Raw genomic sequence first — 970391 nt, 5'->3', positions numbered from 1 at the left:
TCTCGGGCAAGATTGTTTGACTCTTGCGATTTATTCAGGTTATCTCATGCGACCCTGACCACCGCAATACGATCACGTGATGATGATGGCATGTGGCAGCCGGCCAGCCCTTGTTCAATTACTTATTGAAAATTAACTATTTTAAGGTGCTCTAAATTGTCAGATTGAGAGCAATCTAGACAATATTCATTGAGATGATAAAATGCAGTCGTGAAACTCATTGTAACAAGTATTAACTAAAACCTGTATTTACAAGAGCTTAGAAAATTTTGACACTGACTTTGTTGGAAAAAATGTTTAAGCACAAAATGAAAAAAAAACTTGCTCGATCGTGGAGCGCTGTAATTTTGATGGAAGTAAAGTCGAAATTTTCATGAAAGAGGAGTATTGAAAGATAGAGCGTATTTATATGTAGTCCCGGAGAAAGATTTTAGAAATATCCGTTTTAAGTTCGATTCTTTTCAAAAAATCCAAAGAATTGGCACGATTCAATTCGCGATTTTAGAAAAACGACAGGAGTTATAGGAAAAATAAGGCCTAAAATAAATTTAAGAGGGCGAAATCAACAAGAAAATGTCTAACTAAGTTTCACAATACTCAAAAAACGGTCGAAATTTTCATAAGAGGAAGGTATTGAAAAATTGAGTTTTTGAAAAAGTCTCCCAACAATTCCAGAAAATTCTGGGAAGTACGAGTAGATCTCGACATGCTGATTCGAAAAATACAGCGTGTTTATAGTCCCGGAGCAAAATTTTTGAAATATCTGGTTTGAAATTCAATATTTTCAAAAAACCTAAAAATTGGCGCATTTCTGGAAAAATTGTAGAAGATATCAAAGAAATGAGGCCGAAAGTAACTTCAGAACGTCGAAATCTACAAGAAAATGTCTAACATTTCCGAATTTAAAAAAAAAATGAAAAATTTAGTTTTTGAAGAAGTCTGAAAATTTCCAAAAAATTGTCCAATTTAGATCTCGACAGTAACTTATGGAGATCTAACTCCATAAAAAACATATACGCAACTTTTGAAAGTGATCGAAAAAAGATTGAGCTTTTGAAAAAGAATTTGAGACACTATTAGGTACTGATGATTATTATTAATATTATAACAAATTGTCCAGCGAGGGGGTATACCCCTGAAAAATTAAACTAAACTCTCCAACCGCCGCCAAAATTCTCCATCTCATTTACAGAAATCGATACCCAAACCCGTGTAGGTGTCTCTCGTTTCTCCGAATTTTTCGAACATCGGTTGCTCAGCTGCCCCCGCTGCCGCCTCCGCCACGGGCCCATTTCCATAAATCGTGCAAGGCGAATACAGTTCTCGCCGCTTATTGAAAGTTTAATACCATGTGGGATCCGCGCTATGTTCTCGTCGAGAAGACAGTGTGCATTAAGGATTACTCCGATCGCTGTTTACCACTCGCCCCAGGCGTCCCCATAAATTCCGGCCAAGCAGCGACTTAAAATTTTACGGCCCATTCGTCGGAAATGAGCCCCTCGCCCCAGCGCCGCCTCCTGGTCCTTCGAGCCGGATGCGCCCACTAATGAAACCGCGCAGATTAGCCCCAGTGCAGGTTTCCGCGGCTCCCAAACGCGCTAATATGCACAATTAGCGTCGTGTGGCGGCGTGATTTCGTGCCACAGACACGACTAATAATAAGTGGACTATATCTCTATCATTTTTGAACGGTCAGTGGTGGCACGGTGTCGCTAAAGGTTTCATTTTGACTCCGCTTTGTTTTTAACTTATAAAAATGAGCGTCACATTTTTTTTTTAATTGAATTTCTTAGTTTTTTATTAATTGTAACGCGTGCAGAAAGTGTGACATTACTTACTTTGTTATTATTACCGCCCGCGAAACCTTCTTGCTTAAAATCAATATGGCTGCGAATGGACGTGCGCTATCATCGTCCACATATTTTAACAGTAAACATCGATGGATTCGGGGTGGAGCGATAGCGTGATTTTGTAATTGGGCGCGATTGGAAGAATTTCGAGCGACACTTGGGCTAACGGCTTGTTTACGGGGCGAACGTGACGGGAAAACGGATGGGAGGGGCGGAATGCGGCGCTATTTGCCGGGAGGGCTACAGGTGCGAAAGCGGATTCTTGGGAGGGTGTCGCGGCGGAGGAATTTTCCATTTTTGGGGAACCGGGGCGATTTTTCGTGATGGATGGGGGGACTTTAGGGCGCTAAAGCCGCGTTCAACGCGCCGATTAATCGGAGGTGCTGGATGGAGTCCAGCGGCCTGATTTATTGCCGGAAATTTAAGGAAACAACGTTATTGAGGCTATTCCAACAATGCGGCGGGGGCAGATTGTTGGGGAGTAATTATAACAGGGCGGCTAGGGAGGGAGAGTTATGACTTCTTCGGCGCGGGGGCGGGACGCGAAGGAGGGGTGATGAAGTGCGGGGTAGTCTATTTGGGGAATATTTCTGAGATGATAAGAGGCCGTATAAGAGGATCAGGTATTTGGGGATTCAACACTTGACACGCGAACGCGGAGAGGGGTTAATTCTGGCGGCGAAGGAGGATGAATAATTTATTTTTGTAAACATGCATAAGTTCGGCAACTGGGGGAATATACGCTCTTTATCTACCCTCCTTGTGAAGAAATTTGAATTTCAACTACACTGTTATTTGAATATGAGATTGTACATTGTGTTATTGCACTTTAAAAGTTTAAATTTTTATTTTTATATTTCTCCTTCAATTATGCATTCATATCTGTAAATACAGATTTTTGGTTTAACAGGCAATTTTCGGAATAAAGACGGTTGAACGCGGATGTGCCAGTTTAATATTCAATATAACTTTGCCAACTAAGTAGATCGTCCCAATTCAGCGACTGTCACTTTCGAATTCGAAATATCGAAACATATTCCTACAAATCTTGCTTTCCTTATTAGTTCCAAACTTCGTCCGCATGCAACACATGGCCGGATATTCGCATCTAAATAACCCCCTCTTATTGCTTCCTATAAAACAACAAATCCCATCCGGTCCAATAAACCATCACTACCTCAGTTTCCTTTCCTTCCACGTTATCCTTTCCATAACGATTGCTCTAAAAAGATTTGATCTAAAGCCTCGCCAATTCGAGCCAGTTTTATTTTTAAAAAAAGCTTGTGACCTTTATTTAGTTAATTTTGTAAAGTATGTTATTAATTTAGTAAGTCTGTATCAGGATGTTGTCGTAAATTAGATATAAAATTTTTTTATTGAATTTTAATTTACACGTTTTTTTTCTGGTGGAAAAAGGACAGGGTTCACTGCTGAAGATTAAATCAGGTCAGATCAAGTCAGGTTAGGTCAGATCAAATGAGGCTACAGGTTAGGTCAGGTTGGATTGGGTCAAATCAGATCAGGCTAGATCAGGGAAAATCAAGTCAACTCAGACCGGGCAATGTCAAATCAAGTCAGGTCCCGTTAGGCCAAGTCGAGTTGGATCACTGCGGAAAATCAGATCAAGGCGAATTAAGGCAGCTGAGATCAAATCAGTTCAAATCAAGTCAAACCAGGCAGGGTATGCTAGAAAAGACCAGGGCAGGTTAGATCAGGTCAGATCCGGCTAGACCAAGGAAAAACATCGTGACATGTCAAGTCAAATCAGGTGTGATTAAATCAGAATTTTTAAATGTGCATTTGTTTACGATTAAAACTCTTGCATTAGTCTTCAGATCAGCTTTTCGAAAATTTTGGACATCGTAAGCTTCATTTCTAAACGTCTAAACATTGTGTTTGATAACACGTTCACATGATGTTAAGTTCGTCGAGTATATTACACTTTTGTTTCTATTATAACCGCTTCAAACTTGTGGATCGAAGAAGATCTCTTTACATTACTGAAAATGATAGATATGTGATGAAAATTAAGGTACGTTTTGACAAAAAAAAATTTTTAAAGAAATGTTGGTAGGCTTAAACTTGACGGAAACCGTATTAGGAACTGTGTCTAAGAGAGAAGAGACTAGGTTTTAATTTAGGTTTAAAGTTTCTAGAAAAATATCTATTAGGTTATTTAGTAAATCGTTGGAAATCGTACATGGACGATTTTCCATTCCGTCTCTTGAAGTATAGCAAGTATTGGTCTTTTCTTGCTCACGTATTAGTTGCCAATTCAGAAAATACCCCGAATCCAGTGGCTTTCAGTTTAGGAAAGTCGCTACAGAAGCTATTAGAGGGATTAGATAATTCATGAGGTGTGTGTGACGTAAAATAAACGATGAAATCATTGTAGGATACTTCTTCAAAATTACTGACTTACTGCAGTTGTCAAGAGGTCTCTGACCTTTCTTCCATTACGAATAATGAAATTTATCAGCCTTTACACGACACGTTAAGTGGCTCCAAAGCTCGATAAATCTTCAAAAACAACGTGGAAGAAATAATTTTCTGCCTAACCGACTTAATTCAGACCAAAAATTTTTCGAAAATAGTTTTAATCGAAGCATCTTCTCAAGATTATTCGCAATTAGCTTTCGTGGTATCTAAACTTCTTTTATTCACTTTTTACATACAAAGGTCAGTAAACGCCACTTTAATTCAAAGTACCCTGAAAAAATCCACTTTGTTTGACAACGATAAATACTAGGGGAATAGTATTTAATTGACTGGTTCTATTTACGTAAGTTTTCGTCTGTAATTTCTCTTTGGTTAAAAATGAGTCTCAGGTCTGAGTAACCGTAATCGAAATCCAAACATTATTACGCCGTCACGGAATCACCCCTTCTCCTTTTAAGTTTCCAGAATACTGCAAAATATGCCGAGGAATCGCTACAATCAGTATGTTGGAAATAAAGTAAAGTTACGACAGTAGTAAAAGAAAATTGACGATAATAAAATTTTACGGCGGACCCAAAGTAAACATACAACGTCTAGATGATGTAAGCTCCTTGCCTTTAATTTTTCGCACCTCGAACTTACGCCAACAAATAAAACGTCCCGCCGACAATCACTACTCATTATGCCCTCGTCACGTCAAGACGTGCCGGGAATACTCCTTCCGAGCGCAAAAACAACGCCGCCAAAAAAGACAATATACGACTGCTCTCCGCCACACGGAATATCCGAATCAATGAACCCCTTTTTCCCTTCTTTCGGCAAAAACCTGAACAGCGGGTCATCGACTCGCACCCGAGCGATGAACAGCCACCTTTAAAATTCCCCCGAAGCCGAGTGGAATATGGGCGCGCAAAAAGGCTTAGCCGCTGAGTTTACGGCGTCTAGACGTCTGAGCAGAAGATGCAAACCGATAAAACATTTGATTACGCCCCTCTCGAGCTTAATTAATGACGCGAGACAAGACAAATTAATGGGAGCATGTTTGGAGCTTCCTTTTCGCGCCATGATAAATCAAGCACGAAATTTCTTAGTGTTCGGGGGGGGGGGAAAAAATAAATAACGAACCCTCGTTACGTGAAAATGACAGGAGAAGAGTATTGCTGTCAGTTCTGGCGAAATCTTGGATAGTGAAGTGAAGCAGCAAACTGATAACGACAGAAAGCTTCCGGCGATGTCGTGCTGTTGTTGGATCAAAGGGATCGGAAAGCAAACACTCGGCGAATTCAGACATTTATTAGAATGAAAAATTTTTGGTTAAGATTAATGCCACACTATCACAGAGTAAGTGTCTAAGTAGAAGTACTTGTGGTAACTAATGACGGGCGATGGCACGGTGCTTCTGCTTAGAAAACTGTGATGTTTACAACACACGGTAACAAAACGATCACAACTTAGCTTGAACTAAATTACCTACCCCGAACACATTGTTCGGGTCTAACTCCTTCTTAGTTGCTAGGAAAAGATCAACCCCCACTCGCGACACCGTATCCGGATACCACTTTTTCCGGATTTTACCCACCCCGTGATGGTGCGAAATGCTGCCCCCGCAAGCTACTATCTCGTCCCGGGCCTTGGACTCGATGAGGTGGTGAACCTCGACGGGATCCTCCACGTCGCGGTAATTAAAAGCCAAGTAGAAATATATGACGCAACCGGCGTCGTAAGTCTGCGTCACTCTACAATTGATCATGAAGTAGTCGATTCCCAAGGACTTGCATTCGTGAGCCACGCATTGTTTCACGTTGTTACAAAGGACGAGGGCGCGGTCCCAAGGCACCGAAGTTTCGAAAGACTCCGCCACTATTTCGTACTCCAGGGCGAGGTCCTGCAACAATCACCACCATCTTGCAAGCCCAAACAATGCCAGGCCGGACACCCGACCCAGAATTGCTTGAGATTAACACAAAAAGTGCCGGTAAACTGGAAGATAATCTTAGGATTCCGGAGAACAAGGACGAACATTTGGGAACAAGACACAAAGGAACACATCCGGGTGCTGCGCAAGTCCGCAAAGTTTCTTAGGATTCCGGAGAACAAGGAGGAACATTTTGGAAACAAAATACACTTCTTACCCTAATATACGCGATGACGAAGGTCAACATGTACCCCCTTTCCCCGTTGGTCTGGCCGGCCGGCATCCCCCCGAACGTGGCCCCGATCGCATAAATCTTCTTTTCTTGGACCTTAATGTCCGCCTCGTCCCCTTCAAACAACAACGTCATCACGCACATCTTCTTCACATCGAATCCTCTGATCTTCGTCACGTAGAACTTTTTCAATCCGTCGAGAATCAACCCGAAGTAACTCGAACCCGGTTTGAGGAGCATCCCCAGAGCAAACTGTCCGTTGTCCATCAAGCGGATCGAAGAAGGTTGGCACCTCTGCTTTGCCACTTCCCTCATACACCGCAACCCCGACTCGAAATCAGGGAAAACTATAGAACCGAACTTTTGGCACGCGGGCAATGGTCGGATCTTGATCACGACCTCGGTGATGACGCCCAAGGATCCCTCGGAGCCCATAACGACGTGGTTGAAATCCGGCCCGGAGCTGAGACGCGGAACTTGACAATTTTTTTCAAGAACACCCTTCGGGGTTACCATTTTGACGTGAACGAGGAGGTCCTCGATGTTCCCGTAGGTGTTTTTCTTCATTCCTGGCAAATACTGTGATTATGATTTTTTAATTCTCGGTGTAGAAGCCTCTACCTGACGCTCTAGTGGCCACCCAGCCCCCCAAGCTCGAAAACTCGTAGCTGTCGGGCTCGTGACCCGACGTGAACCCCAGCTTTCTCAGTTCCCGTTCCAGATCCTGTCCGATGATCCCGCTCTCGCAACACGCCACCAGATTCTCCCTGTCAACCCACAAAATCCTGTTCATCTGGGACGTATCCAGGGAAATGATCGTTCGGTGCTCCATAATGGGGCAGTCGACGGCCGACGACACGGCTGTGCCGCCGCCAAACGGTATAATAACCATGTTGTTGTCGTCGGCGAGTCGAACCAACTTTATGACGTCATCGTGGCAAGTGGGCCATAAAACAACGTCGGGGATGCGTTCGAACGACGAGTACCTAAGGGTGTAAATGCTGTGGAGGGTCTGGCCGTGTGCCCTCACCTAATACGAGACGATTTCACTCTTTAACCCCCAGCTTTTGCCTTTTCCGTACTTACCAACCTTTCGACGCCCTTCGTCGAATAACTAATGCCCAGATTTGCGATTTTTGTGAGGTTCTCGTCGGATATCCGGGGCTTAGGGAATGTGTCTTCAGGAGGGATTTGCTGGGACGGCTTCGAGACGGAGAAGTCGGCGTCGAAGTTCTCTGTCACCCAGCCGACGAGGAGCGGGAGCTGGACCTCGCCTATGGGGTATCTAAGACAGAGTTCAGTGAAATGATAAGACTCGTGACCGTACAACCTGCGTCCGGTAAAGCGTACTTCTTTCTTTTCCGCGTCGTAGATAAATTTGGAGTCTTTGTAGCCCCAGCCGTTCCATTTTAACACCTCCAATCTAAAAAAACGGTACCTAAGTATAGTCCCCTACTTTTTATATATTTACATAGGTTCATAACTTTTTTATTATTAATGTTACGCCGAAAACTGACGCACTCACCGTTACGCAAATAAATAAAAAAAATCCTGATGCCCGACTTTTCAAAGCGACCGAATGACAACTGTACTGTGATAATTATTTCACATCGAATAGAACGCGCTGCTGGTTGCTTACGTTACCCTCCGCTTCGCTAATTGCGCGTCTGTCGCTTCGACAACCCCCCATAAAAGTGTCATCCCAGCTATATTGTTTTACGGCCCGAGTTGTACGTTTTACGAGCGTCGAAAGATTTTATATGGCGTCAAAATCCGTACGGAAAAAGTCCCCCGTCGGCAATTATCGTCCGAAAAAAGCCTATTAAATTTTTTCCCGACTCAATTTAATACGCCCAACTTTTGATTTGACATTACACAATCAAACGAGAGTGATTATCTCGACGAAAAAATAAATTGGGAGTTTTCTGAAAAATTCATTTCGAGCAAACGACTGCGTCGGAACGAATGAAGATGGATTGTTTGATCTTAAGCGAGTTTGTATTAATGGCTATATTAAAGAAACACGAGATTTTTTGTTTTCGTACAATGGTGTAGTGATTAAACGTCGCGCATGATAAATCATGCAAAAAGCAATCTCGATTTGGTCCTAAAGGTGAATGGTAAATGCGGAATTGGACTCGGTAACGACGGTTAGTTCTAGGGAAATCGTGAAACGAACTTTGTCGATGCTAATGTTGCTGAATACAACAATGGACGACAGTCAAGGCTGAATACCAAAAAGCACTCCGATAAGAAAAATTAATAAAATCGTTATCCATTGGACATGAGCGCAGCAAGTAATAAAAATTGTAAATAGTACCTTGCTTAATAAATAATAATGCATGCTAAATAAGAGTCGCCCAAGTACACAGTAATTTTATGTTTTCGCATTAAACAATAGGTAGTAGGTCTGTAATAAGACGGTAATTTGGATATCGCATCAAGCGGAACATTGAGGTAAACAAAAGTATGATAGTGGAAAATTGAGGATATGTTAATTGAACTGACAATGTATCTGACCACGTGTGGAAACACTACTTTGGCGTTAATAAATTTGGGAAAAAAATTGGAATAACATTTAAACTACGGAAATCACATTTAAAAATGTTTTTTCTTGTGAGCTTTTAAATTTATAGTAAAAAAATAATATTGAGGTCACTGAATGTCCAACTACGCAAGCTATCATTAGCTAACCACTGTGCTGAAGGATTTGGCAATTTAGCGACAATTCTAAATTTTTATAATGTGGGTCAAGACTGCTTGTAGGGGGAATTTATAGTGTTATTGTGTGATTATCGGTAATTAACACCTCAAATGTTCACAGTCATAATTACTTTGGACTCGCAACTTGATGAAAGCTTTAAATAAAAGATCAGTCGAAATTATAAAATTGTAACATAATGTTAAAAATCTGGATGTTGAGGGCAAAAACTCAATACGAATTTCATAGGTCACAAGTACAGAAGATTCTATTTTATAAAATTTAAATAACATTTATTTTGCTATTGTAAGTTTTTCAGATTACGTCATGAAACGTCGAGCAAACACGAAAGTAGCCATTCTTGGATGGACCCTATTACAGTGATTCATTAGCTTACGCTTGGGGAGTAGAAATGCACTTTTTTGTCTAGTTTTAAGTTAAAGCACCAAAAATAAATGGCCAATAATATTTATGTAACAAATAATTAACGTCTACAACGTCGCTCAAGTTATGAGTACATTTGAAATATTGGCCACGTTATATTTTAGATTTTCTGTTATTTCAAGCTGTTTCTGTGTATTCTGCACTCCTACACTGAGCCTATCGATTTAACCTTCCAACTTAATGTCAAATGTAACAATTTTTTATTAAAGTGGCAACCTTTACAAACTTAAAAAAACGCTTTTAATTAACGTCGTTTCTCAAAACTTTTTTACTAGTCGTGACTAAATTTTTAGTGACAACAAAACTTTACAATTTATGCACTTATCCCCTCCATACAGAGTTGATGGCGTCATCTCAGAACAACTTTAAATGTAAAAATGCATCCCTTGTTTGTAATTCAATAAACTTTAAAACTGTTCGCAATAAGTATTACGAAAATATGAAGGCCGATTTATGATATCGATTTTCCCTGGAACCGTTAGACAAGGTTTGAAGTTCTAATAAAACAATCACGTTGTGATAAGCGTTAACAGGGCCTAAATTAATGTGCACTTCTACACATTTTGCGCAGTTCAAAAATGCATTTGTGTAGCTGGAAATTGCAATTTGTGCAGCAATTTTTTCACATTATTAATATTTTTACTTTGTACTTCCCGAGCGTAAGCTACCACTACTGACGCCGGTTCATCCCTTCACCGAAAAGAATCGAGGAATTTTTATGATTTTGTTTGTCAAGTTGGGACCTCAAGAAACCCCAGATGTGCTATTTTCGCTCTGTCACGTACCTACTTAACAATAACACTTGTCTCAGTGATTTCGAAAAAGTGCACAACAAAAATTTATCAGTCGTAATTGCGGAGTCGTACTGCCGTCACAGCTGTTATCACTTTGAATTTTTTCTTGCATTGGTAATGCGCTGTGACTAATTTTCTTTTGTGCTATGACAAGTATTATTTACGTTATTGGCGTCATCACAATTTTTTTTATTGATCCAATTAAGAACGTGTCACCACATTTTCTCAAAAATATGAGAATACGCAAGTAATTATGAAAAATGTAAAGTAATAATGACAAAATAAGAATTATAATAATAAAATTCAGAACATTTTGTTCGATTGTGGCTTAATTAATTATTTTAGTCTTCTGTTTTGGGAAGACAACACACAAACTTTTGTGATGTACCTTTAAATAGTGATATATGTATGTATTAATAGTGTCGGTATAATGCCTGTTTTAGATTTTTGTTTTTACAATATATTTGCGTTTTGCTATTATTTATTTATTATTAATGGTGTAGGTATTCTCACAAAATCGACAAAATCATTTAATGTGGGAGGAGGGGGGGTAGGTAGAAGTAGTATTGAGGACACAAGGGGGATTATTGCGATTGTGCAGTTGGAAATTTTCCTTAATTTAGGCAGTGAGCGTTAAGCTCTATATCTTGAAATTAATACAGCTATATTCACTGAAAAGTCGATAACGCTAGTCCTCTTAAGTTCTTAAACCAATCTTGTCGTAAACATGTACTCTTATTTTACTATTACCTATTATTCGATTTCATTCAAATTTTAACAAAAATGAAATTGTCTTCTAAAGGGAGAGAAATTACGTAAAGAAACGAAACAAAATAGATCATGGAAACAGAATGTGTTCTCAATTATAGGGGTAATAATACTTGATAAAAACTTGTTTGTACAATCAATATGACAATGTGAATAAAAGGGGTGTGGGATGTGTGACACAAATAACTCCAGACATTTTTACATGCGACTACCCCCTTTATAAATTTATTTTTTGACAATTACATAATTTTTACCGAACCGTTAAGACGAAACAACCTGTATGCAAATAATATTGAAATCATCACTCATTTGGAGATTCCATGTAAATAACATCTGACTCAGGCAACAATTATGTGAATACACCTTAACCAAACAAAAGCTCCTGTTTACGAGTATCCAAAAATGAAAAAAAAAAGCAATTTTATACGTTATTCTCTATAAGTACCCCGGCAAACTATAAATAAATAAAAAAAAAAGAGAAATGGTCACTGAAGTCATAACGTTGAGAAGACCATGTCCACTCCGTTTCAATTAAGACTTCCTTACCGACGGATTATATTCAAACACTTACCGATTTTTCGGCACCGTGCTATTCACATAAATAGCAGTCTCTTTTTGCTTTCCTTGGTCATGAACTAGTTTCTTATACCCCGCCATGTTTTTCAAAACAAAATAATCGACTTGTCTGTTCCTTCTGTGCAACTTAATATCAACATAAATGTGTTTAAAACGAAACGAGGTAAAAAATCGTGATGCACCGCCCACCAGCCGACAGCCCCCACAAAAGGCGTTCCGACGCGCAAGGTTACCACCCACTGACACAAAAATCACTAGCTGGTGACGTAACTGTCAAGGCAATGTCACTGACTTTCGATCAATCCGTTCCCTTTTATCAAACTACTAACACACTTGGGGCTATTTTGTAAGTACAACGCTTCTAAACGCACTCAATAAACCGCTTCTTCACCCAAAATATTTTTCTGTGTAAATACGCGCAAGTAGTTAATGGGACGCCATCTTGCGGTTACACTCGAACTAACATTAATTTTGAACCTGGTTTGTTAAACTATAAATCTTTTATTGATAGTGAATCAATCTACAACACATCCACATTAAAGAACATCATAGAAAAAAAGAACCAATTTACACATACATAAGTGCATTTGAAACTTAATTAGAATCTGCGCCTCTTCGGCATAAAGTCGTCACGACGATCAGTGATCCATCTGTCCCTTCTGAACGAGTTACTCGGTTGCCCCATGTTGCCGTCCTCATCCTTCGTATCCCCGTACCCGTCCCGACCGTCCATCCCCGACTCGAATCTCTCTGGCTTCTGGAACGCTTGTTCCTGTTCATCCAAGATGTTATGCAGTTGGTGCGCCTGCATAAACAAATTGTTCTCTTGTTGTCTCCGTCTCATTTCTTCGTCATGGTGAATCATACGCGCTTGCAGAGACTCCTCCTGTCTCCGAATTTGTTCCTCGTTGCGGCGTCTCTGCTCCTCCACTTGTCTCTCTTTCATCTCCCATTCTTGCTTCTGGCGCTCTCTGTCCAACTCGCGGGCCCGCAATTCCTCCCGGAGCATCTCCGTTTCGTGCTCGTAGCGAGCATACTCCATTTGAGCTTCAAGTTTCTCCATTTCCATCTGGAGCTCTTTTTTCAAACCTTCTTCTTTCTGTGCAAACAGATCCAGGAGTTGCTTCCAGCGTAAACCGTATTCATGCTCGAAGGAGCTCATTTCGGCCAAACGGGGCCCCTTGCTGCGGGCTTTCAAATACTCGGGGTTCCGCTTGGGGAGGTATTTTTCAGGAAAACCGTCAGTGTCATTCGTGTATTCGTAGGGTTCCACGACGACCGGACGCAGAGATTCAGTTAAAAAGAAGCAACGTTCTGTACATTTGCGAATGGCGTGGAGGGCATAGCCTTTTCGGGCGAACTCGACTATGCCTTCGCCTGTGGGTTTGCCCCTTTCGTCTACGCAAACAATGGCTCTCTCCACCTGGAATAGACGAAGTAGTATTACTGCAGTCAAAATATTAGATCATAGTATAAAGACGAAAATGCAAGAGTTTTACACACCTCCCCGAATACCCCGAAAGCGTAATTCAGCAGTTCATTCGAGACAAAATTCGCCAAATTCTTCACTTTAATCGACGCATTATTTGGCGCAAACCGAATCTTCAAATTCTTCCCCTTCAGAACCTGTCCGTCGAGCTCCCGCTTCGCCCTTTCACAGCTAGCGTAATAATCGAACTTCACAAAAGCGAAATTCTTCTCTTTGTTTACGAACAATTCGGCGAACTCGCCGCATTTGCCCAACAAGTCTTGCAAGTCAGCTTCAGTTATATCAGGGCTTAAATTCCCAATGTACAGCCGATTCCTGCCAGAGAACTTCTTCTCGATTATATCTAAGGGGGGTAAATCCACCGCAGGCCCCGAAATCTGCGACAGTTTGTCCATGAGTTTGTCTTGAAACCTGGACTCTTTGTGGATTTCAGGCTCCTGCTCGGGTCCTCCGGAATCGTCTAAACGGCGTGGGGGCCCCCCGGGGCCGGACCTACCAAAGCCGCGGCGGCCCCGCGGGTTGTTGAAGCGCTGGAACGGGGGCCCACCGCCGCGTCGTCTACCCCGGCCGCCGCCGCGTCTGTTTTGCTCGAAGTTTGAATGCTCCTGAATATCCTCGCCCCTGTCCTCGGTCTTGACGTTGTCGGGGGGGTTGTTGGGCGAATTGCGGGCGGGAGACGCCATTCTGCACTAGTTTGATCACAATTTACGGATGTTTGATTTGGAAGCTTACAATGACGCCATTATAGTTTTGATTGGGGTTGCGTTGCCGGTGCCAACTGAAGGGGGGTAAAGTACTGGAGTGTTACTAGATTGGAAATTTTTTCCTTTGAAAATTAAAAAAAAAGGGGGAAATGAATGGATTTTGAGTTGTTTGAGATAGTGGGGCTTCCGTGTCGTTAAATAAGTGTGATCATGGTTTTTTTGGAACGATTTTTATAAGTTCGTTGATACGTCATCACCAACGTTGAGAAATTGAAAACCCTACGTTGTTTAAAATGTTTATTGTTTTTTTACCGTCAAAGAAATTTTATAATTTTGTTTTTTCGTTGTAGAAGTGATGTAGAGTAGATGTGTATCTTTTGGTTAGCAGCGGCTTTTTGTTCCCCCTTCATCGATCTTTGGTGCCGCCCCCGCGCAGGTGGCGCAACAGCTCCGCTGACATTACTGACATTTATTAGGTTATGTAGTCAAAATCAGTATTTATTTTCTCACAATCGGCCCGTTCGCACAATCTCTCCCAAAATCGCCGTAGTCGCTTTTCTAATCTCCGCAATTCGCGAAATGCGTCGCTTTATCGCCGCGTCACCACGCTGCGGGCTCCACGAAACAAGCAATGAGGGAAGTGCCAATACAAACAAACACTGAAAGCAATGACGATGGAACAGAGTTCCGCCAAATTCAAGCAAAAGAAGTCCCTGTCCAAGTACCTCCTCCCCAGCAAAATTCCAAACAAAGTCGGTGTTGCAGTGATTCGGAGTCAGAGCGCTCGAGAAAACAGAGCCGAGCACGGCGATGAGAGCCACTGTAAGCGTGCGATGACGATCTCGAAACGACCTCTGAGTCTCAATGTGTCCAATATGAGTCCCAAGAAAGAGAGCTCGAATTTTTTAGTAAGCCGGAGTTTTTGAGTGGGATCGTAGCAAAGTTTGCTTTTTTAGAGTGTGAGTTCGCCGCTGGATCGGTGTGCGAGCGTCTCCGAGAACAACGTGGCGGAGGCCAGTCTGAGTCCCGACGAGAATGTGCTGATGGAGAAGAGTATCTCGCACGAAAGCGTCATGAAGGAAGGTTTGTAAATAGGACATTTTATTTTTTTTATTTGTATATAACATAACATTATTTCCAAATTCAGTGTACAAATTTGCTACTTTTGCTTTTTCGTTTTTGCAGCTCAGGTGTTATATCTCATTCCGACCATGCAAGCGCGGCAGAGGAATTTTCTGCAGGGAAAAATTGGGGCCAATTCGTTGCTGGGTCCTAAGGAATTGGACAGGGTTTTTCCAAATAGAGAAGTCACTATTTTCGTTGGGACGTGGAATATGAATGGACACATGCCCCCTAAGTACTCACTGTCCCCATTTTTAACAATTTCTGACTGTGTATTTTTTTAGAGAGTTAAATGACTTTGTTCTTCCTATAGGCATTGAACACGTACCTGATATTTTAGTTTTTGGTACTCAGGAATCTTGTTCTGAACGGTTTGAATGGGAAGTGTGTTTGCAAGAGACTCTGGGGCCCTCCCACATTTTGTATCATTCCATATCTTTAGGTGTGTCTTTGAATTTGGATTTTAGTAAATTAATATTTTGTGTGTAGGTACTTTACACTTGGCAGTTTTCGTAAGAAGAGACTTAATTTGGTATATTTCGATACCAGAAGACGCGAGTTTGTCAGTAAGGCCAGGGACCGCTTTTCGTACAAAAGGGGCTGTCGCATGTTCTTTTTTACTTTTCGGGACCTCGTTTCTATTCGTCACGGCTCACTTGACAGCGCATCAGGAGAAGGTCAAGGAAAGAGTCTCAGATGTGAAGAAAATCGTTAATTCTTTAGATTTGCCAAAAGTGCTACCTTGCAAAAACAAAAGCAAAGGTAACTAATATTAATCTAGTTCCTAAATTAAAAGTCAACTTTGTCACGACTTATTCCAATAGATGTCACTCAAAACTTCGACTACGTCTTCTGGTCGGGCGACCTCAACTTCAGACTCGCCACGCCCAGAAGCAAAGTCCTCGAATGGCTGTCGAAAACCAGCTTCCCCCTCCCCGAGCACCTCCCACACGGTTACTTGCACCACGACCAACTTTGTTCGGTCCTCGCAGACGGCGCCGCATTCAAAGGGTTCACAGAGGCCAAAATCACGTTTCCGCCAACTTACAAAGTAAGTGTTTGATTCTCAAATTCAGCAATAACGCGTGGTTGCAGTACGACCCCGGCACCCAAAACTTCGATTCCTCCTCTAAGCAAAGAACGCCCGCCTACACCGACAGGATTTTGTACAAGCAGCGCGCTGGGCGGAGATTCAGCGGACAAGCCGAGACTCCTCCCCTTCAGTGTCTCGTCTACGATTCGGTCTCGTCCATCACGACGTCGGACCACAAGCCGGTCTGGGGCGTGTTCAAGGCCCACGTCAGGCCGGGATTGGACACGTGAGTGTGAGAGGCGTGGCCGGTTTGGTACTAAATTGAGGTTTCAGGATTCCGCTGCAAGCCGGGTTGTTCCACCGCGACGTGTACTTGGAGGGGCTGAAGCGGCGAGCGACTCTCAATGACTCGAAAACCGGAACCGCAGTCTGTTCTATACAGTAAAAACGACCAAAGTCTTAATATAAGTGTCACAATGCCTTCTGCTAAGTGTACCTCTGATTCTAGTCAGCAATAATAGCACAATTTTAGTTGTTGTTAAGAGACGTCTCTAGTCATTTTAGTGATCTATTTATTTATTTATTGTTGAGTTTTTAATGTTTATTATAGAGTAGGAGTTTTATGTACCCTCAAGCTAACATGTGACTTACAGGGTGACCAAATTAGGAATTCTGCGCCTTCTGAAAGTGATACTCATATCATGAACTAAATTTCAAAGTATTTTTTCATTCCGTCTCGAAGACACAGCTCGGTGTCACGTGATAGTGATTCTTGTTAGAGCTGTTTAATGTTGGTACTGAATAAATCCGCTCATCAGCAGGGGTTTTCTCATTTAACCATAACCCTATTGAACACCGTGTAGATGTGGTTTCGAACCACCGTGTATATAGCCTGGAAATCCCGGAAACAAATGAGCATCAGTGACAGGTGATAACGATTTACGTGCGATAAAAAACCGCCACCAGCACGGACTTGTTTTCCGGTATTATTTATAATCTGTGGTTGTGCAATTGTTGCAAGATTTTGTGCTTTGTCCAATTTATTTAAACAATTCGGTTAATTGCGCAATCTGCGCATGCGCACACCTGTCACTTGCCAAAAACGTTGACGAATGACGATTCAAAATGGCGGCTTTGTTGTCCCTTCCTCGGCAGTATTTACTTTTAGTTTAAAATATGTTCGGTGCGTTATTAGTTAAAGTGGTTATGTTAGTCCGGCTCTGATAGTGACCTTTTTGCAATGGGAACAATTGCACACACGCAGGAAGCCTTCAGTATATCAGGTCCGTATTAGGAATGGTCATGTAATTAGAAAATCCCGCAATAAACCCTGATTCACTGGCTATAATTACCGCAATTATAATTCAAACGGCGCTTTTTCGCTTCTGCGAAGCTCTTTGTTTTGGAAAGATTCTATTTTGGATCGCTTGTTGCAGACTTGTCTCCAGAGCAGCAAAAAATCCTCATTGACATACGAAGACGAAAGACTGAACTTCTTTTACAGATACAAGTGAGTACGATTGACCCAGTGGTGATAATCACCCATTGTGCCTCTAATAATCGCCTACTAATTCCATTCGGTGTTGACCCATAAACACGATCTTCCGGGAAATCGATTAAACGTTTATTTTCAGGTTTATTTTCGCGTTTGTTGTTGCAATCGCTTGCTTCATGTTTATTGCTATTTGTAAACAGCAGTGCGGAAATGTACAGTGTGGTGTTTAATGGCATTCGAGTAATTTAAACCAATCAGAACGGATTAAAGCAGAATCGCGCGAGCTGACCCAATTAAAGTGATCATGTTGAGGTTTTGAACGTCTTCTCATGCAGGAAATTAAGCCCGGAATAACTTGTCAATACATAATGTAATTACCCCCATAACCCCTATTATTAGATTATTGAGCTCATTGAAAATAAGTACGTGGGTTGAAAATTACAAGGTACAATGGCTTCATATAGGGTATTCAACCACGTCCGAGTGCCCCCTAAATTAACAAAATCGTGAATAGAAGCTGAATCACAACTACACAATCAACGTCAAGTACTTTGTTGATCGTACGAATTCCGAGAATTACAATAATGACAGCAATTCGCGTTATCTCGAGGAATTCCAAACTCGCGATTTTCGTTTCAATTACAAACGCTTTAACTATGACGTGTTGTCGGCTAATTTCCGGCATTACGTACATTTTTGACGAACGAGGGCACCTGTCAGGGTTCCCCGATAAAGCGCTCTTCTGTTTTAGACGCTCCTTTTTAATTAAATTCGGGTTTGATTTATGCTGCACTCATGCGAGGATTTATGGTAGTTTTAGACTAGTTTCGGGCCGGAAATGTGACGAGTTTTCGAAATTGCGTGATGTAAATAACAAGTTGCATTTGTAATGGCGCCACCTGTAACACAAGTGCCGAAAAAGTGGTGACGAAAGTCCGGGAGATTTGTGGTTTGTGTAAAAGTTTATGTGCGGAAGTAATTGATGGATTGGGAAAGTGGGAATCGGGTGCTTGATGAGAGGATGTTGTAATGGCCTTTTGATTAAATTGTCGAGAGAGGAGAACGTCGCGGTTTTTTTGTGTGTATTTTTGGCTTGTTTGCCACGGATTTTTGTTTGTGCTAACGAAATTGGTGTGGTTTGGAATTTGTACAAGATTTGTTTGTTTGCGATGAGAGTAAATATTTTGAGAGTTTGTTGGTATAGCATTATAAATAAAATAGATATGGATTTTCGGAATGATAAATGATTGGGTGTAAACAGTAGACAGTAGAGGCGCTGCGACAGAGGGTTCTAAAGTAGTAGGACTTCTTGCCGGTAGACGGCGCTTTATGTCATAAGCGTAATACATACATACTTTCGTTGGTGTAATCTCGTCTAAATCGTTTTTTTTAAGATATTTTAGCTGAAAAAAAAATTCAATCAAGTAGAATTGTGATAAGTTTTTATCACTTTCTGCGGTTAATAAATATTTCATCAGAAGTTAATACAAGGTGATTGTATAAGATCGTAGATCCAGTTGGTTTTGAATTTTACCACCTATATTTTAATTGACTTCTATTCGTCGCCTGTCACAAATCAAAACTTTCTTGAGTCTTTGCAGTATGCATAAATAGACAATCAATAATTCAGTTGAGATATAGATCTATGATCTATCTAAAAGGAACTGCAAATTCTTTCAACCGACTTGATATAGCATCTTTTCGAAAAATTACAAAATTGCAAAACTGAAAAATCGAAAGATTATAAAATTAATAATTGAAAAATTAAAAATGGAGAAATAGAAAAATTGAGACATCGAGAAATGCAAAAATTAAACAATTTATTTCTATTTTAATTTTTCAAATCATATTAAACTTGTAGTTGCTCGATTTTCATTTTATAAATTTTAAATATAATGTTTTAATTTTTGATTTTTTCAATTTTTCGATTTTTAAATTTTCGTTTGATCAAAAACCGAAGAATGTTAAAATTTTAAAAACTCGTACCAAGGAAAAATGCTCAGACCACACTATACAAATAACACGATGAAAGCAAAAATATTTGAATTTAACCGCGTTATTTGTTATTAGTGGTCGGTAGACGTACACAAATTAATGTATGCTCAGTCACACCTCACTTATTGCAATCCTGGATTATCTTTGACAGGCTGTTCACCACAATTAATGGTCAAAATGTCAATGTTTGACGTTTCTTCAGGCTCAGCTACACCTCGGATCAATGGAAAGATAGAGATCGAAACTTGATAAAATCCTGGAGCACTTCAGACAACACTTGCATATATTTAATGTATAAATGTTATCCACTTTTCAATAATGATCTAATAAAAATTTTGTTGCTATTAAAAAGATATGGGTTATCTGATAACTTTGACAGCAAGAAGAACAAAAAAATCCTCCCATTTTATTTTATTAAATTGATAAAATCAAAAACATTGTCTTCAGTAAATCACACACCATTTACTAACTTAACCAGGGATCTAATGGAGATGAATTGATTAAATATTGCTTATGTTGTGCTCACTTACTAGAATGAATATGAATGAACATGGTATCTCTCAATCCATGCGGGATTGATTAATCAAGTAATGTATGTTTGGTTGCCTAGATTACACATACTTCTGTCGCATCGATACTCAAAGCAACACAAAAACCATTCACGATTCCTTTTATATCTTTTCCAAACCCAAACTTCAATAATGAAATTACCCAACACCAAAAGGCAAATTGTGCTTGAATAAATAACCCATCGACATTCCTTCCACCCTAATAAAACACCAAATCCGACACTCCGCCTTGAGCATAACCAAAACATTAACAAACCCACTCAGAATACATTATGAGGGTTGAGAAACCTCGAACACATCAACACCTCGCTTTTTAACATTTCCAAAGGTTGAAAACACTCGCAACCATCTAAAAAAACACCCTATTTATCCAACCAGCAGACCACGAACGCCGCCCCCATAAATTTCCCTAAAGGTCACCACTTACATCTTCGCCATTTCAAACTGATTTTAATCACTCATTGGACGTACGCGAAGCGCACAAATCATCAATTGTACTTTTCCGAATTCCGTTATCACTATCAAACACCACCGGACGCTCCACAATCAAAGAGAAAAATTGTGTTATCACCCGAAACCGGAAGCGGAATATTCGTTGATTCACAAACAGGAAAGTGTGATGCGAAACATTTGACGTTAAGCCAAGAATCTCGTCCGCCAGGAATGTAGCGATTTTTGAGACAAAGATAGACGGTTTTTTGAAGGGGGAGGTCACGAACCAGCGCCGTGGGAACAAAAAATCGAACTTTCCAAAAATAGACCGTCGATGACCACTTGGCGTTCGAAATCTCGAAGGAAATCGTCAATCATGAGGCAAGGGCGGGTCATGGTTGGTGGAGCTTTTTCGAGAGAGGGCCATCTGGTCCCGAAATGCCTCAAGTATCGGATTTCTTGGCGGCTCGAGATCACGTCAAGTGGATCGGAGGCAGCCCGTAGAAAATTTATTTTTACGAGACGAATAAGAATAGCAATATTAATTGTAATAATAAAGGCGTCCAAGGTTCATAAATGTGGGCGAAATTTCAAACTCTGAATCAGCCGCATCAAACGACAACAATAATAGTAATACTGGTGGTAATAAGCCGGCCTGAATGCCGCCAAACAGGACGATTTTCACATATTCGCATCCCCTCATTCCAAGTTGGCGCAATCCCGTCGCCAGAAAAACAAAATCACGAACCTCACCCAAAAAATAATAATATTAATAATGGTGATACCGTGGTTAAAATACAACGGAACTGCGGTGTTAGTGCCTCTGGCGGGGACCTGTTTCACCCCTCTCCACCCGTAAGGGTGGGAGCCAGGGCCACCACCACCTTGAAACACAGGGAACATCATTCATTCACTATTCATCATTCACTCTTCAAGCACTCTTCAAGCGGTTAACATAGTCTTTATATTCAATATCTGGACCTAACGGTCATAATATCATACTCGCTCTAGAACACACTTGTTATTTATTTAATAAAACTATAAAACGACTGTCCGCTGCTCTTATTCATAATCCATCAAACTTAACATGGTCCTTCGAGCCGGATCAGCGACAGTAAATCAGTAACAGTGATAAGTGATAAGTGTAGTTCGATAAATCATCATCGCTTGGAATTCAACATTCCACCTAAATCATCAAGTATTCAAAAATCGGTAACGGCCGCGAGTGCAGTGCAAATCATCGAGGGTCATTCATCAAGAAACTCAGGTAGGCTTTAGTTTTGTCCATTTTGCGTAGTTCATTATTCTCGTACTGACGATGTCGAATAACAAATCTCTCTGGAAATTTATCGTTCTTGTTAATGATATACATTCACATGCGGAGTTCATCTCGGAAGTTACAAACCACCAAAAAATAGGCGAGTTAAGATGCAGGTTGGAAGATTTGAAACGGGTACAATCGAACGTACAAAATCTTATAGTTGAACATAAATCGGAAATCGTGGTATTTTTAGATGACACGAGTAGCGAAGAATCTAACAAACCCGCAGTTTATAATCTCGGACCCGTGCAAAGCTATATCCATGAACTATCGGAATTATATACTGCTCTAATCAAAAAAGCCGATTTGTTGTATCATCTTCCTTTCCCGAATTCGTTTAATGTAAATACTAACAATGCTCATCTCGAAAAACGTTGTGAAAATCTAAAACCCATAAAAGTGGACAACATGCTAAATGGAGAACCCATTAAACTTCATAAGACTACCGATGCTCCGGTTAAGGTGCGGTTTACCCCTGCACTATTCATTAATTATAAAACTATCGATAACAAAAAAGTCATTATTTCAGAAACGCATAAGTTAATACCGAATTCTCACAAATTATTATCAAATTCAATATCAAGCAAACCGAAAAATCATCCGGATAATAATTCTTGCAACTCTGTGGGCATGTCCCAAACTAAGATAGATAGCACATCCAATCCAAAATCAGACACCGCGTTAGTTCCAATAAAAAATCATACAGATAATTTGAAAGATTGTAGCTCATTATTGGATACCGGTAAACAATGTGAATCCAAAACCAAATATTTGGGTAAATCATTAAAATCAAACACAAAGAAGGTACAAGTAAGCAATAATCAATCAATCCCGTGTTTTATATGTTCCCAAATGCACAACATATTCAATTGTACAACTTTTTTAAGTTTAACGCCCAACGATAGAGTGGAACAAATAAAGAAAATGAATCGTTGCTTCAATTGTTTAAGAAGTAATCATGTCGCGAAAAATTGTTACATATCAAGGCATTGTAAACAATGTCATAAGAAGCACCACACGCTTTTGCACGCAGAAACAAACAATAACCTTCCCAAAAATGAAATAAAAAATAAACCAGATGAGGATTCCGATAATCCTGAAGACACCTCGAAATGTAATTTAACTATTCCGTCTAGTGTACTTTTATCCACCGGTTTGATTCGCGTAATGGGCCAATCAGGTAAAGTAAAAGAATGTCGCGTTTTCTTGGACATCGGGAGTCAATCTCAATTCATCACCGAAAATTTGGGCAAGGCTTTGGAATTACATATTCATAGCATCGATACGTCAATCGTAGCAATTCTTGATAAGAAAAAACATTCAGAAAATGCCGAACTTAAAATACAAAATCATATTATGAAAAATCCACCGGCGCTTCAAAATACCGCGCTGGAGTTGATTCTTAATGGCAGTTTTGGGCATTTAAGAAATTCACATCATCACAAGATTAGTTTGAGCAAAATCATTTCTCATTCCTTGGAAGTTGAAACCGTCAAAACCGGAAGCAGGTTATTAAGCAAAGGTTTTAAAACCTCTCTTTGTGCAACCCCTCTTCAAAATACCACCGGCCATACACCCGATGGTCGTTTCGTAATTAAACTCCTCTTTTCGGAAAAGTTGGGTCGTTCCACAGTCCCTTATTTCGAAAATCCACTTCAATTAAGAAATTCCGGAGAAGGGATTCTCCAACCGTTATTGTTCGCAGAGGGTCGTAATCATAAACTTACCGAGGGTTTTATTGTCTTTCTAAGGAAGTACCTAGACCTTGTACACCTGAAGGTACTTAACGAAAATTCGTTAAATAATACTATTTACCTGCCACACAATTGTGTTTCAAATCTCCATGTTTCTTCCAATAAACTCTGCGAGGTTGTTGACCGTTCAAATCTTAGCTCAAACAATTTAAGCCTAAATGACAACTTATTAACCGGCCCCGTTTTTCAACCCGAACTTTTAACTACGTTAATTCATGTCCTCACATGCGACGTATCGAAAATGTACCGGTGCGTTTGGCTTCACTCTCACGACGTCACAAATTTCGTAGGTACTAGGCGCAAGCTAAACGAATTGCTATTAGGGAAAGAATTTCAGAATAAGCTAAAACCAGAAAATACCAAATGGAGTTTAATCCCCCCGCGTGGGCCCAATGTTGGTGGTTTGTGGGTAGCGTGGATTAAATTCGTAAAAACTCACATCCAGCGCGTTATCGGATACAACCATCTAACGTACGAGATGATGTATGCGCTTTTGGTCAGGATTAAAGCTGTCATGAATTCGCACCCTGTGACGCCGCTTTCCAGCGACGTTACTAATTTAGCCGCACTGACTCCGGGACATTGTCTTGTCGGCCCTCCATTGACAACTCCAGTAGAAAAGAATCACGGCACTTTTCCTGTCAACATCCTTTCCCGTTGGCAATTGAGTGAATCCTGTCGCCAACATTTTTGGAAGCGCTGGTCCGCGGAATATCATACGACGCTGCAGGGGAGATCCAGGTGGCAAACCCTCTCAAGAAACGTTCCCGGCACTGGAGCTCTGGTACTACCGATCAAAGAGGACAACCGGCTCCCGTTGCAGTGGCGATTACAACGAATAGTGCAAGTGCATCGCGGCAAAGAAGATCTTGTTCACATAGTGTTTGTGCAGTGTCGAAATTGCATCATAAAGTGCGCCAATTCGGAAACGGCATCTCCATTTACTAATTCGGGTTCTGGTTATCTGTTAACTCATTACATACACACTATTGTAAATAAAGTTTGTCCACTCGTATTGTACCTGATAAAGAGTTGTAAATCTCTCTTTCAGGTGTATTCCAAGTACCTATAAATTACATTCATTCTTATTGTATGTGGGCAACTTGTTGTAAATCGCTATTCTTAGTTTACTGCCCATATTGTATAATCACTGTTAATCCATTCTATACAATGTTAATTGTAGTAAATCTTACTCATGTATTCTCAATTGATCATTATGATATCATGTTATCACTCTAACATTCTATTATTTGGTATTAAAACAATGTAATTGTTTCAAGGCGGGGGGTATGTTAGTGCCTCTGGCGGGGACCTGTTTCACCCCTCTCCACCCGTAAGGGTGGGAGCCAGGGCCACCACCACCTTGAAACACAGGGAACATCATTCATTCACTATTCATCATTCACTCTTCAAGCACTCTTCAAGCGGTTAACATAGTCTTTATATTCAATATCTGGACCTAACGGTCATAATATCATACTCGCTCTAGAACACACTTGTTATTTATTTAATAAAACTATAAAACGACTGTCCGCTGCTCTTATTCATAATCCATCAAACTTAACATGCGGATTTTCGCATATTATGACTAACAAAGACCCAACAGAAATATCACTGTCGAAAAAACAACGAAAACCGCAACTCGACCAAAGTAATAATAATAATAGTGACGGTGATAACACGGCGAAAACACGACGGAGAGAGCTCGTTCGCACGTGTAATACTTCGAGGGGTCATAGAAACACACAGTCGTCGAAAAAATAATAATAGTGTTGACGGTAATGAATCGGCTTGTTTGCGCTGGTAGGACTAGATTTACGTCTTTTCCTTCCGGATGCGCTAGCAAAAAATCAGCGGACGCTCGAAGAGCGGTCATCCTTGGCGAAGGCCTCCTGCGTGCTCCGCGATTTTCGACCGATCACGTGTCGGCGAGGAGTGTCGAGTCGACCCAACTCCGGAACGAAACGACGCTCAGTTTTGCTCGAATAGGCGATAAGGTGGGACGTTGTTGTGGAAGTGCGGCGTGCGTTCAGTGTACGTAGTGTGCCTTAATACATGTGATACGGTTCGATAACAAAGAGACGAAAAGGTAATTGGTGATTGTCGAATTGACGGGTGTTATCTGCTCACATGATTTATTGGCGGCTATTAAGACGGGATTATGTCATATCGAATAATTTGAATGAGTAATGGACTAATTTTGTCTCGGTGCTTTAATCCTTATGCAAATTGTTTGCGCAAAGGTAGAGTAGGAAAATAAGATGCTGCTAATCCGGGTGTAGAAGAGGTCGCAACGCGACCTTTGGAGTCATCTCGAGAATTTCCGTCGATTAGGAGGTGACACTTCTTCGTTATTCATTAATTTGTTAAGTAATTATGAGTCAGTGCGGTTTCGGGAAGCGAACTGAGCGGTTTTCGAAGTCTTGATTTGATTAGTATGCGATGAAAGAGCATGAATCAACTCGTAAACTATCGCTAGGGAAAGGTGCCCGTACGCAAATTTGGCGCAAAAAATTTCGAAAATTCACCTTGACCACACACAAATAATAATAATGCTAATGGTAATAAGGACCTTAAACAATGACGAAACTTGATGAAATTTTGCATGAGCATGAGTGGTTGTGTACACACTTTGAATCCACAATTATGATTCGGTTGGCAAAAGTGCTAAAATGTCATTTTTACTATAACAATAATAATAATAGTAGTACTGATTGTTCTAACAGCGTCAAAAATCAAACTTGGACGCACAGTGTGTTCACCTACACGTTCGTGCAGCGAAAAGTGCAAAAATCCACTTTTTACCAAAACAATAATAATAGTGTTGATGGTGATGGCACCCTCAAACCGGCACGAAAGTGACCGCGTTCTCGCCTCTCACCTTGTTTACACCAATCCAAACAACCATAATAACACAATTCCTGCGAATCTGAACACAAATAACACATCCTCGCCTAATTAAAGTATGATAAAACCGTCAAGGAATTTACACCTGACGTAACGACAAAGATCCGCATCGTTGTCGGTTTTCCGCGGCTCGAAAAAAAAACAAAGAAAAACGAGGCTAATTTAGCGATCCAGTTCGCGACACTGTGAGAAAAACGCGCGATTCTCACCATTCTAAATAATTATCTTTTGTTCTTGTGTTTCCGAAAGCGGCTGAAATTTCACCTCTCGCATGTGTGTATACGCAAACGGAAATTTCGCCCCCTCGGACACTACCCTATCGATCTGGTAAACATCGCACCCTCATAATTTAATAACCCTAATTGATGATAAAGGGACGCAACAGGCCGCCCTCCGATGAAAGGAACGCGATACATTGTGGAACGAAATAAAATGTGATCGGCGGTAATAAGACAACCAACCAGTCTGCCTTGCCCGCAGCCATCGAGATTACTTACCGCGTACGTGTCTTTGGAAATGGTTTTTTTAGTGGTTATTACGTTTGAAAGGTGGTAGAAATGGAACGGAATGGAATTCGGGGAGCGGAGACCTGGCGGCGCGTTTGGAAAGGCGAAAATGTCGGCCAAATTTTAAACTATTGGCGGGCGACGTGTGCAAAATGAAACAGTGAAATTTGGAAAATAAAAAAAAATCAAAAATAATAGTAATTGTGATAAAATTCAAAATAAATTTTCACCTGTAGGTCAGTGGCTACCAGAAAACAAACACAAACACGTACCGACCAAATTGACGATGCACCATTTAGATGAAGCTACTAATTGGTCATTGAGTGCACCGATTTGAACTAAAATTCAAACTTTTAGTCCAAATGTAGTCCAAAGCTGGTGGTTATATGAAAAATGCAAAAAAGATACTTTCGCTCGAATAATAATAGTGTTGATTGTGGTAAAGGTGCTAAATGAACGCGAAAGTCGTCGAATTTTCGCATGGACGTTTCCCACAATGCTCACTCTTGGGAGTATTTTTTTCTCGACGTTTCCACGTTCGTGGTCTGCGGAATTGGAATTCGGGGAGCGGAAGCGCTGGATATTTCGATAGTAATTTGCTGGCTCGTTATCCGAGGTAGAAGTTGTCATTAGGCGTTATTAAGTCTAGACGTCCTGCTGGAGACCGCTTTCGTCGAAAATCGACGATCCCCGTTCGCATTACTGGGGTGACTGATGAATTTTTAATTCAAAATGGGTAAACGTAAGCATGCAGCTGTATACTACTGTCATAATTTTGGCTCCACTTCTCGATGACCCGTTTGGACGGACTTCAAGCCCCACAAAAATATTCTCTGTCGTATTATCGACGTGTTTCTTCTTCCTGTTGTCGGTTTCGGCCCATTGCCAAAATCGCAAGCAGTGACATAAGCGCTCTCGAAAACGGACCGTCTAAAAATACGGCATGCATTTACCAATACAATGTGAAGTTCGATCAAAAATAACTGGCGAAACGGGCGCATAAACGTGCAGATATAGACGGAGTAGGACGGCGATAAATGCCGCCTAAAAATAATAAAACGGGAATAGAAACACGAAAAGACGAAAAGAGAAAGGAAGATTTTTTTTAAAGGCAAAATCGATCGCGAAGTGGTCAGCAGACGGTCGACGTCGCAGAACTTTGCTTTGCGTATGTTTACGACCCGAACGAATCGGAATGCGGAATAATAAATAAAGAACGACCCAAGAGGAAAAAATGGAACGCCACTGGACGGACAAATGGGGGTTGCGAATGACGACGGGCGGGCGGCGAGGGCGTCGACGGGACGAGGGGAATCGGCGTCTAGTTAATGACGTATCGGGTAGTTAAAAGTTCGGATCAAAAGGAATCGCGGAAACGAGTGGGGCTTTGAAGCGGGTCTAAAAATCGCGAGTTAATTGGGAAGCGCCGAACGAATGCGACTCAAATTATAAACTATTGCTAATGAAGACTGAACAGACACAGATCTGACGCCAAAAATTTCGAAATCTTGAGGTTGGCCACACACTAATAATAATAGTGTTGATTGTGATTAAAGGCCAGGAGTCGGAGCGAAGCTCGATGAATTTTCGCGAAGCGATTGCACCACAAGAAATGCGTTTTTTGGGATACGATTTAGGAACGTGAAAAATTTCAAATTCCATATTTTGACTGCTTCACAATTGTGATTCCATCGTCTAAAGTGAAAAATTATATATTTTCGCAAAAATAATAATAGTAGTGTTGATTGTAATAATTGCATTAAACGTATGCGAACATCACCGAATTTGCTTTGTTTACACACGGTGGATTTATTTGCAGAATCAATGTTAAAATTCTTACAAATTTCTAATAAATATCGAACGCAAACGTCCATAAATGAGAGGAAATGCAGAGGCGCCATTGAGCGAATAAATAAGGCTTTCTAGCGCGCTAAGAAGCTTTAAAGAGGGTGAGGAGCGATGGCGTCGAATTAATGACTTATTCGATAGTTAAAAGCTCATTGCGACCGAGAGAAAATGCAGAAATAAGAAGTTTTTGTCGGAATTGAGACGCCGCTAGATTAGTTTGCATGTCAGAAGTAAAAGCGGCATTTTTACGCCGTGTTCACTTTCAAGATGATTGGATGGTTCGGATTTTTGAAAAAGGAACAAGTTTTTGAGTGTTCGCTTTCTAATACATATATCCTTCGTTTCAAGTCTTGGTTTTTGCTACGAAGGGAAGCGACTCTCGATCTACATTACTTATCTTCGAAAAACAAAGACGGTTACACACAATTTAAATGTCAAGAAGTTCACATCTGTGTTTCCGTAGGGATGAGTCACTCAACTAACACAAATATTTCGGTTGATTTCGATCTGAGCTTGATATCTACGTGGAAATGACGAAGTTTCATATTTTAATTAATCCCTAGAGCTTTCACTTAATTGATCCTTTTGCTGCCACAGTTTCGTTTTAGTCCAATTAAAGCCGAAACAATCCTAACTTGCCTTCTTTGTTTTGGAATAAGCAGACAATGAATCTTTGTACCGATTTGGGCGAGAACCATACAAAGACCATTTATTGTGTGCAGCTCCCGTAACCATTTTTTCGTTCGTCGTGAATCGATAATGCAACTGGATTCGCATTATGAATGCAGGCTTTGTTGGCAAGGTTCTCGCTTGTTTACTTCTTCATCAACGCTAACCCCTAATTTCGTTCCGAAAAGCGAACATTTAGTGTGTAGTTGGAGGATTGCCAGAGGAGCAATTTAGATTTAATAAATCGAAGTGTCAAGGATTGAAGACGTCCCTGAGGCGTGCACTGAAAATCTATCGATGATTTTTTTTTGATAGCAAGATTTCAAGGTTGCTCTGCAGGTAGAAACCGCAGAAGTCGATGGGATAGAAAAAGTCTTCCGTTATGCTTTCGTCGCGGAAATCGTTCTTTCAATGAGTCGTGAAGAGTTTAATTAGTTCCGTCCTTGACTCACTCTATTAAGCACTGCACTACTTTTACGGATTCAAACGTTATAAAAAGGTTTACGTAAGCGTCATTTTGTTTAAATTGCATGGAGTTGCATTGTGTGTGTTTAGACGGTTTGAGCTTACCGGTTAGATAATGATCAATGTTATATAATTAAGTAATATTGGATGCGGGTTTCGAGGAAGTTGGAAGAATTTGAGAGGTGTTCCATTTATTACGGGCGGCATGAGCGTTACGTTCTCGGTTTTTGATCGATGTGATGGTTCGTGCGAGTTGAAGCCAAGGTGGAAAGTCCCTTAATCGTTCTCCGGAATATTGTGAAATTTTGTGGGGTTTCACAGACGTCAAGGCTGCGTACTTCAGTCGTTCGTAATACGAAATGACGTGCCACGATTTTTTCGAGCAGGTTTTGAAATTGCAGTGAAAAATGCAGATATTTTATTTTATCAGTATAAGTATCACAAATAATACTGTCTTCGAAACTTTCCAAAAAAGCACAAACCAACTTCGTCAACCAGGTTTCATGACAACCATCAAGTATCCACAATATATAACTTAAAATGGTTGTCTTAAAAAAAAATAAAATTTGCAAAATAACTTTGAAACTGCAAAGCCAAGTGCTCTCTGAAATCCAGCAAACATTTTATGGTTATCGTACTCATGGTCAATTGTTATTCAAAATTTATTCGTTTATCTCCTCCTAAAAAATTGATGGCACCATGCCAAACTTTTTCCTAATAAATCCTCTCTCAAATATGCAAAATATGAATCTATCCTTACGGTTCCTCAATGCGCTCATAGTTTTTAGAATTACATAACAAAAAGAACTCAAAGAAAATTGTGAATGAGGCAATTTATTTTAATAATTAATCAAGAGTTGACAATGATCTCCAGTAGGCACTTTTTTAGTGCTACAATATCTCTTGAAAAAGTAAGAGTCGACAACCCATTACCTTTTACGTTTAAGATCCAAACATATCTCTAATGAATTACTCGAGTACAAAAACCCTCAGTCTTTCCGTAACTAAAGAAAACCATAAGAACTCACGCAAGTTTTGTTAACCTTGATATATGCCTCATCCGGTTTTGTCATTTTGAAGGAAACGTTATCAAACAAGTTCGTCTTATTCGTGTCGAATATTTTATACAACGCTGAATCGTTGACAATTCACTTTCTATATTTGTGTACAAAACTAATCACGTCAAAAACGACCATATAAACATTAAAATAACATTTACAATTTCTTCATACTTAAGTAATTACTAACAAGACCTTTTAACGACTCAGTTAAATCATCAAGCAAACTTTGATCTACACAATAACATTCTCTTCTGTCTTTTCCTCTTTGTCAAAATTCACGAAGACTTTCAAAACAAACATCAAAATACACACTTTCAGTCAAATGGTTTCCTAACTTTGCTGAACGTAAACTGTCGGCCATTGTTTTAAAAATAAACAAGTGAGAATTCCGGCGACTTAACTACGACAAAACTGTTCTGAATTGGTGCTCAAAATCCAACTGATTTTTGTTTTTTTAAACATTCGTCGAATTGCGAAAGTGCGAAATTTTGAAAAGCGATATCTACAATTTTAACGCTATATTAATCAGCACTTAAAGCGCCGTCTAATCGGAAATACTTCATTAACTGAGTGTGAGACGTTAGATCTGACCTGACCTGACCTGATAAGTTCTTGAATTTTTTCGCAGTATCACTATGTAATTATATAATTTTTAATTAGTTATACAGTTTATAGGACTTGGGTCCTCTCTGTATCTTTATTACTTAATAATAATGTTTGGATTTGAGAACTAAAAAAGTTATTATCATAGAGAGTTACAAATCTGTATGTCAGATTATGTTGAATCTTATCTCATTGTTTGTGGTATTTTAATCTTCATTACTGCATAGTGATACATGCAACACTTTTTGGAAATCAGAAAATTGATCAAGCTGGCGTGGGTTTAAAATTTAAACCGCGCTACAAAAAAATGTAACGAATTCAACATTTTTCCACGTCAAGATAACGCTGCCGTGAAAAAAACCAACGGAAAAATTCACAAAACATGGCAAAAACAATAAACAAGTCTTCTTTATTTTTCCTCGTGCTTATCGTTTCTCTAAGAAATGATAACTAACACACTTTTTTTTAGTCTCGAGACAAGTTCAACACAAAACATAACAGAGCCTCGTAACTAAATTGAAGTACGAAACCAACAGGTTTCCAGCAGATGTCTGGCCATCACGCAAGCTCCCCCATCTACACGCGAAAGTTGTCTTATTTTAGCATCTTTTCCGACTCGCCGATAAAAATAAACACATCCGTTCATCGCGATTTCGCACATTTAAACCGATCGAAATTCCATCCCGAAACTCACTAACCTGACCCAACGAAAATAGCCTCCGCGCAACAAGTCCAAACAGCCGAAATTGCCTCTAAATTTAGCCGCGCCAACAATGCGCACAAGTGGTTTAAGTCCATTACCCATCATTGGCAGAACGTGTCTCGTTATATCGCTGTTTATTTTCCTATTATCGTTATTTATTTTTTCAAATAAATTAAGCGTATGTGAGCAGATCGAGCACAGTCGCAGTTTCGTGATCGACGGGTTTCCAATTTGTGACGTTTCAGGCGTGCCGTCAAAAAAATTTCCAAGTGTCAAGATGAAATCGACTAAGTAGCGTTTCGCCGAAGAAGTGTGAATATTTTGAAACGAGTGACAGTGCCATGATAAAATGCAGTACACTACTTTAGGCCGTGAACGAAAGGGTTCGGTCACCAGTACCACTCACAATGTGGCCAGCTGGTTTTCCTCGTTGAAGCGTACGAAAAAGGGCAGGAATCACAAGACTGAAGCGACTTCGAAGAGTGCCTGGGATTTGACGACGCTCTCTGCCGTCAGGGCTTTGGTACGACCATGTTTTTCACTCCTAGGGGTGGTGAGACTTAATACATGCAGGAGTCACTTGAATTATTCATTCTGTTTAATATTCGAAACGGCAGCATTTCTGCATGCATTAAGTGTTTACAGGAATTGAATGAAAGGAATTTCGAGTCATTCTCTCTGCATGTTTGTGTTGTGGCGAGTACCTTCACAAGCGCCACACGAAAGTTTAACAGAGGACGTTTTGGGAACTAATTTGTACATACGTCGACACGATGTAAGATTGGTTCAATTTCTTGTGGTCCGAACACTCGGGGTTCGTGCCCACGCAAAAATGAAAATCGTACTTCGTTTTCAATTTTGCGTCGCGGTCTGTGCAAATGAATCCATTTGCTTTAAAATAACACATTTAAGACCCTTGAGTAAAAAATTAATTAATTTCTCCTCATCACCTGTCCCGCATCCTCCGCTAATCCTCATTTTCCTATTAATCGTCTCGTTTCCGTTTCTCCATGCGCAATTTATGCGCAAATTACGCTAGTTCGAACTGCGAAATCTACTTAGCGTCTGCATTGTTAACGCTAGGTGTAGTTCAGGGTATAATTTACGGAAGTCGGCTTGCTTTATTTATTTTCGCTGTGAACGACCTGGGAATCGCTGCTGTTAATGTGCTTTATCCAGAATATGTCACTAATGAAGTTAGCACCGTTGCTGCGATTTGTTTTGTTTTGGGGAAAATGTGTGTGAGTGATGCGTTGCAGATGTACGGAGTGAGTAATTTACAGAGTGGCGTAATGTTTGCAAAGTTGTGTTTTCTGTGGTGGCGCTTCTGAGAAAATTAGTAAAAATATTTGATTAAAACAGATTAGTTTTATCTAATGGCGTCAGAAGTTTTGACTGTAGTGGGCAGACGTAATAAGATTAAGAGGAATGTTTTGATGTACTTGTATGAAACGTTTTGTTTGGACGTGATTACTAGGAACGAAAGTGGTTGGAATTTGGCGATGATTGTTTAATTGAATGAGTTGTGTGTTAAAAGTACTGTGTTTAGGAAGTGGAATTTTTTTTAATTAAGTTTGACAGTCGGAGCTTTATTTTTCACAAAGATTGAGACGTAACTAACAAGATAAGACATCAATTCCTTTATGGTGTCGTAACGTCACAGCTCTGTTGACAAATATAGAAGATCCAGTGAACTTTTTGATTGCAAATCGACTTGCACATGTTTACACTTTAATTGAAAAAAAAGTGTTATCTGAAATGTTTACAGTAGATTCATTTGAAGATATTTTTTTAAGCGTATCTAATTGGAAAAAATTAAGACCACGAAATTTATAGTTCAAGTTTATTTGTACATTTTTTTTTGTTTTCTCTGACGCTGATCTCACTACATACTTGCATAACAATTAATTACAAAGTCCAATGTGTTTATCATTTAACAAACACCGTAGAAATTCTGAATTTTCATTTCTTTCTTGTGATACTTTTTTATGCGCCTTGTTTTATTGCTTTTCTTTGCGTTTTTTTTTTTTTTTTAATTCCCACCTCTCGTTTTTTAGTAGTGTTTTTCCTCATAATTTTTTGTTGCATTTTTATGGTCTTTATTATCCTTCTTCAAATCGCTTTTTTTCGTTTTTTTTTTCTCGTTTTTTTATCACCTTTTTGTCCCAATTTTTTTCGTTGGTTTCATCGCATTTTTATCGTTTTTCATTTTTTGTCGTGTTTTCCTCCTCGTTTTTACCGCATTTTTTGTGGTCTTTTTTTGTCGTTTTTATAATCCTTTTGTTTCGTTTCGATTGTGTGTAGTCTCTTTTTTTCTACGTTTTTCGCTTTTTTTTCTTACTGATTTTTTGTTGGCTTTTTTGTTGCGTTTTCACTCCCCTTTTTTTAGAATCTTTTTTGTTTTTCTTTTTTTTTGACATTTATTTCAGTCCTTTTGTTGTCACGTTTTTCTTTTCGTTGTTTTTATCGGTTTTTTATCGTTCCTTTTTGTAGTCTCGGCTGTTTTTTTTTCCATTTTTTGTTCCGTTTTTTACTTTTATTTGTTACCGATTTTTAATTGCATTTTTCGTGGTCCTTCTTTTTTGGTTGCTTTTTTCTTGACATTTTTTTGCTCTACAGATTTTGTCCCATATTCGATGGATTCTTTTTTGATTTTTTAGGTTAGGTTTTTTCGTGTTTTTTTTTTCTCAGCACCTGCCAAATTTTATTATTTACGTATACATATGTACATACCTATTTTATTTATTTATTCGTGGGACCGATTTCGATATTTCAACCTTTTAACCCTTTTCTTCAGCCACTTCTTACAATAATTTAGGTTACAAAACATTCAACCACTAAATTTTTCTGATTGATTGATAACGTAATTAAAAAAATATGAAAAACTTAGTAGTTTAAAATCCACACATATCTATATTTTAACTTATATCATAAAGAAATTAAATTCCTACTTGAGAAGCGAGTGGTATGTCTAAATTTAAACAAAAAAAAATACAATGTTTTGACAAATTTACACTTGATCGCTAATTTTAAAAACATGATATGTAAATTGAGACATCATAGAACGATATTAGTAATCAGTTTCTACATCGTCAAAATAATATCCCTATTGTCTAAATCTGCTCATGTTCATATTTCCAGGATAAATTTTATGAAATTTGATTTGACACTGCTTTTAATTATGATCCCGAGCTGTAAACAATTTGCAACCAATTTATAGTAGAACATTACGAAAATGAATGTAAAAATGACGCTGCTATAAAGTGTGAATGCCAAACACAACCTGACATTTGACCGTTTGACGTCATGTCGTACCTTTAACAAACCTCCAAAAATCGTCACACCTGGTGAGAAACGTTCGACCTCCACCCCCGGTCGTTCGCCCGATATTGGCCCTCGATGACGTCTCGGCCACCGTGACGTCCGCACCCGCAGCCGCCTGCGATCCTTCCCGTTTCGACCCATCGCATCGTCCGAATTATGCACGTGCACACCTGCCATTATTAAAACCGTATAACGTTACCCCGACCACCTGTCGTCGTTTTCCCGTTTTTTCGTCAAAAATGTCACAAGAATGCCGACTTCACGCCGCACGCACATCCTAATTGGGCGCGTCGAACAGCTGCTCATCAACCAATCAAAACTGCCATTACTATCGAAAAGCGGCACTAAATTAAAACATAAACAAGTTTTTTTCCTTCCGAGATCCTATTAGCGCTTGATCGATGGGTGTCGCTTTTTTCGTGGTTTGCACGGTCTTGATTTTGGATTATGAAATTTTTTTTGTGTTAATGTGACGTAACGCGATCCACATAATAGCTCTCCCATTTTAATCAATCGCCAGCAACGCACCCGTGAAGAGCATTCTCTCGTTTCAACCAATTGTTATGTGGTATTTTTTTACAGTTTTTCTCTTTTGCTGTAGTTCCTCCGTCCTCTCATGTGTTCGTGTGTGCGTGTTTGTGCCTCGTACATTGTTTACGGTTTGTTCCCTTGTTGTTGTTCGTGCTCTTCTGGGGTAAGGACGAGTGAATTAAGGAGATTTTGTTTGCTTCGATTTTTTTTTCTTTTATTTATTTATCTAATTGCGTAGCACTAACTTTGTGGTTTATTGAACTTTGTACGCTTGCTGCCAATTTGAGTACCAGTGGCGGATTTTTCGGATACTTCACCAAAAGCGCGCTTCGGAGAACGCTATTTTTACTCTATTGACGTATTAAAAGCACATTATGTTGCCATTACAAACTATTAACTACCAGTCTGTTGATTTGTCTTGGTGCCAGAAAGAATTCGGCCCTCGAGCTCGATTTATTTGTCCCGTTTTTGGGTTTTTTCGAATTTCGGTATTCGTCGATGAATCAAATATGCAAGGTCGCGTCAAGGTTCATTTAGAACAATTAGAGATGTTTGTGCAATTCACGATTCGTGTCGTCGAGAGGTATTATCAAGATTCTTATGTGTGTCGTGTAAATTTTTAGCGTGTCTTGATAATTAGAATTTATTCGACCTTCGCAAGGTTTTTTCGGGGTTACAGTTCGGGCAAAAACACGGGTCTTGCAATTGGCGTAAACAAAATTGTTTATTGGAAAAAGCCTATCGCTGACCTGCTGTAACCTGAGAAAGAGCTTGGCCGTGTTTATGGAAGAATGGATTTTTTTTTTTCGATTTTGACGAGTTCGTGTCAAAGTAATTAGAGCGGTTTGGATCGCACTAGATCGCTATTGTGACGGATGTACTTACCAGAAACGGTGATAAACTGGTTTAGGTTGGTAATTGTTGGAATATTACAAATGTAAATTTACAGACTTGACAACCAAGATTTATTACTTTGATTTGCATTAGACAATAATGGAGATTTATGTTTTTTCAATTTTTTATATTGGTAAATTCTTAAGTAATGTGGTTGCGATTATGTAAATTTACAAATTTTAACACCCGGTTTAAAATTCTATTTGTTAATTTCACCCGTAAGCCCAAAGTTAGTAATTTAAATACAATCTTCTACCATCACGGACTCGCGAGATTCATTCAAATTATGTACTTCAAAAACAAAATAAGAGATCCCCAAAATTCTTTAAAATTACTTGAAATACCAGATACAAGGAGTCCCCGAGATTATTTCAAATTACGTACTTCAAAAACAATACACAGAAAAATCCCTGAGATTCGTTCAACTATTTCAAAGATTGTCTATCATATTGCATAAAACTATATTCCAGTTTTATTGTGTGGACTATTCTAAATGTAAATTTGGAATATTTAAACTCAAATAATTTTAACAGTTACCATGGCCGTCTTAAATTGCTCGAATTGATTAGATCTAATTGACAAGTCTTATTGACAACTAGACAGACCCTGAATGTAACGACGTCCCTGTAACCCTAATTTAGCACCTGCCACTTCCCCCTCCCTTCCCGCATTCCCAACTCATCCGTCAGCCGTCTCCCAATCCCGATCCCGAAATTATAAAATCCGCATACTTCACGGACAATTTCGTCTTTTATTATCCACGGCCGACACACGTCCAACGGTCGTAAAACTCGCTCGCAAAATTGATTCTCACTCCGTGTACTTTATTATGACGCGTCGGTCGAGACGTTCACATTCTAACCACTCACGTTCTCTAAAAGCCTCATATTTGCATGCTCTCCTCGATAACTCGCTCGTATACATTTAAATGTTTTATTACGTGTGTAACTGTTCCTTGCGGTATTTACGTGTGGTCGATCTAAAAAAACGAAAAGCAAATAGTTTCAAGGGAATTGCATGTCTAGGTGGATACCCTCGTCGACCGCAATGTAATCACAATGCGACACTAAATGTTTGTAAATTGTGGGTTGCGCATTCCCAATCCGCCACTGAGTAAGCAGGTTTCGAAGAATTTTCGAGATTTTGGTTTTTGTAATACGCTAATGCGCTTTTAACACTGTTTAGCAGCGAGCGAGCTTGACGTGGAGGCGCTCTTGTGCATTTTAACGTCGTTGCAGAGATCTAAGAATAACGAGTGGCCACCACCTTGTCTCACTCCGAAAAATACACAAGAGCGGCTACAGCAAGTAAGGTTGTATTAACGTGGCGTTTTTTTGCAGCACCTCAAAGATGAGCTCGTGGAGGTCGTCTCCGAGATGGAGTCGCTCGACTCCGGCGAGGACGGCAAGAACAGCAACAAGACCAAAATGATGTCGATAGGCCGCAAGAAGTTCAATATGGACCCGAAGAAGGGCATCGAGTACCTGATCGAAAAGGGGCTTTTGCAGAACACGCCGGAGAGCGTCGCACAGTTCCTTCACAAAGGCGAAGGTTTGAATAAGACGGCCATCGGCGACTACCTCGGCGAGAAGAACGACTTCAACGAAAAAGTCCTCCAGGCATTCGTCGATCTCCACGATTTCACTGATCTCATACTAGTCCAAGCCTTGAGGCAGTTCTTGTGGAGTTTTCGGCTGCCAGGGGAAGCACAGAAGATCGATAGGATGATGGAATGTTTCGCGAAACGATACTGCGACTGCCAGGGGGAAAATAACATTTTCGAGAATTCCGATACTTGTTACGTGCTTTCGTTCGCGATTATTATGCTTAATACGAGTTTACATAATCCCAGCGTCAAAGATAAACCCACGATCGAACAGTTTATTAATATGAACAGAGGGATTAACCAGGGACAGGATCTGCCGAGGGAATTACTAGTGGTAAGGGCTAGTATTAATTAATTCGAGGAGTGGACGTTACATTTGTGGTTTTCTCTTGTAGGGTTTGTACGACAGCATCAAGGCCGAGCCTTTTAAGATCCCGGAGGACGACGGCAACGACCTGATGCACACGTTCTTTAACCCGGACAAGGAAGGGTGGCTGTGGAAGCAAGGGGGTCGTTACAAGAGTTGGAAGCGGCGCTGGTTCATCCTGAACGACAATTGCCTGTATTATTTCGAATATACGACAGATAAGGAGCCTCGGGGTATAATCCCCTTGGAAAACATATCAGTGAGAGAGTGCACGGACCGTCAAAAACAGCATTGTTTCGAGTTGTACGCGAGTGGCGGGGCGGACTTTATCAAAGCATGTAAGACGGACTCTGAAGGGAAAGTGGTCGAGGGTAAACATACAGTGTATAGGATGTCGGCGAGTAGCGAAGAAGAAAAGAACGAGTGGATGCAACGATTGAAACAGAGTATTAGCCATAATCCGTTCTACGACATGCTGGCTAACAGAAAGCGAAAAGCGCAGCATCATAATTAATGTTCTCTGGGAAAATATAAATAAAGTTTTTGATAAGAGTGTTTTTGAGTTGGGGATTCAGTCAATTATAGCAAAAACTTAGACTTGAAAGGGTGAGGTTTAATTTCTGTGAAATTAAATGGGGTTTTTGTGATATTTTTTTCAAGCGACTGAATGGAAAGATTACAATCTCGTTAATTTTAATTCCTAGTCCTGTTCTTATTTATTTCTTGTTTTACACGTGCGGGGCTTCTCCCATTGTTTGTGTATCTATTTATTTAGGATGGTTGCAGTTTTGTACATATGTATATTTCGTTGCAACAGCTGTAAATAAGGTGTATTTGTTTTGTATTATAGATTTGTGTAAATAAATTTACAAATTTCTAACGCGTTTGTATTTTTTGAGGTTAGGGCTTTCCCGCCCGAACACCCGATTCAAGTTTATTGTGTCGTAACTACGCCACTGGAACTGGCAACTTCTTCTTCGACATGTTAGTACCTGGGTGACTTGACTTACTATTTTATTCATTTTAATTTTTTTAACCAAGTGAAATAAATGTTGAAAACTTCAAGCGATTTTAATGTAAAAGATTACCTTCACGAGTCGCCCATGTCATTGTTTGTTTTTTAGTTTAGGGATTTTTGATTTCTAACCGAAATGTTGTTATAATCATTTTTTGGCAATTATTATTCAAGACACAAGTTTGTGACGATCCTAAAGGATTCTTTAACATTTCTGCGCAAATGGGGATCGTCTACTTTAATTTTTAACAACAAATTCAACGAAATTGCTTACCGGACACAATTCCACTACGGTAGTGGTGCCCCTGACTGTCGATAGAAAAGCGCTCAATTTTCATATTTCCAAACACTTCCTTTAGGAGTGTTTTTCACAACAATTAAACCCTTCCAAAGAAAAGAAACGCTATGCCACGGTAGGCCAAGCACAAATTCGGCACTTTTCAATTCTGGTAATACTTTTTTGAATACACAATTATAACCTCACTCATGGACTTCCTAGAATCGTTATGAAATCTTGCGATAACAATGGATGAATCTGATCTCGAAAAATGGTGCGCAATGCTGGAGTCCAACAAAGTGAGAACTCGAAAAGAAGCATGCACCGAATTCGCCGAACACCTCCAACAAAAATCAACAATTGACTTCTTAAACAATAGTGTTACAGACTGGTGGAAAGCAATACTAGGTTCTATTTTCAGATGTATGGATGAGGTGAAACACTGGTCAGTCGGGATTGCGGTTGGTAAAGTTGTTGTTTTTTAGGACCACCAAAAGCAACTCGATGACCTTAAAAAGAAAAGTAAAGAATGCTCTCATAGTCCCCCCAGTGCTGACTTGTTCACGCTTTTTGTGCGAATAGCGGTGAAAGAGGAGAGTCCTTTGGACTATTTGAGCCTGTTGCAACATATTGTCGAGTGGTTGGGCAGTCACTCCAAAAAACAATTCCATCACCAGTTTTTGAAGATTTTGTCAGAGAGTCTTCTCATTAATTCAAAAATAAGGCATTCTTTGGAAGAGCGTGATTGGGTTTCTTTGTATTTTGTGTTGCAGAAGTTGTGTGGGGAGGCGTCTGTGTTGGATAATGAGCAAATTATATGTCTAGCACTGGTTGTCAAATTGGGGCCTTTACATAAATTTCCTGTGATGATTTTTAGACAGCAGTTTGAATATGTGGTCAAACTGTGTAAAATGGTAACTTCTAAGTCACCCAGGCCCCAACAAGACGCAGTTTTAGATATTGTGTACAACTTTTGTATATATGTAAGTTGTTTTTTATGTGTTTCACTTTCTTATTGTTTTGGTATTTTAGACAGCTAAGGATAATAGAATGGCTTGTTGTAAACTAGGAGAGGAAATTTTTGATAATTTGGTTGATTTATATCAAAGAAATGAAAATGAAGATAGGATGAAAACCAGTTTAATTAATTTTTTCCTTCTACAAGTAGCCCTTCACAACCCTAAAGGTGTACAAGAGAATCATCCAGCAGCATATGCTGTTTCTTGGGAATTTTGGAAGAACTGTCTTTGCAGCATTTATGATTTACTTAGTAACGAAATAGACGCGAATTTGTCTCTTACAGTGAAAAATCGGGCACTCTTCATCACTCATGACGATATAAATGAGTTGTTTGATGGTTTTGTTAAACTTTTTGTTGAAGTTTGTAGACAGGTATAGCCGAATTATTCTTCTATTTTTTCTGATGGTTAAGTTAAATTTTTAGTTGTTTATTGCCGACGTTGTCTCTTTGGACGAACCTCCAAGGAAACGTCCACGAACTGAACTTACAATAACTAGCTTGATTAATAAGATTATGGAAACGAAGTCGTGGCCTTGGTGAGTGTCTTATGTATAGATGGCGCCACTAAATAACTGTCGCCATTTTAGGATTAATCTCACTTATCCGCTAATTGAAACATATCCGGACATGATCAGTGGTGACAATTACGTCGTGATTCTTAAAAACTTGTCGATTTTACAGTCAGAATGTAAAGACATGGATATGTTACACCACATTCATAAAGCTTTTATTGTTCTTTTAAAAACTGACAGTTTGGTGAATGTTGAGAAATCACGTACTGATGCTTTATGGAGAAGTGTCGCAGATGTCGCTCTACGGTAATTCATTAAAATACCACAGCAATAATGCATTGAGTTAATTTTTAGTTTGATCAATCAAAAAGATGAAAACATTCAAACGCTTATACAACTTTTAATTATAAATAAGCATCTAACGTCTCACGTCCAGTTAATGCAGAATTTCCGACCAGGTGGCGCTTTAAGTGTTGATGAACATAACCTCAAGACTGTAGATGTCGCTTTTCAAAATTTCGCAATTTTGCAAGTTGATAGATGTTTGAAAAAACAAACCATAAACTGGATTTTGGACACAAATTCAGAACAATTTTGTCGTAGTGAAGTCGCCGAAATTCTCACTTGTCTACTTTTAAAACAATGGCCGAACCGTGAGTTTACGTTCACAAAGATTAAAAAACCATTTGAAGATATTGAAAATGTGTATTTTGATGTTTGTTTTGAAAGTCTTCTTGTGAATTTTGACGAGAAGGAAAAGAAGGAAGATAATGTTTATTGTGTGGATCAAAGTTTGCTTTATGATTTAAGTGAGTCGTTAAAAAGTCTTCTCAGTAATTTAGATACAAGAAAAAAATCGCAAGATTATTTTAATGTTTGTATACTTGTATTCAACGTCATAAGCTTTGTACACAAATACAAATTGATTGAAAGTGACGTTGTCACCGATTCTGCGTTGTATAAAATATTCGAGACGAGTATGAAGAACTTGTTTGATAATGTTTCCTTTAATATGGCGAAACCGGATGAGAGACATATATCAAGGTTAACAAAACTCGCACGAGTTCTCATGGTTTTCTTTAGTTCGAAAAATAGTGACTTTGTTACGAAAAAACTGAGGGTTTTTGTACCTGCGGACCTCATTAGAGATATGTTTGCAATCTTAAAGATAAAAGGTAATGGGTTGTTGAATCTTATTTGTTTTTATATGTTGGTACTTATTTTAGATGCCCCAGGTGATATTGTAGCACTAAAAAAGTGCATAGTGGAAATCATCGTCAATTACTCATGTTTGCCTAATCTAGATTCTGATATTCAAAATAGAGCACTAAAGGCCCTCGTCGGTTTTAATTATGACTGCCACTGTGACAATGATTATGAATTAGTTATAACCCTTATGCATGCACTCAAGTCGTGTAAGCCGAAAAATCTACCTGTAAAAGGTTTGTTGTCGCTTTTTGATATTCTACAAAAATTCTGTGAAGTCCGTCATTACTGTACCGTTAGTGTGGTTGAATTTTTAGATTTCTTTTATGGTAAGATTTTTATTTTTGCATTTTTTGTGTTAGCTTTCTTTTCGCAGATGTTTATCCGTTAGTGGTTGAGTCAAATTCTCAAGATTGTCAAAGTAACTACGTTCAAATTCTTCATCCATTTTATGTTGAAAAATTGTCTTATGAACCTTCCGTTTCTATAAAGTTGTTGAAGTGTATGGGATTGCTCTTTGAGGTAACTTATGATAGTTTGCGAAACATGCGTATAGATGGGTCTTTTGTAGTTGGAACCATCGGCTATATACACCAAGTGGGACAACGAAGAAATAGTTCTAAAAATACCAGAATTTTTAAATAGCGATTACCAAGAAGTGCGTTTCTTTGCAATTAAAACTCTTGCTTTAGTCTTCAGAGTTTCTTCAAAATTGCGACTATTAACACTTTTCCACAGACAAGAGATTATCTTTTCGAAAATTTCAGACATGGTAATCTTTATTTCTAAATCATTATGTTTGATACCATGTTCATGTTTTTAGAGTCTGAAAGTTCTAGAAATTGAAGGTAACGTCGACGAGAACAGACTTCTAGACGAAGTAGTTGCGAGATCGTCAAGTATTTTACACACTTTTGCTTCTATTATGATCGCTTCAAACTTATGGATCGAAGAATCTCTCTTTACTTTATTGAAAATTATATGTGATAAAAATTTAGGTACGTTTTTACAACAACAAAAAAATCGCTTTAACATTTTTTTATAGGTTTAAGTTTGACTGAAACTGTTATAGAAATTGTGGCTAAGACACTGGGTTTTAATTCAGGTTTAAAGTTTCTGGAGAAATATTTAGTAGGTTTAGTAAATCGTTGGAAATCGCACATCGACGATTTTCCATTCCGCCTCTTCAAATGTGCTTCGAAAATCGACTTATATAGCAAGTATTGGTCTGTGCTTGCTCACATCTTTGTTGCTAATTCAGAAAACAGCCTGAATCAAGTAGCTTCCAGTTTGGGAAAGTCGCTACAGAAACTAATAGAGGTGTATTTATAAATTCATGAGGTGTGTGTGACATAAAATAAACAATGAAATCATTGTAGGATACTTCTCCAAAATTACTGAGTTACTGCATTTGTCAAGAGGTCTCCGACCTTTCTTCCGTTACGCAAAACAAACTTTATCAACTTTTACACGACACATTAGGTGGCTCCAAAGCTCGACAGATCTTCAAAAACAACATTGAAGAAATAATTCTCTGCCTGACTGGCTTCATTTCGGACGAAAAAGATTTCGAAAGTAGTTTTGGCTGCAATATCATCTTCCCGAAGGTTACAGAAGTTCGTCTAACAGTGTCAGAGTTCCAAGACTGTTTACAATTTATCGAGGTACTTATATAACTTTCGTCGTATCTAAACTTCTTTCATTCACTTTCAGGCCACTCTTTATGATGAAGAGTCAGTAATAACCACCTTAATTCAAAAGAACACTGAAAAAATCCACTTTATTTTACTCCAACTCAATCTAAGAGTGTATGGAGTCCTTGCTCTAGAAGACAAACTTCGTTCCTTCCACCTCTTCTCTCTAGTAGCCTCTCTGTGTATCAAAAACGTGCTCTCCGAACCCTCCTTGCAACCTTACTTAATCCGCGACTTAACTCACACCCTTCTTCACCACATCAAGAACCACAAGAGCCAACCAGAGCTCAGCGAAATGAGTTGCAAATTTTTCAAAACGTTTCTCCGCACGATACTCCCAACTTTATCAACCGTGCTAAGTCACTTCTTCTTGATAATAATAAGCCGACTTAAGTACGTAGCGTTAGAAAATTGTACAGTGAGCGCCCTCTGCGTGGACATGATCGAACTCTTAATCGTCGAACACAAAAACTTATTTGTAGCCGAAATTTCGAAGCTCGATTCAATCCCAGACCTCCCCCAATTCGAGAAAATTTTTTCGGTCCATCGTTCCCTCAAGTACGACGACAGAAAAGTCACCCTCGAAGACGAAATCGTCCAGTTTCTCGACTTCAGCCGAAATATCGAAAGCCTGGACGAGTGCGAGCACAGCATAACCCACTTGAAACGAGTGATAATCACGAAGAAAGACGAACTGAAAGAAATGTACTCACAACTACGACAAACCAGAGGGTTTTCCGAAGATTGCAAAAACTCCAACTTGCACAAACTCATCTGTTTGTTGATAACTCTAAGTTGCTCGAATAACAAAAACGTCAGTACTGAAGCCGCAAAGTGCCTAGGCGAAATCGGTCCAGCGGACTTGGCGACCTTAATCCTGCAACCAGAAAAAGATATCGCGGACCCAAAATGGACGCCCTTCGAGCTATTGCTCGGTTGCGCCATCTCTCTTCTTCTGAAATATTTAGTCGATGCGGATGTCACGGTGATTAAGACAGCATCCGTGGCTCTTTTCCAAATTCTGTCGACAAAAGAAAGTCGCAAGGTCATCCGGTCGAACGACGATTTTGGTTTCGGCGCCATTAATTCGACTTACTTGACGCCATTTTGTGCCATAGAGTTACGAAGCGGGAATTTTAAAGTTGCCATCAACGGCGACTACTTTACGAAAACCCTACGGGATGACGCGTTGTGGATACCTGATGATGATTGTCATGAAACGTGGGTGACGAAGTTGGTCTGCGCTTTTTTGGAAAGTTTCGAAGACAGGATGTTTTTTGATAATTTCGTCGAAGTGTGTAAGCGAAAGGTGAGTCTGACTTAAGTCATGGTAGCCATTTAAGTAACCATTGTAGGTTGAATTTTGCGAGCAAATTTTTCCCGTCATTGTTTATACGGTTCTGTTTTTAAATAATTTTTCCTTCACTACTATCATTGCAAGTCAAATCGAGATCTTTTTTAATAAACACTGGGAAATCACCGTGAAGAACCAAAATAGTGTTAACATTACGACAAACAAATCGTCAGTGCAGACGATGTTGAATGTGGTTCATTTCGTTCGCTTACAAAGAAGCGTGAGGAAGAGGTAAGAAAATCGAAACGTGACTAGAAAAAATTCAAGTTGCTGCGTTTTAGAGAAATTAAGGATATGAAATTGGACTACTTGAGGGTTGCTAAAGCGGCCCACTTTTGCACCGCTCATTTCACGGCACTCTTATACGCAGAAATTTGGTGTCAGGAACAAATTAACCAATCACCGAACGACTACGCCCTCTCTACGTGCAGTTACACTAAGCTCGACCTTATTTACGAAAAGGTCGATGAAGTTACCGGAAACGCCTTACAACATATTCTGAGGCAGGCATACAAGTGTGTGGGCGAAAGCGACGCCCTCTTGGGCTGTGGCACCTCCCATCTGCTAAGCCCCGCCTCCCGAGTCGACCACTACAAAGAACTTGGCCGCTGGGATCAAGTAATCCAGTACTACGAACGCCAAGTGTCTTTAGAACGCAACGTAGCCCTACGCCCTCTCGTGGATAGTTTGAAAAGCGCAAACTTATACCAACTCTCGTTGTACTGTTCCTCGGACGAACCCAACTACGAGAGTTTGTGGCGTTTGGGCCAGTGGAGCTACACAACGAGTGACTCAAGTCACAACACGTACGACAAGTGTAAATTCCACGTACTTAAAGCACTTTACGAGTGTGAAGAGTTCACTTTCAAGAAAGCCATGGACGATGGCAGGGTTTGCGTGGTGGACGATTTCATGGGTGCCAACATGGAAAGCATTAAAAATTTCTATAACACGTTCGCGAAGCTGCAGTGTTTGAAAGAAATCGAAGAGTATGCGGACGCGACCAAATCCGATCTGTTTGTAGATTTGTTGTTAAAGTGGAAAGTACAGGACGAGATTATCTGCAACGACTACCAGTACGTAGAGCCCGTACAAGCTCAAAGAATCCTCTTGTTTACTGAATTGTTGAAAAAACAACCCAACACTAGTTTGAGGGACGCCATCGTTGACACTATCATTGGTTACGCACGTAAGTATAGACACTTCTCAGTCGTCTCGTGCTTAAGTAAAGTTGACAGAGTGCGCACGCGTCGAAGGCAACTCCCATGTGGCTTTCCGAATCTTGGAAAAATTGCGTCTCCTTCCCTTCACCAACGACATCGACGCAAAAGTTAAACTCGAAGAGGCTCAGTTGTGTTGGAGCATACAAGACGTGGTGACCGCCAAATGCATCCTCAGGCAGCTGTGCGGCAGCGAGAACGTCAACCCGAGGTGAGTGTGGCGGCCGTTTACCCACAAATCTTGAATGTGAGATGCAGGGTGCACGCGATGGCTTTGAAACTAACCGGCTCGTGGATGGTAGCGAGTTCGTCCGAAAATCGACAAACCATCATCGACAACTACTTCCAAAAATCGCTGAATTTGATCAAGAGCGACAGCGATAAGACGGAAGAAGACGAGAAGTCGATCGTGGACACGTTCGACCAGTTGGCGAAGTTTGCCGATCAGGGGTACCAAGAGGTGATGTCGCATATTAAATCGGACGTTTTCCAAAAAAAGAAGGAGAGTATAGTGAAGTCGAGAAATCTGGTGAAGGGTATTAATCTGAAGGACACTACGAAGGACTTGAAGAAGGCCATCATGATTAAGACGAAGTTCAGTTGCATTGACGAAATGGAGATTCACAACATCGAGACGGATAAAAATAATCTGTTGTTGCTTGCGCTCAAGTATGTGGTGTTTTTTTCGTATGTGTGTGTCTATGTGATACTTTCCAGGTACTACCTGCGCATTTTGGTCCGGAGCGACAACCACAACATGACCATCTTCCGCCTCTTCTCCCTCCTTCTCGAGAATCGTGACAACAACATCGTCAAATTCGTCCTCGAGAAGGACCTTCTCAAAATACCTACCTACAAGTTCATCAATATTTTGCCTCAAATAATCCCCCACATCTCCAACGCGTCGAACGACGTTTTCAGCCAGACCGTGAACAGCTTGATCGAGAAATGTGCCGAAGACCACCCCTACCACACCCTTCCTTTAATCTTAGCTCTCGCTCTATCAAACAAAGACCGCGAATACTCGTCAGAATCGAAGGCCGCCGTCAACGATACTCGCACCCAAACCGCCACAGCCATCCTCACAAAGCTGAAAGAACACCGAAAACTCTCAAAATTAATCGAAAAAATGGAGTTCGTGTCGGAGGCGGTGATCGCACTAGCGTACTATCAAGGTAGCGGCGACCGATCAAGCTACAAAATCCCCGCGAACTCAAAAATCCGCAAAATCCAAAACTGGGGGGAAATCCTCCTCCCTACGGTCATCCTCCCGGTGGACAAATCCTGTACCTACGAACGCATAACCGGGATTCATAAATTCAACGACGTGTACCACAACGTGGGTGGAATCAACGCCCCCAAACGCATCACGTGCGTCGGCACCGACGGCATCACCAGGAGTCAGTTGATTAAAGGCCAAGACGACCTGCGCCAAGACGCCGTTATGCAGCAGGTCTTCACAATCATGAACAGCCTCCTCACCGTCAACAAACAAACGAAAAATCTGCGAATCCGCACTTACAAGATCGTCCCGTTGTCGATGAGGAGTGGCATTTTGGAGTGGGTGGAGAACACGATGCCGATTGGCGAATACCTGATAGGGGAGGGGAGCGACGGTGGGGCGCACTCCAAGTTCCGCCCGATGGACAAGAGGCCGATTTCGTGCCGCAACGAGTTCAAGGTAAGCCACGCCCTTTTTAAACCACGCCTCATTGGTTTTTGTAGAACGCTTCTAATAAATCGAACGAAGGAAGATTGCGTGCTTTTAATAAAATATGCGAGTCCATAAAACCGATCTTTCACAAGTTTTTCGAAACGAGTTTTCCTCAGCCGACTGTGTGGTACGAGCGCAGGCGTACGTACACTCACAGTGTTGCCACGTCGAGCATGTGCGGGTACATTCTAGGGATAGGAGATCGGCACTTAAACAACATTCTCATTGATAAAAATACTGCCGAAGTTGTACACATCGATTTTGGTAAGTTTAAAGGTTGTAGGGGTTTTATTGCTTACGGTGTTCGTAGGAATTGCTTTTGAGCAAGGGAGGGTGCTGCCAACCCCGGAAACCGTTCCTTTCAGGTTAACTAGAGATATAGTGGACGGAATGGGCGTGTCCGGAGTGGAAGGAGTGTTTCGCAGGTGCGGTAGCCGTTTACCCGTTTATGCTTTAAACTGAGTTTGTGGTGTAGGTCGTGTGAAAAAACGGTGGAGGTGTTAAGGCTTCACTATCAAACGATAATTACTATTCTGGAGGTGCTCTTGTACGATCCGTTGTACGACTGGACGGTGAGTACCGCCGAGGCTAACAAGAGGCAGAAGGACGAACAGGACGAAGCCGAGTTCAGTGGGTCGCAGAACGGTAGTGATGAGAAGGCCTCAAGGAGTGAGTTGACGAGTCACGAAATTCGTGTTTGATTTTGTTTTGTAGATGTTAATGAGACTGCTGAACGTGCTTTACTACGATTGAAGGCAAAGCTTCAGGGTACCGAAAGCGGCAAGTCCACGACTGTTGAGCATCAAGTTGGTACCTTGGTCCAGCAAGCCGTGGATCCTTCCAATTTGTCAAAGTTGTTCTATGGTTGGCAACCTTATTTATAAGTTTATGTTGCATTTTCTATATTTTAATGTGTTCTACAATTATTATACATTCATATTTTAATAAATAATAATTTGAAAAATTGTGAGAATATAGGTAATATCAAAGGCGGGCGGACTCCAAATCAGGCGATTTGATTTCAGTATCTCTGGAAATACGGTAATTTCCCCATAACAAAATCTCCAAAATCCAGCTGACAACGTGACGATATCCAGATAAAATAGAAAAAATTGGAAACATTTTGTAATAAATTATAGGTGGCTCACGCCACACCTGACGTGTCATGACCGTCAACCTCGGTTTGCTCGTCGTGCTGTTGTCCTCAATCGTGACTTTGTCACAGTCGTCCAAAACCCATGGTATTCCCCAAATTTCGCTCACTCAGCACAGACAAATTTCTCCGTAGGGAAGCGTTTTATCGACGAACAAAAATACAATTCGGACCAGAACGTCAAAACACTCGTGAATAACAACAACGGAGTTCGAGTACCGCCAGGGTACCATTCCTATTCCGTAATCTTCATGAAAAAACCCAACTTTGATAAGGTTCACGACCAACCACTTACCAATGACCCCAAAGGTACACCCATTTTTGCTTCTTCCTTGTAACTGTCACCAGATTTCAGCTTAAATAGTTCCTTTTTTGCCTCTGGTACCATTTTAAACACGCGCTGGGTCCTAACGAGGGCTAAACCCACCGCGTACTACTCCAAAGACAGTTACTGGATAATCTCCCAGCAGGCTATTTCAACTCCAGTCGACGAAGACTTTCTCAAGAAACATGAAGCAGACTTCGTTTTGATCCATCCAGGTAAAATCAAACACTTGGTACGTTTTTGAGTGTCTGTGTAGAGCATCAACCGGGAGACCCAGAAACCGACGTGGCTTTGGTGCGAATGTCCAAACCCTTTGAGTTTAATCTGGAAACGCGGAGTGCCGACTTAGGTTTCGACGAACCTCCGCCTTTGGAAAATTGTAAGGCGGTGGTGTGGTCGTGGTTCTTCGAAAAAGACGACAAGAAAGTCGCCAGTATGGAGAGAGGGGAAGTCAGCTTAAATGTTAAAAATCAAGATTGTCCGGACCTGGGTAACAACTCCATTTGTTTATCGTCTGGAAGCAAGCAACAACCGTGTGGTATCAATTCGGGTGCTCCTGTAGTGTGTGGAGCTATTCTAGTAGGGATCTACACCGGTACAAAAAATGGTACCATTTGCGAACTTACTCCTTCACCAGGGTTGACTGCTTTGAGAGTAGACCAAGGCCAGACACGTGATTGGTTGAACGACGTTTTTGCCTCTCCTGACTCGTTCCTACGTCCAGAGGATGACGACGGAGTTGTAGTAAAAACCTGTAGTGCGAACTACACTACAGGACACTTTATCTTGTTAATACTTTTATTGAAATACATTATTTAGCAAGGAATTTTTTTTAAAACGCAAATTCCATCAAGTGCAGGGGCTACCACTTCGTACTCTCCGTTCGCCAGTTCTGCTCTTTCGTTGGCACAGAGAAGAACAGGCGTGGTGTGAGTGTGGATCCCTGCGATGGTCTTGGGGTCTCCGGCCTTTCCCACCGTGTCTACGGCTTGACCAACACGGACTGTCACCGAGGTAGAATTCAGGTTTTCGTCTAGGGTAAGCAACCATCGTGGTTGCATAGCCGCTGCTAGACTGTAAAGGAGGTAGTGGCTCCGACCCAAGATGAGCGAATGCGGCTTAAGTAAAGCCACCAAAGGTATCAAAATACCTAGAAAAGTTGGCCTACAGGAAGATTATTGGGACACTCATCTCACCTGCCATTGCCACAGGGTCCACAAGCTGCCGATCCGTGTGTAAAGGGTTCAGAGTCATGGTACCTTTACCCATGTGAACCAAGCCCTGGGAGATGCGTACCATGAAGAGCTGAAAAGGGTTCTTGGCATGGTAGAGCGCAAGCTGGCGCAAAGTCACCGCCAGTCGAGCGTTATTAGTACCAGCTCCTATATAACCTAGACCGAAGATGGCATTGCAGGCCACATCGTCATCCACGTCGTGCGAGTACTTGGTCAAGACGTTAATCACGTTGGGTTGAGGATCGCTGATTGAGGTTAGAGCGATCGCTAGAGGTACCGCTTTGCGTACCGAGGGCTCCCCGTAGCGGGAAATCTGGCCGAAGATCCTCTGGATCATCTCAGTGCCTGCCGAAAATACTTATACTAATACATTACTAATGCCGCCAATCCACCCACCTATGTCCTCCCCTTTCGAAATTGCCGCCACCGCCAACACCGCAATCGCTTTCCCCATGTAGTAGTCCCACTCGTACTTCTTCTTCTCCTTCCCTTTCGCCGCCTCCTCCTTTTCCGTCCTTTCCTCCGGAGGCTCCACCTTCTCCTCCACCAGCCTTAACAGCTCCTGGATGATCAGCACGTCGCCGCTCCCCGCGTACGCGCACATCTGCAACATCGTCTGGAACATGGTCTTGAACGGCTCCTCGAACACCTCCGCCACCGTCGTCGGAACCTCAATATCATCCTTACACCCGAAGTACGCTAGCGCCACTCCGAACCCCGCCAGCATCATGAACGGGCTCTTCAGCACCTCCAACCCGTTACTCTCGATCATCTTCGACAGCACCACGTCCGACACCTCGCTGTTGTTCCTCCCCAGCGCCACCAACCCGCACGCCAGACTGGCCACGCCCAGCGTCTTCACCAGCTTCGACTCCTGAATCACCGGGAGGAGGAGCGAGAGCACGTCGCTCCGCCCACTGCCTGCGTACGCTAGCCCTATGCCGAACACGGCGCCCAGTTGCAGCTCCTCGCTGGAGCTCTCCACGTAGTCACCCAGGAGGGCCAGCGCGGGGTCGCAGTCGTTGCGGATGCGACAGTTGACAATTCCGAGAGCCAGGAGGGCGCCGGCTTTGATGTTCTCGTCGGTGGTGTAGAGGTACTTGTCGATGGGGGTGAGTCCGCCGTCCACGTCCCACAGGTAGAGGAGGCCGAGGGCAGCGGTGGCGCTCAGCATGCCTATGTCTTTGTTGCGGTAGATCCACTTATTGCCGTCTTCGGTGGTGAGGAGCTTGTCGGTGCCGAAGCCGGCGTTCACGAAGCCGTTGACGAAGGAGGAGGCGAGATTCTGACGGGCACTGTCTAGCTTCTCCCCGAGGACGCTCTGACGGAGGTTGGTGGGCTCGAGCCAAGTCTTGTAGACTTCGTCCGGGGCTTTCGGCTCCATTATGTCGAGCTGGGGGAAAATTGGACGCAAAAAGGCGAAAATGGAACTAAATCATGTTATGTTGGCAGTAGTGTGGAACACGCGAAACCCAAATTACAAAGAAAAATTCTCACCTCTCTGGCAAACGTCAAAAAATGGTGACTCAAATGACTGTTCTCCAAGATGCTCTTAATATCATCGTCCTCAACACTGAGCTCAAACGGGTAAAGATGTCTCGCACAAATAAACGCCATTTGATACAAAATAACCCTAAAACCACCAAATAAATCCCTAAAAACGCGACTCACACAGCCAAATTACTTATCCTTGCACGTATTAAACAACTTGTCGACCAATTTTGCGTCATTGATCTGAATGGCCACAATTATCGAGCGACAATACTCTCCAAACATCATATAAAACTGAGAAATCAACTTAAGAATTTTCTTGCTCTCTAGTTCATCTACGTACTTGGCGCAAGCAGCCAAATATAAGCAAATGGGCTTATAATTGTCCTTCGTCACGTAATCAAAAAGCATATACATTTGATTAATCTCCATGAGGAGATCGCATCCTTGGATTTCATCATGATGCGAACAATTAAAAGTCATTATTTCTTTAACCAGAGGGTGCAGGGTTTTAAAATTGTTGTCACACATTACCCACTGTTTCACGATTTCAGTCTCCAGCTGTCGGATATATTCGTGCCCCCAATCCCCTATATTCTGCATGGTCCCTTGCAAACAATACTTCAAACAATCATATCCTTTTTTTACTTCAGTCTCGATAGCCCCCATTGAAAGCACCGAGACCACATCCGACAGGTTTTTCTTAATAGTGCCTTCGCCCATAGCGTCGCATTTCTCACGCAAGTGACCATAAAAAGGCCCCAGATATTTCAGAGGTTTGGGAACTGAAGTCATGGAAGTGGTGGCTGTACGAATGAGATATTTCAACATCTCGATCGACGAAGGGATGAGTTTGGGGTCCTCTCCCTAGAAATTTTAGTTAGTTGGAGAAGGTTACGGGGGCTGCTTACAGTTATGCGCTCCACAAGCACTTTGAGTTCCACTTGAAGCTCTTTGTCGTCTTCTGACTGAAATTTCGACACAAAATGTTATATTGTAGTTGTAAATATGCGGAACTTACTTCATCTTTGCGAAATGTGGGTTTTCGAATCACTTTTGCAGTCATTTTTGCGTTTTATGAAGAGACGCTCCTAGATATGACATGCAAAATTTGAATGTTCGAATTTAGGGTTTCCGGTTCCGGTGACGTTTGACATAAAATATGAGAATAATTTCTTGTTTTTGAGATAAGTGGATAGTGGAATAATCAATCAATATATTTATTACTTTTAAAGGTAGAAGTAGAAATGTTTTTATTTATTTATTTATTTTTGAATTGTAAAAGCGCCCCCATACCACCCAAACAAAAACAAACACGTCACGTGATCCATTATCTGTCATTTCATTATCAATCTAAAGATAATTGAAATTTGTTTACAAACAAACCATGGACATCATAGAACATGTAAGTTTCACATCCGAAAATAGCCCTCTTCATGTGACTCCTTTTAGTTGGAAACCCCGTCACTCTTCCAAAGAATAACCCGAGCCATAAATGCAGAAGACTTTGAACAAGTAAAAACACTCCTCAGACCCGACGTTCCAGTGCAGGAACTCAAAGACGCCTCCAACGACACCCTCATACACATCGCAGTGCGAATACAAAAGTAAAGTCACAACACAGCGCAGCACTAAATTTTTTTAGTCTTGAAATTTTAGAATACATTTTGGATTTGAAAATCATTGACATTAACTCATACGACTATATGGACCAGACCCCTTTAGTGACGGCCGTGTTGCAAAATTGTGTCAAAGTCACGAAAATGTTAATCGTGAAGGGGGCGGATGTAAATCTGGGTGACCCAAAAGAGAACAGTCCTCTGCATTATGCTGTATATCATGCACTTGAAGATGAGTGCTTGTTGTTATTGAAGAATGGGGCGAACGTCAACGCGCAGAATTATTATGGGTGTACACCTCTTCATGCAATTTGCGGGGTTCATTCTGAGATAGAGATAGCTGCTATGTTGATGTATTATGGAGCAGATGTTACTGTACGATCATGGAATGACAAATCTAGGCGTCACACCCCGTTTGATTTATGTTTAGTATACGGCAGATCTATTTTGCAGAGGTTTTTATCAGATTATGTGTTTGACGGTGTTGCCGAAGTTTCTGTTAGTTTGGGGGGCATAATGGGGGCTATGCAACATAACCCAGGCATGTTCTTTGATATTATTGACAAAATATCAGACGTCGTGGTTGACGTGCAAGACTTGATGGATTTTATGAACAAAATCCTGTTGTTTGATCCTAAATGTTTGCGTGTTTTTATTAATAGGTTTAAGAATGTTCTAGAATCAATTACTTTGCTGGATGATGAGCGCCTGTTTACCAGTATATGTGCGATAAACGGACAAGTAAATGCTCGGAGGGCGATTGATAACTTTTACACCATTTTAGAAGAACCAGCACTTCCATATTTTGTTGAACATTTAACTAGTGACTTTTTATTGTGCTTAATTCATATGAAAGTTCCACAAAAAGAAGTAGAAGGACTGTTTTTCCATCTCTTGAGTTGTGGATGCCCCCTTACGAATACTGTACTCGATACAGTTTATCACTATTATGGTGATGGTGAATTCTTTCGGACTTTATTGTTTATGGATATTGAAAAAAGTACTGACTGTCACCAGCGGCTACCTCCGTTTCCTGCAATTATCTACGATGTAGATATTCCAAATATTAATAATTTTATCTACTTGCTGCGTTTCAAGAATTGTAAAAATGCTCAAAAAGTGGAGCACTTTTTTGCTGGGGTTCATATTAAAAACGCGTATTTTACTTCAGGTGAACAGCAGTTGATAGAGATAGCTCAGAGGATCCCAAATGTGCCTTCATTATTGGAATTGGCGAGAAACGACACACGAAATCACATCATAAGGCATTACGGAATTACCAACTCAAGACAGTTTTATGACGTAATCAGATTACTACCGATATTGGAGGAATACAAGGGCATCATTACTTTTAAAAAGAGACTTTATTATTATTAGGATACAAAAATCGTGAAGTGAGTCGTTTAATAGCCTCCTTGGTATTGTTTGTAGTATTTATATATTTTACAAGACTGATTTTTTTTGTGCTGCTTAATAAACTAATGTATTAAAAGAGGTGGTTTTTAATTTTTGTTCGATGAAGCTGTCAACTTCAAATCTAACCGAATTAGCGGAAACGATCACGTGACGTACACATAACCTCAAAAAATACGATTTATTCAAAAACATGTTGCATGTGTTAAACGAGAAAATGTAAATGTCTTTAGAGTAACGGTGAAAAGTATGTGAGTATTCAATCATAGTTTACGGTAAGTTAGTCCAACTGCAACTGCGAATCCATGAGAGATAAATAAAAATGCTGATTTTCTTCAGTTTGATTGTGCCACGATTTGTCATTTATTGTTTTTTAAATTTAATTTCACAGGGCGCCATCTGGTGGCTACTGGGGTACTAGTTTGGTAGGGGTAGCGTAACGTTGCAATGGACGGCGGCTGTAAAAGATACTGTTCGGTGCCAATGTGCCAAACGTACAAAACTAAAGCCGTGACGCTTCATAGATTTCCTCTTGATCCAATTTTGCGAGAAAAGTGGAGGAATGTGTTAATGATACGGAAGCCTATTTCGAAATTTATGTGCGTTTGCAGTAAACACTTCAAAGCTGAAGATTATTCAAGAGGTAAGGGACTTTTAAAATTAGACTGTCACTATGATTTCGCATTATTTCCAGCTACTACAAACCCCAAAATGAAGCGCTTGTTGCAGGGGGTGACACCATCTTTAAATTTACCGGACCACGATGTGTGGGAGCTTAGAACCAGGAAAGTGGAAACTTTTACGTAAGTGGTAGTAGAAAAAATCTCATTTTATTTTTTATTTGTGACCATGAAGTTCGTTTATCGAACAGATAGAGTGGTCACGCTCGCTACACATACCTATTTAAAGTGAACCACAGACCACACACTTGTGTGGTCTGTGAAGTGAACATCCTAGCTTACACAAAGTAACATCAAAATTACATCTTGTTACCTTGTTTGAAAATAATATAAACATTGAATGTTCCAATTCCTAAAGACTAATAAGTATCTAATAATATGTTATAAAAATATTTTATTAGTTTGGTTGACTTTAAGATTATGAATTAAAAATGTTTATAACAGTTTTTTTTCTTCAACAAAAAATTGCCTTTTAGGAGGTGATAACTTAAAATAATATGTGGCATTATTAATACAAAATTAGATAAAATAACTTCCAGGTATATCTGTTGACTTGTGTGAAAATGGCTATCCGAGTTCACCGTCCACCAATAATATTTGGGTTTTAAAAGGTCACGTGAGGATCATGCACTTTTACAACATCTAACACCATATGTTCGGTAAACGAACTTTATTAACCACACCTACATAACCTAACTTTCCACAATTTATAAAGTCCGTTTACCGAACACATGGAGTTGTAAGTACGTGATCTTCACCGTTAGTGGTGTCCTCGAGTGTTTTGTGCGGTAATTTGTTTTATCATAACCAGTTATTTTCAATTATTAACACTAGAAGTTATTTTAAGGTGATTATAACAATATTCGCCAATGGATCCAAAACTGTCACCTCCTACAAAGCGTGTAAGAAGGCATTTTTCAGTTGAGGAAAAAAATACCATCATTAACATTTTTAAATCCTTTGCGAATGATCATCCTGAAAGCACGAAGGTGGAAAACGTGAGATTCACAGCAAAAGCAAGCGGTGACTTAACCAAACTGATGAAACGACTTAATTGTTACTCAATATTTAGGAATCGCAAGATCCAGCGTTTATAATATTTTGAAAGAATATGCTGCCAATAACCACACCGTACAACCACCCAGGAAATATCACCGGACTCGAGCTGTCTTGGATAATGTTACCGAAGAGGAAAAAAATTTAATTCGAAGAATAGTACACTCTTTCTTTTTGATAAATGAAACTCCTACATTAAGTAAAGTATTACACGCGGTTAATGAATGTGATGACCTTCCTAATTTTAAAAAAGCAACTTTTAGAAAATTGTTACTTCAAATCGACGCTTGGTAAGTTGGGACATGGTCAGCGTGATCACTCCATCCGTTCGGTAAACGACTTTGCAAAATTTTATGTTTCAGCAACAGTTCATCTATAGACTCTCCGACACCATCAACTTCAACGTCTTCACCTCCTCCAATCAAAAAACCTAAAATTCTTCAAGTTGTTGAAACAAGCAGCAAAGAAGTGACCGACGAAAGCAATTTTTCAGCGACATCTAATTCCAGTACTATCACTCAGAACAGTGACTATTCTTCACAGAATGATGAAACTCCAATTTTTGACACAATTATGATAAAAAGCGAAGTTGAAGAAACCGCTGATGACGTCAAAATAAAAGTAGAGATGGAAAATGACGACAGCGTAACTTCTTTCTCTCTAGAAAACATAACCAAAACTGAAATAAAACACGAAGATGAAGACCACGAAGACACCAGTGATTGTTTCACTGACGAATCGCAAGATTTTGAGCTTAAAACAGAAGAACTGATAATCAAAGACGAAAGTGAAGCAGCCTCGACTTCAAGTGCAACTCAAACCGACTCCAGCCACGACGATAAACACGCTGCGGTCAGCGACGAAGTCGAGCGACTTTTAGCACAACTCCGCCCGAAAAAGAAAACCATCAAAGGTATGACTCGATTACAAGTTAAATTATCTTCATCACTTAATTATGTTAGGTCCGCAAGCTCAGTTCACCGACAACGACGTCTTCCAATTCACCATCACCCTCCTGAGGGGCAAACGTGCCCCAAGAATATGGCGCTGCTTCCAAGTCCCTGTTACTTACACTTTCCGGGAATTCCACATCGCGATCCAGAAAGCGATGGGTTGGAAGTCGGTCGATTACGACTACCATTTACATGCGTTCCATCTGATCAACCCATCTACCGGGTTCCAGGACAACATCGTTATGACTGAAGACGTCGGGTTTTATAGTGGGGCTAAAGATGAGAATGTAACGAAAATCAAAGATTATTTCACCGTTGGTAAACATAAGGGTAGATATGAGTACGATTTTGGGATTGGATGGGAACATGAGTATGTGTTTGAGGGGGCTTTTCCACGGGTGGAGGGGAGAACGTATCCTGTGTGTCTCAGAGGGGCCAAAGCGTGTCCCCCAGAGGACGGCGTTGTGCACTCTGACGAGGAATATGATTCTGATGCGTTTGATGCGGAAGCTTGTTTTTGAATATTTTTGGTTTTGTATTATTTGAGTTTAGTTGAATAAAGCTTATTTTTTGTACATGTTTTTCACAACAAAATGTCAAGATTTTATTAAGTTACCGTCAGCTGCTTTTTGGACACTTCCACATTCAAACATGTTTGACAATAAAGTAGTACCAATCCCCCAAAAGTGAGGTTATCTAAAAATCGGCTATTCCCAAGGGTTTTTGCTTATGGTTTTTGTTACTCCCAATTAATATCTAACTTGTGGTCATTCCAAGGATACGACATTTGTACGTATTTCCAACAAAGTATTTTTAAAAACTTAAATAAACCAAGTTTAGGTAGCACAGCATCTCAGCATGGAAGTGGCCATAGTTACCCCCAGCTCTTCCCTGGATAAGCTGAAATGTTCCTCTTGCTCCAGTTACTTGTCTTATTTTCCAATAAGAGTGTGCGCCAACAACCAAAACATTTGTGGCCGCTGCGTTTCTCCCGCTGAAGAAGATTCAGTTTTCCAGAACATCGCTTTTGAAACTTTGTCGCAATTTTTGAAATTCCCCTGTCGCTACGCAAATGAAGGCTGTGCGGAGCAACTGCAACCTAATAAAGTTCCAGAGCATGAAGAAACTTGTCCATTTAAAATCATATCGTGTCCAGTGAAGAAGCTCAACAAGTGCAAATGGACAGGTCCTCGACCCACTTCACTCCATCATTGCGAAACTGAACACCGTAAAATGTTTCTAACAGAAGGGTCAATAGCCATGGACTTTTCTTCAGATAAGCAGAGCCACCACCTGATAAAATTCGAAAACTCTCTACTAATTTTCGCCAAGACCTTCAACCCCTTGAATAAAATAATACAATTTGAAATGTATACAACTGAGTTGGAAGCCGCCCCTATACAATTTTCAGCTCAAGTAAGCGTCCAGTGTGACGAGACGAGTCTTTCTCATGATTTTGTCACCACAAATTTTGATGAAATTTCTTTGAATGAATTAAAACTCGATTCTGTGGTCACTGCAAAAACAGGAACTCTCAAAGTAACCATCCTGGAGGCCGTTGTAGATCCTAGTCGTGTCATCAATTTGGAAATGCTTGCAGTCTTGAAATGTTTCAGGTGTTCAGGGTACGCCGTGCCCCCAATTTATTACTGCATCACAAACTCCCAAACGCTTTGTTCCGACTGCAAACCAATCCATCAACGTGCATGCAACACCTGCTCGCGCAACAACTCCAACCGTAACTTCAACCTAGACCGAATGGCCGAGAAACTAAACTACCCATGCAAATACCAAGCCAATGGGTGCGCGTTCATTTCCAGCCCCAGCGAAATCAAAAAACATCAATCGGTGTGCGAACTCGGCGACTTCGAGTGCCCGATGAACGAATTCGACGGGTGTGCTTGGAAAGGATTGCTCCAAGACTTGGAGGAGCACGTTGGGAAGTGCCACGAACAAGTGGTTACTAGTTCCTCCAATCTCACGAAACAGCTCCTCCCGGGTCAAATGAACTGCGATATATTCAAGTTCTCGAGTCAGTTGTTCCGAATGGTTTGCTTAAAAACATCTGAAGGAAAGCACATGTGGAGTATGCAGGTGATTGGGCCCTTTAAGGAGGAGTATAGGTATGAAATCGAGATCGTGGATCCCAAGGAGAGGGGGCGCAGGTTGTTGATTCGTCAGCAGTGCGGGCTGTTGACGAAAAAAGAGGACTTGTTCAAGAATGGGAATGGTTTTTGTTATTTTTTGAATGATCAGATTGGGGAGTTTGCATCCGGGCATGATATTGGGTTTAAGGTTCATATTTTTGTGTAGTCATTTAAGTATATATATTTTCTTTTGTTGATATCTTGTTTTTCTGTAGGTAATTTAAATACATTCTTTGCTTTTGTACGAGTTTTTTTTTTTTTGTGTGCCTGAGATTGCGAACGTACTCCAAAGATTGAGGTTACGTGAGAAGAAAAGATCAGAAAAGATAATTAAAAAATTCTATGGATGTATGTATTAAACGTATTTGACGATTGTATAGGGAAAAATCGATGCTTCAGAAGTTTGATGAATGTATAATAGCAACTCTTGTTATTTACATGGAAAAGTAAATCAAACGGCCAATTTCATGTTTTCTTGACGTTTTGTAGCTTCTAGAATAAACAAATTGGTCCTCCGTTTCCGTTTCAGAAAAATTTTATAGATACAATTTCGCGCCGGTTTCCGAACGTACTCGAAAGATTAAGGTTAGCCAGATTTTCGCGGCTTATTATTAGCAATTTAGCAAGCAAGAAGTAGAAGGTCGTCGCTGATATATTTACACACCCACTGAAGAAGAACGCCCAGCTTATTAAAACCCCGATTAATTTTTCTATCTCAAGGTATGTTATTATTGTAATAATTCAAGCAACGCAAATTAGTTGATTTTCGCATTTCTTGTGTTTTGTTAATTTAAGAGAGGTTATCCTTATCAGTGACAAGAAATTTTTTATGGTTGTATTTACTTAAGAAATTATCAGCGCGATTTCATGATCCCGACTAGTAATTTTTTTATTTGAGGGTTATTTTAGTTTATTCCCTTTGAAAAAGCGATGACGTCACTCAAACTGTTGAAATGTGAAACACGATTTTCCAAGTAGGTATAGTTAAAAAAAATATCTCCATTTTTGAAATTTTACGCAATGTTCCAACGTTGGAATTATTTATTTATCGCTGCCAAATTTTGTTTAAACATTGATAAAATCTAAGAAATTTGATACTGCGATCGACATATTAAAAACCGTTTTTTATTAAATGGGTTCGTTCGTACAGTACGAAAACATAGGTCTCCCGTTTCCGTTTATCTGTCGTCTGTCTGGGTTTTAAATTGTATAAAATAACATACTCCTACACCTGTAATTTATTAATCCGTGTTGAGTTTTTAACTCCAGTTTTGTGGGAAACAAATCAGAATTATAAAACAATATTTTGCAATGTGATTTTGAATCTACAAAACCGAATGTTCTGAAATCTTGCGGATATTTTAATATGCAAAATAAATAAAAAAAAAACTGTTTTCAAACAATTTAAACAAATTGTTTCTTACTTAAGAGTGTCCTTAAAATCATACGGTTGTGAGGTAAGTGGTGGCAAAATTCAACATTTTTGGTGTTAAGTTTCCAAATTATACGTACTCTAAATTAAAATAAATTTTGATGTTTCCTTAATTCAGTTTTAAACAATAATTTATATATCGTGTAAAAGTTCAGTGAGTGAGTCTCTAATAAGAAAACTAATTAACCAAGTGCGTGCGAGTTGCGGCCTAAATTATGTTAATTAGAATTATAATTATAATTAATTAATCTTTATAAATAAAAAACGCTGTTAATAATTCGGCACTAATAAAAGCTAAAAATTAACTAATAAATAATAGTACCCTCGTCTAACATTTTAATTACATAAAATAACTATAAATTGGAATTAAATTAGATTTAATTAGACCACGTGATGAAATTCAACCAATCAAAATTTCCGTTCGCCCAATTAATCACAAAGTGAAATCGTATTACATTGAGGAAAAGTGTTTGAAGCGAAGGTTTCTCCTAATTCTGCACCATTGTTCCAGGTAGAAGCGAACCTTGACCCTCCACACAACCCTTTGAAACCAAAAATGGATTTATACACTTTAATTTCCACAGGTCTAGACGACAAACTCAAGTGCTCTCTATGCAAAAACTACCTATCCCACTTCCCCATATCCATCTATTCAAACAACCAAAACATCTGCGGCCGTTGCCCTATCCCCGAAGGCACAGTCTACCACGAAGAAGCCCTAGAAACCCTTTGCCATCTCCTCAGATTTCCGTGCCGCTACCAATCAGAAGGTTGCTCTCAACAACTCTACCCGAAAGAAGTACCACAACATGAAGAAAACTGCCCCTTCCGCATAGTTAAGTGCGTCATGACCAAACCAACCCCTTGCAGCTGGTCGGGGAACCTTCCCACCCTCCCGTCACACTTACAAGCCGACCACGCTGCATCATTTCTGAAAAATGGCGAGTTTAAAGTTGACGTTTCTCGTTCAGAAGAGTGCGATTTTTTGATGCAATGTGAGAAGAAAGTGGTGGTGTGTACGAAGAAATTTGAGACTGGTAGTAACACGTTGGATTTGGTTCTCGATGCTCCTTATCATGGGTTAGATGAGGATGGTAGTTGGCAAGTTAGCGTGAAAAGGGGGAAAGTGGTACTTTTCCACGATTTGGAGCTGAATGACGTGGAGAAGAAGTTGTGTGCGAAGTTGTTGGTTCATTCTGTCGTGGAAGAACGCAGCGAGGAGCCACTTTTGTGCCAGATTCGCAACATAAGTAACACGATGAAGGGTGAAATAAGCGACCTCAATGTAGCAAGCGATGTTTTTCGATGTGGGGTGTGTCACAATGTGGCAACACCGCCCATCTTCCGATGTCCGTATGACATGAGCATTAAGTGCGCTAGTTGCGACGAGCTGTGTCATCCTTCACTTTCTTGTCCAACGTCTAAGAAAGACGACAAGTTGAGCAGATTAATCAAGTTGGTTAACTTCCAGTGCAAGTACCAGAAGTACGGGTGTACTTTCGGGGCACTTCTTAAGGAGGTCAAAAGACATGAGTCGCTTTGCTGCTACAGAAGCGAGAAGTGTCCTTTAAGCAAGCATCAGAATTGTCGTTGGCAAGGTTTAGTGGGGGATGCCAAGGATCACATTGTATCCCAACACCCAGATTCTTTTTGTACAGCGAACTCGGAATTCAAGGTCTCTTTAGAAGACACGGCTGTCATACCCAAGTTTATACATGTGTGTGATTGTCTGTTCAAATTTTATTGTTTCACGAGGGATAATTGTTACGTGTGGTCTGTCCAAACCGTGTTTGAGGAAAAAGAAGCTTTTATGTATGAAGTGGATGTCGTTGATGGCGCCAAAAACGGACAGAGGTTCACAATCAGGAAACCCTGCGTCAAAAATATAGAAGATGTCTTCCAGGACATGTCCGCATGTTGCTTTGTTCTTCAAAATCAAGTTTCTTCAATGACTGAGCAGAGCGAAGAGGAGACATTTCTGACCTACAAAATCGGGATTTTTAAGTAGTGTGATCGTTTTGTTGTTGTTGCTGTAAATAAATAATTTAGAATTATCATTTTGTCAAATATTATTTTAGGCGTGCAATGTTTTTTTTATTGTCGCCGTAATCGCGAGTCTGATAAAAATTTTGTAATAAACATTTTTGTACCTAATTTAATTATCTACAACTTTTATATATATAAATTTTAATTAACAATTTACCACGATTACGAAAACCTTAAAACATTTGCAAAACTTCAGAACATTCGGTTTTGTAGTTTCAAAATTAAATACCTGCAATTTTTATATATGTATTCCTAATACACATATAAAATTTGGCTACGATCGGGAGACCTATCTTTTCGTACTGTAGGGGTCATGAAACGTCGAGAAAACATAAAAGGCAGCTTACGCTCAGGAAGTAAAAAATTGTGAGTGGGAAAATAGCAAAATTAAGCAACGAAAAATTCTGGTGACGGTATCATCTGAACCCGCCTTCGAGTTGATCTTCATTTCTTTTACTACCTACTACTCGTTTCAGATTATGGATTTCGACCGATTGATTGCATCCGGAGAGGACAGCAAACTCAGGTGTTCCTTCTGCCAGAAGTACCTGTCGCACTTCCCCGTCGCACTATGCAGCAACAACCAAAATATCTGCAAGCGCTGCAAACTTCCCAAAGGACTATTGTCTTACCAAAATGAAGCCTACCAGACCGTGTGTCAGTACCTGAAATTTCCGTGCACCTACAAACCGCAAGGATGCATCCAACTACTACTACCAGCAGACGTTCCTACCCACGAGGGCACCTGCCCTTTTCGTGTAATCAAATGCTTCCTGAAAGATTGCAACTGGAAAGGATGTGTTCCATCCCTAATACCCCACTATGAAAACATCCACTTCGAGAAATTTCTCGTGAAGAACGAATTCACGATAAACATGAAAAGCACGATGTCAGACTACCGCAGCTTTTTGATGAAGTACCACGGCAAGATACTAGTTTTCATGTGGCGATTTGACACAGGCACAAAAAAGTTGGAGTTTTCTATCCACTACAACCAGTACCACCATTCTACCGATACCCACGTCTGTCAGTTGAGGATCGGAACCGAGCATACCACCATGGTGCACGAATTCCGTAGTACCAGTTTCCAAAGAATGCACCTCATAGAGTTGGATCTTAGCTCCTTTGAAAGTGCATGCATTGATGGCAATGTGGTTTGTAGATTTATCATCAAGGACGATTACGACGACCGATTCCTCTCTGACGGAAAGCAAGATACCTTTTTGGAGTTCTTGAAGTGCAGCAATTGTCTTAAATACGTCCAGCCTCCAGTGATTCGGAGCGGAAAAACACTAAAGGTCCATTGCCCCACCTGTAGATCATCAATACCCCAAAAAGAGGCTGGCGAATCCCCCAAAGTCTTCAGGGACTTCTGCTTGGATACAATCGCTTTCATAGTCTCCTATCCCTGCCAGTACACCTCCAACCACTGTTCCTTCAAAGGCCCGATCGTTGAATTAAAAATCCACGAAAAAGCTTGCCCCTATCAGACCACCAAATGCCCCATTTTGGCTCACCACGTGTCCTGCGTCTGGAAGGGCGCCAAAAAAGACCTCTACAATCACATCATGGCGGATCACCACCAACTGATCCATGACATGGACGACGTGCTGAAACTATCGCCGAAAAACAGTGAAGGGGAGTTCAAAATCATCAAATTCTGCGAGCGTTTGTTCAGACTGGCGTACTGTGTAGGCACTGATAAGATTTATAAATGGTCGGTTCAGACGGTTCTGAACGATGGGCAGGTCTTTAAGTTCGAGATTGATGTGATTGATACCACGAATAAGGGGCAGATTTTGGCCATGAGCAGGGTCTGTTCGCCCGCGGTGCCAGAAGAGGAGATCTTCACGAATCCAAAAACTTATTGCTTTGCCTACGCGGATCAGGTTGAGTCGCTTGCAGAACTCGAAGAGAAGGATCCGCTTGTGAGTTTCAAGGTTAAAATGTTTTTGTAAAGTGAGTTTATTTTTTTTGTCAGTTGCGTATATAAAGTTGCATAAATGGGAGTTGGTGTGGTGTGATTCGGGGTTTTTATGGAGTTTAGGTTATGTATGTTGTTTAATTTGTTTAGTTTAAAAGAGGCTGTTAATTGGATTGTCTGCGTATTTTTATTACAATGTATTGTTTACAAATGGATTCTTTTGTTTATTTTTTGAGTCCAGGTGAGAATTTTTCGTGTTAATATGTTGCATTTGTCATATTAATAAAGTTTAAATATGTATATAAGTATTTTTACTTTTCTATAGCTATAAAATGGTAGAACAGAACATCTGAAATGGAATTGAGTAACAACTTCAAGAAATAAACCTTAATTTTATTAAACAAAAATAAAATTTTCTTGAGCAAAAATGGATAATAATTCGAAAAATATATCTCCGTGACCAGAAACACGCTATATTTTTGGAAACAGCACATCGAGACGTGTATCCTTGATTTTTTTGCGAATTTTGCACAATCACGATTTTAGACAAATTTGAATATGCCGCCATTTTCCCGCTACATGGGGTTAAGATGTGGTGGGAGCGTTGGCTATATTGTTTTTTTTAGTTCGCAGATCGCGTGGTGGCAAATTGTAAGTGTCGTAAAGTGTTTTTTGTCAATACATCATCTTACATCTTAATAAGTGAAGAGGTACGTTATTCAAGTTAGTAAAGATGAAACGAAAATATTTAGCTCATCACGTTCACAATTTTTTTATTCCACCAAACACTTTTTTGTGCTTTGTATGGGTACACAATGTGCTAAAAGAAAAAAGTTTGTCACTCCACGTGACAGAATTTCGAAAAAAAAATGCATGGAATTGAAACTGTATTATCTTATCTTTTTTTTTGCAATTTAAGATGACTGTATTACACATGGATTTCGGACCAAATGGTTCTTCCAATTTTCGTTAAATTCTTGAAACGCAGACTGATGTTGTCGGCGATCGAAATTGATGAAGTTATTCCCACTAAAAAAACGGATGACGTCATCACAAAATTTTATTAACTTTCTCTCTTAAAACTGAAAACCACATTCCTTTGTTGTTTATTAATCCAGCCAAATTTTATAATTTTACCAAAAGTTTATTGAAAAATATAATGATTGTTGAGAACACATTAGAACGAAAACTTTTATAGAAAATCTGTTCATAGATTGTTTCTATGTGTAGTTCAATTGCGTGTATGTTTGGTTGCATACACACAACCACAATAATGATTGCTTCTTTACAGGTTCGCACCCCCGGTTCATGTTAAAATGGACATGCAGTACCTGGTACCGTCAGATTTAACCGCGAAACTCAAGTGCTGTGTCTGCAATAACTACTTGTCGTACTTCCCCATATCCTTGTGCTCCAACGGGCAGAATCTCTGTGGCCGCTGCAATCCCCCCAAAAACACCACTTGCCAGCAGAACCAAAGCTTTGAAATTCTGTGTCAATCGGTGAAATTTCCATGCCGGTACCACTCGGAGGGATGCCTCGAAGAACTAGTACCCAACGAAGTACCCCAGCACGAGCGCACTTGCGTCTTCCGCGAATTCAAATGCGTCGTGACCAAACCCCCCTCTTGCAACTGGTCAGGGTCTCTTCCTGCTCTGCTGAAGCACTCCCAAGACAAACATTCCAACATATTTTTGAAAAATGGCGAGTTTGAGTTAGATTTAACGCGTTCCGAAAACCAGGACTACTTTTTGGAACACGACGATACTCTGGTAATTTTCACGGGAAAATTCAACAGCGACAGCAAGACGTTGAACTGTGCTTTGTACAGCAACCAGTACCAGTCCGTCGAGGGGGTTTCTTGCCAGTTGAGTATGAGATCTGGAAAAACGACGTTATCGCAAGAAATGTACTTGACTTCTTTTGAGGCTCAGACATTTAGTGAGCTGTTCCTGCAGTCTCTCTGTGGTGGCAAGAAAGAGGGGATCCTTTTGGGGAAAATTTGTATAGGAAACGAAACTGTGAAGGACGGGAATGATGCGGAACTTACGGATATCACAAAAGATCCAGGGATGCTTGAGATTCTGAAGTGTTTTAAGTGCCATAATTTGGTCCAATCGCCAGTTTTTCGCCACTTTTATAGCGGCCAGCTGTATATGGTATGCTCAAAGTGTAAACGTACAGATTACAGTGCTTGCTGTAAAAACAGTGCGCTAAAAAGTGATCTGGAGGATTTTCCGCTTCGGAAAATTCTAACTTACACTCAGTTCCCCTGTCCCAACCAACAAAGTGGTTGTCTGTACACTGATAAGTACCAAAAGATGTATGCGCATGCGCAACTTTGCCAATATTTCACCGGAAAGTGTATTCTGGACCCATCCTGCACCTGGCTCGGTCTTGTGAAAGATTCAGTCGACCACATAGTAGCTAATCACCAGCAGTCTTTCATCTCACTTGGAGTTGAAGTGGAGATGACGAGCCAAGACCCTGACAAGTGCAAATTCATCAAAATTCGTGAATATTTCTTTAAACTGTCTTATAAAGTAGACAAGAAGGAAAAACGTTTCGTGTGGTCAGTTCAAACGATGGGAGACTACAAAGAAAAATTCAAATATCAAATAGATATCAGTGATAAGAAGCGAGGCGGAAGACTGTCCTTGTGGCAGTTTTGCACGCCGCTGACTAAACAAAGCTCCGTTTTCCTAAATCCGAAACAGTATTGTTACCTCGAAATGCAACAACTTTGCGTGCTAGAGCCCGAAAAAATGGAGTCTTGGAGTAAAAAGGAAGTTGTCGTAGATACGCATTCCTACCATCCCATAAGTTCGTATTATAAACAGAAGTCTGAGAACGAAATTGCTTTGAGTGTTACATTTAAAGTAAATATTTTTGTGTAATATGTATTTACATTTGGTCATGTTTGTCACATTCAAAATGTTAGATGTATTTTTTTTTTAATAAAGGTAGTGTGATGTTGGTAAATCTTTATTATTTTTTTAATTATATACAGGATTTAATTTTTTCCCAGTTCAGGTAATAACTAGTTTGATTAGTTTGTTGGTCGGTGTACGTTTTTGAACGTACTCTGCAGAACTGGTATGGTACTATCACGGTACTATGGAGACTAATGAATCATAACCATTATCGCTTGTGTGCGTGTTAGTGTGGTACCAGTATTCGTGAAATATTGTTTAAAACTGTATTTTTTTTGGGTAAGTTAATTTATCAGTGAGGAATTTTTAGTGCTACGACTGGGATTTTATTACCGCGTCTTTCTTTCGTTAAATCAAGGTTAACATCGTCGGTGGGAAATTTAATTAAATAAATACGTGTATACAACCAAACATACACCCGATTGTAACACTACAACAATCTAATATTGTTTTAAAAAGCAAAATAAGTATCCCGTCGTGTTAATAAGTAGAATACAAAACAAACCAGAAATACTTCTTGTTCTAGTTTAACCAGTCTTTACAGATCTCAACTTAAAAAATGGACCTGCGCTTCCTCGTGTCCTCCAATTCAGAAGACAACCTCAAGTGCTTCATCTGCAAGAACTACTTATCGTACTTCCCCATATCCTTGTGCTCTAACAACCAAAGCATCTGCGGCCGCTGCACTCCTCCCGAAGACACAACCCACTACCAAGACAGAGCCTTTGAGACTCTATGTCAGTCAGTGAAGTTTCCCTGTCGGTACCACCTAGACGGTTGCATCGAAGAATTAGTACCAGAAGACGTACCCCAGCACGAGCAGACCTGTCGCTTCCGAAAAACCGGATGCGTTTTGACAAAGCCACAACAGTGTGCTTGGTTTGGGCCGCTACCCACACTGTTGCGACACTACCAAGAAGACCATCCAGACGTGTTTTTGAAACAAGGCGAATTCGAAATGGACGTTGCGCGTTCTGAAGAAAAGGATTATTTTTTGGAATATAATAACAGTCTCGTGATTTTTACGATAAAGTTTGACTGTGAAGATAAGAAGTTACTGTTTTGTCTGTACAGTAACGAAAATCAGGATTTTGATGATACTTCCAGTTATTTGAGCCTCAAATCTGGCAACGTGACTGTATCATATGACTTTAATTTAACTTCTTGCCATACCAAGTCGTTTACGGAGTTATCCCTTCACTGTTTCTGTTGTAGTAAGAACGAAGAAGAGTCGGTTTTGGGGAAAATCAGTATAGGAAAGAGACAAGCCGTGAAGGATGAGTGTACACCGCATCTTGAAGAAACCAATTCTGAGATAGTTCCCAGCTTTTCATCTTTTAATGTAATCGGTTCTAATATACTTGACCTTTTGATGTGCCAGAAATGTAAAAAATTCGCCACGCCGCCATTTTACCGTGGGCTTTATAATCTAGACATTGTATGTTCAAAGTGTAGGTCCAGTAGTTATCGTGAGTGTTGTAGAAACAGTAGTTTTAGAAGTGACTTCAGAGACTATAAGTTAGACGACGTCGTAACTTTAGTAGACTACCAGTGTCCAAATAACAAAAATGGCTGCACCTACACTGCAAAATATGAACAAATGCCGGCCCATTATCAATTTTGTCAATACGTGGCTGAAATTTGTTTCCTAGACACTGGTTGTCTATGGAACGGCCCTGTGAAAAACGCAGCCAAACATATATTTGATGCTCACGAGAATTTATTTATTCCATTGGGAGCTGAGGTTCAAATGACATTTTTGGACTTCGACACGAATTATAAGTTTATTAAAATTCACGATTTTCTGTTCAAACTGTCTTACGCAGCACAAAACCATAAGCGTCTAGTTTGGTCAGTTCAGAAAATGGGACGCTACCAAGAGAAATTTAAATATCAAATCGATATTAGCGATAAAGATGGTGGCAGACTTTCTTTGTGGCACTACTGTGCTGAAGTGACAAAAAAAGACTCCGTTTTTGTTAACTCCAATCACTACTGTTACCTTGAGAAGGAACAACTTTCCATGCTGCCTGCAACTGAAAAAAATGTTAATGTTACATTTACGGTGAAGATTTTTAAGTAGTGTTTGTACATTATCATTATCACACGCTTTGTGTAATTCGTAAAAATAAAACAATGAATAATTCAGATTGTAGTAAATGAGTCATATAAATATAATTTAAATTCAAAAATTCACCCACAAACCCCGCCCCCCTAGCCACAAATAAAAACCTCGTTTTGAAACCACAATGGCCGCCTCGTCCCTCTACTTTTTTTAACTCAATGGTTCTTGGGGCATGGAAGTGGAAACAAGTTGGCGAACACGTTTCAGACCTAGTTTCCGACGGACTCCTCAAATAATCAAGTACCAACGAGGATGAATAACTAAAACCAGCAGAAAAATCCCGTCCCTTTTGCTCCCGAATCCTGGAAGAACTCGCACGACCTTATACGACGCACATTCCAGGTACGTACACAACCGAAGTAACTAAAAAAGAAAACTAAGCGGTTTAATTTTGCAACAATGTCAGAGTGTCGTGGGCGACATGGTCGAAAATGGCGATGGCGATGGGGAAGGTGGTCTATGCGAAGGCGGGGGCGGCGTGGTTGACTCCACCGTCGACGTAGCATTAGTGGATTGTGGTACCTCTTATTACGACGGCAGCGGGAAGACGCCTGCCACCAAGCAGAGGATGAGGCGGAATAAGAGGAATTTTTGGCTTTTGATGGGACTCTTGTTGTTGGTAATTGTTGTTATTGTGCTGGTTGAGGAGGTTGCAAGAAGGAATATTTAAAGGTGTAGGTAGAAATCATCTGATCTGTCATTGTTTCAAATGTAAGGTTGGTATTGCATGCAGGAGCTAGAAATGAAAGTAAATAATTTGGGCTTCGAGTAGGCGGTGCGCCGAAATTTCATTGACAGATCTGTGTGATTTGTACTTTAAGTTTGTAGTTTTACTTTACATTGCATTATATAAATATATATATCGATATGTCAGAGAGCCTGATTTTTTATATGCACTATATTTATATTTTTTAGAATACCTATGTGATTTTTTACATTTTTATATGCACTCTATTTATTACACTTTTTAAACAAATTTTTGTTTTTTTTTGCGTCCCTGACTCTAAGTTTTATATGTTGATGATTCGGTGAACGATCCCACATGAAAACACCAGCGCCGAGGTCATCGCAAGAGAACGAAAAGAACGTCATCAGAATTCGTACGTGTCAAATTAATTGATTAGTTCAAGTCATATAATCGCTGGAAATGGTGAATTATCAAAATGTTTATTTCATGTGATAACAAGACAACGAACATTTCTTTAGTGGGTGCTAAACTCAATTACCAACACCTGCTAACTATTGAAGTAAATAAAATCGATCGACGCTAACTGGAGCAATGAGTGACGATTGCTGCTGCGACAGTGGTGGAGGCGGCGATAGCGGTGGGGCTTGCGATAGCGGTGGAAATTGTGACAGTGGGGAACCGTATGATAGTGGCGGACATTGCGGCAGTGGGGGGAATAACGACACCGTTTTTAACCCCGCTGATGTTCCCAGTTATACTGCATTTGACGTTTCAAATTCAACGACAAATGGTTACTTCTACAACCATGACAATGATAATAGTCAAAACAACACAAATTCCTTCGGAACGGGGCAAGAAACAGACATGTGCAATAAGTGCCGCGCTGCTGTAAGTTTTTTTTTATTTCTTGGTTTTCTTATCTTTATTTACTTCGTTTTTTCGCCACATTAATGTTTCGATGTACTTATGTAAGATTTATAAATGTGTTTTGCCTTAAATACTGGGTTTTAGGTTAAAAAAAAATTGTATGTTTTTTATTTGAAATAAAATGTTTTGAAATAACTTGAAAATTTTCAAAATCAGGAGAGCATAGACTTACAATTAAAATAACCTCCTTTCCGTATACACGTATCATGGTAGAAGGAGACATGGTATAGGCATACGCATCGGGTGTGACGTCAAGTGGGGTGAAATTAGCGCGAAATTTAAAATACAAACTTTCGTTATCCGACAACTAATTGACGTATTGGACAGAGCAATGACAACTCAAGCTGAAATTCCCTAGACTTCCCTAGCGAAGCTCACAAGAGTCACAAGGTCGTTGATGCCACCTAACGTCACAAATGGATGCGCAGACCATTTTTAAATTGGTACATCGGATGCCTATACCATGTCTCCCTCTACCATGTACACGTATATAGTGTCATCGCTGATGCTATGTTGCCACGTACAGTTTTGATTGAAATTTTATTTCGAGTAAATTAAAAAAGAAAAAATCTACTTTTCTTTAATTTCGAATCGACATACCGCCCACAGCACACTCATAAATAAAGACTTCGCAGCCTCCGAATCGGAAATTTCCAGCCCACACGTCGCAAAATCCCTCCACATTTTATACTTCTATAGTCCAAACAACCTCGAAGGTGTTGCCAAACAGAACCTTGGCGAATCGTCGCCTGTTGCTTCCACTCCCGATTTCCCAAGTAAGTGTAGAAATCCACAACCACCTCGATGAAAACCAAGAACTAAGCACAACCACCACTTGTGAACGTCCTCAAACCGTCCAGAAAAGTGCTCAACAACCAAAAAAAATCTTATCGCACCACCATCTTGCAACTCAGCCTCCAGGTACATTTCAACCATCAAAGTAAGTAAAGTAGATTGTCTCACCGAATTTTTTCCAGGAGCCAAATGACTGATAATGCAGGTGGCAGAGGTGGGGGCGGCGGTGATGGTGGGAGGTGTGACGCGAATGTCGCCCGCAGTCCTACCAGTCCCCATGTAGCCGGCGCCTCGGAAGTCGCCACCACCATGAATTCAGTACTTATCGATGACCACCGCCAGTTTCTCGAAGATGAGGTTGTCACCAAACCCCGAACTCCGAAGTGCAACAAGACCACGGTTATTATTGTTGCGGGGATTTTTCTCGTTCTGTGTGGAGTGGGTGTAGTTGTGTTACTCGAGTCCTTTTACGAGGATTGACATGTGTATTTTAACTAGTGTTTACGAATTGTGTTGTTATCGGTGTGCCTTAATTGATATCAGGAATCTGTATACACTATAATCTCAATCTGATGTTTTGTTTTATTTTGCCCTGGGTGGCATTTATCAATGTTTACAAGTCAATATCCTAGTGGAAACAAATACAGGGAATATTACTCATCTGGACTTTCGGCGGTACGGAAATGTTATCTCTAAGCACAGGATGTGGGCATAAAAATAGCAAAACTAACACTTTAACGTTGGCAAATGCGGCGAACATATATCAAGTAAATACACGGTTTGTAAATTATCCAGCAGTTTATTGTTATCGGTGTTATTAGTAGTTTTTAGGTGTTAAAATGGGCGACGATTCTAATTCAGGCTGTGATGTTTCAACAAGTTTTGATACTTATCACGACACTTCTCATCACTGTCATCAGCAGGAAACGGCTACCGACCATCACCACCACCATCATCATGACGACTCGTCCATTTTTGTTAGTGATTATGGTTTTAACACATATTCGTATAATCCTCCAACAGGGCAAACTAAGTACTTATCTCTCAAATTTATAAATCGAGTAATATGCGGAATCTGTGTCGTTTTTGCAGTTGTAATATTTATAGTTTTAGCTATTGTATTATCATAACAGTAAACTGACATTATTTTATATAATTTTTATTCTTTTTTGTCTTATATATTTCGTCTTTTTAGATACAGCGTTTTTACTATCAATTGAAAAGTGATTTTTATTCAACTTGAAACTATACATCACTTCTTTAATATTCTCTGGTAGGCATTTCTTCAGAACTGTCTTTGTTTTTCTGGTTTCTGCAGTGTTGATATTTGTATTTGTTTTATATACTGTGATGTAAACAAGGTCATAAATAATTCACTTGTTAATTATTATTCCAGTTCTATTGTATTCTATCACGTCATTCAAAACAAAAAACCTATTAAACTGAATAAAATAGAAAGTTGCAAAAAAGGATCATTGACGACTTCCTTGTACGAAAATTCACTCAAAATGTGTTTCTTTCTCTATGGACAATTTTCCCACACGTGACGAATAGGAAATCTTCGTTTGTTTATTGATTGTCGCTATCTCGTTTACCGTTTACACAATATTAGATATATTGTGATAACTTCGACTAACCCTCCAGTCGTAAAAATTCTTGATTCAATAATAGTAGCACCCACGTGGAGAAAACATGTTCCTAATAACATTATTACTACTTGTACTGATTTTCGTCACTGCCGGGTACAGTATTGCGCCACCTGGACCACCTATAAACACGACCACCGCAGTACCGACAACAACACCATCACCGGTACCACCACCACGCGAAAAAGTGATCTGCCGCAATTTCAGAAACTTTGAAGACAAGTTTGTACATCATGGCGATATCTCATGCAGGGTCGACGACAACATTTACGCCTCGGTGAATGAGGAATACGCCGACGAAGACCAACTCTTGGTACGAGCAACTCTTCTGAGTTTGGACCTCTTTAGGAAGTCGTACTATAAGAAACTGTCCAATGTGGTCGTCACTAAAGTCAACGTGCTAAATTTTGGAGAAGATCAGGCGTTCGTTGACAGAGTGATCATCGAAAATGGAGATAACGACGCATCGGTTTGGGCCCATATAGAGGTACCACCCTTGCAGGAAGTGAAGTTGTTTGTCGAGATATACGGTCACAGAAGATCTGGTTAGGTGGTACTTTTTGTGTTGTGTCGTTATATATTATAATAGCAGGGTATTGTCATCGTCACCAAATTATCACGATGAGGGGGTTGAGGGATTCGCAAAAATGGTGACAAAGAGGTCGTAGGAGATGTTTCAATAAGATTAATTTAAGTTTTTAAGTTTAATTTTTATTATCATATCTAAATACATACAAACAAAGATATTTGAGTTGTTTATTTACTGACTAGCTACTCTTGGAATTCAGTTCTTCTATTTTAAGACAACTATTATTATAAGATATTTTAAAAAGTAAGTTTCAACTTTCCTTTATTGTACTTTTTCCGACACTTTTGATTCTTTTTTTTAACCTTTATGTTTTTAATTTTACTCCCTTAAAACATATATTTAAAAAAGTAGGTGGGTTATTAAGAAAAAATGAATTGCAAGGCTGTTCAAATATTTTCATATTTACTTTATTGATAAAACGGGCAAATTCACGATAAGCTATCTATCAGAATAAATAAAAATCTATAGTTAGTAGCTTTATTGCTGGTTATGTCGACTGTTGCCTTATGAATAGCAATAAGATTTTCCAATAAGTGATTAAATTAATGTCAATAAATATTTTTTTGCTGATCGCCTGCAGTACCAATATTTATACATTTTTATGTGATATTTCCTTACTTGTGCAGTAGAGTACTACACTTATGTAAAAAACAATGTACTACCTACTTTTCGTACCAGATTTTCTTTCTCAAAAAACATGCATAATCTAACAAATACAAGAACATGGGATGCGCAGCAACAGTAATACCATTTAGGAAAGGACTATTAAAGATTATCTAGTAGCACTTTTCCTCGAATTTTCGCACTGTTTGTCTTCCGTGTTGATAAAAAGGTGTGCAAAATATCTTCTGTAAACAAAAATAGGGAGCGCACACTTGTATTTTATCTATATTCATATAAACAAAGCAACAGTACTTCATCTACAGTACCTCCAAGATGTTCTTCCGAAGCTTAATCTTGTCTTCTCTTTTTATGTTTGGTTACGCTGCCATATTTTCGCTTCAAAACTCTACGTCTTGGAGAGCATGGTATTCAAGGACATCAACACTGCCTCCATTTACATCAGGGTCCCCTGGGACCACAAGGACCGCAACAGGATCATCAAGGCCACCTTGGACGTCATCAAGTAGCCACCCATGGACGTCGTCCAGCTGGCACCCGTGGACGTCGTCAACTTGGCGCCCTTGGACGTCGTCAACTTGGCGCCCTTGGACGACAAGTGGGCGTCCCTGGCCAACAGGGGCTTCACCAGTTGTCTACTGTAACAATTATCGAGACATCGGGATCAGAGAATTTCCAAAAGTTGGTGACCTGGCATGTAAAGCACAACAATACTACACGTACGGTTACGGACAAGGTTACTACGGTGGCGAGCTCTTGCTGAGAGAAACTCTTCTGCAGACTCCGTTGACGCATTCTTCTGCAATAAACTACCGCAAAATCATCAGAGGAGTTGTGTCATCTGTCAGCATTCTGAATTTTGGCGAAGCACATGGTTTTGTAAAGCAGATAGTTATTCAAGGTCTGGGATACGGAGAGTCGTCGGTGAGAGCGACTATTGAGATTCCAGAAGGACGCGAAGTGAAGCTGTTTGTGGAAATTTATGGAAAACAGTAAATTTGTAACTATTACAGCTATAACGATTTACATAAGCTCGAATTAATAGTATCATGTAGTGTTTTTTTACCAAAAAAAGTAAATGTTTTTTATTGTATTTGAATAAACGTGAATAAAGATATTATCTAAACTGCCTGAGCTCCACCCTCAATCCTTCTTCTCACTCAATGTGCGCCTCTAGACTCTACAGTTTTATACGTTGATGAAACGTCTGTTGACATATACATAACCTCAAACACAAATTTCAAAGTTAAAAAACTGATTTAACACCGAAAAAATCAAAATGAGTTGACGAAAAATACAACGAAGCAACAGTTACATTCACTGAACGGAATTTTAGCAAAAACCACCCACATTTTAACGAATATGCAAAAACTAACAGAGGAATAACATAACCTCTGCACCATCACCCAAACTCAAATTTTTACCACCCAGATGCTCAAAAATCGTAAGTGAGTGTGTAAATCCTCACAAAATGTACACCTTTAACGATTCCAGCGACCTCCACAATGAATGAAGAAACCGTCATAAAACCAGAGTCCCACGACACCCTCGACCCTTTCCCTCCGATCCACCACTTCCTCCACATAAAAATCGAGGAAAAACCGCTACCTCTGCTACCGGAAACCGACCCCCTACCTCTCTCATTCCGAGACCACGAAGAAACCAAAAAATGTAAATGTGAGTATTGTCCCTATCGTGCCAAGTACATAAGCGATGTTAAACAACACGTAATTAACAAACACACAGCGTCCGAAGACATACCCTGGTTCAGATGCGAGCACTGTCCCTACAAGGCCAAGCGACGAGGAGAGCTGAAAACCCACATGTTGTACAAACACATTCCTTTCGGGGAGACGCAGGTCTACGAATGCACACATTGCATGTACAAAAGTAAGGTTAAGTCTGAAGTCCGCAGACACATTGCCCGCAAGCACACTCCGTTAGAAGAGCTGAAAAGTCTCAAGTGGCATCAATGTGAGCACTGTGCTTTTAAAGCCAAAACTAAAACCACGCTGAATCAGCACGTTTTGTATAAGCACACGAATACTGAAGATGTGCAGTGGCTGTGCTGTAGCGAGTGCGAGTATAAGTCGAAGACGAAGTGTTTGATGCAGAAGCATGTTCTGTGCAAGCATACGCCGGCGGAGGAGATTAACTGGTTCCAATGTGCGCATTGCGATTACAAGGCGAAGAAAAAATCGACGTTGAAGGATCATATTTTGAATAAGCACACTGATGAGGATAAGGTGGTTTGGTTTGATTGTGAGGAGTGCAGTTATAAGGCCAAGAGTAAGAGTGTTTTGACTAAACATGTGAAGTATAAGCACACCGAGGTGGTGCAGAAAATCGAGTGGCTGGATTGTGACCAGTGCTCATATAAGACCAAGTGGAATAGTAACTTGATCAAGCATGTGAGGAATAAACATGATGCTATGTATAAGGTCAAGTATAGTTAGTTTGGTGTATAAAGAAAATAAAGTATATAATAAAAATGGGTTTATATTTTGTGTATCCCACTTGCTGCGCCATATATATAAAATAATTACATAAATTACAAATTTTGAATGAGTCCCCTAAACGATTTTCATCTTGTTTTATCTAATTAATAATTAATAAATAAATTAATTAAATTAAATTAGTTAACGAAGCTCAGCTACGTCACCTTGACCCACAAAACCCCAATTACTCCGACTTTCTGCTTTTGCTTTCCACATTTTCGACTTTACTCTCGACACATATGCTATTAGAATATTCGCTACGCTAAATACCGATTTAATTAGTTCAAACAGAGCCGTTCCGATTTTAATAAGAGCGTGTCTGTGACATAATCGTTTTAATTATCCTCATCACTTTTTCATTACGTTCCAATCTCGGTACTACCCAACTTATAATGAGCGCAACCATTGGAAAACGAAGAACCAATTACACACGAATTTCAAACCTGCGACTTAGAAAAAGTACCACCAGAATTTCCATAGCACAAAAACGGCAATAACGGTACGACTAATCGTAGTACCATGATGGTACCCCGACTCTTATCACACGTACATTTTTTTCAGGATTGCGGTTTTAATCCCACTTGTGGTTGTTTAATTGTAGTACAAGTATGTTGTCTGGCTAAGAGTTCACCAGTCTGATCTAACAGTGGATGGGTGTTTAAGGTAACTTGTCCAGGCGACCACATAGGTGATGGTACGATGGAAAACAATCACTAATCAATTAATGGCGAGCGACGGTGCGGCACTCTCCAGGTGAGTGTTAATTACCTGAATTAATTAATCGGTACTGCTTTTGAACGTACGCGATAGTACTTACCTACTAATTATAAAAATCAATTAATCTGATCGCTGTTTCGGCGCATTTCGCTGGTAGAACCGGGGCCTAAATCTGATAAACCATAAAACTCACCCACGAAACAATAACCAACACCTTGTACTCAATACCAGGCATAAATTACATTTCCTCATTAACAACGTTGCGAAATGGTCTTTGCTGATATCATCAAAACGAATTTAATCGTCGACAAATGCACTACAAGTGAATGTGGTTTGCCCATCGCCCATCGGAATCAGTCCATCGCCCATCGCCGCCGCGATCGCCGGCCCGGGATTTTCTCTTACATAACGTTGCAGGCTGCAGGTGTAGCATTTGAAGCTAGTTTGTGAATGGACGTGGAGGTCTTCCGTGACCCGAGCGCGAATTAACCGTGTTAAGAGTGTAAAAAAAAAGATGAGAAAAATGTGACGAGTGATTAGTGTTTTTTCTGGTTCGTGATGTGGAATTGCGGTGAGTTTGACAAAAAAAAAAATCATGTTTATTATTTTGAAAATAGTTGCGAGCTATTTCAGGTTCCAGAGCTGATAGAACATTTATTTTTCTTGTTTAGTCTATAGAGCATGTTCGCGTGAGACACCCTGTACATGACCTTCCTGGTGCACCGCGACATCTCTTGCAGCAAATTCCCGCGATTTCTTGGCTTCTGTAATTTGATATTGTCCACGGACTCGCTTTCTACACCACTTGAAAAGATTTTGCAAGCGGAATATTAATACTAATTATTATAATATGGGCGCTTTTGCATGGAGTGTCCATCAATTTTCTGTTATGGTCTAAGGTCGTGGCTTTCACGAAATTGAAAAAATGGAGTGGTGAGACGGTGAGAGTGGCGAGATTTTGGCTGATTAGCATGACAAAAAAATCGTGTTAATGTGGAGTTGACATCTGTTGATACGAATGGATTTAGCTTTGTTTATTTGTGTTTGAGTTAAGTGAAATTAATTTCATGCTCAATAAAAAGTTTTAATGGTTTGTGAAATTGGATAAGCAGCTTCTGGAATTTTAGGTTCATAGTTGTGAGTTAATTTTTTTCAGAATCCTAAAAATTGCCAATTTCATTTTGTCATATGGGTGATTATGAAAAAATGGTAGGAATTTTCGAAAGTAACTTTAAGAGGTCAAATTCTACAAGAAAATGGCTTCAACTAAATTTCCAAAATCCACTCCAAAAATAACTGAACAGTGAAAAATTTGGCTTTTGACTAAGAATTTCCAAAAAATTAGGCATATAGTTTAAGTTTAATTAGTGTCACTCCGGAAAACAAACTAGCTGACCAAAAATAATGAAAAAAATCATATTTTCACAGAAATGATACGTTTACCACAAACAATAATCTCAAGCCGATACAAGTACTGGTTTTCAAAATCAAATTTTTAAAACATCTCAAAATTTCCGGACAAACTCTAGGAATTTTCTAGTAAACGTCAAACAAAACAACAAAGCAACCTCAACCATACAAAGACCTCCTGGCCTAGGAAGCTTGCTTTAACACCTTGCTTCATTTATCCCCAACAAAGCCCAATTTATGAAAAAAAGCCAGTCGTCACCGAAGCAGTTACCGCACGTTCAATAGCTGGAAACACGGTTTAAAAAGCAGAAAATTGTCTCATTACCGCTCCGAAAGTCCGCATCTACATTACACTCAACTTCTCGCAAAAAAGCCGCAAAACAAACACGATTTCCTAAGCTAACACACAGCATAATTTACGACTCCACACCATCTATAATTAAAAACGTGCGAACAAGGTTTTCGGATTTCGGCCCGGCTCTCATGCAAATCACGCAATTAGCGGCTCAGCCCCAAAACGAGGCCGCAACCCAAAAAAATCGGCGATTCCTGATCGATTAGTTCTTCGCCTTCCTTTTTGGTTTTTCTTCGCACCTTCACTTTCTCCGCTTTTCGTTCACGCGGATTATTATTGGCGGCGATCGAATTTCTAATGAAAGTAAGAGCGTTTATGGCGATTTTTACACTATTGAATTCCTTTTCAGAGTGATTACGGTCATTAGCGAAGATGTGAAACTATGGGAAACAGTGGCAGCAATTACAGGACGAGTCGGGCTGAAAACGGCCGGGAAATCGGGAGCAGGCTGCTGCAGTTTCTTCAGAGGACGTGGGAAGTGATAGTGGTTGATAAGTGGAGGACGCGAGTGACCAAGGGGAGCGATGGGGGTAGTGATTATGCGTCGCAGTACTCGCAGTATTCGTTTTGCAGCTGTTCGCAGTGCCAGAGGGACGATGGGTTCAGCAGTGGTTGCGCTAGGTGAGTGGGAAGTGATAAGTTGATAATGACTGTAAATATTTGGGGGGGGGGGGGGAGATATGTGTAAATGCAAACCGGAGAGGAAAACACTACAATAAAACTCTAATTTTTTTTTATTTTTTAGAGATGTAGATGGGGTTGTTCACTTTTTGCTTCAGAGCGTAAGCTAGTTCGTAAAATGTGGAAAAGTAAGGCTTCTATTTCCTGTCTGTCGTCTGTTTAAAGTCAGTTGCCGATTTTATTAGACGAAGACAATATTCAAAGAATTTCCCAAGGGAATTTTCATTATGTGTTCTTTTTGACTTCTCAAATCTGATGTTTTTATTTATCATTTTCAAAAATTTGGTGACATCATCTTAAAATTTGTCAGGTTGGGTCAGGTTAGGTTATTTATAAAGGTGTCTAAAAAAACTATTAAGTATACTGTACACATTTGAAATATACGCATAGCTGTAGTTTAACAATCCATATCGATTTACGTTTTAACTTATAGGGGTTACCACCAAAAAAATTAGAATCCTTTTTTTTAAGATTGATAAAATCTCGGGAACTTCTGGTCGTTTACTTTTTAAGAGTTTTCAAGAGTTTTGGAAACCTCTAGTGTCTTTTTTTTAAATATGTGAATGAATATCAGAGATCCTTCTAATTTTGTTTTTGAAAGAGTTTGAAAGAATCTTGGAGCATCCAGTGTCTTTTATTAAAGAATTTGAAAATACCTCGCTAATCTATGCCGTTTTATTTTTGAAAGAATCTTAAGGACCCTGGTGCATTTTTTTTTTTAATAAATGAACGAATCTTAGGGGCCTCTACTGTTTTATCTTTGAAACACTTTGAGGACTCCCAGTGCTTATTTTTTTGGAAAAATTTGAAAGAGTAAGGGAGCATCTATTTTTTTTTAAGAACATAAAAGAAATTTCGGGGCTTTGTATTTTATTTTTTAAAGAATTTGAAAAGATCTTGAAAATTCCTAATGTCTTGTTTTGAAAGAATTTTAAAGAATTTTGGAGGCTGTTATTTTTTTTATTATGGTGTTTTATTTTTGAAAGAGTTTAAAAGAATCTTGGGAGCAATTAGTGTTTTTTTTTAAGAATATTTGGGGCCTTTCTGTTTTATTTTTGAAAGAGTTGTAAAGAATTTTGAGAACTTTTGATCTCTTTATTATGGTGTTTTATATCTGAAAGGATTTCGGGGATCATTAATGTTCTTTTTTAATATGTGAAAGAATCTTAGGGGTCCCTCGTGTTTTACTTTTGAAAAAATTAAAAAACCTCAGGAACCTGTGGTGTCTTATTTTTACAAGACTTTGAAAGAATCTTCGGACCTTTTGTGATTTTTTTTTAAATATCTGAAAGAATCTTAGGAGGTCCTTGTGTTTTAACTTTGAAATATTCGGAAAAATCCTCGGAGACCCCTAGAGTTTTCTTTTTGGAAAAGTTTGGAAGGGTCATCGGTGTCGTTTATGTTTTAGAATTTTGAAGGAGAGTTATTGGAAAACACTTTTAGTCGTTTCCAAGCGCTAGTATTTACACAAATTTTTCTGATGCCGCAAACTTCAAAAACTATTAAATACAGTGTGGTTTCTTAATTTCATAGAATAAGCGGAAAGTACATTTTCTTATTTCAGTGATGTTGAAGAAAAAATAGGATGTACACCTCAGAAAACATGCATTTCTCTCCGTCAGTAAACAGAACTTCAAAGTCTTGTGCGAAGTTTTTTCTCATTTCGCCACTTACCATGATGCAGTTTTGTCACAATTTTCTCTTCGACGTCAATTTTCTTCTTTCTGGGTTCTTTATTTTCAAATTTTCAGAACGGGAAAAATATAAAAACCATAAAAAAAAAACAAAACTCAATTGTCCATAACAAAACTTTGTCTCCGTGGGGCAAATTAATGAAATTAGTGATCCAAGAATAAAACTGTGATCAAGTAGGTGCCTTTCTTCGACGGTTTGAAGTACTTTTTGTCCTTTCTCTTCGAGCTGTAAATCAGGTTATTTTTTCATTCCGTTAAGGTAAAAATAATCCTAATTAGTACCGAATACAAGAACGAAAGGAAGTGAATGAATATGGTAAAACTGCTTTTTGTGCACACTAGCCAGGCAATTTTTGTTATAATTACTTCTTCCCGTACGCTAAACCCGTCATTCATAATCAACAAACTTACGTAACCATATAACGTTAAAACTGGGAAACTATTTCATTGGACAGAATTAAAATTTTAAAAGTACGCCCCTGGCACGTAATCCTACCTGCTACCGGTACAACGTCATTTGGACCGTGTTTGCATACACCGATGAAATTTTAGTGCCGTCCTGAGAACACTTGAAATAATTTGTTACCAATTTTTATCCGAAACGCTCATAAGTTTAACTGTAACAGCAACCCATAAAGAGTCCGTACAAGACTTTCTGTTTTCTAAATAGTGGTCATAACATAAACATGCCCTCCATCGTTCGGTAAAGCATCACCTACATATCCACATGTAGGAGTAAAACGCTACGGTATCTCACAATACTATACTGATTACATTTAATTGCACCACAAATGCATCGTAATTAGCTGCATTGAATGCAACTGCACTTGTGCCATGCGACTAATCTTTGCAAGCCCACACAAAGCGCTCTTTCATCACTTCGCATACCCCAAGATCGTAAACACCGTTTAACACTAAAAAAAAAATCGCGACCTTCAGTTGTCACAATCAATCAATCAAACTTTCGCCGGCGATTAACGCGTCAACCATCTGCCTCATTATCGATAATTGACAGCTCAAAATCGCCCAGAATCTGAAAAATCGCAGAAAACTGCTCCACCTAACTCCTAACTGTAAAAACAGTCGTGATTGGGCCAATCGTGGTCCTAATTATAATTAAACCTCTGATACCAATTCGGGTACTGTTATTTCGTTATTTTGACAAAACCGTGATTAATTATGTAATTTTCGAACAAAAGCTGAAGCGCTGGTTCTCACTGAAATTAAGAATTAGCTCGAATGGGATGAGAGAAGTTTTATCTGGGTATCGCGTTCGGGTTGTATTCAATTTGTTAATTATGACAAGTCGCGTCAAATTTCGGGCCGTTTTTAACGAGGATGTTCGCTGGTGTTTTAATTACGAACATCTACAAGGTTAGTAGACTGGGTATTATTAGAACATAAACACATGAATATTTATAAGTTACAGATTATGTATGAGTGCGGTTATTAATTTGCGTTAACGGTTGTGTTCTTCCGTTTATTTATTGCGGAATTGTAAATATTTGGAAACTAATTGGCAGTTCGGTGGCAGATTTTAGAACCGTTGCATCTGCAAATGGTTTTGTTTGGAGAGTTAAAACTGATAGTGTTTTTGACATAACAGTGGTTTTGACCTCGGCTGCCGTCTCGTAAAAATGTCTTAGCGATTGTTTTCAAATTAAAAACGGTGGAGGAAATGAATGGCAGTTATTTTGTAAAGCAAATTTCGTTGTGAACTTTTTGTCGCTAACTTCTTATCTTTATAAAAAAAAAGAAATGATAAAACTGCACGTTTTTACGAACATTTTAACATGTCCGGGAAGTTACGAGGCCAAGGATATCATTAGACTATATAATACAGGCTGTCTCAATTCATTTCGTACCCCGTGTTGCAAATGTTTTGGTTTTGGTAGAGTCTGACACAACTTATTTTTTCATTTTTTGTAATGTCAGATCAATTAACTGTATATTTTTTTCTAACTAAAATGATTATGCTGTGTCAAATTTAAGAAAAATATTAGTAATAATCGTTATTATAATCGCAGAGAAAAGGTACGTTTTATTCACGATTCGAAAGTTTGGTACACGACTTTCCCACAAGGGAATAATTTTTTATTTTTATATGTCATACGAATTTGTTTTAAATAACTATTATTAAACTTGGTTTCAATTTGGGTCATTATATTTGTTCATTGCAGGTGTTAAGAAGGTCTATTGTTATATAATGTCCATTAAACTAAAATCCTTTCCTTTTTAACATAAAATTGAGTTTTAATCCGCTTGACGGCATTCTCAGACACACATATTTGCGAATTGTTGTTTAAATACAATTATTAGTATTAATGTATTTAAATTCTCATATATACTATACTGTTTTAAATTAAATTTAAAATAATATTTAAAAGTTGGATCGTTGGATTCAATAAATAGATAACATAGCTGTATGATTGGTTGCATAACTGTTAAAATATAATAAAGAATGTCATCAAAATTGATTGAGAGAGTTGGTAAATCTGAACTGGAATTATTTGATTTATATTTTTAAAAATTTATTTGGAATTATCAAAGTTGCTACTAAAAATTGCCAAATAAAAGTACTCTTTTCTCTAAAAGTGTGTTTGAGTTTTAATTCGACCAGTGCTAGATTGTAAGCGACTATGACACTTATTAGGTAGTATGTAGAAACTATAGTTGCATTTTAACAAACGAATGGCAATCCGGTATTGTTGGTTGCCTATATACTATGACTTTTTTCACTGAGAGTGAATGCCACCTTCACATAATGGAAAACGCGCTGTAAATACTATGGTTAGTAAAAGTAGATTAAAATAAACAGTGATATATGTAACATTATTTTAATTAATGAAAAATATGTAAATAGAAAAACATATTCATATGTTTTGTTCAAATCCTGTTGGACAACTAATTGAGTAAAGTTGGTTGCATAATCATTCTTGCTTATTTAAAATTCCTACCTTGTTAGTACGTACAATTATTTTAAAGATAGAACGATATAACAAATGTCCTACACTGATGAATGTTCGTCAGTACGACTGAAAGACTATAGGCAATATTAAAAACACTTCGAATAGTTGGTTGCATATCCATCACCAATAATACTTTCATTTATCGTGCAAATCAATTTTTACAAGTTCAATATTACGTTGAATCTAAATCTGGCTGTCAAATTTCACCTGTAGTATAACTAATTATAATTTATTAATGAATCGTAAATGTTTGCATTTCTGTGGTAGGCAACTCTAAATACATGCACAGTATGTAGTTAGTTGCAAACAAGGTTTCACAGGATAGGCAACCACTTAATCTATTTGTCTTACAAGTGGTATACTCTTCTTTACTAAAATGTTCAAGTATGTATTTAGCGTTGCATAAATAACAGCGATGATTTATAACGAAACTGTTAATATAAAATTAAAAAGTAGGAGGTTGGCAACAAATATAAAATTTTATGATGGCATACCTGATATTTAAATTGAAATTTAGAGCGCTAAGCCAGTAGCTGGAACGTTCTAATCACTTTTGTTAAGTACGCCTATTTTAAAATTGACAATTGTGTAGCAACATGCTAAACATTGCTGTTAATAATTTAAAATTACCAACGCAAACATTTGCTTTGATCATGAATAGTCATTCATCAGTTGTAGAATGCTCGTATTATGTGTTGCATTCATACGTTGAAAAATTTAATTTTAATTGTTAATTAACAATAAAAGAGAAATTTTTAATTTACTTGGTTTTATTTTATTAAACATTCGATATTCTTAAATTATTTTTGATTATATACTCATTAGGTTTTGAATGAATGGTTGTGTATGTTTTTAAAGGATATGGATTATCCTGGAAAAATATACATTGAGAAAATTAAGTAATGAGGGAACGTAAACATTAATAATAAATAAAACACGAAAGTAATATTTTTCTTTAATAAATGTCAAGCAGAAAAGCAAAAAATTGTGGACGAGGAGTAATTAGGTCGAGACCACTCACCCACATCCCAATTTTTGTTTATCGATTAGATAACAAACAAATTAATTAATCAAAAATCAATCTCTTTGAATTAACCATCGCTCCATCCACAATCACATTCCTCAGCATCTCCGTCCATCATTCCTAATCACCTCAAACACTTTAACGAATTAAGTAACGGTTACATAACCACAGCAATAATGACAAAACCGTCATTTTTTGTGTCCATTGACAAACATTCCGTCATTAGCAAATTTCCCAACGTAATTGGTTCCGAGTCAAGTTTCACCAACACCAAAAAAAAAAAAAAGAAAATCCGATCGGCGTTTTCATGCATATTAGATCAGACGCAAATTAAAACAATCTTGATCGATCGATTCTCGGTGGAAAGCAACCGGAACAGGAAACACGCGAATATCCCTAGGACTATAAAACTTTTTGCCGTTCACGGCACACACAATTTTTTTTCGCTGTTTGTCCATGCTTAACCTTTGCTTGAGGCCGTTGCGTAACAAAGTAAACGAACGTCAAGATACTTAATTAACATTTAACAGCAATCGAATCGATAATTGTCCCACGCCATACTTCGGGAAGAAACGAAGATCGCGTGTCCAGGAAACGCGTCTTCGTTTTTTGCGACAATGGGAAAATCGTTCGAAATAGAGAAAGTCGGCAAAAATCGAAGCGTTTAATTGATTCGTTCACAACAGATTTTGAATGAGTCGGTTCAAAACAAACCGAGAAACGTCGGGATTTATTTAATCAGTTCACATGGATCCATTAGAGCTATTACCATGCAAGTGTTGTATAATTCTGGGACTAAAGCTTCGAACTGGCTTACACCGAGATCGTTATCTCGCCGGAGCGGATTACTAGAGGAATTTGTCTTTTTTTCGCATTATCTCCGCATCGGAATGTTAAAAACCGATTTTATTAATTAGGGTCGCTAATTAGCTTTTTGCCACTGTTATTAAAACATTTTCAGCGATTTTCCTTTGTGAGAAATCCACGACCGTTATTCGAATTTGTTAGTTCGCTCGAAATTATGCAGAATTTGTAGTTTTGACAGTTCCAAATAGGTTCGACTTTGTTAACAGTTATTTACAACTTATAAAAGTCCGTTAGTGGTAATTAAATTGGTTTAATTCGTGTCGATGGTGGTTTGGCTAAGACACATTTTGGGAAAAAACCTGCGATCGGGGATTCCGTTACATCTAACCGAATTTGCATTTAAAAAGTACTTTCGCGCTTGTAGTGGAACAAATTGAGGCAAAAGTTTTGTTTGTTTTTGGTTGCGTAATTTTGAGCTGAACTTGCCCGATAATGAATTCTTGACGCTTTTTTTGGCGACTTTCTTTGGACTTGGGTTCGGTGGATGACGTAAGTGAAGGTGGCGTTCAAGACGTTGTTGTTTTTTGCTAAATAAATCCGACGGTTTTATTAAAGTTTTGGTTTGAGTTCTTTATATAAGGTGACATGTTTATGTGGACGGTAAGTCGTTTTGGAAACTGAGAATCCGCTTCCGAAATATTTATTTCTTTTTTTTTTATGGACAGAGTTTAAATTATTTACGGGTCGAGGTAATAAATTTTGCGAATATTTGCATTAATGTTGGCGAGATTTATTTTCGAAGTTTCCATGTTTATTAATGTTGCATGTTTATTACTTTAAGAGAAATTACTTTCGCTGGAATAATTAGATTAGCAAATATATCAATTTTTGGCAGCAAAGCTCTGTACAGTTTTAGGGTTTTAGCAGTTGGTCAAAATTTAATGGTTACAGTTTCAAAAACTGGGTAACTGTCACATATACTTTCCTTATTGAAAACTTTAATTCAATGTTTAAAATTTGACGAAAACTGTATCAGTGGCATATCTTGATTTATATTTGCCTAACTGATGAATATTTACGTTATGATTAATAAAACCATTACACATGCAAATAAGGTGAAAAATAATGATGATTTTTCAGTTTTACAAGACTCAATTTTGTCCTAAAGGTTATAATTTTTTTCCCTAGCGGAGAACAACTGGTGGTTGTCGTTTTCAGTCTATCATTATTTATTAGGTATATTATGCAATTTATTGTAGTTTCAAGGATTCGTTAGTAAAAGACGCTGAATATCGACACTATAAAGATTGTCTAATCGATGACAAAAAATTTAAAAATTCTATCAAGTTTACCACCTCAAAACGAGGAACCATTAATTTCCAGACGACACACTTATGTTGTGCAAGACTCCAGTGTTTTATAATGTTAAACTCAAGAACAGAAATTAACTTTTCTAAATTTTTCTATTTTTCGATTTCTCAATTTCTCGACTATTTATAGATTTTTTGGTTTTTCGACTTTTTGATTTCTCGAATTCTTCTCGATTTCTCGATTTTTCAATTTTCTAGCTTCAATTTAATTTTTCGATTTTTCAATTTTTTGATTTTTCGACTATTCGATTTTTCTATTTCACAGTTTTTCGAAGTATTTAGTTTTGGAATTTTTCAATTTTTCGATCTTCAATTTTACTTCGATGTTTCAATTTTTTATTATTTTAATTTTGGGATTTTTCAGTATTTCGGTTCTTCAATTTTTCGATTTTTTGACTTTTCGATTTTTCGATTTGTCCATTTTTTACTTTTTCTTTGTAAATTTTTGATTTTTCAATTTTTCAATTTTTCGATTATTCTATTTTTTTTTCGATATTTCAATCTTCAAAATTTTTGGATTTTAAAAATTTTACATTTTTAATTTCCCAATTTTTCGAATTTTTTAATTTTAGATTTTAGAGTTTTTTGATGTTCGATTTTCGATCTATTGATTTTTCGATTTCTTGGTTTTAGATTTTTCGGTTTTTCAATTTCTCGACTTTTCGATTTTTCAATTTTTCAATATTTTAGTTTTGTGGTTTTGCAGTATTTCGATTATTAAATTTTTCGATTTTTCGCTATTACATTTGTAAATTTTAGATTTTTCAATTTTTCAATTTTTCGATTATTTTTATTCGAATTTTATTCGGTTTTTCAATCTTCCAATATTTCAGTTTTGGGATTTTTCAATATTTCTACTTTTCGATTTTTCAATTTTCCGGTTTTTTAATTTTATATTTTTCAATTTTCTCATTTTTTGAGATTCCGATTTCTCGATTTTCCAATTTTCAGATTGATCAATTTTTAGATATTTTAATTTTTGAATTTTTAAAATTTCAGATTTTTTCGATTTTTCAGTTCTTCGTTATTTTTGTTTCTCAATTTTTCGAAATTTTTAAACTTTAGGTTTTTCAGTTTTTTGATGTTCGATTTCTCGATCTATCGATTTTGCGATTTCTCGGTTTTAGATTTTTCTGTTTTTTAATTTCTCGGTTTTTCAATTTTCTGTTTTTTCGATTTATCAGTTTTTCAAATTTAAAATTTTTCAATTTATAAATCTTCGATTTTTCGGTTTTTTGGATTTTTCGACTTTTCAATTTTTTGATTTTCCAATTTTTCGTCATTTCAGTTTTGGAATTTTTCAAGTTCTCGTTTTTTTGTGTTTTTTTTTTGAAAATTGGATTGAAGTTTTTCGATTCAATTTTCTGATTTTTCAATTTTTCGATTTTTTAAATTTTGGATTTTTCTATTTCTCGATTTTAGGTTTTCAATTTTTTGATTTCTCGATTTTTCAATTTTTTCGGTATTTTAATTTTTCAATTTTTGATTTTTCAATGTATTGATTTTTCAGTTTTTCGATTTTTCAAATTATCGGTTTTTTAAATTTTCAATTTTTCAATTTATAAATTTTCGATTTTTCGATTTTCGGCTGTTTCGATTTCTAAAGTTTTCTATTTTTCAATATCTTTTCGATCATTTGATTTCTCGATCTGTCTCGATGGTTCATTTCGCAATGTTTAAGCTTTTCAATTTTTCGATGTTTTGATTTCTTGGTTTTTTGATTTTTCGGTTTTTCGATTTTTCGATTTTCCAATTTTCATCTCAGTTTTGGAATTTCTCAATTTCTTAATTTTTCAGTTTTTCATTTAAATTTTCTGATTTTTCAATTGTTCAATCTTTTAAATTTTCGATTTTTTGATTTGTCGATTTTTGATTTTTCAATGTTTTGATTTTTAAGTTTTAGGTTTTTCAATTTTTCGATTTCTTAGTGTTTCGATTTCTCAATTTTTCGATATTTTAATTTTTCAATTAAATTTTTTTTTCTATTTTTGATTTTTCAGTTCTTCGATATTTCTATTGTTGAATTTTTGATTTTTCAATTTTATTGTTTTATCAATTTTTCGATTTCCCAATTTGTACATGGTTCAGTTTTGGAATTTTTTAACTTTTCGATTCGTGAATTCCATTTTTCAATGTTTTGATTTTTGAGGTTTTTGATTTTTCAATTTTTTGTTTTTTTAATTTTTCCATTTTTCAACTATTCGAATTCTCTATTTTTCAGTTTTTCAATATTTTAGTTTTGTGGTTTTTCAGTATTTCAATTATTAAATTTTTCGATTTTTCGCTTTTACATTTGTAAATTTTAGATTTTTCAATTTTTCAATTTTTCGATTATTTTTATTCGATTTTTCAATCTTCCTATATTTCAGTTTTGGGATTTTTCAATATTTATACTTTTCGATTTTTCAATTTTCCGATTTTTTAATTTTATATTTTTCAATTTTTTGATTTTTTGAGTTTTCGATTTCTCGATTTTCCAATTTTAGGATTGATCAATTTTTAGATATTTTAATTTTTGAATTTTTATAATTTTAGATGTCTCGATTTTTCGATTTTTCAGTTCTTCGTTATTTCTGTTTCTCAATTTTTCGAATTTTTAAATTTTAGATTTTTTAGTTTTTTGATGTTCGATTCCTCGATCTTTCAATTTTGCGACTTCTCGGTTTTAGATTTTTCGGTTTTTTAATTTCTCGGTTTTTCAATTTTCTGTTTTTTCGATTTATCGGTTTTTCAAGTTTAAAATTTTTCAATTTATAAATCTTCGATTTTTCAGTTTTTTGGATTTTTCGACTTTTCAATTTTTGATTTTCCAATTTTTCGTCATTTCAGTTTTGGAATTTTTCAAGTTCTCGTTTTTTTTGGTTTTTTTTTTTGAAAATTGGATTGAAGTTTTTCGATTCGATTTTTCGATTTTTTAAATTTTGGATTTTTCTATTTCTCGATTTTCGGTTTTTCTATGTTTTGATTTTTAAATTTTAGGTTTTCAATTTTTTGATTTCTCGGTTTTTCAATTTTTTCGATATTTTAATTTTTCAATTTTTGATTTTTCAGTTTATTGATTTTTCAGTTTTTCGATTTCTTGAATTTTTCTTTGATTTTTCAGTTTGGGATGTTTCAATGTTTCGATTTTTCGACTTCTCAGTTTCAGATTTTGGTTTCTAAATTTTTCGATGTTTTTCAACCAAAAGCAAAATCCAAGCAGCAAAATCCCCACCCGGCAATTTTTCAAAAACGCGTGAAAGTTGTCCGATTTTTCGCCCCACAAGTCTCCTTAATGCTCTCCACTTCTTTTTGTCACCGTACATTAAGGCCGTTTTATTTACTTTCCACGCATCGTAACTCGTAATTTCAGTCTTTCTCTCGCGAAAACCGGCATCCAGGCCGCCCTTTTCCCGCCAACCAAACAATCGCGCTCGAGTTAAAAGTCCTCGCCTCCTTTGATGATGACAAAGTAGCAGGTCGGCGTAACCTCCTGCAAGAAGCTGACACTCAGTCGTTCTTCGGCTGTTCGCGCAGGTGCTCCTCAGTCAAGCGCGATCAAAACAGTTAACGAATAAATCGAGCTCTCTTCGACAGTGCAGTGACTTATGACATGGAGTACCTTCGACGTTGCAGCAGGACGCTACCTTAAGGTAAATCTCTTCATTTAACCTCCGTCTAATTGAGCTAATTAAAGCGCTAAGAGCCCGCATTGTCTACAAATTGCTTCTCATAATATTTCGCCTTTTTGTGTAACACGGGGCGCTAATTACTGATAACGCGAAGATTGAAGCTTGAATGTACATTTGCATATAAAATAAAGTGTCTGTTCTTCGCCGCTGATGGACACGATTCGAAGATTCTCGGCTTCTATAGGAAGTTAAGGTCATAGCACTTTTATTGTGTGCATTTCTCTGCACAGGGACGGACTCGACTTGGGCCTACCTGTACCGTTAGGGAGGCAACAATGCCAAGAAAAGTCTTTGAAAAAGCGAAAATTGCCTGAGATCTAACTGTACCAAGCGGGATTTAAACGGGTTTTTATGATTGATGGCTTTGTCGGTCGGGAGGTGAAGAAAGTGATTCAGTTTGTGATTTGTTGATCGTTTGTAATTTGGATGTGTATGAGGAAAAAAATCATTAACATTTGGAAAGGTGCAAAGAAAAAAAAAAAGATAGAAAGCTATAAAGTTGGAAATTTTATTGCGGGGTTCCGTTCGGCGAAGAAGTCGATCGATGGAAATTAAGCCGTAAAAGTAATTGGATAAAGGTGGTGTTTGGATGTCACAAACGCCCATGCTGCGCTAAAAACATCATTTGAATATTCATTTCTCTCGTAAATTTTGATATAAAAAGACGAAGAACGCACACCCACAACATGGAAGATTCTAGTTTGATAAACAAGCCGAATCAAGACAAATGCAGTCTGGACAGGAATTTCTAGATGCTGAAGATAAAACTAAGAAATAGGAGATGACTAGTGTGTGACGAATGGCTTGCTGAAAATAAATTTTAATATACTTGGAATTTTCAGCTGAGGATTAATTTACCGAATGGAGTGTCATCTTTAAGTATGCAGTTGTTGGAATTACAAAAATGCTGTATTCTAAGCTGTTTACAATTTTACGAAAACTAAAGAGACACCCGATGACAGAGATAAATTGGAGATACATCCAAACCCGGAATTAATATAAAGTCATATAATAAATAAAAATGCAGAACTGCCTGGAATATGTTTTAATATATTTGGAATTACACTTGTATTTCCAATGTCAAAATTACTTATTTAAAAACAAAATTACTTTGATTTATTATAAGAAAATATAAAGGTAAAGAAATCAGAAAATACGGAAATACGTTAACATCAATAGTTTTATTAGATATTGTAATTATTTGTAGTAATTGTTTATTGTCACTGTACAGTTGTTAAATACAAGGGAATGGTCGGTAGTATTAGTTTTGTGGCTACTTGTACTCTGACTACAGGATGCAGTCACATTATGTTCTGAAATAGTGACATGGTTTCATTGTAGTTGACAACTCTTCAAAATATGCCAACATTACGTTTTTTGACAACGAATTTACTTAAATAAAAATTGACCTAAACGTCTCCTTTTCCTATTCTGAGACGATTCTGCATGCTTTAAGTGTGTTTAGTGGCTCAGAACCATCAAAAAACGTTGAAATATAGTTCAAATTCAATAAAAATCGACAAAAATACAGTTTCTAGCTAAAATTTGATGGTTTCGTTGCTCTTTCCGAGCCCGTAGGGTATCTGAGTGGCTTAAAAGTAAAAGAAAACACTTCAAAAGTGACGTTTCTGAAGAATTTTAACAATTTTCTTGTATCTACGAACGCCAGAATGCATAAAATTGACCTAATATCTTCATATCTTTCACGCGACTTTGTGGGCAATAGATTGTCAATAGCCGTTTTGGCCTTTTCAATTATCTCCGGCGGCGTGCACATTAATTCATCATCATCACTATCGCTAGACATTTTAGACTACAATTAAATAGAATCCGTAAAAAGAGAGAAATGTTGATATTTTTTGCAGTAAATGTTACCTTGTTCGTTTTCTTCTTTTAAAATTCTTTGATTATGCCTCTTTTATTAACAGTAACGCTGACAGTGCTTCACAATTTTGTATTTGCCTGTCCGTATTGTCATTTTCACTACCAACCTAAACTGAATAAATCGAAAAATCCCTAACTGTGCGATTTGCTTTTCTTACGCACGCTGTGCGTAAGGACACGCATACATGATTAGCGAGTTGTGTGATCTTAACGATTTACAGTGGTGATCGTAGAAAAAGATAGTTTTCGACGTTTAAATCCACTAGATTTATTACTACTCGAATCAAAAACAGATTAGGTATTATAACTACAAGAGCTTTCATTTCGCTCTTTTTTCTTAATATTGGTAGACTCCTTTTCGCAACAAGAAACTTAAAACATGTATAAAATAGTAAATTTGTATAGGAAAATATCGATTGTGCAATTATGCTCCGCCCCTCGCTCTGAGAACGAATGAAAAATTCATCACAATTAAGATCGAGGCGGATGGGTGGGGCTTCTCTTTGGTTTTCTTTTTTAATTAATACATTTAATTTTTTTGTATAACATGATTACTTAAGGACATATGTATTTCGCATGGTAATTTCTCGTAGAAAAATAAGAATTTTACAATTAAGCTCCGCCCTTCGGCTTACGACGAATACAAAAAAATCATCAGAATTGAAATCGGGCGGGTGGGCGGGGCTTATATTTTGCCTTTTTTTTACTTCACGTAGCCATCTTTTCTCAACAAGAAACTTAGCACATGGTTAAAAATGGTACGGAACCTAATTGCGAAATCGATATTTCCTGATACAAATTTACCATTTTCAACATGTTTTAAGTTTCATGTTGTGAAAAGAAGTCTATACATACTAAAACAAAAAGGTAAATTGTAAGCCCGCCCACCCGCCCTATCTCAACTGTGATGATATTTTTTATTCTCCGTGAACCAAGGGGGCAGAGCTTAACTGCAAATTACTTATTTCTTTACAAGAAATTAAAAACATGTTTATGAGTATCGTGTTGTTCAAAGAATACCATGAACATTAAGAAAAAAAGGCAAAATATAAACCCCGCCCGCCCACCCTATCTCAATTGTGATGATGTTTTTTATTCACTGTGAACCAAGAGGGCGGAGCTTAACTGCAAAATACTTATTTCTTTACAAGAAATTAAAAACATCTTTTTGAGTAACTTGTTGTTCAAAGGATACTATGCATATTAAGAAAATAAAGCAATATGTAAATAACGCCCACCCTCCCCATCTCAATTATTTTATAATAATTTTTTTCTTAGAAACTCAAAACACTTTGAAAATGGTAAATTTTTGTAAGGAAATATGGATTTTGCAATTAGGATCCGCCCTTTGGTCTGTCAACGAATCACTACTTCTTACTTCATTACTATTTAGAACATAGCAGGTATGGGTGGGGCTCAATCTTTGGCTTAAATTTTTTCTTAGTATACATTGTATTCTTTGAATAACACGATACTCAAAAACATATCTTACATGGTAATTTCTTGTAGAGAAATAATAAGGATAAATATAATAATAAATCATCACAATTGAGATAGAGCGGGTGGGCGGGGCTTATATTTTGCCTTTTTTCTTAATCGTAGTCGTCTTTTTAGAACAAGAAACTTAAAACATGTTTAAAGTGGTAAATTCTTGTAGACAAATATGGATCTTGCAATGGGCGGGTACGGGTGGGGCCTAATTTTTGCCTTTATTCAGTTCTTAATATACATACGTAGTATTCTTTGAACAACACGATACTCAAAACATGCTTTTAATTTCTCGTAGAGAAATACTGATTTTGCAGTTAAACTCCGCCTTCTTGGCTCACGACGAATAAAAAAAATCATAACAATTGAAATAGGGTGGGTGGGCGGGGTTTATATTTTGCCTTTTTTTCTTAATATGTGTAGACTTATTTCCACAACAAGAAACTTAAAACATGTCTAAAATGCTAAATTTTGTAGTAATCAACTTAAATCCTCCACTTTTCTTCTACAATCCCATAGAAATACGGCAAAAGTTGAACATCAAAGTTCTATCAACGCCAACGTGGCAACGGAGTTTATAAATGACTATTCTCAGCTCTAAAAGCAACGTCAGCGAGGCATTATTGTGTATCGCTTTGTTTAATTAATTTAAAAATCATCATATTTATGGTTAAATTGCGTTCAATCAAAATTGTGGAAATACTTATTACGAATCAAAAATTTGTTCTTTTTTGGAATTACAAAATTCCATATTTTATAGCGTATGTTTCAATATATGTATTTGGAATTACTTATGTACTTCTATGATTGATTGCTGAAAAAGAATTATTGGAGAGTTTATAGTAAAGAGGTAATGAAACCACAAGTTTTTATAAAATCAAAAATCTGTGATGTGAGAAACTTGCTTTCATTTTTCGCGACTACATTAACATTTCTTTGGAACTACAACAAAATTTGGTATCTTATAACCCCTTGCGAAAAAACTATTTTGGCTTAAATTACGCCCATCTGAAGCAACCAGGCGGAAGAAAGTCATAATTCCCATCAGTCCTACGCAGTGCCGTAACTAGCCCATAAATCACTTATTAATTATAGCGTAAATGTAAATTCTCCATTTACAATTCCACGCCAATACAAAAACCAGAAACGACACGTTTGTTTTCACTCACACAAGAAACAAACCACACTTTCTACAAAAAAACTAACGACGATGATTCAAAAAAAGGGAAGAAATGGAACGCACCACAACAACAAAAACGCAAATCTATATTCGCAATTACGGAGAAACTAGGAAAAGTAGAAGTTAACTATGTCAAAAAGAAGCACAGAGAAGAAAAAACAAACCACATTTCACTATCCGTCCCTTAGAAACCTCCACGCTCTGGTTGGTCTTGGTATCACCTGACCACCACGCTGATTTTTCGCATCTTCGCATAATCGGAAGATACAGATACATTTGCTGTAACTGTTATTGTACTGTATTCAAACCTACTTTACTTTTTATAATTATGGTGATGCGTTTCGATGACATCTGCTACGCCTTGACCATATCCGAGGAAGAAATCATGTCAAAACCGAGATTGTGGCGGAAAATGAAGAAACGTTACTCAATTCGGACGTTCTTCAATGTCGAGATGCTATCTTAAAAAGTGTCGCAACCACATTAGACAGCAAGCGACAAATTGTGTTTTAATGACAGCCGTAACGACTGAAGAAAGTCCACCTGTTTTCACCGCTTAATCAAAATCCGCGTTGCAATATGTTGCATTTCCTCGCGAAGAAACCAGAAAAATCCCATTTCTGGGTCAATGGTACAAGAAGGAAGCATTTTCACCTTGATCGATTCCATCAAACTTAATTTACGATTTGACGAACGAAGAAAGTCCGAAAGTGCTTACGTAATCCTTTGTTTCGGTTTTTCTCGTCAGCTGGAATTTTAAAAACCGGCCTATTAATTTTCGGCAAATTTAAATTACGTGGTACTCGAAGCGGTTCGTTAGCCCGCCACATGTTGCGCCTTAATTAGGCGGTCTTTATGCCTTTTTAGTTTTTAATTAAGATGATGAAGTGCCTTGGTTGGGTTTTTTGCCTCAACATAGCCCGCCGAGTGAATGGACGACCACGAGTTTTCAATGGGACTCTGATCGGGCTCTTCAGGTCGCGCTCTTCCCGTGCAAAAGCGGAATTCCAGGAAACCGAAATGTCAACCGCGGTTAACGACAGTCCGAGTTGCTATCTTATCCCCTTTGAAGAAAAACGATTTTCACCTTAAGCGACTTTCGTTGTTGAATTAAACATTCGGTTAATTACCGATGGCACTCTTTAATGGCGGTCCTGTTATTCCGCCATTGTGTGCAAATTAATAACGCGTCTATTCTTAACGACAGCTAGTAAAGCTAGTGGTTCTAAAAACCACTACGATTTATGGCGAATAAAAACCTTAATTAATTGCCGGTTATAAAGTTTTTCGATGACGGAGCGCTTCAGGTATGCTCGGTCGCGTTGGCTGCGGATACATCAAGGTCACGGCGGGCTGACAGCTGTCAGTCACGGTTTGAGGTTAGGTCAGTCCTCGCCGACGCTTTTACTTTGCGCTTTTCACGCACAACCGCTACAATTAAATAGAAATCGGTAGGAAGCGGTCGATAATATACAGAAAGTAAAATGCACATGTGGGTTATTACAAGTCGAGCAAAAAAAATCGGTTTTCCTTTAATAATTCAAAGTTTCACTTAATGCATGCATCGAAAGTGTCGATTTCGTTAATCCGCATGTTTTTGCAAGTTCCGATCCGATTCTAGTAGAATCTAGACCTAATCATGTATAAAGAGCAGTTTCCATGCTTATCCAGGATGCGAACCCACTCATTTAGTGCTTTTTACTCTAATTGTGTGGTATTAATGGCGTATCGGAAACCAATAAAAACAACCATGAGAGCGCACTTACTCTAATAACCTCATTCGTCCATTTTTCTCATCTAACTCGTTGCATAACTCCATGATTTATCAACTATTTCGTTTCGGTCGTTTGGTAATTTTCTTGTCGTTGCGTTGGGAGCATTAGGTGAGTTATTTGCGCCGGTTGCCGGACTTGTCTATAATTATTTCTGACCACGAGATGTATTGTGAGACTTGTTTCGAGTAATGAAAGGAAGATTTGCACAAATTATGTTGTGGTGCTGTTCCGGCAAGTAAATTACAGGTCTGGCGAGGTAGGAACTTGTCGGAGTTCATTTTTCTAGTTGAAAAAGTGCTGATGTGAAGGTGGGTTGGTGCGACTGGAGTTCTTGCCCCGGTGTGTGGTTGGCACGCCTGCGTCAGGCGATATTTATTGAATATTGATTAGGTACGATCGGTTTTGGTCACGGGGGTCGGGAAGCTTGGGTACTACTTTTAAATTTAACACACGTGTGGTGGCAACTCTGCAGATTTTTAAATTTTCTTACGGTAAAGGTTGGTATTTGCTAAAAATAGCCTGTTTTTGATGTTGTGGGTACCACTGTCGGTACTATGTCTTCACAGTTAATTATCCACGAATTCGTTTTCGGAAATATTGTGGATGTTGGTAGTACTGTACTGTATATAAAGTATAAAATAGGAACGACAGTAGTACTTACCAAATTATCTAAACGAAAGTTGTATAATGACAAAAATATGTCTTATAATTAGAAGATACTGTGTTGGTACTAGTTGAGATCAAAGAAGAAGGAACTGTTGGTGGTATAAGTACTGGGAATGATTTCTTTGTTAGGTTAACTTTTGTACTTAAAACTGTAACTTGGTGATGCGGCGTTACTGCTAGTTCTTTTTTTAAGAAGTCTGGGTTAATAGTTTTGGAAATAATTTCAAGAAATTGAAAATCACGGGTGATAATTTTCCTAATAACTTACCTGCAGGTGGTACTGCATATTTAAAGATTGCAATCACAGTTAATTTGCATATACCTACACCTACCTTCCAATTTTTTAAAGTAAAGTTTGTAATTTATATGCAACTGTGCTTTCTAAATTTTACTTTATAATCTAAAAAAAATGTATAAATATTAAAATATTGTAGGACAAATTAGTTTGTGTATTATTTATAATGAAACTAAGAAAAAAATCAGGTATCACGTTCTTGTTTAGTAAAGACAGAAGTTATATTTTAGGTTCCACTATATGACCTGACTGAAAGTTTTCTAGTTCATAGTTGGTAGTTCTGGATGTATAATTTGTCTATGGTGGTAGTACTGGAGGAGGCAATTTTAAGTGTTTTTTTGGGGTCGAGCTTTATTTACATAATTACATATTGTTTTAAACAGTATAACTTTTTTGACAAGCGGTACTAATGTGGTTTTTCTAGATATGGAAGCAAAACTTATTCGTAGTACCACCTTTATTTTAAAGACCGAACCCATAACATCCGTAATTGTTTCGAATGCAACTCATTTTAGTGTCCATTGTTTTTGTTGACACGTCTGGATGCAGGTACTACTCTTACTTTTAACAACGCCATTGACCACATAGAAACATTAAATATTTCGAACATATTTCGCCACCACGAACCTACTCATTAATCTCGGCCACATTTTCCTGTCAGTCGTACCAACTTAAGCGCCTCCAAGTCGCACACGAATAGTAAAAGTCCCGCTACTACCTCTCCTCTATCTCCAGAAGCAGAGCTGCCAGCGTGTGCCAAGAAGTCGATGCCCAACACCATGGTGGGAGAGAAACACGCTAGCCAGATGACGGACGATTCAATATACCGTTCTTTAACAAACGTCAAGCGAAAAAACAAAACAATCGAATTAAACAGCCGACCTCGATCCACCAAAAGTGACACTCGCGTGCGAACCGGCCTTAACACTAGAACCGCCGAAAATTCAACATACCTGGAACCGCCGCCCCGGTCAAATTGACCGGTGATTAAAACTCGGTTTTTTCGATTGTTTTTATGAATTACCATATCTATTTACATAAAAATAAACGCAAAATACGTAAATAATTGTTACCTTAACGTAGTTATCTTAAATGTTTTTACAATTTTTGTAGTAGGTTGTTTCAAATTCTTATAAACCACATAGGTTCTTTTTTTTAGTTCTCACACATAAGTTTTATTTTCACATTTATTTTCTAGATATGTACGTCTCTTACGAGATTGATGACATATCTTTGATCCACCCTCACAATTATTGGAATATTATAGATCTTTTTTGTTATGGGTTATTCTGCGAGTGTTCTGTTGCACTCGACCAAGTAATATTCACCACCATCGTGTATCACAAACTGTGTCACGGTCAGATTCTCCACCACATTGTTCTTTACTCCGAACAAGGTGAGAAAGTATTTCAATTTCCCTATCAATATTAGATAATTTAGAATCATACTCCGAATTTTTTGGTGGAAGATATTCCGGTTAGTCTAAATATGCTAATGCCTGTGAAGCTATGAGGCCTTTCCTGGACCACATACAATTCAATTTGTATATAGGTAAGTATAGAATACTAAAACTAAACAGAAAGCGTGCCCTTTCGAAGTACAACAGAGCAATTTTTATGTTCACAAATTTACACGCTGTAATTTGCAAAAATTTTGTACGCATGCGCAAAATCAGTTCTGCGCATGTGTGGCACAAGTAGAAACAGGTTCTTAGCCGACTGTAAGAATGAACACCTTGAAATAAGTACGAACAAAAACTAACAAAGAGGAAAAGCCCTGATTGTTTGATGCAGATATATGCCTTTTTTTATTTTAGAAATGTTGAAAATATAAATTTATTTACATTTGGTGCAAGTCAAACTGTATAATTCATTCAACTGTTCCCAGAAAATAAACTAAATGACATATACATTTAATCAAAATATAATATTAACGTTCCGGTCAATCTGACCGGGCCGGCGGTTTCAGGAAAAAGTTTCCAAAAGAGCGCTCAGAATATTTCAAAATGTTCAAAATTTTGTGACAGCATTGCCAAAGATAATTTAGGAAAACTCAGAAGATTGCAAGATCATAGAAAAATTATTTCCGTTTAAAAAAAAACTTTAAAATCGGAAAACGGTCAAATTGACCGGTGCGGCGGTTCTAGTGTTAATGAGAACCGGCGTCCAAAGACAAAAAGCGAACAATGTCCAAGTCAGAGTAGGGTGCGAATCGAGCCGGTACCACCCAGCAGAGACAAAAAAGTGAAAAGTACCGACCGAATAGGAAAAAACTAGAGAAAAAAGGTAATTGTGAGACAATGGTTGGATTAGAATTAGAAGTGGGTACCGCCGGTGGTACCAGCGTCTCTTTTTTAATGACATTTCTGCCCGGCAACTCAATCACGCCTACTTCCTGCTGAGGATTAATGTTAATTTTCAGGTGCTCCATTAGATATGATCGAAATTTTTTGCTTGTCTTGTTTTGTTAGAAACGTGGTCGAGATGAGCCGATAAAGCCGGATTCACACGCTCTAACAGGACGTTATTAATAACGCGCTGTCGCTCCGATTTGTTCGTTTAATCCGCGATTGATGCGTCGGTAAATCTTTTTCTTCGTTTCTTCGTAGTGGAATGGAAGGGTGAAATTTCACACAGTTGCGCTAAGTAACTTATTATGGTTATTAGCTGTCAGGTCGGCGTTTATGGAGGGGCTTGACAACTGCTGGTGGTTATTAGGTATTTAAGCTGGCTTTTTTGTCGTCGTGGGGCTTTTATGACATGTTCCGAGATGGATTAATGGGTGGAATTAAAACGGGAAAATGTGTGTTGGTAATGGATAATGCACCATAGCCACAGTACCGAGACCTGTGACCACGAACTGTCGACTAAAATTTTTTGTCTAGCTTGAGAGTTTCAAGTTTCCTTGAGCAAATACAGCTGTGCAGTTTAAATACTTCGTTTCGATTCTGTCCATCCGTTACCATAACACGCCCAAGGCGACCCATCACCCATCACCGCGCCGAATTTGCATGATTAGCAAAGTACCCAAAAAACCAGATTAATTTTTCCGTTCGGTCCGATTATCTCCGCTGTAATTAGGCAGGAACACCTCAAGGATCCGCTGGGACCACCGATATTTCACAACCTTCGCAATGAAACCCAACCTGCTACACAGTCGGCTCCTAATTGCTTTTTAACTGCCCCATAAATAACAGAATCTTCATCGCTCGCTGCGATTAAACCCTCATTCGCTCCGCCGATAATTAAATAAAGCTGAAGATTTGTTCCGACGATGCTACAATCCTCTTGCGTAATTGCTACAAATTTAAGCGAACGAAACAGTTATAGCAGGATTCTAACTGGTTCATAAGCAGGTTAAGTGATTAGAATATCGTAAGGTCGCGTTATTGAGTTATCGGTCGTGGTGTATGTGGGGCGTGAAAAGTACGGAAAAGAAGAAAAGAAGGAGAAGAAAGTGGAAGAATTCCATCTAAATGCATTATTAATAATAATGGTCATAATTTGCTGCGGCAAGTAGAGCGACGCGACTATTCATGGACGGAAAAAAAGTCGATCGGCGGGAGCTCGCATACTTTGTAACAATAATAATAATAATAATGAGGAAGTTCTTGTTGAGCCTTTTTGGTCATTAAACCACGTGGAAAATTAATCGCTCGAGCCCGACGACTTTACGAGTCATAAAATTGGAATTTTATGATCATTTCTTGATTATGACTAGATATGGGTATGTTTGCGGTTGGCAGTATTGATTTGACATTTATGAAGCGGGGACGATGCTAATGAAGGAGACCATTCTTCAGATATTTTTGCCATTTAGTGCTTCAGGTATGCAAAAGATTTGCTCTTGGAACGTACATGGCTGGAATGGTCGATGCGTTTATGGTAAAACACGCAAACGGGTCGCTGGGAAATATTAATTTCATACATGGGACGATCACAAGGATTTATTAATGAGAATCGCATAACATGGTTTATGTAGATTTTTGATTTTTTTTAACATTCTCTTCGTATAATTGTTGTCATTAAAGTCAGGCTTGTTTTACGGTATGAAGAGTATTTTGTTTTTAATGGACGACTTGTAGGTTGCAAGTGTACGTTGTTTTTCTAGTTTTTGTCTTCAATCAGATATTATTTTTCAGATTTGTTGTCAGATTTTATTGGAAGAATATACAATTATATATAAGTTGGGTTTTATTTACGCAATATTTTTTTGTGCAGTTCAGATTTTATTAAAAAAAAACGAGTCTGTTTTTCTAGTTCGTGCTCATAACACTGTTATTTGATCTTTGCTGTCTTCGATCAGATTAATTAATGAAGTTTGTTTTTTTTTATTTGATGCACTTAGATCGTCCGATCAGATTTTATTTTCGGATTTCGTCCACACATTAACTCCAAACTTGTATCAGTATTGCAAAAATAATTTGGGAGGAACGGATTTATTTGCAAAATTTAAAACGAAATAATAATGTACAATTATTTTTATTTACCATAACACTTTAGTTTGTGTCAACAACGTAAATAAAAATGACTCATAGCGAAACCATAAAAGATAGTACACCTTTGGTACCACACTTGGTATCACCACATTGATAAGACAAACATACACGCAAAAAGGTAATTAACCCATTTACTGTACCACCAGTACCATTGGTTTACGCTTCGAAACTAGATAAGGGTAGACAAAGTAACACCACAGCAATACCGTGGTAAAATGCTAGCGTACAAAAAAACTCGAAAATGGTAAGTAGTGCCCGGAGACTAATCACCGCGCTTCCGTCACACCATAACCTATATTTCAACCTGTAGCTATCTGGAACCAATTCATCAACCTCCACACAAAAAAACCCATTAATGCACATTTCCCGCTCTTTTTACCGTTTAGTGGTACCACCCAAGCACCACAGCGTGATTTGCAACAATTAAGATCCAGATAAACTCTAACTAGTTCTTCTTAATGAAACAACAGAATTTCTTCGAAATCTATTAATTCCAGCAAACTTTTTGATTATCCGTGAAATTAAAGCCAGTTCGACGACCGCTCCATTACATAAGTTCCTTTTAATAAAAATCGAAACTGCTAAGAAATTTATGATGTGTCTTAGTACTTGGAGACTCATTTACATAATCCGCTAGGCTCTAGTAAACTGCGACGATTTAGATGTCTCTAAATCAATGATTTTTTTCTTCTTGCAGCGAACTGTTCGGTTCCGGAAGCAGCATGGCTCCGAATTCGGAAGAGTCGAGGTTCGGACAGTTCCCTTTTTCCGAAGATGGAGCCAATAAGGTAAGACTGGTCGGGCGGGATTTTCGACAAGCAATTAATTCGGGTAATGTTGTAATCAAAACAGGATTTATGGACGGGAAAATTAATTCGGAGTTGTGTTCTCGGTGTAATTAGATGGATTTTGGCGCGTTAAGAAAATGAATAGTCGTCTAATCAGTATTTTATTGATGTTAGGGGGCTTTAAAGGAAATTTTGAAAGCAGACGAACAAACCCATGACTAGGTTTTATTTTAAGCACTCGTTTCCACAACACTTGAGACACCCCGCACTCCTTAACCATATAATTATGTAAATTTGCTTAGTATAAACATACAATAAACCTCAACAAAGCAATGCTTCATGGTTTAAACAATACAAACATAACGCTTTTTTCTCGACGCTTTAATGACGTTATGAATTATTTATTATGTTGGTATCATTGTTGCTAATGTATTCTATAACTTTGTATGAGTACCATCAATTAAGAATTGGACATTGTTTCATTAATGGAGACACGTGGAAAGTAGATGAGACTTGATTCGTTTGAAGTTGCCCCAAGTTTATGTACTTCCTGTTTTCAGGAAAAACAGCGCCCCCCGATTTACAACCCCGAGGATTACGTGATATCTTTGAAGAAATGGGGCCGAAAACCCGCCAGTGGGAGCTCGGTTTCCCTCTACCCAACTCCCATGAGCTCAGACTCCGAGTGTAGCAGATCCCAGAGTACCACTTTCCGGGACTACAGGAACCCGATGTTGATTTCTTCGGGCTCGGAAATGACCCTGAGACAGTTCGGAACCGTGAGCGAGCTCTTGGGGAAACTAAAATCCGACCTCAGGCTCGCCTACCCTAGGTAAGAAAAACTCAAAACTCTCCTTCCAAGAACTGATTACATTGTCCGTGAGAATCGTACTTCATGAATACCCGCCCGGCTCATATTTGCTTTTTGCCCCATTGAGCCGTAACAAGTGTGAAATGAAAATTACGCAACACAATCGAAACCCGTAGAGATCTTAATCACTTGTATTTTTTTCCTCCTGGCCATCGTAATGTCATTGCCTCCCAGAGGAAACCGCCAATTACCTTTCCAAGTTCAAATACCTCCAAACAAAATGCAAATGCGACATAACTCAAGATGACATATCTCACTTTCAGCTTTGTCCAAGAATTCGTAGCGGAACCGCTGGATGGGATCACTTTACTCCTCGACTTGCTGCGGGCGATCCAACTGAGCCAATCGCAAGGTGGTCATAACACCACGGGCAAAATCCCGCCAAGTCTTCAAAGAAGAGCTCTCTTGGATGAACTGTCGTGTTTGCAGTGTCTGCTTCTATGTTGCCAGCGCTACACCGAGTCCATCAGGAAGCTGACGGCGTCTTCGGCTGGGTTGTTCACTCTGGCTATTTGTATAATGAGTAATGTGACGAAGTCGAGGATTCTGGCGCTTCAGCTACTAACGAAGGCTTGCCAGCCTTCACACAGCGCGGTTTCAGAAGCTTTGTCCACACTTAGATTGAGGTTCGGGGAGCCCGTGAGGTTTAGATTCCTCGTGGGGATGTTAATGTCGGCTGGAGGCCAAGGCGAGCTCTTGGTCGCAGGAATGAAGTTCTTGAACACGTTTCTAGACAGTTCGGGGACCATGCAGAAGAGGTTGTACATTCAAGCGGAGCTGGAGCAAGCCGGCTTTGACGTAGCGACCGTGAAAAAAGTACTTTTATTGCTAGATTGCGATTGGGGTTAACTTTCCGGTTTCAGAACATCAGTATTAATTCTTCATCCACGGAGCACCTCTTCGAGGAATTAGACCACTGGGAGAAGAAGCATTTGGACGTTGAAAGTTTAATGATCCGCTTGGAGAGTTCCGAACGCGAGAATGACACCCTCAGAGACAAAGTGTTGCTCCTAGAACGAAGAGTCCAAATCCTCCTAGAGGAAAAAGGTATCTTAATTTCGTTGGAACAGTGTTTGAAGGAGCGCTGCAGCGAACTCCAAGAAGAAGTGCATTCGTTGAAGTCGGTCAAAAGTTCGTCTTGCGGTAGTTCTAAAAAGAAAGGTAAGTCAGAAAGGGGTGTAAACATCGGGTAATAAGTCGTTCCAGATGAATCTCCGCACGAAGACGAAGGAATATCGTCGTCCGAACGTAGCCTCACCCCTGAAGAACCTCTCCAGCGCGACGCCTCCGTCTACGAGCTCTACACCATCCAAAACGAGAAGAAACCACCGAAGATTGATGAAGAAGACGAAACGACGATCGACGAAGTGATCGAAGAGTTGCGCAACATCATCAACGACGCAGAGAGTGAGGCTTACAAAGCCGACGAGAAGAAGAAGGCGTTGGAACGGAAGAAAATCGAAGATGCGCAAGTTGCAAGCAAAATCCAGATGACCGTAGCTATAGAGGACTACGGTTTGAACAACGAAGCGCAAATCGTGCCGTCGAATCTTCATCCACAACCTCCAAGAAAAACCAGAAGCTTAGTCCACCTGTTTATCCCCGCTGAAGACTATGACTACGGCAACAAGGAGTTATTTTTCGAGAACGAAACCCCGTTCAGCAGCGAAGAAGGTTCTGATTCTTTATTAAGTACCTCGAAGTACCAGTTACCGAGAGTCGACAAGAACGACAAGAGTCACAAGGTGAAGAGATCCGAGTCTTTCAAACAAGTGGCGAAGGCTGCCAATACGTTATCCAAGCAGAATAGTTTGGATGGTGGGTACTACAGTAACGGGGTCGTAGTAACCCACACCCACGAAGACTCCAAGAAGGTGAAAGCGAAGAGTTTGGACCGAATCGACGACGGTTTGGACACTTTGGTGGACATTGTCGTGACGGATCACAAAATCGACAAGTCTCCACAAACTCGAACCAGAAGCGACGTGGTCAACAATCAAAGGAAGTTGAATGGGTACGACGACAAAATGAAGATGTTTCTGCCGAAACGTGACCGCAACGACATTCTTTATTATTTTCCGAGGGTGCAGGAGCGGAAGAGTAACAGTTTTTTGGTGAATAGGGGGCACGCGAATGCTGGGTTGTATTCGGGACAGGTGGTTAGGGAGAACTCGAACGTTGCAAAAAAGAAGGAGTTTGTTTCTGGGAATAATCGGCACGTGGGGAAAGTTACTGATTTGCCATCGGGACTGTACTAGTTCTTTTCGATTTAGTTTTGGTTTCGTTACAACGACTCTGTACATAGTTTTTATTTATGTTTCTGTATTTAATTTTTGTGCAATATTAGATTACTTTCTGGTAGCTGTGTTCGTAGCTACGAGTAGAGAGTGAGGTTATGGTTTTTTCGGGTGCACACTTTTCCGTTCTCGGAGAGAATGTTGCTCAAAGTGTTTTCAAAAATTTGAGAAAATGTACAAACGATGGTTTAAGGTTAGATGTATGATCTCTTGTATAAAGTATGTTTTAATAAAAAATAATACACTGGTGGTTTGGTGTTTTACTTATACCTCTGGTGTTTTTTATTACTGTGATGGGAAAAAAATAATGCGGCAGTAATTTTGGTTTCGCAATAGGCCACCAATGTTTCTTTTCACATCACCTAGACACCCACATCGATTAATTAATTATTAAAATTACCTATTACATTTTTGATCAAGTACAGTTCTTGTCTAACTCACAATGTTTTTACAATTTTTCATGCTTTCATTGGTACTGAAACTTCATATAAGTCTAGCTTGCTATTATTGGGGAATGCTCCAATTTGATTATCAAGTAACAGGTAACACAGAACAACGAATGGTTACTGGTGCAGAGATTATTATTAATAATTCCGAGGATAAGGTGGAGGTCACCGTTTCAAACCAATATCTTCCTCAATTATGTTGTAAAATGGTGGACAGCGACAGTAACCTTGTTATGCTTTCATTTGATAATTGTCATATTGTAGAACTGGAAGAATGTTTGTCTGCTTCCATAGCAAACGTTTCTAAGTCGTTCGAAATCGTCAATAATAGACTTACTTCGGTTAAAAAACGCACCTTTGCCAACTTAAAAGTGGAACAAATTTCCCTGAACAATAACTTGATCGAAACATTAGAAAACGACGCTTTTTATAATTTGACAAATCTGATCGTTTTAACTATGTCTAGGAATCTCTTAGAAGTGTTAAATCCTGAAGCGTTTTCATTGTTACCAAATTTGTCAGGGCTAAATTTGAGGTTTAATCGTCTTCATACCTTACAAACTGGAGTCTTTAAGTTTCTTGTAAGGAGATTTGAGCTTTTACTAAATTGTAATCGCATTTCGCGGGTTGAAAAGGCCTTCGAGGGAATATCTCCCCGAACAGAATTGACGGTGGACTTGAATGGAAACAGAATCCGAACACTACCTGACGATGTGTTCAGTAATCACACGTTCGGACAGTTAGATTTGGGTAATAATCCTGTGAAAAAGATTGCCGCTAGCTTTTGTGAAGGTTGTAGTATGGAAAAAATATATCTTTCTTGCGATTATTTGACTTTGGAGGATGTTGAGATGATCAGAAATTGGGCAGAAGCTGGCGGAGTTCGATTATACACAAGTGGGTGTTCCTACTACAACATGACATCAGGGATTCCTCCATCAAAGTGCAACCAAGCAAAAAACAGCGTGCCTTGGAACTTTGCACTTTATTTGGGACTTTTATTTATTGTTAATTGCATTTGAGAGATAAATTTAAATTATTTTGCATAATCTGGACAATCCGTTTGACTGCACCACTTTTTGTATTTGTATAGCAAATATTTGTAGAGGTGCGCTTTTCTCAAATTATTATTTTTGTCTGTAAAATCACAAAATAAATAAGGTGTAATGATGTAATTTTTATGGTTCTCGATACACTGGGAAATATATGGGGCGGTGGTGTTGCCAATAACATTATTTTAAAAATTAATTTCATACCAAAACATTTTTGTCGATCGTATCCATTAAGTTACGCATATGTTGAAATTCTACTACTGTCTTTGTGACAGAGCTTTTGTGTCTTAATGACTCTAAAAACCTTTGGCATTTGAAAAAATGTTATGAATATCGTTCTTTCAATAAAAAACTTTTATCATTGGTACGTCTTCAGTCAAGTACTTCAGTTCGAATTTTATTGTTGACGAGTGTTTTTATGTCTGTTACAAACATCCTACGGTAAAAAAATTGAATACTTTTGGTTTCGTAATAGGCTACAAATATTTTTTCGACATCACCCAGACATTACAAGAAAGTTTGAAATGATATTATTACAGAGAAAATTAATACACTTTCAGTCAAGTACAGTTCTGGACTAACTTACAATGCTTCTACAATTTTTCACGTTTTCGTTGCTACTGAAAGTCCATATAAGTCTAGCTTGCTATTATTGGGGAATGCTCCAATTTGATTATGAAATAACAAGTTACACAGAACGACGAACGGTTACTAGCGCAGAAATTATTATTAATAATTCCGAGGAGAAGGTGGAGGTCACCGTTTCAAAGCAATATCTTCCTCAATTATGTTGTAAAATGGTGGACAGCAACAGTAACTTTGTTATGGTTTCATTTGATAATTGCGATATTGTAGACGTGGAAGGATGTTTGTCTGCCTCCATAGCAAACGTTGCTCGATCATTCAAAATCACCAACAACAGACTTAGATCGGTTAAGAAAGGCACCTTTGCCAACTTAAAAGTAAACACAATTTCCCTGAGCAATAACTTGATCGAAACATTAGAAAACGACGCTTTTTATAATTTGACAAATCTGATCACTTTATCACTGTCTAGGAATCTCCTGGAAGTATTAAATCCTGAAGCGTTTTTTTTGTTATCAAATTTGGCAGCGCTAGATTTGATGTTTAATCGTATTCATACCTTACAAACCGGATTCTTTAAGTTTTTAACAAATAACGTTCAGGTTCTTCTAAATTGTAATCGAATTTCTCGAGTTGAAAAGGCGTTCGCAGGGGTATCTCCCAGAACAAGATTGACGATTGACTTGAATGGAAATAGAATCCAAACATTGTCTGAAGATGTGTTTAGTAATCACACGTTCGGACAGTTAGATTTGGGCAATAATCCAGTGAAAAAGATTGCTAAGACTTTTTGTGAAGGCTGTACTATGGAAACACTATATCTTTCTTGCGATTATTTGACTTTGGAGGATGTTGAAATGATTAGAAATTGGGCGGAAGTTGCCCTAGTTCGGTTATTCACAAGTGGGTGTTCTTACCACAACATGACGATTGGAGGGGTTTCTCCATCACAGTGCAACCAAGCAAAAAATAACGTCACTTGCAACTTTTTCCTTTATTTGGGACTTTTATTTATGGTTAATTGCATTTGAGAGATAAATTTAATTTATTTTGCATGATCTGAACAATCCGTTTGACTGCACCACTTTTTGTATTTGTCTAGCACATATTTGTAGAGTTGCGTTTTTCTAAGATTAATATCGTTGTCTGTAAAATCGCAGAATAAATAAAGTGTTAATGATATAGTTTTTATATTTTTTGATACACTAGGGAATATGTGGGTCGTTGGTGTTACTAACATCATTATTTTAAAAATAAATTTCATAGCAGAGGAATTTTTTCGTCTATATCTATTAAGTTACGCATATGTTGAAATTCTACTACTATCTTTGCATTGTGACAGAAATTTGTGTCGTAATATATACAATTGTTCGTTTCACATAGACTCTAAAAACAACTGTTATTTGAAAAATATGTTGTGAATATCGTTCTTCCAAGAAAAAAACTTTTATTATTAGTACGTCTTCAGTCAGGTACTTCGAATTTTATTGTTGACCTTGCAATTCTTGGGTGTTTTCATCATCATTCTTATTATTGTTTCCATCGTCAGAACCATTCCTATTTCCTCTTATAACTGACCTGACCTGACCTCTCTTATCTCAAATAAACACATTTTAAACATTTCTGTGATTAAATAAAAACCAAAAGTACATCCTCAAAATTGTTGTATTTTGTGAAAAAAAATTGGTACCTGGTTGTTTTGTCCGGAGTTCTTTTGTCACTGAGCTACTTTACCGGGAGGCTGTTTCGTCGGGGCTGTTTTGTTTTACATATTATTATTTTTATCCTACATTAAAATATTTAGGAATTAATCCGAAATCATGGAAAACGAGTGTTTTTTATTATCGTAGCAAGCATACTACGGTGAAAAAAAAGAAGGTATAGTTTTGGTTTCGTAATAGGCCACAACTGTTTCTTTCGACATCACTCACACATCCACATCGATTACAAGAAAGTATGAAATGATATTATTTCATAGAAAATTATTACATTTTTGATCAAGTACAGTTCAGGATTCACGACTTACAATGCTTCTACAATTTTTCACGCTTTCGGTGCTGCTGAAAGTCCACGTAAGTCTAGCGTGCTATTATTGGGGAATGCTCCAATTTGATTATGAAATAATAGGAGAAACAGAACGTCGAACGGTTACTGGCGCAGAGATTATTATTAATAATTCCAAGGATAACGTGGAGGTCTCCGTTTCAAAACAATATCTTCCTCAATTATGTTGTAAAATGGTGGACAGCAACAGTAACTTTGCTAGGGTTTCATTTGATAATTGCCATATTATAGAAATGGAAGCATGTTTGTCTGCCTCCATAGCAAACGTTTCTGGGTCGTTTGAAATCACCAATAACAGACTTACTTCGGTTAAGAAACACACCTTTGCCCACTTAAAAGTAAAACATATTTCTCTGAACCATAACTTGATCGTAACGTTAGAAGACGACGCTTTTTATAATTTGACAAATCTGATTACTTTATCCCTGGCTATGAATCTTCTGGAGGTATTAAACCCTAAAGCGTTTTCGTTGTTACCAAATTTGGCATCGCTTAGTTTGACATCTAATTGTATTCATACTTTACAAACGGGCGTCTTTAAGTTTTTAACAAGGGACGTTCAGATTTTCCTAAATTGTAATCAAATTTCTCGGGTTGAAAAGGCGTTCGAGGGGATATCTCCCCGAACAAGATTGACGATTGACTTAAATGGAAACAGAATCCAAAGTTTGTCTGACGATGTGTTTAGTAATCACACGTTCGGACAGTTAGATTTGGGGAATAATCCAGTGAAAAAGATTGCTGCGACATTTTGTGAAGGTTGTACTATGGAATCCATATCTCTTTCTTGCGACTATTTGACTTTGGAGGATGTTGAGATGATCAGAAGTTGGGCGGAAGTTGGCCTCGTTCGCTTATACACAAGTGGGTGTTCTTACCACAACATGACGATTGGACCAGGGGTTGCTCCATCTCTGTGCAACCAAGCAAAAAACAGCGTCACTTGTAATTTTGTACTTTATTTGGGACTTTTATTTATGGTTAATTGCATTTGAGAGATAAATTCAATTTATTTTGTATAATCTGGACAATCCGTTTGACTGCACCACTTTTTGTATTTGAATAGCACATATTTGTAGATGGGCGGTTTTCTCAAATTATTGTAGTCGTCAAATTGTAAAATCACCAGAATAAATAAAGTATCATGATGTAGTTTTGCCAACAGATTTTTTTTATAAATTTCATACCAGAGGAGTTTTTTCGATCGAATCCATTAAGCTACGTATGTGTTGAAATTCTCCCACTGTCTGCATTTACGCAACGACAGTTTCGTAATATAACAACTGTTCGTTTCACATTGATTCTAACAACCACCGTCATTTGAAAAAAATGTTCTGAATATTGCTTTTCCAATAAAAAACTTTCATCATTACGTCTTGAACCAGGTATGGACAAAAATCAAGAAATACTCACTCCAGTTCGAATTTTGTTGTTGAAAATAACCTTTTGTTAGGTATTATGTCAGAGAAATTACTCTTACTTTCCTTCTCAGCGTTTATTGTTTCTGTTAGACTTACACAGTTTAGCTGCGATGACATTCAAGTCAGTTCTTACGTTTTAAAAACATATGGACTTAAGACGACTATCAAAACATTTTCTTCAACTTTTAACACACCTTTCGAAAAGTCCACTATTCACGTTTTTAACGCAACCATACCAATTCTGTGCTGCAGAGTATTTAATTTCTCCCACGAGTTAGAAGTGCTTGAATTTGATAACTGCAATATAAAGCATATCGAAAGCTGTTTCTCGGAGAAGGTGCAACATGTCACAGGCACCATCAAGATAACCAACAATCGAATCACCGTCATCGAGAAAGACACATTTCGAAACTTGAATCTGCTCCAGATTATCTTACTTAAAAACTCGATTGCGATAATAGAAGACGGAGCTTTCGCCAACTTACCAAATCTCGTGTCTATAACTCTCTCCCAAAATCACTTGTCAACGATCAATTCCAACGGGTTTGCATACTTGCCAGTTTTGAACATCATAGATTTAAGTTTGAATCGTATAACGCATTTAGATAGAGGCGATTTTGGGTTTTGTCAAGCTACATTGGTAACGATTTTTCTTGAGTGTAACGAAATTTCCAACATCGATGGCGCTTTTGACGGCATGTTAAGTACAAGTTTAAGTTTATATTTGGCTGGGAACCGAATTGAACATTTGTCGGGTACTATTTTTAACGGTCACAAGTTTTCCCAAGTCGATTTAAGATTTAATCATTTAGATGAGGTATCAGTGGAGTTTTGCAGCAGGAATTGTACTATAGGGAGCTTTTATTTTGAATGTAGCTTAACAAGCATGGAAGCTGCCCAAAATCTTGTGAAATGGGCGGAAGAAAATGAAGTTCAGCTTGTGTCAGGACCGTGTAGTTACTTGAATGTGACTTTTGTTTCCATGCCTTGGGATGGTTGCAAAGCAGGAGGAAGCTTGTCCGGGTACGAAAGCTTAGTTGGGGTTTTATTGATAGTGTGTAGTCTGCACAATTTATTTGAGTACGGGTTAGTGTTGTTTTGTTTCCATTAAAATTAATTGTTTTCGAATTGTGAGAACATGTAGATAGAAATGATAATTTAAGGTTAGACTTGTGGTCTTTTGTGTAAAATATTTGTTAAGAAAAGTGGTAATTTTGATGTTTTATTTAACGCTACCCTGTATTAAAATATCTAGGAGTTGATTAGAAACAATGTAAGACACCTCGAGTGTTTTTTTTCTGTGGCAAAAAAAAGGTGAAAAAACATACTTAGATAATTGTAGAAACTCTCCTAAAACCGTTTTTGCATTGTGACGAAACCTTCGCTTCGTAATAGATGCACATTACCTAACTATCCACATCGATTTTAGAAAAACAAGAAACGTGTTATTATTTAGAATCCTTGAAACATTGTCTGTGCAATTCAGTAACACTGTAGACATCTTGACGATAGTTACAGCACTTGCAATGTCTCTAAAATTTTTCACAATTTTATTGTTTCTGAAAATTCACGCAAATATCGCTTGCCATTACATGGGAACAACTTATATTTATTATAAAAAAATGGGTACTCATGATAGAGGCGGTACTGTAAAAGGAGACGTTATTAAAGTTTCTGAGGGTGACGATCACATTTTTATTGTTAAGCAATTCATTCCCCAACTATGCTGCGACATGCTGAACAGCGCCAGCGAGTTCTCGACGATCACATTTGACACATGTTGGATCAGAGAAATAGAAGAAGAATGTTTCTCCGCAGCCGTTCAACACGTTTCCAAAACGATCAAAATCATCAATAACAGATTAACCTCTGTTAAGAAGCGCACCTTTCGGAATTTACAATTAAAAGAAATTCTGCTGAAGGGTAACTTGATCCAAACATTAGAAGATGAAGCTTTCTTCAATTTAACAAATCTAGGCACTATAGGCTTAGGCTATAATCGACTGAAAGTGCTCAATCCCGAAGCATTTTCTTTGTTACCAAATCTGGAAAACTTAATGTTACAACACAATCGCATTCAAGCGTTACAAGCTCGAGTTTTTAGTTTCTTTTCAAGACGGGCCTACATATTGCTAACTTGTAATCAAATTAAGAGAATAGAAGGTGGACTCAACGGGATGTTTTCTCAAATAACACTGATGCTTGAAATGAGTGGGAATAACGTCGAGGAATTATCGAACGGTGTGTTTAGTAATCACACGTTCGGAATTTTAGATCTGGCAAATAATCCATTGAAGAAAATTTCGCCAAGTTTTTGTGAAAATTGCAATGTGGAAAGTTTTTATTTTTCTTGCCGTTATTTGACTTTGGAGGATGTTCAGATGATTGCAAATTGGGGGGAAGATTATCGAGTTCATTTATATGGAAATGGATGTCCTCAGTATAACATGACCTTTGCATATGAATTTCCTCAAGCAACGTGCAACCAAGAAAAGAGTAGTGGCGTTTGCTTTTGTTTATTTTATTTGGGTGTTTTAATTAATGTCATCCGGATGTTCTGAAGATCCATCTGACTGCGCCACTTTTTGTATTTGTAATTGTAAATGTTTGTAAATTTAATAACTAACGTTTCTTAAAAATACGTTGACCAAAATTTTAAGTTTTCTGGAAGACCAAATCGTTGATTTTGTGTTTTAAAATGTTTGTTCTTTAATGATCGACTTCACAGTGTGTAACAGGAAATAATAACCTTAATAGTTATTCTTGTTATTGTTGTTGTATAATTGTAAAATCATTGAAATAAATAAAGTGTTAGTGAATGTGTATTTAATATGCTTAAACTAATGCAACGATTTGATTGTTAAGAAATACTTAATGAAGTGAACAAGCCGCGGAGAGTTTATGTAATGTGGTTACAGAATACTTTTATTTCTTCTAATAGTCACCATTATGACTTAATACATGAAAACTTCGAACACATTTCTTAAAAAAAGTTTTATCATTAATATATTTAGACTTAACTATGGAAAAAGTTAATCAAACTTGAACCTACGGAATACTCTTTCTAGTTCGAATTCTGTTGCTTGAACACAGCGATCAACCCAATATGCTGAAGATATTCTTTTTATTGCACTTTTCCACGTCTACTGTTTCCATTAAAGTTACACCGATTAGCTGTGACGACATTAAAATTATTCCTTACAGTGTAGAAACATACGAAAATGAGACTACCAAAATGTCTCCTTCAACAATCAACGTACGTTCAGAAAATATCACCTTTCGCGTTAAAAACCAAAACATTCCACTTCTATGTTGCAAACTATTTAATTTCTTTCATTATTTAGAAAGGGTTGATTTTGACAACTGCAATATAGAGAAAATTGAAAACTGCTTTTCTGACAAAGCACAAAATGTCACAGATGTCATCAAGATAACCAATAATTACATAACAGTTATTGAGAAGGACACATTTCGAAACTTGGAAGTTCGCCAGATTATCTTACTTCGTAACTCCATAAAGATTATAGAAGACGGAGCTTTCGCCAACTTGATAAACCTCGACACTATAGACCTCTACCAAAACCATCTATCAACCATCAATTCCAACAGCTTCATAAACCTCCCAAGTTTGACCTTCATCGATTTAAGTTTTAATCGAATCAAATACTTGCAAAGAGGCGTTTTTGGGTTTTGTAAAGCTCCAAGTGTACACATATATCTTGCGTGTAACGAAATTTCAGACATCGATGATGCTTTTGAGGGCACGTTGAACACACGTTTTGATTTAGATTTGGGGGGAAACCGAATCGAGCGTCTACCAGTGGCAATTTTTGACGGCCACAGTTTTTTTCAGGTGGATGTTAGATTTAATCCTCTCGAGAAAGTGTCAAAGGACTTTTGCAACAATAATTGTGTTATTGACGCATTTTATTTCGAATGCAGCGTAACGAGTGTCGAGGCTGGTGAATCTATTATGAAATGGGCAGAAGGAAAACAAGTTCGAGTTTTATCAAGACCGTGTTCTTACTTGAAAATGAATTTTGTTTTTGTTCCTTGGCGTGGTTGCAATGAAGGACCAAGTGTACGTGGGTATAAAGGTTTGGTTGGGGTTCTTTTAGTAGTATTTTTTTGCACCTGAATAGACGGAAACTGAAGAGTTTTACTACGTTTCACTGTACCTCATGTTTTCAAAACTTTGTATCCGAATTAGTGACACATGATTTTTTGTTTCTATTATTGATTGTATTGGGCAATCGACTATTTTGTTTAAACTTTATGAAGTATGATGATTTAAAAAAGTTTAATAGTTTTGTGGCAAAAACTTTAATTCATTTTCGATAGAAGAGCGCTTTTGTGCAGAAAGAGTTTTACTGCGTTTCAGTGCACATCACGCCATAGAAAACTTTTACATACTGTAGTAGTGCTTTTTTCTTGGACCAAGATTCGACTTGTCCTTACTGGATAGTACCCTCTTTAAAGTACATGTTAAATTAAAGGCTCTTTTTTTCAACAATTAACATACGTTACGTTAGGTTAAAATTTGCAAAATTGATTACGTTAGCAAATGTTAATCCATTAGCAGTGTTGAGCAAATTTCCCAAGACTTCGTTCTTTCCATTAAAAATTACGACTTGAGTTTCACGTAAAAGTTGACTACTTTTTCAGAAAACACTTTTAAAAACTAATTTATTATCGATGGAATAGTGCATTTGTTGAGAAACAGTTTTACTGCGCTTTAGTGCACGTCATGTTGTGGAAAACGTCTACGTTTTTGTTGCTTTTGACTTTCTTGGATGAAAATTTGGCTTGTCCATACAGGGAAGTGCCAGTTTTAGAATATCAGTTATTTAATTATTCTCGAGAGGGACTATTACAGAAAACCGTCGTCACAAACATAATTAAAGTCTTGGATAATTACGAAGAATCGATCTATGTTGTTAACCAATTTCTTCCTGAATTATGTTGTGAAATGTTGAATCTCACTCGAGAAATTCAAGAAATTGTTTTTCACTCTAGTTCTGTTCAATACATAGAAGAAGCATGCTTTTCTGCGTCAATACAATACGTTACTAAAAATATCGAGTTCAAAAGTAACCCACTTACTATAATTAAAAGAGGCACTTTTACAAATTTGAAGATAGAACAATTGGTGTTAACTAACAACCTCATCGAAACCCTCGAAGATGGAGCTTTCTTAAATATGACAAAACTGCGAGTTATAGCTTTAAACAGAAACCGCTTGCAAGTTTTAAATTCTCGAGCTTTTTCTGCGTTACCCAAGCTAGAAGATCTAGAATTACACCAGAACCGCATTAAACATTTACAACATGGAGCTCTTAGTTTTCTTTCAAAAAGTGCGTCTGTTTCGTTGACTTGCAACAATATATTTCAAATCGGGAACTTTCTCGAAGGAACACCGTTGAATATTAAGTTAAATTTGGACTTAGATGGAAACGAAATCACCACCTTTTCTGGAAATATTGTCGAGAATCGCACCTTTGGGACTTTAAATTTGGCTTATAATCCATTGATAAACATTTCAGCTGTTTTGGGTAGCACGAAAATCGAAAGGTTGGAATTCTCCTGTGAATATTTGCGTTTGAAGGAAGCTCAGGGTGTCGTAAACTGGGCAAAAGGACATAACACTTTGTTGTATTTGAACGGGTGTTCTCAATACAACATCAGTTTTGATGGAGGTCATCAGCCCATTTCTTGCACAGCAGCACGAGATGCTTTGATTTACAGTTATTTGTTTTATTTGAACATTTTTGGAATTGTCAACCAAATATATCACTGAATCAGTAACGGTACTTTCTCCTCATTGCCAGGTGGCGGAAATTGAAGCTTGTATTTATTAACGTCTTCTGAGCAGTTCTAGGAAAAAAGTACCATTGTGTTAAGTAATCGCTTTAATTTAAAACGATATGTATTGTATTGGTTTGACACTCGTAGAACATATTTGTGTTTGTAATATTCTTCAATATATTTTTTTTATTTAATCAATTATGTTATCAAATGTTAATTATTACCGGTGTTGAGTAAGTTCGTTAAAACTTCCTTCTTTCCACTTAATAGTGCAACTAATGTTACACTTCCAGTCGACTGTTCTGTTTAAAAATTAATCGACTTGAATTTCATGGAAAGTCGACAACCTTTAGGTAACTTTTGTAGCAAAAACTTTAATTGATTTTCGATTGAACAGCGTTTTTGTACAGAAAGACTTTCACCACGTTTCAGTGCACATCATGTCATGGAAAACTTATACGTTGTTAGTGATTTTGATTTTCTTCAATCAGTATCGGGCTTGTCCTTACCCGCTAGCACCATCTTTAAAGTACACATTGCTTAATGTGTCTATGCGTCAAACCGTTGTCGCAGACGTTATTAAAGTCTTGGATAATTTCGATGGAATGACCATCACTGTCGATAAGCAATTTCTTCCTCAATTGTGTTGCGACATGATGAATCTTGGCCACAGAATTAAAGAAATTATTTTTAGAGCTGGTTCTATTGGATACATAGAAGCAACATGTTTTTCTCGGTCTGTGCAAAATGTTATGGAAAGGATCGATTTCTCGTTTAATGCACTTACTTCAATAAAAAGCAGTACTTTTAAACATTTGGAAATCGCAGAATTGTGGTTGAGTGATAATTTCATCGCAACTCTAGGAGATGGAGCTTTCTTCAATTTGACAAAGTTGCGTATGTTATCTTTAGAGAAAAATAACTTGCAAGTGTTAAATTCCGAAGCGTTTTCTTCGCTATCTAGTCTACAAAGTCTGTATTTAGGGCACAACTGCATTCGAAATTTACAACGTGGGGCCCTTAATTTTCTCGCAAGAGATGCGGTTGTTTCATTGAATTGCAACCAGATAATTCAAATCGGAAACTTTCTCGAAGGGATATCGTTGAAAATTAAACTAAATTTGGAATTAAACGGAAACAAAATCGAGAGTTTTTCTGGAAATATTGTAGAGAACCGCACCTTTCAAATTTTGAATTTGGCAAATAATCCACTGAAAAACATTTCCGCGGTTTTAAGTAGCGCGAAAATTGATAGGTTGGAGTTCTTTTGTGGATATTTGAGCTTGAAGGATGTGCAGAGTGTCGTAAACTGGGCAAAAGCACGTGGAATTTTGTTGCTTACGAACAGGTGTTCTCAATACAACATCAGTTTTGGGCTAGCCAGCTCTACCATCTCTTGTTCTTCAACACGAATGGCACTAAATAGCAATAATTATTATTTGCTTTATTTGAGCATTTTTCTGGTTGTTAATGAAATATAGTCGATATGTTAGTAGTCTTTACCTTATCCTAATTGGCAAGGAACAGAAAATGAAGTGTATATTTTTAGTTTTGATTTCTGAAAAAAAAGTTTCTTTTTTCATAATGTGTTTGTTGCATATTTGTATATCATATTTGTGGTTGTAATATTCTTCAATATATTTTTTTTATTTAATTGATTATGTTATCAAATGTTAATCATTACCGGTGTTGAGCAAGTTCGTTAAAACTTCCTGCTTTCCACTTAATAGTGCAATTAATGTTACACTTTTTAGTCGACTGTTCTGTTTAAAAATTAATCAACTTGAATTTCATGAAAAGTCGATCACTTTTAAAAAACTTTAATTGATTTTAGATGGAACAGCGCTTTTGTGCAGAAAGAGTTTCACTGCGTTTCAGTGCACATCATGTCATGGAAAACTTGTACGTTGTTAGTGATTTTGACATTCTTCGATCAATATCGGGCTTGTCCTTACCGGGTAGCACCATCTTTAAAGTACACGTTACTTAATGCCTCTATAACAAGTCAAACCGTCGTCGCAAACGTTATTAAAGTCTTGGACAACTTCGATGGAGTGACCATCACTGTTGATAAACAGTTTCTTCCTAAATTGTGTTGCGACATGATGAATCTTGATCACAGAATTCAAGAAATTGTTTTTGGTGCTGGTTCTATTCGATACATTGAAGCAACATGTTTTTCTCGGTCTGTGCAAAATGTTACGAAGAGGATCGATTTCTCGTTTAATGCACTTACTTCAATAAAAAGCGGCACTTTTAAAGATTTGGATATTGTCAATTTGTTCTTAAGACATAATTTCATTGAAACTTTAGAAGATGGAACTTTCTTCAATTTGACAAAATTGCGTGAAATATCATTAGAGACAAATAATTTGCAAGTGTTAAATTCTCGAGCCTTTTCTTCTCTACCCAGTCTACATATTCTCGATTTACGACGAAACCACATCCGAAGCTTACAAGATGGAGCTCTTAGTTTTCTTGAGAAAGATGCGTTGATTTGGTTAAGTTGCAACAAGATATTTCAAATCGGAAACTTTCTCGAAGGGATATCGTTGAAATTTAAACTAGAACTGGACTTAGACGGAAACAAAATCAAGAGTTTTTCTGGAAATATTATAAAGAACCGTACCTTCGAAATTTTGAATTTGGCAAATAATCCATTGGAAAACATTTCCGCGGTTTTAAGCAGCAGGGAAATTGTTAGGTTGGAGTTCTCTTGTGGATATTTGACCTTGAAGGATGTTCAGAGTGTCGTAAACTGGGCAAAAGCACGTGGAATTTTGTTGAACAGGTGTTCTCAATACAACATGAGTTTTGGACTAGGTAGCTCTTCCGTCCCTTGTTCTTCGACACGAATAGTACTAAAGAATATTAATTATTATTTGCTTTATTTGACCATTTTTCTGACTGTCAATGAAATATAGTCAAATAACCGCAAGTGAAGTTTATCTTTTTAATCTTGATTTCTGAAACAATTTTTTTTCTGTTGTTTTAGGAATGCTGCGTTTTCAATACACGTGCACGTATTTGTACTTTGGTGTTTGTAATATTATATCAATAAAGTTCTACTATTTAAGTATATATGTATTTCTCGTAAGTTTTAATTCAAAATAAGTTCTCACAAAGCCCATTTTTCAAAAGGTTTTTTCTACAACAGTGCTGAAAGGAATAGGTACAACCTTTCAAGAACTTAAATGTTGATGGAGTGGCAAAAACGACGGAATTCATAAATATTATCGCTAAACATGTTAATATGAAAGTTTTTTCTTCAACAAGTAACATACGTTAGGTTAGAATTTCTGAAATTGATTATTTCAGTAAACTTTAAAAACAATTTCTCAAGACTTCTTTCTTTCCACTAATGAGTTTTACGCCAACAAAAACTTGAATTGATTTTCGATAGAATAGTGTATTGCATGTATTGGAAAACTTCTACGCTTTTGGTGCTTTTGACTTTCTTCGATTAAAATTCGGCTTGTCCCTACTGGGGAGCACCAGTCTTCGAGTACTGGTTGTTTAAGCATTCCAAAGAGGCAAAAATATCTTTCAAATTTTTAATTCTCTTCTTTTCTCCATACAAAACTTTCCTAAATTAAGGTAATAAATTAATAAATCTTCAAAAATAATGCAATAAAATCCAAGTGGGCGTCCGTTCCCTTCCTGCCATTCGTAAAATTCTGACATCCGTTGTACCAAAATTTCACTTTCGGCACTTCCAAAATGGACTGCAAAACCTGCGGCGCCAACGCCGTGGGGTCGCCCCGCAAGAGCCGCTCCAACGTGACGTGTCCCCCGAACTGCTGCAAGCCGTGCTGCATCCCGGTGCTCGCCGACGGTATGCCGAAGATACTCGTGAACCCGTGCCCGCCGCCGCCGGCGCAGCCCCCTTGCGACTGCTGCCAGGTGTGCGTGCCCGTGGTCACGCCCGCCGCCTGCGAGCCCTGCCGCCCCCGCAAGAAATGCAAGTACATCCAGCCGCCGCGGCCCAAATCGTACGCGCCCGAGCGCAAGTACCTGCCGCCCGCCGCCAAGATGGACGAGTCCACCATTTACAGGAAGTCGTACCTGCCGACCGAGGCGGAGCGCGCCGCCCCCGTGTACCCCGAGAACAACCTGTGCGTGGGAGAGGGCAAGATGTCCGACAACACCGTCCACAATATGTCGTACCTTCCGCATAAGGTGCTCCCGCCGTGCCCGATCTACCCGTGCGAGCACCGGCTCTTGGGGGAGGGGCCCATGCAGGATATCACCACGCAGAAGCACGACTACGTCCCGAAGCCGTTCTCGCGCCCTGATGCAATCCGTCCACAAGTGAATCTCTTCTCCAGCGATTGTCCTCTGAGCGACAAGACGGTGAATCGGTTGTCGTATATGCCGGTGGCGCCGGTGCGCGTGGACCCGGTGTACCCGGTGAACGCGATCGAGAAGCCGACGGGGAAGATCAGCGACAAGACGATTCACAATATGTCGTACCAGCCGTGGGAGCCGACGGAGCCTATGGAGACGCCGTGGGCGGATAAGCCCAAGTACCAGCCGCCTAAGTTGAGGATGGAGGACAACACGGTGCACAAGATGAGCTACATGCCTCCAGGACAGTACGTGGAGTGCGATGACGACGATCCGGACTGCGTGGAGTGTCCGGAGCCTCCTTGCGATCCGCATTGTAACCCCAATTACCAGTGTTGTATGCCATGTTGTTGTCCGAAGGCGGCGTGCTAGTCCCCGTTTGAGGTGAAAGTGAAATTTTTGTGCTTGTGACCGATAGTTTTTATTTACAACCTATTGTTATTTTTTTTTGCTTATTTTTATACAATGAGTACGTATACTGTATCGTTAGGTGGTGTTTTAGAGCAGTACTTTTGAAAATTAAAGTGCGCATCGTCTGGATTCTTGCGCTTTTACGAGTTTTAATAATATATAATAACAGATTAATGTCCCATAGGCTCGACACTAAAAGTCTAACCAAACTAAAAAATTGGTCGAAGATTATTTCGACAGACCTTCCCTCGCCCCTGAAGTACAGCCCATCAAATCCTGTTTCTTTAAAAATTACAAGATTTGGGATGTTCTCGTTTTGCTTTCGCAGATCGTCTGGTTGATCACACGATGATACAAATTTTGCTATATAAGCGATTTTGATCCAAACTGAACTGCTCACAAGGTTTTATTTTTAATTAAATTCTACAGCGTGATCAACAAGTACTGGCATTTGTCAACCAACGTCATTTTTAAAAGCTTATGAAAGCTTGGTTATGACATTTTAATAAAAATAATCCATAACAAATTATGACATAAATGTCACTCTCATTTTATACTTTATTCTTGTAACTTTCCTATTGGAAAAGGTAAAGAATAAACACTTTAAGAAAATTACAACAGTGCTTGTTTATTATGTGCCACATATTACTTAAATAAGCGTCTAAATGGCGATGTCACCACTCCTGCAACGACATTTGTAGCACCCTGTACAATCTCAGCAATTCCCTTCAGTATCGGGTCTCCTTCATTTCTTTGTAAATCATCGATCTGATTTTGCAAGTCTTTCACATTATTTTGAAGTTCACTTTGTGCTTTCTGCGCCTCCGAAATAACAGATTGCTGCAAAAACATTAATTGTTGCTATTAAAAAAACAAATAACGACAACACCTGTTGCTCCACAATATTATCATATTTTTCCCTTTGTTGCTCAAACTTATTGTGAAACTCATTCTCAGTTTTCTTCAATTTTTCCCCAAATTCTCTCCTTTGTCGTTCTTTCTCTAGTTTCATAGAGTTCACTTTTCTATACTCAACAAAACTGTTCTCTATGCTCTGGAAACACATCAACAGTGAAACGAATTTAAAACACGCAAGTTTTACTTGACTGAGTTTCGCCTCGCACGTTTTCTTCATTTCGTCATCACCCATCATGTTCTTGCTTTGGAAAAACTTAACAGCTTCTGCTTTCAGAAGTTTGTGCTGAGCTTCTAGATGGATTTCTTCCAAGGCTTCTGCTTGCTCCACTAAAGAATTCATTGACGCCTTATACTGACTTTCTGCTTCTGCCAAAACGGCGCTGTGGTGAGCAGCAGACGTCGCCTAATAAACCCACAAACAAAATTTTTGACAAAAATGTTCACATAGAACTCACCAGGAACATCGATTCCAGTTTCGGCAGATCTCCAGTCATGAAATGTTCACAGTAACTTTGCACAAAGTGAACCAAATCGCCGACTTTTATCCTCTGACCGTTGACAGTTTTCGGTACTAGATTCTCAGGAGATAGAAGAAAGGGGGCTAGTTCTTCGACCGACTCTACAAACTCGCTGCTGACGTCTGCAACGAAACATTATTATTATTCAAAATCATTCTAAGTATTTTTAAAACAAACCTTGAAGTTCACCTCGGAAAGATATTTCCGTGGCCACCTTCTTTCCAGGGTGCGGCAAAAGAAAGCAGTTTATTTTTTTGAACAAACTTCGAATGTTGGCGTTTTGTTTTCTTAGCTCGTGGGGTTGTCCAGGTGCGTCTAGAAACTCTTCTAGGTAGTTCCGGCCTCCTCTTACCCCGTAGGGGTTTTCGTAAGGGCACTGCCAGTCTCTTATCAGAAAACACACATTCTGGAACGGCGCTTCTGAAGAGTTCTGGCCCGCAATCAGCTGACCGTAGCCTGAAAAGCACTGAAATTTTGAATAGAATCGAGTCCAAGCCAAAGAAGTACCTCCATGTGTTCCAGATCCGACTGACTGATTTGGTTTTTGAGGTTGTAGATTTGTACCGAGCTGATGAGGGTACTGATGGCGAAAACGGCAGCGCAGTGTTGCTTGGTGGTTTTGTTGTCGAAAGTACCTTGAGTGTCTAGCAAGATGATGGCAATCTAAATACAAGAGTATTAGACGAAATTTGAAACCGGTAGGAAGTGGTACCTCTTCTCCTGAAGGTAGTTCCGCTAGGAAGATTTCGGACCAAATTAGAATCCCCACTGTGTGTCTTTCCTTGCCACTTCTCCACTCAAAACCTGTGAGTTTGCTGTCACCCACGCTCAGCCAGTTTTTGTCCACTGAGATTTTTTTCTTATACTGCAAGAAAAATGGTAATGGTGGATTTTCCAACCGTTTGGTCTTACCTTCAGATCTAAGTACCGCAGGAGGAAGTTCAACAAAAATGATTTGCCTTGACGAAAAGTCCCAGTTATTGACACCACGCAAACTTGCTTATCTTTGATTTGTGGTTGCAGGAAGAGTTCTTGCAGTACTTGGAGATCTGTGGTTATTTTTCGGGTACCGTCCAAATTGACGAGTCTCAAGGCACAAGGGTTACTCGACTGCATCGTCTGCAATTTTATGTATGTTTATTTGTGTCTTAGAAAGTTTGTTTCATTTAGAACGAACACACTTTGGTTGTTTTAAAAAATTTATTCAAGACTATGAAACTCTACAAATTTACATGACACTGCAGATAAGTGGTACTTGTTCTTTAGGTCTGTTGTTAACTTGATTAACCAGATTTCCTACTTGCTGCTGGAGTTCTTGTTGAGTTTTACAATATTGTTCGATGGTGCTTGCCTACAAAAAAAAAAGATCAAACTTGAAACTTGATAAGGCAGAACTAATTTAACCTGTTGTTTGATAATCCCTTGATAGTTTTCCAATTTGTTGTCAAACTGTTGTTTCGTGGACTGAAGATCATTATTAAACTTGTCAAGATCCTTTTTTCTTTGTATTTTAATTTGGTTGAGTTTTTTATAAGATAGGAACATTTCATCCAAATCCTGAAACAAAATTTAACTAAACATTTTTAACGGTCAAAATGACTTACGTGACTCAGTTTTGCAAGAGACGCCCTCTTTATTTCTTCGTCTCCCATAATATTTTTGCTTTTGACGTAGTCGATAGCTTCTGATTTTTTTAATGTGTGGTGTGCTTGCAAGTTGACATCAGCCAAAATGTCTGAAGTCTCATTGACTAAAAGGTTCATGGTATTTTGGTATAGTTGTTGGGCTTCTGTTAGTACCACTTTGTAGTGTGCAGTGGAAGTGGCCTGTTCCAGAACGCAAAAACTTCAGTATCAAAAAATATTGATATGAATCACTCACCATGTACATAGATTCCAATTTGGGTATATCGTCATTCATAAAATTTTGACAATAACTTTGAATAAAATGTGCCAAATCTCCAAGTTTGATTGTCTCCCCGTTCACCGTTTTTGGAACCAGCTTCTCTGGCGCTAAAATGGAAGGAACAAAAGCTTCGACGGTTTGAAGAAACTCTTCACTGATTTCTAGAACACGAGTTGTCGATAAATTCCTTTTGAAACCAACTAACCTTCTAGTTGTCCTTGAAACGAGGGATTTGTGGCAACTTTCCCCCCCGGATGCGGCAACAAACAACAATTGATATTTTTGAAAAGTCTTTTAATGTTCTCGTTCTGCTTCCTCAGTTCTTCTGGTTGCTCTGCAGCGTTCAAAAACTGACCCAAATAGTGTTGGCCCCCTTCAGTACCATAGCTGGCCTCAAACGGGTACTGCCAATCCCTTATCAAAAAACAAAGATTCTGGAAAGGCGCTTCGCGCGAACTTTGATCCATCGCGAGTTGACCATACCCTGAAAAGCACTAATTTGCCGTTGATGCTTGCCCTACAAATTCCAAAAACGTACTTCCAAGTGTTCGAGATCCGCCTGATTGATTTGGTTCCTGAGGTTGTAGATTTGTACCGAACTGATTAGAGTACTAATAGCGAAAATAGCTGCACAATGGTGCCTGGTGGTTTTATTATCAAACGTTCCTTGCGTATCCATGAGTACTATAGCAACCTGTGACTAAAAAATCAGTTCTGGTGTAAAAGTACGTCTTTTGGCTACCTCTTTGTTCGACGGTAGTTTTGCCAGAAAAATTTCCGACCACATCAAAATCCCAGTTGTGTGTCTCTCGCTTCCGCACCGCCACGCAAACCCGGAAAGGTCACCGCCGTCAGCCGATAACCACTTTTCGGACGATAGTGATTTGCTCTTGTACTGAAAGTTGGTACGACTTTGGAGGTGTCCAGTTCTTCGTTTCGGTACTTACCTTCAGGTTTAAGTATCGCAATAGGAAATTGAGGAGGAACGACTTTCCTTGGCGGAAAGTACCGGTGATTGAAACCACACACACTTGTTTGTCTTTGAGGTCCGGGTGATTGAAGATTTCCGAAAGAACGTCAACGTTGGTGGTGATTTTGGTGTCGCCGCTAAGGTCGACGATTTTTCGCGCGATTGCGGTCATTTTAAATTGGATGAGTGAAGCTCACTAAAAGTCACGTGCTTAATTAAGGATAAGACACCGAGACATTGAAAAAAAAAGGAGAAAAAAAAAAGGGGGGGGAAAGGAAAAATAACCGTTTTCTAAACGAGAAAGCGCTAATGTAAAAAACTGAATTGCAGAATTCATACCTTAAACTATCAAATAAGATCACTTTTAACGAAACTTTCACTTACGTTAGCGAAATGGAAAACCCTTTTGTTTTGAAGTACTACACTCAGACAGCGTTATATATATCCACACTGACACCTAATAAACGATGATGTGTGTCAAAACGCTTTAATCCTTTTATAAGTCATGTTGTGACGAACATGGATTTTTTTATCTCCTTAGTACTACTCTGTGGTACCTAATTATCATTTTATTAAGTTTATCAGTCAAAGTGGCAGCACTTTATCTCTTTTATAAAACTAATAATGTCGCCGCACTAGAATTTTTCCTGGAAGGGAATTCCAATCTATTATTGATCTTCTAGTTACGTCTGTGTACTAGAGATTATTTGAAGATTTTAAGTATCTGTTTGGGTTTTTCCGGTTTCAAATGTTTCTATGTATTTTTATCAAAGCGAATGAAATTAATAATAATCAAAAATTTTTAACTATTGACACTTAATGCAGGTGAAAACCCTAGTGGGGTACCACCTAGAAGTCGCTATTAATTTTTCTAAACTTCTGTCTCCTCCATCTAGTACATATAATTTTGATGTTTACATCAACAGGAAATAGTTATTTCCGGATTAATACGAGCATCTTTTCTATTTGTCTTGCAGAAATTTTCCAATCGTGTCCAAGGTGCGAAGATTTGGAACTTCCATAAAAATTGAAATAACTACATCAGTTAAATATCGTGGGAAAAACCATTTCGGTACAAAGAAATAAATTATCAAACTTGACCTTTTAAACTGACTAACATGTTTTTTTATCAAAATATGAATACAATTTTGTTATTTACAAACTTATATAAGTGTACCCATAATTCTTATCTTATCAACTGGATAAACGTCATATGCTATTATGTACAAATCGCCACCGATATTCTGAAACATATTTTACAACAAAGTTATGTCAAGACAAAGTTTAGTGTGGTTTGAAAGAAGGGATAAAGCAGTGCGACATTTCACACTTGAGTTTGGTAGAAATTTTCGATAAGAAGTTAATGAGTACTTTCGTAGTGAAAAAGATCTCTAAAAGTTGAAGTCGGTCTTGTGAAAATTTGGTATTGTTGTAGGCTTATCTACAATATCTGTACCAAAATAACACTGATGGGGCAAATTCAAGGAGTGGAAAAATACGAGAACTAACAATATGACGTTATATACAAGTCTGCTACTCCAACAGTTTCACCACTCGGAAATTAAAGCAGATTTAACTAATTTTCCACCATTTAGAAAATTTAGAATATTAACTTTAAAATTGATTTGCTGATACGTCATCATAACTAGATATAATACCATTAATAGTCACTCAAGTGAACAATTTAGAAAACAAATTGAAAACTTTTTTCTCCACCTATTGGAGAATTTGCCCGAGAAAGGAAAACAAGTTTATTATAGCGTCGTTGTCATAAATTTTTTTGAAGGGGCTGTTTTTTTTTTTAAATTGTGCTTCGCACTAGTAATAAGAAGTTCCGGAAGCCAAAGCTTTCATTTTTTTGGTGCAGGTTTTGCTACTGTACCACAGATGGCGGCACCGCACAGATTGTACGTTTGCTACTGTGGCTTGTTTTGGAGTATTCTATCGAGTGATGAATGAGGGGTCGTGTAAATAATGAAAAAGTCGATAAAATCCTGTATTATTTATTTATCGAAATTTCTACAATTCTCATATCATGTTCAGGAAGAATCCAACAACTTATCATATAATTACGTGGTGAGAAGGTGAAATAATTAGTGTTGTTATTACAATGCTTAATGTGTATGTATAACAAAGTCGCATCATTTCGTAACATGGAAATATCTTTTAAAATTTATTATTACTATAATACAAGTTTTATTATTATTATTTCAATCATCATTATCATCGTCGCCGATAAAATAAATTTTCTACGTCCTATTAGTCAGAAGAGCAATCGGCCACGGTAGAAAATCTATTTTAAAAAAGCCCACAATAACAGCAATCATAACAATAATATGATCGAGAACAGTATAATTAAGTATACTATCTGTTTTATTATTATAATAGATAAACGCTTTATAGTTTCTTTGTCATACAGCATTTTACTTTAGTCGCTGGTAAACCGGGTCTATCAGCGATAATTTTAAAATGTCCCTAATCTACGTTTCATTACAATAAGAGCAAAGGCCAAAAATCGTAATTTACAGTAATACAGCGATTACAATATCTTTACAAAAAAATTAATACTCTAGCAACTGTGTATCACAATGATTATAGTTTCCTTCAATTGTATATTACATTCTTGGTCCGAACCGTTAGAAAAAATCGAGAACCGAACGAAAACACAGATATGTGACACAATGACTCCCGTCTTAAAAACTCGCCAATAAACTTTGTAAATTCAACATGGACCCATATTTGTACAACAACTCTCAACAATAATCTTTTATACATTTAGAATGGGAAAATCTGAGAAGTAAAGCCGAAAGATCGTAGTTTGACAACATCTAACACGTCGATTTGTGCATACTGATTGGTCCCTAACCCCTATTGCAATATGCACTACACCCTGTAGAGGCCTGAGCACGGCAGCGCCCTCTATACTCAAACCCCGTCGCGATCAGCCGGGTCGCCAACCAAAAATTGCAACGTGAGATATGCTATTGTTACTACGCTGAGCAAGTGGGACCGGATATGTCGTTACTACTACCAGTGGCGTTGCAATTTCTGCCGCTTGGAAGTCTCCGTCTGACGGGATGCTCGCTTAATACTATTGTTAACATTATTATTATTATTATTATTATTATTATTATTACTTAATCACGATATGCTACGTGTACTATACAACATACAAAACTCGAGCACTTTCCAGTTCTTGGTGAAGAGTTTTTGGCAGCTTTAGTTCGGTGATTTCAGGGTGGTGTACGTCTGGCCGGAGCCTTGGGCAAGGTTCACCTGCGAAGGAGAGAATTCCAGCTTGGGCTTGCAGATCATTACGGCAGGGTTCGACTCCAGGCCGTTGGGGTTGAGTGATGACGTCACCACGCTCATTACGGTACCTGCGGACACCTAGCTTAGGGCGGGCTTCGAAGGGGCGCAAGCGACATGAGTGAAAGCGATCAGATGTGAGAGAAATGGAAAAATGGTGCCGAAGGAGGGCCAAAGTGGAACCTCAACAATCGACAATTTTTGATAAACTTTCCCGAATTGTCGAAATTCCACCCAAAGTATGCATATGAGTCCAAAAAACCAACACACTAGACTGATAAAAGTACAGAATTCTGAAATATAAATACGAAATCACGACAACTAGCACCGAACAAACAGTCAAACACCCTAGTCATCTACTTACAACAAACAAAAAATCGCCTTCTCATTCCCACAACGAAAATACACCAACAACAATAAAACTAATAACAACGTCGTTCCATTAACCTCATCATCATTAGTCATTACCATGCAGAATCTCGTTTAGTAAACGCTAAAGTATACCACACACGATACACGCTTGTACCAGGGAAATTACAGGGTAATTAAGGTTATGGTAAAGAACACGTAACGTCAAAAATATAACATGCCAAACTAAGATTAGTCATTCCACAACGAAAACATCACTTTAATAATACCCCATCGTGTTTTTATTCCCTATTCATTTCTGTGTTTGTTTTCGTACCGTTCAAACGCAAATTCGAATGACGACGTTCATCATCTGAAAAAACAGGCCTGTGGTCAGAAAAACACAACAGAGGGGCGTCGAAAAAAATTTCAAAAATGAAGAAGAAAAACACAGACGCGCTCGTTACGTTTGAGTAGTGTGTGAACGTCGCTTTACTTTCGTCTCAAGCATTGATCGGTTAATTGCGAAATGCCAAACATTGCATGCAATTTATATTCAGAACTGTGAAACCACCTTTAATTGCTGAACATACCTTAGTGTACGTGACTAGGAATTTGAGGTTAGTTAAAGGAGTCCATACCTGAAAAAGTTTGTCGGATGTAGACAGGGCGTTGATTAGATCGGCGGATGAAGTTGGCACTTTATTGGCGGATTTATTTTTCATAGGCGATGGAAGTGTCGTATTGATTGCTTTAATGTTTTACGTTAAATGTGACAACACTGCTGCATCTAATTTATTACGGTTTTTCGAACAGTGGCGTCTCACAATTTTTTTTTTTTAATTATTTTTATCGTTATATTTGCAGCTGAAAACGCCACTCGTTTCGCTATCTCTCGAAACAACTCGATTTTCACTAATCCGCGCTAGTTCTCCGTCATAAACTTGGCAACAGTTCCATAAAACCCCCCTACTCTCCAGTGCAAAAACACCCTTAAACCGCCACTCCCAGCGCCGTTTTTCCGACTAAACATTGTGTACAATCTGTCAGGAAATATCTTCATCCGCTAAAACTATCCAGCAAACTGCCAAGTAAAGAACGAGAAGTCGTTCAAAATTACGACTTGAAACGATAATACACGAACAATAAAAATCGTATAGTCGTCTGCGAGATAAGAGCCATTCCAAGTCGACTTTTTCATTTTTCTCCGCACACGATGAAACATTAAATCAAGCAGGTCTTCGCGCCACGTGACAACTTCATCGGCCGGGTTCGTGCAAGCTCGGATTGAGGTTAGGTTTCTCAACAAAACGCCGTTCGCCCACTACTGAAACGCCGCCACTGCGTGAGCAAGTGTAGGGCCCCGTCGAGTTGGCCTTGGAACGCACCCACCAACTGGTGTCCGTTTGTCGTGCCAAGGCCAACGCGATGCCGACCACAAGTGTCAAAATAGTGTAGTGCGATCACGTGACATACGCCACCTAACGGACACACTCGAACCTCCTCAAAGCATCTGGTCGTCGTAATGGCGACTGTCGTTTCTATCGATGACCACGTGGTCGAATCGACGGTCATTATCTAATCGAGAAAACAAATGACAGGGGAAATGAATGATCGGATGAGCGTGTTGGGGCGAGGGGGCGCAGCTTACCCATCTTGGGACCGGGCCCGCCCATCATGTCCTTGGGATGGTTTGACTTGACGGCGTTCATTCGGCGGTTCTGAGCGGCGGCGGAGCTCACGGGGACCCCTGGAGGACCCGTGGGGCCCTGCCCGGGCAGTCGGGGGCCCCGCGTGGGCTCCACGGGGAGGACTCGGCGGCGTTTCTTCGGAAGTTTCGCTCTTGCCTACAAGATTGAGTTTATTATCTAGACTTTCCGCGACGCCTAGAAACTATAGAGACTCCTCGAGTGGGGTTGAGGGGGTGGGTGCTTACCTGCGTATGGCTGTAATACATGGCAAAATTGGAAACGATCACAGGCACGGGCAAGGCGATAGTAAGCACACCGGCGAGAGCGCACAAAGCCCCCACGAACATCCCGATGTACGTCTTTGGCACCATGTCTCCGTACCCCACCGTGGTCATAGTGACCAGCGCCCACCACAGCCCCAACGGGATACTCTTGAAGTCATTGTCAGGGTTTGTCTGTATCCTTTCCGCGTAATACACCAAACTGGCGAAAATCACTATACCCAGCACTAGAAAAAACACCAGGAGGGTGAGCTCCTTCGCGGAGGCGCGGAACGTCTGTATCAGGATCTTGAGGCCGGAGGAGTGCCGGGTCAGCTTGAACAGGCGCATGATGCGGATTATGGAGAAGAACTCCATGATGTCGGCGTTCTCGAGGTGGGCGGCGTACCGGCGGAGGATCAGGTCGATGTAGAAGCTGGCGGTGGCGATGTAGTCGATTATGTTCACGGAGGAGTTGATGAACTCGCACTTGTTGGGCGAGGCGATGAAGCGGACGAGGATCTCGAAGGTGAACCTACGAATACGAATAACAATACGAATAAGGTCCCAAGTACCTTTTCGATGTCCAGCGACAACGTGGTCGGTCCTAGATCTAGTACAACTAAATCTAGAAGGGACCAACAGAATCTGGCGCTGCGAGAGCGCTCTCAGAAAACAAACACCGCTTAATTTCGACGGAACAATGCAACTGCGGCCGATTTCAGACTTAGGGTTTAATTAACTGCAAGCCCATTGTTCCACACACAAAACTGTACAAACCATGCGTTGCAGATGCACTCGATGTAGAAAAAAGCGACGTGGGCGTCCGTGTCGAACTTGTCGATGATGAAGTCTGTCCCATTGGTAGCAGTCCGGACGGGGACGGTTTTGATGACGGGCACTTTCATGTCGGGGTGGGTTTTCAGGCAGAACGACAGAATCGACACGCAGATGAAAAATACTGATAGTACGCCTATTACCTGCAAGAGATTCGCAAAACGCCAAAAATGCGGTCAGTAATGAGGAGTGTCTAAGGGACTGAGGTCTAGGGGACAGAAGGTGACTTTGCCTATATTTTAGCCAAACTAATGATTTAGTGCCTCTCTGGCGCCCCCGAATTTCCCGCGATTTGCCGAATATCGCCCGAGATGTTTATCGCCTCTCTATTCTTTTGTAATCTAAGTTCGCGTGTCTGCGAATGCATAAAGCTCCCCGTTGGCATGTTCCCTTTGGCACGAACACGAATTTCGGACATAATGTCGCATAAATCATCGAGTTCCGGTTCCTACCTTGGCCGCCGTCGAAGAGTACGGTTCGTCGAAAAGCGACCATATTTTGGGTTTGATCATTTGCCACCAGCTCAGCGTTCCCTTGAAGTAGTCTTCTTCGAAACCGAACTTCCGAGCGATCTCTTCGTCGCTCGGCTTCTCGGTGTCGAGGTCCAGGCGGTCGAGGACTGCGAGGGTTTCCTGGGTGTCCCTGTGCTGAAAACGACCACAACGATTTTAACAAATTTATCTATATTTGAGGACTTTATTATTAATGCATTGGAAGGTGACGCATGTTATCACAACCTTTGACGGTGTGGACCATAAAATATTGGTGGCAAAGCTGAAAAACATGAATTCGGATCCTATATGTATTAAATGGGTAGAAAGTTTTATTAGTAAGGGTTGTCAGTTTGTAAAACCGGGTAACTTGATTTCACTGTGGTTTCCAGTGCTCCTCAAGGGGTATACTGTGGTTCCGTACAATTTATTTTGTATATAAATGACGTCTCGATTACAATATTTCCTTAGCTTATGCTAGGAAAGTAAAAATTCTAGAAAATCTGTAAAAAATTGTTCACGGAATTCATTCCAAGTCTCCTGAACAGAAAACTGTCAAAAACCTTGCATTTATTTAAATTAATACTAAAATAGTCCGATTAATAAAGAGTACAACGCTTAATTTTGTTCTATCATGTAAAACGGAGGCATAAAATTAAATTGAATTAAGCAGCTCGCAAATCTTTTCCATCGTGCTGTTCATAATTGACTTCATATGCTCCAGTTTAATTTTACACAGATTACATCCAATCCATCTTCCGTCTTTTAAAATGCAGCTCTAATTAATCAACATCACACTTAGTGACTCCATCGCAAATTTAAAATTAAAATTTAATCTAATTTTTGACGCTACATTAAGTACCGCGCATATTAATAAACAGACAAAGCTTGCGAGATTTTTAACGGAACGAGGATAAGTTTTCCAAAGTGAATACGACAACAAAAGAAAATTCAAGGTGAACTCAATTAACATACGTCCGTACAAATAATTAAACCATCCCTAATTATTAAAAACTAATTATGCAATTAATTTCCTTATTAGCAATTCTAATTCAGAACCTCCCCCGTAATTTTCCCTAATCACCTTGTGCGAATAGCGCCGTTTAGTTCAAGGCCGCCGCAGGGCCGGACTGGCCTCAAGCACTTTTAAAATTGAAGCCAACTGTGAGTCGCTAATTTTTCAAAATCGCACTCCGACATTGTGGCGTCCCTTCGACTGCAAACACGGCGGCATTATTTTGAGTAATAGTTGGACAAACATTATCGGACCGGCCCTAAATCATCCCCAATCGAACTATCCAAAACAAACAGCTCGGTTTTCATAGCTTTTGTTGATTTCGGCAGTCATGTTTACCGATACGGCGACCATAAATCTGGAGCGATCGCCTAAAAATAGAAGAAGTGGCGATTAAAGAAGAGGGTTGTTTTTGCGGACTTGACAGATGGAGGTTGTCAGAAAGTTTTTGTCGTTGTGTATTGTTGGGTGGAAAAAATATCGATCCTGGCCTGGAATTCGAGCGTGTTTGCGTAAGGCGCGATCCCCGAATGCCTCCAGGCTGAATCTAACTTTAACATTATCCTAGCATTATCCTGAGACCGACAATTTCCATGTTAATTAAATTCTACACAGTGTGAAATTAATAACATCCTGTTACTTACCTGGGTGTATGTCATCCAGCAACAGGGTTCGACTTGATTGGCGTCTAGACCCCAGAATTCGAGCTCCTCTTCGAACAGGGGGCCGCACACGTCGGAGGGGTAGTGCAGCTTCCCGGTCCTGGGGACGCAAAATCGGGAAGTAAAACGGATTGCAAATTTGAGCGAACAGATGCAGACAGACAGACAGACGGAAACGGGCACCTATTTTTTCGTAGTCTAGGGGTCATGGAACGTCGAGAAAACATAAAGGTAGCCAGTCGTCCAATGGACTCAATTAAATAAAATTTGTGTTTCTCTGGGGACAAATGATGATGAGCGGCCGTAATTAAACAGACCGGATATTGGAAATAACTGGGTCAAAGAATTAATGACAGTAGATGATTGCATATTTCAGCAGGGAAAGCAAAAGGGAAACGAGAGTTTTCGTCGATAATTTTTAGAATATATTTGTCGGCGGCAAAGGTGCCCAGAAATCGTGGTTTAAATTCACGTATTGGATTCGCTTCTACCTACTTACAACAACGTAAAACCGTAAATTAGTCGGAATAAGATGTCGCTAGTTTACGACCGCTCTCCCGCCAAATTCGCTTCAAATTAACTGCCAACATTATAATTTGAACATTATCTCATACGAGCGCTCATAAACTCGAATCCCATCTTAACGTCCTAAATGGATTCTGTTTTACATAAACATAAAAATTAATTCCCGCCATTGTGCCTAATCTCATTTTCCTTATTCCGCACATTCATCCGCTTCTTTGTTTTTGTGCCATTAAGCACATCCCTAGTTCGTCTGGATCTCGTCGCCAGTTTTTCCTCGGTTCGTGTTAGTTTGTTCTACAAGTTTAAAAACGCGTGCGAACTTTTTCGCAATAGTAAACATTTACCGAGTTTTCCGTTCGCTTGTCACGAATGATATGTTGCCTCGGGAAAATTTCCAGATAGATTTGATGGATCGAGGAAAAGTGAGAAGACGAATTGAATCGTTGATCAGACAGGTTTTCTCACGCCGTCTACAGAACCGAGTTTATTCGACATTAAAAGCTTAAATGGGTTTCCTGATATCTCCCATAGAATTTACTTGAGATATTTAAGTATTAAAAGCGCCATTTCCACTACGTAAAGAATTTATTGCGCTGGAGGAGCTTCGTTAGCACGCCACGGCAGGGGCGGGCGAAGGGGAGAAAAAAGGGCACCCCTAAGGACCCGAAGTGACAGCGTATTTTACATCATACATCATCGCCTGCTGAAATCTCTCGAGCGCATTTACGATATTTCAGAGCAGAGGCACCGAAGGAGCGGCTGGCTTGCACAGACATCAAACTTTATTGCTGATAAGGGAAGCAATTTAACAGGTTGGGTCAAATCAGTACTCAGCTTAAACAATGCTGCAGCACCGAATAATAGAGGCGAAAATCTCTCGAAGCGCTTTTCCAGCGCCGAAATAATGAATATGATTTTGTGAAGTTGGCTCGTCGGGTCGGAGTACCTTAATGACGGCCCACCTCCCCCGTAATCACCCCTCCTCATGCAAATCCGAAGTCTTTTTTCGCCCGACCGACTTCGTAAAACTCCCCCGCCGTTTAATTCGCGGCGACTTTTAATAACAGCCCTCTGACCTGTAATAATTGAGGACCTGCGCGAAGACTCCCGGGTGCCTGTCGAAAAAGTACTCGTTGAGTATGGGATCGTAGTTGGCCAAGGCCTCGGTCAGACGTGACAATCTAGTGGCCGGGATCTTCTTGAGCGTGGCCTTGTACGTCTCGTGACGTATGCCCCCCACGTTCAGGACCACCCTGTTTTCGGCGTCCATGTTGATGAGATTCATGGCGGCTGGAAAAAAAATGAAGACGACTGTAGGGGGCGGATTTGCATTGGTGATTTCGGGATACAATGGCTGTTTTCGGGGAGATTGGCTGCGAAATTTGCACCTGTTCGGCGCGCTTGATGGAAACTCACCGGGTTATTTGTTACGGACGATGCGCTGAAAAATCCATCTTGTCAGCCGAAGTCGTTACGGACCTGGAACAAATGAAGGCCGATTTAGGGATTTTTGTCGTGGCGGTTTAGGCGAGATGCGCCGCTGGAAATGGGCGACGGGGTTTGGGAAAATTAATTTAACTGAGACGAGGCGCGGGAAATCGGGTTACTTTTTTATGAGCTGGTTGCGGGATTTGGTACAAATGTGTCGCAGGGGGAGGGGTGACGACACACTACCTAACATAAAACTAGGCCCGTTGCCATTACGGCCCTTATTTCTTGTGCAGCCAAAAAAAAACTCTTTCAGCTATTCGGGGGTTTCACGAAAGAGCAAGTGGCAAAAAATTTAAGCTGTAGAGTCCATTTAGTTTAATGTATATTAACTTTAAATAAAAGAATATGTTTAAATTATTATTAGACAATACAATTACGATAAAAGTAGTTATGGATTCGTCATCTTGAGACAATTTTCACCAGAAATACAATTTTTTATATCGGTTTAATCAATTTTAAATTTTTAAAACAAAATGTTGGAGGCGCCGGGATGATAATTTTTAAAAATATTTATTTCTAGGAATTATAATGAAACATTTGTTTAAATTTCTTGAAATCTGTAAGCTAATAAAATGTGGATAAGAATACATTGTTCGGATCAACTTGATCAAGTTTAAATTTTTGAGGAAAAGTAGCTGAGGCACTCTAATAAAAAATAACTTTAATAATAATTATTTCGGGATTTTGTAAGAAACTTGTGCCGGAAATGTTTAAATGCTAAATATTTCCGGGGAAATCGTTCAAAGTTGAATGTTTTGACACCTGAACAAAATAACAGGGTTTCGTTTGTCGCGATTTCTTCATGAATTAATCATCAAAGCGCGCCATCCTTGTCTCAAATTAGAACAACCCCAACGATGATCTCGTTGAGGGCCCATTGTGAGGGTTGTTGAAACGGGCCGAGTGCACCGCTAAAAGAATAATAGATCGTTAACCTGGAAGCGACGTTCGTCAGAAGAAGCAAAAGGTCTTCCCGAAATTGTCGTATTCGGCGATTTTGCGGTGGTGACACCCGTTCGAGGCGCGCAAAGGGGATGAAAAGTTGGTCCCGAGCACCTGTCAGGAGTTATCTTTAGAGCGCTTTGTGTTGCAAATGTGGCGGAATTCAACCGACTTTGTGCCTGCGATGCCCAGGTGAAACAGTTTCTCCAAATTAATTCCTTTTGTAGGGTCATTCTCTCGAAATGATTCGCTTAATCACGCTAAACCAACATCGCAAAAATCGCGCCCCCGCCGTCCCCGGAAAGAGCGACAGATTCTCCCGAAAGGCTCTCGATAAAGGGAATCCAGAACTAGGCACTTCCCGACTTTCGACATCAAACAATCAATCCATCTCCTGCGAAATTTTGTTTGGACTCGAGTAACCGCCATCTCTATTCACAAAGACAAACTCGGCCGACCTTCGGCCTTATTGATGGAGGCGGCGCTCGGCTTCGATTAATCGTCCATTTTGTACAATTTGCCGCCATATCCATAAATCGCGCGAACATCTGCATTGCCGTGTAATTCTCTCGTCCGGCCTATTAAAATTCCCGAGGATTTCCGAACGGCGCCCAAGAGACTGTTAAACAATCAAACGCGGCTACAACTTTTGCTGCTTCGATCGGGGCGGCGAAGACGGGGAACCACAAGCCGTCTCACAATAATCACTACGACTTCACACCACTCGAACCCTTAATAAAGAAAGCAAATTTCAAGTTTCTAATAACTACCACAAAGACAATTATTATGTACAGTATACCTACTCTCGGTCCATAGGCGTCTCATACCCTCGCGCCGCCCCTGGTCGCGCCACCGCAGACGCATAAATTTTTATTGCACTGATAAGGCATAAAGTCAATGCGGTGACGTAATGGCGAAAAGTCACGCGAGGAAATCCCCCGCCAATTAGCAGGGCCTGCTCGGATGAATCGACGTCGTTAAGGCTTTGATCTACGTCGGTTCGACGAAGCGCCGCCAGGGCGCGATTTGCATTGCAAAATGTAATTGACGCCGCGGACCGGTCGAGCCCGGTTTAGGTTATAATTGGTTCGGGGGCGGGGAGGGGGAGGTTATTGGCGGCGTGTATATGGAAATGTCAAAAGTTTCGCCAAGACTTGCAGCTGATAGGTTCGTAACGGGGTGACGTGAAGGCGCTCGGAGCCGGGGGCGGCGTAACTTCGTTGCCGTGATTTTGGCTGGAAAACTGTCGTAGGTGAAGTGTACAGCTAGACTTCTTTGAGAGTTGAGAAATAGTTAGGGAATTGAGTGGGTGACGCAGATGCTGGTTTTTGGTGAGAGTGCGAGAATAATTAGGGGTAGAGTGTTTAACGCAGACGCTGGTACGAACGTTTCGGTGTTGTGAGTGGGTGCAGCGTGTGTGTGTCGATCATGATAGTCAATAATTGCCATTAAATTTACATACAAATTTCGGGTCGAATTTTATTTTTAGTAATTGAATAAAATAATAGAGCAGGCACAGATTTCAACACAAAAAGATCAATTTATTTCATATCAGTGTTACCAACAAAGCACAAAACGTTGATTTTAAATTAATAAAAAATAAAATAATAGTTTTTAAAAATATCTATTTCTCGGGTTTTAGCAAAATTCTTACAGGAAATCATCCATTTTAGAAGAACTGGTGCATTTTTTCCTTAAATGTCTTCGAGTCTAACTATTTAAAAAATTGCAAGTTCGAGATTTAACCTAACTTTGGTGATTATATAAAAATAAATTTAGTTTCTTTATTTGAACCTACACCTACGTAGATCTAGATTGGTAATTTCGAGAAAATGTTTAATAAAAATGCTCAATTTCATAGTAATTTGATTAATTTTAACAATTTTGGAAATTGTGGTGGAGACGCCGGAATGATAATTTTTAAAAATATTTATTTTTGTTGAATCGTAAGAGCCTTGGATCGAGGAAGTGGAAAAAGGGGCATTTGTCGAATCGAAAGACCTTTGGATCCAGGAAAAGGAGAAAGGGAATTTTGTCGAATCGAAAGATCTTTGGATCGAGGAAGTGGAGAAAGGGACTTTATCAAATCGAAAGATTGTTGGATTGAGAAAGTGGAAAAAAGGAAGAACGGGGACATTGATGAATCGAATGATCTTTGAATCCAGGAAGTGGAGAAAGGGGACTTTGACGAATCGAAAGATCTTTGAATCGAAGAAATTGAGAAAAGAGCACCTTCTCGAATCCTAAGAGCATTGGATCGAAGAAGTGGAGAAAAAACGTTCGCAGAAAACGCTATGTGTAAGAATAAACGACGCGTTTCTTAAAATTTATTGATGTTTCAGTAAGCCGACACAGCCAACACAGATTTTACCCCAGGTAAATTTTCTTTTACGAAATATTTATAAATTTCAACTTTGCTCATAAAATGAGATAATTTTTTATATAAACTTGAAAGAAATTCCTAGCGAAACAGACGCTTTGCGTCAAGAAACACAGCAACAAGTCTTGCTTTTTTCAGGCCTCGACGAAAATTCAAACGTATCTTTTATTTAAAATTAACATTGAGTCAAACGGACAAACGGTGACATGTCCCGTTTGAATATTTAAATTTTTTACTAGCAGCCGTCAGTCACTTCGTGAAAACCTCGAATAAAAAAATACAAAATAATTCATAAAGGAATTCGGCAAAACAGACAAAAATAATTAAGTTGCAAATATTCCACGTTGCTCAAGCAATTGAATGTGTTAAAATTAACTGCAAAACGCCGGGTTGTAGTTCATTTATTATTTTCTGCCACATTTATTGCAACCAGTTCCCGGATCAATTTAACTTTAATTGAAACTTTTAACTCCAACGCCGTTTTTAGCACAATTTTCAATCGGTGATTTCAAGATTTTAAGCCGTTTGTTGTGATTTTGTCGTCGGTGTTTCGTTGAATTCGTTATAAGTCGGCTTCGGAATAAACTATTCGTGCTTTTTCCGGCTTTCTGCCCGATCTCCTAATCTCCTGACCTTGCGAGATTTCCTGCCAAGGCCACATATCCGTGAGCATAACGATCCCGGCGAACAAAATGTCACCCAACTTTTCCTCCTTTTATTTCCCCCGAAAAAGTCTGAAATAAAAAACCCCCATTTTACAAACAGATTGTAGAACGTCCGTCCATAAAAAACACGTTTAAGAACCCCGTTCCCTTGAAAAATTCAATACCTCCAGCTACGATGAATGGCTCAATTCTATGGAAATAAGTTTTATAAATTTATCTTATTGTCGAAACGGGATTTCTTAAAACAAGTATCTCCTTAAAAGATTTACACCGATCAGGCGAATTTAAAATTTAAAACGGCCCGCTCCCATTTATTATGATCTACGTCTTAAAAAAGGAGATAAAGCCCTCACGACACAACAAGAAAACGCTAAATCTCGTCGTTCCTTTCCAGATAATTAAATTTCCCTGTCGGGTAGCAGAAGAGTTTATCTGCAAAAGATTTAAATAAAGGAAAAAGTTAATACGAGGAGCAGCGCCACAACTAATTAACTTATTTGCGGGGGGCTCACGTCAACAGTGATGACGTCTAATTTATTCTCCGCGAAACGTTTTCATTAAAATTCGGTCATTTATTTCGCGAAATTAATTACTTTCGGCTTTTTTTACTAACTGGAACTGAAGTGCGTGCGGCTAATAATAATGAAAAATTACTGAACGCTCTTTTAATATCGCTACTTCAAGATGGTCGAGCCGGCTTTATAAATGACGAGCTGCGGCCTTTGCGCTAAGGCTTACATTTGTTAAGATCATCCTGTCGCTATAAATCTATAAAATTGCGGGCTTTTTGCGAAACCGCGACAGACGCATGAACAAGAGACGGGAAAATGCTCATTCTGACGTTTAAAAAGCTAATTTATCGGGGCGGAGATTTACCGTTTAATAAAAGACGGTTATGTAAATTTAATGGCAATTGTTGACTATTACGATAAATTGGTATCGTTTATAGCGAGCGCTTTGGTATTACGACGGTCATCGCGGCGTGCTCGCAATTAACAAGTCGCAGCCGCGACACCGGAAAATAACTCAAGTCGAGCATCTGCGTTTCGCACTCTATCCCCCTAATTATTTGAAACATTGAAAAATTTAGCGGGCGATCGAGCATATTCCCGCCCCAATTAATAACCCCTCGTGTAATTTTTCAGAATTTTCCGTAATCGCGTTATGCGTCAATGCACTATTTCATTCTGTGCGACCGCACAGCGAGCTCCCACCCATGAAATCCGGTTTTAATTGTGGAAATGCGTTTCCATTTCCACATTTTGATAATTCGGGTCGCACACATCAAAGGGAAGCTCCGACACGTAATTTTTTTATTTCACGCCATATTACGCCGTTTTTCTAATTTATTAGATTCGTTATTCGAGCCGGTGGCGCCGCAACCTACATAATCGTAACAGAACTATAAAAGAAACAAAACGCTAATTTAATTTAATGCCACTCTTAGTGCGTAAATAAAAATGTGGATGACGTAATTTCATTTCTTAATAATGAAAATAGTAATTAGGCGGACAATGGATTAGCGTGAATAATGGAAGGGATTTTTTTTGTGTTAAATGTGTCGGAAGGAAAAACAACAAAGCGAAATGTTGCGCCGTAAAAAATTAACGGCAGGAGCAAATGAACAGCGGCGACGGTGCTAAGTGATAATAATTGTTAATTAGATTTGGGGATGGGACGTCTGGGCCGAAATCCCGGTATTGGAATTAATTGAGAAAGAAAATTGAGAACAGAAATAGGGCTCGAACAATGCCGGCTACAACAATAAAGATACACGGAATGAATTTTTTTATTGGGTGACGTTTCGAGATGAAAATAAAACATCGACTAGAGCGCGTTGGGCGAACCACAGTAATCACCGGAGTTGTTGAAGGGTTCTCCAGATTGTCAGAGAGGAGTAATTATTTGCGCAAATGCACATAGGGGCTACAATTACTTCGAGCAAATGCTATCTCGGCGAATGCAACGTCGTGCATTAGCCTGGATGTGAGGTAATTTGTTGGATGCACAAGGACCACCTATTCGCTATTCAGTTCAGGGATTTGGGGGCTGCAACTTCCTCCAAGGAGAACGTATTTCGCTTCCGTTGTGTAATTTAGTATTAATAGGTTTTCTCGGCATTTTTGTATTTGTTGACTAAAAAAAATTTTTTTTTCGATCGTTTTTGTTTTTAATTTTTTGTATTAATGGTTCAAAAATTTTCAATCTTTTTCTAGAAAAGCGTTGACGTCCTGACCTGACCTGACCTGACCTGGCCTGTTCTGACTTCAGTTTAGCTCGAGAAAAATTTAATATTTTCCATAAAAACAAAAATCAGATTTTTTGAACGATTGAATAGATCATACTCAGTGATTTGTTTGTGGTTTTTGAGTAACCGGTTCAGCAGTTTTTTTCAATCATAAGCTTGAGTCATCTTCTGGACATTTGGTCCTCACAGGCCCTTAAAAAATCCCCCCTAACTAGCCCCCCCTCCGTGTCGCCCTCCCAAAACGACACACAACCCTTTGTGTAAGTACCGGATGCGCCATACCTTAAATTTTAATTAATATTTGTAACTAATTACGTAGCTCCGCTGGAGGGAAGGCTTTAATAACTCATCTCACCTAATTACCCTCCCCATCATCCCGCACTATTTTATTCCAAAAACATAAACTTGTTCTCTTATCGATCCTCACGCCGCCCTTTTTGTCCAAATACCGCCACAATTAAGCCTTTTGACCCTCCGCTAAAACAAGTCGATTCGTATACTCCAAATTACATTATAAATGGCTGTCGGCCGCCGGAGAATTATTTCTGCCCTTTTGCGCCGGCCCCCGGCCATAATTCGGCTTTCTGCCTGTAATATTTACTCCGACATTGTCATCTCCGTATCAGATTAAGTCGAAAGGGCCCACAAAGGACGCGCTGCAATCGTGTGCGATGTGCAAGCTGCAAAGCTCTTTGTTCGCTATCTGCAAGTTTTAAATTGTAAATGAAACCGGGAGGATGACGGGAGCGTAAAGTTAACTTTACGATTCGGATAGAGGCATTGTAAAGTGTGTTTGTTGAGCGAATCGTAAATAGGGAGACTCAGAGGGGCGGAATCGATACGGAGAGGGATGCTAAAATATATACTCGGGGAGTATTTAAAAGTGTTTTAATTAAGAAGTTCGAGGTGACGAGTTTTACGCTTAAAATTGAGGTTTTAAATCAAAGAGGAGTTGCGGGAAAGAGGTTTGCGGAAGTGGGATGGGTGGCGGCGGAAGGGTGGGATAATAACAAAGATAGTTTCGAAACTACTTGCTTGGGATTCTTTGAAGTTTGCAAAGTTTTATTTCGGGTTTATTTTAATCATATTAATTAGAAGAATTCGTGATTGTGCCTCCAGTGTTTCACCCTTAAAACACTCAAAGTGAACGTATATAAATTAATATTCGCTGATTGACGAATTTTTCAGGAAGAGGCAAACTGGCGTCATCCAATAACGTACAAATATGTGGTTTCAAAAAGGTAAATAATCAGTTTGATGCAAAACCCGAATACGACACGTAAACAGAGAGTTGATTAAAATTGGTTTGATTTTTAATTTGAAGATAATTAACAAACACATTTTTGCAAAAAAGATTTTTTTTCGTTATGCTTCGAAATATGGGGAAAATCAGTACATTTCTATAAAAGCACCCCTTTTTCGGATTAATTGACAAAGTTTTAAATTTTTTGCATTAAAATGTAGGAGGCATCAGGATGATAATTAAAGTTGTGCTTTCATCGGATATTTGAGAAAATTATTAAGTTAGTTTCAATTCCTTGAAACGCGTTTGCATATTTGTAAAATTAACGCAGGTCGATTTGAGCAATTTTAATTTTTGGTATAAAAATTGTGGAGGAGCTGGAATAATAATAATTTTTTTTTTAAAGAATTCATTAGAAGCTTGGATATTAGAGTATTTATTTTGAGAGAAAATTATCTAATCCATTAAATATCTCTACTATTTTTTTACATATTAATTTGGGCAACTTATAATAATGAATTTAAACTTCACAAAATTTTCAAAATTTCGCAAGAAACTTGATTATTACATACTATATTTTAGAACAAATTACGGATTTATTTGAATATTTCGGACATTTCAACAAATTAATAGAACGAGGGGGCCAAAATGAATGACTCCGTTTGTGATCACTACCATGTTTTCATGAAATGTAAGAAATCTCTTGTCGCATCTTCCATGTCAGAACAAAGGATCAAAATATTGGGAAAATTTCCAACGACTCATATTCTACCGGATTTACTAAGCTTAACTTTTTTTTAGATAAAAATGGTGGAGGCGCCGGGATAATCTCTAATTTTATATTTATGTATTCATTTCAATCATTGTGTAAAACTTTCCTTTAGTCTTAAAATAAATTGTGCATTTCTTTAAAAATATCGTTATCTTCGTCACAAAAAAATTCACGTCACATATCACGAACCCAAAGTTCACCTTCCGGAAAAACTTCCGACTTCTCCGGACTCATCCGACCATGGTGATTTTTCAGCGCTTGGCACAGGTGCAAGAATCAATCCCTAATGCAATTATGTCGACCCTGTCGAATCGTGCACTTTTTTTCAAGTTAATTTCGTTCCGGTAAACACTGAAAAAGATGAAAAGGCTTTGTCGAGTCGAAAGTTGCGACGAACATCAATATTAACGACGGATTGCGATTGTTCCGGAGTGTTAATATTTAACCTGTTCTGTGTTTACGGAACGAGGACAATGGAAGGCTCCGACGGGGTGGGGACAGTTGACATAAGTGGGGGCGGGAGTCAAGTGGCCCGATCGGAAGGACGAGGCTAAGCTGAAGTGAGACAATGAGGATAATTGCGAGTTTTATTATTTGTTTTTCAATTTTGTTCAAAAAATTGAGTATAGCGGATTTTAAAATATACAAGGCGTTTTAAATCCGGCCGTCGCCAACAATGCATTCAGATTTCTTTCAGCCCTTTGGAAACTTTGCAATCACGGTTCAGAGATTGTTGCCCATATATGAATCCGAAATTCAGGCTCTCGTCCGTAAAAAGCTCCTTTTTATTCCAGCGAGAGAGGGTGCACACCCCTTTTCGAATCAATTATGTATTCCAATCAACAAGTATGTTCAGTTCACAAACACACACAAGTTTTGGCACATTTCCAGGGACAGGCGGCGGCGGCGGCGGCGGCGACGGGCGCGGGGGCGGTAATTGATTTACGAATTTGCAGGTATTTAGAATCGAGGCGTCGCTGAATAATTAAAACAGAAAAGCAAAACTACATTTTGGAAAAGAGGGTCAAGGTTGTTGCAAATTCAAGCACCGCTCGATCGGATTTTTGCCGCGTTTCCCCAACAATCTCGCGTTCAGCGGGAATTTATAAAAACTTCCGAACTTTCCAAGATAAACTCCTCATTAAGACCAAAATTAACTTTTCGCATGAGATAACCTTTCGCGGGAAAGTTAAATAAACCTTTTGTTTGGGTGCGTGCCGGAGAAATCGATACCTCGTGGAAAGTCTTCGAGTGTCCACTTTGTCGGCGCGATTAATTTTAATAAAATGTGCCGAGATTAAAATTTTCCTGTTTCGTTTCAGCCTGCAGCCGATTTGCATATATTCATATGAAACTCTAGTCCGCGATGAATACTTTATTATCATTAATAATTCCATTTGCGTTGTGCTGAAAATTCTTTCGAAGGGGAATTTACGTCGATGCGGCGAAAATGTCGCTCCACAGGTTTCCTGCTGACCTTTCAGGTAGTCGGCAGCTTTAGGCAGGAACACAAACAATGAAACGTTGAAAGTCACGACATTTCACAACTTCGATTCGCATTCGAATTGTGGTAATTGTTATTTATCCCTGGTGCGTGGAGTTGCCAGTGGCGGGACAATGGGGATGGAGTAATTAATGATGGCGCGAGGTCGAGGGGGACGCTGGAAACAAGAGAGGCGGAACGAGGTTCAGATGCTAAGTCTGAAACGGCTCGTACGTTAAGGATTGTCACGTTTTCTTGTCTTTTTGGCTTTTAAAGGGTTTAGAAAAATTTTATTTTAAAACATGCGGCGTTTCTTGTGTTCTATTTTTTAAATAATCTGAATTCCCCAAGACCCCTAGTGCTTTGTTTCTGAAAGAGCTTGATGTTTTGTTTTGAAATAATTTAAAAAATCTCAGCGGTTTCCAGCTACTTTTCAGCTATGTAAAAAATCTTACTGGAGCTTTTGTGCTTTATTTTTGAAATAATTTTAAAAATCTCGGGGAAAAACCTTGGGAGCGCCTTTTGTTTTAGGAATAAAAACTAATCGTCGGGAGTCCTTTTGTGTTTTATTTTTTATTAATTCTTCGTGTTTAAGATATCTGGTATTTTGTATTGGAAAGAGTTTAAGTCTTAAGGTCGATTTATAAACTTGCCCTTGACGAATGTATGCGTCGTTTATATCATCCGTTGACGTTGGCGTTACGTTGGATTTTCAACCAATCAAGTTGCGGTAGTTGGCAGTGTTACCAACTTAAGGAAAATCCCCTAAAATAGGGGGGCCATGCTAGTTGACAGCACTAATTCCACGAAACTCAAATTTTGATAGAGATAATGAGGTCCGCTAATATTAAAAATATTAAAGCATTTAATCACCTGTTTACTGAAATCTTCATATTTTAAATGACTGCAATCATTTTCTACACTGTAGTTTTCTGTCAATACTTATGCACTTTTTTCTTAATGTGTGTACGAAAGTATCGATTTTGCAATTAGGGTCCGCCCCTCGCTCTGACAACGAATGAAAAATTCATCACAATTGAGCTTGCTATGGATATGGGTGGGGCTTAATTTTTGGCTTGTTTTTTTCTTAATATAGGTACATAATATTTTTTAAACAACACGATACTCAAAAACATGTTTTTTATTTCTTGTAGAGAAATAAGGAGTTTGCAATTAAGCTCCGCTCCGGGGCTTACGACAAATAAAAAAATCATCAGATTTGAGATAGGGCGGGTGGGCGGGGCTTATGTTTTCCTTCTTTTTCTTAATATATATATAGCCATCTTTTCACAACAAGAAACTTAAAATATTGTTAAAATGATACATTTTTGTAAGGAAATATCGATTTCATCTTTATGGGGCGGAGCCTAATTGCAAAATCGATATTTCCATATACAAATTTTCCATGTTTTAAGTATCATGTTGTAAAAATAAGTGAACACATCTTAAAACGAAAAGGCAAAATGTAGGCCCGCCCACCCTCCCTATCTCAATTGTGATGATTTTTTTTATTCGCCGTGAATCAAGGGGGTGGAGTTTGACTGCAAAATAGTTATTTCTTTACAAGACATTGAAACATGTTTTTGAGTATCGTGTTCAAAGAATACTATGTATATTAAGAAAAAAAGCAAAATGACCTCGACACCGACACCGACACCCACACCAAGTTTGTAGCTGGAATTCGACTTCCTATTCCGGCGCGTATACCTGTTCTATATTACAACACGAAAGGAGTTAAAACTCCAAAATAAGAGGGGATATAGAAAAATTGAGGAATTTTGGAAGAATCGTCAAAAATTTAATAAGGGGGGAGTTAATAAAAAATTTGAGCTTTTGTCAATTTATGTAAAAATTTACAAAAAATTCTGAGCTACACATGGATCTTGACTAGTTGATATATATATAGCTTATTGAAGGTATCTCTTTTTTAAAGAACGTCACAGAATCTTGGGGATTCCTGGCGATATGTTTTTAAGTTTAAAGAATCTCAGGGGCTCCAGAGTTTCCGTTTTAAATTGTGTGAAAGAATCTTGGGGGATTCTAGTGTTCTGTTTTTGAAAGAACTTGGGGACTCCTCGTGTTCTTTTTTTAAAGACTGTTAAAAAATCTTGAGGACTGCAGATAGTTTGGCTTTGAAAAAATTTGAAAGAAACTTAGGGAATCATAGTGTTTTTATTTGGATATTTGAAAAAGAGTTAAGTGTCTGCGGCTTATTTTTCAAGGAATCTCTAACATTATTCTTTAAAGAAACTGCATTTTTAGAATGTTCTTTAAAGAGGGTAGAAGTTCTATTTAAATAATTCTAGACAAATTTTGAAAGATCTCTTAAATCAATCTTAGAAAAAATGTTATTTTCAAGTACTTTGTGACCTGAGGCTGTTAATATCTTTGAGAAATCTCTCCTCAGGACGCGGTCCACGATTAGGCTGCGTTTAAAAACCAAATGCGACTTAAATGATTGTTTTTTCAGCAGGTGAGGACATTTCATGTCGTTTTAGTGATTTGCCACCCCAAAGTCGTGTGGACGACACTTCAACCATTTCGTTTGTTTAGTCAGTCGTTTTGAGGGAGAGCATACGGCGTTTCCACTCGGGCTCATTTTTTATCCCTTCCTCTACAGTTACTTCTGTCCGTGTTCCTTCTTACTAAGCTTCCTCCGGCATTAAATGGCCGTCCCTGCCCAAATCCCTAATTTAGGTCATGATTAATTACACTTAATCATAGCCCGAATAATTATATCTCGGAACAATGTCGGAAAAACCCTAAGAAAGCGTTTCCATCATCATTATTTATGGCAGTAGTGGGGATTTTTTATCTTGACAAGCAAAAGCTGTTCACATAATCGATATATACTTTATGTTGGGGAATTTATGTTTGGTTTTTCGCTGATTTATGGCGTGTACGCAAGGAGCTGATGTACAAACGGCTGTTTTATTAACAGTTCGATTTTTTCGTAAAACACGCGACGCATTCAAAGCACTAATGAAATTTTTAAATTTTTATACGGACTTTATTACGTTTTTACGGGGACGTTCGCGTGGTTTTTATAACCTTTCACGTTATAGTTTTATGGCATGATTTTTCCACACTGAACCTACGAGGGCCGTCTACTAAATTCTAGCAAGTTTTTCTATTTTAATTTCCAGTTTTTCGCTGGAAACTCCACAATTCGTGCAGTTGCGGAAAGTTTGGCAGAATTTGCACCAGGAGGGGCTTATTAGTCCCCGAAGGGTGGATGCTGAAAGCCGCTAAGCCGCTAAATTGCAAGTTGCGGACCTCCGACGAAGTAATCGAAGGCGAGTTATGAGTTTTGGGGGTGTTTTATGTAAAAAGAACGGACATCAATGGGGTCTTAATAGGGGGCGGCGTCACCGGGCTCTGGGGATTCGGGGACGGAAGTTCAGGAGCTAAAGTGAATAGTTGCTTTCTGATACATTATTAATGCGGGGGGCAGTTGTGACTGGGGTTCCAAACGATTAGTTTTTACTGAGCGTAAACTAAAGAAAAAAAATAAAAAAATTCCAAAGAGCTTCGACCAGTTTTCTTAAAGTTGTTCGAGGACGTTGCTTTAATTTATACACGTTTAGGGATACCGCGTTTGCCCCACTTCGTGCCTAATTTTTCCCATAAATCATATCCGCCATCATTATTTCACAATTTCCCCGATAGACAGCCCCGAATGAATATAAATGAACCCTAGAGTGTTGCTGAGTTTCCGTATTAAAATGAAGGAGCATGTGGTGCAGATGCGGCCAAAAAATTTGCGCTTCCATATCGATGTTTTTCGGAGGCAAAAAGCAGCCCGCGAAAAAATTCATAAACGTTGCGTCACACTTCCGAGAGATATCGGGTGCAAAATTCTATTCGCTAACCTTGTAAAGTGATCCAATTGTATATGAAATCGTGTATTTAGATAAACGCATTGTATTCAAGAGTGAAGTGTTTATCTTGGAGATTGCCTGCTCACCGATTCTGTTTATGTAACTCGGTAAGATATCCGTTTGGAAATCTATAGATTTCCTTACGTAAACACCCAGGCTGGCCCTCAGGCGGCGAACAGCCCCACATTATTCATCCTTTATATCAACACTTTGAATAAAATTCGAATCACTCAGAGCGTGCTGAGCCGGCGAATTTTGACGACACACACACTCTTAAAAATCCGAGTGGAGTGCGCTGAGTCGGCTGAATCGCCCTTGACTCCCCTAAACCTCCAAATTAGCGAGCATTCGGCGAAATTTCTGGCCTTGAGCTGGCGCCACCTAAGCCCTTAAGTACCCCTGAAAGCCCTTTTAACCTGCCACCGTGTAAATTTCGTTGTCCTCTTCCCTATTAATCATCTCGAATAACCTCCCGATCGGCATTCCCGACACAAAGCCCGGATCCTGCTTACTCGCAACTGTCTCCATTCAAGCCCTTCATCCTGCAGGACTTCAAAGGAACGCTGGAAACAATCGGAAGAATACGACGCCTCGTATCGATTTTAAAGGGAAAAGTCCGCTCGCATAACAACGATAACTATCGGCTTCCGGAAAAATTCCGCCGACCTTGGGACGGACAGAGATCCGTTTCGCGCAATTATGAAAAATTCTGGCTTTCCAATTAGAGCTCGCGGAGAGATCCGGATCGATGCATCGTCTGGAAATTAAAAGGGGAGGAATGATGAAATCGAAACGTAAATAATTTTGCAAACACCCTTCTTTGAGATGCAGTCGCATGAAAATTCGATTACATTTTTTAGCGGATTTCGGCTGGGGTTTTATTAATTTAGGGAAACAGGGGCGAGTTGAGGGGATTTTTTACTCACCCTGAACGGGAAATGAGCATCGTTGCTAAAGTCGATGTGTGCAAGCGTGAGGGCAGTTTCTGGAACAAAAAAAATTGACACTCTCGGCTGACGCTCGAAGTTTATAAAAAAGAGGTTTATAACTAGTTTATTAAAGCTAAAGCGTGCAAAATAAACAGCGAAACCGCTTATTTAGCGTCGATGTAGATTTTATATATTCTAAATCGGTATTTCATAAATGAGGTTTTAAAATCTGGCTGCAGCTGACGCTCCCTCCGTTCGTAACTTCTAAAAACGTTTCATACGAAAAGAGCATCGTTTCCGTCTGTCTGTCTGTCATCTATCGAATGATGGTGATTTTATTATTCACATTATGTCCGGAACTAAGTACTGGATGGTTTTCAAAAATTCGCATTTCATGCTGATTCTTTCGAAAATGTTGCTCCGTGACCACCAACACTATATATTTTTGGAATCAGCATGTCGAGATCTACGTCCCTGAATTTTTTGATAATTTTTTTGAAAGTGAACATTTTTCAATGGTCCCCCCTTCTTCAAATTTCGGCGAAATTTTGACATTTTCGAAACTAAATTAAAAGCAGTTTCTTGTAGTTTTCGAACTCCAGAACTCACTTTCGGCCTCGTTTCTTGAATGCCTCCAACCGTTTTTCCGGAATCGGCCGTTGAAATATCGAAATTTTTACAAATTCTCAAAAATTCGCATTTCATGCCGATTCTTTCGAAAATGTTGCTCCGTGACCACCAGCACTATATATTTTTGGAACCAGCATGTCGAGATCTACCTCCCTGAATTTTTTCACAATTTTTAGACAAATTTTTTAAAAGTGAAAATTTTCCAATGGTCCCCCCTTCTTCAAATTTCGACGAAATTTTGACATTTTCGATACTAAACTAAAAGCAGTTTCTTGTAGTTTTCGAGCTGTAGAATTCACTTTCGGCCTCGTTTCTTTGATACCTCCAAATGTTTTTCCGGAATCGGCCGTTGAAATATCGAAATTTTTAGAAATATTCAAAAATTCGCAATTCATGCCGATTCTTTCGAAAATGTAGATCCGTGACCACCAACACTATATATTTTTGGAATCAGCATGTCGAGATCTATGTCCCTGAATTTTTTCACAATTTTTAGACAACTTTTTTAAAAGTGAAAATTTTCCAATGGTCCCCCCTTCTTCAATTTTCGGCCAAATTTTGACATTTTCGAGACTTAACTAAATGCATTTTCTTGTAGATTTCGAGCTCTAGAACTCACTTCCGGCTTCGTTTCTTTAATACCTCCAACCGTTTTTCCGGAATCGACCGTTGAAATATCGAAATTTTTACAAATTCTCAAAAATTCGCATTTCATGCCGATTCTTTCGAAAATGTTGCTCCGTGACCACCAGCACTATATATTTTTGGAATCAGCATGTCGAGATCTACCTCCCTGAATTTTTTCACACTTTTTAGACAACTTTTTTAAAATTGAAAATTTGCCAATGTCCCCCCTTCTTCAAATTTCGGCGAAATTTTGACATTTTCGATACTAAACTAAAAGCAGTTTATTGTAGTTTTCGAGCTCTAGAACTCACTTTCGGCGTCGTTTCTTTAATATCTCCAACCGTTTTTCCGGAATCGGCCGTTGAAATATTGAAATTTTTACAAATTCTTAAAAATTCGCATTTCATGCCGATTCTTTCGAAAATGTTGATCCGTGACCACCAGCACTATATATTTTTGGAATCAGCATGTCGAGATCTACCTCACTGAATTTTTTCACAATTTTTAGACAACTTTTTTAAAATTGAAAATTTGCCAATGGTCCCCCCTTCTTCAAATTTCGACGAAATTTTGACATTTTCGATACTAAACTAAAAGCAGTTTCTTGTAGTTTTCGAGCTGTAGAATTCACTTTCGGCCTCGTTTCTTTAATACCTCCAACCGTTTTTCCGGAATCGGCCGTTGAAATATCGAAATTTTTAGAAATATTCAAAAATTCGCATTTCATGCCGATTCTTTCGAAAATGTTGATCCGTGACCACCAACACTATATATTTTTGGAATCAGCATGTCGAGATCTATGTCCCTGAATTTTTTCACAATTTTTAGACAAATTTTTTAAAAGTGAAAATTTTCCAATGGTCCCCACTTCTTCAATTTTCGGCCAAATTTTTACATTTTCGAGACTTAACTAAATGCATTTTCTTGTAGATTTCGAGCTCTAGAACTCACTTCCGGCTTCGTTTCTTTAATACCTCCAACCGTTTTTCCGGAATCGGCCGTTGAAATATCGAAATTTTTACAAATTTTCAAAAATTCGCATTTCATGGATTCTTTCGAAAATGTTGCTCCGTGACCACCAGCACTATATATTTTTGGAATCAGCATGTCGAGATCTACCTCCCTGAATTTTTTCACAATTTTTAGACAACTTTTTTAAAATTGAAAATTTTCCAATGGTCTTCAAATTTCGACGAAATTTTGACATTTTCGATACTAAACTAAAAGCAGTTTCGATCTGTGGAATTCACTTTCGGCATCGTTTCTTTAACATCTCCAGCGGTTTTTCCGGAATCGGCCGTTGAAATATCGAAATTTTTAGAAATTTTCAAAAATTCGCATTTCATGCCGATGCTTTCGAAAATGTTGCTCCGTGACCACCAACACTATATATTTTTGGAATCAGCATGTCGAGATCTACGTCCCTGAATTTTTTCATAATTTTTAGACAACTTTTTTAAAAGTGAAAATTTTCCTTCTTCAAATTTTAGCCGAAATTTTGACATTTTCGAAGCTAAACTAAACTCACTTTCGGTCTCGTTTCTTTAAGAACTCCAACCGTTTTTTCGGAATCGGCCGTTGAAATATCGAAATTTTTAGAAATTTTAAAAAATTCTCATTTCATACCGATTCTTTTGAAAATGTTGTTCCATGACCTCCAACACTATATAATTTTGGAATCAGCATGTCGAGATATACCTACATCTCTGAATTTTTTGATAATTTTTGGACAATTTTTTTATGAATTAAGTTTTTCCAGTTGTCCCCTGTCTATGTTTCTTTTATTATATATATTTTATTTTTGAATGACTTTGAAAGAATGTTAAAGAATAATAGGACCTGATGTGTCTTTTTTAAATGAAGCTTAAATAATCTGTTTTGTTCTTTAAGTATTTGAAAGAATCATTCTTTCGAGCTTTTTTTTTATGAAAAAATCGTGAATGTTCCTGGTGTTTTATTTGCGTAGCCATCTAATGGGTTTTTCCAGTGGTATTTCCATTAAAACTATTTGTTTATTAGTATTTTTAGAATACATTTTTGAAATTGAACCAAATAATGCAAAAACCACAAAAAAATCTTTTTATAATTATAATCTTGTTATTAGATATTGCTCGTAATATTACCGGTTTTTTATGTAGTGGGGACGAGAAAGACAAAACGCTGTTTTTTAAAGCCGCTGATGTCGGTGGAACGTGTTTATTTCCAATAAAATCGAACCCGAAACAATATTCGAAAAAAATTTTTAATAACCAGTCGTAGATTAATCCTGGCCGACCGTTTGCAACTTATTTCTCTGGAGGTTCCTGTCGGCATTAATAATTCAATTTTTCGTATTTCGCAGCAACAAATGCGGGCGTCGGCCCAATTCCACGTTTTATTACGCGATCAGGCGAAATTTTTTCGGCCTGACCTCTACATCACCGCTTTAGTGCATTCCGAATTTATTCATCTTTCACCACCAATTCAACCCCTAAGCACTTTATGCGAGATTTATAACCCGTACTGACGAATCGCGCCGTAAAATAAAAATTTCACCCCTGTCTCTACTAACCCCACTTCCCATACACAAAATTGATTTTTCCCGCAAAATCCACAGACCTCATGAATCCTCGAAACGCATTATAGTGTAGTTCGTTGAACCGGTGATTCATTCAAACAAAACTCAGCACTTTTTTAATTAAAATTATCTTTAGGATAAATTAAACACATAAATCGCCGCCCGCGCTCCTATAAAGACTTTTATTCAAATACGCCGCGATCGCGGCCAAAAGCGGAACTCGTTTGTTAAGATCTGGAGCGGCAGTAAAACTTGTCCAAAATAGTAACCAGAGGTAGTTTAGTGGTTGTTTATGAATTTTTAACCCACAAAGCGGCATTAATCCTCAAGGCAATTTAGTAGAGCCAGGTTTTGCCGCTCGCCTGTTTTATTGATGCTGTTGCAAACAAGGACGAAAGCAATCCTTGTACAGTTTAAGTGTAACCTTCGCGGTGTACGCGCACGATGAATTTTTGATGGGCTCGATTCGGCCACGTCACGACGCCTCCGGATCGCGGAACGAGCGATCGGAGCGCAAAAACTCGCCAACTGCATCCATCAACGTCTTCGGACTACAAACCCACTTCGGAAAAACGCGACGAGATTACGCCGACCATTTTTCAGCGGTCGCACCGCTGCCACTTCACGTAGGTGGAGCGCTTTTTGTGTTCCGAGGAGTAAGTTTAATTTTCCTCCAGATCGAGTTAATTAAATTTGAAGAATCTTAATAAACTTGGAGCCGAAAGCTCGAATACAATTTCTTTTCGAGAATTTGGTAAATAATAAACTTTGTTCGCTCGTCTTACAGGCGAACAGGAGTTGGAGGTTTCGGGATTTATTAATGGACAAAATTTACTTCTTAATAACGCGGATAATAATAATAAGAATGATTAGCTTGTGAGGGTCGGTGTTCTCTTGGCACCCATTCTAATAAAAGAGCACATTTATTTTTCAACAAGATGGTGCCACAGCGAATGCAGCTATAGCCACAATTGCTTTGTTACACCTAAATTTATTTCATCAACCAGTGTATAACCCGCAGAAAAAACAATCAAGAGACAATCTCTGAACTGCGATTAAACGACAAAATTATCAAATCGTCATCCGAAAACCGCCGATGCAAGTTTCGGCTGTTACAAAAACGTTCTTGAAGTCGTTAACCACCCGCCTCTCCTTCCCCGGCCAATTATTTCCGCCGCCCCTCACGCACGCCGCCAGATAAACTCAACTCAGCTCCACAAAACCAGTAAAACCAAGCAATCTACGTGAGATAACAGAACACAACAAACACTACACTCTTCCCAAGTTTAATTATCCCGAGTACACACATAAATAAGCCCATAAAAACCACAGTCAATCATTTTATAGCCCACCACACTCCCCTTTGTAGTCCACAAGTAACTTTTTGCTTCTCCGACAAAGTTATAGCTTTTACAGCCCGTTAAAAATACACACGCCTCGACGAGGGAATAAAATCAGGATCGGAGAGTCTAGTTTACATTCGCGGCCCCGGCGGGGGCGGCCGCCCCCGGTTTTTTGCCGGCGATACAGGATCGCAGGGATAATACCTCATCCGTTGGTGGAATATCGCCGCCGCCATAAAAGTAATAGATGTCGTTAGAGGTCCACTGTTGAATGCCGCCACTATTATCCGACCACTTTGAATGGCAGAATGTAGATTTGACGGGGCTCGACAATGGAAGACCTAAAGGCCATCGCGCATTGTCGGCGAGGCTAAAAGTGCGATAGAGCAACAGTTTGAGCGTGGAGTTTTGGTGGATGCGCCGGGCGAGTTTTTACTAATTTTTCCTAGCCAATTAAACACACTTGTCGGCGAAACAAGCCGGCAACATTGTTCCTATTTAACATCCCAACTTTTTAATCCCCGAAAATCCTATTAATGTCGGCTATAACCGAAGTTAAAGTCTCCGTCCGTAATAAACAAACAGATTTGAATTTAGAGTCGAGTAAATCTGCGTAATTACCGCCGAGATAACCGTCGGACCGTTAAATTTTTATGGTGGATCATCCGGTTGAATCGTCAGTGCGCAAGAAAACGGATCCGTTTCAATAGAAAGCTTTCATGAACTCGATCCTGTCTATTAAGATTTAACAAGGCCGTTACTTTCGCATTTAACACTTGCAGCTTCAAACCGCCAACTTCGGTCATAAAAGCCTAATTAGCATTAATTGTGAATTGTGACATTTCCAGCTCGGGAATATTCATGCGGCGGGAAATAAATTGCTTTCGCGGGCCCACCTGCTGGAAAAACCGCAAAGACGCCAGGATTGAATTAGGGTTTGTGGCGCGAAATCGCGCTAATAGCGCGCAATACAGGAAAAAATTGATTGATAATAATAAAAACGTCTGGACTATTATTAGCCCGCTCTACAACAAGTAATCAATTAAGCGTCGTACCAGCCAGTCCCGGTGCCGTTTATCCGAAAACCGCAGGATTTCCAGCTGTAAAGTCAACACAGATCTCACGTAACAACAACCGTATTTCACTAGCTCCAACAACTCCAATAAATTAGAAAAATGGAACGATAAATATGCAGCCAACAATCGAACGCCATTACCTGAAATCCATCCAAACAAGTTTTATTTGATTAACCCCGGCCACGAAAATAAAGCTATTTGTCATCTCTCGCCCGGAAACGGCAACTCGAATCCGGGTTTCCCTAATTACAATCCCTCCCCGAAAAAATTTTTCTACAAAAAATTTGTCGCTCGAATATTAGCCGCAAAGCTCGGTCTTGGCTAAAAGCCCCGACTTAATAAAACTCATGTTTTCGTAATTGTTGGCGTATTAAGTCTTCGCCCGGAATCCGGCGATTGATTTTATGACAACCCGGACTCGGTTCCGGAATAATCCGGGCTTTGTAATATAGAATATTTTGTCACGTTGTCACAGGAGATTTATTCTAATTAGTTTGGGGCGAGATTGGCTGGGGTTAAGTGACAACACTTATTATTCCCTCAGTGTGAATATGTCTTTTTGTTGCGGAACTACGATTCGGATGCAGACTGAACTGGGGTTGTTACGTTTTAAACTGCCGTCGTGAGTTAGCGCCGATGCAAATTCCGAATTTCCGAAATTAATTTCGTAGCTGTATGAACTCGGTCGACTGTTAATGTATGTACAAGTTATATGGATGAGACGTAACCCTCGCTAATTTTATTACAGCCAGACGATGGCGATGGATGTTTATTTTGCATTAAAATTTTATTGGATTCGAAATTGTCCTCGGGTGGGGAGGTTTGGACGGGACGAAATTATTTCTAGGAAAGCGCAGGGTAGTTGCAAAGAGTTCAAAGTGGCTAGGAACGGTCCGGATTTTCGCTTCTATTTTTACTTATTTTCATTTAGAGTTTTATTACTCGAGTTTTACTTGTTCGCGGGTATAACGCAACGTTTATATGAAAAATTTTCGCCTTTCGGGATACACCGATTTAGCGCTTTACCTGATTTCGTTCTCTTAAGGAAACGCCATTTCGCGTTGGATAAAGATATAAAGATTTGAGAGAGAAAGAGGGTGCAATTTCAACCGAAATAATTTATATTTAGTTCTCTTTCATGGATGTTTGCTTACAATTTCATTACTAGGAAAAACTGGCAGAAAGAGTATTCCACTAATGTAAAAATCACAAAAAATACATTGCCGGTGCGGCCGTTTGTATTAATTTTTTATGAAAGATTTTTGTGAACGATTTTCACAGTGAGTAACAACGAAGAATAATCATAAAAATATTACCCAAAATCGGAAGCTTTATTTCGGTATAGCTCTCTCAATTTCCAACTCAAAAATCAAGAAAAAAATCAGTATTTTGCAGTTTTTCTTTTGAAACAAAAATAGTAAAGCGACTGTTTTATTATTTTCCCATAAATTTGAAGGAATTTGGTGTTTCGTTGCTGGATGAACTTGAAAAAAACTTTTGAGCTTCTAGTGTTTTATTTTTTACGAATTTGAAAGTCTTGAGTGCCGCCGTGTTTTTTTTTTAATTCGGGAGCCTCTTGGATACCCATGGTGTATTAATTTGGGAAACCATGCAGTTTTTTTTTGTAAATTGTTTAAAATATTGTTGAGGGACTTTGGTGTTCTATTTTTGAAAAATTCAGACCTGACCTGTTTTTGAGTTAATTTTGGGAACCCATTTTTTTTTTGAAAAATTTACAACAATCGTGAGATTCCAAGTATTTCTGTTTGGAAAGAATATAGAAGTGCTTTAGACCCGCTAGTTTCTTTTCTTATAATAATTTAATTAAATTTCTTAGATGATACGTCATTTGCGGAAATCAGTCTTACCTTAGCAGATAGTAGCCCCGCCCACCCACCCTCTTTTTTCTTAGAGTGTATGTGATTTGCCAAAATCGATCGTATTTTAGCCGGTACTAGCCCCGCCCACCCGCCCTCTATTATCTTAGCGGATATGTCATTTGCCAAAATCGATCTTATTTTGGCAAGTACAAATTCCGCCCACCCGCCCTTTATTTTCTTAGAAGGATCTCACTGGCCAGAACCAGTCTTATCTTAGTAAGGTACTAGCCCCCTAAGAAAATAAAGGGATGATGAGCGGGGCTAGTAGCTGCTAAGATAAGACTGATTTTGGCAAATGACATACCCTCTAAGAAACGAGAGGGAGGGTGGGCGGGGCTAGTACCTGCTAAAATAAGCTGACTTTGGCAAATGAGATACCCTCTAAGAAATGGGTATGTGGGGAAACATTTTACAGCCAGAATTCTTATTATGAATAATTAGTATAAGAACCAATTTTTAGAGAGATGATTCCATAAAAGCAAGATAGTTTGACATTTTCGAAATATTGGAAATTTGTATTTCCATTCGATTAAAGAGACATGACGACAAAACCGTTTCAGTCTCAGACTTGCGGTTTACACCGTTCCATTTGTTGGGGTTTTCTAATTTTACCGGTAAATATTTAGACCGGATGATCGATCTGTTTAGTTTCAGGAGAGGGATATAAAAAGCAATGCCATTTTTCGACATTTTAGGTCACTCAAAATAAAAAAAATTAGGAGACTGTGGAGACGTTTTTTGAGCCTGAATTCTTGTGATGGAGATCCTAATTAGTAAAAGAACTAATTTTTAGAAAGATGGGGGGGATTCCACTAAACTAAGATAGTTTAACTTGTTACAACGAGCGAGTTCCTAATTTGATTTCATTTTCAAAGAAAAAATTCATCATAGCATTTACGTTGTTGTCTGCATTTTCGTACTTTGTGGGAATTTCATTACGATTTATTCGAATAAATTGTAGCAAATTTTGTACAAACGAAACAGCGATGTCAGTTTGTGTAATAATGACATTTTTAAACGAAAATCTAATCTTTTACTTTAAATGCCTTCACGCTATTTAGAGAAATCCATTTCCTGAATTACTCTTGCCGGTATAAAGCGCAGTTTCGGTCTAATAAAAGCCACATTTAAAGTGGTATAAAATAAATCGCTGATTGTTCACGGTTTTATTTATTCTCGCAGTAGTATCCAGTTTGTACTTTTTTGAACTTATTGTTTCCCCTGCAGGTCATTTAATTAAGAAATACGAACCCAAAAGGAAGTTGGCGCTCCAGTATATATAATTTGTGGCGCCATCTGGTAACTAAACATCCCTATATTCTAGAACCTCAGAAAACGAAAATTAACCATGGAGTTAATATCAAATGGATGTGTTCTTGGACCTCGAGTTAAACACTCCATCGGTAATAATGACATACTCAGCTGTTGCCGCATAAGTTGCCGAAGTCCGTCAAGTGTTTAAGTGAACGATGTTATTACCCCGCAAATAATTCGCTAATGTCTTTTTCAACACATGTTTGGCGCGCCGTTCTCGCTATAATAACACAAACTCTTCCAGCTTTTTGTGTCTGTCCGCATTCTCACTACAACTATCTTCGCAGCGAATTATTTCCCGGCGCATCCGCCATTTCTTCTAACTCCTGAAGTTAATGGAAAACGAAATTAGAACATTTCTCTGCAGCTGCACGCAGAAGAACGCCTACACAAATGTTCGTACCGTCTTCCTCATTTACCCGCCGACAGCAGCAAGCTCTCATTATTCCAAAAAAATGTTCTTTCGTTCGACGCAGAAAATAAAACATGCAAGTTATAGCAACATTTACCATACGAATAGTTCTTTTACAAGAAAGGTTCGTGTTTTTGACGCGAGAGAAAAAACTTCCATGCACCGCAGCATTAAATTTCTAGGCTGGAGAAAAAATCGATGCTGTTGATGGAATAGCGAGATAGCCCGACCATGAACTACTTTGTGTGATTATTATAATATTTAAATATTGTTTTATGTACGAAATGTTATTGAGAATATCGATTTAGTAATTATGCTTGCGACGGTGTAGATGAGGCAAATCAGTACCGGATTGTAGAAACAAAAATGCGAAAAGTCCTTGTGCTAAAAGTGTTTAATTGACATTTACGCCACTAGACGTGGACGAAAGCAAGGGTGGAAATTTGGTTGGGTCGCGTTTCGTGCGATATTTCATTAAAGCCGCCGCCGCAATTATTTATCGAAAGCATCTTCGTCCGTCCCATTTTTCCAATTAATCCCCTAATCAAAATTCCTCTCAACCCAGGTCTCCGGAACGAAATCCACAAGTGTCGGCTCGGCCCTCCTCCCGATAAAATATTAAAGTCCGAATTGTCCAATTACGCTGGATATTTTAAGAAGGTTTCGTGTCGGAAACGAAGCTCGCAAGACCGGAAAGTAAAGGATTAACCGGATTGTGTTCCGCAGCTCGTGCGCCTCCAGAATTGCTAATTGTGTCGTAAGCCGCCCACATGTATCTGTTCATCGAATTGTTAATTTCCTCCAAATGAAGCCCCAATAAAGTCGCCGGAGGCGCAAACACCTCGCGATTAAAATTTGAAATGAGTTTTTCCAGGACCGGCCGAATTTAACCTCGCCTGCATTTACATGTTGCGTTAATCGCGAGTTTATCAAAAGTTCAACTAGTTTCGGAATTTAATTAAGGGACTTCAAAGGGAGACTTTTAAGGGCGGCACGGGACAAAAACCTACGCGCAACGAGCCCTCGCGGGATTAGCATTGCTCGCAATCGGATTTTGCGAAGGAGTTCAACAGGTTTAGTGTCTGAGTTATTGCTAGTTTTACGGGGCTGCGATCGACAATTAAAAGGGACCGCCCTGAAAAACACGCTCTGACCTCTCGGCCACTCTACGTAAAACGAAACCGGAACTGAAAAATTGGAAAGTGTCGTATTCCACGACGACTGTATTCAATGAAATAAACAAGTCTTCCGACAAGCTATATTTAACTTTCAGTTCCGGAAGCTTTTCCTCAATTTTCGCTGACATCCGGACGTTTAAATTAACCGATCCGTTAAGTTGAAATTTCTATTTTAATCACTCGCATGGCAATAACATTGCCGGTTAAAATTACTAAATGCACAGCGGAGGTTTTGATTTTCCGGGCGCTGTCGACTTGAATGCACCCGGAGCTGATTTATGGAATGCAGCTGCGATTGACGTTACAGTTTCAGGGGCGTGGAGGAATGACGGCGAATGATTTTTAGGGGAGTTCACCTTTGACCTACACGACCTGGTGACAAGTATATTCAACCCCGGGTGTTGTACGCTGGATGCTAAAAAAGCCATTTATCACCCACTTGAGAACCTATTGCTTCGGGAGCAGAATCGAGCAGTGAATGCATTAAGTACATGAACATAATGCAGGAAGTGTCCATTAAGTTTTATTCCGTGTTAATATTGCGATTTTATGCCTTTTGGAGAGAGCTTGACGTTAGTTTGGAGAAGTTTTAGAATTTCATTAACGCGAGTAAGGTGGGAATAATGGCAGGTAGCTGAAATTGGGCTTTCAGCTTGTTAATCAAAGTACTGCTCGTACTACAGTTTAATATATGCAGACATCTATAATTTTTTACGAAAAAATGGGTCCCCCATTTCCATCCGTCTGTCTGTCTGTCTGTCTATCTGTCTGCCGTCTGTCTTTTTAGACAAATAATTTTCGAAACTACTTGACGAATTATTGCCAAATTTGTATGTGTATTAGGAGTATCATGTAGCAACAATTTCATGACGTCCGCTCATTACATTTCATAATTAACGTTACTGATTTTATATGACATAATGTACTCCTGCACTTGTGGTTTACGAATATGTCTTGATTCTCTTTATTATGACTATATACTTTTTTATAGTTTAAATGGCCTTAATTAACAACGAGTCACCCCATTTTCTCGAAAATATGAAAATACGAACGTCTTTATTTAATAAGGATTAAATAATAATAATAATAATAATATTCACAACATGTTGTTCGATTGTAGCTTACTTACTAATTGTTTTGCGCAAAATAAAATTACCTATTTTACGTTACACGACGACTCCCCGAGAGAGTGAAATAATAAAAATAGTTAAACTACCCTAAAACGGGTGGAAGTAAAGTGGACAAATCGGCTACGCCCAAACCCCTGTTCAGGTAAGCTGAACACCAATTTTAATGCTCTGGTTTGAGACGACAAACTCATTCAAATAAAACTAATTTCTACGTGACATTCTTCCGATGTATAGCATAAACACTTTCAACTTGTTTTGCTTATCGACCGTAAACTAAGGAAGTATAGTAACGGGGTTTGGTAGTTTCGTATTTTCTCACCTTTAGACAGGGCCGTAGCTCTAGAGAAATTTTTGTCTCCCCTAGACCTAGGCAAGTTATAATTAACCAAATGTGAATTACAACATGGAAAGTCAAAATAAAATGCAATGTTTTATTTAATAAGCGGACGTCGAAGCAATAAAAATGTCTGGACCGTCGGCATTTTTACCCGGTTATTGCAATTGAAATATATGCAAAACATTATGATTCTGTACTTGTGATGTATCAAGGTACCCATAGTTTTTACAATTACATAATAAAAAGAACCCCAAAAAAATTATGAACGAGGCAATTTATTTTAATAATTAAATCAGGAACGACTTAGTCCTTTTTATTATTAGAGTTACACTGCATTTATCCAAATTGATATATGCGTCCTTGCAAAAATGTTGATGACGTCATCACAAAATAGAGAGTATATCATTTACCAAAATTAGTCTTATCTTAGCTAATATTAGTATCGCCCACCCGCCCTCTTTTTTTGTTGGACGGTAGGTTATTTGCCACAATCAATCTTATATTAGCTAGTACTAGCCCCGCCCACCCACCGTTTATTTTTTTAGAGGGTATGTTATGTACCAAAAACGGTCTTACCTTGCCAGGTACTAGCCCCACCCACCCTCCCTGTCCTCATTCTAACGAATTTATTTCTGTTCAGTATAAAATTCACTTTTCATTTTGACTAGATAATATGAATCACTGAAATGGACACGGGGGTGGGTGGGCGGGGTTAATTATATGTTCTTTTGTAAAGTGGAAATGGGAACTAATAAAATGTTCTAACGATCTTATTTCTGTTCAGTATAAAATCCACCTTTCATTTTGACTAGATAAAATGAATCACTGAAATGGGCACGGGGTGGGTGGGCGGGGTTAATTATATGTTCTTTTGTGGAGTGGAAATGGGAACTAATAGAACGTAGTCTGTTAAGAAAAAGGGTGGGTAGGTGGGTCAAAGTTTAATTTTTTCCTACAGTCTTTTATAAGCAAGCAATAGCTCCACCCATTCATTCCTTCCTCATTCCACTCAAAGAATTGTGTGGATGTGAATTAATTAAAGTGTCGATGATGTCATCATAAAAAGTTATAATGGAAAAAACCACTTGAAACATCTATGTCGCATGCTCCTTTACCTATTTTAACAGTCCGCAGTTATCTTTATTTTAACTTATAGGGGTTATCTTATCAAAAAAATAACAAATTCGCCAAATTACATCCCCTCTCGGCTCCTTCTGCGACTTATTTTCGGTCCGCGAATTTCAAGAATCGAGTCGTCCGACCATTGTATTCAAGAATTTCGCCCCCCCCCCCCTATTTTTTCCAAGATATGTATATCGATTTTTATATAAACACATAAGGTTAAAAAGTAACAGCAAAAATCAATGTTTTTTTTAATTTCCTCGCTTCGAAATACACAGAATTTTGTTTTTTACTCTTTTCAAATTCCCAGGGATTGTTTTTTTTTTAAGAATTTAAAGGAGTGTTGGGGCATTTGCCGTTTTTTGAAAGATATTAAAATACCTTGAGGGACACCACTGTTTTTTTTTAAGAATAACAAACTGTGCAACAAAACTTTACACAGATTCTTTAACCACAGCCAAAAGATAATTATCTATCCATTCATATCAAATGCTTGATGACGTTATTGAAAGGTACGTACAACGAAATGGACAGTTCTTCGCAAAGTCTAAGAAGTCGGAAAAACTTATTTTGTAAATCCTAGCAACTGTAACAATAAAACTTTTGTCAAGACTAAAGGTTGCTATAGAAACGAAAGATCTTTTTATCAGAGGCGTACAACGAATTTGGACATAAATTTTAATAATTTTTATCTCTAAAAGAAGAACACTTTTACCTGAACTTTTTTTAACTTTTAGCACCTATACTTCGAAACCAATTGGCAATTTTATTTTGTACGTACCTTTCAATAACAGGCTGTATAATAAAAATGTGCTAAATGAGTCCCATTTAAAATATTAATGATGGTAAGCGAAGAAAAATGTTGCTGCCTCGGTGGGAATCGAACCACACGTCACCCGCTTGCTGGGCAGGTATCCTTACCACTAGACTACGAGGCTGCTTATCTGTCTCCGCTTCCCAACGTGTTATTGTGCCGCCACATTAACTTCACCTGCGAGGGAAGTTCTATGTGAATAACTTCAGACTAATTTTTCTTAACTGTCAAAGTCTTAAGCGAGACAGCTAACTTATCAAACTCTAAGGCGAGCTTGAAAGTTTGAAGAAATCGGGGTAGTAGTGGAAGATGCAAACATTGAAAACAACTCTTGAAAAACTTGAAAAAAAATAACCAAAAACTCCATACCTCATCCGAAAAAGTGACTTCTTAGTTGAAGATCGAGAAATATAACCTTGAAAACAAACAATAGATTTTGATGTACATACCAGATCAAAACACCGATTTTCTGGGAGTGCGAAATATTGCTCACGAAAATCTTAACTTAAACAAAGCACAAAATTGCTCATCCGTCAACCCGAATTAAAATAAATTAAAAACGACCCCTCGAGCCACAAAATCGCTTGAAATCCGTGTACGGAACCTCGTCCTGTCACCGCACTATCCCAGCAATCTCTCCTCCAGTTTACAAGTGCGTTTCCCTCGCCTTTTCCGTATCGCTTCTTCTCCTGACACGTACAAGACGTCCTTCTAACCCACTATATCGCTATCGACAGCTCCTCTGACACAGTGTCTCGCTCTTAAAGACCACCTCCTCGCCAAAGGAAATAAGATTAGCCCGAAAGCCGTCACTTATTCCGTGAAAGCCACAAGGATAGCGCGTCTGAGGTTGATCCTGATGACGGATGCTCGTAAACGTCGCCCGAACGCCGAACTTTATTATTTCTTATTGCCGCAATAACAGCCGCCATTCCATTACCGACAAACTTCCGATAATTCCTTTCTAATACGACGACGACGAAGAGTCACGCGTCCTCTCTCAAAAATTCATTTCGCTAAGTGCCACCCCGGCGGCGGTCGCGGTAATTTATTAAGGAGCGACGTCGGAACAACTCGCTATTGTATCGGGCGTATGGATACCATTAAAGTAACGTATAGTTTAAGTTGAATACAGTCAATGGCGCTTGAAACGCACCGAGCTACCCTGCTTGATTAGAGATAGTCTTGAGGAGGCATTGCATCATCGTGCCTGCCAACGTCAGAAATTAATGGCGCTTCGGCGGCGCAATCAAGCAACAAGGCGGGAAGCGGACAATGCTCCGTAATAGCCGCCGCCGCCGCCGCCGCTTGTTACAGGGGTAATATTAATCAAGGGGGCGGGAAATTATTCACCTACGTGAAGATGATCGTTGCTGCGCTTTATCACTCCTATGGGTCGCCGCACGACTTTTTTGCACCAACATGGACTTATAGAGTCTAGGTATATTACAGACTTGAGCCGCCGCCCCCGGTCAATAATAGACGCAGCGTTAATTTGGCCACCTCGTTACTATGCACGCCGCATCGCCCCGTCTAATATTGCATCGCCTTTAAAGTTTAACACCGGCCGCCTCTTAATCCGGATTTGAATTCTCATTACGTACGGCAGCACGGTTGGGGCGGGCCGCCTCCCACCTCATTTCCGGTCAGAGACACCTTGCGAATGACCGATTTCCGCTCGATTAAAGGTAATGATCGGCCGAAGTTGCTTGTCTGTTTCGAATTGCCTTCTCGGGGGTGGGACCGCCGCCCCACTTTAAAGCGACTTTTGAGCGCCGATGATTTATGGGGAAGTACTGGAAATGCAATTATACTTGTCGCATATACAGTCCATCAATCTTTCAATTTCCAATATTTATCCAATAACGGGGGAGTAATGGATGCAAACAAAACGTGTTTACATGGGCGGCTTTCGGGCTTTTAATGCATTAATAGCGGAGTCGGCTGGCCGGGATGTCGAGTGCCGGAAATGGTTTCTTGTGGTTATAAACTGAAACCAAATCCGAAATGTTATTTAGTCAAATAACAATTATCGTCATATTTTATCGTACGAAGGTGGTGAATGGGTGCACTTTTGCTACTAATCCCCGGTCTCATCACATCCCGTGAAGCCTGAGGTGGATATTAAATTTTCAGTTTGACATTTTTGGCTTTGATTTCTCGAGTAGCGCCTTCGAGGAGCTTCCGCGTTTCCAACATAATCCAATAACGTCTACACATACCACTCGATTATTTCTCCCAAGTGCACTCGACTAGTCCTAGGCAAGAAACAGCGTCCGATTGGCTTAAACATCCGGATTAAATCCGAATTTATGGCCCCCACTCGAAATAATTCAATTTCAAAGTCCGAATATTTCCAATTATTTGATAAGAACTTCTCAAAGCGGTTCGTGTTTATGGACGCGACTCGATTTTCATAATTATGTTCTTTTGTTGGCTAAACAATAAAACGAAACGAATCCAGCGAAAAAGTTCGACATGTACTTCGTGGGAGTTATTGCTGCGAAAAATGTCGGAGTTTTATTTTATTCGAGAGTAAGCCGCTCTCAAAAAGCACAAAAGTCGCATATGAGAGCCGCGATATATCCTCTATTCTGGAAGGAATTATCCAGATTTGTAATGGCGAGCGCTGGCTTTGGGGTTTACTTTAAAAATTACATTTTCCGGGTTCAATGGCGGATTTCGGGGGCGGACACGGGTCAGAGGGAAACGCAAAAAAAATTACGCGGTCTGCAGTTTCAGCTATCAAAAATTGGACAAATTTGTAAAATATTTACTCCCGAATGTTCGGTTGGAATTTTTCCTTTGTGCCTGCTCGAGTTATCGAAGGCACTTTGTTCCGTTGTACCGCAACAGCTTTAGCAAAAATCTTCAGCGCTGTTTTCCCCTATTTATAAAGTTAAAACTTCGCCGGCGGCGTTCTCTAGATAGGTGGAAGCAATTCGACTCCTAACTGAGTTAGCCAACTTTCGAGCATTGTGGTATCCCGTACCATGCATTGAACCCAATTAGTAGTTGAGAGTGTTATGTGACTATCATTCCATTCTCTCCTATTGTTAGAACAACCGACAAATCTAATTTTAGGAATTCCGAGCATTCTCCGAAAATATCGAGTTTCCTCCCAGCGTGTAAAATTTTTCACGCAAAACTTTTCCCTTTTTCTCCGCTAATAGCCGGTGTCGAGCCGCTCCGTTCACGGCGAACAAATAAAAGGTTTAATTCCCCCTAATTAAGAGTTTTCTTTCAACTCATCCTTTAATTAGTAATTAGCGATAATTGAAGCTCTCGAAGCGCTCCCGACCCGTGGAATTTTCTGCGCTTTATTGACGGTATTATACACATGCTTAACCGGCGAGTCAATATTTTCGTAATCTGCTCTATCAGAGTGAATTATTCAAAATTCCACTCGAAAATAAATGTTTAATGCATTGTAAACACCCGTCTCGGCGGAATTCGGAAGGGTTTATTTGTGCGGGAAGTTGTGATGATGAATTTTGCTTTCAATTATGCAAATTCGGACGCGATGGCCGAACGACTCATTGAAAATTCGCTGGAAATCAAAATACCGGGGGCTGGGGAGGACAGGGGAGCGCAAACAATGCCCGGCCGCAGGATTTCCACCTCCTATGAAATCATTTTATCCGACACGGATCTAATTCAAAAATTAAGCAAATCAACGCAAAACCGTTGTTTAAATTTTTTTGATATTCTACTGAGACAAAAAAATGTCTTAAAAAACCTTACAAATCGAAATTCACCAAACATTATTTCCAATCTCCCCTCTTGATCAACCTTCGCTTGTTTACTTTATATTAAGTTTATTTTCCAGGATTTTTTCTCCAATAAAAATAACAAAACGCCGCGTAGGCGTCTCGTTTCTATTATTCCAACACAAAGCAGTGAATAAATATCTGAAGCCTCACACCGAGTTCCATTTTCTTAAAAGTAAGTGCCCCTTTTGCAACTAACCAAATGAAGCCATGTTCAAGTGCGTCTATGTAAATCCCTTAAGACCCAGCTTATGCTTTATGCCCTAAAACGTACGTGAAATTGCGTTTATGATATACTTCGGGTCCGTACGATATAAAGTTTTTTACTTCAGAGACAGTTTTATTAGCTCGAGGGTCTGTCAGCGTTACAAGCAACATCATCTGATAAGAGGAAACACAAATCGCCCAGTCGATATTTTCTCCTACGAAAGAAGCTCTCGTTAAGTCTTAATTACGACTCGGATTACGCATGCGCCGGTTGTAGATCGTCCGCATAAGTTAAGAATCAAGGTGGTCCGACGGCGCTCCTTGCCTCACGCCGCTAATCCGTATTATCCAACGGTATATTTATCAGTGCGTGAAAATTTTCGGTCATTGGGCGCGCAACAAATGGTTCGTAAATACTTGTAGGAATCCAGGACACAAAGCAAAAAGTTGGAAACAAGCCTTTAACGTCGATTCACTAAAACGGGAATGCTTTATTAATGCGAGAAAGCCCCTTTTATATAGCACAGAAACATCATTGTCCCTTTTTGTTGCTTTTGTATTAAAAGTTTTGACACCGATGGCATTCTGTTGGCCCCGTTTTATTAAACTCTCGTCGTAATTCTGAACCATTTTTAATAGCGCGACCCCGCTTGACACTGGAAAAAAAGGGAAAACGTCTATCGTCGTGTCTTCTCGCTCGAGCGCTTCGAGCGGCATTAATTAAAATCACCTTCAGAGACACCTTGTTGAGTAAATATTTACACACTAAATAAAAGCTGGAAAAGCGCAAATTGACGCTAAATTAATTTCTTAGACGGGGAAGTTTACGGGGATTTGGAGCGAGGGGTAGCCGGGGGGGCAAGGGTTGAGGTGCTGTTGCCGCTCGGTTATTACATATTTTGCACAATGGCCACAAAACTCCAGCTATAAGAGAATTAAAACCCTACTCAGGTTTATTAACTGAGCGCCGTTATTAGCTAATTAACGGTTAAATTTTAGTTAATGAAACAAAAATCGACTAAGCTAAGGTTGTCTTGACGTTTCGTGAACTCTAGAGCACGAAACAAGTGGTCTTCCATTTCCGTCTATTTGAAACTACTGGACCGATGAGTGGGGTTGATAATTTCGTTAACTATTTAACTCTTTAGCTGTTCGTCGTTATAGTTAGGCCCGAAGCAACAACTGTCCCCGTAATCCGCGCTTCCTGCGCCTCCCCGCTTCGCACAAAAACCGTCTCATAATAAAAAATTTCCTTCGATTTTCGCCCCGGCTCAGAGGTCAATTCTCTTCGCAATTTTCCCAACTCTCTAATATAGTCGTGACAATCGGCACCGCCCCTTTTGCGACGTACCACACTGAAGCCATATTGATTTTGTTGCGCCTTCTTGCAGGCGATGACGAACACGAGGTAGTAACCAGACTCGGCTTTATTATTTTCATTAAAGAAAAACATGTTTCGCGAGAGAGATTTCTTTGTTCTTTTCGCTGGGAATAACAAGAGGGACGCAGGTGGACGACAGGCAGGACTAAAAAGATTGTGGCGGAATTGCCGGAGAATATATTTGTGTCGACACGTAATGGGTGCGACTGACATCTCGTGAGCTGGGACGTTTTTCATGCAAAGAAATGGAGGAGATGGTAGGGCATAAATTCGGAGGATATGTAAAGGAATGCGCAACAGAAAAATAAGAGGGCTTGGATGGGCGATTTGGCGGGTGAGGAATGCGGCTGAATTTTTCAAAAGTTGGGATAGAGATAACGTAATCGGAAATATAAACCGTTCAGGATGTTTTTAGACAAAAATGAGGCATGAATTTTTTTTTCACGTTGGATAAACTGATTCATCGACAAAGCGGTTTGTTTGTCGGTGCGTGAAACTAGTGTTTGGAAACCATATTATCAAGTTGCAACATTTCTGACTTTTGTAATTAAAATTTAAAATACCGAAAATTATTTTGGTACAACAAAAAATTTCAATAAAAAGGTGCTATCTACAAATGAAAAAAGGCATTGCCCAAATCCAGCGTGAATATATTTTCTGTGATTTTTAAGGTTTTTATTTATTTGTTTAATTTATTTGTGGATGTATAGCAAAAACAAGCACAGATTCGTGAGCCTGAGAAAATTTCTGAAAAGATAAGCGTTCCTCCGTGGAGATTTCAAAAATTTTAAATTTTCGTCAAAAATGGTGAAGGCGCCGAGATGTATCTGCGATTTTCTAATTTATTTGTGGATGTATAGCAAAAACAATCACAGATTCGTGATCCTGAAAAAATTTCTCATAATATAAGCGTTCCTTCGTGACGATTTGAGTAGTTTTAATTTTTCGTGAAAAATGGTGGAGGCGCCGGGATATATGTGCGATTTTCTAAGTTATTTGTGGAGATACAGCCAAAACAAGTACATATTCGTGATCCTCAGAAAATTTTCGATAAGATAAGCGTTTCCTTGTGACGATTTGAGTAGTTTTAAATTTTCGTCAAAAATGGTGGAGGCGCCGGGATATATCTGCGATTTTTTAATTTATTTGTAGATGTACAACAAAAACAAGCACAGATTCGTGATCCTGAAAAAATTTCTCATAATATAAGCGTTCCTTCGTGACGATTTGAGTAGTTTTAAATTTTCGTCAAAAATGGTGGAGGCGCCGGAGTATATTTGCTATTTTCTAAGTTACTTGTGGAGGTACAGAAAAAATAAGGACAGATCTCAGATCCTCAGAAAATTTCCGATAAGATAAGCGTTTCCTCGTGACGATTTTCGTCAAAAATGGTGAGGTCAGGTCAGACATTTCCAAAAATGGAACACCAAAGTTCCCTAAAATTGTTTTAAATAATTTATCAAAAAAATCTCCATGGGCTGCCAAAATAATATGCCTATGTTCAAACTCGGTTCAGACCGGTTTGGGTGACCTCGACACCGACACCGACACCAACACCAAACTCGTAGCTGCAACTCAACATTCCTATTCCGGGGCGTATACGTGTTCTATATTACGACAAGAAAGGAGTTAAAACTCCAATACTGCAGCACTAAAGACTTTTTCAAATTCGTAAAAAATAAAACACTAAAAGCTCAAAAGATTTTTTCAAGTTCATCCAGTAACAAAATACCAGATTCCTGTAATTTTATCCGAAAATAAAACACCAGGGGACCTAAAATTAACTGCGAACATTATAAACTAAGTACTTATTACTACTAGTTACTGTGATAATGAATGTCTTGTTTAGTTGTTCAGACTCACCAGTTGGTTGTTAAGAGCGGAGCGGAGAGTTAATCCGCCATTTTCCAGACACCCAGTATAACACATGTAATCAAAAATGGAATTTTTGTATATACGACAATGGTTGTCAACCAAATGACTAGATTTACATGTCCTACCTTTGTCTAAAATCATCCTGAACGGATTAGACACACGAATTTTTTGCCCCATTTATAAACAATAGATGGGCGATATTTTTCTAGTCTCGACGTGTAAAAAGCAATTAAGCCTAGCTAATTAATGAAATTATGGAGCACCGTGAAAGCATTCCAGTTTTCGTGTTCCTTTTTGTTCCGTTCACTTTGTCCTCGGCGAAACATTTGCTTATTAATAAGTAGGAATTTACATTTCCATCCATTTCTGTTAACGCTCACATAATTCTCTCAATTGGGAAACCTTCCAGAATTCCGGCGGCAATTCCTGTATCATATTTACTCCTTACTTATTCCGAACGCTTCCATTATTCAAACCGAAAAGAAACAAACAATGCAAGTTTAATTATTCCGAGTAATGAATAAATTCGGGAGTGTGTCGATAAAATCCGGCGCAAACTTTCCAAATTTCATTTTGACGGGAGCGACGTTAGGAAATTTACTTGTCTCGGAATTATTCACGAGAGCCTAATCAAAGCGCAGTCGGGGCGGCGGGGACACGTGGAGCACATATTTCTAGGCAAAGTTTGTCTTTCTAAACGGGAACAATCCGAACGTGATCTGGGTGATGATAAACCAACGAGACTCCGTATCGATACGCCCGGAATAAAGTGCGGTCTATTGAAGTAATACAATATAATAAATTTTTGCAGGAGAAGGACCCCCATCAAATCATATTTGGCCTGGCGCGCTTGATAAATGGCGGGCTTTGTGCAAGGACAAAAATACGAACGGCAATAATGGATGGATCCACCGGAGGAATGAAAATGTCGATGCGTAGCGTCACATATTTCAAATGAGAAGCTCCTATTAACTACCCCGCACAAAGCCCCACTTAAATTTCCTTCCGGATGTGTGATCGGAATGCGGTTGTTAAGGGACGGCAGCAAGATACCAAGATTTCGAAACAACCATATATAAAAAACCGGTTGTGAAGGAGCATAATATCGTAACATTTCCAATGTTCTTTCGTGTCTGCCCGGAATTATTGTTAACGCACAACCATAAACGTTAAAAAAACTTATTTCATAGCAAATGACACCCCATATTATAATCCCCAACGTGCAGTTACACGCTTTACAATCCAGTCCGCGTTGTGTGTTTTCCACAACGTTATCTCCACGTCTCCATCCGAGCGAAATAAACAAATAAAAACCAATCGACTTATCTCCGCCGGAAAGCACGATTCACGGCAGGGAAGCAAATTAATTTTTTTTGCTTAGGGAAACTCATTCGCTAGTAGATTTGTTTAATGAATGTTTACATTTTTTTTGCGAAAATTAACAGTCGAGTTTTTGCTTTGATGTGGAGGAAAAATGGTCGGGTTTATCTCACCGACTGCGCCATTTTGGGGGCCCCGAAGATCATAACGAGGGAGTGAGACGCGCTTAAATATTTTTGCTTTGTTGGGGAGAAGAACGCATTTATTGGGTACATCTTACCGACTGCGCCATTGAGTTATAAGTTTTACAGTGGAGTGGAGTACGAATAAAAATTAGTTTCGCTTTGACCTAGGGGAACGTAGATTTATTGCTCATGTACCGACTGAGCCATTTGTTAGTCTTAAATATTATAATTTCTGCAATCGAAAAGATAAATTACGGCCGCTATGCAAATTAACAGCGGAATGAAACGCAATTTATAAATATTTTTACTTCATACGGAAGAGTCTAATTTTAGTTTTTCAAGCCATAGAATGATCTTTAGTAGCAAATAAATCAAAAAATAAGTTCAGGGTAAGTCAGGTGCAAATAAAAAAATTCTGTGACCTAGTCAACCTCTGGATTTATTGCGCCATTCGTTAGTCGTTATAATTTCTACAATTAAAAAGATAAATTACCACTGTAATAAAACACAATTTATAAATATAACAATATTTTTACCACGTAATGACGAAAATTCGAATTTTGGTTATCGCACCCACTGCGTCATTTCATCATGCGTAAAGATTTGAATTTTAAAATTAAAGAACGATAAGTGAAATGTGTTTGAAGTACAGAATGATATAATGGCACAGCCGGCATGACGTGTTTGTACAACTGAAAGCAAAAAAACTTTATGCTGGCAACAAACATCATATTTATAGTAATATCACGAGGGATGAAAGTGCTTTGCCGGGAATTAGCAATACCAACTCTGTGTATTCACATAAATTTTATAAACGCCTCTTGTTAGTTTTCTATGGTTGTAGCAACGACGAAATCGTTGCCACTGTTTATATTTGTGAAAATTTAGAATTTAAAGCGTTTTTTACATTACTTTGTTGCATCGTACCGACTGCGCCATTAACGCAACCACGCCTGGCGTGTCCAGCTTCAGCCGACCAATCTTGCCGTGTCAAACCGGCCGTAACACGAGTCGCGAAATAAAATAAAGCACATGTCGGAATCAGCCTTAAGGTCCATAAAGCAAGCAGAAGAACGTCATACTTTATTCATGCGGTAAAATAAAAATTTTACAGCTAGCTGTACAAAACCGAAATGGAATTCTTTAGAGGAGTAATCAGGACAGTGGGCGAGAAGAAAAGAAGGCAACAGGCGGCAATTATCGTATCTCTGATGTAGAAGGGCACTATACAGATAACTGCCAGTCAGTTTAAACACTACTAATGCCTAATTGCCGGCCAAAACCGAACCCACTCTCCGCCATAATTGAATTTTTTATGGCGTTGGGACCCGCGAGCAATCAATTTTAAATTTCTCGATCGGAGCCTCAAGGAACGAACTTAAGGGTTTGCTTAGGTTGTTTCCGCTTAATCCAGGGATTTTTCGCTCAAAGGGTTATTAATTTACGCTAGCGTGGACGGATTTATGGACCGTTTGTGAGATTCTTCATCGACTTTGTAGATTTATGATCGGTTATTGGTTTTGAATCGCGTTGTATGATTTAGTCGGTGGGATCAATTACGTCGTTGTCGACAGGACTTGAAGAGCAGCAAAAACTCTTTCCGTTTTAAAATTCCGCAACAGGTCCCGGTCACGTGCCGATTTTTCCGATGGAAAATCCGCGAATCGGATGAACCCCATTGAGCCGATCCTGTTTTGTCCGCACCTCATTGTTCATCTCAATACGCACGAATGCAAAAGCCTCATCCGACACAAGCAATTGAATTAGCCGTGAAAAGTCCTTTACAAGTCTTTAATTCCGCCTCAACTCGAAACTAATTCCACGTTCCAAACCGACTACTATGCATTTTCATAAACAAACAATCCCCCATGAATATGCATGGAAAGAACGCGCCCCGACCCACTCCACTCCTCCATTATGGAAAGGCGAAACTTTCAACAGGCTGTTTTTCCGACAAAGTAAATGTAGCGTCACTTATGTATCATTCGCGAAATAAAAAAAGTTTTTATTGGGGCGAACGCAGTTTTTGCCGACGCCGAACTTAAAAATTAATCTTGTTTTTGGGAGGTAAACAACGAGCCGAGGGGATTTCGGCGAGTTTGCCTTGCAGCTGCAGACGCGGCTGGTTGCGAGTGGGAGGAATTAAAAGTGTGCTGGACCGGCACTTATTTATAGAAATACATGTAACGTGAAAGCCCTCGGGAGTGATTTATTTTCAGATTGAAAAAAGGAAGGCTATATGTCACAGCTGGAGATCCGTTCCTGTCACTTATGTGTCTGTTGAAATCTTCGCTCCATGCGAGGGAAAATATACAATCGATTGGAAATTTATCAAGCAATACATAAAACGTCAGAAAAATTTTTGTTAATGGTGGATAGCTACCGCAACGCGTGAATTATAGATGTTCAATTACAAACGTGACTTGCTGTTTTTAAATCGGATTTTTAGGCTGCTGCGGCTCTCGGCCGATTTTATTTATTGATTGTGACGAGATAAAAATAAAAAAATCATCAATGTTTTAACGGCAGGGTTACGTTCATCCCACCGACTGCGCCAATTTTTACTTCCCATTCCTATTGGCTACCCTCAGGTTTTCTTGACGTTTCATGAACCATATAGTACGACAAAATAGGACTCCCATTTTCCGTCTGTCTGCAGTCTGTCTGCATTATTTTAGACAGATAATCTCCGAAACTACCAGACCAATTGTTGTAAAATTTTATAAAATAACATACTCCTCCATTTGTCGTTTAAGAATCCGTGTTGAATTTTTACGTTATGTATGCAAATTTTTGGAAAAAAAAAAACAAATTCGAATAACATCTTACAAATTAATTCTGAAATTGCAAAAACGAATATAAAATTTTGCAAAAGTTTTTGGTTATCCGAAGAATGATAATTGGTGAATCAAAATGTCTCCTCCCAAGGAATTGACAATGTCATCTTACAATTTTATCGAATAAAATTTATCTTAGACATCCAAAATTTTTGTTTTGGGATTTTTCAATTTTTCGATTCTTCAATTTTTTTCATTTTTCAGTTTCTCAATTTTTTTCATTTTTCGATGTTTAGTTTTGCGATTTTTCAAGTTTTCGATATTAAATTTTTCGATTTTTCAAATTTTCAATTAATGATTTTTAGATTTCTCAATTTCTCAATTAATTGGTTTTTTGGTTTTTCATTTTTTCATTTTTCAGGTTTCTGATTTTTCAATTTTTCGATTTTTTTAAGTTTTCAGTTTTTCGACTTCGATTTTTCGTTTGGGCTTTTCATTTTTTCGATGGTTTAGGCTTTTCATTTTTTCGATGGTTTAGTGTTAGAATTTTTCAATATTTCCATTTTTCAGTTGTCCGATTTTGCGACTTTCCGATTTTTCGATCTTTCGATGCTTCGATTACTTGATTCTTCAATTTTTCGATCAATTTTTCATCGATTTTTCAATTTTTCGATATTTTAGTTTTGAAATTTCTGCATATTTCCAGTCGTCAATTTTTCGATTTTAGGTTTCTCTCGATTTTTCAATTTCTGTGTCGATGTTTGAATTTTTTGAATTTTAAAATTTTTGATTTTGCAAATGTTTCGATTTCTCCGTCTTTTGATTTTCGATTTCTTGGTTCAAAATTTTTCATTTTTCAGGTTTCTGATTTTTCAAGTTTTCGATTTTTTAAATTTTCAGTTTTTCGACTTCGATTTTTCGTTAGGGCTATTTAGTTTTTGATTTTTTCGATGTTTTAGTTTTGGAATTTTTCAATTTTTCGATATTTCACTTTTGAATTTCTGAATATTTTGATTCGTCAATTTTCCAATTTTAGATTTCTCTCGATTTTTCAGATTCAGTTTAGGGATTTTTCAATACTATTATTTTTCAGTTTTATTATTTTACTATTTCTCTATATTTTGATTTTCGATTTTTCAATTTTTGGAATTTTCAAATTTTTGATTTTTCGATTTCCCAATCTTTTGATTTTTCCATTTCTCGGTTTTAAATTTTTCGATTTATCACTACTTCTATTCTTCAAATTTTCAATTTATCGATTTTTAAAATTTTTATTTAAAATTTTTTGATTTTTCAATAATGTATTAACTTTTGGTTTTTTCGATTTTGGTTTATTTCGATTTCATAGTTTATCGATTTTTCGATATTTTGATGTTTCGTTTCTCGATGTTCCAGTTTTCCAATTTTCAATTTTTTGTTGTTTCGAATTTTCGTTTTCTCGACTTCTAGATTTTTCAATTTTTCGATTTTTCAGGTTTCTGATTCTTCAATTTTTCGACTTCAATTTTTCGAATGTAGAATTTCTCAATTTTTCGTTATTTTAGTTTTGGGATTTTTCAATATTTCCATTCTTCAATTGTCCAACTTTTCGATTTCTAAATTTTAGATTTTTCGATTTTTGGATGCACTTCATTTTCTCGATTCTTCAATTTTTGGATTCAATTTCTCTTCAATTTTGTAATTTTTTTATATTTCAGTTTTAGGATTTCTGAATATTTCGATTCGTCAATATTTCGATTTTAGATTTCTCTAGATTTTTGGATTTTTCAATTTTTCTTCCGATTTTTCAGTACTACTATTCTTCAGTTTTTTGATTTTACTATTTCTCATTTTTTTCCGATTTTTCAGTTTTTCGAATTTTTAAATTTTAGATTTTTGAGTTTTTTCCCCAATTCTCTCGATTTTTCAACTTCTCGGTTTAAAATTTTTCGTCTTCATTTTTCGGCTTTTAAATTTTTCCATTTATCAGTTTCCCGATTTTTCAAACTTTCGATTTATCGATTTTTTAAATTTTTATTTAATTTTTTTTAATTTTTCAATTCGCTTTTCGATTGTTTGATTTTGGGTTATTTTGATTTCACAGTTTTTTGACTTTTCAGCTTTTCGATCTTTCAAATTTTGAATTTTCCAATTTTTCGATCTTCCGATGTTTCAATTTATCGATCTCTCAATTTCTTGTCTTTTCTGTTGTGGAGTTTTTCATTTTCTCGATTTTTCGGTTTTGGGATTTGTGAATATTTCGATACGACAATTTTTCGATTATTTTCTCGATTTAAAATTTTTCGGTTTTCAATTTTTCCGTTTTTAAATTTTTCCATTTTTCAGTTTCCCGATTTTCAAACTGTCAAATTACCGATTTTTAGATTTTTGTTAATTTTTTTTTTAATTTTTCAATTAACTTTTCGATTTTTCGATTTTGGATGATTTAAATTTCTTAATTGTTCGATTTTACGACTTTTCGATCTTCTGACCATTTCTCGATATTCCGTTTTTTTTCGATTTTTCTACTTTTCCAATTTTTCGATGGCCCAATTTTATAATTTTTAGGTTTCTCGAAATTTCGTCATTTACAGTTCTGTATTTTTTCAATTTCTCTATTTTTCAGTTTTTCGATTCTTCAATTTTCTGGTTTTTGAATTTTCCAATTTTTTAAATTTTGGATTTTTTAATCTCAGTTTTTCATTTTTCACTTTTTAGATTTATCGAGATTCCGATTGTTCAATTTTTCGGTTTTTCGATTTGTAGATTTTTTTAATTTAAAGTTGTAAAATTTTTCAATTTTTAACTTTTCGATTTTTCGATTTCTCAGCTTTTCGATTTTTCAAAATTTGAATTTTCCAATTTTTCGATGTTCTAATGTTTCAGTTGTGGATTTTTTCATTTTTTCGATTTTTCATTTTTGGGATTTGTGAATATTTCGATTCGTCAATTTTTCAATTTTAGATTTCTTTTGATTTTTCAATTTTTCTTCCGATTTTTCAATGGCAGTTTTGGGATTTTTCTTGTTCTTCAGTTTTTTTGATTTTTAGATTTCTCTATTTTTTACTTTTTTCGAATTTTAAAATTTTAGATTTTTCAGTTTTTGGTTTCACAATCTTTTGATTTCTCAAATTTTCGATTTTTCGACTTTTCAATCTTTTGATGCTTCGTTTCTCGATGTTCCAGTTTTTCAATTTTTCGTTGTTCCGATTTTTCGATTTTTCAAAATTTCGTTGACCCAATTTTTTAATTTTTAAATTTACCAAATTTTCATCATTTACAATTTTGGAATTTTTCAATTTCTCGATTTTTTAGTTTTTCTATTCTTCAATTTTCTTTTGGATTTTTTAAATTTTGGAATTTTCGATCTCTCGATTTTTCGGCTTGTCGATTTTTCAATTTTTCGATTTCTCAATTTATCGAGATATCGATGTCTCAATTTTTCGATTATTCAATTTTTCGGTTTTTCGATTTGTGGATCGTTCAATTTTTATCTTTTAGATTTTTTGATTTTTGAATTTTCCAATTTTTCGATGTTTAAATTTTTTAATTTATTGATTTCCCAATTTTTTGTATTTTCAGTTGTCGATTTTTTGCGTTTTCTTGATTTTTCAGTTTTTTAATTCCTCAATAAAAAATTAAAATTTCTCGATTTTTCGAATTTTCACAATTGCATTTTGGGAATTTTTCAATTCTTGGATTTTCCAATTTTTCGATGTTCTTGATGTTTCGATTGTTGCATCTTTGATTTTTTCACTATTCGTATTTCGATTTTTCTGCTTTAAAATTTATAGATTTTTAAAATTTTCGATTTTTTGATTATACTCATCTTTGCGATTTTTCAGTTTTTCCATTTTTAAATCTTCGATTAAAATTTTTTTTTGAGATCTCAATTTCTCCATTGTTCGATTTCTCGATATTTGAACTTGTCAATCTTTTAGTAACTTCAGTCTTGCCAATATTTAGGTCGCCCAAAAGTGCATCGTCATCGCTCATCCGCCTAGACTCTGAATGCACAAACCTGCTCCAATCCCCCCGAGCTTCTCCCCTTCCACCCCGATGCACCGCTCGCGCCCCGTTCTAAAACCCACAAAACCCTGAATGCGGCGAAAATTGCGGGCCCTCCCCTCGCTGTAAACAGGGCGAAGCAAGCAGATAAAAAGTCCACAACTCCATCGCCAAATAATCAAATTTATCGACGAGTAATCAGCATCTTTCTTACAAACTTTAATGCTTCTTCGAGAAGTTTGAGTCGGAGTTTATCGCAAGGGTGGATCGCCAAATGGCTTACTCGATACATCTTGTGTGTGAGGGTGAAGCACCCTGCTTCCTGTAAAGAGATGCCGCTTAAACAAACCGCCGAGATGAACGGAAAAGGCCGCAGACTAACACCCTTGCGCTCGACGAGACGCGGGGTGCCAACCAGAAACGACTCGACGTACGAAAACATCATCGAATTGGAATAATAAAATTTTCGTCGTGAAAGAAAAACAAGTTTAAATTTATTTAGCCCGAGGTCGCGTCTGGCGCTTATTGGGTGATAAAAGAGTAGATAAAATTATGTCTTAATAACGTGTGTCGTGAATCCTAGTGACTGCGCCATGTTGCAGACTTCCAGCGCGAGATTTATATGTTCGGCTATTTTATACTCGCTGCGAAATTAAACACGGCAGTTCTTTAAGCGAACCTTCGCTTAATTACCAAACTTTCTCTTTATTTAAGTTCGCTTTACCTCGAAGATCGATGAAATCCCGATCTAGTGCAGGCACCTTTCCTTCCCAATTAAGGAATCATCACACCGTCGAGTGATTGAGGCCCGTTTAAGCCGGCCGTAATTGCTCTTCTTAATTACTCAAAGTACGCCATTGAAGTTTTTTTGTTGGCGGTGAAATTTTAAAGGAGCTTCGCGTCTAATGAATCGATGCTTGTCTTGTCACTTAATCTTGTCTATAAGGATATCAGATGGGAGAGATCGGGTCAGAGCGAGATAATGAGGAGTGACATAATGCAATTTGAGATGGCCGAGACACAAAGGCAACAAACCTGATTAGTGTTTGGTGGTAGTTCAGTCAATTGAGTTGTTTGGAGTTTTTGGGGGAGCTCCGGTTACTAATTGTTTGCGGGAAAACTCGCACCTAGAACTTAAAAAGTGCCCCCGTGGGATTCATCGCACTGACCCTCTTCACCTATCCATCCCGAGCCCCGAAATAAAAACATCCCGCTATGAGTCGAAGCTCTAAGTAGAAATCGATGCATGCAGCTCTTGTAAGAAAATCACTTATCAGGAACGAAAAAGCATTTAGCGCTTCAGATCAAGTGAAATGCTTCCGAAATTACCAAAGGTCATCGAAGTTCACCCCCGATCGATCCCTTTTAAAAGCGTTTTTGTCGTACTTTTCTGTCGTTTATTACGTTTCTGCGCCATCTGTGCATTTGCGGCGTATCTCGCCCTAGTTAAAGTTTATTATCCTGTGCCAGGATCTCGTGCAGACGTTCGTAACGCGCAAAAAAACCACATTACGTTCCTGCACATGTACATCATAATTTCGCGAAGCAGCATCGATCCTTTCTTTTCTCGCTCCGTTATTAAATTTCGCCGGCGAAATCGAAAATAACGTTGCGAAACTGTCAAAAAATGCGCGTACGGAGTCGTAGAAACAATTTCGCCTGTAACGCGATTAAAACCGAAGGAAACGCGTCCCGCGTTAATTGGCGAGTTCGGCGCGTCCGGACCGGAAGCGACCAGATATTAAATAATTTGATTTAATGAGTTCGTTTGGGGGCGGTTTCTGCTACTTGGCGCTCTTATCGTTAATCTTGGATGAGGGATGCTTAGGGAGATTTTCGCCGGATTTGTTCGTGCGCGTTTTCAAATATTCGTTAATGTTTTATGCGGCATGAGGAAGTTTTAGAATGCCATTAAGAGGGAGGGGTTAATAATTGTGGCTTTTTGTATCCATTTGTACTTTATTTCCGGGGAAAAATTGAGGGAGAGGCGGCGGAAATTAGCAACGGAAAAGTCGGGGACACCACAATAGCAGCCGGCGCGGGGGCGGCGATTTCGCAAATTCTGAGTTCGTGCTCAAGGTCGAAGTTTTTTGTAAAATTCATATGAAACGTTGAATTGCGAAAAGCGCCTAAACCGAATTTTTCATTTCTCGGTTTAATTGGCATGACTTTCTGGGCATCAATCATCTGTTACAAATTAATTTCTCATAATTTATAACTGAATCATTAAATTCGCGAAGTAAGGCTGAAGTAGTTCCTGACTTTACGAAAGCACTCCTTGTGATTAATTAACTCGTTTCAGTTCAAATCACGTGCAGTCCCACAAGGCTGGAACTTCGTGCTTTGATATTTACGATTTTTATAAATGAGTTCTTTCTGTAGCAAACAATTGCAAAGTTTTACATTCTTCTTCGCAATTTATGATCCTGCTTGTATAATACAGCCCGCTTAAGGCTGATATATGCCATCAAACTCGTGCTCTCGCTGAACGAGCACCTAAATTTAACATCATAGTAGTAGTAGTCATACATTTACTTAAGTAATCGATCGATACAACAAATAGTGGCCGCATTCGCCCGAGTTATCAAATACCCGCCCCCGTGCACTTCCAGTGCATTCTCTAGCGAATAAAAAAATATTACATTCCCTCAGTACCGAGTCGAGTGGAAGCGAAATAAGACAAGTCAACATCCTGATCCTGGAAAAACCTAACCGATGGATATTTGCCCGGAAAAATACGGAAACATTTACATTTCTCTCCATATCAATTTCCCTCCGAGTTATGCGACTCGTAATAACATTAAAGCGAATTCCGTTGTTCGACGTTCTCATGTCGAACGCGGTAACCCGCGGTCACGTGAGCCCTGAAATTCGGTCCCCATTAGCCCCGCGGCGCTCCGTCTAATTGCCGAAAAATCCAAATCGATAAGTACCAAATGAACGAGCTCAAATTTCGACGAGATATTGACAGTTGCGCTTATGCAACCAATTATACGTCCCGCTAATCGCCGAACCGCCGGCTAATTTACGGCATCCGCAGTGGAACACCGTCGCGGCGAAGAACGTTCGTTCGGCGGCACTAAATATCCCCCAAACCCCAAATCCGGCGACTAGAACAAAAGCTTAGGACGCCAGGAAATGTTACACCTTCCAAACAATGGATCGAGGTTGGCCGCGACAAGTAAAGTTGGAGAAAACGGCTTAATGTTTTATCATTATGTGTGTGTTTTGAGCGGAATCTTGAAACTAAAACGAGATAAAAAATAACGGCGGAGGATATGAATTTTCTTCCGTGTTTACTCGCTGGAAAATGTGTTTTAGAAGTGATGCTTGAGATGTAAATAATAGTGAGCGGGTGCGCAGAAAATAGGTTTCATGAATATGAGCTTTTCTTTTGTGGAAGGGTTGCTCGTAGTGCGCTAGATTACTTTTTGTGTTAAAAGGAACAAAATATTTAAGAGGCGTGGCGGCTGATGGGACGGGTTTATGGGATTTTTCGTTTCGTAGGGGTTATTAACGGGAAGCCGGAGCAGCCAGTGTTAACGACGCGAGAAACGGATATTTTATTAGAGCACGAGAGGAAAATATCGGACTAAGTTTCCAGTGCTTCTAACAAACATCACCGACTGGAGGCCCCGACTATAGTTTGAGCGAAATTTTATGCAGTTTGGATTTCGACAAAATAGCGTCCCGCCGCTGTTATAGTGGGACGATCGAGTTTAATTTATAAGAAATGATGACAACTATTTCAACAAAAAAAAAGACTCGAGACGATACATAGAAAGTTTTGGCACTTTCAGTTGAAGTCTTAATTCAAATTTTTACTTTTGGAAAATAGTTATGGCTGTCGTTTATATCTCTAGTATTTCGAATAAGAAAACCAAGAGATTTGTATGTAGATGAAGTAATTTAATTTCTAAAAAGAAAAAAAATAATCGTCTACATACATTAAACACTTAAATGTCATTTTCTTTGTGACATCGTTTATATACAGGTTGATTATTTTATCTGTTCACGCCTGAATATTTTCGTGTAGGCAACACATTATACTTACATATCATAAGCAACTTTGATTAATCTATCAATCTTTTTAAATAGACAATCACAGCTAGGATAAATGCAACAACACAAAAATCACACTATGTCATAATGACAACGAAGACGTCAATAATGGCAAAATTTAAAGAAAGTAGAAGGTACTTTATTCGATACTTAAGCGGATATAAACAAAATAAAATAAACAAAATTTAGCTTTATTTGCTGACGTTCGTACTGTAGGACAATTCACTTTAGTTTTCTTAAACTAATCAACTTCTCTTATTTTTTTTCGAGTCTTCTGAATGCTTGGTTAGAAGGAATTGTATCGTCTGATTTCCATCACACTTTCCTAAAGTTAAAAGCATATTGGTTTTAATCCGAATTCGAAAGCACTGTTGCCAAAAGTTAAAAATAATTTGACTGTTAGAATTAATTTGTCATAATTCTGGAGCAATCATTGCCATCTATTGTTTATAAAAAATTTAAAACGACGTCGTTTAAGGAAACTGTGTTACCTATTCGGACTTATCCAGGCGTGAACAGATAAAATAATCACCGTGTATATATTAACGAGGAACGGTTCGAGCACCGAACCTTGTGGTACTCCACACCGTTGACTGTAAGATTTAGACGGTATCCCAAACAGGAAACATACTGAGAACGATTTTGTAAATAATATTCCAATAAAGCTGAGAGAGTTAGAGAGAGTTTTTTTTTTAACAGTTTAACCCCGCCCATCCAACCCGCCACCCTTTCAGTGATTCATTTTATCTAAGCGAATGAAAGGTGGATCTTATAGTAAACAGAAATAAAGTCTAGTAAGATTGATTTTGCTAAATCACATACCCTTCAAGAAAATAAAGGCTGGGTGGGCGGGGCTATTTCTTGTTTACAAAAGACTCCGTACCCAAAAGTTAAACTTAGCTCCGCCCACCCACCCGTTCTCTCATTTTTTTCTTCTGAAATAAGAAATAAATCTTATAGCAAAGAGCACAATAAAAACATTATCATTAGCGCGTTTTTTTTCTTTTTTTAAAATCTTACGTTCTGTTATTTCCCATTCCAGCTCTATAAAGGAACATATAATTAACCCCGCCAGCCCACCCCGCCTCTATTTCAGTGATTTATTTTATCTAGTCAGAATTAAAGGTGGATCTTATACTGTACAGAAATAAAATCGTTTGAATGAGAACAGCATGGGTGGGCGGAGCTAGTACCTGCTAAGATAAGACTAATTTTGATAAATGATATATCCTCTAAGAAAAGAAAGGGTGGGTGGGTGGGGCTTTCTCGTAAGACTCGAAAAAAGCTAAACTTATCCCCGCCCACCTCCTTTCACCATTTCACTGACTTATTTTTTTAGTGTATAAAAAGGAATTGAATTCTAATTTGATAAGTGGAAGAATCTAAGATTTAAATAAAGTCGTTAGTGACTTGGAGAAAACGACGGCACAGTCTTTAATAACAAAAGATGTAATTAAATCCGGCTCAGCTGTTAACTTTGATTTAAGCTTACGTATTACTTAGATTACAACTTCTTCATGTATTTTATTTAATGTCAAACAAATTTGTTTCTCTATAGATCAAGTTTGCGTTTAATTCTCGAATTTGAGTACTAGGATGATTTATCAGTTCAGCTTTCAAGGTATCTACTTCATTATTAAACTGTAAAACTTGACTCTCCGAGTATTCCGGAATTTTATTATTTACTGTACTAAAATCATTCGACATGACCAGAATCATAAGCTATTTGTTTCATTTCCTCGGTGATTATATTTTCCATATCGATCATATTGATTTATAACAAAGGGAGGATTTACAAGAATTTTTCAAGCTGTGTTTAAAACATTTTGCCTTCGGAAGTTCTTTTATCCTCTAGGTGCTTCGTGCCACATCTTTTTAGCTCCAATTATTATTTGTTTCATTTTAGACATAGACTTTATATTTCGCTATACACATTCGGCAAATTTTTATTTCTCCAAAATTATCATTTATATTTTGGGCAGAATATTAGTTTCGTTTTTTATAGGTTGGTGTACTAATATCTTCGAAAGCCTTTGGCGTCAGTTTTAAAATGCAGTCTTGAGTGAGTTCGTCAAGTTCTGGTACTACCTGATCTTTAGTCTCAGCAGATGATTATTTTCTATGTCAAACATTTTTTAGAGTGCTTCATCTTCAACCATTTCTTATTGTTCCTCAATGGAACTCACAAATTTTGAACAGTTCTGTACCGAAGTTACAACAAATCAGGTGCATCTTATGTATCAGCCAGAACCTTGCAATTCAGTACTTTCTATTGGAAAAAGAACTCTTTAAAGAGAAATCGTTATTTTTTCTTCAGTTTTATATTAGCTTGTACCAAAAGACCCAGACTGGTCTCCACAGATGACAAAAGTGTGTCTAAAAGGCGAGACACTACTTACTTAACCTCTGGAAGCTCGTTACGTGTTTTATAATTTGTTTTACGTACATTTGCGTTAAAGTAAATATTTTCAAGTAATGTGCTGCCACTTGGAACAAAGTTCCAACAGAAATAATTAATGTTGTCTTAGTTGTACTCAAAACGAAGAAGTATTTTACAGCACGTTTGTTACTTAAACATTTTTTCCCAAGAGTCTGGAACGCTTTAATCAATGTTAATATGTGCTTGGTAATTTTTTTCTCTGCGGTTGGTTGTGGTTGCTAATGGACTTTGTGCTGTTTATGTGAAGGTGTAGAAAACAATGATGTGTTCGTGGATATTAAATTACTTCTTGCCAGGAGAAAATGTTCAAAAATGAAATATTTATTTGCCTCGTGAGGTTGGCTGCTGTTCAGGATTTATGAATTCTTGACAAGCTGTGTTTCGGTACTGAAAGCTAATACTGAAAAAAATGACTAAAAAAGTGCTGTAATCCTTGGTTTTATGTTATTTTTACTTTCGATGGCGCAGCTTGAGGACACCTAATTGTGTCAAGGGTAAAAACAAAATTAAATTTTCGGTAAGGTTATCGTCGAGCTTCTCGTGTCCAGAAGTAGCTCAATTTAACTTAGGTATTCGAAGCTTGATTAAAAATTAAGCGAGGGATGTCCGAATATTGAAAACAGTCGTAAATTATAATCAGGTCTTCTTTCCTGAAGAAAACTTGTGACTTAATTTCGACAGTATTAGGTTTTGATCCCCCGGCTATAACAAAAAGCCCATATTGATCCAAATACATAAAGAAAAGACAATATGGTTGTTTTCCCCGCCAAAGAAGTCGTAAATTGACCAACCTGCATATAAAACTTAGATACTCTTCAGTCGTGTTAGTGGCCATAAAGTCAGAAAGGCGAATTCGAGATCGATATCTTTATAAATAAGAGAAGTTGTTCGAAAACAGAACCATCCCGAAATTTCGGCCACTCCACGATTCGTCGAGTGATTGACGCCGACTTCACAACATCGCACGAACTGACCACGACAAAAGGTCCCCCGATGGAAGCCGCATCCCGCCGCCGCCGCCGCCGCCCCCGACCAAAACAAAAAAGGGGGCGTAAATCGCCATTTTGGACTTTTCTCACCTGTCAGTCCCAAAAATGGCGTCCATCCATCACTTTTCAATTTTCGTGGGGGCGTTCCGAAAATCCGTCGTCCGATCCCGGCGCGTTTTTGCCGAAATTTCGGCTTCGATTTTTCGCTTACCTTGCGCTTCTTCGTGTTGTGCTTCTCCGACCTGTCAGTGGCGTCGCATCTTTTCACCGTTGACATTCCAGCGACATTTCAGGCATTAATGAAAGTTTCGGCGTGAAAAACTCACTCGTCACAGTTGCATTACGCTTTGTTCCAGTCGCTACAAACTCGATAACCCGATCGATCGCCGACTTGGGGCCCGCGTCGCGATCGCCGCCGCACCGCCAGCCGCCCCCGTGGTCGCCGCCGCCTCCGGCCGGTTTTTCAGTTTTCGGCGCGCCGAAAATCGCTGCTTTTTTTCAGGAGCGGAGGGCGCATGAGGGCTCGCCGCCGGCCTGGAACACACTGAGCGGCGGCGGCGGCGCTGGGAGCGGGGCGCGTGGGGGCAATTTTGACGCATGCAGACGCCACCCCTTTCAGGTTGCGTGAAACGAATGCCGCTGACTCACATTTACTTTGATGTCCGATATAACTGGTGTACAAATATTGAGGTAATCAATAGGGGCGGGCGGCGGATTCGGGGGTGGCGGGATTTCAGCTAAACTAGTTTGAATGCGTTTAAGAAGTTCGGAATTTAATGTCGGGGTAAATATGGTTAGAGGGCGAAGTTTTGCTCTGTCGGCGATTCGGCGGAAGACAAAAATTGGATAAGGCGATGCCCAGATGGGGGAAGGGGACTTCTTTTGTTTGTTGAGAAACTATCCAAACACATATTTTAGGGAAGTTTTCAGGGAAGACAACGGGTTGAGGTTTGAGTGGAATCGATCGTGGCTCGCTCGACTGAATTATTTATTTATTTTTACTCAAAGTGTCTACACTCCAACGTCCAGATTTTGTTACACTACTTACTTGATACATTTCTCTTTCTCTCTACTTTCTACTTGCCACGGCCGACTTAGAAGAAAAAAATTAAACAAAATACCAAAAATTAACCTATACGACATTTTCAACCTCACGTTCCCTTTCCAAATGACGAGGACCAGCTTCTGCGTTACGCACTCTATCTACAATCTCGAATTAAATCCAATTAAATGGCGGTATTGAAAACACAATTAAAATAAAACCAATCAAACTGCAAAAATTACCATATAAACCCAATTTAAAAAGTTTTGTCTAAATATCTTTGAATATTCGTTTTTAAAAATGAACTGTGTACCAGAAAATCCTCTCTACATGTTAATCGATAACATGCCCCCGTCTGAAAAACTAACAAGAACAAGAGAAAGATCGACGACGGCGAAAATTATTTAAAAACAAATTCCCTCCTGTCAGTCTTGTTCAGATCTCAAAACCTCGGGAGGCAAAAGCGTTAAATAAAAAATCACTTGCAAAAACAAAATTAACTCTGTTTCCATAAAAATAAAAGTTTTAAAGCAAACTTCAGGAAGAGCCAAAAGTGCCTCATTCGCTCATTGCGAATTTATTAACTTTTCTCTATACATAAACCAAGGTCTATCAATATCAAATTAATCTCAATCACGCCCTTGCTCACACCTTATAAAACTCCAACTACCAGCTACTCTACTCATTACCCAGCAAACAAATATTTACCCAAGCATATCGATTTCCATTACGCTGCTGTTCAATTGCTTGTGTTATTGGATGCTTAATTATGCTCATTTCAATTCCCCCATCTCCATCAAAATAATCATCATCATTACGCCCAAATTGGGCCGGATTGCGATATTTCAGAAAAGACCACAATTTACGGCACCTCGGGCGTTTCCCGCCAGACCGGAAACCCACTTTCTCAGCAAAAAATATTCTTGACCTAGATGTACCAAATATATTGGAAAAACTAGAACTAAAAATTAATCACAAAAACGAGTAGCATTGAGTGGAGGGGGTAGAGCCAGCTTCTGCACTAAACACTCTATCTTTCTCCTGAAACATTTCCAAAATTTTAAAGACTCGTGCAAATCGTGCAAAAAAGTGTCGGGGGATTTGATTAGAAATCGACTTCAGCAAAAACCGTTTCCTGTGTATTCCAAAAAATATAGAGAAAAATTCTGCAGATGGGTTGGGAAATAAAATCGGCTCAATTTTTGATTAAGCGCCTTTGAATGAAATCGCGCCGATTCGCCGTCCCTGAAAAATAAAAAATTCTCACCCTTCTTATGCACCTGCCATTAATTCCGGCGAGTCGCATGCGCCCTGCGTCCCGGAAAATTGACCCGGATTTCGTAATATTCAACTTTCATAACACTTTCGCGTTCTGTATTTATTGCGGGGTTGCGCGACTCAAAAATGGATTTTAATCTAATTTGTATCATCTGGGACGAGAAAGTTTCCTCGGTTCGGGAAAGTCGGGAAAGTCCTTATTTATTTATGGTAAGTAGGTGAGGGGAGCAAGACGTGTGGTAAAAATAAAATAATGTAAAATTAAATGAGGAGGTCGATGGGGCGAGTGCGTGATCGGTGTTATGATGCTTATAATTTATTTAAAATTTTAATGTGGGATTGAGAATTGATTAGAGAAAATATTTCGGTTAATTAAATGTGATTATTTATTAAGTCGGGCGACCTTTGGCAGGAATCGATTTACATGGATTTTCTATATATAGGTGACTTGGAAGAATGAGTGCAGAATGTGCAAGGTTTTGCCGAAGCGATCTCGGGAATTATTTATTTATTTAGGTTTGGAATACTACTGTTGTATAAATAGAGGGCTGGGAATGGACGACGGGTTATTTATTTTTATTGATTTGAGACTTTTTTCCTCAAACCCGCTTTGTTTTATTTTACGGCGGGATTAAACTCCGTGTTGACCCTGAGTACGCAACGTTTTCGAGTTTGTTTGTAACAAAATGACTCATAAATTTACGAAACAAAATTTGACATTAAAGCAAGTGCACCTCAAAATGTTATTTCCGTTATTTGTATTAGCTGCAGTTGTAGTGGAACGCAATCCAATAGCTCTGAATCATTTTATTGCGCCAAATTCGGGTTATTAATTTATACATAATCCCACAAATCAATTTTGTCCTAAATACCATCGGTTATTAAAATTTACTCAATTTTGTGCAAGTCGAATTGATTTGTTAGTCTCAAAGTGGCAATGTATCGAATAGTTAAATATAAAAACTTATTTATTATCATGCACACTACAAACTCTAATTAATTTTATCTGGAGTGGTTGTTCCAGAATTTCATGTTCTTTTATTTGGTTAAGTATCTCTTTTAAACTATTGTCTGCATTGTGCGAGATAAGATAAGAAAAATAAAAGTCTTGCAGGTGTCGTCGAAGTCTAATGTTCAAAGTGTTTTATTCCACTTACCTTGTATTTTTAACCCCAATTTCTTTCTCTAAAATAATAATATAACGGAAAAAAATCACATCTTGCTTCCGCTACCCCAACCTGGCTTCCCTCTGTTGTCTTGCCTCGCTTCGCTAATCCCCATTTAGCGGCTACACAATGCCATAATTACACATTACCTAAACTCATTAGCTCTCCCATCAATCAAAGTCTCCAATCGGCTTTTTTGGAGGAATTTAATAACACGATTGACATGAGGAAATTGATTGAATCCCCGTCCAAAGTTTGATAATAAGGGAATAATGAAGTCGGTTCAATTTATTTTTTCCTTTGATCGTGTTTCTTTAAAATCAAATGGGATCAAAGAATCCCTGGATTTTAATCACGGAGGTTCGTTACATTTAATTAAACAGGGCACTTGAAATTTTTTAAAGTTTGCATAATGAGCCTAAGCCTGAATCGTCCACCCTCTGAATCGATCAAACGCCATCTGTTAAATCGAATATCACACTTATTGTGGACGCAACCACCGGATTAATTAAAGCGCAGCCTTAACATGTACTTTTATTGTAACACAAATAATTATAAATAACACCGCTATTGATAGAGCAGCGTCGGAAAGGTGCCATTTCATATCAAGGATCAGTTTTCTTTTATCCTTCATCCTTCCACATGTCAGAACGCCGAGAAAATTCAATTTTCTCCGTTTACCGAACGACGTTAGCGTTCCTGAAACCCATCTTCCGTTGACCCTTGACATGCGGTATGGTCATGAATAATGGCACAACACATTCCAAACCCATCCTCAGGTCCATTTATTACACAAAAATTAGACGCGCACAACAATTACTTTTAGTTTTCATCACTTATTTCGGTTTTTCTTGTGGCAGATGGTACGAGATTAAATAGCCCACGACGATGAGGACGATGATCGCGATCACTATAATGAGGATACCCCAAAGGAGCTCGCGGACGGTCCAGAAGTCGTCGTTCTGCAGGGACTCCTTGGTGGAGAGGGGTTTGTGTCCTCCGGGATTGTGGTCTCCTACCATGGAGACGTACGGTGGGGGCGCGATGGGTGCTGGGTTCCCGTCACCGGAATCTTGAGTATGGTGGTGATCGGAGTCACCGTGGTCGGTCATTTTGCTCTTACAAAAAATCAATCACAAATGCGCCTCTCATCACAAATTCTCAGTCAATAATACAGGTTTTTATCTTATCTTTGATTGGCTGATAAAGTTCGGTCCTAATTGTCGCGTTTGGAGGGCATTCAGAAATAATTGAGTGGACTGATAAAGCATTTTATTAATTATAATATCAACAATGAAAAAGGTTATTATAAAAATATACTACTAATCGTTACAATGAGCATCATATTGTTATAAATTACTACCCAATGGATCCAGTAAAATGTCAGCCGTCAAATCCGATTTACCGAACCCATCATTCCACGTAATCTCTCTCATCTATAGAACGATGTCAACAAAAACACATTGATAAACATTTAACAGAGACTTGGGCCCAAAATAGCCAAATTTGACTTGATAGGGGACGATCAATCTATCCCGTCCAATCGAGTGCCGATAGATTCCGGGAAAAAACAAATGAAATCGCGGGGTTGTGCTCGAGAGGTCGAAATGGACTCAAGATAGACCGAGAGGGGGCGCAGGAACGGCCACCACAAAACCCCAAAACCCAATCCCACCGACTGCGCCACTTTCGCGCCACACTCAAAACCCGTTCCTGCGCCCCAGAACACCTCCAAACAACTACACATCTCCACACAGAGAAAAAATTATTTCCGGTCCTTCTCGCTAGCCTCCATCGCCTCCAGACACTGCCCCTCCACCAGCGGCGACTGCACCGACGAACACGTCATCTCCGTGCTGGGCGACTTGACCACGTCGCAGTCCGGCGACTTCTGGTTGTTGTTGAAGAGGAAGGAGTTGCGCCGCAGCCCCGCCTGGTTCTCCACGATGCTCACCAGCACCTCCGTCGAGCTCCCGATGGCCATGGCCGGCACGCTCGCCAGCCCGATCTCAGTCTCGGTGGTTTTGAGTGGACTCGAGTCGGGCTTGGCGGGCAGGTCGCGCGGCTCGGAGCGCGACTCGCGGTCGAAGGTGGGCAGGAAGCGGGGCTGGAGGGGCAGCATGTCCATGCTGCCCGTGGTGGCGGGGCGGGGCTGCAGGGGCAGGATGCTGCCGAGGGAGGCGTCGGCTTCGCTGTCGCCTGAAACGACGCACGGTTAGGCAACACAGAATACGTTGAAGCGCGTTTAATCTCTGCGCCATCTGTTTGAAGCGTATTACATCGAGTGTGATTATGCAACCAGTAATACACGAGTGTTAGGTACCTACCTGCCAGACTGTAGGGTCCGTTATGGTGCAGCACTGCAATGCTTGGGACAGACGGCCCTTGCAGGGCTAGACCTATTACATTCACACCATTAACATTTCCTATAAGGGGAGAAAGTGTCACGGTTAGTACACACAACGATCAATAAGGTGGAGGCAGTGGGCTACGGGATGAGAGAGGGCGCCACTGAACGACACTACTGAGCAACAGAGGGCGCTGCTTGCCAGACAGTTACCTATTTTAGCGCCACCGAAAGCGTCTTTGAATACGGCCGGATGGTGATGCTTGATGGCGTTCATTCTTCGATTTGTGGCGTTCTCTACTTTTTTGCGACGGGGTTGCTCGACTGGAAGGACTCTTCGACGCTTCTTCGGGAGTTTGGAGCGGGCCTGGCAGAAAAAACGACACTTAAAAAATGGAAAAAAGTTTTCGAGCGACATCTGGGGTTTCAACGTGACAGTGGGATGGTGGATGCGACGGCAGCGCCTTTTGAAGTAGCGCAGCGGCGATAATCGATTTAACTACTCGTGCAACAAGCCAACGCATTTTACGCTGCGTTGGTAGACATAATCAAATAAATTACGCCCTGATGGACTAAAACTAAGCTCATTGTAGTCTGTACTGTTGAACACGGGCGCTTTATTGTCGAAAGTCTGCGATGAATTGAAGGCTAATAATTTATTTAACGGTTTTATCATCGCAAAGGGCAGAGTTATTAATTTTATCTGTCATTTCAATGCCTCTCATCTATTATTTCTGCGATAAAAACCTGGTCTTTGTGTCGTTTGCAAATTGCAAACCGGGAAATGTGAAACTAGTTGATGTGCGATTGGCAATTTCGCGCCCCATATAGTTCGTAAATATTGATAAAAACGCGTCGTTTTAACTAATGAGAGAGCGCGTCAAATTTCCCCGAGAGCAGTTTATAACCGAACGCGCCCCAGAATTCCGAAAAATTCTAGACAGCTCGACCCTTCTCAGTTCGCGTTCGCGTTTGGCAAAACGTAAAAATACACAAATTGAAACCCAGCTCATCTCCGCGCGCTACCAACCAATGAATATTAATAGCCCCACTTGACGAAAAAATACGCTAGATTGACGCGAGTCACGTCCGAGGCGCCATCTTTCAGACGTCACTTAATTGTCGTCTCATTGGCATTCGATTAACTCGCCAAGCTCCGCTTTTCCGGATGGAGAAATTTTCAAAGGATCCACTCACCTGGGTGTGGGAATAGAACATGGAAAAATTGGAAACGATCACCGGAACCGGAAGTGCAATCGTCAACACTCCCGCGAGGGCGCACAAAGCCCCCACGAACATTCCAGCGTAAGTCTTCGGCGCCATATCCCCATAACCCACGGTAGTCATGGTGACGATGGCCCACCACAGGCCTTCCGGAATACTCTTGAAATTGTTTTTCGGATTGTACTGGAAAAAGAGTGACCTGTGAAAAACACATCCTACCGACTGCGCCAAAAGCGCTACTGAAAATAAGCCTTTTCTGATATTGAAATTTAGCTGGATTTGAAGGTGAATTATGTAGATCGGGTACTTTGTTCGCTCAAAAATCGTAGCCGTAATCGCGGCAAACGTCTCGACGTGTACTCGCGCCGATAAAGCCAGGCATTAGACACACAAGGAAAAGAGGAGCAGCAGAGGATTACGGCTAGAGCGCTCGGAGTTAATCCCGCTTATAATAAGTCGGAATTTGGTTAACAAGACGAACTTAGTCGTTATTAATAGGACATGGAAAGGCAGAATAGTGCTATTCAGTGTACACTTTGGCTAAATGGGAAAATCCGATGCGATGGATGTGGGTAAATATGTATTCTGGATTTCCTCGAGCGGAAAGTCGGCAAATGTTTGAATTCTCGCTGCACTCTTGAGCCATTTAAAAGCAAATTTGGCGGCGCGTTTGCCGGATACTCTCGTAATTAGGACCCGCGTCGGTTTTTCCCGATACACATAAATAGATACGGCTTTACCGCAGTGTAATCAATACGGATGCAATCCGCGTCTCTAACTTTCTTAATATATAGCGGCGCGGTAAAAAATGTATACTTTGCTTACAAGTTTTTGCCCCTGGGAGAGGCTACGTTAGCAAGAAAGCGGACACCGGCTTGTTAATTATTACTTTAAAATTATTACGCGTCGTAATTCTAGGCGAATTGCAAATTCACAGGATGTACGCCTTCAGACAACTTTCCGGATACGAGCAAATCTACGACCACTCTAATAATACATATCCGTTAATTTATTGGCTGCGCTAATTCTTATGAGCGTGCAGACGAGGAAGTAATTGTGGAAATCCATCAAACGGGGGATTGGAAGCGGTGAAAATTGATACAAGCGCGTTTAAAATTAGACGCGGCTCGCGTCGCTCGCCTGATAAATCGTCCCAGGAAATTCAAACCGCACCGCCTGAAATGAAATCACCTCACGACTTCTAATTTTAGCGAATCGCACTCACCTCCAGTTTCTCAGCGTAAAATATAAGACTCGCAAACACAACAATCCCCAGAACGAGAAAAAACACCAGCAGACCCAGCTCCTTGGCCGACGCCTTGAACGTGTGGATCAAAATCTTGAGCCCCGGCGAGTGTCTGGTCAGCTTGAACAGCCTCAAAATCCTAATAATACTGAAGAAATCCAGCAACTGAGACTTCTTCTCGAAGATCAAGATCATGTCGATGTAGAAGCTCAAAGTTGCAGTGAAGTCTATAATATTCACAGGCGATTTGATGAATTCGATCACATTTGGCGCAACCTAAACAAACAAACGTAGTGACGTAAAAACCGAGTTTGATAGCAAGTTTGCAATATCAACTGTAAATGTCACGTTTTATATAATTTTCAAAAGCCGGCTTTGCAAGCTAAAACTGAGTAATTTCAAAAAGCGCCGCCCTCCTCCGAGCTAATGGAAATTTGTTCCTGCTTATTTGCTTTGCAAATATTTATAAATGTGAAACATTTTCATAATGGAGAGTGAATTATTAAAGAGTGTTTTGTTTTTTCGAGAGGGATTCACGAAATGGATGCTCTGATGGGAATTTGATTAGATTGCAGGAGTATTTTAAGACCGAGGACGTGCGATGGGATTTTCCATCCCCTAATGGAAGCGAGCGGTAAACAACCAACTAGAATTACACTGTTGATTTTTCCCAACAAACACCAATTAGCGCAGAATAGGTAATTCAGTTTCGCCGGCGCGCAATTATTTGCAAATACAATCGCAAACTACTGATTCGAATTCGACGATCAAACAGAAATCTCGGAATCGTTCCGAACGCGCAGATATTCCGCAGACAAAAAATCCATTTATCATTTCTCGCAGCTCCGCCGATTCCTTTCTGGATTAAGCGCCGGATTAACTGCAGGATTATTGATGCGTCGCTTTACACCTGTAATAAATTCGGAGTTCTTTGTTCTAAATATTTTACTTAACTCTCAGCTGGAAAGACTTTATCGCGTAAATATACACAACATTAAACTTCTTTTCACTAGTTCACAATTTATTCGCGGAGTTGCTCAACACTGATTTTATTTATGGGACGTTCGCTTCAATTTATAGGTATAAACACGAGTAAAATTGCCACGGTGAAGCTTCGAGGGTGGTGTAGGCGGGCCGTCTTATTGATATGCAACCAGCAATACTGGTTATGAAGAGTTATAAATTCAAATGACGAGACAAAGAAGCGTCGAGTTACCGAGGAAATTGAGAAGTTTTTGTAATGAAGTGGCAACTTTTTAAAGCGACAAGCAGAAATCAGCGACGCTTGCAGGGGTGGGTAATAATTTTAGAATTTGACATTGCTGTAGCCATAATAATGGCTGCACAATTAAAAACATACTTGTAGCATGTCAAGTCAGGTCAGATCAGGTCAATTAAAAATACATTTGTAGCAGGTCATGGAATTATTATTTTATTAAGTAGGCAACCCCCATGCGCCTGATTTTGAAATAGTTCTAAAAAATCCTGGAGATATCTTGTCTTTTTTAGAAGTAATTTGAAACAATCTCAGAGATCCATTGTGTTTTGTCTTTGAAGAAGTTTGAAAGAATCTCGGAGACCACTGTATTTTGTTTTTGAAGTAGGTTGAAAGAGTCTCGGGTACCCCTTGTAAGTCTTCTTTTTGAAGTCATTTGAAATATGTGTTTGATTTTCGAAGTAGTTTGAAAGAATTTGGTAGACCACTTTTGTTTGGTTTTTGAAGTAATTAGAACGAATCTTAGGATCCCTTGTCTTGTTTTTGAAGTCATTTGAGAGGACCTCAGGGACGGTTTGTGTTTTGTCTTCAAACTGGTTTCAAATAATCTAACGGACTCCTGTTTTATTTCCGAAATGGTTTGACGAAACTCGGAGATCGCTCGCGCTTTATTTTTGAAGTAGTTTGAAAGAATCTCGGGGACCTCTATTGTGTTGTTTTTGAAGTAGTTTGAAAGAATCTCGGGAATTCTTTGTCTTGTCTCTGAGGAATTTTTTTTTTTGTAGTTTTAGATAGACTCAGGGACCTTTTATTGTACTTTGTTTTTGAAATAGTTTGAAAGAATCTCGGGGACCCCTTGTATCTGATTTTCGAAGTAATTTGAAACAATCTTTGGACTCCTTTGTTTTGTTTTTGAAGCAATTTGAAAGAATCTCGCGGACTCCCTGTGGGTCTTCTTTTTGAAGTCATTTGAAAGAATCTGAGGGACCACTTGTGTCTGATTTTCGAAATATGTCATTTGAAAGAATTTCGAAGTAATCTGAACGAATCTTAGGATCACTTGTCTTATTTTTGAAGTCATTTGAGAGGATCTCAGGGACTCTGTGTTTTGTTTTTGAAGTGGTTTGAAGAAACTCTGGGACCCCTTATTGTATTTTGTTTTTGAAATACATAATTTGAATCTCGAGGATCACTTGTGTGGAGTTTTTGAAGTAGTTTGAAAGAATCTCGGGGACTCTCTTGTTTTGTTTTTGGAGTAGTTTGAAAGAATCTTGAGGATACTTTGTCTTGTTTTTGAAGTAATTTGACATAAGCTCGGGTACCCCTTGTGTTTTGTTGTTGAAGTAGTCTAAAAGCATCTCGGGTATTTCTTGGGGATCTTTTTTTTGAAGTCATTTTAAAGAATCTCGGGGGCTTCTTGTGTCTGATTTTCGAAGTAATTTGAAAGACTCTTATAATCTTTTTTTTGAAATCATTTGAGAGGATCCCAGGGACTCTTTGTGTTTGGTTTTTGAAGTAGTTTGAAATAAACTCAGGGACCACTTTTGTTTTGTTTTGAAGTAGTTTTAGATAGACTCTGGGACCCCTTATTGTATTTTGTTTTTGAAATACATAATTTGAAAGAATCTCGAGGATCACTTGTGTGGAGTTTGTGAAGTAGTTTGAAAGAATCTTGGGGACTCTATTGTTTTGTTTTTGGAGTAGTTTGAAAGAATCTTGAGGATACTTTGTCTTGTTTTTGAAGTAATTTGACATAATCCCGGGTACCCCTTGTGTTTTGTTGTTGAAGTAGTCTAAAAGAATCTCGGGTATTTCTTGGGGATCTTCTTTTTGAAGTCATTTTAAAGAATCTCGGGGGCTTCTTGTGTCTGATTTTCGAAGTAATTTGAAAGAATCTTATGATCTTTTTTTTGAAATCATTTGAGAGGATCTCAGGGACTCTTTGTGTTTTGTTTTTGAAGTAGTTTAAAATATACCCGGAGACCCCTTTTATTTTGTTTTGTTTTTGAAGTAATTTTAGATAAACTTAAAGACCCCTTTTTGTTTTTTTGTTTTTGAAATAGTTTGAAATAAAGTCCCTAGATTACTAAAGTAACGCGATTCATTAGGCCCGTGTGTTAGACAAAGACAGACACAAATTGAGCCAAAATGGCCGTTTGACAATTGATTCTGACGTTTGTGAACAAGTGTGTCAAAGTATTTGCTCTACACTTTTGCACAAATTTATAAAAAATATCAATTGTGAGTGTTTCACACAACTGATAACTAATAGAGACTCGGAATCAATTGAAAAATTATGTGCTTTTACAAAATTGAAGGAATTCAAAGAAAACATTTTACTTTTTCCTTCGCTTGAATTTTATAAATACATTTATAGCTGCGAGTTGATCTTTAGAGAGAATGAGGCGTACTTAATTTATAATAAGTTGGATTTAGAACATCTAGGTAGCATCTGTTTGAAAAATCTCAAAATACGCATCCCTACATGTCACAATATTATACACAAGATGACAACGTTTTTTTTTTGAAGTGTAGGCTTCATTTTTCTTTAAAAAATAAGTCTCTGGAGACAAAAAATAAAAGCAATAAAAGTAGTCGTAGTCTTGCAATGCGAAACCTTGTTGATATGGTCAATTAATTTTTAATTTTGTTTTTTGTTAGTGTATAAATAGAATGATTAAAATTTGAAATCTTGACTTTATTTTAAGATAAAAGTTTAGGCACCCAAAACACGTAGAATACATTCATATTGTTAGACACTCGTAATTTTTCGTAGTCATAACTGATTATACCAGCAATTATTGTCCTCATTTTCAAAGTTGGCGGTTGTTTATTTGAGCCAAAATGGCGCCTATTCGCGTTACTTTAGTAATCTAGGGACTTTAGTTTGAAAAAATCTCGGGGACCCCTTGCGTCTGATTTTTGAAGTAATTCGAAAGACTCTAGGAACCTCTACTGTGCTGTTTCTGAAGTAGTTTGAAAGAATCTTGGGGATCCTTGTCTTGTTTTTGAAGGAATCTGAAAGAATCTCGAGGACCCTTTGTGTCTGATTTTTGAAGTAGTTGGTTATTTGTCGGTTGGTACCTGTGATACGATTCTAAGAAAAAATCTTCATTTGTTTCATTATCGTCTCACATGAATTTCGTCTACTGAATTACGAATACTGTTAATGGTTTCCAAATACTCTGGACCCCATTTTTAAGAGCAAACAATGATTTTAGAAACTTTTATCAAGAAGCACCAATAATAATCACAATATATTCTTATAATTATCGACGAAATTCTCGTTTCCCCTTTGCTTTTCCCCGTAAAAATATGCAATTATCAACTGTCATTAATTCTTTGACCCAGTTATTTTCAATATTGGGATTCCCTAATTGTGTTCGCTCAGACAACGAACATCATTAATGCCAAGAGAAGTAGTGAAGTTTCGCCATAATCGCAAATACGTGTCAGCTGGACGATTCCATAAACCCTGAACGTAATGGTCAAAGTGAACGACATAATTGAATAATCCCGAAATCCAATAATCGGACACTTGATTTCCCCTGTACGTCGCAAAATTGCCCCGAACTGGCGAAATAAAAATAGAGTGATTACCGCAGATATTGGTCTTCCCCCACTCCTCCGTCTCCGCCTGTACGAACCTCAGAAAAGCCGTGCAGGTTATGAACAGCCGCCTAATCGATGCTTTAATTTTCGCTCTCCCGCTGCTGCACCCTCGTTGGCGAAAAGCGTTGGTGTGTGTCGCTACCGCCGTTATTTTCCCGAAAGAAGCACGCCTCATTTAAATCCATTCAACCTGCGTTCCCGAATCCGACTCTCCCGTTCCTACACATCGCAAACATTTATGTTAATTAATTTAAATTCCATCTCCATTTACTCAAAGGCGACCAAACACCGCTTGAGTAATTAATCAAACCAGTCAAGTTCCGAATTCTAGCGACAAATGCAAGTTTAATTACGCAAAATACCTCCGGACGTGACGCACGTTTGTCACTTCCAAACATACCTTATTTGCAAGTTTAGATAAGGCAAAACGCACAAAAACGGACAGCATTTTCTGTTAAAATTCGCACGACGCCAATGTTGTTGCCAAGAAAATTACGTCGAGGGGAAGATAATTTCGGGAGAAACGACCGAAACGAAATAACAGCGAAAAGGTACAAGTATCGGGGAGTTTTCAGACGGTTTAATTTCTGAAGGGTTTATTGATGTGGCGCGAATCAAAAGTGGAGGTGCACAGGTGTTTAATTAAATTAGGGCGCGGAGGGGGTGATTTATGTGTCTATAACGGGAAAGGGGGAAACGGAACGTGGGAAATGCGCCGGAGAGTTAACGATTTAAGAATTTGTCAAACTAAAAAATAAAACGAGCGTCTGGAATTTTTTGAGAACGACGTGTTGAGTAAATGAGGGTTGATTACGAAGAGAAACGTCTAGACCAAACTTTTTTCAAAAGTTTTATGGTGATATTCTGGTTGTTAACACTAATCCTACCGACTGCGCCACTTTCGAGAAAAATTCCGCCAACGTACGCTGCATCTTTTGCATGCATCTCGCTGAACAAGCGTCTGCTTTGGAAGTGCGGTAAGACTAACCTTCTCATGCAGAAGTTTATTGTGCAGCTCGACCGAACGTGTTTATGACAGTTCAAGTTTGTCACAAGTAGATGTTACAATAAACAGTTTATTGACTTTGTCGGTATTACGCTGATAGAATTTTAGGAATTTGGGGGGTTTTATTGATTCAGTTGTAATCCCTCGAGGTGTGTTTTGCCGTTGTAATCTAATATGTAACTGGGTAATAATATAATCGAAGCGTCTTGGAACTTTATTACAGTGTATTTTACCTCTGGCATCCTAAATATTTCCGGGTGATTACGTTGAAATGTCACACCGTTTCAGGAGTGTTTTTATTGGCGGAGAGAGGCGGCTGCGGGTTTTATTGTTTTTGCTGTAAAGATTCTTGCAGATCTATTTTTAAAGTGGTTTTTTTCAGACGGGGTAATGCGAGTTCAAAGGAAAAAATGATAATGGAACGGCGACTTACGTGTCCTATTTTTAAAACGACAGAGATATATAAGAAGAATCTTATTTTTTATGATTTACGGGTGCTTTGTTGAAATTAATTTATTTTGTTAGCGGTAATGTCAACAAATAAAAATTCTCAACAAATTTCAGCTTTGCTTTCGTACAGGATACATTCACTGAAATTAAACACCTGCAAAAGTGGTCGTTCTTTAAAAAATGCATTTAAAAGTTATTTAAAGTAGGAATGATTTTTTTCAGACCACAGAGTATGAAAAAATAGGTCCCCCATTTCTGTCTGTCTGTCGTCTCTGGAAAATTTTATCGGACAGATAATCTTCGAAACTACTGGAGTGATTGTTATGAAATTTTAGATGTGTTTTAGGAATATCGTGTAAATGGTAAAACGCTAACCAACATTTATTTTTAGTGTTTCGTTTTTGAAAAAATTTAAAAGCATCCTGGGGCCACCTAGTATTTTTCTAAGAATGTGAACAAAACTTTAGAGCTCTTGGTGTTTTGTTTTAGAACAAAATTAAAGAATCTCGAGTGCTCCTAGTGGTCTGTTTTTGAGAAAGTTTGAAAGAATCCTAGACCCTCTTGGTGTTTTTTTTTTTTAAACGTGAAAGAACGTTTACGGTTCCTGGTGTTTTTTTAGAACAAAATTTAAAGAACTTCGAAAGCCCCTAGTGTTTAGTTTTTGAAAAAGTTTTAAAGGATTCTGAGCCCCCTTGGCATTTTTTTAGAGTGTGAAAAAATCTTTAGAGCTCTTAGTGTTTTGTTTTAGAACAAAATTTGAAAGAATCTTGGGGCCCTTTGCGTCTTTTTTTTAACGTGAACGAATTTGCAAAGATCTTAGTGTTTTGTTTTAGAACAAAATTTAAAAACATTAGAAGACTTCGAGATCTTCTCTGTATTATTGACAACTTGACAAAAATAGTTTACACACATGATAAATCAATGCTAATTTTTTCGTAAAAGAACTCTTTAAAAAAAAAACCTAAAATAAACCTTAGCGCTTATCAAGGTGGTCAAAAGTAGAAAAAACAAAACACTCAACTCAAAGTACTCTATCACTTTTCGTTAAAAAACCTCTACTTACGATCAACCTCACAGCAAACTCGAAGGTAAACCAAGCATTGCAGATATGTTCAACAGTCAAAAAATACGGGTGCGGATCCGTGCAGTTCACATCCTCCGTCATGTTCTTCCTCACGGCGTCGCAGTCCACCCTCAGCCCGTGGTGCGTCTTCAAACAAAACGACAAAACCGACGCACAAATGAAGAACACCGAAGCTCCTGCCACGATCTGCAAACCAAACCGTCTGAAATTTGGCGCACCCAATCCGAGCCGGCAGATTAGTAACGTTATTTCAACCTCCAAGCTCCATACAAAAATACAAAAAATAAAAGGCTTTCATGCAGACTTTTATTCATGTTTACCCATTGAAAATTTCAGAATATTAAAAGAAAACAAGAGTTAATGAAGCCGCTTTTTCTGCACAACAGGTCACCGCGCCGGCATCATTTATATTCATCCGAACCGATTTGTTTGGACTGACGAAGCGTGATGAAGCTATTTTTTTCAATTTCGGCCTTAATTGGAACGATCTGAAATTCATAAAGGCTGTTATTCGGGTTGTTTATGGGAGTTTCGCAGACCGACCTGCTCGTGCCAGGAATTTGTCGGCGGGAAGTTTTTGCGGCTTTTCGAGGAGTTGGCCAGTGTGTGTCGTGTGGGACATGACAGATTTTGGAAGGTGAGATTAATTACAGTTTACATACACGTGCCACGGCCACCACAGGACCTCATTATTCAGACCCACATAACCTACAACGACGTCCAAGACATTAAACAATTATATCAACTTTTTTTTAACCTGCTGTTAGTGATGTCGTATGTATAAACTGGAATTAGTCTTACTATGACTATAGAAAATGCAAAAATCCGTTCCAAATCTACTTTCAAAAATCTAAAACAACAAAAAACCGCCTCATGTCAACAAACCAACTTCTACAGGCAATCACGGCTCCGCCCGAGTCGCACTATCGAACCACAAAAAGCGCGCCAGCAAAAACTTCTACACTACCAAAGTACGAAAATAGTAAAAAGGGAAATCTTCCCGGAGGGTTCGCAGGCACGGTTTTCCATGGATGGGAGCTTTATTATTACAAGTGACTTTATTTTCCTGCAATTAGTCCGGAGGATATGCATTAGATTTCTAATTAAAATGGCAAATTGGGGTGAAATCAAATTGACTGTGACACTTTGATGTGACTTTATGTCTTCTGCTTTGCACTTCTTCGGGTTCTTGAATTAAATATATGGGGTGTAATTAGAGCCGCTTCCAATGTTGTGGAGTGGTTTTGTTATTAAAACAAGGGCTTGTATAGTTTCTTGGGTGGCTGGAGGCGAATGGGGGAGGGAGGGGCGCACAATTGATCGGGGGGAGAGTGGGGGTTCGATAAAGGGGCGTGCGTTAGACAAGTCGGTTGCTGATTTAGCAAAAACTTTGTACTGTTCATTTTGTTTTTGTTGAACTGAGATTACGACTGAATTAAAACGCAGACAAAACTCAATGACAAAGAAACGAAAATGAAAAATTAAACTAAGAATCCGCTGAGATTGTATTTTGGGTTGCATATTTCGATGTTTCTCATTTTTCCGCAACTCCCGAATCCCGGCCATGTTCCCCATGTATTTAAGATAGGCCGAAACCAGATCATTTGCCTACCAAATTTGTTGTTGATAAATTTCGCTCCCATGGAAAGCGGCGCCGCCCCCCCTGCGTGCACCCTCTAACTACCTCAGATATAAACGTAAGTATTGTTAATAAAAACCCAATCACATTTCGGTGTTGTACGTTGGTCGGCGGTACCTTTGCCGCGGAGGAGGAATACGGTTCGTCGAACAGGGCCCAGATCTTCGGCTTGAGCTTCTGCCACGTGGTTAGCGTCCCCGAGAAGTAGGCCTCCTCGTAGCCGAACATGCGGGCCACCTCCTCATCGCTGGGCCTCTCCGTGTCTATATCGAGCTTGTCTAGAATGGCGAGGGTTGCCTGAAACGAGCAACAAAGGAAAAATATTAACATGAAAATTAGTTTCGGATAACGGGCGTGGGAGGAGCTCTGGGGCCTGTTTTGATAAACATAATTGAAATGTACGCTCGGATAGGTCGGAGGATAATTAGACGTGCGCAATTAAAAGTTGAAAGGGCGGGGGGCACGATTTAGGATTTGGTTGAAGAGTTACCGATTCTCAAACCAGAAACCGGGCGGTGGTCGTACCGAACGACGAGGCGGAAAATCGTGCCAGAGAGGTCGCATTTATAGAAATAAGGCAGAGACGTCGAGATTTAATAGAATTGTACTTCTTATTATGGAGGCGACCCTCCCAGCTCACATCTCCCCGAATAACTACTACTTATACGGAAAGAGAGGTTCCGTAAGCAGCGAGAGCCCGCTGGAAGCGCACTCAAAACGCTTTTTGTTCAGTTTAACGCAAATAAACTTTATTTACAAAAAGAATATTTTATGAGTCCACGGATTACAAAATTCACAGACCTGAGCAGACGTTTCGGTTATTTTATTTCACTTTTATTTTCATTCCTCTTTAAATAAATGATCAATTTTTTGTTGTTTCTTTTAACGCACGCGTTTCTTTCGACGCTAAGCTCCCAGCGACGTTGAATATCAAAGTCGGAGAGGTCTAGCTACGGGAGCTTAGCTCTCCTTGCATTACCAAATTTATACAACCGGTATCATTTTTCGAGCCATTAAAATTGAAAGGTCCCTTGCGGTTGTGGCGTACGGTTTTATAATCCTCCACGTAATGATATCAGGCGGTGTGCGTTACAAAATAGGGACGAAAATTGGCGTGGCGAGGCTGTTACCAAGAGCTGGCCTCTTTAAAAATAATTTCGGGAGTGGCTGTACACCTTGTGAGGAAAATTTAGATTGTTTTTATGTTAATTATAATACTTTATGCCCAACAGGTATTTGTAGGGAGAAAAATGTACAGTGGGGTGAAAGGGTGTAATAATTACGAAAACACACGAGGTGAAACTTTGGGAAAAAACGCAACTCCTGCTGGCCCTTGGTACTTAGATTATAATATTTAGACCAAAAAATTGTTGTTGTATATATTTTAGTAAATGATCTTAGTTGGATGACTCGAATAAAGTCACCACATAAAAATTCCGGTCGAAAAAAGTTAACAGAGCCAATGTTGGCGCAGCCGGTAGGATTGCGATATTTTTCCTTTGCGTTTAATTGAGTCTTGTCATTATCTCGCGTCCGTTTCCAGCGAGCAAGAAGTGAGTTCACCCACGAGAATACATCAGCCTCCAATGCAAATCCAGAACCGATCCGAGCGATTATTTATATCTCACCTGGGTGTCCCTGTGGACGCTGTACGTGCTCCAGCAGCAGGGCTCCACCTGGTTGGAATCCAACCCCCAAAACTCCAACTCCTCCTCGAACAAAGGCCCGCACACATTTGTCGGATAATGCAGCTTGCCAGTCCTGCGGATTAAAAACGAAACATAAATTTATGTTATGACGCCGCAAAGGCGAGGAATAAAAGAAAATTTAAATTAGAAACGTGCGACGACAAAAAGTCGACCAAACCACCGGAATCCCAACCTTGCCTTTGTAATTGTTGGTGTCTTGTGGATGTAAGTTATTTGTTGAACGTTTACGAAATGGATAGATGATCGCGAATGCGAGTCGAGGGGCTGCAGTTTACATTTCCAAAGTTACTTTGGTGTAATTAAAGTTGCCTATTTGTACAGCGTTATCAACTAAGAGAGCAGGCGTGTATGGAGGGTTGCCTGCTTTGTGTTAACCGGGTTTGTCAGCGGTACTTTTTGCCCGAGGGTCTCAAAGTTTTAGGTAATACAAGGCGGTTCGGAAGCCACGAGTATATTTCTCACAGCGTGGCCATTTACCCCCGTCATCCATCACCCCGATAAAATAATTCCGAGGGAAATTACATAATAATTAAGCAACCTCCGCTTTCCTGTCCGTGGCGCAATAACGCAATTAATAACGTCCAACCGAGCCAAATCCGACACAAATCGGTCAATCGATTCACAACTCACCGGTAGTAGTTGAGAATTTGGGCGAAAACGCCCGGGTGTCTGTCGAAAAAGTACTCGTTGAGGATGGGATCGTAGTTAGCCAGTGCCTCCGTGAGTCGACTTAGTCTGGTGGCGGGAATCTTCTTCAGAGTAGCTTTGTAGGTCTCATAGCGAATGCCGCCAACGTTCAGAATGATACGGTTTTCGCCATCCATAACACCATCGCATCCTTATGGGTTAGCACTTCATTTTGTCCTGCGAATGAAAAAAAGTTTTAATTGGACGGTTTGTCGGAAGTGCAGTGTGACGAGAGTTGGATCTGTTTCAAGTTGAACTAATGAAATATTCAGGGGTTAATTTCGAGCTGCAAGTTTACACAGGGCGGCGGAGCCAGAGATACGGACGGTTTTGTTTTAATTTCGTGTTGTCTTAAAATGGCGCAGTCGGTGGGATTTTTCGCAAACCGCAAACCGCTGCTATTAAAGACGCTACAAAATATTACACTCAACTTAATTCTCTCGTCCCTCACGCGTTCGACGTGATTTCGAATCAATTTTTCATAGTATCGTATTTGTTCCATTTTTAACATTACCAATCTCGGATGGTAAATGTGTTTCGATTTCTAAGCGGAAATTTGAATACCAAATTTCGTTGTTGTTTGTTTCCAGTTGTAAATCGGAGATACCGTAAAAACAAACAAGTAAACTGAATCAAATTAAAAAGTGTTAAACTTGGAAGACAAGCCAGTGCATGCGATGCGCTTAACAAAAAGCGTAATAATCTCGGCGACACTTCCGGGTTTTGTCAAGGCGCAGTCGGTGGGAATTTTTCGAATCCGACTTCACAAATTCGAGATTTATGCTTTTTCCAGTTGGCGCGCAAGCCGCCTTCTCAATCTAAAAACCATTATAAAATTAGGAAGTTTTGAGGAAACCTTGCACGCTTTTTTCTCTCCTCTGTCGTGGCCACCACACAATATAAACTTCAAAGCGATTGATTAATCCTCCACACTATAAAGCCTCGGTGAATTATTAAGTCAAGTTTGATTAAAAAAGAAAAACGTGACGGAGATAGATGGTAGCAGATCGTTACCCTTTCAGAACCCAGAAGCGTACGTCGTCGCTTAGTTTTTCCAAGTTGGCAATCTTGGGCCATTGTTAATCAAGCGACTTTTCTTTTAATTAACTCACACACTTCCGTTATAATCCGGCTTCTCTGGACTTGAAGATTTCAATTTATCGGAGATGTTTTAAAAAAGGGCCGGATTTAAACGGATCAAGAGCATTCATTACGATTAATTTAATTTGGCGAAAGCCATTTAGATTCTTTTTTGTGCGTCGGATCCAGGTTTTTCATAAATCTGGGTGTCAGAAGCGCGGAAATCGAGGGGATTTTTAAAAGCTGCGCAAGACGGGATGTGGAAAAAATGGATACGTTACAAATGAGGATAGTCCGGCTCGGAAAACTAATACGAAAAGTTTGAGGGTTGTTGATTTAATTACCGATAAAGTCTGAGAAACATAATCTTTAGGAAAATCTCCACGGAATGCGAAAAGTTTGAAATAAATTAGAATGTATTGGAGTGAACGAAAGTTATTGTCTGCGTTACTATCGATAAAGGATCTGTTCTTTTTAAATAAGTCCACATTTCGTCTTTGTCGGACAAAGGGTTTCCAATAAGAGCGTTTACTCGTGTGGAGCGATAGCAACAAATTAGAATACGTTAAAGCATCGGCGCAGTCGGTAGGATTCAGACGATGAGTTTTTCTCACATTAATTGGATACATGTGGCTCGTTTCGTAAACATCTAAAAACGTCACACCCCCCACGTCTGAATCATCAAACTGACATAATTTTAATTTTATTATGTCGAGGAATATGCTACAACGATCAAAGCCGAAATCTAATTGCCTCTATTTCGCCTCGACTACCTACATGCCGGAGAAGAATATAAATTTCCCAATTAGTTGCTTGTGGAAATAATTGGAGAGAAACACAAAGCACGGTCGTGCCGAATAAATTGTTATTTCAACGTTAAGTAAATATTTTCGGATAACTTTGTTTTTCAGGTGTATGATTCAGAGGAAATTCCATTTGTTTTGTAAAATGAGCAAGCAAGGCGAGCAAAAAAGTAAATCGAGTTTTTGTCAAAGAACAACTAAGTCGGGTTGAAACACACGTTTCGAGAAAACTTTGTGAAAAAAAAAATACCTACGGGAAAAAAATGATTTATAGCACTGTTAATTAAGGTTCGAGCGATGATGCATAAACCGGCGCCAGACTCGTTGGACTGTTTTAATATATCACACTGGTGTAATTATACAAGTAATCATATTTGTGGAAGTCATAAAGTCACAATAAATGCAGTAATTTAAATTCAAATTACTTAAATAACGAGATTTTAACAGGAAGCTGTAAAATAAATGGTCGTAACAATAACGATCAAATCATGGATATTTTTCACGTTTTAACAGCCGCCGCAATAGACACGTTAGACAAATAAATAAAATTTAGGTATACGTATTATCACACTTCGTCATTTCCATTCTCGGATGAAAGTGACACCATTGTTCACGAGAGATACATCATCACTTAGTTCAGTCAAATTGTGTGTAAAATTATTCTTCTCTCTTGAAAATTTCGACATTCCGCAGGAACTTTTGATTTCGGAAGTAAGCAAGTAAAAGATATTTTATCGAATTTGTACACTTCAATTTTTGTAGAAACATTCCAACAAGACCTCCAGAATTAAGAGTAAGAGATACCATTTGAGACTGCTTCGCTGATACGTAACCCTTGACCTGTCTGAGTACCTTTTCCTTTAGAAAGACACAAGGGAACCTCGAGATTCTTTAGAATAAAAAAAGACACCTTAGGGCCCGGAAATTTTTTCACATTATTAAAAAAAGGTATTAGGGATGCCTGAGAATCTTTCAGACTTAAAAAAAAGACACATAGAAATCCCCAAAATCTTCAGTAGGTAATTAAAAAAAAATAGGGATTCCCGAATTTTTTTATATCCTTAAAACAAGGCACATGAGGCTTCCGAGGTCCTTTTAAATTCTCAAAAAAAAATACAACAGGGACCCAGAAAATTCTTCTGCATTCCTTAGAAAGACACCAGGAACGTACCAAGATTCTTGTTTAATTTCTTAAAAAAAAATACTTAGGATTTTGGAGATACTTATAATTTTTTTCAAATAGAAAAAGGACCCAAGGGCACCCGGATGTTCTTTTGTATTATTAAAAATAACACAAGGGGACTTGCGAGATTTTTTTATATACTTTAAAAAAAAATTGGGATCCCCGAGATTCGTTTATATTTTTTCAAAAGAAACACTTTCGAGCCAAGGATTCTTCCGCATTTTTTAAAAAAGAAGAACCGTGATTCTTACACGCTTTTTAAAAAAAGACACTTGAATATACCCAAATTTTTCCGCATTTAAAAAAAAAGTCACTAAACATCCCCAAGATTTTTTATATTCTTTAAAAAAAGGTACTCGGGGCTCCCAAGAACTTTTTAAATTCTCCAAAAAAGACACCTGGAACCCAAAAGATCCTTCTGCATTCTTTAGAAAGACACAAAGGGACTTCGAGATTCTTAAAAAAAAACACCAGGGACTTCCTAAAATTATTCTAAATTCTACAAAAAAGAAAAGCACTAGTGTTCCTAGAGATTCTTCAAAATTTTTCTAAAAAGAAAAAAGACACTTTATATTCTTCCAAAAGAAACACTCGGGACGCCGGGATTCTGTCACATTTTTCAAACCTTCAAACTGACCCCGCCCGCCCACCCGGTTTTCTTTTTGATCACTCATTTTATTGGACGAAAATTGAATTTTACGTTGATAACATAAATCTTATTTGGGCAAATGACATATCCTGTGAAAAAATAGGGGGCGGGTGGGCGGGGCAAGTACTTGGTAAGATAAGACTGATTTTGGCAAATGACACCCTCTAAGAACGTAAAGAGTGGGTGGGCGGGGCTAGTACTTGGTAAGATAAGACTGATTTTAGCAAATGCCATATCTTCTAAGAAAGTAAGGGGTGGGTGGGCGGGGCTAGTACTTGGTAAGATAAGACTGGTTTTGGCAAATGACATCATCTGGGAAAATAAGGGGCGGGTGGGCGGTCCTAGTATATAAAACTGATTTTGCCCCTATTAATCTTGTAAAAACTTGTGAAATTTAAAGGTGTCCAATTGCAAATTTCCATAGTAGCGAGTTAAATTCCAAAGTCTACCTGAAATGTGTAAAATACGATGAGTTTTTATTTGTGATTTATCACTGCATTAATATTTTTTAAGATTTGCTTATACAATTTTTTAAAACTGCAAATGTTTCTCAGGGGCCCCAAATACTTTTTGTAGAACGTGAAACCTTCTCCGGGGGTCCCAACTGTCTTTTTTAAAAATGTGAAACCTTCTCGTTGGTCCCAATTGTCATTTTTAAAAATGCAAAATTTTCTCGGGGGCTCCAAATGTTCTTCTTAGAATGTGATACCTTCTCGGGGGCCTCAATTGTATTTTTAAAAGTATAAAACCTTTTCGGAGGCTCCAAATGCTTTTTTAGAATGTGATACCTTCTCGGGGGTCCCAACTGTCTATTTTATAAATGTAAACGTTCTCGGGAACCCCAAATGTTTTTTTTAGAATGTAAAACCTTCTCAGGGTTCCCAATTGCCTGTTTTAAAAATGTAAAACCTTCTCGGGGACCCAATTGTCTTTTTTTAAAATGTTAAACCTTCTCGGGGCTCACAAACCTCATTTTTAAAAATGTAAAACCTTATCTGGGGGTCCCAACTGTTTTTTTTTTAATGTAAAACCTTCTCGGAAGCCTCAAATGTGTTTTTTTTTTAGACTGTGAAACCTTCTTAGGGGTCCCAACTGTCTTTTTAAAAAATGTAAAACCTTCTCGGGGGCGCCAAATGTCTTTTGTTTAATGTGAAACCTTCTCGGGAGTCCCAATTGTCTTTTTGTTTATGTAAAACCTTCTCGGGAGTCCCAACTGTCTTTTTTTAAAATGTAAAATCTTCTCGGGAACCCCAAATGTTTTTTTTAGAATGTAAAACCTTCTCAGGGGTTCCAATTGTTTTTTTAAAAATGTAAAACCTTCTCGGGGGCTCAACTGTCTTTTTTAAACATGTAAAACCTTCTCGGGGGTCCCAACTGTCTTTTTTAAAAATGTAAAACCTTCTCGGGGGCGCCAAATGTCTTTTGTTTAATGTGAAACCTTCTCGGGAGTCCCAATTGTCTTTTTTTTAACGTAAAACCTTCTCGGGGTCGCAACTGTCTTTTTTTAAGATTGTGAAAAATTCGATTTTGAATTTCATTGGATTATTTTATTCACTGTGAAATAAAGATTGAATTCTATTTTGTGAACTGGTTAATTTAAATAAAAAAAACACTTCAAAGTGGCCCCGCCCACCCACCCCGTTTTCTTTTTGTTTCACCAGTTTATTGGATGAAACGTGTATTTTATGTTGATCAACAGTCGAACATAGACCAAAAATGTAATACTAATCCCCCCCCCCCACCTCCGCTTCTGAATTTCATTGTGAAATAAAAATTGAATTCTGTTTTGTAAAGTAAAACTGACACAAAAGCAGTCGCAAGGATTGAGGTCGCGAGACAAAGGAGGCCAAAACTGGCCCATAATGAGCAGGGGCCCCATCATGTTGACTATCTAGTGATTCATCTTCTAAAAGAAAGCAATTTTTTAGCAAAACGTCCAAACTACAAACTACAATTATCGACAATTAAAATTAATTTTGTTAAAATCTAAGTAATAGAAAGAAAAATGGGCTCTGTTTTTAGAAGCGCATTTTTCTAGTGTAAATTTCATTTTACAGTTTTATGCCACCTCTTTCGTTAAAAGCCATCAATCTCGACCTAGATCACCCATAAATAAATAAACCGCAGCCCGATTCCCTGTCCACATCAACTTTTAAAACAAAAGCAAATGAGGTGCATCCGCCCTCAGCACGGGCGTATATTCACCTGCAGCGTCTACCTCTCGGGAAATCTTTTTTGGTCTATAAGCTAGCAGAGCTTGCTATATTGGGACGACGAGGACGGTCAACCTGGGGGTTGCAATAATCTCGCTGTCGTGACACAGACTAATAATCATCGGGACGCGGCAGGGAGGCGTCCTGGGACCGGTGCAGTTATTACGCGTAAGCTGAGTAAATACAGGGTGTCCCAGAATTCGCGCCATTCCCGTGAATGACATGTTCCCTGTCCCGAACTCTGCCGTAATTCGCAAAAAGAATTGTCCAGGCTTTAACCGTGTGAGAACTGGAAGGCGCTTAAATTGACCAATAGAGAGGCTGCTTTTATATCCGAACGTTTCTATGTTCAAAGTTACCTATGCCAAGAACAAAAAATCGGGTAATACTAAAGTTGAATGAATTTTTTCCGAATCCCCCTCCGTCAACAAAAGGAAACAGAAGTGTGGTTATAAATTTAATCATTTTGACAATTGTTTGTCATAAACTGTCACGAAGTTCATCACTGACCTGAAGAGACGCTTCTACGCCAAAGATGACTGATTAATGTACACAGAGACGTCAAGGTTTAGTTTGAGGCAAGTAGCATGGGACAGAAGTTATTTCTGCTGCCATTCTAGTTAAATTGTGTTTAACTGGGCTGTACATGTCATAAGAGAAGCTGTTTCATTTCATCGTAGACAAATAATACATTTATTACTGTTCTACATAGTGTAGATACCGAAGAGCAGGTATTAGAAGTCATTTTCTTAGAGCCCCGTGAATAATGCGTTGTTATTTTTAACGAAAATTAGTACATTTTCAGAATTTACTCTGCATCATATCCCTGATATTAAGTTTATCGTTATTTCTAAAAAAGAGTACCACATGTCCATTCAAAGAACGTTATTTAGTGTACTAAAACATAAATATCGCTTTTGATTAATCGGTGCTTATGATTTTCAATAAATAGTATCAATTTTTACTGAACAGCTTTGTTGCTGATACCTAGTCTAAGCAACGAAAAAAGAGACGAGACTCCAGTTCTCTGGTGTATTAAGATCATAGGTATCTGCTGTGGTGTCAATCATGTGGGGGAGATACTGAAAACTGAGACTTATTCAAGAATAATATTGATGTTGCACATGATGATTTAAGACAGTTTCTTTAAAGTTGCGAGTACTTTCTAGAGAGTGAAAAGATACGAATAAAAATTATAACAAAAATCGTGTAGTTGCATTTTTTTTTAAGAACAATACAAACTATAAACAAATCAGTACCAATACCACTAAGTCACTGATGTCTTATTCATACTAGTATAAAGAATATTTGGAAATGATGTTAATTTATGGAGAATGTAAACGCTATGCAGCCACTGCTGTGTGCGAATATACAGGTCTTTTCCCCAATCATCGGCTCCTTGACCAGCATGTGAATATTTAATGCGCACAATTGGCACTTCTGGGCAAACGAAAATCCACATTTAGCTAACGTGAGAGCATATCAAGAGCAATACTATTAATCCGTGGGCCGGAATCGTTGTACTGTAACGTTATTAAACAATGTGCTCAAAATGATCACCATTAACTTCAATGCCAGTTCTAACTCGTCGCATTATGTTGTGTTGTATATTATTTAACATAGATATATAGACTCTTTTCAATGTTCGCCGTGCAAGTATCGAATTATGTGGAGGAGCGCCGTTGTGCTGAAACCACATATTCCGCCGTACATTCAAAGGAACGTCTTCCAACAATGCCGGAAGCTCTAGTCGTAGAAAATTAGCATATGCCTCCCCATTAAGGTGATCAGGTAACACAAACGGCCCCACCTAAAAAACAGGAACGGAGTTTAGTGATTTTATCAGATGCATTAAAATTTTTACCACAGTAGTACCAATGATTCCAGCCCATAGATTAATAGTAAATCGCTCCTGATACGCTCTCACCCTAGTGAGATGTGGATTTTCGTGTGCCCAGAAGTGCCAATTGTGTGCACTAAACATTCCTTCTCGGGAAAATGAACATTCGTCGGTGAAAAGAATGCGCCGTGAAAAATCAGGATTTAGTTCATTTTGTCGCAAAAACCATTGAGCAAAATGTACTCGTCGCGGGTAGTCGGTTGGTCGCAGATGCTGCACTCTCGTGTAATGGTAAGGATGCAGTATTCTCTCTTGAAGGATCCGATGAGTGGTCGATCTTGAGCATCCACTCATTTGCGCTACATAGAGGACACTTCTCCTAGGATCCGCTTCCATGTTTTCTAACACTTGCTCTTCAGCACCCACACGTACATTCCGTGGAGCCCCAGCACGGCCTTTCCGACTAGGTTGAAAAGATCCATCTTCTCTTGCTCGATGTAACAATCGGTGAAACGCTTGTTGGTCTGGGTACCGACGATTATTCACGGGGCTCTAAGAAAATGACTTCTAATACCTGCTCTTCGGTAGCTACTCTATGTAGAATAGTAATAAATGTATTAGTTGCCTACGATGAAATGAAACAGCTTCTCTTATGACATGTACAGCCCAGTTAAACACAATTTAACTAGAATGGCAGCAGAAATAACTTCTGTCCCATGCTACTTGCCTTAAAGTAAACGTCTCTGTCTCTGTGTACATTAATCAGTCATCTTTGGCGCAGAAGCGTCTCTTCAGGTCAGTGATGAACTTCGTGACAGTTTATGACAAACAATTGTCAAAATGATTAAATTTGTAACCACACTTCTGTTTCCTTTTGTTGACGGAGGGGGATTCGAAAAAAAATCATTCAACTTTAGTATTACCCGATTTTTTGTTCTTGGCATAGGTAACTTTGAACATAGAAACGTTCGGATATAAAAGCAGCCTCTCTATTGGTCAACTTAATCGCCTTCCAGTTCTCACACGGTTAAAGCCTGGACAATTCTTTTTGCGAATTACGGCAGAGTTCGGGACAGGGAACATGTCATTCACGGGAATGGCGCGAATTCTGGGACACCCTGTATATAAAAAAGCGCGATCCACGGAACCGTGCAAGGAGAGCATTTGTCAGAAGGTTGAAAGGGTGGAGATTCCTCGCTGACGTAGATGGGATTAAGTTATGAAGCGTTAAGACAAGAAGGGTTATGAATATGTATAGTAAAGCAGAGCTAATCGGTTAGAGGCGTGCTTAATTCGATTTGTATGGTAATAATATATTTTAAGGACATTGTTCGTTCGGTTGGAAAATGTTTGCTTGACGTTTTAAATATTTTAGTAGTGCGGAGAGCGGTGTTAATATTAACTCTCCTATATTTAGACAGTCTTCCGAGCAGTTTCCTTTTATTCGCGAACGAGTTACCTCCAATTAGAAATATTCGGACTGATGAGAGTCACACACTCGTAATAAACCTCTTTCGCCTTTGTCTGCAGGATTAGTCGGTCCTCGAGTCGGCAATTTCAGCGGCTTTCCCACTTGCACACTATCATATCAACCGTAAAACGCCCTCATATGGTTAGTAGGACTTTTATTGCAGGCTATTTTCCAAACGACGCGTAATCATCAATCTAGAGTAACAATAGATGTGGATCAATGCGGAGGTCTCTCAGGTCGCCCGAAATTAGTTTCAATTTTTCGTCTTTGCGAAAACTACCTTCCCTTTTTCCCTCCATCAATTAACTCGACACGATAAATCGCCAACGGTGTGTGCATTCTTGTAAATTTCAAGCGGGAGAGGCGATTTCGACTGTGTTATCGACGCCGCTTTGATAAATCGTCTCACGTCACTGTAATGGAAAACTTGTACGAGTGGTGCATTTTATGGTATGCGGATTTATGTCGAAGGGGCTCCTCGGGGATTTTTTTACATGTTGGAAAGTGTTTTGTGGACGTTGGATTTGTCAAGGAAAGACTGTGTTTTATTTTACGATGGACGATTTGTCATGTTGGCGTTCGAGGAAATGATTAATAGGGGGGGATTTGGGTGGTTTAGAAAAGGACGGCGTGATTTTACTGCACGTTGCATTATTTTTATGAGACAACCTGGATTCGATTTATGATTACAAAATATAGAAATGGATCCAGCCACCACAAGCGCTAAACTTCAAAATAGTCAAAATGTCGTATTGTCAAAAATGTCAGAAGGAGAACTGCCGAAGTTATCAGCGAAAGCGGGTTGTCTAGCTAGAGTTAAACGCACACTAGAACTATCAATATTAATATCTGAGAAAAATCCTTACAGTTTACAGTTTTACGAAAACCTGACCACCATTAGAAAATTGCGAATGCGTCAAATAGCAACTGGCAGCACCATTATCCACTGCTTCAGTGACTTCAGGTAGGTCTAATTCAATCTTAGCTCTTATTAACTGTAATCTTCCAGGATATATTACGAAATGTGGATGGCAGTTATTTTCTCGATTTGTTTGATACATTTTCCACTACAAGCATCTTTCGGCGGTAGGGAAGTCTCTATGCTCCGCATTTTTAAACTCTGTGTAGACTGTGCATGTGTTGCCGATATAGCTTTAAGGTTTCGAACAGCGTACGTCGAGGAAAAAGAAAAAAGAGTAATAACAGATCCCCAACAAATAGCAATGTAAGTATATAATTGGAACGGTCGAAATTCACGAGTTAATCGAGTACCGCTTTCAGGAAGTACCTCAGGACGTTTTTTGTACCAGACCTTATTTCCACGATACCCGATCCTTACACTTTTGGCCCTGGGGGTTCAACCATTTTTCTAGATATACTTTCACTGCTGTGTCTTTTTAAATTAAGTAGGGCAGCAACAACGTACGAGTACCTCCTGAGAAGTGCACAGGTACGATTTTTACACTCTGTTAAACAAAAGTAACTTCTCCTCAGTATCTTCGCATAGATAAGCCAATCTGTAGGACACTGTTGACCGCTTTCTTCTTTATTTTATTTTGTCATTGGACGGCTTGTGCCGTCTACCTGTTGCCTCATTTCCGACGCGCATTGACCGGACAAATCGACAAAGATTCATGGACCCTGCGGGAACGCATCTTCGACGAATCTCTAGAACAACGGTACTTCCACACCCTATACAAAGCTTCTGCCTACATACTTGGTAAATACTTCCAAATTTTTCTCCAGTATTAACACAATGCCGAAGATTGCAGCTATCAAGCAACAAACAGTCACGGAACAAGCGTTCGAGGAAAAAATTTTTGCCTGCGTGCTCTACATCGTCGGGAAGTTAGTCGTTTTCTATATCACCGGTACAAACCACTCTAAAACAAACACGTAAATACAAATTTTTGCTTTTAAGTGATGGCGGTGGGAAAGTTCTTGAACATTTGGTCACTCGAGTCGAAATATTACGAAGTTGTCGAAGAACTGGAAGGTTTCATGAGACGGAAACAGTTATCTACGGCGACCAGAAATAGGCTCCTCCAGTACTACAATTATAAGTTTCGCAGAACGTACTTCGAAGAGCACACCATCAAGAGCATCCTCTCAGGTAGAATTCGGTTCCGTTGTTTGAGAAATCAACCCCACCGGGATTTGTTTTCTTTCTATCAGAGCGTCTTCGCCAACAGATCAACCAGAACATCATGCAAAAGTTCATCGGTAACGTGGAAATTTTCAACTGCATTCCGCAAGAGACGATGAACCGCATCATCAACCACCTCCACCTGGAGGTGTTCCTGCCGCACGATCTCATCATCAAAGCCGGCACGGTAGGGGAGGCTATGTACTTCCTCGGATCGGGAACCGTAGCTGTCTACACCCCTTCAGGCAAAGAAGTACTGACGCTCCAAAGTGCTTAAGTAATCTCTAATAGAAAGCTTGTACGACAGGTCTGCCACTTACAAGACGGGGCACATTTCGGTGAAATTGCCCTACTCAAAAAAGAGCAAAAAAGGACTGCGCACGTGTTCGCTGTAGAAATTTGTGAAGTGTATAAACTCGATAAGAGATCTTTTAATAGTTACTTGCGGCCAGTTAAGGAGTTGATGGATCAGATGCTACAAGAGGCGAATCTGAGGATCGAGATGACGAAAGACTTCGAAGACATCCACATCAGGGACTATAAGTTTTAGGTTAAGTCGTAGATTAAGAATACTATACTGAAGTAAAACTACTGGAAGATTCATTTTGAAGCTAATTTGACTTTCGCGCCATTACGTGCCACTATCGACGCAAGGCGGCGTGCCATATTTCACTTAGTAACACTTAGTGTGACGCTCGCTTGCACCCGAAATTAGTTAGCCGGTGCATCGTTTCAGCGCAATGCATTATCTCGGAACATCTGGGCTCTAATTTATAGCCGGATCGATACAGGTCCACTCAAATATTTACGTTTCTATTTTGTTTATGATGATGAAATTTCTTTATTGATTTATATTCGCGGCGAACGCGGGTTAAAGGATCCGAATTCGACTTGAGGTTGATGGTTTCACGCAAATCTCGTTACAGTGATGAGAGTTCGGCCGACTTTTCGAGATACGTCAACAAAAATCAAGCATCTTTTATAAGAGGCCGGGTTCCGAGGCTGAATTAAAGGTAAATAAGGCCGGGATGCGAAACCTGGAATGGGTAAAAGGACCTATGATGCTCCTTACGGCACGAGGTCGACAAAGGGAATTCGGATCTAATCGCTGCAACAGCGGAAAAAACTGCGTGTCAGCACCACGCTTCCATAAACATATCAATTCTTAATCGCCTCCGAATCGAAAAATACGAAAACAATTTCCGCGTCGTTAACACATGACGACTCGAATAAAACAAAGTGTATTTCCTTGTTGATTCGGCTTGATATTTATCCTCGGTATCCGCGCAAACATGGCCTTTGTTCCGACTTCCTCCAACTCGGCTCGGCCGTTATTGACACTAGAGATGCGCGGGAATTTGAATTAATTGAAAGCAAATGGCGAATGAATAAGTCCTACGCTTTTTAGTTTTATGTCATTGGCTTGTTTACCGCATTTCGAAAGGCCAAAGGGAACTTTACGGAACAAAGCACGATACTGTAATTATACCGCTGGAGCCTGCGGCCTCCAACCGACTTTATTAACTTAAAACATACTGAAGAATATACACAATTCGCAGAGGAAATAAAGAACAACAGGTAGGTTATTGTTATTTTAATAACAAAGGAGGCATCTCCAGGACTGACTAAAAAGCGAAACGTTGATGCGTTGTTAATCGCGTTTTACGTTTCAAAAAAGCAACCAACACGATGCTTCAACATTCAGCTTAGTTTTTAATTATCACAAATTTTAAAAAAATTGGACGCTTGTGGAATTAAAGATCCTGTGTTAAGTTGGGTTCGAGATTGCAACCCACTTGATGTCAAGCTGGAAAAATCGATTCTGTACGGTCCCTTTTTTGTGAATGTTTTATATGATTCAGAGCAACGAAATAAACACGTAATATTTGAGAAAATTTATTTTATTAACGTGCTGCAATAAATGTGGAAAATGTAGACCATTTTGTTCCGAGCACATATGACATCGTCGCCTAACTGCTTGCAGCGTAAGGATTCGCGATGATTTTTTTGTAGCAATCCTTCGCCTTAATTAGTTGACAATGCGGGTAAATTGAGTTCTTCTCAGATATGGCCTTAGAACGTTGGAATCTTTTTTTTAGACTTAGACTCTATAGAATTTTTAGAGTCACTAGAATCTTTAGATTCTCTACAATTTTTCGAAGCCCTAGACTTTTGAAATGTTTATAATTTTTAGAATCTTTAAAATTCCAGAATTTTTAGCACTTCCAAAACCTCTACATTATCTCTAGAATTGCTGGAGCCGCTAGACCCTAAAACTCAATTTCTTTGAATCTTTCGAGTCTTTAAAATCTCCAGCTATTTAACATCTCTACAATGTCTAAAACCTCTAGAATCTCTACAATTGCACGAACCGCTAGATTCTAAAATTTCGAATTACTTTGACTCTTTAGAATATTTAAAATCTTCAGAATCTTTAAAAATATTTCAAATGTTTCAAATATTCCTGAAGTTGGTTTAAAGATTCCAAATCTTCCAGAGATTTCAAAGATTCTAGTAATTCTAGAGATTGTAGAGAATCTAGAGACTCTCAATATGGTACAAGTTTGAGAGTCTAGCGGTTTCTATCATTCTAGAGATTCTACAGATTTTGAACATACTAGTGATCTTAGAGTATTTGGAGATACTAAAAACTTTAGATACTCTAAAGATTGTAGAGATTTTGGAGATTCTAGATATTCTAGAAATTCCAGAAATTTCAACGATTCTACTATACCTAGAGAGTGTCGAGTTTCTGATGCTTCTGGAGTAAGTAAAGACTCTAAAAATTTAAAAAAATCCGAAGATTGCAGAGGTTCTGGAAGTTCTAGAGATTGTAGATGTTTTTAAGGTTCGAGAAATTCAAGTAATTCTAAATATTCTGGAAATGTTAAAGATTTTAAAGATTCTAGACGTCAGAAATTCTCTACAGGTTCTGAATATTCTGGAGGTGCTAAATATTCTAGAGATTCTAAAGACTCCAAGAAATCCAAAGTTTTAGAGTCTTGTGGTTTCAGGAAATCTAGAGGTTCTAGAGGTTTTAGACATTCTAGAGGTTCTGGAGATTTTGGTGTTGCTAAAAATTCTGGAAATTCTAAAGAATAGAGAAATTCTAAATGTTCTCAAAATCCTAGTAGTTTCCAGAAACATTAGAATCCCCAGAATCTCTAGCATCTCTCATCAACTTTTAGAATTTCCAGAATCTTATGAATATCTACAATTGTTGGAACCGCTCGACTCTAAAACCTTTAGAATTTTTGGAATGTTTAGAATCCCTAGAATCCCTACAATCTCCTCATTCTCAAGAAGAAAGAATTTTAGAAGTTTTAAAATCTCCAGAATCCTTAGAATATTTAGAACCTCTAGAATCTTTAGAATAGTTCTTTGGATTCTTTGGATATTTTTTGGATCTTTTCTAATATTGATGGTTTGCATGTTGGTACTATAGAAGATCCTATTTTTAAAGATACTGTTCATCATATTCCATATTGCTGGTCTCTTGATTATTTGTGTCAGGTTAAAACAATTACAACTGCTTAATAATTTGTATGCTTCTATAAATTGGGAGAATCTTTCTTAGTTAGATGAGAAAATCTCGAATTTTTATTTTTTTCCGTTTAATTAAATCGAGCTAACTATTCGAGAAAACCCACAAATACAACCCTAAATCACCCAATACCGCACTAATTTCTCCCATTTTTTTCCGTTTAATTAAAAACCACCTGCCTACGATCCGTTACCTTTCCCGTTTTCGTTAACCAAAGACCAATTCACCTTTAGTCTTCCACTTGATCGTATTTCTTGTTCGATCGCCCCCGTCGTTTTTCCGCTGCACAAATCTCGTGAAAACAATTCCCCGACTTCGAACCGGATGCACAGATTGGATTTTGAATGAAGCTCTCGACGACCGGCTAATAATTGATTTATGTGTGTTCGAACGGAGTAAGATGGAACGGAAACGGAAGAGGGTATTAATATAAGCTGTCCTTCTACACTGTTGCCACTTATAGATAAGGAACAATCGAATTTGCACACAGGACATCTACAGGATTATAAGGGATCAGGGATTGACGGGATGGTTTAATCTGTCTGGGTCTGACAAAGACAAGAAGCGTGTTTGACTAAGTATATGTAAGTTTGAAAAGTTGTACTTTGAAGCGAACTGTTTTTGTAATAAGAACAATCAAGTGCTCATCTTCTAACTTTCCTCCCTGGAGTAATTCGCTTCCATTTGTACAAAAACTATCCGGAATGGAAAAATATTCGAGCCGATAAACCGCAGCCCCCAAAGACGCACATTTTTAATCATCTCAACAAAAATAAAGCTATTTCCATTTTATGGCGGTCAGCCATAGGTATAATGGAGGCGGCCATAAATTGAAATTATTACCGGTGTATAAAAAAACCACCCGTAGACCTTTATATAGTAGAAGAGAAAGGCGAAAGCAATCACCACGATAAATAGACATGGACGAAACGCAATTTTCATAAAAACTTTTCTGCGTTTTAGCCGCAGCGTCCGGCGTTGCCACATCGAGCTTTTTAATTAAAAGAACGGACGTGTGGCCAGTATTAAATTTTCACGATGACGTCACAGCTCACCTACAAACGAAAAACGAGCCAGAAAATGTTTCACCTTTGCCTTGTTCCACTTTTCGCGTTTAATCCGCCATTACTCTGACAATATCCTCTTTATTTTTTACATTTATTAGCGCGAGGATTACGGAGAGGTCCTGAAGTCGCGTCTTCGTACGACAAGTCTGATCCTGTTGACGTGAGTAGCACCTATTTTTAGTATGAAGAAAGCGCCATCTAGTAATTGCCTCGTGTAGAGGCGAAGAATTAATAATAACCCCATTAATAAATAATAAAATAAGCGGTTCACTTCCAGTCCGGATTAAAAATCCATAAATCCAGGCATCTTTCACCCGTCATAAACCATAAATGTGTCGGCAAGTTAGCAAACAGGCCAATAAAAAAATTGTAAATATTTTACGAGAGAGGATATTTGAGGTTATAAATTCAGATAGCGCACCGTGTGTGATAAAATTCACAAAACCTCTTACACAATCGGACACGTTCCAGATGGCGCGACTGCTGCGTCATCTTTTTTGTCGCACTTTATACAAATGCCATCGATTGCGAACCGAAGTGTACAATAGTCGATTTAGTTTTACGAGAGGCGGAATTGATACAAACAGGCGATTAAAAATCTTAATTGTGCTTTCGCTTTACGGGGTTTTTACGGCGTGGGTGGTTTAGCGGCGATAAAGGGAACGAGGGATAAATAAATCAGGAAGGGCAAGGGCAGCCAAGACGAAGGGCGTGATTTCGAATTAGTTCGTCATCTTCGGCATCCAGCAGTGACCGCGGTCTTAAGCAAAAACCAACACGGAATCTATTTCGGCAAGTTTATTGCCAAATTTACATTTTCCGCCGATTTTAGCGCGGATTCGCATTTCCACTTCTGATCTCTGAAAAAATGAAGAAATAAATTCGGTGCAATAACAGCTCTTAATGAAAGTCGGGATAACAGATGGCTCTTATTTGCGAGGTGTCGGATTGACAACTGACCTTGTTATTGGTTTGCGTTCGGATTGATCTGAAAGTGAACAATTTCGGGATTTTCAAAGCGGGCGGTCGCTTCCAGACGACTATTAATAATAATCAAACTTCTTATTAATTACCTAAGCGAAAGAGCTTTTCATCTGCGAGTAAACAACTCGGCCTTTTCGGGCCCGAAGGCTTGTGGTTTATTTATTCGGCAATTCGGAGGCGAATGCAGACCAGGACATGATCCGCAGGAATAATGCAAAGGACGACCGTTCGACTCGATTGCATCCTCCAACTGACGCCACTCAAAGATTCTTAGGAGAAATTTATTTTTAAAACGACCAAATTTTATCGATGCAGAGTATGTAACTCAATTCGATCACTCAATTACAAAGTTACTAAAAAAATACTAGTGAATTATTTATTAAACATATCCACAGGGAACTCAAACAAAAGAAAAAAAGAATTATGTTAGATGCACTGGAATCGGAAATGCGTCTAATAGGAAGACTATTCATTCCAAATCTTTTTAAGAGGAGTTCCTGTGGGAGCCTTGATATGGTTAGATACCATCTGATACGAAAGCCTTCTTCGAATTTTCTCCAGCCTGTTAATGTGTATGTTGTAAATTGGGTTCCAAATGCTCGAGGCATACATAACGAGTGAAATCGTACGTATTGTTGGTTGCATAACTTGCTATAAAATTTATTTTTTTAATATTAATAAAAAATGTTCAGTGTTTTGGTGGAAGCAACGTCTTTATTTGTGCATTCAGATATCATACAGAGAGACGATAGCGACCCGCAAACTGCCTCGTTTCTGGTGTGGTGGGCGCAGACAGCGGCGTTTTAGCTTCGCGTTCGCACCTCCTGGAATAAAACCTCGATTTATGAAAATATTTCCCGGGGACGGCAATTATTGCGGCGAAACAATGCATTTAAAGAGCCTCTTATCCGCGATTTATTGCGATTTAAAGAACAAACCTCTCGCCTCTTCCCGTTTCATCATTCCCCAAATACTTGTATTTTCGTAGGGCCCAAGTTGTGAAATTTTAATTTATCGTCTCCCGAAACCAATTTTCTCAAGTCGGAACCTCGAATTTACAGTCCTGAACATTTCGGAATGTGCACAATTTTGGTAGTGGTGAAACTTTGAAAATGTATTTATTATGCAAGACCGTGAAAGGATGTAACGTTTTTTCGCGTGCCCAGAAACAGCCGGCGGCGATAATTATACATTCGTTTAATTAAAATTTATCCGTTCGGTATAGATGAAGTGGAGCGAATTTTAAAATCTAATGTGTATTTAATTCGATAATGGAATAGGGCCGGAAGCTGTTTTATTAAAAATGAAAAATGTTGTCGGCAATTTTCAGGATCTTTAATTAAGCTCGTTCTGTTTCGTATTAATTTCGGCCGCTTCATTAGAGATTTACCATTAAGCGAAGATTCGTTCCCCAGGAATGATTTTTTCATCTGTTTTGTCTTCGCTTAATGACGAAATTAAGCGCAGTCTTTCCGTTATTACTCAACAATTATCGACCGACTGCGTTGTCTTTTCGTGCAGATTCCGATCTAATTGCACTTCTTTGACGACTCGAGCACCCCAGACTTTATAATTTCATTTTGAAAGCCCCTCTAAATTGGAATTAGCAACTTGAAATTCAATTAGAACAGGTCGTTACACTTTAAATTCCTCCAATTACGGGTTGAGATTCAAACGGTCCTGGAAAAAACAAGCGCGCGACCGATTTTAGACACCGCTTTCACCCGACACTCGCTCGTCTCTTAATGCACCCCTTGTCTCTCAAATTAACCGCACTTCCAATCCACTTAGGACGATACGAATGATATTCCGTTTCGTCTAAGCCCGATCGATCGGAGCCCTGTTGACGTACGCCCATGAATAATTTCGGTTATGTAATTTCCCTCAAGTCTGCCAAGCGACGTGTTTGCAAATCGAACCCCAACCCCCGATACCAGCCGATGAACTTGTTGCTCAGTGTCACCGAACGGTTTCGAACTTCTTTTTCTTCCAAAGTTAGTAGTGTCTTTGAACAAACAAACGCGTGCGAGGTAGGTTTTTCGATGTAGCGCGGGCTAAGCGAGCAACGCAGCCTGATTATGTTATAGCTTCGATTGGAAAGTTGGCTTGCGATCAAAATTCCTCTACATTTTGTATTTAGTTTATGCGAAGGAGTGAAATAAATAATAAATTAAAATAAATAGAGTGGTTTATTTATTTGAACGCGCCACCCGCTGAAACACAACTCTGGTTGAAAACGCATGTTTATCGTACCGGTTTCAATTTACTCTGAACTTTGGCGAGCTTTGTAAATTCGAAACCGGCTTACACAACTCCGTAAAAAGCACAAAAGAGTGTCAAAAGTTTGCCGCGAAAATTTACACCTCGTTGACCGGTCTCGCCGCAATTCCAGCCGGTTAAAGAAAAAGTGAGTTCGAAGCACCTACTCCCATTTCAATACTTCATTCCTGCAAACTGAGCCCATAATTCTCGCAGTTTTGCTCCGACTGCGCCAACTTTGGCTCTTGCATAGATAATTAAACGGCGTTTATTCGGAAATGTTTCGCACTTGGGAGTTTTTATTCGGCGCATTCGAGCTATCCGGCGAATTTTTATCGTAATTTTATTCTCGTAGCACCGTTGAGCGTTTTTCGATGCAGTCCGCCGCAAAAAAGCCGCTGTAAAGTATAACAACCCTGTATAATGCGTCGTTTTAGAATTATGGTTCATAAAACAAAGCCGACGAAGCGTGCACTTTCCGTCCGCGACGACTCGACGAAATCTAGCGCGATCGAGACGTTCAAGGAAAAAATCCTATTATTAAAATTCGGGCCATAATTTAAGTGCCTGTAAATATTTAGACTATTACGCGCTCAATTTATCTCCGCGTTCCGAAATTAATACGCGAACTTTCACCCACTTTGACCCCATCGCAAACTTTTTCCGACTTCCCCGAACTATTTGCGGTCGAGATCCACCTGTCAGCGCCTCACCTATGTCTATATTTTTTGGCGGCCGCTCCCGAAATATTCCCAATCCGCAAAAATAGCATTCCGTTGCGTAAAAGCCGTTTTTCCGAAATCGAATCATCGTAACGAGCGCCCGCTGAAAACCCGCCCCGAAAGTGCTCCCTAAGTGTGCGGAATTGCTTTAGAAGGCTGCAAATTAGATATCCGTTTGTGAAAGTCAAATTTGCCGAATCCTGGTAATCGAATTGTTTGTGTTTTAGATGTATCGGGTCGTTTCGAGCCGGGAGAAATTCGGCCGGGACGGGGCAAGGAGCGGACTTTCTTCTTATGAAATGTGAAAAATTATTTATTTAGAGCGAGGGGAGCGGCTCCGGCGCACTATACGCTGATGATTTCTAACTGAAATTGATGGCCTTGGGACGAGGGCGCTTTGTGCTGAAATCAAGGACGGGGAAAAACGCCTGTTACTGACAAGTAGGTTTAAGTGGCGGAGAAAACATTCAAGGAATGACACTTTCGGCGTTAAAAAATCTCCAGAGGTAGGCGCACAAGCAAGGGCTTGGTCGGACGGTGAAAAGACATCACCTCGAAAAACGGTGTAGTTCGTACTCGAAACGAGGGCCTTGGAAAAAATGTTGCTCACAAGTCCGTTTAACTTAACGACAGAGTAATTTATTCTAATGTTAGTAGGAAGGACGTTCCATGGAATGGAACTGTCCTCGACTCTGTCGTCTCGATCGAGGATAAAAAGTAATAATCCTGCTTAGAACCGCACTCCTACTGAAAATCTAAAATTAGTCACTGGTTTTCAAAAAAAAAAAATTCACAATAGAAAAAAATTGGTCGAAAGTTGTTTCGACAGAACTTTCCTCACACCTAAAGTACAATGAAACATATCCAGCTTTTTCGAGTTGAGTTTTTACTTTACACAATTTTGTGATAACCTCATCAACATTTTTGCAAAGACACGTATATGAAAATTGGACATATTTTGCGTGGATTTGGCCTGTTCATAGGACGATTTTGGAAAAACCATTGGAGTTATCGAAGAAATGAAAGCGGAAATGGCTTCTGCGGCTTGAAATCTACAAGAAAATGTATACTTTGAAATTTCGAAAATTTCGTTGAAAATTGGTAGAAAATTGGTCGTATATTGCATAGATTTGTACTGTTCAAAGGACGATTTTGGAAAAACCATTGGAGTTACTGAAGAAACGAAAGCGGAAATGACTTCTGCGGCCTGAAATTTACAAGAAAATGTATACTTTGAAATTTCGAAAATTTCGTTGAAAATTGGTGAAAAATTGGTCGTACTTTGCATATATTTGTACTGTTCAACGGACGATTCTGGATAAACCATTGAAGTTATCGAAGAAACGAAAGCGGAAATGACTTCTGCGACCTGTAATCTACAAGAAAATGTATACTTTGAAATTTCGAAAATTTCGTTGAAAATTGGTGGAAAATTGGTCGTATTTTGCATAGATCCGTACTGTTCAAAGGACGATTTTGGAAAAACCATTCGAGTTATCGAAGGAACGAAAGCAGAAATGACTTCTGCGGCTTGAAATCTACAACAAAATGTATACTTTGAAATTTCGAAAATTTCGTTGAAAATTGGTGGAAAATTGGTCATATTTTGCATAGATTTGTCCTGTTCAAAGGACGATTTTGGAAAAACCATTGGAGTTATCGAAGGAACGAAAGCGGATCTGACTTCTGCGGCTTAAAATCTATAAGAACATGTATACTTTGAAATTTCGAAAATTTCGTTGACAATTGGTGGAAAATTGGTCGTATTTTGCATAGATTTGTACTGTTCAAAGGACGACTTTGGAAAAACCATTGGAGTTATCGAAGAAACGAAACCGGAAATGAATTCTGCGACTTGAAATCTACAAGAAAATGTATACTTTGAAATTTCGAAAATTTCGTTGAAAATTGGTGGAAAATTGGTCGTATTTTGCATAGATTTGTACTGTTCAAAGGACGATTTTGGAAAAACCATTGGAGTTATCGAAGAAACGAAAGCGGAAATGACTTCTGCGGCTTGAAATCTACAAGAAAATGTATGTTTCGAAATTTCGAAAATTTCGTTGAAATTGGTCGTATTTTGCATATATTTGTACTGTTCAAAGGACGATTTTGGAAAAACCATTGGAGTTGTCGAAGAAACGAAACCGGAAATGAATTCTGCGGCTTGAAATCTACAAGAAAATGTATACTTTGAAATTTCGAAAATTTCGTTGAAAATTGGTGGAAAATTGGTCGTATTTTGCATAGACTTCTACTGTTCACAGGACGATTTTGGAAAAACCATTGGAGTTATCGAAGAAACGAAAGCGGAAATGACTTCTGCGGCTTGAAATCTACAAGAAAATGTATACTTTGAAATTTCGAAAATTTTGTTGAAAATTGGTGGAAAATTGGTCGTATTTTGCATAGATTTGTACTGTTCAAAGGACGATTTTGGAAAAACCATTGGAGTTATCGAAGAAACGAAACCGGAAATGAATTCGGCGGCTTGAAATCTACAAGAAAATGTATACTTTGAAATTTCGAAAATTTCGCTGAAAATTGGTGGAAAATTGGTCGTATTTTGCATAGATTTGTACTGTTCAAAGGAGGATTTTGGAAAAACCATTGGTGTTATCGAAGGAACGGAAGCAGAAATGACTTCTGCGGCTTGAAATCTACCAGAAAATGTATATTTTGAAATTTTGAAAATTTCGTTGAAAATTGGTGGAAAATTGGTCGTATTTTGCATATATTTGTACTGTTCAAAGGACGATTTTGGAAAAACCATTGGAGTTGTCGAAGAAACGTACACGGAAATGACTTCTGCGGCTTGAAATATACAAGAAAATGTATACTTTGAAATTTCGAAAATTTCGTTGAAAATTGGTGGAAAATTGGTCGTATTTTACATAGATTTGTACTGTTCAAAAGACGATTTTGGAAAAACCATTGGAGTTATCGAAGGAACGAAAGCGGATATGACTTCTGCGACTTGAAATCTATAAGAAAATGTATATTTTGAAATTTCGAAAATTTCGTTGAAAATTGGTGGAAAATTGGTCACATTTTGCATAGATTTGTACTATTCAAAGGGCAATTTTGGAAAAACCATTGCAGTTGTCGAAGAAACGAAAGCGGAAATGACTTCTGCGGCTTGAAATTTACAAGAAAATGTATACTTTGAAATTTCGAAAATTTCGTTGAAAATTGGTGGAAAATTCTGCTATTTTGCATAGATTCGTACTAATCAAAGGACGATTTTGGAAAAACCATTGCAGTTATCGAAGAAACGGAAACGGAAATGACTTCTGCTGCTTGAAATCTACAAGAAAATGTATACTTTGAAATTTCGAAAATTTCGTTGAAAATTGGTGGAAAATTCTTCTATTTTGCATAGATTCGTACTAATCAAAGGACGATTTTGGAAAAACCATTGCAGTTATCGAAGAAACGAAAACGGAAATGACTTCTGCGACTTGAAATCTACAAGAAAATGTATACTTTGAAATTTCGAAAATTTCGTTGAAAATTGGTGGAAAATTGGTCGCATTTTGCATAGATTCGTACTGTTCAAAGGACGATTCTGGAAAAACCATTGGAGTTATCGAAGAAATGAAAGCGGAAATGACTTCTGTGGCCTGAAATTTACAAGAAAATGTATACTTTGAAATTTCAAAAATTTTGTTGAAAATTGGTGGAAAATTGGTCGTATTTTGCATAGATTTGTACTGTTCAAAGGACGATTTTGGAAAAAACATTGGAGTTATCGAAGAAACGAAAACGGAAATGACTTCTGCGGCCTGAAATTTACAAGAAAATGTATACTTTGAAATTTCGAAAATTTCGTTGAAAATTGGTGGAAAATTGTTCGTATTTTGCATAGATCCTTACTGTCCAAAGGACGATTTTGGAAAAACCATTGGAGTTATCGAAGGAACGAAAGCGGATATGACTTCTGCGGCTTAAAATCTATAAGAACATATATACTTTGAAATTTCGAAAATTTCGTTGAAAATTGGTGGAAAATTGGTCGTATTTTGCATAGATTTGTACTGTTCAAAGGAGGATTTTGGAAAAACGATTGGAGTTATCGAAGGAACGAAAGCAGAAATGACTTCTGCGGCTTGAAATCTACAAGAAAATGTATACTTTGAAATTTCAAAAATTTCGTTGAAAATTGGTGGAAAATTGGTCGTATTTTGCATAGATTTGTACTGTTCAAAGGACGATTTTGGAAAAAACATTGGAGTTATCGAAGGAACGAAAGCGGATATGACTTCTGCGGCTTAAAATCTATAAGAACATATATACTTTGAAATTTCGAAAATTTCGTTGAAAATTGGTGGAAAATTGGTCGTATTTTGCATAGATTTGTACTGTTCAAAGGACGATTTTGGAAAAGCCATTGGAGTTATCGAAGAAACGAATGCAGAAATAAGTAGCATAACAAGAAAAATTACGATGAACGCTTTTTTTTGACAGCCTACGCTCTATTAGTTCCCATTCTCAATCTACAAAAGAACATATAATTCACCGCGCCCGCCCACCCTGCTTCCATTTCAGTAATTCATTGTCTAGTCCGAATGAAAGGTAGATCTCAATTGAAGAGCGATAAAATCGTTATGGCAAACGACGTACCCTCTAAGAAAATAGAGGGCGGGTGGGCGGGGCTAGTGGTCGTTAAGGGAAGATTGACTTTGGTGAATTTTATTTTATACAATTTAAAACCCATTTACTATGTACAATTTTGAAGGGACGTCATCACATTATTTTGGTTAGCGTTTTACCATCTACATGATATTCCTAATAAAAATACAAAATTTGACAACAATCGGCCCAGTACTTACGGAGAATATCTGTCTAATAAGAACGGGACGGTAGACAGACGGACAGAGGAACAAACGGACGGACGGACAGACAGACAGACAGACGGAAACGGAAGACCTATTTCTTCGTACTGTATGTGTTATGAAAAATCGACAAAACGTAAAAGTTAAAAAAAATATCTTTTTTTGCGACTTTTGTAAAAATCAGTGGACTCGATTGCTATAGTTAGTAAAGTATTTACAACTATAAAAAATAGCGTTCAGTATGCTTTTAGACAAAGGCAGGCCATGTAAATCTAGTAATTTGGTTGGCAACCAATTTCAAATATGCAAAAATCCCTAATAAAAAATAAAAATTAATCATTTTGGGTTCAGTTGTTTTTAATGAAAAGTTAGAAAATTTGTATTTTCCATTCCAATAAGTACGATTTAAACCACTGCGACAAGACCGTTTTGTCAATGAGTCAGTTTATCCAACGTGAAGATTCCATGGCTCTTTGTCTAAAAAAAGAGTTAAGAGTCAGAAAGCAGTTTAAAATTTTTATTTTAACGAAGGTGGTAAAATAACAAATAAGTTAACGCACTGGCACTACTTGTTGTGCACTTTTATTTTAACATCTGTCTTCACTGGCAGTGTGGCATAAGACTTAATAACTTGTCTTTCCGCCTGGAGTGTTTGTTCATTTCTCCGTTTCGCTTCCAGCTGCATCTCGTACAAGATTTCCGCATGACCCTCGAAGCACTTCTTAAAATATCTCTTCTCTAACTTATAAAGTTCACAACTTTCCACCGCAGTAACGTTAGCTGTTCTTTTGGCATGAGAAACCAAGAGACAGATTTCGCCAAAAAAGTCACCATCTTCCAAATGACAAATCTACAAATGGAGATGATTAAGATGAAAGTGACAGAGTCGCGTTTCACTTCTTTTCCTGATGGAGTCACCACCGATACAGTTCCAGTTGACATAAAATACATACACTCTCCAATCGTGCCAGCATTTATTATGGTATCGCCCGGCATGAAAAGTTCCCTTTTTAAGTACGGCAATATGTTTTCCATAATTTCTTGTGGGAGCTTTTGGAAAATTGCAACGCTGCGAATCAGCTTGCGACATTCGTGATATTTGATTTCTTTTTTTAGTTTTTCTAGGTATAACAGGTGAGCAAGAGAAATGCAAAGTAATTAAAGTACCGGAAATGAACTTCTCGACTCGTTGCTCGTTCAGGTACTTGCCTTGGTACTTGTGATCGTAGAAATGTCTTACTTTGCTTTGGATAGCGACTGGGAAGTGCTTCGATGACATGTAACTGTTAACTTGACTAAGTACTTCTTGGTACCTCACTTCAAGGTAGTTGGTGATTTTGAAGACGTCCATTAACATAACTGGAAACGTTTTCCAAGAAATTAGTGGAAAAGATAGTGTGTACCAACCTATGAAAAACGAGACTATAATTCTGCCAAAAAGGTAAGTGAAGATTCCGGACAGATAAAAAACTGCCGGATACGAATAGCGGAATACAAAGTCCACGTCTGAAATGAAACAAGTTATTGAAGTTAAAATGACATGGCGCGGAGCACCTAAGATAAAAGAACTTCCGTAAGCCATATGTTTTAAATACAACTTGAAAAATTCTTCTATATCGCTCCTTTCTGATAAATTGATGTGCTGGTTTTCGACCATAGAACCACCGAAGAAATCATATACCAGTATCGAATAGTAGATCCAACAAGCGGAATAGTGGCAAATAAAGAAAAGTAACAATGCAAGTTTTGCGATAAAAAATTTAAGTCCTTTTATTTGAAAATACTAAAACCGACATTAATGTCTTTTGTACTCCAAAGCAATACTTACATTGAATGTTCTCTCCAAATACTGAAAAAACGTCACAATTCTGGCAAGCTTTAAAAGTGAAAGAAACGAGAGCATATCTTCCAGTTTATGCAAATCTTCCGCCAAGATATCGTGCGGTATCGAAGAAAGTATATCGCAAATAAAATATGGTCCAGTTACATACGCCCTAAAAGAAACTGCTTCATAACCACAATTCTAACTTCAAAAACGCACTCAGCTATCTTTTTTGGCTCCATCAGAATTTCTTCTTGAGAAATGCATCGTCCAGATACAAAGTTCATGACTATGTCGACCATACAAAGTACGGTCAACATGTTGTAAAAAAACAAAAACACTTCACCTAGCAGAAAATGGTAAGACGCGTGTAAAGGCATATATATCAAACAAAATAGAAAAACTACAGCCATGTACATCTCATAGTAGAGTCTGCAAAACATTCTTAGTGAAACAACACAGATTACAACGGTAGTACCTGAAGATGCTAAAAGGATGTATGATCCAAGAATTTGACTCGATCTGGCTTTTCCTCTCGTCGACGATTCTCGCCGCCCTCCTGTAAAAAGAAGCACTAGCCGGGTTCACTTCAGTCACCAGAATCAATTTCTTCAAAAATCGTTTCAGCTTGAGCCAAGGAGACGCAAAAACGGAAAGAGTTGGCAAGTAACTCTCCGAATAATCGTCAGAAATGCTGCAAATGTGGTACGTCTGCGTTTTAAACATGACGAAAATTGTGACAAGAAACAAGCACAAATTTACGTTTGTTGCTAAGCACAAGAATCTAGATCAACAAAAGATAAGGATACGTCAGAGGAACAAGACGACGCCAACTACTTAGAAAAATATCAACAACCACAGTAATCGAAACTTTTCCTTTCAAATATCTTTATTAAAAAACTAGAAACCATTTGTATTAAATACTGAATCTTGAACACTCATGACTTGCTTCCAATGAGCATAGACTTTATGTTTATGTTATGTGTCTCCCTCAACCGTCTCTTGACTTGCTCTTTAATCTGTGCGTACAAAGACTCATGATTTTCCAAGCTGCCATCCACATCTCGTAGTACAACCTGAAAACACTTTTTGCACACAACTCTTCGAAATTCCCGTTCACCTGAAAACGCTGCACGGATGCACGATCCAAGACTCCGAGTCCACTTGCTGCTTCTTTTCCTCGAGAACTTTCGCCGAAGTAAGAAAATGTTTCAAACATTCGGGGTTGTACTCCGACACCAGGATCTGTTTCTTCAGAAATCTCTTCAGTCTGGTGGATAAGGAGCGAGCGGGTGTACAGCCGGCAGCAGATTCTCGGACGCGTCGGAATCTTTAATCGCACAAGTATGAGTGTTATTTGCGTCCCTCATTTCGACTTTTTGGCAGTTTTTTCGTCGAAATGATCGCGATGTTTATTACTTGGTTGCTAGGTACCGCTTCAGTTAACCGGTAACCTTTCTACCCAAAGCAACCGCAGCTAAGAACAATCAAAATCAGCACTCGCGTCCATTTGATGTCTTTTTGATCCCGCCCCCGAAACCCAATCACCCCGATCGTAACCAGCAACTCCTCGGATGGCCGCAGGCAAGATCGAATTAGCTCACTTGTTGCGTCCCGAAAACAAGAGCCGCCTAATATAATAAATGCTCGTACAGAAAATACCCCCACAATAAAACGTACATCGCTTGTATAAATTTAATCACTCGATCCTTCCATTACCGCATTACCGGCAAATCTTATCAGAGCGCCATCTGGGCGAAGCGTGACGACGTCAGCGGATTCTCCCATGTCCTGGTTCGGTTTGATCAGGACTCATTCGACATAATCGTTTGTGATATTTCGTTGCGGAGGGGCGGTTTATGGGCAAGTTTAACCGGATAAGATGTGACAAGGGGAGGAAAAATAAACTGAGGGAATTACGCGCCGGGCGACAATGAAGGAATTGAAAGAGGAGGTGATGAAAGACGGGTTAAGGAAATTTATTGTTTTTAATGTAGTTGGAGATGGATGGAAATTTTACGGGGTCTCAAGGACGAGGGTTTTTTCTTTGAAAAATTTATGCATGTGTTTTCGCCGGTCAAAAATAATCCTTCGAGCGATGAGTAAATAATTTAGTACATGTGATAGGAAAACGTCGATGTTTTGTCGAGGCTCCATTTCGCAGTATTATTAGCAGGAAAGAAGCGGCGCTCAAAGTCACCCAGAGGATTCTCCAAATTACAATAAGTGGTGTATAGATCCTGGGTTTCGCCAACAAAGTTTCATCTTCGATTTTGTCGATTTTTCGAGACACTTAATTTTTAATCACCACAGCCAATTGTAAGTACGCATAGCACACTTCATTTTACACTCGTTTGCTACCATTACAATTCTATTTTACGCTTCACTTTGTGTTTACTTGCAAATCACAATCATATTATAAACGCAAAATAAAGTTTAATCAACAATGGGCAACAAAAATGTACCTCCTTCGATCACCTAGACACAATCTAAAGTTATTACTTTATGGTCTACGTGGTTCAGTTTTTTATCTTTTAGCTGCAGCAACAGTTGGTTTAACTGTGAGAATTTTCCACAGGCGCCGATTCCCCATTCCAGATTTGATATACTTTTAAATGGAATGAAATTTAGGTCCTTGGCGTACCAGTCTACAATTTTTTCAGAAAAAATTATTTCAAAACAAAAGGAAAAAGGGTCCCCGAGATTCTTTCAAGCTACTCCACAGACAAAACAGAAAGTACCCCAAAGATTGTTTCAAACTAATCCAAAAACCTGACACAAGAGACCCCGAGATTCTTTCAAACCACTTCAAAACCCAAAAAAGGGTCCCCGAGATTCTTCCAAACTACTTCAAGAACTGGACGCAAGGAATCCCCGAGATTGTTTCAAACTAATTCAAAATCTAGACACAAGGGACACCGAGATACTTTCAAACTACTTCACAAACAAAACAAAAGTAGTCCCCCCAGAAACTTTCAAACTACTTCAAAAGCAAATAACAAGGGATCTCGCGAGATTCTTTCATAACTACTTCAAAAACCTGGCACAAGAGGTCCCCGAGATTCTTTCAAACTACTTCAAAAACAAAACAAGAAGGATCCCCGAGATTTTTTTGAATTAATTCAAAGATACAACAAAAGAGATCTTCCAGAATCTTTCAAACTACTCAAAAAATCAAAACACAAGGAGTCCTCGGGATTCTTTCAAACAACTTCAAAAACAAAAATAAACAGGGGTGGTTCCAGATATTCTTTTATTCTAGTGGTTTGACAATGAACATTATCTAATTTTTACATTATAAATTAAACATTACATTATTCTAACAACAATTTACCTTTACCTTGCCATGACGTAATCAATAATGCCAACTTTAAACAAGTTAATCCTGTGAATAATTTAGGGATAATTATGAAATCCAAACTTACTTTTCGTAAATAGTGGATCATATTTTGATTAAAAGTTTGACTTTGTGTGGTTTTGCTAATGGAGAGATTTTTTACACTGAAGCCATTCACACTAATGAAAATATTTGCAGCAGATACTCACCACCGAACGAATTTTTAATCACTGAATCCACTTATAAATGCACGTGTTTAATTTACTTTCGTTTTGCATTCGATTGAAAGTTCTACAAGTACAATAGTTCTATTTCACGCTTCACTTTTCCGATTTCTTGCAAATCACAATCCTATATACTCTTAATTATTGTAAAATTAATTTCACTCAGGTAGGTTAGTAAATCTAGAAATTTTGTACCGAGAGAGCATAAAAACACGATCAAAAATAGCTACCAGTTTGATGACTGTCGTCCTCACGATTTTTCGACGTTTCATTGACCGTAGAATACGAAAAGGTCGATCTCCCGTTTCTGTCTGTCCTCGGCTTGTTAACACGTTTTTACCATATCGATTAAAATTTATTTATTCGCTCTCAAAAGTACCATTTAATTTTCCTGAAATTCGTGGAACGTTGAGTAACGTCATGATTATGTTTACACCACATATCATAAAATCGAAATATTTATCTCTACGAAAAATTAATGAATGGATCTTTTTTGTGGAACTTGATTTTACACCTTTTTTTTCATTTTTCGATCTTGATTTTCCGAACAACAGTTAACTTAGAAGTATGTGGGAACCCATATTTTTCTTGTGATTTTTATCACAAGACGTAGAAAAATTGAAACGTGCCAAGAATGCAAAAAATAAGTAAATTTTACAGTAGTAAAAAAAAATTGACGGATACACAAACAACTACGTCATTCGTGACGTAGTGTTTATAATAAATTTTCGATTTGTATAAAATGTGCGGAATTTACGACCAAGAGTGAAGAAACCCACAAAACAGAAAATCGCATTGTAATCAATACGACACATAGATGGATGCTAATGATCTATAATGGAATTAATTAAAAAGGAGAGAATAATCAAGTGGGCGAACAAAACCATCTATGGTATTTGACAAAAGGTCAGGAGAAAATGTTTGTGAAATCGATACAAAGTTATGCCAAGTTTTTATATAATTTTCAATAATTTTGAAACTTTTGATAATTCTAATTCCAAAAATATAAGAAAATGGAAAATGGAGATCTCGCTTGAGATTTCGCTGTTTTAAAAACGTCTTAATCAAAATTTTTTCTTTCTGACATTAACATTTTCCAAACAAACGTCTATATTTAACAAATTTATTTTAAGTTTTTCTGTGTTTAATCTCCAATTAATCTCGCTAAACACACATGTCCAAAACCCTGAAACCTTTCGTCCGATTTTTAAAATCGAACCCAATGCACAAAATAAACCACTGCATGCGTCAGCCGTCTCCCTTTATGGCCCGTAACTATAAAACGATGCATTATCCCACCCGTTATATTTTACAGCACACTGCATCCGAACGCACACGCCACCCCCATCAACCATCCAACCTCCGACCCGTCCTGCTCCACCTTTTCCGAATTTCCAGCGCGTTTTTCGCCCTCGTCCGAATTCCTCCGGCTCCCAACTGACGCAAAACCTCGCCACTCGTTTACGGAGCAAATTAGAGCCCATTAAGTTTATTTTTGAATTTCCATAAAACTGCAATAATCCGCACAACAAAACCTCCAAGGTAAATAGCGCGCGAAGACCCAATGACCCCGCAAAAACGCGCTCAACAAGTCTCGGCGTCCGTGCAAGCAACTTCAGGAAAACACAGCCTACCTTGTGTCGCTCGCCGGCTGGTGTCCTCTTCGGGAAACTTTCGGTGCTTGTTGCAGCAGGAAGACGCGGACGCGAACGGTGGGAAAGCGCGTCGCGACGCCCAGTCCAAGCGCCTCTCGAACGACGACTGAATCACGCCTACTGGATGCTGATGCTGGATGCTGCGGGACTTACGCCGTTTTGCCCACGCGGTCGTTACGCCGTTTTTTCGCTAATCACCTCTTAGTTTTGACACTGCGGGCAGGGATTGCGGCGGCCGTAAACACGCGATTTTCGGTTTTTGTGCTTTGGAAATTTTGGGAAATTCGGGGGTGTTTGAGGGCTCGGCCGACGCCTCGCATTCTACACGAATTATCACAGTTTTTGTGTTATTACATGCTAAAATTTGATAATATCGAATTATTTGGATTAATTGCCATTTACGGAAACACCACCACGCGGCCACTATCCAGAAAATTAATTTCGACTTTACCTGTTTCGGTTTCTCGAAATCTTCAAGATTTTCGGTTTGAATTTGAAAGTATTGTACGCTTATGATGTGTTTGACAAATATGTGGCTGTTGCTTTTATTGCACAATTAACTTCCGCAACTTCGCCGCAATTATGTATATTACAACACAGTCCGGTATTAATAATTCTCATTCTAGACTTTTCGGCTTTAGTGAGGTTATCGCGGCCCTTCCAGCTGGACAGATTATCTCAATCCCTGTCTGTTCCCGGTGTGTATCCATGTGTGTGAATGAGCCTTAAATTCCTGACAGAACTAGACGAGAGAAAACATGACCGGGGGTCGGATTAGGTGTAGCTTTGAGTTGTGGGTTCTGTTAAATTTCTAATACGAATTTACCAGTGTTGCAGCACCAAATAGAGCTTTTATTAGAGGGCGACGCCGTAAACAAACACAGGAAACCAAAATGAAGATTAATTTTAGATCTCGCTTAATGTGGATTTCAGAACTAATTTATTTCACACCTGGAATCATTCGGGTAATGAATTTTGCGCCAGTTTTAACGGACAGATGAATTTTACACTCCCGGGATGAGAGATACGAAAACGTGCTCTTCATTGTCTGGAACTTAAACGTTTCTTAAGGCATGAATTTCGCTTTACGGCCGCGTTAAAATAAACTCGCGGAGTGGATTGTTTTTTTATTTAAGATCTGGCATTCTTTCTCAACACTAAGTATCTCGTTGTGGTTGATAGCGATACATCAATCATTGCTAATTACTGATACAATTGGTAGAAATTTAATGATGATGACGTCACGCGCTTCCCGCCAATTTTTAAATTTTACTCTTAGACAAAACTAAAACCGAGCGCAATTTGGAATGTAACGAAATCATTTATTCAATTGGATTAAAATGCTTTGTACATTAAGCTTCGAGTTTCCATTATTCACTGTCTGTTTTATTTTCTACCTGAGCCCGCAGGTCCATAGGGGCACATATAATTTAGCTCTGTCTCTACTATTTGTAACGACTATAAACAACATAAATTTTATGTCGTTATATATAAAAATTTATGTTGCATAAACTTTACTCAAGCGTCTTAACTCCCACAAAATTAATAAAGAGTTATGTCCTCATATAAAAAACTCGTTTGAAATCTCGACTTCGTTGAAGTTTTATAAGAATTTTTTAAAATTCCGACTACACTACAAAGTTGTGCGCTGAATTTGGGGCACTCCCCGGCGTTCAACCAATATCGGTTTTAATTTAAAGTGTAATTGTTCCCTCTACTTAGTTTCGTTAAAACACTTTAGTTCAGCATTATTCAATTTAAAGTTAATTTTCTATTTGCATGCAAAATGTAGTTGCACTGAAACATTTTATAATTACAAAAACGCTCGAACTCGTCGGTTCGGTTGGTACACAAGTAGCTTGAATTTTTTGTTCAGCGTCACCTGTTTCAGTTTTAGTTCATTAAAATTTTTCTCCTTCTTATTTTTCAATTTCATTAGAGTCTATTTGTATCCACTACGTTGTCAATCCTCGGCAATCAAGTCTGTTCACGATTTCCACACTATTCTGATTTAGCAGCTAGAAACTTCCGATGCAACGAAATCAAAAAAGCCACTTCAAAGCCTCCGCTCCCCTATTGGAATTTCAGATTACCTGACATCTGCTAGCCATGTAATTCCCACTTTCGCGAATAAAACCTAATTATGGGAAACCGGAACACAAGCCCGAACTTTCAGCGTTTTCATTTCTCAATCCCGGTGACGCGTCTAATCAAAGGAAGAGGTCCGGATTCATGCAAACTTGCAAGTAAATATCGAATCAATTAATGGAATTGTCGAACGTCGGCGGCCCAGTTTCCCTCGGCTCTAGATTTAATTGGCGGCTGAAAATGCCGGATTCAGTCGGTCGTGACGAATCCGGACAAAGCCTGAAAAAGCGTCCTGCACGTATGAAACATGTGGGCCGCGTGATAATTTTAATAAAAGGAGAAAAGTCGCCGAAAGGGAAACGGAAAAATGACAAAATCTGATTCGGGAGGCTTCTATTTATCAAGTGAGTGTTCAAACAAGCAAAAAGAGCAAACAGGATTGTAAGAATATTTAAGAGTAAACAAACTCGTGAAAATTCAATTGGAGAGTTGGCGAATTGGGTTTGTGTAAGGTGGAGGGCTGGGGATTTGGGGCTGTTCAAAGGGAATTTTAGAACGAGAGCTTAGGTAATAATAATAATGCTTTTTTTCATTTGCGTAAAGAAGGATAAATAGCGGCATGGTTTTTGCGTAAATAAAAAATGGTAGGAGGTTATTTCCACAGAACTTACCTCGTCCCTGAAGTGCACATCAACAAATCGCGCTTGTTTGAAAAATTATAAAAATTGTTTGCGATTTTTACTTCACGAGCGTAAGCCCTCTAGAGTACGAAAAAAGTGGTCTCTCGTTTCCGTCTGTCTGTCTGTCTGTTTGTCTGGTGTTTGTATCCATTGTTATTAGACATCTAATCTCCGAAACTACTGGACCGATTGTTGTCAAATTTTGTATGTATTAGGAATATCCTGTAGATGGTTAAACTCTAACCAAATTTTTGCTAATCATCCCCACCACCAATGTGTTGACGTCATCTCCAAAATTTATAATTAAAAGTATTTTTAAATTTACATTACATACGTGTCTTTGGACGTCATCACAAAATCGTATAAAGTAAAAACTCAACTCGAAAATGCTGGATATCTTTCTTTCGTTTTTCGATTTTTCGTTTATTAAATTTTTCAAATTTCCTGGTTTTTAATTTTTTTAAAATTTTTCAATTTTGGAATTTTTGGCTTTGTCGATTATCCGATTTCATGGTTTCTTTAATTTTCAATATTACGATTTTTAAGTTTCTCTCCCAATTTTTAATCTTTCGATTTCAGAATTTGTTGTTTCTTCAATGTTCGCAAGTTCTTGATTTTCAATTTGTAAATTTTTCAAAGTTTGCAATTTATACTGAAGAAACGAAAAAGTGAAAAATTGAAAAATTGAAAAATTTTAGTCAAAAAAGTTGCCACTGGTTTTTATTTTGTCGAGGATATAATGAAATAAAAATTGCAATTTTTTTTTTATTTTTCAAAGAAGCAGGATTAGTTGGGCTGTATGTCAGTGGCGGGGGAAGTTCTGTCGAAATAACCTTCGACCAATTTTTGTTTTCTGATAACCTTTATAAAATAAAAACCAGAATTTTTCAATTTTTCAATTTTTCAATGTTTCCATTTTTTATTTTTGTAGACAAAAACGGAAGACCACTTTTTTCATGCTCTTGAGGTCGCGAAACGTCAAAAAACATGAAAGTGGCAGTCGTCCGAGGACTCGATTTCTTCCTTAGTTCCCACTCAGGAAGTAGAAATTGCACGAAACCACTATTTTTCGGATTCCCGATCCCTCTCTATTAATTACTCCAAATCCGCTGCAGATATTTTTCGGCTTTAATTCGGGCCATAAATTAATTTTAAAGCTGGTTCCGACCTTGCCCGCGTACCTATTTCCAGAAGGTTCCCGGTGGCTGCACGAAATACAATTTCCAGAGATTAGTAAGATCCGAAACGTAACAAGAAATCGCGATTGCCCATTCACAAATATTTATGCGCTTTCAGGCAGATTTACATTATCCCAACCGTCACGTTTCGGCGTAAACTTGGCCGAGTCCGAATCGGTGTAAAAATAATCCGTTTACTTTATTAAGAGTAACTAAGACGATGCAGTTAAGTTACCGCCAGACTTCACCTACCCGACCGAGTTTATTTGATCGCGGGTTTTATTTCGAACTGTGCTCGTTGCGGCGACGTTCAGATTCTAAATATATTTTTTCGTTCTAAATATATTTGGCGAAATTAAGAGAAATGTCGAAGTGATTGTTTATTCTGGTCGTTACTACCGCGTGGGCGGCGCAAATTTTGATATTTCAACGCGCCGGAAGAAAATGGAAACAAGAAAAAACATTTTTCTGATGTACGGATGTTAAATACACAAACAGGGAATTTCTGGAATACGTATCGCTTTAACGTGAGGGCGGTGTTATGTGGTTTGTTTGAGGAGGGGTTCATTACGGGTTTGTTTTATATTTGCGAGTAAAAAGGCAGTTTGTGTTTATAACTGCGGATAAAAGGCGGCAGAGTTATTTGAAGCAAGTACAGGTGGTACGGAGGAAATGGACGAATTAAGAACAAGTCAGTTTAAAATTTGTATTTCAACAAAGTGGCAAAATAACAAATACGTTAACGCACTAGTACTACTTGGTGTGCATTTTTATTTTGACATCTGTCTTCACTGGCAGTGTGGCAAAAGACTTAATAACTTGTCTTTCCGCCTGGAGTGTTTGTTCATTTCTTCGTTGCGCTTCTATCTGTATCTCGTGCAATATTTCCGCATGGCCTTCGAAGCACTTCTTAAAATATCTCTTCTCTAACTTATAAAGTTCACAACTTTCCACCGCAGTAACGTTAGCTGTTCTTTTGGCATGAGAAACCAAGAGACAGATTTCGCCAAAAAAGTCACCATCTTCCAAATGACAAATCTACAAATGGAGATGATTAAAATGAAAGTGACGGAGTCGCGTTTCACTTCTTTTCCGGACGGAGACACCACCGATACAGTTCCAGTTGACATAAAATACATACACTCTCCTATCGTCCCGGCACTGATTACCGTATCGCCCGGCATGTAAAGCTCCTTTTTTAAGTACGGCAGTATGTTTTCCATAATTTCTTGTGGGAGCTTTTGAAAGATTGCAACGCTGCGAATCAGTTTGCGACATTCGTGATATTTGATTTCTTTTTTTAGTTTCTCTAGATACAACAGGTGAACAGGAGAAATACAAAACAATTAAAGTACCGGAAATGAACTTCTCGACTCGTTGCTCGTTCAAGTACTTGCCTTGGTACCTATGATCGTAGAAATGTCTTACTTTGCTTTGGATACTGACTGGAAAGTGCTTCGCTGACATGTAACTGTTGACTTGACTGATTACCTCTTGGTACTTCACTTCGAGATAGTTGGTGATTTTGAACATATCCATTAACACAACTGGAAACGTTTTAACCAGTCTTAGTGGAAAATTTAATGTGTACCAACCTATGAAAAACGAAACTACAATTCTGCCCAAAATATAAGTGAAGATTCCGGACGCATAAAAAATTGCCGGATACGTATAGCGAAATATAAAGTCTATGCCTGAAATGAAACAAATTATTGAAGTTAAAATGACTTGGCTCGAAGCACCTAGGATAAAAGAAGCTCCGTAATTCATATTTTTTAAATACAACTGGAAAAATTCTTTTAAATCGTCCCTATGTCTTAAATCAACATGAACGTTGTCGGCGATATAACCACCGAGGAAATCATATACCAGTATCGAATAGTAAATCCAACAAGCGGTATAGTGGCAAATAAAGAATAACAACAGTGCAAGTTTTACAATATAATACGTAAGTCCTTTTACTTGAAAGAACTGAAACCGATATTAATAGCTTTTGTACTCCGAAGCAACACTTACATTAAACGTTCTCTCCAAAAACTGAAAAAACGTCACCATTCGGGCAAGCTTTAAAATTGAAAGAAACGTGAAGACATCGTTCACGTCACTGTCCCCGAAGAGATGGTCTGGCACCGAAGAAAGCACATCGCAGATAAAATACGGTCCAGATATATACGCTCTAAAAGAAACTGCTTCACAACCCTAATTCAAACCTAAAAACCTCACTTAGCTATCTTTTTCGGCTCCATCAGAATCTCCTCTTGAGAAACGCATCGTCCAGATACAAAGTTCATGACTATGTCGACTATACAAAGTACGGTCAATATGTTGTAAAAAACCGAAAACACTTCACCTAGCAGAAAATGGTAAGACGCGTGTAAAGGCATATATATCAAACAAAATAGAAAAACTACAGCCATGTACATCTCATAGTAGAGTCTGCAAAACACTCTTAGTGAAACAACACAGACTGCAACGGTACTACCTGAAGGTGCTAAAAGGATGTATGATCCAAGAATTTGACTCGATCTGGGTTTTCCTCTCGTCGACGATTCTCGCCGCCCTCCTGTAAAAAGAAGCACTAGCTGGGTTCACTTCAGTCACCAGAATCAATTTCTTCAAAAATCGCTTCAGCTTGAGCCAAGGAGACGCGAACACGGAAAGAGCTGGCAAGTAACTCTCCGAATAATCGTCAGAAATGCTGCAAATGTGGTACGTCTGCGTTTTAAACATGACGAAAATTGTGACAACAAGCACAAAATTTACGTTTGTTGCTAAGCACAAAAATCTAGATTAACAAAAGATAAGGACTTCAGCTTTCTGAAAATTTGGCTTAATCCAAAGTGGTCGAGGTACTGTTAGCGTAGTGGAACCAAAATGGGTGAATTTTTAATCCAGCGGGAATTTCTTTTAAACAGTGGCGCGAACTAGTGGTTGAACTACTTTTCTTGGTAGTGCTGACAGAGTGGACTAGGAACTTATAACTTTTTGTTTCAAATATCTTTATTAAACAAATAAAAACCATTTACATTATATGTTCAATCTACAGATTCGGGCTGCCGGGAGTGACCAAAATTTGAATCCTATCTATCTGATGGCTCTCGTTTAACCTTCTCTTGGCCACCTCTTGAATCTTGTTGTACAGATTCTCCTGTTTCTCCAAACATTTTCTGAACGGCTTTCTGTCCAATCTGTAAACTTCGCATATTTCTAGAGCTATTATACTCGCCGTGGTTTTTCTGTTTGGTAAAATTAAAGTGATTTCTCCGAAATAGTCACCGTCGGTTAAGTGGCAAATCTAAAAAAGAAAAATTAGCTAGTCTTAATCAAAGTCAACCTATCTGACTTCTTTTCCCGAAGGTGAAAATACGGCGACGGTTCCAGAATAGATGAAAAACATACAATCTCCGGCGACGCCAGCTGATATGATTACGTCTTGTGGCAAATATATTTCTTTTTTCAAATGGACGAATAAATTTTCAAGAAATTCTTGGGGTATAGCTTCGAAGATGGTAACATTTTTGACTAAGGTGCGCAACTGGTGATATCTAATTTCTCTTCGTAGCTTTTCTGAAAAGAAAGCGATTACACTGTGACTACTGCCGTGAATCAAGTACCGGAAATGTTTCGGTCAACACGACTTTCGTTGAAATACTTTTTCTTATATTTATATTTGTAGTACTGATGGACTTTCGCTTGTAATTTCCTAGGGAATTTATGAATCTCCATGAATGCATTGACTTGACTCATCATCGAGTAAAACTTAGTTTCCACACCTTTGTAAAGTCGATAACGCTCGAGAAGCATAACTGCAAGCAAATTGCCAAAGCGTCATGCGTATAATGAGATAATACCCACCGGTTACACCAGCCATAAAAACTTTTCCAAAGATGTAGAAAAGAATTATGCTAAGGTACGTCACAGGGGGCCAACTAAATCCATACTTAAGTTCGACACCTATAAGTGAAATACGTAAAAACTTTGAAGGAAGACAAGTAAAAATGTCGAACTCAAGAGAAAGCTCGTGGAGTGATACCAGTTCACAACGTACCATCTGTAACCAAGTGTCGTATTTGGTACCAGAGAGCCCACCCGCCTCAGTATGAAATCATCTCTTCCTTCACTTGTGTGAGTGAATCTCATCACAAACAGAGGAAGATAAAAAAATAAGCAATTCATGTAGTGAACTATCAGTAGTATCGCCGTCACTAACAAAATATAAAAGCTCTTGATTTTATAAAACTGAAAATTCTTGATTTGGCAATATCGTGTTCTAAAATCTGTACTTACATGAAAACTTCTCCCCATGTACTTCAGTAAAGTACCGAGTCTCACAATTTTCAATAAGGACACATTATCGTCAACCGCTTTATAGTCTGTAAAAATATCTATCGGCAAGGACGACAACAAATCGCATATAAAGTATACTCCAAAAACATAATGTCTAAAAATCGAATTTAAAATCAGAAAAATCGAACGAGTACTAACTTGGCAATTTTTCTTGGATTCATTTCAACTTCGTGACTCGGAAGGCAGTAACCGGTGAGAAAATTCATAAAAATATCAAATAAACAAAATGAGCCCAACACGAAATCAATTATTTGGTTAGACTCCAACAGGAAGCCGTAAGCCGCGTCTATCGGGATAAAAATCAAATTAGCAAGGAACACGAATGTCATCCACATCTCATAGTAAATCCTAAAAAGAAACTTTGTTTTCAAATCCTCGAAACTATCTCTCACCTGAAAACGCTGAACGGATGCACGATCCAAGATCCCGATTCGATTTGCCGCTTCTTTTCTTCGACGATTATCGCCGAAGTTAAGAAAAAAATTGAAGTTTGGGGATTGTACTCCGACACCAGGATCTGTTTCTTCACAAATCTCTTCAGTCTTCTGGATAACGGGGCCAGAGGATGGTCCGCCGGCAACATACTCTCGGACGCGTCGGAGTCTGTAATCGCACAAACGTGGGTTTTTTTTTCATGCAACATTATGAGGTTTCGACAGTTAGTTCATCGAATTGATTTCGATGTTTACTACTTCGTTGCTAAGTGCAGCGTCGACGGGGCACTATAACCATGGCCAACTAAGATCTACGGCCGTAACAACCGGGCTATTGGCTGATTCTGCTAACCTCAAACATTTCTTGGGTAATTACTAATTAGTGCTATTTACCGTCATCTACTTTAACGAAACAGAGAAAAAGTTCATCTTTTTATCAAAAGGGTCGTGGTTTTGGTTGATTAAAGGTGACAATTTTGTCAATTTTGAAAATTCACAAAAAAATTTTACATTTGATGTTCAACATTTGTCGTATTTAAAGGAGTTGTACACCTGATCTAACGATATTTTAAATTTCTTGTTGTGAAAAGATGGCTATGTATATTAAGAAAAAAAGGCAAAATATAAGCCCCGCCCACCCGCCCTATCTCAATTCTGAAGATATTTTTTATTCATTGTGAGCCGAGGGGCGACGCTTAAATATAAAATCCTTATTTTTCTACGAGAAATTACCATGTGAAATAAGTTGTTAAGTAATCGTGTTAGACAAAGAAAACTATGTAAAAAATAAAAAGACAAGTCCCACCCATCTGTCTCGATGTCAATCGTGATGAATTTTCCATTCGTTGTCAGATCGAGGGATCTAATTGCAAAATCGATAGTTTCCTACAAAAATTTACCATTTTAAGCAAGTTTTACCTTTCTTGTTGTGAAAAGAAGACTACACATATTAAGAAAAAAGGGCAAAATGTAAGCCCTTGTAGTTATAGTACCTAATCTGTTTTTCAGACGAGTAGCAATAAATCTTGTACGTTTCGAGTAAAATATGGAAAACCGCACCTGCAACACAGTACCATCGTTGGCCGAACTTTTCCTTTGAAATTCCTTTATTAAAAAACTAAACACCATTTACATAAATTGTTCATTCTATAAGATTTGCGGATTCGTGGATGTGGTCAAAATTTGCCTTCTGTGTATCTGATCCGTCTCTTTTAACCTCCTCTTGGCTTCCTCTTGAATCTTCTTGTATAGATCCTGTTGTTTCTCCAAACATTTTTTAAACGGTTTTCTGTCCAGTCTATACACTTCGCAAATTTCTAAAGCTATTACACTCGCCGTGGTTTTTTTGTTCGGAAAAACTAAAGCAATTTCTCCAAAATTGTCACCGTCGGATAAGTGACAAATCTAGAAAAACGAAATGAGGGAGATACGAGTTGTCAAAGTGAACTCATCCGACTTCTTTTCCTGTTGGTGAGAATACGGCTACAGTTCCAGAACTGATAAAGAACATCGAATCTCCGCTGACGCCAGCTGTGATGATTACGTCTTGTGGCAAGTATATTTCTTTTTTCAACTGGATGAATACTTTTTCAAGAATTTCTGACGGTATAGAGTCGAAGATAGTTACATTTTTCACGAAAGTGCGCAACTTGTGATATCTGATTTCTGTTCGTAAATTTTCTAAAAAGGAACCAGTTAACCTATGCATACTGCTTCGAACTTAGTACCGGAAAGGTTATCGTCAACACGATTTTCGTTGAAAAACTTCATCCTATATTTGTACTTGTAGTATTGGTGCACTTTTTTTTGTAACTTAATGGGAAATTTATGAATCTCCATGAATGCATCGACTTGACTTATCAGTGCATAGAACTTAGTTTCCACAGTTTTGTAAAGTCGATAACGCTCGAGAAGGATAGCTGCAAGCAAATTCCCATAGAATCATGCGTATAATGAGATAATACCCACCTGTTACAAAAGCGAAAAACACTTTTCCAAAGATGCAAAAAACAATTGCCTCAATGTACGCCACTGCGGGCCAATCGAACTTAAATTCTTTTTCGATATCTGTAAGTAAAGTAGTTAAAAACTTTGAATGAAGAAAGCTAAAAATGTCGAACTCAAGAGATAAGACGTGGTGTCATACCAAAACGAAGTGTACCAATTCAAAAAAACGCTCAAATCATGTTCAAGAGTACCAATCTCTTTCAATATGAATGCATCCCTTGCTACGCTACCATGAGTTACTGACATCCCTAACAGAGGAAGGTAAAAAGCTAAGCAAGTCAAGTAGTGAGTTATCAGTAGTATCACCGTCGCTAATTCGATGTAAAAGCTCCTGATTTTAAAAAACTGCAAAAGCCGGGATTTGGTAACATGATGTTCTAAAATCTGTACGTACCTACGTGAAAACTTCTCCCCATGTACTTCAGTAAAGTACCGAGTCTAACAATTTTCAATAAGGGAAAATTATCGTTAACCACGCTGTTGTTTGTAACAATATCGAACGGCAAGGACGACAACAAATCGCATATAAAATATATTCCAAAAACGTAGTGCCTAAAACTCGACCTTTAAAATCAGAAAAATCAAAACGACTACTAACTTGGCAATTTTTCTCGGATTCATTTCAACCTCGAGACTTGGAAGGCGGTATCCAGTACAAAAATTCATGAAAATATCGAATAAACAGCATGCGTTCAATAGTAAATGAACCGTTTCGTCTTCGTTCAACAGGAAGCCGAAAGCCGCACTCAAAGGAATATAAACTAAATTCAAAAAGAACACGAGTGCCATCCACATCTCATAGTAAATCCTAAAAAGACACTTCGTACTCAAATCCTCGAAATTATCTCTCACCTGAAAACGCTGAACGGATGCACGATCCAAGATCCCGATTCTACTTGCCGCTTCTTTTCTTCGACAATTGTCGCAGAAGTTAAAAAAAAAATTGAAGTTTGGGGATTGTGCTCCGACACCAGGATCTGTTTCTTCAGAAATTTCTTCAGTCTCATGGATAACGGGGCCAGAGGATGTACCGCCGGTAACATACTCTCGGACGCGTCCGAGTCTGTAATCGCACAAATGTGGGTTTGTTTTTGATCCAACATTATGAGGTTAAGACAGTTTGTTCATTAGATGTTTATTACTCGGTTGCTAAGTGGCGCTTAAATAGGACACCTAGTGCACTCTGAATGTCGCTACGACAACAAATGGTGTTTTTCCTGTTAGAATCTAGATCTTTTCGTGCGTTTCGAGAGAAATATGGGATAAGGATAAAACGGGTTGTCTGTCAGTGCGTGAAACGCGGTTTTTGTCAGATTTTCTAACTTCACATTGAAAGAAACTTAACTAGATTGACATGTCCTACCTCTGTCTGAATGGCATATATACTACAACACCACCACTACAAACTTTTCCTTTCAAATCTCTTTATTAAAAAACTAAAAACCACTTAAATCAAATGTTCAATTTACAACACCTGCGGGTGCGTAGAAGTGACCAAAATTTGCTTCCTATGTATCTGATGAGTCTCCTTTAATCGTCTCTGGGCTTCCAGTTGAATCCTTTTGTACAGGTCCGCTTGGCTCTCCAAACATTTTTTGAACGACTTTCTGTCCAATTTATACACTTCGCAAATTTCTAAAGCTATTATATTCGCCGAGGTTTTTCTATTTGGAAAGACTAAAGCGATTTCTCCGAAATAATCACCGTCGGATAAGTGACAAACCTGTAAAAAAACGAGCTACAAGCCTGTTGTCAAAGTGAACCTATATGACTTCTTTTCCTGTTGGTGAGAATACGGCCACGGTTCCACTATCAATGAAGAACATGGAATCTCCGGTGACGTCAGCCCTAATGATTACGTCTTGTGGCAAGTATATTTCTTTTTTCAAATGGACGAATACTTTTTCAAGAACTTCTGGGGGTATGGCGGCGAAGATGGTTACATTTTTGATTAAAGAGCGCAACTGGTGAGATCTAATTTCACTTTGTAAACTTTCTAAAGGGAAACATGTTAAATGGTGAATACTATCACGAACCAAGTACCGGGGATGTTATCGTCAAAACGACTTTCGTCGAAGTACTTCATCCTGTATTTGTATTTGTAGTATTGATGAACTCTCTTTTGTAACTTAAAGGGGAAATTATGAATCTCCATGAATGCATCGACTTGACTTATCAGTTCGTAGAACTTAGTTTCCACGTTTTTGTAAAGTCGATAACGGTCGAGAAGTATAACTGTAAGTAGGGTCTCACGAAGTTATCCATATAACGAGATAATACCCACCAGTTACGACAGCCATAAGGATTTTTCCAAAGATGCAGAAAATAATTACGTCTATGTACGCCATAAAGGGCCAACTAAATGTAAAATTTGTTTCGATAGCTGTAAGTGACTTACGTAAAAACTTTGAATAAATGGAGCCAAAAATGTCGAACTCAAGAGAAAGGCGGTGGACGCATAGCAGTTCGTAATGTACGCCTTAGTAAAGGTGGTTATATTTGGTTTCCTGGTACCCAGCTCCCGTATTAGGAATTTATCCCTTTTTGCTACTCCTTCGGTTAATCTCATCATAAGCAAAGGGAGGTAAAAACCGAAGCATGCTACGTAGTGAATTATGAGTACCATCAGCGTCACTAACCGGATGTAAAAGCTCCTGATATTAAAAAACTGTAAAAATCGATGTTTGGTATCACCAAGTTCTGAAATCACTACATACAGAAAAACTTCTTTCCATGTAACTCAGTAAAGTCACGAGTCTCACAATTTTCAAAAAAGAAAAACAATTACTATACACTCTATCCTCTGCGAAAGCGTGGTACGGCAAGGATGACAAAAAATCACACACAAAATATATTCCAAAAACGTAGTGTCTAAAAACCAAATTTAAAATAAAAAAAATCGAGCGACTACTAACTTGGCAATTTTTTTCTGAGTCATTTCAACTTCATTACTCGGAAGGCGGTATCCGGTGCGAAAATTCATGAAAACGTCGAATAAACAAAATGCGTTCAAAATAAAACCCACTACGAGATTTGTGCGCAGCAGGAAACCGAAAGCTGCATCCAGAGGATTAAAAATCAGATTCACAAAGAACACGGCTCCCATCCACATCTCGTAGTACAACCTGAAAAGACACTTTGGACGCAATTCCTCAAAACTGGCTTTCACCTGAAAACGCTGAACGGATGCACGATCCAAGATCCGGATTCCACTTGCTGCTTCTTTTCTTTGAGAACTCTCGCCGAGGTTAAGAAAAAAGCTAAAGTTTTGGGATGGTACTCCGACACCAGAAGCTGTTTCTTCAGAAATCTCTTCAGTCTGATGGATAATGGAGCGAGCGGGTGTACTGCTGGTAGCAAACTCTCGGACGCGTCGGAGTCCGTGATCGCACAGATATGGGTTTTCTTTAGACGCGACATTTTGAGACTTCGACAGTTTGTTGGTTGAAATGATTTCGATGTTTATTTGGTTGCTAGGGACCGCTTAAATAGTACTTTACGAGCGACTATTGCTACGAGTTAAAACACAAAGAAAAATTGTAACGCAGTACCACCACTGCCAACCGTTTCCTTTCAAATCTCTTTATTAAAAAACTAAAAATCATTTACATCAAATATTCGATCTACGACACTTTGGGATTCTTGGACGTGACCAAAATTTGCCTTCTGTGTATCTGATGGGTCTCCTTTAGCCTCCTCTTGGCTTCTTTTTGAATCTTTTTGTACACATCCTCTTGTTTCTCCATACATTGTTTGAACGGCTTCCTATCGAGTCTATACACTTCGCAAATTTCTAAAGCTATTATGGTCGCGGTGGTTTTTTCATTCGGAAAAACTATAGCGATTTCACCAAAATAGTCACCGTCGGATAAATGGCAAACCTAGAAAAAATAAAAGAGGTATATACTCGTTATGAAAGCGAACTCATCCGACTTCTTTTCCTGTTGGCGAGAATACGGCTACAGTTCCAGAACTAATGAAGAACATAGAATCTCCTTTGGCACCAGCTCTGATGATCACGTCTTGTGGCAAATATATTTCTTTTTTTAAATGTATGAACACTCTTTCAAGAACTTCCAGGGGTACACCGTCGAAGAAGGTTATATTTTTGACTAAGGTGCGCAGCTGATGATACCTAATTTCTGTTTGTAAACTTTCTAAAAAAGAACCAGTTAAATTGTGAATACTATCACGAACTTAGTACCGGAAATGTTATCGTCAAAACGACTTTCGTCAAAGTATCTCAACCTATATTTGTATTTATAGTACTGATGCACTTTCTTTTGCAATTTAATGGGGAAATGATGAATCTCCATGAATGCATCAACTTGACTGATCATCGAATAGAACTTAGTTTCCACACTTTTGTAAAGGTGATAACGGTCCAGAAGTACAACTGCAGGCATATTGCTACAGGATTATGCAGATAATGAGACAGTACCCACCTGTTATGGCAGCCCAAATGATTTTTCCAAAGACGCAGAAAACAATTACGTCTACGTACGCCATAAATGAACAATCAAATGCAAACTTTAATTCGATACCTGTAAGTGAAATACGTAAAAACTTTGATTGAAGACAGGTAAAAATGCGAACTCAAGAGAAAAGACGTGGCATAATACAAGTGCGAAATGTACTCCTTAACAACGACCGATAAACCTGGAGTCATACTACCAATCACTTTTGCTATAAATGAATTCCTTTCTTCCATTCCGTTAGTTAATCTCATCACTAACAGAGGGAGGTAAAATGTTAAGCAACCCCAGTAGTGAATTATGAGTAGTATCAATGTCGCTAACCGGATGTAAAAGCTTCTAATTTTAAAAAACTGCAAAAATCGGGACTTGGTATCAACATGTTCCAAAATCTGTACTTACAGAAAAACTTCTCTCCATGTAGATCAGTAAACTACCGAGCCTCACAATTTTCAAAACAGAAAAAACATTGTTAGTCAGTTTTACGTCTGTGACGGCGTGGTACGGGAAGGACGACAAAAAATCACATATAAAATATATTCCAAAAACGTAGTGTCTAAAAATCAAACTGAAAATCAAAAAAGTCGAACGAGTAGGTACTAACTTGGCAATTTCTTCATTACTTGGAAGGCGGTATCCGGTGCAAAAATTCATAAAAATATCTAAAAAACAAAATGCGTTCAACATAAAACTCAACACGTAATCTAGGTTCATCAGGATGCCGAAAGAAGCGTCCAAGGGAATATAGGCCAAATTCACAAGGAACACGAGTGACATCCACATCTCATAGTAAATCCTAAAAAGACACTTTGTACTCAAATTCTCGAAACATACTCTCGGACGCGTCGGAGTCTGTAATCGCACAAACGTGAGTTTTATTTTCCCCCAACATGATGAGATTATGACAGTTTCTTAGTCGAAATGATATTTATTATTTGGTTACTAGATGCAGCACTTTCTGGATATTGGAAATTACCGCAAGCCCAATGGCAATGATTTACAAGGCCTTCGAGAACTTTCCAGTGGTACCTTTATTGGCACTGTAGTACTAGTTCTTGTCGAACGTATATAAAATAGTGGCTTTTGCCCTAACCTAACCTGATCCGACAGAGTACAGACGCTTCCAGATCTTATCCTCGACCTTTTTTCCTAATAAAGGCGGCAGTACCAGGTGCCATAGAACAAGCACACAATTTTTCCTAGTTCGAATTGTTGTCATTCGAAAATAGTAATAATTCTTTAAGGTAAATAAAATATTCTCTATAATCCTAATGTTTTTTATTTATTTTGTAACACGTTATGGTAATAAAATACAAAGAAAAACATTCACAATTCCTGATAAAACACGACCGTTTCGAGAGAAATAATGAAAACCTCACCTGTATCACAGTAGCACTTTTATTACCTTTATTAAAAATCTAAACACCATTTACATCAAATGTTCAATCTACAACACTCGCGGTTTCGTGGGAGTGACCAAAATTTGCCTTGTGTGTATCTGATGAGTCTCCTTTAATCTTCTCTTGGCTTCCTCTTGAATCTTTTTATAAAGATCCGCTTGGTTCTCCAAACATTTTTTGAACGACTTTCTGTCCAATTTATATACTTCGCAAATTTCTAAAGCTATTATATTCGCCGTGGTTTTTTTATGCGGAAAAAGTAAAACGATTTCGCCGAAATAATCACCGTCGGATAAGTGACAAACCTATTGAAGAAAAATATTAGTTTCTCGTTATCAAAGTGAACTCATCCAACTTCTTTTCCTGTCGGTGAAAATACGGCTACAGTTCCGGAACTGATGAAGAACATCGAATCTCTGCTGACCCCAGCTGTGATGATTACGTCTTGTGGCAAGTATATTTCTTTTTTCAAATGCATGAACAATTTTTCAAGAACTTCTGAGGGTATAGAATGAAAGATGGTTACATTTTTTATTAAAGTGCTCAACTGGTGGTATCTAATTTCTATTTGTAAATTTTCTAAAAAGAGTCAGTTAAATTTTGAATACTGCCTCACACTAACTACCGGAAATGTTATCATTAAAACGATTTTCGTCAAAAAACTTCATCCTATATTTGTGTTTGTAGTATTGATGCACTCTCTTTTGTAACTGAAAGGGGAATTTATGAACTTCCATGAATGCATCGATTTGACTCATCATCTCATAGAACTTCGTTTCCACACTTTTGTGAACTTGATAACGATTGACAAGTATAACTGCAGCCAAATTCTCACAGAGTTACGCTTACACAGAGATCGTACCCACCTGTTACTACAGCCATGATGATTTTTCCAAATATACAAAAAACAATTACGTTGATGTACGCCATAACCGGCCAATTAAAATTAAAATTTAGGTCGATAGCTGTAAATGAAATAGGTAAAAATTTGAATGGACACTGGTAAAATGCCAAACACAAGAGATAGGACGTGGAGTAATGGCAACTGATTGAATACCAACGAAGAAACGTTTTTAAATCTGGTTCTATTTTTCCCAGTCTTTTCAAGAGGAATGTATCCCTGGCTACTTGTCCATGAGTAAGTCTCATTATAAGCAACGGTGCGTAAAAATCGACGCAAGCAATATAGTGAACTATCAAAAATAGCACCATTATTAACCGGATGTAAAAGCTCCCGATTTTAAAAAACTGCAAAAATCTGCATTAGATTTCAACATGATCTAAGATCTGTACGTACATGGAAACTTCTCTCCGTGTACTTCAATAATGTGCCAATTCTTACAATTTTCAAAAGAGAAAATATATTGTCCAAATATTTGTGCGTTTCAAAAGCAATGAAGGGCATAGACGACAAAACATCGCATGTAAAGTATATTCCAAAAACGTAGTGTCTAAAAATCAAAGTCAAAATCAAAAAAATCGAACGACTACTAACTTGGCAATTTTTCTCGGTCTCATTTCAACTTCATTACTTGGAAGCCGGTATCCGGTGAAAAAATTCATACAAACATCGAATAAACAAAATGTGTTCAAAACAAGATCCGTCATGCCATCAAAGATGAAGAGGAAGCCGAAGGCCGCACCCATGGGGATATAAATGAGATTAGCAAGGAACACGAATGTCATCCACATCTCATAGTAAATCCTAAAAAGACACTTTGTACTCAAATCCTCAAAACTATCTCCCACCTGAAAACGCTGAACGGATGCACGATCCAAGATCCAGATTCTACTTGTCGCTTCTTTTCTTCGACAATTATCGCCGAAGATAAGAAAAAAATTGAAGTTTGGGGATTGCGCTCCGACACCAGGATCTGTTTCTTCAGGAATCTCTTCAGTCTTCTGGACAACGGGGCCAGAGGATGTTCCGCCGGCAACATACTCTCGGACGTGTCGGAGTTTGTAATCGCACAAACGTGGGTTTTATTTTTATCCAACATTATGAGGTTACGACAGTTTGTTCATCGAACAATTTCGATGTTTATTACTTGTTGCTAGGTGCCTATTAAATAGAGCACTTGCTGGATACTGAAAGTTACTCTAATAATAATAAGACATTCTACTAAGCAGAAACTTAATATACTTTCATGCAAATCGCTTTTGTAATAAAACACTCAATTACGACGATGTGCAGTGCCGGTGGTTTCTCCATCCTGCAAGAAAGTCCGCTTTAGCTTCATCAAAATTCTCCCCACTGTCTACTGAAATTATTTTCCATTTTCTTAATAAAAATTACACGAAACAAAAAATCTTATTGCAATAACCTTTTCCCCGAAGCACGGTGCTTGGATTTTTTTTTAAATAAACAAAACAATTTTCGAACGCGACTATCTCAACCAGAATACTGACTGAAATAAATTTTCTTCTCACTCCTAACGGACTCCATTCATTCTTCTTCGGTCGTTATTATGTCACTAAAAACCACCGTAAAATCTGGAGCAATTTCTGCCATAATAGCCCGATGAAAGGTCTGACCTCCATTTTTGTAATCGATCATGAAACTATCTAAAGTACATTAAAGTTCAACAACCCGCCCAATTCAATCCCGTACATAACCCCGAATCAACGTCTTCACTCACTACAAAAACAAAAATAACCACCGCACTTTATAATTTTTTTACGTCAAGCTCCGCTGCCATCATCGCTCCACAAAAAACAAATCGACCATCGGTAAATAAACAAAAGTAGCTCAAGGTGTCCGATCAAACCCAGCAGTCGCGAAATAAAAGAAACGTTAAAAAAGTGGGAACAATGGAGGACTTACCAGACTACTACGAGAAATAAATATTAATTAACAAAAGTGACTTTAAGAACTTGTATCTACAGGCTGTTTTTGAAATAAATGTGCAAAAAATGGTACCGGATTTGGATGAGTGCTCCCAACAAAAAGGTATAACAAAGTCTTCGAAGGTACAAATCAGCAAAAATCGAGTAAGCAGTTAAAAATGTTTGACGTATCAAAAATTGTCAAAGTTGTCAAAACTCTTCGTTTAAAAAGTTCGCAGTTAATTTTAGGTCCCTGGTGTTTCGTTTTCGGATAAATTTAAAGGAAACTAGTGTTTTTGCTGGATGAACTTGAAAAAATCTTTTGAGCTTTTAGTGTTTTATTTTTTACGAAATTGAAAAACTCTTGAGAAGGTGTTTTTTTTTAATTAACTCTCACTCAGGTGTCCAAAGATTCTTATGCAATTAAGCAAAAGACACTCGGACCTCCTGAGATTCTAATGCAACTAAGCAAAAGACACTCAGGACTCCCAAGAATCGTATGCAACTAAGCAAAAAACACACTCAGGTCTCTCAAGATTCTTGTCCAACTAAGCAAAAGACTCTCAGGTTTCCCGAGATTCTTAATCAACTATGCAAAAGACACTCAGAGTTCCCGAAATTCTTGTGCAACTAAGCAAAATACGCTCAGGCCTCCCGAGATTTTTGTACAACTAAGCAAAAGACGCTCAGAGCTCCCAAGATTCTTATGCAACTAAGCAAAAGACACTCAGGTCTCCGGAGATTCTAATGCAACTAAGCAGAAGACACTCAGGACTCCCGAGAATCTTACGCATCTAAGCAAAAAACACTCAGGGCTCCCAAGATTCTTGTGCAACTAAGCAAACGACTCTCAGGTTTCCCGAGATTCTAATGCAACTAACCAAAAGACACTCGGGACTCCGGAGATTCTTATGCAGCTAAGCAAAAAATACACGCAGCTCCAGAGATTTTTAGGCAACTAAGCAAAAGCCACTCAGAGCCCCTGAAATTCTTGTGCAAATAAGCAAAAAATTTTTGAGGTTGATAAACAGATACATTTTGATTAAAAATTTACCATGCTTACAATAACTTCAAAACGTCTACAAGATTTAAAAATATTCATTTTGTAATTCTTGGTTGAATCAATAAAATAAATTGATTCAGTCATTAATTTTTTTGAGGCACCCCATATAAACAAATCCAAAAAATATTAATGCAGTGATAAATCACAATATTGACTCATCATACTTTGCACATTTAAGATAGGATTTGGACTGCACTAATTTTAATATTAGAAGAAACTTCTCAGTCCTCTTAGGTTCACTAGACAGCTCTTTTTTTTTTCTTTTTGTACATGAAACAACTAACAATGATCAAAATTCTCTTGTCCTCAATACTGCAACTAGTGTAACAAGAAACCAAAAAACCCCAAGTTTCGCTGCTCAACTTTCTAATCAACGCACTACTTCTCTCGCAATAAAAACCACCACTCACATAAAAGAAAATTTATTACAAACTAAATAACAACGTACAAAACCTATCAAACTACCCTCAATATTCAACAATCGGTTTCAATTCGTAAGCAATCCCGCTCTTCTGATCCACAATCAGCCCCAACTTCTGGTCGTACACCAAATCCTCCCCATTCAGCTTGCCGTGCTCCCTCTTCCCTCTCTCGTAGTCCCTCTCGCTCTTGTAATTCCCGCCGTGCTTCCCCGTCAAACCACTCAACACCAAAGACTTGGCTTTACCATTGATGAACTCCACGTCTCCGGCCAAACTGGGCTGGCGCTTCCCCCTGGGCAAATAGTTCGGCTTCTGCTGGCTTTCTTCATAAGCTACGTATTCTTCCTTCTGCTGGCTTTCTTCGCCGCCACCGTCGCCACCATGACCGGCATGGTTGTAGTCCCAGTAGTGCTCGCCGTACCCTCCGTGCTTATCGCCCCACCTCACCTGCAAGAACACGCATTTGAAGAAAGTACAAACGAAGAACGCGAAGAAAGCGAAGATTTACTTTGGTCTTGAACTCTCCGGCGTGGGGGTGGGCCTTCTCGTGGCGCTCGATAAAGTGATGCTCGTTGCCTCGCTTGTGGCCGTGTTCGTAGTGGTCTTTAGCGGGGACGTGGGCGTATCTGTTAGTGGAAGAAGAAGAAGAAAGTTAAAAGAGAGGAAGATTAATAGAAGCAACATTATTAATGAAGGGCGGCGTCTGTATTTACAAAGTGGCTGGTCAAAGTTGGGTTACCATGCCTAGATGGAATGAAGATCTTGCGTGGAAGGTGAAGAAATTAGAACAGAGCACAGCAAGAAATGAAGAAAAGTAATTTAGAGAAAAATTGGGCTACAATAGATGCTTTTCTGGCAAATTATAACTCACATTGAAGTTAAGTGTCGGTGGTCACCAAATTTAAGGTAAGTTGCTCCTTCGAGCCGGATGAAGAGAATAAGATACTTATTAGAAGGAGGGCTTATCTTGAGATTAAAAGGATTGTTACGAAATTAAGTGAACGTTTCTTTTTTTGGCTAAAAAATTACAACAGAGCACAGCAAGAACTGAAAGAAAGTAAGTTTAGTAAACACTGCGAAATTGTTAAAAAGAGAAAGTCGCCTAAGAAACAAAGCAAGTGGGGTTTCGTCAATCCCGTGAAGGATAAGCGATAAACGCGCATTCGAACCGATCGTCCACGCATAAAAGAAAAAGCCGGGGAACCCCAGTAAGAGAATAGAGCCACAAAATATAGAAAATATATTTTTAACACCTTTCCTTGATGCGAACGGTCGTGAAAATTGATTTTTTCGAATCTCTGTTCCCAATCCTCCGGTGTTTCACACACATGGCCAAACTCAATCTCGTCAGGGGAGTGCTGTGCCATGTACATATCCCTGACAGACAAAAATCGACTGTATTTCTCACCGATTCCTCGACCCTCCACAGCCCCCTTCAACAACCCCGCACAACTTACTGGAAATATTTGCTCCCTGAATGGACCGCCGCCGGCCCCCCGAATCCTGTCTCCGCCGCCTGGTGATCGTCCTTCTGCAACGCGATGCTTCCAACTTGCCGTTTGTCCTTTACATCCGCCCCACAGACGTAGGAGGCGGCGCAGAGCAAAGCCAACGCTGAAAACTGAACACCGCAATGAGAAAAGCCGGGAAGCGGCACTCCGGGCCAGCGAGCGACTTCATCCCACTCGCTTGACCCGGCCGCGCCTCATTCCACCCTTCTTATCTTGTGCGCGGCACGAAAACCGCCACTTTGCGTACCTGACACCACATTGTGCAACGTTCGAAGCTGTGCTGCGACTGCCTCGTTGTGCAAACCCGCGCCTTTATATAGCTAAACCGACCGAAACGAAATTTTATTTTCGATATAGTTCCAGCGAGTTCTCTGGCACCGAGATCGCGGTTTTCGTTTCTTGCGCCGCATTCCGATTGCTCAAAAAAGCGGACCTCCGTTAGGCGGCGGTGGCGGGCGCGGGTGCCGCCGGGACCGGTGCGGGGGCGGCACAACAACACGGGTTTGACCGCGCCGGGGGCGGCGCGGCGGCGGCGGGCGCGGCGCGGAAAGCGCGCCTTGCGAAACACTTGGGCAATTATTGAAAGTTTACTTTCACGCAAAAAATCGTTTTGTTTCAAAAATCCATTTGCGGCTAGACCGGATGTTGTCATGCTTTTTCGGACGGTTTCCTGGGGTTCTTGCCTGATATGCAAGAATTAGCTAAACCGACGAATGTTAAGTGTGTTTGTTTTTCTTTTAGTGGTCGTGCGTTTATCCTTCACTGAGCAACGGTGCTCCAAAAGTGGCGCATCGTACGTGGACGTTGGAAACGTTGTTAAAGATAAAACGGATTTAAGTGTGATGATGATGAAAGAAACCTTGTATGGTCGAAGTAGATAGAGTTTGATCAGGAAACTAGAAACAATGAAAATGTAGAAACGCGTGTAATTTGAATTTCCCGCTGCTCGTAGGCTTGACGACGGACACGCCCGCAAAAACAATGGCGGAAAAAATGGAGGCGGATAATCAATGGAACGTAGATAATTAGTTTCCGGGCTTGAAACATTTTTTCTTTGGCTGACTAATGATATCTATTGATAAAAAAGTTCAAGATTAAAAAAAAGTGATGTAATTATGATGACAATAATAAGAAAGAAACAAAAATGACTAAAGTGAAAGCCGAAGAAAAAGATTTGTGGATAATGTTAATCACATAGTGAATAACCAAGATCAAATTATATCCAGCAGTAACCAAACATGGAAACAAAGAACGAAAGTTCCCGTATTTGTGACATTAAAAAAGACTAGTTTTTTTTAAGATTTCTTTAATGTGCCATACTCTAATCACCCATACACCGCCACTCTGTTAACTTGTTTCTATTCGCTGTGAAGAAAAAAAGATTATCTTCAGTTCCATCTTCAGATCAGTCAACACCTAGATACAGAAGAATTTGATAAGAAAACGAACAAATAAATGATTGGGAAGTTAACCACAATATTAGTGTAATCAGTGGGATGCTGTTACAAAAAACAAAGATGCCGCCTTGATAAGACATATTTTCTACGAAATATTGAAGACTCATGGACTGAAATCACTGTTAAAGAAGACACAAATGAATTGCAAGTCTATGTAATAAAACCAATTTCCTCATACGTATCTTGTATTTTCTCGACGACGTTTGTGTCTCGTTCAATTACTTTCTTAAAGGTTCGTTTGTTTGCCTGCCACCCACTTTGTGAACAGTTTCTCATTTGCCATTTTAATTTAATTCTTCCATCTTTTTCATGCAGCTTTTCCTTTAAAGTTTTGCTCCTACTTATTTATTTTGGAAAAGATAAACCCGCTGAAATGGCTTTTGCCGTTAAAAATACATTCAACTTATCTCCATCTGCGCTTAGCGCCTCAGTTATTTATCCAATTCGATTACTTTTTCGCTCAAGTTTCCAATGTTTTCGAAACATCCTGTACAACTCCTGAGTGCTGCGCCTCCGGCGACAATTATTCTGCATCTGAGCACTTTCATGTTCCATTTAAATTTCCCTTCAGGAAATGTGCTTTGATGTTCATCTTCGGCCTGAACTTGAATCCTAACTCTATCCATTTTATTCGAAAAACTAACAAAACCGTAAAACGCACTCCCACTTCTCTCCATTTTAATAAAGAAAAGTCGAGTAAACAAAAACTTAATAATTTAGCCCCCGCAAACCCTCGTTTCAATATCCATACGTCGCCCCCGCCTCCCTAATTCCTCTCGCATTTTTAACAACAAAGTCGCATTTTATCGACAACCGTCCAACTTCATACTTTTCTTATTATCTCCGAATATGTTCCCTCACGATATCCAACTTTATGTAAGACGAACCCGGCCGACGCTATCGATTTTTCAAACATCAAACAAAAAGCTCTTACGTAAAAATGTAGTCGCTCGTCGAAAAACAAACGTGTCGTTAAGCCACTCCCCCGGCGCCCAAGCTCCGCCCACCCGCGTAATTAGTCACGTGCGGCCAGCGCCATCTGTGTCGTTACGTCCGTGCGACATGTGGCGTGTTTGCCGGAACAAGAAAACCGACAAGGATTTATTTGCAGGATACGCTTGTCCACAGGACGCCGTTGCCGTGGCAACCAGGTGGATTTCGCCGATTTGTTGATGACGCATTTGGAGTTATGGATTGGTTATGATTAGGCCTTTATAGCCCCATTGTGGCGATAATGCAAAATGAAGGGCCACTTGGATGGAATTACGGGGGTCAATCAATTGACGGGCGGGCGGTAGGGGTCGTGGGCTGAAGCGGCGGTCGGTGAGGTGCAACGCTGGAAACGAACACGAAAGGGAGTTGTGTGTGCTGCAGACGGGGATGAAACGGCTGCGAGTACAAAGGAGTTTGAAATGGGAAACAGAAAAACAGAAGGTGGAAGTTTCGTGGCAAAACGACTGGGATGACACGCTCTCAAAAAGCTCGGAGTCAAAACTGTGTACTTTATTTCAAGAAAATTCGATTCATGATTGTGAAAATTCTCTCTATGAAAACTATAACGTCTTAACTGTGCCGGAAGATTCTGAAAAATTGACATTTTATATTGTTGAATATAAAAAAAATGTAGGGATTTCCAAAAAAATAAAGACGAAAAAACTGTATGTGATCAAAATCCACAAAAACGTTTAAGTAAATTTTAAAATTAGTCAAAAAAAGTTGAAAATTTCATAATTATTGAAAAATTTGAATTTTTAAAAAATGACTAAAAATTCACCAAAAATTGTAATATGTATAGATGTCGACGTGTTGATTCGAAAAATATAGATGCTAATGGTCCCGGGGCAAGGTTTTAGAAAAATCCGGTTTGAAATTCAATGGTCTTAGAAATCCTAAAAATTGACAAATTTTCAGTTAGCCATTCTGGAAAAACGAGATTAGTTATCTAAGAAATGGAACCGAAATGAATTTCTAGAGGTCGAAATCTACAAAAAAATGTCTTACTAAATTTCGAAAATGCTCGAATAACAAACGAAAATTTAAAAAAGAAAAATTTAGGGATTTTTAAAGTAATGAAGCTGAAAATACACTATACCCTCGGTAATTCGAATCAATTGGGGACAAGTTGTGTTCGGATTAGCGATTTGTTCAAATCAGCGAATTACCGGAAAATATAAAAGGAAATTGAATAACAAGTTCATACATTGCTAACAACAAACTTCTAGAAATAAACCTTTCCACCTACGAAAATTTCGACACCTTTTCGACAATTTTCTAAATTTAACCGAATACATTTTCTTGTCACTTCTTCGACGACAACAACAGTTCTTCCAGAATTGACCATTGAAATATCGCAATTTTTAAAAAATTTAAAAAATTCGAACTAAACACCCTATACTTTTGGTATCGGCACGTCAAGATCTCTAACCCTAAATTTTTGGAGAATTTTTCAAAAATGATTTCTTTTCCATCATCTTCGAAAGTTAACTAAATAGATTTTCTTGTAGATTTTAAGCTCTAAAACTCACTTCTGACCCCGTTTCTTTAAATTAACACTAACCGTTTTTCCAGAATCGGCCATTGAAATATCGAAATTTTTGGAATTTTAAAAAAATTGATTTTAAACCTGTTGAGTACTGAGAATCGGGATTGTTTCCTCTCCTACCTCAGGTAGCAAATTCTTATCACCAACCGCCCTGAAACAGTCAGTAACGGTTCTGTGGTCAGTAACGTGTAAACTTTCATCCAATAAACATCAAAACCAAAATACAGTTACTCAAAAACGTCATCAATTCATCCTGAGCTATAACACTCAACAGATGGCCCTTCGATCCAGATCAGCGCCTTCATCAAACATCATATTACGAGGCATTTTAATCTGCAAGTGTAGTGAGTGCAATCATCGTCCATCATTAGCCGTCCTACAACATTTCAAAGGACGGGAAACGTCGAGGGCACAACGTGGACAAATACGGTTAGTCTTTAGTCTTTCTGGTACGCGTACATTTCCTCAATCGTTGTCAATATGCCTGATAAAGCGGCTTCTCGGTGATCTAGAGGAGCTTGAGAAATTTATAAACGAGGTCCCGAACCATTCAAAAGTAAGCATTTTAAAGCGTCGCCTCCAAATGTGCGAGGAACTAAAAGTAAATAATAATAATAATAATGATAAACTTTATTACGGGAAATCCCATTATATCTAAATTACAAATATAATTAAATACACTAAAAATTAAATTACTTAAATTAAATATCCTACCTAATGTACAAAATAAAGAAAGAACAAATAACAAAAATAATAATAATAATAAAGAAATATAATAAGTAGATAAAAAATTCAAAGATTTCGTCATCATCCATCAATAGCCGTCCTACAACATTTCGAAGGACGGGAAATACCATATGTTGAGTGTTATAGCTCTGGATGAATTGATTATGTTTTTGAGTAACTGTATTTTGTTTTTGATGTTTATTGAAATGTTTACACGTTACTGACTGTTTCAGGGCGGTTGGTGATAAGAATTTGCTACCTGAGGAAGGAGGAGAAACAACCCCGATTCTTAGTACTCAACAAAACCCGAACATTTTGAAAATGTTGCGCGATGACTGACCATCAGCTCGTCGAGATCTACATCCCTAATTTTTTTTAGAATTGTTAGACAACTTTTTAAAAATGAAATTTTTGCATGCTTCAAATTTCGACCCATTCTTCAGCATTTACGAAACTAAACTAAATACGTTTTCTTGTAGATTTCGGACCAGGTCGGATCGGTGTCATTTCTTCGATGACTGCAACCGTTTTTCCAGAATCGAAAAATTTAGTTTTTAAAAAGTTGCCTAAAAACTCACTAGGCCGAAAAAACTGAATAGCCAAAAAGAATGAAAAGAAAATCCAGTTTTGAAATCACTCCTGGAGGTGTATTATAATGGCTAAACATAGATGCGCCCCCTGGTACTATCTGCATACATTCAATTAGACCCGAAACGCTGCAGTGAGTGGCCCCCTACACCACTCTCCCATAGCGATCTTCTTTCCGACTCAAGCTCGTCGCTAGATGTCGCGTCGTCATCCATAATCTCGATGCGTCACAGCCCCAGCCCGCTAGATGTCCCCACGTCCTTTCCGTCATGCATCTGGCAGCCTCACGTGTTTACCAACACCGTGTTCTCGCCGTACCGATCGAGCTGTTATGAAATCATTCACCAGAACAACACAACACGTTCCGGTGAGCACGCTCCGCATCGCCCCAACAGCCCCCACGTCGTGCGTGCCCAGTGCGTGAACGCGATCGCAGAGTGCCGTGGACCGCAATGTCCGCCTTCCCGCAGACGTCCGAGAGCGACGCGTGGACCCTCCTGTCCTTGAAGTCGGCGCCCGCGAGCCCCTCCAAGGTGCAGTGGAGCCCCGAGGACAAGGGCGACGCCATCGCCCGCATCGAGGGCCGCGACATCGAGTACCTGGTGCGCCAGAACCGCATCGTCATCGGCCGCAACAGCTCACGTGGCGACGTCGACGTGAACATGGGCCACTCGAGCTTCATCTCGCGCAGGCACCTGGAGGTCTTCTTCGACCACCCGTTCTTCTACATGCTGTGCAACGGCAAGAACGGCGTCTTCGTCGACGGCGTGTTCCAGCGCAAGGGCGCCCCGGCCATCCACCTGCCCAAGACGTAAGACAAACAATCGAAAATCGATAATAACCCCAAATAAACACGGCATACCAACCATGTGAAGTATTTATCGAGCCGGTGACGTCACGGCGGGGCCAAGGCGGGCCGAAAGCGCCGCTACGGACGGCGGCGCAGAGGCGAGAGTCGCGTGCGGCGGTGGTAAATAGAAAATAAACCAGTATTGATGTGTTGGAGCAAAACACACTGTGCAACATTCTTTTTCGTGGCTGCGAGCACGTGCTTTTCGCTCGGAGACCATGTTTACATACAACAGACAAATAGAGCTATTTCCGCTCGGCTACTTATCGGAGCGTAAGGACGGCGAAATTTTTTTTTCTATCTTTTTTTTTTATTTCAATGGCGACGCCTCGATAAGTCTTCGATGTTTACGATTTTTTAGGTCGCTGGGAGTATTTTCGATTGTTTTTGTTTCGGACGGACGAGGACAAAGAAGACACGTGTTTTTTCGACAGTACGATAGTAAATAAAGTAATTATCGCGGCGTACGAACAGGAAAGGATTTTGCGAAATGCGTTAAATGCTGAATTGACGACTGTTGAAATCGGAGATGTGTGTACTCTGCAGAATGAGGTTATGTAGTGGTGTTACGCGACCACGTGAGCAGGCGATTTAAGTAATCAAGACGGCCAAGATCTAGGGAATCGCGATGTACAGTGTGATTTAAAGCTTTCAACGATCCAGTATCAGTTTTTCTTTTTTTATCGAAAAATGTCATTGCCGAACTAAATTTGAGTCGAAATTTTCTCAAAAAGTGTCACAGTTAACCATATTTAAAAAAGGATGGAAAAACAACAATTGTAAAGCCAAAAAAAAACAAGACAAATGACTTAAAAATTTCAACGTGGAGCTGCCAAAGGTCAAGACGTTATACTGAGTGTTGTTCATTATTTTTATTTAATCTGTACACTTGTTTCTATTATTTATTTACACTTTTCTAAGGATAGACTCCACTTTAAGCTTTCTTTCAAAATAGATGAAAGCAAGCTTAGCACTGAAGCAATACCGCTGACGTCATATCTTTGACAGTCCGACATGATAGTTTTTCGGTGGATACTTCTTTAAAATTATATCCAAATTTATATAAAAAAATTAAACAAACAGTGTAGTACTGATAATATCACTACTGCATTCCCAAATTTTCGGGAAACATGGAGTGAGTCGTTCGTGATTTAATTAATTTTTTGAGTCATCCTGGAAAAGTAATTCTAAAAAAAAGTGCAAAACTATCTTATTTTATAAAATTAAAAAAAAAGTGTTATCATTATCGATTACTATACTACCTCAACTTGCGCTCAGGAAGTCCAAATAGTACAAATATTATATGTACTTACAATTTTAAGAAATGACGTAATCGACTATCTACAGGGGATGAATAAGTAAACTTTAAATATTAACTATTGATGTTTTACCAATATAGCATTTCCGAGCAACCCGTTGTCTGATATCGCAAAGTAAATATTGAATATTGATGACATTTTTTGACAATTTACATAGATAAAATTAGAACTAGGAGTGGGTTATTGCTAAACCACAAAAAATAATATTTTGGCCTGATATCATCAATTTCAGTTGTTTCCAAAAATTTCTGTCCAACAAAGTCACTAATAGACAAACCCACGAAGCAGGAAACATGCACTTCCGTATTTTACGACCTCTAAAACACCAAAAGCTTGTGTTACACTCGACTAAAGGTGTCCCATGTCTTGTGGCCATTCAGAAATTAGCCACTTTTTTGAACACCCAACCTTGAAGTTTCAGTATGAATATATAAAGACTAATTACAGTGTTGGTTTTTGTTTTGTAAACTACACATAATTACAATTTTTTCTTTCACAGTATGCGTAATTAAAATCAATCAACAATTAACCTATAATTATGTGACGTTTATGAAAATTGTCACTAATTAATTAATGAGAGTGTCATAAATTAATTACTGTAATTAAGTAGTCACACGTGCCGCAACACCCTGTATACCATCCGCCAGTTCCGTACAATTAAAAGCCTCATTTCAAACACAACAAAACACTTCCGCGCTGAACGCGACCTTGCTCCCGCCGCGTCTTAAATTCATAAATTCAATCCCCCTGATTAATTATTTCCCCAATTGACATAAATTTTAATTCATCTCCAGCCTCCGTCCGCACTCGGCTTTACGCACACTTGTGCGCCAGCCTTTACGCCTTTACACTTGACATTTCGTTTGTTTGTTGGTTTTAAATTTTATGTAAATCCGAGGCTCGTTTTCATAAGAATGCGAAAATTGTTGTGTAAAGTCATGAGGTGCCAGTGGCGGCGAATTCGACAGGCCGAAGTCACGGTTTTTCTGGATTGATAAAACGCGGTGTCGATTTCTTTTTGTCGAGATTTTATGCCTCTGTTTTTGTTTATTGGGTTTAATTGAGGCGGGATCGAGACGGAGTACCAACATAACAAATGTCAATTAATTGAATGGCTTGATGGATTGTTTGTCGAATCAATAGGAACTATTTTGAGAGATATTAATCGTGACGGGTGATAAGGGAGCAGTTAAGGAAAAAAAACGCGAGCTGAATTCGGAATGAGGAGGAGTTGATTTGTTTTGTTGTCTAGGGAAGTGGTGGAAAATTACGGGTGACAGGTTGGGGAGATCATGGATTTTTCAGTTACGTTGGTACTGCACTGGCAATGTCTAAAGTTTCTAGCTAATTTTTGATGTTTTGTTCTTTGGACTATGTATTTTCTTTAAAAATAACTTGGTGTCCTTTATAATCTTATTCTAATTTTTCGTTTCATTTTTCGCCGAGTTACGACTTTACTTTCTCGTAAAAACCAACCAAGACATCAGCCTGATTATGGTTAGTTTCGTAACATATTACATGTATATTTGACAAATTGATCTGCGTTAACTCAGATCTATTATGATAATTTTTACGTAACGTTTGCAGCCTTAGCACAAAAAAGCTATGCGTAACTCTTGTAAAACTCGCTTAAACATCGATTTTTCTATCCCAAAAGTCCAAATTACGAGAAACCCACTTGTCATTTTGGTCTAATAACCGAAAAATTGGCTCGTGCAGTCGTTAATCATCAGAAAGCACTTCAGCCGTTAATTTTTGTCGATGCTAATTAGAGTTTTTCCACGGTCGAGCATAAACCCACCCAAGCGTCAATTATAGCCCCATCTCGTCGAAAATACCCCATTTCCAAGTCGCTTCGTAAACCCGCCGTTAACAAAATAGTTGGAAAAGCAGGTGCCTCGCACATAATCGATTGTCAACCTCATGTATGAAACGCTTCAATGGCCCCCGACATCAAAGAGAAGCAAACTTAGCACCGGAATAAATATAGTCACTCGGCGACAATGATCCTCGAATCCTCTTCGCCTCCTATTGATCGTTTTTCCATCGGCAAAATCTAATTTTACCCGGAACGAGCGGCGCCCCCCCGACGCACGCCACTGGCCCGACCCGCCACCACCGCCGCCGCCGCGGCACGATCCGGTCCAGGAACCGTCCCCCCGAATGCAAGCAAGTCGCCAGATAAGAGTGCGGCAATTACGCAAATCCGCTCAGGTGGCGCGCGTCACGTGACCCGAATCCGCCAATGACGTCACGCCTTTTCCCTCGGCGTTTGTTTACGTTCGATCATCCAGCGACGTCGCGGATCGACCTTTATCACAGCGGCCTTGGACCCATGCTTCCTAATAAAACAAAACGCCGTCGATTAATAATGAACATCTAGAGCGCGGTCGATGGCGATTGTTATGGGTGACAGTTGCCATGGCCGTCTTCGAAAATCGAGGCACGGCGTTGCATCACGCCTTTGACGTGCGGTAAACAAGGTGTTTATAACGCGAGCTTGGGTAAATATAGCGTTATCTGCAGATCGTCCCAATTATTGTTGTGGCCGGTGGCGGTTCTGCGATGGCTGCGGATTTGTCCGCGGTTATTCCGGGGATGACGTAATCGGACACTAACCGTCGCAGTCTGCTTGATGTAGGGGTTTTTGGATGACGGGAGGGGGGTCGGTCGGTGAAGGTTGCTTTTCGACGACAAAAAATTCCATTATTTCACCGGAGTGATGTAATGGGTGGGTTTGTTTATTCTTGGACGGTCGTGTACTTTTCATTGTTGATATTAAAATTAGGCAGACATATGAAAAACACGTGGCGGGTTTGTGAAGAAAGTTCAATATTGATTCTGGAACGCGGATGGTTTGTTCGCCGCTGGATTTTTGGCGGATCGGGCTTTATTAGGATAGGATAAAGGGCTACTCGAAAATTTACTTCCTTTGTATTTGCTTTTGCCGCCTTTCGTGGGGATCACTCCACTTTTGATTTCACCGAACTCGGTGGTCTCTTGGTTTTTATGAACCTCTTCCGCGTTTCCCTATCCGTTTCTGTAATTCTCAATTTCTCCAGTCTGCGATTTCTGCGTAGGTCTGTTTTTCGTTTTTGTTTTTGCATATAAATTATCTTCCCTCTTCCACACAGCAAATAATGAATTAACTTCGTTAATATTTTCGCCTTTCTGTTTTTTATAAAGTGATCTATGATCTAGCGTTAAGTTTGGTTTTAAATTTTTTGTTAACCTCTTGTTTTTTAAAAGTCCGTTTCCGCTTTTTTTTAATATTTGTATAATTAATAAGACAATGAACTTTCAAATTGAAGGATTTTTAAATCCGCCGCCAGTTTAAAGTGAAAGAAGCCACCGTTATCATAAACTAGTAGACAATACGCTCCAAATACGTTTACCTGTTTGAAGGTCGCATTATCAACACGACCTAAGGTTGGCAGCAATCAGTATTGGCTGCAGCTTCTGCAAGTTTCTATCTGATTTTGTTAATATTGCTGTTGGTCTATTATTTGCCACTTTTCTTGCTGTTATTATTTCGTCCTCTCCTTCCTCTCTCCCGTTCTTTCCTCGCCTTCCTTCCTCTACTTCCCTATTTGTTTCCTTCCTTTGCCTTTTCTCTCTCTCGTACTCCCTTTCTCTCTCCTGTCACCCCCTGCTTCTTTCTCTTAACACCGTTTCTTTTACTGTCTGCTCTTTCCTCTTACGTTCTACACCTTTCTCTTACGCTCACCTTCTTCATTTTACGCGCTGGCTCTGCCTCTTCTTCTTCTTTTCCCTCTTCCTTTTTTTCTTACCTTCTACGTCTTTCTCTTACGCTCTGCCTCTTCTTCCACCTTCCCACTTCCTCTCCCCCTCCTTCTCTTCCCTTCCCTTCTTCTCTCACTTTCTCCCTTTCAATCTCTCTCTTCCTCTTTTTCCCTCTTCTAGCCCTCTGCCTATTCTTTCCCTTCCCTTTCTTCCCACCACCCGTGTCACTTCCCTCTCTTCTCTCTTATACTTTTTACCTTTACATCTCTCCCATTACCCGTCTCCTTTTCAATCTCTCTCTTCCCGTCCTCTCTTATTTTTCCCCTTTTTACTTCCCGAGTAAAAGCTAAGGAAGTACATATAATAATTGAGTCCGACGGGCGAATGGCCAATTTTAGATTTTCTCGACGTTTCATAACCCCTAGACTACGAAAAAAGTAGTCTCCCGTTTCTGTCTGTCTGTCCGGTGTCTGCATCCATTTTTATAAGGCACGTAATCTCCGAAACTGCTGGACCGATTATTATTGTCAAATTTTGTATATATATTAGAAATATCAAGTAAATGGTTAAATGCTAACCAAAATTTTGCTAATCATCCCCACCAAGAATTTGAAGACATCATTTCAAAGCATTCTATGTTTGAATTGTTCCCTAACCGTCCAAATTTTTGCAAAAATATAATGCACGGTATAATAATAGTTTACCATTATGTATTATCTATGTTTATGTCGTCATAACAATTTTTTTATTGATGAAATTACCCCACTGTCTCGAAAAGGTGACAATCTTTATTTAAAAACGTAAAACCTTCTCGGAGGGACCAAATGTATTTTTTTAATGTGAAACTTTCCCGGAATTGTCTATTTTGAAAATGAAAAACCTTCTCGGGGGCGCCAAATATCTTTTCTTAAGAATGTGAAACCTTCTCGGGGGTCCCGATTGTTTTGTTTTTTTTTAATGTAAAATCTTCTCGGGGGCGCCAAATGTTTTTTCTAACCCTCTGCCTCATTCTATTAACTCTATTCCTTTATAACTTGCCTTTTCCTCTTTTGTTCTACCTCTTCCTTATGTACGCTGCCTCTTCCTTTTACGCCATGTCACTTCCCTTTACGCTCTGCTTCCAGCTCTTACTCTTACGCTATGCCTCTACCTCATCCACCTTGCCTCCACCTTTTCCTTCCTCTCTTTTCATCATGCTTCAGTCTAATGCCGTCCCTTCCTCCCCCTCTCTTTCTTTGGCATCTGCTCCCTCTCTTCTCCTTCCTTCCCTTCCGCTTTCTATCTTTCCCTCTTCCTCTTGGCTTCAGTCTTACCCACCATAGTAAGAATTATAATTGATTCAAATGCTTGGCACTGTCACTTTTAAACGCTCAAGAAAGTTAGGTTATGATATTTTGAGTTGAATAAATGTCATTGTCAACCATGTCAATTTCGACAACGAAAAATAAAGCTAGACAGTTCTACCAATTTCAAGCAAAATCTGTGGATACCAACTGAAACAGTAATTACTGATCACATTGTATATTTGGAAAATATAAACATAAAATTAAATTATGGAGTGCATATTTTAGATTGTCACTTCTCGAAAACTAGTCACTAAAATCTAAATCAATTTGGATGGTTATCCCCGCTTACGCTCGCGTTGTTGCAAACATTTTTGTTGCACTTGTCGACTCATTATTACGAGGCACAATTTTATGAAATCTGAATTACCCGAAATATCTGATTCAACCCGAAACGCTGCACAAACAGCACGATAAAGCAAATTCGGCGGAAGATGCTTGAACTATTGTAACGTTTAAAAATATCCTGCGAAATTTTAGTGGCGTAAAAACGGCGGAAGGTGCGTGCATGCGCACCCGACAAACCTAAATAAATAAATCTTAATTACGAAAATATTTATGAACATTTTGCGCGAACTAAAACATTCCGCTCGAATCCTTCCCTAATTGAAGACTTTAAATTTATTAATTACAATTATAATGCTGTTTTATTATTAGAATTTTAATTCCTTGTGCATGCTCTCTAATTAAACTGCTTAATTTACGGAATAAATGTCGACATAATGTCGCATTTTAATTAATACTTGTAATAGACTGCACCGTTCAAGATAATAACCAAAGAATTATTGTGGCGTACGCTGGTTGTAAAGTTGATTGCGTGTTACGACAAAATAATCATCGGAAAACGTAATAAATTGTTTATTATTTGAGCGTTTTTGTTATCGGGAATTCAGGCAGCAATTACAGATTTCGGCTTTTGCGAGCCGATAAATTTTGAATACGTTGATTGAAGCCCGGGGGATATAAAAAATAAACGTCGTATTGTGAAGTACAATGCAAAATTCAGAGTTTGAGTGGATTTGTTAGCTCTTTGTCCAGGTCGTGATAAATAAACAATATTGTTGTTGTATCGATTGCAACGAATTCACTTGTTTATCTGCTGGAGATAACGTTGATAATTTTAAGTCGGTTAAGTGTTCTTTGTCTATTTGAAGTAAATAGAAGGGAACTCCTGAAGACTGTTTGGGAAGTCGTAAATAATAATCAAAATATGTCACTCTTTCACGAATAAAATTTCTTCGTATTGAAATCCTTCCAAGACCCATCTATCAAAAGTGCAAGCTAAGTACCGAGAGCGAAGATAACGCTTTATCAGCTTCATTATTTAAAATTAACATTTTACGTTGTATTTACACGAGAAGCAACTTTTATCTTTTTTTCGCGATGACATTGCCAAAACCGTTTATTCCAAACTTCGTCTCCAATCGCCGAGGTCATAATAATAATCTCGTAATTTTTTCTGATTTTGGCAGCAATTAAAACCGACTTCGTTATCTCGTACTCGATTATTTACAAGCCATCGCGTAAATAAATAGAAGTTATATTTAGTCATATTTTCTGATAATTACTCTATCACCGGCTTATTTTTACACGTATCTATTCACCACTTTCCCAAACCCCGCCGATAAAACCGTTATCACCATCTCGCACTTCACCTTGACTGTTTTTTATTCATTCTGTTTCTAAGCGAAAAAATCGGTTCTTCAACCTCTCATACATAATGCACGTTCACATTATTAACGCCAGTGCATCTAGAATGTGATGCTCCACAGGTCAAACCCGCCGCATAAATCGATTAAGTGTGACTTTTTCCACCGCTGGCGCTGCCGTCGCCCCCGCCATCCCACTCCCCGACCGCCCGCTAGAGGGCGCAACACTCGCAACACCAACCTAACAACAATTTGCTTTTGCAGGTGCCAACTGCGATTCCCCAGTACAAACATCCGCCTGTCGTTCCAGTCCTTGGTGGACGAGAACAGCGAGCCGCCCCCCAAGGTGCGCGAGGTCTCGCCCGTGCGGATGCGTGACCGGTCCGGGGGCGGCGCCGCCCCCGGCGGCATGGGCCCCCTTCGAATAAATATCCCGGACGCCAGCGACGTATACGTGAGTCCGTTCCCCTCGCCGACAGGTACTATAAGCGCAGCCAATAGTTGCCCGGCTAGTCCTAGAGGTAGCCCCCGCCGCCAGTCGCGTTGCGTGGATTCACTCCCCCTTTTTGTAGGAGGGCACGGTAGGAGAAACGTGTCCGCTGATTTGCAGATGGTGGCGGCTTACGCCGCCCAAGTCGCGAGGAGGGACGACGGAGGGGGTAGTCACCATGTTCAGAATCATAGTCCGGACCATTATAGGCATCCTACCTCAAATGGAAATTCGGTGGGTTGAACGAGCGAGGGTTGAGGATGGGAGTACATGTGTTTGTTTCAGGTACCTCCCGTCGTTATCAATGATGGGTATGGGGCAAGTAGTAGCAATAAAGACGATTCGAAACCGCCATATTCTTATGCGCAGCTTATTGTTCAAGCGATAGCCAGCGCACCAGACAAACAGCTCACTTTATCTGGGATATATAGTTACATCACTAAGCATTACCCGTATTATAGGACGGCGGACAAGGGCTGGCAAAACTCAATCAGGCATAATCTCAGTCTGAATAGATATTTTATTAAGGTAATTTTACTTTGTAGAACTAAACTGGGCTACCAGTCACATTTCGTACTCTGTGGTACTTCTTCCTTTCATTGTGACGTATAGTACCTTGTTCTGGAAACACTACGTCACATTTTCAATTCTTAATTCAAATAATAATCACTTTCAAACACAAAATTTTAAAACTACGTAATTTTCATGTTTGCTCAAAAATGGTACCATCGCACAACACCCGGAAGAACGTAACCCAAGTTGCTTAATTCGTCTTGATGTTGGTACCTTTGAACAAAGAGAATTAAAAAATACAAAGAACTTGACGTACTTCAAGTATTTTCTTACCGGCTACTATGAGGTAGTACCTTCAGGCCACTTTGAACGTTTTAATTTGTATTTCTTTTTTAAATTGTGAATCAGATATAAGTCCTGTGATCAAAGGTACCAGAATTGTATTAATTCAAAAGTCAAACAAAGAAATTGAAATTTCGCGTTTTTGTGATCATGATACCTCAACAAAGATGTAATATATTTCTTTCGTTCTTTTTGCTTTTGATGCTAAGCCAATACTTGTGGTTTATGAATACGCCCATATTTTGTATTTTGACGTCCAAATTTGGATAAAACAAACTTGTAAAACCACAATACAAAGGTTCTGCAATCATGCAAACTTTAAGATTGTCATCGGCGATAAATATTTCGATCATTAATCAAAATTTATCTGATTATCTCCTCCAAAAAGTGATGTCATCTCAAAATTTTGCTGGATAAATCCTAACTAAAATGAGTCCACACTTATTTTTTATCAAGAAGTCATATTTTTAAACCTGCTTATTCACTTATGGTTTGTCAATTCGTAATGAAACGACTATTAGAAATTGAAAAAAAATTGGTGTTATCTTTATGACTGTAAAATCAAAAGCCTAATCTATGTACTCTATCTAGGATCTGTTTTTCTGTTATTATTATTATTTTAAAACAAATTTGAAATTTCAAAAGATTTTAAATACCGCATTTTTCTCTCTCAGTCATTATTCAACAATAGTACCTTAATTATAGTATTACCTAAACGGCCAGATATAGTACCTCTTTTCTGAAACAAACCACTTAGCTTGTTATGGTAAGTGATATTTTTATTATTAATGAAACCAATTGATTGTTTTCAACAAAGAATTTAATTATAATTCAGAAATGGTACTGCAATCACAGTACTTCCAAGAAGATTACCTATGTCTTGAATTCTTCTGAAATCTAGAATTTCATGACATAAGCAACCTTGAGGAGACAAAACTGTCTCTTTCTCTTAGTACCTCGAAAATCAAAACAGAAAATTTTGAAAAGCTTTACAATCGTGAACATTTTTATCATTTTAATAGCAGAAATTTTTCTTTTTTTAAAAACATGAAAATTTTTTAAATCTGGAAAAGTTGAGGGCAATGTCCAAGTGTCGAAAATTATTTTAAAGCGTTACAGTAAGTTTAAAGACAGAACTTTTAAAACTGTTGGAAATCAAAAATCCACGGTACTAAGACTTGAGAAGCCTTAAATTTTTAGCTTGTAATATTATTTAAATGTTAAATTCTTTGTATTTCTATACCTCAAACAATATATAAATAAATCAAATCCTAGAAATTTAAAAACACTGGCAGTAAATGTTACAATGCTAAAAGTGTTTGGGTACATTACAGTTAAAAAACTAAGACAATATTTTGAATGGTTTTTGACATATGAACATAGAATATAGTAGGCAACCTTAAGAACCTACTAACTACTTCCTCTCTTTGCAGGTCCCCCGCAGCCAAGAGGAGCCCGGCAAGGGCAGCTTCTGGCGCATCGACCCCCAGTCCGAGTCCAAGCTGATCGAGCAAGCGTTCCGTCGACGACGGCAGCGCGGCGTGCCATGTTTCCGGGCCCCCTTCGGCCTGAGTTCGCGAAGCGCCCCCGCCTCGCCGAGCCACATCAGCATGTCGGGACTGATGACTCCCGAGTGTCTGTCGCGGGAGGGCTCGCCCACCCCCGAGCACATGCTGGAAGTGAGCCAATCTGCCCCCGGCAGCCCCGGCAATCAGACGGTGGCGTACGCCGGCTCCGGCACCATGATCGGCCACCAGCAGATGACGGCGCTGGTGGGGGCCACGAAGGCGCGGTTGCTGCTGCCGCACAGGAACGACTTAGGGGACCAGGTGGCTAGTGCCAACGGGCAGGAGCATAGAGAAGGTAGTTACTTTTTTCTGATAGTTGAAATGTCAAGACCCACTTCACCGGGTCTTTAATCGTGTGTAAGTTGGTAATGGAAGGTTTTAAAGTAGTTTTGGTTTGGTTGTAGAAAAGTACCACATTATGGCATCTAATGTCGTGGAAGAACGGTCTCTGTCGCCTGCTACGTTTTCGCCGCAGCCTGTTATTGTTCAGACTGCTAATTATTCACCATACAGGTAAATATGGCGGAGGGGAGAAGTACATAGGCGGGGCTGAGATGAAAGGGAAGTTGTGTAGATAATTAGTCACGTGGTGTGTACTTTTCGGCTTTAGTTATGACGTATAATTTGACAGAAAGCTTGTAGTGGCATGTAATTTAACATTTTGAGTAGTAACCATTCGTTTGGTATTTTTTTGTTTCAAGTTTGTGTTTAATATGCGAATTAGGCATAGGAGAAGTTTCAAATTGTATTAGTTTGAAATATATTCTCACTTTTCGGGAAACTGTTGGATTTAAGTGCAATAATTTGGAATACTTTCTGTTTGTTCAAACATTAATACCAAATGTATAAACAAAATTTATTTCTTTTAAATGCTATTAAAATATATCCTTCTTGATAATCCCGCAGGTACCACACTATAATTAATCCTAAATTCCTTATCTCGACATTTCAAAACGTACACACAACAAAAAATATTTCTGTCGTAAATCTCATAAAAGATACAAATTACACAAATCATGAGCTTTATTCTATAGACAGAACGGTTCGTAAACACTATTTATAGGATTATCAAAATGTTGCAAACAATAAACAAAGTAAAACGTTGATAACAGTGTCATAATCTCACACGTAAAATTCACCATCAACAAAAGTCAACCTCTTAACACTCAAAACATATATATTGACGCCTAATCAAAGTATATCTATCTCAATTGGTATCTTTATTGTTATCTTGGCAGAAAACGAGTACCGAGTTGTCAATTAAGGTAATTGGCGCTGTTAAGTAGTTTTAGCGTTGCGCCATCTGTGGGCTAGTTTCGAAGCCGAGAGTAATTTGTCGTTCTTGCAGCGGTGGGAACAACTACGGCGCTGTAGGCTTAGATCTAAAGAGACACGTGGAAGAGCAGAGCATGGGGAGTCCATCGAGTCCCGGGGACAACCAAGACAGCCTGCAAGAACCGGAGGTGAAGAGATCACGCCACGAACAAGCGCAATACGACACAGAATAGAGCTAAATTAAGATAGGGTCAACCAATAATTTTTTTTATCAAGTCACATGGAAAATTGTTAATTGTTGTAAATAATAAGGACACGAAATTATTTCAGTATTTAAGGAAAAGTGAAGTAACGGTGACAAGTGACGTCGTTTGTGAATTTTTGCAAAGAAAGCAGTTGATATTTCTTGCTAGTTTGTACCGGTGATGAGTAAGCGCGACCACTTGTTATTGTTACAGTTGTTAAAAATCTGATCTTTTGTTGGTTATGAAATTGTTACGGTCCGAAAGACGATTCAGTTTGACGAGGGACTTAAAAAGGGAAAACGATGCTGCCGTATTTTCATTATTTTTTTTTTAAACGAACCAAGTGAAGAAGCTTATAGCATTTTTTTCGGTTTTATAAACAATTATGGCATAGCTGGTATATGTGGATAATTGTTTATAATTTTATATTTTGCGTATAAACAGTCTACATTTATTGTTAGTTCTACATGTATACAAAATTATATTAAGAATATTTAATAAAGTACTATTATTGCTGTGATGACTTTTTTATGCACTTGTAACAATATCCTTGCACAAACGACCGAGTTCCTATTTTTATTTTATCCTCTGAGAAAAAAATTCATCACAACAATTTTCACACTTGACGGCGTTTTCTGTAATTTTCCTACTTTGCAGGAATTTCGTTACGATTTATTTGGATAAATTGTAGCAAATTTTGTACAAACGAAGCAATGATACCAGTTTGTGTAATAATTATATTTTTAAACGAAAATCTAATCTTTTACACTAAATGTCTTCACGTTGTCTAGAGAAATTCTTTTCTCGAATTAATATTGTTGGTACAAAGTGTAGTTTCTTTCTAATTAAAGCAACATTCAAAGTGGTAGTTTTATTTATGCGCGAAATTTATTATTTACGATTATCATTAATTACTAATTGTTTGCCATCTTATTAATTCGCCCGTGTTATCGATTTGTTAGTTTTACAATTTCTTATGTATTTTTGTTTTCTAATTTTAATAAAAATTATTGTTTCCCTCGCAAGCCACATTTATTAAACACCCTAGAACTTTATTTGTAAGAAAAAGGAATGTATTTAATTCATGTAGTGTCCTACAGATGGCGCCGTAATAGATTCGTGTTTCTGGTTGGTGGTGCCACCTGGTAACCATCATCAGTTATCAGATCAACTACTTACCTTTTCTCTGAATTAGGGAAACCCAGAGAAGACGTTTTTGGCCACAATCCCGTTTGTCCCTGTAGTAAGAAAAGGTCTATAAAAAATTCAAAACACTTGGTATTAAAGCTGCTTATCTTTTTATAGGACAGTATTAATCAAAGGTAAAACATAAATAAAAATTGTAACAGATTATGTTATCATAAATAGCAGAATTGAATCATCTTAAATACAATAGCTTTTTAACTTGAATAACAAGCTTTATAACAATGTTAACGCAACAACAAATCACTAAAAAAAAGTAAACTTATGTTACTCTACATTGTCAAAATGACATATTTGTCACCAATAAAGAAAGCTGTTGTCATCTGAGTCATCAGTTAAATTTGTACTTTAACAATTAGCTTTCTAATAAAAAAAAGTTCATGATTCATAGAAATATTGAAAGTAGATTTTTAAACTCGGAAAAAAACAATGTTTTCAAAAATAAGTCCAATTTATTTTTTATGCGATCTACATTCTACATCATTTTAAATTTTTAAAAAGTTAACCGTACGAAATTTCAAATTTTGAGTCGAACAAGTTCTTAAAAATATAAAAACATACAAAAAAAAAAACAGTCCATAATATTTACATTCTATTACCACAAGTGTAAATGTTATACTCTGAAATTTATAAAAAAATAAATTTTTCCTTGATCCTAACTGCGGAGAAATCATTTCACAAAAAATATTGACATATTTTATCGCTTTCAGCAACCAACACACCTCACATTGTATCACTCTATCAATAAGTACACATGTACAAATTTCCAAAATAAGCACAAGAAGTGTTTCCAAACATTCCAATCAATCAGCCTTTGCCAAGAACTGATAGCGATTAGATCGTTAAGAAAATAAACCCAAGTATTGCAATTCTTGGAATTTTTTTGCTTACCTATCAGTATAATCAGTTTACTTAATTCTGAAGACCACTGATATATAAATACTGCTGTCACTGATCAACCAAACAGACACAAACCAGCAGTTATCAGTTACACACCCACCACGAAAATGCATCCCACAGGTAAGACCAGTTAACACTTTTTTTTTAAATTCATTTGACGATTTAATTGATCAATAGGACACCACCCTTGTGGATGTGGCCCTTGCCACGTACCGCATAAACCCCATTGCCCTCACCACAAACCACCACCACCACCCCCGCATCATGGAGGTCCCTGTGGCGGCCACTGTGGCGGCAACTGCGGCGGCCACTGTCAGCCGCCCCATCATGGAGGCCACCATGGCCCCCATCATGGAGGACACCATGGAGGACACCATGGACACTGTTGAAGGACATGGATGTTCAATATTAATTTTTGTATATTTTGCATATCGTTATTAAATAAATATACGAGTTTAACTAATACTATGTTTTTCGTTCACATTTGTAAGTCAAAATTGCGAAAAAAGTGTCGTCAACCCGATAACAGATAATTTAAATTTTTATGGGTACACTTTCGATATGCTTTTATTAGTCGCCACCTGCTATTGTATATTAAAACCGATAAAAAAAACTTTGGAAAATGTGCTCTATATATTACTGCATAAGAGCTCTTTGTTATCTGACAAATGGATTAACTTTACTTTAATAAATACCCATCACCTATTTCAACAGTCAGTTAGAAAATGAACCACCATCATCACTGTCCTCCGCCCCACCATGGGCATCACCCTCCCAGTAAGTCCATCTATTTCACATTTTCTTTGTTATAGCTTATCTAATTTGTCAGATTGTCACCCTTGTGGGTGTGGACCTTTACAGGTGCCACATTTACCACACTGCCACCATCATAGGCCACCACCGCCACCTCACCATGGGCATCACGGGCCTCATCCCGGCCACCACCACGGCGGTCATCACGGGCCCCACCACGGACCCCACCATGGACCCCACCATGGTGGACATCACGGAGGACATCATGGACATTGTTAAAATTTGTAATTTTAATTTATACCAACAACAAATGAAAATAAAAACTTTGTAAATCCAACATGAATACAATTAAATGCGCAAATTTGTATATGTGGACCAAAATAAATGTTTTTTTTTTATATAAGTTGTAAGTAGATTGCTTAGGGAAATGTACATTTATTAATTATTATTAACGAATTACTACAAGATCGACGATTCTCAGAACATCTAATTCACCGAAAATTTAAGCCGCTAAATTTTGTTTTAGAGTTCGTTCTAATCGCATAACCAGAACTGCCAATTCTTTACTTAGTGTTAAATAACTGATAACACTGATAAGCTGTCGCAAAACACTCTAGCTGTCAATCACCTTGACTCTCCTCAATACCCCACCCCCTCTGCCCCTTATATAAGCAAAATACATAATCTCTCTTCAATTTAGAAGTACCTATCTTGTCTGAGCATCATCATTCACAAAAATGAGTCATCATCACCATCACCATGATCATGGCCACCACCACCACCATGACCAGCACCACAACCAAAGCGTCATCGGTAACATCGTGGAACATGTAGTAGACGCGGTCACCCACCACCAACATTGTCCTCCTCCTGGTAAAATTAATTTTGATTTTTTGATCCATTTTATTAATTGTTTTTAAAGGCCATCACCCTTGTGGTTGTGGATTGTTGCATTTGCCACACTTAGCCCACTGCCAACATTACCGCCCCCCACCACCCCCACCATGCGGACCTCATCATGGTCATGGTCCCCCCCATGGACATCATCATGGAGGCCATCATGGACACCACGGACACTGTTAATTCCAGTGCAATATGTACGTCGGGAAATACAAGCCAAAGAATAGTTTTGAAATTGGTAGTTTTAATGTATATTTTTGTACTATGAAGTAAAAATACAAATTTTATAAATGAAAGATTTGTTTTATTGGTAGTTTTTGAATTGGGAAATGTTTAATTTATTGGTAGTTACTGCATCTGGTAAATCATAATATGAAGGATCAAATCGTTATCATATTGTCTACATTTAGATGAATTAGTTTATATAAATCGTTATAATATTTTACATAACCATATAGAACGATAGATAAATGAAAAATGACGCATTCCTAATTTAAAATATTGTAATTATTGTAGATCTGGCCCAAACATTCGAACTATTTTTGACATGATTCATAAGGTTCTATAAATCGAGATAGGACTTACGTTTGAAAAACATGTACGTCAAAACAATTCCTACCAGACGCAAGTACTTACTGACGTCTATCCACAAAATAGAAACTTGATATTTGAACCAAATGAAACACATAAACACAAAAAAATTACAAACATAAAAATAAAACCAAAAAATATAAAATATCTAGTCATAGTAGCAAACAAAAATTCCTTGTAAGTATGCGCAATTAGCCTTCCACGTAACCAAAAAAGATAGCTTATCTAAAAAACAAGCATCATCATATCGATCGTTGATGATTCATATCCTTTTGTATTTGATGTAACAAAAGCCCCTCCACTTTCACGTTTCAATATATAGGTACTGATGCGACATCATTGATTATTATTTCGTCGAAGGTCTTCTTCCTGAATAGAATAGAATAATAGCAATGGGTCACCGTCGTCACCACCACCACCACCATCATCACCCCCATCACCACCCCCATCATCACCACCATCATAGTCTTGTTGGTCATATTGTAGAGAGGGTTTTGCATCGAGACCATGAAAGTCACATGCACAGTCACTGCCCACCCAGTGCTCCCCCAATCGGTATGTTAAGAGAATAGAATCATCATTATTATTATTTATTTTTTATTTATTAATTTTTTTTATATAAAGGACTTGTCTACGCCAACGGAGTTCCACAACAAACTGTCGTCTACACAAATGGGCCTCCACCGGGTCCTCCACCCCCATATTACGGTCCGCCACCCCCATATTACGGTCCTGGAAGAGGGTACTGCAGCCGCCACCATGGATACCATTGTAATTGTTCCTGCTAATTAGGTTTTCTTAATTAAAAGGAACCACCAGATGTAGCTTTATTTTGTTTTGTGTACCTTATTTATTGTTTGTTGTTCCTGTTTTTACTAAATAGAAAAAATAAAATTCTTGTTGATAAATCAGGTGATCTTTTATAATATTCACCAGGATTTGACGTTTGACGTCTCCCCTATTGTGTTGCTTCTTGGGTTAAATAAAAATCACGCACTCTCACTTTATCTTATCTGTTGATTGGCCATATTTACGAGCACATCCATGTGTAGTTAATTTTATACTTTTTTCATAATTTAAAAAAAAAATCAAAATATTACACACATTTTTATTTTTATATGACATACGAAATTACACCCATTGCATAATTATATTATTAAACAATTACATGGGAGATAATTCATATTTAATAGCAACTTCTTCAGTTGTCAATGCATGCAGATGGGTTCTCCCCTTGGTGGCGACATTGGTGTCCACGGTGCCCATGGCGCCCATGTTCGAAGGACCCATGGTGTCCAAAATGATGGCGGTGCCCAAAATACTGATGCTGTGCGAACGGCCCGCAGTGACCGCGGTGGCCAAAACGCTCATGGTGCCAACCATGATCATCAAATCCATCAAACCTGCACGGTCCTTGGCGGCCATGGTTTGGTCCATGCTGACCTTGACGGTTACACATTGGTGGCGGATTGCCACTGGACGGACATTCATAACCTAATGTAAGCAATTAAAGCTAAATAAAAATTAGAAATAATGGAAAAATTTACCGGAACATGAAGGTTTGCAGTCGTCTTGGTCAGTGCAGCGTTCGCAGGACTTATTTCTCATCATCCGGAAAAATCTGGGGTGGTAGTGGTGGTCGCAATGGTCGTGATGATGGGTTTCTTCAGCCATTGTTGTTAGTTGTAGTGGTAGTTGTTACAAAGTGGCAACTTTTGATGCAGGGTAGTGCTATTGATTGGTTTATATAGAGATTTATTGGTTACCTAGTGGTGGGGGCGATGAGTCATTGCGATTAAGCTATTTTTGCTTAAATCTTTGGAAATAAGCTATCATGTTTGTTTTCGATTGGTGATTGCGATCACATGATGGTGGTGTGATTTTCATTGTTTCTTAGTATTGACGTCAATTATAGCTTATTTGTTGCTTTTTATCACAATGTGTTTGAAGTGGAATGAGTAACCTGAATTCCTGCTATGATTAAAAATACTAGGAACTTTCATCATATGTAGCAATCAAACTTTTGACAAAAAAGCTAAACAAGCTATAGAAATCCATTGACGTCAGTGCTAAAAAATAATAATCATAACACCTTCACGTGGTCGCAATCAAAAGCAACATAATAGCTTAATTCCAATGATTCAAGCAAAATAGCTTAATCACAATGATACGCAAAAAAATCAGCGACTCATCACGCGCTAATCCAATCTCACCGCTACGTACTTCCATGAATCCCCCACCACCAGGTGATCATTAAATCTCTATAAAAACAAACCGATAAAAACACATTGCATCAAAAGTGGGTGCTTTTGTACGAACTACCACTACAATCAAATCAAAATGGCAGAAGAAACCCACAACGACCACTGCGACCACCGCCACCGACACCACCAACCCCCCAGATTTTTCCAGATGATGATGAACAGGTCCCGTGAACGCTACACAGACCAAGACGATTGCAGACCATCATGTTTCGGTAAATTTTTCCCTCTTATTATCTATTCTTATTTTTATTTATTTCTGCTTGTTTTAATTAGGAGCTGAATGCCCATCCGGCGTCAATTTGCCACCAATTTTTAACCATCATGAAGGTCCGCACGGGCCACACCATAGGCGCCACGGACCGTGCAGGTTCAGTAGATTTGATGAACACCATGGTCACGGTTGGCACCACTGGCACCACGGACGTTTTGGCCACCACGACCATTCTGGCCCGTTTGAAAACCATCAGCACTTTGGCTTTGGACACCACCATCATTGGCACCATGGTCCATTTGAACATGGGCATGGGCGTCACGGGCACCAGTGTCGCCACCAAAGGGAGAACCCAACACCTTGTCATTGATACGTGATAACTGAAGAAGTTGTTTTATTAAATGAGAATTAATTAGCACGTAATATGTTTTCAGTTGTGTTAATATGGTGTAATTATTGTAATGGTGTAATTTTGTATGTTAAATAAAAATAGAATGTTTGCAATACGTAACGTTTTTTTTTTAATTATCTAATTTAAGTAGTACTAAATGGAAGGTGTTAAGTAAATAATTTTGCTGTAGATAACGTTGTGGATTTAAAATGTCAAACACAATACTGATTTCCTTTCTACTTTTTTATTACAACGATGAAGTAAAACGACAATATTTTGGTTAGAATGTTGAAAAAGTGTTTCGAACGATAAATATGTAGAGGAAAAACAAAGGGAGAACTCAGGTGTTTAAAAACAGCCATGTTAAAACAGTGACTTTTTATCGTGATAAACCATAGACGTACACACAACAGTAAAGGGGTGAATTTTTTTATTATTTAATTTTACATTAAAATCAAGGTGAAATCAACCTAGGATAATAACAATTCCTGGATTTTCAGTAATTCCCTGGTATCTGATTTTAATATCCCCCACAATTTACACAATAATATGAAATGTTGCAAGTGACAGTTTGAGACAACAATTTTGTGCATCAAAAAAAGCTTTCAAAAAAATATTGGGCGTTGTAATAAGGACTCATAAAACACAAAACAGAAGAAAAATGTAATAGAGAGACCCATTAGAACGGAAAGAATTCAATTAGGGATATAAAATCGGCGTCGGCTTGAAACATGCTTCCTTATGTAGAAATATTTCTGTGAATTTAAATAAGTATCCATTGTTAATGTATACAGTTGTGCAGACAGGGTTTGTATTCGCAGCGGCGTATTTTCTCCATGCAACAAATATTTAGTTAGATAAGAATGCTACCACAGCGTCATCGAAAGACTTTCCTGTTAAGAAAGTAACCAATAATAAGACACGATAATAAAAGACAGATATACAGGGTGTCTCAGAAATAAGTTCATTAACTTTGCCCAATAACGGAACTCGTGAAACGTAGAAAGTTCAGTTATTGAAACCAACAGCTTTAGTGAGTCGGTCACTAGAAAAATAATGGTATAATAACACTAGTTTACAAATTTAAACTTTTTTTCATATCCAAGAATAAAAAAAATATTTTCTACTTCTAAATTACTTACTGATAACAAATCCAAAAACGGATAATTCCTATCACGTCAGGTTTTTTCATAAATCCAAAATAATGAACTTTGCTTTTACCTTCACGTTAGTGTTAAACTGATTCATGTTAATCCACCATTGTCGCATAAAAAATGTCTTCGAGATCGTGCAAAGTAAGTGCAAATCAGTTTTGTTACGTTTGTGGTAAAATTATAGTACCTAAAGCGGGAAAACCTGTTCAAATATGCTTAAAAAGAAGGTATCAAGGTTTTTGGGACGAAAATGTGTTACTGTTGGTCTATTATAAGGGAAACTGATAGTACTGCCAATAGAAGAAATGCTAGTGTTAATCATTTTTAATTTTCAGTCATAATGTTTATAATATATACTAGGTGTTGCTTTTATTTGATACAACCCCTGTAACTTCCTTATTCTTAAAGATAAACCTGTATTTCTTTGAGCATATTAGTGTCATTTTAAAAGATCTTTGTGAGGCCAACCTCACATTTTTATTATCACTTCCCGTAGAAAAATCAAAAGCAACCAATTATTCTAAAATCAATACTTGAAAAATTTTAAATAAAACATTGATGACAATCTAGTAGCTTGAAAAATTGACTCATGTTATTTATTTGCGTAAATGATCTTTTAAAATGATACAAATTTGCTCAAAGAACTATATGTTCATATATATTTAAAAATAAAAAAATTACAAGAGTTGTATAAAAGAAAAGAAATACGGGGTATGTTTATACAAATATCTCAAAAACCTGACGTGATGGATTTTTTCTGCTTTCAGATTTGAATTTCCCGAACCCAAATCCTTTAGATTCAACTATTTTCGTCTTTGGATATAAAACCTTGTAAACTAGTGTAATTAGTATAACAATTATTAGTGTCCATGGGCGGGCAACCTTAACTGGGATAAAACTTTAACAATTTTTAACTTGATAATTAATAAGTTCCTGACAAAACCCTATTAAAAAAAGTTGTTGAATTTGATGAGCTCTATAACTGACTAAAATTAAAGCACTTATTTCTGGGGACATCCTGTATATCTACTTCAATTGATATCTCTCCCTGTGTGTCTATTGTTAGTATTGATATAATAAAGACGCCCCTATCCTCTCATCTTGTGTATATATACATTTTCCTGCACTTTTCATGCTTATTTCAACGAAGCTTCTCGTCCCATCTTAACACAAAAAAAACAAATATGGACAACTATCGTTCTACTGTTGCTAAACCCAACGGTAATACTACAAGTAACACGCGTCCTTCAGAGTTTCTCTTCTCTTCACCAGAATCTAAAACTATCGGTAAGTTACCAAAATACAATCACCATAATTATTATTTCCTTTTTTTTTAGTCTACGTGCAAAGAGCCAATATAAATATACATTTTCCTCCTAATAATGTTCCCAACGGTTCCAAACGGTCTTAAGTGCCGTAGTGGCCACCAATGTAGTTGTTATTAATAATAATTAATAATAAACAGAATCAACATGAATAGTATTATTTCATTTTAGTGTGCCTTGTTTATTTTTGCTTTCTTTCTCTAGTGCCCAAAATATTTCCTGTTTACACATGCTACTGAGTAACGTTGGAAGAATTTTCCTTTGAAAACTTATCTGTAAGAAGACACACATTTAACATCTACATCACCTGTATTATTTATAAGTCATCACGAGTGTATAAACATGTAAGTATTTTTTTTTATTTTGCTTTCAAAATAGGCTCACTGTGAAACCGAAAACAGTTTATTTTGTCTTAATGTTGGTTCCATGTCAGCCATGAACACACTTTCCTCATTTGGAACTACTTTTAGACTCTTAAAAGACTGAAAATTTCCTATTCTTAAATGCTCTAACAAATTCTAAAGAAACAATTTTATATGTTATACCGGTGTCTGGAAAATGGCGGATTAACTCTCCGCTACGCTCTTAACAATCAACTGGTGAGTCTGGGAAAAATAGTAAAAAAAATCCTTCTCACATTTTGGTGGAGTTATAATGATTTTAAAATTGGTTCTTTTGTTACATTTAACAACTAAACAACTCATTCATTATCATAATAACTAGTAATAAAACTTTTAGTTAATATTTTTCTCCCCCATGACTATGTTTAATTACCATTTCAGGTAGAATACACAAAGATATGGCTGTGTTGTTTTTGTAATAATTTGGTAAAATTCCATTTGACAACAATGTTTGCCTGATATAAAGCGAAGGTGGATTTAAGTCACCATCGTTACTAAGAACCAGAAAGTAAGCCGGAGGTATTGACGCATTAGGTGTGTGCTGTGTTGCCAATTTTACGTTTATAAAATTACGTTTTATTCGCAATCTACATCATAACGAATTTTTTCAGTATTTTTTGGGACTCCCGAAACTCCCGTATATAACGTATTGAAGAGTTAAACCGCCATTTTCCAGACAGGCGGTATATAAGAAAAAAAATGTCAAAAATAAATTAGTCACCCGAAATGATAAAATTATAAAATTACACAACAGAAACAAGCTACACGATGAGATTCATGTGGTCTGTTAGGACGATGTGGCCCATGATGACCATGAGGTCCATGACCACCATGTGGACCATGTGGTGGCGGTCCATGAGGCTTATGTTCCAAATTGTGTGCATCAAATTCGGAAGCCCTCAACTAAACAAACAACAAAAAATAATACAGATTAAGAGCAACAAATATTTAATTAGATAACAATGTTATCACAGCGTCATCAAAAAACTTTTCCTGTTAAGAAAGTAGCCAATAACGGAACTCATGAAACGGAACAACTTTTTTATATAATAATTTTTTCGAAAACTCAAGTATACCCAGAGAACAACTGTACTCCTTTCACTACCAGAAAGTTCAGTTAACACGTAGGCAAAGCTTTAGTGACTGGGTCAATAGAAAAATAAACGAACAAACAAATTTTGTATCTCTTATACCCCAACGGATGAAGCCGGATTCACGAGGGAAGGTAAAATCCGTCCGCCTTTAGGGAGCAACACTACTTGCAATTTCTCTCTAAATTTTTGTTATGTTAACATGATAAGAAACATACGTATCCTAGTAACTGTTTTTGACCATAAATTATTAATTATAATAATTATTAGTGTCCATGGGGAACTGAGGATTCATGGCCGGGTAACCTTAACTGGGATAAAACTTTAACAATTTTTACCTTGATAATTAAAAATTTCCTGACAAAACCTTATTAAAAAAAGTTGTTGAATTTGATGAGCTCTATAACTGATTAAAATTGTAGCACTTATTTCTAGGACAGCCTGGATATCTACTTCATTTGATATCTCTCTCTGTATTTATTGTTAGTCTTGATATAACAAAGACCCCTCTCTCATCTCACCTTGTGTATATATATTGCCCTGCATTTTTCATGCTTATTTCAACGAAGCTCCTCATCCTATCTTCACAAAAAAAAAAAAACAAATATGGACAACTATCCTTTTGCCGTTGCTAAACCCAACAGTAATTCCACAACTATCTATCCTTTAGAACATCTACTGCCTTCAGGTTCTAATACAACTACCGGACCACAATATAACTGTAAGTTACCTAAATAGAATCACCATAATTATTATTTCCTTTTTTTCAGTCTACGTGCAAAGGCTTATTGTAAATACAACAATAAGAGATGTACATATTTCTCCTTATAATGTTCCCAACGGTTACAACCAGTCTTACAAGCCGCATTGGGCATCAATGTAGTTGTTATTATTAATAATAATTAATAATAAACAAAATCAACATGTACAGTATTATTTCATTTTGGTGTGCCTTCTTTATTTTTTGTTTCTTTCTCCAGTGGCCAAAATAAGTATTTCCTAATTATTAGCTACGTGCTACTGAGTAAGGTTAAAAGAATTTTGCTTTGTAAACTTATCTGTAAAAAGACACACATTTAACACCTACATCACCTGTATTATTTATAAGTCATCACGAGTGCATACACAGTGTGCATCGACTTTGCTTTTAAAATAGCCTCGCTGTGAAACCGAAAACAGTTTATTTTGTCCAAATGTTGGTTCCATGTCAGCCATAAACACACTTTCCTCATTTGGAACTACTTTTAGACTCTTTAAAAGACTCAAAATTTCCTATTCTAAAATGCTCTACCAAATTTTAAATAATTTTCGTCGGTTCAATGGTAATTTTCAAAATATCCACCGAATTCTTGAACAGAAACTTTATTTTTTTGCAAATGTTTATCAAACCGTTATTGAAAAGATTATTATTATCTACAGGAAAGTTGATGAAAGGGTCCTTCCTTCATAGCATTGAAAATCCGCATGTTAAATTGATTTTTTTTATACTAATATTTGGCACTTGAAAATGTTCTTTAACGATTTGTTGTTGTTTATTCGTAACTTTATTTATCTGCGACACAGCAAAATTGATTTTTTAAAACAGGTGCCTGCCAAGTTCACGCTTTACGATAATTGTAACTAGTAAATCGTACTTCAGATTAACGTGACTTCCCGTTAATAACTAACATGCAGTTTAATGTGTTGCTGGTTAAAATTATTCATTAACAGAACAACAAATTAAAATTATATAGATAAATTAGGTCACGAAACTTCCACCTACATGAAACAATATTACGCAATATTTCACAAGAAAAAAAAACAAAAATACCGACAATTTTTCGTGCATCAGGTTACCGACTTCACTCTCCCATTATAATCTCATCAAATCGTCACACAAATTAAACACAATTTGCCATTTTTAGTCAAAATAAATAATCGCACCAACCAGAAACTGCCGAATCATTCCATGAATCATCCTCCCACCATGTAATGACGTCAGCAACCTTCAAGTACACTCCGCGCTATTTACATCCAAATATAAACGTACAGCAAATATCTGCACACACACAACTGACTAACCAGACTGTACAAACCCCCCACCACTCATAAACAGTCCCCGCCGTCCCTCGCCGCCTCCTATTTAACCCGCGATTGTGCAATCAGGTCACTTTTGTTGTGCTTTTACGTCTACAAGTTTTGTTTCTTTCGTGATCCAAAATGAGGGTGAGACACCACTGCTGCTGCCAGCGACCATCCCCTTGTTGTCAGCGTCAACAAGATACTCCTCCACCTCGACAAGAATCTCCACAACAACCGGCACAACAACCGGAAACGCCTCCTTCCGGTAAATTTATTTAGAATAATTTTTCTACTCTTTATTAATAGTTGCGTTTTTGCTAGCTGTCTGCAGAGCAGGAGATGCTGCTGCCCCTTCTGGAACTGCGAATACAACCCCAGAAGCTCCTCCAGCACCCCGAGAACTGCCCCCCGTGCCTCCGCATCACGGTTGCCATTGTCAGAAGCAAGGTAAGGATAGGCACCATGGTATGAAGAAACATTGGGGTAAACGCAGCCACCACCATGGGCATATGGGTGGTCATGGATGTAAGGGGCATGGAGGACACAAACGTGGCCACAAGGGGCATGGTGGTTGTGGAAGGCGCGAGGAATATGGGCACGGATGTCATGGATATGGGCATGGATGTGGACGTGAACATGGACATGGACATGGACATGGACAATATGGGTGGCGCTTTCCATGCTATTGAATTGTAAATCCTATGGGTTTTTTTTATTATTGGGTACCTTAGATTGTTAATAAGGTGAAATGGGGGACAAGGGTTCGTGATTAGGTATATTAGGTATATTCGTATAAAATAAGATAACACACATTTATATTACATAGTATACTATATCTATAATAAATATTTTTTATATGTCTCATGTGTAGTTTTAATTTAAATGTCATGATCTGTTTCAATAAATTTGAAAAAAAAATCCTGGGTGAAGTTAATTTATTTACTCCAATTTACCATAAGCTCAAAACCAAGGCTGTCGCTGTCACTTAATCTACGCCACTGTGCATAATTCAGGGTCACGCCTATCTAATCAAGAAATTGTACACCGCTGTCACATTACAATATAAATAAAACAACGTTCCTCATTATTTCGCAAATGACGTCAACAATGTCCAGGTACAGTCCGCGACTTTTCGATAGCTGTAAACGTACAGTAAATGTCCGGTAGTGAACACATAACTACCGCAGACTGTACACAACTCCCACCACCTACAAATCCCCTTGCCCCTCGCCGGCGCCTATTAATACCGATTGTGCAATCGCAATCAGTTTTGTTGAGCTGTCAATGAGATACGTTTTTCAATTCTCTTTTCTTAGTAATAAAAAATTGACAATTAAAAAAATGAAAGTGAGACACCACTGTTGCTGCCAGGATCCGTGCCGTTTCTGCCCCCGTCGAGCAGAAGTCACTACTGTGGAAGGCGCCCCACATGAGTCCGGACCGCCCCCTTGCAGTAGGAGTATTTAGAATATTTTTTCTAATATTTTAATTGTCTTTTAATAGCTCTTTGTAGAGACGGAGACGCGGGTCCCTCTTCTGGAGACCTGAGTGCTCCCCCACCAGGCCCTCCAGGTCGCCGAGCTGCTTCCCCTGCTTCTTCAACTACTTCCTCTTCATCGTCTTCGTCATCGTCTTCATCTTCTTCGTCGTCTTCGTCTTCTTCGGGCTCTTCACACCACAAACGCTATCGTAAGAAGAAGCATGGTAAAGATAAGCACCATAAGGTGAAGAAGCACTGGGGTAAACGATGCGACCATCGTAGGCCCATGAGCGAATGTGGGTTCAAACATAAGGGACACAAACGTGGACACAAGCACCATGGTAAACATGGTAAAAAAAATAAACACTGAAAGCACAACTGTGACAATGTTTTAAATTAAAAATCCTGCATTGGGTTTGGGGTTTTTGTTTATTATGCATATTTTGTACATCTATGACATGTAATATTATAGAGTGTTTTAATACAATGGTGAAAACATGCTTTTTATTATTTATAAATCCCGCCAAAATATAAACCTGGGTACTACGCATGCGCCACATCATTGAGACACGCAGCCATTTTCTCACTAAACCACAATCACACTGAGAAAATTTAAATTTGGGAAATATTAAAGTCGTATTAATGTTCAACCAAAGTAAGACATATACGTTTTATAAATATTTTTCTAAGCCTAGATAAGTATATTAGACATACTTACAGTAAGAACTATTGACTTATCTCTTACTCATTGTTTTTTTGTTTATACTACGAAAAGATAAGACGTCTGGAAAACACTAATTGTTATACACAAGAAAAAAATGTCAAAAATAAATTAGTGACCCAAATTGATAAAATTATAAAATTACACAACAGAAACAAGCTACACCATGAGATTCATGTGGTCTGTGAGGACGATGTGGCCCATGATGACCATGAGGTCCATGACCACCATGTGGACCATGTGGTGGCGGTCCATGAGGCTTATGTTCCAAATTGTGTGCACCAGATTCGGAAGCCCTCATACTAAACAAACAAAAAAAAATAATACAGATTAATAATCTATAAATTAAATACTTACTTAAAATTGCAGTTTCGTGTGTTCGTCAACAAGGTTGTGTACTACACGTTTGCCAATTTTATTGCTTCCATTGGTGGATTCTTATCTTATCGTACAAGAGTACCTTAATTCATTCCACAAACAGGTAGATAAAACTATTAATAAAAAAATAAACGGACGAAAAATAAAATATAAATAGATCAGGACACTAGTGATTTTCCATTGACTCAATTAGCAAATTGGTGACAAATAATCGACCTTGAACAGCTACTAACTGTTGAAACACAATCTACACTAAATAAAAAAAACTATAAACCAATAAAACGTTTATTAACATAAATATAAAATTAAAAAACCCACACAATACAAAAAATATCACAGTATGGTACATGCACAGTACTTGGCTTCTTCCCATTTCCTCTCATCCTCGTCGTGGTACATCCCCACGTCATTCGGCGGCACGTAATGCCCCTCGTAGTGGTGGTCCAAATCGAATCTGGAGCCGTAGACGCTCCCATCGTCCACCTTCACGTCCCGGGAAGAACCCACACTGAACTGTGACCCAAAATGGCTGTCACTACTGTGATGGAACTCGTTGTGGTACCTGTTGCTCATTTTGACTTTCTCCAAACAAATAACAAGACGAAATGTGCGAAAAACCTTATCGTTCCTTATCGATACACACCACAAAAATACTAAACAATCACACAACAACAACTTTTGTCACGTGGTTTAGGCGGGGGCGGCGGACGCAAAGGGGGATTGGGGCGCACGTGGCGCGGGGGGCGGTAAGGAGCGTGCAGGGACAGGGGGTCATTAGAGGTGCACATTACGGAGAGACGGACAAGAGGTTGATGTTACATAATGAATATTTACGAGATTTTGTGAGATTTTATTGACGAGATGTTATCTTATCGGGGGGATTAAATGCGATAATTGATTCTAATAAGCACCTGTTGTTTAAACACATGTTATGGGTGTTGGAGTAATTAGTAGCGAGGAAGATGGTGATTGGTGGTGGGCGGTGACGTAAGGAGGCGCGAGGTTCAAATGATTGGTTGGGTAAAAGGAGAGTGATGACGTCACTGCTGCAAGTCTTCTACTGAGAGAAAAATGCATCGTTTGTGCAAATGAATCAAGTGTGCACCTTACAGTTGATAGAATTGAATAACAACAATTATATCAAAACTGTCAACTAAAATGATAATTTCAAAGTCAACCTTTTTCACACAGAATGTTTCAACATTTGGTGATTTGTCAACAAAACTTCTATTTTCAGAAGTCGATTCTGACAGATGTGGAAGACCTAAATTTTGTGTTAGTAGATAGAAACAAAATTCTATCAGAGAAAAAAAATCAAACAAACAATTAACCAAAAATTGCACGCATTGTTTTCCTGTAGCGTTGTGGAAATTTCCTCAAGTGTTGCTCAAACTATCTCTTATCATATAAATTATCGTCCTATTTTTCACTAAGATTAGATAAAAGAAAACAACACCTTTGTATAGTCAACAAAATGAGCAACAGAAAGAAGCAATTTGACAATACTCTCTTAGCTGTAGGAATTGGGACCCTCCTCACAGGGGCAACTTATGGTTTGTACAGTTACTTGAGGTCAAAATGTCAAGAAAAAGCATACCCATCAACATTCCCAAGGTGAGTACAAAATCCATCAATATCGTGATACTTATCGTGAAAAAATGCAGCCATGAGAGGAAAGAAAACATTCTTGAAGTAGACATTTGTCCCATTTGTTTGGAACAAATGACCTCCAACGGCACCACTTTTTCCTGTCAACACACTTTCCACAAGAAGTGTATCTCCCAATGGACCGAAGTCAGTAAAACTTGTCCAGTGTGTCGCATGCTGTTAAAACAAATGTGAAACTTACTTTACCCAAACCATGAAGGCTGTGGATTGCAAAAACAAGAATCTGGATGGCCGTGATTCCAAGAAAACTACTTATCTCTACTCACATTTATTTAATTTATCTTTATACTTGTACTAAATACACGTAATCTCGACAAATCTTCTTGTATTCAGTTCCCAACTCCCCCACCATGGCCCCGTCCACCTCATCCAAAGCTTTTCATTTCTCGCCCTTTGAAAAACTCCAACACGCCGCTGGACGCCGCCATAGCAACGAATCAACATTTCCTCTTGTCACCGTTGGATCAATATTTAAAATTTCGGGAAAATGTTTGAGGAATTCGAAGAGTTGCCGGAACTTCCTCCCCTGCCGGAAATCGGATCCGACGATGAAGAAAATCCGAGTCACTTCATCCGCCGGATCAAAGAGGATTTTTTGTATCCTCCACTCATCGCACCGCAGTCGTGGACCAAAACCGTCCCGGAGAAATTCTCACAACAGTACTACAAACCTAGTGAGACGATCGGTGAGTAGCAACTTTCCAAAAACAAAGTTACTAAGAAGGGAGTAGGGGCGGCGTTCACACCGTCGGCGCAGAAGTTGAGGATTCAAGCCTTGAGGGTGAAGCCGAAGAACAAGAGAGATCCAGAGAGGAATCCAATCGGGGAAGATGGAAAGTTGTGTTATCCTCCGACAAAGTACAGGTACATGCAAGAAGAGGAAGACAGGATTAGGGAAATGGAGGAAGAAAGGAATAGGGAGAGGCACGTGGTCCCGGGAATAGTGAATCTGGAGGACTTGCTAACGGGTGAGTATATGAGAAAGAAAAGGAGACAGATGGACATCAAGAAGAAGGAGAAGAATATGAAGAGGAAATTGTCGCGGGAGGAAATCGATTACATACCGGACGACACCAAGTGAGTACCTTTGTTAACAAACAGTATACTAACCCACCGATTGAAGAAAATTGAAGAGACTGCAAGCGGTTCTTCCTAAAGACCCCGACAAACAAAAACGCATCCTCTTCGAACAAACTGAGAGATACATGAAGATATTAATCTCCGAAGAAGACGAAACACGCTACAACTACTACTTCAACGAAGGTATCCAAGAATCAGACTTGTCTCCTTACGACAGAACCTACATAGTCAAAGCCATCACGAAAATACCAGCAAGATACAAACTCTTGAAAGACTACAAACCCATGATCACCACCCACGAGAACGAAATCATGGAATTTTATAGTTACCACACCCGAAAAAACCTTCTCCACTACATCCTCAAAGACCCAAAAGAATTGAAACGGTTACGCATCCAACAAATCCCTTGTGATTACCCTGTTTTGGTGGTACGAGCACCAGTACCATGGCACAATACTTTCTGTGTATCGCAACAACTAATGGAGAAGCACTTTTACAACGGGAACATAGTTGTTCTTCAAATAAGAGACCTGTGGGAGAACAAATACGTGGACATGATGATCATACCAGACAACCGTTTGGAAGATACAGGAAAATTCCCCTTAGAAATGGAAGATCTGGAAAGACAGATCGACGCGATTTGTGACGAATCGAGACGCATCCTCGTCAAGGAATGGTTACCGTCGTGCGCAGACGTCTTCCTCAAAAACAAATCAGCGTGGAAGAAGTACATCCCGATGAGACCATCGGATTCCCCGGTTTTGGTGGAACGGTTCTTTGATTGTGTGAACGGGTTGCTTTCCATGCAACTCAGAAGTCTTGTGATGAGGTCTTTGGAACATTTTCTGCGCTTCTTGGTCAAATTCAAGGTAACTACGAGTACTTTGTTGTTGCGATTTTTGTTAATTTTCTTCCAGGACGGTAACGATTTCGGAAGCGAGTACCAAGACATGGCTCTGATCAACTTGCCAGTGATCAAAGTTACTCCCAGAGTGGACAAAGAGACCCAAAAAATTGTCCTCCACCCTCCTCTGACCGACATCAGCGAGTTCATTAATCGCTGCTTCAACAAAATTCTAGAAGTCAATAGGAAAATTCCGAAGATCGAGAACATCATGTTTCCAGGTTTGTGTTGCTGTTGCGTCGACTTTGTTGACGTTTTCGTTGCAGAATTTGCATCAAAGGAAACTTTCTTGTTCCCTGTATTGCGTGAGGAGTTGCCTGTCGAAGACATCTTCCAGGAAGGTTTGAAATATTTCGACACTAATTTGATCGGTCCTTTGAATTATTTGAAGATGTATGATAAGTACCTCTACATTCTCGAGGGAGAAGCCGAGAACGAGATGTTGAAGTTCTTTGAAGTTGTTCCATTCCCGTTTTTGAAAGATTTTGCCAAAAAGATCTACTACTATGCAGACTTAAGAGACGAGATGATCTTCCTGAGACGCTCTATTCCACTTAACTTTATCAGTTTGGAGTGTGGGGAGCTCAACGACACTTTATACAACATCGTAGATAATATTCGAAGCCACATCGTCAACTACTTCATAACCGAGAATCATGACCACAACCGAAAGTAAGTGTCTTTTTTAGCTTCACCCGGTGACTTTCTCCTTCTAGAATTTGCGACGTCTTCGACGAAATGTCGCAGAAGGTGAGCGTTGGTACCGACACTGTCGCAGAACTCGTCGCCCTCTTTAATTACGTGATGGAGTGCAGAGACGTCACCATGTACAACTTACGAGAACAGATTAGGAAGACTGCCGAAAACGTGAGTTTCCTGATGGACCATGCCCACTTGTCTCGTAAGTACCTCAACATTCTTTTCCCCTTTAACAAGCCCGTGTTTAGCCGAAGACATCACTCTAAATTCTCGAGTGTTCCTCTGGCCCAAAGAAATGGAAAACATCATCGAACTAGCCATACAAAGACTCAACATGAAAAGGGAACAAGCGGAAGTCAACCTGAAAAGCAAACGAACTATTTTCGAAGCCAAACTCAAACGTCACGAGAAACTGTTGGTCGCTTTCAAAAAAAGAGATCCACCTTTGTTGACTATGGAAGAAATGGAGGACTGCGTGACCGCAGTTGAGGATCTCGTCCAAAAACTCAACGAAGACAAACAAGAAGCCGATATAATCAACGAAGAAGAACAATTACTAGATTTTGATCCTTCTTCTTTCCTTAATTTACAAAAAATGCTCACTGTTGTCGATCCGTACGACAAACTGTGGCACACGGTACTCAATTTCCACGTTCAGTACGACTTGTGGTACTACGGGCCGTTCGCCGATTTAGATGCTGAAGAAATCTCCGAGTCCGTTGAAAACACATGGAAAATCCTCTACAAACTTGCTAAAACTCTTCACGATAATCCAGCAGCGAGAAGAATCGCGGAAATGGTCAGAGCTAAAGTTGAGAAGTTCAGACAGTTCTTGCCGGTTTTGCAAACTGTGTGTAACAAAGGGCTGCAGAAGCGACATTGGGATGGCATTGGTGAACTGATCGGTCAAGAGATCGTGGTCACACCCGAGCTGACTCTAAACGACATGATCGAACTGGGATTGCCTAAATTTACGACACAGCTGGAAGAAATCAGTGTATCTGCATCGAAAGAGTACGAACTGGAGAAGAACTTGATGAAGATGAAAGAGGAATGGGCTGACATTGCCTTCGACTTGGTACCGTACAGAGAGACCGGTGTTCACATTTTGACGTCTGTGGACGACATCCAGCTGTTGATGGACGACCATTTGTTGAAAGCACAGACCATGAGGGGTTCCCCGTACGTGAAACCCTTCGAAGAGGAAATGCAAGCTTGGGAGCACAAGTTGATTTCGATGCAAGATATTCTAGAAGCTTGGTTAACTGTAAGTACCCGATGTTTGACAAGACTGGTTCAATTTTTTCTTTAGTGCCAGGTTACATGGATGTACCTGGAACCGATCTTCAGCTCCGAAGACATAATGAGACAAATGCCGGCGGAAGCTCGCAATTTCAAACAAGTGGATAAAATCTGGAGAGCCATTCAATCACACACCGTCAAACATCCGAAGGTCTTGGTGGCAACCGATTTTAAGAGCATGCTTAATTCTTTGCGGGAGTGTAATCGTCTGTTGGACGACATCCAGAAAGGACTGAACGACTATCTAGAGAAGAAGCGATTATTCTTCCCACGGTTAGTACGGCCGTTCGAGTACCACCCATCCAACTCAAACATTCCAGGTTCTTCTTCTTATCCAACGACGAGCTTCTGGAAATCTTGTCAGAAACTAAGGACCCGTACAGGGTGCAACCTCATCTCAAGAAATGCTTCGAAGGCATCAACTTGTTGGACTTCAACGAAGAGGAAGAAATCATGGGAATGATGAGCGTCGAAAGAGAATTAGTACCGTTCAGTGGGAAAATCGTCCCGGCTGAAGCTAAAGTACGACCACCACTTGCAAAACTCTGTCTCATTATTGTCTTTGCAGGGAATGGTGGAGAAGTGGTTGGTCCAAGTCGAAAGCATGATGTTGCAATCACTCAAAGACATCACAGCGGAGTCGCTCAAAGCCGCTGCCACCGCTAAACGGATCGACTGGATTCACGAATGGCCTGGACAGATCGTCCAGTGTTGCAACTGCATTCAATGGACGAACGACGTGACTCAAGCCATTCTTGAAGGAACGCTGAAACAGCAAACCGAACTGTGTACCAAACAGATAGAAACCAGCGTCAAAATGATCCAAGGTCGACTGTCTATAGGTACTCAAATCACAGTCGAAGCTCTTATAGTAATAGACGTCCATGGACGGGACATCGTCAAGAAACTCCACGAGCTAAAGGTAAAAGGGATCAGTGACTTCAACTGGATTTCACAATTAAGGTACTACTGGGCGGAGAACCTTGTCCGAGTGTGCATGATCACGACGGAAGTTATGTACGGTTTCGAGTACCTAGGTAACACTGGGAGGTTAGTAGCGACGCCGTTAACCGATCGCTGCTACCGCACACTCATGGGGGCTCTGAAACTCCATCTAGGAGGAGCTCCCGAAGGACCCGCCGGTACCGGAAAAACCGAAACTTGCAAAGATTTAGCAAAGGCGGTCGCGAAGAAGTGCGTGGTGTTTAACTGTTCCGACGGATTAGATTACAAAGCTTTAGGGAAGTTCTTCAAAGGGTTGGCACAATCAGGAGCTTGGTCGTGCTTCGACGAGTTCAACAGAATCGAACTCGAAGTGCTTTCGGTTGTAGCGCAACAAATTCTAAGCATACAGATGGCCGTTGCAGCAAACCTAAAAAAGTTTGTTTTCGAAGGTACGGAAATCACTCTAGATCCGACCTGTATGGTTTTCATTACCATGAATCCTGGATATGCCGGTCGCCAGGAGTTACCCGATAACTTGAAAGTGCTTTTCCGGACGGTGGCCATGATGGTACCGGACTACGCCATGATCGGCGAAATCTCGCTGTATTCGTACGGTTTCGTCGAAGCGGGACCGTTATCACAGAAGATCGTCCACACGTATAAACTCTGCTCGGAGCAACTGTCGTCCCAAAATCACTACGACTACGGGATGAGAGCCGTCAAGTCCGTTCTACTGGCTGCTGGGGCTCTCAAAAGACAATACCCGAGGACTTCGGAGGCCCAACTCGTCCTGAGGGCCATCATCGATGTGAATCTACCCAAATTCTTAGCTCAAGACGTTCCTCTATTCGAAGGTATCTTCTCCGACTTGTTCCCCGGCGTCGAAATCCCCAAGTTCGAAAGAGACGAGCTCATCCAATACCTCATCCAAGAAATTAAGAAGAAAAACTTACAACCCACGGAATGGTTCGTCGGGAAGTGTATGCAAATCTACGAGATGATCCTCGTCCGACACGGGCTGATGATCGTCGGACGTCCGATGGGTGGTAAAACTTGTGCTTACCAGGTAACAACGTCTTTCGGTCAATTCAATCCCCACAAAGTTTCTTTCAGTCGCTAGCTGAAGGTCTTGGAACTTTATCCAAAGACCCCAAAGCTAATCTTCGCGAAAACCGAGTGGTTTACCGGATCATCAACCCTAAAGCCATCACCATGGGACAATTGTACGGCCAGTTCGACCCGGCGTCCCACGAATGGTCTGACGGTGTTTTAGCCAACACGTTCCGCGAATTTGCAGTCAGTCCCACCAAAGACCGGAAGTGGATTCTGTTCGACGGTCCAGTGGACGCTGTTTGGATCGAAAATATGAACACGGTGTTGGACGACAACAAGAAACTGTGTCTGATGTCCGGAGAAATCATCCAAATGTCGCCTCAGATGAACCTGATTTTTGAACCGGCGGATTTAGAGCAGGCCTCTCCGGCTACCGTCTCCCGTTGCGGGATGATCTACATGGAACCGAACCTACTGGGTTGGAGGCCTCTCTTGAACTCGTATCTAACAACCTTGTCGAAGTCTTTGATCCCGGAACAGATGGAAGTGTTTTGCGACGTCATCGACTGGTTGGTGCCGGCTTGTTTCAAACAAATTAAAAAATTGAAAGTGTTTGTGGAGAGTTCCGAAACCCATTTGTTCCATGTAAGAAAAAAAAAACGGACAATGTTGAGTTTCTGACTTTTTTTTCAGACTTTCACCAGACTCTTCACGTGCATGTTGGCCAACGAACAACAAGTCAGCACACTGTGGTTACAATGCACCTTGATCTTCTGTCTGGCGTGGGGTTTGGCCTCGATTTTAACCCTCGAAGGCCAACAAAGCTTCGACGTGTTCTACCGTAAAGTTCTGAACGGAGAGTCCAAAAAGTACCCCAAACCGAAATCGTACAAACTCAGCAAAGCGCAAATCTTTCCAGAACGGGCTTCCATTTTTGATTGGATCTTCGACAAACGCAACAACGGAAGCTGGATTAATTGGTTGGACACGGCGGATAAAGTTCAACAGATACCTTTCAACGCGAAACCCAGCGAACTCATCATCCAGACGAACCAGTCGTGCTGCCAAAGGTTCTTCTTGAAGCTGTACCAAGACAACAAGCTACCTTTGTTGTTTGTGGGACCTACGGGAACCGGGAAGACTGCAGTGGTTTTGGACCACTTGATGAATCTACCGAAGGAGAAGTTCTTGCCTAACGTGGTTAACTTCAGTGCGAGGACCACCTCCGTGATGGTAAGTACGAAGAAAGGGAGTTGTTGGTGATGATGTTTCGTCAGACCCAGGAAATGGTCATGTCGAAGTTGGACAAGCGACGACGGGGGGTGTATGGACCTTCCATGGGCAAGACTTGCGTTCTTTTCGTGGATGATTTGGGTATACCGCAGAAGGAGACGTGGGGGGCTCAACCACCAGTGGAGCTGCTGAGGCAATGGATAGACCATGGTCATTGGTTTGATAAAGACACGACGGTGCTCCAGTTGGTGGATGTGGTAAGTATTGTGATATCACGGTGTGTTTTAACGAAACGAAGAATTTTATCGGTGCGATGGGCCCACCCGGTGGGGGTCGCAACGAAGTCACCGACCGCTTCCTCCGCCACATGCAAATCGTCGGAATCGACTCCTTCGACGACAACACCCTCACTAAAATCTTTTGTACGATTTTGGACTGGCACTTCTCCAGAGGGTACGACGAACCAGTGGCACGTCTCTACAAATGGTGCGTTGGGGCAACCATGGATGTGTACAAGCAAGCGATCCTCCAGTTCCTGCCAACCCCCGCGAAGTCGCACTACACTTTCTCTTTGCGCGACTTCTCCAGAGTGATCAACGGGGTCATGCTAACCCCACCGGCCCGCATGACCGACCCAGACAAATTCATCCGTTTGTGGATCCACGAAAGTTATCGAGTCTTCCACGACCGACTCATCGACGACGAGGACCGCAAACTCCTCTTTAACATCGTTCGGGAATCCACCTACCAGAACTACCGCCAACCCATGGACAAAGTCTGTGCGATTTTAGTCCCTGATGGAGAGACCCTCGGTCCCACTCACATCCGGAACTTATTCTACGGAAACTACATCGAGCCCGACGCCGAACCCAAAATCTACGACGAGATCACCGACCTAGACTTACTGACCGAAAAAATGAACTACTACCTAGGGGAGTACAACTTGATATCGAAGTCACCGATGAACCTAGTTATGTTCAAGTTCGCAATCGAGCACGTGTCCCGGGTGTCACGGGTCCTGATGCAACCCAACGGAAACGTACTCCTGGTGGGGATGGGTGGACTGGGGCGGCACAGTGCCGCCCGTCTCGCCGCCTCCATCGCCGAACAGAACACGTACGAAATCGAGATCACCAGAACGTACGGGATTTATGACTGGCGCGAAGATCTGAAGAAGCTACTATTGAAGGCTGGGGGCGAAGGAAAACCGATCGTGTTCATCTTCGCCGACACGCAAATCGCCGACGAGATGTTCATCGAGGACATCAACACGGTGTTGAATACCGCCGACGTCCCGAATCTGTATGCTCCGGACGAGAAGGCGGAGATTTTAGAGAGGATGCAAGCCGCTGCGAGGGATAGCGGGAAGAAGATCGAGTTGACGCCGCTGGCGCTGTACAACTTCTTCATCGAGAGGGTGAAGAGGAATCTTCACGTGGCGTTGTGTTTGAGTCCGATCGGGGATTCGTTTAGGGTGAGGTGTCGGATGTTTCCGTCGTTGATCAACTGTTGTACCATCGACTGGTGAGTCGTTATTTGTAATTGTAGTTTTGTTAAGAGAGACAGAGTTTCGTTTCAGGTTTCAGAAGTGGCCCGACGATGCTCTGGAAAGGGTAGCCTACATGTTTCTCATAGAAACGAACTTCGATGAGCCTACGACAGACATGTGTGTCAGAATTTGCCAGTACTTTCACCTGACGGTGTCTCAAGCTTCGGAAATGTTCTACAAGGAGCAACGACGGAGGACTTATGTCACTCCGACGTCGTACCTAGAACTTATCCAAACGTTCAAATCTTTCTACTTCCTTAAAGTGGAACAAATCACCAACCAGAAGAATCGCTACGAAACCGGTTTACAAAAACTAGACTTTGCTGCTGGTCAGGTCGGTTTGATGCAAGACGAATTACGCGAACTACAACCGAAACTAGTGGTAGCGTCGGCGGTCACCGAGAAACTCATGATCAAAATCGAACAAGACACCGTCATCGTGGAAAAAAAGAAAGAGATAGTGGGGGCCGACGAAGCCTTAGCTAACGAGGCGGCAGCAGCCGCTCAAGCTATCAAAGACGACTGCGAATCGGACTTATCCGAAGCAATGCCAGCCCTCGAGGCCGCTCTCAAAGCCTTAAACACCCTCACCCCCAACGACATCACCATGGTCAAATCCATGAAAAACCCTCCTTCTGGAGTGAAACTCGTGATGGAAGCTGTAAGTTACCATAGAAAGAACGACAACAATAAGTATCCACCATTTCCTTGTAGGTCTGCGTGATGAAGCAAATCAAACCCGATAGGAAGCCCGACTTGACCACCGGTCGCATGGTCGAAGACTTCTGGGGCCCCTCCATCAAGCTCCTCGGAGACATGAAGTTCCTCGAAAACCTAAAAAGCTACGACAAGGACAACATCCCGACCGCCGTCATGAAGCGCATCCGTGAAAGGTAACCCCCAAGCAGTCACCTCCTCAACTTTGAATCTCTTCGCAGATACATGCCCGATCGGGAGTTCAACCCGGAACGCATCAAGACCGTCTCCACCGCCTGCGAAGGTCTCTGCAAGTGGGTCCGAGCGATGGAGGTATACGACCGAGTGATCAAAATCGTGGCTCCGAAGAAAGCCGCTCTGGCGGAAGCCGAAGCCGAATTGGCAGCCCAGATGGACACTCTTAACGAGAAACGGGCGCAGCTGCAGGAAGTCACCGATAAACTTCAGGCGCTGAACGACGAATTCGCCGCCGAAACCAAGAAGAAGAAAGAGCTGGAAGACCAGATCGAGATCTGCTCCCAGAAACTAGATCGGGCGGAAAAGCTGATCGGCGGGTTGGGTGGCGAGAAGTCGCGATGGTCGCAAGCCGCCAAGGACTTGATGGCGTTGTTGGAGAACGTCATCGGGGACGTGATCTTGTCGTCGGGGGCGGTGGCGTACTTGGGGGCCTTCACGGTGGATTACAGAACGGGGCTGTTGAAGGACTGGAATCAGTTTTGTCTAAAGTTGGGGATTCCGTGTTCGCAGAATTTCTCGCTGGTTGCCACCATGGGAGATCCGCTTGATATACGAACGTGGAATATAGCGGGGCTTCCGGTCGACAATTACAGCATCGAGAACGGGATTATCGCGACGAAAGCGAGACGGTGGCCGTTGATGATTGATCCACAGGGACAAGCGAATAAGTGGGTGAAGAATTTCGAGAAGCAGAATAAACTACAAGTAATCAAGCTAACAGATGCCAACTACGTGAGGGTTTTAGAAAACGCGATCCAGTTCGGCACACCTGTAATACTCGAGAACATCATGCAAGAGATCGATGCAGCGTTGGACCCGGTTTTGATCAAGAACATTTTCAAACAACAAGGAATTTGGTATTTGAAACTAGGGGACAACTTGTTGGAGTATTCGTTAAATTTTCGCTTCTACATAACGACGAGACTGAGAAACCCCCACTATTTGCCCGAAACGGCAGTCAAAGTCACTTTGTTGAACTTCATGCTGACATCGCAAGGCCTCCAGGACCAACTTCTGGGGATCGTAGTGGCACGAGAGCGACCCGAACTCGAAGAGAAGAAAAACTCGATGATCGTCGAAAGCGCCAACAACAAGAAGATGCTGAAGGAAATCGAAGACAAGATTTTAGAGGTGCTGTCGACATCGGAAGGCAACATCCTGGAGGACGAGACCGCCATCAAGATCCTCTCGTCGAGTAAAGTCCTGTCCGAAGAAATCCAAGAAAAACAGAAATTGGCTGCCGTCACGGAGAAAGAAATCGACAGTGCGAGGAATTTGTATATACCGGTCTCGAAACACTCCTCAGTTCTATTCTTCTGCATATCGGATCTGGCGAACATCGACCCCATGTACCAATACTCGATGACCTGGTTCATCAATCTTTACAACCAGTCGATCACGAATAGCGAAAAATCGCCAGTTCTGGAGCTACGCCTGGGCTACTTGAACGACCACTTCACCAACAGCATCTACAGGAACGTCTGTCGTTCGCTCTTCGAGAAAGACAAGTTGATCTTCTCCCTCGTTCTAACAGTTGGGATCTTGCGATCCCAGAAACTCATCGACGAAGACGTCTGGACGTTCCTTCTCACCGGAGGCGTGTCTCTAGACAATCCCTTTCCAAATCCGGCCCCCGAATGGCTCTCCGAAAAATGCTGGTCCGAGATCGTCAGAGCCAGCCATCTGTCCGGTCTCGACGGCTTCAAAAACCACTTCGAGAAAAATGTTCAGGTATGGAAAAAGTTCTACGATATCTCCAACCCGAACGAAGTCCCGTGTCCCGAGCCCTTCCACGAACTGAAAGGTTTAACCAGATTGGTAGCGTTGCGCTGCATCCGCCCGGACAAAATAGTACCAGCTGTGCAGTCGTACATCGTCGAAGAAATGGGTCCGAGGTACCTCGAGCCGCCACAGTTCAACCTAGAGGAGTCCTACAACGACAGCCACTGCTGTTCTCCTCTGATTTTCATTCTGAGTCCAGGGTCTGACCCCATGGCCGGGTTGGTGCGTTTCGCGGCTGACAAAGGCATACAGAAGACGGACTTGATGACGATATCGCTGGGGCAAGGACAAGGACCCATCGCGTCACAGATGATCAACAAGGGACTCGAAACCGGCCAGTGGGTGGTTCTGCAGAACTGTCACTTGGCGGCTAGTTGGATGCGGGAGTTGGACCGGATTTGCGACGAAGTGGTCATTCCGGAGTTTGCCAACGAGAATTTCAGGTTGTGGCTGACGAGCTACCCGAGTAACGCCTTCCCGGTGGCCATCCTCCAGAACGGTAGTTAAACGAGGAGGGCTAATAGTATCTAACTTGGTTTCTTGTAGGTGTGAAAATGACGAATGAGGCTCCGAAAGGGTTACGCCAGAACCTTCTGCGTTCCTACATGTCGGATCCTATTTCTGACCCCACGTTCTACAATTCGGTGGAGAACTGGAGATCTTTCCAGGTCATTTTATTTTCGCTGTGTTTCTTTCACGGGATCGTGCAAGAAAGAAGGAAATTTGGGCCACTGGGATGGAATATTCCTTACGAGTTTAACGAGTCGGATTTGACGATTTGTGTTTTGCAGCTGCAGGTACGTGGGGGTTTGCTTTGGTAGGTACTAGTTAGTTGTTTTAGATGTTTCTGCAAGATTATAAAGACGTACCGTTTGACGCCTTGACGTACTTAGCTGGAGAGTGCAACTACGGCGGTCGAGTCACCGATGATAAGGATCGCAGGCTTTTGAACTCCCTTTTGTCGATTTTTTACACACCGGAAGTCATCACGAAACCACTGTAAGACAAGGAGGAAATTTGTGTTTCGTATAATTGAGGGAACATTCCAGGTACGCGTTCTCACCAAGCGGACTTTATTACGTACCTGTGGACACTACTTACGAGGGTTGTCTTGGTTACATACGCAACCTTCCGATAATACCCCAGCCGGAAGTCTACGGTTTACACGAGAACGCCGACATCACCAAAGACAATCAAGAGACGCAAATAGTACTACCAGAAGTGTATCTCGGTTCGGACTAATCGTGATTTTGTAGCTACTCAACGGAGTTTTGCTCACCCAAACCCACATCACAGCCGGTGGTGGTGGCGACGACACCCAAGACGTCCTTATAGACCTAGCGAATGACATTCTCACCAAAATACCCGCACAATTTGACGTGGAGGACGTCAGCGAGAAGTACCCGGTGATGTACAGCAACTCCATGAACACCGTTTTGAGACAGGTACGCAACTCAACTAATCAGAAACAATCTGATTGACATCTTTAGGAACTCATTCGGTTCAATCGACTGACGGAAGTGGTCAAACGTACGCTCTCCTTCATGATTAAAGCCGTCAAAGGTCTGGTGGTGATGTCCGGAGAGCTCGAAGAAGTGTGCAAGTCGCTGATGGTAGGAAAAGTACCAACAGCGTGGGCTAACAAGAGCTACCCCAGTTTGAAACCGTTAGGGTCTTATATACTCGACTTGATTCAAAGGTGGGTACCACTATTTGCGTACCGCAATTACTAAAAGGTGTCTAGGTTGAAATTTTTCCAAGATTGGATAGAACAAGGACCGCCTACAGTCTTCTGGTTGTCGGGTTTCTACTTCACCCAGTCTTTCCTCACCGGAGTTTTACAAAACTTCTCCAGAAAACGCAAACTACCGATAGATTGGATTCACTTCGAGTTTGTCACCACCAAATTCGAGAAAGAAACTCCGAACCCGCCGGAAATAGGAGTGTATTGCAAGGTGAGTGTGACTCGGTTTCTGTTGTTTGGTCAACGTTGCCACCGTTCATTTACACGCAGCGAGTAGTAGAAATAGAGGAGTTCAGTATTTTGGTGGACGTAAGTAGAGTTCCGGACGCTTGAGTAGTAAAAAGCACGTTGTTAAAATTTTGAGTGTTATAGGGTCTCTTCTTGGAAGGAGCCCGCTGGGACCGCAAACTCCTGAAACTGAACGAATCCCTCCCCAAAATCCTCTTCGACACGCTTCCAATCATATGGCTCAGACCTAACGAAACCTCTGAATACAAACCCGTTCCTTGTTACAACTGTCCAGTGTATAAAACCAGCGCGAGAAGAGGTGTTTTGTCGACGACAGGACACTCGACGAACTTCGTCATGTACATGACCTTCGATTCGGACAAACCGGAAAGACACTGGATCAACAGGGGAGTCGCTGCTTTGTGTCAACTCGACGATTAACCTTTCCAATAAAATACTAAACTAGGAAAAGACTATGTTGTGTTTATTTCCAAGTCGGAGTCCGACTTTATATCGGACGATTGCGAGCCCAGCGAAGTCGCGCTTTCTTGATAGCAGGTTATGCGAAGAGCGGGACTTTCTGTCTTCACTTCTTCTTCCGTGTCTGAGAGGATGACGCTGCAGTCTTCGGAGGTGTTGATGGGCGGCGGCGTTGGCGGGAGCGGCGGTGGTTTCGGGGTTTCCACCATCTCCACGATCCTCGTGTTGCTCTCCATATTCTTCTGCAGGAAGCAGATCTTCGACAGTTCTTCCAGCCGCTGCTTGACGATGTCCAAGTTCTTGCACTTCTGCTTCGGTGGATCGCTTTTGTTCTTCTTGGTTGCCTTATCTATGTCGTTGTGGAGATTGTTCAAGAACTGCTGTATCTGCTCCTTGATTATGTCGGCTACTTGATTGGCGTACTTTTCCTCGTTTGCGTCCTGAACATTCTTCTCACAGTCCCCCACTGCAAAACGGCGCATGAAATGCGGGTTAAAGTATAACAAACACACACTTTTACCAGGAAGGGGATCAATGGGAGCATTCCCTGGCACCTTCTTGACCGCGAAACTGCTCTTGCTTTTTCTCTCTTCGTTCTTGGGGCTTTTTTTCTCGGGGACTTTTTCCACGGCTGCCTTCTCCTTGGGCTTCGCAGCCTTTTTCCCGATCAAGTACGAGAAGATCGGGACGAAGTTGGTGACCATGGGGAGATGGAACACGGCGGTTTTGTTGTCGGCGTTCTTCTCGATGAGGGTGTTGATGAACTTGTGACAGGAATTTATGTAGTTGATGGCCTTTACGTAGTCTCTTCGCATCCCGCCGTCGTTTTGGCCGAACCTCGCGCAAGGATAAAACGTTAGATTTTCTTCTTTGATCAGAACGACGCGTTCGGTTTGACAACTGGAGGATTTTCGTTGGGCCAGAACACGAGGGAGGGGTTTGGGGGCGCTTTTGGCCGGCTTGGTCGGAACGGGAATGAAGTTACTTCTTTGATTCCTCATTCTGCGAATTTTGATTCACATAGCGGAGAGAAAATTGTCATTGCGACAAGGCGGAATTTTGACAGATCGAATGGCAATTGTTTTGGGGAAAGAGTAGCCTCCGAGACCCACATGGTAGAGTCAAATAATTCAAGAGGTTATTAAGAGGATTTATAATTCTCGATAAATGAGTCACCGAGTGACCCACACAAGATAATTAACGTTACTCATAATAACTCGCGCGTCAAACGTAACCTCTGATAAGATTACAACAGCCAATATTGTTTATAAACCGGTGAAAGGAATCCGGTTTCAGTTACAAGTTTGTTGTCGTTGAAAAACAATACCTTCGTAGAACTTTTTGTACTTAAATCAGCTGCAAAAATGACTCACGGCGGCCATTTTGGTGGACATCACGGCGGCCATCACGGCGGGCATCACGGCGGACATCACGGCGGGCATCACGGTGGGCATCATATTGGTCCTCATGGGCCACACGGTCATCATGGACCGCATCACCACCATCACCACCATCATGGACCGCCGCCACCCCCAATTTTCCCCCACCCTCGACGACGAACAAGATATGTGGACTGTTGCTTTTGCACGATTTTGTAAATTTTCTTTGAAGTATTAATGTTGAAGCTCAAAACGTATTACATACTCTTCTAGTCATTGAATGCCCTTTTTTGTATAAAATAATAAAACGCAACTAAACTTAGAAATATCTTTTATTTCAAAATAATAATTTACATTCTTGCACAAAGATGAATCTATTTTAGTCCAGAGATAAATCCCAAAATAACTACCTCTGATAAACACGTGCAAATAATCCTTTTTTAATACAAAGGAAGCGTTGATTATGCCGCCTTGTTGAAACGAGACGATACTTATTAAAGTGTCAAACTAACCAATAAGGTCGTTTCGCTGTAGTAAATATCACTACTCTATTATATTTCTATACTTTTAAATGCCGAATCCTGACTAGTCCAGAATGAATACTTTGATATAGAAATGAGGATAATATACGAAATTTTGCGTCATCTCCTCAATTTATATAAAAAATAGCTACTTCCTGTTAATGTAGGATGAACCACGGATGGAATTTGACGATAAAAAAAAATCATTTATCAAGTATTCGTTTATTAAACATAAATACATCACTTTCATCGTACAAAACTTCACTTTAGTATATATATACATATCAAGAACAGCTTCAAAATATTTGTATTGGCAATTTCCACAAACATAAAGAGAATATGTGTTGAACTTATGATAAGATAAAATAATTCTGCATACACATTATACACAAATCATTGCCAATTATCAATTTAAACATCAGTAATAAATAAAAGTGACCAAACAACACCTCTTGCATAATTACATACGTCACTTTACACTCAACACTATTAATAAAATACATTTGTTAGTAACAAGTTAGTTTTTGATAAAATACTGTAAATATCACATTAGAAAAAATTGCAATAAATAATTTGGCAAAAATAGGAACTACGAATATTTTTTAAACCTAGCATGAAAGTCATCTTCATCGACAGAACTCGAAACTGAAAACACCCAATTAATTAAAATTTACCCAAGAACGTCAACTCACCGTCTTCAGTAAACTCATGAGGTAGGATTCTAGAAGGATCGACAAATCGATTATCACGCAAGTGGGGGTTGATCTCTCCTTTCGTCACATCGTTGTACATCTGCACCAAAAACTTCTTATCTTTCGCCAACCAAACCAGAGTTTCCTTCAACATTTTCACTTTATCCCGATTCGCAAGCGCATGTTCTCTCAAATAATACACCAAAATCCTAGAAAACTCGTCTCAAACTCAAACAAAAATATAAATCCAAGTTACCCCAAAGCTATCATAATGAAAGCCAGCCCTCCGGGTTTCGTCACGTTCATGATAACCCTCCAAGCCAAATCCTGTTCTAAATCCTCGATATGAGTGGTTACAATTTCGTACGTGTAGTTGTAATGTTTGAAAGGACCACAAGTTTGTGACGTTCGAACACTACAAAGTTGCCTTTATTATTCAATAGAGTATTCAATTTTCAAACTAACCTCTTCAAAGCGTACCCATGTGTCGCAATAATCAATAAAATACTAACAAAAATCATCATCATAAACCACGTTTGCGTCTGCGCAGCCCGCCATGTTCGTTTCGGAGGTCGACACAGTTTGCGAACGCACCCTTGATTGACGTACCATATAATAAACATTTTGAGGGTCACTACTGCGGGCAAAATCGGGGAATATAAAAATCCCACCCACAACAAACCCTGATTGTAGATTATTTGCAAAGTGTGTTTAGCGATGTTAAATTCGGTCTTTGGTTCGCGGTTGAGGAAGCTACGTTACACAAAAAAAAAATAAAAAGTAAGGTTATGTTTGTTACAAATTCAACTTACTAGCGCCCTATGAAGTACCCAACGTCTACTATCACTGATAAAACGACCGAAAAAAGAAAATCGAATATTATTAAGCGGTAAACTTCCGCAGCGAGAAGGGTTTCCCAGCAGTTCTAAAACAAAGCATCACTATTGACGTACGTAAAGTAGATCGTCACGTACTTTTCCTTCTGCGTGAATTAACCAGAACGCTAGAATTGTTCCTAGTATCACAGCCCCGAGTAGATAGGTGCGTCCCAAAGTTATATAAAGCGTTATTCTAGGGTTTTTGTAATCTTCGTGTCTAAAATTTCAACTAGTAATGAACAATTATTTAGTCGCACGACATACTTTGATATGTAGTAGAAAAGGGACGGAAACACCATTATAATAATGTTTATTACTAAAGCAGTGATGTACACAGCGATTTCTCCCTCATTGGATTTTTTCATCAGAACCCACGTCATCCAACCCACGGCAGCCAAAATCACCAACACCAAAATATTAACAACCACTTGTATAGTGTACGTCCAGAACTTAACCAAACACGACCAGTCTTCGACGTCTTTGAGTTCTTCGCTTAACAGTTCTTTCAGCTCGTAATAAATCGACGACGATTTTAATTGCGCCGCTTCTTTTGTCGCTATACCGTAGTCCCACCCACAAAAAATCCTATTGGCGTACACGTTCTGTAATCCCCCTTCTGTCTCGATAAACGTACGCCGATAAGATTCAGCCACACTACAACAACAAAAGTCACTAAAATTCACTACCGCTTACGCGGAACTAACCTCACAGCTAAAACAACAAACGAAAGAACATACAGTATAACAGTAACTGAAAAATAAGAAGCGGGCATATCGAAACTAAGGTGCGGGATTACCTCAATAAACTGGTTTGTGTAGTGACCGTAGTAGAACACGGTTTCTATGAAAAAACCCTACAAGCTTGCCAATGCACGAAAAATAAAAAAACCAAAACAAACTTACGTCGCCAATAAAAATGTTCCGAAAGTTGAAGCTCTGAGTATTGGTGGTTTTATTGGAAGCACTAGTGTCTAAAATAATTTGTGGTACTACTAGCAAACCCAAAGACAGCAAAGCAACACCGAAATTCATAACAAACAGCCATCGCAAAAACTTGAAGTAGGAAGCATAACCTGAGCCGAAACGGCCTTCTATATCTTTCAGACTTCCGTGCCACAGTTCGAAATAATTGAAATTTTTTAAACTGGCCACAAACTAAAAAAAAATCATTTGTTGTCGATCGTACACATTTTGAGTACTGCAGATGGATTGACTGGCGGCAAGTTTAAATCAACCAATTGCTATGACGCTCTTTACTTTAAACACCAGCGACTCTCAAAATGTATCACAACCGACAATGCCACTTTTCGCACACGAACCTTTGAAAAACTGATGTTAATGCTGTATTTGAGTCTTTTCCAAAACCCGATGGGTTTCCTTTTGGATTTTTGGCTCACAGACTTCGTCAACTTGCTCTTAACGCACCTCTTCATGGTCAGACCTTGTGGTAAATTTTTCAGCGCTTCTCTAAAAATTTAAAAATCACACTTAAAACTTGCTTTCTCGATAATAAAAACACACTTTCTGAGTTGTTCAGACACCGGTGTATCTTCCATCAAAGACTTGTCTTCCTCCAATTTTTCGACGATTTTGTTAGCGTGAAGGTCTAGGTTGCCCCTCGGTCCGGTGAAGTAGGCTTTAGTGAACTTCTTCATCCCGGAAACGACCAAATTGGGTCTTTCGCTCCCGTAATCCCGGCTTCGTGCTTCATGTCCCAAACTTCTCGACCGTTGGGCCAAACTTGACACTGTTGGTACTGATGCGAAGTAATCAAAAGACTGCGCAGACCTCTCTGACATGGGTATGGTGTTTTCGTAGGCAGCCATTCTGTTTTGTGGTTGGTAAGCTGGTGTTCGATGGGTTGGTCTAAAATTGTGGGTCCTTAACCTACGAAATCATATATTGTGAATTTTACCTGTACATTTTGAGGAAAAATGAGGCTAACTGAGCTAGATTTGGGTGATAATGGGTATTATAGTCTTATCAGTAAATTAAACAGGCCAAAGCCATCCAAATTGTTTACTAATACTTCCTATGATAAGCTTACTATTATGATTAATGAGTAACAAATAAAGAATTTAGATATAATGAGGTGATAAACGAATTCACTTACCTTGTGTGGCATCATCGCTCGTCTTTGTTGTCGTGCAAAAAATTGTTTTTGTGTAGATTTTATCAAAGTGAGGTTAGAAAGGTGTCACAAATGTCAAAGTTGCCAAACGATCTGAGTTTGGGTACGTTCATAACCACAGTTTTTAACAATTATAAAAACCGTGCACAAAATATTGTCACTACTGTTGTAATTATAATTGTTGTAGAATAAATACATGTGGTATAAAAATTATAATTTAACTTTAAAATTTTGAGTTAAGTAACGCATGCTCAGTAGATCCATTTTGGCACATGACGCATATAAAGTTATAAACAAACTAGCCATATTTCTCTTGTATTTACCGTCGTTATAAATAGTTACGTTTTTATTACAAGTGTAATATTTAAGAAATAAAGAGGAAAGAGTAAATTACAGAGAATCCCCCAAAGTATAAAATCCAAGAAACGACGCTTATGTAACTCATCCAGAATTTCGCATGACGAAAATTTCCTAAACCTCTTCAACTTATCTCAGCTTCAAACATTACGAGCTACATAAAACCCATGAATGATAATTCATGCGTAAATGTTTATTCTTATTCGTAATCAATATTTGTATGAAATCATAGCCTTATCACTGCGTATAAATACCAAAACTCTCCTTTTAACCTCCACCGTACAAATATCTCTTACAAACGATCAAGAGATCATTCATCGAATAATTTCGACAACAAACGCAGCTCATTTCTTATCGCAAAATGTTGAAATTCTTAACAATTGCGTCTATTTTTCTCACGCCAATCGCTGCCAACGAACTAGGAAAATTCGTTGAAACAAACAAAGATTTCGCAGCTGCCGTATACACAGTAAGTACTTTATTAAACTCTTTAAAACAGTTTTTCACGAGCTTCATTTTTATAGAAAGCAACCAAACACAAAGGCGAAAACTTTTTAATTTGTCCCCTCTCTGCTGAAATCGTGCTAACTCTCGCCCAAAACGGCGCCAAAGGCAAAACCCGCAGCGAAATCCGAAAAGCCCTTTATCTTCCAGACTCCACTGAAGAAATCAACTCAATTTTCAAGAAAGTCGTCACTGATTTGAAGAACCATGAAGGTTTTACGCTTCGCTCGGCTAATAGAATCTACGTCAAAGAGAAATACCCAATCAAAGAACGTTTCGTGAAGGTAGCGACCGAAATTTATGACTCTTCTTCCGAGAATGTGGACTTCGGGAAACCTAAGGAGGCCGCGAAAGTCATCAATGATTGGGTGGCGCAAGAAACCGACGATAAAATCCACGAATTAATAAATGAAAAAAGTCTTCGTGAAGACACAGTCGCGGTTTTAGTGAACGCGCTGTATCTTCAAGCCAGTTGGAGGAAACACTTCAAGAAGACGCTAACCCGAAGCAGAGATTTCTACAAGAGCGAAGAAAACGTGGTCCAAGTGGACACGATGATGAAGAGCGACTACTTCGGGTACTTCGAGAATAAAAAGCTTGATGCGAAGTACTTGCAGATGCAGTTTAAGGGTGGGCGCAATGGGAGCATGGTTGTGGTGTTACCTAACGAGAAAGAAGGGTTGAAGAAGCTGGAGGGGAAAATTGGTGAAGTTTATCGATCGGATTTCTTGTGGGAGTACGTCGATGTGACTTTGCCTAAATTCAGAATCGAGACGAGTATTGACTTTAAGAAGATTTTGAAAAAAGTGAGTTGAGGTTGAAAATGGAAAGACTGAGTTAACGATTGGTTTTAGTTAGGTGTGAAGAGAGCTTTTACCAGGGCTGACTTTAGTGAAATGGCTGGTAAAAAGGGAGAGGTTGCCATAACCGACGTGGTGCAAAAGACGTATATCGATGTTAACGAAAATGGAGTGGAGGCGGCTGCCGCCACAGCAAGTAATAGCTATAACACAAAAATTATACTTCTGTTCTAACTATTTTTATTTTAGTAATGTATCACCCCAAAAGCTTGATGGATTTCTTTGGAGAGAAGAAAAGCTTCATCGCTGATCACCCTTTCTTATTTTACATAATTATAGATGACATTGTTGTTTTTACAGGAAGAGTGGTGTCCCCCTCAGGCTAAAGTACAACCTGAGAATGCGTCGTCATCGAATATTTTTTAAAGATAGTCTAGTCAAACCTTGCGTAAAATTTATTTATCGTGTGGTTGTTATTGACCTCATGAACTAGTTCTTCGTATTTTGATAAAAGATAGTGTGTGGTGACAAAGTGCATCGAAAATAAATAAGTTTGAGAAAAACAATTGTAAGATTTTATTTTCCAGTCACACTATAAAGTTATTAATTTATTAAAGCACCAAAAGAGGTGTTTTTAAAATTTTAATGTTAGTGTCCCGTTCCCTCTTAAGTCACCGATGACGGCGTCTTAACCAACGCATGCTCCTGATCTGTCACTTGTCAAAAAGTGGGGTCAGGAAAATTAGGTTATGTTGTTGTTATAAATGTGTTTGTGGTATTTTGCAATAAGAAATTTTGCAACATAATAAATTACTACATATCATAACATGAAACAATTCAGACTCCGGACGAAGTGTGGTGAAATCAATGCATTTGTTTAAAAGGTGAGTTCGCACCAGTGGCGGCCCGCCAACGGGGTCAGATCGAGAAATTTATTACTTTTTCAAATTTTATAATTCATTAAATTAAGTACTATTTTGCTTATTGTTAAAATAATTTGTTACATTGGTGCACAAAAAGTAAGCTTTAATTCTTAAAAAACTTGTCACGTGACCAGCTGCACCAAGTCATGTGACACAAACACAATCGATTTTTTTCAAAAATCGTTACCATTTCAGGTACGTTCAAAAACGGAATGGCTTTTATTAACTGGAATTTGGTAACCACGGCCGTGCCTACGTACTACACGTACATTCTTCAACCGTCAATTATCGCCCCTGTTGCCATTGGCGTACCAAATCCACAGTTGCCAATATTGCAACTAAACGAAGGAGTGAAAGTGGTACCAGACAACGTTAATCCGGTTGCAAACAGTGCGGTTGTTCCAGAACTACCAACATTGCAACCAAAAACAAAGAAAACAAAACTAGAAGCTAAAAGAAAGTTGCCAAAAATTGCCCCCAAAGTCACTCAAGACTGGTCGCTACCAATTTCGCACACACCCGCACCCATAAAAGAAGAACCTCAAGACGAAGAAAACGAAGACAACAAAAACTGGACAACTACATTTAAAGAAGAAATAAACACTTATGAAGATAAAACGCAGCCGCAAGAGTGGCCACAGATCTCCATAAAAGAAGAAAAAATCGAAGACGACTTCGACTCAATCCACGTGAAAGAAGAAAACGAAGAAAGCGACGACTCTGAAGCTAGCTCAAGCGACCCCCTCCCTCCGCAAAAGTCGTCCAGACGCGACAAAATCTTCACTTGTGACCACTGCGCGTACACGACCACTTGGCGGGGGAATTTGACCAAACACATCGTCAGTCGACATACATCGTCTGACGATATCCAGTGGCTGCAATGTGCGCACTGTCCCTACAAAGGCAAAACGAAAGACTACTTAAAGTGCCACCTCTTGCACGTCCACAACATCTCGGTCAAGTGGTTCAACTGTCCCCACTGCTCCTTCAAGGCCAAACTCAAAGGCCACCTTGATCGCCATATTATCGTCAACCACACCGAGTCCGAAAAAATCCAGTGGTTCTCGTGCGACCACTGCGACTACAAGGCCAAGTTCAAAATCAACTTGAAGCAGCACGTTTTGAGCAAACACACAGCTTCCAAGGACATCAAGTGGTACGAGTGTGATTTCTGCGAGTTCAAGGCCAAGCGGAAGCGGAACTTGAAGTTCCACAAGTTGAATAAGCACACGGATCTTGATAAGATCCAGTTGTTCGAGTGCGAGTTTTGCCCGTACTTGTCGAAGAGGAGGCAGGCGTTGACGGGGCACATCAACGCCGTCCACGGGGGGAAGAACGGGAGAGGAAAATTGAAGACTAAGGAGATTCCGGTGTTTATTGAGAACAGGTTGTGCTGGAAGAGGGTGGTGGTTGATAATGCGGAAGAAGATTGCTCGTTTAGGTGCTCCCAGTGTATGTTCGTCACTGTGGATAAGGAAGCGTTCCGGAAGCATGTCCTGAGGGAGCACATCATCACGGAATTGACCGAAGAGGATAATAATATTGTGAAGACTAAGTACACCACCAAAGATGTTTTAGTTTTTGTTGATAATGTTCCTTGTGTGAAGAAGATTATAGAGCGGGTGCTCTAACAGAGTTAGGGAATTTCGGCGCGTAAGGTTGCCATTTTTTCTTTTGTATTTATTTATTTTTTTGTATTTGTGTAAAGAAGATGTGTAATAAATGTAAATATAAGAGAAAATATTTTTTTATTGTACAGAAAATTCTTGGTAGTTTGACTTTCGCGCTAATTTTGTGTTTGTGAACGTACCCAAGGTCATCACACTTTCTCCTTGTAGACGCCATTGCCATGGCCTGCTGGGTTGTAAATTTGTTTTTGTAAGCAAGTTTTGTAACGAACAAAACATTTTGTGATGAGGTAGTGTGCTATCAAGTAGGCTGTGATATAATGTCAATTTTATCGTTTGGATCTCTAAAAAATCAGGAATTTAAATATACACGGTAGGTTTAAAAAACGCCATTTTCTGGTATGAAGTTTTGGCCTTTGTTGTGTAAAAAGTGAAAAAACGATTGCGTTAAAAATGAAAGTCTTTCATTGTAGAGCTAACTTCACTGTATTGTGTCTTTTTTTTCTTATTCTAGATACATGACAAAATAAGAAGTGAGGTTAGATTAGTAAACAGCTGTTTTATTGCGTATCAGAACAAACACACGATAAGAAAAAAGTATGACAGATTTAAGGATAGCAAATAACAAGAAATGTATTAAAAATATGATTCGTTAATTTTAGCTTGGCTGGATATATTTTGACATAAGATCGAATTACACTGATAAAAAATGTACAGTCGTGAAATTAAAAATGTCATTAAGTAATTTGCAGCCATTAATTCAAATGGTTACAGGTTTTTTTAAATAAAATTTAACTAAACGGATTAAATTTAACCACGGTTGTTGAAACATCTTTAAATACGAGGTTTAAAGATCAGCCGTTTTCACACCACACCAAAACTCAAAACGACACTATGACGTCATCTCTTTTCAAGGGAATTAAAATTTTAAATAGCGTTGATTCGTTTTGTTCCAGAAATGGCGCATCTACCTCAATCTGAAAGCGCCTATCACGTGTTCGCTCAAAAATACATTGAAAGATGCAAACAAGTGCAAAAGCTGGCAAACATGCATCCCACATACCAACAGCAAACGTTTCCTGCTTACAAAAAACCACCTTCAGTTATAGTACTAGATGACGACACTCCACAAGAGGACGACACCAATAATACTGAAACTTCCAGTCGTCTTCTGGAATTATTAGTGAACGATTCTACAAGTGACGATCCAAATACAAATCTACAAAAAGGTTGTTCATATCGGGAAGAGTCGACGGATCTTCATATTACAGGCGTAAGCGTTTTGAGAGAGTGGATTGACATCAGTGAATTAGATCTTCAGAGACATGTGAATTTGGACGTTGTGGAAGCACAGAGACGTTGCAGTACTGAAACCATTCCTAGTAAAAATAGCCCTAGAACTAGAATCCCTCAACCAAACGAATTATACAATAAAAGAAGAGAAGAGAGGAATCATAACGTTGTGTCAACTACGACGGAAAAAGAAGATTCGTCGAAAAGAAAAAAAGTCGCTTCTGAGAATGAAGAAAGCTGTAGTAAAGCTGTCACAGTTGAAACACCTCATTTAGTTACTAATCAAAGAAAAGAAGATGATGTGAGAGTGTTGAGAAGTCGTGATAGACATAGCTTGACCAGAAAAGAAGATTCACCGAAAAAACGAAGAACTAGAAAAGAGATGAGATTCACTTTTGAAGACGGCGAAGATAGCTGTCACGAACCTGATGAAGACTGGGTGGAAATGGGTGAGGATGAAGATAGCGACGAAGTTGAAACTGATTTAACAAACGTGAAAGAAAAATCAATAAAACGAAGAAAGAAGGTGAAAGTGAGGCGAAACCAAAGACGGAAAAGTGGAATACAGGAAACCAGAAACAGTATTTTAAGTGAAGGAACGAAAATCCATGATGACGTATCAAAGGACCAAATAGACGTATCTGAAGATGCATTTAATTGTGACGAAAACAGTCAAACAACTATAGAAGAAACAACACAAGACAATCAAGAACCTACCATTATTGAAACAAAAATAGATGTGTCTGAAAGTATCCTCCAAGACGAACACGGCGAACACTCCATAGATACAGAAGAATCCAAACAAAGTTCTTCAAACGAAAACGAACCCGTTGAAGAAAAACAACCAATTCTAGAAACGAAGATGGATGTTTGTGACAAGATCATGGACCAAGACAAAAAAGAAAAAGAAAAAATTCCGGTGATGGAGTTGCAGCCACCGATAGAAGAAAACGCGAAGCCTGAAGATCCAGAAGTCGAAATATTGGGCGATAACTGGGCCGACGTTGACGTAGTAGAAGTGATAAGTTCCGAAGAAGAAGAAACCACTCAGAAAGAAAACGAAGGAAGATACAAATGCGAACAATGCTCCTACAAGACCAACTGGAAAAGCAACTTAAGCAAACACATAGTCAGCAGACATCAAACTTCTTCCGAAATCAAATGGTTTGAATGTGCACATTGTCCCTATCGCGGAAAAACAAGAGAGTACCTCCGTTCCCATCTGCGACAATCCCATGAGCAGTTCATCACGTGGTACAACTGCAACAAGTGCCATCTCAAATTCAAGGCCAAACAATTCCTCGAGTATCACGTTTTGGCGGTTCACACCGCTCCCGAAGATATCCAGTGGTTCAGATGTGACGAATGCGATTTCAAATGTAGAGTGAAAATTCGGCTGAAAGAGCACAAATTGAATAAGCACACGAGTCTGGATGAAATCAAGTGGCACAGGTGTAAGGTGTGTAATTATAAAGGGAAGACGCAGAAGTCGTTGAGTAGGCACGAGAAGAATAAACACGTGAGTTATGACCAGATGCAGTGGTTTAAATGCGAAAAGTGCGATTATGAAGGGTCGGATCGGTTGTATTTGAGGAGACATATAAAGGCGAATCATCCGGAGGTGATACAGAAGGAGCTCGATGATATTTCAGAGAAACAGCTCGAGTGTAAGATATGTGGGGTTAAAATGTTTAGCAAGTCGAAGTTTCTGGAACACTTCAGGTGGAGCAAAGACTGTTATTTTTGATGGATTTTTAACGTGCCTTTTGGTATTGTTTTTTTAAATATTTATTGATACGTTTATATTTGGATGTACAAATTCGTTTTTAAGTGCACTTACGGACATTTTTTATTGAATAAACATTTTTTACGTCAGAAGTTCTATTTTTTTACCTGATTGTTGGTTGTCTTATAGGGTCTGTCAATGTGTCTTCACAAACTTCGAGCCGGTTACTTTAAGTTTTGTATGTTTACGTGCTTTAAGATTATTATGTAAATGGACGAAAAGAAAATATTGACCGTATATTTTATACCGAGAAACTATAAAAAACACAGTCAAAGTAATCTATGGATTTTTGAAGATTTGTGTTTGATAGAACTTTGGTTTTGTCATAGACATAAATACGTTCATTGCGTATTATCACTTTTCGTGTATTGTTGGTTGCATATTCAAAAAATTTCGTTTCCCATAATGCACTACCACAGTATAGATATCAATTGATGTCTATACTGTGGCGCTATGGGGAGATTAGACAGCTGTCAATCACTAAGCAGGTAGGCTAACCGATTGTTTAGGACCTTCATAAAATTTTATTTAGGAGAAAAGATTAAGTACAGTTATTAAAATCTGCCGAAATACGGCAAAACGCCACTTCCAATATCATCCTTACTATAGCACTTGAAGACTTGTGCGACATATCTACTTGTTCGTAATACGAAAATCTTCATGGAAATAGTTTTTATATTGCATTAAAGGCTTTCGTTTTTTTAATAAAAAATAAAAACAGAAAAACGTATTTTTCTTTTTGAGCCAAAGCTATAACGTATTTTGGCTTAAAAAAATCTGACAGTGTAGATAATATTATTGCTCACCTGGGAGTAAACATTATTTTTTCGTTAAACTATCCATTTTTTAGTTATTGTTGATTAAAGCAAGACCTAAAAAGGGCATTTTTTGTAAATGTAGGCAACCAAACATCTTCTTTCGTCAAGAACGAGCCAAGAAAGTGTATGATTTACGATAGGGGTTGGTCATTATTGCGAGATTAGACGGATTTAAAACCCTTATTGAGAAAGTATGCAAATGAGGTGACCGTAGTGTGTTCTACCTGAAGGTTGTAGCATCGTGCAATTATGTAGGAGTATTATATTAATCGAATTTCAGAATAACAAATAAATAACCGAGTTTGGATTTTTTACAAAACTGCCTAACTTGTTTCAACAGATATAATTGCTACTGATCCCAAGTTAGACAAATTTCAAAATCATCATGAATCAAAGAATATTGTTGAAATCGTAATAACCCAATGGATTTTTTCTCGGGAAAATGTTTTGGAAAGACTGTATTCTATTATCAATGAATTTTTAAATGTTTTTAGTAACAATTTTTGTGGTTGTTTTCGATACACTGTATGATATTAACAGTGAGAAAAAAAAATGAAAAATTAAAATAATCGAGAAATCTAATAATCGAAAAATCGGAACCTTAAAAAATAAAACCGAAACATTGAAAATCGAAATATCGAAGAACTGAAAATCGAAAAATGAAACATCAGAAAATCGAAAAAATGTAAAATTCAAAAATCTAAAATTTAAAAATCGAAACTCACAAATTTAAAAAATCGGATAACTGAAATATCGAAACATCGAAAAACTGGAAAATTGAAAAATCAAAAGATCACGAAATCGTGGAGTCGAAAAGTCAAACAATTGATAAACCGAAATAGGCCAAAATCGAAAAATCGAAAAGTTAAAAATTGAACAATTTATAATCCAAAATCGAAAAATCCAAATCTCGATAAATCGAGAAATCAAAAAACTTAGAAATTCGAAAAATTGAAAAATTGAGAGATTGAAAGATCAAAAGAACGAGAAATCGAAAAGTGATGAAGTCGAAACAGAGAAATCGACAAACAAAAAGTTAAAAGTTGAAAAATTGAAAAAGCGGAAAAATTAAAAAACGAAAAAATGGAAAACTGAAAAAACTGAGAAACCGAAATAGGCCAAAATAAAAAATTGAAAAACTGATAAATCGAAAATTTGAACAATCAAATATCTATAAATCGGGAATGAAAAATTAACAAATCGAAAAATTGAAAAACGGAACATCTAAAATCGGGAAGTCGAAAAATCGAAAGATTAAGAAATCGAAACATTTGAAAAATTCGAAAACTTGAAAAATTCAAATATCGAAGAACTGAAATGAAAAATCGAAAAATCTAAAATTTAAAAAATGAAAAAATCTGAAATTGAAAAATCGAAAAAGTAAAATAATCGACTCATCGAAAAATCCAGGAGTCAAAACTGAGATATCTGAAAACTGAAAAATGGAAAACCTGAAAACTGAAATATCCAAAAACTGAGAACCTAAAAAGTCGAAAAATTGAGCAATCGAAAAATCCAAAAAGTGAAGTAGAAAAATCGAAAGCTTGAAAAAGCTAAAAAATGAAAAATCGAAAAATTAAAGAATTGAAGAACAGGAATATCGAAACCCTCAAAAGTCAAGAACTGGGAAAATCAAAACATCGATTAATTGAACAATCGAAAAATTGACAGTTTATAAATCTAATACCGGGAAGTCGAAAAATCGAAAGATTAAGAAATCGAAACATTTGAAAAATTGAAATATGGAAGAGCTGAAATGAAAAATCGAGAAATCGAACAATCTAAAATTTTAAATACTGAGAAATGGAAATACTAAAACATGAGAAATCTAAAATTTAAAAATCGAAAAAGTAAAAAGTCGACACAAATATTGAAAAATTCCAAAACTGAAATATCGAAAAACTGAGGAATCGAAAAACTGAAAAATCCCAAAACTGAAAATCCAAAGAATCGAAAAATCAAAAAAGTGAAGTCGAAATACCGAAACCTTAAAAAAAAATCGAAAAATTGAATAAGTAAACTGAAAAATCCCAAAATTGAAATGTCCAAAAACTGAGAAATTAAAAAATTGAAAAATTGAGAAATCGAAAAATAAAAAAAGTGAAGTTGAAAAATCGAAACCTGAAAAAATAGAAAAATTGAAAAACCAAAAAACCTGAAAAATCGGTCAATTGAAAAATCGACAAATAAAGAGTTAATATAAAAATCAAAAATTGAAAAATCGAAATATTTAAAAATCGTAAAATTGAAGAGAAAAACTGAAAACAGAGAAATTGAAAAATTGAGAAATTGTAAAATCCAAAAATTGAATAATAAATAGGAGTAAACTCAAAAGTCCGCAAACTAAAATTTCGAAAAACTGAGAATTCGAAAGTTGAAACAGCAAGAAATTATGGTCGAAACCGGTTAGGATGTGTATCAGCAGATCATGGTTCATGGCTTATAAATCAAATCGTTTCCGAACGCTTAAAGTCGACATTGGTCTGAGTGCGCTCTGGTCTGCAGATCAAACAAGTTCTCAGACGACGAACTGTAATTTGTGTGGCCTGAATTGAAGTGAAGGAAGCAGTAAGCAGCTTGTAATATTCTGGTAAATCTAGTGTCAATTTGTCGAAAGTAAAACGCGTCGTTAAAAATATTATGACATTTTTTCTATTGTACTTAATTATATTCCTAGCTAGGAACAAACACTGTTCCCAACATAAGTCGAGGAGTCCTCAACCTTCATTTAATTTAAACTATGAAGCTTCTCTATGTTCTCTGGTAAAACGCTAACAAAAATTTGTCTAATCATCCCCACCAATAATGTGATGACGTCACTTCAAAACAGTACATAGTAAATGCGTTTTCAATTGTATGAAATAACATATAGTTTATGATTCCGTATTTACTTTTTACCCGAAATGTCTAGATTTTTGAAAAAAAAATCAAAATTATAAAACAAAATTTTGCAATATAATTTTGAATATGCAAAACCGAATGCTTTGAAATCTGACAGATGTTTTAGAGTAATGATAAGCATGATAAATTTATTTCATTTAGGCAACTTGTTAAAAACTTTTCAACGCATCGGCCAAAGTTTCGAAATGATTTATGATGCCTAAGCAGGTGGCCTAGTGCTTAGTGCTACCCTCATTAATAAAGAATTTAGGGTTTATTATTGCCTGTATTTGCTTGCTAATGGCTTGAAGGAACACAACAAAATGTATTTATTAGTATTACTTTGGACTTTTTGGTATTTTGTAAGGAAGTTGTTTTTGCAAAATTGTTTACTAGTTACCAGTCTATTTGGGATGTCGTAAAAGTATTTGTGTTTCCACCAAATTGGGCTTAATTAACTTTAATATGAAGATTTTTATTGGCTATATGTGCTTTTTGCCAAAATTAACAAATTTAAACCATGAAACTATAAAACTGGCGCCAATATTTAACTGCGAAATGTATTTGCTCACCCTCCCCTAAAAATTGATGACATCACCTCAAAATTTTGCTTAGATATGCGAAGTGTCGATATATTTTATTGATTAAATCAAGAATTGCAAAACGAATACTTTGAAATATTGCAGACGTTTAGAAGTTAGTGTAATCATGGTATTTTTTTAATCAAAATGTATTTGTTTATCAACCCCAAAAAATTGATGACGTCGTCTCACAATTTTACCTAATAAATCCTATCTAAAATGTGCAAAATATGATCAGTCTATACATGTTATTGATCATTGCATTCATATTTTTTAGATTTGCTTAAACAGGTGGCTCAAAAAAATTCACGAATGAGTCGATTTAATTGATTAAATCAGGGACGGCTCACTTCACTTTCCCAGAAAATTTTGGGAAAACAATATTCTTATTTTTAGTATCAAATTGTGTACAGAAAAAACTCAACTCGAAAATGCTGAATATTCAACCTTTGATGAAATCTATTTTTAAAATTCGTACGTCAAAGCACCTCAACACCAAAATTTATCAGCAAAGATCGACGGCACCGACACAAGCGTGACTCACTATTCAAATTTCGTTAATTATCCTACCCAAGGATTCGTTTAAAGGTTTTAAAGCCTTCAACTAATCCTTAGAGACGATAATGAAAATTTTCTAGAAGTACTTAAGTAGTCGTAAACCAAATATACCGTCGAATGAATTTTTGTTTTGAAACTGTCAATATTACTACCGTCCTAAAATTGTTGTGTGATTCACAACAAAAAAAAAATAGTTGGTTATTTATCAAAAAATTCATACCGAGATACATTTATAGACAATATTGTAAAAATATATATTTGCAAATTTATATGTATTTAATGTGATTAAATTATACCGTTATTAGGTTTTTAACCAATAATAAAAGAAAATAGAAAACTAGGACAAAATATAAATTAAAGAAAAAAACGGTTTTGCTTAGAAAAAAACACAACTCTTATACAATTTGTACGTACATATACAGGATGTGGCACTTCGGCGCGTATTACTTGCTTTAAAATATTTTATGGTGTGGTACTGCAACACGTGTTGCGATACACAGTACCTTTTTCAGGTAGAAACCGAAAACCTGTTTTTGTTTTTCTGTTAAAGTTACAAGCAACGTGTATTTACATTTATCAGTCTTGTAAATGTTCACATAAAAAAAAGCACCGATTTTTTTTCAGTTTTCAACCTATTGTACGATTAATTTCATCAAATAAAAATTAACCATGTATTTTGCAAATCTTAAGTTTTTCGTTTGTTTACTAAAGGAATTCAGGTTTAAAATTCAAATTTTGCGCTGGTAAAGTTCATCGACCTGTGGCGGTTAGACCGCGCAAACTGAAAAATTTACCTGACGTCTAGGAACGCATTTATTCTGTTCATGGGATTAAGTGTAATTTGAATAAATATTCACTGCATTTGAATTTGGGAGGATAATTTTATTGCATCTTGGAATTTTTGGTTTACCTCTGCCGATATCCCTTTGTGGTTTCAGTCAAAAATCATCCATGTGGAATAAAAGTAAAAAGCTGGATTTTTTTTTATCGTTTGGATGTTATTAAAAATAATGTACATATGCAACAAATATCTAATGTCTCCCCAAAAAATGTTTCAAAGTGAAAAAAAGTAATGAGTGATTGCAATGAATTGTTCCCTTAATACCTTCACTAATTAGTTTCTTGGAAAGGATTTTCGTTTCGAGTTGATTGGTGAAATTTTGGGACGGGTCCAACCCCCTACCCTGATGGTATAAAAACCCCCACTAGTAGCTAAAATTTTACACTTTACAGATTTAGTGAAATTTCTTCAGGTATGTAGTTTTTTATTTTCCAATACAGTGCTGTTTTGATATTAGCGTGTTACCAATAATGATAAAAAACGACTTAAAATATTTTCGCTACAGTCCTTAATGTCAAAACGAGCACTTAATAAAACCCCTATAGTTTGTTCACATTTTAAAAATTCACCGATAATCTCGAGGTAAACCGCGGTCGAATTTTTAAAACGTGTGACTGATTATTATTTTTTCCTGCAAATTTTAGGAAATATGGCCGTTTTTCGCGACAACAACAATAATGAAATTTTTAATGACGACGATGACGGTCCGGTGAGAGAAATGGGTGAACCACTAGTATATAGACGACCAATAGGCAGTCGAGAGTCTTCCGAAAGGCATTTCAAAGGACTGTATGAAACGCCGTTTTTCGCTTTACACACAATGTACAATGCGTTCTCAAAGATCGTGGATAATGAATATGACCCGGAGGGTGCGGGAAATCCAGAAGGTGTGTTTATACCTTTTCTAGGACTATATGTGGACGAGAGCGCGGCGAGTGTGATCACAGAAAACCCAGAGCTTGCACAAGACCTCTTGGATTCTATTAGACACGAAGATTATCTTCGGAAACAACGATCTGCGATACCATTACCTCCACCACCAGTTCGCGAACCACCGCGAAGGGTTTTTCGTGACGAGGACGGATATGAATTCGATCAAGATATCGAATCCGAATTGGTGAAGCTTCTGGACGAGGATAAGGAAGTAAACCCCTGGTTGAATATGAATAGCAAGGGTGAAGTTCCACTGCAGAGACCTCCGGACGAGGATGAGGAGGTATATGAAGAACCGTGCTTATGCACAATTTGTATTGGCGAACTTCTGGGGCAGTTCCCTCCGGACGAGGATGAGGAGGTAGACGAAGAAGTCTGGTTTTATACAAGTAGCATTGGTCAACCTCTACTACAGGGTAGTCCGGACGCCAACGAGGAGGTATTATATGAAGAACCGTGCTCATGCACAATTTGCATGAGAGAACTTCTACTGCAGTTCCATCCGGACGAGAATGAGGAGGTAAATGAAGGACCATGCTTATGTGAAATTTGTACGGATCAACGTCTACGGCAGGACTCCCAAGATGAGGATGAGATGGTAGAAGAGGAGGTAGATGATTTCTACGAAGACTTAGACTTTTCAGATGTGGATTAAGGATTTCTGAACTCATAATTTCAACGGCAGAGGTTTATGAGAAGTAGATGATTTCACGGGCATTTCCAGTACATTAATATGATATACAGAAATTTATTGTTAAACTCATGATAATAAAACTGTTTAAATTTTTTCTACATTTTTTTTGTTTTTTTTTTGACTGAAAATTGTGTGTTGTAAATCTGACTGTACACAAAGTGAGAGCATCTGTCTGAACTTTGTTGACGTCCGTGTGGCTGTCACCTGTCAGACGCGCTTCCTCAACTAACAACCGTTGGTGTTTTGTAAGTAAGAAATTTAATTTTCGTCACATAAAAATGGCTTTTTTTTATTCGTGTGTTTGCGGATATTAATTTTCGATCTAAGAAGTTCTTGAGAAGGTTACCTAATTGACATGTGGTGGTGTGTTTGGGCTGCGTTACACAATTAAAACTAGTTCATAGGTTATAGTCACTTTGGCAATGTTTAACTGGACAAGTTATGCAACTAAATATACAGCTGTGTTAGCTTTGTCAAGCACAGATTAAGTAGAGATTAGATTTGAAGTAACAGTAATATTTAAGCGAAAATCACTGTTAATAAAACAAATTAGGAAAAAAAAAACACAATTTTGACAATTGGTCTTTGTTTTCATTTTCAGACGTTCGTCGTAGAAATCAACGACAAACCAATCGTGCACTAATGATATCCACAGTAGATCTAACACATAATGAAAGCAAATCAAATATGACACAAACACAAGATAATCCTAACAGTAACAACTGTAATAAAGACCTAAACAATGTTGGACTTTTGCAAGTCGTGTCACCAGAAAATGAAAAAAATATTATCAATATTGAAGATAGCGAAGATGAAGTTGAAGAAGATAGCGATGTGAATAAAGAGAAACTACGTGATAGGCAAACTATAAGAACTGAAAAAGCTACAATTTCAGTAACACCAAGTCAAGGAACAGTGTTTTGGGTGATGTTACAACCTCAAGAGATGCGTGCAAATGTTGTCAACAATGGAAAGAAACAACAAGAAAAGCAAACGAATGATAAAAGCGCAACACTAGGTAAAACAAGTATATTGCGAACAGTTTTAATGGATTCTGTGACGATACAAGAGAATGAAAAAAGAAGCCAAAGAGAAAAACATCCTGTAAAAGCTTTGAAGCCAAAGAAAGCGCATGACACAACTAGTGAAAGAAAGAACAACAAAAAAGAAACAACAATAGTGATTGAAGATAGCGATAAGGATGACGATGATGAATCTAATGTACCGCACAAAGTAGTTGGACGCCGGACAAAATGCGCCAACATCGTAAAATGCAAAAAATTTACCTCTCAGTACTACAAGTGTATGCAATGCAATTATGCAACAGGATTGTTGAGTTATTTTCGCGAACATTTACAAAGTGATAGACACAAATGGTTGCTTAGAGAGAAAAAGTGTGTCAGTAAATGTATAGATAAAGAAAAAACAACTAAAAACGAAAAGCCAAGGATAAAATTCAATCCGCAGATAAAGTTAGTGAGTGAAATTATCAAAGAATACGTAAAAGAACAGCAAAACAAAAAAGAAAAAGCGCCAATAGTTATTGAAGATAGTGACAAAGAAGAGGACGTCGTTCAAGACGAAATAGAAGTGGAAGAAAATAGGTTGCAATCTAGTGTACAAGAAAAGGTAGTAGAAACCCAGGCCACCAATCCCAGCGTTCCACAGCAAACTCCTTTGGTGTATAACTGCGAACCGTGCCGTTATACCACAGAACACAAGTTTTATTTTGAGATTCATTTACAGAGCGAAAAACATGCAAGTGCAATTGGAAATGGTCCAAACTCCAGCACAAAAAGAAAACGAAACGACGATACACCCACTGAAAACAACAACCAAACGACAATAATTATTGAAGATAATGATAAACAAGATGAAGCACAAACAAGAAGCCAGAAAAAACTGCTCTTCTCTCGTTATCAGATTGTTCAAGGACTCGCAAAGAATCATGCCTTGTTTCTAAAGCAACCGACTTCTGGATGGTATGTGTGTGACCCGTGCGGTTATGCAACCGACACAAAACGATTTTTTGTAAAACACGTAAAAACCGAAAAACACAAGCGTGTCGTCAAATCGTTGAAAGATGTAACCAGCTCTTCAATCGGTGAACTAAAAACGGAGAAGTGGTACAAATGTGAGCTTTGCAATTATATAACTAAACAGAGGAAATGTATATATTTACACTTCAAAAGCTGCGAGCATATCGATACTGTGGTTGCTGCGGCAACTGGTGATCACAGAGAAGATGATTGTGTACGAAATTGTAATTTTTGTAATTATGTAACGGTAAGCAAGGTAAATTTAAGAGTACATATTTTGGAAAGGCATAGACAACCCAGAGGGGTTTATCAGTTCTGGTGCAAAATCTGCAACTATAGAACCCATGATAGAGAGTTTTTCAGGTTTCATTTTCGCCACACAAAACATAAAGTTGCAATGATTCAAATGACAGAAAAGTTGAAAAAGGTTGATAGCGAGATGATCGTGGATGAAGTAGTGGAGGATTTGGAGGAGAATGAACGTGAAAACGTTGCCGAAAGCGCAGAACTCTCAAACGATACAGACTGGACGGAAATTGAAGTCATCGTTGAAAAAGAAGAAGAAGAAGACAATGAATTGGCGATAGAAACACATAATTCTGATGAAAATAGTGTTGACCAATTTCTATTTGATTCGTGTAGTTTGAACGCTGCAGAATGTGATTCTTTGCAGCTGGACGGTTTGAACCAGGATGCATACAGTGAAGAAATCAATGCACAAGATACTGAAGACTGGGCTGACGTTGACGTGGAAGAAGACACAAGCTACATTGAAAATGAAGAAATTGACACAAATTTAAACAATCACCTCAGATAATATATTTTGTACAAGCGCCATATTAACTATGATGTGAGTTCTGTGAATTGAAGCAATTTACATCACTTTTTTGTTAATTCAGTCGAGGTACAATTTGAGTTCTTGTCAAAATACGATAAAATTTTGACACATACTTTAGATTTAAGTGAGTAAATTTATACTTACAAGATTATTTAAGTTATTTATAATAAAACCGATATTAAACGTTTTGTGCTTTTTTTTAATGAAGAGTTCATAATTGGAGTAAAATTGTGTGCTGTAAACCCGACTTTCTTCTTTCGAGCCACATTGCTCCAGTATTAACAAAACGTCAATGACGTCAGTTGACATTAAGCGTCGAGTGAATAACCTCAAGATTTGTTTACGTTGAACTAATTTCGACCGTAAGTACTCGCATAAATTTTCTTAACACTAGAAATAGTACAAATAATGATATCTTGTCCGTGTTCGTGGTTAAATTTGATAAATTTCAACGTCAACAGATCGCCACAAAAATGGTGGGCGTTCATTGGATGTTGACGCGCGCAACATTGCGAATGGTTCATTGGATGATGTCACTTATTATGCAACATGAACAGCATTTTTTCATTTTCAGCAACATTCACAACAAAATGGCGGCTCCACTTGGAACTATACCCTCGTCAACACGATTTCTGTATGCATTGGTGCCAACCCGAATTCAATTCGTCCCTAAATCCAAGCAGGCAGCTACTTCAGGTCAGGTCAGGTCAAACAGTACGCAAATAGCAAAAATCAGACAATACAAACGCACCGAAATGCGTGAAAAGAAAAAAGTTGTAACATTCAACAAAAATGTCCCTGTGGAGGAAGAAATTGAAATAAAACGAAACTTTAGATCTCGGATGAAGTACGAAATACACACAACTACGGACAAAATGCAAACCCATGACGCAATTTTTTTGGGAGAGACGGGACGGGAAGCGGGAAATATAATAATGGTACAGTATAGTATACAAGAAGAACACAGTTACTCCTGTTGCAATTATGACCCAAAAAGTGAAACAGATCGGGAAACACAAATCGCCGAAGAGAAGACAAAGACGTGTGAACCCAAAGGTCATGTAGATCTGGAGATACAACAACCTGGAAAGAAAACCAGAAGCCAGAAACACACGTGGTATACCTGCCACACCTGCGATTTTAAAACGAAAATGGAAGATTCGTTTCGCTTCCACGTCCAGAGCGGAAATCACAAAGTCATCGTATACGCCGCAAAGAAAAAAGAAAAGTCAGCTACAAACACAATCAACAGAAGAAAACAAGTTGATGTAGTAGACAATGAGGCGCCTCCAGAAATCAAAATGGAAATAGTAGAAAACGATCTACCAAGAAACGAAACCCACGAAACCACAAAAATGCAAGATTCCCTTCAATTCTCCTCATACGCCACAGAAACCGAAATCAAACAAGAACCATGTGAAGATTGGGCCGAAGTTAACGTCCACGAAGACACCAAAGAGTGTATACCACTCGACACAACTCCCCCCGACGACGTCCCCGACGCCAAATTCAAATGCCTCCACTGCAAATACCAAACCGACTGGAAAAACAACATGACCAAACACGTCGCCGCCCGCCACACCCCCTCCGACAAAATCCAGTGGTTCCATTGTGCCCACTGCTCCTACAAAGCCAAAGTCCGCGAAAATCTCCTCAAACACTGGCAATACGTACACAACAAAAGCCAGACGTTGAAGTGGCTATACTGCGACAAGTGTTCCTACAAAGCTAAGGGGGCTATCCTTCTCAAAAACCACGTTATAACTTATCATACTAGACCCGACGAAATCAAATGGTGGGCTTGCGATGAATGTCCGTTTCGGGGTAAACTCAAGACTCAGTTGACTTGGCACATGAAGACCAAACATCGACCTGTGTGGCTTTGTTGCGACAAGTGTCATTACAAAACTATGGAAAAGAACTCGTTGTTGTCGCATATAAGGATGCACGATAAGATTTTAAAGTGGTTCCGGTGTAAGCAGTGTCCGTACCAATCGTTTCGGATTCGGGAAATGGAAGAACACATTCGTGCGTTACATGGGGTGGAAAAGTTTGATTTTGAGCTCGCGGAACTGAGTTTTAGTCCGAAAGTTCCGACGAAGGTGGAAAGGGATGCGTGTTTTGAAGGGGGTGATAATGGGGGGGTGAAGTGTAAATTCTGTGATTTTGTTACAGATGCGGCGAGTGAGGTGGAGAGACATATTGGGGAAAGGCATAATTTGATTACACTAGTGTAGGTTTCGCTGTAAATATTTGGAACTCAAAGCATCATAGTGATAATCACAATTTGATTAAAATTGTGTTGACAAATCTGCCAGTTAGGTATTAAGATGTCTTTATTATATTTTATTTTATATGAATAAATTTGTTGCAATCGTGTGTAGTACCGTATACTTCGTTGTGGTGGCGCTAATAGACGACAACCGAATGTCACCGAGCTCATTGTTCGCAACCACAACATTTTTTTTGGATTAATGCCAGTGGCGTACCACAAAATTGTTACGCATTCCTGTGAATTTAAATCCGGTTTTTTATTAGTTTTATTTGTGATGTTCGAGTTTTCGTTATTGACTTATGAATATTTGTCATTGGTAATTGTTTGTTTTGGTTTTTTAATGAAATAAAATATTTTTTCTTTTAATTGATTGCCTTTTTACTGTCCGCCACTGTGGCTAACAAAATTGTGATAGTGAATTCCTGAACCCTTATTCTAAGACTAGATGCGTTTGTTATATCTTTCCATTACCAGAAAACATACACGGTGTTGGAACTAATTACTAACTCAATCAGTAGTCATTAATTTGTTACCCCGAAACCTAACCTCACTTTTCGGATGGCCAAATGTCGCAACTGAATGAAAATTCCTCGTCGGCGCACAAAAGTGTCCTGCAGTCGGAATACACGGATTTCCAAGATGCTTTCTTTAAACAGTTCGTTCGACCGTTTCAAAGAATATGTGGTCAAACCCCAACAAACGAAGTTGTGACAAAGAAACCCCAGGAAGCTACAGCCCCCATACCACCACTCTTAAAAGAAGAAAAAATTGAAAAAGTTGATTTAACTTCAGAGGAAATAAACACAGACCTTTTTCTCGATTGGAGAGATAACTGGCAGTACGTAGACCCTACACAAAACAACTTGGTGCGTCCGGAAATAAAACTGGAAAGTGTGGATTTAAAGGAAAATAAACATTGGGCCGACATTGACATATCAGAAGATGAAGTGGTGACGCGACCTGAACCCAGCATCGAGGATGAAATATGCAACTATGTGTTGTATAAACACACTTTGGAACCTGATCCCGAAGCGAATAAGGCAAGTGAAGCTTCAGCTTCACGCTCATTTGAAAATATAGTAAAAATTGAAAGTCCGAAGAATGGGAATTTCAAACGTGCAATAAATTCGCAAAAACTGGCAAAACCTGCAGTGCCAACAAAAAAAAGATCCAAAGTCCTTCAGAAGAAAGTGAAAATTGGTGGCGCAGAAAATCAACAAGCTCAAAATTATGGGTATGCATTCGTCAATTCAAGTGTACCAATTTACGACTACGGCACAACTTATCGCCAAACCTTTGAAGCAGTGACAGTTCCAAATTTGAGCAAAAATGGATTAAAACAGAACGTTAGTCGAAAAAGGGCGCAAATTAATCAAGAACCACAAGTTTACGGGATGTTACATCCAAATGGACAAATTTATGGTTATGACACAGCTTCCTTAACACCTAGTGCTCCGATGAACAGTGAAGACGCTTTGGTTATTCAAATCCCACAGTGTATAGAATCGAGTGGTTACGTTCCAGTTGCAGTTCACGCTGTAGGTGATTATATAATAACAACATTAAAAAATGAATCCATACTTTAGTACGTTCATTCTTTGATTTATTTATTCTCCTTTTATACAATGTATAGCGTTAATCAAAAAATACAATTATTTTCCCGTTAAATCGTAGTGCTTTTGCTTCATGTGCTCCTTCACCCTCTCCTTCCTCTTCGTCTTATACCCGCACACCTCACACCCGAACCACTCTATATCCTCCACCGCCGTATGCCTAAACAACACGTGTTTTTTCAACCCCACCTTCGTCTTGGCTCGAAAATCGCACTGCTCACACTCATGCCACCGAATGTCCTCTGCCGCCGTATGCCTAAACAACACGTGCCTCCTCATATTATCGTTCGTCTTCGCCTTATAATCACAATCCTTGCACTTCAACCACCGACTTTCATCGAAAACGTCGTGTTTCCCTACTACGTGTTTATTGAGTTCGCTTTTGACTTTCGCCCTATAGGGACAATGACCACATTGAAACCACTCCACTTCATCCGGAGCCAAGTGTCTATACGTCACGTGCCGCCTCAGGTGGTCCCTTCGCTTCGCCCTATACTCGCACTGCCCACACTCGAACCACGTGACTTCCCCCTCCATCGCATGCTTACTTAAAACGTGCGGCTTAAGCTGCTTCTTCCAGCGGGTTTTGAAAGGGCACTGTTGGCATTCGTACCACTTACAACTAGACGAGTCGTGGGTGAATTTGTGACTCTTAAGGTTAGCTGAAGACTTGGCTTTGTACGGACACTGGTCACAGTAGAACCACTGGATCTCGTCTAGGCTCGTGTGTTTTCGCAAAATGTGCTGCTTTAGGTCGATTTGGCGCTTGACTTTGTAGGGGCAATGGGGGCAAGTGTACCACTGGAGGTCTTCGCTGTCCGTGTGTCGGAACAAAATGTGTTGCTTCAGACGCGATTTTCGTTTGGTTTTGTAGTCGCACTGTGTGCATTGAAACAAAGCGGGGTCCTCTTCATGCCTACAGATCACGTGTTTCTGCAAGTCGCACTGCATTTTGGCACGGTAGGGACACTGGGGGCACTGGTACCACTGGATACTCTCCATCGGAGTGTGTTTATACAAAATGTGGTTACGCAAACTGCCCTTGCTCTTAGTACGAAACGGACACTGCTCGCAGTACACCCAACTAACATCCTCCGGAGACGTATGCTTCGACAGAATGTGGCGCTTGATGTCTAATCTATATTTCGTAGTAAACTCGCAGTGGTCACACTTAAACCACTGAATCTCCTCCGGAGGCGTATGATGGTACATTACGTGTTGTTTCAACGCGCAGCTGTACTTCGTGATATACTCGCACTGCTCGCACTTCAACAACTTCACCAAGTTGCAGTTGCGTTTGTGTATTCTCAAGTCCAGTTTCGACATAGCTTGGAAGCTGCATTTTTTGCAAATGATGGGCTCCTGAGGGGGCTGCAGGAGTCTCGAAGTGAAGCAGGTCCGCATGTGGCGGTCCGACGATACTTTAAAAGTGGTGCGGAAGTTGCAATTGTCACAATCATAGCTTGGGGGGTTTTTCCAACAAGTGAAAAGTCGGCGGTTTCGGGGGCGCATGAAGTGGTTGTTTCTGAGGTGGTGCAAGAAGGCGAAGTCCCAAAGGGTCGTGTAGGGGCACTGGGGGCAAGGGAGGGGCTCCTTTTTCACCATATTGGGGCGAAATTGGAGTCGGACAGTGCTAACCTACAAATGTTAACACGGTGAAGGGTAGGGGCGGGGTGGTGAATCGCGTTTCTACTGACCTTTTTCCTCGAGGGAAGTGTGGTGGTTGTAAAAAAGTGCAAAAGTTTGGGTTTCTCACATTTGAGGTTATGTTGACAACTAGTGAACTAGAAAATGGAGATGGAATGTGGGTCTGCATCTATGGAGTTGATACAAATAGAACGGCTGTGACATGAACATTGATTAGGGATGAGAGAGTTTTGAGAAAATTTGCATATCTTTTATTTGTTCACACATGTTCTTTTTTCTTTGCCGTTGCCCCCGTTCAAATAAAATTGTATCTCCTCCAAACTCTTCCCCTTCGTTTCGGGTACAAATTTCACGATCAGTACCAATCCAACAATACAGCAGGCCCCGAAAGCCCAAAATGGCACAAACATCCCAAACTCGTCATTCGTAATCTGGAAAAATTTCGACGCTATAGCCCCCATACTAACAGAAAAACTGTCAGCAATACCTGCCGCCACAGTTTTGACATTTGTGGGAAATAACTCACTGATTACAGTCACAGTGGCAAATCCGAGCCCTACACTAAACAAAATATTATATGCAACCAGAGACGTAATAGGCACCCACCCCCAACTCTCAGTAAAGTGTGGAATTTCGAAATTCTTCAAATAAAAATAAGTGCCTAGAATCAACACGGAAAGCGAACAACCAAGTGTCGATAAAATGAACAAAGGACGCTTGCCGCACCTGTCCACCACAAAAGTAGCGACAAGTGTGACTACTAACTCCACAGCGCAGTAGATAATTACTGACATTTCTGAGCTAAAATTGCTTCCAGCTTCTTCAAAAATCATAGTTGTGTAGAATAGACATGGGTTTTTCCCGCTGAACTTATTAGTAACGCATACTATAACAAAAATGAAGCAGGCTCTTCTATTTCCACGCACTGTAAATAAGTCCGTAATCTTCCCCTTATTTTCCTCTTGTCGTTCCACCGCGGTACACAACTCTTCCATTTCTTCATCCACATCCCCCCTCCCTGTCAGAATCTTCAAACTCTCCCGCGCGTTTTCAAATTTCTTCTTCTTGATGTAGTAATACGGGGACTCCGGCATCCACACAAACGTCAAAAAGTGGATAACGGGAACAAAAGCACAAATCAACGACGACGTGAAGATTGAGTACGTTTGGCCTATTATGTTGATGAAAAGAGTCCCCGCGATTCCGGCTATCGCCACCATCGAAGTCAAAAAGCCTCTGATTTGAGGATCCGAAATTTCTCCTATATACATTGGGAGGACTGTGTATAAAGCTCCTTCTGTGGCGCCAATTATGAAACGTAAGACTGAAAGAAGGAGGATGGAAGGGGCAAAAGCCATTCCTATGAAAGATAAGAGAATGATGGGGGCCATAAGTAAACTTGTATTCTTGCGGCCGACGACGTCACCCAAAATGGCGGCGATGAAAGCACCCACTGGAGCGCCCACTAGTGGCATGATGGCGCACCACGAGCCGGCGTCGCTAGTGGTGGGGATGGGGGACGTGGGGGCTAAGAGTTGTGGGAGATAGGGGGACGTCCATCCTAAATTAATACCAGAGGTGATGACAGAAAATGTCCCTAGAATATAATAAAATTAAAAAGTACGAAAGAGTAAAAGTTTGTGGTTTTACCGGAGAAAGTGGCCAAGTATTGGAATAGTCTCCCTTGATTTTTAATGAATGGGATATACATTTTGAGCGATGGACTACCAAAACATGACTATCGTCTGTGAATTTGACATGTGTACGTTATATAACGAAATTATCTCGAGACGATAACAATTTAAATATTTACTTTTTGGCTTTGTTGTTTTAGAAATCACACAATATAGATTTAGTCACGTTCAGTTTAATGCCGAATGTATTTTTGCACCTTTTTCAAATATTGAAAACAATGCTGATAACAAATGAGCGCACGATAAATCTCTTGTGACGTAAAATATAATGAATGTATAAACATAAACACACGTAAGTACGATGGAATTTGATATGAAAATAATGGCAATAGTAAAAGCAAATTATTATTATTATTTAGTTTGTCTGTATTTGTTTAGCTTGTCTTAAAAAAACGTCAAATCTAGTTTTATTGCATTGGTCATGTTCTTAGGTTGGCACTCAAAAACCCACCAATCTACATAACCTCGTAATTTGAATTCGAATTTCAACGGCCTTTTTGACAAAAGTCATTTAAGTTTCTCATTCATCGATTTCAACAACACAATGTCTGAATCCGACCTAACCACCGAAAACCTGGTGTTAAAACTCAACCTCAAAGGCCACAAGAAACCCATCACAGGAATTTCCTTCGACCCAGATGGGAGACAGTTCGCCAGCAGCAGCGAAGACAAATCCATAATGATATGGAACATGCGAGAAAACGTGCGCAGCTACAGCTTCGTGGGACACTCAGATATTGTTACAGCGATCGAATACTCACCCAACGGAAAACTCCTGGCCACTTCTTCGCAAGACCAGACTGTACGGATATGGGTGCCCACTTTAGTGGGCACGAGTACGGAATTTAGGGCCCACGCTGCCGCGATTCGTACCGTAACGTTTTCACCAGGCAGCGACAAAGTAAACGAATTTGGCCAAAAATTGTCACTATAATAAACTTTGTGGTTGCAGATATTGACAGGGTCGAACGATAAATCGATCAAATTGTGGAACGTGGGGCACAAACAATTTTTAACGTCGTTCGTGGGCCACAACAATTGGGTGCGGAGGGTCCAGTTTTCGACCAACGGGGAAACGGTGGTGTCGTGCTCGGACGATCAAACTGTGAGGGTTTGGGATGTTAGGAGTGGACAATGTGTGCACGTTTTCAGGGTTTCAAAAGGTGCTTGAATTTTTTTTTTTAGTTTTTGTCAAGATTTTTATTTTGTTTTGGTTTTCAGGGAGTCCCACTGGTTTGTCTTTGCATAAAAGTGGGTCTGTGGTGGCTGTTTCCATGGACTCGGGGTCTGTTAGACTTTATGATATTAAGGCTAAAAAGTTGCAACAACACTACGTTTTGCATGATAGTACGACTAGTGTTTGTTGGCACCCAACTGCCAATTATTTACTGACTGCTGGTAAAGATGGTAAAGTGATTGTGGTGGATGTGATGGAAGGGCGGCCGTTGTATACATTACAGGGGCATAATGGGGCGGTTACGTACGTACAATTTAATACAGACGGTGAATATTTTGCCTCAGGTGGCATAGACCAACACATAATGGTGTGGAAAGCCAATTTAGTAAAATAGGTATATAAGTATTTATTAAAACACGTTTTGTACTCTATTAATTATTTATAAATAAAGCATCTGTACATTAACAATATATACAAAATATATACATTTATTGGTTATTAAAAAATCCACAAAATATTGAAAAAGCAATTAAAAAAATTGTACCTATATGAAGATAAATGTTTTAATTACAACTGCAGCATATACTAGCAAACAATAAAGTGACTTTTACAACTTAATTTAATTAATGTATGACATTAATATACAGTCTCCGAGTGTCACTAACGGCACATCCAGAATTCATAGGACTCCATCATGGGTTGACTTTTGAGGCGTAGTTGGTGTTGTTTAAACCTATATTGTTACAAACATATTTCCAATAAGTATTTTTTCATGTTCATTTTTTTATGTATCATTTTTTTCTTGTCTTTTCTTTTTTTTCATTTTTTTTTTCACAAAATGATACAAATTAATTACAAAATTTCCTCACTTTACAAAAATGACACATCGCAAACGAAATTAAAATGTGTAATTTTTGTATTATAAAAAATTTTACAATGCTGGAGTTGCGGGACTCATCTATTGGGATATGACTTAGGATTAGGACTAGGGAGTTACAACATCTACATGGTTGGTATGCACTTTTTAAACCTTACAAATACAAATTAAAAATTGCATACTATACATAAATAACTAAATTAGATACAAGTCTTATAAAATATCACAGATTCGTTATAATACAATTTTAAGAAAAAGCCGTTTTTCTCGATATAATATCCTGTAACACAGCCAGATTAAATGGAACAAGGAGAAAAATGAAATACAGAAAAAAATTTACAACACATGCAACCTAGTAATCATAATCGACAGGAAATCCCGATCGAATCTATTCTCGAACGATGGTAAAGCAAAAGCGAAAAATGTTAGTGCACCGTGAGAGATTCGTAATTGCCGGATAACAGAGAGTAGAATAAAAATCAACTATTTGAACTATCGAATCGAACAATAATTTTAACAAACTAAAAATAATAATGATAAGAAATGACGCAACAAAACACAATACCTGCTCCTGACTTCCTTTGTTCTTGTGCTTCCTCGACTTCTTCCCGAAAACCTCCGGATTGTTCGCCGCCCCCAGTCTCAAGTGAATCGGTAACTTTCCCTCTAAACACGAAACGAACAATCAAAGAAAAAATCTCGAACGAAACAACGCGCCAAATACCTGCATTTTCATCTTTATTTTTCGATTTTTTCGCTTTGCGGAAACCCACCCCTTGGAGGGCGTTCTGGAGGAGCCTCGACGGAACCACGTCCGGTAGGGGATGCTTTTGGCGCTCGGCGCGTTTTCGACTAAGTTGCGCCCTCAAATCACCTTGAAGAGAAAAAAAAATCAGCCACGCCCACTCCTTTAAAACACTCCTCCTTACCTTCCGATATATTCGAATTTGCCACCTCTTCCGCACCCTCAGGCGCCGTCTCGGGCTCGACTTCCTCTCCCTCCTTCTTCGCCACTTCAACTTTCCTTCCGCTCTTCTCCTCCCCACTCTTCACCGGCTCCGCCCTTTCGTACTTCGCCGGATTCCGGATCTTGATCTCGATCTTCCTATCACTGGCGAATCCGATTGGTTGCTTCACCTTTTCGGTTTTTTTCGGCGCCTTGCTCACCGCTGCTTTCTTCACGGGACTCTTCACCGGAGTTCTGCTCCTGAAATTCTTCCTCCTTTCGTTCCTCCTCCCGATCTTCTTCTCCTCCACCCTCAAATCGTTCTTCACTTCGGTCTTCACCCCGTTTATCAGTTTCGTAAACGACAACACCGGAACCTTCTGGTTACTCTCTTGTTTCGTTTTGAATCTTCCTTCGTTGTCGCTGTCTGATTCTTCGTCCGAAAACAACGCGTTGTGATCTAGGAGGATCGCATCGTCGCCGTCGTCCCCTTCCAGTAGCGCCTCTTCGTCGATGTCTTCGTCGTCTTCTTCTTCGATCTGTTCTTCGATTGGTGCTTCTTCCTTCTGCGGTTCAGCCTCTTCTGAATCTTCTTGTTTCTTTAACCGGATCACACCTTCAGTCATCACGATTTCGTTGCGTTCGAATTTCTTCCGGCGAGCTTCTAGAATCGGGTCCAACACTTCTTTCTTTTCTTCGTTTTTCTTAGTTTTATCGTCTTCGGGCTCAGTCTTAGTGGGGGGTTTGACGCCGAGGCGGTCGTGGATTGGTGGCTTTTTGGGGGAGTTCGTGCGAGGTGGGAGGACCTTACGTATGGGGGAGGTGCTTAACGAACGCCGCTTGGGAGACTTGGATAACCGTTGAGGAGACAACGACGACCTGTAATATTCATTAAAATGACTCTAAGTAAAATGAACCCGATCGCAAAAATACCTTTTTGGAGTCTTCGACCGTCGAAACCTTGCTGGTGACGGACTCCTCGAATACGACCTCCGCTTCCTCTTCTCCACGATAGCTCTGTTCTCCATCACGAAAGCGGCACTCCTCGGAGACAGCGGCGCCAACGTGATGTTACTAATAGAGAGCGGCGACAGCGGCCTTTCGTAAACAGGCGGAGCCACATGCATGGGGGGTAACTGCGGGGGCGGCGCCTCGAAAAGCACCGGCGGGGGAGCATACACCCCGTTATCGAATCCAATTGGGTTAAAAGGCCCGAACGTCTGCACCGGAGGCGGGGCGAACGCCACGACCGGCGGTTGCATCATCTCGGGGGGAGGAACCTGATGGTGGACGACCGGAGGCCCGAAACTTTGCACGTTGTGACGACGAGGAGGCTTCTGCCACTTGCGCTGGCGGAAATTGTGAGGCGCCTTTTTGGGGAGTTCCGGGTCTGGTTTGAGATTTTCTTTCAGAACCGGGAGAGGTTTAAGTTCTGGGGGTTTTTCAGGGCTGGCGGGGGCAGTGTTGGTTTCGCTGACTTTTCGCTTTTTCTTGGGTACGTGCTTGGGCTTGTCTTCTGGTTTTGTGCTGACTCCTTGGATTTCGTTCTCGAGCTCGGCCATGAGGGCTTCGAGGCTGCTGGACCGCTTCAAGTCGGTTTTTTCTTCGGGTTCTGATTTAGAGAGTTCGTCTTCGGAGTCTGACCCGGAATCGTCAGAGTTGTCGTACCTATCGAATTTGCTCGTTAGTGTGTCGGGTTTTTCGGGGCTTTTCTCGACCTTGCAGTATCGGTCTTGGGGGAGGACGAGTTTCGGGACGTCGTCCGATTTGTGTTCGAGGGGGCTGTTGGTCTCTGTGATCATGGGGACCGCGATTAAGTTAGAGTTGCGATTCCAGCCATTGAATTGACCCTGAAATCGAGAGTGAGGTTAACAATTCGGGATTTTTATAAAATAAGTTACGTTTCTGGGTATGCGTCCTTGTGGCGATCTGGGAAACTTCCCGCGTTTCAGCTTTCCTCTCGGTGACCCATTAAAGTAATACATTTTTTCTTTGGCACCAAAATGAACTACTGCTTGTGCCTCATTGGTTGCTTTTCTTTTTAGCGACTGTAAAGCTGCTAAGCGTAAAGCTTCTAAATCTTCATCTTCTTCTGGGCAAGACAACTGGAACAAAAGAGCGTTGTGACAATGCTACCAAAGTAAATAAAAACAAAACAGGGAGGAACAGTAACGAAAAGAAAACGTAAACAACGATTTTACCTTAGTGTTGTCTTCCATTTTATGATTTTTTTCGCGATTTATTGATTGGAATCAAAACATAAATACTTTAACAATATGGCGCTGTCAATTTCACTGCCACAGGGGGAGTGCGACTTCGTAGGGTTGGTAGCGTAAATGTCACCGAGATGTTTCACATTTTTTATAAACAACAAAACAAATTTAAACATTTGCAGAGAACACCACCACTTACTATCGCACACGATGCTAATTAATGACTGAAACGGGACGAGCGTCCGACAAAAATCACGAATTAAGTAATTAGGTGCCAACTTGACACAACCAAAATCCCTAGGTATCGATTGTGGTAGACGAGCAATGTGTTGTCAAATAGGAATTAGTAATAACAAATAGCAATTTTCTAATTATGTATTATATTTAAAACGATTTGCTTTATTATTATTGCTAGGTTTAACGACCAGTGCCGTTTTCACCAAATTTGCCGGACCGTGTATGTTACTATCAGCGGAAAATGGCCTGATGTTACCTCACTTTTAGCGAAATTTATTTATTTATACAATTATCCTTATTTTAGTCGAATGGAAACGCACCTCCAAACATGAAATACCGGTAAGTCCACCCTCGTTGTTGTACCGCTTCTCTGATAAAAACTTCTTCCAGTTGTTAATTTTGTGAATGAAAATGGAGGCTGAACCTCTCATACTCCCAGACAATACAATAATAGATCCAACCCAACCACCTCCAAGCTTCAATTTCCCCAAACCCGACTTCACCGAGATCGTCCAAGACCACTCTGACCCCCCAAGTGACAAAACTGAACCGGCACTCCTCAAACCGACATTCAAGAGTGCCCTTCAAGCCAAAAAACGCCTCCAGGCCTTCTCATCCGCCCGGCCGGGATCTCTACCCTCGTCGCCCAAAAAACTCAAACCAAGCATCAGCAGTGAGGAGAAAAGCGACGATGGGACGCCGCCCACCGCGAAAAAACCATTCAAAAAGGGTAAGTCACCAATTTATCCTACCGCCATTACTAGACCCCCTCCCGCATTAAAGGCTCAACCCATGACGACAAAGCCAAGGCCGTAATCGAAGAAATTGAAGAAATGAAACGCGAAGAGATGGCCTTTCTGGAGCTCCAGAGGCAGGTCTTGAAAAGATCGCGTTCCAGATCCAGATCTAGATCTCCAGGTGAGGTTAAGCTCCCGCGCGCCCTCTTGCGGAGATTTCACGAGTCGCTTGCAGATAGAGGTCGGTTCAAAAAAGTGGAGAAGAAGTCGCGCAATTATCGGCGGCGCTCGCCGAGCCCCAAAAAGCGAGACAGCCCCAGAAAACAGCGGGAGAGCCCGAAAAAGCCGCGCGAGAGCCCCAAAGTCGCGAAAAAAGTGAAAAAGTACCCGAAAAACTGGCGCGAGTTTGTCGAATTCAACGCGACGTTTGACATAAACAGCGAACTTGACATGCCGCCGCCCACTGGGAATAACGAGTAAATATTGGTAAAATGGCGCTTTTTCCGATTTTCATTTTTTTGTTTAGGTTGTTCAAGCAAATGCTTTTTGAATCTCCCTCGCTCCCTATAGTCCCGTTCAAAATGAAGACCGTGAACAGGGAGGACAAGGTCGTCCCGTTTGAATACATAAGGTAGTGTTATATACGGGGTGTCTTCGAAAAGGACATCATGTGACGTGGAATGGCTTCTAACCTTGTTTTTTTTTTAAGATATACTCGAGCAAAACCTGTAATACCCCATAGCGTGAATTTTGGTGCAATAAAAGAGAGCTGCATGACGAAGAGGACGCTTTTAGATGCCCTGCCCAAGGACAGTGTCACCAACATTGAAAATTTATACTCAAAATCGATGAGGTAAGATTTATTTATTCTAAAAATACTGAAAACCGTGTATCTCATTTTTCGATGTTGGCAATAAATAGTTTAGATTTGACGTAGCCATGTCAAATATGACATTGGATGAATTTGGCCTTGAAATATTTTCTCACTAAGCCACAATCACACTGTCGAAATTTGATCTTTGTCGCATTATTAAGAATTATCACTACCAGAATCTTTTTGTTTTGCAAAATTTGTTAATTTTTCTTGTTAGGTTCGTAAGTGAGGAAGACGACCCTAAAGTAAGAAAAACCAAAATTTGGTACCCAAAAGCATGGAAAGAGGGAGACGATGAATGTAAGATTTTTGAAAAGTCCGTAGGTTTATCGTTTCTTCAAAGTTATACGGGTGAAGAAGAAGAGAACGATTTTAATGAAGAAGAAGTTGTTCCAAGCGCGAAACCAGAACCGGAAGAAAAAGTAGAAATGACTATTCAAGACGAGGAGAAACGTGACAAAGAGAAAATAATCGAAAAGGAAAAAGAACAAACCACCGAAAAGGAAGAACACGATGTTAAGAAGAAGAAAAAAAAAGGGAAGAAAACTGAGGACGAATCTGAAGAAAAGCCAGACAATGCAGACAAAAAGAAAAAGAAGAAACACAAAGACAAGAAGAAAAACACGGACGAAAACTCAGCTGAAAATGTTACGAAAAAGAAAAAACGAAAAAAAGATAAATTGAAAAAGAAAGAGAAACCGGTGAAGGATAAGAAACTCAAGCGGAGGAAGTCGAAAGAGAAGAAGAAAAAAGATAAAGATAAAGAAAAAGCTCCAGGTGAGAAATCTATAGAGAAGCTAAGTAAAGAGCAGGTGATTGAAGAATTGAAAGAAATTGAAGAAAAATTAGCCCAGAAACGGCAAGACAAAGCCAAGAAAACCGAAAAAGAAGAAAAAGGTCGGAAGCGCAAACACTCGGATCGAGAGGAAGATGCGAAGCGGACAAAGCACGAAAAACCGCGAAGAACGAGCGATGAAAACGACGAAGCAAAAGTGGAACACGCGTTAAAAAGAAAACTAGAAAAGGCGAAGAAGACGGAAACGACTGATGATGCAAAAAAGTCAGAAAAGGTAGAGAAGGAAAAATCCGACAAGCACGAAGAACACGTGAAAAAAAACGAAAGAAAATCTCGTCATTCGGACGAAGTTAAACTGGTTCGTAAGAGAAAATCGCGGTGGTCGGAACCCGACGATGAGCTCCCGTATTTTATGGATTTGAAAATAATCGAAGAAATATCGAAGGACGAGCCGCCGATAATTTACGACAAACCGAAGAAACCCGAAAGTGATACTGAAAATGTCAAAGAAGTTAAGGAAACGACGCCGGATACCGACGAGTACCACTCACATTGGGAAAGCGAAGAAGATATTTCTTCTACAGTGCCGCGGCACGCTTTGAAGATGAACAGGTCGTGGGAGAGCGATGAAGAATTGTTTGAAAGAAGCCACAACCGGAGCAAAAAACCTGCAGAGTCTTACGACCTCGAGATTCCTCTGAACATTACAAACTTTTCGCGGAGATCTTCAAATTGGGAGGAGAAGCCGCTGTCGGTGGTACAAGAACTGAAACTGTTGGAGGAAGAACGAAAATCGTTGAGTGAAGAAAGAAGAAAGCTCGAACTTGAAAAGCAGAAAATTATGAAACTGCAAGAGGAAGCCAAGCTTGATCTTCTTACAGACAAGAAACCGGTTGTCGAAGAGATTAAAGAAACGGTTCGGTTACGATCGTCGACTCCGGAAGAAATCGTCAAAGTGAAGAAAGAGAAGTGTGAAGTGAACGATTTTAGTATCGACAGTCTCAACAACAGTCTGCTGAGTAACGTCAGCTCGACTGAGTCGAACTTTCCGATCGCCGCTCTGGAAAATGAGTACGAAGAGTTTATTAAAGCCGTGAGTTCGGAGTCTTCGGTTTCCGTTTCTTCGAAGAAGAAACCCGAACGGAGGAATTCTAGTTCGAGCTCGTGGAGTTCGGACAGCGACCACAAAAAAAGAAAACGTAAGTCTAAACTGAAAAAGAAGAAGAAAAAGAGGAAAGCTCGCGAGTGTGAGGGGCTCTTGGTAGGAAAAGGCAACAACATTTTTAACGAGTTTGATATTCCAGTTCCTAGTGACCTGCCCATCGAAGTGGTTCCCACGCCTGTGCCAGTACCATCGCCCATTGTCCCCATCGAACAAATCCTCCCCCTCACCGCCCCCAATCTTCTCCTAAACACCATCGTCGACTTAAGCGAAAAGCCGATAATGGAAGAACCAAAACCCGAAAATGGATTAGACCTTAAGAAACCGTTTGTGTTCTCCTCAATAGTCCTGCCCATTAAAAAGACACCCTTGGTCGACAATTCAAACCTCAAACTCGCCGACGACGATTCCGACAGCGTCGACTTCACCGACAAATTCGTCAAAAAACCCGAACCTAAAGAAACCCCTCTCGAAGAAGCAAAAGAAAACGAAGAACCTAAAGAAGTCGAGAAAGAAGAACCCGAAGACGCGAAAAAAGAAGAAATCGAAACCCAGCCCCCACATGACGCCAAACCTCTCCTCGCCGAAATACCCATCCCGGAAGAAGCAAAACCCAAACCAGTAGCAGTCGCCCCGCCCCCGCAACCCGTCCCCCAACCCATCGAAGACATCCAAAACGTGCCCCTCCCTCCCGAAAAACCCACACCCAAAGCCCCGCCTCTTTCCGAAATCAGACCCCCCAGCGACACGAAAATCCGAAGGTCGCGTTCGCGCTCGTTCTCCCCACCACGCAAACTAAAAGAGAAGAGGCGGAGTCGCTCGCGCAGCCCGAAACGTCGCAGTCCCATCCGCCGGCGCGATTCGCCTCCACGCCGTCGCCATTCGTCGCCGCGTCGCAGATCTCCGCCCAGGAGGCGTGGCTCTCCGTGGAGGCGTTCCCCGTCGCCGAAGCGGCGTTCCCCGTCTCCCAAAAGACGGTCTCCTTCTCCCAAACGACGCTCTTTGTCGCCCAAGCGCCGTTCTCTGTCGCCCAAACGGCGCTCGCCGTCACCGAGGAGACGGTCGCCGCCGCGACGTCGCAGGCGGAGCCCGTCTCTCTCACCGCTGCGTTCCAGGCGAAAGAGAACGCCCTCTCCGCGACGGAGGGCGTCACCGTTGAATTCGCCGCTCGACGGGTTTAAGAGGAGCGTCGCTGATTCGACGATCAGCGACGACATGCTGCCGCAGCACACGCCCGAGGACTACAACGATTCGCCGAATGCGTACGGGGGCGGGGCTAAGTATTATGATAGGAAGGGGCTGTGCAAGAAGATGTCGCTGTCGCCGCAGATGTCGCCGAAGAGGATTCCGTTGGACGATAGGATCAATCAGGTGTTGGGGTTGGAGAAGAACGAGCCGCCACCGCTGCCGCCCCCGAAACCTCAGGAGACGTACGCGAATTATGGGTATGGTGGTGGTTATGGAGGGCAGTATCAGTATGCTCAGTACGGGCCGCAGAAGAGTGATTACGGGCCGCCGCCGTTCGGGACGATGATGTACACTCAGCCGCCCCCACCCATCGTCAAACCGGTACCCACACCCACGAAGGTGGTTCAAGTGGGGAATATTTTGCAAGTGGTTCCGACTGAGGAAATTCCGCCGCCCCCGGTGGTGGAAAAGGTGAGTTAATTTTTTTTTTTTTTTTGATTCGTTGATGACGTGAGGATTTTCAGACAACTGAGAGGAGCCAGAAGATAGTACAAGTGGGAAATATGCTCCAAATCGTACCTGCCGTCATCGCGTCGCCGATTAAAGTGCCGCCCCCGGAACAGCCACCTGTCGCTAAACCGGTGCCGCCCCCAGAGAAACAATCAGCTGAGGCCATAATGAAACAGAAGATAGCCGAGAGGAAAGCGGAGAGGGAGAAACGCCGCCAGGAGCGCGAGAGGCGGCGCAAAGAAAAAGAAAAGAAGCGTAAAGAGCGAGAAAAAAGAAAACAAATGAAGCTTAAAATAAAAACGGAAAATATGATCAAGGTAAGACGAAATCATGCCACGCCCATTTTTTTGTAAACGCCTTTTCAGAGAGCCATTCAGATCGAAACGGAGGCGTTGGCTAACGACGAAGTCGAGGAGGAGGGAGAAAGCGCCGAGCTACCCGTCCAATGGCCGCCCGTTCCGGTCATCGTCTCAGCCACGCCCAATTGCAGGAGCATCCTCTCGCAAGGCGGCAGGTCAGTATTACCCCTCCAGTCGCCCCACCATACTGACTCTTTTTCTTAGTAAACAAAGGAAAAGCGTCCAATTCGCGGATGGGGTGCGGCCAGGCGAAGGCACCTCCCCTTCGGGAGGGGAGGAACTATCGTCTCCGCCCCCTCGCAAACTCCCCAAAGAGAAGCGGTACAAAAAGATCAAAATACCTAAGAAGAGCAAGAAGAAGAAGGTGAGAGTGAAGGTGGTGAAGAAAGCGCCGGTGGAGGAAGAGGAGGACGACGACGAGGAGGATAATTTACCGCCGCCGTCGCCGCCTCCGGGTTCGCCGCCGCCTCACATCTTCCCGTCGAGGGTCAAAACGCACACAATCAATAACGTGCACCAGTATGTGGGGAATATTATACAAAGTACGGCGCCGGGGTTCCCGTTCAGGTCCCCGATGCCGCCGATGGTGATGAACAGGCATCAGCCGCCTCCTGGGTACATGCCGGGGGCGTTTCCGACAGGTAACTTCGACGACTTTCATAGGTTTAATGTTGAACCGAGTGTTTTAGATGTCGGTGGACTTTCACATTCACATCCCACGTATCAGGGGGTTTCGTCTCATCATTAAAACGAATTGTTGAAGGGTGTTCTTTGTAAAGTGGTTCACATTGTTTTTTTTTTTAATTATTTTATTTTACATTGTGTATATAAGCAGTGATTTTTTTTTTATATTTATAGTTTCTCGATAGACGTAGATTTCGATGTATCGGTAGACTGTTTATAATTTAAGTGAATACATTTATTTGAAGACAGAATGTTGGAAATAAAATATTTTTCAATATTTTATTGACATTTGTGTTTATGTTGGTTGCTATGCGTAACGAAGTTGACGCTGTGGTTGCTAAGCGACCTGTACAATACAAACAAGTGTGAGAAATTGAACTCGTCAGTTTTATTTTTGCTTTTATGAGTTTTTTTGGGGATGGCGGAGCCGACTCAGCTTGATTTATTTGAAGGTAGTGTTTTTTGAGTTTTATTTTCGTCGTTAATACTTTGGGTTTCATTAGCGGTGAAAGAGTCTTTGCATAAAGATGGTCGACTGGACAAGTTTAAAGCAGAACTACGATCTGCAGTTATGTCAATTTTGAACAAAAACGCGTCGGCCGAAGAGCCCCCAAAAGTTCCTGAAGAAACGAAATTTATTAACGAGCTGATTAGGGAATATTTGAACTGGAATGGGTACATGTACACCGAGCAAATATTAGCTGCTGGTCGAAAAATTATATTCTTGTGGTTATGATATTTTAACAGTCGTTTTCAGAGTGTGGACAAAACATGGAACGTTTAAACCGCGACGTCTTAACCACAAAATTAGGAGTTATGGATGATTCACGAACTGCTAAAATACCTCTGTTATACTACATAGTAACAGCTTTCCAAAATCAAGACAATGAAGAATCTTAAATATGTTTATTACAAATAATACAAAAATATAAATTTAATTAATCATTTTCACTATCAACTGACCCTTGAGAACTATTCTGATTGGCTTGACTCAGGTAGTTATTGATTTTATTTTGTGTTTCCTTATCAGGCACTAACTCCCTCACACTAATGTTCTTATTGCTACAACCTATATAAGGACACTTTGCTTTATTCTTCATTGACTTTATATACTGCAGAATAAATTTGTATTCATACACATGTCCACACTTCCTGTTCTTATAAGGATCTCTAATCACTTTTTTACTTATAGGGTCCACGGGTGGGGTAAACACATTTGAATAAAATATCGAGTCATTCATTTCTTCATATTCCACCGGTTCTTCACTTTGGCTTGCTTGAACTTCCTCCACATCATGATCAGTGATCCCTTGAAACACTTCCTTCCAAATTTTGTGCTGCGAATAGTTACCACAAAAACTCTCCTGCTTCTGTGCTAACTTATCCTTGTACAAATCATCCACATCGACGTTCGGGTCGGCAGACTCTTCCGCAAAATAATCAACAACTTCCTGACAAGCTTCGGAGGTCTTCGAGGCAGTGAAATCGATGAGACAGTACTCTTTGACAATTTCTTCCAATTCGTTAACTTCAGCAGACTTCTCCTCGCCCTCTAAATGTGTGTCTATTAGTTCTTTCCACGTTTTTAGAGAATTTATGCAGTCGGAAAGCAAATTTGCTTGATGTTCTAGTTGGGACGTCATTTTCAAAACACGCAGAGATAACAACACAAGTGTCAACTGTCATCTGTCAAGGGTTGCCAACCGAAACGCGCGATTTCAAGTCTAAATCCATTTTAAATCTAATAACATTAAGAAAAATCGATGATTAAACACGCATATTCAGACACACTGTCTGTTCTATAATTCAAGTATCGTATAAAAAATGTAAAATTGTTGGAAAATCGAAAAACATATTATTCAGTGCCAACCCAAGAATATCAAAACCACCAATCCGATCAACGTGTTGCACTAACCTCACTTTCAAGCAAAACATAAACACGATGGATTCAAACGAAGAAAACCCCGCAAGCCAAGAAATCAGTGAAGGTTTGGCCAAAATTAAAACCTCCGGAAGCGTTTTCTACAATCCCGTTCAAGAATTCAACCGTGATTTGAGGTTAGGTTGTGGCCCCACATTTTCCAATTCTCACGATTTTACAGTATTATAGTTTTGAACACCTTTGCGAAACAACTATCGCAGTCTGAGACACCGCTGAACCCCGGAGTCAAACACGAAAACGGCATTTCAATCCTGGAAGCCCTGTCAGCTACCGGTTTGCGCAGCATTCGATACGCTAAAGAAGTCAAAGGCGTGAAAGAAATCATCGCTAATGATATTTCAAGTAAAGCCGTGGAAGATATTAGACGCAATGTTTGTGACAACGGGGTCAACGATTTGGTTGTACCCAGCCATGATGACGCAACGTATTTGTTTGATTTCTAAAAAAAAATTTTCTAAGGATAATTTTTAGGATGTTGATGTATAAATGTCGCAAGGAGCGTCGCTTTGACGTTATCGATTTAGACCCGTACGGGTGTCCGTCTATTTTTCTAGATGCTGCAGTGCAGACAATTAAAGAAGGGGGGTTATTGTTGGTTACGGCCACTGATATGGCCGTTCTGGCAGGTAATTCACCTGAGACGTGTTATAGTAAATATGGTGCTATTTCCTTACGGATGAAAGCGTGTCATGAAATGGTTGTTGCTTGTAAATGATGATTCTTGTTAATGGTGTGTGGTTTTTTAGGCTTTGAGAATTTTATTGCAATGCATTGAGTCCCACGCTAATCGATATGGCCGCTATATCGTACCTTTATTGTCACTGTCGGCTGATTTTTATATCAGAGTATTTGTACGAGTGTTCACGAGCGCTAAAACGTGTAAACAGACCTTGAGGTGTGTCGTGTGACATTTAAAAAGAAAATGTTTCAATTTTTGTTTTAGTAAATTGTCGATGGTTTATCATTGTACAGGGTGTGGCAGTTTTCAGTTGCAACCTCTAGGAACTATGAGAATAAACGAGAAAAATCGACAGATGAAATACGGGTTGCCTACCAACCCCCCAGGTGGTAGTTGTGAACATTGTAACCATCCGTATCATCTTGGGGGCCCCATTTGGAACGCCCCAATCCACTCGTCTGACTTTTTAAACAACTTACAAACCGAAGTGTCTGAAAATTTCGCCACTTTTAAACGTATACAGGGTGTTTTAAGTGTTATTAGTGAAGAGTTGATAGATGTACCTCTGTATTATACTTTGGAACAGCTTAGTGGGACTTTACATGTGGAGACTCCATCTATGGTCGCCGTTAGGTATTTTGTTCCTTGAAATTATTCCTGTTGGTAATTTGAGTTTTCCAGATCGGCGATTTTAAATTCTGGTTATAGAGTTTCATACACGCATATGAATAAAACCTCTATTAAAACAGACGCTCCTGGGAGACTACTTTGGGATATTATGAGGACGTGGGAATCCCAGCATCCAGTAAATCAAAAACGATTGGTGGAAAACAGTCCCGGAACGAATATCCTGGCGAAAAAAATCGAATTTGGAGTTTCTTTTGAATACCATAGTGAAGCGAGTCCAGAATCCAAAAAGCTAGGTTTTTTGAGGTTTCAGCAGAATCCAATGCCCAATTGGGGGCCTGGGACTAGAGCCACAGCAATGTATTCACTATTTTATTTATTTTTTTTAATATAAAAAATACATTGACGTTTTCAGGGTAGGTGACAACAAATTGGAAAAACGGAAAAAGAATCAAGGGAAACGGAAGAGGGAACAAAGCGATGATAATGAAAACTCCGAAGACAACAAAAATTGCTAAAAAATTGTAATTCTAAAGTCTTTGGAATGACTCCTGTGACAATTAATTAAATATTATAGCCATTTAAATAGCTGCATAAAAATAAAACTCGTTTTAGGACTGCTGTTTAAAGTTTAAAATTTCTATTGGTTTATGTCCCACCTCACTCACTTTTTTCATTACTTTTTCCAGCAAAAGCTGATGAACATCATCTACACCACCATCAGCTTCCACCACATCCCAGTCCTCTTGTTCCTCGCTCATTTTCATAAACATGTTTGCCACCTTTTCTTGAGTTTCTTTATTCTCGTAACGTTCGTCGCCGTAATTCGGCCTCTTTGATATTTCCTTTTCACTTAAAATCAGCAGGAGGACCAAATCTGGTTTCAACAGTCCTTTTTCCGGTTCCTGACACCAATGGACGTTCATATCTGAAATTTTGCATTGTTACAACCACCCACACATTTTAAACGCTCACTTTTTTTAACTGAAGAATACACAACTCCAGAAAATGAGTATCTGTCAACAATCAAAGTGACTCCTTGTTTGAGTAACCGTTCCATTTCTTCCTTTTTCTCCCACCGATTGGCACAAAACATGAGATGAATCGCTTCATCGCACAAGTTGCTCTTCTGCTTCAAATAGCTGTCGATAATTGTCCCAATGCCTGTTGTTCTGTCCGGAAAGGTTATTAAATTGGCGTTCACATTTCGGGTTTTTAAAGATTCTACGAGTTTCTTACATTGGGTGGACTTTCCAGATCTGTCTACACCTTCGACTACTATTAAAGCCCCGCGTTTTAAACCGTTCATAATTGCAGAATTTTGGGAATTTTGTAAAAAAGCAGCAACTGCCAGTGATTATCATTCAAAAGTGACATTTACGTTAGTCACGTGGTTAAAGTCCCTAATTTGGGGAATTTAATTTTGTTGTTAGAACAATTAATTTTTTTAATGTGGACTGAACATTTTAATTAATCAATAATAATGTAGACGTTATTAACGGTAATGGGTATTTATGGTAAATAAATGAACAATTGTACGTCTCATTTTGGATATTTTCCAAAATTTAGTGATTTCGGTCGCAAGGTTGGTGCACCTGATGAATCTTTGTTTGCGCTTTGTTTTCCTTGTTCGGTTATCTCGTAACCGCACGTTTTCGTTAATAAATCTTCCGCAAGGCCTAGTCGACTATATTAGGTAAAAATAATCGAATTTTGTAAAAAAATGAGGTTATGTACGCGTCATGTCTTTATTGCAGCGTGCGGAATCCTTTGTTTACCCCATTTCACGCGTTTTCGGCCACGATCGCGTCTAAAGAGGTCACCCGTCATGCGCACCGCCGCCCCCGGAACGGGAAGTGGGAAAGGGAAATTGACACTGACATTGGCCTAGTTGCTTTAATTTTTTTAAGTTGCCTGCATTTAAGTGCAGCCTGCAACCAGGAAAACCTCAGTCGAGCCCGAGACGTCGAGCTGGTTGCATACCGCGCCGAGGTACGCACTAATCAATGAAATTTCTTCCCTCACATTTTCTGCTTCCAGATGACTTCGACCAAAGGTTTTAAAGTAACCGACGCCGATCGAAAATCGCGCGTGGGAATCGCAGCCAAGACCCTCGACGACCTAAAACGAAAAACGATCGAAAAATTCAAGCTCAAGCAATCCCCCGACGAGATTTTTTTCCAGACGCAAGACGGCACTCTGGTGGAGAACGACGAGTATTTCCAGACCTTGCACGCACAGACGCTCCTCGTGTGGGTGAAGAAAGGCGAGACCGCCTTGACCGACGCGGAGATGCTGTACAAGACGATTCGAGAAGTCAACGACGAGTACCTGACGGCCGGCGAAAAAGTGCAAGAGTTCTTCACCGAGAAGATGAAGAGCAAGGTGTTCAAGCTCGCGGAGGTGTTGCGTGGGATCGACGGCGACAAGGCCAAACACAGTCTCAAGTGTGATCACCCGGAGTGGTTTGAAGGTGAGTCCATTCCAAATACGTCACATCATGACTTTCATGTGAACCAATCAAGAACGCGCGTGGCGCGTTTTTGGTTGCCGTCATGTAACCCAACCGGGAGCTCGGCCCGCCTCCGGGGCGTGGCCAGCGCCTGGTCCTCCCCGCCGCACACATTACAATGTTACGCTCATCCAGGCCTTGACACCAATGCAAAAACCAAAGAGGACTATATGTTTAGGAGGGCGCAGGACCGGATTCGAACCTATTACTACAAAAGCCGAGAAGAACTGTTGAAGGACGCCTCGATTCCGAAGCAGCGCCTAAACGACCTCGTCTTGGAACTCCACAACAGGCTAAAATTGTCCAAATTCAACGGGTGTTATTTCGATCGGAGCGATAAGAAGAGTTTGTGCGATAAAGGGGGGGAGTTTACGTGTCAGGGGCGGTGGGACAAAGAGGTGTGTTTGTACAGTCCTAAGCACAAGATTAATCCGTACGCGAGCAGGGAGGGGCGGATCGTGTTTCAGACGTGGAATTTAGACCATGTGGTGGAGCGGTCTAGGTCGGTGCTGCCCGAAGTGGGTAGGGCGCTCAAAGAGGCGGAGCGCACCATCACGAAGGGCGGGGGCGAGGCGGCGCTGGACGTCAAAGCTATATATAGTGATCTTTTTACCGTGGGTAACTTAAAGTTCGTGCACATTGTGTGCCACGACAAGGGCGCCCATAGTAAGAAAAAGGCAGGTCCGTATTTGCTCTATTGAGAGGAGGAGGAGTAAGCACTGCAGACGCTTACTCATCGACGCAAACATTGATTCCTACACGTTTGACCTCAAATCGAATCCCGTATTAGCAAAGTTATTTTTTTAAATAGAGGGAAATACGGATCACTACTTAGAAAATATACATATATATACATACCACGATAAGTACTGTAGTTATTAAGTATTGTATATTTACGGACCCATTGGCAGAAAATGTGTAGATTTAGGACCGTTAGCTGACCTAACGCTTCGTATTATCAAAGAGTTAGTTACCTAGATTGTATATTTGGTCGTTTTAGTTGCTACTATTTTAGTCTTTCCGTATTGATTGTCGAAGACTGATGTTTTAAAAAATTGAAGAGCTTATACACTCACTGAACTGAACTCGGGCGTGTCGTAAAGTCTTTATTTTTCTAAATATATCACAGAGGAGAGTAGGGTAACGCGGTAGCGTAGTTTTCCGTTGGTTAATTCCAAAATGCTTCATCAAGTTACAATGTGATTACGCTATACAATAAAAAAATAACAATATATGAAGTAGTGGCTTTAGCAGTAGAGGGTAGAAGTTGTGCTTCAGATGCAATAATAAGTAGACGGGGATTGTTGGTTGGTTGCTATTAATAAAGTCAAACAAGGCTGTGCCGGGATCGCTCAAATCCCCTTGTAGTAGTACTATTATTATTATAGGAGTAGGTAGTCGTATACTAGTATACTACCATATCAACTATTATGAAAATAATAATCACGACTGACTGTTGACTGCCATATTGTCTCCCTTCACGTCGTAACCTATGTATAAGTTGCGAAATAAATGTTTACGACACACACCCCATGTATTATTCATCCCCTCGCTCGACCCTCGTCACTAAAACGCCCCAATTTATCGAAAACACTTTATTGCTATTTCATCAGAGTACAATACAGAGTCTACACACAACCTAACAATACAACCTACGCGAATCACACTTAGAAGAACCAACGCTACAGCAATGGATGATATAAATTAACTCAATGAATGATCAGCAAATGTCACCGGCAACTCCTTAAATAAATCTTTGGTTGTTACGTCAATCATAAAATTGGCAGAATCTCTCCATTCGAGTCAGACCTGCAACAAGATCGCTACCTGTTGTGAATCGATCGACCGGGAATCGGGTCAAGGATGTGCCGTCACTCGGTTTCCTCCGCACTTTTGACCGACTTGCGCCAGGTAGAATTGGGTCGAACCCCGGCCGACCTCGTTTCCGAAACGGATCAGCTGACGGGACGCTCCGCGCCCTGACCCATTTCGGAAGAGGAGCGACCTTAGCCCACGGTGACCCGATTCGGCACGTCCGTGACACGCTCTCTAGGGCAAAGGGTCAGCGGAATCGGGACGGGAAACGGGACCCTTCGACATCGATTTTCGCCCTCTTACCTTCCCTCCTCTTCAATTCAGCTTGGAAATGAACTGCGACAAGTCGTATTCGTCGTCGTATTGTTTCTGGTCCCACAGTTCCGGCAGTGTTTCCAAAATAGTCTTCACGCTTCCGCCTGCTCCGTCCGAACTGTTGCCGCTCCCGGCGGACGGCTTGTGCGAAAACAAATCCAACAATTGGTCGGTGCCCATCGTCTCCAGTTTGCTGTTGTTCCCGCTGATTATGGTATTCACGGTCTGAACTTTGAATTTCTGCAAACTAAAAGCGACAGTCAAATTTGTTACGAGAAAGTGGTATGAACCCACCCCATGATTTTTTCTTCCAGGGTAGCCCTGGTGATCAGTCTGTACACGTTGACGACTTTCCTCTGCCCTATGCGGTGCGCCCGATCCATGGCCTGTAAGTCTTTCATCGGGTTCCAGTCGTGCTCGACGAAAATCACCGTGTCGGCTCCGGTCAAGTTCAACCCCAAACCGCCGACTTGCGTCGTCAACAACAAGACGTCGATTGATGGATCGTTGTTGAAGCGCGTCACGACGGAATGTCGCTGACTAGGGGGCACAGACCCGTCGAGTCTGAGGTAGGTGACGCCTGGCATGTGCTTCTTAAACAAGTCCTTCTCGATGATGTCCAGCATGGCTTTAAGCTGACAGAAAACGAGGGCTCGGTGCTGGTTGATGACCAGCTCGGTGGATTGGGGCTCGGTCACCCCGATGCCGCAGTCCTGCAGCAATTGCCTGCGCAAAACAAATAAACCAATGAATATTTTTATTTCTCACCAACGCGTGAGTTTGACATTTATAGCCAAACAACTGTCAATTAATTTCACGGCCTACTACAACTTTTTGTAGATATGAAACTATTTTTTAAATAATGACGTTGGCATTCCTGCTATTTGACAGTTATTTGCTCGCAAAGACATACTTCAAAGCCGGCAGCTTCGCCGAGTGGCTGATGTCGTCCAACTTGGAGTCCTGCTGCTGCAAATCCCCCAGGATGCTGGCGTACTGTGGATGCGACGCGTTCAGTACCAACTTCGGGTGGTTGCACACGTTCTGCAAGTACCGCAAGGCTTGGAATATGTGGGTGTTGCCTTGCATCGAGCTCGCCGTGGCTCCCGACGAGATCGACTCCTGCAGGGTTTGGTGGGCTTGCGATTTGGAGAAGTCTTCGTACAGGCGCTCCTGCAGAGGACTCAACTCGCAGTAGTAATCTTGCGTGATCTTCGGGGGAAGATCGTCTAATACGTCCTCTTTGACCCGTCGCAGCAAGAAGGGAAGAACTTGTCTGTGCAGAGCTTCCATGGCCAGTGCTCCGGCTTCCTGTTCCTTGGGTAAGGATTTAGGGTCGCGACTTGCCAAAATCGGGCGGGAGTAGCGCGCCGTGAATTGTTTTTCCGTCCCGAGGAAACCCGGCATGAGGAAATCGAACAAACTCCACAACTCGAGGACGTTGTTCTGGATCGGGGTACCGCTTAAAATCAGTCTGTAATTCGCGACGAGGTTTTTAATGGCCATACTAGTGCGAGTTTTCCCGTTTTTGATAACGTGTCCCTCGTCCAGAATTATGTAGTTCCACTTGATGTTAGAGAATACGCCGATGTCTTTACGGACTATGTCGTACGAAGCCACGATTAAGTTATGACGTTTGAATTTGTGTCGCAATTTCTCGCGTTCGGTAGGAGAGCCGTTGTATTGTAGAGGTTTCAAGTATTTATTGGAAAGGAATTTTTCTACTTCGTAAACCCAATGACCTGTCAGAGTCGGCGGACAAATGACGAGCGACGGTAAAGGCGCACAATCTGCAGATTTGGTCTCTTTGTACTTCTGTTCACGGTAATAGTGATCGCCCGCTAACATACAAATGCTCTGAATGGTCTTCCCTAAACCCATGTCGTCACACAGTATCCCGTGAAGTTTATACTTGTTCAGAAACGCCAACCAGTTGATACCCGCCTGTTGGTAACTTCGTAGTTCTGCGGCAATCGGAACTGGTACGTCGTAGTCCGGGATGGAGTTCGGGGACAGTAATTGTTGCAAGAACTCTCTTTCGCGCTCCCGCTTTTCACTAAGAGTGCTCCCTTGAAGAGCCGGCGGTTCGGGAACCCCCCCATCCAAAGGCATCAGTTGCACCAAAGTGGCGAAACTGTGCGTCCCCATCAACCTCACACACATATTTTGGTCAGACATCCGTCCCAACAATGGCACAACTAGCAAAACCACGTACGGTATAATATCGAACTGTAGCGTCTCGATAATACAAGCGATGGCTTCCACCGCCCCCTGCCGGTCAATATCGCAATCAATAGCCCCCAGTTTCGGCAACACCAAATGAACAATCATCTCCATGACGGTGACCGAGTCGAGCTTAGCGAACACCGCGAGACACCGAGAAGCCAAATGACGCACAGCGCGGTACGGATGAGACAACAAAACGCACAGACGCTTCAAAGACTTCTCCATAAGAGTCGGCCTGAGGTTGGGGTGGAGACTCGACGAAGTCACCTCCAGGACTTGCAAAGCCCACACTAACTTCTCCGAGTCATCGTCTTTCTCGTACCACTTAGCCGCATCGAAAGTCTCGGGCTCAATCGTCTCGACGAGCTGCCCCACCATCAACTCCCACAACTTCGGGATTTTCTCCGGAAGCTCCTCCCCGAAGAAACTCGTGATTTCGATCAAACCTAACGTGGAGCCTCGCCGTTGCACTCGATTGATCTTCTGCGCTTCGTCTTCTTCCTTGAATAGTTCGTCGAGCGGGATATCGGTAGCTGGTGGCCTCCCCGGTCCTCTACCTGTGGAGTTCGAGCGCCTGAACGCCGCCTTCTCCGCGTTTCTCTGTTGGTTGTTGAGTGTGACTATCCCGTTATAGTTTCCGGGTCGGCCCCAAACCAGTTCCGCTTTGCTGCTATTCTCCCCTTGTTGTTTGTGTATGACGGGGGTGAATTCGGGGTCGCCGCGCAAGAACGTGCACAAATTTATCAAAATTTTGTCGTTGGGGCACGGGGTTCGGCCTCTGCACTGGTCCAACAACTTGGCCAAGTGCTTCGCCGTGGTTCTTTGTAGATTCTCGTCGTTCTCTCTCCGCACCGATTCCATTAGGGGTTTGGCTAGAGGTGTTAGCTTCTCGGGGAGGGCTCGAAACATGACCGCCGCTCCCGCCAAAGCGGCTAACGTGCTGACGCTCAACACCAGCTGGTCGTTGCTGGTTTGGATCACCGAGTTCTGGATGCTGCGTCTCCGTTCTTCCAGACTTTCTTGGACTTTGGATTTAAGTTTGATTTTGACTAGAATTTCCTGAGTTTGTTGGCCGGTCAGTTCTTGGATACGTTCCAACGTGAAAACGCTGTCGTTTTCGCAGTTTATAGGAACCTGGGGGAAAGTCCGTCTAGTAGAGGTACTAATTTTTTAAGCAAAGGTGAGTTTTCGGGATTGGGGGTGTCGCTATTCGAAAATAGGGTTTCAAATATGTTTTTGATCCCCTCGGTAACCGTGAGTCTGACAACAAAACTGTAACAAGCGTTTTTGCAGTGGCGGCTCGCGAAGTTTAAACCGACTGAAGCCAAGAATCGTGGCTATACCGGGTGTCCGGATAATGGCGTTATGTACGAAGGTCGCGGGAGTCCCAAAAATATAATAAAAAATTATTTATAATGTAGATTACGAAAAAAACGTAATTTTATAAAAGTAAAATTGGCAACAGTGCACGCATCTAATGCGGCTTGCGTTCTTATTTCTTAGTAACAATGGTGACTGAAATCCAGCGTTTATTTTTTTCAGGATAATAACCATCCATAATAATGACCAGTAGTCATTAATCGTTGCGCATTATTATTAAATAAATTTAGCTTCTCTTTTTCATTAATAAAAAAATTGGTCTAAAGAGTTTAGACAGTACTTCCCTCGCTGTCGGAAACGTGACGACTGCATGCCTATTATGTTTTTTTTTCGCAGTGGATTTCAAAGAATTGGGTTTTGTAGTTCCTGAGTAAATCAATAAAATAAATTTACGCCTTCATTAATTTTTTTGAGTCACCCTGTATATGCAAATCCAAAAAAAAATCAATGGAGTGATAAATCACAAGTACAGACTCATCATACTTTGTACATTTTAGATATGATTTATTCGGCAAATTTTCGAGCTGACGTCATCAAGTTTTTGGAGGGGATGAGCAAATGTATTTTGACTAAACATTTATTATGCTCTTTATGACCTTAAAACATCTGCAAGATTTCAGAGCATTCGGTTTTGTAGTTCCTGATTAAATCAATAAAATATATTTACGCATTCATTAATTTTTTTGAGTCACCCTGTATACGCAAATCCAAAAAATATGAATGGAGTGATAAATTACAAGTACAGACTCATCATATTTTGTACAGTTTAGATAGGATTTATTCGGCAAACTTTTGAGCTGACGTCATCAATTTTTTTGGAGGGGATAAGCAAATGTATTTTGACTAAACATTTATTATGCTCTTTATAACCTTAAAACATCTTCAAGATTTCAAAGCATTCGGTTTTGTAGTTCCTGAGTAAATCAGTAAAATAAATTTACGCTTTCATTATTTTTTTTGAATCACCCTGTATATGCAAATCCAAAAAATTTGAATGGAGTGATAGATCACAAGTACAGACTGATCATATTTTGTACATTTTATATATGATTTATTCGGCAAACTTTCGAGCTGACGTCATCAAGTTTTTGGAGGGGATAAGCAAATATATTTTGACTAAACATTTATTATGCTCTTTATGACCTTAAAACATCTGCAAGATTTCAGAACATTCGGTTTTGTAGTTCCTGAGTAAATTAGTAAAATAAATTTACGCTTTCATTTATTTTCTTGAATCACCCTGTATATGCAAATCCAAAAAATATGAATGGAGTGATAGATCACAAGTACAGACTGATCATATTTTGTACATTTTAGATATGATTTATTCCACAAACTTTTGAGCTGACGTCATCAAGTTTTTGGAGGGGATAAGCAAATATTTTTTGACTAAAGATTTATGATGCTCTTTATAGCCTTAAAACATCTGCAACATTTCAAAGCATTCTGGTTAGCAGATTAAAAATTAAATTTCAAAATGTTGTTTTATAATTTTGATTTTTTTTCCAAAAATCTGGACGTTTCGGGTGAAAAGTCGATTCAGAGTTGTAAACTACATGTGTAGGACTATGTTATTTTATACAATTGAAAACCCATTTACTATGTACAATTTTGAAGTGACGTCATCGCATTAGTGGTGGGGATGATTAGACAAATTTTGGTTAGCGTTTTACCATCTACATGATATTCTTAATATAAGTACAAAATTTCACAACAATCGGTCGAGTACTTTCGGAGATTATCTGTCTAATAAAAATCCGGGACAGACAGACGGACAGACGGACGGACAGACGGACGGACAGACGGACGGACAGACAGACGGAAATGGGAGACCTATTTCTTCGTCTCCTAGGGGTCATGAAAGATCGAGAAAACGTAAAAGTAGAGAGTCGGCCGACGGACTCGATTACAATACTTCCTTTGCTTACGCTCGGGAAGTAAAAAGCAAACAAAAAATCATTTAATAAGACATTAATAAATTATAAATAAAAACAAAACCAACAAAAAAATCCATTCAAGCATTAAGAACGAAATACTAGAGAAGATGTTCAAAATTCCTGCCAAATTTTGATCATTTTTTGTAAAAGTTAGTCATCAGCACTTGCGAAGATAAAATTGTTTTGGAAAATGACAGTTTCTCTAAGAAAAGAGAGGGTGGGTGGGTGGATGGGGCTAGTACTTGCTAAGATAAGACTGTTTTTTGCAAATCAGATACCATCTAAGAAAAGAGAGGGTGGGTGGGCGGGGCTAGTGGCTGCAAAGATAAAACTGATTTTGGCTAATGAGATACCCTGTAAGAAAAGAAAGGGTGGGTGGGTGGGCGGGGCTAGTACCTACCAAGATAAGGCTGATTTTGGCAAATAACATATCCTCTAAGAAATTTAATGAAATTTTTTGCAAACAGAACCTCAAGATTGTTTTAAATGTTTAAAAAAAGGGTCCCAAAATTAACTCAAAAACAGGTCAGGTGAGAATTTTCCAAAAACAGAACACCGCAGTTCCCCAAGATTGTTTCAAATAATTAAAAAAAAAAAAAAATTGGTCTAAAGAGTTTAGACAGTACTTCCCTCGCTGTCGGAAACTTGACGACTGCATGCCTATTGTGTTTTTTTTTCTCATTACATTTTTGTAGTGGGAATTTAAAAAAAAATTGCGATTACGTCATCAACATTTTTGCAAGGACACGTATATCAGTTGGGATAGATGTAGTGTAATACTAAGAATAAAATTATTATATTCTCAAATTTTCGGGAAAATGAATTGGGTCGTTTTGAATATTGATTTGTAATAATCAATAAAATAACGAAACAATTTACTCACGTATACGTATCAAAGGCAACTGAAAATCGTGTATGTATAAACATTCTTAATTTAAGATGACAGGCGTAACAGCATACGTGAGAGTCAAACAGAGAAACTGTAAACAAAACGACCATCGGTTTTATTGCTTCGACTTCCGCTTATTATATAAAACATTGGGTTTTATTTTAATTCTTGACGGTGAAATTCACAATTGGTTGATTATAAACATGTCTATTTCACATTCGCGGAACCAAGCGAGCGCATAAAACAAATGCAGGTCTGTAATGTTAAAGTCAATGTAAATAAGCGTGCTACCCTTATGTTTCAACCGAGTTTTTCCTTTAACAAATTTTGTGTCTACCAAATTGGGTTGGTTGGGGTGTAATACTAATAATAAGTGTTGCCTTTAATTTAATCAATAAAATAAATTGACTTCATTAATTTTTTTGAACCACCTCTTAAGAAAATCTAAAAAATATGAATGGAATGATAAATCACAAGTACAAACTCATCATATTTTTTGCATTTTAGATAGGATTTATTCAGCAAAATTTAAGGGTGACGTCATCAATTTTTTTAGGAGGGATGAACAAATACATTTTGAACAAAAGTTTACCATGCTTATAATAACTTTAAAATATTCCCAAGATTTCAAAGCATTCGGTTTTGTAATTCCTGATTAAATCGATAAAATAAATTCACGCCTTCATTAATTTTTTTGAGTCACCCTGCATATGCAAATCCAAAAATATGAATGGAATGATAAATCACAAGTACAGACTCATCATATTTTGTACATTTTAGATACGATTTATTCGGCAAACTTTTGAGCTGACGTCATCAGTTTTTTGTAGAAGATAACCAAATATATTTTAACTAAAAATTTATTATGCTCTTTATAACCTTAAAACATCTGCAAGATTTCAAAGCATTCGGTTTTGTAGTTCCTGATTAAATCAATAAAATAAATTTTCATTAATTTTTTTGAGTCACCCTGTATATGCAAATCGAAAAAATTTGAATGGAATGATAAATCACAAGAAGAGACTCACCATATTTTGTACATTTTAGATAGGATTTATTCAGCAAAATTTTGTGGTGACGTCATAAATTTTTTAGGGGGGACGACCAAATACGTTTTGATCAAAAATTTACCATGCTTATGACAATTTTAAAATATCTTCAAGATTTCGAAGCATTCGGTTTTGTAGTTCCTGAGTAAATCAGTAAAATAAATTTACGCTTTCATTTATTTTCTTGAATCACCCTGTATATGCAAATCCAAAAAATATGAATGGAGTGATAGATCACAAGTACAGACTGATCATACTTTGTACATTTTAGATATGATTTATTCAGCAAATTTTCGAGCTGACGTCACCAAGTTTTTGGAGGGGATAAGCAAATATATTTTGACTAAACATTTATTATGCTCTTTATAACCTTAAAACATGTGCAAGATGTCAGAGCATTCCGTTTTGTAGTTCCTGATTAAATCAATAAAATATATTTACGCATTCATTAATTTTTTTAAGTCACTCTGTATATGCTAATCCAAAAAATATGAATGGAGTGATAAATAACAAGTACAGGCTCATCATATTTTGTACATTTTAGATATGATTTATTCGGCAAACTTTCGAGCTGACGTCATCAAGTTTTTGGAGGGGATAAGCAAATATATTTTGACTAAACATTTATTATGCTCTTTATGACCTTAAAACATTTGCAAGATTTCAGAGCATTCGGTTTTGTAGTTCCTGATTAAATCAATAAAATATATTTACGCATTCATTAATTTTTTTGAGTCACCCTGTATATTCAAATCCAAAAAATATGAATGGAGTGATAGATCACAAGTATAGACTCATCATATTTTGTACATTTTAGATATGATTTATTCCACAAACTTTTGAGCTGACGTCATCAAGTTTTTGGAGGGGATAAGCAAATATTTTTTGACTAAAGATTTATGATGCTCTTTATAGTCTTAAAACATCTGCAACATTTCAAAGCATTCTGGTTAGCAGATTAAAAATTAAATTTCAAAATGTTGTTTTATAATTTTGATTTTTTTTTCCAAAAATCTGGACGTTTCGGGTGAAAAGTCGATTCAGAGTTGTAAACTACATGTGTAGGACTATGTTATTTTATACAATTGAAAACCCATTTACTATGTACAATTTTGAAGTGACGTCATCGCATTAGTGGTGGGGATGATTAGACAAATTTTGGTTAGCGTTTTACCATCTACATGATATTCTTAATATAAGTACAAAATTTCACAACAATCGGTCGAGTACTTTCGGAGATTATCTGTCTAATAAAAATCCGGGACGGCAGACGGACAGACGGACGGACAGACGGACAGACAGACGGACAGACAGACGGAAATGGGAGACCTATTTCTTCGTCTTCTAGGGGTCATGAAAGATCGAGAAAACGTAAAAGTAGAGAGTCGGCCGACGGACTCGATTACAATACTTCCTTTGCTTACGCTCGGGAAGTAAAAACATGGGCTCTCAAAATAATACACCATGGGTTCCCAAGTCTCTCGAATTAAAAAAAAGAAAAACACACTGCGGCAAAAGAACCAATTTTAAAATCATTGTAACTCCACCAAAATGTGAGAAGGATTTTTTTTTACAAATTTTCCCAGACTCACCAGTTGATTGTTACGAGCGTAACAGAGAGTTAATCCGCCACCCAAGAGGTAATCTACCATTTTGTATAAAAAGTTTTTTTTTTACGTAATGCAATGAATTTGCTGAGTAGTCACTGATGCCCGGCTTCAGTTGCCTCCTCTGACGAGCCGCCACTGCGTTTTTATAGGTAGTATAATTATCTAACCTTTTGTTAATAGCGTTTCGGTGTACCATTAATAATCAAATTTAAATAAAAAAAATTTAAGGCGAGATAACTCTGGTGGTGTCATAAATAACCGCCTCCAGTCTCGAGAACGCTGCCACCACAGATCGATACCTACCTTGTAGTGTTTAAGTGTCGCCATAAAATCCCTCGTCTCCTGCGTCAGCCGGGTAAAACTCACTGCGATCTCGTCAAAATAAACTCGTTCGTTCAAACAGGCGTGGATGCGCTGTTTGAGACCGTCGGGACAGACCTCGGTCTCTCGGTCCCTTTCGGCCCATTCGGCAATGACCAACCCGGCCATCATCCTCTGCAACGCCGACTTGGAGTTCAAGTGGACGAGAAGAACCTTCTCGTAACACTCCACCGGCTTCTCTATGTTCCCGCTATAGTCGATCCCGGGGGCGGGCTTGATGATGTAACACGACAGCAAGCCCAGCATGCGCGCGCACATGCATCTAACTTGAACCGAGTTGCTTTCGCGCGTCGCCACCGGAGTGGTCTCCGACCCCCCTAAGTAACACTTCGGCATGGCCACCGCGTTGTCAAAACTATTCAACCCGTCGTTGGCGTTCTTCTTGCGCTGCGTCTTCGCGTGGATGAGGAAGTTCGGGTCGAAGGGCACCCGCGTCGGCTGCATGCTCAAGAACAACCACACGGTGATGAAGGGGCAGGCGGCATGCAACAATTCCACTAGTCCCGAGTTCTGGACTAGTTGCTCCCAGACTTTCTCCGCCACCGCTCGAACCTCCGCTTGCGGCTCTACCAACACCCTTTGGTAAACGTGCCTCATGGCGTCCTGGAGTAGTTGCGCCTCCCACTTGATAGCCCCTCCGTCGCTCTCCCTCTCCGTCAGAGTCCCCAAAGTCTGTAAAGTGGCTTTACGCACAGACGACGCGCTGTGGCTCAAAAACGGCCACAATCTCGGCACCACGTCGTTCAGCGGCTGCGGAGGCAACAACGTCTGCGCCGCCGGTAGGTTCAAAATCGCCGCCAACAACCCCATGAAGCTATTACAAGCGGCGGCGAGCTCGTCCTGTTCCGCTAACAAGTCCCACAGTTTTGTTACGACTACGGGGACGTCGTACGGGACGAGTTGCACTAGTTTCGCCGTCACCGGGATCAGAGCGGAGGCGGCTACCGCCGCCACGTCGTCCACGTTATCCGACAAGCCTAGTAAGATGTAGGGGAATGCTTCGGGCAGGAGGGCGTTCACCATGTCTTCTCGTACCGCCAGAAGATATTTCAACCCTAATAGACCACCATGACGCGCTTCCCATTCCTGGTGGTTGAGCAATTGTAAAAGGATGCCGAGGGCGCCTCTACACCCGTCTTCCTTCATGAGTTTGAGGACTGCGCAGAGGGACTGTGCGCAGGTTTCGCGCACGGGCGCCACCACCGCGTCCGAAACAAAGTCGCCGAAGCGGTCCAGCGCTAACACGCAGAGGAGTCTTATGGCGATGTCCTCCAGCCAGATTTGGTGGTTTTCGTCGATTTGTGTGGCGGTGGAGTGGGCGGTTTTGCCGGCCCCTCGACCGTGGACGGTGATGATTTCGCGGAGGGCGGTGGCGGCACCGTGGCGCGTCTCCCAGCTCGAGCTAAACAAGTCTTGACTTAGCTGGTCGCAGAACCACTCCAGCGGCCAATCGGTGGCGTCGGAGATGTCGACGTCAGGGGCATCTGAAAACCCGTCAAGTTACATTTAATTCCCACCCTCTTGGACTAAACATACCCATACTCGTATTACTTTCTTCTTTGACTTCCACCTTTAACTTCTTTCTTTCGGGCTCCTCCCCGTTACTGGTGGTTTCCTCCGGTTCGCGCGACCTCTGTTTGTAAACAGCCTGGCGCGCTTTCCTCTTCGCTCGGTTCATCTCTCTGGAACTCAGACCTTCGCTCACGCTGGAAATGAGGTCGCGCAGCGGTTTCTGAAAATCGAGCGTTTCAATTTTTAAGTGGTGGTTTCGTGCGAGCTCTTACTCTTGCGGCTTCGTTGTTTCGGTCGGAATTTTCTTGTTTTACACGCGGCACCATCAAGTCTTCGTTGGTGAACAAGTTGGAGGTGTCGATGCCGATCTGGGCGGCCACGTCTAGACCCAACCTGGCGTTGAGGATCTGACGCTGTTTCGCCATCTTTTCGCGGATGTCGGCCGACGATGCGTCTTCTTCTAAATCGAACTCTTTGCCTTCGGAGGCCATCAGGTGGGTGCTGTTCTTGAGGACTTTGGCAATGTCGAACTGGCTGAAACGGAGGCGCCCGACGGAGGAAAGAGAGGGGCTTTGGGCGTCATCGCCTGCAAACGAAGACGAAAAACTGTCAAATCGAACAAGGCGCCAACACAATTTTTTTAGTAAAAAATCAAAACTAACAATGAATAACATAATTAACATACATTGTTATCGCGCAGATTGAGTCATATGTTCTTTTTGTCAGTGATAAATTGCACACAACTAGAAAATATAAAAAATAATTAGGTCCAAATAGATATTTAAATTAGATGAATAATTTCCAGACAACATCGTCATTCCAATTCTTTTGTCAACAAAGTGTGCTACTTTATTACCGACGGAAAAAATGAAGTGGGTGTGCCTACTAGTCGTCCACCCGGCATCACCCCCAATTAAAACTGTCACTCCTTCCTTCGTGCTACAGTTCCGACCGTTTATTTGCGCTTTGCATGACCCACTTTGCAAAGCTTCGACTCTTTGTAGTGCGTTATTTCATTGTTTGTATAAAAACCGAGCCCATTTTTCCACATACCAGCCTCCCAAGTCACGGCAGAAAACTCGCCGTTCTTATCACGACACGCAAAAGTCTACGTATTCCAACGATCCCTTGACCTCTTTTAAAAAAATCGCCAACGATTTTCACTAATCTTATCGCATTTTCCCATTTAATCTACGCAAGCAATATCAAGCAACCTTGAACATTATGTACCTTTGCAACAATTTAAAGCACTATAATAGACAGCATTTAAATGTTAAGCACTTAAATACCTCGCTGTATCGCATTTGTAAATTAGCAGGTTGAAGAATAGTTTTGTTTGTTTTTTATTAATGCATTTATAGTCGTGTTATCGTAATACGCCCACGTTTGCGAGTATTGCGTTTCAGTCGTTTCCCACCCCTTGCGTTATAATGTCGTCATTAAACCATCTGTTTACGTATCTTCGGGAATTTTGCCATTTTTATTACTTGTTAGTAGATTACCATCGAAAATACTTAATTATCATACTTGACCGGTTTAATTCGCGGTATTAATTTTTTACTTGCATCATAGATCGAATCAAGAGTGCTGGGTATTTGCATAAGTCCTTGTTACACTGACAAAATTAATTTCATCTGGGTGAAGTTATCCTCACGTATAAAAATTACAACAATTATAAATGGAATCGTTTTTTTTCGAGAGCGAATCGAACGTGATGGAATTTCACAGAGCTCACATAAATCAAACCAAATAATAAGGAAAAGTGATAAATTGATAAAAATAAAATATTAATTAATCCCACAATAGCGTGTCATCTTGATTTATTGTTGGTAAATAAAAATACCACAATTAAGAGATTAATTGTTAATATCGTCCCCGTACAACAACAACAACGGACCACTCAAGTACTATGATTATATTTTTGGCGGTCGCAATTTCAGAGTGCATTATTTATTAATTAAAAAATAATCTATTTATAGACGCAAATAATATTTTCGTGTCTAGGAAATACCATGACCTTGGTGATTACGCTGTGGACAAAACCAGATCCCAAAAAAAGAAAACAAGCCAGATTTGATTCTGGAGCAGGAAACTCGCTATCTTAACAAACATCAAATTTCCTATATATTTAGTAAACAGGATGTCCAACAGAGAAAGTTAAAATTTTCTCACGAACTCTTTCGACTCTGATAGCGAGAATCTCGCCTACAAAAAGCCACAAGGAAAACGTATTAAACTGATAAACCGCGAGGCATACAAAAATCGATTACTTTAATGTGAGAAACTTTCAATCAACGTTACAATGACACGAATAAACGCTTCGAGTGTGATAAATGGTGCAGTTTTGCGTCAATGGAAAGCGCAGTTTTTGATTTAGGTATTCGATGTATGTTAGGTTGTGGTGCGGGTATTTACGATACAACTCAAAAATTATTATTAAGTGTGCATCCAATTAGGAGTTGAGTAACGATTTTATATCACACTTATCAATTGTAATAAAACTGTAGTCGGGCTTTTGTCAAGTGAGTGCAAAACAAGTCACCCGTTTTATTTTTAATTGCAAAATTATTCCTGAACTAATAAAGTTTAATTTATTTTATTCGACAACTTTGTTTTTGTTAAGCGTGTGACACATAAAATTTTAACATATAATCTTTGTTCTATTTTTCATTTAAGTGTCCGTAAATCAACCGAAAATTTTATTACTACTATTTAAAATTCAAAATTGAATCTTATAGGAAAACAAATTGTTTAAATACACAAACTTTTAAAAATATTTCTTGAAACACCTCGGCTTCAGTATCAATGGTTGTAAAATTATTTAAATATATAACCTGAATTTAGCATAGATGTACTATTTTTTGGCTAAGGATAACTCTGTTACAAATTATCTTCATAAAACGTATTGAAAAAACAGTTTTAAAATTCCAATAAGATTAGTTTTATTTAAAAGACAAGAAAGCCCACAAATTATTTCAAATTAGCATAAATTTGAGATTCAAAACGGAAATCTAGTTTTTCCCCCAAGAAACGCACTTTTTCAGTAATTTATGTTTTATATAATGAATATTTTTACACTCCTTTATCTACATAAAATATTGGATTTTTTATTCCCGTCTGAGACAAAATGTCAAGCTATGAAGTTGATTTAGCTGTTCCCTATTTATTTATTCATCCCCTTGGAAAATGGACGACGGCATCTCGAAAAATTATCAACTGACGTTTATTAATTAGAACTGCTGTAGTTTAACAACCGATATGCGAAAAAAAATGTGGTCAAGTGTACTTGGCGGTATTACTGTTTCTATCCTTGTTTAGTTGATTGCGAACGTAATACTTGTATTTGTAGTTTACCCTGACGGTTTCCTATTAATTAAAAATAACCTACTCTTCAAATATTTTACCATACTATTTTGGAATTAACACAAAACTTAAAATATAACATAAGCAATATATATATAAACTTTATCTTTACAATATTTTTCTACATTTCAAATGTAAATTTTTGATAACCTTGACTAGATAAGACTTAAACCGAAAAAACGTTAACAACACAAAGAAACATTAGTCACAGTACAAAAATTGCATTTTTATCATTCGACACTAGTAATTTACATGAAAACATATGTTAAAAGAACACAAAACACAAATTGGCACGTGTCGACTATTCGTACATGAAACTAAAATCCACATGAAATCATGCCACCCGACTACCAATAAAAAAAACTCAAAACAATCAATACCTGACGTCACCGCGCCGAAAACCGCCTTTTACGACCAGATAACAATATAATTATCTAACGCGATTAAAACCCCGTTCGTCTACTCACTGTTGGCCGCCTCAGCCACCTGGGGCTCCCACTGGGGCACGTTGCTCACGATGGCCCTGACGGCCTCCGCCGCCGCGATTCTCGTCTCCCAGTTCGTGGACCTGAGGTATGTCGCCGTCCTCGTCAGTAACGTGTTCAACTCATGGGGGTGCAGCTTCTGGACTTCCCCTAGTTGTTTGGCTGCTGCCGATCGAGTGACTGCTGAGCTGCCAGTCTCCAACAGCACGAACAGCCTGTCCAACCTGCGGATCCTAGAGATAAGCAGATGTGCGAAGCTTTGACAGACTCTCACCTGCTCGACGTCATAATCGATTTCTATTGGGGTTAATGCGAACATATGGAAGAATCTCGGCCCGAATGCTTCTGGAATTGCGAAAATTGCGTGAATTTGGGGGCAGGGAGGCGGCGGGGGTCGTTCACCTGAGCTAATTACGCTTAATTTGGGAGATAAAATGGAGATCAGATGATCGAGGAAGTTGGAGGAATTTTGGGGTTTGCGGGGGCGCCGGTACTTACTTGGGGGTTGATGGGGGCTCACTTGATGGATATGCGCATTTTGTACCTTCTGGGCGACAGTTGGACGCGTTTTAATTGAGGAAATGCGAAAAATGGGTTTTTATATGTCGATTTAAACGAAGGGAAGTTCATGATTCAACGATCAAATTTATACTGACAGCCATGATGAGATGAGGTCCGACTTTGTGCCACGATATGGCTGTGATTGGTCGAAAAATTAGCCAAAGGCGTGAAAGGGATGATTAGTCAAAGACACGCCGACGTTCATACTCACATCAAAAACAACCCCACAAATACGCACTCCACCTTTAGAGCAAACCCGTTCACGCTCACACGTTTCAATTAACACTCTTCCACGTCAACGTAACAGTTGCATTTTTAACTGGCGATAACCCCCTCATGAACACGGATCGTCACTGACCATATTTACTTTTGAGTAAAAATAAATAAATAAAATTAAGATGGCCGCGGGTCGGTCTGTCAAGAAAAATCAAAACAAGACGAGGAAAAGTCGACCCAATAAACTCCATTTGGTGTTTGATGAAACCAAACGCAGGTTAGTTGCAATTTCGGTCGCACCCATCACCCGGAAAACTTCACTTTCGTGTACTTTTCCAGCGCAACCTAACCTCACTTTATCACGTCAAAATAACACGTTTTTAATGATTAAAGGGAGTTTCTGACGGGTTTCCACAAGAGGAAACTGCAAAGGAAAAAAGAGGCGCGCGAAAAGTTGGAACGGGAGCTGAAAGAAGAGCGGAAACGCTTGAAAACGGAGGCGAAGGAATCTTACAAAAAACTGGTGGTTTCACATAGGCCTATTCCAGAGTTGGAAACCCTCTTGAAAGAAGAATATGAAGAAGACAATGCGACTGTTAGGATTGAGGAGCTGTCTACTAATAGTATAGCTAGAGAAAGTAATTGGATTGGGGCCAATCAACCAAAATGCCAGTCAGATGATGATGAAGAAAAAGAAGAAGAAGTGCCTGGAATGGGTTTGACTAACACCAAAAAAGACAAAAAGGAGATACAAGAATTTGACACTGAACGAGACGTGAAGAGATTGTTAAAAAAAGAAGCCACCAAGAAAGTAAAAAAGAGTAAAGTGTTTCAAATGAAGAACAAGATTGAGAAAGAGAAGCAAAAGAAAAAGTCCTTGCAGATGAAGAAACAGAGAATGAAGTTCAAGGAGAAGAAGTCGCGAAAGCGCCATTAATTTGTATGTGTATATTGTCAATAAAGTGTTTTATAAAGTCACATACCTTTTTCATATTTTCAAGTAGTCAGTAAAGTGGGGTTAAGTTAGGGCAAATCAGCCTCCATAATAACGCAAGCAGACGAAATAATTAATGTTAATGTGAAGTTTCGACATCTTTATTTGTTAGTGTTTATTGATTTATTGTTTAATTTTTACCCCTTTTTTTCAAGGTGGTATACAACATGAAGTTGGCCACGCAGGGTCACCAATCACCGATAAAGTTTTTTTTTAATCAAATAATTAAACTAAAAATGGATTTCGTTTTCTTTCGTAACGAAATATAAAATACTTCGTTGTTTTTCCAAATCCGGAAGTCTTTGTTGCTTTTTAATTACGGCTTCAAAATTCAAATTGACAGCGGCTAACTTCGCGGTATTTACCGACAGTTACGGTTTGCGCCAAAAGTCAAAAATGTCTTAAATTTTCCACCTAAAATTAACCCCTTTATCGTGTTTTCTGCGTCCGTGTGTGTTAATTTTGAATGTTTAGACTTGAAGTAAGTACCGCCGACGCGCACAAACAAAATCTCCCCCTTTTTATATTGTAGGTTATGTCATGTCTATCCTGGAGGAAATCCCGGCTTTCTCAATATGGGAGACCTTCCACCAGACCATTCCCGCTCTCATGAGCACAAAAACGTCCGAGCGAAGCGCCGAACACCTAGCAAAAATCATCAAGTCCGGCGATTTCACAAATATCTTCGTTTACAGTAGAGACCCGTCCATGAGCTTCGAAGCCTACCAGACTGTCGCAAACAAGTACAAATCGTTCACGACGTGGTTCCTCGGACAGTTTTTTTATTTGCTAAGTTGCAAGGGGTTGAGTAAGAGTCATGGTGTGTACGTCGATATACAATTGTGTGTTTTGGAGCAGCTATCGCACACTCAGTTGAACGTGTACGACGAATTGGCGAAAGAGTATAGTAAGGCGTTTAATAACGTGACCAGATTTATTAAATGTGGGGATGAAAGTTTAACGCTGGAGGTGTTTATTCCAGTGAAGTTCCACGACGTGTGCGAGAAGCTGAATCTCGATCCAATTTCAGTGGAAATCACTAAAGATTATGAAAGTTTTCTTCTTAATTTTTTGAAGATTATTAACTATATAGTTAACCACAACTTCGATTTCCGGTGCTTTGATGCAGACACGAGGCGAAATTTGGATAATTTGTTGTTTTTGATCTCAGAGTGTAGGTGTGTTGTTAAGATTGAAATTTTAAAAATATATGTCGAAATGGTGAAAAAAATCGACTGCAATGTCGATACCGACGTACTTATTTTACGCAAAGTAGACTTGTTTGCTCAATATTTCGAACAGATTGTTTATAACATGTATAATAAGAGGTTCGCCCCAACGCCAAAAGACGTAGAAGTGTTCGAAATCTTGTTGTTAGAATTTTTGGAAATGAATACCGACAAGGAACGATTTATGAAAATAAGCGAATTTTTACTAATCACACGTTTCGAGAAGCCGCCTACTCAAAAAGTTCTCAACTTTTGCAAGAAAAAGAGAGACAGACCTTTGTATAGTCCTGAAGATTTTGATAGTTATATTAGAAACGCCTTGACTGGCTATGACACGTCGGCTTTATGTGGCTTGAGACAGTATATAATCAGTGATATTAACACCTTCCGGGCGACGCGAGAGGGCGTTCACGAACTTAAACTCTACAACTTTTCGTCCGGAAAATGGAAAACTGTATATTTCATGATTATACAAGCCATAGACAACACTAATTGTGTGAATAATTGCAAAATCCTCTCGTTTGTGGAATTCATGATCGAGTTGACGGCTCTTCTCATCGAAATCAGAATCGAGTTCAACTCGTTTAAAATTGTGTTCATAGAAGAAAACGTCGTTTTTGTTAAAATCTTCTCCCTCTTGAACCGACACTTCGCCGACTGTACAAACAACATCGACTTTACAGCGATCTTCAACTTACTTTTAAACCTGTCGTTTTGTTCGTCGAAATTGACAACTTTCTTTGATTGCTTCGCATACCCGTTCACTTCGTCACTCACCGACAATGGTTACGTAGCAAGTGACGATTATCGTCAATATATGAAAGAACTGAGCGACTTTTGTCACAATTCAAGTCGGTTTTTAACCCAGAAAGAACTAGCTTTCGAGTACTTGAACAAATTACTCGAGGGTGCGTCCAGCGGTTTGTTCGACCTTCCACCGATTCACGACATGGAAATAACGTACATGAAGATAGCAAAACAGAGTAAAAGTCAGTTGGCCATCACGAATTTACCCCATCTGTTGACCGTTTTCAACAACAGCGATCGAATCATCTCAGAAATCCTAAACCCGGCTTTGGCTTCAAGTGACGAGGCAACTCTGCGTGACGTCACTAAAGTACTACCCCAAATCATCTGCGTAGCCTCGTCTGACTTTATCAAACTCGTCCAGATAGACCCTGATCTACGAAAATTAAAAGTGGAGATTCTCTGCGACAAATGTCACCTCGAAATCCAACCCAAATCATCCGACAAACACAAAAAAATTGACGAGTTGAGACGAAAACACACGAACAGTTTGGCTACAAGTTTCACCAAAGTGGACGTAGATCTGTCCGCTTTAACCAGTTCGATTTTGAAAAGCGTCCTTAAATTTTTGACACTCGACGACACGGAGTTGAAAGTAGTCGCGTTGGAAGCACTACCCTATTGCTCCAGCCATATCCTCAAGTTCTACTCCGGCACTGTTGCCAACATTTGGGTCGAGAAATGTGGCGATTCGGACGAATCCGTGCGACGAAAGTGTGGCGAAGTGAGTGCCAAAATAGTCACACTTTCACAACAAAACAAAGTCTTATCTAACTCCACTAAAAACGAAATCGTGGACACACTTTTTGACGCGTTGATGAAACAGACGAAGAAAAGTCTCCAAGAGAGCGACTTTAAGTTACAGGAGACCATTTTAGACACGATTTTGCAGCTCAGTGGCGTGAAATGCGACAATACAGTACTACCAATTATCAAAATATTGATTTATCTGATCATGGTACCAACCTCGAAGCACTCTCTAGTCGCGGTCAACCGGTTTCTGAATTTCGCCAAAAGTCGCGATTACACCGCTAACCAGTTGTACAAGCTTTACAAACGCGAAATTTGCGAAGTGGTTGCGCATTTGTGTGTTGTGAACCAGACTCTGATTAATTATTCGCTCGCGACGTCTTTGTGTAAAATTTCGGCCACATTTGAGTTTTACAACGTTAAAGATTTCGTGTCACGGGAGTGCCACCAGTTGTTACCTTTTTTCGTCTCTAAAGTCATTAAATCACCCGTGGTTGGTAAACTTATGGATGAGATGGCGCTGATGGTCAGTATGGGACTTCCCGAGTTACTCACCAACATCTACGGGAACATTTTCCTGCACGTGTTTCTTAACGAACCCAAAGACGAGTTCAAACAGTGCTCAAAGTATCTGGAAACCACCACTGGTTTGTCGTCGACGCAGTTGCGCAAGCGCAACCTGTGGGTGATTCTGAACGAACTCCTACTGAACTTCCACGAAAAACGGGACAAGGTTTTGATGGCTTTGCAGTACCTGGCGAAGGAGGACACGAATACCGAAAACGTCCAGGAGTACTTACAGTCAAGGCTTCTGGGGTTGTTACAACACTTCGATTTTAAACTCATGGGGAAGAACACGAATCGGAAAGGCCCAATCCTTCTCAGTCTCGCGGACTTCTTCAAATACATGGGTCCTAGTCACATAGGGCCGCTGCGTTTTAAAATCATCGCCATGCTTCAAACCGCCGACTGTGGAGGCTTCCCCGACCTCACCTGCGAAGTTTGGAGCGCCTTCATCAAGAGCTGCGACGTGGAGTCTTTGGCACCTCAACTAGCGACGATTTTCGTGTCGATTCTGCCTTTGATTAAGTCGTGTCCGCGACAAATCAACGACATTTTCAAGTACTTGGTGATTCAGAACGAAAATCTGACGAAAGACTACATCAAGGACTTGTTTTTCGTCGACGAGTTAAAAGTGGACGCTCTGGTGCTCCAAACCATCCGTCGGTACGTGCGACCTTTCGACGACTACCCGTTGAAAGACAAAATGAAGATTTTTCTCAAGTACTTGTCTCACGAGACGAGCGAAGTTCGCATCCGCAGTCTCAAACAACTCAAACTTTTGATGGAAAAAAACCGCGAGGAGTTGGATCGGATGATCCTCGGCTACAACGGGATCGACCCGGTGATCGTGGAGTTAATCGAAATTTTGACACTGGGTTGTCGCGAAAAAGACCCGAGTTTGAAACTGGCTTGTGGCGAAGTGATGGGTGAGTTGGGGGCGGTGGAACCCAGTCATTTACCTCGAAGATACGCGCAAAATAGCCGAAACTTTAGTTTCTTCATGACGGACGACGGCTTCATCGTTAATTCGTTGAACGAGCTAACTAAGGCGCTTCAAGGCGAGAAAAACACCGTCGTAAGGCTGAGTTTCTCAAAGATTAGTAGAATAGCGACAATCACGGTTATTTTAGAGCATGGACCGCTTCGCCGTGGCAATCCAGGAAATTCTAAAGAACTATGAAATATCGTCGGACGCCACTAGTACCAGGAACGACTTATGGAAGCAGTTTCCGGAAAGCCAGCAAGCGTTGATGTTGCCGTTGCTGACGTCCAGGTACATCGTATCGCAACCCCAGGAAGTCACTGTTGCTACTCCGATCTATGGAAGCGCGGATGGGGCGTCGTTCCAAACGTGGCTTTACAAGTAAGTTCGGGAAACACTTCGCTGTGAGAGTCACTTTGGGTTTTAGTTGGACGCGCAGCTTAATCGCGACGTTACCACAAGACAACCAGGTGGTGTTGCACCCGTGCTTGCCCGCAATGAAGCAAGACAGTCGAATCCTGATGGTCTTCCTTCCGTACATTGTGTTACATTCGGTGATTTCTGACGTGAAAGACAACCGGGAGAAGATGTACACGGAGATTAAAACCGTGACGAGTTCGTTTGACAAGAAGCGGCAGCTCCAGGATGTATTTAATTAGAATTTAGTCAAGAAAATATCTTCAGAGTGTTTTTTAGGTAGAGTCGCTGACGTTACCTAGTGGTAGTACACCAGAGCGGGCACCCGAACGCGTGGAACGGACCCAATGCACGAAAGTCGTCTTCATAATTCTGGATTTTTTGAACCGCTGGACGCGCGAGTGGCAGTGGAGGACGGGCTCCAAGGGTCGCAATGACCCCAACTTCGTCAAAATTAAAACTTTCTTGGAGCGCTTCTGCAAACTGGAGTTGGCTAAATGTAATTTTCAGTGTGGCGAGTACCCACGCGCTCTCATGTACCTGGAGGACTACATCAGCGAGAAGCCGCACGAAGTTTCCAACCAGTTGATTTTCCTGACTAAGGTGAGTGCGCATAGATTGGTGTCTTCGCAATTAACCCGGTTCTAGATTTACGCGCAGCTGGACGAGCCCGACGGCGTGGCGGGCGTGACCGCCCTCCAGCCCACCGAGCCTCCCATCGAGCAGCGCATTCTCTCGCTCGAAGTATCGGGGAAGCTCTCCGACGCCGCTGCTTGCTACGAGCGCCTGCCGCAACCCTTCAAAATGCACCACCTCTCCGGCCTAATCCAGTGCTACCTCGACCTGGACAACGTCAACACCGCGTTGAATTTCGCACAAGGCGCATTGGCCCGCCAACCCGAATTCGGGAACATGCTCCTGGAGATGCAAGCCGAGCCTTTGTGGCGATTGGGTCGCTACGACGACTTGAACACGCTTCTGGAACGGCCGGAGCTCGTCGACAACACCTCCTGGGGTGTCCAGATCGGCAAAGCCCTTCTGTCTTTCCAGAATCGCGACCGCGGCCTCTTCGACGGGTTGATCCAGTCGCTCAAAAACCAACAAGCGGATCTACTGGGGGCCGCTAGCGTCGAAGAAGGTGCCTACCAGCACGGGTACTGCTACATCTCGCGCTTGCACGCCTTGAACGAGCTACAACAAGTGGAAAGAGCCACCTACGAAATTTTAAAAGGGGGCGACGCGGTACGGGTGATCAAAAACCTAGCGAAGGAGTGGGAGTTGAGGATCAAGGTGGTCCAAGAGAGTGTGAGGATTGTGGAGCCGTTGATGTGTTTGAGACGAGTGGCGGTGGAGCAGTCGAAACGGATCATCGAAGAGAGGGTCCCCGGTGGGGTTCCCCTTTTGAATTCGTTGTTGGGGGAGTGTTGGCTGTATAGTGCGCAGACGGCGCGACTGGCGGGGGTTCACCAACAGAGTTATACGTACACGTTGAAGGCGGAGGAGTTCGCACCACCGAGTTTGTTCGTGGAGAAGAGTAAGCTTCATTGGTTGAGAGAAGAGCACGAACAAGCTCTAACCACGTTAAGGAGAGGCTTGGAGATTTTGCTCCCCGACAGTTCGAAGGAAGCCATCGCCGCTCTACCTCTCGAAAAACGAAAAATTTGCGCCGAAGCTAAACTCCTCATAGCGACGTACAACGACACCGTGTCCAACGTGGATACGGACATCAAGACGGCCAACTACCGAGAAGCCACGGAAGTGTATAAGGAGTGGGAGACGGGTTTGGTGAGTCTAGCGCAGTTCTTTGATCGTCGCTTCCAGAACTACTCCGACGAAGATCGGGACTCCCGAGGTAGTGACATGCAGATCTGGATGATCAGTTACTTCTGTAAGTCGTTGAGGTACGGTACCGCTTTCGTGTACCAGTCGCTACCACGACTACTATCCATCTGGTTTGATTATGGTACCCGGTTACTCGACGTGACTGACCCACAAACCCGCGACGAACGAAAAACCAACCTGATCAAAATGACCAAGTTGATCGACGTAGCGTTGGAAACGCTACCCGTCTACGTGTTTCTGACCGCGTTCTCGCAGATCATTTCACGGATTTGTCACCCCCAGAAGGAGGTCTACGTCGAGCTGAAGTCCATCATCATCAAACTACTCCTCAACTACCCGCAGCAAAGTTTGTGGATGATCATTTCGGTGATCAAATCCAGCTACATGGTACGATCGAAACGGTGCGCGGACATCATCAGCGACCCGAAGCTAAAAACCATTGCAAAACTCGTAAAAGACTTCACTAGCTTAGCTGAAAAATTAATCGAGTTGTGTAACAAAGACGTGGCGCAGGATGTCGAAACCACGACTGTGAGTGTCCTCCTACGGACTCTTCCTAGGTAACGACTAACGACGACTCTTAAGTTATCCGATCTAACTCTAGTGTCTCTAGGATGTTAAATAAAACCGACTTTAGCGAAATCATGATCCCCACTCACAAGTTCCGAAAGTTGGTACTACCCAATCCGGACTTCGCAAACGGCGAACACAACCCCTTCCCTAATCACTACGTCCACATAGTGGGGATAGCCGAAGAAGTCACCATTCTACGGAGTTTGCAACGCCCTAGAAAAATAACCTTCAGGGGCTCAGATGGGAAAGGGTAAGCACTAGAGGCCACACGTTGGGCGCCAATTGCAACCGTCTATCTCTCTAGGTACGTCCAAATGCTAAAACCCAAAGACGACTTAAGAAAGGACTTCAGGTTGATGGAATTCAACGACATTGTCAACCAATTGTTGTCGCGCGAATCCGAGTCGCGGCAGAGGCGACTCAACATCCGACTTTATTCAGTCTCGCCCCTAAACGAAGAGTGCGGCTTAATCGAATGGATCCCGAATCTCCTAGGTCTACGACCCATCTTAACCGAAATATACAAACAAAAAGGTGAGTTTCCCACCCCCGTGACCCCATTTAACACACTTGTGTAGGTCAAGGAATGACCATGAAAGAAATCCGAGACGGTAGCTGCAACATCAGAGACCCTCTAGCCAAAAAAAGAGAAATCTTCAAGAAAGTATTTTTAGCAAGGTACCCTCCGGTTTTAGGGGAGTGGTTCCGGCGCACCTTCCCCGACGCACAGGTACGACTTGACCCACTACCACCCTAAACTAATTTAATTTTTAGAGTTGGTTCTTCGCCCGAACTGCGTATATTCGCACCACTGCGGTTGTTTCCATGGTGGGCTACATTCTAGGATTAGGGGACCGTCACGGCGAAAACATCTTGCTAGATTCGATTTGTGGCGACACCGTCCACGTGGACTTCAACTGTCTTTTTAACAAAGGGGAGTCGTTCGAGTGGCCGGAACGAGTCCCGTTTCGTCTCACCCAAAACATGGTGGCCGCCATGGGTCCGTTGGGTGTGGAAGGGGTGTTTCGGAAGTCGTGCGCGTGTGCGCTTCGCGTTTTGCGCAATAACGCCAACACCCTCATGTCGATAGTGACGCCTTTCGTGTACGATCAGTTGGTGTCGTATAAAACCGGCTCCGGTTCTGCGAATAATATGGCCGAAAGGACGAACGAACAGGTATGGGTATGCCACTTTCGTTTTGAGGTTAATGTGGTGTTTCAGGCGCTGGATCATGTGAAGAATATACAGCTTCGGTTGCAGGGTATCATAGTAAAAACCAAAGATCGCTCATTGTCTATTCCGTTGTCGATTGAAGGACAAGCTAACAGTTTGATCAATGAAGCTATAAGTCTTGACAATTTGTGTCAAATGTACATAGGATGGGGGGCGTATCTTTAAGTAAAGATTGTGATATTAATTGTTTACTTTTTGTCTGGTGGAGCCTGGAGAACAATTTTTAGTCTGACGTAGTTGTGAAAGGTTTCTTGGAGGTCGTTTTGGAGGCTTGCGGTGATCTGGCGCAGTTTTCCGTCGCTTTCGCCGGCTACGAGTTTGGAGATGCGTTGGCTGGGGCAGTGGACTAGGATTATCGCTGTCGTTACACCTAAGAAAAGCGGATGAGAATTGCGTCGTAAACAACTATGTGTATACCTTTCTCGTTGACATTAAAGAACTCTAATTCGGGTTTAAGTGTATATGGAATTTCCTGGGGCAGAAAATCCAGTAATTTCGCTTTCACGCTTTTTGTTATAATTTCTTCGGCCGTCTGATCTGACCAAATCTCTGCCGGGAACAACCAATGATCCGGCTTTGCATTTTTAATGAGATAAGTTTTAACTTGTGCTAAGCCGTCGCCTGTTAACGCCGAAGTCATAAATATGTCTTGGAAGTGGGGCCATCCTTTCGTATCTTTATTTTTGAGGGGTTTAGTACCAGGTATAGGCTTCCCGTTTATGCAGTTCTCCGTGACTATTCGAGTCAAATCCAGAAGTTTACGTTTTGACCGAATTATATCAACCTGCAGAAAAATATTGAACATAGTAAAAAGTGAGGTTACGTTACTCACTTTGTTAAAAACTAAAAAACTAGATTTGTTTTTGTGATCCTCTAATAATCTAATAACTTTAAGGTCTAATTTGTGTCTGGTCCACACGTTGCTGGCGTCGTGTATAACTCCAATAATGTCGGCTTCTTGTAAACTCGATTTACTATCTTTCATGAAACTTTTTTCTAAGTTAAATCTAAAAACGAAGTTTGTCATCGCGTATTTAGTAAAATCAAACTTACTTTTTAAATTCCTGTAAACTAACGAGACCTGGAGTGTCTAAAAAGACAATTTGGGAGTCCCCTTCTGTGAAAATGGCCTGTGATTTAACCCTTGTGGTGTGAACTTTGGATGATGTGGGACAAACCTATTAATTATCATTTATTTAATACCCATTGTATGTAAAAACGTTCAACAACCTTTCTATCCATCAAATTATTAATGAATGTACTTTTGCCTACATTGGGGACCCCAATCACTGCTACTTTCAGCAATCTGGTGGTTACATCTTCATCTGGTAAAACCTCACGACGGGCATTCGTACTAAATTTTACCTCAAATCCACGCAAAATAAACCCAAAATTTCGCAACAATTTCATTTTTTATGGTTTTCTCTACATGAAAAGAAATTGAGGTTATATCAGCTGCGTGTGGGGTTTATGCCTATTAATAAATCTATATTAGTACCACCCAATGGTATTTTTTTGTCGTGTCACGTGACACCGCTTGTCGTATTTTTATTGGTGATGTGCGCAAACTTCAATTTATTCATGTTGGTGCCCCTGCGTTACTGTCACTTTTTTTCCGCCATTCTTCACAGTTGGTAGCACATTTTAAAATCCGTTCCTTCTGTGTAGTGATCGTACTTGGTTGTTAAATCTGCAAATTAGTAAAAATGCCCAAGAACAAGCATTCTAAGAAGGCGGATACTTCGGACTCCGACTCCGGACCCGACGATGTAAGTTTTTCGGGTCATGTTCTCCTAACCTAACTTTTGTACTCAGAGGGTGCCAGCAGCCAAGAAGCCGAAAACGCAGAGTAAAAGCAGCGGCGACAGTGACGAAAATTCGTGGGATTTGGGCAAAAACCGCTTCGTCAAACTCACGGAGTTCAAGGGGAAATGGTACGTGAGTATCCGGGAGTTCTACAACGCTGACGGTGACCTGCGTCCGGGGAAAAAGGGGATAATGTTGACCATGGAGCAATGGCACAAGTTCAAAGAGATCGTACCCGACTTGGAAGACGCCATCAAGAGAAACGTTTAAATGGTCATTACACTATAAGTTATTTTTGCATTTGTAATGGATAAATTATAGTTTCATGTGCTAGATAGTTGTTTTATTTAGAGGTAACAACCGAGTAAAAATATACTTTTGATATACGGAAAGGGCGCCACATTAACAACAAAAAAACAATTATATACATAAATTAGAATAAAATTTACATAATACTATTCTAACATTTACACATCGCTTGATTTTATGTCATTATTTGTACACGTTGTTGGAATGGTGAAATTCTGCTCGGTCCCGAAGAGAATTTCCGAACCTGGTGGAATAAAATCTGTCCCGGGGGTCGCGTTGAAATAATTTGACGACTGAAACACGTTCGTGTTGTTGTTAGGACCGTCATCGACTAGATCGTTATTTTTATTCACGTCCAACATGTTGACGGAATTCTCGTCCACCTCTTTGGGAGCTTCTACGTTATTGTACGGATTACCAACATACTCTGAGTATAACGATACCGGGCTGTTATATAAAACTGGAAACGTGTGAGACTGATTTTTTGAGTACAAGTACGGCATCCCTGGTTGCAAAGTCGGTTGTAGGAATGGGGGCGGCGGCGGCGGTACGTTTTGGGGCGTGGGGGCAATCGGCGTGGACACCATCTTGAAAACCACAATCACAACCAACTCGCCACAATTACACGATACAAACCTGCCCTAAATGTGCAAATAAATGCGACGAGACTTGCTGCTGACTCGACGGGGGCTGCAATATAATTGACCTTGTAGCATTTTCGATATTGTGTTGGACGACTTCCACGTTCGTCTCTGGTGTTTGAGGCGGTTCCTCGGCTTTCGCCTCGTTCATCTCCTTAAACAACTCGTCTTTCATGCCTGGGAGGAACTTATTGATTCGGTCCCACGTGGCCACCCAGAGAGGACTCTTCCCATCCGGACCATCAAAAACTTTGGCTGAATCCATCACCAATAACATGTTTTTCAAAGACTCGGGAATGGCTTCAAACAACAAATCACTCTTGTCGGCGTGCATGTACTTGTCGGTGAAGTCCAAAATAATCAACCATAGATTGGAAAAGGTGGGAAGCGATAAAAGGGGGGTGAGGTGGTGTAGGAACACTTTTGAAAGAACAGTGGCGGCCCTCATTCGGGTTTCTTCCATGGAAATGGGGTCTTTGGGGTCTATGTTGGTAAGGAGATGGGCTAAAAGGGGGAAAAGGACTCGATGGAAGCACGCCTCCCACTCCGGGCCTGTTAAAGTCTGCAGATCGTGCACCAGAAGTGCTCGTTGCAAATACGTAATTGCACTCATCCGGATCTGGAATACCAAAACATTTATTTAATAAAAAAAATTTGGCCGAGTGTGCGAAGCCCGGCCGTATTTGTGTATCCATCCTTGTCTAGGGGAGTGCTAACCGTCTCTCCTTTCATGCTACACAACTACAGTTAGTTTGTATTAATGTATATATAGTTACGCTTGACCGTCTACTAGTAGTGAGATATAACCTTACCTCTCTGCGAATGTCACAACATAACCTCGCAATCCCTTGTAACAACGGGCACCACCCCTGCGTCCACAACGACGTTTCTTTGGCCAAAGCTCCGCCTTCCTCCGCCCACCACTTGAAGATCTGGGCGGTCCGCGTATGTAGCGTGTGCATCAAATCCAATAACTGTATCGAAATCTGGTGATAGCCGCTCGGTAACTCCTCCTCGTCGCTATCCTCGTCCAAACTACTCGTGGGACTCTTGCGATACGACTCCGCCCCTTTCCTCCTCGGTCTGCGCCCTCTCGCCTCTCTAACTTTCTTATGTCTGCGACTGCCATGCAAACTCGCCTCGACGAAAGTACGAATACAGTGAACACAATCGTCGAAATTATACGGAGTGATGTGAGCCACATCCCTGACCAAAAACGCTAAACTCTCGCAACATTTGATTAAACTACTGGGGTCGTGCGGCCCCAAATTCCTCTCCAACGCTAAACTGTACTGACTAGGGGGCACCGTTCTGCCTACCACTGGCTGAATCTCCCCTTCGTTTCCTACGAGGATCCAGCCGCCGGTGTTGGGGCTTCCGGGCGAAAACTGGGGGCTTTGCGAGCGGTTGTTGGCGTGTCGGGGGCTCCGACTCAACTCGGAATCCGACGTGTACCCCCTATCCGTGTTAGTTTCTTCGTCTGAAGGGGCCACGCCTTCTCCGTCAGATTTGGTGCTTTGCTCGTCTGCGACGGGTTTCGGCGGGGCGGCGCCTGCCCCCACGCACTCCAAAAGTGTAAAAATTATCGTCCAATCAGTCTCGGTGTGGATGTTTTGAGCGGAAGTCTTCAGGAGTTCGTACAGACCGAAGGAGATCTGACGCGATATTCGACACAGAGTGCTGCTTTTGAGTAGGAGGAGCATCTGGAGGGACTGGAGGACGATGGGGCTCATGTCTTCGTTGCGCATGAGGCGGATGGCGATCCGAAGAAGACCTATGACGGAACGTTCAAGGAGGAATTGGTAGTCGAAGACGCAGGCGTTCATGACGAGAGTGTAGATGTGGTCGCGGACGGTATGCCAGATGGTCATGACTCTATCCCTATTCTGGATCACTATTTTTATTAGAAGTTCTAAAAAGAAAACGGCCACGTTTTCGTTGTAGTTGTAGCCGAGGCTCTTTTGCACGTCCGGTCCTCTACACAAATCGACGAGTCCGCGCACCAGCTCCTTCAGAGCTTCTTCGTGTAGGAACTTCGAGTCGGTAATGATCAACTCGAGGTTGCAATCTTTGATCGTTTCTTTCGCCACGTCGATGTGCTGCTGCTCCTCGATCGTAGGAACTTTGGATAAATTCTCACTAGAAACCATATACGAATACAAGGAGCTGAATAATCCAGTGTCCTGTTTCTGCATATTTTCGACTTCTTCATACACCAACACGATGCGGCCACTGCTGTCTATGAAATCTTCGGCTTCGACGAAGCTTTTCGGCAGCAACCCCAAACTATACAGTGACAAAAGAAGATCGAACACGTTCCTCCACCCTTCTCTGATATTGTCGCCGTGGTGGTGACACAAATCGGTCACGCATTTCAAAGCCAACCGAGCTTTAATATTAGCACCGAATGCAATAGTGCCATTGTGAGACCTCTGCACGCTATTAAAAGTAGTATACTTGGTCAAGGTTTGTATCAACATGTCTAGATTCTTCGTCATCCCGAACTGTGACGATATGAAAGCACACTTCTGGAAACCCGTCATCGCCTTTTTATAAATCAGCTGTTCTTCAGACTTGTCGAAAACGAAAGAGAGCGCTGCTACGATTGGGGCCCAAATTAAAGAGAACAGTTCGGGGTCGTACTGACCGCTGTTTAGGTGATAGTACCGCCCGTCTTTGGACGAACCCTTGCGAAGTAGTACCTTCCAGAGGTAGTTCTCGCGGACGAGTCCCGTCTGCTCTGCCGGCATCACAATCTCGTCGGTCCTAACAAAACAACAACAATAACAATGACAGTGTCACGTAAACGAGTATTACTTGATGGCGTTGTAAACCTCGTCGAGCATTTCCTCGTCGAAGTCTTTCCCTCCATTGACCGTCGACAGGTTTTTCTTAAACCCCGACAACGTCATCGGAGTTGTTTGCTTCTTGGCGTTCTGATTATGTTGGTCCACGTTTAGTATGATAACGGCGTAGGCGAGGGTGAAAGCCGCGTCCACGTTAGCAAACGGTTCCCCGTTGCTTTTCTACAACGAAAATCAAATCAGTGACGCTTTCGCGCCAAAACGTAGCAACGCGTGACGTGTGTGACCTTGATTTATAGTACGCGGAATTTTGCGAAAGGCGGCACACAAACTTCTACATCACGCATTTCTACGCTACTTTAAAGTCCGCTTACATGCCAGTGTTCGGCAAAATGCTCCAACAAATGCGAAATGATCGGCGCCTCCCCCGGCAACCTAAACGTCTCCAAGTAGTGCCTCAGCGCCTCATCGATCCTAGTTTCCGAAAAATCGAACGTCTTCAAAAAAGCCTCCAAGATCGTCACGTTGCTGCGATTCCCCAAGTACTCCCCGATCATTTTCTTATCCAAACCGCTGTTCTCTTTCAGAAATAGAGCGATCTCGTGCGGGTCCAACTCGGGTTTAAGAACACCGTGTTCTTGCAGAAACTGGATACCTTTTTTGGGTTTGTGGTTGTAGTGTTCGGTGCCTGTGGGGAGCCACTACGAACAAACAAAGTTAGCATCTTCGAGACGACGAAAATCGTGAAGTGACATAACCTCACTTTTTTCACAATACTTACTTTTTTGATACTTTTGCGCGCCATGAGCTCCTCCTTGCTTGGAACGTGTTCTGAAACCTTCTGTCGCGTTGATTTTCCGATGAAGTTGTTAATACTTTCGATCGTTTCGTTATTTTCATCCAGTTTTGGGGCCTCCGCGGAGGGTTCAGTTTTACCTTCGCGACAATGCTGTTCTATGCTTTCAATCACAGTGAGGAGAGCATCAAGAGATAGCATGTGGGTGTGGTAAACACCTGACGTGGCCGAAAATGCGTTTTTGGCCAAAAGCTTAGTCAAATCTTCGTACAAATTCGTGCAATACATATTACAGTCATAATTTAAGTAGAGCTCGGTGACTAGACCCGGGATTCGCCACAACTGGAGAATGTTATCCAACGCTATCTCTTTATGTTCGTACGAAATCTTCCCTGAATCGGTAACAATGATATCAATTAATTTTGTCAAGTAGAACTCCAACTGGAATTTTAAATGGGTACGGAGACTCTCAAACATCAAGAAACACACTTGTAGATCGGCTGCGAACACGGAAAGTCGTTCTGTAGTCAACAGCTACAATTAAAAAATTAACAAATAAAGGAAATTCTTGTTAATAATTTGTAACTAACCGAAAATAAATTTCTGCAGAGATCGTCTCTAACTAAAGCTAACAGATGTGAGTACTTTCCTATACTGTCGGCCCCCACTTCGAAGGCGACAGTCAGCAAAGTAAGCCCCAAATGAATCATCACATCCGTATTTTGCTTATCTAATGGATTACAAAGACTGATTAGAAACCGGAACAATTCCCGGACGCATGCTAACCCATATGGTACCAAAACCGTCTCTTCTTGCATCTGTTGGGTAAATCTAATCCCCCTTTGATTGACATAGTCTTGAGTCTCTTCCTCCGTGGCTACAGACTGCTCAACTTTTTCCTCTTCTTGGGTTTCAGTTTGTTCGGGAGTCGCCGGTTCTACGTTAATCTGGACATTTTCACTGTTTTCCGAAAACGTCGACGGCGATTCTGTATTAACATTCTCAGGTGTATTCTGTGAAATTGAGCCCTGCATGTCCACGATATTTCCAGCTGGAGTCAGAGGGGTCGTGGATAAATGATTGATTCTGGGGTTTTGGGGCTTCAGAGTCGGCGACTGCGTGTCCTCGTGGTTGGAAAGGCGGAACGACTTTTTTCGTTTACTTCTGGTTTGTTCGATAGCTCCTGGACGCATTTTGAATTGTTTAACAGCGTGTAAATCCTCGGAGAATTGAGGAAGGCGCATGAAGACAAGTTGGACCATGTCTTTGAGGTAGTGCTCAGCGGTGCGTCGCAACAATTCTAAAACTATGAAACTTAGACACAAAGAGCGCAAATCTTCCAACTAACCATTCAACCGTGTCTCGAAACATATACGGAAACACGATAACATAATTTCGCAGAGGCTTTCATTCGTGAGTGTAGCCCCTTCCGGTGCTAGCGTCAGCGTCCGCAAAACTTGCAAAATCCGCATGAGGACGACCCCATCCGAGGACTGGTCGGTGCCCACGAACCGGGCATGGGTGACCGCGTCAGCTATGCTGTGTACTGTCGTGGGTACAGTAGAGTGCGTCGGGTCTACAAACCAACTCTAAGCAACGATTCGTTCACGAACAACAGCTTACCGATCAGGCCATATGACAGGAATTTGTTAACAGCTGACAACGCTAAACTGGTGACGGGTCCGGTGGTTTCCTCCGATCTGATCACTTCCAGAAACGGTGACAAGTAGACGCTGGCCTGCACGAGTCGCAAATCGTCGATTTTGTTGAGGATTTCTTTGAGTTCTTGGAAGTTTTTCATTAAGGGATCATCGGCATCTTGGTGGGAATGCGACGACCAGCGGGCCCCTCGACGCATGGCAGTCATGAGGGTGCACATTTCGCCCCTCACGACGAAAATTCCGTTCCCCGGAAGCGACATTTTCGCGTTTTTGCAGAGAAAAAAGATTTTGGAGTGTTTACATCCTTCACAACACGTCAACCTTTCCACGTCAAGTTTGACGTATGAAAGCTGGGGTGACATCACGAACAAAATTCCCAAAAAAATATTTCATAATCGGTTTTTAAGCCAATTCGGGCCGCGTTTGTCGATGAAGAATCACAAAAAAAACACAAAAAATAACAAACGTGGTTGAATTATACACAAATATTTATATTTTTTAATATTAAAAACTAGTGACTTCATCCGTGCATTGGCACCCCTGTGTCAACCTAACCTCAAAAACTCATGTGTTTTAAATATCAATAAATGTGTTTTTGAAAACCGCAAAAATGACGAACGACCATGCAGAAGCCGACACAAGCCAGAAAAAGTCTCACCGGGAGCGCCACGCAGGTAAGACTCTGTTATTCCGTCGACTTATATTCAAAACTTTCACTCTAGGTCGTAAAGCGCAGAAGAAAAAAGACAAGAAGAAGAGCCCCATAGAGGAGCTTTCTGATAAGCAGCGGAACCCCAAAGCCTTCGCTTTCAACTCGGCGGTTCGTGCTGAGCGCCGCTTTCGTCGGAAACAAGATATCAACACCAAAAAACAGCACATTCCTTTAGTGGATCGGACGCCTCTAGAGCCCCCTCCGATTCTAGTAGCTGTGGTAGGCCCCCCAAAAGTCGGCAAAAGCACAGTTATTAACAACCTCATCAAACTATTCACGAAATCGCCCCTCGTCGAAATCAAAGGCCCCGTTACCATAGTCACCGGAAAGAAGCGCCGCATGACCTTCATAGAATGCAACAACGACATAAACAGCATGATCGACTTGGCGAAAATTGCCGACTTGGTCCTCCTTTTGTGTGACGCCAGTTTCGGCTTCGAGATGGAAGTCTTCGAGTTTTTAAACATCTGCCAAGTGCACGGTATGCCGAAAATCATGGGGATTCTCACCCACTTAGACATGATTAAAAACGCAAAAACGCTGAAAAACACGAAAAAAGTACTGAAACATAGGTTCTGGACGGAGGTTTATCAAGGTGCAAAGCTATTTTACTTGTCGGGGATTATTCACGATGAATATTTACGTAACGAAATAAAAAATTTGGGGCGTTTCATTTCTGTAATGAAGTTCCGCCCACTGACCTGGCGCACCACCCACGGGTATATATTGGGCGATAGGTACGAAGATCTAACCAATCAGGAATTAATACGGAAAAATCCGAAGTGCGATCGAAGTATTTCGCTGTACGGGTATATACGGGGTGTCCCCATTAAAAAAGATACGTGGATACATATTGCCGGTTTGGGTGATGTGAAGGTCCAAGATGTGTCGTTTTTGCCGGATCCTTGCCCTTTACCTGAACAAATCAAGAAAAGAGCTTTGGTGGAAAAGGAGAAGTTGATTTATGCCCCTTTTTCTGGAGTAGGGGGTATTGTGTATGACAAGGACGCCGTATATGTGGATTTGGGGGGTTCACATAGTCACAATAGACGAAACGAAGACGAAACTGATAATATCGTTACGGGTTTGATTGACAGCGAGAAGCCTCTAGACGTCAAGATGGCGCATTCGAAGATACAGATTTTCTCAGGCGGGAAAGAACTGACGGCGCAGGACTTGGAAGAAAGTGAAGAAGAAGGCGAGAAACAACTGTACGAAAAGAAGGAACGGGAGAAGAAGAAAGAGGAAGATTTGGAGGGGGAGTTAGAGGAACTGAGGGGGAAATTTGGGGGATTCAAAGAAGAAAAAGTTGAAGATTCGGGAAGAGTAAGAAGGAAGGTTGTCTTCGAAACGGGGGATGAGGAATTGGCGAAAGATTTGAGCGATGAAGATGAAGATGGGAGTGACGAAGACGGGGAAAGCGATGATGAGGATGACGATCTTCAAGGGGACGAAGAAGATGAAGATTCGTCTGAGATTATAGTCACTAAAAACAACAAAAGTAAGAAAGAAGATGTGAATGAAGAACCTGAGAAAATTTCTGGAGAGAAGAAAAGTGACGTTTTTTCAAAAGTCAGTAATATATTGAAGAAGCTCGACGATAAGAAGAAACAGGAACAAAGCGATGAAGATACGTCAGAAGAATCAGATGAAGATCTCTCTGGTGCAGAAAGTGACAATGACAGTGAAGAAGAACTAGATGACGAAGGCGCGGAAAATGAAGACAATAGTGAAGAAGAGAAACCAAGTGAAGAGGTAGAGGAAGATTCAGACGACGAAATGGAAGACGATGCGGTAAAATGGAAGGAGAATTTGGCAGAAAAAGCCCAAAATGCCTTCTTAGAGAGGCAGAGTGCCACCCAAAACTTAATGAAACTAATTTACGGTAAGTACAATTAACATTATTATTATTTATTATTGTTATTGTTATTACAAAAAACTTAACATGAAGGCATCTTCGACGTGAAAACGCACCCACAAGAAGAATCTCCAGAGGATGAAGACCAAGACGACGAAGAAACCATTGGTGGTCTCTTCAAAAAAGCCGCCAAAACCCAACAAAAACTCAAACTCGACAAAGACACAATGAACCTCACCGAAACCTCCCTAATCCTCCCGTGGAACGCCCCCACTAAGAACTGGCTCGACGAGCAGAACAAGCTCCTCATAGCCAACTGCTTCGTCACCGGTAAATGGAAAGAGTCTGAAGATGCCGCCGAACTGTTGAAACTGGACGATGCCGAAGATCTAGACGACGAAGACGTGTTTGGCGATTTTGAAGATCTAGAAACGGGCGAGAAACATTCGGCGCCGAAGCGTCCACGACCTAACGAAGACGAAGCAGACAAAGAAGCTCTAGCTGAGAAGAAGAGGAAATTGAAGGAGAAGTTCGACGAAGAATACGACAACAGTGAGAAGAATACGTTCTATGACGATTTGAAGCAGAGCGCGGAGAGGCAAGCGCAGCTGAATAAAACCGTGTTCGAGAACATGGCCGATGATATCCGAGTCCAGATCGAGGGGTTCCGGCCGGGGATGTACGTGCGGATCGAGGTACAAGACGTACCGTCGGAATTCGTGACGAATTTCGATGCCACGTATCCGCTTTTGATTGGAGCGTTGAATATGGGGGAGGAGAATGTGGGTTACGTGAACGTGAAGATCAAGAAGCATAGGTGGTATACGAGAATTTTAAAGACCAATGATCCTCTTATTATTTCTTTGGGGTGGAGACGGTTTCAAACGATACCCTTGTACTCAAAGCTGGAAGATGATTTGAAGTTTAGGTACTTGAAGTACACCCCTGAGCATTTAGCGTGTAATGCGCATTTCTGGGGGCCTATTACGCCACAAGGTAGCGGTTTTTTAGCGCTTCAGTCGATCGAGTCAAATCCAGAGGTAAGTACTTGAAATTCGTGAACGCTACTACATTGTATGGTCGTTTTAGATCTTGAAAAAACAAGGCTTTCGCATCGCCGCCACTGGAGTCGTCCAAGAACTAGACAAGTCGACCCAAATCATGAAAAAACTAAAACTAGTAGGATACCCCTTGAAGATCTACAAGAAAACCGCCTTCATTAAAGGGATGTTCAATAGTGCCTTAGAAGTAGCCAAGTTCGAAGGAGCTCGCATTAAAACAGTCTCGGGCATACGGGGTCAGATTAAAAAAGCCGTCAGTAAACCGGAAGGTAGCTTTAGGGCCACTTTCGAAGACAAAATAATGTTGAGTGATATTGTGTTCTGTCGGACTTGGTATAAAGTGGACGTGCCTCAGTTCTACAACCCCGTAACGACGTTATTGTTGCCCCCTGAGACAAAAAATTCGTGGAAGGGGGTTAGAACTACCGGCGAGATTAAACGGGAGAAAGGAATACGTAGCGCACCCAATCAGGATAGCTTATATAAGGTGAGAATCTCTCATTGGTGGAAATTTTATTACGTCGGTTTGTTTTAGCCAATCGAAAGGAAAGAACGGCCGCTTAAACCTCTCGTTATTCCGGGTAAGTTGCAAAGGGCGCTACCGTATAGGGATAAACCGAAGCACGGGGTGAAGGCGGCGGATAGGAAGAAGGGTCTGGATAGAGTGGCTGTGATTAAGGAGCCCTACGAACAAAAGGTGATTTGTTTTGTTGCTGGTTACCTTTATTAATTGTTTGGGTTTAGGTTTCAAGTTTGATGAAGATGGTGAAGACGAATTATGAACACAAACAAGAGAAGCTTAAGTTGGAGATGAAAGAGCGTGTAGAGAAGCATAGGGAGGCGGTGGAGGCGCAAGAAACGGTGAAAGAGAAGAAGTTGAAGCAGAAGAAGAAAGAAGTGTTTAGGGCGCGGAGTAAAGCACAAAAGAGTAAAAGTTGATTTGTTTTAGTTTTAAGAGAGAATAAAATTTGTTTTTACATGTTTTGGGTTTTATTAGGGGAATGAGAAAATGAAAATAAGTTCGCATGAGGGTGTAGGTGCAATCAATCGTAGTTGAAATGTACTTTAGTTGTAGGTGCAATTTATTATAGATCAAATGTACCAATTTGTGACAATTGAGCTACGAGAAAAGTGGGTTAGGATTTCGTTAAAATTAAATGTATATAGGGTGATGTATATATTCTGATTTAATACAGCTCGGAAATATCAAACCTGTGAAAGAAAAAGAAAAAACGGCCACCATCAACGTTGGAAATTATTGAAATGACGTGCTTCTACAGTAGTTCAAATGTTTTAGGCCTATTGTTCAACCACATGTTCGTGTTGTTGTTGATCTTCAATATTCCGTTATAAAAATTCAAATATTTAGATCCCGTTGTGAAAATGTAAGGATATAATTTTTGCAATACTTTTTCGATTCCGTAGCGAAATAATACCTTGGATTTTGTGAAAGTACCAGTTACATTGTAGGTGTACCCCGGAACGCAACTTCCAGGTTATAAAATTTGCCCCCGGAGTCGAAAAACCAGAAGCCGTGGTCATAAAACGCGAAAAATGTGATGCAGTACCCATGTCGAACCACGTCGACAACTGTGATGTCGATGTTGACATTGCCCAACCTACCAAAGACGAAATAATTGATCTGATTACTTGTGACCACTGGGCCGACGTCGCCGTGGTCGCAGAGTCGGACGACGAAAACGCCAACAGTCGAAAAGTGCTCTCAAAAACAACCAGAAGAAAAACCGATCAATTGTGGTACATGTGCCTTTTGTGCAACTACCGGAGTGAGCTTGAAGAACCATTCATGAAACACCTGCTTCGTAAACACACTTCCATTTACGGGGATTTTTTCAAGTGTGGCTTTTGTAAACGCATGTACCAAACCGAAGACAGGTTGCAAAAACACGTCATCAATCACAAACCAGGTAGCAGAATTGGTTTTTCGATCGAATAGTTGTCCCTGGAATTTTTTTTAGAAAAGCAAATCGTGGACGACTCGTGGAAGTCCAAGCTTGGGGTTCGTGGTTTTGGAAATTTGAAGCGCCACCGTCTGACGAAAAACGAAACCGCCATCTTGGAAGAAGTGTTCAAGAACAACCAATACATACAAGGTGAAACCAAGCTGGAATTAGCGAGGAGATTAAACGTAGGTGCCAACACGGTGCAACGCTGGTTTAAAAGAAAAAGGCGCAGCGTGCGCGAGAAATAAAACCGTACGTCGGAATTTAAAACGGGTTTTAATTATATGATATTTTTTATGTTGATTTTATTTAGTATATAGCGGAAACAATTCAGTATTTTTTTAAATTAAAAGTAATATGACATTGTGATAGCTTTCATTATAAAATAATAAAACTATTTTTATGGAGAAAATAAATAATTTATTTCTTTAACGCCTTATACAACAATTTATGAATCTCGAAAATCGTGTCCTGCTTCACTTCCTCATTCACGATTTTCCTCAACTGCGAAGCCACAAATTTCCCAAAAACGTCACTTTCGTCTTCTGACAGTCCCCCACTTTCAACTGGTTCGTCTTCGTTTTTTTGTTTTTTCGCCAGAGGCGCGTCTTCGATTTCTTCTTTTACTTCAACACAGGACTCCAATGGGTCGGTACCATCTCTCCATTCGTGCGCTTTTGTCGCAATTTCTGGTTCAAACAAATTCGTTTCGTCGCACTCTTCATTATCGCAGTCTTCTAGTTTCACGTCTGTGGTGCCAACGTGGTCCTGGAGGAATTCTAATTTATGGAGGTACCAAAACTGTGGCTCCTGACTCTGAGTGGCTTGGGAATATTTCACCATTAAATTATTCCATTGAGAAGTCACATCTGCTTCGGTCACCCCCGAACGTACGGTCTGTAAAGCTTCCACGATATTGACCAGACAAGCATTTTTGACAGCCGTGTTGGAATAGTCTTCATGGCTGGGGTCATACAACACGGGATATTTTTTGTACTGGTCGATTAGAGTTTCGACTTGACTCACCGTCCATCGGTTCTGTCAAAAAAATACAACTGGACATTAACATCAATGGCCGGCCAATGTTGTTAGTCGCATCACAAAATGACTTACCGATTGTCTTCCGACGCTACAACAAGACTCTAAAATTGGTTGCGAAACGTATCCGGTTTTGATATGCGCGGATTTCTTTCGACATTCACTACAAAGTTCCAAGTATGCCATTATCGTTTCTTTAGTGATATTCGCATACTGGTGTTTTAGTTTGGCAACCATGCGATTTCGCCCCCCGTGCCCTATAGCTAAATGGGCGGTGTGCAAAATGTCAAATAACTCCTCATTCGTAGCATAATAGATGGCCTTTTTTGTAGTTTTGTTCATGGGTTTGATGAGACGTTCTTTCCCGTTTATTGATAGCACGTCATATCTGGTCACGATTCTGTAGTCTTTGACGTTTTTTTTCAAACCAGGAGTTCGAAGCACCATTTTCGATTCTTTCACGTTTTCTACGCGCGCCGCGTATTCACTACTGTTCAAAAACGATTTATTATCGTTGCGTTTATTGCGAATAATTGCACTGATTTTAGTATTGAAGCGATCTCTCATTTGGTTTATATCCATAACTGTGGTTATTATTAGTTATCACAACCCTAACCTCAAAAATTCGGCTTCACTTACAACACTGACCGGTCAGTTAATCACAAATCTTGTTATAATCGTCAGTGATTTCGGGAAATAACGTTATTAGCCGAGCAATGACACAGTGTATTGACACGGTCGGTCATTGACGACATTGATCAGGGCACATTTACTACATTAACCGTGACACAAATCGTTGCCACTCCAACAAACCAAAAGTTGCTTACAATGTCAAAACTAGTAACTTTCGAGTGGCTATGAACGTCAATGGCCGGCCAATGTCATAAATTGTCGGTCGTTTTACGTACTTGCACGCAGATGTGGTTATGGTGGTCGTTGAAGCTCTTCACGTCCAACGTCTGACCATCCGGAGACACGCACAAACGAATGTAGGCGGCACATGGAGATCCTAACCTGAACGTGCTAAAAATGTCAACTTAGAGCCAAAAAAGCAATCTCGGGGATTCGTACATGGATTTGCGTAGACCTTTACTTCGTGATTTGAAATTCTCTCCCCCAAGAATGCAAGAATAGCTGATTTCGTAGTAGACAAGATCGGGTTTCATGGGGCGTTTTATGTTTGCCGTTGACGTGATTTTCCGACTCGATCGTTTCCAGAACTTCTGGCGGTGATAACATTCGTACTGGGAAACAAAAAATGATAACGAAGCGTAAGAATCGAAGGATTTTCCAATGAAAAGCGTTGGAGGAGACTGCATGATGGGGAAAATCAGGTCACGGTGGCCGTCATTACACGTTATAACGTGAGAATAAGAGTAGGTCAAATGACCCACACGCGAAAACGCGAAATAGTGAAACTACGACCGACACAAGTTGTGGAAATAAAGATCTTCAAAGATTAAAAAAAAACAAAACGAGTAGTTTTAGTCCCCGCCCACTTGGCCAGTAAGCTCCGCCTCCATGCTGATTCTGTACATGCCTCTTCAAATTGTCGAGAACGCAGACACTGACCAACTTCAAGCTCCGCCTATCGTATATTTGAACCACGGACTAATTCTGGCAACTCTTTGTTTTGTGTTCACAGTGGTCACATTTGAACCACTGGCTCTTGGAAACGGTAGATTTTTCCGTGCACTTTCGTTTATGTTTCGTGAAATGAAAGATCGAAAAGGTTTCGAAGTCGTTGCATTTTTGGCAATTGTAAGTTCATGGAGATGTGGATTATATTAAAGTGTTGTGGTTGTGTTTTTCGGAAAGTATTTTTACATGGATGGAATATGGGCAAGTGCAACAATCAAACAGCCTTGGCAATTCTTTCGCACCGGTGTAATGGTGGAATTCGTTTTGTTTTGTTGATGAATGCATTGGGGCCCCCGAGTCTCGAAAAGTGAGGTTATGGCACATGTTAAAGAAGTTATGGACGTTACGCTATAAAAATAAATCAGAGCTAATTTTTTGTCAACTTTGTGATGATACTTACTTAATTGTAGCTTTTAACACACAATTTTACTTATTTAAGTTATTTTTGTGTGTTTGGGAAAAAGTCGTAGTTCTAATGTATCGGAAACGTAGGAAACACTTGCATCGAAAATTGGAGTATTGTTGGTTGCCTATCACAATTTTATCTCTATATCTTTCTATTTATTTAAACTATAATCCTTCTAGTTTACATTGTAGGAGTAATTTTAGTTAAGGCGTTATATATTTATATCTGACAAGTTGAAGAATTTAATCACCTGTTCACTACAAAAAGTATGGATTTTGCAATTAGGCTCCGCCCCTCGGTCTGACAACAAATGAAAAATTCATTACATTGAGCTTGGGATGGATATGGGTGGGGCTTAATTTTTGGCTTGTTTTTACTTCTCGAGCGTAAGCAAAGGAAGTATTGTAATCGAGTCCGTCGGCCGACTCTCTACTTTTACGTTTTCTCGATCTTTCATGACCCCTAGAAGACAAAGAAATAGATCTCCCATTTCCGTCGGTCTGTCCGTCTGTCTGCCGTCCCGGATTTTTATTAGACAGATAATCTCCGAAAGTACTGGACCGATTGTTGTGAAATTTTGTATGTACTTATATTAGGAATATCATGTGGATGATAAAACGCTAACTAAAATTTGTCTAATCATCCCCACCACCTATGCGATGACGTCACTTCAAAATTGTACATAGTAAATGGGTTTTAAATTGTATAAAAGTAACATAGTCCTACATCTGTAGTTTAAGACTCCGAATTGAGTTTTTAACTGAGTGAGTGAGTGAGTGAGTGAGTGAGTAAGTGAGTGAGTGAGTGAGTGAGTGAGTATTTAAGTAATTAAGTGATCACTAATCACTAATCACTAATCACAAATAACTAATCTCTAACCACGAATCACTAACCACTAATCACGACTCACTAATCACTAATCACGACTTACGAATCACTAATCACTAATCACGACTCACTAATCACGACTCACTAATCACGACTCACTAATCACTAATCACGAATCACGAAATAACGAAATCACGACTCACTAATCACTAATCACGAATCACGAAATCACTAATCACGAAATCACGAAATCACGTAATCACTAATCACGAATCACTAATCACGAATCACTAATCACGAATCACTAATCACGAATCACTAATCACTAATCACGAATCACTAATCACGAAATCACGAAATCACTAATCACGAATCACTAATCACGAATCACTAATCACGAAATCACGAATCACTAATCATTCGTGATTAGTGATTAGTGATTTCGTGATTCGTGATTAGTGATTAGTGATTAGTGATTAGTGATTAGTGATTAGTGATTCGTGATTCGTGATTTCGTGATTTCGTGATTAGTGACTTCGTGATTCGTGATTCGTGATTAGTGATTCATGATTAGTGATTCATGATTAGTGATTAGTGATTAGTGAGTCGTGATTAGTGATTCGTGATTCGTGACTAATCATTAATCGCTAATCAATGATTATCACTAAATACTAATCAACTAATCAATGATTAGTGTTTAGTGATTTTATTTGTTTGGTGGTTTGCAATCTTGGGGTTTTTTTTTTCCTTTCGGGTATTTTAATTTCTAAGCTTTGCAGTTTTATTTTTCATTGTTCCTATTTTTTCCGATTTTTGAAGAATTTTTTAATTTTTCGTGGTTTGGAATTTTGGAATTTTTCAACTTTTAGTTCTTCGATTTTTAATTTTTCAGTTTCTCGATTTAAATTTTTAGATTTTTAAATAACATCCATTTATTTACGAAAGTGTTCATTACATAAATCAAACTAAACAAAATAAATGAATTTTTATGCTTAGTATTTCGATTTTTAGTAGTTTGATTTTTAAGTTTTGATGTTTCAATTTTTCGTTTCTTCAATCTTACGATTTTTTAGAAATGTGTTAGATTGTTAAATTTTTTACTTTTTCAATCTTGCAGTTTTAAAATTTTTAAGTTTTTCATTTTTGAATATTAATTTTCTCGGTGTCTCAACTTTTCAATTTTTCGATTATTTAATTTTTCAGTTCCTCAAATTTTCGATTTTCCATTCTTCAATTTTTCAATTTTTTAGACATTTTAATGTTTCCTGCAATTTTGCGTTTTTTCCTCTCTCTATTTTCTTTACAATTTTTCTATTTTTCTATTTTCTATTTCCCAAAGTCTTAAACTTTTCGATGTTTCATTGTTATAATTTTTCAGTTTTAGTTCGTTTTTTTCCGATTTTTGAACAATTTTTTAATTTTTAGTTATTTTATTTTTTGCTGGTTTGCAATCTTGCGGTTTTTCCTTTCCGAATTTTTAATTTCCAAGTTTTTCAATTTTTCTATTTCTATTTCCAAAATTCTTAAATTTTTAGATGCTTCATTATGCATTTTTTTAATTTTTCCTATTTTTTCCGATTTCTTGTTACCGTTTTTTTGTTGTATTTTTTGCTCGCTTTTTGGCTACTTTTCTTGTGCCTTTGTTGTCCGTTTTTGTCGGTCTTTTTCTATCGCATTTACTTAAGAATTGTCGCTTTTTTGTTCATTTCTTTGGAAGCGTTTTTTTTGTCTTTTTTCTCGCCTTTTTTTGGTCGTTTGTTTTGTTCCTTTCTTTGGTCGTTTTTGTGTGTTTTTGCTATCGGTTTTTTATAGCCGTTTTTATTGTTTTTACTACCCGAGCGTAAGCAAAGGAAGTATTGTAATCGAGTCCGTCGGCACTTCAAAATTGTACATAGTAATGGGTTTTAAATTGTATAAAATAACATAGTCCTACATCTGTAGTTTACGACTTCGAATTGAGTTTTCACCCAAAACGTCCAGAATTTTGGAAAAAAAATCAAAATTATGAAACAACATTTTGCAATTTAATTTTGAATCTGCTAACCCGAATGTTCTGAAATGTTGCAAGACTCTAAAGAGCATAATAAATCTTTAGTCAAAATATATTTGGTTATCCCCTCCAAAAACTTGATGACGTCAGCTCAAAAGTTTGCCGAATAAATCCTATCTAAAATGTACAAAATATGATGCGTCTGTACTTGTGATATATCACTCCATTCATATCTTTTGGATTTGCATTAAATTTTTGCTCAAAATGTATTTGGTCGTCCCCCCTAAAAAATTTATGACGTCACCACAAAATTTTGCTGAATCTCTTCTTGAGTCTCTTCTTGTGATTTATCGTTCCATTCAAATTTTTTCGATTTGCATATACAGGGTGACTCAAAAAAATTAATGAATGCGTCAGTTTATTTTATTGATTTAATCAGGAATTACAGAACCGAATGCTTTGAAATCTTGGAGATGTTTTAAAGTTATTATAAGCATGGTAAATTTTTGATCAAAATGTATTTGCTCATCCCCCCTAGATAATTGATCACGTCACCCTAAAATTTGGTGAATAAATCCTATCTAAAATGTTAAAAGATGTTTATAGTGGTAAATTCTTGTAGACAAATATGGATCTTGCAATTAAGCCCCGCCCCTCGATCTGACAACGAATGAAAAAGTCATCACAATTGAGAATTCAGATTGGGGCGGGTACGGGTGGAGCCTAATTTTTGGCTTTATTTTTTTCTCACTATACATAATAGTTTTTGAACAAAACGATACTCAAAAACATGTTTTTAATTTCTCGTAGAGAAATGAGGATTTTGCAGTTAAGCTCCGCCTTCTTGGCTTACGACGAATAAAAAAAATCATCACAATTGAGATAGGGTGGGTGGGCGGGGTTACATTTTGCCTTTTTTTTTCTTAATATGTGTAGACTTATTTCGACAACAAGAACAGCAAGTTTATAAATCCCAGTTAACAAAAACTGAAAACAAACAATTTGACAAGTTTGACATTTACGTCACGTAACCTCATTTTGGTACCAAGATAAACACTTCTAAAAGCCTAAAAATAAATCCAATGAACTAATCATAAAAAAGTAAGAACCATTCGTTAAAAACAAATATTTAACTCTAAGCTCCGTTTGCTTTACAGCTCAAAAAGTAAACCTGGCGCGTCGTTTCGACATAACCTCACTTCTGCAAAATGCACGAAATGGGCATAAAAACCGAATTTATATTTAAAACAGAATCGCAGACTGATCATTTCGAATGTGCAGACGATCTAACCAAATACAAGTGTCAACAATGCCCCTATACCTCTCACTTAAAAGTGCTAATTGAGCCACAAAACCACGATTTGGACATGGATTTAGTCAAACCTCGACACTACAAGTGTCGCAGATGTGATAGCTTCAAAACGTACTCCGTGTTGCTGCTTTGGCGACATAAACGCACGTCTTGGAAATGCCGGAGAAGTCAGAAAGAAAAAAGCGACCCTGGCGTTATTAACAACAAATTTGTGGTAATGTTGAAAAACGTCTCTTTCAAACGAAGACGTAGAAAACCGAGAACTTTGTGGTACAAGTGCGACCAGTGCTCGTTCAAAACCAAATGGCCAAGCAGTTTCCGTGTCCATGTAAAACTCTCACACTACCCTGAAGAATTCGTGGAGTGGGCGCAATGTGACCACTGCCCCTACAAAACCAAATTCAAAAGAGCCCTCAAACGCCACGTTCTCGTCAGACACACCGACCCCGCTTTAATCCAGTGGTGGCAATGCGACTTTTGCGAATTTAAAACCAAAGAAAAATGTCACTTAAACAGCCACATCCATCGAAAACATACAGTTCACTGCGATTCGGACTACTACAGGTGCGATTTCTGCCCATACAAGACCATCGATCGAGGGTCTTTGAAACGACACGCCCAGAGCCAACACTCCACCGAACAAATCATCCTCGACGAAAAGTGGTACGAATGTGATCAGTGTCCCTTCAGATCTAGTCATAACACGAGTCTTAAAAGACACCTCCACGTTAACCACACCGACTTCGAAAACATCAAACTGTGGGAGTGCGACAGCTGCATTTTCAAAACTAAATACCGCCATAGTTTGCAGTATCACATTATATCGAACCATACAGCGTTGGAGGATATTCAGTGGTTCGAATGCGAGCAGTGTCCGTTTAAAGCCAAGATGAAGCGGTTGTTGCGGAGACACGTGAGGCTGCAACATGGCGACAACAAATGGGTGAAATGTGAATATTGTGAGTACGAGACGAAGCACAAGAGCCATTTGAAAAGTCACATGAAGTCGAAGCATGATGATATCGAGAGTGTGGATTTGTTGCTTTGTGAGCTGTGTGGGTATTGTACGAAGTTTGGGTATAGTTTGAGGAGGCACGTGAGGCTGAAACATGTGGATAAAAAGGATTTGATGCTGTTTGCGTGTGAGTTTTGCGGGTATTCGACAGCTTTGAAGTCGGATTTGATGAAGCATGTGAGGAATAGGCACGCGGTCGTTAAATTGAAGATGGAGACTCCTGAACTACAGTGAAGAAAATTATTGTTTTACGTTATTGTGTTTTCATTTTTAAATTGTATATGATTGTTTTGTTGGTTGCCTAACTAGTCATTTTTCTTATTAAAATAAAAATTTTAATTGATGTGGTTATGTTAAGTACAAATTAAATAATCTATTGGTAGTATACCATAGATTAATATAGATGCGACGTACAGGCTGATTTTGCAAAACCACCCTTATTGACATAGGAGTCCTCAACCGCCAAAGGCAAGCGCCAAATTTAAATAGTCGATGGCAATAAAAAAACTTGTTTCACTACAACTCGTCGCCTGAGAACTTGTTTGATCTACAGACCACAGCGCGCTCAAGCCAATGTCGACTCTAAGCGTGCAGAAGCGATGGTTGGTTTGGACTATAATTTCTGCGGGAAATAGTTGTTTCGTTGGTTTTTATAACGACTAAGTGAATATTTTTGGTACATATTTAGATGATTTTACATATTTTTTTTAACTAAAAATTAATTATTTATTTGTGTTTTATACTAGCAAAACGTCTTAAACTAAGAATATTATTGAAATCATAATAACCCAATGGATTTTTTTCGGCAAAATGTTTTGGAAACACTGTCTTCTATTTTGTATGAATTTTTAAATGTTTTTAGTGACCACTTTTGTGGTTGTTTTCGATCCACTGTATGATAATAACGGTGAGAAACAAAGTGAAAATTAAAATAATCGAAAATTCGAAAAATCGAGAAATCTAATAATTGAAAAATCGAAACCTTAAAAAATCGTAAAAACGAAACATTGAAAAATCCAAATATCGAAAAACTGGAAAATCGAAAAACCGAGAAATCGAAAAATCAAAAGATCAAGAAATCATAGAGTCCAAAAGTCGAACAATTGAGAAACCGAATAGGCCAAAATCGAAAAATCGAAAAGTTAAAAAATAAATTGATAAATTGACAATCAAAATATCGAAAAATCCAAATTTCGATAAATCGAGAAATCAAAAAACTTAAAAATTCGAAAAATTGAAAAATTGAGAGACTGAAAGGTCAAAAGAACGACAAATCGAAAAGTGATGAAGTCGAAAAATCGAAAAATAGAGAAATCGAAAAACAAAAAGTTAAAAATTGAAAAATTGGAAAAGCGGAAAAATCAAAAAACGAAAAAATGGAAAACTGGAAAAACTGAGAAACCGAAATAGGCCAAAATAAAAAATTGAAAAACTGATCAATCGTAAACCTGAACAATGAAATCTCGATAAATCGGGAATGAAAAATTAACAAATCGAAAAATTGAAAAACAGAACATCTAAAACCAGAAAGTCGAAAAATCGAAAGATTAAGAAATATTGAAAAATTAAAATATCACAAGATTGAAAAATCTAAAATTTAAAAATCCGAAAAGCCGAAGAATTGAAATATTGAAAAATCCTAAAACTGAAATATCTAAAAATTGAAAAATCGAAAAATCAAAAGAGTGAAGTCGAAAAATAGAAACCTTAAAAAATCGAAAAATTGAAAAATCAAAAACGTGAAAAATCAAAAAATTAAAGAATTGAAGAACAGGAAAATCGAAACACTCGAAGGTCAAGAAATGGGAAAATCAAAACATCGATTAATTGAAAAATCGAAAAATTGAGAGTTTATAAAAGTCAAATTTGAAAAATTAAAAAATCGAAAATTTGACAAAATGACAATCGAAAAACAGAAAATCTAAAACGGGGAAATCGAAAAATCAAAACATTAAGAAATCGAAACACTTGAAAAATTCGAAAACTTGAAAAATTGAACTGAAAAATCGAGAAATCGAAAAATCTAAAATTTTAAAAATTAAAAAATCTAGAATTGAAAAATCGAAAAAGTAAAGTAATCGACACATCGAAAAATCCAGGAGTCAAAAATCGAAAAGTCGAAGAATCGAAATATTGAATAATCCCAAAACTGAGACATCGAAAAACTGAAAAATGAAAGAAAAACTGAAAAATGGAAAACCTGAAAAATCCGAAAACTAAAATATCCAAAAAAATTGAAAAAGTAAAAAGTCGACACATCCAGAAGTAAAAAATGGAAAAGTCGAAGTACAGAAATATTGAAAAACCCCAAAACTGAAATATCGAAAAACTGAAAAATGAAAGAAAAACTGACGAATCAAAAAACTGAAAAATCCCAAAACTGAAATATCCAAAAACTGAGAATCTGAAGAATCGAAAAATTGAGAAATCGAAAAATGAAAAAAGTGAAGTCGAAATATCGAAACCTTAAAAAAATCGAAAAATTGAAAAATCAAAAACCTGCAAAATCGTAAGATCGAAAAATTGAATAACAAGTAAACTGAAAAATCCCAAAACTGGGAAATTAAAAAACTGAATAATTGAGAAATCGAAAAATCAAAAAACCCAAAAAATCAATTAATTGAAAAAATCCGACAAATAGAGTTTATAAAAGTCAAAACTTGAAAATTCGGAATATTTAAAAATCGTAAAATTGAAGAGAAAAACTGAAAACCGAGAAATTGAAAAAATGAGAAATTAGAGTAAACTGAAAAGTCCCCAAACTAAAATTTCGAAAAACTGAGAATTCGAAAGTTGAAACAGCAAGAAATTATGGTCGAAACCGGTTAGGATGTGTATCAGATCACGGATCATGGCTTATAAATCAAATCGTTTCCGAACGCTTAGAGTCGACATTGGCCTGAGTGCACTCTGGTCTGTAGATCAAGCAAGTTCTCAGACGACGAACTCTTTGAAGGAAACAGTAAGCAGCTTGTAATATTCTGGTAAATCTACTTATGTGACCAACAATACAGCAGTTTTTTGGTGCCTTTGTTTCATTTGAAGTATTAGTATACGACACCCAAATTTCCATTGTATCCAGCAATAAAAGAAACATTTTAGACTAATATGTAGAATCTTGTATTATGGGTTGCCTATAATCCTCAATATTTTAGTAAATAAGAATGATTTTTGTATACGTACAGAATTTTTTATTATTAAAATTTTGATAGAAGTTTACAATATTTCAGATTAAGCTCAGAGCTCAGGTAGATTTCAGAAAGAATTGCTAGCTGCATTTAGGTCAACAAATGGCGCTTAATTCAAACTTGTCTGTCGTTCCATTATATACAGAAACATTTTACATAAGCTTACGAGTAAACTCAGCTTAAAACCATACCTTAATGTTACTTTGTGCTTTTACTTAAAAAATAAAAATTGTTTAGTACCCGTTCGTCTGATTATCCCTTATTCATTTTTATGGCCACTCTGTATGAGTGATGCGCCTCTTCCCGAAACACGTCAGGATTGATTTTCCATTAAATAAAAAAAGTCTCGAGCTACGCAAATCGATACAACTCTAAAATTACATTGGCAACAGTTCAAATAGCTCAATGAAGTGGTGAATGGTTTACATAGAAAGGTATAATGCATCAACGCACAAAACAAAAAATAATAAACAAAAAATTGAAACCCCTCCATTGGATCGATACGAAAATAGAATCCGCCGCGGCCACCTCACCCTCGAGTTGAATGCCTCTGACTGCACCAGAAAAAAAAAGCAACGCAAAAAAAAAACGACGAGACTGCGAAATATCGCCGAATCACGTTGACCTCAACCGCGCAAATATAAACCGTTGTTGATAAAATCGGCGCGAGTGCGTAAAATGTGTTTTTGGCACAAAGAGCCCGTGTTCGACGAAAAAATAAAATAATTAACGAAAATAATCCGGGGGCCCCTTTGTACGTGGTGCGTGTATAATGTGTTGCATATCCTGTCAAATTTGACAAATGTGAACGACCTTCATTTTCCGCAATTAAAAATAAAAGTTTTCCGGAAAAAATATAAATACGACATTGGAGCAAAGAAAACAAAGATTTGGCGGCCAAGTGCAAACTTTAAAATAGAAATCATTTTTCCCCCGAACCGATGAAAATAGAGTGCGTGCGCACTCACCTTGACGAAGATACCCAATCGGCGTCGCCACTTGCCAGACAAAGACGGGGGTCGAGGTGGATTATCGAGTTGTTAGGTTAGACTGTGACAAAACAAAGACGTGAGGTGGGATTTTGCAAATATTCTAATGTCAATTCGGATCTCAGCTGTTAGAGGGTGATTGACTTTTCGTTTTTATCAAGTCTCTCAATTTCCAGTCATTCTCCCAGGTGATTTTTAACGAAATTTACTTTGGAACGTTATAGAACAAAGACAAGCGTAAAGAACACCAGAAAATGAGTGAACTATCGCAAGAAGAGGTGAGTCTAGGTTATTTTCCCCCCCGAAAGCCTGTTATCGTCGTCTCCTCTCCTTTCCACGCAAAAACATCGCCGCTTTTTCGCATTTCCACCCAAAAACGCTTCCACGAACGCACGAAGTAGCAGGCTGCGACTTTGACAACTTGTTTTAGCCCCCTGCTGCCAACATGACAATTCCAAAGTTTAAACATTCATGTTTTGCGTTCTTGGAGCACAGCGGCCACGTTTTGTCTCGAAATCTCAACGGCCCCCTTGTGTTTTCAGATGCGGAGGAGGCGCCTCGCGCGCCTGGCAGTCCTCGACAACGTGTCACCCTCTAATTCGATCTCGCCCCCCATCACCCCCATTTCGCAGTCGCCGAGCAGCAGCAACCAGGCCCAGAGCCCCCCGAGCACCCCCATTGACGACAAGTGCTTCACTGACGTGAACAAGCGCCCCAACGACGACGACAAGGAGCTCAACTACGAGCAGAAGGACGGCGTGTTCCAGGTGCCCAGCAAGCCCATCGACATGCCCTCGAGTTCCAAGAGGGAAAGGGCACGGGCGCCGCCGCAGCGTAGCGACTCGGAGACCAGTTCGATACACATGGAGGTGGACGAGGTCAGCGGGTGCGCGGACAAGGCTGGGGCCAACACGGACATCGACTCTGGGTTTGAGAATATGGAGGTGAGTCGTGGTGTCATGGTGAGTTGACAGTTTTGGCGGGTTGGCAGCACTGAGAGCTGGCTTCGGGGTAGGATTGGTGCAATGATTTAATATTTATTGTTTATTGATTGCATCGGGATTGGGGGGCTTTGGGAGGCGGATTTTGTTAATTAGGGAGGGTCAGATGGTAACGGGTTGATTGTTTGGTTAATGATGTTGCGATTTACGTCTTGGATGTAATTACGTTGTAAACAGAGTTATGGGTTTCTGATATTGGATGGGTCATAATAGAGATATGTTTCCTGGATCGTTTGGCAGGGTTAATCATAACACTGCGAATTCTTCACATGCCGTTGATATAACCAAAATAGTTTTTTTTATTTTCAAGGTTGGTAAGGTTTGAGACAACATAAATAATAAATTACTATAATTAAAACTGGCTATTTATGAGAGAAATTTCTAAACTTAGAAAGAAAGAAAGTATCGGAAGTTATTATTAATTTACTGTAGATTAGAGATGTGCATATACACAAAGGTTATTATGGTGTCACAAGGTTTTGCGTCGCGCTTCGTAAATGCATTTTAAATTTGATAAAAACCCGTTTTGAAAGTCGACACTCGTGCGTCGACGACGAGTTGTATGCTTAAGTAATATTTAATGGTTTCGAGTAAAAAAGTGCGCATTTGTCAATTAAATGGAAAATTTCTTATTTCTTAAGATTATAATTTGAAATAATTAAAAATATTCCACAATAATATTACTCCATTCATCGACGTACGGAGTAAAAGTTACTTAATTCCGAAGGTTAATGATTTTCCGGTGTGGTTAACGGACTTTGTGTTACAGCCACCTACAAAAATATTAGGTGGTGATTTATTTGGCCTCAGTTCAAAGTACTTGGAAAGTTGTTGACTCGCAGTTATCTCTTTTATGATTAGGAATTTGCGTTCTTTGTAGGCTACGACAAACAAAAGTATCAAGGAATGTTGACATATTGAATTAACTAATTTTCTGTAGATAAGTCGCGACCCGTTATAAAATTAACGTCAAATCCTCTAGTAAAAAAAGCAAAGTTTTTCCAAAAGAAGTTTCAGTTTATTTAAGAAACGACATAGCGAACCTTCACTTAATAGTGACCATTATTGATTTATTCGTTGATCGATGTCATACGAGTTCTGGGTAACTTATTTTTTTTGTTGGCACGACTATATTCCCCTAAATGTAAATGTCAGATTTATGTCAGAAGTGAGAAGGTTAAAAAAACATCATACCTTTGTCGCTTTGCGAACAATAGTTGAAAAGGATGTGGTATTTTTATAACCTTTGACATCTACATTTAAGACAACGTAGTTCTATTAACACAAAAAATGTTACATTCCAAGCGTGACCAATTTAGCGACAAATGACGTTGCAAATAACGTATTACAAAAATGGAATTATTATCTGTTCAAAAATTGAAAAACCACTCAATCGGCAACATAGTACGAAAACTCAACCGATAACATTGTCTAGGGAATTTTTTGTTACCATGATGTGCTGTCAAAAAAACTGAGGTTAAGATGATTTTGGTTTTCATTCAAAATACGTTATTTTTATTTATTTTATTTTGACATTTTTGTCACGAAACTACCAAGTTTCCAGTGTAAAAATAAGCCCTGCAGGAATTTTATTTGCTGCTAACTTAATTCATCACGTGAATAAGTATGATTTAAGTTGGCAATAGAAATGACCAATTTTGAGGAATGTTTTTTGCGCTGCTGTTGCCAAACCTGATTCAAATGTTTGACACTATGTCACTTTGAAGCGCCCAAGAAAGTTTGGTTAATGGTTATGACATTTTAGTAATAATAACAAATTTTGACATAAAGTAAATGTCATTGTCAGCCATGACAGTTTTAACAACAGGAAGTAAAGTGAAGTGGCAGGTCTACCAATTTCAAGCAAAATTCATTGATACCAACTGAAACAGTACTTGTTGATCACGCTGTATAGATATATATACTTGCCAAGATAGGACTTATAAAAAAGTTCTACCTTCCATTTTCTTATGGTGTATCTAGTTTAACAAAATCAGTCTTATCTTAGTGGGTACTAGCCCTCTAAGAAAATAAAGGGCGGGTGGGTGGGGCAGTGTTTGCCAAAATAAGATTGATTTTGGCAAATGACGTACTCTCTAAGAAAATAATCTCTTTTCTTAGAGAAATTCCATTTGCCAAAATCAGCCTTATCCTAGCAAGTACTAGCCCCGCCCACCCACCCTCTCTTTTCTTAGAGGATATTTCATTTGGCAAAATCAGTTTTATCTTATAAGGAACTAGCCCCGCCCAACCGCCCTCTCTTTTCTTAGAGAATATCTGATTAGCCAAAATCAGTCTTATCTTAGCAGGTACTTATGACAAAATAAGGGCGGGTGGGTGGGGCTAGTACTTGCCAAAATAAGACTGATTTTGGCAAATGACCTACTCTCTAAGAAAATAACGGGTGGGTGGGCGGGGCTAATAGTTGCTAAGATAAGGCGGGGCGCCCACTCGCCCTCTTATTTTCTTAGAGGGTATGTCATTTGCCAAAATCTGTCGAAATCAGTCTTATAGATTAGAAACGTCAATGAAATAAAAAATTAATCTTGTTTTCTAAATGTTTGCATTTGCGTCAGTTGGTAGTTAACAACATAATGTAACAAAAATCACTAAATCGGCTTACCTTGAGTAGTGTCTACCACGTGGTCAAAAATGGCTGAGTCTGTTGACATTTTTAAATTTGCAAAATGTATCCAAAACAACAAATTTATGGCATGTCATGAAATTTCTTCTATTATACCAACATCAACGCAAGAAAAGCTCGCATTTTTATTTAAAAAGTACTGCCAACAGACTCAGTCGTTTTTTATTACGCTGTATACAGGGTCATCAAAATTGATTGAGAGAGTTGGTACTCCCTGTTTTTGTCGTGAAGTTTGTCAACCTTATGACAGATTTGTTTAAGGTTATATGGCAATGAATTCAGTGGCGTGACAAAAATTAGAAACTTCAAATCTGACAACTAATGTTTTCACCAAAAAAAAAAGTCGAAAAAAGACGCCACTGAGTTTTGAAATTTGAAACTTGAAACTTCAAATCTGACAGCTAATATTTTTATACAACTTAGTAAACCAAATTATTCAAGTTCAGGTTTACCAACTCTCTCAATCAATTTTGATGACTCTGTATTTGAAGAATCGTAAACGATTAATAAGTATAAAGCGATTGTTCATCCAGATTTGACGTTGGCCACACTGTTGAGCATGTGACAAGTATGACATTATTTTGACATATTTGATATAAAATGGCACTATATCACACAACCAGGCACTAGTGATCCAAAAAATGCAATAACTTTATTATTCTATTGTAACCAGTGAACCAATCCTACGCCCCATTGGAAAATTATTCATATTAAAATGAATCCTGAAAATTGAATTTTTGTTTGATTTAAGGACCTATGTTTTTTTTTAACCACAGTGCTCGTTTTTCGGAAATACCCATCATGAACCATATCCGTAAAGAATTTAATTTCGAATGCAGCACCACGTTGTTTCAGGTCGACGAAACCGACATCCAGAAAAAAGACGTGCCTCGACAACGAACATCGTCTTCCGTGACGGAAATCACCGAAGAACAACTCCAATCGACCGTACTCAGAATCCTCCATTCCACCCTCGACAAGCCATCCGAAAGTCGCATGTACCTGCCGCAGACCGGCGAAGACGTGAAGAGCAACCCCTCGATGAGCGTCCGCGACATCGTCTCCAACTCGCTCATGGAAGTCCTAGTACAAATCTCCAAAGGCAATAACCCGTTCAAGGACCTGGTGCCCAGCAACAGCGACGCGGCCGACACGAGCAGCATAAACTCGCTGAGTCCGTCGCCGAGTCCCAGCCACACGTGTCCGTTGCCGACGCTGCCGCAGAAGCGGGTGGAAGACGACGAGCCCATGAACCTGGGTCTGAACTACTTGATGGACTGCTACAACCGGGTGAGCGTGGAGGAGCGGAACCACCCGAAGCGGTCCAGCATACCGCCGCTGAGCGACGTCCTCATCGAAGTGCGGGCCCAGCTGGTGCACTACACCACGCTGTTGCTGCAGGGGTACATCATCCCCAACGACGAGCTGTACAAGTTCGGCCGGTCGCCCATGTTGACGCCTATTCTGCAGCAGACCTTGCCCCGGGGGTTCCTCACCGAGCTCGTCACGCGCACCTACACCAACGAGAAGCTGTTCTCCTCGGTCTTCAGTCCGCTGCTCCAAGGACTCTACCGCATGATGCAGAACGCCAGCATCGTCGGCGAGGAGCACCGAATCCCGATTCAGACGCTGTTCGACCTCGCCGATATTCGCTGCGGCTCGCGCCCGATCTGCACACTCATCACCAAGCAAGTACAGTTCCTCCAGGAGCCCTGCACGCCGGCGCAGGGCCGCGAGATCGTCCGCACGTCGTACTTGGGGCCGTTCCTCTCGGTGTCGGTGTTCGCCGAGGACGAGCCCAAGGTGGCCGAGAAGTTCTTCTCGGGGAATTCCTCGAGCGACAAGAGCTTGAACCACACGCTCCAGTTGGAGCTGGAGAACACGAGGAATTTGCAGCACAGGATTTTCCATTACTTGCTGGCGAATCCGGAGAGCCGGGATTCGTGCTTGAACTACTTGGCCAAGGTCTTGAAATACAACGAAAAGAGGTCGCAGCTCCAGATGGAGGAGAGGTCGCTGGCCGGCGACGGGTTCATGCTGAATTTGTTGAGCGTCCTCCAGATGCTCTCGCTGAAGATCAAGCTGGACAAGATGGATTTTTTGTATCCGTTCCATCCGGAAAGTTTGATTTGTATCAAGAACGACACGAGGTTGAAGCATACGTCGCAGGATGTGGCGACGTGGTTGGACAATTTGGGTGAGTGCATTGTTGCCACTTTTATATTTTTCCCTCGTCTATAATACTCGATCTGTCATTTTCAGGCAGCGTCCATCAGTTCCAAAGCCCAAATTTCTCAACCATCTGCTGGTTCTTAACTTTACACTGCCATCACTTATCGTTATTACCCGCCCTTCAAAAGTACCAACGTCGAATCCGTGCAATCCGCGACCTGCAGAAACTTCTCGACGAAACAGTGGCGGCGGAAGCCCAGTGGCGTAACACCCCGTTCGCCCATCGAAACAAACAGTTCATCAAGAGGTGGAAGCAGCAGCTGAAAAAACTGAACAAGTGAGTTCCGTTTCGGCAGCTACGCTGTCCTCTCGGATTACTGTCAACTTGAAATTTTCAGATCGAAAGCGTGCGCCGACGCCGGTTTACTCGACAAGAACCTTATTCGTAGGGCCCTAATTTTCTACACTTCAGTTGCTCAATTCCTGCTGAGTCTGATGACGAACACGCCGCCCGGGAGTCCGATACCGAACTTGCCGCTGCCGTCGACGACGGCCGAAGCCTTCTCGGCGCTGCCCGAATGGTACGTGGAGGACATCGCCGAGTTCCTGCTCTTCGCTTTACCGTGAGTCGCCGCTCTCGGTAAAAACGCCCTTGACGTGTATTATCGCAGATATTTCCCGACGGTCATCACCGAAAACATGGAGGACTCGCTCATCACGTGGCTGCTCGTCACGATTTGTTCCTCCAGCATGATCAAGAACCCCTACCTCGTGGCGAAACTGGTGGAGGTCGTCTTCGTCATCATCCCCACGTTCCAGCCGCGCTGCGAGATGCTGTACGACCGGTTCATGTCGCACGAGATCTCGCGAACCATCCTCCCGAGTGCGCTGATGAAGTTCTACACCGACGTGGAGACGACGGGCTCCAGCTCCGAGTTCTACGACAAGTTCTCGATCCGTTACCATATCAGTTTGATTATTAAGGGGATGTGGAACTCGGCTATACACAGACAGGCGCTCGTTAACGAGTCCAAATCGGGGAAACAGTTCGTCAAGTTCGTGAATATGTTGATGAACGATACGACGTTCTTGTTGGACGAGTCGCTCGAGAGCTTGAAGCGGATCCACGAGGTCCAGGAGTTGATCAGCGACGAGGAGAAGTGGTCGAAGGTGAGCTCGGAGCAGCAGCAGAGTCGGATGAGGCAGCTGACGGCGGACGAGAGGCAGTGTAGGTCGTACTTGACGTTAGCGAGAGAGACTGTGGACATGTTCCATTACTTGACTGTTGACATAAAAGAGCCGTTCTTGAGGCCGGAGTTAGTGGATAGGTTAGCGTCCATGTTGAACTTTAATCTGCAACAGTTGTGCGGGCCGAAGTGCAAGAATTTGAAGGTTAGGAACCCGGATAAGTACGGCTGGGAGCCGAGGAGGTTGCTGAGCCAGCTGGTGGACATTTACTTACACTTGGACTGCGACCAGTTCGCCGGGGCGTTGGCAGGCGACGAGGTAAGCGGTAGAAAGTGTAAGTAGTACGTTTTGACGGTTTTCTTTTCTGCCAACAGAGGTCGTTCCGGAAGGAGTTGTTTGATGACGCAGCCGCCCGTTTGGACCGTCTGTCGATTAAAACCCCAGTAGAAATCGAACGTTTTAAAGCTTTGGCAGATAAAGCTTACCAGATCTTGTTGAATAATCAGAAAAGTGACGACTGGATGTCTGACGCTCCAGATGAGTTTAAAGATCCGTTGATGGACACGTTGATGACGGATCCGGTTTTGTTGCCCAGTGGGCAAGTAATGGATAGGTCAGTTATAATGCGACATTTGCTTAATAGTAGTACGGATCCGTTCAATCGGCAGCCTTTGACGGAAGACATGTTGCAACCAGGTGAGTGTAGGATAGTGGGGGGGATTTGGACGATTTTCGATGTTTGTCTTTGTTGCAGTAAATGAGTTAAAGGAAAGGATTAGGATATGGAAATCAGAAAAGACACGTTCAGCAAATTAATTTTATTTGGTATAAATATAATTTTATTTTGAATAAATTGATTAACTCGAATAATTGTTTCTTAACCGGATTACGCAAGAAGGCTGATTGTAAATCTCATTCGTTTGCATTTGTTCCTGGATCATACTGCCAACTTTGAAGCTTTTAGTTGCCAACTGACCCCTCCCCAATCCGGCGGATAATTTTGTATATACAACGGAAAGTGAGATGTACATTTCGTCTATTAGTTTTATATTATAACCTTATTTGTGCAAACAAATTTGATTGTTTCCCCGACTTTATTTAGTTTAAAGACAGCTCGTAGACACCGAAATAATCAAATTTATTTGTAATTAAAAAAGAGATTTTTATATGAAACCTAGTGTAGTTTGTATGTATGGGTCAATAAAAATTTATAAAAAACCAACTTGTACATTAACGGATATGTGTTTAAGCTCTAGTCATGCAATACTGTTCTGGCTTATAATTAAAGGAACCCCCTACTCCTTGTAAAATGCTATGATTGTGCTATCATATCACTACCTTAGTAAAAATTGTGCTTGTAGTCGGTCAGTTTGCGTGCTTTAAAAACGTGAACGTCATAAGCATCAAACAGCACGACGAAACCGACCTACAAGTTATTGTTCTTTGATATAATACGCAGACTTTTTGTTATTGTCGATTTTCAAATGAGCATTCGAGAACTGGAAGATGCCGTATAAACATGAGAACGTGTAAAAAGCGGCCACGCCGGCCGCGCACTCTAGAAGAGGTATTTAAGTCACCTACTCTACGAAAGCGTCTCGTTATCAGCTAATCAACGAGCACACCTCAAACTGCGTCATCGTGACGTCACTCAGCCTGAAAGTGTGACCGCTGCGACGAACACACACAAAATAAAAAGAAAAGAAATCAAAATGAAATAGTTTACTATAAAATCTCGTACACAATAACTTCTCCATACAAAATCAACAATAAATTAGAATTATTAGCTATAAAAATACACCGTAACTTTATTTATAAATAGCTATAAAACGATAACTGGCTATTCGCTTGAGATTCGTCCCGAATAATTAACTAGCAACCTCAATCGGCCAATTATTCTTGATTAGGTTTCATTGTCTTTGTTGTCGAGCGGCGACGGTCAAACTTTCCCCCGTGACGTCAGTCTGAAAGTTTGACCGCCCCGCTACTTAAGTACTAAACGAACCAATGAGCAAATTAAGTAACCGCCACTGTTACGTATACTTAACGCAATTCCTCAAAACAGTAAAAAATAACTTAACGCAAATAAACACAACTAACAAAACCTCGTACATCTATCTTTGAGTAACGTACGGTAACGAAGGAACTAGACTACATGCCAAAACGTACAAAACCCCGAAGAACAAATTCAACTTGGCAGTCTTTTTCGGAACACTGTGTATATCGTTGGATCTGAACTGTTTCTCGATTTTGAAAGCCCCGGGAAGAGTGACCAAAGGCAGCATGAACCATTTGGAGTATTTCAAAGAAGCTACCATGAACATGATATACGGTGTGAACAACAAAAACGCGTACAAAACATGCGACGCAGTGTGCCCGATAATAATCGCCAAAGTCACTATTCCCACTTTCTTGTCCGACTCCGAATCCCTCGTGTTGTTACTGTGCAAAATCGCCTCAGTGTTCAAAGCCAGAGGGATCGCGTAATAAATCGTCGCCCACTCGACTCGCCCCGTCTGCGACATGAACGCAAACAAAACCGAAATGGGTCCGAACAAAATCAAAATCAGTACGTCACCTAAAGCTATGTACTTAAACCCGATCCCTCCAGTGTAGAGAAAGCTCGACGACAGCCCCCCGAAGTACACCAGCGCTAGATGCTCCATCTTGGCCGGGGACAGCGCCGCCAGAAGGATGAAGCCCACGCATCCCGCGAAGTACAGGAGAGCCCCCAAGGAAACCACCTCGTCTTTGGTCAAAATGTGGTCTACGAGTATCCTGTCGTCGGATTTCCTGTTGTCGATCCCTTTCACGTAGTCGAAGTAGGTGTTGACCACATTGCCGGCTCCGTGCACCGAGACCACGGTGAAGACGGTGAGGAGGAGAGTCACGTAGTTGAAGTCGGTGGTGCCGGGGTACTTGTAGGCGATGGTTGACCCCAGCAACGTCGGCATCAAGCTAGCACTGAGGGACCAGGGGCGCAGCGCCAGCACGTAGCTCGACAGCTTCATCAGACCTGATTTGGGGCGATTCGGGGGGCGGGGGCTCGGGGATCCGTTCGTCAGGAGTTTCTCGTCTTGGGTGCTCTCCGGGAGGGTCATGTTTGAGTGAAGTAGATCGGTGCTGGTTCTTGATGGTTTTTGATTTTTTATAAGTTTGACAAACGTAACATAACCAATCTATTTTTGACGTGACGTTTGACGGCAGCGGCTAAAGTTACGATGCGGAATATCGAGGGGGCGACTAATTAACAATAATTAGTATATCCAAGTGACGCAGCTAATTGGATTTGTGAAAAACGCACCTGCTTTTTATTATACTGATACTGGTAACGAACAGCAATAATAAGTTACGAACTTCAAAGATCACTACCATAACCACTTCCACGAGTTTCAAATTTGTTGCTAAGTCCTGTCCCGTTTTTATCGCTTTCGCAGCAATTTGTAAGTGCACTTGCTTATAAGTCAATTAACTATAAATAAAACACAGGTTTTTCGTATTTGCGTATCAATTTATTAAAACTAAAAAATAATTTAACCTAACCTAGAAACTTATTCGTATTTATTAGTTCCCCTTTTCCGCAAGGGGGAAGCTGATTTGGTCCATAAGATCGTCTATTTTTGCTTGCAGGATGTCCAGAATATCGGCGGAGATAAACAAATGGTTGTCGTCCAAATCCTGGATGATAAATTTTCGGCCCAATTTTGTCGTTTCATCTAGGTAGAGTAAGAACTGTTTCATCGCCTGGTCGCTACACAAGACGAAAATGTCTAAGAAAGGACTCACTTTTGACGAGAAAAAGGCAAAAATGTTGCAGCTCTTTTACGAAAAGAAGGAGTTTTTTCAGCTGAAAGAATTAGAGAGAATTGCTCCAAAAGAGAAAGGGATTGTGGCGAATTCTGTAAAGGAGGTCGTGCAAGCGTTGGTGGATGATGGTGCAGTCGATACTGATAAAATCGGGGGTTCCATTTATTTTTGGTCATTTCCTAGGTAAACAAACAAAATTTGCACCCTTTCTAGATATTTAAATAGTTAGTTTGTAGCAAAGTTATGAACGTAAAAAAACGCAAATTGGACGATCTGCAAACGAAATTAGAAACATCGAGTAAGAAGCTGAAACTAATCAACAAAAGTTTGGAGGAGGTGGAAGCGAATAAAGACAATGTAGAAGATTTAAGTGACCTTATTAAACAAGTAGAACAGTTGCAGGAACACAGAGATAAACTGCAATCGGAATTAAAAACACAGTCTGAAAATAACCCCCTGAATTTAAGTGAAATGAAGAGTGAAACACAGCCAGTGAAAGAAGCTGCCAATAGATGGACCGACAATGTTTTTGCCGTTAAATCATGGTGTAAGAAGAAGTTCATGATCGAGGATAAAGTGTTGAACAAACAATTTGGAATTCCGGAAGATTTAGATTACCTTGCGTAAATTTTGAGGTTATGTTTTCCATTAATTTTAAGAGTGTTACATGTTGAAGAGTGACTTACCATTTCACTAGAACTCCTTTCATTACATTGACCATCCTGAATTACTTTTTATTTGTAAATAAATCGAAAAAATGTTCTGCAATTGACGTTCGACATTGACACTATCTAGTGACTTTTTATGTCATTTTAATTGTTGGTAATACGGACGTGCGAAATTCAAATTGAACGTGAAACGTTTTTTAAACATTTATTACAAATGTAGAAAAACACAACTCATGAACACAAATTGATGACAAAAAATTAGTAACAACCTCCTTGTCCTCTTGTGACAATTATTCAGTTTACACAAAAGATAATTTCAAGTATTAAAAATAACACTTGTAGCATGACTTTCTTTTTTCGTTAGTTATACAATAAATAAGATAAAAATACGATTAATAAGTCATACAAAAACATGAGCGATTAGGAGTCGGTGTGCATAGGTTGAAACCTGGACTTTAACCTCCGTGTTTTATGACCTTATTTAAGCGCAATATATCACATTTGCCTTATCATTCTTAGTGGCCTTTAACAGTGCAGTTTGTACTTTTTCAACCGCTCAAACCCACAACACTACCATACTCTACCATGGCTCTACCATTTGTCCTGAAGCGAGGTCTCTCCACATCCTCCGCAATGAACGCAGTAATTAAAAACGTAACCATAGTCGGAGGCGGCTTGATGGGCTCCGGAATCGCCCAAGTGAGTATCAAATAACCCAAATCGTACATCTTCGCCCTTCACCCATCTAAAAATACCACCCACAAACCCTAACCTCACTTTTTACCACCAAGGTAGCAGCTCAAACCGGCCACAACGTCACCCTCGTCGAAGTCAACCCCGACTTGATCAAAAAAGCCGAAGACAACATCGTCAAATCTCTAGCCCGCGTTGCCAAAAAGCAGTTCAAGGATGACCCCGAAGGTGGTAAAAAATTCATCGCGGAGTCCCAAAGCCGCATCAAAGGCACCACCGACATCGCCGAGGCCGTCAAAGACAGCGACCTTGTGGTCGAAGCCATCGTGGAAAACATGGAAATCAAACACAAGTTTTTCAAGACGTTGGACGAAGTGGCCCCCGCTAAGACCATGTTCGCGTCCAACACCAGCTCGCTGTCGATCGGGGAGATCGCGTCGGTGACGAAGAGGAAGGACCGGTTCGGGGGGCTGCATTTCTTCAACCCCGTGCCGGTGATGAAGCTGTTGGAGGTGGTGCGGATTCCCGAGACGTCCGAGGAGACGTACCAGGCGTTCATGGCGTGGGGGAAGGCCATTGGCAAGACTTGCGTCACGTGCAAGGACACGCCTGGGTTCATCGTGAACAGGCTGTTGGTGCCGTATGTGGCGGAGGCGATTCGTATGATGGAAAGAGGTAATTTTGAGGTGATGGTGTGGTCGGGTTTAACGATGTTGTCATTTTAAGGAGACGCTTCTCCTCGCGACATTGACACCGCCATGAAGTTGGGTGCGGGGTACCCGATGGGACCGATTGAATTGTCTGATTATGTGGGGCACGACACTTCCCACTCGATTTTGCAGGGCTGGCACAAGAAATTCCCCGATAATCCGCTTTTCGTGCCAAACGAGTCGGTCGATAAACTTGTGAAAGAGAAGAAGCTGGGGCTTAAGACTGGCGAAGGGTTTTATAAATATACTAAATAAGCTCCAAACTGTATTACTTTATTTTTACACTTTATACAAATAAAAATTTTTACTGTGTAGCTTTTCGTCGTCTGATACTAATGTGGCACGCAGTGGCGTCTACTGATTTTTTTTATCTCACTAAAATTATTTGTCGTAATCGTACTTTTTGATTCGTTAAAAAATAGGCGTCACATGTGGGGACGAACAAAACAATTAATTTAAAACCGGGAACTGTGGACACGACTACACAGAAACATTTGATCCGTTTTGTTGTCTTGGCACCAGTCCCACGAGCAAAAAATAAATATCCTAATTTTACAAAACGTGAATTTTTAAGTAAACTGGAACAAGTGCATTTCCGCCAGAACTAAAAATTATGTCAGCCAAAAATTCCCCAAATTGCTTTATCAAACTCGCGAGTACTTCGTGGCTTGTCAATCTTACAGTGTTCTGGCCATTTTAAGTCAGATCGGTGCTGCTTTCGGCCATATTTGGACACGCCATAGGTTTGCCAGGGAACTGCATTATCAGACTGAGGACCCATTTTCATTTTTCAGTGTTGCAACACAACAAACACATTTAAGGAAACTAAAACGCCCGTGTGAATTTATTATCAGTAACGTCACAAGAATACAATAAACATAACTGACCTTGGAGCACCGTTTCCTAATTCAGCGTTTAGCCGCAGTTCTTATCAAATTTACATAATTGGTGTTGTGAATTTGTAAACTTGAAATCCCGAAAAGCAGAACTTGACCTGAAACGCGCTATTAATGTTGGCAACACATTTAAAATTTCATGGTGGCACACCTGATTGTCAAATTGACATTTACGGCACCAATGCTTGTGATTTTTTTGTCAGGTTGGCAAATTTAATTATTATTAATCTTTGGCATTCATTTTTTCTTAATATACCACGTGTTTCTTTTATTTGATACAACCCCCGAAATTTTTTTATTTAAAAAAAAAAACATAGTTCTTTGACCAAATTTGTATAATTTTAAAAGATCACCTATGTGAATAAATGATATGTGTCAGTTTTTCAAGCTACTAGATTGTCATCAATTAATATGAATTTTGTTAATGAGTTGTTGATGGAAATGAAATTTTAATAAGAGTGTTAATTTTATATTGGAACAGTGGCTATGTAAAAAAAAAAAAAATAATAATTATAAATAAATGATTAACAAAAGTTAATTTTCCAATTTTCTAATAAAAAGAAGTAAAAGTAAAAACCAGAAATCACAACAAATTTTTCGTGTATTTTATTTTTAACTTTTTAAGTATTGATTTTAGAAATATTGGTTGCCTTTAATTTTTAGAAAAAATCAGTCTTTCCATTTATGAAAAAATATACCTAGGGTTCCATAAAAAAAATAAAGTTGATGTCATTTCCAGTTCTACCGGAAGTGATAATATAAATGTGAGGTTGCCATCACATAGATCTTTTAAAATGATACATTTGCTCAAAGAACTACAGGTTTATCTTTAAGAATAAAAAAGTTACAGGGGTTGTATCAAATAAAAGAAACACCCTGTATATAATAGTATTCTTTGCATAACACGATACAAAAAACATGTCTTACATGGTAATTTCTTGTAAAAAAATAATAAGAATTTTGCAATTAAATTCCGCTCCTTTAAAAAAAAATCATCACACTTGAGATAGGGCGGGTGGGCGGGGCTTATTTTTTGCCTTTTTTCTTAATATGTGCAGTCATCTTTTCACAACAAGAAATTTAAAATGTTGTAAGTTTCTTGTTGTGAAAAGATAGACATGTTTATTTAAAAAAAAGGCAAAATGTAGCCCCACCCACCCGCCCTATCTCAAATGTGATGAATTTTTTATTCGCCGTGAATCAAGGGGGTGGAGCTTAACTGCAAAATGTTTATTTCTTTACAAGAAATTAAAAACACGTTTTTGAGTATCGTTTGTTCAAGGATACTATGTATATTAAGAAAAGAAGGCAAAATATAAACCCCGCCCACCCACCCACTCTCAATTGTGATGATTTTTTTTATTCTTAGAAACTTAAGACGTGTTCAAAATGGTAAAAGGAAGTATGGATTTTGCAATTAGGCTCCGCCCCTAGATCTTCTAACGAATGAAAACTTCATTAATATGTTTTTAGATCAGGGCAGGTATAGGTGGGGCTTAATCTTTGGTTTTAATTTTTTCTTAATGTATCTACTATTTTTTGAATAACACAATATTCAAAAACGTCTCTTACTTGGTAATTTTTTATAGAGAAATAATAACGATTTTGCAACTAAATTCCGCTCCCTTGGCTCTCGAGGATTTAAAAAAAAATCATTAGAATTGAGATAGGGTGGGTGGGTGGGTGGGGCTTATATTTTGCCTATCTTCTTAATATACGTAGTCGTCTTTCCAGAACAAGAAACTTAAAAGATGTTTATAGTTTCAAATTCTTGTAGATAAATACGGATCTTGCAATTAAGCCCCGCCCCTCGATTTCACAACGAATGAAAAATTCATCACAATTAAGAATTGAGATTGGGGCGGGTATGGGTGGGGCCTAATTTTTGGCTTTAATTTTTTCTTAATATACGTAGTAGTTTTTAATCAACGTAATACTCAAAAACATGTTTTTAAATTTCCATATAAAAATATGGATTTTGCAGTTAAGCTCCGCCTTCTTGGCTGACGATGAATAAAAAAAATCATTACAATTGAGATCGGGTGGGTGGGCGGGGCTACATTTTGCCTTTTTTTTCTTAAAATGTATAGACTTATTTCGACAACAAGAAACTTAAAACATGCCTAAAATTGACCTTATTTATTTTATTTTGGTTTTGTTATTTTTGACACTGCAGGGATGCTTTATATTTTAATACTATATAATCGAAAAATTTGTCTAGTAGGCCATTAAATTTATTTTTAAATTATGTTGGCATTGGAACACACCGAACAAGGAACGGGTTGGTATTGCCAACTTATTTTTTTTAACATTAAATGTGACTGTTTGCTAGCGGTTTCTTTCTCGATCATACGGAATATGTATTTATGTCGAAAGGATTAAAGTTCTCACCTGATGATACCAAACTGCGCCAGCACATCTCTTGGGGAACTTCTTGTTTTATCGGTAAGACAGCACAGTGAATCTTCTCAATCAAGTCTGTACCTTTGATCAGGCTGTAGACACTAAATTAACATAAGCTTGTTAGAAATGGTTGAAGTTTTAATAAATGATAAACTTCTAATGTAGACTCGCTCTCTCCCCCTTATTTTAGTTTTAGACTCTAAACTTTTTAAACGAACTTTACGTCTGCGCTGTGGCATTATTCTGTTGAACGAATCCAAGCTGTAGCTCTTTTTCGTCTAGCTTTGGCATGGTCAACTTTGATTATTATTTTTTCGATCTTTGTAGTATTAGGATATTTTTTTTACTAACGTTACTAATTCTACAGTGCATTCCTTCATGCTCTAATTATTATTAATCAATTACATTAATAATGCATATTGTTTCTACTATAGATGAACAAATGGTAACTCTTTAATTTATATACCTACAGGGTGTAGCAAAATATAAGTTTCCATTTGTTCCTATAACTCACAATTAATTCTGCTCTATGCTCACAGGTGACGCTTCCCCTCGCGACATCGACACCGCCATGAAGTTGGGCGCTGGCTACCCAATGGGGCCAATAGAACTGGCGGATTACAGTGGCCATGACACCAATGGTGCAGTAATGGAAGGCTGGCACAAGAAATTCCCCGATAACCCCCTTTTCGAACCCAACGAATCCGTGCGGAAACTCGTCCAAGAGAATAAACTTGGCGTAAAAACAGGCGAAGGTTTCTACAAGTACACAACCAACAAACTCTAAACTTGTAAAAAATTCAAAAAATACAAAAACACACTGTATATCGAGTATCAATATTTCGCTTCCTCGCAGGTTATTGATTGCGGCGCGGACCTGATCAACCACAATACCCCGAAATAGCCCTGGCAGGCATCGAAGGCTCAATTACAAGTGTCATTCATACCGCTCTATTTATACCCCAAGTGATTTATTTTATTTCAAAGGTCTCCGCATGTTGTACACCATAAACTCCGTTTGAAATCGGATTTTATTATCTACATTGTCGCTATAAAAACACGCTTAAAACCGAAGGACGCTTTAAAAATACCCCCCTTCAACGTGGGAACAAGATTTAAATTCGGCCGCACCGCTGATTGATCGTTTTTGTAGCGCGATTTTCGCATTTCCTTGCACAAACAAACTCTTGTTCCGCTTACAACAATTAGCGCGTGGGCGTGAAGAGGAAAACATTTCCGCGAAGATTCACGTCAATGATTCGTCAATAAGTAAACAGCCGCATCCTGTTTTCGGAGGAAAAGAGATAAGGTGGAGCGATCTATTTTCGTTAGTTTCGTGGCTGAAGTGGATGGGGTTCCCGGAGTTGGGTTGGCGACACTGCGGGTGGCAACACAATTGACACCAATAAAGCCGGATCAGATCGAGCGTTGTTTACACATTTTCTTAATTTGTTTATTTATATTAAGTTAAGTGTCGCGGCTAGAAATAAGTCGGACTCAATAAATCGATAAAGTCAGCAACCGATTTCTGACTAGGGGTGAGAAGCGGCATTTCGTCAAAATAAAGTTTTATTGGGTTGGCACCAGCCAGGACGCTTTATATCAACAGGTTGTAAATATGTTACACATGATTATTCAAAAAGAGTGGGTTTCACATAAAAAAAGTGATTTGTGTCTGGGAGAAATGATGCTTCCTGTATGAATATAATTTTTTATTATTTTGTTTTGTCGGTCTTCCGTGTTAAAAATTAAATTAGCCAAACTTGCACAGGTTGCGCCTGATTGTATTGGTCAATCAAAACCAGCGTCACAGCCACCCAATTACAATTGCAAAATCTCGTAAACATTTTCATTCAAATAAATTAATGTCCGGCACGTGGCTATAAACTTGTTTGCATTCAACAAATCAAAAGCGTATTCGGCATTTCTGGAATCGTAAAAAAGCGCTAAACGTCTCGTGGTAAATTCCGCGAATGTAATAATTCGCACCAAAAAAAGGGCATCTCTTTTACTTACGTCTGTGATCCGTGTCGGTCTGCGCATGCGCTGCCAAGTCTATAAATCCAATCCCCCTGTCGCATTTTCGCAAACATCGCAGTGTCAGTGGTGTGTTCGCATGACAGTTCAAAATCCTCATTCCAACTGTTCTTTTTGTAAAATGAACAACGTGCAGTGTTCAGTGTGTAAATTCGGTTATAAATTACGCAAGTTCTGGTTCGAAGTCGAATAGGTATTGTTGGGTTTTAGCACTTCCATCACCTAACCACAACCTCGTCTCGCGGTTATTTACGATCGAAAAATCACAAGGAACGTGCAATAAGGTGTTGGATTACGACAGCCTGCTGGGGTTATATTTGAAGAAAGTGATTCACGCACTCATGTTTAATTCATTTCTTTTCTTTATTTCCAAGTGTTATTTCTGCGAGATGGAAAGGTCATCGCCTGACATTGAGACTTCGAGTAATTGGGATTTTCGCCGGGGCTTTGACCTTTCGAAATAATGCAAATAACTGCACTTTATCAAATCGAAACACGGAGCGGTTTATCAACAAAAATGCCTGCTTATTAGAGCGGAGTTCGCATAATTGCGGTGAAATTTCTATAATTAATCGAAAAATTACGCGGTGGTTAAAATTCGAAGATAAGAAGAGATAACTCGGAGTGTGGGAAAGTTAGAAAGTGTGAGAGGGAACACTTACATTGTTGAGGGATTTTTGCAATTGGGTGACCTCTGGACCATTTTGCAACTGTCACCCATTATGGACCAATAGAGAAAAGTGGAGCATCGAGGCATTATTACAACCTTGTGACGTACATACAATTGGGTTTATTGCTGCTATACGGGTCATCATTTTTGCCGGAGTGCAACTAGTATACAGGGTGACTCATAAATCACACTAATTTAGTTGATTTTATGCGACAACATGTGTCCGTCATTATCTAAATAAAGAAAAAACAAGCGATTATTATGATAAATAATACGCTTCATTGATTTTATGGGCTTGTTATGATGCAGGAAATATGGTTGGATTTTTATCAATAAAAATAGATTCGTCTATTACGCAGCCAATTCCTGGTGTAAGATTTTGACTGGTTTCATCACCACGTGACAAAACGGCACTTTTAAATAAATTTGTAAAAAAAGAAAAATCAGTGGGGAATAAATTTAATTATGTTTTCGTCTTGGACTCGTCGCTTTGTATCCGACGACATTAGCTTTAATTCAATTATTTTGTTGGCTTGATTTCTACTGTATTTTGCCGCTCGTGGGTGGCAAATATAATTCAAATTAAGTAGCGACGTTGGATTTTAAATCCAGGCGCGCAATGTCACCTTTGGAACTAACGACAGCTCAAATTCAATGTGATAATATACAGGGTGTGGCTGCAATAATGGTCGAGATATTTGCCACAAAGCAGTTTCAAACACCCGCTATAGTGGCGCCTGAAACGTTAAATATAACAAAACGCTGTTTTCGACTTATCCTTTATTAAATTTATTACTTGAGAATGCTCCCACAAATGTTTTTTTTTTGTTAGTAAAGCGCCAAGGTGAAATTTTTTAGTGTCGATGTGGGTGCCAAAACGTATTGTACTAGGTTTAAAACGCGATGAAATTGCAGTGGATGCTCAGTACAGCAAGTAGCAGCCACAAATACTGACCTTTTGATTTTATTTTTACCCATTTAATTCCTGCAGCTTTTGTCACAGTAAGCATTGCGTTTTATCACTGTAAATGCGTGTAATCCATTAGTATTTAATTAGTTGTCACTGTATTTATTTTGTCCTGAAAACTCAACTTACTGATAAAAATAAAGACAAAAATTAAGCAAATCGGACGTGATGTCCGTAGTACGTGCCTTCCTTATCTCCGGATCGTGTCACATAAATAAAGAAAAATTATGTGCAATAAGTCAAGACAAATCAATTTTTAAGCCCCCAGATAACTAATTCTCTAATCCTAACTCTGCATTGTCACTCTTCAAAATCCTCTACATGTTTGCGTTTTCCTCGTAATCCAATTCCATCGATCGACTTAATCACTTCCCCTAATTGGAATACGTTGTTCGCTTTTCTTGCATAATAAAAACGCGGATTAAATGCATAAGCGTCGTTTTTATCATCGATATTTTATGGTTCGGTTTTAGACAATCCAGATAAGAGCTCGCCGGGATTAAACAATAAAACAAAATAATCGAGGGATAAAATGGGAAAATCAGAAGTCGTACCTATGCCAATCCACAGACAAGACAGTTTGTATGCCGCATGCAAAGGTGCCTTTAATACCGTCGTTCACACGGTCGACGAAGAACAAGACGAAGACGAAGACGACTTCGGAATACCGGACAACATGCAACTGTTCACCAACCAAGTGGCCGGTCACACGAACGACGGCAAATCATACGGTAAAGCCCCGCCTCGTCACGTCCCCCAACTAACCCCTAAACCCAAAGGTATGATCAAGCACAACGGTACCATCTTGAAACCCATCACCAAACAGAAATGCGGCGAAAGAGAGATCGACTTCTACGAGGAGATTAACAGCGCGACGGACAAAACGCGGAGCGAGCTGAGGGATTTCGTACCGAAGTACTACGGTAAAGTCACGGTGCCGATAAAAGGGAACGACGTGGACTGCATAGTACTGGAAGATCTGACGCGGTACTACAAAGAGCCGTGCGTTATAGACATCAAGATCGGGAGGAGGACGTGGGACCCGACGGCGTCGTACGACAAGATCGTCAACGAGGAGGTGAGTAGCGCGATTGGTGGTACCGAATGAGTGCGCTGCGTTTCAGGCCAAGTACCAAGAGTCGAAGCGAGATTTGGCGTTCTGCATTCCCGGATTTCAAGTTTACAAAATCCACAACAACCAATTATGCAAATTTGATAAGAACTATGGCAAGACGCTGAATAAGGAAACGGTGCCTCAAGGTTAGTTGCGTTTATTGGATTCTTGTGATAATGTGGCGTTTTAGTTTGAGAATGTGTTGTTGGTTGTGTTGCAGCACTGAAGATGTTTCTAAACGCCGAGACGGTCTGCTGTCGCAGTCTGATAGTGCAATTTCTGGCGAGTTTATGGCGGATTCAGATGTGGGCGCGCAAGCAACGTTACTACCATTTCTACTCGTCGTCGCTGTTGTTGGTTTACGACGCGCGACGATTGAGAGAACTGCTCAAAACCGACGACGACGTTAAACCCACGTTGAAACTACAGCGCTCGACGAGTTTATACAGACCGTTGAGTTTGGCGGTGCTCAACAACGAGAAGATCTCTACGGGGTTCAGCGGCCAGTTGACCAATCAAGGGCCGATTTTGAGAACGCCTACTTCTCCGACTAAACTGAAGCAGTTCAACGATTTGGTGCAAACCAACAACAACAACAGTAACAACGTGTGGCAGAAGTCGATCAGGACGTTGAAACGCACCCATTCCTTCCAGAACGACTACGATAAAGACATGCAGAGCAAAAGGCAGGATTATACTTACATTTTGGATGAGTTGTGTACCGAGCAGAAGTCAGAATTGTGGGCTACGGTTAAAATGATCGATTTTGCGCATGCGTTCATGGCGGAACATCATGAAGTCGACAAGAATTATTTAGAGGGAATTGATAATTTGATCAAGTTGTTCGAGGAGTTTCTGGTTGATAGCGAGTAGGGACAACGAAATTTTTTTTTTGGGCGGGAATGCACGTGTTCCAGTTTACTTAAAGTGTTCTGTTTTGTAAAATTAGGGTATTTATTTTTTGCCGGTGGGATTGATGCCAAGACAATCAGGAGTAAGGGTCGTAAATGTAGTAAACGCCCACTTTCCGGTTTTAAATTAATTTTTTTTCGTAATTTATTGTTGATTGGAAACATCACTATTGTGATATTTTTTTCCTTCTCGCATTGACTTTTGATGTTTAAGGTTGCAGTAACCTGTTATTGAGATGTAATTAGGTTTTGTATTCAATAAATTTTTCTATGCAGGTTTGCACTATTTTTATTAAGGAAGAGTCCCAATCTACAAAAAACAATCCATTTCTCAGAATATGCTTAACTTCGACTGTTTATGTTTATACTTGGACCGAATTCGACTACTAGCACAAACATTAGTGAGGTCCGATAATCCAATACAAACGAAAAAACTTTGACTAGTGATTTAAAATGTTTACGATAACGTAAAAAGTTTCAAAGTTAAATTGCAAGATGTTGTGATTTTGATCTTTTTCTCCAAAAATCTGGATGTCTAGGATAAAAATTCAACAAGGGTTCATAAACCACACATGCAGGAGTATCTTATTTTATAAGATTTAAATAATATTTACTACTGTAAATTTTGGAGATGACGTCAACAAATTGTTGGTGGGGATGATTAGCCAAATTTTGATCATCTCCACGATATTCGTAATACACCATAAAATTTAACAACTGGAGTAGTTTCGGAGATTATCTGTAGACTGTTTTGGGGCCCACGGAGAAATTTCCCGGTGTTCCGCCAGCACAATCCGACACTGCGGTCAAGTGAAGATATTCTAGGAACTAACATTTTCTTACCATGTGATTCTCTAGTTGGACCTTTGGAGCTCCGGGCAGCCGGATAAGTTTAGATTAGACACTACTGGGGGGCGTAAGACTTTCTTCAGCTTCACATATTTCTAACAATAACAATAATTGCGACAATTGAAACTTCAAATGTTAGTTTGACATTTGTCATACCAACCACAACCAAATTCCCCAAAATAAAAAAAATACAATTTTTGTTTTAAAATGCAAACAATATGCGAAGTCGAAAGAAATAGCTTAAAATACGCATGTCATAAGGCATTTTAGGGTACTCATCCCTTAGAAAACTCGTGTGACGCTTCGTTTTCTAATATTGGAATTATCAGTGATGAACGTGATATCTCACTCCTCGACCTTGACGGAGTCAATCTTGTCTTGCGCAGGGAGCCTGCGCAATTTATTTTGTCTGGTAAATTTAAATGTATAAGGTTAAAAATTTTCGTTTCATAACTCATTTGACGGTTCGTTCTCCAATTTTGGAATTCATGCTCTAAACAAGATTATTTTCGAAGAATATTAATCGTTTATAGGTTCACCATATATAGGAACGGAAAATGGTAGGACATGCCACTCAAACGCTTCGTGTTAGTTACGAAGTGGGGTTATATTTTACAGAAAATATTTACAACGATTAAAAATATTAACACAGTATAATCACAAAGTATACATAACGAATTTTTTTCGGTTTTGTGTTATTAACTTTTTAGGACGGTCCAAACATTACTGTAGGAACATTTGAACTTTTTCATATGCAAGAATAAAAATATCATTCCCTAAGTTAGACCATAGACTAAGAAACGAAGAAGAAAAACTCAAATCAACGATTAAAAATAAAACCTCGTGACAATATATAATCGCAGCCACAATCCCGTGCAAATCACAAAGAAAAAACCTCGAAAGCGGCTGGCCACTGTGTGCTGTATTATATAGCCGCTAGCTCGTTTTACATCCCTAACCAGAAAGAAATACACGTAACTCTAGCACGCAAAAGTGAAGCAAAAGGTAAACGGTATATTTCGCTGAATCGACAATACAGCAGAAGAAAAAAATAATAAAATAAATAAATCCAGGCACTCTTTAGATTCGGTTAATCTTGTCGGCAGTAACTAACGGGTTCTGGTGCTCGAGAATCCTCCTTCCTTCGCTCTTGTAGTCGTAGCTGCAGCGGTGCACCTCCGAGTACCTGTGCTGCGAGCAGAAGATCTTGCCGCAGCGGCAATTATAAATGTTCGTGATATTCAGGCGCTTATTACACTCGCTACACCTAGACTTCTTCTTTATCACAGGAGGCAAAGCTTCGCTCTTCCCCTTCTCGCCCAGCAGATCCGTCGCACACCCTAAATTGTAATAACCGTAAAGTTCGTCTATACTCTCGTCGTGACCCGACAATATACTCTCACTCAGGCTCTTCTGCTCGTCGTTCTTCAGTCTTTGGATGCTCGAGCATCCGAAACTCTTGATCTCGGGGAGCTTCTCCTCCGTCTTGCTGCCGCGCCCGTACAGCGGCGACCGGTAGTAGTCCCTCGGCGTCCGGTAGATGTCGCACAGATCGCGCTCCTTGGGCGCGTACTGCGGCGGGATGGCGCTCGGCGAACTCACGAACTGGTGGAAGAAGTTCCCGGAGCAGACCTCCCCGTAGTCGTACTCTCCTATCTCCTGCTTGGGGGCCTTGTCCTCGTAGTAGTCCACGCTCTGTCGCCGCTTCAGCAGCCCGAACTTGCAAGTGGCGCTGTGCTTGAGGCGCTCGGACGCCGGCTCGTGTATCTCCCACAGATCCTGCGCGTTCTCCTCCAGCTCGATGCTGTCGGTGCTCTTCGGCCTCTCCACCCCCTCCGACAGCACGAGCCGCGTCAAGTGCACCGTGTTCCCCTTCGGAACCGCCAGCGGAAGACACAAATCCGACTCCTTCGACGTGCCTTCGCCGCTCCTCAAGTCCCTCGTCTTCTTGTGTATCCTCGCGTAGCTCTGCTTCGTGTGCGAGAACGCCCCCTTGCTCTCGCTGTACAGGCTCTTCCCGAACCCCTTCCGCGTCTTTATCCGATGTTTGTCCTTCAGCGCAACCTCCTCGCTCTCGCTGTGACTCTCCTCCTCCACGCTCTTCTCGAAAATCGTCAAATCCACGTTCTCCAAGATGTCGTTCCCGCACTCCGTCAACAACTTGTAGCCCATCTTCTCGCCTTCCTTCTTGCTGTTCTTCATCTGCCGCTTCAAGTTGACGTCCTCCATCTTCTTCCTCAGGGTCGATATCTTCGCCATCATGTCCGTGTCTTCCACCAGCTTCTCGAACATTGCCGTCTGGATTTCCTTCCGGTTCGGTTTGCTGGGGGGAGATATGGGTTTCTCGCTGTACGGCGAGTACGAACCGTCCTCGTTCTCGATCACTCGGAGAAGGTTTAAAATGTCGCCCTCTTTGAATACTAGCACGGATACTTTGGAGCCCGGGGCTAGTTTGTCGCCGATTTCGTCCCTGGAAAAAAACGAACAATGAGTGGGGGTTGGGGGTGTGCAGGTTCAAGTGACCTTGTGTTCTCGAGGAGTTCTTTCAGTTCTTTGAGCATCATGTGGTGTTCGCAGCTGACCGACAAGCGACGGGTTGAAATAGGACCGCCTTTCATCGCTATCACTAGTTTGATTATCGAACCGTTTTTGATGCCTGCATCGCACAGACGACGCGAATCCTTCAATTCTTTTGATTGGAATATGAGGTTCTGTTGGTGGATTGGAATACCTACGGGAGAAAAAAGGGTCAAGGACGGGCGACTTGGGATCTGCAGAATCTCGACAACGGTGCAATTTATATTTTCAAGATTGGTAGTCATTACAAATGTCATTGTCAAATAACAAGTGAAATAAACGTCAAAAAACTATGTTGAAAATGACTTTCATGGCTACCAACAAGTTTAGATTTTGACAGTGCTGACCCAAACGTATATAGGATCCATACATTGTTAATAAGAATTTATTGTGAAAATGTAAACTTCACATGTCACAATCTGTCATTGTCGTACCAACCGCGAAAAATTCCCCAAATTTAAAAATTCCATTTTTTATTTTAAATGAAGCTCGTTTTCTTATTTCGGGGTTCGTACTCCAAAATAACGTCTTATGAAAGTTGTTTTTAATAAAAGCGCCCCACCCCTCGGACTAGTCCAATATTTTAGCCTACACTTAACTTGTCAAAATTTTGACACTTTAGCCTCTACATGAAATATCAAAATAGATTGACACTAGTGACAGATGCAATAAATAACCCAAAGTCGTCCAAAATTAATCCTAAAACGAGAAAATAACAAAGTTAGGTATTTTCCCAGACATATGGAATTACAACAGTGTTTGAGATTTTTTTTGTCATGTTGGCAATGTATCTAAAAATTGTTTTCGAATTGACATTTGACACTAAGGCAGTAGCTAAAGTCCCTATATTTAGTAAGGTCTGCGCATAGTGGTAGACAGGGAATACCAAGGGAGACTGTGAACTGTGACGTCAGAGTAGGGGCTCGATATGACATGAGTTTGTTTATTTGTGTTTGAACCTGCTAATTTAATACGTTGTTTCACACTTTGGACACTTCTAATGCAGTGGGAAAAAAAGTAACTAGATTCAAAATTTAAAGCGTAGGAGGTACTTTCTACGTCATCAACATGGCGCTATCAAACTTCTGTGAACTGTAAAATAACGTAAGGTATTTTATTTTATTTCCTTGTTTAAACTTCAAATTGATAATTCGTGACAAGCAGCTGTCAAACTTTGTATTGCCAACCTTTGCTATATATTCAGGTTTTTTCCTTAAATTGAATTCAAAAAGTCGGGGATTTTTTATTTTAGAATAAATTATAGTTCAACTGGAGCTTTGTTTGATTTTTTTTATTAAGTATTAATCCATCAATTTAATACAAAACTTGTCATTTTTGGTGTCAATTTGATGACACAAACAAAACAAATTCGGCCGAAGAGTAGGTCGTAACTTGACTTACAAAAATGAAGCCAAAACGCTAGTCACAACACAAGTTGTATCTTCCAAGAGACGACCTACGTAATTTGGTGACGTGGCGAAAACTAGACGAGATAAAAAAAAATCATCCGGTATAACAGATGAGCAACATAATTAGTGATCGCAGTTGGCTCTTTTGTATCGATCAAGCATAGACTCAAAATTTTGTTTCCAAAACCTTCTGTGATCACGAATTACGTTGTATGAACAGCAATTGTCAAGTAGTGGAAGCGACAAACTCTGAACACTCTGTATATGGTGAAACTTGTTGATTAAAAAAACGGTGGCGCCACTGTGCACTTCAATGTCAAGTATCAGGGCAATGAGCTACGTCAACGAAAATAGCAACCAAAGTCGGCAAATATTGAATGTCATTTCTAACAACAATAAATATTTTGACGTCATACGTCCATCATTTTCGGTAAATTGTTCCACGAATCGTAAACCTGCCCAAGGTATGACTACAATCGCCTCTGAGAAATGACGTCACGTCAAAATGGTGCAATTATGGTTTTTAATTTAATCGATTTCGACGACCATTTCGTCGATTTTTTCGTTCGAAGACGCGCCAATTTGTCGATATAATTAGAAAATGGGCCGCTTTCGGAATGACTTAATAAAGACCACACCTTAACGACATTCCCGACGCATCCGTCCATCTCCATGCCTTGCATAAAACATGAGTCGTTATCGAGATTTTGCAAAACGAAGCAGTTCTAGCAACTACGAGCTACGCATATCGACGCCTTCCATTGCCAAATGCAAGATAAAGGTCCATTATCATATCGCGAATAAAAACCGTCCGCGTTCCACCAAACCGGTGGTTTTCTTCGCTATCGCCACCCCGAAAATACCCGCTATCAACCGGACCTCTATCTTTCACCTTGACACCCGAAGGCCGTCCCCAAACCTTCGACTCGCTGAATCCGCTGCTTGATCTCCCGAATGGTATCGGTGGCCGAAACTCGCATGTCGAACGATGTGCCCATGAGGGTGTCGATTTGTATTTCCATGTTGGGTTCGTCGAAACAGTCAGAAAACCCATCCTCGGACATTTTAAATAATTTTCAAACGTTGACAGTTGACAGACAAAGTCACTTTGATTATTTAAACAAATTACTGCGGGGGCAGGTCGCGGAGTCGCATCGCAACCGACGACGTCTGGGCCAATTAAACACCTACAAAAGCGAAATTGCGTGTCACAAATGAATTAATTAAGGCTGCTTGACGGGACGGTAGCTGGCATGTGATATTTCACGGATTTGTTTTCGCCGCGCTACCTCTGTCTAATTTTAGTTCTAGCGGGCTATTTTTAAGCGGGCGTCTTTCTTACCGCGTTACGACATGCTGGAGCCGCAAGAACGACGTTCGAGACACGAAAATGACGAAACTGAAGAGGTTCCACACGAAGTGACACAACTCACTCGGACGATTACCAACTTTGACGGAGCACTTCTTGCGGGTTTGCGCACGACGATGGGCAGTCTGGGGGCGCGGAGGCGCTTATAGACACGAACACAATGGAATTTTGCCCCACAAACGGCGGAATTGTTTATGTAACTAAAAAATTAACGCAAACATACGTAACGATTCTAAAATTAGTGTTGGCAATGATTCACCAGCTGTCAACGGGGCGGTCACGTGACGGGAATCGCTGCCAACGCTGCAACCACAGACACGAAACCCCCTAGCAAGTCTAGATTTTCAAAAATCAAGATAAATAACCATAATGTTTTATTTCCAGTTTTGAAACTTAACACGCTTACAATTGTATGTGACGCGTGGTCATTTGGTTAATTATATACATTTATACACCCACATTGATACATTTTTCTACACATAAGTGCATATTAAGCGTTATTTCGAGTTAGACATTTTTTTAAAAATAAGTACGGTTCGGTTACGGACTATCAAAGGGGAACGGCGGCAGCGGCTTTAAACTCCCTAAATCGAAATCTAAATTAAGCCTTTTAACCCCACTCGGCTTTTTCTCATTCACACCTTCAAACTTCTTCTCTGCCATGATTTTCTCCAACATTAAATTCTTATGCTCTGCTCTATCTCTACTTATTTCTAATTTTAAAGAGTTTAACTCTTGTTGTTGCGCAAGTACTGTGTCTTTTAACATTTTTGTCACCTCTTTCAACTCGGTTATTTCGTCGTCGTAATTTTTGCTTCTTTGAAACTTCCTTTGGTCAACTATAGCCTTTAAACTTTCCTTCAACATAGCGTTCTCTTCCTTCAATCTCAAAATCTCTTTATCCTTTAAACTTAATAAATGTTTCAAATGTGACGTTTGTTGCTCATTTTTTAATGAATCAGTTAAGTTGACTGTGTATTTAGACTCAGCTGAGTAGATTTGGAACGGTGTGCTGATCCCTTGGACCACGTTTTCGCCGCTTATGTAGCAAAATTGGTACAAGTCATCCGTGTCGTTTGGAGTACTCGGTAGATCATACTCTAAAAGAGGTATAAGCGATTAATGGAAACACTCTGTACAACTTACTGCAAAAAATGACTGAGTTTAGTCCAGCCGGAGTAGAATGCATGGCCCACTCAAATAAAAGATAGTTACGTAAAGACTTCCAACCCGTTTTAAAAATCGCGATTCTATCACCATCTTGAACCTTAGCGCTTCTGGTGTAGACGTATTTACACTCTAAGTCCTCATTACATGGGTATCTGTCCAAGACCTCGATGAATTTAACCTGAAGGAAAATTAACAAAATCTGGACACAAAAATCGGTAAACCTTACATTAAGTTGGCCCGCCATTAAAGCTATGCTTTTTTCCATAACGAGAATGTACACAAAAACTAGTTAAACTACTATAAAATTGAAAATATTTACAACATCATCAACATTATTGTTGTTGACATGTGACGTTGACGTACGTCGACAAGATGGCGGCTAGTGACGACAGGTGACAAAAAACTTCCGCTTAAAGCGTCAAAATTACATTTTCAAACAACGTTTCGCTTAATGCAACCGAAACATCCGCCCTTTAACATTTCTGACGATTTGTTTCCAGCGAAAACACATTTTTCAAAAAAAAGATACGGATTAGTTGGCAGTCCTTAGTTGGTTGGCAGTACTGTTGCAACAAACAAACATCAACCGGCGGTTCCTCTGTTTGTTGCAAAATTTCGCTAAAAAAACACAGAAAATGACCGAAAAACAACTCTCGACAGACGAGGCCGAGCTGTACGATCGTCAGATCCGTCTATGGGGGATAGAATCTCAGGAAAGGTCAGTAGAAACACAAGTTTGGGAACATAACCTCACTTTTGCGCAGGTTACGGGCTGCCGATGTTTTGTTGATCGGAGTGCGCGGGCTGGGCTCAGAAATCGCCAAAAATATTATTCTTGCGGGGATTAATTCGTTGACGATTCTGGATGACGGGGAAGTCACTCAGGAAGACCTACGCCAGAATTTTCTGTTACAGGAGAAGATACCTCTGGGGAATAAAGTAAGTCGTGTTTTGGGTGTAATTGTGACTGATTTGTGCAGATTGCAGAAGAAGTGTTGCCGCGGGCGCAGGCTCTCAACCCTTTGGTGAAACTCACCGGGGACACGGAGCCCGTCGCCGCCAAAACTAGCGACTATTTTAAAAAGTTCACCATGGTTGTGGCCACCAGGATCAAGTTTGACGCTATCATCAAAATTGATAATTATTGTAGAGAGCACAACGTTAAGTTTCTCTATGGGGATATTTTTGGGTTCTTTGGTTTTGCGGTGTCTGATTTACAGGAACATGACTATTTTGAGTATGTATGAAACTTTTGAAATCATTCACTAACACTGACTTTCCAGGGATCGCGTCCAGTTACAAAGTGGCCAAAAACGGGGTCACGACGGCGAAAAGAAGACGATAAAAGTGGAGGCCAAGATGACTTTCCCTCCTCTCAACAAAGTTTTAATTTTACCAAACACCAAACAGGACATTAACGCTATTAAAAAGATGTCCCGGCCAAATAATTTATTTGTAGCTTTATTAGGTACGTTTTTGTAAAATGAAAAACACAAATTAAGAGTCGGTTTTAGTGCTTTTAGAGTTTAGACGACAACACGACAGAGACCCCGCCGCTGCCAAAATGTCTGAAGACGTGGACACTCTCAAGAGTATTTCGTCCCAAATCGTCGAACTGTACAATTTTTCAAATATCCAAATGGACGATTTGTATGAATTGTTCTTTGGTGACATATCACCCGTTTGTGCGGTTCTCGGAGGTGTGATGGCGCAAGAAGTGATTAAAGCAGTATCGCACAAAGAACCCCCCATTAACAACATTTTCTTGTTTGACCCGGTTTCTTACAGCGGAAAGGAACTAACAGTGGGACCCTAATTAACTCCATTTTTCTTTTTTTTAATAAAATTATTATTAAGGCTACTTATGGGTTTAATTACCAGAAGTTACAATACATGACATTGATCCTTACTTAACGTGTTTAAAACTCTCTTCTATGATACTTATCTGGGTCAAAATACGACGTCACCACGACTCTGTTACTGAACTTACGACCAGTCAGAGTTTGTTGTGCTTTTTGACAATCAAGAACTGAATTGAATTCGACAAATACCTGAAAAAACCAATCAAATATCGACCGTCACCGAGCTGTGGCTCACCTTTCCGCATCCCGGCACTTCCACCCCGTCGATCGGTCGTGGAATCTCTATACTCCGCACCACCCCGTACTTGTTACATTCTTCTTTAATGTCTTCCAGAATATCTTCGTACTCTTCTTCGTCTTTAAGTTCGTCGGGTGTCACCATGTTCAACAAACACAAGACTTCGGTGGCGGGTCCTGACGCCCCCACTATACTCAAACCGGGCACTTGGATTTGTACGGCCGGTAAAACTGTGGTGTTCTTCGCCCCCACGCTTGCCCTCTGCACGATCAAACGTTTGTCGCCCAGTTGCATCCCGTTCAAACCCGCGATGGCCTGACAACGAAACAACCAATGATATTTGGCCGCCTGGCTTTACGCGACTGGATAAGCCACGCCCACTCACCTGATCCGTCATCGTGATGTCGATGTATTCGGCAAACGCGTACCCTTTACTCAGGCCGAACGCAGTGTCCTTGACGAGATTGAAGGCTCTCAATTGTCCGAACGACATCAACAATTCTTTCACCTAAGGGAGTTGACGATATTAGTGCATTGAATTTCTGCGCCGTTGGTAGCGCGCACCCAAATTCACAGCACTCTTGAATGTGGGTGCGCGATCGTCATGGGAAAAACTTACAGAACGTCGTGCAATTAAACACAAAATTCGTACAAATAAAAACACGTTAGACCCGTCTAGATTTTTTTTTTTAAATGGAAGCCCCAAGCCAGTCAGATTTTGAAAATTGTCTCTCTGTGAACTATAATGACACTTGCCTGATATTCCACAAGGCGTTCAAGTTTATACGAGTCGTGTTCATAGCTCTTTATAGGGACCGACATGGAAACCCTAGCTATAGGGCAAACAAAGCAAAAGGTAACATGAGAAAAGTTTGCACAAAATGATTACGTTACAATAATATACATTACGGTGTGCCAATTTATTACATATTTTCAGCACCTGAAAACACGCCGATTTTTGATTTTTTTACAGCACCTTCTTTCCTTTCGACCTGAAATGCTGAAACGGCGAAAAGCAACCACCGAGAAACCGTATTTAAACATAACCTGCAATCAGTGACGTGAACCCACTTGATTTTTTCGATTCGTATCAATTCGTGTTGTTTAGTTTTTGAACACCTGTAAACGCGACACTAAAATGGGGAATCTGTCGCCGATTTTTACAAAACGAAATTTTATTTTGTCTCTTTCACCTGCAAATTCCTCGAAAACCGCCTTTTGCTTTACTGAAAATCACCTGCAATAACGAATGACGTGACCCACTTGATTTTTTTTTTAAATTGACGAATAATTGAAAATTTTTAAATTCCTGTAAAACCGACATTAACGAACAACGGCTGACTTTTTTACAAAATGGAGCTCTTATTCTTTCACCTGTAATTCCACAAAAGGCGCTTGCATTACTGAAACATAACCTGTAAAAACGACATAGCCTACTTGATTTATTTTTCAACTTGTAACCAACTGAAAATCTGCTGTGTGTTTATTTTTGAACACCTGTAAAATGTGACATTTCGTAAAAAACAAATTTATTATCTTTATCGTTTATCCTGTATTTCTCTTCAAACCGTTCATTTTAGCGAAACAACCTGCTTGACGTGTACCCACTAGATTTTTAAAATAATAAAACAATAGTACAAAATCCTGCAGCACTTTTTTTTTAAATCACCTGTAAACGTCGCGTTTTCTAAAAAAGGGGCGTCAACGCCGCCCCCTTTTTACAAAACGCGCCAAATTCCTGAAATTTCGTCGTTTGCTGAAACCTATTTTAATTTTTGTCGGCTTAATTTTGAAAGTTCTCGCTGAAAGAGAGAAACTCTAGACATAGAAAAAACCCTGAAAAATTCCCAGAACCTGTGAAAGCCTGAAAGTCTAAAATTCAACTGACTGACTGTGAACTGCTGTTTTGGCACGAAGTAACCGGTGATTGCTAAAAACTAAGAAAAAGGGAAGGGATCATTACAAACACCCAATCGCTCGACTCCTGAATTAAATCTCGAGAAATTTAATTGCAAGGAGCGCTCCTTTCACCCATCCACTCCTAATAAACCAACAACTTAATTACCTGATCTTCGTTCAAATAATTTGGTAACCCTCCGATAAAGATCTTGTGTGGAGAATCAGGCACTACAGTGCTTATAACCCCTGCTGGAACACTTATACTACTTTCCGCCATACCTGGCATCGGTTGATAATCGTGCGGCCGCCGGATCTTCAAACTTTGTCCTGGAAACAATCGTACAATACACGACAACCACACCAAAAATATAGTACCTTTGAAATTAATTCCGTCGAAAGCCATCGCCTGTGTCGTTTCATCGATAGACCTAAACTCCAAAAACGCGAAATTCTTGTCCAAGTTAATCTGGCACGCTAACACTGGATTTCCGGCGGCTTGAGCCAACCCGCTCAAGTGCATCTGTTGGTTGAAGAACTCCATCATCTCCTCTTCCGTCACCCCGAATGGAATATTACCAACGTATAACCTTCTCGCCTGTCTCGTGATCGTGGACCCCACGACGGGGACCGCGGCTTGGGGCGTATCCGCCACTATGTTCGCCGGGATTTGTCCAGCGGCTTGCATCGCTTTATACTGCAGAGGCGTGATGTGCTCGAAACCCGGCGGGGGCACATCCCAGTACAGAGAAGGCTTGCGTCTGCGAGAGTGACTCTTGTGGCGGCTCCTACACGACAAGTTCAAACCTCAATTTTTACAAAAAATCGAAATTACCCTGATCTGCTCCTCCTGCGCCTGTCTCGACTGCGGGACCTCGAGCGTCTCCTGTGTTCCCGGGACCTAGAACGCCGCCTTCGATCCTTCTCCCTATCCCTGTCGCGGCTCCGCTCACGCTCGTTATTTTTTCCGTCTGAAAACATCCCTATAACACTGCTAATCAAACAAACAGCTTACCTTTTTCTTCGCCCATTTTTCAAACAACCCCTAAACTTTCACCCCGAATCTGTAAAAGGAAATGTTTGTTCAAAACAACTTGCTTTCGCCACAACAACGCAGAAATGGCGCAGATAAAATGGCGGAGTGTCAAGTCGAACGTGAAGTTGGCCGCACTAGAAATTGAGGTTATGGTTTTATTTTGAAAAAGCGGCGATAATTTGGGTCAGAAAAGGTAGCCGAGGTTTTTATGGATTGAGTAAACATGTACGACGAAGACAAAATCGAAATGAAAGCGAATATCGATTTGCAAAAACCTCAAGTTTGTAGGTTATGTTTAGGACTGACCACTACATGTTTTTCGTTAATAGCGAACCATGGGGCTTCACAAATGCTTGAAGCGTTGACATCACTCAAGGTAGTCTCTTTTATGCCATTTACATTCGTGTGTATAATCTAGGAGTTGCAGATTTTGCCTACAGATGAAATATCAACAATTATGTGCCTGAAGTGCTCTCTCAACTTAAAATTAGCGTTCAAAATACAACAAAACATGGTAAAGGCGGAGCAGAAATTTCGAAATCATCAAATAAATACTCAGAATTCAAATGAAGTGAATAAAGTTGAATCAGTGTCTGATGATGATGCAGATGTTCCCTTGTCTGATTTAATAAAAACAGAAATTAAAGAGGGACAAACCAAAAAAGAGTCAATTTGTGACCTTTGTGGAGAAAAATTTCCAACAACTGCGTTAAAAAATCAACACAAGGATGACTTTCACGTAATATTGAATTGTCCAGTTTGTAAGAAAAGTTTATGTAGAGATGGTCTTCAACGCCATATTAAAAGACACACTGATTCAGTCACAATATGTGAAGTGTGTGGAGTTCCTGTGAAAAACATGGATTTAGGGGCCCACATTAAAAGGAAACACGTGAGACCGCTGAGCTACAAGTGCGATTTTTGCGATAAAGTGTTCAAAAGAGCGAGTAATAGAAAAATACACATGAAGAAAGAGCACCTGGGTATGTATTTTTTTGTTTGTTTTATTAACTTTGGACACTAATTTTTCAGATGAAGCTGATTTTGTCTGTGATACTTGCGGAAAAAAGTTTTATAGAAAGCGCGATATAAAGAAACACGTTGAATCCAAACACCTTAAACTGAGACCACACATTTGTGAAATTTGCAACGTAGGTTTTTCCACTAGGTTTGCAAAGAGGACGCATATGAGAAAGCACACCGACGAGAGGCCTTTTAAATGCGAGATTTGCGCCGACGGGTTCAGGCATAAAGTGTCTTTAAAAGTGCATTTAAAGTCCAAACATAACGTTGAAGAAGAACTCACTTGTGAATGTAGAGAATGTGGAAAGAAGTTTGGGTCAAATGCAGCCCTCAGTTCGCACAAAAGGATACACTGATATGTTAGAAAATGTAAATTTATTAAAAAAAACATGGTCAGATTTTTATTCCATTATTCAAAAATCGTTGTTGAACTTGAAGTTGGCAACACTGGTACACACGTGTTCAAAGTAAATATTTTTCATTGGTGGTCATCACAGGTTACAAGTTGTTGATAAACAATAAGTTGAGGTTAAGTTTATTTACAATTAATAAAAAATAACATTAATTACGACAAGTATCACGCAATGAACACACAAAGCGACGATACAAAGCCTCAAATATGCAGGTTATGTTTGGCTCTAACCTCAAAATCTTTTTCGTTAATTACAAACAACGTGGCTGTGGAAATGCTTCAATCCCTGACTTCTCTCAAGGTACGTAGCCCCTCAGGTACACACTAACCAACAACAACCCGTTTCAGATTCTACCCACTGACGAAATCTCGACAGTGATGTGCCTCAAATGCTCCCTCAATCTCAAACTAGCCTACAAAATCCAACAAAACATGTTAAACGCAGAACAACGATTTCGTGCCCAAATTCTAGCCTCAGTGAAGCAAGAAATCGACGTTCCTCAAAACGGAAAAATAAAAACCGAACAACTATCTGATGAAGAGCTTCCTAAAACGTCTGCACAAAGTACAAAATCTCTGAAGGAAAAACAGTCAGAGTACGTTTGTGACGTCTGCGGAAAAAAGTTTCCCGCACTCAGTGCCATCAAGCAACACAAGAACAACGCTCACGTGAAATTGGAGTGCCCCATCTGCAAGAAAAAAGTCACGAAATACAGTTACTCGCACCATTTTCGCGGCCACACGGACTCATTCACGATGTGCGAACTGTGTGGAATGGTGGTGAAAAAAGTCAACTTTTTATACCACGTGAAAGCAAAGCACAAAGAGCAGAGTTACAAATGCGGCTACTGCGACGAGGTTTTTAAACGGACTTTTACTAGAAATATGCACGAGAAAAAAGTGCATTTAGGTGCGTAAATTTGGTGTTTTTGAAAAAAAATTAATCTCGTTTTTAGAGCAAGCGGATTTCGTCTGTGACACATGTGGCAAGAAATTTTATAAACACAGCCACTTGAAAAAACACGTTGAATCCAGGCACCTTAAATTGAGACCTCACATTTGCGAATTTTGTAAAGTGGGTTTCTCGACTAGGTATGCGATGCTGACGCATCGGAGGCAACACACTGGTGAAAAACCCTACAAGTGTGAGGATTGCGGTGACGGATTTAGGCACAAAGTCTCGTTAAAGGCGCACTTGAAGTCCAAGCACAACGTCGAAGAAGAGCTGACTTGTGAGTGCGCAGAATGCGGGAAAAAGTTTGGCTCAGATGCAGCGCTAGCGTCACACAAAAGGATACATTGATAAATGAAATTACATTTTTTCAAATTTGATTTTTCGTTGTCGCGATTGGCAACAATGACCGTCAAGTCGTTAGTCACGTGATTGATGTGTGACCAAGTTAGTTTTCTTGTAAATAATAAACACAAACAAAATATAGGCACTGAAATCGTTCAACAGACGCATGGAAAGTCTAAATTTACGTATTTTTGTTGTTTAGGGGAAATTTCCTTTGATTGTTGGTAGTTGTCACGTGCCAGCCAGCTCGTTTCTTATTGGCGGACGACTATGCAGCAAGTTTCATAGGTTAGATGCATTTTTTCCATATTGTGATAATTTTAATAAACTTTGGTAGAAAACCCTTTGTTACACGTAAACCTACACCCAATTACGACAATGAGTGAAAGCAGCCTGAAATATCAAACCCAAATTTGTAGGTTATGCCTAGCTTTAACAAACACGAGTTTTTCGTTAATAGCCACCAACGAAGCCTCCGGGATGCTCGAGGCCTTAACCTCACTACGAGTAGGTCGCTTGTGCCCCAATCGCAGCCACTTCACCCTTTACTTGTAGATTTTGCCTTCAGATGAAATATCCACCGTCATGTGTCTCAAGTGCTCCCTCAACCTCAAACTAGCGTTCAAAATCCAACAAAACATGTTAAAAGCGGAGCAACGATTCCACCAACAAATACCCCTAGTGGCAAAAAAGGAGTGTGATTTCATTGAAAACACAAAAAGCGAAATATTGGAGCAAACCCCACAGGAACTAATAAAATCAGACCACACTTGTGATATCTGTGGAAAAGAAAACCCTTCAAGCCTCATGTTAAACAAACACAAATACAATGTCCACCAGACCGTAGAATGCCCCAAATGCTTGAAAAAAATTACGCGACCGAGTTTCAAACGACACATTTTGCGCCACAACGACGCCGATTTGCTACAAATCCCGAAACGCGTGTTCGCAAAAGTGGATTACGTGCCCCCTCAACCCAAAGAGGAATTACAAGAGTACGTTTGTGATGTCTGTGGTAAGTCGAAACCTACAAGCGCGACGCTGAAAAAACACAAGCGCAACGCGCACGTGTTCAAAGAGTGCCCAATATGCAAGAAAAAAGTCACACAGACGGGTTTTAAAAGACACTTGGAGGCGCACGAAAAGCGCGTCGTGCGAGCAGCGCAGAAAGCCGAACAAGAGTTGGCTAAAAAGCAAGAGTACACTTGTGACATCTGCGGGAAGAAAGTGTTCTCGAAAGATGGGTACCGCAGACATAAATATAACGTCCACTTGACCGGGGAGTGCCCCATTTGTAAGAAAAAAATCAGCAAGATTAATTTGAAACGTCACATTGAACGGCACAACGACCCTCTCATTGTTTGCGAACTCTGTGGATTGTCGTTCAAACAACACGACTTGAGAATTCACCACTACAACGTGCACCAGAACCGCAGCTACAAGTGCGAATTTTGCGATAAAGTTTTTAAAACGCGAATGAGTAAATCGGATCATGAGAATAGGCACCATTTAGGTATTTTTTGGAGACTTTTTTGTATTTGATTAATTTTGTCTTGTAGGAGAGGCCAACTTTGTCTGTGATACATGTGGAAAAAAGTTCTACAAGTCGGATAATTTGAGAAAACACATTAAGAGTACACATTTAAAAATGAGACCTCACATCTGCGAATTTTGTAAAGTCGGGTTTTCAAGCAAGTTTGCTCTGAAGACACATCGGAGGCAGCATACAAACGAAAAGCCGTTCAAGTGTGAGTTTTGTGCAGAGGGGTTCAGACAGAACGTGTCTTTGAAGTCTCACTTAAAGTCACAACATGACGTTGAAGAGGAATTAATTTGCGAATGTAAGGAGTGTGGAAAAAAATTTGCTTCAAATGCGGCGCTGATTTCACATGGAAGAATACACCGATAAGAGATTGTGGAATTAAAATTGGGATTGTTGTTCGCTTCAAGTGTTGTATTGTATATAGGAGGATATATTTATAAAGTATGTAAAACATGACAAGTTATGCAACCAACATTGCACGTGGAATATAAAATAAAAACTTGGTCGTTGCGTGTTAGGCAACCAACATTACACAATCGTAAAGTGAGGTTATGTCCGTGCTGTTTACATTGATTTATTAAACAGAAATCCGAAAAAATCCAAAACTCGTTACAATTTAATCGATGTAAATTCTTAATTTGTGTCTAATATACATCACGACCATGCACAATGAATCTAAAATCAAAAACGCCCCCCAAACTTGTAGGTTATGTTTGGCCCTAACCACAACAAGTTTCTCGTTAATCGGAAACAACGGAGCCTCGGGGATGCTTGAAGCCCTAACGTCGCTAAAAGTGCGTATTTTAACACCTTTGTAAAGTACTACGCAAATAATTACAGATTTTACCCTCAGACGAAATTTCGACGGTGATGTGCTTGAAGTGTTGTTTAAACCTAAAACTAGCTTTTACGATTCAACAAAACATGCTCAGAGCTGAACACCGGTTTCAAGAGCGCATTTCCACTCTCATAAAGCAAGAATCTGTGAAGTCTGAACTAGAAGACAATTCGGAATATTTGTGTGACGTTTGCGGCAAAAATTGCCCCTCTAGAGACCACCTGGGTAAACACAAGAGGGCTGTGCACGTGCAAGCGCCGTGTCCCGTTTGTGGGAAACTATTCAAACCGGCAACAATTAAAAGACACATGGAGGAAGTGCATGAAACGCTCCCTCAAGATAAATACAGGTGTGACATCTGTGGGTCCGAAAAGTCAACAAAAAGACGCCTGGAGCTCCACAAATCCAACGTACATGGAGTGAGGAATTGCCCCATTTGTAACAAAAAAATCCAAGGAACACTCTTGAAAGAGCACGTTCTTGAACATGATCCACCCAACCCAGAACTGGCAGACGTCGTGAAAAAGTTACTCGAAGACCACGACTGCGAAATTTGTGGCAAAAAATACTCGTCCCGGATTTTACTCAAACACCACAAGTACAGTGTTCATTTGAAAGGGAAGTGTCCGATTTGTGGCAAAGAGTTTAAAAAAGGGAATTTAAAAACGCACATTGCGCGTCACGAAGTAGAAAAGGCGCCTTCCTCCTCCAAGTACGTGTGCGACATTTGCGGGAAAAATAAATTCTCGCAGGCTGACTTAACCAAACACAAGTATAACGTCCACGTCAGGTCGGAGTGCCCCGTTTGTAAGAAAACCATCTCTCAAACCAACCTAAAGCGTCACATTGAGCGCCACAATGACCCCCAAACAGTGTGTGAACTGTGTGGAATCTCGGTCCTCCAACAAGATTTGAGATACCACATGAACAACGTGCACTCACTACAAAGGTACAAATGCGGTTTTTGCGATAAAGTCTTCAAGGGAAAATCGTCTAAAGTTGCGCACGAAAAGCGAGACCATTTAGGTGAAGCGGACTTCACGTGTGACACGTGTGGGAAAAGGTTTTTTAAGAACGTCAATCTGAAAAAGCACATTGAGAGTACCCACTTGAAAATGAGACCCCATATTTGCGAGTTTTGTAAAGTGGGGTTTTCGAGCAAATTCGCGCTTATCACGCACAGGAGGCAGCACACCAATGAGAGACCGTTCAAGTGTGAATTTTGCGGAGAGGGCTTCCGACAAAAAGTGTCTTTGAAATCCCACTTGAAGTCGCAACACGACGTTGAAGAAGAACTGAACTGTGAGTGCAAGGAGTGTGGGAAGAAATTCGCGTCAAGTGCGGCGTTAATTTCACACGGAAGGATACACTAACGAAACGAATTGTTGTAAATACAAAATTAAAAAAAGTTTGTTAAAGTTAGGTTAGGTAACCATGGTAACCAATGACAAGTAGATTATACAACCAGCAATACACATTTTTGTGGGTTTTGTTTACAACAATCCAAACAATCAACGTTTTTGTTGCTTTATTTTACAAATGTGACTTCGATAATTCACGAACGGGCACCATGAATGTTAAAACCAACGACTCCGTTATCAAAAACCAGCCCCAAATTTGTAGGTTATGTTTGGCTTTCACAACAACGTGTTACTCGTTAATAGAAGACACCAAAGTGTCGGGAATGCTTGAGGCTTTAACTTCGCTCAGAGTACGTTCGTTCCAACATAAATCACCACTTGCTACTTACTTAATTCCAGATTTCACCCTCCGACGACATTTCAACCATAACATGCCTAAAATGTTGCTTAAACCTCAAACTCGCCTTCACCATCCAGCAGAACATGCTCAAAGCCGAGCAGCGATTCCGCCAGCACCGCTTTCTCACCCCCGTGAAGCAAGAGTACGACACTGAGAACGTTGAAGACCAATTCGAGACCAACTCAGTCAAACTGGATCACCCTGAGTCGTCCGAACAATACACGTGTGACGCCTGCGGCAAAAAGTGGTCTTCGAAGATGGATTTGCGCAAACACCACGGGGCCGTGCATGTCCAAGTCGACTGCTCGGTTTGTGGAAAAACGTTGAAAAAGGGGAGCATCAAGCGTCACATGGATGATAAACATGCCACGACTGGAGAAAGCTTGATTTGTGATATCTGTGGCATCCCTAAAGCGTCGAAGGTGTCTTTATACAAACATAAACATTGTGTTCATAGATTAATTAAATGTACTATTTGTGGCAAAGAAGTAAAATCCGCGTCCTTGAAAAAACATGTAGCGACTCATAAAAGTGTCACAGACTTAACTAAAGTAGAAAATGTGGAGTCGGAAGCTGCGCTTCGCAATCCACAAATGGAATACGTGTGTGACATTTGCGGCAAACTTAAACCCTCGAAAACCGCACTCAACGCCCATAAATATAGCGTCCATGTGGAGGGTGAGTGCCCCATCTGCAAGAAACGAATCTCGCAAGCCAATTTAAAACGTCACATCGAGCGCCACACTGACCCTCATACAGTGTGCGACTTGTGTGGGATTTCTGTCCTTCAACAAGACTTGCGGGTGCACAGATACAACGTGCACACAGTGCGCCAGTTGAAGTGTCATTTTTGTGACAAAGTCTTCAAGAAAAATTATTCCAGGACAATGCATGAGAAGCGGGAGCATCTAGACGAAGCGAACTTTACTTGCGACACGTGCGGGAAAAGATTTTATCAGAACGCGTTTTTGAAAAAGCACATCGAGAGTAAACACTTAAAAAAAAGACCGCATATCTGCGACTTCTGTAAAGTCGGGTTTTCCAGCAGGTTTGCCCTGAAAACACACATCAGGCAACACACAAACGAAAAACCGTTCAAGTGTGAGTTCTGTGGAGATGGGTTCAGACAGAAGGTGTCTTTAAAGTCCCATTTGAGGTCACAGCACGACGTGAAAGAGGAACTGATTTGTGAATGTAAAGTGTGTGGGAGGAAGTTCGCTTCTTCGATTGCGTTGTTGTCCCACAAAAGAATACATTGATTAAAAAAATAAAATTCTATATTTTTAAAGTTATGCAACCAGTAATACAGCTGCGTTTTTGTGGAAGGGCGATCTGGTTGGCCACTCTTCAATCAAGTGACACATTTAGTGCACAGTGAAGTGAAATTGCTTTTAATTACAAATCTAAGCGATAAAATTGCGACAATATTAAAGAACCAAACCATGGACATTGACACCATCGATTCTAAAATCCGGTACCAACCTAGAGTTTGTAGGTTATGTTTAGCCCTAACAACAACATATTTTTCGTTAGTGGAAGACACCCGAACGGCTGGAATGCTGGAAGCTCTCACGTCGCTAAGAGTACGTATTTCACCCCAACTCACTCACCTACAACCCTCAATTGTAGATTTTACCTTCTGATGACATTTCTACAGTGACGTGCCTCAAGTGCCTCTTAAACCTCAAACTCGCCTTCAGCATCCAACAAAACATGCTTAAAGCGGAACAGCGATTCCGGCAACACTTTTTCTCGGTTCCGATTAAGCAAGAGCGCGATCTCGAAAACGTGGAACCGGAAGAACATAAGTTTGACATGGATGTAACCCACTTGATGAAAGTGGATCAAGACAGCCCGCCGGAAGAGTACATTTGTGATTTCTGCGGGAAAAAGTGGTCTTCGAGGAGCGATTTGAGCAGACACAAAAAGAACGTGCATATGCAAGTGACTTGTCCCATTTGTGCGAAAACTATTAAAAAAGGAAACATTAAGGCGCACATGGATAACAAGCATGCCACGACTGGAGAAATCCACGCTTGCGACATCTGCGGGATCGAAAAATCATCAAAAGTCGCGTTATACAAACACAAACACTGGGTGCACAAACTCAAAAAATGTCACATTTGTAACGAGGAATTTACTTCAATTTTGTTAAAAAAGCACCTGGCGACTCATAGCCCGCCGCGGGAGCCACCAATGAAAGTGGAGTTGCAAGACCCCGAGATCACGCTTCAAAGAGAGCGCCACATTTGCGACCTTTGTGGCGTAGAAAAGTCAACAAAGGCCACTCTAACCAGACACAGACACAGTGTTCACAAACTAAGCAAGTGTAATATATGCGAGAAAGTAGTCAAGTCGGAATCGTTGCGAAAACACCTAAAAACCCACGACACTCTTCCAATTAAAACAATCAAAGTGGAAAACGTGGACTGCGACGACGCTCTCAACATGAATCCGGAAGACGAATTCAGTTGCGAAATCTGCGGCAAAACTAAAACCTCGCTTAAGGCTTTAAATAGACACAAATCTAGTGTCCACGTGGAGGGCGAATGCCCTATTTGTAAGAAAAAAATGGCTCAAGTGAACCTGAAGCCCCACATCGAGCGCCACAGCAAACTCTTCGCCGTGTGTGAGCTCTGTGGCGTTTCTGTGGTTAAGCAGGACTTGCGCAGACACATGTTCAATGTACACACAGTCCGGAAATTGAAGTGCGCCTTCTGTGATAAAATTTTCAGAAAACATTATAGCAGAACTTTGCACGAACGGCGGGAACATTTAAGTAAAATTCCATAGTTGAAAAAAATCAATCATTTAGTGTGTTTTTTTACAGATGAAGGCAACTACACTTGTGACAGGTGTGGGAAGAGGTTTTATAATCCGCGTCGTTTGAGAAAACACATTGAAGGTATACATTTGAAGCTGAGGCCCCACGTCTGCGAGTTTTGCAGTGTGGGTTTCTCGAGTAAGTTCGCTCTGCAGACGCATAAAAGGCAACATACGAATGAGAGACCGTATAAGTGTGATTTCTGTGGGGAGGGGTTCAGGCAGAAGGTGTCGCTAAAGTCGCACTTGAAGTCGCAACATGACGTGGAAGAAGAGTTGAATTTCGTGTGCGACGTTTGCGGAAAGAGCTTTGCGTCGACGATAGCGCTGAAAACGCATCAGAGAATCCATTAATAGAACGAATTACGACGTATATTAAGTATATATAATTATTCTGAATAAGGCTTGATGTTTGTATTATGCAACCAACAATACGCGCAACGTTTAGTATACTGAGCAAGGTTAGGCAACCAGAAAAACGCGTCTTTAAGATTTGAAATTGTCTACAGCCTGTTACCAGTTTTGATAAGAGATTTATACGTAAATATTTATTCAATGTAGAAACTTAAGTACTGAGTATAGGTGTAAGTTTAGTTTCTAAAGAGGAAATTATGCAATCAACGCTACAGGTGAATGTTACTTCGTTGAGTTGGTATTAGAGCTTTTGAGGTTATGTATCGCTCAACAACATTGTTGCATTTGAAGAAGCATTTAATCGTGTAAATAACGCAATCATTTTATTAGACTAAGCCCCAAATGAACCTTAATAAAATGGAGGAAAGTGGTTCGAGTTATACCCCCCGAGTTTGCAGGTTATGTTTAGCCCCAACAGCCACAACTTTTTCCTTAGTTGAAAGTAACGAAATCTCGGGGATGCTGGAAGCTTTAACGTCCCTACGAGTAATCCATGTGGTACCAGATTCGTCACCCATTTCACCCATTAATTACAGATTTTACCGTCAGACGAAATCTCGACTGTGATGTGTCTAAAATGCCACCTCAATCTCAAACTCGCGTTTGCCATTCGGCAGAAAATGGTAACCGCGGAGCAACGATTTCAGCGACGCGTATTACAATCCATAAAAACAGAAACTAATGAAAATAATATCAAACAAACTGAAAAAGTCTTCACTTGTGATATCTGTGGTAAACAGAAACATTCAAAGAAGCAATTAAGAGTGCACAAGTACAGCAACCACGAACAAGTTGAATGTTCCTTATGTAAGAAACAAATCCGAAAAGGGTACATTCGTGAACACATCAAGATGCACGAGCGAAAAACGCAAGGAGACGGACAAATCCCCGTTTTTCAAGAGTTTGCGTGCGATATTTGCGGCACGTGGAAATCCTCAGAGGCTGCTTTACGCAAGCACAAAAATTACTGTCACGTGGAACGGGATTGCCCGGTTTGTTTGAAAAAAATCAAACTTGCTAATTATAATCGCCACTTGTTTCAAGTGCATGGGATCAAAGTGGAGCGACTTGAACCAGAGAGGGCGCTCAAACCACCCACAAAAAAAGAGTACACTTGTTATATCTGTGGTGGGAAAAAGGCGTCTAAAACGAGTTTGTACAATCACACATTTACCGCCCACAGATCTAGTGAGTGTCCCGTATGTAAAATGAAAATCAAGACTGCCAACTTAACGCTTCACATTGAACGCCATAAAATAGACTTGAACGAGACTTCTGACTTGAAATTTAAATGTAACTTTTGTGATAAAGAGCTCTTAAGCAAGCCTGCGTTGACGAGACACGTGCATACTAGTCATTCCCGGAGCGAGTGTCCTATTTGCAAAAAAAACCTGTCGTCGTCGAACTTGAATCACCACATCCGTCGTCACGCTAGAGCCACCACAGTTTGTGAAGTCTGTGGACTCACTGTGAAAACCATAGACATAAAATACCACATGATGTGTCACTCATCAGTCGTCTACAAGTGCGACTTCTGTGACAAAGAATTCAAACGCAAAAATAACAAAGTTTTGCACGAAAGGAGAGAACACAAAGGTACGACCGGTGTTACCCAAATCCACGCTTTATTTATCTTTGTAGGTGAGGCGAATTTCGTGTGCGAGACCTGCGGCAAGAGATTTTATTCAGCCCCGTATTTAAAGCGACACATTTCAGCTATACACTTAAAACTAAAACCGTTTGCTTGCAATAACTGCGATTTGAGTTTTTCAACTAGAAATTCGTTGAGAACGCACAGCAGGCAACACACTGATGAAAGACCCTACAAGTGTGATTATTGTGGTGAAGGGTTCAAACAAAAGGTGTCGCTGAAGTCGCACTTGAGGTCGCAGCACGACGTCCACGAAGAACTCACCTGCGAATGCGACACTTGTGGGAAAAAATTTGCTTCAAAGTGGGCTTTATTGACGCATAGTAGAGTGCATAGTTAGATTGCGGCTAGGCAACCAGTAATACACGCGCTATTCGAATTTAATTTTTCACCAACCAAAACTAAACGTGGAACGAATTAGTCACCAGGTTTAGGTTGTCATCCAGATGACATTTCTGCACAAAAATGCTAATTTTTATTAATAAAAAATATGGTAAAATGGAAGCTTTAACTGTTATCACTAAATATCACCGGATTGCAAGATACACTAGTAGCAATATCTGAACACCTATATAGTTCAGAGCAACTTTTGGTTCAAATTTATCACCGTTTTTGAAAACGCAAAATCCTGGTATTCGACAAAATCGGAAATAACGATGTTCAGACCGCTATCTCCAGGTTTCTGCTGCCGCAGCCACTCGTATTTTTGTGGTTCCAAAGGCAACACGCACTTATTTTTTAAAGAACCTTAAAAATAATCACGTTATTGTCAATTAAACAAAACAAAAAACGACTTACTGAAAATGTGTCTGAACGCGAACCACACAGTCGGAGTTAAGACACACTGGGAGACAAACCCTAAAGCACAATTCCGGTTTTTCAAACCCTGATTTATAAAGTCGATTAAAACGGGTATTTTGAAAGTATCGGGCCACGGAGTTGGAAAGGACATCGCCGGCCACAGCACCTCTTCAACGTTCGAAATATCACCTCTATACACCAATAAAACCTGGTACGAGTGTTCTTTCATGTAGTCTAGAGTGACGTGCTTCATGGAATACGAGTACGGTAACAACTTGTGGCCAAATATTGACTTAAGTTGATTGACAAGTCGTTTATGGTCACTCAACAACAAATTAAAAAAGTGTTGGAAATCTAAAATCACGATCTACCAAAAAATGAGCACAGAGAGTTCAGTGTGAACATACTTCACTGGAATGCTCCTCCACAAAACTATTGATTTGTGTCAGCACCGTATCCACACACTCCGAGTACAAATTATGCACGAAATAATAATTTTGCGAGTGCGGTTTCATAGCGATTCTCAAATCGAAATATCTGATCCCGGCGTTTAATTGTTGTGTGATGTTTGTGGACTGGGTTTTGGACCACTTGATTATGAGAGGGCGTAACAAAGGTTCGAGGAATTTTAACAACTGGATGGGTTTTCTAGCGTCTGGAGATATCTTAGACGTGTGGTTTATAGCATATGTCGTACTATCGTGCGAACCTACAAAAAATCGTCAACACTTTCGTAAATCTGGTAGACATTAACCTGGTATTGCTAGATGTATCACAGGCAGTTTTCTCAACTTGTCGGGAAGGTTTGTCATCCAGAATTCCAAATCTATTGCTAGGTTAACCATTTTGTTTACGTTTCAATAATACTGGTTCGGTTTACACTTACACACCTATTTATCTACGTTATCACGGGTTTTATAAAGTGCGCCGACCCACTACGAACGACAATAGTGACTTTTGGTTTCTTGTTGTGGTGTTCGCTAAATCGGTCGGGATTGCCAACATAACGACAAGAAACACACCCCCGATCAAGTTTTTTCAACCCTCATTTTAAACATTTCCTTCGTTTGGACACACGATTTTTACAATTTCCGACTTTCCACACACGCCGCCTCCTGTACGACATGGCAGAAACCAGCGCCCCCCAAATTTGTAGGTTATGTTTAGCATTCACAAGAACCACTTTCTCTCTAGTTCAATATAACGAAGCAACGATGTTGGAAGCTGTAACTTCTTTAAAGGTAGTAAGAGTTTATCATGTTTGCAGAAAAACACGCCAATCATTTGTAGATTTTACCAAATGATGACATTTCGACTGTGATGTGTCTAAAGTGTCACTTAAACCTCAAACTCGCCTTCACAATCCGGCAAAAAATGCTCAAGGCGGAGGAACGCTTTCGTGAACACAAGTGTTCAATTCCGGTGAAAGAAGAATGCGCTGACAATGAATTAATAAAGGAAGAAAATGTTGAAAGTAGTTACACTTGTGACATTTGTGGCAAACGGAAAAACTCAAAGGCTAATTTAAACAAGCACATAAAACATCATCAAAGTTCAAATTTGGGGATAGAACTAGAAGAAAAAGAAAATTATGATTACTGTGAAACTGAAGAAAATGAGAGAGAACTTGAAATAGATGTAAAAGAACATATTCTACAAACTCCAGAGGTAGAATTAAAGCATAAACCGGCTTCAGGTGGTGACTACACTTGCGGCATCTGCGGTATAAAGAAACACTCAAGTAGTAGTTTAAGAAGCCACAAATACAACGTACATTTGAAACGGGAATGCCCCATATGTACGAAAAAAGTGTGCCGGCAATCTTTCAAGCGTCACGTCAAACTCCACACTGTCAAAAAACCAGTACAAGACACAGAATTCACTTGTGACATGTGTGGAAAAGTGAAGCCATCCAAAGCTTTGCTCACTGACCACAGAAATCGGGCCCACCAGGTCGTGGAATGCCCCATTTGTAACAAAAAAGTCAAGAAATCTGGTTTAAAGTGTCACATGGGTCGCCACGACACCTCCAAAGAGGGCGAACACACCGAATACGTTTGTGATATCTGCGGAAAAAATAAATTTTCCAAAGGAAATTTACGTCAGCACAAATATAACGTCCACGTGGAACTGGAATGCCCAATTTGTCGGATAAAAGTGACCCAAACTAACTACAAACGTCACGTCGAACGTCACACTGACCCCCACGTTGTGTGTGAACTGTGTGGGGTCTCTTTCAAACAGCAAGATTTACGCAAACACATGGCCAACAACCACAGAGACCGCCGGAGTCACAAGTGCGATTTATGCGACAAAGTTTTCAAAACTAAGTACAATAAGTTCTTACACGAGAAAAAACATTCAGGTACAGTTGCACAAACCTAACACTATTGAAGTTACTAAGTCATAAAATCAAGTTGTACTTTATAGGTGAGGCAGATTTCGTCTGCGACGTTTGTGGAAAAAAATTCTATCAAGCGTTTTATTTGAAAAAACACGTCGAAAGTACGCATAATAAACTCAGACCTTATATCTGCGACTTCTGTAACGTCGGTTTTTCAAGCAGCCATGCGCTGAAAACCCACCGGAGGACCCACACAAATGAGAGACCGTACAATTGTGAGTTCTGTGATGAGGGATTCAAGCAAAAAGTGTCGCTGCGGTCGCACTTGAAGTCGCAACACAACATCACTGAAGAACTTAAGTGTGAATGTACAGTGTGTGGGAAAAAGTTTGCGTCAGAAACCGCCCTACTCATACATAGCAGGGTTCACAAATAAATGCAAGTATATTTTTCTAAATAAAGTGAATTTTACTGATCTGTCAACGTAATAAAACTAAAAAGACTCACTTTCCATACTTTCTAACCTGACGTAATCGTGGTCAAAAAGCGCCTCCTTCTCCCCTTTCTTCAATTTTTGCACCTTGACCTCGTAGCCACTCTCCCACAACTCCCGCAGCTTCTCCAACACCTCCACTCTCTTACTACACACATCTTCACCGACTTCGCTGCACAGGCCTGCCAACGACAAACACGCATAGTGCGCCTTGGCGAACTTGCCTTCAGTTGGTACCCCTTCCGCATCTCCACGTCTACCAACCTCCTCGAACAAATCCCTAGCGTAATTTTTGGTCCACCGTTCCGAAAATAAATACTCATCAAACAAATCCACCCCTTGTGATTTTCTGTACGCCAGTAAATGAACACACGGTAGTTTCATTATCGTAAAAAAGTCACAATTGCAACTGATCTCAGACACCACGAACGTGTTACCGTCGCTTTCGCAAATCACGTCCGAACCGTCGTTCGGACTGTCGAAACTTACTTCGTCCATTTCCGATAAAAATTGTTTGATTTTTTGGACGGCGTACGGTGTGAGGTGTTTCGAGTATTCAGTTACATCTTCGGGGTGCTTCTTCGTGACCATTCGGTTAAGTTCGGATTGGAGTTCGTTCCGTCGGAAGTACACCACGAGGAAAAAGTTATTGATGAAGCGACTGAAAGTCTTGCAATTGGCGACTGGGGATTTTAATTTTAGGTTGGAACTGTCGAGTTTGGTGTTGATGCAGGTGCGAAGGGAGGGATTAAAACCTTTAACCCACTCGTTTCGCAAGTCGTGCCAGTTATTAATGAAATAGTCCATTAGGGAATATGGTACGTTGTCTTCCATGTCTTCTAAAATCGTGTGGTATTCTTCCTCCGATTTTGATTCTATTAACTGACTGAAGAAATGTAGCGCACTTTCGGATTCTGATGGTATTACGTTCAAGACTTTTGACGGTTGGGTGTCTTTTTTGAATGTTTCGAGGGCGTGATAAGGGCAGATTAGTTTCGTAGCGGTGGGGAAGTACCGAGGGACTATGTCATACTCACTGGTGGGTTTATCAGTGACTACGATGACGGTTTTGTCACACTTGGGGTTGTTGTCTTTGAACTTTTGCACGACCCATTCAACCGATTCTTTTTCTTTTGTCGTTAAAACACCGACAGCGACAATGTCGCTACCACCTAGTGAGTTTTCCACGCACAGAATGTACACACAACAAGCGATATTCTGCAAAAGATAAGTCCCATCTATGAAAAGTATTTCTGGAAACATGTCAAAACATTTCCTCATGTGGTAGTCCTGGAAGAAGAAACCAATCACTTTGCCGCTCCCGTCGTCCTGGAGCGTCACACTACACCTATACTTTTCCCTCAAAACATTTGACACTTTTCTCAGATTATTAGACCTCGCCAAAGAATTAACTTTAACAAGATTATTCAAAATGTTTTGTTTGTCTTCAAGCTTCATTATCTTCTCGTAAATTTTCGGCTCTGCGGTTTTCAGCTTTTCCATCTTCCGTCGCGTTTTCTGGCGAAAAACCTCCCTACAATCACGGGTCACATTCAACCTACTAAACCAAAAATTGACTCACTCTGAAGGGATTTCATGATTGTGCTCATCGACGATTTTCTTCACAATTAAGCGATTCTTGTCTTCGTTCAAACCTACCAAGATTTCGGCTTTACAGTCTTGCTTCCACGTCCTAGAGACAACACACTAGAGTACAATCAACAACAAAAGAAAATTCTATACCCTCTACTTTTCCTCCGTCGAGCTGCGAATACGTTCTTTGGACGAAAAGTCTGACCCCCATGCACACACGAAAATCTTATACTGCAATACTCCAACTGGGGGTAATTTTTAACAACTTCGAAAATTTTCGGGGGGGCTCTGTGCAGCCGTTTTGTGTCGCGTCTCCAATAGAGGACACGACGGGCGTTCCCGTAACTGGTGACAGCTTCTTGGAGCTCTTGGTACGACGAAAAAGTGTCGTTGATGTTTAAATCACAAGTAGGTTTGATTTGATCCATTTTGTCACAACACACTATATAAATTTTTAAATTTCGCGCCACATTTTTAGGTTACACACACAAAATTGATTTTTTTTAATTGTTTTAATAATTACAGCGGGAATTATTATGTATGATCATGTTTTCGATCCAATAATGCGAAAATCACATTTTGTTGTAACCGGGACTTTAAGCCAACGTTTTAATACCGTTCGGACTGGAATTTAGACACAAAGTTTCAACCGTCGCGATTTTAATTGTTGCGCGATTTTGTACGCCTGAAATGAATAAATAAAGTGCAGAGGAGCGCAACAACGCACAAATAAATAAGCAACTGCATGAAAATTTGGAAAACTTTATAACATTTTTGAAGGTTATGTGTCACTAATGTCACTTATGCCAATCAGTTTTTAGGCATGCGTACTGCGTTTAGTGCATCATTCGAATTTAAACAAATTACGATTCCTTTGTAGTTTTTTTTATAAATAAATATAAACAACCTGAATACGTCTATCCTTTAAACTAATCTTAAATAATGTAAAATCACTTCAATGTATCCTCTGATGCGAATACAAAGCCACTTTGGACGCAAACCCTTTCCCACAAACCGAACACTTGCAAGTCTCTTCCTCCACGATATTGTGTTTTGACTTTAAGTGCGACTTCAGAGACACTTTCTGTCGGTACCCTTCACCGCAGACCTCGCACCGATACGGAGTCTCGTTGGTGTGCTGCCTCTTGTGTGTCTTCATAGCGAACAGACTCGAGAAAGCACTGTTACAAAACTCGCAAACATAAGGCCTCAGTTTCAAGTGGGTCATTTTCACGTGGGTGTTCAGATGTCGATTAGAGTAGAATTTTTTACCACAAGTGTCACAAACATAGTTGGCCTCACCTACAAAAAACAATTATTTTAGAGTAAAATAAACGAAAATCAGCACCTAAATGTTCTTTTCGTTGATGCGCATCTCTGTTGCTCCGTTTTTTAAAAACTTTATCACAGTAGTCACACTTGTGCCTTGAGGCGTTATGCGAATAAAACATGTGTTGTCTCAAGTTCCCTTTCGTTTTTAGAGTGACGCCACACAATTCGCAAATTTGGGGTCCTTCGGTGTGCGATTTAACGTGGTTGCGTAGATTGGGGGCTGTGAGTTCTTTGCCGCAGATCGGACACTTGCGTTTAACGTGGTTGTATTTGTGTCTACTTAACAGAGTCCGCGTGGGAAAAGTCCTTGCACAAATCTCACACCCAAAATCTATCGTTTCCAAGTTTTTTTCTTTCTTTGGGGTTCGTTTTGTCGGTTCTTGTTTTATGAGAACTTCATTTGAGATAGTTTCATTAAACACAACTAAGTCCTCTTCAACCGGTACAGGAGACAATTCCTTTTTTACTAAACGTTCACGAAAACGGTGTTCCGCTTTTAACATGTTTTGTTGAATGTTGTAAGCGAGGGTCAGGTTCAAACGACACTTGAGACACATGACAGTCGAGATTTCATCAGAGGACTGAATCTGCAATGATTGTTGTTATACAAGACTAGAGTTAGGACGCAGCTTTACTTTCATGGAAGTTAGAGTTTCCAGCATGCTTGACGCTCCGTCGTTTCTAATTAAACTGAAAGAGGTCTTAGTGCGAGCTAAACATAACCTGCAAATTTCAGTTTTTAATATTTCGTTAAGATTCATTCTGGGTGGTTTAACGGGTTTGTTCTAACACCTACTCCAATAAAAGGGTTTATTTATGTGTAAAAAGAATCTAAAACGAGAGATTTATTTGTAACATAACCTCAACTGTCATTTTCGACAATGACAGATTAGTTTTTTTGACACAATAATAGATAATATAAACAAACAATAAAGATATAAGTAAATATAAACAGTGTTTCCTTAATAGTAACGATTACTTTTTGATTTTCAAGTCCTTATTGATAAAATCAACTCCATAGGGGCACAGCTCATGGTTTAAACAAGTGGCACACTGGGGCTTCACCGGTTGACAAATCTGCTGCCCGAATCCCACCAATAACAGCCCAATTTCGTCCCACAGCTCCTTGGGTAACCACTCTTGCAGGCTTTTCCTCGTTTCGTCTGGAGTTTTTGAATTTACCCATCCTAATCTGTTACAAATACGGTGCACATGAGTATCTACACCAATTCCAGTAGTCTCGTTCCAGGCCGTCTTCATACACAAATGCGCCATTTTGGGGCCCACCCCTGGAAGCTTACACAAATCTTCAACTGTTTTGGGAATGTCACCACTGAAATTGTTCTTCAGGATCTGAGTAGTTTTCTTAATGTACTTCACTTTTGTCTACAATACAGTACAATTTGTCCCATTATAACTTATCAACAAGTAGTCAAAAGGTACCTTCCAGAAACCCACTGGGTAGATAAGCTCCCCCAATTTTTCATCAGACGTGGCTAAAATATTGTCAATGGTGCATCCGTGTTTCTGTAGTTTTAACATAGCGTTGTAGGTCACTTGATCTTTAGTTTGGCTGCTTAACATAAGCGACAAGAGAGCTTGATACCGAAACACTTCAGGGCTGGCACTCTCTTCTTGACATTTATTGCACCCCATCGAATCCACAGGAGCGTCGAAGTTCTTACGCATCTCTCTAACGTTCGCCAGAATTTGCTCCCAATCGCTGGGTGCCCAATTTTTCTTTGGTTTCTCATCGGCTTCGATTTTGACGTGTTCGCGCTTAATGTGCTTATGATCGGAGCTCGTGGAAGGCTCTGAATGGGTTTCTTCTTTGTTTTTGCTCAACAGCTTCCGTTTTGGGGCCAATTTAAACCTGGACAGGTCCGGCTTAGTGTCAGGTTCCATGAGTTTGACAGTTGTTGTGGACCGACTAAACGACTTCTTCAAATCGAGTTTCTCCTTATTTACGGTCCGAACGGCGGCTAAAATTCTTTGAACTAGATAAAATCGCATCTAAAAGAGATGACACAAAGTTAGGTTAGGTTTTTAAACGCTCAGCGTTACATGGGTACCAACTTACTCTCAAATTTCTGTTATAAAATATTAAAGTCTGATTAAAGTAAAGCAAATTGTAGTTCTATTGGGGTTGTTATTGAGTTTCGTTGTACTAAAGCAACAAAGCATGAATAAATACGTTCAAATATATATTTTTTCATTTTACAGTCGTACCAACCCATTTTTAAATTCTTAACCTAACTTGTACACAAACCGCTTAAAATCGACTATTCGTTAAAAAAGAGCGATGAAGCGCACAAATAAAGAAAAACCGCCCCCAACGGACCGCACTACGCGAAGTAAACGAGTTGTCGACCAGTCTGAAGTCAGCAATGTTGAAGATTCAGGGGGTGCTCCGGGAGCCCCATCAAACACATCGAAAGTCACACGAAAAGGCAGAAACGCAAAGCGGGAACATGTTACTGTTGAAAGTGAGCCCGAAACTCCGGTTGTTAAAAGTGTGAAAAAGAAAAATCCGCCGAAGGACTGGGAACAAGTTTTGGCTAATTTGAGAGAAATGCGAAAAGATTCGGACGCCCCTGTGGACTCCATGGGGTGCGATAAGTGTCAGGATGAAACAGCCAGTCCAGAAGTATTAACTTAAGTCGGATTTAATTCAAAATAATTGGTATTTTGTAGGTTATTAGATACCAAGCTCTGTTGTCTTTGATGTTGAGTAGCCAGACTAAAGATCAAGTGACGCATGCCGCTATGCTAAAATTGCAACAACACGGTTGTACAGTTGATAATATTTTGGAAACTTCGGATCAACAACTCGGGGAATTAATCTATCCTGTTAGCTTCTGGAGGGTATATAATTTATTCATTTTGTGCACATTTAAATGAAACCATTCACAGAACAAAGTCAAATTCATTAAGAAAACTACAGAAATGTTGAAGAACGAGTGGAGTGGAGACATTCCAAACACGGTTGAAGATTTATGTAAACTTCCTGGTGTGGGCCCCAAAATGGCTCATCTTTGTATGAAGACGGCGTGGGGCGTAGTCACTGGGATCGGTGTCGACACCCACGTCCACCGCATCGCGAACCGCCTCGGCTGGGTGAAATCCAAATCTCCTGAGGACACAAGAAAAGAACTAGAAGATTGGCTGCCAAAGGAGCACTGGAGTGAGGTTAACCATTTGTTGGTGGGTTTCGGCCAGCAGATTTGCCAACCTGTCAAACCTCAATGTGCTGCTTGCTTGAATAACACCCTTTGCCCTTTTGGGGTGACCACCATGAAAAAATCCAACGCTAACCATTAAATATTTGGAAAATCTACTCTACTAACACACAATTAATAAATACTTTATTTGAGAAATGCTGAGTGTTTTCGCCGAATGTGCAACTTGAGCGACGAATTTCTCCGCGTGACGTACATGAGACAGTACTGACATTTCAGCCAGTTAATTTCCCCCGGTTTGCTATGCAGCTCCGACTTGTGCTTATTCAATCTGCTGCGGTTTCTTGCTTTGTATTCGCAGTGGCTGCACTGGTGCCACTTTACATGCTCCGGTTGGACATGCCCCGTCTTGTGGTTCCCCATGCTACTCTTTGTCTTTGATCTGTACGAACATACGTCGCAATAAAACCAGTCGATCTCATCATCCGCCAAGTGTCTATGTTTTATGTGCACAGTCATGGCGCTCTTCTGCTTGCACTTGTGGGGGCAATAGTCGCAGTAGTACCACGGAATCACGGTTCCGTCCCCGTGCTTAATAATAAGGTGTCTTCGCAAATTATCTCCATGTCTCGACTTGTACTTGCACTGGTCACATTTGAACCATCTTTTCTGAAAGTTGGGTTCGAACCTGACGGGGTCGACCAGAATCGTGTTCTCGTTTATCTCATCCGGCAAGAGCAACAGCTCTTCTTCAGACTCCACCCGGATGCTGTTGGGTAAATCTGGAAATTCGTCAAGTTGGAACTGCTCGGATCTGCAGCTGTCGCAGGAGCAGTTTGCCGGTGGCAGGTTTTCCTCGAGTTCATCTAAAAGAAATAAGTTTCCGCCGTGGATGTTCATGTGGTTGTTGAGGATGGTTTCGCATTTCGACTCAAAGCAGCAGAACGGACACAGATGCATTTTGTATTTTTCAGGATTTTCAATTTTGGCACATCACAGCACTAAGGGAATGTAAAACTAAACGGTATCACAATAATTTTTGGATTTGGCTTGGGTTGAGCGACTAGGGTTGGATGAGCAAATTCGGGTGTCGAGATTGGGGGTTACATTGTGGTTATTATTGAAAGGGTGGCACAATCGTTGATTAAAAGCCAACAATCGCGGTTATTTTAGCCCGAAAGTGACATTTTTACGACGTTCTTTGAATTTTTTTGAGCGGTATTTGGTTATGTTGTCGACGCCGACACTGTCGATCAATCAATTCGCCCTACTGCAACTAACATAACAAAAGTAGATGTCCGAAGATAAGGTACAAAATCAACAATTAAAATTAAAATTTTATCGAAATTGGATGAGTCCGTGACTGCAACCGGTTTATTTAACAAAAATATACATGAATAAACAATTTACATCTAGCTGGAGGTTGTTGTTTTTTATTGAAACATGAAAAAGTTTAAGATAAATGCTATATTCTTTAGATCTGTGGTTGTGGGGGAGGAAACTCCCATTTTAATGGGCTTCCAAAATACACCGCCCACCTGGACTTCTCCTTTCTCCTCAGCGAAAATACGTCTTGGAGGAAGTCATCATGTCGATATTTTTGGTTGTAATACGACAAAAATACGACTTTTTGAGATGGCATGAAATTTTGACAAATGTCTCGAATTTGAACGTCAATGGGTTATAAGACAGTGTTGTATTTTATTTTTGCCCTAATTACTTTACATATATTCGCGTACTCTATCCTCGCCTTTGTCTTGTTTGGCATCTTTTTGCTAATTTATTACTTCTGGGACGACAGCAATTAGTTACAGACCCCCGGAGTTAGAGATTCTACGTTTATTCAACATCTACCTTCACACAGACTTGCCCTGGAAGAAATTTTGCTTGAAGTGGTAGAAAAAACAGAAATTATCGCAACTGGTGTAAATGATGCCACGGACGCACATGTTGTTCTATACTAGCAGTACACAAAAAATATGCGTGTCAAAATTTGGCTTTTTGAAAACTAAACGTTGACAACTGAAGATTCAGGACAATTGGTCTACTCGAAGAGCGTTATTAAAGAAAATTTGAAGATTTTACCGATGAAGGCAGCATTGAGAAGTCTTTTAAACAAAGATTTGGTCTTAAGTACCACAAAGTTTCGACGATCGGATGGTTGAATGATTTTTTATCTTGCTTTATAATTTTAAATGTAAATCAAAATAAATAGCTCGTTTTGAACACGTTGCTTTTTGTGGTAAATTATTATGTTCATGATAGAGTATGATTACCGAATTTTTTGAGAATTTTTAGACGACGTTTTCCAAATATGAAATTTTCCACTATGAATCCAAGTTCAACGTTTTGGTAAGTTATTAAATTGTTGCCGAATATGTAGTTTACTTTAATCGTGGTGGGTCAGACGGATTGTAAAATAAGTGCGCAATTATGCATTTATATGCATTTTTTCAAACAAACAGTTTTGTTTAGGTATTTAAAGGTATGCAAAATTATAGAAGCGTGTTCAAATAATAATAAAAATAAGTAAATCTCTCTTAAATATGGAGGAACTCAAAGTGCGTATTCAAATTTTCCCCCAAGAAATATTTTGTTTCAACTAAGTATATTGTTATTACAGATATTTTTGAATCTTTTATCCGTTTGAACAGAAAATACAGACTACTACCAATTTATGTTTTTACTAGGACACAAATTGTTTGTTTTTTAGCTAGTTTTTATCATCTAGATAACAATATTCCGTCTATTTCGATTTGTAAGCGCAACAAACTTAAAGACATTAAATAAAACCATTAGTTGTCATGATGGCAAACGAACATGTTCAAAGTGTTTGCCTTGCAACCACTATATGTCTTGTGATTTTTCTTCTTCTAAGAACTTGGAAAAGAAGACACATTTACTACCGCGCAGCTAAAGTTAAGGGACCTTTTCCACTCCCGGTAATTGGAAGTACTTATGTTTTATGGGGCCACACTCAAGGTAGGTACGGTCATATAATTTCTCTTGATCATGAAAGTCTCTCAGACCTCTTGGAAGGTTTAATTCGTCTAAATAAAAAGTATGGTTCCCTTTACAAATTTTGGACGGGAAGTGAGTTGTGCTTTTTCGCTTCTAAACCCGAAGAAGTGCAAATCGTTCTCAACAGTTGCGCCGAGAAATATCAAGATATGAAATACTTGAATCCAGTTTTTGGGAAAGGTCTCCTCACTTTACCAGGTTAGTGAGACATTTGTTCGATCACGTTTCGTTTTGTTATTTGTGGTTAGCCCCAGAGTGGAAAATACACCGAAAGCTGTTACGGGGGACTTTCAGTCAAGAGATTTTGAATTCGTTTGTGAAGACTTACGTGGTTTATTCTAACATTATGGTGGGAAAACTTGAAGAAAGTCTTGGTAAAGGTTTGGTTGATGTGTTCCCGCTTTTTTCGCTGTGCATGACGGATATTCTTTGCGGTAAAAACGAAAACGGAAATCGAAATGTGATTAATCGTTGCATTTTAGATACAATGATGGGTGTTCAAGTTAACACAATGAAGGAAAATGGGTACAATTTAATATTACAAACAGCCAGGTACTTTTTTTATTGTGGTTCCGAACAATTGTGTTCAACGATAATGGTTTTCCAGACTAGGAGAGCTAGGTTGTTTGCGTACGGCCAATCCTTTGCTTCATCCAGACATTTTGTGGAATCGAACTTCTCTGTCCAAAGAAACACGTACAATACTGGAAGAGGTTCAACAATTTATTAAAAAAGTAGGTCAATGCCACCGCATTGGTACAAATTTTACACCACGCAATTTGTTTAGATCGTTGATACTAAGAGGCTGGAGAAAGCAAAAAACGTCGCTTGTGCGTCTCAAAAACCCATTTTGTTGAATCGAATGCTAGAATTAGAAGACACTGAAAAAATATGGGACGAACAAATGTCACTTGAAGAAACTCAAGCAGTTCTAGTGGCAGGTGCCGACGCAACAACTCTGACTTTAGGTTACGTCCTCATGATGCTAGGGATGCACCAAGAAATACAGGTTCTTTTAGCAATCATGTAACCAAAGCTTCAAATCCAAATTTCAGACACAAGTACACCAAGAACTAGATTTCGTTTTTGGTGTCAGTAACAGAGATGTCACTTTGGAAGATCTGCTCCAACTACCACTTCTCGAGCGTGTCATCAAGGAAACTTTGAGAATTTTTCCCGTGGCTCCGTTAGTTGGAAGGTACTTAACCAAAGACATTGTGTTGGGTAAGTTCTAGAATTTTTCGTCTGCAGGAACTAATCGATGTTTTATTTTAGAAAATGTTGTTCTTCCACAAGGCAGTACTGTTTATGTACCCATTATCTGTGTCCATCGAGACGGAAATTTGTGGCCGGAGCCTCTCAAATTCGACCCTGATAGATTTCTGCCAAGCGAAGTGGCCAAAAGGCACCCTTTTTCCTATTTTCCGTTCAGCGGAGGTCCTAGAAAATGTCTGGGTCCTAGGTATGCCATGATGGCTATCACAACAGTTTTGGCGACAATCCTGAGACACTATAAAGTTGCGGAAACTGGATTTGGTGAAATTTCTGAAATAGAAATGAAACTTGATGTTTCTGGTAGGTGTGTTAAAGGCCAAAATGTTAAATTAGAAAAAAGGTCTGTTGAAATGTAATATATGGTTAATAGAGTTTTTACCCAATACATTCGTGTTTTGTTTCTTTCGTTCTACCATCACCTGCCATTTTTTGAAATCTTGAAATCGAGATGAAACAACTTTTGTGGTGAAGCTAAAATTAATATTGCGAACAAATATGTTTCACCAAGTATTTACGTCTATCAGCTGTCAGAATTATTGATAGATTCTCCTGAAAAATGAATGACAGATATGTCGTTTTTGTAATGAAACTCTTGGTAATAACCTTTTTAATTATAGAGAGGATAAATAGAGAGACACAAAGACGAGAAAGTTTGACCCGAACCGTTAAAATGGAACCCTGACAGATTCCTCCCAAGTGTAGTTGTTAAAAAATAATAAGATTTTGGCAAATGACATACCCTCTAAGAAACGAGAGGGTGGGTGGGCGGGGCTAGTACCTGCTAAGATAAGACTAATTTTGGCAGATGATATACCCTCTAAGAAACGAGAGGGTGGGTGGGCGGGGCTAATATCTGTTAAAATAAGACCGATTTTGGCAAATGACACATCGACATATTAGAAGAATAAGAACAGAAAAATAGAGTAAAATACAGTGATAAAACACAGGGTGTTTATTTGAGAAAACTGAAATATGGATATTTGAAAATTGTGGAGTTTAAAATTTGCATTTAGTAAGATCAATCTGATCTTAGCAAGTACTAGCCCCGCTCATCTGCCCTTTATTTCCTTTTTCTTTATTTATCATTGGATAAAAATTGCAAGACAGACTTTAAAAATAACCCTATTGCGATTTTTTTATGAGCCGCTTCATTAACAACAAAGCTAAAGAAAATTGAAATATATTATACAATTTTTATTTTTAGCCAAAATTCTGGATGCCATGGACTCAACACGGATTTTATACTCCTAAAATTTTAAGAACGTTTATTATCGGAAAAATTGGAAGATTACGACATCATTTTTTATTTATTATGCTTCCTACAACGTTTGCAAGATTTGAGAGCATTCGGCTCTGAAATTTCGAAGTTAAATTGTAAAATAATGGTGTTATACAACTGTTTTTATTTATCATTTAGTAGCGGACCTAGAAATTGTATAGGTACTGGAGAGTGTGAGGTACAGCCTTCGATATAGTGTAAATTAGCAGCTTTGTTTTAGAGACGCTTCGGTATTTTTCGCAAAATTTGGTGTTTTAAGAAACGTTTTAGTTGCATAGATTTCTACTCAAACGATAGAATCAAATGGAAAATTTATAAAAACAGCGTAATAACAAGTATTGAATGAATAAATTTGTTCAACATTCTGGACTATAATTACCGAATAGTAACCTTGATAGTGTCTACTAAAGCCTACTCAAGTTTATTGCAAAACAATTTGCTTTTATAGTCTTTGCCATTTCTATTGAAACACCACTTGTTAATCGTAAATTTGACAACATTCATATTCAGACAATTTTCTAACTAAAAGACGTTGTCAATCAACCGAAAGCTGTCACCAATTGCTAAATTTTAAGCAAAATCAACAGGTGGTGTTTCAATAGAAATGGCAAAGACGATATATGTTTATTCCGAATTAACAGTTGCTAATTAATTATTTAAACGTACCTGATAGTTAAGTGCAGTCGTAAATTTTCGGAAACGTGTCTAACAATAAAAAATAAAATAAAAGCCTGCTTAAAATAATGATTGATGAATATATTCAAGATGTCTACATTATTCTCGGTTTTTGCCTTTCTTACTTTTTTCTTTCAAGAATGTGGCGAAGAAGACGTCTTTACTACTACGCGTCTAAAGTGAAAGGACCCATTTCACTTCTGTTTCTTGGAAGCTCGTATGTTTTTTTGGAGGAACTCAAAGTGCGTATTCACATTTCCCTCCAAGAAATATTTTCTTTTAACTATATCGTCATTGCAGACATTTTTGAAGCTTTTATCCGTTTGAACAGAAAATACGAACACATGTATAAGCTTTGGTTGGGTGACGAGTTATGTTTTGTCGTCAGCAAGCACGAAGACGTACGTGTGGTTTTAAAGAATGCCATAGAGAAGTTACCGAGTTATAAACTTATGACTCCTGTTTTCGGAAATGGACTTATCACCTTGCCAGGTCAGTGAGACACATATTTTTAAATGTGCTCAATTTAGCTTATTAGGTGATGAATGGAAAATGCATCGAAAATTTCTAAATGTTGCATTTAATCAACAAATCTTGAATTCCTTCATGGGGACTTTTGCGAGCTACTCAAACACACTTATAGGTAAACTAGAAGTAGAAGCAGGAAACGATTTGTTTGATTTGGTCCCCATTCTAAGTCGATATACTTTGGATGTTGTTGCTGGTAAAAGTAAACTACTTTATTCCAACTAACTTATAAATAATTGTAGATACAATTCTGGGGGTGAAACTTAACACTATAAACCAAAAAGGACACAATCTGATTGCATGGACCTCGCGGTACCCATTATTCCTACAACGTCTTTGTTAAATAATTGTTCTTGCATAGCTTTAGCTTTAATAATGTTCTTGAATAGTTTTCATGATGCATGTTCTAGACTGTCGAAAATAAAAGATCTGAGAAGTTGAAAACTTCTGAAAATAATCCAAACAAGCATACTTTTTTGGAACATGTATTTAAACTGGAAGATGTTGAAAACATGTGGAGCAAAGAAATGTCTGTTGCAGAAACTCAAACGGTTTTAGTAGCAGGTGGTGACACAACATCTCTGACGACCGGTTATGTTCTTATGATGTTAGGAATGCATCAAGACATACAGGTTTATCTTGTACAATGATTATTTAAAGTACAGTTCAATTTTTAGAACAAAACTTACGAAGAATTGCTTTGTGTATTTGGCGACAGTCAACGAGAAGTCTCTCTGGAAGATTTACACCAGTTGACGTATCTTGAACGTGTTATTAAAGAAACTTTGAGACTTTTCCCTATAGGTCCCGTATTGGGGAGACATTTAACCAGCAATCTTGTTTTAGGTGCTATGATGTTTCTCAAATTTGCCGCTGCTAATTTATTTTTTTACTAGGAGACTATATTTGTCCGAAAGGCAGTTCCATTTTGATTCCTATAATAGCTATCCATAGAGATGAGAAAGTGTGGCCTGAACCGTTAAAATTTAACCCTGACAGATTCCTCCCGAGTGAGATATCCAAACGGCATCCATGTTCTTTTTTATCGTTTAGTAGTGGACCTAGAAATTGTATCGGCTTTAGATTTGCAACGATGGCTATAAAAACCGTTCTTACAACGGTTTTGAGACACTACAAAGTTGTGGAAACTGAATACAGTTCAATTTCTGAGATACCACTAAAGATGGATGTTGCAACAAAGTGTGTCAACGGCCAAAATGTTAAATTACAGAAAATATTACAACAATAAATTCTTGCTTTTATTACTGACTTTATAATGCGTGCAAAGGAGGTACGGTTTTATTAAAAGTGACAAATGTAGACCTTCGAATAAATGTATTTTATCTATGTAGGTAGTATTTTTATTTTTTACAAAAGGTTGACACAAATTTTAAAGTTTTTATTTGATTTACATGCAATTACTCTTCAACTTTATCATTTCGATAACCACAGCAAGAAAGTAAGAAATTAAAACCATTAGTGGTCACGATGGTAAACGAACATGTTCAAAGATTTTACCTTGCAACCGCCATATGTCTTGTGGTTTTTCTTCTACTAAGAACTTGGAAAAGAAGACATATTTACTACTGTGCAGCTAAAATTAAAGGACCTCTTGCACTTCCATTAATTGGAAGTGCTTATGTCTTATTGGGTCACACTCAAGGTAAGTATGGTCGTACAATTTTTTTTTTTTTTTGATTCTGAAAGTATCTCAGAGATATTGGAAACTTTAATTCGTCTAAGCAACAAGTACGGTACCCTTTTCAAATTTTGGGCGGGCAGTGATCTGAGCTTTTTCGCTTCGAAACCCGAAGAAGTGCAAATCATTCTCACGAGTTGTTCGGAAAAATACCAGGACATAAAATACTTGAATCCAGTTTTTGGGAAAGGTCTCCTCACATTACCAGGTTAGTGAGAAATTTACTCGGTCACGTTTCGTTTTATTATTTGTGGTTAGCCCCAGAGTGGAAAATACACCGAAAATTATTACGAGGGACTTTCAGTCACGAAGTTTTGAATTCGTTTGTGAAGACTTACGTGGTTTATTCTAACATTATGGTGGAAAAACTTGAAGAGACTCTTGGTAAAGGTTTAATCGATGTGTTCCCGCTTTTTTCTCTGTGTATGACGGATATTCTTTGCGGTAAAAATAAAAACGGAAATCGAAATGTGATTAATCCTTGCATTATAGATACAATGATGGGTGTTCAAGTTAACACAATGAAGGAAAATGGGTACAATTTAATATTACAAACAGCCAGGTAGTTTTTTTCTATTGTGGTTCCGAACAATTGTGTTCAACGATAATGGTTTTCCAGACTAGGAGAGCTAGGTTCTTTGCGTACGGTCAATCCCTTGCTTCATCCAGACATTTTGTGGAACCGAACTTCTATGTCTAAAGAAACACGTACAATACTGGAAGAGGTTCAACAATTCATTAAAAAAGTAGGTCAATGCCACCGCAGTGGTACAAATTTTACACCACGCAATTTGTTTAGATCGTCGAAACTAAGAGGCTTGAAAAAGCACAAAATGTCGCTTGTGTGTCTCAAAAACCCATTTTGTTGAATCGCATGCTAGAATTAGAAGACACTGAAAAAATATGGGACGAACAAATGTCACTTGAAGAAACTCAAGCAGTTCTAGTGGCAGGTGCTGACGCGACAACTCTGACTTTAGGTTACGTCCTCATGATGCTAGGGATGCACCAAGAAATACAGGTTCTTTTTGCAATCATGTAACCAAAGCTTCAAATCCAAATTTCAGACACAAGTACACCAAGAACTAGATTTCGTTTTTGGTATCAGTAACAGAGACGTCACTTTGGAAGATCTGCTCCAACTACAACTTCTCGAGCGTGTCATCAAGAAAACTTTGAGAATTTTCCCCGTGGCTCCGTTAGTTGGAAGGTACTTAACCAAAGACATTGTGTTGGGTAAGTTCTAGAATTTTTCGTCTGCAGGAACTAATCGATGTTCTATTTTAGAAAATGTTGTTCTTCCAGAAGGCAGTACTGTTTATATCCCCATTATCTGTGTCCATCGAGACGGAAATTTGTGGCCGGAGCCTCTCAAATTCGACCCTGATAGATTTCTGCCAAGCGAAGTGGCCAAAAGGCACCCTTTTTCCTATTTTCCGTTCAGCGGAGGTCCTAGAAAATGTCTGGGTCCTAGGTACGCCATGATGGCTATTACAACAGTTTTGGCGACAATCCTGAGACACTATAAAGTTGTGGAAACTGGATTTGGTGAAATTTCTGAAATAGAAATGAAACTTGATGTTTCTGGTAGGTGTGTTAAAGGCCAAAATGTTAAATTAGAAAAAAGATTTGTTGAACTGTAACATATGGTTAATACAGTTTTTGCCCAATACATTCTTTGTTTCTACCATCACTTGCCATTTTTTGAAATCTCGAAATTGAGATTTAGCAGCTTTTGAGGTGAAGCTAATTGAATTAGAAGAATTACTGAAAGATTCTGCTATGTTCAAACCATTAAGTTGTTACTAAAGGAAAACTTGATGAGGCAATCACATTTCTATTTACTGTTAGAGCCAGTGTTAGAAGACGTGACAATCACGTAGAAAAAATGGATGACGAAAATTGTTTTTGGGTACGTTTTGGTTATGTAATGAAACCGTTGGAAATAATTTTTTTAATTATAAAGAGCATAAGTGGAAGGTACGAACTCATAAATCAGGTTTGACTAACTATAAAGTGCGTCAAAGCTCAAAGAGTACACTGATCTATATTAATATATTCTGAAATTAACTAACTGGTTTCTTGGACATGGTACCGTTTTCTATATTACGTAATTATTATTATTATTATTTTAATATAAAAGATAACAACAGTTAATCCTACAAGTAATATCTTAAAATGTTGGATGTTTACGTCGCTGTTAGAGTTCTTCTTACTGGAACTATCACGTACCTTCTTTACGTTTTTTTACAAACCTGTTGGAACAAAGAGGTGCAGTTTTATTAAAAAAGTAAATGTAGAACTAGGCACAATTAGTATTGTTATTATGTCAATAGATTTTATTTTTGGTGGCAGCTAAAAGGACTTCACCTTTCTCGATTATCACTTCCAATAAGTGTTATTAAAGAAACCTTGTATCTTTTTTGCCTTTGTTCCAACTGAATATGGTGAAGTTTCTGAGACAGAAAAGAAACTCGTGGCGAAAATATTAAGAGATAAAGAAAAATCTCTAAGTTTTGAAGGATAATAAAAACATATTTTTCCGACAGTGATAGCAATGACAGCAACAAAAATACGTTGTTAGTCACCATTTAGTTGAAGACCTAGAACTTGAAAAGAATCTAGACGGAGATTTCCTTGACCCATTTTCCTGTTTCATGCAGGCTATTCCATGTCATAAATATTTCTGCCGTACAGTTAATTTAATACGATTTCATCTCCTCCCTCCACTGCGTCTGCATCTCTTTGGTTGCTGCTGCTACCTGCCAGTTAATTATATTTCGTCTTTTTGTGAGTGAACAAGCGGATTTATTTATCTTGATGCTACACGGTTTTGTGGACAGTGTAACGTACACCTTCGACATTTTTGGAAATTAGCAGCTTTGTTTTAGAGACGCTTCGGTATTTGGAAAATTTATAAAAACACCATAAATTGGTACAAGTTGTGAGTGAATAATTTTTTTCAACGTTTTAAATAATTATTGCTGAATATGCGTTTAACCTTGATACTGTCGAGTAAAGCTTACTCATATTTATTGCAAAATAAGTGTATTATTTTGCTTTAACAAGTTTGTTACAAGTTCGTCGTTAATTAATTATTCAAACATACATAACAACTAAGTGCAGTGGTAAATTTCGGGAAACGTGTTTAATTATAAAAAAATAAAATAAAATTCTGCTAAATATAATGATTGGCGAATATATTCAAGATGTTTACATTATTCTCGGTTTTTGCCTTTCGTACTTTTTTCTTTCGAGAATGTGGAGAAGAAGACGCCTTTACTACTACGCGTCTAAAGTGAAAGGACCCATTTCACTTCCGTTTTTTGGAAGCTCGTATGTTTTTTTTGGAGGAACTCAAAGTGCGTATTCACATTTCCCCCAAGAAATATTTTCTTTTAACTATATTGTTATTACAGAAATTTTTGAAGCTTTTATCAGTTTGAACAGAAAATACGGACACATGTATAAGCTTTGGTTGGGTGACGAGTTATGTTTTGTCGTCAGCAAACACGAAGACGTACGTGTGGTTTTAAAGAATGCCATAGATAAGTTACCGAGTTATAAATTTTTGATTCCTGTTTTCGGAGATGGACTTATCACTTTACCAGGTCAGTGAGACACATATTTTTAAATTAGCTCAATTTTGCCTATTAGGTGATGAATGGAAAATGCATCGAAAATTTCTAAATGTTGCATTTAATCAACAAATCTTGAATTCCTTCATGGGGACTTTTGCGAGCCACTCAAACACACTTATAGGTAAACTAGAAGTAGAAGCAGGAAACGATTTGTTTGATTTGGTCCCCATTCTAAGTCGATATACTTTGGATGTTGTTGCTGGTAAAAGTAAACTACTTTATTCCAACTAACTTATAAATAATTGTAGATACAATTCTGGGGGTGAAACTTAACACTATAAACCAAAAAGGACACAATCTGATTGCATGGACCTCGCGGTAGCCCTTATTTCTTCAACGTTGTTTTAAAATAATTGTTTTTGCAGACTTTCAGAACTGGCCGCTATTCGAATGGCGAATCCTCTTCTTCAACCAGACTTTTTGTGGAAGAAGACATCCATGGCCAAAGAGACTAAAATTTTGTCGGAGAAAGTCCACGACTTTATTAGAACAGTATTTAGCTGGAATAGTCGTTTAAGTAGTTTTCACAATGCATGTTTTAGACTGTCGAAAATAAAAGATCTGAAAAGCTGAAAACTTCTGAAAATAATCCAAACAAGCATACTTTTTTGGAACATGTATTTAAACTGGAAGATGTTGAAAACATGTGGAGCAAAGAAATGTCTGTTGCAGAAACTCAAACGGTTTTAGTAGCAGGTGGTGACACAACATCTCTGACGATCGGTTATGTTCTTATGATGTTAGGAATGCATCAAGACATACAGGTTTATCTTGTACAATGCTTATTTAAAGTACAGTTCAATTTTTAGAACAAAACTTACGAAGAATTGGTTTGTGTTTTTGGCGACAGTCAACGAGAAGTCTCTCTGGAAGATTTACACCAGTTGACGTATCTTGAACGTGTTATTAAAGAAACTTTGAGACTTTTCCCTATAGGTCCCGTATTGGGGAGACATTTAACCAGCGATCTTGTTTTAGGTGCTATGATGTTTCTCAAATTTTCCGCTGCTAATTTATTTTTTTACTAGGAGACTATATTTGTCCGAAAGGCAGTTCTATTTTGATTCCTATAATATCTGTCCACAGAGATGAGAAAGTGTGGCCTGAACCGTTAAAATTTAACCCTGACAGATTCCTCCCGAGCGAGATATCCAAACGACATCCATGTTCTTATTTATCGTTTAGTATTGGACCTAGAAATTGTATAGGCTTTAGATTTGCAACGATGGCTATAAAAACCGTTCTGGCGACGGTTTTGAGACACTACAGAGTTGTGGAAACTGAGTACAGTTCGATTTCTGAAATACAACTGAAGACTGATGTTGCAACAAAGTGCGCCACCGGCCAGAATGTTAAATTACAAAAAAGATTTCAACAATAATTGCTTGCCGTTTTTACTGTCTTGATAACATGTTATAGTAAAAGCCGATTAATGTAGGCTTTCAAATGTAATTAAAATACAAATTGTTCAAGTCTTTTAGCTGTTTTGAATGCAATCAAACTTTTTATCATCTAGATAACAATATTCCCTCTATTTCTATTTGTAAGCGCAACCAAATAAGGCATTAATTAATGAAACCATTAGTTGTCACGTTGCCAAAAATTCATGTTCATGTTCAAAATGTTTGCCTTGCAACCGCTATATGTCTTGTAATTTTTCTTCTTCTAAGAACTTGGAAAAGAAGATATATTTACTACCGCGCAGCTAAAGTTAAGGGACCTTTTCCACTCCCGGTAATTGGAAGTACTTATGTTTTATGGGGCCACACTCAAGGTAGGTACGGTCATATAATTTCTCTTGATCATGAAAGTCTCTCAGACCTCTTGGAAGGTTTAATTCGTCTAAATAAAAAATATGGTTCTCTTTACAAATTTTGGACAGGAACTAAGCTGTGCTTTTTCGCTTCTAAACCCGAAGAAGTGCAAATCGTTCTCAACAGTTGCGCCGAAAAATATCAAGATATGAAATACTTGAATCCAGTTTTTGGAAAAGGTCTCCTCACTTTACTAGGTTAGTGAGACATTTGTTCGATCACGTTTCGTTTTATTATTTGTGGTTAGCCCCAGAGTGGAAAATACACCGAAAGCTGTTACGGGGGACTTTCAGTCAAGAGATTTTGAATTCGTTTGTGAAGACTTACGTGGTTTATTCTAACATTATGGTGGGAAAACTTGAAGAAAGTCTTGGTAAAGGTTTGGTTGATGTGTTCCCGTTTTTTTCGCTATGTATGACGGATATTCTTTGCGGTAAAAACGAAAACGGAAATCGAAATGTGATTAATCGTTGCATTTTAGATACAATGATGGGTGTTCAAGTTAACACAATGAAGGAAAATGGGTACAATTTAATATTACAAACAGCCAGGTACTTTTTTTATTGTGGTTCCGAACAATTGTGTTCAACGATAATGGTTTTCCAGACTAGGAGAGCTAGGTTGTTTGCGTACGGCCAATCCTTTGCTTCATCCAGACATTTTGTGGAATCGAACTTCTCTGTCTAAAGAAACACGTACAATACTGGAAGAGGTTCAACAATTTATTAAAAAAGTAGGTCAATGCCACCGCATTGGTACAAATTTTACACCACGCAATTTGTTTAGATCGTTGATACTAAGAGGCTGGAGAAAGCAAAAAACGTCGCTTGTGCGTCTCAAAAACCCATTTTGTTGAATCGAATGCTAGAATTAGAAGACACTGAAAAAATATGGGACGAACAAATGTCACTTGAAGAAACTCAAGCAGTTCTAGTGGCAGGTGCCGACGCAACAACTCTGACTTTAGGTTACGTCCTCATGATGCTAGGGATGCACCAAGAAATACAGGTTCTTTTAGCAATCATGTAACCAAAGCTTCAAATCCAAATTTCAGACACAAGTACACCAAGAACTAGATTTCGTTTTTGGTGTCAGTAACAGAGATGTCACTTTGGAAGATCTGCTCCAACTACCACTTCTCGAGCGTGTCATCAAGGAAACTTTGAGAATTTTTCCCGTGGCTCCGTTAGTTGGAAGGTACTTAACCAAAGACATTGTGTTGGGTAAGTTCTAGAATTTTTCGTCTGCAGGAACTAATCGATGTTTTATTTTAGAAAATGTTGTTCTTCCAGAAGGCAGTACTGTTTATATCCCCATTATCTGTGTCCATCGAGACGGAAATTTGTGGCCGGAACCTCTCAAATTCGACCCTGATAGGTTTCTGCCAAGCGAAGTGGCCAAAAGGCACCCTTTTTCCTATTTTCCGTTCAGCGGAGGTCCTAGAAAATGTCTGGGTCCTAGGTACGCCATGATGGCTATCACAACAGTTTTGGCGACAATCCTGAGACACTATAAAGTTGTGGAAACTGGATTTGGTGCAATTTCTGAAATAGAAATGAAACTTGATGTTTCTGGTAGGTGTGTTAAAGGCCAAAATGTTAAATTAGAAAAAAGGTTTGTTGAACTGTAACATATGCTTAATACAGTTTTTGCCCAATACATTTGTGATTTATTTCTTTGGTTCTGCCATTACTTGACATTTTTTGAAATCTCGAAATTGAGATTTAGCAGCTTTTGTGGTGAAGCTAATTGAATTAGAAAAATTACTGAAATATTCTGCTATTCTCAAACCATATAAGTTGTTACCAGAGGAAATCTTGATGAGGCAATCACATTTCTATTTACTGTTAGAGCCAGTGTTAGAAGACGTGACAATCACGTAGAAAAAATGGAAGACGAAAATTCTTTTGGGTACGTTTTGGTTATGTAATGAAACCCTTTGAAATTATTTTTTTAATTATAGAGAGCATAAGTGAAAGGTACGAACTCATAAGTTAGGTTTGACGTAGCTATAAAGTGCGTCAAAGCTCAAAGAATACACTTAGATAATATACTAAAATATACTGAAATTAACTAACTGGTTTCTTGGACATTGTGCCGTTTTCTATTAAGTAATAATTATTTTTTTTTCTTTTTAATATAAAAGGTAACAACAGTTTGTTAATCCTACAAGTAATATCTTAAAATGTTGGATGTTTACGTCGCTGTTAGAGTTCTTCTTACTGGAACTTTCACGTATCTTCTTTGCGTCTTTTTACAAGCATGTTGGAACAAAAGACGTTTGTACTACTGTGCGTCGAAAGTGAAAGGACCTTTGGCATTTCCGGTTATTGGGAGCGCATACCTATTTTTTGGAGGAACTCAAAGTTAGTATCCAGCCACATTCAAAAGTATTTTTAAGCAAGTTGAAGTTTTGTAGACATTTTTGAAAATTTCATTCGTTTGGGTAAAAAATATGGGTACACGTATAAACTTTGGTTGGGTAATAGATTATATTTTGTCGTCAGTAAACCCGAAGACGTACAAATGGTTTTAAACAGCACTGTAGACAGACTGTCAAATATTAAATTTTTGATTCCAGCTTTTGGAAATGGACTGCTTACTTTACCAGGTAAGTGAGAAACAAATATTTAAACAAGCTAAATTTTCTCTGTAAGGTGATGAATGGAAATCACATCGAAAACTTCTGAATGTCGCATTTAATCAAAAAATCTTGAATAGTTTCGTGGGGACATTTGCCAGCTATTCAAACGTGCTGGTTGATAAACTAGAAGCAGAAGCAGATGACAACTTTTTTGACTTGGTGCCTATTTTAACTCGTTGTACTGTGGATATTCTTATCGGTATGACAGTACTAATTGATTAAAACTCTCTTAAAGAAATTTCAGGTACAACAATGGGTGTCAATCTTAACATCATGAAAGGCGGAGGGCACAATTTAATTTCGTGGACTTCGCGGTAGCTATTAATTATTTAACGTTTGTTTTAACTCAAGTGCGTTGTAGACTTTCAGAGTTGGCCGTTTTACGAATGGCAAAACCTCATTTTCAACCAGAGTTTCTATGGAAGCGGATGTCCATGGCTAAAGAGAGTAAAATTCTATCAGAAAAAGTCCATAACTTTATCAAAAGGGTATTATTTCTATGACTTTATCTTGAAGTTGCTTTTTATGACACATCTTTTAGATTGTTGAAATGAAAAGATCTGAAACGGCGCAAAACGTTGAACTCAGTGGGACTAAGCGTATCTTTTTAGAACAATTACTTAAGTTGGAAGATAGCGAAGCTATGTGGAATAGAGAAACGTCCATTGAAGAAACTCAGACTATTTTAGTTACAGGCAGTGACTCAACAGCTGTGACGATTGGTTTTGTTCTTATGATGTTAGGAATGCATCAGGATATACAGGTTTATTCTGTATTTGTACAATATTTATTTAAAATTCACTTCAATTTTAGAACAAAACTTACGAAGAATTGGTTTGTGTATTTGGTGACAGTCAACGAGAAGTCTCTCTGGAAGATTTACACCAGTTGACGTATCTTGAACGTGTTATTAAAGAAACTTTGAGACTCTTCCCTATAGGTCCCGTGTTGGGGAGACATTTAACCAGCGATCTCGTTTTAGGTACTATGATGTTTCTCAAATTTGCCGCTGCTAATTTATTTTTTTACTAGGAGACTATGTTTGTCCGAAAGGCAGTTCCATTTTGATTCCTATAATAGCTATCCACAGAGATGGGAAAGTGTGGCCTGAACCGTTAAAATTTAAACCTGACAGATTCCTCCCGAATGAGATATCCAAACGGCATCCATGTTCTTTTTTATGGTTTAGTAGTGGACCTAGAAATTGTATAGGCTTTAGATTCGCAACGATGGCTATAAAAACCGTTCTGGCAACGGTTTTGAGACACTACAGAGTTGTGGAAACTGAATACAGTTCAATTTCTGAGATACAACTGAAGATGGATGTTGCAACAAAGTGTGTCAACGGCCAAAATGTTAAATTACAGAAAAGATTACAACAATAAATTCTTGCTTTTATTACTGCTTTATAATGCGTGCAAAGGAGGTACGGTTTTATTAAAAGTGACAAATGTAGACCTTCGAATAAATGTATTTTATCTATGTAGGTAGTATTTTTATTTTTTACAAAAGGTTGACACAAATTTTAAAGTTTTTATTTGATTTACATGCAATTACTCTTCAACTTTATCATTTCGATAACCACAGCAAGAAAGTAAGAAATTAAAACCATTAGTGGTCACGATGGTAAACGAACATGTTCAAAGTTTTTGCCTTGCAACCGCCATATGTCTTGTGGTTTTTCTTCTACTAAGAACTTGGAAAAGAAGACATATTTACTACTGTGCAGCTAAAATTAAAGGACCTCTTGCACTTCCATTAATTGGAAGTGCTTATGTCTTATGGGGTCACACTCAACGTAAGTATGGTCATACAATTTTTTTTTTTTTTGATTCTGAAAGTATCTCAGAGTTATTGGAAACTTTAATTCGTCTAAGTAACAAGTACGGTACCCTTTACAAATTTTGGGAGGGCAGTGATCTGAGCTTTTTCGCTTCGAAACCCGAAGAAGTGCAAATCATTCTCACGAGTTGTTCAGAAAAATACCAGGCCATAAAATACTTGAATCCAGTTTTTGGGAAAGGTCTCCTCACATTACCAGGTTAGTGAGAAATTTACTCGGTCACGTTTCGTTTTATTATTTGTGGTTAGCCCCAGAGTGGAAAATACACCGAAAATTATTACGAGGGACTTTCAGTCACGAAATTTTGAATTCGTTTGTTAAGACTTACGTGTTTTATTCTAACATTATGGTGGAAAAACTTGAAGAGACTCTTGGTAAAGGTTTGATCGATGTGTTCCCGCTTTTTTCTCTATGTATGACGGTTATTCTTTGCGGTAAAAATAAAAACGGAAATCGAAATGTGATTAATCGTTCCATTTTAGACACAATGATGGGTGTTCAAGCTAACACAATGAAGGAAAATGGGTACAATTTAATACTACGAACAGCTAGGTACTTTTTTTATTGTAGTTCCGAACAATAACGAACAATGTGTTCAACGATAATGGTTTTCCAGATTAGGAGAACTAGGTTCTTTGCGTACGGCCAATCTCTTGCTTTATCCAGATATTTTGTGGAATCGAACTTCTATGTCTAAAGAAACACACACAATACTAGAAGAGGTTCAACAATTTATTAAAAAAGTAGGTCAATGCCACCGCAGTAGTACAAATTTTACACCACGCAATTTGTTTAGATCGTCGAAACTAAGAGGCTTGAAAAAGCAAAAAATGTCGCTTGTGCGTCTCAAAAACCCATTTTGTTGAATCGCATGCTAGAATTAGAAGACACTGAAGAAATGTGGGACGAACAAATGTCACTTGAAGAGACTCAAACAGTTCTAGTGGCAGGTGCCGACGCAACAACTCTGACTTTAGGTTACGTCCTCATGATGCTAGGGATGCACCAAGAAATTCAGGTTCTTTTTGCAATCATGTAACCAAAGCTTCAAATCTACATTTTAGACACAAGTACACCAAGAACTAGATTTCGTTTTTGGTGTTAGTAACAGAGACGTCACTTTGGAAGATCTGCTCCAACTACAACTTCTCGAGCGTGTTATCAAGGAAACTTTGAGAATTTTCCCCGTGGCCCCGTTAGTTGGAAAGTACTTAACCAAAGACATTGTGTTGGGTAAGTTCTAGAATTTTTCGTCTGCAGGAACTAATCGATGTTCTATTTTAGAAAATGTTGTTCTTCCAGAAGGCAGTACTGTTTATATCCCCATTATACTTATGTGTCCATCGAGACGGGAATTTGTGGCCGGAGCCTCTGAAATTCGACCCTGATAGGTTTCTGCCAAGCGAAGTGGCCAAAAGGCACCCTTTTTCCTATTTTCCTTTCAGCGGAGGTCCTAGAAAATGTCTGGGTACTAGGTATGCCATGATGGTTATGACAACCGTATTGGCGACAATTTTGAGGCACTACAAAGTTGTGGAAACTGGATATGGTGAAATTTCTGACGTAGAAATGAAAATTGATGTTTCTGCTAAATGTGTCAAAGGTCAAAATGTTAAATTGGAGAAAAGGCTGTGTTAAAGTGTAACATATTCTTAATACAGTTTTTAGTGAATAGGGTCGTGTTTTATTTTTTCTAACAAAAATGCAATGCATAAATTTTAATCGTTAAATATATTTGAATAATTTACAGAGTTTAAAATTACAAACATTATTATAGTTGTTTGTTGTTGTTATAAATTTCGTTACTAATAAAACTGTAATAACATAAAAAAAATTAGTGCAGTCGACACGGTAACGAGCGAATAATTTGAATATCGTAATATACGATGAGTTTTGACGTGGCTTTTTATTGTGTTTGTTGTTATCGACGTATAAACTTTAATTGAAATAAAGACAACAAAATGTTATACTAGAAAAAAGATCGTTGTAAAATGATAAAGTTTTAATGCGTCAGCGATAATATAAAAAACACTTAAAACTAAAATTATAATCAGTCAAGTGTTATTCGTATTCTGGAACCAAAACACGCCCCTCGAAGAGCACAATGTCGTTGATTTTTATATAAAACATAAACGGGTGGTCAGCTACGAAAAACTTAGTCGCTGGTGGAGGCAAACTATCATTACCCTCTACAATCAAAAGATTACATCACCAACTTCCACAACTCCGAACTTACCAATCTCGGTAGCCGCCGCCGCCTCAACTCCAATTTCATTCACATCAATATAAGTCTTCTGTTTAGCTTGACCAATAAAAAGCTCCCCTTGCTCTCCAGCGATTCCACTGAAGTCAGCTTCCACAAAATCAAACGCTTTTTGAACCCCCAGCTACGACACAAACATGTATTTTGACAAACTTGACACGAACCCACCTTTTGTAGAACATCCTTGAAGTTAATAGTACTCTCGATTTTGAACTTTGGCAACACGACTTGAACAAACTCTTGCGTGTACTTTGGAGTAATCAAAGCCTTCTCGATTTGTCGTTCCAAAAGCGCGATTCCGTCTTTCTGGTTTGGTAGCACGAAAGTCATGGTAGCCTCCTCCCCTTGGAACGGAATTTCCAAAATTTGGGCATCTAGTTCGTCACTAGCGTAATAGTTCAGCTGCTCCGATTCCTTATACATGGACAAAGCATCAACGGTACTATCAAGACTAGTAAAAAACTTAGTTTTGTTGGTGAAGACTGGATCAAAAGGTATCGTCCAGTTTCCTTGGAAGTACAAAGCGTTAACCAAGACGATTTTCGTACTACCATCAAGATCGTCAGGTTTCACCAGTTCGTGAATCTTGTCACCCGTATTGTCCTCAACCCATTTATTAATCTCAGCAGCTGCCTCTTCGCTGTCCCCGAACTCGATATTTTGAAAATCGGCCTGATAAACCTCTTTTGCCACTTTTTGGAAATCGTCTTTGATTGCGTAGTTGTTTTCGACGAAGATTTTGTTAGCTGTGGTTAAAGCAATGTAGTCGCTGTGGACAGTTGGAAGGACGGCTCGGATGGCATTCTCGGTTTCTTCTTTGGTGTCTGGGAGGTGAAGGGCGGCTCTGATTTCGTCACCGGTGGCACCTTGGGCTCCCGATTGGGTTAGAGCGACGATGGTTTCGGCCGAAAAAGGGCTAACCACGATGTTGGCAGTGCTTTCGGAGAGAAGTTGCTAGGGACGAGTGTAAGTGGAAGGAAATTGGCAAGTCGGTACTTACAGTGTAGACGTCGCCAGTGAAGAGTCTGCTTCCGGTTGTGAATTCGTCGATTTGACTATCGTCAGCTAGTGCTGCTGCTAGAGCGACGACGAAATAGAAGAGGGTGTGCATTTTCGACGTAGTTCTTGTGTTAGATGACTAAATACAAGTGTCTAGATTGCGGGTTATTTATACAAGATCTAATCTGTTATCACTGGTGGTCGTCATTTTCAGATAGCATACTCAATTAGTGGAAACGTTGTAGTACCTTATCAAAATTAATTTTTGTGTTTAGCTGTCAAACCCGTTTTTACTTTGACGATGATGGTATCAACTTTCGACAGTCAAACCAAACTTGAAGAAATGCTTTTATTTACAACAATTTACATTCTAATATCTAACGCGCCTTCCCACGAACACAATTATCCCTTTGTATTTAATATAGAATAGAAATGGATGGTCGGCCACGACGTTGTGCTCCTCAGTAACTCTCAATTCCACCGAAGTATCTGAAAAAACCCGAATTACTACCACAAACCACAACTGAGAAAACCGTGCTAGAATAATAATCCTAGACCGCTTTCCCACTAAATCCCTACCAGTTGCGATTTACAAACCAACAATAGCTTCCACTCCAGTCTCGTCAGCTTTTATGTAAGAACTTTGCAGAATTCTGTTGGCTCGTAGCTCCCCGGGAACACCTGCCATTCCACTCAAATCAGCACTGTTGCTCCAGATGTTTTGCACCCCAAGCTAAAACCGAACCTAACCTTATTTTCCAAAGCTGCCACTAACTTACCGTCTTCAGAGGAGTTTCCAGAAGAGTGCGCTCAATCTTGAAGCTTGCCGTGGGAAGCGACACTTGCACATACTTTTGACCGAAATCCGTGGTAGCCAAAACCTTATCGATTTGCTTTTCGAGCTCAACGAGGCCGTCTCTGGCGTTTGGAAGCACTATGGTGAAAGTGGTACTCCCGTCGTCAAAAGGCAGTTCCAAAAATTTGGCATCTAGTTCTTAGCTTTCGAGGTAGTTGTATAGAATCGGACCTTGCGTTTTTCAAATCGAAATTTTTAGAAATCTTCAAAAATTCGCATTCCGTGCCGATTTTTTCGAAAAGGTTGCTCCGTGACCATCAACATGCTATATTTTTGGAATCAGCGTGTCGAGATCTACGTCCCTGAATTTTTTCACAATTTTTAGACAACTTTTTTGAAATTGAAATTTTTTCAATTGTCCCCTTCTTCAAATTTCGGCCAAATTTTGACATTTTCGAAACTTAACTAAATACATTTTCTTGTAGTTTTCGAGCTCTAGAACTCACTTCCGGCTTCGTTTCTTTGATAACTGCAACCGTTTTTCCGGAATCGACCGTTGAAATATCGAAATTTTCAGAAATCTTCAAAAATTCGCATTTCGTAGTGATTTTGTTGAAAATGTTGCTCCGTGACCATCAACATGCAATATGTTTGGAATCAGCATGTCGAGATCTACGTCCCTGAATTTTTTCACAATTTTTAGACAACTTTTTTAAAATTGAAATTTTTCCAATTTTTCTTCAAATTTCGGCCAAATTTTGACATTTTCCAAAACTTAACTAAACACATTTTCTTGTAAATTTCGAGCTCCAGAACCCACTTCCGGCTTCGTTTCTTTGATAACGGCAACCGTTTTTCCGGAATCGACCGTTGAAATATCGAAATTTTCAGAAATCTACAAAAATTCGCATTTCGTAGCGATTTTTTCGAAAATGTTGTTCCGTGACTATCAACATGCTATATTTTTGGAATCAGCATGTCGAGATCTACGTCTCTGAATTTTTTCACAATTTTTAGACAACTTTTTTAAAAGTGAAATTTTTCCAATGGTCCCCCCTTCTTTAAATTTCGGCCAAATTTTGACATTTTCGAAACTTAACTAAATAAATTTTCTTGTAGATTTCGAGCTCCAGAACTCACTTCCGGCTTCGTTTCTTTGATAACTGCAACCGTTTTTCCGGAATCGACCGTTGAAATATCGAAATTTTCAGAAATCTTCAAAAATTCGCATTTCGTAGCGATTTTTTCGAAAATGTTGCTCCGTGACCATCAACATGCTATATTTTTGGAATCAGCATGTCGAGATCTACGTCCCTGAATTTTTTCACAATTTTTAGACAACTTTTTTAAAAGTGAAATTTTTCCAATGGTCCCCCCTTCTTCAAATTTCGGCCAAATTTTGACATTTTCGAAACTTAACTAAACACATTTTCTTGTAGATTTCGAGCTCTAGAACTCACTTCCGGCTTTGTTTCTTTGATAACTGCAACCGTTTTTCCGGAATCGACCGTTGAAATATCGAAATTTTCGGAAATTTTCAGAAATTCGCATTTCGTAGCGATTTTTTCGAAAATGTTGTTCCGTGACTATCAACATGCTATATTTTTGGAATCAGCATGTCGAGATCTACGTCTCTGAATTTTTTCACAATTTTTAGACAACTTTTTTAAAAGTGAAATTTTTCCAATGGTCCCCCCTTCTTTAAATTTCGGCCAAATTTTGACATTTTCGAAACTTAACTAAATACATTTTCTTGTAGATTTCGAGCTCTAGAACTCACTTCCGGCTTCGTTTCTTTGATAACTGCAACCGTTTTTCCGGAATCGACCGTTGAAATATCGAAATTTTCTGAAATTTTCAAAAATTCGCATTTTTTAGCGATTTTTTCGAAAATGTTGCTCCGTGACCATCAACATGTATATTTTTGGAATCAGCATGTCGAGATCTACGTCCTTGAATTTTTTCACAATTTTTAGACAACTTTTTTAAAAGTGAAATTTTTCCAATGGTCCCCCCCTCTTCAAATTTCGGCCAAATTTTGACATTTTCGAAACTTAACTAAATACATTTTCTTGTAGATTTCGAGCTCCAGAACTCACTTCCGGCTTCGTTTCTTGGATAACTGCAACCGTTTTTCCGTAATCGACCGTTGAAATATCGAAATTTTCAGAAATCATCAAAAATTCGCATTTTGTAGTGATTTTTTCGAAAATGTTGTTCCGTGACCGTTAACATGCTATATTTTTGGAATCAGCATGTCGAGATCTACGTCCCTGAATTTTTTCACAATTTTTAGACAACTTTTTTTAAAATGAAATTTTTCCAATGGTCCCCCCTTCTTCAAATTTCGGCCAAATTTTGACATTTTCGAAACTTAACTAAACACATTTTCTTGTAGATTTCGAGCTCCAGAACTCACTTCCGGCTTCGTTTCTTTGATAACTGCAACCGTTTTACCGGAATCGACCGTTGAAATATCGAAATTTTTCAGAAATCTTCAAAAATTCACATTTCGTAGCGATTTTTTCGAAAATGTTGCTCCGTGACCATCAACATGCTATATTTTTGGAATCAGCATGTCGAGATCCACGTCCCTGAATTTTTTCACAATTTTTAGACAACTTTTTTAAAAGTGAAATTTTTCCAATGGTCCCCCCTTCTTTAAATTTCGGCCAAATTTTGACATTTTCGAAACTTAACTAAATACATTTTCTTGTAGATTTCGAGCTCTAGAACTCACTTCCGGCTTCGTTTCTTTGATAACTGCAACCGTTTTTCCGGAATCGACCGTTGAAATATCGAAATTTTCAGAAATCTTCAAAAATTCGCATTTCGTAGTGATTTTGTTGAAAATGTTGCTCCGTGACCATCAACATGCAATATGTTTGGAATCAGCATGTCGAGATCTACGTCCCTGAATTTTTTCACAATTTTTAGACAACTTTTTTAAAATTGAAATTTTTCCAATTTTTCTTCAAATTTCGGCCAAATTTTGACATTTTCCAAAACTTAACTAAACACATTTTCTTGTAAATTTCGAGCTCCAGAACCCACTTCCGGCTTCGTTTCTTTGATAACGGCAACCGTTTTTCCGGAATCGACCGTTGAAATATCGAAATTTTCAGAAATCTTCAAAAATTCGCATTTCGTAGCGATTTTTTCGAAAATGTTGTTCCGTGACTATCAACATGCTATATTTTTGGAATCAGCATGTCGAGATCTACGTCCCTGAATTTTTTCACAATTTTTAGACAACTTTTTTAAAAGTGAAATTTTTCCAATGGTCCCCCCTTCTTAAAATTTCGGCCAAATTTTGACATTTTCGAAACTTCACTAAATACATTTTCTTGTAGATTTCGAGCTCTAGAACTCACTTCCGGCTGCGTTTCTTTGACAACTGCAACCGCTTTTCCGGAATCGACCGTTGAAATATCGAAATTTTCAGAAATCTACAAAAATTCGCATTTCGTTCCGATTTTTTCGAAAATGTTGCTGCGTTACCATCAACATGCTATATTTTTGGAATCAGCATGTCGAGATCTACGTCCCTGAATTTTTTCACAATTTTTAGACAACTTTTTTAAAAGTGAAATTTTTCCAATGGTCCCCCCTCCTTCAAATTTCGGCCAAATTTTGACATTTTCGAAACTTAACTAAATACATTTTCTTGTAGATTTCGAGCTCTAGAACTCACTTCCGGCGTCGTTTCTTTGAAAACTGCAACCGTTTTTCCGGAATCGACCGTTGAAATATCGAAATTTTCGGAAATTTTCAGAAATTCGCATTTCGTAGCGATTTTTTCGAAAATGTTGTTCCGTGACTATCAACATGCTATATTTTTGGAATCAGCATGTCGAGATCTACGTCTCTGAATTTTTTCACAATTTTTAGACAACTTTTTTAAAAGTGAAATTTTTCCAATGGTCCCCCCTTCTTTAAATTTCGGCCAAATTTTGACATTTTCGAAACTTAACTAAATACATTTTCTTGTAGATTTCGAGCTCTAGAACTCACTTCCGGCTTCGTTTCTTTGATAACTGCAACCGTTTTTCCGGAATCGACCGTTGAAATATCGAAATTTTCAGAAATCTACAAAAATTCGCATTTCGTACCGATTTTTTCGAAAATGTTGCTCCGCGACCATCAACATGCTATATTTTTGGAATCAGCGTGTCGAGATCTACGTCCCTGAATTTTTTCACAATATTTAGACAACTTTTTTAAAATTGAAATTTTTCCAATGGTGTCCTTGGCAAATAACATAATATATTGATTACTTAGAGAATGTTTTACGAAAATTTTGTAAATATTTATTTTATAAGACGTACGGACACTATCCAACACCACAGTATGAGCAGAAAGCATTGTTACATCGAATAAATGAAAACTCTCTCTCAAGTAGAAGATATGTGGCGTGTCTAACTTTTCTACAAAAAATAATATTTGGTACAATTAAAAGTGCTGAACTTCTTGGTGAAATAAAAATAAATGTAAACAGAATTATTAGTAGACACTCATTCACATTTTCTTATAAAATTCCTAACACATTTCGTCATTACAACTCGCCTTCTCTAAACTGTTTCAAATTGTATAACTGTGTTAGTGATAAATTTGATATTTTTTTTGATAATGTCTGTAACCGTAAATTTAAAAATATTCTTCTTACTCACTACAATCAGTAATAGCAATTATCTCAGCTGTCAGTATTTGATTATGTGGATCTTTATTGTTTATTTATTATTTTTTTTTGCTCTAATTGTAACAGCATACCTTATTATTTTGTTTTTCCTTTATTATTACTATTATTATTAATTTCGCATATATTTGTATTTTTGTTCCCATAAGGACGTTAAATGTCTGTGGGAAAATAAACTACCATTATTATTATTATTATTATCTACTTCTACTAAATAGTGTAGATTACCAACATATTTTGTAATTATTCCATATTCGACATCCGCAAAAGTTCCTTTTACATAATTTTCGACTGTGTCCGAAAAAAATAAAAAATTCCATAGAATCTCATATTGAAAAATTGAGCTCTTGGAAAAGTTGCCTAAAAATACATCAAAAATTCTAGAATATAGATAGATCTCGACAACTTAATTCAAAAAACATAGTTTGTTGATGGTCCCGGACAAAAATTATAGACGTATTTTCATTTTCAAAATAAAATTTTTAAATATTTATAACAATTATTATCATACGCTATTTTAACGATTCTGGAAAAATTGTAGAAAAATAATAATAATTTCTTACAAAATTTTTATACAGAGCTGTTTTGACGAAACTGTTAAAACTGTCATCTGCCAAAATCAGTCTTGTCTTATCAAATACTAGCCCCGCCCACCCACCCTCTATTTTCTTAGAAGGTATGTTATCTGCAAAATCAGTCTTATCTTATCAAATACTAACCCCGCCCACCCACCCTCTATTTTCTTGGAAGGTTTGTCATTTGACAAAATCAGTCTCATATTAGCAAGTAAGTACAAGCCCCGTCCACCCACCCTCTGTTTTCTTGGAAGATATTTGATTTGCCAAAATCAGTCTTATCTTATCAAATTTCGGCCAAATTTTGACATTTTCGAAACTTCACTAAATACATTTTCTTGTAGTTTTCGAGTTCTAGAACTCACTTCCGGCTTCGTTTCTTTGATAACTGCAACCGTTTTTCCGGAATCGACCGCTGAAATATTGAAATTTTTAGAAATTTTCAAAAATTCGCATTTCGTAGCGATTTTTTCGAAAATGTTGCTCCGTGACCATCAACATGCTATATTTTTGGAATCAGCATGTCAAGATCCACGTCCCTGAATTTTTTCACAATTTTTAGACAACTTTTTAAAAGTGAAATTTTTCCAATGGTCCCCCCTTCTTCAAATTTCGGCCAAATTTTGACATTTTCGAAACTTTTCTAAACATATTTTCTTGTAAATTTCGAGCTCCAGAACCCACTTCCGGCTTCGTTTCTTTGATAACGGCAACCGTTTTTCCGGAATCGACCGTTGAAATATCGAAATTTTCAGAAATCTTCAAAAATTCGCATTTCGTAGCGATTTTTTCGAAAATGTTGTTCCGTGACTATCAACATGCTATATTTTTGGAATCAGCATGTCGAGATCTACGTCCCTGAATTTTTTCACAATTTTTAGACAACTTTTTTAAAAGTGAAATTTTTCCAATGGTCCCCCCTTCTTCAAATTTCGGTCAAATTTTGACATTTTCGAAACTTAACTAAATACATTTTCTTGTAGATTTCGAGCTCTAGAACTCACTTCCGGCTTCGTTTCTTTGATAACTGCAACCGTTTTTCCGGAATCGACCGTTGAAAAATCGAAATTTTCAGAAATCTTCAAAAATTCACATTTCGTAGCGATTTTTTCGAAAATGTTGCTCCGTGACCATCAACAAGCTATATTTTTGGAATCAGCATGTCGAGATCTACGTCCCTGAATTTTTTCACAATTTTTAGACAACTTTTTTAAAACTGAAATTTTTCCAATGGTCCCCCCTTCTTAAAATTTCGGCCAAATTTTGACATTTTCGAAACTTAACTAAATAAATTTTCTTGTAGATTTCGAGCTCCAGAACTCACTTCCGGCTTCGTTTCTTTGATAACTGCAACCGTTTTTCCGGAATCGACCGTTGAAATATCGAAATTTTCAGAAATCTTCAAAAATTCGCATTTCGTAGTGATTTTGTTGAAAATGTTGCTCCGTGACCATCAACATGCAATATGTTTGGAATCAGCATGTCGAGATCTACGTCCCTGAATTTTTTCACAATTTTTAGACAACTTTTTTAAAATTAAAATTTTTCCAATTTTTCTTCAAATTTCGGCCAAATTTTGACATTTTCCAAAACTTAACTAAATACATTTTCTTGTAGATTTCGAGCTCCAGAACTCACTTCCGGCTTCGTTTCTTTGATAACTGCAACCGTTTTTCCGGAATCGACCGTTGAAATATCGAAATTTTCAGAAATCTTCAAAAATTCGCATTTCGTAGTGATTTTGTCGAAAATGTTGCTCCGTGACCATCAACATGCTATATTTTTGGAATCAGCATGTCGAGATCTACGTCCCTGAATTTTTTCACAATTTTTAAACAACTTTTTGAGAGTGAAATTTTTCCAATGGTCCCCCCTTCTTCAAATTTCGGCCAAATTTTGACATTTTCGAAACTTAACTAAATATATTTTCTTGTAGATTTCGAGCTCTAGAACTCACTTCCGGCTTCGTTTATTGGATAACTTCAACCGTTTCTCCGGAATCGACCGTTGAAATATCGAAATTTCCAGAAATCTTCAAAAATTCGCATTTTGTAGTGATTTTTTCGAAAATGTTGCTCCGTGAGCATCAACATGTTATATTTTTGGAATCACCGTGTCGAGATCTACGTCCCTGAATTTTTTCACAATTTTTAGACAACTTTTTTGAATTTGAAATTTTTCCAATGGTCCCCACTTCTTCAAATTTCGGCCAAATTTTGACATTTTCGAAACGTAACTAAATTAATTTTCTTGTAGATTTCGAGCTCTAGAACTCACTTACTGCTTCGTTTCTTTGATAACTGCAACCGTTTTTCCGGAATCGACCGTTGAAATATCGAAATTTTCAGAAATCTACAAAAATTCGCATTTCGTACCGATTTTTTCGAAAATGTTGCTCCGCGACCATCAACATGCTATATTTTTGGAATCAGCGTGTCGAGATCTACGTCCCTGAATTTTTTCACAATATTTAGACAACTTTTTTAAAATTGAAATTTTTCCAATGGTGTCTTTGGAAAATAACATAATATATTGATTACTTAGAGAATGTTTTACGAAAATTTTGTAAATATTTATTTTATAAGACGTACGGACACTATCCAACACCACAGTATGAGCAGAAAGCATTGTTACATCGAATAAATGAAAACTCTCTCTCAAGTAGAAGATATGTGGTGTGTCTAACTTTTCTACAAAAAATAATATTTGGTACAATTAAAAGTGCTGAACTTCTTGGTGAAATAAAAATAAATGTAAACAGAATTATTAGTAGACACTCATTCACATTTTCTTATAAAATTCCTAACACATTTCGTCATTACAACTCGCCTTTTCTAAACTGTTTCAAATTGTATAACTGTGTTAGTGATAAATTTGATATTTTTTTTGATAATGTCTGTAACCGTAAATTTAAAAATATTCTTCTTACTCACTACAATCAGTAATAGCAATTATCTCAGCTGTCAGTATTTGATTATGTGGATCTTTATTGTTTATTTATTTTTTTTTTTGCTCTAATTGTAACAGCATACCTTATTATTTTGTTTTTCCTTTATTATTACTATTATTATTAATTTCGCATATATTTGTATTTTTGTTCCCATAAGGACGTTAAATGTCTGTGGGAAAATAAACTACCATTATTATTATTATCTACTTCTACTAAATAGTGTAAATTACCAACACATTTTGTAATTATTCCATATTCGTCATCCGCAAAAGTTCCTTTTACATAATTTTCGACTGTGTTCGAAAAAATTAAAAAATTCCATAGAATCTCATATTGAAAAATTGAGCTCTTGGAAAAGTTGCCTAAAAATACATCAAAAATTCTAGAATATAGATAGATCTCGACAACTTAATTTAAAAAACATAGTTTGTTGATGGTCCCGGACAAAAATTATAGACGTATTTTCATTTTCAAAATAAAATTTTTAAATATTTATAACAATTGTTATCATACGCTATTTTAACGATTCTGGAAAAATTGTAGAAAAATAATAATAATTTCTTACAAAATTTTTATACAGAGCTGTTTTGACGAAACTGTTAAAACTGTCATCTGCCAAAATCAGTCTTGTCTTACCAAATACTAGCCCCGCCCACCCACCCTCTGTTTTCTTAGAAGGTATGTTATCTGCAAAATCAGTCTTATCCTATCAAATACTAACCCCGCCCACCCACCCTCTATTTTCTTGGAAGGTTTGTCATTTGACAAAATCAGTCTCATATTAGCAAGTAAGTACGAGCCCCGTCCACCCGCTGACTTGCTAAGATAAGACTGATTTTGGCAGATCACATACCTTCCAAGAAAACAGAGGGCGGGTGGGCGGGGCTAGTATTTGATAAGATAAGACTGATTTTGGCAAATCAAATATCTTCCAAGAAAACAGAGGGTGGGTGGGTGGGGCTAGTACTAGCTACGATAAGACTGATTTTGGCAAATGACAAACCTTCCAAGAAAACAGAGGGCGGGTGGGTGGGGCTAGTATTTGTTAAGATAAGACTGATTTAGGCAAATGATATATCCTCTAATAAACTAGAGGGTGGATGGGCGGGGCTAGCATTTGATAAGATAAGACTGATTTTGGTACTTTTGACATTTTCGACCATTTTTTAACTATTTTCGAAAATTAATTGGATAGCCTTTTGTTTTCTTGAAAGGCAAGTCATTCGCCAAAATAAGTTCATATTATCAAATACTAGGCCCGCCCACCCACCCTCTGTTTTCTTGGAAGGTTTGTCATTTGCCAAAATCAGTCTTATCGTAGCTAGTACTAGCCCCACCCACCCACCCACCCTCTGTTTTCTTGGAAGATATTTGATTTGCCAAAATCAGTCTTATCAAATTTCGGCCAAATTTTGACATTTTCGAAACTTCACTAAATACATTTTCTTGTAGTTCGTTTCTTTGATAACTGCAACCGTTTTTTCGGAATCGACCGCTGAAATATCGAAATTTTCAGAAATCTACAAAAATTCGCATTTCGTTCCGATTTTTTCGAAAATGTTGCTCCATGACCATCAACATGCTATATTTTTGGAATCAACGTGTCGAGATCCACGTCCCTGATTTTTTTCACAATTTTTAGACAACTCGTTTGAAAGTGAAATTTTTCCACCTTCTTCAAATTTCGGCCAAATATTGACATTTTCGAAACTTAACTAAATACATTTTCTTGTAGATTCCGACCTCTAGAACTCACTTCCGGCATCGTTTCTTTGATAACTGCAACCGTTTTTCCGGAATCGACCGTTGAAGTATCGAAATTTTCAGAAATCTACAAAAATTCGCATTTCGTAGCGATTTTTTCGAAAATCTTGCTACGTGACCATCAACATGCTATATTTTTGGAATCAGCGTGTCGAGATCCACGTCCCTGAATTTTTTCACAATTTTTAGACAACTTTTTTAAAATTGAAATTTTTCCAATGGTCCTCCGTTCTTAAAATTTCCACCAATTTCAGGTTCCGTCCTCCCCTGAACACATTTGTTATTCAGATTTGTAAATTCTCCAACTATTAGAGATATAATAAGTGAATAAATAGATTTAATTGTGCTGACTTGACCAACATAAATGCTTACTTTAGGGTCACTGTTGACGCGTGTATTGCTTGATAAAAGCTCGGTAGATGATAAGAGCGCAGTGGAGACCAAAGATCAAGAATTTATCGCAGACGTGTTCACAAGAATTTTGCTAAATTCGTTTCGACATAAATAAAACTTGCAACTCTGGATTTTCACAATTTCTGCAACGAACAGAAACAACAACAAAAAACATCAGAGATAATTTCATCTTCTTAAAAACAATTCATCAATTTTGTTCGTTTTTATTTAGTTTTGTTGCAACAAAAACTGTTCTGAACCGGTGAAGGTCACTTTTACAACTTGCATAATAAATATAACTGTGGAGAGCGGAAGTTCCCCGGAATCTTTACGCTCCGCTTTTTTGTGTTAGAATCTGTAAAGAACCACAATCGAGGAACGAGGAAACTTTATCACTTCAGATTTGAAAAAAATAAATCCGCGGCTTTTCCACAGACGTTTTCAAACGGAAAGTTCGTTGCACCAGCGTACATTCCACTTGATTTACAACCAGCGAGGACTCCATGTCCAAATTGACTCAGCAGATTCACGATACCGCGAAATTATCAGAAAATACAAAATTGATAACGTCCGGTATTTTTGTTATGAATATTCACGAAAGGATTTTTATAATCGGTCCAAAAATTAGGTCATGAACGGTCCGGGTTTTTCAAAACACTCATCATTATTAGCATTAAACACAAATCCTTTTCAAAGAAGCCGCACGTAATACCTGCGGAAACCGCGTCACGAATATTATCATTCCCAGATAAAGCTGGTTATAAAATAATCATACTCACTCTTACTCTAACAGTTAGCAAATAGTGTCGCCAATTTGCATAATCGATCTTCGTTAAATTCGCACGTTTGCATTTTTGTTTGTTGAAATCTTGAGGCCGCACTTTCCAACCAATCTGTATTTTCCCTACTACATAATTCAAGGAATCCGTCGTAGGATTATATTTTATTCGCTTAAATAAAAATACGTGAACATCTCGAACCTCATTGATTGTGAATTACGATGAAGAGTTTCTTGGTTCTTGTGGGGCTGTCGGTGGTCTTCGCCCACCCTCTGGACTACAGGTTCGTCCTCAACAACACGAAATTCGCAGCGTCCGTGTACAAAGTAAGTTCTTGGTGAATGCAGACTTTGTCTAAATGGTTTGTCTAGGAAGCGGCGCTTCAAAACGAAGACAACTTCTTGGTGAGTCCGTTATCGGCCCAGTTGGTACTAGCCCTATCCCAGTCGGGCGCCAAGGACCAAACGGCCCAAGAAATCCAAGACGTCCTCAAACTCTCCCACTCGAAAGTCGTCATCGACTGCACCATGGGAGGTCTTCTGCAAAATTTGAACCGACAACACGACTACGATCTACGCACCGTCAATAAAATCTACATCAAAGAAAACTGTCCGATTAACACAGACTTCATCGACAGCGCTAAATTGATATATCAATCCGAAACCGAAAATATTGACTTCGGGAGGAACAAAGAAGCAGCGGCTGCTATCAACCAGTGGGTCGAACAAGCCACCGACGACAAAATCCACAATTTGATTGACCCCGAAAGCTTGACCAACGACACTCGAGTCGTCCTCCTCAACGCCTTACGCTTCAAAGCCAACTGGACAACCCCATTCCAGATGTTCTCCACCATGAAACAAGATTTCCACTCCGCAGACAGTACCATCCAAGTCGACACCATGCACCTGTTTGAAGAGTACTTCGACTGGTACGACAAGCCCGAGCTCAACGCGACGTTCCTAGAACTTCCTTTCGTCGGTGACAACGTTTCAATGACCATCGTCCTCCCGGAAGTCTCGGACGGTTTGAGTCTCCTCGAACAAAACATCGACTTGGTTTTGGAACCCCCGCACTCCAAAAGTCGCGAGATGTTCAACGTCGCGCTGCCAAAATTCAAAATGGAGTCGAAGATCGACTTCAAGAGAGTCCTGCAGAACGTGAGTGGTTTTTCGATTTTGTTGGGTTTGTCTAATGGGGGTTTAGTTAGGGGTGAAGAAAGCGTTCGAGGAAGGGGCAGCTGACTTTAGTGGGATGGCTGGTGACAAAGGGGAGCTTTTTATTGACGAGGTGGCTCAAAAGACTTTTGTGGATGTTAACGAAGACGGGATGGAGGCGGCAGCTGCCACTTTCGTTGGTAAGTTTGACGTTTGGAAGTTGAAGTAGTGTTTAACGGGTTGTTTGCAGTTAAAATCGTCAACAGGAACGTGGAGGCGTCGCGGGATTTTATCGTCAATCGGCCGTTTTTATTCTTCGTGAAAGTGGAGGACTTGGTGGTGTTCATGGGGAGGGTGGTGGTACCGTATTATTAGCTATAGGATGTATTTATTTGTCTGTAATAAATTATTGTAAAAAAAAGCGTCGTGGTTGTGGTTTTTTGACCAACTTGTACGTGGAAACTACGAAAACAAATATTGGATAGGTTAAAAATAGTACCACCGTGTTGGTTTTGGGTACGTTTGATAAAGCGATAAAGAAACGTAAACATTGCTTTATCTCACCACGAAGATGAGTGTTCATGTTATCACCAAATTAAAAAAGACAATTCTTTCAGATTGATATTTTTGATAATTAAGTGACCCTAGTTTATCACTATTAATTTGAAACAACACACATTTTAGCAAAACATTTATTTTAAACTACATACAAATATCATGGCACGTACTTATCAAACAAGTGGCATTACAACTCTTCCTGCGAAAACCACCAACTCCTTGATTTTGATATAGAAGATAAAGGGATGATTCACGTTGAATTGTTTCGGTTCTGGCGTCGACTGGATACTCAGAAGGGTCAAACCTAGACATAAAGGTCACTCCAGGTTTTTCACCTACCAACAACTAAGTACCTGCATAGGTTGCAGCTGCCGCTTCAACTCCAGACTCGTGCACGTCGATAAAAGTTTTCTGAATGACGTCGCTTATCACTAACCTACCGTCACTAATTCCTTTAAAGTCGGCTAGTTCTGGCGAGAACGGTGCCCTCACCCCTAACTAACAAATTCGTTATCACTATCACCCCATCAAACTGATACTCACATTTTGAAGAATCTGTTTAACGTCAAGCTCGCTCTCAATCTTAAACTTGGGGATCGACATGTTAACGTACTCCCTCGTCCAAGCTTGAGGCTCAAACACTTTGTCGATGTGTTGCTCCAGGTAGCTAATCCCGTCCATTTCGAACGGTAGCACGAAAACCATCGACACCTCTCTGCCTTGGAACGGCAACTCCAAGAACTGTGCTCTAAGTACCTTACTTTCCGCATAGTTGAAAGTGATATCGTCCTCGTTCTTCAACATAGTGTCAACTTGGGTTGGCGTTCGTCCAGGGGTGTAGAAGTCGCGTTTCTTGGTGATGAAACGCTTAAAAGGGGTTGACCAATTCCCGTTAAAGTACAAAGCGTTGATCACAATCGCCTTAGTACTACTACCAATCTTACTAGGACTTATCAAATCGCGTATCTTGTCATTGGTTTGCTGCTCCACCCACTGGTTCATGGTATTGGCGGCCTGCAAGGACCGTGAAAAATCAACCGTCCCCACATCTGCCCCGAAAACGTCAGTCGCGGTTCTGCGAAAACCACTCTTGATGTTAAAATCGTGATTGAGGTAGATTTTGTTCGCCACGTGAAACGAATACCCACGAGCTGTCTTCAAACTCGGGAGCAACGTTTCGAAACCTTCTTCGACGTCTCGTTGGTTATTGGGGAGGTGCAAGACCGATTTTAGTTCTTGTTCGGTTTGTCCTCTAGCACCTGATTGAACTAGCGCTAGCACGGTTTGCGCCGAAAACGGACTAAACAGGAAATTGGCTTGGTTTTTAGGCAACAACGTCTGAAAAAAAGGGTTAGAAACACACTCGAAACCCACGAACACTCAATCTTACCTCGTATATATCCGCCGTCAGTTTATTATTCCCAGTTATCACTTGACGCACATCGGCAGAGATTGACGTCGCCGCTAAAAGCACAATTAGAACAGTCTTCATTGCGATGTTAACAGCATCAATAACGGACGGCAACTGCAACACTGTACAATGAATGTAATTTATTATCGGTGTAAAAACCCAGCGTGTCAGCCTTGGGGATAAACACACTGATGCGACATTTAAGAAATTCCCTCAAGTAACACTTCGTTTCAATCGAAACCTGTTCTTGTAAGATCGTGGAGGATGGTACGGATGAAACCAGCTCAGTTTAGTCAGTTTTAATTTCGCCATGAAGACACTCGTGTTGTTTGCAGTTTTAGTCGAGTTGCTCGCGTTGGAGGAAACAACCTTGACAGAGTTCAAGTTAGGCAACAACCTTTTCACTTCAGATATATACAAAGTGAGTAACTTTGATAATCAGTACTCCGACTTGGTTACTCGTTTTCTTGCAGGAACTGCTTAAACAACAAAGCGGAAACTTCTTAATTAGCCCGTTTTCCCTCGAGACTGTCTTATCCTTAACCTTGACAGGTGCGAGGGGTCAAAGCGCCGAAGAAATGCGAACCAGTTTGCGTCTGCCTAGCAACGAAGTCGAAATTTTTGAAAAACTTATCTCCGAACTGAAAAGCGACAAGTACACGCTGCTTTCAGCCAACAAAGTTTACGTCAAAGACGGTTACCCCATTCACGACGGGTTTAAAAAAATCGCCACGGAGAAATACCAAGCCGACTTCCAGAATATCGACTTCGGGAAAAAAGAAGAAGCTGTGAAAGAGATCAACGAGTGGGTGGAAGCGCGCACCAAAAATCGAATCCATGACATCATTTCGGCCAACGACATTGACGAACTGAGCAGACTTATCCTCATAAATGCGTTATATTTTAAAGGAAATTGGTCAACACCTTTTCCCGAGGGACTCACCCATCCTAAAGACTTTTACCCGAAGGAAACGGAAGCGGTTAGTGTTGATACCATGCACGTGACGGCGAGTTTCCACTATTACGAATGCACTGAAGTCGACGCGAAATTTTTGGAACTGTTTTTCGAAGACCGGGATGCCTCTATGGTCGTAGTTCTCCCGAATGAGAAAAACGGGCTCGGGAAACTCGAGAGCAAAATCGAAAAAGTTTTCACGCCTCGGAATTTCACCACGGAGCTGGTGCAAGTCAGCATCCCCAAGTTCAAAGTCGAAACGTCTATAGAGTTTGTCGAAATTTTGAAAAAGGTAAATCTGGAAATTGTACTTTTTGGGAAACTTTGTTTGTGTTGTAGTTGGGTATGAGGAAGGTTTTCAACGGGAAGGAAGCCGATTTGAGCGGGATGGCTGGTGAGCCGGGAGAGTTGGAGATCGGGAAAATTCTGCAGAAGACTTTTATTGATGTGAAGGAGGGGGGAGTTGAAGCTGCCGCCGCCACCATAGTTCGTAAGTATTAATTTCAGAAAAAAGGGTGAATTTTGACTTTTGTTTTTAGATGTTCCGGCTGTCATAAGCGCTCTGGAACCCGATTTACGCGTCCCGAAGAACTTTAAAGCCGACCATCCCTTTATTTTCTACCTCAAAGTCAAAGAAGTTGTTTTGTTCGGAGGGAGGATCTTGATTCCTGGAAAATAATAAAAAAATGTCTTGAGGAATTTTGTAACGAACAAATAAACTATTCCACTATTTTTTATTCAAAGTTTCAGCTATCAGTTTTGACAGGAAGCTTTGTTTACATTTAGTAAACACAAAGATTTATTTAGCGTACTTAAACGCAATGTTTACTTAAATCGGTTTATTTATTGTGATAATTTGCGGCTTCGCCTGTTTATCTCTCTGCGGTTAATAACCAAACCCTTCCTCTAGCTCTTGATTCAGTCATCTTTTGTCACTTCCAGTTCATACAATACGATAACAAACTACCGCAATTAAATACTCCAGATCCAAACACACATTTTGTGTGACGCATGAGATTCTTATCATTCCGTGTTTTTCCTCCTCTTGTAGATTTTTAAAATCTAACAACTGCCCCCATATAAACCCCACAATCGCAAACTGACCTCAGATTTCTTAGAAAAAATAAATCAAAACAATTAAGTGAAGTGGGTCCAAATATGTACAAATACTTCAAATTATAAGATAACCATAAATAAAAATAAATCACACACAAAAAAAACAAATCGCACACTCAAGATTTGTATCAAGACCACTAGACAATTTTACTAAGAGTATAAAAACAAAAACATAAATTAATCCCAATCCAGTTTCCAAAATGAAGACTCTTCTGCTTTTGTCTTTCTATTTCCTTCTTGGAGCCGCCTCTTTGGAAGATTTTTCTTCAGGAAATCACCTTTTCACCGCTGATCTCTACAATGTACGACCTTCACTCTATCTCAGTCAAATTCTTAGATTAATACTCCACAGGAACTTCTAGAAGAAGATGGTAACTTTGTCGCCAGTCCATTGTCGCTCGAAACCGTCTTAGCTCTAACACAATCCGGAGGCAAAGATGCAACGAGTGCAGAAATCCGATCTACCCTCCATCTTCCAGACAGCGAAGAAGAAACAGAATCGACCATGAAATCCGTCCTACCGCTTCTACAAAGCGAAAATTACACACTAAAAGCAGCTAACAAAATCTACATTCAAGAAAACTACTCAATTAAAGAAGAGTTCAAAAAAATCGCAGCAGATGTTTACCAAGCGGACATCCAGAATGTTAATTTCGTGGAAAATGAAGAAGCAGCTGCTGCTATAAACCAGTGGGTTGAAGCGCAAACGCAGAACAAAATTCACGATCTTGTAGCAGCCGATGATCTAGATGCCAACTCGAGACTGTTTCTGGTCAACGCTTTGTATTTCCAAGCGACGTGGTTGCACTCCTTCCAAGTCGCTTACACAGCGAAAAAGGACTTCTATTCTTCCGGCGACAAAACAGTATCCACTGACACCATGCTGCAGTACTCAGTTGAGCGCAAGTTCTACCAAAACGAAGAACTAGATGCTAAATTTTTAGAAGTACCGTTCGTGGATGAAGATGCTTCAATGACTTTTGTACTTCCCAACAAAATCGATGGGCTTGCGGTTCTCGAGAAACAAAGAGACAAAGTTTTGGCAGACCAGCCTTACTCTGTCAAACTGGTGGATGTAGCTCTTCCTAAATTTCGAATTGAGACGTCGATTGATTTTAACGAAGTTCTACAAAAAGTGAGTTGATTTTAGAAAATTTGTATCGACATTGAGAGTTTTTCCATAGATGGGTATTCGTGCGGCTTTTAGTCCCGGTCAAGCCGATTTTAGCGGAATTTCTGGAGAAAAAGGGGAGTTGTACCTTCAGAAAGTCAAGCAGAAATCGTTCATTGGGGTTGACGAGAATGGGGTGGAAGCGGCCGCTGCTTCTTCAGCTGGTAAGTGAACGATTTAGGGTTTGTTTTTGTAACATAATTGTTTCTAGATGTTCCCATATATTCGATAGCTATGGACAAGTTTGTGGCAGATCACCCTTTCATGTTTTATATTAAGGTGAAGGGGGTGGTTTTGTTTGAAGGAAGAGTGGTAGATCCACAATATTAGAGTTGTATGAAATGTTGTACTGAGTTAAAAATCTTCAAAATAAACCTTACATAGAACTAAAGTAAATGCCCTCTTATCTGGTGCTTATTATTTATCATGTCGAAATTAAGTGACACCTGCTTAAATCTAGATCAACAAAATCATAAACACATCTTGAAGGAATTTTTTGACGCAAAAAATAAAAGTGCTTTTCATGTAACAAAAAAGTGGTCTGATAGATTACCAAGTAATATAAAACGAGATCCGCCGTCACCAAGCAGACTAAACCAAGATGAAACTCTTCCTAGTACTTTTCTTGTGTGCAACCGCGGCCTTCGCCAGCGAAGCAGACCTCCAAAAGTTTGCTTCCAGTAGCAAACTCTTCACAGGAGCCGTCTACAAAGTAAGTCTTCAATTTAACTTTCATCTTTATTCTCCCGGTAGGAGCTTCTAGTTGACAACAATGACAACATCCTCGTCAGCCCCTTCTCCGCTGAAACCGTCCTCGCTCTAACCCAATCCGGCGCTATCGGCATCACCGGCGAAGAAATCCGCTCCAGCCTCTTCCTCCCCGACACCAAAGAAGAAACCGAAGCCATCATCAAGAGCGTCCTCCCTACAATCCAAAGCGACCAATACACCCTAAAAACCGCCAACAAAATCTACGTGGAAGACAACTTAGCCATCAAACAAGACTTCCAGAAAGTAGCAACCGACGTCTACCAAGCGGCTTTCCAAAGCATCGAGTTCGCAGAAAGCGTAGAAGCCGCCGAAGAAATCAACCGATGGGTGGAGGAACAAACCAACGACAAGATCCACGACCTGGTGTCCCCTGACGCGTTGGACGGAAACACGAGGGTGGTTCTCGTCAACGCTCTATACTTCCAAGCCAACTGGTCTATCCCGTTCAAGCCCGTTCTAACAAGCAAAGCCACTTTCTACGCCCCCAACGACGAAGAAGTTGAATCCGACGTTATGTTCATCGAATCAGAAGCGTTAAACTTTTACGAGAGCGAGGAACTCGACGCGAAATTTTTGCAGCTGCCTTTCTTGGGGGAGGGTGCCTCCATGACGCTTGTTCTCCCGAATAAGAAAGAAGGGATTGCTGTGTTGGAGAAACAATCGGCGGATGTGTTGAATGTGCCTGAGTACAAGCAGGAGTTTGTTCAAGTTTCGTTGCCGAAGTTTAAGATTGAGGCTACGGTTGATTTTGAGAATATTTTGGAGAATGTAAGTTCGGGTTGTTTGTAATCTTGTAAGGTTAATTTTTGGGTTGTAGTTGGGAGTGCACGCCGCTTTTAATCCTGTGGTTGCCGATTTTAGTGGAATTGCTGGAGCACCTGGTGACATTGTCATCAGCAAAGTTACGCAGAAGACGTTTATTGATGTTAATGAGTTCGGGGTAGAGGCAGCTGCTGCTACGGATATTGGTGAGTGGTTTTAAGAGATGGGGTTCTTGATGGTCATGTTTGGGTTGTAGTTGCGCCTACTACGGAACCACCACCGGCTACTCAGATTTTCACCGCTGACCATCCCTTCGTGTTCTATATAACAGTCAATGATGTGGTTCTTTTCGAAGGAAGGGTGTTGGTGCCGAACTATTGAAATGTATTAACTGTTGTATGATTATATTACTTACTTGAAAATAAAGCACCATCTTATGTTCAAATTACTAAATATTTTCTGATAATTCATTAAAATCTAGATAACGAACAAAAATGTGAACTGTATTTTGCTTGAGACGAGGTATAATACTTATTATTAGAAATTAATCATGATAACATTCACCATCTCAGTTCTACCACCTGATAAAAAATGACAATCGTGGATTTTTTAGTCAGAATTGCCAGATTGTATCAAGAGATCATCACCACACCCAAATTTTTCACTTGTGGCAATTTCTTTCCGTTTTACATACAAAATAGTGAACGATATAGCCCTCTTCGAAGGAAAGGTGTATTAACTATTCTATAGTTGTATTACTTTCAAATAAAACATCACCTTGTGCCTCCAAGCAGGTAAATATTTTCTGCTAACTCATTAAGATAACAACCTCATAGTAATAGCTTCAATTATTGCAATTAGTGACAATCTTCGTCCCTTCATAAATTTTTAGCTTGGATTAGACAAACCAATCACCTTATTCAGCTCAGATCAGAAATAATGAAGAATCTTTTGGCACTTGTATTTTTTGTAACTGCCGTTTTCTCTTATGAAACAGTAATCCGAAACTTCGCTTCCAGCAACAAATTATTCGCTGATTATTTCTACAAAGTAAGTATTCAATTCAATTTTTGGTTTCTTCATTTCTATTTTCTCTGTAGCTGGCACGAGTTGACAAAGACGGTAACATCCTCTTCGGCTCTTTCTTGGATGAAATCATTTTTGTCGTCAATAAATCTGAAGTCTTCGACGTCGCCAGTGCAGAAATTCGCCCGAGTCTCTTACCCCCAGAAACAAAAGCAAGCATAAAGGACGTTCTCTCCAAGATGCCGAACCATCAAACGATCTTGGAATGTTTCGTAGACATTTACAGAGTCCCAAACAACATCTTAAAATATTTCCTGTTCTCAGTACAAGACTTCTACCCAATTTCTAACCGCGAATATTTCGTTAACGGTATAGAAGTAGAGGAAGAAATCATAAAATGGATGGAAAAACAAATAAACGCCGAAATTTACGACCCAGTTTCTTTTTTAGACAAAAAGACAGAAATAATCTTTGTATGCATCAGTTTTAATAGTTTTCAACTAAACTGGTATTTTCCCTTTGATTACGTCCTTAGAGACGAGATGACCTTCCACTCCCTCAACAACGAAGAAGTTCAAGCCAGTTTCATGTTCCTCAAATCACAATGGCTCAACTATTACGAAAGCGTGGAACTAGACGCGAAATTCCTGGAACTCCCGTTCTTGGAGGAGAATGCTTCCATGACTTTTGTTCTCCCGAATAAGAAGGAAGGAATCGCTCTTTTGGAGGAACGATGGACAGATATATTGAGTGTGCCTCCGTACAACCAACAATTCGTTCAGGTGTTTTTGCCTAAGTTTAAGATGGAAACTGCATATAACCTCGCAGATATTGTCGAAGGAGTGAGTTTAAGTTGTTTTTAAAGTTTTGTGTAGTTTATTTTTGGTTTATAGTTGGGAATACAAGACGAGGCCCTTCCATTGCGTGCCAGTTATATTGGCATTGCTGGAGCAGCTGGTGATTTTTTTTTCGATAACAGGATAAAGAATAATTCAATAGATGTTAACGAGTTTGGAATGAGCCTTGAGTTTTGGATTCCTGTTATGACTGAAGATACAGACAGTACCACCCGCACATCATCATCTACCCAACAATTCATTGCTGACCATCCCTTCGTTTTCTATATAAAAGTGAACAATATAGTTGTATCCGCAGGAAGAGTGTTGCTCCCACGTTATTAAAACTGTTAGTGCCTCTGGCAGAAACCTGTTTCATCCTTCTTCACCCGTAAGGGTGGGAACCAGGGTCACCACCACCTTGGAACACAGGGTAACATACATTCACTATTCATTCGGAACTCATTCATAGACCCTATATTCACTCTGTGGACCTAACGGTCATATTCTATTCTTATTCTAGACCTAACGGTCATACTCTATTCTTATTCTAGAACACACTTGTTATTCGTTAATAAAACTTATAAAACGACTGTCCGCTGTTCTAATTCATAATCATCAAACTTAACAAAAACTAAGCAATAAATTACATATAATATAATAATAATAATAATAACTTTATTGAGTACCATAAATAAAAACAAAAATACAAGTAAACAAAAATAAATAAATAATGGATACCCAAAAGGGAACAAAAAACAGATTCAGTATTACTGATTTACAATCTGTCCCTATGTTGAAAAGAAATGAGATATGAAATACAAGTTGTAAAATATGAAAGAGGAACATAATTTTTTATACATAGTATTAAAGGTACAGACTTTATAAAAGATTTAAATTTAATTTTAATTTTATTTCTGCTTGCTCAGCCAAGAAGAGATCCTTTACAGATTTGATGATGTAATGGTTATTTAAGTTGGAATAATGACGTAAAACGTTATTTATGGCATATGCACATAAATAAGAAAATGACGATTTATATGAACTCAAAGAATGAGAAGGTATGTCAACAGTCAGATACATTTGTCGAAGGTTTTTGTCATGTACAGAACTACGAATTGAAATTTTATTTTGCAGATAGTGAGGCTCATTGTGAGGTCGGATCTTTATTATGAGTTTTATAAAGTGATGAAAACGTCTTTCATGCATTTTCATCCAGCCTAAATTCCGTACAAAAGGTGTAATGTGTGTCTCACGTGGAATAGAATAAATATACATATCTCACACAAAAGTTTTGAATCTTTTGCAAACGATATTTGTTCACACAAGATAGACAGAGACCACATACTTTGTCAGCATAGTTTAAATGTGATAGTATCAAGGCATCAGTCAACAGGCGTTTGGCAGATCTTATTTATATAGTCAGTAAATTTTAGCTGATTATCAATATGTAACCCAAAATTTTTAACTACTCTGGCAGAAGAAATAGTGGTACCTCCAATATGAACATTAAGATCTGAGTTTATTGCTCTTATTTTATTTGGTGTGCCCAAAGTAATTGAAATAGTTTTTGCAAGATTTAAGGAAGGACAGTTCTTACAAGTGAACGTTCAAGATCTGAGTTAATTTTTTTCTGGAGCGTTATGTTCAGATAAGGATTAAAAGAATAATAAATTTGAAAGTCGTCAGCATACATATGAAGTTGACAATCTTGAAGATATTTAGGGAAGTCAGGACCTAGTACAGATCCTTGAGGTACACCACTTTTTATTGTTTATTGTTGTTGAGGTTTAGAGCCAAGTTACGCAGTTTTCAAAAAGGCCATAATATTTTAGTTTAGCAAGCAATAACTTAAAATTAACCGCATCGAACGCTTTAGACATAATAATAATGTTTATTTATTTCCAACGGGTAAGCACCCAATTACAGGAAACAAAAACAGAAAAACAATGTAGGCATAATGGTACAAACTGTAGCACTAAGAATAAGGAAAAAAAAAATACAATGCTGAATTTATAATAAAAGACATGTCCAGTAAAGTAAGTGAAGTTACTTTACTGTCACAGCAGCCTTTCAATACGTCATCAATTAGGAAACTTAAAACAGTGGTCGTGCTAAACTGAGTTCTGAAGCCTGATAAGTAGGAAGAACATTTGCCTGAGATATAAATATATTTAATTGTTGCAAGAGGGCTGATTCTGCTATTTTCAGCAATGTACTAAGTAACCTGATTGGTCTGAGATCTTTAAGGTAGGTTGGAACACCTTTTTACTTCCCGAGCGTAAGCAAAGGAAGTATTGTAATCGAGTCCGTCGGCCGACTCTCTACTTTTACGTTTTCTCGATCTTTCATGACCCCTAGAAGACGAAGAAATAGGTCTCCCATTTCCGTCTGTCTGTCCGTCTGTCCGTCTGTCCGTCCGTCTGTCCGTCCGTCTGTCCGTCTGTCCGTCTGCCGTCCCGGATTTTTATTAGACAGATAATCTCCGAAAGTACTTGACTGATTGTTGTGAAATTTTGTACTTATATTAAGAATATCATGTAGATGGTAAAACGCCAACCAAAATTTGTCTAATCATCCCCACCACTAATGCGATGACGTCACTTCAAAATTGTACATAGTAAATGGGTTTTCAATTGTATAAAATAACATAGTCCTACACATGTAGTTTACAATTCTGAATCGACTTTTCACCCGAAACGTCCAGATTTTTGGAAAAAAAATCAAAATTATAAAACAACATTTTGAAATTTAATTTTTAATCTGCTAACCAGAATGCTTTGAAATGTTGCAGATGTTTTAAGGCTATAAAGAGCATCATAAATCTTTAGTCAAAAAATATTTGCTTATCCCCTCCAAAACTTGATGACGTCAGCCCAAAAGTTTGTGGAATAAATCATATCTAAAATGTACAAAATATGATGAGTCTGTACTTGTGATTTATCACTCCATTCATATTTTTTGGATTTGAATATACAGGGTGACTCAAAAAAATTAATGAATGCGTAAATATATTTTATTGATTTAATCAGGAACTACAAAACGGAATGCTCTGACATCTTGCAGATGTTTTAAGGTTATAAAGAGCATAATAAATGTTTAGTCAAAATATATTTGCTTATCCCCTCCAAAAACTTGATGACGTCAGCTCGAAAATTTGCCGAATAAATCATATCTAAAATGTACAAAATATGATCAGTCTGTACTTGTGATCTATCACTCCATTCATATTTTTTGGATTTGCATATACAGGGTGATTCAAGAAAATAAATGAAAGCGTAAATTTATTTTACTGATTTACTCAGGAACTACAAAACCGAATGCTTCGAAATCTTGAAGATATTTTAAAATTATCATAAGCATGGTAAATTTTTGATCAAAATGTATTTGGTCGTCCCCCCTAAAAAAATTATGACGTCACCACAAAATTTTGCTGAATAAATCCTATCTAAAATGTACAAAATATGGTGAGTCTCTTCTTGTGATTTATCATTCCATTCAAATTTTTTCGATTTGCATATACAGGGTGACTCAAAAAAATTAATGAATGCGTAAATTTATTTTATTGATTTAATCAGGAACTACAAAACCAAATGCTTTGAAATCTTGCAGATGTTTTAAGGTTATAAAGAGCATAATAAATTTTTAGTCAAAATATATTTGGTTATCTTCTACAAAAAACTGATGACGTCAGCTCAAAAGTTTGCCGAATAAATCGTATCTAAAATGTACAAAATATGATGAGTCTGTACTTGTGATTTATCATTCCATTCATATTTTTGGATTTGCATATGCAGGGTGACTCAAAAAAATTAATGAAGGCGTGAATTTATTTTATCGATTTAATCAGGAATTACAAAACCGAATGCTTTGAAATCTTGGGAATATTTTAAAGTTATTATAAGCATGGTAAACTTTTGTTCAAAATGTATTTGTTCATCCCTCCTAAAAAAATTGATGACGTCACCCTTAAATTTTGCTGAATAAATCCTATCTAAAATGCAAAAAATATGATGAGTTTGTACTTGTGATATATCATTCCATTCATATTTTTTAGGTTTTCTTAAGAGGTGGTTCAAAAAAAGGCGCCGTATACCTGAGTAAATTGTTTCGTTATTTTATTGATTATAAGAAATCAATATTCAAAACGACCCAATTCATTTTCCCGAAAATTTGGGAATACAATAATTTTATTCTTAGTATTACACTACATCTATCCCAACTGATATACGTGTCCTTGCAAAAATGTTGATGACGTCATCACAATTTTTTTTTTAAATTCCCACTACAAAAATGTAATGAGAAAAAAAAACACAATAGGCATGCAGTCGTCAAGTTTCCGACAGCGAGGGAAGTACTGTCTAAACTCTTTAGACCAATTTTTTGGAATTGGTTTTACCAAAGCACATTTCCATTGGCTAGGAATTTGACTTAGTTCAAAAGAGTAATTGATGATGTGAGTTAGAGGATGTAAAATCCATGGAAGAGCCATTTGCAACATTTTACCTGATACTCCATCAAGGCCAGCAGCGTAAGACTTTTGTTTTGAAATGAGTTCACTAATCGTGTCAGTATTTGCGGGATGATAAGAAAATTTTGAGTTGTTATCATAATATTGAGATGAGAATTCGGATAAATACTCGACATAAATACGGAAAATTATATGGTTATTCTTATCTAAGTAGCTACTCGCTGCTTACTTAATTAAACAGCGCGCTTCAACACTCGATGCAACACGCATTTTCAGATGCGAAGAGGCAAACTCGCAAATTGCCTCTACAGTAGACGCACAATTGGTATCCTTTAATATGCAAGCAACCTGCATTACACTCATAAACGGTATGAGTTGAAAAAAGATCAAAAGTGAGTTGATTTTGGAAATTTTTATCGATATTGAGAGTTTTTCCATAGATGGGTATTCGTGTAGTCCTGGTCAAGCCGATTTTAGCGGAATTTCTGGAGAAAAAGGGGAGTTGTACCTTCAGAAAGTCAAGCAGAAGTCATTAGAGTTGACAAAAATGGGGTGGAAGCGGCCGCTGCTTCTTCAGCTGGTGAGTGAACGATTTAGGGTTTGTTTTTGTAACATAATTGTTTCTAGATGTTCCCATATATTCGATAGCTATGGACAAGTTTGTGGCAGATCACCCTTTCATGTTTTATATTAAGGTGAAGGGGGTGGTTTTGTTTGAAGGAAGAGTGCTAGAGCCACAATATTAGAGTTGTATGAAATGTTGTACTGAGTTAAAAATCTTCAAAATAAACCTTACTTCGAACTAAATCTTATCTGGTGCTTATTATTTATCATGCTGAAATTAAGTGACACGTACTTAAATCTAGATCAAGAAAATGATAAAAACATCTTGAAGGGATTTTTTTACACAAAAAAAAAATAAAAGTGCTTTTCATGTAACAAAAAAGTGGTCTGATAGATTACAAGGTAATATAAAACGAGATCTGCCGTCACCAAGCATACTAAACCAAGATGAAACTCTTTCTAGTACTCTCCTTGTGTGCAACAGCGGCCTTCGCCAGCGAAGCAGACCTCCAAAAGTTTGCTACCAGTAGCAAACTCTTCACAGGAGCCGTCTACAAAGTAAGTTATCAATTTAACTTTTCGTCTTCATTGTCTCGGTAGGAGCTTCTAGTTGACAACAACGACAACATCCTCGTCAGCCCCTTCTCCGCTGAAACCGTCCTCGCTCTAACCCAATCCGGCGCTATCGGCCTCACCGGCGAAGAAATCCGCTCCAGCCTCTTCCTCCCAGACACCAAAGAAGAAACCGAAGCCATCATCAAGAGCGTCCTCCCCACAATCCAAAGCGACCAATACACCCTAAAAACGGCCAATAAAATCTACGTGGAAGACAACTTAGCCATCAAACAAGACTTCCAGAAAGTAGCAACCGACGTGTACCAAGCGGGTTTCCAAAGCATCGAGTTCGCAGAAAGCGTAGAAGCCGCCGAAGAAATCAACCAATGGGTAGAGGAACAAACCAACGACAAGATCCACGACCTGGTGTCCCCTGACGCGTTGAACGAAAACACGAGGGTGGTTCTTGTAAACGCTCTCTACTTCCAAGCCAACTGGTCTATCCCGTTCATACCCGATCTAACAACAAAGGCCACGTTCTACGCCCCCAACGACGAAGAAGTTGAATCCGATTTTATGTTCATCAAATCAGAAGCGTTAAACTTTTACGAGAGCGAGGAACTCGACGCGAAATTTTTGCAGTTGCCTTTCTTGGGGGAGAGTGCTTCCATGACGTTTGTGGTCCCGAATAAGAAAGAAGGGATTGCTGTGTTGGAGAAACAATCGGCGGATGTGTTGAATGTGCCTGAGTACAAGCAGGAGGTTCTTCAAGTTTCGTTGCCGAAGTTCAAGATTGAGGCTACGGTTGATTTTGAGAATATTTTGGAGAATGTAAGTTCGCGTTGTTTGTAATCTTGCAAGGTTCATTTTTGGGTTGTAGTTGGGAGTGCACGCTGCTTTTAATCCAGAGGTTGTCGATTTTAGTGGAATTGCTGGAAAACCTGGTGACATTGTCATCAGCAAAGTTACGCAGAAGACGTTTATTGATGTTAACGAGGTCGGGGTAGAGGCAGCTTCTGCTACGGGTATTGGTGAGTGGTTTTAAGAGATGGGGTTCTTGTTGGTCATGTTTGGGTTGTAGTTGTTCCTATCAACCCAGCACCACCGGCTCTTCAGATTTTCACTGTTGACCGTCCCTTCATGTTCTATATAACAGTGAACGATGTGGTTCTTTTCGAAGGAAGGGTGTTGGTCCCGAATTATTAAAATGTATTAACTGTTGTATGATTATATTACTTACTTGAAAATAAAGCATCATCTTTTATGTTCAAATGTTTCAATATATTTTTTGATAACTGATTAAAGTATATACTTATAGATAGCGAACAAAAAATTTGAATGGCATTTTGCATGTGATAAAGAAGTATTTATTTTAAAAATAATCATGATAATAATATTTATTATCGCACTTATAGATCTAGATAGTTGCAATTATAGATAATAATTGATCTTTGTGAGGTGCATATAATAAAGCATATTCAAAATATTTTAACCTAATTTATTTAGTCCTTGTTTTTAATTTCGTGTGGGCCCTTTAAATTTATAAGTTCCTAATAATAAGCAATACAAAATTTCTGCTCATAGTAATGGGAATTCGAAAAGAAATGCAAGAATTGGAAAAGGGAAGTAATAATAAAAACGGACTAATGAAGAAAGTAATACAGTTGGATAATAATCGATGGGAAATAATAACGGTTTATTGCAAAAAAATGGAGGAAACCAAGATAAACATAGAAAAGGAAACAAAAGAAAAAAGAGATGGAAAAATACTTATAGGAGGGGATTTTAACGCAAGGGGACAAGAATATAGATAAAGAAAAGAGAGGGAAAAGAGGATCAAAAGACAAAGGAAATAACAAAGAAGGCAAAATATCGTGGGAGATAATAAGAGAAATGGGATGGGAAATTCTGAATGGAAACAAGGAAGGAGATGAAGAAGAAGAATGGACGTACACAGGGGCTAGGAGAGAATCAATTATAGACTAGAAATAAAAATCAAAGGAAAAAAGAAAGAGTACGAAAAACAAAAGAGAAGAAACGAAAGAAAAGAAATAGAAAAAAGAATATGGCATAAAGAGGGAATTCAAAGATATAGAAGTAGACTAGAAAAAAAGAAATTCGAAGTGAAAGAAGATATAGCAACCATAATAGCAGAACTGATCAACCTAATTGTAGAAGCTACGGAAAAAAGAAAGATATACAGATGGCAAGGGAGGAATAATGGATGTAACGGAGAATGTAGTAAGTTGAAGAGAAAAGTAAGAGAAAAATTAAGAAAATAGAAGAATAACAAGAGAAGGAAAGAAGAGTACCTAAAAGCAAGAGAGAATTATAGGATAAAATGGGAAGAAAGAAAAAGAGAAAAAACGAGAAGCAGAAGAAGAGAAGACAATAAAGTCCCTGAAAACAGAAAAAGAAGTATGGAGATATATAAACAAGGAACGGAGAAGGAAGACTGAAGTCAGTAGGAAAATCAAAATACATGAATGGAAAAGACACTTTATGGAATTATTGGGAGGTTGTGAGGAAAAATGCTGCAAAATAAACAAAGGAATCACAACGACGGAAGAAATGTGGAGAGGTTCCCAAATAACAGAAGATGAAATAGGAAGACAGATTGAGAGACCGAAAAGAGGTAAGGCATCAGGAGGGGATGGAATCCAGAACGAAGCGTGGATGTTCGAGACAGAAGGAGTGAAAGAAAGGATATGGGAAGTAGCAGATGGAGTTTGGAAAGGAAAAGAGTTTCCTCGGCAGTGGAGAGAAGGATAATAATCCCATTAAAATAATAAATTAATACTACTAGAAAGTTTCAGCTTTATTTTTCCACTCTTTGTCACATCTTTTATCTCCAAATGAACAAATCGTTTTTGACAACTCAATAAAATCTAGATCAACAAACAAACAAAATTTGTACTTTACAAACGATGGTGAAACACTCGTTTTTAAATTAGCCACGATAAAAAAATTTTTGAAGATACGATCTGTTTGACGTATTTTCATAAGTGTTTTTAATTTAAATATTCGACAAACAAATAACTTGATCGATTACAAATACATATAAAAACACGACTTCAGTCTTACTTCTCAGACACGCAAAAATGAAAACCCTTCTACTACTACTTTGTGCAACTGCGGCTTTTGCCGACGACACAGGCATCGAACAGTTCGCTTCCAGCAGCAAACTCTTCACCGGATCCGTCTACAAAGTAAGTCTTTATTTGAAATTTCGTAGTCAATCTAAACACCTGAACAGGAAGTCCTAGTTGACAACAACGACAACATCCTCGTCAGCCCCTTCTCCGTCGAAACCATCCTCGCCCTCACCCAATCCGGCGCCGTCGGCGTCACGGGTGCAGAAATCCGCTCCAGCCTCTTCCTCCCAGAAACCAAAGAAGACACAGACGCCCTCATCAAAACCGTCCTCCCTGCCCTCAAAAGCGACCAGTACACTCTAACAACCGCCAACAAAGTCTACGTCGAAAACAACTTCGCCATCACACAAGACTTCCAGAAAGTCGCAACCGACGTCTACCAAGCGGCTTTCCAAAGCATCGAGTTCGCGGAAAATGTAGCAGCAGCGGAAGAAATCAACAAATGGGTGGAGGAAGAAACGCACGACAAGATCCACGACCTTGTGACTCCTGATGACTTAGACGAAAACACGAGAGTGGTCCTGGTCAATGCTTTGTATTTCCAAGGGAATTGGACCACTCCGTTTGAACCCCTATTCACCAAGAAAGCCACGTTTCACTCCCCTAATGACAAGACCGTCGAAACCGACACCATGTTTATAGAGTCAGCGGAGTTCAATTTTTACGAAAACGAAGAACTAGACGCTAAATTTCTGGAGTTGCCTTTCGTGGGGGAGGGGGCTTCTATGACGTTCGTTCTCCCGAATAAACAAGACGGGATTGCCGTTCTGGAAAAGCAAGCAGGGGATGTTTTGAAAACGCCGGAGTACACGAAAGAGTTTGTGCAGGTGTCGCTGCCTAAGTTTAAAGTGGAGGATGCGGTTGAGTTTAAGGAGATCCTAGAAAGAGTAAGTTAGGGTGTTTTTTTTTTGTGTGAGGGTAAAGGTTTGGTTGTAGTTGGGAGTGCATGCCGCTTTTAACCCAGAAGTGGCTGATTTTAGCGGGATCGCCGGACTTCCTGGAGACATCATGATCAGTAAAGTTACTCAGAAGACTTTCATTGATGTTAATGAAATGGGAGTGGAGGCGGCGGCTGCTACAGCTATTGGTGAGTAGTATGAAGAGGTGAATCAATTTTGAATTGTGGTTTTTAGTTGGACCTACGAATGTTCCGCCACCACCTACGCAAGTGTTCATTGCTGATCATCCTTTCGTTTTCTATATATCTGTCAACGGTGTGGTGTTGTTCGAAGGGAGAGTGTTGGTGCCTAGTTACTAGGTGATTTGTTTTGGCTGTTGATAAATAAAGTGATATAAAATAAAATGTACTATCTAAATTACCGAATTGACCTTTTGTGCATTATCTCTAACTTGTTGCCAGCCGCACAATTCCACAAATCATTTTGTGTCCCCTCACCACAATGAAGACACTCGTCATTCTTTTCTGCTTTATCAGCACAATCTCTGCAAACAATGCAGACGAATTTACAAAAGCAAACAACCAATTTGCCTCAACCGTGTACAAAGTAAGTCCACAATTTTCCACTTTGTTGAAAATTGAAAATTATTTTGCAGGAAATCGCCAAAAACGAAAAACAAAATTTCTTGGTGAGTCCATTCTCGGCGGAAACCATTTTAGCTCTGACTCATGCAGGCGCTAAAGGTCAAACCGCCCAAGAACTACAAAGTGCCATACACCTCCCCGAAGACAACAAAAAAATTGAAGAAGGAGTTAAAACTTTGCTTCCAGCTTTGAAAGGTCACGATGCTTACACCCTTCAAACCGCCAACAAGATGTACATACGAAACAACTTCGAGATAAAGCCCGAGTTCAGAAAAGTTGCAACTGAAGCTTTCTTCGCCGATAGTGAAACCATCGACTTTAAAAAAAATGTCAAGGCGGCTGAAACTATGAACAAGTGGGTGGAGAAGCAAACCGAGAACAAAATCCAGAATTTGATAAGTCCGGACGTGGTGAATAATAAAACAAGGCTTATTTTGATAAACGCGTTGTACCTTAAGGCCAACTGGTCATCGCCCTTTTATCTTTCATACACTAGGAAGATCGATTTTTACAAGAGTGCTTCAGATGTTGTCAAAGTAGACGCGATGACTAACATATATGGACAAACATTTCTCTTTTTCGAATGTCATCATCTCAACGCCAAGTTTCTAGAACTACCGTTTAAAGGTGGGGAAGCTTCGATGACTATTATTTTACCAAATGACAAAGACGGTTTGTCAAAACTCGAGAATGATTTGGAGAGAGCTTTAGTCCCTCATAATCTTACTCATGAGATGGTGGAAGTGCAAATACCCAAATTTAAAATCGAAAGCAAAATTGACTTGAAAGAGATTCTCAGAAATGTATGATAAGTCAGCGTTGTGACACTTATATAAAATTTTGTTGTAGCTAGGAGTAGTGACGGTGTTTACTGATTTTCAAGCCGATCTTAGTGGTATTGCGGGTGAGCCGGGTGACTTGGTTGTCAATAAGGTGATTCAGAAGAGTTTCATCGATGTTAATGAAGAAGGCGTGGAAGCAGCCGCTGCCACATTCTCTCGTGAGTCAAAAAAACTGTATTTATTTTTTTAAATATTTTTATTTTTCAGTTGTTGCTATACCCGATAGTGCCTATGATGACAAACCTAAAGAATTTTTTGCCGATCATCCTTTTATTTTCTACATTAAAGCCAAAGGAGTGATCATATTCGTAGGAAGGGTTACTGATCCTAGCAAGTGATTAAAATATTTTGACTCAATTTATAATTAAAAAAAACATATCAGAATAAAGTTTCTCTGCACCACAGTTGTTTATTTTAATTCTAAACCCACAAAAAAAATTTTATCTCAGACTTCAACACAGCAAATTTGATGTTTTTTCAAAATTGAAAACTCAGCTCAAATAAATCGTTGACCTTTGGTGCATTATCTCCGAATTTGTTGATCGGGTAAATATAACACGAGTTCCACAGATCAGTTTGTACTGAAAGTGCAGCAATGAAGACCTACATCACCCTTGTCTCCTTCATCACCGTGGTTTTTGCAACCACCGCAGATGAATTTACAAAAGCAAACAACAAATTTGCTTCAGCCGTGTACAAAGTAAGTCAATCTTCCACTTTGCCAAAAATGCAAAATTCCCTTCTAGGAAATCGCCAAAAACGAAAATGAAAACTTCTTGATTAGTCCATTCTCGGCGGAAACCATTCTAGCTTTAACTCACGCAGGGGCTAAAGGTCAAACCGCCAAAGAACTACAAAATGCCATCTATCTTCCCGAAGACAACAAAAAAATTGAAGAAGGGGTTAAAACTTTACTTCCGTCTTTGAAAGGACACGATGCCTACACCCTTCGAACCGCCAACAAGATGTACATAAAAAACGACTTCCATTTAAACCCCGGCTTCCGAAAAGTTGCAACTGAAGCCTTCTTCGCCAATACTGAAAGCATCGACTTTGTGCGAAACGTCAAGGCTGCTCACGTTATGAACAACTGGGTCGAGAAGCAAACCGAGAACAGAATCCAGAATTTGATAAATCCGAGCGTTTTGAATAATGAAACGAGGCTCGTTTTGATAAACGCGTTGTACTTTAAAGCCAACTGGTCGCACCCGTTTCATCTTTCACACACGACGGAGATCGACTTCTACAAGACTGCTACGAATGTTGTCAAAGTGGATGCTTTGGCTAATGATCACGGACAAGAATTTCTCTTCTATGAATGTGGTCGTGTTAACGCGAAGTTTCTAGAATTACCGTTTAAAGGTGGAGAGGCTTCGATGACCATCATTTTACCAAATAAGAAAGAGGGTTTGACAGAACTCGAAAATAATTTGGATCGTGTTTTAATCCCTCATAATCTGACGTATCAGACGGTTGAAGTGCGAATCCCCAAATTCAAAATCGAAAGCGAAATTAACTTGAAGGAAATTCTCAAAAATGTACGTTAGGTTAATAGTTTAACAATTATGTAACAGTTTTCTTGCAGCTGGGTGTTACAACAATATTTAAAGATTTTGAAGCTGATCTCAGTGGCATTGCTGGTCAACGTGGTGATTTGGTTGTCAATGAGGTGCTCCAGAAGAGTTACATCGATGTTAATGAGGAGGGAGTAGAAGCAGCTGCCGCTACGTTTTCTAGTAAGTCGACGAAAAAATTGTCAAGGTTGTACTAATAGGAAAATTTTTGTAGTTGTTTATGTATCCCTGCAGGGCTTTCTCGACGAACCACAGCAATTTTTTGCCGAGCATCCTTTCATTTTCTACATTAAGGTTAAAGGAGTGATCGTATTCGTAGGAAGGGTTACTGATCCTTCCAACTGATTGTTTCTATGTAAATATTTACACACAATTTAATAACTGAAACTATATCAAAATAAATTTGTCTGAATTTTTTTCTGTTATTTGCACGAGTTTTTTTATCATCGGGATAACCCAGACATCAACGCAGCAAATTTGATGTTTTTCTTAAACTTGAAAAGTCAGCTCGAGGAAATCCTTGACCTCTGGTGCATTATCTCTGAATTGTGATAATCGAATAAATATCACCCGAACAAGTTCCACAGCTCAGATTATCTCTATCCAGAGTGCAGCGAACAATGCAGACGAATTCACAAAAGCAAACAACAAATTTGCCTCAACCGTCTATAGTGTTAAAGACAATCTTCCACTTTGTCGAAAGTCAAAAATTTTCTTGCAGCAAATCGCCAAAAACGACAATGAAAATTTCTTGGTGAGTCCACTCTCGGCCGAAACTGAAAAAAAATCCTCAATGCGCTTAAATATACCCCTTTCATTTGGAAGATACAAAGTAGTTACATTTTTTTAAAACAATATCTAGTAAAAATGAGTTTAAAACTAGTTTGAATGAGGAGATTTGGAAACTTTAGAATTTTCAGAAACTTTAGAATCTTTAAAATCATAAGAATCCTTAAAATTGTTAGAAAATTTAGAATCTTTGGAATCTCTAGAATCTTTAAAGTTTTTAAGATCTCTAAAACCTCTAGAGTCTTTAGAAAATTTAGATTATTTTAGAATCTTTAGAATCTCTCGTCAAAATTTCTAGCATTTTTTTAATCTCTAGAATCGCTAGTCTCTAAAATTTGTACGATCTCTAGATTGTCTAAATTTTCTACAGTTTATGGAATTGCTGGAATCTGCATACCTAATCCCTGGAATATCGAGAATTTTTGAAACCTTTACAACCAAATTCAGGAATCCCTGAAATTTTTGTAATCTTGGCATTTCCTGAATTCTTTGCAATCTCCGAATTTTTCATAACCTTTGATTTTTCTGAAACTTCTAGAATTTTTGATATAAAAATGATTTGGAAATTTTAGAACCTCTAGAAACTTTAGAATCCTTAAATCAATAGAATCCCTAAAACTCTTAGAAGATCTAGGATCTTTAGAATGTTTAGAATCTTTACAGTCTCTTAAGATCTCTAAAACCTCTACAGTCTTTAGAACTTTAGATTATTTTAGAGGCTTTAGAATCGTCAAAATTTCTAGAATCTATAATCTTTGGAATCTCTCTTCGCAATTTCTACCATTTTTTTAATCTCTAGAATCGCTAGTCTCTAAAACTTGTACGATCTCTAGATTGTCTAAATTCTCTACAAATTATAGAATTACTGGAATCTGTATAATCCCTGGAATATCGAGAATTTTTGAAACCTTTACAACCAAATTCAGGAATCCCTGAAATTTTTGTAATCTTGGCATTTCCTGAATTCTTTGCAATCTCCGAATTTTTCATAACCTTTGATTTTTCTGAAACTTCTAGAATTTTTGATATAAAAATGATTTGGAAATTTTAGAACCTCTAAAAACTTTAGAATCCTTAAATCAATAGAATCCCTAAAATTCTTAGAAAATCTAGAATCTTTACAGTCTTTAAGATCTCTAAAACCTCTAGAATCTATAGAAACTTTAGATTATTTTAGGGTCTTTAGAATCGTCAAAATTCTTAGAATCTATAGAATCTTTAGAATCTTTAGAATCTTTCTTCAAAATTTCTACCATTTTTTAAATCTCTAGAATCGTTGGAATAGCTAGACTCTAAAATTTGTACAATCTCTAGATCGTCTAAATTCTCTACAATTTCTAGAACTACTGGAATCTGTATAATCCCTGGAATATCGAGAATCTTTGAAACCTTAACAACCAAATTCAGGAATCGCTGAAATTTTTGGAATCTTGGCAATTCCTGAATTCTTTGCAATCTCCGAATTTTTCATAACCTTCTAGAATTTTTGATATAAAAATGATTTGGAAATTTTAGAACGTCTAGAAACTTTAGAATCCTTAAATCAATAGAATCCCTAAAATTCTTAGAAGATCTAGAATCTTTAGAATGTCTAGAATCTTTACAGTCTCTTAAGATCTCTAAAACCTCTAGAATCTATAGAAACATTTTTAGTTGTTTTTTTTTCAGGTGTTATTACACCAGTGATGGCCTACATTAACAAACTCAAATAATTTTTTGCTGATCACCCTTTCATTTCCTACATTAAGGTTAAAGGAGTCATTATATTCGTAGGAAGGGTTACTGATCCTTCCAAGTGATTGTTCCTAAGTAAGCAAATATTTTCAAACAATTTAATAACTGAAACTATAATAATAATATGTAAAAAAATCTATATCAGAATAAATTTCTCTGATTTTTTCGCCGTTTTTTCCATGAGTTTTGTTATTATCGGGATAACATAGACATCAACAGAGCAAATTACTTAGATGTTTTTCCTAAACTTGAGAACTCAGGTCGAGCAAATCCTTGACCTCTTGTGCATTATCTCTGAATTTTGTTGATCGGGTAAATATCACTCGAACACGTTCCACAGCTCAGTTTGTCTCTACCAAGAGTGCAGCGATGAAGACCTCCCTCATCATTTTGTCTTTCATCGGCATAGTTTTAGCAAACGATGAAGACGATTTCACAAAAGCAAACAACAAATTTGCTTCAACCGTCTATAGTGTAAGTCCAAAATCTTCCACTTCGTCGAAAGTCAAAATTCCTTCGTAGGAAATCGCCAAAAACAAAAAAGAAAACTTCTTGGTAAGTCCATTCTCGGCGGAAACCATTTTGGCTTTAACGCACGCAGGGGCTAAAGGTCCAACCGCCCAAGAGCTACAAAACGCCATACATCTTCCAGGAGACAACAAAAAAATTGAAGAAGGAGCTAAAACCTTGCTTCCATCTTTACAAACACACGATCCTTACACTCTTAAAACCGCTAACAAGATGTACATAAAAAACAACTTCGAGATAAAACCCGATTTCAAACAAGTTGCAACTGAAGCTTTCTTCGCCGACAGTGAAAGCATCGACTTTGTTGAAAATGTCAAGGCTGCTGAAACCATGAACACCTGGGTGGAGAAGCAAACCGAGAACAGAATCCAGAATTTGATAAGTCCCGACGTTGTGAATAACGAAACAAGACTCGTTTTGATAAACGCGCTGTATTTTAAAGCCAACTGGTCATCGCGTTTTCATCTTTCATACACTAAAAAGATCGATTTTTACAAGAGTGCTGCAGATGTGGTCAAAGTAGACGCGATGACTAATAAACACGGACAAAGATTTCTCTTTTTTGATTGTCATCATCTCAACGCCAAGTTTCTAGAATTACCGTTTAAAGGTGAGGAAGCTTCGATGACCTTTATTTTGCCAAATGACAAAGACGGTTTGCCACGACTCGAGAGTGATTTGGAGAGAGCTTTAGTCCCACATAATCTGACACGTGAAAGGCTGACAGTGCAATTACCCAAATTTAAAATCGAAAGCAAAATTGACTTGAAGAAGATGCTGAAAAACGTACGATAACTTAACACTGTAACAATTATTTAATAGTTTTGTTGCAGCTAGGAGTAGTGACAGTATTTACAGATTTTCAAGCCGATCTTAGTGGTATTGCGGGTGAGCCCGGTGACTTAGTTGTCAATGAGGTGGTCCAGAAGAGTTTTATCGATGTCAATGAAGAAGGAGTGGAAGCAGCAGCTGCCACGTTTGCTCGTAAGTCAAAAAAGTTATAAAACATTAATTTATAGTTGTTTTTTTTTTTTAGTTGTTGCTGTACCCATGATGGGCTTCTCCAACAAACCCAAAGAATTTTTAGCTGATCACCCTTTCATTTTCTACATTAGGGTTAAAGGAGTGATCATATTCGTCGGACGGGTTATTGATCCTTCCAACTAACTATGCAACAAAATATGTTCACTCAATTGAATAAAAATTGTATATAAATTGTATATTTAATTATCGTCGGAAAAGCCAATGAACCGATTTACCAGAAATGTTTACCACACACCAAACTTATTTTCGTGTTTATCTAATCAATAAAAACTGCTTCTTGACCTCCTCCAATCACAGTTTCTTTCGTGTTGCCTTCGCAACAACAACATGATGCTGTTCCTCCTAGCTTTCGTTCTTTGCGTTGCTTCGGCAGAAGATTCCCACGTTTCCCTAAACGCGAACAACCTCTTCACCCCCACCGTTTACAAAGTAAGTGACTTGTGAGTAAAACCCACCTAGACAAAACTTTCCAGGAAATCGCCAAATCAGAAACTGGAAACTTCTTAGTGAGTCCCTTTTCGGCCAAAATCATTCTATCTCTAGCTCAGTCCGGCTGCAAAAACGAAACGGCGAAAGAAATCAGACAGGCTTTGTACCTCCCAGACGACAACTCTAAAATACAAAGCCAAGTTAAAAACGTCCTTTCTGCTTTAACCAAAAACGAATATGCTTTACACGCAGCCAACAAGATCTACGTCAAGGAAAACTTTGCGATTAATGACGAGTTCAAACAAGAAGCGGTGGAAGTGTATCAATCTGAAATCGAAAGCCTCGATTTTTGTAAAAAAGAGGAAGCTGCGACTGCGATGAACCAGTGGGTGGAAGAGAAAACCCAAAACAAGATACAGAATTTGATAAATCCAGACATACTAGACAACAAGACGAGAGCCGTCTTGATAAACGCTCTTTATTTTCAAGGGAACTGGTCAATAACGTTCCCACCGATGCTAACAGCCAAAGCTAACTTTTACAAAAGTGAGAACGAAGTGGTTGAAGTCGACACCATGAACCTCGAAGACGAAGAACTCTTGTACTACGAGTGTCCCTATTTAAACGCCAAATTGTTAGAACTTCCATTCAAGGGTGAAGGCGCCTCCATGACCATCGTGCTCCCCAACGAAAAGCATGGTTTAGCTTCCCTCGAAAGCAACATCAAGTGGGTTTTCACCCCCCATAACCTAACTCTGGAGACTGTAAGCGTCGCCTTACCCAAATTTAAAATCGAGAGTCAGCTCGACTTGAAAGCCGTTCTCCAAAATGTGAGTACCGTAGTTAAGTTTGACCAGATTTTAATTCAGTTGTAGTTGGGGGTTGCCAAAGTTTTTGATGAGGAGCAAGCAGACTTGAGCGGGATTGCTGGAGAAAAAGGGGATTTGATAATAAGCGCGGTTGTTCAGAAGACGTTTGTTGAAGTGGACGAGAAGGGGGTGGAAGCTGCCGCCGCCACCTACATCCGTAAGTGTGACGTTTTTGTTTGTTAAAATCTAGAGAAAGTGTTGCAGCTGTGATTGTTCCTGATATGGGGGTTGTGGATCCGAAGACGTTCATAGCAGACCACCCCTTCATCTTCTACATCAAGGTGAAAGGAGTGATATTGTTTGCAGGTCGGGTCGTACTACCAACTTTGTGATTGTAAATATATTGTGACACTCAGTTAATATTTAGGGTTTTTTACCCGCCCAGCAAAAAGAATACATTTTTTGTATAATATATAGTAAATAAATGGACGATTAAAGACGATCTCTTTGGGTGGTTGTGAAACGACAGAAGTTGCAACGACACCTGTGGAATCAAAATTAAAATAACCATAACATCGATTGACTTACATACCAACATAGGTAGCAGCTGCTGCTTCCACCCCTCCTTCATTCAAATCGATGAAAGCCTTCTGGACCACCTTGCTTACCACCAAGTCACCCTTCTTTCCAGAAATCCCGCTCAAATCAGCTTGCGCAGGGTCAAAAATTTTGCTTGCACCTAACTTCAAAAACATCAAAATTGCCAACTAATTCAACATGTACTCACACTTTGCAACGTTGCCTTCAGGTCCATGGTATTGTCAAACTTGAATTTGGAGATGGCGACGTTAACGTATGTCGATTCCAGCTGCCTTGAAACGTTAAAAACCTCACAAGCGTGCTTTTCCAACTCCGAAAGCCCGTCTTTAGCTTGAGGAAGCACAAACACCATAGAAAAATCGTCATTTGCAAAAGACAATTCCAGAAACTCAGCTTTCAAGCTTTTGCTTTCGTGGTACTTGAAGTGTTTGCGCGAATGGTGCAAAAAGTCCACTTTGACCACATCGTTTGCCGTTCTGTAGAAATCCCCCTTCTGGGTGTTACTCACCGAGAACTGCACCGACCAGTTCCCTTTGAAACGCAACGCGTTGACCAGCACGAGAACTGTATCCGGTGTTAGAGCGTCCGGAGTTACCAGGTTCTTGATGACGTTGTGGGTTTTGTTCTCCACCCATTTGTTAATAGTGTCGGCTGCTTGTTGTGGTTTGCCGAAATCCAGGGTTTCAGAAAGAGCGTCAAAATAATCTTTTGCTACAGTCAAGAAGGTGTCTTTGATTTTGAAGTCCTTCTGTGCGAATAGTGCGTTGGCTATGTTGCAGGCGACTTTGTCGTTCTTTTGGAGTTGTCCAAGAAGGGTTTTTTCTTCGGTTTGAATTTGTTTTTTGTCGTTTGGAAGGTGTAAGGTTTGGGCGAGTTCTTGCGCTGTTGATCCTTCGCAGCCGGAGTGGAGAAGAGCTAAGACTGTGTCGGCGGAAAGGGGGCTGAGGATGAGGTTGCCTGTTTCGGTTTTGATTATTTGCTACGGTGGTTGTGTTAATGGGTTAACGATTATGGAAAGAGTTACCTTGTATAGGTCAGAAGTGAAGCGATTGTTGGCTTCTATTATTTTTAATGGTTGGTTTTGAGCTGTGGCGGCAGCCATAAGTAGTAAGAAAACTAGAAGAGTCATTTTGATACTTGAAAGTGATAGACAGAAGTGTTTATTTGTAACTAGATCGTTTAAATAAAATATAATTTTAAGGCCACAAATGACGTCAACGAAAAATATATGTGTTAAAAATGCATACCTGTGTACAGAATTTACTGATAAGTACACAAACCTGTGAATTTTAATAACTGACCTTCCAATTGGGTTATTTACGTGTGGTAAAAAAAGAAACATTGCTATTTTAAGAATGAAATAAACATCGAACATATACTTTAAAGTACTATTTTTTGTTTTCGAACAGAGGCACCAACAATAACAACTTACAAGCTTGATATTTCATAACAATGCAATAATACTTCAAGCATGTTTCACTACGCATTTTCTTGTGCAGAAATATGGACTTCGCGATTAAGCGACGAATAAAAAAAATAATCACAGTTCATAAGGGGCGGGTGGGTGGAGCTTATCCATTACCTTCTTTTTTAATACACGCAGTCTTCTTTCAAAGATTTTTTTTTTCTCTTCTGCATTCCCTATTTCTTTTTAAAACAATTCGATAATACTTCAAACAAGTTTCACTCAGTAATTTTTTGTCTCACAACTAAGTAAAAATTTATCACAATTGAGAGGGGAGCGGGTGGGCGGGGCAAAATTTTTGGTTTCCTTTTCTTAATATATTTATATCTCTAACTTCCTTTCAACAATACGATATTTGAAACATGTTTTTTTTGTAAAGAAATATGAACTTGGCAGTTAAGCTCCGCCTCCCGTCTCACGACGAATAAAAAAGATTATCATATTTTAAACGGGGCTAGTGGGTGGGGCTAATCCATTGACTTTCACCAATAAAATGCTTGAAATATCAAATGGCGAATTATTATGTTTTAAGTGTGGTTTTGTAGAAAAAAAAAACTGTATATATTAAGAGAAAAAAGTAAATGATTAAGCCCCGCCCACCCACCCCAATCTCAATTATGATGAACTTTTCATTTGTTGTGGGTTCGAAGGAGGAGTTTAATTGCAAAATCCACTTTTGTTTACAAACATGTACCATTTTAAAAATATTTTAAATTTGTTCTTGCGAAAAGATGACTACAGCATATTAAGAAAAAACAAAGGCTCAGTAAATGCCCCGCCACTCGGCCCCATTGCAATTCTGTTAGTCGCAAGCCGGGGGGTGGAGCTTAATTACAAAATCTTTATTTCTCTACAAGAAATTACCATATGGAACGTGTTTTAAGTATCGTGTTGTTAAAAGAAAACTATATATAAATATTAAGAAAAGAAACGCATGATTAAACACCACCCACTCGCACAATTGATACCCGGGTGGGTGGGTGGGGCATAATTGTGATTAAACCCCACCCACCCACCGCTACGTCAATCGTGATGAATTTTTCATTCGTTGTCAGATCGAGGGGCGGAGCTTAATTGCACAATCCACATTTGTCTACAAAAATGTACCATTTTAAACATGTTTTAGGTTTCTTGTCGTAAAAATAAGACTGTCTCGAGACAAAAGACTGAGTTTTAATTACAAAATCCTTGTTTTTCTACAAAAAATTACCATGTGAAACTTGTTCTAAAGTAATGTATTCTTCAAAGAAAAAAGTTTTTTTCGCTTTGTCATTACCTATTTTTTCTTAAAACAATACGATAACATTTCAAACAAGTTTCACTCCGTAATTTCTTACACTGACTCACAACAAATAAAAAATTGATCACAATTGAGATCCGGGTGGGTGGGTGGGGCATAATTGTGATTAAACTCCATCCACCCGCCGCTCTTTGTATCATGATGAATTTTTCATTCGTTGTCACTCTTCCCACAAACACAATCACTCCTTTGACTTTGATATAGTAAAGAAAAGGTCTGTCTGCTTTCAATATCTTGTGTGGTTCTCGTGGAGTACTCATAGCAACTGCGATCACCAAACAACAAATTTCAACCGCTACCAAAACCAAAATCACAAAACTTTCATGACCCAACGTCCTCCTCAACAAAAAAGAGGGTTTAGTTTACCTCAAAACCAACATCAAGTGGGTTTTCAACCCCTTTAATCTAACTCTGGAGACCGTGAGCTTCGCCTTATCTAAATTAAAAATCGAAAGTCAGCGCGACTTGAAAGTCGTGCCTTAAAATGTGAGTACTGTAGTTAACTTTGACAAGATTTTAATTTCCCTGTAGTTGGGGGTTGTCAAAGTTTTTGAAAAGAAGCGAACAGACTTGAGTGGAATCGAGACCTTAAGTTCTTCATAGCAGACCAACTCTTCATCTTGTATATCAAGGTGGGAGGAGTGATATTGTTTGTAGGTCGTGTGGTACTACCAAATTTATGAATACATATTGTACAATCTCAACCAATATTTAGGGCTTTTTACCCGCCCAACAAAAAGAATACAATTTTTTACTGATATATAGAAAATAAAAGGACGATCAAAGACGATCTCTCTCGTTGGTTGTGTAACGACAGAAATCATAACATTAGCTACAAAATCAAAATTAGATGCAACCATATCACCGATTGCCATATGTACCAAAAACCGTAGCAACCGCCGTTTCCACTCCTACCTCATTTAAATCAATGAAAGCCGACTGGACCACCTGGTTTACCACCAGATCTCCCTTCTTACCAGAAATCCCGCTCAGATCAGCTGTCTCACGGTCAAAAAAGGGGGCTTAGGATGAGGTTGTCGGTTTCAGTTTTAATTATTTGCTACAATGGTTGTGTTAATAGATTAACGATTTTGGAAAGCGTTACCTTGTATAGATCAGATGTGAAGCGATTGTTGGCTTCTACTTATTATTTTTAAGTTTTGGTTCTGAGCTGTAGCGAAGGCCATTAATAATAGAAAAACCAGAAGAGTCATTTTTGATATTTGAATGTGATAGACAGGAATGTTTATTGGTAACACTATAATTGCAGTGTCACAAATGATGCCCATTGAAAGATATATGTGTAAAAATACGAGCCTGTGTACATAATTTACTGATAAGCGCACATGTTCAATAAGGTAGCGATCTACCATTTGGGTTATTTATGGGTGGAGTAAAAAAGAAATATTGCTATTTTAAGTATGTAAAAAAAACTGACACAATACAGTCATCAAACAAAAATATAACTTGCTAAATAGAGACTTCATAACAAAAACGTAAAATACAACATTGTATACTTCCAACCATTTCAATAAAACAGTGGACCTAAATTGAGGACCAGCTTTGCAGGGGTCGTTAAGCCGATCCATAAATTGCGGACCAAGTAAGGTACCTAATCTACCTAGAAATAGTACCGACATCGGCTAGAGACACTAGCTGATGATGTTAGTTTTTACTTTCTAACTTACTAGGAGTATTTAATTATCGCTAATGCTAAAAAATAGCACACAATTGACATCCGAGTGGGTGGGTGAGACATAATTATGATTAAACCCCACCCACTCGCCGCTATCTCAATCATGATGAATTTTTCATTCGTTGTTAGAGCGGGGGGCGGAGCTTAATTGCAAAATCCACATTTATCTACAAAAATGTACCATTTTAAACATGTTTTAGGTTTCTCGTCGTAAAAACAACACTATGTATATTAAGAAAAAAAGTAAAAATATAGGCCCCACCCACCCTATCTCATTTGTGATTATTTTTTCATTCGTCTTGACCCAAAAGACTGAGTAATTTCAAAAAATCCTTGTTTTTCTACAAAAAATTACCATGTGAAACTTGTTCTGAAATAATGCATTCTTCAAAAAAAAAAAAGTTTTTTTCTCTTCTTCATTGCCTATTTTTTCTTAAAACAATACGATAACATTTCAAGTTTCACTCCGTAATTTCTTACACAGACTCACAACAAATAAAGAATTGATCACAACTGAGATCCGGGTGGGTGGGTGGGTGGGGCATAATTGTGATTAAACTCCATCCACCCGCCGCTATCTGAATCATGATGAATTTTTCATTCGTTGTCAATCTTCCCATAAGCACAATCACTACTTTGACTTTGATATTGTTACGAAATAAACCCATACGCCGCCCCAGTACGACGCCTATGCGTCTTCTAGTATGTACGCGTTTCTTCTTGTATGTAGTATGACTCATGGGCCGCGCGGATGCAAGTGGATGTCGCGACGGGCCCAGAAAGAGTCTCGAAGCGGCGCTCAAAAAGCCTGGAACCGGAAGTCACGAATACCCAATTCGAGAAAGAGCTCGATCGCCGAAATAAAGATTTAAATAGAGGCCACCTTCGGGAATGAGGATTTATTCATGAAGTGATCACGTCGAGTCCAGCGAGTGTTCAAACAAGTTACGCCGAAGTTATTTTGTGCATAATTGCTGTAGTAGTTCTCATTGTGGTTCTCATGGAGTACTCATAGCAACTGCGATCACTAAACAACCAATTTCAACCCCTACCAAAACCAAAATCACAAAACTTACATGACCCAACGTCCTCCCCCACGAAAAGGAGGGTTTAGATTACCTCGAAACTAACATCAAGTGGGTTTTCACCCCCCATAATCTAACTTTGGAGACCGTGAGCGTCGTGAAAGTTGTCCCCCAAAATGTGAGTACTGTAGTTAATTTTGACCAGATTTTAATTTCTTTGTAGTTGGGGGTTGTCAAAGTTTTTGATATGGAGCGAGCAGACTTGAGCGGGATTGCTGGCGACAAAGGGGATTTGATATAATCAGCGCTGTTGTTCAGAAGAAGTTTGTAGAACTGAACCAGAAAGAGGGTCTTGTGGACCTTAAGTTGTTCATAGAAGACCACCCCTTCATCTTCTACATCAAGGTGAAAGGAGTGATATTGTTGCAGGTCGGGTCGTACTACCAACTTTGTGATTGTATATTGTGCACACTCAATCAATATTTAGGGTTTTTTACTCGCCCAGCAAAAAGAATACATTTTTTGTATAATATATAGTAAATAAATGGACGATTAAAGACGACGTCTTTCGGTGGTTGTGAGATGACAGAAGTTAAAACGACACCTGCATAATCAAAATTAGAGCAACTATAACACTGGTTGAAGTACGTACCGACATACGTGGCAGCCGCTGCTTCCACCCCTCCTTCATTCAAATCGATAAAAGCCTTCTGGACCACCTTGCTTACCACCAAGTCACCTTTCTTTCCAGAAATCCCGCTCAAATCAGCTTGCGCAGGGTCAAAAATTTTGCTTGCACCTAACTTCAAAAGCATCAAAATTGCCAACTAGTTCAACACGTACTCACACTTTGCAACGTTGTCTTCAGGTCCATGGTATTGTCAAACTTGAATTTGGGGATGGCGACATTAACGTATGTCGATTCCAGCTGCCTTGAAACGTCAAAAACCTCACATGCGTGCTTTTCCAACTCCGAAAGCCCGTCTTTAGCTTGAGGAAGCACAAACACCATAGAAAAATCGTCATTTGCAAAAGACAATTCCAGGAACTCAGCTTTCAAGCTTTTGCTTTCATGGTACTTGAAGTGTTTGCGCGAATGGTGCAAAAAGTCCACTTTGAGCACATCGTTTGCCGTTCTGTAGAAATCCCCCTTCTGGGTGTTACTCACCGAGAACTGCACCGACCAGTTCCCTTTGAAACGCAACGCGTTGACCAGCACGAGAATTGTATCCGCTGTTAGAGCGTCCGGAGTTACCAGGTTCTTGATGACGTTGTGGGTTTTGTTCTCCACCCATTTGTTAATAATGTCGGCTGCTTGTTGTGGTTTACCGAAATCCAGGGTTTCAGAAAGAGCGTCAAAGTAATCTTTTGCTACTGTCAAGAAGGTGTCTTTGATTTTGAAGTCCTTCTGTGCGAATAGTGCGTTGGCTATGTTGCAGGCGACTTTGTCGTTCTTTTGGAGTTGTCCAAGAAGGTTTTTTTCTTCGGTTTGAATTTGCTTTTTGTCGTTTGGAAGGTGTAAGGTTTGGGCGAGTTCTTGCGCTGTTGATCCTTCGCAGCCGGAGTGGAGAAGAGCTAAGACTGTGTCGGCGGAAAGGGGGCTGAGGATGAGGTTGCCGGTTTCGGTTTTGATTAGTTGCTACGGTGGTTGTGTTAATGGGTTAACGATTTTGGAAAGAGTTACCTTGTATAGCTCAGAAGTGAAGCGATTGTTGGCTTCTATTACTTTTGAGGGTTGGTTTTGAGCTGTGGCGGCGGCCATAAGTAGTTGGAAAACAAGAAGAGTCATTTTGATGCTTGAAAGTGATAGACAGGAGTGTTTATTTGTAACTAGATCGTTTAAATAGAAGGCCACAAATGACGTCAACGAAAAATATATGTGTTAAAAATGCATACCTGTGTACAGAATTTACTGATAAGTACACAAACCTGTGAATTTTAATAACTGACCTTCCAATTGGATTATTTACGTGTGGTAAAAAAAGAAACATTGCTATTTTAAGAATGAAATAAACATCGAACATATACTTTAAAGTACTGTTTTTTGTTTTCGGACAGAGGCACCAACAATAATAACTTACAAGCTTGATATTTCATAACAATGCAATAATACTTCAAGCATGTTTCACTACGCATTTGCTTGTGCAGAAATATGGACTTCGCGATTAAGCGTCGAATAAAAAAAATAATCACAGTTCATAAGGGGCGGGTGGGTGGAGCTTATCCATTACCTTCTTTTTTAATACACGCAGTCTTCTTTCAAAGATTTTTTTTTTCTCTTCTGCATTCCCTATTTCTTTTTAAAACAATTCGATAATACTTCAAACAAGTTTCACTCAGTAATTTTTTGTCTCACAACTAAGTAAAAATTTATCACAATTGAGAGGGGAGCGGGTGGGCGGGGCAAAATTTTTGGTTTCCTTTTCTTAATATATATCTCTAACTTCCTTTCAACAATACGATATTTGAAACATGTTTTTTTTGTAAAGAAATATGAACTTGGCAGTTAAGCTCCGCCTCCCGTCTCACGACGAATAAAAAAGATTATCATATTTTAAACGGGGCTAGTGGGTGGGGCTAATCCATTGACTTTCACCAATAAAATGCTTGAAATATCAAATGGCGAATTATTATGTTTTAAGTGTAGTATTGTTGAAAAAAAAAACTGTATATATTAAGAGAAAAAAGTAAATGATTAAGCCCCGCCCACCCACCCCAATCTCAATTATGATGAACTTTTCATTTGTTGTGGGTTCGAAGGAGGAGTTTAATTGCAAAATCCACATTTCTTTACAAACATGTACCATTTTAAAAATATTTTAAATTTGTTCTTGCGAAAAGATGACTACAGCATATTAAGAAAAAACAAGGGCTCAATATATACCCCGCCACTCGTCCCCATTGCAATTCTATTAGTCGCAAGCCGGGGGGTGGAGCTTAATTACAAAATATTTGCCTCTCTACAAGAAATTACCATATGGAACGTGTTTTAAGTATCGTGTTGTTAAAAAAAACTATATATAAATATTAAGAAAAGAAACGCGTGATTAAACACCACCCACCCGCACAATTGATACCCGGCTGAATGGGTGGGGCATAATTGTGATTAAACCCCACCCACCCGCCGCTACCTCAATTGTGATGAATTTTTCATTCGTTGTCAGATCGAGGGGCGGAGCATAATTGCAAAATCCACATTTGTCTACAAAAATGTACCATTTTAAACATGTTTTAGGTTTCTTGTCGTAAAAATAAGACTGTCTCGAGACAAAAGACTGAGTTTTAATTACAAAATCCTTGTTTTTCTACAAAAAATTACCATGTGAAACTTGTTCTAAAGTAATGTATTCTTCAAAGAAAAAAGTTTTTTTCGCTTTGTCATTACCTACTTTTTCTTAAAACAATACGATAACATTTCAAACAAGTTTCACTCCGTAATTTCTTACACTGACTCACAACAAATAAAAAATTGATCACAATTGAGATCCGGGTGGGTGGGTGGGGCATAATTGTGATTAAACTCCATCCACCCGCCGCTCTTTGTACATCATAATGAATTTTTCATTCGTTGTCACTCTTCCCACAAACACAATCACTCCTTTGACTTTGATATAGTAAAGAAAAGGTCTGTCTGCTTTCAATATCTTGTGTGGTTCTCGTGGAGTACTCATAGCAACTGCGATCACCAAACAACAAATTTCAACCGCTACCAAAACCAAAATCACAAAACTTTCATGACCCAACGTCCTCCTTAACAAAAAGGAGGGTTTAGTTTACCTCGAAACCAACATCAAGTGGGTTTTCACCCCCCATAATCTAACTCTGGAGACCGTGAGCTTCGCCTTATCTAAATTTAAAAATCGAAAGTCAGCGCGACTTGAAAGTCGTGCCCTAAAATGTGAGTACTGTAGTTAACTTTGACAAGATTTTAATTTCCCTGTAGTTGGGGGTTGTCAAAGTTTTTGAAAAGAAGCGAACAGACTTGAGTGGAATCGAGACCTTAAGTTCTTCATAGCAGACCATCTCTTCATCTTGTATATCAAGGTGGGAGGAGTGATATTGTTTGCAGGTCGTGTGGTACTACCAAATTTATGAATACATATTGTACAATCTCAACCAATATTTAGGGCTTTTTACCCGCCCAACAAAAAGAATACAATTTTTTACTGATATATAGAAAATAAAAGGACGATCAAAGACGATCTCTCTCGTTGGTTGTGTAACGACAGAAATCATAACATTAGCTACAAAATCAAAATTAGATGCAACCATATCACCGATTGCCATACGTACCAAAAACCGTAGCAACCGCCGTTTCCACTCCTACCTCATTTAAATCAATGAAAGCCGACTGGACCACCTTGTCTACCACCAGATCTCCCTTCTTACCAGAAATCCCGCTCAGATCAGCTGTCTCACGGTCAAAAAAGGGGGCTTAGGATGAGGTTGTCGGTTTCAGTTTTAATTATTTGCTACAATGGTTGTGTTAATAGATTAACGATTTTGGAAAGCGTTACCTTGTATAGATCAGATGTGAAGCGATTGTTGGCTTCTATTATTTTTAAGTTTTGGTTCTGAGCTGTAGCGACGGCCATAAATAATAGAAAAACCAGAAGAGTCATTTTTGATATTTGAATGTGATAGACTATAATTGCAGTGTCACAAATGATGCCCATTGAAAGATATATGTGTAAAAATACGAGCCTGTGTACATAATTTACTGATAAGCGCACATGTTCAATAAGGTAGCGATCTACCATTTGGGTTATTTATGGGTGTAGTAAAAAAGGAATATTGCTATTTTAAGTATGTAATAAAAACTGACACAATACAGTCATCAAACAAAAATATAACTTGCTAAATAGAGACTTCATAACAAAAACGTAAAATACAACATTGTATACTTCCAACCATTTCAATAAAACAGTGGACCTAAATTGAGGACCAGCTTTGCAGGGGTCGTTAAGCCGATCCATAAATTGCGGTACCTAATCTACCTAGAAATAGTACCGACATCGGCTAGAGACACTAGCTGATGATGTTAGTTTTTACTTTCTAACTTACTAGGAGTATTTAATTATCGCTAATGCTAAAAAATAGCACACAATTGACACCCGAGTGGGTGGGTGAGACATAATTATGATTAAACCCCACCCACTCGCCGCTATCTCAATCATGATGAATTTTTCATTCGTTGTTAGAGCGGGGGGCGGAGCTTAATTGCAAAATCCACATTTATCTACAAAAATGTACCATTTTAAACATGTTTTAGGTTTCTCGTCGTAAAAACAACACTATGTATATTAAGAAAAAAAGTAAAAATATAGGCCCCACCCACCCTATCTCATTTGTGATTATTTTTTCATTCGTCTTGAGCCAAAAGACTGAGTAATTACAAAATCCTTGTTTTTCTACAAAAAATTACCATGTGAAACTTGTTCTGAAATAATGCATTCTTCAAAAAAAAAAGTTTTTTTCTCTTCTTCATTACCTATTTTTTCTTAAAACAATACGATAACATTTCAAGTTTCACTCCGTAATTTCTTACACAGACTCACAATAAATAAAGAATTGATCACAATTGAGATCCGGGTGGGTGGGTGGGTGGGGCATAATTGTGATTAAACTCCATCCACCCGCCGCTATCTGAATCATGATGAATTTTTCATTCGTTGTCAATCTTCCCATAAGCACAATCACTACTTTGACTTTGATATTGTTACGAAATAAACCCATACGCCGCCCCAGTACGACGCCTATGCGTCTTCTAGTATGTACGCGTTTCTTCTTGTATGTAGTATGACTCATGGGCCGCGCTGATGCAAGTGGATGTCGCGACGGGCCCAGAAATAGTCTCGAAGCGGCGCTCAAAAAGCCTGGAACCGGAAGTCGCGAATACCCAATTCGAGAAAGAGCTCGATCGCCGAAATAAAGATTTAAATAGAGGCCACCTTCGGGAATGAGGATTTATTCATGAAGTGATCACGTCGAGTCCAGCGAGTGTTCAAACAAGTTACGCCGAAGTTATTTTGTGCATAATTGCTGTAGTAGTTCTCATTGTGGTTCTCATGGAGTACTCATAGCAACTGCGATCACTAAACAACCAATTTCAACCCCTACCAAAACCAAAATCACAAAACTTACATGACCCAACGTCCTCCCCCACGAAAAGGAGGGTTTAGATTACCTCGAAACTAACATCAAGTGGGTTTTCACCCCCCATAATCTAACTTTGGAGACCGTGAGCGTCGTGAAAGTTGTCCCCCAAAATGTGAGTACTGTAGTTAATTTTGACCAGATTTTAATTTCTTTGTAGTTGGGGGTTGTCAAAGTTTTTGATATGGAGCGAGCAGACTTGAGCGGGATTGCTGGCGACAAAGGGGATTTGATATAATCAGCGCTGTTGTTCAGAAGAAGTTTGTTGAAGTGAACCAGAAAGAGGGTCTTGCGGACCTTAAGTTGTTCATAGAAGACCACCCCTTCATCTTCTACATCAAGGTGAAAGGAGTGATATTGTTGCAGGTCGGGTCGTACTACCAACTTTGTGATTGTATATTGTGCACACTCAATCAATATTTAGGGTTTTTTACCCGCCCAGCAAAAAGAATACATTTTTTGTATAATATATAGTAAATAAATGGACGATTAAAGACGATCTCTTTCGGTGGTTGTGAAACGACAGAAGTAGCAACGACACCTGTGGAATTAAAATTAGAACAACCATAGCACCAGTTGACGTACGTACCGACATATGTGGCAGCCGCTGCTTCCACCCCTCCTTCATTCAAATCGATGAAAGCCTTCTGGACCACCTTGCTTACCACCAAGTCACCCTTCTTTCCAGAAATCCCGCTCAAATCAGCTTGCGCACGGTCAAAAATTTTGCTTGCACCTAACTTCAAAAGCATCAAAATTGCCAACTAGTTCAACACGTACTCACACTTTGCAACGTTGCCTTCAGGTCCATGGTATTGTCAAACTTGAATTTGGGGATGGCGACGTTAACGTATGTCGATTCCAGCTGCCTTGAAACGTCAAAAACCTCACAAGCGTGCTTTTCCAACTCCGAAAGCCCGTCTTTAGCTTGAGGAAGCACAAACACCATAGAAAAATCGTCATTTGCAAAAGACAATTCCAGAAACTCAGCTTTCAAGCTCTTGCTTTCATGGTACTTGAAGTGTTTGCGCGAATGGTGCAAAAAGTCCACTTTGACCACATCGTTTGCCGTTCTGTAAAAATCCCCCTTCTGGGTGTTACTCACCGAGAACTGCACCGACCAGTTCCCTTTGAAACGCAACGCGTTGACCAGAACGAGAACTGTATCCGGTGTTAGAGCGTCCGGAGTTACCAGGTTCTTGATGACGTTGTGGGTTTTGTTTTCCACCCATTTGTTAATAGTGTCGGCTGCTTGTTGCGGTTTACCGAAATCCAGGGTTTCAGAAAGAGCGTCAAAGTAATCTTTTGCTACTGTCAGAAAAGTGTCTTTGATTTTGAAGTCCTTCTGTGCGAATAGTGCATTGGCTATGTTGCAGGCCACTTTGTCGTTCTTTTGGAGTTGTCCAAGAAGGTTTTTTTCTTCGGTTTGAATTTGCTTTTTGTCGTTTGGAAGGTGTAAGGTTTGGGCGAGTTCTTGCGCTGTTGATCCTTCGCAGCCGGAGTGGAGAAGAGCTAAGACTGTGTCGGCGGAAAGGGGGCTGAGGATGAGGTTGCCGGTTTCGGTTTTGATTATTTGCTACGGTGGTTGTGTTAATGGGTTAACGATTTTGGAAAGAATTACCTTGTATAAGTCAGAAGTGAAGCGATTGTTGGCTTCTATTATTTTTAAGGGTTGATTTTGAGCTGTGGCGGCAGCCATAAGTAGTAAGAAAACTAGAAGAGTCATTTTGATGCTTGAAAGTGATAGACAGGAGTGTTTATTTGTAACTAGATCGTTTAAATAGAAGGCCACAAATGACGTCAACGAAAAATATATGTGTTAAAAATGCATACCTGTGTACAGAATTTACTGATAAGACGCATACCTGTGAATTTTAATAAGCGACCTTCCAATTGGGTTATTTTCAGGTAAAAAAAGAAACATTGCTATTTTAAGTATGTAATAAACATCAAACACATACATTCAAGTATAATAATAACTTACTAACTAGATATTCATAACAAAAAGTGTAACAGAATTCGGTACTATTTAGGTTTAGTTTAATTTCAATGGATTTGTCACTCTTCCTACAAACACAATCACCCCTTTGACTTTGATATAGAATAGGAAAGGTCTGTCCGCCCTGAACATCTTGGGTGGTTCTGGTGGAGCACTCATCGGAACTGCGATCACTAAAACAACCATTTCAACCCCTACCAAAACCAAAATCCCAAAACTTACAAACATAGGTAGCAGCGGCAGCTTCAACCCCTTCCTCACTCACATCAATGTAGCTCTTCTGGGCAACTTTATCCACCACCAAATCACCCTTCTTACCTGCAATCCCACTCAAATCGGCACTCTTTTCGTCAAAAATCGAACTAACCCCCATCTGAAACACCTCTTAGAGTGAACAAACCCAACCACTTGTGTACTTACATTCTTCAACACTTTCTTAAAATCCAGACTCGTTTCGATGCGAAACTTCGGCAGCAACACGTTGACAAACGTACTGGCGAATTTCTTAGGCCTGAGTACTTTCTTCATCTGAGTTTCCAGAAGTGGTAACCCGTCTATGTCATCAGGAACCACGATCACCATAGAAGCTTCCTCTCCTTTAAAAGGCAATTTCAAAAAAGTCGCCTTCAAGCTGTCGCTTTGGTAGTAGTTGAAGTGCTTCTCGTGCAGGATCATCATGTCGACTGTGGTGTTTTCAGACGAAGAAAGGTGAAAATTTAGCTTCTTGGTGTAAGCTATGGGGAAGGCTTCCGACCAGTCGGCTTTGAAATACAACGCGTTAACCAAAAGCACTCTAGTCCGATCATTGAAGCTAGAAGGGGTCACCAAATTTTTGATCGTGTTGTTGGTTTGTTGTTCCACCCACGAGTTGATGGATTGAGAAGCCTGGTTTTGGTCGCTGAAATCTAAATTCTGGGTGTCGGCGTCGAAAGCTCGACACATTCTTCGAAACACGTCGCTAATAGCGAAGTTTTTTTTGACGTAGACTTTGTTAACGGTACGCATTGTGTACTTTTTTGACACGAAGGAAAGATTTTGGAAGGTCGCTTCGACCACTCTGGGGTCGTCTGTGAAGTTTAGCGCGTTTTTGATTTCCGTGGCACTTTCTCCCTTGCATCCTGTTTGAGTGAGAGCTAGGATGGTTTGAACCGAAAGAGGACTAACAATGAGGTTATTGTTCGTGTTTTTTGCGATTTTCTAAAAGTAGGGTTATTAATTATTGTTAAACGGAATTGGTTAGTTTGTACTTACCTTGTAGGCAGTGGCTGCGAATAATTTGTTTGACGTTTTAAAATCTACTTCGGCGGATAAAACTAGAGTCGTTGTAAAGAGAACGTAAAAGAGCTTCATCTTGGTTAAAATAACTGTGTGTTTATGAAAATGGATATCAAAACGTCGCTCTGAGGTCAAGTGATAACACCGAACGTAAAGATTGCAAAGTCGCGGTTTTCCCGATTTATCAGTTCTTGGACTCCGCTTCGTTACGATTAGGAAATAGGAGTGTTGTGTTTTCCACATTAACGTAATTCATTGTGTGGTTTTATTAAACATTTACAACATTCTGATTATTTTTATTGTTGCGTGGGGTCTAAAACCCGACCAATGCACACAATCAAATCTTTAACCTTTACGTAATAGATGAAAGGATGGTCCGCTATGAACTCCTTCGTCGGTAAAAAAGCAGCAGGAGATGCACTTCTCTCTGTATTTGTAGCAGTACTAGAAGCAGCATCTATCCCCCCTTCTTCCACCTTAAAATAAACCTTCTGTAACACGTTGTTAACAAACAAACTCCCTTTTTTCCCAGCAGCGTCGCTCAAATCAGCCGTTTTTTTCTCAAAAGGAGCGTTAACCCCCATCTAGAAATCACACTCTAATTCTGGCAAAAAACCCAAAATACTCACCGCTTGCAGGATATTCTTCAGGTACCCCCTAGTCTCAGTCTTGAATTTCGGCACAACCACAACCACATTTTCTACCACGAACGGTTGCGGTTCTAGAACTTTCTCAATCTGGTTTTCTAGATTGCCCAAACCATTTTTGGCGTTCGGTAGCGCTATGACCATAGACACCTCTCCTCCTTGAAACGGTAGCTCCAAAAATCTGGCATTCAACTCCACGCTCTCGTACAAGTTATAAAGGTGGGCCTCGTTTTGGAGCAACGTGTCAACGAAAATCTCATTGTCAAGATTTTTATAGAAAAGTGTGCGTGCCGAAAGCGGAGGAAAAGGGTTTGACCAGTTGGCTTGTAGATAGAACGCATTGAGAACCACCATACCGGTACCACTTCCAAAGCTGCTAGCCGAAACCATATTTTTGATCTTGTTTTTGGTGTTCTTCTCCACCCACTTGTTTATAGTTTTGGCGGCTTTCGCCCTTTTCGAAAAGTCGATGCTTTCGGTTGTGGCTAAATACACTTGTTTGGCTACAGTTTTGAAGGTTTTTTTGAAGGGGAGGTTCTTTTTGCCGTAGACTTTGGTGACAAAGTGGAATGTGTAGAAGCCGTTGCCTTTTAAAGTCGGAAGGAGGGTTTTAAAACCGGCTTCGATTGCGTTTTTGTTGTTGGGTAGGTGAAGGGCCGTTCGGATTTCGTCGGCGGTACGGCCTTTACACCCTGATTGGATGAGGGCGAAGGCTGCTCCTGCACTGAATGGGCTTATGGCGAAGTTGCGGTTGCTGCTGAGGTGGATGGTCTGCAATCGTAGCTAGAAACAACTGGAAAAGAGTTTGAGGTACTACCTTGTAGAGCGAAGAGGCGAAGCGGTTGTTCGCGTTGACTATTTCCTGAAGGGCTAAGTCGTCAGCGTTTGCAACTAGTGTTAAAAATAGTACTACTATTAGTACTACAGCGTGCATTTTTAGTGACTTCGTGATAGTGCTTAGATAAAATAATACAGTTCATTTTCGTGCTTGAATTTAAATTGCTTTTTCGCACTTGTTAGTGGGTAATAGGGTGTGTCGAATTATCGGAACACGTCGGAGGAAGTACCATTAAATCGACACAATGCGTTTTTAATTGGGTTGTTGATGAAACCTGTTAACGAAAATTTAAATGGTGTGAATGGGTCATTAATGACCGGTGACACTTAACAATGAATTTTTAATGCTTATAAAGAAATTTATTTATAGACGGGTTTCCCATTACTGAGTCAACAGGTTTCCACCGCACTTCGATAACCTTGTCAATGTTTACAGTTTCTATCAAATATTTACTCACACATTTACGTATAGTTCGTACAATTTTGCTGTGGTACTTGCGAATCACCATGTCCGCATGGTACGACTCCAAAGAACATTTAATACAAAAACACACAGTGAAGGTACGTTTGGATTTATTAAAAAAATATATCTAGAAAACATCGGTCTCTACTGACTCGGATCCACAACTCTTCCTGCGAAAATCACCAAATCCTTCACTTTAATGTAGAAGATGAAGGGATGATCGGCTATGAATTCCTTGGGTGGTACCGCGTAGTAAGTGCCACTCAATGGAACACCAACAACTAAAATAATCAATTGTGTGGTGTAAAAATCGCCAATTTGGTTTAAAAACACATACCAGCGAAAGTGGCAGCTGCAGCCTCCACCCCATTTTCACTAACATCAATAAAAGTCTTCTGTCGTACCTTATCAACAATCAAATCTCCCTTCTCTCCTGCAATTCCACTCAAATCGGCTTCATCATCCCTGAAAACTTTGTTCACACCCAACTACAACAACAAATTACTTTCACAATAAAAATCAGTCAAGTGGTACCTGTTGAAGAATGGTTTTCAGATCAACCACACTCTCGATTTTGAATTTGGGTAACACGATCCTAACGTTAGTCTTGTCGTAAGAAGGAGCGTCAAAAACCTTGTCCAATCCACTTTCCAGAGCAGACAATCCGTTGCGTTCGTTCGGTAGTACCACGGTTAAAGTAACATCGTCCCCTTCAAACGGCAATTCCAGGAACTTAGCACCCAATTCTTGACTTTCATAGTAGTTCTGGTACAACGTATCATGCATCATCTCCACCTGCACTTTATCCTCGCCCCCTTTGTAGAAATCTTGCTCGAAAGTACCATACCTTTCAAACGGAACCGACCAATTCCCTTTGAAATACAGAGCGTTGATTAAAATCGCCCGCGTGCGATCATCCAAATCCTCTGCGTTGATCAAGTTCTTGATTTTGTTGTTGGTACGACCTTCCACCCACCCATTCATGGTAGCTGCAGCCGCACCCCTTTGCTCGAAATCGATATTCTCCAACTCCGCGTCGAAATCAGTGGCGACTTTCTTGAACTCGTCTCGGATTTCGAAATTTTTCTTTATGTAGATTTTGTTCGCCGATTGGAGGGTGTAGGGGTCGGTTTTGCGCAACAGTGGCTGCAGGGTTCGTACAGCGTCTTCTATTTTTTCCTGGGAGTTGGGGAGGTGGAGGGCGGTTCGGATTTCTTCGGCGGTGGCATCTCTTGCTCCAGATTGGGTTAGAGCGAGGATGGTTTCCACGGATAACGGGCTTACTAAGAAATTACCTTTTTCGTTGTTGGTGATTTGCTAAAAATAGTGGGTTAAGCGAGGCATGAGAGCGTTTGGGTTTTACTTTGTATAGCGACGTGGTAAACAAGTTGTTGCCAGAGGTGAATTCTCGAAGAGACGCTTCGGTGGCCAAGGTCAAGGGTACGTACAGCAAAAGACATAAATAAGGCTGCATTTTCTGAAAAAGAACAAAAAGTGGTTGGGCGAGGTCGTACCGGAGGTGTTAATATGTTGAAAAAAATCTTAACGGTTAAAAATACTCAAAATAGGTAGTACGAGAAGTTGTTAAGTCGTACTGCGTGATTAATTAGTTAGTACTTACGTATTAGGAAATTTTTCGTTTGTTAAAGTCGTTTCAAAGAAAGCGACTTCGATTCGGCCACAACTAAGCGACGACTGTGTTTACAATCTCGTGTTCAATGTTATCCCCACACCTGTGATTCTTGATCTTATGTCTAGTTTGGGTGCAATGGGTACGATTCGTACGGGTCATTAGCTGTCCCTCACTACGTGTTTAAACTCACCTATTGTTAGTATAATGATTTACTGGGGAATTTCACACACACTTTTATTGACGATAAACACGAAATGGTGGTCATAGGTGTAATACACTAAGCGTGGATCAGATAAGCTCAAACGGTGGATCGATATTACGACAAAAAAATAAACACAGTTGTTGTAACGGTACTTTAGACGCTTTGTCCTCTATGGAATCACATTTAAATAATACCAAATATGTTGTTGTTGATATTCAAAATTTATTGACAGAAGTGTTAAAAATAATTGTATATTGAATTTTACTGAGTCGGATCCACAACTCTTCCTGAGAAAATCACCACATCCTTCACTTTAATGTAGAAGATGAAGGGATGATCGGCTATGAACTCTTTCGGTGGTGCCTCAGGGGACAAGGAAAGACTACATTGGACAAAACCTAAAACACACTGTAAGTATCTAATAGTCATATCTATGCTGCAGGCATACGAAGGTAAGTAGCAGCTGTTGCTTCCACTCCACTTTCATTAACATCAATAAAACTCTTCTGTTGTATTTGATCGACAACAAGATCTCCCTTATTGCCGGCAATTCCACTTAGGTCGGCTTCTTCACCTTTAAAAACCTTGTTAAGACCCAACTAAAAAAAAAAAGTAAATTACTTTTACAATCAATGGCTAAAAATGTAGTACCGTCTGAAGGATTGTCTTCAAATCTATCGTACTTGTAATCTTGAATTTGGGTAAAGCTATTCTAACTTTCTCCCAGGTGTAAGAAGGGACTGGGAAAATCTTCTCCAACTGAGTTTCAAGAACGGACAATCCGTTCCTTTCGTTCGGTAGTACCACGGTAAAAACAACCTCATTCCCTTCAAACGGTATTTCTATAAATTTGGCACCTAGTTCTTGACTTTCATAATAGTTCCGGTACAATGTATCATGCATGGTATCCACTTGTACTTTTTCCGTACCCAGTTTATAGAAATCTTCCTTCGTAGTCCTAGAAGTTTCGAAAGTGGTCGACCAGTTCGCTTTGAAATACAGAGCGTTTATTAAAACAGCTCTGGTGTGATCACCTAAATCCTCTCCGTTAATCAAGTTCTTGATTTTATGGTTGGTACGATTTTCCACCCAATCGTTCATGGTACTAGCGGCGGCATTGCTTTGCCCGAAATCTATATTTTCTAATTCCGAGTCGAAAACTGTAGCCGATTTTCTGAATTCGTCCCTTATCTGGAAATTATTGTTGATGTAGATTTTATTCGCCGATTGGAGGGTGTAGAGATCGTTTTTCTTCAAGAGTGGTTGGAGGGTTTGAATGGCAGCTTCTATTTTTTCTTGGGAGTTGGGGAGGTGGAGAGCTGTTCTGATTTCTTCAGCGGTTGCATCTTTAGCTCCTGATTGGGTTAATGCGAGGATGATCTCCACTGATAAAGGACTTACAAGAAAATTACCATGGTCGTGGGTGGTGATTTGCTGAAAAATGGGTTTATTGATGAAGCAAAGATTGGAGTTTTACCTTGTATAGAGATGTCGTGAACAAATTGTTACCAGAGATAAACTCTCGGAGAGAAGTTTCAGTGGCGAAAGTCATAGGTATGCAGTGGAGCAAAAGATGAAAATAAGACTGCATTTACTAAAAAATTAAAAAAATTTGAGTTGAGGATAGTAAATTTAGGTTGACCTGTTTTAGAAAATGTTTTTAATGTTGCAGGAGCTGTTGGAACACAAAACTAAAGCACTAAAGTAAATATTCTGTTTAGAATCTCTTGCTCATCACAACTGAAAATAATCGAAACAATCATTTTATATTATACATAGATCGAATAAAATTACTTAGTATGAATCATTTGCGGTCAACCACGATATTATGTTTAGACTTATTTATTACAAAAAAACAGTGATTATCCTGAACTTGACTTTTTATCGCCGATATACGTTCACCTAAACGACAAAAAAATGGATCTAAAGAGTTTAGACAGTACTTCCCTTGCTATCAGAAACGTAACGACGGCATGCCTACTATGTTTTTACTTCCCGAGCGTAAGCAAAGGAAGTATTGTAATCGAGTCCGTCGGCCGACTCTCTACTTTTACGTTTTCTCGATTTTTCATGACCCCTAGAAGACGAAGAAATAGGTCGCCCATTTCCGTCTGTCTGTCCGTCTGTCCGTCTGTCCGTCCGTCCGTCTGTCCGTATGTCCGTCTGTCCGTATGTCCGTCTGTCCGTCTGTCTGTCTGTCTGCCGTCCCGGATTTTTATAAGACAGATAATCTCCGAAAGTACTGGACCGATTGTTGTGAAATTTTGTACTTATATTAGGAATATCATGTAGATGCTAAGTAAAATTTGTCTAATCATCCCCACCACTTATGCGATGACGTCACTTCAAAATTGTACATAGTAAATGGGTTTTAAATTGTATAAAATAACATAGTCCTACATCTGTAGTTTACGACTCCGAATTGACTTTTTAAGTGAGTGAGTGAGTGAGTGAGTGAGTGAGTGAGTGAGTGAGTGCGTGAGTGAGGGAGTGAGTGAGTGAGCGAGTGAGTGAGTGAGTGAGTGAGTGAGCGAGTGAGTGAGTGAGTGAGTGAGTAATTAAGTGATTAAGTGATTAAGTGATTAAGTGATTAATCACGAATCACGAATCACTAATCACTAATCACGAATCACGAATTACCAATCACTAATCACGAATCACTAATCACGAATCACTAATCACTAATCACTAATCACCAATCACGAATCACTAATCACGAATCACCAATCACGAATCACGAATCACGAATCACAAATCACTAATCACCAATCACGGATCACGAATCACGAATCACTAATAACTAATCACGACTCATGAATCACGAATCACAAATCACTAATCACTAATCACTAATCACTAACCACGAATCACGAATCACGAATCAGTAATCACGAATCACGAATCTCGAATCACGAATCACGAAATCACGAAATCCAGAAATCACGATCAGTGATCAGTGATTAGTGATTAGCGATTTTATTTGTTTGGTGGTTTGCAATCTTGGGGTTTTTTCTTTCTGATTTTCCTTTCGGATTTTTTAATTTCTAAGTTTTGCAGTTTTATTTTTCAATGTTCCTATTTTTTCCGATTTTTGAAGAATTTTTTAATTTTTCGTCGTTTGGAATTTTGGAATTTTTCAACTTTTAGTCCTTCGATTTTTAATTTTTCAGTCTCTCGATTTAAATATTTAGATTTTTAAATAACAACCATTTATTTACGAAAGTGTTCATTACATAAATCAAACTAAACAAAATGAATTAATTTTTATGTTTAGTATTCCGATTTTTAGTAGTTTGATTTTTAAGTTTTGATGTTTCAATTTTTCGTTTCTTCAATCTTACGATTTTTAGAAATGTGTTAGATTGTTAAATTTTTTACTTTTTCAATCTTGCAGGTTTAAAATTTTTAAGTTTTTCATTTTTGATTATTTTCTCGGTGTCTCAACTTTTCAATTTTTCGATTATTTAATTTTTCAGTTCCTCAATTTTCGATTTTCCGTTCTTCAATTTTTCAATTTTTTAGATACTTTAATGTTTCCTTCAATTTTGCGTTTTTTCCTCTCTCTATTTTTTTACAATTTTTTAATTTTTTTATTTTCTATTTCCCAAAGTCTTAAACTTTTCGATGTTTCATTGTTATAATTTTTCGGTTTTAGTTCGTTTTTTTCCGATTTTTGAACAATTTTTTAATTTTTAGTTATTTTATTTTTTGCTGGTTTGCAATCTTGCGGTTTTTCCTTTCCGAATTTTTAATTTCCAGGTTTTTCAATTTTTCTATTTCTATTTCCAAAATTCTTAAATTTGATTTAAAAAAAAAAAATTGTAGTGATATTCCTAATATAACTACAAAATTTCACAACACTCGGCTTAGTACTTTCGGAGATTATCTGTCTAATAAAAATCCGTGACCACAGACAGACGGACATACAGACGGACAGACGGACGGAAGTAAAAAGTGCAAATATGTGCGCTCAAGACCACAAACTCAGTTGTTGACAGCCAAAATTTATTGAAGGAGATTTACAAAAATGGTAAAAATAATTGAACATTGAATTTTACTGACTCGGATCCACAACTCTTCCTGAGAAAATCACCACATCCTTCACTTTAATGTAGAAGATGAAGGGATGATCGGCTATGAAGTCTTTCGGTGGTGCCTCAGGGGACAAGGAATCACTATGGTGAACAAAACCTAAAACACACTGTAAGTATCTAATAGTCATATCTATGCTGCAAGCATACGAATGTAAGTAGCAGCTGTTGCTTCCACTCCACTTTCATTAACATCAATAAAACTCTTCTGTTGTATTTGATCGACAACAAGATCTCCCTTATTGCCGGCAATTCCACTTAGGTCGGCTTCTTCATCTTTAAAAACCTTGTTAATACCCAACTAAAAAAAAAAAGTAAATTACTTTTACAATCAATGGCTAAAAATGTAGTACCGTCTGCAGGATTGTCTTCAAATCTATCGTACTTGTAATCTTGAATTTGGGTAAAGCTATTCTAACTTTCTCCCAGGTGTAAGAAGGGACTGGGAAAATCTTCTCCAACTGAGTTTCAAGAACGGACAATCCGTTCCTTTCGTTCGGTAGTACCACGGTAAAAACAACCTCATTCCCTTCAAACGGTATTTCTATAAATTTGGCACCTAGTTCTTGACTTTCATAATAGTTCCGGTACAATGTATCATGCATGGTATCCACTTGTACTTTTTCCGTACCCAGTTTATAGAAATCTTCCTTCGTAGTCCTAGAAGTTTCGAAAGTGGTCGACCAGTTCGCTTTGAAATACAAAGCGTTGATTAAAACAGCTCGGGTGTGATCACCCAAATCCTCTCCGTTAATCAAGTTCTTGATTTTATGGTTGGTACGATTTTCCACCCAATCGTTCATGGTACTAGCAGCGGCATTGCTTTGCCCGAAATCTATATTTTCTAATTCCGAGTCGAAAACTGTAGCCGATTTTCTGAATCCGTCCCTTATTTGGAAACTATTCTTGATGTAGATTTTATTCGCTGATTGGAGGGTGTAGAGATCGTTTTTCTTCAAGAGTGGTTGGAGGGTTTGAATGGCAGCTTCTATTTTTTCTTGGGAGTTGGGGAGGTGGAGAGCTGTTCTGATTTCTTCAACGGTTGCATCTTTAGCTCCTGATTGGGTTAATGCGAGGATGATCTCCACTGATAAAGGACTTACAAGAAAATTACCATGGTGGTTGGTGGTGATTTGCTGAAAAATGGGTTTATTGATGAAGCGAAGATTGGAGTTTTACCTTGTATAGAGACGTCGTGAACAAATTGTTACCAGAGATAAACTCTCGGAGAGAAGTTTCAGTGGCGAAAGTCATAGGTATGCAGTGAGCAAAAGATGAAAATAAGACTGAATTTTCTAAAAAATTAAAAAAATTTGAGTTGAGGATAGTAAATTTAGGTTGACCTGTTTCAGAAAATGTTTTTAATGTTGCAGGAGCTGTTGGAACACAAAACTAAAGCACTAAAGTTCTGTTTAGAATCTCTTGCTCATCACAACTGGAAATAATCGAAACAATCATTTTATATTATACATATATCGAATAAAATTACTTAGTATGCAACATTTGCGGTCAACCACGATATTATGTTTAGACTTATTTATTACAAAAAAACAGTGATTATCCTGAACTTGACTTCTTATCGCCGATATACGTTCACCTAAACGACAAAAAAATTGATCTAAAGAGTTTAGACAGTACTTCCCTTGTTATCGTGACGTGACGACGGCATGCCTACTATGTTTTTACTTCCCGAGCGGCGTAAGCAAAGGAAGTATTGTAATCGAGTCCGTCGGCCGACTCTCTACTTTTACGTTTTCTCGATCTTTCATGACCCCTAGAAGATAAAGAAATAGGTCTCCCATTTCCATCTGTCTGTCCGTCTGTCCGTCTGTCCGTCCGTCCGTCTGTCCGTCTGTCCGTCTGATCACTAATCACTAATCACGAATCACGAATCACGAATCACGAATCACGAATCACTAATCACTAATCAGTTATCAGTTATCAGTTATCACTAATCACTAATCACGAATCACTAATCACGACTCACGACTCACGACTCACTAATCACTAATCACTAATCACTAATCACGAATCACGAATCACTAATCACAAATCACGAATCACGAATCACGAATCACGAAATCAAGAAATCACGAAATCACGAAATCACGATCAGTGATCAGTGATCAGTGATTAGTGATTAGTGATTTTATTTGTTTGGTGGTTTGCAATCTTGGGGTTTTTTCTTTCTGATTTTTTCATTTCTAAGTTTTGCAGTTTTATTTTTCAATGTTCCTATTTTTTCCGATTTTTGAAGAATTTTTTAATTTTTCGTGGTTTGGAATTTTGGAATTTTTCAACTTTTAGTTCTTCGATTTTTAATTTTTCAGTTTCTCGATTTAAATTTTTAAATTTTTAAATAACAACCATTTATTTACGAAAGTGTTCATTACATAAATCAAACTAAACAAAATATTTAGTATTCCGATTGTTAATAGTTTGATTTTTAAGTTTTAATGTTTCAATTTTTCGTTTCTTCAATCTTACGATTTTTAGAAATGTGTTAGATTGTTAAATTTTTTACTTTTTCAATCTTGCAGTTTTAAAATTTTTAAGTTTTTCATTTTTGATTATTTTCTCGGTGTCTCAACTTTTCAATTTTTCGATTATTTAATTTTTCAGTTCCTCAATTTTCGATTTTCCGTTCTTCAATTTTTCAATTTTTTGGATACTTTAATGTTTCCTTCAATTTTGCGTTTTTTCCTCTCTCTATTTTTTTACAATTTTTTAATTTTTTTATTTTCTATTTCCCAAAGTCTTAAACTTTTCGATGTTTCATTGTTATAATTTTTCGGTTTTAGTTCGTTTTTTTCCGATTTTTGAACAATTTTTTAATTTTTAGTTATTTTATTTTTTGCTGGTTTGCAATCTTGCGGTTTTTCCTTTCCGAATTTTTAATTTCCAGGTTTTTCAATTTTTCTATTTCTATTTCCAAAATTCTTAAATTTGATTTAAAAAAAAAAAAAATTGTAGTGATATTCCTAATATAACTACAAAATTTCACAACACTCGGCTTAGTACTTTCGGAGATTATCTGTCTAATAAAAATCCGTGACCACAGACAGACGGACATACAGACGGACAGACGGACGGAAGTAAAAAGTGCAAATATGTGCGCTCAAGACCACAAACTCAGTTGTTGACAGCCAAAATTTATTGAAGGAGATTTACAAAAATGGTAAAAATAATTGAACATTGAATTTTACTGACTCGGATCCACAACTCTTCCTGAGAAAATCACCACATCCTTCACTTTAATGTAGAAGATGAAGGGATGATCGGCTATGAAGTCTTTCGGTGGTGCCTCAGGGGACAAGGAATCACTTTGGTGAACAAAACCTAAAACACACTGTAAGTATCTAATAGTCATATCTATACTGCAAGCATACGATAGTAAGTAGCAGCTGTTGCTTCCACTCCACTTTCATTAACATCAATAAAACTCTTCTGTTGTATTTGATCGACAACAAGATCTCCCTTATTGCCGGCAATTCCACTTAGGTCGGCATCTTCACCTTTAAAAACCTTGTTAATACCCAACTAAAAAAAAAAAGTAAATTACTTTTACAATCAATGGCTAAAAATGTAGTACCGTCTGCAGGATTGTCTTCAAATCTATCGTACTTGTAATCTTGAATTTGGGTAAAGCTATTCTAACTTTCTCCCAGGTGTAAGAAGGGACTGGGAAAATCTTCTCCAACTGAGTTTCAAGAACGGACAATCCGTTCCTTTCGTTCGGTAGTACCACGGTAAAAACAACCTCATTCCCTTCAAACGGTATTTCTATAAATTTGGCACCTAGTTCTTGACTTTCATAATAGTTCCGATACAATGTATCATGCATGGTATCCACTTGTACTTTTTCCGTACCCAGTTTATAGAAATCTTCCTTCGTAGTCCTAGAAGTTTCGAAAGTGGTCGACCAGTTCGCTTTGAAATACAAAGCGTTGATTAAAACAGCTCGGGTGTGATCACCCAAATCCTCTCCGTTAATCAAGTTCTTGATTTTATGGTTGGTACGATTTTCCACCCAATCGTTCATGGTACTAGCAGCGGCATTGCTTTGCCCGAAATCTATATTTTCTAATTCCGAGTCGAAAACTGTAGCCGATTTTCTGAATCCGTCCCTTATTTGGAAACTATTCTTGATGTAGATTTTATTCGCTGATTGGAGGGTGTAGAGATCGTTTTTCTTCAAGAGTGGTTGGAGGGTTTGAATGGCAGCTTCTATTTTTTCTTGGGAGTTGGGGAGGTGGAGAGCTGTTCTGATTTCTTCAGCGGTTGCATCTTTAGCTCCTGATTGGGTTAATGCGAGGATGATCTCCACTGATAAAGGACTTACAAGAAAATTACCATGGTGGTTGGTGGTGATTTGCTGAAAAATGGGTTTATTGATGAAGCGAAGATTGGAGTTTTACCTTGTATAGAGACGTCGTGAACAAATTGTTACCAGAGATAAACTCTCGGAGAGAAGTTTCAGTGGCGAAAGTCATAGGTATGCAGTGGAGCAAAAGATGAAAATAAGACTGCATTTACTAAAAAATTAAAAAAATTTGAGTTGAGGATAGTAAATTTAGGTTGACCTGTTTCAGAAAATGTTTTTAATGTTGCAGGAGCTGTTGGAACACAAAACTAAAGCACTAAAGTTCTGTTTAGAATCTCTTGCTCATCACAACTGGAAATAATCGAAACAATCATTTTATATTATACATATATCGAATAAAATTACTTAGTATGCAACATTTGCGGTCAACCACGATATTATGTTTAGACTTATTTATTACAAAAAAACAGTGATTATCCTGAACTTGACTTCTTATCGCCGATATACGTTCACCTAAACGACAAAAAAATTGATCTAAAGAGTTTAGACAGTACTTCCCTTGTTATCGTGACGTGACGACGGCATGCCTACTATGTTTTTACTTCCCGAGCGGCGTAAACAAAGGAAGTATTGTAATCGAGTCCGTCGGCCGACTCTCTACTTTTACGTTTTCTCGATCTTTCATGACCCCTAGAAGATAAAGAAATAGGTCTCCCATTTCCATCTGTCTGTCCGTCTGTCCGTCTGTCCGTCCGTCCGTCTGTCCGTCTGTCCGTCTGATCACTAATCACTAATCACGAATCACGAATCACGAATCACGAATCACGAATCACTAATCACTAATCAGTTATCAGTTATCAGTTATCACTAATCACTAATCACTAATCGCGAATCACGAGTCACTAATCACTAATCACGAATCACGAATCACGAATCACGATTCACTAATCACTAATCACGAATCACTAATCACGAATCACTAATCACTAGTCACGACTCACGACTCACGACTCACTAATCACTAATCACGAATCACGAATCACTAATCACGAAACACGAATCATGAATCACGAATCACGAATCACGAATCACGAAATCACGAAATCACGAAATCACGATCAGTGATCAGTGATCAGTGATTAGTGATTAGTGATTTTATTTCTTTGGTGGCTTGCAATCTTGGAGTTTTTTCTTTCGGATTTTCCTTTCGGATTTTTTAATTTCTAAGTTTTGCAGTTTTATTTTTCAATGTTCCTATTTTTTCCGATTTTTGAAGAATTTTTAAATTTTTCGTGGTTTGGAATTTTGGAATTTTTCAACTTTTAGTTCTTTGATTTTTAATTTTTCAGTTTCTCGATTTAAATTTTTAGATTTTTAAATAACAACCATTTTTTTATGAAAGTGTTCATTACATAAATCAAACTAAACAAAATGAATTAATTTTTATGTTTAGTATTCCGATTTTTAGTAGTTTGATTTTTAAGTTTTGATGTTTCAATTTTTCGTTTCTTCAGTCTTACGATTTTTTAGAAATGTGTTAGATGGTTACATTTTTTACTTTTTCAATCTTGCAGTTTTAAAATTTTTAAGTTTTTCATTTTTGATTATTTTCTCGGTGTCTCAACTTTTCAATTTTTCGATTATTTAATTTTTCAGTTCCTCAATTTTCGATTTTCCATTCTTCAATTTTTCAATTTTTTAGACATTTTAATGTTTCATTCAATTTTGCGTTTTTTCGTCTCTCTATTTTTTTACAATTTTTCAATTTTTCTATTTTCTATTTCCCAAAGTCTTAAACTTTTCGATGTTTCATTGTTATAATTTTTCGGTTTTAGTTCGTTTTTTTCCGATTTTTGAACAATTTTTTAATTTTTAGTTATTTTATTTTTTGCTGGTTTGCAATCTTGCGGTTTTTCCTTTCCGAATTTTTAATTTCCAAGTTTTTCAATTTTTCTATTTCTATTTCCAAAATTCTTAAATTTGATTTAAAAAAAAAATTGTAGTGATATTCCTAATATAACTACAAAATTTCACAACACTCGGCTTAGTACTTTCGGAGATTATCTGTCTAATAAAAATCCGTGACCACAGACAGACGGACATACAGACGGACAGACGGACGGAAGTAAAAAGTGCAAATATGTGCGCTCAAGACCACAAACTCAGTTGTTGACAGCCAAAATTTATTGAAGGAGATTTACAAAAATGGTAAAAATAATTGAACATTGAATTTTACTGACTCGGATCCACAACTCTTCCTGAGAAAATCACCACATCCTTCACTTTAATGTAGAAGATGAAGGGATGATCGGCTATGAACTCTTTCGGTGGTGCCTCAGGGGACAAGGAAAGACTACACTGGACAAAACCTAAAACACACTGTAAGTATCTAATAGTCATATCTATGCTGCAGGCATACGAAGGTAAGTAGCAGCTGTTGCTTCCACTCCACTTTCATTAACATCAATAAAACTCTTCTGTTGTATTTGATCGACAACAAGATCTCCCTTATTGCCGGCAATTCCACTTAGGTCGGCTTCTTCACCTTTAAAAACCTTGTTAATACCCAACTAAAAAAAAAAAAGTAAATTACTTTTACAATCAATGGCTAAAAATGTAGTACCGTCTGAAGGATTGTCTTCAAATCTATCGTACTTGTAATCTTGAATTTAGGTAAAGCTATTCTAACTTTCTCCCAGGTGTAAGAAGGGACTGGGAAAATCTTCTCCAACTGAGTTTCAAGAACGGACAATCCGTTCCTTTCGTTCGGTAGTACCACGGTAAAAACAACCTTATTCCCTTCAAACGGTATTTCTATAAATTTGGCACCTAGTTCTTGACTTTCATAATAGTTCCGGTTCCATGTATCATGCATGGTATCCACTTGTACTTTTTCCGTACCCAGTTTATAGAAATCTTCCTTCGTAGTCCTAGAAGTTTCGAAAGTGGTCGACCACTTCGCTTTGAAATACAAAGCGTTGATTAAAACAGCTCTGGTGTGATCACCCAAATCCCCTCCGTTAATCAAGTTCTTGATTTTATGGTTGGTACGATTTTCCACCCAATCGTTCATGGTACTAGCAGCGGCATTGTTTTGCCCGAAATCTATATTTTCTAATTCCGAGTCGAAAACTGTAGCCGATTTTCTGAATTCGTCCCTTATCTGGAAATTATTCTTGATGTAGATTTTATTCGCTGATTGGAGGGTGTAGAGATCGTTTTTCTTCAAGAGTGGTTGGAGGGTTTGAATGGCAGCTTCTATTTTTTCTTGGGAGTTGGGGAGGTGGAGAGCTGTTCTGATTTCTTCAGCGGTTGCATCTTTAGCTCCTGATTGGGTTAATGCGAGGATGATCTCCACTGATAAAGGACTTACAAGAAAATTACCATGGTGGTGGGTGGTGATTTGCTGAAAAATGGGTTTATTGATGAAGCGAAGATTGGAGTTTTACCTTGTATAGAGACGTCGTGAACAAATTGTTACCAGAGATAAACTCTCGGAGAGAAGTTTCAGTGGCGAAAGTCATAGGTATGCAGTGGAGCAAAAGATGAAAATAAGACTGAATTTTCTAAAAAATTAAAAAAATTTGAGTTGAGGATAGTAAATTTAGGTTGACCTGTTTTACAAAATGTTTTTAATGTTGCAGGAGCTGTTGGAACACAAAACTAAAGCACTAAAGTTCTGTTTAGAATCTCTTGCTCATCACAACTGGAAATAATCGAAACAATCATTTTATATTATACATATATCGAATAAAATTACTTAGTATGGATCATTTGCGGTCAACCACGATATTTTGTTTAGACTTATTTATTACAAAAAAACAGTGATTATCCTGAACTTGACTTCTTATCGTCGATATACGTTCACCTAAACGACAAAAAAAAATTGATCTAAAGAGTTTAGACAGTACTTCCCTTGTTATCGTGACGTGACGACGGCATGCCTACTATGTTTTTACTTCCCGAGCGGGGTAAGCAAAGGAAGTATTGTAATCGAGTCCGTCGGCCGACTCTCTACTTTTATGTTTTCTCGATCTTTCATGACCCCTAGAAGATAAAGAAATAGGTCTCCCATTTCCATCTGTCTGTCCGTCTGTCCGTCTGATCACTAATCACGAATCACGAATCACGAATCACGAATCACTAATCACTAATCAGTTATCAGTTATCAGTTATCAGTTATCACTAATCACTAATCACTAATCGCGAATCACGAACACTAATCACGAATCACTAATCACTAATCACGAATAACGAATCACGAATCACTAATCACGAATCACGAATCACGAATCACGAATCACGAATCACGAATCACGAATTACTAACCACTAATCATTAATCGCGAATCACGAATCACGAATCACGAATCACGAATCACGAATCACAAAATCACGAAATCACGAAATCACGAAATCACGATCAGTGATCAGTGATCAGTGATTAGTGATTAGTGATTAGTAATTTTTTTTGTTTGGTGGTTTGCAATCTTGGGGTTTTTTCTTTCTGATTTTTCTTTCGGATTTTTTCATTTCTAAGTTTTGCAGTTTTATTTTTCAATGTTCCTATTTTTTCCGATTTTTGAAGAATTTTTAAATTTTTCGTGGTTTGGAATTTTGGAATTTTTCAACTTTTAGTTCTTTGATTTTTAATTTTTCAGTTTCTCGATTTAAATTTTTAGATTTTTAAATAACAACCATTTATTTACGAAAGTGTTCATTACATAAATCAAACTAAACAAAATGAATTAATTTTTATGTTTAGTATTCCGATTTTTAGTAGTTTGATTTTTAAGTTTTGATGTTTCAATTTTTCGTTTCTTCAATCTTACGATTTTTTAGAAATGTGTTAGATGGTTACATTTTTTACTTTTTCAATCTTGCAGTTTTAAAATTTTTAAGTTTTTCATTTTTGATTATTTTCTCGGTGTCTCAACTTTTCAATTTTTCGATTATTTAATTTTTCAGTTCCTCAATTTTCGATTTTCCATTCTTCAATTTTTCAATTTTTTAGACATTTTAATGTTTCCTTCAATTTTGCGTTTACAATTTTTCAATTTTTCTATTTTCTATTTCCCAAAGTCATAAACTTTTCGATGTTTCATTGTTATAATTTTTCGGTTTTAGTTCGTTTTTTTCCGATTTTTGAACAATTTTTTAATTTTTAGTTATTTTATTTTTTGCTGGTTTGCAATCTTGCGGTTTTTCCTTTCCGAATTTTTAATTTCCAAGTTTTTCAATTATTCTATTTCTATTTCCAAAATTCTTAAATTTGATTTGAAAAAAAAAAAATTGTAGTGATATTCCTAATATAACTACAAAATTTCACAACACTCGGCTTAGTACTTTCGGAGATTATCTGTCTAATAAAAATCCGTGACCACAGACAGACGGACATACAGACGGACAGACGGACGGAAGTAAAACGTGCAAATATGTGCGCTCAAGACCACAAACTCAGTTGTTGACAGCCAAAATTTATTGAAGGAGATTTACAAAAATGGTAAAAATAATTGAACATTGAATTTTACTGACTCGGATCCACAACTCTTCCTGAGAAAATCACCACATCCTTCACTTTAATGTAGAAGATGAAGGGATGATCGGCTATGAACTCTTTCGGTGGTGCCTCAGGGGACAAGGAAAGACTACAGGGGACAAAACCTAAAACACACTGTAAGTATCTAATAGTCATATCTATGCTGCAGGCATACGAAGGTAAGTAGCAGCTGTTGCTTCCACTCCACTTTCATTAACATCAATAAAACTCTTCTGTTGTATTTGATCGACAACAAGATCTCCCTTATTGCCGGCAATTCCACTTAGGTCGGCTTCTTCACCTTTAAAAACCTTGTTAATACCCAACTAAAAAAAAAAAGTAAATTACTTTTACAATCAATGGCTAAAAATGTAGTACCGTCTGAAGGATTGTCTTCAAATCTATCGTACTTGTAATCTTGAATTTGGGTAAAGCTATTCTAACTTTCTCCCAGGTGTAAGAAGGGACTGGGAAAATCTTCTCCAACTGAGTTTCAAGAACAGACAATCCGTTCCTTTCGTTCGGTAGTACCACGGTAAAAACAACCTCATTCCCTTCAAACGGTATTTCTATAAATTTGGCACCTAGTTCTTGACTTTCATAATAGTTCCGGTTCCATGTATCATGCATGGTATCCACTTGTACTTTTTCCGTACCCAGTTTATAGAAATCTTCCTTCGTAGTCCTAGAAGTTTCGAAAGTGGTCGACCAGTTCGCTTTGAAATACAAAGCGTTGATTAAAACAGCTCGGGTGTGATCACCCAAATCCCCTCCGTTAATCAAGTTCTTGATTTTATGGTTGGTACGATTTTCCACCCAATCGTTCATGGTACTAGCAGCGGCATTGCTTTGCCCGAAATCTATATTTTCTAATTCCGAGTGGAAAACTGTAGCCGATTTTCTGAATTCGTCCCTTATCTGGAAATTATTCTTGATGTAGATTTTATTCGCTGATTGGAGGGTGTAGAGATCGTTTTTCTTCAAGAGTGGTTGGAGGGTTTGAATGGCAGCTTCTATTTTTTCTTGGGAGTTGGGGAGGTGGAGAGCTGTTCTGATTTCTTCAGCGGTTGCATCTTTAGCTCCTGATTGGGTTAATGCGAGGATGATCTCCACTGATAAAGGACTTACAAGAAAATTACCATGGTGGTGGGTGGTGATTTGCTGAAAAATGGGTTTATTGATGAAGCGAAGATTGGAGTTTTACCTTGTATAGAGACGTCGTGAACAAATTGTTACCAGAGATAGACTCTCGGAGAGAAGTTTCAGTGGCGAAAGTCATAGGTATGCAGTGGAGCAAAAGATGAAAATAAGACTGAATTTTCTAAAAAATTAAAAAAAATTGAGTTGAGGATAGTAAATTTAGGTTGACTTCTTTTAGAAAATGTTTTTAATGTTGCAGGAGCTGTTGGAACACAAAACTAAAGCACTAAAGTTCTGTTTAGATTCTCTTGCTCATCAGAACTGGAAATAATCGAAACAATCATTTTATATTATACATAGATTGAATAAAATTACTTAGTATGGATCATTTGCGGTCAACCACGATATTATGTTTAAACTTATTTATTACAAAAAAACAGTGATTATCCTGAACTTGACTTCTTATCGTCGATATACGTTCACCTAAACGACAAAAAAATTGATCTAAAGAGTTTAGACAGTACTTCCCTTGTTATCGTGACGTGATGACGGCATGCCTACTATGTTTTTACTTCCCGAGCGGCGTAAGCAAAGGAAGTATTGTAATCGAGTCCGTCGGCCGACTCTCTACTTTTACGTTTTCTCGATCTTTCACGACCCCTAGAAGACAAAGAAATAGGTCTCCCATTTCCGTCTGTCTGTCCGTCTGTCCGTCTGTCCGTCTGTCCGTCTGTCTGCCGTCCCGGATTTTTATTAGACAGATAATCTCCGAAAGTACTGGACCGATTGTTGTGAAATGTTGTGCTTATATTAGGAATACTATGTAGATGGTAAAACGCTAACTAAAATTTATCTAATCATCCCTACCAATTATGCGGTAACGTCACTTCAAAATTGTACATAGTAAATGGGTTTTAAATTGTTTAAAATAACATAGTCCTACATCTGTAGTTTACGACTCCGAATTGAGTTTTTAAGTGGGTGAGTTAGTGAGTGGGTGTGTGAGTGAGTGATTAAGTGATTAATCACTAATCACTAATCACGAATCACTAATCACTAATCACGAATCACGAATAACGAATCACGAATCACGAATCACTAATCACGAATCACTAATCACTAATCACGAATCACGAATCACGAATCACGAATCACGAATCACGAATCACGAAATTACGAAATCACGAAATCACGAAAACACGATCAGTGATCAGTGATTAGTGATTTTATTTCTTTGGTGGTTTGCAATCTTGGGGTTTTTTCTTTCTGATTTTCCTTTCGGATTTTTTAATTTCTAAGTTTTGCAGTTTTATTTTTCAATGTTCCTATTTTTTCCGATTTTTGAAGAATTTTTTAATTTTTCGTGGTTTGGAATTTTGGAATTTTTCAACTTTTAGTCCTTCGATTTTTAATTTTTCAGTTTCTCGATTTAAATTTTTAGATTTTTAAATAACAACCATTTATTTACGAAAGTGTTCATTACATAAATCATACTAAACAAAATTAATTAAATTTTATGTTTAGTATTCCGATTTTTAGTAGTTTGATTTTTAAGTTTTGATGTTTCAATTTTTCGTTTCTTCAATCTTACGATTTTTTAGAAATGTGTTAGATTGTTAAATGTTTTACTTTTTCAATCTTGCAGTTTTAAAATTTTTAAGTTTTTCATTTTTGATTATTTTCTCGGTGTCTCAACTTTTCAATTTTTCGATTATTTAATTTTTCAGTTCCTCAATTTTCGATTTTCCATTCTTCAATTTTTCAATTTTTTAGACATTTTAATGTTTCCTTCAATTTTGCGTTTACAATTTTTCAATTTTTCTATTTTCTATTTCCCAAAGTCATAAACTTTTCGATGTTTCATTGTTATAATTTTTCGGTTTTAGTTCGTTTTTTTCCGATTTTTGAACAATTTTTTAATTTTTAGTTATTTTATTTTTTGCTGGTTTGCAATCTTGCGGTTTTTCCTTTCCGAATTTTTAATTTCCAAGTTTTTCAATTTTTCTATTTCTATTTCCAAAATTCTTAAATTTGATTAAAAAAAAAATTGTAGTGATATTCCTAATATAACTACAAAATTTCACAACACTCGGCTTAGTACTTTCGGAGATTATCTGTCTAATAAAAATCCGTGACCACAGACAGACGGACATACAGACGGACAGACGGACGGAAGTAAAACGTGCAAATATGTGCGCTCAAGACCACAAACTCAGTTGTTGACAGCCAAAATTTATTGAAGGAGATTTACAAAAATGGTAAAAGTAATTGAACATTGAATTTTACTGACTCGGATCCACAACTCTTCCTGAGAAAATCACCACATCCTTCACTTTAATGTAGAAGATGAAGGGATGATCGGCTATGAACTCTTTCGGTGGTACTTCAGGGGAAAGGGAACCACAATGTTGAACACAACCTAAAACACACTGTAAGTATCTAATAGTCATATCTATGCTGCAGGCATACGAATGTAAGTAGCAGCTGTTGCTTCCACTCCACGTTCATTAACATCAATAAAACTCTTCTGTTGTATTTGATCGACAACAAGATCTCCCTTATTGCCGGCAATTCCACTTAGGTCGGCTTCTTCACCTTTAAAAACCTTGTTAACACCCAACTAAAAAAAAAAAGTAAATTACTTTTACAATCAATGGCTAAAAATGTAGTACCGTCTGCAGGATTGTCTTCAAATCTATCGTACTTGTAATCTTGAATTTGGGTAAAGCTAATCTAACTTTCTCCCAGGTGTAAGAAGGGACTGGGAAAATCTTCTCCAACTGAGTTTCAAGAACAGACAATCCGTTCCTTTCGTTCGGTAGTATCACGGTAAAAACAACCTCAATCCCCCTAAACGGTATTTCTATAAATTTGGCACCTAGTTCTTGACTTTCATAATAGTTCCGGTACCATGTATCATGCATGGTGTCCACTCGTACTTTTTCTGTACCCGATTTATAGAAATCTTCCTTCGTAGTCTTAAAAGTTTCGAAAGTGGTCGACCAGTTCGCTTTGAAATACAAAGCGTTGATTAAAACAGCTCTGGTGTGACCACCCAAATCCTTTTCGTTAATCAAGTTCTTGATTTTATGGTTGGTACGATTTTCCACCCAATCGTTCATGGTACTGGCGGCTGCAATGTTTTGCCCAAAATCTATATTTTCTAATTCAGAGTCGAAAACTGTAGCCGATTTTTTGAATTCGTCTTTTATCTCGAAATTATTTTGGATGTAGATTTTATTGGCCGATTGGAGGGTGTAGAGATTGTTTTTCTTCAAGAGTGGTTGGAGAGTTTGAATGGCAGCTTCTATTTTTTCTTGGGAGTTGGGGAGGTGGAGAGCTGTTCTGATTTCTTCAGCGGTTGCATCTTTAGCTCCTGATTGGGTTAATGCGAGGATGATCTCCACTGATAAAGGACTTACAAGAAAATTACCATGTTCTTCGACGATGATTTGCTGAAAAATGAGTTTATTGAGGAAGCGAGGGTTGGAGTTTTACCTTGTATAGAGATGTCGTGAACAAGTTGTTACCGGAGATAAACTCTTTGAGAGAAGTTTCAGTGGCGGAAGTCAAGGGTACGCCAAAGGGTGAAATATATAAATGAGACTGCATTCTGACTTGTTTCAGAAAATCAGAACTTGAAATAATCGAGACACTGATTTTATATATACCCACTGAGTAATACTACTTAGTATGAATCATTAGCGGTCAATCACTGTATTATGCTTAGGCTTATTTATTGCAAAAAAACAGTGGTTATTTTGAACTTTCCTTTTTATCGACGATAGACATGCACCTAACCACAAAAAACAAATTATGAATAATTTATAAACAAATTGATTTCTTGGTTTCTTGTTTATTTATATTTCAAAATTAGTATGTAATAGTAAAACCGTAATTAACATAGTACGACATTCTACTGTCTCGGATCCACAACTCTTCCTGCGAAAATCACCATTTCTTTCAATTTAATATAGAAGATGAAGGGGTGATCGGCTATGAACTCCTTCGGTGCTACGTGACGAAAAGATGACCCACTTTTAAAAACAATACCTGAAACTCACTGTGAGTACCTATATACTAGTCATATCGATTCTGCAGACATACTAAGGATAGTAGCGGCTGTTGCCTCCACTCCTCTTTCATTAACATCAATAAAACTCTTCTGTCGTACTTTATCAACGACAAGATCCCCCTTATTGCCCGCAATTCCACTAAGATCGGCTTCTCCACCAAAAACTTTGTTAACACCCAACTAAAAAAACACATTATTTTTTAATAAACAAACAAAAATGTAGTACCTTCTCGAGGATTGCTTTCAAATCTGTCGTACTTTCAACCTTGAATTTGGGTAAAATAATATCAACGCGTTCTCTGGTGTAAGCAGGAGCTTCGAAAACCTTCTCCAACTTGGCTTCAAGAACGGACAGACCATTTCTTTCCTTTGGTAGTACCACGGTTAAAACAACCTCACCCCCTTTGAACAATATTTCCAAAAATTTAGCATCCAGTTCTTGACTTTCGTAGTAGTTTTGAATCGCGGTGTCATACATGGTGTCAACTTCAACTTTGTCTCCATTTGCTGTATAGAAACCTTGTTTAGTAGTACTAGTTTTGAAAGATCTTGACCAGTTTGCTTTAAAATACAGTGCGTTGATTAAAACCGCCCTGGTGTCGGCACCCAAATCATCTTCTTGAATCAAGTTCTTGATCTTATGGTTGGTACGATTTTCCACCCAAGCGTTCACGGTACTAGCGGCTGCAATGTTTTGCACGAAATCTATATTTTCTAATTCCGAGTCGAAAACTGTAGCCGATTTTTTGAATTCGTCTTTTATCTCGAAATTATTTTGGATGTAGATTTTATTGGCCGATTGGAGGGTGTAGAGGTCGGTTTTGTTCAAGAGTGGTTGGAGGGTTTGAATGGCAGATTCTATTTTTTCTTGAGAGTTGGGGAGGTGGAGGGTTGTTCTGATTTCTTCAGCGGTTGCACCTTTGGCGCCTGATTGGGTTAAGGCGAGGATGATTTCGGCTGATAATGGACTTACCAGAAAATTACCATGTTCTTCGGCGATGATTTGCTGAAAAATGGGTTTATTGAGGAAGCGAGGGTTGGAGTTTTACCTTGTATAGAGATGTGGTGAACAAGTTGTTACCAGAGATAAATTCTTGGAGAGACGTTTCAGTGGCGAAAGCCAAAGTTAGGCAGTACAGCAAAAGATGTAAATAGGTCTGCATTTTCTAAAAAGTACAAAATACCCAATCTAGTGCAAGAAAAAAAAATTCAGAAAATCGATAGTGAAAAGACTTTCTGTGACTTCCTCGGTTCGTCTGACAATAAAGTAACTACAAATAATCGGGGCACTAATTATATTGGGTACGATTAACATGGGTCATTAGTGGTAAATCACTGTTACACTATTACCAAAAAAACAATGAGTATTTTAAAATTCCTTCTTTATCTGCGATAAACATGCACCTTAATGAGAAAAAAAACACCACTTAATTGCCTTTGCTTTTATTGGAACAAATGGTAGTTACAATTCACCACACTTTTATAAACTCGCATCCACGACTCTTCCAGCGAAAATCACCAAATTTTTTAATTTAATATAAAAGAAAAATGGGTGATCAGCTATGAATTCTTTCGAAGCTTTCTTGTAGTTAGTCCCAACGATCCTATTAACAATTTCTGAAATGCACTGTAAATAAGTACTATTCAATATGATTTTAAAAACATACCAACGAAAGTTGCACCCGCAGCTTCAACTCCTGTTTCACTAACATCAATAAAAGTCTTCTGTCGTACCTTATCAACAAAAAGCTCCCCTTTGTTGCCTGCAATTCCACTCAGATCGGCTTGACCCTCTCTAAAAATTAAGTTAACACCCAACTAAAAAATAGTACCGAAATAATTAACTCCCTTAACAAAAAAATAGCGACGTCGTACCTCTTGAAGTATCCCTTTCAGATCTATCTCACTTTCAACTTTGAATTTGGGTAGAGCTATTCTAACATTCTCCGTAGTGTAAGAAGGGTTTTGGAAAATTTTCTCCAGCTGAGCTTCAAGAACCGCCAGCCCGTTCCTTTCGTTCGGTAGTACCACCGTCAAAGTAACTTCACCTCCTTCAAACGGTAGTTCCAAAAACTTGGCATCTAGTTCTTGACTCTCGTAATAATTCTGGGACATAACAGCATGCATGGTGTCCACCTGAATTTTTTCCACACCTGCTCTATAAAAATCTCTCTTGGAAATTGCCTGAAAAGGAATCGACCAGTTCCCTTTAAAATACAACGCATTGATTAAAATCGCTCTCGTGTCATTACTCAAGTCTTCCGGTTTAATCAGATTCTTGATTTTGTGGTTGGTACGACCTTCCACCCATCCGTTCATAGTATCAGTGGCTGCATCTTTTTGCACGAAATCGATTGTTTCGAAAGCCGAATCGAAAACTGTAGCCGATTTCTTGAATTCATCTTTAATCTCGAAATTGTTTTTAATGTAGATTTTATTCGCGGATTGGATGGTGTAGAGGTCGGTCTTGGCCAGAATTGGTTGAAGGGTTTTCACAGCATCTTCGATTTTTTCTTGAGAGTTAGGGAGGTGGAGGGCGGTTCTGACTTCTTCGGCAGTGGCACCTTTGGCTCCTAATTGGGTTAGGGAGAGTACGATTTCAACCGATAAAGGGCTTACGAGGAAATTACTTTTTTCTTTGGTGGTGATTTGCTGGAAAAAAACGGTTATTGGGCGAAGCGACGGTTTGTAATTTTACTTTGTATAACGATGTCGTGAACAAGTTGTTACCAGAGATGAACTCTTCGAGAGAGGTTTCATTGGCCAAGCTCAAGGTTAACCAATGCAACAAAAAATATAAACAGAACTGCATTTTCTAAAAAATAAAAAATACTTGAATTAGTGCAAGGTCGTACCTTACGATGACGTTAATACATAGTTCGAAAATGGAAATTCATACAGTGTGATGGGTTAAGTTAGTACTACAGTGTTAAGAAAACTCTCGAACGTTAAGATATTTATAGGAGGGGAAAGTTCTTACCGTTACGTCTTCGGTTTGTCCAACAACTAAATACCTGTGAATAATCTACGAACTAAATTTAGACCAGTTTCAGTGCATACGATTAGTACAGCGTCATCAATTCCTCATAATTTCTTGTTCAAACTTATCTAGATTTTAAAATTAATTGTTTTTTAATTTCAATTTTTATTGGTGAGCAATACGCCTCGAAAATCCACTACACTTAAACACTCACTTCAAAATTTTCTTTTCTCAAAAACCGTCAGCGTTAAAATAAAAAGTAAATAAGAAAGTAATGATAATTTTATTTTGTTGAAAGAAAAAAGTAGTACCAATCGAATAAACAAACAATAAAATAACATCACAATTTACACACTCGGATCCACAATACTTCCTGCGAAAATCACCATTTCTTTCAAATCTATATTTTCTAATTCCGAGTCGAAAACTGTAGCCGATTTTTTGAATTCGTCTCTTATCTCGAAATTATTTTGGATGTAGATTTTATTGGCCGCTTGTTTGGGTTAAGGCGAGGATGATTTGGGCTGATAATGGACTTACCAGGAAATTAGCATGTTCTTCGACGATGATTTGCTGAAAAATGAGTTTATTGTGGAAGAGATACTTGAGTTTTACCTTGTACAAAGATGTCGTGAACAAGTTGTTACCAGACATAAATTCTTGGAGAGACGTTTCAGTAGCAAAAACGAAGAGTAGGCAGTACAGCAAAAGTTGTAAATAAGACTGCATTTTCTAAAAAATACAAAATACCCAATCTAGTGCAAGGTAGTACAATCGCACGCAAATGTTTTGAGCCTATGGGCGGATCGTTTTTGCCTGCCCTCACCGAAGAAGGCGGTCCAAATCCTTCAAGGACAGAATTTGTAGGTAGGCTCAAACTACAACGAAATTCACATTTTACCCTATAAAATTTTATTGACAATAACGGGACGGACAGTTGTTATATATACATTTGGTAAGAAATATTTATGGCTCACACCAGTTCTCCCGAATTTATCGGAGAAGATTTAGCAGGTAGTTGTTCCCATAAAATAATGGTCACTTTCGTGCCATTTTTGTTAACTGATATTTTTTTCATAAATGTCGCAAAATTATTAAATTTGTGTAATCATCCCCACCAATAATGTGATGACGTCACTTCAAATTTATGCATAGTAAATGGGTTTTAAATTGTATACAGTAACATAGTCCTACACATGTAGTTTATGACTCCGTGTTGAGTTTTTATCCGAAACGTCCAGATTTTTGGAAAAAAAATCAAAATTATAAAACAATATTTTGCAATTTAATTTTGAATTTGCAAAATCGAATACTTTGAAATCTTGCAGATGTTTTAAAATCATGATAAACATGATACATTTTTAATTAAAATATATTTGCTTATCCCCTCTAAAAAATTTATGACGTCACCTCAAAATTTTGCAGAATAAATCCTATCTTAAATGTATAAAATATGATGAGTTGTGATTTATCACTGCATTAATATTTTTTAGATTTGGCTATACAGGGTGTCTCAAAAAAGTTAATGACTGATTCAATTTATTTTATTGAAGAAATCAAGAATAGCAAAACTGAATACATTGAAATATTGTAGATGTTTTGAAGTTTTTGTAAGTATGGTAACTTTTTCGAAAATTTGATTATAATCAAATATGCGCAAAATCAAAAATCGGAAAAACTGAAATTCACTAATGCAAAAAACAGAAAATCGAAAAATACAAATCGTAAAAATCGAAATTTAAAAATGGCTAATCAAAAAATCGAAAATTCAATGAATCAAATACCTAGGTCGATCGAAAAGTGAAAATTCACAAACCTCAAAAATCGAAAACTCGAAAATTGAAAAACGGGAAAACCAAAAAATCGAAAAGTCAAAAATTTGTAATATTGAAAATTCAAAAAATCAAAAACAAAAATAAAAAAAATCGAAAATTAAAATAATCAAAATATATAAAGTAAAAAAAATTGCAAAGCCTAAAAACTAAAACGAACAGAAAAATCGACAAAGCAAAAAATTGGAAAAACAAAAATTCGAAAAATCTAAAATCGAAAAAGTGGAAAATCGAAAATCTGAATAAAGAAACTTGGAAATTCTGAAAATTGGAAATCGAAAACCAAAAAATCGGAAAGTAACAAAATTGAAGTTGAGAATGGAAAAATTTGAAAACCGAAAATTCTAAAAATCGACAATGGACAAATTGAAAATCGCAAAATTTAAATTGAAAAATTAAACATAGAAAAATCGATGAATTGAAAAATCGAAAATTCGACTACTCAAATTTTCTAAAAATCGAAAAATCATAAAACTGAAAAATCTAAAATTCTGATCATCGAAAGTCTGAAAACTGAAAATCGAAAATTCTGAAAAGCGGAAAATAGAATATCGAAAAATTTAAAAGAAAGAAAATTGAAGTCTAAAAACCGAAGAATGGAAAAATTAAAAATCAAAAATTCGAAAAATCAAAACCGAAAAATTCAAAAATTTAAAAAGAAAATCGAAAAATCAAAAATCTGAAAATCGAAACTCGAAAATTTGGAAAATCGAAAAGTAAAAAAATGGAAGTCTAAAAGCTGAAAAATGGAAAACTGAACAATCGAAAATTCGAAAATCAAATATCGAAAAATCGAAACTTTGATAAATCAGATATGCGAGAAACAGAAAATCTGAAAATACAAAACTGGAATATCAAAAATCTAAAAATGGAAAAACCGAAAATCGAAAATTCAATGAATCTAATACGTAGGTCGATCGAAAAACTGGAAATTCACAAATCTGAAAAATCGAAAATTTGCAAGATTGAAAAACCGAGAATTGAAAAATCAAAAATCAAAAAACTGGAAAAAAATAATCGAAAAATCGAAAAGTAAACAAATTGCAAAGCATAAAAACTGACGAACAGAAAAATCGAAAAATCGTAAAATCAAAAAGTGGAAAATCGAAAACTGGAAATTGAAAAATCAAAAAATCGAAAATCGGAATATCGAGAATCGACAAATTAAAAAACCGAAAAATCGAAAAATTAAAAAATCGGAAATCGAAAAATTAAAAAATCGGAAATCGAAAAATTAAAAAAAAACAAAAATTCAAAAATCGAATAATCCGAAACTAAAATAATAAAAAAGTGGAAAAGTAAAAATTGCAAAGTCTCAAAACTGACGAACAGAACAATCGAAAAATAAAAAAAAAATCGAAAAATATCTAAACATGGAAAATCGAAAAATCGAAAATCGGAAAATGGAAAAACCGAAAAATCGAAAATCGAGAACTCGAAAATTCGACGAAACAAATACTCGAAAAAGCGAAAAGTAAAAAAATTGCAAGGCCTAAAAATTGAAAAATCAAAAAACCGAAAAGTGGAAAATCGGAAAGTCACAAAATTGAAATCTAAAAGCTGCAAATTGCAGAACCATAAAAACTGAAACAAACAGAAAAATCGAAAAACCACAAAAGCGGAAAAACGAAAATCGAAAAATCGCAAATCGAAAAATCGTAAAATCAGAAAATGGAAAATCGAATAATCGAAAGTTGAAAAATTGAAGGTCGAAAAATAAAACAACCGAAAAATCGAAAAATTTTATGATTAATGGAAAATCGAAAAATCGAGAATAGAATAATTAAAAAACCGGAAAATTGAAAAATCGGAAATCGAAGAATTAAAAACGTAAAATCGAGAATTCAAAAATCAAAAAATCGGAAAGTAAAATATAATCGAAAAATGCAAAAAAATTGCAAAGTCTAAAAAGTGACGAACAGAAAAATCAAAAAATCTAAAAATGGAAAGACGAAAAATCGAAAATTGAAAGAATGGCAAATTAAAAAATCGAAACATCGAAAAATCAAAAAAACGAAAAATTAAAAAATCGAAAAACGAAAAAACTGAAAACTCGAAAAATCAAAATACCGCAAATTTGAAAAACCAGAAAATTAGAAAGTAATAAAATCGAAAAGTTGATAGAAAAATGGAAACTGAAAAATCTAATTCGATGAAACTGTTGGTCGAAAAAAAGAAAAATCGAAAATCGAAGTGACCTTTTTTTGAGACAGGCTGTATAAGTAAATCTAAAAAATATTACTGCAATGATAAATCACAGGTATAGACTCATCATATCAAATTTTACGATGACGTCATGCATTTTTTGGCGAAGATAAGCAAATACATTTTGATCGTGGCCTTGAAAGTATTCTTCGACTTTCGTTCCATTTCAAAATTTCAAAATAAAGCGTCAAATATGATTGATAAACTTTAAACCAAAATTAAGAAGTTTATAAACTAAACATTTTTTTTGCTTTTTGAAATGTAGTACACTTCAAAAAATGTCCGTAACTTACTTTAATAATATAGAATATTAGTGTGATTTTGAGCATATTCTCGATGTTATTAGAGCAGGACAGGTTTTTTTTACTAACTAATTGACAAGATTTCAAAGTATTCATTTTTACAGTTAGACTCATCATATTCTGAACATTTTAGATAGGGTATTTATAAAATTAAAACTAATTCAGAGTAAGTATTTATAAAATTAAAACTAATTCGGGGTAAGAATTTGGACCGCTTCCTTCGGTGACGACCGGCAAAAGTGATCCGCCCATAGGTTCAAAACATTTGCGTGCGATTGTACCTTACGACTTCTAGCTACACGAATTAGGAAAATATAGTTGGGGCACTAATTATATCGAGTACGATTAACATGAATCATTAGACAGATAAACATGCACCTAAATGAGAAAAAAAGACCACCTAATTCTTTGCTTTTAATGGAAAAACTGGTAGTTACAATTCACCACATTTTTATAAACTCGCATCCACGACTCTTCCAGCGAAAATCACCAAATTTTGTAATTTAATATAAAAGATAAAGGGGTGATCGGCTATGAACTCCTTCGAAGGTGCCTTGTAGTTACTTCCAATAATCTTATTAACAACATCTGCAACGCACTATAAGTACTAAGCAATTCAACATAACTTTAAAAACGTACCAACGAAAGTCGCAGCTGCAGCTTCAACTCCCTTCTCACTAACATCAATAAAAGTCTTCTGTCGTACCTTATCGACAAAAAGATCTCCTTTCTTGCCTGCGATTCCACTCAGATCGGCTTCACCCTCTTTAAAAATTATGTTAACACCCAGCTAAAAAATAGTACCGAAATAACTACCTCTTTTAACAAAAACATAATAACGTAGTACCTTTTGAAGTATCCCTTTCAGATCTATCACACTTTCAATTTTGAATTTAGGTAACGCTATTCTAACATTCTCCGTAGTGTAAGCAGGATTTTGGAAAACTTTCTCCAGCTGACTTTCCAGAACCGCTAATCCGTTTTTATCGTTCGGTAGTACCACCGTCAAAGTAACTTCGCCTCCTTCAAACGGTAGTTCCAAAAACTTGGCACCTAGTTCTTGACTCTCGTAATAATTTTGCTCCATAACAGCATGCATAGTTTCCACCTGAACTTTTTCCACTCCCGCTCTATAAAAATCTCTCTCGAAAGCTACCTCGAACGGAACCGACCAGTTCCCTTTAAAATACAACGCATTGATTAAAATCGCTCTCGTATCATCACTCAAGTCTTCCGGTTTAATCAGATTCTTGATTTTGTGGTTGGTACGACCTTCCACCCATCCGTTCATAGTGTCAGCGGCTGCATCTCTTTGCCCGAAATCGATTTTTTCGAAAGCCGAATCGAAAACTGTCGCCGATTTCTTGAATTCGTCTTTAATCTCGAAATTGTTTTTAATGTAGATTTTATTCGCCGATTGGATGGTGTAGAGGTCGGTTTTGGCCAGAATTGGTTGAAGGGTTTTCATAGAATTTTCGATTTTTTCTTGAGTGTTAGGGAGATGAAGGGCGGTTTTGATTTCTTCGGCAGTAGTACCTTTAGCGCCTGATTGGGTTAGGGAGAGTACGATTTCAACCGATAGAGGGCTTACGAGGAAATTACTTTTTTCGTTGGTGGTGATTTCCTAGAAAACACGGTTATTGACGAAGCGAGGGTTTGTAATTTTACCTTGTATAACGATGTCGCGAATAAATTGTTACCAGAGATGAAATCTTGGAGAGAAGTTTCATTGGCCAAGGTCAAGGATAGCCAGTACAGCAACAAATATAAATAAAACTGCATTTTCTAAAAAATAAAAAAGGCTTGAGGTTGTAGTGTGATGGTGTTTAGTTAGTACTTCAGTGTTAAGAAAACTCCTTAAACGTTAAACTATTTAGAGGAAAGGACAGTTCTTACCGTTACGTCTTCGATTTGTCCAACAACTAAATACCGGTTATGTTTACAACTTCATGCAGACCTGTGAATAATATAGGAACTAATTTTAGAATAGTATCTACGGGGTCATCAGTTTTCATCGCTTCATATTTTTCTTTCCTCAAATCAATAAGCGTTAAAATAAAAAGTCATTAAGAAAGCATTGATAATTCTATTTTATTTAAAGAAAAAAGTAGTACCGACAAAACAATAAACCAATAGTTAAACATCAATTATTACATTGTACACTTTCGGGATCCACAATTCTTCCAGCGAACACCACGAGATTCCCATGTTTTAAAAAGAAAACGAAGGGATGTTCCGCTATAAACTGTATCGGTTGTGGTTTAGAACTTCCAGGCAACGGAACACCAGCCCCTGAAATTCATCTTTAGTACTAACCAAATTAATTCTAAAAACTTACTAAGTGGCGCCGGAGGTTCATGCTGCACCCCAAGTTCATTTAGGTCGATAATATTCTTCTGAAACACTTTATCAATAACAAAATCTCCCCTTTCCCCTGCAATTCCACTCAGATCGCCTTCAGCACTAAAAACTTTGTTAACACCCAACTAAAAAAAAAAAAATACTTTTACAATAAAAACTCAGCCAGATAGTACCTTTTCAAGCATCGCTTTTACATTTATCACATCTTCTAGCTTGAACTTCGGTAAAACGACCCTAACACACTGCCTGCGGTAGGGGATTTCATAAAGAGTTTCGAGTTGGGCTTCAATTAGAGCAAGTCCAGTTCTCTCATCCGGCAGTACCACGTGAAAAGTAACGTCGCCTGATTCAAACGCTAGTTTCACAAACTTGCAATGTAGGTGCCGACTTTCATAGTAGCCGTGATAGGTGGTATCCTCCAAAGTGTCCACTTTAATCAGTTCCGTTCCTCTCCTATAGAAATTCTGCTTCCTAGTATGATGTACTTGGAAGTGCCTCGCCCACTTCCCTTTAAAACGCACAACGCTAACGCAAATCGCTCGCATTTGTTCATTCAGATCTTCTCCACTGATCAAGTTGATAACTTGTCCTTGAGTACGTTCTTCCACCCATCCGTTTACGACACCAGGAGCTGATCCTAGCCTGAAATCTATACTTTCTAACTCTGTACCAAAAGCCTGAGCGGCTTTTTTAAATTCTTCGCGTATTTCGAAAGTGTTCTTGTAGTAGATCTTGTTCCCTTCCTTCAGGGTGTAAAGATCATCTTTGTTCAAAAGGGGTAGTAGAGCTGTCACGCCATGTTCTATTTTTATCGGAGGAAAGGGGAAGCCAAAGCCTTTTCTGATTTCGACACCAGTTTCATCTCTGGCTGCTGTTTGAATTAGACCGAAGAGGAATCCTAATGTTGCAGGACCCGCTATAAAATTTCCTTCTCTGTTGGCTGCTATTTGCTAAAAAAAATTTGGTTTTAGTGAACGGATGGTTTGGAGGTTTACGTTTCACTCTGTATAAAGCCGTTGTGAAATGGTGATTTGCGATGAGGTACTGTTTAGTGGTCTGCCTGCGGAAAACCGCGCACATTTTCTGAAAAACAGGGTTTAGTGAAAGATAATTAAGAATATATTTGTATTGAGTACGATTAGTACCGGTTATCAAGTGAAAAAAGTGTTCGGCGCGGTGACAAAAACTGCAAAAAAGTACCTTTGAACGCACTGTCTATCATTACTGAGTACTTGACACGTGCAGAAATGAAGAAATTGGTAACGATAACATCGTACTTTAGCAAAAAAGTCGTACCTATAGAATGAATGGCGGCTCTTTCCAGGGGTGTATATATCGTACTTCTGGAGTTTCCAACACTGTTTTCCACGCAACGACACAATCTCTTTCGTAGTTGAGATCCGACTGCCCCCAACCCTTCAGACACAAAGATACCTACCGTAACTGAGTAGAGGGCGCTCGAAGCTCTATTTTTGAATTTGTTGCTTTCGTTTTGCACGTAAACAAACAGAATTAAAAATAATAGCAGTTCCCACTAAACAGGATTTTTTATTCGTCCAGCAAAAGCAATACACTGGTCAGTTTTGAGATAGAACATAAACGGCCGATCGGCCACAACCTCCGTAAAACTTGCAGATACGGTCTTCACAGAACGTACATCTAAAAAACAGACAAATTAGTCTATCGTCATCTATCCGACAAAGCTGTTTTCGCTTATACTCGTTCCACCAGCATTGGACGTCTCCTCTTCTAAAGAAAAAATACACTTGTGCATCACGTGGTTGATATGGAACACTTTGCTCTCTGGAATGATCCCATTAAAGTCAGCTTCTTCCGTAAACGCCTTCCTGATCCCTAACTACAAAGCACTTAGACCTTTTCCGTCTTGGAACCTACACTTACTCGTTGACAAAGCCTCCTCATATCCATGTTAAAATTTAGCGTACATCTCGGGACGATCAGCCGGACTCGTTCCTCCTTGTACTTCATGTTGGAGAAGACGTGGTCCAGTTTGCTTTCCATCAGGTCTAGTCCATTTTCGTCTCTAGGCAATACTAGAATTAGGTAGAGAAATTTGACTTCGAGGGGTAGTTCGAGGACCTGTGCCTTCAATACGTCGCTTTCGCAATAGTTAAACAGACCACACCTCTCCAGAAACTCCACGTTGACGTCTTTCATCGGCGCTACTTTGAAGGTCCGCTTTTTGGAGGCGTCCTTATGAAATTTCGACCAGCGGATCTTGCAATAAACCGCACACACTAGAACCATCATACTCGAAGGATCTATATCTTTGTCTTTAATAAACCCGTCTATCTTCTGCTCGGATTTAGCCTCAATAAAGTCGTTCAAAGGCTTGGCACGCTCATGGGTATTCGCGGTGAAGTGGTCCAACTCGATTTCGTATACAGTTTCTGCAAGAGTTTTGAATTCTGACCTGAAGGGGTACTGATTGTCCAAGAAAATCTTCATGCTCGAAAGGTAATGGATATTCTTGCTTTTTTTTAGACGAGGAACTGTCGCACTGATGAGGGTTTCCATTTCTTTGGGATTTTGGGGGTAGTTGAGGGATATTTTGATTTCTTGGGCGGTTTCATCGAGGGCTCCCGAACGAATTACACCTAGGATAGAGGAAAGTGCCAAGGGCGAAACGACGAAATTGTCGTTGTGGACATCCTGCAAGACTTCCTAAAGTTGAAAAACGAAAGTAAATGTGGCAGTATATTCGAAGGACTTACATGATATAGCTTGCTCGTGAAAGCGTAACCGCTGATGTTTGCGTAAGCCACTTTCAAAAGGGGTGATTTTGCGAGTGAAAGACGAAAGGTTTGACAGAGCTTATCAAAATTTCGACTACTAGATTATGTAAAACTGTGATAGAACGACAGACAGTGATTTTTTAAGCTTTATTATTTTTCGGAATCTTCGGAGGCTGACGTAAAAAATTGGTCGAAAGTTATTTCGACAGAACTTCCCTCGCTTCTGAAGTACAGTCCAACAAATACTGCTTCTCTGAAAAATTATAATATTTGATTTTGTGGAATTTTACTTTTTCGTGATAACCTCTATGGAGTCAAAACAATATTGAAGGTACTAGTCACAATCTAAGAAAAAAAATAAGGTTTTACCTTCATAAAAAAAGACACTTGGGGCACCCGAGAAGGTTTCGCCTTCTTTAAAAAAGGACAGTTGGAACCCCCAAGAAGATTTCGCATTCTTAAAAAATACAGTTGAGACCCCCGAGAAGGTTTTACATTTAAATAAAAAAGACAATTGGGACCCTCGAGAAGGTTTCACATCCCTAAAAAAAATACATTTGGGGTCCTCGAGAAGGTTTTACTTACATTAAAAAAAATACATTTGGGACCCCCGAGAAGGTTTTACATTAAAAAAAGACATTTGGGGACCGGAGAAGGTTTCACATTTAAATAAAAAAGACAATTGGGACCCTCGAGAAGGTTTCACATTCTTAAAAAAATATATTCGGGGTCCTCGGGAAGGTTTTACTTACATTAAAAAAAAATACATTTGGGACCCCCGAGAAGGTTTTACTTACATTAAAAAAAATACATTTGGGACCCCCGAGAAGGTTTTACATTAAAAAAAGACATTTGGCGACCCGAGAAGGTTTCACATTTAAATAAAAAAGACAATTGGGACCCTCGAGAAGGTTTCACATTCTTAAAAAAATATATTCGGGGTCCTCGAAAAGGTTTTACATTAAAAAAAAACATTTAGGGACCCGAGAAGGTTTCACATTTAAATAAAAAAGACAATTGGGACCCTCGAGAAGATTTCACATTCTTAAAAAAATATATTCGAGGTCCTCGGGAAGGTTTTACTTACATTAAAAAAAAATACATTTGGGACCCCCGAGAAGGTTTTACATTAAAAAAAGACATTTGGGGACCCGAGAAGGTTTCACATTTAAATAAAAAAGACAATTGGGACCCTCGAGAAGGTTTCACATTCTTAAAAAAATATATTCGGGGTCCTCGAGAAGGTTTTACTTACATTAAAAAAAATACATTTGGGACCCCCGAGAAGGTTTTACATTAAAAAAAACATTTAGGGACCTGAGAAGGTTTCACATTTAAATAAAAAATACAATTGGGACCCTGGAGAAGGTTTCACATTCTCAAAAAATATATTCGGGTTCCTCGAGAAGGTTTTACTTGCATTAAAAAAAAATACATTTGGGACCCCCGAGAAGGGTTTACATTAAAAAAAAAGGCAGTTGGGGCCCCGGAGAAGGTTTTAAATTCTTAAAAAAAAATACATTTGGGGACTCCGAGAAGGTTTAACATTTTTAAAAAAGGCAGTTGGGACCCCCGAGAAGATTTCACATTCTTAAAAAATATATTTGGGACCCCCGAGAAGGTTTCGCATTTTCAAAAAAAGGCAGTTAGGACCCCCGAAAAGCTTACACATTTTTAAAATAGACAGTTGGGGGCCCTGAGAAGGTTTCACGTTTAAAAAACCGGCAACGATTTACTAGCAATGATTTAGTTCGAACCGTGATTTCATGCAAGCGGCACACACGTAGACCCCGAGAAGGTTTTACATTTTTAAAAAGTCATGTGACACCCCCGAGAAGGCTTACATTTTTTAGAAGACAATTGGAACCCCCGAGAAGGTTTTACATGTTTAAAAAAGACAGTTGGGACCCCCGAGAAGATTTTACATTAAAAAAACACTTTTGGGGACCCGAGAAGGTTTCACATTCAAATAAAAAATACATTTGGGACCTCCGAGAAGGTTTTACATTTTTAAAAAATTAATCGAAAGTTATTTCAACAGAACTTCCCTAGCTCCTAAAGTAGAATGAAACATCAAAAATTAACACTCAATCAGATTTAGGAATTTAATTCGTTACTATGGAAACACCTTTTAAATTTAACAAGTTTTTACAAGATTAATAGAGGCAAAATCAGTCTTATCTTAGCAAGTACTAGCCCCGCCCATCCGCCCCTTATTTTCTCAGAGGGTATGTCATTTGCCAAAATAAGTCATATCTTGGCAAGTACTAGCCCAGCCCACCCACCCCCTATTTTCTCAGAGGATGTTATTTGCCAAAATGACTTTTATCTTAGCAAGTACTAGCCCCGCCCACCCGCCCCCTATTTTCTCAGAGGATATGTCATTTGCCAAAATGAGTCTTATCTTAGCTAGTACTAGGCCCGCCCACCCGTTCTCTATTTTCTCCAAGCATTATATCATTTGCCAAAATAAATCCTACCTTAGCCAATACTAGCCCCGCCCACCCGCCCTCTAATTTCTTAAAAGGTATGTTATTTGCTAAAATGCTAGTATTTGCTAAGGTAAGACTGATTTTGCCAAATGACAATCGTCTGAGAAAATATAGGGTGGGTGGGCGGGGCTAGTACTTTTATTAAGATAAAACTGATTTTGGCAGATGCCATACCCTCTAAGAAAATAGGGGGTGGGTGGGCGGGGCTAGTCCTTGCTAAGATAAGACTAATTTTGGCAAATGACATATCCTCTGAGAAAATAGGGAACAAATCTAGAAAATATGAATGCAATGATAAATCACAAGTAAAAACGCATCAGATTTTGCACAATTTGGGTAGAATTTATTCGACAAAATTTTGAGATGACGTCATCAATTTCTTGGGGGCGAATAAACAGATATATTTGTTTACATGCTTACAATAACTTTAAAACGTCTACAAGATTTCAGAATATTCAATTTTGCAATTCTTGATTTATTCAATAAAATAAATTGATTGATTCATTAATTTTTTAGAGCCACTCTTTATAAGCAAATCTCAAAAATATGAATGCACTGATAAATTCCAAGTATAGAATCATCATACTTTGCACATTTAAGGATTTATTCAACAATATTTTGGAGGGGACAAGTAAATAAATTTTGAATAAAAACTTATCATGCTTATCATAACTGTAAACCATCGACAAGATTTCAAAACATTCGGTTTTGCAGATTCAAAATTAAATTGCAAATTTTTGTGTCATAATTTTTATTTTTTCCAGAAAACTGGGCGTCCCGAAAGGAGAGAGTACTTTTTTAGTACTCTAGAGGTTGTGGCGACACAATAATACGTAATAGTACGCGAAGAAAGATAAGCTCCTCCATTGTCTAGTGGTAAGGGCACCCGCCCGGCAAGCGGTAAACGTGCGGTTCGATTCCCACCGGAGAAGCAACATTTCTCTTCGCTTACCTACAAGGTCATGAAACGTCGAGGAAACATAAAAGTGGCCATTCGTCCAATGGACGCGATTACTATACTTCCTTAGTTTACGCCCGGGGAGTAAGTAGACTGGTTCCACTGACACGTGATACACTTTTGTGTGAAAATACCTACCATTATCACTGATAGTTTAGATTTAATAGTACCATAGGCCAAAGTCGTACCTTACACTCACTAAAATTCGGGGGAAGTAGATTCTAGAGGTGAGCTGGAGGAAGAAGTTCTTGTTGCTGACTAGCTAAAAGAAAAAGGGGACCAACCAGGACCGAATTAACAAACGACGAATTTAAGTTGACTGTGTTTGGTTACGATTTCTAAAAAACTTGACTTGAAACAAACATAGTAGAACAAACTTGTTTATTGGTATTTGTGTTCTATAGGTACTTTCTTTACAAATTCAACACGGGACGCTTTACCCTTCCGGTAAACACGACCAAATCTTTCCACTTTATGTAAAAGAAAAAGGGATGATCGACGCAAAACACCTTAGCTTTCACATCAACGTCCTTGAAAGATTTCTTAGTTGCTAAAACAAAAAACAAGTGGAATTTCTTCATCTTCTACCGTACTAACCGTTATCAAGAAACTCCACGTCTAGTCCAGCTTCGTTGACCAAAATCCTCGAACTTTGTATAACCTGTGTAATAAAAACGTCCTTCTCTGCTACAAGTCCGGTGAAATTCGCTTGGTCACTAAACGGTACTTTCATCCCCATCTGCAACAAGTTCTATTTCTAACCATCCACCCAAGTCACCGCACTTACCTCACTCAAAGTAGTCCTAAAATCGATACTCGTATCGATAAAGAACTTGGGAAGACTAACTTTAACATAATCTAGAGCAAATTGGCGGCACGCGAAAATCGCGTCCATTTGTTGCTCCACCTCCTCAAGTCCTTCTTTTTCGAAAGGCAAAACCACCACCATGCTCAGCAGCTCGTCTTCGAACCTCAACTCCAAATACCTCGCTCTTATTTCCTTACTCTCGTAGCAATTGAAATATCCCACAGTTTCCATCATCACCACTTTGATTACTTGCGTCTCCGTGGTGAAGAAGTTCTGGTTGATGGTTCGCGACTGGAACGGATTGAGCCAGTGCCCTTGCAGAAACACGGCACTAAGCAGCAGCATCTTCATGTCTGGAAACAGATCCGAAACGTTCACCACGTCGACGATCTTGTCGTTGGTACTAGTTCTCAAGAACGTGTTAATGACATTCACCGCTGTCTCTTTGTCTGCAAAATCTATGCTTTCTACGTCCGTATAGTAGATTTTTTTAGCGAGAACTCGCAGGTTTTTTCGTATGGTGTAGGTCTTGCAGAGGTAGAGTTTGCTCACCGCACACAAGTCGAAGAGCTTGCTTTTGACTAGGATGGGCATGAGTACCTAGGTTTGATTAATTTTGTGGACTTTGAGGGGTTTGGATACCTTGAAGCACATTTCCTGGTTTCTGAGATTACTGGGAAGATTTAAGGTGGTGCGGATTTCGAGGTTGGTTTTGTATTTGGAGCCTTTTTGGGCGACGACGCAGATGACTTCGACGAAGAAAGGGCTGATGATGAAGTTGTCGAAGTTGGGGGTGATTTTCTGGAAGAAAAGGGTTAGAGAGGGACGAGGGGCGACGGGGACGCACGAGGTGGACATTTGTGGTGAATGTGTTGCTGCCCGTGATGAAAGCTTCTAAAGCAACGGTTTCAGCCCAAAGTTGTTCCGGGGAACGACAATTACAGAATGACAAACACATGACAATTTGATTTATCGCCACAACAAAATATTGTCTGTAATAAATAAATATTGCCGGGTAAACCGAAATTGTCAGAATTTCTGGAAGCGCTAACGACATTTCTACAACTTTGTGGTAAAATTACATTGTGTAACAAAAAAATTATTATCTTGCTTTTTTCACATTTATCGTTGTATCCTGATGTAACTTTTGACATGCTGTGGTTCGTTTGGTCGAACTGTCCCTATTTTCATTTATTTAATTTTTTTTGTAACAGAAAAAAAATTGTATATATTTTGCGTTTAAATTCGAAAATCGTAGCCACAAGCAGGTGTAAATTATCTGCAACTTCTTTTTGTTACATTTGCGGTTATTGCAAAACTGTTGACTAAGTGAAACATAAAATAGTTCCTACGACAAAGTTCTGGGTAGCATATGAAGCGTACTTTGAGAGAACTATTAAGAACCAGGATAAACCATGGGTTCATCTTGTTTACTGCGGAAGTTGCCGGTCAAGTTTGGAACCATGGTTTCGAGGAAATCTTACCTAAGTTTGTAGCATTTACCATTTCCCGTTTTTTAAGAAAACCAAGTAACCATCTTACTGGTTGTTATATATTTTTGTACGGTAAATATATTTTATAATTTAATTAACGTGTCAGCCCTCCCAAGCCCCAGGGCCACGCGAAGGTTCATTTTTATTTTTATTTGTAAATAATTTATGCTTTTTTTCTTCTTTGTAGTATTTCCAATTAATTAAACTGCTTTCGTTTTTTTTTTTAATTAAAATTTTGACATTTTTCACTAAATAACAAATAGTTAAGTATTTTTTGTGTTAGGGACTCTCTGTACGAACCAAATTCACATTCTCTAAGTATAGACTAAATTACACCCAAAACCACAAAAAAAGTCAGATAAATATTATTTTTCTATAATTTTGTTACATAGTGTTATCTGTAAATAATTACGATGCGGTGACCTTCGTAGCCACGTGACAATTTCATGCAACAATTTAAAAAATTGGTCTAAAGAGTTTAGTATTTGTAAAGATAAGACTGATTTTGGCCAATGTCATACTCACCATGAAAACGGAGGGCGGGTGGGCGGGGCTAGTACTTCCTAAGATATGGTGGATATATCATTGGCCAAAATCAGTCTTATCTTTACAAATACTAGCCCCACCCACCCGCCCTTTCTTTGCTTTGAGGATATATGATTTGCCAAAATCAGTCGTATCTTAGGAAGTACTAGCCCCCCCAACCCGCTCCCCCTTTTCACGGAGGGTATATCATTGGACAAAATCAGTGTTACTTTTTTGCCACTTTCTCTGTATACCTCAATTTTTCTCAATGTGCCCTTCGTTTGACTTCTATGCCGCACCCCCACTCTCTTTTTTCCCAGTTTTCTCTTAGAATTAATTTTTTTATGAAATCCTCAAAATTGTATATTATATTACTTACCACTTCCACTCTACAGAAGAACATATAACTAACCCCGCCCACCCACCCGCCTCCATTTCGGAGATTAATTTTTTCTGCTCTGAATAAAAGGTGGATCTTATACAGAAATAAAATTAGTCGCTAGAATGAGTAGAGGGAGGGTGGGCGGGGCTAGTACTTCGTAAGATATAATGGATATATCATTGGCCAAAATCAGTCTTATCTTTACAAATACTAGCCCCACCCACCCGCCCTTTATTTGGTTTGAGGGTATATGATTTGCCAAAATCAGTCGTATCTTAGGAAGTACTAGCCCCGCCCACCCGCCCTCCCTTTTCATGGAGGGTATATCATTGGACAAAATCAGTCTTACTTTTTTTGCCCCTTTCTCTGTATACCTCAATTTTTCTCAATGTGTTCTTCTTTTGACTTCTATGCCGCACCCCCACTCCTTTTTTCCCTGTTTTCTCTTAGAATTATTTTTTTTGTGAAATCCTCAAAATTATATATTATATTACTTACCACTCCCATTGTACAGAAGAACATATAACTAAGCTCGCCCACCCACCCGCCTCCATTTCGGTGATTAATTTTTTCTGCTCTGAATAAAAAGTGGATCTTATACAGAAATAAAATTAGTCGTTAGAATGAGTAAAGACAGGGTGGGCGGGGCTAGTACTTGTCAAGATAAGACTGATTTTGCAAGTCACATAGCTCTAAGAAAATAGAGGGTGGGTGGGTGGGGCTAGCTCTTGTAACTACGATTAGCGCTTTTTTTACAGTCTTATTTCTATCAGTTACCACTCCCACTCTAAGGAACAGATAATAAACCCCACCCACCCACCCGCTCGATGTCTCGACTTTACAATATTTCGATTTTTCAGTTTTTCAGTTTTTCGATTTCTTAGTTTTTCAATTCTTCGACTCTTCGGTTTTCCGATTTTTCAATTTTTGACGTATTAGGTAAATTTTCAATTTTGCGATTTCCCAATTTCTTTTCATTTCTTACCGTCTTTTCAATTTTGCAATTCTTCAATTTTTCGATTTTATTTTTTTTTCTGGTTTTTGATTTTTCAATCTTTCGATTTTTCGGCTTTTCGATTTCCCAATTTTTGAGTTTTTCAATTTCTCAATTTTTCAATGTTTCAGTTTTGGGTTTTTTCAATTTTTCGATTTATCCACTTTTCGAATTTCATTTCCGATTTTTCAATTTTAGTTTTCAGAACTTTTAATTTTTCAACCTTTAAAATTTCGATTTTACGAATTTTCAGTTTTTCTATTTCCATTTTTCAATTTTTCCAATTTTTAAATTTTCGATTTTTCGATTTGGGATTTATCGGGATTTGGATGTTTCGATTTTTTTATTTTTCAGTCTCTCGTTTTGCGGATTTCTCAATTTTCTGATTTTTTGACTTCTCGACTTTTCGATTTCTCGATTTCTCAATTTTTTGTCTCGATGATTCAGTTTTTGATTATTCGATGTTTCGATTTTTCGATTTCTCGGCTTTTAGATTTTTCGACTTCTCGACTTTTCAATTTTTCGATTTCTGGGTATTTAATAAATAAATAAATAAATAAATAAATAAATAAATAAATAAATAAATAAATAAATAGTTTATGATCATTTCGATTTTTGACATTTCGGCTTTTCGGCCTTTCGATTTTTTGATTTTCCACTTTTTCGATGGTCAATTTTTCAATCTTTCGATTGGAAATTTATCGGTATTTCATTGTTTTGATTTTTCCATTTTGCAGATTTTTCAGATTTTCAATTTTTTATCTTCTCGGTTTTAGATTTCTATTTCCTAATTTTTCGAATTTTAAAATTTTAGATTTTTCTGTTTTTGATCCCTCAGTTTTCCAATTTTTCAATTTTTGACTTTTTAAATTTTCAATTTTCCATTTCTTGTGTTTTCAATTTCTCGACTTTTCGATTTTTCAATTTTTCGTTTTTTAAATTTTAGATTTTTCAATTTTTCAAATTTTTAGATATTTTAATTTTTCAATTTTGTAAGTTTTTGAATTTCCATTTTTCGATTTCTCTATTCGATTTTTCAATGCTCCGACATTTCAATTTTTTTAATTTTTCAGCAAAATTTTGGGGTGACGCCATCAATTTTTTAGGGGGGCATGAGGAAATATATTTTGACTAAAAATTTACCATGCCTATGATAACTAAAATCAGTCTCAACTTAGCAACTACTAGCCCCGCCCACCCTCCACTTTTTTCTCAAAGAATATGTCTTTTGGCAAAATAAATCTTATCTTAGCAAATACTATCCCCGCCCACCCGCCTTCTATTTTCTCAAAGGATATATCATTTGCCAAAATAAATCTTATCTTAGCAAGTACTAGCCCCGCCCACCCGCCCTCTATTTTCTTAAAAGTCATTTGCTAAAATGCTAGTATTTGCTAAGGTAAGACTGATTTTGGCAAATAACAATCCTCTGAAAAGATAGAGGGGGGTGGGTGGGGCTAGTACTTGCTAAAGTAAGACTGATTTTGGCAAACGCCATACTCCCTGAGAAAATAGCGGGCGGGTGGGCGGGACTAGTCCTTGCTAAGATAAGACTAATTTTGGCAAATGCCATGTCCTCTGAGAAAATAGGGGGTGGGTGGGCGGGGCTAGTAATTTTATTAAGATAAAACTGATTTTGGCAGATGCCATACCCTCTAAGAAAATATAGGGCGGGTGGGCGGGGCTAGTACTTGTTAAGATAAGACTAATTTTGGCAAATGACATATCCTCTGAGAAAATAGGGGACAAATCTAAAAAATATGAATGCAATGATAAATCACAAATAAAAACGCATCATATTTTGCACAATTTGGGTAGAATTTATTCGGCAAAATTTTGAGATGACATCATCCATTTCTTTTGGGGGAATAAACAGATCTATTTGTTTACATGCTTACGATAATTCTAAAACATCTGCAAAATTTCAAAGTATTCATTTTTGCAATTCTTGATTTATTCAATAAAATAAATTGATCGATTCATTAATTTTTTGAGTCACTCTGTATAAGCAAATCTAAAAAATATTAATGCATTGATATATTACAAGTACAGAATGATACGTTGCACATTTAAGGATTTATTCAACAATATTTTGAGGTGACGTCATCAATATTTTTAGGGGGGATGAGCAAATACCTTTTGATCAAAAATTTATCATGCTTATGATAACTTTAAAACGTGTCCAACATTTCAAACCATTCGATTTTGCAGATTCAAAATTAAATGTCAAAATGTTGTTTCCTAATTTTGATTTTTTTTTCCAAAAATTTGGACGTTTCGGGTCAAATCTCAATTCGGAGTCATAAACTTCATGTCCAAGACTATGTTATTTGATGCAATTTAAAACTCATTTGCTATGTACAATTTTGAAGTGACGTCATCACATTAGTGGTGGGGATGATTAGACAAACTTTGGTTAGCGGTTTGCCATCTAAGTACATGATATACCTAGTATAAATACAAAATTTGACAACAATCGTCCCAGGACTTTTGAAGATTATCTGTCTAATAAAAATCCGGGACCGCAGATAGACGGACATGGGAAGTAAAAATAAAAACACAACATTGCAAATCTGTCAAATTGACTTCAAGACGATTTTGATGGGTAATCGAAAACAAATTAAGGAAATGTGTGTACATAATAACGTAGTGATAACCTAGTAACAAAATTTTGTTTTCTGTGGTGTGGTCATCCAGAGATAAATATTCTTGCGTAAACAAAAACTAATTACCGTTAGTGAGCTGGTTCATAACATTTTGATTTCTCAGCATCACACTTATCAAAATCATAATTATAACATGTTGATCTTGGGGACCATAAAACTTTCTCTCCACCTATTTACCGACTTATTTATTATCGCTTAAACTTTGGAACCATAAAGACTCACATTCCAACTAACCTCATTAATGCCTTACTTCACAGGAATATTTAAGGTTTTTGGAAAGTCATTAAAGGTGTAGAGAAAAGCGTTTCTCGGCAGAAATTCTTCGGCTTTAGTTGAATCAGGTGCCAAAAATGAAACAGCTGAAGAAATTCGATTGGTGTAAGAAAACAAAAATTTTCCACAAAGAAATAGGATGGACACTATTTCCCCCACTGCGTTATATTACACCCAATATTTGACCTCTTATGTAAGACGTGTTAATATAAGCACGCTCAAAAATTTAGTGACACAGTCGCTAACCGGTCGAACCTCCAGTGACCATGAAGATTCTTCTCGTGACCATCGTATTGTTTACCATCACCTATGGAACTCCAGTCCAGGACTTCGCCAAGGAAACCGCCTCTTCACTGCAGACATCTACAAGGTAATTCTCACCCCCACAAGTCCTTTTCAAACTTTAGTCTTTCAGGAGTACAAGAAACAAGAAAAAAGCAACTTCTTGATAAGTCCCTTTTCCGCTGAAGTAGTCCTGGGTTTAACCCACTCAGGAGCTAAGGATGCAACGGCCCAAGAACTCCGCACAAGCTTGCACTTCCCCAACAACGACCAAGCCATCAGATCAGGAATTCGTTCGTACTTCGAGTCCTTAGAACCGCGCGATTCAAACGAGTACCAGTTCCACTCCGCCAATAAAATCTACGTGAAAGAAAATCTACCCATCAAAGCCGAATTCAAGCAGATTGCGACTACCGATTATCAAGCGGAGGTCGAAAATATCGATTTTTCGCAAAAAACAGAGGCTGCTAATACCATAAACCAGTGGGTGGAGAAACAAACCAAAAATAAAATTCGCAACTTGATGGATGAAAAGAGTCTCGGAGACGACGTAGCGGCGGTACTTATTAACACTTTGTACTTCCAAGGACGTTGGTTGTTCGATTTTTCTAAAGAAGATACGAAAAAAGCTGACTTCTTTAAAAGTGGTACCGACGCAGTTAAAGTTGACACGATGTTCAAAAACCACAAATTTTACAGTTACTTTGAAAGTGCTGAATTAAATGCTAAATTTTTGGAACTGCCGTTCCAAGGTCGTGACGCTTCTTTTGTAGTGGTACTACCGAACGAAAAAGATGGTTTAGCTGCTCTGGAAGAAAAATCAGAGAAAGTTTTTGCAAGTCACGATTTTAAACACGAACTGGTGAATCTGGCGTTACCGAAATTCAAAATTGAGAGTAAAGCTGACTTCAAGAAGATTTTGCTAGAGGTAATCGGAAACAAGTTCGAAAAGTATATGTTCTGACGTGTTTTTGTAGCTCGGGGTGTCTAAAATGTTCACGAATGAGGCTGATCTAAGCGGAATTGCTGCTAACAAAGGTGACTTAACTGTTGGCGAGGTGGTGCAAAAGACTTTCATTGATGTTAATGAAGAGGGAGTAGAAGCTGCAGCTGCTACGGAAGTTTGTAAGATATTGTCTTTTCGTTAATTTTCGTTGTTATTTATTTATGATTTTAGTACCAGTTCTTGGTTCTGGCTTCACTCCTGACCCTCCAAAGGACTTCATCGTGGATCATCCATTTATCTTCTATATTAAAGTTCATGATGTCGTACTTTTCGCTGGAAGAGTTGTAGAACCCAAACAATAAACCTGATGGAATATTAACATATCGACAAAGCACTCTGTACCCACAAAATAAAGGAATAAGCAAACTGTTTTATCAATTTTTTTAAAACTTATGTTTCCTTAAGACTGACAGTAGTTCTTTAAACTTTATTTTTCAAAATACTTCGGGAGCCAAAACCCGCCGACGAAAAGGATGATGTCCTCGGCACTAACGTAAAAAAGAAAAGGATGATCGGCAATGAAACTTTCCCTCTTTAAGCTGGCTCCATTTGCTGCACCTCTGTCTGAAAGTACCATCATCACTGATAGATTTTTGAATTAGTATGGGCAAAAGTGGTACCTTCGACTATACCCGCCTTATGTACTCTCCTCGGTTGCCCGATCCCTCTCTCGTGAATCTCCACCACAGCAGATTGCACAACATCATCCACACACAGTTGCTCCTTCTCCGAAATTTCACTAAAATTCGCCATTGTCTCAAACGCTTGCGATACCCCTTCTACAACCTTCTTTCAAAACAAATCACTTCTGCCAAAACTCACCTGACGCAAAACCGGGACAAAACTGCTCCTGGTTTCAACCCGAAACTTCGGAAGATTCACATCCACCAACGTCAAATTAAGTTTCTGCTCCACCAACAAGTCCTCAACTTTCTGTTCGAGAGCTTTCAAACCGTCTCTCTTGTTCGGAAGAACCACCACCATAAACGCGGTACTTCCTAGGATACTCATTTTCAAGAACTTAGCGTCTAGAGTTTCGCTCTCGCAGTAAAAAAACCTCTCGCAGGTACCCATCATTTCTGCCGTGACTACATCATCCGGAGTTTTGTAGAACTGGCTCTTGACAGTTTGGTTTTTCTGGAAAGGTTTGGTCCAAGCCCCCGATACGTAAACCGCATCCACTAGAAGCATTTTCGTGGTTGGTTTGATCCCGGTTGGAACTATCACTTCTTGGATTTTTTTGTTCGTTTGTTGTTGCACCCATACGTTGATAGCCACGGCTGCGGCTTCGGGTTTCTGGAAGTCCAATTGTTTTACTTCGATGAAGAAGATTTTTTCGGCCACTAATGTGAATTCTTGTTTTATGGTGGTGTCTAGGGGGGCGAAGATCCTGGCGCCGAGTTGGAGGAAGAAGTTCTTGTTGTGGAGAAACTGGGGCAGGAGGGTCTTCATGGCGTATTTTATGTAGTCTGGTTGGAGGGGCGTCTCGAAGGCTGTGTGGATTTGGTCGTGGGTTAGACCCTTCGCTCCCAATTTTACCAAAGAAATGAGTGCCTGTGCGGTGAAAGTACTAACGACGAAGTCATCCCTTTCATTGTTGGTGAAGTACTGAAAGATGTTAGAGGTGGGAACAAGGAACGAGTGGAGCTTACTTTGAGGAGGGAGAGGCTGGCGGTGTTATTAGCGGCAATGAATTCGGTTAAAGCCAGGATGGAATTAATACACGGTGAATTTAAATTGACAATGTTTGATTGACATTTCAAAAAAAATTGACTTGAAAGATACACAAACTTTCTTGTTTCTAGACACCCCAAAATGGATCTACTTCTGGTCTGGACCAGAACATTTGGTCCTCTTTCATTTTCTGTATAAGTAGATCGTGTTTCTGGTGGATTTTCCGAAACGTGTTTTTTTTTTATTAGATTGACCACTTACAAAATAGAATATAATTTTTATTTCACTGTAAGCAGAGGTGGGTGGGGTCAGTTTGACCGTTTTTGGTCACATTCGACTGTTTATTAACATAAAATCCGTTTTTCGTCCAATAAAATGAGTGATCAAAAGGAAAACTACTACTTTGAAGTTTGTTTTTAATTAAATTTTACTACAAAACAAAATTCAGTTTTCAGCTTATGATAAATAAAATCAGCCAATGTAATTCCAGTGACGTTTCGTGACCTTTTGAAATGGGGGGACACAATTCTTATCTTATCAAGTACTGGCCCCGCCCACCCACCCCCCTATTTTTTCTTAGATGTCATTTGCGAAAATCAGTTTTGTCTTAGCAAGTACTAACCCCGCCCACCCGCCCTCTATTTTCTTGGAAGGATCTCATTACCCAAAATCAGTCTTATATTAGCAGGTATTAGCCCTTTAAGAAAATAAAAAGCGGGTGGGTGGAGCTAATACTTGCCAAGATAAGATTAATTTTGGCAGATGACATACTCCCTAAGATAATAAAGGTTGGGTGGGCGGGGCTAGTACTTGCTGAGATAAAACTGATATTGACAAATGCCATACCTTCAAGAAAAATAAAGGGTGGGTGGGCGGGGCCAATACTTGCCAAGATAAGACTGATTTTGCCAAGTGATATACCCTCTACCTATTTTCCTAGAGGGTATGTCATTAGTGAAAATCAGTTTTACCTTAACAAGTACTAACCCCGCCCACCCGCCCTCTAATTTCGTAGAGGCGTTTCATTTGCCGAAAATAGTCTTCCTCATTTCAAAGAAATGAGACCGAAAATTATTATTTTTGAATATCAAAATCTACAAGAAAATGTCTAGCTAATTTTCGAGAATGGTTGAAAAATGAGCGAAAATGTAGAAAGTGTCAAAATCAGTTATTACTTACAAAAAGTTAGCCCCGCCCACCCACCCTTATTTTCTTGGAAGATATGTCATTTGCCAAAATCAATTTTATCTTATCAAGTACTATCCCCGTCCACGCCCAATCTTGTCATTCTAAACAATAATTTTATTTGTGCTCATTTCATTCCGACCGCATAAAATTAATCACTGAAATGAAGGCAGGGTGGGAGGGCGGGGCTAATTATTTTCTCCTAGGAAGTGGGAGGGGAAACTAATAGAATCTAGGATGTGAAAAAGGTAAAAAAAGCGCTATTCGTAAATTTTTTGTTATACTATATGCTATTGGAACTGTTGAAATTGCTATATTTCAATTGACGTTTTTGGAAGAACAATAGAAATTTGCGAAGAAATGATTTCTAAATATTGAAATCTTCAAGAAAGTGTCTAGTCAATAATTTTCGAAATTGTTGATAAATATTCGACAATGACAAAAGTGTCAAAATCAGTCAGATCTTATGAAATGCTAGCCCCGCCCACCCGCCCTTATTTTCTTGGAAGATACGTCATTTGCCAAAAATAGTCTTATCTTATCAAGTACTAGCCCCACCCACCCGCCCTCTATTTTCTTGGAGGATATGTCATTTGCCAAAATCAGGTTTATCTTATCAAGTACTAGCCCCGCCCACCCGCCCTCTATTTTCTTGGAGGATATGTCATCTGCCAAAATCAATTTTATCTTAGCAAGTACTAACCCCGCCCACGCCCAATCTTGTCATTCTAAAGAATAATTTTATTTGTGCTCAGTATAAGACCATTCATTTCATTCCGACCGCATAAAATTAATCACTGAAATGAAGGCAGGGTGGGTGGGCGGGGCTAATTATGTTCTCTTATGAAGTAGGAGTGGAAACTAATAGAATCTAAGATGTGAAAAAAGTAAAAAAAAGCTCTAATCGTAAATTTTTTGTTATAGTATTAGCTATTATAACTGTAGAAATTGCTATACATATTTCAATTGACGATTTTGATAAATAGAACGCTACAAATTTTCGAAAAAATGAGACCGAAAATTATTTCTGGATGTCAAAATCTAGAAGAAAATGTATAGCCAATTTTCAAAAATGGTTGAAAAATGGCCGAAAATGTCAAAAATGTCAAAATCAATCATATCTTACAAAATGCTGGCCCCCGCCCACCTACCCTTATTTTCTTGGGAGGTATGTCATTTGCCGAAAACAGTCTTACCTTATCAAATACTAGCCCCACCCACCCGCCCTCTATTTTGTTGGAGGATATGTCATTTGCCAAATTCAGTTTTATCTTATCAAGTACTAGCCCTACTCACGCCCAGTCTTGTCCTTCTAAACAATAATTTTATTTTTGCTCAGTATAAGATCATTCATTTCATAAAATTAACCAGTGAAATAAAGGCAGGGTGGGTGGGCGGGGCTAAGTATGTTCTCCTATGAAGTGGGAGTGAAAACTAATAGAATCTATGATGTGAAAAAAGTAAAAAAAGGATACATTTTTATTATACTACTTGCTACTGGAACTGTATGAATTTCTATATTTCAATTGACGTTTTCGGAAGAACGATAGAAAATTGCGAAGAAATAATTTCTAGATGTTGAAAACTTCAAGAAAATGTCTAGTTGATAATTTTCGAAATTCTTGAAAAATATTCGAAGATGTCAAAAGTGTCAAAATCAGTCAATTCTTATGAAATGCTAGCCCCGCCCACCCACCCTTATTTTCTTGGAAGATATGTCATTTGCCAAAAACAGTCTTATCTTATCAAATACTAGCCCCGCCCACCCGCCCTTATTTTCTTGGAAGATATGTCATTTGCCAAAATCAGTTTTATCGTATCAGGTACTAGCCCCGCCCACGCTCAGTCTTGTCATTCTAAACAATAATTTTATTTCTGCTCAGTATAAGATCATTCATTTCATTCAGACTGGATAAAATTAATCACTGAAATGAAGGCAGGGTGGGTGGGCGGGGCTAATTATGTTCTCCTAGTAAGTGGGAGTGGAAACTAATAGAATCTAGGATGTGAAAAAAGTAAAAAAAAGCACTAATCGTAAATTGTTTGTTACACTATTTGCTACTGGAACTGTAAACATTGCTAAACATATTTCTGTTGACGATTTTGGTAGAACGGTAGAAATTTTCGAAGAAATGAGACCGAAAATTATTTCTGGGCGTCAAAATCTACAAAAAAATGTCTAGCTAACTTGCGAAAATGGTTGAAAATTGGTCCAAAATGTCAAAAGTGTCAAAATTCGCCATATTTTATAAAATGCTAGCCCCACCCACCCACCCTCATTTTCTTGGAAAATATGTCATTTGCCAAGGATAATCTTATCTTATCAAGCACTAGCCCCGCCCACCCTCACTATTTTTTTGGAAGGTATGTGATTTGCCAAAATCAATTTTACCTTATCAAGTACTAGCCCCGCCCACGCTCAGTCTTGTCATTCTAAACAATAATTTTATTTCTGCTCAGTATAAAATCATTCATTTCATTCAAAACGGATAAAATTAATCACTATAATAGAATCTATGATGTGAAAAAAGTAAAAAAAGGATAAATTTTTTGTTGTACTACTTGCTACTGGAACTGTATGAATTTCTATATTTCAACTGACGTTTTTGGAAGAACGATAGAAAATTGCGAAGAAATAATTTCTAGATGTTGAAAACTTCAAGAAAATGTCTAGTTGATAATTTTCGAAATTGTTGAAAAATATACGAAGATGTCAAAAGTGTCAAAATCAGTCAATTCTTATGAAATGCTAGCCCCGCCCACCCACCCTTATTTTCTTGGAAGATATGTCATTTGCCGAAAACAGTCTTATCTTATCAAATACTAGCCCCGCCCACCCGCCCTCTATTTTCTTGGAGGATATGTCATTTGCCAAAATCAGTTTTATCGTATCAGGTACTAGCCCCGCCCACGCTCAGTCTTGTCATTCTAAACAATAATTTTATTTCTGCTCAGTATAAGATGATCCATTTCATTCAGACCGGATAAAATTAATCACTGAAATGAAGGCAGGGTGGGTGGGCGGGGCTAATTATGTTCTCCTATGAAGTGGGAGTGGAAACTAATAGAATCTAGGATGTGAAAAAAGTAAAAAATCGTAATCGTAAATTGTTTGTTACACTATTTGCTACTGGAACTGTAAACATTGCTAAACATATTTCAATTGACGATTTTGGTAGAACGGTAGAAATTTTCGAAGAAATGAGACCGAAAATTATTTCTGGGCGTTAAAATCTACAAAAAAATGTCTAGCTAATTTGCGAAAATGGTTGAAAATTGGTCGAAAATGTCAAAAGAGTCAAAATTCGTCATATTTTATAAAATGATAGCCCCACCCACCCACCCTCATTTTCTTGGAAAATATGTCATTTGCCAAAGACAGTCTTATCTTATCAAGCACTAGCCCCGCCCACCCGCCCTATTTTTTTGGAAGGTATGTGATTTGCCAAAATCAGTTTTACCTGATCAAGTGCTAGCCCCACCCACGCTCAGTCTTGTCATTCTAAACAATAATTTTATTTCTGCTCAGTATAAGATCATTCATTTCATTCAAAACGGATAAAATTAATCACTAAAATGAGTGCAGGGTGGGTGGGCGGGGCTAATTATGTTCTCCTTCGATGTCGAAATCACGTTTCCACCACATTTCCGCACGCGCCTGTAATTACTTTATTATTGGAATTGTGATCATGCTCCTCTTACTTAATTTCTTCCAAAAATTGTGAAACGTTAATAACATCTCACTTTCTCTGTATCAAGCTTATCTAAATAATTAGACAGTCTGGACCGATAAAGACTTCCGCAAGATTCCAATTTTTAAACAAAACTTCCACAAGAGTGCAGCAGAAGTGGTTAAGGTAGACACGATGATGAAAGATGGAGCATTACTAAACTACTACGAACATTCAGAAGTAGGAGCTACATTTTTAGAATTACTTTTCGAAGGGGACGATGCACATATGGTTATAGTGCTTCCAACTGAAAACCAAGGACTTGCAGAAGTCGAAAAACAAGCAGAGAAAATCTTCAAGGCACAACCCTTCAAAAAGTTGTCGTCAGCGTAAGGATGCCAATATTCAAAGTTGAAAGCAAAATCGATTTCAAGAAAATCTTGCAACAGGTGAGTGCTTGTTAGTTTTTCGGGGTCTAATTTTGTGTAGTTAGGTGTGAAGAAGGCTTTCGATTTGGAGCAGGCGGACTTCAGTGGAATTGCCGGAAATAAGGGAGAGCTAGCTGTTGACGGTGTAGTACAGAAGACGTATATCAAGGTGAATCGGGACGGAGTTGAAGCTGCTGCCGCCACAAGAATATGTAAGCTCAAGTGTTTGGTTGATTGTCGTTTAAACTGGCTTTTAAGTGTTTAACATATCGCTATCTCAACCTACTAAAGTTTTCAACGTTGATCACCCTTTCATATTCTACATTGAAGTCAATGGTGTGATTATATTTGCTGGAAAAGTAATAGATCCCAGAAAATGAACACTAAGGACTATTGATTGTCGATACCCTGTACATTAAAATAAATTAATAAACCAAGGTAGTTTTATTGGTGGATTCCGAAATTTTGTCTCCAAGTCAACAAAAAATTAAAACAAACACTGTATTAATCACCTAACACTTGACCTCTTATATAAGCAATGTTTATATAAATACACTCACAAAATTTAATGACACAGTCGCTAACCGGTCGAACTTGCAATGACCATGAAGATTCTTCTCGTTACCACGTTACTGTTTACCATCACATATGGTACTCCAGTTCAGGACTTCGTCAAAGGAAACCGCCTCTTCACTGCCGACATCTACAAGGTAATTGTCACCCCCGCAAGTCCTTTCCAAACTTGAATCTTTCAGGAGTACAAGAAACAAGAAAACAACAACTTCTTAATAAGTCCCTTTTCGGCTGAAGTAGTCCTCGGTTTAACCCACTCAGGAGCCAAGGATGCAACGGCCCAAGAACTCCGCACAAGCTTGCACTTTCCAGACAACGACCAAGCCATCAGATCAGGAATTCGTTCGTACTTCGAGTCCTTAAAATCGCGCGATTCAAACGCCTACCAGTTCCACTCCGCCAATAAAATCTACGTGAAAAAAAATCTACCCATCAAAACCGAATTCAAGCAGACTGCGACTACCGATTATCTGGCGGAGGTAGAAAACATCGATTTTTCGCAAAAAACAGAGGCTGCTAATACCATAAACCAGTGGGTGGAAAAACAAACCAAAAACAAAATCCACAACTTGATGGATCCGAAGAGTCTCGGAGATGACGTGGCGGCGGTACTTATCAACACTTTGTACTTCCAAGGACGCTGGTTGTTCGATTTTGCAAAAGAAGATACGAAAAAAGCTGACTTTTACAAAACTAGTAGTGACGTGGTTAAAGTTGACACGATGTTCCAACCAGCAAAATTTTATAATTACTTTGAAAGTACTGAACTGAAAGCCAGATTTTTAGAACTGGGGTTCCAAGGTCGGGGTGCTTCTTTTGTGATTGTTCTACCCAACGAGAAAGACGGATTGGCTGCTCTGGAAGAAAAGCCAGAGAAGGTTTTTGCGAGCCATGAATTTAAACACGAGCGGGTGAAAGTGGCTTTACCGAAATTCAAAATTGACAGTAAAGTTGACTTCAAGAAGATTTTGAAAGAGGTATTTAGTTGGAAACAAATAGAGAAATGTATGTTCTAACGTGTTTTTGTAGCTTGGGGTGTCTAAAATGTTCACTAATGAGGCTGATTTAAGCGGAATCGCTGCTAAGAAAGATGACTTAGCTGTTGGTGAGGTGGTGCAAAAAACTTTTATTGACGTTAATGAAGAGGGAGTTTGTAAGATATTTTCTTTTGGTTAATTTTTGTGGTTATTTAATAATGATTTCAGTGCCAGTTCTTGGTTTTGGCTTCATGCGTGGCCACCCCAAGGACTTTATCGTGGATCGACCATTTATCTTCTACATTAAAGTTCGTGGTGTCGTGCTTTTCGCTGGAAGAGTTGTAGAACCCAAAGAATAAACATGATAGAATATTGACATATTGACGAACACCCTGTTTCGAAAAAATAAAGGTAGAAGAAATTTTTTTTATTACTTTTTAACCCATCAAAGGATCTTGTATTCACCACTATAAACTTCTTTTGAGTTCTGAGAGACCCTAATCCTTGAGGAACTGTCGTTAATTCGTTCCTCAACATAACAAGGGCTAAAAAAATAACATAATACAATATTATTTGAACGCTAATCAAGGTGGAACAATTGCATTCCAGACACGTGTCCGGCAGAGATTTTCGAGATATGCATGAGATAATAAGTCGATCCAGTGCAATATAGTTAAACAATCATACATAAATTACATATAATTCACCCGTCCACCTATACAATAATTAGTTTTATTGGTGGATTTTCCGGAACGTGTTTTCTTTATTATATGTATCTATCAAGACATAAATATTATTGCGTAAACAAAAACCAGTTAAAATTTCTGGAATTGTAGAACTTCTCACTTTCTCGGTGTCAAACTTATATAAATAGTTGCATCCTCTCGACCTTACCAGCTTATTTAACCACTTATTGTTTTTTAAACTTTGTAACGATGATCACTCGCACACTTTGGCTGGCTCTAACTGTGTCTTACGTCACAGGAATAACTCCACAGTTCGTCACAGGCACCAACTTATTCACCGCTTCCATATACAAAGTAAGTTTACCCAAATCATAACCTTATCATTATTCAGACTCGTAGGAAGCCATTAAAGATGGAAATGAAAACCTCTTAGTAAGCCCACTCTCCGTAGAAGTAGTCTTAGCTTTAGCCCAATCAGGTGCCAAAGGTGAAACAGCCGAAGAAATTCGTAGCAACCTCCACCTTCCAAACAATGCAGGAGAGACGAAAACCTCCTTCAAACAACTCCTTCAAACCTTTAACAACAAGGAAATTTATTCTCTTCACACAGCCAACAAGATCTACGTCGGAAAAAATTTTGCCATCAAAAACGACTTCAAAACTCTTGCAACGGATGTGTTTTTATCAGATATTGAAAATATAGATTTCGGCCAGAGCGTGCAAGCTGCGAACACTATCAATGGATGGGTGGAAGGTCAAACTAACCACAAAATCAAAGACTTGGTTGATTCAAGTGGTCTGAGTTCTGGCACACCCGCCATTATGGTAAATGCTTTGTATTTTCAAGCGAACTGGACGGATAAAGGCTTTCACGAATTTCCAAGTTTGAAAAGAGACTTCCACAAGAGTGCGACAGAAGTGGTTGAGGTAGACACGATGACGAAACAAGCAACACTAAACTACTACGAAAATACAGAAATAGGGGCTACGTTTTTAGAACTACCGTTCCAAGGAGGAGATGCACATATGGTCCTAGTGCTTCCCACTGACAAGCAAGGGCTTGCAGACGTCGAAAAACAAGCAGAAAAAGTCTTCAAGGCACAACCATTCAGAAGTGAGATTGTCGAAGTGACCATGCCTTTGTTCAAAATTGAAAGTAAAATCGATTTTAAGAAAATTTTGCAAAAGTTGGGGGTGAGGAAAGCGTTCAACTTGGGTCAAGCGGACTTCAGTGGAATTTCTGGACATAAGGGAGATGTAGCTGTTGACGGGGTACTCCAGAAGACGTACATAAACGTGAATGAAGATGGAGTGGAAGCCGCTGCCGCCACCAGAATATGTAAGCGTAGGTGTTTGGTTGGTTGTTGTCTAAACTTATTTTACAGGGTTTTACACGTCGGGCTCCCCTACACCTACTAAATTTTTCAACGTTGATCATCCTTTCATCTTCTACATCAAAGCCAATGATGTGATTTTATTTGCTGGAAGAGTTTTATCTCCAAGTCATGAAAATTGACGGAAATATAGAGTTTTAGCACAAAATGGACGTTTTAATCCTAATAACCACAATCAATACTCGTTTAATATACACATTTATATTATTATACGTGTTGTCTGGAAATTGGCGGATTAACTCTTCAGTACGTTGTATACGGGGGTTTCGATAGTCCCAAAAAAATAATAAAAAAAAATTTTATGATGTTTATTACGAAAAAAACGTAATCCACTTTTTATTTTCGTTAGGACAATAACCATCATTAATCGTTGTGCATTATTATTAATAAAACAAGGTGTCATTAATAAATTAACAAAAGAAAAATCCATTAAAGCATAACCAACTAGACACTATAGAAAAGATGTTCAAAATTTCTGCCAGTATTTTATAAGATATGACTGATTTTGACATTTTTGACCATTTTTCAAGCATGTTCGAAAATTAGCTAGAAATTTTCTTGCAGATTTCGACATCTAGAAGTCATTTTAGGCTTCGTTTTTTCGAAAATTTCTATCGTTATCTTGATTAGATAAGACTGTTTTTGGCAAATGACATATCTTCCAAGAAAACAGAGGGTGGGTGGGTGGGGCTAGTATTTTACATGATATGACTGATTCTGACATTTTTGATCATTTTTCAACCATTTTCGAAAATTAGCTAGACATTTTCTTGTAAATTTCGACATCTAGAAGTCATTTTAGGCTTCGTTTCTTCGAAAATTTCTATCGTTATCTTGATTAGATAAGACTGTTTTTGGCAAATGACATACCTTCCAAGAAAACAGAGGGTGGGTGGGTGGGGCTAGTATTTTATAAGATATGACTGATTCTGACATTTTTGACCATTTTTCAAGCATGTTCGAAAATTAGCTAGACATTTTCTTGTAGATTTCGACATCTAGAAGTCATTTTAGGCTTCGTTTCTTCGAAAATTTCTATCGTTATCTTGATTAGATAAGACTGTTTTTGGCAAATGACATATCTTCCAAGAAAACAGAGGGTGGGTGGGTGGGGCTAGTATTTTATAAGATATGACTGATTCTGACATTTTTGACCATTTTTCAAGCATGTTCGAAAATTAGCTAGACATTTTCTTGTAGATTTCGACATCTAGAAGTCATTTTAGGCTTCGTTTCTTCGAAAATTTCTATCGTTATCTTGATTAGATAAGACTGTTTTTGGCAAATGACATATCTTCCAAGAAAACAGAGGGTGGGTGGGTGGGGCTAGTATTTTACAAGATATGACTGATTCTGACATTTTTGATAATTTTTCAACCATTTTAGAAAATTAGCTAGATATTTTCTTGTAGATTTCGAACTCTAGAAGTCATTTTAGGCTTCGTTTCTTCGAAAATTTCTATCGTTATCTTGATTAGATAAGACTGTTTTTGGCAAATGACATATTTTCCAAGAAAACAGAGGGTGGGTGGGTGGGGGTATTATTTTAGAAGATATGATTGATTCTGACATTTTTGATAATTTTTCAACCATTTTAGAAAATTAGCTAGATATTTTCTTGTAGATTTCGAACTCTAGAAATCATTTTAGGCTTCGTTTCTTCGAAAATTTCTATCGTTATCTTGATTAGATAAGACTGTTTTTGGCAAATGACATATCTTCCAAGAAAACAGAGGGTGGGTGGGTGGGGGTAGTATTTTATAAGATATAACTGATTTTGACATTTTTGACCATTTTTCAAGCATGTTCGAAAATTAGCTAGACATTTTCTTGTAGGCTCGTAATGTTTCCAAATTTTGATCATTTTTTGTAAAAGTTAGTCATCACTTCTTGCTAAGATAAAACTGATTTTGGCAAGAAAAGAGAGGGTGGGTGGGCGGGGCTATTAGCTGCTAAGATAAAACTGATTTTGGCAAATGCGATACTCTTTAACAGAAGAGAGGGCGGGTGGGCGGGGCTAGTACCTGGTTAGATAAGACTGATTTTGGCAAATGACATACTATTAAAGAAAAGAAAGGGTAGAAATCATGCCTTCATGAAGATTTGCTAAAAATTTGGGAAAGATCAACATGTTTTAAGGATGATGATAGTTCAAAGGTGCGTCCAAAACGATGAGTTTTTTGCGCAAAGAAGTTGAAAGCGAAGAACGAGTAGCTCTAGTTTTGGAGACAAATTTCGACGCAAAAATTCTCCAAAAAAACGTTCCTACAGCTACAGGATTGTTGACGGAAAATACGAGTATTATGCGATGCCTATTTTGCCACGAAACACACTACAGCTCCGACTGCCCAGAAGCTAAGAAGAAATTTCTTACTGAACTGAAGAAAATCCTGTAGGAAAAAATACGTTGTCATGCCTGCTTTAAGTTTGTGTTTTTTTTTTCTCATTACATTTTTGTAGTGGGAATTTAAAAAAAAAATTGCTATGACGTCATCAACATTTTTGCAAGGACACGTATATCAGTTGGGATAGATGTAGTACTAAGAATAAGATTATTGTATTCCCAAATTTTCGGAAAAATGAATTGGGTCGTTTTGAATATTGATTTGTAATAATTAATAAAATAACGAAACAATTTACTCACGTATACGGCGCCGGCGTGTACTAGGAGAGGCAACTGAAAATCGTGTATGTATAAGCATTCTTAATTTAAGACGACAAGCGTAACATAGCATACGTGAGAGTCAAACAGAGAAACTGTGTAAAACCGATGGTCGTCTAGAGATTTTTACTGCTTCGACTTCCGCTTATTATATAAAACATTGGGTTTTATTTTAACTTTTGACGGTGGAATTCACAATTGGTTGATTATAAACATGTCTATACTACATTCGCGGAACCTAGTCAACGCACAAAACAAATGCACGTCTGTAATGTTAAAGTAAATATAAATAACCGTGCTACCCTTATGTTTCAACCGAGTTTTTACTTTACAAAATTTTGTGTCTACCAAATTGGGTTGGTCCAACGTCATACTAATAATAAGTGTTCCCTTTAATTTAATCAATAAAATAAATTGACTTCATTAATTTTTTTGAGCCACCTTTTAAGCAAATCTAAAAAATATGAATGAAATGATAATTCACAAGTACAAACTCATCATATTTTTTGCATTTTAGATTAGATTAGATTAGCAAAATTTAAGGGTGACGTCATCAATTTTTTTAGGAGGGATGAACAAATACATTTTGAACAAAAATTTACTATGCTTATGATAATTTTAAAACATCTTCAAGATTTCAAAGCATTCGGTTTTGTAGTTCCTGAGTAAATTAATAAAATAAATTTTGCGCATTTCGTAGGACTATGTTATTTTATACGTCATCGCATTAGTGGTGGGGATGATTAGACAAATTTTGGTTGGCGTTTTACCATTTACATGATATTCCTAATATAAGTACAAAATTTCGTAACAATCGGTCCAGTACTTTCGGAGATTATCTGTCTAATAAAAATCCGGGATGGCAGACAGACGGACAGACAGACGGAAATGGGAGACCTATTTCTTCGTCTTCTAGGGGTCATTAAAGATCGAGAAAACGTAAAAGTAAAGAGTCGGCCGATGGACTCGATTAGAATACTTCCTTTGCTTACGCTCGGGAAAGTAACAAGAGCGGGTTAAAGTGGCGTTGCTGAAATTCAAAATTGAAAGTAAAGCTAACTTTTTGAAAGAGGTGATCGGGAACAAATTCGAGAAATGTGTGTTCTGACGTGTTTTTGTAGCTCGGTGTGTCTAAAATGTTCACGAATGAGGCTGATCTAAGCGGAATTGTTGCTAAGAAAGGTGACTTAATAGTTGGCGAGGTGGTGCAAAAGACTTTTATTGATGTTAATGAAGAGGGAGTAGAGGCAGCGGCTGCAATGGAAGTTTGTAAGATATTTCCTTTTTGTTAATTTTCGTTGTTATTTAACAATGATTTCAGTCCCAGTTCTTGGTTTTGGCTTCATGCGTGGCTGCCCCAGGGAGTTCACCGTGGATCGACCATTTATCTTCTATATTAAAGTTCGTGGTGTCGTGCTTTTCGCTGGAAGAGTTGTAGAACCCAAACAATAAACATGATGGAATATTAACATATTGACAGACAACCTGTATCCAAAAAATAAAGGCAAAAGAAATTTTTTTTATTATTTTTTCACCCATCAAAAAATCTTGTATTCATCACTCTAAACTTCTTTTAAGTTCTGAGAAACCGTAATCCTTGAGGAACTGTCGTCCTGATGAGGTTTTCGATTTGTATGCGAAGGACTTACTCGATATAGTTTGCTCGTGAAAGCACAATTACTTTCACTACTTGACAACATCGTCAACACTTCTTTGATTATAAGGTCTTCAAAGCCTTGAGAAGACTGAAGTTACTGACAATAACAGAAATAATTAATTAATTCGTTCCTCAACATAACAAGGGCTAAAAAAATACCATCATATATCACAGGCGAGTCAATTTAAATTCATAGTCATCCACAATATTGTTTGAACGCTAATCAAGGTCGAGCGATTGCATACCAAACACGTGTCCGGCAGAGATTTTCGAGAAATGCATGAGATAATAAGTCGATCCAATGCAATATAGTTAAACATTCATACATAAATTGCACATAATTCACCCGCCCACCTATACAATAATTTGTTTTATTGGTGGATTTTCCGGAACGTGTATTCTTTATTGTATCTGTCAATACATAAATATTGTTGCGTAAACAAAAACCAGTTAAAGTTCTTCGAATTGTAGAACTTCTCACTTTCTCTGTGTCAAACTTATATAAATACTTGCATCCTCTCGACCTGACCAGCTTATTTAACCACTTATTGTTGCTTAAGCTTTGTAACGATGATCACTCGCACACTTTTGCTGACTCTAACTGTGTCTTACGTCACAGGCATAACTCCACAGTTCGTCACAAGTACCAACTTATTCACCGCTTCCATATACAAAGTAAGTTTACCCAAATCATAACCTTATCACAATTCAGATTCGTAGGAAGCCATTGAAGATATAACCGAAAACCTCTTAATAAGCCCACTCTCCGCAGAAGTAGTTCTAGCTTTAGCCCAATCAGGTGCCAAAGGTGAAACAGCCGAAGAAATTCGTAGCAGCCTACACCTTCCAAACAATGCAACAGAAATTAAAACCTCCTTCAAAGAACTCCTTCAAACTTTTAACAACAAAAAAAATTATTCTCTTCACGCTGCCAACAAGATCTACGTCGCAAAAAATTTTAACATCAAAAACGACTTCAAGACACTTGCAACGGACGTGTTTTTCTCAGATATTGAAAATATTGATTTCGGGCAGAGCGTACAAGCTGCGAAGACTATCAATGAATGGGTGGAAGGTCAAACTAACCACAAAATCAAAGACTTGGTTGATCCTAGAGGTCTGAGTTCTAGCACACTCGCCATTATGGTAAATGCTTTGTATTTTCAAGCGAACTGGGAAGGCTTTCACGAATTTCCAATTTTGATAAAAGACTTCTACAAGACTGCAACAGATGTGGTTAAGGTGGACATGATGACGAAACAAGCAACACTAAACTACTACGAAAATACAGAAATAGGGGCTACGTTTTTAGAACTACCGTTCCAAGGAGGAAATGCAGATATGGTCTTAGTGCTTCCCATTGACAAGCAAGGGCTTGCAGACGTCGAAAAACAAGCAGAAAAAGTCTTCAAGGCACAACAATTCAGAAGTGAGTTTGTCGAAGTGACCATGCCTTTGTTTAAAATTGAAAGAAAAATCGATTTTAAGAAAATCTTGCAAAAGGTGAGTACTTGTGAATTTTTCGAATTTAGTAATTTTGCGCAGTTAGGTGTGAAGAAAGCCTTCGACTTGGCCCAAGCGGACTTCAGTGGAATTGCTGGAAATAAGGGAGATCTAGCTATTGACGGGGTACTCCAGAAGACGTACATCAACGTGAATCAAGATGGAGTGGAAGCCGCTGCCGCCACAATAACATGTAAGCGCATGTGTTTAGTTGGTTGTTGTCTAAACTTATTTTACAGCGGATGTCACCTCGGCCAACCCTACTTCTGCTAAATTTTTCAACGTTGATCATCCTTTCATCTTCTACATCAAAGTCAATGATGTGATTTTATTTGCTGGAAGAATTTTGTCTCCAAGTCATGGAAACTGACGGAAATATAGAGTTTTATCACAAAATGGACGTTTTAAACATATAGTAACCACAATCAATACTCGTTTAATAGATTTAAATGGCGGATTAACTCCTCAGTACGTTGTATAGGGGGGTTCGACAGTCCCAAAAAAATAATAAAAAAAATTCTGTATGATGTAGGTATATTACGAAATTTCCTAGTAACGATAGTGATGACTGAAATCCACCTTTTATTTTTTTTAGGACAATGACCATCATTAATCGTTATGCATTATTATTATTAATAAAACAAGCTGTTATTTTTCATTAATAAATTAACCAAAAATAAACGTTTAATATGACATTTATAAATTATAAATTATAAAGAAAAACAAAACCCACATAAGAAAAATCCATTAAAGCATAACCAACTAAACACTAGAGAGAAGATGTTCAAAATTCCGGCCTTGTGCAAATAAGTAGGCTCGTAATGTTTCCAAATTTTGATCATTTTTTGTAAAAGTTAGTCATCACTACTTGCTAAGATAAAACTGATTTTGGCAATGACATACCCTCTAAGAAAAGAGAGGGTGGGTGGGCGGGGCTAGTAGCTGCTAAGATAAGACTGATTTTGGCTAATGAGATAGCCTCTGGAAGAAATGCCGAGATTACTATGACCAATTATATCTGTTGTTTATTTAATAGGTTTGTTTTTATATTATCCGGAGTTTGTCTTCACAATCAAAAGACTCTACTAGTGGAATACTGTAATAACAGATTGTCATTACGTATTCATAACATTTGGAGGCCCCGGGGAATAGCCTTTTTCCTTTTGATAGAGCCCTTGTGACAATATTCAAAACATGAAGAAGATCATAAGAACCCTGGATCTGCACAGAACCTCATTTATCAAGATTTTCGATACAATGAATAAACTTCTCACTAAAGAAAATCCAGTAAGAAGCAATATACTTACAAGTGCTCGCACAGCAAATGCAAAATATTAGTTGGTTAGATCTGACATGCCTCAGTACCCTCAGATAGAATTTAGAAAATTTGGTGTTTACATTCGCAACTGGTTGTCATTTTGGAGTCAGTTTAGAAGAATTCGCGAAGATCAGGCGCTTCCTAATGAAGAGAAATTACAACTTTTGATACAAGCAACGACTCCTAAATCACGAGCACGCCAATTTGTTGAAAACTACCTCAAAGTTATTGAATGTTTCACAAGACGTTTTGGAAGACAAGATCTACAGATAGAAGTCTACGTACGTGAAGTTTTACAACTTTACAATAACCATCATTAATCGTTGTGCATTATTATTAATAAAACAAGGTGTCATTAATAAATTAACAAAAGAAAAATCCATTAAAGGATAACCAACTAGACACTATAGAAAAGATGTTCAAAATTTCTCTCAGTATTTTATAAGATATGACTGATTCTGACATTTTTGACCATTTTTCAACCATTTTCGAAAATTAGCTAGCCATTTTCTTGTAGATTTCGACATCTAGAAGTCATTTTAGGCTTCGTTTCTTCGAAAATTTCTATCGTTATCTTGATTAGATAAGACTGTTTTTGGCAAATGACATATCTTCCAAGAAAACAGAGGGTGGGTGGGTGAGGCTAGTATTTATAAGATATGACTGATTCTGACATTTTTGACAATTTTTCAACCATTTTTGAAAATTAGCTAGACATTTTCTTGTAGATTTCGACATCTAGAAGTCATTTTAGGCTTCGTTTCTTCGAAAATTTCTATCGTTATCTTGATTAGATAAGACTGTTTTTGGCAAATGACATATCTTCCAAGAAAACAGAGGGTGGGTGGGGGGGGGGGGGGGCAAGTATTTTATAAGATATGACTGATTCTGACATTTTTGACCATTTTTCAACCATTTTCGAAAATTAGCAAGCCATTTTCTTGTAGATTTCGACATCTAGAAGTCATTTTAGGCTTCGTTTCTTCGAAAATTTCTATTGTTATCTTGATTAGATAAGACTGTTTTTGGCAAATGACATACCTTCCAAGAAAACAGAGGGAGGGTGGGCGGGGCCAGTATTATATAAGATATGACTGATTTTGACATTTTTGACCATTTTTCAAGCATGTTCGAAAATTAGCTAGATATTTTCTTGTAGGCTCGTAATGTTTCCAAATTTTGATCATTTTTTGTAAAAGTTAGTCATCTCTTCTTGCTAAGATAAAACTGATTTTGACAAGAAAAGAGAGGGTGGGTTGGCGGGGCTAGTAGCTGCTAGGATAAGAGTGATTTTGGCAAATTACATACTATTAAAGAAAAGACAGGGTAAGAATCATGCCTTGATGAAGATTTGCTAAAAATTTGGGAAAGATCAACATGTTTTATGGATGAGAATAGTTCAAAGGTGCGTCCAGAACGATGAGTTTTTTGCGCAAAGAAGTTGAAAGCGAAGAACGAGTAGCTCTAGTTTTGGAGACAAATTTCGACGCTAAAATTCTCCAAAAAAGTTCCTACAGCTACAGGATTGTTGACGAAAAATACGACTATTATGCGATGCCTATTTTGCCACGAAACACACTACAACTCCGACTGCCCAAAAGCTAATAAGAAATTTCTTACTGAACTGAAGAAAATCCTGTCGGAAAAAGGACGTTGTCATGCCTGCCTTAAATTTGGACATATAGCTGTCAAATGTAGAACAGCAATCCAGTAATAGCAATTATTGACACGGGATCACAATTGGTGTCATTTTTGATACAAGAAATTAATTTCTACAAATCAGTCTTCATCCATACGATTGAAATTTTTTAAGATTTTTGTGGTATGACAAAGATAAAGGGCTTAGGGTATAACGACATGTCAACGTAGTATATGGCGTCACATGCAGTCCCTTCTTATTGAATGCAGTTATCAAACATCACCTGAACACTTTACTAGAAGATAAACGAGTAAATTCACCAGAAGATACCATTTTGAAGTTGAGGAACTCCTTTTACGTTGACAATTGCGTAACTAACATTGACACACAAGAAGAGCTAGAAGAATTCATCAAAGAAGCTACTCAAACGATTTTTTCAATTCATCCAGCAACAAAACATCAGATTCCTTTAAATTTGTTAATTAGAACAAACAATATCTGCCCCACTGTCTTATATCACCTAACACTTGACCTCTAATAAGCAATGTTTAGATATAAACAGGCTCAAAAAATTAATAATACAGTCTCCAAGCGACCGAACTTGCATTGACCATGAAGATTCTTCTCGTTACCACCTTACTCTTTTCCATCACGTATGGTACTCCAATTCAGGACTTCGTCAAAGGAAACCACAAATAGAGAAATGTATGTTCTAACGTGTTTTTGTAGCTCGGGGTGTCTAAAATGTTCACGGGTGAGGCTGATTTAAGCGGAATTGCTGGTAATAAAGGTGACTTAACAGTTGGTGGAGTAGAAGCTGCAGCTGCTATGGAAGTTTATAAGATATTGTCTTTTTGTTAATTTTCGTGGTTATTTATTAGTGATTTCAGTGCCATTTCTTGGTTCTGCTTTCATCCGTGACCCTCCCAAGGACTTCACCGTCGATCGACCATTTATCTTCTATATTAAAATTAACGATGTGGTGCTTTTCGCTGGAAGAGTTGTAGAACCCAAACAATAAACACTTTTATTATGTTGTTTTTTACTTCTTCTGAATTCTGTAGCCAACAACAGATAACATTATCTTGTGAACAAAAACTAACCAAAGTTTCTAGAATCATTTCACTTTCTCTGTATCAAGCTTATCTAAATAATTGCACCGTCTTGACCTTCGTGATCATAAAATTTCCCCATGACCTGTTTACCGACTTATTCTCGTCTCAACTTTCGAACGATGAAGACGTTCATCCTGCTGGCTCTAACTGTGTCTTACGTCACAGGAATAACCCCACAACTCGTCACAAGCAACAACTTATTCACCGCTTCCATATACAAAGTAAGTTTACTCCAAATCATAACCTCATCACAATTCAAATTCGTAGGAAGCCAGTAAAGATGGAAACGAAAACCTCTTAATAAGTCCGTTTTCCGCAGAAGTCGTTCTTGCTTTAGCTCAATCAGGTGCCAACGGTGAAACAGCCGAAGAAATTCGTAGCAGCCTACACCTGCCAAACAATGCAGAAGAAACTAAAACCTCCTTCAAAGAACTCCTTCAAACTTTTAACAACAAAGAAAGTTATTCGCTTCACACTGCCAACAAGATCTACGTCGCCAAAAATTTTGTCATCAAAAACGACTTCAAAACTCTTGCGACGGGTGTGTTTTCGTCCGAAATTGAAAATATTGACTTCGGGGAGAGCGAGCAAGCTGCAAAAACTATCAATGGATGGGTGGAAGATCAAACCAACCACAAAATCAAAGACTTGGTGGATTGTAGTCTTTTGAATTCTGGCATACCCGCCATGATGATAAACGCTTTGTATTTTCAAGCCAACTGGACCGACAGGGACTTTCACAAATTTCCAAGTTTGAAAAGAGACTTCCATAAGAGTGCGACGGAAGTGGTTAAAGTAGACACGATGATGAAACACGGAGCAAGACTAAACTACTACGAAAATACAGAAGTAGGGGCTACGTTTTTAGAACTACCGTTCCAAGGAGGAGACGCACATATGGTCCTAGTGCTTCCCACTGACAAGCAAGGGCTTGCAGACGTCGAAAAACAAGCAGAAAAAGTTTTTAAGGCACAACCATTCAAAAGTGAGATCGTCGACGTTATCATGCCTTTGTTCAAAGTTGAAAGTAAAATCGATTTTAAGAAAATTTTGCAAAAGTTGGGTGTGAGGAAAGCATTTAACTTGGGTCAAGCGGACTTCAGCGGAATTGCTGGAAATAAAGGAGAGCTAGCTGTTGGCGGGGTGCTGCAGAAGACGTACATTAACGTGAATCAGGATGGAGTGGAAGCTGCTGCCGCTACCAACTTATGTAAGCACGCTTTTTTAATCGTTTTTTTTTTTAGTTAAAAAAAATTGTAGGGTTCTTCATGTCGGGACCTCCTCGAGCCACTAAAACTTTCAACGTCGACCACCCCTTCATCTTCTACGTTAAAACCAACGATGTGATTTTATTCGCTGGTCGAGTGTTGTCTCCAAGTCACTAAAAATGTAAAATGACATAAAAAATAAAAATAAGATTACCCAATGTTGGGTAAGCGCATGATTTGCGAGCATTGACACTCCGAAAAATCCCCGCCGGGTTTAGCCTTGCGCTGACCTCCAATTTACGCAATTATCAGACTCACACACTGCAATAATAATTATTATCCTGTTTAAATTTAAACTATTATTATAAAAGCATAGCATCACTTTCGTTGTCGATGCCACCATGTACGTTCCTCTCGTCGCTCTTATTTTAGTAACCGCAGTTGCCACACCTGTGGAAGACTTCTCCACAGCTACCAATCTCTTCGCTGCTGACATCTACACCGTAAGTATTATTCATTACAAACATTTTTTAACACAAACCACTTAGGAGCAAATACAACTAGAAACCGGAAACACCGTCGTGAGTCCCTTTTCCGCTTCAGCGGTTCTAGCTCTTGCACAATCCGGCGCCAAAGGGGAAACCGCGGAAGAACTAAAACAAGTTCTTCACCTACCACACGACCAAACGACATTAACAGCGATCCAAACATACCACGAACTCTTCAACGAAAGCAAATCGGTCTTCAGTGCCAATAGAATCTACGTCAACGAAGACTTCAAACTTAACGTCGACTTTCAACAAACCGCCAGAGACTTTTTCGGAATTGGGGTTGAAAATGTGGACTTCTCGCGGAATGAAGAAGCTGCTGACACTATTAATAAGTGGATTGAGGGTCATACTAGTCACAAAATCGGGGATTTAGCTAAATCGTCGAGTCTATTTAGTAGTACTGCAGCGGTTTTGGTAAACTCGTTGTATTTCAAAGGCTCATGGACAAACAAATTTGATAAAACTAAGACGAAGAAGAGGGACTTTTACAAGACGCCTTCTGATGTGGTGCAAGTCGATACCATGTTCGATAAAAACCATAGGTACTATATTGCTAAAAGCGACGTGCTCAAAGCCACGTTCCTGGCCATGCCTATCCAAGAGTGTCTCTGTTTCTTCATAATTGGTCTTCCGGATGATAAAGACGGTCTGGATTTATTGGAACAACGGGCTCATGAAGTTTTCACGAAAAGAGACTTTGTGGAGCAGAAAGTGAACTTGTATTTGCCAAAATTCATGGTTAAGAACGACATCGACTTTACGGAAATTCTTAAAAAGGTATAAATTTGGTTTTTGAGATGGGTTTCTTAGTTTTTTTACAGTTAGGGGTTACTAAGCTGTTTAGCGAAGACGCTGATCTGAGTGGCATTGTAGACCAAGGTGGTCTCCACGTAGACGAAGTTTTGCAGAAGTCTTTCTTTAATGTTGATGAGAATGGGATAGAAGCTGCTGCTACTACATTGCTGGGTAGATAATGGGCCAACGCTGCGTTTCTTTTAGTTAAAATTTCTTGTAGATGCTACCTGGGCTTCGCTTGATCAAGACACTCCTACGGATTTTGTGGCAGATCACCCCTTCGTGTTTTATATCTGGATGAATAATGTGGTACTCTTTGCTGGACGAGTGTTGGATCCGAGTCAGTAGTCTGCTTGCTTAACTTAGAATATGTTGTGTAGTTGTTCTTTAACTTCTCTCTTTTAATAAATCATAGTATGAAATAATAATCAATGCCTGCTTTCCGTCGAAAATAGACATATCGTCATCCTAACCTCTCCCTCTGACAAAACACTGATTTCGTTGACGTTTAATTGTTTAATCGGGTCAAAATTTCAGGAAACGTCGAACCTAATACCTGAACATGCTCCCCCGAAGTCGTGCTTCGAGCTCGGCTATGAACCGCGAACTCATCGAGTCGAACCGGCACTTCACTTCTGGCTTGTACCAGGTGACTCCTTGCAAGCTATCTTCGTCGCTTCACCTTTAATTTTCCAGAAGTTACTAAAGAACGAAAAAAACAACTTCGCCTTGAGCATCTTTTCCACACAACTAGTTCTCGCCTTAACACTCGCCGGTGCTAAAGAAGACACAGCCACTGAACTCCGAACCGTTCTACACTTTCCAGAGGAGTCCGACCCCTCGATCTTTTTCTCTCAATACATCAAATCGTGGAAGAGTTCGAACACCTGTCGTCTCTTCGCCGCCAACAAAATCTACGTAACAAAAAAATTCGTCATATCCGAGGACTTCAAGAAAACCGCAGCCAGAGACTACAAAGTGGACACGGAGAGTTTAAGCTTCGAGCAGAACCAGAAAGCCGCCAGTATTATCAACGCGTTTGTGGAAAAACAGACCAAGGGTAAGATGAGCGGTACCATCGCTCCTGATGACCTCAGTAAAGACACCAGTGTTGTTCTCGTGAACGTTTCGCATTTTCGGGCACGGTGGCTCAACGAATTCCAGCGGGCCTCTACGAGGATGCTTGAGTTCTATGCGAACGGAAAGAACGAGGTGTTGGTGTACATGATGCACCAAGTAAATAACTTCAATTACCATGAAAGTCGAAATTTGAAGGCGCAGTTTATAGAATTACCGTTCAAAGACAGGGACGTAGTGCTCGTGGTGGTGCTACCGAAGGAGAGAATGGGGTTGGAGTTCCTGGATCAGAAGCAGGAGGTGTTTCGAAGACCGGCGTTCGTGGAACAGTCGGTTCACGTGGTGCTTCCCAAGTTCAAAATCGAAAATGCGAGAGACTTGGTGACGGTCCTGCAGGAGGTAATTGGGTGCGTAGTTTGGAAAGTACTGACGGAGGATTGCAGATGCAGATTAGGAAAGTTTTCTCGGACGAGGCGAACTTGACGGGAATCGGGGGCAGGAGAAATGGGGACCTAAAGGTGGATAAGGTTGTGCAGAAGGTGTGTTTTGAGTTTGACGAAGAGGGAGTAGAGGCGTCTACGATGGAAACTACTGGTGACTGATTATTGTCGATTTTTGAATTCGGGTTTTATTGGGTTGTCTTTGCAGGGAAGGCTGAGGAACGTTCCTTGCACACGTCTGTTCCGGTGGAGTTCATCGCAGACCATCCCTTCATCTTCTACATTAAAATTAAAGATATTATCTGTTTCGCTGGAAGGATCATGGATCCTAGCCCTAGCTCATAAATTCGACAGACAAATAAACTAAGTGTTTCATGGTGAACTTTGGGATTTGACTTTCACTTCTTTTACTTCAAAAAAATTTGTCAAAAGTTATTTCGACAGAATTTCCTCGCTTTTGAAGTACAGTACAACATATAGGTACTGCTTTTCTGAAAAAAAGGACAGTTGTTACCCCTGAGAAAGTTTCAAATTCCTAAAAAACAGACATTTGGGACGCCCGAGAAGGTTTTACATTAAAAAAAAAGACAGTTGGAACCCCCGAGAAGGTTTTACTTAAAAAAAAACAGTTGGGACCCCCGAGAAGGTTTCATAATCTTAAAAATATGCATTTGGGGTGCCCGAGAATGTTTTACAATTAAAAAAAAGACGACTGCATGTCTATTATGTTTTTTTCTCATTACATTTTTACATTAAAAAAAAAATTGCGAAGGCGTCATCAACATTTTTGCAAGGACACGTATATCAGTTTGGATAGATGTACATTATATTTTGCCTTTTTTTCTTAATATACGTAGTCATCTTTTCACAATCAAGATTGAATACATATATTAAGAAAAAGAAGGCATAATATAAGCCCCGGCCACCCGCCCTATCTCAATCGTAATGATTTTTTTTATCTGTCGTAAGTCGTGGGGCGGAGCTTAATTGCAAAATCCTTGTTTTCCTACAAGAAATTGTTATGTGAAACCTGTTATTGAGAAATTCTGTTTAAAGCAAACTGTATTACGTAAAAAAGAAAGCCAAAAAAATAATCTAGCTTTAATTTTGAATATACACAGAATTTTTGGAACAATACTATGCTCAAAGACATGTCTTACATGGTTATTTAAGGATTTTGCAATTAAGCTCCGCCCTCTTGGCTCACGACGAATAAAAAAAATCATCACAATTGAGACAGGGTGGGTGGGTGGGGCCTCTATTTTGTTTTTTTTTTTCTTAATATAAGCCCCGCCCACCCTTCTTTTTCTATAGTACATGTTTCTGAGGAACTGTGTTGTTTAAAGCAAACTATATGTATTAAGTAAAAAAAAAGTCGAAAGATAAGCCCCACCCATCCGTATCGATCTCAATTTAGCTTTAATTTTGAACATACATAGTATTTTCTGAAAAACACTATGCTCAAAAACATGTCTTACAAAGTAATTTCTTGTAGAGAAATAAGGATTTTGCAATTAAGCTCCGCCCTCTTGACTCACAATGAATAAAAAAATCATTACAATTGAGACAGGGCGGGTGGGTGGGGCTTATATTTTGCCCTTTTTTTCTTAATATACGTAGTCATCTTTTCACAACCAAAATTTAACACAGATGACTACATATATTAAGAAAAAAAGGTATAATATACGCCCCGCCCACCCGCCCTATCTCAATCGTGATGATTTTTTTTCCCCCATCGTAAGTCGTGGGGCGGAGCTTAATTGCTAACTCCTTGTTTTCCTACTAGAAATCCCTATGTGAAACATGTTCTTGAGAAATTGTGTTGTTTAAAGTAAACTATACGTATTAAGTAAAAAAAAGCCAAAAATAAGCCCCACCCATTTGTCTCGATCACAATCTAGCTTTAATTTTGAATATAATCACAACTGATATGGGCGGGGTTTATATTTTGTCTTTTTTTTCTTAATATACATAGCCATCTTTTCATAACAAGAAACTTAAAACATGGTTAAAATGGTACATTTTTGCAAGGAAATATGGATTTTGCAATTATAGGGCGGAGCCTAATTGCAAAATCGATATTTCCTCATACAAATTTTTGCAAACATGTTTTGTTTCATGTTGCGAAAAGAAGTCTACACATATTAAACCAAAAAGACAAAATATAAGCCCGCCCACCCGCCCTATCTCAATTGTGATGATTTTTTTTATTCACCATGAACCAAGAGGGTGGAGCTTAACTGCAAAATAATCATTTCTTTACAAGAAATTAAAAACATGTTTTTGACTATTGTTGTTCAAAGAATATCTACTATGTATATTAAGAAGAAAAAAAAAAGGCAAAATATAAGCCCCGCCCACCCCTCCTATCTCAATCGTAATGATTTTTTTACCCGTCGTAACTCGTAAAGCGGAGCTTAATTGTTAAATCCTTGTTTTTCTACGAGAAATTGCTATGTGAAACATGTTTTTGAGAAACTGTGTTGTTTAAAGCAAACTATATGTATTAAGTAAAAAAGAAAGTCGAAAGATAAGTCCCACCCATCCGTCTCGATCTCAATTTAGCTTTAATTTTGAACATACTTAGTATTTTCTGGACAACACTATGCTCAAAAACATGTCTTACAAAGTAATTTCTTGTAGAGAAATAAGGATTTTGCAATTAAGCTCCGCCCTCTTGACTCACGATGAATAAAAAAATCATTACAATTGAGACAGGGCGGGTGGGTGGGGCTTATATTTTGCCCTTTTTTTCTTAATATACGTAGTCATCTTTTCACAACCAAAATTTAACACAGATGACTACATATATTAAGAAAAAAAGGTATAATATACGCCCCGCCCACCCGCCCTATCTCAATCGTGATGATTTTTTTTCCCCCATCGTAAGTCGTGGGGCGGAGCTTAATTGCTAACTCCTTGTTTTCCTACTAGAAATCCCTATGTGAAACATGTTCTTGAGAAATTGTGTTGTTTAAAGTAAACTATACGTATTAAGTAAAAAAAAGCCAAAAATAAGCCCCACCCATTTGTCTCGATCACAATCTAGCTTTAATTTTGAATATAATCACAACTGATATGGGCGGGGTTTATATTTTGTCTTTTTTTTCTTAATATACATAGCCATCTTTTCATAACAAGAAACTTAAAACATGGTTAAAATGGTACATTTTTGCAAGGAAATATGGATTTTGCAATTATAGGGCGGAGCCTAATTGCAAAATCGATATTTCCTCATACAAATTTTTGCAAACATGTTTTGTTTCATGTTGCGAAAAGAAGTCTACACATATTAAACCAAAAAGACAAAATATAAGCCCGCCCACCCGCCCTATCTCAATTGTGATGATTTTTTTTATTCACCATGAACCAAGAGGGTGGAGCTTAACTGCAAAATAATCATTTCTTTACAAGAAATTAAAAACATGTTTTTGACTATTGTTGTTCAAAGAATATCTACTATGTATATTAAGAAGAAAAAAAAAAGGCAAAATATAAGCCCCGCCCACCCCTCCTATCTCAATCGTAATGATTTTTTTACCCGTCGTAACTCGTAAAGCGGAGCTTAATTGTTAAATCCTTGTTTTTCTACGAGAAATTGCTATGTGAAACATGTTTTTGAGAAACTGTGTTGTTTAAAGCAAACTATATGTATTAAGTAAAAAAGAAAGTCGAAAGATAAGTCCCACCCATCCGTCTCGATCTCAATTTAGCTTTAATTTTGAACATACTTAGTATTTTCTGGACAACACTATGCTCAAAAACATGTCTTACAAAGTAATTTCTTGTAGAGAAATAAGGATTTTGCAATTAAGCTCCGCCCTCTTGACTCACGATGAATAAAAAAATCATTACAATTGAGACAGGGCGGGTGGGTGGGGCTTATATGTTGCCCTTTTTTTCTTAATATACGTAGTCATCTTTTCACAACCAAAATTTAACACAGATGACTACATATATTAAGAAAAAAAGGTATAATATACGCCCCGCCCACCCGCCCTATCTCAATCGTGATGATTTTTTTTTCCCCATCGTAAGTCGTGGGGCGGAGCTTAATTGCTAACTCCTTGTTTTCCTACTAGAAATCCCTATGTGAAACATGTTCCTGAGAAATTATGTTGTTTAAAGTAAACTATACGTATTAAGTAAAAAAAGCCAAAAATAAGCCCCACCCATTTGTCTCGATCACAATCTAGCTTTAATTTTGAATATAATCACAACTGAGATGGGCGGGGTTTATATTTTGTCTTTTTTTTTTTCTTAATATACATAGCCATCTTTTCACAACAAGAAACTTAAAACATGGTTAAAATGGTACATTTTTGCGAGGAAATATGGATTTTGCAATTATAGGGCGGAACCTAATTGCAAAATCGATGTTTCCTCATACAAATTTTCCATTTTGAAATGCGCCAAAATTTGAACATCAGGTATATTGTTACGGACATAATTAATAATTTTTAGATATTCCATTATTAGTCAGAGCAATTGTGGTTGCCTAAAAAATTAAAGTTATGCTTATCAGTGTTTGAATTTATGTCTTACCACCAAAATAATAGGTAGCATGTCAAATTTATAGTTTAATTTTGGCACCTGCTGTCTAAGTGCGTTACATTTATAAACTATGTATTATGAATATTATGTAGATGGTAAAACGCTAACCAAAAATTGTGTAATCATCCCCACCAACAGTAGGATGACGTCATTTCCAAAATTAACACTAGTAAATTACATTTTAGTTATATTTGGATGCATAGGTTTTATCTCTATCCTTATTTCTGTATTAATAATAATAAATATTGTTTAAACTTTATAAAAAAGATATCTCTGCATTCGTGGTTTATGAATCTGTGTTGAGAAGGTTTTTACCTTGGACATTCAGATTTTTGGAAAAAAATCAAAACTGAATAATAGCATTTTTCAACTTAACCCTGAAATTGCACAACCGAATGCTCTAAAATTTTGCAAACTTTTTACAGTGATATTAGAGACAGTAAATAGCTAATCAAAATGTATCCTTTATAACCCTCAAAATGATGTTGTCAGTTTAAAATTTTACCGAATAAATGTTACCTAAATTTTATAAAGTAACATACTCCTGCACATGTAAATTTATGAATACGTGTCGAGATTATATTACTGTAGACATGCAGATCTTTGGAAAAAAAATCACAATTGTATAACAACGTTTTACAATTTAACCTCTTCCCAAAAAATAGAGCTATCTCAAAATTTTGTTTCTGAAAACTCACTTGAAATATACCCATAGCATGCTTCTCTAAGTGTCTTTATTTTAACTTATAGGGTTATCATTAAAAAATAAAATTTGCAAAATTAAATTTAATGTTTCGAAATGCCATATTTGTTCAAATGTATAATATGCGAGATTTCTGTCGAAATAAGCTTCAGTCAATTTTTTTGTCTTGTTTGTTTAAATTTAATTAATTTGATTTGATTTTAAGACTTTGTTATACATGGTCCTTGGCATTTTTGACTGTACAAATTTTTAAGCTAAAGCTCTATATTTTGGTATTGATTTGCTCTTATCACTATTATTTTTTTTCTGACTATGGTGCATTTATGTTTGTGTCTTTCAAATTATAGAGTTCAGTGGAAATCACGCAATTATCAATTTTTTTTTGTGATTTTAATGAATTATTCCGATATTTAATAAATCACTTGCACATAAATATCTTTTGAATATAGTTTCCATTTTCAAATTACATATATTTTATAATTCAACAACCTACGAACTAAATAAATAATAGTGGTCTTCTGAATTTTAGATTTAAATTAAATTGAACGATTCCATCCAGTTCACCTCATGGTAAGATTTTTAACTTTTCATTCATACTAATACAATTTAACTACAATAATGTAAATAAACATTTTTTTTATAATAATAACATCTAAAAGTTCCATGTTGCGAAAAGAAGTCTACACACATTAAACCAAAAAGGCAAAATATAAGCCCGCCCACCCGCCCTATCGCAATTGTAATGATCATTTTATTCACCATGAACCAAGAGGGTGGAGCTTAACTGCAAAATAATTATTTCTTTACAAGAAATTAAAAACATGTTTTTGACTATTGTTGTTCAAAGAATATCTACTATGTATATTAAGAAGAAAAAAAGGCAAAATATAAACCCCGCCCACCCACCCTATCTCAATTGTGATGATTTTTTTCATTTTAGAAACTTAAAACACGTTTAAAATGGTAAATTTGTGTAAGGAAATATGGATTTGCAATTAGGCTCCGCCCTTAGGTCTACCAACGAATGAAAATTCATCACGATTGAGATCGAGACGGTGGGGCTTCTCTTTAGGTTTTCTTTTTTTATTAATACATTTAGTTTTCTTTGTATAACACGATTTCACATGATAATTTCTAGCAGAAAAATAACGATTTTACAATTAAGTTCCGCCCCTCGATTTACGACGAATAAAAAAATCATCAGAATTAAGATAGGGCGGGTGGGCGGGGCTTCAATTTTGCCCTTTTTTTCTTAAAATAGATAACCATCTTTTCACAAGACAAAACTTAAAACATGGTTAAAGTTTCATGTTGTGAAAAGAATTATTTCTTTACAAGAAATTAAAAACATGTTTTTGACTATCGTGTTGTTCAAAAAATACTATGTATATTAAGAAGAAAAAGAAAAGACGACATATAAACCCCGCCCACCCACCCTCTGTCAATTGTGATAATTTTTTTTTATTCTTAGAGACTTAAAACACGTTTAAAATGGTAATTTTTTGTAGGGAAATATGGATTTTGAAATTAGGCTCCGCCCCTAAGTCTGCCAACGTACGAAAACTTAATTATTATTTAGATCAGGGCAGGTATGGGTGGGGCTTAATCTTTCAAATTCAAAAACATGTTTTTAATTTCTCGTAGAGAAATAAGGATTGTGCAGTTAAGCTCCGCCCTCTCAGCTCACGACGAATAAAAAAAATCATCACAATTGCGATAGGGCGGGTGGGTGGGGCTACATTTTGCCTTTTTTTCTTAATAGGTGTAGACTTATTTCGACAACAAAAAACTTAAAAATGTCAAAACGTCAAAACAAGGTTATAAATTCCGCCACACTTCCGACGTACCAATCAAAATTTAACGTCACAAACGCAGTTCTAGCCCACCCACTGACCAAATGGCCTTTGACGTGTCAGAATCCGCCTCCATCCCCCTCCTCGACGGCACCTCGGCCGGCTCCTTCCCCCTCAGTAAATCCGCCTCCCTAATCCCCGTCCACCACTACTTCCGCTCGGGTAACCAAATGTGGGCCGCCGATATGTACAAGGTAACCCCTCCCTAACCCCTACCTCTCCCCACCCCCCATGTTCCAGGAGCAAACCAAGAACGAACGCAGCAACTTCCTCATGAGTCCCTTCGCCGCCCAGCTCCTCCTCGCCCTAACCCAATCCGGCGCCAAAAGCGAAACCGCCCTCGAGCTCCAGACCAAGTTGCACTTCCCCCTGGACGACCGCACCATCCGCGCCGGAGTCACCGAGTGCCTCAACTTCTTGCGCAGCCCCAAGGACTTCCAAATCATCCCGGTGAACAAAATCTACGTCAGACATAACTTGCGGGTCAAGCAGGAGTTCAAGCAGTTGGCTAACGCGGAGTATAAAGCCGACGCGGATAATGTAGATTTTTCGCAGAAAGTAACCGCCGCCAAAGTCATGAACGACTGGGTGGCGGTGCACACCAGGAACCAGATTCAGGACGTGGTGAGCGCGGAGCAGCTGCGGACCAACGTGGGGGCGGTAATGGTCAGCGGGTTGTACTTCCAGGGGCGGTGGGATAAGCAGTTCTCGAAGCAGTTGACTAAGATGGAGGATTTTTTCAAGGATGGTGTCGATGTGGTGAAGGTGCCGATGATGCACGTGCAAGGGTACTTCCAGTATTGTAAGTCGGCGACGCTTCAGACGAAGTTCTTGGAGATGCCGTTCAAAGGGGGGCAGGTTTCGATGATAGTGGCGTTGCCGTTAACCAAGGACGGGTTGCACGCTCTGGAGGAGAAGGCGGACAAGGTTTTGTGTAAAATGAAGTTTAAAGAGGAGTTGATTAACTTGACGTTGCCGAAGTTTCAGCTGGAGAAGTGTACGGATTTGAAGAAGATTCTGATGCAGGTGTCGGTTGTTTTGGGTTGGCAATACGACAATCATAACCTAAATGTTTTGTAGAGAGGGATTCAGACGCTTTTTTCGAATCAAGCGGACTTGAGTGGAATTGCTGGAAAAAAGGGGGAATTGAGCATTGAGCTTATTTTGCAGAAGACCGCGGTTCGGATTGACGAGGAAGGGGCGACGACACCGTCTACAACTGACAGTGAGTTTTTTTTTTTTCTCAAACTACTAAAAGTGTGAGTAAATTTTACATTTGTAGCCACACACATCGAGTCTTCTCTTTTCAAAACCCAACCGAAGGACTTCATCGTAGATCACCCTTTCATGTTCTACGTCTCAACCGACGAAATTATATTGTACGCGGGAAGAGTTTTAGATCCGAGGAAATAAACGTCTATCTTTTATTGACAGCCAAAATTACACACCACTAACAAAATTAGCATTTTTCGGCCAATTTTTCAAGTTCTTGCTCTATCCTTTCATCCCACCAGCCTGACGTTATGTCCGCTAACATCCCACTTCTTGCATTTTTCATACACTCCCTAAATCTATTTTCGTTGCACGTGTCCTTTTCCTGTTGGTAACACCACTCAATCGTTTCACTTTCCTTACTTTGTCGTTCGCTGTACACCGCAAACCTAAAATCTCACCGTTATTAACCCAATTATGGATGTGCCGCCTCTCAAAAATACAAGACTTACCGCAGATCCCACAAAATGTCAGAACTGGCATTTATTGCCACTTTTTGACCAACGTTGTTTTGACAAGGCTTTTCATACACTTTATTAAACGTCAGTTCTGTGACGGTGTCCATAAAACTGTCCCATTCGGGCGACGTTTCGTTTTCGAATTCATCATCAGGGTCGCAAGACCGAGAAAAAACACCCCGTAAGTCAAAACTTACCGAAATTAGACAAAACAGAGAAACTAAGTAGAAATTTTGCATTGTGTTCCGGCTGAGTTTACACAACGATTGAATTATCTTATCGCTTAGCACGAAATGTGCAGGTGTTGCAAGTTCTTCAATTACTAGATAGCGCAAAAACAACAAAGGCTGGGTTACGACTTTTATGTGTCGGTAGATGGCGTCAACAAGACCATATAATTTTTTGTATTTTAGATTATTGATTGTCTTTCTTTCCCAACATGATAATTGCTTACTCAATAAGTCACTTTCTTCAAGGTTTTCTTTTAATAGTGCGCCAGTCTTTGCTGTAAACCTTGACTAAAATGATTGTGGTTTGCGTTATTTTTGTCTTGTCGAATTTAACGTTAATACAGACCTGTCAAGACGACGTTAAACCAATAAGAATGACGTACTCGCTCTTTACAACGGCGTATCAAAATTTCGAAGTCATTGAGGACACCGTTGTTAGAAATTTGGAAGGACGTAACTGCGTTAGCATCGATTTACAGAGCAACCGAGAACTGTGCAACAAAATGTTTGATTTATCAAACTTCACACAATTAACAATCATGGGAGACATCACAGCAACAATAGAACAACATTTTCTGGAAAACAGTGATCTGGATTGCTTAGACAGTCTTATTATCCGTGGAACACAAATCAGTACCATTAGAACACACACATTCAGGAACCTTTCAGTTGAAACTATAGGCATGTCTGCCAACGATTTAAAAATTATAGAAAAAGAAGCATTCTTGGATTTGCCAAAACTAAAAGAAGTTGATTTAAGTGTGAATAAAATCACTAATTTGAGGACTGATTTTTTCGCACGAGTACCAAACCTGGCACAACTTGATATGGGAAGAAATCTGGTTGCAATTTTGCGGAAAAAATCGTTGGATTTTTTGCGAGAGAACCCAGCAAAGGAGGTTGATCTAAATCTGGAAAAAAATTGCATCGAGGTTTTAGAAGTGGGGGTTTTTGATGGCTTAACTTTTAGCAGAGTCTGGTTGGTCGACAATTTAATTCGTGATTTGTCCGACGAATTCCTGTATGGGTGCTTCAGTATTGAGAGTATTGGTTTTGCTGATAATCCACTCAGTGTAAAAGCTCGACAAAAATTGAGCTTGTGGTTGTTGAGGCATAACATAACCGCAGATGTCCCTGATTTCGTTGATGTTAAGAAAAGTAATTTGGTGTTGATTGCAATTATGACTTTTCTGGTGTGTTTAGAGTTCCAGTAATGGAATCGTATCTTCAGATTATATGTACATAATTCAAAATATGCAACAATTATACCAGTAGGAAACTTAAGTTCAGTAAAGTATGTGAGATGAAAAACCAGCCCGACAAAAGAACAAAAAAAGACTCAGTATTTTGTGTTTTCTATGTGGGTTTTCCATAGAAAGGTCGACGATCAATATTTTAGTCCTACGTATAGGCAACCAGTAAAACTCACATGGTATGTCGACGTAATCCTAATCTTTGCTTAATAAAATTCTTATTTCTGTAAAGTTTTTGTGTTTGACTCGGTCATCATTACACCAGCAAGAAATTACTAATTAGGCACATCGTTACATTTCTAAAAAATCCAGTTGGGAACCCTGAGAACGTTTTACATTTTTAAAAATGACAATTGGGACCCCCGAGAAGGTTTAATATTAAAAAAAAATCACAATTGGCGCCCCTGAGAAGGTTTCACATTCTTAAAAATATACATTTGGGACCACCGAAAAGGTTTAACATTAAAAAGACATTTTGGGTTTCCGAGAAGGTTTCACATTTCTAATAAAGCCAATTGGGAACCCTGAGAAGGTTATACATTTTTACAAAAGACAATTGGGACCCCCGAGAAGGTTTCACTTAAAAAAACAGAATTGGCGCCCCTGAGAAGGTTTAACATAAAAAAAAACACAATTACACAATTATTTGCGCCCCCGAGGTTTCACATTCTTAAAAATATATATATTTGGCACCCCGAGAAGGTTTAACATTAAAAACACATTTGGGGTTTCCGAGAAGGTTTTACATTTCTAATAAAGCCAGTTGGGAACCCTGAGAAAGTTATACATTTTTACAAAAGACAATTGGGACCCCCGAGAAGATTTTACATTAAAAAAAAGGCATTTGGGACCCTCGAGAAGGTTTAACGTTAAAAAGAAAACACAACTGGCGCCCCCGAGAAGGTTTCACATTCTTAAAAATATCATTTGGGACCCCCGAGAAGGTTTAACATTAAAAAGACATTTGGGGTTTCCGAGAAGGTTCTACATTTCTAATAAAGCCAGTTGGGAACCCTGAGAAGGTTATACATTTTTACAAAAGACAATTGGGACCCCGGAGAAGGTTTAGCATAAAAAAAGGCATTTGGGACCCCCGAGAAGGTTTAACATTAAAAAGAAAACACAATTGGCGCCCCCGAGAAGGTTTCACATTCTTAAAAGTAGACATTTGGGACCCTTGAGAAGGTTTAACGTTAAAAAGACATTTGGGCTTTCCGAGAAGGTTTTACATTTCTAATAAAGCCAGTTAGGAACCCTGAGAAGGTTATACATTTTTACAAAAGACAAATCGGACCCCCGAGAAGATTTTACATTAAAAAAAAGGCATTTGGGACCCTCGAGAAGGTTTAACGTTAAAAAGAAAACACAACTGGCGCCCCCGAGAAGGTTTCACATTCTTAAAAATATCATTTGGGACCCCCGAGAAGGTTTAACATTAAAAAGACATTTGGGGTTTCCGAGAAGGTTCTACATTTCTAATAAAGCCAGTTGGGAACCCTGAGAAGGTTATACATTTTTACAAAAGACAATTGGGACCCCGGAGAAGGTTTAGCATAAAAAAAGGCATTTGGGACCCCCGAGAAGGTTTAACATTAAAAAGAAAACACAATTGGCGCCCCCGAGAAGGTTTCACATTCTTAAAAGTAGACATTTGGGACCCTTGAGAAGGTTTAACGTTAAAAAGACATTTGGGGTTTCCGAGAAGGTTTTACATTTCTAATAAAGCCAGTTAGGAACCCTGAGAAGGTTATACATTTTTACAAAAGACAAATCGGACCCCCGAGAAGATTTTACATTAAAAAAAAGGCATTTGGGACCCTCGAGAAGGTTTAACGTTAAAAAGAAAACACAACTGGCGCCCCCGAGAAGGTTTCACATTCTTAAAAATATCATTTGGGACCCCCGAGAAGGTTTAACATTAAAAAGACATTTGGGGTTTCCGAGAAGGTTCTACATTTCTAATAAAGCCAGTTGGGAACCCTGAGAAGGTTATACATTTTTACAAAAGACAATTGGGACCCCGGAGAAGGTTTAGCATAAAAAAAGGCATTTGGGACCCCCGAGAAGGTTTAACATTAAAAAGAAAACACAATTGGCGCCCCCGAGAAGGTTTCACATTCTTAAAAGTAGACATTTGGGACCCTTGAGAAGGTTTAACGTTAAAAAGACATTTGGGGTTTCCGAGAAGGTTTTACATTTCTAATAAAGCCAGTTAGGAACCCTGAGAAGGTTATACATTTTTACAAAAGACAAATCGGACCCCCGAGAAGATTTTACATTAAAAAAAAGGCATTTGGGACCCCCGAGAAGATTTTACATTAAAAAAAAGGCATTTGGGACCCTCGAGAAGGTTTAACGTTAAAAAGAAAACACAACTGGCGCCCCCGAGAAGGTTTCACATTCTTAAAAATATCATTTGGGACCCCCGAGAAGGTTTAACATTAAAAAGACATTTGGGGTTTCCGAGAAGGTTCTACATTTCTAATAAAGCCAGTTGGGAACCCTGAGAAGGTTATACATTTTTACAAAAGACAATTGGGACCCCGGAGAAGGTTTAGCATAAAAAAAGGCATTTGGGACCCCCGAGAAGGTTTAACATTAAAAAGAAAACACAATTGGCGCCCCCGAGAAGGTTTCACATTCTTAAAAGTAGACATTTGGGACCCTTGAGAAGGTTTAACGTTAAAAAGACATTTGGGGTTTCCGAGAAGGTTTTACATTTCTAATAAAGCCAGTTAGGAACCCTGAGAAGGTTATACATTTTTACAAAAGACAAATCGGACCCCCGAGAAGATTTTACATTAAAAAAAAGGCATTTAGGGCCCTCGAGAAGGTTTAATATTAAAAAGAAAACACAATTGGCGCCCCCGAGAAGGTTTCACATTCTTAAAAGTATACATTTGGGACCCCGAAAAGGTTTAACATTAAAAAGACATTTGGGGTTTCCGAGAAGGTTTTACATTTCTAATAAAGCCTGTTAGGAACCCTGAGAAGGTTATACATTTTTACAAAAGACAAATCGGACCCCCGAGAAGATTTTACATTAAAAAAAAGGCATTTAGGGCCCTCGAGAAGATTTAACATTAAAAAGAAAACACAATTGGCGCCCCTGATAAGGTTTCACATTCTTAAATGTATACATTTGGAACCCCCGAAAAGGTTTAACATTAAAAAGATATTTGAGGTTTCCAAGAAGGTTTTACATTTCTAAAAAACCAGTTGGGTACCCTGAGAAGGTTTTACATTTTTAAAAAAGACATTTGAGACCCCCGAGAAGGTTTAACATTAAAAAGACATTTGGGGTTTCCGAGAAAGTTCTACATTTCTAATAAAGCCAGTTGGGAACCCTGAGAAGGTTATACATTTTTACAAAAAACAATTGGGACCCCGGAGAAGGTCTAGCATAAAAAAGGCATTTGGGACCCCCGAGAAGGTTTAACATTAAAAAGAAAACACAATTGGCGCCCCCGAGAAGGTTTCACATTCTTAAAAGTATACATTTGGGACCCCCGAGAAGGTTTAACATTAAAAAGACATTTAGAAGGTTTTACATTTCTAATAAACCCAGTTGGGAACCCTGAGAAAGTCATGCATTTTTACAAAAGACAATTCGGACCCCCGAGAAGATTTTACATTAAAAAAAAGGCATTTGGGACCCCCGAGAAGGTTTTACATTAAAAAAACGACATTTACCGCACCCGAGAAAATTTCACATTAAAAAAAGACAATTGGTGCTCCCGAGAAGGCTTCACATTCATAAAAATATATATTTGGGCCCTCGAGAAGATTTTACATTAAAAAAAGACAGTTGGGACCCCCGAGAATGTTTTACATTTTTAAAAAAGACAGTTGGGATCCCCGAGAAGGTTTCACATTCTTAAAAATATACATTTGGGGTCCTCAAGAAGCTTATACATTAAAAGAAAAGACATTTGGGGCCCCCGTGAAGGTTAGGCATAAAAAAAACACAATTTGCGCCCCCGAGAAGGTTTTCCATTAAAAAAAACCATTTGGCGCCTCGAGAAGACTTTACATTTTAAAAAAAGTCACCTGGAACCTCCAAGAAGGTTTCACATAAAAAAAGACCGTTCGGACCCCCGAAAAGCTTTCAAATTAAAAAAAAACCTTTGGCGCCCCCAAGAAAATTTTACATTTTTTAAAAAATAGGGAACTTATTTTCATCTTTACAAGAAAGTGGGGTAATTTCATCAATAAAAAATTTGTTATGACGTCATACATGTAGACAAGATACAATGCGAGAGAAAAAGAGAAAAACAAAAGAAAAAATCGAACGTGTGACGTCATGTCCGCGTTCCTGACTCGTAACCACTAGATTACGATCGAGATACCTTACGTAAATGGTAAACTGCTATATGTTTTTGCAAAAATTTGGCCGGTTAGGGAAAAACTCAAATCGGATTCGTACACCACACTTGTAGGTATATATTATCGTACAATAGTTAAATCAAATAAACATAGAGTTCTTAAGACATGCAGAGAGACGGAATTGGGAGACTACTTTTTTCGTACTCTAGGGGTCATGAAACGTCGAGAAAATATAAAAGTGGCCTATACTTAATTAGTTTACGCTCGGGATGTAATAAAAACTGAATAAACATGTTTTGTCAAAACTAATTAAGTATTTGAAGCTTATAGCAAAGTTCGCTGAAAACAGAGTTCAATGTTTTTTTTCTCCAATTACGTACTTATTTTCATAAAAACCCTAATTGTTTGTGTTGCGTACGTACACGATATTTAAAACGCAAGGTGAAGATCCATTAAAATAAAAAACAAGGTCAGATTTATTCGATTTATTTGCAGCAAACGTCATTACGACAAATCAAGGTACATAAGAGAGTTACGTAACCTATATACAAAGAACACTTACAACGTACGAATTAATAGGTACTTAAAATAAAAAGCTTTCAATAAAGAATTAATGTAATTATAATTTGTAACATATTACACGTAATTGTTGCAAAAGTTTGTTTTTGCACAGACATTAATTATATCACTTCAGATCGTCCTAAGAAGGCCATAGATTTGTTTGGTTAGGTTAGGTTACATTACCAAACACGTATTACATCTATTACAGTTTGTAGATGAAGAATATTTTTGTAATTATAGTATTTTTCTATATACACTATAAAACTTAAAAATAAAGATACTAGACTTTAGTAATACATATTGCAGTTGTACAAACTTAAAAAAAAAACGAACAGGGTAATATAGAATCTACAATATTAACAATATCCTGCTCTGTCTCATTCCTAACTAATAAATACTTTGTTATGTACACTTAGTAAATAATTTAATTTCTGAAACAGAATTTTTGGGGAATGTTAACTTTGGTATCATTTTGTTGGTAAAGTTGTATTATAACTATACATGAAAAATATTAATAAATATCTAAAAAACTAAACAATAAATTCTTAGAGAAAAGCCCGTCACCCTTCGTGAGTAATTTCGTTGTCCATTCGAGTATTATTGCAACTAAAACACAAACCCGATTACTCAAAAAGGGTCAAAACAAACAAAAAAAAACTCCAGATATCACAAGGCAGTGAAGAGAATACGTATTTGTGATGATGATGCATTCATGCTATGTGTAATGTGCAAACATCTAATTGACACCGTTAATGTTTACATATCAACTATGTATCTCGAACAAAAGTGAGTAATAATTATTTTAAATATTAAAATAATAATTACCGACGAACAAAAAAAATCGAAAAGTAAAAAATAACAATTAAACCGGAGATCTATCGCCGTTCGGACTATAATCCTTCAACAACTCCCTCAACCTCAGGATCTCCTTCTTCGCCGCCTCCAAGTCCCCTTGCAGACTCAGCTCCTTCTCCCGCAGCCTCTTGATATCCCTCTGACAACTCTGAAACCCACCATCAGTACTCCGTCCGACCAGTACTCCACGCACCAACTTACCACATTCTGCCTCAACAAATCCAGTTTATCACACTTTAACTTCGCCACTTCTTGGGCCAGCATTTCCGTGCTGGGCCCCGTCGTGCTCGTAGGCCGGTCCTGGCACACGCTGCAGGCCTTGGCGGCCGTCTCCGCGCTCGACATGCTCTCCAACCCCGTGTCGCTGTCGATGTATCCACCCGCCAAATGCTCCTCCAGGTCCTCGCTCGTCAGCGACGAGTCGTCACTGGCTTCCGAGAGCGCCGGATGGCCGTGGGCGTGCGCCGTCAAGTCCGGCGACGACGCCGTCGACGAATTGGCGCTCTTTTTCCCGTTGGAGATGATGGAGCTCTTCGAGAGCGACCTGCCGCTCTGAAAACGACAACCAAAATTAGCGACGGAGGATGTCGCGGGAAGAAAGACTTACCGAAGGCGTGGACTCGGAGATCGTCGGCTGGCTGGACTTCTTGGACAGCCGCTCGTGGCCGTTCGCGCTGGCGAGGTTGTTGTCCACGCTCTGGCTGGACTTGACGCGCGCGCTCCAGGCCTTTTTCACTGTGTCGATGAACCTGGAACCCGGGCCGGAGTCGCTCTTCGGGGTTCCGGGGACGGCCAAAGCGCCGCCACCGCCGAGGAACTCGTTGGTTTTTTCTCGGAGGTCTTCGGTGAGGGTCTGCAGGAGGGACGTCCGCGTCCGAAGTTCTAGTTTAGCGAATTTTTCGGCTTTGTAGCAGGCGTTTTCGGCGTTGATCAGCTTGGTTAAGAGGAACTCTTTGAATTCGGGGCCGTGGCGGAAGACGGCGGGGGTGGGCAGCGTCGGCCCGAAGAAGGGGACGTCGTCGCGGGCTGTCACGCTCACTTTGTACCTGGAAGAAAGATAAACGATTAGTTATAGAAGGGGTAGAATAAAAAATATATTTAGAGTAGGCCACGGAATTATGTATTATATTCGGAGATCAAGTAGGCTACCGAATCTAAGTTCCAACATGGATTACTACCTTAAATGCAGTCAGGTTGACAGATAATTGACATTTGAGTTGACAGCATTTCTTAGACTTACGTATCAACAAATGAAAAATTGAAAAATTCTGTGGCAATTTTTCATTTTTTTATTTCTTCATTTTTCGATTTGAAATTTTTCGAGTTATTGTAAGTTAAAATTTTTCAGTTTTTTAATTTTCCGACTTTTGAATTTTGCAGTTCGTCGAATTAAAATTTCTAGAGCTTTCAATTCCTAATTTTTAAATTTTTCGATTCTTTATTTTTTCATTTCTTCAAATTTTCGACTTGCAATTTTTCGTTTCGGTTTTTTATTTTCTTTATTGTTGCAATTTTTCGATCTTCCAATGTTCCGATTTTATTACTTTTCGTTTCTTCAACTTTTCATTCTTTTTTGTTTCTTCAGTTTTCATTTTAAAATTTTTCAGTTTTTCGATTTTCCAACTTTTGAATGTTTCAGTTTCTAGATTCTACAATTTTTCGAATTGCCTTTTCCGAATTTACAATTTTCAATTTTTAATTTTTCGTTGTTTCAATTTTAGATTTTTCGGCTAGATGATTTTTCATTTTTTCGTTTCTTCAATTTTTGGTTTGCAATTTTTCTAGTTTTCATTTTAAGCATGTAACAATTTAAAAAAAAATCTCTTTTTCAATTGATGTATTTTAAAATTTTTTCATATACTTGATTTTTCAATATTCAATGTAGGTTTTTGGCTTTACAATTTTAACGATTCTATAATTTTTCGTTTTCACAAGTTTCTCCATTTTTTGTTTTTCTTTCTTCAGTTTTTCGATTTCCTACTTTTCCGATTTTGCAATTTTTCGTTTTTAAAATTTTTCAAGTTTCCAATTTTTTCCGATTTTTTAGTTTTTCGATCTTTAATTTTTCTATTTGTCTCCTTTTGGAATTAAAAAATGGAAAAATTGCAGTATTGTAGAACCGAGAAATTAAAAATGAAAAGGTATAAAACCTAACAATTGGAAATCAAAAACTTGAAAAATTGAAGGAAACGAAAAATTGAAAAATCGAAAAAACGAAATATGTATGCTAAAATCGAAATATTGAAATTCAAGAAAATCGGATAATTGAGAAATTCAAAAAATTATAAAATTGAAAAATCGAAAGAAGCCTTGGAAAAAAAAATAAAGGAAATTAAAAGACGAAAAACGCTCACATAAAATCGAGGAAATGAAAATAAAAAAAAATGAGAAAATGAATAATAAAATTCAACAACTTGAAAAATTGAGGAAACGAAAAAATTAGAAAGTGAGAAACTGGAAAATTGAAAAATGGAAAACTTTTGGCTTCCAATTTTTCTAGTTTTTCTTTTAAACATGTAAAAATATTTTTTTACAAATTTTACTTTTTTAAATTGAAATTAAAAATTTTTCAATTAATGGATTTTTATACTTTTTCATTTATTTGACTTTTCAATTTTTCGATTATTCGATCTCTCAATGTAGGTTTTTTGACTTCACAATTTTTTGATTTCACAATTTTTTGGGTTTTTCAATGTTTCAATGTTTCGTTTCTTCAGTTTTTCGGTTTGCAATTTTTCGATTTTGCTATTTCTCGTTTTTTCAATTTTTCGATTTTCCAATTTTTTCCCGATTTTTTAGTTTATCTTTAATTTTCCTATTTTTACATTGAAAAGTCGAAAGACAAAAATTGAGAAACTTCAACAATCAAAAAAGTACAAAATAGGATAATTAAGAAATCAAAAATTAAAGGAGTTTAATTTGAAAAATCGAATAAATGAAAAATTATAAAATAGCAAGAAGTCTTGAAAAAATAAAAGAAATGAAAAAACTTAAAATGGCGACATAAAATCGAGGAAATGAAAATTATAAAATAGAGAAAATGAAAAATAAAAATCAAGAACTTGTAAAATTGAGGAAACGAAAAAGCGAAAAAGCGAAAAATTAGAAATTGAGAAACTCAAAAATTGAAAATTCACGTAAAAGCGAAAAATTGCAAAATTGAAAACTTTTGGTTTGCAATTTCTCTAGTTTTCATTTTAAACACGTAATAATAATTTTAATATAACAAAAAATTGATTTTAAAACTTTTTCATTTATTTGATTTTCCATTTTTTCGAGTTTTAATTTTCAATTTTTCAATCTTTCATTTTTGACGATTCTATAATTTTTCGTTTTTACAATTTTTGGGTTTCCTCTTTTTCGTTTCTTCAGTTTTTCGATTTGCAATTTTTGAATTTTCCACTTTTTCAATTTTGCAATTTCTCGTTTTTTCAATTTTCCATGTTTTTGTCGATATTTTTTCGATTTTTTGAAAACAAAATTTTAAATTGGAAAATCGAGGAATTAAAAAATCAAAGATTTTGTTTTGAAAAATTGAATAAACGAAAAATTATAAAATCGAAAGAAGTATTGAAAAAATAAAGGACATGAAAAAACGAAAAACGGTGATATAAAATCGAGGGAATGAAAATGAAAAATTAACCTTGAAAAATTGAACATTTGCACATTGAAAAATTGAAAACTTTTGATTTGTAAATTCTCTAGTTTTCATTTTAAACAGGTAATAATTTAAAAAAATTGTTCGCTTTTCAGTTTTACGATTTTAAAATTTTCAAAATTTTCAATTGATGGATTTTTAACTTTTTCATTTATTTGATTTTTCATTTTTTCAATGTTTCAATGTTTCAACATAGGTTTTTCGACTTTACAATTTTGACGATTCTATAATTTTTCGTTTTTTGATTTTAATTTTTCTATTTTTCAACTTTTCGAATAAAAAAAACATGGAAAAATTGCAAAATTGTAAAACTAAAAAATCGAAAAAGTATACAATTAAAATTTGGAAATCAAGAACTTGAAAAATTGAGAAATTTAAAAATGAAAAAAGTGCAAAATCGAAAAAACGACATATGTATCGAAATATTGAAAATTAAAGAAAATCGCTGAAAAATTAGAAATTGAGAATCTGGAAAATTGAAAAATGACGTAATATTGAAAAATTGCACATTGAAAAATTGAAAACTTTGGGCTTGCATTTTTTCTTGTTTTTATTTTAAACATGTAAAAATAATTTTAAAAAAATTTTGCTTTTTCAGTTTTACCATTTTAGAATTTAAAAAATTTTCAATTAATGGATTTTAAAACTTTTTCATTTATTTGACTTTTCAATTTTTCGATTTTTAAGTTTTCGATCTTTCAATGTAGGTTTTTTGACTTCACAATTTTTCGATTCTACAATTTTTGGGTTTTTCGATTTTTAGTTTTTCAATGTTTTCAATGTTTCGTTTCTTCAGTTTTTGGGTTTGGAATTTTTCGATTTTCCCATTTTGTCCTGATTTTCAAGTTTACCTTTAATTTTCCTATTTTTCCACTTTTCGGTGCAAAAAGATGAAAAAATTGCCAAAACTCTACAACTGAGAAATTAAAAAAAAAAAAACGAAAAATTCAATCGAATTTTTCGTTGAGAAACTTAACAATAAAAAAAAATACAAAATTGGATAATTAAGTAATCAAAAATCAAAGATTTTAATTTGAAAAATCGAATAAACGAAAAATTATAAAATCAAAAGAAGTTTTGGAAGAATAAAAGAAATAAAAAAACTTAAAATGGTGACAAAATCGAGGAAATGAAAATTATAAAATAGAAAAAATGAAAAATAAAAATCAAGAACTTGAAAAATTGAAAAATGACGTAATATCGAAAAATTGCAAAATTGAAAACTTTTGGTTTACAATTTCTCTAGTTTTCATTTTAAACACGTAATAATAATTTTAAAATAACAATAATTGATTATAAAACTTTTTCATTTATTTGATTTTTCCTTTTTTCGATTTTTAATTTTCAATTTTGAGGATTCTATAATTTTTCGTTTTTACAATTTCTGGGTTTCCTCTTTTTTCGATTTTAAAAATTGCAAAATTGTAAAACTGAGAAATTAAAAATGAAAAAACGAAAAAGTACAAAATCTAAAAATTGGAAATCAAGAACTTGAAAATTAAATTTTCAAGTTCTTGATTCAGTTCTTCTTCAAGTTGATTCTTAAAGAATCAAAAAAGTACAAAATTGAAAAAACCGAATATTGTAAAATTATAGAACTGAAAAATTTTAAATTGGAAAATCGAGGAATTCAAAAATCAAAGATTTTATTTAGAAAAATTGAATAAACGAAAAATTATAAAATCGAGGACATGAAAAATACAAAATTAACGTTGCAAAATTGAACATTTGCACATTGAAAAATTGAAAACTTTTGATTTGCAATTTCTCTAGTTTTCATTTGAAACAGGTAATAATTTAAAAAATTTTAGAATTTTCAAATTTTTGAATTGATGGATTTTTAACTTTTCATTTGTTTGATTTTTCATTTTTTCAATGTTTCAATATAGGTTTTTCGACTTTACAATTTTGACGGTCCTATAATTTTTCGTTTTTACAATTTTTGGATTTTCTCAGTTTTCGATTTTCCCATTTTTTCCCGATTTTTTTAGTTTTTTGATCTTTAATTTTTCTATTTTCCAACTTTTCGAATAAAAAAAAATGGAAAAATTGCAAAATTGTAAAATGAAAAAGTATACAATTAAAATTTGGAAATCAAGAACTTGAAAAATTGAGAAACTTAAAAATCAAAAAAGTGCAAAATCGAAAAAACGACATATGTATCTAAATATTGAAAAATAAAGAAAATCGCTGGAACTATGAACGACTCCGATGCTTTAAAATCGCACACACCGAAAACAAAATCCGTATCCCGCCTATGCACCAATTTTTTTTCAGTTTGCCATTTTCAATAACCTTTTTGTTTAATCCGCCTGCATTATTTAACGAACATCAAAACCAAACTGTCGAACTTTTCGCGGCCACATTTGCATATTAAAATATTGATTAAATCCGAATCCTCGCTTTTATTTCAATTTAATCACAATTTCCGTAAAACTTCACGAACATTCCATTTTCGCCAGAATTCCGCCACCGGAAGCGCCCCCCTCCCCCAAACGCAAACCATTGCCATTCCCCATGCACTTCCGCCCCCTCAACGGTCACTCTCCGGCCCGCGACGCCGCCGCCAAACCTGCATACATTTTCAAATCGTCGCCCTTCAACGGATTCCCGTTTCCGAGAGGGTGAGAGCATGATTCATGGCAGGTGGGGTTCGAACCGACTATGACTAACGGTACGTTTCTACGTTTAGTCATACGCTCCTCACGTAAATGGGAAACCGAGATTTCTTCTTCGCTTGACCTCCGAGTCAACATTATTTATGATTTTTTCTTAATTAGGCGTAATGCGGTACGAAGACGTTGTGGGAAACGAAACCATTAGCTCGGTCGACGAAACAAAGAAAAACGTAATTGTTATCAGCGTAACGGGAAGCGTACGTCCGGATGACATAAGTTTCACGATTTGGCTGAAAATTGGATTCGTATAGTCCGTTCGAAAATGATCCGGCGGGGTCGACGACCGGTTGACGTTTGACGCTGATGACAGGTGTCACGTGACAACCGCTATACGTCACCGCAATTAAAATTCGAACGAAAGAAGCAGTATTTATGTTTAATTAGGACTTCCGAGAAGTGGAGAGTATGAAATGTTAATTAATATCTAATTTCATCGAGGAGAACGAAGCAAAAGTTTAATTGAACTAGTTGTTCGAGTAAAGTCGGCGTTTAATTAATTTGCGACGAGGTTTATTATGCATTACCGTAATAAATTATTGTAAATGAAACAGTTTTGACCCATTATTTGCACTCGTTGGAGAGAGTCGGCTCGTTCGTAATCATAACGAGAAAATTGAAGTTTTATTCAGATCGTTGTTGCACCGATAGCGTCGATTTTAATTGGAAAAGTTTTAAGCTGCGTTAAATCGGGCAGCGTCTTACGAACTTCCATCTCGGGCGCCAGTTTTTCATAAATCGACCCGCCTCGAATTCATTTTCCTGTTTATGCCTCATAACGGCACAAGGAACATCCGAAGCAGTGGCGTAACAATAAATCTACGGGCCTGTGTTCCACAACACTATCGGGCCCCTAATAAACATTAACTAGAAAAAATGTAATAATATTTTTAACGACGCGTTTTAGTTTCGACAAATTGACACTAGATTTACCAGAATATTACAAGCTGATTACTGTTTCCTTCACTGTAATTCAGGTCACACGAATTACAGTTCGTCGTCTGAGAACTTGTTTGATCTACAGACCAGAGCGCACTCAGGCCAATGTAGACTCTAAGCGTTCAGAAACGATTTGATTTATAAGCCATGGTCCGTGATCTGATATACATCCTAGCCGGCCTAGACCATAATTTCTTGCTGTTTCAACTTTCGAATTCTCAGTTTTTCGAAATTTTAGTTTGGGGACTTTTCAGTTTACTCCTATTTATTATTTAATTTTTAATTTCTCAATTTTTCAAGTTCTCGGTTTTCAGTTTTTCTCTTCAATTTTACGATTTTTAAATATTTCGATTTTTCAATTTTAGACTTTTATAAACTCTTTATTTGTCGATTTTTCAATTAATTGATTTTTCAGGTTTTTTGGTTTTTCAATTTTTCTATTTTTTCAGGTTTCAATTTTTCAACTTCACTTTTTAATTTTTCGATTTCTCAATTTTTCAATTTTCTAATTTCTCAGTTTTTCGACATTTCAGTTTTAGGATTTTTCAATTTTTCGATTCTTTAGATTCTCAGTTTTTGGATATTTCAGTTTTGGGATTTTTCAGTTTTTTGATTCGTCAGTTTTTCTTTCATTTTTCAGTTTTTCGATATTTCAGTTTTGGGATTTTTCAATAATTCTGTTCTTCGACTTTCCATTTTTGACTTCTGGATTTTTCGATGTGTCGACTTTTTACTTTTTCGATTTTTAAATTTTAGATTTCTCAATTTTTTTAAATTTTAATTTTTCAATATTTAAAATTTTAGATTTTTCTATTTCTCGATTTTTCATTTTAGCTCTTCCATATTTCAATTTTTCAAATGTTTCGATTTCTTAATCTTTCGATTTTTCGACCTTCCGGTTATAGATTTTCTGTTTTTCAATTGTCGTTTTTTAAAATTTTCGATTTTTCAATTTTTCAAATTTGACATTTATAAACTGTTAATTTTTCGATTTTTCAATTAATCGATGTTTTGATTTTCCCATTTCTTGACTTTCGAGGGTTTCGATATTCCTGTTCAATTCTTTAATTTTTCGATTTTTCAAGTTTTTGATTTTTCATTTTTTAGTTTTTTTAAGGTTTCGATTTTTCGACTTCACTTTATGGATTTTTCGATTGCTCAATTTTTTGACTTTTTAGGTTCTCAGTTTTTGAATATTTCAGTTTTCGGATTTTTCAGGTTTTCCCATTTTTCAGTTTTTCGATATCTCAGTTTTGGGATTTTTCAATATTTTGATTCTTCGACTTTTCGATTTTCGACTCCTGGATTTTACGTGTCGATTTTTTTACTTTTTCGATTTTTCAATTTTTCGATTTTTAAATTTTAGATTTTTTAATTTTTAAAGTTTAAGATTTTTCGATTTCTCGAATTTTCATTTCAGTTCTGCGATATTTCAATTTTTCAAGTTTTCGAATTTTTCAAATGTTTTAATCTTTTGATTTTTCGACTACCCGGTTTTAGATTTTCTGTTTTTCAATTGTAATTTTGTCAAATTTTCGATTTTTTAATTTTTCAAATTTGACTTTTATAAACCCTCAATTTTTCAATATTTCAATTAATCGATGTTTTGATTTTCCCATTTCTTGACCTTCGAGTGTTTCGATTTTTCTGTTCTTCAATTCTTTAATTTTTTGATTTTTCAGGTTTTTGATTTTTCAATTTTTCGATTTTTTAAGGTTTTTATTTTTCGACTTCATTTTTTTTATTTTTCGATTTTTCAGTTTTTAGATATTTCAGTTTTAGGATTTTTCAATATCTCAATTCTTCGGTTTTTCTATTTTTGACTTCTGGATTTTTCGATGTGTTTTACTTTTTCGATTTTTCAATTTTTGGATTTTCAAATTTTAAATTGTTCAATCTTTTGATATTTTAGTTTTTCAATATTACTTAATCCTTCGATTTTTCGACTTCCTGGTTTTAGATGTTCTGTTGTTCAATTTTTCGATTTGTTAATTTTTCATTCCCGATTTATCGAGATTTGATTGTTCAGGTTTTCGATTTATCAGTTTTTCAATTTTTTATTTTGGCCTATTTCGGTTTCTCATTTTTTCCAGTTTTCCATTTTTTCGTTTTTTTTTATTTTTCCACTTTTCCAATTTTTCAACTTTTAACTTTTTGTTTGTCGATTTCTCTATTTTTCAATTTTTCGACTTCATCACTTTTCGATTTCTCGTTCTTTTGATCATTCAATCTCTCAATTTTTCAATTTTTCGAATTTTAATTTTTTTGATTTCTCGATTTATCGAGATTTGGATTTTCCGATATTTTGATTGTCAATTTATAAATCGTTCAATTTTTAACTTTTCGATTTTTCGCTTTTGGCCTGTTTCGGTTTCTCAATTCTTCGACTTTTCGACTCCATGATTTCTTGATCTTTTGATTTTTCGATTTTCCAGTTTTTCGATGTTTCGATCTTTCAGTTATCCGACTTTTTAAATTTGGGAGTTTCGATTTCTCAATTTTTCGTTATTCGATTTTTAAATTCTAGATTTTTGAATTTTACATTGTTTCGATTTTCTGATGTTTCATTTTTCGATTTTCAGTTCTTCGATATTTCGATTTTTCAATGTTTCGGTTTTACGATTTTTTAAGGTTTCGATTTTTCGATTATTAGATTTCTTGATATTTCAAATTTTCGATTATTTTAATTTTTCATTTTTTTTTCTCACTGTTAATATCATACAGTGTATTGAAAACAACTACAAAAATTGTCACTAAAAACATTTAAAAATTCATACAAAATAGAACACAGTGCTTCCAAAACATTTTCCCGAAAAAATCCATTGGGTTATTACGATTTCAACAATATTCTTAGTTTAAGACATTTTGCTAGTATAAAACACAAATAAAGAATTAATTCTTAGTTAAACAAAATATGTAAAATCATCTAAATATGTACCAAAAATATTCACCTAGTCGTTATAAAAACCGACTAAACAACTATTTCCCGCAGAAATTATAGTCTAAACCAACCAAGTTGCTTCTGAACGCTTAGAGTCGATAATGGCCTGAGCGCGCTTTGGGCTGTAGATCAAACAAGTTCTCAGGCGACAAGTTGTAGTGAAACAAGTTTTTTTATTGGCATCGACTATTTAAATTTGGCGCTTGCCTTTGGCGGTTGAGGACTTCAATAAGCTCAATAAGGGTGGTTTTGCAAAATTAGACTGTATGTCGCATCTATATTAATCTATACTGAGATGCCGCCAGAGCAGCAAAAAATCGTAAATAGCAATGAACGATCGATCCTGCCATCACTGCACATTTTCGAATTTTTTATTTCGGGATGTAATTTGCCAAATAATATAAAAAATCCAATAAAAAAAAATTTCGTGTGACCGGATCGGTGTTCCAGCGAACACATGGAACACCGGTAGTTACGCCACTGATCCGAAGATCCTCGCAATTTTTTATTTTCTTTAATATTGTGATTTACCCGCTGTCTCAAACGGCCAGACTTCATTCTCTCAGTTCCCGACTCCGGAAATTAGTTCCGTGTTCATAAACTCGAACTTTCTGCCGACAACCTCAAACTGCACAAATCTCTAAAAAATAACCTCGCCGATGATAATTTTCCGACCAGGTGCGAGCCAATTCGGCGTGCGCTAATGACCGCGGAGAATTGATTGATGATCATACGAGTCGCATTTAATCAGAATCTATGTTCTAAAGTGCGAAAAATGGGCGCATAACAGCATGCACGCGATTAATAATCGTCCACGAATGCGAAAAAATCAGGTGCAGCGGCACTTTCGCAATCTCATTCGCGTTAATTTGGTTAAAATCCGGTCTAATCAACTTATTTTTCCGTTATTATTAACGAGACGAGACGAAAATTGGGTCGACGACACTGTGTCAACTCGGAGGTTTTACTGTTTTTCGTTATAACTCAATTATTGCATAATTGTACATTAATTGCGATTTCATCGGTTGTACGCGAAAAGGCGTCTTGTTTTGTTAATTCTTTGATGTGTTATACTTGGACTATTAGCATGTTCAGATGACAAGCATCAGCGGTAAAAGAAACTAATTTGACTGATTTTGTTGAGCCACCTAACTCAGACCGGTCGATGCTAATTTGTAAATGACCATTTTCGAGTGTTGTAATCTTTATTTGAGCGTGGAAAAACAATAGAACGGAGTGGGTTACATTAGTCTATTGTGTTGACTTCCTACAAGTCGAGTGCTGTTAATCGATTCGTAGCAGTGACATTGACATTTTTGCGCTTTAGTTACTATTTCTAAGCTAGTCACGGAGTACCACCGGACTGAATTAGAAGAGAAGGGCGGCTCGTTTTTGGTTACTTGTTGCACCGGATCCTCGAAAAGCGATCGAGACCCCGAATAAGGGTCAAGTTTTACCGCAAATCTGTTCACGGTTAAGAGGGACAACGAAACTGGGACCGGTTAAAAATCCACGTCGTTTGAAAGAACAAAAATTGGTCGAAGGTTATTTAGACAGAAGTTTTCTCGGTCTTGAAATGTAGCCCAACAAATCCTGCTTCTTTGAAAAACTGATTTTTTTGCGATTTTTGTTCCGATAAGCTCTATAAAGTAAAAACCAGCGGCATAAATAACACTCCCGCAGCTTTTTTGACTCGAATTTTCCAATTTTCCAACTTTTGAATTTTTCAATTTTTCGTTTCGGTTTTTTATTTTCTTTATTTTTACAATTTTTCAGTTTTTCCATTCTTCAAAACTTGTCGGCTCTAATTTTCGATATGCAATTTTTCGAGTTTTCGATGCTCGGAATTTATAATTTTGTTTCGGTTTCTTCAATTTTTCGTTTCCTTAATTTTTCGATTTGGAATTTTTCAAATTTTCATTTTTTTTTGTTCCTTCATTTTTAAACTTTTCTATTTTTCAATTTTTCATGTTTGCAATTTCTCCTTTCCGTTTTTTATTTTCTTTATTTTTTCTAATATTCGATATTTCAGTGTTTAAAATTTAATTTTTTTTCGATTTAAAATTTATCGAGTTTTCATTTTTAATTTTTCAGTTTTCCGATTCTTTAATTTATCGTCTCCAATTTTGGATCTGCATTTTTTCGTTTCGGTTTTTAATTTTCTTTATTCTTACAATTTTTCGAATTTTCGATGTTCAGATTTTATAAAGTTTTGTTTTTTCAATTTCCATTTTTTCAATTTTTTGTTTCCTTAATTTTTGGATTTGCAATTTTTCAAGTTTTCATTTTTTTGTTCCTTCAAGTTTACGCCATAGAACTCTTCCAGTTTTCACTTTCAAACTTTTCTAATTTTAATTTTTAAAACTTTTCGATCTGCAAAATTTTCGTTTCCGTTTTTTATTTTCTTTATTTTTTCAATACATATTCGATTTTTCAGATTTTAAAATTTTTGTTTCTTCAATTTATCAATCCTTATTTTTTTTGTTTCTTCCGTTGTTAAATTTTACAATTTTTCGATTCCTTAATTTTTCGTTTCTAATTTTCGAGCTGCAATTGTTCATTTCGCTTTTAATTTTCCTTAATTATTTTGTTTGGTTTTTTCAATTTCGATTTGCAACTTTTCAAATCTTCATTTTTAGAACTCAAGTTTTCAATAAATTTTTCTATTTTTTAATTTTTCATTGTTGAAATTTTTGATTTGCAATTTTTCGTTTCCGTTTTTTATTTTCTTTATTGTTTCAAATGTTACATTTTTCAGTGTTTAGAATTTATAATCTTTTTTTATATTTTTTAAATTTTGTTCCCTATTTTTTTAATTTTGCAATATTTCGATTTAAAATTTCTCAAGTTGTCAATTTAAAATTTTTTCAATTTTTCGTTTCTTCGATTTTTTTTTGAGATTTTGTAATTTGACGAATTTCGGTTTTTAATTTTTTAATTTCTCTATTGCTCAAATTTTCGATTTCTAATTTTTACATTTCTTCTTTTTTTCAAAGTGAATTCTTTCAATTTTCGGCATTTTTCAATTTTTCGACTTTACAACTTTTTATATATTTTTTAATTTTCCGTTTTTTCAATTTTAGATTTTTCAGTTTCTCGATTTTTCCATTTTACGTTTCCTGAATTTTTGGATTTGCACTTTTTCAAATTTTAGTATTTTTTTGGTTGTTTCAATTTTACGTTATGAACGTTTCAATGTTTCAATTTTTAGATTTTGCAATTGTTTCATTTGCAATTTCACAAGAATTCAGTTTTCAATTTTCCGTTTCCGTTTTTTATTTTCTTTATTTCGTCAAATATTCGATTTTTCAGTATTTAGAATTTATAATTTTTTGTTTTTTCAATTTTGAGTTTTTGAATTTTTCATTCAATTTTTCGAATTGTAAATTTTTCAGTTTTTCCATTCTTTAATTTGTCGTCTCTAGTTTTCGATGCTCGGAATTTATAGTTGTTTGGATTTCTTCAATTTTTCGTTTCCTTAATTTTTCGATTTGGAATTTTTAAAATTTTCATTTTTAAACTTTTCTATTTTTCAATTTTTCATGTTTGCAATTTCTCCTTTCCGTTTTTTATGTTCTTTATTTTTTGAAATATTCGATATTTCAGTGTGTAAAATTTATATTTTTTGGTTTTTCAATTTTAATTTCTTGAATTTTTCATTTCTCCAATTTTTCGATTTAAAATTTATCGAGTTTTCAATTTCTAATTTTTCAGTTTTCCGATTCTTTAATTTTTCGCCTCTAATTTTGTATCTGCAATTTTTCGTTTCGGTTTTTAATTTTCTTTATTCTTACAATTTTTCGAGTTTTCGATGTTCAGATTTTATAAAGTCCTGTTTTTCCAATTTCCATTTTTTCAATTTTTCGTTTCCTTAATTTTTGGATTTGCAATTTTTCAAAATTTCATTTTTTGTCCCTTTCAGTTTACGCCATAGAACTCGAGTTTTCACTTTCAAACTTTTCTGATTTTCAATTTTCATTTCTTAAATTTTTCGATTTGCAAATTTTCGTTTCCGTTTTTTATGTTCTTTATTCTTTCAAATATTCCATTTTTCAGTGTGTAGATTTTAACATTTTTTGTTTCTTCAATTTTTCAATCCTTATTTTTTTTGTTTCTACCATTGCTAAATTTTACAATTTTTCGATTCCTTGATTTTTCGTTTCTAATTTTCGATCTGAAATTTTTCATTTCGGTTTTAATTTTCCTTAATTATTTTGTTTGTTTTTTCAATTTCAATTTTTTCAATTCTTCGATTTGCACTTTTTCAAATCTTCATTTTTAGAACTCATCAAGTTTGCAAAATTTTTCTATTTTTTCATTTTTCATTGTTGAAATTTTTTATTTGCAATTTTTCGTTTCCGTTTTTTATTTCCTTTCTTGTTTCAAATGCTCCATTTTTCAGTGGTTAGAATTTATAATCTTTTTTTATATTTTTTTAATTTTTCATTTCTTCAATTTTTCGATTTGGAGATTTTTTATTTTTTTTTTAATTTTGTGCCCTACATTTTTAAATTTTGCAATATTTCGATTTAAAATTTGTCAAGTTGTCAATTTCAAATTTTTCAATTTTTCGTTTCTTCGCTTTTTTTTGAGATTTTGTAATTTGACGAGTCTCAGTTTTTAATTTTTTAATTTCTCTATTGTTCAATTTTTCGATTTGCAATTTTACATTTTCTAATTTTTCTTTTTTTCAAAAAGAAATTTTTCAATTTTTGGCTTTTTCAATTTTTCGATTTGCAGTTTTTTGAATTACAATTTCTCGACTTTCCAATTTTTATATTTTTTTCAATTTTTCGTTATTTCAATTTTAGATTTTTCAGTTTCTGGATTTTTCAATTTTACGTTTCCTGAATTTTTCGATTTGCACTTTTTTAAATTTTCGTATTTTTTTGGTTGTTTCAATTTTACGATATGCAACGTTTCAATGTTTCAATTTTTAGATTTTGCAATTTTTTTCATTTGCAATTTCATAAGAATTCAGTTTTCAATTTTCCGTTTCGGTTTTTAATTTTGTTGTTTTTTTTTTTCAATTTTTCCGTTGTCCAATGTTTAGGTTTTACAGTTTTTTTTTTGTTAAGGTGAAATTTTTAGAGTTACAATTTTTAGATTTTTTTGACTTTTCGTTTTTCAATTTTGGATTTTTCAGTTTTTCTATTTTTGAATTTTACCATTTTCCAGTTGTTTTTGATTTCACAGTGTTACAGTTTCTTGACTTTACAATTTTTTACGATTCTGTAATTTTTCGATTTTACAATTTTATGGGTTTTACGATTTTTCGATTCGACTCATTGATTTTTTTCGATTTTTGAATTTCTCAATTTTTAATTTTTCACTGTTTGAATCTGTTTTCTTCGGAAATTAAGAACTTGAAAAATTGAAAAATCAAAAAAACGAAATATTGTAAAATGGAAATATGGAACATTAAAGAAGTCGGAAAATCGGATAACTGAGAAATTCAAAAACTGCAAAAATTATTAAATAAAAATATTGTAAAATCGAAAAAAAAATTAAAATTTTGAAAAATCGAAAAATTGGAAATTAAGGACTTGAAAAATTGAAGAAACGGAAAATTGAAAAATCGAAAGACTAAAAATTAAGAAACTTAAAAATTGAAAAACGGCAAAACAGAAAAAACGAAATATTGAAAATTAAAGAAATCGTAAAATCGAATAATTGAGAAATCTAAAAATCACAAAATTGAAAATTTTAAAAATAGAAAAATCGGCGAATTGAAAAATCAAAGATTGAAAATTTGAAAAATTGAAATTATAAAATCGAAAGAAACATTGAAAAAAAAAATGAAGAAATAAAGGAAATTTTGATAAAAAATCGAGAATAAAATTTTAAAAATGGGGAAAATGAATAACAAAAATCAAGATCTTGAAAAATTGAAAAATCGAAAAATTAAAAATTGAGAAAAAGAAAAACTAAAAAACGAAAAATTGAAAATTTGGAAATCGAAAATAAAAAATTTGAAAAAATTTTTGCAAAAAGGAAAAATTATAAAATCAAAAAATTGAAAAATGGAAAAATTAAAAAATTAATGAAAGTGAAAAAACCAAAAATTGTGATATCAAAAAATTGTCCAATCGAAGAAAACTGAAAAACGAAAAAGTATAAAATGAGACCTTTGAAAAATCTAAAAATTGGAAATTGAGAACGAAAAATTGAAAAATCGAAAGATTGGGAAACCTAAAAATCGAAAAATGCAAAACTGTAATATCAAAAAATTGCAAAACTGGAAAATTTCAAATCGAAATATTGAAAATTTGAAAAATTAAATAGAATAAAAACAAAAATTGTGATATCAAAAAAGTGGTCAATCCAGATTTTTCAAAAAACACGACGGAAACGGGAGACCTATTTCTTGGCACTCTAGAGGTCACGAAAGGTCGAGAAAACACAAGAGTAGTGAGTCGGCTAATGGTCTCATTTACAATACCCCAACCCGGCGCCTGTCGGCGTCACTTCCTGCTGCCGCCCCGAGTGCACTTATCGATCCTCCACCTACCTCGTGTGGGGCGTATTCGGCTCCACCACCTGCACGACGACGAACGCGTGCAGGAAATGCGACGCGATCATGTCCGGCGAGAACGGCGTGTTCTCCTCCTGGAACACCACGGCGACGATGTCGTTCCCTATGTGCCTCTTCCTCTGCAACTGCTGCGGGTCGCTCTCCGTGTACGGCAGAAGCGTCGACACATGGAACATAATCTCCCTGTCCTTGAACACGTCGTAGACCGCCTGGTCGCCCGTGTGTCCGTTCTGAATGTCCAGGCCGCCCCTGTAGCCCTTGTGGTCCTTCAGCTGGATGCGCTGTCCCAGCAGCGAGAGGAACTCGTCGAAGGCGGCGCTGGTCGTGTTGTTGCAGAAAAGCTCCTCCTCGGTCGTCTGGCCGTACTGCTGGTACAGCACGCCGAACTTGAAATTCGTGACGAGGACGTGCTCGTCGTAGTTGGCGATCAGTTGGGAGGCTTTCGGGTGCAAGACGGGGACGAAGTTGTCGATGTTGAGTTGTTCGTTGAGGAGTTTCGCCATGCGGGCGGGGTTGGGCGAGTCGCCGAGGCAGGACGAGGGGACGATCTCGTGCATGGTGCCGATGCGCATCCGGAGGAGGATGCGGGTGTGCTCTTGGTTGGCCACGTTCTCGGTCTTGATGGAGAGGAGCACGGGGCCGAGCTGGTCGTCGGTGCCGATGAGGGAGGTGTGCTCCTGGAATGGAAGACGACGTTATAGTCAAAACTAGAAAGATATATCACCGAGGGAACTACAAATCTCGCTTTTTGAAAAAATACCATTTTTTTGCGACTTTACAGGGTGTTTCTTTTATTTGATACAATCCCTGTAACTTTTTTATTCCTAAGGGGACTCGCTAGACGAGGTATAACATTTTTCATATACATCAAACTGCAGCTTTTTTCATATTCTAGAGCGCAGAGACGAGTGCAATCAATTAAAAAAATATGTCTGAGAAATATCGTAAAAAAAGCACCATTGTATGTTTTCTATTCAAGTTTTTTGAGTCATAACCATCATAGAATCGCTTGAAAATTCGCACATGGATAAAACATCACTTTTTACAGGCCGCAGAGTCATTAAATGTTTGTTAGTGGTACAATTTGTTTAAATAATAATGTGTTTATTAAAATCAAAATATACCACAAATTAATGCAAAATACGTCGAATAATTTTAACAGGAATATCAGAGGAAAATTAATGACCTATTGGTTAGCAGAGTTTTTAACAAAAACTAACAATTATTGAAAAAAATGGGTATCAATTCGACAGAATTTGAGCAGTTAGTTCAGTACTTTGCCGATAGGAGCGCCACTAAAATTTACGGAAGCGACTTTTCAGGTAAAACCCTTATCGCCTGCTCTACCATAAGCTGATTGTTAGAGTTCTCGGCTGATTTTTTTGAGTTTTATAACAAGCCGCCAGGACCGGCCGTAGTAATCTATTGTTAAGGAAATTAACTTTTACGCAATGAGGTACTATCATAAAACCGAATTAAAACTGGGGAACTATAATATTTTTACTCCTCTCAGGATCCTGAATTCAATACACATGATTACTAAAAATTCATTGTAATATTATTGTTAATATATATTTTGCTTTCTTAATTAATAAAACTAATAAACATATTTATAATAATAATAAAAAATATATAAAATACAGGTTTTGTTTAACACGTATAAGTAGCTAAGTGTATCTACTACTTATCCCAGAAAAGAGGTGTTTTAAAAAAGCCCTACGCCCAGTAACTTCTCCCTTCATTGTTTACTCGAAAAAAGTGCTCGTATATGTTTTCATTTGCCGAGAGATCATTTTCAAAATATATTTATAATAAAAATATGCAAGTCTTGGTGATGAAAAATGTACTCCTAATAAATTATTAAAGCACATAAAAAAATAGAAACAAAATTTATTTATTTAAAAAAAATCTCTCGCAAAGGCAGGTTCCTCTTTCTTCTTGAATCAATTATTTCGGGCAATAAAGCGCCAAAACAAAATCTGCGAAGTTTATCTGCCATCTTTTTACATATATTTCTTCGTCTTTATAAATTTTTTCTATATTAATTCCTTTGGGTGTCCATACAACAAAATAAACGTGTGAAATACCCGTAACAAGCATTGGACCTGAAAGCAGTAATCATGATTTTTTTTTTAGTTTCAATTCTCTGTCTGTCAATGTACAAAATTTGATTATTTTTTTCTAACCGCTTCTTCGGGAGACAAATCTTGCGATTTTGAAGGGCATTTAATTTCGACTAATGCACTCCTATCCTCTAGAACCCTGTCTGGACTAGCAGCCAAGTAAGGAAATTGTTTTGAAATAAACAAGCCACACCGTTCAGTTTTTATATTTTTATTTATTTCAAAACACTTGACAGCTTTTTCCTCACTTTGCTGTCCATAGTATGTATGACTGTTACCTCTAAATGTACTGTACAACAGAAACTCCACAGTTTTAGCTATTGCTGTAGTCGGTCTAAGTTTGTAAATACGTCCAAAATTTGAAGCCGTAACCCTAATTTGTCTTTCTTTTGCCCAAATGTGCCTGTTGCCTAGTGTCTATTTCAATTTGGTCTAAATTCGAAGATAGTTTTCTCAAAAAAACCTCTTTGGCTGTCACAAATGTTTCTACATCCATGACAGGATTTTCTAAAAAATATTTAAACCATAATCGCAGTCGGAACCAGCATACGTAAATTTTTTACGACATATTTTTTTACGAATACTTTGTCTAAGACGAGCTTATTTTATAGACGAACAATATTTTTTTGTTATTAAACCAGGACCGTTTTAATCACAATATATTTACTTATCCCCTCTAACAAATTGATGACGTCACCTCAAAAATTTGCTGAATAAATCCTATCTAAATTGTATAAAATATGATGTTTTTTGGATTTGCATATACAGGATGACCCCAAAATTTAATTAATGCGCAAATTTATTTTATTGATTTAATCAGGAACTACAAAACCGAATGCTTTGAAATCTAATGTGAAAAAAAAAACACAATAGGCATGCAGTCGTCACGTTTCCGATAGCGAGGGAAGTACTGTCTAAACTCTTTAGACCAATTTTTTTGATTTTCCCATTTCTCCATTTCTCAATTTTTCAATGTTTCAGTTTGGGATTTTTTCACTGTTTCGATTCTTTAATTTTCCTTCCATTTTTAGGTTTTTCAATATTTCAGCTTTGGAATTTTTGCAATATTTCGTTTCTTCAATTTTTCAAATTTTTGATATCGTGTTTTCTCGGTTTTTAAATTTTTCGATATTTTAATTTTTCAGTTTTAGATTTCTCACTATTTCGAGTTTTCGATTTTTCAGTTCCATGATTTTTCAATTTGTCGAATTTTTAAATTTTAGATTTTTTGTTCTCGATCATTCAATTTTCTGAGTTTTCAGGCTTAGACTTTTTTGTTGTTCAATTCTTGGATTTTTAAAATTCCTGTTTTTTAAATTTTCCTATTTATCAACTTACTGGGATTTCAATGTTTTGATTTTTTGATTGTTCAATTTCTCGATTTTTTGAATTTTTAGTTTTTGATACGATTTTTTTTTCAAAAATTTTCAAGTTATCAATTTATTAACTTTACGATATTTCAGTTTTACGATTTTTAAATTTTTTTAAATTTTTTTATTTTTCAGTTTTCAATTTTTGACGTTTCTAAATTTTTCGATTTTTCAATTTTTCGATTAACTGATTTTTTGATTTTCCCATTTCTCTATTTCTTGATTTTTCAATTCTTTCTTCAATTGTGATTTTTCAATTTTTCGATTTCTGGATTTTTCAATGTTTCAGTTTTGGATTTTTTCACTTTTACGATTCTTCAATTTTCTTTCCATTTCTTCTTCAGTTCTGCGTTTACTCAATTTTTTGATATTTCAGTTTTGGGATTTTTCAGTTTCGAAGAGTTCAAAATTGTATATATGTAATAATTTTTCGAATTTTCGATCTTTTAGCTTTTGGTTTTTTCAATTTCATGATTTTTTCAACTTTCAGCTTCGTTTTTCCGATACTTCATTTTTACGATTTTTTTGGATTCCTCAATTTTTCGTTTTGCCAAATTGTCAATTTTGGCATTTCTAGTTTTGGATTTGTTGATTTTTCGAGTTCTCAATTAAATAACCGATTTTTCGAACTTTCGGTTTCACAATTTTTTCACTTCTCCATGTTTCGATTTCTCGATTTTTTGACTTTTCAGTTTTTCAATTTTTCAAATTTTTTGATTTTCCATTTTTTCAATTTTTCACTTTTAAACTTAACTTATTTAATTCAATAATTTTTAATACAAATTTCAAATCTTCATTTTTTCGATTTTTAGATTTTTTGATATTTCAATTTTTTACTTATTTAATTTTTAATAATTTCAGATTTCTCGATTTTTTTGTTTGTTTTTCTATTAAATATTTGTATATTTATAAGTAATTTTAGGTATATATAAATTTATGTCAAGGTATATTAACCGTTAATAAACATTACATTATATTAGATTTTTTAGTTCTCCGATATTATCAAGTCTTCAATTTTTCGATTCTTCTTTCAATTCAATTTTTCAATATTTTGAATTTTAAGACTTTTCGATTTTATGAATTTTTGGTTTTGCCAGTCCTCAATTTCTCGATTTTTCGCCATTTCAGCTTTTTGATTTTTCGACTTTTCAGTTTCTACTTCTTTGATTCTGCATTTTTTGATATTTTTTATTTCGATCTCTTCGAGTTCCCAGTTTTTTCGATCTCGATTTTTGTAATTTTCAATTTTTGATTTTACAATTTTTCGAGTTCCCGATTTCTCGAATTTTCGTGTTGATTTTTTGAATTCTCAATTTCTCGAATTTTTATTTTGATTTTTCGAACTCCTTAATTTTTTAGTTTCTCGAGTTCTTGATTTGTAGAGTTCTCGATTTACAATTTCTGAATTCTCGAATTTTGATTTTGATTTTTTTAATTCTCAATTTCTCAATTTCCCGAATTCTCAATTTCTCAATTTTTCAATGTTTCAGTTTGGGATTTTTTCACTGTTTCGATTCTTTAATTTTCCTTCCATTTTTAGGTTTTTCAATATTTTAGCTTTGGAATTTTGCAATATTTCGTTTCTTCAATTTTTCGAATTTTTGATAGTGTGTTTTCTCGGTTTTTAAATTTTTCGATATTTTAATTTTTCAGTTTTTAGATTTCTCACTATTTCGAGTTTTCGATTTTTCAGTTCCATGATTTTTCAATTTGTCGAATTTTTTAAATTTTAGATTTTCTGTTCTCGATCATTCAATTTTCTGAGTTTTCAGGCTTAGATTTTTTTTGTTGTTCAATTCTTGGATTTTTAAAATTTTTGTTTTTTAAATTTTCCTATTTATCATCTTACTGGGATTTCAATGTTTTGATTTTTTGATTGTTCAATTTCTCGATTTTTTGAATTTTTAGTTTTTGATACGATTTTTTTTTCAAAAATTTTCAGGTTTTCAATTTATTAACTTTATGATATTTCAGTTTTACGATTTTTAAATTTTTTTATTTTTCAGTTTTCAATTTTTGACGTTTGTAAATTTTTCGATTTTTCAATTTTTCGATTAACTGATTTTTTGATTTTCCCATTTCTCTATTTCTTGATTTTTCAATTCTTTCTTCAATTGTGATTTTTCAATTCTTCGATTTCTGGATTTTTCAATGTTTCAGTTTTGGATTTTTTCACTTTTACGATTCTTCAATTTTCTTTCCATTTCTTCTTCAGTCCTGCGTTTACTCAATTTTTTGATATTTCAGTTTTGGGATTTTTCAGTTTCGAAGAGATCAAAATTGTATATATGTAATAATTTTTCGAATTTTCGATCTTTTGGCTTTTAGTTTTTTCAATTTCATGATTTTTTCAACTTTCAACTTCGTTTTTCCGATAATTCATTTTTACGATTTTTTTGGATTCCTCAATTTTTCGTTTTGCCAAATTGTCAATTTTGGCATTTCTAGTTTTGGATTTGTTGATTTTTCGAGTTCTCAATTAAATAACCGATTTTTCGAACTTTCGGTTTCACAATTTTTTCACTTCTCCATGTTTCGATTTCTCGATTTTTTGACTTTTCAGTTTTTCAATTTTTCAAATTTTTTGATTTTCCATTTTTTCAATATTGCACTTTTAAACTTAACTTATTTAATTCAATAATTTTTAATACAAATTTCAAATCTTCATTTTTTCAATTTTTAGATTTTTTGATATTTCAATTTTTTACTTATTTAATTTTTAATAATTTCAGTTTTCTCGATTTTTTTATTTGTTTTTCTATTAAATATTTGTATATTTATAAGTAATTTTAGGTATATATAAATTTATGTCAAGGTATATTAACCGTTAATAAACATTACATTATATTAGATTTTTTAGTTCTCCGATATTATCAAGTCTTCAATTTTTCGATTCTTCTTTCAATTAAATTTTTCAATATTTTGAATTTTAAGACTTTTCGATTTTATGAATTTTTGGTTTTGCTAGTCCTCAATTTCTCGATTTTTCGCCATTTCAGCTTTTTGATTTTTCGACTTTTCAGTTTCTACTTCTTTGATTCTGCATTTTTTGATATTTTTTATTTCGATCTCTTCGAGTTCCCAGTTTTTTCGATCTCGATTTTTGTAATTTTCAATTTTTGATTTTACAATTTTCCGAGTTCCCGATTTCTCGAATTTTCGTGTTGATTTTTTGAATTCTCAATTTCTCGAATTTTTATTTTGATTTTTCGAACTCCTTAATTTTTTAGTTTCTCGAGTTCTTGATTTGTAGAGTTCTCGATTTACAATTTCTGAGTTCTCGAATTTTGATTTTGATTTTTTTAATTCTCAATTTCTCAATTTCCCGAATTCTGAATTTCTCAATTTCTCAATTTTTCAATGTTTCAGTTTGGGATTTTTTCACTGTTTCGATTTTTTAATTTTCCTTCCATTTTTAGGTTTTTCAATATTTTAGCTTTGGAATTTTGCAATATTTCGTTTCTTCAATTTTTCAAATTTTTGATAGTGTGTTTTCTCGGTTTTTAAATTTTTCGATATTTTAATTTTTCAGTTTTTAGATTTCTCACCATTTCGAGTTTTCGATTTTTCAGTTCCACGATTTTTCAATTTGTCGAATTTTTAAATTTTAGATTTTTTGTTCTCGATCATTCAATTTTCTGAGTTTTCAGGCTTAGTTTTTTTTTTGTTGTTCAATTCTTGGATTTTTAAAATTTTTGTTTTTTAAATTTTATTTATCATCTTACTGGGATTTCAATGTTTTGATTTTTTGATTGTTCAATTTCTCGATTTTTTGAATTTTTAGTTTTTGATACGATTCTTTTTTCAAAAATTTTCAGGTTTTCAATTTATTAACTTTACGATATTTCAGTTTTACGATTTTTAAATTTTTTTATTTTTCAGTTTTCAATTTTTGACGTTTCTAAATTTTTCGATTCTTCAATTTTTCGATTAACTGATTTTTTGATTTTCCCATTTCTCTATTTCTTGATTTTTCAATTCTTTCTTCAATTGTGATTTTTCAATTTTTCGATTTCTGGATTTTTCAATGTTTCAGTTTTGGATTTTTTCACTTTTACGATTCTTCAATTTTCTTTCCATTTCTTCTTCAGTTCTGCGTTTACTCAATTTTTTGATATTTCAGTTTTGGGATTTTTCAGTTTCGAAGAGATCAAAATTGTATATATGTAATAATTTTTCGAATTTTCGATCTTTTAGCTTTTGGTTTTTTCAATTTCATGATTTTTTCAACTTTCAACTTCGTTTTTCCGATAATTCATTTTTACGATTTTTTTGGATTCCTCAATTTTTCGTTTTGCCAAATTGTCAATTTTGGCATTTCTAGTTTTGGATTTGTTGATTTTTCGAGTTCTCAATTAAATAACCGATTTTTCGAACTTTCGGTTTCACAATTTTTTCACTTCTCCATGTTTCGATTTCTCGATTTCTTGACTTTTCAGTTTTTCAATTTTTCAAGTTTTTTGATTTTCCATTTTTTCAATATTTCACTTTTAAACTTAACTTATTTAATTCAATAATTTTTAATACAAATTTCAAATCTTCATTTTTTCGATTTTTAGATTTTTTGATATTTCAATTTTTTACTTATTTAATTTTTAATAATTTCAGATTTCTCGATTTTTTTGTTTGTTTTTCTATTAAATATTTGTATATTTATAAGTAATTTTAGGTATATATAAATTTATGTCAAGGTATATTAACCGTTAATAAACATTACATTATATTAGATTTTTTAGTTCTCCGATATTATCAAGTCTTCAATTTTTCGATTCTTCTTTCAATTAAACTTTTTAATATTTTGAATTTTAAGACTTTTCGATTTTATGAATTTTTGGTTTTGCTAGTCCTCAATTTCTCGATTTTTCGCCATTTCAGCTTTTTGATTTTTCGACTTTTCAGTTTCTACTTCTTTGATTCTGCATTTTTTGATATTTTTTATTTCGATCTCTTCGAGTTCCCAGTTTTTTCGATCTCGATTTTTGTAATTTTCAATTTTTGATTTTACAATTTTCCGAGTTCCCGATTTCTCGAATTTTCGTGTTGATTTTTTGAATTCTCAATTTCTCGAATTTTTATTTTGATTTTTCGAACTCCTTAATGTTTTAGTTTCTCGAGTTCTTGATTTGTAGAGTTCTCGATTTACAATTTCTGAGTTCTCGAATTTTGATTTTGATTTTTTTAATTCTCAATTTCTCAATTTCCCGAATTCTGAATTTCTCAATTTCTCAATTTTTCAATGTTTCAGTTTGGGATTTTTTTCACTGTTTCGATTCTTTAATTTTCCTTCCATTTTTAGGTTTTTCAATATTTTAGCTTTGGAATTTTGCAATATTTCGTTTCTTCAATTTTTCAAATTTTTGATAGTGTGTTTTCTCGGTTTTTTAATTTTTCGATATTTTAATTTTTCAGTTTTTAGATTTCTCACTATTTCGAGTTTTCGATTTTTCAGTTCCATGATTTTTCAATTTGTCGAATTTTTAAATTTTAGATTTTTTGTTCTCGATCATTCAATTTTCTGAGTTTTCAGGCTTAGTTTTTTTTTGATGTTCAATTCTTGGATTTTTAAAATTTTTGTTTTTTAAATTTTCCTATTTATCATCTTACTGGGATTTCAATGTTTTGATTTTTTGATTGTTCAATTTCTCGATTTTTTGAATTTTTAGTTTTTGATACGATTTTTTTTTCAAAAATTTTCAGGTTTTCAATTTATTAACTTTACGATATTTCAGTTTTACGATTTTTAAATTTTTTTATTTTTCAGTTTTCAATTTTTGACGTTTGTAAATTTTTCGATTCTTCAATTTTTCGATTAACTGATTTTTTGATTTTCCCATTTCTCTATTTCTTGATTTTTCAATTCCTTCTTCAATTGTGATTTTTCAATTCTTCGATTTCTGGATTTTTCAATGTTTCAGTTTTGGATTTTTTCACTTTTACGATTCTTCAATTTTCTTTCCATTTCTTCTTCAGTTCTGCGTTGACTCAATTTTTTGATATTTCAGTTTTGGGATTTTTCAGTTTCGAAGAGATCAAAATTGTATATATGTAATAATTTTTCGAATTTTCGATCTTTTAGCTTTTGGTTTTTTCAATTTCATGGTTTTTTCAACTTTCAGCTTCGTTTTTCCGATAATTCATTTTTACGATTTTTTTGGATTCCTCAATTTTTCGTTTTGCCAAATTGTCAATTTTGGCATTTCTAGTTTTGGATTTGTTGATTTTTCGAGTTCTCAATTAAATAACCGATTTTTCGAACTTTCGGTTTCACAATTTTTTCACTTCTCCATGTTTCGATTTCTCGAATTTTTGACTTTTCAGTTTTTCAATTTTTCAAATTTTTTGATTTTCCATTTTTTCAATATTGCACTTTTAAACTTAACTTATTTAATTCAATAATTTTTAATACAAATTTCAAATCTTCATTTTTTCGATTTTTAGATTTTTTGATATTTCAATTTTTTACTTATTTAATTTTTAATAATTTCAGTTTTCTCGATTTTTTTGTTTGTTTTTCTATTAAATATTTGTATATTTATAAGTAATTTTAGGTATATATAAATTTATGTCAAGGTATATTAACCGTTAATAAACATTACATTATATTAGATTTTTTAGTTCTCCGATATTATCAAGTCTTCAATTTTTCGATTCTTCTTTCAATTAAACTTTTTAATATTTTGAATTTTAAGACTTTTCGATTTTATGAATTTTTGGTTTTGCTAGTCCTCAATTTCTCGATTTTTCGCCATTTCAGCTTTTTGATTTTTCGACTTTTCAGTTTCTACTTCTTTGATTCTGCATTTTTTGATATTTTTTATTTCGATCTCTTCGAGTTCCCAGTTTTTTCGATCTCGATTTTTGTAATTTTCAATTTTTGATTTTACAATTTTCCGAGTTCCCGATTTCTCGAATTTTCGTGTTGATTTTTTGAATTCTCAATTTCTCGAATTTTTATTTTGATTTTTCGAACTCCTTAATTTTTTAGTTTCTCGAGTTCTTGATTTGTAGAGTTCTCGATTTACAATTTCTGAGTTCTCGAATTTTGATTTTGACTTTTTTAATTCTCAATTTCTCAATTTCCCGAATTCTGAATTTCTCAATTTCTCAATTTTTCAATGTTTCAGTTTGGGATTTTTTCACTGTTTCGATTCTTTAATTTTCCTTCCATTTTTAGGTTTTCAATATTTTAGCTTTGGAATTTTGCAATATTTTGTTTCTTCAATTTTTCAAATTTTTGAGTGTGTTTTCTCGGTTTTTAAATTTTTCGATATTTTAATTTTTCAGTTTTTAGATTTCTCACTATTTCGAGTTTTCGATTTTTCAGTTCCATGATTTTTCAATTTGTCGAATTTTTAAATTTTAGATTTTCTGTTCTCGATCATTCAATTTTCTGAGTTTTCAGGCTTAGATTTTTTTGTTGTTCAATTCTTGGATTTTTAAAATTTTTGTTTTTTAAATTTTCCTATTTATCAACTTACTGGGATGTCAATGTTTTGATTTTTTGATTGTTCAATTTCTCGATTTTTTGAATTTTTAGTTTTTGATACGATTTTTTTTTCAAAAATTTTCAGGTTTTCAATTTATTAACTTTACGATATTTCAGTTTTACGATTTTTAAATTTTTTTATTTTTCAGTTTTCAATTTTTGACGTTTGTAGATTTTTCGATTCTTCAATTTTTCGATTAACTGATTTTTTGATTTTCCCATTTCTCTATTTCTTGATTTTTCAATTCTTTCTTCAATTGTGATTTTTCAATTTTTCGATTTCTGGATTTTTCAATGTTTCAGTTTTGGATTTTTTCACTTTTACGATTCTTCAATTTTCTTTCCATTTCTTCTTCAGTTCTGCGTTTACTCAGTTTTTTGATATTTCAGTTTTGGGATTTTTCAATTTCGAACAGATCAAAATTGTATACAACAATTTTTCGAATTTTCGATCTTTTAGCTTTTGGTTTTTTCAATTTCATGATTTTTTCAACTTTCAACTTCGTTTTTCCGATAATTCATTTTTACGATTTTTTTTGGATTCCTCAATTGTTCGTTTTGCCAAATTGTCAATTTTGGCATTTCTAGTTTTGGATTTGTTGATTTTTCGAGTTCTCAATTAAATAACCGATTTTTCGAACTTTCGGTTTCACAATTTTTTCACTTCTCCATGTTTCGATTTCTCGATTTTTTGACTTTTCAGTTTTTCAATTTTTCAAATTTTTTGATTTTCCATTTTTTCAATATTTCACTTTTAAACTTAACTTAATTCAATAATTTTTAATACAAATTTCAAATCTTCATTTTTTCGATTTTTAGATTTTTTGATATTTCAATTTTTTACTTATTTAATTTTTAATAATTTCAGATTTCTCGATTTTTTTGTTTGTTTTTCTATTAAATATTTGTATATTTATAAGTAATTTTAGGTATATATAAATTTATGTCAAGGTATATTAACCGTTAATAAACATTACATTATATTAGATTTTTTAGTTCTCCGATATTATCAAGTCTTCAATTTTTCGATTCTTCTTTCAATTAAACTTTTTAATATTTTGAATTTTAAGACTTTTCGATTTTATGAATTTTTGGTTTTGCTAGTCCTCAATTTCTCGATTTTTCGCCATTTCAGCTTTTTGATTTTTCGACTTTTCAGTTTCTACTTCTTTGATTCTGCATTTTTTGATATTTTTTATTTAGATCTCTTCGAGTTCCCAGTTTTTTGATCTCGATTTTTGTAATTTTCAATTTTTGATTTTACAATTTTCCGAGTTCCCGATTTGTCGAATTTTCGTGTTGATTTTTTGAATTCTCAATTTCTCGAATTTTTATTTTGATTTTTCGAACTCCTTAATTTTTTAGTTTCTCGAGTTCTGATTTTGACTTTTTTAATTCTCAATTTCTCAATTTCCCGAATTCTGAATTTCTCAATTTCTCAATTTTTCAATGTTTCAGTTTGGGATTTTTTCACTGTTTCGATTCTTTAATTTTCCTTCCATTTTTAGGTTTTTCAATATTTTAGCTTTGGAATTTTGCAATATTTCGTTTCTTCAATTTTTCAAATTTTTGATATTGTGTTTTCTCGGTTTTTAAATTTTTCGATATTTTAATTTTTCAGTTTTAGATTTCTCACTATTTCGAGTTTTCGATTTTTCAGTTCCATGATTTTTCAATTTGTCGAATTTTAAAATTTTAGATTTTTTGTTCTCGATCATTCAATTTTCTGAGTTTTCAGGCTTAGATTTTTTTGATGTTCAATTCTTGGATTTTTAAAATTTTTGTTTTTTAAATTTTCCTATTTATCAACTTACTGGGATTTCAATGTTTTGATTTTTTGATTGTTCAATTTCTCGATTTTTTGAATTTTTAGTTTTTGATACGATTTTTTTTTCAAAAATTTTCAGGTTTTCAATTAATTAACTTTACGATATTTCAGTTTTACGATTTTAAATTTTTTTATTTTTCAGTTTTCAATTTTTGACGTTTCTAAATTTTTCGATTTTTCAATTTTTCGATTAACTGATTTTTTGATTTTCCCATTTCTCTATTTCTTGATTTTTCAATTCTTTCTTCAATTGTGATTTTTCAATTTTTCGATTTCTGGATTTTTCAATGTTTCAGTTTTGGATTTTTTCACTTTTACGATTCTTCAATTTTCTTTCCATTTCTTCTTCAGTTCTGCGTTTACTCAATTTTTTGATATTTCAGTTTTGGGATTTTTCAGTTTCGAAGAGATCAAAATTGTATATATGTAATAATTTTTCGAATTTTCGATCTTTTAGCTTTTGGTTTTTTCAATTTCATGATTTTTTCAACTTTCAACTTCGTTTTTCCGATAATTCATTTTTACGATTTTTTTGGATTCCTCAATTTTTCGTTTTGCCAAATTGTCAATTTTGGCATTTGTTGATTTTTCGAGTTCTCAATTAAATAACCGATTTTTCGAACTTTCGGTTTCACAATTTTTTCACTTCTCCATGTTTCGATTTCTCGATTTTTTGACTTTTCAGTTTTTCAATTTTTCAAATTTTTTGATTTTCCATTTTTTCAATATTGCGCTTTTAAACTTAACTTATTTAATTCAATAATTTTTAATACAAATTTCAAATCTTCATTTTTTCGATTTTTAGATTTTTTGATATTTCAATTTTTTACTTATTTAATTTTTAATAATTTCAGATTTCTCGATTTTTTTGTTTGTTTTTCTATTAAATATTTGTATATTTATAAGTAATTTTAGGTATATATAAATTTATGTCAAGGTATATTAACCGTTAATAAACATTACATTATATTAGATTTTTTAGTTCTCCGATATTATCAAGTCTTCAATTTTTCGATTCTTCTTTCAATTAAACTTTCTAATATTTTGAATTTTAAGACTTTTCGATTTTATGAATTTTTGGTTTTGCTAGTCCTCAATTTCTCGATTTTTCGCCATTTCAGCTTTTTGATTTTTCGACTTTTCAGTTTCTACTTCTTTGATTCTGCATTTTTTGATATTTTTTATTTCGATCTCTTCGAGTTCCCAATTTTTCGATCTCGATTTTTGTAATTTTCAATTTTTGATTTTACAATTTTCCGAGTTCCCGATTTCTCGAATTTTCGTGTTGATTTTTTGAATTCTCAATTTCTCGAATTTTTATTTTGATTTTTCGAACTCCTTAATTTTTTAGTTTCTCGAGTTCTTGATTTGTAGAGTTCTCGATTTACAATTTCTGAGTTCTCGAATTTTTATTTTGATTTTTTTAATTCTCAATTTCTCAATTTCCCGAATTCTGAATTTCTCAATTTCTCAATTTTTCAATGTTTCAGTTTGGGATTTTTTCACTGTTTCGATTCTTTAATTTTCCTTCCATTTTTAGGTTTTTCAATATTTTAGCTTTGGAATTTTGCAATATTTCGTTTCTTCAATTTTTCAAATTTTTGAGTGTGTTTTCTCGGTTTTTAAATTTTTCGATATTTTAATTTTTCAGTTTTTAGATTTGTTACTATTTCCAGTTTTCGATTTTTCAGTTCCATGATTTTTCAATTTGTCGAATTTTTAAATTTTAGATTTTCTGTTCTCGATCATTCAATTTTCTGAGTTTTCAGGCTTAGATTTTTTTTGTTGTTCAATTCTTGGATTTTAAAAATTTTTGTTTTTTAAATTTTCCTATTTATCAACTTACTGGGATTTCAATGTTTTGATTTTTTGATTGTTCAATTTCTCGATTTTTTGAATTTTTAGTTTTTGATACGATTTTTTTTTCAAAAATTTTCAGGTTTTCAATTTATTAACTTTACGATATTTCAGTTTTATGATTTTTAAATTTTTTTATTTTTCAGTTTTCAAGTTTTGACGTTTCTAAATTTTTCGATTAACTGATTTTTTGATTTTCCCAATTCTCTATTTCTTGATTTTTCAATTCTTTCTTCAATTGTGATTTTTCAATTTTTCGATTTCTGGATTTTTCAATCTTTCAGTTTTGGATTTTTTCACTTTTACGATTCTTCAATTTTCTTTCCATTTCTTCTTCAGTTCTGCATTTACTCAATTTTTTGATATTTCAGTTTCGAAGAGATCAAAATTGTATATATGTAATAATTTTTCGAATTTTCGATCTTTTAGCTTTTGGTTTTTTCAATTTCATGATTTTTTCAACTTTCAACTTCGTTTTTCCGATACTTCATTTTTACGATTTATTTGGATTCCTCAATTTTTCGTATTGCCAAATTGTCAATTTTGGCATTTCTAGTTTTGGATTTGTTGATTTTTCGAGTTCTCAATTAAATAACCGATTTTTCGAACTTTCGGTTTCACAATTTTTTCACTTCTCCATGTTTCGATTTCTCGTTTTTTTGACTTTTCAGTTTTTCAATTTTCCATTTTTTCAATATTGCACTTTTAAACTTAACTTATTTAATTCAATAATTTTTAATACAAATTTCAAATCTTCATTTTTTCGATTTTTAGATTTTTTGATATTTCAATTTTTTACTTATTTAATTTTTAATAATTTCAGATTTCTCGATTTTTTTGTTTGTTTTTCTATTAAATATTTGTATATTTATAAGTAATTTTAGGTATATATAAATTTATGTCAAGGTATATTAACCGTTAATAAACATTACATTATATTAGATTTTTTAGTTCTCCGATATTATCAAGTCTTCAATTTTTCGATTCTTCTTTCAATTAAACTTTTTAATATTTTGAATTTTAAGACTTTTCGATTTTATGAATTTTTGGTTTTGCTAGTCCTCAATTTCTCGATTTTTCGCCATTTCAGCTTTTTGATTTTTCGACTTTTCAGTTTCTACTTCTTTGATTCTGCATTTTTTGATATTTTTTATTTCGATCTCTTCGAGTTCCCAGTTTTTTCGATTTCGATTTTTGTAATTTTTAGTTTTTGATACGATTTTTTTTTTTCAAAAATTTTCAAGTTTTCAATTTATTAACTTTACGATATTTCAGTTTTACGATTTTAAATTTTTTTTATTTTTCAGTGTTCAATTTTTGACGTTGCTAAATTTTTCGATTTTTCAATTTTTCGATTAAGTGATTTTTTGATTTTCCCATTTCTCTATTTCTTGATTTTTCAATTCTTTCTTCAATTGTGATTTTTCAATTTTTCGATTTCTGGATTTTTCAATGTTTCAGTTTTGGATTTTTTCACTTTTACGATTCTTCAATTTTCTTTCCATTTTTCAGTTTTTCAAGATTTCAGTTTTGAATTTTGCACTGTTTCGATTTTTCAATTTTCCTTCCATTTTTCAGTTTTTCAGTATTTCAGTTCTGAGATTTTGCAATGTTTCGGTTCTTCAATTTTTCCATTTTTTGATGTTTCGATTTCTCGGTTTTTCAATTTTTCGATAGGTATTTTAATTTTTCAATTTTAAAGTTCTAGATTTTCCGTTAATTTTTTTGTTTTCCTTGATGTTTTCTTGTTGATTTCTCGATAATTCGATTTTTCAAGTTCTCGGTTTAGAATTTTTGGTTTTCCAATTCTTCGATTTTTAAATTGTTTAATTTTTAGATTGTTCAATTTCTCGATTTATAAATTTTTCAATTTTTCGGTTTACCGATTTTTTTCATTTAAAATGTTTCAATTTTTCAATTATTAAGTTTTCGATTTTTCAATTTTGGTGTAATTAAATTTCATTTTCTTTTAATCGCTGATGCTTGTAATCTGAACGTGCTCATAGTCGGATTCTTTCGAAGTATAAACATAAACAGTCGAAGTTAAGCATGTACTGATATATTAAGAACATCTATAGTTTTTGGCGTTGGTTATCTGCTTTAAATATGTTTCATATGTCCCGGAGCGTAACGTAAAATTTCCGGTTTGAGAAACTGGAGAATTAATCTTGTCCTTTGCGTTGTGTTTGCGTCACCTAACAACAAACAAAAGTTCTTGCGTATACTTGAACGTGAACACAAAGTGGTCTTGATCTCTGGAAGATGTTATCCGGCGTAATTTGACGTCCGTTGTTGACCCAACGTCACGGGTCCATGACGTCACCGAAATACACCGAAAACAAAAATAGGAAAACAGTGCGTTATTTAACATTTGAGTCATAACTGCGTGAAAAGAGGATAAATAAACAGCGTGCAGCTATTTGTGTTGGTAACAATGTGTTTGTGTTGCCATGGATTTAGTGAAATAGAATTTTAATGAATACACATGCCATGCCATGCCATTACATTGATTTTTTATTAATATAGTGGAAACAACATAATCACTCAATTATCGTGGTACGTTAACCTTGCCAGGAATATTCGAGTGCGATTATCCTAAATCATAAAATAACATTTAAATTCGTCTCGCTTTCATTTCCTCGAAGGATAAATATCACGCTGGGTTTTGGGTTATTATGAATTAATTGATCTTCGAAAAATTTAAATTATTCGATTAACGCTGGACAAATTGTTTTAATCGACGTTTTTTTAAATGTCGACGGGTGATTTATTTTATTTTTGGATCGTCGATGGACGTCGAGTTTAATTAATTAATTGGTGATGTGTGATTCATACTCGGAATGTTTCGATTGTGCTCTTTCGTGTGGGTCAGACTTGGTATTTTTGGCGTTATTTCGCGTTCGCCGTTACCTGGCGCACGTGAATTCAAATCACTTTAATCGTGTTGTACATATCCGTACAACTGGGTTACATTTTCCGGCGAATGTTACGAACAGACGATCAGATAAGTCCTCGCATCATACCCCATTCATTAAGTTGGAAACAAATTCAATCTGAGCACAATGCCCTCGAGCGAAAAGTTTGCCGGAAAAATCGGCGGTCTCTGAAAAAATTCAGCGAGCAGTCACGTTAGTCCTTTTAATCACTGGTTTGGCTGCAAGCCTTGTCATTCCCCGATAGTTCACCTGCATAGGTCTAACCTAGCCGCGGCCTCCTTCATTGTTCATCGTAATTCTAACAACAATAGACTCGACAATAATAACGTGTTTGAAATAAGAACGGGTCGTGGGCGTGAAGTCTCATTGAAGAAATAATAACAGAAAAAAATGTGGGGCCGTGCCCTGCTCGACACCCACGAAAGGGGCGGAGAGGCGCTTAGACACTAACAAATCTCGGTGTGAATACTACGGGCCAGATTTTTAATTAATACGCGCCTGATTGTCGACGTTTTTTGTTCCTGCTGGTTCTCCTGTTTTCTTTACATAGTTTTGTTATTTATTTGTTGTTGTAGTTTTCTTCAATTTCTCTTAAGTATGATTTTTTTGAATTTATTTGTTAATAATATTTTGAACTTTTATAAAATAACGTACTCATCCACTTCTGGCTCATCTTACAATCTTACAATTTTGCCGAATAAATGTTTTTTTAATGTTAAAAAGTAACATAGGGCTGAACTTGTGGTTTATGAATCCGTGTTGAATTTGTATACAAGATATCGAGATTTTTTGGAAAGGAATCAAAATTGTGTGGAACAATTTTTCGAATTTTCGATGTTTGACTTTTTTGGTTTTTTCGATTTCACGCTTTTTCAACTTTCGATTTCTCAATTTTTCGAAATTTCAGTTTTGGAATTTTTCGATTTTTTGTTTCTACAATTTCTCGATTGTGCAATTTTTTAATATCTCCATTTTCAGTTCTTCGTTTACTCAGTTTTTTCATATTTCAGTTTTGGGATTTTTCAATTTCGAACAGATCAAAATTGTATATAACAATTTTTCGAATTTTCGATTTTTTAGCTTTTGGTTTTTTCAATTTCATGACTTTTTCAACTTTCAATTTCTCATTTTCCGATATTTCATTTTTACGATTATTTTGGATTCTTCAATTTTTCGTTTTGCCATATTTTCAATTTTTGGCATTTCTAGTTTTCGATTTGTTGATTTTTCGAGTTCTCAATTAAATAACCGATTTTGCGAACTTTCGGTTTCTCAATTTTTTTACTTCTCCATGTTTCGATTTGTCGATTTTTTAACTTTTCAGTTTTCAATTTTTCGGGTTTTTGATTTTCCATTTTTTTTTAATTTTTTATATCTTGAACTTTTCGGTTTCTCGATTTTTCAATTTCTCGATTTATCAATTAATCAATATTTCACTTAGGTATGGAATTTCTAATTCAGTTTTTCGACTTTTAGATTTTTTGATTTTTCAATTTTTTACTTTTTTAATTTTTAATAATGTTAGATTTCTCGATTTTTTTGTTTGTTTTTCTTTTAAATATTTGTATATTTATAAGTAATTTTAAGTACATAGGTATATATAAATTTATGTAATGGATATTAACCGTTAATAAACATTACATTATATTAGATTTTTTATTCTCCGATTTTATCTAGTCTTCAATTTTTCGATTCTTCTTTTTTTCAATTAAATTTTTCAATATTTTGAATTTTAAGACTTTCCGATTTTTCGATTTTTTAAATTTTTGGTTTTGCTATTGCTCAATTTCTCGATTTTTCGCTTTTTTAGCTTTATGATTTTTCGACTTTTCAGTTTCTACTTCTTTGATTCTGCATTTTTCGATATTTTTTATTTCGATCTCTTCGAGTTCTTGATTTTCCTGTTTTTCGATTTTTCGATCTCGATTTTTGTAAATTTCAATTTTTTGATTTTTCAATTTTCCGAGTTCTCGATTTCTCGAATTTTCGTATTAATTTTTTGAATTCTCAATTTCTCGAATTTTTATTTTGATTTTTCGAATTCTCAATTTTTTAGTTTTTCGAGTTTCTGATTTGTAGAGTTCCCAATTTCTCAATTCTTTCATTTTTTGATTCTGCATTTTAGATTTTTCGATTTCTGGATTTTCAATTTCTGAGTTCTCGAATTTTGATTTTTTTAATTCTCACTTTCTCAATTTCCCGAGTTCTGAATTTCTCAATTTATCCATTTTTTAATTTTGCATTTTTCGATTTTTCGGTTTCTGGATAATCAATTATTTTATGTTTCGACTTCTTGATTTCTCGATTTCTCAGTTTCTCTATTTGGTGATTCTGCATTTTTCGATTTTTGGATTGTTCAAATTTTCGATATTTCGGAGATTCGAATTTTCATCTTGATTTTTCGATTTTTCCAATTCTCAATTTTTCGTTTTTTTTTATTGAATAATTTTTCGATTTTTTGATTTATCGATCTCCGGTTTTTCGATCTTTAGATTTTTCGATTTCTCAATTTTTGGATTTTTCGAATTTTCAATTTTTCGAAATTTCTGTTTTGGGCTTTTCCATCCTTCCATTGTTCGATTTTTCGACTTTCATATTTTTTAATTATTGATGTTTCGATTCAATTTTTCGATTTTTCAAATCTTAGATTTCTTGATTTTTCAGCTCTTCGATTTTTTTATTCTTCAATTTTCCAAATTTTCTCAGTTTCTCGTACCTCAATATCTCAATTCTCAAGTTTCTCAGATTTTTGATTCTGCATTTTTGGATTTCTGAATTATCAGTTTCTCGAACTCCCAATTTTTTAATTTTTCGAATTTTCAATTTCTCAGTTTCTGCTTCTTTGATTCTGCATTTTTCGATATTTTTTATTTCGATCTCTTGGAGTTCCCAGTTCTTGATTTTTCTGTTTTTCGATTTTTCGATCTCGATTTTTGTAATTTTCAATTTTTTGATTTTTCAATTTTCCGAGTTGTCGATTTCTCGAATTTTCGTGTTGATTTTTTGAATTCTCAATTTCTCGAATTTTTATTTTGATTTTTCAAATTCTCAATTTTTTAGTTTCTCGAGTTCCTGATTTCTAGAGTTCTCGATTTCTCAACTCCTTCTTTTTTTGATTCTGCATTTAAAATTTTTCGATTTCTCGATTTTCAATGCCTGTGTACTCGAATTTTGATTTTGATTTTTTTAATTCTCAATTTCTCAATTTCCCGAGTTCTGAATTTCTCAATTTCTCCATTTTTAATTCTGCATTTTTCGATTTTTCGGTTTCTGGATTATCAATTTTTTATGTTTCGAATTCTTGATTTTTCGATTTCTCAGTTTCTCTATTTGGTGATTCTGCATTTATTGATTTTTAGAATTTTCATTTTGATTTTCTGATTTTTAGAATTCTCAATTTTCCATTTTTTGGATTGTTCAAATTTTCATCTTGATTTTTCAATCTCCGGTTTATCGATGTTTCGATTTTTCGATTTCTCAATTATTCAAATTCTCAATTTTTTGATTTTTCAAATTTTCAATTTCTCGAAATTTCTGTTTTGGGCTTTTCCATCCTTCGATTCTTCGATTTTTCGACTTTCATATTTTTTAATTTTTTGATTTTTCGATTATTTGATGCTTCGATTCAATTTTTCGATTTTTCAGTTCTTCGATTTTTTTAATCTTCAATTTTACGAATTTTCTCAGTTTCTCGTACCTCAATATCTCAATTTTCAAGTTTCTCAGATTTTTGGTGCTGCATTTTTGGATTTCTGGATTATCAGTTTCTCGAACTCCCATTTTTTTAATTTTTCGAATTTTCAATTTCTCAGTTTCTGCTTCTCTTCGAGTTCCCAGTTCTTGATTTTTCTGTTTTTCGATTTTTCGATCTCGATTTTTGTAATTTTCAATTTTTTGATTTTTCAATTTTCCGATCTCGATTTCTCGAATTTTCGTGTTGATTTTTTGAATTCTCAATTTCTCGAATTTTTATTTTGACTTTTCGAATTCTCAATTGTTTAGTTTCTAGAGTTCCTGATTTCTAGAGTTCTCGATTTTTCAATTCCTTCATTTTTTGATTCTGCATTTTACATTTTTCGATTTCTCGATTTACAATTTCTGTAGACTCGAATTTTGATTTAGATTTTTTTAATTCTCAATTTCTCCATTTTTTAATTCTACATTTTTCGATTTTTCGGTTTCTGGATTATCATTTTTTTTTATGTTTCGAATTCTTGATTTCTCGATTTCTCAGTTTCTCTATTTGGTGGTTCTGCATTTTACGATTTTTAGAATTTTCATTTCGATCTTCTGATTTTTCGAATTTTCATCTTGATTTCTCCATTTTTCAAATTCTCATATTTTTGATTTTCCGAATTTTCAATTTCTCAATTTCTTCTTTTTTGATTCTGCATGTTTCAATTTCTTAATTTTTCGAATTTTCATTTCGATTTTCGAGTTTTAGGTTTTTTGAATTTCCAATTCTTCAATCTCGATGTTTAGGTTTTTAGATTTTTTCGATTTTTCGAATTCCTAATTTTTCATTTTTTTGATTGTTTGATTTTTCCAAATTACGTTTCTCGATTTTCAATATTTACGTTTTTTACATTTTTGCTTTTTTCATTTTTCGGATTTTCGAATTCTCAATTTTTCATTTTTCAGTTGTTCAATTTTTCTTTTTTTTTGTGTAAGAAGCTTCTCGGGGGTCCCATTTGTCTTTTTTAAAAAAACGATGAAACCTGCTCGAGGGCCCCAACTGTCTTTTTTTTTCATTTTAAAGAATGTGAAACCTCGGAGCTCCAAAGGCTTTTTTTTTAAGAAGCTGAAAACTTTTTTTTTACACCGTGACTAGTACTTTCTATATTGTTTTACTCCATTGAGGTTATTAAAAAAAAAAACTAAAATTAAAATTTCGCAAAATCAAATTTTGTAATTTTGCAAAGTGACGCAGACGGACGCAAAGGACGAAAACTCCGTCCTACCGCTACGAATTCTCCAGTTTCTCAAACCGGAACCTTTACGTTATCATTACGGCAGCGACTTTCTAATCTCGTCACCGAAAACACGCAAACTGGCAAATATGATAATGAACCGTAAAGACGTCGGCGTTATAAAATCCGGTGTTTATATTGACGATTTCTTCATTCTATTATTATCTGTAATTTTTTCGGCGGCACCTTTCTCTTCCTTACGTGATAATTTCGTTACGCAATAAAAGCGAAAAAAAATTCCGACCAGCTGTAGGAAATAAAAAGAGTTACCGTAGACCTCGCACAGCTGCTCATTAGGGGGAAAAACTCGCATACACGCCGGAAACGGAAACGATCGTATCACAACTCGACCAAGAAGACGATAACGATTCGATCGGGGGGCCGAAGCCCGGACCTTTTGCTGAGCTCTGCGAAACCGGCACGCAGAGGCGAAATGTTAATCTTGTTTCGTACGGGAATCTGTTTTGGTCGGTGGTTTTATTGCGAGTGGTGTTATAAAAGAGAGGAAAAAAGAAACGTCGACGCGATATTAATCGTTGAATCAATTTGCTTTATTCACGGTTCGTTTCGAAGATCAACAGCTAAAGGAGCGAACGAGAATACGTTCCGTTGTGCAAACAATCGCTCGGATCTTTGATTCGGAGTCATTATACGCGGGTTTGTTTGCGATGCACCACCATCAATCAGAGGCGGTTCGATCGCCCCCAAGTAGGGGGGCGGTGATTTATAAAGGCGGAGAGGAAAGGTCAGGACAGCCGCCCTGACCTGACCTAGAGTGCCTTAACGTATATAACCTAAAACATTTCGACATTGAGGCATGTCCGCAACGACATAATACGTCAAGGCACTCTACCCTGACCCAGCGAAGACGCATTTTATCTTATAGCGGCTGAAAAAGTGTCAAAAGCACAACAACGCCCCATTGTTCATTGTGAGAATGTGAAATTTCACACGGCCAGACCTTAATTACGTACGAATTTTGAATAAATTGCGTTTCGGTCGGTTGCGGGCATTCCTATATTAACATACAAGAGAAATGGGAATGTTTCGGTCAACGGTATGGTACTGGTACTGGTACTGGTGGCGCCCGATAGACACCTACACCCATCTATATACATTGCATCTTCCTACGTCTCAGTCGTCGCACTTATCTATTAGAATCTCGCCAAGCCTCTTCATCGAGGCAAAAGAAACATCGCTGCAAGAAACAACGCCGTGAATAATTTATCGGACATTAGCGAAACGAATCTGATAGTGGATGGACGTTTTGTACTATTTTCGATGTCGGACGGCGAAGATCTCGGCTTGTGGCGGTTCTGTTGTCTTGCGTAAGTAGAGCGAGTGATTGTTTGAGAGATTGAAACGTGTGACAGCAACGAGCACATGGCCTCGATGTGACGCAACCGTTTTTTCGGTTTACGATTTTATGGTTGCAAAGGCACGGCTTTGTCCATATGGGGCGACGACGCAGCGCCGGCCTGCTTCGGACGAGATTTGCGCGATGATGCGGAGGGCTTGCGACGAGGCGCATCGATACGGGTTTGAACGTTCAGCCTGCTTAGGCTTGACGCAATAAGTGACGTCGTGGCCTCGAATAGAATGATTTCACAAATTTTGGTTTTGACTGATACATACAAAGTTAGTTTGACAACAATCGGTACAGTAGTTTTGGAGATTGCGTGTCTAATAAAAATCAACACAGACAGACAGATGGACGGACAAACAAATAGACAAACGACAGACGGACGGAAAGAAGAAACCATTTTTTTCGTAGTCAGGTCACCAAACGTCTAGAAAACATGAAATTTGCAAGTCGCCCGATGGAGTCGATTATAAATACTGGTGAGGAACAATCGAAAAAAACGAAAAATCAAAAACTGACAACTCAAAAAATCAAAAATCGAAAAAATTACAATAGTACATTTTCAATATTTAAAAAAATATCCGGAAGTTTGTGTCACAACTATCAAAACTAATTTCTCCATTTGTATCAATGGTATCATTTAGACGATTTGTTTACACTGTTGCCATGGAAACCGCGTCTCTAGTCGCTGTGTTTGGCTGGAATCGGGTCCTCTTTGAACAGTGACCACTAGTAGCAATTCAATTTTAAATGTAAATAATTAATTCAGTTGAATATTTGATAAAAAATTGTCCTCCTTCTTACGACAATACAATTATAGTGAAAAATTTAGGGAGAGCTACCTTCGATTTATTAATAAAAAAAAAAGTTCATGGTAAAACGAGAGTGGTATCACCCCATTTCAAAAGGTTACGAGGCGCCACTGGTAGAATCGAATACACGAAAAATCATAAAATCAAAAAAACGATCTGAGTATTCGAAAATCTGAATATCAAAAATTGAGAAATTGAAAAATCGAAAAATCACAAACAATTGAGAAAATGAAAAATTGAGAATTCGAAAAATCGATAAACCCAAACATCGAAAATCGATGATTCGAAAACTCTAAAAAATCCAAAAATCGAAAATCAAAATGAAAATTCCAAAAATGCAGAATCTTAAAAAATTGAGAATCCGAGAAATTTATAATCGAGAAAAAAAATATCCAAAAATGCAGAACCAAAAATCTTGAGAAATTGGGAAACCGAAAAATTGAAGAATCAAAAGCCCGAAAACTCCAAAACTCGAAAACCAAAATGAAAACTTCGAAAAATCGAGAAATCGAAAAATGCAGAATCAAAAAATGGAGAAACTGAGAAACCGAGAAATTTATAATCTAGAAAACAAAATATCCAAAAATGGAGAACTAAAAATCTGAGAAATTGGGAAATCGATAAATTGAGAAAACGAGAAATTCAAAAAGAACTCGGAAAATTGAAAAATAAATTGAAAATTCGAAAAGTCGAGATCGCAAAATGTAGAAACAAAAAATGGATAAATTGAGAAATCGAGAAATTGGGAATTCGAAAAATTGAAAAATCTAAACATCGAAAACTCGAAAAATTCAAAAATCGAAAATTTGAAAATCCGAAAAATGGAAAAATCAAATAGATTCGAAAAATCGAGAAATCGAAAAAAGCAGAATAAAAAAAAAAAACTAGAAAGCAAGAATTCAAAAATTAAGAATATTTAGAATTCGAAAAATCCAGACAACTGATAATCCAGGAATGAAAAATCGAAAAATGCAGAACCAAAAATTTGAGAAATTGTGAAAACGAAAATGCACAATCAAAAAATGAAGAAAATCGAGAAATCGAAAAATGCAGAATAAAAAATTTAAGAAATCGACAATGCACAAGCAAAAAATTAAGGAATTGAGAAATCGAGAACTGGAGAAATCGGGATCTCGAGTTTTCGAAAAATACAGAACCAAAAATTTGAAAAATTGAAAAGTCGAGAACTTAATTCGAAAAATCAAAATAAAAATTCGAGAATTCGGAAAATTAAAAAATCAAAAACATTAATTAAAAAATCGAAAAAATTTAAATTACGAAAATCGATAAATCGAAAAATTTAAAAATCTAAACAGTGAAAAACCGAAAAATCGAGAACTGAGGACTCATCAAAATCAAAATTCGGGAAATCGATAATTCAAAAAATGCAGAACCAAAAATTTGAAAAAATGAGAAATCGAAAAATCGAAAATAAAGTCAAAAAATGAAGGAATTGAGAAATCGAGAACTGGAGAAATTGGGAAGAGACGTCAAAAAATCGAAAAATGTAAGTATTAAAAATTAAAAAATTATTGCATTGAAACATCGAAAAATCGTTAAAAAACGACAAAACTGAAATATCGATGAATTGATCCCAAAAAAAATCTCGAAAAATTGGGAAATCTAAAACTGAAAAGTCCAAACATCAAGAAATCGAAACATCAAAAAATGGAGAAATCTAAAACACGAGAAGTTGAAAAATCGAAAAATCGGGAAATTGAAATAGGCCAAAATCGAATAAATAAAAAAAAATCGATAAATCGGGAAATAAAAAAATCGAAAAATCGGGAAATTGAACCATCGAAAAATCGAATTGTCGAAATTTGTACAAATTCAGAAATCGAGTTGAAAATTTTAAAAACTGAAAAACCGAGATATCGATAAATTGAAAAATTGAAATATTCAAAATTAAAAAATTGTTCAATCGAAACATCAAAAATATAAAAGTTTAAGAAACCGAATAATTAGAGAATTAAAAAACTGAAAAACTGAGGAATTGAAAAATTGAAAACTCGAAACATTGAAACATTTGAAAATCGGTAAATTGAAAAACCGAAAAGTCGAAAAATCGCAAAACCTAAAAATCCGAAAATCGAAACATCGTAAAATCGAAACATCGAAAAATCGAAAAATCAAAATATTGGAAATATAAAAAAATAGATAAATGAAAAAATCAAAACATTGGAAAACTGACTGTGATATCGAAAAATCGAAACATCTACGAAGAACCGAAAAACCGACAACTAAGATATCGAAAAACCGAAATTTCGAGAGGAAGGGAAAACTTGAGAAATCCAAAAATCGAAAACCAAAATGAAAACTTCGAAAAATGCAGAATCAAAAAATGGAGAAACTGAGAAATCGAGAAATTCATAATCTAAAACACAAAATATCCAAAAATGAAGAACTATAAAAATCTGAGAAATTGGGAAATCGATAAATTGAGAAAACGAGAAATTGAAAGAGAACTCGGAAAATTGAAAAATAAATTGAAAATTCGAAAAGTCATCGCAAAATGTAGAATCAAAAAATGGATAAATTGAGAAATCGAGAAATTGGAAATTCGAAAAATTGAGAAATTGAAAAATCTAAACATCGAAAAATCGAGAATTGAACTCGAAAAATCGAAGTATCGAAAAACGAAAAATTCAAAAATCGAAAATTTGAGGATCCGAAAAATCGAAAAATCAAATCGAAAAAACCCAAAACTTGAGCATCCGAAAAATGGAAAAATCAAAATAAAGATTCGAAAAATCGAGAAATTGAAAAATGCAGAATAAAAAAAAAACTAGAAATCAAGAATTCAAAAATTAAGAAAACTGAGAATTCGAACAATCCAGACTGATAATCCAGGAATCGAAAAATCGAAAAATGCAGAATCAAAAAATGAAGAAAATCGAGAATTCAAGAAAATAAGAAACAGAGACTTCGAAAAATTAAAATAAAAATTCGAGAAATCGATAAATGCAGAATCAAAAATTTGAGAAATCCACAATGCACAAGCAAAACATTAAAGAATTGAGAAATCGAGAACTCGAGAAATCGAAAAAGCGGGATCTCGAGTTTTCGAAAAATCAAGAAAAACTGAGAATTGGTAAAATCGTAAAATCAAGATGAAAATTCGAATCTCCGAAATATCGAAAATTTGAACAATCTAAAAAAAGGAAAATTGAGAATTCGAAAAATCAGGAGATCAAAATGAAAATTCTAAAAATCGAAAAATGCAGAATCACCAAATAGAGAAACTGAGAAATCTAAAAATCAAGAATTCGAAACATAATAAAATTGATAATCCAGAAACCGAAAAATCCAAATACATATGCAGAATTAAAAAATGGAGAAATTGCGAAATTCAGAACTCGGGAAATTGAGAAATCGAGAATTAAAAAAATCAAAATCAAAAGTCGAGAAATCGAGAACTCGAAAAATCGAAAAAGCGGGATCTCGAGTTTTCGAAAAATCAAAATGAAAATTCGAGAATTCGGAAAATTAAAAAATCGAGAAAATTAAGTAAACAAATCGAAAAACTTTAAATTGCGAAAATCGATAAATCGAAAAATTTTAAAATCTTAACAGTGAAAAACCGAAAAATCGAGAACTGAGGACTCAAAAAATCGAAATATGTATTAAGAATCGAACAATCGAAAAAACGAAAAATTGAGAATTCGAAAAATGAAAATTTGAGAAATCGTGGAATTGAGAATTCAAAAAATCAAAAATTTGAGAATCCGAGAAATCGAGAAATCTATGATCGAGAAAACGAAATTCCAAAAAATGGAGAACCAAAAATTTGAGAAATTGAGAAATCGAAAAATCGAAAATAGAGTCAAAAAATGAAGGAATTGAGAAATCGAGAACTGGAGTAATTGGGAAGAGACGTCAAGAAATCGAAAAATGTAAGTATTAAAAATTAAAAAATTGTTGAATTGAAACATCGAAAAATCGTTAAAATCGAAAAATTGAAAAATCCAAAAATGCAAAAATTTTAAAAACGACAAAACTGAAATATCGATGAATTGATCCCAAAAAAATCTCGAAAAATTGGGAAATCTGAAAAATCCAAACATCAAGAAATCGAGAAATTGAAAAAAGCAGAATAAAAAAAACTAGAAAGCAAGAATTCAAAAATTAAGAATATTTAGAATTAGAAAAATCCAGACAACTGATAATCCAGGAATCGAAAAATCGTAAAATGCAGAACCAAAAATTTGAGAAATTGAGAAATCGAAAATGCAGAATCAAAAAATGAAGAAAATCGAGAAATCGAAAAATGCAGAATCAAAAATTTTAGAAATCGACAATGCACAAGCAAAAAATTAAGGAATTGAGAAATCGAGAACTGGAGAAATCGAAAAATCGAGATCTCGAATTTTCGAAAACTACAGAACCAAAAATTTGAAAAATTGAAAAGTCGAGAAATTAATTCGAAAAATCAAAATGAAAATTCGAGAATTCGGAAAGTTAAAAATCGAAAAAATTTAAATTATGAAAATCGATAAATCGAAAAATTTAAAAATCTAAACAGTGAAAAACCGAAAAATCGAGAACTGAGGACTCAAAAAATCGAAATATTAAAAATCGAACAATCGAAAAATGAAAATTTGAGAAATCGAGGAATTGAGAATTCAAAAAACCAAAATAAAAATTCGGGAAATCGACAATTCAAAAAATCAAAAATTTGAGAATCCGAGAAATCGAGAAATTTATGATCGAGAAAACAAAATTTCAAAAAATGCAGAACCAAAAATTTGAGAAAATGAGAAATCGAAAAATCGAAAATAGAGTCAAAAAATGAAGGAATTGAGAAATCGAGAACTGGAGAAATTGGGAAGAGGCGTCAAGAAATCGAAAAATGTAAATATTGAAAATTAAAAAATTGTTGAATTGAAACATCGAAAAATCGTTAAAATCGAAAAATTGAAAAATCCAAAAATTTAAAAAGCCACAAAACTGAAATATCGATGAATTGATCCCAAAAAAATCTCGAAAAATTGAAATAGGCCACAATCGAATGAATAAAAAAAATCGATAAATCGGGAAATAAAAAAATCGAAAAATCGAATTGTCGAAATTTGTAGAAATTCAGAAATCGAGTCGAAAATTTTAAAAACTGAAAAACCGAGACATCGATAAATTGAAAAATTGAAATATTCAAAATTAAAAAATAGTTCAATCGAAACATCAAAAAATCGTTAAAATCGAAAAATTGAAAAATCGAAAAATATAAAAGTTTAAGAAACCGAATAATTAGGGAATTAAAAAACTGAAAAATTGAGGAATTGAAAAATTGAAAACTCCAAACACTGAAAAATTTGAAAATCGGTAAATTGAAAAACCGAAAAGTCGCAAAACCTAAAAATCCGAAAATCGAAACATGGTAAAGTTGAAACATCGAGAAATCGAAAAATCAAAATATTCGAAATTTAAAAAAAATAGATAAATGAAAAAATCAAAACATTGGAAAACTGACTGCGATATCGAAAAATCGGAACATCTACATCGAAGAAGCGAAAAACCGAAATTTCGAGAAGAAGGAAAAACTTGAAAAATCCAAAAATCCAAAAATTATACAATAAAAAAAAACGAAACCTTGAGAATTCGAAAAATTAAAAAATAGGACAATTAGGAACCAAAAAAATCGAGAACTGGAGAAATTGGGAACTCGAGAAATCGAAAAATTGACCATGGAGAAATGGGAAAATCGAAAAATGCGAAACCAAAAATTTGAGAAATTGAGAAATCGGAAATGCAGAACCAAAAAATGAAGGAATTGAGAAATCAAAAACTCGAGAAATCGAGAAATTGAAAAATACGAAAACCGGGAAATCGAAAAATTTAAAAATGTAAACTTGTACTGAAAAACAGAATAAATCGAACAATCCAAAAACTGATAAATCTAAATAATTCGAAAATCGAAAAATGGAGAATCAAACAAGGGAGTTTTTTGAAAATTTTGTGATTTAAACACGTAAAATTCGGGGGAAACTATTTGGGTAATGTTATCGCTATTGATTAATTCTTTGAACTTTATTACTTACTACTTACGAAAAAAAAAAAAACGTTCACCACGGATGAGTGAGCATCTCGTTGACACGTCGGGATTAGCGTACTCGGCTAATTCGTCACGGCTCAGCTTTCTGCCACAGGACTTATTTTATTTGACCCGTAATTTCAAGTTTCTAGGCCAAAGATTTGCTGAGAGCCAGCAGTCAATAAACCTGAATAAAATCATCCAAGGATGCCTCTGAACGGTCCTAATCCACCAGAAACTTCCCCAAAAAACTACATCTCTACTCATTTTATTGGCTTATCCGAGCAACGACCCTATTTACATACCCAGCAAATTTAACCTCCGATTTTACATCCACGGCGGTTGCCAATCCAAAAAAAATAAATAACTACGCCATAACCCGATCTCGAATTTTTAACATTCAACAGCCGCTTCCTCATCTCGATCGCCTTGCAATGGATAATGCACCATCCCGGCCGTAATCTCCGATCTTACGCAATTTTCCCACCCCTGTCCGCGCCCGAATTACAAACCAACTTTTTTAACCCGCTATACATATTTCATCTCTCTATCCCGACCTTCTCGGCATTCCCAGCGCCCCACTTAAAATTCACCCGCCGTACCTTTATCTAAAGGCAAACCGCCACCTTATAAGCCTACCCTCTATATTATTTCAAACGGTCCCTCGCAAACCGAATAAATTCTCCCCCCGTATATAAACAAAAACACGGCGTAGCGTCCGACGATGAGCCAGCCCGGGGGCGTCGTCACCGTTTCGCCGCCGGAATACCAACGAGCCCTTACCCTGCCCACGTAGAACCTCCTATAGCACTTCCCCGTGTCGTCCGTCTCGATCTTGGCCCTCCACGTCTGGTGGGAGAGGATCGGCGCGCCCCTGTGGTCGAACGAGACCTCGTGATCGGTTCCGTCGACCCAGTAACCCTTTTCCGGGACGGCGATCATGGGATAAGGCGCCGGTCCGGAGAGGGTTTCCTGCAACAGACGTCGGGACTGCGTCGCCTGTTGCGGCGATGCCGGCGGGGTGTTGTGCTGGGACGGGGTGCAGCCGCCCATCGGGGAGATCTTCACGTTGTTGTTGGTGGAGAGGCGGCATTCGTCGCGCGGATCCGGGCCCGGGACGCTGTGCTGCCTCTGCGCCAGGGGCGGCTGGAAAAAAATAAAAATTATGAAGATAGAGTGTTTAACGCAGATGATGGTTGTTTAAAATTACATGGTTATAGGACGTCCAACCCTATAAAGCAAGAAGCGACGGGGTCGATATTCTAAACTGTGTTACACAGGACATAAAAGCTATTCTTCCCAACACATAACGATAATATATCGTTTCCGATACATCGCTTTTCGCAACTGAATCTTATCTCGGTTCTATTCAAACAATTCGAGCATTGCCACAAACAATACATTAACAGCTATTTAATTTGAAAACAAACCAGGCTTTTAAATTTCAGTCAATTAGCGATATGTAAATAAACGCGCTATCAGCTACTAATGGTTTAATAAACAATGTACCGCTACTCGTACATTAATACAACTGTATGTAACGATTCAATAATAAAACATCCCATTAAATTACTCGCTTAATTTAATAATGGGAAGCTGCTTTATTTATAGGACAATTACTATTAACGCGAAGCTACTTACTATGAGTAATGCTGACACCAACCACACACTAATCATTACGTCAAAAATACGACGAAAAATTGGTTTATTTCGACAAAACGAAAAATGCTTTTCAAACTCAAAAACAGAAATAGCGACAAACTGAAAAATGGAAAATTTGAAAAACCGAACAATTGGAAAATTTCAAATCTAAAAAAATTGATCAGTAAATCGAAAAATCAAAATATCAAAAAATTCAGAAATTGAAATAGCTCAAAAACGAAAAATAAAAAAAAATCGATAAAACCGAAAATAAAAAAAAACGAAAATTCGGAAAGTTGAACAATAGATAATCGAAAAATTAAGTGTTAAAAATTAAAAAATTGTTGAAACATCGAAAAATCGTTAAAATCGAAAAATTGAAAAATCCAAAAATGTAAAAATTTTAAAAACTACAAAACTGAAATATCGATGAATTGATGCCAAAATAAAATCTTGAAAAATTGGGAAATCTAAAACTGAAAAGTCGAAACATCGAAAAATTGGAAAACTTAAAATTAAAAAAAAACTGAAAAATCGAAAAATATAAAAGTTTAAGAAACCGAATAATTAGAGAACTGAAAAGATTGAGAATTCGAAAAATTTGAAAATCGGTAAACTGAAAAGCCGGAAACTCGAAAAGTCGATAAACCTAGAAATCTGAAAATCGAAACATGGAAAAATTGAAACATCGAGAAATCGAAAAAACAAAATATTGGAAATTAAAAAAAAATTGGTAAATCAAAAACTCAAAAAAATGGAAAACGGACTGCGATATCGAAAAATCGAAATTTCGAAGAATAGAAAACTCGAAAAATCCGAAAATCTACAATAAAAAACGAAAACTTGAGAATTGGAAAAATCCAAAAATTAAGAACCAAACAATTGCAAGATTCAAAAATCCAAAAATATAAAAATTGAAAAATTGAAAACCGAGGAGGCGAAAAATCGGAAAATCGAGAAATCGAAACGTCAAAAAATTGAAAAAAGTAAAAGAGAAAAATCTAAAAACTAACAAATCTAAAAAGTCAAAAGTTCAGAAAATTGAAAAATCGAAACGAAACGAAAAAAATTTAAGAATCGAAATATTAAAAAACTGAAAAATTGAATTCAAAAATGGATCAAAAAAATCGAAAAGCCGAAAAACCGAAAAATGGAAAATTAAAAACATATAAAATCGAAGAATTGAAACTTAAAAACTGAAAAACCGAGATGTCGATAAATCGAAGAATTGACTTACTCAAAATTAAAAAACAGTTGAATCGAAACACCAAAAAATTGTTAAAATCGAAAAATGTAGAAATATAAAGAACCACAATTGAAAACTCGAAACATCGAAAAACCTAGAAATCGGAAAATCAAAACATTGGAAATTTAAAAAAATTGATAAATCAAAAAATCAAAAAATTGAAAAACTGATTGCGATATCGACAAACCGAAACATCTAAACATCGAAAAATTGAAATTTCGAAGAAACGAAAACTCGAAAAATCCAAAAATTGTAAAATTATACAATTAAAAAACGAAAACTTGAGAATTCGAAAATTTAAAAAATCGAAAAATCAAGAACCAAAAAATTGCAAGATCGAAAAATCAAAAATGTGAAAAATCCAAAGATTGAAGAACAGAAAAACTGAAAAATTGAGACACTGAAAATCCCAAAACTGAAATTTGGAGAGTCGAAAAGTTGAAAGATGGAGAAATCGAAACTCCAAGAAAAATTAAAAAACAGAAAAATCGAAAAACTAACAAATTGAAAAAATCAAAAAATAGAAAAACCAACAAATTGAAAAAATCAAGAATTAGAAAAATCGAAACGAAACACGAAAAACTGAAGCATCGAAATGTTGAAAAACTAACAAATTGAAGAATCCAAAAATTGAAGCACCAATCAAAATGGAAAAATTAAAAATATGAAAAAGCGAAGAATTAAAAATTTGAAAAACTGAAAAGAAGAGAAATCGAAACATCAAAAAGTCGACAAATCGAGAAATGGGACAGTAAAAAAATCGATTAATCGAAAAGTTGAAAATTTAGAAACGACAGTAATTGAGAAAATGAAAAAATCGAAAAATTGAAAAATCGTAAAACGGAAATATGTATCGGAAAATTGAGAAAATCGAAAAACACAAATTGGAAACTAAAAAAAATACCAAAATTGAAAAATCGAGAAATCGAAACATCAAAAATCGAAAAATTGACAAATCCAGAAGGTAAAAAAATCGAAAAATGAAAAAATTTAAGAACCGACATGTTGAAAAATCCTAAAACTGTAATATCGGAAAACTGATAAATTGACATGTAAATCGAAAAATTGAAAAATCAAAAGGACGAGCAAGCAAAAAGTCAAAAAATCTCGACTATTTTAAAAATTGCAAAATTGAAAAGTCGAAAGTCTGAAAATTGAAGAATTGAAAAACTAAAAAATCGAGAAATCTAGCAATCGTTTTGTCCAATTTTTCGAGAAATCCGAAACAATGAAAAATTACAAGATCGGTAAATCGATCAAAATTGATGAATCAAAAAACTTAAAAATCAAAAAAATTGAAACATCAAAAAACTGAAAAATCCAAAATTTTAAAATTCGAAAAATTGACAAATTGAACATCGGAAAGGAACAAAATTTGAAAAATCTAAAAATTGAAAAATTTAAGAATCGAAATGTTGAAAAATCCCAAAACTGGAATACTAAAAAGTTGCTAAATCGAAAAACCGAAAAATTGAAAAATCGATACATTGAAACATTCCAAAAGTGAAATCTAGAAAAATTCGGAAATCGAACAATTGGAAGATCGATAAATCGAAAAGCCAAAAAGTCGATACATCGAGAAATCGACAAGTCGAGAAGTCGAAAAACTGAAAAATTGAATTTTTTTTTTAATTGATACGTATATCTAAAAATCAAAAACCCAAAAAAGTAAAAAACTTAAAATCGGGAAGTTATAATCGCTCAAAATCGAAAAATTAAAAAAAAATTGTAAAAACTGAAAAACCGACAAGTCGAAATCGAAAAATTTAAGCATTAAAAATTAAAAAAATTGTAATTGAATCGAAACATCAAAAAAACGTTAAAATGCAAACATTGAACGATCGAAAAATGTAAAAATTTAAATCCGGACAATTAGAAAATCGAAAAACTGAAAAATCCCAAACAGAAATCCCGGTTTACCCAATTTTTCAATGTCGAATCTATCAAATAATCAGATAATCTGATGAGGACCGTACGTATTTTCATTAGCCATTCGAATATTTTTTCCGTATTTAAATTCATTGAAAATCGAGTCACTCTAGTCAAATGCAACGCACAATCTGATAATTTTTTTAGCAGTTTTTTCGGAAGATGTATCAGATGACGCGGAAAGTCAAAAATATCTCCAGATTATTATCTGAAACCTCGTAAGTTTTCTCATAAATTGCAATAAACATTGGAGTAATGATCAGATAATCTGACCAGATTTTGCGACGGACAATCCAGGTCACATACGCAAGAAATAAGTGCTTGATGTTACAGTAGAAACGGTTAATTTATCAGCAAATGGCCTGATCATATTTTCGGCAATTTTCTGAGCCCCATCTGAAAACCGCTTGTCATGCGGCCGTCATTCCCCCGCGGGCAAAAATAACAATGTATTCACGAAGTTGAAATGTAAAACACAATCAGATAATCTGATCAGATCCGTCAGATTTTCTGGCCGTGCGTTGCGATCCAGCTTCGCCGGCGAATTTGCATTACGCATCCGAATAACTTTTTTTGTATGGTGGGTTATTCGTTCGGGTTCGGTGTTTTATTTTTCGAGCACGTATTGAATTATTTGGCGGCCCAGAACGAGATGAAACATTGATACCGGAAACGTGCCCGAGGACACCCACGTCCTCCTCCGCGCCATTAAAAATGCACAACAATAATCTTATTTATTATTTATGTATTTTTTCCTACCTGACGATGATCAGGTGGGTCTAGAGGCGCCGACTTCGTCAAGTTCGTCGCTTTATTAGCATAATAATTCCTTTTGGAAGTTGGGACCGGTTAAACGAAGATTTGTATTTTGAAATATAGCGCGTATAAAATTTCGCTGGAATTACGTTCGCGTCGTAAACAGAGGTGGTTTAAAAATTCCGAATAAACTGCCAGGTAGAAAAATGGGCGAATAAACGCTTTTAGAGGGCGAATTTGTCTTAGGAGGGTTGTAAAGTTTTATGTGGGGGCAGGAGAGGCTCGAGTGCGTTTCGGCAAACGTGGGAACGTGTCGTCCCATCTGGGTCTCTGACGCCAATCTTTTAAAAGAAAATACGACGTAAATATCGTAAATTAACCGAAATAAAATAAATTCATTGATCCTCTCCGTGACCTTCGGGCCGCAATTACCGTCATCGTCAAACAAACACGGCTTTTAGCACTCACAAATCACGATTCGAGACAACCAGAAACAAATATCCACGCATAAAACCGTCAAAAGTTGAAAAAACGCACGCCGGAAAAATATGTGCGAAGTTCCGTGTAAGGACCGACTCCGACCGCTGACACCATTATTTCGAGGAACACGAAAAACTACATAAATCCGTATTTCCACACTATCACCCAGCGCCGGACCTTGACCGATCGATCCGACTCGGTCTGGTCGAACTGTGATAACAGGACCCAACCCCATCAATCAGTCTGGCTCTCGTCCATGGTTGACCCCATGGACTAGATTCGAGCGCGCCGTATCGATCCGCCAGATGACCCATCGCGACGGCAGGTGCTCGACACCCGTGATGGGTGCATCCATAATAATAGTAATAAAAGAGCGACTTTCATGGTACATTGTAAGATGGCCGAATGACTTACTTCTCTGATCAATATTCATACGACATAACTGTGAAACCTACTTCCCAGTTTCTAATTCCGACGAAACAGAGGAGGCTGTTGCGAGAGATGCTCTATTGTTTGGCAAGTGGGACGAAAACTTTCTACGGTACGTACGGTCGGCGTGGATTTAATTTGAGGCTGTTTGTTTAAAGAGGGGGCGGCGGATGCGATTCGGGACACGGAAAAATTCAATGGATCGCGGGGAACCACCGAACTGAATACTTGGATAGATCTGACAAATTAACTTGATATACTTTTGCGGATGGTGGTCTAGATAATCGGTTGTAAAATCTGATCAGATCATCTGACGCGTGTGAAACAAGTGACTACGCATCGAGTAATCGTCGGACGTCTTGTATGGAGATATTTTGCTCTTTCCACACCATCCGCCGCGTCTTCCAGACAATCTGCCATAAATCTGATCAGATTATGGCAACACTTGACCGGAGCGTCGCAATCTCCAATGAATTTAAATGCGCCCTCGGACCGTAAGACGCGAAATGGAATGCCGTAAAAAGTAACGATCAACCCTTCCGTCGTCATCCCCTCACTTTATCTAAACTTTTACTGTTCGCATTTTCCTTCAAACATCAGCGCAAACAGCGCAATGAAACAAATTTTTTCACTCCGACTTTATTGTTTCCCTTTGTATTTCCGCGTCTCCTTATCTGTTTTAACGGGGACAAAAACCGCAAAAACTCGTGCTCCACTACTTCGGATTAAACTTCCATCCCGTCGGACATTTCGTTTTGTCAGGTGGCGAGAATTACGACGCAATATCCTCGAAAAATGCACGGTATTTCTCATACGGGGACGGTCGTTAACCGCCGCCGTCGCCGCCGCCGGACCGGAGGCGATTATCGCGCCCACGATAATGGATAATGTTACGGAATTAATAACCGGGGAGGGTGTCGTCGAGTGACCCGTTCCGGGGCGCGACCACCTGCCACCGGATTATTTCGTCATTCGAGAGGAAGATGGCGGCGATCGGATGACACATGTCCAACATGGCGGCGGGGATTAAACTCAAGATTTTTTAACAAAATTTATTTCGGATGTTCGCAAAGTGTTAAAAGCTCAGATGATGCGGTTGTTTTATGGGTTCTGGTGCGAAGCGTGTGTAAATATTATGTGGAAAGGTCATGCTTAATAAGGTATAAAGTAAATATAAGGAAATGCTAAATGACTTGTAAGACACTCGGTAGCTGGAGAGTGGTGGCTTAACTGTTTCTGATAGCTGGGAATGGAAGTGAAGTTCGGAGAATGGGAAAATCGCGGATATTCGATTTCTCACGCCTTGGCTACTTGTTTCGTCGCTTGACAAGCCTAATTGACACTGAAAGAATAATGCGTTCGAATCATAGACGGTGGCGGCTCTACAACAATTCTAAAAATTATATGTACACCTTCATTGTCAGATTTAGAATTATAGCTTACGCTCTGGTAATAAAAATGCGAATTTAGATGCAAACATTTGCATTTATACACACTACAAGGTCGAGAGATGATTGAATCGCAAAAGGTTTCGTCACCACAAACTAGTAAACAATCTCAAGTCTGGAGGAATTTTCACCCTCATGGGTTTGAGCCGGACTTAAATTTCCATTTAGCGCACGCTCACTTATCTATTCGTGCAAAACTTACGAAGAATTTGGGTCGGTATTGTACCCATAAATTTTGCGAAAATAGCTAATCAATAACTAGACTAATACATGGCATGTTCTACTTAGCCACACCGAGCTCGAACCCGACTAAAAAATAGAACCGCGCTATTAGGAAATCGGGTAATTTTTTTCCAAAGTCAACGAGCGTGCCTTAGCTCAAATTTTCCGGTAATTTGTCACCTCGATCCAAATTCTACATCCTGGATTTCCACACGCCGTTTATTTTTGACACCGATAAATCACTTGTCACATGATCTACCAGATAAATTCGAGACTCGTTAATTTAAATTAAGTGTGAAGGAATCACGATTAATTAGTGAAAATCGACGATTTCTAGACATCGACTCAAAATAATAAAAGTAAAAGCAAAACGACATTAAAACGGAATTTAATAGAGAGGATTGATTAATGTCCATCGCACTTAATTTTGCTGGAAAGTTTTGATCTGCGTGGAAAGTAATCACGTCTCCGATCACACTATCTAGTTAACTATGGAGATGTACTTACGCTACAAGTAGGGTAAATGTGAAGGCAGTCTAATTACGTTTTTGCGCTTTTAAAGAAAAACCATACTCTAACGACTCAGTTCTAAGTTTTCTCTCAGTAGAAAAACAACCCAACGCATTATAAAAAAAATCCGAAATCTTCATATTATCCCTCGAGAAATTCCTCTCCTGGACGTGTCTTCCCTTACTTCGTTCGCCACGACGCATTTGTATTCATCAACTCGCATCCGAGATGACTAAGTTGCGAAAGTTAATTCCGATTGCGGGTCATCACTTATGATGTCACTCCCCGGTTGGGATACACAGATTTCTGACGAATTTAGCAGTCGCTATTTCGGCCTGTGTGACTTTAACGCCGAACGTTGCAACAATCCTTTACATAACTCGTGGTCTTGAGCAATCTTAATGTCAGCCGTTCGCTTAATGTCGAATTTAACATTTAATCCGTTTTTCCAGATCTGGCTAAAATGGCGCCAGACCAACGTCCACTCCGAACGAACTCTTTCCTCGACCATCATTCCGGTCACGTCTAGAGTGAAAGCGTCCGCTTTGTAGTCGTTCTATCTTTTTCAAGCGATTATTTCTAATTGCGTAAGGCGTGCCCGTACGCGTTCACTTTCAGCGACTACAACAAGGTTCAAAAATCTCAAGAAAGCACTTTTACGAAAGGGAAACCCGATTTTCGCCGGCGACGGCGGAGACGGGCCTGGTTTTTATCTTGATGGGTTCGATATTCGAAAGGAAGAGCGCTTCGTGGTCTAGCAGTTTCTAAAAATTTTACAGCTTTTTACGTGCCGAATATGAGTTAAGGACAAGGGCGGATGGAACCATCGGGAATGAGAATACTCCAGAAGCACCAACACCAAGTTTTACATATTTTTAAATGAAGTAAAATTGAAACCTTTCAGTCAAATTTTTCCGTTGGTTGAGGAAGTCTCATCGAGGGACGGAACTCCGAAATGATTTTAAAGTACTTCGAAAACAAGGCAAGGAATCTCCCAGATTCTTCTAAAATACTTCAAAAACAACGCAAGGGTTCCCAGAGATTCTTTCAAACTACTTCAAAAACAAAACACAAAGAATCCCCGAGATTATATCAAATTACTTCAAAAACACAAGAGACCCCCGAGATTCTTTCAAACAAGTTCAAAAGAAAACAACAAGGAGTTCCCGCGAATCTTTCAAATTATTGCAAAAACACGACAAGGAATTCCCCAGACTTTTTTAAATTACTTCAAAAACTAGAGATAAAGGGTCCCAGAGATCTTTTCAAATTACTTCAAAAGCACAACAAGGGAACCCGAGATTATTTCAATCTACTTCAAACACTAGAAACAAAGGGTCTCAGAGATGCCTATAAATTACTTCAAAAACACGACAAAGGAGCCCCGAGATTCTTTCAAACAATTTCAAAAGAAACAACGAGGAGTTCTCGAGAATCTTTCAAATTATTGCAAAAACACGACAAGGAATCCGCGAGATTCCTTTAAACTACTTCAAAAACTAGAGACAAAGGGACCCCGAGATTCCTTCAAATTACTTCAAAAACACGACAAGGACCCCCGAGATACTTTTAAACAATTTCAAAATAAAACAACAAGGAGTTTTCGAGAATGTTACAAATTATTGCAAAAACCGGACAAGGAATCCCCGAGATTCTTTCAAACTACTTCAAAAACTAGAGACAAAGGATCTCAGAGATTCTTTCAATTTACTTAAAAAAACGACAAGGAACCTAAGAGATTCTTTCAAACTACTTCAAAAACAAAACACAAAAGCTCCTCGAGATCCGTTTCAAACAATTTCAAAAGAAAACAGCAAGGAATTTCCGAGGGTGGTTCAAATATTGGAAAAAGTCGACAAGGAATCCCAGAGATTCTTTCAAACTACTTCAAAAACTAGAGACAAAGGGTTCCAGAGATGCTCAGAAATTACTTCAAAAACACGACAAGGAACCCCCGAGATTTTTTCAAACAACTTCAAAAACAAAACACAAGAGCTCCTCCAAGTTCTTTCAAATAGTTTTAAAAGAAAACAAAAAGGAGTTCCCGAGAATCTTTCAAATTACTGCAAAAACACGACAAGGTATCCCCGAGATTCTTTCAAACTACTTCAAAAACTAGAGACAAATGGTTCCAGAGATTCTGTCAAATTACTTTAAAAACACGAGATTTTTTAAAACAATTGTAAAAGAAAACAAGGAGTTTCCGAGAATCTTTAACTACTTAAAAATTAAACACAACTGATTCCAGAGATTCTTTCAAATTACCGCAAAAACACGACAACGGATCCCCGAAATTTTTCCGAATTATTTCAAAAATAAAACACAAGGAATCCCCGAGATTCTTTCAAATTACTTCAAAAACACGACAAGGAACCCTCGAGATTTTTTCAAACAACTTCAAAAACAAAACACAAGAGCTCCTCGAGGTTCTTTCAAACAGTTTTAAAAGAAAACAAAAAGGAGTTCCCGAGAATCTTTCAAATGACTGCAAAAACACGACAAGGTATCCCCAAGATTCTTTCAAACTACTTCAAAAACTAGAGACAAATGGTTCCAGAGATTCTTTCAAATTACTTCAAAAACATGACAAGAGATCCCCGAGATTTTTTCAAACAATTTCAAAAGAAAACAACAAGGAGTTCCCAAGAATCTTTCAAATTATTGCAAAAACGCGACAAGGAATTCCCCAGATTTTTTAAATTACTTCAAAAACTAGAGATAAAGGGTCCCGGAGATCCTTTCAAATTACTTCAAAAACACGACAAAGGACCCTCGAGATCCTTTCAAACAATTTCAAAAGGAACAACAAGGAGTTCCCAAGAATCTTTCAAATTATTGCAAAAACACGCCAAGGAATCCGCGAGATTCTTTTAAACTACTTCAAAAACTAGAGACAAAGGGACCTCGAGATTCCTTCAAATTACTTCAAAAACACGACAACGGCCCCCGAGATACTTTTAAACAATTTCAAAAGAAAACAACAAGGAGTTTTCTAGAATCTTACAAATTATTGCAAAAACAGGACAAGGAATCCCCGAGATTCTTTCAAACTGCTTCAAAAACTAGAGACAAAGGATTTCAGAGATTCTTTCAATTACTTCAAAAACACGACAAGAGACCCCTGAGATACTCTCAAACGACTTCAAAAACAAAACACAGAAGCTCCTGGAGATCCGATTCAAACAATTTCAAAAGAAAACAACAACGGATTTCCGAGTGGTTCAAATTATTACAAAAATTCGACAAGGAATCCCAAAGATTCTTTCAAACTACTTCAAAAACTAGAGACATACGAGTCCCAGAGATCCTCACAAATTACTTCAAAAACACGACAAGGGATCCCTGATAGTCTTTCAAACTACTTCAAAAACTAGAGACAAAGGGTCTCAGAGATTCTTTCAAATTACTTTAAAAACACGACAAGGAACCCCCGAGATTTTTTCAAACAATTTTAAAAGAAAACAACAAGGAGTTCCCGAAAATCTAAAATCTTTCAAATTATTGCAAAAACACGACAAGGAATCGCACAGATTCTTTAACTACTTCAAAAACTAGAGACCAAGGGTCCCAGAGATTCTTTCAAATTGCTTCAAAAATACGACGAGGGATCCCAGATATTTTTTCAAACTACTTCAAAAATAAAACACAAAGAATCCCCGAGATTTTTTCAAATTATTTCAAAAACACGACAAGAGACCCCTGAGATTCTCTCAAACTACTTCAAAAACAAAACACAGAAGCTCCTGGAGATCCGATTAAAACAATTTCAAAAGAAAACAACAAGGGATTTCCGAGTGGTTCAAATTATTGCAAAAATTCGACAAGGAATCCCAAAGATTCTTTCAAACTACTTCAAAAACTAGAGACATAGAGTCCCAGAGATCCTCACAAATTACTTCAAAAACACAAGGGATCCCCGATAGTCTTTCAAACTACTTCAAAAACTAGAGACAAAAGGTCTCAGAGATTCTTTCAAATTACTTTAAAAACACGACAAGGAACCCCCGAGATTTTTTCAAACAATTTTAAAAGAAAGCAACAAGGAGTTCCCGAGAATCTTTCAAATTATTGCAAAAACACGACAAGGAATCCCAGAGATTCTTTAACTACTTCAAAAACTAGAGACCAAGGGTCCCAGAGATTCTTTCAAATTGCTTCAAAAATACGACGAGGGATCCCAGAGATTTTTTCAAACTACTTCAAAAATAAAACATAAAGAATCCCCGAGATTTTTTCAAATTATTTCAAAAACACGACAAGAGACCCCTGAGATTCTCTCAAACTACTTCAAAAACAAAACACAGAAGCTCCTGGAGATCCGATTCAAACAATTTTAAAAGAAAATAACAAGGAGTTCCCGAGAATCTTTCAAATTACTGCAAAAACACGACGAGGTATCCGAGAGATTATTTCAAACTACTTTAAAAACTAGAGACAAATGGTTCCAGAGATCCTCACAAATTACTTCAAAAACACAACAAGGGATCCCAGAGAGTCTTTCAAACTACTTCAAAGCTAGAGACAAAGGGTCTCAGAGATTCTTTTAAAATTACTTTAAAAAGACAACAAGGAACCCCCGAGATTTTTTTAAAAGAAAACAACAATAAGGAATTCCCGAGAATCTTTCAAATTATTGCAAAAACACGACAAGGAATCCAAGAGATTCTTAACTACTTCAAAAACTAGAGACCAAGCGTCCCAGAGATTCTTTCAAATTGCTTTAAAAATACGAGGGATCCCAGAGATTTTTTCAAACTACTTCAAAAATAAAACACAAAGAATCCCCGAGATTTTTTCAAATTATTTCAAAAACACGACAAGAGACCCCTGAGATTCTCTCAAACTACTTCAAAAACAAAACACAGAAGCTCCTGGAGATCCGATTCAAACAATTTTAAAAGATAATAACGAGGAGTTCCCGAGAATCTTTCAAATTACTGCAAAAACACGAGGAGGTATCCGAGAGATTATTTCAAACTACTTCAAAAACTAGAGACATAGAGTCCCAGAGATCCTCACAAATTACTTCAAAAACACAACAAGGGATCCCCGAGAGTCTTTCAAACTACTTCAAAAACGAGAGACAAAGGGTTCCAGAGATTCTTTCAAATTACTTTAAAAACGAGATTTTTTCAAACAATTTTAAAAGAAAACAAGGAGTTTCCGAGAATCTTTCAAATTATTGCAAAAACACGACAACGAATTGCAGTGATTCTTTAACTACTTCAAAAATCAAACACAAGGGATCCCAGAGATTCTTTCAAATTACTGCAAAAATACAACAAGGGATCCCCGAGATTTTTCCGAATTACTTCAAAAATAAAACACAAGGATCCCCCGAGAATCTTTCAAACAACTTCAAAAACAAAACACAAGAGCTCGTCGAGGTTCTTTCAAACAATTTCAAAAGAAAACAAGGATTTCCCGAAATCTTTCACATTATATACTTCTAAAACAAGATAAAGAATCCCTGAGGTTCTTTCAAACAACTTCAAAAACAAAACACAAGGAGTCCCTGCGAATCTTTCGAATTACTGCAAAAACACGACAAGGAATCTTCGAAATTGTTTCAAACTAAGTACTTCAAAAAGAAAACATAAGGGGTCCCCTAGATTCTTTCAAATTACTTCAAAAGTTACAAAAGTTAAGTCCAAGTACTTTGTTTTAGCCAAATTTTAATTTTTTTCCAACTGAAAACGAAATAAATAAGCTTCCACTTCAATCTAAAAACGAAGACGTTCAATATCTCTTGTTCTCAACGGATTTTTAACTGAAACACCCAGTATACGCCTGTTCAGCCGAAAACAATTTTTCATAAGTAGTAAAACAATATAAATAAAAGTCTCAAGGTTAAATTTATTATATATCTGACCTGACTCGACCCGTCATGACCTGACAATCAGCATCAGGTCACCGCTCTGAGTATGAGGGTTAAAATATTGCATAAATTCTGTTATGGGTTCTTCCAAATTAGGTGTTAAGGTCAAACCTTCTAATATTTTTGTCACCTTTCCCTTGTTAATTATTTCTTAATTATCTGAAATATTATAAAAACCAGCGTAATTTGGTAATAAAGACAGTTATAGTCCGACTTGCTACGATAAGAGTTTGATTTTCCCAAATGTAACACCAATTCTTTAAACCGATTTTTTCATAATGTCTTATTGAAAAATTTTAATCTTTGATTTTTGACCAATAAACGTGCTTCAATTTTGACATTTTTGACGCATGTTGAACGACTTAGTATCCTATCACAAAATGAAGTACAGCTAGCGCGCGGCACAGTACTCCATCTCCACGAGCGGCACATTCACGGTTTAGCAAAATGAAACCCGTACACGAAAAATACGATTCGTTTTAAATTGGAATTTCGTAATATTATTTCTTGTTGCCAGTTTAAAAGTAAGAATCCCCGAGAATCTCCTGGAGTTCAGTCGCTCAGCATCTGTTGTGCCTAAAATAAATTAGGCTCGATCGGAATCCAGCGTCGCGGCGGCCTCGGCGCGACCTTCTCCCGGCGCACGCGATCCTTCCGAGGGCTGTTGGATGTTTATAATTGCACGAACGGTTCCAATCAACAATGTAGAGGAGATCCTGCATACAATGCAAGTCCCGAGTTGTAAATCCTCACGTAAGCAGTAAAACGAAGATTTATGGCTTCCTAGGTGAAGAAAAAATTAAAGTGTGTGAGCGGACGGGAGGGTAATGAGATGGCTTATCCTTGACTTTTGCGTTGCGTGACGATGGAGCTCCGGGGTGGGTATTTTTAGTGAGTCGGGAATTCCCTGGCGCAGACGTTTGCGTTGGGTTCCGATAGGAGTGTTTAGATTTTCGAGATTACTAGACATCGAGCCATCCAAATGCAATATTTCGTTGACAGCGCCGATCGGGGCATTACACAACACGTGTTTATGCGATCGTCAAAAAATGTAAACAAAGTCGAAAAAACTGGAGAAAATTCCACGGACCACAAAAAGCGTAAGCGAAATAAACACGAACGTCAGATTTCGATCCGACTTTTTTTCTATGAGGCAATTTTTATATAACCAGTCCGCGAACTCAATTAAAAATCTCCAGGAACGCCTACAGTCAACACCGACAAGATTATTGCAATTATCTTAAACCTCTACCATATTCAAAAATTTCTTCCACATATCGTCCACGCGTTTACGTAACAAGGGTAACGTCCTTGGAAGTGCACTTCCACCGCCATTAAAAACCGCTTCCACGTAAAATAAATAAAATAATTAACTCGCTAAATTGCGTTTTCTCATCGCATGCTATAAATCCGCACCGTATTCAGTGAACGTTGGCCTTTAGCAAACCTCCTCGACCAATAAATCCTGACGTGAGGTCGTTCCGAATGAAGGTATTTATTGAGATCGTATGAATCGATAAGTCGAGCCACCCCCGAGCGACCATAAAGCTGCGTTCACGTTTAAATTTTCAATCCGACGTCACTCCACCATCATGGTAATGAGGGAAACAGACCATCGCTCACGACGGGTGAATATAAAACGGCGAAAAAATCCCGGACGCACGCTCTCGGCTCCTGCCGTTCGGGCGATGATGAATCGTTTTCATTTCGTCTGCTTCCTGCTACGTGTTGCTGAAGAAACCCATTTGTGCATTGTTTGTTATTTGGTGGTTTTGTTTGCGCGATTGACGCAGATTGGCTTATTTTGGGAGATTTCCGTCTTCCGGGAGCGCGCCTTGGGGCTTCGATGGTCAGTACTTGGACTTGGAACAACAAGTTTTTCGAACCCTATCATTAAAAATGTTCCTATTCTGTTTTAATTTTTTGTGAATATTTGAAAGTTTGGCGAAAAAATTCAAAGCGGATTCGCACACCACCAGTATAGGCGTATATTATTCTATAACATTTAAATCATTTTAAAAGTGAATTATCTGAAATGGCGTCATCAAATTATTGGTGGGGAAAATTAACCAAAATTTAGTTAGCGTTTTACCCTCTACATCATATTCGTAATACACATGTAACATTTGGCAACAATCAGTCCAGTAGTTATTTTTATCCTATTATCTATAAAGTGAAAACCAGTGGTGTAAATAATATTCCCGCAATTTTTTACATATATTTTTCAATTCTTCAAATTTTCTTTTTTTTTCTGTTTTCTCAGTTTTCCGATTTGTAATTTCTCAATTTTTAAATTTCCCAATTTTTCGAGTTTGTATTTTTTTGTATTTTCAATTTTAATTTTTTCAGTTTTTCGTTTCAATTTTTCCATTTGAGATTTTTCAATCTTTCATTTTTTATCTTCACTTTTTAGATTTTGTAATTTTTCGGGTTGCAATTTCACGACTTTTCAATTTTTAAAGTTTCAGTTTTTCGATTTTTCCGTTTTACATTTCTTCAATTTTTTTTTGGCTTTTTTTTTCAATGTTCTGACTTCATTAGTTTTATTCTTTTCAATTTGAAATTTTCAAATTTTTGGACTTTTCAATTTTTCGATTTGCAAATTTTGGATTTTGATATTTTAGATTTTTAATTTTCTCGATTTTTCTAATTTTCTTTTTAAATGTGTAAAAAAATGTAATTTTTAAAAATTTTCACCTTTTCAATTTTACGGCTATGGGATTTTAAAACTTTTTCATTTATTCGATTCTTCAATATTTCAATTTTCAATTATTCAATTTCTCGATATTTAATTCATTTTTTTTTTGATTACCCAATCGATTTTTCAAAAATTTCAGTTTCCCAAATTTTCAAATTCTCCAATTTTTACTTTCTTCATGTCTCAATTTCTGAAAGACGTAAAAATTTGTAAAATTGAAAAATTGAATAATCAAAAATTAAAACATTGAAAACTGAAAAATCGAGTAATTCAAAAATAGAAAAATCGGAATATTGAGAAAAAAATTCAAAAATCCGAAAATCAAACGTGGAAACTTGGAAATTGAGAATTTGAAAAAGTTTCGAACTTTTAGATTTTCAGTTTTTCCTATTTTATTTTTATTGAGTTCTTCAAGTTTACGATTTTTTAATTTTTAATTTTTTGATTAATCGATTTTTCAGAAATGTCAGTTTCTTAACTTTTCAAATTCTCAAATTCTTAGTTTCGTAATTTTTGAAATTGAGTAATTAAAAGCTGAAACTATGAAAAACTCAAAAATCGGGTCATCCAAAAATAGAAAAATTTAGATATTGAGAAAAAAATTCAAAAATAAGAAAATCAAACGTGGAAACTTGGAAATTAAGAATTGAAAAAGTTTCGAAACTTTAGATTTCCAGTTTTTCCTATTTTATTTTTTCGATTTTTCAGTTCATCCACTTTCAAGTTTTTAATCTTTTAATTTTACTGTGTTTAATTATCCAATTTTTCAATTTTTAATTCTTCGCTTTTTCAGTTTTGATTTCACGTCTTTCAAGATTTTTAATTTTTTAGAATTTCAAACTTTTCCGACATTTGAGGTTTCAATTTTTCGATTTCTAGATTTTCTGATTTGGATCTCTCAGTTTTTAGAAGTTTGATAATTTTTCAGACAAGTTTTCGGTTTTTTTTATTTTTATTTCGTGATTAAACGATTTTTCAAAAATTTCAGTTTTTCAAGTTTTCAAATTCTCAAGTTCTTGGTTTCCTAATCGAAAAATTGAATAATCAAAAGCTGAAACATTGAAAAACTGAAAAATCCAGTAATTCAAAAATAGAAAAACTGAGCTATTGAGAAAGGAAATTAAAAAATGCGAAAATGCAATGTACAAACATGGAAATTAAAAATTTGAATAAGTTTCGAAATTTCAGATTTTCAGTTTTCCCGATTTTCAATTTTTCCATCTTTTAATTTTTAGAATTTCCAAATTTTCAACATTTTAGGTCTCAATTTTTCAATTTCTAGATTTTCCGATTTTTCAGTTTGGATCTTTCAGTTTTTCGAAGTTTCATAATTTTTCGAGTTTTCGATTTTTAAATGTTTCATTTTTTTTATTAATCCGTTTTTCAAAAATTTCAGTTTCTCAAGTTTTCAAATTCTCAAGTTCGTAGTTTCTTAATGTCTCCAATTCAAAAAAATAGAAAAATTGAGATATTGAGGAAAAAAATTCAAAAATCCGAAAATAAAACGTGGAAAATTAGAAATTAAACATCCGAAAAAGTTTCGAAATTTTAAATTTTCAGTTTTTCTTATTTTATGTTTTTCGATTTTTCAGTTCATCCACTTTCAAATTTTTAATCTTTCAATTTTAGTGTGTTTAATTATCCAATTTTTCAATTTTTAATTTTTCGCTTTTTCAGTTTTGAGTTCACGTCTTTCCCGATTTTTAATTTTTTAGAATTTCAAACGTTTTGACATTTTTTTTTTTCGATTTCTAGATTTTCTGATTTTTCAATTAGTCGATTTTCAGTTTGGATTTTTCAGTTTTTAGAAGTTTCATAATTTTTCAGTCAAGTTTTCGTTTTTTTTTTTAATTTTTGTTTCGTGATTAATCGATTTTTCAAAAATTTCAGTTTTTCAAGTTTTCAAATTCTCAAGTTCTTAGTTTCTTAATCGAAAAATTGAATAATCAAAAGCTGAAACATTGAAAAATTGAAAAATCCAGTAATTCAAAAATAGAAAAATTGAGCTATTGAGAAAGAAAATTCAAAAATCCAAAAATCCAACCTGGAAACTTGGAAATTAAAAATTTGAGCAAGTTTCGAAATTTCAGATTTTCAGTTTTCCCGATTTTAATTTTTCCATCTTTTAATTTTTAGAATTTCCAAATTTTCGACATTTTAGGTCTCGATTTTTCAATTTCTAGATTTTCCGATTTTTCAGTTTGAATCTTTCAGTTTTTCGAAGTTTCATAATTTTTCGAGTTTTCGATTTTTAAATGTTTCATTTTTTTAATTAATCCGTTTTTCAAAAATTTCAGTTTCTCAAGTTTTCAAATTCTCAAGTTCGTAGTTTCTTAATGTCGCCAATTCAAAAAAATAGAAAAATTGAGATATTGAGGAAAACAATTCAAAAATCCGAAAATCAAACGTGGAAAATTAGAAATTAAACATCTGAAAAAGTTTCGAAATTTTAAATTTTCAGTTTTTCTTATTTTATTTTTTTCGATTTTTCAGTTCATCCACTTTCAAGTTTTTAATCTTTCAATTTTAGTGTGTTTATTAATTATCCAATTTTTCAATTTTTAACTCTTCGCTTTTTCAGTTTTGAGTTCGTCTTTCCCGATTTTTAGTTTTTCCACCTTTTAATTTTTGGAATTTCCAACTTTGAAGTTTTTAATTCTTCGATTTCTCAATATTTAATTTTTCAGTTTCTCAAGTTTTCAAATTCTCAAGTTCGTAGTTCTTAATGTCTCAATTTTTGACATGACGTAAAAATTTGAAAAATCGAAAAATTTAATAATCAAAAGCTGAAACATTGAAACACTGAAAAATCGAGTAATTCAAAATGAGAAAAATTGAGAAAATAAAAAAAAACTCAGAAATCAAAAATTTGAAAAAGTTTCAGTTTTTCCTATTATTATTTTTCGACTTCAGTTATTCCACTTTCAAGTTTTTAATTCCTCATTTTTTTGATTTTTGAATTTTTTACATTTTCAGTTCCTCAAGTTCTCAAATTCTCAATTTGTCAGTTGCTTAATTTTTCAGTTTTTGGATCAAAATTTTGAAAATCACCGTCCTATCGTTTTCAGATTATTCTCCCTGAGATTCGATCAACTAAAAAATCAAAAAAATTAGAGAATAGAAAAATTAGAAAACTGTAAAGTTGATCCATCAAAAATCGAAAAATTGAAAAATGAATAGGTGAAAAATTTTAAATCAAAAAATTAAAAGAATGAGGAACAGAAAAGCCGAAAAAGTGAGAATTTGAAAAACTAAAAAACTGATAAATCTAAATCGGAAATTCAGTAATAATTGAAAAATCAAAAATTAACAATAAAAAAATTAACAAATTGAAAAATTAAAAATCAAAAGGCGAAAAATTATAATATCAAAAAATTGCGAACCTGAAAAATGGAAAAATTGATGAATTAAAGAAAATAGAAAATTGATAAATCAAAGAAAATGAAAAAAGGAAAAATTGTGGAACGAAAAAATTTGTCAAAGTAAATGTATAGAAACTTGCCAGGAAAAATTTTCAGATGACGTCGTCAATTTTTAGAAGGGGGTTAAAGCAATAAATTTTGATTAACGATTTACCACGATTACGATAACCTTAAAACAATCGATCCGTAGTTTTAAAGGTCACGTGTCAATATAAATCCACAGACAGACGGCAACGGGAGACCGCTTTTTTCGCGCTTTACGGGATCACGAAACGTCTACAAAACACGAAAGTGTCAGTCGCCCGACGCACTCGATTACTACACTCCTCGTCGCGCTCCCTCGGGACCCCAACTCAAATTCCTCGTCGACAAAAACTGGCCGCGCCGTAAATCATCGCCACCATCTCGACTTCCTCTCGAGCTTCTCCTCCACGTCCTATTAAAATATAATAACAGACGTTACCAGTTGGATCACGTGCTCGACCGTTTCAGATCTATTTCTACTCGGAATGCCAATGAGGAAGATCCGTCCTGCAGCGAGGATTTATGCAGCCGTCGCGTTTTTTTTAATTTACTTTCCAGAAATAAAGAGAACCGGCTTACCGTGACTTACTCAGGCAAAAGTGGAGCAAACCGCTGGACTAACTGTAAGGCCGTCTGGCCGCCTCTGTCGCACCGCGGTCGGACCGACGTCCGTCGGGCGGTCCGCGCCGAGATGACCTGCAACTGGGGCGAGAACAACTCGCTTCGGGGTTTTCATTTTCTTGAATGAACGAACAGGCGTTCGAAAAAACGCGACGGCTTATTATGTTCCGCTCACCGAGGAAAAAATTTAATAAAGAGATGTATTGTGCGCTGGGACGGTTTTTTTATTTGGAAATAATTAGCTCGTTGTGGGAGAGTTTGCAGTTTCACTTTATTGGAACGGTGTGCTTTGAATTGCATCTGGTTGGGTAGCTAATTAACCCAGTTGAAAATTCGCGGTGATTTATGGCTTGGTGACTATTTTTGGAAAGTGAAAAGTAAGGTGAATAACATCGGCCTCGGCTTCGACGATCTTGGGTGATGATTTACACTTTTCTGTGTGTGTGTGTGTGTTTATATTTCATTGACTGTCTATTGACGACCGGAGGATGGAGGCCGACTCACACTCACACACACACACACACACAAATGGGAGTTATGTTGGGCTTTGATGATGTAATTTATGAGTTGTGATAGTGTTTATGTAGAGACAACAATAAACCGTTCCACACTTCAAGAAGCAAGAAGTAATTAATTTCCAGATTCGAGATATCTCAGGCTGTTGACGTAATCTTTCGATAAAATATTTATTTGAAAGCGACGCTACTTCATGCGAAACTAACCGCCGAATCGCGTTTTCGCTTCATTTTTACTTCCCGAGCGTAAGCAAAGGAAGTATTGTAATCGAGTCCGTCGGCCGACTCTCTGCTTTTACGTTTTCTCGATCTTTCATGACCCCTAGAAGACGAAGAAATAGGTCTCCCATTTCCGTCTGTCTGTCCGTCTGCCGTCCCGGATTTTTATTAGACAGATAATCTCCGAAAGTACTCGACCGATTGTTGTGAAATTTTGTACTTATATTAAGAATATCATGTAGATGGTAAAACGCTAACCAAAATTTGTCTAATCATCCCCACCACTAATGCGATGACGTCACTTCAAAATTGTACATAGTAAATGGGTTTTCAATTGTATAAAATAACATAGTCCTACACATGTAGTTTACAACTCTGAATCGACTTTTCACCCGAAACGTCCAGATTTTTGGAAAAAAAAGTCAAAATTATAAAACATTTTGAAATTTAATTTTTAATCTGCTAACCAGAATGCTTTGAAATGTTGCAGATGTTTTAAGGCTATAAAGAGCATCATAAATCTTTAGTCAAAACATATTTGCTTATCCCCTCCAAAAACTTGATGACGTCAGCTCAAAAGTTTGTGGAATAAATCATATCTAAAATGTACAAAATATGATGAGTCTGTACTTGTGATCTATCACTCCATTCATATTTTTTGGATTTGCATATACAGAGTGACTCAAAAAAATTAATGAATGCGTAAATATATTTTATTGATTTAATCAGGAACTACAAAACCGAATGCTCTGACATCTTGCAGATGTTTTAAGGTTATAAAGAGCATAATAAATGTTTAGTCAAAATATATTTGCTTATCCCCTCCAAAAACTTGATGAGGTCAGCTCGAAAATTTGCCGAATAAATCATATCTAAAATGTACAAAATATGATGAGTCTGTACTTGTGATCTATCACTCCATTCATATTTTTTGGATTTGCATATACAGGGTGATTCAAGAAAATAAATGAAAGCGTAAATTTATTTTACTGATTTACTCAGGAACTACAAAACCGAATGCTTCGAAATCTTGAAGATATTTTAAAATTATCATAAGCATGGTAAATTTTTGATCAAAACGTATTTGGTCGTCCCCCCTAAAAAATTTATGACGTCACCACAAAATTTTGCTGAATAAATCCTATCTAAAATGTACAAAATATGGTGAGTCTCTTCTTGTGATTTATCATTCCATTCAAATTTTTTCGATTTGCATATACAGGGTGACTCAAAAAAATTAATGAATGCGTAAATTTATTTTATTGATTTAATCAGGAACTACAAAACCGAATGCTTTGAAATCTTGCAGATGTTTTAAGGTTATAAAGAGCATAATAAATTTTTAGTCAAAATATATTTGGTTATCTTCTACAAAAAACTGATGACGTCAGCTCAAAAGTTTGCCGAATAAATCGTATCTAAAATGTACAAAATATGATGAGTCTGTACTTGTGATTTATCATTCCATTCATATTTTTGGATTTGCATATGCAGGGTGACTCAAAAAAATTAATGAAGGCGTGAATTTATTTTATCGATTTAATCAGGAATTACAAAACCGAATGCTTTGAAATCTTGGGAATATTTTAAAGTTATTATAAGCATGGTAAACTTTTGTTCAAAATGTATTTGTTCATCCCACCTAAAAAAATTGATGACGTCACTCTTAAATTTTGCTGAATAAATCCTATCTAAAATGCAAAAAATATGATGAGTTTGTACTTGTGATTTATCATTCCATTCATATTTTTTAGATTTTCTTAAGAGGTGGTTCAAAAAAATTAATGAAGTCAATTTATTTTATTGATTAAATTAAAGGCAACACTTATTATTAGTATTACACCCCAACCAACCCAATTTGGTAGACACAAAATTTGTTAAAGGAAAAACTCGGTTGAAACATAAGGGTAGCACGCTTATTTACATCGACTTTAACATTACAGAGCTGCATTTGTTTTATGCGCTCACTTGGTTCCGCGAATGTGAAATAGACATGTTTATAATCAACCAATTGTGAATTTCACCGTCAAGAATTAAAATAAAACCCAATGTTTTATATAATAAGCGGAAGTCGAAGCAATAAAACCGATGGTCGTTTTGTTTACAGTTTCTCTGTTTGACTCTCACGTATGCTGTTACGCTTGTCATCTTAAATTAAGAATGTTTATACATAAACGATTTTCAGTTGCCGTATACATGAGTAAATTGTTTCCTTATTTTCTTGATTATAAAAAATCAATATTCAAAACGACCCAATTCATTTTCCCGAAAATTTGGGAGTACAATAATTTTATTCTTAGTATTACACTACATCTATCCCAACTGATATACGTGTCCCTGCAAAAATGTTGATGACGTCATCGCATTTTTTTTTAAATTCCCACTACAAAAATGTAATGAGAAAAAAAACACAATAGGCATGCAGTCGTCAAGTTTCCGACAGCGAGGGAAGTACTGTCTAAACTCTTTAGACCAATTTTTTTAAGTCGATTCCAAATCAATAGCGCCAAGGCGATATCCCTAAATTATTCGACTCGTAAAATGAGGCAAACGTTTATTGGATTATTTCGGTGGCAGATTTGTCTTGAAAAACGAGCCATAAAAGCGGGTCCTTCGATGAAAAACAAGCCGCTCTCTTGTTTTGGCGACGAACAATCGACGCTCTTTCCACGATCCAGAAACATCCCCAGTTTTTCTAATTCCGCGACACGGGTCCCGATTTGCGTCACCTTCCGCCTAAAATATTCATCGCTATTGACTGACATTCAATATTTTAGACCGGTATTGACCAGATCCCACCGCTGACACCACTTTCAAACGAAAATCTGCGAATCGCGATCCTCCCTCTGGAAAACCTCTCGCTACTGGCTATTGTTGGTTAATTTCCGCTCGAATTTCCCATGCCGAAACGGGTTCCAGCGGCCGTTAAAATTTTGAAGACATGTCACCGTCGAAGGTCACCGCTGACGGTACCGTGAATCACCGACTTTTTGCCTCCCAAATACGACGCATCGACTCCTTTGTCTTCACCCATCCAGTAATTATTTAGGTGCGTTCAAACGATAACCCGAAAGCGGCATTTGTGTATACGGGAGTGGGTCTAATTAAAGTGAGCATGTTCCTCGCCACCAACTTGTATGCAAATGGCTGGGATTACAATGTAAGCCGCTGCGAAGATATTTCAAGACATTTGTTATCTTTTCGGCTTCTAAAGGCGGCGTAAATTGACTCGGGACGTTACTTTCGATAATTCCCCAAAGTATCTGAATTGTAAATCTTACGAGTTTAAATCCCGCATTGTTCGAAACGGGACACCACCTCTCATGAATCATCATCGTGTTTACTCTTACCCACTATCTCGTATCTATTTGGTTAATCGCGATCGATAAAAAGCGAAGACAAGTTGAAGACCGGACGGTCTCCGGATCCGACAAATATTGAAACAATCTTATCAAAGGATAGTTCGGGCGCTTTCATCTTCAACGGACGTCACATTTTCTTCCGGGTCGTTGGACATTTTTTAATAAAAAAAGGGTCGACTACCCGTCAGAATCAAACTTACGACATCCTGATTACCTCGATTGAGGTCCACATATCTACCTGCAAAGTCGCCCCTTTGTGCAGCGTGTCGCTCCTGCCGCCCCCCGTGGGCAGATCCTTCCACCTCAGCACACCCATCACAGCCTGTCTGACCCACCCCCTCGGTAAAGTGTTCCTGTCCGTCTCCGTCAACGTACGCATTTAGTCGTCGAGAGTCACTTTCGCCACCGAAAAGCCACCCCCGGGCTCTACGTCATCGCGCCACTCGATTTCCGCACCGCCATCCAAATCGTCGCCTTACTAGCACAATAATACGGATACACCACCTCCGACGGTCCGTCGCGAACTAAACATTCGAAACCGTTTGAGGCCACGGCATGCTGCCACCTTTCCAGCGGCGGACAAACCGACCAATCGGGGGCCGGCGCGAGCCGACGAGCTCGGGCGCCGCCGCCGCCGCTCGGCAAAGTTTCAAAACTCGAAGAAGTCGAGGAGCGCTGACATATTTATTTATAATATGGGTCGAAGCACTTCGGACACGTGAAACCCGAGACGACAGGTGCGGCGCGTCGGAAGCGGCGGCACATGCCGCCGACAGATGGTCCGGGGACCGGAGGGCCGCACGGAGCACCTTTCGGTCCGACCTTTTCGCTCCGCTCCGTGAACCGGCCGAATCTCGTTATTTATTGCTTTATTGTTCGAAAACAAACCAACGGAAATCAGATCGGGCCACAGGAAAGCCCTGTTATCGAACAGGTAACGTCTTATCGACCCTTCTTACTCTTACCTTGGCAACAACAATCGCCACGGAAACCCTACAGCGCGAACAGAATGGGCCCGCAAGGCGAGCCCTGCGGCACCTTCCATTGCGCAACCCTCCGAAAATAGAGTAGCCGTCGAACGTTTCGCAAAAACGCGGACATCTTCGGAACGAATTCACGGAATGGTGCCTATTAATGCCAGAACCTATTATTTCGCTTAATTGTAGCCTCTAGGTTCGGGTGTTCGGGGCGTGCCCACCTTTCGCTCTCGACTCGTCGGGAGGACGGACCGTGAAGGTTTCACGTAATGCCCGAGAATGTTTATTTTTCGGTTTGATGGTAAGGCGATGGGCGTTTTGTGTGATTGCCGGAGTGTATGGTTCCCATGCGTGCATCGCCTACCCCGGCTTGCCCGCACACCGGAAAGCCGAAACGGATGTGACGGTCGCGCTCAGATGGGCACGACCAGCGAGACAATGGTACCGACTGCGTACCGGTGAAAAACGACGAGGCTTCGAGAATGGCGCGGACGTACCGTGTCTGCGAGGAACGGTTTCGAGCAAAAGAAGTCGGAACGAAATTAAAATACACGGAACGGGTGGGCAAAGTGGTACTTCGAGGTACGAAAATGGCCTGAAATCGAGAAACTGTTGGTAATTTAGTAGCGGTAACTCAATTTTTGCGGAATAATCTAGACAACATCAGTAAGTAGTGTATAGTACTCAAAGCTAGTACCTAGACATGAACTCGACGCCTTTGGTTTTATGACGCCTACCTATGGCATTGTATCTTCACGACAAATCCTAGTACGTTCTATAGAAACAATTTTAGATCCTTTAATTTTACGTAGTACTCACTCTGGTGTTTCTCAGGACTCCGTCTTGGGTCCATTACTATTACTTTCTTAAATTTTTGAAAAAAAAATAAATAAAATTGCGACAATTTTGCGATTTGTCTTTGAAACTGCAAAACCGGATGCTTGGAAATCCGTTTAATTTATCCGTGTATCCTCTCCCAAAAATGAATGACGTCATCTCAAAATTTTGTAATGAAAAAACTCACATTTTAAAAAATTGTTTAAAAGATATGTTAAAAGGCCTTGGTTATGTAACATCTCTGAATTAAAAAAAAATCATTACATTTTTATAAAATTATTGAAGATTTCTCGTACATCTCAGAGTAAATAAAATAATAAGGCAACGAAATTAAAAAATACAGGTAGATGGGGTTAGTTTTACTTTCTGTGCTTAGATTCCACTAGATATCAATATAAAATCCATTTTTCGCCTAGTAAAATTAGTAATCAAAAAGAAAACCGGGTGGGTGGGCGGGGCCTCTTTGTAGTTTTTTTAATTAATTTGACCATTTGCCAGAATAAAATTAAATTTTCATCTCACAGTAAATAAAATAAACCAATGAAATTCAGAAGTGGACGTGGGTGGGGTTAGTTTTACCATTTTTATCTAGATTCTTCTGTTTTTCTCTATGAAATTCACTTTTCATCCAATAAAATTAGTGATCAAAAAGAACGCGGGGTGGGTGGGCGGGGCCACTTTGAACTTTTTTTTTAATTACTTTGACTATTTGCCAAAATAAAATTCAATTTTCATCTCACAGTAAATAAAATAAGCCAATTAAATTCACAAGTGGAGGTGGGTGGGGTTAGTTCAATATAAAATCAATTTTTCCACCAATAAAATGAATGATCAAAAAAAAACCGGGTGGGCGGGCGGGGCCATTGATTTTTTTTAATTAATTTGACCACTTGCCAAAATAAAATTCAATTTTCACCTCACAGTAAATAAAATAAGCGAATGAAATTCAAAAACTAGATTCATGTGTTTTTGAATGCAAAATTAATTTTTCCACCAATAAAAAAACTGATCAAAAAGAAAACGGGGACACTTTTGTTAATTAAAAATGAAAAATGACAACATAAAAAAGTAAAAAAAGGTGTTAAAAAATAAGAGAAAAAAAAGAAGCAAAAAGTGACAATAAAAAACACGAAACATGACACAAAAACGCGGAAAAAATGCAAAAAAGAATGAAAAGGAGAAAAAAAGTGCGAAAAAGGTGTTAAAAGAAGAGAAAAAAGGAATAAAAAGGCAACAAAAAATGCAACAACAGAAGACGGTAAAAAAGACGATCAAAAAGAGGCTAAAAACACGTCAAAAAGGGGCAAAAATGAAAAAAAAAAACGAAAAAAGACGAGAAAGAAGAGCGAAAAAAGACTACAAAGACGGACAAAACGATCACAAAAAAAAAGAATAAAAAAACTGCGAAAAAAGCGCGACCGAACAATGAGGACACGAAAAGAGAGAAAAAAAGAACTAAAAAAAAACACGAAAAGACAACAAAAAAAGACGAAAGGGCGATAAAAAAGATAGGAAAACGCATCCAAGAAGGGCGAAAAAAAAATGGAAGGAAAAAAAGGCCGACAAAAAAAGAGTAAAAACGGAGACAAACAGTGATAAAAAATGCACAAAAAAGGATGAAAAAAAAACATTGAGAATTTTGGTGTTTTGAGGATTTGCAGATTTTGTTGTTTTGAGGATTTCGGGATTTTGGTGTTTTGAGAATTTAAGGATTTTGGTGCTTTGAGGATTTGAGGATTATGGTGTTTTAAAAATTTGGAGATTTTCGTGTTTTGAGGATTTGGGGTTTTTCGTGTTTTGAAGATTTGGGGATTTTGGTGTTTTGGGGATTTGAGGAGTATGGTGTTTTAAAATTTTAAGATTTGCGTGTTTTGAGGATTTGGGGATTTTGGTGCTTTGGGCATATGGCGATTTTGGTGTTTTAAAGATTTGAAGATTTTGGTGCTTTGAGGATTTGAGGATTATGGTGTTTTAAAATTTTAAAAGTTGCGTGTTTTGAGGATTTGGGGATTTTGGTGCTTTGGGCATATGGCGATTTTGGTGTTTTAAGGATTTGAAGATTTTGGTGTTTTGAGGATTTGGTGATTTTGGTCTTTTGAAGATGTGAGGATTTTGGTGTTTTGGCGATTTGGGGGTTTGGTGTTTTGAGAATTTGAGGACTTTGGTGCTTTGGGAATTTTGGTGTTTCGAGAATTTGAGGATTTTCATATTATGAGGATTTAGGGATTTCGGTGTTTTGAGAATATGAGCTTTTTTGCGATTTGGGGATTTGGGTGTTTTGAAAATTTGGAAATTTTCGTGTTTTGGTGATTTTGGTGTTTTGAAGATTAGGTACAAAATTTTGGTGTTTTGAGGATTTGGGGATTTTGGTGCTTTGGGCATATGGCGATTTTAGTGTTTTAAGGATTTAAAGATTTTGGTGTTTTGAGGATTTGGTGATTTTGGTCTTTTGAAGATTTGAGGATTTTGGTGTTTTGGCGATTTGGGGGTTTGGTGTTTTGAGAATTTGAGGACTTTGGTGCTTTGGGAATTTTGGTGTTTCGAGAATTTGAGGATTTTCATATTATGAGGATTTAGGGATTTCGGTGTTTTGAGAATATGAGCTTTTTTGCGATTTGGGGATTTGGGTGTTTTGAAAATTTGGAAATTTTCGTGTTTTGGCGATTTTGGTGTTTTGAAGATTAGGTACAAAATTTTGGTGTTTTGAGGATTTGGGAATTTTGGTGCTTTAAAGATTCGAGAAGTTTTGTGTTTTGAGAATATGGGGGTTTTGATGTTTTGAGAATTTGGGGATTTTCGTGTTTTGAGGATTCGGAGTTTTTGGTGTTTTGCGGATTTTGGTGTTTTTAGAATGTGGGGATTTTCGTGTTTTGTGATTTGAAATTTTAGTGTTTTGAGGATTTGAAGCTTTTGGTGCTTTGAGGATTTGGAAATTTTGGTGTTTTGAAAATATAATAATGGCTTTGGTCTTTTGAGAATATACCTAAGGATTTTGGTGTTTTGCAGGTTTGGGGATTTTGATGTTTCGAGAATTTGGGGATTTTCATGTTTTGTGATTTGAAGATTTTAGTGTTTTGAGGATTAGAAGCTTTTGGTGCTTTGAGGATTTGGAAATTTTGGTGTTTTGAAAATATAATGGCTTTGGTCTTTTGAGAATATACCTAAGGATTTTGGTGTTTTGCAGGTTTGGGGATTTTGATGTTCGAGAATTTTAACTATTTTCGTGTTTTCAGGATTTGGAGATTTTGGTGTCTTGAGAATTTTGCTATTTTCGTGTTTTGAGGATTTGGGGATTTTCGTGTTTTGAGGATTCGAGGATTTTGATATTTTGAGGATTCGGGGATTTTCGTGTTTTGAGGATTTGGGGAGTTTGGTGTGGCGAAAAAAGGTGTTAAAAAAGAAGACAAAAAATGGCAACGAAAAAGAATGAAAAATTCGACAAAGCCAAAAAGGTGAACAAATGGTGGAAAAAAGAAGGGGATAAAAAAACTTCAAAAACAAGAAAAAAATTGATCGAAATTTTATAATAACACTATATACTTTTTAGAATTTTTGTAGAACTTGCCACCGCCTATGATTCGAACGCAGTAGATTATCTTGTCTTATCGCAATAACCTTCGACCAATTTTTACTGTATACATAAATCTGAGTGAAAAACTAACCTCTTCGATATATTTCGCCATCACTCGATAAATTTGTGCAGCCAATCACTTCATCCACTTTTTAATAAAAAACACAAAAAATGCGCAGTGGCAACACTGTGAACATCTACCCATTTTTCGGAATTAACGCTTCCCGGTGCGGTCACGTCGAACTACATTTCAGCGTTATGCAGACGGGCCATCAAAATATTATTTACAACCCATAAACAACCACGAATCGAGAATTCCATTCAAATAATTCTGTTATCCGGCAAATAAAAGCCGAATATAGACGAATCCCTCGCTCACAAATTACCTTTCGAAGTCCGCTGCCATTTACATTCAAATTTCCAGGTAAATAACACTCTTTAGACCACTACACTTGTAACTTTCGGTTATAAATAGCACGAAAAATTCTCAACGTCGCTTATTCTCCAAACGATAAACAAAGCAATAATTTCAACAGCATACATCGCGTTCACGTGTCATAAATTTTCACACAATCAAACCCATCATCCCACTCGAGCCGGGACATTTATACGATTATTATTACTATTATTTTTTAGTCAGGCGTGTGATTAGTTTTCGCGGTTCGCCTAATTATGATTGTTCTATTATTAATTCGGGAAAAAAATTTTAAGAGCGGACACGCCAGAATCCAAACGGGCGCTAATAAGCCCTCATTAGTCGCGGAATTCAATTACCCTCTTATGAATTTTTCGTAATTTCATGGAACGACTGCCAGCACAATAAACAATTCGGTTTTAAGTTGCACTGCAGCTAACGAACGAATCGAATCAAAACAAAACGACGAGAAAAAAATTCCCGCTGCACCCTCTGGAAAAGCAAACCGGGATTTAATTAGTGGACGCAAGCGAGTGTAAATCGAGAAAAATACGATGACAGAGTCGTAATTTTTCGGATTGCCCAACACGAAACTGTCAATGCGGCGTTTGTTTATTCAGCTTATTTTGTCCGGATAATTAAAATAATAATGAAACTGAGCAAACAAATATGTTGGGAATTTCAATTTCGATGATGTACGAGGACCTGTCAAAAGGTTCCGCCGTGGCCATAAATTATCATTCATTATTCCGAGTTGTGAAATCCTTCTCGGACGACTGGAACGTATTTGGCTTTATGGGAGGTTTTATTTTTCTAATTTATCGACGAAAATTTCAAAAATTTCGTCCGTGGGAGATGACCCCTAATTGTGCTGCATATACGGGCGAGTTTAATTAAGTCGTCGGGTTTTACGATTGTTAGCGATTTGAATTTTGCGGAGGTTTGGGTAATCGGGTTACGAAACGGAATATCGAACAAACATCGACGACTGCGGCAATGTCGCGTCCGATGCTGGAGTTTGGCACATTTGAAAGTATTCAATATTGGAAGAGATAGGATACGCTCACCGGTGGCGGTAATATCGGTGTTTTGATGTGGAGAAAGTTCAAGGATGGAAACAGATGATTTCATCGCTTTTTTTCAACTAATCCCCTCAAACCGATCTTCGGGAAAGTCTTTAGGCGAAATTTGATGAGTGTTTGTGAACTCTCCCTCGGCCCGGGCCTAATTGGCAAAGTGTGTTTATCGAAAAAAGCTACTCGTTACGATTATTTTCCTCGCGGAAACGACTCGAGAATATTTTTTATGCATAAACAAACAAACACGTAATTAAATGACGTTATCGTCATTTAGACTCCCCTCTACAGGAAACGTTTATTCGTATGTGCAGGTTCAATTACCAAAGGTTGTTACTTAATGTTTGCAGAGAGTTTTTGAGAGGAAAGATTTTAGAAATATCCGGTATGAAATCCAATTTTCTTAAAAAATTCTCCAAATTAGCACAATTCAATTGGCGTTTTCTGGAAAAAAAGAGGCGGAAAATAACTTCTAGAGGTCGAAAGTTACAAGAAAATATCTTTAACTATGTTTAGAAAAGGGTCGAAAAAGGTTCGAAATTTTCATAACGGGGGAATTGAAAAATTTAGCTTTTGAAAAAGTTGCCTAAAAATTCCCAAAAAATTCTCGGATATATACTGAATCGAAAAATATAATCCCCGAGCAAGATTTTAGAAACTTCCGGTTTGAAAATAATTTTCTAAAATTTTTTTAAAATCCTCAAAATTGGCACATTTCAATTGCCGATTCTGTAAAAATTAAAGGAATTATCGAAGAAACGAGGTCCAAAGTAGCTTCTGGAGGTCCAAAGTTAAAAAAAGATCTTTAACAAAATTTCCAAAATGGTCAAAACAGAGTCGCAATTTTCATACCTATTGAAAAATTGGACTTTTTGTAAAAGCTGCCTAAAAGTTCCCAAAAAATTCTCGGATATAGATTTTGACATGCTGATTCGAAAAAAAATATACCGTGTTGATTGTCCCGAAGCAAGATTTTAGAAAAGTCCAGTTTGAAAATATTTTTTTTTTAAATTCTCAAAATTAGCAGTTTTCAACTGGCAATTGTGGAAAAACGAAAGGAATTTTCGAAGAAATAAGGTCAAAATATAGCGTGTTCATGGTCCCCGAGCATGATTTTGGAAAATCCAGTTTGAAAATCATTTTTTTTTTTTTCAAAAAATCGTCAAAATTGGCACATTTCAATTCGTGATTCTGGAAAAATTAAAGGCATTAACGAAGAAATGAGGTCCAAAGTAGCTTCTAGAGGTCCAAAGTTAAAAAAAAGATGATTAACTAAACTGCTCAAATGGTCTAAACAAAGTCGAAATTTTCATAAGAGGAGAAAAATTAGACTTTTTGAAAAAGTTACCCAAAAATTCTCAAAAAATTCTCGGATATAGATCTTGACATGCTGTTTCAAAAAATACAGTGTGTTTATGGTCCTCAAGCAAGATTTTAGAAACATTCGGTTTGAAAATCTTTTTTTTTTTTTAAACAATCGTCAAAATTGGCACACTTCAATTGGCGATTCCCGAAAAATTAAAGGAATTATGGAAGAAATGAGGGCAAAAGTAGCTTGTAGAGGTCCAAAGTTAAAAAAAAAGATCATTTACCAAGTTTTTAAAATGGTCCAACAGGGTCGAATTTTTTTTAGAGTATTGAAAAATTGAGCTTTTGTAAAAGTTGCCTGAAAATTCCCAAGAAATTCTCGAATATAGATCTTAACATACTGATACGAAAAATATAGCTTGTTTATGGTCTCCGAGCCAGATTTTAAAAACATCGAGTTGGAGAATCATTTTTTTTTAAATTCTCAAAATTGGCACATTTCAATTGGTGATTTTGAAAAAATTAAAAGAAATATCGAAGAAATGAGGTCAAAAGTAGCTTCTAGAAGTCCAAGGTTAAAAAAAAAGGATTTTTAACTAAATTTCCAAAATGGTCCAAACAGACCCGAAATTTTCATTTTGAAAAATTGAGCTTTTTGAAAAAATTGCCTAAAAATTCCCAAAAAATTCTCGGATAAAGATCTTGACATACTGAATCGAAAAATATAATCCTCGAGCAAGATTTTAGAAACTTCCGCTTTGAAAATAATTTTTTTTTCAAAAAATCCTCAAAATTGGCACATTTCAATTGGCGATTCTGTAAAAATTGAAGGAATTATCGAAGAAATGAGGTCCAAAGTAACTTCTGGAGGTCCAAAGTTAAAAAAAAGATCTTTAACTAAATTTTCAAAATGGTCAAAACAGAGTCGAAATTTTCATAAGGGGAGAGTTGAAAAATTGGACTGTTTGTAAAAGTTACCTAAAAGTTCCCAAAAAATTCTCGGATATAGATTTTGACATGCTGATTCGAAAAATATACCGTGTTTGTCCCGAAGCAAGATTTTAGAAAAGTCCAGTTTGAAAATAATTTTTTTTTCAAAAAATTCTTAAAATTGGCAGATTTCAACTGGCAATTGTGGAAAAATGAAAGGAATTTTCGAAGAAATAAGGTCAAAATATAGCGTGTTCATAGTCCCCGAGCATGATTTTGGAAAATCCAGTTTGAAAATCTTTTTTTTTTCAAAAAATCGTCAAAATTGGCACATTTCAATTCGTGATTCTGGAAAAATTAAAGGCATTAAAGAAGAAATGAGGTCCAAAGTAGCTTCTAGAGGTCCAAAGTTCAAAAAAAGATCATTAACTAAATTGCTCAAATGGTCTAAACCAAGTCGAAATTTTCATAAGAAGAGAAAAATTGGACTTTTTGAAAAAGTTACCCAAAAATTCTCAAAAAATTCTCAGATATAGATTTTGACATGCTGTTTCGAAAAATACAGTGTGTTTATGGTCCCCAAGCAAGATTTTAAAAACATTCGGTTTGAAAATCTTTTCTTTTTTCAAAAAATCGTCAAAATTGGCACACTTCAATTGGCGATTCCGGAAAAATTAAAGGAATTATGGAAGAAATGAGGGCAAAAGTAGCTTGTAGAGGTCCAAAGTTAAAAAAAAAGATCATTTACCAAGTTTTTAAAATGGTTCAACAGGGTCAAAATTTTTTTAGAATATTGAAAAATTGAGCTGTTGTAAAAGTTGCCTAAAAATTTCCAAAATTTCTCGAATATAGATCTTAACATACTGATTCGAAAAATATAGCTTGTTTATGGTCTCCGAGCAAGATTTTAGAAACATCGAGTTCGAGAATCATTATTTTTTTTCAAAAAATTCTCAAAATTGGCACATTTCAATAGGTGATTTTAAAAAAATTAAAAGAAATATCGAAGAAATGAGGTCAAAAGTAGCTTCTAGAAGTCCAAGGTTAAAAAAAAAAGGATTTTTAACTAAATTTCCAAAATGGTCCAAACAGACCCGAAATTTTCATTTTGAAAAATTGAGCTATTTGAAAAAATTGCCTAAAAATTATCAAAACAAATCTCAGGTATAGATCTCGACGTGCTGATACTAAAAATGTAGCATGTTTAGGGCCTCGGAGCAAAATTTTTGAAAGAGCAGGTTCGAAATTCAATTTTCTAAAAAAAATCTCAAAACTGGCGCATTTCAGTTGGCGATTCTGGAAAAATTAAAGGAATTATCGAAAAATTGAGGCCTAAAGTAACTTCTGGCGGTCGAAAGCTACAACAAAATGTGTTTGACTAAATTTCGAAAATGGTCGCAAAAGACTCAAAATTTCCATTTTTCATTCTGAAAAAATTTGCTTTTGAAAAAGTTGCCTAAAAATCCCCAGAAAATTCTAAGATATAGATCTCGACGTGCTAATTTGAAAACCAAAGCGTGTTTATGGTGCCGGAACAAGATTTTGGAAAATCAACTTTGAAATTCTTTTTTTTTTTTTTTCAAAAAAATCTCAAAACTGGCACATTTCATTTAGCGATTCTGGATAAATTAAAGAAATTATCGAAAAATTGAGGCCTAAAGTAACTTCTGGCGGTCGAAAGCTACAACAAAATGTGTTTGACTAAATTTCGAAAATGGTCGCAAAAGACTCAAAATTTCCATTTTTCATTCTGAAAAAATTTGCTTTTGAAAAAGTTGCCTAAAAATCCCCAGAAAATTCTAAGATATAGATCTCGACGTGCTAATTTGAAAACCAAAGCGTGTTTATGGTGCCGGAACAAGATTTTGGAAAATCAACTTTGAAATTCTTTTTTTTTTTTTTTCAAAAAAATCTCAAAACTGGCGCATTTCAGTTGGCGATTCTGGAAAAATTAAAGGAATTATCGAAAAATTGAGGCCTAAAGTAACTTCTGGCGGTCGAAAGCTACAACAAAATGTGTTTGACTAAATTTCAAAAATGGTCGCAAAAGACTCAAAATTTCCATTTTTCATTCTGAAAAAATTTGCTTTTGAAAAAGTTGCCTAAAAATCCCCAGAAAATTCTGAGATATAGATCTCGTCGTGCTAATTCGAAAACCATAGCGTGTTTATGATCCCGGAACAAGATTTTGGAAATATCAAGTTTGAAATACATTTTTTTTTTTTCAAAAAATTCTCAGAACTGGCACATTTCATTTGGCGATTTTGGAAAAATTAAAGAAATTATCGAAAAATTGAGGCCGAAAGTAACTTCTACAGGTCGAAAGCTACAATAAAATGTTTTTGACTAAATTCCGAAAATTGTCGGAAAAGAGTCAAAATTTCCATTTTTCATATTGAAAAGATTTGCTTTTGAAAAAGTTGCCTAAAAATTCCCAGAAAACTTTGAGATATAGTTGAGGAGTAGCTTCTGGAGGTCCAAAATTAAAAAAAAAGGATCGTTAAAAACTAAATTTCCAAAATGGCCGAAACAGGGTCGAATTTTTCATATTGAAAAATTGACTTTTTGAAAAAGTTGCCTAAAAATTCTCAAAAAATGTAGCGTGTTTAGGGCACCAGAGCAAAATTTTTTTAAATTCTATTTTTTTAATCCTCAAAATTCGCGTATTTCAGTTGGCAAATCATATACTCTTTAAAAAAACAGAGGGTGGGTGGGCGGGGCTAGAGCTAGTAGCTGCTAAGATAAAACTGATTTTAGCAGGTACTAGCCCCGCCGATCTGCCCTCTTATTTTCTTAGAAAGATTTCATTTGATTTGCCAAAATCAGTCTTATCCTAGTAGATAATAGCCCCTCCCACCCGTCCTCTCCTCTCGTAGAAGGTATCTCATCTGCCAAAATCAGTCTTATCTTGACAGTTACTAGCCCCGCCCACCCGCCCTCTCTTTTATTAGAGGGTATCTCATTTGCCAAAGCCACTCTTATCTTAGCAAGAACTAGCCCCGCCCACCCACCCTCTCTTCTTAGAGGGTATGTCATTTGCCAAAATCAGTCTTATTCTATCTAGTAGCTGCTAAGGTAAAACTGATTTTGGCAAATGACATACTCTCTAAGAAAATAGAGGGTGGGTGGGCGGGGCTAGTATTTGCTAGAATAAGACTGATTTTGGCAAATGATATCGTCTAAGAAAATAGAGGGTGGGTGGGCGGGCCTAGTACTTGCTATGGTAAGACTGATTTTGGCAAATGACATAGTCTCTAAGAAAACAGAGGGTGGGTGGGCGGGGCTAGTAATTAGATAATAATAATCGAAATATTTTTTTCTCTGAATCTGTTTGGCTGATTTTTTTTTAAATAAAGCGTTCTTGTTGGCTAAAACTATCTGAAGTAAATTGTCAGATATAGTTCTCGACGCGATGATTGGAAAAAAAAATAACGTTGGTATATTTATGGTTCCGGAACATGATTTTTTTCAAAAAATTCTAAAAATTGGCACATTTCAATTAGGCATACTGGAAAAATGGTAAGAGTTATCGAAGAAATGGGGCCGAAAATAGAGGTCGAAAGCTACAAGAAAATGTCTAAATTTCGAAGTTGGACGCGAAAGGATCGAGATTTTCATAATTGAAAAATAGAGCGTTTGAAAAAGTTGTCTAAAAATTCCCAAAAAATTCTGGATTATAGATCTTCACGTGATGAATCGAAAACTGTAGCGTGTTTAGGTCCCGGAGCGCGGTTTAAAAAAAAATCCGGTTCGAATTTGAAGGAATCCTAAAAATCGCCACATTTAAATTGGCGTTTCTAGAAATATGGTAGGAGTAATCGTTATAAAAGACCAATGGTTACGTAAAAGTAATAAAAAAGTACTTAAAATAATGTAAAAAGCCTTTAATTATAAAACACTGGAAATTAAAATCTAGTTTGTGGCTCCCTCGACACCTTCTTTATTTCCACACTATAAAATTAACAACATTAGCATCACTTCTGTAGACTGATTACTATTTTTTCGATAATCCCGAAACCGTGTCGCAACCCACTCCAAAATAAAACATTTCCTACGTTTTCAGCGACCAAATTAAAAAATCTTATTCCGAGTTAATGACGCGTAGAAGGCGATAAACGACGCTCTTAATTTAAATTTCCAAATAGACCCGACTCCTCTATTTTCTCTAGTAAACTTCCAACCTTTTAACGACATGTCATCGCAAGAAGTTTCCATTCGGAACACCGCCTCCGAAACGAAGTTACTCCAGGTAAAAGCGTCACAGCTGTCTCCTTTCAGAACTGGTCCATACAATTTGATCCGCGTAAGTGAATTAATTTTCGACACATTCAGTGCAGAACACGCGTAAGCGGACGAGATCTTTTGACTAAACTAATCGTCGAATAAATCCCACCGGCTGGACCGAGTTAGATCGAAATCCGATAGTCTGGAACTGTGACAAGGTTTTGCGTTCATTTCAATTTATTGAGCGGAAGAGCATATGTGTAAATTTACATCAAAGTGTGGGGCCGAATTCAACGAAATGTTTGTGACCTGAGCCTATTCACGAAATTCCAAATGGGATTTATAAGCTTAGTCGTGTAGGGTCGAACCGGAGACAAAACGCAGGACGGGCTCTAGAACCTTGGGGTGAAATTCGAGAAAGGTCTTAGCGTCGACGAGTATTCTATTTACTATCTACTACGAATTGATGACGAGGGCTATTCTTTGTAGATTGGCTAATAATCTGGTCACAAACACACATTGTATGCTACGGTGTTCTTATTTGTTATTTGCTCCTGGCGTAACTGTTCTTACATGACGCATCTATTATTCTCCTCGTGACATAAATACCTGAAAAAGTACACCCAGAGCCGTAAAATTCAGCGAAACGCGAAAGAAATTCCGATGGCCGTTAAATTTCGATCCTTCCAATAAACCTACATTTTATCAACAATAAATGTTAGTAGTACGAAGCAATTCTTCATTTCTTTCGTAACACACCGAAACGATTAGCGCAACGCTCTAATCAGCAAATACCGAAATTAAATAAATATGCCGTCTGCTAACACGGTTAAATTTTCTCGACTCACTCGATGGCCTCGTATTTTGACGAAAATTTAATTAAAGGAAAAAAATCCCGCTTTGTTTAATCTGATAAGTCCTTACGTTTCATTATCTTCATTCCGAGAACGAAGTCCGTCATAATTTACGGTTAAAAATGTTACTAATAACAAACGCGTATGCGGATCGGGGGCACAATTTTTCCCACAACCCCGAGGGATTAGCATAAATTCGATTTAATTTTAGATAATTAAATAGGCGGTCGTTACGTGTCGAATTACGGAAATACGCCGGCAAACAATCGCCGCTGCAATACGAACAAAACGGAAAATAGTGAAAGGTGGTTATCTAAGATTATGGAAATACGTCGCTGCGAGCAGCCATGCATACGAATTGATGATAACAGTTCAGCGAGGCGCCACCGAACGGACGTTCGCGGAACTGACGGATGACATTCCCAGAAAACACACTCAAATGAAACAAAAAAAAATCGTTCTGCATGATATTCCTAATATAGGTATATACAAAATTATGTATGGAGATTATGAGTCTAATTAAAATTGAGACAGACGACAGACAGACTGACAAACGGAAACGGGGGACCACTTTTTTCGTACTCATGAAACGTCTAAAAACATTTTGTAAGCCTTAGTAATAATGATTTTATAATGATTTGTAAATTAAAATTTTTATATCGAAACTGATCCCTAGTCTTTAATGCACACAAATTTTTCCAATACGACTGACTCCTTTTAAATTATAGTCAAAAACAACGGTGATAAGTGTTCTTGTATAAGAAACAACTTTGTATTTAGAGATGTTGTACATTAATCTATTTCGAATACACCAATGGCAAAGCAAAATTAAGCAGAACTGAAGATAGTAACAATCTTTAATAGAATTAACCTCCATGTATAGTTTGAGATCATCAGCCAATAAGTTTATTGCAGAGAATAGCATCAGAAAGATCGTTAATAAAGAGCAAAAACAACAAGGGTCCTAGTTCGTTCCCTGTGGAATCCTAAAAGATGGTTTAGAGCTAAAATTTCTGTATTTCAAAATGAGATTCTACCGGTCACATAAAAAATTAAAAGTTTCAATAACGAATTTGTCTTTTCTAAATCAGTATATATGACATCACATTGTCCATTACCATTAATTAGTTCCGATGTACCGAGTGTCTGGAAAATGGCGGAATAACTCTTCAGTTCGTAATATACAGGGGTTTCGGGAGTCCAAAAAAAAAAATAATAAAAAAATTTTTATGATATAGGCTGCCAAAAAAAGTAATTTTATAAAAGTAAAATTGGCAACACTGCACGTACCTAATGCGTGAATACCCCCGGCTTACTTTCTGAATTCATAGTAACGATGGTGACTGAAATCCACCTTTTATTTTGTTTTAGGACAGTAATTATTATAACAACCAGTGGTCATTAATTGTTGTGCATTATTATTAATAAAACAAGCTGTTATTTTTCATTAATAAATAAACCAAAAAAAACCATTTAATAAGACAATTATAAATTACCAACAAAAACAAAACCAACAAAAGAAAAATCCATTAAAGCATAATCAACTAAACACTAGAGAAGATGTTCAAAATTCTTGTCTTGTGCAAATAAGTAAGCTCACAATACTTCCAAATTTTGATAATTTTTTGTAAAAGTTAGTCATCAGGACTTGCTAAGAAAAAACTGAATTTGGCCAATGAGATATCCTCTAAGAAAAGAGAGGGTGGGCGGGGCTAGAACCTGCTAAGATAAAACTGATTTCGGCAAATCACATAGCTTCTAAGAAAAGTAAGGGCGGGTGGGCGGGGCTAGTACCTGCTAAATTAAAACTGATTCTGGCAAATGACATACTTTCTAAGAAAAGAGGGGGTCGGTGAGCGGAGCTAGTAGCTGTTAAGATAAAACTGATTTTTGATTTTTTCTTAGAAAGATCTCACTTGATTTGCCAAAATCAGTCCGTCTTAGAAGGTCCTAGGCCCGCCCACCCACCCTCTCTTCTCTTAGAAGGTATCTTATTTGCCAAAATCAGTCTTATCTTGGCAGATACTAGCCCCGCCCACCCACCCTCTCTTTTCTTGGAAGATATCTCATTTGCCAAAATCAGTCTTATCCTATCTAGTAGCTGCTAAGAAAAACTGATTTTGGCAAATAACATATCTTCCAAGAAAAGAAAGGGTGGGTGGGCGGGGCTAGTAGCTGCCAAGACAAGAATGATTTTGGCAAATGAGATACCTTGTAAGAAAAGAGAGGGTGGGTGGGCGGGGCTAGTACTTGCTAAGATAAAACTGATTTTTGAATTTTTCTTAGAAAGATCTCACTTGATTTGCCAAAATCAGTCCGTCTTAGAAGGTCCTAGGCCCGCCCACCCACCCTCTCTTCTCTTAGAAGGTATCTCATTTGCCAAAATCAGTCTTATCTTAGCAGATACTAGCCCCGCCCACCCACCCTCTCTTTTCTTGGAAGATATCTCATTTGCCAAAATCAGTCTTATCCTATCTAGTAGCTGCTAAGAAAAACTGATTTTGGCAAATAACATATCTTCCAAGAAAAGAAAGGGTGGGTGGGCGGGGCTAGTACCTGCTAACGTAAAACTGATTTTGGCAAATGACATACTTTCTAAGAAAAGGAGGGGCCGGTGGGCAGGGCTAGTAGCTGCTAAGATAAAACTGATCTTTGATTTTTTCTTTGTGAGATCTCACTTGATCTGCTAAAATCAGTCTTGTCTTAGTAGGTCCTAGTCCCGCCCACCCACCCTTTCTTTTCTTGGAAGATATCTCATTTGCCAAAATCAGTCTTATCCTATCTAGTAGCTGCTAAGAAAAAACTGATTTTGGCAAATAACATATCTTCCAAGAAAAGAAAGGGTGGGTGGGCGGGGCCAGTAGCTGCCAAGACAAGAATGATTTTGGCAAATGAGAGACCTTGTAAGAAAAGAGAGGGTGGGTGGGCGGGGCTAGTAGTTGCTAAGATAAAACTGATTTTTGAATTTTTCTTACAAAGATCTCACTTGATTTGCCAAAATCAATCTTGTCTTGGCAGGTACTAGCCCCGCCCACCCACCCTCTCTTTTCTTAGAAGATATCTCATTTGCCAAAATCAGTCTTATCCTATCTAGTAGCTGCTAAGAAAAAACTGATTTTGGCAAATAACATATCTTCCAAGTAAAGAAAGGGTGGGTGGGCGGGGCTAGTAGGTGCCAAGACAAGAATGATTTTGGCAAATGAGATACCTTGTAAGAAAAGAGAGGGTGGGTGGGCGGGACTAGTAATTGCTAAGATAAAACTGATTTTTGAATTTTTCTTAGAAAGAACTCATTTGATTTGCCAAAATCAGTCTTATCCTAGTTGGTGCTAATCCCGCCCACCCTCCTTCTTCCCTTAGAAGGTATCTCATTTGCCAAAATAAGTCTTATCTTGGCAGATACTAGCCCCGCCCACCCACCCTCTCTTCTTAGAGGGTATGCCGTTTGCCAAAATCACTGTTATCCTATATAGTATCTGCTAAGAAAAAACATATTTTGGCAAATAATATATCTTCCAAGAAAAGAGATGGTGGGTGGGCGGGGCTAGTAACTCCCAAGATAAGAATGATTTTGGCAAATGAAATACCTCGTAAGAAAAGAGAGGGTGGGTTGGCGGGGCTAGTACCTGCTAACGTAAAACTGATTTTGGCAAATGACATACTTTCTAAGAAAAGAGGGGGCCGGTGGGCAGGGCTAGTAGCTGCTACGATAAAACTGATCTTTGATTTTTTCTTTGTGAGATCTCACTTGATCTGCTAAAATCAATCTTGTCTTGGCAGGTACTAGCCCCGCCCACCCACCCTTTCTTTTCTTGGAAGATATCTCATTTGCCAAAATCAGTCTTATCCTATCTAGTAGCTGCTAAGAAAAAACTGATTTTGGCAAATAACATATCTTCCAAGAAAAGAAAGGGTGGGTGGGCGGGGCCAGTAGCTGCCAAGACAAGAATGATTTTAGCAAATGAGAGACCTTGTAAGAAAAGAGAGGGTGGGTGGGCGGGGCTAGTAGTTGCTAAGATAAAACTGATTTTTGAATTTTTCTTACAAAGATCTCACTTGATTTGCCAAAATCAATCTTGTCTTGGCAGGTACTAGCCCCGCCCACCCACCCTCTCTTTTCTTAGAAGATATCTCATTTGCCAAAATCAGTCTTATCCTATCTAGTAGCTGCTAAGAAAAAACTGATTTTGGCAAATAACATATCTTCCAAGTAAAGAAAGGGTGGGTGGGCGGGGCTAGTAGGTGCCAAGACAAGAATCATTTTGGCAAATGAGATACCTTGTAAGAAAAGAGAGGGTGGGTGGGCGGGACTAGTAATTGCTAAGATAAAACTGATTTTTGAATTTTTCTTAGAAAGAACTCATTTGATTTGCCAAAATCAGTCTTATCCTAGTTGGTGCTAATCCCGCCCACCCTCCCTCTTCCCTTAGAAGGTATCTCATTTGCCAAAATAAGTCTTATCTTGGCAGATACTAGCCCCGCCCACCCACCCTCTCTTCTTAGAGGGTATGCCGTTTGCCAAAATCACTGTTATCCTATATAGTATCTGTTAAGAAAAAACTTATTTTGGCAAATAATATATTTTCCAAGAAAAGAGAGGGTGGGTGGGCGGGGCTAGTAACTCCCAAGATAAGAATGATTTTGGCAAATGAAATACCTCGTAAGAAAAGAGAGGGTGGGTGGGTGGGGCTAGTAGCTGCTAAGAAAAAACTGATTTTGGCAAATAACATATCTTCCAAGAAAAGAAAGGGTGGGTGGGCGGGGCCAGTAGCTGCCAAGACAAGAATGATTTTAGCAAATGAGAGACCTTGTAAGAAAAGAGAGGGTGGGTGGGCGGGGCTAGTAGTTGCTAAGATAAAACTGATTTTTGAATTTTTTTTACAAAGATCTCACTTGATTTGCCAAAATCAATCTTGTCTTGGCAGGTACTAGCCCCGCCCACCCACCCTCTCTTTTCTTAGAAGATATCTCATTTGCCAAAATCAGTCTTATCCTATCTAGTAGCTGCTAAGAAAAAACTGATTTTGGCAAATAACATATCTTCCAAGTAAAGAAAGGGTGGGTGGGCGGGGCTAGTAGGTGCCAAGACAAGAATGATTTTGGCAAATGAGATACCTTGTAAGAAAAGAGAGGGTGGGTGGGTGGGACTAGTAATTGCTAAGATAAAACTGATTTTTGAATTTTTCTTAGAAAGAACTCATTTGATTTGCCAAAATCAGTCTTATCCTAGTTGGTGCTAATACCGCCCACCCTCCCTCTTCCCTTAGAAGGTATCTCATTTGCCAAAATAAGTCTTATCTTGGCAGATACTAGCCCCGCCCACCCACCCTCTCTTCTTAGAGGGTATGCCGTTTGCCAAAATCACTGTTATCCTATATACTATCTGCTAAGAAAAAAGAGGGTGGGTGGGCGGGGCTAGTAACTCCCAGGATAAGAATGATTTTGGCAAATGAAATACCTCGTAAGAAAAGAGAAATTGGGTGGGTGGGGCTACTAGCTGCTAAGATACAACTGATTTTGGCAAATAACATATCTTCCAAGAAAAGAAATGGTGGGTGGGCGGGGCTAGTAGCTACCAAGACAAGGATGATTTTCTTAGAAAGAACTAATTTGATTTGCCAAAATCAGTCTTATCCTAGTAGGCACTATTCCCACCCACCCGCCCTCTCTACTTAGGGGGTATATCATTTGTCAAAATCACTGTTATCCTATATAGTAGCTGCTAAGAAAAAACTTATTCTGGCAAATGATATATCTTCCAAGAAAAGAGAGGGTGGGTGGGCGGTGCTAGTAACTGCCAAGATAAGAATGATTTTGGCAAATGAAATACCTCGTAAGAGAAGAGAGGGTGGGTGGGCGGGGCTAGTAGTTGCTAAGATAAAACTGATTTTTGAATTTTTCTTAGAAAGATCTCACTTGATTTGCCAAAATCAATCTTGTCTTGGCAGGTACTAGCCCCGCCCACCCACCCTCTCTTTTCTTAAAAGGTATCTCATTTGCCAAAATCAGTTTTATCTTGACAGCTACTAGCCCCACCCACCCACCCTCTCTTTTCTTGGAAGATATGTCATTTGCCAAAATCAGTCTTATCTTAGCAAGTACTGATGAATAAGTTTTACACAAAATGATTAAAATTTGGAAACATTACGAGCTTATTTATATAAACGAAGGTAGAAATTTTGAACATCTTCTCTAGTGTTTTAGTTACTTATGCTTTAATGGATTTTTCTTTTGTTGGTTTTGTTTTTGTTTGTAATTTATAAATGTTATTAAATTTTTTTTTGTTTACATAACGTACTGAAGAGTTAATCCGCCATTTTACAGACACCCGGTATAATACAAAGTGACGCAGCAAGAATCTGGGCACAGTTTTTAAGAAGAAAAAAGGAATTCCATCAATACACAATGTAAAAGAATCCTTGGATTTTTAAAAATATATCAGAACATCTTCAAGAGTAATTTGGCACGGTGGAATAGAAAATATTAGAATTAGTGTTAAATATGAGCTTAGGGTGCTCTATAGATTTAGAAGCAATAAACACAGTCTCGAAAAAATGCAAAAGCGTCAACAATTTCGGAAAGATCAGATAACTCATTATCTTTATAGATCATAAGGCCTGGAATTCTAGATGTTTCTTTTTTGCTTTGAATAAAGCTCCAGAACTTTTTGGAATCAACAGAAATGGATAGTTCTAAGTCGGATAAATATTTTTTCTAAGCAATATTAATAAGTGCTTTAGACTTGGAACGAAGACTCTTAAATGAGTCTTAAGATTGTGAAGATCCACTCTTTTTGCATTTTTTAAAAGCACAATTTTTTAATCGAATGGAATGAAATACGTCACTAGTCAACCAAGGAGGATAATATTGGCGGTAGAAATTTGAGGGAGAATATTTGGGCACGGTTGAGTCAAATAAACTGTACAGAGAATCGTAAAATTTGGAACATGCTTCTTCCACATTATCAATATTATTTCTGAAATCCCAATCAATAGCCAAAGTTGAAGTTATTGTTCAAGCTGTTCATTTGAAAAGCTTCTGAGGCGCGAAAAGAGAATTTGTTCAAATTTATAAACATAGAACGATGATGTAGATCTTGCTCAACTAATGAAGAGAAGGCTTTATCAACCGAACAATTGTTGTTTATCAAAATAAAATAAAAACTAGTGAAAAATAAAAACAACCAACAACAATCCCGTCGCAATTATCTCTCCGTCCGGACCCACTTCCCACCTCGACCTTTTCCCACTTTTCCCCGTTTTTTCTCAATAAATTTCGGCCGCGCTTTTCCGGAGCATTCCACCTGTCGGTAATTCATTTGTCGGCCGCGCTTGTGCGAAACCTAACGGGACATTTATTCTTTGTGTACTCACCTCTGTAACCTCTTTTATGGTCAGACATTAAACCCGCTCGGGACCATTTCTTTCCCAGGAAACTCAGCCACCATTGTTGACGAAAAATCGATTCGTTCGACACTCCTCGCGGAAATCCTCTGTTTACCCGTATCTAGTTCTTCTTCTTCGCTCGCTTTTTTCGTCGCTCGTTGTAATTACGCCGAGACAAAGGTAGTTTAGATGACTGATTCCGACCATCAGAGATCCCATTATTACCGTGTGAAAGTTTGTGGAAAATTCGACGAAGGCGTTTTAATCGAGAGAGTCGTTAGGGCCGGAACTCCTCCGAGGAGTTTAATTAGCGCGATGGGAGGATTTAAAAGAACCGATCGAGCAGTCGTATGCATTTATGAAAATTAGATTGCGAGGAGGGGGATGATGTTGATAAGAGCTGCAACGGAGTCGGGGAGAATCGCACTTACGTCTGGAGTAATTACGTTTAATTCACGGTGGAGAATGGCGTCTGGAGGGAAGGAAATTACGGCGTTGTTACTGGATTATGAAGTGAATGTGTCAAGTGCAGACCTATTTTTTTTTTTACTATATTCATTAATCTACCGCAATGTTAGGAAATACATATATCTCTCCCAAACAACATGGTTTTGCAGTGGTCAGTCTACAATCAGGAATTTAGCCACAATTACGCAGTATTTAAGTGACAACGTTGACACGCAAGGTCAAGCTGGTGTAGTCTACACTGATTTCACTCCAGCTTTGATTTAATTCAACATAATCTGCTTTCGCATACACCTGATTCATTCAGACCGTCTGAGGCTTCACCAGGTTATGGACCTCACTTCTGGGGTTCCGCAGTGTCCCAGTTTTGGCCCATTTTTATTATTACAATATATACCTCGACAATCCGAATTAATAAATTAGCGATTTAGGCAACTTTTCCAAAAGCTCAATTTATCAGTTCTATAAATTTCGACCCATTTTCAACTTAGCCTGCCCTCGTTAATTTTTTTCCTAGAGCGAAAAAAACAAACCGCTTTAAAACGTCGAAACTTTAGATGCATGTCAAAGCCGTGAGATTAATGTCAGAGATTCCACATCAAAACAAAGAAAGTCTAGAGAAACCTATTTTCCCTTGAATCACGAGTTCGCAACGGCACGCCATCTGCTTTATCGTTAACGCCATAACGTAACGTGGAAAAATTCCACTACTGCTTATTTTTGCGATGGTTGTTTAAATACCGCCAACTTGCACTTTTTTCCATCTGTCACCTGGCAACTTTCGCCGGCTCAATTTCCGCACCGAATCCAACATCGTCCGATAATTCGGCTATGACGGATATCAAATAAAACCCCTACGTGCCCCGGCATCTGTCACGTCATTTTTCAATCACCGTCCATCAATTATTCCATCGCAATCGCAGGTTAGCGCAACGATTCAATCGCAAGCTGCGACTCCCTCGGCGCCCCTTCTAATGGATCCTCGCGCAAACAAGCCTCCACTTAGATCGGCAAGGGTAGATAGAGAATCATAACACGTCTCGAGAACCTGAAGGGTGAACCCTCGCGTCCAATCGATGCGACAGAGACGGCGGAATTAGCCCGGCGGAAGGCTAAGTATGCGTCGACACCTGCATCCAACAAAAATACAACACGAAAGTACGGTTCTGCATACTTTATCGGATCGAAGGCGGAAGTTCGATATTCCACGACACAAAGTTCCGAACGATATCTACAACCATTTGATAATGTAATTCGGTGTTTGCGTGTCGCTTTATAAAATCAACATAAAATGAACCGAACAAAGTGGAATATAAGCAGAATCGGATAAATAATGCACGGCCGTGCAAATAACAAGGGAGAATTCCGTTCGGGGAATGCGACCCCGTGTATTGAATGTTGTGCTCTGTCGTGCGGGGAAATCTGATATTTACGGCGGTTTTGTTTTTTATTAAACCGAAAAGGTTTTATTGGAAAGTGACGGCCAACTTGTTTTGGTACCTATTCGTACCATCATCAGGACTAAATGATCAACATTCTATTGCGATTTATAAACTTGTCGCTGACGTTCCACAAAAATCAAAGTTTGATAGAGATAGTGAGGTCCACTAATATTAAGCCATATTTTTGTTGGAAAATATCGATTTTGCAATTAGGCTCCGCCTCTATGTCTGACAACGAATGAAAAATTCACCACAATTGAGCTTCAGATAGATATAGGTGGGGCTTAATTTTTGGCTGTTTTTTTTCTTAATTCTTTGAACAACAAGATACTCAAAAACATGTTTTTTATTTCTTGTAAGAGAAATAAGGACTTTGCTATTAAGCTCCGCCCCCTCGGCTTACGACAAATAAAAAAAAATCATCAGAATTGAGATAGGGTGGGTGGGCGGGGCTTATATTTTGCCTTTTTCTTCTTAATATACATTTTTCACAACAAGAAATTTAAAACAAGGTTAAAATGGTACATTTTTGCAAGATTAGTGGGTGGACTCTAATTGCAAAATCGATATTTCGTTATACAAATTTTGCATTTTAAACATGTTTCAAGTTTCATGTTGTGAAAAGAAATCTACACATATTAAAACAAAAAGACAAAATATAAGCCCGCCCACCCGCCCTATCTCAATTGTGATGATATTTTTTTATTCGCTGTGGACCAAGAGGGCGGAGTTTAACTGCAAAATACTTATTTCTTTACAAGACATTAAAAACATGTTTTTGAGAATCGTGTTGTTCAAAGAATACTATGTATACAAGAAAAAAAAAAAAGGACAAAATATTAACCCCGCCCACCCACCCCATCTCAGTTGTGATGATTTCTTTTATTCGTCGTGAGTCAAAGGGGCCGCCAGCATAAACGCAAGAAAAGTTCCCTTTTTTTTTAAGTACTGCCAACAGACTCAGTTATTTTTGTTCACACGTTATGATTCATTTTTCGATTTTTATGTTTGTTACGATATTTTGAATTCCCAATTTTTCTTTTTTTGGATTGTCGGTTTTTCGATTTTTGATTTCTCGATTTCTTATCCATTTTTCGCTTTCGGGATTTTCGATTTTTCAGTTTCGATTTTCAACGATTATATTTTTCCATTTCAAGATTTCCCGATTTCTTGAATTTTAAATGTTTTGATTTTTCGGTTTCTCCATTTTCAATTTTTCAAGTTTTCCATTTTTCAATTTATCAATAATTTTCCGATGTGTTAGATGTGTTCGAGTTTTCGAATTTTTAGTTTTTGAGTTTTAAACTTTTCAGTTTTGCGATTTTTTTACTTTTTTGAATTTCCGATTTTTCAAATTCTTCCATTTTTCGATTTTTCAATTTTATTTTTTTTTCGATTTTTGAATTCCCATTTCTCGATTTTTATTTTTTAGTGATCAATTTTTAGATTTCCCAACTTTTATTTTCTTCAATTCTCCGATTTCTCGATTTTTCGAATTTTTAATATTTCAATTTTTCGAAATATCAATTTCCCATTTCTTCAAATACCTTATTTTTCGATTTCCCAATTATTCGTTTTTTCGATTGTCACTTTTTCTATTTTTGATTTCTTGATTTCTTATCGATTTCCCGATTTCTGGATTTCCCAATTTTTCTATTTTTCGATTGTTCTAATTTTCAGTTTTTCTTTTCTTCGATTTTTGGATTCCCAATTTTCGATTTTATTTTTTGGTTTTCGGTGTTTCGATTTCTAGATTTCATGATTTTTCAATTTTTCCATTTCTCGAATTTTCGATTTTTCGAATTTTTAATCATTTAATTTTTCGATTTTCGCTTTTTGATTTTTCGAATTTTAAATGTCTTAATTTTTCGAATTTTAAAATTTTTCAATTTTTTGTCTTTTCCATTATTCAATGCTTCTTTCTCATTTCTACAAATGTATTTCGACTTTTCGAATTTTCAGTTTTCCGATTTTTCGAATATCAATTTGCCATTTCTTCAAATATCTTATTTTTCGATTTTTCGAATTCTGGGTTTGCCATTTCTTGGAATGTTTTTCGATTTTGGGATTTCCCAATTATTCGTTTTTTCGATTGTCACTTTTTCTATTTTTGATTTCTCGATTTCTTATCGATTTCCCGATTTCTGGATTTCCCAATTTTTCTATTTTTCGATAGTTCTAATTTTCAGTTTTTCTTTTCTTCGGTTTTTGGATTCCCAATTTTCGATTTTTATTTTTTGGTTTTCGAATTCGATTTCTAGATTTCATGATTTTTCAATTTTTCTATTTCTCGATTTCTCGAATTTTCGATTTTTCGAATTTTTAATCATTTAATTCAAAAAATCAAAAAGTTTTTTGAATTTTTAATGTCTTAATTTTTCGAATTTTCAATTTTTCAATTTTTTGTCTTTTCCATTATTCAATGCTTCTTTCTCATTTTTACAAAAGGATTTCGACTTTTCGAATGTTCAATTTTCCGATTTTTCGAATTTTTCAATTTTTCCGTTTTTTTTTTTGATATTTGAATTACCAATTTTCGACATTTATTTTTTAGTCTTTTAGTGATTCAATTTTTCGATTTCTCAATTTTTATTTTCCTCAATTCTCCGATTTCTCGATTTTTCGAATTTTTAATGTCGTTTTTCCGATTTTTCGAATTTTTAATTTTTCAATTTTTCGAAATATCAATTTGCCACTTCTTGGAATGTTTTTCAATTTTGGGATTTCCCAATTTTTCGTTTTTTCGATTGTCACTTTTTCTATTTTTGATTTCTTGATTTCTTATCGATTTCCCGATTTCTGGATTTCCCAATTTTTCTATTTTTCGATTGTTCTAATTTCCAGTTTTTCTTTTCTTCAATTTTTTGTCTTTTCCATTATTCAATGCTTCTTTCTCATTTCTACGAAAGTATTTCGACTTTTCGAATTTTCAGTTTTCCGATTTTTCGAATTTTTCAATTTTTCCGGTTTTTTTGTGGATATTTGAATTACCAATTTTCGATTTTTATGTTTTAGTCTTTTAGTGATTCAATTTTTCGATTTCTCAATTTTTATTTTCTTCAATTCTCCGATTTCTCGATTGTTCGAATTTTTAATACTTCAATTTTTCGAAATACGTATCAATTTGCCATTTCTTCAAAATATTTTATTTTTCCATTTTTCGAAATCTCAATTTGCCATTTTTTGGAATGTTTTTCGTTTTTAGGATTCCCCAATTTTTCGTTTTTTCGATTGTCAGTTTTTCTATTTTTGATTTCTTGATTTCTTATCGATTTCCCGATTTCTGGATTTCCCAATTTTTCTATTTTTCGATTTTTCTAATTTTTAGATTTTTCTTTTTTTCGATTTTTGGATTCCCAATTTTCGATTTTTATTTTTTGGTTTTCGGTGTTTCGATTTCTGAATCAATGATTTTTCAATTTTTCTATTTCTCGATTTCTCGAATTTTCGATTTTTCGAATTTTCGATTTTCGTTTTTTGATTTTTCGAATTCTTAATGTCTTGATTTTTCGAGTTCCCAATTTTTCAATTTTTCGTGTTTTCCATTTTTCAATGTTTCCGCTTGCTCATTTTTAGAAAAGTATTTCGACTTTTTGAATGATCAGTTTTTCCATTTTTCGAATTTTTTGAATTTCCGATTTTTCGAATTTTTCAATTTTTCCGTTTTTCTTTTTTTCGATATTTGAATTACCAATTCTAGATTTTATTTTTGGTCTTTTGGTGATTCGATTTCTCAATTTTTCGTTTCTTCGATTCTCCGATGTTTTGTTTATTTTTGATTTTTCGAATTTTTATTCTCAATTTTTCGATTTTTCAGAATATTTCTCGAAACCTCAATTCGCTATTTATTGGGATGTTCCATTTTTTATTTTTCGAATTCCCATGGAAAAGTCGAGGGGTGTTGTTTGCCTAATACCGTTCTGTATTCTATATATAAACCGTTCAGGATGTTTTCAGACAAGAGTGAGCCATAATTTATTATTTAAAGACACAATAAGGATTTTGGAATTAAATTCCGTTCCTTCGACTCTCGACGATTAAAAAAAATTCATCACAATTGAGAAAGGGTGGGTGGGCGGGGCTTATATTTTGCTTTTTTTTTAAAACATAGCCATCTTCTTACAACAAGAAACTTGCAACATGTTTAAAATGATACATTTTTTGCAAGAAAATTTGGATTTTGAAACTATGATGCGGAGCCAAATTACAAAATCGATACTTCCTCATACAAATTTTTCATCTTTAACATGTTTTAAGTTTCATGTTGCGAAAAGAAGTTTACGCTTATTAAAACAAAAGGCAAAATGTAAGCCCGCCCACCCGCCCTATCGCAATTGTGATAATTTTTTTTATTCGTCGTAAGCCGAGAGGGCGGAGCTTAACTGCAAAATACTTATTTCTTTACGAGAAATTAAAAACATGTTTTTGATTATCGTGTTGTTCAAAGAATACTACGTATATAAAAAAAAAACAAAAGATTAACCCCACCCACCCACCCCATCTCAATTGCGATTATTCTGAGAACTGAGAATTGATATCGGGGCGGGAATGGGTGGCGCCTAATCTTTGGCTTTATCTTATTCAAAAACATGCTTTTAATTTCTCGTAGAGAAAGAAGGATTTTGCAGTTAAGGTCCGCCCTCTTGGCTCACGACGAATAAAAAAAATCATCACAATCGAGACAGGGTGGGTGGGCGGGGCTACATTTTTGCCTGTTTTTCTTAATGTGTAGACTTATTTCGACACCAAGAAACTTAAAACATATCTAAAATGGTAAATGTTTGTAGTAATCAACTTAAATCCTCCAGTTTTCATCTCTAAAAACAACGTCAGCGGGAATAGCAACTGCAACTCGATCTTCAACGTCAACAGCAAGTTTATAAATCCCACTTAAGGGTTGCTGCGGACGACCTCTGCCACGAGAGTTGATTTATGGAAATTCTTGCGACTAACTAATGACCATTTATGCTAATAGACCCGGAAACGTGACGCAGGACCGCTCGGTTTGATCGATAGGTCGCACAAGTTTCGAGCATTGTCCATAACTACTACGTTGCGCTTCCAGTCGTCGTCGTCGGACGACAGGAAACCGTGAGAATAAAAAAACCGAAAGAAAATTTCTGCACACTCCCACATTATCCTCCCGCACGCGGCTTACGCCTCTGCAAAACGCTCGCAGATTAAGATCATTTGAATGATAATCGCAGCTTTTTTGAAAAGTCCACACCGTCCGGGACGTCGAAAGAATGCAATAAAAAGAGCTTTAACGTGCCCATTCACAAAGAACTCTCCGAGCGGCCCGACGAAAGCTTCTTTATCCAATTTAAATCCACGATCTCGCGGGACCCCCGCATACCGATATCCGCGCAGGAAGTGCAAGCCGCGCCATAAAATTGACACGTTTTCGACATTTCACTCGAGAAATTTCCACACGTTCTCTGTGTGCCATTGGGTTAACGATCTCGATTAAATAATTCAGCGAGATTGCGAATTTAGAAATCCAAAAAGTACTCCTCTAACGCGAAACAAAAATTCCGGCATGTCAACTTTCACTTTCTCTTTCGTCGACAAAAATCGCACCTGCTAAAAATCGAAAGTCGGCGGACACATTTATCGAATATTGATGCAAATCGTTGGCATTTGTAGCGAAATGGGTCGCGGAGGAGTCGACGCTTTGAGGACGTGGCGCCACCGAGTGGCGAGTAGTTGAAGCGCGGGAGCAGCGAGCGAGGTTTGCGCTCTTGCTATGCTCGTGTATTCTTGGTTGCATACCTCATCGGTTTGTATACGTGGTTGCATACCACTAAATCACTCCTGATTTATCGACAGAACTTTTCGTGTGTGCCCGAACTTGGAAAATCCACGTCCGAACTTCGTTTTCCCGCAGGATCTACGGAGCACTTTCCCGAATTAAAACGTTCCCGGGTCCATAAAGAGCGAGCGCTCATAATTTAATGCTTTTCGAGTTTCGCCTTTCCCGGGCCCGGCGATACCACAATAAATTTCCCGGCTCCGTTTTTCGCCGGATTTATGTTTTTCCCATCTGGAAGGATCGGCAACGTGCGACGCGATTATTTATCGCTAGACGTAATTATTTCGGATTCCGGGAAGGGTAAAAAACGACGACAGAACCGACATTCTCGCTTTATTAAGTCGGTGATAACTGGTTGAATAAAGTCGCTTGAAAGCGTCATAATTTCAGAATAACGACGTGCTTGTGTAGCCGCGGCGCACATGTTGGACATGAATCTCGTAGTTTTTTAGAGCACGAGACTCGAAAAATTCCTAAGTGGGCTTTTTTCGGGCGCCATCGCGCGGTCAATAGCCGCCCTAACCTAATTCCGCCCCCCGAATAAAAAAATTGGTCTAAAGAGTTTAGACAGTACTTCCCTCGCTGTCGGAAACTTGACGACTGCATGCCTATTGTGTTTTTTTTTTCATTACATTTTTGTAGTGGGAATTTAAAAAAAAATTGCGATGACGTCATCAACATTTTTGCAAGGACACGTATATCAGTTTGGGATAGATGTAGTGTAATACTAAGAATAAAATTATTATGTTCTCAAATTTTCGGGAAAATGAATTGGGTCGTTTGAATATTGATTTGTAATAATCAATAAAATAACGAAACAATTTACTCACGTAAACCTACGTACCAGCGGCAACTGAAAATCGTGTATGTATAAACATTCTTAATTTAAGATGACAGGCGTAACAGCATACATGAGAGCCAAACAGAGAAACTGTAAACAAAACGACCGTCGGTTTTATTGCTTCGACTTCCGCTTATTATATAAAACATTGGGTTTTATTTTAATTCTTGACGGTGAAATTCACAATTGGTTGATTATAAACATGTCTATTTCACATTCGCGGAATCAAGTGAACGCATAAAACAAATGCAGGTCTGTAATGTTAAAGTCGATGTAAATAAGCGTGCTACCCTTATGTTTCAACCGAGTTTTTCCTTTAACAAATTTTGTGTCTACCAAATTGGGTTGGTTGGGGTGTAATACTAATAATAAGTGTTGCCTTTAATTTAATCAATAAAATAAATTGAATTCATTAATTTTTTTGAACCACCTCTTAAGAAAATCTAAAAAATATGAATGGAATGATAAATCACAAGTACAAACTCATCATATTTTTTGCATTTTAGATAGGATTTATTCAGCAAAATTTAAGGGTGACGTCATCAATTTTTTTAGGAGGGATGAACAAATACATTTTGAACAAAAGTTTACCATGCTTATAATAACTTTAAAATATTCCCAAGATTTCAAAGCATTCGGTTTTGTAATTCCTGATTAAATCGATAAAATAAATTCACGCCTTCATTAATTTTTTTGAGTCACCCTGCATATGCAAATCCAAAAATATGAATGGAATGATAAATCACAAGTACAGACTCATCATATTTTGTACATTTTAGATACGATTTATTCGGCAAACTTTTGAGCTGACGTCATCAGTTTTTTGTAGAAGATAACCAAATATATTTTGACTAAAAATTTATTATGCTCTTTATTATAACCTTACAACATCTGCAAGATTTCAAAGCATTCGGTTTTGTAGTTCCTGATTAAATCAATAAAATAAATTTACGCATTCATTAATTTTTTTGAGTCACCCTGTATATGCAAATCGAAAAAATTTGAATGGAATGATAAATCACAAGAAGAGACTCACCATATTTTGTACATTTTAGATAGGATTTTTTCAGCTAAATTTTGTGGTGACATCATAAATTTTTTAGGGGGGACGACCAAAAACGTTTTGATCAAAAATTTACCATGCTTATGATAATTTTAAAATGTCTTCAAGATTTCGAAGCATTCGGTTTTGTAGTTCCTGAGTAAATCAGTAAAATAAATTTACACTTTCATTTATTTTCTTGAATCACCCTGTATATGCAAATCCAAAAAATATGAATGGAGTGATAGATCACAAGTACAGACTGATCATATTTTGTACATTTTAGATATGATTTATTCGGCAAATTTTCGAGCTGACGTCATCAAGTTGTTGGAGGGGATAAGCAAATATATTTTGACTAAACATTTATTATGCCCTTTATAACCTTCAAACATCTGCAAGATGTCAGAGCATTCCGTTTTGTAGTTCCTGATTAAATCAATAAAATATATTTACGCATTCATTAATTTTTTTGAGTCACTCTGTATATGCAAATCCAAAAAATATGAATGGAGTGATAAATGACAAGTACAGGCTCATCATATTTTGTACATTTTAGATATGATTTATTCGGCAAACTTTCGAGCTGACGTCATCAAGTTTTTGGAGGGGATAAGCAAATATATTTTGACTAAACATTTATTATGCTCTTTATGACCTTAAAACATCTGCAAGATTTCAGAGCATTCGGTTTTGTAGTTCCTGATTAAATCAATAAAATATATTTACGCATTCATTAATTTTTTTGAGTCACCCTGTATATGCAAATCCAAAAAATATGAATGGAGTGATAGATCACAAGTACAGACTCATCATATTTTGTACATTTTAGATATGATTTATTCCACAAACTTTTGAGCTGACGTCATCAAGTTTTTGGAGGGGATAAGCAAATATTTTTTGACTAAAGATTTATGATGCTCTTTATAGCCTTAAAACATCTGCAACATTTCAAAGCATTCTGGTTAGCAGATTAAAAATTAAATTTCAAAATGTTGTTTTATAATTTTGATTTTTTTTCCAAAAATCTGGACGTTTCGGGTGAAAAGTCGATTCAGAGTTGTAAACTACATGTGTAGGACTATGTTATTTTATACAATTGAAAACCCATTTACTATGTACAATTTTGAAGTGACGTCATCGCATTAGTGGTGGGGATGATTAGACAAATTTTGGTTAGCGTTTTACCATCTACATGATATTCTTAATATAAGTACAAAATTTCACAACAATCGGTCGAGTACTTTCGGAAATTATCTGTCTAATAAAAATCCGGGGGCAGACGGACAGACGGACAGACGGACAGACGGACAGACGGACGGACGGACACACGGACGGACAGACGGACAGACGGACAGACAGACTGAAATGGGAGACCTATTTCTTCGTCTTCTAGGGGTCATGAAAGATCGAGAAAACGTAAAAGTAGAGAGTCGGCCGACGGACTCGATTACAATACTTCCTTTGCTTACGCTCGGGAAGTAAAAAAGCAATCAGGGGTAACAAAGCGCCCCTTTATTAAAGATTTAATCGTGGAAACGGGTACTCCGTAGCGCGTGTCAACAATGACATTCCCGCACAATTACTAACCTTGATTACAAAACGTATTAATTACTTAACAATTCATTCGGGGAACAATGGCGGGGCACGTGTGGGTGTACATCAGCTTGTCGTAAATTTCCACCCTCGGCGACAATCAACACATCAACACCCCCGCCAAAGCAAGAGGGTGATTTATCTCGCTCATCAAACCGATCGTGATTTTGATTGGGCGCCATAAAACCGACTTTATTACAGGAAATAAAAGTAACGGTTTAGCTCGAGATTCCCTTCATACTTGAAGAATCTCGGATTTTATTAATTAGAAGAACCATCGCCGGATTCCACCTTTTATAGTCGATGGTATCAGCCACAAGCTTTGCCTCCCCTGCGGTAGCCATTAACCACAACTTAACCTCACTCACTGGTCTGCTTTACCTCCCCTCCCGCCGCCATTACCTCCCGTAATTAGGTCACGCAAAACCGAACTAGTTTCACGAACTAACAACACCGAAAAAATCAATAACAAACATTACATCACATTAATGGCTCTTTAAAAGGTCTGGACCTCCCACTCGGCGTTTAATCTCATTTACACAACAAAACAATCACTTCCTCGTCTCATTGTGGTCGCGATTGCGCCAGAAAAATCGAACGCTCTTCGAAAAAGCCGACCCACGTCGACAGCGACCCATTGCACTTCTAACAAACCCAACAAAGAAAAAACTCTCCGGATATGGAAACGCGTGGGTCGTCTCACGTAAACGCTCAACTCCTCAAAAGTCGAAAAAAAATCTAGCGCAACCTTCAACGCTTCCAAGACGCAGTACCTGCCGGATTCGATCAAATCGAAATCTCTTGTGATTTGGCGTCTGGCGTTTCGGTAGCCCGGAACGAGTCGTCGTCTCGTTACGTATGTAGGTTTCGTTGCAAAAAAACAGTAGTCGGTCCATTTCGGGATTAATAAAGGCCGGTGGGCGGTCCGTGGCATTGTGTTTAATATTCATCGATCTGTCGGGTTGCCATTTGCGGATGGAGTAATTAATTTCGCTAATTGAAAAACGGAGGACTAGGGGTGGAAGATTTGGCGGAATGTGTTCGAGTGATGACTTTCGACGACTGAGTATCTCGCAAGTTCAAGGTGGACTCGACCTTCTTAATCCGCTTCTAGATAAGCCAGTCGGGATGGTTTGGGTCGTGTTGGAGATGTGATCCTTGTGCACGACTGACCCAGACCCAGATTCGGGGTGCAATTACGTGATCTATCGATTTTGTGCACACCCTCGGACTGGTTAATCGAGCCATAAACCGTTAAGGATGTTTTACACGAAGATGGGCCATGTAAATCTAGTACATAATTTGGGCGGCAACCAATTTCATTTATGCGAAGATCCACAGTGAAAAATTAAAAACATTTTAGGTTATATTTTGGATACATTTTGCAAAGTAACAATGTCAACAATCTGTCAATCTTGACAGCTGACAACCGAAAATTAGTGAAAACACAAACATAAAATGGAAGAATGAGAGAGAGTGATAAATGGAAGAATGAGAGAGAGTGATAAATGGGAGAATGAAAAAAAGTGTGATAAATGGGAGAATGGCAGAGAGTGATAAATGGGAGAATGAGAGAGAGGGTGATAAACGGGAGAATGAGAGAGAGGGTGATAAATGGGAGAATGAGAGGGAGAGGAATAAATGAGAGAATGAGAGAGAATTTTAAATGGGGGAATGAAAGAGAGTGATAAATGGGAGAATGAGAGAGAAGGTGATAAATGGCAAAAATTGAAAAATTGAAAAATGGACAAATTAAAAAAGAAATTAAAAAATCGAAAAATCGAAACATCGAAAAATTTATCCAAAACGGAGGAAAATTAAAAAATGCCAAAACTGAAAAATTGAAAATTGAAAAATCGAAAAATGGAAAAATTGATAAAATTCAAGCATCGAGAAATCGAAAAACTGAAAAATAGAGAAATCGAAATAGCGCAAATTTGATAAATCCAAACATCGAAAAAGGAAAAATAAAAAAAATAAAAATCAAAAAAGCACAAAATTAAGAAATCGGGAAATCGAAAAGTCGAAAAATTGATAAGTCGATAAATTGGAAAAGCGAAAAAACGAAGGGAAATTGAAAGATCCGAAAACTGAAACTTCGAAAAATTGAGAATACAAAAACCTGAAGAATTGAAAAATTGGAAAAATCGAAACATCGAAAAATTGGAAAATCGGGAGATTGTACAATTTAAAAATCGAAATATGGAAATTTCTATACTTTGAAATCGAAAAATCGAGATATTGAAAAAAATTGAAAAATCGAAAATGCAAAAAATTAAGACACCGAAAAATTGAAAAGTCGAAAAATTGAGAAATCGAAAAGTCGAAAAATCAGGAACTGGAAAAATCGAAAGTTGAAGAAAATTGAAATATTGAGAACACAAAAACCTGAATTGAAAAATTGGAAAAATCGAAACATGGGGAAATTGAAACATCGAAAAACTGAAAAATAAGGAAATCGAAAGAGCCCAAATATGATAAATAAAAACAGAGAGGGTGATAAATGGGAGATTGAGAGGAAGTGATAAATGGGAAAATGAAAGGGAGGGCGATAAATGGGAAAATGCGAGGGTGATAAATGAGAGAAAGAGAGAGAGGGTGATAAATGGGAGAATGAAAGAGAGCGATAAATGGGGGAATGAGAGAGTGTGATAAATGGGAGAATGAAGAGAGAGAGACTGATAAATCGGAGAATGAGAGAGAGGGTGATAAATGGGAGAATGAAAGAGAGAGTGATAAATTGGAGAATGAGAGAGAGAGAGTGATAAATGGGAGAATGAGAGAGAGAGTGATAAATAGGAGAATAAGAGAGAGGGTGATAAATGGGAGAATGAGAGAGAGGGTGATAAATGGGAGAATGAGAGAGAGTGATAAATGGGAGAATGAGAGAGAGGATGATAAATAGGAGAATGAGAGAGAGAGAGAGAGAGAGTGATAAATGGGAGAATGAGAGAGAGTGATAAATTGGAAAATCAGAGAGACTGATAAACAACGAAAAAGCAAAAACTTAAGAAACCGAAAAATCGAAGCATCGAAAAATTTATAAAAAACGGAGGAAAATTAAAAAATGCCAAAACTGAAAAATTGAAAAAATTGAAAAATTGAGAATATATAAACCTGAATAATTGAAAAATTGGAAAAATTGAAAAATTGAAACATCGAGAAACTCAATCATGAAGAGATCGAGAAATCGAAAAACCGAAAAATAGAGAAATCGAAATAGCCCAAATTCGATAAATCCAAATATCGAAAAAGGAAAAATAAAAAAAAATGAAAAATCAAAAAAGCACAAAATTAAGAAATCGGAAAATCGAAAAGTCGAAAAATTGGAAAATCGAAAAAACGAAGGGGAATTGAAAGAACCCAAAACTGAAACTTCGAAAAATTGAGAATACAAAAACCTGAAGAATTGAAAAATTGGAAAAATCGAAACATCGAAAAATTGGAAAATCGGGAGATTGTACAATTTAAAAATCGAAATATGGAAATTTCTATAGACCTAGAAAGCGAAAAATCGAAATATTAAAAAAAATTGAAAAATCGAAAAAGCAAAAAATTAAGAAATCAAAAAATTGAAAAGTCGAAAAATTGAGAAATCGAAAAGTCGAAAAATCGTGAACTGGAAAAATCGAAAGTTGAAGAAAATTGAAATATTGAGAACACAAACACCTGCATTGAAAAATTGAAAAATAGGAAAAATCGAAACATGGGGAAATTGAAACATCGAAAAACTGAAAAATAAGGAAATCGAAATAGCCCAAATATGATAAATGGGAGATTGAAAGGGAGTGATAAATGGGAAAATGAGAGGGAGGACGATAAATGAGAAAATCAGAGGGAGGGTGATAAATGGGAGAAAGAGAGAGGGTGATAAATGGGAGAATGAAAGAGAGCGATAAATAGGGGAATGAGAGAGTGATAAATGGGAGAATGAGAGAGAGTGATAAATCGGAGAATGAGAAAGAGGGTGATAAATGGGAGAATGAAAGAGAGAGTGATAAATTGGAGAATGAGAGAGAGTGATAAATGGGAGAATGAGAGAGAGAGTGATAAATAGGAGAATAAGAGAGAGGGTGATAAATGGGAGAATGAGAGAGAGTGATAAATTGGAAAATGAGAGAGACTGATAAACATCGAAGAAGCAAAAACTTAAGAAACCGAAAAAACGAAACATCGAAAAATTTATCAAAAACGGAGGAAAATTAAAAAATGCCAAAACTGAAAAATTGAAAAAGTTGAAAAATTGAGAATATATAAACCTGAATAATTGAAAAATTGGAAAAATCGAAACATGGAAAAATTGATAAAATTGAAACATCGAGAAACTGAATCTTGAAGAGATCGAGAAATCGAAAAACCGAAAAATAGATAAATCGAAATAGCCCAAATTCGATAAATCCAAATATCGAAACAGAAAAAAGAAAAAAAAAATGAAAAATCGAAAAAGCACAAAATTAAGAAATCGGAAAATCGAAAAGTCGAAAAATTGATAGTCGATAAATTGGAAAATTGAAAAAACGAAGGGAAATTGAAAGATCCCAAAAATTGAAACTTCGAAAAATTGAGAATACAAAAACCTGAAGAATTGAAAAATTGGAAAAATCGAAACATCGAAAAATTGAAAAATCGGGAGATTGTACAATTTAAAAATCGAAATATGCAAATTTCTATAAACCTAGAAATCGAAAAATCGAAATATTAAAAAAAAACTGAAAAATCGAAAAAGCAAAAATCAAGAAATCGAAAAATTGAAAAGTCGAAAAATCGCGAACGTAAAAAATCGAAAATTGAAGAAAATCGAAATATTGAGAACACAAAAACCTAAAGAATTGAAAAATTGGAAAAATCAAAACATGGGGAAATTGAAACATCGAGAAACTGAATCATGAATAGATAGAGAAATCGAAAAACATCGAAAAACTGGAAAATCGAAAGATTGAATATTTGAAAAATCGGAATAATGAAATTTCGATAAATCAAGAAATCGAAAAATTTGTAAGTCGGTACATCAGAAAATGGAAAAAATGAAGGAAAATTCAAAACGCCCGAAACTGAAACTTCGAAAAATTGAGGATTCGAAAAGTCGAAAATCGCGAAATGAAAAATCGAAACATGGAAAAATTGAAAAATTGAAACATCCAGAAATTGAGTCATGAAGAGATCGAAAAATCGAAGAACTGAAAAACAGAGAAATCGACATGGCCCAAATTCGATAAATCCAAACAACGAAAAAGAAAAAATAAAAAAAAATGAAAAATCAAAAGCACAAAATAAAAAATCGAAAAGTCGAAAAATTGATAGTCGATAAATTGGAAAATCGAAAAAAAGAAGGGAAATTGAAAGATCCCAAAACTGAAACTTCGAAAAATTGAGAATACAAAAACCTGAAGAATTGAAAAAATTGGAAAAATCGAACCATCGAAAAATTGAAAAATCGAAAAAGCAAAAATCAAGAAATCGAAAAATTGAAAAGTCGAAAAATCGCGAACGTAAAAAATCGAAAATTGAAGAAAATCGAAATATTGAGAACACAAAAACCTGAAGAATTGAAAAATTGGAAAAATCAAAACATGGGGAAATTGAAACATCGAGAAACTGAATCATGAATAGATAGAGAAATCGAAAAACATCGAAAAACCGGAAAATCGAAAGATTGAATATTTGAAAAATCGGAATAATGAAATTTCGATAAATCAAGAAATCGAAAAATTTGTAAGTCGGTACATCAGAAAATGGAAAAAAGGAAAATTCAAAACGCACAAAACTGAAACTTCGAAAAATTGAGGATTCGAAAAGTCGAAAATCGCGAAATGAAAAAATCGAAACATGGAAAAATTGAAAAATTGACATTCAGAAATTGAGTCATGAAGAGATCGAAAAATCGAAAAACTGAAAAATAGAGAAATCGAAATAGCCCAAATTCGATAAATCGAAACATCGAAAAAGGAAAAATAAAAAAAAATGAAAAATCAAAAAAAGCACAAAATTAAAAAATCGGAAAATCGAAAAGTCGAAAAATTGTTGGTCGATTAATCGGAAAATCGAAAAAACGAAGGGAAATTGAAAGATCCCAAAACAGAAACTTCGAAAAATTGAGAATACAAAAACCTGAGGAATCGAAACATCGAAAAATTGAAAAATCAGGAGATTGTACAATTTAAAAATCGAAATATGGAAATTTCTATAAAGTTAGAAATCGAAAAATCGAAATATTAAAAAAAAAAAAATGAAAAATCGAAAAAGCAAAGAATCAAGAAATCGAAAAATTGAAAAATCGCGAACGTGAAAAATCGAAAAGTGTAGAAAATCGAAATATTGAGAACACAAAAACCTGAAGAATTGAAAAATTGGAAAAATCGGAACATGGGGTAATTGAAACATCGAGAGACTGAATATTTGAAAAATCGAAATAATGATATTTCGATAAATCAAGAAATCGAAAAATTGATAAGTCGGTACATCAGAAAATTGAAAAAACGAAGGAAAATTCAAAAAGCCAAAAACTGAAACTTCAAAAAATTGAGGATTCGAAAAGTCGAAAATCGCGAAATGGAAAAATCGAAACATGGAAAAATTGAAAATTCGGGACATTGTACTAAATTAAAAATCCAGGATTGCCAACAGACTCAGTCATTTCTGATCGTGCGGTAGGATTTCTAAATAATAATAAATCGGTTTTGTCACGAATCAGTTTATCCAATGTGAAGAAAAAATTTCATGGCTCGCTTTTGTCTAAAAACATCCTGAATGGATTAGATTTCGGACGATATTAGGCAACCAACTATACACCCATCGCCTCGACTTTTCGATTCGCTGCTAAGCTAAGCTTCCGAAGACAGCACTTTCTAATTAACGAGCCACAATAAACTCTCCAAGCCTTGATTAATCAAACGAAGGTCTGACAGCGAGTTTGTTTTCGATTAGTTTAGGGATTTCAAGCGGGGCCAAACACTCCGCCAACTGTTAAAATAAACCACGCCGAGGCAGCCTAGCGCGTATTTTGTTACGAAATTATTCAACAAACGTCACATTAAGTGCCTCTGTAAATATGAAAACATACAAAACATCGCGAATGATGAATAGCCGCGTTTCCACTACCGAAATGCACCAAATTAAATATTTATTTTGGCTATTGGGTCTGGAGAGAGCGTCGCCGATGATAAACAGCAACAATAAACGTCAAAGGGTGTAGTAAAACCTCGGATATAAACGTAAAATGGATAAAAATGGGTTATTTATTTGTGGATTTGTGGCCGTCGCTCCGACGTAGTCATCGCCACACAAGTCGTCGACGAAACTGGGACGAGTGAATCTAAGCACATCGAATCAAAAGTGAAAACGCCGCTTTATTTATGCAAAATAAATGTATAAAATGCATTAAATTATGACGGCCTGGTTTTAGATTATTATCGACGAATTACTTGCATATAAATAATCAAAACGACTCGACCCATTTACGCAAACGCTGATTGGAGGTAGCGGGTCTGGTTGGATTCGATTGCGGAATGTTTTCGCCAATTTAGACCTACCTGATTGAAATACGCTGGTAATACACATCTTTGGTCATCTAATCTGGAACTTTGGGCTTTCTCTAGCAGCTCGAACAGGTCGCAGGTTGTGCCCTTTAACCTATCCGGGCTCTGCTTGATGGAGGCTCCTTGCACACCGGGCAACGCGGTTGTGCCGTGCCATGTCGTGTTGCTCTGATGCTGGCGCCTGCAACAACAGAAACCCGTCAACGATGGTTCAATTGGAGTCGTCAAACGCTGAACAGGGTCGTAACAACTATAGAAAACTGTGGCGGGCTTTCAGCATTACGAAATAATTTGTTTATTTACTATTGATCTTTGTGTTTGCCGGTATACAAGTCCAAAGTTTCATAAATATCAAAGTGGCATGCGTCATCTGTCACGGATTGACGAGGGTCTTTATAGATTATACTAGGGAGCTTGTTTGAGCGCTGTCGACCTAAATGGTACCAATAAAGTGGAAAATTTTACTACACAATACGCAAAGTAGCATGCCAAAAACACACTCATGGCATAAAACATGAGAAACCTTTTATTCGTGGCGGTGTTGCCAGATGTCAAAAATCTACCCATTTAAAATTATCATAAAGTTTTTGTCATTCCACTTCTATTCGTGTTAAAATTTGATTTTTGTATATTAAGATTTCATAGAAAATCGATTTATTTCTTGAATTTTCGTGATTTGAAAATTGAGTTTTTTGATTCTTTATCACGTTATATTTCAAAAACTATTCAAAATTTTGGCTTAGTAGTCAAATACTACTGACGAAATCGAGAAATGTGAAAATCAAAAAATCGAAAAATACAAAATTTAAAAAATCTAAAACTTGAAAAACCAAAATATCGAATACCGAAAAGTCCAAAAATTGAAACATCGAGCAATCTGAGAACGACGGAATTATTCCAACCTCATCGGACTAATCGAAACTTAAAAACAATCGAATTAAAATTGAGAAATCGAAAAATCCGGACGTTGGGAAATCGAAAGAATCGAAAAATTAAAGAACCGAAAAACTGAATGATTGAGAAACTGAAAATCCCTAAACTAAAATTTGGAAAAACTGGGAAGTAGAAACATTGAAAAACGTAGAAATCGGAAAATCCAAACATCAAACGATCGAGAAATCGAGAAACTGATAAATCGAAAAACAAATAATTGAAAAATCGAAAAATCAGGAGGGAAATTGAACAACAGAAAAATCGAAACATCGAAATCTCAATAGAGGTCAAAAAACTGAAAAATTGGAAAGTGGAAAAATTTTAAAATCGAAAACTTAAAAATCGAAAAATTGAACAATCAATAATATTAAAAATCGAAAAATTGAAAAACCCAATAACCTAAAACCGAAAAGTAAAAACCTTTATCAAACAATTGAATAACCTAAAATTTAAAAACTCGAAAAATTGAAGAACCAAAAAATTGAAAAATTGAGAAATCGAAATTTTAAAATTTCGAAAAATCCCAAAATTAAAGTATCCAAAATTGACAAAACAATAAATCGAAAAATCAAAAAACTGGAACATCGAACAAAAACTGAACAATCGAAAAATTGAAACATCGAGATCTCAAAGTCAAAAAATAAAAAAACCGAAAAATCTAAAATTCGAAAAATTGAGAAACCAAGACATCAAACAATCGAAAACTTGAAAATTTGAAAAATCGAAAATGTAAAAAACCGAGAAATTGGAAAATCGAAAAATATCGAATTGTTTAAAAATTAAAAAAAATAAAAATAAAAAATAGCTAAATCGAAGCATCAAAAAATGGCAAAATCGAAAAATGTAGAAATTTAAAAAATCTAAAAATTAAAGGACCGAAAAACTGAAAAATTGAGAAACTGAAAATCCTAAAACTAAAAATTGAAAAGCTGAAACATCGAGAAAGCAGGAAGATTGTCAAATCGAAACGGCGAAAAGTCGAAAAATGGAAAAACCTAGAAATCGGAAAATCGGCACATTAAGAAATCGGAAAATCGAAACATCAAAAGATCGAGAAATCGATAAATTCAAACAAAAAAATCGATAAATCGAAAAACAAATAATTGAAAAATCGAAATCTCAATAACTCCAAAGGTCAAAAAACTGAAAAATTGGAAAATGGAAAAAATTTAAAAATTGAAAACTTAAAAACCGAAAAATTGAAAAATCCAACAATCAACAATATTAAAAAACGGAAAGTCAAAAACTTAATCAAAAAACTGAATAACATAAAATTTTAAAATTCGGAAACTTGAAACGTCAAAAAAGTGAACAATAAAAAATTTAAAAATCGAGAAATCGATACAGTAAAATTTAAAAAAATCGAAATGTTGAAAAATCCCAAAGTTAAAGTATCCAAAAATTGACAAAACAATAAATCGAAAAATCGAAAAACTGAAACATCGAACAAAAACTGGAGAATCGAAAATTGAACGATCGAGAAATTAGAGTCAAAAAACTTGCAAATTGTAAAAACGAAAATGCAAAAAATTCGAGAAATCGGAAAATAGAAACAAAAAATCGAAAAACATCAAAATGTTGAAAAATTAAAAAAAAATTAAAAACTGCTAAATCAAAGCATCAAAAAAATTATAACAGCAAAAAATTGAAAAATCGAAAAGTTGAAGACCCGAAAAATTGAAAAATTGAGAAACTGAAAATCCCAAAACTGAAATATGAAAAAATTGAGAAATAGAAAAATTGAAAAGTTGAAACATCGAGAAAGCAGAAAATCGATAAATCTAAATAACAAAATCGAAAAATCCAAAAATAAAAAATTTGGAAAATTTAATTAAAAAAAAAAAGCAAGTTAAAAAATTGAAAAATCGAAAAATCGGATGGGAAATTGGACAATCGAAAAATCAAAGATTTTAAAAATCGAAAACTTGAAAAAAAAATATCGAATTCCAAAAAGTTGAAAAATCGAAAGATCGAGAATTCGAGAAGGGTGGAATTATTCTAACCTCCTCGGAGTAATCGAAACTTCAAAAAAAAATCGAAAAATCTAGTATTTAAAATTACGAAAAATTGAAAAATTCGAAAAACTGAAAACTTTGAAAATCGAGAAATCTGAAAATCGAAAAACCGAAACATCGAAAAATAATGGTAAAATGGTAAAAGCGAAAAGTTAAAAAATCTAAAAATGTAGAAATTTAAAAATTCGAAAAATTGAAGAACCCAAAAACTGAAAAAATGAGAAACTGGAAATTCTAAAACAAAAATTTGAGAAAATTGGGAAATAGAAAAATTGAAAAGTTGAAACATGAAGAAAGCAGGAAGATTGATAAATTGAAAAGCCGAAAAATCGAAAAATGGAAAAACCTAGAAATCAAAATGGCATAAAATAGAAAAATCGATAAATCCAAAATACAAAATCGAAAAATCCAAAAATTATAAATTTGAAAAATTTAAAATATGTACCTCTAAAAAAAATCGAATCAAAAAATTGAAAATCTGAAAAATCGAAAAATTAACAACATTAAAAATTGAAAAACCAAAAAATCTGAAATGAAAAAGTCAAAAAATTGAATAATCTAAAATTTAAAAATTGTAAAATAATCGAAACAGAAATCGAGAATAAGAAAATCAAAAAATCGAGAAATCAAAAAGCCGAAAAATCGATCAATCGAGAAAACTAAAATTTAAAAATCAAAGATTTTATAAATCGAAAACTTGAAAAATCGAAATATCGAATTCCAGAAAGTTGAAAAATCGAAATATCGAGCAATCCGAGAAGGGTGGAATTATTCCAATCTCCTCGGAGTAATCGAAAAAAAATCGAAAAATCTAGTATTCAAAAATTCGAAAAATTGAAAACTTGAAAAATCGAGAAATCGAAAAATCGAAGAACCGAGACGTCGAGAAATCAAAAAATTTAAGAAAAAATAAAAAATAGCTAAATTGAAGCGTTAAAAAATGGTAAAAGCGAAAAGTTGAAAAATCTAACAATGTAGAAATTTAAAAAATCGAAAAATTGAAGAACCCAAAAACTGAAAAACCTAGAAATCAAAATGGCATAAAATCGAAAAATCAAAAATCAAAAAAATTGAAAAAGAGAGAAATCGGGAGGGAAATTAAACAATCAACAGTCTTGATAACTCCTGAGATCGAAAAATTGAAAAACCCAAAAATCTATAACCGAAAAGTTGAAAAATCGTAAAAATGAGAAACCAAAACATCAAAAAATTGAAAAATCTAAAATTTTAAAATTCGAAAAATTGAAATGTCGAAAAATTGAAGAATCAAAATAATGAAAAACTGAAAAATCGAAACATTTAAGTATCGAAAAATCGAAAAATATAAAAATCCAAATGTTGAAAAATCTCAAATTTGAAATATAGAAAAATTGATAAAATAATAAATCGAAAAATCTAAAAACTGAAACATCGAACAAAAATAGAAGAATCGGAAAATTGAAAGATACAGAAATCGAAAAGTAGAAAAATCAAAAAACTGAAATATCGAAAAGTTGAAGAATTAAAAAACTGAGAAGCCGAAACATCAAAAAATCGAAAATTTGAAAACTGAAAAATCGAAAATGCAAAAAATCGAGAAATCGACAAATTGAAACAAAAAATCTAAAAATTCAGAAACCGAAATATCAAAAAATCGAGAACTTGAAAACCGAAAAATCGAAAAACGGAAATGTCGAAGAAAAATAAAAAAATTTAAAGATCCAGAAATTGATAAGTCGAAAAATTTTAAAAATTGAGAAATTGAAAAACTAAAAACCAGAAAATTGAAAAATTCAAAAATGGGGATGGGAAAATCTAAACGTCCAAAAGTCAAAAAATCGAAAAACTGATGGAACGCAAAATACAAAAATCGTAAAACGCAAATATCGGAACATTGTGAAACTGAAAAATGAAAAATTAAGAAATGAAAAATTAAAAAATCGAGAAGTTAAAAAAATATCCTAAAAGTGAAGTACCGAAAAATGGAGTAATCCAGAAATACAAAAATTGAAAAATCGAAAAATCGAAAAGCTGAGAAATCGTCATGAATTTTGATTCATTTTCCAAAAATCTGGATGTCAAGGCTAAAAATTCAACACGGATTCATAAACCACAGGTTCAGGATTGTGTGATTTTTTAATATTGAAATACATTTATTTGACAAAATTATATCAATTCCTGAGGGGGGCATAAACAAGTAAATTTTGATTAATGATTTACCATGCTTCTCATAACCTTAAAAATTAGTTTGCAAGATTTCAAAGTTAACTTGTAAAATGTGGTTATACAATTTTGCTTTTTTTCCAAAAATCTGGATGCCTAGAGTAAACTCTTAAGACGGATTCATAAACCACAAATGGAGGTTTTTGATAACTGGCAACACCGCCGGAATTAACCCCCAGAAAACGGACCTAAAACTGCCACGCAGTGGCGTCGCCTTTATTCCTCGACAAACGACTTCTCTCTGACAAAACGACGACTCGCGGGCGTCGCCCCGGGTTAATTTATAAGGTGTCCCGAGCGCAGCGCCCGCAGCCTTTTTCCCTGAAAACCGACTCAGCGTCCTCGTAATTAGCCACTTTTATTCGTCGCACAATACGACATTAAAAACGCCTATCTGTAATTTTGCGTCTGCTGCGACCTTATCACGATTTAAAACCGTGATTTGCAATTACTTGCCATTCTTTACGATGTCGTGCGATCTCGATTTTAATGACCGGTCTGCTCCCTCTCTCTCTTCCCTTGTCCGAAGATTTTTTCCGGTGACGTAACGTTTGTTTTATCAACAGGAAAAGATACAGCGTTTTCGACAACACAACTTGATTTGTGGTCGCAACGTAAGTGTTACGCACTCGGGTCATGGGGGGTTGAGTTTACTCGCACAAAACAAAACCCAGGGAACAGGTTTTTCCCATTCGGCCGCCTTGGGCTTTCACTTGTGTTTTTCTAGTTTTCGGCTTGACCCACTTGTGTTTTATTTTTATGGCAGGTGGAGTTATTCGAAAACACGATTGTTGATTTAATGGCTGGATGTAATATGCGGTAATAAAAATATTAATAAGGTAATTTTTGGGAATTATCGTGCGTGGGTCGTGAATTATGGAGTTAAATTACGTAAAATTGTTGCGCCGACAACTATACATGATTTACGATGAGCATTTTCGCAAAAAAATGGACACCAGTGATTTTTCGCGTTTTGACGCGCAAGTCGCCGCAATAAATCCATCTGGTGGACTTCCGGTCAACAAATTAAGTGCAGCGTTTATGCAACGCCCGTGACTCACGCATGCCACACGAACATGTGGTGGCAAAAAACGTGTGGAAGAGGCGTGCCGCGTGAACGATCGCTTCTCACCCCCAGCGAGGCCCGAAAAAACGAACAAAGCGGCGACGAGATTAAAGACCCCGAGATCATTTTAGGTAATGATATTGTAATAGTGATTTATTAATTGTGTGCGATCGAGCGGAAGGATCGATCTGCGAAAATTTCGGAGCGGCGATCGCACGGAACCGGACTGGACGGATTTCGGTTTTTGCCAGGGCTGCAATTAGCGGTTTTGGAACGGAAGCTGATTAACAGAAAGTGCAAAGTTGCGAGATAAACGAGTGCGTCATTATCACAGTGGCGGCTCGTCAGATGAGTTAGATGAATTAGAAACTCATTTTCTCGGAATCGTTTCGCATTGTTCAAGGAAACTTAAAAAGTTTTTCTGAATTCGAATCTGCTCTATTAACCACAATATTTTAAATTCTACAGTCCAAATTTTTAAACATTTCATATAATCAAAATTATATTAACATCGTAAAACCGTCTAAAATGTCATTTTTTTATAAAGACATTTTAATTTTTTTTTACATGGCAATATTAAAAATTCAGAAAAAATTCAACGATGTAGATCTTGATAAGCTGATTCGAAAAACATAAAGTATGAATGATTTGGGGCCAATTGTTTTTTCATTTTATAAGTTCTGGAAAAATTGTTGGAATTTTCGAAGAAATGGGGACGAAAACAACTTCTGCCAGTCGAAATTTACAAAAAAAGTACTCAAAAAACGTCAAAAAAATCATACAGATTGAAAATTTCAGATTTTTGACGTTCCCTAAGAATTCTCAAAAAAAAATTTGGAGCTTATTCGAAAAACATAGTGTTAATGATCCCGGATCAAAATTTTCGAAAAATTCCGTTTGAAAATAAATATATCGAAAATTATAATTTTTGATTTTATGGATTCTGGAAAAAAGTTAAATGAAGTGGAAAATTACTTCTACAAGCCTAAAATAGTTCATATTGTCAAAATTATACTAAGAACATGCGAACGGAAGAAGTATTTAAAAAAATTGGTTAAAAGTTGTTTCGGCGGAACTTCCCTCGCACCTAAAATACAATGAAACATATCAAGCATTTTCGAATTGAGCCACGTGTATAAGCAAATCTAAAAAATATGGAAGCAATCATAAATCACAAGTAAAAACTCATATTTTGCACATTTTGGGTAGAATTTATTCGGCAAAGTTTTTAGATGATATATTTTACTTAAAAAGTTATCATGCTTACAATAACTTTAAAACGTCTGCAATCTTTCAAAGTATTCAGTTTTTTAATTCTTGATTTAATCAATAAAATAAATTCGTTCACTTATTAATTTTTATGAGACACCCTGTATAAGCAAATCTAAAAAAAAAAATAATGCATCATATTTTGTACATTTAAGAATTCGAAATAAATGCAGGAGATTCGAGGAAAACTTGAGAAAATTCTGAAAAATTCGAGCGAATTCCAGCGATTCCTGAAGAATCTGATAGAATTTGAAAAAGTCCGAGAGAATCCAGAAGATTACGCGAGAATACAAAAGAAATGCAAAACAATCGGAGAGGATATGAGAATCCGAAAAAATCCGAGAAATACAGATAAATCTAAGAGAAAAAGAATCCGATAGACTCCTGGAGAATTTGCTAGAATCTGAAAAAAATCCGAAAAAACACAAAAATTCGAGAGAATCCCGATAAATTCGAGAGACTCCAAGAGAATCCGAGGGACTCCGGGAAAATTCGAAATAATACGAGAGTGAATTCGAATGAATACGAATAAGTCCAAGAGAATCGGAGAGAATTCGAAATATCTGAAAGAATCCTAGATACTCTGAAGGAAACCGAAAGAACACGGAAAAATCTAAGAGATACGAAAAATCCAAGAGAAGCACGAGAAGAAGTCAAGAATTCAAGAGAATCCGAAAAAATCCGAAAGATTCCTAGAAAATCCCATGGAATAAAAAAAAGCCAGAGAATCCGAAAGAATCCGAAAAAGGTCCAAATTTCTGAACAAAAAAAAAATGCAGAAATTAAAAATCTAGCAATTCCTAAATTGGTGTATTGAATTTTCCAAAAATATTGTCAAATTTACGGTAGAATCGAAAGAATGCGGGATATTCCTAGAGAACCCAATACAATAAAATCCCACAGAATACGAAAAAAATCCAAGAGGATCGAAGAGCATTCGAGTAAATCCGGAAAAATTTCAAAAATTCCTAGAGAATCCGAAAGAATCCGAAAAAAAAATGTCCAAATTCCTAAAAAAAAAATGCAGAAATTAAAAATGTAACAGTTCCTAAATTATTATTAATCTAGTGAATTAAAAAACAAAATGTAAAATTTTCGGTAGAATCGAAAGAATCCGGGAAATTCCTAAGAATTTCTACGGCAAAATTTTGAGGTGACGTCATTGTTTTTTGGGGGGAATAAACAGATATATTTTGATTAACAATTTACCATGCTTATAATTGCTTTAAAACGCCTGCAAGATTTCAAAGTATTCAGTTTTGAAATTCTTGATTATAAAATCACGCATTCATTATTTTTTTTTTAATCACCCTGTATAAGCAAATCTAAAAAATATGAATGGAATGATAAATGACAAATACAGAATCATCATATTTTGCACATTTAGGAGTCCGAAATAAATGCAAAAGAATCGAGAAAAATTAGAGAAATCTGAAAAATTCCAAAGAATTCCAGAGATTCCTGGAGAATCTGGCGGAATTTGAAAAAATCCGAGAGGATCCTACTAAATCCAAGAGAATACGGAAGAATACGAGAGAATACAAAAAAATACAAGACAATCGGAGAGAATAATAATAATCTAAGAGAGACTCCGAGGGAATTCGAAAAAATATGAAAAAATACGAAAGAATACAAAAATCCGGGAGGATTCTAAAGAGGCTGAGGGAATTCGAGAGAACATGAATAAATCTAAAAGAATCAAAGAGGATTCGAAAAAAATCCGAAATAATTCGAGAGACTCCTGATGAAATCGAGTGAATACGAATAAGTCTATATAAGAATAAGAGAACCGGAGAGAATTCGAAAGAACTGAAAGAATCCTAGAGACTCTGAAGGAAACCCAAAGAATACAGAAAAATAGAAGAGAATACGAAAAAATCCAAGAGAATTAAAGGAAATCTAAGAGAATCCGATAGAATCCAAAAAACTCCAAAAAAGGTCAAAATTTCTAAACAAAAAATACAGAAATTCAAAATGTAGCACTTTCTAAATCATCTACTGAATTTTAAAAAGATATTGTACCGGAAATTCCTAGAGAACCCAATAGTATAAAATTCCATAGAATACGAAAAAATCCAAGAGAATTAATTGAAGAGCATTCGAGTAAATCCGGAAAAATTTGAAAAAATCCAAAAGAATCCTAGAAACTCTGAAGGAAACCGAAAGAACACGGAAAAATACGGAGAATTCAAGGGAATTTAAGAGAATCTGGAAAATTCCGCGGGATGCCTAGAGAATCCGATAGAATAAAAAGAAGAGAGAGAATCCGAAAGAATCCGACAAAACTCAAAAAAAGGTTCATATTTTCTTGCTCAGATAAGACTGATTTTGGCAAACGCCATACCCTCTGAAAAAACAGAGGGCGGGTGGGCGGGGCTTGTACTTGCTCAGATAAGACTGATTTTGGCAAATGCCATAAATTCTGAGAAAGTAGGGGCGGGTGGGCGGGGCTAGCACGTGCTAGTATAAGATTGATTTTGCCCATATTAAACTTATAAAAACCAGGTTAAATTTAAAATGTGTTAAATTGTATATTTCTAAAGTAACAAATTAAATTCCTAAATCTGATTGGATATTTGTTTTTTAACAACTTAGTCATTAATTTTTCTAAGACCCTGTATAAACAAATTTAAAAAATATCAATTATACCGGGTCTTTCTTTTATTTGATACAACCCCTGTAACTTTTTTGTTCTTAAAGATAAACCTGTGGTTCTTTGGGCAAATTTGTATCATTTTAAAAGATCAATGTGATGGCAACCTCACATTTTTATTATCACTTCCGGTAGAACCGGAAATGACGTCAACTTCATTTTTTTTATGGAACACTTGGTATATTTTTTCATAGATGGAAAGATTGATTTTTTGTAAAAAATATAAAGCAACCAATAGTCTAAAATCAATACTTGAAAAGTTATTCAATAAAATAAACGAAAAATTCGTATCTATTGGTGACAATCTAGTAGCTTGAAAAATTGACACTCATGTCATTTATTCACACAAGTGATCTTTTAAAATGATACAAATTTGCTCAAAAAACTATTAGTTTATCTTTAAAAATAAAAAAATTATAGGGATTGTATCAAATAAAAGAAACACATGATATATTAAAAATAAATCACAAGTATACACTCATCATATTTTGCACATTTAAGATATGATATATTCAACAAGATTTTGAGGTGACGTCATCAATTTTTTAGGGGGGATGAGCAAATACATTTTGATCAAAAATTTACCATGTTCATGATAACTTTATAACATCTCCAAGATTTCAAAGGACTATGTTATTTCATAAAATTTAAAACTCATTTACTATATACAATTTTTGAAGTGATGTCATCACATTATTGGTGGGGATATTCATAATACACATATAAAATTTGACCAAAATCGGTCCAGCAGTTTCGGAGATTATTTGTCTAATAAAAATCCGGACAGACGCCAGAGAGACAAACAGACAGACAGACAGACAGACGAAAATGGGAGACCTATTTCTGCGTACTCTAGGGGTCATGAAAGGTCGAGAAAGCCTAAAAGTAGAGACATTTTGATTTTTGTTTACACAGCAATACTAAAAATTCTGAAGAAAATCATACGACGTAGATCTTGATACGCCGATTCGCCAATTGTCTTTTTCATTGGATAAGGTCTGGAAAAATTGTTAGAATTTTCGAAGAAATGGGACGAAAACAATTTCTATAAAAAAATGTTTTCAGGTAATTTTAGAACGGTGCTCGGAAAACGTCAAAAAATTCATATGGATTGAAAATTTTAGACTTTTGACGTTGCCTAAAAATTCTGAAAAAAATATAGGACGTGTATTTCGACGAGCCGATTCGTAAAACAAAAAGTGTTAATCCCGGATCAAGACTTTCCAAAAATTCGGTTTGAAAATGAAGATCTCGAAAATTGTAATTTTTCATTTTATCGATTCTTGAAAAAATTAACTTCTTTTGTGACGAGGAAAGATTTTCAATAATAACTCGGCTTAAGCTTACGAAACGCCACTGGAATGCTAATCAACGAGAGGCGCCCTTCATTTTTCCAAACTTTTACGCAAAGTTCGACCCTGGACGACACCCTAGAAGTTTTTCGACGGACCGATCCCACGCCCCAAAAACACCTGCCACCGAGAAAAAGTACCAGAAATATGTCGAAATCGTTTGTCATTCGGCATAATCCATGCAGAAAATGAAGAAATCAAACACATCTTCACATATAAAAAGAAGTAGTCGAAGAATCAAACACCAATTATGGGAGTCATACCCATACCTCCCGAAGGCCTGCTCTTTTGTAACAAACAAATAGAAATTGCTGCGGTCTTATGCAATTCGGTTTTTTGAATGCCTGCAATAAAATTTTATTGTTTCTAGCTTTTCCTCTTGTGTCAGCGGGGAGCTAAGTTATTATGTACTCACACTTAAATAATAATCCACCGGAAAAAATGTACTGTGACTCAGCGTGTTGCCTTTATCGGTTTAAATGAAGCTAACTGTCTTAAACAATGAAGAAGTCAGTCTTCTTGCTCAACGCGTAAATTCATTTATTATTAAATTATACACCGAGCGTGTCATTACACGAACCTAACTTCGTTCTAAAACAGACGTAACGAAGGTGGAAGAAAGTCCAGACGAAAGTCGTAATTAATTAGTTATAACCTGTTACGCGAAATTCAATAGATACGTTAACAATAAGTGAAGAAAGTGGTAATAATGCACTCGCTTGCTTTTATTCGCCGATTGTAATTACCGACATTTATAGCCGCAATTTTCATTCTGCGTTAGAAAGGATTGAAATTTTTTCGGCCTAGGCACGACACCCTCGACTCCGCCTCGCTGTTCATTATCCGTAAGCACATCTCGCACAAGTATCGCATTTCATATTTTATCATCGCGTCCATTCGACAAAAACCCCGTTGTCTGGCACAAACATGGAAATAAAAGGAAGAACATGGCGCAAAAAAACGCCGTAAAAACCGCTAATGGAAGCCATATTTCCACTACTGTATGCGAATTAATGTGGATTTATCGTGCTCCGGTCGCACGCGGACATCTGGAGCCCTCCGGCAATTACTGGACGTGTCGGAAGTGCACGATGACGCATCCCGGGGGCGAAATTCATCAAGGGACAATGTTAAGTACGATACCCTAAAAACGCGTGAATTACCCAGGAAATCTACCGACTAATGATTCGGCCTAATCTAGTGACTTCTAGGAAGAAAAGAGGAAACGTAGACCGCATTATGTCGCTTGAGATCACGGAGGAAGCGGAAAGGTCGCGCGTTACGGGTCAGTCGTGCCAACCCAAATATCGAAAAAAATTAAAATAACCAGGTAAATGTCATCTCGGCTCGTGTCGATTTTCGCGTATTATGGAACCTTTATGTAACTAGACTGAAATAAGCATCCGCCGCATTTCCATAATCATACACGTGAACTTCCTCCATTGCAAAACGACGCCGTTCCATATGGAGTTGTGTAAAAAATTCATGATATATGAGGCAAACCCGGTCGAAATGCTTCTTTTCGACCAATTAATTCGGTTTTGTAATGAATTTTTTGCCGCCGACGACTCGGTAAGGAGAATTATGAACTAGCCCGGGAGTTAATTTTAATTAAAGCTATTTATATTAAAAGTTTAGTTCGCTTCATTTAGAATTAATTAATTTCGTCTCGTAGATTTTGTAAATTGGGTCCTGGACAGCGGTTATAAAACAGAAGCGACGAAGACAAGATTTAGTGCCGCTAAAATACCTTGTCAGTAACGAGACGTAATATCGAAAATGACGCAATACGTATACACGAAACAAAACATACAAATACTACTAAAATCCATTATTTATGTGAGTGCGTGGAGTGAATTTTAAACGACTTATTCTAAACTAAACGCACAACATCAGATTTTTCTCTCGTCGTTTCATCCGCCTCGACTTCGGTCTCTAAACCAAAAAAAATCAAAATCGCGCGTTCAAAAAAACACACACACAGTTATTAGAAATCCGAAACCATAATCTACTCACATTTTGCTCGCTACAGTCCTGCCAACCTTCCCGTTGTAAACTTCAACTACCGACTAAGCCGGCGACACAAACGTCTCTTGTATCCACCCAGCACTGTACCCACAATCTCAATAAAATTTATTTTGATCCTGAATATGATAGCGGCTTTAATTTATTTATATTTCCTTGGCGGCATTCCGCCATAAACGAAATAAATTTCCACTTCACACATTCTAACGTATTTTCTCGTGTTAAGATGATATCAGCACATGCATAAAAACCGCAAGCGATTAAAACTGGCGTACGAAATACGGAGTCATTTCGCATTCGGGGACCGACGTGACGGTGATCTATTATTAAAGATGTAAATTTCGGGCATTTACATGATCTCTTGGCTTAGATCTGCGTTATTTTTACGGCAACAGACGGAATAAAGGTGTTGACTGAAACAATTCGGCTATTTTTAACGCGAGTAAATATTTGATTTTGTTTTTGGGTCTTCGACGCGCACCGTTATTATGCAAACGCGCTATTTATGGCAACTTTGACTACGTATGTGTGTACTTTTGGTGTAGTCGGGATCACCACATGAAGTCCATTACTATGCGGCACTTCAGATTGGCGTAATATAATCTCTAATAAAGCTTTCATGACCCCTAGACTGCGAAAAAAGTAGTCTTCGGTTTCCGTGTGTCTGTCTGTTTGCCGTCTGTCCGGATTTTTATTAGACACAGAACCTCCGAAACTACTGCACTGATTGTTATCAAATTTTGTATGTACGACGCACTATATCTTCTCGAAAATTTGGGAATACACTACTGCTATTAGTATCACATTGTATATATCCGATCTGATGTGTCCTTGCAAAAAATTAAGGAAAAAAAACAAAAAATGTGATATTAAATCGAGAAAATGAAAAAAAAATCCTTACAATGTTACACGTACGCACATATTTTTATTTTAGCTTATAAAGGTTAACAATTAAATTCGCTAAATCAAATTTTATAATTTTTCAAAAAAATTTGAAGTATTTACACTCAATTTTTTGATATCAGAATTTTTCAATTTTCAATTTTTCCATTTTTCAAATTTTTGGTTTCATTTTTCGTTTGTTCAATTTTAAATTTTTCAGTTTCCGGACTTCAAAATTTTTCAGTTTTACGTTTCTTCAATTTCTCGATTTAAATTCTTCGTTTCCCCGATTTTTCAGGTTCTTGGTTTTTATTTTTCATTTTCTCGATTTTTCAATTTTCATTTTCCCCATTTTATAACAATTTTTCGTTTCTTCAATTCTCTTGATTTATAATTTTTAGATTTTCAAAGTTTTCATTTCTATTGTTCAATTTTACAATTTTTCCATTTTTTTATTCAAAAAGTGGAAAAAATGAAAAACTAAAAAACCGAAAAATTTCAAAATCGTAAAATTGCAAAACGTGAAAAATGGCAAATCGAAACAAAAAATTGGAAAAAAAAAAACGAACTGAATTTTGGAAAAATTGGAAAAACCCAAAAATTGTGAAATCGAAAAACTGTATTATTGAAAGATCGAAAAAATTAAAGGTCCAGAGATTGAAAAATTAAAAATCGAAAAACTGAGGAATCTAATAAATGAAAGAATTTTAAAATCCAATAAATGAAACATTCTAAAATAGAAAAAGTGAAAAAGTTTAAAAATTATAATTACATATAAAATTGAAGAAAGGAGAAACTGAAAAATCTTGAAACTAAAAACTTTAAAATAGACAGAATGAAAAATTAAAAAAAATAGAAGTTGAGAGATCGAAAAATTGAAAACCGGAAATTACAAATCGAAAAATCAAAAATCCAAAAATTGAAAAATTTTACACTAAAAAAATATGTATAAACTCAGAACATTGAAAAACTGGAGAACTGAAAGAAATATCAATAAAAAATCGAACTGAAAAATTGCAAATCCAAAAATTGACCAAATGAAAAACTGAAAAATCGACAAAATGAAAAAACGGAAAATTGTAAATCGCAAAATTGGGAAAATCGCAAAATGGCAAATCGACAAACCAAGGAAACGAAAAATTGAAACATTGAAAAGCTAAAAATCGAAAAAAATTAATGATTCAAAAAATTAGAAAGAAAAACGAATTGAATTTTGGAAAAAATGGAAAATCCAAAAATTGTGAAATCGAATAACTGTATTATTGAAAGATCGAAAAATTGAAAAATTAAGGGTCGAGAAATCCAAAAACTACGAATCGAAAAACTCGGGAATTTAATAAATAGAAAAGTTTTAAAATCCAATCTTTGAAAAATGGAAACATTCTAAAATCGTAAAATTAAAAAAGAGAAAAATTTTTAAAATTATAATTACATATAAAATTGAAGAAACGGGAAATTCGTGAAACTGAAAACTTTAAAATTGAAAGAACAAAAAATTTAGTTTGATAGATCAAAAAATTGAAAACCGAAAATTACAGATCGAAAAATTGAAATACATATTCAAAAATTGAAAAAATTTACATTAAAAAAAATATATATAAACTCAAAACATTGAAAAACTGAGGAATTGCAAGAAATAATAAAAAATCGAACTGAAAAATTCCAAATCGAAAAATTGAAGAAAGAAAAATTGATAATATTGAAAAAGTCTTTTTTTATATTATTATTACAATACTTGCATTGAAAAGTCAACAAATTGCAAATCAAAAGTCGAGGCAACGAAAAACTGAAAAATCCAAAATTGAAAAGCGACAAATAAAAAAATCTAAAAGTTGAAAAACCCAAAAATTGAAAAAATTCACATTGAAAAAAAGAAAAAAAAACGAAAAATTGACAGAAATAACAATTATAAAAAAAGTTGAACCACCCAAAAATTGAAAAAAAAAGAAATTATAAAATCTAAACATTGAAACATCGAAAAATTGAAAAATAGAGAAAATAAAAACCGAAACGAAAAATTGGAAACCGAAAATAAAAAAAAATGATAAATTGGGAAATCGAAATATTGAAAAATTAAAAATTAAAAAACTGAAAAGTCCAATAAATGAAATAAGTTTAAAATCCAATAATCCAATATAGAAAAATTCTAAAAGAGAATACCGAAAAAGTAATTTTTTTACATTATTATTACATATTTAAATTGCAAACTCGAAAAATTGCAAACCAAAAACCGAGGCAACGAAAAACTGAAAAATCCAAAATTGAAAAAGCGAAAAATAAAAAAAGTCTAAAAGTTGAAAAACCCAAAGATTGAAACATTTCAGATTGAAAAAAAGAAAAATTATAAATCAGAACTTTGAAAAACCGAAAAATTCAGAGAAATATTTTTATAAAAAAAATAAAATTGAAAAAAACAAAAAATTATAAAATCTAAATATTGAAACATCTCGAATAATTGAAAAATAGAGAAAATAAAAACCGAAACGAAAAATTACAAACCGAAAATTTGAAAAAATGATAAATTGGGAAATCGAAATATTGAAAAATTAAAAATCGAAAAATTGAAAAGTCGAATAAATGAAATAGATTTAAAATCCAATTATCCAATATAGAAATATTCTAACAGATAATACTGAAAAAGTTTTTTTTTTAATTACTATTATTACATATTTAAACTGAAAACTCGAAAAATTGCAAATCAAAAATTAAGGCAATGAAAAACTGAAAAATTAAAAATTGAAACAGCAAAAAATAAAAAAAACCAAAGATTGAAAAATTTCAGATCGAAAAAAAAAAGAAAATTATGAAATCAGAACTTTGAAAAACCGAAAAATTCACAGAAATATTTTTATAAAAAAATGAAATTAAAAAAAAAAACAAAAAATTATAAAATCGAATAATTGAAAAAAAAAAAGAAAATAAAAACCCAAACAAAAAATTTTAAATGGAAAATTTCAAGAAATAAAAAATTGGGGAATTGGAAAATTGAAAATTAAAAATCGAAAAATTGAAAAGTCGAATAAATGAAAAAGTGTTAAAATCCAATAATTCAAACTAAAAAATTCTAAAAGCCAACATGACAAAAGTGATTTTTTTTTTTAAATTATCATTATTACCACATATGTCATAGGTATTTAAAATGAAAACTAGAAAAATTGCAAATCAAAAACTGAGGCGACGAATAATTGAAAAATCATGAAACTGAAAAATTTTAAATTGAAAAAACGAAAAATTAAATACTCTCAAAAAGGAAAAATCCACAAATTGAAAAATTTCACAGTGAAAAAAATATATAATATCAGAACATTGAAAAAACAAAAAATTATACAATGGAAACATTGAAATCGAATAATACAAAAAATAAAGAAAATAAAAACCGAAAAAAAATTGCAAATCGAACATTTGATGAAATGAAAAATTGGGAATAGAAAAATTAAAAATCGACAAATTGGAAAGTCGAAAAAATGTTAAAATCCAATAAATTCAAACTGAAAAAATTCTAAAAGCCAACAGTGAAAATGGGAATTTAAAAAAAAATAAACATGTTTGTATATTTAAAGTGAAAACTAGAAAAACTCCAAATCAAAAAATTGTAGCATTGAAAAATTGAAAAGTCCAAAAATTGAAACATTTCGCATTGAAAAAAAACACATTAAAAAGTCAGAAAAACCGAAAGAACCATTTCAAAAAATTGAAGCAATGAAAAATTGAAAAATTATGGAAATGATTTTTCAATTTTTGAATTTAAAATTGAAAAAACGAAAAATTAAAAACTCTTAAAAGTTGAAAAATCCAAAATCTGAAAATTTTCACATTGAAAAAAAGAAAAATTATAAAATCAGAACACTGAAAAAATCCAAATTTGGAAAATCGAAAAATCGAAAATAAAAACTAGAAAATTGCAAATCTGAAAAAGCGAACAATTAAAAAAAAATCCAAAGTTGAAAAATCCAATACGAGAAATTGCACATTGAAAAATTGACAGAAGGAAAAAAAAAATAAAAACTGAAAAATTAGAAGTTATGAGAAAACAAAAATCGGGGACAATTTTTATAATTTTTCAAAAAAGCGGAATTTGTTGAGACGAGGAAACTTCTGATAACCTTCGACTAATTTTTTTCCTCTTTTCGTTGTAAATTCAACCGCACCCTTCGATATTTCGCCGATACGTAAATCCGACCTTGACTCGTACTTACTCCTCCAATCACCGCCCGCCCTGATAACCCCGTATCGCGGTTCTCCGAACCGATAAGCATGAATGACAGTGAGTAATATTTGCTGAATAAATAGTCCGCCACATCCATCGAAAGCGAAAATCATCCGCCATTTCGCGTCAATCGAGCGCCCATTTTGCGTCATCGGTGCAACGCCACCTATCGACACTCCACAAATAGCTAAATTACCGTCCAATTTAGATGCAATCGGTTCCCAGCCGGCCCCCCGGCAACCCACAATCTTTTTCTGAGAGAATTCGCCTTAATTATATTTTTCGAACAGTGCTACTACCAAAATTGAGTTAGCAGTTTTCCCAATTAGTACCTATGCAAACAATACGTGTAGTCGAAAGAGGTCCGATAATGATTTCCTGTGTTGCGAGTGCGGCGGCAACAAAAAACGGGTAATTTCCTCAGATCCGCTCCCACAAGAAAATGTATGCAAAGTTTCGAGGGAAATGGAAGGGTGGACTCCTCCCTCGAAATACTCCGACATCTAAGTGAAAGTGCAAAATTTCTTAATTACGATCATTGTTAAATCGTGTCAATAGCCATAAACGGATGCACACATGGCTGCGGTCATAAAAAGAAACCTGCCCGGATTAACAACACAAAAAAAAGACAAAAACAAAACGTGACATAATTATGCTAATTTGCTAATTGGATCTTTGACATTTAATATCGGTGTTAATGCGTCGTCACGTGACGGCACCGTTATCGGTTCTGTTTATTTTTATTTTTTTTTGTCTACGCTATGACTCTTCCTCGAGTTCTTTTACCCGGAATATTTGAATGAATTAAAATAAATTTGAATGAATCGGGATGAAGGCTGGATTTAAACTGTCGCGAGTTTTTCCTTACGTTTCGCTCCGTAATTCCGGGGGAGAGCTTGCTCGCATTGAATTAACGAATTTATGGAAATCGGACGGAACTGAATACAACGAAAAAACGTCCGAGTTCGCATTATTAGAAGCGACTTCGCAATTAATTGTGATGATTTATTTGGGAGGCTCGACAATTCTGTGAATTTTAGGAACTGTTAAAAGCGCTAAACTGTACTCATTGTTAACTCTGTTAACCTTGATTGATGCGAGAAGATCGCGCTGTGTAATTATGGACGCTTCTGTAACGTTAATTTTTAGGTGGGAATAACGTCTATGTAATTATTTAATTTGTGGGTCTATGATCTGACGATTTGATAAAGTAATGGCTGTAATAAAAACGTTTTTAGTTTCTCTGAAGATCATACAAACAGATACGGTATATACAACCGCTTATTATTTATAAATATCGCTTTCTCCGCAAATGACCAAAATTTCTTTTTCGGATGAATATTTATCCGCGCGGTACTTGAAACGTAACAAAGGTTTTGCTGGATCGACTAAATTTACGTCCCATTTTTTTTTAATAACGCACTTTTGTAGCTGTAGTTCATGAATCCGTGTTGGGTTTCTACCCTTGACAAACATTTGAAGGCATAGTAAATCGTTAAGCAAAATTTATCTATTTACCTCCTCCAACAAATTTGTTCGATTGTGGTTTAATTAAGAATTTTAGTTCCCTGTTTTGAGAAAACGAACTCATCAAATCAGTAGCGAAATATGTATTTTGCAATTACGCTCTGCCCCTCGGTCTAACAACGAATGAAAAATTCATCACAACTGAGATAGGGGCGGGTGGGCGGGGCTTAATTTTTGTTTGTTTTTCAATACATTTATAGAATTTTCTTTCAACAACAGGATAGATAAACATGTTTTCAGTTTCTTGTTGTGAAAAGAAGACTGCGTATATTAAGAAAAAATGGACGAAATATAAGCCCCGCCCACCCACCCCTTCTCAATTGTGATGATTGTGGCATTTTTTCAGCACCCTGTATAATCAACAAGATCTGTTGCAAAAATACTTAATTTAGTATATATTTGAACTGTCGTAAAATAGTCGTAGTGTTTTATTTACCTCTACTTTCATATTTTTATGTTTATAAATTTAATTTTTCATCAACTGAATATACATATTGGATATCCTTGTCATCGTAATTTAACTTTCTACCTGAATTTGTGAAAAATATGTACACTGCAATTTAAAAAAATATAAGTTTGGGTCGCGACACCGACACCATGTATGCATCACAATTGCGATTAACTAAATTATTAACTCAGACACCCTGTATATTATTTTTATTTGGAGCATGTTACATTTCAGAGTTTTTTCGTTTGGGTCCCGCTTCAGCCTCTCCGAAAGCTGGTCAACTTACTTATACAGGGTGACTCAAAAAAATTGATTGAATGAGCCACTCCATTTTATTTATCAAATCAAAAACGACCAATTATTTTAATAAAACTGTGAGAAAACTATATGTATTTACTAAAAAAAAAAAAAAAAAAACAATAAAAAAAAGATAAGCCCCACCCCGATTTCAGTTCTTAATCGTGATTAATTTTCTATTCGTTGCCAGACTGAGGGGCGGAGCGTAATTACAAAATCCATATTTCCTGTTCTAAACACGTTTTAAGTTTTCTATTGCGAAAAGAAGATTTCGAACAAGACAAAAAGGCAAAATATTTTGGCTTAAATGTAGACTTCTTTTCGCGAATTTCTAATGTATTATCAATAAATATTAGCGAAAATGTGTTGTGTTAGTACTGTGGACACGAACGAAAGTGGATATTTTTCCGAAAAGGACCGAAAACAGGGTAAGTAGGACTTCAGTTTTAATTTATCAGGTTCCGTGATTCGTTTCCTCGACAATGTTTAAATTTTTGAAAAAATTTCGAAACGGTTGAAGTTGATCGGTCAAAGCTATACATTTTCACGATATAATTAAATAAAATTTAGACATAATTAATATTATTTATAATGTTCAAATCTGGTAAGTAACTTAATATATGATAATCAAACCGAAAACAGTTTTACTAAAATCACGATGGTATTAAAAACAAAGCAATTTGTTTAAATATTGTTAAGTTAATCCTGAAAATGTCTAATTTTCCGGCCAAAATATGAAAAATCATTTTTGCAATCCCATCGTGACGTACGATGACGTCACTGTCACGTGAGACAAGATCGTCGCGTCCTTTTGGCGTAAAAGTAGAGCAATTTCGCGAATTTTGAATTTATTATTAACAAATATTAGGGAAAATGTGTTGTGATATTGCTGGGAACACGGAAGAAAATGGGTATTTTTCGGAAAAAGACTGAAAATGGAGTAAGTACGACTTCAGTTTTAATTTATCGGATTCCGTGATTCGTTTACTCGACAAAATTTAAATTTAGGGGAAATTTTCAAAACGATTGAAGTTGGCCGAACGAAGCTATAAATTTTCACGACATAATTAAATAATATTTAAACATAATTAATATTATTACAATGTTTAAATACGATAAGTATTAATATATGATAATTAAATCGAACACAGTTTTCTTCAAAGCGCAAATTTACTAAAAACAAAGCAATTTGTTTAAATATTATTAAAATAACCCCGCAAATGTGCAATTTCTCGGCCAAAATATGAAGAATAATTTTTGCAATCTCATCGTGACATGCGATGACGTCACTGTCACGTGAGCTACCTGTCCAAAGGTCACGTCTTTCGGTCTTTTGTGTTCAGTTTTAATTTCTGTTTGATGGCGACATGATCGTCGCGTCCTTTGGCGTAAAAGTGGAGCAACTTCGCGAATTTCTAATTTATTATTAACAAATATTAGGAAAAATGTGTTGTTATTGTTGTGAAAACGGAAGAAACTGGATATTTTTCCGAAAAAGACCGAAAACAGCGTAAGTACGACTTCAGTTTTAATTTATCAGGTTCCGTGATTCGTTTCCTCGAGAAAGTTTAAATTTTGGGGAAATTTTCCAAACGATTGAAGTTGGTCGATCAAACCTATACATTTTCACGATATAATTAAATAATATTTAAACATAATTAATATTATTGACATTATATAATACGGTAAGTATTAATATATGATAATTAAATCGAACACCGTTTTCTTCAAACCGCAAATTTACTAAAAACAAAGCAATTTGTTTAAATATTATTAAATTAACCCCGAAAATGTGCAATTTCCCGGCCAAAATATCAAAAATAATTTTTGCAATCCCATCGTGACGTACGATGACGTCACTGTCACGTGAGCTACCTGAGCAAAGGTCGCATTTTTCGGTCTATTGTGTTCTGTTTAGATTTCGGTCTGATGACAGCAACATTGGAGCTCCGGTTTGGCTTACAAGTGGGGCTCTTTTCGCGGATTTCTAATTTATTATTAATAAATATTAGTGAAAATGTGTTAATGTTGGTGCTGTGAACACGAATGAAAATGGATATTTTTCCGAAAAGGACTGAAAACGGGGTAAGTACGATTTCAGTTTTAATTTATCAAGGTCCGTGATTCGTTTACTCGACAATGTTTAAATTTTGGAAAAAAATTCGAAACGGTTGAAGTTGATCGGTCAAAGCTATACATTTTCACGATATAATTAAATAAAATTTAGACATAATTATTAATATTAATTATAGTGTTCAAACACGGTAAGTACCTATTAATATATGATAATCAAACCGAAAAAAGTTTTACTAAAAACACGATGGTTTTAAAAACAAAGCAATTTGTTTAAATATTGTTAGATTAACCCTGAAAATGTCTAATTTCCCGGCCAAAATATGAAAAATAATTTTTGCAATCTCATCGTGACGTACGATGACGTCACTGTCACGTGAGCTACCTGAGCAAAGGTTACATTTTTCGGCCCCTTGTGTTCTGTTTAGATTTTGGTCTGATGGCAACAACATCGGAGCTCCGATTTGGCTTATTTTCGCGAATTTCTAATTTATTATTAATAAATATTAGTGAAAATGTGTTGTGTTGGTACTGTGAACACGAACGAAAGTGGATATTTTGCCAAAAAGTACCGAAAACGGGGTAAGTACGACTTCAATTTTAATTTATCGGGTTCCGTGATTCGTTTACTCGATAATGTTTAAATTTTGGGGAATTTTCGAAACGATTGAAGTTGGTCGGTCAACGCTGACTCTAAGGATAATTTTTAAACATAATTAATATAATTTACAATGTTTAAACGTGATAAGCTTATAATTCACACAGTACGGCGTCGGAATATACAAAGTGCGACGTTCATTTATAAAGTACGACGTTCATAATTTACAAAGTCCTTCACCCATGCTAGCAAACCCTAGTAGTATTTTGTGACATTACGTTGGCACTATTGATAAAAAAACATTTGCATTTGACAGTTAAATTGCAAAATAGAAATTGTCCATTATTAACGGACTCATTATTCGGAAAAATTTTGAGACGATGATCATTTTTTTGGGGTTGATAAACATTTTGACTAAAAAATTACTATGCTCACAAAACGTCAAGATTTCACAGTATTCAGTTTTGCAATTCTTGATTTAATCAATATAATAAATTGACCCAGTCATTAATTTTTTTCAGACACCCCGTATAAGCGAATCTAAAAAATATTGATGCAGTGATAAATAACAAGTATTTCGAAAACAATCAACTTTATTGATTAATTTTTGATAAAAATAGTCACCGAAGAAATCTGACCTGACCCGCTGCGACCTGACATTTTTTTTTAATTGAACTTTTTTTCAATCCATGGGTTTAATTTGGCATCCTTAACCCAGATAAAATGTCAACACCGAATTCCACGGGCACGTGCCGTATAACGAACCACACACCGTTGAAATGCGGCTTTAGTTTTTCTAGAAACCCACCAAGTCAATAACATTTTTATTTACAAAGTTTGATTGTAATCTCATTGTCTCCCTGTACGTTAGCCAAAATAGAAAACGAAAATTGCACGTCCAGTGTTGCCGGTTTCGTTCTCGATTCTCTACATTAATTAAGTCAGTGTGTGGCAACTTCTTCACACTCGATGAACAATATTTTCCTCACTTTCGAGATATTCCGGTTTTAGTAATTTTTTCGAACGAAGAAGTAGTAACACACTAGTGATAGTCGCTTTTTCCAGTGATCGACGTTATCGTTTTACCACGGTTTTCAACCTGTCAGCTACATTTTGCATTGCAATTTCGAGCCTTACGTAATTTGATAAAACATTTACCACAACGCCAGGAACCGAAATACCTTTTTATTAAGTAATACTTTTTGCGAGAGAGGGGACTCGCCACACTTTTCGAATACAAATTTGTCGAAACGAAGTAAAACGTGGAATTCTGCCTGCAATTGCATAAATTCCGTTATGAATGGTGCATTTATTTCGTTCTTTCAAATCCGACAGTAAACAAATTCGTTGTTCGTCAGACATTTCACGTTACTCGCTCACGTTTTATCCCATTCAAGTACAAAAATACTTCCTTGTTGACGTCCACGTGACAAAATCCATCATTCGAATTGATTCGAAATCGCAACAAACGGTCTGAGTGGCTCGGATTGTGTACACTGTCATTAGCTATTTACATAACCACTTGAAAATTCATTTGATTATTAGTAAACAAGATAAACGCAATGAAAGCTGATTATATGGGAATTTCATTAGCTGAATCAAAGCTAAGAGCGATTACGTAAACAGACATAAAACTTTACAACTTACGTACATGAATAAGGCACTTTGGGTACGACAGTATCGAACGCGACTGGAACTTTTCGACGCTTTTATCGAACATTTATCTGAGAAACTGATAAAAATGTAAACATAGGTGTTATTTACGGACTTCTGACTAAGTTTGTACATGTTTTCGAAGAAATATCTCGTTGCAAAATCGACACAACAAAATCGAAAATTATCGCTATTGACTTAAATCGTCTAAACATTTCCTTCGTCGTGACGTCGGTCACGCTCCAACTCGGACCTCCATATGGTCAGAAGTTTCCTCCACAATTTGTCATCGCACTGACCTTATTTCCCCCGGAAGTAGATATCCACGTTAGCACAAATCCGATTTTAATTGCGCGGAATTTCAATACGACCGGAACGCCCTTGGTGCGAAAAAATCCACAGGTTGGATTATTTTGACGCAAACGGGTAACGGGTTAGAGTGCAGGTATGGTAATAACGACAGCAATTAGAACAGTTGCGATTTAATGTTTCCACTAATTAGACGAACACGGTTTGAGAGAGCTAATTAATGAATGACAACGAGGATGAATTTTAAAATGGGTTAAAGCCGGGATAACGTAGTGGGTGCAGAGAAATTGCGGAAATGTGTAATTATGCAACTGAACCACGGTCGGTGAAGAAGGTGCAAGATTTATCGTGCCTTGGAGCAAAACCCGTGCGTTTACGAGTGACATAAGTAGCTTAGAGTGCGATTATTCAACGGGAAACTTATGTTCGGGCCGAATACATCCAGTCCGGCCCAGGACGCAGTTTTTTGTGCACGGAAATGAAACACCTTATCTTTCAAGTGTGCCGAAAGCGATGATTGATGTTTGAAAAATCTTTACAATGCCGAACACGGACAATAAAATTACACACAACTGTACTTTTATAGTCGACGACTCGTCAGATAGCATCTACGCTCTGGACCCCCTATCCAGTCTAGAAATTGGCTCCGATTTTCCCGGCGTCCAATTAGAGCGTCCCAATTTTCGTGGTCGCGCTCACTTTGCGCAATTCGCGGCCATCCATCATAGCAATCGTAAAAATGGCACTAGCGAAATCACGATCCGCCGATCTGATTAGAAAGAAATATCGTCGTCGGCGAAAAATAATGGATCGGTGTCCACCGATTCGCAACAATTTTGAAACCGACACCATTACGTAACGCCGCTTCGAATCAAAAACGAAGCCTTTGCTGATTTATCCTCGAAAATCCCACCGATCGCCGACCACGCTCGAAATTTGAATAGTAATAGCCTCCGCGGCGACCCGATCCGCGTCTAGAAATCGCGGAAAGTGCGCGATTTTCACTTACAACTTCTTGACGTGTCTCTTGCGCGCGATCAACGTGTAGGACTCCTTGTGTCCGGTGCTGAAGTACTTCATGATCACTTGCACTATTGCACTGGCGACCGTTTAACCGGTCCGTTACATCACTGCACTTGATGCCCGAAATCTCGTTGGAGCGCTGGCGAACACGTGCGCTTACGGCTGCGGCCGGTCGAGACGTACGCCGAGCATGGCATGACGGCCGGACGACTACTGAAAACGAACGCGAACGTGTGTGGATAGAGAGAAGGTGAAGCGCTTTCGGTGTGCTTGGATCGACTAGGGGAACGCTGGCCTTTAGCGATTCCCCTCTTCTCGAGGGAGGGAGATAGAAGGTGCGCTCTATCGGGAGCGAACGCTGCGAGATGTAAATATTTTGCGGGGTTCGAGGGCCCGTACCGAAAACAATCAAAAGCGACACATTTATTAGAGAAAAAAAGTGGTTGAAGGTTATTTGGACAAGGGTTCCGTCGTCCCTTGGGTACAGTTCGACGAATGATAACATAATGGGTTCGAATCATGGACGATGGACGGTGGTGGAGTGTGGGTGATGAAAGTATGATATATTAATGAATTCACAAAAACAAGCTCTACAAAAATTCCAAAAAATATATAATGTGATTATGAAGAAAGTTGAATGGTGTTGAAAAGTAAAAAAATTATAGGTTGACAAAACACATTTATAGACTATCATTTTTTTTCAGTTTCTTTCACTTTTATGCAAAATCAATTTTTACTTCCCGAGCGCAAACGAAGGAAGTATTGTAATCGAGTCAGTTGGCTGACTCTCTACTCTTACGTTTTTTCGACCTTTCATGACCCCTAAAGTACGAAGAAATAGGTCTCTCGTTTCCGTCTGTCTGTCTGTCAATGTTTCAGTTTTACGATTTTTCAATTTTTCAAAATGTTGGACACTTCGATTTCTCCATTTTTTGATTTATTAATATTTCACTTTTGCGATTTTTCAGTTCTTTATTCCTCGATTTTCAATTTTTCGCTTACTCATTTTTTCGATATCTCATTGTTATCTTAAAAAATTCTATTTTTGATTTTTCCGTTCCTCGATTAATAAAATTTTCGATTTCTTCATTTTTGTAAGGTTTCAGTAAAAATTGAAAGTGGAGAAATCTAAAAATATAAAATTTAAAAAATTCAAAAATTAAAATATCAAAAAATTGAAAAATGGGGAAATTGATAAAATTCCTAAAATTTGGAAAATAAAAAAATTCAATAATCTGAAAGCCGAAAGGTCTAAAAATTGAAAAATTGAGGAATCGAAAAATTCAAAGACAATCCCGAGAAACGAAACATCAGATCCAAAAATCGAAAAGTTGCGAAATCGAAATAGGCCAAATCAAAAAATCGAAAAGTAAAGAATTGAAAAATTGAAATTGACAAAAAAAAAATCGAAACATCGAAATCCCAATGAATCAGGAAATCGAAAAACTGAAAAACCAAAAATCTAAAACCTAAAACCGAGAAGTTAAAAATTGAAAAAATGAGAAATGGAAGAAAACTGCGGACTCAAAAAATTTGAAACTGAAACATTGAAAAATTGAAAAATCGAGGAATTAAAAAGTTGAAAAATCGAAGTCGAAAAACCAAAAATCTTAAAAATCGAAGAAAAAAGGAAAAAAAAAAGTGATTAATCGAGATTTTGAAAAAGTGAGAAATGGGAAAATCAAAAGAATCGATTAATCAAGAAACTGAGGCATCAAAAATTGAAAATTTGACCGTCAAAAATTGAAAAATTGAAATTGTAAAACTGAAAATTGAGAAATCTAAAATTTTACTCGATTATTAAAATTTTGAACTGAAGAATCCAAAATTGAAAAATCTCAACACTGAAATATCGAAAAAATGCTTTTCGAAAAATAAAAAAATTGAAAAATCGAAAAATTGAAAACCCGAAAAATTAAAATGTGAAAAGTCGAAAAATTTTAAACATTCAGAAAATGGAAAATTCCCAAAATTAAAATGTCGAAAAAGTGAGAAATTGAAAACTTGAATAATCCAGAAGTCAAAACTCAAAACATCAAAAAATCGCATAGTAGAAAAATTGAAAAATCGAAAAACAAAATGAAAAACGAAAAACTGAAAAATAGAGAATTGAAAAATCAAAAATCTAAAACTGAGAAGTCGAAAATTCGGGAAGTTGAAAATCGAACAAATGAAAAATCGAAGAAAAATTGCTGAGTCAAAAAAGTGAAAAATTCCAAAACTGAAACACCGAAAAATTGAAAAATCGGGAAATCGAAAAGTTGAAAACTCGAAGTTGAAAAATCATTTTTCAATTTTTCGATATTTTAATTTTTGAATTTTTTAAATTTTAGATTTTTAGATTTCTCCAGTTTCAATTTTCAGTTTTTCGATTTTTCAATTTTTTGTTTCTTAAATTTTACATTTTTCGATTTTTCAGTTTTTCTACTTTTCAAAGATTGGATTTATAAGTTTTTCAATTCTTCAATTTTTAATTTTTTCGATTTTTAAAATTTTTGATTTTTCGGTTTCGATTTTTCAACTTTTCGATTTCTCGATTTTTCAATTTTTTGATGTTTCAGTTTTCAATTGTTTGATTTAGCAATTTTCTTCCATTCTTCATTTTTTCAATTTTTAACTTCTCGGTTTTAGATTTTTGGTTTATCAAGTTTTAGATTTTTAAAATTTCTTATTTTTCAATTTCTCGATTTCCTGATTCATTGAGATTTCGATTTTTAAACTTGTTTTTATTGATTATTTTTTAATTTCAATTTCAACTTTTCAATTCTTAACTTCTGGATTTTTTGATTTGGCCAATTTCGATTTCTCAATTTCTCGATTTTTGGATCTTCTGATGTAACGTTTTCTCGAGATTGAGTCTTTGAATTTTTCGATGTTTCGATTTTCGAATCCTCAGTTTTTGATTTTTGAACATTTCGGCTTTTCGATTCCTCAGTTTTTTCATTTTCCAAATTTTCGTCATTTTAGTCTTGGAATTTTTCAATTCCCCCATTTTTCAATTTTTCGATTGTTCGATAGTTTGATTTTTGAATTTTTTTAAATTTTAGACTTTTAGAGATTTCCCGAGATCTCGTTTCCTCGATTTTTCGATTTTTCAGTTCTTCGAATTTTAAAATGTTTCAGTTTTCAGTTTTCCGATTTTTCAATTTTTTGTTTTTTAAATTGTACATTTTTCGATGTTTCAATTTTTCTACTTTTCAAAGATTGGATTTAGAAGTTTTTCAATTCAGTTTTGGAATTTTTCAATTTTTTTATTCAGCAATTGTTCAATTGTTCATTTTTTCGATTTCTAAAACTTCTGACTTTTCGACTTTGCCGTTATTAAATTTTTAAACTCTTCAGTTTTTCGATTTTTCAGTTTTCAACAGTTCAATTTTTCGATGTATCGATTTTTTTTAGTTTTTAATTTTGGGCCATTCCGATTTCTAAACTTTTCGTTTCTTTTACTTCCCGATTTTTCGAATTCTCGGTTTCTTGATCTTTTGATGTATCGTTTCTCGATGGTTCAATTTTTCCATTCTTCAATTTTTGGATTTTATAAATTTTCGATATTTCGAATTTTTTATTCTTCAATTTCTCGATTTTCAATTTGTTAATTTTTCGATTTTCAATTTGTTAATTTTTCGATTTTCAATTTTCCGATTACTCAACTTTGTTCATTTTTCGATTTCTTAGTTTTTGGAAGTCTCAGTTTTAGGATATTCCAATTTTTCGATTACAAAATTTTCTGATTTTTCAATTTTTAACGTTTCTAAATTTTAGATTTCTCGAGTTCACGATTTCTCGTTTTCTCGATTTTTCGATTTTTCAGTTCTTCGAATTTTTAAATTTTTCATTTTTCAGTATTTTGATTTTTCAATTTTTCGTTTTCAAAATTTTACATTTTTCGATTTTTCAGTTTTTCTACTTTACGATTTTTTGATCTTTTGAATTGTTGACACCTTGGTTTTTCGATTTTTGAAAATTTTTCATCTTCTGAATTTTTTTTAATTTTTTCCGGAAATTTGGGTGTCTAGGATGAAAATTCAACACGCATTCACAAGTGCAAGGATGTTATTTTATAAAATTAAAAACAAATTTACCAATGTAAATTGTAGAAATGACGTCATCTCATTGGTAGTGGGGATAATTAGCCAAATTTTATCATATATCATCTACATGATATTCCTAATATAAATACAAAATTTAACAAGAATACTAGATTACGTGTAAAAATCGCCACAGACGACAGACGGAAACGGGAGACCAATTTTTTCGCACTCTAGGAGTCACGAACCATCGAAAAAACCCTCGGTAAGCAAAAACAACGTAAGTGTATTTTTCGTGTTGGTCTGCCATGGCCAAACCGCCTTTCCCGCGCCACATCCATCTCCTCCGTAATTAATTGGTACAAAACACCAAAAACTGCTCACTCCCAAACACCACGGAGGCGTTACACGTTTCGCCCATTTCTATCGACACTTCTTCACCTATCGCGCCCATAAAACCGCATTTTTACACAAATCGAAAACGGCTTATCAAAGCCCCGACCCGACAACTCCTTCTCCTCGCTTGTCCTGCACGTGCACTTTCCCTCTCCTGGATTTAGATCACGAGTGATTTTTTGAATGAGGCGCTCCCCTAATTTACAGGCAATTTCTCGTTGGTAATTTTCGCCCCTCTTCGACCGACTGAATAATTTAGGGCAATTTTTCGCGGATGTGGCATTCCCGACGTTGTTTTATTCTTTACGAGAGGATTCTCCCCGTTTCGGTTTTGGGTGCATCTGAGACTCCATTAGCGCGCTCGAGGAGTTGCTATTGCGAAGTTCTAAGTGGGTTTCGTGGGGGGTTAAATTTTGATGAGGCGGCGGGATGGCGATATCGGAAAGATGTAGGTCGAATTGGAAGATGTGGCTGAAGGCGTGGGATTAGGAGATAAGGACGACGTAAAAGTAAACATAAAGTCGAAAAGCTGGACCGACATTTCGCGAAAACAGTTTGCCGAACCGAAAGTTCGTTAATATTTTATCGCGCAACCAACGCATAGTTTAAAATTGACCTTTTAAAATTAATTTCCAAATATAACAATCGGCGCAGTTAGCTACGTTCGATTTTCCTAACCACCCACTACATCTATCAATTTAACTAATTTCGGCACGAGCTGTCGCCTGCAAACAAAAACATTTGATTGCACTTAATCCAAGTAATGACAAAATCAATACAACCACCACTTCGTCCTACACAACGCCGTCGTTAAATCTCCGCAGTAAATATTTATTACGACAATAAAGCAAGTAGAAGTCTCTTACTCGATGCCCTATAAACAACAATGTTATTATTTTTCATCAAAGTCAACAAGAGAATTCTTAGTCACCGTGTTTTCCTTAAGATAAATCGCCATTTCGACGTCGACAAGACAAAAGGTTAACCCCTCGATATTTCCGAGCGAACAAAGGGTCTGACATTTTTAAAATCAACCAAACGTGCATTTTCAACTCGATGATCAATAAGTCACTAAAAAACGAAAGTAGGAGCGTTTTTTCTTCGTCAACGTTAATTAGGTTAGTTTCTCTCTGAGCCCCTTTTTGCTTGTTTTCTTTTTGCGACTTTCCCTGTTTTGTATTCGTCGTTTGCACAAACAAGAAAATCCCGCTAAATATCACTGTCACAGTGTACTTACTTGTAATATGGTAATCCTATTATGTTAATTTACTGGTTTAGTGCGCTAAGTCCCTCGAACCCCTGTTGCTCCACTGCTAATTAATTTAAACTGCTCCTGCAGTGTGGTTGAGAAGGAACAAACTTCAAGAAAAATCGAGCTTAATCCCTTATTGTTAACAGAATAGAGTAATGAACTGCTTAATCCTTTGTTCGGTAAACTTCAGATACATCTGCCACTAAGTGTTCGCCTTAATGGTTCAGGCGAGATCCTAATTAGAAACTTGCCCAACTCTTTCCAGTTAAGGGACTCGCAAGAGGAGGTATAATAATTTTTCCGTTTTTTCTGCGACAGAATATTAATATATTTTTATTCATCAAACTAAAATTCCTTTTACTTTGTGTCTTAAACACCATAGAAGTGCTTGAAAATCCTCACATAAAGCAAATAATCAACGGAAAAAAATGCTTTTCGAAAAGTCGAAAAATTGAAATCTGAAAAGTCGAAAAATCGTAGATCGAGCAATCGAAACTCGAAAAGTTGAAAAATTCAGAGAATAAAAAATTCTGAAAATTGAAACATCGAAAAATTGAGAAGTTGAGAACTTGAAAAATCGAGAAATCTAAAAAGAGAAAAATCGATTTTTTTTTTTAATCGAAAAACCGAGATGTCAACAATTCAAAATATCAAAAAGTCGTGAAGTAGAAAAACTGAAAAATCGGAAATATAAAATTTAAAAAACGAAAAATTGAAAAATTTAAAAACAGAAAAATGAAAAATTTCAAAGTTCGAAGATCTGAAAAATCGAAAAATCTAAAATTAAAAAAATTGAATTGGAAAATGGGGAAGTTGAAAAATTCCAAAACTAAAATGACGAAAATTTGGAAAATAAAGAAATTGAAAAATCAAAAAAACGAAATGCCAAAAAATCGAAAAACTGAGAAATTAAAAATCGAAACATCGAAAAATTCGAAGACTGAATCATCGAGAATACGAAGCATCAGAAGATCGAGAAATCTTTCAGTCTAGAAGTCGAAAAATGGAAAACTGGAGAAATCCAAATAGGCCAAATGCAAAAATCGAATTGTTAAGAATTGAAAAGTTGAAATTGAAATTAAAAAAACTCCATAAAAAGTTCAAACATCGAAATCTTAATGAACCGGGAAATCGAAAAATTGAGAAATAACAAATTTTAAAAATCGAAAAATTGAAAAACCAAAAATCTAAAACCGAGAAGTTGAAAAATCGAGAAAATGAAAATTGAAGAAATCGAAGAGTTGCAAAATTGAAGTCGAAAAATCAAAAATTTTAAAAATCAAAAAAAAAAGAAAAATTGAATTGAAAAAGTGATAAATCGAAACTTTGAAAAGTCGAAAAATTGAGAAATGGGAAAATCAGAAGAATGCATTAATCAAGAAACTGAAACATAGAAAAATTGAAAATTTAGAACCGTCAAAAATTGAAAAATTGTAAAACTGAAACATTGGAAAATTGAGAAATCAAAATTTTAATAACCGGGGAACTGAAGAATTAAAGATTAAAAAACTCAAACTGAAATATCGAAAAAATGAGTAAGCGAAAAATTGAAAATCCAGGAATTGAGAAATTGAAGAATAAAGAACTGAAAATCGCAAAACTGAAATATCAAAAAATCGAAAAAAAAATCGAGAAATAGAACAAAAATAAGTTCAAACATGAATCGGGGAACCAAAAAATAGAAAAATAAGAAATTTTAAAAATGAAAAAAATTGAAAATCGAGAAGTCGAAAAATCGATAAGTTGAAAATCGAAAAAATGAAAAATGGAAGAAAAATTGCAGAATCAAAGAATTGCAAATTCCAAGTTAAATATTGAAAAATTGAAAAATATAAAAATCGAAAAGTTGAAAATCGAAAAAATTAAAAATGGAAGAAAAATTGCAGAATCAAAGAATTGAAAATTCCAAGTTAAATATTGAAAAATTGAAAAATCGAAAAATTGAAAAGTTCAAAAATCGAAGTCCAAAATCAAAAATTTAAAAATAGAAAAAATGAAAAATTGAAAAATTGATAAATCGAAACTTTGAAAATTCGAAAAATTGGAAAATGGGAAAATTAAAAGAATCGATTATTCAAGAAACATCGAAAAATTTAGAACCGGCAAAAAGTGAAAAAATGGAAAATTGTAAAACTGTACATTGGAAAATTGAGATATCGAAAATTTTAATAATCCAGGAACTGAAGAATCAATAATTGAAAAATCTCAACACTGAATTATCGAAAAAATGAGCCAGCGAATTGAAAAATCGAAGAATAAAAAACTGAAAATCGCAAAACAAACATTAAAAAATCTAAAAATAGAAAAATCCAGAAATCGAAATATCTAACATTTTGAAAATTGAAAAATCTAAATTTTAAACTAGAAGAATTGAAAAATCGAGAAATAGAAAAGTTTAAAAAAATCGAAATCGAAAAATCAAAAATTTTAAAAATCGGAAAATTGTAAAACCAAAAATCCAAAACCGGGAAGTTGAAAAATCGAGAAGTTGAAACACTGAAAAAATTAAAAAGGAAGAAAAACTGCAGACTGAAAAATCGAGAAATCGAACAGTTGAAAAAGCGAACAGTTGAAAAATCGAAGTCGAAAAATCAAAAATTTTAAAAATCGAAAAAAGGAAAAATGAAACAATTGAAAATTTTAGAAATGATAAAAAATTGTCAAATTCCAACATTGGAAAATTTAGAAATCGAAAACTTTAATAATTGAGGACTGAACAACCAAAAACTGAAAAATCTCAACACTGAAATACCGAAAAAATGAGTAAGCGGAAAATTGAAAAATTGAGAATTTGAAAAATTGAAGAATAAAGAACTGAAAATCGCAAAACTGAAATAGTCAAAAATTGGAAAAATAGAAAAATCGAGAATTCGAAATATGTAACATTTTGAAAATTGAAAAATCTAATTTTTAAACATAGAAATATTGAAAAATCGAAAAACTGAAAAATGGAAGAAAAATTGCAGAATCAAAACAATTAAAAAATTCCAAAGCTGAAACCGTATAAATAATTTTTTATAATTAAAAAAGTGAAAGTCGAAAAATAAAAGTCGAAAAATCGAAAATTTAAAAAATCCAAAAATTGAAAATCAAAGACCTGAAAAATCCAAAAATTGAAAAATCTAATACAATCGAAAATGGTCGAATCAAAAAATCGATTAATCGAGAAACTGCAGAATCGAAAAATTGAAAAATTCCAAAACTGAAACATCGAAAAAATGAGTAAGCGAAAAATTGAAAATCGAGGAATTGAAAAATTGAGAAATTGAAGAATAAAGAACTGAAAATAGCAAAACCGAAATATCAAAAAATCGAAAAATAGAAAAATCGAGAAATAGAACAAAAATAAGTTCAAATATCGAAATTTCAATGAATCGGCAAATCGAAAAATAGAAAAATAAGAAATTTTAAAAATCAAACAATTGAAAAACAAAATCTAAAATCGAGAAGTCGAAAAATCGGTAAATTGAAAATCGAAAAAATGAAAAATGGATGAAAAATTGCAGAATCAAAGAATTGAAAATTCCAAGCTAAATATTGAAAAATTGAAAAGTTGAAAAATCGAAGTCCAAAATAAAAAATTTTAAAAATAGAAAAAATTAAAAATTGAAGAATTGATAAATCGAAACTTTGAAAACTCGAAAATGGGAAAATTAAAAGAATCGATTATTCAAGAAACATCGAAAAATTGAAAATTTATTACCGTCAAAAAGTGAAAAATTGGAAAATTGTAAAACTGTACACTGGAAAATTGAGAAATCGAAAATTTTAATAATCGAGGAACTGAAGAATCAATAATTGAAAAATCTCAACACTGAACTATCGAAAAAATGAGCCAGCGAATTGAAAAATCGAAGAATAAAAAACTGAAAATCGCAAAACTGAAACATTAAAAAATCTAAACATAGAAAAATCCAGAAATCGAAATATATATCTAACATTTTGAAAATTGAAAAATCTAAATTTTAAACTAGAAGAATTGAAAAATCGAGAAATAGAAAAGTTTAAAAAAATCGAAATCGAAAAATCGAAAATTTAAAACATCGAAAAATGGAAAAACCAAAAATCTAAAGCCAAAAGTCTAAAAAACGAAAAATTGAAGAAAAATCGAGAAATCGAACAGTTGAAAAAGCGAACAGCTGAAAAATTGAAGTCGAAAAATCAAAAATTTTGAAAATCGAAAAATTGTAAAACCAAAAATCCAAAACCGAGAAGTTGAAAAATCGAGAAAATGAAAAATGAAGAAATCGAAGAGTTGCAAAATTGAAGTCGAAAAATCAAAAATTTTAAAAATCAAAAAAAAAGAAAAATTGAATTGAAAAAGTCATAAATCGAAACTTTGAAAAGTCGAAAAATTGAGAAATGGGAAAATCAGAAGAATGCATTAACCAAGAAACTGAAACATCGAAAAGTTGAAAATTTTGAACCGTTAAAAATTGAAAAATTGTAAAATTGTAAAACTGAAGTATTGGAAAATTCCAACGCTGAAATATCGAAAAATGAAAAAATCGTGAAATTGAAGAGTTGAAAAATCGAAGTCAGAGAACCAAAATTTTAAAAATGAAAAATATGAAAAATTGAATTGAACAGGTGATAAATCGAAACCTTGAAAAGCCGAAAAATTGAAAAAAGGGAAATTCAAAAGAATCGATCAATCAAGAAACTGAAACATAGAAAAACTGAAAATTAAGAAATCAAAATTTTAATAACCGAGGAACTGAAGAATTAAAGATTAAAAAAACTCAAGACTGAAATATCGAAAAAATGAGTACCTAAGCGAAAAATTGAAAATTCAGGAATTGAGAAATTGAAGAATAAAGAACTGAAAATCGCAAAACTGAAATATCAAAAAATCGAGAAATAGAACAAAAATAAGTTCAAACATCGAAATCTCAATGAATCGGGAAATCGAAAAATAGAAAAATAAGAAATTTAAAAAATCAAAAAATTGAAAAAGAAAGTCTAAAATCGAGAAGTCGAAAAATCGATAAGTTGAAAATCGAAAAAATGAAAAATGGAAGAAAAATTGCAGAATTAAAGAATTGAAAATTCCAAGTTAAATATTGAAAAATTGAAAAATCGAAAAATTGAAAAGTTGAAAAATCGAAGTCCAAAATCAAAAATTTAAAAATAGAAAAAATGAAACTTTGAAAACTCGAAAAATTGGAAAATGGGAAAATTAAAAGAATCGATTATTCAAGAAACATCGAAAAATTAAAAATTTATTACCGTCAAAAAGTGAAAAATTGGAAAATTGTAAAACTGTACTTTGGAAAATTGAGAAATCGAAAATTTTAATAATCGAGGAACTGAAGAATCAATAATTGAAAAATCTCAACACTGAACTATCGAAAAAATAAGCCAGCGAATTGAAAAATCGAAGAATAAAAAACTGAAAATCGCAAAACTGAAACATTAAAAAATCGAAAAATAGAAAAATCCAGAAATCGAAATATCTAACATTTTGGAAATTGAAAAATCTAAATTTTAAACTAGAAGAATTGAAAAATCGAGAAATAGAAAAGTCTACAAAAATCGAAATCGAAAAATCGAAAAATCGAAAATTTAGAAAATCGAAAAATTGAAAAACCAAAAATCTAAAGCCAAAAGTCGAAAAAACGAAAAATGGAAGAAAAATCGAGAAATCGAACAGTTGAAAAAGCGAACAGCTGAAAAATTGAATTCGAAAAATCAAAAACCGGGAAGTTGAAAAATCGAGAAGTTGAAACACTGAAAAAATTAAAAAGGAAGAAAATTGCAGACTCAAAAAATTGAAAAATTCCAAAGCTGAAACATGGAAAAAATGAAAAATCGAGAAATCGAACAGTTGAAAAAGCGAACAGTTGAAAAATCGAAGTCGAAGGAAAAATTATAGAATTGAAAATTTTAGAAATGATAAAAAATTGTCAAATTCAAACATTGGAAAATTTAGAAATCGAAAAGTTTAATAATCGAGGACTGAACAATCGAAAATTGAAAAATCTCAACACTGAAATGCCGAAAAAATGAACAAGTAAGCTAAAAATTGAAAAATTGAGAAATTAAAATATTGAGGAATAAAGTGCTGAAAATCGTAAAACTGAAATACATATCAAAAAATGGAAAAATACAAAAATCGAGAAATCGAAATATCTAACATTTTGAAAACTGAAAAATGTAAATTTTAAACAGAGAAAAATTGAAAAATCGAAAAATTGAAAAATGGAAGAAAATTGCAGAATCAAAAAAATTAAAAAATTCCAAAGCTGAAATATCGAAAATTTAAAAAACCGAAAAATTGGAAAACCAAATCTCTGAAAATCCAAAAATCGAAGAATTGAAAAATTTAGTAATCGAAAACGATCAAATCAAAAAATCCATTAATCAAGAAATTGAGGCATTGAAAAATTGCAGCGTCGAAAAATTGAAAAATTCCAAAACTGAAACATCGAACAATTGAAAAATCAAGAAATCGAAAAGTTGAAAAATTGAAGTCGAAAACCCAAAAAGCACTGAAACGAAAACTCGAAAATTTTAAAAACCTAAAATATAAAAAATTGAAAAATTACAATATCGAAAAATTAAAAAATGGAAAAATTAAAAATTCTAAAGCTAAAATGACGAAAATTGGAAAAACATTGAAAAATCGAAAGCCGAAGTGTCAAAAAATCGAAAAACTGAGGAATTGAAACATGAAAAGATCGAAAAATTAATCCACTAGTCGAAAAATCGAAAAATTGGGAAATCGAAGTAGGCCTAATGCAAAAATCGAAAAGTTAAGAATTCAAAAGTTAAAATTGAAATTAAAAGATTCCATAAATCGAAAAATTGAAAAATCGGGAAATAGAACAATAAAAAGGTTCAAACATCGAAATCTCAATGAAACGGGAAATCGAAAAATTAAAAAATGTGAAATTTTAAAAATCGAAAAATTGAAAAAGCAAAATTCCAAAACGGGAAAGTCGAAAAATCGAGAAGTTGAAACATTGAAAACATTCGAGAAACAGAACAATCAAAAAGTTCGAACATGGAAATCTCAATGAATCGGAAAATCGAAAAATTGAAAAATAATAAATTTTAAAAATCGAAAATTGGAAAAACCAAAAGAAGCCGGGAAGTCGAAAAATCGGGAAGTTGAGACGTGGAAAAAAATGAAAAAAGGAAGAAAAAGTTCAGAATCAAAAAATTGAAAAATTCCAAAACTGAAACATCGAAAGACTGAAAAATCGAGAATTCGAAAAGTTGAAAATTCGAAATCGAAAATTTAAAAAATCGAAAAATTGAAAAACCGAAAATCTAAAACCAGAAGTCGAACAATCGAGAAATGGAAAAATCGAAAAAATGAAGAATGGAAGAAAAATTGCTGAATCAAAAAATTGAAAAATTCCAAAACTAAAACATCGAAAAATTTAAAAATCAAGAAATCGAACAGTTGAAAAAGCGAACAGTTAGAAGTCGAAAAAATACTGAAATACCGACAAAATGAGTAGGCGAAAAATTGAAGAATAAAAAACTGAAAATCGCAAAACTGAAATATCAAAAAATGGAAAAAGAGAAAAATCGAGAAATCGAAACAATTAAAAAATTCCAAAGCTGAAAAATCGAAAATTTAAAAAATCGAAAAATTGAAAAATCTAGTACAATTGAAAATGGTCAAATAAAAAACCCATTAATCAAGAAATTGAGACATCGAAAAAAAACAAGTTGCAGTTAGAACTATACATATTAGTAAGAGAAAAAATATTAAATATCTATTTATTTTTTTCTCAATAAAAACCTAATAATAATATTGTATGCCACTTTAATGACGAAATTTACTGCACGAATGTGTCATTTTCACATAATTTAGTATACTATATTTATGACAGCAATAAAGACTACTATTATTAGTGTTGCTCATAATACAAAAACTTGCCAAATGGCTCTAATGTGACCACTGCCCATAAATCGTTGAGATCCTAATCAGAAACTTGCCGAACTCTTCCACTGCCAGTTAAGGGTGTTGAAAAAATCATGTTTGTACATCGACAATTTTCGCGATAATATTGTAAGTGTTATGGTAATTTTAACACCACTACGAGTACTCGAATGAGCCTAAACTGAAAACTCGGTTTTTAGAATCTCTGTTACTCGACGTGTGCAAATATACTTCTCTATTTATGACACCAATAAACACTACCATTATCATTGTTGCTAATATCGCTATTAATGCAAAAACTTGCCAAACGGCTCTAATGCGACCACTACCCATAAATCGTTCCTCGTTTGAGCGAAACCGGCGACTTTTTTCGTAAAATTAGCTCACAATGGTAGTTTAACGCCCCATTAACTTTATCATTGCACGAGGCAACGCAAAAACACATCTACATAAATTCCGCCGATCGCTCTGCCGACATTTGAAAATGCTGAAAAATGTAGCAAAACGTGATTTGTTGTCGTTCGCGTCGAATCAATGAATCGTACATCGGAGTAATGAATAACTGGATAACCGGGAAAATACCTGGAGCTTTGGGAGCTCGGTTCGGGCATGACGTGTCACACAAAATCGTGTTTTACGTCGGGTTTTGGGAGCGCTCGATACACTCTTCCTGGGAACCAGAAAGTGCAGGTGCACAAGCGAGCTTTTTCGTCGATGCTAATTTGAAACTCGATCGCCATTGCCGCTGGAAATCGGATAATTAAAAATGCCGGGCGATTATAATTTTTCCGAGATAGGATCAGCGGATGATTGGCGATTTGTCTTCGGGACGCGCTAATTACGAATAAGCGTCAAAGCTGAAATTAACGAGTCAACTTTATTTGTCGCTCGTAGCGATTCCGAAGCACAATTGACTGTCTTGTCTTCACTTTGAAAAAGTTTGATCGGGTCGAAAATCTCCGCGGACAAAAAACGAATAAATGGGCGCGCATTAGCAACAGTTGATGTTCGGGTCCTCTAATTTATTATAATAAGCCACCTACAACCGAGAAGAACATATTTCATTTTGACGTACCAACCCGTTCCCGAGGCTATAAATTTATTTAACGGTATAATTATGACATTAGGAACAATAATTTGACACTTTGGAGTATTCATCTTGTCAACCTTGGAAAAAAAGACAAATTTTAGCACGTTTTGTTCTTGGGGGATGACGTCATCCGTCACTGGAGACATTCCAACAGACCGGAATCCGATAAAAACACGCCAAATCTCGTTGAGGGCACAACGTTCACCCTCCCCATCCGGACCCATCAGACCATAGCGCACACGCGACCGACCATCTGACAAATCTGTCAAAATGATTGAAAGCGGACCACCAAAAACCAACAGCCGGCGACCTTATGTCACTCCGATAATAAAAAATCTACAAAAAGCGACACGAAAGGGTTGTTCGAGAGTCGAATTTTTCCGGAACCGATCGATTCGGTAGCGACCCTCCGAATTTATATAGCCGTGGAATGTGCATGGGCGCGTCGCGACGCCCATCTGGCACGCTTTAGTGTGGAATAATGAATGAAGCATAAACAATATCAAGCTAAGTAACGACTAGCTCGCTCCGCGAGCTGGAGTCCGCTTCACTGAAAAGAAAAATTTTAACGGCGACGTTTCGTTGCGGCAACGTCGCCCTCTCGATCTTTTTATTGTCCGCTTTCGGAAATGATGCGCGGAATGAATATTTAACAGGACGGTTGGCGTTCGCGTAATGGAATATAAAAACCGTAAAACGTCCCAGAATTTGCATGATGATTTTTTTGCGTTCGAGACGTTCTTTTTCGTTTTTCGTCTTTGCTTCATTATTAAACCGTTTCGGAATAAATCATTGGCTTTATCCGATTTCGGGACGAGACGTGCTTGAAATGCTTCTGGTCGCATTAAGAGCGCGCCCACATTCGCGTACACCGGATTAGGGGAGGCTCGATTTTTAATCAAGTCCGGGTGATACGTGCGAGTGATAGTTGGATTTTTCAAAGTCGGCGATTTCGAGCTCTCCAATTAAAAATTATGCGGTTGTTATGCCTCCCAGTTTTCAATCTGTACTGCTGAATGTCATAACTTCGTTACAAGGAAGAGGTTGCGAGACGTGAAAGCCGATGTTTCTCTTTGTTTGATCCGAGATACGGCGATTCTAATTGCGATCGCCACGAAGAATTTACGAGTGAGAGTGTACGGAATGGATATCTTTTTTTTATTATTATTTGGACAGATTATGATTCACGCTCTTTTAAGCAACGCGAGATCCTATCGTTGCTCATTTGCAAAGCTTCAAATTTGCATGGAAATTTCTCACCTTTAACATTAGCAGCTTGAGTTTGAGACGACAGGAATTTTATTTGACAACTTCATCAGCGACCAGGAACCGAACTGAAATGTGCGCGGACGGATTCGATCCGTTGGCCGCAAATCTGCGAAAACACAAAGCAGCGAATAATGGCTATAGAGAATTATGTACATGCAGCACGTGCCACAATGTACCCCATTGTTCGACGTTGATCATGTGTTTGGCAACATTAAGGTGTCTACAAGGATATATTTAAAATATTTAATAATAATAACTATTCCACAATGTTTAGCAAGTTAGAAGATATCAAAATTCATAAATCATTATGAATATCACAGTTATTAGAAATACAATTAAATAAACACCACATTAAATTAATTGGAGATCTGTCTGGGGTATTAGTTCTAGCAGATCTAATATAAAAGAAATATGTTGGAGAGAATTTAGTCGTGGTACAAGAAAATCAATTTTACCCAAAGGCACCGAACAGACAGTTCTATTGTGAAGAAGATTATATAAGAAGCGAATCAAGAGCATATTTCGCCGAGCATGCACTGATGTAAAATTAAATCTCTTCAAAAGATCTGAATGCTCTACACCACATGGGGGGTAAACACCGTCTTGTAAGAAAGCTAAGAATTTAAAAGTTTTTCTTTGTACAGCCTCCATCTCCTTGCGATGGATTGCGTAGATGGGGTACCAAATAACTGCTCCGTACTCCAGTCTTGATCTCACCAAAGAAAAAAATAATATGATAAGAGTTCGCTGATTCACAAATTCTCTACAATTGCGATAAATAAAACAATACATGTTGTAAGCCTTAGAAATAATGTCTTCATAATGATTTGTGAAATAAAATTTGCCATCGAAACTGACACCAAAGTCTTTAATGCAGTCAAGTTTTTCCAATACGACTCCGTTTGAATTATAGTCAAAAACAATGGTGATACGTTTTCTTGTATAAGAAACAACTTTGCATTTAGAGATATTCAACTTTAATCTATTTCGAATACACCAATGGTAAAGCAAAATTACCCAAAATTGAAGATAATAACAATCATTAATAGAATTAATTTCCATGTATAATATGAGATCATCAGCCAACATAAGTTTATTGCAGGGAATAGCATCAGGAAGATCGTTAATAAAAAGAAAAACAACAAGGGTCTTAAGTTCGATTCCTGTGGGACCCCAGAAGACGGAGTAATGAGATTCTACCAGTCAGACAAGAGATTAAAAGTTTCAATAACGGATTTGTGAGGAATATTACACAGCTTTTGCAGTAATAAAAATTGATCTATTTTATCGAAAGCGTTTGAATACCCCTGGCTTATTTTCTGATTTCTTAGTAACGATGGTGACTGAAACCCACCTTTTATGTTTTTTAGGACAGTAACCATACAACCACAGTCATTAATCGTTGTGCATTATTTTAATAAAACAATCTGTTATTTTTCATTAATAAATAAACCAAAAAAAAAATTTAATTCAAAAAGACATTCATAAATTATAAACAAAAACAAAACCAACAAAAGAAAAATCCAACTAAACACGGGAGAAGATGTTCAAAATTCCTGCCTTGTGCACATAAGTCAGCAGTTTGGCAATGACACACCCTCTAAGAAAAGAGAGGGTGGGTGGGCGGGGCTAGTAATTGCTATGATAAAAGGGATTTTGGCAAATGACATACCCTTGAAGAAAACAGAGGGTGGGTGGGTGGGGTTACTACCTGCTAAGATAAAAGTAATTTTGGCAAATCACATACCTTCTAAAAAACGAGAGGGTGGGTGGGCGGGGCTAGTACCTGCTAAGATACGACTGATATTGGTAAATGGCATAGCCCCAAAATTCTTTTAAAGAATTTACAAAAAAAATGCCAAAATCAGTCTTACCTTAGCAGGCACAAGCCCCGCCCACCCACCCTCTCTTTTTTTAGAAGGTATGTGATTTGCCAAAATCACTTTTATCTTAGCAGGCACAAGCCCCGCCCACCCACCCTCTCTTTTTTTAGAAAGTACGTGATTTGCCAAAATCACTTTTATCTTAGCAGGTACTAGCCCCCTCCCACTCGCCCCTTCTTTTCTTAGAGGGTATGTTATCAATATTTGCTCAGATAAAACTGTTTTAGCAAATAACATACCCTCTAAGAAAAGAGAGGGGGGCTGGGTGGGGCTACTAATTGCTATGATAAAAGGGATTTTGGCAAATGGCATACCCTTAAAGAAAAGAGAGGGTGGGTGGGCGGGGCTAGTACCTGCTAAGATAAAAGAGATTTTGGCAAATCACATACCTTTTAAAAAAACGAGAGAGTGGGTGGGCGGGGCTAAAACCTGGTAAAAAAAGACTGATATTGGCAAATGATATAGCTCCAAAAATTCTTTTAAATAATTAACAAAAACAATGCCAAAGTCAGTCTTACCTTAGCAGGTGCTAGCCCCGCCCACCCACCCTCTCGTTTTTTGAATGTATGTGATTTGCCAAAATCACTTTTATCTTGGCAGATATTACTCACCCGCCCTCTCTTTTCTTAGAGGGTATGTCATTTGCTAAAATCAGTTTTATCTGAGCAAGTATTGATGACATACATTCTAAGAAAAGAGAGGGTGGGTGGGGGGGGCTAGTAGTTGCCAAGAAAAGATTGATTTTGGCAAATCAAATGAGATCTTTCTAAGAAAATACAGGGTGGATGGGTGCAGCTAGTACCTGCCAAAATCAGTTTTATCTTAGCAGCTACTAGCCCCGCCCACCCACCCTCTCTTTTCTTAGAAAGTATGTCATTTGCCAAAATCAGTTTTATCTTGGCAGGCTACCAACCCCACCCACCCATCCTTGCTTTTCTTACAAGATTTTTGCCAAAATCGGTCTTATTTTAGCAGGTAGTAGCCCCGGCCACCCACCCTCTCTTTTCTTGGAAGATATGTCATTTGCCAAAATCAGTTTTATCTTAGCAACTACTAGATAGAATAAGATTGATTTTGGCAAATGACATACCCTCTAAGAAGAGAGGGTGGGTGGGCGGGGCTAGCACTTGCTAAAACAAGACTGATTTTGGCAAATGGGATCCCTCCAAGAAAATAAAGAACGGGTAGGCGTGGTTAGTACTTGCTAAAATAAAGCGTGATTTTGGCAAATGAGATAACTTCAAAAAAAAAGAGGGTGGGTGGGCGGGACTAGTTCCTGCTACGATAACAGTGACTTTGGCAAATGAGGTACCCTTAATAAAAGAGAGGGCGGGTGGGCGGGGCTAGTGCCTGCTAAGATAAAGAGTGATTTTGGCAAATGAGATAACCTCAAAAAACGAGAGGGCGGGTGGGTGGGGCTAGTACCTGCTAAGATAAAGAGTGATTTTGGCAAATGAGATAACCTCAAAAAAAGAGAGGGCGGGTGGGCGGGGCTAGTACTTGTTAAAATAAGATCGATTTTGGCAAATGACATACCCTCTAAGAAAATAGAGGACGGGTTTAGATTCTACCGCTTAACAAAATAGAATTCAATTCTCATTATCCATAATTCAAATAAGTCAATGAAATAGACAAAAAAGATGGGCGGAGCTGAGTTTAGCTTTCTTCTTAAGAGTCTGTTTTCATTCCAGTGACTGCTCTTATTATTGTTCAGTCTCATCTTAGCAAGTACTAACCCCGCCCATCCGCCCTTTCTTTTCTTAAGAGTGTATGTTATTTGCCAAAATCACTTTTCTCTTAACGAAAAAAAAAAAATGAAAAATTAAAAAAATGCACTACGAAGACGTCAAAAACTGAAAGATCGAGAAAGTGAATAATTAAAAATTGAAAACCTCTGAAATTCTTTCTTCAGAGCCAGTAAGAATGAATGATCAAAACGGAATAGGGGTCGGTGGGACGGGCCATTTTTTACTTTGTTTTAAATCTTAGATTCTACGGCTTGTCAAAATAAAATTCAACTCCCATTTGACAATAAATAAAATCAGTCAAATGAAGAATTAGTGGGCGGGGCTTAATCGATAGACCCACCCACCTTCTTTTCAGTCATTCATTTGTCTACTGTGGATGAAAGGTGGATCTTATACAAACTAGAAATAAAATTCGTAGTCAAAATGAGAAGAACCCGGGTGGGTGTGGTTAGTACCTACTTGCTATGATAAAAGTGATTTTGGCACATGATATAGCCTCTAAGAAAATAGGGGCGGGTGGGTGGGGCTAGTACTTGCTACGGTAAGACTGAATTTGGCAAATGACATACCTTCGAAGAAAACAGAGAACGGGCTTGTGGGTGGGGCTAGCACTTTTGACTTTGTTTTAAATCTTAGATTCTTCTGTTTGTCAAAATATGATTTCCATTTCACAATAAATAAAATAAGTTAATCAAATGAGAAGGAAAATAGGCGGGGCTACGTTCCGCTTTTTCAATAGACGTATGAGCAAGCACTAGCCCCGCCCACCCACCCTCCTTCATTTCCGTGATTCATTTATCTACTCTGTGGTTTTTATACTAAACAGAAATAAAATTAGCCGTTAGAATCAGAAGAACCCGGGTGGGCGGGGTTACTATTTGGTATGATAAAACTGATTTTGGCAAATGACATACCCTGTAAGAAAATAGAGGGCGGCTGGGTGGGGCTAATACTTGCTAAGATAAGACTGATTTTGGCAAATGACGTACCCTGGTAGAAAATAAAGGACGGGCGGGTGGATGGGGCTACCACTTTTGACTTTGTTTTAATTCTAATTCCAACAAAAACATCTCAACCATAATTTAGTTTATATAAAAACCCATTTTACCATCTTAAAAACAAGTATAGCTAGATTAGAGACCATTGGGCTGATCTTAAGTCAGTCTGTGGATATAGTTGAGCAATTGTATAAAGGATTAGGGAGAGTAGGTGAAATGACATTTAAAAAACTGACAAAAGTATGACAATTATCAATAATAACTCCTGTACCGACAATATCAATAGAGGAAAAATGTTGGTTATTGATGAAAAATCGATCTCAGTGCAAAAGTAACAGTGTTTAGTTGAGCGACTACGTGAGCTATTGACAATGAATTTTCCGAACCTAGAAATGTTTACATTTTCCGAATTAAAATCTTGTTTGATTGCTCCTCTTTCTTCACTAACTACATGTTCGATGTCCTGCGTAGTGGAAGACTGAGTTGCTGTTTAAATGTTAATGTGCGAGAGGAAAAGCGATGGGCCAACGCCACCTCCTTGCGGAACTCCACGAGCGTTTTTAAGATATCAAAGAATTTCTGCTCTAGATTTTGTTAGTGGAAGCCCAATAAACGTGGAACGAAATTACCGCCTCCGACAAGACACAGACTTATCGTTCCGCACACGAACAATTCCCGGTCGCCCTCTTCGCAATTTCGGTAAACATCCCTTCCGCCATTAGTCGATGATTTATAAGCGAGTTAATTTGTGTCCCCTACTCGGCGACAGATCGGAAAAAGCACTCATCATCCCTTAACGCTATCCGCGGCCGCCCTAAATCTCCCGAAACTTTTAACAACGAAACTTTACCCTGAAATATGGCGACACAAAGGGAACCAAACTGCGGTAACAATCGACAACGAAATTGGATTATACCGTGTACACTTTTGTTCGGAAACTTTACGACATCGATGATCCTTTGTTCTCGGCAAAAATTGTAAATAGTTAAGTGGATGCCTTCCAGTTTCCACCCCTAACCAAATTGGCGGGCGCACAACCCCGAAAGTAATAATCGACACGCGAAGGCCCGGACAGGGATAATCCGACTCTAAAACTCCCATTAATCTAGTGCCGTACGGATGCGTGAACTTCCAACATTCGGTTGTAAAGTCGGCGGACCGCACAGGCGGTCACTTTGGGGTAACGACTGACGTAAATCCACCGGCCGTGACGTAGGCGGCTGACCCCCCAACACCCTCGCACCATTATACATGTGTGTGCTCAACTCGTCATCGAATCTGGCTTTTACCCGAGAAAATTTCAAGCTTTAATAACACCCTTCGGATGGAATTGCGTCAAGCGTCAACCCCTCCGGGTTTGATTTATGCTGACGACATAAAATGTCACATTGTTTCTTTTATTCGAGTCGAGTGGAGAGGATGGTTTATTGGTTTGTGCTCGTCTTGTTTGGTGCGGCAATAAAAGCGTTGCAAGAGCGGGACGTGGATGGAGAACCATAACCCTATATTAAACTGCATGTGAGAATGGGTTTACGACCTCACGGCGATCGCAAAAATTCCAAATTCTATCACAAGACGTCATCCCCTTCGAAGTAACCGTCTCAATTAACACCGTCACGTTCTAAATTAATTAGACCCCGCCGGTATCAGTCCATCAAGCTCCGTCGAACACGAATACGAATTATCCTCGAGAAAAAAGCCACCCAGCACGGTTCCATAAACCCAACAATAAACCCAAGATTAATGATGAAACAACAACTGACAATTGACTCGAGCAAAACGAAGAACAAAGAGGCTCGAGCTCTTGTTCTTTGTCATTGTAATGGTGACGCTGAGGGGTCGTCGAGCCCCTTCGACAATCTCGATTTATGATTTTTTTCGTCGCTGACCCGAAATTACACAATCGGGGCTTTGTAACAGTGACCAAACGGACGTTATAAGGTGCCGAAGGACCTCGATACTATTAACCCACATTTTTCAATTGAGAGGAAGCGCTTTGAAGCGAACGCGAGCCGTTATAATGAGATTAGCGCAAGAAAGGAGTTCTTGTTGCTTTTTCGACGGCGGCGGGATTATCAGTTTTCAATTTGTCGTTACGTAACGATGGGTTATTGTGGTCGGTGAATAGCTTGCCAATTGTTGGATCAATGGGTGGAGAGATGGATCTGTGTTGGATCGATTCTTGCATGTCATCGTGCGATCGAAAGTCGAGGAAGACGAGGGTGTTTCGTCATACACTTATTTCGTCCTTCCTATTTAATAAAGATTTATTATTATTAAAAAAAAAAACATCCGAATCCAGGACGTAATCTACGCTGCGAATATTTTAATGCTAATTTACGACCAAGCGGATGACAGACGACCAACCATAATTCACTCTCCCGAATCGTTCAAATAACGGCCCAATTTCTTGATACCTTTTAATTCCTCGAACCTTCCGTCTGGACCGCCGAATTTTGATGCTATTCAAATGTATGCGAAAACCGATACGATTTTAGCGACAGTCGAACACCATTTGAAATTCAAATTTCCGTATTTGTGCAATATAAATAAAATAATCTCGGCTCGGATCTCGCCGTCCCGTATTATTCCTCCATAGATCCGAAAGATTATCCCACGATAATGGCAAAATTTACTGCGTTGTTCGAAAATCGCAACGTTTCGCACCAAAAAACAACGGACCGCGGCGTTGGAAAAAATCGTACACGCACGTGGTGGTAAAATTTACGATTATCGACGTTTCGATTTGAATTTTAGATTTTTCGGTGTGACAGGAGGGTAATTAGAGCGTCTTTTGGACGGAGCCAAAAAGGAATGCATTTTTTGACGTGACGTAAGTTAAGTACGAGGGTCCTGTTATTATCAGCGTAATGACGTGGTGTCAAAGGATACTTTGATGTAAGCTGATACCCCCCTACAATTATGCATTTCCGTGACGGTGAATAATTCCGGTGATGTCCTCTCGCAGGCGGGAATTTACATTGCAAATTATACAGGGTGAGGCTTCGAAATGAGAAGAGACCGAGTGCAATATTGCACATGGCGGGACAACGTTTTAATTAAAATATTAGCTTACCCAAACCAACACATTTTTTTAAGATTCAGTTCTAATTATTATTATTAATATTATTATTGTGTACATTGATTTAAAATCCGTGAACACCCTGTATTGCACACCAGATATGCAAATGCACCTCATCTCCGGTACTTTCTTTAATTAGTCATTTTAGAACTCTAACTGGTAAATAAATGTCCCCCCGTCAAAAAAAAACCCAACAACTTGTCTACACCAACATACCGATCTCTCGGTTCATTAACTTTAATTGCATACGCACCTCTGCACACCCACTTCTTCCGACATGTGTCTTTTTTCCGAATTCCAATACGGCTAAGCACTAACTAACCCATTTAGAGGCACGTGCTCAAATTAGAACGCACTGAGCGTCTCAAACAAATTAAAAAAGCGAATTTTTAAGCACGAAAGAACTGCTCGAGTGCGCTTCCTTTTCCGGCCACCCCGCATCATCATCACTCGAAAGAAAAATGGTATCGCGGACGGCTCTCGATTGAAAATTAAAAAACAATCTACGGCAGAGGAGATTTACGATGCACCTACTACTGACACCTGTTAAGTGAAAGCCGAAACTCGCGATTCTAGATTCCGTTCTTGTGCGTTCCGTCTGGCGTGGGTGTCGTTATTGCTTTTCGATTTTGTTATAAAAGGCGAACGCCGAACGAGTTGTTTTATCGTCGCTTTTTACGAGAACATAAAATGTTTGTTACACTTTCATTGATGCGGGAACTCCATCTAGGTTTAAGTTTATGTCTGCTGGCTCGAGAGTTTATTAAGCGGCATTGGACTCGTATTTGGAATGGAGAGAATTAGAATCGGCCGTGTTGTGTAAGTGCTCATTACGGATGGTTGTTCTCGGGAGTAATTGGCCAACCTGTTGACAACGGTGGGTCGACTTAATGGGTTTAATCGGGGCGAGGTGGGTGAGTTTTTTTTTTTCCAAGAAGGCTTTGACACGACAAATCGAATGATCAAAAGCGTCAACTAACAGTTGCGAAATAATCAGTAGAAGTCAATAAAAATTATCGACGACTTCGTTGATGGACAAAATCGAAACAAATAAAGCAAGCGGCAGTTAAAAAAGTCAGTTATAGTTAATTGACAATATGATCGACAAAATTGAAATAAATAACTAAACCTTGTTCAGGTCAGATCAAGTCAGGTCACCATCATTTATAGCTAACTGCAGTTAAAAAGTCAATTATAGTTAATTGATAATATATTCGATTAAATTTAAATAATCCAACTCTATGTCCAGGTAAATATTCCCAACAAAATGAACCCACTATCATTTATAGCTAACAGCATTTAGAAAGACAGTTATAGTTACTATTTCGGTAAATATAATAACCGCATGATACTTATAGCTAACAGCAGTTAAAAAGGTTAATTATAGTTCATTGATAATATGATCGGGGGATGTTGACCTAGAACACGTAAAACAAAAAAATAATTTTCAGTTATAGTTAAATAACGCAATGGTTAGATTGATATCCAAGGAACAGATTTGCAATGGCCACTAGAAAGTAAATAGCTGTAATTAAAAATATTTATAGTTAACACAATCAAATTGATTGTTAATTCCTCAAGTCTAAGAGTTTCTTTGATTTGAAATTTATAGCTAGAAAACAGCTAAATGAAATCATTTACGTTAATATTAATGAACATTAATTGATTAAATATGAACCATCAACTTCTGTAATTAATGGAAGTTTTTCGAAGTTATTAAATAAATACAAATTAACTCTTTGTAAATTAACTTATCACAAATAACGATGTATCAACATAATTATGTTCATAAATATCGCAAGTTATAATAAATAAATCAATCAAGAATTGCTTATACATATCAGCAATTAAAAATAGAGAAAATAGGAAAATTAAAAAATCAAAAAACTGGAAAATCACAAAACTGAAATATCGAAAAATTGAGAAATTGAAGCTTGCAAGATAGAGAAATCAAAAAATCAGAAAATCCTTAGGAACGGCAAAAATTGAAATATGTATTGCAAAATCGAAAAATTAAAGAATTGAAAAACTGAAAAACTGTAAAAAAATCGAGAAATCGAAATTTTAAAAAATCGTGACATTCAAGAATCGAAAAACTAAAAAATCCCAAAACTATAATATCAACAATTGAAAATAGAGAAATTGAAAAATTGGGAAATTGAGGAATACAAAAATCGAAAATTTAAAAATCAAAAAATTGGAAAATCCGAAAACCGAAATATCGAAAAATAAAAAATTTAGGAACGGCCAAAAATTTAAATATTGGAAAATCAAAAAACTGATGAATTGAAAAATCGCAAAACCGTAAAACAATTATCCGCAAACAGAGAAATCGAAAAATGAATAATCCAGAAATCGAAACATCGAAAAGTGGAAAAATCCAAAAATCGGATCGGTTAAACGAAAAAAAATTAGAAACTGCAAAAATTGAAAAATGTATTGAAACATTGAAAAAAAAGAATTGCAAAATTGTTTTCAATTTTGCGATTCTTAAGGTTTTTACCTTAAAACAAATATCGGAAAACATAGAAATCGAAAAATGAAAAATCAAGAAATCGAAAACTTGAAAAATAAAAAAACTGGAAACTTCCAAAACTGAAACATCGAAAAATTGGGAAATTGAAGCTTGCAAGATCGAGAAATCGAAACATCGAAAAGTGGAAAAATTCAAAAATCGATTAATCGAAAAATCAAAAATTTAGGAACGGCCAAAAATTGAAATATTGGAAAATCAAAAAACTAAAGAATCGAGAAATTGCAAAACCGTGAAACAATTATCCGAAAACAGAGAAATCGAAAAATGAATAATCCAGAAATCGAAACATCGAAAAGTGGAAAAATCCAAAAATCGAATCGATTAAACGAAAAAAAAATTAGAAACCGCAAAAATTGAAATACTGAAAAATCGAAAAAGAAGAATTGCAAAATTAAAAAACCCTAAAACAAATATCGGAAAACACAGAAATCGAAAAGTGAAAAATCGAGAAATCGAAAACTTGAAAAATCAAAAAATTGGAAAATTCCAAAACTGAAACATCTAAAAATTCAGAAATTAAAGCTTGCCAGATCGAGAAATCGAAACATCGAAAAGTGGAAAAATCCAAAATGGGTTAATAGAAAAATCAAAAATTTAGGAACGACCAAAATTGAAATATTGAAAAATCGAAAAATTGGAAAGCCGTAAAACAAATATCGGAAAACATACAAATCGAAAAATAAAAATCGAGAAATCGCAAATTTGAAAAATCGAGAAACTGAAGAATCTAAAAATTGGGAAATTTCAAAAATGTAATACGAACAATTGAAAATAGAGAAATTAAAAAATTGGGAAACCAACAAATTGAAAAATCGAAAATTTAAAACTCAAAAAACTGGAAAATCCTAAAACTGAAGTATTGAAAAATTGAAAAATCGAAGCTTGAAAGATCGGGAAATCGAAACATCGAAAAGTGGAAAAATCCAAAAGTTGATTAATCGAAAAATTGAAAAATTAGAAAACCGTAAAACAAAACATCGGAAAACAGAGAAATCGAAAATTAAAAAATCGAGACATTCAGGAATCGAAAAACTGAAAAATCCCAAAAATGTAATATCAACAATTGAAAATAGAGAAATTGAAAAATTGGGAAATTGAGGAATACAAAAATCGAAAATTTAAAAATCAAAAAATTGGAAAATCCGAAAACGGAAATATCGAAAAACTCAGAAATCAAGGCTTGAAAGATCGGAAAGTGGAAAAATCCAAAAATCGATTAATCGAAAAATCAAAAATTTAGGAATGGCGAAAAATGAAATATTGGAAAATCAAAAAAACTAAAGAATTGAAAAATTACAAAACAATTATCCGAAAACAGAGAAATCGAAAAATGAATAATCCAGAAATCGAGACATCGAAAAGTGCAAAAATCCAAAAATCGAATCGATTAAACGAAAAAAAAATTAGAAACCGCAAAAATTGGAATATTGAAAAATCGAAAAAGAAGAATTGCAAAATTGAAAAACCTTAAAAAAACATCGGAAAACATAGAAATCGAAAAATGAAAAATCGAGAAATCGGAAACTTGAAAAATCAAAAAACTGGAAAATTCCAAAACTGAAACATCGAAAAATTGGGAAATTGAAGCTTGCAAGATAGAGAAATCGACACATCGAAAAGTGGAAAAATCCAAAATGGATTAATCGAAAAATCAAAAATTTAGGAACGGCCAAAATTGAAATATTGAAAAATCGAAAAATTGGAAAGCCGTAAAACAAATATCGGAAAACATAGAAATCGAAAAATAAAAATCGAGAAATCGCAAATTTGAAAAATCTAGAAACTGAAAAATCTAAAAATTAGGAAATTTCAAAAATGTAATATGAACAATTGAAAATAGCGAAATTAAAAAATTGGGAAACTAAGAAATTGAAAAATCGAAAATTTAAAACTCAAAAAACTGGAAAATCCTAAAACTGAAGTATTGAAAAATTGAAAAATCGAAGCTTGAAAGATCGGGAAATCGAAACATCGAAAAGTGGAAAAATTCAAAAATCGATTAATCGAAAAATAAAAAATTTAGGAACCGCCAAAAATTGAAATACTGGAAAATCAAAAAACTAAAGAATCGAAAAAATGCAAAACCGTAAAACAATTATCAGAAAACAGAGAAATCGAAAAATGAATAATCCAGAAATCGAAACATCGAAAAGTGGAAAAATCTAAAAATTGAATCAATTAAACGAAAAAAAAATTAGAAACCGCAAAAATTGAAATGTTGAAAAATCGAAAAAGAAGAATTGCAAAATTGAAAAACCTTAAAACAAACATCGGAAAACATAGAAATCGAAAAATGAAAAATCGAGAAATCGAAAATCCGAAAAATCGAGAAACTGAAAAATCTAAAAATTGGAGTATTGCAAAAATGTAATATGAACAATAAAAAATTGAAAAATTGGGAAATTAAGGAATTCAAAAATCGAAAATTTAAAAATCAAAAAATTGAAAAATCCGAAAACTGAACTATTGAAAAATTGATCGAGACATCGAAACATCGAAAAGTGGAAAAATCCAAAAATGGATTAATCGAAAAATTAAAAATTTAGAAACCGCCACAATTGAAATATTGAAAAATCAAAAAATTGGAAAGCCGTAAAACAAATATCGGAAAACATAAAAATCGAGAAATCGAAAATTTGAAAAATCGAGAAACTGAAGAATCTAAAAATTGGGAAATTCCAAAAATGTAATATGAACAATTGAAAATAGAGAAATTAAAAAATTGGGAAAACAAGAAATTCAAAAATCCAAAATTTAAAAATCAAAAAACTGGAAAATTCTAGAACTGAGGTATTGAAAAATTGAGAAATCGAAGCTTGAAAGATCTGCAAATCGAAATATCGAAAAGTGGAAAAATCCAAAAATGGATTAATCGAAAAATTAAAAATTTAGAAACGGCAAAAACTGAAATATCCAAACATCCAAAAAATTGAAAAATTGGAAAACCGTAAAACAAAATATCAGAAAACAGAAATCAAAAATGTAAAAACAACAATTGAAAATAGAGAATTTGAAAAATTGGGAAATTCAGGGATTCAAAAATCGAAAAGTGGAAAAATCCAAAAACCGATTAATCGAAAAATCAAAAATTTAGGAACGGCAAAATTTGAAATATTGGAAAATCAAAAAATTGAAGAACTGAAAAATTGGAAAACCGTAAAAATTGAAATATTGAAAAATCGAATAAGAAGAATTGAAAAATTGAAAAACTCTAAAACAAATATCGGAAAACATAGAAATCGAAAAATGAAAATCGAGAAATCGAAAATTCCAAAACTGAAACATCGAAAAACTGAAGAATTGAAAAACTGATAAATCCAAAAATCTAATATCAAATAACTGAAGATAGAGAAATTGAAAACTGGGGAATCGAGGAATTCACAAATGGAAAATTACAAAATCAAAAACTGAAAAATCCCAAGACTGAAATATCGAAAAATTGGGAAATCGAAACATCGAAAAGCCGAAAATTTAAGTAAAAAAATGGTACAATTTTGATTTTTTTCCAAAATCTCGATGACTATAATGAAAGTTTAACACGCATTCATGTTACTTTTTAACATTTAAGTAACATTTAACAAATAAATTTCGACCATGATTGCGATAACCTTAAAACGTTTGCAAGAATTCAGAGCATTCGCTTAAATTGGAAAATGTTGTTATACAACTTTAATTTTTTTTAATCTGCGTTTTACCATCTACACGATAATCCTTTTTTTTTTAGAACGATCGGTCCAGTAATTTCGGAGATTATCCGTCTAATACTCGACTCGATTACACAATACTTCCTTAGCTTCCGTCTCGGAAAAAAAAATCCCGACTTTAATATTTATCAGCGCTTTAATAACAAATGCGGGGTCGTTATTTCACGGGAAATAGATTTTTGTAACTGAGTAGCCGGATCATAAGGATTTGTGGCAGTTTTTTCATTAATCGAGCGAACATTTCGCTGCAGCGGAAAGCGGCTATCTAACTGTAGGAGAGCGCTTTTTTGTCTATCAGGCTTTCATTCAGACAGAATAAATTGGGTACATTATAGCCTTCGCAGATTTGCTCCTATCGAACTGATTAAAGTAATAGAACCTCTATTATTAAATTTTTTGTCGATGCCTGTTCTAACTGTTACTAGACCTTATTCCCAAAATTACACGTTCGAGTGGTTTCGCTTGCTCGCACGTAATTTTATCCCGTACTTTGGACAGAATTTTCAGCCCACACATTTTTACCACATGTTTAATGGAGCTTCCGCTGTCTATTCTCATGAGTGAAATGTATTTCATTTGTTTTCTGTGTGTTTTTTTCGCATGTGTGAAAAGAATGCCCTTGAACCTGGGTGTCAACGAGTTCGCTACGTTTTTTTTAATTGGAATTTGTGCGGCGTCCTGTCGAGTAAAAAATTGCTCAATTCGCACTTCCTCTCCGGCGTACTTTCTTCAATCATTCTACATTTTCATTTGTGCGACTTTAATCTTTGCGGCATTGCGAAATTTGAGAGAGGAGTGAAGTGGAAGAGGGTAAGTTAAAATAATACGACTTTACTTGTTTCGTCAAATTTGAAAAGTATCGATCACCGACAAACTGCGATATTTTTAGCCTTCTGTGTATCAGCATTAGTCTCCTCGGAAATTGATGCACCTCGTACTCTTTACACGCCGCACCTTCATAATGGACTCCTACGTGTCGAATTTTTGCAAGTGTCAAATGTCTAATAGCAACTCTAGAGTACGCCGCAATAAATAAGGCGGTTAAACGATACGCCAGAGAGGCATTGTGTATGCAAATATTGAGATCTTTCCTATTAATTCCAGCCCACGACTTTGATTTATGTACAAAGTACGAAGGACGGACTCCATTATTATCGAGGAAATTGGATTCGTTCTCGTGAAAATTTTTCGCGACTCGAAAAAATTTCATTTCGACGCTCCGACTCATTGTTGCCCATGTTTCGCAAACAATGCAGTTTCGATTATCGATTCAACGAGTGAGAAAAGGACAAGCTATTTCGACTTTTCCTCCAAACCCGAAGGCAAATCGTGCCCCTTTGACCCATCCTCCCGAAAAATCCCAGTTCGCACATAAAGACCCCGGCTACGAATATTTCAGTGAAGTTAACTACGCGAAATATTATATCATAAATTAGATTTACAGTTATGATGACGATCGTCCGTACGCGCATCTTGCGCAAGCTGAAAATTCAAATTAATTGTGTATTTATGATTATGGCGTTATTATTTAAAGGCACGATTGTATTGTACAGAGCTCGATCATAATTCAGCATTGTTATTAATTACTGCATGACTGTGAAAAAATGTTTCCTCTTCCTTCTAGTAAGGTGGGCTTTACGTACGGCCCACGGCCTACGCACAAGACTGCATTTTTCGATTAAGGCTGTAAATGTTTTATTGCTGCTAGTGTTTCTGATGCAGTTTACGAGGCAAGGGAGACCTTCCTGCTTTCTAAACAGGTGGACTAGGGCGAACTTGGCGATTTGACCCCGATTGAAACGAGACAGATACATATTTTAATTATTCTTTGTTTAATGTTTGGTTGTTTAAATAAGAGACGATTTTGTTACAGTTTGTTAACTATTGTTGAATTTTTTACGACCGATCGTCAATTAAGCTATCAAATACGTGATAATTATGTTTTAATCTGTCTAACACGCTCTAACCATGTCATAAGTTAACTATAATTGATAATTCCGTTCTAGTCTGTTAACTAGATTGAATTATTTAGTTCCTGTTATACAGAAAAACAAAATCTTGCTTTCTAGACAGCTGAACGAGAACCAACTTACTACTATGTAGTTAACTGTAAGCAGCTGATATGTTTTTTAACTATTAGTCATCACAAATGAATCTTGAACATTTTTCGTATGATGACGTCTTAAAAAACAACTGGTTTAATAATAGACGATTTTTTTGCATTGGTTAACTATTATTGATTTTTCTAGCTATGGACGTGGACATTCGCATACGTGTCAAGCTATTAAATAGGTAATAATTATGTTGTAATCTATCTAGCATGCTCTACTTGTATCATTAGTTAACTATAATTGAAAATCCATGATACGCTGTTAACTGCACCTTTGATATTACGGTACTGGAAAACTGTATTTTAATACTTAATAGACGATTTTTGACAATTCGTTAACTATTATTGATTTTTTTAGCTATGGACGTGGACATTCGCATACGTGCCACCAAGTCTCAATTAAGCCTTCAAATAGCTATTAATGATGTTTTAATCTATTTAGCACGCTCTAACTATATCATTAGTATTAACTATAATGGAAAGTTCAATGATAATCTATATCATTTTCCTTTGGAGTTTTTTTATCGCATTTTGTGTTTTTTTCGCTTTTCCTGTTTTTTTTAAACTTCCTTTTATTGGGACTTTTTATCGCCTTGTTTATTGTCTTTACGTCTCCCTTTTTTGTGTATTTTCATCATCTTTTTGTGTCTTTTTGGTCGCTTTTTTAGTTGTTTTGGTCTTCTGTAGGTTTTTTTGGACGTTTTTGTTTTGTTGCGCTTTTATAGCGTTTTTTTTTGCTTTTTTTAGTGTTTTTTGTGTCTTTTTTGGTCGTTTTTGTGGATTTTTATCGCCTTTTTTGTCGCTTCTTTTAACCCCTTTTATAGTGTTCTTTTGTAGCTTTCTTGTTACTCTTTTTTCTTGTCGTTGATTTATCGCTTTTTGTGTTGCCTTTTTTTGTGTTTTTCGTCGTTTTTTGTACCTTTTTGTGGTTTTTTTATTACTTTTTGTCGCATTTCTTGTGGCCTTTTTCAACGTGTTCTTTTTTAATCAGTTTTTGCCCTTTTTATCGCCTTTTTGCACCTTTAATGTCACTTTTTTCACTTCCTTTTATTGAAACCATTTTTAATCGCATATTTTTGGTGAACTTTCTGCACCTTTTTCATTGCTGTTTTTTGTTTTTTTTTTGTTTATTGTCGCATTTTTTTTGTCTTTTTTGTAGCGTTTTCCTTTTGACTCTCTTGAGCGCTCTTTATCGCTTTTTGGGGCCTTTCTTTTTTTTTACTTCATTTTGTTGAAGCTTTGTTATCATCTTGTTTTCTCACCGTTTTTTGTTGTGATCTTTTTTTTGTTGTCATCTTTTATGATGTTTTCGCGCATTTTTTGTCGTTATTTTGATCACTTTTTTGTAGCATGTCTTTTCGATTTTTTTAAATAGTTTTTCTGCCGTTCTTTTTCGACACAAAAAGTCTACAAAAAACGGAAAATGTCCTTTTTTGTCTTTTTTTCTGGCCTTTTTGTTGCCTTTTTTACTGCTTTTTTTCTTTTTCTTTTATTTCGAGAAGGGGTTTTCACCATTTTTTGCCAATTTTTATGCCCCTGTTTTTATTCCTTTTTATTTTAATATTGTTTTGTGGCCGTTTTGCATCTTTTTCGTCCGCTTTTTTTGTCTTTTTTTATCATTTTCCCTTTTGACTTTTTGAGCGCACTTTGTCGCTTTTTTCGCCTTTGTCCCTTTTGTCCGTATTTTCATCATCTGTTTGTGTCTTTTTCGTCGCCTTGTTTGGTCGCTTGTTTTTTTTTGTTGGTCATTTCTTTTTGATGCTTTCTTTGTAGAGTTTTTTTGTCTCTTTTTCACCGCCCTTTTGTATCGCTTTTTTACTAGCTTTTTTTATAGTGCTTTTTGTGTTTTTCTGGTCGCCTTTTTTATTTTTTTGAGCGCTTTTTTGTCGTTTTATTCGTCTTTTGTGACGGGTTTTTGTACTCCCTTTTATTGAAACCCTGTTTTGTGGGCTTCTGTGTTCTTTCGTGGCCTTTTTTGTGGCCTGTTTGTGAATTTTCATCATGGTTTTGTGTCTTTCGTCGCCTCCTTTGGTCACTTCTTTAGCAACTTTTTTGGTTGTTTTTTTAAGGTAATAATACAATGAATTTTTTTAGCTCATTTGAAATTACGGGATCGAACAGCACGCTTTTACTTTGTAGACTATGGGAGACAACAAATATTTCACTATGTATGAGTTAACTATGATGAGCAACTGACATTTGATTGATTCCTTTTAACTGACACCTACACACTTGCTTTCTAATTCAACTACTGATAGCTATATTATGTACATAGTTTAAAAGAATCTCTTTTGTTTTATTTTTGAAGTGGTTTGAAAGAATCTGGGGGAACCTTTTTTTTGGTTTTCAAGTAGTTTTATAGAATTTCTGGGACCTCTTGTGTTTTGAAATAATCTCGGGGATCCCAAACAACTGTAATAGTAAAAATAAACAATATTGAGGCGCATTCATAAACTACAAGTACAGGAGTACATTATTATTTAGATAAAATTGAAATGGTGTTGACTCAAGAAAATTTTAAAGTGGCTGCATTACCATGATCAGCCATCAAGCGTCCAGAAAACATGAAACTACCTCAACCATTAAAAACGCAGCTTTCCGTGTACTTCTAGAAGATCTATCCGATAAAAATTTCGTCCGATCCTTATCTATAATTGCCACTTTGTTGCCAGTTGTTCATAACAATTATCGCTTGTTCGTGTCGACATCTGCCACCATTCCCTGTCACCCAAAGCCACAACTCCACCTCAAAACTGCCACTTCTTCGCAAATCCCAACCCCCCTCCGCCACGCTTTTCGCCGATAAAATCGCAAATTACATAATCGCGCGCTCTCCCAAAACAACAATCTTAACTGTAAAACCGTCCAAAGCCTGCACAAATTCTCGACATCGTCGTCGACGTTACGTAAGTCGCTTTCCGCGACCAATTAGCGACGTGCGTTCCGGAAGGTGGCGGCTCAGCGACCGAAACGAAGCATTTTTTAATTGGTAGCTCGCAGGGCGCGGTTGTCGCCGATCGGAAAATAATTATTTTTTTACGTCTTTACGACGTACGCATTCGTGACCCGATTGCCTCGAAAACGTAACGACGTTCGCATCGTAAAATCGGCGTTTGCTTTAATTTTTACGGCACGATAAAAGGAATCGGTCGTAGGTCGTTGCGGCATCTAGCGGGGATTAGTTGAAGTGTTGTTAATGGGTTAATCGCGGATACACGAAAATTTACTTTATGGAGATGGGTTTCGGACGATAAAAGGATCGAGTTGTTTACGAACTAGCTCACTGTAATCAGTCGACTAAAACTTCCAGCGGACAGACAACCGACGTACCGCCGGAAACGGGCGACCGCCACTTCAGCCCCAGAAAAAACCCCAGCCTTCTTCGCCTCTCCTCGCACGTTCTCCGTCATGTCGCCTGAAACTTACATCCTTATCGCCTTACAAATCCGCATCGGATTAATAGTTATGTATCTCGCGTCGTCCCCCCATGCCATCTGTTGCGCCAACGCGCAACCATCCCGTCACGTAATCGCAATCGATATTTATTACGTTACACGTAATCGATTGAACGCAACAGGACGATTTCGTCGATTCCGGAGCATTTATGACAATTCCGGGCGAACACGACACGGCCGACCTGTCCGCGATTTATCCGCGATCGCGACCGTTCCTCACCCGGCAACCACCAATACTTGTCGACGTCATCACTTTCCGATCGTGAATCTTGTCGGAAGGCAACGCACCGGCCGTTCATTTGCAATTAACAACATCCAATTATTGTTCGCCGCTGGAAATTTATTGGTCGTGATTGTAGCTATTCGACGACGATCGCGAAAAAAATGTGTTCGTTCGAGGACGATGCCGGAATTGTTGTAAATTTTTTTTGCGACTGAGGTATTGTGCGCTGTCATTTTTATGTGGGTTGTAAGTTTTAATCGGGTGACGTTTATGCGACGTTGTCGGCGACGTGAAATGCGAGGTGCGTTTATTGCCTTTTGTGGAGGATGGATGTGATGAGACAGGTACTGGGGATATATATCTTGGACAGTTATTTTGAGAATGCGCCGAAATCGTAATGAAAATGACAGCCTTGGGACGGGCCGGCCCGGAAACCTCACAGACACAACATAAGTCCGCGGATTTCTTCGTTGTGGTCTTTTAATATTACCCTCGAGCCAATTAAATATGATATCGACACCGGTTGAAACGCAGTGGCGGCTCGTCAACTCAAAAAATGAACCCGGTGCAACTAATCAACTTGCGGTAGCGTGCAGTGCTGGCAACTTGAAGGAAAATCCCCTGAAGTTGGGGAGATATTTTCCTGGTTGACAGCGCTAATTTCACCAAAATCAAACTTTGATACAGACATTTAATCACCTGTTCACCGAAAGCCTCATATTTCAAATAGCTGCCATCATTTTCTACACTGTTGCTTTCTGTCAGTACTTATGCATTGTTAAGATAGTTCCCGACATTTAAATCAACAAGATTTATTGCTATTCGTCTCAAAACAGATTAAATATTATTATTACAAGGGCTTTCATTGCAAAATCTATATTTCCTTATACAAATTTTCGATTTTAAATATGTTTAAAGTTTCATATTGTGAAAAGAAGTCTGCATATATTAAAACAAAACGGCAAAACTTAAGCCCGCCCACCCACCCTGTCTCGATTGTGATGATTTTTTTCATTCGCCGTGAACCTATGGGGCGGAGTTTACCTGCAAAATACTTATTTCTTAACATAATTAAAAACATGTTTTTGAGTGTTGTGTTCAAAGAATACCATTTATATTAAGAAAAAAGAGCAAAAAGTAAACCCCGCCCACCCACCCCATCTCGATTGCGATATTTCTTTTTATTTTCAGAAACTTAAAACACGTTTAAAATGCCAAATTTTTATAGAGGAATATGGATTTTGCAATTAGGCTCCGCCCCTAAGTAGGCTAACGAATGAAAATTTCATTACTGTCTAGATCAGGGCAGGTATGGATGGGGCTTACTCTTTGGCTTTAATTTTTTCTTAATATATATAGTATAATTTGATATAACACGATTCTCAAAGACATGTCTTACATACATGGTAATTTCTTGTAGAGAAATACGATTTTGCAGTTAAATTCATCACAATTGAGATAGGGCGGGTGGGCGGGGTTTATATTTTGCCTTTTTTATTAATATACGTAGTCGTCTTTTCAGAACAAGAAATTTAAAACATGTTTAAAATGGTAAATTCTTCAAATATGGATCAGGCAATTAAGCCCCATCCCTCGATCTGACAACGAATGAAAAATTCATCAAAATTGAGAATTGAGATCAGGGCGGGTATGGGGGGAAGCTAATCTTTGGTTTAATTTTTTTCTTAATATACATTGCATTCTTTGAACAACAGAATACTCAAAAATATATTTTAAATTTTTCGTAGAAAAATAAGGATTTTACAGTTAAGCTCTGCCCCCTTGGCTCACGACGAATAAAAAAATCATCACAATTAAGACAGGACGGGTGGGCGGGGCTTATAATTTGCATCTCTTTTTCTTAATATACATAACCATCTTTTCACAAGAAACTTAAAACGTACATTGTTGCAAGAAAATATGGATTTTGCATTTATGGGGCGAGCCTAAATGCAAAATCGATGTTTCCTTATACAAATTTTCGATTTTAAACATGTTTTAAGTTTTATATTGTGAAAAGAAGTCTGCACATATTAAAACAAAAAGACAAAATTTAAGCCCGCCCACCCACCCTGTCTCAATTCTGATGATTTTTTTCATTCGCCGTGAACCTATGGGGCGGAGTTTACCTGCAAAATACTTATTTCTTAACAATAAATTAAAAACATGTTTTTGAGTGTCGTGTTCAAAGAATACCATGTATATTAAGAAAAAAAGTCAAAAAGTAAACCCCGCCCACCCACCCTATCTAAATTGCGATAATGGTTTTATTCTCAGAAACTTAAAACACGTTTAAAATGGCAAATTTTTGTCGAAAAATATGGATTTTGCAATTAAATTTCACTCCTTTGGCAAACGACGATTAAAAAAAATCATCACAATTGACATAGGGTGGGTGGGCGGGGCTTATATTTTGTTTTTTTTTTTTCTTAAATTACATAATCATCTTTTCACAACAAGAAACTTAAAACATGTTTAAAATGGTAAATTCTTGTAGACAATTATGGATCTTTCAATTAAGCCCCACCCGTCAATCTGACAACGAATGAAAAATTCATCACAATTTGGAATTGAGACCGGGGCGGGTATGGGTGGGGCCTAATATTCGCTTTAATTTTTTTCTTAATATACATTGTATTCTTTGATGAACAGAATACTCAAAAATATATTTTAAATTTTTCGTAGAGAAATAAGAATTTTGCAGTTAAGTTGTGCCCTCTTGGCTCACGACGAATAAAAAAAAATCATCACAATTGAGACAGGGCGGGTGGGTGGGACTTATATTTTCCTTTCTTTTTCTTAATATACGTAACCATCTTATCACAAGAAACTTAGAACGTACATTGTTGCAAGGAAATATGGATTTTGCAATTATGGGGCGAGCCTAAATGCAAAATCGATGTTTCCTTATACAAATTTTCCATTTTAAACATGTTTTGAGTTTCATGTTGTGAAACGAAGTCTACACATATTAAAACAAAAAGACAAAATGTAAACCCGCCCACCCACCCTTTCTCAAATGTAATGATTTTTTTCATTCGCCGTGAACCTAGGGGGCGGAGTTAACTGCAAAATACTTATTTCTTAACAAGTAATTCAAAACATGTTTTTGAGTATCGTGTTCAAAGAATACCATGTATATTAAGAAAAAAAGGCAAAAAGTAAACCCCGCCCACCCACCCCATCTCGATTGCGATAATTTTTTGATTTTCAGAAACTTAAAACACGATTAAAATGGCAAATTTTTGTAGAGAAATATGGATTTTGCAATTATATTTCGCTCCTTTGGTTCTCGACGATAAAAAAAAATCATCACAATTGAGATAGGGTGGGTGGACGGGGCTTATATGTTGCTTTCTTCGTTAATATACATAGTCGTCTTTTCAGACCAAGAAACTTAAAATATGTTTAAAATGGTGAATTCTTCTAGACAAATATGGATCTTACAATTAAGCCCCACCCCCCGATCTGACAACGAATAAAAAATTCATCACAATTGACAATTGAGATCGGAGTGGATATGGGTGGACCCTAATCTTTGGCTTTATTTTTTTCTTAAAATACATTGTACTCTTTGAACAACAGAATACACAAAAATATATTTTAAATTTCGAAATAAGGATTTTGCAGGTAAGCTCTGCCCCCTTGGCTCGCGACGAATAAAAACAAATCGTCACAATTGAGACAGGGCGGGTGCGCGGGGCTTATATATTGCTTTTTTGTTCTTAATATACATAATCATCGTTTCATAACAAGAAACCTAAACCTTGTTAAAATGGTAAATTCTTGTCGACAAATGTGAATCTTGTAATTAAGCCCCACCCCTCGATTTGACAACAAATGAAAAATTCATCAAAATTGAGAATTGAGATCAGGGCGGGTATGGCGGGAAGCTAATCTTTGGTTTAATTTTTTTCTTAATATACATTGCATTCTTTGAACAACAGAATACTCAAAACTATATTTTAAATTTTTCGTAGAGAAATAAGGATTTTGCAGTTAAGCTCTGCCCCCTTGGCTCACGACGAATAAAAAAAATCATCACAATTGAGACAGGGCGGGTGGGTGGGGCTTATATTTTGTCTTTCTTTTTCTTAATATACTTAACCATCTTTTCACAAGAAACTTAAAACGTACATTATTGCAAGGAAATATGGATTTTGCAATTATGGGGCGACCCTAAATGCAAAATCGATGTTTCCTTATACAAATTTTCCATTTTTAACATATTTTAAGTTTTGTGTTATGAAAAGAAGTCTACACATATTAAAACAAAAAGACAAAATGTAAGCCCGCCCACCCACCCTATCTCAATTGTGATGATTTTTTTTATTCGCCGTGAACCAAGGGGGCGGAGTCCAACTGCAAAATACTTATTTCTTAACAAGAAATTAAAAACATGTTTTTGAGTATCGTGTTCAAAGAATACCATGTATATTAAGAAAAAAAAGGCAAAAGTAAACCCCGCCCACCCACCCCATCTCGATTGCGATAATTTTTTGATTTTCAGAAACTTAAAACACGATTAAAATGGCAAATTTTTGTAGAGAAATATGGATTTTGCAATTATATTTCGCTCCTTTGGTTCTCGACGATAAAAAAAAATCATCACAATTGAGATAGGGTGGGTGGGCGGGGCTTATATTTTGCTTTCTTCGTTAATATACATAGTCGTCTTTTCAGACCAAGAAACTTAAAATATGTTTAAAATGGTGAATTCTTCTAGACAAATATGGATCTTACAATTAAGCCCCACCCCCCGATCTGACAACGAATAAAAAATTCATCACAATTGACAATTGAGATCGGAGTGGATATGGGTGGACCCTAATCTTTGGCTTTATTTTTTTCTTAAAATACATTGTACTCTTTGAACAACAGAATACACAAAAATATATTTTAAATTTCGAAATAAGGATTTTGCAGGTAAGCTCTGCCCCCTTGGCTCGCGACGAATAAAAACAAATCGTCACAATTGAGACAGGGCGGGTGCGCGGGGCTTATATATTGCTTTTTTGTTCTTAATATACATAATCATCGTTTCATAACAAGAAACCTAAACCTTGTTAAAATGGTAAATTCTTGTCGACAAATGTGAATCTTGTAATTAAGCCCCACCCCTCGATTTGACAACGAATGAAAAATTCATCACAATTGAGAATTGAGATCGGGGCGTGTATGGGTGGGGCCTAATCTTTGGTTTAATTTTTTTCTTAATATACATTGTATTCTTTGAACAACAGAATACTCAAAAATATATTTTAAATTTTTCGTAGAGAAATAAGAATTTTGCAGTTAAGCTCTGCCCCCTGGGCTCACGACGAATAAAATAAATCATCACAATTGAGACAGGGTGGGTGGGCGGGCCTTATATTTTGCCTTTTCTTTTCTTAATATACATAACCATCTTTTCACAAGAAACTTAAAACGTACATTTTTGGAAGGAAATATGGATTTTGCAATTATGGGGCGAGTCTAAATGCAAAATCGATGTTTCCTTATACAAATTTTCCATTTTAAACATGTTTTGAGTTTCATGTTGTGAAAAGAAGTCTACAGATATTAAAACAAAAAGACAAAATGTAAGCCCGCCCACCCACCCTATCGCAATTGTGATGATTTCTTTTATTCGCCGTGAACCAAGGGGGCGGAGTCTAACTGCAAAATACTTATTCCTTAACAAGAAATTAAAAACATGTTTTTGAGTATCGTGTTCAAAGAATACCATGTATATGAAGAAAAAAAAGACAAAACGTAAACCCCGCCCACCCACCCCATCTCGATTGCGATATTTTTTTTTTCCTCAGAAACTTAAAACACGTTTAAAATGGCAAATTTTTGTAGAGAAATATGGATTTTGCAATTCAATTTCGCTCCTATGGCTCTCGACCATTAAAAAAAATCATCACAATTGAGATAGGGTGGGTGGGCGGGCGGGGCTTATATTTTGCGTTCTTTATGAATATACGTAGTCGTCTTTTCAAACCAAGATACTTAAAACATGTTTAAAATGGTAAATTCTTGTGGACAAATTCGGATCTTGCAATTAAGCCCCACCCCTCGATCTGACAACGAATGAAAAATTCATCACAATTGAGAATTGAGATCGGGGCGTGTATGGGTGGGGCCTAATCTTTGGTTTAAATTTTTTCTTAATATACATTGTGTTCTTTCAAGAATAGAATACTCAAAAGTATATTTTAAATTTCGCGTAGAGAAATAAGGATTTTGCAGTTAAGCTCTCCCTCTTGGCTCAGGACGAATAAAAAAAATCATCACAATTGAAATATGGTGGGTGGGTGGGGCCTATGTTTTGTCTTTCTTTTTCTTAATCTTTTTCTTAATATACATAATTATCTTTTCATAACAAGAAACTTAAAACATGGTTAAAATGGTAAATTCTTGTCGACAAATATGGATCTTGCAATTAAGCCCCAACCCTCGATCTGACAACGAATGAAAAATTCATCACAATTGAGAATTGAGATCGGGGCGTGTATGGGTGGGGCCTAATCTTTGGTTTAATTTTTTTCTTAATATACATTATGTTCTTTCAAGAATAGAATACTCAAAAGTATATTTTAAATTTCTCGTAGAGAAATAAGGATTTTGCAGTTAAGCTCTGCCCTCTTGGCTCAGGACGAATAAAAAAAAATCATCGCAATTGAGGCAGGGCGGGTGGGTGGGGTTTATACTTTGCCTTTCTTTTTCTTAATATACATAACCATCTTTTCACAAGAAACTTAAAACGTACATTTTTGGAAGGAAATATGGATTTTGCAATTATGGGGCGAGTCTAAATGCAAAATCGATGTTTCCTTATACAAATTTTCCATTTTAAACATGTTTTGAGTTTCATGTTGTGGAAAGAAGTCTACACATATTAAAACAAAAAGACAACATGTTTGCCCGCCCACCCACCCTATCGCAATTGTGATGATTTCTTTTATTCGCTGTGAACCAAGGGGGCGGAGTCTAACTGTAAAATACTTATTTCTAACAAGAAATTAAAAACATGTTTTTGAGTACCGTGTTCAAAGAATACCATGTATATGAAAAAAAAAAGGCAAAAAGTAAACCCCGCCCACCCACCCCATCTCGATTGCGATAATTTTTTGATTCTCAGAAACTTAAAACACGATTAAAATGGCAAATTTTTGTACAGAAATATGGATTTTGCAATTATATTTCGCTCCTTTGGTTCTCGACGATAAAAAAAAATTATCATAATTGAGATAGGGTGGGTGGGCGGGGCTTATATTTTGCTTTCTTCGTTAATATACCTAGTCGTCTTTTCAGGCCAAGAAACTTAAAACATGTTTAAAATGGTGAATTCTTGTAGACAAATATGGATCTTACAATTAAGCCCCACCCCCCCAATCTGACAACGAATAAAAAAATCATCACAATTGAGAATTGAGATCGGGGCGAATATGGGTAGACCCTAATGTTTGGCTTTATTTTTTTCTTAATATACATTGTATTCTTTGAACAACAGAATACTCAAAAATAAATTTTTAATTCTTGTGAAGATATAAAAATAAATTTTTCGTAGAGAAATAAGGATTTTGCAGTTAATCTCTGCCCCTCTTGGCTAACGACGAATAAAAAAAATCATCACAATTGAGATAGGGCGGGTGGGCGGGGCTTATATTTTGCTTTCTTCGTTAATATACCTAGTCGTCTTTTCAGGCCAAGAAACTTAAAACATGTTTAAAATGGTGAATTCTTGTAGACAAATATGGATCTTACAATTAAGCCCCACCCCCCCAATCTGACAACGAATAAAAAAATCATCACAATTGAGAATTGAGATCGGGGCGAATATGGGTAGACCCTAATGTTTGGCTTTATTTTTTTCTTAATATACATTGTATTCTTTGAACAACAGAATACTCAAAAATAAATTTTTAATTCTTGTGAAGATATAAAAATAAATTTTTCGTAGAGAAATAAGGATTTTGCAGTTAATCTCTGCCCCTCTTGGCTAACGACGAATAAAAAAAATCATCACAATTGAGATAGGGTGGGTGGGCGGGGCTTATATTTTGCTTTCTTCGTTAATATACCTAGTCGTCTTTTCAGGCCAAGAAACTTAAAACATGTTTAAAATGGTGAATTCTTGTAGACAAATATGGATCTTACAATTAAGCCCCACCCCCCCAATCTGACAACGAATAAAAAAATCATCACAATTGAGAATTGAGATCGGGGCGAATATGGGTAGACCCTAATGTTTGGCTTTATTTTTTTCTTAATATACATTGTATTCTTTGAACAACAGAATACTCAAAAATAAATTTTTAATTCTTGTGAAGATATAAAAATAAATTTTTCGTAGAGAAATAAGGATTTTGCAGTTAATCTCTGCCCCTCTTGGCTAACGACGAATAAAAAAAATCATCACAATTGAGATAGGGTGGGTGGGCGGGGCTTATATTTTGCTTTCTTCGTTAATATACCTAGTCGTCTTTTCAGGCCAAGAAACTTAAAACATGTTTAAAATGGTGAATTCTTGTAGACAAATATGGATCTTACAATTAAGCCCCACCCCCCCAATCTGACAACGAATAAAAAAATCATCACAATTGAGAATTGAGATCGGGGCGAATATGGGTAGACCCTAATGTTTGGCTTTATTTTTTTCTTAATATACATTGTATTCTTTGAACAACAGAATACTCAAAAATAAATTTTTAATTCTTGTGAAGATATAAAAATAAATTTTTCGTAGAGAAATAAGGATTTTGCAGTTAATCTCTGCCCCTCTTGGCTAACGACGAATAAAAAAAATCATCACAATTGAGATAGGGCGGGTGGGCGGGGCTTACATTTTGCCTTTCTTTTTCTTAATATACATTACCAACTTTTCACAACAAGAAACTTAAAACATGGTTAAAACGGTACACCGTTGCAAGGAAATATGGATTTTGCAATTATGGGGCGAGTCTAATTGCAAACTCGATATTTCTTTATACAAATTTTCCATTTTAAACATGTTTTAAGTTTCATGTTGTGAAAAGAAGTCTACACATATTAAAACAAAAAGACAAAATGTAAGCCCGCTCACCCGCCCTGTCTCAATTTATTTTTTTAATTCACCGTGAACCAAGGAGGCGGAGCTTAACTGCAAAATACTTATTTCTTCACAAGAATTAAAAATATAATTTTGAGTATCGTGCTGTTCAAAGACTACAATGTATATTGAAAAAAAAAAGGCAAAATATAAACCCCGCCCACCCACCCAATCTCAATTGTGATATATTTTTTATCCTTAGAAACTTAAAACACGTTTAAAATGGTAAATTTCTCGTAGAAAAATACGGATTCTGCAATTAAGCTCCGCCCCTTTGGCTCACAATGAATAAAAAAAATCATCACAATCGAGATAGGGTGGGTGGGCGGGGCTACATTTTGTCCCTTTAAATACGGCAAAACTTTAATATCAACGTTACTATCAACGCCAACTTGGCAACCGCGTTTATAAATGACAATTTTCAGCTCTAAAAGCAACGTCAACGTCAACATCAAGTTTATAAACCCCACGAGTCGCCCCTGCTCAAACCACGGCAATTTGTCCCACAAAACGAGCTCGATTGTACAGGTGTTTATGACCGGTGCTATTGTTCTCGTGCCACGGTATTGTACTTCGATAATGACTTAATGCGAGCGCGACACGAAGTCTTTTACTCTAGAAAAATGCGATTAAAATTCCTTTTATGTAAGAGAAGTAAGTGGACGCTTTACGTTGACAGCGCAATAAAAAAAAGTCAAGCGCAGAAAAGTTGCATGGAACGGCGTTTGACCTGATTAAAGCCTGACGAGTGCAAGGTTGTAAGGTTTCGCGACTTAGGAATTTTATCGAAAATGTTGCTTCGATTCTTAAATGTCAACGCCGAGCGACGGGTAAATTAGAATTGACATCGATAAGCTTCTATTTATAGCGATCCACGACCTTCCTCTCGTCAAATAATCGCCCAACTTTTTAGTTTTCTTTTTTGGACGAAGTGATTAATTTTTCACGAATTTTGTCTGGCTCTTTAGAACACATTTCTCACGTGTGCTTCATATCGCATGACCAAAGTACGAGCATGCCACTCATTTCTCACGAGAAAGTGTGCAGCACGAGCCGCAGACGAACGTGACAATCATACGAAAAGTAAGTATTCCGAGAGTTCAATACACCGATTGTTATGGTTTAACTGCGCACCGTTTAACGATTGACAAATTAAAATACAGTTTTTAGAACCGTGCCGTCTTCTCATTTACTTTAACTTTAAGCACTTCATCATACTTCCAGGAGCGAAGTTTACTTCTCCCAAAGAAATTTAATTAATTCACTGCTCGTTTTACATTTTGTTGGTTTTGTGTTCGCACAAAAGGACTAAAGAAAACAAGGCTAAAACAAAAATGTAGTCGTTTAATTGGTACAAGAAACGTTTAGGTAATTACGCAGTTATTTAATTTTGAATCTCAAAGAAGCATGAAAGTTTTTTGTAAGTATTATAATTTCGTAAAGCGGTTTTTCTTTCGTTTTAAACGCAATATCGGGATTAATTTTTAATTTAAGCCGCCTTTTGAGTTTCCCAGGTCCGTCCGTCGCATACAAAGTGCTTTGTTCCGCACCGGCTCATAAAACCACGGGAAAAGTAAGAATGTCAATCGTGGAGAACATTAGAGGAAGTGTAAAAGCATGAATATGTAAAAGACAAATGGAATAACTTGGTTTTTTGTATTCACTGCTTTGTACGTACATTTTTCTTGGCGTCGTAACAAGGTCAAACAGCGCTTTGTTTCCTGCGACGAACTAAATACATTCCGATTTCGTTTTAATTAAAAATCAGTCAAATCTAATAACAAAATTTTTTCATTGTCCAAATTGAAACTGCCCGTGGAATTCGCGCCGCGTTCCGCTCGAAAAACGAATGCGAAGTCACGCCGGAGAAAGTGGTTCGAATGTGATACACAGTGTACCATTGTCGCCTCCATACTAATTCATCGTCCGTTTTAATGAGTCTCTTCGTCGAAACGTTACACTTTAATTGACCTCCCTGAATTGAGACGGCGAGAAAGCAACAATCGACGTATTGTTTTCGCATTCGCAATTTATTCACGTTATCTGCACCATGTTTTCGTAATACTTAATAACGATTTAACCTTCGTGATTCATTGACTGCCGACGAAGGTCGGGGTCTCTTTCATCTCGATCGCTATGATGTAAACTAGGATTATTTATAAATTTTGCAAGCTATCCAACGACGCGAAATGTAGGTCAGTTCGTTCGGGCGGCCACATGTCGACGACAAATCGCTGAAAAAACGACGATTGCTCGATCAAACACGTGCATGAAAGACAGTGGCGGCGTGAGAACCACAAGAACCACCAGCCACGCAGTCCCTCGCGTGCCGCCTCTGCTTCCGACACTAAATCGCCGGTCTCGGGTGAACGGATCCATTATGCGTTGTTACAAAATCGCCCGACAATGGAATCAGTGTTTTCGTTTCCTCCGTCGTGCGTCAAAAATCCGGCGATCTATTTGCCGAGATCGAATTTCGTTTCACCTCCAGGTGGAAGCATATCATTACGGTGTTATTACAAGCAGCACTATTATTACGGGGGCCCTGAAACGGCAGCTACCCACGCAGGTACGGTTTAGAGTCAACTGCGTTAAATATACAGGTGGTTTCAGGGCCGCGGGCCCCCCGAGGAAAATTAAATGTTCATTGAAAATTATAATTTTATAATTGTTTGGGTAATTATTGAGTAATTAGGAGCATGTTGGCTGTCGAGAGTTGGATTTATCGAGGCGAAATGCTGGGTGGTATTTGGGTTTTGGGTTTTGGCGGTGGAAAGGAGCGAGCTTTGGACACGCTCGCAGACGTGTTCGCGCGTTGATTGAAATGTATTGTTGGGGATCGACGACAGTCCATTTCTGGTCGAGTTGGTTTGTTTGAATTTCCGATATTAATAGTCGAATGCGGATGGAGCTTTTGCATTGGAGATTAACTGGATGGATGAGATAATGAAGTGCAGCGTCATTTAATACGGGAAGGCTAATAATGTTGGTTATTAAAACAGGTAATCGTGGATGATGACATACTTAAATATACATTCTGTATATAGCGAATTCGAGGAAATAAAAGCTGTGTGTAGTATGTACATAGTTACGACGAAATTATTTCTCTGCACGTTACAAAATAATTATCGTGATCCACTAACTACTAAACTGAAATGCATGTAACAAATTAATGCGTGTTGCATGTTCGATACTGCCACTTCCATTAGAAGAAGCGAATATCGTGTTTTAAATCAGGTAGTAGTGTCGGTTATTCTCGGACTATGTCCATGTCACAAACTGTTATTGATGCGGAAGAAATGAAAAACACTGGATGCTTCAGGTTGTATTTTTAATTGTCAAGGAACTGTTCGTCGACACTTGAACTTTCGAAACAATGATTATGAATGATTTTTGATTTTTTGGATGAACTAACGAACTACACGTGAAGACGCAAATTATTTTACATGTAGATAGTATTTACTTAGCAAAATTCTGAGATGACATCATCACAATCTTGGTGGGGACTGTTCTTTTGTGTTGACGTCATCAATTTTTACGTAAGGATAAGAAAAACACAGAAAAGCGACAAAAAAAAACTGCAAAATAAGGCAACAAAAAAAACAGACGACAAAAATAAGTCACAAAAGGTGAAAAAAGCAAAAAATTTATTAAAAAAAAAAACAAAAAACTCAACAAACAAAGAAATAAAAACTTGACAACAAAAATGCGACAACGAAATTCGCAAAAAACGAGACCAAAAAAGTCAATACAAAGAAGACAAAAGGGCGTTAAAAAAGACGAAAAAGAAACGGACAAAAAAATTTAAAAAATGTTGCTGATAAAGGCACAAAAAAAGCTAAAAAAGTTAGAAAAATGTGATTTAATAAAAGCGAAGGTAAAAAGCTAGACAAAAACAACAAAAAAAAACACCAAAAAATGGCCACAAAAAAGTAAGTTCGGAAAAGGCGAAAAAATCGACAAAAAAAAAAACAAAAATAAGACAGAAAAAAGGAGAATAGAAGAAAAGGTGGTGATAAGAACGCGCCAAAAAGGCGTCAAAGAAAATGCGAAAAAAATGTGATTAAAAAGAGAACCAAAGAGCTAAACAAAAGAAAGAACAAAAACACGACCAAGAAAATGCGACAAAAAATGCACATAAAAAGTGACAAAAAAATAAGCAAAAAAGTGCGAAAAATAAAAAAGTAGGTCGATAAAAAAGATCAAAAACGAGGAGACAAAAAAAGGCAATAAAAAAAAGTTAAACAAAAAAAGGATAACAATGTGTAAAGAAGAAAGGGGGAAAAAAGGCAGTAACACACAAAAAAAATATAAATGCGCTAAAACGTCTAAAAAAATAGAACTGCGATAAACAAATAGACAAAAAAAAACACGACAAAAAAAGTAAGCAAAGAAAGAGCAAAAAATCGACGAAAAAAACTAAAAAACGGGAAAACAAAAAAAAGCGATACGAAGACGTTAAAAAACTTGAAAAAATGTTATTTAAAAAGGAAGCCAAAGATGACAAAGAAAACCACAAAACCGACAGAAAAAGTGAAACAGAAAAAGCTAAAAAATCATACCTAATAAAGCGAAAATATGTATACAAAAGTTACAAAAAAGCTATAAAAAAAGGGAACAAAAAAAGCGTCAAAAGACAAAGGCTCAACAAATCCCAGGAACAAAAAACACCCAAAAAAAAGCGACAAAGAAGTCTATAAAAAAAAATGCGACAAAGAAATCCACGAAGAGAAACACGGTAAAAAAAGTAAGCAAAAAAGTGACAAAAAATGTCAAAAAACACGAGACACGGCCACAAAAACGTAAAAAAAAGGGCAAAAAACAGCGAAAAACAAAGCAAAAAGAATGTAATTCAAGAAAAGGGCTAAAAAGCTAGACAAAAAAAAAACAAAAAAGCGATAAAAAGGGCTAAAAAAGGTAGAAAAATTGTAATTTAAAAAGGGAGCTAAAAAGGTAGACAAAAAAAAACACCAAAATGCGAAGAAAAAAGTAAGTACAGGAAAGCGAAAAAAATGGACAAAAAACACAAAAAAAAAGAATAGGTGGGAACAAAAAACGGCGTTAACATGATGTCAAAGAAGAGGCCACAAAATTTTATTAAAAAGAGAGCCAAAAAGCAAAATAAAGGAAAGAAACAAAAAAACGACCAAGAAAATGCGGCCAAGAAATTCACACATACGAAGACGTCAAAAAAGGTGAAAAAATGTGATTAAAAAGGGAGCCAAAAAGCAAAACAAAGAAAAGAAAGAAGAAAAAAGATCAAGAAAACAAACATAAACAAATCCACACAAAAATCGACAAATAAAGTAAGCAAAAAAAACGAAAAATAGACAAGAAAAGCGAAAAAATAATAAAAGGATCGCAAAAAAGGTTATAGAAAAAAAGCAATAAAAAAGTAGAAGAAAAGGGGATAAAAATGCTTAAAAAAGAAGGCAAAAATGGGCCAAAAAAAAGGCAAAAAAAATTTACTGAAAAAGGGAGCAAAAAAGCTCTACAAGAAAAAAAACAAAAAAGAAAACAAAAAATGCTATAAAAAGTGTACGAAAAAGAATAGAGACAAAGAAATCCTAAAACAAGACAAAAAAATGAGCAAAGAAAAAGCAAAAAATCGACAAAAAAAAAGAGACAAAAAAGGATACGAAGATGGCAAAATAAAGGTAAAAAAAAATGCGATTTAAAAAAGGTAAGAAGAAAAAGCGATAAAATAGATTAAAAAAGCGAAAAAATAAATATAAGTCACAAAAAAATCAATAAAAAAAGAGACAAAAAAGCGTCAAAAGTCAAAAGTTCGACGAAAGAAAAACAAAAAAAAAATCAAAAAATGCGACAAAAAAATAAGCAAAAAAAGGACAAAAAATGAGTCATAGAAAAACTTAAAAAAGGCAAAAACGCCGAAAAAAATAAAAAAATGTTATTAAAAAGGAAGCTAAAAACTTCGATAAAAGAAAAAACAACAACAAAGAAGACTAGGAAAAAATGCGACAAAAGAAGCCAAAAAACAAGTAGATATAAAACCTCGGACAAAAAAGACATAAAAACAAGATAGAAAAAAGCGACAAAAAACAGGCGGAAAAGAAGCAACAAAACGTAAAAAATGTTATTAAAAGAAATAACAAAAAACGTGATTAAGATGGGGCTAATAAGTTCGATAAAAGAACAAAAACCCAAAAAAGTGACAAAGAAGGCTAGGAAAAATTACGACAAAAGAAGCCAAAAAACCTTAGACAAAAAAGCAATAAAAAATAAGGGACAAAAAAGCGACAAAAAAAGGTCAAAAAAATATGGAAGTTTTGAAAATTCCAAAAAATCTGGAAATTTTTAAAAATCCAAAAAATCTGGAAATTTTGAAAATTCCAAAAAATCTGGAAATTTCGAAAAATCCAAAAAATCTGGAAATTTTTAAAAATCCAAAAAATCTGGAAATTTTGAAAATTCCAAAAAATCTGGAAATTTCGAAAAATCCAAAAAATCTGGAAGTTTTGAAAATCCAAAAAATCTGGAAATTTTGAAAATTACAAAAAATCTGGAAATTTTGAAAAATCCAAAAAATCTGGAAATTTTGAAAAATTCCAAAAAATCTGGAATTTTTGAAAAATCCAAAAAATCTGGATATTCTGAAAAACCAAAAATTCTGGAAATTTTGAAAATTCCAAAAAATCTGGAAATTTTGAAAAATCCAAAAAATCTGGAAATTTTGAAAAATCCAAAAAATCTGGAAATTTTGAAAATTCCAAAAAAACCGAAATTTCGAAAAATCCAAAAAATCTGGAAATTTTGAAAATTTCAAAAAATCTGGAAAATTTGAAAAATTCAAAAATTTTGGAAAATTAAAAAAATCTGGAAAACTCAAAAATCCAAAAATCTACAAATCTAAAACATCGAAACAGAATCTCGATAAATCGAAATCTCAAAAAATTTTAAAATTCGGAAAATTGAAAAATTTTAATTTTGAACTGAAAACTCGAGAAATCGAAAAACTTGAATTTTAAAAATGGAAAATTAAAATATCGATAAAATTGATGAATCGAAATATAAAACAGTCGAAAAATTACAAATATAAAATTTAAAAAACGAAAAACTGAAAATCCAAAAAATAAAAAATCGAAAAATCCAGTAGTCGAAAACGAAAACGAAATATTGAAACAATCCCAAAACTAGAAGAAATATCCACGAATTGAGAAAAAAAAAATTGGAAAATTGAGAAATCGAAGAACCAAAAAACAACGTCAAAAATTCGAAGAATTGAACTGAAAAATAGAAATTTGGAGAAGTCGAGAAGTGGAAAAATCAGAAATAGATTACTTGAGAAATCGGAAAAATGAAAGTTTAGCAACGTCAAAAACAAGAATTCCAAATATCAGAAAATTGGTCTAAAGAGTTTAGACAGTACTTCCCTCGCTGTCGGAAACGTGACAACTGCATGTCTATTATATTTTTTTTCGCAGTAGATTTCAAAACATTCGATTTTGTAGTTCCTGAGTAAATCAATAAAATAAATTTACGCACCATTATTTTTTTGAGTCACCCGGTATATGCAAATTCAAAAAATATGAGTGGAATGATAAATTACAAGTACAGACTCATCATATTTTGTATATTCTAGATAGGATGTATTCGGCAAAGTTTTGAGCTGACGTCATCAGTTTTTTGGAGAAGATAACCAAATATATTTTGACTAAAGATTTATGACGCTCTTTATAGCCTTAAAACATCTGCGACGTTTCAAAACATTCGGGTTAGCAGATTCAAAATTAAATTGCAAAATGGTGTCTTATAATTTTGATTTTTTTCCAAAAATCTGGAAGTTTCGGGTAAAAACTTATTTGGAGTCATAGATTACATGTGTAGGACTATGTTATTTTATACAATTTAAAACCCATTTACTATGTGCAATTTTGAAGTGACGTTATCGCATTAGTGGTGGGGATGATTAGACAAATTTTGGTTAGCGTTTTACCATCTGCATGATATTTCTAATATAATGCAATAAAAAATGAGGGACAAAAAAGCGACAAAAAAGGTCAAAAAAAGCGACAAAAAAAAGGTCAAAAAAAGCGGAAATAGAGCAACAAAAAATCAAGACAAAGAAAAGAAATAAAAAACATACAGCAAAGAAATCCACAAAAAACGAGACAAAAGAAAGGGGAAGAAAAAAGCGTCAAAAAGAGTCATAAACGAACGCGACAAAAAGAAGCCTCAAATAAATGCTCCAAACAAGGGAAACAGAAAACGCGACAAAAAAGGCGATATTAAAATATTGTGCCGAAAAGGAATTTAAAAAAAGACAGTCAAAGAAACAGACAAGAACACGACCAAAAAAGTCCACAAAAACATACGTCAAAAAAAGAAGAAAGAGCGACAAAAGAAAAGAAGATTGTTTTTCTCAAAACTCTAGACGTCTAGAGCAAAAAAGGAGGGTGAATGAATAAACTGTTGGTGACGACAAACAAACAAATCTTGGTCGGTGTTTAACCATCTACGTGACAGAAACAAAGCAATTGATCCAATAGTTTCATAGATTACGTGTCTACGTGACAGACGGACAGACTGACACACAGACGGAAACCGGACATCGACACTTTTCTATCGTTGGAGGATTTCTGAAAACCGAAAAGCCCAAACACCTCAACGCACTTCTTCACTTCTCCGGATTTAACGCACACCGACCCCAACAAACCTTAATCACTTCCAAGAGTCCCATAAAACAACCGCACGCATCCACCTCACCATCTAATTCCGCTCATTGATCACACGCCATCATGCCAGTAAGCCACTTTTGTAACGAGTATTATTATAAATAACGGCTAACCGTTTAGACCTTCACGCTATATCACATGTCGTGAGATCTGTCCGTCGCTTTATTCTTCACGCATTACTCATTTCATCGTCGTTAACAACATTCATTACCAACCTAGAGCACCAAACCGCCACACTCCGCAACATTTTTAATCGCGCGTTTTCACACCCAGTAAGCACCGAGAGCTCCGCTCCAGCATCCTCCGCAAAAAACCCCTGTTCAAACACCGCAACGCCCCATCCTGCAATTTATCCAGCAAACTGAAAGCCTCTCATTACCCCGCGCTTCGTCGCACCACTTTTCTCACTCGCCGTCTTCTGCATTTTTTCTACAACCGCCACATGTTCGCCTCGATCCGATAAGCCCGAACGAATCAAAACGGGCCCTTGATTGCTGCACACTTTTTACGCCGGACGTCGACACCCTGGGAGGTTTCGGGCGGGCCGAATCCGGAGGGCGCCCGTTATGGGTATCGCCGCGTCATCCCGGCCCTTATTCGACAAGACGTCGCACATGTTGCCGACTTTATGCATCACATTGCGTGCACGTTTCGCATTTAGAATTTTAATTGAACGACGAATGAATCGAGCCAACAAAAAGAAACGGAGACGGACGGAGTCGTAATTGCACATGCCGACGACATGTTGCGGAGTTTGATGTTTTAATAGTTGACGGGTGGAGGAGAGGTTAATTAATGGCGAATGGGCGGGTGTCGCATGGCGCTGGAGAAGTGTGGGACAAATTTGTGATGGATGGGTTGCGGGGGGTTCGAGTTGAAGCAGTTGTTATCCGTAAAAGTAGTGCAACAGTAACGAAAGCAACGGCACATGACCTGCTATTCACACAAAAAGATCCATTTAGGAACGTCGTAAACCAGATGACAGCGGGGCTTTCGTTTCCTCTTCGAAGCGTACTCGCAAGCACCTCGTTAAATTTTATCCGAAAAGTTTGTTGGTTGATTCTTATACCGGTTTTGTGACAACTTTTTTTGGATTTTGTTCATTATTTTTGTTTTGTTTAAACATTCTTACTACATGAAAAATTTGAAAACATTTTTTGATTGTTTTGGTTGAGTTTTCAAGTTTTCATGCTATGTTGCCGTCTGAGCGGTCTTTTAATTTTTGAACAGATAATACTGCACGAGTGAGGGAAATTCTGTCTAAGTAACCTTGAAAAAATGACGTCGTTTCCAAATTTTACGATAGTAAATGTTCTTTAAATTTTATAAAATAGTGTACTCCTTCATTTGTGGTTTGTGAATCCGTGTTGAGTTCCAGATTTTGGGAAAAAAAAAATGCAAATTAAAATTGCACAATCGAATGTTTTGGAATCTCGTAAAAGTTTTAATAAATGTTACTTAGTTGTTAAAAAGTAACATAGTCTTGAACTTGTGATTTATGAATCCGTATTGAATAGTTACCCTAGATATCGACATTTTTGGAAAAAACAAATCAAAATTTTCAATTTTTCGGCTTTACGATTTTTTGATTTTGCAACTTACGGGTTCTCAATTTTTCGATGTTTCACTTTTGGGATTTTCCAATTTTTCAATTTTTCGATTCATTTGTCGGCTCTTCAAATTTTCGGTTTCTTAAACGATTTTTTCATTTTCTGATTTCTCGATTTTTCAGTTTTTCAATTCTACAATTTTCCGATGTTTCAATTTTTTAATATTTCAGTTTTCCGAAAATTTAAATTTTAGATTCTTCAGTTTTTTTTATGTTTCGATTCTGTCTTTCCATTTTTCGACTTCTCAGTTTTAGATTCTTCGATTTTTAAAATTTTCGATATTTCGATTTATCGACATTTCGATGTTTCAATTTTTTTATTGCTCAATTTGTCGATTTTTCGATTTATTGGTTTTTTTAATTTGTCAAATTTTCACTTTTTTACTTTTACATTTTTCGTTTTGGCCTATTTTGATTTCTAAATTTTTCGATTTCTCAATTTTCTGATCTTTTTTTTAATTTTTTAATGCTTCGATTTTTCAGTTTTTCGATTTCCCAATTTTCATCATTTCAATTTTGGGATTTTTTAATTTTTCGATTCTCCAATTTTTGGATGTTTTAATTTTTCAGTTTCTAAAATTTTATATTTTGCGATTTTTCATTCCTTCGATATTTCCATTTTTCCATGTTTGGATTTTTAAGATTGTTATGACTTTTCGATTTCTAGATTTCTGGATTTTTCAAGTTTCCGATTTCCCAATTTGTGGACATTTCAATTTTGGGAATTTTTCGGTTTTTGGATATTTGAATTTTTTTACTTTTTGATGCTTCTTTCTATTTTTTCGATTTCTTGATTTTTTTTATCTGTTAATGTTCCAATTTCTCGATGTTTCGGTTTTTTTAATTTTTCGATTTTTCAATTTTTTCATTTCCCAATTATTCGATTTTTTGTTTTTTTTTTCTCCAATTTTTCAGTTTTTCGATTTTTCCAATTTTTGATCATTTCAGTTTTGGAATTTTTCAATTTCTAGATTCTTCTTCAATTTTAGCGATTTTTTAAATTTTCGATTTTTCGACTTTTCAAATTTTGAATTTTTCGATATTTTAATTTTCAATTTTTTAAATAAATACATATCTTGAGTTTCCATTTGTTCGATATTTCTATTTTGTTACGAATTTTTAAATTGTTGATTATTCAGATTCTTGATTTTTCAATTTTTGGATTTTTTAAATTTAACAATTTTCGATTTCTCAATTTTGGGAACTTTTCTCGGTTTTTCGATTTTTCATGTTCCAATTTTTCGATTTCCCAAATCTTCATCATTTCAGTTTTGGAATTTTTCAATTTTAGCGATTTTCTAAATTGTAGATTTTCGATTTCTCAATTTCCGGGTTTTCGATTTTTATACTTTCCGAATTTTGAATTTTTTGATTTTTAAATTTTAGATTTTTCAATTTTTCGGTTCTTCAATTCTTCTTTTTTAGAATTTTAAAGTACTGGATTTTCAGATTTTTAATTTTCCAATTTTGGTTTTTTAGAATTTTACATTTTTCGATTTAAAAGTTTTTTCCACTTTTCGATTTTTAGATTTCCCGGTTTTTCAAATTTTCGATTTCTCAATTTTTTCGACAATTTCAATTTTAGGAACTTTTCTGGATTCTTGGATATTTTAATTTTTTGAAGTTTCGATTTTTCGACTTCTCGGATTTCGATTTTTCGATTTTAAAGCTTTTCGATTTTTTGAAAAGCATTTTTTTTTGGTTGATTTTTCAGTTTTTTAATTTTTCAATCTTTTCGATTTAAACAATTTTTCGACTTTTCGATTTTTAGATTTCTCAATTTGTCGTCATTTCAATTTTGGGAACTTCAATTTCTAGATGTTTAAGTTTTTGGATATATTCATTTTTTGAATTTTTGATGTTTCTATTTTTCCACTTTTCGACTTCTCGATTTTTCGATCTTTTGATGTCTCAATTTCTGAATGTTTGGGTTTGTTAATTCTTCGATTTTTTCGATTTCTCGATTGTTCGACTTTTGGATTTTCCAATTTTTCAATGTTTCCGTTTTTTCGGTTTTCCGATTTCTAAATTTTTCAATTTCTCGATTCTTCGATTTTAGCAATTTTTTAAATTTTAAATTCACGATTTCTCAATTTTTCGATTTTTCGACTTTTCGAAATTGAAAATTAAAATATCGAAAAATTGAAGTTCCGATATTTTAATTTTTAATTTTCAAAATTTTTTTCGAGATTTCAATTTTTTTTTCAAATTCTTAAATTTTTGATTTTTCAGTTTTTTGATTTTCCAATTTTTGAATTTTTTAAATTTTACATTTTAGATTTAAAAAAGTTTTCGATTTTTAAATTTTTGGATTTTTGACTTTGCAGTTTTTCAAATTTTCGATATTTTAATTTTTATTTTTTTTAATTTTCGATTTTTCAGATTTTTAATTTTCCAATTTTAATTTTTGAAATTTTACATTTTTCGATTTAAATTTTTTTTCCACTTTTCGATTTTTAGATTTCCCGGTTTTTCAAATTTTCGATTTCTCAATTTTTTCGACAATTTCAATTTTAGGAACTTTTCTGGATTCTTAAATTTTTGGATATTTTAATTTTTTGAAGTTTCGATTTTTCGACTTCTCGGATTTCGATTTTTCGATTTTAAAGCTTTTTGATTTTTTGAAAACCATTTTTTAATGGTTGATTTTTCAGTTTTTTAATTTTCGATTTAAAAAATTTTTCGACTTTTCGATTTTTAGATTTCTCAATTTGTCGGAATTTCAATTTTGGGAACAATTTTTAGATGTTTCAGTTTTTGGATATTTTAATTTTTTGATTTTTTGATGTTCCTATTTTTCCACTTTTCGACTTCTCGATTTTACGATCTTTTGATGTTTCAATTTCTGAATGTTTGGGTTTTTTATTTCTTCGATTTTTTCAATTTCTCGATTTTTCGACTTTTGGATTTTCCAATTTTTCAATGTTTCCGTTTTTTCAGTTTTCTGATTTCTAAATTTTCCAATTTCCCGATTCTTCAATTTTAGCAATTTTTTAAATTTTACATTCACGGTTTCTCCATTTTTTGGTTTTTCGATTTTTCGAAATTGAAAATTAAAATATCGAAAAATTGAAGTCCCGATATTTTAATTTTCAATTTTCAAAATTTTGTTGTTCGAGATTTCTATTTTTTTTTTCGAATTTTTAAATTTTTGATTTTTCAGTTTTTTGATTTTCTAATCTTTGAATTTTTTGAATTTTACATTTTAGGTTTAAAAAAAAGTTTTCGATTTTTAGATGTCTAGATTTTTCAAGTTTTCGATTTTTAAATTTTCGGATTTTTGACTTTGCAGTTTTTCAAATTTTCATTTTTTAAATTTTAGATTTTTCAATTTTCCGGTTCTTCAATTTTTCGATATTTTATTTTTTTTTAATTTTACAGTTTTCGACTTTTCTTTTTTGGAACGTTAAAATTTTCGAATTTTCAGATTTTTATTTTTCCAACTTTGGTCTTTCAAATTGTAGATTTTTCAATTTTAAAAATGTTTCCACTTTTCGATTTTTAGATTTCCTGGTTTTTCAAGTTTTCGATTTTTTCGAACAATTTTGGGAACTTCTCAATCTCTGGATTTTTTAATTTTTGGATATTTAAATTTTTTGAAGTTCCGATGTTACGACTTCTTGGATTTCGATTTTCGATTTTAAAGTTAGTCGATTTTTTGAAAAGCATTTTTTAATAGATGATTTTTCAGTTTTTTAATTTTTCAATTTTTGGACTTTGTAAATTTTCGATTTTAAACATTTTTCGAATTTTCAATTTTTAGATTTTTCGATCTTTTGATTTCAATTCTCAATGTTTGGGTTTTTAATTCTTTGATTTTTTCGATTTCACGGTTTTTCGAATTTTTAATTTTCCAATTTTTCAATGTTTCCATTTTTCAGTTTTTCGATATCCCGGTTTTTCGTCATTTCAGTTATTTTTCAGTTCAATTTTAGCAATTTTTTAAATTTTGAATTGACGATTTTTTAATTTCTCGGTTTTTCGATTTTTTGACTACATATTTCGATATTTTTATTTTTGATTTTTTAAATTTTTTTGTTCATTTTTCATTTTTCGAATTTTTAAGTTTTTGGCTTTCTAGTTTTTTGATTTTCCAATTTTCGATTTTTTTAAATTTTACATTTTAGATTAAAAAAAAAACTTTTCGATATTTAGATATCTAGGTTTTTCAAGTTCTCGATTTTTCAATTTTTAAAATTTTCTGATTCCTCGATTTCACTTTTTCGACTGTTCAACCTCTGAGGCTTCAATTTTTCAGGTTTTAGATTTTTCCGTTGGATCTCTACTTTAAATATATTTCCAGAATATTGAAAGAATATCGGACAGTTCTTGTGTTTTGTTTTTGAAGTATGTAATTTGAAAGAATTTCGCTGACCTCTTATGTTTGGTTTTTGAAGTAGTTTAAAAGAATCTCGGGACCCCTTAAGTTTTTGTTTTTAAAATAGTTTTAAAGAATCTCTGGTACCCTTTGTGTCTGGTTTTTGAAGTAGTATGAAAGAATCTCGGGGACCCCTTTTGTTTTGTTTTTGAAGTAGTTTGAAAGAGTCTCGGGACCCTTTGAGTGTTTGTTTTTGAAGAAGTTTTAAAGAATCTCGGGTGCCCTTTGAATTTTTGTTTTTGAAGAATTTCGAAAGAATCTCGGGAACCCCTTGTGTCTGATTTTTTTAGTACTTTGGAAGAATCTCGGGGACCCCTTTTGTTTTGTTTTTGAAGTAGTTTTAAAGAATCTCTGGTACCCTTTGTGTCTGGTTTTTGAAGTAGTATGAAAGAATCTCGGGAACCCCTTGTGTCTGATTGTTTAAGTACTTAGGAAAAATCTCGGGGACCCCTTTTGTTTGGTTTTTGAAGTAGTTTGAAAGAATCTCGGGAACCTTTGAGTTTTTGTTTTTGAAGAAGTTTTAAAGAATGTCGGGTGCCCATTGAGTTTTTGTTTTTGAAGAAGTTTGAAAGAATCTCGGGAACCCGTTGTGTCTTATTTTTTAAGTACTTTGGAAGAATCTCGGGGACCCCTTTTGTTTTGTTTTTGAAGTAGTTTGAAAGAATCTCGGGACCCTTTGAGTTTTTGTTTTGAAGAAATTTTAAAGAATCCCGGGTGCCCTTTGTGTTTGGTTTTTGCAGTAGTTTGAAAGAATTTCTCTGACCCCTTTTGTTTTGTTTTTGAAGTAGTTTAAAAGAATCTCGGGGACCCCTTGTGTCTGGTTTTTGAAGTAGTGTGAAAGAATCTCGCGGATCCCTTGTATTTTGTTTTTGAAGTGGTGAAAAAACCTCGGGGACCCCTTGTGTCTGGTTTTTGAAGTAATTTGAAAGAACCTCGGGGACAATTTGTGTTTTATTTTTGAAGCAGTTTGAAAAAATCCCAGGGACCCCCCATTTTTGAAGTAATCACCGCCGACCTAAACTAATCCACATTCGTCTTAAATACCCCACCACCTCCCCCACAACCCGCACCCACGAACCCGTCGATTCCCCATTGTCGCAAGAACAATCACACCGATCACCGACGTAACGACGCAGTTTCTTCCACCATTGTCTGCGAAAACGCAGCCCTAACGACCCGACAATAAATAACGAGAGGTTTTGTTTCGCCACTAATGAACCTTCGAATGTGCGACGCGAAACGAAAGCGACAACGACAAAAAAAAGAGTTCCAAGAGGAATCGATCCCGGAACGAGTAACAACCCATGTTCGAAATTAATTCAACAAATTGGCGGTTACCGCGTTACCGAGGGCGAGTTCGAGCCGAACTCCGATCGTTTTAATAAAACAAATTTCGAGAGGGCCCGCGGCGCCCATCCGAGGCTGGATGCTTTTTAACGATAGGAAAAATTTCCTTGACTTTCACTGGCTTAATCGCAGCCGATGATAGCGGAGGCCGCCGATATTCGGAGATCTTTCAAGGCTTTTCTCGTTCGAGAGGTTTTATGGGCGCGTTCATCTGGCGATATGGTCGTGTTTGGTGTTACGCAACGGCGTAATTGCTGCTGGGTTTTCAATAAGCGGAGCGTTTATGGACGACAGGCGATTTTCAAAAAATCATGTGTCTACTGGCTGGTAAAACGTTTCCGTCTGTCTGTCTGTCTGTCTGCCGTCTGTCCGGATTTTTATTAGACAGATTATCTCTGAAACTATTGGACCGATTATTGCCAAATTTTGTATGTATATTAGGAATATCATGCAGATGGAGAAACGCCACCCCAAAATTGGCTAAACAACTTTTTAACTTTTAAATACATACCATAAACAAAGGACGTTGGATACGCGAACGCGCCTTTATCCTCACCCGACCCGAGCTTATCGAAATCGCCCATTCCGTCCATTTTAATGCGTTTTTGATAATCCACGCACGAAAAATGTGTTTTTAATGTTGGCGCTATTTGCCGCACGAACCCATTTACATCCAAAACGGGACGTAAACAAAGAAACCAATAATTACAAGTTTTAATATCTAGACTGACAACAATCGATAATTTCGCGCCCAAATTCGTAACGTAATGCCACCCATTTAAATGGTCGTTAATAAAGTTGGTTTTAAGAGCGACCGCCACCCTCCAGCGACCCACATTCTAATTAAGCCCAATTAATCAACCTGTCCCGAATCATACGTCACGTCTGTACGTTTACTAGACGAATTAGTAGTTGCGAAACGTCGCAGGAATTTCTTGCAACCGAAAACGTTGCAACAAAGGTCGCAAAAAACAATTATTCACCCATGAATAATTAATCAGATACAACAAAAACGGTGAAGCAAGCGATCGGAACACGTCCAGAAAGAATTAATTAGCGACCTACCCAACGCACCGGCGAACGTTTTCCGGAAAAACGCTCCGAGTAATTAGCTAATCAATCCGGCGATCCATCACCTACCACGACTGAAGACCGACCTTAACCTCCCGGATTAGTCCGGCAAAACCCACGTCCGTACTAAACAATTAAGCCGCCTTAAACGAACGCAAGAAATTTCTCGTAGACGACTATACCACTCGGAATGCTTAACCTAGAAACGTGTCGCACATCCAAAACAAAACCGATTTCGAGGTCGACGCTTCGATTACTGTTATTTTGGCTGATTTTCCGATGGGTCAAGAAACCGGCCAGCACGACCACTAGACACGGGAACCGAAACCGAACGTCGTTAACACAAACCGGGAACGAAAAGAGCCCCAAGCCGGAGCCTCGCAGCACTCCAGCAACCCGCTTTTTAACAAAAACCACTATTAATAGTGGACGATAGATCACTATTGAAGCCGAATATTCCCGCCGCCACCCCTGCCGCATGCACCTGTTGCACCCCACTCACCCCGTGCTCTCGTTGCTGACGAGCTGCTCCAGCATCTGTATCTTCAGCATCTTGCGCCCTTTACATCCTCGCGCAGCGTCCGCCGTTCCCTCCGGATCTCAATCCGATCGTTCGCACCCAAACAAAAACACAACAAAACAACAAAAACTCGCGCTCGCTCGTCGCAGGAAAATGACGAACAGCCGCCCACAAGACGGCGACGCGAACAACTGTGCCGCTACTGCCGCCTGCTATTCCCTCCTGCTACAGCGAGACCATCGATCATGATAAAAGTATCTTCCTGACGTCGGCGCGCTCGCTCGCACTCGCGGCGGCAGACGGCGGCGAGAGAGAGACGGCTAGAGTGGTGTGTATCGACGTGCAGGGCACGCGCATATGCGTACGCGTAAGTACGTAAGGTGGATTTTTTTGCGATTTTTTGGTTTGGTTGTGTTTGTGGGGAGTGCAGTAGCAGGAACTGGGCGAGGAATGTGGAATGAGGTCTGATTGATAATGGTAATGAGTGGGATTGGGTGCGGGAAAAAGTGCTGCTGAAGCGATGGGGAAGAGGAACGAGTGGAGGTTTGATGGATGGTGGTCATCAGGGAGTTTCTTTCTTTATTGTTTGGAGTGAGGATTTGCATGTCGGAGGTAATTAACCTAGAGCTGGATGATGGAGGCGGCGGTTAAGGAAATATCTGTCAATTGTCGGGGGCGGGGTGAAGTCGCTTAGGGTCGGAGGGTAACGGTGACGTTTAAATACGTCGTTTTTAGATATTTTTTTTAAAGCGAATTCTCGATTATAAAAATACCCTATTAATTTCATTCGAAATACTTTACAAAAAAAAAATATTTAAAAAATGAGGAGCGCAGCGAGCACAATCAGTTAATCGTCGCCTGAGAACTTGTTTGATCTACAGACCTGAGCGCGTTCAGGCAAGTGTCGACTCTAAGGGTTCAGAAGCGATTTGGTTGATTTGGACTATAATTTCTGTGGGAAATAGTGACAAATTTTTATGTTTATTTTCGATACATTGTATAATACTGTAAAAAAATCGTAAATCCGAAAAATTGAAAATCGAAAAATGTATAATTTAAAAAATCGAAAAACAAAAAAATTCTATTATATCGAAGAACTGAAAATCGAAACATGAAAGAAATCGAAAAAATGTTTTTTTTTATATAAAATTTAAAACCGAAAAACGAAAAACCGACTTTTCAATTTCTCTATTAGGTACTCGATGTTCCACTTTTTCAATTTCTGGATAATTCGAGTTTTTTATTTCTGGCTTTTTCGATTTTTTGACTTTTCAGCTTTTCAATTATTAGATTTTTCGATTTTTTAGTTACTCAGTTTTTCGATTTCCCAATTTTTCGTCATTTCAGTTATAGAATTCTTCAATTTATCGATTTTTTTAATTTTAAATTTTTTAATATCTTGTAATTTTCAATTTTAAATATTTCTGTTGCTACTTTTCGATTTCCCGATTTTTCGACGTCTCGAATTTTCTTCCATTTCTCGATTTTTCGATACTTCAGTTTTTCAAATTTTCGATGTTTTGATTTCGTGGTTTTTCAATTTTTCGACTTTTCGATTTCTCAGTTTTTCACTTTTTCGATTTCCGGATCTTCTGATTTTTCATTTTTTGATATCTCAATTTCCCGATTTTTAAATGTTTCAATTTTTTAATTTTTAGTTTTTTTGAGTTTTCGAATTTTCAGTTCTTCAGAACATATTTCTATTTATTCGTTTTTCTAACTTTTAAATGTTCAATTTTTCGGTTTCATGACAAACACATAAATAAATAAATACATAAATAAATAAATACATAAATAAATAAATAATCTCTGAAATGATTTCCCGATCTTTCGATTTTTCGACTTCACAGCTTTTGATTTTTGGGTTTTTCAATTTTTGGATTTTTAAAAATTTTGGATTTAAAAAAATTTTTGATTTACAGTTTTTCGATTTTTCAATTTTCCACTTTCTCTATTTATCGACATTTTAGTTTGAAATTTTCGATTTATCAATTTTTAATTTTTGGATATTTCGATTTTTTGATTACTCGCTTTTTTCGATTTTCGGCTTGAAAAAATTTGAAAATCTAAAATTTAAGAAATCAAAAAATGTTAAAATCGAAAAATTTAAAAAAAAATTGAAAAACAGAGAATCTAAAACAGGGAAGTTGAAAAATCGAAAGATTAAGAAATCAAAACATTTGAAAAATTGGAAAAATTGAAATATTGACGAATTGAAATGAAAAATCGAGAAATCGAAAAATTGACAAACCGGAATAGGCCAAAATCGAAAAAAAGGAAAAGTTAAAAATTAAAAAAATAGAAAAATCGAAAAATCCAAATGCGGAAAAATAAAAAAACGAAAAAATGGAAAAATGGAAAAACTGAAGAAACCGAAATAGGCCAAGATCGAAAAAACGAAAGGTTAAAAGTTAAAAAAGTTAAAATTGGAAAACGAAAAATCTAAAAACGGAAAAATAAAGAAACAGAAAAATGGAAAAACTGAAAAACCGAAATAGGCCAAAATAAAAAATCGCAAAGTTATAAATTGAAAAAACTGATAAATCCAGAAACTGAAAAAATCAAAATATCGATACATAAGAAATCTCGATAAAGGGGGAAATCACAACATTGAAAAATCAAAAATTTGAAAAACAGAAAATCTAAAACCGGGAAGTTGAAAAATCCAAAGATTAACAAATCAAAACATTTGAAAAATTCTTAAAATTGAAATATCGAAGAATTGAAATGAAAAATCGAGAAATCGAAAAATCTAAAAGTTAAAAATCGGGAAATTGAAAAATAGAAGAAGTAAAAAAATCGACACATCGAAAAATCCAGAAGTCAAAAATGGAAAAGTCGAAGAATCGAAATATTGAACAATTCCAAAACTGAAATATCGAAAAACTGAAAAGTGAAAGAGGAACTTGAGAATGGAAAAACTGAGATAACCAAAAGCTGAAAAATCTCAAAACTGAAATATCCAAAAATTGAGAAATAAAAAAAAATTGAGAAATCAAAAAGTCAAGAGAGTGAAGTCGAAAAATCAAACCCTTCAAACATTGAAAAATCAAAAACCTATAAAATTGAAAAATAGAAGAATTGAAGAAACGAAAAATCGAAAAACTGAGTTTATAAAAATCAAGTTTGAAAAATTGAAAATCGAAATATATAAAAATCCTAAAATTGAAGAGGAAAAAAATTGGAAAAACGTAAAATTCGAACATCGGAACACTGAGAAACTAAAGAAGGCCAAAATCGAAAAATCGAAAAGTTAAGAATTGAAAAATTGATAAATCGAGAAATCAAAAAATTAAAATATTCAAAAAATTGAAAAATTGATATATCGAGAAATTGAAAGATCAAAAAAATCGAGAAATCGAAAACTTATTAAGTCAAAAAATCGAAAAATTGGGAAACCGAAATAGGCCAAAATCAAAAAAATTGAAAGTTAAAAGTTAAAACAATTGGAAAATCAAAAAATCTAAATGCGGAAAAATTAAAAAAACGCAAAAATGGAAAAACTGAGAAACCGAAATAGGCCAAAATAAAAAATCGAAACGTTAGATTGAAAAACTGATAAATCGAGAAACTGAAAAATCAAAATATGGAAACATAAAAGTCTCGATAAATCGGGAAAATACAACACTGAAAAATCGAAAAATTTTAAAAACGAAAAATTAAAAACTCGAAAATTTGAAAAAACAAGAAATTGAAAAACAGAAAATCTAAAAGCGGGAAGTTGAAAAATCGGAAGATTAAGCATTCAAAACATTTGAAAAATTCGAAAAATTGTAAAACTGAGATTCGAAAAATTGAAATGAAAAATCGAGAAATCGAAAAATTTAAAAAATGGAAAAGTTGAAGAATCGAAATATCGAAAAATCCCAAAACTGAAGTATCCAAAGATTGAGAAATATAAAAAACTGAAAAATTAAGAAATCAAAAAGTCAAAAGTGAGGCCGAAAAATCAAAACCTTAAAAAATTGAAGAATTGAAGAAACGAAATATTCAGAAATCGTAAAATTGAAGATGAGAAAAAATGGAAAAAACTTCAATAAACTGAAAAATCCCAAAACTGAAATATCCAAAAACTGAGAAATTAAAAATTGAAAAACTGAGAATTCGAAAAATCAAAAACCTGAAAAATCGAAACTGTCGAAAGTCAAGAAATGAGAAAATCAAAATATTGATTAATTGAAAAACGGAAAAATTGAGAGTTTATAAAAGACAAAAACTGAAAAATCGACATATTTAAAAACTGTAAAAGTGAAGAATAGAAAAATTGAAAAAACGGGAAACTGAAACATCGGAAAATTGAGAAATTGCAAAATCCAAAAATTCCACTGAAAAATTTCGAAAAATTGAAAAAGTGAAATATCGAAGAATTGAAATGAAAAATCGAGAAGTCGGAAAATCTAAAAGTTAAAAATCGAAAATTTAAAAAATAGAAAAAGTATAAAAAACGACATATCGAAAAATCCAGAAGTCAAAAATGGAAAAGTCGAAGAATCGAAATATTGAAAAATCCCAAAACTGAAATATCGAGAAACTGAAAAGTGAAAGAGAAACTGAAGAATGGAAAAACTGAGATCCAAAACCTGAAAAATCTCAAAACTGAAATATAAAAAATTGAAAAATAGAAGAATGGAAGAAACGAAATATCGAAAAATTGAAAATCGAAATATATAAAAATCGTAAAATTGAAGAGGAAAAAAATTGGAAAAATGTAAAACTGGAACATCGGAACATTGAAAAACCGAAATAGACCAAAATCGAAAAATCGAAAAGTTAAAATTTGAAAAATTGATAAATCGAGAAATCAAAAAATTAAAATATTCAAAAAATTGAAAAATTGATATATCGAGAAATCGAAAGATCAAAAAAATAGAGAAATCGAAAACTCATTAAGTTAAAAAATCGAAAAATTGGGAAACCGAAATAGGCGAAAATCAAAAAAAACTGAAAGTTAAAAGTTAAAAAAATTGGAAAATCAAAAAATCTAAATGCGGAAAAATTAAAAAAACGAAAAAACGGAAAAATGGAAAAACTGAGAAACCGAAATAGGCCAAAATGAAAAATCGAAAAGTTATAAATTGAAAAACTGACAAATCGAGAAACTGAAAAATCAAAATATGGAAACATAAGTCTCGATAAATTGGGAAAATATATACAACACTGAAAAATCGAAAAATTTGAAAAACGAAAAATTAAAAAATCGAAAATTTGAAAAATTCGAAAAATTGTAAAACTGAGATATCGAAAAATTGAAATGAAAAATCGAGAAATCGAAAAAGTTGAAATATAGAAAAAGCAAAAAAATCGACACATCCAGAAGTCAAAAACGGAAAAACTGAAATATCCAAAAGATGAAAAATCTCAAAACTGAATATCCATAGTTTGAGAAATATAAAAAATTAAAGAAATCAAAAAGTCAAAAATGAAGCCGAAAAATCAAAACCTTAAAAAATTGAAAAATCAAAAACCTAAAAAATTGAAAAATGGAAGAATTGAAGAAATGAAAAATCGAAAAATTGAGTTTAGAAAAATCAAATTTGAAAAATTGAAAATCGTGAAATTGGAAAATTGTAACTTAAAAAATCCCAAAACTGAAATTTCGAAAAATTGAAAACGAAAGAAAAACTGAAAAATCCCAAAACTGAAATATCCAAAAACTGAGAAATTTAAAAATTGAAAAACTGAGAAATGGAAAAATCAAAAACCTGAAAAATCCAGAGTTATAAATCACACTGCAAGAATATGTTGTTTTCTAAAATTTAAGTAACATTTTCTGTTGAAGATTTCCTTCCTTAGCTTACCTTCGGGAAATAAAAAATATATCGCCTACAGACAAGACAATAAACGACAGACAAACGGAAACGGGGACCCGAAATTCGTCAAAATGATCTATGCATTTTTGACCTTCCCTAGCTCATGCCAGAAAATTAACACCTTGTCATTAGAAAAAACTTCGAAAACAGATTCTTTAAAAAAGTCAAGAATTCCCGAAATTTTTAAAAATTCACCTTAAATTATATATATTGCTTTATCTCCGACCCTCTCCTATCAACTATCGTAGTCCCAAGCGTCCAATAAATTTCCACACTCGCTATCCAGTTAAATAAATAGCATGTTTCTTTATTTCATCATCATTCCCCGATAAGTAAACACGGAAACTCGCACAAAAGCGAACAGGGGAGAACCGACAAGCAAAAACAACCCGATAATTAACGCGGTCCGTTCCTCTACTCGTGCAGGATGCAGGATATCCAGCGGCGCCCTAACGCAGATCCTTTCAAACTAGTTAACGATCCAACTACACTAGACAAGGACAATTTAAAAGCAAACATTGATTTTCGAAATTATCAAAAACACGAAACTCATCTCGTTATCGTTCCGCTTCTTAAGCCAAACCCACAAAACAATAAAAAACCCAACGAGGACCCGGCCACCGTAAAATTAAAATTTCGATAATGACTAATGAAAATCGCTTTTTTGGCTGTTTAGGCGCGCACTTAATGAAGCCTCACCGGATTAACAACCCGGAAAAATCGGAGTGACTGGCACTAAACGCGAAATTGTTTCGTTTCGACCCACAAACGGCCAGCGTCAGGTGATGGTTAATATTCATAAGTATGCGTTATTATTATAATAAATGGTATTCGTTCACACAGAGCGTTCCACTTAAGTGTTCGCGGTGAGTTGGTTTTCTTGTTTGTTTACTAGGTGTCGTGGATTAACTATTTGCATAATCTGAATAATAATAGCGGAATTTCTGTGTCAACATCGAAAATGCGGCGTAATCGAGCGTGACGTGACGTCACGACAGTGGGCGTCGTCACTTTCGTCGACTATATACGAAACGAAAAGCCGAAAAACGTTTTCCTCGCGCTCTCGATAAGTTAAATATCTCGTTTATTGGAAGGAATTGCGAAAATGGAAAAAATTCAATACGCCCGATGTTATATAAGTCAGAAGCTGCCATAAAAGATAAGGAAGAATTTCAATATACGAATACCGATCGTTTATAACTGCCTAATCTCAACTTTTATGTTGTTTGACCTGAAAACATTCCTGATTGCTTAAAAGTGATTTCAGATTTCTGGCGATTCGTTGAAAGGAAGTTTATCGAGATGTTTTAGCGAAAAAATGTCATCATTAGCGTAGTGTGGATGAAACACTTGCGGGTTTAATTTCGGCGAAAATGGAAAGAGTGAGTCAATATTGAGGTGATTCGTGATGATCACTTTCGTTTCTAGACATCCGGATTGTGTCGACGGGCATTAGGCTGCTCCGCCTCCTCACTACAGGTTTCCACAATCCCTAAATACTTTGATAGAGCGAAGTGTCACGTTCTATTATTTCGTTGAACTTTTCCAATAAAACGTCAAAATTAAATTCCAGCCTAAATTATTACCGTGTCAGATTTGACATTTAGTTTTCCATGATAACAAGATTGCATTCTTTGTCCAAATATATGCACCATAAATTCAAAGTAGAAACATTTCGAAAAACCGGAAACCGTTTTCGACGTGCGTAAATCTTGGAAATAACACGAGTAGTTGCAAATCAAATTCTACCTACCAACGACACAATTAATTATCAAATTGTTACATTAAAACTCAGCTGTGAAGAAAAAACTAGCGACCCACGCGAATTAATTGAGACTGAATTATTTTGAATAAATAAATAACATTATGGAGAGAAGTCATTACCAACTTACATAACTGACGTCCGTCGAAAAATTACTCCATTTACATAACCTAAATATGCCTCCAACACTAAACCCGATAAACAAACAGCGCAAAAATTTCAACGCAACCGATTTAAACTTATTATTATTACAAAACACAACCGAATAAATCACGTCGAGGTTGTTTTATTTTTCAGACTCGCGTTATCCGCGCTGACCCTATTTAATCTAAAAACTGCAACTCCATCTACGTAAAATCCATAAATAAACCGACAATTAATAAAGCAGCAAAACAAAAATTATCGAAATTGTCGAATTAATTTCGCCTCAATTTGTAAGATTTCAGAGGTCGTGCATTCGTCCAATTAATCCGGATTTTCTCGACGATAATTTTTCACGCGATAATCAAACATCCATTTCCCTTCTTATAAACGTCGGCGATAAGGCGCCATTAATAATTTTGTCTGATTTACATAATAGAGGCATCGTTCACGGTTATCTCAGCATAATTCAGCCCCGTAGCTAGAAAACTTATTCAGGGGGGGCAAGTTTGTCGACAGAGGGGGCTTTATGTAAATATTTATATTTTAATAATACAGATAACTACTTTATTTTTTCTGAGTTTTTATATTTGAAAGAACATTAAAATAATTGGAAACGTCGATTTTTTACGCTAAATTTTCGTAAAAACCTGTCGAAGTCCAAAAAATTAGTACGGTACTTGGTTAAAATGCTGGTTAAAACAGAGAATGTAGATTCACAAACAGCTGTACTGCATCCAAAAATTTGTGTAGTGGTCATATAGGTAACATCCAATTTGTTTGAGTTTATTTTTTTGCATGTTTAGTACATATTTTAAAAATCCGACTTCGAAACCAAATATTTCGAAAATTTTGGTACGGAACCTTGAACTCGTCATGTTTTTTTAAACTCGTCGAGATGTGTATTTCAGAATTTTTTGTCAACTTTAACAAAAGCTCAATTTTTGGAAACCCATATAAAATTTTTGACTTTTCCCAAGCATTTTCGAAAATTACCAAAAGAATTCCTTTGTTCATCTCGATTTCTTCCAAAAATCGTTTTGGATTTAATTTTTTTGAAAATTCTTACATTTTTTGCAGAATCGACGGAAGAAAAATGGCAATTTTTGAGAACCTGTATCTCAAATTTTTGACTTTTTTCAAGCACGTTCGAAATTACCAAAAGGGATTCTTTTATTGATTTCGATCTCCAGATGTTGTTTTTTCGAAAATTCGTACAATTTTTCCATAATCGCCAAAAGAAATATGGTAATTTTTGAGAAATTTTGAAAATTCCAGCTCGAAACCGAGTATTTCGAAAATTTTGATCCGGAACCTTGAACCTGTCGTGTTTTTTAAGCTCGTCGAAATCTATATTTCAGAATTGTTTGTCAACTTTTACGAAAGTTCAATTTTTGAAAACCCATATAAAATTTTTGATTTTTTCCAAGCATTTTCAAAAATTATCAAAAGAGACTCCTTTGTTCATCTCGATTTCCAAAAATTGTTTTGGATTCAATTTTTCTGAAAATTCTTACATTTTTTGCAGAATCGACGGAAGAAAAATGGCAATTTTTGAGAACCTGTATCTCAAATTTTTGACTTTTTTCAAGCACGTTCGAAATTACCAAAAGGTATTCCTTTATTGATTTCGATCTCCAGATGTTGTTTTTGGTTTTATTTGGTTGAAAAGCCGTAAAAGTTTTCAGCAATCGCCAAACGAAATGTAATTTTTGAACTTTGAAACCGAATGTTTCGAAAATCTTGATCTGGGACCATCTAGACCTTGTGTTTTTTGATTGAGCTCGTCGAGATCAACATTTCAGATTTTTTTGTGGATTTTTAGTCAACTTCAACAAAAGCTAAATTTTTGAAAATCTATAAAATGTTTTTGACTTTTCCCAACCGTTTTCGAAAATTAGCAAAAGGGATCTCTTTATCGATTTCGATCTCCAAATGTTGTTTTTGGTTTTATTTTCTCGAAAATTTGTACAATTTTTCCAAAGCCGCCAAAAGAAATGTAATTTTTGAGAAATTTTGAAATGTCGACTTTGAAACCGAATTTTTCGAAAATCTTGGTCTGGGACCATCAAGACCTTATGTTTTTGGATTAAGCTCATCGAGATCTACATCTCGGAATTTTTTGTTGATTTTTTGTTAATTTCAACAAAAGCTCAATTTCTGAAAATCCATATACATTTTTTGACTTTTCCCAAGCATCTTCGAAAATTAGCAAAAGAGATCTCTTTATTGATTTCGATCTACAGGTGTTATTTTTGGTTTTATTTTTTTGATATTTCGTCGAATTTTTCCACAATCGCATAAAGAAATAACTTTTTTTTAAGTCACTTTTGAGATTTTTTAGAAATTTTAGGTAGAAACCCAATATTTCGTAAATTTTGCTCCGGGAGCATGAACATGTCTTTCGATTAAGCTCATCGAGATCTATATTTCAGAATTTTTTGTCAACTCTAACACAAGCTCAATTTTTGAAAACTAAATAAATTTTGACTTTTCTTAGCATTTCCAAAAATTACCGAAAGTCATTCTTTTATTTATTTCAATCTTCAGATGTTGTTTTTGGTTTTATTTGATCGAAAATTTGTAAAATTTTTCTAGAATCGTCAAAAGAAATAGGAGTATAATTTTTGAGAAATTTTAAAAAGTCGACTTGGAAACCGAATAGCAGCAAGACCTTATGTTTTTTGACTGAACTCGTCGAGATCTACATCTCAGAATTTTTTGTAGATTTTCAGCCAATTTCAACAAAAGCTCAATTTTTGAAAATCTATAAAAAAAATTTGACTTTTCCCACGCATTTTCGAAAACTAGCAGAAGGGATCTTTTTATTGATTTCGATCTCCAAATGTTTTTTTTTGGTTTTATTTTTTCGAAAATTCGTACAATTTTTCCAGAGCCGCCAAAAGAAATGTAATTTTTCAGAAATTTTGAAATGTCGACTTTGGAACCGAATTTTTGAAAAATCTTGGTCTGGGACCATCAAGACCTTATGTTTTTTGATTAAGCTCATCGAGATCTACATCTCAGAATTTTTTGTCTATTTTTTGTCCATTTCAATAAAAGCTCAATTTTTAGAAAATCCATATAATATTTTTGACTTTTCTCAAGTACCTACATAGTAGGCTATGGAATAAAATGTGACATGTTCATTTTTTTATACGGTCAACATCAACGGTAGGGTGATATTGCCAAATAATATACCCTGTACGAAAATAAAGGTGGGGCGGGTGGGGCCAGTTAATATGCTTCGGCAATTGGCATTATATTGAAATTTTATTACTAATTTGAAATTTATAATGTATAAGTCTTCCAGGGGGGGCAACCACAACTGCTAGGGGGGGCTCAGCCCCCTCTTGCCCCCCCGTAGCTACGGGGCTGGCATAATTCTGATTTGTTGGCCGATGCACCGCCAGGGGTCGCGTCGAGCTTTCGTCCATCAACCCCATCGAGACGTCGGAAGCTGTTATCCCCCGAAGATAAACAATTTATCGAGCTTCCATTGTTGCCTAAATTAATTTCGCGCATAATATCCGGCTCATTTCTGTTATTCCCGGATAATTAGTTTCTCGGGCTGTGTGTGCTGTTTACCCTATCCCCGTTAATTGGTTTTAAGCCCGTGGAAATTGCCGTCTGGACGTTTTTTCGCCGACTTCCTTAATGAAAAGCCGGCCGCTTCGGAAAAACTAATAAGCGTCCCGACCGGAACCTAGTTTGAATTGCAAATTTTCCGCGGGGTCTTCCTGGTGCCGAAACGGCCTGGGGCTGTCTCTGGATTAAACAGCGGCTGATTCGAACCACCAAAAATGGCGACGTGCATGTTCGAGGCGGTTCTGGAGCACGTGACGTCGTAAACTTCTCTCGGTTGCTCCTGAATAAAAATAATGAACTAACAAGACGCTGCAATAACTCCCGAAAAAATAAAGACGACTGTAAAATCCGAACTTTTCATGAATATCAGACGAAGACAAACGAAGTTGAAAAACGCAATAATACAAAAATAATTTAAAAAGTTGAAATACGTCCAATGACACACTCGTATGAAACGTAAATAACAACTTAGGGAAAACCAAATGCATTATCAGGAAAACGCGTATCTCAATTTAATCGGTATTTGTTTACTTCGGTGTGTAAATCCGTATATTAATTAAAAACGGAGCCGCGTTGTTGCAAACAATTTTTTACATTTCAGTCGACACACACCGGATTTCGTTAAAATTTCCATATAAACTAGTTTCCAAGTTATCTAACATTCATTCGCTTTATGTACGTCCACATGAAACGAAAGTGAGCAACGGACGGAAGCCAAGTCCAACCAACACCCACCATTTCATCCATATAATTAAGAGAAAAAACGGTAAGCAATAATGTTTTATTAAATAATCATTAGCTAATTAGCAAATAAATAAAATTTTATCATATTTCGTTAAAAACCCGTTAATCGTTAATGTATTTCACGGTAGGCTATAATTTCCGAACATTAGTTAAAGTAAGTGGCCAATAAATCAAAGCGCACCGACTTAATTATTTTTTCGCGAATTTCCCGCCAACTTCGAAACCCGCGACTTCGTGATTTATTAACGCAACTCCCGAACTCTCTCGCGATGAATCGCGACACCTGTTTTTCGAGGAATGATAATTTATCCCTTTTCGTCCGCGTGCACGCGGGATTTTTTCTACATTCCGGAACGCCAGCGTGTTATTTGCGCGACGGTGGCCATTACCCATGCAAATAGACAAATGGTAGAAAGTTTAGTGGAGCTCGTCGAATTGCGGGCGTGGTGCTGTGCAGAAACACAGTTACCGAACGAAAAAACGAGAAAATCTTGCTCGGTTCCGTCATAAATGTTCGACGGATCTGTTTTACGGAACCCTCGCAGCGGCGCAAACGCTCATTACCGATGCAAATTGAAAATTTGTAGTACAATTCACGGCGGAAAAATGTAAATGCTGAGGCTGCAACGGCACGTTCTGGCGGACGCGCCCATGCACTTTTTACGAAGCGGCCGTAAATCGCGGGAGCCGGTCCTGAACGCGGAAAGAGCAAGAAGGTGATGGACATGACGGAGGATGTCTTTGAAAGTTCGGGGACTCTTAAAAATTCTTAGACATTAACAATTAATGATACAGTACAGAAGGAGCGGAATTAAAAAAAAAATTGATTTTAAATTCAAACATTTTGAAAATGATACGTGATGAACATAAACATGCGATTTTTTGGAGTCAACACGTCGAGATCTACATCCCTCATTTTTTTGAGAATTTTTAGACAACCCATTATTCAAATTTCGACCCATTTTCACCATTTTCGTACCTTAACTAAATACAGTTTCTTGTAGATTTCGAGCTCAAGAACTCAGTTCCAACCTCGTTTCTTTAATAACTCTAACCGTTCTTCCAGAATTGGCAGTTAAAACATCGAAATTTTTGGAATTTTTGAAAAATTTGTTTTTAAACCCGATAATCTCGAAAATGTTGCCCGATGAACATTAACAGGCTACATTTTTGGAATCAGCACGTCGAGATATATATCCTCGAATTTTTTGAGAATTTTTACACAACTTTTTTAAAAATGAAAATTTTCCCCATTCTTCAAATTTCGACCCATTTTTCACGATTTTCTAAACTTAACTAAATACATTTTCTTGTACATTTCGAGCTCTAGAACTCATTTCCAATTTCGTTTCATTAATAACTCCAACCGTTTTTCCAGAATTGCCAGTAAAACATCGAAATTTTTGGAATTTTTGGAAATATTTGATTTTAAACCCGATAATTTCGAAAATGTTGCGCGATGAACATTAACAAGCTATATTTTTGGAATCAGCAGGTCGAGATCAACATCCCCGAATTTTTTTAGAATTTTTAAACATTTTTGGAAATGAAAATTTTCCATTCTTCAAATTTCGACCCATTTTTCACCATTTTCGAAATTTAACCAAGTACATTTTCTTGTAGATTTTGAGCTCTACAACTCATTTCCAACCTCGTGTTGTTTAATAGCTCTAACTGTTTTACCAGAACTGGCAGTCGAAATATGGAAATTTTTGGAATTTTTAAAAAATATGATTTTAAATTCGAAAATTTTGAAAACGTTCCGCGATGAACATTAACAAGCTATATTTTTGGAATCAGCACGTCGAGATCTACATCCCCGGATTTTTTCATAATTTTTAGACAACTTTTTCAAAAATTAAAATTTTCCAATGGTCCCCCCTTCTTCAAATTTCGACCCATTTTTCACCATTTTCGAAACTTAACAAAGTACATTTTCTTGTTGATTTCGAACCCTAGAACTGGTTCCACCCTCGTTTCTTTAATAACTCCAACCGTTTTTCCAGAATTGGCAGCCAAATATCGAAATTTTTGAAAAATTTTATATTAAAACCGAACCTTTTGAAAACGTTCGGCTATGAACACTACCAAGCTAAATTTTGGAATCAGCACGTCAAGATCTATATCCCTGAATTTGTTGAGAATTTTTAGACAACTCTTTTAAAAATGAAATTTTTCCAATTCTTCAAATTTCGACCCATTTTTTACCCTTTTTCGAAACTTAACGAAGTACATTTTCTTGTAGCTTTCGAGCTCTAGAACTCATTTCCAGCCTCGTTGTTTTAATAACTCAAACCGTTTTTCCAGAATCGGCAGTCAAAATATCGAAATTTTGAAATTTTTGAAAAATTTGATTTTAAAGTCTAATACTTTGAAAATGTTGCGCGATGAACATTAACAGACTAAATTTTTGGAATCAGCACGTCGACATCTACATACCTAAATTTTTTGAGCATTTTTAGACAAGTTTTTTAAAAATGAAATCCATTCTTCAAATTTCGACCCATTTTTCACCATTTTCGAAACTTAACCAAATACATTTTCTTGTTGATTTCGAGCTCTAGAACTCATTTCCAATCTCGTTTCTTTCATAACTCCAACCGTTTTTCCAGAATTGGCAGCCAAAACATCGAAATTTTTGGAATTTTTGAAAAATTTGAGTTTAAACCTGAACATTTTGAAAATGTTGCGCGATGAACATTAACATTTTATATTTTTGGAACCAGCACGTCGAGATCTACATCCCTGAATTTTTTGAGAATTTTTAGACAACTTTTTTAAAAATGAAAATTTTTCAATGGTCCCCCATTCCTCAAATTTCGACCCAGTTTTCACGATTTTCGAAACTAACTAAGTACATTTTCTTGTAGATTTCGAGCTCGAGAACTCAGTTCCAACCTCGTTTCTTTAATAACTCCAACCGTTTTTCAAGACTTGGCAGTCGAAATATCGAAATTTTTTGAATTTTTGAAAAATTTGATTTTAAACCCGATAATTTCGAAAATGTTGCGCGATGAACATTAACAGCTATATTTTTGAAATCAGCACGTCGAGATCTAGATCCTTGAATTTTTTGAGAATTTTTAGACAACTTTTTAAAAATGAAAATTTTCCCCCATTCTTCAAATTTCGACCCATTCTTCACGATTTTCGAAACTTAACCAAGTACATTTTCTTGTAGATTTCAAGCGCGAGAACTCAGTTCCAACCTCGTTTCTTTAATAAGTCCAACCGTTTTTCCAGAATTGGCAGTTAAAACATCGAAATTTTTGGAATTTTTTAAAAATTTTACTTTAAACCCGAACATTTTGAAAATGTTGCGCGATGAACATTGACAGACCACATTTTTGGAATTAGCACGTCGAGATCTACATCCCCGAATTTTTTTGAGAATTTTTAGACAACTTTTTTAAAAATTAAAATTTTCTTCAAATTTTGACTCATTTTTCACCATTTTCGAAACTTAACTAAGTAAGTACATTTTCTTGTAGATTTCGAGCTCGAGAACTCAGTTCCAACCTCGTTTCTTTAATAACTCCAACCGTTTTTCCAGAATTGGCAGTTAAAATATCGAAGTTTTTGGAATTTTTGAAAAATTTTATTTTAAAGTAGAAAATCTCGAAAATGTTCCGCTATGAACATTAACAAGCTACATTTTTGGAATCAGCACGTCGAGATCTACATCCCTAATTTTTTTGAGAATTTTCAAACAACTTTTTTAAAAATGAAAATTTTCCAATGGTCTTCTGCAAATATCGACCTATAAAAATGGTGAAAACATCATTTTCGAAACTTAACTAAGTACATTTTCTTGTTGATTTCGAGCTCTAGAATTCATTTCCAATCTCGTTTCTTTCATAACTCCAACCGTTTTTCCAGAATTGGCAGTCAAAATATCGAAATTTTTGGAAATGTTGCCCGGTGAACATTAACAGGCTACATCTTTAGAATCAGCACGTCGAGATCTACATCTTTGAATTTTTTGAGAATTTTTAGACAACTTTTTTAAAAATGAAAATTTTCCAATGGTCTTCTGCAAATTTCGACCCATAAAAATGGTGAAAACACCATTTTCGAAACTTAACTAAGTACATTTTCTTGTTGATTTCGAGCTCTAGAATTCATTTCCAATCTCGTTTCTTTCATAACTCCAACCGTTTTTCCAGAATTGGCAGTCAAAATATCGAAATTTTTGGAAAATTTGATTTTAATCGTGAAAATTTTGAAAATGTTGCCCGGTGAACATTAACAGGCTACATTTTTAGAATCAGCACGTCGAGATCTACATCTTTGAATTTTTTGAGAATTTTTAGACAACTTTTTTAAAAATGAAATTTTTCCATTCTTCAAATTTCGACCCATTTTTCACCATTTTCCAAACTTAACTAAATACATTTTCTTGTTGATTTCAAGCTGTAGAACTCATATCCAATCTCGTTTATTTAATAACTCCAACCGTTTTTCCAAAATTGCCAGTAAAATTATCAAAATTTTGGAAATTTTTGAAAAATTTGAATTTAAACACGAACATTTTAAAAATACATTTTCCTGTAGATTTCGAGTTCTAGAACTCAATTCCAACCTCGTTTCTTTCATAACTCCAACCGTTTTTCCACAATTGGCAGTCAAAATATCTAAACATTTGGAATTTTTGAAAAATTTGATTTTAAACTCGAAAATTTTGGAAATGTTGCGCGAAGAACATTAACCGGATACATTTTTGGAATCAGCACGTCGAGATCTATATCCCTGAATTTTTTGAAAATTTTTAGACACCTTTTATAAAAATGAAATTTTTCCATTCTTCAAATTTCGACCCATTTTTCACGATTTTCGAAACTTAACCAAGTACATTTTTCTTGTAGATTTCGAGCTCGAGAACTCAGTTTCAATCTCGTTTCTTTAATAACTCCAACCGTTTTTCCAGAGTTCGCAGTCGAAATATCGAAATTTTTGAAAAATTTGATATTAAACCCGAACATTTTGAAAACGTTCCGCGATGAACTTAACAAGCTATATTTTTGGAACCAGCATGTTGAGATCTACGTCCCCGAATTTTTTGAGAACTTTTAAACAACATTTTTGAAAATGAAAATTTTCCATTCTTCAAATTTAGACCCATTTTTCACCAATTTCGAAACTTAACCAAGTACATTTTCTTGTATATTTCGAGCTCTACAACTCATTTCCAACCTCGTTTGGTTTAATAGCTCCAACTGTTTTACCGGAATTGGCAATCGAAATATGGAAATTTTTGGAATTTTTTAAAAATATGATTTTAAATTCAAAAATTTTTAAAATGTTGCGCGTTGAACATTAACAGGCTACATTTTTCGAATCAGCACGTCTGAATTTTTTGAGAATTTTTAGACAAGTTTTTTTAAAATGAAATTTTTCCATTCTTCGAATTTCGACCCATTTTTCACCAGTTTCGAAACTTAACCAAGTAGTAGTTTGATTTTAAACCCGATAATCATTAACAGGCTACATTTTTCGAATCAGCACGTCGAGATCTACATCCTTGAATTTTTTGAGAATTTTTAGACAACTGTTTTAAAAATGAAAATTTTCCATTCTTCAAATTTGGGCCAATTTTTGACATTTTCGAAACTTAACTAAATGCATTTTCTTGTAGATTTCGGGCTCTAAAACTCATTTCGAACCTCGTTCATTTAAGAACTCCAACCGTTTTTCCCGAATCGTCCGTTGAAATATGGAAATTTTTGGAACTTTTAACAAATTTGATTTTAAACCCAATCATTCTTTTTATAACGGGGTTGTTTAATCGGGAGCTGTTTTGCCTGTAGCTACTATGTCGGGCCTTTTTTGACGAGACTATTTAACCAGAGTTATTTTGACGTGTCGCACCACAAAAATATTTAAAAACCAAACCCCTCTAAAACGCCACAAACCACCAGCCGCCCTTTTTTCAGCTCGCTAAATCAAAGCATCGATAAACAACCCCATCGCGATACCTCGCCTCATTTACCAAATCAACACCGACATTCATCAGCCGGAAATTACCCGGACTCGTGTATGTGTAAACATTTCCGGTCACGTTGCGAATTGATGATTTCGATGGAACGGCACCATTATTTAATAAGGCGCAAATGTTTGCAGTCAACAATTACCCGGTGCCATCGCAAATTTCATTTTCTCGGACGTTGATTAAATTTTGTCCGAGTCCGGTAAATGGGTCGAGGGGACCTCGTCTGGCTCCGGCGTTCCTTACCTGGAAAAAAACGAGAACATAATTAGCGGTATTAGAGCGAGGAGGAGTTTTGGGGAACTACCGACCGGTCCACTTCATTATAGTAATTTTTTTAATGGGCGGACACACAGGGTACACGTGCGAAGATGGTTATCGAGGGGTTAAATTTATATGTCGACAGGGGGAGATTGCAGATAGCGCTTTCACGCTTTTTTTGCTTAAATTATCCGAGAGACATCCACGTTTCCCCACTTTACCTTATGCAGCTCTCTGCTATAAATTAAACGTCAGCAAAACACGAATTATAATTGCCTTCAATTTGTCTTCCAATGGAGAATGAGTATTTCATAAATCCTAATACAGGCCGAAGGACATTTGAATTGAAACCGACTTCCTATTGCAAGTATTAGACGAAAGAACGGTGACCTGAATACGAAAGAGCACCAAAAGAAGAAAAACGACGACGATTTCGATGAAAAAGTAAACGTCAAACAAATAACATAACCTCATCCGTCAAAACTGTTTTGTTTCCGAACGATCGGTCGTTCCGCTTCCTCGAAATAGCGCACAAAAATCTTTTTAATCGACGCTTTATCTGCCGTCTACCTACGCATCACCAAAAAGGTTAACTCGGAATAAGTTATTAAACAACACCATCCTAATGTATTTATTTAAGTAGCTAATTTAAATGTATGGATGCGCTTCAAGTGGGCAGTAAACACGAAATTTTTATAGACTCCTTATCTCTCCATTTGGAATAAATCTTTTAGCACACGCGAATATCACTTTTAGCACAAGAGCTCTAAAACCGATCGAACGTAACCATCGAGTTAAGTGCATTTCTATCGTCCCGTGATAGGAATTCCTTCGCATCGCGATGGACGAAGAAGGGAATTTACGACGTCTGCGTCATCGGCCGCGTTATATTAATTCGAAATAAAAATTTTGCTCAACATTTTTATGTGTGTGATCGCACATTCGCGGTTCTCTTGGTGCTGTTGACGCGGTTAACGTCGCCAATTCGCCGGAAAACGAGAAAACTTTAGTTGAAGTTAATTCCCGGAGAATTGCGCTTTGATTATGAATATAATTTCTCAGCGAGGGACTTGTTTAATCGCATTGTTTCCGGGTGGAGGGCGACGTTTTGAATTTTAATTGAACGCGGAATAGAGCGACGGGCGCACCGGAGTCAACTATAAAATCGACAAAAGCTCCGGAGTTTCTAAATTTAGAACGAGCTGTCGCACTATAATTGTTTGAGTCTTCGTTAGAACGAAGTTCTTGGAATTTTTGTTACTAAAGCCTCGCATACACCGTCGCCTGAGAACTTGTTTGATCTACAGACCAGAGCGCGCTCAGGCCAATGTCGACTCTAAGCGTTCAGAAGCGATTTGGTTGGTTTTTATAACGACAAAGTGAATATTTTTGGTACATATTTAGATGATTTTACATATTTTGTTTAACTAAGAATGAATTCTTTATTTGTGTTTTATACTAGCAAACCGTCTTAAACTAAGAATATTTTTGACATCGTAAAAACCCAATAGATTTTTTTCGGGAAAATGTTTTGGAAACACTGTGTTCTATTTTGTATGAATTTTTAAATGTTTTTAGTGACAATTTTTGTGATTGTTTTCGATACACTGTATGATATTAACAGTGAGAAAAAAAATGAAAAATTAAAATAATCGAAAAAATCGAAAAATGAATCATCAGTAAATCGAAAAAATGTAAAATTTAAAAACCGAATAACGAAAACTCGATAAATCGAAACTCCCAAATTTAAAAAATCGGATAACTGAAAAATCGAAACATCGAAAAACTGGAAAATCGAAAAACCGAGAAATCGAAAAATCAAAAGATCAAGAAATCGTGGAGTCAAAAAGTCGAACAATTGAGAAACCGAAATAGGCCAAAATCGAAAAATCCAAATCTCGACAAACAAAAAGTTAAAAGTTGAAAAATTGGAAAAGCGGAAAAATCAAAAACGAAAAAATGGAAAACTGGAAAAACTGAGAAACCGAAATAGGCCAAAATAGAAAATTGAAAAAGTGATAAATGGAAAATCAGAACAATCAAATCTCGATAAATCGGGAATGAAAAATTAACAAATCGAAAAATTGAAAAACTGAACATCTAAAACCAGGAAGTCAAAAAATCGAAAGATTAAGAAATATTGAAAAATTAAAATATCAATAGATTGAAAAATCTAAAAATTGACAAAGTCGAAAAAGTAAAAAGGTAGACACAGCGAAAAATCCAAAAGTCAAAAATAGAAAAGCCGAAGAATTGAAATATTGAAAAATCCTAAAACTGAAATATCTAAAAACTGAAAAATCGAAAAAACAAATAAGTGAAGTCGAAAAATGGGAACCTTAAAATCAAAAATCTGAAAAATCAAAAAATTAAAGACCTGAAGAACAGGAAAATCGAAACACTCGAAGGTCAAGAAATGGGAAAATCAAAACATCGATTAATCAAAAAATCGAAAAATTGACAGTTTAAATGTCAAAAATGTGAAAAATTGAAAACTCGAAAATTTGAAAAAACGACAATTGAAAAACAGGAAATCTAAAACTAGAAAGTCGAAAAATCAATAGATTAAGAAATCAAAACATTTGAAAAATTCGAAAATATGAAAAACGGAAATACCGAAGAACTGAAATGAAAAAACGAGAAATCGAAAAATCTAAAATTTTAAATATTGAAAAACTAAAATATCAAAAAACTGAAAAATCTAAAATTTTAAAAATCGAAAAATTGAAAAAACGTCAAATGAAAAACAGAAAATCTAAAATAGGGAGGTCGAAAAATCGAAAGATTAAGAAATCGAAACATTTGAAAAATTGAAATATGGAAGAGCTGAAATGAAAAATCGAGAAATCGAAAAATCTATCAATCAATCAATCAATCAATCAATACTTTATTGGTGTTAAAAACTTACAAATACAGTTTTACACAAGTCAAATAATAAATTAAACCAATAAACTATTAAAATTTCGACACACTAAAATTTTAAATATTGAAAAATTAAAATAAAAAAAATTGAGGAATCTAAAATTTAAAAATCGAAAAAGTAAAAAGTCGACACATTGAAAAATTCAGAAATCAAAAATGGAAAAGTCGAAGAAGAGAAATACTGAAAAATCCCAGAACTGAAATATCGAAAAACTGAAAAATGAAAGAAAAACTGACGAATCGAAAAACTGAAAAATCCCAAAACTGAAATATCTAAAAACTGAGAACGAATCGAAAAATTGAGAAATCGAAAAATCAAAAAAGTGAAGTCGAAATATCGAAACCTTAAAAAAATCGAAAATTTGAAAAATCAATCATCTAAAACCAGGAAGTCGAAAAATCGAAAGATTAAGAAATATTGAAAAATTAAAATATCAAAAGATTGAAAAATCTAAAATTTAAAAATCCAAGAATTGAAAGATCGAAAAAGTAAAAAGGTAGACACATCGAAAAATCTAGAAGTCAAAAATAGAAAAGCCGAAGTATTGAAATATTGAAAAATTCTAAAACTGAAATATCTAAAAACTGAAAAATCGAAAAAACATAAAAGTGAAGTCGAAAAATAGAAACCTTAAAAAATCGAAAAATTGAAAAATCAAAAATCAAAAAATTAAAGAACTGAAGAACAGGAAAATCGAAACCCTCGAAGGTCAAGAAAAGGGAAAATCAAAACATCGATTAATTGAAAAATCGAAAAATTGACAGTTGAAATGTTAAATTTGAAAAATTGAAAACTGGAAAATTTGAAAAAACAATAATTGAAAAACAGAGGGTCTAAAACCGGGAAATCGAAAAATCGATAGATTAAGAAATCAAAACATTTGAAAAATTCGAAAACACGAAAAACGGAAATATCGAAGAACTGAAATGAAAAAACGAGAAATCCAAAAATCTCAAATTTTAAATATTGAAAAATTAAAATATCAAAAAACAAAAAAATCTAAAATTTAAATATCGAAAAATTGAAAAAACTACAATTGAAAAACAGAAAATCTAAAACCGGGAAGTCGAAAAAACGAAAGATAAAGGAATCGAAACATTTGAAAAATTGAAATATGGAAGAGCTGAAATGAAAAATCGAGAATCGAAAAATCTAAAATTTTAAATATTAAAAAACTAAAATACCAAAAAATTGAGAAATCTAAAATTTAAAAATTGAAAAATAAAAAGTCGACACATCGAAAAATCCAGAAATCAAAAATGGAAAAGTCGAAGAACAGAAATACTGAAAAATCCCCAAAACTGAAATATCGAAAAACTGAAAAATGAAAGAAAAACTGAGGAATCGAAAAATTGAAGAATCCCAAAACTGAAATATCCAAAAACTGTGAGAACCTAAAGAATCGAAAAATTGAGAAATCTAATAGTCGAAAATTCGAAACCTTAAAAATCGAAAAATGAATCACCAGAAAATAGAAAAAATGTAAAATTCAAAAATCTAAAATTTATAAACCGAATAACGAAAAATCGAGAAATCGAAAATCCCAAATTTAAAAAATCGGATAACTGAAAAATAGAAACACCGAAAAACTGGAAAATCGAAAAATCGACAAATCGAAAAATCAAAAGATCAAGAAATCGTGGAGTCGAAAAGTCGAACAATTGAGAAACCGAAATAGGCCAAAATCGAAAAATCGAAAAGTTAAAAATTGAACAATTTATAAATTGAGAAATTGACAATCAGAATATCGAAAAATCTAAATCTCTATAAATCCAGAAATCAAAAAACTTAAAAATTTGAAAAATTGAGAGATTGAAAGATCAAAAGAACGAGAAATCGAGAAGTGATGAAGTCGAAAAATCGAAAAATAGAGAAATCGTCAAACAAAAAGTTAAAAGTTGAAAAATTGGAAAAGCGGAAAAATCAAAAAACGAAAAAATGGAAAACTGAAAAAACTGAGAAACCGAAATAGGCCAAAATAAAAAATTGAAAAACTGAAAAACTAAATCGGGAATGAAAAATTAACAAATCGAAAAATTGAAAAACAGAACAAAATCGAAAAATCCAGAAGTCAAAAAGAGAAAAGCCGAAGAATTGAAATATTGAAAAATCCTAAAACTGAAATATCTAAAAACTGAAAAATCGAAAAAACAAAAAAGTGAATTCGAAAAATAGAAACCTTAAAAAATCGAAAAATTGAAAAATCAAAAATCTGAAAAATCAAAAAATTAAAGAACTGAAGAACAGGAAAATCGAAACACTCGAAGTCCAAGAAATGGGAAAATCAAAACTTCGAAAAATTTGAAAAAACAACAATTGGAAAACAGGAAATCTAAAACCGAGAAGTCGAAAAATCGATAGATTAAGAAATCAAAACATTTGAAAAATTCGAAAACATGAAAAACGGAAATATCGAAGAACTGAAATGAAAAATCGAGAAATCCAAAAAATCTCAAATTTTAAACATTGAAAAATTAAAATATCAAAAAACTGAAAAATCTAAAATTTAAATATCGAGAAATTGAAAAAACGACAATTGAAGAACGGAAAATCTAAAACCGGGGAGTCGAAAAATCGAAAGATAAAGAAATCGAAACATTTGAAAAATTGAAATATGGAAGAGCTGAAATAAAAAATCGAGAAATCTAAAAATCTAAAATTTTAAATATTGAAAAATTAAAATACCAAAAAACTGAGAAATCTAAAATTTAAAAATTGAAGAAGTAAAAAGTCGACACATCGAAAAATCCAGAAATCAAAAATAGAAAAGTCGAAGAACAGAAATATTGAAAAGTCTTAAAATTGAAATATCGAAAAACTGAAAAATTAAAGAAAAAATTAAAAATCCCAAAACTGAAATATCCAAAAACTGAGAACCTAAAGAATCGAAAAATTGAGAAATTTAAAAATCAAAAAAGTGAAGTCGAAATATCAAAACCTTAAAAAAAATCGAAAAATTGAAAAATCAAACCTCTAAAACCAAGAAGTCGAAAAATCGAAAGTTAAGAAATGTTGAAAAATTAAAATACCACAAGATTGAAAAATCTAAAATTTAAAAATCCAAAAATTGAAAAATCGAAAAAGTACTGCCTTTTTGTGTCGTCATTTTTCGGTCGCGTTTTTTCGCCATTTTCATCCCTCTTTTGTGCTTATTTGTTGTGTTTTTTATCTCCGTTTTATCGTAATTTTTCGCCTTTTGTTGTGGTATTTTTGTTGCCTCTTGTTAAATCCTTTTTATTTTCTTTGTATCACTTTTTTAATCCTTCTTTCGAGTCTTTTTTCGCCCTTCTTTGTCGTCTTTGTTTAGATTTTTTTTTTAATTGTTTGCCCTTTTTTTGATGTGTTTTTAGCGTCTTTTTAATCGTCTTTTTTAACACCTTTTGTTGTTGCATTTTTTGTTCCATTTTTAATGCTTTTTTTTGTCTCTTTTTATAACTCTTTTTCGTACTTTTTTGTTGTCTGCTGTTTTCCTTTTTCATTATTTTTTGCCTCTTTTCCGCGTTTTTGTTTTTTTTTTGTTTTTTGCCTTTCTTGTACGCGTTTTTGTTCGCTTTTCGTGTTTTTTAGTTCTTTTTTATGATCTTTTTCTCTTTTTTCGCATTTTTCGGACCCTTTTCATCACCTTTTTTTCTGCCTTTTTGTGTCGTCATTTTTCGGTAGCGTTTTTTTCACCATTTTCATACATTTTTCGTGCTCTTTTGTTGTGTTTGTAATCTCCTTTTTATCGGCATTTTTCCAAATTTTTTGTGTCATTTTTTTGTTGCCTTTTGTTAAATCTTATTTATTCCGTTTATATCACCTTTTTGTCCTTTTCTATATTTTTTTTGTCTTTTTTCGCTCTTCTTTGTCGTCTTTGTTTCGTTTTCTTTTTTATTGTTTCCCCTTTCTGACGTATTTTTAGTCTCTTTTTAATCCTCTTTTTTCCCGCCTTTTGTTGTTTCATTTTTTGTTGCCTTTTTTTTTAATTCTTTTTTGTCTCCTTTTAACACCTTTTTGGCGCTTCTTTGTGGTCTTTTTCTTTTCTCCTTTTCACACTTTTTTGCCTTTTTTCGCATTTTTCTCTAATTTTTTTGGTTTTCGTCTTTCTGGTCGTGTTTTTTTGTTGTTTTTCGCTCACATTTTGTCCTTTATTTGTCACTTTTTGAGTCCTTTTTTTGTTCCTTGTTTTTATTTTTTGTCGTCATTTTTCTGTCGGCTTCCTTTTTTTGCTTGTTTTCCTATATTTTTCGTCTTTTTCCGTCGTGTTTTTATCATTTTTTTCCCTTTTTATCGCCTTAAGTTTTTTCCTTACCATATTTTTGGCCGAATTTTTTAGAGTACCACTTTTTTCTCCTCCATTTTTGTCGTTTCTCATTTATTACGTTTTTTATCACCTTTTTTTGCGCTTTTAAATTTATCGAATTTTTCATTCTTTTTCGTTACCAATTTTTGTCTTCTTTTAAACACCTTTTTTCGCCTTTTTTTTTTTTTTTTCGTTTTTTTGTCGCATTTTTTGTTACTTTCTGCTTCCGTTTTTACTCCTTTTTATGTTGTCATTTTTCTGTCGTCTTTTTTCCTTCCCTTTTCTTGGATGCGTTTTCCTGTCTTTTTTATTGCCCTTTCCGTTTTATTTTGTTGCTATTTTATGCCGTCTTTTTTTTCGTACTTCATTCATGCCCTTTCGTCTTTTTTGTTTTTTTTTTTAATTTTTATGAAATGATTTTTTTCGCTTTTTTCGCTTTTTTTGGACCCTTTTTATCACCTTTTTTGTGTTCTTTTGTTGATTTTTATCTCCTTTTTATCGGTAATTTTCCGCCTTATGTTCTGGTATTTTTTGTTGCCTTCTGTTAAATCCTTCTTTATTCCGTTTGTATCACCTTTTTTGTTCTTTTCATTTTCCCCCTTTTTTGACGTGTTCTTAGCCTATTTTTAATCGTCCTTTTTTACCACCTTTTGTTGTTCCATTTCTTGTTCGCTTTTTTAATCCTTTGTTGCCTCCTTTTATCTCCTTTTTTCGCGTTTCTTTGTCGTCTTTTTTTTCTCCTTTCCATCTTTTTTACCTTAATTCCATGTTTTTGTGTAATTTTTCTGTTTTTTTCGCCCTTATTGGACGCGTTTTCCTGTCTTTTTTATCTCCTTTCCGCTTTATTTTGTTCCTATTTTTTTGCCGTCTTTTTTTGTCGTTTTTTACTCACGCCTTTTCGTCTTTTTTAGTGGCTTTTTGTGGTTTTTAGTTCTTCTTTACGATCTTTTTCGCTTTTTTCGCATTTTTTTGACCTTTTTTGATCGTTTTTTTTCGCCTTTTGGTGTCGTCATTTTTTGGTCCCGGTTTTTTCGCCATTTTTATCGTTTTTTGATTCACTTTTTATTGCCTTTTGTTAAATCCTTTTTTATTCTCTCTAAATCACCTTTTTTGTCCTTTGTAGCGTTTTTTAGCCCTTCTTTGTCGACATAGTTTCTTTTTTTTCTCCCCTTTTTTCTGGTTTTTTCACCTTTCTGGTTTTGTTTTTTTATTGTTTTTCGCCCACGTTTTCTTGCTATCTTTTTTTGTTACTCTTTGAGTTCTTTTTTGTCTCCTCTTTTTTTAACACCTTTTTTTTACTTTTTTTAAAATTCTAGATCTTTCGATTTCTCGATTTTTCATTTCAGTTCTTCGATATTTCAATTTTTCAAGTTTTCGAATTTTTCAAATGTTTCGATTTTTTAATCTTATGATTTTTCGACTTTCCGGTTTTAGATTTTCTGTTTTTCAATTGTCATTTTGTCAAATTTTCGATTTTTCAATTAATCGATGTTTTGATTTTCCGATTTCTTGACCTTCGAGTGTTTCGATTTTCCTGTTCTTCAATTCTTTAATTTTTTGATTTTTCAGGTTTTTGATTTTTCAATTTTTCGATTTTTAAGGTTTCTATTTTTCGACTTCACTTTTTTTGTTTTTTCGATATTTCACTTTTTAGATATTTCAGTTTTAGGACTTTTCAATATTTCAATTCTTCGGCGCTTTTATTTTTGACTTCTGGATTTTTCATTTTTTGGATTTTTAAATTTTAGATTTTTCAATCTTTTGATATTTTAATTTTTCAATATTTCTTAATTTTTCGATTTTTCGACTTCCTGGTTTTAGATGTTTGATTTTTCAATTTTTCTACTTTTTTGAGGTTTCGATATTTCGACTTCACTTTTTTTTTCTATTTCTCAATTTTTCGATTCCTTCGGTTTTCAGTTTTTGGATATTTCAGTTTTGGGATTCTTCAGTTTTTCGATTCCTCAGTTTTTCTTTCATTTTTCAGTTCTTCGATATTTCAATTTTTCAAGTTTTCGAATTTTTCAAATGTTTCGATTTTTTAATCTTTTGATTTTTCGACTTCCCGGTTTTAGATTCTCTGTTTTTCAATTGTCATTTTGTCATATTTTCTCTTTTTTATAGCCTTTAGTTTTTTTCTTGCCAAATTTCTTGCTCAACTTTTGTGAGATGAAAATTGAATTTTATTTTGGCAATTGGTCAAATTAATAAAAAAAAAACTCAAAGTGGCCCCGCCCACCCACCCTGTTTTCTTTTTGATCATTCATTTTATTCGTGAAAAAATTAATTTTATATTGAAAAACAGACGAATCTAGAGAAAAAGGGTAAAACTAACCCCACCCACGTCCGTTTTTGAATTTCATTGGCTTATTTTATTTACTGTGAGATGAAAACTGAATTTTATTTGGTCAAATTACCGAATTTTTTTATCACCCTTTGTTTAACATGTTTCGTTTTTCACCGTTGTTTTTTCGCATTTTTTAAACTTCTTTGTTCCTTATTTGTCTCGCTTCTTGTCAATTTTTGGTTTTGCCCCTTTTTACCGCCTTGTTGTGTCATTTTTCTGTCGACTTATTTTTCTTTTTTCCCACCATTTTTTCTTTCGCTACTTTTTTTCGACTTTTTACTTCCTGAGCGTATTGTAATAGAGTCGATCGGACGAAAAGCTACTTTCAAGTTTTTTCGACGTTTCATGATCCCTAGAATGCAAAGAAAGTGATTTCCCGTTTTCGTCTGGCTGTCGTCTGTCTGTGATCTGGCTGTCTCGATTTTTATTAGACAGATAATAATCACCGAAACTACTGGACCGATTGTCGTCAAATTTTATATGTACGTTAGGAATATCGTGTAGTTGGTAAAAGTGACCAAAATTTATCTAATAATCTCCACCAACAATGTTTTTATGTAAATGTTATTTAACATCTATAGAATAGGATACGCTTCAAAAATATAGTGGTTACTTTTGAACATTGAATCTCAAGAGACTCCCGTCCGTTGCAAATAATTCACGTTATTATTATTATTATTACACAGAAAACGCGCTTTTCCACAACAAAAGCGATTGTTTCCGAGTACGTAGTTAAATTCTCTCCTAGCCAACCTCCATTTAAGCACCATCCATTATTAAATACATACTCCTGTACGGTATTTGCACCTCTCTCCTCCAAACATAACCGTCTACATTTCAAAGGCTCGCAATTACGCTGCACCCGATCCCGATCGTCCCCTTGTTGACCATTCCCCTCCCATTAGGGGTCAATTTAACTCTGTTTGTTTAGCGTCCGCCTAAGTTCGAAAAAAAGCAAAGAATGCCCTCAACACTCGTCCGACAAAGCGCAGACACAAACTCTTTTTTTTCCGAAGTCACTTTGTCAGAAATTAAAGAATGCCCAAATTAAATTACGACTGCGGCTTTGATTTATGGGCAGATAATAAAGGCCTATTCACGTTACAACGCGAGACCGGACAATGGAAGAGGGTGAGTTTTGAATGGGGAGCGTGCAACCGACCCTGGAATGCCCGTCAAATTAGGTCAAAACGGGACAGGTGTGGGCAGTCGCCCGAAATTGAAAAGGGTAAATTAAAACTCATTCATGGAGTTTCGGCGTAGGTGAAGTCATAATTTAGAAAATCGATGTAGGGGGTCATAGTTTCGACGTAGATTCGGCGCTTCGATGTCGTGGGTGTCGGAGTCGTGGAACTAATGGTCGTAATGTGAGGGTCAACGCTTCCGAATGCGACGAGACGCGCTAATTACAGGTATAAAATGTCAGAATTGTCGATGCAAGTGGAAAAAACGAGTAATATAGGTGTAAAATCTTGTTCTGGACACATGTGGCGAAAATTACACCTATGGAACGAGTTGTTTCGCACACGCGACGATCGGATTTGCATTTTGTGCGGATTTTTACCGGTTGGGACAAGTTTTGAGCAAATTGCAGACACTATATCAGTTGCGGACGGGGCAGAATTTCGCCATTATCGATGATAAATGGGAAGGTTTAGGAGGGAAAAATCGGGAACGGTTGCTTAGGTTCGATCAATACGCTTTGATGATGAATAGAAGGCAAACTAATTTTTATGGATGTGTGCTGCAAGTCGTAAATCATGCCACGATATGGTTTATTAAATTGCTTCAATTTTTTCGTGGAAGCGACGGCCAAGGGAAATATTGGAATAGGGTGATTTGGATCATCATGTAACTTTTCTACTCGGTATCCTTCGAAAGATGAATTTAAGTAATTCTCACTCATTCTGACCAAATCCATGTTATTATCTACATAAAAGCTAAATTATGACGATTTCTCCCTAAAACCTCCATTCGTAGGTATATCGTGTTTTTATTTTCGAGCTCCAGCTTCCGCCTCTTGATTTATCGACGATTAGCCTCCCCCGGCATTTTTTTCGCTACGTTCCGTTCGTATAAATAATATCTATTTTTCATCCCGTATCTACCCCCCAAAGTGGCAAAACGCGCCGCCCCCAGTGACCTCCTGTCCCACAATAATACTCCTTCCCCGAAGACCAGCCAGCCGACTTCTCGTCCCGAAATTCTCCTCCGGATTTTATCAAGATCCAATAAAGCGAAGTGAGACGTCAGGGCCGGCCCCCACAGCTGCAGGACAATTAACCCGAGCACATGCCCGAGGGCTGTCAAGGATCATTTCACAATCTGAATGCCCCTACCAGTTTCGGAAGCGAACAACTGACGCACAAAAGAAACGCGGATTATCGGCCCGGATTACGCAAGCCGGTGTTGTTTAATTTCGCTCCGGTTAGTTACACGGAAGAACGGCTCTTTTTTCATGCAGAAAATGGACGCTTCTGTCTGCTTTCCGAATTTATTCGGAGTGACACGTACGGGGCGAAAAATGAGATTAGCGTGCGGTGGTGCGAGCCCGGCGGGGTCATCTTCTGACGTCATCAGAGATCTATAGTTGCTATGGTGATCAATCTATAAACCCTTCCGGGAAGCGGAATGCAGCCGGGAGTGTGACGGGGAGTGCGAGCTTTGGGTGGGCGGGTAATTGGTGGTTTTAGTTTTGCTGGAAAATTTCGAAGGACTCGGACGACACCGGCACGTGTCGTCGTCTGAGAACTTGTTTGATCTAAAGACCAGAGCGCACTCAAGCCAATGTCGACTCTAATAAGTGTTCGAAACGATTTGATATATAAGCCATGATCCGTGATCTGATACACATTCTAACCGGTTTCGACCATAATTTCTTGCTGTTTCGACTTTCCAATTCTCAGTTTTTCGAAATTTTAGTTTGGGAACTTTTCAGTTTACTCCTATTTATTTTCAGTTTTTGACTTCTATAAACCCTTTATTTGTCAATTTTTCAATTGATTGATTTTTCAGGTATTTTGGTTTTTCAATTTTTCTATTTTTTTAGGTTTCGATTTTCAGCTTCACTTTTTTGATTTTTCGATTTCTCAATTTTTCAATTTTTTAATTTCTCTGTTTTTGGATATTTCAGTTTTGGGATTTTTCAGTTTACTTATTATTGAATTTTTCGATCTTACGATTTTGCAGGTTTTTGATTTTTCAATTTTTCGATTTTTTGAAGGTTTCGATATTTTGACTTCACTTTTTTGATTTTTCTATTCTTTAGGTTCTCAGTTCTTGGATATTTCAGTTTTGGGATTTTTCAATATTTCTGTTCTTCAACTTTTTCTATTTTTGATTTCTGGATTTTTCGATGTGTCGGCTTTTTACTTTTTCAATTTTTAAATTTTAGATTTCTCAATTTTTTGGTATTTCAATTTTTCAAATGTTTCGATTTCTTTATCTTTCGATTTTTCGACTTCCCGGTTTTGGATTTTCTGTTTTTCAATTGTCGTTTTTTCAATTTTTCCATATTTACCTTGGAGTGTTTCGTATTTCCTGTTCTTCAATTCTTTGATTTTTTGATTTTCCAGGTTTTTAATTTTTCAATTTTTCTATTTTTAAGGCTTCTATTTTTCGACTTCACTTTTTTGATTTTTCGATTTTTCAGTTTTAGGACTTTACAATATTTCAATTCTTCGGCTTTTTTATTTTTGACTTCTGGATTTTTCGATGTGTCTATCTTAAAGGTAATAACAAGGGTCGAAAAAAGCGGAAAAGATCAAAAGAAAGAACTCAAAAACACGAAAAGCCGTGAATGAAATACGACAAAAAAAGACGGCAAAAAATAGCTACAATATAAAGCGGGTACAGCGATAAAAAAGACAGGAAAACGCCTCCAAGAAAGGCGAAAAAAACAGAAGAATTACAGAAAAACTCGGAAAAAAGGCAAAAATGAATGAAAAGGAGAAAAAAAGACGACAAAGAAGCACGAAAAAAAAAGAAAAAAAAAGTATTTAAACAAAAGGCTAAAAACTCATCAAAAAGAGGCAAAAAATGAAACAAAATCTAAACAAAGACGACAAAGAAGAGCGAAAGAAGACTCCAAACAAGAGCCAAAAAGGTTACAAAGGAAATAAAAAAGGATTTAACAAAAGGCAACAGAAAATGCCACAACAAAAGGCGGAAAATGACGATAAAAAGGAGATAAAAATACACAATAAAAGAGCACAAAAAGGATTAAAATGGCGGGAGAAACGCAACCGAAAAATGACGACACAAAAAAGATCCAAAAGTGCGAAAAAGCGAAAAAGATCATAAAAAAGAACCAAAGACGAAAACCAACAAAACAGACACAAAGGCGTGAGTGACGAATGGGCAACGAAAAAAAATCAAAAATTTCGATAAACCAAAAAAAAAGGCGAAAAAAAAAGGCGAAAAAAAAAGGCGGAAAAAAAGCGGAAAAAAGGCGGAAAAAAGGCGATACAAGGGAGTTATGAAGCTACAAAAGCAGGACAAAAAATTGGTTGAAGGTTGTTTTTTTACGCTCTGTAATTTTTTTTTTTATCTATGAGATCGAACTTATATTAATCACACTCTGTATATATGTATTTTTTGGAAATTTTTGTACAGCGTGTGTACCGTTTTTGAGATTTGATCTATAAAACGGTATAGATAGTAGCTGTAATAGTGTAAGAAAAAAAAAACTCCATACCATTTCGTGTTACAAGTCTTAAGGCGAATACTTTAGTAACGACTAAATAAAGCCGCTTATACCAGTATAAAAGGTTGCTATACAATTTCAATTTCTACTTACTAGGTACCACACTTTTTCCTAGAAAGTCGGAATAGTTAACAAAAATAAATCTTTCTAGAGTGTTCAACGCAGACGCTAGTTCTATTCCCCCACCCTTCCTTTTCGCGCTTACGCTAAGCACAAGCGTATGACGGATCTAGTTAGGACCTCCTTAACCGTCATAAAAATGCGCACCATAACTCCTCGAGTATTTTATCCTCGCGTTACAAAGTAACTCAGTACCGAGGAACCGGTAAATTAATAATCCCTTTACGCTCGCTACTCCCGCCCCACACTCGTCTTGCATTTTTTAATTAAACAACTCCACGTCTTACAAAGCCCGCTATCTCGAGGCGGAAGACCGACCAATTTAAAAAAGCACTTGCCTCCGCGCCGGGTGATGTCACCTCTTTGTAATACACATAATAACAATAACGCTGATGGAGTGTCGGAGATTCTATCTTCGCCTTTACCGGAGAGCCTCTTTTCAAAGCTGAAAGGGCACGCTCTGATATATGACGGTGGTGCCTTCAATTAAGATTATTAAAAAGTCGAAACGGGTAGGCGGTGACAGTCGCTCGATCTCGTTCCCTCCAATGTTGCAAATCTTAAGTAAGCAACAAACACACCGGACAACCTTGATGCATTCACGTTTCCGGTAGGCAATACGCATACTTTTATCGAAACCCGTTCGAGCAAATGAGATCGGGTCTGAGTAACGAGCTAATTAAAAAAGGATTGTGTTGTTACGAAAGAGCCACACTTTCGACGAAGAGGTCATATTTTCGACGTAGAGGTATCGGTTGCCGTAAGTTCGACGTAAAGATCGCTCGGTTTCCCTCGCTGCTTGAAATTTCAATAACGCGAAACCTGGGGTGTGTAAATTAAACGGGCGTAATTTACTCGATGGTTTGCATACAGGATGCCGTTCGTTCTTGTCCCGGTTAGGGCGAACGGAGCGAAATAATTGGCACATTCCGACGGCGTCGTTGCTCCGATTCCGTCTCGCGACATGTAATGCCCGTCTAGATGGTCTCCGGGTCGAGGGAGTACCGTTAATTTTGGTCAGTTAGGGTCCACCAAGTCGACACACGCGAAACGCGAAACGGTTAGGAAATTGGCCATTATTTTTCGTTTGGGACGGACGCGTCCTTGTAACTATATCGTGTGAGCTGAGAGTTTGATAAAAAATGATTATGAGCATACCAGAGATTGTTTTTGTGAGATTATTTCGATGAATGGAGCGTTGCTCCGGGCCGAGTAAGATTTGTGGGTAATGTAGAAGAGATATGTAGATAGGGACCATTAAGGATGTCGGGTCGAGGTATTTCTCAATCAGAGGAGAAAACGCTTTCGGTGCTGGCGTTTTGTACCAGATAAGGCTAGATGTGTTTTCGGGGGAAGTTATCAGGGCGAAGAACGACTTCTTGCAATCGTTTCAGTATTAAAAAATCAATCACGGCTTTCGCGGAGTGAAAAAAGGAAAAATGAAAACCGAAATTGAACAGGTTATGGGGCCAGGATACTCGTCAAGTGCTCATGTTTCATATTCATTTGTATTAAAGTATTTCGATAGAACTTTCCTCGTCCCTGAAGTGGAGTGCAACGAATTTCGCTTCTCTGAAAAATTATAAAAACCAGCTTTGAGTTTCTCAATTTTTCACATTTTATTTTTTTTTGGTTTCCGTTTCTAGAATTTTTAAGTTTACATTTTTTTGTTTTTCGTTTATAACTTTTGAAATTTTCAGATTGTAGATGTTGCAATTTTTCGTTTCGGTTTTTTATTTTCTTGAGCTTTTTCAATTTAAAATTTCTCGAGTTTACAATTTTTTATTTTTAAGTTTTTCAATTTTTTGACTTTTGATTTCTTCGAATTTTCGATTTGCAGTTTTATGATTCGCTTTTTCAGTGTTATAGTTTTTCAACTTTACTATTTTGACGATTTTTCGATTTCACAGTTTCTGAGTTTTCCAATTTTTTAGTTTCTCGATTTTTCAATGCTTCAGTTCTTCGAATTTCAATTTTCGATTTTCCACTACATATTTCGATCTTTTAATTTTCGTTTTTTTAATTTTTCAGCTTTTCAATTTGTTCCTATTTTTCAGTTTTTCAGTTTTTCGATTTTTAATTTTTTGATTTATCTTTTTTTTATTTTCCAAGTTTTCCAATCAAAAAAATTTAAAAATTGCAAAACTGCAAAATCGAAAAATCAAAAACGAAAAAATGTAAACTTTGAAAAATCTGAACATTGGAAATTGGAGAAAGAAACAAAAAATTCAGAATGGAAAGATTGAAAATTGAAAAATTTATTAGAAAATCGAGGATTTAAAGATCAAAGAATGAAAATTCGCAAAATTAAATAAACAAAATATAAAATCGAAAAGACGTTGAAAAAATAAAGGAAATGGAAAAGGGAAAATTGTGACATAAAATCTAGAAAATAAAAGTAAAAAATCGGAAATGTGAAAAATAAAAGCCAAGAATTTGATTGAAGAATTGAAGAAAAAACAATTGTTTCTACATTTTTTCGTTTTGGTTTTTTATTTTTTTATTTTTTCAATGTTCTAATTTTATTTTAACACTGTGAAATGTTTCAATTTTTGGAATTTTCAATTTTTCAGTTTTCAGTTTTTCACTTTTCCAATTTTACGATTTTAGAATTTTTTCATTTTTCAATTACTGCATTTTAAAACTTTTTTATTTATTTGGTTTTTCAGTTTTTGGATTTGTAATTTTTCGGTATTTAATTTTTCAATTTTTCGATCTTTCAACAGTCTTTCGACTTTACAATTTTGACGATTCTATAATTTTTCGTATTCACAATTTTTGGACTTTCGCATTTTCCGATTCGATTTGTTTTTCCTTCTTTAGTTCTTCGATTTTCAATTTTTCCATTTTTAAATTTTCGAATTAAAAAAATTGCAAACATTGCAACATTGTAAAATTTAAAATCAAAATTGAAAAAACGAAAAAGTACAAATTAAAACTTTGGAAAAACTAAAAACTGGGAATCAAGAACTTGAACAATTGAAAGGAAATTTTCAAAAATCGAAAGATTAAAAATTGAGAAACTTAAAAATTCGTTTCGATTTTAGAAATTTTCCAATTTTTCGATTCGTTCCCTTTTTCTTCTTTCCAGTTTTTTGATTCATTAATTTTTTTCAATTTTTAAGTTACTCGATTTTTAGTTTTTCGATTTTTGAATTTTTCGTTTCTTCAGTTCTTCGATTTCCAATTTTCTATTTTCCAGTATTTCGATCTTTTAAGTTTCGTTTTTTCAATTTTTCAGTTTTTCAATTTGTTCCCATTTTTCAGTTTTTCGATTTTAAATTTTTTGACTTTTCAGTTTTTTTTCAAGTTTTCGAATCAAAAAAATGTAAAAATGAAAAAATGAAAACTTTGAAAAATGTAAACATTGGAAACGAAAAATTCAAAATGGAAAGATTGAAATTGAGAAATTTGAAAATCGGGTAATTGAAAATCCAAAAATTGCAAAATTGAAAGATTTAAAAATTAGAAAATCGAGGATTGAAAGATCGGAGAATGAAAATTCGAAAAATTGTGACATAAAATCGAGTAAATGAAAATTAAAAAATCGAAAATGTGAAAAATAAAAATCAAGAGATTGATTGAAAAATTAAAGAATAAAAAAATTAAAAATTTGGTTTATTTTCTTTATTTTTTCAATTTTTCGGTTTTTCATGTTCTAATTTCATAGTTTTCCTTTTTTCCATGTGAAATGTTTCAATTTTTGGATTTTTCAATTTTTCAGTTTTCAGTTTTTCAATTTTACATTCTTCTATTTCTCCATATTTAATTTTTCACTTTTTGGATCTTTCAGTGTTATAGTTTTTCGACTTTACAACTTTGACGATTCTATAAATTTTCGATTTTACAATTTTGACGATTCTACATTTTGCTATTTTACAAATTTTGAGATTTCCAGTTTTTCAATTCATTATTTTTTTTAATTTTAAAGTTTCTCGATTTTTAGTTTTTCGATGTTTCAGTTTTTCGATTTCCAATGTTCGATTTTCCACTTTTTCAATTTGTTCCTATTTTTAGTTTGTCGATCTTCAATTTTTTGATTTTTCAAGTTTTTTATTTTTCAAGTTTTCGAATCAAAAAAATGTAAAAATTGCAGAACTGCAAATTGAGAAATCGAAAATTAAAAAATGAAAATTTTGAAAAATCTAAAATTTGGAAAAAAATTGAAAATTGGGAAATTTAAAAATCAGACAATTGAAAATCAAAAAATTTCAAATTAAAAAATTTAAAAATTAGAAAATCGGAGATTAAAAATAGGAAAAAGTGGGTAAAATTGAAAAAAGTAAAGGAAATGAAAAACCGAAAAATTGTGACAAAGTCGGGAAAATGAAAAATAAAAATGGGAAATGTGAAAAATTAAAAATTGTTTCTACAATTCTTTTTTGTTTTGGTTTTTATTTTCTTTATTTTTTCAATATTTCGGTTTTTCAATGTTCTGATTTTATAATTTTCCTTTTTCCAGCGTGAAATGTTTGAGTTTTTGGATTTGTCTATTTTTCAGTTTTCCGATTTTTCAATTTTAGATTTTTTAATTTTCGAGTTTTCAATGTTCCATTTTTTCAATTTCTTGATTTTTCAATTTTTCACTTTTCCAATTTACGCTGTTTGAATTTTTCCATTTTTTCAATTACTGCATTTTAAAACTTTTTCATTTATTTGGTTTTTCAGTTTTTGGATTTGTAATTTTTCGGTATTTAATTTTGACGATTCTATAATTTTTCGTTTTTACAATTTTTGAACTTTCACATCTTTCGATTCGATTCGTTTTTTCTTCTTTAGTTCTTCGATTTTCAATTTTTCGATTTTCCACTTCTTCGATTTTTCAGTTTTTTTCAATTCTTTGGTTTTTCACTTTTTAGATTTTCTATTGTTCAAATTTTCGAATAAAAAAATGCAAAAATTGCAAAATTGTAAAATCAACTGGAAATCAAGAACTTGAAACCAAAAATTCAAAAATCGAAAGATTAAAAATTGATAAACTTAAAAATTCGTTTCGATTTTACAAATTTTGAGTTTTCCAACCCTTCGATTCGTTCGTTTTTTCTTCTTTCCAGTTTTTCGATTCATTTTTTTTTTTCAATTTTTAAGTTTCTCGATTTTTAGTTTTTCAATGTTTCAGTTTTTCGATTTCCAATTTTCGATTTTCCACTATTTTGATCTTTTAATTTTCGTTTTTTCAATTTTTTACTTTTTCAATTTGTTCCAATTTTTTAGTTTTTCGATTTTTAATTTTTTGATTTTTCAGCTTTTTTATTTTTCAAGTTTTCGAATCAAAAAAATGTAAAAATTGCAGAATTGCAAATCAAAAATGAAAAAATGAAAATTTTGAAAAAGATTGAAAATTGCGAAATTTAAAAATCGTATCATTGAAAATCCAAAACTTGTAAAATTAAAAAAATTAAAAATTAGCAAATCAGGGATTGAAAAATTGAAGAATCGAAAATTGTTACTAGATTTTTTTCGTTTTGGTTTTTTATTTTCTTTATTTTTTCAGTTTTTCGGTTTTTCATGTTGATTTTATAGTTTTCCTTTTTCAATGTGAGACATGTTTAAATTTTTGGATTTTTCAATTTTTCAGTTTTCGATTTTTCAATTTTAGATTTTTTAATTTTCGATTTTTTATTTTTCAATTTTTCACTTTTCCAATTTACGATTTTAGAATTTTTCCATTTTTCAATTACTGCATTTTAAAACTTTTTCATCTACTTGCTTTTTCATTTTTTGGATTTGTATTTTTTTGGTATTTAATTTTTCAATTTTTCGATTTTTAACAGACTTTCGACCTTACAATTTTGACGATTCTATAATCTTACGGTTTCACAATTTTTGAGTTTTCCAATTTTTCGATTCGATACGTTTGTCCTTTTTTCCAGTTTTCCGATTCATTAATTATTTAAATTTTTAAGTTTCTCGATTTTTAGTTTTTCAATGTTTCAGTTTTTTGTTTCTTCAGTTTTTCGATTTCCAATTTTCGATTTTCCACTATTTTGAACTTTTAATTTTCGTTTTTGCAATTTTTCAATTTATTCCTACTTTTTAGTTTTTCGATTATTAATTTTTTGATTTTTCAGTTTTTTTATTTTTCAAGTTTTCGAATAAAAAAAATGCAAAATTGCAAAACTGCAAATTGAGAAATCAAAAATGAACAAAATGAAAATTTTGAAAAACTAAACATTGGAAATTGGAGAAAGAAACGAAAAATTCAAAATGGGTAGATTGAAAATTGAGAAATTTAAAAATCGGATAATTGAAAATCCAAAAATTGGAAAATTGAAAAATTTTAAAAATAGAAAATCAAGGATCGAAAGATCCAACGGTGAAAATTCGAAAAATTGTGACATAAAATCGAGAAAATGAAAATTAAAAAATCGGAAATGTGATAAAAAAAAAATCGAGCACTTGATTGAAAAATCAAAAATTGTTTTTACATTTTTTTTTTGGTTTTGGTTTTTTATTTTCTTTATTTTTTCAATTGTTGGGTTTTTCCATGTTCTGATTATATAATTTTCCTTTTTTCGATGTGAAATATTTCAATTTTGGGATTCTTCAATTTTTCAGTTTTCAGTTTTTCGATTTTTCAGTTCCAGATTTTTTAATTTTCATATTTTCAATTTTTCATTTTTCTATTTTGAATTTTCCAATTTCTCCATATTTATTTTTTCAATTTTTCGATCTTCCCGTGTTATTTGTCGATTTTACAATTTTGACGATTCTATAATAATTTTTCAATTTTACAATTTTTGAGTTTTCCAAATTTTCGGTTCGATTCGTTTTTCCTTCTTTCCACTTTTTCGATTCATTGATTTTTCAATTTTTTTATTTTTCAAGTTCTCGAATAAAAAAAAGTAAAAATGAAAAAATGAAAACTGAAAAATCTGAACATAAGAAAATTCCAAAAATCGCAAAATTGAAAAATTTTAGAATCAGAAAATCAAAGAATGAAAATTCGAAAAATTGAGTGAACAAAATATAAAATCGATAAAACGTTGAAAAAACAAAGGGATAAAAAACTAAAAATTCTGACAAAATCTAGAAAATATAAATTAAAAAATCGTAAATGTGAAAAATAAAAACAAAGAACTAAACAAAGAACTTGATTGAAGAATTGAAGAATCGAAAACTTAAAAATTGTTTTTACAATTTTTTTCGTTTTGGTTTTTTATTTTCTTTATTTTTTCAATTTTTCTGTTTTTCAAAGTTTTGATTATATAATTTTCGATTTTCCACTAGTTCGATTTTTTAATTTTCGTTTTTTCAGTTTTTTTATTTTTCAAGTTTTGAATCAAAAAAATGTAGAAATTGCAAAACTACAAATTGAGAAATCAAAAATGAAAAAATTAAAATTTTGAAAAATCTAAACATTGGAAATTGGAAAAAGAAACGAAAAATTCAAAATGGAAATATTGAAAATTGAGAAATTTAAAAATCGGATAATTGAACATCCAAAAATTCCAAAAGATTGAAAGATCAAAGAATGAAAATTCGAAAAACTGAGTAGGTAAACAAAATATAAAATCGAAAAAACGTTGAAAAAATAAAGGAAATGAAAAAACGAAAAACTGACAAAATCGAGAAAACGAAAATTAAAAAACCAGAAATGTGAAAAATAAAAATCAAAAAACCTTGATTGAAAAATTGAAGAATCGAAAAATTAAAAATTGTTTCTTGTATTTTTTTTTTCGTTTCGGATTTTATTTTCTTTATTTATTCAATTTTTCGGTTTTTCAATGTTCTGATTTTATAATTTTCCTTTTATCATTGTGAAATGTTTCAATTTTTGGATTTTTCAATTTTTCAATTTTAGATTTTTGAATTTTCCCATTTTCAATTTCACATTTTGCAACTTCCCGATTTTTCAATTTTTCACTTTTCCAATTTTACGATTTTAGAATTTTTACATTTTTCGATTACTGGATTTTCATTTATTTGTTTTTTCAATTTTTCGGTTTTTAATTTTTCAATTTTTCGATCTTTCAACGTTAAATACAGTCTTTCGCCTTTACAATTTTCACAATTCTACGATTTTTCGTTTCTACCAGTTTTTCGATTTTTCGGTTTTTTCCAATTCGTTGGTTTTTCAGTATTTTATTTTTCGATTTTTCAAATTTCCGAATCAAAAAAATTGCAAAAATTGAAAAATTGTAAAATTTAAAATCAAAATTGAAAAAACGAAAAGTACGAAATAAAAAACTTTGAAAAATGCAAAAATTGAGAATCTAGAACTTGAAAAATTGAAACGAAATATGCGTTGTAACATCTGCATATTAAAAATTAAGGAAATTGGAGAATCGGATAACTGGAAACTGCAACATTGAAAAATTTAAAAATCGGAAAATCCAGGAACTGAAAATCAAAGATTGAAAATTTGAAAAAATAAAGTAAACGAAAAACGAAAAATTGTGATGTAAAATCAAGAAAATTTGAAAAATTGAGTAGAGTTTTAATAAAAATGGATAGACAGACGGCCAGATAGACGGAAACGGAGACCTATTTCTTCGTACTGCGGGGGTCATGAAAGGTCGAGAAAACGTAAAAATAGAGAGTCGTTTACGCTCGCGAAGTTAAAATAAGAAACCAAAAAGTAAAAACCGAAACTCCAACATCCAAGACAATCCCCTTCCGCTGATTGCTAGACCACAACTAGTCCTCCCACTCCACCTCTTGCATTATGAATAAATTACCGAGGTAGTTATCATTAAAAAAAGCCCATTCGTGCATGAAACACTTTAATAACGAGCAAAGTTGAAATTCAAGTGGTCTCGCGAGTAATGAAACCAAAACCAATTTCAATTTCATCCTCTTGTCTCGTAATTAATTTTTCTTGAATCTCTTTTTGCCCATTTAATTAAAATACGCGAAGACATCCAGCCCAACCATCTCGCAATAATGTTTAATTAGCTTTATCGGAACATGCTCTAATGCTCGAATGGCCATATTTTCCACACGAACTGGCCTGGAATGCTGCGGTAATGGCAAGGAAGTCAGCGGATATGTGGGCCAGGAGAAGCCATCCGTTCGACGCTTTATTTCTTCATTACCTCGAGCAAGAAAAATATCTCGAATGCAACTACTTTGTTTGTACACCCTGTATAGCGGTGAGGTCAAAGCCTCCTCGGATCCAAGACTTCGGCGCCCCTTCATCGCATGAAAGTCTCATTGGCCCCCGTTTCCGCAAAAACTCAATTCCTCCCGGATAATTTTATGCAAACGACTTAATTTCTATTCTCGTTCTTGAATTGATACGAATTGGAGTGAATTAGTAAGACAGTTCTTTAACCATATAACGGAATAAATTTTCCTCTCATTAAAACTTGCCTCTGCTGAGTCAAGACTTGTGACGCACCATACATTTACCAAGCTGTCGGGTTATTACAAACCACCGTTCCTTATCAGCGGCCAAGATTACATTTTATAATGGAAATAGTTTCCTGAAACTCTATAGCCCCGATAAAATCTAGACGACGAACCCAATCCTGTTACAATAATTAACAAAACCGATCGAAAAACCCCACCAACAAAGGCACTTCGTTATACGGGAGAAAAATCCGCCGGTTCCACCCCCTCGACTCCTTCATGGCCGTGCACGTATTTATTGGCATGGGAGTGCAAAGGTCTTTCGTACAATCATAAAAATTGCGGCGACCTTGAGGTACACCAGCGAGTTTCTCGTTTCGTTCGTTTCACATTTTGCATTTATTCCCCGCAACGCGACTTTATCTAAAAGTGTACACAGATGGTAGATAAATATTTGAGACGACAGCTGATTTTTTGCGCCGTCTTCGGGCCTGAAGGTGAGTCCCGCGGGCCGAAACGCGGAAGCAATTTATCAAGAGTGGCCATCCGTGACGGCCATTGTGATAAGTTGACACACGACGGCGAATTGTGCGCGTCATCCAGCTTCGTTAGGGTACAATCGCACGCAAATGTTTTGAGCCTATGGGCGGATCGTTTTTGCCTGCCCTCACCGACGAAGGCGGTCCAAATCCTTCAAGGGCAGAATTTGTAGGTAGGCTCAAACTACAACGAAATTTACATTTGGTAAGAAATATTTATGGCTCACACCAGTTCTCTCAAATTTGTCGGAGAAGATTTAGCAGGTAGTTGTTCCCATAAAATAATGGTCACTTTCGTTTTTCAAATAAAATACTCTTAAATGTTCATTATAAATAAATAAAAAAAACGATATTGTCGTTGAGTGACATGTAACTGGCATAATAATAAAAACGTACCATTATTGTTAACTGATATTTTTTTCATAAATATCGCAAAATTATTAAATTTGTCTAATCATCCCCACCAATAATGTGATGACGTCACTCCAAATGTATGCATAGGAAATGGGTTTTAAAGTAACATAATCCTACACATGTAGTTTATGACTCCGTGTTGAGTTTTTATCCGAAACGTCTAGATTTTTGTGAAAAAAATCAAAATTATAAAACAATATTTTGCAATTTAATTTTGAATTTGCAAAATCGAAGAATTTGAAATCTTGCAGATGTTTTAAAATCATGATAAACATGTTACATTTTTAATTAAAATATATTTGCTTATCCCCTCTAAAAAATTTATGACGTCACCTCAAAATTTTGCAGAATAAAGCCTATCTTAAATGTATAAAATATGATGAGTTTTTATACTTGTGATTTATCACTGCATTAATATTTTTTAGATTTGGTTATACAGAGTGTCTCAAAAAAGTTAATGACTGAGTCAATTTATTTTATTGAAGAAATCAAGAATAGCAAAACTGAATACTTTGAAATATTGTAGATGTTTTGAAGTTTTTTTAAGCATGGTAACTTTTTCGAAAATTTGATTAATCAAATATGCGCAAAATCAAAAATCGGAAAAACTGAAATTCACGAATGCAAAAAACAGAAAATCGAAAAATACAAATCGTAAAAATCGAAAATCTAAAAATGGCTAATCAAAACTTCGAAAATTCAATGAATCAAATACCTAGGTCGATCGAAAAGTGAAAATTCACAAACCTCAAAAATCGAAAAATCGAAAATTGAAAAACGGGAAAACCAAAAAATCGAAAAGTCAAAAATTTATAATATTGAAAATTAAAAAAATCAAAAACAAAAATAAAAAAATCGGAAATTAAAATAATCAAAATATATAAAGTAGAAAAAAATTGCAAAGCCTAAAAACTGAAACGAACAGAAAAATCGAAAAAGCAAAAAATTGGAAAAACAAAAATTCGAAACATCTAAAATCGAAAAAGTGGAAAATCGAAAATCTGAATAAAGAAACTTGGAAACTCTGAAAATTGGAAAATCGAAAACCAAAAAATCGGGAAGTAAAAAAATTGCAGTCCAACAGTTGAGAATAGAAAAACTGAAAAACCGAAAATTCTAAAAATCGACAATGGACAAATTGAAAATCGCGACATTTAAAAAGAAAATCGAAAAATCAAACATCTGAAATTTGAAACTCGAAAATTTCGAAAATCGAAAAGTAAAAAAATTGAAGTCTAAAAGCCGAAAAATGGAAAACTGAACAATCGAAAATTCGAAAATCAAATATCGAAAAATCGAAAAGCCGAAAATTCGAAAATTTGATAAATCAGATATACGAAAAACAGAAAATCTGAAAATACAAAACTGGAAAATCAAAAATTTAAAAATGGAAAAACCGAAAATCGAAAATTCAATGAATCTAATGCGTAGGTCGATCGAAAAACTGGAAATTCACAAATCTGAAAAATCGAAAATTTGCAAGATTGAAAAACCGAGAATTGAAAAATCAAAAAACCGAAAAATGGAAAAATCAAAAATCGAAAAATAGGAAAACCGAAAATTCATAATATTGAAAACTCTAAAGGTCGACAATTCAAAAATCAAAAAATTGGAAAGTAAAATAATCCAAAAATCGAAAAGTAAACAAATTGCAAAGCCTAAAAACTGACGAACAGAAAAATCGAAAAATAAAAAAAAACGAAAAATATCTAAACATGGAAAATCGAAAAATCGAAAATCGGAAAATGGAAAAACCGAAAAATCGAAAATCGAAAACTCGAAAATTCGATGAAACAAATACTCGAAAAAGCGAAAAGTAAAAAAATTGCAAGGCCTAAAAATTGAAAAATCAAAAAATCGAAAAAATGAAAATCGAAGAAACGACTATCGAAAAAAAATCAAAAAATCGAAAAGTGGAAAATCGGAAAGTAACAAAATTGAAATCTAAAAGCTGCAAATTGCAGGACCATAAAAACTGAAACAAACAGAAAAATCGAAAAACCACAAAAGCGGAAAAATCGCAAATCGAAAAATCGTAAAATCAGAAAATGAAAAATCGAATAATCGAAAGTTGAAAAATCGAAGGTCGAAAAATAAAACAACCGAAAAATTTTATGATTAATGGAAAATCAAAAAATCGAGAATAGAATAATTAAAAAACCGGAAAATTGAAAAATCGGAAATCGAAGAATTAAAAACGTAAAATCGAGAATTCAAAAATCCAAAAAATCGGAAAGTAAAATGTAATCGAAAAACGCAAAAAAATTGCAAAGTCTAAAAACTGACGCACAGAAAAATCAAAAAATCTAAAAATGGAAAGACGAAAAATCGAAAATTAAAAGAATGGCAAATTAAAAAATCGAAACATCGAAAAATCAAAAAAACGAAAAATTAAAAAATCGAAAAACGAAAATACCGAAAATTCTAAAAATCGACAATGGACAAATTGAAAATCGAAATTTCTGAAAAGCGGAAAATAGAATATCGAAAAAATTTAAAAGAAAGAAAATTGAAGTCTAAAAACCGAAGAATGGAAAAATTAAAAATCAAAAATTCGAAAAATCAAAACCAAAAAATTCAAAGATTTAAAAAGAAAATCGAAACATCAAAAATCTGAAAATTGAAACTGGAAAATTTGGAAAATCGAAAAGTAAAAAAATTGAAGTCTAAAAGCTGAAAAATGGAAAACTGAACAATCGAAAATTCAAAAATCAAAAAACTGGAAAAAAATAATCGAAAAATCGAAAAGTAAACAAATTGCAAAGCCTAAAAACTGACGACCAGAAAAATCGAAAAATCGTAAAATCAAAAAGTGGAAAATCGAAAACTGGAAATTGAAAAATCGAAGATTGGAAAATCGAAAAATCGAAAATCGGAATATCGAGAATCGACAAATTAAAAAACCGAAAAATCGAAAAATTAAAAAATCGGAAATCGAAAAATGAAAAAAAAACACGAAAATCAAAAATCGAATAATCCGAAACTAAAATAATAGAAAAGTGGAAAAGTAAAAATTGCAAAGTCTCAAAACTGACGAACAGAAAAATCGAAAAATCAAAAAAAATGGAAAATGGAAAAACCGAAAAATCGAAAACTCGAAAAATCGAAAATTCGATGAAACAAATACTCGAAAAACGAAAAGTAAAAAAATTGCAAGGCCTAAAAATTGAAAAATCAAAAAATCGGAAAAATGAAAATCGAAAAAAAAAAAATCGAAAAGTGGAAAATCGGAAAGTAACAAAATTGAAATCTAAAAGCTGAAGAAGGGAAAATTCTAAAAAGCAACAATCGAAAAAAGCAAAATTAAAAATTGAAAATTTGAAAAATGGAAAATCGAAAACTCGAATATCGAGATTTTGAAAAATCGTAAAAATGATAATCGAAAAATCGAAATGCTCAAAAATCGAAAATTCGATTAATCAATATTCTAAAAATCGAAAAAACGTACACAAATCCACAAATCTGAAAAATCGAAAATCGAAATACGAAAAATTAAAAAACCGAAAAATTGAAAAATCCCAAATCGAAAAATGGAAAAACCGAAAATTCAAAAATCAAACTATCGGAAAGTAAAATATAATCGAAAAATGCAAAAAAAAATGCAAAATTTAAAAACTGACGAACAGAAAACTCCAAAAATCTAAAAATGGAAAGACGAAAAATCGAAAATTGAAAGAATGGCAAATCAAAAAATCGAAACATCGAAAAATCAAAAAAACGAAAAATTAAAAAATCGAAAAACGAAAAAACTAAAAAGTCAAAAATTCAAAATACCGCAAATTTGAAAAATCAGAAAATTGGAAAGTAACAAAATCGATTGATAGAAAAATTGAAACTGAAAAATCTAATTCGAAGAAATGGTTGGTCGAAAAAACGAAAAATCGAAAATCGAAGTGACCTTTTTTGAGACAGGCTGCATAAGTAAACCTAAAAAATTATGAAGTTTATAAACTGAACATTTTTTTTTGTTTTTTGAAATGTAGTACTCTTCAAAAATTGTCCGTGACTTATTTTAATGTGAATTTTATAACTATGGTCGGCACAATTAGACCTAATATTAGTGTGATTTTGAGCATATTCTCGATTTTATTAGAGCAGAACAGGTTTTTTTTCTAATTTTATAAGTTACGGAAACTAAGTAATAGCACATCACAGATATTGCAAAAAAAAATTGGGCTCAGGTTACAACTAATTGACAAGATTTTCAAGTATTCAGTTTTGCAATTCTTGATTTCTTCAATAAAATAAACTGACTCAGTCATAATTTTTTTTGAGTCATCCTGTATGTATAAACAAATCCAAAAAATATAAATGGAATGGTAAATCACAAGTATAGACTCATCATATTCTGAACATTTTAGATAGGGTATTTATAAAATTAAAACTAATTCAGAGGAAGAATTTGGTCGACACGTAAATTTCGTTGTAGTTTGAGCCTACCTACAAATTCTGCCCTTGGACGATTTGGACCGCCTCCTTCGGTGATGATCGGCAAAAATGATCCGTCCATTGGCTCAAAACATTTGCGTGCGATTGTACGACTGCACATCCGCGGTTTCGACAAGCCGCGCTGGCGGTGCTGACCAACCCGCGGCCGTGTAAGCGGCACTTTAGCGCTTTCTAGATCGCAGTGAAAGCCGGAAAGGGCTGAAGGAAAAATCCACCACGGGGTGGAGCAGCTTCCTACTGCTCTTTGTTCGCTGCACAATCTAATTTATATAATTCTCGGCCTCATAATGAGGAAATGCAAAGCGAATGTGGGACGATACTCGTTAAAATTTCAAGCCGGCGTCCGATGATTCACTCAACTCGACATGTATGCACCGTATGTTTGAATTTTTTTTTTTTTTCGAAAAAAGAGAGTGGACGTGACCTTTACATAAGAAGCAAATAGCGATGGTTGTTTACATGAATCATTCATTCGCTTTTGTCGGAGCTCCCTGAATTCGTTACGTACTTTGGCTGCGTTTGTTTTGTTTAAATTATTCATCCGAGCGGCATTCGGGGAAGTCATTAAATAAAGAGTTGCGTCGACGCAAAGGGACCTTAATTTCTATCAAAATGTATGAAATCGTACAACAGTCGGAGTGGCGCCACCTACTTGGCGCGAAAATGACAAATAGGTTATGTGAGTATTTTTCACTTACCCGTAATTTATGTATCCAATAAAATCCCTCCAGGATTTTTCCGATAGCATAAATTACACCTTTTGTTCACTCGGTTTATGGTGTTTCGCTCACGAACGTTTCTTTGTCGATCTGATTTATCACCGAAACGTGTATTATTTTCAAAAAATCGCAGTTCGGTATGTCGAAAGATCTGTTATAAGCCCGCACGCTTTGGCAAAAAACAATCGGGTAATATTTATGTTACGACTCTTCAAATATGTACATATTCGTTTCAAAAAACGATCATAAAATGACAATAAAGTAACTGTTCGGAACGAAGTATTGAATGTCACAACCCACTAAAATTCTACATTTTCATAACTTTAAAATACGTCGTAGCGTACGACGAAATTTATGAAGAGTGTTGCCTTAATAAAGGTGCTTCAATTTACATTTTCTGCAAGTAACAATACCCGTACAAGAAGAAATACAATGGAAGCGTACTTTACGACGGTGGAATTTTTTTGGGAAAGCATTATTCTTTCATTGTTATAGGTGGGCCTTGGATTTTATTGGCTTTTGCAACGGACTGTGGGCAAACTAAATATTTTGCTTAATCAATGTCAATAGTGGCAGGTTTGATAGTGACAGCTAAAGTCTGTTTATTTGCTTGAAATTATTGCGGTATGTCAAACATGTTCCACCTTTTTTGACGCATTCCAGCCTTGATGGAATTTCAATCAGAAGGATTTATTTTCGAATTACTCTACCAAATTAAAATTCTGAAAACGTCGTTTGAATTTTTGGTAAATTGATCTAAAATGAGGCGTAGTACAAATCAGCAAACATTGGCAAATAAATAAAGACGAAGGTTGTAAGTTCCACAAAGAGAAAATAAAATCGACCGCTGTACAAACAAGAAAAAACGAATAAATAATTCCAACTTATTGATTATATGATTTCAGAAAAATCAATTATAATTATTCGTTATTATTTACACATCATAAATAATGATAACTGAAATAAATAAAACATTTTCTTGTTTTAGGTTAATATCTGAGTATTTACTTTTCTAACTTTGATACCTTAAATAATATAGCATAATTCAACAAAAAAATCGATAACGGTACCGGGGGCAGAGATTAATCCGTGACAGCCGTGCCGTCGCGACACCGGAAATCAGCATTGATACTTCTTCTTCACTTTTCATTTTAATTTTGAAACTATAAACCGAATGCTCCGACACCTTCTAAACGTTATCGTAATCATGGTAAATCGCTAATCAAAATTTTTTCGTTTAAAATCTCCCCAAAAAATGTTTACATTTACAATTTTGTGTGTATAAGAATTTTTCGTTTTTCGATTTTTGATATTTTGATTTTTTTTATCGGCTTTTTTAATTTTTGATTTTCGTAATATTTGATACCGAATTTTCGATTTTTCGATATTAAATTTCCGAATTTTCGTTTTTGAATTTTCGATTGTCGAATATTTGATTCATCGAATTTTTTTTCCGACTTTCAATTTTTCAATATTTGGAATTTTGGATTTGTTCATTTCTCGAAACTGGAATTTTCATTTTTTTTTACTTTTCACCATGTCATTTTTTGATTTTCCAATATTTGATCGTTCAATTTTCGATTTTTCGAATTTACGATTTTCCAAATTTTTTATTTTCAAAATTTCGGATCTTCGTTTTTTCGATTTTTCGATATTGGAATTTTCAATTTTTTTAAATTCAATTTCTCGACATCGATTTTTTGACTTTGCGAATTTTTGAGTATTTGATTCACCGAATTTCCGATTTTTCCATGTTTGGAATTTTCGATTTTTTGATTTCTCGAGCTCCTAATTTTTGAATTTTCGAATTTTTGACGTTGCACAAATTTTTTCTAAATCTTTGATTTTTCGATTAACCGAATTTTGGATTTTTTGAATATGCGATTTTCTGATTTTCGATTCTTGGAATTTCCGATTTTCCAAATTTTAGTATTTCGAATTTTTAATTTTCTATTTTTGCAATTTCCGAAAATTTGTTCATTTTTTTTTGCTTTTCATTTTTTTATTTCTCAATTTTTCGATTTCTTTATTTTCCGATTTTTAGACGTTTCATTTGTTCAACTTCCGATTTTCGAATTATTTGATTCATCGAAATTTTAATTTCCCGACTTTCGATTTTTCGATATTTGAAACTTTCGATTTGTTCATTTCTGGAAATTGGAATTTTCAATTTTCTTACTTTTCGGTTTTTCAATTTCTTGTTTTTTTAATTTTTTCATTTGATTTTTCCATTTTTCGACTTTTCCAGTTTCGATATTTCATTGTTTGTATATTTCGATTCTTGGATTTTTCGAATTTTTATTTATTTTACTTTTCGATTTTTTGATTTCTCGAGTTCTCGTTTTTCGATTTTTTAATTTTCGAATTTTTAGCTTTCCAGAAGATTTTTCTATTTCTTCTATTTTCGATTTTCCGATTTTTTGATTTTTCGATTTGTCGATTTTTTCCATAATTTGATTAAACGATTTTTCAATTTTCGGAATTTTCGATTTTCCGTTTTTCGGTTTTTGGGAAATTTCGAATTTCCGATTTTTTGAGTATGTATTTGAATCAAGGAATTTTCGATTTTTCGAAATTTTAACTATCCGATTTTTGGTTTTTCAATTTTCGATTTTCAAATATTTGATTCATCGAATTTTTAATTTCGCGATTTTTCGATATTCTGAATTTACGAATTTTTGATTTTTTTACTCTTCGATTTTTTAATTTCTCGGGTTTTCGATTTTTCGATTTTCAATTTTTTGAGTTCGAATTTAAGATCACTCGATTTTCGATTTCTCGAATTTTTGTTTTTTGGTTTTCAATTTGTGGATTTTTGATTTTTCGAATTATTGAATTAACGGATTTTTCAATTTTTGGAATTTCTGATTTTGAGAATTCCCGATTTTCGGTTTTTTGAGTTTCGATTGGTTCATTTTTCGATAATCGAATTTGCGATTTTTTTACTTTACGCTTCAATTTCTCGACTTTTCGATTTTTTGACTTTGCGAATTTTTGAGTATTTGATTCACCGAATTTCCCATTTTATTTTTCGATGTTTGGAATTTTCAATTTATTTACTTCTCGCTTAATTTCAATTTTTCGACTTTTCGATTCTTCATTTCTTCAGTTTTTGATTTTTCCAACATTTTGATTCGTTGAATTATCGATTTTTCGATATTTCGAATTTTTGTTTTTCGATTTTCAATTCGTGGATTTTTGATTTTTCGAATTATTGAATTAACGGATTTTTCAATTTTTGGAATTTCTGATTTTGCGACTTTCCGATTTTCGGTTTTTTGATTTTCGATTGGTTCATTTTTCGATAATCGAATTTCCAATTTTTTTACTTTACGCCTCAATTTCTCGACTTTTCGATTTTTTGACTTTGCGAATTTTTGAGCACTTGATCCACCGAATTTCCCATTTTTCGATGTTTGGAATTTTCGATTTTCGATTTGTTCATTTGTCGAAATTGGAATTTTCAATTTATTTACTTTTCGCTTAATTTCAATTTTTCGACTTTTCGATTCTTCATTTCTTCAGTTTTAGATTTTTCCAACATTTTGATTCGTTGAATTTTCGATTTTTCGATATTTCGTATTTTTGTTTTTCGATTTTCAATTTGTGGATTTTTGATTTTTCGAATTATTGAATTAACGGATTTTTCAATTTTTGGAATTTCTGATTTTGCGAATTTCCGATTTTCGGTTTTTTGATTTTGGATTGATTCATTTTTCGATAATCGAATTTCCAATTTTTTTACTTTACGCTTCAATTTCTCGACTTTTCGATTTTTTGACTTTGCGAATTTTTGAGCACTTGATCCACCGAATTTCCCATTTTTCGATGTTTGGAATTTTCGATTTTCGATTTGTTCATTTGTCGAAATTGAACTTTTCAATTTATTTACTTTTCGCTTAATTTCAACTTTTCGACTTTTCGATTCTTCATTTCTTCAGTTTTTGATTTTTCCAACATTTTGATTCGTTGAATTTTCGATTTTTCGATATTTCGATTTTCAATTTGTGGATTTTTGATTTTTCGAATTATTGAATTAACGGATTTTTCAATTTTTGGAATTTCTGATTTTGCGAATTTCCGATTTTCGGTTTTTTGATTTTCGATTGGTTCATTTTTCGATTATCGAATTTCCAATTTTTTTACTTTACGCTTCAATTTCTCGACTTATCGATTTTTTGACTATGCGAATTTTTGAGTATTTGATTCACGAAATTTCCGATTTTTCGATGTTTGGAATTTTCGATTTGTTCATTTGTCGAAACTGGAATTTTCAATTTATTTACTTTTCGATTAATTTCAATTTTTCGACTTTTCGATTCTTCATTTCTTCAGTTTTAGATTTTTCCAACATTTTGATTCGTTGAATTTTCGATTTTTGGATATTTCGAATTTACGATTTTCCAAATTCTCTATTTTAAAAATATCGGATTTTTCATTGAACTTCGTGATTTTTCATTGAACTTCTTGATTTTTCATTCAATTTTTCCATTTTTCGACTTTGCTACTTTCGATATTTCGTTATGGTTATATTTCATTTTTGGATTTGTTGATTTTTCGAAATCTCGATTTTCAAAATTTTGATTTTTTTACTTTTAGTTTTTTGATTTCTCGAATTTTTGATTTTTTTACTCTTCGATTTTTTGATTTCTCGGGTTGTCGATTTTTCGATTTTCAATTTTTTGAATTCGAATTTTTGATCACTCAAATTTTTGTTTTTCGATTTTCAATTTGTGGATTTTTGATTTTTCGAATTATTAAATTAACGGATTTTTCAATTTTTGGAATTTCTGATTTTGCGAATTTCCGATTTTCGGTTTTTTGAGTTTCGATTGGTTCATTTTTCGATAATCGAATTTCCAATTTTTTTACTTTACGCTTCAATTTCTCGACTTTTCGATTTTTTGACTTTGCGAATTTTTGAGTATTTGATTCACCGAATTTCCCATTTTATTTTTCGATGTTTGGAATTTTCAATTTATTTACTTCTCGCTTAATTTCAATTTTTCGACTTTTCGATTCTTCATTTCTTCAGTTTTAGATTTTTCCAACATTTTGATTCGTTGAATTTTCGACTTTTCGATATTTCGTATTTTTGTTTTTCGATTTTCAATTTGTGGATTTTTGATTTTTCGAATTATTGAATTAACGGATTTTTCAATTTTTGGAATTTCTGATTTTGCGAATTTCCGATTTTCGGTTTTTTGATTTTGGATTGATTCATTTTTCGATAATCGAATTTCCAATTTTTTTACTTTACGCTTCAATTTCTCGACTTTTCGATTTTTTGACTTTGCGAATTTTTGAGCACTTGATCCACCGAATTTCCCATTTTTCGATGTTTGGAATTTTCGATTTTCGATTTGTTCATTTGTCGAAATTGAACTTTTCAATTTATTTACTTTTCGCTTAATTTCAACTTTTCGACTTTTCGATTCTTCATTTCTTCAGTTTTTGATTTTTCCAACATTTTGATTCGTTGAATTTTCGATTTTTCGATATTTCGATTTTCAATTTGTGGATTTTTGATTTTTCGAATTATTGAATTAACGGATTTTTCAATTTTTGGAATTTCTGATTTTGCGAATTTCCGATTTTCGGTTTTTTGATTTTCGATTGGTTCATTTTTCGATAATCGAATTTCCAATTTTTTTACTTTACGCTTCAATTTCTCGACTTATCGATTTTTTGACTATGCGAATTTTTGAGTATTTGATTCACGAAATTTCCGATTTTTCGATGTTTGGAATTTTCGATTTGTTCATTTGTCGAAACTGGAATTTTCAATTTATTTACTTTTCGATTAATTTCAATTTTTCGACTTTTCGATTCTTCATTTCTTCAGTTTTAGATTTTTCCAACATTTTGATTCGTTGAATTTTCGATTTTTGGATATTTCGAATTTACGATTTTCCAAATTCTCTATTTTAAAAATATCGGATTTTTCATTGAACTTCGTGATTTTTCATTGAACTTCTTGATTTTTCATTCAATTTTTCCATTTTTCGACTTTGCTACTTTCGATATTTCGTTATGGTTATATTTCATTTTTGGATTTGTTGATTTTTCGAAATCTCGATTTTCAAAATTTTGATTTTTTTACTTTTAGTTTTTTGATTTCTCGAATTTTTGATTTTTTTACTCTTCGATTTTTTGATTTCTCGGGTTGTCGATTTTTCGATTTTCAATTTTTTGAATTCGAATTTTTGATCACTCAAATTTTTGTTTTTCGATTTTCGATTTGTGGATTTTTGATTTTTCGAATTATTAAATTAACGGATTTTTCAATTTTTGGAATTTCTGATTTTGCGAATTTCCGATTTTCGGTTTTTTGAGTTTCGATTGGTTCATTTTTCGATAATCGAATTTCCAATTTTTTTACTTTACGCTTCAATTTCTCGACTTTTCGATTTTTTGACTTTGCGAATTTTTGAGTATTTGATTCACCGAATTTCCCATTTTATTTTTCGATGTTTGGAATTTTCAATTTATTTACTTCTCGCTTAATTTCAATTTTTCGACTTTTCGATTCTTCATTTCTTCAGTTTTTGATTTTTCCAACATGTTGATTCGTTGAATTTTCGATTTTTCGATATTTCGAATTTTTGTTTTTCGATTTTCAATTTGTGGATTTTTGATTTTTCGAATTATTGAATTAACGGATTTTTCAATTTTTGGAATTTCTGATTTTGAGAATTCCCGATTTTCGGTTTTTTGATTTTGGATTGGTTCATTTTTCGATAATCGAATTTGCGATTTTTTTACTTTACGCTTCAATTTCTCGACTTTTCGATTTTTTGACTTTGCGAATTTTTGAGCACTTGATCCACCGAATTTCCCATTTTTCGATGTTTGGAATTTTCGATTTTCGATTTGTTCATTTGTCGAAATTGAAATTTTCAATTTATTTACTTTTCGCTTAATTTCAATTTTTCGACTTTTCAATTCATCATTTCTTCAGTTTTTGATTTTTCCAACATTTTGATTCGTTGAATTTTCGATTTTTCGATATTTCGAATTTTTGTTTTTCGATTTTCAATTCGTGGATTTTTGATTTTTCGAATTATTGAATTAACGGATTTTTCAATTTTTGGCATTTCTGATTTTGCAAATTTCCGATTTTCGGTTTTTTGATTTTCGATTGGTTCATTTTTCGATAATCGAATTTCCAGTTTTTTTATTTTACGCTTCAATTTCTCGACTTTCCGATTTTTTGACTTTGCGAATTTTTGAGCACTTGATCCACCGAATTTCCCATTTTTCGATGTTTGGAATTTTCGATTTTCGATTTGTTCATTTGTCGAAATTGGAATTTTCAATTTATTTACTTTTCGCTTAATTTCAATTTTTCGACTTTTCGATTCTTCATTTCTTCAGTTTTTGATTTTTCCAAAATTTTGATTCGTTGAATTTTCGATTTTTCGATATTTCGAATTTTTGTTTTTCGATTTTCAATTTGTGGATTTTTGATTTTTCGAATTATTGAATTAACGGATTTTTTAATTTTTGGAATTTCTGATTTTGTGAATTTCCGATTTTCGGTTTTTTGATTTTCGATTGATTCATTTTTCGATAATCGAATTTCCAATTTTTTTACTTTACGCTTCAATTTCTCGACTTTTCGATTTTTTGACTTTGCGAATTTTTGAGCACTTGATCCACCGAATTTCCCATTTTTCGATGTTTGGAATTTTCGATTTTCGATTTGTTCATTTGTCGAAATTGGAATTTTCAATTTATTTACTTTTCGCTTAATTTCAATTTTTCGACTTTTCGATTCTTCATTTCTTCAGTTTTTGATTTTTCCAAAATTTTGATTCGTTGAATTTTCGATTTTTCGATATTTCGAATTTTTGTTTTTCGATTTTCAATTTGTGGATTTTTGATTTTTCGAATTATTGAATTAACGGATTTTTTAATTTTTGGAATTTCTGATTTTGTGAATTTCCGATTTTCGGTTTTTTGATTTTCGATTGATTCATTTTTCGATAATCGAATTTCCAATTTTTTTACTTTACGCTTCAATTTCTCGACTTTTCGATTTTTTGACTTTGCGAATTTTTGAGCACTTGATCCACCGAATTTCCCATTTTTCGATGTTTGGAATTTTCGATTTTCGATTTGTTCATTTGTCGAAATTGGAATTTTCAATTTATTTATTTTTCGCTTAATTTCAATTTTTCGACTTTTCGATTCTTCATTTCTTCAGTTTTTGATTTTTCCAACATTTTGATTCGTTGAATTTTCGATTTTTCGATATTTCGAATTTTTGTTTTTCGATTTTCAATTTGTGGATTTTTGATTTTTCGAATTATTGAATTAACGGATTTTTCAATTTTTGGAATTTCTGATTTTGAGAATTCCCGATTTTCGGTTTTTTGATTTTGGATTGGTTCATTTTTCGATAATCGAATTTGCGATTTTTTTACTTTACGCTTCAATTTCTCGACTTTTCGATTTTTTGACTTTGCGAATTTTTGAGCACTTGATCCACCGAATTTCCCATTTTTCGATGTTTGGAATTTTCGATTTTCGATTTGTTCATTTGTCGAAATTGAAATTTTCAATTTATTTACTTTTCGCTTAATTTCAATTTTTCGACTTTTCAATTCATCATTTCTTCAGTTTTTGATTTTTCCAACATTTTGATTCGTTGAATTTTCGATTTTTCGATATTTCGAATTTTTGTTTTTCGATTTTCAATTCGTGGATTTTTGATTTTTCGAATTATTGAATTAACGGATTTTTCAATTTTTGGCATTTCTGATTTTGCAAATTTCCGATTTTCGGTTTTTTGATTTTCGATTGGTTCATTTTTCGATAATCGAATTTCCAGTTTTTTTATTTTACGCTTCAATTTCTCGACTTTCCGATTTTTTGACTTTGCGAATTTTTGAGCACTTGATCCACCGAATTTCCCATTTTTCGATGTTTGGAATTTTCGATTTTCGATTTGTTCATTTGGCGAAATTGGAATTTTCAATTTATTTACTTTTCGCTTAATTTCAATTTTTCGACTTTCCGATTCTTCATTTCTTCAGTTTTTGATTTTTCCAACATTTTGATTCGTTGAATTTTCGATTTTTCGATATTTCGAAATTTTGTTTTTCGATTTTCAATTTGTGGATTTTTGATTTTTCGAATTATTGAATTAACGGATTTTTCAATTTTTGGAATTTCTGATTTTGCGACTTTCCAATTTTCGGTTTTTTGATTTTCGATTGATTCATTTTTCGATAATCGAATTTCCAATTTTTTTACTTTACGCTTCAATTTCTCGACTTTTCGATTTTTTGACTCTGCGAATTTTTGAGCACTTGATCCACCGAATTTCCCATTTTTCGATGTTTGGAATTTTCGACTTTCGATTTGTTCATTTGTCGAAATTGGAATTTTCAATTTATTTACTTTTCGTTTAATTTCAACTTTTCGACTTTTCGATTCATCATTTCTTCAGTTTTTGATTTTTCCAACATTTTGATTCGTTGAATTTTCGATTTTTCGATATTTCGAATTTTTGTTTTTCGATTTTCAATTTGTGGATTTTTGATATTTCGAATTATTGAATTAACGGATTTTTCAATTTTTGGAATTTCTGATTTTGCGACTTTCCGATTTTCGGTTTTTTGATTTTCGATTGATTCATTTTTCGACAATCGAATTTCCAATTTTTTTACTTTACGCTTCAATTTCTCGACTTTTCGATTTTTTAACTTTGCGAATTTTTGAGCATTTGATTCACCGAATTTGCCATTTTTCGATGTTTGGAATTTTCGATTTTCGATTGCTCATTTGTCGAAATTGGAATTTTCAATTTATTTACTTTTCGCTTAGTTTCAATTTTTCGACTTTCCGATTCTTCATTTCTTCAGTTTTTGATTTTTCCAACATGTTGATTCGTTGAATTTTCGATTTTTCGATATTTCGAATTTTTGTTGTTCGATTTTCAATTTGTGGACTTTTGATTTTTCGAATTATTGAATTAACGGATTTTTCAATTTTTGGAATTTCTGATTTTGCGACTTTTCGATTTTCGGTTTTTTGATTTTCGATTGATTCATTTTTCGATAATCGAATTTCCAGATTTTTTATTTTACGCTTCAATTTCTCGACTTTCCGATTTTTTGACTTTGCGAATTTTTGAGTATTTGATCCACCGAATTTCCCATTTTTCGATGTTTGGAATTTTCGATTTTCGATCTGTTCATTTGTCGAAATTGAAATTTTCAATTTATTTACTTTTCGTTTAATTTCAACTTTTCGACTTTTCAATTCATCATTTCTTCAGTTTTTGATTTTTCCAACATTTTGATTCGTTGAATTTTCGACTTTTCGATATTCCGAATTTTTGTTTTTCGATTTTCAATTTGTGGATTTTTGATTTTTCGAATTATTGAATTAACGGATTTTTCAATTTTTGGAATTTCTGATTTTGCGAATTCCCGATTTTCGGTTTTTTGATTTTCGATTGATTCATTTTTCGATAAACGAATTTCCAATTTTTTTACTTACGCTTCAATTTCTCGACTTTTCGATTTTTTGACTTTGCGAATTTTTGAGCATTTGATTCACCGAATTTCCCATTTTTCGATGTTTCGAATTTTCGATTTTCGATTTGTACATTTGTCGAAATTGGAATTTTCAATTTATTTACTTTTCGCTTAATTTCAATTTTTCAACTTTTCGATTCTTCATTTCTTCAGTTTTTGATTTTTCCAACATTTTGATTCGTTGAATTTTTGATTTTTCGATATTTCGATTTTCAATTTGTGGATTTTTGATTTTTCGAATTATTGAATTAACGGATTTTTCAATTTTTGGAATTTCTGATTTTGCGAATTTCCGATTTTCGGTTTTTTGATTTTCGATTGATTCATTTTTCGATAATCGAATTTCCAATTTTTTTACTTTACGCTTCAATTTCTTGACTTTTCGATTTTTTGACTTTGCGAATTTTTGAGCACTTGATTCACGGAATTTCCGATTTTTCGATGTTTGGAATTTTCGATTTGTTCATTTGTCGAAATTGGAATTTTCAATTTATTTACTTTTCGATTAATTTCAATTTTTCGACTTTTCGATTCTTCATTTCTTCAGTTTTAGATTTTTCCAACATTTTGATTCGTTGAATTTTCGATTTTTCGATATTTCGAATTTTTGTTTTTCGATTTTCAATTTGTGGATTCTTGATTTTTCGAATTATTGAATTAACGGTTTTTGCAATTTTTGGATTTTCTGATTTTGCGAATTTCCGATTTTCGGTTTTTTGAGTTTCGATTGGTTCATTTTTCGATAATCGAATTTGCGATTTTTTTACTTTACGCTTCAATTTCTCGACTTTTCGATTTTTTGACTTTCCGAATTTTTGAGCATTTGATTCACCGAATTTGCCATTTTTCGATGTTTGGAATTTTCGATTTTCGATTGCTCATTTGTCGAAATTGAAATTTTCAATTTATTTACTTTTCGCTTAATTTCAACTTTTCGACTTTTCAATTCATCATTTCTTCAGTTTTTGATTTTTCCAACATTTTGATTCGTTGAATTTTCGATTTTTCGATATTTCGAATTTACGATTTTCCAAATTATCTATTTTCAAAATTTCGGATATTCGCTTTTTAGATTTTTCGAGTTCGAATTTTCAATTTTTTTAAATTCAATTTCTTGATTTTTCATTACATTTCTTGATTTTTCATTCAACTTTTCCATTTTTCGACTTTTCTACTTTCGATATTTCGTTATGGTTATATTTCATTTTTGGATTTGTTGATTTTTCGAAATCTCGATTTTCAAATTTTTGATTTTTTTACTTTTAGTTTTTTGATTTCTCGAGTTTTCGATTTTTCGATTTTTCAATTTTTTGACGTTCCAGAAGATTTTTCCAATTCTTCGATTTGTTCATTTTTCAAAAATCGAATTTTCAGTTTTACCTTTTTTCAACTTCTGGATTTTTCGATTTTTTGAGTATTTGATTTCAAATTTCCAATTTTTTTACTTTACGCTTCAATTTCTCGACTTTTCGATTTTTTGACTTTGCGAATTTTTGAGCATTTGATCCACCGAATTTCCCATTTTTCGATGTTTGGAATTTTCGATTTTCGATTTGTTCATTTGTCGAAATTTAAATTTTCAATTTATTTACTTTTCGCTTAATTTCAACTTTTCGACTTTTCGATTCATCACTTCTTCAGTTTTTGATTTTTCCAACATTTTGATTCGTTGAATTTTCGATTTTTCGATATTTCGAATTTCAATTTCTGGATTTTTGATTTTTCGAATTATTGAATTAACAGATTTTTCAATTTTTGGAATTTCTGATTTTGCGAATTTCTGATTTTCGGTTTTTTGAGTTTCTATTGGTTCATTTTTCGATAATCGAATTTCCAATTTTTTTTTTTACGCTTCAATTTCTCGACTTTTAGATTTTTTGACTTTGCGAATTTTTGAGTATTTGATTCACCGAATTTCCCATTTTATTTTTCGATGTTTCGAATTTTCGATTTTCGATTTGTTCATTTGTCGAAATTGGAATTTTCAATGTATTTACTTTTCGCTTAATTTTAATTTTTCGACTTTTCGATTCTTCATTTCTTCAGTTTTTGATTTTTCCAACATTTTGATTCGTTGAATTTTCGATTTTTCATTGAATTTCTTGATTTTTCATTCAACTTTTCCATTTTTCGACGTTTCTGCTTTCGATATTTCGTTATGGTTATATTTCATTTTTGGATTTGTTGATTTTTCGAAATCTCGATTTTCAAATTTTTGATTTTTTACTTTTTATTTTTTTGATTTCTTGACGTTCCAGAAGATTTTTCTAATTCTTCGATTTTTTGATATTTCGATTTGCTCGTTTTTCAAAAATCGAATTTTCAGTTTCACCTTTTTTCAATTTCTGGATTTTTCGATTTTTTGAGTATTTGATTTCATATTTCCGATTTTTCGTTTTTCAATTTTCGATTTTCGAATACATCTTTGATTCACCGAATTTTGAATTTCCCAACTTTGGGTTTTTCGATATCTGAAATTTTTGATTTGTTCATTTCTCGAAAGTGAAGTTTTCAATTTTTTTTTTAGTTTTCGCTTAATTTCAATTTCTCATTTTTTCACTTTTTCGGCTTTTCGATTTTCATTTCTTCAATTTTAAATTTTTCCAATATTTGATTCGTTGATTTTTCGATATTCCGATTTTTCGACGGTACGTACTTTGGCATGATACCAATTAAAAATCAAATTTTAATATACAGAGTGTTCTATAAAAATGTCTAAAACTTCGCAATTTTCAAATATCGGTATTTAAGTTTATGTACGTTAATAACGTGACAACGTCGCATAGGAATTTTAAAAATAAGCTATGGTCGTCAAGCTTAAGAATTTGTTCACTCTCCTACAGTTAAAAATAATTTTATTAGTGACTCACCTTGTATATATTTATACTGAGATTAAGGTTAAAAACAATCACACAGCGGTTTGAATAAAAAATATTACGATTTTTGACACTAATTTCCACACAATGTTGCAAATTTGTTATTTAATGGTTATTGCACCGAAATCAAGTTTCCTTTGACATAATTGAGTGTCTCGATTTGAAATGGAATTTACATTGAACTCCCTGAACTGAACATAAATTAATCAATTCGACTTTATCGGAAAATTTGGTCACACAAAATATATTCATGCAATTGGAAGGAATAAAACAGCATCGACTTTGGGGTTATTATGCTATTTTTTTTAACTTCCATTAAAAAAAATTGGTCTAAAGAGTTTAGACAGTACTTCCCTCGCTGTCGGAAACTTGACGACTGCATGCCTATTGTGTTTTTTTTCTCATTACATTTTTGTAGTGGGAATTTAAAAAAAAATTGCGATGACGTCATCAACATTTTTGCAAGGACACGTATATCAGTTGGGATAGATGTAGTGTAATACTAAGAATAAAATTATTATATTCTCAAATTTTCGGGAAAATGAATTGGGTCGTTTTGAATATTGATTTGTAATAATCAATAAAATAACGAAACAATTTACTCACGTATACGTATCAGAGGCAACTGAAAATCGTGTATGTATAAACATTCTTAATTTAAGATGACAGGCGTAACAACATACGTGAGAGTCAAACAGAGAAACTGTAAACAAAACGACCATCGGTTTTATTGCTTCGACTTCCGCTTATTATACAAAACATTGGGTTTTATTTTAATTCTTGACGGTGAAATTCACAATTGGTTGATTATAAACATGTCTATTTCACATTCGCGGAACCAAGTGAGCGCATAAAACAAATGCAGGTCTGTAATGTTAAAGTCGATGTAAATAAGCGTGCTACCCTTATGTTTCAACCGAGTTTTTCCTTTAACAAATTTTGTGTCTACCAAATTGGGTTTGTTGGGGTGTAATACTAATAATAAGTGTTGCCTTTAATTTAATCAATAAAATAAATTGACTTCATTAATTTTTTTGAACCACCTCTTAAGAAAATCTAAAAAATATGAATGGAATGATAAATCACAAGTACAAACTCATCATATTTTTTGCATTTTAGATAGGATTTATTCAGCAAAATTTAAGGGTGACGTCATCAATTTTTTTAGGAGGGATGAACAAATACATTTTGAACAAAAGTTTACCATGCTTATAATAACTTTAAAATATTCCCAAGATTTCAAAGCATTCGATTTTGTAATTCCTGATTAAATCGATAAAATAAATTCACGCCTTCATTAATTTTTTTGAGTCACCCTGCATATGCAAATCCAAAAATATGATTGGAATGATAAATCACAAGTACAGACATATTTTGTACATTTTAGATACGATTTATTCGGCAAACTTTTGAGCTGACGCCATCAGTTTTTTGTAGAAGATAACCAAATATATTTTGACTAAAAATTTATTATGCTCTTTATAACCTTAAAACATCTGCAAGATGTCAGAGCATTCCGTTTTGTAGTTCCTGATTAAATCAATAAAATATATTTACGCATTCATTAATTTTTTTGAGTCACTCTGTATATGCAAATCCAAAAAATATGAATGGAGTGATAAATGACAAGTACAGGCTCATCATATTTTGTACATTTTAGATATGATCTATTCGGCAAACTTTCGAGCTGACGTCATCAAGTTTTTGGAGGGGATAAGCAAATATATTTTGACTAAACATTTATTATGCTCTTTATGACCTTAAAACATCTGCAAGATTTCAGAGCATTCGGTTTTGTAGTTCCTGATTAAATCAATAAAATATATTTACGCATTCATTAATTTTTTTGAGTCACCCTGTATATGCAAATCCAAAAAATATGAATGGAGTGATAGATCACAAGTACAGACTCATCATATTTTGTACATTTTAGATATGATTTATTCCACAAACTTTTGAGCTGACGTCATCAAGTTTTTGGAGGGGATAAGCAAATATTTTTTGACTAAAGATTTATTATGCTCTTTATAGCCTTAAAACATCTGCAACATTTCAAAGCATTCTGGTTAGCAGATTAAAAATTAAATTTCAAAATGTTGTTTTATAATTTGGATTTTTTTTCCAAAAATCTGGACGTTTCGGGTGAAAAGTCGATTCAGAGTTGTAAACTACATGTGTAGGACTATGTTATTTTATACAATTGAAAACCCATTTACTATGAACAATTTTGAAGTGACGTCATCGCATTAGTGGTGGGGATGATTAGACAAATTTTGGTTAGCGTTTTACCATCTACATGATATTCTTAATATAAGTACAAAATTTCACAACAATCGGTCGAGTACTTTCGGAGATTATCTGTCTAATAAATATCCGGGACGGCAGACGGACAGACGGACAGACGGACGGACAGACGGACAGACGGACGGACAGACGGACAGACGGACGGACAGACGGACGGACAGACGGACGGACAGACGGAAATGGGAGACCTATTTCTTCGTCTTCTAGGGGTCATGAAAGATCGAGAAAACGTAAAAGTAGAGAGTCGGCCGACGGACTCGATTACAATACTTCCTTTGCTTACGCTCGGGAAGTAAAAAACAAATTAGTGGAAATGGAAACGTCTAACCGAACATAAATTTAACCAAGGGGCTTTTATCGACTATTATGACCTCCTTATCATTTCTGGAGCCGGAAGGCAGGGGAAGTTTTTCTTCTAAATGGAACCGAACTACCGCAACTGCCGCTATCTATCAATCTTTTCCATAAGACATCCGGACATAAAATTGCATATTAGGATGCTTTGACGCACATTATGCAAATATAGCCGTAACAATAGTGCATTGTCAGCGGTTTCAGGTATACATAATAACAACAAGATAAGTGTGGAAAAGTGCACGTGCCATACGTAATCGACTCATCTTCACCCCCCAAGAGAACTCCTCACATTTATTTTAATCATCACTAAAGACGAGAAAACGCATCCATAAAACCCACAAATTCGGTCATACTCGTACTTAGTCATTTCGCTAAACAAACCATGTTTGCGTTACTTCCAAATATGGCCATATTTCCGCCGCTCGTCCCGTTTTCGCGCCCGAAAAAAGGCCAATGTGGGTTTGCATGACAGCGAATGTCGAAACCTCGATTAACGAGGTGTAAAACAAATCAATAAAAAATTTTATATCCATTTAACACGGCGTCAGGGCCGCACTGTGACATAACAGCCCACCTACACCCAAAACCCGACTAACCTAGCAACAAAGCGTCCTCTCGCCGGCACCGGCGGGGTCCCTTCCTGGGCCCTCTTGCTCCTCGTGTTGATCGTGATCGAAGCGTTCTGCAGCACCATTTCGGCATCTTAGCAGCCCGCACTTCGTCGACGCCGAAAATCACTGGCGATTTTGACGATGCATCAGACGCGCTTTTGTCGTCGGAGAAGTACCAATCAACTAATCAGACGAGCCGATCACCACCCACGCGGCACTCTTTCGGCGGACGAAAAACGGCGAAAACGGTGGCCGGTAACGAGCCTACACGGTCCGCGAGACAGCAGGAGACTAACTAAATAGAGTGACTCAATACGCAGTCTGATCGGAGAGATCGCTGCTCCTGCTGCTGCAGGAACTGGAGCTTTTTAATTCCGATGAGTGGCGGTGGTCTGTTGCACTTGCGGCTTTTTTTAGACGAGGCGATCGCGGAGACTGGGCGTCTGCAGGCGTCGCGGCGCCGGGATGAAGGGCCGCCCTTATAACTTTGATAGGGTTAGTGAGTGTTTCTTGTTGTTTTTGCTTCGTCGGGATGGACCGACTACTCCGAAATTTTAAATAAATAAAAAGTTCAGTGCGAACTACTTTACGGCTTACTTTTTCTAACTCATTACGTCTGGTTTAGTGTTTGACATTAGATCAGTGTGCGTTCAAACGTTATTACGTAATTATAAGGTCGAACTTGTTGCTAATGGAAAATAAAATATGAGTAAACTAACAACGTATCTATGTTGACAGGAAATTGGAATAGCGAACATAACGTGGTCCGAGTATGCAAGAAGTGACTCGCAAAAATATTATTTCCGTTTGAACCTGTACATTTTTGATGCCTTTAACGGGAGTTTTAAGCGCTTTTTGTAATTTAGTGCGGCTTATCTGATCGTGCATTTTTTGTTGTTATAACTCTTGTTTTTATGAATTTTATGTAACGAACGCGGGAAAAGCCACACTGGTTTTGTGTTAGCTAAAAAAAACTATTGTTATAAAGTCGTGTCGGGTCGGGTGAGGTCAGATCAGGTCGAGTCAAGTCAGGTTAGGTCAGCTCAGCACAAGTTAGATTAGAGGATTTTTGAAAAAAGTGTCTAAAAATTCACAAAAAAATCTAGGATGCAGATCTGGACGTGACGATTTCAAAAATATAAGTGTTTATGGTCTCAGAGCAAGATTTTCAATTCATAACATTCAATTTTTTTATAAATCCTTTTAAATTTGCCACATTTCCTTGGAAAATTCTGGAAAAATAGTGAGAATATTCGAAGAAATGAAGCCGAAAATCACTAAATAACCAATCAGGAAAAATAATCCAGTCAGTGGCCACCGGTTTTTGAAATATTTGGACCCAAAGAAAATTTTTAAGATATCTCAAAATTTTGAACATTTCATTTTTGAGATTCTGGAAAATGATCAGAATTTTCGAAAGATGAAGGCGAAAATGACTTGTGGAGGTTGAAATCTACAAAAAAAAAGTATTCATTCAGGTAATTTTCGAAAATCGTCGATAATATGTCGAAAGTTTCATAAGGTTAAATCTGATATTGAAAAATTGAGATTTTGGAAAAGTTACCTGAAAAACCACAAAAAAATCCGAAATATAGATTTCTACACACTGAATGCAAAAACATAACGTGTTTACGGTCCCCGATCAAAATTATAGACAAATATCGAAAATTCCCGAGTATCCTAGACTTTTTAAGGATCTACATTTAATCTAATTTCGAAAAAAATAGGTGGCCAAGAATTATGAAAAAAATTGTGTTGGCGCCGGCATAATACCTCTATTAGGGAAAATAATCCAAAGTGAGGACGAGCGCCAGTTTTTGAAATATTCGGGCCCAAAATCAAATTTCAAAAATATCTGAAAATTTGTGCACATTCGATTCTGGTGATTCTAAAAAAAATAGTAGGAATTTTTGAAGAAATGAATCCGAAAATAATAATTTTCGAAACTGGTCGAAAAAAATTCGAAAATTTTGTATCGAAACAGGAGCTTTTGGAAGAGTTATTTAAAAATTCACAAAAAATTCGGGAAGATAGATTTCGACAAGCTGTATGCAAAAACATACGGTGTTTATGCTCCCTGATCAAGATTATAAACGAATATAGAAAATTCTGGGGTCATGGATGATTTTTATTAAGGACTTTTTTGGCACAATTCCGAAAAAACTAGGTGGCAAAAAATTATGAAAAAAATCGTGTCTGCGAAGGAATGGCACGTCCATCAAAAAAAATAATCCAAAGTCAATACAGCTACCGGTTTTCGAAATATTTGGGTTCAAAGGCAATTTTTAAAACACTTCAAAATTTTGTATATTTCATTTTGGTGATTCTGAAGAAAATAGTACGAATTTTGGAAGAAATAAATTCGAAAATGACTTGTTGAGATCGAAATCTAGAAAAAATCTCTTTCGGTAATTTATGATTTTTCAAGGTGATGGAAAAAAATCGAAAATTTCATTTTGAAAAATTGATGTTTTTGAAAAGTTATCCAAAAATCGACAAAAATTCCAGAAGCTAGAATTCGACAATCTGAATCCAAAAAGATAGAGTATTTATTGTCCCCGATCAAGATTATAAACGAATTTAGAAAATTCCGCAGTCATCGTAGAATTTTATTAAGTACCTATTTGGCGCAATTTCGAAAAAACTGGATGGCCAAAAATCATGAAAAAAATTGTGTTTGCGAAGAAATGGTACCTCTATTAGGAAAAACAATCCAAAGTCAATACGCCTACTGCTTTTGGAAATATTTGGGTTCAAAGTCAAATTTGAAAATATCTAAAAATTTTGTACATTTCATTTTGGCGATTCTGAAAAAATGGTGAGAATTTTTTAAGAAATGAAGCCGAAAATAACTTCTGGAGTTTGGAATCTACAAAAAAATTGTCTTAGGTAATTTTCGAAGGTGGTCAAAAAAGATCGAAAATTTTATAGGAGAGTGTATTGAAAAAGTGAGCTTTTGAAAAAGTTGCCTAAAAATCCACAAAAAATCTGGAGGATACACTTCGACAAGCTAAATTCAAAAAACATGGCATCTTTATGGTCCCAGAACAAGATTATAGACGAATATCGAAAATTCCGAAGTCATCGTAGATTTTTATTAATAAGGACCTATTTGGCACAATTTCCAAAAAACTGGATGGCCAAAAATCATGAAAAAAATTGTGTTTGCGAAGAAATGGTACCTCTATTAGAGAAAAGAATCCAAAGTCAATGCCGCTACTGGTTTTGGAAATATTTGGGTTCAAAGTCAAATTTGAAAATATCTAAAAATTTTGTACATTTCAATTTGGCGCTTCTGAAAAAATGGTAAGAATTTTTTAAGAAATGAAGCCGAAAATAACTTCTGGAGTTTGGAATCTACAAAAAAAATCTTTCGGTAATTTTCGAAAGTTGTCAAGAAAGATCGAAAATTTTATAGGAGAGTGTATTGAAAAATTGAGCTTTTGAAAAAGTTACCTAAAAATCCACAAAAAATCTGGAGGATACACTTCGACAAGCTAAATTCAAAAAACATGGCATCTTTATGGTCCCGGAACAAGATTATAGACGATTATCGAAAATTCCGAAGTCATCGTAGATTTTTATTAATAAGGACTTATTTGGCACAATTTCGAAAAAACTGGATGGCCAAAAATCATGAAAAAAATTGTGTTCGCGAAGAAATGGTACCTCTATTAGAGAAAACAATCCAAAGTCAATGCGGCTACTGGTTTTGGAAATATTTGGGTTCAAAGTCAAATTTGAAAATATCTAAAAATTTTGTACATTTTATTTTCACGATTCTGAAAAAATGGTAAGAATTTTTTAAGAAATGAAGCCGAAAATAACTTCCGGAGTTTGGAATCTACAAAAAAATTGTCTTAGATAATTTTCGAATGTAGTCAAAAAAGAGCGAAAATTTCTTAGGGGAGTGTATTGAAAAAATGAGCTTTTGAAAAAGTTACCTAAAAATCCACAAAAAATCTGGAGGATACACTTCGACAAGCTAAATTATTAAAAAAACATGGCATCTTTATGGTCCCAGAACAAGAAATTAGACGATTATCGAAAATTCCGTAAATTTTTGTTAAGGACTATTTAGCACAATTTCGGAAAAATTGGGTGGCCAAAAATTCTGTAAAAAATTGTGTTTTGCTCAGGAATGATGCGTCTATCATTCGAAATATTTGGGTCCAAAGTCTAATTTTTAAAACACATCACCCAAAATTTACCATACTTCATTTTGGCTGCTCTGGAAAAATAGAATACATACTTAAATAATTATTTAAGTATTCTATTTTTTTTTTATTGTATCGAAAATTTGGTAAAACACTACAACCGAATCACCAGAAAACGTTAATTAAAATTAATTTATTCGTCCCCTCTCAACAACTGATGACGTCATCTCAAAAATCATCAAATACATCTTCATGGGAAATGTGGATTTATTTTTAGAATTACTCGCCTGGTGTCTCAAAAAAATTAGTGATTTATGTTATAATTATTTCGAACCACTAAATAACGCGGAATTTGCAATGGTCACGACAAACGTCACACACCTCAAATGTCAAACAACGCATACTTGGGTCATTGCACATTCGAACATCTCCTAAAATACGTATGTTTCAGAAAATAGTTGAGTAAAATAGAAAGTACCACACTGGTTTTGTGTTAGCTAAAAAAAACTATTGTTATAAAGTCGTGTCGGGTCAGGTGAGGTCAGATCAGGTCGAGTCAAGTCAGGTTAGGTCAGCTCAGCACAGGTTAGATCAGAGGATTTTTGAAAAAAGTGTCTAAAAATTCACAAAAAAATCTAGGATGGAGATCTGGACGTGACGATTTCAAAAATATAAGTGTTTATGGTCCCAGAGCAAAATTTTCAAAATATTCCCTTTAACATTCAATTATTTTATAAATATTTTTAAATCTGCCACATTTCCATGGAAAATTCTGGAAAAATATTGAAACTATTCGAAGAAATGAAGCCGAAAATCACTAAATAACTAATCAGGAAAAATAATCTAGTCAGTTGCTACCGGTTTTTGAAATATTTGGATCTGGAAAATTGTAGGAATTTTCGAAAGATGAAGCCGAAAATGACTTGTGGAGGTTGAAATCTACAAAAAAATGTATTCATTCCAGTAATTTTTTAAAATGATCCATAATGTGTCGAAAGTTTCGTAAGATTAAATTTGATATTGAAAAATTGAGATTTTGGAAAAGCTGTCTAAAAAAATACAAAAAATTCCAGAAGATAGATTTCAACAAGCTGAATCCAAAAATATAGCATGCTTATGTTTCCAGATCAAGATTATAGACGAATATCGAAAAAACGTGACCAGCAGTAAATTTTCGTTAAAGATTTATTTAGTGCACTTTCGGAAAAACTGGGTGACCAAAAATTATAAAAAAAATCATATTTGCGAAGGAATGATACGTCCATCACAGAACATAATCCAAAGTCAATATTGCTACTTTTTTGCGAAATTTTTGGGTTCAAACTAAAATTTTAAAATACCTCAAAATTTTGTACATTTTATTTTAGAGATTCTCAAAAAAAACGGTAAGAACTGAAGCCGAAAATAACTTCGGGAGGTCGAAATCTACAAAGAAATGTATTTCGGTAATTTTCGAAAGTGGTCAAAAAAGATCGAAAATTTCATAGGAGACGTTACTGAAAAATTGAATTTCTGGAAAAGTTATCAAAATTCCACAAAAAAATCCGAAAGATAAATTTCTACAACCTGAATCTAAAAACATAACTTGTTTACGATCTCTGATCAAAATTATAGACGGATATTGAAAATTCTGGAGTATCGTAGATTTTTTAAGGATCTATTTAACGCAATTTCGAAAAAAATCGGTGGACAAAAATTATGAAAAAAAATCGCATTTACGAAGGAATAATATCTATCACCGAGAATAATCCAAAGTCAAAACGGCCACTGGTTTTCGAAATATTTGGGTTCAAAATCAAATTTCTAAAACACCTCAAAATTAGTGTACATTTCATTTTGGTAATTTTGAAAAAAAAATAGTAAGAATTTTCGGAGAAATTAATCCAAAAATAACTTTTGGAGGTTGAAATGTCGACAAAATCTCATTTGGTAATTTTCGAAAATAGTCGAAAAAAAATCGAAAATTTCGTATAAAAAAAGGAGCTTTTGAAAGAGTTATCTAACAATCCTCAAAAAAATCCGGAAGATGAAATTCGATAAGCTGAATCTAAAATTTATGCTCCTCAATCAACTTTATAAACGAATATATAAAATTCTGGAGTCATCGATCATTTTTATTAAGAACCATTTTAGTGCAATTCCGAAAAAACTGGGTGGCCAAAAATTATGAAAAAAATTATGTTTGCTCAGGAATGATGCGTCTATCAGAGAAAATATTCCAAAGTGAATACGGCCACTGGTTTTCGAAATATTTGGGTTTTAGTCAAATTTTTCAAGTCTCTCAAAATTTTGTACATTTCATTTTGGAGATTTTGGAAAAATGGTAAGATTTTTCGAATAAATGAAGCCAAACATAACTTCTGAGAGTCGAAATCTACAAAAAAAAAACACAAAACTAAGTAATTTTCGAAGGTGGTCAAAAAAGATCGAAAATTTCATAGGGGAGAGTACTGAAAAACTGAGCATTTGAAAAAGTTACCTAAAAATTCACAAAAAATCTGGAGGATACATTCCGACAAGCTAAATTCAAAAGACATAGCGTCTTTATGGTCTAAGAGCAAGATTATAGACGAATATCGAAAATTCCCTCGAAATCATAGGTTTTTGTTAAAGTCTTATTTAGCGTAATTTTGGAAAAACTGGGTGGCCAAAAATTATGAAAAAAATTGTGTTTGCTCAAGAATGATGCGTCTATCCGGAAAAATATTCCAAAGTCAATACGGCTACTGGTTTTCGAAATATTTGGGTTTAATTTCAAATTTTTCAAGTCTCTCAAAATTTTGTACATTTCATTTTGGAGATTTTGGAAAAATGGTATGATTCTTCGAATAAATGAAGCCAAAATTAACTTCTGGGAGTCGAAATCTACAAAAAAAAAACTTTAAATAATTTTCGAAGGTGGTCAAAAAAGATCGAAAATTTCATAGGGGAGAGTACTGAAAAACTGAGCTTTTGAAAAAGTTACCTAAAAATTCACAAAAAATCTAGAGGATACATTTCGATAAGCTAAATTCAAAAGACATAGCGTCTTTATGGTCTAAGAGCAAGATTATAGACGAATATCGAAAATTTCCGCGAAATCATAGATTTTTGTTAAAGTCTTATTTAGCGCAATTTTGGAAAAACTGGGTGGCCAAAAATTATGAAAAAAATTGGGTTTGCTCAAGAATGATGCGTCTATCACGAAAAATATTCCAAAGTCAATACGGCTACTGGTTTTCGAAATATTTGGGTTTAATTTCAATTTTTCAAGTCTCTCAAAATTTTGTACACTTCATTTTGGAGATTTTGGAAAAATGGTATGATTCTTCGAATAAATGAAGCCAAAATTAACTTCTGGGAGTCGAAATCTACAAAAAAAAACAAAACTTTAAGTAATTTTCGAAGGTGGTCAAAAAAGATCGAAAATTTCATAGGGGAGAGTACTGAAAAACTGAGCTTTTGAAAAAGTTACCTAAAAATTCACAAAAAATCTGGAGGATACATTTCGACAAGCTAAATTCAAAAAACATGGCATCTTTATGGTCCCAGAGCAAGATTATAGATGAATATCTAAAATTACGAAGTCATCGTAGATTTTTATTAAGGACGTATTTGGCACAATTTCGAAAAAACTGGATGGCCAAAAATCACGAAAAAAACTGTGTTTGCCAAGAAATAGTACCTCTATTATAGAAAACAATCCAAAGTCAATACGCCTACTGGTTTTGGAAATATTTGGGTTCAAAATCAAATTTGAAAATATCTAAAAATTTTATACATTTCATTTTGGCGATTCTGAAAAAATGGTAAGAATTTGTTAAGAAATGAAGCCGAAGATAACTTCTGGAGTTTGGAATCTACAAAAAAATTGTCTTAGGTAATTTTCGAAGGTGGTCAAAAAAGATCGAAAATTTTATAGGAGAGTGTATTGAAAAAGTGAGCTTTTGAAAAAGTTGCCTAAAAATCCACAAAAAATCTGGAGGATACATTCGACAAGCTAAATTCAAAAAACATGGCATCTTTATGGTCCCAGAACAAGATTATAGACGATTATCGAAAATTCCGAAGTCATCGTAGATTTTTATTAATAAGGACCTATTTGGCACAATTTCGAAAAAACTGGATGGCCAAAAATCATGAAAAAAATTGTGTTCGCGAAGAAATGGTACCTCTATTAGAGAAAACAATCCAAAGTCAATGCGGCTACTGGTTTTGGAAATATTTGGGTTCAAAGTCAAATTTGAAAATATCTAAAAATTTTGTACATTTTATTTTCACGATTCTGAAAAAATGGTAAGAATTTTTTAAGAAATGAAGCCGAAAATAACTTCCGGAGTTTGGAATCTACAAAAAAATTGTCTTAGATAATTTTCGAATGTAGTCAAAAAAGAGCGAAAATTTCTTAGGGGAGTGTATTGAAAAAATGAGCTTTTGAAAAAGTTACCTAAAAATCCACAAAAAATCTGGAGGATACACTTCGACAAGCTAAATTCAAAAAACATGGCATCCTTATGGTCCCAGAACAAGAAATTAGACGATTATCGAAAATTCCGTAAATTTTTGTTAAGGACTATTTAGCGCAATTTCGGAAAAATTGGGTGGCCAAAAATTCTGTAAAAAATTGTGTTTTGCTCAGGAATGATGCGTCTATCATTCGAAATATTTGGGTCCAAAGTCTAATTTTTAAAACACATCACCCAAAATTTACCATACTTCATTTTGGCGACTCTGGAAAAATAGAATACTTAAATAATTATTGTATCGAAAATTTGGTAAAACACTACAACCGAGTCACCAGAAAACGTTAATTAAAATTAATTAATTCGTCCCCTCTCAACAACTGATGACGTCATCTCAAAAATCATCAAATAAATCTTCATCGGAAACATGGATTTATTTTTAGAATTGCTCGCCTGGTGTCTCAAAAAAATTAATGATTTATGTTATAATTATTTCGAACCACTAAGTAACGCGGAATTTGCAGTGATCACGACAAACGTCACACACCTCAAATGTCAAACAACGCATACTTGGGTCATTGCACATTCGAACATCTCCTAAAATACGTATGTTTCAGAAAATAGTTGAGTAAAATAGAAAGTATAAAAACGTCGACACTGTAGTAGCAAGCAATCAGTTTCAACAATTGTTCTTGTTTGTAGAACAAAAGAGTAGTTATAAATTATTGTGTTACCAAAGTGGGCGTCGACTTTCGCCGCCTTGTCTAAACAGAAGTTACAATAAAATTGTCACACTGACATTGGTGATCATTTATAGCCCCTTTATCATATGAAGCGCCATCTATTGAAGCCAGATTAAACCACAAACAATTTCCTGTTTTCAAAACATTTTCACTCTCATTACGATCGTGATATAACAGAAATATTATTTTTAATACCTACTTGTCGCATTTATATCACTTATTACTGTTCTAAACAACAAATAAAAGTTAAGACACAGAACTCTGCGGTCGAACCAGTACCTCTCCACCAGATGGCGCCACCTCACCCAACTTCACCTTCCCGTCTCCCACAAAATTTAATTAATAATAACAGGAAAAGGAAAATTGGCACACTACAGATGCCAAAAATATTTAACACAACGCTTCAACTTTCGGACGAAGTCAAATACCTGGGAGTTGTATTGGACTGGCGACTGAATTGGAAGAAGCATGTAGATGATAAAGTAGAAAAGGCACGCTCGGCTCTTTGGCAATGTCGTAGGGTGGTGGGAAGGTCGTGGGGTTTAAATCCCAAGATCGCCCTCTGGATCTACACGGCAATAGTCAGACCGATGCTGTGCTATGGAGCTTTAGTTTGGTGGCCCAGAGCCAGACAAAAAACAACAGCCCTGCAACTTGAACACGTTCAGAGAATGGCGTGTCTCAGTGTTACAGGAGCAATGAGGACCACTCCCACAGCGGCTCTGGAGACTCTTCTTTGCTTAGCACCTCTTAACCTTTACATAGAGGAAGCGGCAATGACGACGTCTCTAAGACTTCACTCTCTGGGAGTATGGAACAAACAAGGCCGCACAACGAAGCACACTCGGATCTTAACGGAGGCGTTCAACAGAATACCCTTGTTAAGGATGGGCTGTGACCGAATGGGCACAAAATTAATATATGAGAAGACATATAGAATATCAATGAATGATAATTCAGAAGGACGAGCCGACATAGATATCTATGTCGATGGTGCCAAAACAGATAGTGGTTCAGGAGCCGGCATCTACTCCGAACAACTGAACGCACAAATTAGTGTACCTCTCGGCACCCACACGTCTGTCTTACAAACAGAACTGATGGGAATAATGCTGGGAGCTAGAATCATTGCTGAACGTGAAATCGGCAACAAATCAATACGCATACTTACTGACAGCAAGTCTGCACTACTAGCCCTGGACAGCTGTATGGTTCGATCCGGGCTGGTTTGGGAGTGCAGACAAACGCTAAAGTATGTAACGCAGAGGAATAGTGTGGAACTTTGTTGGATCAAAGGACACAGTGGCAACGAAGGAAACGAGAGGGCAGATGAGATGGCGAAGCGAGCCGCGCGCATGCCCTTCTGGGGACCCGAACCGGCAATCACGCCTTCGGTCGCCCTCTCGAACGAACTCGTAAAGCAATATACCCAGAGACGCCATGAGCAGATATGGGTGAAGTTGAGCAGCTGTCGGCATAGTAGAGCTTGTATGGCGACACCAGACCGTAAGTTGACGAAATTTTATCTCTCACTTTCAAGGGACAAACTGCGTAAACTGGTAGGATTCCTTACGGGACATTACCAGTTTAACAAACATCTATATACGATAGGGGTGGTAACAGACCCAATCTGTCGTGGATGCAATGAAGAAGAGGAAACAGCTGAGCACATTCTTCGTGAGTGTCCAGCCCTAGCCTCCTACAGGGAATCCATACTAGGGGACATCTGGCCTAGTATGGCAAATATCAGGGAGTTTCCACCCTCTGCATTACTCAAGTACATTCAAGCAGTTGGGTGGCTTGACGAGTAGAGGAGCGGGAAAACACCCTGATATGGACTTGGGGAAGGTACAATGGGCCCAAAGGCGAGGCCTAAGTGCCGGCTGGCCACGGTCAGCCCCCATAAATTAAGAATCCAGAAGAATCCAGAAGACACAGAACTCTGCGGTCGAACCAGTACCTCTCCACCAGATGGCGCCACCTCACCCAACTTCACCTTCCCGTCTCCCACAAAATTTAATTCCCCCATTTGCCTCGTTTCCCATTTACCAAATACGCCCAATATCTCCCTCAAACCAGAACGACGACATTTTCACGCTCCGCCAGTCCCGACTCCCACGGATACTTTTTTGTTGACTTTTCTCTTTTCATGCGCCCCTGAATACACCCCACACAAAATTTGCAATATTACAACCCTCTCGACTCCCTCCGCTTCGCCTGCCAAATATAAAAGCGAGAAAATTACAGGATTTCGTCGACTGCGGGCAATATTCTTGCGGGGATTTCTTTCCACTCGCCGTTTTAAAGCTAAACCTCTTAGACCGGCATTCTCCCCCTAATGAATCTCCATTCACACAAAATCGGCGAAATTGCTCTGTTTATTTTTAATTGGAAGAGTTCGGGCTGCCATTTGGGAGCGCGAATCGATTGCGAATAAAAACGAGCGCTCGTGGGCGGATTATGGGGTGATAAAATTGTCTCTGGGGCAGGACCGGCGTCAGGGGGAATTTAAACGGTGTTTCGGGCCACGGGACTCGTGAATTCCTGTTAGTAGAATTCGCCGGATTACCAACACATGGCACAATTTATACGAAATATCTTACATTAAGTTAGCTTTGGAAAAACTGTGCATTCGACCTGAATTATTGGTTGTCTACGTTACATATTAGCTCAAAATTCAAACATGTTAATGGATTTTTGGGCAAATTTTTGAAAATTTCGAACGCAAATTTCTCGATTATTCGAAAATTTATGAAAACAACGACCTCGTATTCGTAATCACCTAAGAATAATCTGCCTAATGACGTAGATTTTTGCTTGTTAATATGCGAATTAACGAATTTTTGGAAATATTTTTGAAAATTTCAAACAAAAATTTCTCTATTATTTGAAAACTTATGACAATAACTTCGTATTCGAAATTTACGGAAAATTCTCTGTCCGATTACGTAGCTGTTTAGTGATTAAAACCATATTAAGTGATTTTTGAGAAAATTTCTTAAAATTTCAGATTCAAATTTGTCCATTATTTGAAAACTCATGACAACGACGATCTCATATTTAAAATCTACGGAGAATTCTATGTCCGACTACGTAGCTATCTAATAATTAAGATGCATATTAATGGATTCTGGGAAAATTTTAGAAAATTTCGAACTCAATTTTCTCGATTATTTGAAAATTTATGAAAACTACGACGTCGTATTCGTAATCATCCAGGAATAATCTGCCTAATGACGCAGATTTTTGCTTGTTAATGTGCGAATTAACGAATTTTTGGAAATATTTTTGAAAATTTCAAACAAAAATTTCTCTATTATTTGAAAACTTTTGACAATGACTTCATATTCGAAATTTACGGAGAATTCTCTGTCCGATTACGTAGCTGTTTAGTGATTAAAGCTATATTAAGTGATTTTTTGGAAAATTTTTGAAAACTTCAAATTCAGATTTCTCCATTCTCTGAAAACGCGTGATAACGATAACCTCATATTTGAAATTTACGGAGAATTCTCTGTCCGATTACGTATTTGTTTAGTGATTAAAGCGCATATTAAGTGATTTTTGGAAAATTTTGGAAAGTTTCAAAATCAAATTTTTCCATTATTTGAAAACTCATGATAACGACGACCTCATATTCGAAATCTGCAAAGAATTATTTGTCCGATTATGTAGTTATCTAATGATTAAGAAGCATATTGATGGATTTTTGGGAAAATTTTTGAAAATTTTGAACACAATTTTCTCGATTATTTGAAAATTTATGACAACAACGACCTCATATTTGAAAGCTACGGAGAATTCCCACTCCAACTACGCAGCTGTTTAGTTACTAAGGCACATTTTAATAAATTTTGGGAAATTTTTTGGGAATTTCGGAAGTAAATTTCTCGAATATTTGAAAATTTTTGAACACCTCGATCTCATATTTGTATTTTAGGAAGAATTCACTCTTGGATTCTTCGATAATATAGGTGTTTGCCTGTTAAGACGCATTATTAACAGATTTTTGAGAAAATTTTTGAAAGTTCCAAAAGCATAATTCTTGATTATTTGAAAATTTATGGTAATGACGATCTTATATTTGTAAACTACGGAGAATTACCTGTGTGATAACGTCGTTCTTTCGTAGTTAATATGCATATTAGTGAATTTTTGGAATATTTTTTGAAAATTTCGAAGGTAAATTTCTGGACTATTTAAAAATGTATTAACACCACGATGTCATATTTTTAATCTACGAAGAATTCACTCTCTCATAATCTAGATCTTTTCCTGTTAAGTCGTATTATTAACGGATTTTTGAGAAAATTTTTGAAAGTTTGAAACGCATATTTCTCAATTATTTGAAAATTTATAACAACAACGATCTCATATTTGTAAACTACGAAGATTTATTCAGGTGATAAGGTCAGTCTTTAATGATTAATATTATATTAATGAATTATTGAGACATTTTTTGAAAATTTCGAATAGAAAGTTTTCGATTTTTTGGAAACTTATGACCACTACGACTTCATATTCGTAATCTACGGAAAATTTTCTGTCCGATGACGTAGATTTTTACTTGTTAATGTGCATATTAACGATTTTTTGGAAACAATTTTGAAACTTTCAAACAAAAATCTCTATTATTTGAAACCTTGTAGAAACACCGAACTCATATAGAGAATCTACGGAGAATTCTGTGTCCGATTACATAGGTGTTTGGTTGTTAAGACACATATTAAATAAATTTTTGGGGAAATTATTGGAAATTTTGAAGGTAAATTTCTTGATTATTTGAAAATTTATAAACACCACAATCTTATTTTTATTCTACGAAGAATTCACTCTCTAATAATCTAGATCTTTTCCTCTTAAGTCGTATTGTTAACGAATTTTTGTGAAAATTTTTGAAAGTTTCAAACGCATATTTCTCGATTATTTGAAAATTTATGGCAATTACGACCTCATATTTTCAAATTACGGAGAATTATCTATGTGATAAGGTCGTTCTTTGGTAGTTAATATGCATATTAGTGAGTTTTTGGGAAATTTTTTGAAAATTTCGAATAGAAAATTTTCGATTTTTTGAAAACTTATGATCACGACTTCATATACGTAATCCGCGGAGAATTTTCTGTCTGATGACGTAGATTTTTTACTTCTTAATACGCATATTAAGGAATTTTTGGAAACAATTTTGAAAGTTTCAGACAAAAATCTCCATTATTTGAAACCTTGGGCAAACACCGAACTCATACAGGGAATCTACGGAGAAATTCCGTGTCCAATTATGTAGCTGTTCAGTTGTGAAAACACATATTAATATATTTTTGGGGAAATTATTGGAAATTTTGAAGGTAAATTTCTTGATTATTTGAAAATTTATAAACACCACAATCTTATTTTTATTCTACGAAGAATTCACTCGCTAATAATCTAGATCTTTTTCTCTTAAGTCGTATTATTAACGGATTTTTGTGAAAATTTTTGAAAGTTTCAAACGCATATTTCTCGATTATTAGAAAATTTATGGCAATTACGACCTCATATTTGCAAATTACGGAGGATTATATGTGTGATAACGTCGCTCTTTGATAGTTAATATGCATATTAGTGAATTTTTGGGAAATTTTTTGAAAATTTCGAATAGAAAATTTTCGATTTTTTGAAAACTTATGATCATCACGATTTCATATACGTAATCCGCAGAGAATTTTGAGAATTTTCTGTCTGATGACGTAGCTTTTTTGCTTCTTAATACGCATATTAAGGAATTTTTGGAAACAATTTTGAAAGTTTCAGACAAAAATCTCCATTATTTGAAACCTTGGGGAAACACCGAACTCATACAGGGAATCTACGGAGAAATTCTGTGTCCAATTATGTAGCTGTTTAGTTGTTAAAACACCTATTAACATATTTTTGGGGAAATTTTTGGAAATTTTGAAGGTAAATTTCTTGACTATTTGAAAATTCATAAACACCACAATCTCATATTTTTATTCTACGAAGAATTCACTCTCTAATAATCTAGATCTTTTCCTGTTAAGTCGTATTATTAACGGATTTTTGAGAAAATTTTTGAAAGTTTCAAACGCATATTTCTCGATTTTTTGAAAATTTATGGCAAGGACGACCTCATATTTGCAAATTATAGAGAATTATCTGTGTGATAACGTCGCTCTTTGGTAGTTAATATGCATATTAGTGAATTTTTGGGAAATTTTTTGAAAATTTCGAATAGCAAATTTTCGATTTTTTGAAAACTTATGATCACCACGACTTCATATATATATAATCCGCGGAGAATTTTCTGTCTGATGACGTAGATTTTTTACTTTTTAATACGCATATTAAGGAATTTTTGGAAACAATTTTGAAAGTTTCAAACAAAAATCTCCATTATTTGAAACCTTGTGCAAACACCGAACTCATAGGGAACTTACGGAGAATTCTGTGTCCAATTACGTAGCCATTTAGTTGTTAAAACATATATTAATATATTTTTGGGATAATTTTGGGAAGTATTGAAGGTAAATTTCTTGACTATTTGAAAATTCAAAAACACCACAATCTCATATTTTTATTCTACTCTCTGATAATCTAGATTTTTTCCTGTGAAGTCGTACTATTGACGGATTTTTGAGAAAATGTTTTAAAGTTTCAAACGCATAGTTCTCGATTATTTGAAAATTTATGGCAAAGATGATTTCAAATTTGTAATCTACGTACTATGTTAATGGATTTTTAGCAAATTTTTTGAAAATTTCAAACCAAAAATTTACGATTTTTGGAAAACTTACCATCAGCACTAATCTACGGAGGATTTGCTGTTTGATGACGTCGCTGTTTGCTGGTTGCGATGCATATTGAAGGATTTTTGAGAAAATTTTTGAAAGTTCCAAAAGCATAATTCTCGATTATTTGAAAATTTATGGTAATGACGATCTTATATTTATAAACTACGAAGAATTACCTGTGTGATAACGTCGTTCTTTCGTAGTTAATATGCATATTAGTGAATTTTTGGAATATTTTTTGAAAATTTCGAAGGTAAATTTCTCGACTATTTAAAAATGTATTAACACCACGATGTCATATTTTTAATCTACGAAGAATTCACTCTCTCATAATCTAGATCTTTTCCTGTTAAGTCGTATTATTAACGGATTTTTGAGAAAATTTTTGAAAGTTTGAAACGCATATTTCTCAATTATTTGAAAATTTATAGCAACAACGATCTCATATTTGTAAACTACGAAGATTTATTCAGGTGGTAAGGTCAGTCTTTAATGATTAATATTATATTAATGAATTATTGAGACATTTTTTGAAAATTTCGAATAGAAAGTTTTCGATTTTTTGGAAACTTATGACCACTACGACTTCATATTCGTAATCTACGGAAAATTTTCTGTCCGATGACGTAGATTTTTACTTGTTAATATGCATATTAACGATTTTTTGGAAACAATTTTGAAACTTTCAAACAAAAATCTCTATTATTTGAAACCTTGTAGAAACACCGAACTCATATAGAGAATCTACGGAGAATTCTGTGTCCGATTACATAGGTTGTTAAGACACATATTGATATATTTTTGCGAAAATTTTTGGAAATTTCGAAAGTAAATTTCATGACTATTAGAAAATTTATGAACACCACAATCTCATATTTTTATTCTATGAAGAATTCACTCTCTGATAATCTAGATCTTTTTTTGTCAAGTCGTATTATTGACGGATTTTTGAGAAAATTTTTGATAGTTTCAAACGCATATTTCTCGATTATTTGAAAATTTATGGCAAGGACGACCTCATATTTGCAAATTATAGAGAATTATCTGTGTGATAACGTCGCTCTTGGGTAGTTAATATGCATATTAGTAAATTTTTGGGAATTTTTTTGAAAATTTCGAATAGCAAATTTTCGATTTTTTGAAAACTTATGATCACCACGACTTCATATACATAATCCGCGGAGAATTTTCTGTCTGATGACGTAGATTTTTTACTTTTTAATACGCACATTAAGGAATTTTTGGAAACAATTTTGAAAGTTTCAAACAAAAATCTCCATTATTTGAAACCTTGTGCAAACACCGAAGTCATATAGGGAACCTACGAAGAATTCTGTGTCCAATTACGTAGCTGTTTAGTTGTTAAAACATATATTAATATATTTTTGCGAAAATTTTGGGAAATTTTTAAGGTAAATTTCTTGACTATTTGAAAATTGATAAACACCACAATCTCATGTTTTTATTCTACGAAGAATTCAGTCTCAGATAATCTAGATCTTTTCCTGTTAAGTCGTACTATTGACGGATTTTTGAGAAAATTTTTGAAAGTTTCAAACGCATATTTCTGGATTATTTGAAAATTTATGGCAACGACGATTCCAAATTTGTAATCTACGTACTATGTTAATGGATTTTTAGCAAATTTTTTGAAAATTTCAAACCAAAAATTTACGATTTTTGGAAAACTTACCATCAGCAGTAATCTACGGAGGATTTGCTGTTTGATGACGTCGCTGTTTGCTGGTTGCGATGTATATTAAAGGATTTTTGAGAAAATTTTTGAAAATTTTGAAATCAAATTTCCCGATTATTTGAAAACTTACGAAAATTTTGACCTCATACTCGTAATCAACTAAAAATTATTTGTCTGATGAAGTGGATTTTTACTTGTTAATATGCATATTAACGGATTTTTGGGAATATTTTTGAAAGTTCTCTATTATTTAAAAAAATTTTGATCACCGTTACTTCATATTCGTAATCTAAGGAGAATTCTTTATCTGATAACGCAGTTACTTGTTGGTTAAGGCATCAAGAAATTGTTGGAAACATTTTTCGAAATTTTAAAATTTTCAGAATTATTTGAAAAGTTATAGCAGAAATGACTTAAAAAAAAATCAGCCACTATAACAAGTGGAAAATTGGTAATTTTTTTTCACAGCCAACTGATACAGAAATAGTTTTCGCTACTCGTATTGTTCTCGCAATAAGTACTTCTGTGTTACAACAACCACGTGTTCCCACGCAAATGAGTCTGACCTAAATCGTCGAAATTAATCATTTTGTCTTTCCGTTGTGTCGTTGCATCATCCACAAGGAAGTATTTTGTGTTTTGGCGGAAATCGGGAGTAAGGTCAGGAGCAAAAGTGCTTGCTTATGGAGCAAGGATCGACGTATATCTATAATGAGCCCGAAGAAGGTCGATAAGGAGCGACGATAATTGGAAATAAAAATGTTGATGGACTGTCGTTCTTCGTCGGCAACGTTGACACCTTCGTACTGACAGAGGCTGAGACCTTATTCCAGTTATTTTCTCGACTTTAATAGGAGAGAATTAAAGTTTTATGGCTTCAATTATGAAGCCAATGATGCCCCAAGTGTGTTTATTGCGAGATTGCAAAAGATCAAGTTGACTTTCACTTGATTGAAACACACAATAGATTTGATAATTCGGGTTTCACTCTCCCACAAACTGGAATTTCTCGAAACTTTAACGTAATAAAAATGTCTTTGGTTGCGACGGAGCTGGTGCCAGACCTTCTGACTCAGCGACCAGTTAAACACGGCTAAATACTGAGTAGGAGTGACTTTAATGCAGGTTTGCAGTTACGATCGACACCATAATCGCTCCCAATTAACTAAAACTACGTCGTCAAGCTGTGTATAATTTTCACTGAACCCTCCAAAAAACCACCGCCGCCCCCATCCCGCCCATGACCCATCGCCCTCCGCCCCTCTCTCTCTATACCTACGCGTATTACGTCCGTCCATTTCGATCAGCTGACACTCTGTAGCATTATTGATTTTGAAAATCCACGCCGCTTCCGAGCGCTTCGAGTAAGAAACGCACCTAAACAAGGACGAAATAGAGTCCACGCGAACGCGAAATGTGGGTCAGAATTGTCAGTGGTGGTACGTTTTAGTCCTGCTGTACGCTTCTGCTTTCGCTGCTGCGGGAAATACGCTAGTGTAGTGCAACGAGTGACGCTGAAAGCAAGCAGCAGGAGCCGATCGGAAAATCCTGCTGAAACCTGTGCCGTTCCTGCGGTAAGTCGAAAGCTCTAAACTTCCCCGGACGCAATTTCTGCCCGCGCTTTCGCTCGAAACCGAAATTTTCGCACTTACATAATGGACGATTACCGGATCGGGGAAAGTATTTTGACGGGTAAATGTCAGGTGAAGGTGTTATTTTCACGATTTTGAGCATTTTTGTGGTGCATTCGGCGAAACTAGGTCGAAACCCACGTAATCTTGATACAGATCGGGTCAAATGTGTGTACATCGAACGTACCTAGGCTAGCGCACGTTGGAAATTAATTTTCGTTTCGACCGAAAAACGACTTAAACAATGGTGGCATGAGTTCGAAAAACACGCAACGACACACACGCCGAATTAAAATTAGATTTCGTGAGGGATTAGCTCGATTTTGTCTGTGGCAGTAATAGCATTCATGATATTCGGCTGTAATTTCGTGTCAATCTGATTTGAGCAGATGTTTACTTTGGAGCGAAAATATCAATTCCGGTTGCTCAATCGTCGCTTCCTTTTCGATTTGACAAGTTCGTGCGTTTGAAAAGAATGCCATTTGGATGGAGATCGTGGAGATGATTTCCGGCGTCTCGCGTCCGGGGAAACGAATCTTTTCCGGGTTTTAATTTGACACCGTGTTTGCATATTACGCGTGAAGTGACATTTGCATAATTCTCGATATTAATGTGTGTTTTTAGGCCGAAAGACGTGTAAACAGTTATGTAAACAAGTTTACTTAGAAAAAAGTCGCTGAGAGTCCTCTAGATTAAGCCCAATTTGAAATTCAAAGTCGCGTTTTTGCGTTGATTGTATCGGTTTTTTTTTTCGCTTGGACCGATTGATCTAGTTTAAAGTTAGAATGGCGATGATTAAGAAAACGCAATCAGTCGATATGAAGATGTTATCGGGAAAGTTTTGTTCACTTATCTGATTAACGATATCGCCCATGCAATGCACTTTGCACGGGTCAGAAACCTTTGCTCTTCCGTTTTTGTAGTGGAAATAACCTGCGTGCTTTGTAATTACAAGCAATAAAAATTCTGTGGATTAACATAATTGAAATTAGTTGTAGAAGGTAAATTTGGACCGATGTACCAAAAAAAACATGCATAGCAGGCGATAATTCCGTTATTCGCTAAGATATGGGATAAAAGTTGAGTTTAACCACAAGTTGAGTACTGTAGAAAATAGAATCAAGGTGTTATTGTTTACTTCAGTATTTTACGATTTTCAGGTGTTTTAAAATAATAAAAAACTCAACTGAAATTAATTTGAATGCGATAAAAATCGAGTTAAATTATAAGTTCTGTACTATACAAATGTAGAATCTCTGTGTTATTAAAAATTTGATTTGGTTTTACTCACGAACACAACGAAAAAAGGACTAAGGAAATTTGTCCACCGAGAATAATATTTTTCAATTATATACACAGAAAAGAGGAATTTAAACAAGGGCGAAATTTGAATGGAGTACAAACAATTAAGAAACAACGTTTTAAAGAAAAAAAATTACAACCGAGGGGAAATTGAAGCTTGGAAATAAATGCGAGGCGAACATTTTAAACATTTCCATTTATGCATATTTTTCTATAGATCTAAAGGTAACTTTCCATGGAGAATAGAAATATATTTTTTTAAGAAACTGTAAAATTCGAGATGTTTTCCTATGAAAGTTCCGTATGCCAAATCGGTGGAGTCTGTCGAAAGACACCGAAAAATTTTCACACAAATTATTAATTAAAAAGATTTCGTAGTACTGAAATTTTTTGAAGACCTTCAATATAAAATATATATTTTTTAAGATGTTTTTATTTTCACAAAGTTTACACATCCAGTTTTCAATACTTCATTATTTTATGATTTTCAACTTCTTTTCCAATGTTACATTGTCTACACATACAAAAAAATTAGATACACCGTTCTTACAATATTTTGTTAATAAAAGCCAAGTTTAATTACAACTCATGAGCTGATTACTATCCAAAATAAAATAAAGGTGTTGTTATAGTCATGTTTAATGTCACGTGTTCGGACACAAGCGTTGGCATTTGTCTATAGATTAGCAAAACCCACAGAAATAAAAATTGAAGATGACCGAGACATCCACAGAACTCAATTAACGTCAACAACAGAACGAAGAGCTATTTAAAGAGTAATTTAAATAAGGGCGAAATTTGATTGTCACTGTTATAGAAGTAGGCTTGGAGAATGTTGTTAGATACGTAAGAGATTAGAATAAACAAATAATTGTAGAAGCTGGTTTTATTAATATTCTAAAACCAATATAAAACATGGCGCAGTCGTTGTAGTAGTTTGATGAACGAATAATTATAGTTGAAGAAAATGGATATCAAACCGCCGAGAAAGTTTAGTTTTGAAGGAAATGTGCAGGAAAATTTCACAAAATTTATACGTCAATTTGAAGTTTATATGTTGGCAAGTGGTGGAAGCCTAAAAGAGGATCCAGTAAAAATTGCCATACTCCTTAATGTGTTGGGAGAAGAGGGTATTGAAATATACAGTAACTTTGAGTTGACAGACGCACAGAAGAAAGTATATAAAACGGTCGTGGAAGAGTTTATGAAGTATGTTAATCCTAAGAAAAGCATAGTCTATGAAAGATTCTTGTTTTACAATCGAAAACAAGAGTGTGGTGAATCTTTCGATCATTTTGTGAATGATTTGAGGACTGCAGTTAAAAGATGTGAATTCAAAGACTCCGAAGAAATGCTACGAGATAGGATAATCTTTGGAATATCTGACAAAGAAGTACAGCAAAAGTTAATTGTTAAAGGAAGTGTCACCCTGGCAGATGTGGTCACCATGTGTAGAACAAATGAAGCAGCCAAGGGCTATATACAGACGGTGCAGACAGAAGGAGCGAAAGCAGTGGAAGTACTCCAGAAGAAGAATCCAAGTTCAGAAACTTATAAGAAGAAACAGCAAGACGATAGTCAGAAGAAACAAGAAACAGTAACGAGATTTTTGTGTACCAGGTGTAAAACAAAGCATTGTGTTCGTAATTGTCCTGCCTTTGGAAAGAAGTGCCACCGGTGTGGTAAAATGAATCACTTTAAAATTTGTTGTAGAGTTAAGGAAGTTAGAGAAGTTAAGAATGACGAGTTCACTGCGGGTGGTTCAGAACCAACGCTTATGGTGGAAGGCGTTAAGAAATATTGTTCGGGTGTTAACAGTGTTAGCAAAGCGTGGTATGAAGATGTAAAATTATGCGGTTCTGTTGTGAAAATGAAATTAGATACTGGGGCGGAGGTTAACACAATTCCAGAAAAGTTAGTAAGGCAACTCAAATGTATGAATAAGATAGTCAGGGACACAAAAATGTTGTTAGAGTCATGGGGAGGATATAAAATTAAGCCTTTAGGATTTATTGACTTGGACTGTACTGTTAAAGGTAAACGACACTTGATTAGTTTCTATGTGTGTAATAATAATAATCAACCTTTGTTGGGATTAAATGCGTGCATTCAGTTAGGTCTTGTCAAGAGAGTAAATAATTTAAAAACATTAACTGAAGAAAATTTTCTTGATGAAAATAAAGATTTGTTTGTGGGAACAGGTAAATTTGGGGGTGTACATAAAATATTGTTAAGAAAAAATGCGATCCCTGTTAACAGACCACCTAGAAGAGTCCCAATTTCAATTAAAAATAAATTAAAATTGACTTTAAATGATTTAGAACAAAAAGGTATAATAAGTAAAGTTAATAGACCAGTTGAATGGGCTAGCAATTTGGTTATTGTTGAAAAACCGAATGGTAGTTTAAGAATTTGTCTAGATCCAGCTGATATAAATAAAAATATCGAAAGGGAGTATTGCCTTATGCCAACAATGGAAGAAATAACTGCAAAATTGAAAAATAAAGTTTGCTATACTGTACTAGATCTTAAAGATGGTTTTTATCACGTGCAACTTGATGATAAATCACAGCAGATTTGTACATTTAGTAGTCCGTTTGGGTATTATCAATTCAACAGGTTACCCTTTGGTCTGAAAACAGCACCAGAGTTATTTCAAAAATTAAATACAAACAATTTTGGAGACATTGAGGGAGTTACTGTATATATTGATGACTTATTAATTGCAGGGGAGACTGAAGAAGAACATGATGCAATACTCAATAAAGTTATTGATAGAGCCAGAAAGTTAAATATTAAATTTAATCAAAGTAAAGTACAATATAGAAAAAGTCAAGTTAAATATTTAGGTCATTTATTTTCAAAAGATGGCATGCAACCAGATCCAGATAGGATTAAATCAATAATTCAATTAAAAGAACCCAAAAATAAGAAAGATTTACAAAAGGTATTAGGCATGTTTAATTATTTTCGAAACTTTTTGCCTAATTTGTCAGAAATTACAGATCCATTGCGAAATTTATTAAAAAATAATGTAATTTTTTCATGGACTGAACTACATCAAAATATTTATGATCAAATCAAAAATATGCTTACTGTAGCACCTGTGCTGACAAATTTTGATGATAAAAAAGAAATAACGATACATACAGATGCTTCTAAGAGTGGTTTAGGTTGTTGCTTGTTGCAAGAAGGAAGACCAGTCTCGTTTGCATCGCGTAGTATGACAACAGTAGAGCAAAATTATGCTCAAATTGAAAAAGAGTTTTTGGCTATGGCGTTTGCAGTAAAAAAATTTCATAACTATATATATGGCAAGCAAGTAACAATCTGTACTGATCATAAGCCACTGGTTTCAATAATGAATAAAAAAATTGCTGACATCATTTCTCCTAGGTTGCAGAGAATTAAATTAAAACTGGTACGGTATGATATAAAATGTGAGTATATGCCAGGAAAATTTTTACATGTTGCTGATTTGTTGTCCAGAAATTATTTAAATGATCCAGTGGAAGATGATGAATCGATGCTTGAAGTAGTACATAACATACATGCAATTGTAAATATTTCAGAGAATAAAAAAGTAACATTTCAAAAGGAAACTCAAGCAGATCCTGTTCTAAATAAAGTAAAAGAATATTGTTTAACTGAATGGCCCAATAAAATACATGATATTGATGACAATTCCAAAATTTTTAAATTTTATCACAGTGTTAGAAACGACTTGACTATTGTTGACGGAATAATTTTGTTTAAAAATAGGTTGTTAGTACCACCAAGTTTACGTAGAAGTATGTTGAATTTACTTCATGAAAGTCATTTCGGTGTTAATAAAACCTTAAGTCGAGCAAAAGAAGCATTATACTGGTCAAATTATGATAAAGAGATTATCACATTTATTAAAAGTAGTAAAATTTGTGAATCAAATCGTTCATCAAATGCAAAAGAACCATTGATAAGTCATCCTTTACCGGGTAGACCATTTTCTAAAATAGGATCAGACATATGTGAATATGCAAAGAATAATTATTTAATAATTTTTGACTATTACTCTAAATGGCTTGATGTAGTTCCAATTAGAGAGAAAAACTCAATTGAATTGATAAAACAGTTTAAAAAATTTTTTGCTAACTTTGGAATACCGGATTTACTGATAGCTGATAATATGCCATATTCTTCTTATAGTTTCAAAAAATTTTCGGATGAGTATGGGTTTAAAATAACAACAAGTAGTCCACATTATCCTAGAAGTAATGGATTTGCAGAAAGTGGGGTAAAAATAGCCAAGTCACTTTTAAAAAAGAGCTGTGAGTTAACAACAGGTTTAATGTCTTACAGATCGACAAAAATTGTTGGTGTAGGTCTATCTCCTGCAGAATTAGTTTTTAATCGAAACATCAAAACCAAACTGCCAGTTCCTCAACGTACTTTAGAATTTAACACAGTTGATCCAAACAATGTAATCAAGAAATTACACACCAAACAACAACAGACAAAATACTACTATGACAAGACTACAAAAGCTAAACCTAATTTTGTGAACAATCAAAATGTTACCTTACAAAAGGGAGGTAAATGGGAGTCGGCAAAAATTGTAAATAAATGTAATGAACCTAGGTCATATATTGTAAAAGATAGGAAAGGCCAATTGTTGAGAAGAAATAGTATACATTTAAGGGATTCTCTTAACGAATACGTTCCTATTATTAACTGTGACGACAATGATGATGACAAATTTATAGATGTATCAAAGCAAAGTGTTAGTCAGAGACAACGAAGAACACCCTCGCGATTTAAAGACTATATTTTGTACTAATTGTTAAGTATTAGAATTAAGAAGGGGGGTGTTATAGAAGTAGGCTTGGAGAATGTTGTTAGATACGTAAGAGATTAGAATAAACAAATAATTGTAGAAGCTGGTTTTATTAATATTCTAAAACCAATATAAAACAGTCACTAAACACAGGCACTATAAGTTGACAGAAACAACTAAAAAACGCTGCTTTATGCAAAACATTTTTTGACAAGTGACGGGAAATTAAAGGTTAAAAATAAATGCGAGACGAGGCGAAACCGAGAGCTGCAATAATATTAATATTAATTTCTAGTTATCTCTTTCGATATTTTAAACATTCACACATTTTTTGACAAATCTAAATTAGCATTCAGCAACGAATAGAAATTTTTTTTAGAGACTGTGAAATTCAATTTTTCGTCTGAAAAAAAAAAACTTAAGAATCAGTCTGCAAAAACATACAAAAAGTGGAAGACCCATTTCTCCATACTATAGGGGACATGAAAGGTCGAGAAAATGTAAAACTACAAAGTCATAATATTTAATAATACGAACATATTGCTGCGCGACACAAAACTAGCTATATTTTTGGAATCAGAACGTCAAGATCTATAACCCTAAATATTTTCAGAATTTTTGGACAACTTTTCCAAAAATGAAATTTTCCACTACTTATCTTTTGGTTTTCTTTTTTACTTAATACATATAATTTGCTTCGAACAACACTCCAGAAAACTGGTAGCAATTTCTCGTAGAAAAACAAGGATTTTGCAATTAAGCTCCGCCCCACGACTTACGACGAGTAAAAAAAATCATTACGATTGAGATAGGGCGGGTGGGCGGGGCTTATATTGTGCCTTGTTTTTCTTAGTATACGTAGTCATCTGTTTTAAACTTTTGTTGCGACAAGATGACTACGTAGGTATATTAAGAAAATAAAGGCAAAATATAAGCCCCACCCCCCACCCTGTCTCAATTGTGATGATTTTTTTATTCATCGTGAGCCAAGAGGGCGGAGCTTAATTGCAAAATTATTATTTCTCAACAAGAAATTACTACAAAAGACATGTTTTTGAGCATCGTGTTGTTCAAAAAATCCTATGTGTATTAAAACTTAAAGCCAGATTGAGACCAAGGTGGATGGGTGGGGCTTAACTTTTGGCTTTCTTTTTTAGTTAATACATATAGCTTGCTTTAAACAACACGACTACTAAAGAACGCGATTCAGATAGCAATTTCTAATAGGGAAACAAGAATTTTGCAATTAAGCTCCGCCCCACGACTTACGACGGGTAAAAAAAATCAGCAGAATTGAGACAGGGCGGGTGGGCGGGGCATACATGTTTCCTTGTTTTTCTGGATATACGTAGTCATCTGTTTTAAACTTTTGTTGCGAAAAGATGACTACGTATATTAAGAAAGAAAAGGCAAAATCTAAGCCCCACCCACCCGCCCCGTCTCGATTGTGATGATTTTTTTTATTCGTCGTGAGCCACGAGGGCGGAGCTTAATTGCAAAATTCTTATTTCTGAACAAGAAATTACTACGAAAGACATGTTTTTGAGCATCGTATTGTTCAAAAAATTCTATGTGTATTAAAACTTAAAACCAGATTGAGACCAAAGTGGATGGGTGGGGCTTATCTTTTGGCTTTCTTTTTTGCTTAATACAAATAGTTTGTATTAAAACTTAAACGACACGACTACTAAAGAACGTGATTCACATAGCAATTTCTAGTAGGGAAACAAGAATTTTGCAATTAAGCTTCGCCACACGTTTTACGACGGGTAAAAAAAATCATCAGAATTGAGACAGGGCGGGTGGGCGGGGCATATATTGTTCCTTATTTTTCGGAATATACGTAGTCATCTGTTTTAAACTTTTGTTGCGAAAAGATGACTACGTATATGTATTAAGAAAGAAAAGGCAAAATCTAAGCCCCACCCACCCGCCCTGTCTCAATTGTGATGTTTTTTTTTTTATTCGTCGTGAGCCAAGAGGGCGGAGCTTAATTACAAAATTCTTATTTTTCAACAAGAAATTACTACAAAAGACATGTTTTTGAGCATCGTGTTGTTCAAAAAATTCTATGTGTATTAAAACTTAAAACCAGATTGAGACCAAAGTGGATGGGTGGGGCTTATCTTTTGGCTTTCTTTTTTGCTTAATACATATAGTTTGTATTAAAACTTAAAGGACACGACTACTAAAGAACGTGATTCACATAGCAATTTCTAGTAGGGAAACAAGAATTTTGCAATTAAGCTCCGCCCCACGACTTACGACAGGTAAAAAAAGTCACCAGAATTGAGACTGGGCGGGTGGGCGGGGCATATATTGTTCCTTGTTTTTCTGAATATACGTAGTCATCTATTTTAAACTTTTGTTGCGAAAAGATGACTACGTATATTAAGAAAGAAAAGGCAAAATCTAAGTTCCACCCACCCGCCCCGTCTCGATTGTGATGATTTTTTTTATTCGTCGTGAGCCACGAGGGTGAAGCTTAATTGCAAAATTCTTATTTCTCAACAAGAAATTACTACGAAAGACATGTTTTTGAGCATCGTGTTGTCCAAAAAATTCTATGTGTATTAAAACTTAAAACCAGATTGAGACCAAAGTGGATGGGTGGGGCTTATCTTTTCGCTTTCTTTTTTGCTTAATATATATAGTTTGTATTAAAACTTAAAGGACACGACTACTAAAGAACGTGATTCACATAGCAATTTCTAGTAGGGAAACAAGAATTTTGCAATTAAGCTCCGCCCCACGACTTACGACGGGTAAAAAAAATCACCAGAATAGAGACTGGGCGGGTGGGCGGGGCATATATTGTTCCTTGTTTTTCTGAATATACGTAGTCATCTATTTTAAACTTTTGTTACGAAAAGATGACTACGTATATTAAGAAAGAAAAGGCAAAATCTAAGCCCCACCCACCCGCCCTGTCTCGATTGTGATGATTTTTTTATTCGTCGTGAGCCAAGAGGGCGGAGCTTAATTGCAAAATTCTTATTTCTCAACAAGAAAAAGACATGTTTTTGAGCATCGTGTTGTTGAAAAATAATATGTGCATTAAAAATTAAACCCAGATTGAGACCGAGCCGGATGGGTGGGGCTTTCTTTTATACTTAATACATATAGTTAGCTTTAAACAACACGACTACTAAAGAACGTGATTCACATAGCAATTTCTAGTAGGGAAACAAGAATTTTGCAATTAAGCTCCGCCCCACGACTTACGACGGGTCAAAAAAAAATGGTCAGAATTGAGATAGGGTGGGCGGGCGGGGCTTATATTTTGCCCCTTTTTTCTTAATATAGGTAGTTATTTGTTTTAAATCTTTGTTGTGAAAAGATTACTACCTATTTTAAGAAAAAAAAGTCAAAATAAATATTATTTCTGTACGAGAAATTAAAAACATGTTTTTGAGTATCGTGTTGTTCAAAGAATACCATGTATATTAAGAAAAAAAAGGCAAAATATAAAACCCGCCTACCCCCCCTATCTCAAGTGTGATGATTTTTTTTAATCGTCGAGAACCAAAAGAGGGGAATTTAACTGCAAAATCCTTATTATTTCTCTACAAGAAATTACCATCTAAGATTTGTTTTTTGAGTATCATGTTATTCAAAAAATACTACGTATATTAAGAAAAAATTAAAGCCAAAGATTAAGCCCCACCTATACCTGGCCTGATGTAAATAAAAAAATCATCAGAATTGAGATGGGATGGGTGGGCGGGGTCTATATTTTACTTTTTTCTTAATATACATAATGTTCTTTGAACAACACGATACTCAAAAACACGTTTTTAATTTCTCGTATAGAAAAAAGGAGTTTGCAGTTAAGCTCCGCCCCCTTGACTCACGACGAATAAAAAAATCATCACAATTGAGACAGGGTGGGTGGGCGGGGCTTCATTTTGCCTTTTTTTTCTTAACATGTGAAGACTTATTTCGACAAAAAAGAACTTCAAACATGTCTAAAATGTTATAATAAATATTAATTTTTCAGTCTCGTTCGCCCATTTTTTTACGACAGTAATTCGCCAAGACATAAAAATTTAGAAACAAAAACGACCCATTTATCTGCGGATGTACGCGATAGCCTTGACCTCGCCACAAAAGCCCCAACTAAAACTCTGCCAAAACACTCGCATAAAACACAACCCCCATTCAGCATTCCCCTTGACATTCATGAAATTCTTAACATCAATCACCCTCGTCCGAAACCACCGCGAATGCACGCCGACTAAATTTTTAACCGATATCACGCAACGCAAACCCCATTTCACCCTTCTTTCGTTTACATTTTCTCAAAGCTGACAAGACACGACGAACACCCGTCGGAAAATAAAAAAATGAGGTAATAATTGAAAATTGTTTTTGTTTCAGTTTCAAGATGACTTCTCCGGCGATCAACGGCCAGAAGGAGAACTCCAAGACCGACTCCAACGTGACCCTCGCCCAGCAGCCCCCCCAGCAGCCCTCCGAGCCCACGAACTCGACGTCCATTTTCGTGGCATGGTGGCGGGTCTTCAAGCTCGCTAATCTCCTGATAAAGCAGAGCTGTTAGGCGAATTTAGTGCACGTGATATCACGAGACAGACAAGGGCCGTATGCACGAAAATGCCGCAATGTACCGTCGAATAAAAAAGAAACGTCCGTTTAAATACGTACAAATGAAATTAAAAAAAAATATAATGAAAATTTTCGTACAAATGGCCGTGCGTTAGTAGGATTAATAAGTAGACTAATTCCTGTATTAACTTAGTGGTGATTACTTTTCAATTACTCGTAGGGTGATAAGTGATGATAATGGAGAGAGTCGGTCGTCGATGGCGCCATGTTGATGACGTTCTTCCAGATTATTATTGTTTTAACTTATTAACTACCGATTTTGCTTCGCAATTGTCGAACACCGTTTGGATGTTGTTATTTGGGGGCGGCAGTCCCTCGGGACGCCGCCACAACAATGTAAAACCGTTATGTATTTTTCACATGTGTTGCGTTATCAGGCAGATGCGTTACATAATTATAACCATAACCCGTATGTGATATAATACAATTATCATAACTTTATATCGTATTTTTGGTAACAGAATGAGTGGTTTCACGTTTATTTCGAGTTAATAAATGTTATTCACTGTTGCCGAGTGTTTTATTGACGACTCAGTCGTGCGCTTGTTTTGGTGTTTTTCCAAAACGAAAAATAGAACGACATAATTGTTGTAGTTGCGTGTGTCTCCGTTTCCTCTTGATCCGACACCCACCAGAAAATGTTCGTACATACTTCTATTTATAATTAGTTACACGTTTTCGGATACGATGTTCTATATTAAATCTTTTATCGATGCGAGGAGTCTTTGTAGTGTTGTTGGTTTTATTGTGTGCGACTACGAGTGTTATCTCATTTGTTTTTATGGCACGGTTACGACACGAGTAACAAGTTCATCGCGCTATTTTTATCATTTTCGCCCTCGGATTCGCCACTTTTTCCATTTCCTTTTTGACGGCGGGCGGAAGCCGCCTAGACTTTTTCGGCGCATAATTTTATTGGCCTGCGTTGTTTTTTAACAATCGTTGGGACGATAACCCAATCACAAAAAGACTTAATTGTATCCGGGCCAAATACGATTAAAATAACAAGATCGTCTCCCACATCTAACTTCAAAAAAAAAACGCCGCTGTTTGCCATTTTGACATGTTTACGATAAGGTTTTTTTTTTCAATTATTTTCCTGCGGAATTTCAAATTAAATTAAATAAAAATAAGGGCAGATTAATAAACTACAAATACAGGAGCTTGTTAATTTAAGCTTTAAATCCGATTTGCGTAGTAAAGTGTGGGATGAACAAAAAAATTTTGGATGACGATTAACGACCAGTAGTTTCGGAGATTACATACGTGTCTTAATGTAATCGTCAGCAGACAAACAACAGACATACGGACGGAAACAGGAGATCCATATTTTCGTATTGTAAAAATTGCGATATTTCAATGCACTGAATTAATTAACTAATTCTGGAAAAAAAGTTGAAGTTATCGAAGAAATGAGGCCCGAAATCTACAAGAAAAAGTATTTAGTTAAATTTCGAAAATCGTCGAAAATGGGTCGAAATTTGCATGAGGAAAATTTCATTTTTGAAAAAGTTTCTAAAAAATTCTGAAAAAATTCAGGGGTATATCCCGATGTGTTGATTCCAAAAATATAGCATGTTTATGGTCACGGAGTAAAATTTTTTTGGAATGTATTTATTATCCATTGTTGCTTAAGAATTCTTTAATTTTGTTTAATAAAATTAAGGTTTATTTCTTGAAGTTTGTTTTCAACTGTATATGAAGTTGTTATTCAATTCTATTTCAGTTTTTTGGGAAAATTGCTGATCCGAACAACTCGTTAATCCGAATACACCTTTTTCCCAATTAATTCGGATTATCGAGGTTCTACTGTACACTAAATGTTACCCATGTTATGTGAAAAAAGTATACTATCTAAAATTTTATATTTTTTTTTGTTTAGAACGAATTTCTGGGAGATAAATAAAATCGCACAAAAATTGCCCCCCCCCCCCCCCCCCAAACAAAATCCTGTATCCGCGCCTGCATGAATAGCGCATTCTTTGGAAGTAAAAACTAATTATTTATTTGAAGATTTTTCGTCGAAACATGTACAAATCCGAAATCTGAAAAAGTCATCGTTGGCACCCCACCCATTCCTGCCCTGATCTAAATTTATCATTTTAAACGTGTTTTAAGTTTCTAAGAATATAAAAAAATCATCACAATTGAGATGGGGTGGGTGGGCGGGGTTTATATTTTGCTTTTTTTCTCTTAATATACATAGTATTCTTTGAACAACCCGATACCCAAAAACATGTTTTTAATTTCTTGCAAAGAAATAATTATTTTGCAGATAAACTCCGCCCTCTTGCTTCAAGACGAATAAAAAAATAATCACAATTGAGATAGGGCGGGTGGGCGGGCTTATATTTTGCCTTTTTGTTTTAATATGTGTAGATTTCTTTTTACAACATGAAACTTAAAATGGAAAATTTGTATTAGAAAATATCGATTTTGCAATTAGGCTCCGCCCCATAATTGCGAAATCCATAGATTCTTGCAGAAATGTACCATTTTAAACATGTTTTAAATTTCTTATTTTGAAAGGATGACTACAGATATTAAGAAAAACGGCAAAATATTAGCCCCGCCCACCCGCCCTATCTCAAGTGTGATGATTTTTTTTAATCGTCGAGAGCCAAAGGAGCGAAATTTAATTGCAAAATCCTTATTATTTCTCTTCAAGAAATTACCATTTAAGATATGTTTTTGAGCATCATGGTATTCAAAGAACACTATGTATTCTGAATATTAAGAAAAAATTAAAGCCAAAGATTAAGCCCCTCCCGTACCTGCCCTGATGTAAATAGTAATGAAGGTTTCATTCGTTGGTAGACCTAGGGGCGGAGCCTATTTGCAAAATCCATATCTCCTTACAAAAATTTACCATTTTAAACGTGTTTTAAGTTTCTAACAATAAAAAATCATCACAATTGAAATAGGGCGGGTGGGCGGGCTTATATTTTGCCTTTTTGTTTTAATATGTGTAGATTTCTTTTTACAACATGAAACTTAAAATGGAAAATTTGTATTAGAAAATATCGATTTTGCAATTAGGCTCCGCCCCATAATTGCGAAATCCATATTTTCTTGCAGAAATGTACCATTTTAAACATGTTTTAAGTTTGTTATTTTGAAAGGATGGCTACAGATATTAAGAAAAACGGCAAAATATAAGCCCCGCCCACCCGCCCTATCTCAAGTGTGATGATTTTTTTTTATCGTCGAGAGCCAAACGAGCGGAATTTAATTTCAAAATCCTTATTATTTCTCTAAAAGAAATTACGATCTAAGATATGTTTTTGTGCATCATGTTACTCAAAGAATACTATGTATTCCGTATTTAAGAAAAAATTAGAGCCAAAGATTAAGCCCCTCCCACACCTCTCCTGATGTAAATAGTAATGAAGTTTTCATTCGTTGTCAAACGTAGGGGCGGAGCCTATTTACAAAATCCATATTTCCTTACAAAAATTTACAATTTTAATCGTGTTTTAAGTTTCTAACAATAAAAAAATCATCACAATTGAGATGGGGTGGGTGGGCGGGGTTTATATTTTGCTTTTTTTCTCTTAATATACATTGTATTCTTTGAACAACACGATACCCAAAAACATGTTTTTAATTTCTTGTAAAGAAATAATGATTTTGCAGTTAAGCTCCGCCCTCTTGCTTCACGACGAATAAAAAAATCATCACAATTGAGATAGGGCGGGTGGGCGGGCTTATATTTTGCCTTTTTGTTTTAATATGTGTAGATTTCTTTTTACAACATGAAACTTAAAATGGAAAATTTGTATTAGAAAATATCGATTTTGCAATTAGGCTCCGCCCCATAATTGCGAAATCCATAGATTCTTGCAGAAATGTACCATTTTAAACATGTTTTAAATTTCTTATTTTGAAAGGATGACTACAGATATTAAGAAAAACGGCAAAATATAAGCCCCGCCCACCCGCCCTATCTCAAGTGTGATGATTTTTTTTTAATCGTCGAGAGCCAAAGGAGCGGAATTTAATTGCAAAATCCTTATTATTTCTCTAGAAGAAATTACCATCTAAGAGATGTTTTTGCGTATCATGAAGTTTTGATTCGTTGTCAGACGTAGGGGCGGAGCCTATTTACAAAATCCATATTTCCTTACAAAAATATACCATTTTAAACGTGTTTTAAGTTTCTGAGAATAAAAAAAATCATCACAATTGAGATGGGGTGGGTGGGCGGGGTTAATATTTTGCCTTTTTTTCTTAATTTACATATTTTTCTTGAACAACACGATACTCAACACGGTTTTAACCCCTTGTAGAGAAATAAGTAGTTTGCAGTTAAGCTCCGATCCCTTGGCTCACAACGAATAAAAAAATAATCAGAATTGAGATAGGGCAGGTGGGCGGGGCTACATTTTGCCTTGTTTTCTTAATATGTGTAGACTTATTTCGACAACGAGAAATTTAAAACATGTTTAAAATGGTAAATTTGTATAAAGAAATGTCGATTTTGCAATTAGGCTCCGCCCCATAATTGCAAAATCCATATTTGCTTTTAACCATGTTTTAACTTTCTTGTTGTGAAATGATAGCTATGTATATTAAAAAAAAAGCAAGATATACGCCTCAAGCCGAGGGGCGTAGCTTAATTGTAAAATCCTTAATTTTCTACGAGAAATTACTATGTGAAAATAAATAAATGTATTAATAAAAAAAGAAAACCAAAAGAGAAGCTCCACCCATCCGTCTCGATCTCAATCAATCTCAATCGTGATGAATTTTTCATTCGTTGTCAGACCGAGGGGCGGAGCGTAAAATCAAAAAACGAAAGAATCGAAATATTGCAAAATCCCAAAACTTATATCCATAGTTTGAGAATTTGAAAAATGGAAGAAAAATTGAGAAATCGAAAAATTGAAATGTCCAGGAATTGAGAAATGTGAAAATTGAGGAATTAATTAATTAATGGACAAATTGGGAAATCGAAAAATTGAAAATTTATAACCGACAAAAATTGAAAAACTGAAATATCCGAAAATTGGTAAATCGAAAAATGAAGAAATAAAACGCGAAAATTTGAAGAATCGAGAAATTGAAAAATCCGAACAGTGAAATACCGAAAATCTGAGTAATTGAGAAATTGAAACAAAAAAAAAAACTTAAAAATTCCTAAACTGAAATATCAAAAAATTGGGATATCAAAAGTTGAAAAATCAAGAAATTAAAACGCTGAAAAATTGAAAATTCGAAAAAAATTTCATTTTTTTTCCCTAAAAATCTCTATACCTAGGATAAAAATTCATAACGGATTCATAAACCACAATTTCAGGACTACGTTACTTTTTAACATTTAAATAACATGAACGGACAAATTTTGATTAACAAGAGGAACAAGAGTAGACGACAAAAAGGCGTAATAAAAGCGACAAAAATTGACGAAAAAACGGAAGAAAAAAAGCGGACAGGAAAATATAAGAGAAAAATAGAGGGGGGAGGAATAGAAAAACGTAGTGAAGGGAAAGAGAGGGGAAGGAAAAGTTAAAGACAAAAACGGGAACAAAAAAAAAGGGCAGGAGAAAAGTGGAGAATAAAAGCGGGAAAAAAAAGGAAAGAAAAAAAAACAAAAAGAATAGACGAAAAAAAGCGTAATGGAAGCGACAAAAAAAACAGGAGATACATAGTATTCTTTGAACAACGCGATACTTAAAAACGTGTTTTTAATTTCTTGTAAAGAAATAATTATTTTGCAGTTAAGCTCCGCCCTCTTGCTTCACGACGAATAAAAAAATCATCACACTTGAGATAGGGCGGGTGGGCGGGCTTACATTTTTTGCTTTTTGTTTTAATATGTGTAGATTTCTTTTCATAACATGAAACTTAAAATAGTTTAAAATAGAAAATCTCCATCCGATAACTGCAAAATCCATATTTCGTACCAATTTAACCATATTTTAAGTTTCTTGTTGTGAAAAGATGGCTATATATATATTAAGAAAAAAAAAAAAAAAAAAAATGTTGGCCCCGCCCACCCGCCCTGTCTCATTTCTGATGATTTTTTTTTATTCGTGGTAAGAGATGTGTCACGTTTACGATAACTTTAAAGCTTTTGGACAATTTCAGAGCAGTCAAATTTTGTTGTATAATTTTGAGTTCTTTTACAAAAATTTAGATGTCAGAGGTAAAATTATGGTGTTACAAACTGTTTAAATTTCCGTAGCAAAACGAACACTAAAAGGAAATTCAGAAACGGCAAAAAATCTATACTAAAAAAAAAAACGTTTCCAGACTATTTAATCACCGTTGAGGATCCTCAAGAGACCCAGAAAGCTCAAGCAAGATTTGAGGTCTTTGGTGGGGATTATCACATAAATATTAATCAACGATTTGCCATGTTAATTAATTCTCAAATTTTCTGGTAGAATTATGATTTATTTTATATAAAAAAAATAAACCACAAATACAGGGGCATTTTAATTTTAGACCTATTTTCAAATTTGAAATCTAGAAATAAACTTTCTAGAAAGGTCAGAGTTCGCGTTGATCACGACATTTAATATTAAAAATTTTGATATCGTTGTTTAAATTCAGGCAGGTGTTGGGTGTGCTATAGCAACACAACGGTTCATTAAAAAACAATCTTCCTCCCCACGTACTAAAACGATAAAATCCTCACATGTTTTTCATTCTTTATTTATTCGTCGTTACCTTGCAAAACGCTAAAAATAATAGCGCCATTCCAGCTGATTGCGCATTTGTGTAATTAGCACATTTACACCACTTTCGGCAAACAATAACGCTTTATCAGAATCACTTATTCGCAAACTCGATCGACACCATATGCAAAACCAATTAACGCAATCACAAAACTCACCTTAATTTCTCGTCGAAAGGGGCTTCTTTCGCTAAAGGGCTTCTCTCCAACGAGCTAAAGGAACTAGGACGCGACGAATACCCGCTGCTGCTCCTGAAACAAACAACAAACAACCCTGTAATTCATGATTTAATTAAAAATATTATTTTTTTTTAAATTCGATAAGACCAAACGCATACCCTGGCCTGACCAGCGACTCCGCCGAGTTCGAGTGGAAGCTAAACTCCTTCTCGCTGAAAGGGTCCGAAGGGCTCGCCGGCTGCGAACTAACCCTCAAGCTGCCGCTGCTCAGCATCTTCCGGAACCTCAGCCTGAAAGGGCGAAGGACCGGCGACAGCGGCGGCTTCTCGCTGGTTAGTTTCTCGTAAGTCGGACTTTTCGGTTCCATTGTTATCACGAGTGTTATCAAATACAAGACGCACCCACGACTAACTCGATAACACTGTATTATCTGCCAGCACCAATTAATTCCTGTGTACCGTAGGAATTAGCGAGACGGAGCTAAACAACAGATGACGTCCGGGAGCGAAAACGCGTAAATTTCTACTACGAAACGGATGCGAAGAAAAAAATGATATGGGACCGGGAGGGCAGTTCCGGTGTGAGGCAGACCGCGTCCGGTTTCCGGGGAAATTATCTTTCGGGGACCCTACGGGAGATCCGCGGGAGGTGGTTGAAGCGGTGGTGGAGTATTTATTTTAACTGGGTTGTGGTCGTGATAAGTGAGGTGGCGACGCAAGGAAAAAAGGTACGTAGTAACACACAGGTAAGTGAAAACTTAGTCCTGAGGGAGGATTCGATAAAAGTGCCAAAATTCTAATTGGAGCGAAGCGAGCTGTAACCTTTTCTATTGTATTATCATAGATTAATATAGATGCGACATACAGGCTGATGAATATTTTTCGTACATATTTTGTTTAACTAAGAATTAATTCTTTATTTGTGTTTTATACTAGCAAAACGTTTTAAACTAAGAATATTGTTGAAATCGTAATAACCCAATGGATTTTTTTTGGGAAAATGTTTTGGAAACACTGTTCTATTTTGTATGAATTTTTAAATGTTTTTTTTAGTGACAATTTTTGTGGTTATTTTCGATACACTGTATGGTTTTAACAGTGAGAAAAAAAAATGAAAAACTACAATAATCGAAAATTCGAAAAATGGAGAAATGTAATAATCGAAAAATCGAAACCTTAAAAAATCATAAAACTGAAACATTGAAAAATCGAAATATCGAAGAACTAAAAATCGAAAAATGAAACATCAGAAAATCGAAAAAATGTAAAATTCAAAAATCTAAAATTTAAAAACCGAATAACGGAAAATCGAGGAATCGAAACTCCCAAAAAATCGGATAACTGAAAAATCGAAACATCGAAAAACTGGAAAATAAAAAAACCGAGAAATCGAAAAATCAAAAGATCAAGAAATCGAGAAATCAAAAAACTTAAAAATTCGAAAAATTGGAAAAACTGAGAAACCGAAAAATTAACAAATCGAAAAATTGAAAAACAGAACATCTAAATCCAGGAAGTCGAAAAATCGAAAGATTAAGAAATATTGAAAAATTAAAATATCAAAAGATTGAAAACTCTAAAATTTAAAAATCCAAAAACCGAAAAATCCAGAAGTCAAAAATACAAGAGCCGAAGAATTGAAATATTGAAAAATCCTAAAACTGAAATTTTTAGAAACTGAAAAATCGAAAAATCAAAAAAGTGAAGTCGAAAAATAAAAACCTTAAAAAATCGAAAAACTGAAAAATCAAAAACCCGAAAATTCAAAAAATTAAAGAATTGAAGATCAGGAAAATCGAAACACTCGAAGGTCAAGAAATGGGAAAATCAAAACATCGATTAATTGAAAAATTCGAAAACCTGAAAAATTCAAATATCGGAGAACTGAACTGAAAAATGGGAAAATCTAAAATTTTAAAAATTAAATAATCTAAAATTTAAAATCGAAAAATTGAAAAATCTAAAAAGTAAAATAATCGACACATCGAAAAATCCAGGAGTCAAAAATCGACAAGTCCATGAATCGAAATATGTATTGAAAAATGAAAGATAAACTGAGAATCTAATAACCTGAAAAATCCGAAAACTGAAATATCCAAAAACTGAGAACCTAAAAAGTCGAAAAATTGAGCAATCGAAAAATCCAAAAAGTGAAGTCGAAAAATCGAAACCTTAAAAAAACTAAAACATGAAAAATCGAAATATTAAAGAATTGAAGAACAGGAAGGAATATCGAAACCCTCGAAACTCCAGAAATGGGAAAATCAAAACATCGATTAATTGTAAAATCGGAAAATTGACAGTTTATAAATGCCAAATTTGAAAAATTGAAAAATCGAAAATTTGAAAAAACGACAATTGAAAAACAGAAAATCTAAAACAGGGAAGTCGAAAAATCGATAGATTAAGAAATCAAAACATCTGAAAAATTCGAAAACATGGAAAACGGAAATATCGAAGAACTGAAATGAAAAATCGAGAAATCGAGAAATCTAAAATTTTAAATATTGAAAAATTAAAATATCAAACAACTGAAAAATCTAAAATTTAAAAATCGAAAAATTGAAAAAACGACAATTGAAAAACAGAAAATCTAAAACCGGGAAGTCGAAAAATCGAAACATTTGAAAAATTGAAATATGGAAGAGCTGAAATGAAAAATCGAGAAATCGAAAAATCTAAAATTTTTAATATTGAAAAATTAAAATACTAAAAAATTGAGCGATCTAAAATTAAAAAATCGAAAAAGTAACAAGTCAACACATCGGAAAATCCAGAAATCAAAAATGGAAAAGTCGAAGAACAGAAATATTGAAAAATCCCAAAACTGAAATATCGAAAAATTAAAGAATTGAAGAACAGGAAAATCGAAACACTCGAAGGTCAAGAAATGGGAAAATCAAAACATCGATTAATTGAAAAATTCGAAAACTTGAAAAATTCAAATATCGGAGAACTGAACTGAAAAATGGAAAAATCTAAAATTTTAAAAATTAAATAATCTGAAATTTAAAATCGAAAAATTGAAAAATCTAAAAAGTAAAATAATCGACACATCGAAAAATCCAGGGGTCAAAAATCGACAAGTCCATGAATCGAAATATGTATTGAAAAATGAAAGATAAACTGAGAATCTAATAACCTGAAAAATCCGAAAACTGAAATATCCAAAAACTGAGAACCTAAAAAGTCGAAAAATTGAGCAATCGAAAAATCCAAAAAGTGAAGTCGAAAAATCGAAACCTTAAAAAAACTAAAAAATGAAAAATCGAAATATTAAAGAATTGAAGAACAGGAAGGAATATCGAAACCCTCGAAACTCCAGAAATGGGAAAATCAAAACATCGATTAATTGTAAAATCGAAAAATTGACAGTTTATAAATGCCAAATTTGAAAAATTGAAAAATCGAAAATTTGAAAAAACGACAATTGAAAAACAGAAAATCTAAAACAGGGAAGTCGAAAAATCGATAGATTAAGAAATCAAAACATTTGAAAAATTCGAAAACATGGAAAACGGAAATATCAAAGAACTGAAATGAAAAATCGAGAAATCGAAAAATCTAAAATTTTAAATATTGAAAAATTAAAATATCAAACAACTGAAAAATCCAAAATTTAAAAATCGAAAAATTGAAAAAACGACAATTGAAAAACAGAAAATCTAAAACCGGGAAGTCGAAAAATCGAAACATTTGAAAAATTGAAATATGGAAGAGCTGAAATGAAAAATCGAGAAATCGAAAAATCTAAAATTTTTAATATTGAAAAATTAAAATACTAAAAAATTGAGCGATCTAAAATTAAAAAATCGAAAAAGTAACAAGTCAACACATCGGAAAATCCAGAAATCAAAAATGGAAAAGTCGAAGAACAGAAATATTGAAAAATCCCAAAACTGAAATATCGAAAAATTAAAGAATTGAAGAACAGGAAAATCGAAATACTCGAAGGTCAAGAAATGGGAAAATCAAAACATCGATTAATTGAAAAATTCGGAAACTTGAAAAATTCAAATATCGGAGAACTGAACTGAAAAATGGAAAAATCTAAAATTTTAAAAATTAAATAATCTGAAATTTAAAATCGAAAAATTGAAAAATCTAAAAAGTAAAATAATCGACACATCGAAAAATCCAGGAGTCAAAAATCGACAAGTCCATGAATCGAAATATGTATTGAAAAATGAAAGATAAACTGAGAATCTAATTGGAAAAATTGAGAAACCGAAAATTTAACAAATCGAAAAATTGAAAAACAGAACATCTAAATCCAGGAAGTCGAAAAATCGAAAGATTAAGAAATATTGAAAAATTAAAATATCAAAAGATTGAAAACTCTAAAATTTAAAAATCCAAAAACCGAAAAATCCAGAAGTCAAAAATACAAGAGCCGAAGAATTGAAATATTGAAAAATCCTAAAACTGAAATTTTTAGAAACTGAAAAATCGAAAAATCAAAAAAGTGAAGTCGAAAAATAAAAACCTTAAAAAATCGAAAAACTGAAAAATCGAAAACCCGAAAAATCAAAAACTTAAAGAATTGAAGAACAGGAAAATCGAAACACCCGAAGGTCAAGAAATGGGAAAATCAAAACATCGATTAATTGAAAAATTCGAAAACTTGAAAAATTCAAATATCGGAGAACTGAACTGAAAAATGGAAAAATCTAAAATTTTAAAAATTAAATAATCTGAAATTTAAAATCGAAAAATTGAAAAATCTAAAAAGGAAAATAATCGACACATCGAAAAATCCAGGAGTCAAAAATCGACAAGTCCATGAATCGACATATGTATTGAAAAATGAAAGATAAAATGAGAATCTAATAACCTGAAAAATCCGAAAACTGAAATATCCAAAAACTGAGAACCTAAAAGTCGAAAAATTGAGCAATCGAAAAGTCCAAAAAGTGAAGTCGAAAAATCGAAACCTTAAAAAAACTAAAAAATGAAAAATCGAGATATTAAAGAATTGAAAAACAGGAAGGAATATCGAAACCCTCGAAACTCCAGAAATGGGAAAATCAAAACATCGATTAATTGTAAAATCGAAAAATTGACAGTTTATAAATGCCAAATTTGAAAAATTGAAAAATCGAAAATTTGAAAAAACGACAATTGAAAAACAGAAAATCTAAAACAGGGAAGTCGAAAAATCGATAGATTAAGAAATCAAAACATTTGAAAAATTCGAAAACATGGAAAATGGAAATATCGAAGAACTGAAATGAAAAATCGAGAAATCGAAAAATCTAAAATTTTAAATATTGAAAAATTAAAATACCAAAAAACTGAAAAATCTAAAATTTAAAAATCGAAAAATTGAAAAAACGACAATTGAAAAACAGAAAATCTAAAACCGGGAAGTCGAAAAATCGAAACATTTGAAAAATTGAAATATGGAAGAGCTGAAATGAAAAATCGAGAAATCGAAAAATCTAAAATTTTTAACATTGAAAAATTAAAATACTAAAAAATTGAGCGATCTAAAATTAAAAAATCGAAAAAGTAACAAGACAACACATCGGAAAATCCAGAAATCAAAAATGGAAAAGTCGAAGAACAGAAATATTGAAAAATCCCAAAACTGAAATATCGAAAAATTAAAGAATTGAAGAACAGGAAAATCGAAACACTCGAAGGTCAAGAAATGGGAAAATCAAAACATCGATTAATTGAAAAATTCGAAAACTTGAAAAATTCAAATATCGGAGAACTGAACTGAAAAATGGAAAAATCTAAAATTTTAAAAATTAAATAATCTGAAATTTAAAATCGAAAAATTGAAAAATCTAAAAAGTAAAATAATCGACACATCGAAAAATCCAGGGGTCAAAAATCGACAAGTCCATGAATCGAAATATGTATTGAAAAATGAAAGATAAACTGAGAATCTAATAACCTGAAAAATCCGAAAACTGAAATATCCAAAAACTGAGAACCTAAAAAGTCGAAAAATTGAGCAATCGAAAAATCCAAAAAGTGAAGTCGAAAAATCGAAACCTTAAAAAAACTAAAAAATGAAAAATCGAAATATTAAAGAATTGAAGAACAGGAAGGAATATCGAAACCCTCGAAACTCCAGAAATGGGAAAATCAAAACATCGATTAATTGTAAAATCGAAAAATTGACAGTTTATAAATGCCAAATTTGAAAAATTGAAAAATCGAAAATTTGAAAAAACGACAATTGAAAAACAGAAAATCTAAAACAGGGAAGTCGAAAAATCGATAGATTAAGAAATCAAAACATTTGAAAAATTCGAAAACATGGAAAACGGAAATATCAAAGAACTGAAATGAAAAATCGAGAAATCGAAAAATCTAAAATTTTAAATATTGAAAAATTAAAATATCAAACAACTGAAAAATCCAAAATTTAAAAATCGAAAAATTGAAAAAACGACAATTGAAAAACAGAAAATCTAAAACCGGGAAGTCGAAAAATCGAAACATTTGAAAAATTGAAATATGGAAGAGCTGAAATGAAAAATCGAGAAATCGAAAAATCTAAAATTTTTAATATTGAAAAATTAAAATACTAAAAAATTGAGCGATCTAAAATTAAAAAATCGAAAAAGTAACAAGTCAACACATCGGAAAATCCAGAAATCAAAAATGGAAAAGTCGAAGAACAGAAATATTGAAAAATCCCAAAACTGAAATATCGAAAAATTAAAGAATTGAAGAACAGGAAAATCGAAATACTCGAAGGTCAAGAAATGGGAAAATCAAAACATCGATTAATTGAAAAATTCGGAAACTTGAAAAATTCAAATATCGGAGAACTGAACTGAAAAATGGAAAAATCTAAAATTTTAAAAATTAAATAATCTGAAATTTAAAATCGAAAAATTGAAAAATCTAAAAAGTAAAATAATCGACACATCGAAAAATCCAGGAGTCAAAAATCGACAAGTCCATGAATCGAAATATGTATTGAAAAATGAAAGATAAACTGAGAATCTAATTGGAAAAATTGAGAAACCGAAAATTTAACAAATCGAAAAATTGAAAAACAGAACATCTAAATCCAGGAAGTCGAAAAATCGAAAGATTAAGAAATATTGAAAAATTAAAATATCAAAAGATTGAAAACTCTAAAATTTAAAAATCCAAAAACCGAAAAATCCAGAAGTCAAAAATACAAGAGCCGAAGAATTGAAATATTGAAAAATCCTAAAACTGAAATTTTTAGAAACTGAAAAATCGAAAAATCAAAAAAGTGAAGTCGAAAAATAAAAACCTTAAAAAATCGAAAAACTGAAAAATCGAAAACCCGAAAAATCAAAAACTTAAAGAATTGAAGAACAGGAAAATCGAAACACCCGAAGGTCAAGAAATGGGAAAATCAAAACATCGATTAATTGAAAAATTCGAAAACTTGAAAAATTCAAATATCGGAGAACTGAACTGAAAAATGGAAAAATCTAAAATTTTAAAAATTAAATAATCTGAAATTTAAAATCGAAAAATTGAAAAATCTAAAAAGGAAAATAATCGACACATCGAAAAATCCAGGAGTCAAAAATCGACAAGTCCATGAATCGACATATGTATTGAAAAATGAAAGATAAAATGAGAATCTAATAACCTGAAAAATCCGAAAACTGAAATATCCAAAAACTGAGAACCTAAAAGTCGAAAAATTGAGCAATCGAAAAGTCCAAAAAGTGAAGTCGAAAAATCGAAACCTTAAAAAAACTAAAAAATGAAAAATCGAGATATTAAAGAATTGAAAAACAGGAAGGAATATCGAAACCCTCGAAACTCCAGAAATGGGAAAATCAAAACATCGATTAATTGTAAAATCGAAAAATTGACAGTTTATAAATGCCAAATTTGAAAAATTGAAAAATCGAAAATTTGAAAAAACGACAATTGAAAAACAGAAAATCTAAAACAGGGAAGTCGAAAAATCGATAGATTAAGAAATCAAAACATTTGAAAAATTCGAAAACATGGAAAATGGAAATATCGAAGAACTGAAATGAAAAATCGAGAAATCGAAAAATCTAAAATTTTAAATATTGAAAAATTAAAATACCAAAAAACTGAAAAATCTAAAATTTAAAAATCGAAAAATTGAAAAAACGACAATTGAAAAACAGAAAATCTAAAACCGGGAAGTCGAAAAATCGAAACATTTGAAAAATTGAAATATGGAAGAGCTGAAATGAAAAATCGAGAAATCGAAAAATCTAAAATTTTTAACATTGAAAAATTAAAATACTAAAAAATTGAGCGATCTAAAATTAAAAAATCGAAAAAGTAACAAGACAACACATCGGAAAATCCAGAAATCAAAAATGGAAAAGTCGAAGAACAGAAATATTGAAAAATCCCAAAACTGAAATATCGAAAAATTAAAGAATTGAAGAACAGGAAAATCGAAACACTCGAAGGTCAAGAAATGGGAAAATCAAAACATCGATTAATTGAAAAATTCGAAAACTTGAAAAATTCAAATATCGGAGAACTGAACTGAAAAATGGAAAAATCTAAAATTTTAAAAATTAAATAATCTAAAATTTAAAATCGAAAAATTGAAAAATCTAAAAAGGAAAATAATCGACACATCGAAAAATCCAGGAGTCAAAAATCGACAAGTCCATGAATCGAAATATGTATTGAAAAATGAAAGATAAACTGAGAATCTAATAACCTGAAAAATCCGAAAACTGAAACATCCAAAAACTGAGAACCTAAAAAGTCGAAAAATTGAGCAATCGAAAAATCCAAAAAGTGAAGTCGAAAAATCGAAACCTTAAAAAAACTAAAAAATGAAAAATCGAGATATTAAAGAATTGAAAAACAGGAAGGAATATCGAAACCCTCGAAACTCCAGAAATGGGAAAATCAAAACATCGATTAATTGTAAAATCGAAAAATTGAAAAAACGACAATTGAAAAACAGAAAATCTAAAACCGGGAAGTCGAAAAATCGATAGATTAAGAAATCAAAACATTTGAAAAATTCGAAAACATGGAAAACGGAAATATCGAAGAACTGAAATGAAAAATCGAGAAATCGAAAAATCTAAAATTTTAAATATTGAAAAATTGAAAAAACGACAATTGAAAAACAGAAAATCTAAAACCGGGAAGTCGAAAAATCGAAACATTTGAAAAATTGAAATATGGAAGAGCTGAAATGAAAAATCGAGAAATCGAAAAATCTAAAATTTTTAATATTGAAAAATTAAAATACTAAAAAATTGAGCGATCTAAAATTAAAAAATCGAAAAAGTAACAAGTCAACACATCGGAAAATCCAGAAATCAAAAATGGAAACGTCGAAGAACAGAAATATTGAAAAATCCCAAAACTGAAAAATGAAAGAAAAACTGAAAAATCCCAAAACTGGAAATATCCAAAAACTGAGATCTAAAGAAACGAAAAATTGAGAAATCGAAAAATCAAAAAAGTGAAGTCGAAATATCGAAACCTTAAAAAAATCAAAAAATTGAATAATCAAAAACCTGCAAAATCGTAAGATCGAAAAATTGAATAAAAAGTTAAGTGAAAAATCCCAAAACTGAAATGTCCAAAAACTGAGAAATTAAAAAATCGAAAAATCAACAAAGTGAAGTCGAAAAATCGAAACCTGAAAAAATAGAAAAATTGAAAAACCAAAAAACCGAAAAATGAATCAATTGAAAAATCGAAATATTTAAAAATCGTAAAATTGCAGCGAAAAACTGGAAATCGAGAAATTGAAAAATTGAGAAATAGTAAAATCCAAAAATTGAATAATAAATAGGAGTAAACCGAAAAGTCCCCAAACTAAACTTTCGAAAAACTAAAAATTGGAAAGTTGAGACAGCAAGAAGTTAGGATGTGTATCAGATCACGGATCATGACTTATAAATCGAATCGTTTCCGAACGCTTAGAGTCGACATTAGCCTGAGTGCACTCTGGTCTGTAGATCAAACAAGTTTTCAGACGACGAACTGTAATCCGTGTGACCTGAATTAAAATGAAGGAAACAGTAATCAGCTTGTAATATTCTGGTAAATCTAGCGTCAATTTGTCGAAAGTAAAACGCGTCGTTAAAAATATTATGACATTTTTTCTATTGTAGTTAATTTTATTCCTAGTTAGAAACAAACACTGTTGCCAACATAAGTCGAGGAGTCCTCAACCGTCATTTAATTTAAACTATGACGCTTCTCTATGTTCTCTGGTATTTATCTCGTTGTTTATTTATGAAATTCATTTGAAATAAACATGGTATAAATTTAAACAAAAAGTATGTAGATAAGAATACGTGAATTTTAAATTAAAAAATAGTGCTGTCGAGTTGTGGACATTTGAAAGCAAAATTTGACAAAAAATGATTGGATTTTTAGTGTCGGCAACCAGCAAAACGAACCCAGATAGAACAAATTTTTTATGATAACGAATTCGTTTTTATACATTTATTGTGTCAATTATTATGTTTGAAACTGGTCGATTTGGGGTTATATAATTAAGTCTGAAAATTTGAACTTAGCGCGGCGTGCCCTCTATCCACCAGACGCTAAACCCACATCGCCACTTGCTAGAGTCACCTTGTACGGGACTTGGCGAAAATAATCGATCAGTGAAGGTCCGAACGCGAAGGCGGAAAGTATAGAGGATCTCTAGGTTCGTAATTTTTCCCGAAATTATCATTTTTCAAACTAATACATCCATCCAAACCACGATTATAAAATAATCACTGCATTGCACCCCCACGTCCCGCAAAAATCCCCCATAAAATTCACCCATTGGTTACATAACACCCCAAATCCAATTTTATCCAGCACAATCCATCTCGTGCCGCAAAAAACCCACAATTACGTGTCAAAGCCCCCATTTTTTCGCTCTTGCACACCTAACCTTAACCTACAAATCGGCGGTTACATAACCCCGTTGCCACTCGGCCCTAGTCTCCCCTAACCTCAATTCCTTCCACCCTTAACACATCCTTCATGACTTTCTTATCACAGAGATCCCCCAATTTTTACCAGACTCCGTGAATCACGTGCATGACGTCACCGTTAACCCAAAGTCCAACATGGAATTTGCCTAACCTCTAGTACCCAACACGTGGACACGATTGCGCTATCTTGTTACATCAGTATCACATGATCACTGCATTTAAATTAATTGGCGTGTGTGATTGCAGCTTAGTGGTTCAGTGAAGAGACAACCATGGGGGTACCAGCTGGTGATGCCGAGAAAGGAAAGAAATTGTTCGTACAGAGGTGTGCCCAGTGCCACACTGTGGAAGCTGGGGGCAAACACAAGACCGGACCGAATTTGCACGGGCTGATTGGCAGGAAAACGGGGCAGGCGGCAGGGTTTGCGTACACCGATGCGAACAAATCGAAAGGTAAAGTGGCACCCATTGGGGCTCTCTGTACAACAAAAGCGCCCTTTTTTAATAAAAGTAGTAAAATGTAAGGGTAAAACTCACCCCCTTGTCGGTTTTGGTGTAAATTTTGCCGGGTTTTAATTGTGGCGCGACGGCCATTTTTCTAATTTGACGTTTGGCGTTACCAACCCATTGTCTTTATAAAACGTGACAATAAAAAAGAACCAGTTATACTAGTAACACTAAACTTTTAATTAATTTTTGGACAGGTTGGCAACCTTGAAACGTGTGTTAAATTTCCTTTGTCGGCAAATTAACAACATTACTCTCTTAACTGTAATTCAAATTACGCTAATTCGTGTTAATGAGATTATAAAAACATCACTTTCGTTACTCAGTGATAAGCATGACGTTTTTATCACACTGACGTAATTCTAGTACCACTTGACTGAAATTGTGTTGGCGGAACTTCACCCCCAAAATGTCAAAGTTGTCAAAACTGTTTTTTTTTCAGGTATTACATGGAACAAAGACACTCTTTTTGAGTACCTCGAAAACCCCAAAAAGTACATCCCCGGCACGAAGATGATCTTCGCCGGCTTGAAGAAACCACAAGAACGGGCAGATCTCATCGCTTACTTGGAACAAGCGACGAAGTAGACCGTCACCGCGCACCTAAAGTAGAAATTACGACTAGGGTTTTTAATGTTTGAAACATTCGTCGATCGTCGTAATTTTTATTTTAACCAATCGTATTAGTAGTAATTTGTCGGAGTACGGTTTTCATCACGTGTACGCAATGAGACAAAGTACTTGTACAAACTAGCCAATTTTCCTTAAATTATTCAATTAACCATCTTCATTGTAACGTTGTACAGTAATCCATAGGTAACTTATTTGATTTGTGATTGTTTTATCTGTTTCACGTTACCACTATGTTAAGAAATAAATTATTTCAGTCGTTTTGGGTTTTTCAAATTATTAAAACCAACTAGAGTGAAGTTGTATATTTGTTGGCGTGGCGCTAGCGTCACACCTGGCGCGTCACAATTTTGACGTTTATATTACACGACGCCATCTGCGTCACAAAAAACTTAAAAATGTAAGGAATTTGAATCTCGGACACGTTTTTGCCGTGGCCACATAACCTACAAATATCTTTGTAACTGGACCAACTCGGCTTTTCGGCGACTCTTGTTACTATGGTAACGGGACCCAACAATGTGCCGCACGACGTACAAATAAAAGCCTGTAACAAACTAGAGTCAACACTTGTATGACAAACGTTACAAAACATACACTTGATTTATCTGAACAATGTAACAACCTATCCTGGAGCAAAAACGACGCCCCGTGACTGATCAACGAATCACGCTCCATCTCCCCGAAACGAACACCCCCTCCTCGCTTTCTCCCTTTCAGGGGTTGGCGGGTTAGAATGTCGTTAGGACCAGTGGAACGCACCTGCCACTTATCTGAAACCATGTGCCGCAACCTCTGATAGTGAACTATACCGAAGAAGATTTGTGCAGTCAATTCTCGCCCGTCGATCCCTGAATACATGGTCTCCGTCCCGTAGTAGTTGTACCCTCCAGCCTCCAACAGTTTCCCGAAATAGTCAATCGCTGTGTCATCTTCAGTGAATTTAAACGGGGTAGCGTCATGGACCAATCCGTGCAAAGCGGCTGATTTTCCAGCCATCACTTCGATCATCATAGCGATGGTCATCCGCGACGGAAACCCATGAGGGTTGAAAACGATGTCCGGAACTAACCCGGTTTCGGTGAAGGGTAGATCTTCCATGGGCCACTTTTGCGAACAAATGCCTTTTTGACCAGCGCGACTAGCGAATTTATCACCGACAGATGGGTTTCGCTACAATTATGATTTTGTTTGCCGCCTACTTTTTCTAGTCACACGTACTATACTTACGGGAATCCTGAAAGTGACGCACGCTGTCCGATTCGACGTTTCGAAACTAGAGCACATCTTCACGCTGTCCACAAAACACTCTTCTTTGCCGTGAAACTTGACTACTTTGTATTGGGATTCGTCTACGCTGTAGTAACAATAAAAGGGTTCTCCGTCCTTCATTCGTCTCCCGATGAAGGGTAACCCATCGGTGTCCAGAAATTCCACCAAGGTGGGTTTTTCCGGGTCTCGACAGAAGTACGACGACGAGTGTTCCAACATCGCGAATTCGGTTTTAAAAATCGAACCGTGGGCGAATCCTCGTTCGTCGGCGGCTTTATTTATAATCATAGCGTCCTCCATATCGTAGCCCTGGAACTTGTGGGTTAGATGGGTTAACTAATCACTAATAGGTTTTACCGTGTAACTAATAACCGCCACTATTGCGTTAGTACCCATGGCGAAGTCATCAAGTTTGATGTTGTCGTAGTGCACCGGGCGAAAAAGCGGCGATCCTGGGGTTTGTAACCTATAGAGCTTGGTTTCTGATTGTAGCGGCCAGTTCAAACACGGAGTACCCATGGTTTGTTTACCCATTTGACACTGGTACATGTTACGCGGTGACTGATTACAATCCGGCATCGGAATAAGTTGGGCCAAATTCGACAGGAACGTCAGTTTAGACAGTTCCATATGGGTAGTAACTCCTGAAAGACGGGTTTCAGTTCACCAATTTCCCAAAACCTCACTACTCACCCTTATAAAATTCATCCCCCGACACACAAATATCCATATAAACCTGTTCGAACGTCCCCACGAACTCCACCTCCTTCAAAGCCAGGTTCATCACAGGCCTCATCATCCGCGCGGGTCCCGTAAACAAAAACAACCCCGGGAATTGACCACTAACTTTCAAAATCGGGACCAAAACAATCTCCAAAGTGTTTGGTACCTCTTCACCTTTAATTTTATACAAGCGCAACTGCTCCACTAATTTCGGTGCCAAATCCTTCTTGACGTAACCAAGAACCCGTCCGTCAAGAACCACGACATAGTTCTGCCCACCGGTGACATTTTTAACGGCAACCATACCCAATTTCGTCAGAATTAAGGGTACATTGTCGACTTTTTTGGAATCGGGGATGTCCGTGACAGAGCAGTTCGTGGTGAGGTGGTTCAAAAGCCCGCACGGACTCCCGTCGGGGGTATGCACGGGACAAATGAACCCCCAAGCGTCCGGCAACAACTGTCTAACCTCAGTCGTTCGCATCTCTTGGAAAAAAGCCCCCCGGTGAACCGCCTTGAAATGCGACATGTAGCGCATACGATTTATATTTTCCGCGACTATTGTTAACCCTTTGTCTTGCATTAGACCTAGTCCCGACGTGCTGTTTAAATTTCCCGTGGCTAGAAAATTCCCGAAGGCGTGTTCTAACCCTCCCGAACGTTTAGCGGCTTGGAGGATCTCGCTTTGAGTGAGACTCCCGTTGCTATTACGTTTCATTATATTGTATTTTAACCCGATTAGCCAGTTCTGGAGTTTTTCTTTAAGGATTTGTTGGTATAAGTGGCCTCCTAGGAGGAGTTCTTGCATCATGACGGCATCAGCGCCCTCCGCTTTGCAACGATCCTGCGCAAAAACGAATAGCTTTTGTGTCATGAATACCAACATGTTGAATTTGTCTTCTGGTTTGTTTAGGTGGATTAGGACGCATTTTTTGAGGATGAAATCGGCGATTTCTGTGTCGGTGTACCACTCGGGACACTCGGTGAACTTGATCCGGAACATTTTGCCTAAGTAGGATTTGCAGTCGTCGTGGGTGTGAAGATTCTCGACGTGGAGCAGACGTAGCATGTTTTGAACACAACTAAATTTAATTGTTGGCGACTGATTACAAAAAAATACTTACTCAACGTAGTAGGAGTCGTGTTGGTAGCCCTGAATCAGTTTCTGATAAATAAATTGGTCACAGTAGTCACACAGACACTTCATAATTAGAACTAAAGGCGTATAATACAGGTTTTTCCTATAACTGAACATCAATTTCGCGCTTCCGTCGGTCACGAAGTGTAAAACGTTATTCTAGAACGACAAAATTAACAAGTGCCAACTTAATAGACACGAAATTAAAAATTACCGTAGCTGTTTGGTCTTCTTTCACACACCTGATTGTCACCCCACAATCAGAAAACAACGACCCTCTCATCTTCCAACCCCCTCTACGAATAGCGATGGGGTAATTTCGGCGCGTCATCAACAACATTCGGACTAGTCTTTCGTGACCTTTGACTATAAAGTAGCCCCCCCATTCGTCCTCGTGCTCGCCGTGTTTAACCAACTCTTTAGGGTTCATCACATTCAAGTGACACTTATTGGACTAAAACCCTCCTTATTATAGTAAAATTCAACTGAAAATCACTGAAACTTACTTTAACCATGATGGGCAACTCTCCCATATCTTTATCAAAGGGTGACTGCGGCACCCCATTTATCGCCCAATGCACTCTAGCCAAAAAGCGCCCTTTGTAAGTGGCAGCCTTTTGTCGACACTCGGACGGAAAAATTTTCATGGTTTTGACCCCAACGGTGCCCAGAGGGGCCAACGGACAGCTCAAACTACCATCCACTATGGAAAGTTTGATTTTGTCGCCGTTGAGGGTAAATTCGATGGGGTTTAAATTGGCGATTGCTTGGTCTAAACCTTTGTTAATCATGTAGTTGAAACTGGTGACATGGGGCAGGCCTAATTGTTGCAACAGCTTAAAATTTATTTAAAAATAGTGTGGTTAGAAATTCAATAACATAACCTAAAAAAACACGTGTTTGGGGGCTTACCGGGTTTGGCTCTGAAGCTGGCTCGCCGAAGTTGCCTTTGGTTAAATTGGAAAGCGTCGGTTCTTGCAACATTTTAATAACTATAGTCGTTACAACATTAAAATAAATTAGAATCACTACTGTACTGACAGTCACTGAGCACGTGCGTACGTGGTGTGCATGCAACCAACAATACACTAACACTGAAATTAGAAAGTCAGTTTTGACAATGTTGTCGCTTGAAATGTGACTATGGCCCCTATAATCGAAACTAGCTCCACATGGAGTTCCAATTTCAAACTAAACCTAGCCATGCTGAGTTACTCCACTGGGTTAACCATCCCAAGACTGGCAAGTCCACTTCTTCTGAGAACTAAAATTGGGTTACTTCTTTTGGTGCCAGTTCAGCTACTAGTCATGTTTATTATCACGATTCCTTGCTTGTTTATGGAACTGGCTTTGGGACAATATTCCAACAAAGCGGCACTCAATGTGTGGAATATGTGTCCAGTTCTTAAAGGAATCGGGATATGTAGCTTTGCCACGTTCATACTATACCAAACTTACTACTTTTATCTCTGTACTTGTACCCTATCTTTTGCGTTTTTGTCTTTGACGAGTAACCAACAACAATGGAAGTCGTGCAATGGGACTTGGAATAAAATCAATTGCTACACTTTGCGTGATAATTACACTAGAAGATTCGAGTGCAGTCAGAAGTATAACAGAGACAAGTGTGACAAAATGCAGTGGCAGTCAAGTATAGAACAGTTTTATTTCTACCGAATACTGAACATTGATGACGATGGTTACGTTGGTAAAACCACTGTACTGAGTTTACAATCGTTCTAAGTCAAGTTTTAGGTACCCCGCAACAAGAACTTCTCATTTTTGCATTAGTAACGATAATTTTGCTATTTTTTGCAAATTATGGGGGACCGAAATCAACTGAAAATTTCTTGATTGTTTTAGCAATAATTCCAATCATCCAGTTAATGATTTTGTTTTTCACACCTCTCACGAAGAGCAATGTTTCATTAACATTGAACTATTTGTTCAAACACTTTGATACAAGACAGCTCAAAGATATCAAAGTTTGGTCTACGATTATAGAACTGTCGTTAAGTACATCTGGTTTAGGGTTTGGGGCTTACATTACTCTAGGAACACATTCTTCTTTCCGAAGCCCCATTCATCTGAAAATTGTCGTCATAAGTCTGTTGACTTCTTTATTCACCATTGTTTACACTATCACGTTACAGAACTTCCTCGTGTCGCTTTGTCTACACAGTAAAATGCTGAGTGAAGACTTTCTTAGTTTGGAGCAAGAACTATCAATGCCTGATGCTGCATTTTTCTTAGAACATAGTCCGCGTTACTGGATGGTCATGTGGCTGTCGAACTCTTACATGCTCGGTACTAACCATACAAATTTTAAATCAACTACTGACCGTTTTAATTCCAGGTTTACGTACTCTGATAGTGATGATGTCCGTCAACACAGAAGTCATCTATAGCTCCATACCAAACATAAGAAAACGTCACAACTTTTGCGTTTTCCTTTTCTGTTTGCTATTCTACAGCGGAGGGATTTTTTTCGCCACTAGAATCGGGTACTTCGTGGTCAAAACCATCGACAAAATCATGAACGAGTTCATTTTCATTATTCTAAACACTTTTAATTTGGTCGCAGTGGTATGCTTCTACGGGTTGCGAAAATTCAGAGACGATGTTCACTTCATGATCGGAATACGATTTTCGGCTTACTCGAACGCTCTCTACATTCTTAACCCTTTGCTTCTAGGGTCACTACTAATCTACAACGTGTACAACTTCTACACACACAAGGTCGACGTGAAATTTCCGTGGATGCGTAGTCTCGAAATTTTTTTTCTTTGGTTTATTCTTGTGGCTGTTGTGTTTTATTTTTTTGTCTACTTGGTCTTGGTCGTTTTGGGGAAGAACTTGCCAGTTTTCAAACCGGCAGCTGATTGGGGCCCACGATATTCGACTCTGGTCAAGAGCAGAAGAATGTTTAAGGCGTACAACATGGCGAAGGAGTATCTTTACCGGCAGGAACGTTTCCGGCATTTGAGGGAAACCAACGTGTGAAAAAAAAGCGGACTAACTTTGACATTTATTTAAAACATTACAATAAAATATTTTCCACAACTGAGCATGAATATCACAATCTCTCCTTAATACTGAAATAAACCCTGTAATAGCAGATTAAGTTAACTAAAATCTTGTCTATTTCGTTGTGTGTTAATCTAAAGAAAGGGTTAGTGGATAGAAAAAGGACGGTAGAAGCATCTAACTAATAGAAATTTTTTGATTGGACTTTTTAAAAATTCAAGTATCAAAGAACCGGGACTTGAGCTTTAGAATAGTTATAAAAAATGTCTAATGTCTAAACACTGACATGCTCTATGATTTTAAATATGGGTGCGGAACGGAGGACGACTTCTGCTGCATCGAGTCGGTCTAGCTCATGCAAACTGGTTATAAGAGCACCTGCGAAAGACTTAAGTGACTGTCTAAACTAAAAAGGTACTACTATTACCTATAGAACAATCGGCGGTTGTGAGTAGACGCATGGTGTGGCTGGAATGTTGGGAGTCCAGAGCTGCTATTTTGTCTTGGCAGAGACCCAATCGGAGGGCTAGAAGACACCAATCGCGTCCGTGAGGTTCCGGAGGGTCCAATAAACCGCAGAGTTTGAGTTTGACGGGAGATGAAAGATCTTGGATTCGTAAAGCGCAACCCCAGTGGATATTTCCAGCCAACTCCATCTCATCTAGGAAAGAACTGTGACCAATCGCCTCGTCGCACCCAACACTTACCGAACATGATCATCTGGACGATCGTTTCTTGACCGTCGATGTTTGGATTGTACAGAGCTATGTCAAGAGTCGACTCCGCTTCCAACATAGCAGCGGTGATAACGTCCGGCTGGTAACAAAACGGAGCTCCCGAGTGTTTCTTGAGTTCGAACGGACTCAAAATGTGCTTCTCCACCAACAACCCTGGACAAACCCTCAACAGTGCTTGATTAACAGTTTGCATGATTTGTTCCAAAAAATAAAAACAATATTGCGACGTATGATTTGGTCCCCTTATTTTTATTTCGATATATTGTAAAGCCACTTCGTCTTCTTCGAGAGTGATCAGACTCTCTAACTCCGAGTTGCACAACTTCGACCCCAAGTGCCACTGATACAGATCGGTATCGCTGTCATTGTTGCTATAGTTGGCTAAAGTCGCTCGACGCAACTCGACTTGGATATGCGGGAAAATCGATTTGAACAAATGGTACGTTCCCGGTGGGGTGTATAATCTTATACCACCGTACTGCGCCCCCTGGGTCGAGTACCTCGGGTCTTCGGGATCCCACAACCCTTCTATCGTTTCTGTGTGGTTGTAAATCGGAAATTCGTATTCGATCTCGCCGTCGATGTCACACTGAAGACACTCGTGTTAACGTGGTACCTCCGAGTGAAACTATCTCACCTGAACGCAAACATCCAAAGCTTCCAGTAAATCTAAGGCCCCTAAAGCGTCACACTGATTGAAACTGGCTTGGAAATCGTCCGTCGTATACACTCCCGTCACTCTGGCATGCAGGAAGAAATCAACAGAGAAAAGCTCGCCTAGAAGCTGCAAGCCTAACCAAGACACAGATATCACAACTAAATCCTGAATGCAGAACACCTCTCCCATGTAGTGCAGCTGCTGCAGCAGCTCCTGGATGTGGTGATCCGAAGCGAGGATGTTAACTTGGCTCCGTAACAACTCGGAGAAAGTCGATCGCGACAAAACCGGAAACTGTTCGTAGTCCCGCTGAAGAGGACCCAACCAAGACAACGTAGCTTCCAAAAGCCCCGTCCAACTTCCCACGGTTTGCTACAAGAAACTGACATTACGACGGATTTACTCTGAAAACGAAAGCACTCTAGCATCTAACAGTGCCATCTACATCTCTCTGTGGACATTGAAACGAACACGCATCAGCTTAGTACCTTAAACACTCGGCTTGTAACTAAATTGTACGATCCTTTTTTAACAGTTAAAAAATCCTGCGAAAAATCTCAGTTACTGAAGAAACACTGAAACAGAGAGATGGACGCAAGGTACAAGTACCTGGAGGCACTCTTGTTTCAGTTCCGACATGGTCGATTTGAGCTGCTTGAAAGCGTAAGAAGCAGGTACATTGGTATCCATTATGACGACGCTCGACATCAAATTAGGTACGTGGGGGAGTAGCTTTTTCACGGTTTCGAGGGTTTTTTGGGCGTCGGGACAAATCCATTCGCCGTTTTGAGTCTTCACAGCGCGCGTCATGTCCACGTGGGTAGCGACCAACAGGATTTGGCCATATTCCGCTACAAAACATCATCACTTCTAAATCTTGTCGTAAAATAAGTACCATACATGAAGGCAAATCCGCGGGTTGACGCACTAAGAGAAAATTGAGCCAGAAACACACTTGTTGGACCTGAATGGACGGCGAATCTTCCAGAGAAAACAAAACCAAAGTCAATGAATGAGGAGAAGGCCACAAAAAGTGGTGGTAAATTGGAAAATAGTTTTCTTGACCTGAGAATTCCCAAACTGTCGCTTCGCCGACGCTTGATATGTCCAACTACAACGACCAACTCAATCTCATTCAAAATTTCAACTAAAGTGACTCACGTTTTGTACGTTAATTCCATTGGTCGACTGGTAGTTACCACTGCTTTCGAAACTCAAGGAGTTTTGTCTGGACGTCACATCCATCTCGATTTGGCTGTTGATGGGTGACGATGGTCGTGCTACAAAACCACAATTAACATCATTCCATCCAAACCAATCCAAACTTACATTTGTTGCTCTGCAAAGAACTCGATCTTCGAAACAGCGAACTAAACAAGCCTGCACATAACGACTTGACGAGAGAAGTCTTCCCCACGCCGCAGTTTCCCAAAAGCCGCAAAGACAACCTCAGCGCTGGTTTCGAAGTTGGAACTAGCTGACGCGCTAAAGTGTCTCTTTGTCCGGTGACCCTCAACCTATCCAACAACTCCGCTATGTTATTATGACCATATTTCAAAGCAGTGATGTCAGCACGAATGTTATCTGAGTTGCGGATGTCGATATTGCAACCCGCTGCACACAAGCATCTAGAAAAAACCTTCTAGATTTGCATCAACACTCTATGGGGTTTACCGGACGACGTGAATGTGGCCATTTTTCGCAGCTAGATGAAGCGGCGACAAGCCTTTAACCGTCAAGACTTCAACGCTGCAACCTAAGGCGCATAAAGCGTGCACCACATCCAGAAGCCCCAGACTACAAGCTATGTGAATAGGATAATCTCCATGCTGGAACAAAACATTGAACGAAAATTCGTAACCACCCGATTTCTCACCGAATCTTTTATTTCAAAGTCAGCACCAGCATGGAGAAGTAGATGAACTATTGCTGTATTTTGCTTACGCAGGGCCAAATGCAGAGCCGGATCCGGTCCCGTATCTAAATCGGTCCCGCTTTCGATCAAATACCTACCGGAAAAACCCAGTCAAGGTCTACCCAAACTGACGCCAAGTATACCGACCGGACTTGTTCCAAAGAGCCCCGACGAGCTGCAAACTGCAAAGCCGTGTACTCGAACGACTCCCGAGGACTATACGAGCAGCCTCTGCTTAATGGTGTGTTCATTTTAAAACGTAAAATTAGAAAGCTTCAACAGACTGTTAGTTTGTAAATAAAACAATGACGTGGTGTTACCTTTCGAAGCGGTCTGTGGCAAGCCCTGGCCCGACTGGAACAGTCGACTGGCCTTTGTCCCACTCTTCATTCTAAATTAAACAGTGTTTTTATCACATTTTCCATGGAAACTTAAATTAAGATACGACGGTGTTATCTCTGCGGAAAACATCAGCTGATGACTGATCGATATTTCGCGGGGGTGGAAAACAGAGGAAAACGCCGACGTTATAGCTTGATGGGGCTTTTATTTGATAGATAACATAAAAATTTCGCTTTACGATAATGAGGGACGCGGAAATTGGGGCTTGTGGGCGGCGCGGAAAAACATCATTTTCCAGAGGCTTTCCCGGAGAAGCGAACTTTCCAAAATTAGAACAGGAGAATCTAGATGGCACCCTGGGTAATAATTTAACTAGGGGAGAAGAACCAGTCTTGACCACCATTAAAAGTTAATTTGGCACTTTGTATGTAGTTACATCATAGTAACAACAAATTTGTGACAATGTTACATAACATTAAGTTCTCCTGTAACATAACTGTCATACTTACAAAAAATAAGTATTGAACAAAGAAAATACAAACAAAAAGACATAAGATATAAAGAAATAAAACATAAATAGATCAAAGAAACCTGCGGTAGTTTAGGTTGGCGACTACCAGGTGTCGCGTCCAGGGTTGTTTCCAGCCATATCACCAACATGACCTACTCTAATCGTTTTGTAATCGCGCTATATTCAACCTCGCATCATCCGAACACAATATCCTCCTTTGGCAAGTTGTTATGATTAATTTGCACAATTGATACCCGTTCCGAGAACCGTCAAGATCACTCCTTTTCCATTACAAAATTCAAAACGGATCGATTTAATCATCGCTCATTTAGAATATTTTCGCAAGTAACGATTGTATGAATTCTCAAACAATATCGAAATTAATCAGTTCGAAATGGTTCCGAGAATCTCGGTATCGACGCCACGGGTGGCAACGATTTTTTCGCATATTGCCTATAAAGCGCCACGTGATCCAGGACCGTAATGACCTCCGGAGACGCGATGGCCTCTTTAAAGGAGACTCCGGCTATTTAAAACGCATTAAAATAAGAAATGACGCTGTTGAGGCTGTGCATACATAAAATACGTACGGTATGAAATAACATGTAATTTGTTTTCTTGGAAGATCTCAAATGCCAAACGGAATTAAAAGCGCTTCCAGGAACGGCATTCAATTTTATGTTACGAAATCCACTTTGAGATAATCTGAATGCAAACGACGCGGGATTTAATGTCCATCGGTGCTTTGTTTTTGACGGTAAGCGGAAAAGACCTCGGGCGGTAAGTAAACTTAGTAAACATACCGGGAACGGAGGTTGAGGAACTTGGAGAGGAGACCGTTATCGGACGATTTTTTTATTCAATTTCGCCGACACTTTTTCTAGTCGTGCGCAAAAAACGCGAATTATTTATATTGATTCTTATTAATTTCGACAGAGATTATTCCGCGAAACGCTTTCGTCGACACTGCGAACTTTTACCTCGTGGAACGAAGTTAATGGAGCGTGTTAAACTTCCTATTCAAATGGCGTTTTTTACGTCGAAACACTGAATGCCACCAAGATAAACGAAATTAATAGTTGTATTTTGATCGTGGAACGTAATTAACGAATGCAGCGGTTTCCACGAAACCGACCTCGGTTCGAAGCTACTAAATGCAGGTTAATGATGTAATTGTCGAAGAAACAAGGAACTCTCTAAAATGTGCAGACCGTCCATTACTGAATTCGTCGTAGAGAGAAATAACATTTTCACAACTGTCATTTCATGCAGGCTGTATTAATTAAATTTTCTCCGCTCTACTTCAGCTGAAACGGTTGCTTTCAATTACCAGAAGATAAATGGTGGCAATAATGAATCAATCATACGGCAAATTGGCAGAGGGATATCGTATTTACCTACGTCTGAATGATTTATTGGAAATGATGTTTGCAGACATGTATTGTGGTATACATTTTTTATTCTGTACTGATTAATGTTGTTTGGATGGAGTGGAAAAAGAATGTCCCACGTGTCAATTCGTAAACTCCATAGAATGTCACTCCAAATCCAAAAGAACTTTTCACGTGGTGCTTTCTCTAGATGGTAAATACTAACTAGTTTTGGGGAAGGATCGGAAGTATGATCTTTTGTAGTGGAATATGGTGAAATCCAGTTGGTTGCTACGCACGTGGACACCCAAAAAAACCCTCTCAATTTCAGTGTTTCTCCAGTAACTGAGATTTTTCGCAGGATCTTTTAACTGTTAAAAAAGGATCGTACAATTTAGTTCCATTTTGAACATGTTTTAAGTTTCATGTTGTGAAAAGAAATCTGCACATGTTAAAACAAAAAGGCAAAATCTCAGCCCGCCCACCCACCCTATCGCAATTGTGATGATTGTTTTTATTCGCCGTGAACCAATAGGGCGGAGCTTAACTGCAAAATACTTATTTCTTTACAATAAATTAAAAACATGTTTTTAAGTATCGTGTGGTTCATAGAATACAATGTAAATTAAGAGAAAAACTCAAAATATAAACCCCGCCCACCCACCCCATCTCAATTGTAACGATATTTTTTATTAGAAACTTAAAACACATTGAAAATGGTAAATTTTTGTAAGGAAATATAGATTTTGCAATTAGGCTTCGTCCCCTTCGCTCACGACGAATATAAAAAAAATCACAATTGAGACAGGGTGGGTGGGCGGGGCTTATATTTTGTTTTTTTTTTCTTAATATACATAGTCATGTTTTCACAACAATAAACTTAAAACATGTTTAAAATTGTAAATTTGTATAGGGAAATATCGATTTTGCAATTACGCTCCGCCCCTCGGTCTGACAACGAATGAAAAATTCATCACGATTGACATCGAGGCGGATGAGTCAGGCTTCACGATTACTTAAGAACATATTTCACATGGTAATTTCTCGTAGAAAAATAAGGCTTATATCGAGCCTTTTTTTTCTTAAATGTAAATTAAGAAAAAAAGTCAAAATATATACCCCGCCCACCCACCCCTTCTCAATTGTAATGATTTTTTTTCTTCGAAACTTAAAACATATTGAAAATGGTGGTTTTTAATTTCTCGTACAGAAATAAGGATTTTGCAGTTAAATTCCGCCCCCTTGGCTGACAACGAATAAAAAAAAAATCATCACAATTGAGATAGGGTGGGTGGGCGGGGCTACATTTTGCCTTTATTTCTTAATGTGTGAATACTTATTTCGACAACAAGAAACTTAAAACATGTCTGATTTTGGCCAATGAGATACCATCTAAGAAAAGAGAGGATGGGTGGGGTTAGTAGCTGCTAAGGTAAAACTGACTTTGGTAAATGGCATACCCTCTAAGTACTAGGTACCTGCTAAAATAAAATCAGTTTTATCTTAGCAGGTACTGGCCCCACCCACCCGCCCTCTCTTTTCTTAAAGGGTATCTCATTTGCCAAAATCACTCTAATCTTGGCAGCTACTAGCCCCGCCCACCCACCCTCTCTTTTCTTAGAAGGTTTGTCATCTACCAAAATTGGTTTATCTTAGCAGGTACTAACCCCGCCCACCCGCCTTTTCTTCTCTTAAAGGTTATGTCATTTCCCAAAATCAGTCTTATCTTCACAGCTTAGCTGGTAGAATAACGGGGATTTCGGCCCCGTACGTACCGTATTGAAGGGTTAATCCGCCATTTTCCAGACATCCGGTATATGGGTACCATATGATCGAAAAAAAACTTGTCAAGTGTGCTCTGATGCAGAGTTTAATACGAAAATGACAAAAACAGCAAATGCTAGCAACATAATATAAAAAATCCAGAGCACATTTGACAAATTTTGTCGATCGTATGGTATGTTACGATTATGAAGCTTGAAACGGAAAATTTCAGAATTAATCTAATTCTCTAGTTTTAAAAGAATTAAAAATTAAAACGTCATTATTCAAATTAAAAAAAAGTCAAATCGAAATTCAAAAAATAAACTGATTTTGACAAGCCGAATTTTTATTGAGACGATTAAAACCAAAAAAGTTGAAAACTATATGGTGTTAGACTGAAAAATTACCCATTGATAACAAATGATTGTAACTTTTATGTCAGGTTGGCAACATTTCTAAAATTTTATGCTGGCCTAGCGAGTCAGTAGTTACCATCTTCTCATTGTTCTCTTTGTGGTTACAATTATTAGTTCAAAATGTCTTACATTGTAATTTCTTGAAAAGTAATAATAAGAATTTTGCACTTAAATTTCGCTCATTTGGCTCTCGACGATAAAAAAAATCGTCACAATTGAGACAGGGCGGGTGGGTGGGGCCTAAATTTTGTATTTTTTTTAATATTATACGTAGTCGTGTTTTCAGAACAAGAAACTTAAAACGAACGAAAAATTCGTGACAATTGAGAATTGAGATAGGAGCGGGTATGGGTGGGGCCTAATTTTTGACTTTATTTTTTTCTTAGTATACATAGTATTGTTTGAAGAACACGGTACTCAAAAACATGTTTTTAATTTCTCGTACAAAAAAGGATGTTGCAGTTAAATTCCGCTCCCTTGGCTCACGATGAATAAAAAAAATCATCACAATTGAGATAGGGTGGGTGGGCGGGGCTACATTTTGCCTTTGTTTCTTAATATGTGTAGACTTATTTCGACAACAAGAAATTTAAAACATGTATAAAATGGAAAATTTTTGCAGTAATCAACTTAAATCCTCCAATTTTCTTCTACAACCCCTTTGAATACGGCAAAAGTTGAACATGAAAGTTACTATCAACGCCTACTTGGCACAGGCGCCGATACAGGATTTCGTTTAGGGGGGGGCAATTTTTGTGCGATTTTACCTATCTCCCAGAAATTGGTTCTAAACAAAAAAAATTATAAAATTTTAGCTAGTATATTCTTTTTCATATAACATGGGTGACATTTGGTTGTTTTCGTTACACGTATAGTGTACAGTAGAACCTCGATAATCCGAATTAATTGGGAAAAAGGTGTGTTCGCATTAACGGTTTGTTCGGATCAGCGATTTTCCCAAAAATCTGAAAGGGAATTGAATAACAACTTCATACACAGTTGAAAACAAATTTCAAGAAATAAACCATAATTTTATTAAACAAAATTAAAGAATCCTTTTTGGAATCAACACGCCGGAATCTATACCCTAAATTTTTTCAGAATTTTTAGATGAATTTTTCAAAAATGAAATTTTCCATTATGTATTACCACCATTTTGCAAATTTCGACCCATTCTCGACGATTTTCGGAATTTAACTGAATACATTTTCTTGTAGATTTTTGGCCTCAGAAGTCACTTCTAGCTTCATTTCTTCGATAACTTAAACCGTTTTTATAGATTCGTCTAGCTGAAATATCGCAAATTTTAAAAATTTCGAAAAATCCGAATTTCACACCGAATTTTCCGAAAATATTGCTCGGTTGCCATTAACATAGCACGTCGGGATATACATATATCTCTGAATTTTTAGGAAACTTTTTCAAAAATAAAATTTCCCTCATGCAAATTTCGACCGATTTTCGAAATTTAACCAAATACTTTTTCATGTACATTTCGGGCCTCATTTCTTCGATAACTTCAACCTTTTATCCAGAATTAGTTAATTAATTCAGTGCATTGAAATATCGCAATTTTCAAAAATTTCAAAATATTCCATACAACATATGCAGTAAGATCTTGCGTCATTTTTGCAAGTAAGTGCGTGTTTCCAAGTTCAATTCGGATTGCAGAGTTTTTGTTCGGATTAAAGAAGCATCGACTTCAAATAGCCTCTGTTCGGATTACTGGATGTTCGGATAATCGTGAATTCGGATTATAGAGGTTGTACTGTATTTACAAAATGAAATGCGATTTCAAAATTTTTAAATTGATCAAAATAAAGTACCTCGGTCGTGTGTCAGGGGGGGGGCCAATTGCACCCATTGCCCCCCCCCTGGATCCGCGCCTGACTTGGCAACGGAGTTTATTAATCACAATTTTCAGCTCTAAAAGCAACGTCA

General features: G+C 36.9%; 137 protein-coding genes, 5 long non-coding RNA genes, 1 other non-coding gene and 2 pseudogenes across 210 annotated transcripts; 82 read left to right on the top strand and 63 right to left on the bottom strand.

The window, feature by feature from the left end:
- Nucleotides 1-5566: 5566 nt before the first annotated feature.
- Nucleotides 5567-11982, bottom strand: LOC135132332 (alkyldihydroxyacetonephosphate synthase). Its single transcript, XM_064060399.1, has 6 exons — nucleotides 11715-11982; nucleotides 7767-7859; nucleotides 7523-7721; nucleotides 7058-7466; nucleotides 6422-7005; nucleotides 5567-6174 (listed from the first exon to the last, which is right to left on the bottom strand). Exons 1-6 carry the CDS (start codon nucleotides 11798-11800, stop codon nucleotides 5734-5736), a joined length of 1812 nt encoding a protein of 603 aa, XP_063916469.1. The 5' UTR covers nucleotides 11801-11982; the 3' UTR covers nucleotides 5567-5733.
- A 3-nt stretch (nucleotides 11983-11985) lies between these two features.
- On the top strand, nucleotides 11986-16887 carry LOC135132333 (inositol polyphosphate 5-phosphatase E). 2 transcript variants are annotated; one of them, XM_064060401.1, is made up of 9 exons: nucleotides 11986-12065; nucleotides 14263-14820; nucleotides 14869-14995; nucleotides 15098-15269; nucleotides 15319-15476; nucleotides 15524-15796; nucleotides 15859-16085; nucleotides 16130-16353; nucleotides 16401-16887. In XM_064060401.1, exons 2-9 carry the CDS (start codon nucleotides 14581-14583, stop codon nucleotides 16510-16512), a joined length of 1533 nt encoding a protein of 510 aa, XP_063916471.1. In that variant the 5' UTR covers nucleotides 11986-12065; nucleotides 14263-14580; the 3' UTR covers nucleotides 16513-16887. The 2 variants fall into 2 exon arrangements, with proteins under 2 accessions (XP_063916471.1, XP_063916470.1); XM_064060400.1 differs by lacking the exon at nucleotides 11986-12065 and having other exon boundaries at nucleotides 14130-14820.
- Nucleotides 12201-13983, bottom strand: LOC135132334 (hrp65 protein-like). Its single transcript, XM_064060402.1, has 2 exons — nucleotides 13223-13983; nucleotides 12201-13142 (listed from the first exon to the last, which is right to left on the bottom strand). Exons 1-2 carry the CDS (start codon nucleotides 13889-13891, stop codon nucleotides 12318-12320), a joined length of 1494 nt encoding a protein of 497 aa, XP_063916472.1. The 5' UTR covers nucleotides 13892-13983; the 3' UTR covers nucleotides 12201-12317.
- A 174-nt stretch (nucleotides 16888-17061) lies between the features above and the next one.
- Step (steppke) lies at nucleotides 17062-39997 on the top strand. Of its 6 annotated transcripts, none has more exons than XM_064060394.1 (5): nucleotides 17062-17350; nucleotides 17504-17577; nucleotides 36321-36413; nucleotides 38485-39084; nucleotides 39146-39997. In XM_064060394.1, the coding sequence occupies exons 1-5, from the start codon at nucleotides 17308-17310 to the stop codon at nucleotides 39629-39631; spliced, it is 1296 nt and encodes a 431-aa protein (XP_063916464.1). In that variant the 5' UTR covers nucleotides 17062-17307; the 3' UTR covers nucleotides 39632-39997. The 6 variants fall into 6 exon arrangements, with proteins under 6 accessions (XP_063916464.1, XP_063916466.1, XP_063916463.1 ...); XM_064060398.1 differs by lacking the exons at nucleotides 17062-17350; nucleotides 17504-17577 and adding exons at nucleotides 25604-25722; nucleotides 32641-32918; XM_064060396.1 differs by lacking the exon at nucleotides 36321-36413 and having other exon boundaries at nucleotides 17074-17350.
- Nucleotides 39998-40415: 418 nt separating this feature from the next.
- On the top strand, nucleotides 40416-50095 carry LOC135133254 (serine-protein kinase ATM-like). Its single transcript, XM_064061586.1, has 23 exons — nucleotides 40416-40581; nucleotides 40632-40843; nucleotides 40895-41392; nucleotides 41442-41801; nucleotides 41854-41966; nucleotides 42018-42248; nucleotides 42297-43117; nucleotides 43169-43477; nucleotides 43525-43670; nucleotides 43720-43920; nucleotides 43972-44146; nucleotides 44194-44468; nucleotides 44528-44812; nucleotides 44862-46151; nucleotides 46198-46427; nucleotides 46478-47385; nucleotides 47435-47627; nucleotides 47675-48085; nucleotides 48134-49097; nucleotides 49142-49394; nucleotides 49441-49555; nucleotides 49606-49799; nucleotides 49845-50095. Exons 2-23 carry the CDS (start codon nucleotides 40658-40660, stop codon nucleotides 50012-50014), a joined length of 8328 nt encoding a protein of 2775 aa, XP_063917656.1. The 5' UTR covers nucleotides 40416-40581; nucleotides 40632-40657; the 3' UTR covers nucleotides 50015-50095.
- A 134-nt stretch (nucleotides 50096-50229) lies between these two features.
- LOC135133260 (serine protease 1-like) lies at nucleotides 50230-51434 on the top strand. Its single transcript, XM_064061599.1, has 4 exons — nucleotides 50230-50371; nucleotides 50419-50592; nucleotides 50632-50823; nucleotides 50865-51434. The coding sequence occupies exons 1-4, from the start codon at nucleotides 50296-50298 to the stop codon at nucleotides 51425-51427; spliced, it is 1005 nt and encodes a 334-aa protein (XP_063917669.1). The 5' UTR covers nucleotides 50230-50295; the 3' UTR covers nucleotides 51428-51434.
- LOC135133255 (26S proteasome non-ATPase regulatory subunit 2-like) lies at nucleotides 51389-54563 on the bottom strand. Its single transcript, XM_064061587.1, has 7 exons — nucleotides 54356-54563; nucleotides 54246-54302; nucleotides 53528-54201; nucleotides 53341-53476; nucleotides 52240-53236; nucleotides 51805-52188; nucleotides 51389-51758 (listed from the first exon to the last, which is right to left on the bottom strand). The coding sequence occupies exons 1-7, from the start codon at nucleotides 54398-54400 to the stop codon at nucleotides 51424-51426; spliced, it is 2628 nt and encodes an 875-aa protein (XP_063917657.1). The 5' UTR covers nucleotides 54401-54563; the 3' UTR covers nucleotides 51389-51423.
- A 68-nt stretch (nucleotides 54564-54631) lies between these two features.
- LOC135133256 (delta-latroinsectotoxin-Lt1a-like) lies at nucleotides 54632-56445 on the top strand. Of its 2 annotated transcripts, XM_064061588.1 has the most exons (3): nucleotides 54632-54739; nucleotides 54787-54941; nucleotides 54980-56445. In XM_064061588.1, the coding sequence occupies exons 1-3, from the start codon at nucleotides 54722-54724 to the stop codon at nucleotides 56328-56330; spliced, it is 1524 nt and encodes a 507-aa protein (XP_063917658.1). In that variant the 5' UTR covers nucleotides 54632-54721; the 3' UTR covers nucleotides 56331-56445. The 2 variants fall into 2 exon arrangements, with proteins under 2 accessions (XP_063917658.1, XP_063917659.1); XM_064061589.1 differs by lacking the exon at nucleotides 54632-54739 and having other exon boundaries at nucleotides 54746-54941; nucleotides 54994-56445.
- Nucleotides 56446-56525: 80 nt separating this feature from the next.
- On the top strand, nucleotides 56526-59630 carry LOC135133258 (uncharacterized). 6 transcript variants are annotated; one of them, XM_064061597.1, is made up of 5 exons: nucleotides 56526-56617; nucleotides 56758-57009; nucleotides 57061-57169; nucleotides 58465-59015; nucleotides 59065-59630. In XM_064061597.1, the coding sequence occupies exons 2-5, from the start codon at nucleotides 56814-56816 to the stop codon at nucleotides 59574-59576; spliced, it is 1368 nt and encodes a 455-aa protein (XP_063917667.1). In that variant the 5' UTR covers nucleotides 56526-56617; nucleotides 56758-56813; the 3' UTR covers nucleotides 59577-59630. The 6 variants fall into 6 exon arrangements, with proteins under 6 accessions (XP_063917667.1, XP_063917666.1, XP_063917663.1 ...); XM_064061596.1 differs by having other exon boundaries at nucleotides 56526-56641; XM_064061593.1 differs by lacking the exons at nucleotides 56526-56617; nucleotides 56758-57009 and adding exons at nucleotides 57894-58069; nucleotides 58119-58392 and having other exon boundaries at nucleotides 57088-57169.
- A 70-nt stretch (nucleotides 59631-59700) lies between these two features.
- On the top strand, nucleotides 59701-61446 carry LOC135133259 (uncharacterized). The gene is made up of 2 exons (XM_064061598.1): nucleotides 59701-59844; nucleotides 59896-61446. The coding sequence occupies exon 2, from the start codon at nucleotides 59914-59916 to the stop codon at nucleotides 61366-61368; it is 1455 nt and encodes a 484-aa protein (XP_063917668.1). The 5' UTR covers nucleotides 59701-59844; nucleotides 59896-59913; the 3' UTR covers nucleotides 61369-61446.
- A 376-nt stretch (nucleotides 61447-61822) lies between these two features.
- Nucleotides 61823-66844, top strand: LOC135132432 (uncharacterized). Of its 3 annotated transcripts, none has more exons than XM_064060519.1 (2): nucleotides 61823-61922; nucleotides 65157-66844. In XM_064060519.1, exon 2 carries the CDS (start codon nucleotides 65160-65162, stop codon nucleotides 66636-66638), a length of 1479 nt encoding a protein of 492 aa, XP_063916589.1. In that variant the 5' UTR covers nucleotides 61823-61922; nucleotides 65157-65159; the 3' UTR covers nucleotides 66639-66844. The 3 variants fall into 3 exon arrangements, with proteins under 3 accessions (XP_063916589.1, XP_063916590.1, XP_063916591.1); XM_064060520.1 differs by lacking the exon at nucleotides 61823-61922 and adding an exon at nucleotides 62074-62176; XM_064060521.1 differs by lacking the exon at nucleotides 61823-61922 and adding an exon at nucleotides 64744-65046.
- Nucleotides 62089-64691, top strand: LOC135132433 (uncharacterized). The gene is made up of 2 exons (XM_064060522.1): nucleotides 62089-62180; nucleotides 63150-64691. Exon 2 carries the CDS (start codon nucleotides 63191-63193, stop codon nucleotides 64640-64642), a length of 1452 nt encoding a protein of 483 aa, XP_063916592.1. The 5' UTR covers nucleotides 62089-62180; nucleotides 63150-63190; the 3' UTR covers nucleotides 64643-64691.
- Nucleotides 66845-69686: 2842 nt separating the features above from the next.
- LOC135133155 (uncharacterized) lies at nucleotides 69687-72638 on the top strand. Of its 2 annotated transcripts, none has more exons than XM_064061443.1 (3): nucleotides 69687-69816; nucleotides 70082-72004; nucleotides 72069-72638. In XM_064061443.1, exon 2 carries the CDS (start codon nucleotides 70097-70099, stop codon nucleotides 71618-71620), a length of 1524 nt encoding a protein of 507 aa, XP_063917513.1. In that variant the 5' UTR covers nucleotides 69687-69816; nucleotides 70082-70096; the 3' UTR covers nucleotides 71621-72004; nucleotides 72069-72638. The 2 variants fall into 2 exon arrangements, with proteins under 2 accessions (XP_063917513.1, XP_063917512.1); XM_064061442.1 differs by having other exon boundaries at nucleotides 70073-72004.
- A 67-nt stretch (nucleotides 72639-72705) lies between these two features.
- LOC135133157 (uncharacterized) lies at nucleotides 72706-78054 on the top strand. Its single transcript, XM_064061447.1, has 4 exons — nucleotides 72706-73238; nucleotides 73913-74198; nucleotides 74255-74850; nucleotides 74904-78054. Exons 1-3 carry the CDS (start codon nucleotides 72942-72944, stop codon nucleotides 74263-74265), a joined length of 594 nt encoding a protein of 197 aa, XP_063917517.1. The 5' UTR covers nucleotides 72706-72941; the 3' UTR covers nucleotides 74266-74850; nucleotides 74904-78054.
- Nucleotides 78055-78129: 75 nt separating this feature from the next.
- LOC135133156 (zinc finger protein ZFAT-like) lies at nucleotides 78130-79420 on the top strand. Of its 2 annotated transcripts, XM_064061446.1 has the most exons (3): nucleotides 78131-78372; nucleotides 78423-78605; nucleotides 78675-79420. In XM_064061446.1, the coding sequence occupies exons 1-3, from the start codon at nucleotides 78360-78362 to the stop codon at nucleotides 79382-79384; spliced, it is 906 nt and encodes a 301-aa protein (XP_063917516.1). In that variant the 5' UTR covers nucleotides 78131-78359; the 3' UTR covers nucleotides 79385-79420. The 2 variants fall into 2 exon arrangements, with proteins under 2 accessions (XP_063917515.1, XP_063917516.1); XM_064061445.1 differs by having other exon boundaries at nucleotides 78130-78372; nucleotides 78423-79420.
- A 686-nt stretch (nucleotides 79421-80106) lies between these two features.
- On the top strand, nucleotides 80107-110116 carry Mwh (multiple wing hairs). 4 transcript variants are annotated; one of them, XM_064060883.1, is made up of 7 exons: nucleotides 80107-80179; nucleotides 82258-82529; nucleotides 106608-106698; nucleotides 107259-107530; nucleotides 107833-108385; nucleotides 108433-108730; nucleotides 108776-110116. In XM_064060883.1, exons 2-7 carry the CDS (start codon nucleotides 82291-82293, stop codon nucleotides 109825-109827), a joined length of 2505 nt encoding a protein of 834 aa, XP_063916953.1. In that variant the 5' UTR covers nucleotides 80107-80179; nucleotides 82258-82290; the 3' UTR covers nucleotides 109828-110116. The 4 variants fall into 4 exon arrangements, with proteins under 4 accessions (XP_063916953.1, XP_063916952.1, XP_063916955.1 ...); XM_064060882.1 differs by lacking the exon at nucleotides 80107-80179 and adding an exon at nucleotides 80521-80714; XM_064060885.1 differs by lacking the exons at nucleotides 80107-80179; nucleotides 82258-82529 and adding an exon at nucleotides 93903-94085.
- Nucleotides 110117-110380: 264 nt separating this feature from the next.
- LOC135131856 (leucine-rich repeat and immunoglobulin-like domain-containing nogo receptor-interacting protein 2) lies at nucleotides 110381-113080 on the top strand. Its single transcript, XM_064059704.1, has 6 exons — nucleotides 110381-110534; nucleotides 110577-110878; nucleotides 110948-111209; nucleotides 112061-112177; nucleotides 112220-112852; nucleotides 113052-113080. Exons 1-6 carry the CDS (start codon nucleotides 110381-110383, stop codon nucleotides 113078-113080), a joined length of 1497 nt encoding a protein of 498 aa, XP_063915774.1.
- An 11742-nt stretch (nucleotides 113081-124822) lies between these two features.
- LOC135131928 (stabilizer of axonemal microtubules 2) lies at nucleotides 124823-126128 on the top strand. The gene has a single exon (XM_064059794.1). It carries the CDS (start codon nucleotides 124960-124962, stop codon nucleotides 125956-125958), a length of 999 nt encoding a protein of 332 aa, XP_063915864.1. The 5' UTR covers nucleotides 124823-124959; the 3' UTR covers nucleotides 125959-126128.
- Nucleotides 126129-126605: 477 nt separating this feature from the next.
- Nucleotides 126606-130805, bottom strand: LOC135131926 (atlastin-like). The gene is made up of 9 exons (XM_064059791.1): nucleotides 130693-130805; nucleotides 128346-128552; nucleotides 128146-128298; nucleotides 127941-128096; nucleotides 127611-127899; nucleotides 127371-127555; nucleotides 127100-127318; nucleotides 126887-127051; nucleotides 126606-126837 (listed from the first exon to the last, which is right to left on the bottom strand). Exons 2-9 carry the CDS (start codon nucleotides 128547-128549, stop codon nucleotides 126643-126645), a joined length of 1566 nt encoding a protein of 521 aa, XP_063915861.1. The 5' UTR covers nucleotides 128550-128552; nucleotides 130693-130805; the 3' UTR covers nucleotides 126606-126642.
- Nucleotides 128615-130730, bottom strand: LOC135131927 (atlastin-like). Its single transcript, XM_064059792.1, has 9 exons — nucleotides 130648-130730; nucleotides 130286-130504; nucleotides 130081-130233; nucleotides 129877-130032; nucleotides 129544-129832; nucleotides 129315-129499; nucleotides 129038-129259; nucleotides 128838-128990; nucleotides 128615-128784 (listed from the first exon to the last, which is right to left on the bottom strand). Exons 2-9 carry the CDS (start codon nucleotides 130478-130480, stop codon nucleotides 128662-128664), a joined length of 1476 nt encoding a protein of 491 aa, XP_063915862.1. The 5' UTR covers nucleotides 130481-130504; nucleotides 130648-130730; the 3' UTR covers nucleotides 128615-128661.
- A 1490-nt stretch (nucleotides 130806-132295) lies between the features above and the next one.
- On the bottom strand, nucleotides 132296-193416 carry LOC135132797 (potassium voltage-gated channel protein Shaw). 5 transcript variants are annotated; one of them, XM_064060998.1, is made up of 11 exons: nucleotides 193105-193416; nucleotides 155478-155536; nucleotides 140863-140925; nucleotides 140523-140736; nucleotides 138904-139021; nucleotides 137206-137400; nucleotides 136697-136896; nucleotides 135902-136451; nucleotides 135617-135812; nucleotides 134303-134338; nucleotides 132296-133688 (listed from the first exon to the last, which is right to left on the bottom strand). In XM_064060998.1, exons 4-11 carry the CDS (start codon nucleotides 140729-140731, stop codon nucleotides 133528-133530), a joined length of 1665 nt encoding a protein of 554 aa, XP_063917068.1. In that variant the 5' UTR covers nucleotides 140732-140736; nucleotides 140863-140925; nucleotides 155478-155536; nucleotides 193105-193416; the 3' UTR covers nucleotides 132296-133527. The 5 variants fall into 5 exon arrangements, with proteins under 5 accessions (XP_063917068.1, XP_063917069.1, XP_063917070.1 ...); XM_064061000.1 differs by having other exon boundaries at nucleotides 133602-133688; nucleotides 134256-134338; XM_064061002.1 differs by lacking the exon at nucleotides 134303-134338 and adding an exon at nucleotides 134559-134606 and having other exon boundaries at nucleotides 133614-133688.
- Nucleotides 193417-197636: 4220 nt separating this feature from the next.
- Nucleotides 197637-244525, bottom strand: LOC135132597 (potassium voltage-gated channel protein Shaw-like). 4 transcript variants are annotated; one of them, XM_064060724.1, is made up of 10 exons: nucleotides 244413-244525; nucleotides 212543-212776; nucleotides 211832-211964; nucleotides 210291-210500; nucleotides 208544-208750; nucleotides 201176-201472; nucleotides 199924-200133; nucleotides 198940-199093; nucleotides 198707-198805; nucleotides 197637-198578 (listed from the first exon to the last, which is right to left on the bottom strand). In XM_064060724.1, the coding sequence occupies exons 2-10, from the start codon at nucleotides 212734-212736 to the stop codon at nucleotides 198145-198147; spliced, it is 1938 nt and encodes a 645-aa protein (XP_063916794.1). In that variant the 5' UTR covers nucleotides 212737-212776; nucleotides 244413-244525; the 3' UTR covers nucleotides 197637-198144. The 4 variants fall into 4 exon arrangements, with proteins under 4 accessions (XP_063916794.1, XP_063916795.1, XP_063916796.1 ...); XM_064060725.1 differs by having other exon boundaries at nucleotides 198707-198778; XM_064060726.1 differs by having other exon boundaries at nucleotides 210321-210500.
- On the bottom strand, nucleotides 219736-220763 carry LOC135132996 (uncharacterized). Its single transcript, XM_064061216.1, has 2 exons — nucleotides 220392-220763; nucleotides 219736-220337 (listed from the first exon to the last, which is right to left on the bottom strand). The coding sequence occupies exons 1-2, from the start codon at nucleotides 220761-220763 to the stop codon at nucleotides 220062-220064; spliced, it is 648 nt and encodes a 215-aa protein (XP_063917286.1). The 3' UTR covers nucleotides 219736-220061.
- Nucleotides 222600-224534, top strand: LOC135131855 (potassium/sodium hyperpolarization-activated cyclic nucleotide-gated channel 1-like). Its single transcript, XM_064059703.1, has 8 exons — nucleotides 222600-222802; nucleotides 222848-223063; nucleotides 223120-223288; nucleotides 223333-223558; nucleotides 223611-223709; nucleotides 223760-223951; nucleotides 224014-224237; nucleotides 224292-224534. The coding sequence occupies exons 1-8, from the start codon at nucleotides 222600-222602 to the stop codon at nucleotides 224532-224534; spliced, it is 1572 nt and encodes a 523-aa protein (XP_063915773.1).
- On the bottom strand, nucleotides 237933-239944 carry LOC135132911 (potassium/sodium hyperpolarization-activated cyclic nucleotide-gated channel 2-like). Of its 2 annotated transcripts, none has more exons than XM_064061128.1 (8): nucleotides 239696-239944; nucleotides 239437-239649; nucleotides 239224-239389; nucleotides 238950-239178; nucleotides 238803-238901; nucleotides 238563-238754; nucleotides 238293-238516; nucleotides 237933-238245 (listed from the first exon to the last, which is right to left on the bottom strand). In XM_064061128.1, exons 1-8 carry the CDS (start codon nucleotides 239941-239943, stop codon nucleotides 237961-237963), a joined length of 1656 nt encoding a protein of 551 aa, XP_063917198.1. In that variant the 5' UTR covers nucleotide 239944; the 3' UTR covers nucleotides 237933-237960. The 2 variants fall into 2 exon arrangements, with proteins under 2 accessions (XP_063917198.1, XP_063917199.1); XM_064061129.1 differs by having other exon boundaries at nucleotides 239815-239891.
- Nucleotides 244526-246691: 2166 nt separating the features above from the next.
- On the bottom strand, nucleotides 246692-251109 carry LOC135131854 (potassium/sodium hyperpolarization-activated cyclic nucleotide-gated channel 2-like). Its single transcript, XM_064059702.1, has 9 exons — nucleotides 250862-251109; nucleotides 250603-250815; nucleotides 250396-250555; nucleotides 250122-250350; nucleotides 249975-250073; nucleotides 249735-249926; nucleotides 249465-249688; nucleotides 249137-249417; nucleotides 246692-246800 (listed from the first exon to the last, which is right to left on the bottom strand). Exons 1-9 carry the CDS (start codon nucleotides 251107-251109, stop codon nucleotides 246692-246694), a joined length of 1755 nt encoding a protein of 584 aa, XP_063915772.1.
- Nucleotides 251110-251418: 309 nt separating this feature from the next.
- Nucleotides 251419-254232, bottom strand: LOC135132818 (potassium/sodium hyperpolarization-activated cyclic nucleotide-gated channel 2-like). Its single transcript, XM_064061019.1, has 9 exons — nucleotides 254220-254232; nucleotides 253119-253329; nucleotides 252865-253074; nucleotides 252667-252820; nucleotides 252387-252618; nucleotides 252235-252333; nucleotides 251994-252185; nucleotides 251723-251946; nucleotides 251419-251674 (listed from the first exon to the last, which is right to left on the bottom strand). The coding sequence occupies exons 2-9, from the start codon at nucleotides 253307-253309 to the stop codon at nucleotides 251420-251422; spliced, it is 1557 nt and encodes a 518-aa protein (XP_063917089.1). The 5' UTR covers nucleotides 253310-253329; nucleotides 254220-254232; the 3' UTR covers nucleotide 251419.
- A 74-nt stretch (nucleotides 254233-254306) lies between these two features.
- Nucleotides 254307-256282, bottom strand: LOC135131853 (potassium/sodium hyperpolarization-activated cyclic nucleotide-gated channel 2-like). The gene is made up of 8 exons (XM_064059701.1): nucleotides 256020-256282; nucleotides 255766-255975; nucleotides 255566-255719; nucleotides 255281-255512; nucleotides 255129-255227; nucleotides 254888-255079; nucleotides 254617-254840; nucleotides 254307-254564 (listed from the first exon to the last, which is right to left on the bottom strand). The coding sequence occupies exons 1-8, from the start codon at nucleotides 256268-256270 to the stop codon at nucleotides 254307-254309; spliced, it is 1620 nt and encodes a 539-aa protein (XP_063915771.1). The 5' UTR covers nucleotides 256271-256282.
- A 335-nt stretch (nucleotides 256283-256617) lies between these two features.
- Nucleotides 256618-258601, bottom strand: LOC135132946 (potassium/sodium hyperpolarization-activated cyclic nucleotide-gated channel 2-like). Its single transcript, XM_064061164.1, has 8 exons — nucleotides 258337-258601; nucleotides 258083-258292; nucleotides 257885-258038; nucleotides 257604-257835; nucleotides 257452-257550; nucleotides 257211-257402; nucleotides 256940-257163; nucleotides 256618-256890 (listed from the first exon to the last, which is right to left on the bottom strand). Exons 1-8 carry the CDS (start codon nucleotides 258585-258587, stop codon nucleotides 256633-256635), a joined length of 1620 nt encoding a protein of 539 aa, XP_063917234.1. The 5' UTR covers nucleotides 258588-258601; the 3' UTR covers nucleotides 256618-256632.
- A 189-nt stretch (nucleotides 258602-258790) lies between these two features.
- Nucleotides 258791-260543, bottom strand: LOC135133027 (potassium/sodium hyperpolarization-activated cyclic nucleotide-gated channel 1-like). Its single transcript, XM_064061257.1, has 7 exons — nucleotides 260247-260543; nucleotides 260045-260198; nucleotides 259764-259995; nucleotides 259613-259711; nucleotides 259372-259563; nucleotides 259101-259324; nucleotides 258791-259048 (listed from the first exon to the last, which is right to left on the bottom strand). Exons 1-7 carry the CDS (start codon nucleotides 260423-260425, stop codon nucleotides 258791-258793), a joined length of 1338 nt encoding a protein of 445 aa, XP_063917327.1. The 5' UTR covers nucleotides 260426-260543.
- A 456-nt stretch (nucleotides 260544-260999) lies between these two features.
- On the bottom strand, nucleotides 261000-263400 carry LOC135132682 (potassium/sodium hyperpolarization-activated cyclic nucleotide-gated channel 2-like). The gene is made up of 10 exons (XM_064060854.1): nucleotides 263367-263400; nucleotides 263186-263303; nucleotides 262792-263130; nucleotides 262538-262747; nucleotides 262340-262493; nucleotides 262059-262290; nucleotides 261909-262007; nucleotides 261668-261859; nucleotides 261398-261621; nucleotides 261000-261347 (listed from the first exon to the last, which is right to left on the bottom strand). The coding sequence occupies exons 3-10, from the start codon at nucleotides 263040-263042 to the stop codon at nucleotides 261090-261092; spliced, it is 1620 nt and encodes a 539-aa protein (XP_063916924.1). The 5' UTR covers nucleotides 263043-263130; nucleotides 263186-263303; nucleotides 263367-263400; the 3' UTR covers nucleotides 261000-261089.
- Nucleotides 263401-265337: 1937 nt separating this feature from the next.
- On the bottom strand, nucleotides 265338-267197 carry LOC135132248 (uncharacterized). 2 transcript variants are annotated; one of them, XM_064060271.1, is made up of 4 exons: nucleotides 267112-267197; nucleotides 266811-266974; nucleotides 266607-266730; nucleotides 265338-265800 (listed from the first exon to the last, which is right to left on the bottom strand). In XM_064060271.1, the coding sequence occupies exons 1-4, from the start codon at nucleotides 267121-267123 to the stop codon at nucleotides 265399-265401; spliced, it is 702 nt and encodes a 233-aa protein (XP_063916341.1). In that variant the 5' UTR covers nucleotides 267124-267197; the 3' UTR covers nucleotides 265338-265398. The 2 variants fall into 2 exon arrangements, with proteins under 2 accessions (XP_063916341.1, XP_063916342.1); XM_064060272.1 differs by lacking the exon at nucleotides 266607-266730 and adding an exon at nucleotides 265862-265979.
- Nucleotides 267198-271085: 3888 nt separating this feature from the next.
- Nucleotides 271086-272134, top strand: LOC135132110 (uncharacterized). Its single transcript, XR_010280972.1, has 3 exons — nucleotides 271086-271292; nucleotides 271823-271972; nucleotides 272069-272134. It is a non-coding gene; the product is annotated as an uncharacterized LOC135132110 (long non-coding RNA).
- Nucleotides 272135-272453: 319 nt separating this feature from the next.
- On the top strand, nucleotides 272454-286030 carry LOC135132109 (forkhead box protein K1). Of its 2 annotated transcripts, XM_064060060.1 has the most exons (7): nucleotides 272454-272988; nucleotides 281347-281603; nucleotides 281655-281806; nucleotides 281858-282100; nucleotides 283861-284290; nucleotides 284400-284508; nucleotides 285344-286030. In XM_064060060.1, the coding sequence occupies exons 1-7, from the start codon at nucleotides 272630-272632 to the stop codon at nucleotides 285501-285503; spliced, it is 1710 nt and encodes a 569-aa protein (XP_063916130.1). In that variant the 5' UTR covers nucleotides 272454-272629; the 3' UTR covers nucleotides 285504-286030. The 2 variants fall into 2 exon arrangements, with proteins under 2 accessions (XP_063916130.1, XP_063916129.1); XM_064060059.1 differs by having other exon boundaries at nucleotides 281347-281806.
- Nucleotides 286031-287627: 1597 nt separating this feature from the next.
- LOC135132731 (proline, histidine and glycine-rich protein 1-like) lies at nucleotides 287628-288081 on the top strand. Its single transcript, XM_064060923.1, has 2 exons — nucleotides 287628-287738; nucleotides 287796-288081. Exons 1-2 carry the CDS (start codon nucleotides 287726-287728, stop codon nucleotides 288005-288007), a joined length of 225 nt encoding a protein of 74 aa, XP_063916993.1. The 5' UTR covers nucleotides 287628-287725; the 3' UTR covers nucleotides 288008-288081.
- Nucleotides 288082-290195: 2114 nt separating this feature from the next.
- Nucleotides 290196-290770, top strand: LOC135132594 (putative uncharacterized protein DDB_G0287191). Its single transcript, XM_064060721.1, has 2 exons — nucleotides 290196-290417; nucleotides 290487-290770. Exons 1-2 carry the CDS (start codon nucleotides 290255-290257, stop codon nucleotides 290648-290650), a joined length of 327 nt encoding a protein of 108 aa, XP_063916791.1. The 5' UTR covers nucleotides 290196-290254; the 3' UTR covers nucleotides 290651-290770.
- Nucleotides 290771-290956: 186 nt separating this feature from the next.
- Nucleotides 290957-291821, bottom strand: LOC135132593 (histidine-rich glycoprotein-like). The gene is made up of 3 exons (XM_064060719.1): nucleotides 291629-291821; nucleotides 291410-291574; nucleotides 290957-291356 (listed from the first exon to the last, which is right to left on the bottom strand). The coding sequence occupies exons 2-3, from the start codon at nucleotides 291534-291536 to the stop codon at nucleotides 291064-291066; spliced, it is 420 nt and encodes a 139-aa protein (XP_063916789.1). The 5' UTR covers nucleotides 291537-291574; nucleotides 291629-291821; the 3' UTR covers nucleotides 290957-291063.
- Nucleotides 291822-292137: 316 nt separating this feature from the next.
- On the top strand, nucleotides 292138-292843 carry LOC135132592 (uncharacterized histidine-rich protein DDB_G0274557-like). 2 transcript variants are annotated; one of them, XM_064060718.1, is made up of 2 exons: nucleotides 292138-292338; nucleotides 292403-292843. In XM_064060718.1, the coding sequence occupies exons 1-2, from the start codon at nucleotides 292203-292205 to the stop codon at nucleotides 292705-292707; spliced, it is 441 nt and encodes a 146-aa protein (XP_063916788.1). In that variant the 5' UTR covers nucleotides 292138-292202; the 3' UTR covers nucleotides 292708-292843. The 2 variants fall into 2 exon arrangements, with proteins under 2 accessions (XP_063916788.1, XP_063916787.1); XM_064060717.1 differs by having other exon boundaries at nucleotides 292139-292338; nucleotides 292400-292843.
- Nucleotides 292844-294828: 1985 nt separating this feature from the next.
- Nucleotides 294829-295359, top strand: LOC135132739 (uncharacterized). Its single transcript, XR_010281083.1, has 2 exons — nucleotides 294829-295169; nucleotides 295220-295359. It is a non-coding gene; the product is annotated as an uncharacterized LOC135132739 (long non-coding RNA).
- A 1729-nt stretch (nucleotides 295360-297088) lies between these two features.
- LOC135132738 (uncharacterized) lies at nucleotides 297089-297627 on the top strand. Its single transcript, XR_010281082.1, has 2 exons — nucleotides 297089-297420; nucleotides 297470-297627. It is a non-coding gene; the product is annotated as an uncharacterized LOC135132738 (long non-coding RNA).
- Nucleotides 297628-298725: 1098 nt separating this feature from the next.
- LOC135132736 (serine/threonine-protein phosphatase 1 regulatory subunit 10-like) lies at nucleotides 298726-299622 on the top strand. 2 transcript variants are annotated; one of them, XM_064060932.1, is made up of 2 exons: nucleotides 298726-299025; nucleotides 299082-299622. In XM_064060932.1, the coding sequence occupies exons 1-2, from the start codon at nucleotides 298899-298901 to the stop codon at nucleotides 299447-299449; spliced, it is 495 nt and encodes a 164-aa protein (XP_063917002.1). In that variant the 5' UTR covers nucleotides 298726-298898; the 3' UTR covers nucleotides 299450-299622. The 2 variants fall into 2 exon arrangements, with proteins under 2 accessions (XP_063917002.1, XP_063917001.1); XM_064060931.1 differs by having other exon boundaries at nucleotides 299067-299622.
- A 293-nt stretch (nucleotides 299623-299915) lies between these two features.
- LOC135132735 (protein AF-9-like) lies at nucleotides 299916-300739 on the top strand. Of its 2 annotated transcripts, none has more exons than XM_064060929.1 (2): nucleotides 299916-300219; nucleotides 300264-300739. In XM_064060929.1, the coding sequence occupies exons 1-2, from the start codon at nucleotides 300045-300047 to the stop codon at nucleotides 300608-300610; spliced, it is 522 nt and encodes a 173-aa protein (XP_063916999.1). In that variant the 5' UTR covers nucleotides 299916-300044; the 3' UTR covers nucleotides 300611-300739. The 2 variants fall into 2 exon arrangements, with proteins under 2 accessions (XP_063916999.1, XP_063917000.1); XM_064060930.1 differs by having other exon boundaries at nucleotides 299928-300213.
- Nucleotides 300740-302115: 1376 nt separating this feature from the next.
- LOC135132740 (uncharacterized) lies at nucleotides 302116-303325 on the top strand. The gene is made up of 2 exons (XR_010281084.1): nucleotides 302116-302953; nucleotides 303004-303325. It is a non-coding gene; the product is annotated as an uncharacterized LOC135132740 (long non-coding RNA).
- A 110-nt stretch (nucleotides 303326-303435) lies between these two features.
- On the top strand, nucleotides 303436-318665 carry LOC135132733 (dynein axonemal heavy chain 3). Its single transcript, XM_064060926.1, has 24 exons — nucleotides 303436-303693; nucleotides 303739-304084; nucleotides 304131-304956; nucleotides 305005-305212; nucleotides 305258-305663; nucleotides 305708-305892; nucleotides 305939-306957; nucleotides 307003-307265; nucleotides 307313-307514; nucleotides 307561-309003; nucleotides 309051-309635; nucleotides 309684-310223; nucleotides 310268-310480; nucleotides 310522-311747; nucleotides 311803-312433; nucleotides 312487-312665; nucleotides 312711-315007; nucleotides 315055-315305; nucleotides 315350-315507; nucleotides 315558-315717; nucleotides 315765-315953; nucleotides 315999-316207; nucleotides 316253-316463; nucleotides 316625-318665. The coding sequence occupies exons 1-24, from the start codon at nucleotides 303495-303497 to the stop codon at nucleotides 316919-316921; spliced, it is 12243 nt and encodes a 4080-aa protein (XP_063916996.1). The 5' UTR covers nucleotides 303436-303494; the 3' UTR covers nucleotides 316922-318665.
- LOC135132734 (uncharacterized) lies at nucleotides 316944-317961 on the bottom strand. Of its 2 annotated transcripts, none has more exons than XM_064060927.1 (2): nucleotides 317475-317961; nucleotides 316944-317426 (listed from the first exon to the last, which is right to left on the bottom strand). In XM_064060927.1, the coding sequence occupies exons 1-2, from the start codon at nucleotides 317959-317961 to the stop codon at nucleotides 316954-316956; spliced, it is 960 nt and encodes a 319-aa protein (XP_063916997.1). In that variant the 3' UTR covers nucleotides 316944-316953. The 2 variants fall into 2 exon arrangements, with proteins under 2 accessions (XP_063916997.1, XP_063916998.1); XM_064060928.1 differs by having other exon boundaries at nucleotides 317481-317961.
- A 401-nt stretch (nucleotides 318666-319066) lies between the features above and the next one.
- LOC135133062 (transmembrane channel-like protein 3) lies at nucleotides 319067-322800 on the bottom strand. Of its 3 annotated transcripts, none has more exons than XM_064061315.1 (12): nucleotides 322543-322800; nucleotides 321951-322316; nucleotides 321749-321896; nucleotides 321333-321584; nucleotides 321135-321283; nucleotides 320695-321084; nucleotides 320527-320647; nucleotides 320365-320477; nucleotides 320018-320305; nucleotides 319809-319967; nucleotides 319553-319761; nucleotides 319067-319505 (listed from the first exon to the last, which is right to left on the bottom strand). In XM_064061315.1, the coding sequence occupies exons 2-12, from the start codon at nucleotides 322253-322255 to the stop codon at nucleotides 319450-319452; spliced, it is 2190 nt and encodes a 729-aa protein (XP_063917385.1). In that variant the 5' UTR covers nucleotides 322256-322316; nucleotides 322543-322800; the 3' UTR covers nucleotides 319067-319449. The 3 variants fall into 3 exon arrangements, with proteins under 3 accessions (XP_063917385.1, XP_063917386.1, XP_063917383.1); XM_064061316.1 differs by lacking the exon at nucleotides 322543-322800 and adding an exon at nucleotides 322351-322451 and having other exon boundaries at nucleotides 321951-322295; XM_064061313.1 differs by lacking the exon at nucleotides 322543-322800 and adding an exon at nucleotides 322345-322443 and having other exon boundaries at nucleotides 321951-322295.
- A 92-nt stretch (nucleotides 322801-322892) lies between these two features.
- On the top strand, nucleotides 322893-324787 carry LOC135133065 (antichymotrypsin-2-like). The gene is made up of 4 exons (XM_064061319.1): nucleotides 322893-323386; nucleotides 323442-324227; nucleotides 324276-324417; nucleotides 324471-324787. Exons 1-4 carry the CDS (start codon nucleotides 323279-323281, stop codon nucleotides 324605-324607), a joined length of 1173 nt encoding a protein of 390 aa, XP_063917389.1. The 5' UTR covers nucleotides 322893-323278; the 3' UTR covers nucleotides 324608-324787.
- A 48-nt stretch (nucleotides 324788-324835) lies between these two features.
- Nucleotides 324836-326885, top strand: LOC135133064 (zinc finger Y-chromosomal protein-like). Its single transcript, XM_064061318.1, has 2 exons — nucleotides 324836-325105; nucleotides 325340-326885. Exon 2 carries the CDS (start codon nucleotides 325357-325359, stop codon nucleotides 326773-326775), a length of 1419 nt encoding a protein of 472 aa, XP_063917388.1. The 5' UTR covers nucleotides 324836-325105; nucleotides 325340-325356; the 3' UTR covers nucleotides 326776-326885.
- Nucleotides 326886-326957: 72 nt separating this feature from the next.
- Nucleotides 326958-329943, top strand: LOC135133063 (zinc finger protein tra-4-like). Its single transcript, XM_064061317.1, has 2 exons — nucleotides 326958-327145; nucleotides 327729-329943. The coding sequence occupies exon 2, from the start codon at nucleotides 327731-327733 to the stop codon at nucleotides 329810-329812; it is 2082 nt and encodes a 693-aa protein (XP_063917387.1). The 5' UTR covers nucleotides 326958-327145; nucleotides 327729-327730; the 3' UTR covers nucleotides 329813-329943.
- A 7380-nt stretch (nucleotides 329944-337323) lies between these two features.
- On the top strand, nucleotides 337324-340221 carry LOC135131883 (RE1-silencing transcription factor-like). Its single transcript, XM_064059733.1, has 2 exons — nucleotides 337324-337401; nucleotides 337758-340221. The coding sequence occupies exon 2, from the start codon at nucleotides 337799-337801 to the stop codon at nucleotides 340010-340012; it is 2214 nt and encodes a 737-aa protein (XP_063915803.1). The 5' UTR covers nucleotides 337324-337401; nucleotides 337758-337798; the 3' UTR covers nucleotides 340013-340221.
- An 88-nt stretch (nucleotides 340222-340309) lies between these two features.
- LOC135131884 (zinc finger protein 711-like) lies at nucleotides 340310-343896 on the top strand. The gene is made up of 2 exons (XM_064059734.1): nucleotides 340310-340395; nucleotides 340608-343896. Exon 2 carries the CDS (start codon nucleotides 340624-340626, stop codon nucleotides 342268-342270), a length of 1647 nt encoding a protein of 548 aa, XP_063915804.1. The 5' UTR covers nucleotides 340310-340395; nucleotides 340608-340623; the 3' UTR covers nucleotides 342271-343896.
- Nucleotides 343890-345700, bottom strand: LOC135131885 (zinc finger protein 142-like). Its single transcript, XM_064059735.1, has 2 exons — nucleotides 345619-345700; nucleotides 343890-345559 (listed from the first exon to the last, which is right to left on the bottom strand). Exon 2 carries the CDS (start codon nucleotides 345524-345526, stop codon nucleotides 343961-343963), a length of 1566 nt encoding a protein of 521 aa, XP_063915805.1. The 5' UTR covers nucleotides 345527-345559; nucleotides 345619-345700; the 3' UTR covers nucleotides 343890-343960.
- A 28-nt stretch (nucleotides 345701-345728) lies between these two features.
- On the bottom strand, nucleotides 345729-347325 carry LOC135131887 (facilitated trehalose transporter Tret1-like). Its single transcript, XM_064059738.1, has 2 exons — nucleotides 347219-347325; nucleotides 345729-347165 (listed from the first exon to the last, which is right to left on the bottom strand). Exons 1-2 carry the CDS (start codon nucleotides 347277-347279, stop codon nucleotides 345820-345822), a joined length of 1407 nt encoding a protein of 468 aa, XP_063915808.1. The 5' UTR covers nucleotides 347280-347325; the 3' UTR covers nucleotides 345729-345819.
- Nucleotides 347326-347403: 78 nt separating this feature from the next.
- On the top strand, nucleotides 347404-348926 carry LOC135131888 (POC1 centriolar protein homolog A). Of its 2 annotated transcripts, none has more exons than XM_064059739.1 (4): nucleotides 347404-347554; nucleotides 347694-348163; nucleotides 348215-348425; nucleotides 348484-348926. In XM_064059739.1, exons 2-4 carry the CDS (start codon nucleotides 347807-347809, stop codon nucleotides 348831-348833), a joined length of 918 nt encoding a protein of 305 aa, XP_063915809.1. In that variant the 5' UTR covers nucleotides 347404-347554; nucleotides 347694-347806; the 3' UTR covers nucleotides 348834-348926. The 2 variants fall into 2 exon arrangements, with proteins under 2 accessions (XP_063915809.1, XP_063915810.1); XM_064059740.1 differs by lacking the exon at nucleotides 347404-347554 and having other exon boundaries at nucleotides 347656-347729; nucleotides 347779-348163.
- Nucleotides 348927-348952: 26 nt separating this feature from the next.
- LOC135131881 (uncharacterized) lies at nucleotides 348953-352685 on the bottom strand. Of its 2 annotated transcripts, XM_064059732.1 has the most exons (7): nucleotides 352464-352685; nucleotides 352164-352367; nucleotides 351196-352112; nucleotides 350246-351141; nucleotides 350041-350190; nucleotides 349882-349982; nucleotides 348955-349172 (listed from the first exon to the last, which is right to left on the bottom strand). In XM_064059732.1, the coding sequence occupies exons 1-7, from the start codon at nucleotides 352479-352481 to the stop codon at nucleotides 349167-349169; spliced, it is 2292 nt and encodes a 763-aa protein (XP_063915802.1). In that variant the 5' UTR covers nucleotides 352482-352685; the 3' UTR covers nucleotides 348955-349166. The 2 variants fall into 2 exon arrangements, with proteins under 2 accessions (XP_063915801.1, XP_063915802.1); XM_064059731.1 differs by having other exon boundaries at nucleotides 348953-349982.
- Nucleotides 352686-352732: 47 nt separating this feature from the next.
- On the top strand, nucleotides 352733-359308 carry LOC135131880 (titin-like). Of its 3 annotated transcripts, none has more exons than XM_064059730.1 (11): nucleotides 352733-353051; nucleotides 353103-353442; nucleotides 353496-353630; nucleotides 353685-353925; nucleotides 353976-354080; nucleotides 354159-354302; nucleotides 354541-356318; nucleotides 356424-357940; nucleotides 357994-358296; nucleotides 358345-358493; nucleotides 358543-359308. In XM_064059730.1, exons 2-11 carry the CDS (start codon nucleotides 353118-353120, stop codon nucleotides 359084-359086), a joined length of 5241 nt encoding a protein of 1746 aa, XP_063915800.1. In that variant the 5' UTR covers nucleotides 352733-353051; nucleotides 353103-353117; the 3' UTR covers nucleotides 359087-359308. The 3 variants fall into 3 exon arrangements, with proteins under 3 accessions (XP_063915800.1, XP_063915799.1, XP_063915798.1); XM_064059729.1 differs by having other exon boundaries at nucleotides 354541-357940; nucleotides 358543-358979; nucleotides 359028-359308; XM_064059728.1 differs by having other exon boundaries at nucleotides 354541-357940.
- Nucleotides 359309-359354: 46 nt separating this feature from the next.
- LOC135131891 (centrosomal protein 20-like) lies at nucleotides 359355-359960 on the top strand. Its single transcript, XM_064059743.1, has 3 exons — nucleotides 359355-359474; nucleotides 359526-359729; nucleotides 359780-359960. The coding sequence occupies exons 1-3, from the start codon at nucleotides 359441-359443 to the stop codon at nucleotides 359920-359922; spliced, it is 381 nt and encodes a 126-aa protein (XP_063915813.1). The 5' UTR covers nucleotides 359355-359440; the 3' UTR covers nucleotides 359923-359960.
- LOC135131889 (E3 SUMO-protein ligase NSE2-like) lies at nucleotides 359914-360713 on the bottom strand. Its single transcript, XM_064059741.1, has one exon. It carries the CDS (start codon nucleotides 360663-360665, stop codon nucleotides 359961-359963), a length of 705 nt encoding a protein of 234 aa, XP_063915811.1. The 5' UTR covers nucleotides 360666-360713; the 3' UTR covers nucleotides 359914-359960.
- A 64-nt stretch (nucleotides 360714-360777) lies between these two features.
- Nucleotides 360778-362892, top strand: LOC135131886 (tRNA (guanine(26)-N(2))-dimethyltransferase). Its single transcript, XM_064059737.1, has 7 exons — nucleotides 360778-361080; nucleotides 361125-361388; nucleotides 361436-361661; nucleotides 361711-361859; nucleotides 361908-362276; nucleotides 362325-362630; nucleotides 362686-362892. Exons 1-7 carry the CDS (start codon nucleotides 360965-360967, stop codon nucleotides 362786-362788), a joined length of 1533 nt encoding a protein of 510 aa, XP_063915807.1. The 5' UTR covers nucleotides 360778-360964; the 3' UTR covers nucleotides 362789-362892.
- LOC135131890 (thymidylate kinase-like) lies at nucleotides 362780-363656 on the bottom strand. The gene is made up of 2 exons (XM_064059742.1): nucleotides 363246-363656; nucleotides 362780-363198 (listed from the first exon to the last, which is right to left on the bottom strand). The coding sequence occupies exons 1-2, from the start codon at nucleotides 363577-363579 to the stop codon at nucleotides 362882-362884; spliced, it is 651 nt and encodes a 216-aa protein (XP_063915812.1). The 5' UTR covers nucleotides 363580-363656; the 3' UTR covers nucleotides 362780-362881.
- A 193-nt stretch (nucleotides 363657-363849) lies between these two features.
- On the top strand, nucleotides 363850-366308 carry LOC135132895 (DNA fragmentation factor subunit beta). The gene is made up of 4 exons (XM_064061111.1): nucleotides 363850-363966; nucleotides 364028-364262; nucleotides 364311-364743; nucleotides 364918-366308. Exons 1-4 carry the CDS (start codon nucleotides 363869-363871, stop codon nucleotides 365481-365483), a joined length of 1332 nt encoding a protein of 443 aa, XP_063917181.1. The 5' UTR covers nucleotides 363850-363868; the 3' UTR covers nucleotides 365484-366308.
- Nucleotides 366309-366362: 54 nt separating this feature from the next.
- On the bottom strand, nucleotides 366363-382594 carry LOC135132894 (TATA-binding protein-associated factor 172). 4 transcript variants are annotated; one of them, XM_064061108.1, is made up of 10 exons: nucleotides 382243-382417; nucleotides 382019-382089; nucleotides 381727-381968; nucleotides 378169-378482; nucleotides 377921-378116; nucleotides 376307-377868; nucleotides 367826-370272; nucleotides 367207-367638; nucleotides 366901-367159; nucleotides 366363-366591 (listed from the first exon to the last, which is right to left on the bottom strand). In XM_064061108.1, the coding sequence occupies exons 2-9, from the start codon at nucleotides 382030-382032 to the stop codon at nucleotides 366913-366915; spliced, it is 5454 nt and encodes a 1817-aa protein (XP_063917178.1). In that variant the 5' UTR covers nucleotides 382033-382089; nucleotides 382243-382417; the 3' UTR covers nucleotides 366363-366591; nucleotides 366901-366912. The 4 variants fall into 4 exon arrangements, with proteins under 4 accessions (XP_063917178.1, XP_063917179.1, XP_063917177.1 ...); XM_064061109.1 differs by lacking the exon at nucleotides 382243-382417 and adding an exon at nucleotides 382517-382594 and having other exon boundaries at nucleotides 366363-367159; XM_064061107.1 differs by having other exon boundaries at nucleotides 366363-367159.
- Nucleotides 382595-382604: 10 nt separating this feature from the next.
- LOC135132896 (nucleolar protein 12) lies at nucleotides 382605-383499 on the top strand. The gene is made up of 2 exons (XM_064061112.1): nucleotides 382605-382798; nucleotides 382915-383499. The coding sequence occupies exons 1-2, from the start codon at nucleotides 382704-382706 to the stop codon at nucleotides 383456-383458; spliced, it is 639 nt and encodes a 212-aa protein (XP_063917182.1). The 5' UTR covers nucleotides 382605-382703; the 3' UTR covers nucleotides 383459-383499.
- Nucleotides 383500-383856: 357 nt separating this feature from the next.
- LOC135132532 (serine/threonine-protein kinase ATR-like) lies at nucleotides 383857-392363 on the top strand. 3 transcript variants are annotated; one of them, XM_064060653.1, is made up of 11 exons: nucleotides 383857-383996; nucleotides 384048-387940; nucleotides 387996-388228; nucleotides 388275-388494; nucleotides 388544-388867; nucleotides 388913-390666; nucleotides 390720-390929; nucleotides 390984-391213; nucleotides 391258-391409; nucleotides 391454-391855; nucleotides 391901-392363. In XM_064060653.1, exons 2-11 carry the CDS (start codon nucleotides 384056-384058, stop codon nucleotides 392075-392077), a joined length of 7587 nt encoding a protein of 2528 aa, XP_063916723.1. In that variant the 5' UTR covers nucleotides 383857-383996; nucleotides 384048-384055; the 3' UTR covers nucleotides 392078-392363. The 3 variants fall into 3 exon arrangements, with proteins under 3 accessions (XP_063916723.1, XP_063916724.1, XP_063916725.1); XM_064060654.1 differs by lacking the exon at nucleotides 391901-392363 and having other exon boundaries at nucleotides 391258-391357; nucleotides 391454-391623; XM_064060655.1 differs by lacking the exons at nucleotides 391258-391409; nucleotides 391901-392363 and having other exon boundaries at nucleotides 391454-391694.
- LOC135132539 (GTPase Era, mitochondrial) lies at nucleotides 391961-393398 on the bottom strand. The gene is made up of 5 exons (XM_064060667.1): nucleotides 393143-393398; nucleotides 392966-393090; nucleotides 392745-392919; nucleotides 392330-392696; nucleotides 391961-392282 (listed from the first exon to the last, which is right to left on the bottom strand). Exons 1-5 carry the CDS (start codon nucleotides 393320-393322, stop codon nucleotides 392101-392103), a joined length of 1029 nt encoding a protein of 342 aa, XP_063916737.1. The 5' UTR covers nucleotides 393323-393398; the 3' UTR covers nucleotides 391961-392100.
- Nucleotides 393399-393519: 121 nt separating this feature from the next.
- LOC135132545 (RNA polymerase II transcriptional coactivator) lies at nucleotides 393520-394051 on the top strand. Its single transcript, XM_064060673.1, has 2 exons — nucleotides 393520-393681; nucleotides 393728-394051. Exons 1-2 carry the CDS (start codon nucleotides 393619-393621, stop codon nucleotides 393986-393988), a joined length of 324 nt encoding a protein of 107 aa, XP_063916743.1. The 5' UTR covers nucleotides 393520-393618; the 3' UTR covers nucleotides 393989-394051.
- On the bottom strand, nucleotides 394040-400360 carry Garz (gartenzwerg). Of its 2 annotated transcripts, none has more exons than XM_064060656.1 (9): nucleotides 399892-400360; nucleotides 399617-399844; nucleotides 398859-399574; nucleotides 398254-398802; nucleotides 397847-398173; nucleotides 397486-397694; nucleotides 395481-397434; nucleotides 394664-395287; nucleotides 394040-394614 (listed from the first exon to the last, which is right to left on the bottom strand). In XM_064060656.1, the coding sequence occupies exons 1-9, from the start codon at nucleotides 400289-400291 to the stop codon at nucleotides 394186-394188; spliced, it is 5436 nt and encodes a 1811-aa protein (XP_063916726.1). In that variant the 5' UTR covers nucleotides 400292-400360; the 3' UTR covers nucleotides 394040-394185. The 2 variants fall into 2 exon arrangements, with proteins under 2 accessions (XP_063916726.1, XP_063916727.1); XM_064060657.1 differs by having other exon boundaries at nucleotides 398859-399568; nucleotides 399892-400359.
- Nucleotides 395315-395407, bottom strand: LOC135133384 (U6atac minor spliceosomal RNA). The gene has a single exon (XR_010281172.1). It is a non-coding gene; the product is annotated as a U6atac minor spliceosomal RNA (small nuclear RNA).
- A 72-nt stretch (nucleotides 400361-400432) lies between the features above and the next one.
- LOC135132534 (ribosome biogenesis protein BMS1 homolog) lies at nucleotides 400433-404536 on the top strand. The gene is made up of 6 exons (XM_064060658.1): nucleotides 400433-400603; nucleotides 400652-402526; nucleotides 402593-403539; nucleotides 403589-404047; nucleotides 404096-404257; nucleotides 404305-404536. Exons 1-6 carry the CDS (start codon nucleotides 400540-400542, stop codon nucleotides 404497-404499), a joined length of 3702 nt encoding a protein of 1233 aa, XP_063916728.1. The 5' UTR covers nucleotides 400433-400539; the 3' UTR covers nucleotides 404500-404536.
- Nucleotides 404537-404693: 157 nt separating this feature from the next.
- Nucleotides 404694-405928, top strand: LOC135132543 (uncharacterized). Its single transcript, XM_064060671.1, has 3 exons — nucleotides 404694-404945; nucleotides 405031-405488; nucleotides 405540-405928. Coding segments are annotated over exons 1-3 (693 nt in total). The 5' UTR covers nucleotides 404694-404943; the 3' UTR covers nucleotides 405773-405928.
- On the bottom strand, nucleotides 405922-440778 carry LOC135132538 (uncharacterized). Of its 4 annotated transcripts, none has more exons than XM_064060665.1 (4): nucleotides 440656-440778; nucleotides 407634-407806; nucleotides 407471-407585; nucleotides 405922-406562 (listed from the first exon to the last, which is right to left on the bottom strand). In XM_064060665.1, the coding sequence occupies exons 1-4, from the start codon at nucleotides 440656-440658 to the stop codon at nucleotides 405945-405947; spliced, it is 909 nt and encodes a 302-aa protein (XP_063916735.1). In that variant the 5' UTR covers nucleotides 440659-440778; the 3' UTR covers nucleotides 405922-405944. The 4 variants fall into 4 exon arrangements, with proteins under 4 accessions (XP_063916735.1, XP_063916734.1, XP_063916736.1 ...); XM_064060664.1 differs by lacking the exon at nucleotides 440656-440778 and adding an exon at nucleotides 408604-408696 and having other exon boundaries at nucleotides 407634-408551; XM_064060666.1 differs by lacking the exon at nucleotides 440656-440778 and adding an exon at nucleotides 408604-408691.
- Nucleotides 412415-414078, top strand: LOC135132536 (zinc finger X-chromosomal protein-like). The gene is made up of 2 exons (XM_064060660.1): nucleotides 412415-412528; nucleotides 412585-414078. Exon 2 carries the CDS (start codon nucleotides 412636-412638, stop codon nucleotides 413986-413988), a length of 1353 nt encoding a protein of 450 aa, XP_063916730.1. The 5' UTR covers nucleotides 412415-412528; nucleotides 412585-412635; the 3' UTR covers nucleotides 413989-414078.
- LOC135132535 (ubiquitin conjugation factor E4 B) lies at nucleotides 417620-426158 on the top strand. Its single transcript, XM_064060659.1, has 8 exons — nucleotides 417620-418209; nucleotides 418474-418875; nucleotides 422432-423773; nucleotides 423839-424085; nucleotides 424147-424371; nucleotides 424420-425254; nucleotides 425311-425632; nucleotides 425691-426158. Exons 1-8 carry the CDS (start codon nucleotides 418186-418188, stop codon nucleotides 425750-425752), a joined length of 3459 nt encoding a protein of 1152 aa, XP_063916729.1. The 5' UTR covers nucleotides 417620-418185; the 3' UTR covers nucleotides 425753-426158.
- Nucleotides 426644-428121, bottom strand: LOC135132540 (ubiA prenyltransferase domain-containing protein 1 homolog). Its single transcript, XM_064060668.1, has one exon. The coding sequence runs from the start codon at nucleotides 428035-428037 to the stop codon at nucleotides 427051-427053; it is 987 nt and encodes a 328-aa protein (XP_063916738.1). The 5' UTR covers nucleotides 428038-428121; the 3' UTR covers nucleotides 426644-427050.
- On the bottom strand, nucleotides 428427-429680 carry LOC135132546 (general transcription factor IIH subunit 5). Its single transcript, XM_064060674.1, has 2 exons — nucleotides 429430-429680; nucleotides 428427-428687 (listed from the first exon to the last, which is right to left on the bottom strand). Exons 1-2 carry the CDS (start codon nucleotides 429462-429464, stop codon nucleotides 428501-428503), a joined length of 222 nt encoding a protein of 73 aa, XP_063916744.1. The 5' UTR covers nucleotides 429465-429680; the 3' UTR covers nucleotides 428427-428500.
- On the top strand, nucleotides 428681-429424 carry LOC135132544 (meiotic nuclear division protein 1 homolog). Its single transcript, XM_064060672.1, has 2 exons — nucleotides 428681-428926; nucleotides 428980-429424. Exons 1-2 carry the CDS (start codon nucleotides 428703-428705, stop codon nucleotides 429368-429370), a joined length of 615 nt encoding a protein of 204 aa, XP_063916742.1. The 5' UTR covers nucleotides 428681-428702; the 3' UTR covers nucleotides 429371-429424.
- Nucleotides 429802-434938, top strand: LOC135132542 (hydroxyacyl-coenzyme A dehydrogenase, mitochondrial-like). Of its 2 annotated transcripts, none has more exons than XM_064060669.1 (3): nucleotides 429802-430110; nucleotides 430203-430779; nucleotides 434653-434938. In XM_064060669.1, the coding sequence occupies exons 1-3, from the start codon at nucleotides 429997-429999 to the stop codon at nucleotides 434898-434900; spliced, it is 939 nt and encodes a 312-aa protein (XP_063916739.1). In that variant the 5' UTR covers nucleotides 429802-429996; the 3' UTR covers nucleotides 434901-434938. The 2 variants fall into 2 exon arrangements, with proteins under 2 accessions (XP_063916739.1, XP_063916740.1); XM_064060670.1 differs by lacking the exon at nucleotides 434653-434938 and adding an exon at nucleotides 430831-431128 and having other exon boundaries at nucleotides 429803-430110.
- LOC135132537 (inositol polyphosphate multikinase-like) lies at nucleotides 436191-440091 on the top strand. Of its 2 annotated transcripts, none has more exons than XM_064060661.1 (5): nucleotides 436191-436343; nucleotides 438261-438518; nucleotides 438567-438865; nucleotides 438912-439047; nucleotides 439122-440091. In XM_064060661.1, the coding sequence occupies exons 2-5, from the start codon at nucleotides 438320-438322 to the stop codon at nucleotides 439772-439774; spliced, it is 1287 nt and encodes a 428-aa protein (XP_063916731.1). In that variant the 5' UTR covers nucleotides 436191-436343; nucleotides 438261-438319; the 3' UTR covers nucleotides 439775-440091. The 2 variants fall into 2 exon arrangements, with proteins under 2 accessions (XP_063916731.1, XP_063916732.1); XM_064060662.1 differs by lacking the exon at nucleotides 436191-436343 and adding an exon at nucleotides 436350-437822.
- A 471-nt stretch (nucleotides 440779-441249) lies between the features above and the next one.
- On the bottom strand, nucleotides 441250-446305 carry LOC135133136 (uncharacterized). The gene is made up of 4 exons (XM_064061418.1): nucleotides 445990-446305; nucleotides 445567-445834; nucleotides 443185-443392; nucleotides 441250-443131 (listed from the first exon to the last, which is right to left on the bottom strand). The coding sequence occupies exons 2-4, from the start codon at nucleotides 445709-445711 to the stop codon at nucleotides 441742-441744; spliced, it is 1743 nt and encodes a 580-aa protein (XP_063917488.1). The 5' UTR covers nucleotides 445712-445834; nucleotides 445990-446305; the 3' UTR covers nucleotides 441250-441741.
- Nucleotides 446306-446377: 72 nt separating this feature from the next.
- LOC135133148 (calcium-binding and coiled-coil domain-containing protein 2-like) lies at nucleotides 446378-447547 on the bottom strand. The gene is made up of 3 exons (XM_064061433.1): nucleotides 447413-447547; nucleotides 447163-447364; nucleotides 446378-447116 (listed from the first exon to the last, which is right to left on the bottom strand). Exons 1-3 carry the CDS (start codon nucleotides 447449-447451, stop codon nucleotides 446557-446559), a joined length of 801 nt encoding a protein of 266 aa, XP_063917503.1. The 5' UTR covers nucleotides 447452-447547; the 3' UTR covers nucleotides 446378-446556.
- Nucleotides 447548-447572: 25 nt separating this feature from the next.
- On the top strand, nucleotides 447573-449047 carry LOC135133145 (SUMO-activating enzyme subunit 1). Its single transcript, XM_064061429.1, has 5 exons — nucleotides 447573-447904; nucleotides 447951-448125; nucleotides 448167-448423; nucleotides 448470-448654; nucleotides 448701-449047. Exons 1-5 carry the CDS (start codon nucleotides 447822-447824, stop codon nucleotides 449000-449002), a joined length of 1002 nt encoding a protein of 333 aa, XP_063917499.1. The 5' UTR covers nucleotides 447573-447821; the 3' UTR covers nucleotides 449003-449047.
- LOC135133142 (splicing factor U2AF 50 kDa subunit) lies at nucleotides 449033-452288 on the bottom strand. Its single transcript, XM_064061425.1, has 7 exons — nucleotides 452198-452288; nucleotides 452018-452153; nucleotides 451561-451970; nucleotides 451352-451512; nucleotides 449672-449794; nucleotides 449284-449601; nucleotides 449033-449237 (listed from the first exon to the last, which is right to left on the bottom strand). The coding sequence occupies exons 1-7, from the start codon at nucleotides 452211-452213 to the stop codon at nucleotides 449106-449108; spliced, it is 1296 nt and encodes a 431-aa protein (XP_063917495.1). The 5' UTR covers nucleotides 452214-452288; the 3' UTR covers nucleotides 449033-449105.
- Nucleotides 452289-452413: 125 nt separating this feature from the next.
- LOC135131852 (zinc finger protein 62-like) lies at nucleotides 452414-460384 on the top strand. The gene is made up of 8 exons (XM_064059700.1): nucleotides 452414-452594; nucleotides 452646-453201; nucleotides 453251-453588; nucleotides 455153-455238; nucleotides 457143-457287; nucleotides 457334-458701; nucleotides 458773-459042; nucleotides 459092-460384. Exons 1-8 carry the CDS (start codon nucleotides 452442-452444, stop codon nucleotides 460349-460351), a joined length of 4176 nt encoding a protein of 1391 aa, XP_063915770.1. The 5' UTR covers nucleotides 452414-452441; the 3' UTR covers nucleotides 460352-460384.
- LOC135133144 (zinc finger protein 239-like) lies at nucleotides 453750-454956 on the top strand. Its single transcript, XM_064061427.1, has 3 exons — nucleotides 453750-453954; nucleotides 454002-454563; nucleotides 454610-454956. Exons 1-3 carry the CDS (start codon nucleotides 453826-453828, stop codon nucleotides 454954-454956), a joined length of 1038 nt encoding a protein of 345 aa, XP_063917497.1. The 5' UTR covers nucleotides 453750-453825.
- On the top strand, nucleotides 455288-457036 carry LOC135133140 (zinc finger protein 62 homolog). Its single transcript, XM_064061424.1, has 3 exons — nucleotides 455288-455457; nucleotides 455506-456463; nucleotides 456510-457036. The coding sequence occupies exons 1-3, from the start codon at nucleotides 455329-455331 to the stop codon at nucleotides 456857-456859; spliced, it is 1437 nt and encodes a 478-aa protein (XP_063917494.1). The 5' UTR covers nucleotides 455288-455328; the 3' UTR covers nucleotides 456860-457036.
- A 12-nt stretch (nucleotides 460385-460396) lies between the features above and the next one.
- On the top strand, nucleotides 460397-462719 carry LOC135133137 (zinc finger protein 43-like). Its single transcript, XM_064061419.1, has 3 exons — nucleotides 460397-460675; nucleotides 460722-461871; nucleotides 461923-462719. Exons 1-3 carry the CDS (start codon nucleotides 460535-460537, stop codon nucleotides 462267-462269), a joined length of 1638 nt encoding a protein of 545 aa, XP_063917489.1. The 5' UTR covers nucleotides 460397-460534; the 3' UTR covers nucleotides 462270-462719.
- LOC135133138 (zinc finger protein OZF-like) lies at nucleotides 462672-464376 on the top strand. 3 transcript variants are annotated; one of them, XM_064061422.1, is made up of 4 exons: nucleotides 462672-462815; nucleotides 462866-463925; nucleotides 463971-464088; nucleotides 464297-464376. In XM_064061422.1, exons 1-4 carry the CDS (start codon nucleotides 462672-462674, stop codon nucleotides 464340-464342), a joined length of 1368 nt encoding a protein of 455 aa, XP_063917492.1. In that variant the 3' UTR covers nucleotides 464343-464376. The 3 variants fall into 3 exon arrangements, with proteins under 3 accessions (XP_063917492.1, XP_063917491.1, XP_063917490.1); XM_064061421.1 differs by having other exon boundaries at nucleotides 462866-463517; nucleotides 463641-463925; nucleotides 463971-464341; XM_064061420.1 differs by having other exon boundaries at nucleotides 463971-464341.
- Nucleotides 464377-464432: 56 nt separating this feature from the next.
- On the bottom strand, nucleotides 464433-465626 carry LOC135133147 (PI-PLC X domain-containing protein 3-like). Its single transcript, XM_064061432.1, has 4 exons — nucleotides 465536-465626; nucleotides 465189-465490; nucleotides 464779-465148; nucleotides 464433-464727 (listed from the first exon to the last, which is right to left on the bottom strand). The coding sequence occupies exons 1-4, from the start codon at nucleotides 465624-465626 to the stop codon at nucleotides 464558-464560; spliced, it is 933 nt and encodes a 310-aa protein (XP_063917502.1). The 3' UTR covers nucleotides 464433-464557.
- Nucleotides 465627-465772: 146 nt separating this feature from the next.
- Nucleotides 465773-467602, top strand: LOC135133139 (zinc finger protein OZF-like). Its single transcript, XM_064061423.1, has 3 exons — nucleotides 465773-466022; nucleotides 466072-467146; nucleotides 467212-467602. Exons 1-3 carry the CDS (start codon nucleotides 465906-465908, stop codon nucleotides 467559-467561), a joined length of 1542 nt encoding a protein of 513 aa, XP_063917493.1. The 5' UTR covers nucleotides 465773-465905; the 3' UTR covers nucleotides 467562-467602.
- LOC135133135 (uncharacterized protein ZSWIM9-like) lies at nucleotides 467571-470003 on the bottom strand. The gene is made up of 3 exons (XM_064061416.1): nucleotides 469362-470003; nucleotides 469201-469311; nucleotides 467571-469152 (listed from the first exon to the last, which is right to left on the bottom strand). The coding sequence occupies exons 1-3, from the start codon at nucleotides 469637-469639 to the stop codon at nucleotides 467619-467621; spliced, it is 1923 nt and encodes a 640-aa protein (XP_063917486.1). The 5' UTR covers nucleotides 469640-470003; the 3' UTR covers nucleotides 467571-467618.
- An 85-nt stretch (nucleotides 470004-470088) lies between these two features.
- On the bottom strand, nucleotides 470089-471417 carry LOC135133143 (zinc finger protein 239-like). The gene is made up of 3 exons (XM_064061426.1): nucleotides 471179-471417; nucleotides 470560-471130; nucleotides 470089-470513 (listed from the first exon to the last, which is right to left on the bottom strand). The coding sequence occupies exons 1-3, from the start codon at nucleotides 471302-471304 to the stop codon at nucleotides 470167-470169; spliced, it is 1044 nt and encodes a 347-aa protein (XP_063917496.1). The 5' UTR covers nucleotides 471305-471417; the 3' UTR covers nucleotides 470089-470166.
- Nucleotides 471418-471432: 15 nt separating this feature from the next.
- On the bottom strand, nucleotides 471433-472723 carry LOC135133146 (endonuclease III-like protein 1). 2 transcript variants are annotated; one of them, XM_064061431.1, is made up of 3 exons: nucleotides 472624-472723; nucleotides 471987-472556; nucleotides 471433-471929 (listed from the first exon to the last, which is right to left on the bottom strand). In XM_064061431.1, the coding sequence occupies exons 2-3, from the start codon at nucleotides 472554-472556 to the stop codon at nucleotides 471519-471521; spliced, it is 981 nt and encodes a 326-aa protein (XP_063917501.1). In that variant the 5' UTR covers nucleotides 472624-472723; the 3' UTR covers nucleotides 471433-471518. The 2 variants fall into 2 exon arrangements, with proteins under 2 accessions (XP_063917501.1, XP_063917500.1); XM_064061430.1 differs by lacking the exon at nucleotides 472624-472723 and having other exon boundaries at nucleotides 471987-472585.
- A 78-nt stretch (nucleotides 472724-472801) lies between these two features.
- LOC135132439 (endonuclease III-like protein 1) lies at nucleotides 472802-473920 on the top strand. The gene is made up of 3 exons (XM_064060530.1): nucleotides 472802-473190; nucleotides 473238-473408; nucleotides 473457-473920. The coding sequence occupies exons 1-3, from the start codon at nucleotides 472846-472848 to the stop codon at nucleotides 473862-473864; spliced, it is 924 nt and encodes a 307-aa protein (XP_063916600.1). The 5' UTR covers nucleotides 472802-472845; the 3' UTR covers nucleotides 473865-473920.
- Nucleotides 473395-474985, bottom strand: LOC135132440 (transcriptional repressor CTCF-like). The gene is made up of 2 exons (XM_064060532.1): nucleotides 473739-474985; nucleotides 473395-473676 (listed from the first exon to the last, which is right to left on the bottom strand). The coding sequence occupies exon 1, from the start codon at nucleotides 474680-474682 to the stop codon at nucleotides 473909-473911; it is 774 nt and encodes a 257-aa protein (XP_063916602.1). The 5' UTR covers nucleotides 474683-474985; the 3' UTR covers nucleotides 473395-473676; nucleotides 473739-473908.
- Nucleotides 474986-476529: 1544 nt separating this feature from the next.
- LOC135131851 (uncharacterized) lies at nucleotides 476530-483842 on the top strand (annotated as a pseudogene).
- Nucleotides 483843-484904: 1062 nt separating this feature from the next.
- Nucleotides 484905-491683, top strand: LOC135131850 (uncharacterized). The gene is made up of 18 exons (XM_064059698.1): nucleotides 484905-485561; nucleotides 485619-485810; nucleotides 485857-486042; nucleotides 486089-486158; nucleotides 486206-486332; nucleotides 486383-486604; nucleotides 486650-486818; nucleotides 486869-487215; nucleotides 488709-488877; nucleotides 488929-489268; nucleotides 489866-490020; nucleotides 490074-490265; nucleotides 490312-490497; nucleotides 490543-490612; nucleotides 490660-490786; nucleotides 490840-491061; nucleotides 491112-491280; nucleotides 491334-491683. The coding sequence occupies exons 1-18, from the start codon at nucleotides 485387-485389 to the stop codon at nucleotides 491681-491683; spliced, it is 3468 nt and encodes a 1155-aa protein (XP_063915768.1). The 5' UTR covers nucleotides 484905-485386.
- Nucleotides 487323-488794, top strand: LOC135132254 (cytochrome P450 4C1-like). Its single transcript, XM_064060280.1, has 5 exons — nucleotides 487323-487851; nucleotides 487902-488087; nucleotides 488136-488205; nucleotides 488261-488387; nucleotides 488441-488794. Exons 1-5 carry the CDS (start codon nucleotides 487413-487415, stop codon nucleotides 488681-488683), a joined length of 1065 nt encoding a protein of 354 aa, XP_063916350.1. The 5' UTR covers nucleotides 487323-487412; the 3' UTR covers nucleotides 488684-488794.
- Nucleotides 491684-491921: 238 nt separating the features above from the next.
- LOC135131849 (cytochrome P450 4C1-like) lies at nucleotides 491922-493779 on the top strand (annotated as a pseudogene).
- A 346-nt stretch (nucleotides 493780-494125) lies between these two features.
- On the bottom strand, nucleotides 494126-495555 carry LOC135132113 (antichymotrypsin-2-like). Its single transcript, XM_064060065.1, has 4 exons — nucleotides 495405-495555; nucleotides 494573-495358; nucleotides 494378-494528; nucleotides 494126-494330 (listed from the first exon to the last, which is right to left on the bottom strand). Exons 1-4 carry the CDS (start codon nucleotides 495513-495515, stop codon nucleotides 494203-494205), a joined length of 1176 nt encoding a protein of 391 aa, XP_063916135.1. The 5' UTR covers nucleotides 495516-495555; the 3' UTR covers nucleotides 494126-494202.
- Nucleotides 495556-495773: 218 nt separating this feature from the next.
- Nucleotides 495774-504098, bottom strand: LOC135131847 (serpin B3-like). The gene is made up of 5 exons (XM_064059697.1): nucleotides 504062-504098; nucleotides 500528-500626; nucleotides 496183-496397; nucleotides 496001-496136; nucleotides 495774-495892 (listed from the first exon to the last, which is right to left on the bottom strand). The coding sequence occupies exons 1-5, from the start codon at nucleotides 504096-504098 to the stop codon at nucleotides 495774-495776; spliced, it is 606 nt and encodes a 201-aa protein (XP_063915767.1).
- A 3275-nt stretch (nucleotides 504099-507373) lies between these two features.
- LOC135133249 (alaserpin-like) lies at nucleotides 507374-508955 on the top strand. Its single transcript, XM_064061579.1, has 4 exons — nucleotides 507374-507682; nucleotides 507728-508516; nucleotides 508563-508713; nucleotides 508764-508955. Exons 1-4 carry the CDS (start codon nucleotides 507578-507580, stop codon nucleotides 508886-508888), a joined length of 1170 nt encoding a protein of 389 aa, XP_063917649.1. The 5' UTR covers nucleotides 507374-507577; the 3' UTR covers nucleotides 508889-508955.
- Nucleotides 508956-509191: 236 nt separating this feature from the next.
- On the bottom strand, nucleotides 509192-510666 carry LOC135133247 (antichymotrypsin-2-like). The gene is made up of 4 exons (XM_064061576.1): nucleotides 510462-510666; nucleotides 509615-510409; nucleotides 509425-509569; nucleotides 509192-509375 (listed from the first exon to the last, which is right to left on the bottom strand). Exons 1-4 carry the CDS (start codon nucleotides 510561-510563, stop codon nucleotides 509245-509247), a joined length of 1173 nt encoding a protein of 390 aa, XP_063917646.1. The 5' UTR covers nucleotides 510564-510666; the 3' UTR covers nucleotides 509192-509244.
- Nucleotides 510667-510694: 28 nt separating this feature from the next.
- On the top strand, nucleotides 510695-512180 carry LOC135133246 (antichymotrypsin-2-like). The gene is made up of 4 exons (XM_064061575.1): nucleotides 510695-510903; nucleotides 510956-511729; nucleotides 511777-511927; nucleotides 511977-512180. Exons 1-4 carry the CDS (start codon nucleotides 510793-510795, stop codon nucleotides 512114-512116), a joined length of 1176 nt encoding a protein of 391 aa, XP_063917645.1. The 5' UTR covers nucleotides 510695-510792; the 3' UTR covers nucleotides 512117-512180.
- A 551-nt stretch (nucleotides 512181-512731) lies between these two features.
- On the top strand, nucleotides 512732-517712 carry LOC135131846 (uncharacterized). The gene is made up of 7 exons (XM_064059696.1): nucleotides 512732-512855; nucleotides 512906-513688; nucleotides 513738-513888; nucleotides 513936-514052; nucleotides 516150-516307; nucleotides 516358-517125; nucleotides 517177-517712. Exons 1-7 carry the CDS (start codon nucleotides 512754-512756, stop codon nucleotides 517462-517464), a joined length of 2367 nt encoding a protein of 788 aa, XP_063915766.1. The 5' UTR covers nucleotides 512732-512753; the 3' UTR covers nucleotides 517465-517712.
- Nucleotides 514263-515702, top strand: LOC135133248 (alaserpin-like). The gene is made up of 4 exons (XM_064061577.1): nucleotides 514263-514436; nucleotides 514478-515263; nucleotides 515313-515463; nucleotides 515514-515702. Exons 1-4 carry the CDS (start codon nucleotides 514326-514328, stop codon nucleotides 515636-515638), a joined length of 1173 nt encoding a protein of 390 aa, XP_063917647.1. The 5' UTR covers nucleotides 514263-514325; the 3' UTR covers nucleotides 515639-515702.
- Nucleotides 517713-521435: 3723 nt separating the features above from the next.
- LOC135132388 (uncharacterized) lies at nucleotides 521436-522449 on the top strand. The gene is made up of 3 exons (XR_010281017.1): nucleotides 521436-521982; nucleotides 522031-522170; nucleotides 522218-522449. It is a non-coding gene; the product is annotated as an uncharacterized LOC135132388 (long non-coding RNA).
- A 130-nt stretch (nucleotides 522450-522579) lies between these two features.
- LOC135132387 (alaserpin-like) lies at nucleotides 522580-523981 on the top strand. Its single transcript, XM_064060463.1, has 4 exons — nucleotides 522580-522712; nucleotides 522755-523540; nucleotides 523590-523740; nucleotides 523791-523981. Exons 1-4 carry the CDS (start codon nucleotides 522602-522604, stop codon nucleotides 523913-523915), a joined length of 1173 nt encoding a protein of 390 aa, XP_063916533.1. The 5' UTR covers nucleotides 522580-522601; the 3' UTR covers nucleotides 523916-523981.
- A 1800-nt stretch (nucleotides 523982-525781) lies between these two features.
- Nucleotides 525782-527167, top strand: LOC135133281 (alaserpin-like). Its single transcript, XM_064061633.1, has 4 exons — nucleotides 525782-525918; nucleotides 525966-526751; nucleotides 526801-526951; nucleotides 526998-527167. Exons 1-4 carry the CDS (start codon nucleotides 525811-525813, stop codon nucleotides 527120-527122), a joined length of 1170 nt encoding a protein of 389 aa, XP_063917703.1. The 5' UTR covers nucleotides 525782-525810; the 3' UTR covers nucleotides 527123-527167.
- A 38-nt stretch (nucleotides 527168-527205) lies between these two features.
- LOC135133278 (alaserpin-like) lies at nucleotides 527206-528653 on the top strand. Its single transcript, XM_064061629.1, has 4 exons — nucleotides 527206-527369; nucleotides 527419-528210; nucleotides 528257-528407; nucleotides 528457-528653. Exons 1-4 carry the CDS (start codon nucleotides 527265-527267, stop codon nucleotides 528585-528587), a joined length of 1179 nt encoding a protein of 392 aa, XP_063917699.1. The 5' UTR covers nucleotides 527206-527264; the 3' UTR covers nucleotides 528588-528653.
- A 152-nt stretch (nucleotides 528654-528805) lies between these two features.
- Nucleotides 528806-530248, top strand: LOC135133279 (antichymotrypsin-2-like). The gene is made up of 4 exons (XM_064061630.1): nucleotides 528806-528949; nucleotides 528996-529787; nucleotides 529835-529985; nucleotides 530038-530248. The coding sequence occupies exons 1-4, from the start codon at nucleotides 528845-528847 to the stop codon at nucleotides 530166-530168; spliced, it is 1179 nt and encodes a 392-aa protein (XP_063917700.1). The 5' UTR covers nucleotides 528806-528844; the 3' UTR covers nucleotides 530169-530248.
- Nucleotides 530249-532484: 2236 nt separating this feature from the next.
- LOC135133276 (alaserpin-like) lies at nucleotides 532485-534089 on the top strand. The gene is made up of 4 exons (XM_064061628.1): nucleotides 532485-532820; nucleotides 532869-533660; nucleotides 533708-533858; nucleotides 533911-534089. Exons 1-4 carry the CDS (start codon nucleotides 532716-532718, stop codon nucleotides 534039-534041), a joined length of 1179 nt encoding a protein of 392 aa, XP_063917698.1. The 5' UTR covers nucleotides 532485-532715; the 3' UTR covers nucleotides 534042-534089.
- Nucleotides 534090-534204: 115 nt separating this feature from the next.
- On the top strand, nucleotides 534205-535658 carry LOC135133282 (alaserpin-like). Its single transcript, XM_064061634.1, has 4 exons — nucleotides 534205-534347; nucleotides 534392-535177; nucleotides 535223-535373; nucleotides 535421-535658. Exons 1-4 carry the CDS (start codon nucleotides 534246-534248, stop codon nucleotides 535546-535548), a joined length of 1167 nt encoding a protein of 388 aa, XP_063917704.1. The 5' UTR covers nucleotides 534205-534245; the 3' UTR covers nucleotides 535549-535658.
- Nucleotides 535573-536891, bottom strand: LOC135133280 (alaserpin-like). The gene is made up of 4 exons (XM_064061631.1): nucleotides 536781-536891; nucleotides 535944-536735; nucleotides 535749-535899; nucleotides 535573-535700 (listed from the first exon to the last, which is right to left on the bottom strand). The coding sequence occupies exons 1-4, from the start codon at nucleotides 536883-536885 to the stop codon at nucleotides 535573-535575; spliced, it is 1176 nt and encodes a 391-aa protein (XP_063917701.1). The 5' UTR covers nucleotides 536886-536891.
- A 4751-nt stretch (nucleotides 536892-541642) lies between these two features.
- LOC135133196 (alaserpin-like) lies at nucleotides 541643-543044 on the bottom strand. Its single transcript, XM_064061495.1, has 4 exons — nucleotides 542927-543044; nucleotides 542090-542881; nucleotides 541895-542045; nucleotides 541643-541846 (listed from the first exon to the last, which is right to left on the bottom strand). Exons 1-4 carry the CDS (start codon nucleotides 543029-543031, stop codon nucleotides 541719-541721), a joined length of 1176 nt encoding a protein of 391 aa, XP_063917565.1. The 5' UTR covers nucleotides 543032-543044; the 3' UTR covers nucleotides 541643-541718.
- A 3902-nt stretch (nucleotides 543045-546946) lies between these two features.
- LOC135133197 (alaserpin-like) lies at nucleotides 546947-549137 on the bottom strand. 2 transcript variants are annotated; one of them, XR_010281152.1, is made up of 5 exons: nucleotides 549020-549137; nucleotides 548183-548974; nucleotides 547988-548138; nucleotides 547387-547939; nucleotides 546947-547337 (listed from the first exon to the last, which is right to left on the bottom strand). XR_010281152.1 is itself a non-coding variant. In XM_064061496.1 (4 exons), the coding sequence occupies exons 1-4, from the start codon at nucleotides 549122-549124 to the stop codon at nucleotides 547812-547814; spliced, it is 1176 nt and encodes a 391-aa protein (XP_063917566.1). In that variant the 5' UTR covers nucleotides 549125-549137; the 3' UTR covers nucleotides 546947-547811. The 2 variants fall into 2 exon arrangements, 1 of the variants encoding a protein (XP_063917566.1); XM_064061496.1 differs by having other exon boundaries at nucleotides 546947-547939.
- Nucleotides 549138-549321: 184 nt separating this feature from the next.
- LOC135133190 (alaserpin-like) lies at nucleotides 549322-550861 on the bottom strand. The gene is made up of 4 exons (XM_064061489.1): nucleotides 550649-550861; nucleotides 549818-550594; nucleotides 549620-549770; nucleotides 549322-549570 (listed from the first exon to the last, which is right to left on the bottom strand). The coding sequence occupies exons 1-4, from the start codon at nucleotides 550745-550747 to the stop codon at nucleotides 549434-549436; spliced, it is 1164 nt and encodes a 387-aa protein (XP_063917559.1). The 5' UTR covers nucleotides 550748-550861; the 3' UTR covers nucleotides 549322-549433.
- On the bottom strand, nucleotides 550649-552627 carry LOC135133191 (serine protease inhibitor 3/4-like). Its single transcript, XM_064061490.1, has 3 exons — nucleotides 552137-552627; nucleotides 551302-552090; nucleotides 550649-551256 (listed from the first exon to the last, which is right to left on the bottom strand). Exons 1-3 carry the CDS (start codon nucleotides 552251-552253, stop codon nucleotides 550969-550971), a joined length of 1194 nt encoding a protein of 397 aa, XP_063917560.1. The 5' UTR covers nucleotides 552254-552627; the 3' UTR covers nucleotides 550649-550968.
- Nucleotides 552628-552712: 85 nt separating this feature from the next.
- Nucleotides 552713-554343, bottom strand: LOC135133193 (serine protease inhibitor 3/4-like). Its single transcript, XM_064061492.1, has 5 exons — nucleotides 554241-554343; nucleotides 553983-554096; nucleotides 553154-553936; nucleotides 552957-553107; nucleotides 552713-552900 (listed from the first exon to the last, which is right to left on the bottom strand). Exons 2-5 carry the CDS (start codon nucleotides 554091-554093, stop codon nucleotides 552764-552766), a joined length of 1182 nt encoding a protein of 393 aa, XP_063917562.1. The 5' UTR covers nucleotides 554094-554096; nucleotides 554241-554343; the 3' UTR covers nucleotides 552713-552763.
- On the bottom strand, nucleotides 554293-556194 carry LOC135133192 (serine protease inhibitor 3/4-like). The gene is made up of 5 exons (XM_064061491.1): nucleotides 555932-556194; nucleotides 555106-555888; nucleotides 554903-555053; nucleotides 554443-554852; nucleotides 554293-554373 (listed from the first exon to the last, which is right to left on the bottom strand). Exons 1-4 carry the CDS (start codon nucleotides 556043-556045, stop codon nucleotides 554716-554718), a joined length of 1185 nt encoding a protein of 394 aa, XP_063917561.1. The 5' UTR covers nucleotides 556046-556194; the 3' UTR covers nucleotides 554293-554373; nucleotides 554443-554715.
- A 2314-nt stretch (nucleotides 556195-558508) lies between these two features.
- Nucleotides 558509-559799, bottom strand: LOC135131845 (serine protease inhibitor 3/4-like). The gene is made up of 4 exons (XM_064059695.1): nucleotides 559725-559799; nucleotides 558899-559681; nucleotides 558696-558846; nucleotides 558509-558645 (listed from the first exon to the last, which is right to left on the bottom strand). The coding sequence occupies exons 1-4, from the start codon at nucleotides 559797-559799 to the stop codon at nucleotides 558509-558511; spliced, it is 1146 nt and encodes a 381-aa protein (XP_063915765.1).
- Nucleotides 559800-560570: 771 nt separating this feature from the next.
- Nucleotides 560571-563038, bottom strand: LOC135131844 (serine protease inhibitor 3/4-like). Its single transcript, XM_064059694.1, has 5 exons — nucleotides 562964-563038; nucleotides 562138-562920; nucleotides 561935-562085; nucleotides 561756-561884; nucleotides 560571-560587 (listed from the first exon to the last, which is right to left on the bottom strand). The coding sequence occupies exons 1-5, from the start codon at nucleotides 563036-563038 to the stop codon at nucleotides 560571-560573; spliced, it is 1155 nt and encodes a 384-aa protein (XP_063915764.1).
- Nucleotides 563039-565096: 2058 nt separating this feature from the next.
- Nucleotides 565097-566400, bottom strand: LOC135133198 (serine protease inhibitor 3/4-like). The gene is made up of 4 exons (XM_064061497.1): nucleotides 566319-566400; nucleotides 565493-566275; nucleotides 565289-565439; nucleotides 565097-565238 (listed from the first exon to the last, which is right to left on the bottom strand). The coding sequence occupies exons 1-4, from the start codon at nucleotides 566391-566393 to the stop codon at nucleotides 565102-565104; spliced, it is 1146 nt and encodes a 381-aa protein (XP_063917567.1). The 5' UTR covers nucleotides 566394-566400; the 3' UTR covers nucleotides 565097-565101.
- Nucleotides 566401-568390: 1990 nt separating this feature from the next.
- LOC135131843 (uncharacterized) lies at nucleotides 568391-577747 on the bottom strand. Its single transcript, XM_064059693.1, has 14 exons — nucleotides 577143-577747; nucleotides 574672-574788; nucleotides 573849-574628; nucleotides 573655-573802; nucleotides 573468-573600; nucleotides 573046-573184; nucleotides 572220-573002; nucleotides 572017-572167; nucleotides 571838-571966; nucleotides 569978-570030; nucleotides 569612-569728; nucleotides 568786-569568; nucleotides 568583-568733; nucleotides 568391-568532 (listed from the first exon to the last, which is right to left on the bottom strand). The coding sequence occupies exons 1-14, from the start codon at nucleotides 577329-577331 to the stop codon at nucleotides 568396-568398; spliced, it is 3810 nt and encodes a 1269-aa protein (XP_063915763.1). The 5' UTR covers nucleotides 577332-577747; the 3' UTR covers nucleotides 568391-568395.
- Nucleotides 575050-576674, bottom strand: LOC135133194 (serine protease inhibitor 3/4-like). Of its 2 annotated transcripts, none has more exons than XM_064061494.1 (5): nucleotides 576603-576674; nucleotides 576321-576437; nucleotides 575498-576274; nucleotides 575290-575440; nucleotides 575050-575239 (listed from the first exon to the last, which is right to left on the bottom strand). In XM_064061494.1, exons 2-5 carry the CDS (start codon nucleotides 576432-576434, stop codon nucleotides 575103-575105), a joined length of 1179 nt encoding a protein of 392 aa, XP_063917564.1. In that variant the 5' UTR covers nucleotides 576435-576437; nucleotides 576603-576674; the 3' UTR covers nucleotides 575050-575102. The 2 variants fall into 2 exon arrangements, with proteins under 2 accessions (XP_063917564.1, XP_063917563.1); XM_064061493.1 differs by lacking the exon at nucleotides 576603-576674 and adding an exon at nucleotides 576497-576582.
- A 3595-nt stretch (nucleotides 577748-581342) lies between the features above and the next one.
- On the bottom strand, nucleotides 581343-582914 carry LOC135132744 (serine protease inhibitor 3/4-like). 2 transcript variants are annotated; one of them, XM_064060936.1, is made up of 5 exons: nucleotides 582838-582914; nucleotides 582610-582726; nucleotides 581789-582565; nucleotides 581581-581731; nucleotides 581343-581529 (listed from the first exon to the last, which is right to left on the bottom strand). In XM_064060936.1, exons 2-5 carry the CDS (start codon nucleotides 582721-582723, stop codon nucleotides 581393-581395), a joined length of 1179 nt encoding a protein of 392 aa, XP_063917006.1. In that variant the 5' UTR covers nucleotides 582724-582726; nucleotides 582838-582914; the 3' UTR covers nucleotides 581343-581392. The 2 variants fall into 2 exon arrangements, with proteins under 2 accessions (XP_063917006.1, XP_063917007.1); XM_064060937.1 differs by having other exon boundaries at nucleotides 582779-582857.
- A 98-nt stretch (nucleotides 582915-583012) lies between these two features.
- Nucleotides 583013-584382, bottom strand: LOC135131842 (leukocyte elastase inhibitor-like). Its single transcript, XM_064059692.1, has 4 exons — nucleotides 584305-584382; nucleotides 583476-584252; nucleotides 583280-583427; nucleotides 583013-583233 (listed from the first exon to the last, which is right to left on the bottom strand). The coding sequence occupies exons 1-4, from the start codon at nucleotides 584380-584382 to the stop codon at nucleotides 583085-583087; spliced, it is 1152 nt and encodes a 383-aa protein (XP_063915762.1). The 3' UTR covers nucleotides 583013-583084.
- Nucleotides 584383-584830: 448 nt separating this feature from the next.
- Nucleotides 584831-586231, bottom strand: LOC135132529 (serpin B8-like). Its single transcript, XM_064060652.1, has 4 exons — nucleotides 586038-586231; nucleotides 585205-585987; nucleotides 585022-585160; nucleotides 584831-584961 (listed from the first exon to the last, which is right to left on the bottom strand). Exons 2-4 carry the CDS (start codon nucleotides 585838-585840, stop codon nucleotides 584837-584839), a joined length of 900 nt encoding a protein of 299 aa, XP_063916722.1. The 5' UTR covers nucleotides 585841-585987; nucleotides 586038-586231; the 3' UTR covers nucleotides 584831-584836.
- Nucleotides 586232-589900: 3669 nt separating this feature from the next.
- On the bottom strand, nucleotides 589901-591324 carry LOC135132874 (serpin B4-like). The gene is made up of 5 exons (XM_064061089.1): nucleotides 591164-591324; nucleotides 590959-591117; nucleotides 590296-590916; nucleotides 590106-590247; nucleotides 589901-590058 (listed from the first exon to the last, which is right to left on the bottom strand). The coding sequence occupies exons 1-5, from the start codon at nucleotides 591272-591274 to the stop codon at nucleotides 589922-589924; spliced, it is 1170 nt and encodes a 389-aa protein (XP_063917159.1). The 5' UTR covers nucleotides 591275-591324; the 3' UTR covers nucleotides 589901-589921.
- A 5449-nt stretch (nucleotides 591325-596773) lies between these two features.
- LOC135133225 (antichymotrypsin-2-like) lies at nucleotides 596774-598304 on the top strand. The gene is made up of 4 exons (XM_064061553.1): nucleotides 596774-597019; nucleotides 597065-597859; nucleotides 597909-598056; nucleotides 598109-598304. The coding sequence occupies exons 1-4, from the start codon at nucleotides 596789-596791 to the stop codon at nucleotides 598237-598239; spliced, it is 1305 nt and encodes a 434-aa protein (XP_063917623.1). The 5' UTR covers nucleotides 596774-596788; the 3' UTR covers nucleotides 598240-598304.
- Nucleotides 598305-598311: 7 nt separating this feature from the next.
- Nucleotides 598312-600899, bottom strand: LOC135131841 (antichymotrypsin-2-like). Its single transcript, XM_064059691.1, has 5 exons — nucleotides 600872-600899; nucleotides 599590-599801; nucleotides 598756-599545; nucleotides 598558-598713; nucleotides 598312-598501 (listed from the first exon to the last, which is right to left on the bottom strand). Exons 1-5 carry the CDS (start codon nucleotides 600897-600899, stop codon nucleotides 598365-598367), a joined length of 1323 nt encoding a protein of 440 aa, XP_063915761.1. The 3' UTR covers nucleotides 598312-598364.
- Nucleotides 600900-604785: 3886 nt separating this feature from the next.
- LOC135133230 (leukocyte elastase inhibitor A-like) lies at nucleotides 604786-605298 on the top strand. The gene is made up of 3 exons (XM_064061558.1): nucleotides 604786-604916; nucleotides 604957-605107; nucleotides 605154-605298. The coding sequence occupies exons 1-3, from the start codon at nucleotides 604863-604865 to the stop codon at nucleotides 605273-605275; spliced, it is 327 nt and encodes a 108-aa protein (XP_063917628.1). The 5' UTR covers nucleotides 604786-604862; the 3' UTR covers nucleotides 605276-605298.
- Nucleotides 605299-605494: 196 nt separating this feature from the next.
- On the top strand, nucleotides 605495-606804 carry LOC135131840 (antichymotrypsin-2-like). The gene is made up of 4 exons (XM_064059689.1): nucleotides 605495-605605; nucleotides 605651-606445; nucleotides 606498-606621; nucleotides 606674-606804. The coding sequence occupies exons 1-4, from the start codon at nucleotides 605495-605497 to the stop codon at nucleotides 606802-606804; spliced, it is 1161 nt and encodes a 386-aa protein (XP_063915759.1).
- An 81-nt stretch (nucleotides 606805-606885) lies between these two features.
- On the top strand, nucleotides 606886-612656 carry LOC135131839 (antichymotrypsin-2-like). Its single transcript, XM_064059688.1, has 5 exons — nucleotides 606886-607485; nucleotides 607531-608470; nucleotides 608517-608644; nucleotides 612309-612456; nucleotides 612509-612656. Exons 1-5 carry the CDS (start codon nucleotides 607381-607383, stop codon nucleotides 612637-612639), a joined length of 1452 nt encoding a protein of 483 aa, XP_063915758.1. The 5' UTR covers nucleotides 606886-607380; the 3' UTR covers nucleotides 612640-612656.
- Nucleotides 612657-613392: 736 nt separating this feature from the next.
- LOC135133227 (antichymotrypsin-2-like) lies at nucleotides 613393-614927 on the top strand. Its single transcript, XM_064061555.1, has 4 exons — nucleotides 613393-613519; nucleotides 613565-614347; nucleotides 614390-614540; nucleotides 614587-614927. Exons 1-4 carry the CDS (start codon nucleotides 613415-613417, stop codon nucleotides 614715-614717), a joined length of 1170 nt encoding a protein of 389 aa, XP_063917625.1. The 5' UTR covers nucleotides 613393-613414; the 3' UTR covers nucleotides 614718-614927.
- Nucleotides 614928-618395: 3468 nt separating this feature from the next.
- LOC135133226 (serine protease inhibitor 3/4-like) lies at nucleotides 618396-619863 on the top strand. Its single transcript, XM_064061554.1, has 3 exons — nucleotides 618396-618640; nucleotides 618687-619629; nucleotides 619680-619863. Exons 1-3 carry the CDS (start codon nucleotides 618497-618499, stop codon nucleotides 619802-619804), a joined length of 1212 nt encoding a protein of 403 aa, XP_063917624.1. The 5' UTR covers nucleotides 618396-618496; the 3' UTR covers nucleotides 619805-619863.
- A 106-nt stretch (nucleotides 619864-619969) lies between these two features.
- Nucleotides 619970-621401, top strand: LOC135133228 (antichymotrypsin-2-like). Its single transcript, XM_064061556.1, has 4 exons — nucleotides 619970-620130; nucleotides 620176-620955; nucleotides 621000-621144; nucleotides 621194-621401. The coding sequence occupies exons 1-4, from the start codon at nucleotides 620029-620031 to the stop codon at nucleotides 621319-621321; spliced, it is 1155 nt and encodes a 384-aa protein (XP_063917626.1). The 5' UTR covers nucleotides 619970-620028; the 3' UTR covers nucleotides 621322-621401.
- A 39-nt stretch (nucleotides 621402-621440) lies between these two features.
- LOC135133229 (serine protease inhibitor 42Dd-like) lies at nucleotides 621441-622872 on the top strand. The gene is made up of 4 exons (XM_064061557.1): nucleotides 621441-621622; nucleotides 621670-622449; nucleotides 622494-622644; nucleotides 622699-622872. The coding sequence occupies exons 1-4, from the start codon at nucleotides 621536-621538 to the stop codon at nucleotides 622833-622835; spliced, it is 1155 nt and encodes a 384-aa protein (XP_063917627.1). The 5' UTR covers nucleotides 621441-621535; the 3' UTR covers nucleotides 622836-622872.
- A 6627-nt stretch (nucleotides 622873-629499) lies between these two features.
- On the top strand, nucleotides 629500-631013 carry LOC135132251 (antichymotrypsin-2-like). 4 transcript variants are annotated; one of them, XM_064060277.1, is made up of 5 exons: nucleotides 629500-629794; nucleotides 629841-630224; nucleotides 630288-630626; nucleotides 630681-630825; nucleotides 630883-631013. In XM_064060277.1, the coding sequence occupies exons 1-5, from the start codon at nucleotides 629645-629647 to the stop codon at nucleotides 631011-631013; spliced, it is 1149 nt and encodes a 382-aa protein (XP_063916347.1). In that variant the 5' UTR covers nucleotides 629500-629644. The 4 variants fall into 4 exon arrangements, with proteins under 4 accessions (XP_063916347.1, XP_063916345.1, XP_063916348.1 ...); XM_064060276.1 differs by having other exon boundaries at nucleotides 629530-629564; nucleotides 629623-629794; nucleotides 629841-630626; XM_064060275.1 differs by having other exon boundaries at nucleotides 629841-630626.
- On the bottom strand, nucleotides 631011-631681 carry LOC135132253 (uncharacterized). Its single transcript, XM_064060279.1, has 2 exons — nucleotides 631325-631681; nucleotides 631011-631261 (listed from the first exon to the last, which is right to left on the bottom strand). The coding sequence occupies exons 1-2, from the start codon at nucleotides 631567-631569 to the stop codon at nucleotides 631060-631062; spliced, it is 447 nt and encodes a 148-aa protein (XP_063916349.1). The 5' UTR covers nucleotides 631570-631681; the 3' UTR covers nucleotides 631011-631059.
- A 6055-nt stretch (nucleotides 631682-637736) lies between these two features.
- On the bottom strand, nucleotides 637737-943042 carry Rapgap1 (Rap GTPase activating protein 1). Of its 8 annotated transcripts, XM_064061035.1 has the most exons (8): nucleotides 942690-943042; nucleotides 942511-942603; nucleotides 751784-751970; nucleotides 686863-687225; nucleotides 655280-655980; nucleotides 639163-639601; nucleotides 638757-639107; nucleotides 637737-638703 (listed from the first exon to the last, which is right to left on the bottom strand). In XM_064061035.1, exons 1-8 carry the CDS (start codon nucleotides 942896-942898, stop codon nucleotides 638563-638565), a joined length of 2484 nt encoding a protein of 827 aa, XP_063917105.1. In that variant the 5' UTR covers nucleotides 942899-943042; the 3' UTR covers nucleotides 637737-638562. The 8 variants fall into 8 exon arrangements, with proteins under 8 accessions (XP_063917105.1, XP_063917106.1, XP_063917110.1 ...); XM_064061036.1 differs by lacking the exons at nucleotides 942511-942603; nucleotides 942690-943042 and adding an exon at nucleotides 905457-905746; XM_064061040.1 differs by lacking the exons at nucleotides 942511-942603; nucleotides 942690-943042 and adding an exon at nucleotides 848392-848494.
- LOC135132945 (uncharacterized) lies at nucleotides 918150-936179 on the top strand. Its single transcript, XM_064061163.1, has 3 exons — nucleotides 918150-918205; nucleotides 924619-924871; nucleotides 935424-936179. The coding sequence occupies exons 1-3, from the start codon at nucleotides 918150-918152 to the stop codon at nucleotides 935577-935579; spliced, it is 465 nt and encodes a 154-aa protein (XP_063917233.1). The 3' UTR covers nucleotides 935580-936179.
- Nucleotides 943043-953058: 10016 nt separating the features above from the next.
- Nucleotides 953059-954838, top strand: LOC135132833 (cytochrome c-2). Its single transcript, XM_064061045.1, has 3 exons — nucleotides 953059-953163; nucleotides 953687-953893; nucleotides 954390-954838. The coding sequence occupies exons 2-3, from the start codon at nucleotides 953713-953715 to the stop codon at nucleotides 954533-954535; spliced, it is 327 nt and encodes a 108-aa protein (XP_063917115.1). The 5' UTR covers nucleotides 953059-953163; nucleotides 953687-953712; the 3' UTR covers nucleotides 954536-954838.
- A 29-nt stretch (nucleotides 954839-954867) lies between these two features.
- LOC135132828 (DNA-directed RNA polymerase I subunit RPA2) lies at nucleotides 954868-958787 on the bottom strand. Its single transcript, XM_064061032.1, has 9 exons — nucleotides 958623-958787; nucleotides 958217-958546; nucleotides 957925-958164; nucleotides 957697-957869; nucleotides 956543-957654; nucleotides 956207-956493; nucleotides 955808-956158; nucleotides 955175-955750; nucleotides 954868-955124 (listed from the first exon to the last, which is right to left on the bottom strand). Exons 1-9 carry the CDS (start codon nucleotides 958692-958694, stop codon nucleotides 954906-954908), a joined length of 3360 nt encoding a protein of 1119 aa, XP_063917102.1. The 5' UTR covers nucleotides 958695-958787; the 3' UTR covers nucleotides 954868-954905.
- A 66-nt stretch (nucleotides 958788-958853) lies between these two features.
- Nucleotides 958854-960730, top strand: LOC135132832 (sodium-dependent noradrenaline transporter-like). The gene is made up of 3 exons (XM_064061044.1): nucleotides 958854-959418; nucleotides 959466-960017; nucleotides 960067-960730. Exons 1-3 carry the CDS (start codon nucleotides 958854-958856, stop codon nucleotides 960711-960713), a joined length of 1764 nt encoding a protein of 587 aa, XP_063917114.1. The 3' UTR covers nucleotides 960714-960730.
- On the bottom strand, nucleotides 960727-964654 carry LOC135132829 (death-associated protein kinase 1-like). 2 transcript variants are annotated; one of them, XM_064061033.1, is made up of 13 exons: nucleotides 964368-964654; nucleotides 964195-964320; nucleotides 964009-964141; nucleotides 963807-963961; nucleotides 963462-963760; nucleotides 963294-963412; nucleotides 963033-963243; nucleotides 962742-962983; nucleotides 962621-962677; nucleotides 962112-962504; nucleotides 961445-962063; nucleotides 961165-961398; nucleotides 960727-961115 (listed from the first exon to the last, which is right to left on the bottom strand). In XM_064061033.1, the coding sequence occupies exons 2-13, from the start codon at nucleotides 964296-964298 to the stop codon at nucleotides 961012-961014; spliced, it is 2670 nt and encodes an 889-aa protein (XP_063917103.1). In that variant the 5' UTR covers nucleotides 964299-964320; nucleotides 964368-964654; the 3' UTR covers nucleotides 960727-961011. The 2 variants fall into 2 exon arrangements, with proteins under 2 accessions (XP_063917103.1, XP_063917104.1); XM_064061034.1 differs by lacking the exon at nucleotides 962621-962677.
- Nucleotides 964655-970391: the final 5737 nt, after the last annotated feature.

This window comes from Zophobas morio, unplaced genomic scaffold, assembly GCF_036711695.1.
Source record: "Zophobas morio isolate AGI-343-1 ecotype UQ-CSIRO unplaced genomic scaffold, CSIRO_AGI_Zmor_V1 ptg000021l, whole genome shotgun sequence".
NCBI classification, from domain to species: Eukaryota; Metazoa; Arthropoda; class Insecta; order Coleoptera; family Tenebrionidae; genus Zophobas; species Zophobas morio.
The sequence above is the reverse complement of the archived record's forward strand: the minus strand, read 5'-3'. Positions and strand labels throughout refer to the sequence as shown.

Excerpts from the sequence above, each read along its gene's own strand:
- LOC135132332 (XM_064060399.1), bottom strand. The coding sequence starts at position 11,800 with ATGGCGGGGTATAAGAAACTAGTTCATGACCAAGGAAAGCAAAAAGAG. Across the intron at positions 7,860-11,714 it reads AGCACGGTGCCGAAAAATCG|ATTGGAGGTGTTAAAATGGA; the intron begins GTAAGTGTTTGA and ends CCGTTTTTTTAG. Across the intron at positions 6,175-6,421 it reads TCGTCATCGCGTATATTAGG|GACCTCGCCCTGGAGTACGA; the intron begins GTAAGAAGTGTA and ends TGATTGTTGCAG.
- LOC135132334 (XM_064060402.1), bottom strand. The coding sequence starts at position 13,891 with ATGGCGTCTCCCGCCCGCAATTCGCCCAACAACCCCCCCGACAACGTC. Across the intron at positions 13,143-13,222 it reads CTTTCGGGGTATTCGGGGAG|GTGGAGAGAGCCATTGTTTG; the intron begins GTGTGTAAAACT and ends CGTCTATTCCAG.
- LOC135132333 (XM_064060401.1), top strand. The coding sequence starts at position 14,581 with ATGACGATGGAACAGAGTTCCGCCAAATTCAAGCAAAAGAAGTCCCTG. Across the intron at positions 14,996-15,097 it reads CGAAAGCGTCATGAAGGAAG|CTCAGGTGTTATATCTCATT; the intron begins GTTTGTAAATAG and ends TCGTTTTTGCAG. Across the intron at positions 15,477-15,523 it reads GTATCATTCCATATCTTTAG|GTACTTTACACTTGGCAGTT; the intron begins GTGTGTCTTTGA and ends TTTTGTGTGTAG.
- Step (XM_064060393.1), top strand. The coding sequence starts at position 21,877 with ATGTCGAATAACAAATCTCTCTGGAAATTTATCGTTCTTGTTAATGAT.
- LOC135133254 (XM_064061586.1), top strand. The coding sequence starts at position 40,658 with ATGGATGAATCTGATCTCGAAAAATGGTGCGCAATGCTGGAGTCCAAC. Across the intron at positions 43,671-43,719 it reads GTATGGGATTGCTCTTTGAG|TTGGAACCATCGGCTATATA; the intron begins GTAACTTATGAT and ends GGTCTTTTGTAG. Across the intron at positions 49,800-49,844 it reads TGATGAGAAGGCCTCAAGGA|ATGTTAATGAGACTGCTGAA; the intron begins GTGAGTTGACGA and ends TTTGTTTTGTAG.
- LOC135133260 (XM_064061599.1), top strand. The coding sequence starts at position 50,296 with ATGACCGTCAACCTCGGTTTGCTCGTCGTGCTGTTGTCCTCAATCGTG. Across the intron at positions 50,372-50,418 it reads ACAGTCGTCCAAAACCCATG|GGAAGCGTTTTATCGACGAA; the intron begins GTATTCCCCAAA and ends ATTTCTCCGTAG. Across the intron at positions 50,593-50,631 it reads ACTTACCAATGACCCCAAAG|ATTTCAGCTTAAATAGTTCC; the intron begins GTACACCCATTT and ends AACTGTCACCAG.
- LOC135133255 (XM_064061587.1), bottom strand. The coding sequence starts at position 54,400 with ATGACTGCAAAAGTGATTCGAAAACCCACATTTCGCAAAGATGAA. Across the intron at positions 53,477-53,527 it reads TTTAATACGTGCAAGGATAA|GGTTATTTTGTATCAAATGG; the intron begins GTAATTTGGCTG and ends TGGTGGTTTTAG. Across the intron at positions 53,237-53,340 it reads TTTTGACGTTTGCCAGAGAG|CTCGACATAATGGAGCCGAA; the intron begins GTGAGAATTTTT and ends ATTTTCCCCCAG.
- LOC135133256 (XM_064061588.1), top strand. Across the intron at positions 54,942-54,979 it reads ATCGCAGTGCGAATACAAAA|TCTTGAAATTTTAGAATACA; the intron begins GTAAAGTCACAA and ends AAATTTTTTTAG.
- LOC135133258 (XM_064061593.1), top strand. The coding sequence starts at position 57,916 with ATGGATCCAAAACTGTCACCTCCTACAAAGCGTGTAAGAAGGCATTTT. Across the intron at positions 58,393-58,464 it reads TTACTTCAAATCGACGCTTG|CAACAGTTCATCTATAGACT; the intron begins GTAAGTTGGGAC and ends TTTATGTTTCAG. Across the intron at positions 59,016-59,064 it reads GAAAAAGAAAACCATCAAAG|GTCCGCAAGCTCAGTTCACC; the intron begins GTATGACTCGAT and ends TAATTATGTTAG.
- LOC135133259 (XM_064061598.1), top strand. The coding sequence starts at position 59,914 with ATGGAAGTGGCCATAGTTACCCCCAGCTCTTCCCTGGATAAGCTGAAA.
- LOC135132433 (XM_064060522.1), top strand. The coding sequence starts at position 63,191 with ATGGATTTATACACTTTAATTTCCACAGGTCTAGACGACAAACTCAAG.
- LOC135132432 (XM_064060519.1), top strand. The coding sequence starts at position 65,160 with ATGGATTTCGACCGATTGATTGCATCCGGAGAGGACAGCAAACTCAGG.
- LOC135133155 (XM_064061443.1), top strand. The coding sequence starts at position 70,097 with ATGGACCTGCGCTTCCTCGTGTCCTCCAATTCAGAAGACAACCTCAAG.
- LOC135133157 (XM_064061447.1), top strand. The coding sequence starts at position 72,942 with ATGAGTGACGATTGCTGCTGCGACAGTGGTGGAGGCGGCGATAGCGGT. Across the intron at positions 73,239-73,912 it reads GCAATAAGTGCCGCGCTGCT|CCTCCGAATCGGAAATTTCC; the intron begins GTAAGTTTTTTT and ends AAGACTTCGCAG.
- Mwh (XM_064060883.1), top strand. The coding sequence starts at position 82,291 with ATGGGAAACAGTGGCAGCAATTACAGGACGAGTCGGGCTGAAAACGGC. Across the intron at positions 82,530-106,607 it reads TTCAGCAGTGGTTGCGCTAG|CGAACTGTTCGGTTCCGGAA; the intron begins GTGAGTGGGAAG and ends TTCTTCTTGCAG. Across the intron at positions 106,699-107,258 it reads CCGAAGATGGAGCCAATAAG|GAAAAACAGCGCCCCCCGAT; the intron begins GTAAGACTGGTC and ends TCCTGTTTTCAG.
- LOC135131856 (XM_064059704.1), top strand. The coding sequence starts at position 110,381 with ATGCTCCAATTTGATTATCAAGTAACAGGTAACACAGAACAACGAATG. Across the intron at positions 111,210-112,060 it reads CGGAGTTCGATTATACACAA|AACGACGAACGGTTACTAGC; the intron begins GTGGGTGTTCCT and ends CAAGTTACACAG. Across the intron at positions 112,853-113,051 it reads CCTAGTTCGGTTATTCACAA|CACATATTTGTAGAGTTGCG; the intron begins GTGGGTGTTCTT and ends GTATTTGTCTAG.
- LOC135131928 (XM_064059794.1), top strand. The coding sequence starts at position 124,960 with ATGGACTGCAAAACCTGCGGCGCCAACGCCGTGGGGTCGCCCCGCAAG.
- LOC135131926 (XM_064059791.1), bottom strand. The coding sequence starts at position 128,549 with ATGCAGTCGAGTAACCCTTGTGCCTTGAGACTCGTCAATTTGGACGGT. Across the intron at positions 127,900-127,940 it reads CGGATCTGGAACACATGGAG|TGCTTTTCAGGCTACGGTCA; the intron begins GTACTTCTTTGG and ends TCAAAATTTCAG. Across the intron at positions 126,838-126,886 it reads ATAATATTGTGGAGCAACAG|CAATCTGTTATTTCGGAGGC; the intron begins GTGTTGTCGTTA and ends ATGTTTTTGCAG.
- LOC135131927 (XM_064059792.1), bottom strand. The coding sequence starts at position 130,480 with ATGACCGCAATCGCGCGAAAAATCGTCGACCTTAGCGGCGACACCAAA. Across the intron at positions 130,234-130,285 it reads TGCGATACTTAAACCTGAAG|TACAAGAGCAAATCACTATC; the intron begins GTAAGTACCGAA and ends ACCAACTTTCAG. Across the intron at positions 128,991-129,037 it reads CTCTTGCAAAACTGAGTCAC|GATTTGGATGAAATGTTCCT; the intron begins GTAAGTCATTTT and ends ATTTTGTTTCAG.
- LOC135132797 (XM_064060998.1), bottom strand. The coding sequence starts at position 140,731 with ATGAATCTCATCAACATGGACGCCGAAAACAGGGTGGTCCTGAACGTG. Across the intron at positions 136,897-137,205 it reads ACTCTTCGACGGCGGCCAAG|GTAATAGGCGTACTATCAGT; the intron begins GTAGGAACCGGA and ends AATCTCTTGCAG. Across the intron at positions 136,452-136,696 it reads GAGTGCATCTGCAACGCATG|GTTCACCTTCGAGATCCTCG; the intron begins GTTTGTACAGTT and ends TCGTATTCGTAG.
- LOC135132597 (XM_064060724.1), bottom strand. The coding sequence starts at position 212,736 with ATGGATGGCGAAAACCGTATCATTCTGAACGTTGGCGGCATTCGCTAT. Across the intron at positions 208,751-210,290 it reads CCAACGTACAACACCGAAAT|ATCGTGGCAGGAGCTTCGGT; the intron begins GTGATTGGGTTT and ends TTTGGTTTGCAG. Across the intron at positions 200,134-201,175 it reads TTTACGCTGAGAAACTGGAG|TACAATCCGAAAAACAATTT; the intron begins GTGAGTGCGATT and ends CTCTTTTTCCAG.
- LOC135132996 (XM_064061216.1), bottom strand. The coding sequence starts at position 220,763 with ATGGAAGCGGATCCTAGGAGAAGTGTCCTCTATGTAGCGCAAATGAGT. Across the intron at positions 220,338-220,391 it reads GAATCATTGGTACTACTGTG|GTGGGGCCGTTTGTGTTACC; the intron begins GTAAAAATTTTA and ends CCTGTTTTTTAG.
- LOC135131855 (XM_064059703.1), top strand. The coding sequence starts at position 222,600 with ATGTCAGAAGGAGAACTGCCGAAGTTATCAGCGAAAGCGGGTTGTCTA. Across the intron at positions 223,289-223,332 it reads ACCTCCTGAGAAGTGCACAG|TATCTTCGCATAGATAAGCC; the intron begins GTACGATTTTTA and ends ACTTCTCCTCAG. Across the intron at positions 224,238-224,291 it reads ACACCCCTTCAGGCAAAGAA|GTCTGCCACTTACAAGACGG; the intron begins GTACTGACGCTC and ends CTTGTACGACAG.
- LOC135132911 (XM_064061128.1), bottom strand. The coding sequence starts at position 239,943 with ATGTTTAAAACGCAGACGTACCACATTTGCAGCATTTCTGACGATTAT. Across the intron at positions 239,390-239,436 it reads GAGCCAAAAAAGATAGCTGA|GGCGTATGTAACTGGACCAT; the intron begins GTGCGTTTTTGA and ends AGTTTCTTTTAG. Across the intron at positions 238,246-238,292 it reads TGACTCCATCAGGAAAAGAA|ATTTGTCATTTGGAAGATGG; the intron begins GTGAAACGCGAC and ends CTCCATTTGTAG.
- LOC135131854 (XM_064059702.1), bottom strand. The coding sequence starts at position 251,109 with ATGTTTAAAACGCAGACGTACCACATTTGCAGCATTTCTGACGATTAT. Across the intron at positions 250,074-250,121 it reads CGGAGCTTCTTTTATCCTAG|GCATAGACTTTATATTTCGC; the intron begins GTGCTTCGAGCC and ends GTTTCATTTCAG. Across the intron at positions 246,801-249,136 it reads AAAATAAAAATGCACACCAA|GCTTTGTCCGGATTCGTCAC; the intron begins GTAGTACTAGTG and ends ACGCTTTTTCAG.
- LOC135132818 (XM_064061019.1), bottom strand. The coding sequence starts at position 253,309 with ATGTTGCCGGCGGACCATCCTCTGGCCCCGTTATCCAGAAGACTGAAG. Across the intron at positions 252,334-252,386 it reads CTCCACGAGCTTTCTCTTGA|GTGTCGAACTTAAGTATGGA; the intron begins GTTCGACATTTT and ends TTTCACTTATAG. Across the intron at positions 252,186-252,234 it reads TTTTATGGCTGGTGTAACCG|TTATGCTTCTCGAGCGTTAT; the intron begins GTGGGTATTATC and ends ATTTGCTTGCAG.
- LOC135131853 (XM_064059701.1), bottom strand. The coding sequence starts at position 256,270 with ATGTTGGATCAAAAACAAACCCACATTTGTGCGATTACAGACTCGGAC. Across the intron at positions 255,228-255,280 it reads CACCACGTCTTATCTCTTGA|ATATCGAAAAAGAATTTAAG; the intron begins GTTCGACATTTT and ends CTTTACTTACAG. Across the intron at positions 255,080-255,128 it reads GTTTTTCGCTTTTGTAACAG|CTATCCTTCTCGAGCGTTAT; the intron begins GTGGGTATTATC and ends ATTTGCTTGCAG.
- LOC135132946 (XM_064061164.1), bottom strand. The coding sequence starts at position 258,587 with ATGTCGCGTCTAAAGAAAACCCATATCTGTGCGATCACGGACTCCGAC. Across the intron at positions 257,164-257,210 it reads TTTTGACGATAACATCCCCG|AAAGTTTACAAAGTGAAATT; the intron begins GTACTTGGTTCG and ends GTTTCCCTTTAG. Across the intron at positions 256,891-256,939 it reads TCTCACCAACAGGAAAAGAA|GTTTGTCACTTATCCGACGG; the intron begins GTCATATAGGTT and ends GTTTTTTTACAG.
- LOC135133027 (XM_064061257.1), bottom strand. The coding sequence starts at position 260,425 with ATGTGGATGTCACTCGTGTTCCTTGTGAATTTGGCCTATATTCCCTTG. Across the intron at positions 260,199-260,246 it reads AGTAATGAAGAAATTGCCAA|ACACTACGTTTTTGGAATAT; the intron begins GTTAGTACCTAC and ends TTTGATTTTTAG. Across the intron at positions 259,564-259,612 it reads CATTTGGGCTGCCATAACAG|TTGTACTTCTGGACCGTTAT; the intron begins GTGGGTACTGTC and ends ATATGCCTGCAG.
- LOC135132682 (XM_064060854.1), bottom strand. The coding sequence starts at position 263,042 with ATGTTGGATAAAAATAAAACCCACGTTTGTGCGATTACAAACTCCGAC. Across the intron at positions 262,008-262,058 it reads CTCCACGTCCTATCTCTTGT|CTATCGACCTAAATTTTAAT; the intron begins GTTTGGCATTTT and ends TTTCATTTACAG. Across the intron at positions 261,348-261,397 it reads TTTCACCGACAGGAAAAGAA|GTTTGTCACTTATCCGACGG; the intron begins GTTGGATGAGTT and ends TTTCTTCAATAG.
- LOC135132248 (XM_064060271.1), bottom strand. Across the intron at positions 266,731-266,810 it reads TCAGGGAGCAAATATTTCCA|GGATATGTACATGGCACAGC; the intron begins GTAAGTTGTGCG and ends TTTGTCTGTCAG. Across the intron at positions 265,801-266,606 it reads ACCGTTCGCATCAAGGAAAG|GTGAGGTGGGGCGATAAGCA; the intron begins GTGTTAAAAATA and ends GTGTTCTTGCAG.
- LOC135132109 (XM_064060059.1), top strand. The coding sequence starts at position 272,630 with ATGTCCGCCTTCCCGCAGACGTCCGAGAGCGACGCGTGGACCCTCCTG. Across the intron at positions 281,807-281,857 it reads CTACCTCAAATGGAAATTCG|GTACCTCCCGTCGTTATCAA; the intron begins GTGGGTTGAACG and ends TGTTTGTTTCAG. Across the intron at positions 282,101-283,860 it reads TGAATAGATATTTTATTAAG|GTCCCCCGCAGCCAAGAGGA; the intron begins GTAATTTTACTT and ends CTCTCTTTGCAG.
- LOC135132594 (XM_064060721.1), top strand. The coding sequence starts at position 290,255 with ATGGGTCACCGTCGTCACCACCACCACCACCATCATCACCCCCATCAC. Across the intron at positions 290,418-290,486 it reads ACCCAGTGCTCCCCCAATCG|GACTTGTCTACGCCAACGGA; the intron begins GTATGTTAAGAG and ends TTTTATATAAAG.
- LOC135132593 (XM_064060719.1), bottom strand. The coding sequence starts at position 291,536 with ATGGCTGAAGAAACCCATCATCACGACCATTGCGACCACCACTACCAC. Across the intron at positions 291,357-291,409 it reads CTGCAAACCTTCATGTTCCG|GTTATGAATGTCCGTCCAGT; the intron begins GTAAATTTTTCC and ends TGCTTACATTAG.
- LOC135132592 (XM_064060717.1), top strand. The coding sequence starts at position 292,203 with ATGGCAGAAGAAACCCACAACGACCACTGCGACCACCGCCACCGACAC. Across the intron at positions 292,339-292,399 it reads TTGCAGACCATCATGTTTCG|GAGCTGAATGCCCATCCGGC; the intron begins GTAAATTTTTCC and ends TGTTTTAATTAG.
- LOC135132736 (XM_064060931.1), top strand. The coding sequence starts at position 298,899 with ATGAGGGTGAGACACCACTGCTGCTGCCAGCGACCATCCCCTTGTTGT. Across the intron at positions 299,026-299,066 it reads ACCGGAAACGCCTCCTTCCG|TTGCGTTTTTGCTAGCTGTC; the intron begins GTAAATTTATTT and ends CTTTATTAATAG.
- LOC135132735 (XM_064060929.1), top strand. The coding sequence starts at position 300,045 with ATGAGATACGTTTTTCAATTCTCTTTTCTTAGTAATAAAAAATTGACA. Across the intron at positions 300,220-300,263 it reads ACCGCCCCCTTGCAGTAGGA|CTCTTTGTAGAGACGGAGAC; the intron begins GTATTTAGAATA and ends GTCTTTTAATAG.
- LOC135132733 (XM_064060926.1), top strand. The coding sequence starts at position 303,495 with ATGTTTGAGGAATTCGAAGAGTTGCCGGAACTTCCTCCCCTGCCGGAA. Across the intron at positions 305,893-305,938 it reads GGACCATGCCCACTTGTCTC|CCGAAGACATCACTCTAAAT; the intron begins GTAAGTACCTCA and ends GCCCGTGTTTAG. Across the intron at positions 311,748-311,802 it reads AACTGTTGTACCATCGACTG|GTTTCAGAAGTGGCCCGACG; the intron begins GTGAGTCGTTAT and ends GTTTCGTTTCAG.
- LOC135132734 (XM_064060927.1), bottom strand. The coding sequence starts at position 317,961 with ATGAGGAATCAAAGAAGTAACTTCATTCCCGTTCCGACCAAGCCGGCC. Across the intron at positions 317,427-317,474 it reads TGATCCCCTTCCTGGTAAAA|TGGGGGACTGTGAGAAGAAT; the intron begins GTGTGTGTTTGT and ends GCCGTTTTGCAG.
- LOC135133062 (XM_064061313.1), bottom strand. Across the intron at positions 320,306-320,364 it reads GGGTACTTCATAGGGCGCTA|CTTCCTCAACCGCGAACCAA; the intron begins GTAAGTTGAATT and ends TGTGTAACGTAG. Across the intron at positions 319,506-319,552 it reads TCATGAGTTTACTGAAGACG|TTTCGAGTTCTGTCGATGAA; the intron begins GTGAGTTGACGT and ends GGGTGTTTTCAG.
- LOC135133065 (XM_064061319.1), top strand. The coding sequence starts at position 323,279 with ATGTTGAAATTCTTAACAATTGCGTCTATTTTTCTCACGCCAATCGCT. Across the intron at positions 323,387-323,441 it reads TCGCAGCTGCCGTATACACA|AAAGCAACCAAACACAAAGG; the intron begins GTAAGTACTTTA and ends TCATTTTTATAG. Across the intron at positions 324,418-324,470 it reads GGCGGCTGCCGCCACAGCAA|TAATGTATCACCCCAAAAGC; the intron begins GTAATAGCTATA and ends TTTTTATTTTAG.
- LOC135133064 (XM_064061318.1), top strand. The coding sequence starts at position 325,357 with ATGGCTTTTATTAACTGGAATTTGGTAACCACGGCCGTGCCTACGTAC.
- LOC135133063 (XM_064061317.1), top strand. The coding sequence starts at position 327,731 with ATGGCGCATCTACCTCAATCTGAAAGCGCCTATCACGTGTTCGCTCAA.
- LOC135131883 (XM_064059733.1), top strand. The coding sequence starts at position 337,799 with ATGATATCCACAGTAGATCTAACACATAATGAAAGCAAATCAAATATG.
- LOC135131884 (XM_064059734.1), top strand. The coding sequence starts at position 340,624 with ATGGCGGCTCCACTTGGAACTATACCCTCGTCAACACGATTTCTGTAT.
- LOC135131885 (XM_064059735.1), bottom strand. The coding sequence starts at position 345,526 with ATGGTGAAAAAGGAGCCCCTCCCTTGCCCCCAGTGCCCCTACACGACC.
- LOC135131887 (XM_064059738.1), bottom strand. The coding sequence starts at position 347,279 with ATGTATATCCCATTCATTAAAAATCAAGGGAGACTATTCCAATACTTG. Across the intron at positions 347,166-347,218 it reads ATACTTGGCCACTTTCTCCG|GGACATTTTCTGTCATCACC; the intron begins GTAAAACCACAA and ends ATTATATTCTAG.
- LOC135131888 (XM_064059739.1), top strand. The coding sequence starts at position 347,807 with ATGTCTGAATCCGACCTAACCACCGAAAACCTGGTGTTAAAACTCAAC. Across the intron at positions 348,164-348,214 it reads TTTCACCAGGCAGCGACAAA|ATATTGACAGGGTCGAACGA; the intron begins GTAAACGAATTT and ends TTGTGGTTGCAG. Across the intron at positions 348,426-348,483 it reads CGTTTTCAGGGTTTCAAAAG|GGAGTCCCACTGGTTTGTCT; the intron begins GTGCTTGAATTT and ends TTTGGTTTTCAG.
- LOC135131881 (XM_064059731.1), bottom strand. Across the intron at positions 352,113-352,163 it reads AAGGACGCATACCCAGAAAC|GGTCAATTCAATGGCTGGAA; the intron begins GTAACTTATTTT and ends TCTCGATTTCAG. Across the intron at positions 350,191-350,245 it reads AAATTCGAATATATCGGAAG|GTGATTTGAGGGCGCAACTT; the intron begins GTAAGGAGGAGT and ends TTTCTCTTCAAG.
- LOC135131880 (XM_064059728.1), top strand. The coding sequence starts at position 353,118 with ATGAAAATGGAGGCTGAACCTCTCATACTCCCAGACAATACAATAATA. Across the intron at positions 353,631-353,684 it reads ATCCAGATCTAGATCTCCAG|ATAGAGGTCGGTTCAAAAAA; the intron begins GTGAGGTTAAGC and ends AGTCGCTTGCAG. Across the intron at positions 358,297-358,344 it reads AAACGGAAAATATGATCAAG|AGAGCCATTCAGATCGAAAC; the intron begins GTAAGACGAAAT and ends ACGCCTTTTCAG.
- LOC135131891 (XM_064059743.1), top strand. The coding sequence starts at position 359,441 with ATGGCGGAGCCGACTCAGCTTGATTTATTTGAAG. Across the intron at positions 359,475-359,525 it reads TCAGCTTGATTTATTTGAAG|CGGTGAAAGAGTCTTTGCAT; the intron begins GTAGTGTTTTTT and ends GGGTTTCATTAG. Across the intron at positions 359,730-359,779 it reads CGAGCAAATATTAGCTGCTG|AGTGTGGACAAAACATGGAA; the intron begins GTCGAAAAATTA and ends AGTCGTTTTCAG.
- LOC135131889 (XM_064059741.1), bottom strand. The coding sequence starts at position 360,665 with ATGACGTCCCAACTAGAACATCAAGCAAATTTGCTTTCCGACTGCATA.
- LOC135131886 (XM_064059737.1), top strand. The coding sequence starts at position 360,965 with ATGGATTCAAACGAAGAAAACCCCGCAAGCCAAGAAATCAGTGAAGGT. Across the intron at positions 361,662-361,710 it reads TGAAAGCGTGTCATGAAATG|GCTTTGAGAATTTTATTGCA; the intron begins GTTGTTGCTTGT and ends GTGGTTTTTTAG. Across the intron at positions 361,860-361,907 it reads ACGTGTAAACAGACCTTGAG|TAAATTGTCGATGGTTTATC; the intron begins GTGTGTCGTGTG and ends TTTTTGTTTTAG.
- LOC135131890 (XM_064059742.1), bottom strand. The coding sequence starts at position 363,579 with ATGAACGGTTTAAAACGCGGGGCTTTAATAGTAGTCGAAGGTGTAGAC. Across the intron at positions 363,199-363,245 it reads GTATTCTTCAGTTAAAAAAA|ATATGAACGTCCATTGGTGT; the intron begins GTGAGCGTTTAA and ends GCAAAATTTCAG.
- LOC135132895 (XM_064061111.1), top strand. The coding sequence starts at position 363,869 with ATGAATCTTTGTTTGCGCTTTGTTTTCCTTGTTCGGTTATCTCGTAAC. Across the intron at positions 364,263-364,310 it reads TGGTTGCATACCGCGCCGAG|ATGACTTCGACCAAAGGTTT; the intron begins GTACGCACTAAT and ends TTCTGCTTCCAG. Across the intron at positions 364,744-364,917 it reads TCACCCGGAGTGGTTTGAAG|GCCTTGACACCAATGCAAAA; the intron begins GTGAGTCCATTC and ends ACGCTCATCCAG.
- LOC135132894 (XM_064061109.1), bottom strand. Across the intron at positions 378,117-378,168 it reads GAAACAACGAAGCCGCAAGA|AAACCGCTGCGCGACCTCAT; the intron begins GTAAGAGCTCGC and ends CTCGATTTTCAG. Across the intron at positions 367,160-367,206 it reads CTGGAAGAAAAAATCATGGG|TTTGCAGAAATTCAAAGTTC; the intron begins GTGGGTTCATAC and ends TGTCGCTTTTAG.
- LOC135132896 (XM_064061112.1), top strand. The coding sequence starts at position 382,704 with ATGGCCGCGGGTCGGTCTGTCAAGAAAAATCAAAACAAGACGAGGAAA. Across the intron at positions 382,799-382,914 it reads TTTGATGAAACCAAACGCAG|GGAGTTTCTGACGGGTTTCC; the intron begins GTTAGTTGCAAT and ends TAATGATTAAAG.
- LOC135132532 (XM_064060653.1), top strand. The coding sequence starts at position 384,056 with ATGTCTATCCTGGAGGAAATCCCGGCTTTCTCAATATGGGAGACCTTC. Across the intron at positions 388,229-388,274 it reads TTCCAAACGTGGCTTTACAA|TTGGACGCGCAGCTTAATCG; the intron begins GTAAGTTCGGGA and ends TTTGGGTTTTAG. Across the intron at positions 391,856-391,900 it reads CCGAAAGGACGAACGAACAG|GCGCTGGATCATGTGAAGAA; the intron begins GTATGGGTATGC and ends GTGGTGTTTCAG.
- LOC135132539 (XM_064060667.1), bottom strand. The coding sequence starts at position 393,322 with ATGAAATTGTTGCGAAATTTTGGGTTTATTTTGCGTGGATTTGAGGTA. Across the intron at positions 393,091-393,142 it reads ATAATTTGATGGATAGAAAG|GTTTGTCCCACATCATCCAA; the intron begins GTTGTTGAACGT and ends GATAATTAATAG. Across the intron at positions 392,920-392,965 it reads AGTTTACAGGAATTTAAAAA|ATTTAACTTAGAAAAAAGTT; the intron begins GTAAGTTTGATT and ends CTTCGTTTTTAG.
- LOC135132545 (XM_064060673.1), top strand. The coding sequence starts at position 393,619 with ATGCCCAAGAACAAGCATTCTAAGAAGGCGGATACTTCGGACTCCGAC. Across the intron at positions 393,682-393,727 it reads CCGACTCCGGACCCGACGAT|AGGGTGCCAGCAGCCAAGAA; the intron begins GTAAGTTTTTCG and ends TTTTGTACTCAG.
- Garz (XM_064060656.1), bottom strand. The coding sequence starts at position 400,291 with ATGTCACCCCAGCTTTCATACGTCAAACTTGACGTGGAAAGGTTGACG. Across the intron at positions 398,803-398,858 it reads TCTGCAGAAATTTATTTTCG|CTGTTGACTACAGAACGACT; the intron begins GTTAGTTACAAA and ends TTTTAATTGTAG. Across the intron at positions 398,174-398,253 it reads CGCGCAAAAGTATCAAAAAA|TGGCTCCCCACAGGCACCGA; the intron begins GTAAGTATTGTG and ends GTTTGTTCGTAG.
- LOC135132534 (XM_064060658.1), top strand. The coding sequence starts at position 400,540 with ATGACGAACGACCATGCAGAAGCCGACACAAGCCAGAAAAAGTCTCAC. Across the intron at positions 402,527-402,592 it reads CTTAATGAAACTAATTTACG|GCATCTTCGACGTGAAAACG; the intron begins GTAAGTACAATT and ends CTTAACATGAAG. Across the intron at positions 404,048-404,095 it reads ATCAGGATAGCTTATATAAG|CCAATCGAAAGGAAAGAACG; the intron begins GTGAGAATCTCT and ends GGTTTGTTTTAG.
- LOC135132543 (XM_064060671.1), top strand. Across the intron at positions 405,489-405,539 it reads CGTCATCAATCACAAACCAG|AAAAGCAAATCGTGGACGAC; the intron begins GTAGCAGAATTG and ends AATTTTTTTTAG.
- LOC135132538 (XM_064060663.1), bottom strand. The coding sequence starts at position 407,144 with ATGGATATAAACCAAATGAGAGATCGCTTCAATACTAAAATCAGTGCA. Across the intron at positions 406,563-406,637 it reads GTAGCGTCGGAAGACAATCG|AACCGATGGACGGTGAGTCA; the intron begins GTAAGTCATTTT and ends TTTTTTTGACAG.
- LOC135132536 (XM_064060660.1), top strand. The coding sequence starts at position 412,636 with ATGCACGAAATGGGCATAAAAACCGAATTTATATTTAAAACAGAATCG.
- LOC135132535 (XM_064060659.1), top strand. The coding sequence starts at position 418,186 with ATGAGTGAACTATCGCAAGAAGAG. Across the intron at positions 423,774-423,838 it reads GACGTGGTTGGACAATTTGG|GCAGCGTCCATCAGTTCCAA; the intron begins GTGAGTGCATTG and ends TGTCATTTTCAG. Across the intron at positions 425,255-425,310 it reads GGGCGTTGGCAGGCGACGAG|AGGTCGTTCCGGAAGGAGTT; the intron begins GTAAGCGGTAGA and ends TTCTGCCAACAG.
- LOC135132540 (XM_064060668.1), bottom strand. The coding sequence starts at position 428,037 with ATGACCCTCCCGGAGAGCACCCAAGACGAGAAACTCCTGACGAACGGA.
- LOC135132544 (XM_064060672.1), top strand. The coding sequence starts at position 428,703 with ATGTCTAAGAAAGGACTCACTTTTGACGAGAAAAAGGCAAAAATGTTG. Across the intron at positions 428,927-428,979 it reads TATTTTTGGTCATTTCCTAG|CAAAGTTATGAACGTAAAAA; the intron begins GTAAACAAACAA and ends GTTAGTTTGTAG.
- LOC135132546 (XM_064060674.1), bottom strand. The coding sequence starts at position 429,464 with ATGGTCAATGTAATGAAAGGAGTTCTAGTGAAATG. Across the intron at positions 428,688-429,429 it reads AAAGGAGTTCTAGTGAAATG|CGACCAGGCGATGAAACAGT; the intron begins GTAAGTCACTCT and ends CGTCTTGTGTAG.
- LOC135132542 (XM_064060669.1), top strand. The coding sequence starts at position 429,997 with ATGGCTCTACCATTTGTCCTGAAGCGAGGTCTCTCCACATCCTCCGCA. Across the intron at positions 430,111-430,202 it reads TGGGCTCCGGAATCGCCCAA|GTAGCAGCTCAAACCGGCCA; the intron begins GTGAGTATCAAA and ends TTTACCACCAAG. Across the intron at positions 430,780-434,652 it reads GATTCGTATGATGGAAAGAG|GTGACGCTTCCCCTCGCGAC; the intron begins GTAATTTTGAGG and ends CTATGCTCACAG.
- LOC135132537 (XM_064060661.1), top strand. The coding sequence starts at position 438,320 with ATGGGAAAATCAGAAGTCGTACCTATGCCAATCCACAGACAAGACAGT. Across the intron at positions 438,519-438,566 it reads GAACGACGGCAAATCATACG|GTATGATCAAGCACAACGGT; the intron begins GTAAAGCCCCGC and ends CTAAACCCAAAG. Across the intron at positions 439,048-439,121 it reads TAAGGAAACGGTGCCTCAAG|CACTGAAGATGTTTCTAAAC; the intron begins GTTAGTTGCGTT and ends GTTGTGTTGCAG.
- LOC135133136 (XM_064061418.1), bottom strand. The coding sequence starts at position 445,711 with ATGTCCGAGGATGGGTTTTCTGACTGTTTCGACGAACCCAACATGGAA. Across the intron at positions 443,393-445,566 it reads GCGGATTCAGCGAGTCGAAG|GTATTCCAATCCACCAACAG; the intron begins GTTTGGGGACGG and ends TTTCTCCCGTAG. Across the intron at positions 443,132-443,184 it reads GAACTCCTCGAGAACACAAG|GGACGAAATCGGCGACAAAC; the intron begins GTCACTTGAACC and ends GTTTTTTTCCAG.
- LOC135133148 (XM_064061433.1), bottom strand. The coding sequence starts at position 447,451 with ATGGAAAAAAGCATAGCTTTAATGGCGGGCCAACTTAAT. Across the intron at positions 447,365-447,412 it reads TAATGGCGGGCCAACTTAAT|GTTAAATTCATCGAGGTCTT; the intron begins GTAAGGTTTACC and ends ATTTTCCTTCAG. Across the intron at positions 447,117-447,162 it reads AAACTCAGTCATTTTTTGCA|AGTATGATCTACCGAGTACT; the intron begins GTAAGTTGTACA and ends TACCTCTTTTAG.
- LOC135133145 (XM_064061429.1), top strand. The coding sequence starts at position 447,822 with ATGACCGAAAAACAACTCTCGACAGACGAGGCCGAGCTGTACGATCGT. Across the intron at positions 447,905-447,950 it reads GGGATAGAATCTCAGGAAAG|GTTACGGGCTGCCGATGTTT; the intron begins GTCAGTAGAAAC and ends ACTTTTGCGCAG. Across the intron at positions 448,655-448,700 it reads TTTATTTGTAGCTTTATTAG|TGCTTTTAGAGTTTAGACGA; the intron begins GTACGTTTTTGT and ends AGTCGGTTTTAG.
- LOC135133142 (XM_064061425.1), bottom strand. Across the intron at positions 451,971-452,017 it reads CGCAGGAGGAGCAGATCAGG|GAGCCGCCACAAGAGTCACT; the intron begins GTAATTTCGATT and ends CTTGTCGTGTAG. Across the intron at positions 449,602-449,671 it reads ACATCACGATGACGGATCAG|GCCATCGCGGGTTTGAACGG; the intron begins GTGAGTGGGCGT and ends TTTCGTTGTCAG.
- LOC135131852 (XM_064059700.1), top strand. The coding sequence starts at position 452,442 with ATGTACGACGAAGACAAAATCGAAATGAAAGCGAATATCGATTTGCAA. Across the intron at positions 452,595-452,645 it reads AAGCGTTGACATCACTCAAG|ATTTTGCCTACAGATGAAAT; the intron begins GTAGTCTCTTTT and ends TAGGAGTTGCAG. Across the intron at positions 455,239-457,142 it reads CTATGCAGCAAGTTTCATAG|ATACATCACGACCATGCACA; the intron begins GTTAGATGCATT and ends TTTGTGTCTAAT.
- LOC135133144 (XM_064061427.1), top strand. The coding sequence starts at position 453,826 with ATGAACACACAAAGCGACGATACAAAGCCTCAAATATGCAGGTTATGT. Across the intron at positions 453,955-454,001 it reads AATCCCTGACTTCTCTCAAG|ATTCTACCCACTGACGAAAT; the intron begins GTACGTAGCCCC and ends AACCCGTTTCAG. Across the intron at positions 454,564-454,609 it reads CGAGAAAAAAGTGCATTTAG|AGCAAGCGGATTTCGTCTGT; the intron begins GTGCGTAAATTT and ends TCTCGTTTTTAG.
- LOC135133140 (XM_064061424.1), top strand. The coding sequence starts at position 455,329 with ATGAGTGAAAGCAGCCTGAAATATCAAACCCAAATTTGTAGGTTATGC. Across the intron at positions 455,458-455,505 it reads AGGCCTTAACCTCACTACGA|ATTTTGCCTTCAGATGAAAT; the intron begins GTAGGTCGCTTG and ends CTTTACTTGTAG. Across the intron at positions 456,464-456,509 it reads TGAGAATAGGCACCATTTAG|GAGAGGCCAACTTTGTCTGT; the intron begins GTATTTTTTGGA and ends TTTGTCTTGTAG.
- LOC135133137 (XM_064061419.1), top strand. The coding sequence starts at position 460,535 with ATGGACATTGACACCATCGATTCTAAAATCCGGTACCAACCTAGAGTT. Across the intron at positions 460,676-460,721 it reads AAGCTCTCACGTCGCTAAGA|ATTTTACCTTCTGATGACAT; the intron begins GTACGTATTTCA and ends CCTCAATTGTAG. Across the intron at positions 461,872-461,922 it reads CGAACGGCGGGAACATTTAA|ATGAAGGCAACTACACTTGT; the intron begins GTAAAATTCCAT and ends GTTTTTTTACAG.
- LOC135133138 (XM_064061420.1), top strand. The coding sequence starts at position 462,672 with ATGAACCTTAATAAAATGGAGGAAAGTGGTTCGAGTTATACCCCCCGA. Across the intron at positions 462,816-462,865 it reads AAGCTTTAACGTCCCTACGA|ATTTTACCGTCAGACGAAAT; the intron begins GTAATCCATGTG and ends CATTAATTACAG. Across the intron at positions 463,926-463,970 it reads CGAAAGGAGAGAACACAAAG|GTGAGGCGAATTTCGTGTGC; the intron begins GTACGACCGGTG and ends TTATCTTTGTAG.
- LOC135133147 (XM_064061432.1), bottom strand. The coding sequence starts at position 465,626 with ATGGTTAACCTAGCAATAGATTTGGAATTCTGGATGACAAACCTTCCC. Across the intron at positions 465,491-465,535 it reads GATACATCTAGCAATACCAG|GTTCGCACGATAGTACGACA; the intron begins GTTAATGTCTAC and ends GATTTTTTGTAG. Across the intron at positions 464,728-464,778 it reads CGCGTTCAGACACATTTTCA|GTTCTTTAAAAAATAAGTGC; the intron begins GTAAGTCGTTTT and ends ATTATTTTTAAG.
- LOC135133139 (XM_064061423.1), top strand. The coding sequence starts at position 465,906 with ATGGCAGAAACCAGCGCCCCCCAAATTTGTAGGTTATGTTTAGCATTC. Across the intron at positions 466,023-466,071 it reads AAGCTGTAACTTCTTTAAAG|ATTTTACCAAATGATGACAT; the intron begins GTAGTAAGAGTT and ends AATCATTTGTAG. Across the intron at positions 467,147-467,211 it reads ACACGAGAAAAAACATTCAG|GTGAGGCAGATTTCGTCTGC; the intron begins GTACAGTTGCAC and ends TGTACTTTATAG.
- LOC135133135 (XM_064061416.1), bottom strand. The coding sequence starts at position 469,639 with ATGGATCAAATCAAACCTACTTGTGATTTAAACATCAACGACACTTTT. Across the intron at positions 469,312-469,361 it reads CGACGGAGGAAAAGTAGAGG|GACGTGGAAGCAAGACTGTA; the intron begins GTATAGAATTTT and ends TGTTGTCTCTAG. Across the intron at positions 469,153-469,200 it reads AATCATGAAATCCCTTCAGA|GGAGGTTTTTCGCCAGAAAA; the intron begins GTGAGTCAATTT and ends CCGTGATTGTAG.
- LOC135133143 (XM_064061426.1), bottom strand. The coding sequence starts at position 471,304 with ATGAATCTTAACGAAATATTAAAAACTGAAATTTGCAGGTTATGTTTA. Across the intron at positions 471,131-471,178 it reads AAACTCTAACTTCCATGAAA|ATTCAGTCCTCTGATGAAAT; the intron begins GTAAAGCTGCGT and ends CAATCATTGCAG. Across the intron at positions 470,514-470,559 it reads TCAACGAAAAGAACATTTAG|GTGAGGCCAACTATGTTTGT; the intron begins GTGCTGATTTTC and ends TGTTTTTTGTAG.
- LOC135133146 (XM_064061431.1), bottom strand. The coding sequence starts at position 472,556 with ATGCGATTTTATCTAGTTCAAAGAATTTTAGCCGCCGTTCGGACCGTA. Across the intron at positions 471,930-471,986 it reads ACCCAGTGGGTTTCTGGAAG|ACAAAAGTGAAGTACATTAA; the intron begins GTACCTTTTGAC and ends ACTGTATTGTAG.
- LOC135132439 (XM_064060530.1), top strand. The coding sequence starts at position 472,846 with ATGAAGCGCACAAATAAAGAAAAACCGCCCCCAACGGACCGCACTACG. Across the intron at positions 473,191-473,237 it reads ATGAAACAGCCAGTCCAGAA|GTTATTAGATACCAAGCTCT; the intron begins GTATTAACTTAA and ends GGTATTTTGTAG. Across the intron at positions 473,409-473,456 it reads ATCCTGTTAGCTTCTGGAGG|AACAAAGTCAAATTCATTAA; the intron begins GTATATAATTTA and ends AACCATTCACAG.
- LOC135132440 (XM_064060532.1), bottom strand. The coding sequence starts at position 474,682 with ATGCATCTGTGTCCGTTCTGCTGCTTTGAGTCGAAATGCGAAACCATC.
- LOC135131850 (XM_064059698.1), top strand. The coding sequence starts at position 485,387 with ATGATTGGCGAATATATTCAAGATGTTTACATTATTCTCGGTTTTTGC. Across the intron at positions 490,021-490,073 it reads ATTTTTTGGAGGAACTCAAA|ACATTTTTGAAAATTTCATT; the intron begins GTTAGTATCCAG and ends GAAGTTTTGTAG. Across the intron at positions 491,062-491,111 it reads GAATGCATCAGGATATACAG|AACAAAACTTACGAAGAATT; the intron begins GTTTATTCTGTA and ends CTTCAATTTTAG.
- LOC135132254 (XM_064060280.1), top strand. The coding sequence starts at position 487,413 with ATGAAACCATTAGTTGTCACGTTGCCAAAAATTCATGTTCATGTTCAA. Across the intron at positions 487,852-487,901 it reads AGGTCTCCTCACTTTACTAG|CCCCAGAGTGGAAAATACAC; the intron begins GTTAGTGAGACA and ends ATTTGTGGTTAG. Across the intron at positions 488,388-488,440 it reads TTCAACAATTTATTAAAAAA|ATCGTTGATACTAAGAGGCT; the intron begins GTAGGTCAATGC and ends CAATTTGTTTAG.
- LOC135132113 (XM_064060065.1), bottom strand. The coding sequence starts at position 495,515 with ATGCACACCCTCTTCTATTTCGTCGTCGCTCTAGCAGCAGCACTAGCT. Across the intron at positions 495,359-495,404 it reads TCACTGGCGACGTCTACACT|CAACTTCTCTCCGAAAGCAC; the intron begins GTAAGTACCGAC and ends ACTCGTCCCTAG. Across the intron at positions 494,331-494,377 it reads GGCGGCGGCTACCGAGATTG|AGGGTAATGATAGTTTGCCT; the intron begins GTAAGTTCGGAG and ends TTTTGATTGTAG.
- LOC135131847 (XM_064059697.1), bottom strand. The coding sequence starts at position 504,098 with ATGCTTTCTGCTCATACTGTGGTGTTGGATAGTGTCC. Across the intron at positions 496,398-500,527 it reads TGTGGTGTTGGATAGTGTCC|AACTAGATGCCAAATTTTTG; the intron begins GTACGTCTTATA and ends TCGAAAGCTAAG. Across the intron at positions 495,893-496,000 it reads TGGAGTGGAAGCTATTGTTG|ATACTTCGGTGGAATTGAGA; the intron begins GTTTGTAAATCG and ends GGGTTTTTTCAG.
- LOC135133249 (XM_064061579.1), top strand. The coding sequence starts at position 507,578 with ATGAAGAGTTTCTTGGTTCTTGTGGGGCTGTCGGTGGTCTTCGCCCAC. Across the intron at positions 508,517-508,562 it reads TCAAGAGAGTCCTGCAGAAC|TTAGGGGTGAAGAAAGCGTT; the intron begins GTGAGTGGTTTT and ends ATGGGGGTTTAG. Across the intron at positions 508,714-508,763 it reads GGCAGCTGCCACTTTCGTTG|TTAAAATCGTCAACAGGAAC; the intron begins GTAAGTTTGACG and ends GGTTGTTTGCAG.
- LOC135133247 (XM_064061576.1), bottom strand. The coding sequence starts at position 510,563 with ATGAAGACTGTTCTAATTGTGCTTTTAGCGGCGACGTCAATCTCTGCC. Across the intron at positions 510,410-510,461 it reads TGACGGCGGATATATACGAG|ACGTTGTTGCCTAAAAACCA; the intron begins GTAAGATTGAGT and ends CCTTTTTTTCAG. Across the intron at positions 509,376-509,424 it reads GGCAGCTGCAACCTATGCAG|GTTTGACCCTTCTGAGTATC; the intron begins GTACTTAGTTGT and ends CTTTATGTCTAG.
- LOC135133246 (XM_064061575.1), top strand. The coding sequence starts at position 510,793 with ATGAAGACACTCGTGTTGTTTGCAGTTTTAGTCGAGTTGCTCGCGTTG. Across the intron at positions 510,904-510,955 it reads TCACTTCAGATATATACAAA|GAACTGCTTAAACAACAAAG; the intron begins GTGAGTAACTTT and ends GTTTTCTTGCAG. Across the intron at positions 511,928-511,976 it reads TGCCGCCGCCACCATAGTTC|ATGTTCCGGCTGTCATAAGC; the intron begins GTAAGTATTAAT and ends TTTTGTTTTTAG.
- LOC135131846 (XM_064059696.1), top strand. The coding sequence starts at position 512,754 with ATGAAGACTCTTCTGCTTTTGTCTTTCTATTTCCTTCTTGGAGCCGCC. Across the intron at positions 512,856-512,905 it reads TCACCGCTGATCTCTACAAT|GAACTTCTAGAAGAAGATGG; the intron begins GTACGACCTTCA and ends AATACTCCACAG. Across the intron at positions 516,308-516,357 it reads TCGCTGATTATTTCTACAAA|CTGGCACGAGTTGACAAAGA; the intron begins GTAAGTATTCAA and ends TTTTCTCTGTAG.
- LOC135133248 (XM_064061577.1), top strand. The coding sequence starts at position 514,326 with ATGAAACTCTTCCTAGTACTTTTCTTGTGTGCAACCGCGGCCTTCGCC. Across the intron at positions 514,437-514,477 it reads TCACAGGAGCCGTCTACAAA|GAGCTTCTAGTTGACAACAA; the intron begins GTAAGTCTTCAA and ends TTCTCCCGGTAG. Across the intron at positions 515,264-515,312 it reads TTGAGAATATTTTGGAGAAT|TTGGGAGTGCACGCCGCTTT; the intron begins GTAAGTTCGGGT and ends TTTGGGTTGTAG.
- LOC135132387 (XM_064060463.1), top strand. The coding sequence starts at position 522,602 with ATGAAACTCTTTCTAGTACTCTCCTTGTGTGCAACAGCGGCCTTCGCC. Across the intron at positions 522,713-522,754 it reads TCACAGGAGCCGTCTACAAA|GAGCTTCTAGTTGACAACAA; the intron begins GTAAGTTATCAA and ends TTGTCTCGGTAG. Across the intron at positions 523,741-523,790 it reads AGCTTCTGCTACGGGTATTG|TTGTTCCTATCAACCCAGCA; the intron begins GTGAGTGGTTTT and ends TTTGGGTTGTAG.
- LOC135133281 (XM_064061633.1), top strand. The coding sequence starts at position 525,811 with ATGAAAACCCTTCTACTACTACTTTGTGCAACTGCGGCTTTTGCCGAC. Across the intron at positions 525,919-525,965 it reads TCACCGGATCCGTCTACAAA|GAAGTCCTAGTTGACAACAA; the intron begins GTAAGTCTTTAT and ends ACACCTGAACAG. Across the intron at positions 526,952-526,997 it reads GGCGGCTGCTACAGCTATTG|TTGGACCTACGAATGTTCCG; the intron begins GTGAGTAGTATG and ends TGTGGTTTTTAG.
- LOC135133278 (XM_064061629.1), top strand. The coding sequence starts at position 527,265 with ATGAAGACACTCGTCATTCTTTTCTGCTTTATCAGCACAATCTCTGCA. Across the intron at positions 527,370-527,418 it reads TTGCCTCAACCGTGTACAAA|GAAATCGCCAAAAACGAAAA; the intron begins GTAAGTCCACAA and ends ATTATTTTGCAG. Across the intron at positions 528,408-528,456 it reads AGCCGCTGCCACATTCTCTC|TTGTTGCTATACCCGATAGT; the intron begins GTGAGTCAAAAA and ends TTTATTTTTCAG.
- LOC135133279 (XM_064061630.1), top strand. The coding sequence starts at position 528,845 with ATGAAGACCTACATCACCCTTGTCTCCTTCATCACCGTGGTTTTTGCA. Across the intron at positions 528,950-528,995 it reads TTGCTTCAGCCGTGTACAAA|GAAATCGCCAAAAACGAAAA; the intron begins GTAAGTCAATCT and ends ATTCCCTTCTAG. Across the intron at positions 529,788-529,834 it reads TGAAGGAAATTCTCAAAAAT|CTGGGTGTTACAACAATATT; the intron begins GTACGTTAGGTT and ends GTTTTCTTGCAG.
- LOC135133276 (XM_064061628.1), top strand. The coding sequence starts at position 532,716 with ATGAAGACCTCCCTCATCATTTTGTCTTTCATCGGCATAGTTTTAGCA. Across the intron at positions 532,821-532,868 it reads TTGCTTCAACCGTCTATAGT|GAAATCGCCAAAAACAAAAA; the intron begins GTAAGTCCAAAA and ends ATTCCTTCGTAG. Across the intron at positions 533,859-533,910 it reads AGCAGCTGCCACGTTTGCTC|TTGTTGCTGTACCCATGATG; the intron begins GTAAGTCAAAAA and ends TTTTTTTTTTAG.
- LOC135133282 (XM_064061634.1), top strand. The coding sequence starts at position 534,246 with ATGATGCTGTTCCTCCTAGCTTTCGTTCTTTGCGTTGCTTCGGCAGAA. Across the intron at positions 534,348-534,391 it reads TCACCCCCACCGTTTACAAA|GAAATCGCCAAATCAGAAAC; the intron begins GTAAGTGACTTG and ends AAAACTTTCCAG. Across the intron at positions 535,374-535,420 it reads TGCCGCCGCCACCTACATCC|CTGTGATTGTTCCTGATATG; the intron begins GTAAGTGTGACG and ends AAAGTGTTGCAG.
- LOC135133280 (XM_064061631.1), bottom strand. The coding sequence starts at position 536,885 with ATGACTCTTCTAGTTTTCTTACTACTTATGGCTGCCGCCACAGCTCAA. Across the intron at positions 536,736-536,780 it reads TCACTTCTGACCTATACAAG|CAAATAATCAAAACCGAAAC; the intron begins GTAACTCTTTCC and ends CAACCACCGTAG. Across the intron at positions 535,900-535,943 it reads TGAAGGCAACGTTGCAAAGT|TTAGGTGCAAGCAAAATTTT; the intron begins GTGAGTACATGT and ends ATGTTTTTGAAG.
- LOC135133196 (XM_064061495.1), bottom strand. The coding sequence starts at position 543,031 with ATGACTCTTCTTGTTTTCCAACTACTTATGGCCGCCGCCACAGCTCAA. Across the intron at positions 542,882-542,926 it reads TCACTTCTGAGCTATACAAG|CAACTAATCAAAACCGAAAC; the intron begins GTAACTCTTTCC and ends CAACCACCGTAG. Across the intron at positions 541,847-541,894 it reads AGCGGCTGCCACGTATGTCG|GTGTCGTTTTAACTTCTGTC; the intron begins GTACGTACTTCA and ends TTGATTATGCAG.
- LOC135133197 (XM_064061496.1), bottom strand. The coding sequence starts at position 549,124 with ATGACTCTTCTAGTTTTCTTACTACTTATGGCTGCCGCCACAGCTCAA. Across the intron at positions 548,139-548,182 it reads TGAAGGCAACGTTGCAAAGT|TTAGGTGCAAGCAAAATTTT; the intron begins GTGAGTACGTGT and ends ATGCTTTTGAAG. Across the intron at positions 547,940-547,987 it reads AGCGGCTGCCACATATGTCG|GTGTCGTTGCTACTTCTGTC; the intron begins GTACGTACGTCA and ends TTAATTCCACAG.
- LOC135133190 (XM_064061489.1), bottom strand. The coding sequence starts at position 550,747 with ATGAAGCTCTTTTACGTTCTCTTTACAACGACTCTAGTTTTATCCGCC. Across the intron at positions 550,595-550,648 it reads TCGCAGCCACTGCCTACAAG|AAAATCGCAAAAAACACGAA; the intron begins GTAAGTACAAAC and ends CCCTACTTTTAG. Across the intron at positions 549,571-549,619 it reads TGCCGCTGCTACCTATGTTT|TGATCGCAGTTCCGATGAGT; the intron begins GTAAGTTTTGGG and ends TGGTTGTTTTAG.
- LOC135133191 (XM_064061490.1), bottom strand. The coding sequence starts at position 552,253 with ATGCACGCTGTAGTACTAATAGTAGTACTATTTTTAACACTAGTTGCA. Across the intron at positions 552,091-552,136 it reads TCGCCTCTTCGCTCTACAAG|ACCATCCACCTCAGCAGCAA; the intron begins GTAGTACCTCAA and ends CTACGATTGCAG. Across the intron at positions 551,257-551,301 it reads TGAAGAATATCCTGCAAGCG|ATGGGGGTTAACGCTCCTTT; the intron begins GTGAGTATTTTG and ends TGTGATTTCTAG.
- LOC135133193 (XM_064061492.1), bottom strand. The coding sequence starts at position 554,093 with ATGCAGCCTTATTTATGTCTTTTGCTGTACGTACCCTTGACCTTGGCC. Across the intron at positions 553,937-553,982 it reads TTACCACGTCGCTATACAAA|CAAATCACCAACAACGAAAA; the intron begins GTAAAACCCAAA and ends CACTATTTTTAG. Across the intron at positions 553,108-553,153 it reads TGAAAACCATTCTTCAACAG|TTGGGTGTGAACAAAGTTTT; the intron begins GTACCACTTGAC and ends TTGTTGTTGTAG.
- LOC135133192 (XM_064061491.1), bottom strand. The coding sequence starts at position 556,045 with ATGCAGTCTTATTTTCATCTTTTGCTCCACTGCATACCTATGACTTTC. Across the intron at positions 555,889-555,931 it reads TCACGACATCTCTATACAAG|CAAATCACCACCCACGACCA; the intron begins GTAAAACTCCAA and ends CCCATTTTTCAG. Across the intron at positions 555,054-555,105 it reads TGAAGACAATCCTTCAGACG|TTGGGTCTTAACAAGGTTTT; the intron begins GTACTACATTTT and ends TTTTTTTTTTAG.
- LOC135131845 (XM_064059695.1), bottom strand. The coding sequence starts at position 559,799 with ATGACTTTCGCCACTGAAACTTCTCTCCGAGAGTTTATCTCTGGTAAC. Across the intron at positions 559,682-559,724 it reads TCACGACGTCTCTATACAAG|CAAATCACCACCAACCACCA; the intron begins GTAAAACTCCAA and ends CCCATTTTTCAG. Across the intron at positions 558,847-558,898 it reads TGAAGACAATCCTGCAGACG|TTGGGTATTAACAAGGTTTT; the intron begins GTACTACATTTT and ends TTTTTTTTTTAG.
- LOC135131844 (XM_064059694.1), bottom strand. The coding sequence starts at position 563,038 with ATGACTTTCGCCACTGAAACTTCTCTCCGAGAGTTTATCTCTGGTAAC. Across the intron at positions 562,086-562,137 it reads TGAAGACAATCCTGCAGACG|TTGGGTATTAACAAGGTTTT; the intron begins GTACTACATTTT and ends TTTTTTTTTTAG. Across the intron at positions 561,885-561,934 it reads AACAGCTGCTACTTACTATC|GTTTTGTTCACCAAAGTGAT; the intron begins GTATGCTTGCAG and ends AGTGTGTTTTAG.
- LOC135133198 (XM_064061497.1), bottom strand. The coding sequence starts at position 566,393 with ATGACTTTCGCCACTGAAACTTCTCTCCGAGAGTTTATCTCTGGTAAC. Across the intron at positions 565,440-565,492 it reads TGAAGACAATCCTTCAGACG|TTGGGTATTAACAAGGTTTT; the intron begins GTACTACATTTT and ends TTTTTTTTTTAG. Across the intron at positions 565,239-565,288 it reads AACAGCTGCTACTTACCTTC|GTTTTGTCCAGTGTAGTCTT; the intron begins GTATGCCTGCAG and ends AGTGTGTTTTAG.
- LOC135133194 (XM_064061494.1), bottom strand. The coding sequence starts at position 576,434 with ATGCAGTTCTGTTTATATTTTTTGTTGCATTGGTTAACCTTGAGCTTG. Across the intron at positions 576,275-576,320 it reads TCACGACATCGTTATACAAA|CAAATCACCACCAAAGAAAA; the intron begins GTAAAATTACAA and ends GTTTTTTTCCAG. Across the intron at positions 575,240-575,289 it reads TGCGGGTGCAACTTTCGTTG|AAATTGTTAATAGGATCGTT; the intron begins GTATGTTTTTAA and ends AGTGCATTTCAG.
- LOC135131843 (XM_064059693.1), bottom strand. The coding sequence starts at position 577,331 with ATGCAGTCTTATTTACAACTTTTGCTGTACTGCCTACTCTTCGTTTTT. Across the intron at positions 569,729-569,977 it reads AGGATAATCACTGTTTTTTT|AAAATTCAGTCTTATTTTCA; the intron begins GTAATAAATAAG and ends TTAATTTTTTAG. Across the intron at positions 568,734-568,785 it reads TGAAGACAATCCTTCAGACG|TTGGGTATTAACAAGGTTTT; the intron begins GTACTACATTTT and ends TTTTTTTTTTAG.
- LOC135132744 (XM_064060936.1), bottom strand. The coding sequence starts at position 582,723 with ATGCAGTTTTATTTATATTTGTTGCTGTACTGGCTATCCTTGACCTTG. Across the intron at positions 581,732-581,788 it reads TGAAAGGGATACTTCAAAAG|CTGGGTGTTAACATAATTTT; the intron begins GTACTACGTTAT and ends ACTATTTTTTAG. Across the intron at positions 581,530-581,580 it reads TGCAGCTGCGACTTTCGTTG|ATGTTGTTAATAAGATTATT; the intron begins GTACGTTTTTAA and ends AGTGCGTTGCAG.
- LOC135131842 (XM_064059692.1), bottom strand. The coding sequence starts at position 584,382 with ATGTGCGCGGTTTTCCGCAGGCAGACCACTAAACAGTACCTCATCGCA. Across the intron at positions 584,253-584,304 it reads TCACAACGGCTTTATACAGA|CAAATAGCAGCCAACAGAGA; the intron begins GTGAAACGTAAA and ends AATTTTTTTTAG. Across the intron at positions 583,234-583,279 it reads TGAACCTCCGGCGCCACTTA|GGGCTGGTGTTCCGTTGCCT; the intron begins GTAAGTTTTTAG and ends GATGAATTTCAG.
- LOC135132529 (XM_064060652.1), bottom strand. The coding sequence starts at position 585,840 with ATGGAAACCCTCATCAGTGCGACAGTTCCTCGTCTAAAAAAAAGCAAG. Across the intron at positions 585,161-585,204 it reads TGAGGAGGCTTTGTCAACGA|TTAGGGATCAGGAAGGCGTT; the intron begins GTAAGTGTAGGT and ends AGTGCTTTGTAG. Across the intron at positions 584,962-585,021 it reads GTCCAATGCTGGTGGAACGA|ATGTACGTTCTGTGAAGACC; the intron begins GTATAAGCGAAA and ends TCTGTTTTTTAG.
- LOC135132874 (XM_064061089.1), bottom strand. The coding sequence starts at position 591,274 with ATGTGTTTGTCATTCTGTAATTGTCGTTCCCCGGAACAACTTTGGGCT. Across the intron at positions 591,118-591,163 it reads TCACCACAAATGTCCACCTC|AAAATCACCCCCAACTTCGA; the intron begins GTGCGTCCCCGT and ends CTTTTCTTCCAG. Across the intron at positions 590,059-590,105 it reads CGTGGAGTTTCTTGATAACG|CAACTAAGAAATCTTTCAAG; the intron begins GTTAGTACGGTA and ends TTTTTGTTTTAG.
- LOC135133225 (XM_064061553.1), top strand. The coding sequence starts at position 596,789 with ATGGACACTATTTCCCCCACTGCGTTATATTACACCCAATATTTGACC. Across the intron at positions 597,020-597,064 it reads TCACTGCAGACATCTACAAG|GAGTACAAGAAACAAGAAAA; the intron begins GTAATTCTCACC and ends TTAGTCTTTCAG. Across the intron at positions 597,860-597,908 it reads TCAAGAAGATTTTGCTAGAG|CTCGGGGTGTCTAAAATGTT; the intron begins GTAATCGGAAAC and ends GTGTTTTTGTAG.
- LOC135131841 (XM_064059691.1), bottom strand. The coding sequence starts at position 600,899 with ATGACAAGATTGGGCGTGGACGGGGATA. Across the intron at positions 599,802-600,871 it reads ATTGGGCGTGGACGGGGATA|AAAATGAAAGAGGACCAAAT; the intron begins GTACTTGATAAG and ends CTACTTATACAG. Across the intron at positions 599,546-599,589 it reads CCAGCCTCTCCCTCCTCAAA|TACTTCACCAACAATGAAAG; the intron begins GTAAGCTCCACT and ends AACATCTTTCAG.
- LOC135133230 (XM_064061558.1), top strand. The coding sequence starts at position 604,863 with ATGCCAATATTCAAAGTTGAAAGCAAAATCGATTTCAAGAAAATCTTG. Across the intron at positions 604,917-604,956 it reads TCAAGAAAATCTTGCAACAG|TTAGGTGTGAAGAAGGCTTT; the intron begins GTGAGTGCTTGT and ends AATTTTGTGTAG. Across the intron at positions 605,108-605,153 it reads TGCTGCCGCCACAAGAATAT|TGTTTAACATATCGCTATCT; the intron begins GTAAGCTCAAGT and ends CTGGCTTTTAAG.
- LOC135131840 (XM_064059689.1), top strand. The coding sequence starts at position 605,495 with ATGACCATGAAGATTCTTCTCGTTACCACGTTACTGTTTACCATCACA. Across the intron at positions 605,606-605,650 it reads TCACTGCCGACATCTACAAG|GAGTACAAGAAACAAGAAAA; the intron begins GTAATTGTCACC and ends TGAATCTTTCAG. Across the intron at positions 606,446-606,497 it reads TCAAGAAGATTTTGAAAGAG|CTTGGGGTGTCTAAAATGTT; the intron begins GTATTTAGTTGG and ends GTGTTTTTGTAG.
- LOC135131839 (XM_064059688.1), top strand. The coding sequence starts at position 607,381 with ATGATCACTCGCACACTTTGGCTGGCTCTAACTGTGTCTTACGTCACA. Across the intron at positions 608,645-612,308 it reads TATCTCCAAGTCATGAAAAT|CTCGGTGTGTCTAAAATGTT; the intron begins TGACGGAAATAT and ends GTGTTTTTGTAG. Across the intron at positions 612,457-612,508 it reads AGCGGCTGCAATGGAAGTTT|TCCCAGTTCTTGGTTTTGGC; the intron begins GTAAGATATTTC and ends CAATGATTTCAG.
- LOC135133227 (XM_064061555.1), top strand. The coding sequence starts at position 613,415 with ATGATCACTCGCACACTTTTGCTGACTCTAACTGTGTCTTACGTCACA. Across the intron at positions 613,520-613,564 it reads TCACCGCTTCCATATACAAA|GAAGCCATTGAAGATATAAC; the intron begins GTAAGTTTACCC and ends TCAGATTCGTAG. Across the intron at positions 614,348-614,389 it reads TTAAGAAAATCTTGCAAAAG|TTAGGTGTGAAGAAAGCCTT; the intron begins GTGAGTACTTGT and ends AATTTTGCGCAG.
- LOC135133226 (XM_064061554.1), top strand. The coding sequence starts at position 618,497 with ATGACCTGTTTACCGACTTATTCTCGTCTCAACTTTCGAACGATGAAG. Across the intron at positions 618,641-618,686 it reads TCACCGCTTCCATATACAAA|GAAGCCAGTAAAGATGGAAA; the intron begins GTAAGTTTACTC and ends TCAAATTCGTAG. Across the intron at positions 619,630-619,679 it reads TGCTGCCGCTACCAACTTAT|GGTTCTTCATGTCGGGACCT; the intron begins GTAAGCACGCTT and ends AAAAAATTGTAG.
- LOC135133228 (XM_064061556.1), top strand. The coding sequence starts at position 620,029 with ATGTACGTTCCTCTCGTCGCTCTTATTTTAGTAACCGCAGTTGCCACA. Across the intron at positions 620,131-620,175 it reads TCGCTGCTGACATCTACACC|GAGCAAATACAACTAGAAAC; the intron begins GTAAGTATTATT and ends CAAACCACTTAG. Across the intron at positions 620,956-620,999 it reads TTACGGAAATTCTTAAAAAG|TTAGGGGTTACTAAGCTGTT; the intron begins GTATAAATTTGG and ends GTTTTTTTACAG.
- LOC135133229 (XM_064061557.1), top strand. The coding sequence starts at position 621,536 with ATGCTCCCCCGAAGTCGTGCTTCGAGCTCGGCTATGAACCGCGAACTC. Across the intron at positions 621,623-621,669 it reads TCACTTCTGGCTTGTACCAG|AAGTTACTAAAGAACGAAAA; the intron begins GTGACTCCTTGC and ends TTAATTTTCCAG. Across the intron at positions 622,645-622,698 it reads GTCTACGATGGAAACTACTG|GGAAGGCTGAGGAACGTTCC; the intron begins GTGACTGATTAT and ends TTGTCTTTGCAG.
- LOC135132251 (XM_064060275.1), top strand. The coding sequence starts at position 629,645 with ATGGCCTTTGACGTGTCAGAATCCGCCTCCATCCCCCTCCTCGACGGC. Across the intron at positions 629,795-629,840 it reads GGGCCGCCGATATGTACAAG|GAGCAAACCAAGAACGAACG; the intron begins GTAACCCCTCCC and ends CCCATGTTCCAG. Across the intron at positions 630,627-630,680 it reads TGAAGAAGATTCTGATGCAG|AGAGGGATTCAGACGCTTTT; the intron begins GTGTCGGTTGTT and ends AATGTTTTGTAG.
- LOC135132253 (XM_064060279.1), bottom strand. The coding sequence starts at position 631,569 with ATGCAAAATTTCTACTTAGTTTCTCTGTTTTGTCTAATTTCGGTAAGT. Across the intron at positions 631,262-631,324 it reads GACATTTTGTGGGATCTGCG|GTTTGCGGTGTACAGCGAAC; the intron begins GTAAGTCTTGTA and ends GTGAGATTTTAG.
- LOC135132945 (XM_064061163.1), top strand. The coding sequence starts at position 918,150 with ATGACTTCATATTCGAAATTTACGGAGAATTCTCTGTCCGATTACGTA. Across the intron at positions 918,206-924,618 it reads TCCGATTACGTAGCTGTTTA|CATTATTGATTTTGAAAATC; the intron begins GTGATTAAAGCT and ends GACACTCTGTAG. Across the intron at positions 924,872-935,423 it reads AAACCTGTGCCGTTCCTGCG|TTTCAAGATGACTTCTCCGG; the intron begins GTAAGTCGAAAG and ends TTTTTGTTTCAG.
- Rapgap1 (XM_064061035.1), bottom strand. The coding sequence starts at position 942,898 with ATGGAACCGAAAAGTCCGACTTACGAGAAACTAACCAGCGAGAAGCCG. Across the intron at positions 751,971-942,510 it reads CCTTTCGACGAGAAATTAAG|GCGCCAGCATCAGAGCAACA; the intron begins GTGAGTTTTGTG and ends CTGTTGTTGCAG. Across the intron at positions 638,704-638,756 it reads ATTTGTTGAGGCAGAATGTG|AGTTGTCAGAGGGATATCAA; the intron begins GTAAGTTGGTGC and ends GGTGGGTTTCAG.
- LOC135132833 (XM_064061045.1), top strand. The coding sequence starts at position 953,713 with ATGGGGGTACCAGCTGGTGATGCCGAGAAAGGAAAGAAATTGTTCGTA. Across the intron at positions 953,894-954,389 it reads CGATGCGAACAAATCGAAAG|GTATTACATGGAACAAAGAC; the intron begins GTAAAGTGGCAC and ends TTTTTTTTTCAG.
- LOC135132828 (XM_064061032.1), bottom strand. The coding sequence starts at position 958,694 with ATGTTGCAAGAACCGACGCTTTCCAATTTAACCAAAGGCAACTTCGGC. Across the intron at positions 957,655-957,696 it reads CACGACTCCTACTACGTTGA|TTGTGTTCAAAACATGCTAC; the intron begins GTAAGTATTTTT and ends AATTAAATTTAG. Across the intron at positions 955,751-955,807 it reads GCGTCACTTTCAGGATTCCC|CGAAACCCATCTGTCGGTGA; the intron begins GTAAGTATAGTA and ends TCATAATTGTAG.
- LOC135132832 (XM_064061044.1), top strand. The coding sequence starts at position 958,854 with ATGGCCCCTATAATCGAAACTAGCTCCACATGGAGTTCCAATTTCAAA. Across the intron at positions 959,419-959,465 it reads TGATGACGATGGTTACGTTG|GTACCCCGCAACAAGAACTT; the intron begins GTAAAACCACTG and ends GTCAAGTTTTAG. Across the intron at positions 960,018-960,066 it reads GTCGAACTCTTACATGCTCG|GTTTACGTACTCTGATAGTG; the intron begins GTACTAACCATA and ends TTTTAATTCCAG.
- LOC135132829 (XM_064061033.1), bottom strand. The coding sequence starts at position 964,298 with ATGAACACACCATTAAGCAGAGGCTGCTCGTATAGTCCTCGGGAGTCG. Across the intron at positions 963,761-963,806 it reads GGCCACATTCACGTCGTCCG|ATGCTTGTGTGCAGCGGGTT; the intron begins GTAAACCCCATA and ends GGTTTTTTCTAG. Across the intron at positions 961,116-961,164 it reads AACCGCCGATTGTTCTATAG|GTGCTCTTATAACCAGTTTG; the intron begins GTAATAGTAGTA and ends AGTCTTTCGCAG.